Source organism: Epinephelus lanceolatus, chromosome 14 (assembly GCF_041903045.1).
Source record: "Epinephelus lanceolatus isolate andai-2023 chromosome 14, ASM4190304v1, whole genome shotgun sequence".
Lineage (NCBI taxonomy): Eukaryota > Metazoa > Chordata > Actinopteri > Perciformes > Serranidae > Epinephelus > Epinephelus lanceolatus.
The window spans coordinates 18,460,987-19,614,419 of NC_135747.1; the positions used below are offsets into that span (position 1 = coordinate 18,460,987).

Consider the following 1,153,433-nt stretch of genomic DNA (forward strand, 5'->3'; position numbering starts at 1 on the left):
GTAACAATGATCGATTTGCTCCATAAGTGAAAAACTGATGTTTAAAATTGCCATTTTTACATTGACTCCAATTGTTCACATTAGAGCAAAATTCAAAATGCTGTCAAAAATTCAGTTTTTGAGATAAAATTCTGAAATTTGCCACACATCATCTACCATGACTCTAAAATTTTGTCATTTTTTTCATGAACATTGAAGTTTTATTTAGCAAGAATTTGCATGTATATGTTTATAGTACCGTTTACAGTCAAACATTTTGATGCACTGTAGGCTCAATTTTGGATAAATCAAAAATCTGAGAAACATAGTTTTTGTATGACAGTCTGAAGATGCTCTGTAGCAAGTTTGGTGTCAATTGAACAAAAATTGTGGGAGGAGATAGGTTTAAGAAGTTTTACAGTTTTTGAAAAAAAAACAGAGTGATGAACGTCATAATTTTAATAGGTTTAAATGTACAAAAGTTTCTTCAGTATTGGGGCTACAGTTTGATGAAAGTTGTGAAGTTGTAGCACGTATGGTTGATTTGTTATGAATTTTCAAAGTTTTGAACTTTAGATGCTTGCTGTAGCGCCACCATCAGGACTATTGGCTTGAGTTTACAGCTGAGGTAATCTGGCATGAGACTGGACCTTTGTGCAAAGTTTGGTGAGTTTTCACCCACGAGAAGTATGATTTCCTCGGAAGAAGAAAGAAGAACGAAGAAGAATACCTAGGATTGCAATAGACCCTAATTACGTGTACATCTATCAGTCTAACCATTGAATATCAATGACAGACTAACAGATGGATGGATACCCAACCTTCCCCTGATGTAGATGGAGACCTATAGCATATAGATAAAATTGTATTGAATTAATTGTGTTGAACAGATGTTTCCAGCAAGTGTTACAGCTAACCCTTTTAACAACCCTCTGCCCAAACTAAAATGTCAGGTTGTGCCCCGCTCTAGTAGGCTAATGCAATTAATTGAATTGAGTTAAAGGGGGAAAAAATGTGGGAAATGGAATTTTCCCACTCTGCGCTCTCCAAAGTCCGAGCTCCTGAGGAGGTCTTGAAGGCACCACGAGTGTGGTCCAGCCCCTCCTCCCTGAGCTGTGTTTGTGTTCTCGGCAGTTAGTGAGAGAGGCAGAGGGAGGCGCGGTGTCAGTTACCAGGAGGAGAGATTTACCGATATTCTGGGTAAAATAAATGTCAACGTCGGACAGCCAGTTGGATAGGTAGATGAAACAGTCACGTTTAATTATCTGGAAGCATTGTCAAAGGAAAAAAGAAAGATTTAACGTCATATTAAGCCGTAAATCTTACTGGAATAAACGATGTCAAGTCAACGGTTCACCTCCTGTGCAGGTGAGTAACGTCAACGCTATGAGAATACTTTGTGGACCGTTAACGACCGTTATTTGTGTCAGTTTAGCTACATTGGCATTTGTTTTTTAGACTGTTTAAGTCACTGCTAATGTAATGTCGTTAATTTAAACTAATGTACATGTAACCTGTGATAAACGAGTACCCAACAGCGTATAAACCCCGTATTACCTACCCTACCTGGTTTGTTTGCGGTCCATTTCCTTCATGGTTGTTAAACTTCATTAGCATACACGAATCTGCGCTAAAACAAAGTCGTCTCGAAGCTAATTAACTACTTTATCATATTTAAATCCAAATTTCTTGTTATAAAACAGTGGGAAACCAAATAAACTGTGCTTCAGGTATAAAATGTGGAAATTATGTTGCCAAATGTGCGTGTCATAACCCAAATATGTGCCAGATAAAGGGTTAAACAGGGTGCAGAGAGGACAGTTAACATTAATGCACCAGTTGGTTCTCACAATGAGGTTTCCAGGTTGACCCATTATCCGTAAAAATGCATCAAGATAAGGTAATTGACGTTAATGTGTTTAGCTAAAGCTGCCTGTGCCTGTGCTGTGTCCACTTTTCCTATCCTGACATTGTAGTTGGTCTCCAGTCATACTCCACTACATTTTTATGGTCTTTAATATAATATTCCTAGACAAACCATATTTTGCATATCTGTGCAGAAGTGTGCGTAAAATTCTAGTAGGATTACAGTTTAGGGCTTTAATCACCTACAAATGGGTTTTTCTGCTGTCAGGTTATTTAAGGTGCAGTCTGTGAAGCCTGCTTCCTTGGTGTTATGGCCCCAGCCCTGACCAGAATCCTGAAAGATGGCCATGGGATCCACCTGTCCTCCCCTCCTGTCAGAATGGACTCAGATGGGAGAGCCATGTGCACCACAGAGCTGGACACCCAGATGAGGTCGACAGATGACGGTGACCTCCAGAAGATGTTGCTGAACCTTTCCTCCTTTCCCTCTCGAGACTCCTGTCTCCCTCTGAGCCCGCTGGACGTCCCTGCCAACCCTGTGCTTTCCCCACATCTGCAGGCGTCTGCCAGCCAATGTGAGACGGTGCTCCTCCCCAACCCTGCTTCCCTCCTCAACCTCCTCTCCTTCAACAAAGGCCCGAGAGATTCTCATCAGGTGGCCTGCGTCTTCCCAGGTGTACCAGACATGTTTTTAGTCCCTCTCCCTGAGCACAATAGCCAAGATGCTTGTCTGCTGCATGGACACAGTGCTGCTTCTAAATGTGGGCCAGATGGTGGTGATGTGCATCGCTCCCCTCTTATCTTTACCAGTGTTCCTCCTTCTTACTCCCACGGGGAGATGAACCCTCAAGGCACTCCCTTCTTTGCACCCCCACCTACACTGACACAGGGGAAAGTGGCTGGAATTGGCTGCCCTCTTCCATCTTTAGTACAGCCTTGGAGTGGCAGGGTGAACTCTGAGCAGCTGGCATCCAGAGCTGTGGCTGTGAAGGAGCAGCTCTCCAGGCAGGCAGGGCTGCAAAGCCGAGCTCAGAGTCTGCAGAGGAGACTGCACATTCTGCTGGGAGAGCACGCTGTGCAACACTGCAACCAGCAGCTGGAGGGGCTGACAAGGTACTGTCAACTCGGAGGTGTGTCTCTCGATAGCTCGGACTCCATACATTCTGGTATACTACCTCCACAAGTGGGAAGTGAACCCCATTCTTCTCGGGTAGAGTCATCCACAGCCTCATGTTCCTTCTCGGAGCTCACAGAGTTCAGCCGCTCCAGCCAGGCGGTGCTGAGAGGCCTGCAGGAAGCCTTGGACTCAGAGGCTACAGCCAGCAGCAGCTCAGACGAGGAGCAAGAGGAGATTCTCTGCAAAAAAAAGACTTCAACTATGTGAGTATACAGCAGATGGAAATAGGTTATATGTAGTTGCATGTGTCCTGTAAAACAATATACATTGAATAACAAGACTAAAATTCTGGTGCCTGAAGGTGTCTTCTAGAGAAAGCAATTTTCTTCTTATTTCCCTGACTCTAATGCTCTCCACATACACTCCACTCCATCATTTCCCTTATGAAAAATTGTGGGGGTGTAGGGAGGTTAAGATATGATGTGAAGCTGAAATAAACAGATTTGGTGATAAAAAACCTGTTAGTTGTTTAATGGGATGTTCTGCTTGTTTGCAGACACATTTTCCATGCAGGGTTGGTGTCTTTTTTTTACAAGCAAATTGACAGACACCAGTTTCCTTGGTGTCGTAAGTTGTGGGCTGCCTTAAAATCGAGGTCTGTTTCTTATTTGAAAGTTTGTGTATTTCTTTAGAGCTACAGTGTGGATCATATGTGTAACAGCTGGTTATTCCAGCTAAATAAACAAGCCGCGAAGGAGGGACTTCAGAAATCCCCCGAAGCACGTATTTTGCTTATCAAGTTGAGATGGTGGCCCACGTGATTTCACGTAGTGTCAGATATGAAGTTACCATCTAGTACTGAAGAAAACAATAAGAAATCGTTTCACAAGCTTCACTGCACTCTCACTGCCAAAAGATTTGTTTTGCTTTTCTGGGTTGTTGTTGCCAGAGTCCAGCTGTGGTTCACGCTGGAGCCATTGCCCTTGTTTTTATTCGCTCTCGGCAACTTTTCAGTTCAGGACAACAAAGAATGAGGCAGAACTAATTTACAAGAGGTACAAATATGGTGTAAAATGAAGAGACTTATTTCAGAATGACAGTACAAGTTTTGGAAAGTCAGCTGTCTGGGTGTATGAGGTCCACTGTGCCGCTGCAGTATTCGACGCATATTTTATTTGGCCCTCAGCTAAGTTTACAGTGTGGTTGTCATAAGCACACGTTTTGTCCTCCCAGCTGCGGAGAGTGTGATGACATTTTTCAGCCGTGCACACACATTCTCTTTCCATGCTGCAGTCATAACACATTCAACAGACATGCCAGCACTATTGCCCACAGGCTAGGAAATAAACACCACCATGCCAGCAAGCCTGTAACATGCCAGCCATACTGTGTCATCGTGCTCCTCCTTGTTCTAGTAAAAAATACTTCTGAAGTCTGTGTATGTGTGAGTGTGGTTGGGATGGGCGGTGCTGCTGTACTTTTGTCCTTGGTAAGTGGTAGTCAGATTGCACTAGGCGAGGAAATATGATGGGAATCCTGACTGATTGTATGTTCTGACACCTTGTAAGGAGTGTTTAAGGGGTGTCTTGCTAACAAGACAGTGCCAACTTGCAGAAAAACTGTGCACATTACACACAAAATTTATTATACTCAGCATTTTGCATGTTTTCCCTGTTAAGTCTTTTTATTGGTCTGTTAATTGTGGCAAAATGTCCAAAAATAAATATGATAATGAGAAACATGTCAGTACTAAATCAGGAAATGGGAACAATTGAGCTGAAATAGAGAGACAAAAACAACAAGATATCTGTGCTAATAATAAATCCAACATGTTGTTGTCTTTTTTGCACTGTACAAGATGATTGGTGCAAATTGCCAACAGACCAAGTGCAGACATTACAAATTCAGTCCAGTTGGTAATGTTAAGCAATTTAAACCTTCTTTATACTTAGCAGCCATTGAGTAAATCATTTTCCATAAACCAAAACTTTATCAATCAAAGGAATTGAAGAATCTACTGTATAATGAAAGTCTATAACGGACTATTAATTGTCATATCTTTTCATCTTTTTTTTTAAGTATATGATTGCCCTACCGTCATGCTAGCTTGAATACAGATTCTGAATTTGGTCTCGGAGCAAGTGGAAGAAAGAATTTCTTTTTAAGATAATTTTTCGGTCTGATAGTAGAGAGTGACAAGAAACATTTGGGGAGCTACTCACAGAAAAAGAGAAATATCCAATAGCTGTCCTGAGCGGGAATTAAACTGCGGACCTCGAAATCCATCTTAGGCCAGTTGCCCACCAGGACATTCTGGAACATTTACTTAGCTTGAGATGAAAATGTCAGTGACATTACACAGTGTCAGAAATACTTAAGAGAATGTAAGGGTAATGTAAAGTGACAAGCTTGGACAGTCTTTGGTTTGAGAACACCATTCGTCCAGCAAACAAGGCTCTCTCTCTCAGATCGATTTACCACATATTTGCTTCCAAAATTCCAGAGAAGAAGATACCTGCTCCTGTCCACGTCATGCTTATCATTTGATTTGAAAATTGAACTAGGCAAAGTGTCACAAAAATACAGTTGAATTTAGACACTTTCCACAACATCTTTATTTGGAAATGAGATTCTTTAGAGAGATTTATGTCAGTTCAATCTTTTCAGCGCCATGTTACCAACCTCATGGTACCAGGTTAATAAACTTACTAGTCAGGAATGTGGGGGCGTCAGTGTTAGGGGAGGGGTAATGTCTTGGTCTTGGCTGTAGTCCACTTAGACCTTTCTTTTGGACTCAGTTTATCTCCGGTTTAAGCGCAGTAGCATTTATTTCGTCAGTTAGATGAGTGCAATAAACAAGAGTTGTTACCAAAATAAGTGCATGTTTATTAGCACTGAGAACAGGAATGAGAATGAGTGTTTTCTGTGTGTAGCATCTTTGTGTGCGTGTGTGTGTGTGTGTGCGCGCGTGCGCGTGTGTGTGTGTGTGTGTGTGTGTCTTTTTATTTGGCCAGCTTGTGAGCGTCAGCTTGCCTTTTGTACGAGTCTGCTGAACAATGCTCTGTGCTTCATCACTAAAACCTCCCCTGGGGAGTTTTTATGGCAGGTTCCTCCTTGGAAGAGGATGTCTCCGTGTGGAGAAGGGACAACTCATTGCCCTCCTTTAGGAAATGTGAAAATAGTTGGTCTTTAACATTCTAAGTATGAGCTTGTAAATCAGTGACACAATTTGACTTCAACTTGAAACCATGTGTCCACATTGCTCTGTGCACTGGCAGCGGTCCTCCACACCTCCAGCTGTTGCTCATTTTCAGTTTTCAGTATGTTTGTAATTTGAGATATAGTGTATGGGAGTATTCGTGAAAGGCTATGAGTTGGAAAGTTTAAGTGCAGGACACACCCAAAAATCTGAATGCCTGAGGAGCCAACAAACACTATCCAAATAGGAGAAATCATAAACCCTCAGCAACTTGCTGGGACTGGCCTTTTATTCAACCACGACTTGGCTGTGAGAACTGGTATTTTATCATTGTGGAGGGTTGCCAGTGGGTTGCTAGAGCCCACATTTTATTCAGCAATATTATTATATTCATGAAAAATATTTATGTAAATGCATACTTGCACACTAACAGGTATAAATCCACCTTCCCTCTCCTGTTGTCTCCCACTGACTCACCCACTGCTTGGCAAATATTCTAGGAATTTTCTCATTATACAGTTGGAAAGAGCCGCAGGACAGCCAGGTCTGGTCATTGTCTGTGAAGAAAAGAGGGAGCCTACTCCTCACTAAACAGATATCAGTGTAGGGTTGAGTGAAACTCCGTTCAGAATGAACCCATTTCAAAGTTCTCCTTCTTATCTACCACAAACTAGATGTTATTGTGATCAGGGAAGCAAGCATTTTGGCCGGTAACGGGCCAGCAACCTCGTAATACCAAAGGGTATTGTCAAATCCTGTGTAGCTGCTTGCTGGCTGGTCTAACCTTTCTCTGTCCTGCATCAGAGTGTTTGAAGTGGGGGGAGTCCCTCCCTGTCCTTGCCAAGGTCCAAGAGCACTGCCATAGCAACTATTGCCCCACTGAAGCCAGCCAGCCACACACACACACACACACACACACACACAGAAGACAAATGCTAACTGAACAGGCTAGTGCCATGGAAACATACTATAGATACACACCACACAAATCAACAGTGTTCTTTTCTGTGGCCTAGATAAGCTTTTGTGCTTCAGCAAAATCCCCCCCACCCCATGCTGTTAGGATGCTAAACAATTTACACGCTACATGGCAACATGGTTGGCGTAAAATAGGTCATAAGATGACAGTGCTGCAGCACAAATGTGAGAATTCACAGTTTGGTCTGTCAGTGCTCTCATTGTGTCTCTCAATCTCTGTCCTCCTCCCTTCTTTGTGATACTTTTCCCTCTGGTGACACACTATTTCCTGCCAATGATTCTCATATGCTAACCTCTTCATGCACTTCTATTTAATGGTCTTAGTGGATTTTATGACTTCATTCAGTGTCTTGAAATTTTGCCACATTTGAATTCCAAAGCACAGAGAATGATCTTCTTGTGAGGTCCTTTCGGGGCCCTGGGGCATTTGACAAAAATGAAAAGAATACTGTAATACCACTGCACGGGTCTAAGTGTCTTTCTCTGTCATCCATTACCCTGCCCTTCCTGCCAGTAGCAGCAGCAGCAGCTGTGAGAGGCGGTGGCTGGGAGAGAGAGCGGAGCTGGGCAGCAGATGGAGTTGGTTGCAGCTGCGTCTGGTCGAGTTGGAGGGGAGGATACAACAACTGGTGGAGCTCCACAAGCACATCCGCTCCACCAAGGTAAGACAAAAGTCCTCTGTAACCGCCTCAGTAAAGGGCAGTTGACATAATGTACCAACTGGCAACCTTGAATTATTAATGGCTTTTAGTCAGGCAGTGATACAAGTCAGTTTTGTGTGAAGAGAATGTATAGGGTCAGAAAACGTTTGTTGTTTTAATGTAACAAATGAATAGCACTTAAGCTAAAATATCTTATAGAGAGGTGAGCTATTGTAGTCACACTTTTGCATAAAGCAATACAACCAACTTTCATGGACTGCTACCAATATGAAAGGTAACAAGAGAAAACCATCTTGTAATAGTTGTATAATCAAGGTTCAATACATGTCAGAGTATGTATACACAATTAAAGAGTTGAAAATATGGTGTTTCTCTACTTTTAAATAATAATCTGTGTGAATAAAAAGTTCTTGGAGTGTTAAATTCATTGCAAGGATTCAAAAATAAAAAATAGTCCCTTTATTTTAATCCAGGTGGACCACCCTCCCAAACTGGGGTAGTCTTTAAAGGTTAACTCGTGTTTTTTGTGTGTGTGTGTTGAAGGGGGGTGTTGTGCTTGCTGAGTCCCAGCCGCTGACAGACAGACAGATTCAGCAGACCCTGCTGAGAGAAATGGCAGGGTTATCCTGCACAGCCTCGGATGCTGACACCGAACCTTGCAGCCCCACACGCCTTCTGCACAACATAGAGAGACAGGTAGGAGGGAGACACTAGCACACATACCTGTAATACTGTGTGTGTGAAGAGTCTGGTATCAAGGGGATTAGTAATCTACAACACAATGCACCACATCAGGTGGATATCCTTTTAGCTTATCAGTCTTTTGTGCAGAAAAGGAAAGCAGTCTGTGTTTATCTGTAATATCATTAATAATCATCTCATAATAATTATTTTGTGATACACAACGCAAATTTGCACCTTGGTGGTACAAAAAACACAGAGGTTCATGAATAAAATTAGCATTTTCTTTGTGAATCCTGTCTACTGTCATACTTTCAAACCACACCCATGTTGACTTGCACTAAAGAGATACATTGAATTTAACACTTACGTTGAATATATTACATGTGAAAATCATTATATGGATGATGTTTTCATTGCAGAGTGCTCAGCTCAGCCAGATTGTCAACAGTCTGATGCCTCCTCTCAGCTTTTCACCACTTTCCAAACAACCACACACCTGGAAAGGCAAGAGAGGCTTCACAAGGTAGAGAGCAGACACACACACACACACACACACACTCACAAAGATCTAAGACTGCAACTATCTGAGCATGACACTGCAAGAGTTTCTCACACCTGCAATATTCACTTCAGCTGTATTTGCAGTACATGGATGTATGTAAAATGTGTGTATGTTCTATAAAATACAAAACAGAGAAATGTGCACTGACATAAGTTCATCCATTGTCTAGCTGAGGCCCAGGCTATAGGTGAAGGTTGAAAGCATGCTCCCTGTTTGTAATGTAACCCAGTGAGACAGCCTGGTCGGTCCCCACCATCTGGCCTCACTTGAATCATCCCTTCATGTCTTTCCTTCCTGCTGCCTTTTTAACTCTGTCTGTCTGGCTCTGAAGATAAAAGCCACATGATAAAAAAAAGGCATTCTACTTGTTTATGCATGTAACAGGGGGTTATAAGTAGGTACAGTATTGTTTGTTTCTGGTTGTTATTCTAAGTGAAGATCTAAGACCAACAAATGCCCCGGGAACAGCGCCGGGCTTTAAAGCTGATTTGACATAGTGGCTAAACAATGGAATTACAACTTCCAGGTCCATCGCTTGATGTCATTGGGTTCAAAAAGACTTTTTCCCATGGACTGACATGGCAACAGAGACGTCTCTAAATCAGTGGATACATTTTTTTCAGGCCTACAACCCCTGCAAAATTATTAAATTATTTTTTCCCTTATTCAAGTTGGCAGAGGGCTAAACAGGAAGTTAGTTGCTTGGCTGGCAATGTCTCTCTCTTGCTCTATGGGCCCAACAATGTGGAAGATCCAGGTAATTTTATACCTGGGAAGCCGCACCTCCAACGCTGTATCCAGTTCTTTTAATACATCCATGAGACCAACAACCAATTGATAAACTTGCTTTTTGAGTTTAATCTTAGCATGAATCATATCCACAACATTTCCATGACCTCACGTTATCTTGTCCCTGCAGTGATCAGAGAGGAAACGATGTTTTTGTGCCTGGGGACTCTAAGAGAAGCAGACTTGGGACCAGGAGGCTCTTCAAAGCTGATGTGTCATGCGTGTGTGCCCGGACCCGGCCCCTGGTCACCTACCACAAGCCTAAACTCTTTGCTTTCAACACCTGCAACCCCAGCGGTCAACAGGTAGGCACACATGCCGTTTCCTTTGTGCCTCAGTCTGTCCGTCTGAACAGTCAAAGCTCACATGCACATTCTCTGTGACATGACACACCTCAACACACAATCTTCAACAATGGATGTCTGTCCCTGAAGATGCTATGTCTTTATTTCTTGGATTATTTGCGGTTTCATTGTGTTGAATGAGCAGTATCACTTATTTACTCCTCAGTTCTTTCTATATTCTCATCTGTTAACTGCTCTGTGCTTCTGTAACAAATCAATTTCCCCACAGTGATACATTAGTGTCTATTCATTAGTGCTGCCCATGTCTCTGCGCAGTGTAAGCGGGTGTAGATAATGGATGGATGCTAAAATACACTTGCATTTGCATTTTTTCTGCTCTCTACTCAGGACAGTTAGGACAGAAATGATGATGACACCAGCACTATCCCTAATTACTCTATTGCTGCCCAAATGTCCTTCATTACAAAACATCTCCTCTAAATTCCAATCGCAGACCCACTTTGGGTTTTATAATAAATGTTAAAGAGCTGAAAATTTATTTGATTGAAATTATTCATGTATTCAACCCTAAAAGCAGTGGCTCTCAGTCAGGCCTCAGCGTTGGAAAGCCAAATCACTAAAATAGTTCCTCAGATTAAACAGGAATTAGTGTTCAAAGCTGCACACCTGCCTTTAATTAAACAATAATATCCCCTGGATTTGCTTCAAATGAACAAATGCATGTGATTATTTTAGAGCTCTCGCCTTTATTTAGCCAGGGGATAGTGCTGTGTTCTCATCAATTCAAGTGTCAAGTGGTTGGCAATACCTTGCTTAGCTTCACACAATTGTACTAATAAAAAATCACACTATCATTGTGCAGTTAAACACAGTGTCACACGCACAAAACTTTAATTTCAGTTTGTTCAGTTTTCAGTTCTTTTTGTTGATATTTTCATTTAAATTTGCATCAATCAGTATTTAATGTTAACAATAGACTAAATGACTAGGTGTAATGTAAAAGTGGCTGCTCTTAGTGACACATCCAGCACCAAGTGAGTCAGTTATTTTTCTCAGCAGTCAATGGAGACCAGCATGGAGGTTAAAGGGGAAGTGGACTGTAAGTCAGGTGGCCCGCTCTGTACCTGCTGGATCTATAATTAATTAACTGATTGCTAACACGTTTGTCATTTATACAGTAATAATACGTCAGTGTTGCGCTGTTGACAGCTTGTTCAAGTGCCCTCCAGTAAACAAAAGAAATCAATAATGCAGCTTTAATATGAAATTTAAAACCTGATTGAAAAAGCTATGACAAGTTGACCTGTCATTTCAATTCAGAACACTTTAATTGTCACTCAAGGGGCAATTAGATGCAAGTTCTTGACCCACATTTGAAATAATTATGTGATGTTGATATTATGATCTTTGCCAGGTGTAACACTGGACCAATCACCTTGATATTTTGTGTGCACATTTATGACTGTATCCTCAAGGACCGCTCCTGGTTGTGGTGATTCACAATCTGTTTGACTGACAGTTTGTATGTATGCTGTCACTGACAGCTGACTCCTCACGCCTCTTAACTAGCCAGTAGGGGCCGCAAGTTTTCTGGAAATCGGCTCGGCTAAAAACAACAGGCTTTACGTAGTCTGCTGCAGGCCACATTTTGGGCTTTGCTGTGGTTCAAAAACGGACATCTATCAAAAAGTTTAGTCTCATTTGGAACTGGAACATCTGCAGATTAATTCCATACCTGACATGTTTTGACCCACTAAAGTTAGATATGATACGAGATGACTAAATCACCACTTTCATTATCATTGCCATCATCGTAACTATAAGGGAGCCAGGAAGGACAATTCCACTGTGCACAGCTGGACCACATACTAGCTGTGATGCAGTTTTATTCGACCGTTTCTGCTTTGATTAGGACATTGTTCCTTGATATTGGTGCCTCTCCCATAACTTTGTAACCAACAGACAAAGTTAACACTGTTAGAAGTCTATTTATAAATGACACGGATCAGAGATTTGTGGCTGTGTTTTAGTGCTGAGTGCAGTTTTTTAGTTGTAACTGAGATGGACAGAGACAGTTTGAATCAGTGGTGCCGATGTTAGAAACAAAAGGTGTGAGCCTTATTTTCTGATCTTTAACTGGCTCGTCTTTAGTTTATATACAAACATATAAATGAGATGAAAGCTTTACTTCCAATACACAGATGCTGTGGAGTTTTAACATCTTGCATGACACTACTGTTCTGCCACAGAGCCCAAAGCGATTGAAGCTGTTATAATAAGAAGCAGCACCGAGCCACCAGCATTGTGATATTGCCAGATGACAAAGAAAGCCTTTTAACAACTTAATTACTTTAATCAGTGTACTCAGAGTGCAGCTCTCTTAAATCCATATGACTCATACTCCAACAAAACACAAGGAGAAAGCCAAGTAAATACTGTAGTTAAAGAAACACTGTGTCCCGAGTTATCCACTTGCTAGCTTGGCTCTTGTGCAGTATCATGTGGAAAATCATTTTCTGTCTTGTTTTCTCTTTCTTGTGCTTCAGGACACGGGGACGGCCACGTCTACCCTCTCCTCTTCTCTCTCATCATCTTCCTGTTCTTGTTGTTCATCTTGTGATCCCGTAGTCCTGTGCTCTGATCCAGACTGCAGCTCCAGTAGGGTCCTCTCATCCAGGACCTCCAACTCCACACCCCACCCCGTGTCATCTCTTTCATTTGGTAGGAGACACGTTAACACTACTGTACATAACATCTGCACACATCAGTGTAGAAGTCTTTACAATCTTTAACATGTGAGAAGAAACTGGACACATCAACCAATAGAACAGTGACGTATCCTGATGTGTTGTTTTGCATCAAGATGCTGCCAGTGTGTGGGCCTACATAGAAAACAATGAATGTGGGTGCTTTTACATGTGTCATACACCACCTGGTGTGTGCTGTTTTGACCACATACTTAAAATAGTGTCATCTTCTTTCAGACACTCCTCTGTCCCACCGCTTAAAGAGGGTCCTGGCCAGAGAAGAATGGTCCCAGAGGCCTTTGGTTATCAATGACCAAGCAAGTCCAGCACACTACAACAGACACAGCTCCACACCACAGCACAACAGTAAGATTCTCCCCTTCTGTTCTATGTTGCCGTCTCCCTTTTCATTCTGCTTAGTCTACTCTAATGACTGTATCTAAAGATGGACAACGTGTCTCTATCACTGTACAAACTGAAACCAAAATATCCTGGATACGGGCTGCCATCTTGCACTGGTGATGCCATTTTGAGCTGAATTCTGTGCAGTAGTGATCTCCGTGGTATCCGACCCATCATGAGCAGCACCATTGCGAACACACCAGTTGGCACACACAACTGTCAATCATGACGCCAAACCCCCTTTTTATAGCATCAAACAACAAGTTAAAACCAAACTTATGAAAAAATCAACACTTGAAGATACATCAACATGATAAGAACTACCATTTACTGTGCCATGTATCACCTTACCGAGCATAAACATATGTTTAGGTGCTACTTGTGAGCTGGACCAGAGCAAGGGTGTAACCCCCTGTGTTGAGGTTATGATGAGAAAGATGATGAGGAAGGCAGAGGTGCTATGTAAAAGACCTGTATTCTTGTTGCTATTTATCTAACAGATAGGAGCCTCACTGGCTTTTGATCTACTGCTCTTTCCTGTGGTTGAGCTGCACGGAAGTCTGTTATTGAAATTGCCTTTTATTAGATTTACCGTAGCTACATATTTACGGGCACTTTGATCCCAATTTGATAACACAGAATAATGTCATAGAATTTTTAGTCTACATTGGTTAAAACAGTAAGTTTTGGTTGTAGTGAAAGGAGACAATATCAGCGGATATGGAGGAAATAAAATTGCCTCTGTTGCCACTTGTTATCTACCTGTGTAACATTACAAGTGGTTTCTAGCATGTCAGATATCCTGCTGGGTCTGTATGAGGCTTCCAGCTGAGCAGTAGGTGGAAGTGAAATCATCTGGCATTTCACCAGTGTCACTGTGTGTCTTTATTCATGTGAAGCTAATGAATGATCATTTACTTCTGCACTTGCATGTTTCTTGCAGCTCTGGTTTCAGGGCTTAAAGTGGCCCTTGTGCCCATGTCATAATGAAGATTGATGATCAATCAATTGTTTAATTGACTTTTGAATGTTCCCTGATTATCCAGGGACTAAACACACTGTTTTTGATGCACATTCTTTTTTCCTTGTTTGTGTTAAATACAAATGTGAGGGGAAAAAGAGACAATACCTGATGTACTAGAGGTAGGGAGAGTAAAGAAGGAGACACAATGGGGGCAGATTGGAAATTGACTAAGACGTCACTCACCCAGCACTCCTTCGATTTCCTGTCAGCTTGAATGATCATATTCTCCTTTTTCAATAGCAGAAAGAGAAGACAGTCTGTCAAGTAGACGTCACCTAAAATAATAGTCTGGCACATGGCAACAAACCTTGTATCGTAGCGGATCATAACTGAAATAGAAATATATTACATGAACAGTCAAAGCAAGCAGAAGATGGAAATATGGGCGAACGGCATGGAGAATAATAACTAATGACGTAAAAGGGATTAATTGTTAACTATGGCAGCTGTGTGTACAGTGTAAGAATAGAAAGCACAAATGATGTGCTGTATTATTGATACAGAGGATTGATTCCTCTTCCTATTCCTTCTTCATCACTTCTGCCTCTCCTTCTTTTCTCCTAATGCAATCTGGAGCTCTGTTTAAAACTGGTAGTAGTTTCCAGATGTCACTGACCATAACAACACTCGAACTAAGGCTGAGATAGGTGTGTGTAGATGTGTGTGTGCATCTGTAACCTTTGTAGCTTTGTGGTAACTGTAAATCAAAAAATGCTGATGTGCTGTGAGCAAGGACCAGAAAACTGAGAGGCAGTCAGCTGCCAAAATAATGGGACTAGTGGTTAAGGATTAGCTTTTGTGCACTTCAACCAAAGCGTAACAGCCCAGAGGAACTGAAGTGCAGATTGTAATGAAAGGAAATTCCTGTGGTACATTAACTCAGTTTGTGTGTGTGTGTGTGTGTGTGTGTGTGTGTGTGTGTGTGTGTCTGTGTGTGTGTGTCTCGTTGTAGGTCACAAATACAAGCAGCATGCGAGGCATCATAAAAGCAGAGTAATGGGTCTGTCACCTATCAGGACGGCGGGCTCTGGTCAGAGTCAACACAGGAGAGCAAATCGGAGGAAAAGGAAGGGAAGACACATCCACAGGCTTATAGAAGGTGTGTGTAAGCAAGTGTGTCTTCACCCTGTATTTCATATTGACAGTGAATCAGTCTGTACATGAATGGCTACAGTGAAGGCTCCTGATCCAGAGAAGCAGGATTGGTCAACACCGTGTGTGTGTGTGTGTGTGTGTGTGTGTGTGTGTGTTATACCCAGATGAAGAAGATGCTTTTCACCAGTTCTTTGACCCAGACAGTTCAGATGAAGTGCTGGAGGAGAGCTACACACAGGTTTCAAGCAAGCGGGCCTCACAGGTAACACACAGACTCACAAACACACTTTTTTAAAGTGAATACTTGTGAGAACCCTCATTGACATATAGTAACCCTAACCCAAAACTACACCTAAACCGTATTCTAACCTTGACCCTAAAACCAGCTCAAGATTAGAATCAAATGGGTAAGCACCTCAAGCACTTGTGACGTGACTTGACATGCATCTGAGTAAAATATAAAAAAGCTGGTCAGTCTGCAGAAAGTCCTGTATCACAGCAATCTGTTGATGTAGATGGGCTTTGAACGTGTGAGCACCTCTGAATCATGGGTGTGAACTGTCACACCATGTGTCCTTTTAGGGCTTCGTGCGCAAACGCCAGGGAGAGAGTGTGTACAACATCAACAACATTGTCATCCCTATGTCTCTGGCTAAAGTGGAGAAGCTGCAGTACAAAGACATCCTGACACCCAGGTATGGAACATAACAGCCTCTAAAGGAGTTGCACAGAATTGTTAAGGCTGTCGTTTTGTATTCTATAATCACGACAGACTTGAAAACTAAGAATCAGAATAACAGCACATGAAATTTGCTATGGTTTTTCATTGTACCCAGAAAATGAATCATAATGTCCTTATCATCCCTGTATTTCATGCACGTTTGATACATAAAATATGGCTGTGATTAAACATATTGCTTTTACTTTGAAATAGAAACATGCTGTGCACTGTCCGCCATCATTGTGTGTCACCTCAAAAGGTCTGTCTGTCTCTGCAGTTGGCGGCTGGTGGACATCTCACCTCTGATGAACAGTGAGGCAGAGATGGAGGAGGACAATGAGGAGGGGCAGGTAGTGTCTCATCCCTTTGGACATGAACTTTTTATTGTTGTTTTAGAGGAAAACATCTTTTTTCCTCTGTGTGTGTGTGTGTGTGTGTGTGTGTGTGTGTGTGTGTCAGGTGGAGGATCTCACTAATGAAGTCTTTGCCCAGAGACACCTGGCCTTAGAGCAGAGAGAGAAGTTGCGCTGGCCATCATGGGGAAACAGAAAATGCTGCAGGCATCCTAACAGGTGGAAACACACACAAACAAAAATACACACACAGGTTCAGAAATGCAGCACTGATTTGAATACTGTTACATCAGATGACAACGTAATGCAAGGTGAACTATATGCATCAGGTGGGTTGGGGAGAATAAATTGTCTCTCTCAAGCATCAGAAATGTTGGGCGATTTTATCATAGTTCATGCTGTTATCAGAAGATGATACCAAAGAGATGCATTTGACAATTACAAAAAATGCTAAACTCTTTGTTCTGTGCTGACTGTGCACACTTGGTTTGTTTGTCCTTGAGCATGTAAATACATCCTGTGTGAAAGGAGAATGTTGAGTAATTTCCTTCATGGGGTTGTGCTTGTTTTTTTCACTCCAGATCTGGCAGCAGGCTGTCAAGCAGTGGGGGCGGGATGTGCACATCAGGAGAGGAGAGCTCTGTGGAGCTGAGTTGTGCTCAGCTGGATACTGATGAACAGCAAAGCTCAGAGGAGTGGCTGGTAAGATCAAAAGCACCACAGCTGAAACCCCAAATCCCCCAAACAAACGTCGAATATCAGAGTATGATGATTCAGGTGCCACAGGAGGGAACTCACGCTGAGTCATACACAGCAGTATCCTATTGGCTGTTCCTATCATGATACCATTTCTCCAACATAGTGGCAACTACAAAGAGGGGATTTAGCTGATTATCATCTTTCACTTCAACCCCTACATGTTGCTGAAAGGATATTTTCTGCCACATTTTAAAGATACGCTGTGTTATTTGTGCTTCAGAAGAGCGAGGAAGAGTGTCAGAGTCAAAATAGGTTGCAGGCTCATCAATACTCTTTTTCAGTCATACTGTGCGAGTTATAAAGCCTAGATGCATTCTTGAGAGCCTACACAGATACTTGTCTCCACTTTGCTGCAGTCGATGATGCTCTGATTGCAGTGCTCTGTGCCACTTTGCTTTGATTGGAGTATGTTTGAGTTGCTACTAAACCAGACTGTCCAAATCAGCGTTCTCCACACCACAGATATCCCCTACTTCACTGCTTCATACTTCTTACGCACTACAGCACCCACGTAAATGTTGATTTAAGAACATTTGATTTTTATGCCTCCGCTGCGGCGATAGCCATGGCTGGAGGAATTAAGTGTTTTGGGTTGTCTGTCCTAAGGTCCATACATCCGCATGTCCCATTCTTGTGTACTTGATATCTCAAGAATACCAAAACGGAAATTCTTCAAATTTGACACAAACGTTCACTTGGACTCAACGATGAACTGATTTGATTATGGTGTTCAAAGGTCAAGGTCACTGTGGCCTTGCATCTGTTTCATTCTCATAAATGGGACATTTAAACAACGCCTTGAGTGAATTTTCTCAAATTTAGCACCAACGTCAGCTTGGACTCAAGGATGAACTGATTAGAATTTCATGGTTAAAGGTCAAAGATCACTGTGACCTTAAAAAAACATGTTTTTGGCCATAACTGAAGAATTTATTCACCAGTTATGACAAACTTTCACACAAATGCCTAATAGGATAAAATGATTAAATGATGACATTTGACATCCAGAAGGTCAAAGGTCAACTTCACTATGACATCATACTGTTTACATACATAACTTAGGAACAGAAGGGAAGACACTTAGGCAGATATTTTTTGGTGACACAATTTTGGGTGTCAGTGTTGAAACTGCTGATTATATTGTTCTTCTGTGCTGATGGGTTGAAGATGTGTGTGCATCCATGTTTCAGAATATGTAGCTTCATTGCAGCAACACTTGTCAACTGTCATGGCTACATATGGGTCTGGACAGATATGGATATAAACTGTAACTGCAACTTGACTGGTTTGCAGAGGCATACAACTATAAGGTGGTATTTCTAGGTTTAAACAGGCATCAGAGCCATGCAGCCCTATGATACAGCCTTAAAAATCTAAATTCAATGAAGGGACTGATATTGGAAGATATCTGCTGAGTACATTATCAGTTTATCAATAAATATGTTGTATTCTCATCCTTGTGTCCATAGAAAATGATACATATGCACATCCTAGACACAAAATCATTCCACCATGTCAAAAATATTCACTTAACAGAATTATAGATTTGCTAAATTCCATGATATGCCCTCTATCATCTGACAGCCTCAGTCACCCTGGGAGCCACGAGTGTTTCCTCTGGGCCAGGAAGAAGAGGGCGCCCTGCTCTCTGATAACCTAGAAAAAGTTCCATCGGAGTGGTCAGCGTGTAGCTCTGCCTCGTCTACATCAAAGAACTCCAACTCCCATCTCCCCCCAGCTCAGCCCACTGGTGCTACACTGCCGTCTGGTGGACAAAGCCAGAGTCGCACACTCAGTGGCAGCTGAGAGCGCAATGCCTTACTTTTACATGCAAGTTGGGAAATATGGTAAATTCCCTGTATGTTCTTATGTAGTGCTCACTTACATTGTTTGTGCCTACTAGAGCTTTTTGTTGAATTTTTTCTTTAGTTCTTCTTCGCAATTTCTTAAATTGTTCATTCATTTGACAAGTTTTGATTAAATAGTTTATTTTCTTTTATAAGTAATTCAATAAGGCTGATGTAAGGCATTTGTTAATATTGCAACACGTTTTACAGTAATGTGTCCCTTCGGTTCATTAGTTTATCCAGTCATTTTATTCGTCATTCATTCAATAATTTAATTAGACATTTATTTAAATTACCTGTGCTTTCATTTGTCTGTTGAATAACTAATTCATAGGACACATGATTTATTCATTTATGAATGGATTTCTGGTTTCATTTTTCATAACATACATCCGATGATTGATTGATGTAGTAGTCATTAACAAAGGCATAACTCATTCATACACTCATTCAGAGTCATTTAGGTAATTTAGGACAAGTAATTGAACAAGTTCAGTCAGCAAGAGAGATTGGGAGACTCATACTGTCAGTCATCAGATCTGAAACATCGAGAGTCAACATATAGAGGCGGTTTTGGTTGTATTTGTCAGTTAAATTAATCAATAATTATTTTATTTCCTCTCCAGATCTCCCCACGTCAAGGACCATGAGGAGAAACTATGCCATGGGAACCTTAATTGGGATACTCAACACATTCCAGAACAGTGATATTTATGTTATCTGCTCAATACTTTAAAGCAAAGGTGTTTTATATACATTCTGTAAATATTGTAGCATGTGTCACAATAGTTTTAACTTACTACTGTAGCTTCTGCTACTCTTTCAGGTTTTATTGTACGAGAGGTACTGTATGTAAAGACAAATGTACCAGCACAGCCCCACTGTAGTCTCAGGTTTGTGTGTTGTTTGTAGTTCTCACTTATTTATTCTCACAGTTGTCTTAAAAAGTCTGTGTAGGAAGACTTTAATACATAAATATTTATGTAACTTTTATTTGATTTACACATGCCTTTTGATTTCATGTTTCTGTTTGTCTGTTGATGCGTTCATTTGGTATATATTTTTTATGAAAGTTATTAGTAAACAGTAACATTAGTAAACAGTGGTGGATGTCATGCTTTGCCAGACAGTACACTTCCTAGAATTTTCTGATGACTGATTCATTGGCTAAAATATGTTTTGCTGCTGCCCCCATCCACAGCAGTACATTGCTCAGTTTCCAAGGCGACACTCCTGTCTGCTTCTCCAAACTGGGAGCATTCCAACTAACACCTACTGTAGGTAATGCACTGACTATGGATAGTACATTATACAACCCCACTTCAAAAGATCTGAACTGTCCCTTTAATGTTCCCTGGTGGGGGTTGCCTGTGAAAGATTACGTCCTTGTTGCAGCTCTTGACTCCTGCTGTTGCATTGATGCCCCTGCATTGAGGGGACAGAATTGGATAGCCCCAACCTTTGTGTATCAGTGGAAAAAATTTGGCTCTTTGTACTCCCCACGAAACGTCACTGTACAGGGAATTTGTTCATTTCAAATTGGATACAGAGAAGAAGAAATATCAAGAAAAGAAGAAGGAAAAACATCAGGTTTCTGTTAGCATCACAAATCCATTCTACGTTCTACAACCTGTGAAAGCTGAGAATTTCACTTTAAAGCAGAATTGTAACGATGAAAAAAGGATTATAAACACAGCACAGGCGAACACACTGAAAAATTGAAAATGTGCCTTCAGACATGCAGCAATTCTAAAAATAGAAACATTAAGTGAAGCTTCTGATCAGAAGCTCTGTGATTTCTATTTCAGTCACGTGCAGTGTGTCTGCAACTTCAGCCAAGTGTACTTAACTAAGGTGTCATTGACACAAGCTAGTACTGAAAGGACAAACTAATACGAGGTCATGTCGGTGATTTAGATGATTAACATTTATAGAGGTCGCTGCTTTTTAGGGCCATAGTCCCAGTGAAACAGCTCGTACTTTGATCCCATATGTATAACCTCCTCTTATAATATCCCTCGCAGCTACCAGGAGGCCTAATGGGCAGATGGTGGTCAAGGTCATCGCTCTCATCTTCATGTATGTGTGTCAGTTGCTTCATACCAGGGACGGGAGACAGGTTGCCCAAAATTAGAAACTCAATCACATGAAATTAATTCACAGATAATAATTATTTTATTCCAGGATGGTAGGAGTTAATAGGACTTGATTATTAATTGAGTTTTCCATTTCCATTGCTTCAAATGTCTGCTGAAAAACTGACATGTAAAATGTGCATATAGCAAAGCAGCCAACAACCCAACATATGAACAGGTGGAATATTCCCCCTCTGTCTTCTGTTGCACTCTGGTACAAAAGCTGTGAACCATCTTTGGCTCAGGTGCTGTGACCAAGAGGCCTTCTCATCTTACCATGAGCAGTCAAAGGGAGCCGGCAGCCTCTACCCAGTCACATCTGTCTGATCTGGCAGCTGGCGGGCAAGATGAGCCTGTGGTGGCCACATGGGGGCCATATTGCTCCTTAGAAGCCAACTTCAGTCAACATTGAAACAGAATCCCTCAAGCCTCTGCTCATTGAACTGGAATTAACAGAATAAACTGGAGATAAATTGTTAGTAATTAGTATCCCTTCAAATGAACTCAGTCTATATATCATGGATACAACTATGAAGAGCAGCACGTTGTTATATTTTATTTCTACATGTTGCAGGTACAGCAGTTGCACTCCAGAGGGTGCTCTTATCAGAGAACATCTTGAACAGCCCAGCTTTACAATTTTCTATTACAATACTGTAATATGACTGCTTTTATGCTGTACATTTTTGTTTTTACTGTGAGATAGCATGATTTTTAAATGTCCTTATCTGTCAATGCACGTCTTCCCCTCTACAATTTGAATCAAGAAAATCTTGATTTAAATCTCACGGTAATGGTATGTTTTCAAATTAGAATGTCCACATTGTAGGGATTATTTCTTTCTAAAAAAAAAAAAGTAGTTCTAGTGGAAAGTGTAAGTTATCAAGAGTTTTCCTCTTGTTTTTCAAAGCTCTAAGCAGTACACCTACGATTCCATTAATTTTAAAATTCTGCAAATAGAAACTCATTTTATTTTTTTATCTTAGTTTATTCTACTTTATTTCATTTCATTTTATTTTATTTTATATATTTTATTTCATGTTATTTTATCTTTTTATTCTATTTTATTTCATTTTATTTTATATATTTTTATTTCATGTTATTTTATTTTTTTATTCTATTTTATTTCATTTTATTTTTATTTTATATATTTCATTTCATTATATTTTGTATTCTATTTTATTTATTTATTTATTTTATTTTATATAGATACTTCAAAGGGTAAATAAGATGAACATGGTTTTTGAGGTTCGTAGTGTATAGTAACCCACCGGCAAGCACAAACCACATTTTGTTACGGCAATTACATCCGTCATTTATGAGGGGTTCAAAATGTGTAATTTTATTTCCTCTAACAGATAGCCTCAAGAATATATTTTTTCAGGAGGAAAGACATCCTGGATGAAGGGGCTAGTTTAGCTAACTAACTTAGCAAGCTAACAGCAACAGATACACTCACAAGTTTAACCCTTATGCACTCTTGCAAAATAGTTGTCCTTTTGATTTTTATTTTTTAATAACTTTGGCTGTGTAAATGCATATGGCATACATTTTGGGGAGAGTGTGAGTTTTCTTTCAAATTTTGGAAGTTCAGCCTCATAATAAGTCAATAAGAAACAGTGTAGCCTAAAAACACCCTCTCAGACCCAATTAAAACCACATTTTTTTTAATCTCATGCCAGTTACAGCATAACGGCTTTCATTCTGTGATATCGGACTGTTACTTTAGAGTGCTGACTTCAAATTTCAAATTTTAGTGTTTACTATTTTCCACCTTGAGCCATCTTCTCATACAGTATTTGCACTATGGGGAAATTGCATGCTGATTTCCTGGTCTCCACTAGGGGCATTGATGCTGTATTAGGAACACTGTAGGCCAGTGTAATGAAACCAAAATCATGTCTGTGTTGATAATTGTCAGACAGAAGTGTGTATGTGTGTGGATAAATTAGTGTGTCTGCGTGTATGTGTGTGTGCAACTAAAGAGATAAGCATTCTATTGCACTACAGGCACAGTGAAACCCACAATGCTTGTGTGCATGCATGTACGTGTGTATCCTTGAAAGGGTGTTCTTGTGTGCCTACATGTAAGAGCAAGTGGTTCTCATGTCATTTTTCTTTCATTCGCTGTGAAATTAGTCTGGTATTTTTGCTTTATTTTCAACCCTTTCATACATAGTGCTCACTACAGTGGACAGCTATTTGAAAGCCATTTTCTTGTATCTGTTTCGGTTTTAATAGTTGCATTTAGGTCACTACAGTGGACCCTGTAGTGCGTCATGCCATACACTGCCACCCACTGGACAGGTGTTGTCAGTGCAACACAAATCTGTCAAAACCAAGATGGCTGACAGAAAGCAATTAATGTTGTTCAGCTAAAGAATATCTTGCCAGTCCTTCTATAATAGGAGAGCCTGGCAGGTAAATAAAATCTGTCAATATCAAGTAACATCGAAGGAGTAATGCAGTTGCCAAATTTTCCAAGTATTAATTTTATGTTGTGAGGAAACTACAACTAATCATCTGTCCACTGAACTGGACATCATGCATCACTGGCTATATTTCAACTACAATTAATAGCATTACTGCAACCTTGTTGTTCTTGAAAATATCTTATCTGCAGTGACTTTGAGCTGTAAATCAACTGATTTATGTTAGAATGTAATGTACAGTTTTTGTAACAGAAACAATATTTTGGCAATATTTTTGTCATTTTTGTGGAAAATGCTCATCAAAAAATGATATAGTTCACTAGGAGGAGGTGGGTGGGGGGCTGAGGAGTGAAGAGGATGGAGCTGAAAGAGGGAGGGGGGAGGTAGGTACAGTTCAACACCTTTCCATGGCATTGAACAGTATATGAACATGTTAAAATGTGTAAACACACTAGCTTATTAGCATTAAAGTATATATTTTAAAGTTTCATTTGATATATATCATTTTTTAAATTGGTTTGTATTTCTCCAGTTGAAAACTTTAACACATGCGCTCCAACTGAGTGCACATGTGGAAAAACTCTTTAAACTTTACTTTTTCATGCCTAGAGAGGAATAAAAACCCTCAAGAAAAAAAAATCTTGACTTAAGTCCTAATAATATCCCCCACCAAAATTTACTCCTATTATATGGACACTGAGTCATTTATTTTTCATCTAAAAACATAATAGCGTCATGTAAAAAACTGACATTTAAAGGGTTAAAATTCTGAAAATTAATGAATATTTGGTAGATACTGTATGATGCGAACTGGAGTTGTAAAAGTGGAAAATAATATTGATGTATATAATTTTTATAACTTTTTTGATGTGGACATTTTTGGACGAAGAGGGAGTTGTTTTTTTTGTTTGTTTGTTTTAAATCTGACAAAAAAGTGCATAAAAATATCAAAATCAATGTTGTTGCTAATCATTGATATGTCCCAAACTGTAAAAAATAAAGAATAAAAAATCACCTTAGCATATAATGCACAGAAAATAATTCAAATTTTGTATTGTTTTTTTTTTAATGAAAAAACAATCAGTCAAACAAACAAACAACAGTGATATTATGTAAACAAACTGGCCTTTAAATAATAAAAATTCTGAAAATAAATGAATATTCGGTAGTTGTGAACAGGAGTGATAATGGTTTAAAAGATTAATTCACTGAAACTAGAAAATAATTTATAATATTTTAATGGCTTTTTTTTTGCGCAGACATTTTTGTCCACGAATGACACCATAGAAACTTTTTTAAAGGATGCAGAATTGTTGAGGTTACATTTACATTACCATCGCGTTTAAATCTCTCCTAAATTTAAAATAATGTACACAATATCTACCAATGCTCTCTTAATTCTAGAAAACGGGTGGAGCACAACACCGTAATAACCAGAGCACAATGACAATGTGACGGTGAGACTTGTACAGTCATTACGGTAACTGTAGGCTGCGGAGCCCCTGTGTCCGACAGAACCGGAGTTGCACTGAAAGACACTGCGCCGAACAGGTAACAAATGACACGTCTTTTTTTTCTTTAACAGCTTGATAAAAGGAGATATTATGTATGAATGATGACAGGAGATTGTCTTATTGGCGGTCATGTTGCATATTTACACCCGACAGTGAATGACCATTTGAGCAGGCATCGGAGCTGAAATGATGAGGTGCCCCTCTGTGTGGATGGAGAAAGGACGCATTGTTCGTCTCCAGGAGAATTGGGTCTGGGTTCTGATGAGTCTGTTCTGTCTCATCTCTGTTTGCAGCCAGGGTTACATGAGCAGTGTTGCGGAATTAAGTCTGACATGAAATCACAGCTGAGCAACAGATCTAAGAGCCAGATCTCTGTCATAGGTAAGAGACTTATTGATTGCTGCCGTGCCTATTATTGCTCCAATTACGCACTGTAATGCTTGTTTTGTTGACGGCTTGACAGGATAATGTCTGCATTGTGCTACATAAAGGCTCTACCTATTGCGGTCACTGCGGGAACTTGCCTTGCTGCGGTGGCAGTGCGCGGATAGTACGACTATAAGACATTATAGACAGATTTAACATGAGGTCACTGTGGAAAAATCATTGAGAATATGCTCCTGTAGGAATGTAAACGTGATTTATAATCTGAGCAGCGCTGCCTAATGAGAGAGGAAGAGAAAGAGGGGTGCAAATTCAGGTGCTGAGTCATATTGGCTGGTCCCTCTCTGATTGATCACACAATTAAACCCCAATGTGTGCATGTTTGTTAAAGGCAACATAACCTAATGTTAAATAATCCCATTGTATCTGCTGTATTTGTGCTGTTGAGGTGATTTTATTTAATTGAAATCATGTGTAAAAGCTGTTTCTGTTCAATCCTGATCTCTTTATTGAACCCCTGCTTCATCATGAGCCCAACATGGCAAATGCAGCTAAAGCAGGCTGGGCTGTTCCACCTCATACTGAATGGATATTAAATGCTGATCCTAAACATGATAGATGTCTTGTTCACTACATGCAGGCTTCAGTTCAATCTCATTTACATAAAGGGGCTGACTATTGATTTCCCTTTGTCATGTCCACTTGACCACGGTGTGTGCAGGCAAATTTGGATGCCTGATGCATTCAGGATGAGGCTGGGGTGCACTGAGTCATGAACGGCCAGGCAGGCAGGCAGGCAGCTTGGAGCTCCTCCTCCTCGCTGAGGGGAGTGGGCTGATAGTCCTGGAATACCGGGCTGGTCGTCTATCGGTATCTATCATCCCTGCTACATTTGCTTTTTGCCTGCTGTGATTGTCAGGAGCAGATTCAGCGGTATACTGATGTGATTCTTTGGATGTTATATGCTAAGGGCGGACAGAGGGGAGGCTATGAGCGAAAACTGGGAGATTCGTCACAGTTAGCACCTATAGATTGCTGTCTGTCTGTGTTGACACATGGAAATGTGTCTTTGGCTTATACATATTAAAGACGTCATTTTTGACACCCATTTTACAATTGAATTTAAATTTAAAACAATCTGTAGATTATTTGCAACCTCTGAAATGCTGTAACATTGGCATCTTGTGTTCGTACATGTATATGCACGCCAAAACGACTCCTTTTAGTGCTAAATTCCTCATATAGATTTTGTGGAACTCATTGGAAGTGACGAGGTAGGCAAGTTTACTGATGGTGTTTGTGTTTTGGTAAGGGCTTAGAGGGGAAGTGGACCTCAGAGATGGGAGGTGCTAGCCAGGTTTTATAATGACATGCCTGTTCTCTGCCTGAACGTACCAGAAACTCATCTCGAACTCTCTGTGACAATATAAAGTAGCAATTACAAGCTGATTTACAAAACTAATTTGATAGTGAGTGAATCTTCATCCATTCATTTATACATTTATTCATTCATTAGCTCAGGTGTAGAGACATCAGCTGAAAATGAAGATGTCAGGGTGATGCACGAGCCGTGTATAGCTGAGCTAATGAATCACTGCCGGTGTTGTGTGGGTCAGTACAGAAGGAGGCCGGATTGAAAGTCTGTCAGTCAGATATCAGCGCGAGGAATCGGGAGATGAACCAGAGATCTTATGAGGGATGGCATTTTTCACGGTCTTTCTGAATGAACTCGACTTGTACAATAGTATTGTGGAAAGGTACAGATGTATAGCGCGAGTTTCCTGTGAATAAATTAAGCATGAGGTGAGTGTGTAGCATAGCCTGAGGTTTTAGTTTAATTAGGAGTGCTGTCTGTGTGATAGTAAAGCACATTTCTCTTGGAAGTATGGATCTACACAGGAACACATGAAAAATATCATCATTTAGCAAAAAAGGAAAAAGAAAATATTCACGACGAGCCTAAAGATAAAAGTCGGATTGAAAGACGGGTTTTTCTATTGATGTCAAAACATCAATAGAAGGGAAGACCTAATAGTGAGTGTTTAGCTTTTCTGCAGTCTCAATACTGAAAATCTCCTTTGGGTTTTAACCAGCAGGAGTGAGGAAACCTGAAAGAAGAATAGGGTCAGAGGAACCCTGTAAGGGAAAAGAACAAAACATACAGGGCTTTAAAAACAGAACCTTGAAACCAATTGTTTATTTGACTGGTAACCAGTGAAGCGAGGCTACTGAGGGATTAATGGACTCTCTTCTTGGTGCCAGTCAGGAGCCTGGTGGCAGTGTTTTAGACCACCTGCGGGGGAGACTGGCTGGCTCCCACAGAGTTACACAAAATCAAGAAAGACAGAGATTAAGGCAAAGAGTGTGACAGTTTCCAGATACTCACCTCAGAGAAAACACTGGGTTGAAAGGGTCTTATTATTGTAGCTTTTGGCATTCATATAGTGATGATAGCTTTGCACGCACAAACTGCATTGCTGAGATGTGGGACACAAAAATATAGAAAGAGACAGTAAAGACTAAGAGAAGTCTACTGGACACAGAGGACAGTTTGGGTACTAAATGTTACATTCACCTCTGTTTGCAGCTCCTGATAAGATCGTTTGGATAATTAGGTTAAACCGGGGATTTGTTGTCTGACCACATGTGTTGCTTGCCCTAATAGACTCAATGTCTGTTGTACAGTAATGCCGTGCCACTGCAATCTTATCTCAGTAATTACATTTACAGTATGTCAGGTTTCCCACGGTGATGGAAAACCTGGGAGTGATGGAATTCCACAGTCTCGTTTTCCAGGCCCGGAAATTCATGGAATTGGTAAAATCCATGACAGTTTTGGAAAAGCCATGGAATTTTTCTTGTGTGTAATGAAATTGTTTCAGTAATCCTCCGTGGATAACCTTCCATGTAATGTAACATAACAGCAAAATTATTGTATGTAGCTGATACATGATGTGTAGTATAGACCCTTTTAGGGCTGACGTCACAATGACCTGAGTTTTTTAGCTGGAGACAAAACACGACTCACCACCACAGGGCTGTAGGCTACATAGGAGTCTTAAAATGTTATCTTGTTGTGTTATTGGGTGCCAGAATAGGAGTCATGGCTCAAAGCTTAAATTTGATCGTCTACCAGCCACCACTGTCCATCAACAAAAACAAAGACATCTATGGTTAATGTGATAACAAGAACGGTTTGAATGGAGGCCATAATCACAAATGCTCATCGCACACTCCATATCAGGTTACTGTTGTAGGGATGAATAACGTTATGTGTATTAAGGGTTATATGTCCCCCTCATCAGAAATTGGGGAAGTATTAAGAGGAATATTGGATTTCTGTGTAACACTAACTTTTTAGTGCATTAGCTAACATTAGCTTCGATAGCAAAACAAGCTGGAGGAAACCGTTCAAGTGTCGTCCTTCTTTGTAAGATTTAACCGCAAAGCCGGCCGTCCCACCTTTAGCAATCCTGCCAAATCATCCGTCCACTGAGTGAGAGCATACGGGTTGGCCAGTCTGGTCCCATTGGTCAGTGTTTACTTTTTCATGTAACACTCGCAGTCCCGGAGAGCGAGTGATGTGTAACGTGGTGCGTTTGTAAATTCTGATGCTCTACACTGAAATGAGAGCCCTGTTGGTCAAAGAAACAAAGCTTTATATGTCTATATGAAATAACGAGAGGTTAAGTTAATCACACATTCACTCCACTCTGCACTCTGCCGCTCCGAGAGTGTGGTGCTCTGAATAACGGAACGGTACATTCTGATAGCGTTAAGAATATATGAATGGTCCAGTTTGTGCCAGAGTGCAACGGCACTTGGAATGAGTATTTCTGTATGCACCACTTGTATCATCTTCCTCCATTGTCTAAAACAAGCCAATTAACTTGCTAGCTAGTGCTGACTTATGTCTGTGGAGAACTGTTGCCTGACTCTTGCCTCCAGCTAAGCCCTACCCACCAAAAAACATCATACTGTTTACTAACAGTAATGGGTTCTTCAGTTTCGTTTTAACTGCTCTGAAAAAGGAGCGTGGTAGTTAGAAGGTATGGAGCATTCCTTTTTTTTTTTTTTTTTTTTTTTTTGAGCAAATTAACCGATGGAGCCCTTTCTCACTCTGAAGTCATCAAAATCAGGCGCGTGGGCAGTGACTTGCAGCATCAGAAACCAACAAAAAAAGTTGGCATGATGCACGGCCAGTTGTCGTTATAGTTGAGCAATGTCTTGCGGTGTCAGAGGGAAACACGGCAGGACAAGGGCAAAAATTAAGGCGGCAAAGGTCCAAGTGGGGCGGGTGTAAGTGGTGGTGGATGGGTCCAACAAACACGGACTTTCACCCAAGTGAGCAGTGTTCTTGTCCCGTAAGAGTTATTTTTTCCTAAACTTAATCGTGTTTTTGTTGCCTAAACCCAACCATGTGTGTTTGTTGTTGAAGGGAAAAAAAAGCATCAATTCACGATGTTGTAGCGACGTAGTGCGTTTATTTTGAAAGAGACTGTATGTAAATGCCAAACGTCAAAAGAGAACTTGTCACAGTGTCCCAGAACGTCAACACCCAATGCACCCAGGGTACTTTGCATGTCGTATGTGGAAGTGGAAAGTCCATAACCAAAACGTCAATATATGATGAAGTTGGAGTGCGAATTTCTTGACTTGATGGGCCAACCGAACTGTCAGTTGTCACTTCCCCACTATGGGAGCTCCACTGCTCCATGTTTGCGGACTGCCTTCAATAATATAATTAACTTTTTGGAGTAAAGTGTTCTATACAGTTTTGTTTGTGTTACACACTGTAAATGGTCATGGAAAAGCTTTGAAATGTTGTCCATAAAACTGTGTGGGAACCTGGCTTGTGTCCAATGTTTAGAGTTGAATAGGTAAAATATTACCAGTAAAATACCACATTTCTTGTACAGAGATCTAAAGGAAACATTTGCTGAATCGATTATCTTCATTGTCTTCAGTACAGTCGGCTGTCAGAGCGAGCAGTCCAGGTAGTGGTGCCAGGTAGCACTGCAGCAGGCCAGTTCACACTCATGTGGTGCCATGTAGTGTAGGTCAGCTTTACATAAGCCCTGTGTGTCAGTGAGACAACCTAATCCTGATTCCTACAAAGATACTTAGTCAGCTGGGCACACACACAAACACACACACAAATACACAAACAGGCAGTCCTCGCTTGTCACATTTAATGATTGACGTAATGCTCCCTGTGTGTTTGTGTGTGTGAGAGACAGACAATGTGGGAAAGGCTCTTTGTATGAAAGAAGAGAGACACTCGGTGGGAGCTTTGGTAGCGGCACCAACACACACTCAGCCCGGCATGTCTGCCAGCTAGCTGCCAATCTCTCGTCCTTTCTCTCTGCCTAAATGAAGTACTCAAGGTTTTTGGAAGATTAGCTCATTGGTCAAGGTGCCTATTAAGTAGTGAGAAGATGCTTTATGCTAACATTTAGATGTCAACTAGGGCTGCAGCTAACTGTTAGGAATTTCATTAGTGATTAATCTGCTAATAGTCTTCTTTAAGTAATAGATTAATTGTTCGTCTCAAAAATGTCTAGAACTAACACTTGATATTTTGGTTTGAAAAATGACTCATTATTTTTTGAGGGTTATTATTATGTTTGTTTATCAAAACAGTTGCAGATTAATTTTCTGTTGACTGACTTATTGTGTCAGCTCAAGTATAAAATATGCTTTAAATCTATGCTTTATGGGCATTCTGATATTTATATGCAGTTGTCCATCACCCAAACGTCCTGTGGCAACACTGAAGCACATAGCTTAATGCCAATTTGTAACATATTGTACAGTATTCATATTATACAATGTATATTTACAGTATATTTCGCTTATATTGTACCAATCCCTTAAACAAATCTGTCAGTTTTACTGTAGCAACATCACCTACAATTTCCTAATTTCTGGGCTTGACCAACAACACAGTCCTTCAAAACCTTAACCCTGACTTATTTTATATAACCTGTATTCTCTTCACATATTTAAGTTGAATCATTTCAGATAGGCCATCCTCTGAGTCAAAACTAAACTTAAGTGTGGCAACCCTTGAGGGAAAATCCCCATCTTCATACAGGAGTACTTATTTTGAGATTGGATGAGAGAGGTGGAAAGTAGCAGATGTTCGGTACAGAAATAACTCACTAAGGGCTACCAAATGTGACTCTTGCATTTGTTCAAGGAGTTATGTTTTTAAAGATTATATAAGTATTGAAAATGCTCTGTTGACATTATTGAATGTCACAAACAACATATTTTTCTGCAAAAGACAACTGTTGAAAGGAGATTATTGATTGCTTAGTCATCTAGTGAATGCAAACTGCCTTGAGTCAAACACTGAGATCCAGCATTACCTCACTTATCTTTGCACTTGAAGTTGACCTCCTCTCTTTTCAAGGGCGGGGAGCGTAAATAAAAAACAAGGTGGAATGCAGCGACCATAAACAACTAGCATGTCGTTGATAAAGTGCTTGGCATTGTACATTAGCTGGCTGCTTATATTTAGTTTTATACTGGAGGGCAGAGGGCCAAGGATACCTACAAGCAGACAACCATAATACCTTAAAATCTCTGCCATTGCCGGCTGTTGCACACTTGCATTGTGGTGCAGTTGAGTATGTGCAGTAAGCTCACGTCTAGTCAAGTATACAGTATAATAGTCTTTATAAAACAGTGCATAGGATCCATACTAGAAATAAACGTACGCACAAAAACCAAAAATGGTGTGCGGCAAAAAATATTCGGCAATTTCTACAATCAGGCTTCCACCTCACCATCTGCGTCGTTTCCTGTCTCCAGAGTGTTCATAAGCATGGGTAAAAGTTTCTCCCATGAACTCTGTTTTTATAGACTCATTTTATGCATATGCAATGTTCATAAATGAGACCCCTGGTATTGACACCTGTAGGTTTTATTTTCATATCAGGGTGAGATACAGAGGTGTGACTGTTAGCTGGTAGAGTCAGTGTCTTGCCTCAGGGCTCACCGGACAGATGTTTGCAGACTTAGTCAACTGTTCACAAGTTTGATTGTTCATAAAGGATTCAGACCTAATATCAGCAAAGATAAATGTATTTACTTGGTTGTGGTAATGAAGGTCTGATAGGATGGTGTCAAGAAAAACATGATGTTAACATGCATCTTGGGTGATCCGATCACAAGATCACGATCGATGATCACAATCAGCTTTTTGGTCTGAAACCAACCAAGATGTATTGAGGTTGAGATCCGATCATTCAGACCACATTCAGAGATGGTCTTGGTCTTCTTTTAACAGTGTGTACGCGACTGTATTCTGAGCCACATTGAAGGACTGCCTACTCAACTGACGTCCTCTGTGAAAGCTGAAGTATACTCATTCACGCTCCAGTGCTGCTGTTTCAAAGTGCAACAACAGGCAACAACGAAAAATTGGAAAAGCCCATAGAGATATATTATGTGCGTTAAACATCTTGGACGATTTGGTTTGCCTGGAATATGCCAAGGAATAGACCCAGACTGTACTGTTTTGATCCCGTCTTTTAATTTCAGGCAGGCTAGGAACAAGAAGTGCATCGCTGCTTTCCACCAGTTTAAAATAACAATGCATTTGGTCTTTGCAGTCGGAAATGATGTGACAAGAGACGCGTTGTATGTCAGGTGTGAACAGACAGACATAGAGCTGTCCACTTGTGATCAGATCACCCAAGAAGCGCGTTAATACCAGGTGTGAACAGGTCAAAGGCCATGCGCACCTTGTTTTTCCTAGTATCTCCATTGAATAGACAACCTGTCAAATTTAATGTTTTACCCATGAGGCTCAGGTTTTAGCACCTTTACCATCATCACATGGCCATAAAATGAAAGGCTCACAGATTGTTCCATCATCAAAGAAAATAAGAAGCGGAAGTGGTAATCCTCGATCAGCGTTAAAATGCTGTTGGACTGAAGAACGCTGACCTCAGTTGTTGTGTTCTTGACAGTCCTGTCAGAGAGTGGCCCATCACACTGACAAGTCTAAGCTATGTAATTTCCATTTTTGGCTGTGGTTCAAGAAAGGTATGGCTGACCTCACATAACCTGCAGTTAAAGGATATCCACTTTGTCCACTGTCAGATTTCTACCTGCTCCACAGCACAGTGATTTGGCCTGTTCTTAAGTGTCTCGTTGGGCTTCTGTTCTTCAACTCTGATTTTTTTATTTCACCAGTTGGGACAGCCGGGGTCCAGCTAGCTGACCTTTGGTTTGTGGGAGGCTGAGATCAGTCACGTCAAACCCACAACAGTCCGTCCCAACACCCAGACTTATCTGTCTTCCTGACAGCTCTGAGTCCAGGATAAACCACTGCTGTTTGTAGCATACTGTACCTCCATGAGTGAATGTGGGTAGTAACGAAGGTGTCTAAACTATAGGCTTGACCCAGAGCTACTCTAAGCGACTGAAAATGTAGTTCCAGATAAACTACTGTACACTCTCAAGGAATCTACCTCTTCAGTAGTTTGTTTTTCAGAGGTTGATGTCTTAAAGCTGTTGAAGTATATTTGTAATTCTACCAGATTTTCTGTTTTCCCAAAGATGCTTCCTTCCCATCAAATACAGTCAGTTTCCAGTTTAGTAGGCACTGCTAGCTAAATTAATGCCGTCTAATATCGTCATGCAAAGCTCTGGCATAAGATGTGGCGTGAAACGGGACAGGAGTAGCGTGTATATCTTTTCTGTTTCATGACTAATTTCATGCAGCAAAGCCTGTTAAGGACATAGTGCTTTGCTTGTAAACCTGAAAATATTGCTTCTTGAGTTGAAACCAGGCTGAAAATTAAATAGGACCTATCTTATTGCAGTTACTTAAAGAAAATAATCATCAAAAAAAGCACTTGTCAGCAGCGAGGTAGCAGGCTGACAGAGATAACAGGCCAGCTGCTGTTCTTTCAGGTATTGGTGGACGCTCTCCTCCAAAGCACGAGAAAATCTTCGCAAAATTTGAGGCAGGGCTTGTTTGAGAGGCGCATGCATCCCTGCTGGATATCACGTCAAAAAAAGCAATAAATAAATAAATAAACAAAGAAAAGATGCAAGTAGAATTTTGAATGGGGAATTTATTTTTGGCAGCAGTCAGATGTCTGGGGTCTATAGGAAGTAACTATTTCTATAGAGCCTCATTCTCTGCACCCAACAGTACACGGCAGCGCGGATAAAGAGCTCACAGAAAAACATGTGTGGGCTGAACCCAGAAAAACATAAGGGTGAGTCACAGCTCACCGAACTATTTAGTGTTGCTTCTCCTCTCCTCTTGGACAGTGTATGTGCATGTGTCTTGCATCTGTGTGATTGTTCAGTGTGTGTGTGTGTGTGTGTGTGTGTGTGTGCAACAGTCTGTGTGTGGGAGTGTATGCTTGTGTGTGGGTATCATTTACAGTTTTATGTGGTTGTGTTAAAGGGAAGAAAAAAATCACCCTCGGTGTCTTTCACTTTGATATGTGTGATGTTCAGTGCATCCCAGGCTTTATCTGGTGACATAATGCTGTAATTTAGTTTCTTTCAGTCTGCTTCAGCCAATGGAGTGTTTTCCTGAATTGTGCAGAATACCTTATAACAAGCTCCACAGAAGAGTGTGTGGGCATAGAAATACAGCTAAATGGCCTGTCAGTTGGAGAAACACTGTTACGGGAGGAACATCTCAGGAAATGAACTTGAAATATGTCAATGGTTTAACCACCAATGGGAAGCTGATTGAAATGTTAGAATCAATTAAGATTAACGGCCACTTTTTGATGGCTTGACAAAACCTTTTCCTTAAAATTCATAAACCTGCTATAAGGGATGTAACAACACATATTCGTATTGAACGGTTCGGTACGAAGCTTTTGGTTTGGTACGTGTTACAAATAGAACCAGTCTTTTGAATTAATCCTATTAAATATCGAAAGACACGCTGAGAGGCATGCTATGCTAAACTAACTCAATGCAATGTACGCTGTTACCAGACCAGATATCTTCCAATAACCTACAGGGCTGGCACTTGGAGCCACTTTGGTTTTGCTTTGAATTATGAGGATGATGGTGAGAGTAGTGCATAAAAACACAACAGTATGTCACAACTGCTACACAGTAGGTTACATCAGTGGGAATACTTCAAACATGCCAACTAATTAACGCCGATTTCACTCCAGCGTGTCAGTCGGTGGAACTAGATGAAAACGAGGGGCAACACAAGCTATGAGCTAACACTATTCTCGCAGCATATAGGCAGCCATTCCCAAGTGATTCAAACAGGGAAAAAGAAATCTGCGCAGTGTTTGGTAACGTTACATTTACAGCTGCAGACATGAGACTCGATTCTGTAGTGGAAAACTTAGATTTGACGAACATGCTTCATGTAACTGGGCTGAATTACAATATTTCCTCATGAGCCTATTTCAGCAAGACTCTAATTCCTGCTCTGTACAAAAAAAAAAAAAAAAAAATTGACACCACCATGTCGTATGTCGTATGTGAATTTTGTGAACCCTTACACCCCTACCTGCTATCATACTGTATCTTAGCAAACTGATACAATATACAGTATTGGACAAACTCTTCATGGTATGCTATCCCTGAGTGTGTGAGCAGTGCAGATAGTGGGACTCACCTGGCTCATTATCAGGGAGCCAAAACCCATGAGATGATCCAACGACAGCCATCTTCCCACCCAGTGCCCATCAAATTCCCAACACCCACCACTTCCTTGTCCACAAGGGTTTCAAAATGAATAGATACCAGTCATATATCACAGATATCCCCAAGCAGGGCCTGAAATAATCTTTTGTCACTATCTGCCGCTTTGGATATCTACGCAGTAAATGAAGGAATAACATTTAGATTATTTCGACATTATTTATTGCAATGTCATTCAATGTTCGTTGGGCAACATTTTGAATGTGAATTAGGCCGTGGCTTTTGGGGGAGCCCTGTTATTCTGGGGTGGGAGGGTACTGTAGCAACTGAAGCAAGTTGTGGGAACTTTACTTGGGTTTTGAGGAGCTGCAGTTGTGTCTTTCTCCATCCACCAAAATGGCAGATGGCCTAATGATTCTACATGCCACTGCCAACAATTTACCCACATCTGGCGTGTGACGGGTGCTAATTTCTGACCCTGTCCACAAGCGTTCTCTTTGTCTTCCTCTTGCATCTCTCCATCAGCAATTCCTCATGCACTGATGACAGGCCTCATATTCTGACAGCAGAGCACAGCTGCCATCTGAGAGGTCCTGTCAATCAAGTTGCAATAAACTATGGCAGAGCTAAATAGAAAAGGGGCTCCCAGAGGTTCTTGATGGGCTTTCAGACGGTCCACTGCAGAATTACATGGAAACCTAGTAAACCCTGGCTCAAATGTGGCATCATGGACTTAACTTTTTGCCTTGTATGTTGTTTATGTGTTGTCTGTCAGAATCCACCTTTACAGTGGCATAATCTTACAAAACATTGTGTTACATTGTATGTAGTTATTCTTCTTCATATCCCTTCCTGACAAGAGGAGCAGTCGGACATACTGTACATGTGGATACTGAACAACATGAGCCTACATATGTTGCTTTGTTTCACAGCCTCTGTCGGCATAATTGCATCTCACATCATATCACTGAAATGCTTTAATATTACCGCTCTGCCTTCCATCTTGCTCCTCTTAATGGCTTCTCTCAACAGAGGTTGATGGCGACGCCCCCTAAGGTCTCTCTGCTGAATGACAGCGCCACAGAGGAATGAAATCCTGGTTTTTCTTTCTCAGCTAAATTAGAAAGCAGGCAGAGAGCACTCAAGTGAATAGTACATTATGACCTTCTTTCCACCTGCATTAACACGCGTCCTGGATAATGGCATCGTATTCAGAAAAATGCTAAACCCCATCGATTTCAGGTATAAATGCACCTAAGATATGTTAAAAGTCCATTTATTCATGCCAGGGATAGTCAGAGAGGCATTTAGTCACATTAGCAGCAACGGGGGGTTAATGAAATGTCACTATGCTTCAGATTAACAAGAAATGTCAGGCTTCTTGTAGCTGTGAAACAAGCAAGATGAGGATTATAGTCTCCATTATAAGGCTTAATGTTACCTGGGAAAGTGATGTGTGCAGTAGTCTGCATTTTGATGAAAGGACGAAATCAAAATGTAATAGTTATACTAAGGATATTATCATTATTATTATTATTATCATTATTATTATTAAACAGTGAGGTTACATAATGTCTAAATTGGACATATGCTGAGTCACCATTTGGCCACAGTTTTCTATCGCCTGGTGTGCCGGCTTTCCCGGTTTCCCACCATATTTCCAGAAGTGTCACCAGACGCTTTGTAAAGTGTGTGATCTGTGGTTCTGAACTTGTTGAGAGATCTGTGGGAATTCAGCGCGTAAAAGCTTACAAGTTAGACACGAGAAAGGAACATGAATTATTCCCTCATTGTTTTTGAAGTGTTGCGTTTCATCTCTTCAGCAGTCGTCTTTGGGGAAGCGAGTCGTCCCTCTTTCAGTTGTGTCATAAACACTCATGCCTACACGCGTGCAGACCCACACGCAGAGCAAAAGGAGACACACACACACATTAACACAAGCATACCTACATACTGTATGTGCGAATACACAAATATTAGAACAGATGACTGGATGATGTAACTCTCTTTCATGATGGTTTCTAAGCTCTTCTGAATGCTGTGTGTCATCGTGTGTGTTACACAAGACTTTTCTCCTCTTGATAGTCCAATCCCATCAAATAACCTCAGTCTAACTGTCAGCAATTCCTACTTAGAGCAGCATCCACACTACACCACAGAGCTTCATTCTGAGATATCCACTGTGGCACTTTGAAAGATTACCGCAGATCCATTATTGTGTGTGTGTGTGCTGCCTTCGTTGAAGCTACCTGTGTGTTGACTCCTCAGGGGGAGGGGAAGCAGCTTCCTTCTTTTAGGCTTTAATCTTTGACCATCTGCTCTGGCCAAACCCTATTTCCATCACGCTCTACCTCACACAATGTACTGCACCTCACTGTATGTATGCTGAACTACCCGTTCAATCAAACCATCTACGATAGCGAAAAGTCACACAAACCAACCACAGATAACATATGGATGTTACGAAAGGGTTTGCTTGGCACACACACAAAAAATGGGTGTTAAAAAAGTTAATAGGCAATTACACCAATCACCACCTCCTTCACAATCTCCCTGACCAAAATGGCATTGAATAAAAGGAAAATTAAATTAGATGAAAGAAAATATTTTTTTCATTGACACAGATATGGAGTAAACAAACAGCCAGTTGTGGGAAGCCACTATGAGAAGCAACAGTGTTTTTACATCGTAAAATGATGACATATAGATGGAGATCGAAAGAACACAAAGGCCATAAAGGGAAGTCACTGGTGTGTGTTTTTCCTAAAGTTGATGAGTGCACCAGTGGAGCTTCTGGCATTGCCCCGTAGCGCCCATCTCTTTCTCCACCATCTTCCATGATAAAAACAAATTAAAGGCAGCTGGAGCTTATCCTCTACAGGCGTGTAACTGTCTCTTATGTTTGTTGTTTGTTACTGCGATAATGAAATCCGCAACAATACTAAAGCGGCATTTAACATCCAGATATGCAGTATGGTAATTTCAAATGAAACACAAAGTAAAGGATAGTCATGCTTTGAATCAGGTGGTAAATTAAGTCTGATGAGAGCTACGAGATGTGTCTAAATTTCATTTTGCTCACGAAAAGGATGATACTCTTACTAACAATCAGTATCACCTCATCTCCCTCTGCCTATAATCTAAATATGTATGGCAAAATAGAGAATTGGATTACAGTTACACAAAGGAGGCTCAGGGACAGTCGCACAACAAGAACTAAAAGGGCTAGATCATGGAATTTTGTTAAGATAAAATATGTATATCCATCGTCTCCATCTGCCTCTTCTGACTTCCCCTTTCACCTGTCTTTACATAACACAATGAAAACCATAGAGGTTACCAGGAGTAAAGGCATACAAAAGAACCTGCACACTGAGCGGCGCACACAATACAATGGTTATTAGATTACTAGGATTAAGAGCTAGTTTATATATGATTAAGTGTGAGTGGGAACCTCCCTACTGGAGGAAATTACAGGATTACACCAGGGGAACAGAGGATGAGATTACTGTACTGGCAGATCACACAGACACACTCACACGTGCGCGCTTTGCACAAATTATATGTCTTTGAGGGAATTTCATGATTGGAAAAAGGTTGGAAAGAGGTGAGAAAAAGGGGAGGAGGTTGTGTAAGATGTTGAAATTAAATATGCAAAGTCCTTTCTTGTGGTTTGGTCAAATTGTTCAGACTAAAAAGATTGGCACAACTTGTTTTACTCTAAATTAAGTGTTTAATCTAAGGGCGCATTCACACCAGGATAGTCCGAGGGACTTGGTTCGATTGGGCGGGGAATGCCGAAAAATTTCACACCTTCATTTGGTTTGGTTCACTTTCACACTGCACTTTTTAAAGCGGACCAAACCGCCTGGACAGCGTCACACAGTTACAACAGCTGCTCATTTGGGAGCGGTATTGCCCGAAACAACCACTGACCAGGAAGAAAAAACAGCATGAGGAAGGCCAATCGATTGGCCATGACCGAAAACGGAAATCCATCCCCTTCAGCCGGCTTGGCCACCACCAAACCAATGGAGCAACACCAAATTTATGCCGTCTTGGGGTTTCTGTTTTTACTACTCCACCTCTGCCCACGAGACCTTTTCCAACATTTTCTTTTTTTACCTCTACTTCTCCCGTTTCGTGCTGTTGGCTTTGTTTTTTTTTTCACTCAAAATACACTGCGCTCTTCGTCACTTCCTCTCTTTAATTTACTTCCTCTCATTTCCCACTGTAAGCGAACCGCACCAGGGTTCACTTGCAAGTGAACCAAGACCCCCAGTTTTCAAACGGAACAGGGTTCGCTCGTTTGGTCCGCACCAGAGTTCGAATGAGCGTTCACACCACTCCAAACGAACCAACCTATCCATGGAAACGGACCAGGGTTCGTTTAAAGCGAACCAAATAGCGCCAGTGTGAATGCATCCTAAATGACATTCTGATATATTGCGCAAAACTGTGACCTCACCTGCCACCGTCATATTCAGCTGGCCCATAATTAAGCTAGCTAGTAGCTACCCAGCTTGACACACCCCCAGCTGTTTACATTTGGTCTGATGAGATCAGACTTACACACTCTGAATGCTCCTGATTGATACTAGCAGTCAAACCAACACCTTTACAACTGCTGCGAAAATCAAAAATCAAGCCTTGTTTCTTTCTCCCAGTGGGAGCCATTCAGGCAAACTCTCCTCATACCTTGCACACAAACACACACACAGTAAAGATTGTTGCTCTTATACAGTGTCCAGTCCATGTGCCTCTTGTCAGCAGGCACGCCTACTGATTTGATTTACTCATTGCAGTGTTCTGCCGTGTTGTGGCACATGGGTTTATGTGCATACATCAACCTAAATGCAAATCCAAAACTAGATCAACATGATGATCTCACCGTTCCCCTGTATGTTTCATATATGCCAAGTGTGTGTTTGCGCAGCCATTCCTTTAAGAGCTTTTGCTTCTATGGCAACCTGGCTCTTCTAATCCAATGGTGATGTGGAGATAATATGTTTTGCTCACTATGGAGTGGTTAAAATGTATTATACATGCACACAGAGAGAATAAAAGAATACCCGTGATGACTGATAAGCTGACAAATATTTATTGAGTCTCTTTTATTAACAATAGAGACAGTCAGAGAAGTTGTTTTTCATGCATCCACTGGAAAAACAAGACGCATACATGGTGCCAAATCAGTAAACAGCAGTGATTATCTGAGCCCTGCAAGGCTGTCACACTGTGGCTCTTTCTAATGGGGTAGAGGTGGAAGGGTTACACTTTGTGTCCACTTTATCTACGATTTGGAATGTGGCCATAAAAGGATGAACATACATTGGCTCTTTTGGATCAAATGCCATAATTTCTGACCATTTTCATTTATGTTGCTACCATCTGGCCATCCCTTAAGTGTCCAAGAAGCTTGAAATGAACAGGTGTTATATGACTCCGTAACATATCTCAGTGTTATGGATTGTTTATTTGATTGATGAAACAATTGAACAGCGAGACAAAGAGCGAGACAGATGCCTCAGCAACACAGCTGAGTCATCAACTAACTGATCAGTGTCAGTTGTTTTATGAGTCCCCTACAAAAGAGTCCATTCTCATGTAGAGCAAAACATGAAAACTTGCGTTTGTACACAAAGCGTTTAACAGTATGTTATGTAAGAAAGATACTGTAATATCATTTGTAGTGTATTGTTTGATTTTCAACATTAAAAAAAGGGGAAAAGGCAAATACTGTTAAGCATACCTAAAATATACTAGACCCCTTTGAAAAGACTGGGGATCTTGCAGGGTTGCTTTTTGCAAGACTACAACCAGATTCCATTTTAAATTGTTTTCCATCCTGCCTCATGTGGAAATGCTATAAATATAAATATTAAACTACATTAAAAAATTGACATTAATTTCTTATGTGTCTACAAAATCACATGAGTCTAGGAATACATGACAAAAGGCGTCATATGTGAGTCATGTTTTTGTCAGTTCAGCATCAATATAATCTATAACGATGTACTGGAACTGAATTAAAACTTCACATTTGGGATTTTGTCACCTTAATTTGTGGCCAGCATGCCTTGGTTAGCTGTGCTGTTTTAAAGGAAGGAAATCATGGGAATGAGAGGTGAACCGTTTCAAAAATGAAGATTTCTCACTTGGTGGATCAGATATGTGACTAAAAACTTTCGATAATATTAAATATGTTTAGTTTCGGTCTGACTTAGTCTGATTTCAAGGTACAGCGTGTAGGATTTAGAGAAATATATATGTAGAAACTTAATATAATATGAAAAAGTATGTTTTCTTTAGTATATAATCGCCTGAAAATGTTTGTGTTTTTGTTGCCTTTGAATGAGCTGTTTTTATGTGCATAGGGTACAGGTCCTCGATTATGGAGATCACCATATTGCACCGCCATGTTTCTACAGTAGCCAAGAGCGGACAAACCAAACACTGGCTTTAGATGGGGCCATTTGTGTTTTCCTCATTTACGCATGCAGATAATTTGGCTTACTTCTGAAGAAAGAACACTGAAGGAATTCTAACAGGTAGAAGTTTCAGCTGGTTGCAGTCTGCAATCCTCACCACTAGATGCCACTAAATCCCCCTAAACCTTACACACTGAACCTTTAAGACAGTTCGGACCGAGTGTTATGACCACCTTACACCGAATGATCAACATCACAGGAGCATGGCGTGTATAAGACAAAATAGCACCCACAGAGAGAATGTAATTTAATATGCTGGTACTGTTTTCAAAGTGCAATATCTCAGTCTTTCACAGTGTTTATCACACAAGTTGACATTGTGATGGTGATAAAAGAAGGAGTTCAACCCTTTTGTAAAGCCCTAAACTGACCTACAGTAGCAAAGAACCCTGCACTGGTGTGTCATAATGAATTCAGCATTTATTTACCTGATTATTGTCACTGTTCTTTGAGAGTCTAATTGGTTGCTCTGCTACCTCCTCCTGCTTTCCCTTCATTTGATCATTTCTCCTTTCACCTCAGCCCCATCCCACCCAGTCCCTCCCCCTTGTTTTTTTTTGTAATGATTAATGCGGCACGAGTCAAGGAAAATTAAAACCAAGGTCAAGTTATTGTATTCACCTGATGTGGGCTGTGTTTGTGCTAATTGGGTCGTATTTCATGGTGCAGGGGTAAAGGTGCCGCACCATTTGTTGAGGTTACGCTCCACTGTCTTTGAACGGTGCTTATTGATTTTTTGAAGTTCCATACGATTTGTTGGGTCGCAGACTGTGCTTGGCCCTAAAGGCTTCCCACCATGTTATATTACCTCATAGGCTCCACCAGTATCCCCGCTAAAGATGCGCTCACTCTCAGTGTGAAGACTCTAAAAACACAATCCATTAGCTTGCTAACGTCACACTTTCTAACTATGTACAGGGTGTCTCAAGGCTCAAGTGAGTTGGGGCTGGTACCATCTTGATCATGTTCCCACACATGCATGTGTACCATGCCTTTTACTGGAGGAAGCAACATATTGTAGTGTAGTGATAGTGTCTTTAATGTGAATTATTGGATATTAAATGTTCATCTACAAGTTTCTGTGATGGCCCCCAGTAGGGCTGGCCGATCTATTACAATTATTAATTTATTTTTTTTGACAAAATATTTTTTTTCAATGCACTTTCACACTTAAATGAACAGTTCTACTTTCATTTTGAAATAAGGGTAAATTCACCTGAATTCAGTGCATCTCCTAAAAGCAAAATCAAATACAATTGTACCCCGCATATAGGTACATCTTGCTAGTTCTTTGTGGCATAGATCCAACAAGGTGCTGGAAACATTCCTCAGATACTTTGGTCCATATTGACATGATAGCATCACACGGTTGCTGCAGATTTTTCAGCTGTACATCCATTATACGAGTCTACTGTTCCACCACTAAAAGTGCTCTAGGTGACTGTGGAGGCCATTGGAATACAGTGAACTCATTGTCATGTTCATGAAACCAGTTCGAGATTTGAGCTTTGTGACATGGTGCGTTATCCTGCTGGAAGTGATACATCAAGTGTGCTGTTGTTTGTAATGTATGTAATGTTTTTTTCAGGGGGTCAAACAAGTTAGTTTTGTTGCTTTACGGCACAGACACAAGTCTTGTGCACTCTAAATACTGTACAGATGATGATCCATTATGAGGGACTAGCTCTTCGCCTTCTGCTCCAGACATTTGTTTATTGTTGTTTAGCTTGTCCCCTTTTTGTTGTATACTACTTTTCCCTTTTGAGCTCCATCTACAACATTAAATAAAGCTTTTCACAGGCTGCCACTGCAGGGTGCATGTACAGCAGCATGACAGCTGCCCAAAAGTGAACTGAAACATCTGGATCGCACCCTGGTGGCTGGCTCTTAGTTTGGGAAGCGCTTAATTTGAAATGAGGTGTAGTTTTGAGTTAATATCGCAGTCAGTCATGTTCTTTCAATTGTGGGAAGCAGAAATTGTGATATCGATTAATATTCGATTAATTGTACAGCCCTAGTGCCTAAAGAGAAGCTGGATTGTTTGCTAATGTATGCCAGGACTCCTCACTCCCCATACCCACTTGTCACCAGCAGCCATTAAAAAAAAAAAGAAAAAAAAGAAAATTGCATTTCTTCCCTGTGATATGAACCTTCACTTAGGCTGAATCAGCTAATGCTGTTATCAGTTGCCATGGAGACTGACTGAGTTAGGGTGTTGCTGTGGAAACTGAGCTGCTGCTCATCACCACCCACAGCAACCCTCCCCACTCCCTCGAGCCAACCAGCACCTCACAAACACACATTTAGATGCACACAGACACACAGTAAACCCCAGCAGATATGTTTTTATGATATATCAGCTGTAAGTGCGTTAGATACTGTGTATGTTTTCATTTAAACCTCACAGACAGACGGAGACGGGGTGTGTATTTCTATACAAACGAGCTGCTTTGGCAATATTGTTCATGTAACAGTGGGGCCTTAATTGAATTGAGACATGGAGGATGATTCATTGGTCAACGTGACTGGATGTATTGCTCCTTTCATCCCAAATGTCATAAAGCACAAAGCAGCAGCATGGGGCCTGTGCATTTAGATGACAGTGTAGTCTTACTTACATGATGGAGACTGTCCGGATATGCCATTGGCTACAAATTTCAGATGCAGTCCTTCTCCCCTTCCACAATCTACCTGGTACCATTCTCAAGAGCACCGTTGCTGCATCCTGGGCTTAGCACCACCCAGGACAATTTTAATTGGTTTAAAGAGATACAAACAACCCTTGGTGTAGAATTATGATGGGTTCAGCCAGACCTTTCTCCAGCACTGGCTAATGCTAAAGCAAAGTGTGGAGATAGGCCTAGCTATGGGAGACTATGCCAGTAAGCCATCATGCACAATACCAGGACCCTGAAACTGACGCAGCTAAATGGAATCCAGCTACCATTCATTTCATTTTTTACACCTGTGCTTTTCATACTGTGGCGTGTCAAAATGTCTGCCATGAAAATGGCCTTTGTGGAAGGGGACAGGACGTGTTTGCTTTCACACACAAACTGATCTTGCCACGTTTACCTCTCGCAATCTGATCTGAGTGAATTGAGCTAAACTTTTACATCAAGCCAATCTGAGCAAGTTAATAGGATTGACCTCTCATTCAGAATATATTGATTCTTGATATGCTTTGTTATTTGACTGCATGGAAAATTAATGCAAGGGATGCTGGTCTGCTACAGTAAGTGCATGGCCAGTGATAGGGGTTAAAGACAGTAAATTGCTGTATAATAGAATAGAGGTTGTATAATCTATAGGGCTGTACCCAAATATTCGGATATTTGAATATTCGTTTCTATAGGTAGGTATTCATTATGAAAATTTGGTATTTGATATTCGGGTTTTTTATTTACTTATTTTTTATTATTATTATTATTAGTAGTAATTTTTTTAACATTTCTTTTGGTGCTAAATGTAGTCTTTTTGTTGTTGGTAAATGTAGGTTATCAATAAAAATCAAAACTTTTAAATTGCATTGTTAAAAATGTGAAAATATAGTATCCTACCAACTGAGCTTGTAAACACAGCACGCTTGAGCGCATCCGTCTGAGGCTGTGGATCAATGCCAAGTTTTACCACTTTATCACTATTCCCTCTAACTTGTAGCTGTTTTTTCGTTATCTTTTGAATTTAATATGAATTATGGAACCGTTTTTGTCAACGTTTGTTTCCCCCGTTTTGTACAATAAATTACTGTTTAAAGTTTAAACAAGTTTCTTTTGGAGTGCGTGACACAAGTGTGTTTTGAAAACGACCGCGGACTGTCACCTGCTCAACGCATCAGTACCTTCGGATGCCATGACAGTAATAATCAATAATGTCAAAATCTCATTTACAGACCGATTTAACCGACGATCACTGCTGCCCGACCCACAGGTCCATTTGCGGGTCCCGCAGGTTTCGGGTCGACCTGCGCATCACTACTCAGCTCAGTCTATAAATGCTGTACACAACAGTAAGGCTATAGACATTATATTCTATTCAGGCCGGCAGAACCAGCAGCACATCGGCTCTACAGTGCACGGCACTGCTGATTAACCATTTTATTGCAGCACAGAGTGTCTGCTAGCAACCAATTACTTGCAGAGGCTTCCTACAACTTGTTTCAACGGTTCCGATTTAATCAGAAGACAAATTTAACAGGATGACTAGCCAATGTGAAAATCAAAAGAAAGCATAGAATAATGTACTGAAGCAGACTGTTGTGCCATCACATTTTATTGTGGTTTGAGAGCAAAGGTCCGGTCGCTGCTGTGCAAAACTCCGCAATACAATTAGGTCCGAAAAACCCCGGAGGAGTGCTTCACAAGGAGTCTTTGAAAGGAGCCGAACCTGGCGTAAAACCGGAGAGAGCAGGCAGCACGGCCGCAGCACGGGCACAGCACCCCCCCAGGTGAGGGTTGGTGTTTGTTGGACCCACCCATCACCCCTACTCCTACCCTATTCATATTCTTGCCACCTTAACTTTTGTTCTTGTCCTGCCATGTTTCCTCCATGCCGACAATAAAGGATGGCTTTTTTCATCAGTGAGACCGATATCACCGAAATGTTGATATCAGTAAATTTGTGATGTCATTCTGAGGTTGAAGTGGAAATAAACATGTTTTTTGTTTTGACTTAATCATTGTGAAGTAAATGTTGACTGAACAATGTAATGGCTGTAGAATAATGACACCATCTATGTTTCACTATGCATTTCTGTCTGTCAAAGAATCTCCTGGGAAAATGAAGGCTTGATTTATGGAAAGCAACCCAAACTGGAAGAGGATAGCGTTTTTGTTTTTCGTGGTAACAATCTGCTATCCCCAAAACTTACAAAAGAGTAAGTTCATAGCAGTTACTATCCCCAGTAGCATAAATGGTAAAGGGTGAAACTGTGAAAACTCTACCTGGCAAAAGAAGAACAGCCCAGTGGTTAGGCTCAGAGGAAAACTGAAAGTGACTGGGTTGTCTGTCTTGACAGTGGTGGCAACAATAATACCACTAAAAAAGTTGCAAAGTTGTCTGTTTACACTTTAACATGAAGACGTTGTAGAAAAACCTGACCCACACACTGGAGCAGGGCTTCCTGCCTGCAGTTGTTTATTAATTCAACAGTGGTTGTGTTGCTTGCTGTGGCTCACTGTTTCACTGCTCCCCTGACAGTTATAGAGTGATAGTAATACACACACACACACACACACACACACACACACACACACACACACTGCCCAAGAGGTCCATAGAGCGGGCTTTGCAGTGAGTCCCTTATGGTATTTAACGTACGATACACTAAGCATGATATTGGACCACATTCAAGTGTGTCAGCACAGTTTCCTCAATAATGTCTTAGTGCTAATATTATCTTTACTACAATATATGTAGGCCAGAGGTTAGAAATGAAATTAAAGCTGTGATTATCACACAGGACATGTTTCCAGTTGTAGGAGGCTCATTATTTAAAGTGTTTTGCATCGTTCTTATGCAAGCCTCACTCTCTGTTTGCTATTTATCTGCCTAACATTATACGTTATGTAGTATTTACATACTAATTGTAGATATGTTAATATGCTACAGTGCTCATGTTAGCATGCTAAAATTCACATTGCCAGGCCCTACTGAAGCATCTGATAAGATATTCCTCCTCTCTCCCATCACTCCATAGTTGGATGGCAATCTTTTTGCCAGGAAATTACTAAAAATGTGTCATAGCATGCTGTGTTCTCACTCCATTTGCCACTCATTCCTAAAACGGAGTCCTTGTCGCAACATGATAAAGAGAGACCAAATTAGTGAAGGCATCTGCTGTTGCGTAATGTACTTAAATGTAGTGTACTTTTGTAGAATAGGGCGGAAAAAGCCATAAGTAAGGTCACCCGCCGCTATAAACACAGACGAGGTCTTTTACAGTACATCTTTGTATGTACTGTACATCTTCATTTACCAAGAAAAAAAAGGCCTGATGTGCAGTGTTTAAGAGTGTGGTAGTCCCCAAAAACTTTCTGTGTAGAGCTGTGAATGTATTGAAGTCATTCCCAGGGACTCTTTATATTGTAGACATGTAAAAAAAAATGTATTTAGACAGTTGTAGAATCATTGTTGGGCAAACTTTTCTTTTCTGAGAAGGATATTACAAATATAGTACAACTGGTAAACTGCACAGTCATACTAAAGGATGCCTGTGTACTTGCTGTATCAAAGCGCAGCGAGCACTTTAAAACTTCTGTAACTCAAGTTATGAGTTAAAAAAAAAAGAAAGAAAAAATTGAACAATGTTCTGAGGATTGTTCTTGCCACAGATTTTACAGTGACGGTAAAGGCTGCAACCACCTACACTCGAACAACATAGAGCGATCACAAGCATAAGCTGTCCATATGTGTCTGCTAGCAGTGTTTGTGCATGTGTGTGTGTGCTTGGACTGTACCATAGGTATGTGTGCACTGGCATGTTTGTGCGAGATCACAGACTACCGAGTGTTCATTAGCTTGCCGGTAGTATAATTGAGTGGTGCTGTTTATATTGCAGCCCACGCTAACTCATAAAGAAGCTGTGAAAACGCTTGCTCTGTTGTAAAGAGCACCACCATCTGAAGCTGAACAACGTCTGACGCCGACAGGGCGAGCTTTTTATTTGATGATACATATGGTGGCTTCTTTTTCAGCATGGCCGCTGAGAGATGCTGCTGAAACAAGAGACGGAAAGAGCGGGGAAGGGACAAAATGAGGGAGAGGCAGTGGGTGTGGGTGATGGGGGCCAAAAATCTAATTTAAGCAAGGTCATTTATTCTTTAATGTGTGTGAGCCCTCCTCATTACTTTTACTCTTTTCCTCCTCTGTTTTTTAAACACAGCGAAGAAATTAGATGCACTGAACAGGAAAAGAGCAGGGAGAGCAAATTTACTTCCATAATTTGGAGTAAAAAAGGTTGCGTTCAGAGTTTCTCTCTCTTTCTCTCCTTTTAATCCCCCAGTTGATTTTTTTTTCTCTGTTTCCATTTACAAATGGAAATTAGGGGTTATTTTGGTCGACTGTAGAGGAAACACTTGTCTGAAAGAGCCACAGTGCTTCAGTGAATGCTTTATCCCTCTAAAATATACGCATTCACACAGCATGCACTGTAGAGACAGTATGTACTATGATAAAATGATTCATACTGCTATGCATAAAGGGTTGGGTACCATTCACACTTGACCCGCTACTGGTACCTTGAATTTGGATCCGGTACCCAGAGGTACCTTTTTTCGGTACTTTACTCTCTCTGGTATAATTCAAGCTCAAGACTGTAATTTATTTAGAATATTTTACACACCACACAAACCCCCCGCCCAAAATTGTCCCTACAGTCAATCAATGATTTGTCAGATGGAATTTCACAATTACAACTCCATCGAAATGTGATCCAATCAGCTCCTTTAACTTTAGTCCTTTTCTGCATCTTCTTACATTGTTGGCTGCTATTTTATAATTGTCCATGTTTCCTGGGTGGTTCTGGTAATCCATGGTTTCTGGTTGTGGAATACTTTAACTGTCTACACATTCTGAACTCAACTAGACGGCTATATGGTCGGTCCTCCGGAACATTTGCTCTGCAGACGCCTCTGAGCAGTGATCCACAGCAGGAACAGGACATCAGCTCACATTCCCATAGTCACACCAGTCCTTATTTACTGTAAAGGTCACACATCCTGTCCCTCTCTTGCCAGAGTCCTCTACTCTGTTGGATCAGTGTATAGAAAAAGATCCACCTGGTTGAATGGCGCCATCTAGAATTTAGCCAAGTTTCACTGAATCAAAGGATATTACAGTTTCTGATATTCTGTTGCGAACTAACGCTAGTCCAGCTGGGGCCCATCTTCTCCATCTTTCCTCAACTTTTACTGATGTTTACTTTTGAAAACCTCTGCCCAGCTAGTGAGCTGAAGTCGTCAGAAGCAGAGTTTACAGACCGATGAGATGATTTCCTCATCCTGAAGGGTGACTTGCAGCCGCACGCCACCACCTCCAAAGCCAACCACAAAAAGCACCACTAAGACTTGCAAAATAAACATAAGAGCCTAAATTTAACACGTATTTAGCGGAGCTGACAGAGAAGCAACTGGAAATGTCCGCGCCCACGTCATCCATCATACTTTAACAAAAGAAGGTTTGTGTGAATGTGTTGATTTTGCCACAGGAATGAAACTGAAACGGAAGTCTGGAGAGCTGTTCTCACCATCGCTCTGAGTCACTGTCATAATTTTAGTTTCGATTTTTAAGGTCTAAAAATGTCTTTAAATTTCTGGAATTGTAGGAGGGAAGGCATTAATTTTAATCTGGGGCAAAATTAATGAGCGTGTGTATTCTTTGGTTAGTTCTAATATCCCAAAACATTGACCATTGGTTTGTACATAAAATAGGTGGCATAAATCTCACTTGGTAGGTGGCGGTTGTACACTTTGTGTGGCTGTGATCCATGTTTTAACTCAGAAAAGAAGGTGTTTATTCAGCTTCTGATGAGAACATGATGCTGTGAGCAAGCAATGCAGGCTCAGCCATGGATAAATGTAAACTGAATGAGAGGTGGTTTGAGCGCAACAAATATCTTGGCTGGCTGATACCATCCAGTGACTTGTTGGAAGCGCGATGTGAACTTTGTCACAGAACATTCAAACGTGGGACAATGGATCATAAAACACTGGATTCTTACATGAATAGCACAAGTGCTATGCTAGCCCTCGACAAACCTACATGTTGTTGTTTTTTAATGCTGCTGTAAGTTTGGCTGTACATACTAGAGATGATTTGTCTACCATGGAATACGAATGGTAAAGCCATCAGGCCCTGTTTCCAGTCACCAGACTGCATCCAATATTTCTTCTCAGAAAGCCACATTAAAGGCAGAAGTGACATGAGTTTTACATACAAAAGGTTGACACCACTCAGACTCTTCAAATGATGACATCCGCATCATTACTCCACTACATTTGTCCGACATCTTTCGTTACTTTTCAGATGATAGTTTTTCATCCCCTTCCTGTCCACTGAAAACCATGTATCTCCAGATGTGTTGATGATGAATCTTTGTGATAACCTGACAGATAAAGTGTCCCTTTCTTTGTTGAGAAATAAACCCTACAAAAAAGACAAATCAAAACGATTTCATAGAATATGATGCATTGCTGTAGATGTAGTTCATGGGCCACATGCAGCCCAATTTGATCTCAGATGGGCCAGACCAATAAAACCAATGCACAATAACCTATAAGTATTATCAGCTCCAATATTTTCCCAAGTACATTCTGTAGACATTCATTCGTTTAAAAAACAGATGAACAGCCTGAGATGTCTGAAGAAAAATAAGTGCAATTTCAACAGTATATCTAATATTATTGTAGGCCTGGACCCTGGAATATGCTATAACAAATTGTAGGAAGTTCCACTGGGCTGTGTTTACCGCCTTACAGTTTTATTTTCATCAATGAGAAGGCAGTTAGCTAATGTGCATTGAATATTTCAGGTATTAAAATTCAATAAAACTGTATACTGTAGTCTAGTTTGTCAATTTCTATGTAATGGTATTAAGTTTTCCTTTTAGTGGTATTAAATTATTCTTTAAAGTAATTAAATTTGTAGTTAAAAATGTGCAGATACCCTGCTTAGTCTTGCTCTCTCTCTTTTTCTCTCTATACTGCGTAAATAAGCGTTTCAGGTTGCAGTAACACCCGTGAGATGCAGCTGAAATGTGGGCATGCACAGAGCCGGTGAAGACAGCTGCTTAAATTAAAATGAGAGCATATCTGTTGTGAGACATGTGAGTGGAAAACACGTCTGATACGCTTATGATCTAGACACGCTCTCTCTCACCAACATGCCCTCTCAGGTACAGAAATTTGGCATCAATTGATTCAATGTGAATGGCTGTGACGTCATTCCGTCAGTTAAAAGTACCGAGTTCAGTACCCAACCCCTAAAAACACGACAAAGACAAGGGTTCTTTTGAATGGTAGGGTATAGTTTACTTTTATAAAGCTGCTTTAAACTGCAGATAGCTCTTTGAAAGTATGTCTTTTTACATCATTCTTAAAACTTTTTCCGCTGGATATATTGTTGTCATCGAACTCCAGGGTTGTGGCGTGATGTAAGAAAAAACCTACAGTAGTCCTTGTCGCCAAAACGTTTAAAAATGACATTAAAAAAGTCTTTAAAAAAGAACAGAGAACAAAATGTTGAACTAGGGCAGTGGATGCTAAATTAAGGGTTGTATGCTGACTAGAAACAATACTGGCTCATAGGGGTTTGGTATAATTACTAAACAACTGGCAGGATAATGAGACCCAGATATGAGCTCCTGTTTTGAACAGGCTGCTGTGCTGCCAAAAATATTTTTATGTTTAATTTTTGAAATATGAAAGACGCTACCAAAGAATGGTTTCACCTCACAGATTTTAATGAACTTTTGTGTTGTTTTGGATAAGTGAGAAGACACTATTGCTACTGTATGTCTTATCTTTTTATGTATTTATCTGGGCCACAGTTACTTGCCCAAACTGTCAATCACCGCCAATCTCTCAAGCAACAAGTTGTTTGACTTCCAAGTGAAGTGACTCTGCAGTGAAGCTGCTAAACTGATTAACCCTTGGGTCTCTGTTCACACAATAATGTCTTCACACCCAGTTCAGCAGAATGTGGTGATAGCCAGCTGTTGTGTGCCAATTAAATATCATGAAATAAAAAGAAACCCACAACTCCATTAAACCCAGTACAGTAAAATACATGAGTAATTGTAGCCTATATAGTAGTATTTAGTGCCACATTAATTTAATAACTCAACTGTGAGTTATTAAATTAATTTGATATTAATTTAATAACACTGTGTCAGCGATAGACCTCTCTCTGTCAAACTGACAGACTTAACTGTATTTTCCAAGCTATTACATTAGAATTAACAACCACACACTAAGACACTATCTAATTGAAAACAACTAACAAATACTCTAGTTCAAACAGTATCATCACAGTTTCAGTTAACAGTCTTTTCCAATCTGGGCCCTGTGTGTGCTCCAGCCGAACAGTTCGAGGCAGCATCTCTCTAACCCCACCCAGCTGAAGAGAGACTGATGTGGGTTCAGAGCCGACCACAGAGGCCTGGGAGGACCTGACCAGCTGGCTACTTGTGTTTCACTTTTCCAACATAGCAGCTGTCACATAGTAACACACATGCAGACAAGAAGGCATATGGCTGCAATTCTGGGGATATTCATGCATGAAAACATGTAGGAATATATTAGTTTTGACTCGGAGTATTCTTACCATTACGCTGTTGCTCCTTATAACACCAGAATGGAGACAGAAGAAAAGGTTGGCAAAATAAATAACTTATTTGAAAATGACTAGAACTCAAAGAATTGTGAATGTAGCCCATCAAAAGTATGCGGTGATGTTAAAAATGTGAATCATTACCTGCCATGTTGCTAATGACTTAACTGATGACATGCCGCTTCTCTCTGTCTTTCTGTGATCCTTGCCTCATGTGCACGCTCTCCCCCTTTATTTATGTCCTGATCTAAAATTGGTGCTAAGAAGACACTTGTGGAATTTCCTGTCTTCTTGAAAGAAAGTAGGGCAGAGGAAAAACCGGAGCACTTGCTCTGACACCTCATTTACCTCAATTGGCACAACTCAGGTCTGTGTGTCTGCAGTCATGAGTGTGAATGACAGTGGCAGCCATACCTCACTGTCAAGCACAGTTGCTCAAGGTGCGGCCTGCTGGCCAATAGCAGCCCTCGAAAATATTTTTCTGTCCCCCTGACTATAACATAAAATGCATGAAGGGGTAAGCTGTGTGGAAGCTCATGAAATTTCTAAGCGTGGTAATCTGTCCAGTGATGGAGAGTTGGTGCGGGACTGCTTGGTGAAAGTGGTCAACATCCCATGTCCTGAGCTTGCAAGGCCCTCGTTGATAGAGTGGCTCTTTAAATTGGTGTTCAGTCATCAACACTTCGTGCACCCCTGGTTTGAATAAAGAAACTTAAGGAGTATTTGCTATATTGGCTTAAAAAATAACTCAAACCATGAATTAGTTAACAAAATAGTTGCTTTTGATTCTCCGATCCAAATACAAATGAAATGAGACCAATCACACAATGAAAGGGACAGTTCACCCCAAAATCAAAAATACATATTATTCCTCTTACCTGTAGTGGTATTTATCAATCTAGATTGGTTTGGTTTCAGTTGCTGAGTGTTGGCGATATCGGGTGTAGAGATGTCTGCCTTCTCTCAGGTATAATGGAACTAGATGGCACTCAGCTTGTGGTGTGCCAAAAAGAATATATTTGAACAAAATAACCAGCAATGTCTCTTTTCAGTAATCATGACCGACTTACTCAAGATAATCCACAGACCTTGTTGCGAACAGTTTCATGCAGGAACTATTTTCTGTCTTCCAAACTTCACCCACAAACTGTATCACTGCACAGAAGGAAGCATGCATGTACTCCTAGCTCACATAGCACCACTGAGCTAGCTAACATTACAGCTGAGGAGGATGCCATTAATATTTACATCTTGTGTTGTCACGAGCACAAACCTATTGTCCATGAGTAGATGCAGGTGTGGTGGACGGTAGAAAGAAATAGTTCCTACATGAAACTTCTCACGACAAGGTCTGTGGATTATCTTGCGTAAGTGGGTCATGATTTCTAAAAAGAGACATCTTTGTTGAGTTTTTCAAATTATTTTTTTGGTGCTTTGAGCACCATAAGCTGCCATCTAGTTCCATTATACAAGAGAGAAGGCAGACATCTATGGGTGCAATATCCAACACTCGCCAGCTCACACCAAAACATTCAAGATTGATAAATTGCAGCAACACTTTGCGCAGGAAAGGAAAAAAAAACATGTATTCTTAATTTTGTAATGAACTGTCCCTTTGGCACTGAATAATTTGCCATCGCCCTCCCCATCGCGACAACCAAATGGGATTTGTCTCATTTTTAATGCCCAGAGAGAGGAAGGAAGATTAGACTTTCTGTAACTTGAGATAGAAAAACACAGATTAATGGATTCCCCCACCCCCACCCCACCCCAATTACTTGCCTGCTTTCGTTGTTCTGCTGCCTCCTGGGGTGTACATCCTGTTGGCATAAAGAGGTTGAGCTGCTTTTCTAGGAAGGCAGAGTCTGTTTCTGTTTTACCAAAACACAGGTGGGGACATAAGTACTCTTGGTGGAAACTTAGCAGGATGACTGACTTGCTAAACTTGGGCTCAAAAATGAACTCCTCCTTTTAAGTGCCAGTGACACGTCCAGACAGTTATAGTAGTCATTAGGAGATACTGTCCTTATAAATAAGGCTAGATATCCTTTGAGATTTTTATGATGAGTTTCCATACTGATACTAATTGATGAAGAAGGGAGGTCACGTCCAATGACAAGGAGTCATGTTTTATCTTCAGTAAACAAAGTGACTTCTCGACTTTCTCTCACATCATTAACATAATAGGGGTAACACATCAATTCTTTTTTTCTACAGGCCTGTTCTTTTTGGCCATTAGAAGACAAAGCAAATCTGCTGCTAAATGCCCTTGGGAATAAATCCATTATTATTCCTCTGGATGTTGATGTCCTCTGATGATAGCGGATAATTTGATTTCCGAATCTCATTTCAGGGATTTTGCAGACGCAAACATAAACTGGATCAAGTTTTCACATGTCTGTCTCCTGTCTTTCTTCTTTCTTTTTTTTGATTAAGTTGCTCAAATCTAATCTTATCACATCAGAATTTAATTCCAAGCGTTTCATTTGGATGAATAAAACTGTCCCGAGTAGAAGATAAGTTTGAGTTAAAATGGCCCGCTGTTTCTCCCAGGTTGAACAATACATCACTGTAATAAACAATATCAGACCTGACATTTGGCAGTAACTGTCTCACTAGCTGAGTTAAGTCTTCAAGACAGCTCTTGACTTCCTTTGTCATAGATTGTGTGTAACTCTCTGGGCTTTGGCATGATGTTGAATTATAGTTACTTCACAGCTTGGAAGTAACTGACAGGGCAAAATTAGGCTTGGGCAGTCTTTTTTTTCATATCTTTATACCCTCTTGAAATTTTAGTGGGCTATACAGTATATTATGGTAATTAACGATCCTTAGCTTTTTCGGTCTGATATATAAACAATATAAACTCACAAAACATCAAGAAACGTAATATTCTCACTCCTATTTTCCTTATTAAACAGAGAAATACAACTGTACACCTTCTGAATTCAAGGTTCTGTCTTTATTTGAACTAAGATTAACTGAAACATGCTTCATTCAAACTTGACAAAAACAAAATTCACCCAAACCATCTTAGTTAGCCTTGTTCATCATGTAGTCAGTTAGTCTAATGTTCCAACTATCACCAGCTGTGTTTTAGTTGAAATATCTCCTTGATTGACTGAGTAAGATATTAAATATTCTGTTTTCCCCACCGTCTCTCTCTGTTGTTGCTAGCCAACTGTTTTTAGTCCTGTAACGTTGTTTACGTTGCCATGCGTGACTGACCTCTGGTGGTGCGTTATGTGCACCACATACAATACATCCTCAATACAGCATCTCTGTATGAGAAAGATGAGCATCTGTAGTTTTAACAATATACATGACTTAAACGGGACTACAACGGACTACAGCGGGTCGTGCGCCGGTGATGTAATAGGTGATACAAACATGGGATTTTGACTGGTGGCAAATTCAGAATCAGAGCTCTTCACACACATAAAGTGTAAATAAAAACAAATCAGTTGAGTCTTTCCCCTTTGGATGAAATGGCCAGTCAGGCTACGTCTTTACCCTGCTGTGTGATGGCTGTGAGCCACAGATTCCTTCTATCCGGGAGCAAAGAAAATCACAATTCTGGGTTTTTTTTTCATTGTTTGCTGTGCAGTGAACAACGCAGCAACTTTTCGGCATTATGAACTCCTAGCCGCGACTAGCGTCTCTCCCGGGTCAAGTTCAAAACTTTCACCTAAAAGGGGGCATGGCCGTTGTGACGGCAGTGAGTGACGTTGCGTTGAAGTCATGTATATAACTTGGTGTAACTTGATAATGCCCAATCCTTGGTAAAATCAGTGAAATAGGTGAATCATGTACGGAAAAATAAAACTTCACTCGTCAGATTCCACTGGATTTTTCTAAACGCTGCATTGAAACCAGACCATCAGCTGCAAGTTAAGTGAACAAGGGAAGCACCATCATAAAACAAATATATGTTTTCTTCTTTTTTTTCACCGATTCCCTCTCAAATGTATCCCTGTTCTCATGGCCACATAAATACTTGACCAACATGACAGCCCAGCTTGGTCACCACAGACCCAGCTTCTAAATTTTCTAACCATCTGCTACTGGGTCATGAAGGCAGAGATGCCCAGATACAGCAAGGATTAGCCTTTCCGCCTTGTTTTGGCTGTTCTGTCAAATTCTGTCAAGCAAGGAGCTCCGCTGAGCTGTTTCAGGGCTGGGGCAACACAAACAGTAAAAATAATGGAGCAATGTGTGCAAGGAGTGTAATGGTACCACCAGTTGCTTCACTGTATTGGAAATATACGGTATGAATGTGGTTCAAAAGAAACACTCTATAAAGAGGGGACTTTCTCATACTTTGAAATGTATTTATAGGTGTATTCATGTCAACAGAATGCAGTTCTTGCTCTACTTCATGTACCACCTGTGTCATCACAGCATGACTGCAGATCCAATGTCACCTGGTTGTATCTATTCACCTATTTGGCACTGTCCACTGGGGGAAAGAAAGGTGTTACAGCACATCTAATTTCTTTGACACATTAACCAGGTTCAGGGGTTAATCATGTCATGTCATGTTTGGAATCCAGCGTTTTTGTCAAACACCATTTGATCAGATTAAGAATAGTTCTTGTTAATAACAGCAGGGCCGACAGGAAGCTGAGCAGGACAGCCTGCTGAGGTCTCTGAAAGCATCCATCAGGGGTGGACTGCAAAGGGCAACCAAGTTACAGTGTACACATGCACTGTTTGCTATAAGCTCACGGGGAGCACGAGGTGTTGGTCCTGTTCATATACAAGTAGTGTTGCCTTACAACAGCAAGACATTTAACTCAGTTGTGAAGGTTTTGTATGAATCTTTTGTTCCTTTATCAAACAAAGCCTTTGGAAACAAGACAATTCTCAGCATGAAATTCTATTCTTGAGAAAATGTGCTTGTTGGAACCATTTCACATTGAGGGTAAAAGGTTACTGATTTCAAGACATTTTAAATTATGATGGAAATTCAGACAGACGCTGTGCGATTATGGTGCAAAGCCTTAGGAACCGTTGTATTCCTGAAAAGCTGTCTTTATCTTGAACAGACAGAGTGAAATTAGGCTGATGAAGCTGTGAAATGAGCACAGACAGCCTTACTTGCTATTTGACTGTACATTGAGACGTTTGCATTATGAAGGCAAGTAATGCCAAAACGTCTGCCTTGTGTTTTTGACAACTGAACAATTTCAGGTTTCAGCTTGCAAGAATTTCCATTTTTAATTCATCGATTGATAGTTGAATAGTTGCAGACAATTTATCGATAGAACACTAATGGAAAAACCTGCCTTCTTCCATCTTTTCATTACCTCTTGACCCTCTGTCTCTCCCTGTATGTCTAAGTTGAAGACCTTGTACACATGTTTCAGTTGTCTGGGTAAGTCCATGTGACAGAACAGGTATGTTTCTGATTCAGCTTTTACAGTTGTTTACACCAGCGGCGAGACCCAAAATGTCTTTTTGTCTTTTTTATATGCTCCCCCCTGCTGGTGCTATGTGGCATTTCTTCTAATCCTATTGCCCTGACTCCTCAGGGGTACAAGATTCAGCTTAATTGGAAAAGTAGACCACATATTGTGTTCAGATTAAAAATAGCTCTACTTTAAAAAGGTACTGTTGGTTGTGTGGGCATGTGGATACAGGTAGCAGTGAGAAGACACTGCAGGAAGTCCAGTTTGGAGACATATCAGACACAATGACACTGCACAGCATTTTATACTCTTTTGATACATCAGTTTTTTCCTTGGTCTCTATGTCCACTAGTTGAACGGTAGTTACCTGTACATTATCAAAGAACTTGTCTAATTGAAATGAATGAAACTTGATCTCAAGAATGCCTCAAGGGAATTTCTTAAGATTTGGCCCAAACGTCCATCTGGACTCAAGGATGACGAGATTAGAAGTTGGTGGTCAAACGTTTGTTTTTGATTGATTGTAACTGAAGAATTTAGTTTTTTTTACACAGATGTCTAATAGAATATAATGAAGACACGATGATATTTATTATCCAAAAAGTCAAAGGTCAGCTTCACTATGACATCATAATGTCTTGCAAAAACATTTTCCTGGCCATTATTCAGCACCATATCTCATGAATAGAAGGGGAGAAATGTGATTGGATTTTGAATGGGTGATACTCATCTTGGGTGTCAGTGTTGAAACTGTGTTGATTGTATAGATCCCCTGTGCAGCCAGGAGGAAAGTGTGTGGGAAACATCCATGTTTTATACATGCAGCTTCACTGCAGCAACATTTGAAGCATTGTCAACTGTCATGGCTACATATGAGTCTGGACAGACATGGATATAAACTGTTAGTGCATGTGGAATGGTTTGTGGAGGCATACAAATTCATATTTCGGTAATTCTACTTTTATATTTTGTTGATTTACTCATTATCTCATATGTCTGAAGAGACATATGCAAATGCAGAAATGTATTAAATCACCTAATCTGTAAAGAAAGCACACTTTAGTTCCCAAGACCTTTAACTTAAAGGTCTTAAAGGCTTTAAGAGTCACTTTTATTGCTACTTTTTGTAGTTTATGTGTAGCAATGCTATTATGAATAAGCTACCTCACATCCTTTGTATGTACAGAAGCCCACATTGTGCATCAGGTCTGTGCAGCCAACCAGAGACTTGTGAGGCTGTGAGTTACAGCTATTGCAGAATGATACTTTTGTCTTGTTTGGAATCAGCTTTTGCCAAAAGGTGTTGGACAGGAGCTTGCAACAGACTGTCAGAGCTCTAGGAGGTGGAACCCTGATTCTGTTCTAGTTGTGGAAGACTACATGAGCTTTTTAGGCTTTTAAGGATAATTGTGAGTTCATATAGAATTCTTCAAATTCTGCTTGGATGTGCTTTGTGCAAAAAGCTGATTTTTTTCCTAAGTGAGGTACTACAGGTATAAAAAAACACAGCACTTGTTCTATGTTTACCACATTTAGGGATTTTGGACTCAAATTATGCCTTCTCTTTCCTCCTTTGTTATATTCATAATGGCACAGCCGGGACCAGTTTGGGTGTGGGGATGGCATCTGCACCAATTGCAGCTGATGACATCCTTGTATATTTATTGGATGTTGATCTCCAAGGTGCTCTGAATGAACCAAGGATGATGATCATTAATTCCATATCTGAGGACATGCTAAAACACATTTGTGACAGCCTTGTCTCCTAGAAATTACATTTACATGCCACTAATTTGAAAATACCTTATGAGGGACAATTACTGTATATTTGCTGTCCATACAATCTGGAAATCCATCGGTAAAAAAAAAAATGTAAATTGCAGAATCTGTCTTGAGAGATTACTGTCCACATAATAAGACAACGTTGCTAATGAATGTATCTGGCAAGTCGCAAAAATGTTGATACTGAACGTTTGAGCAAAATGTTAACTGACCACAATTGTTTCCTGCCAAAATAGGCAACGTTGCAATACATTATCCAATTGTAGTGACTAAAGATTTTTTTAGCACCTTTTTTAATGACATCTCAACCAAAGTGCCTTTGTTGCCTCAACCTAAGACAGGAGGTCCTGCACTTTGTCTGCATGCCATTCAGCCACCTCCTTGTTAAGCCTATGCAGTGCTGTGTCATGTTGTCTCAAAATATGATCGTAATCGCCTTTCAGAGACATACAAACATTGGTTGTTTGTGATAACATTTTTTTTCTTGTATCTTGAGTCCCTATGCACTGCCACTGCGTTATGGCAGTAATGAGGTTACTTAACCGTATTGCCAGAATAAATGTTGGCATTTAACGTTTTGGCAAACCATGGATATGTTATATTTGTACATTTCATATGTGAAATTTGCATGTTTCATGTGTAGTGGTTATGTTGACGTTATATTTCTTTACATTTCAGTTTTTAGTGTTTTAGTGTTGTTAGTGTTGACACTTGGTTAAAGCTAGGACTACATTGTGTTTTTGGTTGAAATATACAGTTTGGTTGGCCCAAACATGGCTGGAAATGTCTGGATTTCTTGTTAAATAACACTAGCTTTGTTGTTTGTTGGTCTTGATCATTGGTCTGCTGCTGCTTGACAGCTGTCTCGCTGAGGTGTCGCACCATCCACCATCCCTTCCCCCTCCTCATTTTCTAGGTGTCATGCCGTCCACCATCCCTTCCCCCTCCTTATTTACTAGGTGTCATGCCATCCACCACCCCCTCCACCTCCTGATGAGAAACACAAATGTAACATGTGTGGTTGACCGAAACCTACAATGTCAATATATTCTGGCAACTTTGTCTACATTTGTTGTGTCCATGGTCACAGACTTTGTATGCTGACTTGGTGAATGAGATTACAAGCATTCAGGATGAGGTTTTTCCAAAAGTATGATGCTGCACTTCCACAATGAGTTTGGTCATTTGTTTGTCAGTTTGGGTGGTTTTTGGCACCAGGCAGCAATACCCCTGAGGTGTATGGAGAGATTCAGGAAATGTTAAAGCGACCCCAGCTTTCCCTGGTGTGTGACTATCATATCCTAACTCTCTGTGATTAAATAAGAAAAACTTTGCTGTCCAAATTGATCATAGAAAAGAATATTGGAAATGTCCGCTGCTCAGTATTTTGACAGGGATGATTTATATAGTCGATTACAACTTCAGTGCCATTCACATTGACATGAACCCATCACCCTCTTGCTGAGATACCCACAGTAGCCCACTGTGTCTACATGTATCAGTATGTTCAGACTGTGGCTGTCGGACTAAAGCCAACTAGGTTGTGTCTGCGCTTGTGTATCTGTTAAATGGAGCTATATGGTCTTGTTTACCCTTTTTAAGGCTTTCTACTGTGTGTGTTTTTGTCAGCCGGAGGGAGGCATCAACAACCACACGCATGCACACACACACACACATACATCGATAAGCTCTCCCTTTCTTGCTGTCACTTTATCTCTTTCTCTATGTCCCTCCTGTGCACTGTGTTACTCCCTGCAGGGTGAAAGCACAGGGCTTCCTTTAGATCCACAACTGATTGGAAGCCACTTTCAGTCATACTCTCCCACCTCAGCTGCTTCTTACTACTTTCTCACCTCTGCCACCACCTCCTTTCTCTCCATCTGTCTCAAAGATATAGCGATGGTGTGTGTTTGTGTGTGTGTGTGTGTAGGTGTGTGTGTTAAACCAAGGTGCCACCTGCCACTGCACTCCCAAAGTACTGGCAGCCAAATCTAATCTCTCCCCCCTTCTCTCTCTCTCTGTCTCCCCCTCACTACTGTTCTTGCCTTCAGGTCTTGGATATTAGCCTTTCCTCTGAGCCACAGACAACATCCCATCTAGCCAGGTGAGTCTCTTGATATATCCCTCTCTCTCTCTCTCTCTCTTTGTTTTGTCACCTCACCCCCTGTCTCTATCTCTCCCCCTGTCTCTCCATCCTGCATATGCTTTTAGGTGCTGCTGCAAAGATGCTGCGTCACTGTGCTGATTTCATATAGACTCAATTGTAATTTCACTGTGGGGGGGGGGGGGGAGATGCATCTCTCCTTTGTCTCACCTGCTGCTCCGTCCATCTCTGTCACCTTGTCATTCCATGCTGGGGAATATGTGTTTTTATGCATAATTTTTTTGTATGTCACCATCAATCATCCAAGACTCCAAGCATATGCTTTTTTTTTTAATCTTACATCGGTTAAGTCATTTTTGTTGAGTGTATATGTGTGAAAACAACAGGCTTTATTAGAGGTGTGTGTGTGTGTGTGTGTGTGTGTGTGTGTACATGTCTAGACACTCCCAGACAGTTTCACTTTCACGTGGCTCAGGTGCAGAGTGAAAAGAAAAGCTTTATTATCCCCGCTAATTGAGACACAGTAGATTCACTCTGTTTGTCCAAATTAATTTCTGATGTCGAGTCTGGTCACCTCTCGGCCAATTGGAAGTGACAAATTAAAAGGGTGAAGTACAAATCACCCAGCACCCCATCCAGAAGAAGATGGACTCACCAACTTAAGATCTTTTGCCTTTTGATCCCTTGGTTAAAGCAGCACAATCAGGCTGGGTTGGTGACATTGCCATTGCCATTCTGCTGATCCATCTGTGGCGTCCTGCTGTTGAGCATTGGATTAGAGCCCTGCGCGGGACTGTTTTCTTCATCCCGCTCCTGCCCGCTCCCGCTGAATTTCTGACCATTACCGCCCACAACCGCAACGTGTGTGTTACACTCCCGCCCGCTCCCGCAATGTGTATGTCCACTCCCGCCCGCTCCTGCAAAACTCTGAGAATTTATGCCCGCACAATAATAGAGATACATTGATTTCGTGTCTTCTCCCATCCCGCAGGAGAAAACACGTCATTTTATAGGCTATTAATAAAGAGATTCTTGGGGTTGTTTGTTTCGTTTCCCTGGCCTGCATGTCTTTTGACGCACTGGCCAGGAATAGCGTTCCTATTTCCATACCTGTCAAGTTTTGGATTTGAAAATAAGGGAAATTTTCCAGCGAACCATCCCTCACCCATAATAAAATAAAAAAATAAAATAAAAATCAACCAGCCACCCTCCTCCTCTGATAAGTTGAGAACAGTCCCTAAAGTGCGGTGAGGTTTGTGGACCATTACCTGACACAAAGAGAAATGTGAACGGCTCGTTTCTCCTGTGACACATCACATACCTGTGTGCCGCCACAGCTCGGCTGTCCAGGTACTACTGGGCAGTCATGACACCAACGAAAGAGAAAATTACTGGACCTGGAGTCGGACTTCTCTGTCGCCAGTAAGCCGTTATCTTGTGCTGCAGAGCACTATGAGCCTCCGCGGTATTCCTGTCTGTGACCCCTGTTCAACTCACAACCACCAGGATTCGCCTTTCCTTTCTGCTGCTGGTTGAAATGTGATAATAGGGGCGCCCCAGCGCCCACTCAACTAACTTGACGTGGAAATGAGCACCCAGGCTACTGCAGGTGGCAGTTGTCGAGAGGCTAGTGACAGACTTCAGTTTGGAGAGGCAGAGGAATGTTTGTTTGTTTTTTTTAATTATATTATGATACGGGAGATTTACGGGAAAATACTAATACGGGAGGACGGCAGGAAAGAGGGGTAAAATATGGTAGTTTCCCGGCCAAAATGGGAGACTTGACAGCTATGCCTATTTCATTGTTTTCATTTAGTTTTTAATGAAATAAAGGCTGTTTCATATTCTTTTCTCCTCCTCTGTATTTTATTTATTTTTCTACCTTTATATAATCACGCAGTGATTGAGGTTAAGGACTCTTTTCTAAGAGAGACCTGAATAAGAAACATTAATGAGATAAAGATAAAGCCTATGCTCAATAACACCGGCATCATCACGCCTCTTTATGTAATCAACAAATAGCAATGAGAGTAGGCTGTGAGTGGCTCAAATAACACTAATAAATAACATAAATGAAACAAATGAATCGCTTGGCCATAATATTGCTGTGGAGGAAGAGACTGTTGCTGACCGACTGTGGTCCCAATCCCGTGCGTCTCTCTTCCAAGATGCCCCCACAGACACTAAAGGCCCGCTCTGAAGGCGCACTGGATGCGGGGATACTGAAGATGAAACGCGCCAGCTTTGGGAGCGCTGGGAAGTAGCGGGCTCAGTGCGCCTTCAGACCTTGTTTGAGTTTCTTTTCCACATCATTTGTTAACTCCATCCTGTCGCTATAGGCTACATCCCGATACCGCAGTGGTTTTTTTAGCTGCCCGTTCCTGCCCGCAGCAAAGTTCAAAACGGCCGCTCCCGCAAGATTTGGGTTGGGTCCCACGGGTCCCACGGGACCCGGCGGGACCCGGCGGGACCCAATCCCAATGCAGCCCTCTACACTGGATAATCAATCGGTATATATATTCCAACAAGTCACCTAATGAACAGTCCAGCTGCAAAAACAGAAAATCTAACACATAATTGAATGTGTGGGACGCCCTGCTGTAGCAAACTCAAACATCAGTGGTGAAACTTTTGGTATGAAGGCTTTTGTTCCAAGTTGTTGGATGAGTGGTTCTCGAAAAAGCGGCAAGCAGCAATTGGCCCATCCTGAACAGGCAAGTTTTGAATGGGCACTGCATTAGTAATGAACAGCATGGAGAAATAAACAAGAATTCATGACATTACTCTCTATGATCAATTATTATGATGTGAAACTGCTCTGCTGCTGTGTGACCCAGGTACCACTATTGCGGTGGTGTTCTGAGGCATTGGTTTCTGTAATATGATTCAGCAAAAAACAAAAATTGCAATATAATTACAGTATTTAATATGCAATTTGTACAGCAATTACCTTGAATTGAACCTTGAACTTGAATTTACCTTCACTTAAAGTATTGTGTCATCAGGACACAAGTTATGGGTCATCTGTCCATCATCATCCCCTTAGCTACTCAATCTGCATGGCTGTGTTCTTATTACTGATGAAACTAGCTAGCATCTGTAAATAAAGTTAAATAAATAAAATGATAAATAATTAATTAAAAAAACTTGACCACTGAGGAGTTTCTTTCGAGGAGGTAGGGGAGATAAAAGGCCTAACAAAGGTTTTATAACATACAAATGCTTGGTTTAAATTATCCCCCCCACCTGCACACACACATACACACACACACCCATAGGTACTGGCTGCTGCACAACAACATTGTCGATATAAAAACAGTCTTCTCTGCAAGAAATGTGAAGAAGCTCTGCTCTAAACAGTTTCATCATCACTGTCAACACATCAGTGAGACTTAAATTATATTTAATTTACTTTTTAGACGGTACGAACTGACTGCAGGTGACAGTATTCACTGCCAGTTTTTCATACACCTGTCTCGTAAATATCCTCAACTCTACATTAGATATTGATCATTCAGCTTCTTTATGTACTTTACTCTAGCTCCCTCCCTTTTGAACACACACACACACACACACACACACACACGCACACACACACACACATTCGGTATGGCCTAGCAGGGTGCTGTTTGTCAGTTTCCGCCAACAACCTGTACATTCAAACACAGTTAAAGTAACTGATGTGGAAACATGTAAGCCTTCCCTAAGTCCCTCTCTCCCCCGCTGTCTTCATGATGGAAAACATAAGTGGCATTTCCCAGCAGGTCTGTTTGACCTTCTCTTGTTTGTTTAGCCTCTCTTCTCTCCTTTTTTCCTTACCTCTCCATCACACAGGTGGCTGAACCAAAAAGGCAGGTGGTCCTGACCTGGGGACATCTCACTTAGTTTACATCCTAGCTATTTGTCCAGTTCTTGTATCAGCTATTAGACCCATTACAAATTACAACCCACTGCAGATAGAGAGGATATATGTCATTTGTACATTTCATATACTTTGCAGTACTTTTTATGAAAATCAAGGATCATCTACGCAAAAATAATCACTCACTAAATGTAAAACATCAGCCTTGTAAGCCCAGATTAGACCAAAGATTTATGACAAGACAAAACTGTCTTTAAACAGGGAAAAGTTGCGATGGTGTAAACTGTCCTGGTGGTGGTGGTGTAATGGTGTGGGGGATATTTTCTTGGCACACTTTGGTCCCCTTAGTACCAACTGAGCATGGTTTAAACACCACAGCCTACCTGAGTATTGTTGCTGACCGTGTCCATCCCTTTATGACCACAGTGTACCATCTTCTGATGGCTACTTCCAGCAGGATAACACACCATGTCACAAAGCTCAAACTGGTTTCTTGAACATGACAATGAGTTCACTGTACTCCAATGGCCTCCACAGTCACCAGATCTCAATCCAATAGAGCACCTTTGGGATGTGGTGGAACAGGAGATTCACATCATGGATGTGCAGCTGACAAATCTGCAGCAACTGTGTGATGCTATCATGTCAATATGGACCAAAATCTGTAAAGAATGTTTCCAGCACCTTGTTGAATCTATGGCACAAAGGAATAAGGCAGTTCTAAAGGCAAAAGGGGTCCAACCTGGTACTAGCAGCCTGTACATAATAAAGTGGCTGGTGGGTGTATTTCAACAGCCAATCAGCTTTCAGCAAAGTCAGCTGATCATGTCAGTTTTGGACAGAGGGATGAGAGGATCACCATATCAATTTGTTTGAGGAGCAGTCATGTCTGTATGACAAAAGCCTTAAAATTTACTCAAACAAGAACAGGATTATTTTAACAAACACTGAGTGCTGTTCTTTAAATTATTGTATTTTTTTAATTCAGTCCATCTCAAGCTCAGATTTTTTAGTTTCATCTCTAAATGCAGCTGTAGTTAGTATCCCACTATCACCGTCCTCATTCATATTTTAAGATGCTACACATGATATACAGCTACTAAAAAGCCAGAAGTTAAAACAGAAGTACAAATTTGTTGCTATGGAGTGGTGATATATTGTTTCATCTAGTCACATCGATGTAAACTGGCAGGCCTCAGAACATTGCAGAGCAGTGCATTGCAAGTAGTTGCAAGTTTTAACTTGTCTTGTTGAGACTCGTTGATCTGAACTGGGGTTTATATTATCCTAAGGTCCTGGACATACATTTTTGCAGAGACACTTTTCCCAGCGTGCTTGAAATAAAAACCCTTCATCTTGTTTTTAGTGTTTTATTGAACTTAATTTATTCCTGAGTGCAGGCAAAACAGCCGTAATATGACATGTGTTATTGATTATGTTATTTGTGTCATGAAAGTGTCAGCGCATGTGTTATATTATTCAACAGGGCCGCATTAAAAATGTAGGCAGTATAAGGGTGAGAAATGCTATCAACAAGCTCTGAATTATTAAAATATAAACACAAATCATGAGCACTAGTTCACTCAATATATCATTTCGAACCTTTGATGATATTCTTTTAAAGTTCCTATGAGGACTTAAAGCATATCTTGTAAGACTAGTGACTTTACATTAGGGCTGTACCTAGAAATATGTCAGTTGAATCAGATCTAGCTTTTCAATGGGAATATTTGACGACTAATTCCTTGTTTCCATAGAGTTAAGCGGGACTTTCAGGGTAACACTCATATCACTTAATGTAATAAACAAGCTAACTGCGCTAACAGCGGATCGGAAATGTAAAACAACATTTACTGCCAACACTAAATATCAAACAAAATCCAGGGACTCTATCAAATCAAGTTGCTGTGAGCTGTAAATACACCACTTCTAAGCAAAAGGCAGAGGATAACGTTATTTCGGAGCCTTGCGGTGCAAAGCTTCCCGTCCACCGGGCAGCTGACTCCGTGAACGCAGCCACTTGTACTAAAGAGTAGCGTGAAAGTGATGAGCATTCACGTACAGAGCATGGCACACTGACTGGCAAATTACTTGAGGCAATCTCAGTTGACTGACGGGCCTCTGACTGATGATTCAAATCTCCGACTTTGAGGGGGCACCCCTACTTTACATTCTTTTTAATAGCATCAGAATAATAATATTCCTACAATAATAATAACCTTTTTGTGCATGAGGTCCTTATTATGATTCATGTGACTTCTTCTATTGTCTCTGTGGTTGTGATAGTGTTAATTTTTAATGGTATTTCTGATTTACAGTCACATTACTAAAGCGAAAGAGAGTGAGACAGTCATAATAAGCGTATGTTGTTCAGTGCCATTTACTGTAGACTGTAGAGAGAGAGGGAGTGTTAGTAACGTTCATGTTGTCAGCCACTGCAGCAGTGATGTAATGGCCCAGACTCCCCCCTCCCCGACTCCTCAGGCTAGACTTTCATTTTCTTTCCTTCTCTCTCTTCTTGACCACCTCTCCTCTGCATCTGTTTTCATCTCTTTGTCTCTGGTTTCATTTTCATCTCACTCAGCTACCCAACTGCCTCCCAGTGTCCTTTGCTCTCTTTGTTGTCATACATACTAACAAGAATGGTTATGAAATAAACATACATAAAAATGTGTTTTTTTTCCTGCATACAATATTTGCAGATGTGTATCTTTGTCTCCATCAGAACTGAGCTTTATAGATAAGACTGTATTAAAAACAATAGTAATGGGTGCAACAGGTTTTTTTCACAGGGAGTAACAGTTTATACCTGAAAGCCATAGAAAAGCCTTTTTCAATCCTAAAATCCCAAAAGAGCTCAGTTCTTGTAGACTAAGGCTTACATCCTGTGATCTAAAAACATTATGTCTTTTCACCCCTGATCAGATTTGTTAAGGAACAAAGTACATACTTATTTTTGAGACTCCCTTGAAACTTGATGTTTCACTAGGGGGTGGTGCCTTACGCCTCGTGTCACACACACACATGCAGTGTTGTTTGCTAGATGGGCTTTCTCGTCGGCTCACACTGGGTCGTCTTCTCACTTTTTGGATAAGCTGGCAAAACTGTAACCTAAATAGCTGTTTAGTAACCTATGCTCTATCTCAAATCTGATACTTCCATTAATACACTAACATGCAGCATTCTGTATACACTGTGTTGTTACTTGTCTAGTGTGCAAAATTTTACAGGGTAGTGTTGTCTCAAAAATAAAATCGCTGTTGGGCACTTCGTGAAAGTAATGGTCACAAGATTCCACAACTTTTCTACTTGTGCTCATTGGACGAACAACTGTCACTCGTCAAAATATGTTTGCTATATCTGCTTGTTTGCCCCCTTGTCTTCTTCTGTATTTAGGCCTACTTGTTCATTGTATTTAAATGAACGTGCATTTTGGCACATTATAAATGTCTGAGGCTGATGCTAATGCGTTAATAATAGCTGCTGCATTTTGCGAATATTCACAACTTATCAAACATCTGACCATAAATCTGGTACTAAAATCTTCTTCGGTGAAGACGACCTTTTAATATGCAGAAACACCAAACGTAACTACGCCCCTAGACCGTATAGTTTATGCCACAACACATGTAACATCAGTGCATGATTATAAAATGTGTGGCTTTTAGCTAGCTGCAAAGCTAATGTTAGCATTTGTGTTATTGTTTGTGGTACCAAATTATTACAGAATTAACCCAATAACCTGATGGCTTATATCTGAGAATAGTGTAGTAGCAGCGAAAAATACATGTGTATTTGTACAATGCTTCACTGTTCACTTAGTCCACCAACATTCTACAAATTTGAAATGTGTTTGTTGTCCTGTCCCTTCAGCTACAGAGGCACCATTGAAGGTTAGAAGTGTCCAACCCTCCACACTCAACTTTTTGACTGTTATGATTGCACTGCATTTTGCCATACTTCTCAGCGTAAACACACCTATACACTCAAAATAGCAAGAATAAGTACAGAAGTTTCCGATTTTAGACAAAGCACTAATTTTTGCCTTCACAATAAAGTTAAACCTACAGGAAACCTAATTGTAACTTCAAACAGAAAGAATTACTAGTGTCATTATTATTATTATTTTATCATCCATGTACGAAAATCCACTTAAATTTTACGTATTTGTCCTGCTCGCATGGCTGCAAAAGGGACTAGACTTCCCTGCAGCTGATTTTTACCTGACTGACAAAAAATTGACCATCATAACATTACACTGGAAAACATGTACAACTAAGTAGTGTGAAAATATAGAGACATTTAGATAAACTAAATGGAGGGTCCGTATTCTGATATCAATGTAGTGTCCTTCATCAATAGATGCACAAACAGCCTACAAGGCTATAGACTATTAATTTCTATGTACACAGCTGTGATACCAAATACAAAAATTATAGGAAAACACAAACTGTATATTCTGTATGCTGTCATACTTGTATGTATATTTTAGTCTAGATTGCCTAAATTTCCAAGCTTTAGAAATAAAACTCTTTTTGATCCATAGAGGTTTTATTTTGTAAAACTTTCCTGGAGCCAAGAAGCAATTTAAAATACTGTGACGTCATCACAATGTGAAGTCTATGAGCCAGGCAGGAACTCTAATACTCTAATAATACTGCGCATATTCAGCGGATTGCATACCATGCAAGTAAACCAACCAAAACATTTTAGCTAAAAAATGTTTAGCCTGCGGGTTAGCAACTCCATCGGAATGAATAGGTGCCATCTTCAGATCTGGTATCGAGGTATTATCATAAATCTAAATTGTTCCCTTACCCTGTTTAGTGGACAGACATGAGAGTGGTATCTTTCATGTTTAACAAGGTTTTATAAAAATTGAATGATCTACATTTGAACACTTTTCTACAAGAAAATGTTTGAATTTAGAGACACTGGCCAACAACAGAAATTCTGTTCTTGGTGTGAGTTGGACACACTACAGTTAAACTGTCTCTCATAATAGGTCTTTTCATTCACACTTCACTGACAGTAGTTACTAGAACTTGGAGAGGAGGAATAATAATAGAGCCTTTTATAACCGTCACTTCCTCTATTATATTTGTACTCCACTTGTGCTTTTTTAAGACCGGGTCATGAACAATAGCTCAGATTACAATGTGAGAATATATGGATTGAATATTGGGCTCTGAATTGCAGACAGTTAGGTCTCATTGTTGGACTGCATTGTCCAAGTTTGATGGACTGACGTAATGAAACTTAAGTTGAATAGCACTGTATTGAGCCAGAGTGGAATTTGCCTTAGCGTACAGAGACTCAGCAGTTCATACTGACAGTGCGCACAGCGAACTCATGCCCTGCTCAAATTGTGTAACAGTTCTTTTATTCACTTCATTAGTTACACAAGATTTCAGCCAGAAACAAGAAAGTGTACTTGAGGAGTGTACTCTGTCACCCCTCAACACACTTCAGCCAAAAATGCCAACTGGTGTAAATGAGATGGCAAATGGTTTTGAAACTCAGATTCTACTGTACCCAATGCAGTTAAAACACAAAAGTACAAGTACACAAAAGTAAGGAACAATCTCCTCTCTTAAAACTATTGTATTTGTATCTTGCACATAAAACTTACCGAAGACAGTGTCTTGCTTGCACAGATGTTGCGATGATGTACATTAAAACCCAGAGACAATGTCTGGCTGCTTTGTTTCGTTTTCCTTAATAATTGAAGCTTAAAGTTCGAACTGTGCGTACATTCACACACACACTCACGGACACACACACACACACACACACACACACTCTCATACATTTCCGGTAGATCGCAGCACTCAGTTATTCTGAGGGAGAGCAGGTTAATGAGGACAGGGCTGATAAATGAGAGGCTAATAGAGAAGAATAATCACTTTGCCCAGCTTAAACTCTGGGAGAAATTCTATTGAATAGCACAGATTTTTCATTTTAGGTATCAATTACATTTTGGTATTGCTTTTTGCAGGCTGTCACACGGACATGGTAAGGAAAAGCTTTAAATGAATGGGCGGATTACTGTCTTATTGAACTAGAAGTTCCATGCATGCAGTAATTACTTGGGGGAAAATCTCATCTCCTTGCTCTGAGGTGACTCAGGTTTTTTTGTTTTGCTTTCTGTTGTTAGTTTCTTTTCATCTTTAGAAGCACTGCATGTATCTTTTCCAAAAATGTGGGTGATGTCATCTGCCCTTAAAAACAGCATGGTTTAAACCCCTTGTCCATACATCCATCCATCCATACATTTTGTGAGCAACAAGTCCTCCAAATTAAACAACTAAATATGTTTTTTTCATCCATCCATCCATCCATTTTCTAACAGCTTATCCTCTTGAGGGTCGCAGGGGCGGTTGGAGCCTATCCCAGCTGACATTGGGCGAGAGGCGGGGTACACCCTGGACAGGTCACCAGACTATCACAGGGCTGACATGTAGAGACAGACAACCATTCACACTCACATTCACACCTACGGACAATTTAGAGTCACTAATTAACCTGCATGTCTTTGGACTGTGGGAGGAAGCTGGAGTACCTGGAGAAAACCCACGCTGACATGGGGAGAACATCTCCATACAAACTCCATGTTTGTTTATGCCAAATGCAAAAACGTATGTTGTTTTATGGGAACGTGCTGAAACAGCTCATGCCACCGTTCTTCTTGGAAGGACAGCCTTGAGAAGAGAGTTTTATTGCAGCATCATACAGGCATGAGGTGAAGGCCTTAGCTTGCAGAGCACACACTCATTAAAAATTTAAGCTTTACATAACCATATGATTCAGAACCAAACCTTCCGGGAAACCATTTTACAGCATTATGGTATAATCCAAAGCTTGAAACTTTTTCTTTTGAAAGGCCTCGAGGAATCAGCACATTTATTTTAACTCCTTGCACTGGTCCACTCACATTGCAAATACATGAGCTCCTTGCATTTTCTAAGCAGGAAAGAGCTCGGTCACCTGAAACACACAAATATGCACACACGCATACACACACATCACCCCCTGCAGACTGCATTAAATATGGGCTGACAGGTGGCTGCTGGATGTGCAGTCCCAGGAGACAGAACAAAGCACTTTCGTCTCTTCTGAGTGTGTGTGTGTCTGTGTGTGTGGGGTGGGGTGGGATGGGGGTGGGGGGTTATGTGTTATGTATGTGTGTTCGAGGTACAGGGTTGCATAAGAAATGAGCAGAAAGGACCTTCACACCTGGGGAAGAGAGCATAGCTTGCATAGTTTGAAAGATGTATCCAGATTTCTCTCATGCACTTTCTTTCTTTCTAGTAAGTGTGTGTGTGTGTGTGTGTGTATTCTTATAGAGAGGTGAGTTTCCAGTGTCCCTCGTAGGACCTTATTTCAAAATATGTGAGGTAGTCAATGGCAGGAGACAAATATTTTTTTGGTCCTGTTTGAATTGTGCCAATAAAGTACACAAATGATGTCTGTTAATTAAGAAGATAACTTTGCAAGTCATGAAAATTGCAGCTGGTCGTAGGTTTGTCATAATACCATTTTGTTCTGTGTAAAACCACTCAGTGAACTACATCTCTCGTCTCGCATTGTAGACATCTATGTGCCACTCAGTTGATGTAACGCATCATAGCTGCGGGGTCAGTATAGCTAGAAAAGCATGCTGGCTTTCTTACTTACTCCTGGTATTTTTGGCATACTGCATTTGACATACTATGTATTAGAATATACTTAATCTTTTTATCAGCTGGGAAGCTAAAGAGGAAACAAAAGCTGTTGCTTGTGTGAGTACATCCCAGTGTGAAACACACAGGCATCCTAGCTTCAGCGAGACCCACGGTGGTCCACAGGAAGTAGAGGGACTTCACCTCTTTGTAGATACAGCACATCTATCAGTATGAAGGTTAGCTCTGTGATCACTCACAGCAGAATGGATGCAGCCTCTTTCTAACATGCTGGTACATCAGGAACATGGTGGTATGATGGTAGCAAGCTGTCCTACCACTGCAGTATCTGTAGTTGAAAGTTAGAGGAAAAGTTGGTCAGTGGACTTGTAGTGAAGATGTTTAATAAAGCTACCCTGGAGAGGGAAAGTGACGGCGTTGGTAGTTTGGGGAAGAGAAATAACTGTAATTCTCCATTTTCATTTCCCGCTGTCAGTTTTTCTTTTAAAAAATTATAATAACTGGCTGCATTTCAAGCAATGCCACTGTTAATTGCATTTGAGCCGGCTTTTATTGACTCTGCTCATTTCTCTTTGGTTACACACGGTGTGTTTTGCAGTAATAGAGTTCACAACCCCTGTATTGTAAATAATTATGCTGATATTCATATGCAGTCACTTTACAAATGTGGTCAGTGGAGGTATGAATGAAAATGGCTTCATTTCGGAAGCAGTCACAGCTCCACACTTCTGGGAGGTAAAATTGGTAACAGTAAAATTAGACAACAATCAGACATTTGTCACTTATGAGCAAGACAATTGTTTGTTTTCAATATAAAAAGATAAAAGAAAAAAATAATACTAAGATACCAATATACTTAGAATCTTGCTCAGCAGAGATTGTAGAGTGATACACAGTTCTTCACAGACGAACAGAAATGACCATCTGAACAAGGTATATTATTACCAAACAGAGGGCTTGGTGGGGACGGAGCACCTGCCGCAGCAAGCAAACATCTGCGGTCATTTTGACTTGACCAGCAGACATCGCTACAAGCCGACTGGCTGTTGAAACAGGTGACGTGCTTTACGCTCTACAACCAGCCGCTGAGGGTTTGACCAGTGTATTAGCAGGTGACACCATCAGCAGACTTGAGTCAAGCTCAGACCGGCCAGTTTGCACCGCTGCAACTTTTCTTTGCAATGTTCTAAAATGGTTTAGTCTTGTTGCAAATCTTTGGTCTGAACTGGGCTTAAATTATTGATTGAATTATCAGTTTACAAAAATATCTTTATATGTTGTGTAAACACTGCCATGGTGTAGTGTGGTTTTAAACAAATTGTTTGGCCTGTTTTGTGGACTGATAAATAAATCTGGTGGCACAGTGGTGCAGTGGTTAGCTTTGTCACCTCACAGCAAGAGGGTTCCTGGTCCAAACCTGGGGTGGGGGAGCCCCTCTGTGTGGAGTTTACATGTTCTCCCAGTGTCAGCGTGGGTTTTCTCCAGGTGCTCCAGCTTCCTCCCACAGTCCAAAGACATGCAGGTTAATTGGTGACTCTAAATTGCCCGTAGGTGTGAATGTGAGTGTGAATGGTTGTGAATGGTCTGTCTCTATGTGTCAGCCCTGTGATAGTCTGGTGACCTGTCCAGGGTGTACCCTGCCTCTCACCCAGTGTAAGTTGGGAAAGTCTCCAGCCCTTCCGTGACCCCTAACAGGATAAGTGGTTACGGAAAATGAATGAATGAACAAATGAATAAATCTGGGTATTACTATATGATATGATAGTGCACAACAAGGTGTTCTGATGATTGTCTTGGACCATGTCTCTCATTCTCAATTTTCAAGTTTCACAGTTATTTATGCTGTAACTTAAAAGAAAGATCTAAATGTATGGAATTATAATTAAACCTTAATGCAGTTCCTCATATTTTCAAATCTATTTTCAGTCAACTGAACACTGACTGACTTCCTGGTCAGCTGGATTTCTGTGTAATGATTAAGGAAACGGAAATAATAGCAGAGTTGGTCTATTTTTTAGTTGATGGTTGACCACCTTGAAACTCCATGTAGGCTCCTTGCAGCTACAGATGAACTCAAGCTGATTGGTGCGAAAGTGAAAAGGACAACCCTGGTGGTATAAACACACAGTGTAATTTAGACCCACAGTGCTTTTCACAGACTGTAATGATATCGTTGACAAATTGTGGCAACAGTGTGGCTGTCAGAGTCTGGCCACGGCTCCAGAGCTTCACTGGACTTTCCTCTGGTTTCTGTCTGCCTCCTGCTGCTGTGTCACCACAGTTCAAACTTGTATCTTCTAAAGTCATCCACCAAAGGTTTTTCTTACTCTTTCTTTTTTCTTTTTCTGTTAATTATGAGTCATTTCGCTTCAAGGCACTTCATTTGCATTTTTATTGGAAACTCTTGACCATACATAATTGAAGTTACATGGGTTGATCATGTAGGGCAGTGTGGTACATCTCACAATGAGCTTTAACACTCTTTATGCAGATTTGTTCGCAATTTTCAGGCTATACAGTCTCCACTTGTGATTCATTTTTACAACTTTTTCCTGCCACATGTTTATAGTCCTATTAAAATGACGGACTGTATTATTCCATTAAGCAACTTTTCATTCTCAAAAAGATATAAAAGGGAATTTTTTAAAAAAAGGACAACAGTGAATGCATATAGTACACCGTAAAGTATCATAATAAGGTGCCGAGATGTGCCTTCTGCCCAAGGTGTGCTGTCTTCTGGTGTAAAGTGTTGTGTGGGAATCAAACTGCATATTTACACAGAGAACATACAGGCCTGTTTAAGGTCCTTGTCTGATGTATGACTCACTTGTGACCCTCGGCTGTTGTCGAATGGAGGCAGAGAACAAAAATGTGTCTTGTGCATCTGTAAACATTGTTGGTTTCTAAGCTCTGAGGCTTTGGCTTTCTTAGCCACAAGCTGACATTGATTTCAATACAGCCACTCTGGTCTTTCTATTCTATGTGAAGTACAACAACAGAGTGGACTGAGTTAAGATGGTCCTTGATACTAGAAAAAAGTATGCAAGAGAAAAAATACTGATGAGTGGCATGTGCTGTCTTTAAAGTATAGCTGGGTGCTTAATTGGATTGTACTTTCAATCACGATTTTGGCTTCTCTCAACTTTCCCTCAATTTTGTGCTGCATGACGAGTCCTCCAAAGTTGCTCCCCTTTTTATTTTGTAAATCAAGTGCACCCCTTCCCAGCAGACGTGCTCAGCCCCTCCCTCCAAACAGTGTTGCAAACTTGGTGACTTTCTAGCAAGATTTAACAACTTTCAGACCCTCTTAGCAACTTTATTTCTAAAAAGGGACTATCAGGGTAAAGGCAAGAAATATATTCAAATATATTATATTGTATTTCATTCCAGTGCATGCTGTGCAGAAGAATCATAGTCCACGGCTCCTCTTCTGAGTCTCCCCCCTTTTACCTCTTGCACAGCAGCACTGCCACTGAGCATCCTTCATGACTGAGCCCTCATTGAGAATTGTGTGTTATTGATTTTACGCTCCCAATTTCGACAGGCAGACAAGAGAACCGGCACGGTTAGGTTGGTTCCCAAAGTCACACAATAGGACAAACTAACTACTTGATCGAGAGGCAGCAGAAGACCAGAGACTCTTGTGTTCTGTGAGGTAAAATTAGTGTTTCTGTCAATGGAGTTTGGTGGCTTTAAGGAGAGCATAACATAATGGCATCAGTTTCCCATTGTAAAGGGCTGTCTGACAGCAAGGTGATACATATATATATATATATATATATATATATATATATATATATATATAATTTATTATTTTACATATAATTTATTTTGTTGTAATATATTTTTAATTTATTTCACTTTTTTTATTTATTCAGTCAAAAAAATAAATACTGAATAAAAAAGTGAAATAAATAAATAAATAAATATTATAAATAGAAATTCAGTTATCAGTTCAATTGTATTTAAAGTTAAAAGAGATCCAGTGTTAAAAAGAAACGCCAGAGTTAATGTTCAATAAATGCATGATGTTCTCGAAGTAATATTTTGTTACATTTATGTGCCCAGTTTAAAAAAAATAAAAAAGTAAAAAATAAACTAAAGAAAATAAATGACATGACGCTGTACCTGCTGTGGGATGAGGACAAAAAGTAATCTGCAGATATGTTAGTGTATGTGCCATGTGCATAAATTAGAGCCATTTTTAAAGAAGCAAATATTAAAAATATGCCAGAATAAGCCAAATACAAAAGAAAAGATACAAAACAGCAACAACAAACACAATTGTGATCTTAACAGCTGATGTCCAATACTAAATGAAGTTATAGTGATTTGAAGTTAATTTGAAGTTATGTCCGCTGTACAGCAGATACAAATCTGCTGCACTAGCTCAGTAGCAGACCTTGGAATCGCCTCTCACATCTCTGGATTCAAATAGATTTACAGATGGAATGAATGAAATGAAACAAAATGGCAGTTCAGTCTGATAATCAGGCTACTTTTTTAATCATACATTTCAGCAACCCAGGTGTGCAAGCACCTTTTTATTGCTTCTCTCCTTCAGAACTCCCACTCCCCCTTTTACTCAGTGGGATATTAAAATATGAGCCGCTTTTTGTTATACGGCAAAGAAGTCCAAGGCTTGTGGTGATGCTGACTCACTCAGCTTTGTTTCTTTGGAAATGCAGCAACTCTCATCAGCTCTCACACTCTCTGCTAATAAAGATGAATTGTATATTAAATCTAACATTGTTATTAAGGCACTGACTGCACTTCTTCAGCAGGAATTGACAAAGATGAAGGTACACTGGTTTGTCATGGTTGTGGTGGTGAGTCGCCTTGGTCATATTGAGTATCCTTTAGGAATGCCTTTATTTAGGAAGCAGATACTGGCAAATTTAATGATAAAGGCACAGGACCTTAGGTAGGATACAGACAGTAGTTGGACTATGGGGTGACACAGTTGGAGAGCAGGACATTGTACAAGAAACTCTACAGAGAGAGTTTGTTAAAATAAAACTGGTCTTCAGAATAAGTTCAAAGGGTGTGAGAAGTGCGAGAAAGATGCAACTCTAGAGGTGTTTGTAGGCAGATACTGTGTTTTTATTTTATACAGTGCCATGCTAGCTGATTCCAGTCTTTATACAAAACTAAGCTCCAGCCTCATATCTAACAGACAGATATGAGGGTTTTATCGATCTTCTCAACTCTCTACAAGAAAACGAAAAGGTGTTTTTCAGAAATGTCGACTCATTCCTTCAGTTAAGTTGTTAAGATGTGTATTTTTTGTTATGCAAGACAAAAACAAAAACTAACATTATTGAATTTGTAGCTTTAACCAATTATTTTATATTGACTGTGGCCTAGTCCAGTGGTTCTCAACTGGTGGGTCATGGTCCAAAAGTGTGTTGCAGGTCCATTCTGAATAGACCGCAAGTCACTCACAAACATGTCAAGTTTGTAAAAAAACACTCTGTTTTGAAGTACAGTGAATTTCTGGGGCATAGCTTTTATTTTGAAGTGCCATTTCCTGCTGTAGAGTAACTGACTAATGGACAGCTACTTGACAGAGACGGCAAAGTAGCTCGATGACATGGCCAAACGCATGTGTGATGCTGAAGTGTTTGGACCTTGAACTAATGACTAAGGAGAAATCTGGACTGTGTGTGGACCAGTTGGGAACCACTGGCCTAGTCCAAGGTATTTTTGAAAATGTAGCTCTTTGCATTTTGGCCTGCGTATTAGGTTCCTAAAAATTAACTTTTTGTAAACCTCCGTCCTAGGTGAAGAGTCTTAGAAACTCCTTTTTCAGGGCTGCCATGTAGACAGTGTAAACAGAGATTTTGGCTTGTTATGGCAGAGTGTGTGTGGTATCTGTTTTGTGAGGCATCACAAATAAAGCAGCATGTCATGCAGTGGTGGACATGACCAAAATAGTGCTGGCTCTAACCTGCTAACAGGGCGTTTTACAAGTTTACACATAAATGTTACTCTTCCACTATATTTATGAACAGAAGTGTCAGAATGCGCTATGGTGGTTAACCGGTCCAGCCTTCCAGTAAAAGCTTTGTTTCAAGCAAAGAGGTTAAAAAGAGAAGTCATAGCACCATATCATGTCTTACCAGTGACATGTGTCAAGAGGCTCAACGGCTGGCGCCCTCTCATAGAATATGGGGATGATTCATTCGTTTCACTAAGGCATCTGTAATCAGCCTTGGGTCGGAATATTTTGTCCGCGAAACAGCAATATAGGTGAGAATTACAGTTACTGAAAAAGTCTGTAATAAAAGACCATAAACAAATGCTTTCTATATGCAAACTTTCTATTGTATTGGCTGCCATCCAAATGAGTGTACCCAAAAGGTCTGTCGGGCCAAGCACACCCAAGGAGGCTCAATAGAGCGCAACCAAAGAGCACCTTAGCAGATACAGTCCTTTTATTTCCAGCACTGTCTGCTGTAACCCTCAAACATCGAAGCTCCAGTTACTGTACATTGCGCATGTGTCATACCTGATAGCTCCCATGGGGTCAAAGAGCATGTCCCCACCTTCATTAAACAGCCTTGGTTTCAGTCTTCTGATTGACCAACACCTTCCTCCTTTTCTGGTTTGCCTTCCTTTAGGATTAGGGTTAAATGGCCACCTGTGGGTTTGGCATGCTCTTGAGAATGAAGGAGGGAAAAACCCTGTTTACAAAAATTACCAGTGTCTTTGTGGAGCAGACCTGTTTGTCACTACAGAATTAATGAAAACATTGATCACTAACATCAGACAAGACAAGCTGTAGTTTGGCCATTACAATACAGGCTCGACAGTCATTCATGCATTAGCTGATTGGCTTGGACACAACAGGACAACAGCGGTAATCACAAGATGAGTCTGAGTAGTTTAGGCTAGAGACAATTATTCAAATCAAAATCACAAGGAAAATGAGATTGCATCATCTAGCATAAGTAAAAAGAAAAAGAAAGTATTTTCGGACACTACTCAGGGAAACTTATAAACAATAGTCCAGTGTCCATCTGTCTGAGAGTTTCTATACAAATCCTATATACAAATTGAAATGTTTAGATGCCTGAAGCTAATTTGCTTAAGAGCACTTGCTTGGTATTTGTCATCTTATTATTTTACATATTGGCAAGCGAGCGACACCTCATCTCCTAGGCACTCAAATTATATCAAGTTAAGTATAATGTTCTAATCTACTTGGAGCCATCAGTGCTGCTTGAGGAAAAATATTCTTTTGAATGCTGAACAGAGCTGTGCAGATCCAGCCCCTCAGAAAGTTTTAACATTAGTAGTAAAATGGAGCAACTGTTCGTAGCCTCCAGGTATTCACTCATTTTGTGCCTGCAGGTGCTCCTAATAGTAACCCTCATATGAGTTTAGAGGTCGTATAATACTCACTTTCAAACACTCAAATGTCGTTTTGTTTGAAATAATGAAATATGGATCCTGTGGCCAAAAGTAGGTTATCGGTGGCTGTGATTAGAAACATATAGAGAGCCACAGTATGTATCTAAATGACAACAACCATGTGGCTGATTAGCTATTTGCGTTAACAAGCAGATCAACAGGTGTATCTAATAAAGTAGCCAGTGATAAAGTAGCTGATATCTCCAACATGCTGCAACTCACAATAAAACAATCTAGATTGCTAAACAGCAGTACAAGTAAGAGGACAAATATGTATTTTTGAGTTTAGGGTGAACTGTCCCTTTAAGTTATCTCCATGGTAATTTAAGCTGTGGGAGTTTGTGGTGTCGTAGGTTTGTAGATATTGTTAAAGCATAATGTACATTTTTAGTGGTGTTGTTCTATGGTGTTTGGTAATTTGTTTGTTCCCATCCTTTTGATTAATTATTAACAATGGCATCACTATGCATCCATCTGGGTTGAGTACACAAACAACAAATGGTTTTAACAAACTGTACAAACAGTACTTTATATGCAAATTATCTGTGCAGCAGATGATTGGATATCATGGCCTTTTATACTAAATTGCCATTTTAATGAGTACACCCAGTTTTAACTACTACAACAGTCCTGCACTAGATCCTTTGGCCCCTTCCCTACTTCCTATCGCCCTACTAACTGCACTTGGACCAAACCCATCTTTTAACTCAGCCTTCATTGTGATCTGAACTACACAACCGCAAACTGCTTCTGTGGTACTTCATACTACAATAGTTGTTCCTAGGATCAAGTTTTGATGTGGTTATATACAGAAAAACTCACCATGTGAAAACAATACCAACTCTGCTGTCATGACTCATAATAATCTTGTCTGCTTTTTCCTAATTTTCAGGTGTGACTAGGAGGCTGTCCCTCTTGGATTTTGGTATTCCTCTGACAAACTTGACATCAAACCTGTGAGATTTGGAGAGAGGACAGATTTTTTGCATCCAGCGTGACTCATCCTCCAGTCCCAGTCCGCCTAACCAGGTAACCAAGGATACCTGCCATATGTGTTGCCAAATGTGATGACTACATTATAGCTAATTCTGTTATTAAATTCTGCTCCTAGTATAATTCATACCAAATGATCCAGTTGATAACAACAGTACAAGCTGTTAAGAAGAAAGAATAAAAGAATTCAAAAATGTATAAAAACACTTCCACATATAAGAGTCTCATGCATGGACGAGTGGTGCAGATGAGAAGCGCGTGTGTTTAAACTCTGCTCAGTAGAGTTCAAAAACATGCACCTACCCAGGTTCTAGGGAAGTGCATGTGATTGGGAAGTACTGACCATATGAGTGGATAAATGAGACTTATGCTGAGTCTCAAATCGCATACTTCTGTACTTACACTTACTATTTTGAGTGCGTAAGTGCGTTCACACTGAGAAGTAGGGAAAAATGCAGTGCACTATGAGTACCCGGATGGTGCACTCAAAACAGTCAAAAAGTTGAGTGTGGAACTATGGACACTTCTTGCCTCAATGGCCGCCATCTTGGCTATGTAGCGGAAGGGGAGGGACCACTTTTCAAACTGGAAATAGCAGCTGAGGACTGTGTGACCGTGAACGTTGCTGCATTGTACAAATACACGTATTTTTTGCACTAAGCACCACTATACTGTTGTCGGATATAAGCCAGCAGTATGTTTGTTGTGTTAATTTAGCAGTCTGTAACAATTTGGTACCACGAACTAGGCTTGTGCCAGTTTGAAAATTTTCCAACTGGTTTGATTTAAAGCCAAATATCTAACCGAACCGATATATCGAATTATATACCTAAATTTACCACTGGGGGTCGCATTGGAGCTATTTTTCCCAATAAAAGCCCATTATAGGTGTAATGCGCTTCCAGTCCACTAGGTGGCGATAATGCCATATTAACTGCCAATACACACAAGGTTACACAAGAAGAAGAAGGAGAAGCAGAAGGACACTTCTCTCACAGCAGCAGCAGACAGCTGAGCGGAGCTGCGGAGTCCGCAGTCCGCGGAGCCTCTGAGACAAACTAAACAAAACTCTTGTAGGCTCCTCCACTTCATTTAAAAACATACGTAAACCTTATTAAGTTGTCATAATGCATGTTTCAATGCAAGATAAGTTGAATATAGTCCCTTGACACACCGCTGATGTGAAAAGCCCCCCCCCCACCCCCACCAGGTTTGCTCCTGAACCGGACCGAACCAGTTAAACCGGAAATCGGCACAAGCCTACTCCGAACGATAACGCGAATGCCAATGCTAGTTTGCTAACAAGCTAATTTGCGGCAGTCATTTCCAGTGAGTGCACAACAGCCGTGTTTGGTTTGAGACAACACTACCCTGTCGAAATTTGCGCACAACGCCAATGAGTACATAGTGCACACAGTATACTACATAGAAGTATACTAACGGAAGTATGTAATTTGTGACACACTAATAGATTATCGTGCACAAGTATCGTGAGAGTTTGTAAATGGATGTTTTGATATAGTTATACTCCAGTTCACGAAGAATTTTATCTGTTTTTGGTTTCATTGTTCACCATGCATCCAGGCATGCAAGAAATATAGACTGTAAAAATAATGGACATAGCTACTGTGAGTTTGGCATTTCATCCATTGCCATATTGTTTTTCTGAAGCCAGAAGTGATCATATTTGGGAAAGAGACTGGCACTGTGAAGGAGCGAGGGGTGGAACTGACTGAGAAGCTGAGAATACTATCGGCCGACAGCCTGTTGCTCAAAGCGGTCCGCCCTTAGATATGCGTAACTGGTTACAGGTGAAATTTATAAAAATCCGTTCACTGTAGAGTTGTCAGGAATATTGAATTGAGCTCTAGAGACCAAACCATTTTTTGTACCAGGTTCCTAAGATGTTTATTTCTGCTGTAAAGTTGGGCATTTAAACATGGGAGTCTTTGGGCATTGACTTGCTTCTGGAGCTAGCCTCAAGTGGCCATTCCATGAACTGCAGTTTAGGGCACGTCTGTGTTGGCTTCATTTTTCAGGTCCGGAGGTAGCCATTTTGCGAGAAACACCAACGTTTTTATCACAAATTCAATCCAGCACAGGGTGAATAAATGATGTGCAAGTGATCATTTTGTGAGTGACGTATTCCTTTAAACTTACAGGCCAGCTAATGGAGAGATGACCCTTACATAGAGTTTTATCCACCTGATGTGTATCGATACAGTATATATACTGCAAACAATGCCTGTACTAATGTAACTGTACAGCCTAAACCTCTGAGGGCTGGTAAACTGCATGGACAGGAAGGACATGAATATAGTTCTGTGCAGGCTCCTGGTTTCACCACAGGGCTATCAAAATCATTGCTGGTGTATGATATTGAGAAATAAAGCAAAATTGTGCCCTGGGATTGTTGTGGCGGCTCGCCATGTACAAACACATTAAGCTGAATCCTCATATGGCATTACTGTAAGCCTGTTCAGAGCCACGCTCATTTATCCTAAACATTTGAGATGTGGTGAATACCTGTCAGAGAGAGAAAAAGAAACATTTGCAGCCAGAGAAAGAGAGAGACAGAAAGAATGCCTGTTACCTCCGCAGATGAAATGGCTGTGTGGGTGGATGTACATGTGAGTGCAGGCTGCTAGGAGCTGTGAGTGGGAAGTGGGTACTGAGTGGGAAGAGAAGAGCTGCTTTAGTGAGACGATCAGCACCAAGGCCTGCTGAAAGGCAGTCACGCTTTCATGGCTTCTCTTTGTTTTCTGCACTTGTACAGAGACAGAGTTCCCAGGTAGTGAGGTTGGTGATGGATAGATGGATGCATGGATGGATGGATTGATAAGAGAGTTTTTATGCGTGCCTGCCATCGTCTGTGTATGGGTGTCTGTGTGAGGGTCAGCTGGTTCTCCTTTCTATTATTTTCATTCAAAATCATGATGTATTTAGATACAAGCCTGGACAGAAACACTGTAGAATAGGAAAAAACAGGTTTCAAAAACAGGTTTCCAAAAAGTCTTACAGCTGAGGCAACCAGCACAAGTTGTCCTGAAGAAGCTAGTTGATTTTCGGACGAGATATATACATTTATTCTGAAATAACATGCTAAAATCCTCCAGTTTTTGCTAATTTAAGAAATTGCACATTGCAGCTTTAGACCATATTTAGCAAAGCCCCACATGCTAGCATGTAAGAATGGCAGTGAGAATGGTTATGAGAAAATAATGCGTAGGAATAATAAAACAAAAGACTATTTAACAACAGAAGTAAATTATTGTTAAAAGGATTAGATTAGTATTGTTGAAGAGGGATGCTTCATTCTGAAGTGACTGATTATCATTACAAATAATTGATTGGTTGTCAGTTCTAATAATTAGGTCATTATTTTAGCCATGCTGCTATTGTTCATCTTGTTTGTCAGGATTCACTTGTTGGGCTAACAATGCCAGTACAATTTACCTTGTCTGTTCAGTAGATAATGTCAGTTGATCCCTGACATTTTCACTTCACACCAACAAGTTGAACCAACTTCAAAGTCACAACACTAAACGCTTTATCGTCTTCATGTTCAATGATCACAAAAATGACAACAGCGTTGTTTTACCGTCTTAAAATGAGGGAGTGAAAATGACAACTCTGGTGTCATTTGCTGGCTCCCAATTTGAGCAAATTACCTTTGAAAAGAATAAAAAGCACTGTAGGGTATTGTGCAGTATTTTTCAGTTGTCTGTCCAGTTTATATATGTAGCACTTTAGATAAGCAGGCCTGAGATTGAAAGGTTACTTGATCGGTCGTTGATGCCTTTCTGAATGTCATAGCCCAGCTCTATGCCTGTTTTGTTTTTCACTTTTTCCGCCCTGCCTCTTCTGTCAAGTTCATCCTGGCAATGTTAGTGCATACCCGATTGGTCCACAGTCAGGTGCATTTGTATATAGCCAAAGCACTCTCTGGCACAGACTGGTCCGTTCAAAATTCAGAGAGCTGTTGGACTATATTATTTGGTTATTCAGAGCACCACACTCTGGCAGCGGTAGGTAGAGCATACTTTGGGCAATCTGTCTGAGGAAAGCCTAGTGACTGTGCTTAACTTAGCTGTTTGTTAAAACAACAGCGCTCTCATTTTAGAATAGAGCGTCTGATCAGATTTACGAACACACCCTCTAGTTCTTCAAACAGCAGTGCTCTCATTTTAGTCTAGAGCATCAGCTTGGATTTAAATCAGTACATGTGGTGTGACCAATGCAAACAGGAAATAAGATGGCTCACTCGTTAAGTACTTCCACCATTAGCTCTGGAAAAAACCAGTATGTTTAATCTAGAATAATAATGTAGGACTCAATTAGAGTCTGAAATGAATTATTCTTTTAATAATAATTATTTTTATATCTCTTGAAGTGCTACATAGTTTATTTAATCAGGAGGCAACTGGTGTTATTCTGTGTCGTACCCTCTTCTTTTTATCAGTACTTGGGTGATAGGCTTTTAAAGACCCATCCAGTACTAATAACATAATTCCTGGGTTGAAGCTGCTAAGAGGCATTATTTTATGCCGTTCAACATCTATTTGCTTTCATGCCAAAAAATCATAGGTGTGCATATTTCTTAGATGAAAAGCCTTTGAAGCTGCATTCACAGTGCACCTTAGTTACACCTCTCCACTGAAAGCTGCTCTAATAAGGTCTTCTTTTAACAGCGTCTTAAAGCATGCATGATGTGGGTTTCATCTCGGGTTTTAGAAAGGGACACGAGTAAAGATGTTGAGTGACAAAACAGACACTGGCAAGATGATTTTAATATATCAATCCAGCTGTATTTGGTGATACATTCTCCAATGTTTTCTGTGAAAATCTACAGACCAAGACACAAACCCCTGACATACTGTATGACAAGGATCTTTTTTAGGCCTTATAGGGAGGATTTTATCCAGCTGTTGTGGATAAAATTATCTGACCCTGATCTAGTTTTGCTCAGTTATTCACATGATAGTCCAGTTTCTCCTGTTCCAGTAAAACCAGCCTCAGGGTGAAAATGTGCTTTCGAACATGACAGTAATGTAGAATATAGCCTGAAACGGCTAAAGGAATAGTTTGACCTTTTGGGCAACACATTTTTTCGCTTTCTTCACAAGAGTATGATAAGAAGATTGATACCACTCTCATGCAGCAATATTAAAGGAATATTTCACCAACAAAATGACCATGTATGTAGCACACATTATTGCTGTGTTACCTTTACCTTTCTTGCATGCCTCCATGATAAACTAAAGCCCCACTTCCACCAGCAGTATGGTATGGTACAGTTCAGTTCGGTACGCTTTTTCTCCGTTTCCACTGTGAAAAGTTGTGGATGTTACCAATGGAACTGTTCTGTACCGTCCCCATTTTTGGTCACCCCTCTGTTGGGGTACCTAGCACACAGATCTGATACTAAAAGGTGGAGCTGTGAACACTGCAGTCCATTGATTTGTCAATAGCAGATGGTCACTCTGTTCAGGGCTGAGTTGTGGCTGGTTTTGAGGCTCATGTAACCACTGTTCATACTGTGGAGAGTTTTACGTATATAAGTAAACTTTAACTATAAAATGAAAGGATGTTTTGCTGCATCTTGCACCAGCTGTAGTCTGAGAAAAGCAATTTGCTGGGTCAACTGCCAGCAACTTTTAAGGTGGAACGTTGACTTGTAATGTTACTCAATGCATGAGTTGACGATGTGAATCCATCAGCACACCTTACATTTCAATATGACAACTTTGACCATTACTTCAGTTTGTATTGTCTCTCTTGGATGACATATACTTATAGAAATGAGTGGATCTTCAAGTGTTCAAAAATATATGTTAATTTTGGCTGGATTATGTGAACTGCATATATATTCCAATCCTCACTCAGAGAAAGAAAAACTGTCACAGAGCATATCCTGTGGGCTCAGGCAACACTAAACCCCTGAGCTTGCCTGAGAAGGACTACATGCACAAACCTGCTGTTTTTAAATATCCCATCAAGAAAGACTCTTACAGCAGCCTGTTCTATTTTGTTCCGGCTCTGTAGACAATAAACGAAGTGCAGACTGATAAAGTAGGAAATACAAGTGCTGGATGGAGCAGTGAGGGACAACAACCCTGCCCACATGAAAGGGCACTATTTGTGGTGGAAATGCTAAGCGGACCTATGGGTCTAGGTACCATGTCTGAGGGGTTACTTTTGTTTCCAAAGGTACCATACTGAAAGTGTTTGGTAAAAACAAGGCTTGTTGATTAATTGAAGTAAATAGGGACCATGTTTATCCCCTTACAAACTCTCACACTATTCATGCACTATAATCCAGGTCTCATGTATCCAGTCATATATTTAGTACTTCCCAAATACAATGCATTCCCTTGCCTCAGACCTTTCTGAACGGGATATAGTCCTGGTCGGAAAGGGCTGTTGTTAAATGGACATCATTTACTTCAGTTAATCAGCTATGTTTGCCATTTGTGGATTCTTTGTTTATGAAACGATATGATACAATATACTTTATTGTCCCTGTAGGGAAATTTGTCTTGGACTCAGGAGCTGCACGATCCGATCCGATACAATACAGTACGATGCAGTGCGATATGATAATTTACAATATACTTTATTGTCCCAATAGGGAAATTTGTTTTGGACTCAGGAGCTGCAAAAGTATTGCTGCCTTACAATAACAGTCCAGAGGAAATTAATATATATATATATATATATATATATATATATATATATATATATATATGTGTGTGTGTGTGTGTGTACATATAAAAAAGAAAACCCCAAATATACTATTCATAACAGTATTGCACATCAGCTGCTCATGTATTGCACATAACACCAGCACACAACAGGGATGCAAGAAAAGCAGGGTTTTCATCATGAATTCAGGGCAACATGGCATGACTAACTGATATGTAAATGCTCATGGGTAAAGCATCCCTGTAATCCATACAAAAATGACAATGTGGCACACTATTTCCCTCAAAGCAGGGGCTGTTGTTTTGCAAACTGGTTTTATACATTTCTAGTCTTTATGCTAAAATAAGCAACCCAGCTGCTGGCTCCAACCTCATATTTACTGTACAGTTAGTTTTCTCATAAAAAAACAAAAAAAAACAAACAATGACTGTATTTCCAAAATGTCAGACTGTTCCTTTAAAGATGCAAAAGCATGTCCTTGCTGTGAAATATCTGCATACCTATACACATTTACAAACATGCAACCTCACACCTATGCACGCCACACATTCATACATATATGTACAGTATATAGACACCCACACACTTAGAAGAACTATATCTTGCATCCCGAAGCTCCTCTCCTGCTCTCTGGCTCCTGCAGTGAGACGGCCCTGAGAGGAGAGCCCTGCAATGCAGCATCTGTGTGACTCACACACATGCACGTACACACACACACACAGTGAGATGGTGGCGTGTGAAAGTGCTCAGATCGTAGGAGGGAGATGTGGAGTAAGAGAACAGAGTGAAGCAAAGAATGAAGCTTGATGAGAGGAGGAGGAGGAGGAGGAGTGAGTAGGAGGAGGAACAGTGACAGGAAGAGGTGGAGGAGGATGAAGAGGGAAGAAGAAATAATAGGTGGGAGGAAGATTTATAGGTGAAAGGATGCGAAGGAGTCAGACAAAAGAAGAGAAGAAGAAGAAGCAGATAAGAGCCATGGAAATGACAAATGAACTACTTAATTAGCTCGCTGATTACCTTGTCTGAGCAGAATTTTTATGGCTGATGTGTTTGCAGACAGTTTATCAGTCCTGCTTTATCTCTTTAAGCTGGACACACATTGTGGTACAGGCTTGAATTGACAAGGGGGGAAATTGGCTCGAAAAGAGTGAAAATAAAGCAGAGCATTTTCACAGCTGGCAAGTTAATCTTCAGCAAACTTTTGATCGCTGTATGATGTCATCATTAGATTCTGCTAATTGCTATTTTTGTTGTGAGTAGATGTTCTGTAGGAACAGCCTGTAATTAGCCTTCAATCCACTGATATCTGCGAGCTCTTGCATGATAATTTGTTGAGCTAAGATAATTCATGTTAGTCTATAAAAACTCCCAAACAATGCAAAACAGTAATGCTACAACATAATTAACAGAAAACACTGTGTTTAGTCATTGAGCTGTAACTTCAGCGTAAACTAACCAAACACATCAGCTTCTTTCAGTACTTATTGCTGGCACTATTAGTTGCTATGACATATTGAGGTTGAAAATTTTGTACTGTTATTGTAAAAGGTATTTTGACCTTTTTTTTATCCTGGGCTGGTACTGTAGAAGCAATGGTGTGGAGGAGAATAAACTTTTAGCCTTCAAAAAGACATACAGTTCTGCTTCGCCAAGCTCTTCCTGCTGTGTGACGACTGACAAGTGTAGTGCATTTAAGTACCAAATAAAAATTTAAAATTTGCAGTCCATCTCTTAATGGACTATTTTCATGTTTCAGCCAGACAGCCCACCTGCTATTTTAAAGGCCATGGGAATGGTGTGTGCTCTTTGTTTACTCTACCTGTAACAGTGTGTCCTTGCCAGTTTGTCTTCTTTCTGTTGACTAAACGTCGGTTATTTTCTATGGATTGTGCCTCACTGGAAAAAAAATGGCTGTTATGGCGGTTATACTGGGTAGTTTACAGTAAGGCTGCAACTAATGGTTATTTTTACGTTGATTAATATGTTGATTATTTTCTCAGTTAAGCGATTAGTTGTTTGGTCCATAACATATCAGAAAATTATGAAGAATGCCGAAAATGTAAACGTAATACATTTAAGAAGCTGGAATCAGAGAATTTTGCATGGTGATGCATTGGTTAGCATTGTCGCCTCACAGCAAGAGGGTTCCTAGTTCGATCCCAGGGTTGAGGGATCAATTGCTGGGGTGGGAGATCCCTCCTGTGTTCTCCACTTGTCAGCGTGGGTTTTCCCTGGGTACTCTGGCTTCCTCCCACAGTCCAAAGACATGCAGGTTAACTGGTGACTTTAAATTGGTCGTAGGTGTGAATGTGAGCATGAATGGTTGTCTGTCTTTGTGTGTCAGCCCTGTGATAGTCCGGCGACCTGTCCAGGGTGTACCCGGCCTCTTGCCCAATGTCAGCTGGGATAGGCTCCAGCTCCCCCGCGACCCTAAACAGGATAATGCTATGTAAAATGAATGAATAAATCAATGAATGAACATATTGATTATCAATGTAGTTGGTGATTCATTTTGCAGTTGACAACTTATTTATTATGAAATTAATTGTTGCAGTTCTAGAAGTCGCCATGATGTCTTTCCTTGCATGAATTCCAAGAAAGCAATATTTATTATTTAATGTATTTCTGTGGCCTCTTCATATCTCCTCTGAATGGCCTCCTGAGCCACAGTTTTTAGCCAGACAGAGTCGGGGAGGAAAAGTATCCTGAGTGGTCTATTTTGAGGACAATGTGAACAAATAGCCCCCTGCAGTATCCGTAGAAGGCTTTTCAGGTTTCCTGAAAAAAAAAAAAAAAAAAAAAAAAAAAAGCAATCCAGTAATACTGCACCAGAGCCTTGCAAAAGGGTAGAAAATGCAATGTACTGACTGGGTGATTTTCATCACCTTACATCAACTGTGTGTTGAAAAAATCAACTTGTCTCTCTGATTCATGATCACTTTGCCAGGATGCAGGAGGTGAAAAGGAGCAGAGACGCCAAACCTTTAAACTCAACCTTCTGTGCACTCGTAACACTTTGAGGATGTGTAGCAGTTTGAGGCTGCAGTATGTGGCAGGCTGAAACTATAGAGGCATACACTGCCTTAGTACATGAATTATTAGTGTGCACTGTCAAACAGATGTGAACCAATAATCACTGTTCGCACTCATACATAGGTACGTGTTGCTAAGCAACCACTTTGATTAGCTTCTGTTGAAAACACATTTGACAAGAATGACTGTAAATAGCAGAAAAGATCCTCACAGAGGAGGTGCATTTACTTATATAAGCAAGCTTGGTATCACAGCCAATCACTAATTAATGAAATCAAATCAGTGATTTCTTTCTAGAGCAATACACTTGGATCTGAAGCTAATATTTACATGCTGATAACACTACTGTAATACCTTAATGAGATATAAATCACTATCCAAAATGTCCAGTAGCAGCAGTGGCCAGCATCTGCTCACTATTCAACTCCATTCTTCCCTGGTGCAGAGACAGAGAGAGGGAATCAGCATCAGCCATCCCTCTGGCAAAGTGCCACAGGCTTTTTGCCAAGTGCAACAGACCTGCTGTCTACTGAGACGCTCCACGTCTAACTCTATCATATCGCCATTTCATACAGTCTCACCCCTCACTGGACACAATGCCTTGAGGACAGTATATTATCGAGACAATATATATTGTCTGGTATCCTGTGATCTACAATTTTCTACTCTTCGCTTGTCTCCATCATTTCCTCTCTAAAATGATCTTGACAAGACACTTCTTTCTTTCCTCTCCTCTGCTCTGTTATCAGCCGTCTCCACTTCTCTCCTCACTAAGTTCCCTCAGCACTCTCTGCTCGTCATTTTCACATTTTTACACTGTACCCTACACCAGTGCTTTGTTTTTGAATATGGTGTAAATACATGGCATGTTAATTAGCAGGGGTGAGACAATGTACTGCACTGCAGCCCCAGTTTGTGTTTCAGGCTGATGGGAAAGGCAGTTTCACGTGATAATGTTTCCTAATGCCTCTCTAATCTCCAAACCCAGCATGCTGAGTTTTCATAATGCTCTGTAATGGCCCCACTTGTCTTCTTTCAGGCTTTAACCCGGCAGGTGGTGCTGTTTCATTCACACATGCTGCACGTCCTCGCTCACAAACATTCAAACCATAAACAGTGCTGCAAACAGCAGCTCTCCAGGCCCCCGGGAGGCCAAGCCGCTCCCCCCTTTATGAACCACCACTGACACCCCCAGCCTGGCCACCAGTCAGGATGATCTTGTAGGGTCTGGAAATCAGCCACAGAGCTCAAAGTGACCTTCATTATCAGACAGACAGCAATGAGACAGCATTAGGACAGCAGTCTCATCTCTGTTTTTTATGACTCTGTTAATATTGAGAGTGCTCTTCAACAGAGGCTCGATAAGGGACACAGTGATGGAACAAGAGGCAGAAGGGACATCGACAATTAAGGTGTGCTACATAATATACAGCTGTGGCTTCTGGACAGAGACAGAGGGTGAGCATTTTTATGAGGAGACCGTGTGGTGTTGTGTGCTGTGGTCTCTGTAGAGGCTTCATTCACACTGATGTTCCCTTCAGAGCTGAGTCATGCAAAGCTCCATTGACTCCTGACTCTGATCCATTTAGGCTGCAAGGGGCTTACAGCCGTCACATATTCTGCTTGGGTCTATTCTATTCTTTCCATCTGGTTAATTCTATTCTGCTCTTCTATGCTTTTTCCTTGTGGTATTCTATTGCAGTGGTTCTCAACCTTTTTTGTGATGTAACCCCACAGATCTGTCAGCTGAGCTCATGCAGCCCTTCACTTACATCACCACCCGACATTTTCCAAATCCGTTTTTTTAGAAATAGATTAAACTGGTTGTTACATAGCACTATTAATTACATTAATAGTATTGAAACATTTTTTAAAGCCCCACTCCAGCCAGTGTGACTCTATATTTTTTGTTTTGTTTGTCATTTTGTGGTTAATTGTTGGACACAATCCATTTCCATGACAACCAGAGCACTGTTTTAGCATCCATGCCAGAGCAATGGCATGGAAATTATCAAGGCTAATAAAGGACATGTAATGGAGTAACGCAGGCAAATTAAATTATCTGATAAAGTTATTGAGAAAGAGTATGTAATTAAATTGCAGTTACTAATCAGAATGTCAGGGATTACAGGACGGCAGTAGCTCAGTGTTGGGTTGGGAACCGAAGGGTCGCCTGTTCAAGTCCCCATCCGGACCAAATATGGAGCGTGGACTGGTGGCTGGAGAGGTGCCAATTCACCTTCTGGGCACTGCCGAGGTGCCCTTGAGCAAGGCACCGAACCCCCCAACCGCTCGGGGAGCCTCACCAAGGACAGCCCCCCCACTCTGACATCTCTCCACTTTGTGCATGTATAGGTCCTGTTTGTGCATGTGTGTGTCTTTCGGACCTGTGTGTAATTGACAAGCAAGAGTGAAAACATTGAATTTCCCCTCAGGGGGATTAGTAAAGTAAATAAACTTATAAACTTAAAACTTAAAAAAGCTTTCAGTCAGGAACAGCTGAGCTTGAAATCGTGTCCTGCCTGAACTAACGCTATGCTCAATTAGTGTAAGTTTTTAATTGATAGTTGATGTGAGAAATTAGTTTGTTTGCTAGTTTCCGTAACACCTATAAGTTAATGAAATACCAAATTCTAAATTGATATTTCCTGTCAATATATAATTTATTAATTTGTTTCAAACAGAGCTTCCACCTAGAGGTCTTTGTCATGCTGTCAGCATTTGTTTTGCCAGTACATTACTACCTAGCGCTTGCGTAGGATCTTTATCCCTTACATAGCCTACTCTAGTCTGTCAATGTTTATTTACCTATTTTACACAATCTCAGTGAAGAAGTTTCACAGTGCTGTCCTGGGTCCAAAAACTGAAAGAACAATCCCACACAATCCCAAAACAAAAGCTCACGGTCTTGTTTTGCCCATGGCTCACACAACCCGGCACTGTATGTGCTCTGCAGGTGTAGCCAGAAAAGAAAGGCGCATCCACACCCCGAACGGTCTGCATCCATCATGTCTGCACTGTAGCCAAAATGCAAGATAAGTTGACAAACTAGCTCACAACGACTTCATCGGTTTTGTCACTCCAACACAAAGAGGCAGCTTGGAGGATGACGTACGACCTTCAGCTTCTACTATTGTCATATGTTATCTTCCTGCTTTAGCAACAACCTGCTTTTTTTCAGCTTTGAGCTCTTTGTTCAGGCTTTGTCTGTTTTCACCCCTAGTGTGGCTGACAACAGCATGACTCTATGGAAAACAGAATGGCTCGAGGGATGGCAGTGTTATTCTTTGGGTCAGTTGGTCTGTTACTTTGGTCCTGACTGAAACATCTCAACAATTACTGGGTGGATCTCCATGGTGATCGCCGGAATTAATGAAGTTGATGATTTTGGTTTTAATTGAAATATCTTAACAACAATCAAATGCATTTGGAAAAGACATTCATAATCCCCAAAAGATGAATTTTAACAATTTTAATGATCCCCAGACTCTTCATTTTGTGCCAGCAATTTGACCAATACTTTGCTTTATGGCTGTAATTGCAAACCTAATAACACTCCCATCAGCCTCAGCTGCACTTTGCATAGGTAATGAATTGGTTATTTTGACAATAGATATACAAAGGATCAACCGTAATCTAATTTTTCAAACTATTTGTGTTTATTTTGCTCCCAAACACAAAAAATGTGGATATATTTTCTTTGGTTCACATTCATTTCTTTTTTGCCTGGGTCCGGACGTTGGAAACTGCTCACTCAACTAAGATGACTGATTTGTTTGGCATCATGACAGGAAACAGAGGTTTCTTGTTTAAAACAAAAATGATGCAGTGATTGCCACGGTGGTGCTAAAGATAAGCCAATCAGTACCATGGGCCAGACTAAAGCCATTGTTAAACTGTTGTCATGTGTTGTTAAGCAGTGCACCAGAACCAATGAGGAGTAATGACAACAACACTGAGCGCTATAGACAAGATAGACACTGCTATTGAGGCTGTTCTAATCGACATGGTTCTCAGTATCGCCAGACATAATAGTTTGTTTTTACTTTTAAAACCCTAACAAAACAGGTATGTTGGCATGGCTATGCATCAGTGTGGACTCAAAATGACGTTAGATGCAGGCAGATACGTGGGTCTCTAGTGATTGGTTAAGGAAACTCAAACTCCCCTCCCCCACAGGTATCGGTGGATGCAATGTTACAATGAAAATGGACCTGGAGTGGAATGAGTTCACAATTCTCACAAATATCAGGCATTTTTTTCTATTTCATTCTGTTCTTTGCCCTCAGTGTGCTGACAGTAAGCGGTTGTATTTAACGCATTGTGAATACAGTGCGTAGTGCTCACTGTAGCAGTACCTTGGTTCCAGTTATTGACTCCTGTTTTCTCCAGCAGACTTCCCTTCAGTCTCTGAGTCTCTGTGGACTGCAGAGCTAAATGACAAATTGCTCCTTCACACATCCCCTTATGCACAACTACACAGGCTGCTCAGCAACTGCTTCAAGTACCACCGGCCACAGCCCTCTTGCACAAATCATGAATTCCATTTTAAAGCATTTCCTTTCTTGTGGTCTGCACGGGGGTTCACAATTGTCTTTTTCTCTCTCAGCCCTTTGTCTCTGTTTCTGTCCTTTCACGCCAAAGCCACATTAATTTCTGTTTGAAAGCCAACACTGCCTCAGATAAATGTGCTGATATCTGATGTGTCAATATATTGGAAGAAAGTGGAACAATGTACAGTCAATAAAAAATAAGATATAATCAAAATGGTCAACAGACTCATCCAGCTAACTTAATTTTCCACAGAAGAGAAGCAGAGCCTGAGTAAAGGACTTCACGTACACAACCTTTTGTATTGATCTTATGCTACATTAAAACCCATTCATCTGTTTCCCCCACCTTCTACCCAATATCGTCCAAGAGATCATTGAATCTCACTGCCTGTTCATGCCCCGGGCGGTTTTGTGGGTTGATCAATACTTCCCCCCTTTTGCTTCTGCTTGATCTCGTCTCTATGCTGTACTGATCAATCATCTGGTCTCTGCATGGGATTTCATGTACATGTAAGGTTCTGGTCGTCACTAGAAATACCTGTTGTACAGATCATCATCCATTCCAAGTGTTTAAAGGTTCTGAATTTGGAGTAGTCTCTGTTAGATTTTTTGATAGAATTACACTGCAAAGGCTACCTGAGTCAAACAATTTGTCCAACGCTGAACTGGATCTTGTTAGATTGATCAGAGCCCTCCCCACATCCCCACAACCTTGCATGAGTCACACAAATTCAAGCTGTGCTCTGTTCATTTTCCAGTAGTGATTTCCACCTGGGCCACTGGCTATATGAGTCACTACACACACACAAATCAATAGAGTTTAATCCAGTGGCTGTCACCTGCCCGCTAACAGCCAAGGACAATATTTCACACAACCACCTACACACAAACTCGCACAAGCACAGATGCCCTTTCAGAATTGTTGACAGTGAAGCTCGGTGAAGCTGCAGCAGGGATTATGACTGACAAAAAGAGATTTGTGAATGTGACTGATGCAGCGTGTCCTAGAGCCTTCTCTGGTCTGCACACTGTTCATTCTCCTTTATGAAACCTTGCTAACATTGCAGTTAATAACACTGACATGCTGAGTTTTGACCATGCCTCGCCTTCACTCCTCCCTTCTCAATCCCTTAATGTCTCTCAGCCAGAAGCCAGAAGGAGAGACCCCACCCCTTGCCCACCCTCCCCTGCTGCTAGCTTGCACCAGCATGGCAGACAGTCGACAGCCAGAAGATGGTGCCCCCCAGTGGGACCCATCAGGGGGGCAGGAGCCTACAGGCACCCATGGAGCCAATGGCTACTCTTCCTCCGCCTACAGGACCTGCCAGCCTGGTGGGGCGCACATGGCCACAGGCCCCTACTCGGCCAGGGAGAATGGATTCAATGGAGAGCTAACTGGAGCCCCAGCTATAACTGCAGGTAAGACATATTTATAGTATTCAGATTTTTATGTCTTACATCTCCTTAGCTGCTCATCTGGCATCTGTTTACATTTATGGATAGCTCAAAGAAGAGGATGTGATAGAGTCAGCAGGAGTATTGCATTGTAATCACTGAAGAACAAGCTGGTTGTGTTGGGGGGAAAAGAGATTTACTATATGTTGTATAAAGGTCCTGTGAAAGCACATTTGGGCCAGGAAGGAGAAGTAAAACAGATGTGGCCCCACTTAAAGGTCAGAATTTTAGAAGTCTTTGACTTGGTCTGTCATTTTGACAGACCAAGTCAGTATCATGGGATATTTTACACTTTTATTTGTAAGTCAACAAAACAGCGGATTTATACTTGTGTGTCAATTCTATGCAGAGCCTACGCCATAGCCTACATATGTGGTCTACTCCGTTGTGAGCATTTATACTTTTGCAGTGGTGTGTCTGTGTCACTCTGCAGTTACACCTACAAACCACTAGTCTGCGATGGGGTTTCTGTGGAGTGCTGAAAAATTTGATTGATTCAAAACACACCCAAAACACACAACAAACATGGCTTAAAAGCGACAATTTCAAACACAAGTACACAAATTGGCTTCACTAACTAACTAACACAGCATTCACAGACAAAGCACTTGTCCTTTGCTGGACACAAGTTCCCCAACAAATACAACATGCTAATGTTTTTAGCACAAGCCTAAGGCATTTTACATTGTATGAATTAGCCGAGCTGCTAGCTGACTTTTCCTCTGCTCATATGAAGCCAGGGACAACAGCAACATTTAACAAAGGTCACATTATAAAATGCAGCTCCATCACAATTCACAAGGTTCACCGACAAAACAACTGTCTTATACTGAACAATATAGCAATGAGCGGAGCATTCCTCTACTATGAAGCCAGGATAAATAACAAAGTATAATCCCGGAAGGATAAATCGCACAAGACTTGAAATGCTGTTTTGTGGAGGCTTTATTGTCCTCACAATAAATTGTTTCCTAAGTGTGAAATAATAGTAAATAGCCTAAGCTTTGTTTGAAATGATTTCATCTTACAAAAATACACAGGAGGTGTGCGTTGCCGCAACATGTAGTGACATTTCTGGGGAGGTACACATCAGGTTAAAGCGTAGGTCAACACACAGAGCCTACGCCAGGCACAATGTCGATGGGACGCAGATGTTTAATTCCTGCATGAAGGACCCAAACTGGGGATGTTGCGGTTTATGGTTGCTGCCCTTTAACCCAAAACCATCAAGGCACCCCTAGAGAGTCAAGTGTGACTTAAAGGGACAGTTCATCCCAAAAATCTGAAATATAATTTTTCATTTTACCTGTAGTGCTATTAATCAATTTTGATTGTTTTGGTGTGAATTATAAATTTATAGTGTTACCATGGGGCTCACAACAGGTAAAACATGCTTATCCAAAACACAACTGGAAGCCAGTGGATGATCAGAATCATGGAGAATGGGAAACATATCAGTAATGTTTGTCAGTTGTAAAGGATGTAAAGGGGGCCTTTTTTAATTGAGAGGCAAGCACGAGACACAGTTCAGCCACTGTTTAACTTCTGGTGAGTTCATTTATTGTTGTTCATTTTGTGTCCAGAGGTGCTGGCACAATAACGACACAGAAAAGCAGTTTGTGTAGAAGAACTATAGTTGGTCTCAATCGTGGCAAACCAAATCAGCTCGTCTTGTCTTTGAAAGCAGTGCTCACAGTTTGATAATGGAGAGGAGAGACCATAACAGAGTATGAGCATTTCCAGTACTCAAGTGTGTGTGGTTTGGGCTTGTGTAAGTGTGGTTATGTGTGTGCACACTGAAGTATGCTTGTGTGTGTGTGTTATCCTTCAATGAATTGTAGGGTTTGTGTGTGTGTTGAAGTGTGTGAGTGGACGTGTAAGCTTTGTCTATGGCTTATGACAGTGTGTGTGTGTTGTTATGTGATATGTTTATATGTGTATATGAATCTGTGCATGTGTGTCCTGTCTCTTCTTGTGCGTGGGTTTGCAGCACTGAGTCCTCACTAGAATCACATACTGTTATTAACAGTGCCATAATTAACACATAAAATCCGTCTCTCTACCCCCTACCCCCCCAACCCCACCCTCACTTACACCCTGGAGACAAGAACAATAATGTACCAATGGTGTAGCCATGGAAACGGCTCCCCTACAATTTACTTTGCCAGGGCTTTTGTTCTTTTCGCCTTTAGCTTGCCAATGACAAGACCATTTAGCATGTGATGACAAGAGCCCAATTAACCTCCCATCTCCCCATTTTTAGGGTTTAACTGACACCACCTTTGAAGGCTGATAACAGTGTTTTTAAGCGTCCCTGCTCGTTGCCCTTTGTCCATTTTTATGCCCTCAATGCCCATCTTTAGTTATATATCATTCAGTCTTGAAAATTCTCTATTTGAAAGTGTTTGAGGAGAGGAGTCATATTGCTGCATTAAAATCACATAATGACACTTCATTCAAGACAACACTCAAATCAGGCATGACGTGATGTTCTTGTGTTTCAAGTACATGGGCCAGACGTGGCAGTCGAAGAGGCCAGGATCTGGCAGTGTTTTTATTTTATTTAACCTTTATTTACCCAGGCAAGCAATTAAGAACAAATTCTTATTTACAAATGCAGCCTGAACCAAAGAGCAAAGGCTCTCTGGAGGGAGAGGGGGAGTGGATGCTAAAAATAAAAAATAAAGTTATATAAAATACACAATAAACAATTAATAAACAATTAATAAATACAATACAATAAAGGTGAAAAACAGTACAAACATGACAAGTAGGCCTACTCAACAGGTGCAAGAGTCAACTATAATTTGTTGCAAATTTTGTTTAAAGACTGTGAGTGATGTGAGGACGGTAAGTTTGAGGATGTTTTGAATGGTGTTCCAGTCATTAGCTGCAGCAAAGCGGAAAGTGTTGCGTCCAAAGACTGTGCGGGCTTTGGGGATGGAGAGTTTAATGAGTTTACTGGACCTTAAATTGAGGGCAGAGTGGGAGAGGTGCAGGAGGGAGGAGAGGTAGGGAGGTGTCATACCAAGTATGGTTTTGTAAATGAGCTGAAGCCAATGGCTGAGTCGTCTGGTGTGGAGGGATGTCCAGTCTACTAGGTTGTATAAGTCACGGTGGTGAGTACTGAAATGTGCACCTGTGGCAAAACGGATGGCAGAGTGGTGGAGAGGGTCCAATTTACTGAGGGTAGAGTGAGATGCCATCCTGTAGATGGTGTCGCCAAAGTCAAATATGGGCAGGATGGACATTTTGACAAGTGTGTGTCTGGCTAAACGGGTGAAGGTGGCCTTGTTGCGATATAGAAAGCTCAAACGAGCTTTAACTTTTGACTGTAAGTGCTTAATGTGGGTGGTGAAGGAGAGGGACGAGTCCAACCAAAGGCCAAGATATTTGTAACAGGTCACAAACTCGAGTTCAGAGCCGTCGGCACAGAGGATTTTAGGGGCAGTGGTGGAGTCATGTTTCCGGTCAAAAATGATACATTTTGTTTTCTTAGTGTTGAGGAGAAGATGAAGGCTGTGGAAATTCTGCTCAATAGAAGAGAGACTATGCTGTAGTGTGGCTGCTGCAGAATGAAGAGAAGGGCCCACTGAGTATAAGATGGTGTCATCGGCATATAGGTGGATCTTGGAGTTGCCGGCATTCTTGGCTACATCATTAATGTAGATAGAGAACAGCGTTGGGCCTAGGATAGAGCCTTGAGGCACCCCTTTAGTGATGGTGAGAGGGTCAGACAGGATGTTTTCAGTCTTAACTTGCTGGACTCGATTGTTTAGGTAGCTGGCGAACCAATTACAGGAGTGTGATGACAGACCAATGCTGGAGAGCCTCTGCAGGAGGATGGAATGGATGACGGAATCAAAGGCCTTAGTAAGATCAATGAAGGCAGCAACGCAGATCTGCTTAGAGTCCAGGGAAGTGATAATGTCATCCAGGACCTTCAGAGTGGCTGTAGTACACCCATGGCCTGGCCGGAACCCAGACTGCAGGTCGGACAGGATGTTGTTTGAGGCCATGAAGTGACTGAGCTGTTTGTGAACCAATTTTTCTAAGACCTTGGCCAAGCAGGGCAGGATGGAAATAGGTCTGTAACAGTTGGGATCAGAGCCAGAGCCACCTTTAAAGAGCGGGAAAACCAGTGCAGATTTCCAGTCTGGAGGAAAGACAGACAGCTCTAGAGACATGTTGAATAGCTGCGAGATGGGGACAGCAATGACGGGAGCAGCAACTTTTAAAAACATGGGATCAAGCCCATCGGAGCCCGCCGACTTGTTAGAGTCCAGCTTAGTGAGCTCCTCTAAGACTTCCGAGGCCAGGATGGGTCTAAAGGAGAAGGTCCCAGAGCTGGAAGACGTAGGTGAATGTGATGAAGCAGCAGTGGGGGGTTTGACAGAAGAGATGTGAGCTGAATTGACAAAGTGTTGGTTGAGAAGTGAGGCCATATGGGACTTATCAGTGACAACAGAGTCACCAAAAGTCATTGCGCTGGGAAAATGGGGGGTGGGGGGGAGCTTATTTTCCATGGATTTGACTGTTTTCCAGAATGTCTTGGCGTCAGAGCCGCAGGATGCAAATTTGTCCAGGAAGTGAGTGACTTTGGCTTTTCTGATGGCTTGAGTGCATTTGTTTCTACATTGCTGAAAGGCAAGCCAATCAGTAGGAGACTTGGAGGAACGGGCTTTCCGCCATAAGGTGTTCTTCTGGCGGATTAATGCAGCCAAATCTCGGGAAAACCAGGGGCTGCAACGATCCTTGATCCGTAATTTTATGAGTGGGGCATGTTTATTGATGATCTGGCCAAAGGTCGACTTGAAGTAGGACCAGGCTGCATCCATAGTAGAGAAAGTGTTAATTCTGTCCCAGCTCACAGCAGCATTGTCGTGGAGATAGGCATCCGGGTCAAACTTCTTCAGGGAGCGTTTGAAAACAGTCACAGGTGGACGTTTAACAGAGGAACCAGAGCGTATGCAAGCAATAGCACAATGATCGCTCAGATCTTGACTAAAGACACCAGATTTATAATTAAACGGAGCATTCGTGAAGATGACATCTAACAGTGTGGCAGATGAAGGAGATTTCAGATTATGTCTAGTGGGCTCTGATATAAATTGGAAGAGGTTTAGGGCATCGAATTGTTGTGCAACCAGATCTGGGGGGTTAGTCATGTCCCAGTTTAGATCACCCAGGAGAATGAACTCGGAGAAGATGTGCAGGGCCAGGAGTTCACTAAGAACAATTAAAGAACAGAGTGGGGCAGAGGGTGGTCTATAGCAGACAGCAACAGAGAGAGAAAAGTTATTAGACAATTTGATCTTTACCACTAGTAGTTCCAATAGCTTAGGAACGGACTTTGACAGAGAAATAGTGCATTGCAAATGGTCTTTAACATATAAAGCAACACCACCTCCTTTGCTAGCTCTGTCCTGGCGAAATACATTATAGCCTGGTATGGAAATGACAGAATTGACAATATTTTTCTTAAGCCACGATTCAGAAATAGCGAGAACATCAGGAGTAGCAGTGTGAACCCATGATTTCAGCAAGTCAAGTTTGGGTAACAGGCTGCGAATGTTAATATGCAAGAAACCCATAGACGTGCGATCACAAAAATCCATAAATGACAAATTAGGGACAGCATGATTAACAATAGCTGGGCCTGGGTTGGGATGTATATTGCCTGAGACAAACAGCATGAGAATAATTAAAATGCACCTGAGAACAGAGCCAAAGCATACTTTTGGAGTATTGCTATTTTCTTTCATAGAGGATTTAACATGTAATAGAAGGGGAGAGTCAATGAATTGCTGCAGAAGCATAAAGGAGTACAGTGAAGAATATAACACAGTCAAACTAGGAAGTCCTGTATTTTTTGTGATCCAGAAAGTGAGAGCATCTCTGGGCAAAAGTCTGATGTCCAGCGTGCCACCACCATAGAGGACTATGGCTGGCCTGTGCAAATGTCTGCCAGCATCTCCAGGGGACTGATCCGCAGTGTGCAGGCAGATGATAGACAGTGTAAGCCAGAAGGCCATGGACAATCTTTTGTAAGGATACAGTGTGTAGTTCCTAGAGCACCTCCTCTTAAAGTATCATTGGTTGAGCAGGTCAATCAGAGGTCAGTAGGTGTAAAACAAAAAAAACCTCCACAATAAGGATGTGAGTCTCCTCCTTCCTGTGGTCAGACTTTGGGACAATCTCAGTATGCAGGGTATTACTGACACTATGAGACTTATCAAACTTCACCAAGTTGTCCAAACATGCATAGATTGTACCCATCATGGCGTCCATGTCCAGAGCGGTGATGACATCGTACTGCTTAAAGGCAACGTTACCAACTTTAATCTGATCTTGGGGCTTTAAGAAGTCATCCTGCTGTATCACACAACAGTTGGGCAGGTTCTTGATCAGTCGGTTGGTGAGGGTGGTTTTCCCTTCATTGGTTACGTCACTGATGCCGACGATGTACTTCATGATTTTGGATGGTCAAAGCTCTTCGAAAAAAAGTCACAAAGAAATTAAAACGTCAGTAAAAGGGGAACTAATGTTTTTTTTTTCAACCTGGGCCCTATTTCCTGATCTTCTTTTGTCTAAATGAGTGATAGGATGTTCAGTATTTGACATTTCTCCAGTATGAAGCTAGGGCTGACCTGCCTGCAGCTCGTGAGCGCGCGCTATATTAAATAATAGGGCACTCAGACAGTGTCAAACAACGTCAAAATACGTCCACTAAAAGTGCACTTTTTTCCACACAGATAGTCTCGGATTGTTAGTATAATTATCCAACAACATAATGGAAAGGAGAAATGAACGTCTGTGTTTACCTTTAGCTGGAGTCGAACATGTTCCTCTGCCTGTTGCTGCTCCCTCTCTGTCCTCGTCCGCTCTTCAATTTCAATGAGCTCTGCATCCGTGTATGTCCGTGTACTCCATGTTCAAATATGACAAGAAACTATGAAACAAAAACCACTATTCAGCGATTAGCCTACTATTATGAAAAATATAGCTTATATATATAGCTTAGCTGATATTTTTTTGTCTAGTTTCTATTTTTGGATTGTACATAATAAAGATTTATATTTCTGTAACAGTTATATAGACAGTGTTGAAAAACATCATTGTCCAGTACTTTTAGACATGTACCTTCCTATTTAATAATGTCTTTCTATGCCTTTGCACAGGCGACAGCCATGGCTGGAGTTATTATGTTTTGGGTTGTCCATCTGTCCATCCATGCCATTCTTGTAAACCCAATATCTCAATAATGCCTTGAGGGAATATCTTTCACGTGGCGCAAACTGTCCACTTGGACTCCACACTGAACTGATAAGATTTTGATGATCAAAGGTCAGAGGTCACTATGACCTCACAACCATTCCATTCTCATGAATGCAATATCTCAGGAACAACTGCAGGGAGTTTCATTACATTTGGCACAAACCTCCACTTGGACTGAAAACAATGAACTGATAAGACTTTGGTGGTCGAAAGTTGACTTCACTGTGACATCAGAATGTTCGGCAAAAACAGATTTCTGGTTATGATTCAATGCCATAACTCAGGAACAGAAGGGGAGACATTTGGTCAGATATTCAATTGGTGACACTGATCTTGGGTGCCCATCTTGAAACTGTGGTGACTGCATAGATCTTCTGCACTGCAGGGTTGACGATGTGTGTGAAGCATGCTGGTTTAGAATTTGTAGCTTCTTTGCATCATCCATATTTGTCAGGGCTTCATAAGAGTCTGAACAGACATGAAATGTAAATTGCAACTTGACTGGATGGCAGAGGCATAGTAGAACTGCGAGGCGGTAATTCTAGTTTGTCTGTTGGTGTACTGTCACCACAAATGGGTCAACAGGTTTCCCAGTAAACATAATGTGTGGGTAGACACTCGTAGCTTACCTGTCTGTCTGTCAACAGTTATTTCTTTTGAGTGCACTGGCTTTGTTGTGACAAAGAAGAGAAACAAAACAAATCATACAACAATCTATCCTTAATATTATTTTACTGTATATTTTATGTTTTTTAGTGTTTTTAATGTTTTATATAATTAACTCTTATATCCTGTGGTATACTGTGGTTTTGTTTTGTAAAATGGACTTTCAGTTCAACTCACATTTCAGTGTTTTCTTGTTATCAGGCTTGTTATATTGGGTCAAGATGTGTCTGATGAATTAAAGTTACTTTTTTTTGGGCCTATAATTTTTTAACCATAATCAACTATTTTTCCCCAATTAATTTCAAGTAGGACAAGATCAACAACTCTGCAACATGTAATCTGGTCAACTTCTTTTTTAAATAGAGTTTTAATAGATTTTTTTAAGTAGTTTGAACAATACACAAACAGTGACATAGGAGTTACAGGACAGAAAAAAGGAAAAAGATGATGAGGAAAACAAAATAATAAAAAATAAATAAGTAATAATAATAGTAATAATAGTAATGGTAATAATGATAAGAAATGATAAGGTAAAGGATAACACGCTGCCAGCCAGATGAAAAACAGTACAATTATACACCAGTTTGTACTATGTCCAAAGGAATGTTGAGGCAGAAAGATGGCATTCATGGGGTAAAGATCATGGGTGGTCAGGAAAGGTCCAACGGAGACCTAGTGTCCTGGCAGATCAAAGCACAGTGTACAGTCCAGTGCAAAGAAGCAGTCCAATGTGGTTGGTCAGCTTGACTCCTCACCCTTTTAATATGTTCAATAAAGAGTCCCCAGATTTTTAGAAAACTTGACGAGAGAGTTCAACAGATGTAGAGAAGAAACCATGTCATGTAGCCATTTTGAAAAGCAAGGAGGGGAAGCAGATTTCCTTTCTCAAAAAATAACCAAATCTGGTCAATTCTTGTCAATTAAATCAAGCAAGTTTTGTCTTAAACACGTATACCTGCTAATTATTTGGCCCTCCCCTTGTTAAAGATGACACATTTGTGTCACATTGCTTCAACATTGCTATCTGATAAATACGAGAGGCCAACATAATTAGCAACTGCCAAGGCCTCATGTGTTCCTCTGGGTCATTATTAGCACGTATCAAAGATATGAGAGCTGTAAACAGCCTCCCTCCAACTTCAAAGTAATGGCTTGAAAGTGATGTCAACAAGAACACAGCACTTGTCTCTCTGAGAGTGGAAAGCCAATGATCTACTCTTAAGTTTCAGCCCAGCATTAACAGCTGTGCTTTCACTCCCATCTCATGGCCCTCATCAGTGAATAGAACAGACTTACATATGATAGAAATTCTTTCTATGCTCTATCTGTCTGATTTTTTTGTACCAGCCTGCATCAAATCATGATTATGAGATCAAGTGAGGTGGAACACCAACAAATATCTCCACTCTCAGAGGAAGGTAAGTGGAGTATAATTTTAAAACAATAGCTAATAACGATGCTCTGCAGTATAAAATGAATGAGTTCCAAATGAAAGTTGCCTTACACATGAAGACAAGCTCACCCTCTCCTCTAGCTTTTACAGACAGTAATCCGCATTAATGATAATGATCAGTGTATGTTTTCTAATCGTCTGCATAGAAAATGACGTATCACATCAGCAGCTGTGCAACCAAAGCTGTGTTTGTCTGCAGAGTGTCTTGTCAGCATACATTAGCATCGCTCTGGAGCAGAGCAGGGCGGGAGTAAGTGGGGCAGGATGGGTGACAGAAGGGCTGATGCTGGCACTCACACAGCCTTCTCTCCCTGTGAAAAGCTCTTCAGACACAACAAGAACTACTGAAGCACAAAATTGCCCTCTTGACTTTCCTTTGAGACAAAGTTGAAAAAGTCAGTCAGCCATGCTGGAAGTGGTCAAGAGAAAGAGATGGAGAGAGGCAGACAGAAAGACACAGTGTGAGTTAATAAAAAAAGAAAGAATGCAAAAGGGTGTTGAGTTTATTCTGGAGAGTGGTTGGCTTGCATAAATCGAGGAAGTGTTATATTAGGGATATTGCATTGATGTCTATGTCATTGAGCTGACGCAAGTAACTGGGCATACTGTCAAGAAGCCCAGACAAGATTTTCTGTTGTTAAAGTCCCTCCATCTCATCAGTCTGAATCAGTATGTTTTGGCTGCAGCAGAGAGGAGATTTGACCAAATGAAGCTCTGGTGGGAAGTATGGACACAAACAAAAAGGGACAAATCCAAAGTTTGAGGATATCTGAGTCACGACTTGGCCTCAGAGGGCTTTACACTCTGTTATATGTGGTACACTCCATTCTGTTTGGATAAGGAAATACTTATAAAAAGAAACAAATGAAGAAACCCCAGTAAGAGCAACAGAGTAGGGATTCAGTGGCATGGAGACAGTGGTTAGCTAGCTAGCAAGCTAGCTATACCGTAGCATATAGCATACTCACTGGGGATTTTGAGGGCTGCAACAATTTCTGTCCTGTTTTTTAAGCTAACAGTGTTACAGAGAGTGACTCTACAAGATCCCCAGTCTTTGAAAAATCTTATTCTGTGACTAAAAACTCTCTGACTCATGGCACACTGTCTTTAGAGGTGAAAGGGTGTAAGACTTTAGTCTTTTAGAAGTATTTTCAAAGTAGTGTATAACAGACATTAATCACTTACGATACATCATCACACTCTACTTAACACCAACAATGAAACATTATGATGAAGCATGCTTTATCAGAGATGCATCAATACATATTTCACGTATGATAACTTATGATACTGTATGGACTATTTAAACATACTATGAGTCCTTACTACAGTTGATAGTGGAGGTGTGCATAGGTGAGTATAGGTATTCATAATACATCATTAGCCCCATCAGTCAGTCTCTAGTTTATAACTAGTCAAGAACATTAGCATTATGTGTGTTTATGAGTGCAGTCATACAGCATTATAAATACATTATAATTCACATTCATAATTATAGATCATAGAGAGCGTAACCCAATATGATTATGATTTGATTCAATTCAGGGGCCTGTGATCAATATGAGATGATATTATATGCCCATTTAACACAAGTGATTACAGACAAAGTTGCCATCCCTTTCTTTCCCCTTTTAGCCACAAAAGATAAAAACAACACATAAATAATGTAAATAAGTGTGACCGCTAAAATGCATTTAAGTTTACTTTAAGTTGACTCCACTAACACTCAGAAAACAGTACATGAGATAAGTTAGCTTTCAGGAAGAAACCGAAACCATCATCTTGCTCCTGAAACGTCAGGGGTATCTGGCTTAAAACCGTGAAGGCAAACATTTCCCAACAGCCATTAAATGTAACAACAATATAATTTAACAAAATCATTGAATTAGGCTCAATAACTGTCAAGGTTCACTGATAAATCACTTGTTTTTTGATAGTCACCATTAGCATAAGCTCTTTTACACTGCATAAATTAGCCTAGCAGCTTGCCGAGATTTCCTCTACTCATAGCTTAACATATGACATGTGTTGTTTAAGTTTTTTTTCTTACTTACTGTTGGTTGAAGTCACCGCATCTCCAAACAAAACAGCATGGTTGAATTTCAGCCTGCATGCACGTTTTTTCAGCTGAACGTTGTCAAAATAGAGCAGCTAATGTTGCTGCAAGAAGTGATGCCAGGCCAGGAAGGTATATTTTATTTCATAATGATATAGTTTACATATGGCATGTGCTTTGTCTGTTCATCCATACTTTCCCTAAATAAAATGATCCTTATTATCTTTTTTGGTAGCTTGCCATGATCTACCTGCTGCTGTTTAATGATAACAAAGAAGTTCAGAATAAAGGCATATCCCAGAGATGATGATATACATCAGTGTTTTCACTTTACATCAGTGATAATGGATTCTGATCATTGAAATGATACATGGATCCAGACTGGTCGATTGTTGGACCCTTAATATATAGAGATGACTGAAGTAGAAATGGAAAATTGCACTATGAAGAAACACAAAGATGACATAGGTAAATTGATTAAAAACAACAAAAAAAAACAACAGTATCAATTAAATACAAAGAGTAGTAAGTTTTGTAAACTTAGTCACTGCCAAGGAATTTTTGATCATAAAGAAATGTTTGGTGATGATGTAGTTGACCTGAGAAACATCAGTACCCTTTGCATTTAGCATGGTTTATGATGATAAGCTCCTGCTTGTCTGTAAGATGAGATGTCGACCTTGTTGATGCTCCTGAGTGACACACACTTTTTGTCTGACTCGTGTCTGGTGATGTGATGATGCAAGACTCTGAATGATGTGGGACAGAACCTGCATGAGGCTGAAATAATTATTCTGTACATGCTGTGCAAAAGACTTCTCTGATATCAGATTTGTGTAATAATTCAATTTTGAATATTCAAGGAGAACAGCTGAGGCTCATCAAGTTATTTTCTTAATCATCAAAATGACAAGAGTATAAGTTTTATCACGAGTCATGTCTGAGAAAGTGGCCACAAGAATGGGGCGGAGGAAGTTGTTTTTGAGTAAAGCAGACACACAGGCATCGATTATGTGATCAGTTGCAGCTTTTTAATTAGAGAGACTGGCCAGCGGTTCCAGCCTCATCTTTCAGTCCCACCATAAAAGATTTTATATGAGACTAACAGCCTTAAAACTAAAAAAATGTTCTAGAAAGCTCTGGGAATCTGCTACAGACAGTAGAGTTGAAAGTACTTGATTTGTCGTATCAGGGCATTGTTCCTTCAGCAGAAACAATACAAATGAAATCTGTGTTTAAACCTTGTAGTCATGGAACAATACTCACTCTGTCACAGTAAGGTTTTCATGAGTCATGATGCATCTGTTTCTTTTGCCATCTCTGTTTCTGAAATCTATTGAGAAATCCTTCTTCTTAGTGGAGGCGGAGTGTGTACGACCACTATTTCATAACCAGATGTCTGACCTTGAAACAGTGAAAGCTGGCTGTCAGACTGAAGATCATCACAGGTCAATGTGCTGCTGCAGGGGAGCTAATTCATCTGAGCCTTGCAAAGATGGGTGCTATGGCCAACTTGATAGCACTGTACAATGACAGCTTTGTCGTTTCCATCTTGCAGATCTCTTAATTGTGAGAAGTAATTAATATTGAAAGAAAATGAATGCATGCAACTTTTTTCTTTAAAATGTTGTCCTGTCAAGTGACATCCTGCGGTCATGTTCTTTTTGATTTATTGTATTTTCACTGATGAAAAATCAATAATGATATACATTGTTGTCCTCTTTGTGGTTTAATGTGATAGTGTTTGAAATACAGAAATGCAAAATGTTGAGATATTTTTAGTAGGCAAAAATCTCTTTTAATTCACTCTGATTTATAACAAGAATCAGGAAAATATTGGTTGTAATGTTTGGCCACGTCACAGCCACCATTTCCTTTATACTGGAGGCTGCAGACAGAGTGGCTGAATCGACTACGGCATGTTGCTGGCATCTGAATTACATTGGGACCCAAATCAGTGGCCCACCAGTCTGTTGCTATGGCAACCGCTGGCTTTACACACTTTGGGTGCCGGCTGGTGTCGTACCAAACAGCACTCCTGCTCTCTCCGTGCCCTCTCAGTCCCGCTGTGTGTGTAAATGTGTGTGTGTGTGCGTCTTCCTGGCCGTGTGTTGCATTGACTCGGGGCTTCCAGTCGTAGTCTCAGCTCAGAGAGGGAGCGTTCTCAGCCTCAGTCTGCCTGTCACACAGGTAAAACATGCTTTTGCTTCATTAGGAGAGTGTGTCTGTGTCTGTTATTGTTGATTATGGATGTAGATGCAGGTGTGATGCAGCATTTTCTGTATATTCGAGCAGCTCTTTGTGTACATGTATGTGGGCTATTTTCATGTCGAGGCTCCTATGTCATTTGACATCACTCTGTCAGAGAAATGCTGAGACAACCAGACCAGGCTTTCATCACTGCCAGCTAGCTTTGTGGATGTGACAAGGTCATTTTTTACAGTGCTATGGCTTTGTGAATGTGCATTTCTGTGAATCTATTCATCCATAATGCGTCAATGAACCCTGTGCCCTCATTGTTGCTTTTAAATGTGTGTCTGGAAGTGAGACTGCATTTTGTTTTTATCCTCCCGTAACATATGCATGAAGCCTTTTGAGAATAACAATGGAGTAGTCCAGCTAGGATTTTATGTATTTAATTTATGTTTTAGTCTTTTAAGCATTACTTGTCAGTTTTAAACTTGAATAAATGTATATTATCACAACAGACTAATTTCTGAGGAAGATTATCTGCCCAATGTTGCATTTCTTCAGTGTCACCAACCATCAAAAAACTAACCATGGAAAGAAGTGTGATTCACGTGGAAATAATATTAAAATTCCAAACACATTGCTCACAATCCTAACTGGATATAGGAGTCAGACAGTCTGTCACCTCAAGAAAACAAAGAGAAAATGCCCTTTTTACAACACGATGAGTCAGGATTACTTACAGACTAGCCACATTTTTTGTCTCTCACCAAAATCCATCTTGAGTCTTAAAATGTATAAAAGAAAAATACAAAGATCCATTGTGAGTCATATATGTCTCTCTTTTGTATTGAGTCAAAGAATGTGAAAGGAATCTCCAGAAGGTAAAAGTAATTTCAACAACAAACCCTAGAGCATGTGCACATACAGCACAACTCCTCCTGAAATGGCATCAGCCCATTTCCTCCCATTTCCCATTTTCTGTTTTTATAAGTGTGCACTGGGTAGCAGGACCTTGTTCACCACCACCTATATTGAACCTCCTTACCTGCAACTGGTCAGCAGTGTAATGTGATTTGTTTCAACTGCATAATGTAGCTTTGCTTCCACTACTGTAAAACTTCAATTAAAAGCCTAGTCCCAATTAAACGGCCAGTCCCTTTTACTAGCCCGGCGTGGCTACACATTTTGACAAATAAAGGCCTGTCTCAATTAGAACCCTAGTCTGGTTGCCAAGCAGTTAATTTTTATAGAAGTTCTACGGATGTATAAAACCAGGTATATTCATATTCCTTTAGTGTGTAAGGGTCCACTGATGTTAATATTGTTTTAACAGGATGAAGTGGTGTTGAGTTGGTATGTCGGGTGCTGTAAAAATGTTTATCAAAACGCTCTCTCTCTGTTGCCTTATCTATCCAAACTTAGATTAAATGAATGATTTGTAATTGATATGTTGTTTTTATAAGTAACATTCATACTGGTTTAAATAAAAAATGTGATTGTATTTCCTGTCTTTGCTGAGCAACAGTTTTGCATGAAAGGAATTAAAGGCCTGTCGCCACAGACGCTTGTCCCAAATATAAGCCTGTTGACTTCGGTTATTTAAGCAAATAATAGCCCGGGCTACTAATTGAAGTTTTATGGTATTCTTTTCAAGTTTTATATTAGCTTCTGTATGTTTTTCATCTTGCTTTGAGGCTTGCCATGGACACTATTGCATGAATACACCTAGAGAATACTGGGATTTTTGTCCATTCGTTTTTTAAAAAAACAGTCATTTCTAGGTTTTAGGACTCTGTCTAAACCATGAAAAGAACTTGAAACTGATCCCATGTACCCATGGATAGCAGAAAAGCACTAACATTTTGTCCTCAGCCCCATGCACTCTGGAGGTGTCGTCTGACTCACAAAATGGATCTATTAACACAAATCTGCAGGGTTATTTGACCCCAGGTCTAAGCTTCAGGGGCTGTTTTTAGTTATTTGATGTCACAGCCAATGATTGCATTTGACGTTTTTGCCTTTCAGCTCTATTTTCCAGTACTGGAAGAAAGGGTTTTTGCCTGGAAGCAGTGAATAAGGTGGTACACGTACATTGTACTTTGCTATTGAAAATGGGAAATGGCTGCTTTGAGTTAGTGAGTGGGCTGTGTTAAGTGTTCCCGGAAGGAGTGTGTGTGTGCGTGTGTGTAATTGCATGTGTGTATGGCTGCCAGCTTGTTTGTGTTGATGTGTGGGCGATGTTAGATAGAGAAAGGTCCTGAAACAGCAGCGGTAAAAGCATCACACTGCCACCCAATCCCACATAATCACTGTTAATATGCAAATGAAGGCTGGTTTGATTAGAACTCTGCAGCGCCCCCCTTCAATCAAACTAATGCATGCAGGCATACAGATGTAAGATGAAATTATAGTTTAGTAAATTGTCCTTGTTTGGCATCTGATTTGGGGCAAAGCTGATACAAAAGATTTGTACATGAAAACACATGCATAAATCACTGTCACAGATTTAGCTCCTACTTTAAATTCACTCACTCTTTTCTCTTGGTAGGTATCAGCTTGAGCCTTCACCTACTGTACTGTCCTCATTTATCTCCTGCTGCTCACCAGCGTCAGACAGCCAGACAGTGTTGACAGATTCTTCCTGAGTGTTGACACCAGTATTGTCATGAAGAGTGCAAATCTCATATTCCGTCAATTTCCTTGTAAAAGACTGAATTCACTATTGAATCTCATGAATGTCTGCGAGCCGAAACTGCGTTTCACTGTCACCTTGAACAGATAAAAGAGGGAGAATTGTATCTGCAGTCCTGCTGTTCACAGTCCGCCGCAGCAGTCACTCAACCAGCTGAAAATATTCACCAGCATCAAACATCCCCACTCTCTCTCACACTAACTTCCATGGTTCAATTTGGGCCAGGGACCTTTGTTGCATGTTGTAGCCTCTGTCTCTCCGTGCACTCTCTGTCTTTGTCTCCACATGCCGAACAACATCTCGAGAAAAAATGCTGATACAGTTGGATTCAGCCCAGAGTGGATGGTTTCAGTATGAAATAAAGTGTATAAATCTTGTTTGGTGGTAGCTATATAATCCCAGTTTCATTTTTAGTCTGCACTTGTAAAGGGATACTGGGTTTCCATAGCGACACCCACAGCCTTCACTAGCAGCTCTAGCTTCCCTGCAGTTATGGTAACAATTTCAGCTCCCTCACAGTGGGTTTCATCACAGGTTTTGATGACATGATTCAAAAATACAATGAAATGAAATGGCTGAAAGAAAGGGGGGGGGGGGGTATTTTATGTGTTTAACATTGATATATATCCCATTAAAGTGAACTTAGCGTCATGCTGTCCTTATTAACATCCTGCTTCTTATTACTCTCACTTAGTTATTTCACAGATTGAAACCTGGCAGCTGCCCAGTACAACCACAGTGCCCTGATGTACTGGAGCAGCTGGGGATTTTCTGCATTTTTCTTTCGAGCCAGTCCTTAGATTAAGTAATTCTTTCAACTTTAAAACTGAGGACATTTTGTCTGAATGACCTTGTGTGTGTGTCTGTGTGTTTGTTTTCAGAGCAAGTGTCAGCGCGGATCGTGCAGGAAGTGACAGCAGAGGCAGTGGCGGTACTGAAGGGAGAGCAGGAGACTCAGAGGCTGCCATCAGGTAAGCCACATCCACAGATGAACACACACTTGTACAAGTGCTGTGCTCCTTCTTCCATCCAGTGCCTATCCCAGCTTGGCACTGGCAGGGTACATGCTGGATAGGTCACCAGTCATCAGTACACCTAACCTGCATGGGTGGGAGGAAATCGTAACACCAATACTTTTCTCTATTTAAAGGTGCAGTGTGTAGAGGAGGGATCTATTGGCAGAAATGGACGCATGTATTATCACCTAAAACTAAGAAGTGTTATGTTTTTCTTAGCTTAGAATGAGCCCTTTATATCCACATAGGGAACAGGGTCCTCTTTTGTGAAATCCACCATGTTGCACCACCATGTTTCGACTCTAGCCCAGAGGAACAAATCAAACGCTGGTCCTATAAAGGCTCGTTCATGTATTTACATTACCTGGAAGCCACCGTTGGTTGTCTACATGCTTGGAAAGGAAAGGGTGCAGTCTGCAAGACGCCACTAAATCCTGCACACTGCACCTTTAAATTATTGATTGTCCCCTGAATGTTAAATCAAGACACTAATCAAACTACAGGATGTGACAAAATATTGCACACACATACACACACACACACACACATACACAAGCCAGGCCTGTCATTCAAAACCTTTTTTTTTCTTTCAAATTATGGTGAGAGATGATAACTCTCTGTTGCAGACAGTGTTACAACAGGGTGTCCAGTAGAGCAGTGCAGCAGCAAAATTGCAGAGGATTGCCAACTTAAAAAGACCACCGTATCTCAAATAGTGCATAAAAGACATGTTGCGGGGAGGAGAGTATCAGGTCTGAGTGTGGCAGTTATCTCCCTGAGCTAACTCATGTGCTTTGCTGTATTTGCTCACCTCAGCAAAAGAAGACTTGGGCTGTTTTGTGAGGAAATGGGAATAGGAAAGGAAAACACTTCACATAGGTTTATTAAAAAAAGCAAATGGCAGAATTAAGTGGAACTCCACCGATTTGACACATCAAAGTATGTTTACAGGTGCTGTAGAGTGCTACTGCATATGTGAGAAAAAAATAAAGCCTTTTATGGTGTGATTATTGCCTGAAGTGGTGTCACTAAGGTCAGCATTCTCTGGGGCTGAAGACTGTCAGAGGCTTGAAAATAAAAACAAATCTGGGAATGTGGAGTTGCCACACTTGGCTACTGACGTAACACACCCGCAACTTTGACTACTAACTATTGGTGGCCAAGTAGCATCGTGGGTAGGGGTTTAATTCACAATAGTCACAGTTTGGTTTGGTACGACACACTGGTGTCACAGTATGGTATGGTTTTGAAACAGCACATAAGTATCATCAAGCATTGTTTATTCAGGGAAAATTGACTGAGCATTAAACTCTTTACAGCAATGCCCTGAGGTAACATTCAATGGGCTAGAAGGATACAAATATATGATTGCAATAAAGTGATGAAAAAAAGTCCATAAAAACAAATTAGAGGCAGCAATGTCTATCAGAAATTATAAACAGCAATAAATTAAAAAATAAAAATAAAAAAAACGGTAAAAAGACGAAAAAGTTAAATAATTAAGAATGGAGTAAAGGACAGAAACTATTTTTTTTTCATCTTATTTTGTTTTATTTTATTTTAATTTTATTTTATTTTCAGTTTTAATTTTAATTTTAATGTATTTTATTCTATTCTATTTTAGTTTATTTTAGTTTATTTCAATTTAGTTTAGTTTTTTATACAAAGCAGAAATTACAGTCTGGTTTAAAATACATTAAACATGTTCTTAAACCCCACATTTCCTACTACAATTAGATATGGCTGACTTACTGCTGTGGGGAGAACCTTAGCTTGAAGCTTGTGTTGGTCCTTGTTTTTGTCTCAATCCACTGATTGACACGCTTGGGTGATATAAGTTGACGTGCCTGAAGTATTCCCACTGATGTAACTTATTGTTGTGTAGCAGATTTGATACACCATTGTTTTTTTATCCACCACTCCCTTGCCATCGCCCTCATGATTCCAAGTGAAACCAAAGTGGCTCGCCAGGCCTGTAGGTTATTGGAGGATCCTCTATCCCTGGTCTAGTAATGGCATTACAGGCATTTCTAACCATCTTGCAAGCTAGCTTAGCGTAGCGTGCCTCCCAGCATTCAACAAATCATTTGGTTTGTAAAGCATACTGAACCGAAAGCCTCGTACCTAAGAGTTCAAAACAAATACTTGTATTGTTACACCCCTAATTGTGAGTAATATATGCTTGATAACAATGGAGAGCTTGTGGATTAAAAAAGATGATATCTCCGATTCTGCTGCATCAGTTGTTGTTTTTTTTTGTTTTTTTTTTCTTAACTGTCCATTGGGAGTCCAACAATTCAAGTCACTGGTAGCTGATAGCCAGCATGACAGAGTTGCAGAGGCTGAGTTCAGGGGTGGACTGGCCATCTGGAAGTTCTGGAGAACCATAGAACGGCCGGTACTCCAGGACGGCCGGCGGCCGCCACGCAGTCATCACCGTTTTTTTTTTTTTGTTTGTTTGTTTTTTTTCCTCCCTGATAATCTACTGTTCCACGTCCAGTCTGCTAGGTGGCAGCCTTTAAATTGGATGCCAGCTGGCCCATAGATATCTATGAGCCGGCCGGCCGCCAATCAAATTGAAGAAGAAGGAAGCGCAATACCGTATGCGCACCGGTTGTTGTGGGCTGGGCCGAGTCAAAGTCCAGGGCTGTTTTTTAGTCCCAGTCCGCCCCTGGCTGAGTTGTCATCATTTATCTTCAGCTTGATGATTGTACTGTTTCTTCAGTGCTGGTCTAGCACTTACCTGTATAGCTATTGATTATATACAATTGAACAGCCACGGATGCTCAGAGTCCTTTACAATATGTGATTTATATAACTATACTGTATCTTCTTCTTCCTCCGTCTCTCTTTATAGTTGAAGACACTACAAATTTGCCTCCCTCTCCTCCCCCCTCACCTGCTGCAGAGCACTTTGGTCCTCTGGAACAAGGTAGGCCAAGAACGCGATAAGTGTTTTTATGAGAGTATGTCTCTAATGGAGGAGATTGTGGTTTCCTTCTTTTCCATGACTGAAGCCCTGGAGTTCTGTGGTCGCAACCTCATTAGGGTACTGATGTTGGTTGGCTCCGGGGCTACTCTTTAATCCCCCCACCCCCTCTCAGGACATCCCCCACCTACAGGGGACAAACCACACATTGGTACCCTTTCAAGAAACATGTACATACCAGAGTTACTAAAAGCAGGAACATGTTCTCCATTTTTCACACATCCATTTCTTCTTAAATCCTGCTTCCTCCTCATCGTACACGTGGAACAGATACGACATGTATCTTCTTCTTCATCACCATTTATCTCTAAAATAAAGAAGCACTCACATGCATGAACAACTCGTTATAAGTGCACTCTTTTGTTATCATCCTCTTCTTCCATTTCCCTTTCTAACATCCACACCTCGCTGTCTTCCCACACACTAATTTGACAGCCAATTTAGGTAACCTTCCAACTTCCTGTTGTTTGTGTGATTGGTTGAGTTATGTCTTTTGTTTTGCATGTCTGATCATGGTGTTTTTGTGATTGTTCTCTGTCAGTCTTTTTTTGTACAGTGTTTTATTTTTTGATTTTTTTGTGTATGTGGCTATGGCTACAGGTAAGAGTTTTAGCTCTATAAACATTACTTGAAGACATTGCTGCCCTCAAGCTATAGCCAAAGACCACAGTAAAAGCCTCAGATGAACCTTAGTAACAAAAGTAAGGTGTAAAAATGAACCAAAATAATAAAGCCTCCATGAACTATATAAATGCAATGCAGGTGAACTGGATTATCTTGGTAAGCTAGTTAGTTTCAAACTAGGCATGCTAGCATATAGCTAAGCAATGCTTATAAATGGCTGAAAATACTTTTTACCTTAATTTAGGAGGTGCTATGCTTCAATTTTATAACAGAATTTGTTCTTCCCATTAGCATTTTGATACGTTTTGATTCTTTTTCTTTGACTTTGAATTGTAGTTTAAGCAACGCAGTGAGATTTTGGTGCAGCTGCCTGCAAGAAATGGTTGTACAGTGTAACTAAATCATCAGTCTGCTTCATGCTTGGCCTGTGTCTTCATGTCTGCTCCGTTTGCAGTCTGGCTGGAATGTAATGAGAGAGTCTGTAGGCGGGTCAGCCATGCACCAAATACAGATGGTCAGTTGTGGCAACGTTGTGTTTTTGTTTACAGAGCCAGAAGTCAGGACTGACATGTATAGTATGAGTTTCCTACGGAAGGCGACAGTTTGGTGTGTTCTTGACCAAATAGAGTGCTAAAGAGGTTTAGTTGTTTGGGGTGTTGGTCAGGATACAAAACCAGAAGGTATTGACAGACTAAGTCATCTCATGGCCTTAAAGATGATGTTCTTTTAGATTTGATTTTTTAACCTACACAGGGGTTTACCCTTTGTTGTAAAATAGGGATTAGATGGTGTCTTTGATTGGATCCTCAGGTTTGTCCAAGTACAGAGGTTTGCTTGTGTAGTGGCAACACACGGTGCTGATTGTGTTTCTACGATGCTGCTGTATCAGTATTATAATTGTTGTTGTAAGTGTTTGTGTTGTACGTCTTTTATTTAGGTTAAATCAATTATACGTGACGCAGTTCATATTATCTTCTTCGAATGATGCCAAACGAGTGTGTGTACTAATTTTGTTTGTTCCAGAGTATGGCTGGCCCCCAAAGCTTTGTCACCTTTGAGTTGCTTGTCACTGTCTCCTTGTCAATGTCCTGTGTGTTGTGTTTCTCTTGCTCTCAATCAAGTTTTGTCTCCTTCTTGCATTCCCCTTTCTGGTGACTCTCTCTATTTTTTGTTGCCTATTTTAAATTTGTCTTTTTCGTTTTTGTTGTGGTCATTTTTTTACTCCTCAAGCTCCCTTTTCCCTGCAAAAAAATGTCCATCTTAAGAAGTAAAGTAAGGATTTATCTAGCAAATAAGATGTCGATTTTGTATCATTTCAATATATAATTAACATTTGAAGACCAAAGCTGGCCCCAGTTTAAGTCATAATTGAGTATGACCCCCTGTTTAAACAAGTATTGTCTCATAGATATGAATTCCAATTAAAGACCTAAGCCAAAAATAGAAAGATACATTTCCAAGTGAAGTCACTATGTTTCCACAAAACAACATTTTACTTCTATTTCTTACACAATTTAATTCTGCCTATCAACCGATGGCAAAAGGCTGAAACACCCTTAAAGCTGGAGTAGGCAGTTTTATTTTGGCATCATTTGGCAAATATTCCATAATAATTTTTGAGCAAAAGTAATTAATGTAGTCAGAGAGAAAACTAGAGTTCTGCACCTCCTGTGCTCCTCTGTGTTCAGGCTTTAGAAAATCCAGGCAAAGATGGGAGACTTTGGTGAATCAAAAGTCATTTCAGAGAGAAACAACATTGCTGTTTGCTGTTCTACAAATACAGGGGCGTGTGCACATCCCCTCAGTGAAAGCCTGATTCAATAGTGGAGAATCCTGCAGAGAAAACATAACAATTTTTACATAGAGCTGTCCTGCAGAGAACTCAGCATGCTAATGTCAGTGCGCTTAACAGGGAGGTACAATTGTGAATCATCCGCATAACAGTGAGAAGAGACACCATGTTGATGGATGACATCACCCAAGGGGAATGTGTATAATGAGAACAAAATTGGACCAAGGATTGACCCTTGAGGCACACCGTGTTTGATATGGGAAATGGATGACATGTTAACAGAGACACAAAACTTCCTGTTTGACAAGAGTGTGGGGAACCAGTTTTAGGCAGTGCCAGATACACCCACCCAGTGCCTTAGTCTGTCTAAGAGAATGCCATGATAAATTGTGTCAAAGGCTGCACTTAAGTCCAGCAGCACAAGAACTGAGCACATGCCTGTGTCAGCATTCATTAAAAGGTCATTAGTGACTTTGAGGAGGGCTGTCTCAGTGCTGTGATACTGATGAAAACTAGATTCAAGCTTTTCAGATATACTGTTGTTTTCCACAGCATCAAGAAGCTGCTTTGAAACTGCTTTTTTTCTAGAATCTTATAAATAAAAGGCAGTTTAGAGATGGACAGTAATTTCCTAAGAGGATTGGATCCAGCCCAGGTTTTTAAAGGACTGGTTGGACACAAACAGTTTTAAAGTAATCTGTGACAGAACTAGTAGACAGAGAAAGCAAACTATGCCCAAAACAATCAGTCACCTCAAATAAAAACTTAGTTGGAACTATGTCAAGGTGCATGGTGGATACTTTCATATGATATATGATTTCTATGAGCTCAGACAGAGTAATGGGGGGAAATTGCTCAGGGAATCACAGTGCGGGTAATCAGCATCCAAAAATGTAGTACTGGGAGTGATACCAAGTCCTATTAACTCCACCTTACCAGCAAAGTGCAATAAAAAGTCTTCACAGTCAGCATCAGAGTCTGCAGAGGCACAAGGAGGGGCAGGGTTTACTAACTGGTTCGACAGTCTCTGGCTTTTGCTTGATAGCTAGTGTCAGCAAAAAATGTTGCACATTTACAATCAGTTGTTAGTGCAGTGAGCTTGTTTACTATATTACACGAATGTAGCTGTCACACTGAAAATCCCACTGTGCCTCATTCAAACTTTAAAACTTTATATAAGAAAAAAAGGAATTGTCAAATATTTGTATTGAACAGCCAAATCAGATTTGACTGGCATAATTTTGAGTCGCGTACAGCCCTAGTTCTTTTTAGCAAAGTTGCAAAGCCCCTGTTCAGTTGGGATGCTATCAGTGTTTTCAAAACAAAACTAGACAGGGAGACTCAATATTATATCGAATCACCTTTAAGATGGACATTCTTTGATGTGTTCTCCATTTCTTTATTGTTTACTATTTCCTTTTCCTTCTTTCCTATCCTTTTCTTCCTCTTCGCTCTCTCTTTCAGTCCGTGTGTCCAGATTTCCCTGCAGTTCTTCTCCTTGTGTCTGTCTTGTTTGTAGATGTAGGGGATGAGGAGGAGGCGGGCCCTCTCCGCCGCTTCCAAAATTCTCGGGAGAGGTGCAAGTTCCTCGCCCCCTCCATCTCAGTTTCCGTGCCCGAGGACGACCCCTACCACTCCGACGAGGAGTACTATGAGCACCCATTGTTCAGCCCAGAGTGGACGCACTCGGGCTCTCGCCCCACAGGGCAGGCCGTGGCCTTTAGACAGATTGAAGGTGAACCACGCATGGTTCCTCTTTGCCATTTCCCCCCCTCCATTCCTCTCTTTCTCACTCTGTTTCTCTCCTTTCTCTTTTTAACACCAACTTCCTCTCCTTCTGTGATTTGACCTCCTCCCTCCATCCCTCCATCCCCCCCTCCTCCCGTCCTTCCGTCTCTCCGTCCGTCAGTTCGTCTCTTCGTCCGTCAGTTCGTCTGTCCTTGTGTGTGTTTCTGTGTCCTTGTGATGTTTGTTCGCTCAAAACCTGAGCAGTTTCATATTTGTTTTTAACAGTCATTTCTTATTATTTTTGTATTTTTTATTTCACCCAAAGCCATTGCTACCTGTGGTTGCCATGCCGTTGCGTCCAACACATAGCAGTGAAGTCTCAAAAATAGGACACTTTTAAATTGTGACTCACTCAATGGACATAATACACGACAGCTCTCATCAGCAAGATCACATGGCCACCAAGGTTTTACTTTTGGGACATAAAGTAAGGTCCAAATGGCTTTCGTGAATCTGTCAGTTATGCGGAGCATGATTGATGACCTCCATGCACAGATTCCTTTACACCAATCATCTCCCAGAGTTGTGTTTTGGTTCATTTGTCAAGATGACCCCTCACCCCCTTAATTATGCTGTACCATGTCAAACCCACTACTCTCATCCTATGCTCCTCTCACACACTCACTGTGGCAACAAGGAAGACTTTCAGCTCCACACACATTTTCAAACACTTCCACCTGCAAACATGTTGACTGTCTTTACAACAGGGAACCTAGGACCTCAGTGTATTAACACTTAAGCTGTACAAACACACAACATAGCCTTTTACGTTATCTTATACGTTATTCGGGCAGCTTCAACAACGGACTTTATTTAAAGCTCTGCCTTCTCCCAAAGCATACCCTAATTGATTTTAACTCCTCTGGTACATTTCGCCAGAGCAGCATATTGTGCACAATTCATAACATTGATGAGGCTGAGATAGAAAGTATTGGTCAGTATCTAAATGGCTACATCTATCCATCTGTTTTTTAAATGTATCCATCCATTCAATAAACACAAGGCAAAGAATGTAAAGAGTATGTAATTGACTGTGGTATAAGTTGTATAAATAGTGTTAATGCAGACTGATTCTTAACTCCCCCAGCCTCCCCCAACCCATCATTGTCCAGTTAGCTCTATGTCATATGCAGCAACATTTGGCTGCAAATACATTAAATATAATTTGTGTAACCTACACAAGAACTCTAAATGTTATACAGCAATGGCTGCTGACGACCAAAGCTGCACGCCCCCATGTTGACCATTACACAGTTAAAAATCCAGTCTGTGCAGTGTCGTGAATCTAAGGAGCTCTGCTTTTTACTGTACCGGACTGCAGCTCTTCAAGGTTGTCTCTTCTAAATAGCGAGTGATTTCAGAAGTGCTCTGACCTGAAGGGCTTCTCCAGTAGTGCAATGTCAGGCCATGAAGTGTTCTTCATTTATTTTTCCATTTTCCTTAAACAGCCTCAGTTATTAAAGATGGTAGGTCAGTCTGGGTTGAAGGCAAGATGTGTGCAAGAGAAAGAGGGAAGTGGAAATGGTTATATATATATATATATATATATATATATATATATATATATATATATTATAAAACTGGTTCTTGATTATGGCAAGAAAAAAGATAGATATTGAGAAAAAAATCTCATGCATGCCTATAACCAATAGTTTTCTTGCATACTGGTTACATTTAGCACCCAAAGTAGAAATGCATACAAACAGAATGAAAACAAAAACCACCCATACACAACACTCTGTACTTTATGTGTAATGTACCTATTTGTGTGAATAGACATACACTTTAGGTCATCTTTTCCCTGAGCTGAAAGTGTCCCATCATAAGTTGTGTTCACACATAACCCAAGTCTGTGTTGCCTGTAGTCTTAATGTGTCCCCCTCTCATCCTGTTTTTGAGAAGAAGAGACCATGGAGGCTCTTACAGCTGATTACGAGGAGGAGGTGGAAGAGGAGGAGGAGGAGGAGGAGGAGAGTGCAGAGGCAGCAGAGTCCGAGGCAGCTCTTGATGAGCAGCAGTGGAGCGGGGAAGAGCCCGAGCTGGACAGCCCCCAAGCTGAGCCCTTAGAGCAGGCAGAGGCCATAGACGAGGCCCAGGATCTAGACCTGGAGCCAGACGAAGCAGCTAGTGCTGCTGCAGAAAGCTCTTTGGACAGAGAGGAGGAGGAAGCAGAGGGTGGGGAGAGCTCTGACACAGGTGTGTCCTGCCCTCTGCTCTCCTTGCCTGCATGTTACTGCATTGTCCACTGTATAAGAATGACAGATGTGTCAAAAGGAACCCATAAGCACATAACATAAGCATTACAATTCAGGTGGAATGCCAAGTAATCCTCCCTGCGCTCTGCTGTGGCTGCAAGGCAACACAGGCTTGTTGGTGAAAAGAATCATGTTCTTTTAACTTAACCTGGTTTTATTGTGTGCTATTCTTGCGCTTGTATTTTCTTTTTCCTGCTGTGGTTTTCAGGGCCGGCTGTTTCGTATTGGTATGATGAAGTGAAGTGTTGCTGATCGTAACAGTGCTTTTTTTTCACCGGCTATAAGCTTACAGGTTTCTCGTTGTGTTTACCCGTGGCTTGGTGCTGATATGCCAGTGCTATGCACTGTTTGTAACCATGAATCATACTTACTAAACATGGGTCACTCATATTATTACCATGATTCTGTGTGCTTAATTTTCAGGGAATTTTGTGTTGGCTGTCTCATGTTAAGTGTGGTATAACTGTCTCATCAAATGCATTGTCGTGTCAATAAAATTCCAATCTTTTTTTTATCTTTTCATCGTCACTCTAAGTGACAGTGTATGGCATTTTTCTGTCATTCACCAGCAAGGTTCTTCTTTATTTGTGCCAGCGTTCTCTGAATATCATTATTGAGAGCCAAAATTCATTTGATGTTGATAAAACTGTTATAGATCTCAACTGGTGAAATTCTCATAAGATTTCATCATACTTAAGAAGACAAAGAATGACAGAAATGCTAATCTTTTTTGTATCTGATTGTTCTGAAGAGTCGCATGGATATCCATCCCATCTATTATTGCTTGTTTCCCATAAGTCAGCATCACAGTTGCCTCATGCCGGTTCCGTCACATACCATCTCATATTGTCATCCATCTGTGACTTGGTGGGCCCCATAATCTCGCCGTACCTCTTCAGTGATGGCCGTGTCATTGTGCTGTAAGTTTCTGAGGAGAGCTTTGCCTGTTCCTGTGATAACAGCTTTCCCAGTCCCCAGCTTAATAAATATCTCACTCGAAGCATGCCAAAGCATTACTTTTCTATGTTGATCAAAACAGCCAACTTACAGATGTCCTTTCAGCTTTGAAGATGGATTCAGACAAGCAGGGCAGCGAGAAAAGTGGTTCCATGAGCCCAGACAGCATCGGATCGGAGAAACGCCCGGAGGAGTTTTTTGAGCCCCAGATGCAAGGGTTCTTTGCTGGTGAACGAGTTGTACCAGAGAGCCCAACGATGGATATGCCATCCTTTGTACCTCCGAATGTTCAAAACCAAGCCAAAGAATGTGTCAGATCACTCACACTCCAGCCTACATATGGCGAGCCTATTACAGTGTCAGAGAAACAGCCATCAGTGGAGGTGGTAGAGATCAGCAGCATAGGTTCTCCCTCTGATTTCTCATCACTGGGAGACAAAGTTCAAGGAGGAGAATCACCAAGGGATGCTAGAGACAGATCTGGCATGTCAGCATATTTTGAAACATCAGCCATGGATGTTGATGAGGCGCCGCAATCTAAAGGTGAGGGTTATTACGAACTGAGCAGATCTGGTGAAGAGAAGAGTCCGGCTGATGGCAGGCCTGAGGAGATCAGCTACAGCACACTCGCTGAAGCTCAGGATAAACCCGAAACTAAAGAAAGTACAGCAGAGGACACTAGAGTGTTCACAGTTCCTGACAGGAGTAATGAATGCCGGCTTTCCCCGGGTAAATTGGCCTTAGAGCAGAGGAGTTACTCACTTAACATCACCATTGGGGCAGTGGATCCGAGTGGCCAAGGGAAACCAAGGAACTTCTCCCCGCTGGCCACAGATATCATGTCATACACTAGTGGAAGTCTAGACGATTCAGCAGACTACCTCCCAGTCACTACGCCCTCTGTGGACAAGCCTCCATTGTTGCCTCCCTTGATCCTGGAGACTGCAGCTTCCATAACTTCAGATTCCTCATCTCCCCCAAGGACCACAGAACCAGTTTCAAAACCCAGCCCTGAATCGGAGTCGCCAGAATCACCACAGCCCCCTAAGAGCGCGTATAAGAATGGCACAGTGATGGCACAAGACTTGCCTGAGATGCTGGACCTTGCTGGTACCCGCTCCAGGCTGGCATCAGAAAACACTGACCCAGAAATCACACGGAGAAAGTCAATACAAGCTGATGCCCCACTCTTTGCTGATGACCCACTGGCTAGCTTAGTTTCAGGGGAACAAAGCCCCGGGGCCAGAAAGAGTGATAGCCAGCTGGAAGAGATGGGCTATTGTGTGTTCAGTGAATATTCAGGGCCCATGCCATCACCTGCAGATGTATTCAGCCCTACAAATGCTTCTGCACAGGCCTTCACCCCCTCCGTCCTGGAGGAAAAAGTGGCTGAGCAAGCTAGGAAATTAGCAGTCAGAGACACATCTGTGGAGGACAAGAGCCAGCCATCAGGAGGTGCTGATGTCACAGAGGAGACAGACCAGAAGCAAGAAGAGACAAAAGATTCTGCTGAAGAAAAGAGCAAGGAGGTTGCAGATGAAGAGTCCAAAAAATCTGTAAGTGAGACGCCAATTGCTCAACCGTGTGATTCCTTTGTGACACCAACGGTGACCGTAACTCTAGAAGAAGGCGGAAGGACAGAAAGTGAGACTGAACGACAAGCCAGTGGCGAAGGCTCGGCGTCAGAAACCGAGATCGCCGACTATGAGAGGCAGATCCGCAAATTGGAGATGGAGGACAGGCCTCTGAGTTTGGAGGAGGAAAGAGAGCTGCAGGAGCTGCGGGAGAAAGTGAAGCTGGTCCACCAGGAGGCCTATGAGGAAGTGGATGCCGAAGATGTGTACCAGCTGACCGGTGTGGCCAAGGACCGGATTGCCAGGCCAGTCAAAACGTCACCTGCTTCATCTGTGGACAGCAACATAGATGATGACAAGCTGCTCTCCCCGGTACTCTCACCTTCTAAACTTAAACAAAGAGAAATGTATGGTTCCCCCAAAAGAACACCTTCACCAGTGTTAGGAATAAACAAAGAGAAAGAGGAGTCAGAAAGAAAAATGAGGGAAGCAGAGGAAAAGAAAATGAAAGAAGAGAAAGAAGAGGCAGAGAGGAAAATCAGGGAAGAGGCAGAAAAGAAGGAAAAGGAATTGAAAGAGAAAGAAGAGAGGGAAAAGAGGGAGAAAGAAGAGAAAGAGAAAGAAGAGAGGGAAAAGAGGGAGAAAGAAGAGAAAGAGAAAGAAGAGAGGGAAAAGAGGGAGAAAGAAGAGAAAGAGAAAGAAGAGGCTGAGAGAATACTGAGGGAAGAAAAAGAAAGGAAGGAGAAAGAACAGAAAGAACAGGAGATGAAAGAAAAGGAGAAAGAGGAGAGAGAGAGGAAGGAGAAAGAAGAAAGAGAGAAGAAGGAAAGGGAAGAGAGGGAAAAGTTGGAGCAAGAGGAAAGAGAAAGGAAAGAGAAAGAGGAGAAAGAGAAGAAAGAAAGAGAGGAAAAGGAAAGGATAGAGAAAGAGCTGAGAGAGAAGGAAGAGAAAGAAAAGCTAGAGAAGGAACTCAAAGAAAAGGAGGAGAAAGAAAAGATAGAAAAGGAGCTGAAAGAGAAGGAGGAGAGGGAGAAAGTGGCAGAGATGGAGAAGAAGGTTGCAGAGGAGAAAGCAGCCACGGAGACTGTGGAGAAAGAGGCAGACAAACCTGCAGAGGCTGAGAAGGGGCAAGAGGAAGGTGAGGAGGACGTGTTAGAGAAAGCAGTGGCAGGAGCAGCGATGGTAAAGGAGATCCCAGAGACTCGCGCTGCCATCGAATCAGTGGTGACGGTCGAAGATGATTTTATCACTGTGGTCCAGACCATCGATGAAGCAGATGAGCCTGGACACAGTGTTCGTTTCTCTGCTCCACCTGAGGCTGAGGCCCTTTGTGTTGCTGCCCAGAAAGAGGAAGAAGAGGACGAGGAGGAGTCTGTAGAGTTAGCCCAAGAAGCAGACATTGAGGCTGCAAGTCTAGAAGAGGTGGGTGAGGTTCCTGAGGCCCCTGCCACCCCTGAGAAGGAGGCTCAAACCATAGAAACTGAAGGACAGACAGAAAGCTACGATAGAGATGAAACCACAATGGACGACTCCATCCTTGACAGCTCCTGGGTCGACACACAAGGTGAGCTATCTTTGATGGTTTGTTCCTTTATTGTAGCCATGTTTCCATAAATTTATTATTAGTTTGACCAATTGATCACGCTAATAGGATGTTTTACAGACTGTGGTTATCTGCAAAACAAATTTAAAAAAAGGACTGTTAAAATTGCGACTGATAAAAGCAGGTTAAAGTGTCTTTTTTAGATTGTTCAGGGTGGTTATTGCAGAGGGAATAAAGGATTTCTTGTAGATGTTTTTCAGGGCCAGTGGGACTTTGTAGCATCTGCCTGATGGCAGTAACTGGAAGGAGTGGTGGAGAGGGTGAGAAGGGTCCTCAGTGATCAGGGTGGCTTTCCTGACCAGTTCAGATAGAGGAGTGATAGAGTGAGTGATAACAGGATGAAATATTGAAGGTGAGAATGGTTTCAACGAGGGAACGGTAAACCAGAGTTAAAATGTCCTTGCTGACATGAAAAGCACTGAGTTTCCTCAGCAGGTGGAGGTGCTGTTGAGCTTTTTTGTACACAGAGTCAGTGTACTGTGAAGATGAAAGACAGGTGTCTATCTCTGTGAAGACGGAACCTGCTCTACCAGGTGACCCTGAATACTGAGTGGATGGAAAAAGAGGTGATGATCATAGTGATTTCTCTCTGCCCCCACAGCACATCTCAGCACAGGTCTTTGTGATGTTGAGCTCAAGTGAGCTATCACCAATTTTTTTGGACCACGTAGCTGACTGTCTGCTAGTATTGGTACAAAGCATTGTTGCCAGTCAGGTTAGACACCAGGGCCATGTCATCTGCGTACTTAAAAAGTGCCATTCCTTCACGGCTACAGGAGATACTATTAGTACAAACAGAGAAGAGATGAAGTAATTCCGCATAAAAGCTGTTATGCTCACCTGAAGTGCTTTTTGCCTTTGTTTGTTTGGTGATACAATAAAATGGATATGGAAATGCCTGTGCCAAATAAGTTCTGAACATATAACTCATATGACTGACTTCGTCGTCTCTGGACAGCATGAAATACGGCCAATACTAACTGACCTGCAGTAACAATTAAAACTTGCCCAATTGAAATCAACCCCTGAAACTCTGATGACTATGTAAAGCAGATGTGTTGTGCAATGGGCAGGGTACAATTTGTTGGCTGATGGCAGTCTGTACATGTACTGTAGGTACTGGGTGTGTGGGATTGTTAATAGCGACAGCTCTGTATGGACTGTGTATACGTAGGAAGTGTATGTATAAACTTTTTTCTATCTTTAAACAGCAGGTGCCACATGTATCCAAGACAAATTTCCTTTGGGACAATAAAGTCTTTCTTAGCTTAACTGGCTGATTACAGTCATGTGTAAATTAGCCTATACCACCAAATTCTGATGAAACCACGCTTTGCGGTGCCTAGTTTATTTGCTCCAAACCAGTTGATGGAAACATGTCTAAATCGCATTTCTTTTTTTGTCTCAACATTTTAAAAGTTTGCTTAAAATTCCCTTGACAATTTTATAGAAAACCAGCTATTGTTCTTCCCTTTTCTATCATCTACTGTTTCAAATAAACACGTTGTACTAAAAAAATAATACTGTCTTGTGTTTTTCATGTCCTGTTTCGCCTCACTGCAGATGATGATAAGAGTATGGCGACAGAGCAGATTGAGCCTTTGCCCAAGGTGCTCAGCCCAGTCAAAAAGCCTGGCGTAGTCCAGAACAAGCAGACGCAACCGAAGAAGACGGAGAAACAGGAGAAGCCAGTCAAATCAAAGGCCAAGGGAGGGCGGCCTAAAGGCAGAATCTCCACACCAGAGCGCAAACCTGTCCGCAAAGAACCTGTCTACATCCCCAGAGAGGAAGTCAAGAAGAAAAAAGGTTCTCATGATTTCTTGAACTATTATCAGAGTTGAAGTAGGAGGTATTTATAGACATTGTAGTTGTAGATTATAACCTTATCACATATCTAACCTGGGTATATATTACTTTTCCTTGTCCTGTCCTTTGAGTAAAACCATTTAAGGCACAGGCTCGGCATCATCATGTGCCCAAACTGGGGCTCTGCTGTTCTAAATTCACTGAAAACACAGTGGCTTGTGATTTATCGCCTACCTATACAGCTATTTGTGTCAAAACATGCAGTTTCATAATAATTCACTGACACAGTCATTTGAGTCAGCTGTTTTGAGTATAGTTCAACAAATGCAACAACTAAAAAGGGTGTCTGGGGAGTTTATATCCTGCAGCATTCCCTAATTTAACATGGCTCAACGTCTGTCTCTGCTTATTGTTGTGTCTCTGCCTTTGTCAATGGCCCTGTTTCCTCTGGTAGCTGTGATAAGGAAAGCCGACCTTACCAAAAAAATGGAGACTCAGAGTCAATCTCCGTCCAAGAGGAGTGTGGTAAAACCAGCCGTCCGGCAGACCCGCCCCACTCAGCACCACTCCTGTCCCAGAAGGAGAACCACAGGTGACACATTGCCCTGGTCTCTTACACGACTGGTACCTCCACTGCCTGCTTCAGTTGGTTTCAGCATCCATTTTGTTTCATTGATTACAGTGGTTTGCTTTTGTCATGTGTTTCTTTGATTTTGATTACAATAAAAAACAGACTGCCATTCATGTTCCATTTGGTTTCATTTATTTTTGTGAGCATCCTTTCTTTGTTCTTTGAAGAGCAACATAACACTGAGCTGAAAGCACTGACATTGGAAGGTTGTGAGTTCAGGATTCATTGAACACTTTCCAGATACACTTCATCATTACTGCAAGGTCAGCAAAACAAGATTTTCAGCTGGTGTTAAGGTACTCTTTAATGCATCCTTTTATTGCAGTAACCATTTCTGACCAACACTTTTTGTGTGCACAGTGATTTGTTTGTTGTCTAATGATTTGTTTATAACCTGATATTTTATATAATTATTCCATGTGAATTAAAAGTCGTCTGATAATGAAGGGCAAGTTGTCTGGTGTAGAAGAACCTTCAAAATGTTCCTGACCTCTCTTGTCTTTTTACGACTTATGTATCCACTCAAGCTCTTTTAAACCTATGGTTGCCAGGCAACTAGTAATCCATGGTTTTGTTCTATGGACCTGATACTATAAAGACTGTCCCAGAGGCACTTTGCACTTCATTTTCCCCCGACGGACTGAATTCTGTGTCACTGATGATGAAAGCTCAGTATACTGCTGCATTGCCCCAATTAGATTATTTTCCAGGGTTGCCTTACATAATACAAAATCCCCCATTCTATGTGATATCTTGCCAAATCAAACAGAGCTCTCAAGGGGGCAGCAACCCTCTCCCAAAGAACATTCGATTTGTCATATAGCTCACCCTGCCAGGTTTGGGAATACAAACTTGTATTTTTGATTTGATTTCTTCTGAGAACCAAACATGCTCACAAGGATACAAATATGATGATAATCCTTCAAAGTAGGACGTTTAAAAAAAGTTCTCACTTCTTCCCCATCAGTGTAAGAAGGTCAAATCATGTATCTGTCTGTGTGTTCGAATATTCCTGTAATTCTGTTTCTGTCTCTCTCTCTCAGAGGGGCTACCAGACAGTCGTCAGCCTCTCAGTGTTGCCAGACAGTCCCGCGACAGAGCATCGGTGAGTACACTCCATCAGCCCAACAATGGCGTGACCTCTGGCTCCCAAACCACTCAGAGAAATACCATATCAAAGCTTTACTGGCAGACAGCCTGAATCACCAAGTAGGTTTGCAGTGCAGCAATCAAATAAACGTCAATCAAGACAAACTGACACTGACGCAAGAAACCAAAACTTTCTCCCAAACAGCAGCAACTGATTCCCTCTTCTCCTGAAATCTGGATTCTCCAGTGTTAGATCTGCTGTCAATCATCTTTTTGTTGTCCTTTGGTAGAAAGAGCTTTAGAGCAGAGAGGTTGGTAAATATGAGCATGCTGTGCACAGTTTGCTGACACTGTATTACAGTATGCAGTTGGTGCATAATAAAACAGGTTTCAAATCTTTGCCTCTTGCTGCTAATATGAAACTAATACACAGGTTGCCTCTTGCATCTTTAGCGCAGACATTGAAACAACAAACAGCACATTAATTAGGCAGTATAATTGTCATTAGAATTGAGGCTTATTAAAAAGCTGTGACATATTTTCTCCAGAGCAAACTAATCACTTATTCAGATAAACACATTACATACAGTTAAAGCAAGTGCTGTCTCCCCTCTGTCTATCTGAGCGCTAACCCCTGCATGAATAACAGTGCATTTCATTTCTGTATGAACACCACTGTTCATTTTCTCTTTGTATTTTATGAAAAACTATTTATGTTGGTTGCTTCAGCGTTTTCTAAAATGTTTGCTATTGTTGCTGCGTTTAATGGGTTTTTGCACAAGTAGAAAAGGCAGATCCATTTAGAGCCCTTTTTTTTTAACTGAGTGGGTGTCGAATCACCCCGTGACATTTCTCCAGCGGCTGTGGTCGTGACTCCATTTTACTCCTCCACCATGGTAATGACAGTTATTGTGTCTAAAATAACACAGTTTCTGCATTTCTTAAATGTCATGTCATAACAGTACACTGTAAGTGTGCTCTGTCACTCCGAGCCCACATTATATTTCACTTTTGATATACACATTCTATTTACAGTCTCCTGGTACATCTGTTGCCATGCAGTCTCACAGTGTAACATGAAATCTTGCGCAAGCATCGCAAGCATGGTGAACAATATTCTTCAAAGCCTTGTTTTTTTGTTTGGCATTTTGATGTCATAAACTGATATGCTCACAATGAATGTGCATGGGTGGCTGTTGTGATGGATCATTAAATGTAAACACACAAGATCTGATGCTGATATCTCATCCCTCATCCCACAAAGGATGCATGAGATCTTGCGCACTGATAATGCATGTTGAAGCACTGTTATTTTCACCACTCTTTTGTCACCCTGTGTCCTTTATTTTGGTACCATGCTACTCACCCACCGGGGCTCATCGTTGTACCATCTCAGTGCCATGCCCATCGTTTGCCACTAACAAAGATCCCCACCTCCATATCCAGAGCAGCTGCCTCATTAGATAGACCTCGCCCGTCCTCAGCAGAGCCTCAAGGCTCTCCAGTATTACAGAGACTCATAGCCAAGGTAGGTGAATGGTGGCACTGTAGCTGCAGGAGTTCCAGAAAGAACATTAACATATACATTGACCTGTCACCTTGTACTGAAAATAAGTCACAGCCTCACCGGCCTAAGCATCTACTTCTTGTCTCTGGTGTTTGTTTCCCAACAGGACGGTGGGTCATGGAGCCCTGAGAAGAGGTCCTCTGTGCCGCGGCATGGCTCCATTCTGAGTCGCCGCCCATACCATGACCACGAGGAGAGCTCCACTTCCATCACCAGCTCCGGCTCCACGGCTCCTCGCAGACCCACATGTAGGCTGCAGCTTCACTAATCAACTTACTTCACAAAGTATCTGTATTTAAGTGGTATTAGAGTTAACCAACATCAAGCTCTATCAGCCTCCAGTATGAGCCACAATGAACTAATTATGCCAATATAAAGGCAAATACTGAACCAGTGCTGATAATTGATTATTAATTTCTTGAAGCTCACTAAAGAGAGTTCAAGTCCTGCCTAATTCCCTTGCTAATCTCTGTTCGTACAGCTTCTGTAGATCAATGGGTTTCTATCATCTGTCTTTCTGAGAAGCTAAAACATATTCCAGGGGCCAGATACATAAACAATGTGTATGCACACGAACCACGTGTATGCCTTTTCCTACACATAAACTTGTATTTATAAAGGAAGAATGTGCAGTGAAAATATGCGCACCTCTCGCATATTTCAGACCAGGCGTATACATGGTTTAAGCTGTGGTAGCTGTAGATGATATGATCAGGAAGAGATTTAATAAATGTTGAGAGATGGGTAACATTGTTCTCTGATGGCGTTGTTATTTTTGCAGGTTACACAGTGTTCTGCATTATGTCAAAGTCGCATTAATTAACTCAATTTTAAATGATTTGTGTGATGAATTTCATCATTCCTTCTCTTCACACAGAGCCATCATCTCCCTGTCAATGGGTGTTTAATTTTATCCTGGATTGTGTAGCTCATTGTAAAGTCAGTTTCAACTTGAGCGCCATGAATGAATCACTGATCATCCTTGTGACATGTAATGATAATGATTATTGAGATCTACCCACAATTATGATTTGCAGAAACTTGATGAATTAGTGGTACGGGCTGTAAAAATAGCCCCAGCTGTGCAAAATGACAGCTGTTGCGGTGCTGTTGGAGAACCTCACCAACCCAACACAGTCAGTGAAATTGTGTTTTCTTTGGATATTTCTCATTGACGAGGTTACTGAGTGGTGGAGCAGGCACAAGTGTTGATATGCAAACTGATATTTAAGGGCGTTTCTACGTTCATTTATGGCTAACTGTGGGAGCAGAAATGAGACAGGTGAATGTGCGCCCAGTTCCATAGTGATGGCGATTTATAAAACACAGTCAAGCTTACATGCAGCCGTTTTGGTTGTGGCCTCTGAGGTTTTATGTATTATGTATGTAGATTTTTTCTAGCACTCGGTAAGATACTGTATGCTGTAATCGCCATCTCACTTCAGTTCTCTTTCACCAACTCTGTAGCTATAGATTATATACATCAACATGTTTTTGATGTTCTATTTACAACTTGCCTTTAGCACAGATCCAGGTAAAAAGAAATTGTTGTTTACATCCAAGAACCCTTGATTCTACCTTTGTCTCTCTTTCTGACTCCCCATACTAAAGCTTTTCGTCTTTTGCGTCCTGTAGCGTTTCGCCCAGAGATGAGGGCAGAGCATAGGACAGGACGAGCACCTAGCATGACAGGTAAATGGGATTCTTTATACTTCTGTCACTATGACAGCTGTATTGGATTACATTAAATTGTACAAGGTTAACTTAATGTACTAGTAACTTTGTGTATAAGGATACAAGATTTTAGTAGGGCAGTATTTCTTTTGTTAATGGAATTCAGTTGTCAATAAACTATGTCAAATCTTTGTTTTAGTGTCATGAAATACTGTATGAAAAAGAAAGAAGGAATACTGTATATTTGGTGGTCTGAAAAGTGACTTTTAAAATCCTAAAATCTTAGAGTCTCATGAAGTCATGATTTACTCTTCCATTCTAGCACTTAGCAATATGGGCTATAATTAATATTGTGATAAGGCCATATCAAGATACATGATATATATCTTGATATTTTGAAATATCCTTTAAATAGCTCCAGACTACTAAGTCACTAAACTACTGAATAAACTACAGTTACAATAAAGTTAATAGTGTAGCTACTGTTATATAATAAAGTTAAATGTTTTTGTTGGTTTTTGCTGTTAACTTGAAGTTTCTGGTCAACAATTGTTCTTAGCAGTTAGTTTAAAGTTAAACCATTGCCGCAGTGCAGTTACGCTTGAAGACTGATCCATTGTGAGCTGGAAACAAACTAACAGCTCTCCAGTTTATACATTAATACATTTTCACAAGTTGCAGTGGTGCTCCATGGTCACAAAATGTGACTAAAGAGTTGTTGTCTAGAGCCCCGCAGATTCGAAAATAAAAACATTAATTTATACTTAATGTTCTCAATATGGTAATTTTATTCATCCCCAGTGGAACAAGCCGCGATACATTGAGTATAACCGATATATTGCCCACCTCTATTTCATACTGACCAACAACCCTATCAACCCTGCAGATATATAGTGTTTTAGACCTACTTAGTACAGGTAATGGTAGTTTAATCATTTAGAAAAGTATGTTATTTATAATACAGCACTTCTTGACTTTCATCTATAACCTTCATCCTTATATTCCTCCCCACAGTTACAGAATCAATGCGCTCCCGTTCGGCTCGCAGTGGCCACTCTACTCCCCGCACCCCTGGCTCCACCGCCATCACCCCAGGAACCCCTCCCAGCTACTCATCGTCCTCAAGAACCCCTGGAACCCCACGCTCCCTTAGCTTGATTTCCCAGGAGAGGAAAGTGGCCGTTATTCGCACCCCACCCAAATCACCTGCAACCACGCCCAAGCAGCTCCGCATCATCAACCAGCCACTGCCTGACTTCAAGAACATCAAGTCTAAGATCGGCTCCACAGAGAATATCAAGTATCAGCCCAAAGGAGGACAGGTAACGCTCTTCTACCTCACTTTTCCCCCCAAAACCTGTAGCTTCTATCTAACTACTTGCTTAGTTTGTTCACATCTGCAATGTTGCTTTCCTATTTCTACTGGATATATGTGTCTCTTTTTTCCCTGCATGTCTCTGTTTTACGTAGGATCTCAGAGATTGGTTTTCATATTACACATAACGCACAGACATGAAAATCTATATCAGTCCCCCTTCTGTCCATATAAATGTAGACATCATCAGCATATAAATAATTTTTGTGATTAAGTCCTACCAGATTGTACCCTGGATCCTGTCCTTGAACCTTTAAGCAACTGCAGAGGATTAATTGGCAATAAAAAGAAATGGAGACAGGCGACAACCTTGCCATGTCTCTATGTATGAGGAAAAATCAGTAGAATATGAACCACTGTTATGCATCGAGGCCAGTGGTGAATGTCCTAGTACAAATTGTTTTGTAAAATGTCTTCATGTCTAACATCTTCTGGCTTTTTCTTCCACCTTGATATGCTTATTTCCCATGGCCCCTCTCTCCTTCCTCTCCACACTCATTGTCTTTTTTCAGTGTCTTAGCTACCTCCTAGTCCTTCAATCATGCTGACTCACCAGTGCAGAAGACGATGAGATAATGAAGAATAGCGTGTTGTTAAAACACAAAGAAATTTAATTTTTGCAAACCATTTATTAAACACAGAATTTGCATTGATTAAAACTAAGAGCAAGTAAGTAAGAAAAAATGTGGAATTTTGCACATTATTTTCAAAACCTACAATAAATGAAATGCCAGTGTTGCTACAGTTTCCCCAGACCTTAATGATCTATGACAACTTATGTAAATGAGTAGCCTAGAACTTATTTACAGCAATACTTTTGATACATACATTGATTTGAATAATAACATTAATTATCCAGCTCTGCAGTTCCTTGCAGAATTTAGCTGCTTTCAGTTCATTGTTTGGATTCACCAGTCAGTTTGGTTGACTCCCAGTAGTGCCCACTTATAAACCTATATGCGGCTACCCCTAGCAACTGAGTTCATACTAGGGCACACTAGGGTTGGGCAATATGTTAAAATTTTCAAACTGGCCACGGTCAACCCAACAACCACCACCTTAACCCCCCAAATATTCAATGTCTCATTGGGATAAGGTAAACAATTAGTTCCGATAAGATCTGAAAATATGGTGGTTTTACAATCCTTTTTTTCTATTTTTCCCTGCTGTTTCTCTCTGCCCAATGAGCAGCATTCCTTACTCATTCTACAGAGGCAAACCATTAATTTTCAAAATAAAATTGAAAATTGAAAAAAAAAAAAAAAATTGTTGTCCGTTTGCTCAACCGTAGTTCACACACATAATTATGTTGGAGCCAGGATAAATGTAAAGGGAGTAAAGTGTGTGGCAGTATTCTGAACCAAAGCAGGACTGAAATTTGACAAAATATCAGACTCAGATTTGTGCAAATGGCAAGTAAGAGAGCTCTAAATGGCTGTCCATGTTGGTCTTTGTCCGATGGATGTATACAGAGAGTAGGCAGTTATTTGACATCACATTAACCTTTGGCAGTCAAACTATGATAAGGCTCTGCTGCTGTAAGGTTGATATAGACTCTGCCTGCCCTTCAATGCTCCCAAACTGCTTAAGGCAGGTTTAGCATTGTTGAGATAAATACACTCTGGCTGTAGTGCCATTCATGGATCAATAATCATGAGGAGTAAAGCTGAGGTAGAGATTTTTATATCTAGAATGATTGCACATTTTTTTATGTTGACAAGATCTCAAGTAAGAATCAGGTCTCTGTGAAGTCAGATATGTACTCATGTCTTACCCCTAAACTTTACAATCTGAGGCCCCACATTTCAATAAACAGAAAGTGACCTGAATTTGACTCTCAGTGAGTGTCAGAGCTGTGAGCAGTATTTGTTCCCTCAGTTTTCCCCCAGCTCTGCCAAGTGAGGACAGCACTTCAGCTAACACAAATCTACATTTCAAATTGTGTTTTTTATTGCTGCACAGAATCTGCATTAGCAGGGTGTCTGGGAGTGTGTACCCCACAGTCTGACAAATATGGTGTTCCAGTCTGAAACACAAAGTCAGCGCTGCAACCGGAAGAATAGTGATGAAAACAGCAGTGTGTCTGTAGCCATCAGCTCTTACAAGCCTCCACTGATGACCTGATTAGGAGTCTAAGCGTTTGGCTGACATCTTTATGACTTGCCAAGTCGCTGCGCTGCTCTGTGCAGCCAACCACAAAATAGGGAGGGATCATGCTCCAAACGCCTGCCTGTCATCTGCAGGAGAAATGGCCTGAGAAGAGTTTCTGCGCATGTTTGCATGTGTGTTTATGTGTGCAAGCATGCATGCTGGGTTGTAATCAGTTATTGTGCTATATCAAAGCTGGCTTTATTGTTACTAACATGCAAGTGTCTTTTTGAGGGGAGGTGTTAAAACAGGAGGTTAAAACAGTGGCAGGCTGTGCAGAGAGGGGGACAGCTCACCACCAGGAATTTGTGTCATGCCGCCAAAAGTTGTCACCTGATGCAAAGTGAGCATGTGTGAGAGATTGCCTTGACAGCGCAGATAGTCCAGGGTTTACAATGGAAGACATTTTAGTCTTAGTCTTGTGTGGAAGCAGTTAGCTGATGTTTGAGGTGGAATTTGGGTCCTTTGTTTGTGCTTGTTTTTGGCTGTGAACCTTCATCTGTGTCCTGGAAGAGGGTTAGCTCTTTATTAGATACACACAGCAATTTATTAAATGACTTGTTATGTCCTACCTTCAGCTGAGAATTTGCACAGGAATCCCAGTCCTGTCTAGACAACCTTCAATGTCTTTACCCACAGCCCCACAGTGCATGTGTGTGTCACCCCAGGGTGGCAGTAGGTGTCTCCCATCAGACACAAAATGGTGATGGCAGCTTTCATCTAAACACAGGGGTGACTGTCTGGGCAGAACAATTGTCCTGATTCGCCTGCTTCTCCTTGGCCACAAGCTGTCTGACACAAAGTTAAAATTGAATCTGCCTCTTAAGGCAATGGCTTTATAGTCCTTTGATGAGATGACCTGAGGTGTCAAAAAGGCATATATATGTATGCTTATGAGATTCAGAAAGAAGTATCTAGACAAAGCTAAACACTGCTACTGAGTTGTGACATTTGAACCACAGTTGAAGTATGTATAAATCACTTGCTTAATTCTACATTAATTTATTATATTAATATACACATGTATTGTTAAAGTGGTCCCTAACTGTCATTTTTGGACCACTGTGCTTTATTCCGATGTAATAGCAGAACAGTATAAACATCATTAATGTGGGCTCATGTTTAGAAATTATAGAATTTGACCATCTTAGCTGCAGTCAATCAGAATTACCAAGCCAAGCAAAACTTCAAAGGCATGCTGCAATAAGGTTCATGCAGTCTTTTTATGTGATAAACCACAGCATGTAGTTTTTCTTCTAAAGCTGCTGCAGTTAACAGAGATGAATAGTTCAGTTTGAGGTTTCTCTTACCACTGGATTAGGTGTGTAATGATGGGTTCACCTCCGACACTCGGAGTAGAAAATCATGTGGCATTATTGCACTTCCTTATTAATAATTAATGTTTACATGCCACTGCATTATATTGCATAGTGTAATCCTTTACACTTATTGTTAATAAATAAAGTAGCCTACTGAGCATATATTTAATACATTGTATTATTTCCATGTCACGATGATGTATGTTTGGCCTGTAATAAGGTGACTTGGGTGTTTGTCATGCTAATACAAACAAATGTATTACTATATGTTTAGATTCCATTGTATTTTAGCTACAGAGCATAAAGAGTTAACTGAGATGTTACATAACCTCAGTTACAGGACCTCCAGCAATAACACCAAGGTAAACAATACACCCTTAATATTTTGATGTAACTGTAAGTACTTTACTCATAAAGTTACCGTTTAATAATGTAACATTTTAAGCAGCAATAACTTAGATACCAACTTCCTGAGTTTGTGTACATTACTTTGTACAACATTAGCATAGCTTCATGTTGGTAAAGATTCTAAGTCATCCAGGTCATGGCAATCTTAAGTGCAATATCATAGGCAACTTGACTTGCATGAGTTTCTTGATGATGTTTCGCCTCTCATCCAAGAGACTTCAGTTCTAAAGGCCTGGTGCAGAGTCGCAGGCTTCAAACTCTGTGTGGGTGTGAATCCTTACAGAGTCGTTGAGGTCACATGAAAGCTCAGAGTTTCAGAGTTATTAAGGTCACATGTGAGCTCTGAGTTGACCCACCCGACCCTCATGTATGTCATTAGGGTTGGATGGGTCCAGGTGTGAATGGGTGTTAAGCTGTCTTGGGAGGAATCCTACAATTGCACTGTTGGTGGGTGATAAGTAGAGTCGTAGGCCATCTCCTCTCTTTAAAGATGGTCATTCCAGTTTGACGTAGATGGCTTCTTTCACGACTCTGTCAAACCATTTGTCTTCTCTGGCCAAGATGTGCACATTGCTGTCCTTGAAAGAATGCCCCTTTTCATTTAGATGTAAATGAACAACAGAGTCTTGAGCGTGCTGGTGTGGTTGCTTTGTTTCACCAATGTACAAATCTGTGCATTTGCACAGCTAGTGTTAGCAAACTAAGAAAGGTTAGTACAAGTTAATTGCTGCTTAACTTTATATCGAGATATTAAGGTTGTGTTGTTGTCTTTGGTGTTACTGGTTGAAGTCATGCGGCTTATTTAAACGCATGACTACATGCTATCATATCCTGATGATCACTCCTGGCATATGCAATTCACTTCCGTCTTTAAGCTTGGGACTGAAAGTGGTCTGACAGAGGAGGTGGGCCCGAGCCTGGAGCTCTGCAGCTAGACCCTGCTTAACTTGACAGCAAAACATTTGAAAGTGTAGTGAAATAGGAATACAAAAGCCACCTTTTAAGATCTTTAACGAAGTATTTTACTGCTGGAAAGACAGTCTTTTCACAAAACTGAGCTGTGCTAATTGGTGCTACTTGACCAGAAATGGACTGTGGCATTGTGTTTCGCTCAAGATGTAGCAAACCTACAACTACCAGAATGCACTGCACCACATCAGACCAATAAATGCTCGTGCTGGTTGGTGGCATAATGCAAACTCATCCATTTGACACAATGGCAGCCAGTTGACCTATGGCTAAGCCACGCCCCCCTCCACTCACTCGGACAAACTATCAACATTTAGTGACCAGCGCTACGGCAGGTGTCACAGTACACGGCATTTTGCAGGAGGCAGTTGATGATTTTTGGGGACATAATGATCAGATGTCATTGAGAAGTAACCAAAAGGGCCTAAACTACGCATTGGAGGGATATATTAATCATTTTATTGTTGAGAAGGTTGATGAAAAGCTTAAATTACAAGCCAAAATTTACAGGTCACAGTGTACGCTTGTGAACCGCATCTCATTGCTGTCGCCATCAAAGACAACAAGTTAAAGTGCCACTGAAGTTAAGGTTTTTGGCTCAGAATATGAGAAAAGGATAACAGCCTTTGTACCATCTTTACCAAGAGTGTCTCTCCGTTAGTTTGGTGCTACAGTATTTACACTGAATCATTCAGCATAACGTTTGCCAACCTTTGTTATCTCTGTGATTACAGATAAGTTAATGAAGCTAAGCTCCAGAAGTTAACGTTAGCTTAACTAGAGCCCTTTGGACAACAGCTAACAATGATGTACGATCACCAAAGTACAAAACTAGAACAAAACAGGCTGATGAACTCCCAGCAAACAAGGTGACATGATGAACAACGCAGCTAGGAGCTAACGTTAGGCTAACTTTAGCTAACGTTAGCTAGAGATGTTAAAGATAACTTTAGATTTCTTTCCAGCAAAGTGACAATATGTTGCCTCAAACACGATGTTGACTTACCTTAAAACAGATGTAGACATCATTGTTAATCTTATTCACGTTGAGTTGATGTTGTGGTCTAACGTTACCACACAACTTTATCCAAAGGAGACACTTTTCTCAGTTGAGATGTGGTTTAAAGTGTAAAAAATACACCTCCTCGCCCAGCCTCTCAGGATACCTTGTGTTGGAGTTGCATGTACTCCATGCACACCGTTTGACCATTTTTAAACTTCAAATTTCCGAAAAAGCTCATAAAACCAAACAAAACTGACTTTCTGTAATGCATTTCAATGGACGTCCAGGCAGAGAACGTCCGAGTGTATGGGAATGGCTATACGCACTGTGATTGGCTCTTCGTGTTTGAGGGCGGGACTTAGCCATAGGTCAATTGGCAACAAACAATCTTGGATTGCTGTTAAATGGTAAGCAAAAACATAATTCTGAAAACATTTGAGGTGAGATGGATATCTAGGCACTAGAGGGATTTTACCACAGTGCATTTTCACATACTACCCACATTATTTTGACACTAAGCTGGTTGAAAATCAGCAAAGTATCCCTTTAAGTTCCTGCTGTGGTCCTCTTCCCAATCCACTTGCCCGCCTTGTTCCCCCCGTGACTAAAATATTCCTAAACTACCCATCTGTAGCAAATTGCTGTTGTCATGCAGATCCTATTTCCGCAATGTCAGTGCCAAGAAATGCAGTCCTGTTTTAATCAGGTTTTCAGTATTCTGGTGGCCTTTATTAGCTACGAGATAAACAAATCCTCTCCACCCATAGCGGACTATGCAATATTTTAGTTACCCATAAAATACAAGCAACAGTCGTCACATAATAGCAATGTAATCCTCTCTTGATTTTTAGCGGCACCTAGCAACTTTTACAATTTCCAAGCAGCTGTAGCGAGCCTCCCCCAGCCCATCAGGTCTCTGCCCTGCCACTGACCTCTAATGATTGTCCTTATAGAAGCACAAGGACCAAACTATGCCAACAGAGGCCAAACACAAGGCCTCTTGGATCTGGAAGTCAGTGCTGCGCCTCATCTCCGTTACTCTGTGCCTTTCAACGGCACACAGTGTGACCTGGACCCAAGACCTGCTGGTACACCTCAGCACTGTTAATTATGGCACCATGTATTTTATAGAGCCTGGATAAGAGTGTGCTACTGAAATAATTGAAAACCTTTAGTGTTTAATTTTAATCAATTAATACAGTTAATACATTTGAGGGACTATTTTTGATTGATTCAATTTGCATTTTAATGAGACATTAATAAAGTCAAAGTAAAATCATTTAATTTGCTAATTAATAATTCTGTGAACTTTTACTTTTACACGATTAATTGATATTAAATTTTGAATAATTAATGAAGTCCGACCCGAGGAGAAGCAGCAGGAGCTGTTTGGACAGCTGTTGTAGGAAGGAGTCATGTGTGGGTTAGACTATATTGTGCACTTACATCTTTAGATTCAAACGGTCCACCTTTAAAGTCCCCATGAAATATGCAAATTGATCATTTATCTCTTCCTATATTCCAAATATACGTGGAAGAATCAATATCAGAGTACTTTTACATTAAAATCCGAGTCTTTTCTCTTCATATAAAATGGTTTTAAATGTTCAATGACTCATCCTGAACTCAGGGGCATTTCAAAAGTTCATCCAATCAAATGAGACTTTAGGAGAACAGCTGGTCACACCAGTCATAGTAAACCACCCTTCACCATTTGTGGGTTGTTGGAGCTAGCTAACAGAGCCATGTAGAGAGAAACAGGAAGTGATTTGGGTTTATATATACGTGGGCAAAACCTTTGTTTTCATTTCCAAAACAGTGTGGAGGAGGTCTAATTCATTCATCTCTCCTTCATCCTCCTCATTATGTAACAGCGAGGGAGGTGTGCATGGAGCCAACAGTTCACTCCCCTGGAGCTCTGTATCATGCAGAACTCTAGCCCTGCCCATTCATTTTTTTCAGTTAATAATTGTATTAATTAATTAAAATTAAATTCTGTGATTACATTTGAATGAGTAAAAGGTTTGGGTGTTTGGGTGCCACACTCCAGGCTCAGTTGTTTTCAACCTAGAGTCTGCTTAAAAGACTACACCAAGTTTCTGGCATTTTAATAAATGAACCACAACTTTACTATAATAACAATAATCAGTACAAATGGCAGATTGTCTGTTCCACTGGCTCATGGGGCACTAGAAAATTTGAGTTTGGAGAAACTCTTCAAATATATGCTGCAAGGTTTAGATTGTTGTAAACAGGACAACATTAAAGAAGTATGAGCTCCAATTAATGTCAATTTTTGACTTGAATTTCGGCCACAACAATTCTGAAATTTCTATTGAAACTCAATCAGGAACAGTTAGGGCCATCTATGTACATAAAACATATTTTAATAAATTGTACATGACTCTCTTCCCAGTGATACTGTGACAAGTATTCATTCCCATCCACCATGTAAAATAAGAGGCCCATACTGTCTCTGTATTTCTCCGTAGAGTCATATTTTAAACAAGAAGCTGGACTTCAGTCACACACTCACAAAGTGCAGCTCCAAGGATAATCTGAAGCACTCTTCCCGTGGAGGCAATGTATGTACCCTTCTGTCGTGACCAGTTGCTTCCCCCCCTCTTTATCCTTAGATGGAGGAGAAGTGTGAGTGACGTGCAGCAAGTTGCTTGTTGTGCCTCGCAAACCTGGATACATGGCTAGCTTGATGGTCTAGTATCATAGGAACCTTAGTTTGCACTCCCTTTTTTTCCACCACCATTTGATTCTTACCCCTGAACCTTATAACTATGAATGTAATTTATTGTTGCCCCTTTCATACTCTGTGTGGGGTTAATCAGTGTAACTTTTAAAGCATAGCTTTACAATTATGACACAATACAACTTTGTCAATTTACAGAGGAATTTATTTGGCATTCTGAGGCAGCTCTGTGTACACCAAGTTGAACAGGCAGTCACACATGACACTTATAATAGATGTACAAAACATGTCAGACAGTCATGACAGTTATACATATAAAATTATTATTATTAAGATCAACAGGGTAGACTGATGTATAAAAGCATGGGCAGTGGGCAAGAGAAGAAGAAATACTGTTAGCAAGGTTGTTATGCTAAGCATTACCTTACTGACATATATATGAGCAGAAAAAAAACAGCAACTGGTCTGACAGTGTCTGATTTTAGCCACCGTTCTGCTGTGAGCGCAGTGCCATAAAACCCAAAATAACCCAACTGTCTGGCACCAAGGTGGCCTCATGGTTTGAGAAAGCCAGATGACCAAAACCATATGCTGGCTAATGTCTGCCAGGCTCAAATATCATTGCACAAGTCACTTTATATCCTACCAGTCCTATCTAACAGCTGTGGCTTGACTTCCCACTGGAGTGGGCTGAATATGGAGGAAATATTACCCACTGACATCACTGCCATTAATTTCCTTTGGCTAGTGTCACATATAGTGATCCTTTAAAATTGTACATATTGTGTCTTGTCTGGTGTTTAGTAGTTAGTTCTCACTCTCTTTTTGCAGCTATTGGAGATGTCACAGGAGACTAGTAGTTGCTCCACCACCAAGTTAAATTGCAAATTGTTCTAGTAAATTCTAGCTTTTGCCTTCCCTGGTAATGGCACTGATTTTCAGTTTTCTTCACATGAAATGTCATGATTCATGATGTCACCCAAATGAAACTGGCTTTGACCTTCCTTCCTCCTTTTTTGCCTCACATCCATCAATGGAATAAATGCTTGCTTTCAGCATAAGTCAAAGCATTGTGAGGTTTTATGAGTCCGATGCTATGCAGACGACAAATGTAATTTTTGTTTAAATTAAAAGATTTGAATATTTTGCTGTTATTGTTCATTTACAGTGCTGCACTGTGGACAGGTTGTAGTCAAAAGAAAGGAAGGCCTGAAGCATTTCTATTATTTTTAATTAGGAACAAATGACCAAACATTAGCCCTTATTAATTACCATAAAGAAATGAACAGTGTTTGCAAATGAAACAGCTTATGTACAGCTTCATTTCTAATTTCTAACATTTAATTCAACATTCAGGATTGCTCACTGAGGGCAATTTCTGTAGCCCTTTATTGGTTGAGAGGACTGTTTAATTTCAACTGTGGTTTATTCCCTGCATTTGTCTGCTTATTTAAGACCAGAAGTATCACTTATGAGAACATTTGTCTCTATAGTTGGTGGAGAGTTTTACATTATTTAGTAAACTGTAACTCGAAAATAAAGGATGTTTTGTTGCCTCTTGCAGCTGTAGACTGAGAAAAATAACTTAATTCACTGGGCCGACTGCCGGCAACTTTGAAGGTGGAACTTTTACTTGTAATGTTACTCAATGCATGAGGTGAAGACATGAGTCAATCAACACACCTTAAATATTCCATATGACAACTTCGACCATCACTTTAGTTTTTATATGACATACACTTTTAGTAATGAGTGGATCTTCAAGTGTTAATATATATTAATTTCGGGCGGGTTATGTAAACTGCATGTATTCTAATCCTCACTTGGAGAAAAACAAGCCTGGCGGAGTGACGTTCCTGTGGGCTCCACCAACACTAAACCCCTGAGCTTGCTTGAGAAAGACTAAATGCACAAATCTGCCACTTTTAAATATCCCAGTGAGAGAGACTTTCACTGCAGCCTGTTTTATTTTGTTCTGAAATGTCCACATGCAGCCTGTGTGGATGATAAATGAGGCACAGACTGATAAAGGAGGAAATACAGTGAGTGCTGGACGGAACAGTGACAACAACTCCTCCCGCATTTAAGGGCACTGTTTGCAGTGGAAACGCTAGGGTCTAGGTACCATGTCTGAAAGGTTACTTTTGGTTCCAAAGGTACCATACCAAAAGTGTTTGGTGGAAACGGGGAACATGTGGCTCAATATCGGGAAGGCAATATCAGTAGACAGCGTGCTAATTACCTCTGGCAAGGAGTTTATGTTTTCGCCGGTGTTGGTCTGTTTGTGTGTTTGTTTGTCTGCAGAATAACTCAAAAAGTTATGAACGAATTTTGATGAAATTTTCAAAGTGGATAAAATAATAAAATAGCGCTAAATAGCACTGTGTATTCACCGAGTTTTAGAATGGACTCATTCCATGACTAGACGTGCGCCACCGGTTGGCAGTGGCGAGTAAATAACCTGATGCAAATAACCTAATTGTGATGCAGGCTGCAAAATCTGATGCAGAGGGGGAGGGAATATCACCTACTTGGCTGAGGTCTGCACTCTCTGAGTGCTTTCCTAGTTGGGAAATGGATGCATGCTTAGTCATCTACCAACAAACACTTCTCTTTCCCCTTGTTAAGACTTGAAGGTTCCACTTTCTTGTCTGTCATGTCTGTCTAGTACACTATGTCGTATACTTACAGATGTAAGAGGTATATATATATATATATGTATATATATATATGTACTTTAATTCTATGCTTTTGGTTTTATATGGTATATTCTTATATTGGGTGTTTACGCAATTTAAAGTATTGTCTTGGTCCACTCAGGTTTACCTCCTTATGGTCTTTCCTCTCCTCTCCGTTAGAGCTCTTTAGTGCCTCTGCCACAAAATGCATTGACTTTATATGTATGTAAGTCTTTTTGCTACCTAGTGTTGTTCCCATTGCTTTTACTGTGCTGCTGGGTACAAATGTATTTATTGTTAGTGTTATGTACTTTACCAACTCTGCTGTGTCTGCATCTCACTCCTGCTTTCTCTCCCTGCAGTTACAAAGAGTCATTTACCATCGCAGCACACACATGTTTTATCATCCTCTCACCCTAAACGAATGGTCTCAAGTTTAATTTGCATTTACTTGAGTCTGAAGACAGGAAATGCAAAACCATAAAGGAAATTCTGGCAACTTATTCAAGTATGTTCTTGTGACGCACAGTGTGATGTCAAGATTTTCTGAAGGTTTTGCACTCCTTTCAGGACTCAAAGTCTATCTGAAGATAAATAATTCCAGAGATATCTTGAAACGTCATGATATTCTGCTACGGCGCCATTTACTGAACTATATACAAACCCCCTTGTGGCTGAAACGCACACTAACTAGTTTTGTCTCCAACTGGAAAGCACTGTTTGTTGAAGGGAATATAGTGTTTTAAAGAATGTGATGATTGTTCGAGGTTGGCCGAGAGTAAAGAGGATCCTCTTGAGGAGTCACCAGATGTAGCCAGAAACTAAGGTCATGTTTGATACATAAGCCAAGCTGACACAGAGTCAAAGTTCATGCTGGGCAGTGAGATGGATATGTCTTGCCCGTTAGCTTCGAGTCATTTATATCCTTTGAATGTTGTTTGTCCAGATCAGGTTCAGGTCAAATATGACTGCCCACATTACAAACAAACTCAGACATCTCGTACAAGTATTTAAACAGACATTGTAAAATCAAGTGCCATGCCAGAAAAGCCCAAGCCTTCTCCCACCTCATTCCTCACCTCCGCCCCTGCAGGTTCTCATCCCCAGTGTTAAGCTGGACTATAGCCATGTTCAGTCTAGGTGTGGGTCCTTGGACAGGCGGGGCTACTCGGCAGGAGGTGGAAACGTGAGTCTTGTGCCGCAAGTCCATTGTCTCAGTGTTCATGTCAGTGTGATTTCTCTGTTGTGTTGTGTTTTTTCAGTGTTTCATTTTCCTTTACCTTCTCGCTTCACAGTTTATTATTTAGTCACTCACTCATAAGGCTTTACCTGACTGCTCCTGATCGACACGGCATCCCCTAATAGTGGTTTGTGTCCTGCGAGGATTTTCAATACTAAAGGCTGCATGTCTCCTCCTTCAACACTTGATAACATTCAGGACAGTAGCAGCTTTCGACTTTGTAGTATGGCCCGAAAAAAATATCACTATATTTCAGGGTATTTTTGTGAGAATTATATTTTTGACGATACAACAAAATACTGAAATAATTTGGTTATTGATTTCAAGCACATACAATTGCAACAAAATAAGTGCTTAGCTTTATGTGTCTAAATGCATAAAGTTTGCCTTTTAATATTCAATAAAGACTAAATAAAAGTTATCTGTCAGTACTTTACTTTGTAAAAGAAGAAAATGAAACCACAAATCTAGTCATAGTAAAAAGGAAAAGTAAAACATAAATAAATATTGCACTTAAAAACACACACACACACACACACACACACACACACACACACACACGACATTAAGCCTATTGCACAGATCCCTTTGTACTGCACTCAAACATATCCACAGTCAAATTTTAGTGCATTCATTAAGTGCAGTTATTGCTTTAACCTGTTTGTCCTTGTTTTAACTGCTCTGTACCTCCTGCCCAAGAGCAGCAGTTCAGACAGGCGGTATCCTGAGTGGGATGGGTCCTTCAGAATGTAACACCACTGATTCCACACAACTGAAGTCCCTCCCCTTTTTAGAACGAACTCCTGCACCGTGGAGCTGGTAGCAGTTTCGCTTTCAGCCATGCTGTGCGTAACAGTATGACGTCATTATGTCACCAAGTTGGAATATTCCCATTATCACAATATGATTTTTAAAAAATAGTATCAGATACTTTAGCTGGTATTATCAGGAGCAATATGATGTGGCACATTCCTAGATATTATATTTGCTATGATTGGTGGAAGTTCACTTTTAAGGGCTTAAAACATTACGCAAATGCCTTTTATGAATGTAGTGCTAGTGTGTTTTACTTTTATCACACATTAGAGGCACTGCTCAGTATCAAAGCATGGTGGTGCAGGTTTGATGATAATAAGACAATTAAAACATCTTTCTTGACTTTACATTACCTCCCTCAGGATCATCTCCTCTCATCAAACCTCTTTTAAATTGCATCAGAGAACTCAGGGTTACTGGAGCAACAGAGCCATTTAGCATCTTCCTTCTGAGAGGTTAAAAAAAGTGATGTCAGATGTGTTGCATTTGTAATTGCAATAAAGGTTTACCTGTGACTGAGATGAACAATATTATGTGACTCAGCAAATTCATGGCTGGTAATAAAGGCTGTGTGGGTCACTGTGATTCTAAATTGTGTATCATTACACACAGAACACATGACAGTCACTGCTCTTTTAATATGTACAGAATCATGAATTCAACCTAAAGAGACATGCAACATTGGTGGCATGTTTTTGCTAGCAGATGGAGCGTGATAAATAAACAAAAGACAATTCATTTTTCAGATGTAAGCCACTGCCAAACTTGCTCACCCAAAAATAAAAGTAAAATAATCTCTGCTGTCTAATCTTACCTGGGAAAGCTAAACAAAAAGAAAGTAACCATCCATTTTTCTATTTAACTACGTAGTGACATGCTTACATTGAAGGATAATAATGAAAACTTAAAATCACAAAACACTGTGCCTCAGATTCTCAAGAAGAAGAGTCTCATCACCAAGATTAATATCTGATGTCACTCCACAATGAGTGACAAATGGCTCAAAGGTTGACTGCTCACTTTCACAGCTGCACAACTGACAGTTCATGCGGCTTTTTGCAGCGAGCACATAAACTAGGAGAGTAACAAGGGGAAGGCCAAGGCCACAGGGTTTGTTGGCTGAGTTGTTGAAGCACTTGAGTGGATCTTCACAGCTTTATGAATGGACCAGTGTTGAAGACGGAATGGCATAGTGCTGCTTTTTCAGACTGTTAACTGTCAAGGATGAGTGTAATAGATGTATTTCTACAGGCAAAGGCTGTAACATTGTCCTAATATAAATCTTATCTTATAAATCTCGGTGGTGGTCTTCACTCTTCACTCCACTCCAAAACTGTACTGTTCATCAGGTTAGGAGGTTAAATCAGCTCCTTTCATGCATTTTAATGTGATTGGCTCTGAATGAGACAGCATCTGGAAAGGCTTTTAATTTAATTTAATGTAATTTATTGATATTAAAATATCATAAATTAATCTTTTAAAGTCTTACAAATGCTAAGACATGGGAGGTAGGATTTTATGAATCATTTTTGCCATTGTATTGTAAAATCTCAAAATAATTGGACACATCATGAAAAGACAAATAATTTAAAAGAATAAATAGAATATCTCTAGCATTAACATCACACATATCACTATAGCTGAACCAACAACACTCATATTTTGCTCAGAGCAGAGGATCCACCATTGAACCTTTTTTTTAATCTTAAGTAAATCCTTTCAATCTTAACACGATGAAAATTAAAACAGTCGAATCCCACATGTAGAGTGAGAAACACTATCGCCATTTCCCAGTTCTATTTCACCCTCTACCATGAGACAAAAAAAAAAAATCATGTTTCATGTTTAATATTTGGGCAAAATTGCCTCTTACCCTAAATAAGTGATACCAGTTCATGTTTTGTTTCCCCTCAATTTCAGTTATTCTAAAATTAATCTTAAATCTCATTATGACTGGCATAAAAAAGTCTTAAAAAATCTGGATATAGGTTATACTTTGAAGAAGAAAACTTGACTTATATGTATATATAAATATCATTTGCATTTGTCTAGGTCAAGTATATTGTAGACTAGAGGTTTATCATCTAAATGCTTCATCAGTTCTCTTTTGAATAACTTAAAATAATTGAAGCTGGATATCATATTATATCACTAATGGGTATTTAGGCTCAAGGTTTGTCTTATTTTACCCCACAAGGTGCAAAATCACCAAGTGTACCTGAAGCAAATTTTAACCCTCTGGAGTCTACGAACGCACCAGTGCATCCAAAGCAAGACACAGCCTCACTGAGTCTCAACTTGTGTCGAAAGTGTGAACTTCAAACTATACACCATTTTTAAATTGTATTGACAGGCCAAGTAAAACCAGACATATGATGAATAATTTACACCATGCTTTTTCCTGAATGTTGTCGTCATGTTTGGTGCGCGTTTGTTGCAGGAAGAAACTGTAAAAATGGCTATTGTAAGGAAAGTGCTCGCAAGCAGGAAAAAAAACATGACACCCCTTTCCTATTGGAGGTGTTTTTTGTGTGATTTTAGCTCCACTGTGTTAATACAGTATGTCAGAATGAAAAATAACTGTAAAGTCACATAGGTGAGGTTGTGCTGAAAAAAATGACACCAAATAAGGCAAGGTATGGTAATGAGTTTTTAAAGTGAAATCAAAAGTAGTCAAAAATCGCCAATTTTACCCTTGATCCCAAAGGGTTAATGCTTTATAATGTAGCCCTTTATTTGTTGTTAAATATGCACTTGATGTTCCTTTGTGGACCTTTCCCATCCTGTCAGTCTGTATTAGAACCAGTCATGCAAAAGAAGAATCATCAAATGTAGTGTGTTCTCTGTAAATCATGTGAACATGCTCATAGGAATGAAACAGATTCCAATAGTACAGATTTCAGATACAATGGCAGGAGAGACGAGCCAACCTACAGCCACGCTGACACAAACCACATCTCATCTGTCTCTGAGCTCATGCTGCATATCTCTGCTCGTGTTGTGCATGTGTAAGGGACTCCTGGTAGGTGGACGGGCTCTAGTGCATAGTGTACTTGTGCTCATAGTGTTGTGGAGTGTAATGTGGCTCACGACCTGCGCTGTTCATCATCCTCTCACTTTTTTCCCTCTCAGGCTCTGCGAGAAAGCAGACAAAAAATGAACGCCAAATCATTGGTTACAAAAGACATATCAACTAAATCGGTGACTTGGCAAAGTGATTGCTGACCACAGGCGTGTGATTCATCTCAGGACGTGGTGTATCTCTTGCCGCTCATTGTGCACTGTCTAAAGCTTTATAGCTCCGCTCGGTTTGCTGTCTCATCGGTTCACTCCTTACATATCTCTCTGTGGTTTCCTCCTCAGATCCCCAGGGTGTGTCACATAACTGCATATCCTTACCTCCTCTCCGCCTGTGGCCACTTTTAACTGTGCATTCCTACTTTACCATCTTCCTCACTGTACTGGTATATGTTTGACAGGTTTTCTGAATGTGCCAAAACGTTTTTAGCTCAGTTACATCACATAGCTTGCATTCAATCTTGGTTGGTTGGTGTAACAGACACCAGCAGTTCTCCGCACAGCAGAACGCAAGGACTGTTATTTAACAGTCACTGGTATTCTGCTCTTGTGCTTGTGTTTTCTAATAATTACATGCAATTAGATATCGCTGCGTTGGAATGTGGAAAACTGCAGCCTTTAATTCTCAGTTGATACCCAATCATTTTCCTCAAACAGCAGCTGCAGTTTAGTGCAGATCAGATTCACTGCATCCCTCTCTATAATTCAGAAAAATGGGAGACACAATTTGGATCTTCTATGGAAGCATTATATGAGGTCAGTGAGAGTTTATGACCACACTGTGAACTGTAAGCTCTGAGCTTGTGTCTTCCTGATTTTGCTTCTTCCAGGTGATGATACAGAACAAGAAGATTGACTTGAGCCACGTGACCTCCAAGTGTGGCTCTCTAGACAACATCCATCATCGGCCAGGTAACCGTCAGTCTGTACTCATTCAGGGGGAAGTGAGGGGTAACACTGCGGTTAATAGCAGTGGAATAAAGGTTAGAGAAGCACTTTCACGACCAGAAGGTTGCCAGTCTCTAACCTTGGAACTTGAATTTATATCAGGAATGTCCAGCACTCTTAAGGTGTTTTCACATATATATTTTTTTTTTTACATGAACCAAACTCAGTCCTCTGAAGATGGACCAAAAAGTGGACCAAAAAAAAAAAAAAAGCTGAGTCACCACTCTCAGTCTGTTTAGAGGGCTGAAAATGACTAAGTGTAAAAACACCCTAAAGCACTGCCTCGGTGAACTTGAACAATGTGCTTATCTTTCCTGAGCTGTTCAGACTGTGGTTTTACCAGGCAACTCCCAGGTCTGAATGTGTGTGTGTGGTTAGAAAAACAAGGCACACAATGGGATAGCAACTGTTAACTATGACCTGCAAGGGTTAGGAAATCGCAGCATCCAGTTGCACTTTGTCTGGTAGTTTTACATTTTCTCCCACTAAAGGACACTATATACTCCTAGCATTAATATGCTAACTTTGTAAGGGCTAATGGACAGCTAGCAGGTTATTATTTAAAAAATAAACCCAGACAGTTTGATGCAGGAGGGGCTTGAGACACACCGAAGGGATTTATTTTGCAGTGATGACCTGCTTGCTGTACATTGTTCCGCTTATTACGTGGCTACTTATTAAAGAAATCATTAATGTTTACAAATTTGTAGGCAATGGGGCAAGATTTTGGTATCGAAAGTGTTCTGGTTTCTGTTTGTAGTCCATTTGTAGTCCCACTAGGATTGAGAATCACGTTTGAGCAGCAGGTAAACAGTCCAAAATGCAGTCTCCAAACCAATCAGCACAGTTAGCTTCTTATCAACCTTGTAAAACAAATTATCTGCGTTCATATGCAGATCAGTTTAATAAAGAAGCAGTATAAAGATTAGCTGAAATGGCCGCCGCATAAAGAGGAAGTCGTTGCTCAGATATCTGCTGGCTAATCGGATCAGCCCCGAGGATTAGCCCTCGCCCCCAGAGGCTTATCTCCGTCAGACCGATAGCCGATGGGTTTCAAGATTGATTGATTGATTGATTCATTCATTCACTATCAGTAACTGGGTGAGAGGCAGGGTACACTCTGGACAGGTTGCCAGACTGTCACAGAGATGACACATAGAAACAGACAACCGCACAGAAGGGTCCCAACCGGCTGACGGGTTCGGACCTGGAACCCTCTTGCTGTAAGGTGACAATGCTAACCATTGCGCCACCATGCTACCATGGTTCTGAGATAGAGAAATCAATAATGTGACCAAAAATATTAATCTAGAATGACTGTATTGCTTCTATCAATCAGACTAACACATTCGACAAAGCCATGTCATAAATCTGGATATCAAATCTGAAGCAGGAAGAATGCACGTTAATGCAAGGTACAGGTATAGAAAGCACATTGTGATCCAGATGTGATGGCATCATCATCATCATCATCATCATCATCAAAAGCTCCATGTTGTAGCATTGGCTGGCAAGTTTTCCCTCTGAAAAGGAGATTTTAAAAAAAAAATGTAAATGCAAATGCCCATGGATCGGACGTCATTCTCCAGATAATATATCCAGATGTAAATGAGGTGTAGGTGTAATACCTGTATACGGCGTGATAGCAAGCCATGAACTTTAATGCACTGTAGCGGTTTGTTAACTGGCAATAAAGTGCAGTCTAATCCAATTTAAATAACGAATATAATTTGCAGTTTATATTTAACTCCTGAAATAACAACACTCCAGTCCGACGAAGCTCTGATCTGTTGAAGCACGCAGCAAACTACATTTGGATTGACAGCTCCATGTATCCGTCCGCAGGCGGCCGAATGTGGGAGGTGTTGTGATTCCTGGCGGCCTCCCTGTGTTCTGTGTTTCTAACCTGAGTGTGTGAGTGTGGAGCAGGATGCTGATGAAGTGTTGATGAACTGAATTGGGTCAAACACGGAGAGGGTTATGCATCCAATTTAGATTTTTCATTCCAGTCACTGACAGTGAAAGAACCAAAAAATCGTGCAGACTGTCAATGATGTGTGCTCTGTTTATTAATGATGTTGCACCCTTCAGATGTTCATTGGGTGAGGCAGGTCTCAGGACAGTGTTTTTATAGTCAGAGTTTGAGTTGTTGCAGAAAATTGATATCGTCAATTACCTCAAAATTGTTCTTGAATAAGTGTACTTTCCACCACAGGAAATTGTGTAAGGTTTACACCTTTTGATGCCTTGATCACCAGATATTAAATTATACTCACCTCCACTGTCTATAAGAGTCTTTCTACATAATAAGATAATAACCAGTGGTAATGTATACACAGATTTTTCCAGTGGTCCTTCAAGTAATCACTGTTGGAAGCAACAAGATTACTGTTGACCAGAAACATCACAGACCTATTTTTTGATAAAGCACTGAAAAGATTTAGGGACGCTGCCAGCAGGGATTCTGAATGACAGACCCCTTGCTGTTTTGCTGTGAGGTGTGGAAGCCCCCCTCTCCCACATGGCGTTGTGGTGACTGCTTTAGATCCTGCAGCTCCCTCTGCTGGTCTCTTTCTGTCTGTCCATTTAAAGCCTTTATTCAGTGAGGGCTTGCTGGGCGTGCGCCCTCCTACAGAACAGCATATGCATTTACTTTCCCAATGAAATCTGTTCCAACAGACCAGCGTTTTGTGCAACTGAACTTTCCAACCACCTTGACTTTTCTTTCAGCTTTAGTGAGTTGCTACCATCTGTGTGAACCTGAGTCCATATGTAATCTGGATTCTCTGTATAGTTTTTACACTTCCTTTACCTCTCTCCCAGGGGGCGGTAACGTGCGTATAGAGACTGTGAAGTTGGACTTCAAAGACAAAGCCCAAGCCAAGGTGGGTTCTCTGGAAAATGCGCACCACACTCCTGGTGGAAGCCGTGTCACGGTGAGTGTCAGCTCCATGCTCCAAATCCATCACTTAAAGGAAAACAAGTTTTTGAGGCATTGTCTTATTAGCAAATGTAGATATAGATACTAGCAAGAAAAACTCTCTCCTCATTTTTGGAGTGTAGTGTCCAATACAAGTCTTGGTGGACAGACTTTTTAGTTGCCTAGGGGGGGCCTATAGGGGAACACCACCCAAATTAAGAATTCCAATATGTTATTTCCATGGCCTAGGAATGCTCACCCAGTATTTGTGAACATGAGACACTCTCTTTTAAAGCCAGAAACCAGAGAAGTAAGTCTCAAACTTGTGATGTCAGTGTATAAAGTCTGGAGCTGCTTCATAGACAATGAATGGGAGTCTGATTTTATGGACCCTTGGAATGTTTGTTTTCTTTTTTACACCCAAACGATCTTTATTTATTGTAGTGTTCTCAGTTGTGAAACTAAAAATGTGCCCATACACACTGTCATCTATAACATTTTTCCCAGTTCATTGTTTATGGCAGTGGTTCCCAACTAGTGGGTTACCATCCAAAGGTGGGTCCATTCTGAATGGCCCGCAAGTGACTCCAGCAGTTTTTATTCTGAAGTGCCACTTCTTGCTGTAGAGTGAGCGACTAACGGACACCTACTTGACAGAGACAGCAAACTAGCTTGACGACATGGCCAAACGCAAGTATGACGCTGAATATATTAAATTGTGTGGACTAAGGAGAAATCTGGACCCTGTGTCTTGACCAGTTGGGAACCACTGATCTATAGAGCAGCTCCAGACTTTATACCTTATGACATCATGAGTTTGAGTCATGAGCTTTAGCACTCTGGTTTTAAGATTTGGGAGAGAGTTGTTCAGGTTTACTAGTATTTTTGGATTGTCTTAGACAATAGGAATAACATGTATGAATTTTGAAAATGGGTGTAGTTCCCCTTTAATTTGTCAATTTACCTGTAAAGTGACGTGACTGTAGCTATAATAGCGTCCATATTTGAATTAACATATCAGGGCCCATCTATAAGGATTGCCTGATTGCCCAGGGCAAGTAAAAAGCCACATCAGGTTAGGAAATAAAGCAACTTGCTTGCCCAATCGAGCAAGTGGTAAAAAAAAAAAAAGTAATTACAAACCTTATTTTTCCAGAGCCAATGATGGAAGTAGCTTAGGAGTGAGACGTCTCGCTTCCTTCTCATCTCTGTTGAGAGTTGTCCATGGGCAGTGCCAATCAGGCACTCACGACAAAATGGCGAAAGAGAAAGTTTATGAGCTGATGTGCAAGCAAGTTTTAAGTTATCCTAAAAACAGTAGTTTAGTTGGTTGGTGTTAGAGGTGGTGGGCGAAATAAAGATTAAACATGACAATTAACTCAAGTCTTTATTGCTATTTGATAACTGCCAGTAAATAATACATTTATATAGGGATTTTCTGACCCATTTGCCCAACCCTGTATTATTGTAATCTTAAAAGATATGTGCATAGTTTGGTATACTGTAGGGTATAACTGTCAATGTAAATTAAAGTGGATTAAGTATGATTGTAATATATCTAAAGAATTTGTTTCTAACAAGCCAATCTTCCAAAAACTTGTATTCCTTTATCTGCCCATGAGGGTGGCAGCAGAGGTATAGTATGCGCCGCAATCAATAAATAATGTTGAGGTAATTCAACCACCCAAGTTCATCTAGTATTCAGGCTCAGGCTCTGATCTGAAGTCATCACAGAATTAAGAGCAGCAGCCACTGAGTAAAGTCTAGAAAAAAGACTGGTGCTTTTTTCAAAAATTTAAAAGTCATAGTTGTTCTACATGATATGAAAATGATGCATTTCTTCTTCTCCATCCTCATCTCACGTCACACCACCCGCCTCTGTTAGATTGAGACCCACAGGCTGTCGTTTCGCGATCACGCCAAGGCACGAGTGGACCACGGAGCTGACATCGTTGTCCAGTCGCCGGGCCTGTCCGGCTCGGTGTCTCCCCACCGCCACCGGGACAGCCACCTATCATCCTCTGGCAGCCTCAACATGCTAGAGTCACCGCAGTTAGCAACCTTAGCTGAGGATGTCACTGCAGCTCTGGCCAAGCAGGGTTTGTGAACACTGGATCTCTGGGTTCCTGCTCTGCACCCTGGACATCCTCGCCCTGACTGATCCCTTCAAACTTTTCTGCCCACTCCTGCCACCCTGAGGCCAACCTCAGCTAAATCACAGCCTCTAAACATCTCCACTTCCAGATCCATCACTCAACTCTTACGTAGAGACTCGAATTAGGAGCTACTGTACTTTGATCTTCTTTATTTCCCAAATATGTGCTATTTCTGGTTTCGTTGGCCTCTCTCTCTTTTTGAATGATGTTGCATAGAATAGTTCAGTCTGAGCACTGGTCCTAGACAGTGGCATATACAAAGTGGGTGACCAGGTGATGGCTTAACTGGTCCTGGATCAGTGTTATGAAGAAGCTACAGCCTTTTTTTCTACATTAAATAAGAAGTAATGTGGCCAGCACACCGTGCAGCACGTGTTGTTCTTGCTCAGTAAACGTGCATGGACGCCAAACCCCCTCTAACAAACCAAGCATCCTTACTGCAAGTCATTCTTGTCATCCAGTATATAATATATTTAACAAATATATATAGAAACATGTATAAAAAAATACAAGTTCTTTGCCATCTACATGTCCGAAAAACATTTTAAAAGGAAGTGACAATATGGCGATAAAATATACCTGTAAAATTGCATTACTGCAAGAACTAGGTCATGTTATGACAAGCATGTATTGATTCTAATATTAAAAGAGGCTATTTTGTAATCTAAAAAACAGGATTTTAGTAAGTTATTTCCTCAATTATTGGATAAAGATTAAACAAGTTCATGTTTTGTAGTTATTAGTTGTTTACAGTGTAATGCTTGGTGACAATGTCAGACAGCTGATTTGGTGTTGCTAAGGAATGCATCTCAGTCCTGTTGAAGAGCATCCTACACTTGTACCCGCTCAGTAGTTCAATATAGACGCCTGTTTATACATCAAAACAATATTAAACACCGGAGCTCATCCCAGAAACCTGCAGCTACAAGTATCTCGTCTTAACAGCTGCAGATGTTGAGCTCCCGTGAATGAATAGTACAGATGTTCCTCGGCTAACACAGGCTGACGCTGCACTCATCAGGACTGTCTGTTGTCTGAACCACAAAGGGATGACGCTCCAAATTTGCGACCTGAGATTTAGCAGGAGATGCAGCTACTCTGAAATCTGTCTGTGCGTGTGCGTTTTTGGTGCAGATCCCATGCCGTTTTACGACGTATGCTACCGTATCTGGATGTTTTGTTGCAATATGTGGGAGAAGAAAGTGGAAATTAAAAAAAAAATATTTTGAAAAATCCATTAAAAAGACAATTCATGAAGAAAAATAAAAACCGACCGAGAGAACTCGGATCCTGTTACATCTGTTAGGAAAAAAAAAGTGTTTGGGTGATCTAGTTTCTTTTTCAGACACCATTTGTGGTATATCCTGCCTCCTGCCTAATTACTGCCCCCACCTGCGACTGTTTGTTTGCTTCTGTGTTTTTTCTGCATACCCCATCTCCGTGTGCCCCCTCCCCACCTCCTGCTCCACCCTACAGCAACTGTAAATGTATTTAAAAGGTCAAGTAGATGTACGCAGTTTTTCTCTTGTTGATATGACACCAATTACAATAATTAATGACAATAAAAAGGTCAAAAAGTGAGACTGGGCTACTGTTTTCTATTTAGATTACAAGACATACTGTTAAAAATCAGAAGTTTGGTGCATGGAAATACATTTATTTGATTTCTTGCTGAGAGTTCAAAGAGAAGATCGATACCACTCTCTCATCTGTACAGTAAATATGAAGCTACAGCCTGCAGACAAGTAGCTTAGCATAGCTTAGCTTAGCTTAATTTAGCTTAGCTTAGCTTAGCTTAGCGTAAAGACCAGAAGGGGGAGTTGGCCAAGCTCTGTCTAAATGTTTCCAAATTCCAGCAACCAGCACCTCTTAAGCTCACTAATCAAGACAATGTATATAGTTTGTTTAACCTTCAAAAACTGTATATAAAAAACTGCAAAGCTAACCGACTGTTTGTTGTAGCTTGACAGAGGGTGCACATTTTTGTGTAACTCTTGACAAGAAAACAAGAGTTTACAGATCCGTAAAATATCTTAAAAGACATTGTATTAATTATTTAAAAAATAAACCTTAATTGGTATTTAAATGTCTTAAATCAATCTTTCAGAAATCCCCAAAATGCTAAGACATGGGGAGAAGGATCTTCTAAATCTTTTTTCTCCGAGCTTGCATTGTAAATCTTAAAATAATTGGTCATTTTAAATAATAATGATAATAATAATAATAATTTACCCAGTGCCTCTTGCATTAATGTCACCAGAAAGTTATGTTTTATGTACAATAAATATTTGGGCAAAAAGCTCCCTAAAGTATTTAATTTTTTAATTTAATTTAATTTCATTTTATTTATTTGTTTTCTTGTTTGTTTTGTTTTTTTGGATTTGTAAAATAGGTCATCAATTTAATTCCAAGTGGCAAAAAAAGTCTTAAAAATTCTTAAATCCCACTTTCCTTAAGCTGTAGGAACCCCGGACTAAGCTTGTTTCCTGAAATGTCAAGCTATTCCTTTTCTGCCTGAATTAATTATGCAAATGTTTTGCATCAAATAAATAGAGTCAGAAATCTGGAAATAAAATGGGAGTTTGTGAAAAGTTTATTGTGGCAGATGGTACAATAAGTTAAGACCTAGGGATGGGTTGGGTGAGGAGTGTATTCATTTTGATGGCCAGTCCTGGGCCAAACCAGTCACTTCACCGGCAGATAGAGAGCCAGCCAGACCGCAAAGTGACAGGAGGGGGTGGTCATCGTTATCCCACCTTCCCCTCCATCACTGTTCCACTTTGAAAACCAGTGATGATAGAAATCCCCAATGAGACAAGGGGGGACTTGGCTGAAGATGAGGAGAGAAACCTCTCGTGGGAAATCAGGATGGCTTCCCGAACAGCAGGAGGAGGAGGAGGAGAGAAAAAAAAGCACCAGTTGGACAAAAGGAAAAAAAAACGTGTAGAACAAAACAAAAGAAGGGTTCAGGAAATATGACATCTCATAGTCCTTTGTTCCCCCTGCTTCCTCAGATGGTACAGGAAACAGCGAGTAGATGTCGCGACACCATGGGGTCTGCACATATACGATGCTCACCACCGCAGAGACAGGGTCCTTACACCGACATGATGTGCTTGACAAAGGCTGGGGGTGACGACCAGGACAGCACAGAGAGGACAGAAGAGAGGGAGAGGAGAAGAATGAGTAAACTATCCAATAAAATCAGTTTAAAAAAATCAGTTGTTAGCTATAGCTGAAATGTATGCACCATACAAAATACTGTATATTCACTTTATTGGAATATCTCTGTAAAGTGGAGGATGACGTCACACTTTATAGATTAAAGGGGCAGTTCACACCAAAGTCAAAAATACATATGTTTCCTCTTACCTGTGGTGCAATTTGTCAGTAAAGATTGTTTTCATGTGAGGAGTCGAGTGTGGGAGATATCGACTGTAGAGATGTCGGCGTTCTCTTGAATATAATGGAACTAGATGGCACTCGGCTTGTGGTGCTCAAAGTGCCAAAAAATTTTTTTTTGAAAAACTCAACAGCAATTTCTCGATCCAGAAATCATGACCTAGTTACTCAAGATAATCCACAGACCTTGTTGTGGGCAGTTTCATGTAAGAACTATTTTCTTTCTACCAAATGACGCCCACCAACTGTATTACCAGGCAGAAGAAAATGTGCATCCACCCGCTTTAAGCTCCACAAGCCGAGTGCCATCTAGTTCCATTATATTCAAGAGAAGGCAGACATCTCTACGGGGGATATCTCCAACATGTGGCAACTCATACCAAAACAATTTAGATGGATAAACAGCCCTACGGGTAAGAGGAAAAATATGTATTTTTGATTTTGAGCTGAACTGTCCCTTTAAGTTTTCATTTAAAGGGGCACTCCTGTGATTTAATAAAGATCTTTCATAAAGATAAGGAGAAAAGAGATGGTCAAATTCAAAGCAGCAAAGGGGTAGATATCCTGATTTTTAGTCCCTGGTTAAAAAAAAAAAAAAAAAAAGATGGATCCTACATGTCCCATAATACAGCTGTTCGGCATCTTTCCTGATGGTGACATAATTTTCAAATTTTGTAAAGTTGCTTCCAGAGCCAAAGAAGACTGACAGATTGAGTGATGGATTGAGTGATGTTCTCCAAGTAAGCTGAACTTCAGAGGTAAAAATTGTGCAGTGCCACCTTAAATTAATATAAGATTTATATATATATATATATATGTTGCACACTTAACAAATGATGTGAAATCTAAAAAAGTTATAGCAGCATATATTATTAGTCATAATGTCGTAATTTGTGGCTCACCCTCATAGTTGACACAGCCGTTCTCATCCTCCTGCCCTGCCATGAGAGCATCAATCTCAGCCTCAGTCATCTTCTCTCCTGTAGGGGGAGGCAGAGGATAACCAGCATTAATAACACACGCACACATACACACACACACACACACACATATGCAGAGAGGCAGACGACTGCCCTTGACCTAACTCACCCAGTGTTGACAGCACAATACGCAGCTCAGCACCCATCACTGTGCCGTTGCCCTCCTTGTCGAAGACGCGCAGACCCTCAACGTAGTCCTCGTATCCGGCCTTGTTTGGGCTGTTGATGATGGTCTGGAGCATGGGGAGGAAAGCCTCGAACTCTACTCTCTTGTTGGCCATCTCTGCATGATGGGAGACAATGATGACAGTCAGTTACATCCAAGGAGTGAACAAGCCCGGCAGGTCACAGACAACAGGCCCCACACAGACAAAATCCTTGTCAACACGTTTTCAACATCAGTTATTTATCTCCACCTTTCTACTACAGGTGCTTCTCCTCTACAGGTGTTGTGACAGTTTGGACAGATGCTTTTTTTCTGCTTTATTTTTCATTTATAATCTTATTTGGTAGTTTTGAGTGTGCCACAGGGCAGAGTGAGGCACAGTTCTGGTTCTGTCAGTGATGCATGGTGGAGCTTCATGGAGCTATTTTGGTTTAAAGGTTACAGAGATTTACACTTGCATCATCGCCCATGTGCACAGACTAGACCGGAGACATATGTCAAAAATACAGCTATGTGCTTTTTTTTTTAGGATTTTACCAAGCAATATGTGTGATTAAAAATCTGAGGAGGAACACCAGACCAGTTCTTTAATGGAATAAAAACATCATTGCACTGACCTCTAAGGGTTCATAGATTCAAATTTGTTGTATGTCTGACCTCATTCACCATCCTCGTCGGGTGTGCACACGTGGGTCAATGTATGCAAAAAGGTGCAGCACATACAGCATGTGAGTATTTTATCTGTATTTGTTTTATTTCAGGAGATTTTTCTGACAGATCTGCTCCATGTTTTCTCTTTACAACCATAAAAACTCATTTCAAAAGCAAAGAAAACAGCTGATTTTGTTGAACATGACTGATTCTAGCCACAAAAGCAGTCCCTAGATAATTTCTTCTTCCTAATCCATACCTACTTTAACATTACACCAGGTGCCTCTTTAATAAATGAAACACAAAAACTGTCACAACACCATGAATGAAAACCAAGTGTCACATCACCTTGGTTACATCTGCCCTCTCAAAGACAAGATTTAACTATGTGTATTTGCTAGTAATGCTTAGTACACACATTACAGATCAGCTAATACCCATGCACAGATCATTCATTTTATTATTATCATCAGACGGACTAGAAGTAGTATCTCATATGCCAAGTAGTCTAATTATTTGGGACTACTTGAACTATTTTTTGCAAGAAATGATCAAATTCAAACATAAAAATAGGACAAAACATCCAAAATAATCTTCAAAACCTTAAATCCATAAACATCTTCAACTAATTTCAGTGATATATGAAAGGCTAAATATATATGTCTCACCTTCAGCGGAGGGGTTTCCCAGGATCTTGTTCACCTCCTTGTTGGTGGGGTTCTGTCCCAGAGCACGCATGATGTCAGCGATCTGGTTGTAAGCCACCTTGTTGTCACCCACCCTGTCAAACAGACCAAAGGCCTCCCTGTAGTCTGCAGAGTGGAGGGAGAAGAGGATATTAATGTTTTCATATTCATGAACTGGCTTGTGTTTGTAAGTTGAATGCCTCAGCTGCACTTTGTGATGTCATCATTTTGTGTGATAGAATATTTTAATAATATTGCGTAAGGGACTTTAAATTATTCAGCAAATAAAATGCATTTGGAATTCATTTCATGTGTTTTGTTTTATATTAAATACACATCATTATCTTATATGTAAAATGCATTTTTCCCCACAATATGAAACAGTGGCTAAGTATAGTCGTGGCTATAGCGAGCCTGCCAGCAGGTGGAGGCAGCTCCTCTACAATCTAACAAGGGAAGAATACAACAAGGGCAAGACGTCTCTATAGGTTGTGGTATTATGGACTGGCTCCTGCTGAGCTCTGTCACCACTCATACTATTTCTATCGCAGCTGTCCCTTCTCTCTCTCCCTCTCTCTCTGCAGCGCTATGGACTCTTTTAAAAGACCACCTTGGAATTGATAAACATAGCTGAGAATATGAGCCCCCTCCTTTTAAAGGCAAGGGCCCCTCTGTGGGTGTGCTGAGTAGAAGTAGGGAATGCTGACTGCAGCGTAACAAGCAGCCGACCAGACGACAGGTCTGGTCAGGTGGCGCCCCGTCCAGGGTCAGCTGGGACCGATAGCACACAGGTTTTTCCTCCTATCAAACACTACACTATCATTTAACACCTTTAAGGGATCCTTCTCACTGAAATGAGCTGCTGATTTTTTAACTCTTAACAAATGGTTTCTCAATAAAAATGTCACTTAATATCAGGACAAAGGGATTTAATGAAGCCTTCTCCAGTTCTGGATAACATGTAATATGATGTGAGTGCTTTTTAACTTGAAACCAGCTAATTTACTATGTTTAATTTACCTGCTCTGGTTGAATGCGACAATTAGCACAATCAGCTTGTGTTTGTTTGGAATGAAAGCCTGCAGATGTTTAGCTCTGGATGCACAATACACCACTTTTGTTTGCACTTTGACTCACAGAATGTGGCATTGACTACAGCTGACAATCACTTGATGTGTACATTGTTCATTTTTTATATAACTTAGCAAGGTATTCAGAGAAGAAACTATGATTTTGTTTAAAGGATGCTTTCTTTCTCAAACCATGCTGATAACTTTAAAACACACAAATGACAGGCGACCATCTGTCATGACCACTTTAAGATCCAGAGCCAAGTCTGTTGCAGGTTGGCATTCTTTAAGGGAGGGGCAGTGCCACTCTCGTAAAACATATCAGCCTCCTGCAAAGTGATTTATTGTATTTGATGTTTTTTTCCGTTTGCCAGACAGCAGGCCAAGCGATATGTACGAGAAGGATGGGTTAGGTTTTATGGACTGTGTGGAGTGTCACATGGCAGCAAAGGTAAAATGAGGTGTACTCACCATCAATCTGGTCTGCGCTGAATTCCACCTAGGAGCCAAAACAAAGCAGCCACATTAGTATGACATATAAAAATGCAACAGTTTTGATACGCCATTTAATCAACACCACCAACCACTTGTATTCAAGAGGCCGGCACAACCAGGCATTCACACTTAATCTGGACTAATTAATCAGGTCTACACTGGGGATTAAACTTGTCTCTTTGCCAAAATTAGCTTCACATAGTGGCACCCGATCTGTGGAGGTCCATCTTTAGCTACATTAACATGTCCACATTTGGTGTCACCCTGCATAGCCATCACACATTAGGCACCACTCTGTTAGTCCAATCCGGACAGCAGGGGGGGCGTGGTCTAAACCATGGTGAGCTATCCATGGTTCTAGTCATTCCACTCAGTCATCTGTGCAGTACAGTGTAGTCCTTCAAACTCTTGCTTCTCCTCCTCTCATTGACTCACTCTGGGCTGTCCATCTACTCAGAAATGTTCTTATAAAGGTTTCAGTTCTGGTTAGGATTTTTAGTACTTGGGCATTATGTCAAGATGTCAATAGGTGTGAATTAAATCAAAACTTTAATTTAGATTCATTTAGAAACACCACAATATTTTTTCTAGGATGTGATGCACAATAATGCTGCATTTACACTGTAAATACACTGACACCTATGATCAAAGTAGTCCTCTGTTATCTTCACACTGTTCCTCCCTCAACTGTGTGAAATAAGAATTAAATATAAAAGCATTGCTTGTTTCCCCTCTATAACCCCTCTAAAAGTCGGTCTACTTTTGTCATGCAACTCTGATTGTGAGTGGAAAAGTCAATCCCAGCCCCACCTGAGCAGCCATCATCCTATTTCCATCACTCCCCATTGCAATACTCATGCTTTCACGGTCATTATACCTTGACGGCGGACAGGTCGATAGCGGGAGCTTTAGGAGCAGGGGCTGGCTCTGGTGCCGGTGCAGGTGCAGGTGCTGCTGCAGGTTCGGCCTTCTTGGCGGGAGCCTTAGGGTCCTTCTTGGGTGCCATTTCAAGCTGATAGTAGTAGCACTGTGATCCTCAAGCACAGACAATTCCCGGTTCGGATGACAACACAAGGAGTGTAGCACAGAGTGGAGGGGACTCGGAGCAAAAAATCACCACCGGGGCGTATATATATGAGGCTATTTTTCCTCTTGACCCCCGTCAACACTGTCCCCGTGTGAGGATTGGATGGCGGAGGGGAAGGGGTGTGTGTGTGTGTGTAGATAGGTCCACTCTAAACATGGAGTATAGGGCTGCGGGCCAGAACGTGTTTATTTACGCCGCATATCTATAATAAAAAACGAAAACACTAGAAAGGGTGTGGAGGGTTACCTGGGGACGTGCGAATTCCTGTGGACCACAAGTGAGCAGTCCCACTTTTACGCACGGCGTCACGCGCCATTACGCACAACCTGAACCCGATCTGAGAAACATGGACTACGTGAGGATGGTTTAGCGCTCTAAAATCGTTAGATGTGAAGATATAAATAATTTTGCGCCCATTTTGACCTCTAAATATCCTCGTGATAAATGACCCTCTTAACTTAATAACTTAATAATGACTTATTAAAGCCCAAGTTGAACTCTGAAAGAGAGGAAGAGCTCTTAGCTACAAAGTGAGCAGCTGATCAGATGTGGTGTTGCGTAACATCTTACTCCAGTAAACATCATCCTCTGCCAGTTAGAAATTAATGTTTCAATGAATTGTCAGAAAGAAGATACTGGAAATAAGGCGAGGGGGGGTTCCCAGGAAGGAGAAACCTGTTTCTTGTCATATGCCCTGAGCTCTACAGCATGAGTGTAGATCATATCACATAGAGTTAAGGATAACTTAACCTTAAGTCTGTTCACTCACCTGATTTGATGACTTTATCTGCTTTTATCCTTTAAGTCAGGTCTTCAGGAGTCACGTCTCGCATTCACACCCTGTATCATATACAGTTTTAAAAGGGTGGAGGTTATGTCAGCATGTCCATATATATTTTTTGGTGTTTTTTTCCCAACAATGATATGGCACTTTTTGTAGTCCCCATAATATTACTGAAGTGGGTGTAACTCTGCAGCTCTGCTGGACTGATCAGTGGCTCCATGTTTGCCAGCTGCTGCCCAGCCAACATTTGTATGTGGTGCCCATGTGGATAGTAAATGGGCTAATAAAAATGAGTCCTATAAAGGATTGTCCATCCCACCATAATGGGCCCATGCCAGTTGCCCACATGGTTGGGTTTAATCAACTGGGCCCCACATAGGTTACACTAGGGCTACCTGGGAACAAAGTGGGTATTGGCCCAAAATGGGCATCTTGTCTGGGGTCCACTTAGGTAAACCCACCTATTTGGGCAATTGGCATAGGACCAATATGGAACCTGTGGACATTCCCATATAGGGCCCATTTTTCTGTTAATTTACGAGCCATATAGTTCCCACATACAACTGTTGGTTGGGTGTACAGCAGAGTATTGCACTGAACTCGGTGCATTTGGTGTAGTCAAACAAAAATGACATATTTGGCCGAATCAGGCTTCGGTGAAGTGATGAAACAAAGCAGTGGTGGTACTTAGATCTTTTACTCAAGTAAAAGTAGCAATACCACAGTGTGGTAATACTCTGTTACAAGTAAAAGTCATGCATTCAACATTTTACTTTTGTAGAAGTACTAGTATGAATATATACTTCAAGTACAAAAAAGTACCCATTATGCAGAATGGCCCATTTCAGAATATCATACATTATATTACTGGATTATAATTAGTGGTGCATTAGTGTATTCATACTTGATGTTGCAGCTGGTAATGGTGGAGCTTATGTTTTACTGTATAAACTGCCAGGTAACAGTCAGCCATAAGAACACTTCATGGCTCATTTGATGATAAAGTTTTGTATTATTAATCTGGATCTGTAAAGAAACTAAGGCTGTTAGATAAATGTAGTGGAGTAAAAGTACCTCAAAGCTGTACTTAAGTTCGGAACCTCAATCAATTAACTGAGTTACTCTCCACTACTGTAAACATGTGTCAAGAATATGTAAATTAGCACCAAATAGTGTAGAAAACTTAAGAAGAAATAAATGCAAGTGCAAATAAAAGCATGCGTAGAAGCAACGGATCAAAGTAGTTCATATTTGTATTTGAGAAACTGTGGAAGGACCAGGCTCTAGGTGGACAGGTGGTGGAAGTGGTGTCTTTCAGATCTAATAATAAGCCATTGTTTATTTCAGTCACCGACAGAGTGTGTTGGGCAGAGCAACACCTGTGTTCAATTTGATGGTCTGTTGGTGGGGCAACTGGTCACCACGGCTCCTGGGACGGATGTGACGTAAAAGCACAGGCCGACAGAGATCTAGTGGAGCTTTCAGCTGCCGATGCCAGTAACCCAGACAAGGCTAAGAGTGCAAATTCTGTCTCCTTAATTCTTGTCTATATCTGTCTCCCAGTGCCAGCAGTGCAGCCCTTCCCCCACCACCATGACAGGGCCTGGTGACGAAGGAACTGCATGAATTCCTCTACCCTACAGCACCCCCCCCCCCCCCCCCGCTTTCTCTGACCCCATCTCCACGAGGGCAAGCCAGAGAAAGCCTCAGTCCCTCAGCTGTCATCAGGGCTCACCCCCAGCACCCCTCTGCACCTTCTCCGAAGTCTGACTTCCCTTCACTCCCGCCCCCTATAGAAACTCTGCCCCAGTCTTTGCACCTGTGCTGCAGTCCTTTCTGAGCTCCACTATAGAATCCTAATGGATTCAACAGCATGGAAGAGCTGCTCTTTATTAGGATGTGATGGCAGGTCAGCTTGTGGAAACAAGAAAATAAGACATTGTCTCTATTTGACAAGTTCAAGTTTTATTGTGTGAATCATATGAAGCATATACGGCACTGACATACATGTAAAGTCAGGTAATCCATGTCTGACATTTCGAGAGCATTTAAAGTATTGACAATGTACTTTCTTTTCATCCAAAGTGAGTTAATGTGCAGTGTGTGAGAAGAATTAATACACTTAATCTGTAGTGTTTCCTCTACTGTCACTGTAGCTCCACTGCCAATTCCCAACTCCCATGACAAATATCACAAAGCACTTTTCAAAGAATAAATTTGTCTTTCCTGTGTGGTTCGCTCCATCAGCATGAACAAACAGGTTTCTAAATACGTTTTGGCACTGCTAGCTGCTGGGTCATTTTAGGTTTCAGATTAGTGTAGATAAACATTCTTCTCCTTCTGAATAAACATGTAAGCCTTTACTTATTCATCATCGGTGTCCAGCTCCTTGGGGAAAGCCATACTGGAGATGTGAGGTCAGGTCTTATAAAGGAGGGCAGGGGTTTCAACTGTACAGTAAAGGCCACAACAGTGACACATGCCAAGGGAAGATAAATTTCAACAGCCACCCTTGGTGACCACCACTGCCATCCATGATGGCAGAATGAGGAAATTCAATTTAAAGGTCCATGGGTCAGAGGCTGTGCTGTCTGTCTTTTGTTTTCTTTTAGTGAAGGCTTGGTCTTTATGCTCATCAGGAGAGCATCTTGGGTGAGGGTTATGTGCAGCTTCTGTCCAGTCAAAAACATGTGTATCAACATTGCTAAAGCTTTTGTCAGAAATGTCGTACTCAAAAAGACACTTTAAAGAAGCTGATTAGAGTTTTATTTATGCTCACACTTCCCAGAGGCAGAGATATTATTGTGGAGAAGTGAGGTTGAGTTGTGCGCAATGCTTTGCACAGATCACTTTCACACAGTTGGTGGCATGATATAAAATCCTACAGCCCTGGGCTTACGCACAAAACAAAAATACATTCAACACAAAAGCATGGGCTACAGGCCTACATTTTTGGGGGGATTTGTGACAAACCATAGCAGCATTTAAAAGCTTACTTTCACCACGCAGCTTTCACAAGCTCCAGATGTGATTATCAAAGTATATGCATGGCGCCTTTGCTCAAGACAATCACCTGCAAAGGAAACAGAAAACCAGACTCAGAGTCTACAGTCATGCGGACAGCTCTGTTTGTCTCAAGGTGTTATCCGAAAATAAAGCCAATGCCGAAGTGCCTTAAACCTGTGTACTTTCTAATGGCCAGCAGGGGGAGACTCCACTGGATGCAAAAAGAAGTCACATTGTATAGAAGTCTACGAGAAAATGACCCTACTTCTCACTTTATGTATTACCTCAGTAAACATTTTCCTGATGAGTTCATGGTCTCAGTCACTAGTTTCAAGTCTTTTTCAATCCAACATGATGTTCATTTTGTTAATTATGGTGCCCTTAGGAGTAATATAGACGATGAAGTGAGCATACTTTGGGGCATGGCTACTTTTTGATTGACAAGTCACCATCAGGGTGGTGTCCTCTGATCCCAAGCTTAGCTACAGCTCCACCTTCTTATCGAAATGTGGTCACTTCTGGCCCCAAAAATCTAAGATGGCGACGACCAAAATGCCAAACCAATGGGTGATTTCAGAGTGGCTATGTACACTTCTTTTATACAGTCTCTGGTTTGGCTCACTGTAGGCACAGCAGTGTTTTGAATTCAATGCTAACAGCATGCTAACATGCATAACATGTGCTGATGTTTAGTCAGTGTACGGTTTACCGTGTTCATCCCCTTGGTTAAGTGTGTCATGCTAACATTTACTAAGTAGCACTAAACACAAAATACAGCTAAGTGTGTGTACAAATTTGATCATAGACTAAACCAGTGGTTCCTGGTGGGTCGTGGTCCAAAAGTGGGTCGTGGGCTCATTCTGAGTGGACCACAAGTGACTTGCAAACGTGTCAAGTTCGTAAAAAAACACACACAAGTACCAGTACAGTGAATTTCTGTCACAAAGCTTTTATTTTGAAGTGCATTTTCCTGCTGTAGAGTGAGTGACTAATGGATAGCTACTTGACAGAGATGGCAAACTAGCTCAACGACATGACCAAATGTAAGTTTGACGCTAAATGTATTAAACTGTTTGGACCTTGAACTATTTACTAAGCAGAAATCTAGACCCCATAGCTGTATCAGTTGGGAACCACTGGCCTAAACTATCAGAGAAACTTTGACCTGATGCTGGTGCTAGATGAACAATAAAAGAATCGCCTAACAATTCATTCTGAACGTGTATGTCTGAAATTTTAAGAGGATCCCCATCTTCTAGGATACTTTCATTGTGTACGATTAATCTGGAAAACAATTTGTACCAATCCATCAAATAGCTGTTGAGATAGCTCAGTCAGGACCAAAGTGGTGGACCAACCAACTGACTGCAAGAACAACATTGCCATAGCACCATGTTGCTAACATGGTCAAAAGTACCTCCAATGTAAGAATCTTATCTTCCAGGAACAGTATTCATTGTACAATGCACGTGCATAGTGACATCTGGTATACTTTAAAGGGGCACACTGCCTTAATTAAGAGTTCCAATATATTATTTCCATGCCAGTATTTGTGAACATGAGCTACTCTGTCTTGAAAGCCAGAAACCAGGAAACTAAGTCTCAAACCTATGATGTTATCAAATATAAGGTCTTGAGCTGCTCAATTGACAATGTAATTGTCACTGGTTGTAATTACCACCTCACTTATTTCAGAGCCTCCTTTCTGGTTGTAGACATATAGCCATGGCAACTCAGGGCAACGTAAGCTCTACCAGTAATTTAATAATAATTTTAAACCTATATTATGCCTAGCAACGTGAAATCTTAGACTTCTCGCATACATACACTTAAAATGAAGTGTTAATTACTTTACATAGCTATTTTAGTTGCTGTCCATTACAAACATTGTCCTCTACTATGTTGCATTGTGAGATATTTATGCTGTGTTTGCAACTGTAATATTTCACCAGAAGTAGTATGCAATTTGGTTACAGCCTACTAGTATGGAATTTTGAACACAGCCAATGAATGGTAGCCTTTAGTTACCCTTTATAATATACCGAAATGAGCTTTATTTTATTGTTATTGAACATTGTAGTGTTCTCAGTTGTAAAGCAGAAAATGTACCCATTCATCATTGTCTATGGAGCAGCTCCAGACTTTATACTTCATGACATCACAAATTTGAGTTTAGCCCTTGGATTTGGGAGTGAGTTGCCAATGTTTACTCATGTTTTTGGACTGTCTTAGAACATAGGAATAGCATGTATGAATTCTAAAAATAAGTGTAATTTCCCTTTAAAACCAATCAAAAAACACCACACAGTATGGGAAGAGAACATGCCTATAGCTAGCGTTAATTTTAATTCAGTGGGCAGATCCAAAGACCCAGTTTTTATGGATTAGTGATGATAAGCTATGGGTCAGTAAAAAAGGCAAAATAAGTCTTTACGAGAAGCTCACGTTATTATAAAATTAAAGCTTTTACTAAACATTGAGTACAATGCTTGTTATGCAAATGGCTTGTTCATGTGTCTTCTTTAAAGCTTAAAACAACACTAATCTATATATAAGTATCCTTGTTAAAACCAAGACCATGACAGGTGTCAGAGCTATTGATATTTGTTCACCTGAGTTCCTTCTATGGCAGTCTGGTCTATAACAGCTGACCAGCATGTGCTCTAAAAATGTGGTTCTTCAGCCCTTTTCTAATTCAACCAGTCTTTTTTTCCCCTTTAGCATTAAGCCAAGCAAAATCACATGTGCAAAACGTCCACACAAAAGATTATGGTAGAAATTAAGGTAATTTGTTCTGCAAACCTTCCTCACTATATAATGACACCCACACTGCCTTTCATACACAAAGGTTTTAAGTCAGCCGGCTTCTATCTCCCCACATGACTGTGTTTCAAACATTAGCATGAATATTATTTCGAGCCTGTTGGGAATAAGATCAGATGAAACATCAGTGATCACTGTGGGGAAATAGGGATGTTTAAGCATCAGCAAACAGTAATGGGAAGCAACAACCAAAATGGAGTACAAAATGGAACAGAACAAATGGAGTTCATTTAAACAAAACACTATTATTAGCCAGCTACTTCATTTTTATTTAAATCATTTCCCCTAATTTGCATGAGCATTCTGGGGGGATATTGCAGCTAAGAGAGAGAGATGCTGAGGGCTACAACATCTCACACACGGGGATGAAAAATATGTTAATCGAATGAAGCAGAGACCGTGGTAAACTTGGTTGATTTTCATCAGCTAAGACAAAGAAGCTCTCTCGGATTCCGTCAGCTTAGACTGAAGAATACATAGATTTTTGTTTTATGGGGGAATATTCCTTTGCAAACTAGTATGCTTGGATCTTTTGTGTGTCACCTTCTCACCCTCCAGCTTTGTCCTTTGGCGGGGGTGAAAGCCCTATAGCGCCTGTCTAGGTTTGCTTCAGGACAGGAGCTATAACTGTCTCCCCTCAGGAATGACGGTGTGATCTGAAGCACTTGTGACTGCTTGCTGCATTCGTACTGATCTCTCAGACTCACCCTCACACTTCACAGCAATTGTCAGAAATAAATGTCATTTATATTTCCAGTGCCAGGACTTAAACATCAACCATGAGACTCTGAGCTCAACACTAAAAGGTCCAGTGTGTTTTCTTTAGTGTATAATCACTTGGAAATATGAATTGTTGTGTTGTCTTTACCTTAGAATAAGCCATTTATATCTACATAGGTAGCAGGTTCTTGTCCATGGAGATCGCTATGTTGCACCGCCATGTTTCTACAGTAGCCAAGAATGGACAAACCAAACACTGGCTCTAGATAAGGCCATTTGCATTTACACGTCTCTGCGTTGGCACCATAGTTAGCAGCCCCTCTGGGGCAAGCCGACAGCATCGGGAAAATGCTGATTTTTAATGTTAAAAACGGCTTTATTCATCGCTTTTACCGGTTTAAATCACCATATCAGTTTGTTTTGGAGAGGGAGAGACCTCTGTGGATAATTTGGCTCCTGGTGAAAACTATCTGAACGTCTGGATCTTAAGTTATCAGAGAATAAATGTGAGCACGCAATTTCAGGTGCTGGGCTAGCAACCTGCTGCACCGGAGAAACATCAATTTGTAACATGAAACTTCTTTATTCTGTGTTTAATCATCTGGTTTGTTTGTTTAGGAGAGGAAGAGACCTCTGTGGATAATTTGTCTCCCAGTAAAAACCTCCACAACAAAACCAAAGGAATCCTAACCTGGAGAAGTTTCAATAGGTTGCAATCTGCAATCCTCACCGCTAGATGCCACTTAATCCTACCTAATCCACAGTGCTCCTTTGAGGTTCTGTGAAAGAGAAATAAAAGAGGTAGTGATTTTAGGACACAGGACCTGTCCTAACCTCTGGGTCCTATTGCGTTAAGCATGATTAATGAAATGTGAAGAACCTGAGCTTGAGGAAAAAACATCATGCGATGAGCGTAAGATTCCAAAGATGGCGCATGCTCCCAAGTCACTGGCATTCACCTCCGTGGGGAGTTGACACGTCGAGCAGGTTGCTGCTGGGAAATGACAGGGAGCACCAATGAACTTCCTTTGCCACAAAAAAAATGCAGCAGAGGTCATCCGGTGCCATGTGTGATGACTAGAGAGTAGGTTTTGGACTCAAGTTTTGTCCACACCCCCCCTTTTCAAACCCTGAGTGCTTCCTTCCCTGCCCTCCAATCATACCAAAAGGAATGAGGCTGTAACTGAGCCCGGGGGCACAGATGGAGCCTATTTATAGTCCCTGCAGAGAGGTGTGAAGTTTCTTGGGATTTCTAAGAGCGGGGGCCATGGCTCCTTAAGGGGGCTGATGCAGCCTCTGTGGCCCGCATGCTCGCTTTTCCTCACCCGCGCTCTCAAAAGCCCTCCGCTGGCCACACAGGAATTAGATGGGGGGCAGGCTAAACAAAGCAACCCACTGCCCTTTTTACTGGGGACACTACATCACCACAGAGGAAGGGAATCCGATACCCGCCTACAGGGACAGTCTCCTCCTTCTGTTTCTCAGCTGATGACTTGGTCTTCCTTTTACAACTGAAGGTGCCATCACCCAGAACAAGACTGGTGACACTGTGTGTGGGCCTTCTGCTAATTTGACAGCACGTCCTGTCACACTTAATTAGGATGGGAGCGACGTAAAATTCTAAAGAAGGTGATAATAGTATGGTATATGGCATATAGATAGTATACATGTTTACCCCTGTACAGTTAAGGGCGCTTGAGTGAACCACTTTATAATAATTTAAGACCCTCGTGGTGGTTAATTAGGAGCGCCATGGGACCGATGATGATCTTTGCCTTAAGAGGCTTTAGCATGCTGCTGGTTGTGGTAACATGTGAAACTAGACAACCTAAGGCATCCACTGGTACCAACCACATCATGCTAGCTTGTCAAAAAGCAGGGTAAAATTACACTACATTTTGGGGAGGGAAAAACTAGCTTGACCATTCTCAAAGGGGTCAGCTAACCTCTCACCTCAAGATACCTGAATAAGAATGGGATCAAAGGGTACCCGTCTTGCCTTCACAGACAAGCCCACTTTATGCTAATCCTCACTCAGCTTTTGGCAAGAACCATGCAGTTTTTTGCATCAAGTATAAATGTGTTGTTTTTGATTTATTTTGATATTTCCATAGACTCCCTAAACAGTTTTTGAATTGCATAAATTGGGTATGATTGAAAAACTGCAACTCTTGTGGATTCAACGAGCCCAACTGTATTCATGTGTCGGAGATTTTTGACATTTTTCAAATCATTTTCATCCATCAACCCATCTATTTTCATCCACTTATCCGGGGCCAGGTCATGGGGGCAGCAGGTTGAGCAAGGAACTCCAGACGTTCCTCTCCCCAGCAATGCTTTCTAGTTACTCCTGAGGCATCCCGAGGCCTTCCCAGGCCAAATGAGATATATATAATCCCTGCAGCACATTCTGGGTCTACCCAGGGCCTCTTACCAGTTAAATGTGCCCGGAAAATGGGAGGCATCCAGGAGCCATCCTGTTCAGATGCCAGAACCACCTCAACTGGACCCTTTTGACGCAAAGGAGCAGCAACTCTACTCCAAGCTCCCTCCGGATGTCTGAGCTCCTTACCATATTTCTAAGGCTGAGCCCAGCCACCCTACAAAGGAAACTCATTTCGGCCGCTTGTATCTGCAATCTCATTCTTTTGGTCACTACTCAGAGCTCATGACCATAGGTGAGAGATGAGACATACATGGACTGGTGAATTGAGAGCTTCACCTTCCGGCTCAGCTCCCCCTTCACCATGATGGTCCAATGTAATGTCAGCATTACTGTGGACACTACACCAAGCCACCAATCCCTCTCAAGATCTATTTTACACTCACTTGCAGTGTTGGGCTCATTACTCCAATTCATTACACTACTTGTTACTTTTCTGTTACACCCCATAAAATTTGTAATGGCCTATCTCCTCCTCTGAAAAAAAAAAAAAAAATTAATGCAATGTGTTACTGCCCAACACTGCCCACTTGTGAACTTGTGAAGAGCCTAAAGACCCTTTTACACTGCCAGATTTTCTGCGAATGTTGGGCCATTTTGCCGGCAAGCTGTGAGCGTTTAGACACACAGAGCTGGATTGGCGAGTTGATCTGAGGTGCCCAATTTTCCACCTCATAGGGTAATCATATTGGCGGAACTCTTTTAGTTTAAACAGACCGAGGTGGCCTTCCGCAACGGGAGGGGCTGTTGAAGACTTGTGGGAGGAGCTGTTGATGACGCTGCACGTGCGACCCACTGGCGGTGGATAAACAGGAAACAGCTGATAGCAGGAATTAATGAGCAGCTAGTAGCATGAGGGAAATGCAAACCTGACAGACACTGTAAAGATGAGCAACTGGGGAGACAAGGAATTGTGCGCCCTCCCTGCCCTCGCAAACAAAGAGGCCATTAACCGTCAAATGACTGGAACGGTGAGGAACGGGCCGACTTACGAGAGAATCGTCTAAGGACTGACCAGTTGCGGCTTCCCTCCCACGTCAAGGTTTACGTCACATGCTGAGCTACAGGTTTTGTTACTTGCTCACGCCCCCCATTGCCCCAAAAAAAGGCGCATTCTGTATAAACAAAAGTAGATAGGTGGCATTTTGCTGCACTCCCCGATTTTGTTTTTATACTGCCAATGCTGAAAGAAGACTGATTGAGCTTTCCTGCAAATTTGCACAATTCCTGTTTAAAAAGGGCTTAAGACTTGAACTCCTTTGCTTGGGGCAATAACTCACTCACAACCCAGAAGGGGCAATCCATTGATTTTCAACACAGAACCATGTCCTCAGACTTACTGACTTTAAGCCCAACTGCTTCCCACTTGGCCAAAAATCACCCCAGTGCATGCTGGAGATCATGGTGTGGTGATGCCAACAGAACCATAATATCTGCAAAGAATAGAGATGCAATTTTGAGGTCCGCAAACAGACATTTTTCTCTTCCTGGCTGAGCCTTGAGATCAGGTCCAGTATCCATTCTCAAGTGGTTGAAATGGTTTCATTTTGCATCAAATCTGTGTAACAAATGGTATCAACCCAAGAGTTGCTGCAACAACTTATGAGACATAATTGAACATGGGAATGGCCGTCATATGATTCTGTCATTATGTTCTAAGCCCTAATACACTCTAAACTTAAACTAAAAGACAAACATGGGTCTATGGTGGGTCTCTACTGGCATAAAGAGGATTTAATGGAATAACAAAATGTTACATTTAAAAACATTCAAGAATAATATTACACAGCTATTTAAAACTTGTTGTAAGGTATCAATCATCTAGAACTAGGCTTACTTCTGGGCCAGGAAAATGGCCATACAATTTTCAACTTGGATATGATACCTCTACTACTGCTGGTATTATGTCACTACCAATGCTATTAGTACTAATACATGTGTAAACTCCAGCCAAAAGGTGCTTTTACAGAATAAAATCAGGTTCAAACAGCTATTAAGGTGGAGCACATCAGTCCTGTTCTTAAATTTCCTTTGTGTCAAAGACTTGATTTTCACGATTAACTACTACTGACATTGGTTTATATCAGGCATGACATAAAATGCTTTTCTCATCTGCTGCTACGTCCTGAACCATCAAGATCTCTCAAGTCATATAAATCAAAACCAAACACGGAGAATCAGTGTTCAACCCTTTTTTGCATCTGTGCTAGATAACAGAGATAACGTATTATTAGATTTAATTCGGGACTGTATTAAATTTCATTCTCCTGTTCATTCTGTTTATGTTTAATATAAAGCACTTTGAATTGCCTTGATATTGAAAGATGGCATACAAATAACTTTGCCTCGTCTCGCCCTAGAATGATATATAAAGTGCCAATATCTTCAAACTGGCACGTCAATCTAATTCTGTACTGAGCAAACACCATCACAGATCCTTGAAACAACCATCTATTATTCCTGTCACCTCAGGGTCGAGACAGGGCTCGGAAACCTGGCACGGAGGAAGGCGAGGGAGCCAGCCTGCTGTCTATTCACGTCCTCTCTTAAGCTTGGTCACCATCTGAAACTCACTCTTGAAACCGCAGACAATGTGGGGTCCCTCCACCGCGGACAGACACTGGAGCTCATTAGTCCACACCCCGGCCAATCAGTGGAGGAATTCAGAGTCCAGCTAATCACAGCCCTCCCCGTAATAAAGAGCCATACAGTACATTGCACAGGCTTCTCATGTTCTCGCAATCATCACCTAGCAATTTTCCACTGTATGTGGTTCATTATTGACAGTAAGGAGCCAGGGCTGTTTTTTTGAAGACATAACTGTTTGAAAATAGAAATGAAAGTAATTCATTAAAAATCCCATTTGATTGACTTTTAAAATAGGCTTGTGTGCAGAGTTTATTAGGGATCCTCGGAATAAACCTTTATTGTCACTGACTTACATTCATTCACTTACTGAGAAACCTTCATATGACAGGCATTGGGTATTAGTCATCATGGCATAGTGTTAAAGGTCTACAATATGTGGGATAAACTCATTTTGCAGATATAAGAGCATAGGATGAGTGCAAGTGTGTTTACTCTACTATAAATCTGCTGTTTTTCCATTTATTTTTACAAAATAAATAAACTAGTCAGATTTTAGGGTTTATTTTTGCATTTGAATCGACCTTTCGCTAAGCCCCGCCCCTTTGTGATGGTCCGTCAAGCTGTTGAAGTAAGCATGGAGCCCACACTCTAACTAACTAACTGCACTCCCTAAAGAAATATTATCATATTTTTGTAAGAATGAAGCAGTGATCCCAGAGAGAAGCAGACAGAGCGGTCTACAGTCTGTGTTTGAAGGATATATCCAGGATGTCAAACTGACTCAGCAGCAACAACAGATTAAAAAGACAAAGATAGTTAGAAGCTAAAGCCGAACTATAGGCTACAGATCACAGTGTAAAAGTGAACCACCACATCACTGCTGATCGCCACACAAGACAATGAATATAAACAGAAACTTTGCTGATATTAAACCAGCTGTGTGGCTTCGCCCCATGCTGCTGCCAGCCAGGGGAAGTCAAACAGTGTTCATCTGCTCACAGTGTGATGACACACAGCTGGTTGAATATCAGCGAAGTTTCCCTGCTTCCCTTCACTGGTTCCTGTACAGCAGGGTTGGTCTTTTTGTCACTGTTATAATCATTAAAAAGCAAAAGCAGCATGTGTACACATTCAGTAGGCTATATCTTCAGTAGTTAGCTAGCTAACCCTACACTTTTCAGGGTCTGATTTTGGTTTTGGAACAGGGAAGAAATGTATATCTTTTTCCAACCTCTCCAGGTAACAAGTATCATTAATACACGATGTGCCCCAGGCACAACATTTAGCTCCAAATCCACAAAACCAGCCTGAAAATGAAGGAAATCTGAAACAACTGCATTAGAGTCAATGGAGCACTGCTGTGTTGTTGGACCCTGGTCTGAGCCGGCCACTGCTACGTTATGATTGGCCAGTCTACGTCCAGGGGTGGGACTTAGCGAAGGGCCAATGTGTAGCATACAGAAACTGTGTTTATACTCTTTGCTAGTTATGTGTTACAATGTAGCAAATACGTTGAAACATAACCTTGTCTTTACCTTTCAACATCACTGTGGTTAAAGTGTGGTTAGGTTTAGGTACTTGGTTTTTGACAAAGTCAGCTCATATACTGCATCACATCAGAAATGGTGATATGATATGTATGACACATACAAATGTAACGTATTTGTGATATGTGGAAACGTACAATGCCAACATTTTATTCTGGCATCTGATCTGACTATCTTACTGCAGGAAATAACTCTTTCTGTTTAATGATGACAAGGTAACAAAATACTCAACAGCAAGTCCCATGTTTAACAAGCTCACAGATCCAAGATTTGTTCTTTTAAGGACAACTTTAAATAGGGTCATGATTGACTGTAATTACTGGTGAGGAATCAGGAAGATATGTTAGCGTGTGCTGAGGGTAAAAACTCGAGCCACTGGATTAGCATTTCTTACATTTGTTTCCCTTTAAAGGCATACAGTGGCGTCAGATGTTGCTTATCTAGTGTGTGTGGTCACAGATGATCCAAGCTTTCCACTGCTGTAGCACTCTTCTACCTAACCGTCCTGCTGATTTTTTTCCTTAGTAAAAAACTGCATACTGCTACAGATGCAGCTGTCTGATGGACACTGTGCTCCACCACAGGCTCATGAGCTCCTTAGTAGCAGTAAAGCACTCAGTGGAGAATAAATACCTTGCGGTGTAACTACAGCCTTTAATGCATCACTTCCTACGTAATATAAATATACAAATGTGGACTTCAATGTAGGTGTCATGTCAACTGTAAAGCCGTTATAGCTTCTGCTACACGCTGGCAGCTAAATGATACTAGACGCCCCTCAGTTGTTACTATAACTCATATATATGGAGCTGCACTGTCACCTACGCATCAAGCGTGCCACTACAACAGTGGCTCAAAATCCCTCTGAACCTTGTTAGCAAACGTTACCACTGGATGTCACCAGTGCTCCACTGATCTACTGAGCAGGAGCAGCGCAGACTAAATTTAGACAAAGGGAACATGGTCAGTAAAGGGGGGGCTGGGGTTGTTAGGTTTACTCAAATGCAATACACAAAACCAAAGTAAATCAAAATAAGAATGAATAAGATTTAAACATATGAACAGAATATTAACTCAAATCTAAGTGACTTCAGTGGCATCCTGTACCTCCTCACATTTTTAATACTGAAGATTTTGCAAATAGCATCGTAGCTTTTACAAAGTTACACAGACAGCACAGTCTATTTTTCCAAGTCCAATTTCTGGAGTGTGGAGGTATTTCCTGATCCATACAAGTCCCATTACTCACACCCACTTTGTTCAGACTGCTGAACCCAGCAGAGTGGCAGTCAGGCAGCCTTCTCCACAGAGGACCGGTCTTGCAGTGATCAGCAAATACACACACTGCTCTAATCCCACCACCATGCAGCCTGTCCATGGTCAGTTTGCCTTTTCTTTTGCAGGCAACATGGCCTCAAATAAAAAAAGCTGTAAAGAGTTTGTCGCACCGACAGCACGACACACAGGTTTGCTATAAGCAGGCGCATTTATTCTCATTGGGCATGCACTTTCTTTTAGTTTCTTTTCAGGGACTTGAAATGAAGGGTGTTTATGTAATCAATATTTCCTCATGTGTAGACATTTTGAGTCAGTGTGGCACTTTTTGCTTTTATAGCATCAGTGTAGAAACAGAATGAAAGACAGCAGTTAAAAATGAAGGAGAACAGTAGCACCCACAGAAATGCTTCAAAGGGGTGGCCAGATGGGGCCACTGAAAACTAGGGTAGCACACCATAACCAAAAGCAGTAACTGAATTTCAGGAATTCTATTATGCTGTTTATGTATAGGCTAGTTGAAAGCTATGTCAATATGGGAGTTACATAATCATATACTGATATACTTTGATTTCTTATTTTAAGGTTAATATTATCTGACGTTCATAGACCAGTACCCTACTGGTACAGCTAACATTTTGAATTCCACAACAATCCTGTTCCAGTGCGTTAGATATCTATGCATGTTACGCCATTCATCGTTCTTCAGAGATGCAGGGTTGCCCTTTTCCTTAAAAAGACACTGACACATTGATTCATTCATTCATTCATGTTCTGTAACCGCATATCCTGTTAGGGGTCGTGGGGATGCTTGAGCCAATCCCTGCTGACATTGGGTGAGAGGTGGGGTACAGGTTGGCAGACTATCACAGGGCTAACACATAGAGACAGACAACCATTCATGCTCACATTCACATCTACGGCCAGTTTAGTAAGGAACAAAATAATTACTGTGAACAAGCCTTCTTAAATTAAGGGGACAGTCGTGGGTACCCATAGAATCCATTTTCATTCAAATAAGCACACCACAGCCTCTAAAAGAGTAACACCAGAGTGCTCCAGTCCAGAGACGCTGTTTCTCTGTAGGCTGACACCGAAGTAAGCGTCGCCCTGGTTCCACCCACCCCATTGAAATTTGGATGTTTTGTTCAGCAGGATGATCTTAACAAATGAACATGAAAAGCTAACATTCGGTTATAAACAAACTACACCAGGGTCGTATAACTTAACGTTGCCACCACAACGAAGCCGTGTTCAGCGTGATGACGTTCCTTAGTTTCATTTAGCCAGTTGTTAGCAACCACCTTTTTTTAAGACATATAAAGGCCTCAAAATTCATGAATAGGGTATTTACCCAGCCAATGTATGCAAAGCCTTATATGGAATTGTCCATAGGTTCCATATTGGCCCCATGCCAGTTGCCCACATGGCTGGGTGTAATCAAGTAAGCCCCACATACGCTATGCTAGGGTTACCTAGTTATGAAGTGGGTATATGCCCAAAATGGGCATCTTATCGGCCCCCACCCATATGGGCAATTGGCATAGGGCTAATGTGGAACCTGTGGACACTGCCATATATGGGCCGATTTTTCCATCCATTTACGACCTATATGTGCCCCACATACAAATGTTGGCTGGGTGCTGACATATTTTATGTTTTAGAACAAAACATGAAAGTTTCTTAAGCTCGTGTTCACCGCAGACCTCATTTCAGGCATCTAACCGAAAAAACATTGGAAAAAAGTCATTGTCTTTGAGACAAGGGGACCAGGAGTGGTAACATACTGACTCATTTCTGGGTGTTAGCACTCATTCCTGGGACATTCTATTGAATCAGGGGTCAAAGGGGTCATGTCCCCTGCCCCCCTTTCGGGAGCACCACTGAAAGAGAAAATGAACATTCTGTCCCACATGGCTAAGCTGTTTGAACTTTCAAATAAGCCTTTATAATGGTGCTCAAACTAATTACAGAAAAATGTAACTAAATCTATGGTTTACTGATATAAACGAACTAATACTAAACAATTTGTTGGTAAACCATAAAGAGTTACACTTTTTTAGCCTGTAGAACATTTCATTCTTCTTACCCACTATCGTGTGCAGGGATTTAAACAGATGTGAATCCATATGAGAATCACAGGTTCTTCCCTCTCGTTTGACAAAAAAATAGGCGTTTCCTGAGGACCAATCGAAACGCTATGTGTTTAACGCGTTGAGAAAAACAACATCACAAAAGCCAATCACGAGCAAGTTCTGATGCTTTGGTTGAACTGTCTGTAATGACACGAGGAGCAGCTCCAAACTCATCCATTCATCTGTCTTCAAGGGAAAATTTAGACGTAGTTTTGCACTTTATTACAAAGTGTAAATATTGAATTCATTTTTTAATATCAGGAAACGTCTCGTTGCTACTTGTCAAAAAGTTTAACTTATGCTAATATGACAAAAATCCTCTTAGCGCACAGCGTTGTTAAATCTCTGAGACAAGGATGTGTGTTTGGCGGAAGAGTAGGAAACACGTCGGCCCTGCTGAGACTCCAAACTACTAAACTTTTTAGTGTCAAGGTAGGAAACGATGTGTGGGTGAAAACTATTGTTGTCAGCTGGTAAATGCACGAAACAAACTTTGTAAAGAGTTCACCAGAAGTGCTGCCAACGGAGCGCTAACGCTGCAGTATGCCTCTGAACTTCATGCCGAATCCCATAGAAAAATCTCTAAAGTCTGCAATGCCTTGCCTAAAAACAAATGTACAAACATATAAACAGTTGTTACAGCCTTTTATCAAAATCAGCAAGGCCTACTCCTATATTCGGCATAGATCCAGCACAACAAAAAGTTATTCTTTTAACATAACTCAAGCTGTTTTACCAGGTGTGATTCAGACGCTCCTGCAGTAGAAATGCAGCATGCTGTTCGGCAGAGCAGCGTAAAGAAGTTGAAAAAGTCGAATCTGCATTGAAATAAGCTCTGTCCGATGGACTATCATTACGCCGAACTGACAGTAGACTGGATGTGATTTAATAAAACATATTAAGTTATTTGTCTGAGGTATGTGCTTGCGATATTAAGAACGACTGCAGAAAATGCTGATTTTTGAATGCAGTTTGGAGCGGTGGCAGTCGAAAGAAACTAAACGCGTTAAAAAGTAAAATAAAAATGAATGTCGCACTGTTGAGTTGTTTTAGACTGCTGTCTCAGATAATTCGTCGCATGCAGCAGGTGGATCTCTGTGCATCATGTGTGTTAACCCGCAGGGAGAATTGCATCATGTATGAGATGTGCATTGATTACAACATCTGACAGACAGACAGACAGACAGGCAGACATTGACCGGATTTGTCTGTCTCAGCATTCACAGTACAATTCCCATTGTCCTGCAGTTTCAGCATCGAGTCCCACATCCATACTGGTTGCCATTACTCCTAAACTTAAAAAAGTCTGCAACACATCTGTTTCAAACTTTTGTCTTTGGTCTTTCCAAACTCGCTTCATATAAAGGGAATGCATTATTCTTGGGTGAGATTTATCTTGTCATCTGCCTGCTCTCTTTTAACTCCCAGGCCCAGACAGCCCACCTGGTCTTGGAGGATGGCACCAGGATGAAAGGATTTTCCTTTGGGCACGATGCCTCTGTAGCAGGGGAGCTCGTCTTCAATACCGGCCTGGTGGGGTAAGAAGTAGACATGCTGACATAAGTTGAACTAAGACAAAATTGTGCACTTGGACAAGTCCAATTTCAGGATACCAAATACTGAACAATCAACCCTGTTTTGAACCTGACAACCTTGCATTAAAGTGTATTTATTTAGTTTGAAAGTGATCGCAAAGTGCTGAAGATTTGCTTTGTCATCACCTCACGTTTCCGGTTTTAGGTATCCCGAGGCCCTGACTGACCCCAGCTACAGAGGTCAGATCCTGACTCTGACCTACCCTATTGTGGGAAACTACGGGGTGCCCAATAACCATGAGCTGGACAAGGTGGGCCTGAGAAAACATGTGGAGTCAGATCGCATCCAGGTAGGAAACCAAGTGGTGTTTTGGATGTGTCAGGCTTTGTGGAGGCTTCAGCGCTGTAATGTATTTATTACAAAGTTCTGCTTTGCTTCTGTTTGTCAGTCAGTGCTTCTCACTGGTCCAGACTAAGATATCTCAAGAACTGAGATGAAATGACGTGACATTTTTATAGGTGGTTGGGATCCCCAGAGGATAATCCCCACTGACTTCAGTGATGACCTTTTTCTTTAAGACATTTGTGGTTTTTAGTGAAATGACTCAAGTCCTATTAGCTTGATTGCGATGAAATGAACGATAAATAAGCATTTTCTAAAATGTCCTTGTGGAACTCTGGCACCTGTAGCATTGCCTGCATCTGTAACGTTGCTACAGTCAGACCAAGCTAAATTTGTGGCGTAAACAACACAGTGTTGAACATGCACCTAGAACAAAACCAGTTGTTCCTGTCATCAGCGCAACATTTTTTATCACCTACCTACAGAGAGAAATAGGTTGCCACCCATCTTATTTAATACCAGATTGTCCCGTATGTAAAATGTCTCTGTCTCTTCTGAATCAATACGAGACACGGTTAGTATTTTGGCACACAACCCACTCTTACTGCATATACTACATATGCGTGCCTAGAGTGACATTAGAAGTAATTCAACCAACAGAGTTTCAAGAGTGGAGAAGTATTAAATCAGAATTTGCGGAAGAGAAAACACCTAGAATAACAGGTCTGTTACACAGCGTCAGTACATGCTATCCCTGTCTTTCCCTGTCTGACTGGATTCTCAACGTACATTAGAAAATTACAGGTTATAAAATGAACGTTGAATGATGGGTTTGGTCATCTAGGCTGAGAATGTGTTACTGTTTAATCATGCTTCTTTTATATCATATAAAACAAATGCCTAAAGTTATTTATTTTACTACTACTTTATATAACTGGAATTGCTGTGTGCTGCTCAATTCGGCATAAATCAGCAGTCATAAAAAATGTCCAAACTGTATTGTTACAGCCAACAAGTGGAGTTTGGAAACATGACATGGAGCTAAAATTTGCACCGCATTATGTTAAATGTTTGCTGAATGTGTTAGTGTCTGTGCATGAGTCATAGGAAATCATAAATCATCTTTTAGAAGATGTAGTTGTTTACTGTTTACTTATATATAACATAGCAAGTCAAGTCCAGTTGCTTGGTTATAAAGGTAGCGTTAAACAGCCAGTGCTTTGAGATGGCTATCAGAGATTGCAGAGGTCTTGGAAAGAGGATTATCGTACCGTTAGCATACTGTTACGATTGGAAAGCACCAATTCCAGTTCAGCTCAGGAAGTCTCACCTATAATTCACACAAGGTTTCATGGGGGCTAGGAATATGGTGGATATCTCGAAGCGCTGCTAAGTGCAGATATATAGTGTTACCAGCATGGCTGTAGATGATTGGTCTTGTTATGATCCACTCATATTTAAACTTATTTTGCTGGCAAAAATGCAAAACCTTGACAGGATTAATTTTTCAGTTGTATTTATTTGCTACTTTCCTTAAGGGATGGATATATGCCACAGATGTGGACTCATACTGTAGTGTTTGCACACACATTTACAGTGCAAACAGCCATGCGGATGCAGGGATTATAAAATGGATCTAAGTCTTCTACAAAAGTAAATTGAATACCTTTGGAATTTGGATGACAGTATGTGAGCTGATCGGCATTTTTAACTATTTCCTGACTTTTTTTTAATAGACTAAACAATGAATACAATAATTGTCACATGAATCTGTAATGAAAATAATTGTTAGTTGCATAATATCAGCAGTGCAATAATACCATTTATATTCAATGAAAGACAACATAAACAGCAGAGGTAATAGACATATATTTGAGTGGTATTGACATTTGGTGGCGTAAGAGCGGATTTCTCTGTGTTTATTCTCGCATGTTCAGGATGTTCTGGCTTGCCCATACACATTTTAGGATCTTATGGCAGCTCTTGACATCATACATGTTAGGGACAAGAGCAACAGTAGCATAGCACAAAGCTTAGTTATGTACTGTAACGATGCAGTTCAAGGTTCAGCAGGTAACTTTTATAAAAGTAACTTTATGTCATATTTGCACATGCTGCGTGGCCCCGGCCCGTCCTGAAGCCGCAAGCTGAAGATAATGAGCTTTTCTGAGTGAGGGCATGTGCGGGGGAGGGGGCCAGCGCAGCGTGTGCATGAGCAGTGTTTAGCCCCATCCCCACTGCACAAAAAACCAACCAACACCCACTAACATCTGGCTTTTGTATGTAATGGGAAAGGTCACAATCAGCATTCACACCTGGGCCAAATGACGCTGCAGTAGTCACAGGTATTTATCGGCTCTGAAATACAACCTCCAGGTGAACACGCTTATTTTAGCCCCTTTAGTGGCAAGATGCAGTGATGGACCACAACAAAATATCATCTGTCTCCATTCAAGCCTGGCTCAAACATTGTTAGGGGCTGTGTTTTTTGCGCCCTCAGATTCATTGTTTTCAATGTAGACGCGCGGCAGACACTCAAACGCCAGAGCGACGCTGCTGCGGCACGCACTCATTCCCAAGTACCTGTTTTTCAGGGCTGGATGGCTGCACCCCGGAATAAACTGAGCTGGAAAGCAGCAGCATGCATCACATGTCATGTGATGGGGAACAACCAATCAAAACCGACAGATACCTTTACCTTCTTGCGCAAATATCAGTCTGTGGTAAATATAGGTTGGTTATTTAAGTGCTGGGCTGCCAGAGCTTTTCATCTGACCCATGGACGATATGCCCACACATTAATAAACAGCACCTGGAAAAAGATCAGCTTTGCACTCAAGTTTTCAGGTATATATGTGCCTAGCAACCACAGACACAACTTGCGGCTGTGCTCTTGAAAGCTGGCTCAAAAAAGGCACAAAAGTAGCACCCAGCGCCTGATCTCAGTTAAAGATGCAGCATGTGTACGGCCCCTTAGTGTGACTGCACCGAGTTTGAAAGAGATGTAGAAAAGAAGTAACTACCATAACATTTTCACTGGCCTCCATGCTACTTTCTGCTGTTTACTAACCTGTTTCCCAGCTTTTCTGTGACGTTGAACGTGACACACCAGTTAAAAAAACAGAAAGGAATACTCATCTGCTGCAGAGTATTGTACCCAGCTCATATCTACGTCAGGGAATGGAGTTTATAACGTATTTCTAGGTTTTCCCGTGTTTACAGAATCTGTGTACGTAAGCTAATTTTGGTGGGAAAGGGGTTTTGGTACTGCGTTAGAAACTCCTCAGCTCTAAATAGCTCTAAGTGGATTTTTGCATATGCCATTAGGAGCACTGGGAGGAGCCAGAGGAACTATTATTTCACAGATTATCTTTATTCTGTACCTCTATTATTATTGTTAAAATTATTATTTTCTTTTAAATGAAAGTTACCTGATGGACTGATGTACTTGGTGTCTTTTTAGTTTTACCTTTTTTTTTGCAAAGGTTGGTGTTGTGCTTTGATATTTCCAGGTATCCGGTCTTCTAGTTCAAGACTACAGTCACGAGTACAGCCACTGGAACTCTGTCAAGTCTCTGGGACAATGGCTCCAAGAGGAGAAGGTTTGGATTCAAGTCACCAAGTATCTGGTGTAATCTCAAAGAGTAGGACTCCGCTGCTGGGAAATTGACAAAGTTTACTTTCCTCCTTTCAAAGGTTCCTGCACTGTTTGGAGTAGACACCAGAATGCTGACCAAGATAATCAGAGATAAGGTAATGTCAATACACAGATACTGAACTACTACATCTTTAACAAAAGGACTGATTGATTATCACAGTTGTGTTGCTTGTGATTGCTCCTCAGGGCACAGCTTTGGGGAAGATTGAATTTGATGGGCAGCCTGTTGAGATATCTGACCCTAATCAAAAAAACCTTGTAGCTGAGGTCTCAACCAAGGTAACGCCTGTTTACTTATATGCTTAGCATCCTAAACAGATATTCTTTTCATTACACCAGATAAACTGAGCAAAATAGACCATCTTAGATCATAGTTTTTTCTCTCTACAGATGGTGTTGATTAGTGCTAACCTCTCTTTTCTGTGTCTCTCTACCCATTAGGAAATCCAAGTTTTCGGAAAAGGAAACCCAGTAAAAGTGGTGGCTGTTGATTGTGGTATTAAACACAACATCATTCGCCTGCTGGTTAAGGTGAGGAAAAAAAAACATCCTTGTTGTTGGCTGTGCATCCTCATTAGTTCACACTCTGATGCTTTTACGATGGAGCCCCAAATGACCTCCTCTGCACAAATATAGAAAAGAGGTCAACGCATGTCACATGTTTTCTGCAACCTGACCTGGAAAATAAGAGATGCTAATGTAAGGTCTAACAAGCTGTAAGAGATAGTGGGCCTCACTCTCTTGTTTATGCTCCATTTAATAGTTTGTTGATATTTATAGTGTTGATATTAGCTTGTGTTTGGTCATGATAGTAAGTCGGGAAAAGGAGCCAGCAGATTTCTAATGCAGTAGTCTGCTTTGTTTGTTTATACATTTTCCCCTTTTCATTTTTCTGCCTTTCATTGGTCTGTTGATGAATGTCTGGCTCTGTGAACATTCTCATTTATCAAATAATTTGTAAAATTAATAATAGCTAATGACTGCAACGCTGCTCTTTTATGGCTGAAAATAGAGTTTGTAGGACAAAATAAGATTTGGTTTTTCTTATTTCTGAAATCGCATCATGAACAAAGACACCAATATTATCATTTAGGGCTGGGAATATCAGATTTTCACGACATGATTATCATGGCCAAAAGAGTTTAGGATAATGTTATAATAGAAAAAGTTATGTCCTTATTTTGGGCAAATTATACTCAAAATACAAGTGAAGGGAGGTAAGGAGAGAATCTGTAACCATAACTGCACAAAGGTACAAAAAGAGAAATTGCCCTTAATGGATAGTGACAAGGCAACCTGATGGTGTTGGTGGAGGGAGAAAGCGAGAACAGAAAGGAACAGAAATTACGATATTATCACATGTGTATTATTAACATGATATCAGTATTATTTTTAAATGTCATGATTATTGTCAATATTGCTATATCACGACACCCCTATTATTAGGGATGCATGATTTATATCAGGCTGGTACATTATCAATAAGACTTTTGCTTTGTATTATGTGTTATTCAAATAAACAGCTGAAATAGTGCCAGTAATACAAATCTAGACTGCTTTCATTGACTTAACAAGGACAACGTCTTCACACCCTGATACAGTAGCTGGCATTACACCCATAAAGTTTACCAACTGCCAATAAACAAAGAGAAGAAGAAGACCAGCGAGTCAAACATGTAGTCGTTGGTGTGAAAGTCTTTCACAGTCTCAGAGGAAGACAACACAGTTGCATTGAGGGTCTGATCTCTGACCGCCATACTCCCCACAAGATCAGCAAACTTCCTGCCGTGGTTGAGCAGGTTATACACAACGCTGAAGGACCATCGCAGAAGCGTTAGCATGAGCTAAAACAGCAGCAGCGGCTCATATTTTTGTTCATTTTGCACGGTTTTTTTTTTCATTTTACTGCTAGCTATGAATTTAAGACCCATTAAAGGTAATTTACTTTCACATCCTGTATGATACTCATCTGTAGTGTAGGGTTATATGGGCGCAGGGGCGCTGAGGGGAGGTCATTTGTCAATACCCCAGATAACTTCCCTCTTTTTCCCAGCTTAATATTGGCATGAACAGAAGAGTCAGAACTGTATTTTGTTTTTGTTGCGTGAACAGTAGTGATGTCAGTCAAATTTGGTCAGGTCAGGGCTATGGAATACTAAATCATTCATATTTTCTCACTACATTTTAGCCTTTCTTATCCTCAGATGTGCTTAAACCACAGGCTATTAGGTTCTTTATAAAAAACAAAAATGTGAAAATATCGGTTATCATATCTGTATCAGCCATGAGAAGCAGGTAATTATGGGTTATCAGTATTGGCTAAGGAAAAACATACTGTGCCTCCCTAACTATTATCATTGTTAGAGAAATTTAACATTTGTTTTATTCAGTGAATGTATGGAGATCTTGGTCACTCCTGGAACAATCAGAGTATTCATGAAGATGTGGGTAGAGATCGGCATACTGTGTGCGTGTGTGGGTGCATGCTGAATGAATGGCGTGATCCGACGGACAAGGTCGTCAAAACGACCAGCCGACATCCTGACATAAGAGAAGTGCCTCTCGTTGTCCATCTCCCACATCTGTTGAACCAACCAAGACACTGTACTCGCCCTGCTCAACTCTGGTCATATTGAGTGGTTTAACATGCCACCTACGTTCACTTCTTTTTTCCACCTCTTCGGCAATCGCCAGAAGTAACAAATCTTCCTCCTACTCCGCTTCAAACATGTTGTTTTCCTCCTCCTCCTCCTCTTCCATCAACTCAAAAACTGCCATCTCCGCCCTTGTTGTTCTTGTGGAGTATGTACAGGGCTTTAGGCAATACCCTAAGATTACAGAGTGTCTCTGTATGTTCTCTGTGTGCAGAGGGGTGCAGAGGTGCACCTTGTACCGTGGGATCAGGACTTGATGAGTCTAGACTACGACGGCCTCTTCATCTCCAATGGACCAGGAGATCCGTCTCTGGCTCAGACACTGATCCACAATGTCCGCAAGGTAGAACATGGTGTTATTTATATATTTTAATGTCTGTGGACCGTTTGAGAATTAACCACAAGGAGTCGTAGGTATTAACAGTGCTGCATGCTGTAGTTTTTTTTGCTAAAAAAAAACAAGCCAGAATATTACAACCATAAGCAATGTTTTTACACTCAGGAGTAATCTAACCTATTCCTCTTATTATTATATTACTGTATTTATTATTTTCATTTACAGCAAGTAGAGTTTAGAGAGTCATATTATTTTAGGACCCTGTTTGTTGTTGAAGTTACAATATTGCGAAAGAAGATTTCACTTTTTCCACACCACAGATTATATTTATGTTGTTTGAAAGCCTATTTCTGCTCGTACGATGAAAAAAGAGATCATGTTGAGTCATTATAATGAAAAACTTCTTTAAAGTATCTTAAAATAATGAGAAACAATATGAAGCCAGTATTTCAAGAAAGTTTCTTATTAAAATGACTTAATAGGATCTTTTTTTTGTTACCACACTGGTGGAAATGGGCTTCTATAATATAATTATCTACAGTGTATCTTAAGTAAATGTTTTTTTTGTGTGTGTTTTGTCCTGTGAAGGTGCTGGAGAGTGATCGCCCCCAGCCAGTGTTTGGGATCTGTATGGGCAACCAGATCACTGCTCTGGCTGCAGGAGCTCAATCTTATAAGCTGCCTATGGGCAACAGGTGAACTTTTTGTTAGCTAGTAAGGCACCATATGCATGCTCTTTAAGAATACTCATAGAGATTTAAAGGTGCCCTGCTGACTTTTTTGTAAATGAACGAAAGGTATGTTTACATTTACTAGTCCATACCCATTGTGTGCACAGTTGCCCACATACTAGACTCACAAGTCAGTCTTTAGACGCTTTGCTTAACTAAAGACTGATGACTTTCTCCCTGATTTTGTGTTTAGATGGGCGGATACAATTTCAGAGTTTAAAAAACTCCCTACGTTGCAGAACCAATAGTAAATCTGCAGGGCGGTCCTTCGGTGGCTCAAAGTTAGTGGGTGTTTGTCGCGTTTGCGGTGACACATTCTCGCCAATTTAAAGAAACAAACATAATCTTTTACAAGGCCATGACTCATCCGTCTGGCCGGACTATAGAGGGAATCGCCTTGTTGTTTACAAATACTTCTGGGTAGAAAACCAGCAGAGCTTTTAGCTATATATATAGCCTATATATCACATTTTTCACATCACTGTATCACCGTTTGGACTAATCCGATTTTTGTAAAGTCTATAAACACAACGATTGAACAAACATTATTTCTTAGCCGTTAGCAGTGTCTGTAATAGGTAATAACTCATTAAACGGTCCGTGAAAAAAATATCTTTTCCAGCGGATATCTTAGTTACAACATGATTGAGCTAGCAAAGCAGTTTTGTGTTGCTACGTGTGGTATTTATTCAGTTTTGGGAAATCACGATGTCTAGAAAGCATCAGTGGCTGCAGCTGACAGGGACAGCTAACACTTGCAGCAAAGCTAACATCTGGACGTCATCTGTTAAAAGCCTCCCGTTGTCGGATACGACATGAAACTACTCCAGTTAGCTCAATCATGTTGTAACTAAGACATCCGCTGGAGAAAATATTTTCTTCACAGATGAGCACAAGTTTGATAAAACGGAGTTTAATCTCTTGGCATCCATTTTCAAGCTCTCTGTGTGTTTGTTTCCTTGCGGACGAGAAAAGGGGGAGCGCACATTTCCGAGAAGGCGTGTCCTTTTCAAAAATGCAAGAGGCGTTGCTTTGTTGCCGGTCGTTTTCGCTGGTGTGTTAAACACACTTTAGAAAGGAGTGTACCCAGACTATCAGAAGGTGGAGATCTCTGATTGTCATTAGTAGTTGAAGTAGCATGTTGAAAGGCAGATAGTTAAAGTGTTTTTATGTTGTATTGACTTAAAAGTGGGGCGCACTGGTAGTTCACATGGGAAAGGTGCGGTTTGCCCTTGTTTCAGCAGCATACCATACCATGACTTAGTCATAAATTTGAAAAAACCAACAACATTGGTCCACAGGGGGAGCAACAGCGTTAAATCGCATTTTAGCCATATTTAAGCATTTTTCTGTTGTTATAGCGCCACCCAGTTGCCAATTAGAGTTACATTTCTCCAGTCACCTTGAGGCGTCCTGTTCTACATATCTACCAAGTTTAGTAAAAATCGATTTGGCAGTTAGGCCTAGATAAGAAATTAGCTCTCTAGCGCCCCCATTTTATTTGATGGGGTCCATAATGGAGGGGTCCCCTCAGATTATGTGTGGTCATATGCCTACAAAGTTGCGTGGTGATCGGTGAAACCCTTGAGATGTTATACACCTTTATGTGATGAGCCACGCCCTCCGCAATATTCATTGCCTTATAGAAGCTCAGTTTTAGTAAGTTTTCCAACTTTTGCCAAGAGGGAACTTTAGATATTGGTCCCTAGATTATGTTCACTGAGTTTCATGCAGATCGGTCAAACTTCCTAGGAAGAGATCGATTTGAAGTGTTTTTCAAAAAATTCGAAATGGTGGAAAATCTATATCACCGGAAGTTATGGGTTCTTGAGGCAAATTTGTTCCTCATGAGGAGAGGCATCTCTGTGCAAAGTTTCATGTCTCTAGACATACGGGGCATGAGATATGCCCATTCAAAGTTTGCTATAGCGCCCCCCTTTGGCCAATTGATGTAATATTGCTTCATTCACATCCTCCCATGACCCTCTACCACTGTGCCAAATTTCACATGGATTGACCAAGTCAGTGAGGAGAAAAAACGTGTAACAGACACACCCACAGAGTTTTCATCATTATATAGTAAGATTGTTATTCACCAGAACGCATGGTGTGTCCTGAAGTGTCACGAATGTCTCAAGTGCATTTCCTTCCTTATAAAACATTTGCAAAGTCAACATATTTTAAATCCAGCATTGTTTACAGCCATGTTTACTAGCGTGCATTCTTCTTCTCTGCTTTTGTTGGCACATTGCAGCATATCTTGGTTCAGTGGAATAGGACTGTGTAACCTGTCAACTGCATGCATCCACATGCATGTGCAGGGGATAAATAAGCATAAATTACTGTGTTTTCTGCATATCTGTGACTCCCCAGGGGCCAGAACCAGCCAGTGCTGAATGTGATGACGGGTCAGGCCTTCATTACAGCGCAGAACCACGGCTACGGTATCGACAGCCAGTCCCTGCCCCCAGGGTGGAGCCCGCTTTTCATCAACGCCAACGATGGCACCAATGAGGTTGATTTCACTCAAAGACAACAGGGCGTTTTGATATTTTTGTGGATAAAAAGCACCAGTTTCTGCTGTCCACAGACCTTGGCCTCTAGAATAACACCTTACAAAAACAGACTCACCTGTTTCTGAAATGTGAACAAATGAAATGCAAAATACTGTTGGCTGGATTTCAGGTTTCTTGTATCAACTCTGCATATTTTTCAGGGCATCATGCACAACACTAAGCCTGTTTTCACGGCCCAGTTCCACCCGGAGGCTAAAGGCGGTCCCACTGACACAGAGGTAATTAAAGACTTTGACAGTGCTGCATACCTGAATGCTATACTAAAGTTAAGAAGTAAAGATATCTTCACAGGATGCTCCTCTACCATTAAAACAGGATTTGTCTAACTGAAGTGGTCATTCATTTCTATGTATATTGTATGTTTTCCAGACATAGTGGTAAAAAGTAAAGGAATATATACGCAGTGATCACTGACAATGAGAGATGTGATCATATGTGGTGCATCAGGGCCACAGCTGCCTGTCCCCTTCCCTACAATAAAGCGCTGATGACTCTGTGCTGCAGCTCTTGTCTCCCACGTGACAGGTGAGGGCTGCGGTTCAAGTCCTGGTCAAAATATGTTGTAACCGCTGTCGTATTAAGGCAGAATAATAAGACCTGTCCTCTCTACCAAAACATGTAGTTTTTGAAATAAGGAGTATTTTTCCACTCTACTTTTCTAAAATTTAAACCAAGTTGGATCTCAAAAAAAGCTGTTTTATGCAGCCTGTGGCCGTCCCAGTGTATTTGAGTATGAAAAATCAGGCAGGACGAAAACGTTTTAAATCCTAACTATTAACCCTTTGAAACCTGAGCAAATTGGCTTGATTTCTTTTAGAAACATCGCAAGAAGGCAACGAAAGAAGAATGATGAAAATTTGCAAGAAATTAGTAAAAAGAGAAGGAAAGACAGGAAGAAAGTTGACAACAAACAAACAAGGACATGACCTGAGAAGAGTGCTTCAGAATGATCAGAATTATGTAACATAATTTTAAAATGAAATAATGATAATAATAATAATAATAGTAATAATAATAGTAATGATAATAATAATATTAATAATAATTTTAAATATTGTTCTCTCCTAGCTTTTTCTTTTTTATCCTATTTTTTTAATAACTTTCTAAATCAATTTAATTTTGATTTTCAATTTACTGTATTTAAATCTCTTTTCTTGCATTTGTGGGACATTTCTTACCAAGTTGCTCATTTTTATAAAGCCATCACACCAGTTTGCTGTCAAGGTTCAGGGGTTTAAGTACTTGCAAAATGGGTCTGAAAGCAGCACAGGAAAAGTAATGTCACACCAGGTTTCAAAGGATAAAGCAATGTACAAGTAACACAAATGTTTTTATGCCTTTGTGCCGGTGACAGGTTGTGGCCAGCAGCATTATGTTTAGTTAGTGTGTCTACAGGTCATTAAAAAGTTTTAAAATGTCTTAAATTCAGTGTTACAATAAGGCTTTAAAAGGCATTAAATAGTCTTGAATTTGAGTTTGTGAGGTCTAATTTCATATTTTCACAAAAAGAAATTAAAAAATGGATATGAGTGAAGCCTTTCTATGTAATAGTCCACATTTCTAATGTTACAATCTTACAAAAAACCCATAATACTGTCATTTTACTTCATACTTGGACTTACCTGTTGGCAAAATGTAGATTGACTCACCATTTTCCTACGTAACACTGAAATCTGCACAATACCACATACAGTGGTGGAAAAAAGTTTTCGGACACATCGGTATTTCGGTGAAATATTGCATTAAGAATCACTTTTAGGTCTTCAAGTGCAATTTCTTTTCATACAGTCACAGCCAAAATACTAAATAAATCCTGAAAAAGCCATTAAAAACTTAAAATTGATTGGTTCCATAAAAATACATAAGAAATTTTGAGTATTGGGTCATTTTGGTACCAGTGATGAAGGTCGTTCTTTTTATTAAAAGACACAATTTTTGTTGCCAAGCTTCGTGTCTACATAAAGCCAGCACATTTCAAAGTTCTTCAGACACAAAAATGGCTAAAACAAGGAACCTAACGCAGGAAACACGTCTGAAGATAAAGATTCTCAGCCAGGAAGGGTACAGCTGCCGCCAGATAGCCAGGAAGTGCAGATGCAGTCCTTCAGCAGTTGGATACACTCTGCAGAAATACAGGCGAACCAACAGCTTGGAAGACAAACCAAGATCTGGGCGTCCAAGGGTTTCTTCAGCAAGAAATGACCGCATCCTGATCCGCATGTGCAGGCAAAACCGCCGAATGACATCACAGGAGCTTCAGCAGCAGTGGTCAAACCAAACTGGTGTCCAGTGTTCCACCCGCACTTTACGTGGCCGACTTTTAGATCATGGCTTAAGGTCCTACAAGGCTATCAAGAAGCCCCTGATCAATGAGAGACAGAGGTTAGCCCGGCGTCGTTGGGCCCAGGCTCAAGAACTGGACAGCCAGGAACTGGAAGAAGATTTTGTGGTCAGATGAGTCCAGTTTCCAGCTTTATCTTCCTCCTACTAATGTGAGGGTACGCAGAAGGCCAGGCGAAGCATTATCTCCAGCATGTACAGTACCTACTGTCAAGCATGGTGGGGGCAGTATCATGGTTTGGGGATGCATGAGTGCTGCTGGTGTTGGTCATCTCACTGTCTGTGATGGCACATTGAACTCTACCAAGTATTGTACGATTGTCGAAACCCACATGCTCCCTTCTGCGCGTGCACTGTTTCAACAAGATAATGCCCCTTGTCACACATCCAGGGCCAGTAGAACTTGGCTGCAGGAGCACAGTATCCAGGTCTTAGAGTGGCCAGCTCAATCCCTGGACATGAGCCCCATTGAAAATCTGTGGTGGATTATCAAAAGGTCTGTTTCAAAGCATAAACCAAAGAATTTAGAAGAATTAAAAGCAGTAATTCAAGAAGAATGGGACAAGATTACCCCTCAACAGTGTGAAAGGCTCGTGGGGAACATGCCAGCCAGGATTAGAGCTCTACTACGTGCCAATGGCAGAACTACTAAATATTAATTTGATGATGGTTTATTTATTTTTTTGTTCAGTTTTGAACACATTCTCTGTTATTTGTTGACTTTGATACCGACAATGTTGAGAACTGACATATTGAAACTATCAAGAATTTAGTTTTGTTAGTTTTTCTTGTAAACAATAAACAAAAAAATATAATTTGTATTTGTTTGTATCTGTCTAATGCAGCCACACCTTTTGAAACACAAAAAAGATTTTTCCACAAATATTTCATGATAATATTTGAGATTGTGTAAAATTTTAAGGGTGTCCGAAAACTTTTTTCCACCACTGTATATATACTACTTACCCTTAATGCTTACCTGGGATGCTTTAATAAGTAAAAAATGATCGGTCCAAAAATCTGTCCTAAAGTTGGTTAAATGTGTCTTGAATGGGTCTTAAAAGCATTCATTTGGACTGTCTGACACCTGTAGACAGCCTGTTAGTTGTCCGTCCATCGCATTTTTCCCAAGAGCCCCTTGAGGCAATTTCTGTGGCACCACGTCCAGTTGGACTCAACAATGAACTGATTAGATTTTGATGCTCAGAGGTTACTGTGACCTCACAAAACACTTTTTCATTTCTCAATTCATACACTAATTATGACAAAATTTAGCACAGATGTCTTTATATCCACAAGGTCAAAGGTCAGCTTCACTGTGACATCATGATGTTCTGCAAAAACTATTTTCTAACCATTACTCAGGACGATAACTCAGGACCAGAAGGGGAGGCAGTAATTCTAGTTTAGTTTGTTTATTTAAACTAATTTGATTGATAAAATTAATGTCGTTATTTTCCTCTGTACTTTCTCTGTACATTTTAATGCAGACATACTCTTTTTAGGAAAGAACAGTCTGATCTGAAAGTTTCCTCATGGTTTTTGCTCGTCCACGTACAAGTAAACGAAAGTAACCTCAGGAAACAGTCAGCTTAGGGAAATCTGTTCCATCCCAAACCTTGTAACCTCAGGCAAAGCTTGGTCTTTCTAAAACACCACCGTGTTTTCACTGCATAAAGTAGTGGAAAATGTTAGTTCAATATTTGCAGGAGGGTAACAAACACTTAAACTTAGGTTCCTCCTAATAAATGTACTATTCAAACTGTCTTTATGTTGGTATTTTTCTTTGTGTCCACAGTACCTCTTTGATGCCTTCATGTCCCTGATCAAGAAAGGAAAAGATGCCAATATATTTTCAGTAATGCCGAAGAAGCCAGACATTCCGCCCAGAGCCCAGGTACGCACAGGTTCTGCAGGTTTAGGTTTTATAAACAACATGTGATTTTTAGGTGTGTTCAGGATTAACTGTCTCAGGGTGTGAAGGTTATATAAATAGGTAACTGTACAAGGAAATGCCAGGATGTAGTATTTCACAGGTTAGTAACTAAACTGTTTAACATCATTATAATGATGCGCTTCATGTCAACCAGCCAGAGCTAAAAGGAGGGAGTGATTAATTTACTTATTTTATGTTTGATTAGTTTCATTTTCTGCTTTTTGTTTTATTATCTCAACACTTCGTCTGTGTGTGTGTGTGTGTGTGTGTGTGTGTGGTTCTGACGTTTTCTTTTAACAATATGTATGTTGACATAAAGTAAAGATTTAAATAATTTTTTGAAATTAAAAAATGATTATAAAAAAAGGAAGGGGGGAGAAACCAAAGTGATGAAGCAGCATAAGAAGCATTCAAGAAAAGTAACTGGAGTGGATGCTCTAGATGAACAAGAACCTTGGCTTTCAAGGAGGGGATTAAAATAAAAAAAACTAAAAACTTAAAGAGAGCACTCCTGGGGGCGGGGTAGATGCAGTGAGCTCACCTAAGTATGCATCGACAGTCTTTGTGTAATTACTCTCAGTGCCATAGGGGGGAGACAAAAGCTTCACACTCCAGCTTTTAATATATTTATGTTTCCTTGCAAATAGAGTTTCATGCTGCCCATATTGCATGGTGTTAAATACTGTGTGTATTGTGTGTGTATTTGTGTAAACGCAGGTGTCAAAGGTGCTTGTACTGGGTTCTGGTGGTCTGTCTATTGGGCAGGCTGGAGAGTTTGACTACTCTGGATCTCAGGCCGTCAAGGCCATGAAGGTAAGAGGAAACAAGTTAGATGTTAATGTCTGGCCGAAAAGTTCCCAAAAAATATATTATACAATTTACTGCTTTCAGTGCCAGCTGTTTCAGAAAATAACTGGTTTTAAAAATCAAATAGTTTATGTTTGACCCTTTTTAAAAAGATGTATGTGTGTGAAAATGAACGGCTTTGGTGTTACGTGAGTCTGACGGCTGAGTTTGTTTTAATGGTCTTTTCAAAGTATTTGTCGGAAATTACAAAAATAAATTCTTTAACATTTAAAATAGAGGGTTTGAAAACCTTCAGATGACATTTTATACATAAAAAAACTTGAATAATTTGGTGTACAAACTGTATGGTACCCATTTTAGTTCCCGTGGAATTAATAAGCCATTTTCACAGAGGACATTTTCACACGTTGCAGTAGGGAAAACACACAGGTGTGAATAATGAAATTAAGGAGATTGAATCCCATTTAGCTAACTGGGACACTTGAATAGAACGTAGCCATAGTGAAAAGAATATTTCACCCTCCAAATGATCAGTTGTGTGTCAATTACTCACCCCATGTAATATTGAATTATTGAAGAAAACTTTTTCCCACATGTCTAAACAGTGAACGAAGAATCTAAAAACGGTGATTATTCAGGAGAAATTGAGGAGTAAAAGGGGGGCCATATTTAACAACAGCAAAATTCTATCAAAGCATCTGTTAAGAAACTCTCACACAACTCGTGCTGTATAATCTAAGCCTCATTTATCCAGTCATATGCTCAGTTCTTCCCAAACACATGCGTTTTTGCCAAAACCTTACAATTTTAAACACTGGGAGTACAAGAAGTGTGCCTGGGGAAGCCCGCCCCTTTGAACTCTGCTCATGCAATCCATTGAATAGAGTTCATACACACACTTTTACTCCTTTTTCACAGATGTCTACTGTGAAAAAGGTCTGTTGTCAAAGGTTACATTTTAACCTACAGAAATAAATGGCATGCTGAAAAACCACAGTAGCACATTTACATTGAAAGACACAGCTGTTGTAAATGTGAGAATGAAGACTGATCATCATGCCGTGGGTTACTTTTAAATAAACAATAATTAACCTTGTGGACGTGTTGCTGTAGGAGGAGAACCTGAAGACCGTGCTCATGAACCCAAACATCGCCTCGGTCCAGACCAATGAAGTGGGCACCAAGCAGGCCGACTCAGTCTACTTCCTGCCCGTCACGCCAGAGTTTGTAACTGAAGTCATCAAGACCGAGCGTCCAGATGGCATCCTGCTCTCCATGGGTGGACAGACTGCACTCAACTGCGGTGAGATGTGTGCACCTGTTTGCGTCAGTGTGTGGGACTGCTAATTTTGTGGAGATCAGGTAGGCGAACACACTGACTGTGTGTCAGGAAGGTTAAGAGGTTAAATGTATTGTGGAGTTCTCTGCAAGACACGCACACTGACAGGGTTGGACATGACTCACTAACTTTATGGATGCATTTATATATTTTTTAGATTGCTTAACCATGCATCTGTGTGGATTGGTGCTGTGTTCAGGAGTTGAATTATTCCAGCGTGGTGTCCTGGAGCAGTATGGTGTGAAGGTCCTGGGAACCCCGGTGGAGTCGATCATGGCCACAGAGGACCGACAGCTTTTTGCTGACAAACTGATGGAGATCAATGAGAAGATTGCACCTAGTTTTGCTGTGGCATCTGTAAGGATCCAATAACAAGAAATAAATCTCCCTCTGAGACAAATTATATATCCATATTGCATGATACAGTGTTGATATATTCTGTATTTTTAGTAAATGGTCAAGCAGGGGGGATTACAGTGTAATATCTGTGTGCATCTCTCAGGTATCTGATGCCTTGAATGCGGCAGAGCAGATCGGCTACCCAGTGATGCTACGGTCGGCCTATGCTCTTGGAGGTCTGGGATCCGGTCTGTGTGCCAATAAAGAAAGGCTGGAGGAAACTGCCCACAAGGTCAGCATAAATGGTGTAGGGATGGTGGAGGCATCTGGGCACAATTATAACTGTTATTCTGTGTAATCTCTGTTCTTTGCATGTGATTGATGATGCAGATCAAATCAGAAATTAAAGCATTTTTACCCAGACGTCTACTGACAAACTTTTTTTAGTTCCATCCCATGTTTACAGCATTAACCTGCACAAAGATAAAAGCTTTGAAATTGTTTAGATATGTTTCTTTGGTGCTCTGCCAAGAAGGGAATAGTTTGCTGTTGCTTAGCAACATTCTTTTGTGCTCGTCCGGTATCCAGCACTATGTCTGACAGCCGAATTGGTTATAATCTGTGATCACAGGCTGCAAAATGAACGGTCTGTGCCAGACTGTTTTAGATCAGTGCATACTTTTTATTTTATGCTTTAGGTTCTGCTGCTCTCCTCGTTTTGTATTTAAAAGTATTTTTTTTGTTTCATTTGGAAATTTCAATGGCAAATGTTCTTTTTTTTTCCCAGTTATGCTCAGTGGCTGTTTACAGCTTTGTATCAAGTGTAGAGCAGAGATATAGTTCACAAGGTCTTTGTCTAATCAAATACATACAATACAATACAATACAGATGAAATGAAAAATGATTCACCTTAACCTTGTGTTTGCAGCAGCAACTCAAAAGAGCATGTTTATTTCTATCTCTCGCATATGCACCAGTGCAAAATGTGGCAACCACATTTTGTTCCAGGCAGTCCACGTCTCAACAAATGAAAAAGATTTGCATATGTTCTCTTGTGTTGTAGGTAAAAAGACATTCAGGGAAGCTGCAACCTTTTTGTTTCTTTAGTTAAAGTGTAAACAGACAACTTTCCTCCCCCTAGCATTTCCAAGTGCTATAATTATTGGTGCTGCTGTTTCAAAGACAACCGGAGCGCTTTGCAACACAGGACAAAACATAGGTTTATTCATTCACTGACTCTCTAATGGAGGCATGAGAGCAGACAGAAATGGTGCCAGGATGCCAGCCTGACTGGATCGCCGGTCAGCCTTCATTTTCCCAGGAGATTTCATACCCGGTGGCACACAGAATTCGCAAAGTGAAAGTGAGGCTTATAGGGAACCACTCTAAACGCAGATGGTGTCATTCTATAGCCATTACACTGTGCAATCAACATTTACTTCATAATGGTACGTTAAAGGGAAAAACGTGTCTATTGGCAGATAAAGTATACTTAAAACAATAAAACAAACAAACACAAAGCACATTTATTGTTTATCTGAAAAAGTAGCTTTTCTGTTGAGACTGTGGTTTGGAAGTTCTTGGGAAAAAAGCTTGTATCGGCACATTAATGTAATCTGATGCAATCCATTACAGTGATAACAAGACACCACAGTATACATGTGGCTGTGAGGTTGAGAGTTTCAGTTTTCGGTGGGACTGTGAGAGGCGTTTGTTCAACTTTATGGTAATTATTTAGAGTGTAATTCACGGTGTGGGTGTGCTTAGTCGCATTATATAGTTCAGTATGATAAAGTTATCCGTCTCTGTGTGCACAGCCATCTGTTTGACTCTGCTCATATGCAAAAATGTTTCCTTCCTTTGATGACCACTGGGTTTACATTAAGATTCATGGGGGTGTTATGCCACATGCAGTATCTCCCACTGGAAAGGAAATTAGGCACAAAAAATGCCTGTGTGACAATTTATGGTGTTAAAACATTGGAGGAAATAGTTAATTAGTGCACATTAACTTACATTTGATTCTTAGTTTTGAGTAATGAGTTGTAATTGCTAAAATATATCACCCAATCTGTTTTTAATATCATTGTATGTGTGTTAGTCGCATTGTTGGCATTCAGAAAGATCAGTCAGTGTGTGAGCTGCAAGTGTTAACATGCAGTGCTCACATTACATCCCATATACATTGCAGTTTTATAATGATGAAGCATTATTAGATGGTAAGCACATGCGTAAAATCACCACCACTAGATATTGTTTTAAATTATGTTTTTCCCCTTTTCATATTAGTATGTCAACCAGCTGTGTAAAGGCTAATACAGACACGCTGCATCTAACCTGATGATATCCTGTGCATACTGTGCTGCAGGCTCTGGCTATGAGCAGTCAGATCCTGGTGGAGAAGTCTTTGCTGGGCTGGAAGGAGGTGGAATATGAGGTGGTGAGAGACGTGGCTGATAACTGCGTCACCGTCTGCAACATGGAGAACTTTGACCCATTGGGCATTCACACAGGTACTAAAGCATACATTACATACTGATGTGTTCACCTTCAGACTGTTGTGCGCTGTTGTGGGATACTAGGTTCAGTATCATGTTCTTACTTTTGTTTTAGTGTGATTGAGTCAGTTGTATTGCTGTTGTTTATGTTGACCGAATTTAATGTGAACCTGGCAAGATGGTATCGATGTTTGTGACAGCTGTTGTCCTTGTGCCATTTCTTCGTCTTGTTTCTGTAGAAACAAAGGCATCAAGAGTTCATACTTGAGTTTCCACTCAAGCCTGTGGCTTTAATTTAGTTCTCAAAGCCAACATCCACAACTTGTACAGACTGGGGCCAGCTTGATATCTAGTGGTGTAAAAAAATATCGATAGGTTGAAATATCGCGATATTTCGTTTTGCAATACTGTATTGATTCTCAAAAGTATAAACTGTTTACACAGATTATATGCATAATAGCAACATGGTGTGTTCTTTATACCATGAGTTTTCCATAAATTAGATTCTTTTGAAAAAAAAAAATCATTTATCGCTTTGCTTAAAGTATTGCAATATATTGAATCGTCGCCTCTGTATCGCGATATGTATCGTATCCCTAGATTCTTGCCAATACACACCCTTAATGATATCAGATTTTCACTATACAGTTATCGTGGTCAAAAGAGTTCATCATAACGATAATATCGCGATATCTGTAAAAAAATAAATAAAAAAATGGAGAAAACAAAACAAAATGCTATCAGTCACACTTACCTTTAACGTTGTTTATTGTGCATTTTGTCCCTTTTTTGGCAAATTAGTGACGCTCAAACTGTAGAGGGTTTAGAGAGAATCTGTAACTAACTGTATAAAGGTGTACAAAAAGAGCAGTTACACTTAATTGATAATGACAAGGCAACCAGATTGGGAGGAAGTCAAAGCAAGAATGGAAAGAAATGGAAATGGTTCAAAAGGTGCTGGACTATTTACACAGTATTGTCATATGTACATTATTAACATGATACCAGTATTGAATTTTCAAATATCTAGGTTAACTACTGGTATATCGCAACACCTCTGGTACAGATTTGTTTGGTGTGAGTGGTCTTAAATTCCGAAGGAAAAACAGAAAAGTGTGTTTTCTTTTGTTTTAACTAAAATGTGATAATCTTTGACCCCTGAGCTTTTCCTGTATAACAGTAGATAAAAACTTTGCAAACCAAATTTTACAGGTTGCAATGCCAGTTGTAATTTTTTTTTATGCAGATTTTTTTTTGTTTGATTTTTAATGATTTCAGGCACTGTACAGCGACTATACATGTACAGAATTCTAATTCAGATGACTCAAGCTTTGATGTTTCAGTAAATAAAGTCATACACAGTGTATTCTTTCAGGTTAAGCACACAGCATTCAGAGCATTAATATAGCAGCAAACCTCTATTTAGTATGTTAAGATATAGTGTAATATTGACATCTCAAGCAGATAATGAAGTCAGGCTACCCTCTGTTTGTGTTGTAATACGAGCTTCTCTGTGTATTGTGGTAGACAGTCTGGCCGCACGTACATGTGAGTCCCTGTGTGTGTATCCCCCTGGCTAGTTAATGACCACTGCTCTGCGCTGGGCTCATATGGCGATCACTGCTGATAACAGTGTTGTTGTGAAAACATAACGGCCACACACCAGTTCCCCCCCATGTTAACATTGTTAGTTTTGTCAGCACTGTTGATGTTGTTTGTGCTGTGAGCACCATGAGCTGCTAGCTGCTGGCTCAACCGCTCTCATGTTGAGAACCGTGTGCAGACATCCCACCTCAGACTCTGAAACATGCTCTGAATGTGCTATACAGCTCCTTTCAAATCTCAGAAGAAAAGGAAACTGCTCAGACAAGCATTTACAACAAACAGGTGAAGATGCTTTACATGGGATATGTGCTGATCCTTGTTTTTAAATCCAAATCCATGTGAGAAACAGGCTTTTGTTGCTTTATATGAAGCTCAGTAACCAAAACAACAAGGTCAGAGTCTGTTAATGCTGCCTTAAACCTTTAAATCCTTCCTCTTTCTCTTCCTTTTCTCCTTCTTCTTCAGGTGACTCCATAGTGGTGGCACCGAGTCAGACCTTGTCCAACGAGGAGTACCACATGCTCCGTGAGACGGCCATCAAAGTGGTTCGTCACCTTGGCATCATAGGCGAATGCAACATCCAGTATGCCCTACACCCGTCATCCCTGGAGTACTGCATCATTGAGGTTAACGCCAGGCTCTCCAGAAGCTCCGCTCTGGCATCCAAAGCCACTGGGTGAGAGAATACATGTATACAAACAAGAATGCGCTGCTAGTAGGCTGGTGATGCAACATGTATGTATGTATGTATAGCAGACAATAAGCAATATATAGCATCATGGGTCTTCAAGGACTTTCCCATGGAGAGTAATTATTAGATCAGTTGAGCTCAGGGATGAGGGATTCTGGGCTTCAAAAATGCCCCCAAATTGAATCAGTTTGGCTGTTTGACTCTCACAAACTAACTGTGGTTGTACTGCAGTGGTGCTAAAATGGAAGCAAATCTTGTGCTGTGGACGGGGAATTCTTTAGCTAGTATTTTAAATGAATATCTACCAATGCTCTATCATTTGACTATCAAACAGTCTCCCACTGCAGATTTGAAATTGTAAAAAGGTTTGTAGTTCTTCATGGAGAAAGTGATTTACGTGATCTTAAATTAATGTGTTTCACAATGGAATTCAATAGCATCAAGTTTCTGTGGGTAAACAAAATCAAAATGCTCAAAGACACCTCTTAAAACACTCCTGCAGCGTTATTCACTGATCCATCTTGTAGACACTCTAACTGTGTCTCCCTCACAGCTGTTTCCTGAGGAGGTTTATGTTTTGTATCTCATCAGTGGGACTTGTATCCTCAGTGGCATCAATTTTCTACACAACATAATTTCACAAGATATAAATAGGTTGGATTTTACTTTCGAGGATGGATTTCTACAATTGTTTAGCTGGGGTAGGCAGTTTTATTTTGTGGTATTGTGCAAAAATCCTGTGGAAAATTTATACTCAAGCACTGGTAACAACTGCCTACACTGCAAAGCAACCCTAAAGAGGATGATGGACTTATCAGAGAGAGAGTCTTAAAGATAGTCTGACAGTAAATGCAATAAAACACAATATTGGTGAAGCATTTCAGAGATGGAGAAAAATGTTGCTAATAGTTTAGCCTTCTGCCAACTAAAACTAAAGGCTTATGGTTGTGACTTCATGTTCATGTTTGTGTAGCTGACGTTAACTAGGGCCTTGAATCCACCTCACTCCCCACCACTACACACCACCTCGCAGGGAGGAAAGCGGGCAGCAATGACAAAGATGGACCTGCAGTAAGCAGTTGTAGCAACCTGAATCCAGCCAGCACAGCCCAGACTTTCAGCGGGATCGGCAAACTTTCTGTTGCTGCCGTTACACAGGCTGCGGCTTCATGTTCATATTTAGGTAGCTAACGTCAACTAGGACCTCGATTCACAGTGTACTCTCGTGCTTCACTCCCCACCGCTACACACCACCTCACAGGGAGGTGAATGGGTAGCAGTGACAAAGACGGACCTGCAGTAAGCAGCTGTAGCAACCTGAATCCAGCCAGCACAGCCCCAACTTACCGCGGGATCAGCAGACTTTCTGTTGCTGCCATTACGCAGCAACCTATAGCTGCTGCTTGCCACCAGCCTGCTGTGATACTCGGGACTGGGAGGTGTGAGCCAGCCAAATTCAAGCAGCTACAGCTGCCAACTGAAGATCTGTCTCCCTAGCTGCTGCCTGTTCTCTTCTCGGGGGTGCAGTACACAGCGGTGGGGAGTGAGGCGGGGACGTACAATACTGTACAGCTTTACAGTAGGACAAAGTATAGAGTTAATACAACATCACAGATTTGATGTGATTGTGCTAGTAATGCGTATTTGGTGCAGAAACTTCAACCACTAGTTCATTTTGGTCTCCCTGCCCTTGGTCTGTGTTTCACAGGTATCCCTTAGCTTTTGTTGCTGCTAAGCTGGCTTTGGGTATTCCCCTACCGGAGATTAAGAACGCTGTATCGGAAAAGACCACCGCCTGCTTTGAGCCCAGTCTGGACTACATCGTCACCAAGATTCCCCGCTGGGACCTGGACCGCTTTCAGGGCATGTCTCATGAGATAGGCAGCGCCATGAAGAGTGTGGGAGAGGTGGGGGGGGGGCTCCATTCACTCATCCACTTGCTTGTTCTCTTCACTCACACATCCATATTATACTGTCATATATCTCCCTCTTCTGGATTCAGGTTATGGCAGTTGGCCGGACCTTTGAGGAGAGTGTGCAGAAGGCCCTGAGGATGTGTCATCCATCAGTGGATGGCTTTGTGCCCCGGCTGCCACTCAAGAAAGCCTGGGATGACACCCAGGACCTGCAGCAGGAGTTGGCTGTGCCCTCCATCACCCGCATCTTCTCCCTCGCCAAGGTACACTCATCTTTCCTGACGTTAATAATGAATGACACCGACTACAGTTTTCTCATTAAAATCACATTTTGAAGTGTTACAGCTAAATTATCATGAAAAAAACATGACACGCAGAGCGAAATGTGAATTTTTTATAAGTTAAATAGTTGCACAGGAGCCTAATACTTGGAAAGCACATACAGTCTGAACTGTAACTGAATGGGCCTTTCAAACATGTGGGGAAGGATGAATCCAAATCACATAATATGAAGATACATTTGCTGTGTCTGCTTTTGTGCTTGCCCAATACAGCACTGTGAGCCTTTCTTTTTCCTCTTAGAATCAGTTGAAGGTGAAACGGCACTTTCATAAGTACATCTAGACACAGGGTCAGGCTCCGTCATTCAAACACAGAGACGCTGCACGAACTATTGCAAGGTCAAAAACATGTACAGCTTCAGCACTTCAACAAGCTTTTATCACCAGCTGAAAGAAGAGCAGAACGAGGTCCAATCAGTGTCAAAACCTCCAACTGTGCGAGCTTGCTGTCCAGACAGTAGATATATTTGCCCTCTTCAGTACAGAGTGAAATCATTGAAAATGGCGACAGCATTATAGATTGACGATCCACATCTTATCCTCAAGCAATCAAACACCAGCTATAATGCCTTAAAGTGGTCAACACAGTCATATTTGCTCTCATCCAACCTCCCACTAGTTTGATTTTGAAACCTGCACGTGTTAGGTCCAATTCATTTGGTTAGGGCTGCTCAATTATGGTAAAAATCATAATCACGATTATTTTGGTCAGTATTTAGATCATGATTATTTAAGACAATTACTCGTTGACTTTGGAAACATGCATTTATTGATTTTTTTAAAAAAAGTTTTAAAGCTTGTCTTTAAATAGGGAATTTGCTTGAACTTTAAATATAATTAATATAAATGTAAAATAATAAGAGAAATAAAATAAATAATGTATAAATATAAACATGGCCTAAGAGGAGAGATAAAAAGGTCTCAAAAAGTCTTAGATTTAACTTTGTTATATCTGTAGACACTCTATTACAATATAATACATTTCAATGTATTTCTCGCTTTTTCCCCGATGGTCTGAAAAAGTTCTAAATTTTTCACCAGCCACTTTTTAGAAAGTGAGTCACTAAGAGGGTCTAAAAAGTCGCTGTATCTAGGAAGAAAGTTGCTGAATTGGCACCACTGAGCACCAACTGTAAAGCAAAGGGATGTGCTAGATTTATAACACAAGACAAAATAAGCACATCATTGCAAAATGGAATACTGCTTCTCGATTGTTTAAAGTGATTAACTTATTTTCATAATCATTGGAAGCCAAAGTCATAATTAATAAATAAAATTTAGTTAATCACCCAGCCTGCTAAAGCCATAAGAAACACCAACCTCCTAAAGAGTTAATCAGCTAGAAGTGATGATAAGTAGCAAAAACAGAAGATACTAATAATATAATATAATATAATTATAATTAATATAATTATTTATATCTGATAAAATTAGATAAAATTATTTGATATGCCACTGGTATTATTGTTCACAGTTTACACAGCCCAGGCATCGTCATCACTCATAAACACCAGAACATTAGCATTGCACTTCAACATTAATTACATTTTATTTTTTTTCCCCCGGCGTTTATTGTATCTGCTTGCATCTGAACTTGCCTCTGAGACACTAAAACTCTCTACTAAAGGTCACAGAAATAATCACTTGCAGCTTGATTAGAAGCTCTGTATTTACAGGACAAGGTACGTTTCACTGCCCGGTTTTACAGACTGCTGAGTAAAATCCTCCCACAGCAACCTGAAATGATTCCTCTGGTCAGCCGTCTAACAAAAATGATAAAAAACATATTTACAGACTGTTGTCCGAGCAGAACCTTTGTCATATTACAGGTTAATAATAGATCGGCTTGATTTCAGATTTTTCATAAAAGACCAATATAAGCAAAGTAATATATTTTCCCTGCAGTCCTTGAAAGTAATGTATAAAAACGTTATTTACTGTGACCATACTGAATGACCATTCCTATCCAGTGACGATTCACTGACTGTAACATGATTTTAATCCTGAGCAATTTATTAAAGAATCTGTTGAAACTGTGTGAAACCTATTGGATATTCCCATGAGGAGAATAGATGATGAACTTCGATGAATGATGAATGTAAAGCTGAGTCTACTTCATGTCTCCACCTTTAAGGCCCTCCACAGTGGTATGAGTGTTGATCAGATCCACCAGCTGACAGCCATAGACAAGTGGTTCCTCCACAAACTCAACAGGATAACTCAGCTGGAGCAGCACCTGGCAAACTACAAGAGGTAACTTTATTTTAATACCATTATTTTTTTCCTGAGGTTTAATAGTAATAATAATGTTTGTTTGTGTGTGTGTGTGTGTTTATGTTTGCACACTTGCCTTTGTATGTGAGTGTATGCAGTGTGTAAATAGTGCTGTGACATCCTCAAGAGTCACTAGAGTAAAAGTAACATTTACTATGGTATTTGTCTGATGCTCTCCCTCTCTTTGATGGTTGAAAACATCTAGTCAAGTGGAACTGTCTCCTCCAAAATACAGTACATTCATCCGTCTGTAAAGTTGCTTTTGTTGACTATTGAAGACACACTCACAGATTGTTATCATTTTATAGAATATATTATAATTAATTTCTTAATTCCAAGATGGCTCAGTCACTGTCAGTCTCACCTCTTTGCCATATACATTTGTCTCCTGGTTAACTGCCCCATTATTTCTGCCATAGAGTTTGTTGGTTTGCAGTAGGGTTGGGTAATATGACCAATAAATTATATTGTAATATTCAAATGCTTTATTGCTATACATGATATATATCTAGATACTGTACTCTACTGTAGAGTACTACAATATAAACTACTAAATAAAGTTTTGCTGCAATAAAGTTAGATAAAGTACTGTTATAATAAAGTTGAATAAAGTACTGATATAATACAGTTAAATAAAGTACTGTTATGATAAAGTAAAGTATTGATATAATAAAGATAGATAAAGTACTGTTATCATAAAGTTAAATAAATTGCTGATAAAATATAGTTAAATAAAATACTGTTATAATGAAGTTTAATAAAGTACTGATCTGATACAGTTAAGTATTGATATAATAAAGGTAAATAAAGTGCTATTATAATAAGGTTAAATAAACTACTGGCATATTTAAGTTAAATAAAGTACTCTCATAATAAAGTCAAAAAAAGTACTGAAATTATAAAATGGAATAATAATCGATATGGTAACTTTTTAGTAACAGTACTTTATTTAACCTATAGTAAAGTATTGGTATAATAAAGTGCTTTTATGATAAGATTAAGTAAAATATTCAATCAATCAATCAATTTTATTTATAAAGCCCAATATCACAAATCACAATTTGCCTCACAGGGCTTTACAGCATACGACATCCCTCTGTCCTTATGACCCTCGCAGCGGATAAGGAAAAACTCCCCCAAAAAAAACCTTTAACGGGGAGAAAAAACGGTAGAAACCTCAGGAAGAGCAACTGAGGAGGGATCCCTCTTCCAGGACGGACAGACGTGCAATAGATGTCGTACAGAACAGATCAGCATAATAAATTAACAGTAATCCACATGACACAATGAGAGAGAGAGAGAGAGAGAGAGAGAGAGAGAGAGAGAGAGAGAGAGAGAGAGAGAGAGAGAGAGATGCAGGTAATGACAGTAGCTTACAACAACATTATTGAAAGTAATAATATTATAGTTATAGTTCTGGCTACTGTGGTACAATTAATATAAAGTTAAATAAAGTACGGTCACAATAAAGTTAAACAAAGCACTAATACAATAAAGTTAAATAAAATATTGTGACAAAGTTAAATAAAATACTGTTACAATAAAGTTATAAAAAGTAATGTTATTCTAAAGATAAATGAAATACTGTTATTTGTTAAAAAGTACTGTTATTATGAAGATAAAAAAGTACTGATATAATATAGACTCACAAGTCAGTCTTTAGACGCTTTGCTTAACTAAAGACTGATGACTTTCTCCCTGATTTTGTGTTTAGATGGGCGGATACAATTTCAGAGTTAAAAAAAACTCCCTATGTTGCAGAACCGATAGTAAATCCGCAGGGCGGTCCTTCGGTGGCTCGCTGAACTCTTGTGCTCGTAAACATAGTCCGACTGCGTTAAAGGTTTTAAACAAAGTCGCTGTAAGTCCTTCACTTCCACAATCTTTTGACTGAGTTTAATCTCTCGGCATCCATTTTCAAGCTCTCTGTGTGTTTGTTTCCTTGCAGATGAGAAAAGGGGGAGCGCACATTTCCGGGAGGGTGTGTCCTGTAAAAAAATGCAAGAGGCGTTGCTTTGTTGCCGGCCGTTTTCTCCAGTGTGTTAAACACACTTTAGAAAGGAGTGTCCCCAGACTATCAGAAGGCGGAGATCTCTGATTGTCTGGTGGCGAGACTAGATATAATACAGTTAAAGCACTGGTATAATTAAGTTATATGAAGTATTGTTATAATGACATAAATCAAAGCTGAACCACTGGTGCTTTTATTGAAACACCCAACTCATCTTGAGCAGGAAGCGTCTAAGTTTTGCTTTGAACATGAAGCTTCCAGTTAGCTGTTAGTAGTTAGCGGAAAGTTAAACCATCACAGCGGCACCGTTAAACCTGAAGATTAATTCACTGTGAGCAGAAAACAAACCAACAGCTCTTCGGTTCATTTATTAATATTAATAGGTTGGAAGGTAGGGGTGATGTGTCATTTTTGTGCTGATGGCGTGACAGTTTTTATTCGGTATTTGCAATATAGTCTTTTTTTTATAACTCCAATGTGGAACAAACCACGATACATCAAGTATGATCGATATATCGCCCTTGTCTAGTTTGCAGGTTAGTAACGGCCCTTTGCTACAGACGATACACTGAATATTGTGAGGCCACAAGACTGTAAAACTGCCAGAGAAATTATATTCTTATTTTACTTTAATAATAAATTCAGTTTGATCAATTTATTAATCTGGTTTTCAAAACCAAATCTGTGTCCCACAGTTGTAACATCAAAAGACAAAACACAAACATTTCATCAGAACAGTGGGATCCCGATGGCACACAACAATCCACTTAAAGAATATTTTTATAACTGGCGAGTTATGGCCACTGTGACATCGAGTTCTTTCTAGATATTACTGAATTTTCTTCAATAGGAAAATGTTGATCCTTAGAAATGAGATGGACCCCAGTCTCTTCACGTCTCTCTTTCCCTCTTGTGGTTCACCTCCTCCCTCTCTCTTTCCCTCTGCCCTCGGGCTCTTACCTGGACAGCCGCTGTGAATTTTCATGGCTCAGCCACAGGTTACCCACTGCTTCCTCTTGACTCTGCTGTTTAATAATTAATGGCCGGCAGTCTGGTGAGCACCCACTGCAACACACTGACGCATGGAAGGCTGTTGTAGTCTCCGCTGCCTCTGGAGCAGGGGACACTGGGACGGGCACACAACAATAGGCTGCTGCCAGACTGATGGAGCATAGAGCTGAGTACAGGTGGGCTTTAGGCTCCGCTGGTCAGCAGACTCATTGTTTGTGTGCATAAGAGTGTTGGATCCTCTATTGCTGTTGTTGGGACTGGGGGATATTTAGTGATAGAGATTTTAGAGAATTCTTCAAAGTGAGGACATTTTATTCTTCATTTGTAGAAGCGTCACAAACTCTGTGGGGACGATACTGTGTTTGGTCGTATGTTTCTGTCTGCAGCTAATGTTGATTACCACTGCACCCATCAGCTTAGCATTTTGTGTGCCAGTTCGGACATCTCGTGGTTTTGGGGTTTCCCAATTTTTGTAACATTGGACACATTTTTGTAAACTGTTTTTATACCATCATTGACTGCAGATTCTAGCCTGGAAATCCAGACTCAAATCTAGAAAGATTTTGAGTGTGGCCCTTCCTACCCAAGGGGCGGCACTAACTGAGGCATTTCAAATTGGATTAGCACGATGGCCAATGAGAGCAAAAAACAAGGTGACGTATTCATTGCACTAAGCCCCATTTGTTTGCCGAACAGTGGGGCTAACTAATATATTATTATGCTTTTGCCATATCCCGATGGCATAACGGCAAAAACGTCCTTTGTTGAAGCGAAGGCTTCTAGGGCAGTCTTCTGTTTCTCTCTCAAGGAAAAAGATAAGTGTAGTTGTCTTAGCGTTTCTTCCAAAGCTAAATTGAATGGACGCGGTCCTTCGGCAGCTGCCATCTTGGCTGTTAACTTTTCGACTCCTACAGCGCAGCACTGTCGTCATCATGTTACGCCCGCCCAGAGCCCGCCTCTGTCAGATAGACTGATCTGATTGGTCCAATTGCCGTTTCAGCGGGCTCTGCTCGTCGGGGCCAGATCCCTGTGCAGTGCGAATTCGAATTTGCTAGGGGCAGGGCATCTGGATTTCCAGGTTATGCAGATTCCTCATGCTTCTCAACCAGCAAATGGGGGCTGCAAGTTTTCTGGAAATCCATCGATCCATCCATTTTCTAACCGCTTATCCTCTTGAGGGTTGCGGGGGGGGGGGGGGGCTGGAGCCTATCCCAGCTGACATTGGGCGAGAGGCGGGGTACACCCTGGACAGGTTGCCAGACTATTGCAGGGCTGACATGTAGAGACAGACAACCATTCACAATTGGTCAGTTTAGAGTCACCAATTAGCCTGTCCCCAATCTGCATGTCTTTGGACTGTGGGAGGAAGCCGGAGTACCCAGAGAAAACCCACGCTGACATGGGGAGAACATGCAAACTCCACACGGATGGGCTCCCCAACCCGGGATCGAAGACTATTTTGAAGAGTGTAAGTGTCCCCAACACGGAATCAAACCAGGGGCCCTCTTGCTGTGAGGTGACAGGGCTAACCACCACACAACCGTGCCGCCCTTTCTGGAAATCGTCTTGTCTAAAAATAACAAGCCCTACCGTCTGTTACGGGCTATATTTTGGCCTTTGTTATAATAAATTTGGTTATTACAAACTTGACATGTTTTAGAGTCGCTTACGGTCCATTCAGAATGGACTCGCAACCCACTTTTGGATTGAGCCCACCAGTTGGGAGCCGCTGCACATACACACAAAGTCTGATTTTTGTGTCTGCTGGTGTCAGGTTTTGCATCAGAACTCTATTACACAGAGCAGAATTCAGCACACTACAACCTGATAATACACCTGCGTATGAGGACAGAGATAATTGGGGATATAAACCTTGTGCATGACATGAATTACAATAAACTCAGTGTGTAATGACAGTGATTATTTAGCACACAAAACATCTCATTCCCATTATTTGAAAGTTCAAACTTGATGAATTGTAAAATTAACAAAATGAAATGTGTGGAAATCCAAAATTTGGTTCTTGCCATCTTTAATTTTAGTTTTCAGTGGTCGTGCATGGGTTTGTAACTATATGTGAGATTATCTGGCAGCCCCCTTTTCCTTACACAAACACACCACGCATTGTTTTAATGTGTTTTTCATGTTTTATTTGTGTGCAAAGGTGTATGCACATAAGTTCATGGCATGCAAAGGATTTCCCTCTCGCTTCCTGCTGCTCTTCCGGAGATAAGATAATTTCACACCACAAGACAGCCGAGCACTCAGATCAAATGTCTTTCCTTCCAGTTATTCTGACTCAGCTGCCCTCTCCTTTCGTTTGTTTCTGGGGTTTACTGTTTCTCAGCCGGGCCATGTGCAGTGGGAGTTAAAACACACTTGACATTTTCAATATTTTTACACTACAAGGTCATAAATAATTCAGATAAGGAGGAGGGGGGGCAAGTTGTGGTTTACAAGAAATAAGAATTCCTTCATTTTGTCTCTACCCAGGGTTAAACGGAGACTGTGACATTATAGTAAATGCGCTTGTTGCTTTCTTAGTGGGAGTTTCATGAGAAGATCAATATTGGTTTCATCAAGCATTCATGTGTTTAGTTTAACTTGGCACACAAGCTGAAAGCAAAGGGAGACGGTTAGCTGAGCCCTCCACCAGCTCCATAGCTGTCTTATTTAAACACTGTTTATTTAACAGGTTCACAAATAGAAAAAACATTTAAGTGTGGTTCCAATAATCAGGTATCCCATGCACTTGAACTTTTATGGCACCAGCATCTCACTCAACATGTCCTGTCCTCACTGTAAAGTTGCTGTCTTTTAACTTTTTCCTAACTCTGCGCAAAACCCAGCTGACTCACGGATGCTCTGTGGGCCAGCTTTCTAGAAAACATGTTAAGAAGACTGTTTTGAAAAGTGTACTTTGCCACACATGGCAGAAGCTAGCTACTTTCCCCTGCCTCCATCTGTGTGCAAAGCAAGCAGCAATCTCTGGGGCAGAAAAATTGAGCCAATACGGAAATGCCAAAAACTGCAGTTCTTTGAATGGCCACTTGAGGGTGGCTCCAGAAGCGAGTCAATCCCCATAAAACCCAATGTAATAATGTCAAACTTTACAGCAGAGATAAACAGGTTTTCAACAGTTTTAGTCTCTGTAGCTCATTCCAACATTAACGTCCACTGTACGAGGGTTGAATTTTTATATAATTCACCGGTTTACATATTATTGAAGCTTCGTTACCCATAATAAAAGGCGGGCTGCTTTGAGTGACAGGCTGTCTGCCGATAGTGTCCTTGGCTTCTGAGTGAGATCCACCCCTCGCTCCTCTACACCACCACTCTTTTGGCCAAATATTGTGACACCTGGCTGCAAAAAACCAAGATGGTGACAGCCGTAATGCAAAACAGGAGTCCACAAGCAGATTTAAATTGCCCGTACAGTATTGTGGCCAAGGACAAAGCACTGTGTGTTCTTTTTTTTTTATTTTTTTTTTAATTTTATTTATTTATTTTTTTTTAAATCTTTCTTCGAACATAGATAAAATAGAACAAAATATAGGTGATCAATAAGGTAATCAGTCATACAAGAAAAACAAAAAACAAACAAACAAACAAAACAATCATAGTAACATAGGTAAATATTTAGCGTTCGAAAAGGAGTAGGTAGAAGTGATGCACTTATCTTGACCTACCCTTATTTCAAGTAATGTTGCTACAAATAAATATAGATTCAGAGATGCATAATAGTATGCATACATACATAATCAAAGAAATACAATCACAAATGCGAGTTGGAATACTTCTGGTTCTAACTATATGTAAGTGATATGAGAAAACCTAGTTGTAATGTGGATTGGATACCCATGGAAGGAAGGTACTTACTATGCCAGCTGTGCTTCATATTCATGCGATCTACTGTTTTTGAACAATCTTTTAAATTTGTTTAAAGTATGGCTGTTTTTCATTTCGTCTGTACATTCATTCCATGTTTTGACTCCTTTGACTGTGATGCTGTGATATTTGGAATTAGTTCTTACCAGGGGTTTATTGAACATGTCAGATCCCCTCAAGTTATGGTGCTTGTCTCTTGCTCGGAACAAATTCTGAATATTTTGTGGCAATGAATGATTTTTAGCTTTATACATAATCTGTGCAGTTTTGAGGTCGACTAAATCCTTAAATTTGAGTGTTTTTAGTTTGATAAAGAGTGGGTTTGACAGTTCACTGTAGGTAGTTTTGTTTACTATTCTTATCGCTTTTTTTGTAGTGTAAATATTGATTTGGTGTTGGTACTGTACGTGTTCCCCCCCCCCACCACACAGTAAGTTATGTATGGAAGTATAAATGAGCAGTACAGAAGGTATAATGACTTTTGACACACGAGAACTTTGTAAAGGATTGCGACTGATTTTGATATTTTATTTTTAATATAATTAATGTGTGGTTTCCAACATAGTTTATTATCAATTATTACTCCAAGAAATTTTATTTCAGATACTCTTTCTATTTCTATATCATTTATTGTGAGTTTTTTGCTTGTGGAGGTTGCACGATTTCCAATTATGAATTTAGTTTTTATTCTTTATTTTCAATTGCTGTTGTTATTGAATCAACAAATTCAATTATTGCGTGGGCAGTTGTTCTTTTGGATCTGAAACCATATTGCTGTTCACATAGTATATTATTTTTTGTGATGAATTCATTTAGTCTTGTGTAAAATATTTTTTCCAGTATCTTGGAGAACTGTGGGAGTAATGATATGGGTCTGTAGTTTGTGAGTATGTGTTTATCTCCAGTTTTGTATATTGGTATGACTTTTGCTGTTTTCATTTTGTCAGGGAAAACTACAGTTTTTAAAGATAGGTTACAGATATATGTGAATGGTTTCACCACACACTCGATGATTTCTTTAATCAGATCCATATCAATGTTGTTGCAGTCTGTGGATTTCCTGCTCTGAAATGATTTGACAGTATCCAAAATTTCTTTCTCATCTGCTCCCCTTATAAACATTGACTTGGTAATACTCTTGGTTGTATTTTCAAGGATTTTTTCAAAGATTTCTCCACCTTCAGTTTTTGCAATTTCTTTCGCCAAACCAGGACCAACGCTGACAAAGTAGTCATTAAAATCATCAGCAATTTGATTCATATTATTTGTAATGGAATTATTCAGTGCTAAAAATTAATTTGGATATCCTGGTTTTCCAGTTCCATTTTTTATTAAGTTGTTTAGTACTTTCCATGAATTTCTCATGTTATTTTTGTTGTCTTCCAGTAGTTTGCTGTAATAATTTTTTTTACAGCATCTTAGAATTCTAATCAGTTTGTTTTTATATTTCTTATAAGAGTGTTCGGCTTCTGCTGTTCTTTTCTTTAAGAATTCTTTATATAATAGATTTTTTTTCTTACACGTATTTTGTAGTCCCTTGGTTAGCCATGGTTTATCAGGAGATTTATGTTTGATTACTTTGTTTACTAGTGGACAGTGTTTGTTATAGAGCGATGTAGTTAGGGTCAGAAAATGTCCATATGCTTTATTTACATCATTCACATATTTTGTTCCAGTCTTGGTCTAACAGGTCCATCTTAAGGGAATTAACTGCATCTTGTGTTTTATGTCTGATTGTTTTTATTATTTGAGTGTCTCTGTTGGTCCTAATGTAGCTCTGTACTAGTGCAAAAACTGGTAGATGGTCACTTGCATCGTTTATTATTAACCCACTAGTTATTTTCCTGTCAATAATATTTGTAAATATATTGTCTATTAGTGTAGCACTGTGTAGGGTTATTCTTGTTGGTCGAGTAATTGAGGGATATAGACTCATACTATACATGGTGTTGATAAATTCTGCAACTGTGTTGTTTTCAAGTGGATTTAGGAGATCAATGTTGAAGTCTCCGCAGATGAGGACCATTTTCTTATTAGTAATTGAATCAAACAGATGCAGTATTTTCTCCATGAAGGTTTTTAAACATGATCCAGGGGTCCTGTAGATCCAGCTAATAAGAATATTTTTTGACTTTTCAATCTCAATTTCAATGGTGATACATTCCATGATGTTTTGCAGTGTTAGAGACATGCTTTTTACAATTTTACTATTGTAGTTCCTATCTACATATAGGGCAACCCCCCCTCCTTTTTTCCCACTTCTGTTTATGTAGTACATGTCATATCCCTCCATACTGACCATCAACTTGATCCTCATTTAGCCAAGTCTCTGAAATGGCTACCACTGTAAAGTTTTTGTTAAACTGTGCTAAGCAGGCTTTGATCTTGGAATAGTTAGAATTGAGGCTCCTACTGTTGAAATGTATAATTGATATTGTTCCATCCATTATTATGTTCTGATTGAATTGTTCGTCTGTAAAGTATTCACAACAGTGATTATGGATGCTGACGTAGAAATTGTTTTCAGGATCAATTTCATATTCTAAATCTTGTGATTTGTGCTCTGTGTATTCAAATGTTTTTAGTCCCAGGTATTCATGCTCCATTAAGGGTGATGGTGGTGGATCAGTACTTGTCATGGGGTCAGTTCATTGGATGAGTTGTGTCATTGCTTGTACCAACTGTCTGAGTTTTTAACTGCAATATTTGTCCAGTTCAGTGATGTCTTTGATGACCAAAACCTTGGCTTCTTCCGGTGATCCTTTCAGTTTTATGTAAACCTTACAGTTAGATGTCCATGTTGACTGGATTTTGTTTTGTTTTCTCAGGATGCGCGCTTGTTATTCAGTAAAAAGGTCAAATGAAGACAGACAGATAATAGTGTCTTCCCATTCAACAGATATGAAAAGCAGCTCTGACAGAAAAGGATACAAGTTTCCTCTATATGGAAGGAAATCAGGGTCGTCAGAGGTCATTACAGGTGGCATTTAAATGTCCATAATCACATACATTTATTTAAATTGATAACATCATACTTCATTTTATCTGAAATATATCATTTGAGGATTCTTAAAAATTTCTCCTCCTCTACACATCTTTCTCACCCTCCTCTTGTGCCTACCTCATACTGTCCCTGCCCCATTCTTTGTAGGTAGATAAAAGGGTAACCAACAAGCTCCACTGTAAGTCCTTGTCCTTGTAAGTTCATTCATTCCTATGGGAACCTCTGTGAAACTTCTCCTTTTTTTATTTATTTCATTTATTTTTTATTTTTTTGGTTCTGAATTTGCCTCAAGTACGTTGAAAAAGTTTAAGTGGAATGTAAGCTGGCCAGCAACAGAAAACAAGTACAGTTCTGAATTCATTTATTAAACAACCAGGCTTCACTTTGTTTGATTAAACCAATTAACAGTCATCATGAGAAAGATCCGTCACCTTTCGGTCGCTGCCGTTAAAGAGGCAACAGATAGGATTCGGTTTTTTTTAGCTTGGTGCCACCTAGCGTAAGTGGTGTTGTGTCGCACTGTCGCAACGACCAAATTGACCGTGGGGATCAGAGATAATCAATAATATGACTCTATTAGACTCTCTAAATTAAATAAAATGTAGGCTGTAAAGCCACCGGTATACCTCTATGTATATGTAGAATGAGAATGTGTGTGGACACTATACTAAATAAATGAGTAAAGAGACCGAGCAACAATTATCAGATTTATCTGAAGAAAAAACAAATAGTAATGCAAATAATTATACCAGAATGCACAGTACCAGTACAAACAACTCACAGTAAATTCCACCAATATGTACACTATCAGTACAACAACAACAGTAGACACAGTGGAACAGTCCAGATTCTAGAATAAACGGTACCGTATGGAAACGATGCGGCCGGTTGGAGCTCAAATTGAATGGGAAACAAAGTCCAGTGTTCACTTAGCTGGGCGTAACTTAGCTGGGCGATGTCCGTCGAAAGCTGCCTCCGTGAGAAGAGAACAGAAGGAAGGCAGGAGGGTATCACTCTCCGAGGGCTGCCGTAGAATGGCAACGAGGATGTCAGCCGAGCAACACTCGCTACCCGGTCCCTGGTTGCGGCGATTTGCGATGCTGGCCAGCTAGGAATTAACTAGCAGCCAGTACAGTACAGTCCTCTCTCAGCTAGCTAACATTTAGCTGTGTTACTTACTGATCCATTAGAAAGAAAGCTAGCTGGACATCGGTTTTGAAGCCTCTTTGGTCATGGAGCTCCCTCCATCTCTTGAACGCCTCACTGAGGTTTACGCTTGTTTTTCCTCTGCTTTTATCACTCTCCTTTTTGCTCTTCTTTGCCTCCTCAGACAGAGGAGCTCATTTTCACTAGGCCGTTTTTCACTTGTCTCCAAACTCTCTCCGTCTGGGATTGTGCTCGTGACTCAACTATCTCATGCCTAACTCCTCATAAGGACTCGCTCCCTGATTGGCTGACCGACCAGTTTTGCAATACATGGCGCATTTCCTGCCTTAAAGCAGATTTTTTCCACGAAATTTCGGCATCGGTGGCAGAAGCTTATTACAAAGATTGCAAAGCCACTAAGTAACCTATGTAAATGCTGATAATCTGATTTTACTGTGCAACCCACATTATTTTCATAATGATATATTTAGGAAAATATGCTATCTGTTGCCTCTTCAATGTTACATAGGTTAGACGCAGCACTGGAGGAGTTTGTCTCTGAGCCACTCTCCCCAGAGTCAGTTCACTGTCTACCCTTTAGCACCAGCTAACACAGTAGCAGTGGCTAACATCTGACATCGAGCTGTTTAATGGTCCCAACAAACACACCAAAACAACTCGACTCTGCCATTAAAAGGTCACACAATACACCGCATCTACAATTAAATAAGATTTTACCTGTTATAAATAATAAAAAAACAAATATAAAAGTCATGTTCACATGCGGGAGGAACAGTGGCGAGCACTCCAAACATTGAGTGAACACTGACATCCAAATGAGTACTTGGGGACTCATGCCCATACCTAGATCATCCATCTTTTAACAAAATATTTCACCAAGCTGACTTCACACCTGAAAGGCAAACCTTTCCACTTACTTGTTGCCATGTAGTGTTAGACCTGTGATTTTCTCTGTACTGCTCCATATGCATATTCCAGATGTTCTTAACCATCTGTAATGAGATGCATTTCCTTGCGTTGAACACTGGGGGCTTACTCCATATACTATATGGAAATATGGACACAAAACTGTGTGGGAATGAGGCATGAGTATTACATACTGTAATGATACATGCAAGACCACTAAAGAAGATGGAAATGCTGCAGGTCCAAAATGCTTTGAATTCAAGTAGGAAGCAAATTTATGTTCCTTACAAATTGGTCCAGTTCAGAATCGCCTCCTAATTACTGACTTTATTTCCGCCACCTTTTTTCTGCTTAACCTTACGGCTAACATTAAAGTTTTATTGATTAAAGTGGGTTTTAACCTCGGCGCTTTGCTTGTCAATGTGTTATTGATCACTCTGAGGTGGGCTGCTCCCCGCTGTCCACATCGCTGGGTAGGTGAGCCAGTCATGACCAACTTGCTGGAATGACCCTCTTAGTTCAGTGAACTTGAAAATACACAGATATACGAGAGAGGCCACAGACAGAAAATATTCAGTAATAAACTAACCTGTCTGTCTTTTTATCTACCTCTGCTTCTTTTTCCTCGCTGCCACATTCATGTCAGGCATATTGTGCATTCAACTTTTAAGCTTAAGACATGATTGACAGACTCTGCTTACCTCTGTGTTCCAGGTGACATAGTGTGGTACCGGAATGAATCAGATAGTAAATCTTGTGCTTTTCTTATGGCATAAAGGAAGCTTTAGTTATGGCAAAAATTGACAAGAGTGCTGTTGTTCTGGTTCAAATGGAGTGTTGTGTTTTTTGCAATGACCCTTTTTCAAGGCCCCATTAGTGATTTTCACTCTTCACATATGCAATACATTCAAGAACATTTCTATCTTGCGTCTTTTCACATTTGCCATGGCAATGCCGGTATAGATGGGTTAAGAGACAGTCCAGCAGATGGCAGTAATGCAACACTTATTAGAGACATTGCCATAAAACTCCACAGAAGAAGATAGAACAAGAAGATGGAGTTAGGCCTGATGCACGCGTATGTCTCTTAATATTTTCAGGAGCATCACAGGCGAGGAGCTGTTTGTGTCTGGTACAGTTCTCAAAGGAACTCTGAGCAATGAAGGGACAGAAACTCTGATACAGCATAGCTGACTCTGTTGCTTGGCATGATATTTCACGAGATGTGATCGGTTGTTACAGATGCACCCTTTTGTGAGCCTTCACGCTGTGGACCCCTAGTGGACATTAAATGAACTGCATCACAATATGAGGCTTTGAACGTATTGTCATTGTTATCACTGCTGATGGAAGGTTGAGGCAGCCACAAGTCATTCCTGCTGGACTGTTGGGTTTTTCCAGTTTCAAAATATCCTAGGGTTATGATTATTTAATTTCTAGCATTACAGCACTATTGTGTTGGGTCTGTGACTGTCAGTCATTGTTTGGAGAATATTTCTTCTACCTTTGTCTTTCTGTCATTTTCTCCTCTGCTTAAGAACCTCTTAAAAGTCCTCCTTCCAGCTCCTAACAGTTTTTCCCCTTTGGAGCTCTCTTAAGGGCTAAGTTACTTTGTGAATAACTTTTATCTTTACCGGGATCTACTCTTAACTTTAAGGATATTGTATTAACTTAGAAAACTTCAGAATTCTAAGACTTTTCTTAGACTTTCGTCACTAGGAACAACTCTTTGTGCTAGGAGGCTTTGTGAATACAGCCCCTGGTGTAACTACTAAACTGTTAAACTGATAAAATACATCATCAGCAGTCTTGTGATTGGTTTGCTTGCTCCATGTGAAATTGCCTTTGTCAGATGGACACAACCCTTTTTGTGCTCGTCCCTGCAATGGTACTGCATTCATTCACAAAACAGCCATACATGGTATTTACCTAAAATGTTACTAGGTTGTGATGTGGGAAATTGGTGGTACTGTACAGAGTTACCTGAACATTGATTGCTGCTTTCATTTAAACATGACCTTTTGGAGTTAATGTTTTTTTAACATTTGTGGGATAAACTGCATGTCTGAAAGGAGCCCCAGTCAAATTCACTCCTTTTAAAAAAGTCCTTTAAGAAATCATTTAATTGAACCCCACTGAAAACCTGGATTATGCATTTAAAAAATTGAATATCCATTTAATCAATTTCAAACTGTGGGCAAAGTATCTGCTCAGAATGGTTTAGCAAAGCAGCTGTATAATTAACATCACTTATGTCTTCTCCTACAGTACCATAGTACCCAAGGAGCTGCTGCTGAAGGCCAAGCAGGACGGCTTCTCAGACCGGCAGCTTGGTCAGATACTGGGCTCCAATGAGAGAGGAGCCAGAGAGCTGAGGCACAGTCACGGCATCAGACCATGGGTCAAACAGGTGAGCCTTACTGAGCTCCTTCTTGGAGCTTCCAGCGTAGGTCAGATAGACTGAGATACCTGACTCTGCCTAATCAATACATTCACTTACACAGTCTAGTTTCCTTCAGCAACAAGTGTAAATGTAAAAGAGTATGAAAATATGTAGGGGGGCGTAAAGGTTAAAGCCATCATCGACTACTTTCCATTTTATACAGTATTGACATGTTTTGTTCAGAGTGTATTTCCTCATTCGTGCTTCACAAGAACAAGTTCAAAGTTCAGTTCACAGATTAAAATAAACCAGTCCACATTCATAGTTCACAATTTGAAGTGTGAACTAAGTTCAGTCTCAAAAACTTAGCTAGTTTGCGTTAATATCTTAATACTGTGTTAATACAGATGTGGCTGATGTTCTGACTTTGCAGTACTGATAGCTGCATGTCTGCCTGTGTTGTGTAAGCATTCTGGATGCCATAAAACTGGCATCGCTAACTGCTACGAGGGCAAACGTCGGTCATGTTCAAGTTCATAAGTTGCAAACTGATGCATTTAGTTTACCATTCACCAAAAAAATGAGCATGTTCAGGGCGTCGGTGGCTTAGTGGTAGAGCAGGTGCCCCATGTACAAGGCTGTTGCTGCAGCAGCCCGGGTTCGACTCCAGTCTGTGGCCCTTTGCTGCATGTCACTCCCTCTCTGTCTCCCCCCTTCACGCTTGTCTGTCCTGTCAAATAAAGGATAAAAATGCCCAAAAAATATCTTAAAAAAAAAAAAAAAAAAAAAAAAAAAAGAGCATGTTCAATGAAGGCACTCTTTGAGGGTGTTATTCATACGCAACACTGTGAGTCAAAACATGCAGAGCTCAAAGTAATACAAATGGCAATCAGCACTGACACTTTGTAGAATTAACACTATTTTTTAGATAATTTACTCCAATGATAACATTTGCATGATTTTATCTCTTTATTTTTATCCACAATTCATTGACCTTATCCTCAGGAACTATTTTGAAACTGTTTTTTGACTATTTGGTAAGAAGGAGTAGAGCCACATCAGGCTGGTTACAGAGGCAATACTTTTAAGTAGCGTAATTAAAGTCAAGGTTTTGGTCTTTTTGTTGAATGTGTTTATCCTTTAATTAAAAGTAGTAACACACCAATGGAATACATTCATTGCAAGTAAACATTTATTAAAGTGAATAGGAATTAGAAAAGAATTAGACAAAAGTATCAAATGTAAATGTACCTTGATGTAGAATTTCTCCTTTCAGAGAGTTAAACTACGGTATCAGTGCACTAACCAATAAATGTGACGGGGGTCTGTGTGCGTTTTGAATGTGATAGTAATATTCATGATAAAACTGTTAAGTAACGTTATTTTGTAGTTTTTTGTAGTATTTGTTTTTACATCAGACCCATGTTAACCTCTGTTTTCTCTGATCCCTCCCCTTAGATTGACACCTTGGCAGCAGAGTATCCAGCAATGACCAACTACCTGTATTGTACCTATCATGGGCAGGTGTGTGGTCTCTGCTAACTGAGAAAATAAAAAAATATTGTAGTGTTGTAGCACCATTAAGATGTATGTAGTCAATCCAGTCACTGGCTAATAGCAAATGCAATTAGTATAACAATAACATTTTAAATTGTTATGAACAAAACATTTTAAAGGTTCTGTATGTAACTTTTTTACATGTATTAATCGTGTTTTTAGTGCCAATTGGTGAACTGGTTGTAAAGTAACTTAAAAACTCAGACTTTCCCTGACTTTCTTGGTTGCTTGTAACAGCCTGTGGACTGATTTCTGTGTAATGGGCTCTGACTTAATTTAATAGGAAAATTCAAAGGATGTGATATTATGCATGTTCCAGAGTTTCTTGCCTCTTCAGCTCCACAACACAGTGTGCTACAGTAGCTAACATTTGGAAATAAATGGAGTCCGCTAATGTCAACTACCACAACACAGAGTCCACACTATAGTCCAGGGGCCAAGGCAGATTTTGGTATCACTTAAAGGGACCACACAATTTTGGTATTTTTGACTTCCTCTATATCTCTAGTTTACATTTTGGTATGATAGACCTGCCTATCTAGTAGCTTAATAATTTTTTTGGATGATCTTTGGGTCCTCCCCAAAATTGAAAATAGTCAAAATTGAGGGTTCTCCAAAAGGGACAGTGTCTGCGTTATCACATGAATCTTGGGAAATAATTATCAGAATGTCACCAAATTTGGACTGAATGTTCACAGACAGTTGCTGCACACAATGCAGTAAAGATTTCATCAGTACCTTGCTCCTTTTAAAAAATATATACACCTAAACACACATGAATTATAGGCGGACATGGAATAAGGAATAAAAAATCCAAAAGGCATGTATATATATGTTTGCCATTATTAATGTAAATAAGCCAATCACCCAAAAACTGCATTTATTTGTGCCAAAGAATGTCATCTTGTCATAAAAGTAGGTTATTAGATTATTCACCTCACCATCTGATGTCACCAGCCCCTGACAGGTAACTAGTGCAGCCAGAACTTCAAACAGACAAATAGAATGGGGTCCTATTAGTACAGGGACTAAAGGGATAGTTTTCACAACTTGGTAGGCCCCTATCACCCACGGGGACCAAACAATTTTGGCATTTTTATCTCTCTACAGGTCTCTAGTTTATATTTTGGTATGATAGCCCTGCCTATCTAGTAGCTTAATTACAGTTATCACTCTGTAAACAAACTTACACCCGTGTAGGCAAAACACTACAAATAGGGTAAAAAATTAACTAATAGATATCCCCATGAAACTTGCCCAGTTGATCACTCATATTAAGTATTTTTTGTATTACAAATTTTCTGAAATATTTTATTTAAATATGCACCAATTTTGTTAATGAAGACAATCACAAGGAGGGGAAATTGATTACGCAGTTACTGTGCTAACACTCAGTGTTACTGTAGCCTACAGTAGGCCTAATAGCACTCAGAGCTGCCCAGTTGCTATTTGACCCATAACTAGGAAGCAAAGGGAGTTCTACCTCTTGCCTAAGGTGGACTCCCAGGCTAGCAGAGGGAAAGAGATGCCTTATTTCTCCATTGTATGCCGTCCTAAAATAGGGGGGCCTACCTGCTGAGGCAGCAGTAGCTCAGTCCATAGGGACAGGGTTGCCTGTTCAAGTCCCCGTCAGGACCAAAATATGGAGTGTGGACTGGTAGCTGGAGAGGGGCCAGTTCACCTCCTGGGCACTGCCGAGGTGCCCTTGAACAAGGCACCGAACCCCCCAACCGCTCGGAGCGCCTGTCATGGGCAACCCCACTCTGACATCTCTCCACTTAGCGCATGTATAGGTCCTGCATGTGTGTGTTCGGACCTGTGTGTAATTGACAACAGAGTGAAAAATTGAATTTCCCCTCGGGGATTAATAAAGTATATAAGAGGCCATTTACACGTTGCCGGTTATTTTCATAAACGGACATTTCACCGTCTCCGTTTTCGAACAAAGGATGCACTTCACACATCTATAAAACAAGACAGGTGCGTTGGAGAAAGAAAAACAAAAAGTAGCAAAAGGACTCCCGCACACTGTCCAACTTGCAATAAATCATTTATTTGCGATGTTTCGGTACTAGACCTTCATCAGGCAAACAGCTTTTTGTTCATGAGAAGCCATCTTAAATAGGGAGTGGTCGTTTCTCCACGACCAATCCCATTCCCACGCGTAAACACAGAGGGACAAAATCATCATTGGGTAATTTAACCACACAACACAAAGAGACAGTAAATAAACAACAAAACAAGATCCATGTTTCAACACAGCATTCAGTATATGATCACAGAAATATATTTAGGAGCTAGATACTAGATATGGAGATTTGTTCATTAAATATGTCTGTTTTTAACTTAGAATGTAAACCTATCTGCTAAAAAATATTTTGAAATACTGATTTATTTATAATTGATTCACTATATTATGTATTTCTCTTCTGGACATGTGGGGATTACTTTAGACTGATGTCACACAAAGTGTTTTGTTGTTTATTTACTGTCTCTTTGTGTTGTGTGGTTAAATTACCCGATGATGATTTTGTCCCTCTGTGTTTACGCGTGGGAATGGGATTGGTCGTGGAGAAACGACCACTCCCTATTTAAGATGGCTTCTCATGAACAAAAAACTGTTTGCCTGATGAAGGTCTAGTACCCAAACTTCGCAAATAAATGATTTATTGCAAGTTGGACAGTGTGCGGGAGTCCTTTTGCTACCGTCTCCGTTTTCAAAAAATTCTTCGTTTACACTTACCCGTGTATATATACACAAGAGCATGCCAAACCTGTAGGTGGCAGTGTAACGAGAAGCTCAAGCCTTCCATGTATCCATTGTCACCATAGCAACATAGGTCGCACTTTTGACACAGGCGCAAGTTCCAGCGCATTCATACTGTGGAGACTGTGACGTCGGCTGCCTATAACTCCGTCTATCTTGCAAATGCGCAACTGGAGTTTTCCAAAATCTCCACTCTGGCCGGAGTTTTTAGAAAGACTCGTTTTCAGAGGAGAAATCTCCGTTTGCATGTAAATGAAGGGCACAAACAAAGGAAGATGTCTCCGTTTATCAAAATCACCGTGTACGTGTAAATGACCTCTCAAATTTTAAAAAAATCCTTGATCAGTATTTCCTAAGAAGTCAGTCAAGTCAGTCGGATGAAGTCCAGCGACAGGTAGAAGTATATCAGTAACGCTGCCACTGAGGAGGAGGAGGGGGTGGTAAGAGAGGATGCAGGTGACACTGAGGTCAGTTTGCCAGTCAGAGAGAGAACCATGGAGCAAAAGGTTAGAGTTAGGCCTAGGGCAAATGACAGTAAAGAATGGGAGATAGTTAATAAAGATTTCTCAGTAATCTTAAGCAGGCTTAGAGGAAATGCAATCGAAAAGGTTAAAAAAGATGTGAGATATAATTTACTCATATGGTGCAGAGAGGCTTGGGGCGCATGAGAGAAAGAGGGGTGAGAGGGTACTGTCAGGTAAGTCTAGGTGGCAAAGATAAATAGAGAAGTTAGTTAAGGAGAGGAGACAGTTAAGGAATAGTGGAATAGTGGAAAAAGGCTACAGAAGATGAAAGGGAGGGAATTAAGGTGTTGCAAGAGGAGCTGAGAAGCAGGCTAGCAGTTCTTAGAAGGGCAGAGCATCTCAGGAAAAAGAGAAAGAAGGAATATGCTAGGACAGGTGTTTTCAGGGACCCTTTTAAGTTTGTTAAAGGATTGTTCAGCCAGGAAAGGGGAGGGCAGCTTAAAGCAGAAAGGCTAGAGGTTGAAGAATATTGAGAAATACATATTCAGATTTAGAGAAGAGTAGGATAGTAGGTTTTCCACCGGATATCCGTCCATTAGGAGAAATAGAGCATGAGATGGATGTCAGACCACCTAGGTGGAAGGAAGTTCAGGAGGTGGTTAGGCATGCAAAGGCTTCTTCGGCCCCAGGGCCTAACGGAGTCCCCTACCAGGTTTATAAAGGTGCACCTGATATTCTTACATTTTTGTGGAAACAGCTAAGAATAGTTTGGGAGAAACAAATTATCCCAAGAGTATGGTGTAGGGCAGGGTGTGTCCTCATTCCTAAGATGGTGAGGTGAATAATCTAATAACCTACTTTTATGACAAGATGACATTCTTTGGCACAAATAAATGCAGTTTTTGGGTGATTGGCTTATTTACATTAATAATGGCAAACACATATATACATGCCTTTTGGATTTCTTATTCCTTATTCCATGTCCGCCTATAATTCATGTGTGTTTAGGTGTATATATTTTTTAAAAGGAGCAAGGTACTGATGAAATCTTTACTGCATTGTGTGCAGCAACTGTCTGTGAACATTCAGTCCAAATTTGGTGACATTCTGATAATTATTTCCCGAGATTCATGTGATAAGGCAGACACTGTCCCTTTTGGAGAACCCTCAATTTTGACTATTTTCAATTTTGGGGAGGACCCAAAGATCATCCAAAAAAATTTATTAAGCTACTAGATACGCAGGTCTATCATACCAAAATGTAAACTAGAGACATAGAGGAAGTCAAAAATACCAAAATTGTGTGGTCCCTTTAAGTGATACCAATTTGTGAAAATTAGCCCCTTGGCCCCTGGACTACTAGGGATTGGCATTACTTGAGTTGAGTGGAGTTCTCAGCCTGAGTTTAGCCAGAACACGACCCCGAGCACTAGGGGTCTAATCCAGGACTGCCCTTTTGACCACAACAAGGTCTGCCAGATCAATAAACTTTCTGTTGCTGCTGTCACACAGGATAGATCAAGTGTTACCCTGGCCACCAGCTTGCTGTGAACCTTGGGGCTGGGTTAAGCATGGGCTGAATTCGAGTTTTTACAGTGGCTAAGTTCTGAGCTACCGACTGATCTCCTCCCAGGGAGGTAGTGTGCTGTTTGCAAATTACGCAAATGTATCAGCTATTGTTACAAAGCAACAATGCCAGACCCATGCAGTGTAGCTCATTTACAGCTATCTGGCTAACTTTACCTTTCTTGCTTGCTAATGTAATTGCTAGCAAAATACTATTAGAGTGGATATGTAAGTTTGCTAGCTTGCCAACTTACTTCACCTGCTAACATTATGCGTGATACTAACTTGTGTATTATGACGTTGATTGAGCCAATAATAAATGATGTAATGGTACAAAGTTTCTACCAGCCAAAAGCAATGCTGGGGCAGTGAAGGTTATCCAGGTAGCTATTACTTAGCTAATCACTCTACATAGACCTGCTATTGGTTGCTTCATAACGTTAGTTGAAAAAATGATTCATATAATTTACAGAAAGATGGCACATACTAATGTTATTCTCAGTATTGTAATTTTCTTGCTGCAGTTCACTGAGTGGTCTCAGAGAGAGGTGTCATTGCTAACACGGACTTTCTGAAAGTTACATACAGAGCTTTTAAATGAGAGCATTAGTATTAATTGTAAGCAGTGTATTTGCTGTGCTATAAAATTATTGATGTACATCAGAGTGCAACATCAGCAGTGCTTTTTATCCAATCCATCAGGAGCATGACCTGGACTTTGTAGACCAGGGAATTATGGTTCTTGGTTGCGGGCCCTACCACATTGGTAAGTTGTCTATTTGTTATAGTGATTTTGTAAACCCCTGTTCATGGTCAACATACATAGATTTATCAACTGTTTACTGTGTACCATCAGGGAGCAGTGTTGAGTTTGACTGGTGCGCGGTGTCCAGCATCAGAGCTTTGAGGCAGATGGGCAAGAAGACAGTGGTGGTGAACCACAACCCTGAGACGGTCAGCACCGACTTTGACGAGTGTGACCGTCTTTACTTTGAGGAGCTGACCCTGGAACGCATCCTGGATATCACCCAACAGGAGGTAAGGACACGCATGCAAACCCTTCCTTTTTATCAGGAAGAATTTTACATTGGTAGACAATAAAATTCTTAAATTTCCACTGAAAACCAAAAATACTAACTATATGGCCAAAATCTATTGTCTCAAAGATGGGGATTATCTAGGTAATGCAGAGGTCAATTTTTTTGGCTTCATGCACCACCGAGCAACTTCTATAGGCATGGCCAGGGCCCCGCCTCCAATGCTGTATCCAGTTCTCTTTATACATCCATGCCCTTGCAGGGTATATACTGTCATATTGCCAAACTATACCTACCACTGGTGTCACACTGATATTATCAATATTCTACAACCATTAACAGTGTCCTGGTCTGGCTTGCTGAGCCCATCCCAACATGCATTGGGAGAGAAGCAGGGCATTCTGGACAGGTCTGCCAATCTGTCAAACGTTTATATCAGTACTAATAACTACTTGTATATTCATTAGTAGAATCTGATTCAAGTACTGCATTGCAGTCGATTTAAGACTTCCCCTAGGCAGAGTAGTATTGATCGGTTACACAATACAGTACATATATAATAAAAGAAATCAATCATTTCCAACCTGGTCAGAAGAAAGATATGTCAATGGAATTTAAATAAAAAACAATATTTGCCCAAACCTGGTAAATACATGTATTGGTCTAAGACTGTCATGCAGCTTGCACATAATTTCTCTACCTTAAGCTGTTTTGACGTGACTGTACAGAAAAGTAGAAATAAATCAGCAGTGTGACTGTGGCTTATTATCATGGAGTTCCCACAGAGCAAAACCTCTATGTTGATAAAGGTTTTTATATATATGTGTAAACTCAGAAAGGGGTTAAGCATGCAGCTTTTTCTGCTTCATCCTAAAGGATGGTCTTGGCTATTAAAAGCACCCAAACAAAACCTCTCTTTCTTTTTGTGTAGAAACTGGGAAAACCCTGAATGAGTCCTAATTGGGACATTTATTATGCAGCTCTAAAGGCTCACCTAAGATTTAAGAGCTTAGGTTTCTGTAGTTACAGGTGTGTGGGGTTTTCTTGGGTTTTCAAGATTTGCTGACCACTTTGTAACTCTCTTAGCAGATGTGGCTGTGCTTGCTGAATAGCTTTCTAGGGAAATATATTTTTAGGTGGTCATTTTACATCACTGTGAGGCTTTTTTCGTCATTTTGTGACTGTTACGAGGAAGTTCTTCGAGGAAAAAAAAGTTTATTTTGATTTACAGAAACTGTAGGAAATCCATCTACATACTTCTCTAAAGATAATTATTGGGCAGTTGGTATCAAAGATTCTGAAATATAATGTTTCTGCAGACTTACAGAAGCTGTAATACAGTATCACAATACACAGTTCTACCATCTAAAGTAATGATAATACGAGTGCGAGCAACAATTACCAATTTTGGCGATTATCCTTTGAGTTATATGCAACTTGACATTAGGCCACCATGGTATACACTCACCAGCCACTTTATTAGGTACACCTGTTCACAACTCCATGCATTTAGACATGTAGACATGGTGAAGACAACCCACTGAAGTTCAAAGCAAGCACCAGAATGGGGAAGAAAACTGATTTAAGTGACTTTGAACGTTGCATGGTTGTTGGTGCCAGACGGGCTGGTCTGAGTATTTCAGAAACTTCTGATCTACTGGGATTTTCACACACAACCATCTCTAGGGTTTACAGAGGATGGTCCGAAGAAGAGAAAATATCCAGTCAGCGGCAGTTCTCTGGGTGAAAATGCCTTGTTGATGCTAGAGGTCAGAGGAGAATGGCCGGACTGGTTCAAGATGATAGAGAGGCAACAGTAACTCAAATAACCACTGGTTACAACCAAGGTCTGCAGAGGACCATCTCTGAACCAACAACACGCCGAACCTTGAAGCAGATGGGCTACAGCAGCAGAAGACCACACCAGGTGCCACTCCTGTCAGCTAACAACAGGAAACTGAGGCTTCAATTCACACAGGCTCACCAAAATCGGACAATAGAAGATTGGAAAAACGTTGCCTGGTCTGATGAGTCTGGATTTCTGCTGCAACATTCAGATGGTAGGGTCAGAATTTGAAGCATAGATCCATCCTGCCTTGTATCAACGGTTCAGGCTGGTGGTGGTGGTGTAATGGTGTGGGGGATATTTTCTTGGCACACTTTGGGCCCCTTAGTACCAACTGAGCATGGTTTAAACACCACAGCCTACCTGAGTATTGTTGCTGACCGTGTCCATCCCCACAGTGTACCCATCTTTTGATGGCTACTTCCAGCAGGATAACGCACCACCACGCACAGTCACCAGATTGAGCACCTTTGGGATGTGGTGGAACGTGAGATTTGCATCGTGGATGTGCAGCCGATAAATCTGCAGCAACTGTGTGATGCTGTCATGTCAATATGGACCAAAACCTCTGAAGAATGTTTCCAGCACCTTGTTGAATCTATGCCACTAAGAAATAAGGCAGGTCTAAAGGCAAAAGGGGCCCAACCTGGTACTAGCAAGGTGTACCTAATAAAGTGGTTAGTGAGTGTATAGTCAACCTTTTTTTGTCCAGACTTGGTATGTCAAATCATATATATAATGGTGCAAAATGACCACCGTATTGCCCAATGCAGCTCTGTGGTAGCACAGAGCCCAGCTGACCCTTTATTGCAAAACATGCTCAAGGGCATAAATATCGCCTGCTTCCCTGATATTTTCTGTGTATGTGTTTGCTGATATCTCTGTGTTTATGTTGTGCTGTGTGTTTGGCCACTAACGTCCATTGACTTTCCCTTGCAGAGGAATTGTAATCCAGTTAAAGTCGCGATGGGATCAGAGTGTGATTAAGTGTTTGTTTGTTCAGGGTGATAGCATTACCATCAATCCCTCTCTCACAGCTACAGTCCCCGCTTGCTCTCCGTGTATGTGTCTATGTGTGTGTGATAAATACAGCATTAGAGCATGGAGATAAACCCTGGACAGGAGCTGGAGAGCAGGCCCATGAATAATGAAGAGATACAACCTGGCATTGCCATGGAAACAGCATCCCCCCTGGAACAGCCAGACAGGAAAAGGGGCTGCATGCTGTTATTAAAAGGAGCACACACACACTTGTTCACACACACTGTCCCTGGTGATAACTAAACTCATGGCACGACCGAGATCAACTGTTTTTGTTTGTCTCATATTTTCACTCTGTGATCAGTGGCCAGAATAATTGGAAGCGGCCACAGGTTTCAGACTGTTAATCTTGGCTGATAGGCCTGTGGCAGGAGGTCCAAGACTAGACAGAGCATCCCTGCTTCTCTTGTCCTTTTCTTCTACTTTTTATTCTTTTATTTTACCTGCTGTTCTATTCTCTCTTTATCTCACACATTCGTCTTTTTCCGTTCTCTCCTCTCCAGGGTTGCTCTGGAAGCATTGTGTCAGTCGGAGGCCAGATCCCAAACAACCTGGCTGTCCCGCTGCACCTCAATGGGGTAAAGATTCTGGGAACGAGCCCCCTGCAGATCGACCGGGCTGAGGAACGCTCCATCTTTTCCAGTATACTCGATGACCTCAGGGTGGCCCAAGCCCCATGGAGGGCCCTCAGCTCCCTGGTGAGAGGAAACAGTTGTGATGATATGATATTTTGTGATAAGCGTTGTGACAGTACGCTAAGAAAATCTTTTCAAATTGTTCCTGTACAAGGCATATGAGTGTTGTGGAGTGGGACCTGAGCACCAAGGAGCAGTTTTGTGACCTCTAACTATCATAGTAGTACTCTTGCTATGACATAATGATCCAGTAAGCCAAGTTCAATTCATTTGCAAGCTGTCTCTTGGCAACAAACAGTAAAATGATGACTTCCCTGAGTAACAACAACGTGTTTGATTTGATGCTTGATGCATCTGCAAGAGTCACGAGTATCTGCATAGCCAAATTGACGCCACACCATCAGATATGCACCTTAGTGGGGATCCCGCGGGTCAGGTTTTTGCCTATCCATGCACATCTGACATTTTCTAACACGCAGAAGGAGATCTGGATGTGCTGATTCTTCTTTTAAAACCATACTATAGATGTGAGTTTTTGTTACACAGACCCCTACAGTTTGGGAAAAAAGCGTTTTTTAGCAGAGCTCTGGGTGTTTGGAGAATGTTACTTCAGGGAAATGATGTTTGCTTTTATAAAACATTTCCATATGGGTATTTTTTTTCTAATTTAGATTTGTGTGCTTGTGGATCTACTTCAGAGGAGCTGTATGAAACATTCAGAGCATTAATACGACAGCAAACAACTATTTGCTACGTTAAGATATAGTGGAGTAATGGCGTCATGAAGTGAGAATGAAGTCACAAGTTTTTTAGTTGTAATGAAAAGCTTCTCTGCTGCAGTTGCTGGTCTGACCAAGTGTGCATCGGCTTCTTTAAAGGGAAACTATGCCCATTTTCAAAATTCATACATATTATTCCTTTGGTCTAAGACAGTCCAAAAACACAAACAAACAACAACAAACTGAGCAACTGTCTCCCAAAATCCAAAAGCTAGAGTGCTAAAATGCAAATTTGGGATGTGACAGTATATAAAGTCTGGAGCTGCTCCATAGACAATTAATTGTGCAACATGTTCTAGATGACACTGAGAGCACCCAGGAGAATGTTCTGAGTATATGGGTACAGTTTTCTACTTCAGAACTGAGAACACTACAATAGCATAAAGCTTATTTGGGTATAAAAAAGAAAACTCAGCAAAATCAGGCTCCCATTCATTGTCTATGGAGCAGCTCCAGACTTTATACCGTATGACATCACAAGTCTGAGACTTACTTCTCTGGTCTCTGGCTTTGAGGGAGAATAGATCATGTTCACAAAAATTGAAAAAATATATTGGAATTCTTAATTTAGGTGGTGCTCCCCTTTTAATCTACTATGCAGTTTGTAAGCACGCTGGCCAGAAAAAGTGAACGTAAAAGGCAACCTTAGATTCACTCTCGTGTGGTTTTTCACCCTGCCTTATTTGCGTTTTTCAGCGCTGCGTCTCTTGGATGCCTGTGTGGCACCTGTTCACTTTGTTTTAATGAAACCTTAACCGCAGCTGTGGGGCCACACACCCATAAATGGCCTGAACGCAGAAAATCAGAAGAGAATAAAAACAAGAAATCAGCCAGAGCAAAGAGTCTCTGCAGAAAAGTACACCACTGCACGCTTCTAGTGGGTCTTAAGTGATGATTGTGAGAGATTACTTCTGTATGAGCAGGGATGGGCAGTATTTCTATTACTTGTATTTAAAATACGTATTTCAATTACATTTGAGTATTTTGGAATTTGTATTTGATAAGGCCTATAAAAAGCAAATGTAATTTGTAACAAAATACTTCAGATTTTAGTCATTTTGTATTTAAAATACTCAAAATACTTTCTCCATGAATCAAACAAAAATAATAGGCTACACAATATTTTTTACTTTTTAAATTTTTTTAATTTTTTTTTATCTATATGTTTTTTTAAACTTGGGCCATTCAATGTGTCCTTAAGTGACCTAGTGGTCTGTTTTACTGGACTGTGCATAACATAGGAAATTGTATGTTGTTGTGATTGATGCTTGGGATGAGTATCCTACAAATGAATTGTCCCACGTGGGATCAATAAAATTGTCTGAATCTAAATCTGAATCAAAAAATAATATTTTAGGGTAGCCTACAGCCCATTAATGTATGAATCATGATTGTTCTTTCTGGCATAGTTACTTGTGGTCTCTAATTGCAGCATGTAAATTTTGAGCATTTTTGGTCAAGGATTTCTGAGTTATTCACAAAAAGTTTTGAATCGGTTAGTATAGCGCCACCTATGGACGAATCGTGGGCATTCTTTCTGGTATAGTTACTCATGGTCTCTAGTTGCAGTATGCAAATTTTGAGCATTTTTGGTCAAGGACTTTTGAGTTATACACGAATGCTTTGTGGACCGACCAACCGACCGACCGACAGAGTGATCTATAGAGCTGCGGGTCGCTGCTAAAAAGAGAAAGAATAAAGTATTTTCTGTATTTGAAAATACAAAATACATGTATTTTATTTTGATACATTTATTTGAGGGGTATTTTGTATTTTGTATCAAAATACATTTTGATGTATTTTTGCCCATCTCTGTGTATGAGTCTATACCTTTTAAGAAAGACTAAAATTTGCTTTTTTCAATGAATCCTACACGAAAGCATGTTGTATTGTAAAAACTAAAGTGTAACCTTGGAATCACAGCTTTCAGGACATTTTAGGCCTGTGTAGAATTTTCTTCCTTCAAAGTTCCAGTCAAATTCTGTTAAGATATCAGACAAAAAATGATGTAATAGCACTAAAACATCTGCTAAATGTAGACATCACTAACAATTTATAGTCAGGTTTTCTTAAAAATATCAGGTTTTCCCAACTCAGACTGTTTTCTGGTGCATAATCCAGATCATATATGACATCATATATGTACAAAATGGTGTTTAGTTTTTTGTTTGGACCACTTCACATCCAAACCAAGCACATAATATTATCTTTACTTACAGCCCAACGTTACACCTTTCCCTACAGACAAACTTGTCTCATTGCTGGTAGAACTTTCTTCCTTGTACTGTTGGGGCAGCATGCCCCATGACTTACTGTCTTGTTTAGCATTTATCTTGTGTTTGGCCCTCTCAACTAGCTGGCGGCTACATCAGAATGAAGCACTGGCAGGCCCCTCTGTGGAACATGTGGAGCACTGAAATGTGTCTGCTGTCAGCGCTAAAATATGTCTCTTCCATTACCGTTGCTCATGTATTCAGCCACCACTGAGGAGCGATAAGCCGTTACACACAAAGTTCTGTGTCTCTCCAGAATCTACCTACATATTCTATTTCCCTGCCGATCTTGAAGAAACAGTTTGTTTTTATTGGGCTGGAATAACTCCAGTAGAGCCGTGGGGAGATGGTTCTTGCGTCTCAGGGAAGCTATTTTGTGTTTGTTAATGGTATCCCACCTGGCGAGTGAACAGTGGGTAATGATAGCGAGAAAGAGGCTAGACCTGCAGAGAGATGGAGAGCAGAGAAAGAGCGATGATGATAATGATGATGAGGAGGAGGAGGAGGAGGACACACAGCCTTTCTCTCACCGCAAGACTCCTTCCATGACTCCAACTCTTTCTTCTCTCATTCCTGATGTGAGCACTTCTACTCTCCCTTTTACTCTTTTGATTAGCCGAGTTCTGGGCAGACATGGGAGTACACCTTTCATTTTTTAAGCCTTTAAATTGTGTGTAGTTTAATTGAGAATGGGTAAAATGGGCCTCGCTGTATGAGATGGTTTGTTACAAGGACAAACACGTCCTTGATTTAATATTGATTCTTTGTTTTCTGTCTCAAGTGGCTCTAATCATGCAGCATTCTAACATTATATACATGCCTTAATGATAAATACACAAAGAGTTGCATAAAGAAATGAAATACAGAACAAAGCAAACAAACTGGTGTCCTCATTTAAAAGCATTTTTAAATATTCTTTTGCTACATGTTTTTGTTTTTTCAAGAATAACTTTTTGTTGATCTATAGACTGTTGTCTGTTCTTTTAATGTTTGTTAGAATGATGTTTCTTCTTTGTCGCCTCAAAATGATTTGTACCTCAGTGACTGCAAGTCTTGGAGCAATCAAATGTGTTTATTTTTACAACAGTTCAACAGTACAACTTTTTCTTTATTTGTCCTGTGTTTCACTCTATAACCACATTTTACAACTCTTTTATATTTAAACTGGATACCTGCAGAATCTTTGTGTTAAAGTTAAAGGGTATCCATGATGTTTTTCAAACTCGACCCTATTTTCCCATATTTTTGTGTCTAAGTGACTCATGGGAACAAAGTTTTTTGAATTGGTTCAGTATTGGCTTAAAATGCTGCAGCTGGCAGTCGCAAAACAGACTGCAATATAACCGTGCGGGGCATATGTGCACCGTCAATTTCCCTCCACTAAAAGTGCTTGTTTTTGCCACTGACAGGCTCAGATTGTTATTTTAAGTATCTTCAACTAATGGAAAGGATCCCTACAGGGATTGACCCCTTTGTTAAAAAAATAAAGTTCCTTTTTGTTTAAACAGATACTGCCCCGAAAAAGCCATCGCCAAACCAACCACACACAACTGATATAAACAGTAATTTTATCAGCATAAAACACACTTCATTCAAAGTCAGAAACAAAAAAATCAAATGTCTTCTAGTTTGGCTGAAAGTAACCCTTAGATGTGAAAACATGCTGGCTCTATACACACTAAAATGACTATTAATTTAAATGGAGCCTGGTGGGTTTGGTGATGGTGTTTTTAGGACTGCCTCTGGCTAAACAAAAATGTTCTGTCCTTGTAGGGATGCTTTCCATATATAGTCAGACACTTACAATAATAATCCGAGCCTGTCAGTTGCAAAAACAAGCACTTTAAGTGGACACATTCAGGGTACAAACATGCCAGAGTAGTTACATTCCCTCTCAGCGGATAAGGAAAAACTCCCCAAAAAAACCCAAGAGATAAACAATGGTAGAAACCTCAGGAGGAGCAACTGAGGAAGGATCCCTCTTCCAGGGTGGACAGACGTGTAATAGATGTTGTGTGTACAGAACAGATTAACATAATGAATTTACAGTAATCCATATGATATATAAAGAGAGGGAGAGACAGAGAGACCAAGAGGGACAGAGAACTTGAGAGAGACAGAGGCAAAGAGATGCAGGGCAAATAATAATGACAAAAGCTACAGTAACATTAATTTTAGTAATAATGTTATAATAATAATAGTATTTTGGTAGCATATATGTTATTAGGATATATTAGTAATGATAGTGTATGTATTTGACAATAACAGCCATATGTATTTGATAATAGTAGAAGTATGACTAATGATAACAGCAGTAGTAAGAGGCATGGGGCAGGACCACGACAGTAGCTTAACCATGACCCACGATCCAGGCGTAGCCGCGATTTGTCAGGGACCTGCCAGACAGTCGAGCGCAAAGGCTCCGGAGAAGAAGCTGAGTAGTGACATGCAGTAACAGGACAAAAATGTTAGCAAATAAAGAAGAACCAACTTTTCAGAATCACAGAGTGAGAGAGTTGTTTTTGCCACTGACAGGCTCAGATTATAATTTTAAGTATTGTTAATTTATGGAAAGGATCCCTACAGGGATAGACCTTTTTGTTAAAAAGTAAGATCCTTTTTGTTTAACACAATCACTTTCACCAAACCCACAAGGCTCAATTGATATAAATAGTAATTTTAGCATCGTAAAACACACTTCATTCAAAGTCAACAGAAACAAAAAACTAAAAAAATGCCGTCTGGTTTTGTTAAAAATAAACCCTTAATTCACTCAGTTGAGAAGCTGAGTGAATTAAGAAGAGGAAGTTAGATGTGAAAACATGCTGGCTCTATACACACTAAAATGACTGCTTATGTAAATAAAGCCTGGTGGGTTTGGTGATGGCAATTTTGAGGCTCTTTCTGGTTAAACAAATATTCTGTCCTTGAAGGGATGCTGTCCATACATTGTCAGACTCTCAGAATAATAATCAGAGCCTGTCAGTGGCAAAAACGAGCACTGAAAGTTGACGTACATTGGAGGTGAAAACATGCCCCAAATAATAACATTGCAGTGGGTTTGGCTATGCCGATTTCGGGGCTGTTTCTGGTTAAATTAAATGTTCTATCCTTGTAGGGATGCTTTTTCGTCGTACATTGTCAGACCCTGAGAATAATAATCTGAGCCTGTCAGTAGCAAAAACAAGTACTTTAAGTGGATGTACGTTGAAGGTGCGAGCATGCCCTGAATGATTACATTGCAGTGGGTTTGGTAATGGCAATTTTGGGGCTCTTTCTGGTTAAACAAATATCCTGTCCTTGTAGGGATGCTTTCCATACATTGTCAGACACCTAGAATAATAATCCGAGCCTGTCAGTAGCAAAAATGAGCATTGAAAGTGGACGTACATTGAAGGTGCAAACATGCCCCAAATAGTAACATTGCAGTGGGTTTGGCGATGCCAATTTTGGGGCTGTTCCTGGTTAAATAAAATGTTCTATCCTTGTAGGGATGCTTTCCATACATTGTCAGACTCTTAGTATAATAATTGGAGCCTGTCAGTAGCAAAAACAAGCACTTTAAGTGGACGTATATTGAATGTGCGAACATGCCCCGAATAGTTACATTGTAGCCACGTCAGGGCTGCTGGCTGCAGTTCTCTCGCTCAATATTGGACTGATTTACAAAAATAAACTGTTGTTCCCATTCGTCACAAAAACACAGAAAAAAAGGGTCAAGGTTAGAAAATACTGAACTTGCCATTTAATGCCAAAGAGACACAAAACAGCTCAATGCCTTGTCATTAGAACTTGTGTTATTAAGTGGCTCTAATATGTGACAGATTATTCTGGAAGATTTCTGGCATCACTATCATGACAAAACAAACTCTGTCTTTGTCATTTACATGTGCTGTGCTTTTCTCTCCCTTCATAGGAAGATGCCTTCACCTTTGCCAACCAGGTGGGCTACCCCTGTCTGCTGCGCCCCTCCTATGTTCTCAGGTAAGTTATTTCACATCAGCAGCCTCCAAATGAGGAATGCAGTAGCTGACTCTGACTGTAGAATCTTAATCAATAACAAACACATTTGATGTATTTTGTCTAAAATTGGTATAAACCACAAGGGCAAATAATCTTCACATAATTTGTTTTCTTGTATTCAATTTCTAGCCAATTAAGTGTATTTAGAAACACAGGGGAGAAAACAGTGCCGTCCTGGTTGGCTGAAGCATAAAAGAAAAAAAAAATCAATTGACTTTCTCATTAACTAATCCACAGACTTACTGCTAACTGAGTAAAGTACAATTTTAGTTGTAATGATTAATGAACTTTATTCAGATTACAGCTCATTTAATTTTGCAGTGACACTTTTCTCCAGCAGATGTCGTGGTGAGACCCTGTATTCAGCAGGACTGTGTCACTGAGTAGAAACTTGTGTATTAGGGAGTTTTTGGACTTTTTTTTTATGATTTAACATGCAAACTGTGATGTTGTTTTAAAAGTGCTTCTGTCTCTGCTTGTTAAGCACTGAGTGTCATGCACTAGGCCACATGTAAAACTACCAAATTAAAAAGTAATTTAATTCAGCAAAGGGATATCCACCGGTATTTAAATCTCCCAGGTGATCTCGGAGTAGCCACAATTATACCATTAATAAAATATAGCCTTTATTTATCATACGGAGTTTTTTATTATTTACGACTTCAATTTCTTCCACCTGCTGTATAGTGATCTCTGTTGGATACTGTTAATGAGGAAGATGAGCCTCCTCTCCTCTCCTCTCCTCTCCTCTCCTCTCCTCTCCTCTCCTCTCCTCTCCTCTCCTCTCCTCTCCACATCAACGTAGGGTGAACTCCCTCTGATCTTTTCCTGTCCCCAAAGCGTTTTCACTCATCCCCTTTGACGTAGCTGTTAATGGTTTTTGAATGTTCTTCTCAGCCTCAGTACATATGCACAAACTCGCACATCTCCGCACCATGCAATCTTTGCCTTCAGAGTCATGTGCCTTATTTTTATAACAGTAAAATACACACATAGAAACACACCAAAACTCACAAAGTTTTTTGCTCTGAAATATTTTCATGTCATAACTTAATAGGAAGATTTGTACAGTATAACCTATATCTTATTTTGCCTATTTTTGTTGGTATGTATTTTGCTGTGACATACCCACACTGCTGTATATGCCTGTGCAATGATATGCACAAGCAATCACATAATTTTCAAACTAGTTTCTAGACTCACCATGTTTCTAAGAGGCCTCCCTATGAGTAAATGGCTTCGAAAATGTCAGTCCATAGCTTAAACATTTGGAAAGTGTCTTATTCCTTCACTGTTAACAAGTGCTGCAAAAGCCCAATGTGAGTGAAATGCAAATGCACAGTAGTTCTGTGGAATTCCTATCCGTGTGAAAGCCAGCCTGCGTGGGTGAGAAACGTCCCCATTCCACTTAAGTAATAAACCCATGCATAAAAATGACCTAGCTGACTTTTATAAAAATCCATCAAGTGAATTTATTGTGATCCCATTGTTTTAGAATTGTCATGTCTGTTGAATTTTCCTTCACCCTGGGGATTTTTTCAGGTGTTGGAAGATGAAATGAAATCGGGATGAGGTGGTGAACAGATGTGTTAGACCACTGGGCCTGTGAATAATATTTGTTGACACAGACCAAAAATGACTGCGTAACATGTGTGCTCCTTTGCTTTTCTTTTTAAAATAGATTGACCACTGGTCGTGAGTTAGGGCAGATGCCATTTCCTGCTATTCCAGAGTGAAAGCAATGTGATCATCAACAAAAAAACTAACTCAGTCCTGCTCAGGCTTATTTTAGATCCAGTGTTTGATTTGCATCAGCACAATTTCACCTTTGTGAAAAACTCTACAGAGAACAAGTAATAAGTCTTCTTTAAGATAACAGTGTCACACCCACTCTTCACTCAAGTGATTGCCAAAGTCATGACTTTTCACTTTCAACTGTTATAAAAATACAAATGTGACAATTTTTTGGCAAACAAAGTAAGATGAACAGTGCTACTGTTAAAACTAGAACCATCACTACAGTCAGCACCACTACCAATACATCTACTACTACGACTACTGGTAATGCTGAATAAAGTAGTAAGAGCTGGGCTGATGGACTGAATAAAAATGTATGCATACTCATTTTATTCGCACAAAAGGCTTTTCATAGAGTGCTGACTCATTTTTTTTTCTCAGGGACCAACACATGGTGAACATGTCAGCAGCTAGCTTAGCCACCTTCATTTCAAGAACTGTGTGCAGACAATCCCGCCTGACTCTGAATCATTGATATGCTCTGAATGTCACAAACAGCTCCTTTATCAATATAAGGTGCAAAATTGTATCATGTTTGCCATATTTGCCGTCTGCTTGGCTTCTGGACGGTTTTTCTGCTTGCAGCTTTCTTGAGAACCGCTCAAACCAACTTTACACTTGACACTGCCACTCCCAGTTCCTTGGCAATATACGCATCATGTGCTAACAGCTAGCTATTTGGGATTAGCCTATTTCTGAAAGACCCACCACTGATGCTTGAAATGTTTGAGTGCTACAATGTAACATTTCTGGTCTCCCTTTCATCATCTGTTGTTGAATGTACTGTTGAATGTACTGTAAGTGACAGGATCTCGCGGCAAAAAAAACTTGAATTTGCGGACAATTTTGTCAAAAATTGTGATAAAAATTGCAGCTTTTTTATGTGAATTTTGTGCGGGAAATTGCGGCAAATGACAAAAATTGCGGCCAATGACAAAATGAGAAAAAAAAATGTGATTTTTTTTTTTTTTTTTCAATTACTACCTCCAAAAAAATAAGTCATGAAATCACTTGCTATGATAACCATACTGAATATTACAAAAATAGCTGTAAATGTTTTTTATAGTTCTCTCCTTTAGTTTTAATTAATTAGTTTCAAAACATGGACTCCAATAATGCTGCAAAAAATCCTGTGTGAATATTGTAGCTCTCAAACCAGACAATGTGACTGTAAAACAACATGTAAGCTACATCTTCCGTAAACATAACATTTTAATACATTCAACACATATTGTATGCATTTAAACAGTGCAAATTCTTATGTCAATACAGGGCGTTTCACCATACTGCAATGCCATTAGCGCATTTGATGACGTGTCTGATAATGTTTCAAATGACATTGCATGCGCAGCGACTTCCGATTGGCCAGAAAATGCGGAAAAATCGTGGGACTTTTAAAAAATTGCAAGCCCCTGCAAATGTTGCGGACTTTTGTTGAATTTGCGTTAATTATTGCGATCGCAATTTTCTGCAATTTTCTGGAGGGACTGAGCAGTGAATAGAGGTCACCTCTTAATACGCTACACCAGTTTTCAAGCCAGTATCACAAGGCACAACTGTATTTATATCTATCTATTTATATCTTCCCATGACATAAGACAATAAAAAAACTAAGAGAGAGAGACAGGTAGCTTTCGTGATACTATCTATTGACATTTTTTTTTTTTTTCAGTTTTCTTTTGGTGGTAGGTCATCTTCGCTGGTGCTTTGTTGTAATTTGCTCTGTACAATAAAGCCATCCATTGTCCCACTCATGGCTTTCTCCTTCACACCGGCTGCCAATCAGGGCTTTCGATGTGTCACACACTTGTAATTCCCACACCCAAATGGTGACAAATAGGTTCCCCATGAAGTTTTTTTTAAATTAAATTATCATAAATTTTACATCAAAATTGACATTGAGGGAATTACATGTATTTATTTTTTATTAAAAGATAAATATAACAAGGCTTTAGCATGACAACTTTTTTCTTGCCTTGGTGAGTAGCAGAGAACAGCAAAATAAGCGAGAAAGCGCAGCTGGCACAGATGTTATGATACTGCTGACTTGAGTGTTGAAACAGTTTCAAATATTCATAATCAATATGTATCTTGAAAACCCTACACACAGTGTGGAAATAATGCACTAACAAATATGTCCCATCATCCCAAGTGCTTGCACTGCACTTCCTTGGTCCTCAGCAATACATTCGTCAAGTGTGAAGTCAATTGGATGAAAAGTTACTGAGACAATTGACAGACAGAGAATCATTCAATTTTAGTTAGAAGACATTTCCTCTAAATGACTGGATTCATTTGAAAATTGAGAGAACAGTCATGCAGAAACTAGGTGGCATTCGAGTCAAGGATATGTCTGAATGTAAATGCATATGAATCCTCTATGGCTGGTGCTTGAATGAAGGGTCAGTATTCATTTTGGGGTTGGACATATGTTTGCCTCTGAGCAACAGACAGCTAAAGAATAAAGATCTGACCCAAGCCTGTGGCCTTTCTCTGTCCTGTTTCCCTCAACCCCTCATTTTCAAACAGGAGGATAGCCCAGCTAGCAGTCTAAAATCAAAAACAACAACCACAACAAAACTAGCCTAAATCTGTTGTTTTTTAATGACTAAGTTCTGAACTCTTTTTCGAGAGCCCGGAGTGCTTTTCGACCTAAATAGCTGTTCTTCTCTCTCTCCCTCTCTCCTTATTTTGACTGTTTCCAGACCTTGTTCCCAATGGTAATACTGATGCAACGGAGAGATAATGAGTGTTTTGAACGATCATTTGAAGCTTGTATGTTCTCCTGTTTGCTTGCGTCTCTTCCTCTCCTGTGGCCTTTTGTTTTCTCTCCCTCACTCTCTTTTCTCTCCCTCTCCTGCTTGTATCTCGCCAGTGGTTCTGCCATGAACGTTGCGTACGGAGAAGAGGAGATGAAACGCTTCTTGGAGGAGGCCACTCAGGTGTCCCAGGTGAGATCGGTGTTAACTCTGCATGTGTGTGGCTGCACATGTGAGAGAGACATATTGCCTCCATAAGTCACACCTTGGCGTTTTGTTTTTCACTGGTCCTGAATTGTATTGCTTGAGCATCTTAGGACAAGTGATCAGTCTCTCCGTAACACATACACATAGACTCTGATTCTTATTTTGTGTTGCTGTCTCCCTCTGCTTTCAATTAACTGATGCTACCAGCTGTCATGGCTGTTGGCTAGTACTTTGTGTGCATCTCTACTTCACTGAACCCCCAGGTGGCTTTGGGGCACCTGGTCCCTCTTAGGGCCCCTGCCTGGGGCTATAAGCATACACACACATGCCCAAATCCCACCTTGAAAGCAGCAAAGTAAGCCTGTTACAGATGGATTAAAAGGTTTACACAGAGTCATAATGAAATATTCTTGCGTCACACTAAAGTGTTTGAGGTATTTGAACAGTGACACATAAATGGGCTGACAAGGTTTCCCACACATTCACTTATTTGTGGCGGACTGCAACTTTATTCACATCTCCCGCCACACAACGATTGTCTATTTTTGGAGCTGGACCGCTCATGAGAAGCGCTGTGGGAATATATATACCATTTCGTTATTCAGAGCACCACACTCTCAGAGTGTCCCTGTCCAGTGCAGGGTCCAGAAGTTTGCTTTCACTCAGCTCCGCAGCAGCTGCTTTTCTTAACCATCTGATCAGCTCTGATTTATGCAACCACAAAATGACTGACTGATCAATTCTTAACCCCACAACTCAAATTCAAACACTCTGAATTTAGAGAGGAGACACAGAGAGAGTTTGCTCACCGCCCATCAGCTACTGCCACACATAGATTCTAATTCTGTAGGAAACACTTAAGTTGATTGTGGATAATTTCCATTATCGGAATAATTGTAAATATCATGTCCAGTCAGTGGCACACCGTAGTCAGGATGGGCCCCAGTGCACACTATAATCATGGGCCCTAGTGCCAGATTTTGCGTTAAAACAGCTTCCATATATTTTAGAATTCTATAGTATTGTCACATGACACTAGACAACATTAACATACATAACCAATCATCACTGCAAATCTGTATATGACAAAACTACCAAACAAAATAAATTATTAATTAAATTGATTTTTGAATAGTTAATCTATAGTTTATGTAAAATGAACATATAATTTTGAGGGCATACATAGCAGATAACAGCATTTGCATTTTAACCTGTGTTCTTCCTTGAACATAGGCATATTTCTGAAGTGGCAAGTTGAACCACTTGCAGGGGCCTGAGAGAGAGCGGGCCCTCCAACCACTCTCTCTATGGGCCCCCACCCCATTGGCCCCAGTGCAACCACACTGCCTGCACTGTCTATATTGACACCCTTGTGTCCAGCAGTACCCAAGAAACTGCTGGGCAACCAATAATAGAGTCTGCATTTACAGGCTGCATATGCACCAAACTAAAGAAATGCAAAAGATCTCAATCAGCATTTGGCATATCTCATATTAAAAGATATGTTGCCATTTCCAATAGACAAAAAGTCTGGAAACTCTGGAAGTCTGTTTGATTGATTTTTATTTTTTTCCACTTAAAATCCTCACTTAAAAAAGGTGTGTACCCGTTCTGCGATGCATTAAAAATATTTGTTTCTTGACAAAATGTAAAGTGACTGCAGTATGTTTTAAGCCATTTAAAGAGTTTCAAGCATATTTTGATGATTATCAAGATAATATTGTGATTTGCAGTTGTTCTGGCTAGGATGATTGTGACGTGAAATTTGCATTGTCCCATGCCTACAGTGACACATTTGCTTTTGTTGGCTCTGTACTCCAGCACATTAGATCCAGCATGAAACAGTGACCATCAGGTTAAATTGACGATCTTCAGCTTTAATTCACTTGTATCAATTTTTAATCCAAAGTCCTAATTTTAGAACATTGAATGTAATTTGACAAAGTACCATAAACTTGAAAAAGTTATCATAATTAAGATTTGGTGTCAAATCCTTCGCAATAAATGACCATCTGTTTGAAGTCTATGACCCATAAACATCAGCAGGTGCTTCCCTGAAGATAATTTGCCCAGTCTGTACTGACTGCAACCATCTTCACTTTTTGCTTGTTTTTTTTGTTGCCTACAGCCTTGAGTAAGTGAATCACAGGCTGAGGACTCATTTATGCTCAACGTTGAATTAGTATACAAACATGGATGAAGCCTTCTGTCAGTGCTCTGCGTTCATTCAGTTAACATACTTGACTAGCCAAGAACATTTAAATTCTGTATCCCTATTGGGTGCTTTAGCTGAGCAACAAAGATTGTTCTGTATTAATGTGAACACTCTTAATAAAGTTTACTTTGAGTTTTCGCTTCAGATCCAGTGTGTTGGACCCCAGAGCCAAAGTAACAAGATCATCACTAACTAACATCCTGCAGACTGCAATACACACAAAAGGCAACAACCCTGTTGAGACTGCATTATTTTCCTTTTGATTTATTGATAGAATAACCATCCTGCTGTCTTTCCTCCAGGAGCACCCAGTAGTCATTACCAAGTTCATCCGCGGTGCCAGGGAAGTAGAGGTGGATGCTGTAGCCAAAGGTGGCAAGGTGAGACATTACTGACATGTTCTGTCTAGTTATATGAGCCTTCTTATTCGCCTTAATGCCACTGTGTTGACGTATTATTACTTTCTGTCTGCAATAATTACTCAAAGCATCAGATGCTTAGTACAGAATGAGTTATATTTCTAATACTACTTGTTAGGAGAGTATACATCCTCCACATAATGTAACATAATGTTGCACAGCGCAGCAGCCTAGAAAACAACATTATTTGTTGTCCGCTTTTATTCATATTGACACCCTATTTGACCATATTTTCATTTATAACAGTATGATTGTTATTCATCTCTGTAGCCCGGCATTATTCAGTCCTCTATTATTTTTCAGTTTAAATGGAGAGGTAGGACAGATATTGAGCCCAGTAGATGAATAAAGTGGAAGTAATCTCATTCATCTTCGGTGGAAAGACATTACAGCCCAGACAGATCTGATTGGGAGAATGGAATACATTAAAAACCAAAATGCAGCAAAGTGGTGATACTAAATGAATTTTTCTTTTTAAGATTAAATCAGTTTAGGGCATATTGAAATGATTCTTGTTCAACAAACTGTTTTCATATCTGATTGACGTGCACCGCAGCGTTGTCATTTTCTTTGGTTTGCTTTCTCTAGTATTCTTCTGCTTTGTGTTGCTCCATTATACATGTACTGTACATATACTACCATATTGATCAACTTGATTTATTCCACATAATTATTACGAAATAATTATTAGAATATAAAACACGAGAATACAGTTTTTGTAATGTTGTAAAAATCAGATTGTATTACATAGGCATGGTATAGTATACTCAAGGGATAATGCCCCCCTAAGTGTCCATTATCAGGAATTATTGGCAGATGAGGAGGCCAGGCCGTTGCCCTGTGGAATGCATTAATTTCGGATTACAGACACCTCCAAGGGCATTATCCTGCTGATACCATGGTCAGTTGTCAAAGAAAAAAAGACCATTCATTTATATTTTCAAGAGCTCAGTAAGGACCACTTTAGTCTCAGTATTACATTTGTTGGTATGGATGTGTTCTGGGGCCTCTCTGCCTTCCTTGGGCCTACGCAAAAAGGGCTCTTCATGGAAAGCCTGAGGTGCAGAGAGTGGACCTCTCTGCCCTTCCAGGTGCAAACAAGGAAAGCCTGAGGCAGAGAGAGCACACCTCCCTGCCCTTCAGTGCACGTACATGGAGAGCCTAAGAGCAGCAGCAAAGACCTCCTGAGAACAGAACAGAGCAGCATCAATGACAAACAGAAATGACACTGATAAGTCAGACACAGCATGATGTTGGGAATCAACATATAATTACCTCACACGGCGGCACCAAATATGTTGGGGTCAACACACTAGGCCTCACACGGAGGTACCAAATATGTTGGGGTTAAATTGGCTATTGGAAATAATTAATAATTATTATTAATAATTAATAATTATGTTAAATAATGTGACTTAATTAACATTAAATCACCTCGTGGGGCACCATTCCCGTAAAGGGAAAAATGATAGCCAGTTAAAGATATCAGTCTCATAAAATAGGCTAAACTATTAATTTGGAGTTTGATTAATAATTAAATTAATGACAACAACCAGAATTAACAGTAACGCCTGAAGGATTTCGGAGTTCTTGACGCAGCAGAGGTTGACTATTCATTCACTCTTGTGCAACATTAAACAGACAGCAGGCATGATTCCAAAGAATTATATTTATTCACAAATTAGCAAAGCAAACCAAAACACAAAAACTAATTAACTATATACAAGCTTGGTGTGTATATGTGTGTTGTGTGTGTGTGTGTGTGTGTGTGTGTGTGTGTGTGTGAGAGAGAGAAAGAAGAGAAAGACAAGGGCGGGTGTGGTGATCAAGGAGGCGTTTGGCCTACAAAACAAAATGGCTGACAACAGAGAACTACCAAAATGGCCGAATCAAGGCTGGCTTTCGGTTGGAGGTGTTCGTCTGACCGTGTGGTCAGGACGAAGACAAAGGAAAAATAGTGGGAACTTGGAAATGCCTGTTTGGATGTAGCTCTGTTGAAAGCCTGTTTGTTAATGAGTCTATGTCAATGTGACGTGTATTGCAAACGGTCTGAATTAGTGCAGAGATTGTTTAGTTGCATGCAAGAATCTGTTTGTGAACAGTATTAGCAAACTAAACACTTGGCTTTGGCGAAGCCAACTAACCAATGACCTAACTGCAATCTATCACAACAGTAACTCAGTAAACAGCATTAAGCAGCTTGCTTAGCCTGTAAAGCTGTGATAAGCTATGCCCAGTTGTTACATTACCGATCCTTGATGGATGGAGGAAAGAGTCACTCGTTTGTGCTGCTTTGTTAGCCGGCAGAAGAAGGCTGGGAAGGTGTGGTTTCAGCTGCAGTCTTCGTTGGGTCCTTTGTTCCAAAGATGAAACTCAGAGGAAGCTGGTCGCTCAGGGTTTCGCAGAGTTAGACGCTGGGTGCTAACTCACTTAGTTCCTTGTTGCTGGAAAGCTGGTTTGCAAACCTTGTGTTTGCCAGAGAGTCTGTGATCAGTTGCCCTCCCTTTAGTGGTTTGGGCTATGGAGCAGGGGTTCGGGCCTCTGCTGTCCCAGGCCCAAACGGGAAGAGGTGTGCAGCTCCTACAGCAGCTGGAGCGAAGAGCACTGCTCCACGGTTAGAGCAGAGAAGAGGAAGTTCTATGGAAGGGAGCAGATCTTTGTACCGGTGCCTGCGACATCATAGAGTGACATGTCACTGTATAAGGTCTTGTCCAATCAAGTTTGGGACTTGAGTCTCACTGAGGTGTGAGGTGAGACCTCCTGTGGAGATGGGTGTCCTAGCTGTCTTTGTTTGGAGAACAAAGAGCATGCAGAGAAAAAGCCTTTAAATCTACAGTTTAGATTTTACCAAATGATAAATCATCTGTGGTCCTGTGAATCCCAACAATGAAAAGGAGGAGCTGGGGTGGAGGTGGGTGCAAAGCGGCTTGCAAAGGAAGCAGCAACAGTAGGCAGGCCAGAGCAGTTAAGATAGGGCGCCCTGAATGAGATTTGCCAACTGGTTGCATGAAAAGGAATCATCTGACTTCCTTCCATCAATCAGCTGCTCCATCAGTTGATTGGGCTGTTTGAGATCAGCTGATGTAGGTGGGCTGTGAGCTGAGCTTGACATCGTGTCCTGCCTGAGCTAACGCTATGCTCAATTTTTGCAATCAGAAACTCAGTTTTTTCACAAGCCGTAACTCGATTTCCCTGGTAACACCTCAGGGTTTGACTAATACCTGGAACAATCATTTATATCCCATAAGGTTCTTATGCAATGGAAACATGGTTTGCTACTCTGGTAACTCAAATGAAGCTCAGATACAACTTGGCATCGGGAGATTTTTTTAAGTCTGATCAGTTCCCAGAACCCTTTGGCTCAGCTATGAGCCAGACATGGAATGTTACTGTCAGCCTAAAGTTGAATAGTGAATGGGATGTGAGACGATAACTTCTGGGATTCAAAGTATCAGTAAGTTCAGACAGGCAGTTTACTTTTTGCAGTTTGCATGTTATTTGCCATCCTGTTGTCTTCAGCCCACGAGGTGCCTGTAACACTGACTGTAATCAGTGTTGTACATAAACTGCAAACAGAGACTTGACTGAGAACTTTTCTTGACAGTGGAAGGTTGTTTTAAAATTAAAGTTTCATCATACTCACCTTAAATCTCTTTGTTTCACAAGAGAATGTATGAGCAGCATTTTGTTACATAACAACCAGTATGGCAACCAATCGTGGTCCAGTGTGCAACTTACATAAATATGATGTGGAAACTTGAAACCTCCAGTTGACCAACACTGAGAATGGACTTTTCAGTGAAGTAGGAGGTATCTCGTGGCCAGCAATTACACTTTCTAAATAACAATATTTGCATATTTATAGATTCTGGTTTTATCAGTAAGAGTGGATGTAATTTTAAGACATTTTGATAAGGTAATTGATTTTTTTTTTTTTGGTGGGAAAACCATCAGACATTAATGATGATTGTCTGGAAGGAATCTTCAAATTAGTCTGCATACACTTTTGTCACATATGCTATTGAAGACATATTCTGTTTCTTTCTGTGGGGAAATTGGTAAGAGAAATAGTTGTATGGAAATATAGGGAGGACACTGAAAAAGTAAATTGCAAAATTACATTTTAACCTGATTCCCGAGACACACGGAACGTCACGGACTGCTGCTTCCTGTACGTTAAAGTTTTGCATTAACAGTCCCTTAACAGTAAGTTGGTTTTGAAAACTAATGCAACTGCATAATTGTTAGCATTGTAAGTTGCATTCTGCGACAGAGCCACCTAGGTACTTGTCCTGAACGCCCTGTCGGTTTTTCTATTGTTTAGGCTGTGGGAGTCATTTCAAGGGTTTCAGTTGGAACGTGGGCAATCCAGTTGTATGGTAGATTTTCTCTCTCTACTTTCCCTGAATACAGCCTCTTCTTTATCTTCAGTATCACATTAACAAGCTGTCCATTCATTGAATACCAAACAGGCCTCATTATTCCTGGCCAGACTGTGAGTGTGTGTAAGTGTGTGTATGAATATATGTGTGGGAGAGTGGAAAAGTCAGAGATAATACGTATTAATTACAGGCTCTATCTGAAGAGTGCTAATGAATGCTGTGGTTAGCAGCAGTTTAAATGAGCTAATGACACGGCAGCTCATTTACAGACACACACACATACGCACTCACGCGGAGTTGCTTGGTGATACAAATCTCGTTTCCTGTGGGTGAAATGTTGGAAGTTATTCTTTTGACACTGCGTATCCGCGTACATTGTTTTATATGTAGTTCGTTCACAAATACAGTTCTTTTGTCCTGAGCTGAATTTACTCGTTTCCTCCAACTGCACATCTCGGCAATCGCTGTTTCTAAACTGGCTCACCATATGTTGACACTGCATTTTCATATACTGTTTTGCACTGTGAAATACTGTAGGTATAAAATCAAGTCTGGAGGCCATCTGCCTTTAAGTGTGAAAAATTCTCATCAACAGAGAACAAGGCTGTAAAAGTTGAATTGCCTTGAGTAGGGATTTCTGTCGCTTATTAGAGCGATGATCTGCATGCAAATGCCTTAAGTCTGACATAATCACTGTGTGTCTGTGCCCAGGTTCTGGTTCACGCCATAACAGAGCATGTGGAAGATGCGGGGGTACACTCAGGAGATGCTACCCTTATGCTCCCAACCCAGACTATTAGCCAGGGGGCGCTAGAAAAGGTCAGTTATCCTCAGCATTCACACTTAAACCATACGAATTGTACTATTATTTTTTCTTAACGAGCCAATTGATATTCCACCGCAATCCAGCAGTTTCCCTCATTTGCTGCGTGCATTTAAACCACAATGTACATTATGCATAAAATTGCTTCCCCATTTATGTATATATAGATATTATGGGATGAAATTGTTCAAGACATCCTCATAAATATTATATCCGTGTGTTCTTTTTTTATTGCTCTCAGGTTAAGATTGCCACCCGGAAAATTGCACAAGCATTTGAAATTTCGGGGCCCTTTAACACTCAATTTCTGGTTAAAGGCAATGATGTCATGGTAGGTAATATTTCAGGGGGTATGACTAAATGATAGATCAGCTTTTTCACACCTGGTTGCTGCAAATGGGATTCAGCCACAAATTGAAATCACCTTGTGTTCAGAATTATTTCTGAGTTGGATGGATTTTATGATCAGTGCTACAGCACATATACAGGAGATGTGCATGTATACACTCATTTGTACAGTGTGTTTGTGCTTTGGTAATTTACATATGTCTGCAGAAATCTATTTTGCTTTTTTGAAATGTCAGCATTTTTGTCGTGCACTCCTTTAGGTGATAGAGTGTAATCTGCGGGCATCACGCTCCTTCCCTTTTGTGTCAAAAACAATCGGTGTGGACTTTATCAACGTGGCAACCAAAGTGATGGTGGGCGAGCCTTTGGATGAGGCCAGCCTGCCCTCGCTGGAGAAACCAATCATCCCTATAGACTATGTCGGCATCAAGGTAAGAAGGGAAACTGAAATAACTGTTGCAAGCTGGGAATTGCATGACTGGCTTTCTTCAATCTTTATTCCTTTTAGTTTAATGCAGAGTTTTTATAGAGCACAAAGAGTGAATAGTTGAGAAATTAATGAGTAAGAACTTCATAAACTTGAGCAAGTTCTTAATGGTTAAGAAATTAATGAGTAAGAACTTAATGAACTTGAGCAAGTGAGGACTTTTCGGACTTGTTGCTCAAACACAAGCATACTTTATAATGGGCTGCCCTGTGAGATGTATTCCTAACAGAGCAAGCAGGGGTTTGATGTGGTCGTAACTACCAGACATAATAATCATGATGGGCTTTTTCAACTTAAGTCATTGTGACATGTCACGGTACTCCGAAAGTATAAAGGAAGTTCACACAACCTAATCAGTTATATATTTTTTTCTTTTATTCAGTCTACATTGTCAAAAGCAAAGGTGTAAAGAGTAAAATTAATAACACCTGAATTCCATTAAGTTGATTAGGTTTGAGGGTCTTGGTGTTGTGCATGCTGTCTGACTGTCACACTGTCACACTGTCAAGTCTTACTGGGACAGTTTAATAAAAAGTATCCATCATTAATGTTATAGGAACTCCTGTGCTTTTCTTATTATAGGTGCATCTCCATCCACCTGTTTTTTTATGCATTTGTAATTTGTGCTTAAAAAGTAGAAACACCAAAAAAAAAAAAAGAAAAATCTCAAAATATTTCAAAAGACATTTTTACCCTTGGGGAGCTGGAAAGGTTGGTGTTTTGAAAAATGCAACGGTAACACTTTACTTGAAGGTATCTACATACGAGTGACATGACACTGTCATAACTATGACATGGTCATGAACCTGTCATGAACATTATGTACATGTCATAAACGTTTATGACTGCTGTCATTAAGTGTCTTTTGGTTTTTGTAATAACTAGATGACATTGTTTGGGTTGTCTTGATTGCCATGACATTGACCAGGATGACATTACCAGAAGATGTCTTTATGTTAATGTCAAGTTGTCATTATAAGGACATCCCAGGACATTCCAAACAAATTTAATGTCAACTTGTCATGACAAAGACAACTTCTGGTAATGTCACTTTGATTAATGTCAAGTTGTCATAATCAAGACAACCCAAACAATGTCAACTTGTCATTACAAAAACTGAATGACACTTAATGACAGCAGTCATAAATGTTTATGACATGTACATAATGTTTATGACAAGTTCATGACCGTGTCATGTCACCCTTATGTAGATATCTTCAAGTAAAGTGTTACCAATGCGACTAAGTGCAATACAGACAGATTCAGTGACTTAAGGATGACTTACCGTCATTTGGCAAGCCACTGCAAGCTCTCTTCATCGTCTCTGGAGTCTTTAAACGCGCTAATGCACATAGAGTAGTTACCAGAACTCTTCCAGGAGCACATACATGAAACATTAGTTGTTCAGAACTCTCTATTTCCAGTTTGCTCTCTGTTATTATACATCAGTTATTTTCCTTTGTTGTATCCTCTTCTTCTGTATTTGTATAATGGCATCTGAATGGAGAATTAGCACCACCAACTGCTGAACTCAATGAATCAACTCCCAATATTAGCATAACAGTAGCGGATGGAAAAGCTCATAAATTTATATATTCTCATTTGCCGATTTTCTAAGCATTTTGTTAAGAATTGTTTGCGCTACATTTGAATGGAAACCCAACTCATGAAGTCTGGTGTGAAAAGAGCCTACTCAGCCTACACAAGTGTGAAAATGTTTAATGATATATGTGAAAATACTTGTAATGTAATAGGTCCAAAGTAAATCACTGTGCCTTCAAACACACATTTTAGCCTTCTAGTCTGTTTACTGATCGCAGACCATGAATATTCTGCCAAGATCAAATGCCTCAATAGGGAAAATGCTTCTACAGTATTGTCCCAGCCACACATTGTACAGGCTAGGTCCCAGGTAATGGAAGGAAAAGTCCTTGTAAAGGTTTCCTTGTGCTGCCCAGCCTGTTGCCTGTTTCTGGACAAAAGAGAAGCAAGTCTTAAATGCAGTAAAACAAAATTGTGCGTGGGCACCGTTTATGTGTGAGGCTCATAGGTCAAGCAGTTTTATTTCTGGCCTCACAAGAAAAATATCCTTTGGTGACAAAGTGTTTTTAATAATGTAAAATGAAGGATTTTTATAAGCATATGAAGCTGTAAAATGTATTTGATTTTTACAGGATTGTGTGTGTAGTTCTTGAGATTTAATGGCCAAAAACACAACAGTGAGTTTAATGGTAATTAGGCCTGTCTGGATAACCACTTTTGTTGGATGCTACATTGTCCCAGAAATTATTGTGATAAATGATATTGAGACCATTTTATGCCACTGATATAAAAATAATATAACAGCATAATAATGCAAGTCCACCCTTTCAAAGAACAATGAACCTTCAATTTTTAAGAATATTCAGACATTGGAATTGGAATATGAAAAAAAGACATATCTTATTAAAGTAAGTAACACCTTAACCCGTTTAATCTTAAAATTTTCCCAGACACAAAACTATCCAAATCATCTGTCACTGATTACCATTTGACATAATCAGTCATTATTAGTTTTTTAATTTTCATGGAAAAGTAGGTGAAAACGTGTTTTTTATAGTAGGTCACAATTGTGACAGATGGGATAATGTGTTGCATCTACCATTTATTACAAGTAACATACTCTCCTATGCAGTCAAAATTCTTATATATACATACACACATACATATATATATATATATATATATATATACCAACTCAGTTATTAAAACAATTAAAACTCACTGGCAGTCCCCAACATTGCCACTAGAATGCTCTATCACATTCTAGAGTGACTAATTTACATACCAAATCCCTTATACATATTTCAACACTTTGTCAATGGCCTTTTACATTCACATATGACGTGCTAGGTATCCCTCTGCATCTATTGATAAAATTCTAGGACGTGCTACCAATACCGTGACATCAACAAAAGCACGGTTAGGTTTAGAAAAAACATCTTGGTTTGGCATTCGGTAAGGGAACGCTAGGCTCCTGGGTGAAAGTCCGCGGTTTGTTGGACCCATCCACCACCCCTCCTATCCACTCTATACAGACTTTCCTGCTTCTTATATTAGGTCATTACCAGCAGGATTTCAACCTGACCCCTGGTCCTTATCTTACGTCATTACAGCAGCATTTCAACCTGACCCCTGCTCCTTATATGACATCGTTACCAGCAGCATTTCAACCTGACCCCTGCTCCTTATATGACATCGTTACCAGCAGCATTTCAACCTGACCTCTGCTCCTTATATTACGTCGTTACCAGCAGCATTTCAACCTGACCTCTGCTCCTTATATTACGTCGTTACCAGCAGCATTTCAACCTGACCAGGTCCAGCAGCGAATCATACTGCCCTGATAGGTGCCACCCAGCCAACCAGCGGCATATCATAGCAACAGCAAAGGTTACATAGTCTGTCACCTAGGTACCACATATCCATGTTTAAGTACATGTTCATTTAGATGCGCTGTGTTATCCCACTGGTCACTATCATTGAGGTCACCATGCTCATTAATTCTGTGACCCCACTGAACAAAGCTGAGTTATTGCAAATGCGCATATCAGTGGTAGACACCTTAAAGATAATGTGTACCAAAAACTTCTATCCTATCTTTACGTTAACATACTTTCGTAACCTTTTGTTTTGGAGCTTTGATGCAGTCATCCTTGTCTCATGGTGCAACAAGGAAGTAAACAGCTCTGGTCATGTGACAATTTACACTAAACATGGGACACTACACATATTTAATTTGCTGGAAATGCATTGATACATCATTCGGTAACATTTTTAGAGGCTCATAACTGAAAACTATTTTTGCGGTCACTGTTGTTACCAGTGGGATTAAATGGGCTAATATATATGAGAAAATATATGTAGAATTATAGTACCTTTATAGTAGCAGCCCAAGATTGGGGTGTGTGTTGGGGGGTTAAACTACAAACAATGGACTCTTTAGCTCATTGATAGGGGTTGGCAAGCTAGTGGCTATCAGGACTGTGCCTCTTTTGCTCCAGAAGTGCAGTTGCAGGCAGTGTTGGGCGGGCAAGCTACTTGGAAAATGTAGTGATACGTCAAAATGAAGGTTCACTACATTGACGCTATCCCCAAAGAAATGTAGCAAGCTAAGCTACAAGAAAATGGCAAAGTATCTTGCTACTTGCAAAGCTACTTGTATTGTTTTCACTTTATGTCAAATCAGGGTAACCTCAGTGATAAAATAAACTGTCAGCCAAACAAATAGGCAGGGAAAAATTTATTTATTATTAATAATATTTATTTATTATTATTATTAATTTTTATTATAAAATAAACTAGACTTATATTCATTCTTTTTTTTAAGACATTGTGATATTTAAACATGTCCTCCAATAACGTGACATCATCAGTCTCTCTCCTCTTCCTCCTTAATGCATTTCTCTGTCTTAGCCTCTTTCTATAGGCTATCAGGCTATGTCAGTAATTCAAAAACATAATTACAAAATATATTTTTTATGCAATAAAACCATAAAAGACAAATAAAATAAAATAAAAGACAATAAAAATTAGCAGGCCTAACTAAAAACTAGGGCTGTACCTAAGTATTCGGATATTCGGATATTCGAATATTCGTTTCTATGGGTAGGTATTCGTTATGAAAATGTGGTATTTGATATTCGTTTTTTTTTTTTTTATTTACTTTTTTTCTTTACATATTTTTTTGGTGCTAAATGTAGTCTTTTTGTTGTTGGTAAATGTAGGTTATCAATAAAAATCAAAACTTTTAAATTGTATTGTTAAAAATGTGAAAATATAGTATCTTACCAACTGAGCTTGTGCGCACGGCACGCTTGAGCGCATCCGTCTGAGGCTGTGGATCAATGCCAAGTTTTACCACTTTATCACTATTCCCTCTAACTTGTAGCTGTTTTTTCGTTATCTTTTGAATTTAATATGAATTATGGAACCTTTTTTATCAACGTTTGTTTCCCCCGTTTTGTACAATAAATCATTGTTAAAGGCTGTTAAAGTATTATTAAAGGCTGTACACACAACAGTAAGGCTATAGACATTATATTCTATTCAGACCGACAGAACCGGCGGCGCATCGGCTCTACAGTGCACGGCACTGCTGATTAACCATTTTATTGCAGCACAGAGTGTCTGCCAGCAACCAATTACTTGTAGAGGCTCCCTACAACTTGTTTCAGCGGTTCCGATTTAAGGCGTCACATTATTTTTCCTCAGTTTTAGTATCCTTACTTTTTTCCAGACCTCCACAGAAAAAAGTCTGCTGCACTTCAGAGCTTTTCCTGGGAAAAATAGCTATAACTTATGTAGATGCTACCATGCTGCTGCATCAATTAATCAACTTTGCTACTGAAAAGCTTTTTGACTTAGAAAATAGTGACATTACCACCACGCTAGACAAATGCTGTTAAATTTCGCTACTGCCCAACACTGGCTGCAGGCTACTGCTAACATAACAGTCAATAACATAATTATCGTGACGCATCTGTTAATGACTACTTGTTATACTAAAGTGACTTTAAATGTTTCATACAAGTCCTAATAACCATGTCTCTACATGTCTTATATTCTAGTGTATTAGTAATGGTCGGAAAATTGGTTCCTATGTAAAGAGCCCTACATGTATGATATCTTAATAGATACTGCATGTTCCGCTCGAACGGCTTCCATTGAATCACATAACAAAGACAGCAATTACTGCTCCATCCCTACCTAGGCATGATGTGGGGAGGGGTAGTAGGTGCTTTCTCATACCGGCTGGGAGGCTTACTTCTTAGATTGGGTATGAGAGAGTTTACGTGTCGCCAGCTGTTCCAAAGCTATTTTTTCCAAAGTAATTTCTCCCTCTAATTACAACAGAGCTGCTGTAACAATGGCTGTAGTTTGGAGCCAATCACGCAGGTATAATCCTCCACTCTTCCCCACCACCTAAAGTTTTCAATTTCTAGTCTGCACAGTGGTGAGGAATATTAATCAGAGCTCTGAATACTCCAGGCACCAGGCTTAAAAGACTTCCAGAGTTTACTTGGAGTCTATGATATAGACTTCATACCCTCTAACTAATATGGGCCTTGCTGGAAACCCTGCAACAATACGTGGCGATTGTTTAACAAAATAAGTTTCTTTCTTCCTGCTTAACACATTATTGCCGCCTCAATATCAGCCTCCCCTGTAAACACACTGTGATGTCTGAAACCATTATCCAGCCTTAGTAGCCTGAAGTGTGTGCCATCGCAACATACTCATCCTCAGCCTTCATCCTCACCGTCTACACTGTATCATCACAAGGCACAAGTCATTGCCATCCGGAGAGACCATCTTCATTTATCTGTCTCATTCCCTCTCATCCTCACTCTGTTGCTCTTGCTGTCTCTTTTCTCTCTCTGACAGGCCCTCATTTGCGGCCATGTTGTTTTCTTTTCGCTAACAAGTCCCCACTGTGTAATTTCTGTCTCTATATACAAACTCATAGGAACAATAACACGGTTGTATTTATGGTACTGGGAGGAAGTGGAGTTTGAAAACAAGATTTGAGGAGGAGGAAGTGGATTTTGGTGGTTTGGTGTCGGTCCCAAGTGCACACTTATTGGCCGAAGAAAAATAACGTCCAACTGTTGCATGTTTTGTCCCCTTGACCATGGCATGCAGGACATTATGGTGTGGCTTCTGAGATAGACGCATTCTTTTGTGCCCAATTACTTGGGAAAAACTGCTAGAAACATCGCTTCAATGTAAGGAGGTCATGTTAATACCACCCAATTTTACCTCAATAAAAGCATGTTGGACAATAAATCTTTGCTAGTTTGTCTCCCTGTCAAATATTGTCAATACTTTTTTATTGTGCTCGGTAATGAGTTAGTACTATGACGATATCTCAAACATTTTTCAGCAAATGTACGTACAATACATTGCTTGACTTTTGGTAGCAATCTGTTACATAGCTTTAGAAATGTTCCATAATGCCTCTCCCCTCTAGAGAGAATAATGGCAATGTCATTTGACATAATAACTTCATTATGCCTTAAAATGGGTCACTATATATATATGTGTGTGTGTGTGTGTATATATACATATATATATATATATATATATATATATATATATATATATATAAACCATTTCAGGTGACTACCTCTTGAAGCTCATGGAGAGAATGCCAAGAGTGTGCAAAGCAGTAATCAGAGCAAAGGGTGGCTATTTTGAAGAAACTAGAATATAAAACATGTTTTCAGTTATTTCACCTTTTTTTGTTAAGTACATAACTCCACATGTGTTCATTCATAGTTTTGATGCCTTCAGTGAGAATCTACAATGTAAATAGTCATGAAAATAAAGAAAACGCATTGAATGAGAAGGTGTGTCCAAACTTTTGGCCTGTACTGTATATATATATGTATATGTATATATTTTTTTTTTAAATCAATTTTGATATTTTTTTAACTGTTTTTTAGGTATTTGCTGAAGTTTTACCCTTTTTAAAAACTTTTTCAAACTGTCGTCAGCTACTGTACAGTGGGAATGTTAAGGGTGAGGTCGCCCTCTCTGGCTACTTTGTGGGGTTTTCTGAACAGGAAAAGAAGAACTTTGTCAAACGGCTCTCTATTCCAATTTTCACTCCTTATCCACAAACATTAAAAAAAAATACTGCTACTACTAAGTAATGCTACTGCTACCAGCACTAAGGCTAGTATCAGTACTGCTTCTCTGACAGATGACAGTGTGCCGTTTTAGTATCAGTCCATGTGTCCTGAAAGATTTCAATGTGCCTGATATATAGGAGAAATTCCAGCAATTATATGTGTTTATTGAGCTTAAAAACAATAGATAGGTAGGCTATATAGATATTGACATCACAAAAGCATGTAGATTTACAGTATGTTTTTATTAAAAGGTAGGCTACTTTTGCTTGTACATTATATTCCAAATAAAATAAGTCTTGTTAATAGACTCAAGTGCATAATAATGCTACTTTAAAAATAAGAAAATATTACACAAGCCTACGTCCATTGGGGAAACACATAAACATGAAGTAAATTCCTCCAGCTTACACGTGTCCTAACTGAATGCAACATGAGCGAGTGTTAGCAACAAATCAGTTTGATTTCATTGTTTATTATTTGTTGAACTTTTGCCAGATGCACTGTTTCTATTTATTCCTTTCTCTTCATGAAGATGATGTGAGGCGTTATCTCCTATTTTTTACTACAAAAACTTTAATGTCATAAACTTGAATGCTTAAGTGTCAGCTGGCGAGTGAGATCACCAGGGAGCTGAAAGTTTCTGGTTAATGCCATTGCTAATAACAACCTACTTGCTGTTGGCTATATCATATCCAATGAATATCACAATATAAAACATGGTGTTCGTTTAACAAGTATAAATATGGAAAGATAGCAAGTACTCACCCATCTTTTAAGTAGTTACATCTTCAGTCTGATCTTGAGCGCTTGGCTGATAGTTACTTGTTTACCTGAGGTAACTGAAATGCATATTTAACAGATTCGACAAGGAGCGTCTAATGTTACGTAATGCGATGTGATAGTTGGACGCTCACTTGCTGTTCGGACAATGTCTTAGAACAACTCAGAGGGAATTATTTTCACCGCATATTGTAACTGTAGAGATTTAACTATATCAGACTTTAACAGATATCAGAAAAAAAGGTAATTACCGGATAAAGAAAACTCTGACATTTGTATCCAACTATTTAACTTTAGCAGCCGTCTAGAATCACTATAGCAACAACTCCAACTTCCGTGGCAACAACACTGAACCGTAGGTCCGCCTCGTAACACCATATCAATCGAGCGTCTGACTATCGTGCCGCATCGCATTACATCGGACACTGTCTGTCCACATCCATTGAATTCACTGAATATGAAATTCTGTCACATCATCTAAACGTAACAGCTGTGTGCTTAGAGTAACCACTGAAAAGATGGGCTGGTATGTGCTTCCTTATTATTCATATCCACAAAGATACCTTCTGGGGTATCATTGCTGTAGCTACCATACTATATCATACCACCATCTCCACTTTGTAAAACAAGCTAGCTTGCTAGATAGCTCTGCTGAGCATCCCACACAACAATAATTCAGCTCCCTGGTGACCTCCAGCCAGATGGCAACTTATTGAAGTTTCTGTAGTGAAATGAGGAGTGAATCAGCCATTCCTTGTCCATCGTGGTGCTTTCAAAGTGAGCGACAGGCATAGAATAAAAATGGGGTGTCTGACAAAAATTCACTCAAACTGATTTAGTCACTGCCACTCACTCATGTTGCACCCAGTTAGGACACAGTGTTATGCTAATGCAACCACTCCAAGTAGAGAAGCACCCACTCCAACACCTCAGCAATACCAAAAGAACCCACCTGAAGCACCCTAGCAACTGCCTAGTGACCAAGCTGATCATCCTACCCACAAGCACCCTTACACCCTTGAATCCACACAGAAAATACTAGCAATGACCAAGTGTTGGCCATCATGAAACGTATCAGTAATTACCCAGCAATGTCTTTAGTAATAACCTACTGTACAGAAGCCCTACCAATTTTCCGGTATGGCCCTACAATATTTACCATCTAGGTCTCCTTAGCACACCAATGCCAAAAACAGCGTCATCAGTAAAGAATATGGGACCTGTCATTCAAAAAGCTGTGGCTACAAATGCAGGTGCTAATTTCCATTCAGCTGCAACATGCAACAATAAAGACATTTACACAGGTGCCACTTCCGACTCCAACGAGGCCCATAGTGAGCAACAATGTGGAAATGTCTTACTTTATTCATTTCCTTCTCTACTGGAGCTCAGCTGGTACCCCAAGATAATATTGTTCATGTTGTGGAGCTTCACAATTCTACTGTCTCTCAGGAGTGGGCGGCCAGTGTGGGATAGAAAGATGGGGAGGTAGTGTTTGTGTGTATGTTTGTAGGATGTTGTCGTCACAGAACCTTGGTTATTGTGTGATAGTCACATACATTCTGTCCCAGAGACACAACATTACATATGGACGACAAACCATTTTAACTGAAACCCCTGAGGTTTTCATAATTTTGTTCATGAGGGCTTTTGTACAGTTTCTCATTTTCAGACTATTTAAATCTCCGCTGGTGTTGGTGATGACATTTCTCCTGTTGTTTGTTGTGATATTTCCACTTCCTGCTTCATAGTTTAAAGTGTCTGCTGCAGATTTGGTTCTACAGTGAGTAAAACAAGGGTCTTTTCTTCACTGGGATTATGTACAAATCCACTGTTGCTCTGCATTTCTGTATTTCACAAATTCCCCTCTTTGTATTGTAGTTTCTTGTCTCTTTTATTACACTATTAAAAGTTCCCTCTTGCTGTTATTCCCCCTCTCTCTCTGTGTTCCTCTCCCTCTATTTCATTTTCTTTCTTGGTTACATTCTGCCATTTTATCTATGCATACTTCTCTGTCTTTCTCTGACTCTTTGAACAATGCCCAGATAAGTGATGCTGGTTCTCTGTCTGCATTCACTTCTCTTCGTCCCTTCTTACATTAGTATGCCAACATTACATTCAGCTGATTAGATAGCCAGCTTCAAGGATGAATCCCCCCCTAGTGGCCCTTGCCTCTTTGTGTGTGTTTCTGCGCGTGTATGCATGAACCACACAACATCACAACGTCTCTCTCTCTTCAAGGTAATGGGGGTTGTCTGCTTTTAAATGGAGAAATAAGAATGGCTTCCCACTCGGTGCGCCACTATTTTTTAATTTGTGTGCAATACAATAACGAGAAACTACTGTCTTATGCTCCTTCCTACACTTTCCTTTCATTTCCTCCTCTCCATCTCCTCTTTTAAAATTGTATCTTTACCTTTATCTCTCTTTGCATTTTATTTTCTTGCCGATTCCCTTACTTTTCATCTTCTTTTAACTGTTAAGTTTATGTCTCCTGTCTTAATGTTAATTATTTTTATTCCCTTCTTTTATTACACCTGTTCTTCTCTCAAGTCTTCTCATTCACCCTCTCCACAAGTCATTTTATTCTGTCTCACCCCCTTTTTGTCTTTCTGTTCTCCTTCATGCTCCTCCTCTGCCTCACCCTGCTGTTGCTCCATCACTCAGGCCACCTACCTTCTTCTCAGTGTGGAGACAGCATGTCAAACAGGCTGCTAAAGCCACCGGTGGCCAGCACTTTGAAAAGCCTCCTTTCTTTTTAGATCCTCCCTTTTTAGTCTGTCTTTACCGGCAGTTGGAGCCCTAATCTCTTTAACCCTGCCTGTGCTACTACACCTTTCCTCTTCTCACTGATGTGGCCTTAGAGTTTCATAGTTTAAGCAGAAGTGGTGGCTTGTATGAGATAAGTAAATAATGAATAGTATTTGGGGATGGGTTGGGGGTGACACTTTGTTGTTAGTTTGTATGACCACTTTTTTCATTATTTAATCGACATTGTTTGCCCAAAGCATATTATGCAACTGCCACAGGCTTAGCTAGTTAGTTACATTTTAAGTGAATGCTAGCTTTGTTTTGCCTCTAGGTGACAACAGTATCATGAAATTCTTGAAATGATTCCAATGGCCTGATGGTATTTATGTTGGAGGTGATTCTCTATTGATTGCCACTGTGTTTGTATTTGTTTGTCTGTAATGCCTCCACTAATATTGGTTAAAAGTTTCTTTGTGGTTTATCAACTGGAATTTCTGTTTGAAAGAAAAGTCATAGCCAGTGGTTAACTGTCACAAAAACTATCTTTTTGATGAAGTGATCCAACTCCCACTGGTTACAGCTAAACAATAACTTTTTTTAAGAAGCATTGTAGTCTTAATAGTGGTCAATTAGGACAAATCCCTTATCACTCTCCTCTCCCCTTCTTTCACCAGGCACCAATGTTCTCTTGGCCACGTCTGAGGGAAGCAGACCCTGTGCTTCGCTGTGAGATGGCCTCCACTGGAGAAGTAAGCCCCTCTAAGACATACAACCCCATTTTCTGTTAAAACGTGTTATTATTACCTATTTTAGTAACACTTCATGTTAAGGTTATACTCTTTATTGGTCATTATAAAGCACTTATAAATAACTGATTCCTCATGACCATATTCTACAACTAGTAGTCCAGTAACTAATTATGAGCTTTATATGTTGTGCTGTGTATGGGCTTTACAGAAAAGTACAAGTGTCAATAGTATCCATATGACTCTAAATTCAGTCTCTCTAACTTGGATTATACCGATCAGCTAAAACAATTACAACCACTGGCAGGTGAAATGAAGAACATTTATCATCCTGTTACAATCCAGTGGTCCTGGCATTCATGTGGATGCCACACACTTCATCCACCGAAACACTGTTGCAGACCAAGTACGCCTCCTCATGACAACAGCACTTCCTGATGGCAGTTGCCCCCCCAGCAGGACAATGAACCATGCCACATCACAAAAACTGCTCAGGAGTGGAGGAACATGGCCTCCAAATTCCCTGGATACCAATTGATAGACCATATGTGGGACGTACCAGTACCCCAGAGGTACCTCTGATTCATGGTGGGGCCTCCTTGGATCAGACTTGGCTCTGACTCGTCAAAGCATGGACACAGGACCTCTGGGGATGTCCTTTGGTGTCTGGCTCTGGCATTGGATGCTTTGAGTCCTGTGGGTTGTAAGGTCGGGTAACGCCAAGTCCCAAAAATGCTCAATCAGATTGGGATCTGGAGAATTTGGAGGCCAGGTTAATACCTTGAGCTCTTTGTCACCTTCCTCAGGCCATTCCTGAGCAGCTTTTGTGGTGTGGCTTGGAGCATTGTCCTGCTGAGGGGCCACTGTCATTGCCATAAGGGAGGGTATACTTTGTCTGTAGTTGTGTTTAGGTGGGTGAAGCGTGCCAGATGGTATCCACATGAATGCCAGGACCCAAAGTTTCCCAACAGAACACTATTGTAACAAGTTGATCGATTCAATTCTCTTCACCCACCAGTGGTTTTAACATCTGATCAGTGCATGACCTGTTTTCTAAATTGAAGTCCTGTTCGTAACTAATTCACTAGTATTTTGACACTTATTAAACCACACAGGTTGTCTATTCTAAAGTTGCCTCTTCTTCACAATCCCATTATAACACACAATTACTGCAATTAACAGACAATAATCTTAAAAGGATAGTGCACCCAAAAATGAAAATTCAGCCATTATCTACTCACCCATATGCCGATGGAGGCTCAGGTGAAGTTTTAGAGTCCTCACATCCCTTGCAGAGATGGGGCTAGCAACAAAACTCCACCTAATGGAGGCTGGGCGCCCCAGATTAAAACGTCCAAAAAACACATAATTGAAACAACAGAATATCTCCATACTGCTCGTCCATAGTGATCCAAGTGTCCTGAAGCCCCGACATAAAAAGTTGTTTGGAAAAACGTAATTTAATCTCTGTTTTTAGCCTCATTGTAGCCTGTAGCTCTAACTGCCTCTCTGTGTACACTGAGCTCACGTGTGCGCGCTTGCGCACGAGACCAGCTGAAACATGTGAACACACATGAAGGCGGTGCCGATGTCTCACGGTCTCGCGCAAGCACACACACGTGAGCGCAGTCTACAGAGAGGCAGTCAGAAGTTTGAAAATCTCTGAAATGGTCCATTGAAAAAGGAGATATTTATTGCAGTAGTTGTGTGCCATAATGGATTTACTGTGTTAAGATGAGGTAACTGTAGAATAGGGAACATGTGTTGGTTAATAAGCGTTAAACTACTAGTAAAGTAGATATACGCACTTTAGAATGGGTAACATTTTTTGAGTTAGAAAGACTAAATTAGTAATTTAATAAGTAATTTGGACACTATTACCACTTTGTTGTCTGTTTTATCGCATAAGACTAGACCATATTTATGAGGTAATATTAAGGGAGAATGATTATTCTTGCAATACTACCACCTCATAGGATCCACGCTGAGCAAAGTGTTTTAAGATCATAAATAATGAACAACAGCCTTCTTACTTACTATCAATAAGCAGCAATAAGGAGGTTATTGAGGGAAAATTCTAATGGCCTAGCAGTTGTAGAATCTGTTCATGCCGCATAGGGCAATAATATATATTCATGCTTATAAGCAACTAGTTTATGGTGAATATGTGCACCTTAATATAAAGTGTTACCCTTTTAAGCCCATCTAATTTGGAGATTCAGTGTTAACAGTTACTCTTGTGCCTGTGTGTCTTATTGCAGGTAGCTTGTTTTGGACCAAACATTTATTCAGCCTTCCTGAAGGCTATGCTCTCCACAGGCTTCAAGCTACCACAGAAGGGCATCCTGATTGGGATTCAGGTAAGACTACAGCCATCTGGAAGTCCACTTGCCTCCTGTTCGTGTTTCCTTTTGGTGCCTCCTGCCCACAAGACACCAAATGCAAGTGCCGTCTGAACAGGTGGCATAAATCTTTCAGGCTATCAGCTTCTTACAGCGCCAGCCTGACAGTCCTTAGTTTGTTTCACATCGAATCACCCATTGATTCATGTGTCGCTAACAACTCCCATGTGACTTAAAGACAACAGCACTCAACCTATCAGCAGTGATGGAGATGAGTGGATTAGATGAGTAAACCTGATGCTGTTATACCTGAATGAATAAGAGGAACTACACAGCCATAACACTCAATCAGTGAGCATCCAAAAAACAATAATCCTCATTATAAAATCTCCCACAGTGAAGAGAAACATCTCGTAAAAAATTACAAAACTAGTTAAGTGCTGTACAAAAACGTGTATCTCATCAAACACATGCTCTTTTAAAAGACGTTCTCTATAACCACTGCTGACAAACTTGATACAAACATCCCTCAATCCTCTCCCCGTCCTCAGCTGCAGAAATGAACAAAATGTGAGCCTGAGCACTCTACTTTTTAATGATATCACGTCACATGCGTTTTGGTAATTAAGTCTGGCTGCCGCCCTGGGTTGCCAAACTGCGAGTTTGACTAATGCAGCGTTAACAAAGCACTCACAACACTCGCTGTATAATTGGTGCTCTTGGGGAACAGGTCCACTTCAAGGCAAGTACCTTGGGGTCACATACGCACTGTAACAAGGCTGACAAGCAGCCACACTTTAAGCTGACAGATCCAGAACACACAGCAACACAGATGGAATTTACCTCCAACAGTTTTGAGAACGTTTGTGGTGAAAGGATGAAAACAGTCTTTGATACATTTTGCAATTTAGTGAGGCAATCTCGTGACAAAGGCTGTGGCCTCTGGCGTGAGGGTGGTAAAATGTCACAGTTTCACACAGGTGGTGGTGTTATATTTGTATGGGGACTCCCTTGTACTATACTGTTGCCATGGTGTCATCATCATCAGAGGTCCTAATGTGGGTGTATTGTGATTATTCTGCTGACAGTGTGCAAATGTGACTAATGTGTTACCACCCATGCTGCTAAGTATATTCAAGTAGCAAACACAGAAACCTGTTTCTATATTTTCTTTCAGTGTGTTTGTCCTATACTGGTAATGTATCACATATACTTGCATATGTGACATTGTCTGCCTGTTGCACAGCTCTCTAAAGCTTCCTGTTTGCAGCTCTCTCTCTCACTCCCTCCATTGGTTTTAGTACCTACTATGAACAGCACTGCCACTCATGGTGCAGAAACAACACATGTAGACTATCTTGGCCGGTAAATTTGTTATTTTTGCTATTTTCCTATAGATACATGATTGCAATCATCCATCCATCCAAGTATAAATGTTGACTTTGCGCCAAGAAGACAGTAGACAGAACAATGGCAGAGAGAAATGGGGACACAGAAGCACCGGTTCTACCAAACACTTTCAGTATGTTACCTCTGGAACCAAAAGTGGGTCCATGTCATTGGTTCGACAGCCCATTGGTTCGACAGCCCATTGGTCCGACTGTCCGCGGTGCTGAACAGCTCGCAGCGGGCGTATGGTGCGCCGGCTTGAGGTGGAGCAGGCTCACGGCTTATGTGTTTGTCACTTTCTTTTTCATTTTAACCCACACCATGATCTTTTCCTGACCCTAACCAAGTGGTTTTTGTGCCTAAACCTAACCAGACCTTAACACAGGGCATCATGATGATTTCGGAACGGACTTCGGAACAATGAGTTTAATATGGTCGGAACAATGCGATGTTGAATCAATGGGCTGTTGGACCAATGGGCAGTTCTCACCAAAAGTAACCCTTCAGACACAGTACCTAGACCCTAGCGTTTCCACTGCAAACAGTACTTGTGGGTATGGCTGCAACGATTAGTCGACTAATTGATGACTAATCGACTATTAAAATAATCGGTGACTATTTTAGTAGTCATGGAAAAGTACTATAAAAGTACCCCAACATACTCTTATTGCAGCTTCTTACATTCAAATATTGGCAGCTTTACACACTCTCCCATGACGGGGAACTAAAACCCTTTGGCGTGAGTACGAAACAAGACATTAGATGACATAATTTTGGGGTTTGGGAGAGACTGACCGACATTATTCAACATTTTAACACATTTTTCGATAAAATGATTAGTCGACTAATCGAAGAAATAATCGACAGATTAGTCGACAATGAAAATAATCGTTAGTTGCAGCCCTACTCGTGGGCGGGGTTTTTGTCACTCACTGCTCCGCTAAAAGTGTATGTCGTATAAAAACTAATGAAATGGTCAAAGTTGTTAAAGCAGCTGTGTGGAACTTTACATTTTCGTTGATTATGGTGCCCCCTTTGGTCGAAGCGGTATGACACACACAGCCTGGTGTCGGAAAATTCCGACTGCAGTTGGCATTCGGCTTCATTCGTAAAACCTTGGCTGCAACCGGCAATTACCACATGCATTTGTTTTGGAGAGCGAGAGGAAAATCATAAATGTTCTGGTGCAGCACTGAATTTCTTATAAACTGAGGACAACTGCCTGCTGTATATTTGTGTTCATGATCACAGTCACAGATAATTTTGTGGCGTTTGTTGTAACGTTAGTAGACAAAAGTGGTTCACATCAGCTAATGTTACATTTAGCTTGCTTATAACTTCCATGTCGTCATATATTGAAGTAAAACAACGTCTAACAAGTTGCAGTATATTCTCTAAATAAAAACAAAAATGACATACCTGTCGATTAGGGAAAAGGGCCAACTCGGGATCAGTTTTAAAACCTTTCAAATCTCTCAGCTCTCTCCACTTGGTGAATGCCTGACTGAGGTTTACACGTGTTTGGGCTCGAACCCTACCACTGTCCCGTTTAGCCTTCTTCTGTTCTTTTTCTTTTAGATGGTGCTCCTTCTTTATCCACCATGATATCGAAAGTACAACCAAGTCCTTATAGATACATCTGGTAAAACTGTTATGTGTTCAGCAATGCCCGTTGCATACCGCTTACTTGAAGAACACTCTGTAAACACGGCTCTTCTTCTTCTCTCAATTTATTGGCGGATCGCAAACAACTCCCATGTGCATACCACCACCTACTGTACAAGAGTGTGCAATGTGTCCGAAATCATTCACTACTCCCTACTACATGTCATTTAGCCTGTTTCTTAAATCCTACTCGTACACACGCCTCCTTCTTCTTCTGTGGTTTAATGGCTGCGGGCCGCTGCGGACGTGCAGACTTACTTCCGCCTCCGGGTGCCGTATTCTGGTTTGCTGACTTCCACTGTGTCCAACCCGACCGAGGCTACGCTAAATAGCCATATAGAGAAAGGCTTTTTTGTTGCTGTTGGGTTCAAATAAATACGCAGATCTTCAAGGGGGGGTGATACGAACTAGGAGCAGTTTTATTAATGGTAAAAAGTTCTGCACAGCTGCTTTAAAGTGAAATTTAAGGCGTATTGATTGATTACATCGTCAGCTCATATTGACGAACATTAACGTTCCACCTTAAAAGTTGCCGGCAGTCGGCCCGGTGAATTAAGTTATTTTTTACTCCGACTACAGCTGCTGCAAGAGGCAGCAAAACATCCTTTCATTTTATAGTCATAGTCAACCAATAAAACTCTCCACGGCTGAACTTTCAATGCCCTTTGTACCGTGCTCCAAGTGCCTTATTCTGCACAGCTTTGTCATTCTCAAAAAGCCTAATCAAGCCTAAAAGTTTATATATGTATTTTTTTCACTTATTTATTTCCTGTACCAAGGAAGCTGACAAAACATTGGCTAACATAATTTTTTGTATTGTGAATGCAGTTTCTTGAGGAGATTAAAGAGTGCGAATATTGGCCTGCTTTCATGAAGTAACAAGAATTACGACTCCAAATGAATGCTACTGTTGTAAATGAGGAGCTGGTTGCGTTTACCATATCAACTTAAAGCAAAGTAATGATTCATTTGTGTTTCCAGCTGCTCTGTTACGCCCCAGCCCCCGACTGGCCAAGAACAACTGTCAATGCAGATTTTTAGTTCTAGACAGATTGGTTGCTTTGTGTCATTAATTTATGCTGGTAGCACACACTTGATGAGTCATATAGACAGATACAGTAGTAAAAGGACAGTAGCTGCAATCTGCAGGGAAAGAGTGTGATAAAACTGCTGCCTTTCTGGAAAGTTGACACTCATCATCCTTGGAAAATAGGACAGTGGTGTATCCTGATGAGGGAACCTGCATCGTCTCTGTCTCTCTCTCTCTCTCTGTCACACTCTCTCCAGTTCTCACTGTTTGCCTCCATCTTTTTAATTAGCTGTACCCTTTTTTGAACTAATACAGTGTCAAAACTGCAGCCAAATTAGAAACATGTATGTCATACAAGGCTGAGTAAAGTAGACTGCAGAATATACAAAGAATATCAAACCATATCACAATGGTTTTGGTGAGACAGCAGTAATTTTAGCAAGTATATTGTTTACTAAGCTGAAGGGCATCCAGTTTGAGCATAATCAGTTGCAAATTAGCAGCAAAAACTCACAAAAGAGTTTTCAGCACTTTCAGTATGTTTGGTGGAATCCATTAAGTGGGTCATTTGAGGCTGATGTCTAGCAACATAAATGCATTACAAAATGTTTTTTTTTATTCTTCCTTTACATTCTGTGTTGTTTGTGTGACAAATATGACATGTAATAATGGATGTTTAAATATATAACACGGTCCTGCCACAGGGCAAGTACCCTTGTGTACCCAGCGTGTCACATGCAAAAAGGTGATTCCCTGCAGGTTTTTTGTCTTAAGTTTATTTTCGGGTTTGGGGACCATGGAACATGGGTGTTGAATCGCAGGTGTTTGATTATAAATATATTGAAATGAGCGGAAATGTTGTCAGTGTTTTTAAGAATCTAATCATATGACTGCTGACAGGCATGTTAACTGTGTGCTGCTCAATATTATGAGAATAAGAAAGAAAAATCATTCAAAGATCCAATGTGTAGGATTTATGGGGACATACTGGCAGAAATGGAATGAAATATGATAAGTGTGTTTCCTTTAGTGTGTAATCGCCTGCAAATAAGAATCATTTTTGTTATCGTTTTTGTTACCTTAGAATGAGCCGTTTATATCTACATAGGGACCGGATCTTGTCTACGAAAATTGCCATGTTGCGTTGCCATGTTTCAACAGTTGGGTCTTAAAGTTACATGGACAAACCCAAACACTGGTTCTAGATAGGGCCATTCACCTTTCCTTGTCAGCCACTGTAGTTCGCACCCCCTACGCAACAAGTGTTGAAAAAACACCTTTTTGAGAGAAACTGCTTTATTCAGTGTTTTTCTCAGCTTAAATCACCAGGGGCCTCATGTACAAAGGGTGCGTACTCACAAAAACTTGGCGTACGTCCTTTTCCACAGCAAAGTCCAGATGTATCAAGAGTGAAATGGCCGTGGAAATGTGCGGTGCCTCACGCCAACTTCATGGCTGACGTACACACGTTTCTACAGCTGTTTATCCCTGGGCGACACAGAGGTGATGCTGAGAAGCTGTTAGAATAAATAAATGTGAAAACAATTAGTCCTCAGTGTGATGTGCACATCAGAGAAACATCAACAATTAACACTGATGAACAATTAACACAGCCACATGTCTGCAATTAGATGAGTGGATATAAAAGCATGCGCAAAGTGGTGCCGAAAATACCGTTAACAACAACGGCTGTTTTAGCAGTAGTAGAAGATTTGTAAATGGCGCAATACGAAGAGAGCGTGTGTTCAGAGACAGATGGCACTGGCTCATCAGCTGCTTTAGGTTCCTGAGGCCTATCCTCCTGGAACTGTGCGCAGAGCTGCAGCCGGCAGTGCGATACGGCGAGGAGCCATGCGCTGCCTGTATCCATACAGGTTCTGACCACACTGGGGTTCCTTAGCTCCAGGGGCATTCCAGAGGGAGCTGGCCGACCGATCGGGACTGTGCCAGTCGACCCTGAGCCGAGCCATGCCAGCTGTGTGGGACGGAATTATCCGCATGTCAGCCAGGTATATCAAATTCCCATAGCTGAACAGGCCAACATTAAAGCGCAATTTGCAACGACAGCCGGTTTTCCTAACATTATCGGAGCTATCGACTGCACACACATGACTACAGTATAAAAGCACAATCACAGGATGAATTTGTTTATGTCAACAGGAAGCATTTTCATTCAATCAATGTACAGATCATATGTGATGCGCAAATGCAATTAATCAACATTGTGGCGAGGTGGCCTGGTTTAACGCATGATTCATACATTCTGAGTAACAGCATGGTTGGGAACAGACTACAAGCTGGCACTGTGCGCGATGGGTGGCTTCTTGGTGAGTAATTTATTTGTTTAATTGTCCTAATATTAATCCCCCTGATGCGCACTGAGCATGTACGCCCCCAAATATTATCCTGTCTTCACAGCATCAGTACTAGTCAGTGATTAAAGTTGGTGACTTGATGTTTTTTGCTGGTTAAACTACAGCTTCAGAGTTTTCTAACAAGCCCCTGATTGTCTCTGTGTGTAAAGTACTCATGTCAATAAACCCGTGCGTAAAGTGTGACATTTCTTAATCAGCCACACCTTTTCCCCGGTGCACTTTTGCATTAATTTACAACAATAGTGTGTGATCCGTGTAAGTGGTGTATAAAATTAACAAATGGAAACTGTAAATCCAGTTCACATAATTATTTGTCTGCTTTCAACTGACCCCAGGCGACTCTCTGTTCAAACAGGGTGAGCTCCTCCTCTCCTGTCCCCCCACCTGTTTTGGCCACACTTTGACGGTGGGCAGCCCTCCTCCGCTTCACGTCCACCTTAATGTCGGACCACTTCTTTTTTAATTCTGCGTGAGCACGCTTTTCTGTCCCCACAGCATTGACAGGCTCACACACACTCTCCCACTCACTCACCTTGCGTTTTGTATTGATGCCAGAGGACAGCGTGCCAAAAAGTACATTTTTGTGCGCCTCCACTTCAGTGAGCGTCTCCAATTCGCATTCTGTGAAGTTTTTCTTTTTTCCCGCCTTACTCATTCTTTGTTTTAGTTTTCTGATCGTGCAGAGAGGGGAATTTTAGGTGCAGGATTCATTTAAATATGATTTGCATATTTAAATAGGGGCGTGGACAGGGAGGGGTCGGGTATTCCAACATGTGAGCTCAATTCCACGTTGATTGTGATGTACAAAGGAAATGTGCTTGGATTCATGTGTACGCACAGATTCATACATCTGGATATTTTTATGCATACGACGTTTTCTGGATTTAAGCGTACGCCATGTTTCAGTAGGAAATCCACGCAAGTCTTTGTACATGAGGCCCCAGGTCCATTTGTTTTGGAGAGGAAGAGACCTCTGCGGATAATTCGTAAAAACCTTTTGAATGTGTGGATCCTGAGTTATCAGAGAAAAAGATGAGCACAGATTGGCAGGTGCTAGGTTTGCAGGTCGTTTCCAAAGCGCCAAACTCAGTGCATCTGAGAAACACTGATTTCTACTGTGAAACAGTAGAGAAGGAGACTTCTGTGGATCATTTGGCTCTCTATAAAAACCTTCTGAATGTGAGGATCCTAAGTTATCAGAAAAGAAGTGAGCACAGATTGGTGGGTGCTGGGCTTTCAGCCTGTCTCTGACATGCCAAGCAGCTTTTCTCAGTGTTTTTACTGGTGTAAATGATCAGGTCTGTTTGATTGAGAGGAAGAGACCAATGCAAATAACTTGGTAAAAACCTCCTTAATGTCAGGATCAGAAATAAGGTAAGCCCACATTAGCACGTGCTAGGCAAGCAAGCTGTCTGCAAAATGCTGAACAGGGTAGAAGAAACTGATTTGTAACATGAAACTGCTTTATTCAGTGTATTTTCCCAGATTCCTGGGGTCCATTTTGAAGAGGAAGAGATCTCTGCGGGTAATTCGTCTACCGGTAAAAGCCTCCTGAACAATGACCACTGATGGAATTCTAACTAGGAATTTCAGCTGGTTGCAATCTGCAATCCTCACCACTAGATACCACCAAATCCCCTAAACCTTACACACAGGGCCCTTTAATTGTATTTCCTCAATTACTTTTATTTTAAAATATTATCTTAGTTTCACATGCATGAAATGCATGCATTTGAACAAGGCATGATTATTATAGGATTTGCAGTTATAGATTGCACACTTGTATAAGGTTGGGTTGTGGATCCAATTGATCATATGTGTGCTGGGGCGGGGCAGATGCTGTATTCCGGCGGTCCAGTTCGGAAGCAGGTCTTGGAAATCAGACCCATGCAGGACTCCGATATATATGAATGAACACGACATCTGTACAATCCAATGCAAATGGATTGTCAGACAGTCAATTTACTGCCACATTCACATTCAGTCAAGTCAGCAGTCATTTTTTATACAGTATACATTAGTAAAATAAGTCCCTAACCAGGGACTTTTTCTCTTTCCACTTTTTTTAGTCTCTATTCTGTTCTATTCTGACTTCAGTAAAGAGCCATCAAATGCCCTAAAAATTCTGAATAAATTAAAATAATAATCAGTTCCTCAAAAAATAAATATATTCATCACAAAGGGAAAACTGAACATAAAATTAAATCATAGAAATTAACTAATTTGAAAAGTTGAATTAATGTAACCTTGGCACTTGGCACTGTAATGCTGGAGTGGCTTTGGGGGTCAGTCTCCAGAGCTCTTAGGTGGCCGGGTCAAAGCCTGCACTTGAATGAACCCCAAAGAAAATCAAACAGAGCCTGTGACATCACTTTTCACCAGTGCCCCTCATCAAATCAGACGACAAAGCCATGATTAAAAACAAGCTAACTTAGAAGACATAGAACTTTACTTTCTTAATTAAAGCATAAAACATGCCTAAATAGCAATGGCATCCTTGAGCTAAACAGCAAATACCCCAAACTTGATTTGACTAACATTCTCTAAAAACTATAGCTGGCACCAAACCCAGGTTTCCAAAGCAAATGTGTTGAATGCTGCCTTTCAGTTGTATTATATATGCAGTGATAGGAAAAAGAGGCACGGATACATTAAGTCAATTGAAAGACGCAAAGTGGGACGAACGCCTGCAAAACTGCAGCTGGAGTTCCTGGTAAGCTTGGGAATGATTCAGCCTGAGTTGTAACACAGTCACTGTTTGTTGTCGCAGTAAACACATCTACTGTCAGAGACCTTTGTCTATTTTTGGCTGGTTGTTGCCAAAAGACAGTCGGCAAAACCATCCGAGCAGAGTGAGAAAGAAAATAGACAACCAAACATGTAAAAAAAAAAAAAAAAATGCTGTGCTCCACAGCACATTGCTCATACTCTGGGAACCTGTTGATAAGATTTCCTAGATATATGAACTGCAGTCATCAGTTTTGCATCATAAAATATTGTGCTACAGTATTTTGTTGCAGCAACTCTAACCAAAAAATAGAGGTGGAAAGCGATGACCATTGCACATTATGAATACTGATTTGAAACGGGGGCCAAGAGATGAGGGGAAATTAAAGCTCACTTTACTTTAATCTCCACACTGAACCTTTTCCTACAACTGCTGTGAACCATTTTGGATGAACATTGAAATCAACATGATAACGCTTCTTTTCTCTGTCTTTCTAATGCTGCATTTTGTTTCTTCCTTTCAAATTTCTGATTCCCCTCTCGCCCAGCATTCGTTCCGACCCAATTTCCTGGCTACAGCCCACCAGCTGAAAGAGGAAGGATTCAAGGTGAGTTCTGACAGCTTGGATGTTTCAAACCAGACTTGTCTTTGAACATCAGACAATATTTCAGCCTTGATTTTCAACATTTGCTGATGGAGCTTCTTGCTTCCTCTGCCTCTGCCCTAACTTACCTTAAATACTTGTTGTAATGTTGCCTTAATCCTGTCCTCTAGCTCTATGCCACTGAAGCCACGTCTGGCTGGCTGTGTGCCAATGATGTACCTGCCACTCCAGTTGCCTGGCCCAGTAGCAAGGAAGGAGACACCAGTTTTCCCAGTATTAAGAGGTTTGGAAACATTCATTTTTGAGCACCTAATTTACGTTATATATTCAAGGAACCCTGGACAACAAAGCCAGCTAGTGTGAAAATCTAAGCCAAAACTCTGAGGCTAGGACTTGCTTATGGTTTCCTGAGGCACTGCTTAAGTAATACATAAATTGTAATTCATTAGATTCAAAATCTGGATCTAATATCTAATCAGATACTGCCTTAAGATCTAAGGGCATAGCCCCTTCATTATCTCTGTAATATGCTGACAAGATCAAAGAAGATGTAGCAGACTTAGAAGTCCACAGCCATTGCATTAGCCAGAATTAGGAAGGATGAGGAAAGTCTTGTCAGAGCAGTGTCAAAGCAAGTTTGGGGAAATAAAAAAAAGAGGCTGAAGCATCTTGGTTTCCATTTGCCCATGGGCAACAGTAAAGCAAATTATAACTTGTACTTTTTTGTATCATTTAAACTAGCTTTAATTGACATTTTAGTTGACTGCAGTTAAAGTGAAGCTGACTGAGTTTCTTTCCGTCATTGTTCAGTTGTCAAAAGTCCAACCTTTTTAAACGTTGTAGAAACACTGAAGAACTGTAGCAGGCCGACTGACTGCAATTTTCAGGTAATGATTCTGCAAACAAGTCATGATCGTGCTACAATGAAAGCCATCTGGACCATATGTTTGGAAATGAGATGGTGAAGGGGATTTAACAGGCCCAGACCAAACTACAAACACACACACACATACACACACACAAGGCTGGCTGGCAGGCATCAGCTGTGCGAGGTGGCAGAGAGGCCAAGTCTTTATAGAGAGGAACATGACCTTTGTCGTTACTGTTGTCTGTCCTCCATATTTCCTTTCAGAATTCAGCCCTAATTCAATGCTGTCTGTCAAAGGCCTTCAAATGAAAAAGTCAACACTGCCAGGGCTTTACTGTGTGTGTATGTGTGTGCGTGTGACAGAGAGATGCTCTAAGTATTATATTTAGGAAGTAAGCAAAATCAATTCAAGCACTTGTGCGGCAGAGGGTAATATTGGGTTAATTCTCCTTGTTTTGCGAGTTGTTTACATTATTTTCTCAACTCCCTGTGACAGAAACTCGTCTTATAAACAAGGAAACTTATAATTAACTAAACTTTCTTTTTCACTTCATTTCAAGCTTTAATTGTTCTAGAAATTGGATGACAATTATGTGTGTTGAACCCAACTAGCCTAAAAAAAGAGACAGGTGTAGCTTAAATTGACACATATTGTGAGTGTGTGTACAGAGAGGATCAGGCCAACAGTGTGCATGTAATTTTTTCACCACCAGGAGGCAAACTCTCAGGCTTGAAGCAGCAGAGCCCTCCAATACTTTTAGTTGAACAAGTTCACACAGCAGACATATTAGCAAAGGCTTGTCTATGTGCACATCAAGCTAAAACTGGACAGTATGGACAACCCAACCCATCTATTAGGGGCTCATTGAGAGCCATTGGGACACAATTTTAAAGAGCCATAGAGTTGGTTGTTGATTTCATCTCTGACACTGTTTTTATAGACTGATCAGCGAGGGTCATATCGACCTGGTGGTGAACTTGCCCAATAACAACACACGCCACCTGAAGGACAACTTCGCCATTCGCAGGATGGCTGTCGACCACGGTGTTCCCCTCATTACCAATTACCAGGTAAGTAACTGTCACACTGCCACTGACTGGCACGTATACATGCACAGTTATATTCCACTATCATTCTGAATATGAGATTATTCTGAATTTGATACAGGTCATGAAAACAGCATTTTCTGTTTGGATATTCTGAATTAGGCCTTTTTCTGAATGAAGCATTTTCCAAATGAGACATGTGGGACATGCCAGTGTTATTTGGCTTTTTGGAGCATTCTTTGAACATATAAGCCCCATTTCCATCAAACATCAACTCAGTGGCCTAGCGGTAAAGTGTCCGCCCTGAGACTGGGAGGTTGTGGGTTTGATCCCCAGCCGGGTCATACCAAAGACTATAAAAATGGGACCCATTGCCTCCCTGCTTGGCACTCAGGATCAGGGGTTGGAACTGGGGGGTTAGATCACCACATGATTCCCGAGAGCGGGACCTACCCCACCTTTTACTACTGTGTGCAAGGTACCCCAACAGAGGGGTGACCAATAATTGGGAATGTATAGAACGGTTCTATTGGTACCATCCACAACTTCTCACAGTCGAAACAGAAAAGAAGCGTACCAAACATAACTGTACCATACTGTACTGCTCGGTGGAAATGGGGCTTAATATAGCACATTCACAATATTCGTTTCAGTTGGGGTTTTGGAGGGGTCGGTTGCCTGACTATGGTCAGCTCTGTGCATTGTCACGGATATATTGTACACAAACCAACTTGCCAACAGTTTGCAAGGCTGAGGTAGAGATGCAAGCCCAAAAGAAAGCCCACAGTGCTGGTTAGAAGGAGGAACACACCTACTTTTACGCATTATGAAAGACTTGGATATATAGGTTTTTGTATATGCACAAATATCAGAATGCCGACCTTTTCAAGAAGGTAGTTGAAGGAATATCCATGTAACATGGCTGCATGCAAACAGGAATATAAGTGGAATATTTATTTCATGTAAAAAGCATAGAAGGATTTTTTTCTTTGATTAATAAGGGCAAAAAAATGAAGATTTTATGCATGTAACTATAGTGATTGACTGGGCAAAACTTACATTTACATACATATGTCTGTCTCTCTTACTTGATGAGCTTCAGCATGATGTTATTCTTCTGTGGGTATTAGGTGGTGAAGCTGTTTGCAGAGGCTATCCTCCATGCAGGTGAGCTCGACACCACCAGCCTCTTTCACTACCGGCAGAAAGAAAGCCAACGAGGGGCCACCCAGCAGGGGTAAAGCTTCCTTCCATTCCCTTGGGATTCCTTTGTAAAACAGCAGCATCAGTTGGGAGCAAATGTTCAGAATATGGTTTCTTGAAGTTCTTCTGTTTTACCATCCTGTTGTGTCAGGAAGGAGTGGAGTTATTTCAGTGGTAAGAGTTGCAGTCTGATTAAAATACTGTCATTAACGATGTTGATGCGTTTATAAGCGTTTTATAAGTTGTAACTATTTTTTTTTTTATTACTTATCAATTAATTAATTCATTAATGTTTTACAGATAACAAACATTGACAAATTTTGGGTTGCCAGGTTGTGAAAAGTCTCTAGTTGGTGTCAATCCTCCAACAGGACACTGATTAATGGTAATAACTAAGAAAGGGTTTTTACAGTAAGGAAAGTCTTGCATTGTTAATATTAAAATGCTGTCAAAAGAAATGGATTGTGGAGCAGATGTTCTGCAGGTGTTTCTCTGAAGGTCAAATGGACTCTTACAGGAAGCCTCTTGCCTGTGTCTTGCTTGAGGATTAACACCAGCTAGAGGAATGTTTGACAACCTGTCAGTCCAAAAATTGTTCTTATAAATGTCTTATGAGCAATAAGGCATGAAAGAATTCATTATTATTGATAAACAGTTACAACTTCTAACTCACTTTAAAGTGCGACTTCAGTGGTACCAGAGAGAGTAATTACATATTTCACTTATACAAGTCCATGAGGGCATTGTTGCAAGTGTGTAAGTGTTTCTTACTGCCTTTTTTTTTCCTTTTATTTGAGATCAGTGGTTTATTTTCTTTGTATTATTTTTATTCTTGGGGCCTCTTTAACTGTGATTAAATAGTTTTATTTTCACTGTGCTCATTTTAATACCAATTTTTTGACCAGTTTGCTTTTCTATTTATTTGGTCTCATTCATACATTCTGTTTTAGACTTCAAATAATGATGAAAATGCACCATATAGTAAACATGTACTATATGCATGCCCCTTAACAATATATACATTAAGGTAATGTAGCTGTAATGAATATATGATGTAATGTAAGAAGGATAATAAGGAACTTTTATTGTTCAAGAGGTCCAGCCTGGAGCCCAAAGCTTTAAAGTTTGAAGTTGATGACAACTGATCTGTTTATATATTTGGATTTTGTGTGTGTATACTGTATTTTTCAAACTGAATCTGTGTTTCAACCTGCTCTGCATTTTAAAACATCCTACTCCAAATGTGTTAAAGTGTACACTGCATAGCAATACATTTTGTTGTTGTTTCTGCTTATGTTTGTGTTATATAAGAATCCACTGAAATGCAAAGTCTTATCTCACATGATTTCTGTGCGTGTGTGTGTTTGTGTGTGTTTGTACTGGACATGCATTAAAATCAGCATGCCTTTCCTCCCACACCACAGCCTCTGCTTTAAACAGGCCATTCACACACAGACAGCGCAACAGCATTGGAACAAGGGATTATCACTGTTAAGCACCAAGTCAAAGAATAGTTTTGTCCAAGAGGTTAATACAAAAATATAGCATACTGACCCTGAAACAGATAAAAAAAAAAGACTTGTGTTAGGGATTCTATCAGTTAAGTCTGTAATGCCTACAGCATGCATTTTAAAATCACAGCAATAGCAAACCCTCTAAAACAACTCAATCTGACAGAAATGTGGGGTTACCTTTAAAAGGTATTACGCTGCTGGAGTGTCTTTTCATAAAACTGGTCTGTTAATGCAGTAGAAAGACACAAATACTTTTGAAATTGGTGCTATATGACTATATATGGCTATTTGATCTCAAGTCTTTTCAACATCTTTATACACAATACAGGAAGCAGAATGGCACCTACTTTCTGTTCACAAACTCTCATTTTACAGCTAAACAGTGCACTAAAGTATGTTTCTGAAAACATTTTAGGTGAGAAAGAAGCAATGCATTTACAGAATGTTGGTTTATATTTAATCAGTGCAGCCTAGTTTTACGGTTTGAGGAAGAGAGAGAGAAGGGCATCTCTCTCTCTCTCAATCCACTTGTGTACTCTTTAGTCCAGTTCAGACCAATGATTCGCGACGAGAGGAAAGCGTTTTAGAACGTTGCAGCGGTGTTAACTGGCCGGTCTCAGCTCAACTCAGGCCAGCTGATTGTGTCATCTGCAACTCAGCTGGTCGAATCCCCTGCGGCTGGGTTTAGAATGTAAAGCACATCACCTGTTTCAACAGCCAATCACCCCAGGCAAACCCTTGTTTCTGTCCTCGCAGTGAGCCGGTGTCGGACAGTGGGTCCCCGCTGCTGCTCACTGTATGTGCTTATGCACCCCCCCACACACACACATTCTCACTGACTGATTAATTGGCTGTGGTTATTCATATTATTGTGGTGTAATTATTGTAAATACAGTCCATCTGATGCTCGTTTTGTTTTTTCGCCGTTTCATTACTACAAATGCAACTGTAGCCAGTATCTCACCATCACTATCCTCATTCTTATTTTAAGACGCTACAAATTATATTCAGCCACAAAATAAGCCTGAAAAGCTGAAAATCAGAACAGAGGTACAGAGAGTTGTTGCACAGAGATGATACACCATCTCATCTAGTAGTAGGTTTTAAGAACGTTGCAGAACGGCGCATTGCAAGTACTTGCATGTTTCAACTCGTCTTGTCGTGAATCTTTGCTCTGAACTGGGCTTTTGTGTCGGTGGTGGTGGCAGGGTTTCAAAAATGAGGAAGTACAATCTGTAGTTAGAGCTACAGCCCTAAAACCAGCTAAACTCAAATGAGCAGGGAGATCTAAGCGCTGGCAAGATTGGGGTAAATCTAATGTAGTTTATTTACACATACTGCTCACACTGTTATGACACACAGCAGGTTGAAAATCAGCAGAATATCCCTTTGCCTTGGGCTATTCTTCAGTTAAGAATTTTCTTTACAGGGGCCTGTAGGGGCATGTAGATACATGAAAATGCAAAAACTATGACTCAAAGAGTCCACACTTTTCTCCAAAGGGCAGAAAGTCTGTATTGCTTCCCTCTGTAGATTAAAACAGTCAAGAATGTACGTTTCAATACTTAAATTAGTTATGTCAAATCAGAAGCAAAGTCAATATCTACCATGAGAAACAGCCAGTAAAACTTACAACTGTGAACCATCATCTTCATAGACACCTTCCTCTTAACACCATTTAAATATCCAGGAAACCCTGATAAAATCTTATTAAAGCATATTAAAATCATTCATACACATCAAGGGTATGATCATGCCATCGGGGCAAATAAAACAACAAGGTTAAACACAGAAATAAACAACAATTTGATTCCAATACACTATCTGCCTAACACAAGGCTAATGCTATTATGAGGCTGTACAGTTAGTCTAAGCTATTTTGTGCCCCTGCTAGCATAACTGCTTCAGGTTCCATTTACAGACAGCACAACCCTCCAAAGACCGCTAATATTGATCTGCCTGCAAATCCTTGGCAACCTTCCTCCAGCTATTTGACACAAGTTTACCAGCCTCACATCTGTGCCTCGGCTTCTGCAGGTAACAGAAGATACTAAGCAACATCCACAAATAGCACATCCCTATCTGGCTGCAGAATTTAAAGTTAAATAAACCAAAAGGTAGAGAAGGGCAGTTCTTGTTTACACAGTAAATGTGGTCTCACTGTGACTGCAAGGGAGTGGTGAAGTATGCAGATCTTTTACTTAAATATAAGTTGCAATAGTGCAGTGTAGAACTACTCTGTTTCAAGTAACAGCCCTACATTTGAAACTTTACAAAGTACAAAAGTATTAGCATCAAAATATAACTGAAGTAGCAAAAATAAAAGCATTCATTTTGCAGAATAAATATTTTATCACTAGACTATAATTGGTGATGTATTTAAGTGTCACTTGTGCCTCATACCTGTCTCCAAAGTGCTGTGTCAGCTCCAGAGAAATGTCCGTAAGCACACATTATGATTCTGCTATATGGGAAAAATCCCACTGTGTTACTTTTATTTCTTTAAAGCAATCACAATCGTCTTAAGTGATTCAAGACCCAAGATGGAGCAACGGTGCCCTTGCAAAATAGTGTTGGTGTAGGGCAGGGGTGTCAAACATACTGCCCATGGGCCAGAACCGGCTCCCCAAGGGGTCCAATTGGGCCCACTAGATTACTAGACTAAGAGATGGCAGGTTTCAGGAGCAAGTTAAACATGCGTAGCCTACCTTATTTAAAATTCTGCTTCAGAGGCTTTTCAGCCCTGCCCAGAATGTAGTTCTCTTATTTTGAGCATGTTTACAGATATTGAACATTGTCGAAAATATTGTCAATCAGCAACTTCAGTGCAAAAGAATCTGTATCTGACTGTATCACACCTGTATCTGTATCAGGAAATGTATGGATAAATGCACGTGTAATGACAGTGAGAAGTACACTGCCTGAATGTGGAAAAACTGAGACATATTGTTGAAAATGGACATATTTTTCTTAAGACATCTCAGGCTTTTCATCTGCTTTGTAGAAGGATGAACATCCAAAGAATGTAATTGTACTTTAACACAAAAAGAAAGGGAAAAAATTGCCACTGATGTTATTTATGGGTTATTGTGCAATGTTTTTATTGGTCTGGCCCATTTGAGATCAAATCGGTTTGTACGTGGCCCATGAACTAAAATGAGTTTGACACCCCTGGTGCAGTTAGACTTGTTTTGGTGGAGCACTTTCATTAAAATGGCTCATTCTCCGAAAAACAAGAGCAACAAAAACAGACGTATCTTGACTCAACTTTACTGATTTAAAAAAAAAAACCCAAAAAAACATAATTTGATGATTGGTGACCTAGAGGTAAAGCCTGACTGTGCTTTAGTCCTGGAAGAGCTCACTAGGAACAGATCTGTATGCTGGTGAAGTCAGTCTCACTGACACAAGCTCTGAGATTTTCTGAGAAGCGTTCACAAGTTGTTTTATTCATTGTGTATCTTTAAAACAATTCACCAAAAGAACAAAGTGGGCATGCCTTATTGCATGATCAAAATCTTCAGCAAAACTTGTCATTTCCAGGATGTAGGTTGTCAGCTCAGAGATAATAGTTGCTGTTTCCCCATAGGGACTTTGGAAACAGTGACATGCAAATAACAGAAGAAAGAATGCCGGCCTCAATATCCAGGTTGCCAAAGGCAGGGTTATAGCTACAGTCTACACTTAGTCAGCATGCAAGTGTCACTAATGTTGGACCTAGTAAATGTGGAGCTAATCTTAACAAATGTATATACTGCCTGTACTTAAGGACAGTACTTGTGTAAATGTACATAGTTACATTCCACCACTGCTCTACGCCACCTCTTCACAAAAGGATGATACTGCTTATTTTTCTCATTTGAGAGTCTGTGGTGAACCGTGCTTATTGCTGCCACGTAGTAGTAGCTGATGTTACGTCTAATACAGGAGCCCTCAGGACTGTTTCATTATTCAGAAACAGATGTCTAAATTAGTGTTGTAGCTGTTTTGGAATGTGCAAAAGTCAGGACTGATGTTTGAAACAGCAAATAGTGATGCTCTGTTAGTGAACATGTGCGTGAACGAGTGTTGTGAACTAGTCGTATCCAAGAGGGGCTTCATCATTATAAAACTCACTGAGTCACACACACACACACACACACCAAGGGTTGTAGCTGAAGAGCACCAGTTGTCTTTTTTTAATGCACAAGCAGTTACTGCATAACCCTTGATTTGGTTGCCAACATGACATTTACTGTGGGAGGGAGGACAGCCTGGGTCAAAGCAAACCTTACTGGATCATTCACCTCTTAACAAATAAATTCAAAGCTAACTCTATTAAATGTACTGCACGAGGGCATCGACCTGGGGTCAGGCGGTCGATTCCAAGCATTGCTGTAGCATCATCTGACCTGTCAGCATGCTATTCTTCCTTATTCTTATCTTTGAAGGAATTACACTTGTTAATAAAGCTAAGATACTTTATGTTTGTTTATAGTCAATAAGGGAAAAAGTGCCAATACTGACAATCAATAGGAAAACATGGAGGAAATATGCAGCTACATCAACTCAAAATACAGTTGATTTTGCCATTGACTGCTAATTAGAAAGCAGAGCTGGGGTGTGGGCCAACATTCTGTAAACTTTCACCCTATAGTAGCCACTTTCCCAGCTTTTAGTTTAGCGTAATTTGTAGAGTATAATTGAAGTTTTCTTTGCTTCGGTTTTGGCCAAGAATGTAACAGCAGGAGTGAGAGAACGAGAGAGAATTAGTGAGAAATCTAAATATATTCATGACTTCTTGTTATGTCAGACAGAATTGAAAAATTTTTTTTTTTGTTTTCCTTTGACTGGCTGTCACATGCAGAAAATATCAAATTCTGCAAAGTCTCAAATCCTGTTCAGTTGAGCTAATTCTACCCCAGCAGCCCAAGGCCATCAGAGTCACGATTCACTGCAGGCACAGTAACCAAGCAACAGGATGGCTTGTGGTGTTCATTGCTGACAATAACTCTCCAGGTAGACCCCTATGTCTTGAGCAGTATGTCTGCAAATCCCACTTTGATTAAAGTGCATTGTTAAATATAACTCTACTCCGTTATTATGAAAAACTGATCATCAGTTATGGGTCTGCTGGCCTTGAATCCTGTAGGAGTGCACAGAGATTTCAGTTCCTATATGACCTTTCTTGAGTGAACAAAATTACTCCAGACTGACAAACAAAAAAAACATCTCTATTTTTAGCGTGGTTAAGTTGAAACCACTTCAAGTTTAGCAAATGCTTTGCACTTCATCAGAGCTGTATGACTCCACAACACACTTTTTTTAATATACTTTATTAATCCCCGAGGGGAAATTAAATTTTTTTCACTGTTTTTTTTTGGCGTTTGTTGTTTTGTTTTTTTGTTTTTTGTTGTTTTTTTTTTAACACACAGGCCCGAACACACATGCACAAACAAGACCTATACATGCACTAAGTGGAGAGATGTCAGAGTGGGCTGCCCATGACAGGCGCTCCGAGCAGTGGGGGGTTCGGTGCCTTGCTCAAGGGCACCTCGGCAGTGCCCAGGAGGTGAACTGGCACCTCTCCAGCTACCAGTCCACGCTCCATATTTTGGTCCTGACGGGGACTTGACTCTCCAGTTCCCAACCCAAGTCCCTATGGACTGAGCTACCCAATGAGTGACATACAATGAGTGACACTCACCAGTGGTCAAATGTTCAGTATTAAGAGGTATAAAACTTGTATAAAAGACTCCCACACACTGTCTAACTAAAATAATGATTTTAATGCTGCTGCAATTTTTTATGTACCTTCAAGATTTGGATGTGTATTTATAGAGAATGTAGGTTAACAATAAGAATTTAAGCATCTGTTCTCAAGAACATACCCATCTAATGTAATATTTTGGGGGTACATTTAGAACTGTCATCAAGCTGTTTTTAATTTTGCATCTTTGTTCCTCTATTTCTATGCATAATGTTGATCGTTAACTTATTGATGTCTTCCTACTGCACGTGGGTAATGTGACTAATTGCAAACTCACAGCCACTCCTACTTAAGATGGCTCCTCTTTGTTACAAAACTGTTTGCCTGATGATGGTCTAATCACGAAACGCTGCAGCAGCATAAAAATCATTATTTTTGCAAGTTAAACAGTGTGCGGGAGTCTTTTCTACAAGTTTTATTCTTCTCATACCTCTCCTATGCATCTGTCTGAAAACAGATGTGCGAAGTATTCCTTAGTTTTCAGTATTAAGAGGTGAAAATTTGCTGGACATTGCTGGACTACAGTTGGGACAACAATGGGGGCGTCTGGGCTTGTAATTCAAGAGAGCTACTGAGCCAGCTGAGTTTCAACCCAGCTGTCACCAACTTAGTCAAGATTTGGATACAATTCTGTAAACACTCTGAGCTGGAGTAACCCACTACCTCCTGCCCAGTTTTTAAAAATCATTTGTTTCCACCCTCTTCCTCAGACTCTACTTTTTGTCTTTGGCAAGACGAGAGCTTACTGCAAATCAAAGGTTTTTATAAAGACTGTCTCTTTACTGATTTCACAGAGCTCTCAACTAGGTTTGACCTGCCCAAATCACACTTTTTTAGTAGGAAATTTCATTAAATTAAACTACCCCCATTTTCCTAACCACCCTCCTGGGTCCCTGTTGGATTCTCCTCTGGCTTTGGCGCCTATCCAGAAACGCTCCAGCTCCATAATTTACAACTCCATTTACTCCCTGAACCTCAAATTCGACAGCCCATTTGAAGCAGATTTGGGTGCAAGAAATTGGTGTGTCAATACCTGACGACAGGTGGGACCATATAGTTGATTTAGTACACTCTTGTTACAGTGTAATATTCTTTTCAGGGTACATTATACAAAGGCCCGACTGGCAAGAGTCTTTCCAGACACCAGTGATATTTGTAATAGGTGCAGAAGTCACCTGCTTACCATACTCACGTGTTCTGCCCCTGTCCAAAATTAACCAGTTTGGATTTTTTTTTTTTGGCATGAATCTTAACTCTGAACCTCTCACAGCCCTATTTGGAGTCCCACCACCTGCAACACCGAACGTTCCATTGATAAAACGGTGTGTTCTAGCCTTTACAACTCTATTAGCTGGACGCCTCATCTTGTTTAAGTGGAAGCATTCTCTTCTCCCCTCACACAATAGTTGGCTTAAGGAGATCCTTAATCACATCAAAAGATTACATTTTCACTTAAAGACACCAGTAAATCCTTTAACAAGACCTGGAAGCCCTTTGTGGAGTTCCTAAGTAAGGCTACCATCCATCCAGGTGACAACTAGATGGATGTTGGTGGAGCTGCCTTGCAAGGCGCTAGCCTGCCCATAGGAAGCAACTTAGTGTTCAATGTTTTGCTCAAGGAAACTTCGACATGCAGACAGGAGTCAGGGAACAACCCCTTACCTTCTTCCCTGCTACCTTTAGAAAACTTACATTAGGCAAAACTAATCTCACATAATCTCATATTGTCCCTAATCTCACATGTCGTGATGAGAGCTACAGTACTAGTGCCTGGGTCCAAACCTTTGAATCAGCTCATTCCACTGAGTTCAAGTTGACTGATTCTTAGTCCACGGGGACTAATTAATCAATCAGCACCATGGGCAGCACTAACGCCATTGTCAAGCTGTTGTCAAGCAGGGCACTAGAAATGAGGAGTAATAACAATTGTGAGCAAGACAAGATAGATGCTGGAGTCAAGGCTGTTTCAAGTCGACTTGTCTTTTCAATGTCACCCAACATTGTAGTTGCTCTGCTCCACTCTTAGAGCCCCAGCAACACAGGTATGTTGGCATAACTATGCATCTGGGTCCGCTCCATTTAAGTGCACCTATGCACCACTTATCACGGCAAGGGCCAGGAAGGCTGTTTAAATGGAGTGTAATCTGTCAGCCGGCACCTATTGGCTACGGTTACATGATGGCTTCTCATTCGGAATGAAATAAAGCTGAATGAAATCATTTGGTATTAAAGTCTTTCCAGGTAGTTTACATGGGAAATATTCATTCCGAATGAGGGTTTACATGGGAGATCAGTTCAATCGCCTTTATTCAGGTCTGCGCAAGGTTTGGGGCAGGGAAGGTTTCTGATTGGATAGGGGGCGGGGCGGATGTTATGTGTTTACGTTTACCGGAAGAAAACACTGTAGTCCTCGCTCCGGATAACAAGATGCTTGACAACGCCGTTCTTAGTGCCTTTTTCGGGCTTGTTTTGCTTATATTCTTGAAGCAGCAGTGCGACAACAACCTTGTTCTGCTAATGCTTCATCTGTTGAGGAGGAGAAGGGAGGTAGAAGGTCGAAGAAGGGAGATGGAAGACCCTGCTGTGGCGAATGGAAACCAGTGAGTGCAACAAGTCCGACTGCTCTATCTCAGCCTGTTGGAATGCAGCCTGTTGCTATGCGCGCTATATACGTCATCGCGCCAGAAGGGCAAGGAAACGAGCATGCGCAGAAAGACCGGAATGAATTTAAAGAGGAATGAGTGTATACATGCACACAAAATTCTTTCATTCGGAATGACAAACGGAATAAACCACCCCCTTTAATCGGATTTAATTTTCAATCGGAATGACCGTTTTTCGATCGGAATGATTAAAAGTGCAATTAAACTGTGTCTTGTTAACTGACAAAACAAACAATGTCGGCTTACAGGGCAAGGTAGCCATGGTAGCTTTCCTTGTTGACAAATAATTGCCTGAATAGACAGTAACATTCACAACATGATTTAAGGTAAGCCTCAATGACGTGCATCAGTTCTCTGTCTTTTCAAGCTCCTTGACTTGTTTGTATTTGTGTTGGCCATGTGGTCATGGGGACGTAAATGCTGCTCTTGCCTCTAGAATTTAGGATCAGGTGTATCTGCTGGCTACGATAACTGTCAAGTGGTGTGCGGACTCCGCCTACTCTGCACAATGCCGGTGCTGGAATAGTGATGGTGCAGACCAGGGGCAATTGCTCTGAGACAGCAAGGGAGGCTGAACTTGCCCTAAAATTTCATAGAAGAAATGGTCAAATATGCACTATTGAATTTACATTAAAACAATAATTTACACTGTATTAAATGTGTGCTGGGATGCAGTTAACATCATGACTATGATGTTCAAACGTCATCTGTTTATCACCAGTTTTCAAACGCAACCTCCCTGTCATACCTTCTCGTATCAGCACGGTGGACGCGGAGCCTCCAAGCATTCCTATGAGACAACGCTGAGCAAGTTTTTTTCATGCAGCAAAGCGAGACGGTCATTGGATAAATGCCACAAAATCGTCACTTCCAGGGAGGCTCAGTTTCCCTGGGACCTAATGGAGCGGTAGGCGGAAGAGGACACTCGGTGCATGCATGATGAATGGAGGAATTGTCTAGTAGTGGACTTGCATGGAAAATTGAGTCCCTTTTCCCCCCCAAAAAAATCATTTAAAGTAGCCGCGATGTTAGTCTTTAAGATGGAGACGAAGTTTAACAAGTTAACAGTTCTGTCTGATATCAGGCAAACAGTACTGTGCATTGGATATCAATAAGATTTTTTACACAGAATGTAAATCAGAATGTAATAATCACACTGAAGGCTTGCTTCTGTCAGTAGATACTATAAATGTATGTTCCAGATCTAACCATCACTCCAGATCCTAAATAGATGTCATGTTCAGTAACAGGTCTCTTTCAGTTCTGTTCCAGGACACCTGGTGAGACTGGCTGGGTGACGGAGAAAACTTATTACCAAGCCATGTACTATAAGACTCAAAAGGAAGTGTTAGAACTCACTTTCATTCACAACACCACTAATAAGGTGGCCTTCAGGTGATCAGTCAACTGCTGTATCAAAGGTTAAGAATTAGCAGTTAGTTTGAACATGGAAAGTTTAAACATCAACATACATTGACTGAGAGCAGTCAGTTTCATAGGGAGGTTTCAGTTCTGCAACCTCACCTATAGACACAACCTAATCCTACACACCAGCCCGTTAAGAGTCTACTGCAACTTAGCTTGTCATTGAATTCTTTTTGAGGATTTTCTAAATGTCAGTGTAGATTCAAGTAATTGTGTTGCCTATTGGTGGAACTGATGGTGTTGTTGCAAACTCAGACAGCAGGGAAAGCATGAGCCAGCTCCTTGAGGAGTTTCACTTACTTTCAGCTACCAATGTTAATACATAGAACATGAGGGCACGAGAAGGAGTAATAGAAACTAAAGCCAATCACAGCAGAAACACGGCAGGCAAACTTAGCATCCATCCCCGCCAATTAAAAAAAAAAGATATGTCTCCGCAAATCAAACAGAATAACTGACACTGTCAGACTTTGTTCCAGCTTTTTTTTTTTAAATAAGAATGAGGCCATGTAGTCCGTGCAGCCCATGTCCAGAAATACTAAATAATGCACTGTTTCACTACATTCCTCTAGCTGGCATGAAGAGAGGCCCGCTGTTTTCATTGGAGTAAAAAATAAACCTGGCTAATTGACATGCGTTTTTCATGCTGTGCTAAATGAATTATTTATGGAGGTGAGGAGCAAGCAGGGCTTAGAAGACAGTACATCCCTTCGGGATGAGTCACAGAGTTGTTGGAGGCCGACTGCCATTTGTGGACAACGGGTTGTTAAAGGGCCTGGTCAGATTTTTGGCCATATAAATAACAGGCATGTTCAAATAAAATTCTGTTAAGGTTTGCTTATGAAAAAAGGTGTTAGAACTTTTTTCCATATTTTATTTAATTACACATTAGTATAGTGGGGATGTACATAAAATGATTTGTAGTATGTATCAGTATACCAAGTGTTACCTTCCTTAACAATTCCATGCCACCCACACACACACACACACACACATACACTTTTAAAAATTAAATAACACAGTCAGTCAGCCTCAGCTCATCATGCGCCCCGTTCCGGTGTGTGGTAAATACCATTCTGACAGCAAGACACCACCCCATTAGCTGTAGTAGTATCTCATTCTAGTAGTGATTGTGCAGCTTAATTGTTTCCCAGGCCATCAAACCATTTGAGTTGCCATCTGTAAAGAAACGATTGCCATAATGTATTTCCATGCTGCTACAACACAGTCACCTATTGTTTGACAGCCTCTATTCACCTCATGAGTTTTAGAATCATTTACCGAGCTATCCCGTCTCCAAGAGCAGACAGACCTCACACATACGTATGTGAACCTGCCTATAAAACTATTAAGGGAAAATGCATTGAATGAAAAAGGTTATCATGACAGTCAATTGGCTCATTAGCCTATTGTTGATGATGACAAGTCTGACATACTGTGGTTGTTGGATCTTGTATATCAGCTTACTGGTTTGATGGCAACCATATTAGACATTTCACTTCTGTCTGATTTTAAGCTGTTCATCAATATATGTTGCATTACCATTAAAACAAATCTCCAACTTGACCTGTCAAACAGGTAAATGGATGGACCACTTAATTTAACGGGACACAAAATCACTAAATATTGGCATAATAGTTAATCAACCACTCTCTCAATAAACTGGTTCTGATTACGTCTACATTAGTAGCTAAACGGCATATATCCAATACCATATAGTGAATTTATAGATATCCAGTGGTGGCAAATAAGAACATTCATTCAAGTATTTTACTAAAACGCAATTATGAGATGCAAAATATCCAGCCAATAGATTACCGGCCAATGATGGGAAATTTATACTCTTAATAATTATTCCTACTATAAACTATACAGCCGATAAATAGAGTCGATAATACAAAGCCAAATTGCTTTCATTGACTTAACTGACGCGGCATCTACAGCATTAATAAACACACAGCAGAAGAAGAGCAGCATACCAACTAGAGAGCCGAATAGCCAGTGTGGAAGTTTTTCACAGTTTAAGAGGAAGACAACACAATTCTTCTGGGGGTCTGATAACTTTCTGTTGCTGCCCTTACACCGGTTATCCCTTGATGCCTAGCAGAAGGACCGTCCCTGCAGCTGCTGCCTTCCCCCTATTTTTGTACTGAGTGATGTACTTATTTCATTTACTTGTGTTTAATACACTGACATCTCAAATTTGACAGATTGTGTCAAAGCATTCAATTTGAAATCTTAGGCACAACGCTCTATAAATCTAAAGTATGTTTGTGAAGTTTTTTGATGAAATTCGCCAAAAAAAAAAAAAAAAAAGAACACTAAAGAGTCAGAACTGTTTGTTGTTTTGTTGTGTAACCAATAGCGATGTCAGTTAGATTTGTTTACTACTCACTACATCTTAGCCTTTCGTACCTTCTTACCTGCATAAACTACAGCTTTTGAAGGTATTTTAAAAGATACAAAAGATTACAAATTATCGGTTCTTATCGGTATCAACCATAAGAAGTAAAAAAAAATCCATATTGTGCATCCCTAGTTTTAACTGCATAAGACTAATTCATAACTAAAAATTAAATTCCACCTCTGCGAGCTACAACATTGAAATGCTTCTAACGTGTTTATGCATCAGCACAAATTATTCTGATATAAAAAATGAAATCATGAAACACTGACAGGGGCAATTTCGTTGTAGAATGAATGCTTTTACTTTTGATACTGAGGATTTTTTTTCTGCTAATATTTTCATACCTCTAATGGGTAAGGTTTGAATGCTGTGAGTATTTTTACATGGTTAGTTTTTGCTTCATAGTCTTTCCACCTATGGTTTTATTTACCTTTTTGTAAAGTATAAACACAGGAACAGTGGATTGGAAAACAGCAATGTGTTCATTCTGCAAGTGGTGGTTTTAGAATCCCTCTTCCATGCAGTTTTTTACCTGTTTTATTTGTTAAGAAATAAACACTGACATCTTTTTAAATTTCATTTTTGTGATAAAAAAATATATTTTTTAAAAAATGTATGAAAGTAACCACTTCAGCCCATTGTGGTTTATCACAGGTGCAACACTGGCCACTTACTTTAAAGCGCTATAAGTGTTAAGGGTCTGTTCATGATGAATGTCTCTTAAATCCTGATTATCAGAAGTTGTGGCTAAATGGTGGGATATTCGTTTATGTCTTAACAGAGAAGAATATGAGCCTCGCACACTAATTAGTCTACCTCTGAAACACATTAAATCCTCATATATGTAAGCTTGATTGATGAGCCCACTTAAATTACACCCTCTGAATTACTTCCTTGTTAACGTACAAATAGGAACACTTTGCGAGAGAAACGACAGTGATGGCAAATTCCCTTTTGTTATGTTTTTACCTCCCAGGTTTCAAGGGAGGACTTTAAGAATGAAGGCTTTAAAGAGAATATTTTGCAATCAGCATAACAAAACTTTCACTGAGCTCAATCACGCCCCTTGTTTGGCTTAGCAAGAGGGGGTGGCAATCGTGGTAGATTGGTGTATTCTGGTGATGGAGGGAAGATTTCTCTGTATGGTCCGTGAAGGTTGTACCTTAGACTTTGTCTTGTATTCCAAAGATAAGGTGTGGTGCCCCCCCTTCGCCCAGCACACACATTCACACAGCTGTGCAGCAAGAGAAAACCTGTGTAGTCTGCTAAAACCCACAGCAAAGCTCTAAAACATGCACCAGGGAAAGCTCTACTCACAGCATCATAGGATTATGTTTTAAAGCCTCTAACCATTCTGCACTCCAGCATGGGTTTCCGAGTAATTTTAGCAATTAGAGTAGAACATGATCAATTGAGCAATCGTCAGCTGGGAGCAGTGGTACCATAAATCCAGAATGACAGTGATGTCAGCAGTAACATGTGTAACAAAGTCAAATGTACTTTTGTAATATTTAGTATTTTAATTCCACTCCGTACTCGATATGTGGATTCTCAGTTTCTGTACCCCTACGTTCACCTTTGGTGGTACCCCACCTATAAAGGGGAGAAAATAGGACATAAGACGTCCAGTTATTACCTCCGCCAAGGAGGTTCTATTTTTGCCGGCGTTGGTCTGTTTGTCTGTTTGTTCGTTTGTCTGTCTGTTTGTCTGCAAAATAACTCAAAAAGTTAGGAATGGATTTTGATGAAATTTCAGGAAAGGTGGATAATGGGACAAGGAACAGATGATAAAATTTTGGTGGTGACCGGTTCAAGAAAAGTGGATAAAATTATAAATAAAGTCTATGGTCTGACAGCCTCAGCAGCAATTAAGACGGTGAAAATAGCGCCATCTGGTGGCCGGAAAGCACATCTTGTTCTACTTGCTAAATATTGCTGTAATTCTAAATTTGAAATTAATGTTCTGTGTTGGAAAAAAGAAAGTGAAAAACACAAAAAAACATATTATATTCTGTGTTGGTACAAAATAAAAATGAAATAAATACACCACAGTGTCTCCATGGTGAAGGCATATATAACCTAACTAATAATGATAGTGATGCAAATAACCTAATTGTGATGCAGGCTGCAAAATCTGATGCAGAGGGGGAGGGAATATCATTTACTTGGCGGACTCTCTGAGTGCTTTTCTAGTTTATATAATTAATTACTAATTAACTATGAGTCTATTTCTGTCCAGGTTTACAACTGTGTACAGGCGTTGCAACAATGTCTCAGCCCCTTCGCATCAAGCCTCTCTTTGTGTTGCTGGGCTGACCCAGTTACCTCAGAGGAAAAACCCAGTAAGGTTTTCGGCTGCCTGATCATTGCTGCCTTCACCACTGCTGAATTTAGCTTCTCCGTCTAATCAGCAGTTATGCATGACCAGAATTTCAATTTAATTACAGTGAATACGTATGTTTATACCATGTAACATCACTTTTTTTATTTTGCTTTACTAACTACAAACTGATGAATGTACCTATGCAGAATGCACATGTTGAACACTGATTGGGAACCTGGATTAGGAGTTTACATTCCACAATACCAAATACTTTTACAAGTATTGTATTTAAAAGTCCAGTGTGTAGGACTTACTGTAGGGGTGTCTACTGGCAGAAATGGTAAATATATTAGTTTACAATCAACTGAAAATAAGAATCCTTGTGTTTTTGTTACCTTCAGGGTGCCCTCATACTTCCATGCGTCTGTTATGATGGCATAGATACAGCCAATAGATGGCACTAGAGGTCAGAGTCAAAAGTTTCACACAACAACAAACCAGGGGACGGTGAGAAATAACATTGCACTTTTAAACAGAGGCGCCGTTGTGCTGCGGTGGTCTGTGCGGCTATCACAATCATCTTGATGTAGACGGAGAATTCTTTTTTACTATATTACTGATTTGTTTGGTATCATCATTATTCAAATTTTTTATACCAAATTTTCTGTACCAAATTTCAAATACCAACAAAATGAACACACAGCACGGACAGAAGGCTGCATCCATCTCCATCTCTCCATCTAACATTGAGCATAAATGAGCCGTAAGAATGAGCTGTTAATATCTACATACGGAGCAGATCCTCTTACACAGAGTTCGCAAAGTTGTTCTACAGTAGCCCAAAACAGACTAACCAAACACTGGCTCTATAAAGAACCATTCGCATTTTTGCCTTGGCCACCATAGCGCTCCTTCACGCTTAGCACACGGGGAAGTTTCAGTTCTGCAACCTCACCATCAGATGCCACTAAATCCTACACACTAGACCCTTAAGTACTGAGGATGAATTGGTAACTCTAAATTGTCCGTAGGTGTGAATGTGAGTGTGAATGGTTGTCTGTCTCTGTGTCAGCCCTGTGATAGTCTGGTGACCTGTCCAGGGTGTACCCTGCCTCTCGCCCAATGTCAGCTGGGATAGGCTCCAGCCCCCCCACGACCCTCAAGAGGATAAGCGGTTAGAAGATGGATGGATGGATGGATGGATGAGATGGTGTGGTTGACCCCGTTCCTATGTGTGATGCATTCATTTAACAGATGTGATTGGTTGTCAAAGACACGCCCTTTTGAGCGCCTGCAAGGTGTGGACACCCAGTGGATATGAAATGAACTGCAGACAGTGAAAGTGTTGTCATTGCTAATGTGATCACTCTGCTGATGGAAGGTTGAAACAGACTCAAGTCATCACTGCTGCACTGTTGCATACTTCCAGTTCTCCAAATATCTCAGTACTGCAATCATTTTATTTCTGTCTTTATAGTGTTAGGTGGGAAATGTGTGCATATCCCTAATGAGATCAACCACACATATTATCCCTGCACAATCTAATCTGTAGCATTTCATTTACTCACTGTCATCCAGCATTTGCAGAATATTTCTATGACCTCTTTGTTTCCACCATTTTCTCCTCTGATTTAGAAACACTTCAGCCTCTTAAAAGTCCTCCTCCCTACACCTAACAGTTATTCATCTTAGGACTTCTTTTAAAAACTAAGATGCTCTGTGAATACCTTTTATCTTTACAAGGACCTAGTTTTGACTTGAAGGGGGAATTCTAAGAATACGTCAGAATTCGATGAATTTTCTTAGAATTTTGTCACTAGGAGCGACTCTTTGTGCTAGGAAGCTTTCTGATGGCCCCTGGATCACAGATTGGAGGCTTTTCTTGAAATAGAATAAAATGTGTGAAAAAAACCAAGATGGATTTGAGAGGTTACCTTACTCAGATCAACATTAAAAGAGGTTTATAATTTCAAACACAACTGAAACAATTTCTTTTATGTAGATGTCTTTTAAATGCTGCTGCTGCAACTGAGCCCTTTAAACTTTCTTCTTATGCAGCTCCCCAACTCATCTTCATATTTGATTGGGGCAGGGTTTGCAGACGATTGTCAAAGAATGTGAGTTACGTCAAACTCTGAACAGAGACTGATGCAACAAAACCACATGTTACAAAGCAGAATCACTTACACCACATTTCCTAAGGAACCATAGGGCTTTATTAATCTCACAACTACGCATTTTCTGCCACTTCGCCTTAAGTGACACAGACACAGCCCAGGCCAAAAAAAAAAAAAAGTATTCAAAAACAGAATTAAAAAAAAAAGCCTTTCTAAATGACAGATTTTGCTGGATTATTAGGCTCATCAAAACCTCTCCCACCAAGATGGGTCATTGTTTTATCCTTGATTTCTTTCTCCAGCCCCAGGGTACAGATCCGCACAGATGAGTGCTGAGTGGGTTCCTTAAAGTGTAGGACTTTAAGACAAGCTACATGAATAGAGCTGGCATACTTGCAGCTAATTAGAGACGTGTAGGAACAATGGCTCAGTGCTGCTCAGCTCCCACCGAGACAGGCCTGTTAGACATATAGAGGGGAACTTATAACTTATCAGGCAGCTGTAGAAGTCTGACTCTCACTGCATAATTAATAACAGCAATAACATTGTAAAACATTCTAAGCAAATCAGCATATAACATATTGGAGGATAAGCCAGGGTCCAGTATGACTTGACTCCGCAATTGATTGATTCAGTCAGTTTTATATTCAGAGGACAACTAGGAGAGGGTTGCATAAGAAGCAAGCTTAAAGAGCTCATTCTAAACTCTGCAAAGGCTTTGTATGAGGGAAGCAAGATGAACTCATTTAAAGACGAGCGTAGGTCTCTCCAGTGTGTTCACAACAACACAACATTAAACATTTAACACTGGCTCTGTTGCATAACTGGGCTTCTTTAAGCTCATTAGATATGAATCTAGGCCGAGTAAATATTTCACCATAGGCTACTGTTAAGTCTGATCCCTAGCCTCTCCTCTGTTTTTGAGCCACATTGAAACTATCCCTCTACCCCTGGTGGTAAGCCTTGCACTGCTCAGAAAAAGCCTAAAAACCCAAGAAACATTACCATTTTTAAACCAGACCATGCTTAGCATCTTTACAGTTTATTTCAGTTGATTCATGACATCGCCCAATTTAGGTTGCCTCTTTCTTACCCATTATAGAACCATTAATACCATCTTCTCTTTCCTGTCCAGTGTCTTCCACTTGATTATAAAAGCCTTAGGGCTAAATAGCAAGAGAGGGTGTCTGTTCTGTGATGCAATGCCAGACAGCTTGTGTCAGCTGTTTCAATTTAACACTCCTCTGCAAAGGGCAACAATAACATTTATTATGTCTCGCAAAGGATGGTGGGGGGTGGGGGGTGGCAGAGCACACCAGGTATGACAGGTTAGTAGTGCAGTGGCAGCAGTGCCCACAGCGGTAATGGCTGCTTGGGTAAGGATAGAAAAACATAATGAGATAAAAGTGCTCATTGATTACCCCTTGTTACAACACAGATGATCCCCATCTTTAATACTCAGCGGAGGTGACACAGCTCCTTACCTCTATTTTTTCTCTCTTCAGACCACATATGTGCTATTTGTATGCATGCACGAACAGAAATGCATCCATCCTTGATTGCTGGAGAATAAGGCAGCTAAAATTCAGGCTGGAGCCAAGCCAAATACTTGGAATAATTCTAAATTTAACTCTCAGTTAAACACCTTTCCAACATTGGAAGTGGGGTTGCCTGCATCCGACAAGTTAACTCTCTGAAACTAACAACCCAACAAGCATGTCCACATCGTGCAATGATTGGCCAAGTCTGTGTAGGGAGGGAAGTAGTGTAGGCAGGATTTAAGCTCTCTCAATCTTGCTTTTTCATTCTTCACACTAGAGTTGGGCCAATGTAACAATTTCAACCAATTTGATATTATGTAAACACTGGAATGCACAGATATACAAAACTTTACCACTAGATGTCACTTCTGAGTGAAACATAATGAAACTAAGCGAGCCAATGAATGTCAGAGTAGTGACTCCAGTCCACTTGGTGGCAGTAATGCACCTCTAAAGTGGTCTGCCAAAACCTAACAAGCACAAGGAAGCATACAGTATAGCAGCACCACAGTCGGCAGGACAACTGACACATTGTGTTTTCATTTCTCACAGCTATTTAACTTAACTTTTGGTCTTTTAAACATTAAATAATTAATAAAAAAAATATTCAGCCTGGTGCAACTTGAGAAACTGTTTATTAAAAATAAATAAATAAATTAAAAAAAAATCTTGGTAATGTTTTTGGCCTGTGCACACATCCTGTCAGACGCTAGTGGCTCCCTTAGTCCATTTATAAACAAACATAATATTATGTTATTAAGTTTTCATATTGCTTATTGCTAATGCAATACTAGTTGGATTTAGTGCTGTGTTGCCATCAGCACAGTTTGCTAATGTAGACTACTTTTTAATTGCCAAATTTGCCAAAACGTGTCAAATGTCAGTACAGCCGGTTTGTATAAAATCAAATTGGGTTAAGTGCATTCACTGGATCAGAGGGGCAAAACCAGAAAACCAACATTACATTACACAACCACTTTTGTCACTTTAAGTATGTACAAATAAGTGCAGCACAATGAATGCTTTGCAAGAAAAGATTCTTTTTTAAATTGTGTGCCGCAATCTGTACTTAAAAGATGGCATAGCCCTATTTTTTGCAGTAGATTTGGGTATACCAAATAGAAAATATATACTTTAATACTGTTTCAATCTGTTTCGTTCCTTTGAGTGGTTAATATGATCAATAGTGGTTAGGAGGTGCCAGGTTATCAAGGTCATTCAGCTTTACCGTTAAATTAAACTAATTCAGAACATTAAGATTCCGTATTACAGAGCTCAATTGACCTTTCACTAAGCCCCACCCCTTTGTGACGATCCGTCAAACTGTCGGAGCTAGTGTGGAGCCCACACTGTAATGAACTGCTCTCCCTGAGGAAATATTATCATATTTTTGGAGAAACAAACAAAAAAAAAAAAAAAAAAAAATTTCAGAGAGAAGCAGACAGAAGAGCATTCAATGTTTGTTCGAAGAATTTACCCAGAATGTCAGCCTCACTGTTTTGCCACCAGTGGAGCTCCAGGGGGAGCCAAAAAACGTGCATCTGCACATACTGCAGTGACACCCAGCTGGTTAAATATTGGCAAAGTTTCCCTGCTTCCCTTCACTGGTACCTGTAGAGCAGGGTAGGTCTTTATTTAGTGCTCTTATGTTTAACAGCAAAAGTAGCATGTGTATACATTAGTTAGCTAGCCAACCCTACACTTTTCAGGGTTTGGTAGTTGGGAAGAAATGTATATTTCCTTCCAACTGGTACTATGCTATTATTGGCCAATCTGCATTCGAGGGGCAGATCTCAGCAAAGGGTCAATAGACGCATATACAAAAAGAATAGGACCCAGGATTGAACCTTGGGGCACACCATCACTGTTATCTGTGCATGCAGAGATCCAATTCTGACACAGCAGTTCAACAGCAGGAGGGGTGACATTAACCAACTCATGCAGGCGGTCTAATAAAACACAGTGGTCTAAAACCAAAATATAATAAACCCAACAATGAGCACTTCCCTGCATCTGCCGATACAATTTGAATTCTATAAGTGCTGATTGCTTTCTGTGGATCTTAAACTACATAGAAAAGTATCAAGATCTAATTCCTAGCAGTATATAGACTATTTTCCAAAATGCAGTAGTAGAAGGATCAACATTTTGTTTTTTCAAAGGGTTAGTGTAATTTCTGCCTGTTTATAACAGAGGGAAAACAAGTTGGAGATCCATTGACAATTATAAATGATATGTGGACCCCTTTAGAGACTTAGTAGGGACCACATCTAAAAAAACACGTGTTGGAGTTCATTCTGGAAATTCACGCTATGGTGTTAATAAGTGAGATTTGGTGTAGCCAGTCATAATATCATTGCTTTGAAAGAAAATATTTTTTTCTAGTGTCTCTGTAGTTTTATAGCCATGACCTTGAACTCCTCACATTTCTGAGTGGTTTCTTTGACAGCTAGAGGATATGAGGTTAATGACAGAGGCGCTGACCTAAAATAAAATTCTTGACATCTTACAGTTTTCTTGTGTTGAGGTTGAGAAAGATCTTCGCCGTGGCATTTTTCATGTTCCTATTTTCTTTACACAGTCAGTTAGCCTTTCACAGGATGATTTTGTTTTGTGAAGTTTCCACCTCTGCTCAGCTTTCTGTGTCTCAACAGCTCTAGCAATCCATGTTGTCTGACTACACCAAGCTCTGGTTGTGAATGCTTTTTTGAGAGAACATCAAAACTGACACTGAGCTGACAGAAAGCAGGAAAGACTGTCTTTTTAGGCTGCGCTTTTGTTTAACACAATATACATGCACGCTACTAAGTTCTATGGGGTTTTTCTCCTAATGTAAAAGGTTGGCGGTTAGATAAAATAGAAACAAATTCATAATTTTCTGATTAATTATCTGCAGTTCTGTGATAAAACTACACAGTTAATTGTAAGAAATCAGAAAAAAATGATACAAATTACATTTAATGAAAAGAAAAACCTTCAACGCTAATCTGTAATGCTCAATGTTTTAAATTCAATTTTAAATTCTAACACCATTTGTTAATCTTTGACCATTTGCTTTCCTGTTATTCGTTCAATAGGAGCTTTTCTTCCCCCGCTTGAGGAATATATGTCCTTGTTTTCCCAATTATTGCAGGCCTTGGATCGAATGATTTAAGGCAAAAACTCTCTACATGGTTTGCACTACCAAACAACAGAATGACCCAGAAATTAAAGGTGCACACCAATATTCTTTGACTCTTTTATTTTATTTGTATACCCTTTTTTTGTCCTTGTATCATATTGCAGCCCCATACCTTCTTTTAAATCAATGTCTGGCTTACTGACTCCTGTTTAATTCCTTCTATTTCGATGCCAGAGAAAACCTGTTTTTATCGAATAACATACCAACATGCACAAACGCGAGACACTATGTTAAAATAGCTCCACTTAATGTTCTATTTTTTTATTCTCTTCACTGCTCAATGCCCCCAGTTCGCATTCACTTCCCCAAGCTGTCCTCCCTTAGAGACGCTCTGCTTGCCGTTAATGAGCGTGGACATCTCTTCAGAGCAGAAATGTGCAGATCCACTAATCTTCCGCTGCTGCTGATTTACACATATAGAGAGGCTTTGCATTGAATATCAGCAGCCACTACTGCCACCATCGCAAAGGTCAACTGGAAAATTAGTGATGATAAATATGCATATGATAAATATAAGCTTGTCTCTACTCAAAGTACAACAGCTGGTTGTGGCCTTGCTTCTATATTTTGAGCTTAACATGTCAGATAAATGAGAGCAAATTACATGTCTTAACTATACTTGTGGTTAATGTAGAAAATTGGAGTATGTGTGTGCAAGTAAAATAGGAAAGTATGAGAGTTGCAGCCTCACTCACCTGGGTCTGCTCCCTTGAAGACGACTTCAGGCTGACTGCTGATTGAACCAAGCAGTAACCTCCCGGGCTGAAAAATGAAGCCAACTCCTAAGTGCCAAGGACTGCAATTCTTAGGCTGACTCCAAGAGCATGTCAATCCCCACAGACCCCTGTGTTAAAATGCCCAACTTTACAGCAGAAATAAACATGTTTACAGCCTTGTACCAAGAAGGATTTTTGTCTCTATAGTTAATTTCAACATTCATGACAACTGTACTGGGGTGAAATTTCATATAAGTCAGACCTTTAAAATTTTGTTGAAGCATAAAGTCATGCATGATTAAGAGCTTTGCCACTTAGAATGGTAGGAGGTTGCCCTCTGTTGTCAAGTTGTTCCAAATAGCAACACCGCTGGTTAGGTAATGTAATCATGGCAATCCCACAGTATACTGTAGATGTAGCTAGGGCTGGGCAATACAACAAAAATGATCACATCAGTCGATATTGGTAATTATCACTCTAAAAAATGTCGAGTTGAAGAACCTGAAACTTTAATTGTGGTTTGAACTATTATTTATTGTCAGAACATGACAAACACCTGCCAAACAGCAAAACATTTTACAGATCTGAAATAAAAAAAAAAACAGTCATAATCCAAGTAATGTCAATAATTAAAACAAATAATAGACCACAAAATCCTAATTCTGGTCTATAGCACGTCAAACTCTTTGTGCAGACGGTTTAAAATATTTTGTGAAACATGTCTCTCCCCCATCTCACAACAGTTGGATACGTGAAATTTTACGATCTCTACAGTTTGAAGAGTTAAGGTTCTCACGGAGGGGATCGCTGACAACATTTCATAAAATCTGGGACCCCCTGCTGGCCTATATTAGCAATAACCTTACTGTGACTCCAGATGATGTTGAAGACTCCTAAATAGAAAGAGAGAGAGAGAGAGAGCCCCACCCCCTTTTATTTATTTATCTATTTTTATTTATCAGTTTGTTTATTTTCATTTCCTTATTATTGTAATATTTTATGCTGTATGTTACTTAACTCATACTGTATTATGTTTGCTGTGGCTGCAACTGACATGGGTTGTTGGGAGGGGTGGTGGGGTTTATTTCGGGGTTTTCTTTCACTCTAAAGCAGACAGAGGTGTAATTTGAAACGGATGTACCTTTCTGTATTGTCTGCAGAAAATGAATAAATAAATTTGGAAAAAAAAAATGTATATGTTTCAGCTGACAGTGTAAACAAATAAATAGAAAAAACAAAAATCTCAACAGTGGTCAGTATTATGTATTTTCTCTACAAGTTTTACACCCACGGTATCAATTTCTGCTGTTTCTTAATCTAAACAGTAACAAAAGATGGGCTTTGATGACGTGAAGTAAAGTGGAGTCATTTCTTGCTGATTAAAGTCTATCTGATGTGACTGAGGCAGAAATCATGTTTATCAGTTTTTTCACATTACCTCTAATGAAACAGCCAGTTAGTCATTCACGCTGACTTGCCTGGATGAGTCAAACCATACAGCTACTAACGTTATGCAGTGAATTCAATCATGAGGTGTCAATGTGCTGTTATCCGTGGTGAAAACAATCAAACAAAAAATAACTTTATGTGTGTAACATTATAACATTGCTGTACACATTAGTGGCCGGTCTCGACTTCTTCTTCTGCTACTACTGCTACTACTTTTTCTCCTTGTTCTTCTTGTGGTTAATGGCAGGTGGTAACTGGTATTTAAGGTGCATTATGGGCATATGGGTGGTTTAATTATATGGAAGATTTATTGAACATTTATTATATCTCTATCGAGAAAATGTTTTATTGAGATAATTATCGTTATTGTTTTATCACCCAACCCGAGGTGTAATCGTTGCTATTTAAGTGTGGTTTTGATCATGAAAGTTAAATGTAACATTTTGTAGTGAAAGACCTTCTAAGCAGTCCCATACTCAGTTTTTAAAATAAGTGCATTTTGTTTAAATGGCCTTAAGCCTGATTTTAACTTGCAAAAAATTAGCATTAGCATTATTACAGTTAGGGTGGCACGCTGGTGTGGTGGTTAGCACTGTCGCCTCACAGCAAAAGAGGGTTCCTGGTTCAATCCCGGGCACGGGAGCCTTTCTGTGCGGAGTTTGCATGTTCTCCCCGTGTCAGCGTGGATTTTCTCCAGGTACTCCGGCTTCCTCCCACAGTCCAAAGACATGCAGATTGGGGATAGGTTAATTGGTGACTCTAAATTGTCCAGGTGTGAATGTGAGTGTGAATGGTTATCTATCTCTATGTGTCAGCCCTGCAACAGTCTGGTGACCTGTCCAGGGTGTACCTTACCTCTCTCCCAATGCCATCTGGGATATGCTCCAGCCCCCCCCCGCCTCGCAAAAAAAACTCCAAAAAAACAAGATGGCGATGGCCAAATGCCAAAATCAAGGCTTCAAAATGGGAGTCCACAAACCAGTGGGTGACGTCAAATGTCCATTATTTTGTACAGTCTATAGATTGAACTCCTCTTAGGTTGGCAGGTGCAGGAAAGTATCATGACTGACTGACATGACTCTTTCTCGTTGGATATTTGGTGTGGTGAGGGCTTAAATTATCGAGTAAAACACCATTAAATAGTTTTGAATATAAGACAGTGAAAGCCCAGTGTAATGAATTGTAAGGAAACAAATGATCTAGGATGTGCATGTGTTTAAAGTAACAACTTGCTGGAAGGAAACTGTAATCTTGATAGCATAGTAACACACATTATTGATTACCTGCCTTATGGGCAATTAGCGAACTCTCCTTTATCTAACTGCTACACATGCAGTAGTTTGCACAAGGGTTGCAGAGCATCTTTTATCGGCTTGAAAATGTAAAAATCTTCCCCCAGTGGAACAAAAACAATGAGTATTAACTAATAAGAGCTTCATTTGATGCTTTTTTTCTTCATTGTTGTGAGGTCCTGTTTTAGATTATTTCCCCAGGAACATTGTGACAAGCAAAAATATAGGTTGCTCCTCTGCAGAGTTTTCAATTTCACCATTCATGTGAGAGGTCAAGGAATTCTGTCATGAGCTTTGGAACAGAAAGAGAGTGAGCAACGAGCATGCTTCTGCCGCTGAAAACAGAGACCTTTGGATATGAGCTAAGTTTATTCAAGGGAAAATCGACCCACTTCCTGAGTGCAGACCACTATAAACACAATAGAACTTTGTGGTGGAAAGTATCCTCTTAGAAACCTCAATAAAGTCTCTGAAGAAACATGGCTCCAGGCTCACCCAAAGAGATGTGCTGCAGTGTGAGTTTAGAAGGAGGGGATGCAAAGCAGAAAGGTCAGTCTGAGAGGCTGCAGGCTTCAAACATCAAGTTTCCTCGATTGTTTCAACTCACCTTCATGTTGCACCAATCTTTTCTATACAGCAGGCGCTCAGCCATTCTGAATCCCCGCATCTCTAAAATCTCCCATATTCTGATCCCTCTGAGACCTCAGGAGTTCATTTTAGAGAAAATAGGTCCTGGATTTTGGAAATAAGCATAAGGGGTAGTTTCCTGGTGTGTGAGTACTTTAGGGATGGAAAAATGCTTCTTGCATTGGCACATTGACAGCTGTTTGTCTTGCAAAGCACTTTGTAACTTATTAGTGTGAGTTCTTATATTCATTCCAAAATGCTGAAGGCAGAGATGGAGGATATATTCAAATCCTTTATTTGAGTGACTGGAAAAATGCTTCATTTTAAGTAAAAATCCTGCATAGTAAAAGTACACAAGTCTTATTAGTAAAATGTTAAAAAAAAGTATTCATTATGCAGATTGCTCCCATGAGTGGAACACTCTTAACTATTATATTCCCATTACATATTGTAAGATTCAATGTTTCCCACAGAGAGTCAGCATTATCTGCTGGTACAAAAATGGTGTGCGTATTAAACAACAAATACATGTTACCTTGAACACAATAATGTGATTACTAAATTTAGTAAATATTACATTATTAGACTCTTTTCTAATCACATATAGAGCTAAATTTTATCATTCACTGTCTCTGTCTGTCTGTCTGTCTGTCTGAAACTGCAGGAGAGCAACAGGGAGAAGGGCAGGAAAATCAAGGGGTAAGGAAGCGTGGTATACGTATTATATCATTTATCAGAATCAGGTGATTTATGTTATATTTAAAATATCCTTTTTATTATGTATAATAGCTTGCCATTGTGTCTTATTGTAGGGCTGCAAGTTACGATTATTTTCATTGTCCATCAATCTGTTGATTATTTTCTCGATTAATGGATTAGTTGTATTGTCTAAAAAATGTCTGAAAATAGTAGGGCTGCCCCCGACTAAGAATTTTACTAGTTGACCAATAGTCATCATTTAGGGCCATTAGTCGACTAGTCGCCCGCATGTTTATGATATTAATTCATCATTAAATTATATATTTTGGGCGGGCCAACACAATGTTTTGAGTTGAAGGTGTGAGAAAGAATAGTATCAGTAACATTGTTAACACTGTGCTACATGACAGAGAAATACAAACCGTACTAATGAACCTTCATTAATATAGGCCTATATTTTATCTACAAGTGCACGTCACACACTGAGCGAGCCGCCTGTTAATGATGCTGTCAGCAAAGCAGTAATGATTGTGCTAAGTGGCTAATGGGCATGTAGCTACTTCCATGTCTCAGATGATACATCATGTTTGTAGTCGACCAATGAAGATGAGTTTACATATCACCTTGGGTTTGACCTTCACCTTCTCAAAATGATCTCACACTTTGGATTTTCTGCACTGTAAATTAGGGCCCCAACACGTGCCGTCTTTAACTGCCTGGAAAATGCGAGGTCGGGCGCTGGGTGCCTTCTTTGCGCCAGCTTTCTAGAGCATGGTGGCAGGTTGCATCTGAGGTTGCTGAGCAACCTTAAGCATTGTATAGCCTATTAACCTAAAATCCTGAGTGCAGAGCTGATCTTCTTCCAGGCGCTGTTTATATGTAAGAGTTTAGGGGTTCTGGGTAGCCCTGCACTAACATGATCAACTTTTCCGCATTTATCAGACTGAATATTTACAGAAGAAGGGAAAGATATCTGTCATCTGTGAGTGGTTTGTAATGTGACTCCTGTCTGACTGCTGAGTGTGGCCTCTTCCTGTGTCTGTCCTTTCAAATGAAATTCCCACATGGTCCAGTCATATAGGTTTTGATTTATTTTGACAAGGCGCAGCTCCTACTAGAGTTTCAAGTTGCTGTTTTTTTCTGTGACTAAGCGACCAATGATAGCTTACGGACTAATGACCTTTCAGGTCGACTAACTTTTGGTTGATCGATTGGGAAAAATGTTGATCATCACAAGGTGACATCCCAAAGATATTTCATTTAATATTCATGCTTACGAAGCTAGAATAACAGAATTTGACATTTTTTTCTTTTTAAGAGTTACTCATTGGTCATTGGTTCACAATTTGAACATACATGTATGGGAAGGGTATTATACTTTGGTTATTATGTTTATTCTCTGCCTGTGAGTTGGCACTACATTGTATGGCGGAAGTGTAAAATGTCTTTCCACACACCTGCTCTGATTGCTTTGAGCGTACTTAAACGCCACTTCCGTAACCTGAGTTACACACTGAAGAAGACTTTCTGTCGAAACATCTGTGTTTCTGGTATTGCCACCCAAGTTGGTTTATTAAATTTACCAAAAGGACATTTTTCCCTTTTTCGCTGTTTTTGGCTGTGCACCTTTCGAGGGGATTTATTTTGAGAGTGCTTGCTTCTTTCCTACGTGATTTTATACTTTGGTGGCCATTAATATACCTGTGCAGCCTGCCACGTTTAAGTTGCTAAACCCTGAATTATTATTACTAATGTATCAATGTGTGAGGAGGATTCTGTCATAGTTTATTGAGGTGGAGTTAAAAGTAGTATGAAATAATGAAATAGAAATACTCATGTGTAGTACTGAAGTACTGGAGCAAATGTTCTTTACACCCACTGCGTAAATGGTAAATGTGATAAAATATAATAATCTGTGTCTGTCAGAAAGTTTAAAATGGAAAGATGGTCATTTATTTTTATGCCATTCTAATGCTGACAGACACTGTATAATTATGACTCACCCTATTCCCACAGAAACTTGTTAGTTGGCATCGACAGCAGCACCCATACCATACATAATGTGAAGTGACAGAGCTAACCAAGTGACTGTACCCAAATTTTATAACATTGTCCTCCTCCTCCTCATCATCATCATCACCACAGCGCCTCTAGAGAGAGGTCGTAGGTCAGCTTGAAGATAAAATGTAAATTTTAGCATCTTTCCTCATAAAGTGGCTGATGGCCAGTACAAAGCTTAAACATGGATTGTCCAATTGAATTATGGTCCATTCCTCTCCTTCTTTTTTTCACCCTATTGCCCCTTCTGTGCTGAAGGTCCTTGCTTAAAGAGAGATAGTGAGATCCAATTTTACCCTCTAAGCTCTCCTCTGTTGACCTCTGTTCACCCCACTAAAATTTCTAAGCTTTTTTGATTTTCACAACTATTTAAGATTGCCACCTTTTTTTTTTTTTTCCAGTGAGGCACCATGTCAGTCTCGCCCATATGGAGGGAATGTATAGGCTAAGAAAACCTGGGAAGACCAAGCACATCACTGTCTAAATAGTTTATCTGGAAATATAACCACCAGCCACTGGTGTGAACAATGAGCATACACACTGATGAGCAAGTCTCGCATTGCAGCTCTGCCACCACTGGTGTACAAATGTGGTTGGAGTGAATGACAAGGTAAAGTGCTGTAGAGGTGCTATATCAATGCAGTCCATTAAAGATGTTTCAGACTAAATACATGGCATCATTTGAAACATCTTTTACAAAGCGCTTCTCAGAACAAATAAAGACAAAATCAAGCCAATGTAAATATTATAAATATACTAACATAGAATGGGATTAAAGCAATACTTCTGCACATTTTGCACCTAAAAGACACCGAATGAACAGCAATATTAGGCGGTTTTAAATTTCTCTAGCTAATCACAAATCATCCATTAGGATTGTCTGGATTTTGAATAAAAGAGTTCTTCATTGTGTTCCTCATTAAATTGTTAAAATTACAGCTTAATGTGTTTAGGTCAATGCCACATACTCCAGCTATCATTTAAAAGGAGTGCTCAGGCACAGGCTCGTTGTTTATGGTTTTGTATATCCCTCTAAAAGCTAGTCAAGCACAGCTAAAGGTGGGCCCATACTCCATATTTATGAAATTGGCTCTGTGTGAAATTGGTTTTTGCCTAATGGATCCCTGCATGGGTGCTCCGCCTGATACCTCTGCCTCAGCTTATCGGCACCAGAGTCACACTGAGGACAGAGAGACAGAGCAGGAAAAGGGACGAATGAAAAAGAAACAAAGCTACAAAAAAAAAAAAAATTCTGCATGTGAGAATTATCCAACTTTATTGACAGAAAAAATAAAAATACCTGCTGTGAGGTTCTGACACCTTCAGCGCATTACATCTATATTTAGTTTGTGGAGGATAAAAGCTTTAAGTGATTATATAATATACACTACTACATCAGTGTTTCATATGTGTTGGGAGTAGGGTTGCAAAATTCTAGGAATATTAACAGTGGAAACTTTTCAAGGGAATTAATCGGAATTATGGAAAATAACAGGCATATTACTCGGGCTGTATTTTTCTTGTTACATGCAGATGGAAACAAACCTTTCACCATATCATAAGCAGACATTTGTCAAATACATACAATTTGAAATGTGCCATGTGGTGTTTTAGCTAGCTAGCAAGCTAACTAATGGGGAAAGGTACTTTTAAAATTTGAGCTAACAATGAGGTCTGTGTGCAAAACTAGCTTAGAATGAACTTCTGCATGAAAGAAATGTTTTACAAAAAAGAATGAATAGAAATAGATTAATTAAAACTCCTTCATTAGCATGCTCAATCAAGCTACATCCCACGTGATAACAGCTAGCTAGACTTCTTACTATGCTTTAGGCTACCACCTGCTAGTTCACTGAAATATAATTAAAACGACAAAAATATATTCACTCCAGTAATATAATCAGAGCTTAGACGAAAGCATGTAGTCCTTTAGCTCAGACAGTGCAGCAGTTTTGCAGTAGTGTGAGTTGCGCATACGATGGGAGAATGGACATGCAATTCCCTGGATGTAGCGCATAATTACAAATCAAGTAAATTGGCAGAACCTTAATCAAAACATGCCATACAACCTTGGATTTAGACATATTTCCACTCCAAATGAGTTAATTCTAAAAAAGTTAGATTTTTGTATCAGAATTGTGCAAAAAAAATCCCAAATTTCCATGCATACTTTTTCTTGGATGCTTTTCGACCCTTTGCAACCCTAGTCAGGAGCAAAATATCAAATGACCAAGAGCTGTCATTGGCCAACCTGGTCTCACTCGGAGGCGGTTGAAATCTGGCGCTTGGACAGTGACTTGCCATGTGACACACTGACAAAAAAAGTCGTCCTTTAATGTCGACATGATACGTGGCTGGTTGCCCTTATACACTGAATAAAAATATAAACGCAACACTTTTGTTTTTGCTCCCATTTTTCATGAGCTGAACTCAAAGATCTAAAACATTTTCTATACACACAAAAGACCATTTCCCTCAAATATTGTTCACAAATCTGTCTAAATCTGTGTTAGTGAGCACTTCTCCTTTGCCGAGATAATCCATCCCACCTCACAGGTGTAGCATATCAAGATGCTGATTAGACAGCATGATTATTGCACAGGTGTGTCTTAGGCTGGCCACAATAAAAGGCCACTCTGAAATGTTCAGTTTTATCACACAGCACAATGCCACAGATGTCGCAAGTTTTGAGGGAGCGTGCAATTGGCATGCTGACTGCAGGAATGTCCGCCAGAGCTGTTGCCCATGAATTGAATGTTCATTTCTCTACCATAAGCCGTCTCCAAAGGCGTTTCAGACAGTTTGGCAGTACATCCAACCGGCCTCACAACCGCAGACCACGTGTAACCACATCAGCCCAGGATCTCCACATCCAGCATGTTCATCTCCAAGATCGTCTGAGACCAGCCACCCGGACAGCTGCTGCAACAATCGGTTTGCATAACCAAAGAATTTCTGCACAAACTGTCAGAAACTGTCTCAGGGAAGCTCATCTGCATGCTCGTCGTCCTCATCGGGGTCTCAACCTGACTGCAGTTCGTTGTCGTAACCGACTTGAGTGGGCAAATGCTCACATTCGATGGCGTCTGGCACGTTGGAGAGGTGTTCTCTTCATGGATGAATCCTGGTTTTCACTGTTCAGGGCAGATGGCAGACGGTGTGTGTGGCGTTGTGTGGGTGAGCGGTTTGCTGATGTCAACGTTGTGGATCGAGTGGCCCATGGTGGCGGTGGGGTTATGGTATGGGCAGGCGTATGTTATGGACAACGAACACAGATGCATTTTATTGATGGCATTTTGAATGCACAGAGATACTGTGACGAGATCCTGAGGCCCATTGTTGTGCCATTTATCCACAACCATCACCTCATGTTGCAGCATGATAATGCACGGCCCCATGTTGCAAGGATCTGTACACAATTCCTGGAAGCTGAAAACATCCCAGTTCTTGCATGGCCAGCATACTCACCGGACATGTCACCCATTGAGCATGTTTGGGATGCTCTGGATCGGCGTATACGACAGCGTGTTCCAGTTCCTGCCAATGTCCAGCAACTTCGCGCAGCCGTTGAAGAGGAGTGGACCAACATTCCACAGGCCACAATCGACAACCTGATCAACTCTATGCGAAGGAGATGTGTTGCACTGCGTGAGGCAAATGGTGGTCACATCAGATACTGACTGGTTTTCTGACCCCCCCAGACCCCCCCAATAAAGCAAAACTGCACATTTCAGAGTGGTCTTTTATTGTGGCCAGCCTAAGGCACACCTGTGCAATAATCATGCTGTCTAATCAGCATCTTGATATGCCACACCTGTGAGGTGGGATGGATTATCTTGGCAAAGGAGAAGTGCTCACTAAGACAGATTTAGACAGATTTGTGAACAATATTTGTGAGAAATGGTCTTTTGTGTATATAGAAAATGTTTTAGATCTTTGAGTTCAGCTCATGAAAAATGGGAGCAAAAACAAAAGTGTTGTGTTTATATTTTTGTTCAGTGTAGTTTAACTATGCTTGGCGGCATCAGCGGGAAACATGGTGGGACAAGAACAAAAGTTAAAGTGGCAATGTCCGAGCAGGGTGGGTGGGAGTGGTGGTGGATGGGTCCAACAAACGGCGACTTTCACCCAGGAAAGCAGTGTTTGTGTCCTGGAAGATTCCAAAGCCAAACCCTGTTCTTTCTTCCTTAACCTAACCACGTGGGGTTTTTTTTGCCTGAACCTAACCACGTGCGTTAGTTGTTTGAGGAAAAAAATGTCAAATTTTCACGGTAAAACAGTAAATTTTTCTGTGAAAACAGAAATGTATTTTGAAAGAAGGCAATGCGTTTACAGGCATAACTTGACATGGCGTCCCAGAACATCAACAACCAACGTACCCAGGGTATCTTTCACCAAGCAATATGTAGCAAGGTCGGAGTGAGAATATGTTGCAATGGCAGCATGGCACACTTCATATTAACGCACATTTCAGCTTAAGTGAAGCAGAGCATCTACCAAGACTGTAGCGGAAATAAAGTAAAAGGCTTTATATTCACTTCCAGAATCTGTATAGCATACCACACTTTCTCTCACTATCACTCCCAAGAACCAATCAGATGACTAATGAGGCTGAGGTTGCTCACTGCAGTGTGACACTAAAAGCCATCTCAGATTAAGAAAAAAAAAAAGTGCCAGGAATTGCTGTAAATTGAACCTGCACCTCTTTCTATAAGGCTATGCATCATTAAACAAGAAATGGGAGGATTTCAGCAATGTTAAATCAACAACCACCTCAAAAGGTCATAACTTGTATTTCGAACTGTAGGCTAGGTCAGAATATATCAAAATCTGAATATTGGCCTCTATTGATGTCATTGTCTCTGTCACAGCTTTGTTTTTAACAGCTGTTTTCCCCAACAATTTTTTTTGAAATCCATCATGCTCCCTGACTGGTTTGGGGATGTAAACCCTTTGCAGTGGGTCCTGAGTCTATTTTGGTGTCTGTGGAAAGTGATAACCAGAGAAGACACAATGAGAGTACCACAGAATCCTTGTAAAATGTCGGCAAATGCAATGCTGTTACAGACTGATGTCTACTATGTTGCATCAACAACTAATATTGGCAAATGTTTGCGTCATTAGGTTGCTTACCAGTCCAGCAAATCTACTGCCAACTCTGCGTTAGTATGGGTGATTCAAAGTCCAAAGATCCTTTCTGTGCTAATGTCCATTCAGGTGTTGAGAATATTAAATAAAGTACAGAGAGCATTGTGGGGTAGCTCATGGAGCCTGACAGTCTCTGAAAGCTTAAAATATAAACAGCCAGTAATGTAAAAGAAGAAATGATTGGTTTTCATCAGCAACAAAGCAAGCCTCAGTTAATAAAACACAGTATGGTCATTTTGTGCAAAACTCCAACAAGTCTGCGAGCACCTTTAGTTAGAGTAAAAGCAGGAGCTGAGCATTGAGCACTGAGCCTCAAAATTCTAAAAAGCCAAATGTGCATTTGACTATATTTCCAAATTTCCTTGAGATTACCCTTGTTTGGTCAGTTGCTTTTCATGGAGGTAGCATGTTCAGATTTTGATATTCCCTCATGTGACATGATAGCCTCACTATTCTATTTTTAGCCTGAAAAGTGGTGGCAAAGATCTCTTCCTGCCTGGTCTCAGGAATAAGACCAAGGATTTTAGGGGAGGCACTGAGGGAGGTTGAGTCAGGGTGGAAAGGAGGGAGGGAGGGAGGGAGGGAGGGAGGGAAGGATGGATGGATGAAGGTTGGCTGGAGCTGTCAGTCTCATCTCTCTCCTGTCTCTCCTCATCCATCCTCGCCATGCTGACAGCAGTCTTCCAAGCAGAACACCGCCTGCCTGCCAGGTAATTCATATTCCCTACCTGCACAGCCACCACCACCTCCACCTCCACCACCACAGTCGACAAAAGGAGACAGACATGCAGGGAGGGACTAGAGGAACAATAAGAAAGCAATAAGAAGGATGATACAAAATGCAGGAAGGAGAGGAAAGAGAGAGCTGTTTGGACAGTGACATGCAATTGTTAGGATGTTGGATAATTAATATTATGAGACAATTCAAAGGTTTTTCTCACCTAAATTTGTGTGTGGTATAAAACAGACATCATACAATCATTTATTTAACATAATGTCATCCATGTTGAGGTACAATTCGTTATGATTAGAAGTGGATGATACATCCACAGTATGCTTTTGTTGTTCTGGGCAGGAGTAACGTTGTCAACAGACCATTCACAGCTCCATCCTTCCTTTCCATTGAATCACTACACAACAAACACAAAAAAAACCTAGAGGGGCTCTTGAAGAGCGCAGTCCTCCCTGAAGGCCAAATGTCCTGTCTTCCAATGTTCAAGGAATTGAAGTTTTGTGAAAATCAGGCCAGTAGATTTTTCATATCATATACTGCCGACAAAAAGACAAACCGAAACAAAAATATAACCTCCATGGTGGAGGTAAAAAAGCCACATATTTGATGTTCCAGTTTAGCCCTCTGGGAGTTGTACAGGTCTCTTTCCACAAAAGCACCCTGCTTCAGAAACATTTTTTTTCTTCTGCAATGCAATTCTGAATTCTTCCTCCCACCTCCCACCTCCAGGATGTATCACTGCATTAATGCAACATATTCTGAACATGCAGCAGCAGCAGCTCGTGGGGTCATTAAAGCTCAGCAGCACCATAGTGAAGCTGTAGTGTAAGGTAAGAAAGTCTTAACCAGCTGTGTCCTGCAATGGTATTTGAACAGTAGAGTTTGTTTTTGTAGCAAGTTACCCATTGACTGTTTAAATTTAAATAACCCTGTTCTAGAAAACGTTATTTTGCTAGGTGCAGTTAGTATGAATTAAGAGCTAGCTTGAAAACAGGTCTAATGAAGCTCTAGCCAAAGTTCAGTCAGGGAGACAATACTTTTCATGCTCAGGCTTGCATGCTCACTCACTCACTACCTCTACGTCTGTCAATTGAGTCGTCGGCTGTTTTTCAGCTGATTGACGATCAACCAATAGCACGGCGACACACTCCGTCAGCCTATCATCTTACTGCTTCTCATTTCTGTCGTAGTTCTTTCTTGTTGCTCCCTATCAACACCTAGTCTTCACAGATTCATCAGCCTCATCCGATTAGGAGTCATCAGCCACCACCACCAGTGTCTGGACTCCATGGAGGGATTTATCTTGCTGCCGCTCAGACACCCTCGATCACAAAATATCTCTCTCTGATGTCCAAGCGCCAACGACTTCTGATAAGTCTTAATCAGCACAAATCATCTGTTAATCTGTACACCCATTCCATATTAAATTGTATCTTTATTTCATTCTTCTGTCTCTCCTGATTGAACTGTATTTGGTATGTAGCAAGTGGCTCTGGAGAAATTGTCTCCCATGTCATGTAACATCCTCTTTGATATCCTAAATCCTAAAGTCACTGGCATAACAGCAAGAATTTTCATGGAGTCAAATATAATTATTCAAACTAAAGACGTTTTATATGGATAGAAACTACAATTATTATTCTTGGTACACAGGTCTAGTGCATAAGAAAACTCTGCGGGCCACCTTTAAGACACACCAATGTCACAAGCAGGTGCTGTCTTGCATATGACTTATAGTCTTAGACTGGAGGACTTGCATGTTGTACACATTCTTTCGACAAGCGCCATGGAAAAGACTTCAAAACGAGACTGACATTTTCCCGTCACAGCATGACGGGATAGAGTGACACCAGTGCTGTTATCTGACCATCTAGCATCTTTCTGTGCTTTTCTCTCTCTCATCCTCTTTCTCTTTGCTCATCCTGTTCCTCTTCTTGTCTCACTATTCGTCCTTTGCGATTCAGGAGACATCACAAAGAAATCTCAGCCATTGGATGAGGACAGATTGTGGGCCTCTGTAGCGTAGCGTAACCAATAGGTGATTGGATTGAGAATGATTCCCTCTAATGACGAGGCCGGCTCAAGGCTGTTAGTGGTAATGAGAACACGGTACGTGCACAGAACCAGACACTGCTTTGCCTCCCAATGCAACACTGGAGGTCAGGGAACACACATACACACATCGACACACAAATAGAGACACGTACAGACCCTGATACAAGGACAAGCACACGCAGGCATAAAGCTGGTGAGTTGTACCTCGCTAAACACTTAGTGCTCAGCTGAGGCAAGGAAACACACACAAGCGATACAAAAGGTTCAAAGTTGTGTAAAGATGAACATGTTTAGTGCATTATGTTTGTGGTTTTCTCTTCTTTTTTTTTTAATAGAATACTTCAGAGAAGATGTTTGGATTAGTGAAGGACATTCACTTCTACCTACTAGTGGCTGTTTCTCTGCCCTGAATGAGCCCCATGGTGCTGGCAACAGATTGGCATGGCTCCACTCTGGTGCCTGGTGCTACTAACTGGCACATATCATTGGTGGTGTCGCGAGCCACCTACAAGGCACACATGTTACATGTATGTTGCCAAGAACGGCATTTCCGCACCCCTGCCACACATGGTGTGAACACAGCGGAGTGTCCCTCTGTCTACCTGTGTCTCCGTGCACACACATAAGGAAACCCATCCAAACCCAAGGCCAGACACATGCAGGTATAGCAGGCCACTTAAAAACAAACTGACAGATGCTGCTGTGCAGGCACACACACATACACACACATACACATAAACACACAAGAGGGCAGGCAAACAAACAGTCGCTCACCTACACCCACACACACACATATGCATTCACAATCACACACATAACAGCAGGCAGATTGTGTACTGTAGTATTGGGAGCCTAACCAAATGATGCATGGCTGTGGTTCTGTAATCATAAAACTCATCCACTGTCCCTTGTGTGGGAGTCACAGCAGAGTATGTGAAATAGTAGCACTTCAGATGCAGTGTGTAATGACGGACCGCCAGATGCTCAATGGAATGCTCAATGGAGCCAATCACTGCTGAGTGTGATCATGAAGCTCCCTGTATACCTACTATTCCCACCTCCACGGGCAGGGAGACGACCACTGGTAGCAGTCAAGCAGGTCGTTCCAGCCTCCAGAGCCGAACGAGAGGACAGATGCTGATCTCTTCATAACCACTTGAACGTTCCATAGCTTTGTTTTCAGGGAATAGGATTTCATGTACACTCTTGTTCAGCAGTTTAGGTCCTTAGACAAAATCCACTTCAGGAGTTGCCTGTTAGAGCTGTCTCATCATGACGTGAGCACTTAATAACTTTTAACATTTACAAACTAGTGGTAGCTGCACATTTAAATAGGCCAAATATATTGTAATGTATGGATCATTGGCTAATTTGATTATATGTCTCACCACATTTCCTCATCATAATTAGTGTTGTCCAGTGTGCTCTCATTTGGTTTCTTTAAACAGCTTTCCTTATTTTGATTTTTGTTTATTTGAGTGGCATCCACTGTTTACATTGGTCGCTACCTTCAGATCAGATCTCACCTTTTTTTTCAAATGCACAACTCCTCAAATCTACCCTCACAGTGACCATTAATGGAGAGGAAAAGTGTTTGATGTGCACTAAATCCAGCAGGGGGAGCTATTGCAGCTCATCTTGACTAAAAACAAGCCCATTGGCCCAGGAGTTGAGTAACAGTTGTGTAAGGGACTCACTACCCGCACACCAAGGGAGAAATAAAAAATAAATAAATAGAAATTACAAAAAGTAATACTAAAATACTCAAAAAGAGTGAAAAGACAGATTGCCCTACAAATGTGCTGTGACCCAGCAGCAAACATATAAGTGGACTGATACTTTTCTGATTTACCTTTTCATTATGGATAAATGACCTTAGAGAGGTATGTAAATGCAGATAATGTGGCTCAAATCATCAGTTTCCAGTCTTCAGTTTTAAAATTTTAACCTCTGAAATCAGAGTACCATAGATTAGGATCCAAAGTGCTGTTAGGGCATTCATTTTTCATCAAAAGCAATTAGTTACATATCGTGGTGCATAGGTGTAAGCCACGCAATGCACGTGTTTATGTCAACTGCTGCATGTTTTCTGTGTTGTTTGTTGTTATATTTTGCTGTGTTTTTGTGCTTGCTGTGGCACAAATTGCCTGTTTTGAGGGACAAAAATAAACTGACTTGACTGGAGTGTCCCAATTCATTATTCCTGGAATATTCAGCAGCATACATGTACAGAAGGTGCAGGTGACACCAATTACTGAAGAGCTGAAGATGAATTAATTTCTGAAGATGCAGGTTTGTACACAGAGACTAAGTGAGCAACAACCAAGGCATCCACACTGACATATATATGTAAGCACAAGCATGTGCACAGAAAGGCTTTTGAATATTCACTTTCTATCAGTAGCATCTGGGTAAAGAAAAAAAATCAAACACAAGAGAAAGATGAACAGTCTCACAGCATCAGTCTCAGTTGTGCCTCGTTCCACAAGTCAGCTCCGGGTGTCCGCTTCAGATGATTGAATTAATTCACAATTATGAGCGCTCCTCATCATCCGTCTACCTGCTGTGACAGTGATGAGCAGGGGATAATGCTACTACCCATAGTCCTATTTAGTAAACATATGATGAATGCTTAATGGGAAGGCACACTGCTACAATAAAACTGATCTCAGCTTGTCACCTTCCTAATCCGTACACCTGTATTACAGCAATTAATAGCCACCTAATAATATTCTGTTGTCTCAACATAACCACTTCTTCATTGTCTTCTTTAGTAAACGATAACTGAGACAATGAGAACATTCTTTGTGCAGGGATTTCAGTGGCACACTGGAATCTTTTACCCACTTTCATCATCATATTTAAATCATGATAAGCAGAGTGGCAATGATAAATCGACTATTAAATTAAGTGCCAACTAATTTGATAATCGATTATTCTGTTACAGTATTTTTTTTAAAGAGGAAACCTTGACAGTAAACTGAATTCTTTGGATTGTGGACAAACAAGACATTTGAGGTGGTCATCTTGGGCTTTGGGAGACACTTCTCGGCATTTTTCACAGTTTCTGACATTTCATAGATCCAACAACTAATCAAATCAAGAAAAAAAATCGTCAATAAAAATACTTATACCTTATAAAATACCTTATTTTCCTCTCTATCGGTGCTATCAATACTACTTTCTGGCTCTCTTTTCTCTCCAACAGCGAGTTGACATCATAGACTAGAAAAATGGATGTAGCTACCGTGACATCACCCACTGGTTTGTGGACTCCCTTTTTGAAACCTTGAAGTGACCATATTTGGGCATAAGGCTGGTGCTGTGGAGGAGCAAGGGGTGGATCTAACTGAGAAGCTGTGACCCGGTCTCACTCTGAAGTGAGTGTGTCAGACATAGGGCTGTAAATCACCAGCTTCATCACGATACGATATTATATCAATTTGTTTGGATGACAATACAATGTTTGCTGATATCACAAAGTCTGTCACTATATGATTTTGATTCGATTCGATTCAGGAGCCTGCGATCGATATGACGCAATATCATATGCCCATCTAACACAATCATTTACATCAGCTCACAAAAACAACCAGAATATGATTTGACCATTTTATTTCTGAGCTCTATTTGTTGTTTGAGCGGAGGCGCGCTTGCCCAGAAATGGTGACACAGACGTGCTATGTGAATTTCAAAATAAATGTGTATCTTTAAGATGACGATATGGATCAATGTTTTCATTTTGCATCGATGTAATCGGATCATTAATCAATGAATCGATGTATCGATGTGGATCGATGTATTGTTACACTCTTAGTCAGACACTGACGGAAAAGCCATTCTTTAACGTCAGCATGATACGCAACCAGTCGTACGTTAATAGTGCTTGTTGGTGTCAGGGGGAAACATGGTGAAACACTAACGAAAGTTAAGGTGACAAAAGTTCAAGTAGGGTGGGTGCGAGTGGTGTTGGTAGGTCCAACAAACATTGACTTTCACCCGGGAGAGATGTGTTTGCGTCCCGTAAGATTCTAAAGCCAAACCCTGTTCTTTTTCGTAAACCTAACCACATGCTTTTGTTGCCTAAACCCAACCACCTGCGTTAGTTCCTGTAATTAATTTCTGTAAATGCGTAGGTGTATTTTGAAAGAAGACAATGCATGTAACAGACAGAACTTGACACAGTGTCTCAGAACGTCAACATCCAACACACCAAGGGTACCTTTCACGTTGTATCTGGACGTGTAAAGTCCATGACCAAACGTCGATATGTGACAAGGTGTTGGAAGCCGAGGACACAATTGGCATTATGTGTAACTTTAAGCCTTAATAAAATGTAAACAGGTGAGTTGAAAAAATTAACCCCCTGTTCAGTTCAGTCATAAAGGGGGGAATTACCTATAGAGACTAAAACCATTTTTTGTGGAGCTTCTGGAGCCAGCCTGGGTCCATGTCATTGGTTCGACAGCCCATTGGTTCGACATCCCATTAGTCCGACTGTCCACGGTGCTGAACGGCTCGCGGCGGGCGTATGGTGCGCCGCGACCGGCTTGAGGCGGAGCAGGCTCACGGCTTATGTGTTTGTCACTTTCTTTTTCATTTTAACCCACACCATGATCTTTTCCTGACCCTAACCAAGTGGTTTTTGTGCCTAAACCTAACTAGACCTTAACCACAGGGCATCATGATGATTTCGGAACAGACTTCGGAACAATGAGTTTAATATGGTCAGAACAATGGGATGTCGGACCAATGGGCTGTCGAACCAATGGGCAGTTCCCAGCCAGCCTCAAGTGGCTGTTCCAAGAACTGCAATTTTTGGCACTTCTGAGTTGCCTTAATTTTCCAGCCCCAGGAGATTGCTGCTTGGTTGACACACATACTTCTGCAGCTCTACATTAGCCCCGCCTCCTCTCACTCATGAATGGCTATATTGGCTTTTGTGGCATGGTTTTGTGTTTTTACGTGCACTTATTTGCGTTTTAAATGTGTGAGAATGTCACAGACTGTCTAATGTGTTCACTGTTGCAAGGAAAATATTATTTTCATTAATGTAAAGAAGTTTAAACTAGTGTTAAAGTTTACTATAGCCATTCTGCAGATATTTTTCAAGGTATTGTATCAAAGTTAGAAATTCCAGTTTTTTTACAACACTAATAAGCACAACATTGTCATAAATGACTAAAGCCCTGTTATCACAGGACTAGTATTACCAGGGGACCTCTCTATTTTTCAAATATTGCAAAGGTCATATGTGATCTTAATCCTGTGCAAATCTCTCATGTCTGTAATTTGTCAATCAAAAAACCCACCACAGATTACCTGCCATATGTCACGTAAGACAGAGGTCAGTGTGATGAATATTAATCCTGTGTGAGTCTGCATCGTGTGTTTTGGGGTCAAGTTTAGGCCTTTTGTTCTTCAGTGCATTATTTCTGCCATTTTTTCCCCCAGGCGAGAATCATGGAGGCTCGGTTGGCAATTATAAATGAAAGTTTTGACAGCATTTTGGGTGCATGAAGCTCATCAAGCATGGAGACCCATTTGCTAAAAGAGCAAACTCAAATCCATCAGAGGAGGAACATCTCAAAAAAGATGATGAGATGGATGACATGTGACAGTGTGGGCAGAACTGGATCTGTTTTTTAACTCACATTTCTGTGAGTGAGATTTAACAACAAATCGAATAATCAAGAACATTATCAAACAATGGAAACTTACAATTTAGAGTTACAAATGATTGTGTGCATCAGATCTTAGGGGATGATGTCAGTAAATTTGAGTACATAACAGACCCCTTGCAAATGCACAAACATGGAGTCATGGAGACCAACCCCATGTGGAAAGGGCTTTAGCTGCATATATGCTATACTGCCAGAGGCTGTGACAGCACCACATTCTCCCTGTATGTGGAGAGACGGCTACCTTCCACACCCACTGTCTACTTAAAAAAACAGTCACTTTCTGGCCTGGACTGCTCGCTGGTGTTGATTGGTGAACACCACAAATCACATCAAAGACAGAGCAAAAACTTTTGGACAATGAAGGAAAAGTAATAAAGCAGTGCTCAAAGTGGCTTTGAAAAAAAAAAGACAAACTGTTCATGTCTGTTATTACCCAGCAGGCTGCATGCCAAGTCTCTGACAGCTCTGAGACCAGCCAGACCGGTCGCACTAGACACCCCCTTCTATTACTGCTAATATACAGTATGTGTGCAACTGCCGTTTCCAACAGCACCTTAGCTCTGACCAGAATCAAGAGATGCTCAGGTACAGCCATTATCTTTAACTAGCTTTAACGTGTCTTTTGCTCATCAAGATTAAAGGTATAACCATTGAGATTTTTATTATTTTAAACTTCACTTTTGATACTCCTTATGGCTTGCAATAGACATTCAGTGTAATTACATTCTGAAATGGCCTCTTCCTATAGTCTTAAATGTTACTGGCAGACTCCAACTTTGCCTGTATTGGGGATTCACAGGAAACACGAGGTAGAAGAGCTCCAACAGCACTGTTCTGTAATTCTGTCTACAATGATATCAGCTTCCATATCTACTTCCTGAAGTAGTTTGGAGGACTTGTTAACTTTAGACATGTCAGTATTAAACAGAAAAACACAGCCCAACAAGAGATGCAGCAATCAGATACCATAATAGATAACAGGCCCATACTGACTAAAATAGCTGGACAGGTATTTGGTGTCAATGTGGCCTTTGTATTCAACTCATTTTGGTTAACGATTGATTACACATCAGTTATATGTTATGCGCCAGCAGGACACTGTTAGACTGCTAACTGAGGGAGCTAACGACAAACATGTCATCTAGGTGTTTCACATTTTTTTGCCAACAAGTTCTGAGGCTACTTGCGATATCTGCAAAGCCAATTTTTCCTGGGGTGGCAGAAGCCTGAGGAAACACAAGCAACTTAATCAAGCACCTCCAGGAGCATTCTGCCAAAGACTTTAATGATTACAACCACTGAAAATGAAAGGAAGATTAAAAGAATTCAGGATTTATTACATTTATTTGCACTAGTTTGTGACTTAATTGTGATTTAATGTTACATTTTGTCCACATTTTATGCAGGTATATCGTTTTATACTGGAATTTCGATTCCTGTTTAAAATGTGACCAATTTGATGCTACATTTACACTTGAATTGTAATTCCTGTTGCTGGTGCACAATTTATTATTTTAATTATAAAACACAACTCAGTAAGGCCAGACCCTGTGTTAATAAAATAAAATAATGATCCGAGTCACTTGCACACAGTGAGTCATTAATTACACACTGGTATCAGATCAGTGCATTACCAAAAGCCAAGGTATAGTATCAGGGCAGAAAAAGTCAGATCTCTGCATCTCTAAGCCAAGCACAACTAATTTCATAGACCCACCAAGGCCCCAAGAGCCCTCAGAGCAGCAGGGGCCCATTGTCCATTTCTGCCCCAGAGCATCTTGCTTGTTAATTCAGCCAATGATGATTTTGGTCTTTTTGGAAAAATTAATTCACCATTTGAGGTACCGTACTTGGAATGCAATTCAACAGTAACTACTCCAGGCTTTTTTTTGATGGGTTTGTCCTTATACAGATGCATGCATTTTAAGCAAACAAAAGAAGATAGAAAAGCACCTCACAGCCAATCATTAACAACAAAAACGCTCAACTTGATGGGATAAAAAGAGCTGTATTGAAGATGCTTGTCGATCAGGCTCCATAGTCTGCCTGTTCTCTACAGAGCTGTCAACAGTGACAACTGACAGCAGCCAAACCCTGTCTGGTCCAGTGTGTGTATATACTGTACAGTATCTGTGTGTGTGTGTGTGTGTGTGTGTGTGTCTATACTAGAACTTTGAAGTGAAACTACACAGACATAGATGTTTGCATGCATGTATATGTTTATGCATGTTTCTATGTATTTTGTGCATTCAATTGTTCTATTCTCATTCTAATGTTCATCTATCCACCTATTCTCACTGAGACTTTGTCATAGCTGACAGTCTAATAAATTGGCACCCTGCTGTAGCTCATTATATTTTCCAATCAGACATGCTTGAGTTTTATGACAGGTGTCAAGGGTAAGCAATAACTTAATCCATGGCTAGAGGCGCTGCATTAAAAAAACACTACTATGTTAATAAATATTGATAAATGAATGAGCTGGGAACTAATTTATGCCCCAATCTTTTGTGTTTTTTTGTTTTGTATTCATCAGGGGTACGCGGCAGACAAGATCATGACACAATCAAATAGCAAAAAAGGATATAGTATCATGTTTAGATGGAAAAACCTACCAAAAAGCACATTTGTGCCTCCAGTGCAGAACAACGCTTCTGACATGGGAACACAGCTAATGGAAGAATCTTGTTTGCGAGAAATAAAATCAAGCACATGCTCACCAGATAACTGTAAATGTAGTTTCGTGGGCAGTCTAAGTATCTTTATTTTTGGATGTGGATTGTGTTAATGACGTCAACACCCGTCTCACTTCCAATGCGTCAGATAGACACACTAAGGGCCGTTTCATAGTCGACGCACGCAACGCACTTCCTTTCATAACAATGTCAACACATTGAACGCAAGCGACGCGGGAGACACTTGAAATACAATACATCGCTCGTGCAATAGGGGGTAGCAGAGTCACCAGTACATTCTGGCTAGCTAGTACTGCTATTTTATTCGCAGGGCACTAGAACTGTCTATAAATGGGGGTGTGCCCGTACGAGTTTGCAAAGTTTTTCCTCCTCGCCCGCCATATTTCATACCTGCTTCTTCTGTGAATAACAAAAAAGTGGTTAATTTCAAGTACGTCGCTTGCATTATCACCCCCGCTGGCAACGCATGGTATTACACGTGACGCTGTGTCGCGTATCAAAAAAATGGACAACACATTTTGAGACGCAAGCACACATCATGGCGGCCAATGCGTCTCGAAGCGTTCGCGTCTGTGTGCCTTTGCGTCAACTATGAAACGGCCCTAAGGCACCATTAGTGGTGGTATGAGATGCAGCAGGCGCCAGCATTTTTTGACCCTCTCAGCAACTGCCATAGTATGGAAAGCAAGAAAGTCCACATAGGATGGTCAGAGGTACAGGTGGACGGGTCAAACAAATGCTGGACTTTCAACCTGAGAAACCAAAACAAATTGGAGTTATTTTTATAACAATGTGATGTGTTACTATGTGTCGCATACTATGCTGATGACACCTGTCTTGTGATGTATGTGAAGTTACATTACATAACTTTAGTGACAATTGTGCTTATTTTGAACCAAACCTTGACGATCATTTTTAAACCTAACCACATGCTTGTGTTGCAGAAACCTAAGAATGTAAACCTACGATCTTTTTTTTTGGAAAAGAGACTGTATGCATTTAACAAGTGGAAACTGTACATTACCTGTGAAAACAGAAGTTTATTTTGTAAAGACAACAATGCTTGTAACAAGCGTACATTGACGTGCCATCCCTGAGTATCCAAGTCTGACACTGGAGGGGTACCTAGAGTATCATAGTCTGACATTTACACCTCGTTTCCACTTACATATGTGTACGGAGACGAGGCAACCATCCATTAATTCCTATGGGAATCTCCGTGATATCCGTTGGCCTGCGAAACTCCTCCCCTCCATAATACTTCGGTCCAGAATTTGGCTTGAGTATGTAAAAAAAATTGTACTTTTGCAGTAAATTTCGGAGTGTGCTAGCTTAACTAACAGGCTGCTAACTGGCTATTATCTTCAATTCAGCTGCCTGTGTTGTCAAGTGAGTTTGTCTGATTACAAAGAACTTGTTTATATAGTTTTAACACACTGAATCTGAGTAATGTAATTCTGCTAAAATATGGTTATACATTATATACAGTCAGATCGTCATTACCAACCCATTCAGCCATTCATACGTCTTTTTAATCAAATATTTCACAAGACATGCCGAGCACGATCTCTCTCCAAAGTCGTCGAAATCCGGCACTTGGTGCTGACATGCCAGATAGGTGGCAGGTCCTGTTTTTGTCCCTGTAATGTTCCAAGCATATATTCCATACTACTGGATGGTGAAGAATGGACAAAATTAGCCTCCCCACATGGCTACAGGTTGTTTCTATCAGGTTTCTATCCATCCGTAAAGAAATGCACTTTCTTGCGTTGGCCACTAGAGGCATCATCCATATATTTATGGATCTACAAACACCAGTCACATATGTAAGTGGAAACGAGGTCTTGGGACACTGACCAGATGTCAGCAGTTGAGAAAACATACAGTAGATGCTATATTTGGTGGTGTTGTGTAAAAACCTGGAAACTAATCAAGGATCCATTAAAATTACATGATCATAATCAAAGCATTAAACACCCATTTGAGGTTAGGATAGTCTGTCAGAGTTCATTTTATTGATGAGGAAGTATATTGTACACTCAGTGCTGAAAGGTTTTCTCTTTCTTTCTTATAAGCTGACTTTTTGGAGATGTTTTTCTGCAGTGTGGATGTGCTTTTTTTTAAAAAAAAAAAAAAAGTGTAAAACTAGATAAGGTGGCTATGGTGATGAACATGAGGGACAGACTGAAGAAGTGTGTCCTCATCGCTGGAACAAGAGAGATAATGAACATTTGTTGGTAAACACGCACCCACACACACACACACACATACCTCAGCTTCAGGTGTTAGCATAGCTTTGCTGCTGCTGAGTCTATTTTTCTAAGCTCGGCTGAAGAGGGGATTTTTATGTTAATTGCCCACTTTCTGCTGCACTAGTTATTCTCTGAATGCTCTGTTAGAATCGCTTGTTTCTCTCTCAACCACCTGTCATACAGAAGAAGATGACAAGATGAGCAGGGGGATAATGGGAACGAGTGAGAACGGGGCAGCTGTACTCTCTGCCTCTCTTTTTGTCTTCCTCCAGGAGTCATCTCAGCTGTCTCCTCCATCTTGGCACATAGGTCTGCCTGTCCACGGCTATCACATTAACCAAGTGGAGAACATTATTAGCAAAACATGCAATTGGCCTCCAATTCAATCTCTGGAGCTATCCTTTTTGCTGCTCCATGCACGAGCACAAATAGGAGGATTGCGAGTGCTGTTGCAAGAAAAGCAAAAACGACCTCATCCTCTATTTGAAATGAACCCTAATTAATATTTCAAAATGTTGGATATGCGTGGGGCTTTGAAGAAATGAGCAACCTTTTCCAGTCATTTGCTAGTAGAAAAGAGGGATCATGATTTGGAGCTATGGCAAAAGAAGGGAATTAAACAAGAGAGGGAAAAATGGCACAGAATGGAGCCCTCTTTCATACTCAGCAGCTCAGCAGCATCCTGCTTGCACTGAGGAGAGGCAGGAGAGCATAGATGTGGAGTGGTTAAAAAGACCTGGTAGAGGAAGAAAGGTAGAGGAAGGTACTCCTGCTAGTGTCTCTGTCATTACCCCTTCACTTTGCACACTGCCAAGCCCATTACTTAATTTCCCCCGCCGCTCTTCTCTTTGACAGAAGTTTAAGTGAGTTAAAAGCAAACCTGCAGAGGCACACTGCCTCAGAGAACTGTGATGAAAAAGTCAAATCAAACGATATCAATTTTGAAATATAGTCAAAAATGCTGCATGGTTGTTGGATGTAATCAGCCAAAAGCCCAAAGGATTCTACTTATAATACATCACACAGATAGTTAGTCACATTTTACATCTCGACAACGTGGAAATCCACACCGTATATGCACACACGCACACACACACACACTCACACACACACACACACACACACACACGCTCACAAACAGACATATTCGCATATAGGAACAATTTCTCTGCTATCTCACAGATGCAGTACTGTGGCCTAAGAGATTTGTGAGCTCATTTGCAGGCACATTAAAGCACCAGCCACTTCAACGTAGAAAAAAAATGTCTTAGCCTTGTGACAATTTTTTATTGTGGAAGTGCAAAACTCATTTCGGCTGTTGACACTTGGGTACAGATATCAGAGATACATGTATTTTTGGAGAGGAGCTAGTGCGTGGAAGCAAGGTATGTCTGTAAACTGGATGTGCAAGCACTTTTGGTGGAGGATGCATGCTATTTTGCTGTAATGATGTTCACCAAAGTGTATGTCATCTGTAACTGCAAGTGAGAAAAACTTCTGAGGAGATTTCTCTGATAGAAGTCAGAGCAGATGATTAGATAATGACCAAGTTAAAGGCGCTGGATGTAAGAATGTGGCCAAAACGGTTACTGCACTCAAATTCAAAATACTGCCGGGAGTCGTGTCCGCCCCCCCCCCCCCCCTCCTCTACAGATTCGAGGTTGCTGGACAGCAGCACGCTGGAGACTGATTTGTTTGCCCACGGGTAGCTGCCGTGGCAGGGCCGTCTTGATCTTCGGTTTTCCAGCGGACCGTTCGAGCAAGTCTGGCTTCTCTGCTGCTAACACTGCTGCCGGGATACAGCTGAGGAGGAGCTGGCTGCTAATGCTATGTACCGGGACACTGCTAACGCTGCTGCCGGGATACAGCTGAGGAGGAGCTGGCTGCTAATGCTATGTACCGGGACACTGCTAACGCTGCTGCCGGGATACAGCTGAGGAGGAACCGGCTGCTAATGCTATGTACTGGGACACTGCTAATGCTGCTTGCCGTGCTGCTGTAGCTCAGTCGTAACTGTAACTGATGCTGAGACTCTACTGACTGTGTGACTGGTAGACGGCGGTGGGTGGCGCAACAGGCCAAAACACAAATTCAAAACATAAACATGATTTGCGGACCGTAAAAATGTTTTTTAAATGCGAATATTCTGGCTGTACTATTGTTGTCGGTGAGATCAGTATGTTATATGAACATTATTCCTTAGTCTCTGTGACATATTAGGAGGATTTTATGACTATTTGCTTTAGATTTCTTACATATAGCTCCTTTAAGATTGTGATGAAAAAATCACTTATCAAACTTCCCATTTTTAGAGACCCAATCTCTTTTCACTGATGAAAAAAGTGCTAAAAAGTGTTTTTTCTGGGTTTGGCAGTTTCAAGTGTGCAGGAAGCAAGTATTTAACATACCAAGAGAGAAAGTACGGGGGCTTTTGGATTAAGTCTTTTTGCTCCCTTGCTTTGTAAAAACCTACGGCAGCAGCATTCTGAATTCATATGCTTTAAAAGCCCTCTTTTGCCAAGCAGCCAACAAATGATTAGCAGGGACAATTACCCAGGAAAGGCTTGCCAACCAAATAGGGTAAACAAAAAAGGCCCATTAGCTTGTGGAGTGCACCTCAGCTCCACCGGGGACCCGTTGTACTGGGCTGCTGGCAGACGTATACAGACGTAATGGGATGTTTTCATGTAGCCCCACATGTAAATGCAGTACCTTGACGTGTTAACAGCCAAGCAAGCTGACATGCTTGCTAATTAGCTGGAATCAAACAAGCCTACAAAGAAACATGATCCTGTGAACGGGACCTGAATGATGTCGAAAGAAAAGGCAGAGCATTGTTAAGCACCTGATGTTTGATGGGAAGTAAATGGAAAATCGTGTTTTTCTAAACGGTCGGTTCAAAGTAAAGTAAAACATTCTGACTCACCAATTCAAAGGAGTTTATGTTACCTGCTGACTAATAAATAAATTTGCCCTTGTCTACTGAAGGGAAAATGCAAATAGTGTTGCAGTGTCAGTTTGTAGCCCAGTCAAGCAATGTTTCTGTAGGCCTCTATGGCCGTGCTCCATTCTGTCAGAGAACTGCTTGTTAAGTTGAACGTGTAATGTTAAATCTCTAAGTAGCTTTTTCCACTTGAATTCAGACAGCGTTAATTTTGACAGCTATTTCAGACTTAATCTTACTCTTGAGATGAAAATGCTTGTTAGTTTTCGTCACATTTGATTCATTTTTACTCCTCATAGTTTGTCTAGTTTTAGTTGACAGAAATTTAAAATGTTTAGGCGACAAATATGACATTTTAGTCAAGTCATTTAAGTCATTATGCTCTCTATATGTTTTTTTTACAACTACTAATAATTTATGCACACCCACAAACTATCATTTCTCTAGCAGTTTTTGACAGATTTAAGGGGTGATTTACGAACACACACTTACTGTCATTTGAAAAGCTCAATATCTCTCTATTTATGCTCTCAAAAACTTTGACACCAAAAATAACTTATCTGAGACAACTAAGATTTGTAGCCAGGTTCATTGTAAACTCTGATCTCACTGTTCAGAAGCAGAAAAATAACTTAGTTGCAGCTTGAATTCTTTCTCAATCTGCAACATGACAACCTGGAGGTTTAAGCCCATGTCTCACAGAGTTGGTGGTTAAAACCAGACTTTCATCTCTGTCAGAGAAAACTCTTAGAGCACAGCTACACTCACAGATAACCTGCCTCTCAAACAGCATCAACCCATAAACCTTCTCCAGTCTGGATGGAGCGTAGTCCTGCAGGGATCAACAGATGTGAAGTCCACCAGCAGCCGGCTGCTTGCTCCGCTGCCATTCAGCGGAGCTAAATGCTAACAGCCACCGCTGCAACTAACAAAGTCGACAAACCCATTCAACATGTCCACCATCCACAGTCACACACAGCTGATTATTTACTGCTGAATTACAGCTCACGTCTTCCACCAACGACTGATGCTACTCCAGTTTGAGTGTTTTTGCTGGCCAGCATCGCTCATGTGGCATTTGAAGATAATTACAAACACGGCCATTCTCAGCTTTCAATGTCCGATAGTTCAACGCTAACATTTTTGTCACTTTGATGTCTCTTCGACGAAAATGAAACATAGATTTATTCTTGGTTTTTATTATCAAGATCTACTTTTTAGCTCGTCATAATTTCATTTTGTTATCAAAAAGACATCAATGAAAGATTTCCGTAGTTTTCCATAGTTTTCATCAACGAAATTAACACTGAATTCAGACATGTGAAAAATGTGTTTAACAGTCCATAATGTTTAAGATGTTGCTGGTACAAGTGGTTTTTCATTTACTTTCGGCACCAGCCATTGATTCAAGTCAGCACAAGTGACATGGGGATGGGAATTGATATGGTTTTATTAATAGCAATGCCACTGGCGATTCTGCTCATTAGTCAGATTCATTGATCACTTCCCTTATGAATTCTTGATCGATTTTTTGTGGAATAACAAATAGGCTTACACGGGTTTTCAAAAAATCTTCGAATTTGGCTTACATGCTTGGTGCATTATAGTATAATGTAGGATATTTACCTTTGGTAATGGACATGCTGCTCATCTGGGAAGCACTGGCACTCGCGCGTAGAGTTTCAAAGACATGGCATTCCTGGAATTCAAGCACATTGAAAAATTGTGTGTGTTTCCACCCTTGAAATGATCATTTAAGATACAATACAAGAAGCACTGTTGTCATTTTTCCTTTCGAAATTTGGAACCGGTTGGCAACTGGAACCAGTTCTCGACATGTGCCGTGTTGTGTGCCAAACTGAAATGGAGTGGTATAAGAGGTACTGTGTTTCTTGGATAAATCAGTGCTTCTCCTCCCACATGAACTCCTGAACTGAGTTTCATTAAGGCTACATCTCACTATTTTCAGTATAGGAGGCTGCGTCAACACTCTTGTGGTGTTACCTCACAGAGAGTTACCTCACTTGAGCACCCACTCACTCCCATCACCACCCCAACAACCCCACCTCCCACTTGAACCTCATTGGCTTCAGGGGCCCCAGGAGTGCTGCGTGTGTAATGTCACACAGCCATATTTTATTCATGTAGATGGAGTGTTTGGGTGGCCCTGCTTGAGACTGGGACACAATCTCTGCTGCCGGTAAACACCAATTTAATGGGCCCGACTGGCTGGGAAGAGCTGCAGCAGCTGGGGGAAGATGGCATGTATAAGAAATGAACAACAAGGATGTGTCAGACACGAGCAAAAAGCAGCGAGAGGGAAAAAGTGGCAGCGTAGCAAATGTCTCTGACTAGAAAAAGGCTAAGGGGGATGACAATGTGCTGGCGTGAGCTCTTGCAGCTCCCTCAGGGCGTAGGTACTGTATGCTGAAATGCTCTGAAATGTGAGCACTGGCCCACTTTGCCTGGAGTTAAGCATCCAACATGATGCTCTGTCTGTATCACTGTGCCAAAGTGACATGCAGGTCTATGTAAGAGAATGTTTTACGAAGATGTATACAGTAAGTGTGCACACAAGAGGTGAAGACCACTTGTCATCTGGTGCACCACAAGGCAGGGATACTTAAAACTGGTCATTTGTCAGGCTTAGATGTGGACAGAATTTAGAACATTTCAGTGTGCAAGAATCAAGTCTTTCTCATGGTATCTATCAAACTTAAGAATATCTTCTATCTACAAAAGGATGAACTTCCAACGAACTTTGAGACAGACACAAGCGCACACAATGTGCATAAAGCATGTTCACCTGCAAAAATCCATATAAGTGGGTGGTGAGTTCAGAGAGTTCAGTGCATAGAAAAACATGCCTAAAATATCAGGTTTATGTTCTATGTCTGTTCCATAGAAGCTTCATTAGTGCAAACCTATCATGGTTAAAGAAAGAGGAATGGATTTGGGGAATAAGGACAAGACAGCAGCCTGAGCTGAGAAGCTGAGAAGTCAGCGGAGCAAAGCAGAGCAGACACTCCCTGCACAAATCAGCAGACAAGAAATGTCCATGAATAGAAAAGGCTTTGACACATACAGTTTTACAGCTACTGAAAAAAAAAACAAAGCCACAAGAGTTTCCCCTCCTCCTTTTGTTATGTCATGTTGTGATGATTTAAAGAAACATGCACAAGCATGGAGCACCCTTCTTTGGTAGAGCTTAACAAGCAGTATGACAGCATTTGTTAGCTTATGTCTCAGCATGGCATGCGACATATTACTGTAGCAGGAGCTGGCAGTGTACTGATACTGGGATGTTGGCTTCTCCTGTCTTCTCCACTTTGCCTGTTGATTGTTTTACAAAACTGCTGTCAACCTCTAGCCTTGTCCTTAACCTGACAGGTTTTCACAGCCCTAATAAAAAAAAAACAATCTGAGGATGTTTTGAGGGGGTAATGGAAATTGAATTAAAGTGAACAAAGCCAGATAAATTGGCTTGGTGGCATTTGTTATTTAGAGAGTGTTAATCCAGAGCTATGCTGTCCAAATAAAAGCGAGGGCAGAATGAGCTGTTGCCTTTAAGCTAATGAGATATTAGCCAAATCCTCTTAGCCAAACTATTTTGTGAGGGTTCAGTGAGCAATTGCCTTGCTGGCACTAATATGGATGAAGACCGGCGGTTTTGTTAAGTGCCAGGTTGAAAGTGACTCAAGATGAGAGACAATATTCAACATGCATAAATGGAGAAGCCAAGTTTAAAGTTTCCAGCTTGAAGGGAGAGCATGGATGTCTTTTAAGAACCTCCAACAGTTCCCTGACATACTAACTGTCTTACTGCATTTTATTGTGCAAATCTGGACTATTATATCAAATGATAAGACTGTTATCTGTTATTATCAGAATAAATCTATGTCATTTATTTTGTAGCAATGTGAACGCTTCACTATTTAGGTTTTTAAAATAGATAAAATGGGAGATATGCAAACAAATTGATCATTTTTTATACATAAGACAGCAGTCTTTGGTTTCAGGCACTAGCAAGATCAAGATTTTCAAAGAAATATTTTCTATCTTTTAAACTTCCTTATGAAAATGATTTTGGTGTTGGTAATAACCACCTGGCACCACTGCAGGTTTTTTCCAAAGATTTTCGGTTTCCTGTTGAGATTTCTATTTATATTCATTTTGGCAGTAAGATTCAGTTTGACAACTGGGATATTTTCACACGTATATTGGAGCGAGGCGTCCATACTGTGCTTGCTGGTACTTGTAATAGTTGTTAATACTCATTTTTGTTTTCATGTTGCCTTGGCTGCTCATTGCGAACTGGAATGCCAGTTTTTAGACATGATAGATGATAATCCATTGAAATAAAAACCAAATTGTCTATTTCAAACAAACCAATGGGGCATTGTAACAGAAGTCAACAGAAGCTTCACAATGGAGTCAGTGGGAGTGTGAAAGAGTGGGGCACCAGCCAATTCACGATCTGCGATGCAAAGCTTAGAATAGACACACATGTGCAGACCCGCTCCCTTTGCCAGGTTGCTTTCTTTTCTACACACAAGTAGGCTTGACACCAGGGTTGCAAAAGTGATATGATTGTAGAAAAGATTACACTACTTAAACAAAGGAAACAATCTCCTACAGAGCACCATGTTGTAAACAGGAATACAGTTTTTGTATCTCTAGTAAAAGGAGATAAAAGAGATGGAATTAAGGATTTGGAAGTTAAGAGGATGCTTTTACCCTTCTATGTGTCAACTAAGGTTCACTCAAACAATAGATTTTTTACTGAAAGTGAAAGTTTAATCTCTCACTTTGGGGTCATCAATCAGCTAATGTGACAGCCACACGTGTATCAAACTTGTAGTAACTGATTTTATGGCCACTTATGGGCATCAGAAACAAGCTATGAACTTGTTAGCAAATATTTGCCAAAATACAGACATTAGAATTCATTAGAAGTTCTGTTTCTGACCATCTTGCAAATGGAAGTCCACAGTTTACTCTTCTTTTATCTTTATTTTGGTCTCCACCACTACATTTACCAGCTCGTTGCTAACTTTGTTTGCTATTTGGTGCTAGGTATCATACATGGGGTTGGGTCGGTGAAAAACCGCATCAAGTCGGTAATATCAGATTTTCACCACTTGGGGGCGCAATTGACTCATTTAAAATAAAAAACGACCATAGGACAACAGAGTGACAGTAACACGTTGATTCTTCTATTCCTTTCAAATTAATTTGCAGGTTTAGCTTTCTCAATCAATGCCAACAAGGGATGCCTCCTTCGTCTGGCTCAAAGCCAAAGTGTTGCCATATTGGTGCATTCTTTGATTTCTTCGAGACTAAATTGTCTGCCATTATCGACTCCCCGTCACTGTTAAACAAACTCCAGGCTACAGTAGAGGCCTCGGTGCATGCGCACTCGCATCCCCTAGCTCAGTCCCCGCCCCACCCCCAGCCCTCTCTCTCCTGCTCGCTGTGCGCTTGGCGAAGAGGCAGACACAGGTGCTCACAGACTCAGGCGTACTATAAGCAAAGACGGTAGTGATCCAGTATCTTTGCTAAAAGCGGAGTGGACTCCGCGAGGAATGTCGGCAGTCATTCGGGCTTCCATAGTCGAGCGCACTTCCGCGTTGTAGTTTCCTACATGAAAAATGTCCATGAAAAATCCCCGTGATGTGAAAAATACATGCCGAGCAGTCTTTTGTGTGACACTGGTGCGCGGAGCGGAGTCCGCGCGGTCGTAAAATCTGAGCTTTGCATGCACAGGGCTTGCGGACGTCCGCTTTTAGTCCGGGCGGACCTTCGCGGAGTCCGTTCCGTGTACATTCCGCCTGAGTATGGCTGTTTCAAAATAAGCTTCTGTTTTCACTGGAAATTTAACGTTTACATATAGTCTCTTTCAAAATAAATGCACTACGTCGGTACAACACCACAAATTTATGTTGTTTTCTTTCCTTCGACAACTACGCACTTGGTTCTGTTCAGACAACAACAGCACGTGGTTGGGTTTAGGAAAAAAGAAAAGGGTTGGGCTTTATAGAAACCCCTACCGCCTGCCCCAACTTTCGTTCTTGTCCCGCCCCGTTTCCACCTGACACCACTGAGAGCCGTTAAACTATAATGGCAACCATCTGCGTATTACACCGACATTAAAGGACAGCTTTTTTCATCAGTGTCTGACACTGCAAGTCACTGCCCAAGCACTGGATTTTGACGACTTTGGAGTGAGACTTGGTTGGTAAATCCAAATGCATACTTGATTAGTGCAACTTCCAGTCCAGTGCTTGCTTAAATGTACTTGTTCTTATATTGAGGAATTTATCATGTGTACATAAAGAAAGGGTTAAGGAGATTTGCGATTTTTTTTATTTTTTTTTTATTAAGACCATATTCCACTGATGCAAAGAACCCTTCACAAGATGGAATAAGCACAGTACATCTGAAGTATCCAAAGAGCACCTGCATGTAATCACCACTATGACCCCGCTGTGCTTCTTCTATACTGTCCACACAGGGGAATGCACTATCCCCTTCTTGCCTTTTGATGAACTGGACACTACTTAAACCTAGAAACTGTTTGAGTGAAGGTGACATCTCTATTTGAACAGAACTAGTTTGTAAGAAGTGTCTGTAGATGTTCCAAACAGCCACACTCTAGAGTGAAAAGCTGGCCATCAAAGAAAAAGGGTGGGGGTGGGGCACATAGTGTTTCACTAGATAGGGGATAATAGGGGCAACCTTTAACTCAACAGGTGTATGCCCCATATAGGCTGAGTCCTTTGTAGGGTTGGGTACTGTTCATAATTGAACCGATATGGTACCGGTATCTGGAATTCGGTACTGGTACCAAACGGTACCTTATTCCGGTACTTTTTAAAGTCTAAACTTCTCAGTTTCAACATTTTATTGAGAACATTTAGGAACTGTGCTGCACGTTAACTTTTGTCTGCACATGCATTTATTTTGAAAATTCAATAAAAAGATTTAAATAGAAATAAAAACAACATTTAGGACCAGATCAACAGGTCAACCTCACAACAAACAAGTGCAACAGGGTTTAGGAGGCGAAGCAAGACCTCTCTCTTCCTCAGTAAACAAAAAGTATAAGTAAGTACATATAATCCCTACCTAAACCATGGGGCCTCCACTGTGGCGAAGGGCAACATCCCTTTAACAATGCAGTTTGTAACCGCTCTGTGGCACGCTCCCTGGATTAGTCATTCTTCTGCACCAGGGTGAAAGGAGTCACCTCTGCCGCTCTCGCTGTGACACGGGGCGCAGGGGCTGAGCGTGGGACAGGGTGACCTACCAATAAAACAAAGATTTAACAGTTCACATTATAAAACAATGATGTAACAGTTCACGTTAAACATAAAACAAAGATGTAACAGTTCATGTTCAACATGATGACTCGCGAGCTGAGTCAAAGCACATTATTAATGATAACCTCATAACAATAGCTTTGCTATAGCTGAGCGCTAACTAGCTAGCTTAGCCAACATGATAAGCCAAGACAAAAAAGCTTATGTTATTTCCAACAACTTATTCACCTAGTTGGTTAGCTAATAATTACCTGAACGTGTCGATGATGAGGTGGATTCATCACTCGGGACACTCGCTCCTTGACTGGCCTCAGGGGGGTTCCGGACCCGGTGCTGCTTCTAGCGGCGCTGCTGCTAGTAACGTTACTAGCAACACTGGTAGTTGACAGTGACGATGCAGCTGCAGCCATCCCTCTCCAGGCGTCAAACACGGTACACTCCTCCGCTTTTAAATAAATGCTTTGTTTGACCAGGTGCTTCCTTAAATTGGAAGTGTTTCCCCCACCTGTCTTGCACATTGCGTCGCAAATATTGCAGCGAGCACTGTCTCCGTCGACTGGCGTGAAGTGCAACCAGACTTTGGACTGCTTTCGGCTTGCCGTTGTTGCTGAGTCTGAGGTGCGAGTCATGCACTCTCGCTCCGCCTCCACCTCAGGTACCGAAATTTGGCACTGATTCATTTTAAGTGAATCGGTACTCAGTAGTACCGACGTGAATCGGTACCAAGTACAAAAAGTACCAAGTTTCGGTACCCAACCCTAGTCCTTTGCAGGTGCGCGCAGATTCAATTCCACCCTGTTACCTTTCGCTCCCCACATGACAGCTCCCCCAAAGTGAAGCCCCTTGGTGGCCCGCTGAAGTGCAGGTCATAAACCCTGTCCCTCCATGTTAGCAGATGGAACATGGACCAAACTAAAAGATCAATGTCAAATAAATCAGATCAAACATCAAATAAATGTTTTCCAACAATGGTTTATGACAATTCAGGTAGGTCTTATCATGCTGATACAAGATGATGTCTCATTGCCTGTATGGCATAGGAAATAAAGGACTTCTTATATATGATCTAACTGATTCTTGAGACCTTAAATCGATGCCCAGACGGGAGCAGCTCAAGCTCTGAGTGAAATGGACGTGAGCCATCTGCAATTATATGTTTGGCCTTCCTGCTTACAGCACTGTCAAATATATTGCCGAGTTGTTTCTGGGACTTGCCAATCACCTTTCCTGCAACGCTGACAGTCTTGGAGAGCTTGTTTTTGCCGTACCATGCTGTAAAATGATAAAATGCTTTCAGGAAGTACAGATGCTCTACATACAGTCTATGGTTGTTCAAATGGAAAAGTAACAGAAATAGATGTAAAATGAATGGGAAAAAAAGAGAAAGAGGTTCAAACCTTGGCTCATCTCTCACCTCTGCACAGCCCCTCTATTAGACATCAGAAAAGTGTAGGGACAAGGAGTTTCTGAAGCTATTAGACCATCCTTAGACGAGCAATTAACTGAAGGCTTAACTCAAGAGGCTTAGCTTTTTTAAACTTATAGATTTCCCACTAATTTCCTAAGTTTATGAGACTGTAGCGAATGGGGGTCACACTCTCACTTAAGTATCTGTTACAGCCACTTACGCATTAGATTTGCAGCTCTAAGGATTTATCTTTTCTTACCTCTATGATACAGTATGCTTCCTATAGAGTCATTGTGTGTGGTGGTAACAGCATGTGAAGATTTACACATTAACACGCCAGTTCAGGAAGCAGCCTATTCTCTGAAGGGAATGGACTTGTGTTTCTCTGCTCTGTATGCTAATGAATTCTAAGGGCAAAAAAACAGGTTGATTTACAAGTTGACCCTTACCATCCCAAACAGTATTACAAACAGCTCTGATTTCCTTGCACCCGGGCATTGGGGAAGACAGAGAGGGCAATCATTCATCTGTAACCGCCCTCACTCTGCATTTCCCAGGTCTGACAGAGAAACCGCGGGGGTTGTGTGCTTACTGAATGAAATGTGAATAAATAACAGAGAGAGAGAGAGAGAGAGAGAGAGAGAGAAGAAGAAGGAGATGCAATAGCATTAATTTCCCTCCTTCATTCATATTCACACGGCGGGGACATCACTCTCAGACGTGTGATCAGATTTCTTGGCTCACCCCCATCAGCGCATTTTCTCTGTCATGTATCAAAGCCGTTGCATGTATATGAATAAACCCAGAAACCCAACGTCATATCCTGCTTGAGCTAAAGTGATATTCAGGACAATATTGAGAGCGTGTGTGTGTGTGTGGGGGGGGCTGGGGGTGGGGGTGGCGGGGTTCAAGGGAACAGGGACCCTGGCGCACATTGCAGGGATCATGGTGGGAGAAGACACCATACATCAGTGGGGACATAGGCTGTCAGAGCGTGAATGGGTTTTGTCATGAATGAATAACTACCAGAAATGTGCGGTGAGGGGAAGAAGAGAGCTTTACTTGCCTAAGCCTTTTCATCTCCTGTGATCCACACTTCAGGGTTCGAGTGAAGGAGGGGTGGTGGTGTGATGGGGGGGCTTGCTGAAATAAACAGATTCCTCAGTGGGAGAAGATGAGGAAGGAGAGCCTCCTCTCCACACTGAAAGATGGAGAGAACAAGGAAATGGATGAAGACCGCAACAGAAGGTGCAGCCAAGCCAATCTGACTGTGTACACGGAACGTGTGCTGTCTATGCGAGCATTGTGTTGTATACTTGTGTGAACTGTCCCCTCAGGCTAGTGCCGTCTGAAAAACTATTGTTTCAGAGTGTTGAACTAATTTCCCACCCAAAGGGAACTCTCTCACAAGGAATATGCAATGAGGACAAGGCTCACCGTCACTGTCTCGCTGTCATTATTTCAGTCCCCGATGGTGATTTTCTCTACAGTCCTCTAACTATGAAGACTTAAACTGCACCACTGTGTATGCATGTTAAGCACACAGGAACAAAAACGGACATGAAAGCTGTATTAGAAATGGCATACTCTCTTGTGAGTGATAAAGGAGATAGCTGGAGGGGAGGAAAGGAAAAAAAAAGACGGTTGAACTGGGACGGACGAAAAAAGATTTAGACCCTCCTACGGGATGAAACAGTCCATACTGTGAGGAGGTGGGTGAGACTGGGAAGGTGAGGGAGCTGGGCTGAAGTGGGAGGAGGGGGAGGGGAAACCAAGTCTTGCCCGCCACACTGTGTTTGTACTTTACCGGCACTATCCTAGAATACCGCCTGCTGATTTCCCGTCTGCCCTGGCACTGCCTCTCGTGGCAGCTGGCATCCCTTCTCCCAGTCCCTCCCTTCCAAGAATGGCAACAATGGATTGGAGGGCTGAGACTCTGCCAGTGTCAAAGATTAGCTCCACCTCTCATTTCCATGGCTCCGCACTCCTGTCACCTTTTGACCTTTCAGTTGTGTACTGCCTCAGTAACTCCCCACGCAGGAAGACAGAGGAGGGAAAAACAGTGTAAGCCTTGATGTACCATTTTATCATATATATGTGTATATATATATATATATATATATATACACACACATACATATACATATACATATATATATATATACACATATACATATATATATATATATATATATATAGGGAGAGAGAGAGAGAGAGAGAGAGCTATTACAAATCCCCTGATATCAAACCACAGAAAAGATTATGCATTCATTTTTTAAAATATTTTTGTATGGAATTGCTTCCTTTATTTTTACTTGTGTTAAATGTCTTTGAGCCTGTTTATACCATAGACCGCATAAATTAATGGGCAAAGCTACATGCTACCATGAAGTCAACCATTAGTTTGTGGACTCCTGTTTTGAAGCCATGAATTTGGTATTTTGGCCATCGCCGTTTTGGATTTTTGGAGCCAGACGTAACCAACTTTGGACAAGAGGGTGGAGCTGTGGAGGAACAAAGGGGGGATCTGACTCATAGATTGTGGTGATGACTCGCAGACAACCTGACCCTCAATCCCTTTCATAATGTGTAACTTACATTTACTTAAATGTAAATGGGTGAGTTAAACATTTACCACCTGTACAGTTGTCATAAATGTTGAAATTAGTTATAGAAGCCAAAACCTTTTTGGTACCAGGCTGTAAACATGTTTATTTCTGCTGCTAAGTTTGGCATTTTAGCATGGGGGTCTATAGAGTGGGCCGGCGCTAACATTAGCATAAGTAACTGTGGTTTCCTTAACAACAAGCCTATGGAATTTTCCCATTAGATTTTGAATTATTGAACAAAAATAGCGCAAGTTTATGCTACTTATACGTTTTATTCAGCAAGATAATCTTCACACATGAACACTATAAATTTATAAACATAAGTGCAATCACCAGAAATAAAAAGCTAACGTTAGACTATAAACAAACCACAGCACCATCACATGACTTAACGTCTCCACCACATAATGGCTGTTTCGGGTGATGACATTCTGTATTCTCATGTAGCCACTTATTAGCATTGCCGTTTTCAGGACACGTAAAGGTTCCAAATTCACTGACATATTTTATGTTGTAGAACAAAACTTTAAAGTCTCTTAAACTTGTGCCAACCATAGACGTTATGTCAGGCATCTAACCAAAAGCCTATTTTAAAAAACCCCACTGACTTCAAAACGATGGTGCAAAACTGCTAACTCATTTCCCGGTTTTAACACTCACTCACTTCTGAATCCAGCCTCAAGTGGCCATTCGTGGAACTGCAGTTTTTGGCAGCTCCACGTTGACTTTGTTTTTCACACCCAGAAGTTGCCACTTTTTATACCAGGTATTAAGATGCATGTCAGTGATCTGAACACAAGTGGAGAGCAGAGACACATCACCATTCACACCTGTGTCCATCATGTGTCTCCAGCAGAGCACTTGTGTTTAGATATCGTTACTACCGGTCTAGTCTCGCCACCAGACAATCAGAGATAGTCTGGGGACATCCTTTCTAAAGTGTGTTTAACACACCGGCGAAAACGGCCGGCAACAAAGCAACGCCTCTTGCATTTTAGAAAAGGACACGCCTTCTCGGACATGTGTGCTCCTCCTTTTCTCGTCCGCAAGGAAACAAACACACAGAGAGCTTGAAAATGGATGCCGAGAGATTAAACTCCGTTTTATCAAACTGTGCTCATCTGTGAAGAAAATATTTTTTCCAGCGGATGTCTTAGTTATAACATGATTGAGCTAACTGGAGTAGTTTCATGTCGTATGCGACAACGGGAGGCTTTTAACAGATGACGTCCTGATGTTAGCTTTGCTGCTAACTTGGTGTTAGCTGTCCCTGTCAGCTGCAGCCACTGATGCTTTCTAGACATCGTGATTTCCCAAAACTGAATAAATACCACACATAGCAACACAAAACTGCTTTGCTAGCTCAATCATAAACGTGCAGTGAGTCTGTCTCTCTCATGTAATGATACATCAGTGCCCCCTCACACACAAACACACACACACACATTGCTCTGTACTGTCCACTGTACCCTTGACTGTACAAGCTAGGGGTGATTTATGTATTTACGGGGACAGTGAACAATGAAAAACACTTATTAGGTGTCATGTTCTTCATCGTTCATGATCAAGGTTAAAGGAGGCTTTTAAACATGTGCTGCAGAACAGTTGTGCGAGTGTGCGTCTGTGTGTGTTTGCCGGTCCCCAAGGGCCCAGTGGTTCCCCCCGACTGACTGTGTAATCGATCATAAAAAATGCTGAATAGCTCAGTCTGGACAAGAGACAGGGAGGCAGCAGCGTACAAGGGACATTGACTGAGTTAATGGTGGTTAATGTGACGGTCTGTGTGTAGGTGTCTTTATGGTCACTGGTATGAACTCAGTCGCACTGGGATTTTTTATAGGGAAGTGTTGTAATTTGTATTTGTCCAAAAAAGTATGGCCATGGGTGAGCAGCTGCTGAGTTTCTAAAACCTATGGATCTTTGGTCAAATTTATATACTTCAGTACTTGATTTTTATTGTGCCAGGTCTGCTTTATCAGTTTCAACTGCAGCTGCTTATCCTTCACACACTACTATTAGGAGGTTAAAGTGACACACTTACCTTTTGGGAAAGACATTTGTTTGCTGCTTACCCAAATTCTGATGAGGACAATGTTATCTTTCTGGCCTCGCGACTGGAAAAACTTAAAAGACTTGATGTACTTCATAAGCTAGCAATTGTGCAAAACCAACAACTTCAATATGAAGACTGGATTCAGAGGCAGTACATGCAGTCATTCTGCCCAGCTGTTGGTCAGTAAATGGGCTAGCTGCAATGCACAAGCTAAACTGATTGGCCTGAGCAGTATGGAGATACTTTGTGGATTCAATTTTGTGTTCTTGGACGTTAGTCTGGGGCGCCGTCTGCCATTAGGTGTGCCAGCCGCTCCCCCTGCCGATCTCCGCAAGGGATGTGAGGACTCTAAAACTTCACCAGGGCCTCCATTGGCATATGGGTGAGTAGATAATGGCTGAATTTTCATTTTTGGGTGCACTATCCCTTTAAAGGCGCTGTATGTAAGAATGTGGCCAAAACAGTTACTGCACTCAAATTCAAAATACTGTCGCGAGTCGTGTCCGCCCCCCCTCCCCTACAGATTCAAGGTTGCTGGACAGCGGCACACTGGAGACCGATTTGTTTGCCCACGGGCGGCTGCCGTGGCAGGGCCGTGTCGCCGCGTCCTTGATCTTCGGTTTTCCAGCGGACCGTTTGAGCAAGTCCGGCTTCTCTGCTGCTAACGCTGCTGCCGGGATACAGCTGAGGAGGAGCCGGCTGCTAATGCTATGTACCGGACACTGCTAATGCTGCTTGCCGTGCTGCTGTAGCTCAGTCGTAACTGTAACTGATGCTGAGACTCTACTGACTGCGTGACTGGTAGACGGCGGTGGGTGGTGCAACAGGCCAAAACACAAATTCAAAACATAAACATAATTTGTGGACTGTAAAAATGTTTTTTAAATGCGAATATTCTGGCTGTACTATTGTTGTCTGTGAGATCAGTATGTTATATGAACATTATTCCTTAGTCTCTGTGACATATTAGGATGATTTTATGACTATTTGCTTTAGATTTCTTACATATAGCTCCTTTAAAACCTGTCACACTGGCAGATAAAAACTCTCTGATAGCAATCATGTCAAATATATACATTTATGTTGCATTATTAGCAAAATGAGCTGTAGATTCATGATGTAATGAAGGAATATAATTACGGGACAGTTATTGTCAAGAAGCCAGAAAGCCAAACTGAAAATTAGTAAAATTAGCATCTGCTTGATACCAGTAAACATTTCGACACTGACCATGTATTAATGTGATGACCTGAAGCATCATGAAACAAAGTGTGTGAAACAAAATATCACCTGAAATTTAAGGCCTCTGCAGTCATTCAGCTTTATTTTATGAAACGTCACCCAAATAATATTATAACAAGACAAAACTGTTACTACTTTTGTTAAAGTGTTGTCTTTGGGTCAATGTCGAAGATTCACATAGCACCATAACTTAACTTAAAGTTAAGTGACTGAGCTTGGTGTTCTAAAAATGTTTTGTTCAGGATATCATCACTTAAACCGACCAACACGACAATACACGGAAAGCAACAAGGTTTAAGAATCTCTCTAAATATGTGCATACACAAACACACACACACACACACACACACACACACAAAATCAAGCTGTGCATCCCTCCCTAATCCAGGCTGGATGGTGCCTGTAATACAGCGACTCATCCCTCCTGGTAGACCCTGGTTCGTCTTTTATCTCCCAGGGACTGTTTACCTCAAGTAATTAGGCCATTCATCACCCTAATGGGAACATCCCCCTCCACTAAATAACTTCTCTTTTCTCTGAGCAGGCTTACAGTCTTGGCACAGCGTCTTGAGAGGGAGGTGGCACTCCTCCTAGGCACACTGCCAAGGGGGGGCAGGATGTCCAATCTGTCAACATTTCTTATCAGAAGGCCATTCATGGCTCACAATGCACTGGGGCAGGCTGTAAGGGAAAACGAGGTCTGATAAAAAAAAACAAAAAAAATAACGCAATGTGTAACTCCAAATATGGTATTTTCCAAAGGTATTTTAGTGATTGATTAGAAGCTGGTGGGGAGATCTGCTATGGTTGAACTGCAGGCCTTTGGAGAGCAGCTAGATGGGATGCTTGATGTGAAGAGATGTGGTTGTCCTTGAAACTTGACATGTGTGGATGAGCCAGTACAGCTGTGCTACAGGGGATCTTTAACATGGATCTGGGGAGACCAGCTAGCCCAACCCATCACATAAAACCACACTTGACTGTTAGGTTATTGGTTTAAATGTCTACCAAAATGATGTCATGGGTTAGTGGAAATACTTACCCAGTGCCCAGGTGCAAGGAAATATACGTAAATTAATACAGAAAGTAATGATACTGCTCTTAACTGCCTTATTACTGGGACTCCAAGGCCACATCCACATTCATACATTTTCGTTTTAAAATGCGTAAGTACTGCTACGTTTACACCTTGCATCCATACTACTCCAGCATTGTGGAACCCCTAAAATGGAGATCTCAGAAAACACTGCTGACCCTGTTTTAGTTTGAAAAATCTGGGGTTGTGGTTTAGTCTGGAAGTCTTTTGAAAATGATGATGCAGACACTCACGTTCTCCTCCCAAAAGGGTCTCATCAGTCACAATGTGTCAAGCAAAAACACTGTAGCTAGATACAGATACATGTTGTGATTTTATCCTTTTTGTGTGGGTACTCCCTCCTATGGCCATGGCCTATCACCTGCAGCTCTTCATCTAATAGTTTACTGTGGCAGCTCCTTCTTGTACCATTGCTCCCTGCAAAATCTCGTTACCATTGTCTTGTTTTGTAGATGCATTTTTGATGATCAATTGCTGTATTGAAAATTAGAGATTCACTGATTGCAATTTTCTTCAAATTCAGATATCCAATTTTTTAAAAGTCTGACCTGCCGATTCCGATTTTCTATCTTTCTAAGAACTACAATTAACACAATACACAAACATATCTGGAACTATTCTTTGAAGCCACCAGAAACTTAGCTTGATATAGTAAAAATGTATAAAAGATATCAAAGATGAATGTCTCATTAAACATCCTCAAAACTCCGAGAGAAAATAAATGTTCATAACTATTAAAAAAAAACCCTGGTTCAAAAACAGCTCATTTGGATGCTCAAAACATTTCTCAGGATTGTTGGGGCGTGATCAGATCATGCTCAATTGACAGCTCCCTTTCATCTCAGGTAACATTAGCATTTCATTTTCCTTTCAATCACTAGCTTTAAAACATTTTGCTGAAACAGAAATAACTACCAAATCTTTCAAATGGACCCTACTTGGTAAGAAAGCTAACCACACTAACTAGCAAACTAGGCTGGACCCAACTCTGTGTTTTTATGTAACTATACCTCCTACAACATAGCACTAATGCATGGGAATAAATTACAAGTTTTGAGGACGGGTTGCAGTGTCTCTGACAATCTTACTATATAATGAAGAAAACTCTGTCTGTGGGTGTGTCTGTTTCACATTTTCCTCCTCACTGACTTGGTCAATCCATGTGAAATTTGGCACAGTGGTAGAGGGTCATGGGAGGATGCGAATGAAGCAATATTACATCAATTGGCCGAAGAGGGGCGCTATAGCAACCGATTGAAATTGCAAACTTTGAATGGGCATATCTCATGCCCCGTATGTTGTAGAGACATGAAACTTTGCACAGAGATGCCTCTCCTCATGAGGAACAAATTTGCCTCAAGAACCCATAACTTCCGGTTATACAGATTTTCCGCCATTTTGAATTTTTTGAGAAACACTTAAAATTGATGTCTTCCTAGGAAGTTTGAGCGATCTGCATGAAACTCAGTGAACATAATCTAGGGACCAATATCTAAAGTTCCCTCTTGGCAAAAGTTGGAAAACTTACTAAAACTGAGCTTCTATAAGGCAATGAATATTGCGGAGGGCGTGGCTCATCACATAAAGGTGTATAACATCTCAAGGGTTTCACCAATCACCACGCAACTTTGTAGGCATATGACCACACATAATCTGAGGGGACCCCTCCATTATGGACCCTATCAAACAAAATGGGGAGGCAAGAGAGCTAATTTCTTATCTAGGCCTAACCGCCATATCGATTTTTACTAAACTTGGTAGATATGTAGAACAGGACGCCTCAAGGTGACTGGAGAAATTTAACTCTAATTGGCAACTGGGTGGCGCTATAACAACAGAAAAATGCTTAAAAATGGCTAAAACGCGACCGATCGCTGTGGCTCCCCCTGTGGCCAAATGTTTTTTTTTCTTTCTAATTTTTGGTATGACTACTTAGTCATACCAAAAATTCATGGTATGGTATGCTGTACATAATCACGGAAACTGTCAGTGTGTCATTCTGTCAGTCAGCCATTCTGTCTGTCCCACGTTTTTCTACTCACTGACGTGGTCAATCTATGTGAAACTGCACATAGGCATTGAGGATTGGCATAGGTAGAAGGTGACAAAGCTACCATGCTGTCGTTTGTGACACCAACCATCATGCGGTACATGTATGTAAAGTTAATCGGTACAGGATTGGCTATATCTGAGACAAAATATCTATCTGGCCAAAAGTGGCCGGTTTTTAGCTTGATCAGTCATGACTGATCAAGCTAAAAACTGGCCACTTTTGGTCACCAGCCGAATGATCAGTTCATCTTTAGCACTAATCTCCTTATCAGACACATTGCATTTCCTGTGACTACTTCATATTAAAAGTCAACTCGTGTATCGCAAGTTAAACGCTTTTAATGTCAAGCTGCAGCTGTAGGAAAGGTTTGGTTCGTACTAGCAGTAACTCAACACAGAGCTCTACCGATATTGAATGTTATAGACAAATGTCTGGTGTAATCATTAACACCAGTGTTGTCAAGAACTTATTAATACATGGGAAAATTTCCTCACCGTGGCATTCCATGTATCCATTGATGTTACACCTATGATTTTGAATCTTATGCTTCCAGAAGCCCTTCAACTGTATGCAGATTCTCACATCTGAATTAAGTTCTTAAATAAGAAAGCACCAACTATAAACTGCTGTTTTAAAGTAGAGCATAACATGTTTGATGGTGCAGGCCTTTTATCTCATTGACAGGCTTGTTGATGTAAGGACAACTTAGGAAAACCTCATCTTGAGTGGAGGTCAGTAAAACCCCATAATAACTCATTATATTCCCCTTCAAGAAGCTCTAACTCTCTACTTCAGAGCGAACAATAGCTATTGTGGCATGGACAGACACCCCAGACAAAGCTGTGGGAAGAGAAGGAGAGTATATTAATGAAAGACCGGTGGGAGCAGTGCTGATGAGAGATTGGTGAGTTGATGGCTCCGGCAGTACTGCCTTTCCATTCATTACCCTGTCCTGCTGTATCGGCACAGGCTGAAGTCCAAAGCCTTGTCTCGTCCACCGGGGAATGAGTGGACGAGCTGGACTCTTCATCTACCTCTCTGATCACTACTCACCTCTCTGAGGGTGCCATTGTGTCCTGTCCCTCTTCATTAAGATAGGCCTTAATGGACTTTTTTCCAGGCCTCTGTGCTTGCAGAGAGAGATAGAGACGAGGGAGATGTAAAAGGGCACATGAGGCTGTGGATGAATGTGTTCCCCTTCTCTTGTCACCTATACAACAGGTTTGACCGGTTAAAAAGAGTGTCCCTTTCAATAAAGAAAGGGCTCCCTTTCAATATTTAGTCTCATAGAGAGAGAAATGAAAGTGAAAAGATGGAAAATGGAGGCAGAGTGTTCCTCTCTTTTCAAGGGTCTCTCTATAGGGTTATGATTCCCTATTGTTTTTGTAATGTGAAATTATTCCTATTTGAGAACCGACCATGTCTGAATGTATTTTAAACAAGACAAGCATACAGTCTGATGTGTTTAGGTCTACATTTGTGGAATTATGTTCAAAAGCCTGCTTTGTCTCTGGTCTTTGAATTTTCAAGCACAGTCCTGAACACAGCAGTTTCACTCTCATCTCCCTCTTTACCTCGGCCTGTTTCTCCCCGACAGTGTGTTCATTGGGTTCATGGCTCCTGTCAGTGCTTCATCTAGACATCTCTTATCTGGGTCCTTGTCCTTAAGGACACTCATCCAGTTGTTTGCTCTGTCTTTGTTCACAACTACTCATGCATCACATGTTATTTAAATTAGTGTGTGTCCACACATGGCATGTAGTTTTCTTTTGCAAAAATGATGTGCTACACTTGGATTTTGTTTCTATGACATCACTATCTTGACACTAACATTTGTTAGGTAGCTAACGTAATGCTATGTTTACAGAGGGCTGACTGCACAGTTAACAACAAGCTTACTCACCAGCAACATTCAGCGTCTGGCTGATCTGCTCCCACACTTTTCTGTCAGTTTTGTCATAGTTTCTGACTGACACATCATAGAGTCACTCAAAGCTGAAAGATTTTTAAACAGAAGCACTGGGAGCGGCCGCACAAAAAAGCCAGAGTGCTCTGAAAAAAGATAATGGGCATGATGCTTTTTCTATAGGTGGCTGCATGCTCTCTCCTCATTGGGAACAACTGAAAAGTTGCCAGCAATTAGAAAAAAAAGCTACGAGGACACAGCATTATTTCCTTTTGTACCTCTTTTCTCTCTTCTCTGTTTGCAAGGTATAGATAACAGGTTTGGCTTCTTGTGCTTGTGTGTAGTCAACTGTTTTTCAGGTCACTTTTTGGTTGACTTGAGCATATGGGTCACTAGCAGTGTGGGCAGTAATAAATTACTTGGTAATGCATTACAGTGATGCGATTACTTTTTTCAGAAGCAAGTAGTGTAAGGGATTCCAATTTGAAATTTAGTAATGACAATATAGTTACTAATCTCAACAATCTCAGAATGCATCAGCTATTGGTCTGACAATGATAAAGCCTCAGGGAGCTAATATTTCAGACTGATCCAGTGTAGGAGTGGAAATCCCAGCCAATACTCTCTCTTCCATGCACCAGTGATTTTGGCTAATCTCTATAAACAGATATGTGTGTATGAAGGCAGACAAATAAAAGAAAAGCTAATTAGAAACTAAACTGTTGTCAGACAATAGCCAATAGGTTCTGAGATTGCACTGCGACCGGCATTTACTCATCGACTATAAAACGTTCAAACGTGATTGGTGAGTACTACTCAGACTACAAACAAACAGAAATCAGAACACTTCCAATACCAAAATCTTGTACCGTCGCCAACAGATGCTGCATACATATGCAGAATTTGTTTAAAGAATTTAGAATCTCAGCAATGCTTTGTTAATTTGACATTTGCTGACCCAAAAAATTCGAAGCTTCGAAGCTTCGTTCAATGGCACGGGATTCGATTGTGAAAAAAAAATCGAAGCTTCAGCGCTTTTTTTGTCCGTTTTTTGGGGGTGGCCTTAAACGCAACACTAACTCCCACCAGTCCGATACTGACAACTAGCGCACTCAGAGCTGGCAGACATGTCTAAGAGGTCATCAGATGTGTGGTTGCACTTTAAAATATGCCCCGACAACCCCCAGAAGCAGAGTGCCAGATTTGCCAAAAGCAATTGGCATATCACAACTCAACAACAAATTTGGGAAATCACTGGAAAAACATAAGTAGTAATTAAAAAAGAAAAAATCTCCGACAAGGAAATAGAAAGCCCGACGTACAATGGAGACCTGCTATTATCCTGCTTGAACACAGACGACTAAATTCTTTCAACAATGTGACTAAAAATAATGATAAAATAGATTTTATTGATGTAAAATATGCATTTTCCAGTTCCACCGGTCCGCTCTGAGTCTGGTGTCAGAGACACTTCTGATGCTCTGAGTTGCGCATCTGTTTGATTGTGCTGCAGTGTGCGCTGAGGGTTTTAATTTAGTGTTCAATCAAAAGTTAAACACTACTTATCACCGACCATTAGTGTTTTTTCGTTTGTGAATATATTTATATTAATTCTAGTGTTGGAAGAAACTACATTTTCGCCATAATGTTTTGTTTTTTCACAAAAGCAACTGGGCTGTCCCAAAATGGTTCACAGGCTGAGATCAATACAAAAAAATGTCAATTTATTTAGGGCATCTGTGCAAGAAGAAGGGTGCTCAAAGTGCAGAAAATAATAAAAAGTGAATAAAAACAGCAGCAAATGTTTCAGTCTTTGACCTTCGTCAGTGCTACTGACATGACAGCTTCACAGAACAGATACAGACACAGACAGACTCCTACCAGGTGTGGTGAATCAGTCAGCTGGTACCACTAATTAGATGAGATCAACTCAAAGGAGCAGAAACATGACTACCAAATCACCATGACCTGTCCTATGAGTATTGTACATTCATTCATCCTCAAACACTAGCACATGCAGATGTCTATAAAAAGCAGGACAAACGAAGTCTTGCATTCAGGCCTAAAGACTGTCCAGTTTTAAGAAGAAAGATCCATCTACTTTCACACTGCAGGAGTTTCGTTTTCAGATCTGTATGTCTGCAGCTAGGGTAAATGACATCAATGCCACAGAAACTGAGTGCAGTAGCTGGATCTTGGGCCTCCTGGAAGTGTCTATCCATGAGGGATTTTGGATCAGCTCTATGAATAAAGCTACTATGTTCATTGATTCTGGCTCTGAGTTGTTGGCTGGTTTTGCCTATATATTGCATCAGTGGAAAGACAAGTAATACATTTCTTAATCTTGTATTGTTTTTTGGTGGTATGACTGACAAAAGTATTGGCTTTCTTGTTATTTTGGCAGGAAGTGCAGTGGTGGCAAGGATAGAAGTCCACCAGGCTGTCTATATTAGAGATTAAGGCCTCTAGAATGGACAAAAAGGGGCAAATTAGAAAACAAGTTTTTACCCACATAATCAGCAGATAGAATATACCAGTTTATGAGGTTATGACCTCCTTTATTTGTTTACTGATAGGGCTATAGGTGGTGCAACATATAAAGTTATCTGCTCAAGTTGTTTTAGTGGGCAGCCTGGTGGATGAGGCATAGGAGCGACCTTTGGATAAAGCTGAATTAAACCAGCTCTCAGGGTAGCCCCTTGATACAAACTGATCATAAAGCTTTTTAGCCTCCAATTCAAAATCAGCAGAATAAGTGCAAATTTGATTTGTAAAAACTGGCTTCAAGGCGGACCTCTTTTCAGTGGTAATGTGTGAAAACTAGATGTATGAAAAAGACTTCTTGTCTGTGGGCTTCACATATAGTTATGAAGAGAGTGTCCTGTCAATCAACATAATTTGAGTATCTTGAAAAATGAAAAATAGAAGTGTTGTGTTCCATATTGAGTTTGATGGTATCAAAAAGTGAATTGATATAGTCACCAAAAGCAGTTAACTCAGATTGTGAGCCCCTGAAAATCCAAAAAATGTCATCAATTTAACTTTGATAAAAGATAAAGTTAGAATTAAAAGGGTTATTGGAGTGAATGTGTTGGTTTTCAAGGTAGCCCATGAACAGATGAATGTAGTCTGGAGCAACTATCACACTCATGGCAACACTATGAATCTGTAATATTGAATGGTTAACTAATTGGAATGTTTAAGTATCTTGACCAACAATAGTTACAAGTAAACACAGCTTAATATTAAATGGTCACAAGCAAAGAAAATCTGAAAAACACTGCTGGTTTTGCTTTTTTATGTATGCTTTATATAAGGGACTACTACATAATTTTATTCATTACTTTCTTTTGCAAGCTTTTCCTCTGCTACTTTAATATTAGAGATGTTACTGACAGTGTACAGCTGATGTATTTTGATAATGGAAAGATGCAGATGATGTCATAAGACACTATTCTGTGCATCTATACAGAAATGGCATGGTCTAATCGTTGGCACCTATTGTTAATCGGATATCTTTATCGAAGTGACATGATGAATGTAGCACAGTCATAAAAAACACACCTGATTTTATGTCTCATGAACAAAGAGCCATCTCACACCCCCACCCTCCACAGCTACTATCAGATGCAGGATTTGTATTCAGCAAAGGGTCACTCTCATTAGTCAAACCCTTGTATGGAGCGGTAATGAATTAAATTAGGTAGCTCATTAGCCAGTGATAGGCGAACTCATTTGAAGTGCATGTGCCTTCTCTGGTTTCAACACTGATGAGGATGTTATTGGAATAGGAAGGCGTGTTTCACTGGTAGGTTGTTTTGCAGTTCACCTTTGAGGGTTTCACACAAGGCAGGGAAATGAAACCAGTTTACATGCACCTGATCCTGATTGCTGGAAAAACTGGTAGTACGGTTAACAATGCTGAGAATAAAAGAGAAAAATGAAAAGGGCTTAATGGTCTGAATGAGGCATGGAGAGCATCACGTCAACACTCAGTTGTTCTGTCATTATTATTCTTAGTTTATTAGATATGAATAGAAAAAGGCAGATATTTGTTATAATCTAATAATGTAAGAAAGTTATTTATTTATGTATTTTTTTCTGGAACCTTCAACCATATCACTTGGTCTTCATTCATGGGTAGAGTTTGTTCAATTGGCGTAGAGATGGATCTGTTAACATACAGGCTTAAGGCCCGAACATACTCGGGCGTACTATAAGCGGAACGGACTCCGCGAGGAATGTCCGCAGTCATTCGGGCTTCCATAGTCAAGCGCTCTTCCGTGTTGTAGTTTCCTGTAAAAATGTCCGTGAAAAATCCCCGCAATGTGAAAAATACATGCCGAGCAGTCACTGGTGCGCGGAGCGGAGTCCGTGTGGTCGTAAAATCTGAGCTTTGCGCGCACAGGCTTTGTGGACGTCCGCATTGAGTCCGCGCGGACCTCCGCGGAGTCCGTTCCGCGTATGTTCCGCCCGAGTATGTTCGGGCCTTTAGAAGCTGTTATGTTTGAACCCATAGCACTTTTACTATTTCACTTTTGAGGCAGTGCCATTTTTTCTTAGTCTATACAGTTGTTATTAAATTTTTTCAATCATTCTTTCCCATTTAGCACAGTTACCAAAAGCAATACTGGACAGTGCTAAGATACTGCCTGGGCACCAGACGAATCTGTGACCTCATGTTTTATTTGGTCCGCCAGATGCATCTGATTGCCTTCTGATTTGGACAGATCTCTAGCAACTTGACTTCTGCCGACCCATTCACAATCATTTATCTAATGATCTAATGTGTTACACTACATTTTCACTGAAAGCTGACCAAATCAAACCCGAGCCCAAATACAATTTATACATTTTTGACCAAACCCGGCCCTACCTGTCGGGTACCCACACTCTAGTGCCCATCCTCTAGGAGAACTACGGTGGCCGACGCAAAAACACATGGACCTATGTAGAGTGTTGAATGTGTCTACTCTGGGCTACTGTTAAACAACATGGTGGACTCCGTAGAAGATGACCTGCTCTTAATGTAGATATAAATAGCTCCTTTTAAGGTAACAAAAACACATCTACACTAATGGAGACATACAGTACAGGCCAAAAGTTTGGACACACCTTCTCATTCAATGCGTTTTCTTTATTTTCATGACTATTTACATTGTAGATTCTCACTGAAGGCATCAAAACTATGAATGAACACATGTGGAGTTATGTACTTAACAAAAAAAGGTGAAATAACTGAAAACATGTTTTATATTCTAGTTTCTTCAAAATAGCCACCCTTTGCTCTGATTACTGCTTTGCACACTCTTGGCATTCTCTCCATGAGCTTCAAGAGGTAGTCACCTGAAATGGTTTTCCAACAGTCTTGAAGGAGTTCCCAGAGGTGTTTAGCACTTGTTGGCCCCTTTGCCTTCACTCTGCGGTCCAGCTCACCCCAAACCATCTCGATTGGGTTCAGGTCCGGTGACTGTGGAGGCCAGGTCATCTGCCGCAGCACTCCATCACTCTCCTTCTTGGTCAAATAGCCCTTACACAGCCTGGAGGTGTGTTTGGGGTCATTGTCCTGTTGAAAAATAAATGATCGTCCAACTAAACGCAAACCGGATGGGATGGCATGTCGCTGCAGGATGCTGTGGTAGCCATGCTGGTTCAGTGTGCCTTCAATTTTGAATAAATCCCCAACAGTGTCACCAGCAAAACACCCCCACACCATCACACCTCCTCCTCCATGCTTCACAGTGGGAACCAGGCATGTGGAATCCATCCGTTCACCTTTTCTGCGTCTCACAAAGACACGGCGGTTGGAACCAAAGATCTCAAATTTGGACTCATCAGACCAAAGCACAGATTTCCACTGGTCTAATGTCCATTCCTTGTGTTTCTTGGCCCAAACAAATCTCTTCTGCTTGTTGCCTCTCCTTAGCAGTGGTTTCCTAGCAGCTATTTGACCATGAAGGCCTGATTGGCGCAGTCTCCTCTTAACAGTTGTTCTAGAGATGGGTCTGCTGCTAGAACTCTGTGTGGCATTCATCTGGTCTCTGATCTGAGCTGCTGTTAACTTGCCATTTCTGAGGCTGGTGACTCGGATGAACTTATCCTCAGAAGCAGAGGTGACTCTTGGTCTTCCTTTCCTGGGTCGGTCCTCATGTGTGCCAGTTTCGTTGTAGCGCTTGATGGTTTTTGCGACTCCACTTGGGGACACATTTAAAGTTTTTGCAATTTTCCGGACTGACTGACCTTCATTTCTTAAAGTAATGATGGCCACTCGTTTTTCTTTAGTTAGCTGATTGGTTCTTGCCATAATATGAATTTTAACAGTTGTCCAATAGGGCTGTCGGCTGTGTATTAACCTGACTTCTGCACAACACAACTGATGGTCCCAACCCCATTGATAAAGCAAGAAATTCCACTAATTAACCCTGATAAGGCACACCTGTGAAGTGGAAACCATTTCAGGTGACTACCTCTTGAAGCTCATGGAGAGAATGCCAAGAGTGTGCAAAGCAGTAATCAGAGCAAAGGGTGGCTATTTTGAAGAAACTAGAATATAAAACATGTTTTCAGTTATTTCACCTTTTTTTGTTAAGTACATAACTCCACATGTGTTCATTCATAGTTTTGATGCTTTCAGTGAGAATCTACAATGTAAATAGTCATGAAAATAAAGAAAACGCATTGAATGAGAAGGTGTGTCCAAACTTTTGGCCTGTACTGTAATTATGAGTATTATATTCCATCTCTGCCAATATATCCCCCTATATCCTTCACACAGGGGTTTTAAAGCTTCTCTTAAGAGGAAAGGTGTGTTTGCCATACTTCCAACAGGATTTGGCAAAAGTCAAATATACCAACTTGTAATATACAAGCTTATCTCTGCATGCTGTAGTCTGTTTACCTTTTTCTATTGCTTAGGTGTTATTTGTTTCCCCAACCTTTGCGTGAAGTCCCACCCTACTGTGCTGTGATTGATCGGACATCTACAACAGGCAAACCTAGTCACTGGTGACTCAGCACTACAACACATGTTGACAGCCCTTTAATAATAGGGTTGCAGTGGTATTGTGGAGATTTTCACAGTATGATAACCGTCTCAGAAAATATCAAGGTAAAATGGTATACTGTTTTACAAATTATCAGTTACAATGACTCTTGAAGGAATGAAAACAGAAGGGTTTTTGTTGAATAAATGCTTAACTAGAACTGAAAATTGAAACCATTTTTAATGGAGGTATATGTAAAAAGTATCTCCTTTGAAAGTAAATAAAATAAAGGTGAGATTCTTGGTTCAGTTCCTTTTTTTTTAATACTACAGATAAGCAAGGCGAAGCTTTCGATTTACTGGTCCATCTACGTCCCAAACCTCACCTACCCAGATAGCACACATACATCTGGCCGACGTCGGCCTGAGGACGACACATCGGCCCTGAATTTATAACGTCTGACAAGCATCGGCCGCATGGGCGGATATCATTAAATTTAATACTCTTTTGTCCCAGCTCATCAAACGTCTCTGTTACGTCGGCTTTGGGTTGGCCCAGTGCCGTAGAATGTCTGCCCACATACGGAAGTCGCCACAGAGGCGGGATTTCATCTCCGCGATGTTTGTTCGGAACTGAGCTTGCAGGACACAGCATCTCATCGCAGTTGGTTTCAGGTAAGCTAATAAACTGGCAGAAAATAGCTTTGTTGTTTCTTCTGTGACCGTTAAAAGAGGTTCCTGGTGAGTGGCGAGGCACGACTGGGTGTATATAGCTTAGCACATGTCCCCACCAACTAACGTTATCTTTCGTTAGCTGTTAGCTACTTTAGCGGTTTAGCTCATGTTATGCTAACAGGCTACAACTGTGGTGTTTTCATTTTATTTTCCCTAGTTGACGTTATCTGCTCATCTGGTTATCGTGAGCACTCGTTTTGGGTTAAAGTGGAAGTGCCCGGAGCTGCCACCCATGGTCCCGCGGCCCCCTGGCCTGACCTCCGGGGCCCTGGACGTGTGCTCAAGTGTCTGGGAGAGGAGCGGAGAGGAGCACGGAGGTCAGGCGGGGCGGGCCGACACTGTGTATCCCAGAACGGGTGCTGAAGTGTCGGTGAGACCAGCAGTGAAATAGTGAAGTTTAAGGATGCCTTCAGTATGTTGTTAATGTGATTTTATGGGGAATTTATCAGTCGAGGTCTCCTCCTCTGCAAAGCAAACTGACCCGGTGGCTACAGGTAATAGATCATTTTTGAAACCACAGTTTTTCCGAGATGAAGGACTGATTGTTGAGCTGCTGTTAACAGTTAACGGAGTTAACGGATCCCGTTATTTAACCGTTTCAACTCTAAATTAAGCAGAGTGACGGACCCAAAGCCTTCAATCTGGCTAAAAGACAGTTGAAATGCTTAAAAAAAAAATACAGTGGTGAAGTTGGGATTTGTTTCTTGAAGTTATGTGCTCATCATCTTTTCTGTCTCTTGCAGGCTGCCAGGAGAAGCGGACTGGCCGTCAGATATTGTTTGTGGAAATTTGAAAATAAAGTTTGTTAAATTGACTTTTGTCTCTTCATTGTGCACACTTACACACGAAATAGGGTAACAGTCAGCTATTTTTGAATGTTAGCACTGATTTCTCACATTGGATGGTGAAATATTTGTAGTTTGAAAGGTCCGACCTAAATGAATAAAGGTCGTAGTTAACGAAGCATATGAATATTAATGAAGGAACGCCTACTGAGCGCAGCTTATTTTATTGATCGTTTGAATGTCGCGTGGTGGTCATTTTCAATTAAAGGCCGACGTCTTAACGATCTAAACTTGATACATCGGGCCGACGTCGGCCAGATGTATGTGTGCTATCTGGGTATGGTCATGAGCTCTGGGTAGTGACCCAAAGAATGAGATCGCAGATACAAGTGGCTGAAATGAGTTTCCTCCGTGGGGTGGCTGGGCTCAGCCTCAGAGTTAGGGTAAGGACCTCGGACATCTGGAGGGAGCTCAGATTAGAGCCACTGCTCCTTTGCGTTGAAAGGGGTTAGTTGAGGTGGTTTGGGCATCTGATCAGGATGCCTCCTGATGCCCTCCTCTTAGAGATGTTCCAGGTTTGTCCCACTGGTAGGATGCCTGGGGCAGACCTAGAACATACTGGAGGGATCTCATCTGGCCTGGCCTGCCTGGTTCTAGGCAGGCATATATGAGGGGGCAGTCTTAAATGTGATGGGGGCATCATGCTCCAGCACATTTTTTCCATAGCTAGAGCTGACAAAGGTCACTCACTCACTCACAGGATGTGGGGACACTGTGTGAGTGCCCTATAGAGGGTGTCAAAGCACTGTGGTCTCAAATGTGCTTGCCGCTTGTTTTGTTGTTGATAACAGTGTTTTCTACATGGAATTGGGTTGTTGTTAGCTGTGTGTCCAACCCCCAACCTAAAGAAATGGATTGCACTTTGTGAGGCCTCTACCCTAAGACCTGTCCAAATTGGGTGTCCCACCTGAAGACTAAGCTCCTGCTCTTAAGGTCACTGAGGCATACAACCTCCTGACCACAGCAAGGTGGCAATCCCTCAGGGAGGAAAACTGAAAAATAAAATAAACAAAAAAATGAAATAAAAATTAAGAAAAAAATTAAATAAAAAGTAAGAAAAAATAAAATAAAAATATCCTTCATCCAGGCACAACCAACATCTTTCCACTCTCCTTTCTCCGCACTCCACTCTACAACAACAGTCTCCTGTTTCCCTTCGCAAAAACTCTCACAAATTTGTCCATGTCCAACTTTGTGATGGACTTCTCATGGGGCAAGATCACCAAATTCCTCTTTCTCTTGTGTAACATGGTGTGACGATAGGGGTTGAGGACCCGTGACAATGTGGAAAAGGAACTCTCACATGATGCTGAAGACACGCCAATTACTAGGGCTGTTACATACAATTTTTGCAACTCTCTTTTGCAACACTTTATTTGAGGTGTTTGCTCATTGTTCTCCTTCTCTTTGGAGGATGTGAGTCTTCCCCAGCAGCCGCCTGAGATAACTCTCCCCAATACTCACTGTCATGGTCCCTCATGTTTTTTAAGTGCTGCACCAACAACCTCAGAAGCACTGCACATATCCACAGACTGAGATTGCAATATTGCATTTGCTGGTTTCAGGACACCAAGTACCTGAACTAGAAACTTCCCTGTCTCAAAGAAGTGCTGTCTCTTAATTTGACAGTGCAGGCCTGATGCCTCTGTGCACAGGTCAACTGCAGCACCATCATCCTCTGTCGTCTCAGACAGGATATTGAGAATCTGGTCTTGGTTCTCAATAATGCACCTTGTCACCTCATAGTGGCTTGTCCAACAGATCTGAAGCAGCCTTCTAAGATTAGGTGCATCATATTTCTTAGTCATGTAGTGGTGCTGAAAGAAGTTGTACAGTGAACTAGAGAGGTCAAAAAATCTTTTTGCATATGGTTCACTCTGCATGGCATGCATAACCAATAAGTACAGTATGTGGTTGTAGCAGTGGATGTATAGGACATACCTAGCAAGCTTCTTTTGGAACAGAGCTTGTACACCACCTCTTACCCCACTCATCACAGAAGCTCCATCATAACACTGGCTAAGTATGTTGTCAGCACTGTAGCCAGCATCAGAAAGGCATGTCAGGATCACAGAGGTGATGTACTCTGCATCAAGTCGGTCCAAATCAAGCAACCCAATAAGGTGCTCTTCTGGCATGGAATTGCTGGCAAATCTTATCATTACTGACAGGTTTTCCACATTGCACCTGTCCCTGGTCCCATCACTTTTGAGGCAAAACCCTGCAGCATCAGCATTTTCATATTTTTTCCTTACCTCTCCAAGCACCTCAGTGTTTGGATTATTTCATTTTGGATGTTCTTTGATGTATATTTAGCATTGTTTGGGGTGCCTTTAGCAATGCTTGGTAGTTTCTCATCCTTCTCCAAAGTATACTCCATTAGTTTGAAAAAAAGACCTGAAGCAACATCATCATCATTACCAGCTGTACCTATCATATCTCAAAGTTTCTGCTATCCCACGGAGCCCCAACTCATTCACACAGAGAAACTTTACAGCACTGCCCACACTCTTGACATAGTATGGTTTTTCTCTAGTTGTGTTTTGCCAACCAACAGAGAGTCTACAGTTCCCCCTGTAGCCTCTCAGCTTTTGTGCTGAGTCCAGGGGGATGAAGCATGCACATGGTTGTGGCTGGATGTATGCCTCTGTAGTCCTTTGTCCCGGTCAAGTGCTGCTTTCCAGTTGTTAAAACCAGTAAGGGTAAAAAAAACATCCCTCTCATTAACAGTGGTATATTTCCGACAGGGAAAACAGAAGCATGCGTCCCACATAACGGAGTACTCTAGCCATGGTCGTGTGTGGTACCAGGCAGGATTGAAAGATCTTAATGCTGTACCAAATGCACACTTTGGGTAGCTACCCAGTATTGGCTGAAATGGTGCACTGCTATTTAAATCACTGGGTAGCTGAGCAGGCTGCTTTGGGGGGCAGCATTTGGGGAAGGTACAGGAAAAGCAGTGTTTGCTGATGGTAAAGGTGTAATCTCTGATGTAGGCCTACTAGCGACATCACTGCTATTGGCACAGGCAGCAGTAGCAGCACTAGCTGCTGTCATTAATGTACTAGTGGCATCACTGCTACTGGTACAGACAGGAGCAGCACTACCTTTTTTAAAAGCTCTGAAAAACAGATGCATCACACAGTATTAAATGAATGGAACTTTTGGCAAGTTCAATAGCAACGTTGTGTGTTAAGTCCCTGAGGACAAATGAGACACATACCGAGGCAGGGGCAAGGTTTTGTGAGCTGCTGAAAGCTGCGGGAGTGAAAGGTTAATAAAAGCTTTGTAAAAATCGCTGTGATTATCAAAAAACAGCGTGCAGAACTAGAGGATGGGCGGGGCTTTACATAGGGGTCTGACACACACAGGGCATTTGTCCTCAGTATGTGATACGCAGCGGGCACTCATCTCTCGCTGTGCTTGTGTGGTTGAAAAAACATTCGCACTGACACACTCTACGCTCACACTACGAGAAAAACAGCATACCATTCCCCGGTTGACTGAACAAATATGTAGATGATATATTTACTTTTGTTTTTTGTTGTTAATTATATATTAAGTATCTCAGGACAAGAGACGCTACGACGAGTTTAACAGAGCTTCAATTTACTGTTTCATTCTGCCTCACTGAGACTGAGAAACCTGACGCTGATGCATCTTGGCTCATTTGAATACTAAACAGTGATTGGGTGTTTACTGGGGGGAGGGTCTCTGCCGACTGCAGACAGTAGATCACACACAGCCGGCACACAGCATGGAGTGGAGTGGAGATAGATGAGAAAACTTTTCTGTGTTGTGCCTTTTTTGGCGGATTTGATTTGAGGGGGCATTGCCCCCTCTTGCCCCTGCGTAGACCCGGCCTCGCTGGAAACGACTTATAGTCCCCCAGGATGACCTGGAAAGCGTTGCTGGGAAGAGGGATGTCTGGGGTGCTTTGCTTGGCCTGCAGCCCCCACTACCTGGCCCTGGATAAGCGGATGAAAATGGATGGATGGATGGATGGATGGATGGATGTAGATAAGCAAATGCACATGGTACATTGATAATTGTCCATTTCAATACCACGGTGTACCTTGAAACAGGGATACCCCTGCAACCCTTGCCTTTGGAAATCAGTAACGAACTAAGAGGTTCCATACCTTGTCTTGTCTGGTAATGTCAGACTGGCTACAGTATCTTGTTAAGTTCCGAACAGCGATCCAGGGGAACACAAATTTGTTTCCTCTGTTTTCCCTGTTCAGTCCTGTAGACTAATTTTAATGCTAATTTCAACTACTAGATGCCAAGCCCCAATGCTAACCCTTACCCCAACCTCAAGCAAAAAGCACATCCTCACACTGAAATGTAATGATTTACCATGAGGACAAGGTTTTTGACCACAGGTTTTGAATCTCAATAATGTGACTGTGAGAACTCGATTAGTACAAGTACACACACATAAAAACACTGTCTCTTTTCTTTCCCAGACTGGCGCAGTCCCTTTCACATTGCTTTGGTTTGTCTGGACAGAAAATTCAATATTTGAGTGGTGGGGCGTGCAAAGAGCACAGCTGAGGCCCTGTTTACTACATAATGGAGACAGAAGGGGAGAGGGAGAGAGGGAGAAAGAGAGACTTGCTTTCATAGGGAGGGAGATTTCCTCACCCCTTGTTTACCATTTCCAATGAAAAAATCCCAGTTTCCTTTCTCTCTCTCTCTCTCTCTTACACACAATACACACACACACACACACACACACACAGAGTCACATCACAAGGACAAAACGCACCGTAATCAGAGCTGTGAGTATCCATTATGTTATAAAAGGGGGAAAATGATTGATGCACATATGAATTAAAGTTCAATTGAAGGACGCAGCTCCCAGTTATGGCTGCTATTCATCAATTAGATCCTGAAACACCCCCTTCCAAAGAGAAAAAAAGAAGGTAGCACAGAGTGTCCTTCCTTAATTTTATATTTTCCTGTGGATGGACACAGCAGAAGTCATTGGCTATTTTTAATTTGAGGGAGAAAGGGCAACCCCTTTCCAATAATTTTCACTTAGTGAAAGGCTTGAAAACAAAAAATCTGTCAGAGGAAAGAAGCTGGCAGAATACTAATTTCAACCTCTGCAATCAGCAACAAATTTGCTAATCAATTAATGTTTTACTTGATTATTTTGCAAAAGAAAATAAATCAAACTTTTCCGGCCCAGACTTCTTAAATGTCAGGAGCTGTTGCATAATGATGAGCGAAATAAGATTGTAGCCCTAATCATTTCTCAGTTTTTGGCCAAAATCAAGTGCTTCTTGTATCTGACTCTGTCTTGACACTTGGATATTCTCACTTGTCAACCACTTCTCCTCTTCTGTCTTCTCACCTTGAGGATGGCTGTAATTCAAACTTCAATGACCTCATTGTGGAGCAATGTTTTGCTTACTGACACCAAAATCACGAGGAGGCCATATCTTTAGGGCTGTCCTGAATACTATTTTATGGGCTTGGGGGTGGGGGGTGGGGTTGCTGAATGAAATGGCCATTATAATAGGTTCAAATTCCAAGACAACTCCTGACAATAAGGTGTGAAACAGAAGCGCAGGAACAGCATAGCTCTGACATATTTAGAGATTTATTAGATTTAGTATTTCTATTACACTACAGGACAGAAGGTTCAGTTTAACATCTGCCCAGTTAGCACGAGCTAACATGCAGCAGTGGCTAACATGCAACAGCAAGCCATTAAACAGCCCCAGCAATCTCAAACAAACATGAAAGTGGCTCAACCCTGTCATTAAACCCATTAATAACTGCTGGATAACGTTAGCTGTGTGATGCCAACAGTTAGCTCCTCCATTGTATTTGTATGGGCCGACTTTTGTTCCTGGTACCAAGCAGAGTTCTCATGACAATCAGAAAGAGAAATTAGGATAAGGAGGGGCTTAGTGAATCAGTGCACAGTGCAAAGAAAAAGGGAAAAAGAGGGAAGAATATGGTCAAAAACTGTGCCTTATTATGGTGGCCACCACAGATAAATCTATGTATAGGAAACACTATATTTCTTTATAATTGCTTTATTGTCATTTCTGAAAAAAAAGAAAAGAAAGAAAGACAAATAAATCACAATCTCAAAATTGTACACCAGATACCTAACCAATGAACAAATATCCAAATGATTAAATACTGGGGTCCAGCCCGACATATTTTTATTCAATTTCAATTCAATTTCATGTATTAAATGCAGCATTTTTCAGCACAATCATCAGTTTGCAGCAATAATATTTCTATTCAGCTGTCTTGTCCTGGATGAAAATGCGATGTTGATCAGATGAAGTCAATACATGATAGCACAACTGAGAGAGTGAAAAAAAAAAGGTATAATATTTGGCCTTACTACTCTTGCTGAGAAAAAAAAGGAGGACAGCATTACCATAAAATAGCTCACCAGGACACAGGAGGGCTCATAGATAGGGCGTTTCTTCTCCAACATAACTTGTCATTAACTTGTTCATGATACGCTTGTTTCCTGTGGTGTTTTGTGATTAGAATCCCAGTTCATAATGTGTCAGATTCTTTGTCTACTCATGCCGTATCAACCCCAAACTACCATAAATAAGAAATTATGGTGCAGCATTGCTTCTTTGATATTTGTTGGCATGATGCAATCTGCTTATCTGAAAAGGTCTTCAGTTCTTCCCTGAGTATAAAACATCATTGTGAACTTAATAAAGCTGGTAAAGTTCTGCAACCTGTATTCTCAGGAATCTTTGCAAACAGAGCAAGCAGAAAGTGTGACCATCAGCAAGTTTGTCAGCTAGTAGAATGGCAAAAAGCTTGCTGAGTTCATATTTGCGAGCCTGCCAGTAACAGCAGACAATATCACCAAAGCTTTTTTTAAAACTCTAACACTTTTTTCTACTATGGCTGTTGATGCTTTTTTTCAAATACCAGACAATCTCTCTCACACTTTTGTACAACGATTGAGCTGAGAACCAATAAAGAACCAAGCTTCCTTGACATTTTGCAGCTTTACCTGTGTCAATTCTACCGTACATTGTTTCTAATCCGTGACACAGAGCCTTGATCAGGTACTTGTTTATGGTGCTGCAAACTAAGGCCTTAATCTGCTAGGGAGATATCAGATAGTGTCATCCCCGGGTGGTGTTGAGTGGATGGGAGACTGTCTGGTCGTGACTTTGTGTGCAAAGGAGGGGATTAACTGAGAACAAAACAGAGTAGAGGAGAAAAGTAGGGAGACACAGTGAGACTATATATATGGGGTAGGATGATGACTATAGGCCTCAAATTTGAAGGAATAAACAGATTCATAAAGACATAAATAAAATGATATGCAAGACCAGGATCGGAATTAACAAAGCACTGTGGATAGCTGTCCTGTTAAGCTGCATCCATGCAGTGACGCAAACAACATTTAGGGGCACACCACAATGCTGGACTTTATGTAAACATTAGGGACTCTACAATTAAAGGTCACTGACTATACATAGTTCATTTCACACTGGAATAACAATTTGTATGATGCTCTGATAAAACAGTGAGAAGATGCAGATTTTAGAAGTAAAAGTGAAGGGAGAAGTGAGACAAACAGGCTACTTATCCATCCCTTGAAAGTTCTTATTACAATTTCACTGTAATATTCAAGGTGATTAGAGTTTTTCTTTAAAGGAGACTGTGTTTCTTATTACCTAACTGATTTCCTATTGGGTGGAGGATCCTCCAGGTAAATTATGGTTAATTTCAGGTAACTGAAGCTACTTTCAGGTTCAAGTCAGGGCTTTACACTGTACTACCATTCTTCATAATTTGCTATAGCAACTAAGTCCAATAGACTTCCACTATTAAGGGCTTTGAGGTGATTTGCACCATGATGCCCCTAATATCCTGGTGTCTCAATAATGATTGATGGTATGTGTGATTTTAAACTATTTGCACAGTCCATCACATAATTTGTTAGCAAGAGATTAGGAAGAAAGTGAAACATAAGTGCCTTTTAAGTAGGGGTCTTTCACATTTTTCAGGCCAAGGACCCGTTAGCTGAGGAAGTGACCCCTGCTTCATACAGTATATCTATGACACTGAGTTGCATTTAGGGCAGTATGTCTATATTATGTAAGTTAAATGTTACATGTAAGTGCCCTGTCCAGACATACCTTGTTATGGTGCATACAATACTGAGCTATTAAAATAATAATTATTGGCAGATTCATATGCATCGTATTATAATGTTGTTGGATTCATGTTAATGTGTATTTTCAGACATATTTACATTTTTTGGAAAAAAAAAAAAAAAAAAAAAAATCAATTAAAAATTAAATTAAACTGTCAGATAATAACGTGGCGGCCCCCCTGCAGTAATTCTGAGGACCTCCTGGGGATTGCGGATCCCCTGTTGAAGACCCAAAGCTCTAAAGGAAACACTGACTGTTGGTATTAGGTGATGTGACTCCAGGTGTCCATTGAAGCTGCCAAATACTTCAAACTATGGTTAAATGTTTTCCTGTGATTTTAGAGCGACCATTTTCTGGGAATAAATTAGGGCTGCACCCTGAAAGTCAAAGACTCTAATTATCAGTTGGAGACCCCTCAGTCAACTGAAAATCTTCAAGTCGAGCCGAAATTTGCAAAGTGATGGTACGTGTCCACAGGGGCATTTCTTCGGACTTCAAACCAGACCAACATGGTGGCTCATTTGAAACACTGAATCTCTTATATTACTAACATAGTTCACCTAAATGTATTTCTGAAAACATCTGAGGCAAGACTAAGCCATGTAGTTGAGTCTGTCTTCATTTTAAATTAAGAACGACAAGTTAAAGGTTTTCAGGAGGCAACAAGTTGCGTTGGATGCCCCTGATTTGCATATGGTAGCCTATATTCAACTTTGAGAAAATGAGGAGTGGATGTCTCGTCTCTCAAAATGCAACATAGCGCTACCACAGTATCACACAGCAGTTTACATAGACAATGAATGGGAGGCGTGGGAATGGTGGATCCTGTGGAAAAATACCTCCTCAGACCAGAATGAGTCTGAGTGAGACCGAGGCAGCTGCCTTGAGGTGGAGACTCTTTGCCCCGTAAAGCTCTGAGATAACATTATCTTTTGCCTTCAGCTAAGAAGTGTTGAATTTACAGCTCACAGCAACTTAATGGATACAGTCTCTCTCTTTTGTTTGATATCTAGTGTTGGCAAAAAAATATTGTTGCACATTTCCAATTGCTCATTAGCGTATTTGGCATGGGAGCACAAAAATTAAAGGTAAAATTTTGGGCTATTTTGTGGGTACATGTGTCTATTAACACATGACTGATAGAGAAATCTGTATTGTCTTATACTGCAAATCTGAAATCAGAAAACTATAGAGTAAGCAGCATGAGGCAGAAAACAAAAGGTCACCTCCACATGACTGTGTACATATTCACACAGTGAATGAGGGAACAGCACACTCACACCCACTGCCTACATCTTTTGCTACAGCAGTGCATTAGTAGCAGCTATTGTATTTGTGGCAGTGGGTTCACATTCTCTCATTATGCATCACCATGCCAAGTAGAAGAGAGATTAGAGTGCAGATTAGTGAGACTCCATTATTTTATGTCCCAAATGGTTTTGAAATCAATGGCCCAACCCAAGAGCGTGATTTCCATTTCAATGTTGGCACAGTCCATTATAATTATAGTTTACACTAACAAAAGTGTTGTGTTCTTAATGATATACTATTTAGGTGTGTAATACAGCATATATGTAACCTTTCTGCACCTGTCCTTTCACTTTAATGTAGTTATTTTATCATAAATCCATAATAAATTGATGGTTCTACAGACCACACTGGATATATTGTAGCCTTTTGTCCAAAATTAAATAAAAAACACATTGAAGAGCCTTTTTGTTACACTGAGTGCCATATTCCTATCATTATGATGAACATAGCCAGTGTAGTAACTACCAGATATGCGAGCAACAGCTATCGCCTGTCAACTGTGAAGAGCTGAAGTAAATCAGATGACTAAATGACTGAAAAAATTGGAACCCCTAAACTTACAGGTCTGCTGCATGGCCATGCACGCTGTTTGTGAATAAATATGCCATTTCACTCTCTCATATGTTTGAGGAGACGTGAAATCATCACAGGCTTTTTTTGGGGTTAATTCAAGGAGAGAAATTTGTAACATAAATTGTGGGGAGCATGTATAAATAACACCTTAAGTCCAAGCACATCTCATATACAACTGCACAATTGAGATTAAAAGAGACAAGAGCGATACGGGGGGGAAGTGCCCCGAAGAATAGACAGAAAAGAGAGCTGATCATTTTTCAAACTGATGTTTTCCTCAGGACAAGGCTGGGAGGAGGACGGAGACACAGCAAAAAGAGGAAAAATAATCACAATAAGAAATGCTAATATACACTGAAATTAATTAAATGATGTTGAGTCTGATTTTATCTGACAGGGAGGTAATTTGTCTCTCTTTGGGTGCCTGCAGACTGTGGCTTTGTGTGTGTGTGTTGGTTTTGTAATTGCTTTGCGCCTATGGGGCTCTGTGATGTATGTGACTGTAATGTGAGCATTTTTGATTTTGCACGTGTTTTCCTTTGGTTTTCCTATAAAGTGGGATGTGTCAGCTTAATCGCACAGGTGAAGGACACACAGTGCAGTCACAGCTACAGCACCTGGCAGATTTAAAGCGATATCTTGTGTCTTCTTACTGTTTGTTATTGCTTTCTAGAATGTATTCTTACTATGGGTATAAATCACAAGTTTCTTTAGGATACAATATCCTATCAGTTTTTTCAGAAAATGATACGATATTTGCCGATATCACAAAGTCTGATGCTACTACAGTATTTCCTCTAGGATTTTTTTCAGCAGTGGGGGTGGCGGGGGGAGGGGGTGAGAGACATCCCTTGGCCGAATACCGAATACCAAATGCCGTTTTTTAATTTTTCATTAGTTTTTGCAGATGAACCCCCTCCAGATTAGTGTTGTCAAGGTTCGCAAATTGGGACCCACGGTACGATACCAGTGAAAGTATCACCGTTCTGAGTAGTATCAGGATACCACGGCAAAAATGAGGCAGATGTGCCTTTTGTCACTTATAAAAAGATAAATTACTTTTCTATAATACATCAATGACATTTCAAAGGAATAAATTACTTACTGACTTATTCATACTTCAAAAACAGCATCAATAACTTAACTTAACATAGGGGGGATCAAAATAAAATAAATAAATTAAATAAAAATAAACCAGCCCCCCTCCTCCCCTGACAGGCCCTTCATAAGTAAAGAACAGTCCCTAAAGTGTGGTGAGGTTTGTGGACCGTTACCTGCCACAAAGAGAGAAATGTGAACGGCTCGTTTCTCTTCTGATACGCCACATACTGTGTGCCACCATGGCTCGGCTGTTCAGGTACTTTTGGGCAGTCAGGACAACAAGTTATTCACCTGGAGCCGAACTTCTCCGTCACTGGTAAGCCGTTATCATGCGCCACCGTATTTGACAGGAATACGTCCTGTCCGTGTCTGTGACCCCCGTTCAACCCACAACCGGCGGGATTCGCCGTTTCGTTTCTGCTGCTGGTTGAAATCTGTATTCACACAGCGTGTTGAATGATTTATTTTGCCCGCACAAAACTATTTTTAGTCGCAAATGTGAGTGCGGTGACGGACGGAGTAAAATATTGCCACACTGCCGACATTTTACTCTGTCCGTTATCAAAACATGCCGCTATTATTCGGCCTTGCTTTTCACTTATTCCACCGAATACCGAATGTGTGTTTTTTTTTTTGCAATATTCGGCCGAATATATTCAGTGCATCCCTAAATAGGGACAACAATATTGCGTTAGTAATTAGAGACATGACAAAAACAGAGGTTTTGTTTTACAAACAAATTTCAGTAGAGATGGGAGGGGCATCAAGTGATGCACATTTGTATGTTAACTAGAAAGTTCATGTGAGCACCTAGCGGAGTGAATGTGTGATTAACTTAACTGTTTGTTCATTCATACAGGAATATAAAGCTCCATTTTTTCAATCATTAGGGCTCTCATTTTAATGTAGCGCGTCAGAATGAATTTTATGAATGCACCATGTCAGGTCACCCCCTTCTCTGTGACTGCAAGTATTACTTGAAAAAATAATCACTGACCAACGGGACCAGACTGGCCGACCCATATGCTCTCACTCAGTGGATTGCTGAAGGTGGGATGGCCGACTTTGTAGTTGATTACTATGCCAATCTTACAAAGGAGGACAACACGATTTCCTTCAGTCTGTTTTGCTATCGTAGCTAATGTTAGCTAATGCACTAAAAAGTTAGTGTTACAGAGAAATCCAATATTCCTCTTTATACCTCCCCAATTTGGTGGACATGATAAACCTTAATACACATAACGTTATTCATCCCTACAACAGTAAATACTTATTCCCTAACCTGATATGAAGTTTTGAATTTTTGATGATTGCCTCTGTCCAGTCCTTTCTTCTTATCACATTTAACCACAGTTGTCTTTGTTTTCACTGATTGGCAGTGGCAGCTGGTACGTGTTAAAATGGAAGTTTTGAGCCATGATTCCTATTTTAACACCAAATAACACAACAAGATGACATTTAAAGACTCCTATGTAGCCTACAGCCCCATGGTGGAGAGTCATGTTTTGCCTTCAGCTAACAAACTGATTTCATTGTGATGCTGATTCATTACATCGAAATAATGACTTATCTATAGCCATGTTTCCATCAGCCTGTTTGGATGCGCATCTAGAAGTATCGCATCGGAAAATTATGATGGAAATGCCAAAATTCGAATTAAAATCCCCTGATTGGCACAAACTAAAATACGCTGGCTTTAGCCGGGTTTTGGTTGATTCAAAAAAATGTTGATTCGCAAAACGGGGGATGGACACAGTTATGTTCGAATTAAGTCTGACGTAGCGCACCTCTCTCCATGGTGATATCCACACTCCGGGTCGGGAAGGCGGTAATGCATTTACAAGCTGGTTGCCAACCACCAGAAAACGTAGAAGAAGAAGAATGCGAAGGGCATCGGTGGCTTGGTGGTGGAGCGGGCGCCCCATGTGCAGGGCTGTTGCCGCAGCGGCCCGGGTTCAGGTCCAGCCTGTGGCCCTTTGCTGCATGTCATCCCCCTCTCTCTCTCCCCCACTTTCACACATGGCTGTCCTATCAATAACGGCAAAAATGCCCAAAAACATATCTTATGCGAGACTTGTTTTGTTTCCAGTTCTGCGGAAAACTCATGCGAGTTCATAGTTTTCACCAAAGTCCTTACATTTAAAGGGAAATTTCGGTTTATTTCAACCCGTCTCCTATGGTCCTAAATTTGGTTCAAGTGACTAGTGACTTAGTGACTTACAGATAATAGTTAGCATGTTAGCCATTAGCCTAGATACAGCCGTAGCGTCAGAACTGTTAAAACGTAAGTGAACGGGCATCCTTTCAAGTGCAAAGTTAGTCCACTAAACAAGCTCTGCTTTCCAAAGCGCAGCCGAAATATATCTTGCCAGCTCTAGATAAAGCCCAGCTGGATACTACTCCAGGTGGAGGTGTCTCATCCTCGGTCACATCCAGACTTTGAAAATAAGGCTGCAACCGGTCCCATTCCTTGCAACAGAGGCATTCCTCTTCTGTGGGCACTGGGGCATAGTATTCACAGGTACACCACCAATCTCCAGAGCTAAAGCCTTGTGGCAGCCATTCCTCCTCTCTCGTCCTCTAACGTTACCTGTTGCGCCTCTCTCTCTCTCTCCTCCTCCGTTCAGGCGACCGTCCGGTTCTGCCTTCCAGCTGTTGCTGCTTGTTCAGGCACGCTATGAGATCACTGCTTGTTCTCGTGATATTTCGGCCGCGCTTTGGAAAGCAGAGCTAAATTGTAAACAAACATGGCAGCACACTGGTAAGGTAAGACAACACATTTACATGTCGTTTTCTATATGTTCTCTGACATTTATCCTAACGATATGAGGCGGTCTTTGTGGAAAAAAAGCTTGTTTAGTGGACTAACTTTGCACTTGAAGGGATGCCCGTTCACTTACGTTTTAACAGGTCTGACGCTACGGCTGTATCTAGGCTAATGGCTAACATGCTAACTAATATCTGTATGTCAAATCACTTTTGGATGGCAACATGTCATTACAAAAAACAAATAAAGAAGGTAGTTGGCTGCAGGGAGCTCACCAGAGAGCTGAAAATGTCTGGTAAGGTGAAGTGACCATCGATAATGACAACTTATTTCCTGTTGACTATACTGTACATCATTTCCAGTAAATATAAAACTTTTTTTTCTGTTTGAAAAGAATGTAGGAAGACAGCAACAACTCCTCACCCATCTTTTACATGGTTATGTCTCCAGTCTGATCTTGAACACACAGCTGATAGGTAGCTATGTAGTTTGTTTACAAGACATAACAGAAGTGCATATTTTATAGATTCAACTTGGACAGAGAGCTCCGATGTGACACAGTTTGCAGCATTATAGTTGGACGTTCATTATTGTTGGGACAAGGTGTCTTTTTTTGGGACAGGCTGGTGTGATGCCCTGAGGCAACCTTTGGTATACTCAGTGGTGGAAATGGGGGGTTGGGGGTGGGGGGGCAGACGCTCTGGAACGGCGTTCCAGGAGAAAAAGTCGAGAGGGAACTGTTCCCCCTCAGCAGATTTAGAAAATATAGACTATAAAATGTTTTTTATAGGGAAAATCACTATACTATACTATATACACTATACTGTACTGTGTGTTAAAGCTAGCTAGCTACCACGCTTGCTAGCTTGTTAGTAACGTTAATGTTAGCGGGAGCGTATCTATGTTTCCTGGGTTCTATGTTCCCCACTTAACCCTGCAAAAAAGGTCCTATGTTCCCTGCTTACACAAAAATGGTTCTATGTTTCCTGGGTTCTATGTTCCCCGCTCAACCAAGCAGGAAATATAGAACCCTTTTTGGTTGAGCGGGGAACACGGAACCCGGGGAACATAGAACCCGGGAAACATAGGGATGACCCCATGTTAGCTTACCAGCTACTAGCCGTGGTAACAGCCTGATATGGCAGCCAATATACTAGCCAAGGTGTTAGCTAGCTGTTATAGACATAGAGTAGCAAGCCTTGCTGGTTTAATTTAGTCAGAGATATTTAGCCAGTTACTCTATGTGAAGGCTTTACATGAGATGAACTAACTTATCTGCTGATAGAGGACTGAGAGCTTTAGACTAGCTAACTTTACCTAATGTTATTTTCATTAGCTAGCTTGTTCACTCATGTCTGTATGCATGGTCTTTGGGGAATAGAGAATGCTGCAGATAATTACAGGAATAGTTTCACAGTTGGTAGGTGAGTTACTAGTAAATTACAGTTACTGACTAGAGATGGAATGAAAGGTAAATTACACGTATTCACACGAATATCAGAATTACAGTACATACAAAGCCTACAAATACATTTGGTAGCCTACAAATAGTTCATTAATAGTAACTATGTTTTGTGTTTGTGTGTCATTTGTCTTTTACAGTTAAGAGAGAACAATGCAGTGGGGAGCAGAGCAGTGAAGAGAACTGAGGAGACTGAATGAGTAGAGCAGTAGAAAGGATGCAGTGTCAGCCCTCTGTTTTTAAGAGGTAAATTACATTTATTTCATGATGAGAATTGCAGTATATATGAAGAGTTTATTTGGTAGCCTAACTATTATTTCCCATTGTCATTTGTCTTTTAAAGAGAGGAGAGAACTGAGGAGATGTATGAAGCGGAACCATCAGTGTCATCAGTGTGATTCCCCTTAATCAAGTAGGAACGTTTGTTGTTTCCATGTGCCCTGGGGGAGTGTTGTGTTCACTGTATTCATGAATGCTGGTGTGAATAAATGGCACGCGTTGGTGTAGCCACCTGAGAGAAGTTGTTTCGACTCGTCCATTTAGTGACCCTTTACAATATAATAATAGTTAATAAAATAAGGGAGACATAATCAATAGATCTTGGTAATCTTTTCTTAGTGTAGCTTTCATGGTAATGTATAAAATCAACTGAGGAGACTGAATGCAGAGTAAAGCAATGGAGAGTTAATTTGAACAAAGAATATCCTACATTATTGTGCAATGCAAGAAAGCATCATTTGTTTACATCTTTAATGCAGGGCTTGACGCTAACTTTTTTCCCAAGGAGCACATGTGCTCCTAAGTTGAAAACATAAGGAGCGCACAAAGAACTTTAGGGGCACAATGTAAATTGATCAAATAATGTGTTTTCCGTAATACGTGATGCAAATAGACATTTACAAACACAATTATTTAATGAATTTGTATACAAAATGTACAGAAAGGTAAAATCATCAAGTTTTGAAAAAGTATTGCAATTTAATTTTGGCTTTAATGTTAATCTTATATATATTATCTTTGCAATGTGATTATCTTATATAATGTTATTACTAAAACATTCTCCAGGTCCTCTGAAACTCTGCAGGACTTAAGCCTCTTTCACACAGAGTGCCCTTTGCGGCGGCCACCACGGGGTAGGGCGCAGAGCAAGTGGAGAGCAAGGCGCGCAAGACAGGATTTGGGCAAAGAGCATGGATACCAAGAGCCGAAGCTCCGCTGAATTTCTGCCAACAGCCACTAGGGGCGCTAACGCCATTTTGGACTGTTGAGCTCGGACTGTTGCGCCCAGACAACATGCAAGATGTCAAGGAGAGAGGAGAAAAAAAGTAAAAGAAAACAGTGTAGTGCAATTAACTGCAACAACTATCAGTGGAACACCCCGCACCTGGCCTTCCACCGTTTCCCGAAGGATCCTGACACAGGTGTACGTTTTAAAGTGTTTTAATATCAATTTAATATGCCAGTTTTCGTGGGTATATATATATATATATATATATATATGTATAGGCCTATATATGACCTCTTGGACCATTTATATCAGAACTGATTACTGCTTTAGCATTAAAATATATCATATTAAAATAGCTTATATATTATTATTATTATTATTATTATTATTATTATTACTGTCCCCTTACTGTACAAACTGTAAATAAATCTTTATTCCTGACTATGTGACATCGCCATTAATGTGTTTCTAGTTAAAATATTGATTTTTTTTTATTATTATTTATTAATTTTTTTGGTATTTTGGCTTATGGGGTGATTTTGAAGGAGTAATTCAGTTATTCTTCTCATAAGTGGATGTAATATGTAGAGATGCCATCAAGTCTATATTTTGCTTTACAAAAATGTGAAAAAGCAGCTGTGACCAAGCTATCACAAGGTGAGTAGCACTGTAAGCATAATTAATAGCGATATACTTCAGTTTGTCTGTGTGTTTTTGTATGCAAGTGGGTCTGCTGCGGTCTGCTGACGGTCCAAAATTGCAGCAGTAGGACGAAACCATGGGGGAATTTGTTGCTATGGGGCGTTCTATTGAGCTTCGCCTCTTGGTATCCATGTTCTTTTGGGGGAGTACAGGCTCATTTAGGAGCTACAGCTCCATGGTGACCGCTTCCGGGTCTACTTCAGGCTCTTCTCTGCTATTGGACACGCCGAGGTGTCGTCACAGCGCGTTGTGGTGAAATTAAAAACATTTTAATTCCAGCGCAGGCTGGCGGCCTGCAGACGCCGCGGCATGAACCCTCTCATGCGCCGCTCAGCTTGGCAGCAGAGCGGTGTGCTCTTGTGCCGCAGTAGCACATATACAATGAATGGGTTCGTCGGCAGAGGTCTGCGCTTTGCGCGCTCTGTGTGAAAAGGGCTTTATTTCCACCCTGCCCAGCAGCGGTACCGTGGCAAACGGTCCCTAACTGCGGGGAGAACAGAGCAGGCTTCCCCGTACGTAGGTCCACCGCTTCCCCCACACTTTGACTTATTTCCACGCTGCCGACAGTGGGACTTATATTCATTGTGCCGACAGTGGCTTGGAAAACCGCCCATAACCGTGTCACACGGAGAAGAGGGAAGAGGGAAGGCGGCTGGAGTTCCTCCAACATTTGCGGTTAGATTATCATATTTTTTTATTGACAAAAATATAGGCTGCTTCGGCTGATTTTTTTATGCGCACATGTGCCCTTAAATATTTTTTACAGTTCGCACACACCTATTTTTAGTCGCAAATGTGAGTGAAATGCTCGCACTGTCGAGCCCTGTAATGATTATCTTAATTTTCCGAATGTGGGGATGCAGGTGGGGTCCACGTCCGCTGTCTGGAGTCCATCCACCCATATTTCCAAGGGTTCCACTAGTAAAGTCTGGCCATTTCCACCACTGGGTATTTGAAATGTTGAAAGGTGAAAGATGAAAAACATGATGGAGACAATGGAGACAAATAAAGAGCTCTGAAATCAGTCAGAGTCTGTGCTGTGCAGTCCATCCTAACCTCTTCCCTAAGGACTTCTGCAATAGTAAAATTTCTTCCTTTCTTATTTTCTTTTGAGAAAGGACAGTCATGAAATAGTAAAAATTGAGCAACTGACCAAACATCTACACTGTGGTACATACATCTAAAGTGACAAGAGGCCTTATCACAAAGTTTTTTCACTTAATGCATTGAAATTTTGACTCATGGGACTTTTTCTGATGATAAACAATAACTGATTTTTTTTTCTTGTGTTTCTGATCTCCTGCACTGAAAATGCTAGTTAAATGAACTCTTGCTGTGCCTGGTTGGAATGAAAACCTATGCTTCTATATTCATTTTGCTAAAGTACGTCAAACCTTATTACAGAGACTGTTTACAGTCTTGATTTTTCTCTGAGTTTATTCCAGTTTCACTATCGCTCTCATAAACCCTTCTCCAAACGCTGTGGCTTACATCTTAGTGAAAGCTGGTCAGCAGATGGAGAGGTGATTGGCAGAGAGTAGCCAAAGATCCTGGCCTAACCTGTTTAGGTGACCTGGCATTTACCGCAGTTTTCCTGCCAGGCTTTAATCCACTGGCCATCCTCTACTACCATCTAATATGCATCTTCAGCCTCCAGTGACTCTTGCGGTTTGAGTATTTGAAGAGCTAAATGAGAGTGGGATGTCTTGTGGGAAGATCTCAACGCTTTTTTAACGCTACTGGTCTAACATGAAGCAAAAATGCTGCAAAGACGAGGTCAGGAGGAGGCTCTGCCATCTGCTTGATTTTAGCAGCTGCTTAGCTTCGTGAACTATAAAGGAAAATACAATCATCCTTTTTTGCCAAAAAAAAAAAAATCAAATTGCATCATGAAGGAACATGGTGACAAGGGTAATGACACTCTCTGCATGATATCGAGACATAATGTGTTTCTTCCTCTAGCAGCCAAAAAAACAATTGTTTGTTAGGGAAATGTGTGGGAGCAATCATCAGCTCTTCTTCTGGCGTGGTGATGAAACACGCAGAAAGCCTATATGACCAATCAGTGCAGACTGTCCACTTTCCAACTGCACTCTCTAACTGTGTGCTCCCAATCATAGCAAACACATTGACGCTACACTCATTGTGGGAGCTCTACTTTCTGCCAGTGGCCATGCACTGATTGTCATATTGTCATTTAAAAGGAGATTAAGTCTCCGATGAACACACTCACACACAGTGGATGCATAATGGATGTAATCAGCCTTGCTTCGATCGTGTGTATTCTTCAGCTATGTCTTGTTTTCTTGTCTTTATATGACTGCGTGAATGTAAGGATGGGATGAAGTGAGATAAAAAAAACATTTGGAGGCCAACATAGAAAAAGAGAAGGAAAACACACTTTCTGTTTCTGCCCATTAACTATGTTCCTTCCACAAATGACAGTGTGCTCTCATACCTCTGAGGGGTAGAGGTCTCTGGGCTCTTTATTTGTCTCTCACACTAAATAGACAGAGGAAAGGCAAAACAGTCAATAGAGTAGAGATCTTCGCCAAGGCCAAATAATCTCCTGTTACCTGTTGCTTTCACAGTCAACTTCATGCCACCAAGATGGCAGAATAAACCAAAGTTTAGAAAGTTTCACATGGTCTCAAAAATCAACTTGTCTCTCCGTTCGTGTGTACAGTGTGATTGTAAACAGAAAAACAAATTTAAAACAGTTTGAACTAATGCTAGTGGAAAGGTCACTGGATCACCAAAATACAACTTGAGAGTGAATTTGAACAGTAAAACTTTCACAAGCGTAACGTTGCAAATGTTACATTTACATCAAACTACCGGTACAAATTTTCCTAGTCAACCAATAGTCATTTAGGGCCTTCAGTCGACTAGTCGCCTGCATGTTTACAACATTAATGTAATTAATAAATGATATATTTTGGGCGGGGCAACACAATGTTTTGAGTTGAAGGTGTGAGAAAGAATAGTATCAGTAACATTGTTAACACTGTGCTACATTACAGAGAAATACAAAACCGTACTAATGAACCTTCATTAATATAGGCCTATATTTTATCTACAAGTGCACGTCACACACTGAGCGAGCCGCCTGTTAATGACGCTGTCAGCAAAGCAGTAATGATTGTGCTAAGTGGCTAATGGCCATGTAGCTACTAACATGTTTCAGATGATACGTCATGTTTGTAGTCGACCAATGAAGATGAGTCTACATATCACCTTTGGTTCGTCCTTCACCTTCTCAAAATGATCCCACACTTTGGATTTCCTGCCCGACATGTTATTAACTAGCCTGTGGAATAACCATAGGTATCAGCCGTTAATTAGGGACCGTACACTTGCAGTGTCTTAAATCACCTGGAAAATGGGCGCTGGGTGCTACTCTTGTGCCTTTTTTGTGCCAGCTTTTAAGAGCGTGGTGGCAGGTTGCATCTAAGATTGCTAAGCAATCGTAACAAGCATCGTATAGTCTATTTACCTGAAATCCTGAGTGCAGAGCCGAACTTCTTCCAGGCGCTGTTGTGTTTATCACAGACTGAATATTCATGGAAGAAGGGAACGTTATCTGCCAGCGGTGATTGATTTTGTAACATGACTCCTGTCTGAATGCTGAGCGTGGCCTCTTCCTGTGTCTTTCCTTTCAAATTAAATTCCCACATGGTCCAGTCATATAGGTCTTAATTTATTTTGACAAGGTGCAGCTCCTAATAGAGTTTCACATTTTATTTCTGAGCGACCAATGAAGTCTTGCCGACTAATAACCTTTTTGGTCGACTAATGTGGCAGCCCTTCATCAAACCCTCAACTGAGGATTGTTACAATTTTGTTGGTCCATTATTTTCTCTCTCAGTTGGATAAAAAAATATCATTTGCCTGTGTAACTGTGCATATCTTAACATACAAATCCCAAATTATCAGGCCCCTGCATATTGCAAAAACAAACCACGCTACACCAGTGCACTTATACATCAAAACCTCAAGAAAGTTTTTGTAAAAGTAATGGTACGCTCGGGCTATAGCAGCTCTGTCTGGAGTTTGAAGAGCCTTGATTTACCCAGAAATCATAGCAAATTAGTTCAACTAAAAACATTGAAGAACTGGAGAACTTTTGGCTTTCTTTCTCAGTCCAACCCCCGGAGGTAACTCTAAGGCACTGGAGACCAAGTTTAATTAACAAAAGGAATTATATGGAACAAAAAGGCAAGATCAGAGTAGATTATATCTGCAACATAATTGTGAAAATTCATTTAAAAATGTCTTGGTGAACTAAAGAAAAAACAGATATTTACTTTTTTTTTAAATTAACTTTATTCTCCTGAGGGATCTCAAGACAACAAAGTCAATTATTCAGCACTGTCTCACAATCAACATCCTTAAGGAGGTCAGTCTCTCTAAAAAAAGGTTGACCAGCACCATACAGTGTTAGTCCTATAGCAATCCACTGGGAGAATAAAGTAATAAAGATGTAGCCTTTACCTTATTACTGAATGAGTGTTACTTAAGAGTAAAAATTGAGATGTGCCCTTTTTATGTCTGAAAGGACACAATTATGCTTCCACTGTAAGCCAACAAAGAACTGTCATCAAGCCATTATGTTACACATGAATAGAGCAGCATAATTGCAATGGAGAGTTGACTTTAACAATGACGCCTGCTCGCTTAAGACTGCTGCTTAATTAAAATGCAGCGTTGCCCACAATTAGTCTCATTTATCACTCCGCTCACATGTTAATAGTATATTCTATGAGTGGAAGTCATTTTAAAATCTTACTTGCAATTAACTTTGCAGACACATGGAAATGCTAGTTTGCTTGCTGTGTCCTTGATTAATCTTTAACGTGAGTGAGAGGATGCTGTTACACACAACTTAATATATCCATATCTCCATATCTGTACACTTGGCTGTGTTTTTGACATTAATGTAAATGATCTAATAAATACAAGGCTTGGAAAGTTGCAAAGTCAACCCAAATAGACAAATATGTCTTAACATTAAGTGATGCGGAAAATGTGCAGAAAATATGTATAATGGAGGCCACTGTCTACAAGCTAAGGAAAGATGTATTTATATTATGGAGTAATCATCAGCCACAGGGGACAACAACAGAAAAGCAAAGCAATATGATAACCCTAAACAAATATAATATTAAAATAAAAGCTTATTTAAATATAATCCTTAAAACATGGATTAAAAAAAGGAAGAAAAAAAAGATAACAATAGTGATTTTTAGTTGAGGAAATCCAGGGATAATCTGTAATCTATACTTATCCTTTTTGGTGGATATAGGCTAGTTTACACAGCTAATTTGATGACAGCAAACAATGCATTGTGAAAATAAAAGATGTCAAAATTATTGACCAACAGTGTGAACCAAAGGTCAACACAGGGATGTGTATTGGAGGATATATGCAGGTATACATGGTATACCCACCTCTTTTTCTGATTCTTTACAATATATTCACCTATCAGCCAAAAAGCCATTGGAAATATGGAAACAAAACCCACTGTCTCCAGTAGGCCACATCATTTTGAATGTCTAATGGAAACTTTTTTGTTTTTAATAACTCCGATGCCAGAGTAATTTATGAGATACATTTTGGACAGTTTATTTGAAAAACTAAAGGCTCACTGACAAATTTTGCAAATATGCATAAAATACATCACAGCAAAAACGTTCTCTGGCAATAATTAGTGACCTGGCTATACTCATGGAAGGTGTGGCTTTGCACTGGGGCTAAACTATTGACCAAAATGTTAAAGTGGTTGTTCCATTAGCAGCCTGTGTCTTGTCTAATTTAATTGCCTGAGTGGTAAGTGAGAGCTCACCCCTATCCCTCTTCTGTGGGTTTTATGGTTTCTAAGACTTTAAACTTTTTAGGAAATACAAGTAAAGAAGCAGCAGAAGAAAGTTCGTAGAAATACCAAGAGGGCACTTCCAGCAAATAACATCTACGCTGCTAAATATAGGCCTGTATTTTCTTTCTAAAACATTGATTTGAGTGAAGAATTTCAAAGTTGGCAAGGAGATGAGTTAACAACTGGCAATGCCAGACATACAGAAAGGCAACCTCTTCCAGGAAGATATATTCAGTCATCACATTGTATCTTTCGTTATTGTAAGTGAAGGGAAATATAAAGAAGTTATAATGACGACTTTCTCATTTAAAATGCCAATGTAATTTCAATAGGAGCCTCGCTGTGAGAATATTGCCTTGCTTAACAAAGCGAGTGATAAACACTAAATGCTGAGCAGCTCATATTCAACACTAATCAGATGAGCTGTACTGTATTTCACAGTATGCAAATGACCAATGAGATTGCCTTATTAATCTTAATGTGCGTGTTGTCAACCACCAGGCCCACTTAGTGAAAGGCTGGACAGTTTTAGATCTTCCCAAGCTTGAAATGACAATATTTGAATGTAGCCAGAATGAAGTAGCTTGTGCAAATCTTTCATAAATTCTAATGTGCCCAATAAATCATTAAACTTAAATGGATTTGGGGTAGTTTGATTTATGTTATGAAACTACTTAAGCATTTGTTGTCTTGATTTTAATTGTGCAACACTGTCTGGTTTAATACCTTGTCTCTCAGGGACATTTCAGGGAGGAAGTGTATGTTATACAGTATGACCCTATTATGGTAACTCATGACGTGCTAGATTCCAGCCTGTTCAGTTTAAGAACAATACAACATGTAGCATAACTAGTGCCAACCATCTTTATCATACAGTCTATGGTGCCAACGTATCCTGAACATATTCCAAGATGCTAATGGAAATTTAATCCTAAACATACATGTGTGTATCCTTTCTGTCATCTGTGTAAAACTCTCAGCCAGTCATTGTTTTCAATACGGTTAACATAATATTGATTATATAATTGAAATGCATAATGCAGAATTGGATGTTATTGGCAGTGATTATAGTAGAAGCTAGATAGCTTCAGACTGATACAGTGGCTACATACTGGCTTCCATCAACTGGAAACAAAGCACACACAAGAACACACAGACAGCATTTACTAGGGTTTTAGTACTCAAGATTGACCTTGGTCTGAAGACCACTTTTTGAAGGTCACGTGTCAGACACAACTGCATTTTTACTCTGTTTTGTTTCAGTTTGGACAAAACTTATGCACAAAACTACAAAAAACTTAAGTTTTATTTTAAGACTGGTCAAGACAATGGTTGCGGGAGCATCACTTAATTGCCTGAGTTGAACAAAGATGGTTGATTTAAGCTCCTTGGTGTTTGTGTTTGTTTGCTCATAGAAAACAAAGGAAATTTCCCACAAAAAAAAAAACACCCCTGCAATGGCTTTTGATTAACAATAAATTTCACGGGGCGTCGGTGGCTTAGAGCAGGTACATGGAGCAGGCGCCCCATGTACAAGGCTGTTGCCGCAGCAGCCCGGGTTTGACTCCAGCCTGTGGCCCTTTGCTGCACGTCACTCCCTCTCTCTCTCCCCCTTTCACACTTATCAAATAAAGGCTAAAAAATGCCCCAAAAAATCTGTTAAAAAAAAAAAAAAAATAATGGGGATGTGGATCCTTCAGATCAATTTGAGGAATAGTAAAATGGCAAATGGACTGCACTTTTTTACCCACTCACACACGATTGGACAGCCATCGGGAGCAATTCAAGGTTCAGTATCTTGCCCAAGGGTACTTCAACGTGCGCACTGGAGGAGCTGAGGATCTAACTGCCGATCTTCCTATTAGTGGACGACCTGCTCTACCTCCTGAACCGCCCTAATGCTGATGGTTTGTGTGTTCGACATTTTATTGTAAGTGTTTCCTCACACTGGTCTGGTCTTGGTTTTGATTTGGTCTCGATACACTCTGGTCTTTGTCATGACCAATGTTCCCTCTAATTTTTAAAACTCCTGAGCAGGCATTCAACTTCCCTGAGTGACTACTTGGGCGACTGTGGGCGACATCTGACGCTTACACACTGCGTCCACATGGCGGTGCCATGGCATCACCTCTCCTACCCCAAATATCGTTACAAGTTAATTATGATTAATAATAAGATTATTTTAACAACATAAACTACTGCAACAACAAAATATTGTTTTGGCAAAATAGATTTTACATTTATTGCCATAATGTGAACAATTATGTGAAAAATGTGCTCCATAAAAATTACGTGGAGACATTACACAAACATTTAAGAGAAAGTAATGCCTACACAAAGAGCAAACCATTCTTTGGAATACAAAATAAGTAACAATAATATCAACTCTGTCTTGGCACAGAAGTATGCTTGATAATAGAGTAGATTATAAATTGTAAGAATATACAATAGGCTAGTTCTAGTAATTGTCAAGTACTCTAGGCCTCTAAACTGCAACAAATAAAATATACTAGAGCACAATACTTAATGTAAACTTAAATTGTAGTTGTACTACTACAGTCAGTGCCACTGTACTTGGTGAAAACATTTTCCTAGCAAACATATTAGTGGCCAGGCAGTGCAAATAGTGCATGTAAACATAAACTAAAATTGTAGCAGCACTACTGCTACAGACAGTGCTGTACTGGATGAAAAGTTTTTACAGTGTAGAAAAATATCAAAATGTGTATATGTATGTAGTAGTATGTAGGTGTGTACAGTGTAACGTTATGTGCATACATATTCTGTATGTGTGTGCGTTTGCATAAATGTATGCTGTAATTCTTACGTGACAGTTCGTTTCTCTTCTGCCGTTCCTCCGTGCTCTCTTGCAGTAGTGATCCAATCCCAAGCCCCTGCTTGCGTCTCTTTACAATATCCACAGCATGTAAATGTCCTTTTGCTCCAACGTGTTGCTTAAGGTAGTCTAGTTTCCACTCACTCCACACTTTCCCCTCTGAAAACTCACCTTGAACTTCCGCTTCATATCACTGCACGTCTTGCAAACAACTCCAATATCAGTTGAAAAAGAAAAAATATCGCCGAGCTTCACAGGTGGCGTCAGCTCGTCGTTCCCAGTTTGAATATACTCCGACAGCCACTCCACCTTGAACGACGTGCGTTTTTTCTTGCAATTTGAGAGGATAAAGTGCCAGAGCCGTCGCGTTTAGCCATAGCTGCATTGCTAACAGCTAACAACAAAACAAACGCGCCAACAGCGGCTTCTCGACATTGCCATTGATTGGCTACACAGCCGTTGCAGGATTGGCTGGGCAGCGCCTGGTGGGCATGTTTTCTTTAATCATCACTGACTGACCGTACATTGTCACCTGTCACTCATTACATAGACAAACACCTACAATGGGGTGCGTTCACGTTCACTGTTAAAGTCAAATATTTCACCATCCACAGCACAGATTAGGAGAAAGAAAAAAAAACAGTGAAGACTGGTCGGGGGTATTTGAGTGCGCAACTTTTTTTGTTTTCTGCGCAAAGAGGTGGGGAGCAGTGCGCAACTGCGCAGTAAAACACCTTAGAGGGAACAGTAGTCATGACCCTGTCTCTGTTAAAGTGATCTTGACCAAGGGTCCATGTCATTGGTCCGACAGCCCATTGGTCCGACATCCCATTAGTCTGACGGTCTGCGGTGCTGAACGGCTCCCGGCGGGCGTATTTCTACCTTGATGGTGCACCGTGACCGGCTCTGGGTCAGCTGGGAAAGGCTTGAGGCGAAGCAGGCTCACAGCTTATGTGTTTGTCACTTTCTTTTTCATTTTAACCCACACCATGATCTTTTCCTGACCCTAACCAAGTGGTTTTTGTGCCTAAACCTAACCAGACCTTAACCACAGGGCATCATGATGATTTCAGAACGGACTTCGGAACAATGGGTTTAATATTGTTGGAACAATGGGCTGTCGGACCAATGGGCAGTTCCCCTTGAGGGTGACACATTTACCACATTATGCATCTCAGATGCAAATTACTCCCCAGGGGTTCTGCCATGTATATTATCATTATTATTTTATTTTATTTTTATCATGAAAAAGCATACATAAAGGGCATTAGGGGAGAATCTCAAGGGGTCACAGTGGAGAAAGGCTAGTTTTAAGAAATCTTTCTAGCTTAGCTACAGGTTCTGTCAAGATGGCACCAGAGAAAGATTATAATAAAAACAAATATAAGAGAAATAAGGGAAATTCAGTAAATGAGCTTTGCATCCAGCCTCTCTCTGTTCTTTTACTTGTATTAATGTTTCTTAAGCAATACTCATTTCTGTGATTTGTCATTGAACAGTTCTCATATGTCAAAAACAACAGTCTTAAAGAGAAGCTGGGGCTCAATAAGCTGGCAGCAATTTCTGAAATGTCTAATGTTACTGACCCAACTTTTTTAACAGCCCAAACCAAATCAAGGAAAAAAACAACACACACACACACACACACACACACACACACTAATGAAAACAACAACAACATCAACAAAAAAAAAGAAAACAGAACACTTTTACTTTTAGTTTTACATTGAGATGCATCAACTTTTATCGCTTGTGTTTCTCTCCCTGGCCCATAGTTTTCAAACTTGGACAATCATACACATAACTTGAGGCACCTGAATACTAATATTTGTTTACAGTTCAGGGTTTCAAGTCAACAGTCAGTCAGTCAGTCAAATTAGGGTTCTACTATATAATGGCCACCTACAGAGAAAATGCCTTTGGTGTCACTGGGGTTTTCTTAGAAGTGGAACTGCCATTTGTCACTGGGAAAACTAGTGGCAAGACTAACCTGCTGTGCTGTATCTTACTTTACCCATAGTTGAGATGAACTGCTATTGGTTGGCTGAGCAAATTTGCTGTCAACGTTCACCAAAATTCACCCTCAGGTAACCATTCCACACAGACCTAATTCAGGATTGTAGAGACTGCTCTGAATGCTATTGTGGCCATGATCTGTAAATCTACAGGTGTGTGTGTGTGTGTGGGTGTGTGTGTGTGAGCATGTGTTGGTGCAACCTGTATATGAGGACATTTCACAGGTATTCACACTTCCTTATGAGGACACCACTGACTTGAGGAGACAGTGCCCATGTCCAGTACAATATAACTGTTATTTTGTGTGTGTGTGTGTGTGTGTGTGTGTGTGTGTGTGTGTGTGTCAGTATGCAACTGAGCACCTGTTCTGCACCCATGCTTCTTGGCTGATCCATGGTCTGATCACTTACTGTAGAGGTCATCTGAAATACTGGCAGTAACACTATCAGGCTGCACTTATTGTGTCTGCACTGTAAGAAACCAGATTCACTGAGAATCAGGCACGATTTATTACGGGGTTGTCTACATGTTTCCTAGTATGATGCTTTGCGTGCGCGTTTGTGTGTATGCATTCCTAAGGAGATAGTAGCCTCCAGAGGCAGACAGCCTGTGAAGAGAATCCAATATGCTGTTCCATAATGAAAGCTCTCAAGGGGGATCGCAACACTGCTTAGTGGGCTTTGTACAGTCCATTCAATCAGAGGCTGCCAACATGCTGGGATTTAGAGGCAGCCGCCCTCACCACTGGCTCTCTGAGAAAAAGAGATAGCGATGCCAAAACAGTGGGAGCAAGACAAAAACAACTTTTAGAGCTTTGGCATTACACTCTTCTGTCATTTTGAATCATAACATTGCAGTATGATTGCATCAGGTGATAGGATGTGATTGTCTGAAACTGCTGCACAACCGTCCGCTCTGGAGAAACATCCACAGCACGTATCATCTGTGTTGAAGGTTGTACAGCTTAGTTGCTGTGACAATTGGTTCAGTAACCTGGGATTAGACAGCAGAAAACAGTGTGTACATCACACCGAATGGCATTCTGTGGGAAAAAAGACTTCTTACTGGAGCAAGCAGAACTGCAGCGCTGCCTCACAGCCAATTCTCAAACCAGTGTTTTTGGAAGTGTTTATATCAGCACATATTAAAATAGCTGCACATGGAAACATGTAGACAGTCATAGGGTTTGCTGTGCTGTCGAGGTGTTGTGGTAAAGATTGATGCACTGTCAAATTCAGCCTTCACTTTTATTTGCAGAGAAGCGTCAGTCAATCGATTCACCTAAAGACATTTAAGCTCATTTACATTCAGCTGTGCCGATCATCCCTCATATCAGGTAAAAATCTATACACTTTGTCAAGGGGGGTTGGCGTGTGAGAGTGAGAGGAGCGGCAGTGACAGATTGTTTCGATCACACTCTATTACCATCTTAAGGCAAGTGATTTGACTTTGCACGGGGCAAAGGCTCTGAGATGCCGATCTCATTATTGGATTTCCTATGATAATGCCATAAAATGTCATCAGCTGGAAAAGAGACGCATCTATCATGCACGAGCAAGTGTCAGAAGTAATGACACTTTATTATTGGTGCTCCTGTGTGATTTTCCTGCAAGTGTACAAGTTTGTGTGTGTGAGAGAGAGTAGCTTTTAATGTGAAAAGAATTGGCTGAAGAATGGTGATAGGAGTGGAGCTACTGTACTGTCTACCTCCTTTGCTCTTTCTAACCTAAAGGCATAATCTGCTGAACGGTGAGAGATGTCTGCAGCCGGCCCTCATCTGGGCAGAATGAAGATGTCATACTGTGACTACAGGCTACACAACACTCCCACGTGTCTGGCTGAACTACTCAAGAACTGGCTGACATTTGAAGTAAGGAGGTGTAAAGGGCCCTCAAAACTGTGAGGGCTGAATTGGAAGTATTACTGGATCCCATCTAGAGGGGCATAAAGACAGATGGCCACTCTGAAAGAAACATTGAATGATTTATGGGCACTCTAAATTTCTCACTTCTACTAGTACTGCTAAACTACAAACAAATTTGAGTGGACAATTTGTTAAAAATGATGAGTACATTATCTTATAATTGGCATGAAACTGAGAAGTTATAACTGCTGGCGGAAGGATCCCCATTGGATTTCCACTCTGGTCATATCAGGGTATATGCACAGGGGGCACACCCCAATAAGATCCTGTGGGATCTAGTGTTAATTAACAGCCTAATCTACAGGGGTTTTAAATTTCACTGGGGTCCCATTGGGATATTGGGGTGTGCCCAGTTTGGGTCCCCTAAATGTAATTGCTTTGCGGTGCCCCAAGCAAAATTACTTAATCTTAAATTCAAATAGTTCATCATCATGATTATGACTGATGATCATTAAATATTTTGGTGCCCCCTCCAGCACCTGATGTCCTACGCACATTTAGTGATGCAAGTGTGTGTAGTGGCGGTGCTGGGTGTGCCCAGTGGAGTGCAAACCGCCCCTTTACTATACTCCACTGTCGGATGTAAAATGGCCAGTCATACTGTAGCATTGGCCAGCTTCAACGCAAGTTCCAACGGCTGTGCTCCATAGACTCTCATGCAACTGTGTCAGATTTTCTTCACTTTCAGACTGGTTTTTGGGATACTAATGTTTAAACACTTTGCCCGGGGGGCGTGTAATAGTGATACTCATTATCCAGAGAGGTTGGAGGGCATATATGTTAAACATCACATGTTACTATAGCCCTTTTTAGAAAGGAATTGTGCAAATTTGCAGGAAAGCCCAATCAGTCTTCTTTCAGCATTGGCAGTATAAATACGGGGAGTGCAGCAAAATGCCACCCACCTACTTTTGTTTAGATAGAATGCGCCTTTTTCAGGGCAATGGGGGGCGTGAGCGAGTAACAAAACATGTAGCTCAGTGTGTGACGTAAACAGTGACGTGGGAAGGAAGCCACGGCTGGTCAGTCCTCTTTGTTTGCGAGGGCAAGGAGAGCGTGCAATTCCTTGTCTCCCCAGTTGCTCATCTTTACAGTGTCTGTCAGGTTTGTGTTTCCCTCTTGCTACTAGCTACTTGCTAATTCCTGCTATCAGCTGTTTCCTGTTTATCCACCGCCAGTGGGCCGCACGTGCGGTGTCATCAACAGCTCCTCCCACAAGTCTTCAACAGCCCCTCCCGTTGCGGAAGGCCACCTCGGTCTGTTTAAACTAAAAGGGTTCTACCCTACGAAGCGGAAAATTGGGCACCTCGGATCAACTTGCCAATCCAGCTCTGTGTCTAAACGCCCGCAGCTTGCCGGCAAAACGGCCCAACATTTGTGGAAAATCTGGCAGTGTAAAAGGGGCTTAAATTAGCACTTCTATGCTACACTTCCTACTGAAGGTATACTTAATTTATACACGTGGAGTTTTTGCTGTATGTGAAAAAAGACCCACCCTCTTTTACAGGAACAGTGTTGCTTCCACAGCCACTGGTTGCTCCTTAATTTTCTTCTTTGTCAATTGCCAGGTGATGTGGTGGTTCACACTTAAATATGCAGGCTTAAACCATTTTTTTTTCTTAACCTGTTTCTGCTGCTGGGTCAGTATGACATCCAGAATACATCCAAACACATATTGTAGACCCTTCTGTCTGCTTCTCTCTGAAATTGCTTTTTCATTTTTCCAAAAATTAAATAACATTTTCAGGGAGTGCACTTAGTGACAGTGGGCCCCATGCCAGCTCTGACAGCTTGATGGACAATCATGAAGGAAATGGGCTTTGCAAAGAGTCAAATAGGGTCCAAATGATCTAGCTGATGTAGTTTTACCAATATATAATAACACAACACTTGAAAATGAGCACAGTCCAACTTTAAATATTGACTGATCTTTATTCATATTGAATTAAAAATATAGTTTTGACAGATTCATGTAACAAAACAGAGGGAATACGTATTTAAATGTCCTAGCTTGGGAAATGTGTCAATTAACCAGTGAAGAGAAACGTTTAAAACTGGTAATATGTGACAAGAGATGGTCTATAAAACTTAGTTCTCAATCATTCAGATGAGTTGATACAAAGCGATGAAATTTATGATCATTTTTAGGATAGAATATTCTTTCTTTCAAAGTCTGATGTACTTTTAAACAAACCTGTGGACTTTTGAGAAGCTTGCCAAACAGACCACTTCACCAAATGTATATGTAAATACTGGATGTTGTAAATGACAAGATTGCCACCAAAATCATCTGTGCAAATGCCCATACACTTTCCGATGGTAAGTGTTCAGCAGGCAAATGTAAGTAATCCAGAGTTGAAACTGGTTCTAACTGCACCCTTTTGAAAAAATAATTGCTGTATTGTTCTTCAGCAAAGTCTACATCATTACAGAAAACAGCACAAAACCTTTAGTTCCTACATAACCAAGACACATTGTCAGTGAGTCTTCTATAATTAAAGTATCAATTAAGAAGGACAGTATATTCAAACTGTCAAATTGTGCATCCATGACATTGTCCTACAGTCCTGTTCTCCCTGATAGGTTTAGACTGTAAATTAAACAAACCATTCAGCTTCAGATTTCGAGCATCAGCAACACTTGACATCAGGATTGTGATGCACTGCTTGATCATGAGCCACAAAGAAAATAGTTGATGATTTTGGTGCCAGTCCGAACATCAGATATTAGTTACGGTGACAAATGGGCCAAACTCTCTGAAAGTCCTGTTTAGATCCCGTGAAATGGAAACATTAACTTCCTGTTAAACTGTGAAAAAATGAACATTTCAAGTCCTAATGAAGCCAAAAATGTTAACCTCACAAGCAAATATCAGTAATTTAAACGATCAGTCCAGCCCATGCAAACTGTCCTCCATCATGTCTCTCAAACACCATCAAATCACTCTGGGGGCTGTAACATGATATTGCTACACCATTCAATCAGTATTGCCCCAAATGGATGAAGAGCTAATTATCATTTAAAGTAAACAATGACTGAGCTCAGTGCAAATGGAAATCAAACTATTCAAGGAAATATAGTATAGGTCCTTAAAACACAGGGTGTAAAGTGACACTGGCGGATTAATAACATTGGTTAGGAAAAGACGGCAAGAAAAGGGGATGAAATATTGAATATTCATTAGTATTGCAACAGCATTTTAAGAGTGTACAAAATCTTAAAAAAAATCTCAAGAGGTGGATAATACTGAGAGAAGGATGGAGGGTAGTGGAGGTATAATACACCCAGTAAAAAAACAAAGGAAAGAAAAAATTCACTCCTACAAAGTGAGCAAGAGCAGAGGTCGAAACACAAAGTCCACCAAGTTGTGCTGAGAACACAATCACACAATCACAGGGGAAATGATGGGGCGGGGGTGACAAGAGACCCTGCAAGCGTTTTTAAAATCAGAGTTCACTCTTCAAATTACATTTACAGAATATATATATATACTGTATATATATTTATATACATACAGAAAAGATATTCCCCAAAGAAAAAAAGGTACAGCATACCACTAGAAATGCAATGATGCAAGGAGAAATAAAATCAAACAAACCAAAAATGTCTTCAGCTGGAAAAAGAAGCATCATTGTCCTATTTACAGATGCACCTGGCCACCTTTTACCTACCTATAAAAATACTATCCTCTTTTTATTCTTTTTTTAATTATTTTTTTAACAATGGTAAAACTGTCGAGTGACCCATTATCTGAATGTCTTTGTCATTTGGTTAAAAGACAATTATTAATTCCATTTTTTTTACCCTCAGTTCAATACACTGTAAACTGTGCTTACTCAACCGCTGTCATCTACCTCACTTTTCATGGCATGGTAGAATATACGAATATGAATCAGTGTAAAATCACTGTATGACAGCCATACACAGATTGATTCTATTACAATGGTAGAACATGTGTTTGTCAGCTGCTTTATGGTTTCCCTTTAAAAAATGTTTATTAATTTTTCGGATGATGCATTAGTAATTAAAAGTTAAGTTCTCTGAAATGTAATGTGTGTTTGTCCAATACAGTAAGACCACTTAGACCACAGGTGGATTGATATTACTAATGCTGTGAGAAAATGTCCTCATGATATGAATAATCAAAGCATACAAGAGTGAAATAGAGCAAACTCTATAAATACAGTTGCTGTGTCCCAGTTGGGGGGCTGGACCCTCCTTAGTCCACATTTCTGGGCCGAACAAGGTCCAACAAGGGCTGTCCCATTTCAAAGGTCCCACAAAATGTGACTAAAAAAATGAAGCCTGTCTGTGTTTTGGAGGACACGAATGGGTTATCATTTGCAGCCCTCACTATTCCACAAACAATTGTGCACCAGCCAGTTTTTAACTGTGAGTAAGTGAGCGATCAGGCAATCCTCGCCAACTTGTAAAGCTTGTAAAATACATATTTACCAGATATTAATCATATCACATCAACTAAACCAATGAAAAAGGAAGCTATCTATAATAATGGAAGCTATGTATGAACTCCTCTGTTTGTCCTTGTTTACAGCCTTGATGTTAATCACACAAGGTTAGAAGTGGAAGATACAAGAATATTTGCACCCTTAACCTGGCCTAACTTGCCACTCTTGTGTTGAGGTGAAATACCAAAATCATACTGTTAAGTCTGGTATCTTGAAACCTGTTCCAGATAACTGTTGGTATTTAGATGTCAAAGGTATGGTGGCTGACAAGGGCAAACACACTTAAGTGGCCCAAAACGTTTTCATTATGTGAAATGTACTGTAGCTTCAGAAACAGTCTCTATATACAGACTCTACATTCAGTGAACGTAAAGTCTATAGGCAAACCCTGGAGATCTTGCGTCTGGAAGAAAAGCGGAAGAGCCCTGGTTTCTGGTTGTAGGCTGTTTGTAGTCCGCGTGATATTGACCAATCACGTTTGAGCCAGCTGCAGCTGTTGCCAGGTTAAACGGTCCGTGAGGTGAACTAACGAGGCGGAACATAACTGGCGGCACTGTAAACTCTGAATCCATCGCAATGGTTCAGCGTATTTACTTATATACAAACGGAAGTTGGAAACGGAAATTCGCCTCCTCCGCCCAAATTAAACCGGAATGCCAAAAAATCGGGGGTCTGCCCCCAGAGGCTGTATCGCCGTCTGCTGGAAGTCAGACGCCGAATACACCCGATGGGTTCCAAGAATGCTTCAGAAACAATGCAAATTCAAAAACACATGCAATGAAAACCCCCAAAACAATATGACACTGGAAATGTGCTGCAAAAAGACAAAATAAATACATCAGTAGCAAACACACTTCAAATACAGAAACTATGCAGAGTAAAAAACACAAAAACTGCTGCATATCTAACCTGGTCTCACTCCAAGGTTGTCAAAATCTGGTGCTTGGGCGTCAGACATTGACAAAAAAAGCCATCCTTTAACGTCGGCATGATATGTGGCTGGTTGCCGTTATAGTTTAATGCCGCTTGGTAGTGTCAGAGAAACGCAGCAGGGCTTGGACAAAAGTTAGGGCGGCGAAACTCTGAGTAGGGTCGGTGCGAGTGGTTTGGATCCAACACACATTCACTTTCACCCGGGAGAGCGGTGTTCGTGTCCTGTAAGATTCAAAATCTAAACCCTGTTTGTTTTTTTCCTAAATCTAACCAAGTGCTTTTGTTGCCAAAATCCAACCATGTGCGTTAGTTGTTGGAGGAAAAAAAAACGTCAATTTGCGTTTATTTTGAAAAAGACTGTATGTAAACGGTAAATTTCCAGTGAAAATGGAAGTGTATTTTATAAGAAGCCAATGCATTTAACAGGCAGAACTTGACACGGCGTCCTAGAAAATCAACAACCAGCAAACCCAGGGTACCTTTCATATAGTATCTGGACGTGCAAGGTCCATGATCAAACGTCTATATGTGACGAGGACGGAGTGAGAATGTGTTGGCATATCCAGTCAACGCAACAGAAGTTCCCAAGGCCACTAGGGGGAGCTCTTTCGTAAATGTAAAAACTAATATGAATCTTGTTATGTCTTCTTCTTACTCTACTTATCTTCCTGCTTTGAAAAACAAACACATTGTTGTCCAAAATCAAGCTGTCCCACTTAGAGCTCCACCTAGAGGCCTGAAAGTGTTTTTCTGTTGCATCTGTGTTCTGGCTTTGTGTGCTTCTGACTTTGCATTCTTTCTGTATTTGCAGCATGTTTGCTGTTACTGTCTTTCCTGCTTCACGTTTGTTTAATTTGCGTTCACATTTCTGTTGTATTGTTTTGAATTTTTGTATGTGTTTATGAATTGGCATTGTTTCTTCAGCCGCAGCATGTTTATGTTTTGGCCCATTATAGTGTGTTTGCCCTTGTTGGCCACCGTACCTCTGACCTCTAAGGGCAACTGCTTGGTGAGAAACTTGGGAAAGCTACATAAGTTGATGAGGAGCACCTGAACACAACATTAGTTTTGGTCTTTGTTAATCTACTCCTTTTTGGCAACCATATGCAGGTTCAGCCTGGACTTCACTCCCTCTGAAGGGCAAACATACAGCCCCTGAGTTGGGACATAGCTAGTATTTGCTTCAATGTTGAGTTGAGAACATGATGGACATAAGACGATGAAACCTTCAAACTGCATATATTTAAAAAGAAATGCCACAATGACACCCTGAAGAACAAAATCAAGAGTAAAAAACACAATTTACAATACTCATGATAATGTGTTTAAAACACATTAAACCCCAAGTAGATGCACAAAATAAATATAATTGTTACTATAAGGCCGGTTTACTGGTAGAGCAGTCAGTATTGAGAGGGAGTTATTGTGCTCCTTTAAATAACTACTGTACCTATGAGGCTCACCTTGACACAGAACATAATAACTTTTCACATGAAACTATGACTCATGTTAACATTTGACCACAATCACTGTTCCCTTCCAGATTGTTTTAGTCTTTGTTTGTATTCACTCCGCACATAGCTGCTTTTCGGTTTTTGCTGCTCTGGCTGCAGAACAGTGTTTGCTACATACAATTCTACAGTCACCTCTGAGGAGAAAGAAAGAATGGCAATCTACTCTGGTCTCCTCTGCCAGTTACAGTGCACTTGCACCTTCTCCCCTGCTAGCTTTTGTAACATTGATGCATTGGTCGGGTAACATTTCTGGAATGCTAATACCTTGGTTTTAACCCCGCTGCAGGATTACAACCTATTGCCTGTCGTTCAGGGTTTCTCAGCTGGTGCACTGGGCGAGATGTTGGGTAACATGATTTCCCCACAGAACAACAAGGGAAAGTGGATGAATTAGCATTCAAAAAGCTAAAAGCCCCTTGCGATGCTCACTGGCTGAGAGTGCCAGCAGGTTTTCTCCTCCAGAAGATTGGCTTTATTTTTCCATAGAGATCCATTACGAAGCCTTTGGGCGACTCTCCACTGCTGTCATTGCACTTAAACACACGGCCATACAGTAGTCTACAAGCACTACAACTAATACCTTATGGGTGACGGTAAAAATAGACTTACATAACTGACTTTGAACTCTAAAAACATAGAGAGGACACTTCCACACTTTTACACAAAGAAAGTGTACATAACTGTAAGCTTAGACTCTGCAGAAATCAGCAGGACAATGAAGATTTCAGAAAACGTGACAAGAGATCTAACAGAGCTAAATTAGATTAGCAACAGAGCAATGTCAATGATAGCAAACACAGTGCCGGCTTAAAAATCCTGTAAAATTCACATTTCTGTTGAGTTGCACATTTTCAGCAGTGCGTCTACTGTGTTTTCATGGCACTAATCTGTCTTCCATTATACTTTTATTTCAACAGGTTTGACGTCCCTTTATTATGTGGCACCTTGTGCCTCAGCTGGAGCTCAACTGGATGATTATTGTTCCCCATAAAACCTGAGAGGGGGAGAAAACACTGTGCCAGGGCGGCATCTGTGTTTTGGAGAGTAAATCATCAACACTGCTTGTCTGAACCTTCCCTCTGCCTGGTATTTTCAATGTAGAGGCACAAGGTTGTGTAACAGTGGTTGTGTATTGGTATGTCAGTGGTGAGACATGCACAGGCATTAGTCGGTCTCCGAATTCATGATATTATCGCTCAGGGTGAGCAATATAGATAAAATATCAAATCAGGTTATGTATAGATTACCATTACTATAACAAGTATCACTATATATCATGATACTGCACATTTACTGCAAATTCAATCGAGAAACTGTTTGTAAATGTAAATGTGTTTTTGGTTAAAGGGGCACTCCACTAATTTTACACATGAAGTTCAGTTGACCCATTGTGAGTTTTACTACTCAGCCTGTGAATATAAACAGCTGTTTGATGTTTACTGTAGCTCTGAAGCTGTCCAAAGTCTAAGAAAATAAACCCGGTGATGTCACCCATGATGCCATCAGGGTCTGCTTGGGCTTGAAACTTTTTAACAGAAAGCCTGCGTTACAAACGAGTGGTATGGGGTTTAGGAGGTAGAAAGAGTCATATGAACTGTGATGCACTGTGTTTGATTTAGCTGCATTATGGGAATTGTAGGACCTTGAGTTTAGTCAATACTAAACCCTGAGTCCAAGTGTACGGACAGTCTTGTGAGCCACATTGGATCGTATTGTAACTTTACTTCAGAAACCACCGGCAAAAGCGCAGAAGGTGAGACTAATGCACCTAGCCATGCTACAGCTGCCGCCGAATTAGCAGCTACAGGCTAACGCAAACAAGAGGACCCGAAAATATTCAGAGAATTATCTCAAGTGTGACTCAATTTATATGTTAAAGGGGGTCCCTACTCTTTTCGCTAAGGGGTCATTGGTCTAAAAAACCCTGAAGACCCCAAACTAATTCACAGAAGATATTGTGCTAATGATATTACAGTGCAAACATGCCCATAAAAATTTGCAGCTGGGTGAAATTTGCCCTTTTGCAATTGATTGCAATCATCCATGTGTCAAAGGTAGAGCAACGAGTAAAAGAAAATCACCAGCTATAGGTCCTGACTGATGAAATGCAGATGCATTCCTCAAAACTTCAGACATGAAATTTAAACGTGACAGAGAGAAACCTTATTTGGGATTTAATGCCCCAATCTGTCAGCACGCTTCATCTCTCAACATGCTAATTATTTCACTGTAACGATGTGTGGCTATTAGCATTGATCTCTGTAAACTGGACTGTTTTTGCAGTGAGGCTCATTTGCATAGAAAGGTGCCAATTTGTGCCAAACATATGCATACTGACTAATTTATTCACATGCAAATAGCACAGGAGCAGCAAGATGCAATTTGCTTGGCAGTGCAGTTAGGGGTGCATGTCACCCTTTGTGGGTGCTCTGAGAACTACACTGTTTTTTGTCTTATTTGTGCAGATTTAACGGCCGCACTTTCAGTTGTGACCATTCCTTTTTCTTATTTGTCTCTTGTGAGTCCAACTGTATGTAGGTGCAATGCTAATTAGCTGGAGTACCCCTTTAATCCAGTCAATTAAATACCTGTCAAGTATCAAAGTGTTTCATCACGTTGATGCAAAAGTCATGTTATCAAATTGTAAAGTAAGAGGTAATGATATAAATGATTATGGAAACAAATTTTTATCCCCTGACATTGTACACCATTGTATATTGCCCAACCCCACCTATTATTATTATATTAGAGTGGGGATGCTTCCTTGTTAGTAAAATGCATGATGAAACAGATAACATGAGTCCTCAGTATCTCACTGTAAATTATAGTTGCAATATGATAAAAAAAAGAATAATTGCCGCTTAGAGCGAGTATAACAGCAAAGTCATTTGGCTGTGTCAGAGCATTAAGTGCTATTAAATTATCAACCCCAGCCTAAATTAGGCTTCAAAGTCATTTGACGACAGATGCTCGTGGTCTCCATCAGAGTTTACTGTGGCATCTGGCAGTATTGTATGAGTACAGAAAGCTAGCCATCAGTGGATTCAGTGATAACCTATAATGTCTCACCAATAATGTCAAATACCAATAGAAAAGAAAGTGTCCTGTTTTCTCATAGTGCTCCATGGTAAAAATGTGGAGGAGGCCTCCTTAGACAGTTCTGACAGTCTCTCCTACTGTTCCACCTTAAGAGACAGCGAGGCCCTGTAGTCGTGACTACCTGGTCAAACTAAATTTTCTGTTTTAATGACATACAATAGTATGAACACAGAGAGCTGCAAAAGAAAAAAACAACAGCAAAAAAAACTTTTATCCCCGTCTTTTGATGCACTTCCAGACACAGCTCGGTCCACAGAGCCCTTTTCCGGGATTGTATCTGTCTGGTAATGACACATAATTGGCTTATTTACAGCTCTGCAGGGTTAGCCTCTTTGCCAAAACCACAGTGCTCTTTCGTGGCTCGGTGTCTGTGCTGTTTACGTAGGTGTAAGACAAAGTGACAAAGTAAATAAATCCCTGATGCTTAAAAAGACAAAAAAAAAAAAACCCTCAACAAAAACCAAAAATTATGCTCTGATCCAGATTCAAATCGTTTATTTTCTGCTCATGTTCAATTTATATGCGCCATCATCACGCGTCTTTACCTGTTAAAACATCAGTCCATTCTCAAGCACCAGTTCCATTGAAATATTACTCCTTGAACTGCAGTTACCATTGTTATGTCAGTCACGTCGCTGCTTACCATGATCCTATGAAGGTAATATTGGAATGAATGATTTCCTGGCTCTCCGGACCGGATTGTTGTGGATGAAGGTGGAACAAGAGGGACGTGGGGAGTTAAGGGTCGTCTTCTGAGCGATCAACCTTTTAAATCCCACCCTAGCCATGCCGATAATCTGTCGAATGCTTTCCATCAGGTGCTGGGTGATATCACAGCTTTCCATAAAACTGCGGTGACATTTACTTTCCCGGTGACCCTTTGTCTGCACTGCAACACTGACTGCCATTATCGGAACACTCTGTCTTCCAGCACAAGGTCAATTGAGCTTCTCCTCCAGAATATATTTCAAGTGGTGGCAAGCTTATCTGTCAGTGTGCATGAATTTACTTGTGAATTAATGTATAGATATTATTGGTGTGTCACGGCTGCAGGCATGTTAACATGTTTTAGGTATGATATGAGCTGCGTGTGATAAATGTTTGAATTCCATTACTGGTGCACCAACATGTAAAAGTCAAAGAAGCGTGTGGACAGGCATGCAAGCCACATCTGGGCTCTTCGGCATGACTGCAGGTTTGCTGGTGAGTCACGACACAACTCCATGTGCATGTGTCATTTGATAGATCGCACACCAGCAATAGCACTGTGTGCATACTACGATGTGTGCATCTATCTGAGTGGAAAATGTGCTAAAAAGACATGGTAATTAATGCGTGTGTAAAGAAAAACATGTAAGGTCATGGCGATAATCCTCTCTTTGGACTAACCTCAGTTTATTTCTCCTTTTTCTCTGATTAAACATCTCGTTTCTTTCAATGTGTTGTTTTTGTGCCTCTGTGATACTTAAGATGGCAGGACAGTGTGCTCCAGAATAGAACCAACCTTGAAGAGATGTGTCTACTTCCTTTCATGGCCAAGGGTGGAGCAAAAAAGATGGTTTGAATGTCAAGTGAGGCTATCAGTGACTGTTATTGTAGTCCTGTCGAGAAAAGACAGAACCTTAGACTAAAAGACTTGCAATCAGACATAACAGAGAGACGTGTTCAGGAAGGGTGCAAGGAGAACCCAGGTTGAGAAGTACTGCATGGAAACAAGAGGACAGTTCAACGTCCATCTATCTCCACCCCTATCCCTCTATTCATCCCTCCATTGTGCTACAGGTGGGTCACTACACTACAGTGTTCCTCTGTCTGTATGGAGGGGGTGGCAACACATTGCCAGCTTTCATAGCAGCCTCGGACAAGTACTCCTGGTTTTCAGCGACAGCAGGGCGAATGCGTCCATTCTGCCGGTAGAAGAAGCGTGTGCTGCAGTCCTGCAGGTACTCAGGGTTGTGCAGTGAGGACTTCGGGGGTAGACTGTGCTGCCAGTATTCAGGATTGTCAAAAGTGGCCTTCTTGCCTTTCTTATCAAACATGATGGTGCTGCTGGTGATGCCTGAGTGCAGAGCGTGTCCTGAATGCCCCGGATGCAGGGTGTGTGATGGATAAGATGGGTGGGGGAGGTGGCCAGGGGGTACCACATATCCAGAGGATGAGACCGTGTGGCTCGATGTTGATGGGTTGACTGTCTGCGATACTGATTGGGCGGCAGAGGACCCGGGGCCAGAGATGCCAGAGATGGAGACTGCGCCGGCCAGTCCGTTCTTGTCCCCAGGGTTGAGGAAGGTATTCAGGTACAGTGGCTCGTTGATATACTCATCGTCCCCGTGGGTGGACTGGCCCTTGGGCGCAGCAGCAGCTCCAGCCATGTGCAGGGTGTGGCAACTTGCTCCATCAATCACTGCGTGGGCGTCACCATTCCTACGACGTGCGGCGAATGGGTTTTCCTCTACTGGATTGAGATAGTCTGGAAATAAAAAGGAAATAGTAAGATTAGCTAAGATCTTTTCATCTCATTGAAGCTGCAGCTATTGTAGCCACTAAGAAGTCTGCATCAGTGGCCTTTGGGTTAGCATATCATATATCAGAGTGCAATTAGCCCTTCCACAGTCCGTCCCTTTTTTTTTGCTATTTGCTCCAATAACAGTTGATCAAGCTTCAGCAGAACCTTTCATCTTTACCCTGTCCTGCTATGTGCTGGGTTTGTCTATGTTGAAAAGAAAACCACATTTGAAGATAGTTAGAAGATGTGGCATCATCATACTTATATTTACAATTTATATAGTCACATCTTAAGAGTCCTAATGTCAGCAAATGCTAGCTAACTGGCTAGCTAATGTATAGCTCCATCATCAAAAGGAGTTAGCCTCATGTCAGATTACTTCTGTGGTAACATTGAAGAGTTTTGAAAAAGGACAGATAGGTTGGTTGCTGACACATTTTTTACAATGACATGAATTATCATTAGCCGGGAAAGAGCAAGGCTAACGTTCTTTTGTTTACATTATGTTATCTCTATAAGGCTGCAGGCTGCGCCGAATTAACTTTTTGTATTTTCTGAAAATACATGATATTATCATGAATATATCCTCCCATTGCTTACTGCAGTCCTGGCTATTGGCTTTTGGGGCTATAATGTTATTGCCTAGCACCCAGAAATGATGTAATCCATAATGCGGAACCCTGCTAAACAGAACCAGCATTGCCATGCCTTTTGTTGTTTTTTTTTTGTCAAGATACTTAACTCAGTGCTATTACCCTCAAGCCAAACATCTGCTACCTTGATGGACAGAGTCAATAGCTCTCAAAACTGTGAAATTACCTGAGCTGTTCTTGTCTCTCATGGCAGTCATGTAGCCATCCTGGTCCTTGTCTCCTTTTGCACCTCGTTCCGCTAAGAGACCAGTGGGGTCAGCACTGTAACGCTGTCCACTACTGTCCTCCCCTCCACCTTGGAAAGCAAAAAGACAGGAAGTGGGAAAGAAATTTAGAATTTGGCACTTTACAAACCATGTCTTCATAAAAAGATGACCCTGCATACAGATTTGTGGTATTTAGTATGTCATTGTTTTATTGCAAGTCATTCTTCATCAGTAAAGAAGCATTGTGCATTTTCAATGTGGGCCATTTTCGTGTTATCTTTTTTGTCCTGTGACTAAACTCTCAGGGCTATTCATGTCAAGCACTCTGTATCTTTATGGGGATTTGAGGTTTTTAGTCACCTGAGATGCATTTTATTTTCACTTTTTTCTATTGACAATAGATAGATCATTATCAGTGCTTGAATAGAGTACAACACACTCATAGCGTATCACTATTTTCCAAATAATGCAGAGTAGGAGATGCACATTTTTTTTATACAGCTCACTCAAAGCTTGGTTTATTCTTTTCCCATCCAAAAAAATCTACAAAGGTGGCAAAGATGGGCCCCAAAAATCTTGCACTGGAGCTCAATAAAAGTAGAAGCACCCACTGCTGCTGCTTCTCTCCAGTTGCCTGAGAAAGAGGTGTAATATGTGGCTCAGTTTTGCCAGACAGCTGCTAGATACGAACTTAGCCTTTTGTGCTCACCTCCCAAATCCTCTACCGGTGAGTCATCCATTGCCAAAGTACAACACCAATGAGGAAACAGCAGTTAGGTTCAGGTAAAGAAGTTTCAAGATAAAGTACTGTATAGTTTTTTTAAAGCCATTTCTTAATTGGAATCATTACTGTATTGTTAAATATAATGTTACTGTGAGAGAAGATTTTGGCCGTATATCGATCAACCCTATAAGACTATACGAAGAAATCTCAACATACACACTTTTGTCAAATGTCTAAAATGCACATTCATACTCTAAACTGTCCATTAAATGTATGGAAAGACATTTTTAACAGCTAACTTAACTGATGTCTTAGTTTTACAGACCCTGTTACTGCAATATCCATCAATCTCACAGTCTTCGGCTCACCTGCTCTCTCTCTCTCTCTCTTACACACACACACACACACACACACACGCTCAGTGAAGTGATTGCTATTCCCCTCAGTTTCTTCAGCTTTTGGACAAACTTTGCTCTACCTTGTCCTGCAGCGAGAGCCGAGCCAGGCCCGAGGGTACTTGACCTTGGGGAGGCCTGCTTCCTCAGGGTTCCATTGCACCGAGGGTCATCCTGGTTGCCACGGCCAAATCCACCAGCAATCTGGCTCCCTGAGGACAGGTCCTGTGGTGGGAGGCAGCCTCCAGACACAGGTGGAACAGACACCACTCTGGGAAGAGTGGCCAGCATGTCCTCCATGCTAAAACTGGGGTCCTGGTAGCCATACTGGTTCTGCACAGAGGATGAAGAGGATAAGGGTTAAGTGAGAACAGAGGAACATCGATGTCAGACACAGTTATAAGAATATAATTTCACCAAGACAAAGCAAACCCTGAGACAAATACAATAGGGGGAGTTATGGCAAAACTTTTATTGCTCTTCTATACGATATTGAAGCTCATCTTATTTTTCAAGTGTGGGAATAAATCGTGTGTTTTCCAGTCTTTGGTCTTTGAGCTACTTCTGGAAGCAGGAGATTTGATTTATTAGTGAAGTATGAAATATATTAAAAAAAAACACACAATATACAACAATAAACTACGCACGTAGTGAGTAGCATATAAAAACAGTGTGAGTTATGAAATGTATTTGTGCATGAAGTCCAAAAAATGGGCAAGTTCTTTGTACCATTGTTCATCTGTAATATTTAAATGTGACAGGCAGGGGAGACAAACAGCAGTGCCAAACAATGATATGGCAGCATGACTGCCAAGGACAATTTAATTAAAAGGATTTTAATTAAAAGGCTCCATGCAGCAAAGTCTTAAAGTAGCCATATCAGCCCTGCCCTGCTGTGTGCATTTGTGTCTACACACTCATAACAAAAAAGGGTCTTTTTTAAAACCTCACTGGGTGCTTTATTCTGATTTATCTTTTTTCCCAGGAATCCGGCAAGAAGTTTGTTTTCTGCTTCACATTCCCTCGCTCACTTCCCTTTGCGTGGTCTCTGAGCAGTCTGTAATGATACTAATGAGAAAGAAAATCTGTTTTTTTCCCATGTTGCACTTATTTTTCCTTAAACACAAGAGTTTTCTGGTCTGTAAATTAAGGTGGGGGTTCAAATCTTAGCATTTGTACTCGTTTATTTATCAAGTCCCTTAATTATTTGTGACTCTTGGCATTCGGTACACCACAAGAAAGTGATGCCTCAGGCCTGTATTAAGAGAAATGCGGATTATTTTTAGTTTATGGAGTGTTTTTGGCACTAAAATTATAACATTTGATAAAATATCAGCACAGAGTATCAGAACATTACAGCTTCAAAGCAAAATTTGACTAATAGCACATCCTGGTCAAACCTATAGTGTTATGCTACGTGATGCAATAGTATGAAAATAAAGCATTAAAGACCTAAAAATATGAATACATTTAAAGGGACTTTGTTGCGTTTGATTTTCTGTGGTTAACTGCATCATTGTCTATCCATCACCCTTGGATTCTTCCTTCCTTTCTCATGTAGTGGTCTGTACTTAAAGCCTGGAGGTATTAAATCGGAGCTCCAGAACTCACGCTGTGTTTTCATTCCCCTGTAACTACATCGTCTAAATCACCCTCTATCAGTCCTCATTTACACCTCCTCCTACATCCTCCTCTCTTGTCTCAGTATTCTAACAGGAAATGCCGTCGCTAGCCTCAACACAAAAGTACAATTTCTTGAAGTAATGTTTGAGGTTATTAAAGTGAACCGTCAAGGTCGCAGTCACATTATTTTTTCAACGTCTTGGCCATGGAGCCCATCATGGACTAAATTATTCCATTGTGGAAACAGGGTGAATTGGGGGAAGGTAAAGCATCACACCTGAATATTTAGGTGAGTCAAGTAAAGCGTCCCATTCAAATGATTCTCTGTGAAAAACAGAGGGAGCTTGTGGTGATGGGTATGTGTTTTGGTCATTAATAAACCTCTAATTCTAAACTAACATGAGGATGCATATTAATAATGACTGTTAAGTATGGTGAAAACAATATGTGTGTGTGTCTGTGAGAGAGAGTGAATAAAGGAAAAGCTCTTTCAGCCATGCTAGTACAGATTATATTTATTTGCAAATACTGCATTGCGTTGGCTACAATAATTGAGCTCATTACAGTCATCGACATGATTTATGTGGATGAATGTAACTTCGTGAAATTAATCACATTAATTCATTATCAGCCCCAATAAGAAAGCCCAAAAACAGTGGCGGATAACTTTACAAATATGCAAATAAATAATGTGTCATTGCCTGAGATGCACCAAGCAGAGCTGGAAAAGGAGTCATGTCTCTCATTGGCATTCGGCAGGCGTTTTTATCCTGACACAAACACAGGGGGATATTGGAATACAAAATGGCTGAGTTGCCTGGCTGTGTGACTGGTTTTGTGATAGATTTAAGTCCAAAGATAGACGGTGAACATTTGAACAGTTGAACAGTTGAAGAACTGAGAGAATCTGGCTGTAAACCCCAATTTTGAAGAAGGCAATTACCATAGTGTCACAATGGAGAAAGACCAAGGAAAACAGAGGAAAAAAGGAGGGAGATGAGAGTGGAGCTGAGAAAGCTGTGTGAGTTCTGTTTTAAGATCTCAATCTTTTGTGCTTAAACAGGAAAATCCTGCAGCACACGCTGAGAAAATTCATTCCACCATCACTTTAGACACCATCTAAATGATCTGAATGACTACTTTGACTTTATAGCTTCTCCTTTTCCATCATGGTTTAATGCCAGTCACCCTGCTGCTACGCTCAAAAAGAAATGGGGGAAAGGAAAAGTCCATAAGAAATGAAAAGACAGGCAACTTAATTCTAATTTATTCTAAAGGGAAAAACATGCTAAGAACCAAGTCAAATATTAGATAATGCAAGGACTTCAGTTTCTGTAAGGATTGAAACTTCTAAACAGCCTTTGTGCAAAATAAGAGAAACATGTCTGTCTGTGTTTTTACTCACAGAATGGTTTAATTATACATTTCATTATGATGAGATAAGTTAGCAAACTTTCAGCAGCGCTACTTGGAGTTTGAGTAATAGAAGTTGATAACAGATCAGTCAATCTGATCAAAGCTGATCAGAGCAGATCCATGGACAAGAGGAACAGTTGTGACAGAGGCTAGTGAAAGCAAACTTTCAGAACCAGTGCAATGAACCTTTAAGTTTTACTGTCACGACGCGTTCTGCTGCTCTGCCTGTGCCCAGAGTGCACTCTGCACTTGGAGAGTGTGTTCCAGTGTACAACAAAATGGTATAAATATAAGTCCTGCTCCAAAAGTAGAAAACCCTTATGTAGCGCCAGATGCTGATATTGTTCTAGGACGCCACAAAGAAATGAAAGTGTGGGAAACCCTGTGATGGCATTTATGTATTAGGGCCAGGACACATGCCGCATCTTTGACCACCTGAAAAACGCAAGGTTAGGCACTGGGTGCTACTCTTGTGCCTACTCTGTGCCAACTTTCAAGGGCGTGGATGTAGATTGCATCTGAGGTGTCTAAGTGGCAATCACCAGCACTGTATCATAGCCTACATACCAATGATCCTGAGTTCTGACCTGATATTCTTCTAGGCGTTGTTTTGTATTGTGTATAAGGCCTAAAATGTCGCCCATGGAGTTGAAATGGTAGTAAAAGTTCTTGTAACCCTGCACTAACATGATCAACTTCTTCTCCAAATTTACCACAGACTGATATTCACAAAGAAAGAGAAGTTATTAATTGGCTGTAAGTGATCGTTCCTTGTCAGATGGCATGCGGCTACATTCCAAAAGTTGAACTATCTCCGGGCGCAACAGTCGCACCCTGAAAAACAAGCGCCTGCAAACACTTGTGTGCCCAATGGCGTTGGCATCGAAAACAATGGATCTGAGGGCAGCATGTATCCCAGCACTAAGGCATAGCTCACTCTTGTTTGTCAAAATTTCACTCAGCCCATGTGTTAGAAGCAATGCAATCGCACTATAGAGGGTAGGCGCCATGTTGGCATAAAAAACACTCAAGTTTCTGCAAGCTGATTCAAGGTCCTGAAAAACTAGGCTTGTCTAGTTGTTAAAAGAGAATAAAGAGTTACTTACAGTAGTATTTTACAGCTCTTTATGGCTGGGTCTTTTCAGTGAATGCTTTTATTTAGACAGGATCTTCTGAGGTTCAGGAACACAAATCATTAAAACAATTTAACATATCACCTATGTTGCAAAACTAAGCCAAAGAAGTCCTTGAAGCAAGAAACAGAGATGAACTTTTACAAACTTTAACAATGCAGACGCAAACAATGCAGTATCTGTGAATTGAGACATTAAAACTTATCACCACCAGACCATGAATATCTAGTTCAAGTGTAAGAAGTAAGTCAAAGATATGGCTGTTCTTCCTGATTAAAGTTTTGCAGACATTTCTGCTGTAGTATCTGACGTGCCACATGTTATGTGATGACCGGGGTCTTATATGATCAGTTAGGGGCCCAGGTCAAGATTTTATTATGGCTCAGGTCAAGGATAGATAAGTAAGATGAAAGGTTGGATTCCATCTAGATTGTCTCTCTGTCACTTGTCACATTTTGTCTCAAAGTTCATCAAAACAACCGACCTATATATGCAGGGTAAATTGAGCTTTAAATTGAGCGTTATTCAGAGCAGTTCATATTGGCTTCAAACTCTCTCTCAAGCATTCTAGATGCTTGATAGATGCTGTACTTCTTGTAATAAACCTTTCTTTATGCAAGCAAGATGGTGTCATCGGAGACTTCTTCATCACCTTCACATCATCGCTATTTAAGAAACAACACTGCAAAGGTCAAAAACTGTGGATTTTGTACACCATCATTTACATTACAAGTGCCTTTGGAAGGGATTTTCTATTGGCCAGTATGATCCTCCCGATCATATTGGCTGATCATAGCAAGCAAAACCTGTTACATATGGACACCTGCCTGCTGTTTTACAATGAACTTAGGGTGCTTTCAGACCTAAGCTGTGTCTCAAATCGCATACTTCTGTACTTTCACTTACTATTTTGACACTTACTATTTTGAGTGCGTTCACACTGAGAAGTATGGAAAAATGCAGTGCACTATGAGTACCCGGATAGTGCTCTCAAAACGGTCAAAAACTATGGACACTTCTTGCCCTCAATGGTCGCCATCTTGGCTACGTAGCGGAAGGGGAGGGACCACTTTTCAAACTGGAAATAGCGACCGAGGACTGTGCGACCATGAACGTCGCTGCATTGTACAAATACATGTGTTTTTTGTACTAAGCACCACTATACTGTTGTCGGGTATTAGCCAGCAGTGTGTTTATTGGGTTAATTTAGCAGTCTGTAATGATTTGGTACCGCGAACAATAACGCGAATGCTAATGCTAGTTTGCTAACAAGCTAATTTGCAGCCTTCATTTCCGGTGAGTGCACAACAGCCATGTTTGGTTTGAGACAACGCTACCCTGTCGAAATTTGCGCACTACGCCAATGAGTACATAGTGCACACAGTATACTACATAGAAGTATACGATTTGAGACACACAACTAGAGTTGTCTTGCTTTCCTCCGAATCAGGGACTAATTTTGTTACAATGCTGCATAATTGCCCAGAGTTGGTTCGTGTTCTCACAGCAGCATTTACAAGCGAACCAGATGAAATGCTAGCATGAGAAAGCTGCACTTGATTGGCCGGAATTTTCACGCGGTAAAAAAATCCAGGAAGTAAACAAAGCGTTGAAGAACAGTACAGTTGTAAGATAAATGCGACATTTTCTAATGTCACAATGGAGGGACAACTACGCAGGTTGATTTTAGTGCTGGTCATCGTGTACTATATTGCTTGCATTGTTCATTTTGGGCAAACCATGTTTTGATGTATTGGATGGTCGTATGTGCATATTTAGGCAGTACAGGAGGAGGTGCACATTAATAATCCTCCAGGACTGTAACATGCTCATGCTTGTTTAACCCAAACAATGCGTAATGCAACTGCAGTTGGATCGGATAGAGGTCGGATCACATTCTCACCACAAACAAACCACACTGCAGTTTGTTTGTAACCAGACCTCTTCAAGAAGGTCTTTGTCTGGTTGTTTTGCTGAATACCCGAGTGTAATTGCCGTGTTCACACATGCCCAAAGGAACCACACTTTGGGGCAAACAAACTTGAGTTCAGTTGAAGCAGGACAAAGTGTGAAAGCATCCTTAGAAAACAGTGAACCTATCCTTTAAAGTGTTTGGAGATTCTTAAAAGTAAATACCTTGTTGGAGTCCATGTGCGTGCGAGGAGTATATGCCAGTGGTGGAATGTTGAAGGAGTGGGGCACCAGGTACTCTTCAGCATCCATCAGGTCCTCCAGCTCCTCCTCATCCAGGAGGCTCTGGAAGAACTTGCTGTCGTTGGGGCTGGGCAGCTTCATGCGGTCGTCACCCTGATTAAAGTCATATGTGGATACAAAGCACGTGTGTGTTCAGTAATTAGTATTTGTCAGTATTATTGAAGAAATAATATAAAAATAAAGAAATAATTATTTGACGTGTGCTAATGATGTAGGTTTAATTTCACTGTATTTGTTGACTAATTAAAGCCTAGCACAATAATTTTAAGCTACAACACGCAAGCAACGTATTGAGTGGTCAGTGTGTTTTCTATCAATGGAATAAGGAAAGAGAACATCTGAATTTGTAACTGATGTTGATGTCATCTATTAATGACCTAAATTCTGTAATGTCACGTAATCCAGATCTTATCGGTACATCACAAAGATTTACCTACCTGGATGACAAGGTATCTCTGGGGATCACGCGCCATCCGAGTGAACTCTGCTGCCAGCTCTTTGAACTTGGGCCGACTGTCTGCATCTATCATCCAGCCTGAAAAATGTGTTTGTGTTAGCGTCTGACCAATACGAACTTCTAAATACATATAAAGATACTGATGTTTAAACCCATGGTTGCTTGCCAAAGGCCCTTGACTTGAAATTTGACCCTATTACTGTGCAAGTTTTCCCCCAGCATGTTATTCTCTGTAGTAAGCAAAAGCCTCATCTACACCTATCAAGATCACTTTATTTCCTGACTCCCTCTGAACTCAACTGCATCTAAGTGGGAGGAAAGGTGCAGCATGTATTGTACATGTCAGTGGCGATCAAGCAGAGCATTTCTGTATTCTTCACACTTTGCTGTCGATGGTTCTGCGGGTGTCTACACAGACCGCGTCAAAAATGTATGCCATGTTCCTTTCTGTGCTGTATTCATAATGATTTTACTTTGATAGGAATCCTTTGAGCCCTAAATTACATACATTTTTTATGTTAAGTACATGCACATGTGGCGGCAGTATGGATGACTGTCATCCAGCATAAAAACGTCTCATATGTAAGAACTCTACCTGCTTAGTCAGATTAGTATTCCTCCTGTGAAAAATAATATGTGATAAATAGTAGCAATATGTGTGTCTATATCACCTGGGATCACAACAGTAAAGAATGACCTGACCTATAGTAACCTATCAGCGCACTGTCATCAAACACCAGCAAACACAGAAAATATATTTCCCCACTTCTAAAGGTCTCAAAACATTTTCCATTCAAACTGTTTTCAATTATATAAAACTTTCTTATTTGTTCCATAATGAACAATTACAGAATTTTTAATGAAGTTCTCTTTTTTCACTGTAATCACTTTTTCCAATCTAAAGATAAGCACTGTTTCATCACTAGAATGGCCATATGGAGTAATGTGCTCTTCTGCCAATTTCTCTGTGAACACATGGGTATGATGCCAAAGCAATCATGTGATCTGGCCCAGAGTAGAGCCCGTCTAGGTATCCGGAGAAATAAGAGATAGAGATCGAAAGACAGAGAGAGGTGGCTTTACACACGAGTAAACACATACAGATACAAGATAAAGATATGTAGAAATGATAGTCTTTTATCTCGGCACCTAGTTTCATGCCAGTAAAGCTCCTGAATATCAAGAAGTGCATTTCCTCCACATGTGTGTGGTGCAGTGTGCGTCTGTGTATTTGTATGAGTTCTACATGTAAAGTGGTGCAAAAAGAAAGGCTGATAACAGTCAGGTGACAGTGACCTGCCCCTGCTGTGTGTATCTGCTGCCAGGTTGGCGCAGGTTCAGGGTGTCAGTAGGAGCCAAGGTGACAGTGAGGGCCAGAGGCTGCAGCTTGGAGACGAGAGGACAAGACTGGGGTGGCGTTGGCACCAAGCCTATGTGCTGGCAGTAATGGCCAGAGGTTACAACACCACCTGCACCCAGGTGCCTGACACCGTGACAGCAGTGACCGACCAATGAGGCCAGAGTGGTGGTGGTGGGGATCAAAGCCAGGTAGAAAAAATGAGTGCCTACTGTAATTCATCTTCTACTATAAAACTGTACACGCTGCATGAAGCAGTATACATCTTTCAGAGCATAGCTATGACTTAGAGTCTGAGTTAGGCCGTCTGCACACTGCTCTAACAATGGCAACAGTGCTGACAGAGCTGACATTGCTACCTTGGGGAAACTGGAGGGTGGGCACTATGCTTCTGTGACGCCACAGTGGGTTGAGGTAGCATTATCGGTGCTAACTGCCGTGTGGGCGCAGTGCAGAGCAACAGCGTTTACCCAGCCAGCCTGATACACACACAGGGACTCACATACACTAACAGGCATGCACCGCGGGATCGGCTATCCAACCCAATTGCCAGAAGAATGTCGGCATTAAAACTTTTCATTTTCACAACACTGTGGTTATGTTAAAGCCACACTTACCTTACTGGAAATTTTACGCTTTTCTTTGTTTAGGTTAAAATGCTATTAATAAGCTGATGGCACACTAAAATGTAATCGAATTCCACCAGAGATAAAAATTCATAATTATACCATTCTCATATGGTTCTAAGAAAACTCCAACCAATCATTGCATTCGGACTGAATGCAATGATTGGCCGAGCGTCCTGTCTGTCTTCTGCTCGTGGAAGCCTCCGACTAGAGTAACCGCTCGCAATATAACTAGTATCAGGGAAGTTTGTGGATATAAACTTTTCTGGCTTCAAATGCAGACCACCGCTTCCACCTCCAGCTGCTCCAACAGGGAAATCAGTTGGCAAAAGAAAGAATATTGCAGAAAAAGCTAACACTAAGAGAGAACTTGATGCTGCAAGAGCCAAAACTCTGGTCAACATCAGCTCTGCTTTCGAGTGATGGCGAAGACTGATGCAGCTTCATGCTGAGCTAAAAAGGGACGAGATGGTCGCAGAGTTTCTGCTGGACAGATATTTTTAGTTTGCCACTAATGTAACATAGACTATAACGTTATATATGACAACACAGCATCCAGTTGCTAATGGCTAACATTAGTCTACTGTAGCGTAGCCTCTGAAACATTAACGTCATCTTCCTTGTGCGTTTCCACTTACTAGTAACGTTATCGCTGCTATCTTACGTTAGCACTGTAACCTTATTCTAAAACTCATCAGTCATCAGTGACTCTGGTTGAGTTTTATAACTCCGGGGTTGCGTTTGACTGTCTTGGTTGTAACGTTACACTCGCTGTCCTCTTCGGTGTATCTAACGTTACGTTGCCAACGCCTACGTCTATCATAGACGTAATGAGGACGTAATGGAGGAGGGGGGAGTAGGCCTTTGGAGGGAGGTGGAGTTGCAGGAGGAGGGGGATGGGACTTTGGAGGGAGGCGGGAGTTGTGGATGTTCAAATTTTTTCTAAGTGCTGTGTGAAATGCAACAAAAGTAAGAGTAGCTTTAAGGCACAAAATGTACTTGGTCATAGATAGGAAAAGACCATGTTTTGGCTTAAAATACCCTCTTTGAGAAGCAAAATCCTGGCAGGAAAAGCAGAGATGTATTGGTAAAACATGAGGCTTTTCATGCTACTATCCCCACAGAGGGGATGCTACAAAGCACCCATAAAAGCACCCACAATTAGAGCCTAAAAGCAGATGTAAACCCACCAATGACTCAGCAAATACAACTCTTTTTGTTGCTTGCTGGTGTTGAACAGTAGTCTGCAATGCTCTGCAGCCTGGCAGGCGTCTTGCTTAGGTGTCATACATCCACCATCGCCTCCCCCTCTCAATTTAGAAACGATTATGATACGTTTGAAATGTGAAAATGTAATTGTGGTTGCAGAAATGTAAAATGACTGGACTGGGCTACCACAACAAAAAACAGAGTAGCCTGAATTACAACACACAAAGGTAGCATGACTTCATTCTCTGCTCAGGGCTCCATTATTCTACTATATCTTTACAAAGCAAATAGTTATTTGCTGCTATAATAATGTTCTGTATGTCTTATATAGCTCCTTTAAGGATTTGTCCCTGTTATTGCCATCGGAGAGGTGTTTCAAACTCTCAATTGAAAAGATGAACTGAAAAAAATAACAGCTGGGTTGAATTCTAGAATAGCAATATTTCAGCTTTAAAAACTTCATCTTTGACACCGCCGAGACCCTCTTGTACAAAACAGCTGTTGTGGCATTTTAAAAATCACTCAATAACAGTGTAATTATTTTTGCCTGCTTCAACTAAAAACCGGTTGGCCCCCTCTTCACCCTTAAAAATCCATTGGATTTTCTAGTTGTTTGAAATACTGTGGATGGAAACAGAAACAGGAACTCATGTGCAATATACTCTAATCCTCTACAGGAGCTCTGCAGCAAATATATTTTTGTAGCTTATATTGTAAAACAGGAAAAAAAATGTTGACTTACTTTCTGAGGCTGTGGTTTGTGGTTGTGTTGTATTTGAATATAAAATATTGTGAGGAGTTTCTGGTATTTAGCCCACCCCTCCACTTACATTTGACCATGACCATGTAGACGTCAATGGTGCAGATGGGCGGCTGAGGAAGACGCTCTCCTTTCTCAAGCAGGTCTGGGATATCTCTGGTGGAAATGCCATCGTACGGCTTCCCTCCAAAGGTCATCACCTCCCAGATGGTTACCCCTAAAAAGAAAAAGAAGAGGCAAGGAAGAAGAGAGACAGAAAAGAAAAAAGAAAGGATGCGATGTAAATATAAGAGAACAAAAGAGGAGAGAGCAGCAACATAGAGCCGAAAGAAAAAATATGTTCATACAGAAAAGAACATGTGTAGTTAAGATAAGTAGAGTCGAGATGTGAAGAAATGAGTGAGTGCAGTGGGGTAAAGAGTAGGGAAGATTAAAGAGTCGAGAAGACAGGGTTATACAGCAAGAGTAGACACAAGTAAAGAGATGGGAAGAGGAGGAAGTGAAATAATTGAAAATAGGAGACAGACCAGAAAAAGTAAAGACGAGGAAAAGTGAAGAGGGGAAGCAAAAGAAGAAGAAAGTGAAGAAGTCAAGATGTGAGAGAGCAGAGGAGATCAGAGGGGATAGGATGAAGAGGCAGGAGAGACAAAATGAGGAGGCAACAAAACAAAGAGTAAAGAAGAGAGGACAAGATGAGAGAACACACGTCAACAGAGGACAGGGGATGAGGGGAAGAGAGGAACTAATCAGTGTCTTGAAAGTCACCAGTCAATCTGAACTTTTAGAACTCTTCAGCCTTAATCGTGTTAGTGTTAATGAGCTAATAAGTGGTAAGCAGAGTAAATGCACGCTATAAGATGGAAGTTTAATAGCCCCCGGTCATAGAAGACCACAGGGGATATGGACGCACTAAATCATAAGGATACTTTTAATCAAACACACATTATTCTCTTTGATATGACCCGTCTTGCTTTTTATTTTTGGGGGATTTTTTTTAAAGGAATTTAAGAGTCACTGGTAGACTTTAACAGGAAACTGTTATTTGAAATATAGCAATAAAAGTCCCATAAGACTGAAGGGTAATGGAGGAGGTCGGTAACTAGATGTAAATCTTGCTGACGTGCTAATGGCTGCACAGATTGATTTTAATATTTGAGGATTTAAAGGAGCAGATCATTCGATTTGGATAGTGCAGTGAGTGTGTTTGCCATGTGTTGAAGCAGTACACTCCTCTTCTTCATCAGCACTCTTGACTCTCTACATCTGCCTTAGATAAATTATCTGCCTGTGTAGCAAGCAGTCTTTCTTGAGTTTATTCTTTACACATATGCCTTCACATGATTTACTTGCATCCACAATCTACAGCATTCCTGATATATTCTTTTCAATATGTATTTTCCTTATTTCCATCTACACCTTACTATTCCAACTTGTGTTTGTTTTTGTGGTGTCCATTGCAACCATTGCGCCTCTCTGTCTGGACGATTGCCGACCCTGTCACTCAGTGGACCCAGTGGTTGCTAATCTCAGTGAAGGTGATCCTCTGCTCTGACCCCGCAGTGGAGGAATGAACTCCACACTGAAGTCAGGACAGCAGAGTCACTGCCCATCTTCTGCCGCAGGCTGAAAATGTGCCTTTGTAGTCTACAGTGTTTGTACACATGCCACTTATTACATCCCATTGAACACAGTGCTTTACAGAGCATTAAAATACTGTTAAATTGTTCAAATGAAAACTAATTGGTAAATAACCATAACAGACAAAATTAAAGCAACTGTGCACTTGTTTTAATAATGAAGGGGCACTGAAATGCAGTTCTGAAGAAATGCAATGTAAGATGCAAGTAAAATAGTATTTACATATCCAAATAGAGAAAGGGTTTTATTACCGTTAACAAACCACACAGAATTGGACTGATTTTACAGCAGAATCAAACATGACACCCAAGTTTCTTATACAGTAACGGGACTTCCTAGAACCTTGTTACTTTATCCAGAGGGGGTTCCATCATACCTACATCGTGTGTCAAAAAATACACCCCTATTATTTTCCATGTACAACCTCACACTGGTTGTGGCAAGACACGCGGCGGCGCTCCTGGACGCACCACCCCGCGGCACTTAACGCCACTGTCCTATTTCCAGCCTCACCACCCCTGGAAATGAATTAATTTCCCCCCACTTGCTCTCTGCTTGTACATAAAAGCTCCCGTAACAGCTCCTCTTCTCTGCTCCTATAGCAGCTCGACTCCTCTAACCACAATGGATGCATGAAGTGAACTCTGTAGCTGTAGCTGTCTCGTGTGTGACAAAGACTGGGTGACGAAAGAGTGGTCATTGAGGTCGAGAAATATCCAAAGCTAAATGACCCATGATTGTGACATTAAAAAGACAATGGCAAAAAAGGTATTGTCTGGCGAGTCATAGCTCTGGAGACTGGCTCCTCAGGTGAGAAATTTAAGCTAATGCAGAGGTGGAAGACGTACAGACCTTTCAGTAATAAGTAGTACTGGCATTTTGATGGTCGTCTGTTGGTCTGTCACGTCTGCAGTGACACGTGTCCAGTGTGTGCTAGGGGTGGCACTTGACATCTGTCACATGACGCTCCGCAGTTGTGGAGGCGCCAGTGTGTTTTTAGCTCTATGGTACGTCCTGCGTCTCAGAGTGTCTTGTGCCTTATGCACATTCTCGTTAGCTCGCAGTGGCTTGCCTAGGCCCTTTTGGAATAAGCTAGCAAGACTGTAACTTAAAAAGACAGATATTAACGTAATCTTTGCCCAAACAAAAGATTAAACCGGGTGATTTTTTATTTTTTTGTCCTCACTGATTCAAGACGATTTGCTCATATCTTTGCTCCTTGTTCTACTGGCACGATTGCAACCAACTGAACTTATATTAGACTTCCATGCAGATTTTCAAATGACTTTTACTTGACTGCTTATAAATTCTCAAACTGACTATCATAACGTTATACTGGAAAATACAAACAACTAATGGACCTAAAGTCCTTGATGGACTAAAATATGTCCAACAACAAAAATCTACTCAGATAGTCAGATAGTGTCTTGCATCAACAGATACCCAATCAGGCTTACAAGACAGACTACTTTTATGTACGTAAGTGTGGGGCCAAATATAAAAATAATCGGGAAACAACATAAACGAAAAAAGTACATTCACTTTTTGTGTATTATTCAGTTTAGTTTCCCTAACTTTCCAAGCTTTAGAAATAAAACTCACCCATACTTTTTCACTCAGTCCAACTTCTTATTTTCATCGGACCAATATAATTCTGGATTTTGTTTCTGCCTTCTTACAGTAGTGCATGCAGGTTATCATACAAAGTATGAACGTGCACTCAGCATGAGCTCAGACAGTTCCGGAGCTCACTGAAGTGGCATGGTTCCTGCAAAACTGTGCTCCTCCCGGTGAAATATCAAGTTTTTTGGGGAGTCCCAACAGAGGCCCAAGATAATTGGCTACACCCTTTGTGCTACCTGCAGCACTAACAATGAGGAGTTCTGTCCCTTCCGCACTGAACAAATTGTTATTCATTTGTTTGGAAGGTATGCACTGCAGACATACAGTACAGGCCAAAAGTTTGGACACACCTTCTCATTCAATGCGTTTTCTTTATTTTCATGACTATTTACATTGTAGATTCTCACTGAAGGCATCAAAACTATGAATGAACACGTGGAGTTATGTACTTAACAAAAAAAGGTGAAATAACTGAAAACATGTTTTATATTCTAGTTTCTTCAAAATAGCCACCCTTTGCTCTGATTACTGCTTTGCACACTCTTGGCATTCTCTCGATGAGCTTCAAGAGGTAGTGAAATGGTTTTCCAACAGTCTTGAAGGAGTTCCCAGAGGTGTTTAGCACTTGTTGGCCCCTTTGCCTTCACTCTGCGGTCCAGCTCACCCCAAACCATCTCGATTGGGTTCAGGTCCGGTGACTGTGGAGGCCAGGTCATCTGCCGCAGCACTCCATCACTCTCCTTCTTGGTCAAATAGCCCTTACACAGCCTGGAGGTGTGTTTGGGGTCATTGTCCTGTTGAAAAATAAATGATCGTCCAACTAAACGCAAACCGGATGGGATGGCATGTCGCTGCAGGATGCTGTGGTAGCCATGCTGGTTCAGTGTGCCTTCAATTTTGAATAAATCCCCAACAGTGTCACCAGCAAAACACCCCCACACCATCACACCTCCTCCTCCATGCTTCACAGTGGGAACCAGGCATGTGGAATCCATCCGTTCACCTTTTCTGCGTCTCACAAAGACACGGCGGTTGGAACCAAAGATCTCAAATTTGGACTCATCAGACCAAAGCACAGATTTCCACTGGTCTAATGTCCATTCCTTGTGTTTCTTGGCCCAAACAAATCTCTTCTGCTTGTTGCCTCTCCTTAGCAGTGGTTTCCTAGCAGCTATTTGACCATGAAGGCCTGATTCGCGCAGTCTCCTCTTAACAGTTGTTCTAGAGATGGGTCTGCTGCTAGAACTCTGTGTGGCATTCATCTGGTCTCTGATCTGAGCTGCTGTTAACTTGCGATTTCTGAGGCTGGTGACTCGGATGAACTTATCCTCAGAAGCAGAGGTGACTCTTGGTCTTCCTTTCCTGGGTCGGTCCTCATGTGTGCCAGTTTCGTTGTAGCGCTTGATGGTTTTTGCGACTCCACTTGGGGACACATTTAAAGTTTTTGCAATTTTCCGGACTGACTGACCTTCATTTCTTAAAGTAATGATGGCCACTCATTTTTCTTTAGTTAGCTGATTGGTTCTTGCCATAATATGAATTTTAACAGTTGTCCAATAGGGCTGTCGGCTGTGTATTAACCTGACTTCTGCACAACACAACTGATGGTCCCAACCCCATTGATAAAGCAAGAAATTCCACTAATTAACCCTGATAAGGCACACCTGTTAAGTGGAAACCATTTCAGGTGACTACCTCTTGAAGCTCATGGAGAGAATGCCAAGAATGTGCAAAGCAGTAATCAGAGCAAAGGGTGGCTATTTTGAAGAAACTAGAATATAAAACATGTTTTCAGTTATTTCACCTTTTTGTGTTAAGTACATAACTCCACATGTGTTCATTCATAGTTTTGATGCCTTCAGTGAGAATCTACAATGTAAATAGTCATGAAAATAAAGAAAACGCATTGAATGAGAAGGTGTGTCCAAACTTTTGGCCTGTACTGTACATGTATTGTGAGTTGCAATGGACAGAGGCTTTATACATGTCATTTCATGCAATTTTAAAAGGACAATCCATTAAGAAATATATTTGGTCTGTCTGATATCTGAAAATATTGTGGCCCTATTGTTGGTTTTGTCCACTTTGCACAAGATCCCTGAAAAGAAAGCTTACCATAGCTCCAAACGTCACTCTGATGAGTAAACTTCCTGTAATGGATACACTCCAGGGCCATCCACTTGATGGGCATCTGCCAAGTAAAGCACAACATGTCAGTATTTAATACACACAACAATCACCATTAAAATAGTTTATCTCTTTGTCCTATAATTCCTTAAATGAAATTGACAAGGAAGTTGACGGCATTTGTTTTGGGGTTCCGACTAAACTTGGATCATCTGTCGGAGAGGTGTTGGCATACAATCAACTGTTTTGGCAGGAGTGACTGTGTGCGTTAGAGAGAAGAGCGGCGACAGAATGAAGGAAAACAAGGTTTGATGAAAGAGAAGGCAAACACACACATGCACACAAACTCCAGCTGTATTGGAATAAGGTGGGGCAAATGGCAGGGCAGTCTGGGATGCGGCTTAACACAGTGATTAGATTTGAGGGCCAATTCTATTGATTACAGTGATGGAGGTTGAGGGGTGGGGGATGTCGAAGGTTAGAGCGTGTCTGTCTCTCTCTCAGTGGAGGGGATAATACCAGAACGCTCAGTGTTGACGCAAACCATGACACACAAGAAAAGGAGGGTTAGAGGGAATGAAATAGGCTTTTCTGAGAAGAAATGGTTTGAAAACAAAATACTAAAGAGGAAAAAGGATGAACAAAGATTAAAAGAGGCCAGCAGCCCATATACAGAGAGCTCCAAGGACGTATTTGTTTACCGGGTTCACAGAGTTTTGAGATCTCCATTCCCCAAAAGTAAATAAAACGGTCCAACAGAGCAGAATAGTATCTCACAGACTCCACTAAAACTGTCCTTTGTGATGGGCTAAGTTCCTCCCTCAGGATATAAAACCCTAATTAATGTTATTATCCATTGTTGTCTTTTACAATGTGTCAATGTTATGGTCCAAAATAGTAATTCAATAATATTGTATCTCAATGAGCCTCCAAAAACCAAACACATCAAACAGCTGATAATAAAAGCAGATAACAAGGTCACTCACTGCAGGCTCAAATGGTACTATAGCACATGTTAGTACAGTACAGTAGAACAACCACTAACACTACTGGTTTGATAATACTAGCAGTACTGCTACAAATAATACTATTGCCACAAGATACACGGATATTCCTACTATTGTAATTGATTCTGTAAAGTGCATTGAGACCATGTTTCTACCATGGTGATTTTACACTCTAAACTGAAACTGAACTGAAACGACTTAATTCAATCAAAAATTAAAGACAGAATAATGAGTGAAATTCATATTAAGACATTTTACCAATTATCGACCTCTGATTCACAATGGATTGCAGAATTAATACAATGTTTCTACTGCACAGGAAGACACCGAAATGTGAGTCATCTGAGTTAAATGTTTGGTACGCCAGAACTTATGCGAGCACCATGTGAGCAAAAGCATTAATTCTCTTTTGATAAAGGCAAAAACCACCTCAAGCAAGCATAAAAAACATATTTGTGCAGTTGAGGAAGTTGTATTGATTTTTGCCATTTCCATGAAGCTCTTCTAATGCGCTACTTCAAAATGCGCAAAAAAAAAAAACAGTTTATGGGAAAGCGGCTAGAGGCTTCCTGAAGTCTAGCTGTCATTGTAAGTTTGCAAGGAAACCAGCTGAGACTGTACAGGATTGTTCAGATGAACAGCAAAGCAGATTTTTGCCTTGTGTCATTCACACGTATTTGACAAGGGATCATTTGTGTTTTCACCCAAAACGGCCGGTGTAGCAACAGATGTAGCGATCTTTCCTGTGGGAGTGTCTCTGTATTTTTGCTCAGCTTGGCCTCTGCTTTACTTCACGTTATTTCCCTCATCTCCTTTCTTTTCCATTTGTCCATGAAACAGATTCATAATGTGCAAATGAAACATTCAACGAAAGCAGCAACTTGAGTGGATGCGTCTTGGGTTTACTTGCTTTTCTTTCCATTAACTTTGCATGCAAGTGCAGTGCTTTTAAAATTTGTTCTATTGTCTGCCCGACCACACAGCAAGAAGTCACTGTGCCCGGCCAAGACATAGTTAGATATAGCTAAGTGGATGCTAGCTGTAGCTTAACATTTCCATACAGATATGACAATGTTATTAATCCACTCATCTAAAACTCTGCAAGAAAGCAAAAGCGTGTTTCCCAAAATGTAAAACTTTTCCTTCAAGCTTTTTCTTAGTTTATCCGTGAATATATTAGTTTGCCACTCAAAACATTTATAATTTTTCTAGGGGCCCATTCTACTCTGCAAAGCACAGTGTGGGGCTGAGAGATGTTAAATGTAAATGTACAAGTTATTTGTCTGATAGTGTAAATGACAGTAATCACAAAGTAATGACAGGATTTACCTTTCCTCCATCAGCATTATATTCCTTCTCATTAACATCCAGCAGACGAGCGAGACCAAAGTCGGTGATCTTGATGTGGTTGGGAGACTTGACCAGGACATTTCTGGCTGCCAGATCCCTGTGCACCAGCCTACGCTCCTCCAGATACATCATCCCCTGCAATGCAAACATACACAGAAACACACACAGCAATTATTTTCTACTGGGTTCATTTATATACAATGCACTTATCTGCAGGCATGAGTGTGCACTGGTATGCTGTAACCTGCAGAAACACACACATGCAAGCCTGACTCCTGTTCAACATCACCATCTGTCTTCATCATCATCATCACTACCACCATCAAGACCCCATTAGAATTTCTGTAATTATTTGTGTCATCATCATTACTGCCACATTGTTATTTTTATGGTTATAATTGCCATCAATCAACAACTAGACTGTGGAAAAGTCCTTTTTTATTGCCAAATGCTTGACGATGCAATAAAAGCAGCAACCATAAGCATCAACCCAGAGGCAGGTTTTCAATTAAAAACAGGACCCATAGGAGTGACGCATGTTGGAGTAAAACATTTCATTCAGTACATTCACTGAACAATTGGGAGACCGCCTCCCTGCTCTGTCTTCCTGTCTGTACTTTAATTAATAATGATTATCTGTCTCCAACAAAGGCAAAGGCAATTTTCTCTGACATTATTGGATGTTCTGATGAAGTTACCATGTGATAAAACTACAAAAGTCACTTCTAGGGGATCTTAGTCCACGAAGACAATCAGCACAGTTTCAAGATGGACACCCAAAATTAGTGTCACCAATTCAGCTTCTGAACAAATGTCTCCCCTTCTGTTCCTGAGATATGATGTTGAGTAATGGCCAGAAAGTGTTTTTGCAGAATATTATGATGTCACAGTGAAGTTGACATTGGACCGTTTAGATGTAAAATGTCATCATTCGTGTGAAATTTTGACAAAATTAGTAAAAGAATTCCTGAGTTATGGCCAAAACCATGCTTGTTAGGTCACAGTGACCACTGACCTTCTACCCCCAAATTCTAATCAGTTCATACTTGAGTCCAAGTGGACATTTGTGCCAAATTTGAGGAAATTCCCTCATGACCTTCTTGAGATACTGCATTCACAAAATGAGACAGATGCAAGGTCAGGGTGATCTTGACCTTTGACTACCAAATTCTAATCAGTTCATCGTTAAGTCTAAGTAGATGTTTGTGCAAAACTTGAAGAAATTATTCTGAGACGTTGTTGAGATATCACACTAATGAGAATGAGACAGACGAAATTGAATAAATTCCCTCACAGCATTTTTGAGATATCGTGTTCACAAGAATGGAACGGATGGACGGATGGACGGATGGACTGATGGGCGAACAAAAACATAATGCCTCCGTCCAAGGCTACTGCCTGCGCGGAAGCATAAAAAAAAAAAAAGAAAAGTATATTCTACTTGCAGGGTCAATATAAACACATCTGTGTTAGCCTTCAAACATTTTGCATCACCACAAAAGGAGAAGGAAATGTTCATTCTGACATGAAATGCTGATAATGTCCTTAAACTGCAAAAGAACAGCTCTGTTTAGTTGTGTCAAAGCTTTTCAGTTACTGCATCTTGTGCTACATGTCGAGAGTCTATACTGCCTATTGTGCCTCACAGTAAGAGTGGTCCTGGAGGGAAAGAAAGATGGGACCTGAAGGAAAAGAAAGATGAGGGAGAAAAAAACTATTTCAAATTGGACAAGCAATAACAGAAGCCACTTTGGTTTGAAGTGGCGAGAGCACAGAAAAACAAGGCCTTATTTGAAACCATAACAAATTGGATTTAGCTGGAATGGGCTGGAATGAAGGGAGGAGTGGATGGAGGAGGAAGGGGGAGGAGGGGTGTGGGGATAGGTGGGGTTGAGTGGCGACAGTCTAAGAGGTGAGATTACATTGGTAAGGCTATAATCACACTGCCTCATTTGGCTCCTTCCCAGGAGAGAACATGTGGCTCCAGCACACACCTGCACATTTACACACATGCTCACACATACCTGCAGACATGCAACTTACATTGAGGTACACCTGCATATATATGTGTGTGTGTGTGTGTGTGTGTGTGTGTGTGTGTGAGATGGTGGGAATGCAAAGAAGCTGACAAAAACAGAGAAAAGATCATCCATGTTGAGTCGAGAATTAAAAAAGGACAAAGATAAGGAAAGCACATACTTAAAGGAGCTATATGTAAGAAATCTAAAGCAAATAGTCATAAAATCCTCCTAATATGTCACAGAGACTAAGGAATAATGTTCATATAACATACTGATCTCACCGACAACAATAGTACAGCCAGAATATTCGCATTTAAAAAAATATTTTAGGGTCCGCAAATCATATTTATGTTTTGAATTTGTTTTGGCCTGTTGGCCACCCACCGCCGTCTACCAGTCACACAGTCAGTAGAGTCTCAGCATCAGTTACAGTTACGACTGAGCTACAGCAGCACGGCAAGCAGCATTAGCAGTGTCCCGGTACATAGCATTAGCAGCCGGTTCTTCCTCAGCTGTATCCCGGCAGCAGCATTAGCAGTGTCCCGGTACATAGCATTAGCAGCCGGCTCCTCCTCAGCTGTATCCCAGCAGCAGCGTTAGCAGTGTCCCAGTACATGGCCTGCCACGGCAGCCGCCCGTGGGCAAACAAATCAGTCTCCAGCGTGTCACTGTCCGGCAACCTCGAATCTGTAGGGGAGGGGGGGCGGACACGACTCGCGGCAGTATTTTAAATTTGATTGCAGTAACAGTTTTGGCCACATTCTTACATACAGCGCCTTTAAGTAGACATTTCATGATCTAAATGAAATAAAGTGACTGTCACACACACACACACACACACACACGCACATACATCTATAAGATATTGTCCACATTCACATTGCCAACATTTTAACTGCAGCCAAAAGTGGCTCATAACTGTTTTTATTTTCATTACAGTGTGAACAGCTTCGATTCTCAGTTCTGAATTTTGTCCACTGTCATATGTGTTCCTAAATCAGATACAGATATGATTTGTTTGCAATGCAACCTCTGTTTAAACAGTCACATCGGAATCCATAAAACTTTTACTCGAGAGCAGTGGTTCCCAAGTTGGGGGTCCTGACCTCCACTAGGGGCTGCCAAAGCTTCACAGGGGGTTACAAGGCCTTCTTGATTTGAAGGATTTTAATAAAACATAAAAAAATCTCAGCCTTTCATTCATTCCTGTGAGGAAAACTCAATAAAGTTATTTTTATATTTGTATATTATTAAAGAAACAAACTTAAAAGACATCTCATAGGACAAAGGCACAACAAAGACTTAAACACTAGCTATATTCACAGTCTTCACTCTGCCAAACACTTGTGTCCTGCATTGGACAAGTACGCAGTTAAAATATCACCAGCCACCAGGGAGAAGAAAACACTGAATTGTCGAAGAGAAAAAAAGAGGCCTATTAAGTATGTATAATTGTTGAAATAAAAAATAAAATAAAAAAACATATACAGACAGGCAATTGTGTTAAAGTTCCTAACAATATCAGGAAAATTAATCTGTGATGCAATTCATCCAAATCACTGTTTTACACAACCATCCTGCAGTTATTAAAATAATTATCTGGTTCAAATGTACAATTTATCAGTTGCTCTGTACTGTTAGTGTTATGCAATGAATATACACTGCCGGAAAAATGAACACTTATTTGTCAAAGTATAACACCAAGTCAGTTAAACTTCAGAAATATCAATCTGTCCATTTAGGAAACACAAGTGATTGTGAATCAGTTTCACCTGCTTTGGTGCAAATGAAAGTGAGAAGAAATGGAGATGCAAAAGCAAGACAACCCCTCAAAAAGGGAAATGGTTTTACAGGTGGTGGCCACAGAAAATTGTTCTCTCCTTACTCTTCCTGACTTATTCTTCTCTAGGTTTGTGTTCTGCTAGTGTCCTTGTCACTACTGGTACCATGAGGCGGTACCTGCAGCCCAATCAGGTTGCACAGGTAGTCCAGGTCCTCCACGATGGCACATCCATACATGTGGTCGCAAGAAGGTTTGTTATGTCTCCCAGCACAGTCTCAAGAGCATGGAGGATTTTTTTTGGGCAGTGTCATAGAAAACATTCATAAAATAAGTCACTTAGTCAGGGGTCATGATAGAAAAGGGGCCCCTGAAGGAAAAAAAGGTTTGGCACCACTACCATTGCTCCTCCAAAAGAACAACAACTAGGGTTGGGAACGATTAACCGATACGACCGGGTATCCGGTTTGACAAGCAAGAGATACGGCTACGTCGGTAGCAGCCTCCTCAATCGATAGGAATCAGCCATGACTCCTTAGATGAATCGATTGTAGAGTCATGGATTCGGGTATCGTGAGACTAGCAATTGGTTGACTGACTTTAACAGTTTGCATCTCGAAAACAACGTGAGAGCCAGCGGCATGCTCGTAGCAGGCATTACTGACAACGATAATGGATGTAAACATCAGTGCCAGCTTGACCAGTGGAGCTGAGAAACAGAAGCTAATGCTGGTTGGATAAACCAGGGAGCAGCTAAGCTGCAGCAGAAACTAAAGGTGAATCCTGTGGGTTGAACACGGGGTCACAGACACAGACAGAAATACGTATTCCTGTCAAATACAGGGGCACATGATAACGGCTTACCGGCGACCGACAAGCCCAGCTCCAGGTCCAAGAAGTCTTCGTCGGTGTCATGACTGCCCAGAAATACCAGGCGAGCCCTGGCAGCACACAGGTATGTGACATGTCAGAGGAGAAACAAGCAGTTCACATTTCCACAAACCTCACCGCACTTTAGGGACTGTTCTTTACTTGTCAGGGGAGGAGGGTGGCTGGTTGATTTTTATTTTATTTATTTATTTTATTTTGATCCCCCCTATGTTAATCACTTACTGATGCTGTTTTTGAAGTATGAATAAGTCAATAAGTAATTTATTCCATTGAAATATCATTGATGTATTATAGAAAAGTGATTTATCTTTTTATAAATGACAAACAGAGTGTAGCAAACACAGAGAAATAGTCTGACATGCTGTCAGTGATAAGCTGCTAGTCATCACAGTCCATGATATCAACTAATAACAGGAGATGTCAGATTCTGCCCCTACATTGCATGTTATTATTTTATTCTGCTTTATGTTTATATTGTACAGCGTTATAATAAACTTTATTCCAGACTCAAGTCCATATAAGATACATACAAAAACACAGACAATACCATAAAAACAACACAACAAGTAGGTTTAAAACACTTAAAATTTACTTAAAGTTCACTTCATTTAAAGTTTAAAACTTATTCTCATTTTTATATTGATCCCATCCAACAAAATGATGTTCATTCAGCAAGACTTTTTTTTGGTCCATGTCTAAAAATAGATACATTTGACATGTGATTTTGTTGTTGTTTGACTTTTTATTTTATTTTTGCCAGTGCCATACAGCAACAATGCTTGGGGATGTGGTCTTTTACAAATGTGAAAATACTGTAAGAATGTCACTTTTATAGAATTGGCTTCTTTATTTTATAATGTATGATTAATGTCTACATCAACAAATGTTAACCATAGAATCATATCGAATCGTATCGTTCCTACACTGTATCGAATCGTATCGAATCGTTCTGTATTAAAAATATATTGTTTTGAATCGTATCGTAACCCATGTATCTAGATATGTATCGAATTGTCTATCACAGAGAGATTCCCAACCCTAACAACAATATGATTTAAGGTTTGACTTTCTCCTCATCCTTGTCCTTGTTATCATCTGCCCACGAATTCGCTGGCTTTCACTGTGCATTGACTTTTAAATGAAGTTGTAAATGCTGACTTCAGTGACCTCCATGTTTATTTCCACATCTAAAAAGATAATGTAAGAGCCGAGCAAAAAAATCCGATCCAAACAATGAATCCAAATTGAGCACTAAGGCTTGCGGTGTGATCGTAGCTATTACATGGTGAGTCTTGTGGACTGGACTTGACTTCCCCAATAGCGGACACTTCAGTCAGGACATGTTCAAGGTTTCTGAAAGGTCTAGACTGAACTGCCATTTCATCTGACTTTATTAATTAGTCTGAATTTGGCAGTTTCAAAGATAAGCCAAGAAGCTTGATTAAAGATGAGGATTTCTTGTTTTCTGGACACCTGCTGAGCAATTCAACATTAACTGTTGCATGCAGTGCAATGATGTTGGTAGACCCCATGATGCTCCGAACTAATAGTGCCAACATGAGATCATGGTGAAGTGCACAGCCATCTCTCACTGATAGCATACAGACTGATGATCATTAACTGCTGTTCATGTTTGCATGTAGGAATATTATCACTGGCCCTGAGCTTGATAAGCTCTCGTGAGCCAAATGTTAGCTCAGCTGCTAACCATTGTTGCCAACTTGGGAATATGTTATACTGATACTAGATTTATGAACTCCTGGCAGCTTCATTTAAGTGACTAATAAAAAAATATATCTTCCAACTTTAACACAACAATGAGTGGGTGTGGATTGCCAAAACATTTGGTTATAAATGTACAGTATGACTTGTGCAATTTTTTTCTACTTATGTGTCCAATCCAAAGAGGTCTGATCCCATCACTGGCTGAGATGTAAAGACTTTTTGGAGGAGATAATACTTCCTCAGAAAACAGCTGATGCCAGTGTTGTTGGCACTGACAGTATGTTGTCGGGTGTGCTGCAGTGTCACCTCATGTTTAACGTCAAGGCAGAATAAATGCTAAGAAAAGGGGCAGTCGTTAGATGAAGATTGTTTATCAGTATCAAAACATGTGATGTGATGATGTGTGATTTTCATTCTTCTCTGTGTGAGTTTTTCCCTCTCTCTCCAGTGATATGCCCAACTCTTGCAAGCGTGCGTTGCTCAGCGTGATATACAGAAAGGGTAGAATTGAGAAGGATAAAGGTTGGTTATCTGAGGTATCCCATGATGGCCATTGCCTGGAGCTCCCAAATCATCAAAGTCTATGTTTGTGTGTATGTCATAGTATACACTGCCAGGATTCTGACAGATTCTTATTTGTACATAAATCGTGCCCGGTAATCTCCTCAATTTTCGAGACAATTAAGCAGAGGAGGGAGAATGGATGGCTTGGCAACCCGTGAATTTTAATTTGCCAGCACAATGAGATTGAGAGGGGGAGGTGATGGAAGTGTGCAGAGTGGGAAGTGGCTGCAGACGTGCGTGAGGAACAAACTTTTTTTTTTTCTTTTTCTACTCGGTTGCTCTCATTTACTGCCCTCCTGTGTGGACGTGATGAGAACAACTCACTGCCAGAGGTTTGTAATTGCAGCAAACCTGGATGCTACAGCCACGGAGATGCCAGTTGTCGAAGCTGTATTTCAGGTTAGCCTGCCACCAGAGGAAATCCATGGGCTTCAGACACACTCTGTTATGATCACACTTCCAGATATGGGCTGCTTTCCAATCAATGGGGATCAGGCCCCATGCCCCAAACCCTGCACACAAATATTTTACATAGGAAAGCACACTATGGAAAAACCTCAGTTCTAGAGGGAGAAATGTCAATGCTTTGAATTGTAGAAATTCAGGCTGTTACCAGTTTGTCATAAAACACAGAAGTGCAAGGTTTTTCAAAATTTTCAGTCACAAAACACTGGTAAAGACCAACGTCCACACCATATTTGTACCTTTGAAATGCAGGCTTCAACAACTCTGTCACCTTTGCTATTCATCATTGCTACTGCCCTTGCAGTGGATGTAGACATGATTGATTTCTGCTTGACTCATTGTATGTATGTTAAATGTATAGAATACGAGCAGAGTTATTCTTCAGTCTAAATAGTGGTGAAGGTAATCCTATTTATAAGAGAAGAAGGGCTAGGTGAACATGGCACAAGCGGTGCTACCGGTCTGTGTGCAGGATGCTTAACCACCCTCTCATCAGTCCGGAGATTACAGCTCTCCCTGAAAAAATTCTGACCTCCCGTCATGGTTATTTACACTTATTTCAAAGACTCATGCAGACTAAACCCGCATGAAAGGGATTGTCCTCAGACGTGTTTTGTGAAGACGCATTGTTTTTTGGGGGGCTGGTGGCAAAAGAATGGAGATTAAATCAATAGCAGAATAGCTAAGAGAGGTGGCGTCCATTTTTCACCGACTGGCACTTCCCACTGTTGTTTATTCTGGCAAGACAGATACACACACAGTCGCACACACACAGAGGAAGCTGTCAACACACACAGGCGGCACACACACAGGAATCTATAATCAAGTGATTCATCCTTATTCAATGGTATTCATGAGGAAACACTTCTAATGAGATTGAACATCCTACAGAGGCTCTATAAACCTCTTGTGTGTTCTCTTTCTTTAGTAAGTGCGCGTGTTAGGTGATCCGCCTCCTGTGTTAGGGTCGGGATGACGTCCCTCACTGTGGATTTGTGCCCATTGTGACACAAGAGGAATTCATTCCTGGATCTCAGAGCGTGCCACCACATATGTAGGGGCTGTAGCTCAGGAGGTAAAATGGTTGTCTATCAGACAGAGGGTTGTGGGTTCAATCCCTGGCCCTTGCAGTCTGCGTGTTAAAGTGTCTTGGGCAAGATACTGAGCTTCAAGTGTGTAAATGTTTATCTGATGAGTAGGTGGCATCTTGAATGCTAACCTCAGCCATTAGCTTATAAATGTGTGTGTGGATGGGGTGAGTGGCGCTTGTGTTGTAAAAGCACTTTGAATGGTTGCTTTGAATAGAAAAGCACTACATAGATGCAGTCCAATTACCACACACCGTAAACAATGTATTACAATTCATTACCTTAACTTTGAACTTTTATTATGTACTGTTATCAAATCCAGTCAACCTAGAAAGTAGAATTACCACCACAGGGTTGTATGTCCGTATGTCATGCACCAGTCAAGTTTACATCATGTCTGTGAAAACATGGATGCTTCACACATCTTCCCCCCGGCAGCACAGAACATCTATACGCTCAGCACAATCTCAAGGATGGCACCCAAGATTAGTGTCACCAATTCAGTATCTGACCAAATGTCTCCCATTCTGTCTGATGTTTTGTCATAATTAGCGTAGGCTAATAATTCTTGAGTTATTGTCAAAAACATGTTTTGTGAAATCACAGTGACCTTTGACCACCAAACTCTGATGAGTTTATTTTTTTTAATTACCACAAGTTGTTCTGGGTATATCGCATTCATGAGAATGAGATGGATGTAAGGTCACAGTGACCTTGACCTTTGGCCGTTTAAATCTAATCAGTTCATCGCTGAATCCAAGTGAATGTTTCTGCCAAATCTGAAGAAATTTCCTTAAGGCATTTATGAGATAGCACATTTACAAGAATGAAATGGATGCAAGGTCACACTGACCTTGAGCCTCGATCTATGACCACTTAAATCTCATCAGTTCATCTTTGAGTCCAGAGGGGATGTTTGTGCTAAATTTGAGGAAATTTCCTCAAGGTGTGGATGGACTGACCGGCAATCCGAAAACATAATGCCTCTGGTTACAGCTATCGCCAACAGTGAGACATAAAAATGGTCCGTTTCTGCAAACCATGGATATGTTACACTGGCAGGTTATTATGTCATGGCTATGCTGAAACTTTATGTTTTGAAAGCGCTGAGGTTAACATGTGGTTATGGTTAGGAAAAGATCATGTTTTGGCTTCCGGTTTTGGGGACACAATCCTGGCAGGAAAAGCAGCGTTGTCTCAGTAAAGAAGAGCCAGTTTTCCTGCCTAAAAAGCCACTGGGAACACATCAACAGGTTGCTACAGAACACCCACCTTTGGTGCCCAAAAAGCTGCTGGAAACATAGCAATGACTCACTAAATCATAACTGATTTTGTGGTTTGTTGGTCTCTAACAGTCTGCAGCTTGGCAAGAGTCTTGCAAGGGAGTCATGCATCCAGCATTGCCTCCAGATGACAAAGTCAGCTGATATACTGCTACATCACTTTAGAAACATTGATACAATATGACTGAAGATTGAAACCTATAAATTGAATGTAATTGTGATTTGCAGAAATGTACATGGCCAACAATTTCTTCTGGCGACTGGGCTGGTTTAGGTGTGGCGAAGTTTGTAGTGATTGGTTTACTTATGAAGGATAGTCAGACATCTGATTACATATATATCAGCCACAGCACTATTTGATGTCATTCATCTTTATATTTATTGTTTGTAATCCATGGTTAATATGAAAACATTCTGGTACCTATCCTCTGTTAACTGTACATTTAGCAATTAAAGAAAACTTTACAAAAACTTTAAAAAAACAACAACAAAACAAAACAGTTTTTAAAGCAGAAAAACAAACAACAGCAAAAACCCATGGTTCTTGGGTGAAGCTTGTCCCTTGCGCAATATAGCTCAAGCACCTCCTAGTGCCCTTTCCCTGCCACATCCACTGGCTGGTCTCCATGCAATTAGCAAAACTATAATAACAGGCTACAGTAAACTGCCAAAAGCTACTTCAAATCACAGTGAAATTTACTCTGATTTGCTTTTTACTGAAAGGACGTCAGTTGTTGCGGGATACTGTACGTCTTTCAAGTGCAGGATAGCAGACTCTGTAAAAAACGTAATTAGTGTGAATGAGAGTCATTTTATTCTGAACACTGAACATTGCATGACTCATCTGTGGTGTTCATCTCTTTTATAGTACAGCCTCTTTGGCTCATTTCAACAGGGATGCCAGGATTTCCGCAGGGCACAGGATGTTTGGTGACTGTCTATTTTGTGTTATCATATTGTGAGTAACGGTGCAGTTTTATTGGAGGTTCGTGACACCAGTGCAGCATCTGCTTGACGTAGTGCATGTTTAATGTATGGTTTGGATATAAAAAGACCGCAGTGGGCATGGAAGAAGGTGAATCACTGTTTAAGGAATGAGGTGAAACGAATCAGACCAGTGTGGAGGAGAAATCGAGAGAAAAGGGGGGGGGGGGTGATAACACAATACTGATGAAAGGGGTAGGCTTTCATTTCATTTTGAGCTCCCATGTCAGAATGAATTTAGAAAATGACATTAGGGGGCAGCTTGAATATGAACAATTTGTCTGTGCTCAGACTGTGTTAGCAGTGTGCGAGAGGAACCCTTGTCTATATACATTTATTCTCTCTGATGAATGCTTAATGCAGAATTCACTGCCATACCTACAGCGAAGAGGAGGGTTTGTCCCTTTTATATGAGTGTACAAACACAAACACTCTCATGAGTGTAATAGAGGGGACACAGTATGCAATCATCACTTTTTATTAATATTCAGGTGACAAAAGATCCGAATCGAATATGAATCCTGTATCAAAAATGTTTTTCAGCCACTCTAAACAATTCAGGGCTACTTTTTGGATCACACTGTGTGTTGGGATGGAGGCATTATGCCACTCTCTAACTTAACTTGTGTCTCGAGCCAAATGATTTTTGGTCTCAGACACACAAAAAAAATAAAATCACAATACTGAGAAATAAAATATTTGCTCTAATTCATTTTGACCTGCTGAAAAGGAACTATTTTTCTTGAGTTTCTGTTTTTATCACACAGCGCTGTGTTCTGAGCTCTTTGCATACCTAGAAAATCTGTATGCAAATATGATGGGCTATTAAATACTGAGAACAGAACATTTGGCTTCTTTGCCAGCAAGTGTTGTGTAGAATTATCACACACACACACACACACACACACACACACACACACAGACAGACAGACAGACAGACAGACAGACGCACATTAGCACCCAGACAATCCTCAATTGTGCGTAAAGCATTCGTGGATGCCTCCAAGCCAACAAGCTGGCCCAGATATTCCTGTAAAATGAAGTCTCTCTCTTCCCTCTCCGTCACTGCTACCTCTGATCTCTGGTTCACCACTAATAAAAGGGGTTAGCGAAGCAATTCAAATGCCAGTTGATTTCAAATCATGGGCTTTTCTCACCTAGTAACCTACTGTATCAATTTACTGACCCGTGCACTGATAGAACATGTTTGCTGGAATAATAAATGATATAAGATGAGTTTGTATAAGCACAGAAAATGAATAAAGTGAAATAAAGGAATAAAGCACAGGGGGAGGCCACACACTGTTCATCTGCACACACTGGACACATTGTGGTGACACAGACCCGGTTGAAAATCAGTAAAGTATCCCTTTAACAAAAGCAAAAGTGTATCAAAACACATCTTTACAAACTCAGCACAACTCATGCAGCACAATTCAAGTTTAATTTACCCAGTCGTTTGCTCAGTAGTTTCCAAACATACATTTTTGCTTAAACCCCACTATTCAAAACACTTCTGCAACAACAGCGCAGGCACACTACTCCTCCCTGCATGAGACTGTTTATGCAGTAGTGTTTTAAATAGTAATATTTAAGCAAAAATGCAGACATGATAAATGAGACTTGGATAATAATGCACAAGATGTGTGAGAGTTTGTAAACTAATGTTTTGACATAGTTTTGCTGTTGTTAAATCCAGACCCCTTTATTCAGTTTATCAAAAAGCGCAGTTATTTTTTGGATTCATACTTCACTGGAGGCATCCAAGATAGTTATCTTCACAAATTCAATGCAACATGAGGTGAGTCACTGATAGAGAAATGGTCGTTGCGGGTATTCCTTTAACTCCAACAGGGATATTGGGTGCTAAGTGCGAAGTGTTAGGGGTGACAAGTTGGATGTATCAGTGGAGACCACAAACACACACGCAACTCTGTGATGCAATAATTAATACAAAACTGTCCGATGCGTGCAATAATTCAAAGATTGCAAATTTGTCCAATGCCCACAATATGCCACACAATGCCATATACCAAACTTTCCTGCGTAAAATAATCCAAATCAGAACCACTGTTTTGCACCAAAGTGAAGGACCTAATCAACTGTAATCTCAGCAATACATTTCCTTCTGAATAACCTTCAATTAACCACCACTAACAACATATTTCAAACTGACCATTTGAATTATGAGGCTACCTGGGAGTACTTATCCTGAGAGTAAACAGTGAACAACAGCCAATACTTAGGTAATTATGTTACATGAAAGGTAGTTAAAATTAGTTTCATAACCCTCCAAATGAGGTCTATTGAAATTTCATATAATTGTATGAGCTTTAAAGTACGTAAAAAACAAACAAGTTTAATTGATTAAAAACAGCTCAAATTCAATGGAAATGTTTTAGAATTTATACACAAAAAATCTTAATACTTTTCCTATTAATGTTCTCTCTAGTTTGAATTACTGAGCTCTCTTGGGAATAACCTTTCCAACTAATAATGACTCTGTAACCTCAGTGTTGTATTCATGTTTTTTTTCTTCAATCAGGGACACAAAAATAATTGTCTTAAGTGTGTCATTGAAAATAAGAGGCTTATGGCTTTATAAAGACATTATTTCAGCATCTAAGCACATCAGGGTTGAAAAAAATGTTGCAAAGTCTACTGGGATTATTACAGGGAATTCTCAGGTTATATGAAACTTAATCAGAAACTCCCCTTTAGATTGTAAAGACAGTGAGTGACAGGAAGAAAACACTACAGACGAGGAAGACGCCACAGAACTGTTAGCATTAGATGCTAGAAACATCATCTTTCACCCCGCCACTTCAGTGTCAGGTGAGGTAGAGCTGCTGCTACCTTGCTGGTTTGGAACAGTCACATGCGACTACATATTTCTGCCCACATAGTTGTTATATGTTGATTGAAAACACAATTGCATTTACACTTGAGTTCAGTGTTCATGCAATGAGTCCCTGACCACCTCCAGAGATGCTGTGGACAATAAGATCATCACCCAACCTCAACACATCTAGGTTGTAGTTATATCTGTACTTTCACGTGGTCAAACACTATCACTACTGTCATCCAAAGCACATTTTAATGCAAAGTATAAAGGGGTCAAAGTTGTTCTTGCAGTATGGGAACCATCTTGCACTTATAAACTGAGCCAGTAACCAAAATAAACTTTTTTAAGCACCCAGGTAAAAAGAATAGCTGTGTCTCAATTCAGGGGCTGCAGCCTTTGAAGGACACGGCCTTTGCGGTCTACATCTGCTGCGTCTTTTGAAGACCACATCAGCCAAACTGAACAGTTTCCGAAATTGGACTGTCTGGTTTGTGGAGGATTTCCTGGTTGCACCACCAGTTGTTCTCGCCCAACCTGTGGACGCTCCTTTCATCTAGCAACCAGCTGTGCTTGACAAGAGAAGCTAACAAGCAACGTCGGTTAGCATAATTAACATCACATAAGTTAGTCTGTTATTTGAACAAAACTTTTAGGTTTGACGGCCTCTTGTGTTTAAAAACATTTGTATTTTTAGCTATTAGAGTTGAAACCCAGTATTTACATTTAAAAATGTAATCTGCTGCCACTTCTGCCAGTGTTGTGTCAGATGCCATAATAAAGACAACCCAACTGTCATCGGCTCGCAGTGCATCTACAATCAGTCTTGAAATGCAGCCTTCGAAAGCTGCAGCCCCTGAAGTGAGACAAAGCTGTTGCCACTCAACTGCCTTTTTTTCTATAAAGTTACAGTTAAAAAGTGAGAATTTCAAAATAAAGCTTACAGTGTGCATTATCAAGCACTAAGAAAACATAATGAGCAGGAATGGTAGAAATCGTTTGACCCCATTCACTGACTTTTTACCCCAGACTCAGCAGAGCTGGCCCATGTCTGCCCTACTCCCCACACCACGATCAACATGAGGCCTCCAACATACAGAATGCACCTGTGATTGACAGCTCACATGACTGACAGACTCCACCCCCTCCCAGTTAGATGACTAGTAACTAAGATTTGTGAATAACTACTGTTTGTTTTATGTGTCTATCCAGTTCCTTGACTTGTAGTTGAAAGAGCAGTGTGGGAAAAACAGGGTGTGTGTGAAGATCTGTTGCTCTTATTTTGGGCATCTCTGCAGTCAGGTCAGGCATCAGGTTCACCAACAGATCCTGCTCAAGGTTGATATCTGACAGCACATAGGCTTGAAACAAGATTAAAACTATCTATGCCCGATCATTATTCATGCCCCTTCACTTGTATTTTCCTAAGTAAATTCACTTCACTTTCAAATACCAACATTACAGATAGGGTAATGTTTGGAGATTGCAGACAGAGGGACTGGATGCTGCTGCGACCCTTGACTGATTGTGGATGACAGGGAGATGATTTGTAAAAAGATATCAAATGACACGAGGTGCTTGAAAAGGTTGTTTTACTTCATGACAGTACTCAGAATTGAATGTGGGAGATGAGGATATGATTCTGAGGGAGAAGGGCACATTGGTTGTGTTTTTGCTGAAGAGCTGTCAAGCAGCCATCACTCTAAATGGGATTCAACCTCTTTGCTGTAACTGTCACTGTAGCAGCTGAACAGGGAATGACCTCACTTGGCCATGGCTGTTGACTTTTTTGTTGTTGTTAAGTTAACAATCCCACTGTCATAGAATTCATATCTGGTGCTTCCAGTTGAATAATCAAGTCAGAATTTAGTCTAAGTTCATCTCATGAATGTGATTAGCTGGTGCAGGATCTGCGGAAATTTAGTTTTTTGAATAAAAAATTGTTAATGTCGTTTTTATACCAGGGAATGGAAGACACAGAGACTCCTTGTCAGGTTGCGTAATATTACTAGTAATATTCCTTGTGTAGTAAACTGTAAGAAATATGATGGGCAATTAAAAATAAGATTTGAAGCATTGAGGGAGAAAGGAACAAATCCCACCAGCAAACCACAAAGAATCCCTATAACCTCTCTTTTGGGTTCTGAAACGTATTTCATCCAAACCTCTTACAATTATTCTGCTAGTAAAATACACATCAGCTCAAGCCTATTAGGCAGTTTAGGCACATCTTTTATGGACTGGTGCATTTTGAGCTTTGAAAAGAAAACATTTCTCCTCCATTGTACACATTAAGAATTCTAATTTTGTTTTGAATAAACAGAATTAATGTTCACATAAGCGAGTGTTTTAATGAAGAGAAATGAACAAAAACAAAACCTGAGGCAATAAACGGGAGGAAAACATCCAGAGTCCTTTTGCTCGGAGGAAAGCGAAGAGTTAAGCTAATAATTCTGAAGCCCTTCATCCAGCTGGCTCTTATGAATGAATGTATGAAGGGAATCCTTTGACCTCACCACCCACAGAAGGAGGGACACGGAGGAATGCTCAGGCAGAGAGAGAAATAAAGAACAATGGGACAACAACTGCAAATAAAGTAGATTAATTTAAAGCTGTTTTAGGTGAGAATTTATTGTAAATCTTTCATGTTGAACTAAATCACAGCTATTGCCTCAACACAAAGGAACATCTAACATCTGAGGAATTCATAGTAATGGCCCAAATTACAATCCATATGGATGCCAGTTACAGTCACTTGTGCACAGAGAGTAATGAGTGGAAATTTAAAGACTGAAGTTTGTCCAGTATGAATACATTAAACACAGCAAGGTGGATACTGTACATACGTTTGGCTTAAAAGGAAACTGGTGTGATGTTCACATTACTTCGCTTCGCTCAGAGAGGGATAGTAGAAAACAATGCTGGTAAACTGCTTCATGGATATACAGATTCAGGCCCCGATCACAGAGAAAGTGATTTATTTTAGTTATCTGACAGTAATTAGTATCTAGTTCCTAAAATGTTCAGGCAGAGGGTACTTGCTGTAGCTCTGGTTGAGGGTGACAGGCTGTCAGCAAACAGTTTTTTTGACACAGAGAAACAGAGATCTGCGTGAATACATGAGACTCTAAAAGAAGAGATCATGGGGAGTACCACCATTGGTCCAGGAGCTTCTCCTCGATGATGGCCGTTTCCAGGCAAATTTTAAGGATGACTAGGGGGCAGTTTGACAACCTGCTGTCTATCGTCAGGCTGTATAGCTCTGGGTATCCGGCAACCGCTACCACCAGTTTCTCCTCCATTGTTTACCAATGGTAAACTTGTTGTCATGACTACCACAGAAAGCCCGCCTCTAAAATCATCCAATTGGACAATGGGAAAAAAGATGAAAAAAGAGATGATGTGTTTTGTTTTGTTTTTCTGCTCTGAGTTGAAGTGTTTTCAACTTGAGGAGTTCAGAGCGCTCCAGCAAAAAGGACAGGCACCTAGAGCGCAGAAACTTGAGGCTCATCGCAACACAAAAACCGCAAGCAAAAGGCTTCATTCTCACGTTGTGTGGAACATCAACATATCACTACGTCAAGACAATGGCGAACCTGTTGCAGCTATTACAAATTTGCATCGCTGCTAATATGAATGGTTTTAATACAAAATGCCGACGTGTTTAAAAAGATGAGTGGCACACAGACGTGAAAGCCCTTGCCTGGATTTCCACTGGCTTCACCATATCTTCCAAATTATTGGGTAGCGCCCCCTGATGCTGAGTCCGAAACTTTCATCCGTCAATTAAAATGTTCAGAAAAGGCTCAATTTTTTGTGTATTTTACATCCATAAGAAGCCTTTAAAGACGTTTGACTAAGAATCAATGAAGAAAATGTGGCGGTGGGACACAGCCAGAGGAACAGGGTGCACAGAATCATGTCGTAACTCAGATTCTTCACTTTCAACAGGTCAGATAGTAATATTCAGGTGGATGATGATGAAGAGGAGGAGGATGTGGACAGAACACAGAATGTGGAGACAGAGAGGGAGGACAGCTCCGTCCCGTTATGCAGCTGCGGTGCCAAATGAAAGACAGGGAGGGAGTGGTGACAGATATGTAACTCCAGTGGAGAGAGGCAAAGGAGGAAATGTGTCTTTTAATTTTGTCACGTTTTGCAAATTTTCACAGCGAAAAGAACAATGAAATGGATCGAAATCAGTGTACAGGGTTTCTGCAAGGATTTTTTTCAGATGATGCAAAAATGGCCTTAAGATGAATGCATTATTAGAATTTTCATATTGTGGTGAACAACTTTTATTGAGCAAATTTTTTGAGTTTCATTGAAAAAGTGAGCCACAGCATTGTCGAGTAAAAAGCTGGACTCACCAAAGATACCTTAAAGTCTGCACATTCATACTTCTTTACTTTTTCCTTGACCTAGGGGTAGCTTAACACTTTGGAAGCGAGTCTGCGTGTACAGTATGTATGATGTATGAGGTGAGCTGGAAGCATAAAGGTTGGCAGAGGGATGACAGTATGTCATCAACATCAATGGTCCAACGGGGTTGTAGGGGTTTAGGTGAGGTCAGGAGAAGTGTAGGACGTGCAGAGTAACACATTTAAGACCAAACAATGAAAGCACACATGGCAAAAAAGAGCAGGTGTACATATGATGAGGGCCAAGAAATACAAACGCTCAGCAGAAACACATCCATCTTTCTCCCTGTTAATTGAATCATCTCATACTGATAGGTCAAAATGAAAGGCTAAACAATGGTTTGGAAAGGGCATGTTTCAGCAACTTACTCCTCATTTTACTGCCTCTGTCTCTGCAGGGGCATCAGTTCATTAAATTCTAAGTGAAGTCCCTGCATCCAAAAAGTCCTCAAGGGTCAATTTTTAGTTTCATATCACAATAAGATGCAGGATCTGCAGCAGCTGATTCAAAGTTCATGCAGGGCAACAGATGGAGGAACAGTGTGCCATCCAGCAGCCATTTGTGCCTAAATAAATTCCTCTCAGTCTCAGTAATATAATGGGGGCTTGTTTTTCATGGCAATCCAAACAGATCTCAACACATATCACATAGGCAGTTAGTTAGCTAAAGTGAAACTTAGGTGCTATAAATAAAACTTCCACACTCAGTTCCCAGGTTGACAAAACACTAACATTTGGTCAATGTGATAAATTGAGAGATAGAAGTTACAAAGCATCTGCTCAAAGGTAAAGCTTGGCCTGAATTTTCCACAGATGTGATTTCAATTTTAGATAACACTTGATTTTGCTTTCTATTATCGTGATAAAACACAGCTTGGACTCAGCTGAGCAAAAAAGGTTTGGAGCGTTAACTCAATAAATGATATAAAATCCTTTATTTTTCCTGCCTCTCTCTTTCGCTGTATTCCTGTCTCTTGCTCTTACAAGTGTTTCAATACTGCAATATTTCCACAGAATGGCCATTTGTACTCGTGTCATGCCATCTGTCTGAGTGCTTGCCGCTCTCTGTCTCATAGATGTAAGTTATGGGCCACACTGTTGCACATTTGGTCATCACTGACCCACATAGAACCTGGCTATGAGACGGCAGTGACTGCCAATTCCTGCGGGAAAACACACAAACACACATGCAAACACAGGCTGAATGTGTGTTGACAATACAAAACGCATCAAATTAGTGTTGCTAAGTGATGGATGGCTGATAGTATTGTAATATAGAGACATAAAAAACAAGAGAGACTGGAAAAAGGGAGCGAAAACTAAAGCCAGGAACACAGAAAGGTGTTACTTTGTGTGTATGTGTGACCCAGATTGCACGTTCCAGCCTTGCTTCCTGTCACTTTACCACTACACAGTCACTACTGCCACCCTGCCAGCATGCTGGTGCGCCAGGCCCCCACAGGCACCTTTGGGTTCAGGTGGCAGATTCATAACACACGCCAACAACATGACCTTGTCCTGGTAGGGCCCATTCAAGCCCAGTGATGGGGGCAACAGGGGCCAATGGGGTGAGTAGCAGCGGAGGAAGAATGAGACACCAGATGGATTTGTTAATGTACTTGGCATGGTGTAATTTGCTGCTGTCCCTCTCTGTCTTGCTCTTTCTTTTTTTTTGCCTGACTCCGTCTCTCTTGCTCTCTTTGCCAATGAGTACACGCAGCAGAAAATGTCATACTTTAAGTGCCATGATGGAAAATATGACTGGTCAGCCTCCATTGGCGGCCAAAGAGTTGCAGCCACATGATATGGTTTCTGGCAGGGACCCACTTCATTTGTGTCCTCTTCAATTACAGCGGCCTGTAATTTGCACAAACAGTCCATCACAACAGAGGGAGCTAAGCTTGCTAATTAAAGCAGGGATTCAACCAAATAGCTGCTGAAGTAGATATAAAATAACATGCTAAATACTGTAGTAATAATTACAGGTAGATAAAAGTGTGGCTGTGATTTTGTATTGATTTGATTCATTTGTATTGACTGACATCCCCTAAAGCCCCTAAACAGTATTCTTATTGCATTGTTGGCTATATATATATATATGTGTACTATAGTATGTATGTTTGTGCATGTGTATTATAAGAGGAGCCCCAAACGAATCCAATCTTTTGCGTGAAAATGTTGCTGTTGTTTTCACCTGCTGTGATAGAAAACCTTGGCAGTATGTAAACAATTAAATTCAGCAGTTTGCAAATAACTTTTTTTCCCCCTGATGTGAGCATGTTATAATTACAGGCATCAAATAAAAAATAAAACGTATGAAACTGATTTCTCTCTCGTTTTTGCGAGGTGTTAAATTCTCTCTTGAAAATGGGTTTGTTAATTAATTTGTTGACACGCTGTTTTACAATGTTTGCACACTGATGGGCATGTGTAACTATTTGTGTGCATAGAGCAGGAAAATAATTAAAATAAGTGAGCAAAGTGTATCTTATTTGCATGTAATAAGCCATGCATTTATTTGATTGATGTAGCACAATTTGGTCATTTGCTTGTGTGTATGTGTGTGTGTGTGTGTGTGTATTTGTGTGGATACGTACATAACTGATTGATGATTTATACAATTTTTTGAAAGTGCTGCACAAAAGCAACTCCCACAACTGTAAATGAAATAATATCAAGGAAATGGCCAATGAAAAATGATTATAGATTGATCAGCATCTGAAAGTTTATATAAATTATGATTCACGAGTTATGCAGAATAAAGTAGGTAGTATAAAGCTCACACACAAATTTACACAAACTCACATTCTGCGTCACTGATGTCAAATAAATGACAGAAAAAGGGATGAAAGTAATAGTCATATGCAAACACACGCACACGCGCGCGCGCACACACACACATACACACACACACAGTATAGTGTGGCAGTGTCAACAGACCACTTAGAGGCAATGATAACCTAGAAAGGTATTCAAATTGGTAAACAGGAAAGGAGTGAGCAGAAAAATACAATCGTATCCGACCTTTCAAGGAGACGAGCCGTTTTGTATGCACCCAGCTGTGGTTTTGTCCAACAGGAAATGCGTTTAGAGATTTCTCACTCTTCTCTTCTGTCTTTTCCTTCACAGCCCTGTGGACTGTGTGCCATCGTCATAATCTTTATTTATTGTCTTATAATCACATAATCTGAAACTTAATGCCAGCTACATCTTTTATAAGGTGAAACACTCCCACTGTCCCGACTATTTTAATTTCTTTTGTGATTTACTAAATTGAAGAAATATTTTTAACTGAAGTCGAGTGCTTAACTGCTAATACTAAGGTCATAAATATGACTCCTAACTAGACTTCTGCATCTGTGTCTGCCATAGCGACTGACTCACAGTTCAGTGGTTTTCATCGACACCAGCTGGATGTCTCAAAGATCATCAAGCTTAGTTGAGTGCTGCAATCTGAAATGTGTAGGTGAAGCAACCCATGCTGACTCTGCGTGTTGTCTCTGCAGCTACCATGGTCGCCATTCTTTGCTAAAGATAGTTCGCCTCAAAATCAATAATGCATGTTTTTCCTGTTATCCGTGTTGCTATTTATCAATCTGGATTGTTTGGGTGTGAGTTGCAGAGTGTTGAAGATATCGCCGCATAAATGTCTGCCTTCTCTTGAATGTAATGAAATGCTGTGTGGTGATACAGTTGTTGGGTGTAAATTTGTAGAAAAACAAAGTTCCTACATGAAACTGTTCACAACAGGGTCTGCAGATTATCTTGAGAGCCTGGTCTCACTCTGAAGTCGTCGAAATCTAGCATTTGAGCGTCAGACACCGACGAAAAAAGCCATCCCTTAACATCGGCATGATACACGGCTGGTTGCTGTTATAGTTTAACAGCGCCCGGCGGCATCAGGGGGCAAAGCGGCAGGACAAGGATGAAAGTTAAGGTGGCGAATATCCGAGTAGGGTGGGCTAGAGTGGTGGTGGATGGGTCCAACAAACATCGACTTTCACCCAAGACAGTGGTGTTCAGGTCCCGTAAGATTCTAAAGCCAAACCCTGTCCTTTTTTTCTAACCCTAACCACATGCCTTTGTTGCCTAAACCCAACCATGTGTGTTTGTTGTTGAAGAAATTTTCTGTGTTGTACTGATGTAGCGCTCTTGTTTTGACAGAGACTGTAAGTAAACGTCAAATTTCCTGTGAAAACAGAAATGTATCTTGAAAGGAGACAATGCATGTAACAGGCAGAACTTGACATGGCATCCCAGAATGTCAACAACCAAACACCCAGGGTACCTTTCACGTTGTAGGTGGATGTGGAAAGTCCATGACCAAATGTCAGAGTGAGAATGTGTTGATCTTGAGTAACTAAGTCAGAATCTCTGGAAAGAGACGCTGCTCTTGAGTTTAATGCATTTTTTGGTGCTTTGAGCACCACGGGCTAAGAGACATCTAGTTCCATTAAATTCAAAAGAATCTCTACAGCTGATACCTCCAACACTCAGTGACTCAAAACAAAATAATCTTGACTGATAAATAGCACTACAGGTAAGAGGAAAATTATGTAATTTTGATTTTGGGATGAGCTGTCCCTTTAACATAACATGGAGAGAACTCATAAGCCATACTTCTCACCAAACTCTCTGACAAACAATCTGTGGAATTCAGATTCAACACCCCAGATGGAAGACATTTAGGATAAAGGTGAGGCTGTCTGTTGCCTTTTGCAGCTGCCTTACAGTAAAATCACCATAGTGACACATCTGAAATCACCTGTTAGCTTGTCAGTAGGGCAGTGGAGGCACTGCATAGGAAAACACTGTTAATTCTAGACCATAGGTGAGGATGTAGTGTAGCGTTTGAATAGTCTGAACCAATTAAATGTTCTTATTCATACAATTCAATTATTGAAAAAGAGACAGTCCTAGCACATTTAGGCTCGAGCTGAAATACGGAAACATTTTTTGGCAGGTTTGATTTATTGTAATGTTGTTAAAAAGTTGATTGCTGGTTTGTAGGTTTGCTGGTAGTTTTAGGATTGCTTTGCCAGTGGGTCGCTGGTAGACGACTGTGTTAGTCGTGATGGTTATACATACTCACAACATAGAAAGATGGAGAAAAAAAAAGCAGGAAAGAAGAGAAAGAAAAACAGAAAGACATTTAGCAAAATAAAACAACTGATTCAAATCAATTCGTCGGTTCAGTATCTCAGTGAAAGCTTTTTTGAGCAGCTCTGTTATCAAAACACAGTTCGGTAACCTTGTTTTGCCATCAGTATGATGTATGAAATGTTCCCTCCTGCTGGGCATACGATATTTAAAAAACATGGCTTGCATTATTGAACAATATGAAACATTCACAATTTTGTTCTTTGACCATGGGTATTCATATCTTCATTCAACTGTATTTGACTCAAGTAAAACTGTATTCAGGCCAGCCCTAGAGTTAAGGGGACAAAAATTAATAAGTGGACTCATTGTCCAAGGCAGCACATCACACTTGTGACTTTATAATTGGGTCCTGTGAGTAATGTTGATTCCTAATAACATCTTGAATAATGAAAACAAGCTTTTTTATGTTTATACTGACATCTGGATTAAAATGAGGTGTCACAGTGAGGGCTGTTACATCAAACTCAACCTGGGAACCCATCAGCAATCATCTGACAATGACACAGCCTCTTGGGGCAATGGCCAATATTTTGGGGGTTGTAGTGTAGCCAGCAGATATCAGGGCAAACACTTCCTCTTCTGTGCACCAGTCATTGTTTACAGTTTGAACGGCAATTTGAGGGTTAGGGTTAGGGTTAGGGTTAGGGTTAGGCAATTTGAGACACAATGAGATTAGGTGTTTTTGGTCTAGACGACATTTCGGCTAATGTCTATGAACATCTGAATATGAATGTAGATGAATAAGAAAACAAGCCGATAAAAAGCTAAACTGTTAGGAGACGATAGTCAGTTGATTTCAAGATTTTATTTTAGCCAATGTGCTCGCCTCTTTTGCTCTACACACTGGCCGTTTACCTGCATGCAACCCTAAAGCCCACTCAAACATGATTGGTAAATACTGCTCAGACTACAAACAGACTACAAACAGAAACCAGAATGCTTCACATACCAAAATATTTCCCTGTTGCCTCCAGATTCTGCACACAAATGCCAATATCTGTTTATAGAGATTACATCATACTTACAAACACACGATTATTTATTGTACTGTCTGCATATATTTAGTAGAACTGAATGTAAATGTGTTCCTCTATGAGCTGGTTAAAAAATATGACCCTTTGGCTTATGAAACTATTTCAAAGCTTATTGCATTATTTCCTCAAATGCATGCTTGTCAATCAAACCCTAAGTGTATTTGTCTTGATTCATGAAATCTTGACATTTCTGGAAAGAAATGGTGTACTGCCAACAGCAGCGTGATGCGACATTCTTTCTGTCCTTAATCACATTGGTACAGCTTGTGCGTCTGGCATACGACAAAACGAGGTTATGAGTCAGTCGCTGACTAAGGTTGATGACTGTGAGAGACAGCAGCTATTTTGAGTACAGGTTTATTCTAATTTCTTCACCTTCCAGTGATGGGACAGTCTCCCTATCTAGTAAGCCATCCGTCTGCTTGTGTCTGAGTGTAGGCAGCCCAGTCTGTTTGTGCTTTCCAGTGAGGAAGTGTGTGGAGACTGCCTCAGGTTGTTTGCATAGGGGTGGGTGTGTTGAAACACACTGCTGAGACACCTCTCGAGTAAACATCAACTGTGCTTGATTTGATCTGCAATGTTGCCCACAGGATGGGCCTTAAAGTGTGTATGCTTCTTTATTTTTTATAAAAAACATACTGCCTGGTAGCTCTTGTGTAAATGTTTACTACAAGCAATGAACTGGCAAAACATGCTAAAGCACAGAGTAAAACAGGTTACTGTCTTTTCAGGCTGACAGAAATCTGTCTGAAGAGAATCCTCCTGTGTACACTGTACAGCATTGTGAGCGGTATCAAACTGAACCAAGTTTTGAATAGAAAAAAAGCATAAATTATTGATTTTCTGAAAAATAACAGATTTGGTAGCAGATTGTTGTTTAGCTGGGGTACCAGAATAAGTGCTGGCACATATCTTTATAACAATCTGCCTGTATGTTTGTATGAAAAGAAAATGTGCTCATTGGAATAAAGGATAAAAGAATGCTTTATAAAACAAGGCTGAGGCAATCTTCCTCGTCCTAAAAAATATTTTTCTGCAGGCTTTTGTTAAACTCATGAGCACAAAAGCAAGCCTTGTCTTTCTTTTATTTTATCTGTAATAGATTGGTAGCTGTTTGACCAATGATAGTCTCAAAATGGAGGCCATCATTTATTTTCTTTTTCATTTATCATAAGTTTGCTAGACAGCAAAGATGTACAGGACTTTATGATATATGTACTGTGAGTTTGCCAGTTTACAGTCTGATTTGTCAGACCTGGGGTAACTGTTTGTGTGACCTGTGAGCCTTGTCAGCACTCAGCCAGCTTCTTTCAGATGAGAAAACAGCATGCAACAAGGCTTGCAACTTCCTGCCAATCGATAAATGGAATAACTGCCACTTGGACCATTATACCATCCTCTTTCGGGTCTGGAGTAATGAACTGTAATAGAGAAATGATAATAATGATGATAGTCATAATTAGTGGGATAATAACAGAGCAATCACAGGGTGCCGTAACCGGAGACATTAGCTGTGATCTATGATTGATCTGTTGCGAGGATGGCGGCTTGGCAATTGAGCGGGAGTTCCAGGGAACGGGGTGATGCAGAGAGTGTGTATCCAAGTATGTTTGATGTAATTTACAAATATACACAAATAGTGTTGTTAATCACTGTACCTTCCAACTTGGATTCTAATAGCATCTTGTCTCCATCACCCAGCTATTCAGAGGTAATCTCATCTGATTTTAGCTATCGGATTGGATCAAACCTTAAAAATCAGTTGTTGAATCTGATCTGGATTGAACCTTTAGTATGTGTTACTTAAACTTTTCAAATACCTTTGCTCCAAAACAATCTGGATAATCTGGATCCCAGCAGAAGGGTGGATTCAAGGTAAATTGAAAGAACAAAATGTCAGAAAACTTTAAAATTAGTCAGATACATAGATATACATTTATTTGTATTTTTGCACTTTTAGTTTACAGTGATAAAGTAGACATTAGGCTGAAAAAAGGATTAAGGAAATAAAATATAATAATAATAATAATAATAATAATAATAATAATAATATATATATATATATATATATATATATATATATATACATATATATATATATATATATATATATATATATATATATATATATGTTAGGCATGATATGTCAAATTTCGCGGTTTTGTGATAAAATAAATTCTCGATACCAACGTGGGAATGCCGGTAATATGACTGTGTGACTACATTCCCCATAATCCTTTGCATGCAACTGCCCGCGCAGGTGAGAGCAGACTCGTGCAGCTCAGCCTCTCAGCCTCTGACTCTGACCCGTGCGTGACCGGAGGAAACAGCGAATAAAAGTAAGGAGATTGTTCTTCTCTGTGGATTTTTTCTCCACGACCGTTCATCATAGCGAGAAGCTACACATATCACATGAAACAGCGGAATCGTGGCTTTCCGACAAGACCAAGCACTTGTCAGTAGTCCAGTGTTTTCACAGTGAAAAAAAAATGATAAAGTTACACTAAAATAATGTATAACAAAGCTTTCATACAGCTTTGCACACACATTACTTTTGGATGGATTACTCGTGAATGCAGGGTCGCACAGAAATGCCATGCATATCACATGAAAGCGCACGACCAGAGCTTTTCTCTCCTCATCTCCTGTTCTGAGAAAGTGTTAGGGTCTCCTTGATGTCAAGATTGTCAACCTGGCGTGAACAAACTGAGTGAATGTGTGTTTTTGAGTTTTTCTATGACTTCCAGGGAAATGGCTGGGCTTTATTTATTTTGGTTTTCTTTTACACACATCTCTACCCACCTCTCTCTCTCTCTGTCTCTCTCTCTCTCTCTGTGTCTCTCTGTGTATCTGTGAGTGAGGGATTGTGTGTTACTGAGTTTACATTATTTCTAATTTGTTAATTTTGTTGTTGTTGTAGGGTCTGATTGTTCTGTATATTTGATGAATATTAAGACTACTCTATCCTCATAATTTGATGTAATTCAGATGACTTTCTAGTAATAGTACTACACTACTTTTGTTCAGAGTAATAAGGGGGAAATGAAAGCACATGTTCAACTGTGTGTTGATTTGTTTATGATACGCTTCCAAGTTAAAAATAACATGCTGTACAGTGTACATGCACTATTTTTGAATAAAATAGCTATTTTAAACAATAAATTTTCTCTTTTTTCCCCTTGTATAAATATCATGATATATATCGTATCGTGAGTTTCTGGTATTGTTACATCCCTAATATATATATATATATATATATATATCAAACAAAATGTATTGAATTTTTACTTCTATTAATCACTTTATCCCATCTTGGCTATTCTATTTGTCTTTGCTTTGCTAGTAGCCTTTATTGTAAAATGTATTCCCATTTTGTAGGATGTTCCTAACAGCTTTTTTCCCTGATGTTTAATGGAAGTTTAACATTAAACAAGTTCTCTGGTCTAAAAGTAAGAAAATGCTTGGAAAGGAGTTAAAAATTGAGCACAGTTTAATCTGTAAGGTTGAACACTGTCTGAAAAATATAAGTCATTTGTAATTGTTAATCACATTTTTCAATAATTAAATGGTATTTTAAATGCCACTAAAATATGTGACACTTTGCATTATGAACACTGCACAATATCCTAGAAAACATGACAACTCATGAAACAAAATTAACAAACGAGAATTACTGCCCTGCGGTTGTAGGCCTCCACACACCAGTCAAGTTTCTCTTACTGGTTACATCCATGTCTGTGAAAACATGGATGCCTCACACACATCTTCCCCCCGACAGCACAAATGATCTATACAATCAGCACACATTCAAGATTAGTGTCACCAATTCAGTATCTGACCAAATGTTTTCCTCTCTGCTCCTGAGATATGACATTGAGTAATGGCCAGAAAAATGCTTTATGGTGAATATTACGTCACAGTGAAGTTGACCTTTCACTTTTTGGACATAAAATGTCACTTCATCATCATATCCTTGTTGAGTCCAAGAAGCGTTTGTGCCAAAGGAGTCATCATATTCACAATAATGAGGCAGACAAGGTCTGAGTGACCATTGGTGGCTTTGACCACCAATATCGAATCACTTCATTATTGAATCCAAGTAGAAGTTTGTGCCAAATTTGAAGAAATTCCCTCAAGGTGTTCTTGATAGATTACATTCAAAAGAATAAAACAGACAAGGTCACAGTGACCTTGACCTTTGACCATCAAAAATGAATCAATTCATTGCTGGGTCTAAGTGGACATTTGCACCAAATTTGAAGAAATTCCCTAAAGCTGTTCTTGAGATATCACGTTGACGAGAATGAGACGGATGCAAGGTCACAGTGACCTTGACCACTGACACCAGACCACCAAAATCTGATCAATTTGTTGTTGGGCTCAGGTGAATGTTTGTAACATATCTGAAGAAATACCTTCAAGGTGGGCGTCGGTGGCTTAGTGGTAGAGCAGGCCCCCCATGTACAAGGCTGTTGCCGCAGCGGCCCGGGTTCGACTCCAGCCTGTGGCCCTTTGCTGCATGTCACTCCTCTCTCTCTCTCCCCCCTTCACACTCATCTGTCCTATCAATTAAAGGCTTAAAAATGCCCGAAAAAATATCTTAAAAAAAAAAAAAGAAAAGAAATACCTTCAAGGCATTCTTGAGATATTGTGTTCCTGACAATGAGACAAACAAGGTCACAGTGACCTTGACCTTTGAGGTATGATCACCAAAAATTCATCCAAAAGTTCATCACTGAATCCAAGTCCAAGTGTGTTCCAAGTGAACAAAATTGCAGAAAATGATGCATTGCATTTCTATGGCGCTTTTATTCAAAGACCTCTCTAGTTTTCCTCTCTTTCACCCGTTCACTCCCACTCACTGGTTAGTAAGATGCCATAAAAGGTGCTTGCCTGACCACTGACAACAGTCTGGGCTTCAGTGTCTTGCCCAGGGACACTGTGACATGTGGAGGACTAAGATTGAACGTTTTGAACGATTAGTGGACAAACCACTCTACCACCTGAGCCACAGCTGCCACACATGATGGAAGTGAAAAAAATGTTGTTGTTTTTTCAAACAGAAATGCTTCTAGGTAGTAAAAGTAAGAGGATATAAGATTTATTATTTGTTTCATTCAATGTGTTTTTCTCCTGGTGCTGGTTTACTGATCAGATCTTTTGAAAAATAAAGTAAAATTGAATTAAAGGGCCAGTGTGTAATATTTGGCATGGTTTATTGTCAATCTGAATCTGAATCTGAATATTCTACCCATTAATATGTTTATACAAGTGTATAATCGCTATAAAATAAAATTCGTTTGGTTTTCGTAGCCTTATAATTATGCCTTTATATATATATAGATAGGAAGGGCCTTGCTTTAGAGAGGTCGCCATCTTGCGCCACCATGTATGTACGGCAGACCGAGCGGACAATCCAGCCAGCCAGAGAATGCGTTTGGGACGGAGTCTTTTACCCCCTGGAGTGTTACCGGAGTTTTTGGAGTGCTCAAATAAAATGGCCTTTTTCCCGAATGCTCCTCTGGTCTCCTGCTTGTGAAGGATTCATTACAATATCGTAACATGGTTTAGATTTCTAAATAAATATTCACCTCGTTGCTAGATAGACCTACTCCTGAAAAACTTGTGTGCAAGGCTTTTTGTCCCTACGAGGCCACTGTCATTTACCCGACGGGAGGGGTGAGCGAGTGAGCCCTGCAATCTAGAATTTGACCACTGATGTCACTGTTTTCAACCCATTTTACACACTGGCCCTTTAAAAAAAAAAAAATATATATATATATATATATATATATATATATATATATATACAATACAGGCCAAAAGTTTGGACACACCTTCTCATTCAATGCGTTTTCTTTATTTTCATGACTATTTACATTGTAGATTCTCACTGAAGGCATCAAAACTATGAATGAACACATGTGGAGTTATGTACTTAACAAAAAAAGGTGAAATAACTGAAAACATGTTTTATATTCTAGTTTCTTCAAAATAGCCACCCTTTGCTCTGATTACTGTTTTGCACACTCTTGACATTCTCTCCATGAGCTTCAAGAGGTAGTCACCTGAAATGGTTTTCCAACAGTCTTGAAGGAGTTCCCAGAGGTGTTTAGCACTTGTTGGCCCCTTTGCCTTCACTCTGTGGTCCAGCTCACCCCAAACCATCTCGATTGGGTTCAGGTCCGGTGACTGTGGAGGCCAGGTCATCTGCCGCAGCACTCCATCACTCTCCTTCTTGGTCAAATAGCCCTTACACAGCCTGGAGGTGTGTTTGGGGTCATTGTCCTGTTGAAAAATAAAGGATCGTCCAACTAAACGCAAACCGGATGGGATGGCATGTCGCTGCAGGATGCTGTGGTAGCCATGCTGGTTCAGTGTGCCTTCAATTTTGAATAAATCCCCAACAGTGTCACCAGCAAAACACCCCCACACCATCACACCTCCTCCTCCATGCTTCACAGTGGGAACCAGGCATGTGGAATCCATCCGTTCACCTTTTCTGCGTCTCACAAAGACACGGCGGTTGGAACCAAAGATCTCAAATTTGGACTCATCAGACCAAAGCACAGATTTCCACTGGTCTAATGTCCATTCCTTGTGTTTCTTGGCCCAAACAAATCTCTTCTGCTTGTTGCCTCTCCTTAGCAGTGGTTTCCTAGCAGCTATTTGACCATGAAGGCCTGATTGGCGCAGTCTCCTCTTAACAGTTGTTCTAGAGATGGGTCTGCTGCTAGAACTCTGTGTGGCATTCATCTGGTCTCTGATCTGAGCTGCTGTTAACTTGCCATTTCTGAGGCTGGTGACTCGGATGAACTTAACCTCAGAAGCAGAGGTGACTCTTGGTCTTCCTTTCCTGGGTCGGTCCTCATGTGTGCCAGTTTCGTTGTAGCGCTTGATGGTTTTTGCGACTCCACTTGGGGACATGTTTAAAGTTTTTGCAATTTTCCGGACTGACTGACCTTCATTTCTTAAAGTAATGATGGCCACTCGTTTTTCTTTAGTTAGCTGATTGGTTCTTGCCATAATATGAATTTTAACAGTTGTCCAATAGGGCTGTCGGCTGTGTATTAACCTGACTTCTGCACAACACAACTGATGGTCCCAACCCCATTGATAAAGCAAGAAATTCCACTAATTAACCCTGATAAGGCACACCTGTGAAGTGGAAACCATTTCAGGTGACTACCTCTTGAAGCTCATGGAGAGAATGCCAAGAGTGTGCAAAGCAGTAATCAGAGCAAAGGGTGGCTATTTTGAAGAAACTAGAATATAAAACATGTTTTCAGTTATTTCACCTTTTTGTGTTAAGTACATAACTCCACATGTGTTCATTCATAGTTTTGATGCCTTCAGTGAGAATCTACAATGTAAATAGTCATGAAAATAAAGAAAACGCATTGAATGAGAAGATGTGTCCAAACTTTTGGCCTGTACTGTATATATATATATATATATATATATATATATATATATATACATACATATATAAAAATATATAGTAACATAAATAATAATTATAAAATTAAAACAAAAATTCAAAATAATGGCTTGGCTTGCATCGTGAAAAAACGGCTGAATGATTAGAAATAGAACTGCTTTGTCCACTCCTCATGTTCTTCACTGTATTTTCTTCCCCCGCACCTCTGTCTCTCCTCCCAGACAGTGTTTACTCATTCAGAGTTTGCTTTGTCTCCTGTAGCTCCAGTAAATAATACATACAGTTTCTCTTGTCAGTCCAGGAGGTGCGTGTAATGTGCATGTCTGTAATTTATGGTCATGAACCTTCCCTGCAAGTGTGGACTCTCCTGTCTGCGTGCACACGACTACTTTTCATTGTGTGTGTGTGTGTGTGTGTGTGTGTGTGTGTGTGTGGCTGCCGATGATTGTGTGGTAAGCCTTGGAGAGCCTGAGGACTGGAAGCTGCTATCAACATTGTATGGCTTCCTCTTCTGAGCTCAGGGATGTGTTGCTGTGTATGTGTGTGTGTGGGAGCAAGAGTGTGAGTGTGTGAGGTCTTTACAGCCAGCCCCAGAATGCCAAAGGGAGGGTGAGACGTGCCCGCATCCCGTCGACGAGTTTTAACAAAGGCCATATTGTAACGGGAGGATCCTGTCTCGGCCATGATAACAGCCTCGACAATGCCAAACTCTGCGCCCTGATCAGGACAAATGAGCAGGACAGGTTTTCTATGGTTTTGTTCCATTTGCTTCATTTCTCAGATGATACTGATGACACTCCAAAACAACCTTGAGCCATGACAATTCCACAGGGCATCTAGGGAGACTTTGAAAAGAGCTGTGAGCTTTCAAAATATACAGTTTTGGCTTTTCAGATAATTTTGGATATGAATCTGCACAAGGTCCACAGGCACAGGGGTGCAGAACTGGGTAAGGACAGGGAAAGTGAATATTTTGTTTCATAAGACTACACTATTCAAAATTGTCCCAGACACATTTGCATGAGAGACAAAGTCAGCACATGGATTATGCTCTTATCATGATCCTGTAAGTATTTTTTAGCCGTTTTAATGTAAATTAAACAACTGTATATGCCTTAAAAATGAATAGCAGTGATGCATTACAGTACAATATGGTATCTCTTGCGAAGAACAGCACATTGCTCAACATTGTGGGTAAGTAAAAGATAAAAAGATAAATCAAAAATACATATTTTTTTCTCTGACTTGTAGTGCTGTTAATCAGCCATTGAGATGTCTGCCTTCTGTCAAATATAATGGAACTATATGGCACTCGGCTTGTGGTGCCTTAGTGCCAAAACAAACAAACAAGCAAACAAACTCAACAGCAATGTCGCTTTCTAGAGATCATGTTCTGGTTAATGAAGATAATCCACAGACCTTGTTGTGAGCAGTTTCATGTCGCAACTACTTTCCTTCTGTCAATATACACCTGCAAACAGAATCACCACAGAGAAGGAAGTGTGTATCTACTCATGGACGAGAGGCTCGTGCTTTTGATAGCACAAGATGTAAACGTTAATGGCGTCCTCCGCTGAGCTTTAGTATTAGTTAGCTAAGTGGTGCTAGGTGAGCCAGCAGCAGATGCATGCTTCTCTCTGCATGGTGATAGGGTTGGTGGTTGTAGTTTGGTAGAAATAAAGTAGTTCCTACATTTTTTTGGTGCTTTAAGCACCACAAGCTGAGTGCCATCTAGCTCCATTATACTAAAGAGAAGACAAAGAGAAGGCAGACATCTGAACAGACAAAATCTCCAACACTTGGCAACTCACAACAAACAATCCAGACCAATAAATAGCACTACAGGTAAGAAGAAAAATATGTTGTTTTTTTTAATTTAAATTATCCTTTTAAGTTTGGAAACAACCACTTCAGGATTAAAAAAAGAGGATTTAAGAAAGTACCAGAGAAGTCAGCAATGTTAACATAATGTAACCTTTACAAACTCTAAAGTCTGTTCAGTATTAGTGCAGCTACGGACTGTAGGCATAAACGGACCTGGACCTGCACTTGTATCGCACCTTTCTAATCATCTGATGACCACTTTTTTACACTACGAATCACATTCACACACATATTCACACACTGGTGGCTGAGGCTACCATACAAGGCACCACCTGCTACTCAGATTTTAAACACACTCACAAAACAGTGGAACAGCCATCGCGAGCAATTTGGGGTTCAGCATCTTGCTCAAGGATACTTTGACATGCAGACTGGATGAGCCGGGGATCGGACTGCTGATTTTCTGACTAGTGGATGACCTGTGCTGCCTAAGAACCACAGGTGCCACATTTAAAAAAGTTGCCACGGCTGTGCATCAGAGAATGACATGGCATATACACATCAAATCAATTAGACAGACAGTTTTCAAGAACTATGTTTTCAGAACAGCCACGTGGACAGTAGAATTTGTATCTTATATCTGACTCATGAACTTGAATTTGTTTGCTTATGCGTCTTGATGGCATTGTTGTTCATAGGAAGTAAAGAAAGGGGAAAGATAGCAAGAAGTAGAGGCTCAGTACATTACAATGCCCTTTGTATGAGTCAGACACCACTGAAAATAACAGATGGTGCAGGTCCGTATGCATGACCGTATAGCCTGACCTGCGCTAAAGCAGCTACATCACAAGTCCACACCCGTTAAGAATTTTATTGCTAATTGCAGTGAACCGAAATATGGAGAGGTTGAGATCATTAAAAGGTTTAATGGCATGTTGGTTGTACTTGACTTTGATTGCTTTTTTTCCCTCACAGTTACCCTCTCTCATCTTGGTAAGTGCATTATTAAAACAGCAAAAGATTTTCCTGTTAAGCACACTTCCCAAACCATCACCTGCCTAACAGGAAAATCTTCTGCCTAACAGCAAAAGATTTTCCTGTTAGGCAGGTGATGGTTTGGGAAGTGTGCTTAACACACTTAGGGCTTTATCTAGCACTTGCTCATACATGTCTGGTTAAAAAATTGGTTGTAGCATTTACAAAGTATGTCAAGTCATGGTCACAGGATCAAGAGTGTTTCAATTACAAAAACAAGAGGCGCTAAAATGCTTAATGTTCTGCTATATAACCGTGACATAGTAAACAAACTGACAAAGGTCAGGCTAATTATTGAAGTAATTACCATATCTTTTTATTACAATGTTTTTGTCTTCACATGAAATTATGACTATGAATATGGAATCCATATTTCAAAGCACTGGAGAGTTAAAAAGCATTATCGCCTCATTAATGCACACATTTTTGAAGAAACATGGTAGAAAAGCTAATTGAAAAACACACTGGGATATCTGTGGTTTTAGACATTAAGGGGACATAGGTTTGAATAGTCAATTGATTGGCATAATCAAAATAAGGAATGCTTTATACCTATATAATGAGTTGACCAATAATATTAAAGTATAAATAACTTTTTGGGGACTACATGTCTATTGTGTGCTTTTTCTTTGTAACAATCATGTTCTTGACTTTGTCACTATGGCATATATGTTACAGTATTATTACCTAAATGATTAATTCAAGATGAATGTTCCGAACTTCTTAATGGGCAATATTACTGCTGTGAGGGTCCTAAGGACAGAGGGATGTCGTATGCTGTAAAGTCCTCTGAGACAAATTGTGATTTGTGATATTGGGCTTTATAAATAAAATGGATTGATTGATTGATTGATTACTGTCAAATTTGCCAGTGTCCTCTGAGGGCTTATTTATACTCCCTTTACATGTGAAAATAGATACGTTTATTTCAAACATTTTAACCGTTACCACCCACAAACGTCCATGCATCTTTTATGTTGGCATAGATACATCCACTAGATGGCATCTAAAGGTACAAAGGTGTTTGGTAGAAATGAGGCTTATGGCTAAATGGACAACAAAGAGACTTAACATCACTTATTGTTTGACAGAAAACTTAATGTGTCCTCCAAGTCAGTGGTTCCCAAATGGTCCAGCCACAGGGTCCAGATTTCTCCACATAGATTAATATATTCAGCATCACACTTGCATTCGGTCATGTCATTGAGCTGGTTTGCTGTCTCAGTGCTTCTCAAAGTCAAGGATGCCTCCTTGGTAGGACAGCTCCTTCCAAGTCGGGTCCTACAGAGGCTAGGCAAGACTTCCTCCTAGCATTTGGTGAACACACATGGATACAAGCTAGCAAGCGCCCAGGTGTGCATCACTGAAGAGGCCTTGACTTTAATTTCAGCAAAATGTACACAAAGAATTGTGGGTACTTTATGCCCACAGAGGATGCACAGATGCATCCTTGAAAATTTGAAAAGACTTGGTCCTCCTACAGTAGAATTCAAAGGATCATTGACACTGGAGCAGTTCTTTTGCAGGATTCAATGATGTAGTCTCTTTGAAATTCAGCTGTTTAAAGATCCTTCCTCAACTTTGAGAAGCACCATCTGTCAAGTAGCTATCCACTGGTCAGTCATTTGTCAGCAGGAAATGGCACTTAAAAAAAATAAATAAATAAATAAAATATAAAAATACAAGCTCTGTGCTGGAAATTCTCTGTATTTCATATAAAGTGTGTTTTATTACAAACTTGACATGTTCGCTAGTCACTTGTGGACCATTCAGAATGGACCCGCAACCCACTTTTGGACTGCGACCCACCAGTTGGGAACCACTGCTCTCAGAGTAGGTAGGATTTTAAGGTGCAACGTGATGTTATCTGTTAGATGGCATACATCATTTGGCAATCTATGAAGCTGAAAAATGAAACTAACACAGAAGTGCCAAAAACTGCAGTTCTTTGAGTGGCCACTTGAGGCTGGCTCCATTAGCCAGTCAATCCCCATAGACTACCATGTTAAAATGCCCAACTTTACAGCAGAAATAAACATGTTTACAGTCTGGTACAAAAACCAGTTTGGGGAGAATTTTTATATAACTCGTGTTTACATTTTTATTAGGGCTAAAAGTTACGCATGATTAAAGGTGGGTTGCTATGAGTCGCAGGCTGTCTGCTGATTGTATCCTCCGCTTCACAGTCAGATCCAGATTCTCGTCCAAATATGGTCACCTCTGGTTCCAAAGAATCAAAATGGTGACAGCCAAAATGCCGAACTTTAGGCTTCAGAATGGGAGTCCCCAAACCAGTGGGTGACGTCATGGTAGCTATGTCCACTATTTTAACAGTCGATGGTAAAGATTTGAAATGTGCTTTGACAAAGGCTATATCCCTTGGATGAGCCCTGGACATTTTTGTCCACCTCCCCAACTTCCCAAACTCCTCACGGTCAAACGAAAGGTCATAGGAAGATGAATTTTGGCAAGGGGGTGTATTTTTGGGTAAGCTCTGGAGGTCCCAATTTTCAGCATGCAAGCCCATTTTTTGGGCTTGTTATCAATTTTAATGACATCAATGATCCTTCGTTTTTAGAGGTGGACAAAAATGTCCACCTCTAATTCTTCGCCCAAAATATGTTTTTTGAAGTACTATTTCAAAACTTTTCTGTAATTATTTTTCCTTTCTAGGTCTTAGCTAAACTTAAAAGTCACTTTTGCCATGGGTGTCAAGATTTTAACCCTTTCAGGCCAGTTTGAACACGTCTAGATGGCTGTTTGTTGGGGTGGGAAAAACACAAAAGGGGGGGTTTGGGACACAAAAATAATTTTGCAGTGGATCATGTTGGTGCTTATTACAGGGCTACATGGGCCAATGATCCCCACCAAAGGGGGTTTGGATGGCACAATCCTACTCCCACGCCCAGCCCCTCTCTCACCTCCCTCCCATTGACTCCCATTATAAAAAGCACCAAAAACCACACATTTTGATCCCACTGCCATTGCAGCAAAAAAAACAAACCCCAATATGTCTCTGTTGTAAGGGGTTCCTTTGGTGTGAAAGAGGTCAAAAATTGTAACTCCTTCACTCACTGCACCTGCAGAGAAAAAAGAAGAGACTGACCATCATTGAAGCCACAGACATGATTTTGGAGACCCTGGATTCAGACGAACTTCCACCTGAGACAGATAGTGCCTCAGAGGGGGAGGAGGAGAAGGAGGAGGTGAACTACCAGCCTGTGGACTCTCATTTTCCCTTTATTTCTATGGCACACCTCTTTCACAACAGAGAAACCACTGACAATAGAGAAATTATGTGCTTTTCGTCTTTTTTAGCATTAACAACTGGATCAAAATATGTGGTTTTTGGTATTTTTTAATATGGGAGTCAGTGGGAGGGAGGTGAGAGGGGGGCTGCGGGGGTGGATGTATGATTATGTCATCCAAACCAGACTTATTGGGGGTCATTGGCACACCTAACCTTGTGATTACCACCAAAGACATCTATTGCAAAAGCATTTCTGTGTCCTCTACCCCCCTTTCGTGATTTTGACCCTTCCAGGCCAGTTTGACAATTAACGATATGATAACGATAAATAACGTATGTTTACAAAAATAACAATTGGCCTGGAAGGGGTTACATCTTGAAACCCATGTCAAAAGTGATTTCCATGTTGAATCAAGACCAAGCACCATATGGGTCACAAATATTTTGGGAATAATTGCTTAAAACAAATGGCTAAATGACGACGTCCCTATAGGTGGACATTTTTGTCCACTACGAAGGATCATGGATGTCGTATGACACGAAGGGTCATCCCAGGAATATAGGGTATAAATGTTATTCATACAGTACATATACTACTATACCAAATAAAGTAATAAACGTTTCAAATCATTTTATGTGTAAAGATTAAACATCCCTTATAATGGACCAGTCTTACCCCAACGTCCTTATTTCAAAGGTCTGGCAGGTGACTGGCAACCCAGAAAGGTGAGATGTCATAGAGCCTGGCACCTGTCTCTAGCAGAGGGGTGGACATGTCAACCAGATATCATCACACACACTCAAACCCACACGTGCAGTCATCAGTCTAACCAGGAATGCACACACCCACCCACCAAAACACACACACACACACACACACACATACACACACAAACATGCACGCACACACACCTACACACACATGCGCAAACATTTTATTTACATACAAAATTCCCATTAACATCCACTTCACACACACTCACTTTCTCATTGTCAGACACAAACACACACGCAGGGTTTGAGTCAGTTCCAGAGAGGCTGGTGAGGAGGCATCTACAGCGGCAGGCGACTAATTGAAAGTGAAGTGGGTCCAAGCTGTCGCAGCATTGGCCTTCCGCCTGCATGTCTAAGAGATGACAAGCTATCCACTAGCATTAGCACCAGCAGCCTGAACACACTCACACACACACACACACACACACACACACACACACACACACACTGTAAGCTATACAGGTGCATATTTACAACATATTTAAATGCATACAGTCTGACAGCAAACATAAATACATGACGTTCTATTAGTACCCACATTTTTAGCCATGGGATTCAAACTTTTTCTATGTAAACTACTATCATCTAATGATATTAACACCGCCCATCACAAATAACTACAGTTCTATCACATATAAATAAAGACACAATAGAGGGCTTGTCAAACCACAGAGCACTTTCAGTCATGATGATGTCTTATCAGTAAGCTTTATCACATGGTTATTCCAAAAACTCCAGATTGTTGTAAATCTGTTAAGATAACCCTAAGCAAGCAAAGATGCGGTAGACTGGGGTCATCCACTGAAGAATCTTTTTAATTAACAAAACTTAAATAGTAATCAATTCAATAGAGTGATAATGACCAAGCTGTATTTATTGAACCCGTCTTCAACCACACAACTGTAGGGAAAACTACAGTATTTTGAATATCTGGTCTTTTTTCTTCCCATATCGAAGCAACCCCCAAAACAATTGAGACGGAAATAATGAAGTTAGGAATGATGTACCATCCCCCAAATCAGTGAGTCTGACCCATGGGTACATAGACGTTATAAATCCACCTGTTAGCTTATTGTTGATAGTGATGTGGTGGGTTTGGGTAAGCTTCCTAAGTAAGATATTGATAACTTACAGAGACATTGTGTGCTGGAGTTCAACTTCCAACTTCTCCTCTCCTCTCTCTGTCCCTCTGTCTTTCTCATAAACATACAGACAGATACAAACACGCAAGGCTGCACTCTGGGTCTCAGTCCATGTATGTGTCCTCAGTCCTGACAACTGTACAACTAATGCATACAGTTTGGTTCAGGTGGTTGATTAACCCTCATTTTGCTGGTTGACCGGTGCGCATTGGATAAGTGAAACTTAAACGAATTCCCATCTTTTATGAATGGGATGCTGCTTGGGCCATATCTTCATGTTTTTAGGTGGGCAGGGCATAGCTGAAGGCAAGACAATTCTCCACAGACATTAGCTAGTACTAGCTAACTAGTTATGTTGGTCTGTTTTAGACAATGGAGGAAGATGACGCGAGTGGTGCATTCAGAAATACTCATTCCAAGTGCCCGAGCGCACTCTGGCACACACTGGACTGTTTGTAAATGCTATTGGAATGCACTGTTCAGTTATTGAGAGCACTGCACTCTGTCTGAGGTGAAGGAGCGGCAGACCGCCAAGTTGAGTTGAGTTTCCGAAAGCATCATGTAATGTCACTCACTCTCCAGGACCTTGAGTGTTACTTGAAACAATAAACACTGACCAACAAGACCAGACTGGCTGACCCGTACCCTCTCACTTAGTGGATGGATCATTTGACAGGATTGCTGAAGGTGGGATGGCCGACTCTGTGGTTGATTACTATGCTAATCTCACAAAGGAGGACGACACTTGAACAGTTTCCTCCAATTTGTTTTGCTATCAAAGCTAACATTGGCTAAAGCACTAAAAAATTGGCATTATAGAGAAATCCAATATTCCTCTTAATACCTCCCCAGTTTCCGATTATGTGGACATGATGACCCTTAAAACACATAACACTATTCTACAACAGAAAATACTTTTTCCCTAACCTGATATGAAGTGTGGCTGCACATGCGAGCATTTTTGATATTGTTGTTAAAGTGTTTTGGATAGCCACAAAACTATAATGTTTTTTTTAAAAACTCAAAACAGTAGCTGAACACATTACCAGAAATTGAGCAGCCTATATTGGTTGGATTAGTATTGATCCAGGCAACGTTAGAGCAAGCTAATGTTGGCTGATATATGTCAAAAAAATTATATTTTTGCTTTAACAATACTTGATTTGCCATAGCTTCTCATTGCAGGAAAAAAGAAAGAAGAAACATACCCAAAAGCTTGCCAGTATTTGAAACATGTGGCTTGATGCCATGCTTAAATGCAGCCTTGTTCTTGACCTCACCATTGCAATGATACTCAGAATAATCAATACCTATTACAACAGTGCAAAGTAGTTAATTGTTTTTATAGTGAACAGTCCCTTCTTCTATGGTTTGGCAGTCTCTTGGCTGGAGCCCATGCTTTTCCAAATGTAATTTCAATTGACTTTTTGAGAGAGAGAGCACACTTCTACAGCCTCTAGGCTACATAAGTGATACCAAAAGACCAGACAGGCCTAACACACACACACACACACACACACACGCACACGCACACACACACACACACACACACACACACAGCAAAACAGATCTCTGTTTGCAGGGATGTGAGTGTTGGTATATCTATTTCCTCTGGGAAATAAATATAAAATCAGAGGGTGAACCTGTTCTGTAATGAGTAGTGACAGGAGGAAATACAGGGCAAAGGCTTGACATAAAGCGGCGGATAAAGATACACATCTCTGGCACTGTGTTTGAGCGTCTGTGTGTGTTTGAGAAAAGGTAAAGAAGTAGCGAGAACACTTGTAGTTTGACACCGACAGAAACGGTGAGAGGAAAAGTGAAGTAAAAGGTAAATAAGAAAAAAACTGACTACACGCTTTGTACGTCAAACAGTGTCTGTGTGGGTGTGTTTGTTTGTTTTTTTTCTTGAGGGCATCAGGATAGGTATCTGTACTATATGTGTGTGCACCATCCAATCAAATTATGAGATGTTTACTTTGTTAATGTTTGTGTTTGCCAGTTGGATATCTTGAAGCCCTCATTTACCTGTGTGAGAATGTGTGTGTGTGTGTGTGTGTGTGTGTGGCAGTCACTCATTAGCGTAGACCTGTCTCCCCGAGCTGCCAGTCTCATCCATTGTGTGAGCTACCTGCAGTCATCCATTTGCCGTACTGCCCTACCTGGCCACATCCATCTCTACTTAGCCAGACGTTAAAACTGCGTCACTGCTATACATGTGTGAGTGAGAAAAAACAGAGAATAAGACAGAGAGACAGAATGTATTCCTCTTGGCTTGTTTGTGCGCACTTTTGATTGACAACATGGCAACCGTGAGTCAGCGCAGGACTAACAGTCTTTGTATATCCTTTTGTCCTTATCTGTCTGCTGCCTCGAGGTTTGTACTTTTGCATTCGGAGGCCATTCCAGGTGACCAAGTTCCACTACAGAGACAGAATGCCTTTCTTGATAAAATTGACCACTCTGAGGCAAAAAAACCCCCAAACAAGACAACTACTACTATACATAATACCAGTAAGACCAAATTCATCTGTCCATCTGTTCATTTTCCACTTCTTATGTAGGTCTGGGTCATGGTGACAGCAGACTGAGTAAGGTAGCCCAGATGTCCGTATCCCTTCTCACTAGCCAACTCTACCTCTTCCCTGGGAATTCAGAGTCACACCCAGGTCAGATTAGGTATGTACTCGACCTTGACTAACTCCTTTTGACATGTAGGAGCAGCACTTCTACCCCAAGCTTGTTTGGATGTCTGTCGTTTCTCCTTTGAACTCTTACTGTATCCAGAATCTTTTTATCTGGGGTCACTGCATGAAGCATATGACCAAAGCCGAGAGTTGGAAATTAGATCTACTGGTTAATCAAGTCCAACACAGTGTCCACATTACTGCTGATGCTGCACCAGTCTGCATGTCTGCCTCATTCTACATCTTCTACATCACCTACACACCACTTTTGCATTTAGAGTGTGCCCAAACATCTTTGCTTGTTAAATGGCAAACTAATCTCTAACTAACTAATCTCTTAGAAGTCCCTGGATTCTTCCTTGTGTGAGTGGACAGGTATGCTGGCTCGGAGAAAACGAGGAAAGTTGGTATTTGGGTAAGGGTTGAATGTGTTCAAGAGCTACAACTTAGCTACCCAAATGCACCTGCAGTAGTGCTTGGGGACCTCAACCAGTGCCACTTCGAGACTCTGTTACACTGGAATTGAACAGTATGTTAAGGATCAGACCAGAAAGGGCATTATCCTGGACAAGTTTTTTTGTAAATATAAATGGTGCATGTCTGTCCAAGTGCATGCCATCCATACTAACTTCTGATCATAACATTGTGCGTATGATCCCACTGTACAAGGCCAAACTCAAGAGAAGCAGACCATAAAATAAGGTGATAAGGACATGGACAAATAAAAGCAGGGAACAAGTGATCATCTGTTTTGATTGGACAAGTTGGGGAATCTTTCCAGAGTGTTCACTTGCTGAAATAACTTAAGTAACAAACAACAACTTTCTTTTTTGTGTACAGGTGGTTCTACCCACAAAGAAGATTAAAATAATGGACCATAAATTTTGTTTTGCCAATGACCTGAACGCCTTCTTTACCAGATTAAAATCACTTGATAATTCTTTTGAGTACGCTTAAATACTTGAAACTATTATATCTGCTACATTAGACAGAATTGTCATCACTGCTGATGATGTCAGGAGAACAATTCACTGTACAATTACCAAGAAAACTGCTGGGTGGGATGAGTGCTTCTTTTGAAGAACCTGGCAAGTATGCTGGCTCCAGTGTGGCAACCAACTTTTCAGGTCTCGTTAGACACACACACTGTCCCTCTGTTATGGAAAACCTAGCACATAAAACCAGTATCAAAATTCCATGCCCAAAATAAGATATGGATTTTAGCCAGATAGCCTGTACCTCAATGATAACGAAATCTCTAGAATATCCAACACAACCTGAATCCTGAAAGAATTATATCAACAGACTCCTGGTTGTAAATGTGAAAAAAACCCTTCCATCTGTAATCAAGATAAATGTTGGGGCCCCAAGGGGTACTGTGATGGAAATTTTGTACTTCATGAAGAGAGATGTGAACTGAAGTTACACGCAGGAATGTTCAACGTAATTGTGTAATGTGACCTGTGACCTGTGACCCTTTGTGTTGTTTCATGACACATGTAAGGTATTGAATAATCACTCAAGGCATTGAATATATACTCAAGGTTATCACTTCCTTCTTGTGAATGATTCCTTTAAGTGCAGAAGGGCAGAGTGATAACACACCCACAGAGACAGATAAATACCAAGCTTTTCTCCTCAGACATTGAGTCTTCACTTTGTAACCAACATGCGTGTTGCTCTGTGAATGCTTCTCTTGTACAAGATTAAACCCTTGTTTGAAATTTGAGCTGACTCCGATGTCCTTCCTCCAGTTCTAAATTATTGCAGAATTATTTTAAGAGGTACAGATACACCAAATCAATACATTCCAAAGTATACTTGGGCAACCCTGGGCTGCAGCAACACTGCATATACAAAGTGGCTGAGTGGAGTGATAGTAAAGCTCTTGATATTAACACAAAGGAAACAGAAGAAATTGTATTTGGCTCAACATCTAACTCTCATGAAGTTCCCAGTGTTATCCAAAATTAAACATCAAGCAGGTACTTTTATACCAGTACTTGGGTGTAACGATAGACTGTCTGTTATCCTTGAAAGACTACATTGAATATGTCTGCAAAAGGACAAAACAAAAAAAATATGTTCTCCACTGCATTGGGTCTTCTGAATACATACAGGATGCTTCACGCTAACAAATATAATTGTTACTTGTGATTAATCAAACAAACTGCCTGATATCAGATGACAGAATGAGATGGGATTGTCTTTTTATTTGAGACAATATTGGCCCGACAGTACATCAAAAGGACAACATGTAAAGGCATTTTAATCCAGGTCTCTGTTTCCAGTACCATTTCTTTTTTTCATGAATTTCCCTACAACCTCAACAACAAGCAATGAATGATACAGAACACTGTGCTTCAATACCACTTACATAAAAAAACAAAGCAAAACAAACAAGCAAAAAAATCCATGAATTCTACCTAACCAGTCCTCCACTTTGATGAGAATTGCAACTGATGAAAACATGCGTAAAGCTGCTCCCTCAAATCAAACAGGCCTTTCAGGCTGATATTTACCCAGGGGAAGGGAGGTATTCTAGCCGCTAACATTGAATCATACACTTATTTATGCAGTCATGAAAGACCACCAGAAAAAAGCTTCAGAATTAATTAGTTTGAAAATGAAAGAGAGTGACACAGCCAGAGTGGGAGATAGAGGGAGGGGAAGGGAGATAGGCAGACACTTGTTGACATTTCTCAGGGTTGGTAGCATCAAAGGCTTGACGCCTGTGATCTGCTTCTCACTCAGTGTGTTAACATGCGGCCTTGGAGCAGGCATGCTACCCGCCAGAGCTGGCTGGAATCAAACATCTGAATGCAATTTAAGTGTTTTCTACAAGTGTGTAAGAAGAGAGAGGAAGGCGAGTTTGGTGAGTACAAGTTGGTGGGTAGTCACACCAACATGGGAGGTCCATATCAAAACAGACAGAAGTGAGAGCGATATTGAGGAGTTCAGCAGACATGGGGTGGTAGTCATAGGAACAACATGATGGTTTTACTTTCCTGCATAACATATTCATCTTAACACATAGCCACCAGTAAACAAAATAATGCTTTCAGTCATTTGATAAAAAATTGTCATTGTAAGTTTTTTGAATGGACCTAGCAGTCTTTGTTCTTGCACCAGGGGAAATCTGTCAAAAATCTCCATTCCTATTGCAAAAACAAAACAAAAAACAACCAAGCATGAATTTGAATTTATCAAAGTAATCATATTAATACAAGGACAGACCTTGGTTCCCCTGAACTAGCTGGTGACCTTGAAAGATAGTGTCCTTGTGGAAATGTTACTCTGGATGGATCAGCAAAAAAAAAACAAAAAAAAACAATGTCCTGTTTAGATAGCAAAATAGTAAATGTATTCCTTAAAGTCCCCTCAAGTTTTACAGTATACTAATACTAGTATTTTGTTTTACGTGGGGTTCTCACCTAATAGCTAAAAAAAAAAAAAAAAACTCAGAAAAGGAGCCAGAAGCAGCTCTACTTTTCCTTATTTAGCAATCTGGCCTTTGCCCTGCCCATTACCACTGCTAGCACTAGATTCTACTTGCTGCTTTCTCCAGCACTGCTCATGCTAGGTCAACCAGTGAAAGAGCAGTGCACATCCTAGCGTTAATGTTAGATGAAACATTGGAGAGATTTGAGCATCAGTGAGACCGCGACTCAGTTTGTTGTGCACCAAAATCGGCAACTAGCAGAAGCATCAGACAACACATTCTCACTCCAACCTCATATCACATATGGACGTTTGGTCATGGACCTTCCATGTCCACATACAACGTGAAAGGTACCCTGGGTGCGTTGGTTGTTGATGTTCTGGGGTGCTGTGTCGAGTTATGCTTGTTACATGCATTGTCTTCTTACAAAATACACTGTGTTTCCACAGAAATTTACCATTTACATACAGTCTCTTTCAAAATAAATGCGCTATGTCAGTACAGCAACGCAAATTGATGTCTTTTTTCCTCCAACAACTAAAGCACGTGGTTGGGTTTAAGCAACAAAAACACGTGGTTTGGTCTGGGCAACAAAAGTGCGTAGTTAGGCTTAGGAAAAAAGAACGGAGTGGCTTTACAATATTACGGGACGCAAACACCGCTCTGCCAAATGAAAGTTGGTGTTTGTTGGATCCATCCAGCACCCCTCCAACCCGCCCTACTTGGACTTTCGATACCTTAACTTTTGCTCTTGTTCTGCCACGTTTCCCCCTGATGCCGCCAAGCGCTGTTAAACAATAACGGCGACCGCCGGCGTATCATGCCGTTGTTAAAGGACAGCTTTTTTCATCAGTGTCTGACACCATAAATCACAGCCCAAGCGCTGGATTTTGAAGACTTCAGAGTGCATTCTCGAAACCCACCGGCTGTATCTGGTGTCTAATTTCCAGCAGACGGCGATACAGCCTCTGGGGGCAGACCCCCGATTTTTTGGCATTCCGGTTTGATTTGGGCGGAGGAGGCGAATTTCCGTTTCCAACTTCCGTTTATATATAAGTAAATATGCTGAACCATTGCGATGGATTCAGAGTTTGCAGTGACGCCAATTATGTTCCGCCGTGTTAGTTCACGACACAGACCTTTAACCTGGCAACAACTGCAGCCGGCTCAAACGTGATTGGTCAATATCATGCGGACTACAAACAGCCTACAACCGGAAACCAGGGCTCTTCCGCTCTTCTTCCAGAGGCAAGATCTCCGGGGTTTGCCTACAGACTCTACATTCACTGAATGTAGAGTCTGTATATAGAGACTATTCAGAGTGAGACCGGGTTGCATCAGAATAGTGAGTGTGAATCTGTTTACCTTCACTGTTAGCTTGTGGGCTAACTGGCAGTGGCTGAAACTGCGTTACTATTTGTGAAACATACAATAATATCTACTACGATGGGGTTTTTGGTAGATAGTGGAGGGAAGCTCCAGGGTCGGGTTAACATCCAAAAAGTGCACACTCTACCACGTTTACTGTCAAAATTTTCACGATGCTAATCCTAACTTGGCTCTCCGTACTCACAAGTCTGCTCTGCACTTGAGGTTTCAGGTTTCCTCGCTGGGGTTGAAATTTGTTCCCCCGTTGCTAGGTGTTCCCCATGGTAGACAGGGATTGGCTTTCATATTAAGGATGTACCTAATCTTACTTGCCCGGAGGACATTTGAATCTCAGATTTTAGGAGAGGGCACAGACCATCACCCCCTACACTAGGGTAATGTGAAAACACCTCTCTGGTGACAAACTCTGCATGGATACAAGTCAGTACAGTCAAGGTCAGACAATATAGGGGAAATAAACATAAAATTTTGGGGTACAGGGAGACTTTAAATATATCTAAACAAGAATGAACAAATGAACAAAGTGGGTCTGCCTTACAGCACAATAACAATCTTTGTCAACCTTTTTTCAGCTTTAACAGGAAGCACTGGTGGAGGCTGGAAAAATGCAATAGTCGGCCAGTGGGCGGCTTATCACTGTGGTCCAAATACGGTGAGTCAGCCCTGCCTTATTACTGACATGAGAACAGTGATAGCACAATATTTGTACTGACAAAAGATAGAGGACTAAAATGAGCACCTATGGGAGCCTAGAGTGTATCCTTCTTACATAAATGTTCAGAGAGAGGCAGAGACAAACAAAAATAGGAGAATCACACACTGAAATAAATAAAAACAGAGAGACAGGAAGGGGAGAGTAGACAGAGTACAATGGGAATTGGAGTGAACTGAGTTTTCATTGGAACCCTGGGGATGTATGTAATGAGTTGGAGAGAGGCATGTTTGCCTACTCTGGTTTACACAGAGAGATGACCCTGTGATACACACTGTGGGGCCCACACACACACACACACACACACACACACATTCACAGACATACACACACAACACCTGACTTGGAGGCAATCCAAAGCAGTAATGTTAGAAGTGGGGAGTAGGAAAGACTTGCTGGTGAATTCGACAAACAATTTTCACTGTAAAGCGGGATTCGATGAGGTATTCCTACCGTGTACCTGAGGTTGTTTTAACAGTGGTGTTTTGTTGATGTGGTTATGATGCGTCATCCTGAAACAAGTCTCACATGTAGTGGGACGTCAAATTGTTATTCGAAGTCTGAATGCTTCCAGTCCACACTTAATATTTAACAGGTATATGAATGGCGTAGGCCTGTACCCAAATATTCGGATATTTGAATATTCGTTTCTATGGGTAGGTATTCGTTATGAAAATTTGGTATTTGATATTCGTTTTTTTTTTTTTGTTTTTTTTTTGTTTTTTTTTTTTAAACATATTGTTTTGGTGCTAAATGTAGTCTTTTTGTTGTTGGTAAATGTAGGTTATCAATAAAAATCAAAACTTTTAAATTGTATTGTTAAAAATGTGAAAATATAGTATCCTACCAACTGAGCTTGTGTGCACAGCACGCTTGAGCGCATCCGTCTGAGGCTGTGGATCAATGCCAAGTTTTACCACTTTATCACTATTCCCTCTAACCTGTAGCTATTTTTTCGTTATCTTTTGAATTTAATATGAATTATGGAACCGTTTTTGTCAACGTTTGTTTCCCCCGTTTTGTACAATAAATTATTGTTTAAAGTTTCAACAAGCTTCTTTTGGAGTGCGTGACACAAGTGTGTTTTGAAAACGACCGCGGACTGTCACCTGCTCAACGCATCAGTACCTTGGGATGCCATGACAGTAATAGTCAATAATGTCAAAATATTTACAGACTGATTTAACAGACGATCACTGCTGCCCGACCCGCAGGTCCATTTTTGGGTCCCGCAGGTTTCGGGTCGACCCGCGCATCACTACTCAGCTCAGTCTATAAATGCTGTACACAACAGTAAGGCTATAGACATTATATTCTATTCAGGCCGGCAGAACCAGCAGCACATCGGCTCTACAGTGCACGGCACTGCTGATTAACCATTTTATTGCAGCACAGAGTGTCTGCTAGCAACCAATTACTTGCAGAGGCTTCTTACAACTTGTTTTAACGGTTCTGATTTAATCAGAAGACAAATTAAACAGGATGACTAGCCAATGTGAAAATCAAAAGAAAGCATAGAATAATGTACTGAAGGAGACTGTTGTGCCATCACATATTTTTGTGGTCTTTGAGAGCAAAGATCTGCCAAATTTTGGCAGTGGTTCCCAAATGGTGGGTTAATCATTCACTCAGTCCTGGTGTTGAGTGAATGATTAACCCACAGCTACTTGACAAAGACAACAAACTAGCTTAAGGACATGGCCAAGCACAAGCATGCCGCTGAATGTATTAAACTGTGTGGACATGGAAACCCTTTGCAGACATGGACAATCCGGACATCTTCATCACATGGACAAAAGCAGACCCTTGCAGACATGTGGAAAGTCTGAATTACCCTATAAGCTTCACCATGTAGAAAGCAGTGCCTCAGGATAAATAGCATTATGGCTAACGAATGAGGGAATCCATTGTAGCAGCAATAAACGAGATGTTAATGCATTTCAAATTTAAGATATTGCCAAAAACATGCCAGCTGCATATGAATGGCTTGTTGAGAGCTCAGTGCAGTAATACATGAAAGAGGAAATACGTATTGTTACCACAGTGGTATAAGCTAATTTTATTATATAGTTTCCCTCTTTATGTCATTTTGTTGTGTAAGAGGGGTATGGGCATAGATTGTATTAATTTACATCTCTACCCCTGAAAACAGAAAACTACAGTATGTCTACAAGTGGATTTTACTTCCTTTAAAGTAGTTGAGAAATTAGTGTCAGGCTTCTTGGGGATGTTGTCCAGATCAGCTGAACACTTCTTTTTATTGCAGTGGAATCATATTATGATATATCATTTTAAGTATTGTAGTTATGCTTCCAAAGTCAAACATCTTACATTGTAGCAACACTATACTTCATATACATTAACAAGAAGACCACAGAGTGGGAGAATGAGGAGGAGATTTAAAAAGCAAGCAGACATAATGAGGAGAAAGTGATATAGTAGGTTATAGTGGGGGAATATAGTAAGATAAAACAGGAAAAGAAAAATCAGACCCAGGGAACAAAAACAAAAAAAAGGAAAAACATTCAGTGGCATCCAAGCCCTGCATGCATAGTCGCTCTAATGAATCTGCTCATTAGTATGACTCTCATGGCAGATCACCCCATTAATAATCTATGGCTGTGATGGCGGCCATGACAGAGAGGGAGGGCCATAGGGACGTCGCCCCAGAAAGTGGAGCCCTGTCACTTGCAAGTGCCTTGAGAGCCCCATAAGACCCTATGTGAGTGGATGTATACGTCTATGATAGAGATAAGGAAATAATCTGTAGGAAAGATGTTTGACTCAAGTTGTTATGAGCACCACACACTGGAATGTTGATGGTGGTCTGAATTCACCTTGTTGGTATTATTTAGACAAATGCATTGTGTAGGACACTTTGTGTGAGCACAAACCCATGTGTAGGCACCTTATTAACCGTGGCCCCTGACGGCTATTTGAGTCCCCAGGAGCCGAAGCCAATTATTGAAAACACTAAACAATACACGCTTGAGACACAGAATAACAGTGGTAAATAATACATCATCATATCTACCCTTTATGAATTATACATCTCTCCATGTTGACAACTGTTCACAGCGGGCATGTATTTATTCATGTGTATATAGCCGATCCACATCCTTTTTCCACAAAGTAATTTGTGTGATTAATTCCATACCATGAAAAATATTTGTGTTACACAGCATGGGAAGTTTGTCAGCGCGGCGAGAATTAATGCATGCTCTGATCGCCTTTGGTATATTAAAAAAAGCACTTTATGTGGTGTGATCATAACTGTGTACCAAAGTTTAATTGATGGTTTAATATTTTTCCATGGAAGCTCGCTGGAGTACTGCCTGCCCCTGATTTAGCCAAAAATGGCAATAGAAATATTTGTCTAAGATATTAAATCTGGGACTGAAGTGACTGCTAAATCGTGTGCACTCTGCTTCTTTGGCTTTTGAACCAGTTGCTTTGCTCTGTGTGTGTGACAGTTTCATCAGCCATCTTTTACACGCAGCACATATGGAGATATATTTATATCACGTTACAAATAAAACTTTTCGTCAATCTAATGAAATAACCCTGCAATAAATACCTTTGGATAATTAATATATACATGATTAAAAATGTGTTTGCCCATAATTCTCAGGTGTTCAGGGGTGTTATTAAGAATGGGACAAAATATTGATACAGACATACATCATTTTATTTCCTCTTGTACACTACACTGATGTCAGATATTGATATTTATATTCAAACATGCAGGTGCTCTGAACAGATTCCTGACTAACCAGATTCACAACAGTACCTCCTCATGGTGTCGCTTATCAAATGAATGAGGGTATAGTTAATGAAAGGTCACTAACTTGTGGCGACAACATCTTAAAGTACTGCTGGATTCTGTGTTTTTTGGTTTTAACTGAGCTGGTCCAGAGAGTATTCGGTTAAAACACATCAGTGATGTTGTTTTGCCCTGTGTTGTTCTCTGTGTTAATGAAATCTTGACTCCTGCCATTTGCTCCTGGTGTTCTTTATCACTGTTTTGGAGGAAGAAAATAACAAGAGTAAAAGGCGAACCAGCTTTAATAGTGACATATCCTCCTGAGACTCGAACTTTTGTTTGGTATGCATTTCTGATTTCTTCTAGCTATTTAGAGTCATTAGGACCCAACAAGTATAAAAAAACTAAACATCGTCAATGACAACAAAGTCCCAATATCCTCAAATGAGACGACAGTCCCAAAGACTTCAAATGAGTACTTTAATAATTAACAGTGTCTTAGCTTTTATACTGTTGCTAAAATTGGTCAAATTTGTTACCATATCAAAATACAAACAGTTTCAACCATAAGGTTTGATCAGGTTTTGGACCTAGTCCTCTTTTGTGCCAGAATTGGCTGCACACTGACTTAGCAGAGATGGCTGCCATTTTGTTTTTCCACAGATTAGTGTACTGTGCTCTTATTACCACTATATGGCACAGAAAGTGTCCACAAATGAGGACAACAGGTCTTAGTCAGGTAGAATGAAGTATAAGGTGCAGGAAACCCAAAATCTGATGTCCTAATATGAGGACACAGAGTCTCAGGAGGACGTTCTCTCTTTAAAAAGTGCTGTGCAGTGGATCTAATTTAAGCCTATATTAAGAGGTTCAAATGGATTTCGAAAACGTAATGGAAAGTAACGGACACATATTTGAAAAAGTGTAGAAAGAAATATATTTAATTTCTCATTTTTGCCTTTTTAGGGGTATTTGTTCTTCTTCTGTTACATAGACATCGTGATGTATCATATATAATTGTCTTGTATCAAGTATTGCAATATTGCTGTATTGTGATACCATCCTTATCGTTTGTAACGTATAGTGACAGTATTGTATTGTGAGTTACTCTGTGATTCCTGTCCCTAGTTGCTGTACTGCATCAGATGTTGATTCAACTCTGTGGTGATTTTTGAGTCAGACAGAGTCGGAGAAAGGGAGAACATTACTCTGTTTCTGTCACCTATTAATATTGACAAATAGATTACAACACATTATAATGCACTCCTACAACCATGATCCTGTAACACTGAGCTCCCTGCACTCAACGCTTCCCCCACCAAAGTCAAGCAAGGCTTTGAATTATTTACTTGAGTTCTCCAGAGAGGCTGGCTAGGGGCGCCGCTGTCTGCAGCTGAATCCTCCACACACACCAGCACACACTCATGGACACTTTACCAAATATCCGTAGACATCTACTTTATACTCTGGGAGCAATAAAGTAATTCACTTGGCCTCTATTAGCCAAGACATGTTATAAGAGGGCGTAAGGGTGCTTCGGTAGTTTTGTGTGAACATGTAATCCAAAGCAAATGCTTATACAATAAGGTTTCAAAAAGGGCAAAGATGCATGGCAGCCTGCAGCAACACAACACAAAAGTGGGAAAGAGAGAGAAATTCTAAGCATAATCGGATGCTTACAGCAGCAAAATGCAAGTAGTGAAAAAGAGAAAAGATGTTTTTATGCCTAAGGAAAGAGACATAGATGGGTAAAACAGAAAAAAATATGTGTTGCAAGAACATAGCATTTACAGTAGGTGGATCAATACAAAAGGTCATTGAACAACAGTCAAAATGATTTGTGAAATTTTTTACCAGAAAACTGTTGCAGCGTGATCCTGAAATATAAGGCAGAAGATCCACAGTCTTTAATAGAGATCCATGATGGGTTTAATAACGCCAACTCTCCAATTTATCATAAATGACTGATTCAGATATTTGGTGCAACAGTCGAGGCAGCAAAAAGAATCAATCTGTGAAGAAGATCCACTGATGAACAAACTGTTGAGGTAACAAAAGTTATCTATCAATACTAAAAACAACCCTTTGCTAATCTGCCAATTCACCAGCCTGCCAAATACTCAACCAAGCAACCAGGCCAATCCCCGAACCGATCAACCGTCCAGGGAGCAGAACAGCTAATAAAGCGACCTTTTCCATCCTTACCTTAGCAATTTGGACACACCAATTGAGCAACAGCTGGGATCCGATGTTGTCCTTGTGCTCATGGACATAGTCGAGCAGGCACCCATGAGGCATCAGTTGTGTGACCAGCTGGATGGTGGGACTCAGGCAGACGCCCAGCAGGCGGACCAGGTGGGGGTGCTCCATGCTAGCCATGATGAGGGCCTCCTGAATGAGACAGATAGACACTGAGGCATGTGGAGGAAAAGGCTGGAGTGGTTGTTGACATCTGAAGTAGTGTGTCAACAGATTCTACAGTGTTTTCACTTTAAGCAACAGCCAACCATTTTAGGAAAGCACAAACAGAAAATACTTAACTGTCCTGGTATTATTGTGATCTTAGATAGTTTTATGTCACCATGAAACTCTGTTCCAAACCTTGGTACCGATAGCTGTTTTAATTAACATTAAGTGCAGGATCTAAAGTGCATAGCACAAGTGAATTTCAGACATGTCCAACTCCACTTTTGCGAGTTAAGTGCAAAGTGTGGGCGCAAAGAGGCAAAAAAAGAAAGAAAAAAAAAAAGTTGTATTTTGTCCCTTAATCATTCATATGTGTGTTTTGGGTGTAACATGAATTCATCCAATCAGAGTGTCATCTCCCATTCCCTTTAAAAACCAAGTGCGCCTGCACCTTGGGCACTGCTATTTAAATGGCGATTTTGGTAAACTGGAGAAGTGAGCAGTTTTCTGCTGAGAGTAATGCAGTAAGAGCAGTAATGCCACTGCAGCAAATATCGTGGGACATTTCAGCCATAAAACTAAAAACTTTTGTTTTAAACTTGACAGAGGAAACAGGACTAAACTTTTAGATTCTGAAATAATCAATAAAGTTAGACTACTCCTGGTGTGTAAATGTGCACAGTGTCTGACATGGCAGGCAAAAACATTGATTTTTCATGCAGTGGTCAATTTTGAGATTTTGGGCTAGTTTACTCCTTGAATATGTATTCTTTCAAACTGCTATAAAGAAAACATTCAAATTATACATTTAGACCTTTATTTTATTACACTTTGTCTACTTGTATTATGTTATGTTATTATGTAAATCTTTGAATGCCTTTGAATGTTTTCTCAAAATGAGTTTTTTGACATACTCCAAGTCGAACATCTCAGCCTCTGTAGCACCTATGTACACCAAACTTTCCAGTTATACACCTAGCTATATTCTGAAGATATTTACAGATTTGTTAATAAATCATTCCTAGTCTGATTTATGTGACATTTTATTCCCAAAAATATGGCAAAAATCGATTTTTTAAGGCTATGGACAGTATATTCTGATTTTCCAGGTAACAAAAGCAGATATCCTTAATGGGGAGTTGAATGTGGAACTCTGCAGCTCTGCTCTGCTCTCTGCTACATTCACATTTTAAAAATTTCAATGTGTGATGTATTTTTTCACCCACTCCCAACCCATCCATGTTTCCCTGTGTTTGTAAGAAGTATATGTGTGCTTTAAACCCACGTACGTAGATGCATCTTACTCTCACTCACTGCACTCCCTCCTACTGACCGACTGAGTAAGACACATGTGCAATATATTTTAAAACTGTCCATATCTTAAACTTGCTGCATATTTTAAACTGTCTATGTGAATGATGTCTGTGTGAATGATGTGATGTGTGAAGTGATGGGTATTATTTATTGCATTTGTATTGTGTATTGTTTGTACACGTTGGCACTTTAAAGGAGTAGCTCTCCTATCTCGTTGTACAGGAATGCATAATGACAATAAAGGCTATTCTGTCTAAATAATGCACCCTTTAAATGTCAGGAAAAGGTGCAATCACTTTCTGCTGCTGCAGAATAGCAATGCGCCAACAATGCACCTGATCACACCTCATTTTAAGACCTACACACCCATTGGTGCACAGATGGGTGCAAGTACATCTGCTAGTTACGCAATGTGGGCACTAGCCGTGAAAATGATGACTGCATCAGCAGGAAACTGGCAATTACAATTGTACTGTGCACTGCTTTGCACTGGGTAAAACAATAAGGCCCTCAGGCTTCTTTCTGGATGACTTTGTCAATAACTTTGCCACTAACTTGGATTTGTTTGTGTTTGCATATCTATGTGTATATAAGTCCTTAATCATAATGAATTTATTGTATTGTCCCTGAACCGGCAGGTGTTCAGTTAGTGTCAGAATGCTAAAGCAAAAGTTGAAAGACTCAACACACTGGCAGAGAGTTTATCGTGTTTACAGGTGTAGACTGAACTGTCAAAGACCATGTGATCCCTTATTCTGTTTAATGCTGAAGTTTCTCTTGAAGCAAGCAGCAAGGTTCTACAGAAACAGTAGATTTTTATTCATAACCTCGACATCAAAGTGACTCACTGCTTCACAAGACTGTCAGCATGCTTTGTAGTAGACGAAAAATGTAGCAACTACACCAAGGTGAGACTGCTGTAAATCATGTGTCTCTGTCCTTTGACACAACATACAGTAAGAGCTGTGTCTTTCCAGTGGTTTGGTCTGAAGTGTTGCTATTAGAGAATATGCTACTGTATAGAAAATGAAGAAGGTGCTCTGGTACATAATTTATAGAGCTTTGAACTTGCCTCTAGTGTCAACACCTTTATATGCCGCATTTTTAGAACAAGAGCAAATATTATATTTTAGTTTGAAATATTGCATGTGATTGTAGCTTCATAGAAATATACGCAACTCATTATTCAAATTATTCAGAAACAATACCAAAGACAAATATAGATCTCCATCTATTCTCTACCCAACATCCCTGAACACATACACCCACACAGAAAGCACTGTGACGACAGGGGTTATGGGTTAATACGGCGATTCATCATGAGATGGATAGCTGTGCAGCAAGAATACACAACATAGGGGGGAGGTGGTTGTGTGTGTCGAGGTTCCCTGAACACTGACAGAGAGATACAACCACACACAGTTTGGGATTTACAGTATATGGCTCATGTGTCACAACACTTGCATAATCAGATCCCTACTCATGTGCTGGTAGTACAGTGAGGATGATGGTAAATCAGTGTGACTGGGCCATTCTGTCTGTTTGTTGTTTGACTGCTTGGATAGGATCCCTTTCAATAAATCTGGATGATTCCAGGGTTCCCCCATCACTGTGTCATAACACTTGCATGGACATCTTTAAATTCAAGTAAGGGAATCACGTTAGAACACGCAGATTCAAATCTGTGAGCTCAGGTCCATGAATGAAAGAATTAAATATCACAGCATCCTATGGTACATTTTAAGAGTTTCATACATGAAAAATAACAGCATGTAACTTTTGCTTATCCAAATCAATGGTAAAGTCTCTAATCAGGGCTGTAATCACATATTTAAAGGTATACTATGCAGGATTTTCCCTTGTGTGGCCCCTTAGCATATTATTGAGGGCCACTAGGAAATGTGCACACACTATATCACAATTGACAGTGGTATAGCCTACAAAACACTCATATTACATTCGAGTTTTCCACTTTTTAATATATTTGAATGAATAAAATACAAGTCATAATAATGATCACAATCTGTTAAATAAATTTATGATTATGATTATGATTATGATTACATTTGTTGATGACTATGTTTGACTGTGGTGTGGTCGCTTGTCGTAGCATGGCACATATTTTCTTATTTAGAAATTAGATTAGATTAGAATTAGAACATATTTGATGAATGGGGAAAATGTCTCACCAATGTCACCAATATATAACATATAATATAATTATAGCGTGGCTGTAAGTAATAATGCAAATTTTATTGTCTTGTTGAATGCAAATCTGAATGCTTTTTATACTTAAGACTGAATCAAACTTTATTCAATATAATCAGATTTACCTAAATCCTTATCAGTATACTACTTGCAATGAAACTATAGAATTATGGACAAAATTCAATAATGGAATGATGTCAATACATTATTCAAGTAGGGATATGTCATTGCTGTTTGTGTGTGAGGCCTCATTTACACCGCAAGCGATGCGTTCGCGTAGCTGTCCACAAGCATAGCGGCAGCACACGCTATTCACACCAAAACCGAACAGACGCGTTGTGCAGCAGCCGCTGCTGTCCCGTCAAAATACAAACCACACCCGAACAGTTGGTGGCAGTAGTGCACTGTGTTTGCAAATCTCCAATAAACCCCAGAGAAGAAGAAGTTTGGACCCAGAGCCCAGGGTTGACAGGTTTGCGCCAGTGATTATTCCAGTGCTTGGAATTAATATTTAGCACTAGAAATGGGTAAGTACATGAAACATGTGCCTGTCAGGTCTTGCTTTGTCAAGGGGGAGATGTCTACGGTGGCCGAGAGAGGTCACAACACACGCAAACTCGTGTTTTTTGTTTAAAACCCCGACCATTCGCTCGCGACTTGCGCAAAAAAATCGGCGTCTCTTCTATTTTCGGTCTTGCTTGCGAAAGCAGCGCAACTCAAGCAGCGCGTAGAACGGATGCGGTGTGAATGCTGTAATCTGCTAACATGCTCGCCAAAATGAAACCACAAGTAAACAGCGACCGTTTGTGAGCGCTATGCAAATGCATTGCTTGCGGTGTAAATGAGGCCTGAGTATATGGGAATGTGGATATGTACTCAATGGCATTAAAATCAAAATTTTTAATTTCTCATTTTGCTTTTGATCAAAATTACAACCAAATGGACACAAATCAAACAGAAATGTATTTAAGCGATTATCTATAGATGTTAAATGAAAATAGAGTATTTACATCTCTTCCGAACATTATTAAAACACCTGAAAATTGCTGTACTGCAAAAAGATGTCACCCCATTGGCTTCAACAAACCTTAGAGGACAGATGTATTCAATTCAATTCAAAATAAAGGTCTAGCTCACCTGAAATCCTTTTGTTTGAGGTTATTTCTGAAGTACTTTTAAAATTTTGTGTAAGTGGAAAAAAACAAAATGTGACAATTTCAAGGATAATTCTTTCTTTTTTAAATGGAACGGCAGGACACTGATGTGATATTGATGTGCCTTTATTCTGCAATGCTCTGTAGAACAGAAGTGCTTCATAAACAAGGTTTATTATCATGGTTTATATATATATTGGGCACATTTATTGCACCCAAGTGTTTCAGTATGCTTGATACTCATATAGAATAATTACTGAGAAAAACATTAATGAAAAGAACAGAAGATAATTGTCTTTATACACAGGGGACACAGCATTGCCGAATGCAATTTATCTGGACAGATCACCAGGGTTTCTGCTGCTTTAGTGAAAACAAGCCTTGAGCAGGAGTTTGGCTTTCAAAAGAAAAACACACTGTAGCATATAGCCACTATTATGGGTACATACACACACTAACACACAACCTTACACACATACAAACATGTACATGCATGCAGTCTTGCTGGGTATTGGCACCCTGTCCTCTTGTTAAGCCCTGGGAGCAAGGAGGTGGTATTGGCATTTTGTTGCTGTGCCAAACATTTTGGACCATGCGATTGCTGTTTAAAACGAGATGCTTCTTTCCTCTAAGTGCTCCACAGGTAAGGAGTGGAAACCACACACACCCACCCACACACACACACACACACACACACACACACACAAACACAGACTAAAGGACAATCAATCTTCGCTGACATTCTTCAAACAGTCAGGGGCAAGTGAGTGTGGCCTGCAGCTTGAAGGTCACCAGTCAGAATTCCCAGTCTGGCTGGGAAAATATGGATGGGTAAAGTAAATGAATGGCACTTTCCTTTTCCTCTGTAACTACCACTACCACCAGAGCAGAGGCTAAGCCCCCAGCTGTTTAGCAGTCAATAGAAGACGACTGTGGAGCAGGGCGAATGTGAAGTAAGGTATCACTAGAAAATACTGGGAGAAACCAGCCCAGGCGCCAGAATAAAATGCTGGCATTGTACATTTCTGCAAACCACAGATATTCTATACAGATATCATCAACACTTCTTAAATGAAGCAGTTCAGATTTCATGTATATGAGCTGAGTTTCCGGGTTGTGGAAGAGGGAATGATAGAACACATGTAACCAAGGCAAGACCGAACTTAAATTTTAACATTTTCAATATGAGATCTACAAATTTAACATATCTGTGCATTGCAGAAATGTACAATGCCAGCATTTATTCTGGTGACCGAGTTGGACGATCACAAAATGAGCAGACCAAAGATCAACACATTTGTGTCTGACTCTGCTGCTTACAAAGCCCAGCATAAGTTTAATCAGGAAGACTTTTTTTATACTATATCCATTCACAATTCTCCGTCAATCCGACTCCCACCACTTCCACCATTCAGCTGACAATGGGTGTTCCCTCTCAGGTTAGCCAATCAAACTTTGCAATGATCTCCTTCGGCCATTCAGGTCGCTGCTGCAAAACTTTTCATCTGTTCTCCTCTCTGCTTCCTTCAGCTGTCCTCCACACCATTCACCTCCAGTCACCTTATCCAGAGCCCAGGACAAGCTCATCAAAAGCCCATTCCTCTTCACATCCAGATCCTCAGCCCCCTCTTAATCTCATCTCATCACCACCATTACCACCACCAGCGTCTAGACTCCATAGGGGGTGATGTCTAATCTACTATGTCTTTACCACCCTCCTGGAATAGATGACATCACGATGGGGTCTAATCGCCAAAGACTTTTCACCCTTCTCATACTTATGCGCACATGTAAATAAATATTCTTTTCTCACAGAATGAGTCTCTACTGATTGAATTTTTGTTACTGTTACTGTAGTTCATCTCTCTGCTTTCTTGCTCACCAAATCACATTCTCTGTCTCCCCTGCTGTTAGTGAAATAGTCATTTACATACATCTTGTTTAAAAGTCAGTAACATTAGAATTTCTCATCAGTAATGCAATCTGGTTTGTAAACATGATCACTGCTCTGTAATTGAGAAAAAAAAATCCCATGCCATCAACAGTTAGTGAATTCTCCTCTTTTCCTCACAACTGTAACATGTGAATGGCTTTGCATGTGCATTCTGTTACACAACCTATCTGAGTTAGGCGGAATTCACACTTGCCTTGAATCTATCTCCGTACCTACTCTACAAAGAGCCTACGGCGCACCCTACACCGTAGGCTGACATGCACCTTCTCAGAAATGTAACTACACGTCGCAGCAACGCAGACCTCCTGTCTATTTTTGGAAGCTGAAACCACTTCTCTCAGTGGAAACAAAGCTTTTATTTATTTTAATTTCACAGATAAGAAACTTTAAATTGTGAAGACAATAAAGCCTTCACAAAAATAGCATTTTCAGTCTTGTGTATGACTTATCCTTCGGGGATTTACACTTCGGGATTTATCCTGGCTTCATATGAGAAGAGGAAATCGCCGCTTGTTGCTAGGCTAATTTATACAATGTAAAATGCCATAGGCTTGTGCTAATAACATTAGCATGTTATGTTTGTTTGGAAAACGTGTTTAGTATGAGACAGCTGTTTTATCAGTGAATGTTGTCAGTTGTAATAGAGCCAAATTTTGTAACATTACGTTTGTTAAATGTTGCTGTTGTCCCTGGCGTCATTTGAGTAGAGAAAAAGTCCGCTAGCCACTAGGCTAATTTATGCAAATGCGTTGTCTGTGAATGCTGCGAGTTATAGTGAAGCTCATTTGTGTACTTGTGTTTGAAATTGTTGCTATTACGCCGGGGGGGGATGCTGGCTTTGTGTCATAGTACACACACACACACACACACACACTTACAGGGACATGTGCATATCAGATGATATATACAATATTTAATGCATTTTTTGCTAGTATATGCATACGCGTCATTAACAGTTTTATGTCTCTATCACTCTATGTAAAGTTAAGCCCCACAGCACCCTCTTTTGTCTCCCTATATGTTCTGTTATTGCTGATATCTGGTTCTTTGATTGTCAGACAAGCCCTCAGAGCACACAGAGCATTAAATTAAACACACGTAGGATATTCATCAAAGATGTCCTGATAAAAATAGAAAAGCTAACACTCCAAAACTCTCCCTCTTAGACTGTCAAACTAAGTGCAAAACATGAGTGCAATTGGGTCGCTTTCGATGTGTGTGTGTGTGTCTGCTTCTGCATGTGTACGTGTGTTGATGGAGGTTATTTCATCTGCATTGCATCATCATAGGGTGATAATTTTGATTTTTTTTTCCACTTTTCCTTTTGAAATGAGCCGAGCTGTGAATGTTTTATAAATGGGGCCTTGTGCACTGTGCTGGGAGCCTATGGCATAGTGTGTGTGTGTATGTGCGTGTACGTAGGGGTGCTAGGGGCCCCTGATGGTTTCTATTCTGGTGTCTACGGGGTCTAAGCTTAATTCTTAATAGCTTCATCTCACCAACAGAGCTGATGTATAAGTTCTGCTTTCTTTTAAAATGAGTGACAAGGTTTCAATCTTCTGGTGAGTGCTTTTAAGATGGTCAAGTTCCAACACTGAGTATTACCATAGCAACTATGAAAGATTTACCCAAAATAATGCTATTATCTCAAATAATGAGAAACAAAATATTGACTTAAAATCGCAAAATAATGAGAAGTATTCTGAAAATAATGAGATATTTTCTGAAAAAAAAAATAAAATAAAATAAAAAAATAAAAAAATAAATAAATAGACTCTCTCACAATAATAGAAACTTTTTTAAAATAACAACTTGGTATCAAAATTATGAGTTAGTATCTTAGGATAATTAAGCAATATCACACGAGAGGGAGTGATGTACTGTGATATCGTCACGGCTGTGATTCGGTCATAGGCACGAGGCTGCAGGCCGAGTGCCGAAGACAATCACAGCCGTGACGATATCACAGTACAACATCACAAGCTCGAGTGTGATATTGCTTTTATACAACAGTTCAACAATTAAATAAGCAAAGCTGATTAAGAAATGTTGAAAAATGAGGACAAAATAGATAATTTAAGCATTTTATTTGTCTTCCGCCAACAAAAATAGTTCCCTCAGGACTCCGCTGTCACCGTTGCTATGTAACGCAGACATGGTGCGCCAGGCACTTACTCTTTATACACATTTATCTGCACATTTCCATTAATTGTGCAGCCGGTGAAATAAGTCTCTGGTGACTGCATGGTGGACTGTCGCTTCACAGGCACAGCCGACTCTGCCTTCTGATCTGACAGTATGTTGCTTTTCTCCAAGTCATTGAGCTCTGCTGATGAAACACTGACAAACCTGGATGTGTGCTCAGATGGATTCAGCTTCTCCTCTCCCTCATCTTCCTCTGATGACCATTCATAGTTCAATTCAAAACTTATTTTAGAAAATAAATCCATATTTTTGGCTGTTTGACAGTGGATGAATTAATTAGCCTACAACACAACTGCTGACCTAACTGACACTAACCGTCAGTTTTGATTTGATTGTTGATTGCAATCAGCAGTGAGGCGGAGTGATACATACACAGTGAAATAACCGTGATGTTGTACTCCAATATCGTCACAGTTTTACTGTCTCTCGACCAATCAGATTGCAGGGCCGGAACTAACTGTTGTATAATGAAAAACGTGTCATTGAAGATTCTCAGTCATCCAGGTCATGGTAATCATAAGTGCTATATTGTGGGCAACTGGACATATGATAATGAGAAACATTCTCACAATAATGACTTCATTGTTTTTCATTATATTTTGAGAAAGCTCATCATTATTTTGAAATACTACAAGTCATTTTAAGAAAGTTGTCATTATTTGTAAAACAGTTTTGTTTTTTGTTTTTTTTTTAATTTTTTGTTATCATTTTAAGGTACTATGTCATAATATATATATATATATATATATATATATATATGTATATATATTTCATTCTAATTACTTCTAGGACCTTTTTTTTATCACACTGGTGGAAATGGGCTGCCACATAAACCTATCAAGAGAAAACAATTAAAAACTTAAATTTTCAGGATTCGATGATACTCACGTCCATAAACTCCACGTTAGCTTTGGGTCCTGTGGCCTCATTTAGGATTTTAATGGCTACAGGAATCTTCACTGTTTCACCCTCTGGAACCCAGATACCCTAAAGAGACACACACACAAACAGCTGATGAGTGCAAAGTCATTCCAACTCACCAACATCTTATAAAGAGAGAGATGTTAAGCTTTAGTATTTTCAACCTGGACCCTATTTTACCATGTTTTGTGTCTAAGTAACCAACGGGAACAACACTCTCAGAAATTGTGTCTTCCTCGAGAAGTCTCGTCTCCCAAATGAAGTTGTTGCAGGAAGATAATAACAGACAGACCAGATCAGGTAAAACATAAAGAAAAATGTTTTATTTCTCTGTAGGATCCTTTCCATAATGCTGTCAGACACATAACAACCAAAGCCTGTCAGAGGCAGAAACTCTTCAAGTGGATGTACATTTACGATTCACTATTGCCCCTCAGGGTTACACAACAGTTCATTTCTCAGCTGCTGGCTGCAGCGCTTTCGCTCGATGCTGGACCACTTTCAAAAACTGTTGTCTCCATAGTCACTCAATTACAAAAACAAGAAAAAATATGGTCCAGGTTGAAAAAAAAATGCTGGTTTCCCTTTGAAAATTTGACCAGGAAGAATCTTAATTATTAAATTGAGGAATTTTCACCTCAAATTCGTCTTTGTCAGCTTTCCTAATAACCATCTTCCATAATCTCACTGGCAGCGTATGTGAAGTTCTGCATGCTGCATGATTAACAGTGAATTTGTCCTTCAAAAAGACATGGTAAAAAAAAAACTATTTAATCATTTTGAAGTATCTAATTTCACGTGGGATTAAAGTGATTTAGCAGCTGCCAAAGTGGTCAAAGCATTTAAAAGAGTAGAGAAATCAAGTGCCTCTCAACTTTTCCAAATGTGCCCCACCTTTGTTCAATCCTGATGTGACTACATCTCTCCAGTGACTGCAGGCCCAACACCTCTGCTCATACATCAATGTGATGCCTCCTTTTTAAACACAATCTCTCTCCCTGTGCTTGTGTAGATGGTTACGATTTAGCAGAATGAATTGAAGTTGATGAGTAATATTGAAGCATTTTGGTGAAAAGAGAAGTGAGCTGCAAAGCAAAACATGTATTTACAAGTCAATCTGAACGCTAACCCTCAACATTAGCCACGACCTCCGAGCTGTGCCTCAAATAATAAGATCATGCAATCAAGCTGCTGAAGCTCTGCTATCCTGCTGACTGCCTGGGAGGATTTCAACACCAACCAACTGTTCCTCAACCCTGAGAGGATCCAGTGGAGGAAATTTAGATACCTCCTGCCTAGAGGTGGCTGGAGATTCCCGAGGGAAATGTGCAAGATGTTGCTTTGAAAAAAGGACATCTGTGCTCCTGATTACACACCTCTGACCCAGAAATGTGCTATAATGTGAATGGATGGATCTACAAAATGACCAGACTCTCGCTGAAATCATCAGTGAAAGTCTGTTCTCTTTCTAATTTCAGCTGTGTCTTTCTCTACTTTTCCCCCAACCCATCATCACACTGGTGGTGACCTCAGCTATCTCTTATTTCACTGTAACCCCTGGGGTCTCGGTGTCTGCTATTACTTATTCTTTTCATCCCCCGCCTCCAGCCTTCCATCTCATTTCCTGTCATTAATGATCCTGCAATTCGTCTCTCTTGTCTTCCTTTTTTTTTTTTTTTTTTTAAATCAAGTTCTCATATCATGATCTCAACTTCAGGAGGATATTCATTTATTTTTTCCATGTACCAACTGATATACATGTTATTTTTGTGCATGTTTTACCTTGTAAACAGTTCCGAAGGCCCCGGAGCCGAGGATCTTGACCCTTTTGAGTTCTGTCTCTTTCAGGATGCGGAGCTGGGCTTGGTTGGGTGCTGTTCCACTGGGTGTTAAAGGTTCCACCAGCTGAAAACAAATCCAGAAACATAAAAGTCATTCAATCAGTGGGTATTGTATCACAAGCGCTGTAACACAAGCTCCCTACAATGAGATGAATTCATTTTTCACACAGCACCTCTGCTGTGTACAAAGTCAGCATAATCCTTTCAACCAGCAAAACAGAATTCATCATGGGAAAATACCAAGAAATTGTTAAAATATCTGCTGTCACTCATATTTCCAAGCAGTTATATGTCATTCCAACCCAGTCGCCAGAAGAAAATATTCAAATTGTACATTTCTGCAAACCACTGATATGTTATATTTGTATGTTTCACATATATCATATAATTTCTAAAGTGGCCGAGTTCTGATTACGTGTCTATGAAATGACTTTGACTCCAGTGGGTGGAGGGGATGATGGATGGCGCGCAACTGAGAGGAGATGGCTGCCAAGCAGAAGGCCACTGTTTGAGGCCAGCAATCAACAAAACTGGTTGTACTTTAGTGAAACACTGGCAGCATTTCCAGTAACAATCAGGCCACCAAACCTGGGCGCTTTGGGCTAAACATGATCTTTTCCATCCATAATCAAAGGGTCTTGTGCCTGAACACAACCACACATTAACCACAGCGTTGTAAAGAAACATAAAGTACACAAATCTGCTACATAATGTAATGATGCTACATGCTGGAGATGCTGGAGAAACTTACAATGCCAACATTGGGTTGGGTTTTTAGCTTCAGGATAAGCATGGGAACACAAAACACTTCCATGCCCAACCATACACATGTCCAGGTAAATTTACCAACCCCTTTTCCACAAGATTGTGCCTCCTAACACACCTGAATTAAGTAGAAAAAGTCCATTTACATGAGCTACTGCTAATTTTCACTACTTACAAGACTGTTCCTTGACTCAACGGCAAAAAAAGGCTGTTTCTAAAAACTGTGACCTAATTTCCACGAAGTCATGCTGTGAAACTCTTTTACCATAACAACAATTACCATGGAGTTACTCGGCACTGAAGTTTTTCTTGAAATAAGAATCCTAAAATAGTGCAATTGGAATGCAGTGTTTACTGTAATTTATTGAAGTTGTAATTGCTCTGAAACCTGTTAATCTTATCATGCATTTTCTGCAAAACACCTAATCTTAATAAGTAACTGCCCTGTACTTCAGGTGACAGGAGGGTTACTATGGCATTTTTCCAGCAAGACAAATCCAAACCCTGGAGTGCCATTACCATTTCAATATCACAAGTGAGAGATTTAATATGTGAAAAGAAGAGGGAGATGGAGATAGGTGGACGAAGAGTGAGGGAAAGAGGTGGGGGGAGGTGGATAATTGCGGAGCCCAAAAAGGAGTTGACACTTTTGTTGTCTCATTACTCCTCAAGTGGAGGAACGAACAGATTTAACAGCAAGAGAGGGAGAAAGATTATATGAGGGGAGGGAGGGAGGAGGGGGAAAGGCGCGGGGCAGGAGAGAAACAACAACAACAAGACAGCGATGGAGAAGCGGGCAGCTGAATTAGTCCGAGGATGCAAAAGCATGAGAGAGGGAGCAATATAAGGAGAATTAGGAAAAGAGAGGGAGATTAGAGAGGGAGGGAGGGAGGGCAGAACAGAGCGGGAGTGTAAATCAGCCTGGCTGTGGTCGGCCGCTTCTGTCCCTCTGGCTCATGGTTACCATTTGATTAAAAACAATAGCCATTCTTCATTTAAATGGAATCACAAATCAGCTTCTGCAGGGTGGGAACAACAAGGGCGGCGGCCACACACACTCATAAACAAACACACGCAGGACAATACAGATGTCTTTAAAATGATCTGTCCACACACACACACACACACACACACACACACACACACACACACACACACACACAAATACTACTGTATTCCTTTCCACTGTGCAGGGAGCTGTCCAGCATTAGTGGTGCTGAAGATGTTGAGGCATGAGAAGCTGCCACAGTGCAGCACACTGGAGCTGTCCAGCATTAGTGGTGCTGAAGATGTTGAGGCATGAGAAGCTGCCACAGTGCAGCACACTGGAGCTGTCCAGCTTCTCACTCTAAGAGGCAGTGCTGGAAACAACCTACTTGCTCAGCTAATGGCTGAATCCAAATGTCCACCCTCTGGACTTGCAGACTGAGCCCTCGCGGACTTCAGTTGTACAAAGTGTGACGTATTTACCGTCATCATGTAAAGTCTGTAAGAGCAGAGACTGCAAGCGGCTAATAGACAGTGCTCGACTGTTTTACTCGTTGCAGTGGAAACATTCAACTATTGCTGCTGTCATATTTATATATGTCATATAAGTTGAATAAGATGAATATGTATGTATGTTTATTCTGCTGCGAGGGTCCAAAGGACAGAAGGCTGTCGTATGCTGTAAAGCCCTGTGAGGCAAATTGTGATTTGTGATACTGGGCTTTATAAATAAAATTGATTGACTGATTGTTTGAAGTTGATGAATAGTGCCTGCTCATTTGTTCCTGCAGATAGCAAGATATAACTCCCATGTATAGCCTTTTTTGTGACTAAACAAAAATGTATTCATACATCTCAATATAACAGGCTACAGAAACCTTCTTTTGTTGTTTTCGGCCAATCTTTTAGCCTATTTCACTGCAACCTGATAGGCTGCAATAATTAAATGCATTTTCGTTCCCTCTACAGCCTATACTTCTACGTATCTCTGTATCATGATGTGGTTGAATATTATGTAAGATAAGATAAGATAGTCTTTACTGTCATTGTACAGACACCTCTACAACGAAATTGTGTTTGCTACATCCGTTAGCTGCATTAGAGTAAAAACAGAGTAACATAAAACATATAAAAAACAAGAAGAGCACGCACACAGACACACACACATCATTCAGAGAGTATAAAAAAATAATTTAGATTGTCTGGAATAAATAATAAAGGAAGTGCGATATTGCACTTGTTATATTAGCTAAGTATTGCACCATATCGACAGTTCAGAGCTCAGTTCATGTGGGTATTGAGTGTCCTGACAGCCCATGGAAAGAAGTCTGTTTGTCCTGCTCTTTATGCTCCTGTACCGCTTCCCTGAGGGCATCATTTCTGGCCTACATAATTCAAGTCCCATCTTAATAGACCTAACTATCAATAACTATTCTATACATTGATACGTTTGGGTTTTTTTGGCAGTTGAAAAACCCACAACGTCACATCTGTGTTGCAATGAATTGTGGGTTATTAAATCAGGGAAGTCTGCTTAAGTCTGCAACCCAAGCAGACTCTCTGGAGGTCTTGTGGACTGGATGAATTGTGGATTTGGACAGCCCTAAGCAAAGTCTGCAAGTGTGGTGAAGTCTGGACATTTGGATTCAGCCAATATTAAATTTTTCCTGACAACAGAATGATGAGAAAAAAGTGCATTAATTGAATAGATGCAAAAATTAATCTTAATGTACTGTGACAAATTCCACCGGTTTAGGTGGTTAAAGCAGTTAAAAAGTGATATCCTTTATATAAGCTACAGCATTATAATGTGGGTTTACAAGTGAGCTACAACTGTAGCAATTGAAGGCTGTTAATTATTTGCATAGCTCCTCGGATCGCTCTGTGAAAAGGTAGTTTCTTATACTTATCGCATTCTTCTTTTTGAATAACAACGCAGCAGTTTTAGCAGATAACATTTGACATTGTTTGCAGCACATTCTGCTTTCACATTAAGAATGTCAGCAAGCTTCTTCCTCATGCTGTTCGTAAGTATTCTTCATTAACTACATAATGCAAAATTAAAGAGACATATAAGTAATCAGGAAACAGTGACAGTGTAAGTGCCTGCCATATGTGAGATAAGTGTAAGTGTGATAACAAGCCACATCCGTGCTATTTTGTCATTATAGAAGCTATCAGCACACACACTTCACTGACACTTGTATGCTCTGAAGAGACAGAAAGCAGTGGAAGCAGACCTTATTTTCACTATGGATGCACAAGTGCATTACATTATGTGCTCTTCTTGTTCTAAAACAAAGGAGGAGTGCTTTCAACTCTTCTAATGGTATGGTCCCTAACCTCTTCATAACAGAAGTGTCCTCTATGGCAAAGTCAACACCTGAGCCACTGAGTTTCTGACACTTTCTCCACCTCTGCAGTCACCATCTGGAGACGTGAAGCCTCATTCTCTTTTCTCTCGCTTTCAGTCTGATTTTCTGTTATTTTATATAGTATGCGCCCGGTGTATGTGCTAGGAATGCACCGACACTCACGCTGCTACACTATAAACCTAGACTTTCAGGCACACACACATATAGTCAGACAAATGTTATAATGACATATTCGTTATAAAGACTGCCAGTTATATGCAAAATCTGTCAATCTGCCACTCTTCCTGGAAAAAAATTCTATTATTTTGTACCCCTTTCACTGTTTTTTTTTCCACCTCCTATTTCTCAACTATATTCTTAATGTTTTTGAGTCTGTAAACCCTAAGCAATGGCAAAGTTATTTGTCCAGTTTGATGCAATAATAAAGGTTTAAACTGATATATGCCATACAACTGTCACCAATTTCCTCTGATTTCCAATCATGCACAGTCTTGAAAACAATATCTTTCAGTGGCAACAGTTTCTTATCTCATGCCCTGCTTACCTCTGTCTCCAGGAAGCGACGGAGGGCTCTCTTCTTCTTAATGTTCTTCCGGCGCACAGACACTGCTACGCTCAGCACCATGATCACCACCATGAAGAGGCCACCAATCACTCCTGCTGCGATCAGAGGGGTTCTGAAGATAAAAAAGTGGAGGGGGAGGAAAAGGAGGGAAATTAGTAGATGATGAAAAAGAGGAGGATGCAGGTGAGGAGAAAGCATATATTATTATTTTTGGAAAGAGAGAGATGATGACAGGGGAGGCCGGAGAGGTTGGGGGGTGGGATTGGATGTGTTGAGTAGGAGTAGAGAGGATGAGGAGAAAAAGATAGAAGTTGGCATCATGTTTATGGTGCCATATGCACACACACACAGAATAAGTAAATAAACAAACACACAAACTAGAATACCTGGCTCATGTTTGTATGCCTCTGTGTACCAGACAATGCATTTACAGTTTACATCCATGTCTGCAGAAACATTGATGCTTCACACGAATCTTTCCCCCTAGCAGCACAGAAGATCTTTACAATCAGCACAGTTTCAAGGTGGGCACCCAAGGTTATATATTAGTGTCACCTTCTGTTCCAAAAATATGGTGTTGAGTAATGGCCAGAAACGTGTTGTTGCAGGACATTATGATGTCACGGTGAAGCTAATCTTTGACCTTTTGGATATAAAATGTCATCACTTCATCAATTTATCCTATTAGAGACTTCTTTGAAATTTCACACACCTGACGAATGAATTCTTGAGGTATGGCCAGAACGTTTTGTGAAGTCACAGTGACCCTGACCTTTGACCTTGGATCACCAAATTCCAATAGATTCATTGTTGAGTCAAAGTGAATGTTTGTGCCAAATTTGAAAAAATTCCCTCAAGGTGTTCTTGAGATATCAAATAATGAGAATGGGATGGATGTACGTACACATGGACATAAGTTTGTATGGAGGTACACTCTATGGACACAAGTATTTGGTTATACCTGTTCATTATTGAATTCAGGTGATTCAATCAGACCCGTTGCCACAGGTGTATAAAATCAAGCACCTAGCCAACATTTGTGATACAAAATGAGTCATTCTGAAGAGCTCAGTGACTTCAAGCGTGGTACTGTGATAGGATGCCACCTTTGCAATAAGACGGTTCGTGAAATTTCATCCTTGCTGGATATTCCACAATCAACTGTAAGTGATGTGTTAGAAAGTGGAAGTGTTTAAAAACAACAGCAACAGCCAAGAAACGGAAGACCACGTAAAATCACAGAGCAGGGTCAACGACTGCCAAGGCGTATAGTGCATAAAAGTTGCCAACACTCTGCTGAGTCCATAGCTGAAGAGTTCTGAACTTCCACTGGCATTAATGTAAGCACAAAAACTCTGGCAGGAGCTTCATGGAATGGGTTTCTTTGGCCAAGCAGCTGCAAACCAAAGCTAATACCAAGTGTTGGATGGAGTGGTATAAAGCACACTGACAATGAACTGTGGAGCAGTGGAAATGTATGCTATGGGGTGACGAATCCCACCTCTCTGTTTGGCAGTCAGATGGGCGAGTCTAGGTTAGACAGATGCTGGGAGAACTGTGAAGTTTGGTGGAGGATGGATAATGGTATAGGGCTGTTTCTTAGGTTGTGGGCTTGGCCCCTTACCCCCACAGAAGGGCAATCTTAATGCTTCAGCATATCACAACATTTTGGACAATGCTATGCTTCCAACTTTGTGGCAACAGTTTGGGGAATGTCCTTTTCTATTTCAACATGACTTTGCCCCAGTGCACAAAGCAAGGACTATATAGACATGGTTTGATGAGTCTGGTGTGGAAGAACTTGACTGGCCCACACAGACCCGCACTGACCTCAACCCCATCCAGCACCTTTGGGATGAACTGGAGTGGAGATTGCCAGCTAGGCCTTCTCGTCAAACATCAGTGCCTGACCTCATAAATGCTCTACAGAAGGAACGGGCACAAATTCCCACTGAAACACTCAAAAATCTTGTGGAAAGCCTCCCAAGAAGAGTGGAAGCTGTTATAGCTGCAAAAGGGGAAGCAACTCTATATTAAAATATATGTATCTGAATACAATGTCATTACAATCCCTGTTGGTGTAATGGTCAGGCATCTGAATACTCGTGTCCATATAGTGTACATACATACGGATGGACAGATGGATGAATAGACAACCCGAAAACATAATGCCTCTGGCCACAACTATCGGTGCCACAGAGGCATAAAAAGATGTTTCTAAAGTATATGCTGTTTTTTGGGGGTGATCCTTAAAAAAACTTCTTCACCTTCAGTTTTTGTCTGTTTTCCTACCAGCTTCATCTGGTAACAAATATCCCTCCATGCCCTCTCATTAAAATCGAGGCTGAGATCAAAAACATGGAAATAACCATCAAAGTGAATTCTCAGCACCACACTGACGCTGTCATTTGAAATCAAGCCTCTCAATAATTTTCCTGATATGCTCCCCAAACTGTCTACAAAGCTGCTGCAGAAATGAGCGTTCAGAGTTGCCTTTGGTATACCAGCCGATCCCCGCCTTTTTTGCTATAATGAAAGAACTTAATTTGGTCAAGGCATACTAAAACTCTCCTAAATCATGGGAAAAGGCTGCTACTTAGGACTGTATATCACAAAATGCAAGGATACACCCCATAAAATGTTATCACAGTCAGCCGGCTTCATGAGAAGTGAAGAACTCTATCTCCCCCACATCTTTGGCTGGCACAGGGAGAAAATCACCATTTTGAGGACTTATAATGTGTGATGGTAACGAGCTGTTGAGAAGTAGAGCCTAGCTAATAAATGTGTCAGGCTGACATACCTGATAATATTTGCTTAGCGTACATACTGTATGAGTATTGATAACTTCAGGTAAAAGCTGTAAAAAAAAAAAAAAAAATCCTCACTTTTGTTTGGGCTAATTTAGATACTGCGTAGTCATTACATAGATTACCCACAAAAGAGCACAGACAAATTTATTTTTCATCTGTAAAGATGTCCACCTGATTAAATATCATGGCCACAATTCTTTGAAGGAATAATTTGAAATACACCTCTTGGCTGTCTTGTGGAGGATTAGATGAGAAGATTAATACCACTCTCATATCTGTCCATTAAAGGTCCAGTGTGTAAGATTTAGGGGGACGTACTGGGCAGACATGAACTATAGTATTCATAACTATGTTTTCATTAGTTTACAATCACTTGAAACTAAGACTCTGTGTTTTTGTAACCTTAGAATGAGCTGTTTATAGACCCTTTTACTGTAAGTAAACAGAATGATGTGTTTGGTGGGCGGGGCTTAGCTGGAGGCAAAACAATTCTCCACAGACGTTATATTAGTTAGCGCTAGCTAGCAAGTTCTGTTGGCTGGTTTAAGACAATGGAGGAAGATGATGTAAGTGGTGCATTCAGAAATACTCACTTTGAGTGCTGGAGTGTACTATGGCACAAAATGGACCATTCGTAGATTTTGAGCGTTGTCTAAATTTACCATTTAGTTATTCAGAGCACCGCACTCTTGGAGCACCGGAGTGCACTTTGTTTGGGGAAACAGAGCAGCAGAGCACTGAGTGGAGTGAAGCTTAACTGTTTCTTAATTAATGTAGAAATGAAAAGAGTGTCAGAGTTAATTTATGAATGCACCATGTCAGATCACTCACTCTCCGGGACCGCGAGTATTACTTGAAAAAGTAAACACTGACCAACGGGACCAGACTGGCTGACCCGTATGCTCTCACACACACCTACTACAGGATTGCTGACGGTGGAATGGCCGGCTCTGTGGTTGATTACTTTGCCAATTTTACAAAGGAGGATGACACTTCAACAGTTTCCTCCAGTTTGTTTTGCTATTAAAGCTAACGTTAGCTAATGCACTACTGGAGAAATCCAATATTCCTCTTAATACCTGCCCAATTTCTGATTAGGTAGACATGATAACCCTTAATACACAACAATGTTATTCAACAGTTAATAATTTCCCCTTACCTGATATAAAGTGTGGGCTGCACATGCGAGCATTTTTTTTAAGATCGCATCCGTCCAGTCCTCGTCATAAGGCATTTAACCATAGTTGTCTTTTTTTGTTGACAGGCAGTGGCTGCTGGTATATGATAAAATTTCAGTTTTGAACCATGACTTCTTCTATTCTGGCTCCCAATAACACAACAAGACAACATTTTAAAACTCCTGCATAGCCAACAGCCCTGTGGTGGTGAGTCATATTTTGCCTCCAGCTAACAAACTGGCATCATTGTGATGTCTGCCCTGAAAGGGTCCATATCTACATATGAACTAATCAAACACTGGCTCTGGATAGGGCTATTTGCACTCTATTGTTGGCCACATGGGAGAATTTTCAGTTGGTTGCAATGTTGCAACCTCACCACTAGAAGTCACTAAATCCTACAAACTAGACCTTTAATATGAATGAACAACCAGGAGAGAATTAGCTTAGAATTACAGTTTAACAGCCCCTCTAAAGCTTACAAATGACCACATTATCTTCTTTGTTCCATCTATATATACATGAAGATGTAAAAACAAAAATTCATGGTGACAACAAGAAATAGGAAATCACTGCACTTGGTTGAGAAACAGTCCAGCATGTAACGTAGGTATGTTGTAAAGGTTTTGCGCAGATTGAACAAGCTATAAAGTAGTAAACAGTGGGCTTAAGAGGTGCTGCTTTGGACAGAACTATTTTCACCTGTCTCTGCATGTTTCTGTATTTTGTGATCTTCCATTAAAACTTGACTAATAACGAAAAGAAAGGTCACTAAAGATTTGACGCTCAACCAAATGTCATTTTAGCATCAAGACCTACTGTAGATATCTAATGAAATCCGCACACTTCATATAAATGGTCTTTCTAACTGACTGGACTAACTACTCCCCTGAGTGATCATCTATAATGTACTCAAGACATACAGTTCTCAAGGTTGTCCAGCAAGCCACATTTGCACATGGTCAGCCATGCATTGGACCACATCAAATGCAATGTTTCTCCACCATTACAACCATCACTCTAAATAGGCATGCACAAGGAGCCAATCAGGGATCACAGAGATACCAGACAATAAGGCAGCTCTGATCATTATGAATTAAATTGGAAAGATACTGCCAAATGGGAACATGTTAGATGAGGTATTACTTGTCAGTTTTATCAGACAAAATATTATTACAGGAGTAAGTGACAGGAAGCGATTAATCCATCTTAATCAGATATGCACACAATCCCTACACAAGATGTATGCTAATGCCAGGTGGAACGATGCCCTTTGAAGGCTTAGTGTAATCATGTATTTCTGATAAGCCACTTTCAGTCGTGCTCAAAAGCCAATACCTCCAACCCGTAACAGATTTACAAGATGTGTGATGCCTCAGAGCAGGCAGCTGAGCCTGAGGTTGGCCGGGCGTCTACTGCTGTATCCTAACCACAGCTATCGGAGATCTGATAAGGGCTGATCTATGCACCAGGTCAGCTGATAGCTACATTCCCCATCTGCTGCAGTCCCCCGTCACCCTGTTGGCAGTGTCCCAGGGACTGATTCAGAGGGGAAAAACCTAGATTTTGAGCAGATCTCCAGAAGGCGTGAATGTTTTCTCTGAAATTGTAGGTATCTCCTGCAGCATCTATTGGCCTCGATAAAAGGTTCAAGACGGAATATTGATTAGTGAATACTTTCTTAATGGTTATCAGTTTGTCCGTCTTTGTATCTAACTGTATGGCTCTTTCATCTGAAGCTTCCAGCTAGATAGTCTAAATGTCTTTGTTTTTCCGGTCTAACTTAAAAGTCAGCCATTGCCTTTAAGCATTGCACTGTCCTGTCCTGCATTGCTCTGTTCTCTTTTGGCAGCTGTGTTGTGCTGCAGATCTGCAGACCCACCAGTAACTTCTGTAGCCTTTTTTTCTCAGTTAAATCTTCCCCAAAACACCACACAACAATTTTCAGCACCACTTGATGCCAAACTGTTTCTTTTATGAAATCTTGAATCCATTTGTTGTAAACAGTTAGCGGCATTTTGTTCCCCAAACCCCCCGTATAGCCTCAGAACAAAAGCTAAAACGCTATCAATTTATCAAGAACCAGGCAAATTGCTTGCACACACACACATGCACGCACGCACAGGCAGACACACACACACACACACACACACACACACACACACACACACACACATACACACACACACACACAAGCATGCACAGAGAGGCATTAAGGACACTCACAGGGATTTTGGGCCTTAGAGCTAACCATTAATCAGAGACTTTGCTTACTGTGATTCTTTTGTGTTTGTGTGTGTGTGTGTGTGTGTGCCCGCATCGTGTGTGCCACTACGCAGGTGTGTTTGTATGAAAGGCAATTCGCAGAAAAGAATTTTGTACCTGTCCATCCAACCAATACAGTCTTGCAGTCTTGGTCCAATGCACCTAGGCAAACAAATACAAGACAAAAGTTAGAGACACAACATTCATAGTGTATTACATATCTGAGAATGATGAGACCCTGTATTGAGTTGAGCAAAGCAACACAGTAACTAATGGTTAATCAAACACAAACTAAACCCATATCTATATTACATCTTTGCTGAGAATATGTGCTCTCGGTGGCCTTTTATTACTTCACTTGTTTGATGATGCAGCTCACGTAATGGGAAGTATAGACTTCAGCAAGACTCTGAGAGGTCACTCATGCTGAGTAAGATTACATTTTTCATGCAGGCCGGCTGTATTACAGCACACATCTTTGGCAGCGTTCACACATTAGAGATATATAATAATACATAATAAGATCTGCATTCAATTATTAATTATAATTTATTATGTACTGTATGGCAAATTGCACATTTTACAGAAAAATACTATAAATGAGCCATCTTGGAGTTCATAAAAATACATAATTTGTAATGTTTACCCCTTTACCTTTTTTTTTTTTTTCCAGTAGCTATGCGTATTGATTTGTCGGCAGTGCTGGGTGTTGTCTTGTGTTTTAGGTTCTTAAGCTGACAGTGGCATAGACAAAAAAGGAAATTGGTCGTGAAAGCACAAGTATGCTTGCTGTGAGGTAGGGCATTAACGACTTTGATTTTTTTCAGGTCGACTTATCTGTCAATAAAGTCGAAGTTGAGTCTAAAAGTGATTTGATGATGTCATCACACTGACACGGTGGAGGAAAGTGAAGTATCTCAACACATGTGATGTGTGTCTGTCAAGGCCCGAACATACTCGGGCGAAGCGTACGCGGAACGGACTCTGCGGAGGTCCGCGCGCACTCAAAGCGGACATCTGCAAGCCCTGTGCGCGCAAAGCTCAGATTTTACGACCACGCGGACTCCGCTCTGCGCACCAGTGACTGCTCGGCATGCATTTTTCATATCGCAGGGATTTTTCACGGACATTTTTACAGGAAACTACAACGCGGAAGTGCGCTCGACTATGAAAGTCCGAATGACTGGAGTCTGCTCTGCTTATAGTACACCCGAGTATGTTCACTTAGTCAAGGATAAAGTATCAGTGTAAGCCAGTCAGAGGCAGTGACTGCATTCCATACACAAGCACACAGAGAGAGAGAGAGAGAGAGAGAGAGGGAGAAAACACACGACTTGTCGACTCCTCCCGGGGGGTGTCGACTTGTGCCACTGACGTCGACACGTCGACAAATCGAAAAAACTCAATTTTTCACTCTGTTTGTCAATTACACACAGGTCTGAACACACATGCACAAACAGGACCTATACATGCACTAAGTGGAGAGATGTCAGAGTGGGCTGCCCATGACAGGCCCTCTAAGCGGTTGGGGGGTTCAGTGCCTTGCTCAGGGGCACCTCGGCAGTGCCCAGGAGGTGAACTGGCACCTCTCCAGCCACCAGTCCACGCTCCATATTTTGGTCCGGACGGGGACTTGACCCTCTGGTTCCCAACCCAAGTCCCTATGGACTGAGCTACTGCCGCCCCAAATGAATGAATTGATATGCATTTCTAATTTATCCTAGCTATTTGGGATCAGTAGGACCCAAAATGTATAAAAAACTAAACATTGTCAATGATAATAAAATCCCAATGTCCTCAAAAGAGTACTTACTAATTAATTAACTAATTACTAATGTTACTGTTGCTAAAACTGGTCAAATTTGTTGCAGTATAAAGCAATAAACATTACTAATGATAAATAAACTAGTTTCAATCATAAAATCTGATCAGGTTTTGGACCTTGTCCACTTTTGTGTTGGGATCAGCTGCAGACTGACTTGGCAGAGATGGCTGCCATCTTGTTTTTACATGGATTAGTGTACTATGCATTTACAACCACTAGATGGTACAAAAAAGTGTGCCCAATTGAGGACAACGGGTCTAAGTCAAGTATAATGAAGAATAAAGTCAAGTAAATCGAAAATGTGATGTCCTCAAATGAGGACGTAAGGTTTTAGGAGGTTAAGTAAAGGCCCAGACCAGGGTTTACACTAGACTATTTTATGGCAAATACAGCCTTTAATATTCCAGAATTCCATCCATATAAAACCAGACATATGTTTGAAATAGCAGTATAATAGCCTACAGTGAAAGAGCCCTGCAATATGTCAGTTGTCATGCAGCTGCTAGTCAGCAGTCGCCTGGCTGTTCACACCAGAAGCACATTTCTCCACACCAGTCAGGAAGCCACTCTGCTCCTCTCATCTGTTCTAATCACATGTAGAGCTCTGTCTGCTTGTGTGTGAGTGAGTGTGTGTGTCTGTGTGTGTTGGCTTGTCTTTCTTGCTCACTGTTAAGCCACAACTGACAAATATAAGACAGCATGGGGTGCATATTTTATCATTTATTATATCTAATATAGCCCTTATATTGTTCATAATAGATTATCAGTGTGTTTTCCTGCCAGATTTGCTTGCAGAATAAATAGATCAGACGTGGAAACTTGCTGCAGATGGTGAGCCATCCGTGGAGCTTTGAGTTGCAACCAGTCCAGTCTGAACAGCCCCATTGCTCAACAAAGGTGATGAAAGAAAGCGGGCAGCGCTTCTCGGAAAATCTGCCTGCTTCACAGCGCTTCTGCGTCCAGTGTGAACCACTACACCTGCTATCCACCATTTGGCTCACCATGGGGTAGCGAAGCGTACCTCTTGGTCTGATCTACCAGGATACCTGCAGTGTGTTGGAGGTGTCCCTGGAAAAAAATAATCTGTGATGCCGTCACCTAACTACACCAAGCACGCTGAGGAAGACTGTGACTGCCGTTGATATGTGGAAGGCAGGGTGACAGTCTGAATGGTTGTGGTGGATAAATAGATCTGTTAGCAATTATTGTGTGAAAATTTGTTCTGCAAACTAAAAGTTTATATTTAAGTTGTCTCGGCAACATAACTTATAGGTCACACAATATTAGACTATTTCTTATGCGATTAATTACTTTATTGATGTATTCAGCATATTTCATATTGGACATTTTGGCCACTGTTTTTTTTTCTGCTGAACAACTACATGTGATACTGGGCAAAAGCCAGCATACACCAGGTTATGTTAACCCTGGCCCAAACACACCTCACGTCGCCTTTGCCTCAGCCAAAAAGTTGCACTTGAACACACTGTAAAGATTACAGCCAATGGTCAGTTAGCACATGTGTTTTGTGCCTGTGTGAGAGGGAATATCTCTTCGTATCAGCAGGCGGTGGTAAGTTTGTATTCGTCAATATAAAAGACAAACCTGAAGAACTAAAGGAAGGATTCAAGAGGCACATTAGCCAGTTCGCACATTAACAACACAACCTAATGTTGAAAGAACAAATGATATTTACCAAGCGCAAGCGAACAGTAACATGAACAAGTACAAATCGTTCCTGCTTAGGAGCTCAATTGAAGAAAAAAAAAAACAAACGTACCTGATAGAACAAGTGTGTTTTGATCTCACGCCCTCTTGAATAGTCGTTTGTTTGCTTTCCTCACTTCTCTTCTCATGTACTGAGCTTAACTGCTATTGCAATCAAAGAGATTCACTCACTCGCACAAGGGTTCCGCTGGGTTCACCGGCCCAACTCTGATTGAACATGCTGAATCGGCAAAAAAACAGCTGACTAGTGCCAGTGGTGCGGGACACACTGCAATCACTAGGGTGGCAGACGCTCACTAGACAGACCAATTGCTGACCGTTGGCTTGGTGTGTCGGGGCCCTAGAGATGTTCACTGGACAATTTGAACTGAATAAAACTACTTTCCATTGGTCAGTTTATCGATTTGTCAGTACCTCAATTCAAATACAGACTTTGGTGTACGGGTCATATTTCTGATTCTGTCAAAACATACGTCTGTGTGTGTAAGCATATATGAGCATGTATGAACTCTATCCTAGAGGTTGAGTTCCAGTCTGTCCGCACAGATGACAGAATACAAAGCTACACTGTCTTCTGATGGAAAGCAATGATCTCTGCTGGAAATTTCCCCCAGTCCTCCTGTGCTGATGCTTCAACTCTCCCATGTGTACTGTGCACTAGTGACGTCTGACAGTCTTAATAGTGGCTCCAAAACCTGGAGGCTCATTTGAATGTTGAGAAGAAAGGGATAGTGGTTTCATCCCTGTCTCTGTCTCTTTTCCTCTTTGTCTGTCTCCCTCCCTTTCCTCTCCCTCCCCCCCAGCTTGTTGTTTTGAGTGGTGGATCTGCTTATGAAGCTATACCTGTGACAAAGTGTCAGCCTGGTGTTTTCCATTTACGAGTGCATTGCTATGCTCGAGCGCGCTGGAGGCTGTCACTCAGGAGAGGAGAAATAACACATGAGGAAGTGGCATAAACTCCCTGTGGAGTTAAATACAAAATGATGTCTTACCAACCCTTGTTGGATATTACATTGAGCGATCTGTGGCTAGTGAGCAATGGAGAGTGGCAAGGTACTTCACAGATTCCTCTCACTATCATTCTCCCTCTTTTTTACTCTCATTTCTGCTTTGCCTCTCTATTGATCTGTCATATCTTGGAAGATGTTGGATATTTCTGACTATGCACTTACCAGCCACTATGTATATAAAAGAATATTCTGTTAGCACTCCAGAAAGTGGCACAGGGAAGTATATTTGAGCATCCTTGTGAAATGGTGGTGCTGGTGATGTAGTGACTACTGCAGCTGATTAGTAGTAGTGCAATACATTTTACCATCAACTTCTGTCTCACAAATTGATCATGGCGTTAGTTCAGGCAGGACACACATCCCAACTAAATTAGGTGATCTCAAACAGCTCAATCAACTGATGGAGCAGCTGATTGATGGAGGGGAGTCAGCTGATAGATCATGTGATTGCTTACTATGCAACAAATTGGCAAATCTCATTCAGGATGCCCCATTTAAACTGCTCTGGCCTGCCTACTATTGCTGCTTCCTCTGCAAGTCACTTTGCAACCCACCCCCACCCCAGCTCCTCCTTTTCATGATGTGTCTGACTTATCAGTGTCATTTCTGTTTGTCATTGATGCTGCTCTGTTCTGTTCCCAGGGGGTCTTTACTGCTTCTCTCCCTGCCTTAGGCTTTCCATGTAGGTGCATGGAAGGGCAGGGAGGTTTGCTCTCTCTGTCTCAGGTTTTCCTCATTTGCACATGGAAGGGCAGAGAGGTGTGCTCTCTCTGCCTTAAGGCTTTCCACGTAAGCATGTGGAAAAGGCTTTCTGTGTAGGCCCGAGGAAAGACAGAGAGGCCCTAGAACAGAGCCATACCACCAAATGTAATACTGCAAATGGAAATAAATTTTCTTTGACTAAAGTGTTCCTGACTGAACTGACTGCAAACCATGCCTCTTTTGTGGAGCAGCTTGGACTCCAGCAGAGCAGGGTTTTATTGTTTGGTGCAATACAATTAACATTGTGCTTTTAGACTCTCCAGCTTTCCATTTCTTATGTCAGCAGTGTCAAGATGTCTTACCACTCATACCACTAATTGCAGCAATACCATTGCAACAAGTCTTTTTTTAATAAACTGTGCAGCTGTGGTTTAGATGGTAGAGCAATCCTGCACTTACAACAAGGTCAGTGGTTGGCCCCCTCAGTCGACACGTTGAGGTGTCCTTAGGTAATACGCTGAACCCCAGATTGCTCCAGATGGCTCTGCCATTGATGCATGAGTGTGAATGTGAATGGATCACTCGTGATGACCAGGTGGCACCTTGTATGGCAGCTTCCGCCACCAGTGTGGTGAATGCTGGCTTGTGTTGTAAAGTGCTTTGAGTTGTCACTATGACTCGAAAAGTGCTACATAAACACAGTTTGAAATTTTGTTGATTTAAAAGCTGGAGTGACTAGACCCTTGGGGTTTAGGTCAGGAAATTAAATCAGGACAAGGGTTTAAAGTAGGATTATGGTTGGGGTTAGGTGTTACGTAATGATCCTACTTAATGAAAGTTTTTCTGTATTCTTTTCTTTTTTTCTTTTTGGACAACCTATCACAGTGAGGAGTTTCTTGTTTCTTGTAGATTACTTAAGAATTTGCATTTAGATACAGCTCCAAGATTAAATCTAGAGAGCTTCTTGGGATAGCATCTCACTAGCTGCGACACTGATCCCCAACTTCAAATGAATTCAGTGAGGGCCCAAAGACCCCTTCCCTGCTTCCTACCCTTGCTAGGACCACACCCATCTTCAAACTTGGCTTTTATTTTCATCTCAACTACTGCATCTTGCATTGTTTCAGTGCTATCATTGTGACAAAATGTATCCACAGACAGACCCATACACACGTAGGAAAATACTGCGGTAGTTCCTGCTACAAGGTGTCTCCAAGATGACTGTTACTGTTTGGTTTCATTCATCTTTTATAGGCTGAAAGAACTAACTTCTGATTCATGAAGAATGACACAAATATCTTACTTTTGTGAAGTAATGACCATCAAACCAGTCCTTGTCCTGACTGTACTCACCCCTGGGTGCAGTTGGCATGACAGGGATGGCATTCGTTGTTGGCTTCTGCGTACTTGAAGATGAAGCTGTTGGCACCTTGCAGGCCATCGGGACACTTCTCCACACAATTAGGACCGTCTTTAAAATGGAGGCATTTCACACAATGCTCTGGGCCCTGTGAGGAGTGAGAAGAAAAAAACATTATGCTTTTCAGATGCACATTTTCATTTTGAAATCATACAGTACTACTGAATAAAATGTACATAGTAGGTGTACACATAACCATCAGTGAGGTGCCAGTTGCAATTTAGTGAGGCATTTAAAGGGCAGCTCCATTATTCATTTATTTTTAGGTTTTTATATCATTGCATAATTTCCCAGTAGTGTTCCTTGTGTATAAATCTAAATATTTGAATTCTATGCATCAAAATGCTATCTTCCCAAGCCCTTCAAAATGTGTTTCCCCAAGTGACCTTTGTAGGTTTCTGCATGATGATGTTGCCACATATGAACTACCTAGCCTTTTTGTGGCTGAGCCAAGAGTTTTTTGAGAATTGTGTGTTATCAATCTTCCAATTTAGCTCTATTCCTAGAACCTCTAACTAGCATGGAAGCTCAGAAATTACTTAGTTACATTACATTAGTCTGGATCAGTGATGTAAGGACATTGCGACGGGCCCCAGTGCATGCTATCGTGCATGTATTGTCTTTACACAAATAACAACTTGACATAGGACAACATCAAGATACATATTACCCAGCAATTAACATAGCATATCTCACAAAAATTATTCATTGATAATTAATCAATTAATGATAATCATAATTGAATGGCCTTTATAGTTTATTCACAGATTTTATAGCTTATGTAGAAAAAGCCTTTTTGAGGACATATATAGCAAATGGCACCATTTTTAAATTAGGAATATCTTTTTTATCATTCCTCTTTGAACACAGGTACATATTCAAGGAGGCAATCTTTGTCACTTGCAAGGGCCTGCTCTCTTCCGGCCCCTCCAGCCCATGGCCCCCAGTGCAACGTACTGCCTCTATATTTACATCCCTGGTTTGGATCCAGGGATGTAAGTCACACAATAACACAGACTATCTAGCTGATCCAAACTGCTGTAGACCAGCAACTCCCTGTTAAAATTACTGGCTTTTTTTGGCAAAGGTGGGTCTGAAGAGAACAATGTAATGGCCTCAGTTCCTCATCTAAAAGGCTGTCTGGTGGAAAGTGAAAATATTCTAAATATAGCATACATAGTCTGATATAGATTTTTTTTAGGCTGACCATTTTTAAGGTGGCTAATGCACGTTTTACATGCAGATTGCTTAGATTCAGTGCTGGTTTTCCTGTCTGCTTCTCCAAAATTGGGTGCGCTGACTGCCATCTACTGTCAGGTACTACACTGTAGATCTGTGGTCTGTGGATAAGCACCTCATACAACCCCACTTTGAAAAATCCGAACTACCCTTTCAGTTATTATTATCATTACCAGCACTCTAATCTACATGACTGCTTTATGCTAACTGCTGAGTGGGCACTTCCTTTTAAATAACCTAGAAAAGAACACAGATGGAAATGACCTTTTACTGACAACTATAATTACTTAACTATTGTTATTATGACGATGCTGACTAGCAGCATGCTCTGTATAGGTCTGAGCATTACACTCCAGCACAATTTCAGCGCTAATAATAAAGGTAGGGTCTGGATTGGAAAAGGCCAAAGTTTTTACTTGGTAACTTTGCAGTTAGTGGCAAGTGGTGGACATGATAACTCTTGGAATTTCCTCCAAACTTTTCCATGACAGAAAAGAGACAGAAAAGATGTCTTTTTGTAACACGATCAATTCTCACTGGCATGTCCAGCTGTCTCTGGACAGCTTTCTCTCACAGATGTTTAGGCGACAGTTTTCACTCTCAAGTTGTGATTCCAAACAGTGCGTTGAGAGGATATACTGTAACCAAATCTGACATTAAGAAGTCGGGCATGAAGGACAAATCTGTGGTGTCACAAATTTAGGGGGGTGAAATATCTGCTTTAGCCTCAGTTTGTAATGTAGACTGATTGATGGGTATATTTCTACATCAATAACTTGCCAAGTGCAGCTTTCTTAGCAGCTTTACAGATTAAACTGTTGTGCTTGTGTAACAGTAAAAGCTTGAGAGCAAAAGAGAGATAACAGAGCAGAAGACAGCAGGTGAAAAGTGAAAAAAAGAAGTACTGTAGAGTAATAAGGGGAAGTGAGGGGAAGAGAGTGGACATGGATGCAGAATAACGCAGCGAAGGGGAAAGGCAGTGAGAGCGAGCCAGATATAGTGTGAATTAGAGAGAGTGAGAAAGAGGGACGGGAGGGGGTGAGCAGACGAGACGCATAAAGCAGTGTGAGCGGAGCAGGCAGATAATAACCATCGCTCACAGCACACACAATGACCATAACAATCCGCCTAGAACAGGATTTATGGAGCTAATATAGGCGAGGGAGGAGGTAGGGGAGGAGAGGAAGAGAGGCGAAGAGCTCTCCCAGACAGGCCTCGTATCATCAACAGGCCCAAAGAACATCTCATTGACAAACAATACACACATATACACAAACTGGTTGTGGAGGAAGTACACAAATTCTTTACTTAAGTAAAGTACCAGTAGAACAATGTAAAAATACTTAATCACAAGCAAAAGTCCTGCATTTAAAATTGAATTTAAGTACACAAGAATGAGCAGCAAAATGTACTTAAGCATCAAAAGTAAAATTAAATGTCCTGTGACTGATATGACATTATTAGGTAGTTCATACTAATGCATCAATGTGTAAGCAGCAATTTGTTGTAGCTGGCCGAGGTGGAACAAATTTTAACTACTTTACCAGCCCTTTGCTAGTTTTATCCATTAAAGCCCAACCAACACTGTATTTATTTTTTGGACTTTTCTCTAATCTTTGTTTGAATTTCAACACTTGCCTTTGCAGTGAATCCATGAATACAGAAATATGTGAGTTATCTTTGATTCAGACCCATAAACTGTATAAAATACTGTACATAGCCATGTCTACATCACCCACTGGTGTGTGGACTCCTGTTTTGAAATCTTGAGTTCTGCATTTTGATAGTCGCCATTGATTTTTGGAGCAAGAAGTGACCATATTGGGACAAGCGCTAGCTGCTAACTTGGTCAGCATGGTGCATTTTTTACTATGGTTAACTGTGATGTTGCTATTGCTAACTTCTGCTAGCAAAAAGCAGGCTTACAAACATGAAAAACAAAATGTATGCCACTCAGTGCAAAAACTGAATATCTAATTCCTTAGTCGCTCCTTTAATACAACCAAACAAGACTTTCTTTTAGGTGACCAAAACTTAACTTTCATGAAATTAATACAAACTAAAATAGCGACAGATACGTCTTTACTCTGTGAATCTGGTGTTACGCCATAGTTACGTTATCTGACCAAAGTTGTCACTGTGGTAGCAATTTTTCAATGGATGGTACCTACCTGTCACTCAAAGTGGCCACACCCTTTACTAGGCAAAACTTTAAGCCTTGAAGGCTCTCTAAGTCTTCCTAAGCTTGAAAAGTTTTTGTCACGTACAGCAAACATCTCCTCACGATCCGCTAGCTACGTCCTCTGAATAAACTGTGAAAAAGTCCGGTCTCTGTAGGCAGCCCAGGCTCCGCAAATGGCAACAAAAACATTTTGGTCCAGGCTGCACCGACCAGCCAGTGCGAGACCAGCGAAAGCAAACACACACACATGAACGCGGTGCCCATGTCTCATGGTCTCGCACAAGCATGCACACGTGAATGCGGTGCCCAGAAAGGCAGTTAGAGCTACAGGTTACAATGAGGCGAGGGGCGAGCTAGCTCAGTTGTGTTTGATAACATTGTTGAACATAAACAGAAGTGATGCCCAACGGTGCTTAGCGTGCCTTGAGTGAAAGGGTGAGTTATGAAAAAAAAAAAAAAAAAACATCCTCTCACAGTTGTCATGAACAGGGACATTAGCTATAGAGACCAAAACCGTTTTATGGGAGCTGACTCATTTTTGGTGCCAGTCTCAGGTGGCCGTCCAAAAAACTGTAGTTTTTGACATTTCCATGTTGGCTTCATTTATCAGCCCTGGAGGTTGCCGCTTGTTTGGACATGGACTTCTCTAAACATTTCGGCAATATCACCAAATCAGCCTTGGTCAAATCAGGAGAAGTCACCAAAATTAGATCATTTCTTTCATCAGTGATGCAAAAAAATCTCATCCATGCTTTTGTCTCATGCCATCTCGATTACTCTACCTTATTATTTGGTGACTGCCAATGACATCAATAAACTGCCTGTAACTTGTCCAAAAATACCCCGGCAAGGGTTCCTATACAAACTGGGAGATATGAGCATATTTGTATTCTCATCTTATTGCAGTAGTTACCCTTGGTTTTCAGAATTGGTTTTAAATTTTTTATGTTTGTTTTTAAATCACCTAGCGGCCTTGCCCCCTCTTACATCATCAACCTTCTCACTCCTTATACCCCTGCTCTTACTCTCAGATCTGCAGACCAGCTGGTCCTCTCAGTCCCCAGGGCGAGGCCTGAGACAGAGGGTCGTGGGGCATTTGTCTTCAGGGCTCCACAACTGTGGAATAACCTTCCACCGAGAAACTACTTTAGTGTCCTCTTTTAAACTCTTAAGCACTTGTATTGATAAAATGGCTTTTGATGACAGATTTTCTTTTTATTTCATGCTTTGGTTCATTTATTTGTTCTTAAGATTTCTATTCATTGTCTTTTATCTTTGTTTCCATTTTGTGGTTGCATGGAACTTATTCCAGATTGTAACTGCAATATGTGTCTGATTTTATGTATTTGAAGCACTCTGTAAACTTGTTTTTTAAAAGTAAATTAAGTTCATTGTTATTATTAGTATTATCATAAATAAGATAAATAATATTAAATCATAATATGAAACTAATAACTAAAGCTATCAAATAAATGCAGTGCGGTAGAGGTATATTTTAGCACTTGAGTAGCAGTACTTATTTCTATCCACCACTGACACACACACACACACACACACGCATATGCATATGCACGCATGCACACACACACAACAACACTTTGCATTTTAGTTGCACATACTGTATATTTGACAAATACCTGTAAGACACGCACACACAGACACACACACATGCACGCACACACACTGTTCTCGCTAAACAAGGGGCGACCAAGGTGAAAAGATGATAGCAAAGGCAGATAATTATCCTTTGGCAAGTAGAGAAGTGTGTACGAGTGCTTGTTCATACATAACCAGAGGTAGTGTCTGTGCATGGGCTTACATGCACGCATGCATGTGTGTGTGTGTGTGTGTGTGTATGAGTGCACATACACTAATGCCTCTGCGTGCGTTCTTTGTAGCTTGTGTATATGTGTGTGAACATGCATTCACCCCGGTATAATTATGCAAATTGAAAGTCTCGCTGCTCTCACTGGCTTTAGCGTTGAGCCTGGCACTTCGCTTTTATGAGTGTCTTCCCACCCGTGGCTACTGGTGTGTATATGTGAGTGTGTGTGTATCCAATGGTCCCATCACATCAGCGAGCTAAATTATGTGACAGAGCAAACTAACAGTGTTTAGTCCAGCAGGGCATTGGTACACACTAAAAAGTGACAGGGATGCACAGTGTCGCGACCAAAGTGCCCTGCTGTAAATTCAAATTGGTCTGCTTGAGCTCTAACACCATCGTTTTTTGTGTGGTATTGCTGGATATGCATGTGTAAATGAGTATTTCTACCTCCTCTATCCCTCTTTCTTCCCTTTAATGCATTGGCAATTATTCTTTATGGTGTCAGAGCGTACAGTCAAGACTTTTAACAGGCAGCCACAAAAAAGGCTTTCCTAGGCATGATCAGGTACATCAGGAAGGATTTACAAGATAATTTACCATGATATAAAGCACAGACCAAGTCATCATGCTCTGCTGTATATCTGCTGGAGTCTTTAAATATACTCCCACACGATAGGCCGACCACAAAATAATTTTAAGCATTAATGATGAGGTGGAGAGATAAAAAGAGGAGAGGAGAGAGGAGGTCTAAGGGAAAGAGTGGGACAAATAAGAAAGAGATATATGTGGCAGCTCCTGTGAATATGACAGCAGCCAATTCAATTCAGTGGTCATAAAAGGTATAAAGCACCTCCAGCAGATTCAAATGTATCCTCTTTTTAGAAATCATATGTTTCACTATCAAAGTGAACAGTCTGTGCCTCAGAACTCGTGACTGCATGCAAGAGTGTGTGCCAGCTACAATGTGTTTGCAAAGTTTGAAGAACACAGGAGGACTTTACAGACAGCAGAATCAAAATTCTACATAAACAAGTGGATTTTTATACAATTCATAATGGAACAGCTTTGCAAATTTTTGCAGTGTTAAAAGAAACATATTTGAGACGAAAGAAATGGGGAACAAAGGAGAGGGACGGCAGGAGAGAATATGCCCTGTCCTTCACCTAAGTAAGAGATTTAAGACAAGAAGATATCTACTGGTGAACACGCAGTCATTTAAAAAGACGCCATAGTCATGGACTATAAAATAATGGATGTAGCCACTGCCCCCATTACTTTGTGGACTCCCACTTTAAAGCCTTGAGTTCTGCATTTTGTCCATTGCCTTTGCCTTTTTTAGAGCCAGAAGTGACAGCATTAGGACGAGAGGGTGAAGATAGCTAGCTGCTAACTCGGTTAGCACAGTGCATTCACAGCTATGGTTAACATTGATAATACCTATGCTAAAGCTAATTTTGGCTAGCAAAAAAAACAGACCGTAAACTGTTAAAACAAAATACTTACAGGGAAAACTAAAAATATGACCCCTTAAGCTGGATTTATAAAAAAGAAAAAAAAAAAAAGCGAAGCCTACACTGTAGCCTACCCACATTGCCTACGCCTTTGTTATGCATAACTTTAAGCCTAATTAACATTAAGAAGGTGAGTTATAATTAGTTGTATATTAGTTGTATTTCTGCTGTAAAGTTGGACGACTTTTGATCCATCCATCCATCCATCCATCCATTTTCTAAGCGCTTATCCTCTTGAGGGTCGCAGGGGGGCTGGAGCCTATCCCAGCTGACATTGGGCGAGAGGCAGGGTACACCCTGGACAGGTCGCCAGGCTGACACATACAGTAGAGACAGACAACCATTCACGCTCACATTCACACCTACGGAGAGAGTCACCAATTAACCTGCATGTCTTTGGACTGTGGGAGTACCCAGAGAAAATCCATGCTGACACATGGAGAACATGCAAATACAGAAGGGCTCCCGCACCCGGGATCAAACCAGGAACCCTCTTGCTGTGACAGACAGTGCTAACCACCACACCACCATGACTCCCCTGGACCTTTTAATGCGTCGTCTAAATTTACCTTGCTGCACTTCGTATATAATGGTATACCTTTAATATGTTCTTTCAATGTCCTGATGGATCACATAAAACCTTGATTGATTACTATTGCACTTTTTGGGTCAAACCACAGATTGACCAGACTAGTGGGGGTCTATTGAGATTGACTCGTTCTTGGAGCCAGCCTCAAGTGGCCATTCAAAGAACTGCAGTTTCTGACATTGGTGTTGGCTTTGTTTTCTGCCCCAGAGTTAGCCACTTGGTCACAGCCTGCAATGCTTCTAACTCAAAGTTAACATTTTGCAGTTATGTCTTACACAGGAATCTCATCTTTTGAAGAAGTTATTCAATGGGATTTTGAGATGAGTTTAGCTGAAGTCTTTGGTTCCTGCTGTGAAATGTAATCACACTCTAATCTTTCAGTAAAGACACAGTAATAGATGTGCTCGTTTGAGATGGAATGACGAACAGTAACGCTGATCAACAACAGCAACTTCTCTACAGTGGATCTGCCATTATCACCTATTCTGTCCGTAACATAGCCTTTATTCATGGCTATATTTGTATCTCCAATCTCTCTCCGCAGAGGGCATTAGGCCTATCAAATCACTGTGTGTAAGCTGTAATGTAATTGCTACGGGCTCTGTGGCCATAACATGATTGCTGTAATCCATTTGTGGTGCAACAGGTTACCCTGGGACATTTCCATTATACACAGCTTGACTGAAGTCACTCACACACACACACACATGCACAAACACACTCACAGGGTGAGAGACTGCATGAGACTGTACAGTACTTGTAAATGGAAATTACAAAGTGCAAAAAAGGACATACTGAAACAGCTGCTGAAGGTCGTGTATAAAGTTATATAGTATCTAACCTTTTATAAAATACTTTTCAACTAATGAAAATCTTCGATATGGACTGAAAAAGTTCAACACCAATGTGAATATAACCTTTACCTATTTTGCATTTGCTCTTATTAATACTTTAATAGCTACACAGCTAAAAAAAATAATTAAAAAAAATCATTTCGACTGCTGTAAGTTTTTCATTATGTTTTTTTCTCAAACAGCTGGAAGTAAGCTACAAGTATCTGTATGGTTTCTTTTCATAACACCCACCTTCCCATCACTTGTCGAAGACGCCAAGTGCAGGGTTATGAGGTTTCAAGCGACCAGCCAGGATAATCAGACCAACAACAACAAACACGCTCTACTCAAGCCATCAACCACTTGGCCTTTGCTTCCCGTGTTTGTATACTCACACACCAACACTCCAGTAGCTCTGAAAAAAAATCTACCTCTAAACTATATTGGACAAACTATGTGACAGAGTGTGATGGGACACAAAAGACAGCACACTGCCCCTCTGGCTTGCATCTGTCGCAAATCATCCCTCTCTATCAAACAGCGAGATAAGATTTTAAGAGAAAGCGCAGGGTCAGGGGCTTCATGTGGCTGTGGGTGTAGTGTGCAGGAGAGGCAGACAGAAATGAAGGTCAGGGATTTTCTTTTTTTTTCACTCTGGCATTTTTCTAATGTACAGCTGCTACTGGCTATTTTTCAGAGAGAGTCAATGCTGGAGCTGGTGCAATGCAAAAGTTTGTTAAGAGTAAAGAATTACTTTTGGGGGAAAAAATAAAACACCAACTACTTTTTCTTAAGATAAAAAGAATTTAAAAAAAGAATGTCCCTGAATACATTTTTGATGGTTAACATGAAAAAATATATAGAGGCATGAAAACCCACAAGCTGCCACGTACCAAATACAAGCCCTAATAATGCTGATCTTTGCTAAAACAATCACTTTTACCTTTGACTCGGAACATGAGACATAATCAATAGCACGGCTGAAAGGCACACTTTGACTGCTAATACAATAATTAATCATAGTCTGAGATGACCACGGGGAATGTCTGCAGCTCCAAGTCATTTGGTTTGTGGTGAGTGAAGCAATGCTCTGGCCTTGAATACTTTTCTTTGGGGCGCTCAACACTGAAAACAACAATTTCAGCCTACAGCTGATTTTGCTTTAAGTTCAATTCATTGCAGGTTTTTGTCTTTTAATGGAATTTGTTGACGATAGGAAAAATACATGATATCATGAACCATATCAATCCTTCATAAAATATAATTTTTTTATTACTAGTTACCTTGTATGAATTTAAGAAGGCAGTTTTATATCCCAGATTAGCATTGGCTCTGGCAGGGGTGTCCAAACTTTTTTGAATGGGGGCCAGATAAAACAACGTGAAAACACCTGGGGGCCAACTGAGTCTTGCATTAAAAGTTTTTTCTCTTTTTTTAAAGAAAAGTGAGATAAATGCAACCATTTTTATCTTTTAATGAACTCTTACTACTTGATGCCTGTCTACAATGTAGTGAATAATAGTCTTATGAGGTGAAGTTTAAAAATGCCAAGTGATCTTGCTCAATTAACCATTACTGTGTAAAGGACCACATATGGTATATTTTGAAAGTCAAGCCAAGGGCCGATTAAAATTGGTCTGTGGGCCACAATTGGCCCCCGGGCCAGACTTTGGACATGCCTGCTCTATGGCTTATAGCTTTAAAGGGGACAGTTTACCCCAAAATCAAAACTGCATATTTTCCCTCTTGCCTAGAGATATTTGCCCTCTCTCAAATATAATGGAACAAGACAGTCTTTCAAACTCTCAGTAGCAATGTGTCCTATCAGAAATCATGACCCGGTTACTCAAGACAATTCATAGGAATTGTTGTGAGCAGTTTCATGTAGGTACTATTTCCTTTCTACCAAACTCCACCTGCGAACCCCATCATCGCACTGGTCTTCTGCAGTCCACCCCACTGAAGGAAAGAGTATTTCGAGCCTTTTACTGAACTTGTTAACATTACAGCTCAGCCAAGAAGGATGCCATTAATGTTCATATTTCAGGCTATTGCGAGCACAAGCTGCTTATCTATGAGTAGATGCACGTTTCCTTCTGTGCAGTGATACGGTGGGCGGGCCTACTTTGGTAGAGAGAAAATAGTTCCACAATGAAACTGCTCACAACAACATCTTTGAATTATCTTGAGTAAGTGGGTCATGATTTCTGGAAAGAGACATTGCTGTTGAGTCTTTCAAATGTAATTTTTTGGAGTGTCATCTCGTTTGAGTATATTCAAGAGAAGGCAGACATCTCTACGGCCGATATCTCCAACACTTGACAACTCACATCAAAATAATCTAAACTGATAAACAGCACTACAGGTAAGAGGAAAAATATGTATTACTGTCCCTTTAAGATTGATGAGACTGCACTTCATCTTTCGATGATAGAATAACGCAACCATTTTTGTTTATCTTGAACGCTATTCCTCTTTAATGAATAGATAAAAGCAAACATAAACAAACTGCTGACAAACAGCAGCCCGCTTCCCATCTGCATTAGGCTGATATATGTGAGATAAGTGAGTGCTTCAGTGTCTGTCCCACTATTGCGGTCTATAGGAGCAGGCTTACCGCACCGTTGCAGGTCAAAGAGTCATCGTCAGCTCGCTCACACTGGGCATCGCACTCCACACACACTGACCCGTTTGCATATTCTCGGATATCCCTGAGAGATGAGGAGGAGGAGGAGGAGGAGGAGGAAAGGGATGGAGGGAGGGATAGGGATGGATGAGGAACAGAGAGTGATAAAGAGGTGAGAAACAAGAAGGGGGCAAAACATTATTTGAGAATTAGAAAATATATAAGCAGACACGTTTACCTACATTCATCTGTCATAGCCCTTTAAATAATGTGTCTTTGGTTAACTTGTAGATATGAAGGCAGATAAAAGCTTTGCAGTGAAACTTCAATCACCTCCTTTCTATTTGATCAATTGATAAATACACCTCTATACTATTAAAAGAAGTCATTAAGATTACTTATCTTTATAGTTTTTCATGATGTTAGTGACAACACCTTTTCCCAGTTTTTTTTTTCATGTTTATATAGTTTTATCAAAGCACAAAATTTCAGACATCAAACACTTTAAGTGGAAACAGATAGCTTTTCCAACTTTTCACCCCCAAGTTATTTCAAGTGGTATTATTGTCAGTGCTGCTGTTGCAAAGACAACTAGATTGCTTTCCATTTTTCTCAGAGCCTAGAAACGGAGTTCTTTTTCTTTAGCCCAGTAGAGTTTTCACATTTACTTCAGTTGTTTCATTGTCCATCATTTCCACCACTGGGGATGGTAACCTCAAATAACTTACATTGATAATCTTTGGTAAATGGGGAAAGCTAGTGCTTCTGGGGAAAAGCACAGAGCTATTGTCTCCATGCTCTGGTTGCACAATGGTTGACGCACTTTGAGCTGCAATTCTGTCTACCACAGGTATTATGAATCCCGCTGCTTTTCTTGACAACCTCTGCCCTATTGTGCTGCGATTGGCTGGTACTCATCACGGTGACACGTCGAGGTCAGAGGCACTTAGGTTTAGGGCAATGAGGTAACGGTTAGGACTAGTGCTAGTCAATTACAGCTCAGTTGTGCAGGACTTGCCAAGAGAAGCAGTGGGATCCATAATAGCGTGTGGTAGACTGAACTGCATAGTGAAAGCAAAGCTCACCATTTGCTTCATAAGGGAAGTTAAAGGAAAGGAAAAAAGTCTATTTCCACTTTAATATCAATTATTGTCCCCATAAAAAGAAATTGAAATTGTTTGAGCAACATACATTTGTGGCATTATTTCCTGTTGGAAACTTCTATTATTTATTTTTATGTGTCAGGTGACAAGAAACACAGTGTAATGCAGCACTGACATAAAAAACAAAGAACTTAAAATAGTGAAAGGACATGTACATTATGTATAAGTCAATGGCAGTGATCTGTTGGATTCCTGCTGAATCTTAATCCCAATGACAATATGTATTTTTTTTTTTAAATGATCCATTTTGATCAATAATGTCTGAATAAGGTTCATGATGCAATTTCCAGAGCAAAGAAGACAGATGGAGGGTTTGAAAGAGATAGAAGGATTGTTAGTAGTGAATAGATTTGTCTGTTTCAGGTGTATGTATGGGCATCATTTCTTACTAGGGATGCACCGAAATGAAAATTTGTGGCCGAAGCCGAATAATATTAAATGCTTGGCCGAATACCGAGTACCGAATGCCATTTTTTAGTTCAGTGAGATTAGTGTTGTCACGGTACCAAAATTGCTGAATGATTTATTTTGCCCGCACAAAACTATTTTTAAGTCGCAAATGCGAGTGCAGTGACAGACCAAGTAAAATATTGCCACACTGCCAATATTTTACTCCATCCGTCACCACACGCTGTTTGATTGCGTTATCAAAACACGCTGCTATTATTAGGCCTTGCTTTTCACTTATTCCACTGAATGCCAAATGTGTGTTTTTTTGCAATATCTGGCCGAATATATTCGGTTACCGAATAGTCGGTGCATCCCTATTTCTTTCATTGCTTACTTTGGAACTAAAGGTCAGTGGATGTAGTCACAACATCAATAGGCAGTCTTACACACACACACACACACACACACACACACATGCCTGTTACACCCACAAGCATAGCAGCTAATTAGCTAACTGTAATAGTGATACCATCACGCTGGGGGTCGCCGCAGTTGAAAGGTGCAGTACCTGAGAGGGGTGCAACATTTTCAAAAATCAATTAAATTAAGTGCCTTGTTATTCAATTTCTGAAATCCCTTTATAATAGTAGAACACCAGAGTGGCCTCAAAAAGTCATTAAATTTGACCACAGCGCGGCTGAGTTGGCGCTTTGCCTTTGTCACCACAGGACAAGGAGAATGACTTTTAGGTACTTCTCTTTTGGTCAGTGAGGGAAAACAGAATGTTCCAACTCAGCAATAGAAAAAAAAGTGTTGTAGGCTCAGTGGGATCTAAATCAAATTAGTATTAATTATGCTTCATCTGGCCTTCATAAAACCTTCCAGGAGGCAGGGGAGGTAAGCTTTTGTCTGGGTGTGTGCCGGTTGAAATAATAAAGGCTGCAGTGTAGCTTAAAGATATCACTGACGCTTAAGTCTTATAGGCCATGATGTTCTGCTGTGTTCTGCTTTTCTATATTTTCTCTCTGTTAAGGGACAAGGATACAGCAATGCATTGGCAATAATACGCCTTTACATGGATTTTATGCAAAATAAATGTTCATTTCAAATGGCTTTTGAAATAACCATGCTGCAAAATCTGTTTGCTCAAACACATAAACTGGCATTTTGAACAATAACGTACAAATTGTTTTCATTTTGTAAACACTTTCAGCAATCATTAACAAATCATTGGAATCCTTGTCATTTTGATGCTGTCTGAACGTGATGTATAAAAGAGCTATGTGAGGCTAAATCCACACAAAGTGAAACTTTAGTTACATTTTAAACATAGATACAGTACCTCTGTCCTCCAAGTTTTGTCATGCACGCCTGGTATAAGTAAGTTCTGCCAGCCGGTTCAGCTGTTATCAGGCCTTTAAATGGCTGTTATCAGTGGTTATAAATGTCATAGATATGGGCTAGAAAGAGAAAGATATACTGAGTTGGCGACTTAAAAGTATGACTAAAGCAAAGAAGAAAATACGGTGACGTAGTATAAAGAGCAATAAAGTCTGCAGTAAGTAGGAGACACGGGTGTTGTTTGGGTCAAACAAACACAGGACTTTAACCCAGGACAGTGGGGTTCATGTCCATGTGAAACCAAAAGTTGATGTTGACTCATTTTAAGCAGTGATGTTTGCTTGAACTTTTCCTCAACCCAACCACAAAGCTTTTGCACCTAAACCAAACAAAAGTGTAGGTGAGGCCTAAAGAAACAACCATTTCACAACATTGGATATGCAATCGGCCATTTATGGACTGATAACATCCTGATTGGGCGCAGCTGCACACTCACATGCTATTCTTGTTAAGGTAGATTTATTGCACATCTACTGCTGAACCAAACCACTTAGGAATAAAGGTGGTGTAACAAACACTTGTAACAAGTGGGCAACTTGAAGATTTGATTAAACGGATAAATGCTGAGCAGACACCAAATAAAGAAACAAACAATAATGAAATATGACATATCTAAAGTGTGACTCATGAGACAAACACTGTGGCAATGCTCAGAGGGTAAAGGGTTGAGGTTGCATTCAGTGAAGCTCTATTTTGTAGATGATGTGCTGGTAACGCTGACGGTGTGGGTGGTGCTGACGTGCAGGTGGACAGGTAGGCAGGGCGTGGCCCCGTGCGCAAGCAGTGACTGTGACACGCAGTGACACGCCTAGCCCCCCTGCCCTAACAGCATCCTCTGGTCCTCCTCATTCCTCTCCAATGTGGCCAGCAAACATTTTTTGATCAGATCAGGACTCTGAACTTAAAAGCATCTTTTCAGCAGTTCTACAAAGTAAAAAAAAAAAATCTGAAATGTTATTAATAAAACTCACCAGGGGAGCGGGTCTTGTCACCGTCTATTGTGAGGATAGGATAGCATCAAGCTATACTTCCTTTTAAAGTCAAGGGCCCCCTATTGTTATGAATCTCTGCAGGGGTGCCTTTTAAACCGAGAGTTACCACCACGTCTTTAATTGTTCTTTTCACCCCTAGGCTCTTAAATATTATCCATAGTAAACAGAAAAATCACTGCAGAACTTGAAAGCTGTACCAAAGAGCCTTGGGGTGTTCTTGAACTGAAATTTAAGTTTTGATGAGCAGGTTGTGCAGCAGCTCTTCCAACTATTGAGGATTATTTCAAAATTCTACCACTCCTATTCAAAGCTGAATAGGATGAGTTGATAATGTTTCTATATTTGCCCTTCATTTGAAGAGGAACATATTTTATTACTGCTGCTTCATTCCTACAGGGCTTCTGTCAAATTCTTGATGTAACAATCAGTTTGATCCTCCCTGTACCTGCAAATTATATGAAAGCATGATGATCGGGATTACTTGAAAAGCACAGTTACATAAGTGAATTTACAAACCAAATTCTGAGGACTGCAGGCATCAGAGTCCTATGTCTAATAAGGACCAAGCATTTTCCATCAGGACCCCTGTACTGTAGAGCAACTGGCACAAACTACTGTATATAGTGCTCATTATTTTTGATATATGTTTTTTTGATCATTTGTACTCATACAGCTTTCAAAAATATTATATTTGAGGAAGTATTAAAGTAATGTTTACTTTTATCTTTAGTATTTAAAAGTAAAAATCAGTAATATAAAATTAAATTAAATTGTTAAATAATATTTGCAGCATGAACTTTAGCATGAAGTTATTTTCAGATAATCAGTGGCATGCAAGAGTTTGGGCACCTAGTCAAATTTTTGTTTACTGTGAGAAGTTAAGAAAGAAGAAGATGATGTGATTACCAAAAGGCATCAAGTTAAAGATGACACATTCCTTCAATATCTTAGATTACTTTTTAATTTCAATCTTTCACAATTTCGAAGCAAAAAATGCAAATAATGAAAAGGGCCTGAAGGAAAGGTTTGGGCACCCTGCATGGTCAGTACTTAGTAGTGTCCCCTTTGGGCAGGTATCACAGCTTCTTAATGCCTTTTGTAACCAGCTAAGAGTCTTTCAGTTCTTGTTTGGGGGTTTTCACCCATTCTTCCCGCAAAAGGGTTCTAGCTCTGTGAGATTATTGGGCCTTCTTCCATGCACTGCTCTTTTTAGTTCTATCCACAGATTTTAAATGATGGGCCATGACAAAACCTACAGTTTGTGCCTCTTGAGGTAGTCCATTGTGGATTTCTAGATGTGTTTGGGATCATTGTCTTGTTGTAGAAGTCATCCTCTCTTCATCTTCAGCTTGTCTACAGATGGTGTGATGTTTGTTTCCACAATTTGCTGGAATTTAACTGAATCCATTCTTTCTTCTACCCCTGAAATGTTCCCCATGTCACTAGCTGCAACACAAGCCCAAAGCACGAACAATCAACCCCCTGTGTTTTAAAGCTGGACAGGTTTCTTTATTACGAAATTCTTTACCCTTTTTCCTCAGAACACTTTTGGCTCGTTGTGTCCAAAATGGTCTATTGTAATGTCATCAGTCCACAGGACTTGTTTCCAAATAGCATCAGCCTTGTTCAGATGTTCTTTTGCAAACTTCTTATGCTAAATTTTGTGGTGAGGACGCAGGAAAGGTTTTCTTCTGATGACTCTTCCATGAAGGTCATATTTGTACAGGTGTCACTGCACAGTGTAACAGTGCACCACCACTCCAGACTCTGATAAATCTTTCTGCAGGTCTTTTGCAGTCAAACGGGGGTTTTGATTTACCTTTCTAGCATTTTTTTTAGTCTTCCAGACCTCAACCTGACCTCAGCAGTTCCTCTCAGCTGCCATTTCTTAATTACATTACAAATAAGGGTAACAGCTATCTGAAAATGCTGTCTTCTTTCTTTGTGGGCATCAATTATTTTAGTTTTCAGAGTGCTAGGCAGCTGTTTAGTGGAGCCCATGGCTGCTGATTGACGGTACAAGGTTCCAGGAGTCAGAATATTTATAAAACTTTGGAATTTGCATCATCTGGCCTTTCCTAACGATGACTGGGAACAAGCCAGAGCGCTAACAAGCTAATTAAGGTCTGAGACTCTGTTAAAAGTTGTGTGAGAGCTCAAATGTCTTGAGGTGCCCAAGCTTTTGCATGGTGTGCCTCCCCTTTTTTGTCCACTCTAAAATTGTACATAACAAAAATAATACACTGATCCTGCTTAAGAGCATGTTTCATTGACTTCATGCCTTTTGGAGATCAGTTCATCTTCTACTTACTAAACTATTCACAGCAAACAAAATTTTGGCCAGGGGTGCCCAAACTTTTGCATGCCACTGTATTTATTAAAGACTTAGAGGGGCTTAAACTGCAGCTCTATCAGAAGATCATTCCATTGTTCCCTTTGGGTTAGTAAAAGTACTGTGTATTCTGTCGTCACTACCAGAGGACACTGATTAACACCAGCAATGACTGATGCATTGAAATATAATAATTAGGATGAAAATTAATTTAATCTGGCGAATTTACTAGGGATGCACCGAATATTCGGTAACCGAATATATTCGGCCGAATATTGCAAAAAAACACACATTCGGTATTCAGTGGAATAAGTTAAAAGCAAGGCCGAATAATAGCAGCATGTTTTGATAACGCAATCAAACAGTGTGCCGTGACGGGCGGAGTAAAATGTCAGCAGTGTGGCGATCCGCCCATCATGACACTTGCATTTGCGACTAAAAATAGTTTTGAGCGAGCAAAATAGGCTTAAATCATTCAGCACGCTGTGCGAGCAGCCTACAATTTTCAACCAGCAGCAGAAACGAAAGGCGAATCCCACCGGTTGTGGGTTGAACGGGGGTCACAGACACAGACAGTAATGCATTCCTATCAAATACGGCGGCCATCGGCTTACCAGCGACGGAGAAGTCGGCTCCAATAATATCCTCTTCTTGGCGTCGTGACTGCCCAGAAGTACCTGAACAGCCGAGCCAGCCGAACACAGGTATGTGATGTGTCAGAGGAGAAACAAGCCGTTCACGACCCACAAACCTCACCGCACTTTAGGGACTGTTCTTTACTTATGAAGGGACTTGTCAGGGGAGGAGGGTGACTGGTTGATTCTTATTTTATTTATTCATTTTATTTTATTTTGATCCCCCCTATGTTCATCACTGATTGATGCTGTTTTTGAAGTGTGAATAAGTCAATAAGTAATTTATTCCATTGAAATATCACTGATGTATTATAGAAAAGTGATTTATCTTTTTATAAATGACAAAAGGCACATCTGCCTCATTTTCGCTGTGGTATCCTGATACTACTCAGAACCATGATATTTTCACTGGTATCGTACCGTGGGTCCCAATATTGGTACCATGACGACACTAATCTGGAGGGGGTTCATCTGCAAAAACTAATGAAAAACTAAACAACAATATTTGGTATTCGGTACTCGGTATTCGGCCAAGCGTTTAATATTATTCGGCTTCGGCCACAAATTTTCATTTTGGTGCATCACTAGAATTTACATTTAAAGTATACATTGCAAAACACTTTATCAGGTTTTGAAAAGCCACTATATGAAGTTCAAAATTATTTTAAATTTCATAATTAAGTGATTGGCATACGATGTTTGATTTTCATAAAAGACAAGAGAGCGGAATGCTAAACCTCTTCTTGACTAACAGTACATGTTTGGCAACTGGGTGGCGCTATAACAACAGAAAATGCTTAAAAATGGCCAAAATGTGACCGATCGCTGTGGCTCCCCCTGTGGCCAAATGTTTTTTGTTTTTGTTTTTCTAATTTTTGGTATGACTAAGTCATGGTATGGTATGCTGTACATAATCACAGAAACTGTCAGTGTGTCATTCTGTCAGTCAGACATTCTGTCTGTCCCACGTTTTTCTACTCACTGACGTTGTCAATCTATGTGAAACTGCACATAGGCATTGAGGACTGGCATAGGTAGAAGGTGACAAAGCTACCAATGGATATGGACGAGTATATATTAAGTTAAGTGAACTAACAGTTGTTAACTGGCTACTGCTTAACTGTTGTAAACATTACTATTAGCTAAAAACACACAGCTTAAACAATCTTAATCTAATACATCTACCTGGCAACCGTCCTACATCAGCCTGAAACATAACAAATGGCGGTGTCTACGGCGGTGAATCATGTCCTCAAGTATGACATTTAACAAACATATATAAAACATCAATCTCTGGGTCCATGATTTAGGGCTTACTAACTTACTAGCTTACTCCTTCTTTCATCAAGTGCAGCTGCTGCTAGGTAACAGCCAATGGGTCGGGGCGAGAACAACTGGTGATGCACCCAGGAAATCCTTTGCAGACCAAACTATCCCGCCTCAAAGACCGTTTCGGTTTGGCTGATGCAGTCTTTGAAGGACGTGGCCTTTGCAGTTGATGTCCGCCACATCCTTCAAAGACTGCAGCCCCTGAATTGAGTTACAGCTTGTGGGAATAAACAGGGTGGTAGGCAGTTTGGCTTTGAAATGTGTCATACGTGGCGTCCTCACCCATTTTGTTCTTCTTGAAAAGAGAAGGCGATCGTTTTCTCCAATTTTTTTTTATTTTTCTGCTTTGCTACTTTGCTTACTAGGTTAGCCATAGTATAGAAATTACTCAGTATTTTAACTTTTGTTTTTGAAAAACTTTTGGTTGAGTAAGTCAGTTTGAAAAATTGCAGAAATTAAAATTAAATCACAACCTAGAGACAGCACAACAATCAACAAACAAAACAGTTGTTTTGATGGCATTTCCAGTCGTGATTGTGCCATCAAACCCAGGTACTTCAAACCAAAACGTGATCTTTTTCCCTACTATAACCAAGTGGTTTTGTGCCGTAACATAACAACATGTTAACCACACTATTTAAGTGTAAAGTTTTAACAATGCCAACATTTATTCTGGTGACTGGGTTGAAGTGATTTAGTAGTTTGTTTTTATTTTTTGAGCATCAAGTAGAAAAAAGATGAAGACATGTGTAGACGTGGTTAGATGAGGAGGTGTAAAATTTCTTTACAATGTGGGCAAACCTAAAACATAATTAGGACCTGAGAACATTTTGAGGACAACACACTAAGCAATCTACCAGTCAGGAGTGTATGTGTGCATGCACGAGCATAACTCACCCTTCATAAAGGTTGCAAATATCCACGCAGGTACGTCCACGGCTGAAGTATCTGCAGGACAGGCACTGGTCTGGGCCAGGACCCCAACACCCTGCATCCGAACACAGCGAGTCACACACCATGCGATCCTTGGCTGCTCAACAAACACATACACACAAAAAGAAAGACAATATAACAAAAAAGAATTAGATCCATGTAGAACACAGTTGTGCTTTGATGACTCGGTGCAGATGCAGAGAGCAAATTGCCACAAATGAACTGGATGCAGAATGTTCCAAAATAGTCACGTTATTTATGAAAAGGCACATGGCTAGATATCCTAAAGCATTTGCAATTTGCAAGGGTTCATTTTGTGCATTAAATTTCTCTGCCTCCAGAGAGCAGCTGCTAATTTGAGGTGCTCCATAAAAGGTGTGTTTTTGTGGGGACGACTCTTCCAAACAATGGCAGGAGTAATTGCAGCAAGACAGAGGAACAGGTGTAGGGCTCAAAGATGTGCTGAAGGATTATGCTATTTCTAATCAGTGAACAAGAAATTGTCAAACAGTATGAACTGAACAGTCACACAATAATTACCCTCATGGATGAACAGAAAGAAGACCTAGTTCCACCCACAACATGCTCCCATCCTGGGATCAATCACGGCAACAGTTGCACATTTTGAAACAATAAAGGGACTGTGATGGCTATCCAGTGTGAGTGCATATAGCTTATTGTATGTTCTGTGTTTACAGAAATGGTCTCTATTTATGCGTAGTGTGTGTACAGTACTGTGTGATATGAGTCACTGTGGAGCAAGCAAAGGAGAGAGCTGTTCTGCTTCATTATAAAAATGCTGAGCCGATGGTGACGAAGCACTAGTGGGACCAAGAAAGCACCTGCAGATGCCATGCAGACTTGTTGATATAACTTAGACACTGGAACTTTACTGTCTGGAGATATTTTAAGGGTTGAAACCAAAGAAATAGATTCAGGGTAGAACAGATATTGTTTGCTGTGGTGATTTAAGTACAAAAGTAAATTGTGATTGTTGTTATTAGTTGTTAGCATGTCAGTGGGGCTGTAAAGCGTGTCACACTCACTAGTTTGAGAACTCTGTTTTGGCCAGCCATACACACTAAAGGCAAATTCATAGGTTCTGCATCCGTGTGTCGGCATGTCTGTGCATAATGTAAATCTGATCATTCGCCCATGTGCATCTGCATGTACTCCAATGCAGTCCATGTGCATCCCACCTTTTGTGACTGCACAGACTGTACACACTCCAGTTCAGTCCAAAACACCACACTATGCTTACACATTCACTCCACACCCAGCAGCATCTTCTTTGTTTCACCCAATGTTGGCATTAGGAGGACGGTAAGCTCATCTCCCGGCCCTCTTGTGTACTACTGGGAGTTGATGCAGTTGTACTATGAATGGAACTGTGTGTGCATCCGTGTTACCACAGCTGTCTGCAGATGCACAATGGGGAAAGTATGTGTTACGCTGGCGTTTTCCTTTTGTCTGGCTCTTGTTGATGCTCATCACACTCCCATCCAAAATTATCCACATCTGTGTGTCCTGGTGTGTGTGGAATCTCAACAACATCAGGCATTAGAGACATGGATAACATAGACAAGCATGACCAAAGACTGTGATTCTCTTGCTGGACTTTTTTTTTAGTTAATTTAATCCTTTAAACATTACAAACTGTTGTAGATTAGCTTTAAGGGCTCATAAAGTGTCCAGTGGACACGGGTTAAAACTGAGATGAACAGCTATAGCGTACTATAACCAATTATAACTACATTTACTCACTTAATACCTTTGTTAAGTGAGTAAATGTATTTATTAAGGTATTCGCTCAAAGGCTGCAGCGATCTGTAGAGGTACACCAGCTGGTGAAAACCTCATCTTAGTGAGTTTGCATCTTGTCGCAAGTCCATTTATATGAAAGTAAGCCTGCTGAAATGATTGCAGTTCTCTGCAAAGGCAACCGTTGACATGAAAATGGCCGCTGCTCCAACTATCCCGCTTTGGTGCTTTGAATGGGTATATCCATTCTACACTCATTCTATATCTATGGTCAAAACACAGCCTTTCAGCTCTTGTTAAAAGGCTCACATATATAGATGTTGAATATTACCAACTAAAGATTTTCTGTTGGCTTAAATCCAAAAACTGCTTTCAGCACACAAATCCATAGCTGCACATAGACAGTGCAAACAAGTAATTTTTGGGCTGTTTGGATAGTCATGTAAAGCCATTATCAAAGCCACCTTTGATTTACAAAGAGACAAGCATTAAAAGTGCTCATACATAGTGAACAATCTGTATGCTGTTCTGTTTCTGCATCGCTGTTTCTCATATTGTAGACTCTAGGCCATTACATCCACTCTTTTCCATTCTCTTCTTAATCTGGATCTCTTATCTCTCTCTCTTTTGCTCCCCTTCAGCACTCGTTTCTACAAAGGTTGCTACATCTGAGAGCATTACAGTGACAAAATGAGAGTGCTGAAGTAACGTGGTGACAGCACTGCAGATACACTCGGAACTTTTATCATCCCATCTGCGTCTAACATGATTTCCCCCCTTGTCGGTGGAATTTAAAACTCTCTTCTCTTCTCTTCTCTTCTCTTCTCTTCTCCATAGCTATGAACATGGTTAGAAAAAGACACCTGCTGTTTTCGAGGTCGTGGCCACATGTAAGCCAGGGGCTATGCCTCAGTGTCAGCCACCGCCATGTTCAGAATGCTTAAAAATTCAGACAGAAGGATGCAGATACACGGGGAAAACAGAAATCAAGTGTTTCTTTTGAGGGCAGAGGATGAAAGCGCTGCCTTCCACAAGAGACAAAACCACCTCTGTTGGGCTTCCAGTGCCGTAGGTAAACTGACCAGGCAGAGGGAAAGATGAGGAGAGGGAGGAATGATGGATGCAGGAAGAAAAAAAGGAAATAAACAAGGGAAGAGGAGAGGTTGGATGGCTTTTTAACCATACAGCACTTGCAAGATCAAAAAGATACCAACTTCAGATGTTTTTGACATGGCTGGAAAACAAAAGCCCATAGGGTTCGAGCTGTTCTGAGCTGAGGTGCCTTTTTGAGTCCCATGGGAGACAGAATAACATGCTATGATGATAATCATGACAGGGGGAGAAAACGAGAGACAGAGAGTGAGAGAGAGAGAGAGAGAGAGAGAGAGAGAGAGGACAGCTGGGAGAAATCAGTGAAATCAAAAGAAGAAAAGAATACAAAACACGATAAAAATCATGGGTGAACAAACAAACACCTGTCAGGGCACTATGATGATGATGGTTAGCATTAAAAGGACTAACTCAACTGTTGCCTCGAGTTTCCTGCATCCTTTTCTTCTATATCAAACGCTGCACTGAAAGCAAAGCAGAGCAGCCATTGAAAAGGCTAAAGAGTGTAGGCTGGCCGCTGAGGAAATTATCCTTGTCACTGTGAAACATAGGACAACACATTTTTTTTACTTATAGTGTAAATGACCTGGCATACATTTTTGTAGTGTTGATGACCTGACATGACTCTAACCAAATTTGGGTAGGTAAGGAGAAGCAATTGTTCCCAGAACTGGTGACTGGAATGACAAGTAACAGTAGCTTAAGTGACAGGAAAAACCTTTTATTGACACTATAAATTGTCGTGATGTACCAATTCTTTGGATTTCTCACAAATAAACCCTCAAACGTCCAGTGTTTTGAGTCTCTTTATCCCACAACATTCACCATTACTGTAATGTTAGGAGTTAGGGGTAATTTGTTTAGAGACTATATCACAAGGAAATTACAAAACGTAACACTTGTACATGTTTGAGTAATCTTCACAAGGCGACAAAAGAAAAAGGAGAACAGGATTCGTAACATGGTTAAATAAAATCATAGAAATCCTTAAAAACTAGAATCTTTGAATCCAGGGGTGCAATCGATAAAATCTCTATAGCCACCTTGGCTAACAATGATTGGCCAAAAAATGTGCTCTTGTGACCACACCTTTTATCGTGAAAGTGGACTAAATTTGCTTGCATCAGCTGGAATATTTCTTTCAGATCTTTTACTACAATTTTGCTCCAGGTTATGCCCACTCGTGTGCCGGTTATAGAGAGCACCTGCTTGTTTCTAACAGGCCTTTTTCAAAGCAGACATTTTGACTTGCCATGGTAGAAAAAGCTCAGGTGTCACTAATTACATTAATGATGACTTTGATGTTTTATTTCTTGAGCATATTTTATAACGTGATCACTGATTGTAACTCTGTCTTGTTTATGTGAAGTTCTTTTGCTGTAGGGATTATAAATGATCTCCTCAAGAGTAACTTATGACATAGGTGTTTTCGGTCATTATGACTGATAAGGCTAGAATGCGATGAATGATAAAGGTGTAATTTGTCCTAATTAATCTTAATTTGTCCTAAGTAATTTGGGATACGTCATTTGAGATCAGTCCTGAGAGCAGCTTTACCATGTTTTTGCAGCCTTTAAACATCACTTAGAAAGCTATGGTAAAACAGCCCTTTCTGGGTTTATTCTGAGTTCATTGATGGGGCTAATAACAGTGTACTTTCTCTCCCAAGATTTGACCTTTTGAAGAAGTATGTGAAGAAAACAAAATACCTTTCTCTCTCATGTATTACCCCAAGGCCTGCACTCTAAAGACGTCATTATAAAACAAGACATTTTATTGCTAATGAGCCATCATTCAGCAGTACGTTTCGGGACCCTAGCGTAAGCTCTGGGATTTTCTTTTGTCAAATATTTGCCCTGATTAAGTTTTAGTAGCTGAAAGCTTGTCTTAACATTTAATACTAGCTTTGGACCAAAGTGAGTAGATCCTTCTTTTCTACAGGCAGCTTAATTTAGGCATGTCTGGCTGTCTTGTTTGCAAACCACTGTTAAGTAAAACCAGATATTGACTTGATAGGATCACTTATGCGCTATTGTTACCACTGATAATGCTTTAAGCTTGACAACATTTCTCTGAAGCATGTTTTCAGTCAAAACTTAAAAGAGTTAGTCAATAATACTGCTCACGACCAGACTTCAATTGAGTTCTGACTGTCAAATTATAGCTCGAGAAATTGAGCAGCTTAATGCACAGTGAAGAGATTTTTAAAAACTGAGTAATCATCATCCAAAGCAGGCAAAAAAAAAAAACAGGCAGACTTGAGGAGCGCACACAGTTCTGTCAAGACAGAACATCATTTGCAATCAGATCCACGGCAAACCGCAAAAGCACTCAACTCCAGTTTATAAATGTACAGCCAAACTTTTTTTCTTTTTTTGGTCTTAATCTGTGAGCAGAAATTAAATTTGTTTGACAACAAATATAAATAACTTTCAACTGATAGAACTTCTTGGGAAAGTGCTGAAATGTCTCCACACCCTACAACATCAATCCAATGGATAATTTGACTTAATCTTTTGCTACCTCGATGAATGAGGTTATGAAAAAAGACCAAGTGAACAGTTTTGTAATCTTAAAGGAATACTTCACCCCGCAAATGTCCCTTTGTATAACAATTACTCACCATGTGTTACGCTGAAGTCATAAAGAAAATATTTTTCATGCATGCCTCCACAAAGAAGGAACAATCCAAAAACTGAGAAAATCCTTGATGAATTGAAGTCATAGGCAGCCACGTTTAACAACGGTAAAGCTATATCAAAACATCTGTTTACAAACTCTCACACAACTCATGAAGAATAATCCAAGTCTCATATATCCAGTCGTATGCTAAGTATATCCCAAACAGACAACCCTTAGCTAAGTCCCGCCCCCGGACGCAGTCTGGCCAAACATAACGTTGCATGGGGCCGGCTGAGAACAACACAGCTGTGCTCCACTGACTCTAATGCAATCATTTCAGATTTCCTTCATTTTCAGGCTGGTTTTGTGGTTTTGGCGCTAAATATTGTGCCTGGGACACGTCGTGTATTAATGATACTTGTTACCTGGAGAGGTTGGAAAAAGATATATGTTTCTTCCCTGTTCCAAAACCAAAACAAGACCCTGGAAAGTGTAGGGTTAGCTAGCTAGCTACTGAAGATATAGCCTACTGAATGTATACACATGCTGCCTTTGCTTTTTAATGATTATAACAGTGAAACAAAGACCGACCCTGCTGTACAGGAACCAGTGAAGGGAAGCAGGGAAACTTTGCTGATATTCAACCAGCTGTGTGTCATTACAGTGTGTGCAGATGACCGTTGTTTGACTTACTCCGAGATCCCTGCGAAGCCAGACACCATTCATCTGCACACACTGCGATGCCACACAGCTGGTTCAATATCAGCAAAGCTTCTCTTTATATTCATTGTCTTGTGTGGCGATCAGCAGTGATGTGGTGGTTCACTTTTACACTGTGATCTGTAGCCTATAGTTCGGCTTTAGCTTCTATCTTTGTCTTTTTAACCTGTTGTTGCTGCTGAGTCAGTTTGACATCCTGGATATATCCTTCAAACACAGACTGCAGACCTCTCAAGAATCAAGAATCAAGAATTTTTTTTCATGTCTGGATTCTTGGCTCACTGGAGGCATGCAAGAAAATCAAGGTTTTCTTCACAGATTTAACGTAACATGGAGTGGGTAACTGATATACAAATGATCATTTGGAGATGAAGTAGTCCTTCATGTATGATTTGACAAAAAACATGATTATATTCTTAATTATGCCAGCCAGCTCTATCGCAGTAAGTACTTCTACTTGCAGAATTGTGAAAATGTGATGTAAAAACTGGATGCCGTGGTTTTAGGTTTCTTTAATAACCTAATGACGTTACTACATCATTACAACTACTCACAGTGAATAAATGGGCACATGCAGAACCTTTCTCCCCTGTCTTCGCTGCCCTGTAAGGGTGTGAGACCTGCCCTTTTCCAGTCCCTGCTAGGCTCAGTCAAGTGTAGACACACACGTACACACAAACCCACACATACACACTGTGATGCACACATGCAGAGCCATGTCAAGGAGAGCAGTGTGTGACTCTTGAGTCTCACCCAAGTCTTCAAAGTCACTGAAGAGAGAGAGAGAGTGTATGTGTGTGTGTGTGTGTGTATGTATGTGTGTGTGTGTGTGTGTGTGTGTGCGCGCCCAACACTAAGGAACTGCCCAGGGGAAAGGAGCACATGAACAGCGAAAAGGGGCCAACTCAATAATGCAAATACTGGCTCATTAATGAACATTATACATAAATGAATAATGTCTTAACACTTGTGGCAATGATATAATAAAAGCTCTTCCATTTTTAGAGACACAATTTTTGTCTCATCACTTCAGATGTTTGCCTAATTTAATTTATTCTTCTCTGAATGGTTCTGTTGGTTAATTAGTCTAATTATGGGATTATTGTTTTTAGTTGTCTTTAGAAATTAGTGAGATAATAGCTTCCACTCAGACGATGGACAGAGAATAATAGGAATGACAACGGTGTTTCTGCTATTATATGTTCAGTGTCGATGCTGCCTTTGGTGAAGTTATGAAAATAGCTGAATTCCTAAGCCAGAAAACAGTATATCAAAGAGCTTCAGCAGCTATGGCAGATATTCATTTCCCTCCAAATAACTGAATTGGTTTTGAGCATTACTCCAGAGTGTTGTCTGAAGTTAAATTTGTGTCAGGTTGGCAATTCTGTCAAACCATTAAATCTCAAACATAATTCTCCATAATCTTCCAATCTGTAACCTATTTATAAATGTGAACACGTTTGTCGAGCAAGAGACAAAAAAGAAAACTCTCTCGTGGTGCCTGGAGCTGCACAACTGATGTTGAAGGCAGGATGAGAACACAAAGAATACATCACAGTTTAAAACAGTGAGCAATGTCTGTTAAGTGCTCCCATTTTTGTTTCTATCTTTCATTGTATTAACGTATTTTACATGTTTGGTCACTGGGTTTAAGATTCCAAGAGACAGAAATAGGATAGTGGCAAACAATTTTTGAGAGCCTCAGCACACATTTCAGCCAGAACTAGATGCAAAACAAACCGGGCTGGTAGACAAGATTAATTTTAAGACACGGCACAGTTACTCCATTCTTTGAAATCTGTTCTTTTTGGGATTTCTTTGGAGCTCAACAACAGGTACGTTTTTTTCATAAATGTATTGCGATTGGAAATGATCCTGTTTTTGTTATCTACATGTATTTTACAGTTACAGCTTTGTGCACATGGGACATGATAAACAGTTTGCATGATTAAATTAAGGCTTCACTCTGGGTTGAAATAAACTATGAGAACTGCCATTTTATGTTTTTGGTAACACCAGATGCTTTGCATGTTGCTTATATGCCTCCTTCTTTCTCTGTTAAACAGTGTAGAATAAAACTGGTGATTTTGCATTAAACGCTACGTGTCTAGGGCTGCCCCCTAATAGTCGACCAAACCTTAGTCGGCCAGAAAGGTCATTAGTTAGCAAGATTTCATTGGTCACTTAGTTGCAAAAAAACAAAGAACAAACAAACCAGAAACTCTCTTAGGAGCTGTGCATTGTCAAAATAAATCAAAACCTATATGACTGGACCATGTGGGAATATAATTTGAAAGGACAGACTAGTGTTGCACGGTATACCGGTACTAAAATAGTACTGCGGTACTAGAGTATTCCAAACGGTACTATACTGCATTTGGAAAATACCAGTGCGTTGAAATTGATTCAATTCATTAATTTAGTTAATTTATTTTACTCATTTATGCACACAAACGCCTTTCTTGTTCCTATTGGCGCACAGATTGCACAAGTGGTGTGTATGACAACACGTGTATCAACATCCGCAGCTGGCGCACGTGAAAAAAGGCAAGAGAAAGTCTGAATCGCAAAGGGAGACAACACGAGACAACACAAACTTGGTGGAACATTTGAGTTACCAAACCGTGACGTCCGTACCGAGGTACTTACCGAACCATGATTTTTTTGGTACCGTTACACCCCTACTATTTATTGTTCTAAAGGTTTGTATCCAAAAGGACTTTTCCCTAGGAAAAGTACCAAAGAGTATTGAAAAGTATCAAAATTCATATTGGTATTGGTACCGAAACAAAGATTTTGGTATTGTGACAACACTAGGACAGACACAGGAAGTAGCCATGCTCAGTAGTCAGACAGGAGTCACGTTACAAACCAATCACAGCCGACACATATCGTTCCCTTCTTCTGTAAATATTCAGTCTGATAAATGCAGAAAAGTTGATCATGTTAGTGCAGGGCTACCCAGAGCTTTACATCTGTCGCATGGACGACAGACCTACACACTTATAAACAGCGCCTGGAAGAAGATTAGCTCTGCACTCAGGATTTCAGGTAAATAGGCTATAGATGCTTGTTAAAGTTGCTTAGCAACCTCAGATGTAAGCTGCCATCTCGCTTTTGAAAGCTGGCACAAAAAAGGCACAAGAGTGGCGCCCAGTGCCCGACCTTGCGTTCTCTAGACAGTCAAAGACTCAGCATGTGGACGGCCCCTAATTTCCAGGGCTGGTACCTGCAGTTATTCCACAGGCTAGTTAATAACATGTCGGGCAGGAAATCCAAAGTGTGGGATCATTTTGAGAAGGTGAAGGACGAACCCAAGGTGATATGTAAACTCATCTTCATTGTTTGACTAGACACATGACGTTTCATCTGAAACATGTCAGTAGCTACATGCCCATTAGCCACTTAGCACAATCAGTACGGCTTTGCCGACAGCGTCATTAACAGGCGGCTCGCTCAGTGTGTGACATGCACGTAGATAAAATATAGGCCTATATTAATGAAGGTTCATTAGTACGGTTTTGTACCTCTCTGTAATGTAACACAGTGTTAACAATGTTACTGATACTATTCTTTCTCACACCTTCAACTCAAACCATTGTGTTGCCCCGCCCAAAATATATAATTTAATATTTGAATTAATATTGCAAACGTGTGGGTAACTAATCGACTGATGGCCCTAAATGATGACTATTGGCTGACTAGGAATATTCTTAGTTGAGGCAGCCATAGTCTCCTGTGCCATGGCGAAGCACAGCAAATTATTTTGATTGACCTCCACTTTTGCTTTGGTACAGGTACTTTTTGATGTTTGTGATGGTTTCAGTATGAACTTACTGCACTTCTGTGGGCTTTGGTTGTTACGGACCAGAACCTTCTGGTTTGCAGCACGGAACAATCTTGTCCAGTTGACGGTGTTGTAGTAGCAAAGCTGGCTGTTCTCTGCGATGTGGACATTCCCAGCGCTGATCTCTTTCAGGGACTGGAGTTGCAGTGATGAGATGCCCTGCTGCTTTAACACCAGCAGGGAGATCCCGCTGAGAGGGAAGAATGGGTGGAGGTGAGATGAGGAGAGGGTCAGATAGGGAGAGTGGAAGTGACAAGAAGAGGGACAGGGGAAAAAATGGAAAGAAAAGAAGATAATGTTCATATGCAGACTTTCATTTTAAGGAAAATGTCATGCTCAGTGAAATAAACTATTCTCAAACAGACCTAAAACTTAAACCATGTTGTAAAGGTTGAGCAGACATTGTGTTCATGGTTACAAAATAAAAACATCAATACTTACAACTAGTATCAGATCCTTACACATGCATCTGACACTCAAACTTGACAAGTCTTGATAAGCAGTCAACTTTTCAACTAAATTTAAAACAAGAGTAGCTGCAGAAGAATGTACTGCAATTCATAAGGGACAGGATTAGTGCAACACAGTACTTTAGCAACAGACATATGGCACATGGAGCTTTTTTGTTTATGTTGTTCGGTACTTTGCACTTGAAAAGCACAACTTGCATTTGACAGCAGCTTGGTCAGGTGGCGTAATTAAGTTCTAGAATATACTCCTTTGAATTGTAAATGATACATAAATAGAAAGCATATGCCCAGTTAAAAAACAAAACACATATAGACAGAATGGCATTGTTTTCCCTCTTCTTAAAGTGTATATGGCAATTCACTCCTGAATTCAGCTGAAATCTGTCATATATTTTCACACTTTTCATATAAAGTCAGATCAAAATAATTAGGTTTAACCTCCTGAGACCCTGCATCATCACATGAGGACATCGCATTATGGTTTCCTGCTCCTTATGCTTCATTCTGCTTAGCTTAGACCTGTTGTCCTCATTTGTGGACACTTTTATGCTCAGTCTAGAGCCAATCCCGACACAAAAGTGGACAAGGTACAAAACCTCATCAAATCTTATGGTTGAAACTTAAACTTAAGACAAAATAATGTCTGCAATTTGATATGGCAACAAATCTGACCAATTGAGGCAACAGTAACAAGCTTGGAAGTGCTCATTTGAAGACAGTAGGACTAAATTATCGCCTTGTTTGAGGACACTGGGGCTGTAATAAGGTGTAACTTTTCAAAGACATTGCCAAGTCTTTTAATCTTAACAGGTTCTACTTTCCAAAATTGCTCAGAGACATTTAAAATGCATACCAAACAGAAGCTGGGGTCTCAGGAGGATAATTTAAAGTACATGTTTTCACATAGCGTCTACCTTAGTATGATCTACAGCTGATCTAAATAATCTGCCTTTGTGATGCACTTTACACTGTGAGTCACTGAGTGAGATTTGGATGGAAATATTTAGTCGCACTAAATTCAAACAGAACATTCAAAAGGGCACAACTGTTAAGTGGACAACACATTTTTAGTATGTAAAAGTAAATCTACAGAGAAAAGACACTTTGATTTTAGTGTGTAAACAAGGAGCAACATTTCACTTGTAAGATAAAGACTACAAGTTATCTCCAGCATGGTCTTGTTTGTGTATAATTATTATACCACAGTGTCACAAAGTGTGTCTATTATTAAAAATGTTCTATATAGAAGGTTTTATACTCTAGTGTTGTTAGACTTAAGTCAATACACAGCGTGTGCTTAATTCAGATTTTATATTCTTGTCTTTGTTGACACATTTTGCTACACTGCCGCAACAACACGTCTTCAACAGATTTTTATTTTTTTTTTATCATTCCTCCTTCAAGCCTCTCTTTCTTTCTTTTATTCTTCGATGCCCCCACCCTTCCTCATGTGCCCTGCTTGCACCATTTAAAAATGACAGGAGGCCAGTGGGGTGTCAGAGCCATCAGGTAGACAGAGAGTATGCAGGATCAAGCATGGGATAAGGGTGGGTGGCAGGCTGTAATTTGTACTGCAGCCTGCTGTTTCCATTTGCAGGTGGATGACACACAAGTGCACGCACACACATCTTCATGCGCACATTCATACACACGCACACACACACAAAGAAGCACCACATCCCACAGTCCGCACTACGCCATCAGCCGCGCAGACACTCACTATGCTTCTATCCAAATGTCACAACAAATTTTAGAGCACCTTTGGGAAAATCACTGAAAGTGAAATGATAAATAATTATGTTCTATCAGCTGGGTTAAAACAACTAAGTTGGCTTCTTAAATGTCAAAACAAAAGCATCACAAAAAGGGTTTTCGGGCTATGTTTCTTACTGACTTACTTACCTACTGACCGCAGAAACATAACCAAAGCACATTTGCTTTTAATTTGCATTCAAATGATTTAAATAAACCAAGCTACCTACATATTGCTGCTAGACACTCTTATTTAAGGAACTTGGGAGGACACCACTCTCCTCAATCTTCTTTCTTGTTTTGAGTATAGTGTTTAACACTGGAATTTTCACAGCATGTCCATGGAGATAGATTTGTTTCATAATTGTGTGTGTGAACAGATCGACAATCTGTGTGTAAATGTGTAATCTGTAAATATAAAACACCTTCCACAAATACAAAAAAGATTTGTAAACTCACAAAAATATTTTGCAAGTATAAAACCGATCTGCAAATACACAAATTCCACAAAAAAAAAAAATATCTGTGAATACATTAAATTAATTTGCAAATATATGAAAAGCATTTGTGAATATCTTCCTAACATTTACAACTTTGGAATAGGCATTTGTCTTGCCTCTTTTTTTGTATTTGTGGAAGGTGTTTTATATTTACAGATTATACATTTACACACAGATTGTTGATCTGTTCACACACATAATTATGAAACAAATCTATCTCCATACATGCCACACCCTCTGCACTATACCCTATAGTGGGGGTGTAAATCACCAGCTTCATCACGATACGATATTATATCAATTTGTTTGGATGACGATACGATGTTTGCCGATATCACAAAGTCTGTCACGATACGATTTTGATTTGAATCGATTTAGGAGCCTGCGATCGATATGACGCAATATCATATGCCCACAATCACACAATCATTTACATCAACTCACAAAAACAACTAGAATATGATTTGACCATTTTATTTCTGAGCTCTGTTTGTTGTTTGAGCAGGGGCGCGCTTACCCAGAAATGGTGACACAGACGTGCTATGTGAATTTCAAAATAAATGTGTATCTTTAAGATGACGATATGGATCAATGTTTTCATTTTGCATCGATGTAATCGGATCGTTAATCAATGAATCGATGTATCGATGTGGATCGATGTATCGTTACACCCCTACCCTATAGTAGCATGTTGGTACTGTACAATCAAATTTTTTTTAAAAATGGGGCGTCATTACAGAAAAATATCCTAATTAATTAGCCTGATTTCAAAAGACAGGAAAAATCCTATCTACCTATTACAAAAGCAAATCCTAAACTCATAGTTGTGTCTTATCCTATCTCAGACCTCCTATCTTGTTTTAAGAAATCCTAATCATGACTGTAAATTTGGTTATTTAGTTGGCGCTCATCCCTTCGTACCTGTATCTATGATTCTGCTGTACATGAGACTACATGTATCTTTGATTAGAAGTACAAGTAGGCTACTCAAGATAGACAAGCCATAATATCAACAGCTCTTTCTTGTCACTGGCTAGCCAATTTGCTACCATGGACAAAAAAAAAGCATTATTTTAGCTATGAGTCAGAGGCATTCATCAGTCACATTCAAAATTAATTAATTAAAATTAGTGGATGAACACGGTCCAAGAGATTTGACCATTGTTTGAGACCAAGAAATGTTGTTTTTAGCAAGACATCACTGCATTTCCTGCTGTGATTGTGCCACCAAAATGGGGTACTTTAAGCCAAACCACTGTCTTTTCCTAACCATAACCAACCTGGTTTTAATACCTAACCCTAACCACAGCACTGTTGAAACTTACAGAAAGTTTCAACACATCCACTTTAACATACAAATGTTACATTTGCAAAAACGCATAATGCCAACATTTATTCCTGCAACTGAATTGGAAGGATATACACAATACAGATTGGTGCAGAAGGTAAACAGTATTTGTTTAAAAGGCACATTTCAGAATTTAAACATACTACATCCAATGTCTTGACATTAGCTGTACCTCATGTTCACACTGAACTTGGAAAACATGGTTTCAGATACTACGCTGCATACAAATCAAATGCCCTCCAAAAAGTTAGATTCTCTAAATCAATTTGCACATTTTAAAAAGGTTGTACCTATTTACTTCCACTCACTTTTGTAATTGCTTTTCTTAAGAGTCAATGTGTATATTGTGCATCTGTCTATATTTGCACTGTGTATGTTGTTTTTGTACATAGGTCTCTCTCAAAAAAAGAGATTCCAATTTTAAAAAGCATACCTGTTTTACTATGGGATAACATTTGAAAGAACAATTCTAATTACATTGTCATCAATTTAGGAAAAGTTAAATACATTTGACAAATCCAAACACCACTGAATTAACTCTTTTTCATTCCCAAAGAGCTCTTGTTTCAGAGAAAACTGATGTTTTGCTTTTTTTCCCACTACAAAATAAAACTAAACCCATAATATTTATCATCAGCTTGCCTTTCCTTCCATTGCACTGAGCTCTTTTACAGGTAGTGACACAGCTATAATATAAATTCCAATCACAGTGTAAAAAAATCTAATAACAGCAAAGCTATTGTGTTCTCAGGTGTGTACCTGTACAGCGCTCTTCCCCCAATAGTTACCAGGTTGGAGAACACACTCAGATCTGTCATGTTGTCAGGCCAGGACTGGATGTTCAGAAAGCCTAAATGGACACACACACACACAGGCACATGGGTTATACTGTAATGAGTCACCAGTACTGACAGACTAATATCAGCTGTCTATCAAATCCTCCATTTCACACAGTGACAAGAATAAAATGAGTAAGGAGAGTTGGCATCTCACTGGAATTAGCAACATTCCAGGACCACAGTAACCACACCACCTGAGCCTCATCTGAAAGCAGCCAAGCACTTCTAAGCCAGAAAAACGTTATAGGCACAGCAACTCCACAGAGGAGTTTGGTGCCAGCTATGACAAGTGTAAAGTTTGATATATCAATTATTTTTTTGCATTCCCTTTATCTGCCTCGCTGCTGTTGAATCATTTAGAAGATTAAATGAATAGCTGAGAGGATGGCCGTGGCTCATTTAGGATTTTCAATAATGGATTCAGATATCTGAAATATTTAGTAGAGAAACGGTAGGGGGGTACAATCCCCAAGCCAACACCAGAGGACAAACAAAATGGTTGGATGACGCTATGAGACCATGGAAGAAGGCACAGAGGGAAAAGGGGTAGAGGTGAGGAGGAAGATGGGGGAGGCAAGGGAAGTCCAGGTAACTATAACGACAAAGAAAAACACAAACTGCTGCTGTATTGGCTTTTTGACGAAGGAGGAGGTGGTGGTGGACGGTGAGAAAAACCATGTGGGTGTGATGGGCAGCGTGATGCATTCTCCAATCAATGAACAGTTTTCGACTCCATTATATTAAAGTGTGTGTTTCTCCCCATGGGATGCATAACTTTGTTTATCCAGAAAGGGAGGGATGGTGGAAGGAGGTAAGAGGAGCTGCAGGGAAGAAGGCCGCTCATGCCTTGTTGACAAGAGAGCAATAACCTTCAGCAGCACCTTTATCAATCCGCGGACATCATTTTGTTTGTTATGCCAATCCCAGCTGAGCAGCGGCAGAGTCTGAGCAAATGCTTATTAAGAGTGTTTGATGAAGAAATGAGGGGGAAAAAAACAGGTAATTGGGAGGAACTACACACCAGGGCTCATGCAAATGGACATGAGTTGAATTTGATACACAGCCTCACACTATTCTTCTCATGCAAGAGCACATTAGTTATTTCCAAACAGGTTGGGGGACAAGAATAAAAAAATCAACATTGTTAAAATATTCCAAAATGGAAAACAATGCAAAACAAACAAAAAAAACTGATTGCATGAAAATGTTTGTAAAAGCTAACATCAGTTTTGTTATTTGTCCATGTTGTTTATTGCACCACTATCACTGACCTCATGGTGTATAGTTCAGGATGCCAAGATCCTCTTAGCCCAGAGGCATCAGCGCTATAGAATCGTTAGCATTGTGTCGGCACTAATCGTCTTAATGACAAAACCTGCCGTGCTGAGGCCCCTCACAGCTCCATCATAGTGCTCTTTTGGGGATGTGGGTGTTTCCTAATGAATGTAACAAGCTACCGCCTGCTGCATACCTGCCTGTGCTAATTTAATACTGGGCTAACAGCACACATATGCTATGCATGTGCAAGGTAGGTATAGATTCTCTGCGGACACCATGTGCATTTGGAAAACTTACAAGTGTAAATATTTAGAGTTAAGAGTTACATTTCCATTTCCATAAAACTTTTATAACTTATTTTTTCTCTGCTCAGTAAAAGATAACCCAAAAGGAGACTATGAGCAAAAATTGCCAGTTTGAGTTCCTTGACCGACCAGGTACAGAACATGTATGACTGATGGTCATCAACACACAGGTCAACACTATAGTATGAGCCTTTATGAGATGCCTCAAGGCGTGAAAGTGAATGTTGTGGATGTCTGTTATATCTACAGCTGCATATGTTTTAAATAAAGAAAAAGAAAAGAGGGAATGTTGAGAGTAATTTTCTGTAGTGCTTCAATGTGGTGAGCACTGACAGCACACAGAGGTAGGGTTGGGTCGGTTCTCGGAAATACCAATTCGGTCTGGTACTCTGTCTTGGACCGGGTTTTATTTTTTGAGACAGACCAGACCGCATACTCGAGCAGAACGTACGCGTAGCGGACGCCGCGGAGTTCCGCCCGGTAAAAGTGGACGTCCACAAGCCCTGTGCGCGCAAAGCACAACCGCGCAGACTCCGCTCCGCGCTCCAGTGTCACACAAAAGACTGTTCGGCATGTATTTTTCACATCACAGGGATTTTTCACGGACATTTTTACACGTAGTCCGCTCCGCTTATAGTACGCCCGAGTCTGTGAGCACCTGTGTCTGCCTCTTCACCAAGCGCACAGCAAGCAGGGGAGAGAGAGGGGGGTGGGGCGGGGACTGAGCTAGGAGGTGCGAGTGCGCATGAGCCTCTACTGTAGCCTGGAGTTTGTTTAATAGTGACGGGGAGTCGATAATGGTGGACAATTTAGTCTCGACGAAATCAAGGAATGCGCCACTATGGCAACACTTTGGCTTTGAGCCAGACGAAGGAGGCAACCCTTGTTTGCACTGATTGAGTAAGCTGCAAAATTTATTTGTAAGGAATAAAAAAAACAACTTGTTACTGTCGCTCTGTTGTCCTAAGGTCGTTTTTTATTTTAAATGAGTCAGTTGCGCCCCCAGAGGGAAGTGAAATGTAAGCCCTTTTTAAACAGGAATTGTACAAATTTGCAGCAAAGCCCAATCAGTCTTTTTTCAGCATTGGCAGTATAAAAACAAAATCGGGGAGTGTGGCAAAATGCCGCCTGCCTACTTTTGTTTGCGCCTTTTTCGGGGCAATGGGGGGCGTGAGTGAGTAACAAAATGTGTAGCTCAGCGTGTGACGTAAACAGTGATGTGGGAGGGAAGTTGCGGCTGGTCAGTCCTACGGTGATTCTTTCATAAGTCAGCCCGTTCTTCACCGTCCCCGTCATCTGATGGTTAATGGCCTCTTCGTTTGCGAGGCCAAGGAGGGCGCACAATTCCTTGTCTCCCCAGTTGCTCATCTTTACAGTGTCTGTCAGGTTTGTGTTTCCCTCTTGCTACTAGCTGCTTGCTAATTCCTGCTATCAGCTGTTTCCTGTTTATCCACCGCCAGTGGTTCGCACGTGCAGCGTCATCAACAGCTCCTCCCACAAGTCATCAACAGCCCCCCCCCCCCCCCCCCCCCCCCCGATGCGGAAGGCCACCTTGGTCTTTTTAAACTAAAAGTGTTCCGCCAATATGACTACCCTACGAGGCGGAAAATTGGGCACCTTGGATCAACTTGCCAATCCAGCTCTGTGTGTCTAAACGCTTGCAGTTTGCCGGCAAAACAGCCCAACATTCGCGGAAAATCTGGCAGTGTAAAAGGGGCTGTAGTGTGTCTGTAGCCTGTTTTCTGAATATGTCATTAGGTTTTTTGATTTTCACATTTAATCTTAATGAATTTCGGTCTCACTCCAAAGTCATCGAAATTCAGCACTTGGGTAGTGACCTGCAGCGTCCTTTAACGCCGGTATGATACACAGCCAGTCGCCGTTATAGTTTATTGGCAATTGGCAGCGCCAGGGGGAGCACAGTGGGACAAGAATGAAAGTTAAGGCAGCGAAAGTCTGAGTACAGTGAATGGGAGGGGTGGTGGATGGGTCCAACAAACACCGATCTTCACCCAGGAGAACGGTGTTTGCGTCCCGCAAGATTATAAAGCCAAAACCTGTTGTTTTTTTCTCTAAACCCAACCACGTGCTTTTGTTGCCTAAACCCAACCACATGCATTAGTTGTTGGGGGAAAACAATATCAATTTGCAGTGCTGCACTGACGTAGTGCATTTATTTTGGAGAGACAGTGTCTAAACAGTAAAAATCTTGTGAAAACATTAGTGTATTTTGAAAGAAGACAATGCACGCGACCTTGACACGGTGTACCAGAACGTCAACAACCAAGGTACCCAAAGGACCTTTTACGTCGTATGGGGACGTGGAAAGTCCATGACCAAACATCGATATGTGACGAGGTCGGAGTGAGAATGTGTTGGACTTCGTCTTAACCTATCGAGACTTAATTATATAAGTTACATTTTTGAATGGGTTGAGGGGCTAAGATGGATGATGGCGATAATGAAGCATCTTGGATCCTTCTTTGTGCTCAGCTGTAAAGATATTGTTTTGGAGTTAAAGAGAAAGTCTAATGATAGTCCATACTTGTTTTTATTGAAAATAAATCCAATGAAAAGACCAAAACCAACAATGAATTGATTCTACTAACGAGCATTGTCTGCATTGCCTGATATTTACCTTATTAATCAGTGTAATAGACCTCCACTGTTGTCCAAAAACTACTAAAAAACACATCAGTGAGCCACATCGTCGCCCTGGGTGTCATATTCTGCCTTTACAATGAACACTGGCAATGTAGTCGCATTTTAGTTATCCCACACACACTGTCCAGATGCATTTAATACTTACTGGTGAACCAAATGCTCCCCAACTGAAAATAGTCCTCACGTCTGCTCTTTAATGCTCTTTGAGTAACATTTGATAAAAGCTGTAGTGCCCAGCTGTTCTGGGAAATACTGAGCCTCTTTTAAAAACCAAACACCATATTTGTGATCTGTTTAAAAGGATATACACTACATCTTGAGTAGGAATGAATGGGCTTGAGGCTGAAGCAAAATGGGTTGGGAGTATGGAAAGATTAACAATAGTAATAGTTTTAGTCTTTTCATGGGATTTGTTGACAAGAAAAAACTGCTTGAAAAAATAAACACATTTAAAGCCTTCATCTTGTTTCCACAAAAGAGCACAACTGATGGAAAGATTAATGCTCAGAGTGTCACATAGTAGCCTAATGTATGGAAGATACTAACACTGGTACATGGTCATCCAAGGGGGATTTGCCTTAGTACTGTTAATAGGTGTGATAGGGGAAAAAAAACACATTTAGCCTTGTCTTACTCTCAGTATCTTTGCTTTCTTCTCACCTCTGTCAATGAATGGTCTTGTGCAAAAATAGCAAAGTGAAAAGATCACCTAGCAGCGGTTCATGTTCTGCCGAGAGCCACATCAGTGGCACACCAATGCACAAGGCAAATTACAGCATGGAGCCACTTAGAGAAGAAGGCCATGAGCTCACAAGCAAAGGTTAAGGGTGCTTAAATTGTGGTGATTGTATTCTGAGCCACAATGCTGAGAAACCCACTTATGCTAAATTGCATGAGTTCGCCCACTCTTTGGGGTGAAACCTGAAGTGGTGATATGTCTTTGAAGATGCTACAAAAGGGAAGCGCTCAAAGACAGAAAGAAAGAAAGATAGAAAAAAAGAACAGAACTGAAGTGAGAGATGGGGGTGCTGGTGTGTAGGATGAGCGCTGTCCTCCTACACAGCTCATTTGAAAGCCAGAGCAATGCTCTGTGACCTCTGGGTCACAGAGGCAGGTTGGCTGTCTCTGTCAGAAGTCACGTTCTCTTGACAGCTCCGAGAAAATGACACGTTGAGCCGACACACATCTCTGACTACATGGTGTTTGGCCAATGGTTTGTCCACATCATCTGCTCTCAAACTGCCATTACTAAACACAAGAGGAAAAAAACATCTAGTGGAAGTCAAGTTTTTGATCTTGTAAATTAAAAGTAAATATAAATGATTGCACTTAGCATTTTCATTTTCATGGGAATTCAAATTTTTAAAAGTTATACCTGCTTTAAAAATGCACCCAGGGCCAGATTCGTTTGCCTTTTTGAAAGGCAGAATAAAAAATGTTTTTAACTCGCAATCTGAAACGAATGTTTGATTAACTAAGACAGCTGGTAATTATGCAGGTAATGAGTGAGAATGCTGACGAATGGTAGTCTCTTCTGTCTGCACTTTTTGCGCACTCAGCCATTCTTATAGTTAATCAAGTTTACATTCAGTGGTGTCTTACCTCTTACAAGGTGTTATAGATTTCTGAGATTGTTTTGTCATATTGTTGATTGATTGTTACATCTGAGTAGATTTTTCTTCTACACTTGTCTCTTCTCTTTGTCTCTGTTTTTCGTCTTTAACTTGTGCTTGTGGTAAAAGGATCAATGCATTGTTGACCAACGGATCGCAATTTGTTAGAAAGACAAGCAAAGCCAAACCAAGTGGATGTGATTTGGGGGTCTGACCTTTAAAAAGGCCTACGTATTAGCTTTAATTGACTTCTGTGGTCAGTTACTATTCTCCACCAAAGGACGACACTAAAGATGTCAATAAAATCTGATCATTTTTGAAACAGAAGTTTTACAGTCATTGGCTCACTGCCAAACCTGAACTACTCTGTTTGCTCTTGAAAAACAACAAACCAAGTGCTTTTTTGTAGCTTTGTTTGTTTTGAATCCCATTTAGATCGTGCAGAGGGGACGCCACAGAAGCATGAAGCAATTTAAGTGAGCAGGTTGGAAAACACAGCACAAGCTACTACCACTACATTTATCCTGGCACTTAATTTTGCTCAATTATTATTCCATACGTTACATTTAAATAATAATTATCGTTAAATATATTATTTGCTTGCCATAACTTGTAAAAAAAGTATCATATGTATTCCAGAGGTGCTTTTTACTACCAAAATGCAACAAATGTAAGAGTTCTACACCAGACAAAAAGTGAATGTGTATTTCTATGGGAAAAGAGGGACACTGGTTCATAAAGCTGCTGCTTTTGTTAACCCTCTTCATAAGTCAAAAATGTCACAGACAATATTTCAACAGCAATATTTTCTCATTTCATGAGGGAGTGTCACATTGGAGATACAAGGTTTCTTTCAGATGGCATTGTCAAATGTCGGGGCTGAAAGGATGACAGTATACATGCCGCTCAGAAGTGGCGGTGGCATAGGGGAGCTGGAGGATTAACGATGCGCACCGCATGTTCTGGATCTTTTCTTCATGGTGCGTGAAGGGAGAGCTGGGAGTGTGGGACTCAAGGCTAGGGACTCCCCGAGGGAGAAGCAGCAGAGAGACAGAGGAGATTGAAAGACTCATCTGATATTCATCTTATGCTGCAATGTCTGTCCTTGGTGTGGACAGTCTCGGGGGTGGGGGGGGGGGGGGGGGGGGTGGGGGGGGGGGGGGGGGGGGGGGGGTGTAGTCTTGAGCAAATACACACGCTGATACACACATAGACATCACATATGCGCACACCGTATATGGCAATAGAAAGGGGAAGGGAACGGATTATGATATAGAACATTTTATTCATTTTTTTATTTGTTTATTAATTCATATGCGTGTGCAGAGATTCATGATGTGCAAGTGACATTACTCACCTGTGATTTCCCGTACGGTGCGGAATACATTGAGTTTTTCTGGGTCCAAAGCTTCAATGTTGTGATAGACATCCCTGTGAATGATAATGGGAGATCAGAACAGCACAAATGAAAATAGAAAGATCATAACAATGGCATTTTACCCTGCACTGATAAGCCAGGTGCTTCTTAATCACAGCAATGAAAAATGAGCTGCACTCACCCAAACACAGAACATGACAATTTAGAATATCAGATAAAATCAGTCAGACATTTTATCTGTGCTTTTGCAGAAATACTTGTGAATTATCACTTGCATGCATACATACCTTACATCTACCTACATATAATGCGTATATTTTGCTTTGTCTAGTTTATATTGTGAACATTTGCACATTTGGTGGGTAATTTTGCATATTTCTGCACAAATTACAGCTCTTTGAATTCAGAGATATACACATATTTTAAAACATTCTTTCATATTTTTATTGTAATTTTCTTCAGTTCTATATTTATTGTCGTGGCTATCTTTATTCTGCATTGTTTTCATCTTTGTCTTGCTCAGCTGTCCTCGTTTATTTGCTCAAACAGAACAAGCTTCACTTCCTGTTTATTTGTCACGCATGTACGGTAGCCGCCCAGGACCACAGTAAAGATTTGCAGAGGTCAGAATTTATAGGAACAAAGTAGCCTCACATATTTAACAACTTCTTCAACATTACACCGGACACTCGTGCGTGGTCATGAACATATGTGGACACGGCAGCACTTCTTTTTTTTTTTTTTCATAAAAGCCAATATGCACATGTTGCAAACAAAAGACATGAGCATACATTTACATACTCATATAGGCTTAAGCCCCACATACGTCCATAGACGCCCAATATTTGTTTTACGGCACAGATCAAGGTCAATTTCATCAATCTGATGGTAGTATTGATCATCTGCTTAAAAAATACAGAAATCCTTTTTTCATGCAATTTCATACAGAAATAGATAATAGATCATAGACAAGTGCATTACATTAGCATTCCTCACTAAGTTCTTGTGTAGTAAGCCACCTATTAGAACTACTCTCTTCTTATTGCCTTGTTTTTTCTTAAAGAAATTCAGCAGACTCATCAAACAAAAAGTCTTTTTATCATAAGTGTGTTTTAGTTATTCAGACAGGGCACATGGTTTCATAACGCAGTTGAATGTAAATCTGTCTGCAATTTGCTTACCTTGGTACAATTCTCCCCAGCAATGTATCAAGGACATGTGACTTCGATGCTATTTACTTCAGTGTTTCCCCTACCATTATATTAGGGGTGCGCCCCGCCCCCCCTTGAAGGTCAAGTTAATTTTATCTAATTTTATTTTCTCTGCTCTCTGTATCGCGCACGGCGGAGTTTGGCCCCGTTGCGCACGCGCACACACACACACACACACACACACACACACACACACTAGAGGGTGTAAAAAAAAGGACTTGGTGATGGCGGCACTAATAGGAGCTAACTGCTAACAGACAAGCTAACTGCTATGAGACTGTAGTTAACTGTTTACAGACACAAGCTAACTGCTTACAGACAGAAGCTTTCAAAGCTCTCAATTTTTGCATTTCTCGCGTCATTTTACCTTTTCAGCGTTGTTTGAACTGGCTATAAAGTCATCACTGAGGACTACCCAGAGGTGTGGGCGAAGAGGGTTTATCTAGCTTGAGGCTGAGGGCGGTATATATACATATACATTTATATACATTTATATATATATATATATATATATATATATATATATATATATATGTATATACATATACATATATATATATATATATATATATATATATATATATACTATGCATTGTTTTTCGGCACTACCTCGTTCTCTATAGCTGATGTAACGTGAATTACTCCTGTGTGGGATCAATAAAGTTCTCATCTTAGCCATCTGAGAAAATCAAATATATTGTTTTTGGTGCCTAACTGTTTCCCAAGTATATTAGTGTGTGTGTGAATGAATAAACAAGAGGCATTAATGTAAATTTCTTTGTAGAAAGGCGCTTTATGAAATTAACTCCGTTTACTTGTATTAGTTTACAGCGTAGCCTTGCCACATCCAATATGGCGGCGCCGTTGACGTATCACAACAGCGGGCAAACCCACTTGATGCGGCGTCTACGTATATATGTCTATGCGTTTAGTGGCCGTTTTGGTAAGGAACCGGAACCAGGGCGAGAGAGACAGGATCCAGAATTTGATGGATGTGCCTTTCCGTCAAAATAAAAGCACCAAGCTAATAGAAATGCGGTGAAAATTAAAGAATAGAATTTACAAGAAAAGCCCCAAGCCATTAAGTTAACCTTTTTCTTTTATTGTAAATCGATGGTGCGCCAGAATTTAAAGTTTTACTTTGGTGAACACTTTTACTTTGGTGAATTTGGTGAATTCCGGATCCACTCTCTAGACCGGAACCAGAATCCAGACAAAATTCAGAGTGAATGGAAACCAGGCTCTTCGCCATACGTGAAGAGCCTGGTGACACGAGGCTAGCATAGACAAATACACTGAAACGAATGAGTGATGTGCGTACTTTTAGAGCATCAAATTGTACCACTGTACTTTGATGTCAAAATGCGTGCCTGGTATGCAAAATGCGTACAGGTTGGCAGGTCTGGAATTGAGCTATGATAGCTCAATTCCAAATATTGAATTCCTTTACGCTCCGTATAGTTATTTATTATTAATACATTTACTACTGCTCTTCTAACTCTCAAGGCACTTTCAGCATACTCATTTCCCACTTGCCATGACTTGTATTCAGTCAGGCAATTAACACCATTCCTACATTTTTCTTATCCAGGCTTTCTTATCTCTAGCACTTTACATTAAAAGTGGAATGTGTGAAAAAAAAATCTAACCATTAGTGTTTGCAATGTATTTTGTATACCCAAAGGTATCCATGCTGAATGCATTTGCCGAGGTGTGAATTGAGCTGAGAGATTTTAAAAAAAATGCTTAAAAAAGAAATGCTTTCGCTTTTTTAAAAGCTGAAAAAATATTCTGAATTTCAAGATTGCCTGTGTTAAATCACTGAAAATCTACTTTTATCATATAAAATTTCACATATAAAACATGTTTCACTTTAACATTAATTAAAAGCTATACTCTTTTCACAGAACGTAAAACATACAAACGTAATCACAGTTCCATTAAGAGATCCCTCTTCTATCATTCTGGTACATTCAATATTCTCAACTCTCACCCTTTGATCCCAGTGATGAGGAACACCAGGTTGCCGTTGATTTTGGTGCAGTTGACAAACTTGTCGATGTTGTTGGAGTCCACTGTCTGAGCCGACTGTAGGCTGGCTGTACCAATGCCATCACACGCTGCAACGCACAGTGAGATATAAATGCCTTTATAACACCAGCATGTCTAGATGATTGAGATTTGAAGGGATTGAATATGTGGCATTTTAATAGTGTATAAAGGGGGGCAGTGGATGATGCAGCTGCCAGGCAGTGTTAGTATTTCTCAAAAATAAATTTAATTTTAATCCCAATTAACCCCCAAAATTAGAATTTGATTGTTTTTTGTGATTATATGTCTCTGAGTTACTGTGGTAATGATTTATTAATGTCCAAATGCTATACATAGCATCCTCTTGGCATGCCCAATATTAACAGTGATCGATAACCAAAAATGATTTGCTTTAACAACTTCATAAATGGCCACATAAGTGGAAACATAATCAATTACTGATTAGTTTATATATTTTTAAATATCTCTTTATGATGTACCTTTTGGGCAGATGTCAGTACAAGGAATGCACATCTTAATGCGGTTCTCCTCCACCTCCATCTTGTTGCTGGGGCATGCTCTCACACAGGAGCTATGGTCCACCACAAAGTTATCTGAAAAACAATTCACCATAAATGTCAAATACAGATGGCTGCTGTTTGTCACGCTGGAACATACAGTGCAATAAGTGGCACTTGGTGAAGGCAATCACATAAAAAAAAGTGCTGAAAGTCACTTTCATTCTCTTTGTCTGACTGAAGCTTTCCTGACTGCACATGGATTACATTAAAGGGTTAAACCATGTTTGAAGTTTTAAGCATGCCAACTTAAATATTTAATGAAATTGCCTTTTTATTGGACTCTGTTTCATTTCTAAAAGTCCCTATTTAGTTGGGAGAACAACCCATACTGAAGGAAAATGAACTCACATACTTATCATATTACCAACCACAGACCAGCACACTACTACTACCACAAAACAAAAGAGACACTTCATTTTGTGCTCCCCTTTAAACAAGCCTGAAATATACATAGAAACATCACTGTTTTAAGCAGCAGTAAGAGACTTACTTTCATCACACTAAACATTTAAATGGTCACATTATACCGCATGTCTAAGTAACGCTGCCTGAAGCACAAGTCCCACTCCCCTCCCTGCTGGTTGGCCTTTTCACTGATGTTGAGAAACAGCGTGGGGCGTCCACAATTAGCTGTGCACTTGGTGAGTGGTTGGTGGTTAGCAGGGTAGTAGTCATAGAACAAAGGATTAATACCAAGATTAACAGTGTTGTAAGGCAGTAAGAGGAGATATCATGGTGATGCAGACCAACTCGCTGGTCTTGGTATTCTGAGAAGATTCATAGCCCAATGCAAGAGACAATTCAAAGGTACTGAGCAAAGGCACCAAACAGATGTTACCCATGACCTCAAGAAAAGCTTTGCTTCAGGTATTAAGTGTTCTGCAACCAGGTCCTTGTATTTGTAATAGAGGCAGCCTCCTCCTTAATCCCTTTAGATTCTGTTGGGTCATTCACACCACAACCACGTGTGAACCAGGACCAAGATTCAGACGGTCTCTTCAGGGACGACCATGCCTTGTGCCATATTTAAAGAGGTATATGCATGCAGGTGAGAAGCACAAACTCCAGTCATCCTTGACACCAAAATGGAACTGCAGTTCCTGTTGACGCTTATACAGTGGTGTATGGTAGTTAGGAAGGGCCCCAGTGCACGTTATTATGACGGGCCCTGGTGTAAGATTTTGGGTCTAGCTACGATTTGACAATGGACAACAGCAACACACATATTACCTAGCAATCATCAGTGCAAATATGTATGTGACAAAAACATAAAATAATATAAGAAAGTATTCATTCAATTAAATATTTTTTATAGTTTATTTGTTGTTTTATAGTTTCTGTAAAGTTTGGCCCCACTTTTTAGTTCAACATGAACATGTGTTCTTCTTTGAACATGGGTGTATTTCTGAGGTGGCAGTCTGCAAGAGTTTCAAGAGCCTGTTCTCTGGCCAGCACGCTGCTGGAGGGCCTGCCCTCTCTATTGACACCCCCATCCCATGGGCCCCTTTGCAACCGAACCACCTGCACTGTCTATATTTAGGCCCCTGTGCTTACGCTTGCCACACTGATTTAATCATCCAATCAAGGTTAATCACCAAAATTCCCGATTAGCACAGATGAGAATAAAAAATGTTCATGCCTAAAATACAACGTTATGCCAAAGACACTGGGCCAACCGGAAACGCATCACCTTGTAGTCATCATGATCATGATTATTCTATTGAATTCCTGTGCGGCCACTTAGGAAGAGACGTGTTGCTAACTGTGTTTTGGATCCACACTTTATGAAGCTTTTCCTGAAATTTGTCACCAATTTGTAGATATGTGGTTTTCTCTGTCTTCATAAAACTGGGATGTGAGGTAAGTGTTTATTGTTTATCCTGTGTTGTCTTAGTGGCTAATGTGTAAACAGAGGCAAATGCTTGCATATTAAAATCAAAGGAGGCCCTGCTCTGATGTATCTATTAATTTTACATTCACCACAGTAAGAAATCCCTTTTGTCTCCTATCCTGTCCTCTCTGCCTATGGATCTCAAGACCTTGGCATTTGGGCCCAGAGAAACACACACAAACTGTACTTCTTCCTGTCATGATGCATTCCTTACTCTAACCTGCCCCACACCTAAATGCCCAACCCCATCCCTTAGCCTAATTCTAACCCTTACCTTAAAACCGAGTTTTAATCCTTAAACAGCCCTTTGTAGAAGTGAAGACTGGCGACAGTGTCCTGACTCACATGCACAAGTAACTTCGGACAACATAAAATAAGCTGTATTGACACTAACGGCATTTTCTCTGTGAAATGATCTTCCAGCAACTATGACAAGGATATTACAAGCTAAAGATGTAAAAACAACTCAAGCATCCCTCGTATCTCATCGTTGTTCTTGTTCATGGCAAAACTTCTATTTGTGCAGGAAGGCAAACAGCATGAAGAGGTGGTGTTCAAATGCTAATAAGATATTTTCTGCATGTATGTGTGTGTACAGTCCATAAAAATCAGACTATGAAAATGCACGAGTGTGAATGTGTGTGTGTGTGTGTGTGTGTGTGTGTGTGTGTGTGTGTGTGTGTGTGTGTGTGTGTGTGTGTTTGCAAAGTTATGATCTTTGCTAAGAGCTAGGTATTATGCTGGCATTATGCAAATAGGGATATAATGGCTTATTTTGACAGATGTGTGGTAATACACAAGCATTTAAGCATTTTAGTTGTTTTCTATGGCGTGCTTCATGTATCAACTAATCAACTTTTCTCTAATCCCCAGAGACAGCAGCAATCGATGAGATTCAATGTATTTTCTGAATATGTTATTTATTTTATTCCCTAAATGTAACACTATATATTTGCCAAGGGGAGAAATAGCCTCAGCATGAACAGCAAGCTTTACTGAATATCTGTGAATAAAGAGATTATCATCCCCATTTTTTTACTTTGAAAAAAGAAATCTGGTAATCAGCATGAAGCATTTGTTTTCAGCCTACATCCTATAGTGTAACATTTAGTAGCTTGCTTGTGCTTTTCACTCATCTTTCTGTTAACGATCCTTCACCAAAATTATTTGTGCATGTGTGTGTCCAGGTGATAAGACTCACGCGGGCACTTCTTGACGCAGAAGGCTCCATAGGTGTACTTCGCCCTGGGGTTGTGTTCCAGTTGGAAGGTGGTGGGGTTGTAGACGAAGGGCTGGGGGCACTGGGTCACACATGCCCCACTGTCATTGAAGTTGGTGCAGGCCTGCAAACACCATGAGACGATGCAAACATTAATCTCACTACACCAGCTTTGAACTGAGGTTTCCCTCCAGAGGTGACATTATTTCATGGTGCGGATGGAGAATAATTGCATGCACCCAGTGAAATTACCATCGGGTCAAAGTCAGATTTGCCTTTTCTAGCAGATACATAGGCTTAAATTTGGCTTACAAAAATCTGTGGTCAATGTGGAAAAACGTGGACAAAAAGTGTTAGAAACACACACAATAAAAGATGCAAACCATCTACAATGACATCATCTCAATCTGTCCATTATAACTATATAGTTTAAATGCTATAATGCTCCTTCACTGCTCTCAGTAACGATGGATGGACCACCAAGGTCACAGAGAGCTACTTTATAGACTGAATCACCTTGACGCTGTACTACCACTTCCGAAGAGACAACTGGCGATTGTTTTAAATTGTTGAGACATGTGACATTGGCTACTTGTTTATTTCTGTGCTCATTTTAAGCTATAACTGTAAAGTTTACAGACATATAGGTGAACATGGTGGCCCTACCTACCTGATTTTCTGCTGTTTTTATTTCATGTACTGTGTTGCTTTGTTAGATTCTTTGATAAGAAGCTAAGCAGTGTACTGCTTAAACTCAAACTTATTTTAACCATTGATCTCCTATATAAATGTCCTCAATAAATCTAATACACACTAACTGATGAGGGCAGTAGTAGACCAGGAACTCTCGTGTTCTTAAATGACACATTTTTGGAGATGGAGTCCTTTGACTTTGAAATAACCATTTCAGTTCCCCACTGGACAAGGCTGTTTTCTTATAATTTACCTTTTTTAGGTGGCTAAAAACTAATCAAGTGAGGCAGCGTATGCTCAGTAGTCTTTCTTTGTATGTGCCTGAAGCAGGGGGTGTTCTACCCACAAGTTATTCTGAAAAAGCATTGTGATTTGGTCTGTGGTGTAAAACTTGAAAACAGAGTCTTTAGTATGAGCTTAAAATGTTTAAGGGATATATTGCAGATTTTCAACCGGCTCTGTGTCACTACAATGTAGGCCATGTGTGCAGATGAATGGTGATGGCTTCCCTTTGCCGCCAGCTCACGGAGCGTGTGCGTTTGCATGTGCGTTTGCAACGTTCATCTGCACACTCTGCCCACACTGCAGTGACACAGAGCTGGTTGAAAATCAGCAAAGTATCCCTTTAAATGAATGAAACTGAATATGAAAATCTTCACCTGCATTCCTTGTTCTAATGGTCAATGTATGTCCATTATCTACTACAGTAAACACTGCACTCTCCTGGATAGACATTTTATATTGCTGTATTACATTGCTATATTGGGAATGAGCAAGTTAGAACCTTTTGTGATAAAGATATAATAACTGATATTTGTTTTTTTCCCTGTTACCTACAATATGCCGAAATTTCTGACTTTCAGTCAGTCAGTTGGGGCTTTTGCTCTTTCAGGTGGAATGCAGTTCAAAATGAGTCCTTGATTTATTCATTTTTGATGTTTACTAAAAGATTAGGTGTCAGTCGGGGGAAACAGTGATAGAGGAAAAACAGGCAGTGAAAGAGTGTTCAAATTACTGAAAGCATTTATTAGACAGTGTATGCTTAGTCCAAGCTGTAAGATAAGCCCAATTAATCAATTGTGGTAATAAAAAACATATCTATGTTAATGCTCTGGAGATAAGATCTTTTGTCTTAATACAATCAATTTATTTGATAGGAGACAATCCAGACTTTGCTCTCTCATTTAAAGAGTAATTCAAAATGACTTCCTGATTTATCCATTTTTGCAAAGATGAAGTATGAAGAATTAAGAAAAGAAAAAAAAAAAGAGCAAGGAGTTGCCCTTCCAAAGTCGAGCAGAGGAGCTCCTTCAGTGATGGACTCTGAATTCCAAGCACAGAAACAAGTTTAACATGCAGGGGGGTGGAAATAAAACTGATAAAGCACACACCAAAGAGCCAGAATGGAGGGGAGGCTGGTGAAGTCTGTATTTAACAATGACACTCATGTCAGGAAGAAATGGGAATTAAATGTCATTTAACAGTATTTGCCATATATGTGGCATTTTAATAAAAAAAAAAAGAAAAAAAAGGGAAAGGCAGAAATCCTTTTGCAGGAGTACCTTGATTCAATGGAAGATAAAAGTCATGAGTAAAATGTGTCAGGTTTGTGAATAACAGGAGATGTAAAGTACAGTATGATCAGGAAATGTGTTTTTGGTGGAATTGTATGATATTACCATGTCGACAACTGGTTTGAACATGTACTTTGTTTGTAAAGTGTGTGTGTGTTCACTTACAAAACAGTCTGTGTCCTTTGGCCCATAGCAGCCACCTGCACACTCACGATGGCAGCAGTCACTAACATAGGGACCAAAGCAACGTCCGTCACACTGCTCGGCACACACTGTCTTAGTTACTGTGGAGTGACAGATGCAGAAAAGACAGAGAGAAAGAGAATACATATGTCATATAACAAGTAAACTATACATACATATATATATATATATATATATATATATATATATATATATATATATATGCATTATATATGTAGTATATAATTCACAAGGCTAGTGACAACTTAAAATTGGTGTGCAGCATTAATGCAGCATTAAGCAGAGTCCCTTCAAATGTGTCACGATTACACCTTGAGAAAAATAGGCAGGATACTGAATGAGGAATGGCATAAAAGTTTTTTTGTTCGTATTGGACTTAAGAATTGTGAATAAATTTGTCACCTTCTGCTCTTGCAATATATATACTGTATAATAAGTGTCATGTACATAAAGCTATTCAACAGATTTGAATTGGAATGAAATTCTGAGAGAAAAACTTCCGTCTAAAACTTCCATGCACAACCATATTCTTTCACAACTAGTTCCTGGATACACTGCTGGATGGTCAGTCTGATTGTCTGGCATCTGCAGTCACCTGGTAAATGTATGAACGTGTGTGTTTGTGTGTGCTTTACAACTGTGTGTGGCGTGTTCAACTGAAGCCAAAGCATCTCTGCCACCACCTACTAGCTATCTTCAATCATGTGTTCATCTGCTTGCAAGCTCCTCTGAAGGTCTCTGGCTGGATTTGACAGAGACGTAGTGATTCCTATCTGACTCACTGTACTGTCGTCCCTTCATGGTGAACGTCTGTCCACTTTTTCCCCGCACGCCTGTCGTAGTCATATGGGCTGCCGTATGCCTGTGCGCCTCGCTTCTTGACAGCCATATGTAAATGTACATGGGACTGTCATTTCACAGATAAAGACAGCTTGTAAAGGACACAGCTTTAGTGTCAGCAGAGGGATCTCTGTGATAGAAAATCTCACTAAATCAAAAGCTATTGGGAATGGGTAAAGCAGTTTAACACAGGAAAAGTTAAATACAGTTGCTCCTGCACAGTGGCACACTCAGGCTGTCAGGCTGAAAACAAACAAACAAAAAAACAAGGGCACCAGCTGCATGCCGTGGGGCACCAGCACACAGAAAAGTTTTCTAGCATGCAACCTATATGGTGCTGCAATGGATTTTCTCCACTGGAAGGGCACCCTTGAGGGCCCCTAATCACTTTTTTTGCACACTGGGCCACTGTAGAGGACACTTGTTTTATCCACCATAGGGGGAACCACAAGGGCATGTTTTTTCAGGGTGTGTTAGTTCAGGCAGCTCACCAAACCCCCAAATGGCAACAGTTAAACACACATGTTGGGTTTTAAATATTATTATTATTTGTTTTCTAATAACACTGATAATAAATACATGATAAGAATATTGCTGTGTTGTGTTAGTGATGGAAATAGAAACCAAGATGATAACTTGTTGTGGTCCTTTTATGTACTCATAAAAGTAAATTAAATCCTTGTGTCTTGATGGACTGCCCCTGCTTCTTTTAGCTGACAGATGTGGATGCATTCATCTATCCAATCTGACACTCTAGACTAAAATAAGAGCACTGTTGTCCAAAGAAATCGAGCGTTCTACTTTACCAGTTACAAATTTACAAATGGTTACATTAAAATGGATAGGGCTCTGCTGCTTCATCTTCTTAAGCCGGGTACACACTACACGTGAACTCGTGTACAATAATCTGTTGTTTCAACTCATGTAGTGTGTCATAATAGAGGACAACCGACACCACGTCTGGGACGCCTCCAACACAAGGTCTAGCATGTTTGATTTTCTTTTTGTCTTTCACGACCTCTCCCATCACAGCAGTCACTTTGACCAATAGAAACACAGAGTGATCTGCTGCCATAGACAACTGTATGATATCAACACCACACGCTTTTTGATATTTCCTCTAGGGATGTTACCACACTGAGTAAAAAAGGAAAAATGATGTTGTCAAACAGAGGCACTTTATCAACCTGGTGAGAACAGCCATTAGCATCAGGCTAGCAAAGAATGTTATTTCTTCATAATGGAGACCGATATAAAGGAATAAAATTAAAAAACTAATGGCGGGGCTTTGACTTACCACAGCTGCAGAGGGTATCAGTTTCATTTGAAACAGACTACACTAGAAATGGGCCATTACTTAGTATTCCCTCTGTATTTTTATATTTTTATTTTCAATCCGCTACAGTTTGCCTTGTTAAAGTTAATGCATTGCGCTGTTATTTCAAACTCAACACTTCCTGTACCCGTTTAAAATTAAAAGCCCATTATAATTTCAGTTGAGAGAATCCCTGTTCTAAACAGGCTTTATTGTGAAAAAAGGAATCAGTGACATTTATAGTTTTCATGCAGTACTTCAAATGTAGCTCCTGCCATCTGGTGGCGCTTTTTTGTCACTACAACAACATTTCAGCTAGCACGTGAACAGACACAGTGACTGAAATAATAGTAATGATTAAAAAAAAAATAGGACAAGAATAACCCGAGGACATCACACACGTCATGAAAGATGATCTGGAATGATTGGTCATGGACCAACCTGTTGTCCGTCGGCCAAGTCACATCACAATTTTATAACCCCACAACTGCCTAATCTGACATAGTGACTGTTGGAACAGACAAAAATGTGGTGTAGTGTTAACCTGGCATTAGACGTCCTCTTAGTGCCCAGAGTATGCTCTGCCACTCCAAGAGTTTAGCGTTCTGAGCAACAAGCTGACAGCAGCGTTCCGAACTTATGAGCAGTCTTCTTTGTGCACTCATGATCTGAATCCATGAATCCCTTATGTGCACACAACATTTACAATGAGAATTGCTAATAGTGGATTTGTTTTTTGTATTTTTGGGGGAAAGTCTCGCAATATTCCACCACTCATTGGACATATTAGTCGTTATATGAAAATTCACCTGCTGGCATCCTGATTATTCATTTCCATGTAAACTAAGCCTCTGTTGTACACACTACAGAAACCCAAACCTTAAAGTTCAAAGTGCGCCTCTGCCCCAACCCCCCCTCTGAGTCGGCCAGTGCTACTGAGGTGTGAAGAAGCATACACAAGATGTACGTTTCATAGGATTATTTGGAAAACAACACACCATACTCAGTGTAACAAGAAAAGCACACTGGCTTGTGTGGTTCTATCCTATCAGCGTACAGCTTGTTTTTTAAGGATCTGTAATTTGTTGCACAACTTCTTCTTAGTTTATACTTTCATCACGCCCCCAAAATCCCATCCATATTGAAAAACCTGGATCTGTTTTTTTTTGGATTACCTTTTCCTGAGAAAAACAACAAGCTCTGACATCTGATATCTTTGCACCCAGGAGTGTATAAAATCAAATAAGACAAAATCAAATGTAGTCACTGGATCATTCAGTTTCATTCAGATTTGCTGATAGAGGTAAAAGTAAATTAGTCACAGATACTGTTACAGGGACTGAAGCAGGAAGTTGTCATAGTACTCATTTCTGTAACAATGTGAGTGTACGACATTACAATCCCAATGGTAGAGTGTGAATGTGCATGTGTTTGTGTTTCTGTGTGCATGCACATCATTTGTTGATGTGTGCTGTTTCCCTTTGGGCACTGCAGTGACGAGATACTATCACAGTGATGGATACAAGCCACACACAAACTGCCAAACACACATGCAAACGCACACACGCACTTCACCTACGCCTTACGTACCATCAGTAGCATTCCATTAACAGCGCCTGGGCTAAAATGAAATGGCCTACTTTACTCAAAAGACACTTTGTCAAACAAATGACCTTGCCAGGAGAGAGACGCAACACTGTTGATCAATTTGGCTTTAAACTTACACTTTAGGAAAAAAAAAAAAAAGAGGCTGGCGACAACAAATACAAAAGAAATCCATCTCATAAAATATGCCTGGAAGCTTCCATTTGAACAGGCTGTGGACAGCAGCATCAGTCACAGGAACCACTGCTTCTCAGTTCCCATTTACGTGAGTTAAAATGTGCTTTTTCACATCTGGTTTCCAAAAGAAATTCATAAATAAAGATGGCATTTTTTTGTTGCAGTTGAAACACTTTCTATACTGAGCAAAATTTACCTTATAATCTACGCAAAATTTCACCAAGATATAGAGCACTTAGCGTAACCACTGGACGGAGATATATGATGGTCAAAACCCTCATTTCATTTTTCATTTACATTATTAAACCCTGATTTTAGCGCAATATATAAAATAATCTCGATACAATATAGATCAAATGCAGTGGTTGTAGTGAGTCTGCTAAACTGGTCGTTTCCTACTTGCAGTCAGCTTGATTTCCTATCACGTGAAAGATTAATGGTGTGTGAAGATGCATCAAATTGCATGTACAAACTTCTTGCACCATTCTTGCAGCATAATCCTTATATGTTGTACATTTCAGTGTGCCAAAATATGACTGAACAAACCCATATTTTAACTTATTTTGCCAAAATATACAGTAAGTTTGGAACATTAGAAACAAACAGATGGTCAGCAGATTATGTTGCACAATGGTTTTGATGAGGTTTTTTTTTATTTTGTTTGTTTTACATGTTCTGATATTTTTTTGCCTTCATTAAGTCAGTCAGCCACTGTTCTCTGTAAAAGATTAAAAACAGATTTTAAGAGTTCTGTGCATAGTATTTTATTCTAAAAAGATTTTGGTTTAATAAGAGATTTAAAAAAAAAAAATCCCCAACTGTGTCTTTTCTTTTGTGATATTTTCTTTTTATCTAAATTAAAAAAAGAAATCATCAGGTACAACACCACTTACACTGTATACTTGTTTAGAACTGATGAAACAAAACTATGCAGACAAGTTAATAACCTAATAATTAGGGTCTTAGGGTTTTGGCAGTATCACAGTGCATCACAGCATCTCTTTAAATGTCTGATTTGGGTGTTTTACAGAAATCTAAAACTGCCCATCTCATGCATTAACACCAGGAGCACGCACACTGTACATTCCAACATCATCCTGTATATAATGAAGGCCCTGAGTACTGTATGAACTGATCGGGCCCCCAAAACAGCCACAGAGTGCGCTGCAAACAACCTTTAATATGCAAGTTGCAATCCAGCTAACACATAACTTAAAAAATGTGACAGTGTAAGTGCTGGTTCATCTGTAGGGCCAGTCCAGAGCTCATACATCAGTGGCTGGAAATATGTATTTTCATTTGAAGACTTCATATCCCTCTTTTTGCTGTCCAAATAATATAAGAGATGCAATTTCAATTTGTAATATTGTTATCTCAATGTGTGTTTCTTTGCTGTTTTTTAGAAGATCCAGTGCTCCCTAGAGTTTCCCTTCAAAGTAAGCCAGTCAACTAAGTTAGGCAGTTTAGTTACGCTGATCTGCTTTGTTAGAGTAAATAATATCCCAAGGTAATCGCTATGATAGCTGCAGCCTTTTCACCCTCAACAAAAGTATATATTAAGATCAGATATCAGTTTTAAGCTTATTATAGCTGCGCCACATTAGAAAATAAAATTAGTTATCTTTGATGAAACTGAGTAGAATACAGTCATTTCATGTGTTTATTATTCTGACGCCACGTCAAGTGACAAGTTACCTGTCAGTTGGTGGGACTTCATGTTTACTCCTCTTGGTTTGTTTGCAAAAAGTCAGTGTGAACAGGAACCAAACCAAAACTGAAATGCAACACTATATCATTTTTCCCTCTGGTGCAGTCCAGACTATGAACCGAACTACAGGTTCGGTGTGGGTGAAAGCACCCAATTGAACTCAAGTTCGTTTGCCTGCTAAGTGCCGTTCGTTTGGGCAGGTGTGAACGCAGCAATCACACTCAGGTGCGCACCAAAACAACCGCGCCGAGACCTTCTTAAAGGGGTGGTCTCAGTCCGGTTACAAAACAAACTCTGGTGTGGTTCGTTTGTAGTGTGAACGTGTTCCAACCTCGTGGATGACAACTCTAAAAAAAAAAGCAAGACAACTCTAGGTCTGAGAGCACCCTTAGAAACAAACAAACAAACAAATACAGCAACAACAACAAAAAGCTATGCAATGGTGCCTGTGGAAAGAAATACTAACAACTAGGTGCTTTTTACCTCACGACAGATCTTCCTCACAGTGAATAGTTTGACTTGCCTTATCCAAAAGTGCACATGTGCAACTAATACCTTTAACGATGGCTAAGCCAATGACAGCTTGAACAATCAGCTCTGGCAATGGCAAACAGATTGCCATAATCAGTGCTATTAGGTCCACCTGTGTTAGACTGCTGTGACAAAGATCAGACACATTCATATCTTTACATTTTGAAAAGGTCCCAAGTATAATGTGTCAAATAAGTGTCAAAAACGTTTCAGATTTTCTATAAGATAAATAGCATAAATTTACTGTAAATAATAAATAGATAAAGATAAACATGTATGTACTGTACTGTCATTTTGATTCATGCATATATTCTTATAGAAAAAACTAAAATAACTCAATCTGAAGGCGAAAGCATTGATCCTGATCCCTGCAGACCTCTTCAGCTATGCTAGGCTGTGCTTATATAATCCACACCAGCCCTCAGACTGCACTTTAGATTTGTTCTTCATCTTCTTCTAGGGGAAAAAAACAATCTCTTCATCTACTTATAGGGGCAATCTCCTCTACTGTTATATATCTGTGATTCTCAATACTAAGGATGTGTGTTGAGTTGTAATTTACATTTGGAGCGTATTCACTTTCCTCTGGGGGTGCTGACACCAAAAGCTGCTGTTTATTGTTGCTCTTGAGACAGTTGAACAATTATTCATGGAAATGTCATGCAAAGCATCTGATGTCATCTTTCATTTGACACTTTTACACTTTTTCCTTCCATGTATTTCAGCACAATACAATTAAAGGTTGTGCGGTATAAAAAAAGGAAGCAGAGGGATGAATCATGACATCCACGTATGGATAAAGATGGCGAGATAAAGGAGGGAGACAGACAGGGCTGGGGCTTATCGGGGGCTGGTCTGTGACGTGTAGTTAACAGGTCCTGGTCAAACAGTTCATTCCTCATTATCTTAATGAGATCGCGACCACAGAACAAATAAGATGAGACATGCCAGTGTTGGAAGGCAAAGATGAAGTGGTCTGCGCAGAGAGTGATGGAAAGAGGGGAGGGAATTGATGGCGAGGGTAGCGCAATCAAACTGGAAGAGGGAGGAGAGAAACACAGAGGTGTTTAACAGAGAGATAAAGAAAACGTGTGCAAGTGCTTTTCTGTCTGAATGAATGTGCAGGTTGTATTTCTAGTTAGAATTGTAAAGTTTCAGTGTGTTATGGTGCTTTTTGTGTCGTCTGTGTTGTGTTCCACTACAGAGGAGCCGCACATTGTCATATTAAAGATCAAGCTTCTCTCCGTGTGTTTTGGGGGATGGTGAGGTGCTGTGTTAAACACAGATGGAGGGATGATTAAAAAAAAATGGATGGATGGACATCTGTAGAGACAGAGTGTTCATATCCGTGACAGCAGATTGATAAATTGCAGACAGAAGGATGATGACTTCACACTTTTTTAGTCCTCCTTGCTCAAAGAGTTTTTGTCAGGTTGTGCTGCTGGTCAGGTTTACTTATCAAAGGCAGCATGTCATGGATCCTCCAGTGCTCCGTGTACTCGATGTCCAAGATTGAGTGACAGTAAGGATTATCTTTAATACTGTGCTGAGTGATACTAACATGAATGCTAAGATCAGTGTTTTTAGAAACTAGTAAATGTAGTAGTGGTGGCAGTATTAGTGAGTAAAATGCATTTACAAAAGTTTATCTATGTAGTTTATATACCTCAACAGTATAAAGAATAGGGATGCAGTGGTATCTGTTGTTTTTCGGATTGCTGGCAGATATGATGATTTTTTACGATGGCAGTGGCCGATGTTTTCCTGTGCAGGCTTAAAAGCAGGGCTCCAGAGTAATGGCCACAAACTTAAGTAATGAGCAGCTGCAAGAAGAATACAATGACTGTCAAATGTGATCTCACTGTTGTGTGTCGAGATGGCAAATAGCAGCCGGTGTCCTGTTGTCCTGGGGACAATAGCAAATATGTTTGGAGTAAAGACAGACCTGTCTCAGGATGCCGTTGGGATGAAAGGACGCGGTAAATCCACTATTGTCACATCAGTGAACACAGTATTGTTTTAATCATAATGCTAGATTGGGAACAACTAATCTGTGTTAAAATCAGCAGGAGGAGAGCTAATTAACGTTGACTAACAGCTCATGGAGGTTGCATTGAGTTACACTGTGATGTGTTCAGGATCTAGTCTGTAAAAATTGACTACTGGGTGAAAGTAAATTATAATGTTCTCATGCTGTCAATGTAATCTTATAAAATGTAGTCTTTGACAAGAAACTTGAATAAATATCATAGTTTGGAGGAGAAAATTGTTGATGTTTCCACACCAATATAAGAAAGATATTAGATATATTATTTATGATGTATTACCTACAATAAAAGGCTTTAAAGCAGTTTGTTATTTTTGTTTTTTAAAATGTGTTTCTAATGTAAAGGTGAGGTTAGGGCTGGGCGGTATGACAAAATTTTCATATCACGTTTTTTTTTTTTTTTTTTTAATCATATCTGTTTCACGGTATTTGACGGTTTTTTGTTTGGGTTCGGCCCACTTGACATGCTGCTGTGTTGTATTTTGGCTTGTTCAAGTGCTGGAATTTGTTATTTACGTGACAACACCTAAATGCAACACAGGCTCTGCTCCATTAGTGCCGTGCTCGGTTATAATTGTCTCAGACACGCGTTGGCTTCGGTAATGGAAATTGCGGCCCGAGCCGTGCCCTAGTGTGCTCACCTGTGTGTGTGCGCATATGTCGGAGGGCAAAACTCCACCGTGCACGATACAGAGAGCGGAGAAGAATTGTAAACGGCGGTGCGCCGCTGCTAGTTGCATATAGGGGAAACACTGCTCTTTTTGTTATGAATTCTTCTGGGTCATCGTTTACAGTTGCTTCGTTTTCAGGACTCTCTCCAGCAGCCATTCTCGCCTCTAAACGTTTCTATATGCTCTCACTCTAGCCGGCTCTAACATGCCTGTGGTGAGCAGCGATGCAATAGGTCCCCAGTGAAACACTTTCCCGCCACGCACGTTCCGGACCTTGTTTGGGCTATTCACCGGTATTGTGGTATATGAAAAGTTTATATCATAATGAAAATAAATACCAGTTTTCGGTACAAACCGGTATACCACACACCCTAGGTGAGGTGAGGTTACATTAAAGGTTTGTATGTTGAATTTGTGCTCATTTAAACATTGTTGATTAATAAAAAAGTCCTAAAAGTTAATAAAGTTATGAAAAATAAAGTTTTTGACCATTAAATCATGTAAACATGTTCTTGTAGAAACCCAAAGTGTCAACCTGAAAATGAGCACAACAGGTCCCATTTATGACTGGTTGAGAGTTAAGCCATTGGCCATACATTAATTCCTTGGCTGTGGAGTCTTCCCTCACAATAAAAACAACAGCACCAGTCATTTGTTGAAATGCCAAAATATGACCTATGTGTATGTACTTTTGCCTGATAAGGACCTCTTGTGACAGTATCCAGTCTGACCTTTGTCACTCAAAAGCAAGGGCACAAGTTATGTGATGTCGCTAGTGCTGCAAAACTTCTTGTGGAAAATGTCTGGGTAGATGGAAAGGTCAATGAAGCATGTGTCTTTTGACACTGGAGATCCCACCTCCTACTGACATTCAGCACTGGTTTCTTTTAATCCTGACCATGATCCTTCCCCAACCTCGTATATAACCATGGCTATGAAGTCCCTCTTAACCAAGTATAATTTTTGCCTAAACCTAATCCTTAAACATAGCAGTGTCAGACCGGAAAGTCACCATTTACTGTATGTAACAGTCATGTGTTTGGAAGCCGGTGATAAGCGACCCGTCTTTGGTTTAATTTGAAGGACCTTTTCAGACCCGGGGCCACAAAAGCAGAATTATTATTTTCTCTCCCTTTTAGTCCTTGGTTTGAGCCAACTGGCGCTCTGTGGCCTGCAGCTTTTATACCTCATTGATTTTGCTTTTGCAATGTGAGTGTGTCTCAGTGTGTGTGTTTGTGTACATGTATGTGTTGTGCACTGTCCTTTGTGTGTGTGTGTATGTGTATGTGAGACAGAGATAGAGAGCGGGAGAAAGACAGCAACATGGGCAGAGCCTGAGAGAGAGACACTGACAGAGAATTGAGAGCCTTAGAAAGATGACTGAAGGAGAGGGAATAACACACAGCCCCCTCCTCCCTACTGATGGACTCAGTGCATCGTTCTCACACTCTTTCTCAGCTGCCATTAGTTAGTATGAAGGGTGGGAGGTCCCAGCAGGAGGGTTTGTGGAAGATGTGTTTGGGGTCTAGGGATGCAGCTGAGTATTGATGTGTGTGCATGTGTGTGTGCATGTGTGTGTGTGTGTGTGTGTGTGTGTGTGTCAGCTGGAGGTGGTGGTATTTCCTCAGTCATTATAGGCTCGAGAATACCTGAACATAGCTGGCCCAATGGCAAAGATGAAACCTGCCTAAAACCCCTCAAACTGTCTCTCACTATGAATTTAATTAGGGTAAACTGAGACTAAATATATTAATTTAATGCAGGAAATAACGCCGTACCTACAGCATAGGCTCTGCGTTGATGTAGAGCCTACACCATAGCCTGATGTGCATCTTCCCAGAAATGTAACTACACGTCGCGGCCACGCAGACCTCTGAAACCATTTCCCTCAGGGGAAACAAAGACTTTATTTACTTTCAGAAAATTGTGAAGACAATAAAGCCTCCACCAAATAGCATCTTAAGTCTTGTGTGTGTGGTTTATCCTAGCTTCATACGATCAGAGGAAATCTCCACTCGTCCCTCGGCTAATGTAAAATGCCATAGGCTTGTGCTAATAACATTAGCATGTTATTTGTTTGGAAAACGTGTTCAGTATAAGACGGCTGTTTTGTCGGTGAACCTTGTGAGTTGTAATGGAAACAAACGTTGTAATGTTACCTTTGTTAAATGTTGCTGTTGTCCCAGGCTTCATATGAGTAGAGGAAAAGTCTGCTAGCTGCTAGGCTAATTTATACAATGTAAAATGTCATAAGCTTGTGCTATGAACTTTAGCATGTTGTATTTGTGGGGAAAATGTGTCCAGCAAAGGACAAATGCTTTCTCTCTCTCTGAATGCTGCGAGTTATAGTGAAGCTGATTTGTGTACTTGTGTTTGAAATTGTTGCTATAAAGCCATGTTTAATGTGTGTTTTGTTTGTGTTTTGAATCAACTCAAATTTACAGCCCTTCACAGAAACCCCGTGGAGATTAGTGTTTTGGAGGTGTAACTGCAGAGTGACACAGACAAAACCACACAAAATGCTTACAACAGTGTAGGTCACATGTGTAGGCTACGGCGTAGGCTCTGCATAGAGTATAAATCCCACTCAAGTCACACTTAAACATGCTAAAAAATAAAAATGTTATTAACTATTGGGTTTTTTTAGATGTAAATTAATTTTTCATGATGTTATTGACAAATTAAAAAAAGAGTTTCAAGCATTCCTCTTCTCTAAATACCAGCCAATAATATTATATTACAAATGTCAACCTACAATTAGAAGTTGTTTAAAGACATTTTAAAAATGCTAGAACTGTACATTTTCCTCAGTCATTTAGCCAAAGAAACACAAGACCTTTAATATGGAAAGTACAGCTGATAAAACCATCAAACAAATTGTTACTAATGCAACAGATGAGTTATCATCAGAGTAGCAGGGATGAGTGTAAGGTCTTAACGTCTGCACTGTGTGCCTGCGTGAATATGATTGGGTGATACGGGCCAAACAGTTGTGATTGAGCCAAACATGGTGAAGCATATTGCAAACAGCTGATGCCAATCAGCCAACACAAGCACAACCTCACTGCTCTGCCTGTATCAACGCTATGCTTCATTTGGGGTAAAAATGACACAGGATCAGCAAGGTATCTTTATCCCATGCCTTTAAACTGGAGGCCAGTGGAATAAAGTATGTGCTGGATTATAATATTGTGCACATATGAATCCCGTTTAGTTCTTTTCAAATTAATGAAAACCGAATATACAGATGACCTCTATGTTAAATACTAAGCTGAAGAGATAAATGTAATATTGTAATATGTTTTTTTTTTCTCTCTTGTGTCTGGACATGATTTTAGTTGATCTCGATTTTTTCGGTTTAATTGGGGTTCAACTTATTTTAGCATAGTTTTGATTAGCTATTTGAAAAGAAATTATTTGAAGGGAAGACCACGTCCATTATTTGATCTTATCTCAGAGTGGCATACTGCAGCTTTAGATATTATGAAATTAATTTTGTAGTCAGTAAATGAGCTATATTTCTAGTTTGAGTTTGTCAGAACAGATCAAAGAAGAGTAAAAAAAGATACAAAATGCTATTTAGTACCAGTTTAAATTTGACAGATGCTTTTATGTGATTTATCAGGATCGGGATATTAAAGGTAGGGTCTGGAGGATTTTCCAGTTGCTGTTTGTAAACACACATTCAAGTTCGGCCCCTCCTATCGGGCTCAACTCTCCCGGGTGTATGGAGCCCAGAGGTACGGAAGAAAGCTTCACAGAAGAGGTTCAGGCAAGGCTCGCGCTGGTGCAAGCTCGGACACACTCTGGCACGGCACCTGCGCTCTCTCATTGGCTGGGAAAATCTCCGCCCAGAAGCGGTCCAAGCTCACAAAAACATCAAAATACAGTTAAAGGGCTGGAGCTCTGCAAACAGAGTCACCACCACACATGAGTAGAAGCCCATAGGTGATGATTAAGCAGGATTTCATTTGTATATGTCTATATTTTGTTTTGTTTGAAAATCCTCCAGATCTTACCTTTAATTACAAAAAAAAAAAAAAAATCCAGGATTCACACATGGATGATTTTTTTTTTAATCAGTTAAGTTAACCAAATAAGATCTGGCACTTTGGACTTTAATGGCTACATTCACATGCATGTTAAATGCCATTCGTGACCTACAGTAAGTTGCCTAAACTGCCTGATTTGAAGCTTTGACACTTGTAAATGTCACGAGCACATTAGTTAGACACACGTTATTTCATACCCTTGTATAGAAACTAGCCCAGTCTTTCACAATAAAAGCATAAAATTGTGTCCCTGATCTTAGGTCAGTTTTTGTGTGTGTGTGTGTGTGTGTATATGACAGTGGATAGATGTCAACCATAGTTCAATAGGAATTTTTAAACAGAAATAACTACACTGGGTACACACCATAAACATTCTGAAAACAGAAAATAAGAGGGAAATAAGACAATCCAAGCAGCAGGTAGAGTCTCTGCAGATAAATACAGCACCACACACGTCTAGTGAGTCATAAGTGATGACTGAGAGGGATTACTTCTGTATGAGTCTATACATTATTTAAGTACTTAAGAAAACCCTGCATCATATATCCTTAAAGTGAACAATGTTTATACACCATCTATGTGCATATATGCATATAAGCATACGAACTGTGGCACTAGATGCCATTCACAAGAAACCACTAAGGGACTGTTTGTTATTTATGAGAGGGGGAGGGGTGCAAAATGGGTAGGGAGAGGCACCAGAATTTAAGAGCGTCCTTGCAGTATTTTTACCAAACAAAAACAAAATAATTCGTAGTTTCAAGTGATGATACACTTTTGAAAACATACTTATGAACATTACATTCCATTTCTACCATCTCCCTACACACTGGTCTTTTAATGAAAATCTGGAGTTAAGGGGGGACAGACCGACCCCAGAGCTAATTTAGTGCAGTAAACCAAGGCATTTTTCAACTCCAGGATTTTGTTTGAAAGTAACTTCTGAACATCCAAATGCTTTTTAAATCTACTAATGTGTGCCAAGCCATATGATTCTGGCCACAGCTACCACTGTTGTGTATGTCATGGTTTACTTAAGATAACAGGCATTAACATGCACATGTTGCGAATGCCAGTTGTGTGCACGCTGTGATTTGTGTGTGTAATGTGTATGTACTGTATATGTATATGTATAGGTGCACACATATTCCTTATAAGTACACACACACACACACACACACAGAGTTCATGTGAAGACCCCCCCCACCCCCATTTTTTTTTTTTTTTTTTTTTTTTAGTATTTTCATGTATTTAAAACCTTGTATTTATTTGTGTTTATTTATATTCAATATTTTTGTGGTTATGTTGAGTATGTGTCACTTCATTTTTATAATTTATATTTAAAAAAAAAAAAAAAATTGTGATGCAAGTGAAAAAAACAATTGTTGTCAATCTTTGCAATAAAGTATAAATAAAATAAAATAAATTAAAAAAAACTGTGTTTTGGTGATAACTTTTACTCCCTCCAGTGTTCTCCATGCTCCATGCTCGTTGCACTGGCTCCAATGCCTACATTTGGCATGAATATAAAAAAAAATATAGCCATTTATGGTGGAGAAATGATCATGCATTTTCCCCCGGTCAGTCGGAGAGGCTCACACAAAAATGTTTGTAGAAAAAAAAAAAAAAAAAAGTCACACCCCTGCCAGCCCCTCTCCTCTGAAGTAACAAACAGTTCCTAAAAGGCCACATGTTAGTAATAGTAGCAGTAATGTACTTACAGCTCTGACACTGGTCCTCTTTGGGTCCCCAGCAACGACCATTACAGGAACGATGGCACTTCTGACCTGCACACAAGTTCAAGGGAAAAGATGATTGGCATTTCAAATGGTTGCTTAATCACAAAATGTGATCAGTACCAGCCTTCAAAAATCCATATTAGCTGAACCCTAAAATGGGTTAGAGGCAGTTAGCTGAGTCCGTGTGCCATCAAGCACTTCACTGAAGCCCAAATTGATCCAAAAAGTGAGTGAGGAGGTAGGTGTCTCTTTAGCTCACCTTTAAATGCACCTAATGTGTGTTTGTGCGTGTGCGCTTGTGTGATGTTTTCTGTGCAGGGGGATTAAATTGACTTGAAGTGTTGTTCTTAAGATATCAGTCATCTTTATAAGTGCATTCCAAGCACTTTGCGTTAATTATGCCAGGTTCCAGTTATAATAATTATCAAGCACTCACAATCTGCAAGAAATGTAAGTACTTGATTACTTCTTAGGTGTGGTATGTGGTTAATTATATGATGAAGATAGGTTAATTAATTGATTTGATTTAAATAACTGTTGTAATTACTAACTCAATGTCATTTTTCACCATTCACTTGGACTGGAATTTAACCATTTGTTCTTCCAGGTATTCTTATAATTATGCAAGAAAGATGATGAAACTTTCTGTCTTTTAGTAACAGCACATCCTCTCCCCTGACTGGTATGTGCTGTTCCAGTCATAGGAAAAATTTAAATAACCTTGGCACAGGTTGTCTTGCGAAAAACAAGAAAATTATTTATGTTGCTCCACTCTCAATCAGCCCAGCATAAAACTAGAACACATCACGTTGAGATAAAAAGCAGTAAAGCAGCAGAAAGCCTGAGCAGAAAGCCGCGTCATACCCTCAGTGCTTCAGCCAGTGCCTTTCTGGGTTTTTTGGAGGACTTAATTGACTGTCTAGTAATTGAGTGCGGGGGAAGTGAGCCTGGATAAGTGCAGAAGTGCTGTCCTCTGTCCATCAGCCTCTCCAGATGAGAGCTATTAGCATTGATACTGACTCTATTCCCCAACACGAGCCTCTCCATCTTCTGCCCTCCTCTTCTTCCTCGTCCGTGCCCCTCTCCACCACACATTTCATCTCTTTCATCCTCAATCCACCCCTCGCTGATTCATCACTCTTCTGTGGCTCTTTTTCACTTAATGTCTATCCCTGTCTCTCTTTGTCTTTCTCCAGTCTGCCCCTCTGCTTCTCTCTGTTTCTCCAGCCTGGTCCCCTCAAACCAGCACTTTGACAATGCTTGAGAAAGAGAGGTCGACAGCCTTGACTGTATGAAAAGCAGCACCTAAACAGGGAAATAATACAAATGTCTGCCAGCCATAAGTGGTTGTCTGACAGTGCCAAGTGTGCAGCACCTCTGCAGTTATATCTCTGTTCTCCTCTCCGCCCTGTGAAGTCAAGACAAAGAGTTTTCATTTAGTGTCCAAGGTCTTCACTATCTAAACTTATAAATTCTCACTGACCTAGAATAAACCTGTCCCACCCCTCTTCCTGCACCATAATCTTTTACAGCTTTCTTAAAACAGCCCTCGAAGGTTAAAATGTCGAGAATGCTGCCATGCCAGGGCTGGTGTGGGGCGAAAGACAGATGGCCGGGTTTTTGACTGGATCAACGGGGCATGGATTTTAAAATCACCGTCCTGGGTTTGAAAAGAGAACCAATAAACACAACAACCGTGGCACAAATAAGTCACAAGTAATAACAGTGTAAATCTTGTGTCTCCCCAAAGAATGAAATGGAGATTATGTTCTCAATTGTGGATTACAGGTTGGGAGACCCTTGATCTTTTGGCGGAGTGGAAGACTTGCACAGGAGTAAGGGTCGATCCAGGGCTAACGGGGCTGCAGGGAGGAGGGTGATTAAGCAGAATATCAATGCTCGGAGCTGTTAATCTGCATCTGGAGCCTTCAGCGAGCACTGTGTGAGGAAATCCAAGGACATATGCAGACTCTGTCTTCTTCCATAACCATAATGTATTTTACTATGTAATTATGTATTTGTTGATGAATGAGACTAGAGAGCTTAAGAAGAAAAAAACAACAACAACAAGAGATTTAAATGTCAAACAGCTTGAGCACTAAATTAATAACAAAAGCAGTGTGTGTTAAGAGGTTAAGTCAGTAAATGAACAGTAAAGGGTCGGAAGAGGTGACTTAATGCATCTTAACGTCACTGACAACCACCTCAACCCCCAACCCCCTTCACCCCAGACAGATTGAACGTGTTTATTTTATCCAAATAAATCCCTTCATAATTCTAAACATCTATTAACATGTCTTCCAGCTGGCTACAGCAGGGCATTAATGTCATGTAAATGAGCAGTCAGTGTGGACTGTTATGACAGCAGAGTGACAGAATGGGGTCAAGGGGTGGTTTTGTGATGACAATGTTTTGCTGCTTATACTCGGTCACTTATTGTGAATGGAGCAGGTTGAGATGTGGGGACTTCTTTGGACCACTTTTCTTGTCACAACTCGCTGCTTTTCCAAACTTAACTTTGAGTCTTCTCAGAGTCCTGTACATTTCCAGTTCCAGGAACCTTCAGGTAGAGTTGACGATGCTTTAAATCGAGATCCTATCCTCATTTACCGCCACAACTCCCCAAGAAAAAGGCTCTAGACCACTTGAAACACCAACTGTACCATAACACAGAAGTGGACTGCTGTGTAACAGGACTACAAGGAGTTTTAAACTGGCTATAAAGTCAGTCTCAAATTAATACTGATGCCGCTATATCAGATGGCAGCACAGCCTGGACGGACCCAGATCCAGCTTTGCTACTGCCTTTAGCCTGCAGATAAAGTTCCAGCAGGAGCGGAGTGCTCAGTGTCTGACAGCAGTGGCTCCTCCTCAAGCCAGGGGCAGAATTTTGCCTCCCTGCTCCACCAATCCCTGCTGTTAATGGTCCCCATGGCAGCAGGGTCCGTCTGCAGAGCCCTTATTACACTACAGCACATCAAAAATATCACGTAGATAATGACGCAAGTGTACTCGTTTACGGAACATTTCTAACGTGCAAGTTGCGTGGCAGGTGAGAAGAGAAGGGGGCCATCATACTCACCTATAGTACGAACCCAGACAACATTTGTATGTGGGTAGTAAATAGGTTAAAAAATGGGCCCTATATTGGACTGTCCATGTGTTCCATATTGGCCCCATACCAATTGCCCACATGGGTGAGTTTGCCCACGTGCTGGGGCTACCTGAGTACAAAGTGGATATTTGTCTGAAATGGGCATCTTATCTGGGGCCCAGGGTAAACCCATCCATGTGGGCAAATGTCAAGGGGGCCAATATGACACCTGTGGGCAGTCCCATATAAGGCCCATTTTTCAGCCCATTAACTATCCAAATGGGCCCCACATACAAATGTCCACTGGGACTCAATGGTACCTACTACGAAAACACCCTTAGAGGTGCCAACCATTGCCGCCGTTTGAGGTGAAAAAATAATTACAGTCTGAACTTGCAGTGAGGAATGTAAAAGTGATTTTAAATTCCAAAACCTTGGGGGAGCTGTGCATCAGGTGCACAGATAAATGTGCCATGAAAAGAATTATAAAATATAGCAACAGAACAAAACACAAGAATCTTTGTGGTTTATACGTGCAGTAACAAGAAAGGAAATTTTGAAAAGGTTTAAACTTTTGTAGCCAAAAAGACTCATTTGGTACGACTGATGTGAGGACCTGAAGGTTACAGGGTAAATCTGGGTAAAGTAAAAGAGCAGCACTCGCCTGTTCTCTCATTACCACCAAGTGCTATTGAGCGAGGCAATTAAAGTGGAACTGGGCCGATTTCACAAATCAAGGGCAGTTTACAGGTCTTGGGGAGTGCAACTGAAAGTGTGAAAAAATGTGCTTTAAGCTAAATGTTGAAGTAAGTAAGAGTATAAGTAAGCTTCAGGGGGAGCTGTGGAAAATCTGATAAATTGTAGTGACTCAAGACAACAAAACTGATAATGAAAAAAGTTGGGGGTGTGGAATTAGAAAGAGTGAGTTAATATGACATTTGCAGCCTGCTCCTCATATCTGCTTGAGGCTAGCGTCTCATAGCTACATAAGCTGCTAAAAGCATAATGCATTGGTCGTTTTCAATGTGTTGGTGGTCAACTTCCATTGTGGGTATTGGACAGTGTTGGGCAAGTTACTCTCATAATGTAATATATTGCATATTACCAGTTACCTTCAAAGCACAGCAGCTCCAGTTTATTACAGTTCTTTTCAAATCCAGCGCTGCAGGTCTGAGCCATTCATGCTTTCACATACAGCAGTTACCACTTTGTACTAAAATCCCCTGCTTATATTAATAATAGCGTGATGATATGGAACCAATTAATAGCCTAGACTGTTTAAAATAAATGATGGCCTTGGACACAGGGAGGGTCAGGCAGAGGATCAAAGTCTGATAATTAGCACAACTAATGGAATGGCTTGCGGGTCAGTCACTATGACAGGCGCAAGTATACACCAGAACTGGAAGACCCATCTGCCAGTTCCGGGCCTGCCAGTCAGCTGCAGCAGCACCGGAGAGAAAGTTATGGGTAAGAACGGGACTGTGTGCCAGAATTGCTCTGCGGCTGTAGGGAATGTGAATGGAATCATCCAACATATACTAAAATCATCTAGATGTGACATCACTGGGACAGGGAAAGAACAAACCAGAGGCCAGCTACTTGCCCACCCTTCTACAAGGTAGCGTATAATCAATGATATGACAACACACAGCAACTTTCGGAGCTGTTTTTTTTTTCTGTTGTTGCACTTGCGGAAGTTGAGTGGTGTGGATCAGTGTGGACAAATGAAAAATGAAAAAAATAAACAGTTTATTTCAGGTGGCAACACGTTATGTGACATCGTAAATGTGATAATATTGCCCAAAATCCTGTCGGTGATGTGTTATCTTACTTCATTACTGCTTAAAAGTAATGTATTACTGTGATGTGCTACTTTTGTAAAGCGTGACCCCCAATACTGGTAATGGAGGAAGAAGAAGAAGAAGAAGAAGAAGAAGAAGAAGAAGAAGAAGAAGAAGGTATAGAATAACAAATGTGATATCTCTTGTCGTGCTGCATCTGTGATACTTTTCTGAAACTGTTTATCATAAAACCAATGATGCTAATGCTGCACTAGAATTTATACTACTAAATTGGTGAGAACTCTTTTAAGCCTCAACTGCTTCAGTGCCGCTACTCAGCAGTGTTCAGCAGATTGGACTTTGATTTAACTGTGCAGCAACGCTCTCAGTAAAAACTTCCTTTAAAGAAAGGTTGAAGTCAAATCCAGTCTTCTTGTCTTCTACATTTGTGTTCGTAAAGTTACTTACATGTGACACTGCTGTTTGTGGGCACCACCACATCATGGAGCCGAGGGTTTTTGACAATGTCCTGCCAATGGATTGTGTCTGCATGGCACAGGAACTTGTTCTGGTCAACATACACGCCTCCACTCAGGATCTCTGTAAGGAAGAAAGGGAGCATGAAGTCAATTCAGATACACAAAGGGCTTCCTGGGTGCCTAACTGTTCTGCCTGGAGGATGCACCTAATCCAGCAATCCTGCTACCAGGCTCCTGATGTGATTTTTAATTGCAAACCTTTTTCCCCCTATCATTTTATAATTAGCAACTGACATAGCCAGACTCTGCATGTTCAAATCAAAATCCCTAATCACTCCACTGGGTCAGCACTTTATTCTTTTTTTTTTCATCAGAGGGCAAGTGCGGGGTTGGGGTTCGGGCGACACACACATCTGATGATGGTTGTTGTTGTTGTGAGGCAGCCCAGACAAAGCTGTGTCATATTGCGGTTATTACAACCTCTGATCTTTTCCCATTTTGTTGTTTTTCCCATTGTTCTATTCCCATGCCGCGAGCAGACAGGATCAATTATACCTCACGAGCATCACAACACGAAATCCATTCGTGATTTAAGCCCCGGTAAGGAACAGTAGCCCGAGAAAGTTTGTGATTTTATATTTCATTAAGGTGGTGGGCAAAAAAGTCATACATCTTGCCATAAGAATATGCATCACCTTGTCAAACCAATGATTGTCAGAGGATTGGTTCATTTCGTCACACACAGACACACACACACACACACACACACACACACACACATTCGGCTGAATGATTGGATACGGAGGGTGGTTCCGATTATTGTTGTGCAGGAGTTTAGAGAATGCCTAATCCTGACTTTTATGTGAGAAAGAATGGGAAAGAGAAAGAAAGAGAGACAGATAAAGATGGGAGAAAGAAAGCCACAGAGAGAAGGATGGCAGGAGAGAAAGACAAAGTGAAGCCCAGTAGCAGATTTGCATTATTTACAGAGCTTGTGTGTTCTCTATCTCGCTACAAACAGATTACTGACACAGGGCTGAAACCGATGAGACACATAATCATACATGAGGCGCCCCGCCAGCACCACACTGAAACAGCCAAATACAATATCGTCCCACAAAGGCCCGATTAAATGATACTCCTTGGATAATAGGTGGTGGTGGTATTACCTACACAAGCCCCCATCCCCCTCCAACCTCGGCTCTCCCTCTCTATCTTCCTCCATGTGCGGTGGGAGTTAGGGAGACAAATTAATCCTGCCTCTCACCACAGGAGGGATATCGCTCGGCTAGGAGGAGGCTGCGTCTCAAATTCAAATTGTTTGCACAATAAGATGCTGCTGGCAAAGTAGGGCAATGGACAAACCAACAGACAAAGCAAAGCAGTTATTATGACAAAAACACCAGCAGGACATCTTAACCCTGGTTAGGCAAGATACAAGCACTTCCTCCTGAGCGTTCGCCTTCCTACTGGCTGGTGGGATTGTAATTGGAGCCAAAATATGTCAAATTCAGGTGTAAACATATCCAAGACATATTTAGCCCCAGTTCACAGAGGTTCCAATGGCCATTAAAAGTCCTGTGGAATGTATATAACCTTTGTATACTGCTGAATAAATGAATAAATGTCAACGTAATTTATATGTAAATAAAGCACATACATTCAAAGCCAGCTGTCTGTCTCTAAGGTTAGCTCCCACACTTGGCATCCTGAGTAAAATGTCAGATGAAGACACAAAGGCAGATCTTTTAACACCGGTATTTTGACTCTACAATTAGTAAAAATGCAGCCTCCATCTCAATCTCTTTGTGACCAAGTTATTGTCATACTTGTATTATTTCTGAGTCTATAAAGCTTTCTTAACAGTAGCTTAAAAATCAATGCCAACGCCTGAAATCTGAACACTGTGGAGCTTACACACTCAAATAGTGTAGTTTAAAGTATAGTGACTTGAAATAGAAGAGGGGGCACATTAGAATGACGGATATGCAGTGTACACAGAATAAATGTTGCATCGTATGAGTGTATAATATGTAAGATTTATATTATGTAAGGAAAATGTTGAAACTTTATGTTTGTTTGTGTGCAACAATGCTGTTAATGTTTGGTTATGTTTAGGCTCTAAAAACACATGGTTATGGTGAGGAAAAGATAATGTTTTGGCTTAAAACACCCACTTTTGGTGGCACAACCACAACTGGAAATGCAGCTAATGTCTCACTAAGAATCACCCAGTTCTGCTGTCACAGTCGTCACTGGAAATGCCACAGATCTCTCTGCTTTTAGTGGCACAATCATGGCTGGAAACACTGCCAATGTTTTGCCAAAAATTGCTTTTGGTGGCATAATCACGGCTGGAACTGGCACCAATGTCTCACTAAAAAGCATTCAGTTTTGGTGACATAATCCCTGCTGTAAATGCTGCTTTGGTAACACACTGCCACTGGATATGCAGCCAGTGTCTGACTAAAAATTACATGCTTTTAGTGGCACAATCATGGCTGAAAATGCCATCAATAACTTGTTAAAAAACATTTGGTTTTGGTAGCACAATGCTGTCGGATATGCTTCCAATGTCTGACTAAAAAACGCTTTTGGTGGCACAATCAAATTACCATTGTTAACCTGGTTTTGGTGGCACAATAGCTGATGGAAATGGTGAAAAACACCTGAGTTTGGGTGGTACATTTATGGCTGGAAATGCCACCAATGTCTCACAAAGAAAAAAAAAACACATCTGGGGTCTCATTTATAAACACTACGTACACACAAAACAAGGCCTGAAAGAGGAGTATGCAAAAGTAGTGATCTATCAAAACAGACTTGGTGGGAGAAACTTTGACCCATGCTTACCAACATTTTGGAGACACGGATGATGAGGTTGAATCCTGACTGTAGAGACTGTTGGATATTTTTGGCGCACGCCATTTTTGGCCTTTGTCCATACATTTTAAGTATGGATCCTACACATTGCTAATACAAGATCCCTAGTCTGCAGAGGTCTGCAGCTTGGCAACTGTCTTGCCAATGCCTAGGTGCCATGCCATCATACATTCCCTATTTCTCCTGATGACAAAGTAAGTTCAAATACATACATACATCAATTTAGAAACGCTGATATGATACCTATGTAATGCAAACATGTAACATATTTGTGTTTTGCAGAAACAAACAATACCAACATTTTCTTCTGTCACCTGAGCTGCTGTATTCCATCTTTTTTTAAGTGACAGTGGACCTTATATATGCTGTCCATCATTCATCAGTCAAGGGAATGTGCTCACATCTGTAAACTTGAGCCATACTCATCAGCATGCCACACGGATACAACTACACTTTTTCCATGTCCCTAATTTGGAAATGTAAACAGGAGAGTTGAATTTAAGTAACAAGTTTGCCAAAAAACAATTGCCAGAATTATTGTGTGTGGTAAACAAGTGAGACAAGGCGTTTCCACTAATTCCAGCTGGACGTGAGCTGCATTCACACTCTCAAACACATTGTATAAACACTCTGAAGAATAAAAAACTCTCTGTTCAACACTGTCACAACAAGTGACCCTCAACCACAATGGGGAGGGCTCCACCATCTTTTAATGCTTCTTGCACACATGGTGCATTTGGACATAAAGCGCACACACACACAACACACTTATCAACAGTGTGACATGAGCTAAGTTCAGAATGCTGGATAATGGCTTAATTGGCTCCTTGCTGGCGCTTTGCCCAGGACAGTTACAGTATTTCCCATGGCCTCTGTCCCCAAGATATGAATAATTAACAAACGGATATTACATAATGTCTACAACATCATGCAAAACTCACTCACGTCTTGCTTTCATTACAAGTAAATGCTTGGCTTGCACATTTGCTAGGTGTACTGTTGGTGGCCAGGGGGAGATCAATGGTTAAATCCTGTTGTTGATTAGTGGGTAGAGAAAATGTCTTAATTAGTTTGTTCACATAGCTACAGCCCGTGTTTCCAAACTACCCCCTCCCCTCCCGCTTCGTCCCGAGAGCAACTCCAAGCATCTCTGAATGAGTGTATGGCTTCAAAAGGCACAGCAATCTTCAATATCAGGCCGCATGACCGTTGGAGGAAAACAATATGAAATTCAGGGAGGCAGAACAAATGTATGCAGGCAATTATTTTGATGGTAAGTGCTTGTTGAGATTTTTTTTCTTTATTGCAGTGTGGGGATGAGTTTGATTAAGACTGGGAGGCAAATAGCAAACCAATGATCAGAAAAAAAGCCATAATAATGAGTTTGTGAGAGTGAATTAATAAGTGTTGTGTGGATTGTTTAATGAAGAAATATGTAAGACAACGGAAGCACAATAATAAATGACTGACTCGCTCAAGTGTTGGACCGCATTATCGAACATCGCCAATAGTCTATTCTTTAGACTGAAGAAGGTCCATGTGCTAGACTGCTACCATCAATACATACAAAAAACACATTCACTCGATATCTTAACTTCAGTCCCTCTCTGGGAGGTGGATACACATAAATGTGAAGGAAAACAAGCTGGCTTGATAAGTAAGAGGAAACACAGCCAGCTGGGCAGTAGTTAGAAAGACAGAAAGGCAGCAAGTAGATTAAGAAAGACACTCAAACAGTCAGGCAATTACAGCAGATAGACAGGTATTCAATCAGAGAGACAGAAGAGTTTCTTCACTCCTCTAGCAGTGGGACTGGGGATTTTACCCTAAGTCTCCACTGTACTGTCTCATTGACTCCGAGAGCTTCAACTTGGTTTCGGCTCAGCGCTGCTATCAGCTCAGTGGAACAGAGGGGAGAAACTCTGCGGGAAGATGAGGATGCATTCTGGGTCAAAGAGGCTAAATGCTGGGGCACAGATCCTGCTGTACACCCCAGCTGCAGTGGAAGGCTGGAGCTGTTGCTAGGATGCACTCAACACACAGACTGGCAGAAATGCCAAAATAAAAGATGAGTGCACACGCACAGTCCGCACACACAGAAAGAAGCATGCTAAAAACATATTCACACACTCACATGCCTTGCTCAGGGTTGGCAGTAATGAGGCCCTCATTACTATACGTGCCTTGAGCATCCATTAAATTACCAGCTGACTTTATCAGCGGGCTTGTAACCAGTGGGTCACTGATTTTAATTCCTACAAGATTTGGGAAAATGTGGGTGGGAAATGTCAGCACTACTGTACTCTGCTGGCCCTCTGCAACTGTTGTTATGAGCTGCTTGAGATACACACTTTATCAGACTGTTACAGTGGCAGACAATAAAAACCTATGTACTGGGAGGCACTCAGTAGCTATGCTGCTGGTCCATAACAACACCCTTCCCAACTACAGATACAGCATTTGAAGATGGATATACGATAATCAGTAGGTAGCTCTATAGGGAAGCTAAATAAAACAGTACAGAGTGTCTTAATGTACTCTCACAGACACGGAATGCACAAAGAAAAAAAGAAGCTGCTGACTGTACTGGACCACTTCCTGTTTGACAATAAAGGAATACATTAGAAAAATGAGTGAGTGAAAGATTGGGCAAAGTAAAGACTGAACATGCTGTTTGAATGGTTTGAGAATAGATGAATTAGAATGATGGATGTCAGATAATGGGAGAAATCTATTTTTCTAATCCATCATCCATCAGTGAATCTGTTCATCAGTCATGATCGATGATGACTACTGAGAAGAAAAAAGAAAAGAAAAGTAAGACAGAAAGAAATTGTGAGTGTCTAAAATATGGTTGTAAAGGTTGAATATTCAATGCATGAATTAGTGTGTGTAACTACTTGATGAAACCGAACCACTCCAGAGGCTACAGCCTCTTCATGCATCTTCAGCACTCCTGCTGAGCAAAAAACACACACTTAAAACAGCACTGATAAACAACCAACAATAAGCTCTAGAAGAAGACATTTTCTGTGTTTCCAGACGCTGCTCATGTTGCCACACAGCGCTGCGTCAATCACCATGCTCCGAGTTGCTTGGTTGCCGACAGGAGATGTCAGGACAGCAAATCTCTGCCTTTGCTCTACAAATAGGTGATCTCCCCTCCCATCCATCATCTGCTGCCGCTACACAGTTCCATCCTTGCCCTCCAGTCCCCACTGTTGCCAAGGAAATGCTTCCAGATCCCAGTAAAGTGTATGTGTTTATCTGTGTGTACTTGCATGCAGGTGAAAGACAAGAAAAAGTGTTTACCAGAGTGCATGAGTCTGTGTGTGCAATGGCATGGAAGAAGAATAGAAAGAACATCAGAATGTCTATCTGTAAAAAAGAGTAAACTGTGTGTGTTTGCACACATTTAGTTTTCTTGTTTGACAAAGCTTGGCAAAAAAATTTCTCAGATCGGCAGACATACAGATGCAAAACACATATTCACCGAAGTGTTTCAAATAGTCTCATAACACATTTTTTTTCTTTTTAGTCTTCTTTATTACAGAGAGTTCTTTCTCAAAACAAATAACTTATGGGGTTCCACAAGGGTCGGTCCTTGGGCCACCACTCCAGAAATTTTGCACTGCACTTTGACAAAGCTGACAGAGTCACAACAGAAAGACTTTTTAAAAAGAATGTTTGAAAATGAAGCATCGAAGGACGGTATATACTGACTTGTAGTCATTATTATTGGTCAAGCTCTTTGGGAAGCTTCCTCCTGAGTGCCTAATGACATTATACAACTGCTTTCACAGGTTCAGTAGTACTCTATGTGAAAAGCAAACTAAATTTAAGGTTTAAAATCAGGGAAGTGCTTTGTCAGTCTATATATGTTACCCCTTGTTGGTGTTATAAAGAGACATGACATCCCTGTCCAAAGCTATGCTGATGACATACAGCTTTATATGGCTGAGTCCTAAAGATAAGTGCCAAATTGATAGTTTTTTAAGGTGTATTTTAGATATTAGTTTCTGGATTCCACAAAAAGTTTGTACAGTAGAACCAGGATAAAAATAAAATGTTACTTATGGGTTATCAGGTTCAACAAATATAAATCATCTAACACATTCACATAGCCATTAGGCAATGGGGCTGTCACTTCTTGAAAACTTAGTTTATTTTCAAACTGTAATGACCTGTTCAAAGCAGCATATGGAAGTATTTTGGGTTGTACACCATAGATGGAAAAGTAACAAACAAAGTCAAGGCTGTTTGACTTTGTACAGAGCAACACTCTTACTCAACAATGACAAATCTGTGGACTTACCTGCTAACATTAGCTTGCCACTCGAGCAATACATCGGCAAGTTTACCTCATCTGACTGCCTACTATTCAACACACTAAACTTCAGCAGGCCCTTTGCCAGAAGCTCATAAATATGCCATCACCACCAAAATAGCAAGATTTATATGCAAGGATATACCGCACTTTGGTACTGTTTTGAGGGAAGGGTTGCAGAATTTCATGATAGAACTGGAGCCATAATAGAAAACTAGGTTGCACCACGATCTCAAAGCAGACATTGCAACTGTGTGACACCACATAGGAAAACATAAAGTCTACACTTAAGGATAGTAAGGAGTCTCTTACCATAGACTGATGGACATTGCTGGCCACACATGCGTACCGTCACAGATCACTGTATTTCAGACTCATGGGAACGCCATACGTATGTGATAACCTGCAATGTTAAGTTAATGAAACCTTGGTATCATCTTTGACTCAGAACTAAACTTTAAGGCTTATATGGGCTATCTCACAAATTGGGCCCTTTCTCTTTCAGAGCAACACACACAAACTAAAGCACACTTTTTATATCTAGGCAGACTCGACTAATGCTTTATTACCTGGTCTACCTCTAAATACACATGAATAGAACAGTAAGACCAATTCAGTCTCCTGTTAACCAATGAATTCCTTAATACAAGTTCTATAGTGTGAAATGTCTGGCAGCATGCATCACAAACTTCATATTTCCTTTAAGGTCAACGAATAGAGCACCTCCCACACAAACGGCATGCAGTTTTAACACTGTTAACGCAGTCCCCAAGCGAAATGGTGGTACCCATTCAAATGTAATTGCACTTTTATGTGTTTAACTATTGACCTGAAAAGAACAACTGCATTAATTCGACTACATAAAAGTGCTTCGCGAGAGGTTCACCAGAGAGATGGCAGCGCTGGGATTTGACTGTCTCTGAACACACTGCGGTCAAGAGCAGCAGCGTGGGCTGTGTGTGTGTATGTGTCTCATATTGATGGATTGGTAGAAGAAAGAGACAAACTGGCAAAGGTTTATGGAGAGAAAAGCACCGTCAGACCAAAACAGCTGGATGACACCATGTTGGGAAATTGAAATAAAACTGGAATGGAAGAAAAAGGAAGATATTAAAGATTGAACAGAGAGAAAAACACAGCTATAGATGAGTGTTTTTGTGTGTGCATATGTTCAGTATGTACAGTATACATCTGCAAGGTTTCTGCCATATGTAGAGACAGACAGGTCAGCGGGCATCATCACGTGTGCAGCGCCACGTTACCGCTGTGCATATTTTGGGGCAATGAACAACCTCTTGCATCTCAATGCAAGAAAAAAAACATTCATTTGAAACTGTTAGTCTCACCAAGACCTGTTATTTCATTGAAACTTAAAGCTCTATTTTTCCCTGCCTGGCAGTTAAGTGTTTGGGTGGAAAACAAGTTGCAAAACCTCTTTTAAAGGCAGCTGCAAATAAGTGACATTGAGACTAAGGGGGGGAAAAAAAACGACAGTGGAGAAGAAGACATAAATCGTCTTGAGGGGTGTAGGGCTGTGGATAAAACTGTAGCAACAAATGGAGAGAGAGGACGTGTGAGAAATGGCTGTCTGTGAGGGGACATAAGAAGAAATAACTGCCTGGATGCACAGCAGTAGTTGAGCATGGGTATAAAATGATGTTAGGTTTAAAAAGAATTGGACACTGGACATAGGATACAGCAAAATATTAAGATCTGAAATAGGTACTGATCATGCTGAATAAGTTGCAAAATAAGAACCTTTGGTATTATCTGATAATTTACATCACAACTCACCCACTGTTTCTCTTGATACAACAACTAAGCACTGTTTGTACTCTAGCAGTGGCTCATGTCAAACTCAAAATAAGGAAATTTCAGTACAAATAACAACTGAGCTTGATAAAAATGGATTGCATTAAACAATTGATAGACAAATTTTGCTAATATTCAATCTTTAAAATTGATACATTGATCTAATTTTAGACACAACATGTCCTCTTTATCCTTTGTGTCACTCTGAAGGAGATATGTTGCTGAGATCCTTGCTGAGGTATAGTAGATGGCACGAGGGCGTCGGCCATGGCCCCCATCCCCCAAACATACGCCTCTTCTCCACCAAGATAATTGCATTCACAGGCTGCTGATTAAATTTGGCCCATCCCTCACACAATTGTTTCCTATGAGTCTTTATGAAAAATGGCTGAGATTTGGGGATTATGGAATTATAACTGAGCAAGGAAAAGCATCTGCTTAAAGATGAGAAGAGGGAAAAAAATAAAATTATGACAGAATGGTTATGGAGGGGGGGCATCCTTGCTTATTTCCAACTTAAACTGTGATAAAACCCTGGTAATCTGAGCTTTATGGGTAAGGCGGAGGAGGAGGAGGAGAAAATCATATCACAATACCTTGAGATAAGACAAATCTACAAGCACAAGAGAAAAACAAAACCATGAAAACAAATGAGGAAAGAGACAAAAAAAGTAAGACAGGAAAGATTAACATGGGGGACAAACAAGTGAGTGATTAAAAAAGAGTAAAAGGACCTTCAGTTGCCGCTGCTGAGGGCCACTTAGCTTATCAAGGCTGATGTGTGATCAGCCTGCCAGCTGAATTAAAATGAGCCACGCACTCTGGAATGGGCAAAACAAAAACGGGGTCTGAGAGAGGCAGAGAGAAAAAGAGGGAAAGATGGAAAGACTGGGAGGAAAGAGAGCATATCTTACCACAAGCATACCAAGTATATTGGTTTTACCAAAGAGGAAGCTGGCTTCACTCAGTACATTATTTGCTAAGGCAACAACACGTCATTGAGGCCTTGTTTTTCCAGGCCTACTGAGAGACATTCACTAACACACTACAGGCCACTGCCCTCACTGTGTTCACAGAGCACTTGTGTGTGGTGTGAATCAGCCAAGGTGGGAAAGTCCACCCAGAAGACAGTAAAGTAGATTTAAAGTGGAACTACAGAGCATTTAGCGCACTCTGCCAAAGCTAAATTTCTTATTATAATAAAGCCCATTTCCTGCTGCAGATAACCCCCCACTAACACCCACTAACATCTGGCCATTTAATGCAATGGTTTTGATCGGCATTCACTCGCAGATCAAATGACTCAGCAGTAGTCACCTGTATTTTATCGCCTTCAGCTCCGATCAGAATCGATGGGAACACCTCACCCGGGTGAACGTGCTAATTTTACCTCCTCTACCGGTGAGATGCAATGACGTGCCAGCACAGAATACCATGTGTCTCCACCCAAGCAGCACTCGAACATCGATCCAACTGAGTCTGCCTTGAGTTTCAGAGAGAGACTGAATAAGTTTGATATAGATATAAAAAGAAGTATACACCATAACATTTTCACTGGTCTCTATGGTCATATCTACTGGTAACTAAACTTGGCCTGTCTGTGACGTTGAACATGACACACTGCTGCAGAGCCGTGCATGAAGCTCTGGTCTTACCGCAGTGGAAAAGGAGTCTATAGCCTATTTTTAGCGGGTTTACCCGTGTTTAAAAAACCTGTGTACATGTGCTAATTTCGGTGAAAAGGGGATATCGTATAGTTATGATAAGCCTTTGAGCCAGATAAATGTTTTAGAGTTCAGAGGGTGAGTGCTTATTTTACCCAAGGGTAGAGCTTAGATCAGTCCCAAAAAATCCAGCCCGACCCCACCCAAGCCTGTGCATGTTCTGTCCGAGCCCGGTCCGTCCCGTCCCTTTAACTGTAATTATGAGCCCGAGCCTGGTTTAAACCCAACATTTTTTTAAGGATACCAACGTGAACATTGAAGGCTGACTCTCGTCTTTCTTTCCATGGCAAGCCTTCATCATGTGCCTCTTAAGTGTCGAGGTCCCCGTCTTTTTGCTGTCATATACCATCATCGTGCTGCACTTGGTACACTCGACGGAGCCAACACACATTACCGTTGATAACTCACATGTGCGCGGCCAGTGGCGCCGTCAAGGGGGGGCCAGGTGTGATAAGTAGTTGGTTCCATAGCCTAGCTCTGTTATGAGGAGCCTGACCCGTCCAAGCCCGAGGATAGTGGCAGGAAATTACGGCCCCCAGGTCCGGGTCCGAGTCGGGTTCGGGCTCGGGCAGAGAATCTAAGCTCTACCCAAGGGGAAGTGGGGGACTCTGACTTGTTATTAGCAGCTAATTCAACACAAGGGAGACGCCAGGAGAGACACATAGAGAGTCATAACATGGTTGTTAACCGGTGCCACCCTGAGAGAGTTACGCAAAAGTAATGTGTTTGATTGGTTGTTTTAGACTGTGTAACAGTTTGGGAACTTTCCACCTTTTTAAACACTGAAACCTAAAACCTGAACTGCCTGCTTTGAAAGAAGGGCACTGGGCAAAGCCAGAGGAGGCTTACCAGCTGGAGCAGCTACCATCACCACGGGCCATGTACAGCATGTCAAACCTCTCCCCGCCTTCCCAGGGAAGGGTTAAGGCAACACCATGCTTAGATATCACAACTGCTTGTTAGATTGTTGGACAACTTCTCTCTCAAGCTCCCATTTTGTCATTATACACAACTATTACCAGAACTTTTTGCCACTACAAATGCCTTCCAGGAGAGACTCAGAAAACCAGTGCGGATATCCATATACTGAATGATTATTGCATCGGCTCCCTCAGGGACAGCGGTTCATTCTTTCAGGCCTTATTTTTTTAGCATAACCTAACCCTTGGTACGCATGCACGAGGGACAAACAGGGATATGGACAGTATAATGGTGCCTCACCTGCCTACCCACCTCAGGTTGCACGCATGTTTGGCGAAAGGTTAGACTGAATGCTTTGTAAGTAATATTAAATATAGTGCAATACAGCTATAGCTTAAAAAGAAAAAGAAAAAAAGGGGGCCTGGGATTTTTTTTTATGACACAGTTTAAGCTGTCACAGGGAATTGCCACTTTCAGCACTTGGCTGAAAGTCAAAACTTGTGACACAAAAGTAGGTACCAAAATGTCCAATGCATTGTATGTTGCCTAGTTGAGACCTAATGGTACATTTCCCAAATATTGCACTGGATAAATGTCACACTCTGTGTCATCACTAAAAATTGAAATACTAGAGCTGAACCCGACAGAATTATATTGACTGAATGAGATGAGGCTTTTCAATACAAATATCTGACTATTTGTTCCTGTTTATCTACATAGGGTTTGAGGGTTGAACACGGTTCAGCGGGGCGTTCAGGGAGACAGTGACATTTCCCTTGATACAGTAACCAAGCTAAGTGCGCATAAATGTGCTACTAAATTTTTTGCTAACACTAGATATCAAACAAAAGCCAAAGACGCTATTGTATTAAGTAGCTGAAAACTGTAAATTCACCACCTCCGAGCAGAAGGGAGAAAAAAACGTTATCTTGTAGCCTGATCGGCAAAGGCTGTCTTCTGACTCTCTGTGTCTGCAGCTGCCTGATAAATAAATGAATAAATAACAAAGACTGCTCGATCTGCCTGGACTTTCAGGGGGCAGTTCTAGTGACTACCAATGAACAAATGGATTGTTTGCAAATGGTCTACTATCATTCAAGATGCAAACTGCTTAAATGACGAAGCAGCTACTGGTGTGAGCAGGTCTTCACCATCATGGTGTTTCCCTTTATTGACGGCCATTGATTTGTACCCTCTCGCATAAACTAACGTTGCCTTTTGAGTCTCTATAATATCAAAGGATAAAGTTGGCAAATATTTCAAACATCCTGTCCAAAAACACTTGAATTTCCTGCTGTTTTTATCTGCTTCACTGTCCTCAAGGTAAGACTGCCCACCCAGTGTGTGATGTCAGCCAACATTACATTGTCTCAGAGCACAACTGTGGAGCAAATGCTTTCAGACCCCTTCCATGACCAAAGCGATGTCTGTGTATAGGCAATAAAATGGGCCTCCAAGCCTGGTTGTTGCAATAACAGACTATAATAAAAACTGAATATGACATTATCAAAGAGGCAACACCTGGTAGATGTGGTGAAAACTGACACAGAGCTTCAGAGACAATACTATTGATGGAAGCCAGATCTTTTTAGCACCACAACAAATAAATGTACCACAGAGAGGTGGCAGAGAAGTCAGGGAACGCTTAAAAAAAAAAAAAAAAACAACTGGGGAAGTCATGCCTGGTGTTGCATATAGTAACACCCACCATATCTCCATGGGGACCTGAGATGAACAGAAAAGTCCTTTTCATGTCCCATTACCCACCGCTGCCCCCATCAATAGCTGCTCCACTTACCCAAGGCTTTCGGCCTAAGAGGCAAAAAATAAGCATATTAATTATTAAGCTGCCAGGGGAGAAAGGGGAGGAGTCGTAACGTTGGAGGGTAATCTGTGTGTTTATGTGTGTGTTGGCACTGAGGCAAGGTTATTAAATTGGTTTTGGGAGCACGTCTTCTTTTAAACCTGTGGAAAGCACAATTGGTGGTTATAGCTGGATATCTCAGGCCTTTTATCCAGCTGTTTAAAAATGTATTCTTTATCTTGCCAGTGTAGAAGATATGCTAAAAGATCCACAGATGAAACACTATCCCAAACCCAAAGTCAATAGTTTTTTTAAAGCAACACATTCTTCATGACAAAATGGATGGCAAGAATGATAACCAAGGCCAACAAAAAACTACAAGAACAAAGCTTACAAATGCACCAACCACATATGAAGACACTGATTTCAGAACTTGATTATATTAATGTTAAACACCTCACGTCTTCAACAGTGGAAACCTTTTATCACCTGGAGTCTGCAGGTGTCCATTTAGCCCTCATAACTAAGTTGATAGAAAGTGACATTTTCCTCAGTGGCTTTTGAGACCCACCAAGCTGCCAGTCAGCTCCTATTTTATTTGCTTTCCCACTCATTTTGCTCCTCCTCTGAGATGAGCACTGAGTGCCTCTGACATCAAAGACCTGTCTGAAACACAGTCTGGCCTTCAGAATCAAAGGAAGAACTGCATGTCAAGGCTGCACAGCCATGCACTGACATGGTAAAGCCGCGATGACAGCCAGTCAATGACAGAAACTGAACATGACAATCACAGAGCGAGTGTTTGTTTTGAATCTGCAATCACATCGATGGCAGACTTTTCAAAAACCAAATAATGAATAGACAGACGCAGCTACAGCACAGAGTGGACAAAAAAGGAAAGTCTAACTCAAAAAATTATAAAAGGGTGACATCCTTCATTTGTATTTGTTGTTTATTTGTGAGCATTTGTCCACCTTAGGTTGCTGTATGAATGATGCGTAGTGAGATGAAGCACTATTCTCACTATCAATATAGGAATAAGTTCTCATGCTGTGCAGACTTGTTTTGAAGTACAGGTTTCACAAAAAGATTTATGGCAGTTGGTCTCGCAAGACTTGAGTTGTTGCAGGAAGTTACCACTGGAGCGAGCTTACAAATGCGACTGTTTGGAGTAGTCATGGCTGAATTTTTACCCGATTTTGACCAACTGGATCTGGATGAGCCATTTGAATTTGATGACCGCCCGTATTTATTTGAACATGGAGTACGTGGATGTACACGGATGCAGAGCTCATTGAAGAGGGACGAGGAGAGAGAGGGAGCAGACAGAGGAAGCGTTTTGACTTGCCACAACAAATATGTCCGACTCCAGCTAAAGGTAAACACAGACATTCATTTCTCCTTTCCGTTATGTTGTCGGATAATTACACTAACAATCCTTATCTGTGTGAAAAAAATGCACTTTTAGTGGACGTATTTTGACGTTGTTTGACGCTGTCTGAGTGCCCTATTATTTAATATAGCACGCGTTCACAAGCTGCAGGCAGGTCAGCCCTAGCTTCATACTGGAGAAATGTCAAATATTGAACATCCTATCACTCATTTAGACAAAAGTAGATCGGAAAATAGGGCCCAGGTTGAAAAACACATTAGTTCCCCTTTAATGTGCGCTTCCTCCTGTACTGCTCTAATATGTGCACTTGGGGCATCCAATGCAAAACTTTTTTTTTTTTTTTTTTTTCTTAGTTGGAGCCGTGCCTCGTTTTCAAACTGTGGTTTGCCTAAAATGAACAATGCAAGCAATACAGTACACAATGACCAGCGCTGAAATTAACCTGCATAGTTGTCCCTCCATTGTGCCATTAGAAAGTGTCGCATTTATCCTGCATGGAAATTCTGACCAATCATGAGCAGCTTTCTTATGCAAGCATTTTATCTGGTCCATTTATAAATACTGCCGTGAGAATTTGAACCAACTCTAGACAATTATACAACTTTGTAACAAAATTAGTCCCTGATTCAGACCAAAGCAAGACAACTCTCTGAAAGCACCCCAAGGTGCTTGGTCTGTTACCCTGCTGCTAATAAGAAGCATCAGCATTCAGTGACGTACTGTCTCTGATGTTTTCAGACATCACCGTTTTTTTGGAAGAAACAGATTTATGAAATTCATCTTTATGCCACTGAGAATTAGACAAGCAGCAGCAGCAAAACACCTGGGGCAAACTGTTAAACATTCAGGCCAGCACGCAATTTATAAATAACATAACATCATCAAGTGCTTTGTAATAACATTAATGTTAATTTGAGTCAGCGTATCAAAAGGAATGTTTCATGGATAATGTCAATGGTCAACCATTTAAATCCTCCTCTAGATGCTTAAGAAAAATCAGCACATTATCCGACATTTTAGTTTCTCCTCTCAAAAAAAACCCAGACAATGAACACTATTTAAGTGAACAAGTGAGTGAGTCCAGCTTCTGAATGATTGGCAGTGCAGTGGAGAGGACTGCTAGCTGAGGTAGCTGAGGTGGAGACATCGAGCACCTCTGTTCAAACAGCCAAAGTTTAGAAATGACACCTGCTGAAGAGTCAGTCTGCTGACTACACACTGCCTTTTCCCCTAACTTTAAGGACTGCATATGAACACAGCAAATAGTGACTACATTCTTATTGCACACTTTATAGAAGCAGTGTCTGCTTTAAATCATTGCACAGTTCAAGTCGCTGAGAAACACATGGCAATTTACATAACCTATAAAGCAAATTAATCCCCAGCACACATACTCAATCAGACATATTCACACTCATCCTGTCCCTTGTTGTCTGCTTGAACAACAGGGTAGAATTCAGACAAGATTTCAAAAAAGTGAACAGTGTCCTATTGGTGTTTGAGCCAGTTTTTACATCTAGATCTTTGCCTGATCTAAGCCATAGCCCGAGGGGATGGAAATGTTGGAGAAAAAGAGAAGAGGACTGTGTTTTGATTATTAATTGGCATTAAAATTCCTTCCACGCCTACTTTAACTTTTAATGAGGTGAAAGTCGACTCTCCCTTCCAGCAGGCTGTAGAGGTTCAGTTTGGAAGGCAAATTGGTAATAAAGGGTATGTAGTCATGTTTAGGCAAGACTGGATATTTCTCTAGCTGACAAAAGGTGAAGCAGAGGTGGAGGCTTGGGCTGGACAATATTTCTAATCAGTGAGGATAGTTAGAGTCCTTCTGAGTTGGTCCCTAATGCAATCATGGGCTTAGGCAATGTGAATTATTTAGTGGAGACAGGCACATAGAGCCCATACAGTATGAGCACTGTACTCATGTATTCACACACTAGCATGCTTGCATGCATAAAAACACAAAGTCATAAATGGTCCCCAGAATAGAAGAAAGCATTGCTCGTTATTTATTTCTGAACAACTTCTAGAACTAAAAGGGCAATCGTAGAGCACAGACCTCTTCCAAGGCTGTATGTCCTATCTCGCAATGTTGACAAAAGTAACAAATCATTTTTGTGATTCAGATCTCTTCCAACTTTAATGCGTTTTGCCTTGGCCCATGCTGCACCGATCAACCAAGTTTAATGAAAAGATTTTTATATAAACCTAATGACATATAAATAAACAAACCAACCCAAACATGACTTCCTTTGCAGAGGTAAAACACCACTAACCATATCTTTTCAAACACTCTAAGATGTTTTTCTCACACACATTTAAAATGTACAATATTTAACAATTTGGAAGATCAGAGTTGGTGATCAAAAAGCAGTTGCAGCACAAATGTAAAAGTAACCCCAATGAGTTTACTTTCTACTATGGCTACAAGATGATGTGACTTGCTTCAGGCACGCTACTGCAAGAGTTAACACTACATAGCCTACACTGCTACCAGAGTTGGGTATGGGTTACTTTAAAAGTAATCAAAGTACCTTATTGCGTTAGTTTTTTTTTTAAAAGTAAGCAGTTACTTTACTGCATTACTCCCTGAGTAAAGTAACTCAAGTGCTTTTAAAGTACTTCCAACGTTACTCCCTGAGAAAAGTAACTCAAGCACTTTTAAAGTACTTTTGAGTATTCTACATTTCCTATTGGGCAATGGACCACAGGGCGCTAAGCCTACATTTTTTTGTCTCCACAATTAAAGTTATGGACCACTTGCCCTTCACTGAGATCCAATTCTCCCATCACAGCCGTCACTTTGACCAGTAGAAACACAGAACGATCTGCTGCCATAGACAACTGTATGACAACAACAGCCCAGCGTTTATAATATTTCCTCTAGGGATGTTACCACACAGAGTAAAAGGGGGAACCCAGTGAGTTACTGCCATTAGCATCAAGCTAGCAAACAATGTTATTTTTTCATAGTGGAGACGGACATAAAGTAATAACATTAACAAATATCGGTGGAGCTTTTACTCACCACAGCTTCAGAGGCTCCCAGCTTCATTTGAAACAAACTACATTATAGACGGTCCGTTACTTATTAATCCCTCTGTGTTTTATATTCTTACTTCATATCCGCTCCCGTTGTCTTTATAAAGTTAACACATCGTGCCGTCATTTCAAACTCAACACTTCCTGGATTTCTTTCAAATTAAAAGCCCCTTATAACCTCGGCTGAGAGAATCCCTCCATTTTCTAAATAGACTTTTATTGTGAAACATTTGTAGGAACTTGGTTGTGCCTGTCCTGCTGGAACATGTCTGGTTGTGTTTAGAAGCTTAGATCTGTGATTTTTTTTACAGTAGATAGTGACACTTTTCTCTCTGTTTACAGTCATTCCCTGACTGCAGTGAAGATGCAGAGACACAGAGATGTGAAGACCCGTAAAGGCTGACCAATCAGAGCAAACTGAACTTTTTTTCTGAAGGAGGCTTAAAGATACAGGTGCTAAAACTGCGTTTCAGAGAGAGGGTGAATCCATGTGTTCCAGCACAGACGGTATGAGGAAAATAAAGGTTTTTTGAACTTGAAAGCACAAAAACATGTTCTAGTGGAAACCTCAAATACAAGTATGAAGCTCACAAGGATTATGTTTGTTTCATATCCTTGCATCGTATAAAGTATGTAGCAAACAACTATGGACATTGCAAAGATTACAGTCATTGATCTCTCTTTCTAAAGGCCTTTTACCTTTTATCCAAAATGTTCTTATAGTCTCCTGTTCTCTGCTTCAGGGTTAGAGAAAGGCCAGGGGATTATCTGACAGAGTTTAAGAGGAAAATGCAGTAGACATAGGGTGTTATAATAATGGCTGCTTTAATGGCTGTTTAAACTTAGTAAATAAGTCTTGTAGTATGTATATGGGAAAAGGGAGCGTGGTTTACCACAAGGGAATTTTGACCAAAAACCTTAGCCCAGTAATTTATTATATGCAACGTACAGAGACAAACACACACACACACACACACACACACACACACACACACAAACACACACTTTTAATTGGCAAAGATCTGTTTCGTATTATTATTTCTCCTTTCTGGTAACAGGTTGTGCTGGTGTTGCCCATTAATATTTCATAAAGCCCACTTATTTTCTGCTTATAAAATCTCAAACATTGCACTATTAAAGATAATCATAAATAACAAAGGCATAAAAAAGCAACACAGCACCCATAAGGCAATGCTGTAAGCAACATATACAGATGGCCCAAGAGCAATATAATTCAGTGAATTGTCTAGGTTACACTTTACATATAAAAAAGGAAGTAACATATGAAAAACTGGGTGGACGATTATTAAAGTGATACATTATGGAAAATACGGTTCCGATTTGCGACCCGGGAAGATCAGGGCCATCGTGGGCAAATGTAGCTAAAGGTATAGGAATACATAAAGTTTAACTGAAAGTGTGTAAACTGTTAGCTTTGTGCAGCACACAGATAAACAAAACTGCTTAAAGAAACTTTTTTAAGAAATTCAGCCCCGTTGTTCCCCAGGCATAAAAAATCCAACTGTTAGCTCTAATAGTCTCACTATCTCTGTCACACAGTGGTATTACAGAGCAATCAATTAGCACCAACCGCCACTGATGGCCCGTTCCGGACTCCAATTTAACATGTGCCTCCTCACGATCCACATTAGGGGCTCACAAATGTGACAATATGAATGTCGTCCTTCAAAAAGAAAGTCCCTCTTGCCCCCTTCGTGGAGCGGTGAAATATTGAGTGTGACACGGGAGTAATTGCATGGGAAGTAATCAATTAGACACACAATTGAAGGAGACCTGAGGTCTGTGGGCTGCCAGGCAAGAGACTCGACTAAATTCTGGTGACGTGCGCTGAACCAATCTTGCCTGCCTCCTGTGGCAGAATTGCTCTTTCTTCTCCTAGTAGTTAGACGGTGAATGGAAGTCTCAGGGATCAGAAGAAGGCGGCAATTTTATGTCCCCCTCTCAGCAGTCCCATGTCTGGGGGAAACACACTGACTCAAATCGTCCCTTTCACCTTGCCCCATCCCATCTCATCCTTTCTCTGCCTCATGTTGAACAGGATACGTTCAGCAGATGATAGTGTGCATTCACAGAGGTTCCCCCATCCAACAATTGCAGTAGGCTTGGGAGAGCGCTGTAGGACTGAGCTCAAACAGGTGTTGCAAACAGCACAAAATGGTACCAACATTGCGTTGCATGCGTTTGTGTGAAAGGCATCAATGTAACAAATCAAGACAGCCAACTAAAATATGACGACAGACACAGAGCCAAGGAAAGAGGGATAAAGAGATGGAAGAAAGACACAAAACGGGGTAGATAAAGAGAGAGCAGATGGGCCATGAAGGAGTGGATAACGCCTTGGCGTAAAACACAGGCTTGTGTACATGCATGCGACGAGAGAGGATCATTCAGCAGATGGGGCCTCAGATTGGATGCTTCATTTTGGACAGACGCAGTGCAGGCGTAGGGTGGTTAGAAAAATGAATCAACAACACAAAACAAATCTGAGAAAAAAAAAAAAGGATACTGGATGAAATGAGGGAAAGGGAGGGGGGCAGTAAAATGCGTTAAATCAGAAAGCTCATCTGTGTTGTGCTCCTTATTGAGGCTGTTATTATTTTGCCAGGGAAGCAGGCTGTAATTACCATGTGAAAGCACAGAAGCTGCCCGGGGTTCATGTGAATCCAGACGGAAGTGCTGAAAATGTTTGCCTAAGCAGGAAGGAAGACACTGCGGGTCAGCGTGCATCAAAATACAGATTAGGAACTTTGAAAATGTCAGGAGGCGGCTCTGTTTAACCTTTTTCTTGCTCGGCTATGGGGAGAAAAGGTAGAAAGAAGTACTTATTTGAAGCTTCTCTTTGCAGCAATCACAAAAAAGCCACCAAAAATGGGCCCAGGGACCAGCTTTTTGTCTTCGGAAGAGAGATGAGTCCTCACAGTGTCACTTTCTAAACATATTTTTGTCCCCACAAAGTAATATCAAACAAACAACGCTACTAAACTTTTCACATATATGCAGAGAGTCTTTTACATTTCTTATTGACTCCCATAAACTCCCTGCACACACACACTATCCCTCAACTTTTCCCGGCTCGACTGTGCCTTATATTTCATATTCATGAGGATAACTTAGCTAAGCTTGATTGAAAGGTGCATCGGAGGGAGTCCTATCCCTGCTCAGCAAGAGGCCTCCTCCACTCTATCCTCCAGTCCCCTCAAATCCAGAGAGTCCATTCACAGCTCGCAGAGAGTGCACCAGAAAAATCAATAAGTGCAATGCTACAATATACTAGCGACAAATTGATTTCATCCTAAGGCAATTTCGACCGGAGCAGAAATGCGGGTGGGTTTCAGCACTGAAGGGGTCTTTTACTGTGCCTTCCCTCGATTAGCCTCTTATGTAGTTAATAAGTTTTATCCTCTTATATATGTTCCTTATGGATCGATCATTTTACACTCTGCCTGGGAGCTGCCGGCACAGGAACGGGTGGACCAATATGACAGCAACATCAAAGGCCTTGTAATGAATGAGACAGCTAGCCTCGGACTCACTAAAGCACTTGAAGGAAGGAAGGAGTTTTGATGTACTGCTTGATGTACAGGAGTGGATCTACCCTGATGGTTTAGGCTTATATCCTTCCTCAGCACTACACTGTAGAATGATGACAACTGCAACAGAACAAACTGGGACACATGTGACTTGTTTCTCTCCCCCCCAGCAAGAGCTTGTTTAGCTGTCAGGACCATCTGTGCAAAAAGCAGTGATGTGATGGACCCTCCAAGACAAGTTTCTTGTTATACTGTGATACAGTAAGTTGGTATTTTGGACCTGATCCCAAACAGCCCCATCTATCCCTGTCTCAAAACCGGCTATCAGTTTGACGTCAATAAGTCTCTGGGGGCAACGACCAATATGGTGAGGGGGAACCTAGAGTAGCCAACAGACATCAAGGCCAAGACTTCTTCTTCTGTCCGTTGACTTTTTTGGCTTATCTCTGTAAACAGATTTCTGCATATGAATAAGATGAATAAATAAAAAAAGCTAGTAAAAAGATGAATTGTCATCAGACGACAGCCATTGGTTCCGAGATTGCATTTCGGGCCATGTGTTCTTCATCTTTTGCTGTCCACGTGGACTGTTAACCTGCCACTCAAACTTGATTGGTCAATACTACAGACGGAAACCAGAATGCTTCGGATACCAAAATCTTGTAATGCTGCCTACTGACTTTGCATTGCAGATATCTGTTTATTGAGATTACATTGGTCTAGTGTGAAATAGACTCAAGGATGATTAGGTCCTATCCAAAACCAGGTCGAGTCTGAAGCCCTGATTCCACCGAGCAGTACGGTACAGTTCAGATCGGTACACTGTTTTCCATTTCCATTATGAAAAGTTGTGGATGGTACCGATGAAACCGTTCTGTACTTCCCATTTTTGGTACCATTTTTGGTATCTGTGTTACCGGTAATGAGGCAATACAGTGAGTGCTGGATGGAGCAGTGAGTGACAACAATGCCACCCACATTTAAGAGTGCTAGTCACGGTGGAAACACTAAAGGCCCGTTTCCACTGCCGGAACTTCGGGGTAATTTTACGGGGCCGGGGCCGTGGGTGCGTGTCTCCACCGCAGGAACCACCCCCGAAGGACAGAGTTCCGGAACTTTTACAGGGGCTAAACAAGTCCCTGCCTCGGAGTAGATACTCAGAACAGCCCCGAAAAACTCCTGGGTGGGGCTTGGGGATTACTTGGTGCTGATTGGATATACTCAAGGCGGGATGTGACGTCAACAGAAAGCGAGAAAATAGCCGGCATTTTTAAAACTCAGCAGGGTGCGCAATGATTACGTCACAACCAGAGCCCGGTAACTTTACAGGAACCTTCCTCCTACTCCGCCCTCTCAGTGGAGACACGGCGGTTGAGAGGGCAGAGCGAGAGGATGTTCCTGTAAAGTTCCTGCCCCCCAAATAGTACCAGGAACGTCTTCAGTGGAAACGGGCCTTAAGTGGACCTAAGGTCTAGGTACCATGTCTGTAGGGTTACTTTTGGAACCCTACTGAAACTGTTTGGAGGAAAAGGCTTAACAGACTCAAAAAGAGAATACTAACACTGGTAACCTCCAATTAATGAGCAGCCACAGGCCAAAAGATTTGTAGCTTCACAGTTTACACTCTACATTGCCTCAAAAGTCAATATTGTTTTCCTGCAATGAAGCAACACATAACCTATGATTGGAAATAAACCCTGAGAAATAGCACAACAGTCTATCTGGACACAATTAGACTGCATGTAATTTGGACCTGATTTGCATCCTGGGTCAAGTCTTCATCACTAGAAACTGAGGGGAGCACTGGAGAGCTCTGTTTGCCATGTTGTAATAACAGTGAAGCCTCCTAAAATAAGACAATCTTCCGAAACAAGACAAATTGCTCCATTTAACACTTTTTTTTAACAAGAAAGTGAGCAGATTCTTTTCAATCGTATCTGTTAGCAAGAATGAAAAATAGTAGGGTGAAATACAAACAGTCAGAGCTATGAAGTAGAGCAGATTCAGGCCATGACTGTTGTGCATAACTTCCCCTCCACTTCATGGCTCGAGGCCACGGATGGCACATCAAACAGCAGCTTCTCACAGAGTCCAGCCCGGGCTCCCTCAGCACTGGCTTCAACTTGGCACCACAATGAAGAGGACCGGCTTGGCAAAAAAAGCTGCTTGTGGTGCTGGACAAACGCAATTCCCTAAGTATGGCGCAACATGCAAGAAAAATACAAGATGGAACATAATGCGCAAGCACATACTTGTGCTGCACATACACTCTTGGATGGCTGTGTCGCTTCCTTCGACTCTGGGGGATCACCAGGAAGGAACAGTTGAAGAGAACAATGAGAGACAATTGAATTATTTAGAAAGAGGGTTTGGAAGCGGCAGAGACACAAGCTCGGTGCTATGCTTCCTCACAAATCTAAATAAATCTTAGTCTCAGAATGAATTGTAATTTCCCAGTGCTTTTGAATTCTGATGACAGTGTCTTTCTCATGTTGCATCAGTGTCAATGTCCTGGACATATTTGTAATCATACTTGTATGTAACATTTATTCATTCATTTGTGTACTATGCTCCCAAAACATCACTGGCTGGAAACAAGCTTCAGTGCACTGTGTGCAACCAGTCCAGTCTGATTGCACTGGGAGCTCATCCCCGTTGAGAAATAAGCAGCAAAAGTAATTTCAAAGCACATTTTACTGACATTCCTCATCATCAAGGACATGCATGGCACTTTGTGAAGCTGCCTAATAAATCATTCAAATCTCATTTATCATTCTTCCCTATGTGTAAAAGATAATAAGCAAAATAATTCATGCAATGATTGCACTGAAGGGCAAGGAAAGAAAAAAACATGGCAGTGTTTGCACCTTGGGACTAAACACAACTGACCAGGGCTTAGTGATAACACACGGACTTAAGGTTATTCAACCAAAACACAAATTGATTCACTGTCTTTTTTCAGTCACTGAAGATTTGCGAGGTTGGATTTAACTTCAAAATGAGTGAGTAACACCTCTGGTCTTGTGTTGCACACATTAGGGCTGGCCCCAGCACGCCCCACTTAGCCCCGTATTAGAAAAAAAAAGCTCTACATCTCTTTTGCAAGTCAAAAGCTTCATTTCTTACTGACCTCAGGGTCAGGGCGCCTGAAGGAAAGCCAGCAGCACAAGGATCCATTGTTCACAAAGAGACAGAGCCACCCACACAGTGTTTTCCTACTTAGAGTACGCTATTTATCAGCAATCACATTCACTGTCTTCTCCAACTTCAGAGGAAACAGGCTTGGGTCAATTGCAGAGTGGGTTGTAAATCAGACGAGAAACACTTTGTGTGTGAGCAGGAGCGATGGCTGGAAATAACAGAGGCGATAACGTCTTTTCACAACACTGCGACTCAGCATCATATCCCTAGTGTGAAAGGGTTAATTGTGATAACGGCACCAGTTGGAAGAAGAAAAGGGAGACTGTCTGCTATGTTTCCATTTTGCATCAAGGTGACAGAAACCAGTAAACAACTACCAGCACACTGGCCAATGTATTAATGCAAATGCACAAAGTACCCTCCAACCAGTGTTTCACCATTATTGTGTTTTGCAAAATATTTTTTGAAAGCACCCCCCTCATTTTCTCAGTGGTACTGGGGATATTTTTACGAGCTTATTGTTAGATCAGTGTGAAACAACACCAGTACCTTTTTGCAAGTCTGCATAGTTTCAAAAGCAGCAGGTAGACAACCTTTCACCAAGCAACTATTGAGTAACACTTGCGACTAAACAAGGGGATCTAATCACTGTTGAATTCAGCTGTAAGACCTTTTTGAAATCATTAACTCTAACGATAGCAATTTGAAACAAGGAAATGAAGTGAGTGAAGTGAATAATGAATTTTCAGGAGAGAGTCTGTGAAGCATTTAAAGCCAAAAAAAAAAAGTCTAAAAATAGCTTTCGAAATATCATTCTGTTTCAATTTGACCATCGCTCTCTGTTCGCAGTTCATTAAGCTCGCATTGATGTGTGGATTGCCTCCATTTGCTGAGACGGCTTCCAAGTCAACAATTATAAAAATCAACATTACATACAAGTTTTGGAGCAGATTGCTTTAGTCATGCTGGGCAATGTGCCTCACTGCATAAGCAAAACCTGGGCCCGTAATAAGCATCTGACAGTTATCAGCTCTTACTAACTCAAACGACTACTTTGACCGCAAAATGATCATTTGTAAATCAATTACTCACCTGGTGTTACATTGAATTCATGAGGAAAACTTAAAAATATCTGCTCACAAACTCTCACACAATTCGTGCAGTATAATCCAAGTCTCATTTATTCAGTCCTATGCTCAGTGCTTCCCAAACACATGCATTTCTCTAAAACATTACAGTTTAAAACACGTCAGTACAAACATTCTCACACACGGATGAGTAGCATGCCCAGGCAAATGAGTGCGTTTGAATTCTGCTCGATGGAAAGCATGAGCAGAGCTCAAATGCACACTACTCCTCTGCGAAACTGTATTAAATAGTAAGGTTTTGGCACAAATGCATGTGTTTGGGAAGTACTGTGCATTCAATTCAATTATACGAGTTGTGTGAGTTTGTCGGTGAATATTTTGATTTAGTTTTGCTGCTGTTAAACGTGGCCTCCGTGTTTTCTTCGTTCACTGTGGAGGTGTGCAAGAAAAACAGTTTTCTTCAATATTCTAATGTAACACAGGGAGAGTAACTGATATACAAATGATCATTTTGTGAGTGAAGTATTCCTTTAAGTTCCTGAATGATACTCATTTGGTCTAAATTTCAGGCTGAGGAGTAAAAGCATCTCATCATCAGCTGTCCTAACCTGTTAGGAGCTCCCAGCAGGTGGTGAATGAAAGGATAAACATGCGCTCACACTCTGGGAGGCGAGGGAGTATGATGTTAAATGTCTGATCTGGATTCATGATGAAGTTGCACCATGATTCACTAACAGGCTACTTCTTTGCTCAAAAGGTACTCATAATTACCAAAATACCCACAACTAGACACAGCACAGAGAAACGTGAGTAACCCGAACATAATTCAACCACTCACCTGTGAGGTTTTTCAGACCCAGCTGGCGCAGGCCGAAGTTCCCATCACGTCTGTAGTTGAGGAAGATCGCGAGGGAGTAGCGATCCTCGTACAGCTTGGTCCCTCGGATGATCCTCAAGTTCTCCAAAGGCAGGTAGTCAAACTGGTTCAGGGCCACCAACACATAGCCTGTCACTTCTCGGATGGACTGTGGACAGAGTCACAGAGGGAGGTGTAAGTGTGGTGTTTTAGCTGTGCCTAATATTGCTGCGTAAATAGAAACGCTTTAGACATTTGTTATGTAAAAGAAAAAAAAGATCAGTTTCTCTCGGTAGATCTGAAATTATGGTTTCAGCAAGTACGCTAGTACAAGGCTATAAGGTAGTTTGTAAAACTGTAGTGCCCGCTAGCAGGCCTTGAGGACGCCATCTTCATGTTTTTTTCAGTGCATGAGTCTGAAGAACTCAGGGTTTAGCCAAGATTGGTTTTTAGCCAACAATGCACCATCATACTAGGGCATGTTGCTATATCTGGTTTCCAATCACATTGTACAACATGCTGATCAAGAGCTTTAGATTCTGCCTACGTTAACCACAATTTTTTACATCTAGACTGATCCTGGTGAACGCTTGTAGGAATCTATTTCAAAGGGAATACTCTACTAAGTCTCTAAATCTACATATTTCAAGCTGTTTTGTGTATTATCAGCAAATGTGTTTTGCTGATAATAGGCTGTTAAAAATGATGCAATTTCAAAGTTACGGTCTGACATCTGTAAGCTGGAGTGAATAAAACTATAAATGCACTGCACATTAGCTCCTCTCAGCTGGGTAATTATGCCTGTGCCTTGCAGAAATCAACATACCCTATGTGGAAAGCTTAAGCCTTAAAATGTGACCCATGTGCTGTCTAGTGTTTTCAAGCTGTTACATCTTGTTCCTGTTCTCCACGCAGTTCTGCTCCTTTAAAACTGCAAAACCAGCCAGAAGTGCACAATTTTTAGTAAAGTGTTGTCCCATTGCAGTTCCTTTTTTTGCTTGTCAATATTCTGTTGTAAGAAGTTGCCACTGGCAATCACTATTTTAGACTTTTAGACTTTTAGACCTTGTTTTTAAAGAAAAATATGTCACTTTAAGCTATGTTTCATTTTACAGTATATGTGTTACTTCACCAGGGTTCCTGTCTACCATACCACCCCCTGCTACAACAACAAGATCCAACAGTTAGATACAGCCCATAGTTTTACACTGTCTCTCATATTTTCTCCCACATTGATTGAAGAACTAGTAAAGCAGTGTTGGGGAAACTACATTGTAGAAAAGACCCCTGCACTCTGTCTAACTTGCAAAAATAACTATGACTAGATCATCATCAGGCAAACAGTTTTGTAACAAAGAGAAGCCATCTTAAGTAGGAGTGGCTGTGAGTTACCCGTGTACAGTAGGGAGACGTCAATACCAAACATCAATGTTAACAATCAATGTTATACATAGAAATAGATGAATCGATAAATAGAATTAGAAAAAAGCTTCATGACAATCTTAAACATACTCCCAAAAAGTTAACATTAGACAACATTAGGTACCAAGGCCGTATCCTATAAACCAGGGGCAATTGCTCTGAGACAACAAGGGAGGCTGAACTTCCCCCAAAATTTCATAGAAGAAATGGTCAAATATGCACTATTGAATTTACATTCAAATAAGAATTTACATTGCATTAAACGTGTGCTAGGATGCGTTTCACATCATGACTATGATGTTCAAACGTCAGCTGTTTATCACCAGTTTTCAAACGCAACCTCCCTGTCATACCTTCTCGTATCAGCACGGTGGACGCGGAGCCTCCAAGCATTCCTATGAGACAACGCTGAGCAAGTTTTTTTCAGGCAGCAAAGCGAGACGGTCATTGGATAAATGCCACAAAATCGTCACTTCCAGGGAGGCTCAGCTTCCCTGGGACCTAATGAAGCAGTAGGCGGGAGAGGAGGCTCGGTCTATGCATAATGATTGGAGGAATTGTCTAAAAGGCTGAACCCCTTTGTGATTGACAGCACTTTGGAAATACACACCGGCATCGTTGCATTTCGAGCTCAGTCCCATGCAGATATTTGCGACTGGAGTCTTCTGACAGAGTGCCGTCCGGAGTTCCTTATTTCCATAAGCGATATAGCTCATTTTCAAACCCATCTGAAAATCTTTGAGGTGTGTTTTGCTGTGGTTCTATGACATGAGTGTGGTTGAAAAACGGCTTCAAATCTAAATGTTCCTTTCATAAGTTACTGCCTCGCTACAATATGACAAATGTTATGTTGTAAACTTAAAGTGAGCTTCCCCTCTTTGAAAGACCAGCAGCTGCCACTGATATAAACTCAGTGGGCTCTTATCAAAAATTCTTAAAAATTAAGGTTGGGTCTAAAAAAATCTTCATGTTAAATGTTAACTAATTGATATTTGGTATGTAGCCTTCCCACTGCATGTGGGTAATGTGACTGATTGCAAACTCAGTCACCAAAACGTTGCAGCAGCATTAAAAACCAAAAATTTTTGCAAGTTAGACAGCGTCTGGGAATCTTTTCTACGAGTTTTAGTCTTGTCCCTCTCCTACACACCTGTGTGTAAAGAGATGTGCAAGGCATTCCTTAATTTTGGGGAAACTACATTAAAATTTTAGTTTACAAAATTATTAGCTAACTTACAATGAAAAGTAGTTAAACTGTATATTAAATACTCTCACAAATGTTTAGCTTGTCAAAGTAAAACTATTTTCAAAAAGTAGTTCAACGACATTCAAACTACACCAAAGGAAATAATTACAATCCGAGTTAAGTGTAGGTGTATAAAGTGTAGAAGTCCATGGTACAATTATTCCAAAAATACATCCGAGGCACTCTGCTGACTGTAGTTAAAAGTCCTTTATTAATACATGGATAAACCAAATAGTTTTGACTAGAGAGATCTTTATCATAATTTCTTTCAATGTGTATTTTGTCTAGTAGGACTACACCAGTGTATCATGTGACCAGTGTCACATGACCCCTACATGAGCTCTTAAATTGCACACCTCTTTCCAATGCATTTCACACCCTCCAGTTGAAACATATTGGTTTATCCATGAAAAGGATTTTTAACGACAGTCAGAGTGCCTCGGATGCAGTTTTGGACTGGCTGCCTGTACCATGGACTTTTACACTGAGTGAGTTGGCCAGTCGTCGTGTGTTTTATATTTATGTGACTATTTGCCCCACCCTCAAAGAGCACCAGATTTTTTTTTATTACTAATTACAAAGTGCTTTAACCCAGTGTAGAACTCTCTATATTCTTCCTCATTAAAGTGTAGGTGTGTTTGATTTAGGGATTAGGACAGGCCAGTCTTCACCTAGGCAGCCTGAGGATGTTTAAAGGAGAGGATATGGAGTAAATGTTGGGGCGGAATCAGGAAAATGCTAAACTTCTATTAATAGCCATATAGTATTTGATCACAGACATCTTGGTCGCAAACCAGAGGGGATTTTAATCGAATAGCAGGGGACTCTCATTAAATGACAACCATGGCCAAGAAGCCGAGGCACTGTGCCAGACTGTATGCAAGAAATGTCAGGAGAATGCAATGAATATGTAGTTTGTAATCAACTACATAAAGATTTGAATGTACTTAAAATGTCACCCAACTACTGCAAGTAACGACTACTATGTATATGTCCCTCAAAATCTTTCTTTACTTAGCCAAAAACTGAACACTTCTACATCTGAAAGTCTCTCCAAAGACCAATGTTGGATTTTATTTTGCTGTACTGTGCAATTTAATTGCTTTGCTCCCTTAGAATTTTAATTTGAGTAACTTAATACCGTCTTGTATCCTTGTACAAGCAATTATAGCAAATATTTACAGGATGTTGCGCAATTAGTTTGATATACAAATTCAGCAACAATATTTCAAGGTTGTTTAAAAAAAATATTTAGTTTTTAGGATCCACGAAAAATTCACAATATTTCTTCTCCAACCCCTCAGCGCTTCTGAATGGTTTATTTTACATTAAAGGTAATTCATTGTATCGCCTTAAGCTTTAAAAGAATGTAGGTAATAGATATAGTTTGCATGCCAAAGGAGGCGTAGAGAGAATGCAGCAGAGAAGGAAAAAAACAACTAACAAACAAAACAAAACAGACGGCGGAAAAAAAGGAAAATCCAGCATAAATCAGATCACTGACAACATTGTTCTTCAAGGTCACTTTCCACAAATTCAATCATGCCAGCGAGTTGAGTTAGAGCATCTGAGTGAGGAAAACTTGCTCTGGGGGTTTGTGACCTCAATGCAAAACTTGGCACAGGGTTCAGCGCCCATGTCCGGGGTCCAGCCTGGGGTGACTGAGCCACAAGGACAGCCATTGCTTCACACTTTAAATGTCATTTAGGAGGGGATATAACGACTGTCGAGACTTTGGCGCGGAGCCACCCAGTTGGAGCTGCTGTTGCGTGAATCAAAGTGACAGGCTGTGTCCTCTTTCTCCCATCCACCATCATGGTGGCTGTCATTAGCAGACAGGCGGTCAGAGGAGTCTTTCCACGCCGGCCCCGCTGATGCTGATAATCAACAAGTCTGTGTGTGAAGTGCTGTTGCAGCTGATGTGCTGAGCTGAAATAAGTCCTAAGGAGGGCCCTGGCAGCGTAGTCATGGCGGCTGACAGCTGTCAGAGAGCATGGCCATCAGCCACCAGTAAGTAAGCCACAGTCACAGCTCCGTCATCATTACCCTGCTGATTACCATTAATAGAAACAGACGGGCTAGAGTCTGGTGAGTCTGTGTGTATTTATGTGAATGAGTGATGAGGAATTTATATTCAGCTTGTGTGTGTGCATGTGTTTATCGGTTTAGAAACGAGTTGGAAAAGAAGATCTGGAGAGCTACATTGTGTAGATACAAAATATTTTAACAGCTGTAGAATCACTGAGGATAACGGTAAACTCTGGGGCGCCGACGCTGATGCATGTCCATGTGTCTATGTATATGTGTGCATGCACAAGTGTAGAATATATCAAGCGTCTGTGATGTGTGTCTGAGTTCTCTGTTGTAGCATCAGTGTGAACATGGAGTTAGACAATCAGGGCCATACTTCACACTGTATTTCACTCGCCAAGAGCTGAGGTCTGTTGGATGACTCAAACTCACCCTGCTGGGGGTTTGAAGGTCTTTTCAACCCTGCTACACAACCAAATCGCTCCAAGTCTATGTAGTCCAGTGACATTACCCTGGGCGCTGTTCCATACCCTTCCCACCTACGATCCAGGTGCTTTTTCCTCCCACCAAAAGGTGGAGGGTGGTACACAGCAGCAAGCGCAATAAACTCAGGCAGACTGAATCTGAGCATACATATACAGTAGCTGATTATTATTTCAGGCCACACACTTCATGTGTGTTTTTTTTTTGCTTTTCTTTTTTTTCCCAGAGCCTGTTTATTACTCCACTCGCACGGTTGCCGGTTTGTTATTTTCAAGCCACCAAATCAATACTTTCCAAAGTGCAGCCTTGCAGAGGGAAATAAAACGAGGGAGAAAGAAGATGGCAGGTACACACGCTTTTCTCCCCACAGATTGTTTGTTCAATAATGAACTGTGTGAAAAAAAAGGGAAACAACTTGTAGTGATTACAGTCCCTTGCTGAGCTAATGGCCAAATCTGCTCTGCGTGGTCACTTTCATTAAACACAGATCAACAAAACAAGCACCCCCACTGCAACACCACGGGTGCAGACCAAGTGCACTGTATGCCCGCTTCTGGGAAACAGGCACCTGGAGAGAAGTCCCTTAAGGAATACGGCTAAAAAGTAATATTCAAAAATGTGTTAATACACAAGAGCCCACATAATGTGATGGAGTGGCAGTGCTGAGTTTGGCACAGGTGCCAACGTAATAGCATATTTCATTTTTAGTGTGTGCGTGCTTGCACTAAATTTATTCCTGAGTCATTTGAATGACCTCCTTTATTTAGCTTAAGTGCAATTAGAGCAGCAAATTACCTGCTAAAGATAACAACATGACACTTTGTTGTCCTGGATTTCTCCCTGTAAAAATAGTTCTATCTTGATACAAGTGTATCGAGCACATGGGAGGACGGATTATGAGACATTAACCCTTGGGCACAGACATGCAAAACATCCTGCCATCTCTTCTACATAGGAGTGAGACACACAGGTTTTGGGCTGGTTTTGCCTCTTTATGTTGTTGTTTTGTGCCGCTTTGTAGCTGTCAGCATCTTTTAATGGTCATTTTGTGTTTCTCTGAGATCACTGTCTCCAATGCGTATATTGTAGTATTGTTTTTTTCTCTCATTTTGGTTGCTTTGTTTTTCTTGTTTTATGTCTTTTTGTAGTTCCTTTGCATCTCTTTGTAGTCATTTTGTGTCTCTCTGTTGTCATCTGATTTCTCTTTGTAGTCGTTTTGTGACTCTGTGGTTACATTGCATGGTTTTTGTTGTTTTGTGTGTCTTTATTAGCTGTCAGTATCTTTTAGTGGTGATTCGTGCACCCTGTTTTGTGTTTCTTTGTAATCGTTTGTGTTTCCCTGAGGTCATTGTTTGTCTCTTAGGGGTATATTTGTGTCTTTTTTGCTTGTTTTTTTATCTCGTTTTGGTTGTTTTGGTTGTCTTTTTTAAATTCCTTTGCATCTCTTTGTAGTCATTTTGTGTCTCTTTGTAGTCATTTTGTGTCTCTTTGTAGTTCATTTGCATGGTTGGCCATGTTAGTAATCTATCCATGGGTACATTTGACAAAGAACCAGCCTCATCTTGCTGTAATCTAAGACATCCAAGACATTTTTTCAATTCCAGTTCAGTGTTTTATGTCAGTTTCTCTCTTGTGGTGAAATAAACACACTTCTTTACCAGATTCAAACAGGAAACAGGAAGGTGCAAATTGATGTTCATTCACAATCCCTTCAATGAATAAGTGCTCTTTTTTTACTGAGATTGCATAAAGAGTGGGATGTTAGACTTATTTAATGCATGTAGACTGAACTGTGTAGCTACCCCCCCCCCCCCCCAACCCACCCCCACCCCAACTCATCCAACCCACACACACACACACACACACACACACACCCTACATGCCTCCCAAGAGATCAATGCACCAGAGTCCCAGTAACAGTGAACAAAAGAGACAGAGAGAGCCAGATTCACTAGATTAACAGGGATTTCTCCCTCCTCCCTCCTTCCCAAGCCTGAGCATTTGTGAACGGAAGTGTGGCAGCGGAACAAACCCCTCACTTGAGTCACCAAGACGTGCGCGGTTTTGGAATCGAGTCCTTCAATCCCCAACTTCTAAAAGAAGAGGAGAGGGAGGGAGGGGGGATGGTGTGCGGGGCAGAGTTAGCAAAGGAGGGAGGCAGAGAGGATAGAGAAGGCAAAAGGAGACGGAGAGGGTGGGACGCACGCTGCAGGAGGAGGAGCTCAGTCAAGTGGATCGGACTGGGTCTACGTTCAATGCATAATTAAAACCACACCTGTTCCAGGTCAGGAAAAGAGACAGAGAGACAGCGAAGGGGTCTGAAGAGGGGTGAAATGTTGGAAGAGGTGATGCAGGGCTGAAAGTGTAATGACACCATTAGCATGTCTGAAGAGACTGAACACACGTTAGCATGATTCCCTCTCATTTCCATACATATTGAGGCGTACCAATGTGCTCCACGGGGCTGCGGTCATTGAAGTCTGATACACAGGAGTGCACTGGGAGGGCTTAAGGTTTGCCTTGCATCACTAAGCCCTCATCCTCTATTTCCATATCGCTTCTCTAAACCCTCTGCCTGAGCTCACATCCACATCTGTAAACAGACACAGAATCCGGATGGAGTGTCTACAAGTGTAAGCGAGAAAATCCTCCTGAGTTTTCCCAGGAGCTCATCCTTGATGTAAGCCATAACCTGCTGGAAATATTGCTGGTAATTGTCCCATTTTGAAAAGTGACGGCTTCATTACTGTTTTGACATTAATTTCTGACATTAATCCACATAAATGAGCGTTAACCCTCCATTGTGAATAACTCATGCACATCACTGACAAAGTCAGTTATAATGCGGCTTTATTATATCATCGTATTGGCGCTGCGTGAGTGCAATGTTTCACAGTAGGAGCAGTGTCCCTGTTGGAATTTGTGTCTTTTCTTCATGCTCAAACTTACAGCAGCAGTGTTGCCATGCTTTGCTTTAAGTCGCCCACCTCCAGCCCTGCAAACAGCCAGCTCCCTGGTAACACCGCAATCCCTCTGGAGTGGCTCTAACCCAATGTGAGCCACTTCAAACACCTGCAGTTGATGCTGCCTTTGATGTGTGTGTGTGTGAGTGTGTGTGCGCGTGCAAGGTTGTATGTACGTGCATCACTCAAGTGTTTTATTGCTTGGACAAGATTATTATGATGACTCATCTTTGAAGATGAAGAGAAACTATCCCTTCTGTTTCTTACATTGCACCTCTTATGCTCTCATGAAACAAATCTGTGCGTGTGCATTTGTGTGGCTGCACAAAGGAATCCTCATGTGAGATTAGACAGATTTTTTTTTTTTTTTTTTTTGACTGTGTAACAAAAGCAAAAAAGAACAAGCGACATGAAAGATTTGAAACTGCTCTGTTGGCATTCCATGTCCTTCCCCTGCCTCTACCGGGGGTCAATGCCAGCTGCTTTCTAGGAGCGCTGTTTAGCTCAAGGATTTCCCTAAGGATTTCAGTGAGGCAAATACAATTAAAATCCCCTCTATACTAAGGCAACAAAGGCAGTTCCATTTGATTAAAACGTGCATACAGCAACAAGTAACATGCACAGAAATATGTAATGACTAAACAGAGAAGGCAATAGAACAGGAATTATCTGACCTATAATTAATTAAACTGGATTTTTTTGCTTTTGTTTGAAATTTGGGCTGGCAGTCGCTTACTAATGAAATTGGCAAGAAAAGGTGACTTTGAGAAGTCCCTGTTCAGAGAGTGTATGTCATTGTACGCCGAGGCATTATGTAGTGTTCAGTTGATGCTTGAGTGTCATTGGTTGCGACAGTATGACAGTCTACTTGTCAAGCACGATGACAAGAAAGCCCTGTAAGGTGCATGCATCATTGACAGAAAACACCATGATGGCTGAAAAGGGAGAAAATCATGTGAGTGGACAGAGGTGGAAAAAAAAGAGAAACACCTAATATATGAATATCAAGTATCCGAATGGGAAGTGGTTCACATAAGACCAGGACAATCACATTACCCCCCTATACAAGGTGCTCAAATAGGAGTATGTATAGTCTGTTCATTAACAGCAATTTCTGAGGAGGCGACATGGTGGTACAATGGTTGGCATAGTCACCTCACAGCAAGAAGGTTTCTGGTTCAAACCCAGCCTGGCAAATCGAACTGCCAGGCTGGCCACGCCCCCCGCCGCCTGGTGTTCTTTGGAGGAGAGAGTCCCAGGTGTGCGACAGCATGAAAGCCCCTTCATCCCGGTTGATGGTGTCCCCGGCCCGCCTCCTGATCTCTATGGCCTCCTTGATCCAACGTTTAAACTTGTTGCTTTCCGATCCGATGATTGCTGTCGCACACCTGGGGCTCTCTCCTCCAAATAACACCGGGCGATGGGGGGGCGTGACCAGCCTGGCAAATCGGATTGCCTCTGGGATACTACCAGCTGATAAAGACACATTATGACGCACGTCAGATGACGCTTCTGAAGAAGACTGAAGTGACAGTCAAAACATGTCAAGGTAAACTACATCTCCTTAAAAACTCATTGTCTGGAAAAAAGAAACTTTCTACACCTGTGATAGTCTGGCAACCTGTCCAGGGTGTACCCCGCCTTTCGCCCAAAGTCAGCTAGGATAGGCTCCAGCCCCCCGCGACCCTCAACAGGATAAGCGTTTATGGAAAATGAATGAAATAAATGAATGAATTTCTGAAAAGTAAGTTCACCTTTATTTTATGGTTTATTCATTTTGACTTCAACACATTCTCACTCCGTCTTCGTCACATATCAACGTTTGATCATGGACTTTCCACGCAGATATATGACGTGCATGATACCCTGAGTGCTTTTGTTGTTGACGTTCTGGAACGCCGTATCAACTTCTGCCTGTTACATACATTGTCTGTTTTTAAAATACACTTCTGTTCTCATAGGAAATTTACAGCTTACACACAGTCTCTTTCAAAATAAATGCACCACGTCAGTACAACACCGCAAATTGATGTTTTTTCCTTCGACAGCAAACACATGTGGTTAAGTTTTGCTAACACATGCATGTGGTTACATTTAGGCAACAAAATCATTCATTGTTGTCCCCCACATTTCCCTCTGAAGCCGCCAGGTGCAGTTTAACAATAACAGTGACCGGCCGCGTATCATGTCGACATGAAAGGATGGTTTTGTTGTCTGTGTCTGACACTGGAAGTCACCGACCAAGCGCCAATATTCGATAACTTCAGGGTTAGACCAGGTTGTTGTTGATTCTGTAACATTGCTATGTGTTACTGTATTTTACTACAAAAAACAAAACGTTCTTAGGCCTTAGGCCTTGGGGCTGAATCCTTGCCACAGGAACAGACGTCTGCTGCACAAACAAATGTAGTTCTTGGGTTCCATTTGAATGAGATCCACTCCATTACTAAACATGTGGTTACACTGAAACGTTGCAGAAAGGGCTACTTTCTCCTCAGCCTTGCCACCTGCGGCTCCATAAACTACACTGAGGTCTATAGGACTTAGTATGCCTGTAGTCACAGAACTGCAGTCAAAGAAGGAAGGAGGTGAGATCTTCTGTGTAGCCTCTAAATCCCCTACGTAAATCTAAGGTTAAGAAGTGTGATTTTACAGATATGCAGAATGGGTGGTGGTGAGCAAATGCTGGGTGGCTGTTCAGTGGTCAGAGGTTGAATAAGCAGGGTTTTCCCCCAGTGTATCCTGCCTGATGCCCTCAGCGTCCATCTCCTCTTTCCTTGTCACAGGCCAGACAATGAAGCATGGCACATCTATTGATTTACTAACACAGTCATTAGGAAAACACATGTATCTTGCCTCTCTCCCGCTTCCTTGTTCTGTCTATTGTTTTCACTTAATTTTCCATCTTTCTGTTCAGCACACTGAATGACTCTCCCTCTTTGTGTGATTGTTAACAGTGTTACAACAGTATAAACCAAATGAACATGCCAATTATTAATGTGGTAGTACATCTTCAGATGTACACTAATTGAGCAAGAGAAAATATGTGTTCTTCAAATAGCAAGAAGGCATGAGTAGTCAGGTAGAGGTTTTTCTATTTGCACTTTTGGCCACACTGAGTCAAACCATGCCGTGGGGATTTGTGTCTCCTTTTTCAGTTTTAACATGCCAAGCCGCACCTGAGGTGGACCATCTTCGAAGTAGGGCCAAAAGCGCACCCAACCATCTCTAAGCAAGTGGCCATGACGTTTTGTTGATTGAAACCAATAACTGATGACCCCTTTCTCCCTCTGTAACAAGCATGTGTTGCGAGATTCACGTCTGTCTGTGCAGAAGACTGGCAAGAAAGATATTTTTAAAAGTCTATGTGTGTTCAGCTCTCAGTAAGTTTGTACCTTCGAACTGAATGTATGTGGTTTGGAGTTTTGCGTCTCTCCTACTTCCTGTTTTTTCTTTAGATATCTGCTTTGTTTTACTGTTTTATTGTTTGCTTTCAGCTGTAAAGGAATCATGTTAAAGGGATAGTGCACCCAAAAATGAAAATTCAGCCATTATCTACTCACCCATATGCCGAGGGAGGCTCAGGTGAGGTTTTAGAGTCCTCACATCACTTGCAGAGATCCCAGGGGAGAGAGGGTAGCAAAACAACTCCACCTAATGGAGGCTTACAGCGCCCCAGATTCAAACATCCAAAAACACATAATTGAAACCACAAAATATCTCTATACTGCTCGTCTGTAGTGATCCAAGAAGCCCCGACATAAAAAGTTGTTTGGAAAAATGTCAGTATGGAGATAGTTTGTGGTTTCAATTATGTGTTTTTGGACATTTGAATCTGGGGTGCCGTAAGCCTCCATAAGGTGGAGTTGTGTTGCTACCCCCTCTCCCTTTGGATCTCCGCAAGTGTTGTGAGGACTCTAAAAACCTGAGCCTCCCTCGGCATATGGGTGAATAGGTAATGGCTGAATTTTCATTTTTGGGTGCACTATCCCTTCAAGTTACTGCTGAAAACTCAACATTTTGCTGCTTCAGAATAAAACCTTTTACATAACAAAAATAAAGGGGGACTTTTATTCTGAAGAATTTTTCATTGCTGAGGAAATGAAATTTGTTTATCACGGAATTAGAGGAATTTTGCAATCAGCTTTTCTTCAATAATATCTACCAATACCACAGGAAGGAAGTGTGAAAGCAGCCACAGTGAGATGTTGTACAAAGAGCTGCAGACAACAGACTCTTACTACACCTCTGCAAACAGCTCACCTCTAACAGGTAAACTTGTTTTACCTGCCCTGCTGTGTGATGGAAAAACGCTAGCAGTAAAACTGCAGGGATCTTTAGCTGTGGATCTGCCCACTGCTTTTTACTGTCATCACTCAAGACTAGCTGTCATCACTTACAGACACACCTTCAAGCAGATAGCCCTGTTGAAAATACCTGTTGCACTTGACTGACGTGCCAAGTCAAACCAAGACAAGCCAAGCCAGTATGTTTATGGAAAAACAGTACTGGAACTTACAGGTAGCAAGTACTGACGTAAATACTTAATCAGTTATCATCTTACCCCTCCTGTGATGTGGCAGTGACAACACCACTGCCTTGGTGAGAACTTTAAAGATTTTCAACTAAGAGCGCTTGGAGCGGCAATGCAAAAAAGCTGATGTTCTCTAAAAAAAGACACTGAATGTGGCACCTTTTCTCTAGGTGGCCACATGTGCTGTCTCCTCACTGGGGACAATAAAGAAAAGATGCTGGGGCTGAGAAAAAATGCCATGTGAACACGGGCCCTAAAAGTGACACAGTAAAATACTTAATTAAGTACAGTTGTGGATGAGTGTGGATTTTTTTTCCCATGTCAGAAAAGCGCAGTTTCAGAGCTTCCATTTAAGTTCCCATCATTTTTTGTTGTCATCAGTTTCTTCAGTCAAGAGTCCCCTCAGCACAGTGACAGCAGGAACCACATCTGAGGCAAAGGAACAAGATCTTACCTTTCAGGTCCACTCCTGAAGTGGAGCCAGAAGGGACAGTGTTATGTTTAAAAAGCTGTAATAACCAGCTTGCGCCCCAACTGCCTCTGAATGAGCGACACTCCTCTGAGCCAAATGACCCTCGTTAACAACCAACTGAAGAGTGTGAGCGACACAGGGCAGACTAAAGGGTACAGCATTATCCAGTGCCTTTATCATATTTTTGGCAGTGTCTCAGCCCATCATGGGGAGAGAACTTTTCAGATTTCCGCAACTCTGACTCCACTTTGCTTTTAGTGGAATCCTTATCAGTCCTTTCTGCACTTAAGCTGATGGGAGACACCAGGCAGACACCACTATCCTTAATATCAGTGGTGAGGTAAGTCACAGGCCTCTGGGTTTTGTCTCTAATATATAGCAATGCCAGGGAGTCTCATACTGATCAGCATGCTGAGAGGGAACTGTCAACAAATGCTTATAAAGAACAATGTGCAGGTTAAGAGTTCTGTTACTTGGATTGTCTTTGAACATGTTCGCTCACCGCCATCTGCTGCGAAGTTGGCTGTTGCTGCTCCTCTGCATTAGTAAACTTGTTGAACTCTGTGTTGTCTTGGTTTCTTTAGTTGTTTGATCAAGTTACTTTAGCTTTTTTACTCATGTTGATTATTTGACAGAACTGACAATCAGCTTTACTTTTATCTAATGATTAAATAGTGCTGCTATAAAGCGGTATCACATATGTTAAATCGAATTGAGCATAGCGTTAGTTCATGCAGGACACAATGTCAAGCTCAGCTCACATCCCAGCTACATCAGCTGATCTCAAGCAGCCCAATCAACTGATGGAGCAGCTGATTGATGAAAGGGAGTCAACTGATAGATCGCATGAATCCTTTCTTTGCAATCAATGGCAGAATCTCATTCAGGGCGCTCTATTTAAACTGCTCTGGCCTGCCTACTGTGGCTGCTTCCTCTGCAAGCCTGCCTCCACCCCAGCTCCTCATTTTCATGTTGTGTTTTACTTATCAATGTCATTTCTCTTTGACATTGATGCTTGCTCTGTTCTGTTCCCAGAAGGTCTATGATGCTGCTCTCCCCGCCTTAGGCTTTCCATGTAGGCGCATGGAAGGGCAGGGAGGTGTGCTCGCTCTGCCTCAGGCTTTCCTCATTTTTGCACATGGAAGGGCAGAGAGGTATGCTCTCTCCACCTTAAGGCTTTCCACGTAGGCACATGGAAGGGTGGAAAGGTGTGCTCTTCCCTCCTTTGGCTTTCCACGTATGCGAGTGGAAGAGGCTTTCTGTGTGGGTCTGAGGAAAGGCGTAGAGGCCCCAGAACAGAGCCATACCGCCAAATACAATACTACAAATGAATTAAGTTTTCTTTGACTAAAATGTTCCTGACTGAACTGTAGTTTCCATTATGTTGAAATCAAAACTAAAATCAGCTTTAGGGCTTACTTAAACTATTACTTACTTACTCAAACGTATAAACAAGCAAACAAATAAATAAAAAGATTCAAGAATGCATCTGACAATAAAATAAAGTCAATGCACTTTTGAAAAATGATACAGCTTTCAGAAATGGTGTGGGTAATTTAGGATAATTCATCTCAGCAGGTATCAATCAAATGTCAGACAGAGTCAAAAACTAAAAATTACCTTCTAAATTAAATGCAAGTGGGAGCACAGTGTACCGAATGAGCACAGCAGCATTTTGACTCAGGACATTGTCCCCTTTAGTCATTTTCTCAAACTGATTTAATCGCCAGGCTGTAAATGGAACTCCAACCACAGCACAAGCCACACTGTCTGGACTGGATTGATCTTAGTTTTATTGTATAAATCAAAATATGACTCCCATCTACGGCCAGTGTTCGCAGGATTGACTCTCATTTCAGGGAAAACCTCAATTTTGCTTTTCCTTAGCTAGGACCCATCAGTCATTGACACTGATGCATGAGAGTTGCTCTGTAAAGTGTCACATTAGTCTGGCCCTGCCTTTATTGCTCTTAGTGAGATTCCTTCCATGAAATTCCAGGGTGACTTTGCTATCCTTGTGAAATGCATTAAATATATTTGGAAATAAGGTTTAAAAACATGCAGTGAAATGATTTAGGTTTAAAATGTACACAGTCAAAACTATTATTTATAACTAAACATAGCATACTGTCCTTTATGTGCAGTTCTGGGAATAAATCAAGTCTTTCTTTTAAAAAATGTATTCTGTTTACCCTGAATGCTCCTTGCCTTTCAAGGGCTTATGGGCAGGCAAATGTAAACCACACACACACACACACACACACACACACACACATATGCAAACTCATCCATACTTTCTCTCACTGTCTCTCATAATGGCAGCTCTTTTCCATTTCACCTCCTCGACAGTTCCTGAATTGAGCTAGAAAGCCCTCCGTCATTAAGAATGACTTTCACCTTTGGCATGAAAATGAATAGTGTGGTGTTCACCTTATGCGATGAGAGCCATTAATACGGAGCAAATAAAGAGGGCCACGTTCTTCACATTACCACTCTCCTTCAATACTACTTTAGTTGAGCTATACTTTCTTAATTCCTGTAATTTGTCCACTGCAGTTGATCCATAACTATTTAGGTGCAGCGGACAGAAACAGTGCAGCACCCAATGATCATCTCTACTGCTATAGCCAAAGCAACTAGCCAGAATATTTTAAGTACCTATCACTGGGGGAAAAAAACAACACATTCTCACTCCCAACCCGTCAATACCTACGCTGCCCTGCATGTCAAACTATGAGGCTGTAAGTACCCCTCCAGCATCAGTTTTTGATGCTCAGGGATGGCATGTCACATTGTGTCTTTTCAAAATAAACTCTTGTTCTCAAAGAAGATGTACAATTTTTTAAATGCAGCCAGTCTCTTTTGAAAATAAACTTAAAATATAGGTGAAATAAAAACATGTATAAAGTTTATTTCTTTGGGTTTGTATGTCACACGTCATATGACATGTAACTTGCATAGTATGCGATACATACCAGCACACTACATTGTTATCAAAATGACTTGACTGACTTTTAGTCTCACCTGGGACACATACGGCAGTCTCCCAGGTGAAAGTCCAGAGTTTGTTTGACAACCAACTCCACTTCCACCTGCCCTGCGTGGACTTTCTTACTGTTTATTCTATGGCAGTACCTTGCAACATCAAAAAATGCTACTCCCCGTTCCCATCATATCACCACTAAAGGGTGCCTCTGTGCGTCAGTATCTGACGCAAGGGCAAATGACCAAGCATCGGTATTTGACAACTTAGTAGAGAGACTGAGTTAAGGAGATATTCAAGTATATTTTTGCACAATGTATGATGTTTATTGCATTGCATATTGAGTGACAAATACAAGAATAAAATTCAGTAATGTCCAAGCATCAAAAAATGCCACTGTCCAATGCGTCTCATACTGCCATTAAAGGGTGCCTCGGTGTGTCATTATCTGATGCTGAGAGCCACTGACCAAGCATCGGTATTTGACAAGTTGGGAGAGAGACAGAGTTGAGGAAACATACAAATGTATTTTTTGTATGATGTATGATGGTTAGCGCATTGCATGTTGGGTGACAAATACAAAAATAAAAGTCAGTAATGTCCAAGATCTATATTTCATCTGGCAAACTGCTATTAATGCTACATTTAAAAGTTACCTTCAGTATTTAGTTCACAGTCTACCTGGCATGGTTGTAGCAGCCGTGCCACTTAATAGGACTCATTAGCTACCTTTTAAAGATACCTTGATTAACTTCAATTAGTTTCACACTCTCTCCTAGTTGGACAATAACAAGAATCCAATGTTGTGTAGCTGACAATTTAATTTGCAATGTAATGCCAAGTAGCAGGCAGCATCAATTTCATCCTCCATTTGTCTTCCGCATCCTACCTTGAGAAAAGAGATAAAGACAGATAGAAAAGGAGAACAGTAGAGTGACACCCCTTCCCATGAGGAGAACTCGCGACTCCATCAGAGCACTGGTAATGAGTGGACTCCTGTGGGGAATTCTCCAAATGGACTAATTTGTAATTGATTCAGTGCATTAATTACCGGCCTGGTTACGCCTGTGTCATGGTTAATATTGTGCCGATCTGACAAGGCTGGGAGGCCCGTCTGCATTGGGACTGTTCGGGTGAGGCAGCCATTATTCAATTATGCCGTGCACATCGGCGACGAGGCAAGTCTTAATCCGAGAGTAATCACTTCCCCACGCTCCCCTACTATGAGCTGACGTGTGGGAGGAGGTTGTTGCGGTGGGAGGTAGTTCTGGATCCATGTAGCCCACAGTTAGCTCCTTAATCAGGCCTGGGAACCAAATCCCTTTGGTGTTGTAAAGTTTTCTAGCAGTGAAAAAGAATTCTGCACTGTAATGATAGTTAACAAGTGTGTGATAAAACTTTACACTGCATAGGTGATAAGTGTCCAGATTCCACTTTTCATGTGTGAATCCCAACTTTTCACAACTGTCCATGTTAACACTAAGAAGGTGAGAGAGATTAATTGTGTGCACGTTAAACAAACATATCACTCTACTAATATAAAACTACTTTGTCATACTTGCACAGCAGCTGTTTTGCACAGGAGACAAACGTATCTAAACACAATTTAATAAAAACACGAGACATTTTAAACAGCACGTCATTGATGGCACAAAGTGAGGTTGTCAAAGAGAAAAATAACCTCTCTATACATAATTGAGAGTCATCAAATATCCCCCAAATTTGGGTTTTTATTCCTCTCATCTCTTTTGTACAGTTAGCTATTAAGCATCTGATCACAAGTGGACAGCTCTTAGTCTGTCTGTTCACACCTGGCATTAGAATGCATCTCCACATCCGTCACAAGTGATCACTTGTAATGGATCTCTCTTCCCCGCTGATATGCATATAAACACATACATCATTTTCACTTGCAAAGACCAAATGCATTGATTGTTACCAGCGGGAGGTTAATCGCGCTGTACACACACTTCATCACCACTTTACTACAGCTACAGCCTACTGCTGTGGGAATGTGAGCTTTGCGCCGGAGACAGTGGGTGAGAGTCACACTCACACAGGAAAAGGGCTAACAGTTAGTATCGCATGGCTTATTGGCTTGAAAACTGAGTCGAGCCATTTCAGTGTCAGTGTGACTTTGCTTGGACCATTTAACAACTGCTGCTGTTATACTTTGTGCTGTGACTGTTAACCAGGAGAAGTGGAAATCCAGAGTCAGTCCTTCTGCTCTGCGTCTAACAGCAGCAACAGAAAGTTTGCTTATCTTTTCGAGGTCAGATAAGCAAGATGTCAGCTAAGTAGGTGGTTGTTCAGTGTGGCCCAGGACATATTAAAGCACACACTGGTGAATGAATGTGGTTATATTTGGCACAGTCCACCTCAGAATGTGGTCCGAGGGATCAGATGTCAAGGCACACTGAGGACGCATTGGGTACACTCACACTTGCGATCAGATCACCTGGGTCTAAGGGTGCTTTCATCACCTGCCCTATTTGGTTGGATTCAATCGAACTAAAGTTTGTTTGCCCCCTAAGTGTGGTTCATTTGGGCAGGTGTGAACACAGCAAACACACTCTGTTGCACATCAAAACAACTGGACCGAGACCTTCTTGAAGAGGTGGTCTCAGTCAGGTTACAACCGAACTCTGGTGGGGTTCATCTGTGGTGAGAACGTGTGCCGACCTCGATCCGAACCAACTGCAGTCGCATTACGCATTGTTTGGGTTACACAAGTGTCATTCTCGGAACCCATCGGCTGTATTTGGCGTCTGACTTCCAGCAGACGGCGATACAGCCTCTGGGGGCAGACCCCCGATTTTTTGGCATTCCAGTTTTATTTTGGCAGAGGAGGCGAATTTCCGTTTCCGACTTCCGTTTATATATAAGTAAATACGCTGAACCATTGCGATGGATTCAGAGTTTGCAGTGACACCAATTATGTTCCGCCTCGTTAGTTCACCACACGGACCGTTTAACCTGTTAACAACTGCAGCCGGCTCAAACGTGATTGATCAATATCACGCAGACTACAAACAGCCTACAACCAGAAACCAGGGCTCTTCTGCTCTTCTTCCGGAGGCAAGATCTCCGGGGTTTGCCTACAGACTCTACATTCACTGAATGTAGAGTCTGTATATAGAGACTACACAAGTGTGAGCATATTACCTCCTCCTGTACTGCCTTAATATGCACATTCGGCACATCCAGTGTATCAAAACATTTTTTTCTAGTTGGAGCCATGGCTTGTTTTCAAATTATATGGTGTGCCTTAAATGAACAGAGCAAGCAATATAGTATAGGATGACCAGCGCTAAAATCAACCGGTGTAGTTGTCCCTCCATTGTGATATTAGAAAGTGTTGCATTCATTTTGTTGGATTTCTCCCGCATGGAAATTCTGACCAATCAAGCACAGCTTTCTCACGCAAGGCATTTGATCTGGTCCACTTGTAAATGCTGCCGTGAGAACACCAACCAACTCTTGCCAATTATGCAACGTTGTAACAATATTAGCCCCTGATTCAGACCAAAGCAAGACAACTCTAGGTCCAAAAGCATCTTAAATACTAACATAAAAAATGCAGGTAGAGGAAAACAGTGCACATTGCCGTCTTTGGATACTGCTGCTGTTTCCCCTGCATTATCATAAGAACTGCTACAACAAATTCTGTCACGTTTTAAAGCAAGTAATTAACCTCAGCCTTGGATTGACAAAACAATTGCACTTTTATCAGACTCTGAATGCGTCTGCTTGTCTGTTTTTATAATTGTTAATCATACTGCATGCATTATGTTGTGTTGTATGTGTACATCTACGTCTATAACCTGTAAATGTAACACAAATATAATACAAATGTGAAACATTATAGGAATAACAATTAACAAAGGTGCACGGCACAGTGCAGTATATCAATATCTAACCCTTCATGATTATGAAATATGAATAGGAACTTAGATAACCATTACTGGCTGGAGAGGTGATGCTGCCATCATCATGCTCTCTGGCTTTGAGTGGTGTTCGCAGATTATAAAATATGAGAGGTGAAGGCACCAGGCCTCATGGGTAAATTTCTCTTCACTGCTGAGGCACAAATACCTTAATTGCAGAGACACTTAAGTGTGATTGGTTCAGAATGGATTCCCCCTTTGGAGATATCAACAACAATATAACCTGCCCACCAATTTGTGTGTGAGTGTGTGTGTGTGTGTGTTTGTGCGTGTGTGTGTGTGTGTGTGTGTGTGTGTGAGCTGTGACAGCAACAGTGAGACTTCTTCCACCTGATCAACTACATAGGGAATGGATTTTCTTCCTCCTGTGTGACAGCTTGATACAAAACGATTAAGTGGCTCAGTTTGGCCTCCTCGTGTTTGCCGCGCACAGTGAAAAATAAATCTCATGTTTGAAGGAACCGAGTGCTATCCATGTGACTCATCAAAACAGGCCATGTGTTCCATTTTTACTTACAAAACAAAGTGGAAAGCACACACTGTACGCTCCTTTTTTTCCTCCTCTTTATCAACTTTTAGTTCAACAACAGTCTGTTTTCAGCCTTGAGCAAGGAGATGAGATAAAATAGAGGGCTCTCTCTCCCTAACAGTTGATTATATTTCTGCTTTGATCTATGGCGGCCATCCCCTAACCATTCTCTAAGAGTTTGGACCTAGCACAACACAACAAAAACAACTCCCACGGCCTTGGGAGTAACCAGACTCCATTGTGCCCTTCACTGCATATTTCAGTGCGGCAATCTAAAGAGCGCCTGCAGGAGCCTTAAATCATCTACAGTCTCCTCTCTGTGGACATTTACTTTCTATTTGGACAGGGCATTTTAACACGGAAACACAGAAAACAGTCATTCTCAAACTGAGGTCCAGCCATCTTTGGGAAACCTTTAGGGCATTCCAGCAGGGGCCTAGGAATGACTCCTGAGAATGACAGTGCTCATTGCAAGTTTCAATCATACCTCTGTGTAACACTGCACAGTTCAGTGGGTCAGAATCTTTCTTCTTACAAGTTTACAACATGGAAATAGTGCAATACTGCTGCTTGACTTGCACTCTGCTTGTGCATCTCAGGCAAGCTTGCTTGTATGTTAATGCATAAGTGTTTTAAATAGTAAGGTTTTAGTGGAAATTTATATGCTTGGAAAGTACTGAGTGTATGACTGGATAAATGATAACTGGATTATACTACACAAGTTGTTTCTGAACAGATTATCTGATATAGTTTTGCTGATGTTAAACACGGCCCGCTATGACTTCAATCCATCAAGACTGCATGCGAGCAAAACACTTTCATCATGAATTCAAGTTAACATCAGGTGAGCTATTGATATACAAATGGTCATTCTATAACTGAAATATTCACATTTATAATCTCAAAAAAAGGGCAAAACAAGAACGCCAGACATCCCACATAATGACTCAATTATTCCAGCAAATGATGATGTTTTACCAGGAGTCATTTTTGCCTTTTTGGCTGGATTTAAGTGACATGCCAATCACCCTCTGGGAGTGCTATAGTGGTCTTAGCACTATCAAATTAGAAGTCTAGCCAGACACTGTGGTGCAAGGGGGGGTTGTCACACAGCAGTCCTGTTACTTCAGTCCTCCACTAGTGCCCCAGCGAGACTGTTAAGTGTTGCTGTGGGGGAGCCTCGGCCACACTTAATGGTCCTAGCAGCATTATTAGCTAATAAAGGTTGATGGGCCTCGTGACTCAATAAATTTAGGAGGACAGGAGAAGAAGAAGCAGTGGCCGTGTTAAGGTTAGGTTTCAGTCTGGGAATTTATGTAGCTCCTTTGTTTTGCACTACAGGCTAAAACTGCATAGGAATTGTGGTAGGATTTGATAGGACGAAAAGTTTGTGTTAAAATCTAAAACGGTGTCCTCTTAATGGTCTAAAATCTCTGCTCTTTACCAATCTTGCAGTGTTTACCTTCAAAATTGCTGTCTTACAGCAACAAAAGAATATTGTCAGAGTAGACTGTTGGTAGAGATCAATTGTGAGAATTGCAAAAGTTATTTTTATTTGGAGGTTCAGGTTTTTCATGGTGCACCGAATGGGGATTTTTTTTGCCACCAGAAAGTCATGCAACTCAGGATTACTGCAAAGGCTTTCATGAATTTTATTTTGAATTTGAACTTTCAAAGAGAACACATCTTCACCTCAGTTTGTGTCATATAGTGTGAATTGTATTTAGCGCTGAATTATGCAGAGGAAGGGCAGCGAAAAAATTATGAAGAAAGCAAGTTTTCTTGCCGGAGCTACAAACACAAAACCTGAGGCAGAAGGCTTTGAGCTGGAGTGCTGCCATTCTACCTCTATGCACATACATTGCATACCGAGTCATTATACTAAGTGAAATCATTCTTTTAGATGATGAGCAATTCACAGAACTATGAGGTAAATCACTCACGAACACAATCACTGATGTTTAACAGGGTGCTTATCTTACAATGTTATACTGTGTGTGAAAAGAATATCTACACTGACTATACATCAATATGAGATCAAGAAAAAAGCATCGTCTGGAAGGAAAGGTCGCTGTTTGGTTATCTGAACACAATGTTGGCACTGCAAACCTAGGAGTATCAGTCCTGCATGTATCTGATTTCAGCAACAAAAAAGACCACACCTGCATAACCATGCACTGTTAGTAATTAGGTTAGGCAGAACCTTTGAGGGGACCATTTTGGGACATTTCATACATGTGAAACTAAGATAACATTTTTTAAAACAAAGGTAATACAGGAAATACTATCTAAATTAATATTTTGACTTATTCGTATAATATTGAGCAGCATATCTCCACAGTTAACATGTCTGTCAGTAATGTGTCTGATTGAAGCTGCTCTATATTCCAGGTGGAGCAGAAACGTGAAGTCAACAGTCAGGGCGTTAAATGAAGTTATTACTATTTCCATTTTATTTTAATATACTTATCATCCAACACCCATGATCCAACACGCATGTTCTTCATTCATCCAGAACTGAACCCAGAAATAAAATTAAAACAAAATGGCATCTGTAAATGACCTTACTTGCAGGTACCCATGGGCAGGACCCTGAGAAGTATCTGCTACTGAAGTTCAACGACCAGTAATGTGTACTTTCTTTAGCCTCTTTATACAAGTACAGAAACACCATGGCAAACAGCCAAGTCCAGACAATAGAAAAACGGTTTAGATAACATCTGAAGGCAGAGGATGTAAATGTGCAAATAGTGTTCCAGGCTAGGACAATGTTTCTACCGAAAACTTGCTTAAAAATGCCCTCCTTATACCTTGTCTTGTCTGAGTTAAGTGATGGCCCAATAAAACAAGTATAAGAGTGGAAGAGAAATAGGTGATGTGGCCTCTTATTCTGACCACAGAGGAAATCTCTGAAATTGAAGATAAAGGTCTTGCTCTCTCCATGGGGAACCAAGGAATCAGTTTTCTGACCCACTTGGCTGTCCTCTCTCTCTCTGTCTCACACACACATACACACACACATACATAGCAGCAGCAGCGGAGTGGCTGCATCCAGCCTGTGGAGTTTTACTTGGCAGCCAGACCCATCAGCATTTCTAAGAATTAAACAAACCCAGATAACAATCATGTTTAATTAAGATGTTGAAGTGTTATGGTGGAATTAGAGCAGAACACTTTGAAATGATGTGACTCTCTGAGTGTTACTCGCACATCACGTTCAGCAATAAAAGAAAAGGTACATGTTGCATTTGTGGGAATAAAACTCCTAGAATATGTAGGGACCTTTGATATTGTGTGGTGAAAACAGATCAGGTGGCAAAGATTTCTCAGGGCTGTCACTCATGTGTTACATTACATAACCTTAACTGCTATGTTCAAACTCTCTTGAAACTCTGGTCATCAATGCCAACACTCCCACACCTTTACAAACCTTTTTCAAGGCGTATATACTATACAGGAAGGTAATAGGTGTTTTTCACAGAAGGCTGTTGGCTTGTTATAGCAGGGAAAGCACAGGTGATACGGATACCACTAACAATGGCTTTGTTCTTGATCCTGGAACTGACACACCCTAATATAAGGCAGTCCTCATTGATGTTATTGATTATACCTGTGCTGTTCCTGCTACGACATGTCTGCTGTAAAAGAGGCATCACATTCAGAAAATGACCCTGTAAAACCTCTGAAAAAAATCTTATTTAAGACACTCCTAGCTTCAGTATTTGTACAACTTTTCCCCATTTTCCTTCCAATTTACAAGACCGAAAGAAATGTTATAAAAAGTCAAGTTAGCCGCTTCAAATGTAGAAAAAAGTCATTCTGTGCTTTTTATGCAATGTTTTCCTGCCCCACAGAGACAGAAGCTGCAGTAACATACTACACAGCCGTGTGTGTATGCATGTGTGTCTTTGCGAGAGTATACGGGTGTCCGGGAGTTTATTTTTGAGCAGATGGGACATGAGGGAGCAAGTTGGGAGCTGTTACCCAAGTAAGACATGATGAATTTTTGAATTGTTTTAATGGACATCTCCTGTATGAGCACCTACAGTGCTCCATGATGAAGACGTTAACTAGTTCACAGCTAGAAGCTGGAAATCCTTTGTGCTCATGCAGCGTGAGGTCTTCACATCACATGAACCTATGCTAGCTCACTGAGTTTTGTTTCTCGCCCCAAGGAAAAGTTTGACTGCACCCGCAGCTCGTTGGGGTTCACTGTCACGAAGGGCCATAGCTTGCCAGCTAGAGGGCCTTATCAGATATTGGAGGTGAACAATAGTCTGTCTAACCGGTTTAACCACTAATGTTACACTAAACTTTAAAATAGTAGCATCTGGCTCCAGTATACACTGGCTGCAGTGCAGTGGAGGTGTCCTGAACAAGGCTTTTTCAAACACCATCTGCAACTCCACAGAACTTTTTTGTTCACTTTGGAGGTAATGCTAGGTTACTGCTGTACGTGAGACATGTATAGCTGCAGCTACATTCCATTTGACGCCTGTGTGACATGTCCCTACAAACCAGGCTCACCACCAGTACAAGACAAACCTCCCAAAATACCCTGCTACAACTCTAAATTGTAGTAAATAAATATTAGGGGTGTCACAACAGCCGTTTTTGTATTGAACTGTTAGGTACTAGGAATTCGGTTCGGTACGCATTACAGACCCAACGATACACTGAACTACTCCATGACATTCCGAACATAAAATATTCAGCTTTTATTGTATTCAATTTAATGTCCTCAGTGCCACAGTGCTCAAAAAGCCAGCCCACATGACTAACAGGCAACATGCTGCCCTCCCCACCCACAAGCCAACACATTCTACTCTGGTGAGACACGCTGGGAGGCAACAATGCTGAACTAGGTCATTGCAATAATGGTTAATAACAGCCGTAATGCATTGCCAGACCAGAAATAGAAGATCCTCCAATAACCCTAATAAATATGAGGCCAAGCGTAGCAATACCATCTTATAAGTAGAAGATGGAACCCTTCCCTAACCCTGACCTTAACTGCCTCTTTTTTAACCAACATTTCATAGTTAGCTGAATGCTAACTTAGCATTTTCTCCAGGGCTTATGCTTCAGGAGTGAAGGGGGCCTATTCTGTAGGTTTCGTTGATGAGTCATGCTGGTGGGCGGGTCATGTAGCTATTCTAGCAGCAGCTATAGCTACCTACTCGCTGTAGGTAGTAAGCCAGTTAGCCTAGCATGCTAACAGGAGGCCTATATCAGAGCACTAAAAGCCTAGTTAAAACATTACACGATTTTCACCGCGATTTTGATGTCGCAGAGGATCTTGAGAGCCACCTTAGGTCAGAGATGAGTCGGCAGATAGTCTGCCACGATGAGTCCTCATGTGTGAACCCCCCCCCCCCTCCGTCTGTGACTGTGACTGGATATTTGGCATGCTAGAAAACTGGAGAAGTGTGACATGACTAACAAAGAGCATCAGCCAATGAGAGGCGGGATATGTCCCAAGTCAGCACGCAGGAGGACAGAAGAAATGTGAGGAGGACAAGCCGCAGGGTTGCCACTTGCCAGGTCCGCTTATTAGTTGCAACTTTGGGCTTGTTTTTTTGTTAAGTCACCGACAAATATTGGTAGTCGCGTTGCGTTTTTTTGGGCTTGTTTCTAAAGTGGAGTTGCTTATTTGGGCTTGCTCTCTAAATGTCGCCTTTCTCTATATATATCCGTGGATATATGGTGGATCTTGGGGTGTGCGTAGTGTTTGGACCCAGGCCCTGGCGGCAGATCTGATTCAACACTGAGAAGAATATCCATGCCTTTATGATGTGTCGTCTCCAAGTTTGGTGACGTCACCGCATTATCTGGGGCTCTGTCGGCGAGGTTGCAACGCAGTTGGCGAGACTCCCAGTGACAGAAACACGCATCACCAGATGATGAACACTCAAAAGATTACAATAGTCTCTGCGATGCAAAATCAGGGTGAAAATCGTGTAATGTGAACTAGGCTTAAGACACAGTTCCATCCACTCCTTGAAATTTTGCTCTTGTATATCTGGAAACAACTCTTCAACTCTTTCCAATGCAAAGTTTGAGAGGCTTGCTGTGTCTGTGATTGGACAATCACTCCTAAAGAAAGGTGCTTTGCGAATGGTCAAATTGGCAGTCAGACTGCATTATATCCATATCAAATGACTATATCTAGAATCCCTGCAACCTGATGAATCGTCCTAACCATTCTCCCAACACATTTTCTCTCCATTCAACTTCCCCTCTATTTCTGTCTCTGTGTCTTCCTCTCTCTCTCTCTCTTTTCATTAACACCTCTCCTTTGCCTCTTTTTGGAACTTGTCCATATGCTGTAGATGTCAATGAAAGAGCTGTAAAAGTCAGAGCAATTTTCCCTTCCCAGATAGTTGTGCACAGAGCTAGACAAAAGCCTATGTAATTACAGTAGTCGTCAGTGGTACATTAGTGATAAAGACATGATGGCTCACATGGGTGGAGCTGGCACTGTTAGCTCCCCACAATGCATTCATTTCATGGTAAAAGCTGCAATTATACTAAAAGAGACTCTCTTTCTAATTCTCTATCTCTTGTTCTGTTTCTTTATGTTCCTCTCTTACCACACACTCTCTCTTTTCCTTCCCATATCCTTTGCCGGCCCTTTATCTACACCAGGCCTATGTCACTGTCAGATGATGGGATATTATCTGCATGAAAACAGTATTATCAACTCAATGAGCAATTAAGTTATTCTCTCATCTATTTGGGGGAAGAATCAGAATCATTCTGAATAGAACAAAAAAAACTTTTCCTCCCCCACCACCTCTGTCACATTTGTATCTTGGGCTTCAATAGGAAGCCTTTTGGCTTCTTTTGTGGTTCCTCAGACGACACTGCAGTACTTTTGGAAGACAGATAGTAGGAACAATGGAGTCGCCTGTTGCATGGGTCTTAGAGACACTAGGCTTAGCTATGGCAGGCCTTGTCTGTATTTGATTCACAATAATGTAGCACTTATTTGCCCCCTGGGCAGCCCCTACAAGTCATGCCCGCAGTGATTGATAAAAATGCCCACCATGTGAGGGAGGCTGAAACAAAAGCCATTATATTGTTTAACAAGCTAAGCAAGGATTACTCACAAGCACTGTGTATAACATGCAGAGACAGAGAGAACTTATTGAGGAGGTCTATAAAACTGTGAAGCATGCAAGAGTACTCAAGAGGGAAAATTACTGACTGACTTCGACAAATCGAACTGAGAATAAAAGGCTGAGGATACAAGTGAGAATTATAAGAATGTCCAGCTCATACATGAAACTTTAAAACTGGTGTCTTGTATTGTCAAGTAAACCTTAAGCTGGTGCTTCAGTGTATAGCCTAAATTAAGAAATAAATCTCCTGATGCATAGAAGTTAATATAAGTTAAGTAAATACAATGAGTATATAAGCCTTGAAATGTATGTCAGTATAAGCTTTGCATGTATATTAGCTTAGAGTAGGTTCAGTTAGATAATACATTAGGGGAGCAGAACAATGTATTGATTGATTGATTGGTTGCAGATTTATTTAATGACACGCATTCAGACTTTGATGGTGAGCATAAAGGTACGCAAAGATTGGGTTGTGGGAAAAGCTTGGGGATTAACAGTGCATTGCATGTCTATATTAATTTAAAACTTTAATACAGCCAGCATACTCAGGCCTGCAGTTAACTATAGCAAAAAGAGTTGAATAAATGATAGTGGAAGGACAATATGCTGGAGGGCTGGGTTAGATTAAAAAAAAGAGTGAAAAGGGAACAACTGAGGGAAAGAAAATAAATACTATAGTGCACTGGGTTTTTATGAGTAATCAGTGCTGCAACATAGTTGGATAGTGATCTATGATCGTCGCAAAAGAGGTGGTGTAGGAAGATGATGAAGTAAGATAGTGGTCTGTGACACTAGGGTGAAATTAAGGGTCTTATAAACACCAATGAGCTGTGCACTGTGCTGAAAGTAACTCGCCAACTTTCTTTCTCTTATCATCTGAGGTCCTTTGCCATGAAGTATGATTAAAAAGCTTAGAACCGGATGTGATGAATCAAAGACGCAGTGATGCCTCCAAAAGGGGGGGCATGGCCCTACTGAAGCCATTGTTGCCCCCCTGGTGAAACTGACATTACTTTCTTTGAGTGGTGGTGGTGCGCTTTTAAGCCAGCATGTATATATTTTTGGAAACTAGACAACCTGAGGCAACCATTGGCACCAATCAGATAGGCTTAGCTTGTCGGAAAAAGGGGTAAATAATGAGCCAGAGTTATGGCCGTTTCATAGTCGACGCACGCAATGTGAGCGAGCAACGCAAGCAAAGCACTTTCTTTCAAAGTCAACACATTGAACTCAAGCGACACAGGCGACACTTGAAATGCAATACATCGCTTGCGCAATAGGGGGTAGCAGAGTCACTAGTACATTCCGGCTAGCTAGTACTGCTATTTTATTAAAGCACCAGAACTGGGGTGTGCCTTTACAAGTTTGCAAAGTTTTTCCTCCCCGCCTGCCATATTTCATACCTGCTTCTTCTGTGAATAACAAAAAGTGGTTAATTTCAAGTACGTCGCTTGCATTATCAAAAAAAATGGACAACACATTTTGAGACGCAAGCCCGCATAATGACGGCCAATGCGTCTCGATGCATCCCAATGCGTTCGCGCCTGTGTGTCTTTGCGTCGACTCTGAAACGGCCCTTAGGCTACATTTTGATGAAGGAACAATTGGCATGGCCATTTTCAAAGGAATCCCTTTCACTTATCTCTCATATATCTCAATGGAAATGGGTCTAATGGGTACCCATTAGGATTCCCTAAACCTGAGAAGGCTTGTTCCCAGTAAATGTTCATTACAGTCAATATATTTCTTCAAATTAAAGCTGCATATTCGTCTTTCTAGAGAAAAAGACAACCAGACTATTGAAAGAACAATGAATAGCCTAACATGCATTGGTACATAAAACACCAGAATAGGATTGCGGTGAAACTCAAAATGTTTACTGTACCAGTATTGACATAGTTGACAAGTAGCCTAGGTACTTCAATGGTATAATCTAATTCCTGAAATTCAGATACGGTTTATGATTTTGGTATGTTTTTGTGTATGAAGAAATTTAGTCAGGTCAATTTAGTATTGCCAATGTTCCTGACAGTCAATATTTTAATCAGAGGCCATAATGAATCCATGCATTTTACTGAAATGTAGAGAAACCCCCGCTGAGAGGATCATTTCAAGCACACTGAGAAAAGAGGGAAACACATTTTGAACTGTAGAAGGCCAAAGTCCTGCCCCCTCTCCTTTCCTAACTCATTAAGGGTTTCTTTCATCAGTTCTTCTGAAAAGGCAAAACATGTTCCAGTCCACACTTTAAGTTTAATGGCTATCTCCGACTGAAGTGGTTGTAATAAATAGATTTTTTTTTAAAAGATAAAAGCTTTACAGAGACTAAAAAAAATAAAAACACCAGACATCACTGGCTTGCATCAAAAAGTCATCTTGTGTTGTCCGGATCACTGTGCATGATGCAAGATGTTCAGTGTGACAAGTGTGTCAGACAGAGCGAGACAAAAAGGCCAGGGACAGAAAGTGATACTTTGCTTGTCTTTGACACTTTGCTTTCATCCCTTCCAAGTTAATTTGGCTTGCATGGGTCAACGCCCCTGACCGCAACACCCCCCCCCAGGGGCCAACCGCCACCCATCACCCCAGCCGATCTCTTCTGGCTATTTATTCCCAAAACCCACTGGTGAAATTGGCTGAGGGCTAATCAACATTTAGCTCCTCCGAGTGTGTTATTACACAGCAGTTGATGGATGGTACAATTACACCCTGTGTCACTTAGCTAAATGGCTATGTAATCCTAATGAGTTTTTATTCAAACACTGACTAGTTAGTGCAAGGAGAGCTGGGGTTGGAGGTAGAGAGGAAGAAAAGATGGAAAACACAAAAAAAACAACACATTGTTAGATACAGAAAAAGAAAGAAATCAGGAAAGACAGAGGGATTGTGGGTAAATACGATAAGATTATCAGGTAACGTGAAGAATGTGTGTTGCTCTTGTCGACAAATAAAATCGTGACAGGAAATTTAGCCTGGGTGGTTAAGATGCTGAGCACTTTTCAGCCTGGATTTGAATGCAATGCAGGATGGTGATTGGAGAGTACACCCACCATTATAGACCTGCAATTAATATTTGCATTTTTATTAACTAATAACCGTAAGCTTTACTTAGCTTAACCAAGTGTTTAAGTTGCCTTATCATGCCTCATTTTAAAATAATCACAAACCCAATGCAGATATTGCAAAAATTGAGAATTTATGTTCTTGTCTGCCGATGAGGTTGGATCAAATTGCTACTTCACGAAATTCGACACCCTGTCTCTCTTTTTTTCCTTTTGTCACCATATCAATTCAATGAAATCGGGCAACTGCTAATGACACAGACCACCCACAACGACAGAACAAATGTCACTGGAAATCAATGTAATATCTAAAGGATTCGTGATACGTGGGAGTCCTCAGAACAAATGTAGCATTTTGTGGTCATTAGTGCCTCATTTGGATGCTGATAATCCAGCTGAATTGTCTTTTTTTTTCCATTGCAGCAAGGAAATCGGCTGTTCTGATGCCTCCTTTTGTAGACTTTGTTTTGTTTATACTTAAATGCAGCGTTGGGTTGGTCAATGAATGAGCTCGGACAGAGCAGTTCTCCTGACCAATGGAAGAACAGCAGGGCTGCTCGCAAGCTTTACATGGTCATAATAATGAGACATATAGCCTTTTACGACAGTCATGGGCTGGCTTGACTTAGGGCTTATTTATGCTCCCTTTACGTACGAAAATGTATACGTCCATTTCAAACGATGTTACCGTCACTGCCCACATACTTCCATGCGCCCTTTACGTTGGCATGGATGTTAACCAATATATCCACCAGGAGGCAGCCCAGAGTCAAAAGTTTATGACAACAACAAACTCAAAAACAAACATGGCGACTGTGGAGGAGATATTGATAATGTACCTCTTGCATAAAAGACAAAAACAGAGGCAGCATTGTAGGAGGCGGTGGTTGGTGAGGCCGTTAAATACATCGCGACTGGAGGACGGAGAATTCTTTTCTCTAGTACTGCCGATGAGAGAAATTGAATTGTTATTTCTTCTTCGTGTCTCACTAGAGCTACGTATCGGGTAGTGACAGCAACACTGCCCCCACGGTTCCCGGTGGTACTGATCCGTTTGGCTCGTATCCGTAAGCTTTATGGAAACGTGCAGAAATACAGACGAAATGAACGTGGAGCACGGACAGAAGGCTCCGTCCGTATCCGGATCTGTATTTAACGCTGAGCATAAATGAGCCCTAAGTTTACGCCGTCAGCCCCAGCACAGCGAGGATTTGCATTTCCAGCATTCCAACAGGGCTACCTTCTTGAAGGTGCGGCTTAAACTGATGATGGCTTGTCTTGAGTGATGACATTTAAAAGCAGTGGGCTGATCCACGCTAAAGTTCCCTGTTTATTTTTGTTGCATGTGTTTTTCCACGGCTGGGCAGGTAAAAGAAGTTTACCTGTTGGAGGTGAGCTGTTCGCAGAGGTGCAGTAAGAGCCTGTTGTCTGCAGCTCTTCGTCTAACATCTCACTGTGGCTGTCTCTGCCTTTACTCTTCCTCCCTGCGGTTTTATGAGACTTGTCTTTATTGAAGAGAAGCTGCTAACAAAGTTGCGTTAATTCAGTAATAACACATTTCCTTTCCTAAAGATTGTTCACAATATAAGTCCCCCGTTATTTTGTTACGTAAAAAGTTTTATTGTGAAGCAGCAAAATATGGACATGTTGAATTTTCGAGCAGCAACTTCACACAACTTCTATTATGGTTGATAGCGAACATGAAACAGTAAAATAAAGCAGATATGAAAAGTAAAAACAAGACACAGGAGAGAAACTAAACTCCAAACCCCAGTGATTCAATTAGAAGCTACAAAAGTACTGAGAGCTGAACACATTAAGACTTTTAAAGACACCTTTTTCCCTCATCTCCTGCAGACTGGAACAGCTTGGCATGGCACGCCGCATCCAAACTGACAATTGAAACACACATCGGCACAGCATGACTTTACTTGGTGCAGCCAGGAGTTACAATGGAAAAAAGGTATTATAATATTTTACTTTACTCTATGGTAAAAATATGACTAGACCATACTGAGCCTGCATGTGCTGCAGGGGTGGTTTGAAAAGTTCCTTTGGATGGAAACTACCTTTTAAAACCACATGGGAAGTATTTCATACTTAATAAAGAGAGAGATTTGAGGGTTGAATATCACTCAAGTATTTTGTCAGACAAGGCAAGATAGAGTTAGAAGTGAAGGCAGATGGGGACAGTGAGATAGATCTAACCATGATGAAGTAGGAGTGATCTTGATGCAGCATGGTTGACCTTGCACATACACTCACATTCTGTGGATTTAGCAGCATGTAGCGAGTTTCAATCCCAAAATATGGATGAAAAATGTGGATAAGTGACCTGATCTCTAACCTCCACCCAGCAGCTTGTACTGTTTCAGTGCAAGATACCAAAAGCTGCTTTTCCCTGTGTAGCCAGGAGATGATTTAAAGAATTAAAGAAAAAAAGACAAAAAGAATGATAAAAGAACAACCAGACACAGGTGAAAGAGTCTCACGACTCAGATAAGGCAAGCCAAACCCACAGGGTCCATTATTGTTATGCACAGACTCATCAGCACAGGTTGAATGCGCACAGCGTGTGTTTTATGTGTCAAGGCCTAAAATAAAGGCAGAGGATTAGACGTGCTGGTGGCTGTTTTCAATAAGTGCTGTTATCAGCTGAGTGTTGTTAATGAGGAGTCTTGTTCCAGTGGAACTATTGTGCTCTGGCCATCTAAGCCTTAACACCAGCCATTCACGGAAAGGACTCCCTCATCTAAGTCGCAGTGGGTGGAAATTGATTTCGATCCTCCAGAGAAGTTGGTCTATATCATTCACTTTTTTTTATGGCAAGCTGCAGAGGGAGGCAGATATGAAGTTTGAAAGGCATCAGAGAGGCAGGGTGGGCTATTGTCACGCCCCGGTTCTGCCTCTCCTCTCCACTGCCTCTCCATTCAGTCTGGCACTGCTCTGTTACGATAAGTACTATCACCTCTGGTTTATGTGTGTGTGTGTGTGTGTGTGTGTGTGTGTGCATGTGCCAGTGTGGTGAGAAAGTCTCATGCATCTACTGCACCGTCTACTCCAAGACAGTGGGAATTCTTAAAAACTTGCCCCAGTGCAGTTGCATCCATTGAGCTATGAAAATTTGATTGTTGTTTCAGACTCAGAAATCCCACCATTTTGCTGAAATCTGACAAACATGCTTTTCAGTAGGAGGATTCTGGTGTTACTCAGAGACAAAAGTATTATATCCTCTCCTGACAATTTAATATAGAACAATTCCTTCTTAAAAGATGAGAAAACATGTACAACAGAGACAACATCTCCAATAAAAAACATTATAGATATAATACACATGTAGACGGAAATAGTGGGTGGGTAAAAAAAAAAAAAAACTTTGAAGGAGCAGAAAAATACATAAAAAAATATCACTAGATTTACAGAGGAACTCCAAGACATGAAATGCCTCTCTCTTTATATATATTATTAGCTGATCTTACCCATGATCCAGCAATCCACAAACACTGATGTATTCAATATGTTAAAGTCAAACAATTAGTTTAACTTTGAATGCTCAGGATCTGCTGTCAACTGTCTGAGGTATTTATGAACTAAGATGTGTTTTACAGTATTTCACTTTAGAGGACTAAGATTTCAAGACTTCATAAAAGAGATAAGACTTCACAAAAAGCACATGTCAGGCATGGATATCATGTTTCTGACTCAATCTTGGCATTACGGTGTCAGTCTATCCAAGTGGTTCAACTGCTGATTTCCTCCAAGAGCAGCAATCTTGCAATGATGCTTAATTACATTAATGCACATCTCTTGGCATATTATCTACATACACTGCAAACATTCTTGTTTATATTTTCTAGGATGTCATACTTATACACAAATCTATAACCGCCTGAGACCCTGTTTCCTCATGGGGACATCATATTTGGGGTTAACTGCACCTTGATTCTGCTTAGCTTAGACCTGTTGTCCTCATTTGTGGACACTTTTTTTGTGTCTTCCAGTGGTGGTACAATCCACTAATCAATGTAAAAACAAAACGACAGCCATCTCTGCCAAGTCAGTCTGCAGCTGATCCTGACACAAAAGTGGACAAGGTCTACGTTTGTAGTTTGATAAGACAACAAATTAGACCAATTTTAGCAACAGCAACAAGCTAAGACTGTTAATTAGAAAGTACTCGTTTGAAGACATTGGACATTGGGACTTTATTATCATCTTGTTTGAGGACATTGGGACATAGTCTCATTTGAGGATATTGGGACTGTATTATCATCTCGTTTGAGGACACTGGGACATAGTCTCATTTGAGGACATTTATCGTCTCATTTGAGGACATTGGGACGTAGTCTCATTTGAGGACATTGGGACTTTATTATCATCTTGTTTGAGGACATTGGGACGTAGTCTCATTTGAGGACATTTATCGTCTTGTTTGAGGACATTGGGACATAGTCTCATTTGAGGACATTGGGACTTTATTATCATCTTGTTTGAGGACACTGGGACGTAGTCTCATTTAAGGACATTTATCATCTTGTTTGAGGACATTGGGACGTAGTCTCATTTGAGGACATTGGGACTTTATTATCATCTTGTTTGAGGACATTGGGACGTAGTCTCATTTGAGGACATTTATCGTCTTGTTTGAGGACATTGGCACATAGTCTCATTTGAGGACACTGGGACTTTATTATCATCTTGTTTGAGGGCATTAGGAAGTAGTCTCGTTTGAGGACATTGGGACTTTATTATCATTGATAATGTTTAGTTTTTTATACTTATCGGGTCCTACTGATCCCATGCATTGAAAATGCATACCAAACAAAAGTTTGGGTCTCAGGAGGATAATTCATGTGTGTGTCCTGTGTCTGACTTTGCTTCTGAAGTTTGGGGTTTCCAAGAACACAGTGCATTATAAAGCACTTCGATCCTTCCTGGGTGTCTATACATTTACTTCAGTTTTGTCCATTAGCAGAGATTTGGTTTGGGAAACATCAAGTAAAAAGTGAAATGCTTCAGCTTTGGGATAGACTGTGAAGACGTTATATCGGAGACCCACTGAAAATATGTTTCACTGGGACACCTCCCATTGTCATCCCTGGGCTAATGAGATGAAATCATTATTCCGGAACAGGTTACCTGTGATACTCAGGAGATTAGGAGTGAAATGTTTCGAGAAAAATGGTGTCTTATGTATATATGGTATTAACATGAACCACGAACTTATTGTCTCATGAAGACTAGCCACAGTGTGGAACCTTACCTTAAGTACTATCTAAACAAAAGACAAAGATCTCTATGAACACAGTTGCACTTAGAAACATTACCATTAGCCTGAGAGACTGGAAGCTTTATCGCCATCCCAGAGGAGGACAGAATTTGTTTGTTTTGTCTTCTTGTTTTACTGTCCTGTATACGGAGACATAAGGAATTTACTTTTCAATAAAAAGGCCTCTGTCTATGTTGATTTCTTTCGGTTGGATGATCATGAAAAATTTGAGATTTGTTTCAGCAAGGGAACCTTTTTTTGTAGCTGAATGTCTTTGCCAGGTCTGGGATAGAAGGCAGAGTATTCTGTTTCTGGACTTGAGTAGTTAAATAACATGTACTTTTGATTGTTACTGCAATGTCATTGTAATGGTGTCTTGTAATCCCATGAGGGCTGGGCACATGCACATCCCTTAGACTTCTATCAACTGCACAGCTTTTTCATTTTTATTACATATTTGACGTATTTTTATAGCATTTTTCATAGTTTAATTGTAATTTTCTATTTTCTAATTTCTATTCTATATTTATGTCTCTTGATATTTGCAATACTTGCTTTTATTGTTAATTAATTTTCTCTTGATATGTTTATGTTATGCATCAATAACCCAAAGGAAATTCCTTGCACGTAAAAACCATTGGCAGTTAACAGGAATCTAAATCTAATACCAAAGGTACTTAAAGCAGCCAGAGTTTCTTTTAAACATATATTTAGGTTGCTCTGCAGCCGCATGATATTGCAAACACTGGGTAATGAATGTTCAGGGACATTTATGATAGAAAGTCTCACAAATTAAATAAAATGAATGAGCCATGTTAAAGGAGAAAATAATTAATTTAAAGTATGCTGCACTTTCATTTGCTGTGACATTTGTCATTGGGTTATTGCATACTGAAGCACATTTAATTAAGCGAACAAAAATGTTTGTTAGACACTTCATCATGACTGTGTTGATTATAACTTAGCATCACAAGAATGACCACCTCATAACTATGGAAAAACAATCTTGCAGACTGAGAGAACTTCTCAAGCTATCACGCTTCAGTAGTTGTAAAATGTGTAATAAGCTTCAAAGTTTCAGCACACTGATGGAAGTGTAGCAGCTGATATCTGCCCTCTTTGGTCCCGTACAGATTTCCTTTTTTACAGGAAGTATCTTCACAAAACAGATGAGCACAGCTGCCGGGGACAGATATGCGTCTATTTCACTGATTTTTCTCATATTGCCCACCACAGGCTACAGGTCAATACAAATGGTAAGCATGTATTGGCTCATTTGAGGGATAGCAGGCATTTCTTTTTTTTTTTCCTCATTCCTTTGCCCTATCAGTCCAGATCATTTCCAAAAGACAGGGGAAGAAAATGATATGGGCTGACCAACAGTGGAAAGGGGAGCAAGAAAATGTATCTGTCAGTCAAACAAGGAGACAGGTTTTAACCCGGCCTACAATTACACACACACACATACACACCTCCAAACGCGTTCTTACAGACAGGGATGCAACCAATTGCTTCAGTCAATTTGAGGAAGGGTAGGTTTAAAATGAATGTCACTACGGCAAAGTTTTGATGCAGCATTTCCTATCAGTTACAACAACACAATACACACATACAGTATATGCATGCACACGCATAAAAACCTGTATAGAAATACACACCAACATGACACATCATCAACCTCTCACTATCATCCGTTGCTTATTTTCCCTGCAAAAGGATGGAGAATCATTCATTTTCAGGCGCCGCTGTCCCCGTATCTCACACACTCTTTTTCTTTCTCACACACGCACTGACAAGCAATCCATTTGGTGACTGTTGCAGTTGGGAGAAGAAACTGAAATACTGATATTAGGTAAACACTGAAAACATATACTGGGCTTCATTGGTGGTTGTAGAAACCCCAGAGTGGGGATCACAACCTGATTTACAGGCCTTACGGTGGATTTGACTCTAGCACAGACTTCCCTCTGGCATTCTCCGCACATAACAAAAAGAAAGGTGGAGGAAATGTAAAAAGTAAGCCGCAGAAAATCGCTTCCGATATTGGTGAGGAAAAGATTTGTCGGGACTCTTAAATTTCCTTTGTGTCGGCTGAAGCGAGCTCCTCCTCTCTGCTGTCTGTAGCTTTCAAACTAGTTCCTGGTCAAACTCTTTCACCCCATTTTCCCTCTCTAACCTTTCTCCTCAGGAATTCTTTCCCTCAACGGTCTCACTTCCCACCCCACACTGTCCTTCTTCGTGTCAAATTAAAGTGATGGAAATGAACTTGAGGGGACGCTAATTGCAATTGTCAATCCAATCTAGGCCGGGGCTGAAAGACAGGGGCTCCCTAGCACTTCATCAGTCTTCATTAATATTGAAGGAGTTTGCTGAGGAGCAGGGGGCCAACGTAATCTGCACTCATCTAACAGTGCACCAACAATTAGGAAGCTGGGGAGGGCACCAATGGTGCCTGAGGGACAAATATGCCAGTCAAGAAGAAGTATGAAGAAAGATGTCAGAAGACGGGGATGGAGTGCAGGAGTAGATGCTGCTTTCAAATGCTGTGGGAAATAGCTTGCGAAAGCAATTTCATTTGTAACGTTTGCCCTACAGTAAGCTGCATATGAATGACCTATCAGGAGGTAATAGAATAGATGGCAGCAGCATGAATTTCCCTTTTTTTCCATACATGCACAGCAATAACTGTACTTTATACAGTACAGGCCAAAAGTTTGGACACACCTTCTCATTCAATGCGTTTTCTTTATTTTCATGACTATTTACATTGTAGATTCTCACTGAAGGCATCAAAACTATGAATGAACACATGTGGAGTTATGTACTTAACAAAAAAAGGTGAAATAACTGAAAACATGTTTTATATTCTAGTTTCTTCAAAATAGCCACCCTTTGCTCTGATTACTGCTTTGCACACTCTTGGCATTCTCTCCATGAGCTTCAAGAGGTAGTCACCTGAAATGGTTTCCACTTCACAGGTGTGCCTTATCAGGGTTAATTAGTGGAATTTCTTGCTTTATCAATGGGGTTGGGACCATCAGTTGTGTTGTGCAGAAGTCAGGTTAATACACAGCCGACAGCCCTATTGGACAACTGTTAAAATTCATATTATGGCAAGAACCAATCAGCTAACTAAAGAAAAACGAGTGGCCATCATTACTTCTATTAGATCTTTGGTTCCAACTGCCGTGTCTTTGTGAGACGCAGAAAAGGTGAACGGATGGATTCCACATGCCTGGTTCCCACTGTGAAGCATGGAGGAGGAGGTGTGATGGTGTGGGGGTGTTTTGCTGGTGACACTGTTGGGGATTTATTCAAAATTGAAGGCACACTGAACCAGCATGGCTACCACAGCATCCTGCAGCGACATGCCATCCCATCCGGTTTGCGTTTAGTTGGACCATCATTTATTTTTCAACAGGACAATGACCCCAAACACACCTCCAGGCTGTGTAAGGGCTATTTGACCAAGAAGGAGAGTGATGGAGTGCTGCGGCAGATGACCTGGCCTCCACAGTCACCGGACCTGAACCCAATCGAGATGGTTTGGGGTGAGCTGGACCGCAGAGTGAAGGCAAAGGGGCCAACAAGTGCTAAACACCTCTGGGAACTCCTTCAAGACTGTTGAAAAACCATTTCAGGTGACTACCTCTTGAAGCTCATGGAGAGAATGCTAAGAGTGTGCAAAGCAGTAATCAGAGCAAAGGGTGGCTATTTTGAAGAAACTAGAATATAAAACATGTTTTCAGTTATTTCACCTTTTTTTGTTAAGTACATAACTCCACATGTGTTCATTCATAGTTTTGATGCCTTCAGTGAGAATCTACAATGTAAATAGTCATGAAAATAAAGAAAACGCATTGAATGAGAAAGTGTGTCCAAACTTTTGGCCTGTACTGTATATCTTACTATATAATGATGAAAACTCTGTGTGTGGGTGTGTTTGTGTGTCTGTTCCACGTTTTTCTTCTCACTGACTTGGTCAATCCATGTGAAATTTGGCACAGTGGTAGAGGGTCATGGGAGGATGCGAATGAAGCAATATTACATCAATTGGCCAAAGGGGGGGCAAACTTTGAATGGGCATATCTCATGCCCCGTATGTCGTAGAGACATGAAACTTTGCACAGAGATGCCTCTGCTCATGAGGAACACATTTGCCTCAAGAACCCATAACTTCCGGTTATGTAGATTTTCCGCCATTTTGAATTTTTTGAAAAACACTTACTCTTCCGATCTGCATAAACTTACTAAAACTGAGCTTCTATAAGGCAATGAATATTGCGGAGGGCGTGGCTCATCACATAAAGGTGTATAACATCTCAAGGGTTTCACCGATCACCACGCAACTTCGTAGGCATATGACCACACATAATCTGAGGGGACCCCTCCATTATTGACCCGCTCAATCAAAAATGGGGGCGCTAGAGAGCTAATTTCTTATCTAGGCCTAACCGCCGTATCGATTTTTACTAAACTTGGTAGATATGTAGAACAGGACGCCTCAAGGTGACTGGAGAAATGTAACTCTAATTGGCAACTGGGTGGCGCTATAACAACAGAAAAATGCTTAAATATGGCTAAAATGCGACTGATTGCTGTGGCTCCCCCTGTGGCCGGATGGTTTTTTTTTTTTTTTTTTTTTTTAATTTTTGGTATGACTAAGTCATGGTATGGTATGCTGTACAATCATGGAAACTGTCAGTGTGTCATTCTGTCAGTCACTCATTCTGTCTTTCCCACGTTTTTCAAAAACTCTGTCTGAATACATTGCTCTTCTTAATGGGTTCAGTTGACTATTTAATCTGCGATTTCCTATGACCTGTATCCCAAACACACACCATGTGAAACTGTACGTTGGCAACTGTGCACTCAATGGGTATGGACTAGTTTTTAAAATAATCATGTACAATATTATAACTCAACATTTAAAACTCGACTTTATATATTACTGTTGACCTGAATGAACAAACCCCTTAACAGTGTCAACAAAAATGTCAAATAATAAGAAAGGTACTATCTGTTGCTGATTTATGGTGTAATATCGTATTTGTATTTTACAGGTGTTGCCTTTACGGCATCCAACCCTTTACACTCAGCTTTTGTCACAATCATAACTTGTATTCTTCTTTTACAATCCCCGCATGCATAAATTGTAACTCTGATATATTTCTGACAGGCCCCCGAAGGCTGCATAATGTTAATTTGTTAGGTCGACTCAGTCACAATTTATGAACCAGCAATCCGTCTGTCATTGTGAGTGCAGCTTACAGTTTGAAAGGTAGGAGTACATCAAAATAAATCTGGTGAGGGTAGAAAGATGGGACTGATGATTTGGTCATGCATTTTAGGGCCCTGCCCCACATACACACACACACACACACATACATATAGGCACACACATGCAATGCCAATACATGTGGCAACTGGTCATTCCACAGAAGGGTTTTCAGATGGTTGTTGTCCACAGACCCAGATGGTCAGTCCACCTCCTCTGGCAAGGCTATGCTTTACCAAGTGAGCTATAAAGCCATCATGATAGAGCAGTTACGCTCTGTTGCTGTTTATTTTTGCAGTTTGGGGCTTTGCAAAATCTTTTTTTTTTTTTTTAAACCCAGTACCTGTAGGTCAGAGGCTTTCTTTTCATTAAAAAAATCCTCCTTTACATAACCTTCAACTTGCAAACACTGATGAACTTGCTGTACACCTTGTTACATAATACTGTACATCAGTGATGGTGCTCGTTCGCTCTACTAGCGAACAAAACATGTGATCATGACCTCGGAAGTTATTAATCTTCCCATTGCAGCATAGAACAGCTTGGGTTGGACCTACTGCACTCTAGCTTTCCCTTGGCCCTACATGCAGCATTTCAAAAATACTTTTATTGCCTGCATTATGTTACATCTTGAATTGCTTACCCCCGAATCCCAATTAACCAACTGGCCCCTTCAAATCAAAGCAGGGTCAAGACACGTTGGACTGAAGGAACATAGAGAGAGGTCACTTCTGCTGCATCCCTCTATCCGAGCTACTCTTTCCCATCCCATAGAAAAATAATGAATAAAATTAAATGAATGTATTTTTTATTATGTTGATAACCTTGTTAAAAAAAACACTAACTGAAGTAAGCAGACATCTTTAATCTCAAGTAACCCTTTAGTTTGCGTTATGCCTGCTTACTAATGCACTCACAGCGTTTTCCATCTGGTATGCATCACTGTGACAGACAAGCGTTGGGTCAAGTGAACACTTCACACAAGTGTGAAGGCCACATTAACAGACCATCATCGTCATTGCCTAGAAGCTTCCTTTAGCACATAGGTGTTATGGCATGAGACAGCCATATGCAGGAAAGAAAGATGAACATGATCACGAAGCCAACCGCGTTTGTGGTTGTGCTGTTTTGGACCACATTATATATATTATATTATATCTATCTTACTATATAATGACGAAAACTCTGTCTGTGTGTGTGTGTGTCTGTTCCATGTTTTTCTCCTCACTGACTTGGTCAATCCATGTGAAATTTGGCACAGTGGTAGAGGGTCATGGGAGGATGCGAATGAAGCAATATTACATCAATTGGCTGAAGGGGGGCGCTATAGCAACCGATTGAAATTGCAAACTTTGAATGGGCATATCTCATGCCCCGTATATCGTAGAGACATGAAACTTTGCACAGAGATGCCTCTGCTCATGAGGAACAAATTTGCCTCAGAACCCATAACTTCCGGTGATATAGATTTTCCACCATTTTGAATTTTTTGAAAACACTTAAAATCGATCTCTTCCTATGAAGTTTGACCGATCTGCATGAAACTCTGTGAACATAATCTAGGGACCAATATCTAAAGTTCCCTCTTGGCAAAAGTTGGAAAACTTAGTAAAACTGAGCTTCTATAAGGCAATGACTTTAACTATCTGCCTTTCAGCGTGCTACCTCAACTACTAATGTAAAGTTGGGGGCTTTTTTGGCTATATTTGACAGGACAGTGAAGCATGACAGGATAGATGGGAGAGAGAGAGCAAGGAAGACTTGCAGCAAAGAACAAAGGCCGGATTCCAACCCCCACCACTGCAACAAGGGCTAGCCGCACCTCAGTCAATACAACATATAAACACTCTACCTCAACTACTAATGTACAGTTTTAGCCCACTAACTATCCCACTATTGGCAGTGGTACTACTGTACTTTCAATAAAGCAATCATACTATCAAATCCACAAAAACTCTGTCTGAATACATTGCTCTTCTTAATGGGTTCAGTTGACTATTTATTCTGCAATTTCCTATGACCTGTATCCCAAACACATACCATGTGAAACTGTACGTGAGCAACTGTGCACTCAATGGGTATGGACTAGTAATAGTTTATTCTAGCTCATCACCTTGTAGAGGAAGATTAAAAAAAAGAAGAAGAAAGCAAGTGGATGAACGTGATTAATGGAAAGAAAAGAAGGAGGTTGTAATGGAGGTATTCATGTGAATATACAATGTTTGTTGTCCAAGCTTCATTTACATTTTCTCTACTCTTGTCAGACACTAATAACACAAGGCCTGTTGGAAATCAAAATGTTTCCATTTGTAAATGATAATTCCATAATTTATTAGCAGCACGAGGAGGGGAGTCAGCGAATCGGCGCTGGGCTGCTAAACAATCTGATCACTGCATTAATATTGGGAGGAAAATGACATGTTTACTAATGGTTGCAATGGCAAGACAAACAATCCGACTGTGTGACTGTGGGTTCCTACTGGGACTGGTAAGAGGGGAAGAGAGGGAAAAATTAATATTTCATAATCACAGATCAGTTTATGAGCGCACGCGTGGAAGTGACATGAGGGAAAAGAGAAGACGCCAAAGTGTGTGTTTGCCTTCCTCTGCGTGCCATTCACAAAAGAGAAAACGTCACATGTTGTGCTGGCCGCAACTTGTCATTTCAATCTCTTAATGTGCATGCACTCAGTATGCAAATGTACGCTCTGCTCACGATACGAGGGACAGATTCAAAAGGAATGAGAATATGGATCTGGGAGTGATTTAAACGCTGACGATGTAAGCACTGCGTGTGGTTAAAGCTCACTGTCGTGCTGTTGGTTTGAATGTGCATAATGGGGGGGAGTGGGGAGAAAGCCTCAGTGCTGAAATGCAGTTATTAATCACAGTGCGAGCGTTGATTCATCTGTCGTGGAGGCAGTTTGGAAGATGGACTCTATTTACTGCTAAAGCTGTTTGAGGGGCTTTGGGAGGCAGCCATCAATCTCTTGGCTATCTTGAAAAGAAAGAGCCAATGCACAGGCATCAGTTTCAATCACCTCCCAGAGACAGGTGGTATGGTAAGCTGCTGCACAATAGTTTTTTTTTTTCTACTTCTTCACTCCTTCCCTTCTTCTCTACCTCAAGGTGAAGTTCTTCCCTCCCTGGGGAACCATGTTATTAATGTGTTTTATCATAATAATAATAATATTCTCTAAAAATACACACTGCACCCTGCCCTCTTGCTCCCCTGCTGTTTGGCACCCTGCATTCCTAATTAGCATCTTCAATTAACCCATGTTAATTGCCAAGCGTGGAAAGGTGGAGGAACCTGGCAAGTTGGTGCCACAGGGAGTTGTTTTGTAAATGAGTGGTGGTGTAATGTAGTAGTGGGCAGGTAAAAAGGGGATTGTAGTCAAAAGCACCTTTAACCTCGACCTGCGAAGACTTGGCTGTATGTAATAGTGACTTGTGTAGATGTAAAAGGTGGGGGTGTGAATGTTGTTTTGAAATACAAATTGGTTCTGTGTAGTTAAACAGCAATCACACTTGGTTGTGAACTGCATCCCTTCCCCCCCTCACGATATTTTTTCATCCGAGTCAGTGGGGCCTATTACCTCTGCAGGGGTCTAATAGTAGCACTTTGCCATCCATTGCTGTCTCTTTCTTAATATCATCTTGGTTTTGTTTTGCATCGCGGGGGGTGTTGTCAGTATTGCTCTGCACAATGCCGAACACTTAATGACTCTGTCTTTGATTTGCTGCTTTGATCAGTCTTGATTTTTGTTGCCCATACAAACTAAATACCCGAGAGAAAATAAGCTACAACATTAATTTTACCTGATGTAAACAAACCATTTCGCCACATTAACTTCAAATCATCACTGTAAGGAGCAAAATATTAAAATAAAGAAAAAAAAAAAAAAAAAGCACAGCTTGCCTCGTTGGGGGGATTGCCTTCTCTGCAAAGCCTCTGGAGCCCAGTTCATTCGCACAGCAATACCAACCCATGAATGCAGTCAGCACTTTAGCGTAACACCAGGGGAGCTCCCCAGACCCCCAGATAAACTGGAATCAATTGGAGTTGGATGGCGTTAGCAGTGCAGAGTGCTGCCAGAATGGTCGAGGGTGATGTTCTTGAGAAGTGGGAGGCCAACAAAGGTCAACAGCAGCAGCTGACTTTACCAAAAAAACATGCAGTTTTTTTTCTTCTTTTTTCCAGTAACCGTAACTTCTCCTGCCTCCCTCTGACCTCTCATTACCACGCTATTACCGCTCTGGCCCCTGAAGGACTGCGGCCTTCTCCCACTACTGCATTTGTATATGTATGCATGTGTCCATCAAAACAGAATAGGAGTAAGCAAGTCTGCCTCAGATCTGCCTGTAGGCGACATATGCAGCAACCCAGAGGCGGAGGTGCCAATATTGCCCCCTCCCCGCCCCCCATCTGACCCCCTTTGTGATGTGTTCCTAGGCACGACTGTTTGGTGTGCTTTTTGTGGGTATGTGCTGTTTGTGTAATTTCATTTGTGTGTGATGTTCTTTTGTACGTAATTTCACCATGTTGTATTGTAATGTATCATATGATATTTGTGGTGAGGGGTGGGGCAAGCTTGCCTAGGGCACCAAACATGCTAGGTCCAGCACTGCACCTCAGCTCCCTCATCCAAACAACATGTACCTCATTAGCATCAGAGAACAACATTCACCTTAGCCTCCACTCTTTCATTTACCACATCTCACTGCTGCCTATGGATACTGCTGAAATAATGTTACTCCATGTCACACCTGACCCTCTCCTTGACAGTGTGAATTACTTGTCTCACATAATCAGTCGCAAAATAAGAGGATTTAAAAAGAGAAAAAAAAAAATCTCCTAAATATCTTAACATTTTCCGGATGTGTTCGGAAAGATAGGGATTCATGTTCAGCGCAACAGCACTTCTCCTTCCCTGTCTATGAATCACTTAATCAAAAAGGAGATTAGCCAGATCAAGTTATTTGGATTTTGATTATTCTATGCCTCAGATCACAATGGCGCAAGCGCACAATCACTTAGACACTCTGAGAGGAGAGGAAGTCTGATTACCCCCGATTAAAGCAACATTCCTTGCCGCTTATCATTGGATATGTAGACACTAATCTGAGTGCTGATTGGTTGGAAGGGGTCTGCACAGGGGCATTCTCTCAGCGACAAGGTCAAATGAGAAAGGAGTACTGAAAAAGTTCACATTCTGAAGTTTTTAACTCAGATTTAGACAACTGCTTGTACAAATAATGGAAGAGGTGGATGTTTGGAGAGTTATTCTTATGCACTGAAATCTAGACGTATTCTAGAAAGTACTGTAATTACCATAATTTATATTGATATATATCTTACACTCAGAAATGTAACAGGGCTAGCACCTTTCAAACTTCTGTCTACTTGAAATGATTTTGCATTTCTTGCTTTTCGTGCAAGCTGAGACTGTCAGTGACATCTGGGTCAAGTTACATGTTGATTGTCTGGCAACATGTCACTCACAAGTTTTTTACATGAATCAAGCATATTGACCTATCTCTGGTAAGTTTCAAGTTAAGAATTGAATTACATTTCACAACCAGTTTACTGTATCATTTTGTCTAGTCCTTACTCTGAGGAAGGTCAGGTCCCGACTGCGGTCGATGCTTGTGATCTCGAGATTGCCCATTACGACTTCACAGTTCTCGTAGTATTTCCTCAGAGTGCGGTACTGCTGTTCCAGGTCCGACAGGGTGCTCAGCTTGTTCTCTGTACCAGCACATACTGGGGAAAATAAGAGACAGGGACAGAGGAATAAGACAACGTTATTAAAGTCATATTAGCTAAAGCAGGGATTGATATGGAAAGCAATCACACAGACACTGAGTGAGTCCCACTTTGGTTTCCAACAGCTTGAAGCTTGATAATGAACACCACAGCCCTGCTCACCTCGCTGTGATTTTGAATGTACTCTTACAAGACTGCCAACAAAAATAGTGTGTGCATTCCAAAGTTTGCTTTTTTCCATAAATTAAAAGAAAAGCTACTACAGTATGGGAACATGCATTTCCTATACAAAAAAACTGGTTTGTGCAGCGTGCCAGATTTGTGGTACAAAAAAATCATTCTGATACAGTGTAGTGTAAACATGAGCCCACAGACAGTGAGCTGCAGCACCTGCTCAACTGGCCTGGTCATGTAAGACTAAGGAGTCACCGGACCTCTCTGCACCCCAACCACACCTCACATCACCCCTCGGGGCACATGAAAGCTCTTTAGCGCCTAGCTGGGCTGCTCACATGACAAGTAATTAAACAGGCCTGCTCCCACCCATCACACACCTTGCCGCCCTCCTCCCCATGACGACACAAGCCATCTGCCCAATCAGCTGTTACTGCCCACTCTAGCATGAAAACACACACACACACACACACACACGAATACATGGACACCGACTGAGGAAAAAAAGCACATAAATCCCAATGTCTGTGTGGAATCAGACGGCTTTGTGTACAAACCAGTGTTGGGTAATGGTTACTTTAAAAGTAATCAAAGTACTTTACTGCGTTACTTTTTAAAAAAGTAACCAGTTACTATACTGCGTTACTCCCTGAGTAAAATAACTCAAGTACTTTTAAAATACTTCCAATGTTACTCCCTGAGAAGCACTTTTAAAGTACTTTTAAAGTACTATTGGGCAATGGACCACAGGGCGCTAAGCCTACATTTTTTTGTCTCCACAATTAAAGTTATGGACCACTTGCCCTTCACTGAGATCCAATTCTCCCATCACAGCCGTCACTTTGACCAGTAGAAACACAGAACGATCTGCTGCCGTACACAACTGTATGACAACAACACCCCAGCATTTTTAATGTTTCCTCTAGGGATGTTACCACACAGAGTAAAAGGGGGAAATGACGGTGTGAAACAACAGAGGCACTTTGTCAACCCGCTGAGTTAACGTTACTGTAATTAGTATCAAGCTAGCAAAACATGGTACATCCTCACGGTCGGACATAAAGTTAGGGTGACCGTATTTTGATTTCCAAAAAAGAGGACACTCAGCCGGCCACGACATAGCCTACTTATATGATACTCGCAGTTTACTCAAAGATGCCTTATAATTTGATTATATTTAAAATTTATATGTATCGATAGAAAATTCAGTTATATTACAAAATAATATCTCTCAAAGACAGAAATTCAGATAGGCCCCAATAGGAGACACATACACACACTAGAGTGTGGCGATCCGAGCCCGATGGTACCCGACAGGTTGGGCCAGGTTTGGTCAAATATGTAGCTATAAACTGTATTCGGGCTCGGGTCAGATTCGGTCAGCTTTCAGTGAAAATATAGTGTAAAAATAAATAAAATCCTATTGTCTGTCCTGTTTATTGCTTGGGCACTGTTATTTACGTGACAACACCTGAACATAACACACACAGACACATTGGTTGTTTGTTTCTACCTCTCCCCTCTCTGGAAGTCTCAGACCTCCAGCCGCCCGCCTCCACCTTGATTAAACGCTGAAAATAAAATAAAAGAGGGAGACAGGTTTTTCCTATTTTATCTTATTTTGTTTTATTTCTCCTTCTCCTCTCGCTAGAAGCCTTGGACCTCCCGCCTCCCGCTCCCGTCTCAAACACAGAGGTCTCCTTCTCCACAGCTGAGCACCCAAGGCGCACGCCCGGCCTGTTAAATAGCCTGTAACCATAACAACTGTGTGACACAAACTCAGTGCTTTGGTCATTAAATAATGTCGAGCTCGGTTCGGGTTCGGACAGAAATATGCGGCCCATGCCACGCTCTAACACACACACAAACACACGGAAAACCGGACATTATCATCAGTTTATAAAAACCCTGGGACGCCCCGGACGTGAAAAGTGGACATGTCCTGGCAAAAGAGGACGTTTGGTCAGCCTACATAAAGTAATAACATTAACAAATAGCAGCGGGGCTTTTACTCACCACAACTGCAGAGGCTCCCAGCTTCATTTGAAACAAACTACATTATAGACGGTCCGTTATTTATTAATCCCTCTGTGTGTTTATACATTTACTTTTTATCTGCTCCGTTGTCTTTGTAAAGTTAACACATTGCGTCGTCATTTAAAACTCAACACTTCCTGATTTTCCTTCAAATTAAAAGCCCCTTATAACCTCGGCTGAGAGAATCATATATACATAGACGCCGCATCGAGCGCTGAGCGCATATTGGATGTGGCAAGGCTGCGCTGTAAACTAATAGAAGTGAATGGACTTAATTTCATAAAGCGCCTTTCTTCAAAGAAATTTACGTTAATGCCTCTCGTTATATATATATATACAGTACAGGCCAAAAGTTTGGACACACCTCATTCAATGCGTTTTCTTTATTTTCATGACTATTTACATTGTAGATTCTCACTGAAGGCATCAAAACTATGAATGAACACATGTGGAGTTATGTACTTAACAAAAAAAGGTGAAATAACTGAAAACATGTTTTATATTCTAGTTTCTTCAAAATAGCCACCCTTTGCTCTGATTACTGCTTTGCACACTCTTGGCATTCTCTCTCTTGGCTTCAAGAGGTAGTCACCTGAAATGGTTTCCACTTCACAGGTGTGCCTTATCAGGGTTAATTAGTGGAATTTCTTGCTTTATCAATGGGGTTGGGACCATCAGTTGTGTTGTGCAGAAGTCAGGTTAATACACAGCCGACAGCCCTATTGGACAACTGTTAAAATTCATATTATGGCAAGAACCAATCAGCTAACTAAAGAAAAACGAGTGGCCATCATTACTTTAAGAAATGAAGGTCAGTCAGTCCGGAAAATTGCAAAAACTTTAAATGTGTCCCCAAGTGGAGTCGCAAAAACCATCAAGCGCTACAACGAAACTGGCACACATGAGGACCGACCCAGGAAAGGAAGACCAAGAGTCACCTCTGCTTCAGAGGATAAGTTCATCCGAGTCACCAGCCTCAGAAATCGCAAGTTAACAGCAGCTCAGATCAGAGACCAGATGAATGCCACACAGAGTTCTAGCAGCAGACCCATCTCTAGAACAACTGTTAAGAGGAGACTGCGCCAATCAGGCCTTCATGGTCAAATAGCTGCTAGGAAACCACTGCTAAGGAGAGGCAACAAGCAGAAGAGATTTGTTTGGGCCAAGAAACACAAGGAATGGACATTAGACCAGTGGAAATCTGTGCTTTGGTCTGATGAGTCCAAATTTGAGATCTTTGGTTCCAACTCCCGTGTCTTTGTGAGACGCAGAAAAGGTGAACGGATGGATTCCACATGCCTGGTTCCCACTGTGAAGCATGGAGGAGGAGGTGTGATGGTGTGGGGGTGTTTTGCTGGTGACACTGTTGGGGTTTTATTCAAAATTGAAGGCACACTGAACCAGCATGGCTACCACAGCATCCTGCAGCGACATGCCATCCCATCCGGTTTGCGTTTAGTTGGACCATCATTTATTTTTCAACAGGACAATGACCCCAAACACACCTCCAGGCTGTGTAAGGGCTATTTGACCAAGAAGGAGAGTGATGGAGTGCTGCGGCAGATGACCTGGCCTCCACAGTCACCGGACCTGAACCCAATCGAGATGGTTTGGGGTGAGCTGGACCGCAGAGTGAAGGCAAAGGGGCCAACAAGTGCTAAACACCTCTGGGAACTCCTTCAAGACTGTTGGAAAACCATTTCAGGTGACTACCTCTTGAAGCTCATCGAGAGAATGCCAAGAGTGTGCAAAGCAGTAATCAGAGCAAAGGGTGGCTATTTTGAAGAAACTAGAATATAAAACATGTTTTCAGTTATTTCACCTTTTTTGTTAAGTACATAACTCCACATGTGTTCATTCATAGTTTTGATGCCTTCAGTGAGAATCTACAATGTAAATAGTCATGAAAATAAAGAAAACGCATTGAATGAGAAGGTGTGTCCAAACTTTTGGCCTGTACTGTATATATATATATACACACATATATATATGTGTGTGTGTGTGTATATATATATATATATATATATATATATATATATATATATATATATATATATATATATATATATATATATATATAGAGGTAGTGCCGAAAAAATACACAGTATATACTGTGTAATTACTCCTGTGTGGGATCAATAAGGTTCTTATCTTAGCCATCTGAGAAGATCAAATACATTGTTTTTGGTGCCTAACTGTTTCCCAAGTATATTAGTGTGTGTGTGAATGAATAAACTAGAGGCATTAACGTAAATTTCTTTGTAGAAAGGCACTTTATGAAATTAAGTCCATTCACTTGTATTAGTTTACAGCACAGCCTTGCCACATCCAATATGGCGGCAACGTTGATGTATCGCAGCAGCGGGCAAACCCACTCGATGCGGTGTCTACGTATATATGGCTATGGAGAGAATCCCTCCATTTTCTAAATAGGCTTTTATTGTGAAACATTTGTAGGAACTTGGTTGTGGAAGATACAGTAGCTTGAATGTTTACATATGGTGCTTCAAATGAAGCTCCTGCCATCTGCTGACACTTTTAGGCGGCTACAACAACATGTGGGCTGACACATGAACAGACCACGTAGCGAGCCACAAGCTCCGTGGCTTCTTTTAGACTGATAGGTTTAACGTTATCTCCGTTATTAGAACCAAAAGACAGTCGTTGCTGTTTCAGAGTTGAAGGACCAGCGTTCTAAAAGTAACAGAAGTAACTGATGGCTTGTAGAAAATGTACTCAAGTATTTGATTGCTCAAACAGCAAACTAACTCGCTAGGTTACACATTACTGCAAAAAGTAATCAAAGTACTCTAATGCGTTACTTTGTAATGCGTTATACCCAACTCTGGTACAAACCAAAACAACAATCAACCAACAACCCCCTGCCACGTTTGCTTCTGGAGATTTTGGTGAAGATTTCAAGCATTATATGCCCTCACTGTTTTAATCTTAGCATATTCTGTAAAAAGCTGTGGGATTGCTGCCAAATTACAGGTATACTATAAAGAATTGTGGGTTACTGTTTGCAAACAGTATCTCCAGCAGAAGTGAAAGTGACAGCCAACCTCAGATTCACTCTTGCAGGCTACGTTTGCCGTTCTGCCTTGCTGTGTCCTGGATTTTCAAGCGTATTCTTGGATGCATGCTGCTTACAGTCGGGCACCTGGTCGCTACCTTTTAATAAGCTCCCTACTTTCAGTATTCACAATTTTAACCCCAGCCCTAACCCTTTTCCAAAGTAAACTGGGTTAATTTGAATCATTTTTATATGAATGAATGCCATCTGTCTCCATTAAGCACTTTGCCCCAAGCAAATAAGGGGCTTTTTTTTATGAATAATGCTCTGTGAGCTGTCCACACCTGAAAAAAAAAATCTTCCAAAAAGCAACCAAATTATGCAAACACTGTGCTGGCCTTACATTACGTACCATCCCATCCAGGCTCTCCAATGCTCTCTGAACTGGAGCTTTTGGGGTTAGACAGAATGGCACTTTAAGGATGAAGGACGAAAATGAATGATTGATTGAAATATTTGTTTTAATTTAGTTAGTTATTTGCCCGTTCCAACTTGTAAAAATGCTTCTGAGAAAATACTTTCTATTTAATTAATTGAGCAGGAAATGGCTGCCTGACATTTCTATCCACCTGCTGATAATCTGAATCCAGCTCTGCAAAGCTGCGCTCCCATTGGCTGCCTCTCTCAGCTTTTTGTGTCTCTCTTACATGTAGCTTGCTGGCTATATGTTAGCCAGCCAACTAATTAGCTAACATCGGTTCATGTGACAGCATGATATAATGTAATAATGTATAATGTAAAGGCAGTATTGCGCTACATGATGCAAAGGGCAGCATGGTGGTGTGGTGGTTAGCATTGTCGCCTCACAACAAGAGTTTTCCTGGTTCAATCCCAGGAGGGAGCCCTCTGTGCAGAGTGTGCTTGTTCTCCCTGTGTCACCGTGGGTTTTCTCTGGGTACTCCGGCTTACTCCCGCAGTCCAAAGACATGCAGGTTAATGGTGACTCTAAATTGTCTGTAGGTGTGAATGTGAGTGTGAATGGTTGTCTGTCTCTATGTGTCAGCCCTGTGATAGTCTGGTGACCTGTCCAGGGTGTACCCCGCCTCTCGCCCAATGTCAGCTGGGATAGGCTCCAGCCCCCCCGTGACACTCAAGAGTACTCTGGCAACACCAGCATCACTTTATGTCACAATCTTTCATGTGTTTTCTTTTTTTTTTTTTTTTGTCTAAATTTGGTCAAACTCAAACAGTTGTGGGCTGCTCATATTTCTCTTTTCACAACAGCAAAAAAAAGAAGAAGAAAAAAGAAGAAATTATTAGGGGCAGCTCAGCTAAAGAAGGCGAATGGGCTTTTGTGGGGACTTTAGCAATTACCTGTGCACATACCTACCCTGCCTAGGAACATCCGAAACACAACCAAATAAGAAGAAAATAAGAAATTAAGGAAGGGGGCAGGGTCTTTGCAGCAAAAAATACACAGCCACAAACTAGCGAGTCATAAGTGATGATTTAGAGGGATTACTTTTGTCTATACACTGTTTTTTGGAAAACCCTGCAAATATACCTTGATTTGGACACCGACATTCATTCTTTTGCTGCATTATAATTTAGTTTCATTTGCATTGCCATGGCGGTGTGGTTTCTCCCGCCTGCACCCTCCTGATGACAGAGGAGCCATCAGTGTGACAGAGGGGTGACAGGTCCTTCCTTGAGTCTTGTCACACTGTCACCCATGAGCGGTTACCTCTCTCTCTGAACACCTCCACCCTGAAAGATCTTCACTGATACTTTGCATTTTAATCCAAGATCCCTTACACATCCTACTATACACTATACTGTGCTGCTGCTTTCCTCTTCATACCACACATCCCCCTTGATTCAACCTGAGTCTTTGCGCTCTACCCTCTTGGCTAGCAATAAACTAAACTAAACTCATTTACCTGTTTTCTCCACAAAAACACTGTGTGGCAAAAATCTTTCAGTTCCGTTTCCTATTTACTCTCCGTCATTACACCACCAATACATATGGGGAAAAGAGGATTCACCTCAAGGCAACACAGGCTGTAAAGACAAATGGGATTGTGTTTAAACACTTCCACATCTAAGCAGATATTAGATACGTGAAACTATTCCGATGTGACCTAGACAATAATACCTGTACGAGCTGGTGGTGATTAGCTAGGTTGCACATAGCATAACGTGCTGCTCAGGAATGATATATGGCAGACCGGGGTGTTTTCAATAACAGTTAGCGTGGGCTTGAGGGGAGCAGGGTGGAGGGTAGAAGGGGGTCATAAAGTGAGGATAGGTGTAATAAACTGTTATTGCACCCTTGGGGCAGGGCGCTGAGATCAGAGGAAAGGGGCATTGTGGCATGTGATGTCTAGTGAAATTTACTCTTTTTTTTATATCCATTTGCTTCCTCAAGCATGCCTTCAGTAAGCCTGCTGACTTTTGAAACCTGTCTGGAGCTATGTGCTGTCTATATGATGTGTGATTTCTAATGAAACACTATGAAATCCTATAGCTCTGCATTAGCCTGAGATGGCGCTGACTGCCAAGTGAACCACAACAAAACCATCTGTGCTGTGTGGAGCGTATATATGGGAAGAAGTGTGAACTGTTGCAGGTTTAACTGCAAAGCTCGGTGACCATAATGGTGATACGTCTGCATGTGTGTGCAAAAACGTGGGCAGGCCGTAAATAATAGACCTCAGGATGTATACCCCCCCCCCCCCTTAGTGCATGATCGAATCCATGCTCCTTGCTCAATATGTTACATCTGCGCCTGTATATCACAGTAGAGGCATAAAACACAGTCCCTGCTCTTTATATTGGTGCGGCCTGCCTACCCAGGAGGACATGCTATAAGACACGGAGTTGGTGACTGTTTAACATACTGCCTATGATGCAGGAATAGACTGCAGGAACAGATGAATCTTCATATTGTTTAAAACTTACGGCTGTTCTAGAAAAGAGAATCCATCTTATCTGTTTGATGGATTTCACTCCCCGGCACACTTAAAGCAGAGAATGCCAATGAGATTCAATGTCTCTGTTCCATATATATAGTCTATTTGCCCTGTGTGAGTAAATTGATTTAATTTGTTTGCAGGGAATTTCATCTCAGAAGTGATGGATTAAGGCAATGAATCATAATAATTCAGGATTTTCCAATATATGTAATTAATGAGAAGATTATGAGCTGATGGGTGGAAATGCATATCTGGCTCAATTTATATGGTCTATTTTTTTCTGCTGTGCTTTGACATAGACAGCAAGCTTGTAAGTAGCCTTGTTTATCCTCTCAATACTTTTTAAATGATGAGAAAAATATTGGTTTAGGGGAAAAAAAATGCATATTTATGAGGAACCACATGTTTGTAGACACCAATATCAAAAGTGAATATAGATGGACAGCCAAATAGATATAGATATATAGAGGTGGTGCACTAGTAAGTTTGAAGATCCTATATGTTAGTGGAGAAGCCATAACTTTCCATTTCCTGTCACAATGAAAAAAGGTTTCTCTCTCTTCTCCATCCATCTATCTTTCTCTCACAAATCAGTCACAAACTTTCTGAGGGACAGATGGGTAGGTAGCTGGTTTTAGATGGCTTCAATGCAGCCCCCATGCGTCTCCAACAGACAAGACCAGAAAGCATCCATCACTGTCTCTGACACAATCACGGTGTGAGCTATGGAGGGAATGCAAACATTGTGAGATCCTTACATAAAAAATGTTTAAATGTTTGAGAAGAGAATGAAATGCCCAATAGCTGCATTTTCATCCATTTTTCCCCCCCGTTAATATCCTCAACAGGATTACGCAGGCACTGCACTGCTGTGGTTTCTGCTCCTTGCCCAATTCATTTCATAGGTAGTGCACACAACAACTTCATCAATAGTGCCTTGTGCGATTATTGAATGCCTATAAAGCTTGCGAGTCTCTGAGGTTTATAGGCTCCTGCCAGGGAAGCCGGCAAAAGGTCATCCCAATAGCCAGTAACTGACTGAATTAAATAAAGTTGCAAATGTCACTTCCATAAGTAAACACTGTCAATAGCTGAGCTTGGGTAACGTGCCTTGAATAAACAGGGGGTCCTTGTGGAAGTAACACTTAAACGCTGCCTTGCACAGGACAAAAAAATACTACATTTTCTGTCACTGAAAACAAAAAGTGCCACATCTGAGGTCAGAGCTGTCCTTTGTCCCCTAATGTCCCCCAGATGAGCTTTTCTGGCTAAGTATGAGTTACAAGCCACTGCTTCTGATGGTAATCATGGCACAGATTATTGTCCATCTGCTAAGCGGCTTTAATAAGCATCAGAAACAATAACAAGATGAGTGTTCGTGATGACGCCTCGGTCCAGCAACGCTAACCTCTCACTGCCCTCCGAGCTCTGGTCACCTACCAACAATGCTGTCGCTGTCTCCATATGGTCGACCATAAATTAGCATTCATCCCCTCGCTGGTGCACACAGCCCTAACACCTTGTGGGAGTATTCTGCACAGGAATGTCTGCAGCTGCCTAAATGTGCACCCTTTTGCTGTTAGAATTGCATGTATCTGATATATTTCAAACTTGACTACTAAGTGGTTTATGGGTATAATCAGTATATGAACTGTATTATTTAGCCTCACCATCTTCATTAACTCCTTTTCCTGCAGCAGGCTCTTGTGAGCAGGAGTCTACTCTAATAGAATTAAAAAAAAAGACCTAACAACACAAGGAAGAAACAATACCAAATTTTTCAAATAAAAACATGAAATACTACTAAAACTAATGTAAATATATGCATAAACACCATGTGGGAAGTGTATAAACATTCATTTCAAAGATCAGTCCTTATAACTCCTGTCCTCTGAAACCTTCATTAGTTAAATGTTGCTTTCAAAATACAATTCAAAATCCTCCTTTGGTCGACAGAGCACGTGCTGCTCTGGCTCCACGGTACGTCTCCGACATGGTCTCAGTTATAACTCAAACAGATCTCTCTGGTCACAAGGTGGAAATCTCCATGTGCCTAGAGCACTTTTCAAAATCTGGTGAGATGCCATTCAGAATTTATGCACCAAAAGAAGGAACAATTTCCTGCTGATCTTGAACGTGCTCTGACATTGTGTTCTTTAAAACCAATCTAAAAACCTTAGGCCTTTCTCATTTGTCTATTCTGTTCCTCCTCACCTCCTCCATCCTTCTGCCTGCGACCTAGATGTCAACACGCCATCTTGAAGGATGTCTCAATTCCTAAGATGCATCTTAAGGAGAGAGGGGCAAGGAGAGAACAGGCTTGCCAGAGGAGCTATGAGTAAGGATGCACACAGGTATCCTTTCTGCAGTGCTGCATCTAGAATATTTGGCACTTTAGGCAAGCTGCCCACATCCTCCCTAAAAAGTTACAACTGATCCTTTGTTAAGTCCCAGACTGGCCAATCATAACGTAGCATTGGGCCCCCCCAGACCAGGGTCGAACAACAACACAGCAGTGCTCCATTGACTCAGTTGTTTTGCAATCGTTTCAGATTTCCTTCATTTTCAGGCTGGTTTTGTGGATTTGGAGCTAAATGTTGTGCCTGGGGCACGTCGTGTATGAATGAATACCTGGAGAGGTTGGGAAAAAAAATATGTCTCTTCCCTGTTCCAAAACCAAAATCAGACCCTGGAAAGTGTAGGGTTAGCTAGCTAGCTACTGAAGATATAGCCTACTGAATGTATACACATGTTGTTTTTGCTTTTTAATGATTATAACAGTGACAAAAAGACCAACCCTGCTGTACAGGAACCAGTGAAGGGAAGCAGGGAAACTTTGCTGATATTCAACCAGCTGTGTGTCATCACAGTGTGTGCAGATGACCGTTGTTTGACTTTCCCTGGCTGGCAGAGGCACAGCAGCGAAGCCAAACACCATTCATCTGCACACACTGCGATGCCACATAGCTAGTTCAATATCGGGGAAGTGTCCTTTTGTATTCATTGTCTTCTGTGGCGATCAGCAGTGATGTGGTGGTTCACTTTTACACTGTGATCTGTAGCCTATAGTTCGGCTTTACCTTCTAACTATCTTTGTCTTTTTAACCTGTTGTTGCTGCTGAGTCAGTTTGACATCCTGGATATATCCTTCAAACACAGACTGTAGACCGCTCTGTCTGGTTAAAAATATGATAATATTTCTTCAGGAAGTGCAGATAGTTACAGTGTGGGCACCATGCTTACTTCAACAGCTTATTGGACAATCACAAAGGGGCAGGGCTTAGCGAAAGATCAGTTATCTCTTTTATATTTATTGTATAGGTACAAAAACTAATAAGAATCCAATACAAATAGAGAACTTAGCTTAAAACAATAACAATAGAAAACAAACAATAAAAGAATAAGGTATGTGCGAATTAGCAGATTTCAACTTCTGACTTTTTTTTTTTTAATATTGTACCCTGGATGGTTTTTGCCTTCTCATTTTCTCTTGCTCTAATGCTCTCCACACACACTCCACTCCACTGCCCCCTTCGATGATCTACCATTAGATCTTGGCATAATTTTTTCCCTTATGTTGTTCTGGTTGTTTGTTTTTTTTTCCAGGATCAGGACACAATTGTAAGTGTTCCTTTTATACTCATAAGCTGCAATAATTATTTAAGATGACCAAATGTGCAATCAAACCATTTGTCATTCACCGTTTGATGGTGCAGCTGTGCAACACATCATACGTAATGGACATCGCTTTAAAATGACGGCTACAACGCACAGATGTCTCATATTTTTAAATGCCTGTTGCCTTGACTTGTCTCCCTTCGTGTGTCTTCCTTGCCTCCACCTTTGCATCTCAGGTGGGAGGAGCAAGGTGTGAGGAGAGGAGGACAGGAAAGGAGTTGAGGATGTACACACTGGGAAATGAGAGAATTGAGCAAATATATTCAATGGAGACGCCATATTTTTGCGGTATCCTTGTTTGTGTGAGTGTATGTGTTTTTATATGCATGTATGCAGTGATGTCACTGTTTACATGCACACTTTTGCCTCTGTATGATATGGTGCTATACAAATAAATACAATATGTACCTTCCATTACATCCCTCTACTGAATCACAGTGCATTTCACATACACATCTTTAAATGTACGAGTATTTTTTATCAATATATATATAGCTATTTAAACTCTTGTGCGCACTCATATGTTTGGTGTCACAGCATGCTCGGTGATACTGTAGCAGTAAATGAGAAAGCCTGGTGTTGCAGGGAGGAAAACAGATGGAGGGAGTGGAGAGTTTGAATGGAAGCATGAAAACAGTAATCAGGCTACTAATAATACGCTACTGTCATCTTTGTGTGTGTGTGTGTGTGTCTGTGTGTGTGTGTTGTTTATGGTTGCTGTTGCTATTAAAGGAATAAATTAAAAGCCATATAACATAGTATACTTGGATATACAAGTTGAAGGAATTGTCTCATAGATTGTTGTGGACAAACTGAAGATGGAGATTTTAGGAATCTTATATTTATTTAAACTTATTTTCTAACACTCATTGGTCCAAGGAGTCAGAGGGAACTTTTTTTTTGTGGGGAAGTTGGTCAGTCCAACGCCTAAAAGTATGAAGACTGCACATGCGTTTATACTTTCACCACCTTGCTCCCTGTATCTCTATAAGGATTTAAACTTGTCTCCAGACAAGGAAAATCCATCCAAGTCACTGGGGAGTGATTGGCTGACACTGACACACACCTCATTACCCCAAATCGCTCTCGCTGCTTCTCCTTGACTGAATGCCCTGCTGACAGTAGGTCTAGTGAAAAACCTTTTAGACTCTACACTGACCGGTATAAATGTGTGCAAGAGCATCGATCCAAATGTGCACATATGACCCTCAGGTTTGCCTTTCACTCATAACATACATGTGTATTGACCTGACTGACTGGGGTCAATGCATTGTGACCTTATGTTAAAGGTCTTTGACTATGGATAGGTATGTAAGTTTATCAAAATGTAAAAGAATTAAAGGGGGCTGAGTTAAAATCAAATATTTGCTGCACACGCTGTCACACACATGATTTAAACATAAGTAGCCCTCCAGCACAAACTTAAGTTTCCTACAGTGTACACTTAATAGTACATTTTCTCCTCCATTGACTTTGACTTTTGGACCTCATGCATATTCACCTGCATCGGAAAACAGATAAATGACAACACATAGTTTTTGTCTCAACATACTGATAGTGTTTTCAGTATTGTTGGCAGTACATTAGTTTCTATTTGTACGGCTCGCATTTAGTTAACTTTCAAACAGTCACACTTTGTTTTTAGATAACTTTGTTTTTAGTCATTCTAATTTGTAATATCTTTCAGCTACCAGTGCTGAGGGTGCTGCTGCAGGGCCTTCTTGTAAGACCGAAGCAAAAGATGCACACCCTGAGTTCTCAAATACAGGAAGTGTTCAGTTCTTAGTGTTCAGTCTGTTAGATCGGTTTGGTCTGTTAGTGTCTGGTTTTAAAGCCTAAGGTGGAATTTATGCTTCTGCGCCGAGTCGACACCGTACCTACTCTAGGCTCTGCATCGACATAGAACCTACGCTGTAGCCTGACGTGCACCTCCCCAGAAATGTAATGCATGATGGCAACGCAGACCTCTTTTGTCTATTTTTGTAAGCTGAAACCATTTCCCTCAGTGGAAACAAAGCTTTAATTTACTTTCATTTCACAGATTAGAAACAATAAATTGTGAAGACAATAAAACCCCCACAAAATAGCATTTTAAGTTTTGTGTGTGATTTATCCCTCAAAGATTTATACTTTGGGATTAACCCTGGCTTCATATGAGCAGAGGAAATCTCCGCTCATTGCCACGCTAATATACAAGGTAAAATGCCATAGGCTTGTGCTAATAACATTAGCATGTTAGATTTGTTTGGAAAATATGTTTAGTATAAGACAGTTGTTGTGTCAGTGAACCTTGTGAGGTGTGATGGAGCTGAATTTTGTACCATTACCTTTGTTAAATGTTGCTGTTGTTGCTGGCTTCATATGAGCAGAGGAAAAGTCCGCTAGCCACTATGCTAATTTATACAATGTAAAATGCCATAGGCTTGTGCTAATAACGTTAGCATGTTGTATTTGTGGGGAAAATGTGTCCGGCAAAAGACAAAAGCTTTGCCTGTGAATGCTGCGAGTGATAGTGAAGCCCTTTTGCATACTTGTGTTTGAAATTGTTGCTATTAAGCCATATGTAATGTGTGTTTTGAATCAACTAAACTTTACAGCACTTCACACAAACCTTCACTGCCGACTAGTGTTTTGGAGGTGTAACTGCAGAGCGACACAGACACACCATCGCACAAGTATAAATGCTCACAACGGCATAGGCCACGTGCGTATATTTTGTAAACTGTTTCATTTTTGGACGATCACACCCTCTTCTTGAAAATCCACCTGAGACTGCTCATGCCCACCAGCTCAGCTCCTCATTAGTTATATAAAGTTTCATTTTGTTTGTTTGTTTTGTTTTCTGTCATTTTTTTCAATTCTGTACAATGAAATGTTTCTCTGTATCTAACATGTGGAAGGAATTTACATGTTAGAAACTTGGATAATTGTGTCTACAAAAGCTAAACAGTCTGATGTCCTTCTATTGTTAGGATTGTTTTGTGAGTTGCCATTGCAACCACTTTGCAGCAAGAATTGCTGGACTTATATTCTAGGTATTGATTTTGTGCTGTTTATTCGTGTAAGATTATAGAGAACTGAAAAGCTTTAAGGAGAATGTTAAGGAGAGCAAGCATTGGCAATTGAACAATGAAAGCTATGGTTATCAGTGATTACTGCTTTTCTGTGCTGTTGCATCCAGGAAACAAAGTGTCTTGCTGATATGCAGTGATATGATACAACTTTATTTTGGCATGGGCTGGAGGGGGCTGGGGCACTTCAGAGGACACAAGCAATGACTAAAGTACAGACTAAGTGCACGCTGTGACACAGGTCAGATTGAATGTCAATACGTGACATGTATTGTTCATGATGCTTCGTTTGCAGCTGTTTTGTTCAGTTTACTGGTACTAAAATGAGGGTGCACCTGGGATTAGCTGGAAGACACTTTCTGTTCTGCAATGACGAAAACCTGATGAAATAATTGCACTAAGGGTTTAAACAGTTATATTTTGTGGCACAGGTTTTAATTTATCAAACGCTCTCAGTATTCAAACTGCAGGCTAATGATACGGCAGAATACATAACAGTGGATCACTGAAATATGAAAACATGTTCATTGATGTACTCATAGCAGGGACGACTGAGAGGCTGCGCAATGTCTACGAAATGTGACCGGGAGCACAAGCGTGTTAATACAGAATGAAAAGAACAGGGTCAATGACATGATATTGTGGAGTGTGTCTGACGGAAGTCAGGTCACCTTTAGATTTCTCCCACTGTGGCATATTGAAAAAAATAATAATAATAGTGGCTGTGCATAGAGTGGAAGAGGAGAGAGGATGTGTTGATGACTAGAGCAAGGGCAGAGAATCACAACTTTATATTTATACTGTATGCGGTAACATTTTTTTGTACCTAATAATTAACTTAGCACAATTGTCCCTGAGCATGAGCGCGTGACCACCAGCTGCTGATACCCCACCATTATACCAATTATGCTTTAACCAGTGGAGGGCAAAATGAACCAGGTTAAATGACAATAAGACGCACATAATTTATGATGCGTTCGAAAACTAAATAGCACCAAAAGCACCTTCATCCTTTTCTCCAGAGCCTTCATTACCAAGAAAGTGGATGGAGACTTTCTTCAGGAGGGATCACTGCTGCTGCTGCTCCAGCAAAGACTGAAGCAGCCAAAGTAGGACCCTCCAGAGCTGCTCCGGACAGCGCTTTAGGGTACGCCCACAAACACTATGCGGTTTCAGAGCTTGATTTTAGTGCGAGTGAGGTGGATGATGATAGAATCTGTTTAACCTCCTCTATGATGGGCCAGATCATGCCTCTCACAGAGCAGCTGTATGACAAGCTGAGCTTGTTGAGCAGAGAGGAATCGTTGACCCTCTTGTCAGGCACCAGTATTCTCTCCCCCTGAACTTTTACTGCAAAAGTATTTTTGATTAAATATCGTGCCAGGAAGGGTCCCTGTTCGAGATGCCAGCTTCTCTCACTTAGACTGCCCGAGCAAGAGAGCTCTCACAGCTCAGCCAGCTACAGCGAGAACCTCACAGCTGACTTTAGTGGTGTTGCTCACAGTGTGAACACAATAAGATAATGGTAGAACGGGGTTACTAGTACATTATGCTTTGGATCATCTTTACTAAACCTTGCTGGACTTCACTTCCCTTAATAGTTAAGTTTGCAGGAGGTTTTTATTTTTAGTTTCAGACCATTAACGAAGTCCGCTATAGGCCTATTGTGATTTTGCCAGCATTATACTTCAATAAAAAGTTAAGTATGTGGCATTCAGAATATGATAAAGCAGCAAACCATTATTTGCTATGTAAAGATACAGTGGAGGAGTGGCGTCCTAAGCAGAGAATAAAGTCATGCTGCCTAGTGTGTGTTATAATTTGAGCTCCTCTGTGGTTTGTAGCAAGTGAGTCGGTCAGTGCATGTGTGTATGGCACTGGCTAGCTTATTGTTGCTGCTTTGCACTGCGCTCATACAGCATCTACCACCGATATCAGAACAGTGTCACTGCAGAATCATGGCGCCACTCTCTGGTTCCCCCCCTGGTTAACACTGTTAGCTTTGTCAGCACTGTTGCTGCTGTTTACTGCTGTTTATGGAGTTAACACTGTAAGCCGCTAGCCACCAGCTCAGCCACCTCCAAGTTGAGAACCGTGTGCAAACAACTCTACATTTCACACAGAGCTCCTTTAATCAATACTAGTATTAAAGTAAAACTAAATACAGTCAGTTTTTCAAGGTCTGGCTTTTTGTTTGGTTTGTTAGGATTTTGGGAGCTCAGTGTGAAGAAAACACGGGATCAGGAAAGTCACACATCCTGAAAAGCTTCTTTCAACAGAAGATTGATTTGCAGTTAAGAGGTTCCATGTTGCCGAACCTGTTTTCGACTTGGGCTGAACTGTTGTGTGAGCACGCACAGTATATAAACAGCGAATTCATGCGTGTGTGTCTGTGCACGTATCTGCACATGTGCATTCGAGGTTATCCGTGATCACTGTATTTCGTGGCAGAGCTAAACCACCCGACTTTTCTCGAGCTTCAGGCAGAGCCTCTCCAATCACAGACAGTTTATAAGTTTTCCCAGGGAGACTTTGCCTTTGCTCTTGCAGTCTCAGAAGCTCCCTGCTAACACAAGGTGGAATTAAATTTATGCTCTTTATATGCTAATAGTAGGAACAGTAAACCCCCGAGGTGGTTCATATCCCAATAGTCTGCTAAAGAGAGACAGTAGATAGGCTGAGCAATGGGGTCAAATGAACAGCTCACATTCTAAATTGGTTGTGTATGTGTGCGTATGTGTATGTGTGGAACAGTGTTGGATGAGTGTGAAAGAGAGAGAATGCTTTGTGTGTGTGTGTATGTGCATCTGTGCGGTGGCTTTGAGCTATTCTGTTTCCAGCAACACACTGACGAACTTGACAGGACCTCAGGGGGTGATCGTAAAACACACACACAATGCTGTTATTTAGAGATCAAATTTGGTTTATTATGACTTCAATGCACACAGGCATCCACATAAATCCTGGGACAGCAAAATCACACAATGTCTCTCTGTGTCTTACATCGACAGAAGGCTATAAGCGATAAAGGAAAGAAAATTACTTTTAACTAAACTCTCATTCAGACAGCACACACAAACGCACTCACGCAAACCATAAAAACGAAAGCATCGGCCCTGTGTTAAAATGCTTAACGATCTACACTCACCGGCCAGTTTATTAGGTACACCTTGCTAGTACCAGGTAGGACTGCCTTTTGCCTTTAGAACTGCCTTAATTCTTCGTGGCACAGATTTAAACATTCCTCAGAGATTTTGGTCCACACTGACAAATTTGTCAGCTGCACATCCATGATGTGAATCTCCCATTCCACCACATCCTAAAGGTGCTCTATTGGATTGAGATCTGGTGACTGTGGAGGCCATTGGAGTACAGTGAACTCATTGTCATGTTCAAGAAACCAGTTTGAGATGATTTGAGCTTTGTGACATGGTGCGTTATCCTGCTGGAAGTAGCCATCAGAAGATGGTACACTGTGGTCATTAAGGGATGGACACGGTCAGCAACAATACTCAGGTAGGCTGTGGTGTTTAAACCATGCTCAAAAACCATGCTACATTCAAAGTCACTTAAATCACCTTTCTTCCCCATTCTGTTGCTTAGTTTGAACTTCAGCAGATCGTCTTGACCATGTCTACATGTGCAGTGCATTGAGCTGCTGCTGTTATTAGCAGATTAGCTGTTTGAGTTAATGAGCAGTTGAACAGGTGTACCTAATAAAGCGGTCGGTGAGTGTACTGCATGTTTACAGTGCGCTGATAAGGGACCTCTTACAGTCTTTTGAAAAACTGCTCAGAAGCTTTCTTCAAAAGATCTTTCTTTCAAAGCTCTAATGCTAAAGGTCAGTCTGTACCACGGGAACCAGGTCCATTACTGGCAGTGCATTTCACCTTAATGTCTTCATCAGTGAGTGATCATCACATGCTAGAGCGTTGATTGGTAAGGTGGAGTAGAGTGTAGAGAGCATTGTAGTAAGAGATAAAAGGCAGACTTGACGTGAAAAAATGAAATGAAAAAGGACAAATTTCCATATACCACATTCTGTTCTTTAAGTGTCAGTAGTGTTTGTTAGCCAAGTTGCTTACTTAAATGTCATTAGCTCTTGTTTGCTCTTGTTTGTAATAAAGGCAATAAATATAATAATAATTAGGGCTTTCAAAATAACATGTTAATTTCACTTATTAATTACAGACCCAGTGCGTCACTGAAGGCCACAGTGGCTTTGTCACATAATGGAGGCAAATGAGACGACACTGCTTGGCCCAGTGAATGGAACATTTACATTTAAAAAATGCCCCGGAACTGTTGACAGGAGCACCATTCTCTGCAATTTCAGTAGTAATAAATATTTGTACCATCGGAGTACCTTAACGCAAAGCATTTAGCAGCAAACCCAGAGGTCCAAAATGGCACAGCCTCTGATGTTAGCGCTAGCAGCCAGCCTCGTCAAGCCGCACTCGACCACTGTGACCAACCACTTAAATGGACCTGCCTTTGTATAGTGCCTTTCTAGTCATCCAACCACTCAAAGTGCTTTTTACATCTATGAGTCACATTCACACACACATTCATACACTGGTGGCCAAGGCTACCATACAGGGTGCCACCTGCCACCACCACCACCTTTTAACTCACACAATATGGGGTTCAGTACCTTGGTCAAGGATACTTCGACATGCAGACTGGAGGAGGCGGGGATCGACCCGCTGATCTTTTGATTAGTGGACAACCCGCTCTGACTCTGAGCCACAGCTGCCCCCCGCCCAGTTGTGGTGGTGGAGGACAGGGGGACAATTGTGTCCAAAATTAACCAGCTTTACTACGACACATTTGGTAAAATTCATTTGAATTTAAAGTTTTTAATTACTTTAACGGCAAAAATTGCAGAGCATGTAATTCATCACTTTTTCTTTTTTTTAATTGCTTGACAGTCCTAATAATAATAAATTTTTTGGGGTGAGGGGTGGGTGGTGGTAGTGATGGGGGGTAGGGCGTGAGGGGGGTTGCTTGCCTAGGGCGCCAAATGTGTAAGGTCCAGCACTGCAGAAGTGGATGGGTTTGTCATACAAAGTGTCCGACTTTGAGGGATAGTTATTTCTGACATGAAGAAGGGCAATGTCTTTCTTTTTCTATTCCTTCATTGTTAAAGCAATATTACATTGTGCACAAGAGAACCCCTCTCCCAGACGTGTCCAGATATAATGGGCTCCACATAATGTAAAACACAGCGTTCAACCCAAAGGCCAGCGCTCTCTCACACAGTGTCATTTCATCACAGTATCTACAAGGATACTGTACAGATTCATTGTTGCTAAAATATTACATGCAGAACCTTTAACATCTGACTTCATCGCTGTCTCCTCCCATCTCATTTCAGTTTTGACCCCTATTTGACCATCTCCACTCGATTTTGATCTTTTTTCATTTCCGATTTAGCGCACAACTTCATTCTTATTCTCAACCATGCCCACTGTAGTATTAATAACAATCAGTTCAGTGGGTCAGATATTTACCCAAGGTGAACCTGCAAATTGCCTCCAGAAGGCACCTCATAATACAAAGAATTAGGTATTCTATTGCTGTCCCCCTTGAGAGCTATCTGTCTTCATAAAGCATCAAAAACTGACTGAAGGACGAACTGAAAGATTTCCATTGTGTAAAAAGGAAATATGTTTTATAAACACAAGTTACTGTATCCGGGAAAAGTCTTAGCTTCGTGCACTCTCTCTACAACACCTTACTTCACATTCATACACAGTCACATTCACAGCAGGAGCTATAACTTCTACTGTCGGCAACTGAGCAGCTCCACAGGGGCAGTTGTGTGTTAAGCACACTGCTAAAAGGCTCCTCAAGGGTAGTTGTTGAGGAGTGTAACTCCCATACTTTCCTCACAAGCCTTTTTCCAGTAAGTCTGGGGATAGGAACCACTGACCTTCCATGTGCAAACCTGCTTCTTTTGCCTCTGGGCTTCCACCACTTCTCCCCTTCTTATCCCTCTCTCCCTCTTACTCTGTCATTCTCAATTCAGGCCCTATTGTTGGAATCCATTCTGGCCCCCATTCTAGGGGTGAGTGAAATCCTTTCTGATAGTTTTTCTTTTTTACACTGCATCTGGGACAACACTCTATCAATTAAGCCAGCAGGCCAGTCAAAGTGTTGCCTCGTATCCTTCATGCCTCCAGCGCATACCGGTTTCCAGCCCCCATGTGTGGTCCTACCCATGAATCTTAATCTTGTACCCAAAGAGTTGCCATCAATTATCCTGGCTGCTACTGCTAACTCTTCCCCTGCCTCCCATTTTTCCCCATTAAAAAAGCCTTTTTTCCTCCTCGCTGCAATGGAATTGCCTCGCTCGCTTGCCCGGGAAATGATTTCTCAGCAGGCTCGCAGACCCGGTGCTTTCCACAGGTGTAAGGTAGGAATGGATGCATGTGTGTATTTCCGCATATGTGTTTCTGTGGGTGAGTTGTTTGTGCAGTGGGTTTGCTATTAATGGTTTATCCCAGTCAATTTCTTTGCAAGAAAATGTTAGGAAGCAGAAAGCTTGCCAGGCGGGAGAGAGCTCATCAGGCTGTGTGGCATCAAGACAGAATGTAAAATGAAATGATATCGTACAAATTTAAATGACTGCAAATTGAAAGACCGTCCAAAACCCATTCAGCTGTGACAGGATTTAACCAAAACTAGGCTTTGTCAAAACAATAGTTACAGTAAGAGTTGTTTTAGCGACAGGTAGGGCTGCACAGTTAATCCAATATTAATTACCATCAAATTTTGCCTTTCCATAATAGAATGAACACCATTGAGTCCGATCCTGACGTTTGAAATGTTATTTGCTCATAAAAAAAAAGTTGCACATCAAATTAAGCACTTCCTAAACTAAACTAAACCTGAGTAGCCAGCCAAAGAGCTGTCAAGCTGCTAGTCACATACTCTGCACACATCTGTTCATCATCCACCATCATCCATTGTTTATACGTATTTTGGATTTAGGAGAGAACAAATTATAGCCAATACAAAGAGTGCATGAGACATGTCTGTGCCACAAAGCAGCACACAACTGATTCGTTAAACTACCTGAAAAAACAGCAAAGTATGTGTGATGAATGCATGGCTGCTCACATTACCTAACCTCCTTGTCCTCCTTGTCCTCATCCAGCATGAACTCAAACATCCATAGCAGTGCGTCACAGTGAACAAAAAAAAAAGTATCTATCCAGCTTCCAAAGACAGACTGAAATAACCAATGCAATCACATTCCATTTGTCCAAAGATATAGGTCCAGTAAACACTGGCTGCATTCTGTAATGGCATATTTATTTTTGGTTAACCTATACTTTGTGATTTTCTGATGAATAAAAATGTGATTATCATATTGGCTATAATTATGCAGCCCTAGCTTAGGAATGATCCGAGTGGTACATTTCTTGATGACTATCGGATTATGTGAAGATTTTAGACAGTTCTGTCTGGGAAAAGTAACCCTAGCAGTTAACCCAAAGTTTATGAAACATATCGTCATTCAACAGGTCTTATGATATCTTACAAATTATTCATTCATTTATTCCGTAACCACTTATCCTGTTAGGGGTTGTGGGTGTGCTGGAGCCTATCCCAGCTGACATTGGGCAAGAGGCAGGCTACACCCTGGACAGGTCACTGGACTATCACAGGGCTGACACACAGAGACAACCATTCATGCTCACATTCATACCTATGGACAATTTCAAGTCACCATTTATCCTGCAGGACTGTGGGCAGAAGCCAGAGCACCTGGAGAAAACCCAGAGCCGACAAGGGGAGAACATGGAAACTCTGCACAGAAGGACTCCCCCACCCAAGGTTAAGGGTTCGAACCCAGGGTGTGGGGATTCGATCCCTCAACAGGGAACCCTCTTGCTGTGAGGTGACAATGCTAACCACTGCACCACCCTGCTGCCCACCTTACAGATTAGCGCCCAGAAATTAGTGCCTCTTATGGTTAGGATAGGTTTAGGACAAGAATGATGGTTGGGTGTTGTCACGTTTAGTACTTAACATAATGTGAGGATGTGCCATTAGATATATAAGAAGAAACTCAGACTTGACTTTATGGTTCATATGGGACACAAACAGCGCCCTCCTGGGTCAAAGCCCTGTGTTTGTTTGATCCAGTTATCCACTCTGACCTCCTGCCTACACAGACTTTGTCGCTTTTTATCTCTTCTCCGCCTAGTGTGTCGTCGACGACACATTTATGCAAGCACACTTTGCATTACTGTAATTCCGCGACGGTTTGTCCTATCGGAAAAATTAAAACGGTTTCTGAAAGCTGAGAAGTTGCACTTCACAGCCAACATGGGGTTATTACGGTAACTTCATTCTCGCTGTTGCAGGAAGACCGCGAATCCGCCCCTTTGTTCTCAGCTCCACCCACACAGACACGGTGTATACGCGGAACAACAACAGAGCGGAGAAACGGAGCAGAGCAGCAATTTTGTCAAGAGAGAAAGAAAGAAATGTCTGAAAGATGGTCCTCCCGGGTGATAAAACCACCACTGAGGTTCAGGGATGAATTGGAGAAAGATGGAGCAGCTGAAGAAGCAATTTCTGGCGAAGAAAGGTAACGTTAGACCTATTGAATTTCCGTGTTGAATTTCCGTGTTGAATGAAGCTCTCTGTAGCCGGAGAGAGCTTCATTCATCCAGAATGAGGCTTGGTAGTATCTAGTTTTTACTTTGTATAAGTTATTGTGTGTGTAAATCGATGTTTGTACTGTGTGGTCACCTTTAGAGCAGTGTTATAAGTCAGTAAGTTTGTACAATGTATGTGTATTTTTTACTTCATGCGTAAATGTGCGCATGACAAAATATGGCGCATTCATTTTATGTTTGGTGACTTTTTTAGTGTAGTGTTGGCTACCAAGTGGTGATTGTATGTATATGTATATCTTTGAACAATGTACCATGCCTTGTTTTTACTATATAGTGTGTGAACAAGCTGAATATTTCTCTCCACTACTTTCAGTTTGTCTTGTGGTGAGGAGCAGCCATCCTCAAGTGAGAGACCTGGGAGAGGGAGAGGCAGAAGACACACTCAGGGCCGTAGAGCCGTTGTCCCCAAACGTGCCCCTGGGGTCCAGCCCCCCCTCAATATGGGAAACCCACCCCCAGGTGAAATTTTTGCACACTGTTTGGATGCTGCCATTCTCAAACTCCTGTGTCAAAACACCAACAAGAATGCAGCAGCAAACCTGGAAAAAGGGAGGAAGTTCTTCTGGACTGAAACAAAGAACACCTATCTATAGTTTTCATTTTGGTCTGTTTTTGCACATTGAGAGACCATGACTCAATAAGTTTCATTGTAAATATGTTACTGTTCTAAAAAGAACACCTATATATAGTTTTCCTTTTGGTCTGTTTTTGCACATTGAGAGACAGACTCAAAAATTGTGAATATGTTTTATACTGTTCTAAAAAAAAAACGCCTGAATATAAGTTTTCATTTTGTTCTGTTTTTGCACATTGAGAGACAAATACTCAAAAAACTTTATTGTAAATATGTTTTATACTGTTACAATATCAAATTTATTATGCAAAATCTGTTGTTCATGTACAATTGCAGTGTTTTTTCCTCACTAAATCTCTAAAACCAAATTCCGTTTTTTGGTTTTTCTTCATTTAAAACTGTTACTACACTGTTATTACATGCAGTAAATTGTAAATAACTGTCAGATATTGAAAGTTCAATGTGTTCTGGAAAAACAGGCAAAATCACTTCCTCACAGGACATTTTCAGGCCCTTTTATAGTTAAAATAAGCAAAAAAGTCCAGGCGGACATTTTGAGGCTTAGGTGTTAAATTATACTACGTCAGCTGACTTCCTCCTTTGGCGATGTCATATGAGGGAGGACAGCCTGCATTGAGTAGGTCACATATCACAGACCCTAACATGGGTTATATACAAATTATATTGCAAATTACTTTGTAGGTATAAGTGTGAACAATGAATAAAAACAGCCTCAAAACAGATCATGTTTGAAGACAGAGTGTGTTTATTTGATTCCTTCTGCCTGTGATGTTTGCTTTTCAGTAGTGCTGCCCATAAACAATGATTGAAATTGTTTATCCTGTAAGATGCAGTTAGAAAAGCATGCCGGCAAAACCAAACAGCTTCTCTACAAATGCACAGAACACCATGAAACAGCAAATCAGTGGTTTATACCCACAAATGTGATGGAAAATAAGCTTTGCCAAGAACCCCACACATGTCATAGTGGTCACTGAATAAGGCAGACGGACTGTAACATCACTTGTGTGCTTCTGATCAATGTGGTACTTAAACATTGGTTCCACAGTCAGCACCAACAGACAGTCGTCGTGTAAGGAGATGCCACATCCTCTTGCATGTTTAAATGATTATTTTTCTCCACCAAACAAAAGAAAAAAGCAACCTAGTCGCCAGAATAAATGTTGGCATTATAGGTTACATTTGTATTGTATTTGTATTGTTATTATGTTGTGGATGTTAAAACTTCAACAATGCTGTGATTAATGTGTCTCATCATGAGTTTTGCCCTGCTGCTGAAATGATCTGAACCTTCTATAAAGATGGGGTAGGTAGTTTTGCTATAGTGTCACTGGATTAAGATCCCACAATAAAATTTGAGCATATTGTAATTCGAGTGGTCTGAGAGAACACCAGACTTCTGCATCTGTTCTGGGCTCAGTTTTCAGGCTTTAGAAAATCTGGTCCATGATGGGAATCTTTGGCCAATCACAGGCCATTTCAGAGAGAGGGCATTCCTATTGGCTGCTCTACTAATGCAGATGGACATGCATGTGTAAGCTACGTTCAGTAGCAGAGAATCCTGTGGAAAACGTTAGCATTCCAGCATTGGCAACGAAAAGCTGCGAAGCTGCGTTGGACGGGACCAGAGTGAAGTAAGTGTGTGTGTGTGTGTGTGTGTGTGTGTGTGTGTGTGTGGTCACACAAACATGACAGTATAACATTTACCAAACTGTCCAGCTCATGGTGGTCATTCCTAAAACTTTGAAAGAAATGCCTGATAACAAAAACCTGTAAATAAAATAAATACAAGATGTCCTGGTGAAACTCTTTTAACTCATTAAGAATTGGAATACATGTAGTCCTGCTCAGTTTCTCCACTGACATCAAGTGTCATACTTCTACTGTTATTATACACATATGAGTATTGTCACATATGTATACTATCAGATATTAATTCAACATATTGTACCACAATTGCCAGAATTATAATTATAATATAACCTGGAGAAGCCTGGAAGCTCTGTGAGAATCATGTTCTTTGATTTCTCCAGCGCTTTCAACACCATACAGCCTGCGCTTCTGACGGACAAACTGGAGCACATAGGGGTGGCTAATCACCTCACATCCTGGATCCTGGACTACCTCACGGACCGGCCGCAGTATGTCAGGACCCAGGATTGTGTATTGGACTTGGTTGTCTGCAGTACAGGGGCCCCGCAGGGGACAGTGCTGGCACCATTCTTCTTCGCCCTCTACACTGCAGACTTTTCATACGACACCCCCACCTGTCATCTGCAGAAGTTCTCTGACGACTCTGCCATCGTCGGCCTCATCACAGATGGGGACGACAGGGAGTACAGAGAACTGAACCAGGACTTTGTGGACTGGTGTCTGAGGAACCACCTTCAGATCAACGCGGGGAAAACCAAAGAGCTGGTGGTGGATTTCCGCAGGCGCAGACTCCTCCCCCCAACACCGGTGAACATCCAGGGAAAGGACATTGAGATGGTGACATCTTATAAGTACCTGGGTGTTCATCTTAACAATAAACTGGACAGAACTAATCACATAACAGCACTGTACAGGAAAGGCCAAAGCAGACTCTACCTGCTGAGGCGGCTCAGGTCTTTTGGAGTGCAGGGGGCGCTCCTGAAGACCTTCTTTGACACTGTGGTGGCATCAGCCATCTTTTACGGAGTAGTCTGCTGGGGCAGCAGTGTCTCGGCTGCAGATAAGAAGAGACTGGACAAGCTGATCAAGAAGGCCAGCTCTGTCGTGGGATGCTCTCTGGACTCTGTGCAGGTGGTGGGAGAAAGGAGGATGACAGCCAAGTCGTCATCCCTGAGGACTAATGACTCCCACCCCCTGCAGGAGGAGATAAAAGCTCAGGAGAGCTCCTTCAGCGATAGACTGATTCACCCAAAGTGTGTGAAGGAACGCTATCGCAGGTCCTTCCTGCCTGCTGCTGTCAGGCTACATAACCAGCACTGCTCACAGTAGACTGCACCATGGACACTTTATTGACACTATGGACACTTTATGGACACCACAGCTGTCTGCTGTTTTGCACATACAATCACTTGCACTAGATGTGCTCCCTTTATCCACTGCTCATTTTCATTCACTACTGCTCATTATTATCCACTTCCTATTATTTTCATTATTATTATTATTGTTATTGTTATTTATCGTCGACTCTTGGATTTTTGTACTTATTTGCATGCCTAGTTATTTAAGTTTTTTAAGTCTAATTTTGAAATCTTTAATCTGACTCTTTTTCCTTGACTGCTGTAACACTGGAATTTCTCAATTATGGGATCAATAAAGGTGTGTCTTATCTTATCTTATCTTAAGCAACCTCAAAAAAGAAGACAGACTCAAAAGACAGAGAGTTTAAAAGAGAGTCTGACAATAACTAAACAAAAGCTGGCAGCAGCTATGGAGACTGACCCCCCGCCAGCAGCCACAGCAACCCAAATCCAGCCAACACAAACTCCAGCCCCAGGACTGGAGAGCCCACACTTTTCACTGGATCAATAAACTTTCTGTTGCTGCCATTACACAGTTACTCTATGAAGCATGTGTATGTTCCAGAGGTCATCTGATGGGAGGGGGTTGTGACAGAGAATGGAGAGCTACAAAGGGAGGGTGTGTTTTCAGTTTTATTATTATTTTTTTTTGCCCTGCTTAGATTTCTCCTCCTCCAGCTTTACATTTCTTTCTATTTGATTGACATCTGACACGTTTGTCATACGTCAGTCAATGTCAAAAAAGAAATCCTGCTGCAATTAGAGGATGAACAAAGAGTTCCCCTTATGAAGAAGGAAAATTAAAGAAAATCTGGCTCCTCTGTGCAACACAAATTCATTATACTCATTTTGCATCTAGAACAGATTTCATTCAACAAGCGAGCATTTCAGGGTATCTCTCTTTTCTCAGCCTGACAGGTAGTGACATGATTTGTCATTCAGGAGACTGCATGTTACATACAACAGACATGTCTGAAGCTGTCAGCACGGTAAGATAATTTATTCCATTAAAGCGCTGGAACACACTGACGAGCAGACAGGCTCAGTGTTTATGTGCAAGGCATCAAAATGACAAGAAGACACTGCTGGAGGCATTTTATTGTCTGGGTGCATTACTGTTCCTCATTGGTCCTACCCAAGGTACCTCTGTTGTCACAACAGTCTATAATGAGATTTACAAAGGGGTGTACAATGGTTTTCTAATTGATTTTTTTTTTTTGGATTTGGATTTGGAATATGCCTTGACCAGTGTAGCATGCCAAACTACTTCACATTTCTCATCCGGGGCTCTGCACTATTGGTTTGAACTTCTCTGTGAGATGCATTTCAGTAAACCCAGCTACCTGGAGGCATCGCTTGAGGCAAAAAGCCTATGAGAACACAGAAATCCAACTTGTTAAAGGCCCAATAACCCTGAGCACAGAATTTAAAGAGTAGGCCTCGTCGGGCGGAACCATATTTCAATATGCATGTTTTTGTTTAGATCAAAAACTAGACAAAGAATAATGAGTCTTCATATATATGAGCAGTGAGATTAAACAATAAGAAATACAGCAGAGTGTAGCCCCCGCAAGTGATCTTCCAACCAATACTCAGTCATATAATGCTGAGAGAGAGGACCCAAATTAAAGTATTGATCAACAGTTTATGTGCAGTTGCACTCCTTCATGCAGACCAAGAAAATCCATGGCAATTACACACATTTTACTGAATTATCTTCATAACTGAATTTCTGTATTTTCAACAAATTACAAGTGTGGTTGCAGTTGTGCTGCCATAACCAACAGTTGTGATAATAATAAAAGCATGGGAATAAAAACTGACTTTCTGCTTGAGTTACAAAGTTTAAAAAGTGACAGACAGGATCCTGCACTTGCCCCTCAAGGACACAATCTCAAGCTGTAGGTGCAGATTTATTTATTGATTGCATACCTAATACACTTTAGTTAGATTAACTAAAAATGCTTGATTAATCAAATCTAATACTTTTCTGCAGCACTGAGGGTTATATTTAAGACTGCATTCAAATGTTGTTTTCTGCACTCTTCCCACCATTTACAGCTCACACAGTGACAGTAAACCTATAGGCAGAGAGAGGGGGGGCATATTTTAACTTAAAAGTTTGTGATATGTGTCTTCGACCGCCAGTGCATCTTAGACATACATGTTATTGCAGTTTTTTATTGCACCGCACACTCCACGAGGAGCTGATTGTGATTCTGCTGTCCTTGTCACCTTGCATTCCTTTTTAATTTGCAGCGGGACCACCCTTTTCATCACACCCCAGATCGATTATAATTTGTTTTAAGGCTTAGCGGATGAATGTAAATAGCCAGGCGCTGACGCTTAAAAAGATATAAGCTAACACACAGGCAGGCCAAGCAATCAGCTTGGATGCAGATAGTAAATTCAGTGTTGCTTGTAATCTATGTTCTTATTAGAGGAGAGAGCAAATACATCTTGTAATACAATATCAGCCTCAGCACTAAATTACCTAAGCGGCAGAGAGCTGCAGTGGTCAGGCAAAATGGAGTGTGCTGTCATTGCATGTGTGTTAACATGCATGCATGTTGAGGTGTATTGTATGTGTTTGTGTTTTCAAGCAGAGAAAATTATCCCCACAAACTCTGAGATAGATAGACACATACTCTGAGAAGATATCTATATTTTCAGGGTGTTTTTTCAGGTCTCAGTACCCAAATTGAATATTACATAGATGACATAGGTTAGTATTTTCCTGGGAAATACTATATAAACTCCCTGGGAGCTGAGAAGAGAGGTGAGAGGGTTTCTCTTTGGAGGCAGTGACTTGTCTTTTGGCTCACCAGTGAAAGGATTACGGAACAGACTTACCAGGCACAGGCCCAGAGGTACAAAGTGTCAGGGGCACCCCTGGACTTCACATGCAAAATGTCACTCAAATTAACACGTACCGACCAGCTAGACTTAAAATGACTACAAAGGACACAAAAAGACTGCAAAGAGACACAAAATCATTAAAGGGGACACAAGAAGACCACCTTATAAGAGACACAAAACAACCACAAAGAGAAACAAAACAACCTTAAAGAAAAAACAAACAAAACAACAAACACAAACACAAACATAACTCAAAGAGACACAAAACAACCACAGAGAGAGATACAAAATTACCTCAAAGAGACACAAAATAACCACAAAAAAACAAAAAAGTAACTCAGAGAGACACAAGACAACTACAAAGAGACACAAAATGACCTTAAAGAGACACAAACCAACCACAAAAATACACAAAAATAACTCAGACACAACATTACCTTGGAGACACAAAATCATCTCAAAGAAACACAAAATAGCCACAAAAAATACACAAACAATAACTCAATGAGACACAAACAACCACAAAAAGACAAAAAATGACATTAAATAAACAAAATTCCCTCAAAGAGACACACAAATTACCTCAAGGAAACACAAAAAAACCCACAAAAATACACAAAAGAACTCAAAGAGACACAAAACAACCACAGAGACACAAAACACATAAAAAGACACAAATACCACAGAGACACAAAACAACCTTAAAGAAAAAACAAACAAAACAAAAAATACAAACATACACAAACATAACTCAAAGAGACACAAAACAAATACAGAGAGAGATACAAAATTACCTCAGAGACACAAAATAACCACAAAAAGACATAAAATCACCCCAAATAGATACAAAACAACCACAAAAACACTAAAAAGTAACTCCAAGGGACACAGGACAACTACAAAGAGACACAAAATGACCTTAAAGAGACACAAGAAAACCACAAAAATACACAAATATAACTCAAAGAGAAACAAAATAATCTCAGAGACACAAAACAACCACAAAGAGACACAAAATTACATTGAAGACACAAATTACCTCAGAGACACACAAATTACCTTGAAGAGACACACAAATTACCTTGAAGAGACACAAAACAACCACAGAAATGCACAAAAAATAACTCAATGAGACATAAACAACCACAGAAATGCACAAAAAATAACTCAATGAGACATAAACAACCACAGAAATGCACAAAAATACATTGAAGACACAATATTACCTCACAGAGACAAAAAATCACCTCAAAGAAACACAAAACAACCACAAAAATACACAAAAATAACTCAATGAGAGACACAAACAACCACAAGGAGACACAAAATTATATAAAAGACACAAAATTACCTCAATTAGACATGAAACACATAAAGAGACATGCAAGGAGCTCACAGAGACACAAAACAACGACAACAACAAAAAACCATCCACACAATTACCACAAAGAGACACAACATGACTCCAAAGAGGTACAAACCAACAACAGGAACAAAAACAGGTGTAAAGTTAAAAAGTTTGTGTGTCTTGCTCCTATGTAGGAGAGGTGGTTTGGTCTTCAGCATGTCTACGCCCAGGAGCCCATTTTCTCAAAATCCGCCCATGGACTCACCTCATACAAGTAAGAAATGACTAACTTCCATCACTCTCAGTCACAGTTCACTGGCACATAACATAAATAATAAAGTCACATGTTCACACAGCAAGTAAAACGTGAATAAGATGAGAGATCCAACGGAAGGAAGTGAGTTTGAATAAATATCCCTTGCACAACAATATGTGCTGTTATTTGACGGTTTCTTACATGTATTTAAATGTGTCATTTTGTATTTGCCATTATCTCTAAAGTAGCAATTTGGTTAAAACACGCTCTATGCAGTTCTGAAATGTCAAAACAACATGTTTCTTAAGATGCTGTCTTTTTTATTCCCTGATTTAATTCCTGCCAGGACAACAGACGGAGTTCCTGCCTGCTTGTCTTCGTGTTTACTTGTTCAATTTCCTACTATTATTAACTTTTGCTTTATAATATCCTGTTGATATCACTGAATGTGCTGTTTTCTTGGTGGAACTTTGTGACAAACCTTTTTTTTGTGAAAGAGTGACTGGTCCACCTTCAAAGCTGATAAGATCACCCAAGGGCGTGAGCTTAGTTTCAACATTGAAGGGGACAAATAGAAACAAGAGAGGAAGAAAATTCTGATAATCAAACACTTAATTTCCTGCAGTCTTTTACACACCAATTTGTGCTTTATTTGCATCAGTTTGTGTTGTAACTGTCTTTTGTCAAAAGGAAAGTCCTCTGCTACTTTTGTGTTTTTATTTGGGGAGGACAAATGCACATGTTTGAAATACTGAGGGGGGCGTGTTGCTTTTGTCTCTACTGAAATCTACAATTGCGAGCTTTCTTCAAGCCCACCTTATTTCCAGCTTTCTTTCAAAAACAAGTGTTGACTGATGTGTCTGGCTGTGAATAAACTACACTGAAAAAAAATACAGATTGAAATGTTCATGCTTGGAACTTTTAATGTCCAAAACCTAGTAAATAAATTATGTATACAAGTGTCAGTTTAATAATTAAAGAATCCTAGAGCATTGAGCCTATTTAGCTAGTTTTTAAACATATGATGGGTTTTTTATGCCTGGTCTGTTTTGTGGCATATTTTAATTAGCTATCATATAGAAACAGGCCACCATGTAAACAGAGGATACAGCAGAGTGGAGGGCTGAGAATGATGAACTGGGTCCCTCTGCATAAACTCCATCGTCCAGTGAACTTGAACAAACAGCCCACTTCTACTTCTTCCATACGATTTTTAATTGTTTGTACAGCTAGTGGGTAGATGCATCTTTGTTATAATGTGTACATCTGGGCAGCTCCTCAGTTATTCATTAATTGTGCTCTGGTGGGCCGTTGTGTAATTGTTTCTACCACCACACTGGAAGTGGCTGGCCAAAGGAGCTTAGTATTAATTTTCCCCGGCCACAGCCAAGGGATTAGATGTGCTTTCCCCTGGCAAGGCTGTTTGGCAGCCACACTTATCTGCAGCGACTTACAAGGCTTATTGAACATTAGCATGCAATTATCTTTGATGGTCTAACTTTCCTGCTGGCTGACAAGATCCAATGATTCCCTGTTAGGGCTTTTCTGAGGACATGACATGAATATCAAGGTGCAAGGAAAGCAGAGAAAATAAAAATGTCATCCAGTTGAAATGGACTCTCAATAAAGCTGGTGGCACACTAGAACACGTTTAAAATCCTGATTGATTTTGAAATGCTTTGAGTCGTTCATCACACACGGCCATGGGTTTCACAGATTGTTTTGCCTCTCAGTTGTCGATTCGCTCCAACTATATGACTGGTGTGTGCAGGGAAGAGATATCACCAGTGGTGCCAGTTGCTGGAACAGCTTGTGCCACACAGACCTTCATCACCGTATTTTAGAAATGACAGCAAATCCACTTTTAGTTTAAAAAGCTCAACCTTACTTCAGCTCATAGTAATTGCATTAACAGTGAGAAACAAGAAGGGAAAGTCTTGAAGTCTCTACTGTAGGTCTATAAAAGAAATATATCATGTATCAAAGCAAACTGGACTTGTTTTCAAAAGCCCCGTTTACACCCAGCAATACAGTATGGTACAGTTCAGTTCGGTACACTTTGTTTTTCCTTTTCCACTGTGAAAAGTTGTGGATGGTACCAATAGAACCGTTCCATACTGTCCCCATTTTTGGTCACCCCTCTGTTGGGGTACCTACCACACCGATCTGGTACTAAAAGGTGGAGCTGTGAACACTGCAGTCTGTTGATTGGTCAGTAGCGGAGAGTCACTCTGTTCAGGGCTGAATTGTGGCTGGTTTTGAGGCTTATGTAACCAATGTTTGTACCATGGAGAGTTTTATTTGTAGACCGTAACAATAAAATGAAAGGATATTTTGCTGCCTCTTGCAGCAGCTGTAGTCTAAGAAAAAAATCACTTAATTCACTGGGCCGACTGCCGGCGACTTTTAAGGTGGAACATTAACTTGTAATGTTACTCAATGCATATGCTGACGATGTGAATCAATTACCACACCTTAAATTTCACTGTGACAATTTTGACCATTCCATTAGTTTTTATATGACATACACTTTTAGTAATGAGTAGATTTTCAAGTTTTTATATATATGTTAATTTCAACCCGTTGATGTGAACGGCATAAATTCTAATCTTCTCTCCGAGAAAAAACAAAACAAAAAAAACTACAAACACTACACCCCCAAGCTTGCCTTAGAAGGACTAAATGCACAAACCCGCTATTTTTAAATATCCTATCAAGAGAGACTCTCATTGTCATTGCAGCTTGTTTTATTATGTTCTGAAAATGTTGGCGTGCGACCCCGTTCTGTGGACGATAAATGAGGTGCAGACTTCCTTCTGTGATAAGGAAATGCAGTGAGTGCTGGACGGACCAGTGAATGACAAACACTGCCCACAGTTAAGAGTACTGTTTGCCATGGAAATGCAAGGGTCTAGGTACCATGTCTGAAGGGCTACTTTTGGTTCCAAAGGTACCATACCAAAAGTGTTTGATGGCAACTGGGCCAAAATCATCTTGAATTACAAAACAAATCAAATACAATGGTAGTAGGTTGTTGAAGTATGGAGAATGTATTCATGGCATGTATTTCACCAGTCACTCAAAAGGCCATTATTGTAATACACGTCATGGAACAATGGGCTTGTAGATATGGAATGATATATTTCACTTAAAAAAACATGGCCTTCACATAGAAAATCCATACTGTATATATGATTAGTGCTCAATATGCAATTTGGATTTTTCCACTAGCTCCATGAAGGTAGCATGGACTTCATTACTGAGGGCAGCCTGAAAACAGCCTGGGGCCAGATGCACACTTTCATGAGCTCAATTTTATTTTAATTTTGTTTTATTTACATTAGGAACATCATTTCATTGCCCTGGATTTATGATATGTCCATTTTATCATTTATTCTGAAGCACTCTGTAAAGTCTGTTCCTGTATAAGTGTTGTAAACCAAATCAGTCATTTTAGATTTTGATGATGATCAATGCAATTTCACTGCCAATGTTGGTTTACAACACGGATGCTATAAATGAGCCACAGCTGAGTGTAGTGGTCATGAATAAGGATGGCTGCTCTGGCCTTGTTGGAAAACCAATCTGTGACACTGTGCTACATTTTTGCCGTTCTGTCCATTGACGGGTATGATGGATATTACTGAATAAGTTCATTTCCAGTTTCAGACTCCCCCTGCGCTCATCCCAGACTGGTTTTGGAAGACACTACAAGTTTTATCGGAAGTGCAGTCATTTCCCTTCTCTGCGATTACCTCAGAGCCCCCACATGCCTCCAATTAGAAACCATTTTACTTCCCTTTGGATCACTTAATTCCCCTGCACCCATTTGTTTTCCATCCTCTGTCTATCACCCATTTCCTCTGATTGTCTTTTGCTCACTGCCCACGTTAAATCACCTCCAAGTGAGAGTGAGAGTGAGTGAAAGAGGAGATCAATTCTCTCCCTCATCAGCAGTCAATATGTGGTCGATGGCAAGAAAAGGAGAGGAGGCAACTTTATTGATGATGGAGGAGATGTTGTCACACCTGATTTTCTCTTTATATCTTGCTCACCTGGGGCCCTGTGATAACATTGGTATTGATTCTAACTAGCCAGTGTTGGCTAATTCAATAATGGCAGAGATGTAGCTGGAATCAAAGGCAATTACATTTATGTGCTGTTTTTTTTTTTTTTTTTTTTTTTTTTACTGTGGCTGCAGACATAACAGCTGATGTTAAAATACCAAAGTCATTGATTCTCAAAAATGTGCGAGTGTGTGTTTGTGTAAGTGTGTAAAGCAGCAGGTGTTTTGGCTGAGGCAATGACTTGTGGCTTGACTGTATGCCAGCCCAGTGCATCCTCTCCTGAAATGCACACACACACACACACACCCACACATACACACAGGTTACCTGCAAAGGTTTATGACCAATGACCCCCTTGCTGTAAATGGATTGGATAATTAACTGCAGTCTGGCTGTTAGTACAGAAAGCAAAGCAAATTCCTCCATTTACCCTGAGATATTTCAACATGTTAATTGGTATTTTTTTCCTATTCTCTGTTGAGTTGTCATGCCTTTAGTCCCTTTCTTGTTTGACTTCCAACACACTTACATGGTTATTGGTCCAGCTTTTCTAAAGGCACAGTCCAGTTGTCTTTACTTTTTTTTTTTTTGCTAAAAGTGACTCGAGGTCTTTGCACTCAAGTGCTTAGTCAAGTCCCAAGTCCTAAGCTTTCACTTTGAAGTCCTAAAAAAGCTATCTTGGGTTTTTCACCAAATGTGATGCCATTTTAACAACCGAGTAATAATATATTAAATTTACAAAAATCATGAGCACTTTTTTTTGGCAAAGGAGGAAGTCAGGTGATGTAGTATATAGACAGACAAAGTCTGCATAGGTGGGAGGTGGGAGTGGGTGAATGGATTAAACAAACACAACTTTCACCCATGAGGCTGCTGCTCAGGTCCCATATGAACCCACAAGTTAGTGCGTGAGTTATGTATTTAGTTAGTATCTAACGTCACATCTCCACATTAAGCTAGGTTTGTAATGTGACAACACCCAACCTTCATTCTTGTCCTAAACCTATCCTAACTGTAAGGGGCATCAATTACTGGGGCGCTGATTTGTAAGATGGGTGGTAGAGATGCACCGATCCAGCTTTTTCAGTTTCGATACCGATCCCGATGCAGTGGCTTTGAGTATCAGCCGATACCTGACACCGTTCTGATACCATGGTTGACCTAAAAAGCTATATACCTTTACATGTAGAACAGAAAAGACTAGAGACATCAGGCATTGATGACTACACAGTTCTTTCCTAAGATAAAATCAAACAAGATGAAACAGATTAATTCAGTGATGAACTATTTATTTTTAACAAAAATAAACAATTGTGCAACAGCAGTTGAAATAGTGTGAAATACCCCCACACAGCAGATTCTCTCCTTCGCTCCATGACGTATGACATAGCTCGCGTCGCAATAGATTTAAAGGGAAAGGATTGGTGGGTGGAACAGAGGTGCAGTGGTTAGCACTGTCACCTCACAGCAAGAGGGTTCCTAGTTCAAACCAAGGGTGTGGGGTTCAAATCCTGGGGTGGGGGAGCCAGTCTGTGTAGAGTTTGCATGTTCTCCCCATGTCAGCTTTGGGTTTTCTCCGGGTACTCCGGCTTCCTCCAAAGACATGCAGGTTAGGTCAATTGGTGGCTCTAAATTGGCCATTGTAAATGTGAGCATGAATAGTTGTTTGTCTCTATGTGTCAGCCCTGTGATAGTCTGGTGACCTGTCCAGGGTGTACCCCGCCTCTTGCCCATTGTCAGCTGGGATAGGCTCCAGCCCCCCCACGACCCCTAACAGGATAAGCGGTTATGGAACATAATGAATGAATGAACACTTTTTAAGATCTGTAGTTATTTAATAAGTTTTTATAGAAAAAAAAAAAAGTTTTTTTCAAAGTTGTTATTTCTCTGTCTATGATTTTCAACTTGCACATTTAGCATACTGCAATGTGTTTTTTGTTGACTGATGTGTAGTTTTTGTGGGTAAACAATATCATCAATGAGCCCCAGTTTTTTCAACAGCACTCAAATTACATTATGTTAGTTCTTTATGGTTCTTTACTGCAACTTGACTGCTGCTGTATGGATTCAAACAAAGTGGTTCTGGGGAATTAAGTGTCGACTTGCTGGGAATAAAACAAATTACTTTATTCAGGAAATGAAGGGAAAGGGATTGATTTATGGCACATTTTAAAATAACATACTTTTTCATCTTTGGGCCTGGGAGAGGGTATCAAGTACTTTCAGGTCAAAATGCTCAAGTCCAAGTGAAGTTACAAGTAACTGTTTTCTTTTAAAGTCCAAGTTGAGTTGCAAGTCTTTTTTGATTTCGTCTAAAGTCATCAAATGTGGGACTCAAATTTGGCTTGAGTCCAAGCCATGGGACTTGTGACTGTAGAATGAAGAAGAGACAAATGGGCAGACAAACACTAACAAAAAGCCAAACAGGAAGTCAGAAAGACAGGGAGAGACACAGTTACTAGGCCACAGGTGGTCAGGATTTAAGTCTTAGGTGAGTGTAGTAAAGACCTTAAAGGGACTAATTATTCTTGCTGTCCTTCAAATCAAAGTAATAGGTAAATGGGAGAAGGTCAAAGGTTTCTACTAGCTTTAATTTGCTCTGTGTGAGTAGACATTATTCACATAAATTGGGTAAAAGCTTCGATCTAGATAATGTCCATTAAGAACCTTACTATTCTTGTTTCTTAATTTGTAACAACAATATTATCATCACAATTAATGCCAGCAGTAGTCTGTTGATGTCAATCATACAAACCTAAACACCAGTGAAAGAAACAGTTGTTCTTTTAGAGGATGTCTTTGTGAAAACTTTGTCACAAATGTAGCCATCAGGTGCACAGAATGAGCAGAATGAGCAGAATTGGCCTGGCAGACTGTGTAAGACAAACAGAGACACGCACTGATGCAAGACAAAGAGCTTGTTGAGCAATAACTGCACTACAGCACGTACAAGTTATGCTTCCTGACACATAATTTGATTTTAATGAACAACAAATCACAAAGAATGAAGCTCAAAAAGCCTGTTTCCATCGGTGTCCATCTGCAGAGCTAGGCTAATGAAGTGCCTGGCACATAGCACCTGGGCAGGGAGAGGAGGATGTTTGCATTTAGTCTGATGCCAGTACACAAACTTTCAATTCATGTATACATACAGTGAGTGCATATATGTGCATCAGAATGGCACATAATGTGTCCTGTGTTCAAAGTCAAAGTGCTGCATGTAGCTTTGGAACAGTTTGTTCAACTATCCATAACTGCATTTCTCCACTGATCAATTTGTCTCTAACTTTGTGGTTTTGTTATCACTGCAGGTAAGAGCATCCCCATTAGTCTAGAATGGTGACAAAAATATGAACTGCTTTTTTTAGATACGCTAGCAGCAGGGCTCAAGGGATGGCAGTGATGACACTTCAGTCCAGACTGAAATATCTCACCATCCACTGGATAGATTGCCACAAAATTTGGTACAGACATTAAGGGTCCAGGGGGAATTCATCCCAATGACTTTGCTGATCCCCTGACTTTTCCTCTTTGCCATCATCAGGTTCAAATTTAAAGTCGTTCATTACTTTATTGACCAAAGTAAAGACATTACCATTGGCCTCAGTTGTACTTTGTGCATTTGCAAATTGTAACACGCAAACACAATAATGTAAGACGATGGAAATGTATGGCTTTAATTAGTCTTAACACTCATGGACATACAAATCAGGGGTGTGCACGTGATCGACACACAGAACAGTATGCATGAAAGGAAAAGGATTCTCGTGTGGGAGCGTCTCTGCTCTGCATGCTTGACCCTCCCTTCGTGCTCGCAACTGCTTAATCAAACCAAACAGCCAATCAAAGGTCACAGCCCATATTCAAAGTGACCAATCAAGGAGTGCAGACATCGACAAGTCTCAAAGTCCAGCTTGGCACGCAAGAGACTGTTGAGCATTTGCAAACCGATTAGGAGAGGTGAGGGAGCTCTCGTCGCAGCCCTGTGATTGTGGTGCCACATTTGTGCATGCAGAACAAAAGGCCCCCTCACAAGGATACTTTTTCACTTGCGTATATTATCCTGTGTGCTTGCTGAGCGGAAATACTCCTTTCTCACGATGTGAAGGAAGGATCATGTGCATGTGCCTGGTTTATGTGCGTGGGTTTTGAGACAAATTAAACACCATTGCAATGCTAAATATTACATACTAAACATCAGTACGTTAACATTGCTATTGTTAGCATGCTGAGGATAGCATTTAGCTCAACACACATCACTGTGCTTGGATACAGCCTCACAGAGCTGCAAGCATGGTTGTAGACTCTTAGTCTTGCTCCATTTAGCAGAAAAAAGGTCGCACTTGCCGGAGGCATAAGGTAGTTACAACAGGCCCCAGTGCACGCTATTATGACGGGCCATAAGGTATGGTAGTTAAGGCCTTTCCACACTGAGTCAGTTTTTTATGTCCAAAATTGTTGCATGTCTAAAAATAAATACGACCCCATGTTGCGTCAATCATATTTGAGTCTGAAACTTTTGTCCGTCATAAAAAATTATCGGAACAGGTTCAATCTTCTGCATTTTTCGCATCTGTCAGAAGCCTTTAGAGACATTTGACCAAGAATAAGTGAAGAAAATGTGGCAGCGGGACACAGCTGCGACAAGACAGAGGAATGGGGTGACTCAGATAGCCCACTTTCAACAGGTCAGATAGTTATATTCAAGTGGACGATGAAGAAGAGGAGGATGTGGACCGCACACAAAATGTGGAGACTGGAAGGGAGGACAGCTCCACCCCTTCATGCAGCTGCCATGTCAAATGAAAGACAGAGAGAGAGTGGTGAAGGCCAGATAGGTAACTCCAGTGGGGAGAGGCAAAGGTGGAAATGCGTCTTAACATTTTGTCACATATTGTGAATTTTCGCTCCGCATAGGGCTGTCACTGTCTCCATGGGCCCCCTCACCCAATGGGCCCCAATACAACAGCCCTGCCTGCACTGTCTACATTAAGGCCCCTGCCCTTTTTTAAGTGACAGAAAGTGGCACATACAACAAAGTTTTGTCATGCTTCCATAATACTTGATATAAACTGTTAAACTACGGCTCATTTCATGTATTGTTCGGACTTGGTTATTGCTTCATGGAAAACAGGGACCAGGTGGGCAGAATCCTCCTCAGGTTGAAATGACTTGATTAAATGAGATTGATGAAGAAAAGGGGGAGAGAAGAAACAAGGGGGGGGGGGGGGGGGGGGGGTGAAGCCAAACTGCTCAGATGAATCAGCCAAGTCAGCCCAGCCAAGCTGTCAGAGGCTGGGTAGTGCTTTGCATGTAGTGTAACAGATCCCACTCTAATACTCCTGCACGGTATTCTGTGTGTGTGTGTGTGTGTGTGTGTGTGTGTGTGTGTGTGTGTGGTGGCGTGGGATTATCAACTCTGACTGTCAGCTATGACTGTCAGCCCTTACTCCTAAAATATCAGTCAATGTACACATATTCACGCATACACAAACAAACACACACACTTGTACTCTCCTGTCTCATAAAAAAACACACCATCCACCTGTCACAGTCTCTGACTTGCTCCTTCCTGCTCCTGCTCTCTCTTTCTCTCTCACACACACATGTATGCACATTTCTGTTTTATGTCTGCCTCACCCACTCACCCATTCAACGGCCACACAAATATGATGTGCACAAAACTAAACGAGATGCTTAAGTACTGTACGCGCTCACTTCGAAGTGACAGCTTTTCTGAACACAGAGCGAGTTAAATCCTTTGCGTTCCAGATAGCAGCTTGCAGATTTATGATAGATCACATCTCTCACACAGATGATGCAGCAAGACACGGCTAAGAAATCCGTTTTATCTAAGTGCTGTGGTATGCCAAACTGGCCCAGATTGTGCCTCTGTGACCATTTAACCCACTTTAGTAAACATTTTAATTGGCTATAACTGCACGTTCTAATTATCTGTAAAGTAATGGATGTGCTCAATGAAATATAGACGTAGATAATCTTTCAGTGAAGGAGTGAAATGAAGAAGGAGTTTTTATTGAAACCCAAGGAAAAACAACCAAGATCACTGACTGCAACAGGAGCACATTCTTGACATAAAAGGTGGTGTTACACACAAAAGCACACAAGTGTCCGGATAGTGAACCCAAGCCCTTACATTATTATTTGCAAATAAGGGGGAAGTATGTGCATTTACACTTAATAAGTGCTCAGCGACCTCTGACGCACTGAGCATAGCGTTAGTTCAGGCAGGACACAATGTCAAGCTCAGCTCACATCCCAGCTACATCAGCTGATCTCAAATAGCCCAGTCAACTGATGGAGCAGCTGATAGATCCCATGATTCCTTTCTATCCAACCAATTGTAATCTCATTCAGGACACCTTATTTAAACTGCTCTGGCCTGCCTACTGTTCCTGCTTCCTCTGCAAGCCGCTTTGCAAGCCACCTCCACCCCAGCTCCTCCTTTTCATGCTGTGTCTGACTTATCAATGTCATTTCTGTTTGTCACTGATGCTGGCTCTGTTCTGTTCCAGGGGGGTCTTTGCTGCTGCTCTGCACATGGAAGGGCAGGGAGGTGTGCTCTCTCTGCCTCAGGCTTTTCTCATTTGCACATGGAAGGGCAGAGATGCGTGCTCTCTCTGCCTTATGGCTTTCCATGTAAGCGCATGGAAGGGCAGAGTGTGTGCTCTCTACACCTTAGGGTTTCCACATAGGCGCTTGGAAGAGGATTTCTGCATAGGTCCATGGAAAGGCAGAGAGGCCCCGGCACAGAGCCAAATCGCCAAATTCATTGTTCATTGTTCAGGAGGTTTTTACTGGGAGCTAAATTATGCCAAGAGGTCTCCTCCTCTCCAAAACAAATGGACCAGGTGAATAAAACCCCCCAAAATACTGAATAAAGCAGTGTAACTTTACAATTGAGTGTTTCTCTGATGTTGTTAGGCTCGTTGCAGACAGACTACTGACCAAGCACCTGCTGATGTGTGCTTGCCTTTTCTTCTTCGAAGTGGGGCTGCTAACTACGGTGGCTGATGTGAAACATTGAAATGCAAATTACCTTATGGAAGCCAGTGTCTGATTTGTCCATTTTGAGCAACTGTAGAATCATGGCGGTGCAACATGACATACTCTATAAACAAAGACCCCCTCTAAATGTACATGGTTATTTCTAAGGTTATGTAAACAGGTGATTATACGCTATAGAAAACTTTACATTTCTGCCAATAGAGGCCGCTAAATCTTACACTGGACCTTTAATTGTACAGTTCACAGTTTAATGGTTGATGTTTTAGTCCCAGCACTGGCAACATAATTTACATTTATTTCTGACATTTTTGTGAACTGCAAGTGAGTGTGAGAGATCACTACGTATGCATTACACACACATTCAACTTTAAAATTGACAAGGGAAAGTCTGGAAAATCTCACATACACCTTAACTTCCCATGTAAAGATGTGCTCAGACATGTAGCAGAGACAGATGCCCACACCACAGCAATACCAGACCTGGTGGGAGTGGGGGGAAAAAAGCCCAGCAGACTGTGACGTTGTGCTTCAATAAAGCTGCTGTGGACAGAGCATCGGAGCAGTCAGCAGAGTACAAGACTCAGGGATGTGTACCAGATTATGTGAAATGCTAGCCTTAAAATGACACTGGGACACGCTTTATCCAAACCTCTAAATGCCCAGTATGCTTAATCCATACTTTTTCTTTCAAAACTCAGCAGACGCTGAATGTAAATTCTGAGATTCAAAACTCACAGAAAAAATTAACACCTGGAAAATAGTGCAGGAAACTAAACAGAAAATAAAAGTAAAAGCAAAACTTTGAAAAAGGGGGAACTAAAATCATCATTCCGAGGACAAAAGGACACCCTACACCCACAGATGCGGGATTTTCAGAGGCGGGAGATTGTACTGTATATTTTACATGCATGAAGCGGAGAGCGGAAAGCCTCCTGAACAGACGTGGTGGTGTGTAACTGTGGGTGTGGTGTTTGATTATGTGGCCGTTCAGAGCAAAGCTGTCATGTTGCTTTCCCATTTAGATCGCATCTCCTCGGGGGGAAACACTTGTTCGTGCGTCTGCCGCTTACAGTCACGGCATGGCAACCTCAATCTCATCAAAGAGACGGGCAGAGAGAGAAGAGAGAGAGGAATTGGTGTTTGCAGCGAGTGTTCGACTACGTTCGTGGTGTGTTCATGTTCTTTTTCCCCCTGTCCTTGTGTGTGCTGATGCATACCTTTTTTGTGTGTTCTCTTACAATACGCCTGCGAGTGTGTGAACAATGAAAATTTAATGAAACCAACTGGTAGCGTATGATTGCAATACATCATGTTTCCATCCTTTTGGTGCTGCTTTGATGACGGCAGCTCCTTCGATTCTGAGTCAGTGTTGTAAAGTTCAGGTACACGCCACAAAAAGTATTGACCTTTCTGCCCGAATGCCGTCAGAATTGATAATCAAGAAATTAAGTGAATTAGAGGCTGGCAAGGGCATTTAGAGAGGGTGAGGGATGGATATGTGAGAGGGACTGTAATGAAGTCAATGGCGCGAGAGTAATGCCCCATCACCCGGCACCGACAGCACCCACCCCACACACACACACACACACACACTTCCCCACCCCTCCCAGCCTGCTGCAATACCTCTGGGTATCGGGGCAGAAGATATTAAAAAACTGTGGCACATCCTTTTCAAGGACGATTAGACATTTCTCCCCTTTGGTCTCCTTATTTACAGATTGCCACAGACTCCGCAGAGACGGCTCAGGAGCAATATTTTGTAAGCTAACGTTCACATCAAAACCTTGTTTACTAGGTGATGCCTGGCATTTCCTTCTGTTTTGCGCCACAAACAAAAAGGCTTCCCTGCCTTCACGAGCTCGCTTTGAGCCAACATTAAAGCCTGTACGATGGCAGCTGCCTCTGACAATCACATTCTAATTGATGATGATACTAAATGAAAAAAGAAAACACACACACACACACACACACACACACACAGACACACACACAAACAAACAAATACACCTGATAAAGCTGCTCTCCAAGCAGTACACCCTGCCATCAGTGCCCATTTAATGTGAAGCTTTAGCTACCCACAAAGTACAATCATTCCTACTGCTGTTAAACCACTTTACTTAGAAAGGTTTTTTTATAGCCACCTTCAAAAGAGCTATCTGAAGTATCAAAGAAATATGTATGGTTAATGTTAACGCTATAGAGATTAAATAAGCAGTAGGGAAAATGCAGGATGGAAGATAATTCATCTCAACCTTCCACTTATGATTCATTCGTTATGTTTGTTCTTTAAATAATCCATAACTACTTCGCAAAATTGTGCCTAACTGTTCTATTACAAATACCAAAGGGCACAGGTCATTCTTCAATCATGATCAACTGTGGTCTAAAAACGTTTACAAAATCCAACACATATTTAGAGAAATGCATTGATACACTGGTGTAGTCATTTTCATTACCATATGCCATTTCCATCACAATTAACGAAGTGGTGGAACTAGTGATACTTGAGTGAAAATGACATTGGTCGAATAAAGAATATAATAACAATAATACTTAATTACTCATGATCTGTTGACTTGGGCCATTAAATGCACACAAAGTACACAATATAAAATGTTGTTTTCCTTTCATTTGTACATTCAGCCAATAAACATATTCTTGATTAACATAATTTTACCTTGATTTATTTTTGATTTTTTTCCCAGTTCCCTCAATGGAGCTAACTGTCCTCCAGCCATGCGCTCCCCTGTGAAATGACTATCGCTGAGGTCAGCAAGTATACAAACTCAACAGCTTGAAGTGTGAAGAGGGGAGGAAGAGGGGATGATTTGCAGCAAAGGGCGGCAGACTGAAACAGAACCCACAGCCACTGTGGCAAGGACACTGCTTTTGAACATGGGTTGCCTGTGCTACCCACTGAGCTACTTCAGATTACTTAAATTGACATTTTGTACAGTGTGTTGGGAAGGACAGGAACCCCAATGGACAGGTATTCTTTATATGAAAAAACGTGATACATTTCATTAAAAATTGCATTTGTATTTGAAGTTTATATTAGATCGATATTCAATTCAAAATTAAGCTTTGGGAACATCCAAAATCTGCCTCAGGGACAAAGGAAGTCAACAGTTTGTAGGGTATCCTACGAAAATGCTCACACACAACAATTCAAATGATATTCTACAATTTAGCACTCCACAAATGACGTTACATACTTTATATACAATTATGTGCGACATGTTAAAATACCATAGTTAGGTTTTTAGGGAAAAGAAATATGGTGAAGACCTTTAAATAATTCAAAGTTCACTCAAAGTTTACACAGTTCCAAACACCCATCTCCCGGGGAAAGTCCTGTGTTTTGTGACCAATCCATCACCATATGATGGGTCCATGTCATTGGTCCGACAGCCCATTGGTCCGACATCCCATTAGTCCGACAGTCTGCGGTGCTGAACAACTCCCGGGGGGTGTATTTCTACCTTGATGGTGCGCCGCGACCAGCTCTGGGTCAGCTGGGAAAGGCTTGAGGCGAAGCAGGCTCACAGCTTATGTGTTTGCCACTTTCTTTTTCATTTTAACCCAAACCATGATCTTTTTCTGACCCTAACCAAGTGGTTTTTGTGCCTAAACCTAACCAGACCTTAACCACAGGGCATCATGATGATTTCGGAACAACGGGACTTCGGAACAATGAGTTTAATATGGTCGGAACAATGGGATGTCGGACCAATGGGCTGTTGGACCAATGGGCAGTTCCCCATATGATACAGTTTCCTTCTTTACTCTTGTCAGCACACAGCCTTCCCAAATATGTGGGTTATGAGCAAATTACTGGCTTATGATTACATTGGATATGTACAAAATTCGGTGCATTACTTTTTGTAGTAAAGCATAGAAACAGTACATGAGAATGTCTGAAGAAAATGTAGTAAAAACCATGCATAAAAGGCCACTTTTCAAATGCTTAAATGTCATTAAAAATAATGACTGATCCATCATTTAATATTTGTATGTTCCTTTGTCTGTCAAGTAAGTGTGACAAAAATAAAAAAGAGATTAATCAATAAAAAAATTGAAAAAAAATGTGTTTTTGTTATTTTACTATGTCTGACAAGGGCACAAAATCGTAATAGTTGTCACTTGCATAAAAAGTTTTGAAAAGTGAAAGAAATATCTTGTTTATCAACAGAGTGGAGTGAGCCCACTCTCAAACCCAGAGGGCTATGGGATGTATTTCAGTGTCATGACAAACTGTAAAGAGGAGAGGAGAGTAGAGGAGAGGAGAGGAGAGGAGAGGAGAGGGGAGTGTCACTTCCTGGATTCACAAAACCACAAAAAAATCCATACTGCTTCAATCAATTGTTCCTTTTTTTGGATAACAAATTCTAAACTCGATGAGCGCGGCGCTGAGGATGCACAGCCCCGCTGGGGGTCAGTAACTGATGTGTTCCTGGCTCACATTTGTTTGTGTTCTGTTTTAGGCTCCATTACACACTCTGCAGAGGACCCACTCTGCAAGCTGAAACTCAGGATGGGGAAACTGCAACAACCAGAATGCCCTGCAGCAACCAGCGCACTACAGTTGTCTTCTCAACAGAAGTAGTCATACGCTGACACCCAGGATGGGCCAGTGTGGGCAATAAAAGAGACCTGACTCCCACCCACTTGTAGTCTAAAACATGATGTGTTGCCTTTTTTTTTTTTTTTAAGTTTTATAAAACCGTTGAGATTTAGTGGCACAGAGTCTCGAGAGGTCTTGTTAGCACTGTCAGTGTAACTGAAGATGAGAAAGAATCACAGTGAACTTCTTCCTTCCCTTTTCTGTCTGTGCTCAAATGCACCTCACCATGACATTTTCCTGCCTGCAACGGATTTGAGAAAGTGACTGGCGACCTCGGGCTAATTTTGCACCACTGCTCATCTGACTCATGCCATAGTAAGGCAAAGGGCACTTGTGGGCACGAGTGAGGCCAACTAAACCGAACAGACTTCCAAAGAGCAGGGAGTGACTGCCTCGTTGGATAACTTGTATCTACTCTCTGGGTTGGCATGCTGAATGTCCCTGCCTGCTGAGCCTGTTGACAGTAAAAGTTACATCTGCAGCCTTGAAGGAATACTCCACCCAAATATGTTTTGATTATCAGGCACTCACACCCTGCAGGCTTGAAAGGTGGCTGAGAAATGTTTTCCATCTTGAAGGACGGCAGCTGTAGTCTGTGTCCTGAGCCACCATCCAAGCCTTCAGGAGCTGTTAGATACTCAAAACACAGTCTACAAAAGTTGATCTCTGAAAGCACATTTAACTTTTGATGGGTTGTTGCAGGGATTAAAGCCGACTTTTTGCGGGATGCTTCTCTAACAACAAGTCATAGTGAACTTAAAGTTATGTGGTCAAACTGACCTGGGTTGCATTGTTACAGCAGCACACCAGACGGCCTCACCAAGTTTATTTAATCAAATAAAAAGGTAGATAAAAGAGCTTTTGTCCTTGTACTTTAGTCTCAAATCAAAGCTTCGCTGTCGTCTTTGGGAAAGATTTATCTCATAATCACTTGAAAGCCTGCTTTGGTTCTTTTAACTACCAAAAGTAACCTTCTGGAGCCAGAAGAAGCGACTCTGCATGTAGAAAGAGGCTTGGAGGGTGGGAGCGCCGCCTGTTAAGATACCTTCTGCCTTTTAAAAGAATAACTTTCTCTAATTTATTTTTTACTATACTCACTCAACAAACTTGGAACGTGTTTACAGAAATCGGAAAAAAAGGTCCCAAGGAGTTAAAAAAGATAAAATGGAGAATGTGGTGATGAATGAGTCAGCTCCCCCTCCAGCATTGTCTCTCATGTTTCTCTCACTCTGATTCTCTCTCTTTCTCTCTCTTCTATTGCTGCCCCTCTCTCCATCTAATTAGATTTGTCTGTAACCTCACTGTTCCTGCCCTGCTTTCAGTTTTCTTTGTCTGGCAGCAACGCTTGATCCCATGTACCACAGCTCACTTCGCAAACAGGATTTCAACCCACCACGGGGAATTTTTTTTCTAAAACAAGCCTACTTTAATACAATGGAAACTAACATGAGGTAGGAAGCAGGCCGTTTGAGGAGTGCAGAGAGGCCTGCATAGCGTTGGTGTTAAAAAATATAGAAATAAAATTTCATGCTATGCTTCCATTATGACTGGGCTCTTTAGAGGGCTTGTGTAACAGCTGGGAGTAAAGGGCAAATCTGTCAATGAATCCCCGTTTGGTTCTTCTTTTCTAGTGCCTCTGAAGGCCTTCTCCTTCATCTCTCTGACTGATATATTTTTAAGCACATTCTAAAGCCAACATGAAAATGAGCGCTGGTCTGCTTGCAGTGTTCAAACACTGAGGTACTGTGTTTCTTGAGATGAGTGTGTATAAAGCCCCTGAGCTCTCAAAGACTATGTCCTCATCCACCCACCTAAACATCTCGGTCCTCACACCATTTCCCTTTTAACTCCTCAACCATTTTAAGGGAATTATAATCATTACAATGATAATAAGGGAATGAGGACTGACTGTGGTGGCGTGACTATATACTTCTGCTTTTAGTTGACTGTTTAATATGTGCTCCTCTTTGACTGTCATGACTAAAAACTCTTGAGTGACAGTGGAAATGTTCATGCTGTGTCTAGTCTTTGAAGAATAATCCTCCCAGCTTTAGTGATCCTGCGTTGCTTTACGTCATGTGATGGAGAGATGTTGAAGCAGGGTCTACCTCCATTATCCCATACACACATTTCTTATTTTGCAGCACAACTACATAAAACCATGCTAAAAAGCCAGAACTTAAAACGTATGTTAAAAAGTGGCCTGTTGCTGTATACTCAGATAACGCAACACCAGATAACTACTGTATGTATAATGTTACAATCTGAACACAACACATGAGTTCAATCACAAACACATTAGTCAAAGAAAACTTCACTTCCATTTACAGTATTATATTTGGCGATGTGGCTCTGTTCTGGGGTTTCTTTGCCTTTCCTCAGGCCTACGCAGAAAGCCTCTTCCATGCGCCTGCGTGGAATGCCTTAAGGTGGAGAGAGCACACATCTCCGCCCTTCTATGCTGGAAAGCCTTAAGGCAAAGATAGCACACCTCTCTGCCCTTCCATGTGCAAATGAGGAAAGCCTGAGGCAGAGAGAGCACACCTCCCTGCCCTTCCATGCGCATACATGGAAAGCCTAAGACAGGGAGAGCAGGAGCAAAGAGCAAAGATTCCCTCGGGAACAGAACAGAGCAAGCATCAATGACAAACAGAAATGACACTGATAAGTCAGACACAGCATGAAAAGGAGGAGCTGGGGTGGAAGCTGGTTACAAAGCGGCTTGCAGAGGAAGCAGCAACAGTAGGCAGATCAGAGCAGCTTAAATAGGGCGCCCTGAATGAGATTCACCAATTGGTTGCATAGAAAGGAATCATGTGATCCATCAGCTGACTCCCTTCCATTGACCAACTGCTCCATCAGTTGATTGGGCTGTTTGAGATCAGCTGATGTAGCTGGGATGTGAGCTGAGCTTGACATTGTGTCCTGCCTGAACTAACAGTTTGCTCAATTAATGTCGGTAAGTTTGTTCTCTTAAAAATGACATTGCTGGCAAAGAGAATGATTTGTCTTTTGATCTGTTGAGTTTATCTGTGACACTTCCTGTGGGTAGAAAAGAATTCTTATATGACTGCAGAGTTTCCTTCGGAAATATGGGCTGAATTTGTTTCCTCTCAATTTGTGGGGTTGGGAAACTTTCCTCTTAAAAAAAAGAAAAAAAAAGAAGTCTTAATGCACAGGACTAAAGATGTCTACTCCAATGCATCAATAGTGATTAACCTGTTAAAGAGGGACACCACCTAAATGAAGAATTCCCATGTTATTTCCATGGCTTAGAAAAGTTCAATCAATATTTTCGAACAAGACCTACTCTTTCTCAAAGCTAGAAACCAAAGAAGTAAGGCAGGTCTTGTAATGGTTGCAGAGGCGGTGCAAAGTGATGCCAACTTCCTTTCAGCACCCATGTTAACCAGTGGGCTGCTGCCCTGAACTCCATAGTCAGCTTGCAATCCACAGCAACAGTTTCCGGTGTTTGGCCTATTTTTTTTGTTTTGCAAGCCATGATCGAATCTGACACAAAAACACTGATAATCTATTATTAATTATATAAAGGATATATTATACATGATATACTTGAGTGGATTATCATAAATGATCAGATCCTGCATGTATGCATCCAGTGCTTCCACTTATTTGTCAGATGTGTCAAAACAGAGAGCAAGAGAGACAAGCAGATGTCATCAAGTGTAAAGTCTGGAGCTGCTCCATAAACAATGAATGGGAACCTGATTTTGTGGACCCACAATATTTTTTTCTTTTTTTTATACCCAAATGAGCTCAGTTCTGAAACAAAACATACCCAAACTAATGTACCCATATACTCAGGACATTTCCCTGGGTGCTCCAATGTCATTAATAACATCTTTCCCAATTCATTGTCTATGGAGCAGCTCGAGACTTTATATTTAATGACATCATGAAGTTGAATTTTAGTAGACTAGTGTTTGGATTTGGGAGAGACTTGTTCAGGTTCACTAATATTTTTGGTCTTAGATCACAGGAATAACATGTAGAAATTTTGAAAATGTGTGCAGTGCCACTTTAAGTACATTGCTGACAGTGCAAAGTATGAAGCACCTGAAATATATTGACATGTATATACAGACTATCAATTTAAGAAATACAATATTCATGCCCTTTGGATGTTTAAATTGATAGTAGTATTCATACACATGAGACTGCTTGTCCTCTGTCATGTGGCTTTCTGTTTATTTTTTAAAGCTGCTTTTTGCCACTGATTCATTGACCGCCTGGAGTAACACGCCAGCACTTCCCCAGCCCACCAGGAGCCTTAAATGAGTGCATTTCCCCATCGACCACTGCTCTACTCCTCAGTCCATCTCTCATCCACTTACTGTAAGCAGGAATGATGAGATTGTGGGTGAAAGGGCCTGCCAGTGGCCACTGATCCCATTACTAAACCTGTTTTCCCAATGCTAAGGTCAACTGGCTGTAGCAAGTGATGCAGGAAAAGCGGAGGGAGAGCGTGCACTGTATGTTTTTTGAGCAGTCAGGTGTGTATTCGAGGAAACACACAGGTTGATGTCAGTGTGTATACAGCACATGCTTGTGTGTGTTCCAAAGATTAATGGGCTGTTGAGGGCCACCTTTGGTCGAGGCTAACATTAGAGAGCAGACCACATATTACTATTGAAGCACTCCTGGCCAAAATAACAACCCCTGTGTGTTGAGATACTGCTTTCTCATTCTGGTGATGGAGTCTGCTGGCCCCCCTTTGATAGGGTTTAGAGAGGGAGTGAGAAAGAGAAACAGCAATGGAAACATTGAGATACACAGAGAGAAATATTGACCAGCAGGCACAAAGACAAAGAGCAATAAAGAGCAAGAAACTGAGACTGAGTGAGAATCAAAGAGCGATAGAAAAAGAGAAAAACTGAGTAACCGAGAGAAATGTCGACAGTGTGCACCCCAAACCTGTAATTTGTCCGCTGAATGTTGCTAAGGAATTATAAATCTATCAGGGCAAGGCAATGCTGAAACCAGCAGGATGCCACCAACACATAATGAACTGCCTATGGTAATGGAGATAGAGGAACAAACAATGTTCCATTTATGAGTCACATTCATCCTTCCCCCGCTTGGTTTTGGTACCACAGCGAAACATTTCCCTAGTCGATTTCTGGGCCTCGGGGTGACAAAACTGTCCCCATTGTTCTGGCATTCAATGGTCTTTACTCAACACTTGCTTTGGGAAATGCTGCGGTCGAATGTGCCTTTATATTGCTGGGTGTCAACAGGGAGAACACAGACAAGGAGATTTAAGGAGAGTTCCGAGGTAGCCGTAAAAGAGGTATTTGTACAAGTATCGCAGAACTGGTGGTGATTTCATTTTAGAGTAGTGCATTTAAGTTACTTGAAAAACACATCCATCTTTGGTTGCTCGATTTCTCTCTGACGGACAGTGCACACACACCCTGTACACGCGCTTACACACATATTCACACTTCAATCTACTGTTCTTTTAGCCAGGAGGGGAGGATATGTTGCCAACATATAATTCTCCTCCCTCTGCTCTCATCTCCTCTCCTCCATATCTATGTGGAAGGCTTTTGAAGATGATAAACTGCTATTTTTCAATTCGCCCTCTACAAGACTTCTTCTATCTCACAGCTTTCACTGGTCCAGTCAGACCAGCCATCACATCCATGCATGTAGAGATGTGCAGGATGTACTGAGCCAAGGCTCTGGCTTCAGGCACTGTGGCTGGCTCTCCTACTAGAGACTAGGGTGTCAGCCTTGACCCTGTCGGAGCCACCAGTCAGTGTATCTTTACTTCATCCGCTATCAGTGTGAGAAAAAAAAAAATGGCTCAGGCTAAAAAAGTCAGAGCTATTTGATGTAATTCCACCAGATATTTTGCATGCACTGCTTTGCTGTGGTGTCCTTTGAAATTGCCCTCGTCTTTGTCACTTTTCCTCCTGCAATGTTGTCAGTAAATCAGATATAAACTTGAAGAAAGTTTCCTCATTCTGCTGCCCCCGATGCTGAGAAACAGCAAACATGTCATCATCTGTTCCTGCTTGAGCCAAATAAGTCTAAAAACACTGCAGGGGAATTGCATTCTCCAGGTCACAAGTCCAAATCCATACTGGTGTCATGTATCGCTGTGAGTAGCTCAAGTTCCAAAACACATGTTGCCATGTTTTAATCATCTTAATGAACTATGTTTATCATTAGTCGTAGGAGTAGAACTAATTGGATGGTAAGACATTCAATCCACAATGGATAATTATAAAAACTGCAAAAGCTTTTGCAGCATTATTTACTGAATTTGTTTACTATTTGCAAAACAGTTTCACACATTGTATTGTGTATTGATTCCAAACTCCAGTATTTGCATGTTTAGCCCCAGGCAAAAACAACAATATTTTGCCCTAAGAAAGAGTCCAGTCCCACAGGCAGGGCAGGCAATGAATAACAACTCGCCACATTTACTTGCTGTTGAATAGTGTGTTTAAATGTGAGTCAGGGAGTGTGTGTGTGTAAACAAATGCGTATTTTGTGTATGTGAGTGCATGTATGTTTCTTTGTGCAGGTTTAGAAGAGAAACAAAGAATAAGTGAGTGTGCATGTGTGTGAATCGACCATCAGTGCACTACTACTGTATATGTATTGCAGGTTTTTGTGGACACTGTGTGAAACAGACCCTGATTCAGCTCTTAATTTTGAGGCTCTAATGTGTGTGTTGGAACACACACATGGGACTATAGGTACAAAAGAAAGATTGGCTTATGTAGCAAATAACTAACTGTCCACAAAGACAGTACAACAGAGTGATAAATGTAGGTTGGGCAAAGTGTGTTTGTCTGCAGGCTGACTTCTTTATCACCTGTGGAGTCGCTACAGATAGTAAATGCACTTGCATTTGTATAGTGCCTTTTTTAGTCTTGCAACCATTCAAAGCACCTTAACACTACATGTCACATTCGCCCATCCACACACACATTCATACACTGGTGACCAAGGCTACCATACACCTGCTACTCAGTTAAAGTGAACATTCATACACATTCAGACACTAGTGTTACAGCCATCCGAAGCTGGAGTTCAATATCCTGCCCAAAGATACTTCAACATACAGACTAGAGGCACCAGGGATGGAACCTTTGCTCTACCTCCTGCGCCACAGTCGCCCAGATGCTGGTTAACTCATCCTCAGGCTGGATAGAGTGAATGACTTTTAACAGTAAATAGCTCATCAAGATGGCTGACAAATGTTGGGCAGAACTTCAGCAGCTGAGGGGGAGGAGTGCAGGGCTAACAATAAACTTTATGCCTGAATACGAAGTTGTTTATTATAGCTTTAAAGTGGTTCAGCTCAGCTGGTGAGGAACACTTCCTGTCACCATATGAGCTCCAGATTTATCAAATCTCTCTATGTACATTTACATTTTCAAGTAATACTTTTCAACACAAGCATCCTCATTAACATGCAGGGCTGCAGTGGCTTTGTATTAGATGAGTTTTTATCTTACAACACAACAGTTAAAACAACCACAATTTCCTAGTCTGAAAAGCTTCTAATTAGCAGGTAAACTGAATGTGTACAGGATCGGGACAGAAGAGGAAGAAGAGGAAGAAAGATTTAGGCATATGTGTGTGTGTTTATGTATAATTGATGGGAAATTCACCACATACACACTCTATGTATAACTAGTGGACAGGGGGTGATTCAAGGAAACTTAAATTTGCATTGTTTATGTGGATTGTGTGTTTCTCTGTGAGTTACAGTTGATTCCCGTAGCTATGGTGTTACTTTAGCCCTTTTTAAACAGGAATTGTGCAAATTTGCAGGAAAGCTCAATCAGTCTTCTTTCAGCATTGGCAGTATAAAAACAAAATCGGGGAGTGCAGCAAAATGCAGCCTATCTACTTTTGTTTATACAGAATGCGCCTTTTTTGGGGGAATGGGGGGCGTGAGCAAGTAACAAAACGTGTAGCTCAGTGTGTTACGTAAACAGTGACGTGGGAGGGAAGCCGCAGCTAGTCAGTCCTTAGGCAATTTTTTTTGTAAGTCGGCCCGTTCCTCACCATTCCCGTCATCTGGCGGTTAATGGCCTCTTTGCTTGCAAGGACAAGGAGGGCGCACAATTCTTTGTCTCCTCAGATGCTCATCTTTACAGTGTCTGTCAGGTTTGTGTTTCCCTCTTACTACTAGCTGCTCGCTAATTCCTGCTATCAGCTGTTTCCTGTTTATCCACTGCCAGTGGGTCGCACGTGCGGCGTCATCAACAGCTCCTCCCACTGTCTTCAACAGCCCCTCCCGTTGCGGAAGGGCGCCTCAGTCTGTTTAAACTAAAAGGGTTCCGCCAATATGACTACCCTATGAGGTGGAAAATTGGGCACCTCAGATCAACTCGCCAATCCGGCTCTGTGTGTCTAACGCTCGCAGCTTGCCGGCAAAACGGCCCAACATTCGTGGAAAATCTGGCAGTGTAAAAGGGTCTTTTGTTTTAGTGAAAAGAGAATTCCTGAATAAGTGATGTAGAAAGCTAAAAACACACTACATATGAAGCCCATGTTGAACAAACAAACTACTGGTTGATGTGATGGTAACACGGCCTACAGTAACTGGGCCAGCATCAAAATCTGAATGCATAGTTACATAAGTGCATTCATTTGGGCAGAGACAGGCCAGGAAGTTCTGTGCAGGCGTGAGGTGTCAAAAAAGAAGCAAAAGACAACATCATCATCGCCAGGCGTCTAACAATGATGATGAGGCAAAAAATAAATGCCAGAGTCTGTGTGATTGACACCTTCTTAGAGAACACCCTGATCCAACTTCCACTCACTACAGTTAAAAATGATCCGGGGGAGAAATAGATGCACTGCTGTCACAGGCTCTCTAAAGACCTATGATGCATCTCTATTTGACTACATTACTGCTTTAAAAAATACAGTAAAAGGTGCAGAAGAATGTAAACATGAAGCCTGAACACAGAGTTGATGCACTGTTTGTTAGGCTGGCCAACAGAGCAGCAGATTAACAAGTACCAGCACTCTCTGCACCCACTTCACACCCGTGAAGATTTCCAAGTGCAGCTTTGCCAAGTTGTCAATGAACATTCACTGTAAATGAATACTTCACCCCTCAAATGACCACTCATATATCAATTACTCACCCCAGGCTAGCTGCTGGTCTACCACAGCTCCATCAGTAATTGTGTGACTTTGGTGTTTTAAAGGGATAGCTCAGATTTGCCAAACAATGATAGGGTTTACATGGACAGTTTAATTCCCTTTTCATTGGGAATGAAAGTTCATTCCTATTAAAAGTGATCTTGTAAACACCTAATTCGGAATGAAAATGGCCAATGCGATTGAAAATCCAATCCAATGTAAGGGGCTGGAATATTCTGTTTCTAATTCTGAATGAAAGAATTTCTTGCACTTGTCATTCATTCCTCATTCCTCTTTAAGTTCATTCCGGTCTTTCTGCGCATGCTCATTTCCTTGCCCTTCTGGCGCGCTGACGTGTATAGCGTGCATAGCAACGGGCTGAGATAGAGCAGTCGGACTTGTTGCACTCACCGGTTTCCATTCACCACAGCACGGTCTTCTATCTCCCTTCTTCGACCTTCTACCTCCCTTCTCCTCCTCAACAGATGAAGCATTAGCAGAACAAGGTTGTTGTCGTACTGCTGCTTCAGGAATATAAGCAAAACATGCCCGAAAAAAGCACTAAGAACAGCGTTGCCAAGCATCTTGTTATCCGGAACAAGGGCTACAGCGTTTTCTTCGGTAAATGTAAACACGTAACATCCGCCCCGCCCCCTATCCAATCAGAAACCTTCCCTGCCCCAAACCTTGCACGGACTCAAATAAAGGCGATTAATAGGCGATTAAACTGATCTCCTGTGTAAACCCTCATTCAGAATGAATATTTCCCATGTAAACTACCTGGGAAGACTTTAATTCCGAATGATTTCATTCAGATTTATGTCATTCCGAATGAGAAGCCATCATGTAACCCAGTAACACCAACAAACTACAGACATGACCAGCAGCTCCTGTGTTCAGCGAGGTGAAATTACTTTTCTTGTCAATAGAGTCTGGCTTTGATGAGAGCGTCTATAGCTGTAAATTTCATTTTTAGTTCACTTCCTGTTGGAAATAGCTGTCTGTTTGGGAAGCACTGAGCATACGACTGGATAAATGAAACTTGGAGTTTGTTGCAGAAGTTGTGTGAGAGTTGTAAAACAGGTGTTGTGATGCAATTTTGCTGTTGTTAAACACAGACCCCTATGACTTCAATTTATAATGAATTTTCTGGGTTTTTGGATTCTTCATTCACCGCAGGCATGTGAGAAAATCCCAAGTTTTCTTCACAAATTCGACGTAACACAGAGTGTAACTGATATTATCCAGGGAGGTGAAGTATTCCTTTAAATGTGCAGAAATACAGGATGCTCTAAACTAGAGTTAGATGACCCCGTCGTTTGCAGGATCTTTGTGTTTTCTTTTTGGGGACGTATTAGTTTTTCCAGTTTTCCTTACAAACCAGGGACTCTTAACTTTTAAAATTCTTGGTGTCTTCCTGACCCTCATTAGATGCAGTCTCTCCTCATATCTTCCCTCCTCCCGATATCTTCATTTGCTGTCCACAACTTCCCATCATAATCATGCTTAAAAAGGAGTTTAAGGTGCAGCAGACTAAGTTTAAGGAGATAAATGTACATCCAGTGGGCAGACAGACAGTAAGATTGGCAATCCCTCTTATCGCCATCTGAGGCAAAGTGGGTTGCCAGGTTGAGATGAGGTCACACATGGTCTATAGCCCAGCGACAGGGCCTTGGCTCTACCTCATGGCTCTCACAGTGGGACACACACATATACACACACATACTAGCGGGAACTGGCAGCTTAGAGGAATGCTCTCATTCAGCACAGGGGCAACGGAAGTCTGTCAGAAGCTGCACTACTGAGCTGTGCATTGATGTAACTACCACAGAGCTGGCAGTATTCGGGGTTGCCAGTTCAGTCTCAGACACACATACACAAACACATGCATGGACACACACACACACACACAAAAACAATTGTGAGACTATAGGCACTGCTATTCAGATTTTGCTGTCTGACAAAATAACAACTTCTAGCTATTCATCTAACACTGATATAATTCAGTGCACATAGAAATGAGATATCGTACAGGTTTGCATTTATTTATACATTCTCCTGTGTCGAGTCTCTATTCACTTCTCTCCTCTACCCGCAAATGTTTACTGGAATGAGCGCGGGAAGCCAAATGGAGATGCATTGATTGACAATACCACATCTTGGGTCTTAAATGAGAGTTTATGTGTGCATGGCGGGCATATTTACAACTGTTAACAAACAGCCTTAGGGGAGAGATGGAGCGCCGGAGAGATAGCGTCAGAAGAGTGGGAGGTAGTGGAGAAATAAACTTTATGGAAATGGTGGACCAGCGGAGACCCCCGACTACAAGCTGCATAATGCAACAAAAGAAGGGGATGATGTTTGTGTCAGAGTACTTTTTAATATTCATACGTTACATTTTCCAACTTAATTGGAACCTGTCAGGGTGCATTGGCTGTGAGTGGCATCACAGCGGCAGCTGGGCTGTTTCCCCGCAGCTGATGAGATGCAATAAAAAGAGAGAGGGAGAAAGAGAGAGGGAAGTGTATTGCAGAGCGCCGAATGAAATGCAATTCGGAGTCAATGGGAGTCAAAAACACATTACTGCAAGCGTGGCTTGAGTAAACCTGTAAAGGGAAGATTGTTTAAGACAAATACTTCCGCCTATTCAAACCCAACTGTTCCCCCTGGGGTCTGCCTCTCTCCCATTATCTCTATCTGTCTGTCTATTTACCTGGATCTCACACACCCACACACACTGACGCTAACACACACACACACACACACACACACACACACACACACGTGAATAGGGTTTCACAGTAACTAGAGCCAATCCGGTGTTGGATTTTTGAGGCCAGTATTAAATAGAATAAAAATGTTGTATCAGCCAATATAGTTTAAACATAAACATTTTTAATAAACTAAACTTCTATACTGCAAGTTCTTGTTACTTATTGGTCGAGATACAGCATATGAACATACCTGTGTGTGTGTGTGTGAGTTAAGCTAAAATCAGCTGATAATATCAGCTTGGCTAACACACATCATCTGATGGAGAGCCACTTTTTGGCACCTCATCATCAATGCCAGTTAATCCATATGTTGTTGTGAGCTCAGGCAATCAAAACATGTTTTATATGTATTCACCTGGCATCCATAGAAATGATTACTCACAAACACACACTCAACATAACAAGTAACAAGGAGAGGCTCAGTCTCGGAACTGGCATGTAAAAGATGCCAGCGCTGTAAGCAGCCTGCACAAGATGAACATACAAACAAAATATAGTACCTGCCAAAATAAAATCTTTTACACCACAGGATTTTAGACAGCAAGCTTACATTTCAAAATACAAGTTAATCTATTCACTGTTAATATATCCTGGCATGCTATCTCAACAACTGTTCACTGACTTGATCATGGTTTCCTGTTACATTTGCATTTGACAATTTGCTTGATCTAAAACTGTCTGTCAGGATGAACTAAAATAGGGTGAAACCTAAGAAAATGAGTCTGGAGAAGCAGCTGTCAAAACCTTGATGAGTCTTACATATAAAATGCAGTGCACAAACATTAGAGGAAGTATGTTTTTCTTCCACTTCTTTGAAGGAGGAACATCTCATCCATGAAGACTGCCATGGAGTGAGTTTGTCTGCCCTCATACCCCTCTAAGTGGCCCTCTGCTCACTCTACATTAAGACAGTACTGTAATGGCAGGCCATTTGCTGACAGAAAGCTTTGGGTAGAAAGCCTAAGCTCCAGCTGTGCAACTCAACTGAACCATAAATGGTACTGTCCCTCAGACAGCAGCAGAAGAGCACCAAACTCTCACCTCCTCTCTGGGTTTTTGGGACAAAGACAGGAGTGGTCTAGTCTGAAAACAACTGCATGAACTGTGCCTACATTTAAAAGTAACTGACATGACATAGGCAAATGAACAACACTTATTTATCACTTTTAAACTGGGAACAGAATAAAACCCTCACACATTCACACACCTGCACACTCACATGTACACACAACACCTGCCATGCAATTACACCTCATTCAGCCGACCCACATAGCATGGATGATTATATGAATGTAAAACATGTAGGCTACAGCATTGTTGTTTGGCATAAGCTTTGACCTCTCCGCTCTCAACATGAAACACCAAGCTCAGCACAGCAGGGGGAGCAACCATAATAATTTCCCCTCTAGGGGAACGTTGTGTCAGAGCCTACTGGTGGATGCTGGGCTGGAGGTGGGGCTTTTGAAATGCAAAAGAGCAGCAGCAATTGAAAGCGTCGCATCACTTTCATGTGAGCCGTGTGGCATTAGGCATGTGGAAAGAATGAATTGAACGCTGATGACTTAAGTAGACTGCCATGATGAATGAGATGTGTTGGATATATGCTGCAGCGAGAAAAGTCCATCATGTGACTGTAGCGAAGGATTGGAGTTGACTGCCTGCACTGGCTTGCTGGCTTAGCTTCAGTACTATATGGTGATATTAATGGACAGCCATTTCTACCATCTCTTCAAGAAGTTTAAGATTTCATCATTTGTGTTTTGACTGTAAATGCTAGGCAAAAGAGACCATTATCATAACAGTAAAACAGTCATCCAGTACCTGGGATTTGTGGTGAGATGATAAAGCAACCAGTTGTAATATGAATTCAGATTTTGGCACAAACGCGATGTACTGTGTATGATTGTATAAGTGAAAATGAATCTTGATTTACTTGAAATCAACTTAGAATATTGTGCCTCTGCAAAATCAATGCTGGATTGCATTGTGTACAAAGCGTCCCCTTATTTTAACCTTATGTACAGACTGCTCAATCCGTGATTGGTCGCTAAAACCAACAACACTTTTTTAATGTATATTGTGCAGGGTTTTCCTAAACACTGAACAGACTCATACAGAAGTAATCCCTCTGAATCATCACCTATGACCCACTATCAGTGTGTGGCGGCCCTTTGCCTGTATTGTTTTCATGTAATTTTCTGTTTTTGGGACGTTTATGTGTGTGTACCCCCACAGTGCTCAGGTGAGGTCAGGACCTAGCAACTAGGTGACCACAAGCAAATATAGTGAGGCGAAATGCCAAGAATCCAAGGTTGGCTTTAAAGGGATAGTGCACCCAAAAATGAAAATTCAGCCATTATCTACTCACCCCATATGCCAGTGGAGGCTCAGGTGAAGTTTTAGACGGGACTACAGGACACTTGGATCACTACAGACAAGCAGTATGGAGATATTTTGTGGTTTCAATTATTTGTTTTTGGACGTCTGAATCTGGGGCGCTGTAAGCCTCCATTAGGTGGAGTTGTACTGCTACCCACTCTCCCCTCGGATCTCCACAAGTAATGTGAGGACTCTAAAACTTCAACTGAGCCTCCATCGGCATATGGGTGAGTAGATAATGGCTGAATTTTCATTTTTGGGTGCACTATCCCTTTAACTTTCACTTTTGCTTGCAAGCGTGTTTGCAAACAGTAACCAACAATCCTGCATAGTATAGCTTTAGGCATACACAACGCAACATGCACAACAGCATTTTGTAACATGTCACAAAAAGGAGTTTAAATGATGATACCATCAACAGAAACATTTTTTCACCATCAAGAGTAGACTCAACAGTAACCAAAAACCAGGTGTAGCAGTCAGCTTTTGCTCAGCTTGAATCCTCAGTAATACAGTTTTAATTTGAACATGTGCGGCTTTGATGTTTGCTTTCTTTGATATTTTCTTCCATGCAAGAGATTGAAAAGGGGGAAAAACTCTCAAGTAAAGATCCACAGTAATATGGTATGCATTGTACTTAACCTTAAGGTGACTGATATCAGTATATTGCATTATTTGGCTGTTTCGTTGATTACATCATTGCCCTATTTTTGATACTTTACATTACAGTACGTGTTCAATGCAATGTGTAAAATAGCCTGAATGTTAGTGTTTATAAATGCACTACAAGGTCCAGTGTGTAGGATCTAGCAGGATATATTGGCAGAAATTGAATATAATATAATGACTAAGCATTCCTCAGTGTATAATCCTCTGAAAATAAGAATTGCAGTGTTTTTATTACCTTAGAATGAGCTGTTTATATTTACACAGGGAGTGGGTCTTCATCTTTGGAGATTCCATGTTGTACTGCCTTATTTCTACAGTAGCCCAGAACAAACAAACCAAACACTGACTCTAGATAGGGCCAATTGTGGCCCTCCATGACAAGCAGCACCGTAAAAACCCATTTTTTTAAAATGGGAGCCTATCCCAGCTGACACTGGGTGAGAGGCAGAGTACACCCTGGACAGGTCACCAGACTATCACAGGGCTGACACATAGAGACAGACCATTCACAACCATTCACACTCACATTCACACCTATGGACAATTTAGAGTTACCAATTAACCTGCATGTCTTTCAACTGTGGGAGAAAGCCGGAGTAAGGCAACAGTGCTAACCACCACACCACTGTGCCGCCCAGTTCAAATTCATGTCCCTTTTTTTTTTTTTTTGGAGAGGAAGAGACCTCTGTTGATAATTCAGCTCCCTGTACAAACTTCCTAAATGTCTAGATCTGAAGTTATCAGAGAAAAAAGGCGAGCACATTAGCAGGTGCTAGGTTAGCAGCCCATCTTTGACATTCCAAACACCATCTGGTTCAGTCATTGGGTCTGTCTGATTTGGAGTAGGTTTGACCTCTGTGGAATATCGGCTCATGGTACAGACCTACTGAATGTCTGGATCAGAAATAACGTGAGAACACAATCAGTTATCAGAGATAATCGGTGAGTACATATTTGCAGGTGCCGCGCAAGTGGGCTGTCTGTGACGTGCTGGACAGGGTCAGAGAAACGATGATCTGTAATGTGACACTGCTTTATTCAGTTTTTTTTTTTTTTTTACCAGCTTTAATCACCTGGGCCGTTTGTTATGAAGAGAAAAAGACCTGTAAAGAAACCTATATAATTTGGCCCCTGGTAAAAATCTCCTTAACATGTAACACTGAAGGAATCTTAACCAGGAAAAGTTTCAGCTGCAGTTGCAATCTGCAATCCTTACCACTAGATGCCACTAAATCCTCCTAAATCTCACACACTGGACCTTTAATTCAAGCTGTGATTTTGCTGTGAGTGCAGGTTTAGGTAGTGTGACACAGGCTGGCTCTGTATGAGGCTGCTTTGTAAACCAGAATAAAAGAAAAAACTCAAATCCTCTTACCTTTAGAGGTCCAATGGGGAGTTACCGAAAAAGAAACAGAAAGAGGGAGAAAGAGAGAAATAAATTAGTGCATTCTTGAATGAGAAGCCCAGTTCTCTACAGAAAGCTAATGGTAATTAAGTCTTTTGCAGGAAATTAGTCCACAATTGCCAGACAACTCATCATTCCACTGCATTTTACCAATAATAGGCCCACTTGGCATTAAAACGGCAGTAATTTAGGTCATTTAGCCTAAATCAGTTTGCTAATTGGTAAGAGAACAAAGTTGGGTACAAACTCATTTCGAAAGCTGCTGTTTTCACTGACACAAAATGGAAAGAAACAGAGTTACTGCAGAATGTGCAATATTACCCTCAACAAATGGCATGGTTATATCCACAACAGACACTACCATGCATTTACTGGAGAGTGTTTGCTGTTACATTTGGGAGGCTGACACTAGCTGGTCTTCCGTGAGAGGAAAAGCTTAACTGGCACTGTTGAGAAAAACAACCTTTTTAAACTTATGAACTAAATCATGAGCTATAATCAGTATTATAACAGGTAACGCTAAGCCAGTAGAAGAGTAAGAGCTTGTGATCTTTCATGTCCCATGGAGTTGGTTTGTTTTGTTATTGAACTTTTTACTGTTCCATCTTTCCCTACTTCCCTATCTATTTCTGTTTAACTTTGAGATTTCCACACTCTTTCATAATCCCTAGAAAACAGCTATGAACTAGTGGCATTCGGCTGTTATATGTGTAGTTGCAGAACGCAATGGTGATAGTGACAGAAAAAGATTTTGATATTGGTTGAAAAAAGAGAGCTTTGGCTGCAGTATTAAGGTTTATTGAAGCTTCTACTGATGGTATCTTGGTGTCCTCTAAGAGGAATTTCTCCCCACATGATTCTTGAATACCAATGCAAAAAAGTGAGTCTTTTCTGTTTTTATTAGAAGGGACTGATCTCCCATTTGTCATTAATGTTTTGAAACATTTTGTGCTATCAAACGCCTTTGTGCTATCTGACAGATCTCCACTGTGTTTGAGCTCTCAGACAACATTAATATGAGGTGAAAATGAGACAACAGCTAGATGAAAACACACACACACACACATTCAGCATCCCCCTACACATATGCATATGGTCACACATCCACACATCCCTGGCCAAAAATCCAGTCACACACATACACACACACAAACACACCAGGCATATAGCTGGGAACATCTGGAGCTGAAGTCGATTGGAAGTCAAACCACAACGCTGGCGGTGAACCAAAGCAGAAGGCGACAGATCTAGGCAATCACAGCTATCTCCATCATTGGCCTGACTCTGCCTCCCTAAACCCTCCACCTCCCAAATTCACCACAATGACTTTGAGAAAGAATCACAGGCTCTCTCCACCAGCGCTGCAGGGTGCAGAAAGTTCAGACCAAAGTCAAACTAATGGCATTGATAAGTGAAACTAATTTAGAATTTGAACTCCTGTAGCACACAAAGCAGTGCATACTGAAACTGGGCATATTTTTTGGTTTAATTTTGTAAATGTAACTCCAAATACCAGTTTTATAGCCCACAGACTGGTTACATTTATGGGCAATTGCACCTCCAAGGGGCTGCAACAAACCTAACCAGCCTACAACAGCATAAGCATATTCCTGAGATTTGGTTCCATCTCTCTGCCTTTCCTCAAGCCTACACAGAAAACCTCTTCTACGCCCCTGTGTGGAAAGCACAAGGCAGAAAGAGCACATCTGTCTGCCCTTCCTCGTGCAAATGAGGAAAGCCTGAGGCAAGGAGAGCAAACCTCCCTGCCCTTCCATGTGCCTACACAGAAGGCTTAAGGCAGGGAGAGCAGCAGCAAAGACCCCCTGGGAACAGAACAGAGCAGCATCAGTGACAAACAGAAATGGCACTGATAAGTCAGACACAGCATGAAAAGGAGGATCTGGGGTGGAGGCAGGTTGCAAAGCAGTTTGCAGAGGAGGCAGCAACAGTGAGCAGGCCAGAGCAGTTTAAAAAGGGTGCCCTAAATAACATTCGCCAAGTGGTTGCATAGAAAGGAATCATGTGATCTATCAGCTGACTCCCTCCATCAGTCAGCTGCTTCATTAGTTGATTGGGCTGTTTGAGATCAGTCGCTGGGATGTGAGCTGAGCCTGACACCGTGTCCTGCCTTAACTTACTCTATGCTCAATTTATGACCTTTAGCTTTGATGTGCCACCCCAATACTTTCAGTGACCCCTGACTGCCCCTATGAAACATTACTAGGGGCACCACTGCCTATGAAGCTGGTTATGTTCCATAACACCTTGCAGTTACATCAACAACAGTTTAACACAGCAAGAGAGAGTTGAGAGACCTGCATTAGCAACACTAGAGCATGATTGTACTAAATGTCATACAGTAGAGGGCAAAAAGGGCTCATGACGGCCCCAGCTACATGGTTATTATTCCTCTCACCCTCCACTTCATTTCCTCCCCTGTCCTTTCTTTTCTGTCACTCACAAAGTTATAACGTGCAATACAGCTGAAATGACATTAAAAGAAACTGCAAATAAGGCACAATGTATATCAGCTATGATGGATTTAAAGCAACCCTGTATGTTTGTGTGCCGTGGAAAAAAAGAGAAAGTGCAGATGCATCAATAAGCGTCAGTTTAAAGTCTTATCATTTAAAATGTCTTACAAGGTGAGACTCTTACAGGGAAGGTGCGATTGCTTTGTCAGCGTTTTCTGGCTGACATTTAATAGTGGTTTCCCTCCCACAAGAATTTAAGTCACACATGAGGGGAAAATAGCTAGGAGGAGTAAACACACAAACACACACTCACAACCTTGACTAAATTAATTCCCTTAAAGTCACACATATATTGTAAAATAATCAATACAGCATTAGCTCACAAAACAACAGTAATAATAACACACAATTTACCAGTTTGGGTTTAGTCTTTAAAATAAAATCGCAAGGTTGAAACATGTAAGAGTATAGATTTGCATTCATTAATCTGCATGCAGTCATCGTGTATTCCACATTTCTACGTTCATGTACATTCATATAAATTGTTGATATTGTTAATAAGATACAAATATATGTCTCCATCCTGAAAACAAGCCTTTCATATTGTATTCACTGTAAATATTTTATTTTGAGAACATTGGATATAGTAACTATGTAATTAAAATGAAAATATCTACATGGTTTGACCTTAATTTGATGTGGCTTTCTTCATATTCACTTGGCACTTGTTTCAACAACCTTTTTGGTGTTATTTCAGAGCAGGGGTTTTTAGTATTCTGAACAAATATTTGTCATTTTCTGAGTGTAAGTCTGTTGGGATTTTTGCCTGCAGAATATGTTCTGCTTGATGTTTTAGCTTTTTTTTTCAGGAGATACTTTCCAATAGCTCCCACGTCCCCAGCCAAAACATTCTACATACATCAGCATGTGCACATTTATTTTACCACAGTGCTACGAGTATTGTGAATTTACTTGACTTAGAAGAATTGCTGCTCTTGCAACAGATGGGACATTGGACAGTGCGGGGCACAGCATGCATTTCTTGCCATGGCAAAAGGCTGTGCAAATGCAATTCACTCGCAAGGGTAGATCACTTTGGGTTGATAGGGAGGACCACAGAGAACTATGGATTATCTGCTTTCAGAAAGACGTTATGCTCATATAATGGCCCCAATGCTGATGAAAGACATGGTCAAATGGATGGTAGGATATAGACTGAAAACGGGCATTAAGGTCTTTCAGAGGCTGCTGCTACTATGTCATTATCATGGAAAACATGGTTGCACGGGATTCAGTGCTCCCCTGTTGAGAGTACTGTAAGTGGGCATTCAGACTAAAAACAGCCTTGCATTAAAAAAAAAAAAAAAAAAAAAAAGTAAAGGTCTGCTTTGGTGGGGGCGCGTTGGCTCAGGTAGTGGAGAGACAATATTATTCCACAGCAAACTAGGAACACTATTTCCTCATGCACAGACTTCAGCATTGTGCACAAGGGATTTATATATACATATATATATATATATATACATATATATATATATGACATATATACAGTACAGGCCAAAAGTTTGGACACACCTTCTCATACAATGCGTTTTCTTTATTTTCATGACTATTTACATTGTAGATTCTCACTGAAGGCATCAAAACTATGAATGAACACATGTGGAGTTATGTACTTAACAAAAAAAGGTGAAATAACTGAAAACATGTTTTATATTCTAGTTTCTTCAAAATAGCCACCCTTTGCTCTGATTACTGCTTTGCACACTCTTGGCATTCTCTCCATGAGCTTCAAGAGGTAGTCACCTGAAATGGTTTCCACTTCACAGGTGTGCCTTATCAGGGTTAATTAGTGGAATTTCTTGCTTTATCAATGGGGTTGGGACCATCAGTTGTGTTGTGCAGAAGTCAGGTTAATACACAGCCGACAGCCCTATTGGACAACTGTTAAAATTCATATTATGGCAAGAACCAATCAGCTAACTAAAGAAAAATGAGTGGCCATCATTACTTTAAGAAATGAAGGTCAGTCAGTCCGGAAAATTGCAAAAACTTTAAATGTGTCCCCAAGTGGAGTCGCAAAAACCATCAAGCGCTACAACGAAACTGGCACACATGAGGACCGACCCAGGAAAGGAAGACCAAGAGTCACCTCTGCTTCTGAGGATAAGTTCATCCGAGTCACCAGCCTCAGAAATCGCAAGTTAACAGCAGCTCAGATCAGAGACCAGATGAATGCCACACAGAGTTCTAGCAGCAGACCCATCTCTAGAACAACTGTTAAGAGGAGACTGTGCCAATCAGGCCTTCATGGTCAAATAGCTGCTAGGAAACCACTGCTAAGGAGAGGCAACAAGCAGAAGAGATTTGTTTGGGCCAAGAAACACAAGGAATGGACATTAGACCAGTGGAAATCTGTGCTTTGGTCTGATGAGTCCAAATTTGAGATCTTTGGTTCCAACCGCCGTGTCTTTGTGAGACGCAGAAAAGGTGAACGGATGGATTCCACATGCCTGGTTCCCACTGTGAAGCACGGAGGAGGAGGTGTGATGGTGTGGGGGTGTTTTGCTGGTGACACTGTTGGGAATTTATTCAAAATTGAAGGCACACTGAACCAGCATGGCTACCACAGCATCCTGCAGCGACATGCCATCCCATCCGGTTTGCGTTTAGTTGGACGATCATTTATTTTTCAACAGGACAATGACCCCAAACACACCTCCAGGCTGTGTAAGGGCTATTTGACCAAGAAGGAGAGTGATGGAGTGCTGCAGCAGATGACCTGGCCTCCACAGTCACCGGACCTGAACCCAATCGAGATGGTTTGGGGTGAGCTGGACCGCAGAGTGAAGGCAAAGGGGCCAACAAGTGCTAAACACCACTTCTCACTCACAACACGTCTTGCTCAGTGGCCCAACATGTCAAACTATGACCCTCTTGGTACACCTTCAGTATCAGTTTTTTAACGCTCAGAGACAGCGTGTCAATTTATGCGTGTTACATGTATTGTGTCTTTTCAAGATAAACTTCATGTTCAACTTTATGTTTGTTAAATGCATGCAGCCTCTTTCAAAATAAAGTTAAAATGTAAAACATTTTAGGTTTACTTTCATAGGTTTAGGCAACAAAAATATGTGGTTTAGAAAAAAAAAATTTGGAGTTTGTTCGACCCATCTGCCTCCCCTTCTCACACCCAACCCAGACTTTCTTGCTCTTCATACTATGGCAGTTGCTAGGAGCAACAACAAAAAACTGCCACCCAGTGTGTCTTATACTGCCGCTGAAGGGTGCCTTGATCCGTAAGTATCTGACACTATGGCCACTGACCAAGCGTCAGCATTGGCAGAGTCAGGAGTGAGACCAGGTTGTCAATATAATTAAAGTAAATTTGGGCAGGGCATTATTGTACTTCTATCTTTCTGAGGACCCTCACTGACATCAAGTATTTCCTAGCCCCTTACCCTAACCTTGACTAATCTTAACCCTAACACCCTAACCCTAATCTAAACCTCATTCTCACTTGAACCCTTTAACCAAGTCTGAACTCTCAAACAGGCCTTTGAAAAAGTGAGTACTGGCCAAAATGTCCTCACTTTGCAAAAATGTCCTCACTCTGTTGCTAAAATACATTTTCTGGTCCTCACTGTGTAGCATGTACAAGTATACACACACACACGCACACACACATACTTTCCCACTCAAACTGTTACCTGATAGCTCTCCTTCTCTTCATTAACTGTGTGATTGAAAACATATTAGCCTCAACAGTTTTGCCCAGTTTTCCACTTGCCTTTCCCCTGATATTTGTTGTTGGTTTGAACAGATTCTTAAAATATCCAAAAGGTTTGAAAATTCATGTGGCCCCATTTACTTGTTTGTCTACTTCTTAAATCATTACTTAAACTTTTTTGTTGAAATCTTTCCAGAATAATTGTTTGAACTGTCAAGTTCAGGAAGGAAAAAAGTTTTAACTTCACCAAGAAATGTCTGGTGATTCAACAGAAAAGGCAAATCTGAGTAAGATGTTGGATAACAGACATGCGGGATATATAGGAGACACTCAAGGACCTCACTTCAGATGAAAAAGATAGGAGAGCATCATAAACATTTGGACAGTAAGGATGATGCCAACACTAGTTCAAGCCAGGAAAAACACAATATTTGAAACAGCAAAACAATTTTGTCTTTAGAAGACAAAAGCACAGCAGAAAAACAGCGGTGCCCCCAAAGGTACAGTTTGCCTACACAAGATGATAGATCCAACTTTGGGCTGGCTGACAAAAATATGTTTATATCTCCCACGACAGTTCTATCACGCAGCTATTTTTCTCCTGTGTCAGGGGCCAAGCCTCTCAAGGTGTGTTATCATTTAGTGCGGTGAAGTTTTCTGCTGGTGAATTGATTCTGTGGGTTGAAGGCTACCCGTCTCCTCAGCATCCTCCAGCTAACCCAGCCAGACCGAACCTGATGCATTTGTGCCCACATATTCTCTCTGTTCTCATCCAAAAACCGAAAGGGGTGAGCACGAAAAGCCTCCTTCGAGGGAGGAGTGTGAAACCCTCCTTGAAGGAAAAAGAGGGCCTTCCATCTCTCTTTTTCCCTCTCCCCAGCCTGTGCGTTGCTCACAAAGGCAGCAGACAGGCGGGTAGAAATCAATTCCATGGAGCCACCAGATGAAAGTAAGGAAGAAAGAGAGCAGAGAAAGACAGAGAAACTGTATGAAGATTTCGCCAGGCGAAAAGCAAAAATAACCAATGGTTATTGGCTGGTCTTCCACCTGTGGCTGCACACACTCACAGTACAGTATGAAAATGTGGCAAACCTAGTAGGTGTTGGGATGCATGAACTTACTGCAAGGTTCCTATTGCAACACAGACCGTCTCTCTTTCCTAACCCAACAATAAATGGACATCTCCAGTGATCATTTGACCGACAAAAAAACTGCTCAGGCCAATCACTCTCATTTTGAAAATACCAGACTCAGTAGTTTTTGTCAGTGGCACAATTATCCCACAGTACCACTCTTGCTTCAACTAAAATCTGTCAGCTGTACTTTCTACAAGCAATAATTCACAAAATGTTGGTAAACAAACAACCAGAAAAGAAAGTTTCTTGCAGTTACCTTGAGTGAAAATGAGTAAAGGGCTGTCTAATTTCTCAAATTTGGACAGAGACAGTCTCATAAGGGCATGTGAGATCATAGTCCCAATCATCATGACGTCACACTAACAACAATCACTTCCAGGTGAAAACCGTTAATTCACCTCAATCACAGAGACTTGTGAAATCGCCAAACTTGTTTATTTCTCTTTTCAAGTTCATCTGTAACTGTAGCGTTTAACGATATGCAGTTGTATACAGTGATCTGACCTATCTGACTTTTCCGCAGTGCTTCTTTTATGCACCATGTTGCTTTGCTAGCATCTTCAATAAGCCAAATCTACCGGCATGGAAACTAAGCAATGCACTCCTGCGAGCGGGGGCTATAGCAAAACATATAAGCCACCTCAAAAAACAATATCAGTTTACATGTACTCTACATTTGGAATATTTTCAACACTTCATGATACAATCTAATCAATCGAGGCAGAAGTGTACCAGCAACTCCCATGTTTTATTAAGTAAAATGACTGTCTCTGTCAGTGGAGCCTGGGGGTTTTGAGATAACAGCTTCAGTTCCCAATTGGCAAGGGCTGTCTAAAGACAAGGTAAAGAGGTGAAAATATTCTAAATATAGCGTACACTTACACTGATATTGATCTTTGTAGGTGGGCTTTTTTCAAGTGGCTAAAGACTAGCAAATTGAGGGAGTTTGTACAGTGCCATTTTGTTTTATGAGGTGACGCGGGTGTTTTCATCCTAGAAGTTATTGTAAACAAACACTGTTATATGGTCTGTAGACCATCTTCAAATAATTCATCCTTTGGCAAAGAAAGTAAACTGAAATTACATAAATTTGGGGTACTTCATCTTTAGCCGCTTGACTGATTAAGCAACATGTTATGATTCAGACAGTTTTGGGCAAAGTTCATGAACAAGGAACTACAGACTGAGTGTTGCTCACTTATAAATATTTGAACGGCATGCTTGTCTACGAACATTTTCTCATTAAAGCCATTTAGAAGTACATGAAGGACAAGGTCACCCATGGCAGGGCAGGGCAGGAGGAGAATTCATTTTACACAGGCCTTGGGTACGCTGACAGAGAGAAAGAGAGGAAAGAATGAATAAGCATCTGTAGACAAGAGTGTGTGTGTGTGTGTGTGTATGTGAGAAAGAGGGAGACAGGGAGAGAAAGAGAGAGTTACCCAAATAAAGTCATGACAGGAAGAAACCTAAATCCAAAACCCGACAAGAGAGGATGAGACTACAGGAATGGAGAGAATCACACAAACACACACCGAACATAAGCAGCTTCAAGTTGACTAGGATCCCAAACGGCCCACTTACAGGCAGGCTTTTGGCGCTATCAACAATCTGCATCACTGCTCTTGTGTGTGTGCACCCAGACCACAGAGTGCCAACAGCTCTCAACGAGTATTAGGATTAACCTACTGATCGATCCTGGCAAAGCAAATATGGACAGGAGAGAAAGCGTGGAGGGACAGAGAGCATCCTTAAAACATAAGGAAGGTAGGAAGGAGGGAATGAAGAAGAGGAAGAGGAATAGTCGAGGTAGAGTCTTGAAAGAGAGAAAGAGGGAGAGTGTGTGTGGGTGTGAATGAGTGGGAAGATTAGTAAGGCTGAGGAGGAAGATGAGACACACACTCACTGCCCACTCACAAACCTATGACGGCAGATGGAGCAAAGCACCTTCTAGACCATATAATCATGTATGTGTGTGCATGTGTTTGTCTGAAACCATTTCAGACCCACCTGTTTCTCCCCCACCTGTGCTCCGTTCATGCACAGTGAGAATTAAAGTGTGTATGAACACACACTTTAGGGACATACAAATCAACTGAGTAGGAAAATTGTCAGTATGTACATGTGTGACTGCGTTTGTGTGTGTTGCTGTGTGGTGTGTGTAGGTACTCTATGGGTGTGTGTGTGTAAGTGCAAAGCAATCTGAATTGATTTGCAAGACTGCTGAAGCAGATAAAAGTGTGCGCTTTTTTCCCTACCTATGTTCAATTGCCTGACATTTTTTGTTTTATGTCTGAGTGTATTTATGTGAACATGGCAGTGTCCCTCGTTTGTTCTTTTACCCCCTCTTATCGACCCTTTGAGTTGTAGTACCTACTCCAACATTTCCTTCAGCTGTTCGCCTGGTATTCTGGCAAAAAAAGAACTGCACTTCACATCCCGAGCAGCAGATTTGAGCTGACAAGATATCATTGGATTACAAAGCACATTTCACCGTAAGTTTAACGCTTGACACACTAGTGCCTGGGTTGGTCAGGCATGCAGATGGAGATGGAGATGGAGCCGCGGTTCTCTCCTACCCATCATTGTCTGTGGCATTTGCAAAGGGCACTTGCAGGAAGCCTCAGATATGACAAGCTCCGGCTCCATCTGCATCCCGTGATTGCTCTGTGGACTGAATATAACAGACGCTTTCCGAACCACTGGAGCGACGGGACACTTTAGCAGCGAGGCGGCGAAAGTTACACACGCAGGTAAAAACCATTTGTGCAATAGCGTTATTACTGTTGCCCACATCCTCTCCTACTAACGGAGGAGGTCACTCGCTGGCTAGAGTGCAGGCCTTTATTGAAAAAAAAAGAATTCGAAAACACACGTTCATTCAAGCGAGATAAAACAAAGACATGGTTGAGGGTAATTGGACGAGCAGGCAGGGCATTGTGAGGCTAGAGATGGCGAGGGGGGGGGGGGGGATGCGTGGACCTATAAGGCGAGGGAACACATCAAAGCTTGATTAGCTGCGCATTAGAAAGCAGGTCTACTTTCTTCCTGTGAGTACTTAGCCCTCACTGAGACCCCAGAGCCTTTCACCCTGCAAGCCTCCATCATTGCGAAGAGAGAAAACTTGTGTTCTCATTCATGGTACATGTGTACTTTGGATGTGTAGCGGGGATTGTAATGTTCCCGATGGCAGGCCCCAGTGATTTGTCAAGAATGATGGTACATCTGCGGGAGACAGTATTAATGATGCACTGGCCGTGGTTACAAGCTCCCTCTGTGCTGAACAACCACGCAAGCACTCACACACACAGACATGTTACACACACATTACACATACACACACCACTGTTGGACATCTTGTAGTGAGTGTACCTGTACCCACGCTTCCATTCTGTTAACATGTACAATTGAAAATCCCTTCACTCCATCTTAGTCATCAAATCAAACGAGAAACATTTTCCTGAGACTAAATGCTGGCAGATGAGAAGGCTGCTTAGTGCAGTTCTACAGAAACACAAAACAGACAGATACATTAGATATGGGGTTGGCTACTGTACTGAGACCTGGTGCTAATATTGCACCAGTTCCCATAAGCCTGGTACCTACCGCAGCAAATCACTATGCATATATCAGTGCAACTGCTATAACTCCTCAAGATCAAAGCCAGGTTCCTGTGTCATACTTGCCACCTGCTAATTAGAGTGAAGGTGGTTAGCCTGGGCCCCCAGGAAGTGTGCCAGGCTTTGAAGTCAAACAGTGTAGTGGCCAAACAGTGTAATTACACCATCACACGATGCCCTGTGGCCCAAAAAGACCTTTCCTTTTGACTTACATGGCGTAAGAGATGTCTTTATCTCAGTGGATACATTTTTTGAACGTCACAACTCCCATGAAATGACTTTAAATGTGATCCATTTGGTTCAATAACATCTAGTAGAGCCGCATGAATCATTTTTCCCCCCATTCAAGTTAGCAGACGGCTAAGCCTGCTGGGTTCAATATTATGCCTACCCTGTAGCTCACATAGTGCAGAAATAGTGCCATTTATCTTGGTAATTTGTGGTGGTTGAACTTCTATGGCTTTATGTGCTACTGAGCAACTTTCATAGGAATGGACGACACTCCATTTCCAATGCCGTATCCAGTTCTCTTCATAAATCCGTGGGTTAGCCCCCATGTTAGCCTCCTTTAAGGTGGACTGTTAAGGTGAAGTTATTCTTATTGTAGTGACAACCTCAGTCACTCCTAAACAGATAACTGTGAAATGTCTGGGTGCTAGAGCATGTATGCCCTCTCGTCCCTGTTCATCGTCCCTGGGCCCCGCTTCCTTATTTCAATAGCCTCCCTGATCCAGCGCCGGTATTTGTTGTCCTCGTGTGTATGACTTTGGCCTTGCTCTCCCACACCTGAAGCAGCGTCCTGGAGAGGCGGCAGACAACAGCAGGTGGCGTGACCACTGGTCACGCCTCTCTTATATTGGCCCTGATAAAGACGCGTCACAACCACCACCAGGTGACACTTCTGAGGTAGGCGGAAGTTTCTGCCGTAACATGTCAAGGTATGTAACATCCTAACATGTCTGAGATAAAAGAACAACTAAAGTCATGATCATAAACTAAAGACATAATGAACACCCTTGAACTATACTTTAAACTGTTCAGAGTTATTTACATGAAATACATACCCTCCTGAGACCCAAACTTTTGTTTGCTATGCATTTTTAATTTCTCCTAGCTATTTGGGATCAGTAGGACCGGATAAGTATAAAATAATAAACATCATCAAAGATAATTAAGTCCTAATGAGACAAATGAGACAATGATAAGGCCCCAGTGTCTCCAAATGAAGACTACTTCCTAATTAACAGTGTGCTACCTTGTTACTGTTGCTAAAACTAAACAAGTTTCAACCATAAAAACTGATCAGCTTTTGGACCTTGTCCACTTTTGTGTCGGGGTCAGCTGTAGACTGACTTGGCACAGATGGCTGCCATCTTGTTTTCACATGGAGTAATGTGCTCTAATTAACACGATATGGAACAAACAAGTGTCCACAAATGAGGACAACAGGTCTAAGGAGGATATACAAACAATTTCAAGTTAAAAAAAAAAAAAAAAAAATCCAAATAATCTTTAATATAAAACAACTGGTTGAATGATTGAGAATTCATCAGCTGAAATTCTAAAATATGAAAATCAAGCAAAAATACCAGACTTTTGGTTCCAGTGTCGGCCACACATTTTCTATGTTTTATATCATTATATCTATTGGTTGGATTAAAAAAGTCATCTGAAAATGTCCCAGTTAATTCAGTTTCCATTTATCACTAACTTTTCACACTTTATTCACCAATCAAGTAATTGACTTTATTATGAACAGATTAATTGATGATAAAGATAATCTTCAGCTGCAGCCCTTTTAGCATGCAAATAGCTGTTAAACATTAGCTGTGTGGTGAGGAACACAAATAGAAATTCTATTCACAATAGAAATAGTACAATTGACCTATGGCTAAGCCACGCCCCCCTCCACTCACTCGGACAAACTATCAACATTCAGTGACCGGTGCTATGGCAGGTGTCACAGTACACGACATTCTGCAGGAGGCAACTGATGATTTTTGGGGACATAACGATCAGATGTCATTGGAGGGATATATTAATCATTTTATTGTTGAGAAGGTCATTGAAAAGCTTAAATTACAAGCCAAAATTTACAGGTCACAGTGTACGCTTGTGAACCGCATCTCGTTGCTGTCGCCATCAAAGACAACAAGTTAAAGTGCCACTGAAGTTAAGGTTTTTGGCTCAGAATATGAGAAAAGGATAACGGCCTTTTTACCATCTTTACCAAGAGTGTCTCTCCGTTAGTTTGGTGCTACAGTATTTACACTGAATCATTACTCAAAGCATAACGTTTGCCAACCTTTGTTATCTCTGTGATTACAGATAAGTTAATGAAGCTAAGCTTCAGAAGTTAACGTTAGCTTAACTAGAGCCCTTTGGACAACAGCTAACAATGATGTACGATCACCAAAGTACAAAACTAGAATAAAATAGGCTGATGAACTCCCAGCAAACAAGGTGACATGATGAACAACGCAGCTAGGAGCTAACGTTAGGCTAACTTTAGCTAACGTTAGCTAGAGATGTTAAAGATAACTTTATATTTCTTTCCAGCAAAGTCACAATATGTTGCCTCAAACACGATGTTGACTTACCTTAAAACAGATGTAGACATCATTGTTAATCTTATTCACGTTGAGTTGATGTTATGGTCTAACGTTACCACACAACTTTATCCAAAGGAGACACTTTTCTCAGTTGAGATGTGGTTTAAAGTGGAAAAAAATACACCCCGTTGCCCAGCTTCTCAGGATACCTTGTGTCAGAGTTGCATGTACCCCATGCACACCGTTTGACCATTTTTAAACTTCAAATCTCAGAAAAAGCTCATAAAACCGAACAAACTGACTTTCTGTAATGCATTTCAATGGACGTCCAGGCAGAGAATGTTCCAGTGTATGGAAATGGCTATACGCACTGTGATTGGCTCATCGTGTTTGAGGACGATAGGTCAATTATACTTGGCTGAAGTATGAGGCTGAAACACAAACCAAAACTTTGACTGCGAACAGAAAAGTAACAGTTTCTCTCCCACCATTAAGTACATTGTAAAAAGGGTTTTCGTTTAAAAAATTCAATTAACTTTCAAGACATTGATTTATGAAATTGTATTGAGTGGCTTTGAACAACACAAGACGGTCAAACCTTGAGACAACATGACTCAAATGCATGCTGAATAGAGCCAATGTAGAAAGACAGAACAGAAAGAGTAGAAAGCAAGGAAGAGGGCAACACAGCCTAGGACACAGAGAGGTTAAGGGGGTGGGGGGGAGGGAGGTTGTGCAGTGGGTAAGAGGGTGGAAGGGGGCTAGGGGCATCTGTCTACTGTTCAATTTGCCATCTGTGAGCCGTACTACTGCCAGGGTCCCTAATCAGGCAATCCATCACACCCCCATTGAAACACTGTCAATTATATGCCGTCCCAAGGCTGACAGTGGCCCTCATGCCATTCAAAAAAGTTGTTGCTTTCTCATGCGTCACTGTGCTTGAGTTTTTTGATATTCTGCTGCAGCAGATTTACTCACCAGTTGTGCTGTTTTTTCTTGTCTGGTTACATTTTTAACTACTGTTGTTAACACACCACTCCAGCTCCTGGTGCTGCGACACATAATGTTATGAGCGGGACATTAATATTAATATTTACATTAACTGCAATTACATGTGCATGAGTGTATGAAGATTTTATGGGTTTCATATCTACTCAGCCAGTTACAACTGGGACTAACAGCTTCATAATTAACTTTTAATTATTAAAGATTTGCTCTCTTTCAGAATGACTTCTTCCAAATTTTCCTGGTTCACTATCGTGTCACACACTACACGAACAAAAGCAGCATCTTTCACATTAAGCTGACAACTTGCTATGCACATTTTTTTTCCAGGGTTTCTTTGACCCTAAGATTACACTCAGAAAGCCATACATTCACCACGCCCAGTACATGATGCTCTCAGACATATTGTGGACTAAGGGCCGTGTCCATCAAAGCATTTTTCTGAGGAAAGCATATTTTTTTAATTCCTTGCAATAGTAGTGCTGCATACAGTATTTACGCTATACTACAAATGGCAGCAGCATGATGAGGTGCTGCTGAGCGTTTATTCTGCACTGAGCACTGCCTGTCTGTTGTTTATTTCTAATCGTGGAGAGCTGAAAAATGTTCGACTTTGGGTAAAATGCTTCACTTGTCACTGTCACTTTTTACCCAGCCATGCACTCACAGTGGAGGAGGGACAAATACCTCAAAGACCAACTGTCAAATCTTTCATGTAGAAGTGTTGAACAACAACAAAAATGGAGGAGAAATATGTTAATATAAGTTATAAATATGTTTCCTCTCGTGAACCCACATAGACCAGGAGGTCTTTCCTCTATGTGCTTCAGCCTTCCTTTCATCCAGTGCAAGTACTCTACCTTGTGCCGACATTTCTACTTCCATGGATACTCTGCATCACAGCAACCAGATGCAACCAAAGCTTTACAGCTGAAAAAAGGCTGCGCCTCCAAAGCACTCTCAAACGTTCCCAGCTGGGCGTGTCCTGAGGAGCGCCTGGCATTTTTGCTGGGTAAAAAACACTTTGGTGGATACAGAGCCTTAGGCGGATCATACTCTTCATCTACTTTGTATTCATAAATTGTTAGTTATGTCTATACAAGAACCTTTCCATTTTCCGTGTTTGTTTGTATCCTTTTGCCCTTGTTAAGTCTGGACGTTGTTATTGTACAAACAAGCTTACATCATTCACAAGATTAGCAGCAAACACTGGGTCATGCTGGGGCCTGAGACAAGGGGTTTGACTTTTATTCTCATCACTGTTTGTATAAAGTTGGACAAGAGTGGAAATCGATCCTTATTTTGCATAAATTGTCTCAAATTGGCCTTATTAGACATTTGCTGCATATGTGGATTTAGATTTCTCATTCCTTGTCTTTCCTGAAAGGCTGAGTATATGGAGAGAAGAAGAAAAAAATGGTATATCATACCCGTGAAAAGGGCCACTTATTCACACAGCACCTCGGATGTGTACCTGATAATCATCCTAATTGAATGTATCCATCCATTAGCTATACCCACTAAGCCCTTTTTTCGAAAGCTGCAGGGGCACTGGAGCCTATCCCAGCTGTGATTGGGCGAGAGGCAGGGTACACCCTGGACAGGTCACCAGTCAATTATGGGTCTAACACATGGAGGCAGACAACCATTCATGCTCTATGGGCAATCTAGAGTCGCCAATTAACCTAACCTGCATGTTTTTCTGCCCGTGGGAGGATACCTGAGCACCTGGAGTAAACCCACGCTGACATGGGGAGAACATGCAAACCCCAGGCCACTGAACCTTCTCGCTGTGAGGCGGGGGTACTAATCACTGCACCACCATGCTGCTCTAATTGATCCCAAGTCCTCTATATTTGCTGTGTAACACTTCATCTCTGTAGTGCTCGTCTCACAGAGGTATCATAAGATGTAATACAACCACAGATTAAAAACACATAAGCCACAAACTAAAACCCTCCCTCACATTCAATAGCTGTTGCCTGTATAAAATTAATGCCAATAAACAAACAATCAAAAACATGCTAGTGCAAAATCACATACGGTAGTTTAAAAAGGCTGTAAATATGGGCAAGGTTTCACTCAAATCAACTGCAAGGAAACTTCAAAAAAATAACAATGAGTCATCTACAGACATCAGCGTGAGTCATTCACTATACATCTGTTGCTGACTTTCCCTGTAAATCAGAACAAAATACTGTATTCTCCATCCAATTCGATCAGTCCACCCCCTCTATCAAACCTGAATTACATTTACTGAAACCTTCCAAGTAATACACTGCGTAGTGTGTACAGACAGCCCTCAATCACTTACCAATTAGCGAAGCATTGATCAAAGAGTCGGCAAACTGTTGCACCGCTCATTAAACCAGCAATAAACATTAACACAAAGTGAGCTGTCTTACCTTAAACCAAATGTGTGTTCTCTCTGTTTCTCAGTGCAGACGCATTTACCACTGTACTCTTCCCAAAGCTAAACAGTGAGCTAACAGTGTGAAGGCTTAAACACACAGAAGGAACGACATAATTTAATGAAGCTTTGCAACTGTAAAACTGCAATGAGAGCACAAATTGCAAACAGAAATGAGAATCAAACTACAGTAAAGGACATTACAATGACAGCCATGAAATAACACAACTTTAAATGCTGAGGTAAATGCCAGCAATGCTTATAAAAGCTATCACCCGGGCCCCCAGGAAGCAAATTTGCGTTTCCTCGGATAGTAAAGGCATGACCCGCCCTACTCTTCCTCTGATTGGCTAATTCTCATTGCCTACGTTGGTGGGATTGGTTTGGTTTAGGCTGGAGTAATGAGACTGGTTCGGCTATCACGCGGGCCCCCAGGAAGCAAATTTGCATTTCCTTGGATAGTAAAGGCATGACCCACCCTACTCTCCCTCTGATTGGCTCATTTTTGTTGCCTTCATCAGTGGGATTGGTTTAGGCTGGAGTAGTGAGACTGGTTCGGATAAGGGTAAGATTGTCAGGGTAGGCCAATTGGAGGCAGAGCAAATTTAAGTAGTGCAGGTCATACCTTTTCTATCCTGGGAAACACATATTTGCTCCCAGGAAAGAAGCTCAACCTATCTTGCAGTTTTTCCCAGTGGCCACTTGCAGTATTGCAGTAAAAAGAATCTCCTGCCTTCCAAAAAAGCATTTTCCCCAAAGAAAGAGATGTCTGTAAAACTGTTTACAGGACACCTTGAAAAGCAAACAAGGTCGTTATGTCTATTTTCTATCCATGATCCACGGAGGTTTTATATTTGTAAAACTTTCCTCCAGCTGAGAAAAGTGTTTTGAAACTCCTTGATGTCATCACAATGTAAAGTATATGACTCATAGGCGGGGCGGGAGAAACACTACTGCGCATATTCAGCAGGCAAATATCCAGTGGTGCCCTAAGAAATTATTCATAGAGGTGGCCAGATGGGGCCACTGAAAATCTTGGGGTGGCACACTTAAACAAAAAGTCATGACTAAATTTCAGTGGTTCTATTATACTGTTGTAGTATATGGGCTACATGAAAACTACTCTGTCAATATGAGAGAGGGACCCCTTTGAATATGACCATGTCAGTTCTCTTGACAATATTTCGCACAACTTTACCCATTAACTAACCCTGTCCCTACAAGGTACCTACAAGCTAACAAGTCTCAACTTGAAAAACAAGCATTCACAAGGGTGTGCTGTCTTTAAAGGTTACATATCGTCATCTCTTTCAGCTGTTCTGTGAACATGTAAACAAACAGTTGCCTATTTAAAAATCTAGCAGTCAAAGAGCAAAATTCACTTGCAATTATGTTTCTGGCAAACTTACATAATTTCAGTATCCAAAAAAATAGCTGTAGCCTAGCTGCTAAGCTGGCATGATAAGACAACATAATCACTACAAACGACCCCTTTCACAACATACATTCTTCCGATCCATCTTTTATATAAGATTAGTGCATAAATTAGCTTGTTGCACTGGTAATTTGATCCTGCAGTGGCTGTTGTCATGAAAAGCAGACATAGCAGGGCACAATCATATCTAACCATCTAACTGCTCTCCTCCGCTCCCTTTCTCTCTCTCCTTTTTTATAGATGCAAACCAGTTCTAATTTGGAGGCCATCAGCTTGCTAAATGCACTCTAACTCTCTCTGGCACTGAGGTCACATAGCCCGCCGAGCACACTCATAAACAAATTAATTGGCTTGCCAACACTATTTATGTGCTGTACACACACACACACAGCACCAAATACACACTTCCTCCATCCCTGCTGATATAACCCAGGTACCTTTTGGTCTGGGGAGCAGTGAATAGGTGCTATACACTCTGCAAATTAATAACATTCCATTCTGAATGAACGGTGATTTCAAAAGGTCCAAAAATATTGGAGCTTGTTAGGTATTACATTTTATGAGGTAAACATTATCATCTTGTTTGAATTTTTTTTCTTTTTCTTTTTTTATTTAATGTGAGTAAAGGGACATTGGAGATAAATTCAGGCAAGTTTTTCCTGTCTGTAGCAATGGATAATATAATCTAAGCTACACTTAATGCATTTGTAAAGGGTGTAAAAGCTGCATCTGGTAAAGTTTTAATATTTAAACTTGCACGAATAAATAATGAAGTCAGGGTATTTCCCTAAACTATGTTATCTGTGGGCAGCGGCAAGTAACAAATAAAACATTCAGAGCTAAGCGCTAAACTGAGAATAAGGAAGAGAGACATCACCAAGGATGGCTGAACCTTCTCAACACTTCCACCCCCACCTCAGGTCCAAGCAGGGTGGGGGTTGACATTAAATTATATGGCATCTGGGGTTTTTAAGTGTCATTATTTGATCCATTACCTTGTGCAGCTATTTTGGGGTACTAACATGGGAAATTAGAAAGCAAAGCGCCAAGTGATTTATTGATCTTGATAACATGCTATTAGTCTAGTACTGAGCTTGTTTAGCACAATTTAGCAGGACTTTACTCATAGGGCTTTACATCCTGTTTAAATGTATAGTTTTAAACAATAGAGCAAACTGTATTCAGCCCTTCCCATCTGCAACAGGTACACACACTCAAAGAACCAGGAACTTGAAATAAATATGAGTTTAATAGGGGGCTGTCTATGTTCTGACGACCCAAAATTCTGAAGCCGTTCCGTTCGTCCAAAAAAATGCCTCATTGGGCCAAAAGCTAATTTCTGCAGTATGGGAACAAATGCTCAAATCTCTAAAGTCGGATACATTATCTTTGTACAATAATTTGTACAGATTCAAGAAAAGCAGGGGCTGGTGGGTGAAAAACACCCAGGTTTGTTGGCTCAATTGCGGCTTGGCAATGCGCAAATGGTTGATAAAATCACCCAGGATCATTGGCTCAGACGCTACTGGGTAAAGCAGTGAAGGGTTGATAAAAACCTTTGGGTTCAGTGGCTCAATAGCTGCTGGAAAACACTGCAAAGGGTGAGGGAAAACTTCCATGATTGGCGTCTCAAACGTTACTTTGAAACGCAGTGAAGGGTTGGTAAAAATAGCTAGATTTAAGCGGCTCAGTTGCTGCTGGGAAACACCACAAATGGTTAGTAAAAACACCCGTGATCGGCGGGTGAAACGCCACTGGGAAACGCAGCAAAGGGTTGGTAAAAACAGTCAGGAATGATGGCTCAAGCACCACTAGGAGGTGCAGCGAAGGATCAGTATAAACATCCAGTATTGGTGGCTCAAACACCGATGGGAAACACCTATGATCATTTGCTGGAATGCCACTTGGGAACCGAACTTCATGCAGGAAGTGTGTAGTTTCTGCAAAACAGGACTTTAGAGCAATGGGCATTTGTTTTTGGGATAGCAGGCTGTTGGGAAAATGGGCTTGTGGTCCAATGGGACGTTTTCGGATTGATTGGGGTTCGGAAGTTTCGACAGTAGGAACAATGGCATGGCACCAAACTAATGTACATCATTCGTACTGTATCTACATAAATGGAAAGTCTTTATGGGCATTCAGTATTTATAAAGAAAACCAGTAGATTAAAATATGTATTGTATAAAAATATTTCTCCAGCCTATATAGAAAAGGACATTGAGAGTGCAGTACATCATCAAAGACTTTCCATTTTGATGCTTAATAACTTGCAGACTCTCTTTTTCCCTCTAATAACATATGACTATATTAGCCCTCAGAAGTCAAAGCCTCTGCTAAGTGGAGGTACAGGTCAGGGATCAGAGCACAGTGTTAAATTAAAAGAGGTCATACCTGCTCTTAGGCAATACCAGCAAAAATGATATGCCAGTAGAAATTTGTGCTGAGTTTTATATTTACCCATGACATTGTTACACAAGGAGACAGAAAAGCTGTATCTAGGTTAATAATTACCTTACAAGTTGCACCTGTGTCTTTAGAAAGTCTAAAAAAATGCTAATAACGCTCCATGTCAATTTTTATCAGTGAGATTATTTACTGAGGTGTCCTTGTTGAGAAGCTTGTTTACATGAAACTGTGCTGCACAATGTTTCCTTGCAGCAGGAAACATGAAACATTTAGGCTGGATGAGGACATAAAATCCAGACGAAAATCTGTTCAAGCCGAGCTGCTCCTTATTAAAAATTGGCATATGTTACAGTGTAAATCAGGAAAAAAAAGAAGGGATAAATGTGAGCACACATTGTTTTTCTCTTTTGTTTCACTTCCTAACTTGAACACACACATGAAGGCAGGCACTGACACATAAATACACAGTGATTCACGCACACACACAGATACATATAGGCCCAATAGAAAAAGATAAACTTGTAGTTCAACAAGGTCATCGACAGAGGGCCTGAGAACATAATATAGTAGTGGGCTAGGTTCCAAGTATCATTTATAACACACACACACACACACACACACACACCACCCTGTCAGCTTGGGGCAAAACCGTTTACATAAAACCACAAAATCTCAGTTGGCACACATATACTTGGTAGGTACATGCCTGGTCTTGCTAAAGTAGAAAAACAGCTTGATCAGGATGGGAGCACAAACACACACACACACACACACACACACACACACACACACACACACACACACACAAATATACAGTATGCTGTACAGTCCTGACTAATGTTCAAGCTACTGAACAGACAAGAAGTGTGCTTTTGTTGTTGTTTTTAGGATTTTCTTTTGGCTTCTTGCCTTATTCTTAGGGCCACAGATTGGAATCAAACCCAGGCTGCTGTGGTAAAAACACAGCCTTAGTGCATGGGGTGGCTCCTCTACCAAGTGAGCTTCTGGGCGCCCTATGCATTTTCAACTTAAGAAACTTTAAGTTAAGGTTTAGAGTAAAAGTTAAAATTAAGGGAATTAAGTGTTTTTTGATTACTAACCTGGTAGAGTCTTGCAGTGATCTTATGTTTAATTAGGTGTTGTGTCCCCACCTCTAGCACTAACTGGCAATTGCTTTGGTATGTTTGCACTATATTTCACAGAAAGTGCTTTTTGTCAAAGAGCACGGGAACAGTAGTAGATGTATAAGATTTAATGAACTAAACAATATAATACAACAGTGATACAGTATTTCCAGCATAATAAAATTATATATGTATGTATGTATGTATGTATGTATGTATGTATGTAAAGGGATGTGGTATGAAAATCCTAGATTGTATTCAGTGACAATGCTTTTTAACATTTCAAATGTATAGTTATTTTATGATATCCATGCATAGTAGCTACACTTTGATTAAGTTAGGCAATTAAAACACTTGGATAATGTAAGGAAAAAAATTTAGCTGTTGTGCTACTGTATGGTCTATGGTGGGAATGAGACATAAACTCCATTCAAGTTGGAGCCTCTGCAGCATAAAGCTCTGAAATTAAATCCCATTGGTCCAAAACAGTGTATTAAGGCCATTGATGTATCATTTGTACAAAGACTGAGTGTCTCATTGGTTTAATAACATATTGCAGATCTCAACAGAGTGCCCTGAGGTACTCTACTGACATGTAGAATTTCCATCCTTGTCTCCTGGACATTTCAAATGTGCTAATTTGTTTTCATGATTACATTGTGGTGACGTAATCACTGCCTGGATTATGTTCGAGTTTGCATCCAGACTCCTGTCTGTGGTTAGGATTAGGCAATAAAACCACTTTGAGTAAGTTAGGGACAGACTTTGTTTTTGATCAAATGTTAAAAAAATAAATAATGCTGTAGTCACTACGAGTGGATAGGGTTTTGCAAGACTGCCTATTTTGCTGGAAAACAAATGAAATACATTGTTTGTGAACATTCTGCTGATATGTTTAGTATCATCATTTTGCGTCTTGCCAGGTAGATAAATTACAACCTGGTCGCACTCCCAGAGCATCGAAATATGCGAGACAAACTCCAATGGAAACCCATGCATGTTACTATTAGACATTCAGAGCAATGCATATAATTTAAAGAGTGTCAAAGTCTGCTCAGTATGGGCAGTAGGGGAGAGACATGGGTCCAACAAACACTGGACTTTGACCCAGGAGAGCTGTGTTTGATACCAACGGCTGGGTTTGTGGGACTCAAGATCCAGGTGTTTCTTTGGCAACATCTGCAATTTTTTCCTAACCATATTCAGGTGGTTTTGTTGCCTTAACCTAAGCGCTGACCCCTTCTGTGAGTCACCTCACATGAATAACCAGCCTATTCTCACTCCCAACTCATCAAATACCCCTTCATTGTCAGTGATCTTTGCATCAGATACTGACGCATAGAAGCACCTTTCACAGCGGTATGATATGCACCGGGTGGCGCTATTTCTGATGCTGCCAGCTGAACTAGTCAAATACTGCCGCTTTGTCAGTGGATATCAGCGTTAGACACTGATGCACAGAGACTGTCTTTGCAGTGGTATGATACGCACTACTGTAGTATAAAGAACGAGAAAGTCTGTATAGGGCAGGCAGGAGGATGGGTCAAACAAACACAGGACTTTCACCTGACGTCCACCCAGGAGCACACTGTTTGTTTGCTGTGTGAAACAAAAAGTTAATGGAGAAATTGAATAACATAGTATGCTAGAAAGTGTAGCATGTTACACTATTGACATATGTCACAAGGAATGTCACGTGATGTGTCATGTTTTTATTTTAAGCAAAACCATGATATTTTTTTCTAAACCTCAGCAAATGCTTTTGCTGCCTAAATCTAAGGAGATAAACCTAAAAAAGAAGTGTTTTACCTATATTGTAATTTTATTTGGAAAAATACTGAATGCACATAAGTAGCAGAAACTGTACATTTCATGTGAAAGTGTGTCAATTGAGATGTCGTCCATGAACATCCAAAACTGACACGTGTTTTGACACAAAGGTCCACTGACAAAGTGGCAAGATTTGACCATTTGGAATGAGAACATATTGGAATAACGTCAACCACGATCTTTAACCTAACCGCGTTCCCACGTAAAAGGCTGCCCCCAGTGTCATTTTGGTTACAGTAAAATATAATGAGAAATGATAAGATCATGTTGGTTAATTAAATAATTCATTCCTCAGCATGGATTTCTCTAGGTACTCCGGCTTCCTCCTATCATCTAGAGACCTGCAGGTTAGACTAATAGGTGACTCTAAATAGTCCGTAGGTGTAAACATGAGCATGAATGGTTGACTGTCTCTATGGTGACAGAATTTCCAGAAAGCTCAAGAATCAAGCGCAATTTTTTTGAGTGATTTCAAATGCACAGAGGTCTTCCTTTACAGCACAATAATGATTGGTGTGGGGGCCAATACAACAGATTTTTTTTTGCAGATAGGTAAAGAAAGAATGACTCTTTCAAGAAACGTGTGAATGACAGAGCCTTCAGGCAACAAGAAAAGGAAATAAAACCCCAGCACTTAAAAGATGCTGAACGAGGGTTAGTGGAGCGACCAAATCAGAGAGTATTGATGTTGCCACAAGGGCAGCGGCAGAGGGAAATCAAAGATCTCATTGGTGAGTAAATGGCCGCTTTAAAAATAATAGAAGTTATTACGTGCTTGTCTAGGTGCAAGTGTGTGGCCTCTCTGTCTGTGTATCTGAATGCTTAATCTTCCCCTCTCTTTGGCATAGGAGGAACGATGAAGGGACTTGTTGGAATAAGTGAAAATGTAACACACATGCAAACACACACCGAAACTTAATTCTAACCTAAACCCTAAAACCAAGCTTTAAGTAAGTTTTACTACTCAGGTGTAAGTCAGTACTGTGGTGCCAAAATGTCCTCACTTTCCAAAAATATCCTCGCTCTCAAGGTCTACATCTCAAACTGGCTCTGACAAAGATAGAAGTAAGAGAACACACACTACCACACACAGTGAGCCTCGGCAGCTCCTTACCCACTCTGTAATTGCAAACACACACTCTCTCTCACACCCACATGCAGAGATTAGACCATCTGGCATCGTCTCAATTGGACCTGAGCCGAGCATCGCTCATCCTACAACCACAGCCTGCACCGGGTAACCTGGGAAATACATGAACACTACATTTAAAGCGTAGTCAATGAATAGAACAAAGGAACCAAGTGTGTAACCACATACATGAATACACACAAACTTCTGAGCAAACACTCATCAAGTACACCTAAATACATTCATAACCTCAAAGATGCATTTGTGGCCCACTCATACACATACATAAATAGGCCATGAGAACTGACCGTATACCGCTCAATATGATCCATCCTCATAAGGAAGGAGATGAGAGAGCTTTCATCAATCAGTAATAAATCAATCGGAAGATGAAAAAGAAGGGCACAGAACACAGGGCACAATCAATCCCTTTACCTCCAGTCAAATCTTCAAAGTATTGCTGTCTTTACCTCACTCGTTTGACCTAAACGATGAAACTTCAGTGCCGTATTCAACAAAGCGGAATCGCACTGGTGAGGACTCTGCACAACATCATGTTACACAGTGAAAGAGAAAAGCTGGTTTGGCCATGAATTATGAATTGATCTGAAGTTTGCTAAGCTTTGTTTGCTTTTTGTGATCAGAAGAGAGATAAGGATGACAGAGAGATTATGGACTCGTTTTTAATGAATTTCATAAGGGGTTCACAAGAATACCAATGTGTTCAACTTAATTCCTCTGTTCACAGATTAAGCACGGCACCCATCTCTCGGCCTGGCCTTTGGTGGCCTTTTAACCTTCAGCCACACTGGCGCGTATAACGATCTCTGCTGTGAGAAAGCCCAAACTCTCAGCATGTATCAGGTTTAATAAGCATACACACCAATATTTTTTTACATTTTTTATGAGGTACTGAAGTGTAGCATTTACAAGCACTTATCGGGGAAATACTTTTTTTACGCATATTTATTGTATGTCATCTTTAAAAAGATCCACCAGCGGCTGAAAGCAATGTAAAAGTGTACATATCCTCTGAGACTCTAGCCCCTTTTACACTGCCAGATTTTCAGTGAATGTTGGGCCGTTTTGCCGGCAAGCTGCGAGCGTGTAGACACACAGAGCTGGATTGGCGCAATTTTCCGCCTTGTAGGGTAGACACATTGGCGGAACGTTTTTGGAACGAGGCGCCCTTCTGCCACGGGAGGGGCTGTTGATGAGTTGTGGGAAGAGCTGTTGATGACGCCGCACGTGCGACCCACTGGCGGTGGATAAACAGGAAACAGCTGATAGCAGGAATGAGCAGCTAGTAGCAAGACGGAAACACAAACCTGACAGACACTACAGTAAAGATGAGCAACTGGGGAGACAAAGAATTGCACACCCTCCTTGTCCTCGCAAACAAAGAGGCCATTAACCATCAGATGACAGGGATGGTGAAGAACGGGCCAACTTATGAGAGAATCGCCTAAGGACTGACAAACTAACAAAAGTAAATGCTGCCTACTAACAAAAGTAAGTAGGCAGCATTTTGTTTTTCCCAATTCCCCAATTTTGTTTTTATACTGCCAATGCTGAAAAAAGACTGATTGGGCTTTCCTGCAAATTTGCACAATTCCTATTTAAAAAGATTTTCTGTGTCCTCATAGGAGGACGTTACATCTTTGGTTTACTGGACCTTACGGCCTGTTTCCACCAGATGCGTGTCGGTTGCGTCTCCGCTCCGGCACGGCAGCGGAGCCGATAGGATTCAATTCTAGTCAATGTGTGTATTTCCACCGGCTGCAGCTGTGCCGCGTTCCGGCTCCGTCACAGCTCTGGCACTCCGGAGCCCTCCGCAGGACTTCTATTTTTGCCGGACGCCGGAGCACAACGCAGCAATTCAGCACAGAGAAGATCGTGCGGGGCAGGAAGTCGTTCACAGAAACAAAATAAACCATCCGGTTAATTTTCAAAATAAAATACACAGTGTTCACGGCGGATCATATTTCCCTGCGCTACACCTTGAAAACTACATAATGGGCAGAGGCAGGCCTGAAGTCAACAGGTTGTCAACAGAGGTTTTCAGACGTCATTTCACCCCGTTGACACCATGGACGAGGAGATATTAATCATGGCAGTGCACCGAGATGTCTTCCGGCAGAGCTGCACCGCTCCGCACAGCAAACACAGCCAGTGGGTATTGACGGACGGCGGAGCACGCAGCGGATAACCAGCGCTGCCGTTCCGCAACGGACACGCATCCAGTGGAAATCCGCCGTTATACTTCAGTCTGCTTAACATAGGCCTGTTGTCCTTGTTTGTGAACACTTTTTTTGTGCCATCTAGTGGCAGTAAGACCACAGTCCACGTAAAAACAAGAAGGCAGCCATCTCTGTCAAGTCAGTCTGCAGCCGACCCTGACACAAATGTGGACAGGGTACAAAACCTGATCAAATTTGATGGTTGAAACTTGCTTTTTAATGATCAGTAAAGTTTGTAGTTTAATATGCCTACAGATTTTACAAACTATAGCAGCAGCAAAGACACTGTTAATTAGACAGTACTTGTTTGAACACGTAAGGAATTTATCATCAGCTCGTTGAAGACATTGAGATTTTATTACTGTCTCGTTTGAGGATTAAGGGACTTTATTATCATTGCTAATGTTTAGTTTTTTATACTTATCAGGCCCTACTAATCCCAAATAGCTAGGAGAAATTAAAAATGCGAAGCAAACAAGAGACCAGGTTTCAGGAGGATATACAGAACATTCACAAGGGGAAAAAAAAACATGGCGCAAGTCAGCTACCAAAAATGGAACATATAAAAATGCAATTTAGAGAAGCTGAATCAAAATGATCTACTCACTGCCAGTGATTTGGTAACATCACACCTCCTGTATATGTAGAAAATAAAATGCAAAGATACTGCTGTGATAATCACTCCCTCAAACACACATCAAGGTGTGCGCATGCAACAAGCCTGACTCATTTTGGAAGCCACCTCCATTTAAATTCAAGGATGATAATGTGGGAGAAATTGTTTTAATTGAGGCGCTGGGTTCATCTGAATGACAGAGATGAAGAGAGAGGAGAGAGAGAGGAGCTTTTAGCTTCCCGTCCTCTTTCAGACAACCCTCAGGAGCGTCCAGACGAGAAGGTATTCAAGTGCTAAATCCCTTTAATCTCACACATCAAAAAGCAACTCACTTCCAGCACTTAGCTGTCTGAAGCTACTGAAATAACCCAGGACCTGCAGCTTCATCTTTTCAACAAAACACCAGAGTTTCCAGGCAATAAATCAGGCAGCACTTCCCTGGTAATATATATCTTTTGTTTGATTTCTTTTTTTTTTTTGGTCTCTCCTTTACACAACACATATTTTTTTTCTCAAAAGAATATTCTCGTCCTTGTTTACATCCCTTCAGCACAATACACCACTTTGTAGTCTTAATATGCTCCATATTGTTTACCTCTCTGATGTAGCTTTTTGTCAATGCCTTATCAAAGTTCTCACTCTCTAAAATCTCTGCATCCTCATTCCCCTGCAGAAAAAGCAGTGTATGGTAATTTGTGGCAGACAATACCACCGCACCCCCAAGCTTTTGTAACACAGGAAGTCAGTCAAATGGATAAATTAGTGTCACGGCTCTTGTCCACCTCCTTATTGGGGGTTATCTCCCCTCCGCATAACACCAACATGCATCATCTTTGATGGCTGCAGGCGACTTTTCATGTCAACTCAAACCCACCACATAACAACCCCCAGCCTCTGCACTATCAATCACGCCGTCCTTGCGCACACTCACACATGCAGTGGCCCATACTGTACATGCATGTGCCATACACCCACATCAGTTTATTCACACACATGTCAGTGTTTTTTCTGACACACAAACACATGCAAAAAAATGCAAGTCCACTGGCTCACAACAATGCACACAAAACAGAGGTTGGTAATTTATTATACATTTTGAGGGTTGCTGCTAAATCAAACAATCAGCCAGCCGCATCTCGTGTGTGTGTGTGTGTGTGTGTGTGTGTGGGCACTGTCATATTTCAACAGCCAATGAAGAGTATCAGTCAGGCCGCCTTCAAATTAGAAGGGTGGAGGGAAGCCAGACAAGATGAGGCTTCCTTCAGATGAAGGAATGAACAAAGGCAAACATGTCAGCCAACACTGGCGGCTCAGCAGCGCACGCCTCTCTGATCGCACGTCTTCGAGATGATGGAAACGTTTTGTAGGATTGGATGTGAGACACTTCACATGTAATTACGGCAACAAAAAAGGGTTTAGGGTTAGCACTGAATTAACGTGGTTGGGTGAGACTGAAGGCTTTGGACATGCAACAGAGGAGAAATGACAGGATCATCACAGGCCCAATTTGCTGTTCAAACATAACCCAACCCACTTCTCTAACAATGAAAAATGAGAGAAAACTTTTTTTCTAATTTGCTTTCTGGTTGAGAGTTCTGCGCTGAAATTGTGCAAAGTTAATTTACATTTTAAAAAATGAAAAATTACATTTGAATTAAATCAACAGACTACATGTGTTAACCATTTTTAATACAATTAGGCCTAACAACATTGAAAATCACGATTACTGTTTGGTCTAAGCATTTTGAAATGCATGTAGGCTTCAATATATGTCCCACACCTCTTCAATATTCTACCCATAACCCAAAACACCAGAAATAATAAATGCAGTAATAAAAGCACAGCACTGAAACACACATCACACCTCTGAAAGGACAGTTTTTACCCTCAGGCAATCAGAATCATGATCAGTGGTTGTGCAATCTGACACACCACTCTGTTACTCTGCTGTTTGTTGTTTTTATTGTCCTTTAAATGTCCTTTAATGTCTTTTCACTAATTCAGCGCAGTTGCCACAAGCACCATATTTCCCATATGCATCTGACTACATACAATGACTACAATTACATGTCATAATGAGATTAATGATGCAATTGGTTTGCCCTGTACACAACACAAACCCATGTGCCCCACTTGATGAGACAGTGTGAGTCTGACAGAGGAACATGGAGACACCTCAAATGCTTATTTTTAAGGTTTTTTTTGTTGTTGTTGTTGTTGTTGTTTTTGTCTTTAAGTATCTAATGAAGTGAATGTTTGCCTGTTAGCAAAAGTTCTGACATTTGTTGTGATGAAAATGTATTTCAAGTCTGAGGCACCATGGTAGCTCACTTAGTAAATTGTGTGCCCATTATAGGTTGAGTCCTTAGCAGCAGGCCAGTTTGATTTTGACCTGTGGCCCTTTGCTGCATAAGATATAATATTATTCCTTCCACAGCAAAAGGATAGTGCAAACAGGAAGCATCAGTAGAAAAAAATACAAAGCAATACATACGTATGTAAACTAAGTAAACTGTACAAAAACAATGAGCAATATAATGAGCAAACGGTATATAAACTAAAGTAATATCATAAGGAAGCATCAAAAAGAAGCAGAATATAATAAAGAGACAGACGTGCCCCCACCACCCCAACCCCCTTTTTCTGACTGTCTGTACTATCTTAAAAAGACAAAGTAATAACTAAAACTAGTCCATACCCATTGGTAGCTTTGTCACCTTCTACCTATGCCAGTCCTCAATGCCTATGTGCAGTTTCACATAGATTGACCATGTCAGTGAGTAGAAAAACGTGGGACAGACAGAATGACTGACTGACAGTTTCTGTGATTATGTACAGCAAACCATACCATGACTTAGTCATACCAAAAATTAGGAAAAAAATAAGAAATTTGGCCACAGGGGGAGCCACAGCGATCGGTCTCATTTTAGCCATTTTTAAGCATTTTTCTGTTGTTATAGCGCCACCCAGTTGCCAATTAGAGTTAAATTTCTCCAGTCACCTTGAGGCGTCCTGTTCTACATATCTACCAAGTTTAGTAAAAATCAATATGGCGGTTAGGCCTAGATAAGAAATTAGCTCTCTAGCGCCCCCATTTTGTTTGATGGGGTCAATAATGGAGGAGTCCCCTCAGATTATGTGTGGTCATATGCCTACAAAGTTGCGTGGTGATCGGTGAAACCCTTGAGATGTTATACACCTTTATGTGATGAGCCACGCCCTCTGCAATATTCATTGCCTTATAGAAGCTCAGTTTTAGTAAGTTTTCCAACTTTTGCAAAGAGGGAACTTTAGATATTGGTCCCTAGATTATGTTCACTGAGTTTCATGCAGATCGGTCAAACTTCCTAGGAAGAGGTCGATTTTAAGTGTTTTTCCAAAAATTCAAAATGGCGGAAAATCTATATAACCAGAAGTTATGGGTTCTTGGGGCAAATTTGTTCCTCATGAGGAGAGGCATCTCTGTGCAAAGTTTCATGTCTCTACGACATACGGGGCATGAGATATGTCCATTCAAAGTTTGCAATTTCAATTGGTTGCTATAGCGCCCCCCTTTGGCCAACTGATGTAATATTGCTTCATTCGCATCCTTCCATGACCCTCTACCACTGTGCCAAATTTCACATGGATTGACCAAGTCAGTGAGGAGAAAAACGTGGAACAGACACACCCACAGACAGAGTTTTTGTCATTATATAGTAAGATAATAATAACTTTGAGTCATAAGTCAAAATCAAAAAGATGGCGAGACATAAGAAGCAGGGGCTGCATTCACAAAGCTCCCAGCAGAAAAAGTTGCTCCTAGTGACTAAATTCTAAGAAAATTCTTAGAATTGTAACGTTTTCAAAGAACTTAAAGTTAAAGTTAAGACTAGATTCTGGTTAAGATAAAAGTTACTCACAAAGAATCTTAGCCTTTAAAAGAGCTCCTACGATGAAAAACTGTTACGAGCAGGAAGGAGGACTTTTAAGAAACGTAAGAGTTTCTTAAGCAGAGGAGAAAAAATAGCAGAACAAAGGTAGAAAAGTAGAAGAAACATTCTCCAAACACTGAATGACAGTGAGTGACTAAAATGCTACAGATTAGATCCATGCAAAAATAATGTTTGTTGTTGATCTCAACAGAGATGTACTTACATCTCATACCCAACACAATAACACTAGCCTACAATGCCAGAAATGAAAATGATCACAACACTAAGATATTTGGCAACTGGAAAAAAAGGCATCAGTACAGCAATAATGATTTGAGTTTGTCACAACTTTCCATTAGCACAGTGATCACACTAACAATTACAACAACTAGCAGCACTTTCACAGTCCCATATTGCTACTCAGTTCATTTCATTTCCACTGGGTGTCCAAACCATAGACTGTAAAAATAATGGATGTAGTTACCGTGAAGTCACCCACCAGTTTGTGGACTCCTGTTTGCATTGCGGCCATCGCCATCTTGTTTTTTTGGACCCTGAAGTGGCCATATTTGGGTGAGAGGCTGGCATTGTGGAGGAACGAGGAGTGGATCTGACTGAGAAGCCGAGGACACTTTTGGCAGGCAGCCTGTCGCTCACAGTCGTATGCCCTTAATTATGTGTAATTTTAAGCCTTGATAACATTTAAAACGGGTGAGTAATGTAAAAATTGCAAATACAGGATAACGGCAAATGCCAAAATGTAGTGTAAGGGAGTCAGAGAGTCAGTCAGAGAGTCAGAGGACTGATTCAGTGATGACAGCTGGCTACACAGCAATATCTAAGATTGCTAATATTAGCTGCCATGCGCTACTAGTCAAACCAGACCAAGTAGGGCTGTATCAGCAAAAACTCTAAAGCCCTTTTTAAACAGGAATTGTGAAAAATTTGCAGGAAAGCCCAATCAGTCTTCTTTCAGCATTGGCAGTATAAAAGCAAAATCGGGGAGTGCAGCAAAATGCAGCCTGCCTCCTTTTGTTCATACAGAATGCGCCTTTTTCGGGGCAATGGGGGGTGTGAGCGAGTAACAAAACGTGTAGCTCAGCGTGTGACGTAAACAGTGACGTGGGAGGGAAGCCACGGCTAGTCAGTCTTTCGGCAATTCTCTTGTAAGTCGGCCCGTTCTTCACCGTCCCCATCATTTGACGGTTAATGGCCTCTTCGTTTGGGAAGGCAAGGAGGGTGCGCAATTCTTTGTCTCCCCAGTTGCTCATCTTTACAGTGTCTGCTCGCTAATTCCTGCTATCAGCCGTTTCCTGTTTATCCACCGCCAGTGGCTCGCACGTGTAGCGTCATCAACAGCTCCTCCCACAAGTCTGCAACAGCCCCTCTCGTGGCGGAAGGGCGCCTTGTTCTTTTTAAACCAAAAAGTTTCCGCCAATATGTCTACCCTACGAGGCGAAAAATTGGGCACCTCGGATCAACTCGCCACTCCGGCTCTGTGTGTCTAACTGCTCAGAACGTGCCGGCAAAACGGCCCAACATTCGCGGAAAATCTGGCAGTGTAAAAGGGGCTTGAGCCTTTTTTATACCTAACACATTCAGTGTTTGATCTGCAAGAGAGCTAATGTGTCATTTGATCATTCAAAGGTTACACTTACAATCACCAGTATATATTTCAAAATCTATTAAATCATATTTTCTCCAATTACTATTATGTGTGCATGTTATCAATTGAGCATTCATGTAGCTACCAACCTCAGGTAGATCACCAATGCTTAACTGAATAACTAATGACCGTACTGATGCCGTCTCATCGCAAATGATGATACAAATGTTTTTTGAGATCATTGATTGTCAGCAAATCAAAATTTCCAGCTGAAAATCTATACATTACAATTGATAGGTCATTTAGCAAGCTGTTCCATTTGCTCTAGCCCTGTGTCACAGTAATACAACGGTGTGATTAGTCAGTTTTCATACATTATCTTACACTGTATGCACTTCTTTCCCTGTGGACCTACCTCATATCCACGTCCCCAGGCTACTTGTCACCCTCATTCACCCCTCCCACTGATTATAGCTTAATGGAGGTCATCATCACAGCCAACCAAAAGGCTCTATTGAAGTACTCTGCTTTCATGAAAAATTCTGATTATTATGATGTTGCCATAGCCGAATACCTTCCCTCACCTTTCAGCATATGTAAATCTTCGTAGATATCCAAGGTTGGACCTGCTCCATTGAAATTAACAGTGACAATCTCCTTTTATGTCACAGCGCTCTTTCCATATTGCCCTAGACGACGGGTGGAGAACTGCGCCACCACATCTATGCGGCGCTTTCACTCTTCGTGATGAATTGGCCGCCAGGAAAAGATTCACTCTCAAATACACATTGAAAGCCTGAAAGGCCATCGGCAAATGATTACATTTGGAATGTACCTGTATCAAGATCAGACGTGAATACAGATTAAATGAGCTGCTGAACAAGGAGTGCACAGACACACAGGCCCAGACCAAGGACAAAATAGTACCGTGTCTAATATGGTGCTGATCATCGGGAGGGAAAAAAAAGCAGCACTGCACAAGCGTCACCTTATAAAGAACATTTGATGCCAGGCACAATGGGACATTACTAAAGGACTGAAAGGCAGCAAAGAGGTTCTAAGCTGCAGCCAGACAGCAGAGACGAGGCGATGACAACTGCTTGAGAGAAGGAGGGAGACTAAAAAGTTGAGGCAAGTCATCAGAGATGGTATTGGTGGATGACAGGTAGCAAGCTGATGTTAAGAGGGGAATGAGGCTCTTATAAACCTGATTAAGACATGTTTTCTTACTGGAGACTGCTTTCCTCCTAAGCCTCACCTGTGCCTCCGCTTGGGTCAGCTCAGCCTGCACTTGCTAAGCTTCCTTCAAACCTCATGCTGTCTTCCGTCAGGCAAGACAGCACATTGTTTTAGTTCATTAAATGGGACATATGAGTGAGGCCTTGATGGGCTGGCCTGTCTGTCATCTTGTGTAATGTATCTAAATGTGTCTGTCCTTGTAAAGGCAAGTAGAGCTGAAACAAAAGAGGCTGCCTCTGTTTGGGCCAGTGAATTTTATTGATTGTGCAATGTAAGCTGAAATGTGTGTGTGTGAGTCTGAGTGTGTGTGTTATGTGTGCGTACTGCAGGGATGTATTGCTCTGTATGTGCAAAGGACTTACCCACCATTATGGTCTATGAAAGCTGATACAAGTCCAAACAATTTAAGATTCGGCATCAGTTCCACTCATTATACTTAAATCTAACCATTCCATTCTTTTCAATTTCCAAGTGCATGTGTGCGGAAATGTGTGCATTGAAAAAGCATTCGAAGCAGTCGTTGGTATGCATATCAATGTGGAGAATTTGTGTGTACACACATCTGTATCCACAGTAATTCATTACTACACAACAAGGTAAAAAATTAAATGCAGAACCTGAGGAGATGAGTCCCCAGGGAGGCTTAGAATATGCGCAAGTTAGGTGTTCTGTTTACTCGTATGCTAATTTATCCCCATGCTAAAGCCCACACGTAAAATGGATTTTCTGCACTCGGCTATTAAATAATGAGCTCTCACCATCCAGCTGTTTTCTTGCTTTATTTCCCAGTCGCTCTCACATGCACAAGTTTATTTCTAGTTTATGCACTATTTACTGGATTCTCCTTTTAGCTTTTTGTGCTACTGAAACAAGTGATTGCTGTTGGTGCATTTTTTCTTAAATATATTTTAGTATCTCAGTGATGGTGCTTGATAAACTGTATTTTTCACTTGCCTTTTTCTACTTTGTTACCGTCTTTTTTTAATTCATATCTTAAAAGCTCACATTCTTTTTTTATGGTCTGAAAGAAGTTTTACAACCTCAAGGCTTCTTCAAAACCCATGGCATAGATTTAAAAAAGCATGGTACTTAATCTGAAAACCAGGTTGCTGTTACTGATTCCAAAGAGGCCTTTTTAGGGCTCTGTAGATGAAAAATTTCATCAGACGGTTTACATAACTGACAAAAAAGACAAAATTTAAAAACTTGTTTGCTTGAATTTTGCCTCATTCAACCTCTTACTAAGGTTTATCAGGCCCTAAAATATAAAGACTCTTTTACCTCTACAGGTGAATTAAGTTTTCCATATTGTTGCCTTACCTCTGAAAATGTTTCTGAAGTAATGATAGAATCATTATCTATGTGAATAAGCCATTTCAGGAGAATACTACTGACAGCCCTGTGGGCAACATCAGGTGCTATCAGACTCAAATGGCAGACTCTGATATGTTTATGTCTGAGGACTGTCTGAACTTCAACCCTCCATAAATCAGTTAATATGACAAGAGAAAAAAAAAATTCTCTTGCTGCTATAAACGTAGGGAAGGTGGTGAAGATGTTCAATTTTAAGTAGGGAAAAATTATCTTTCTTGAAAGAAGACTCAGTGAGAATGGCACAATTAGTTATTATATGTGGACATTTAGTCAATTACCCCTTTTCAACAGGCATGGGCTGGCTTATCTTGGCTTGGCTTGAGGCATCAGCCCAGCACAGCAGGGATTTGCATTTCCATTACAACAGGGCTACCTTCTTGAAGGTGTGTCTTAAGGTGATGACACACCAAACCGACATCAAAGAACTAGCGGCGAGGAAAGCCAACTGTTGCGTCATCTACGTCGCCTAACGTCGCCTCACGTCGCCCTGTGTCAGTTGCATTTGAACACACTACAAAGACTACATCAAACGGCCAAGTAGCACGTACGTTCTGCGCCTGCATGAGAGAGAGCGGAGTGAGAGAGTGGTACATCCTGTCAGCCAAGGGGTTTCCTATCCGTGCAGACGAGCACGGCAGCAGCTCCACGGACTATTACATCCAGACAGTGTTTCTTCCGCAGGCTCTATTTCACTCAGCTGCCCGACAAACCCGCTGCTTCTTCCCACTTTAGCCTGAATAACAAACCAGGGCTCAGTGCTCCGGTTGGATCCAAATGGAGAGCCGGGGCTAGCTGGGAAGCTAGTGGAGGCTAACTGGCTGTGCTTCCCTCCGGTAATGCTGCACAGCTAGCCCCAGTTTGTTATTCAGGTTAAAGTGGGAAGAAGCAGCGGGTCTGTCGGGCAGCTGAGTGATGTGGAGCCTGAGGAGGAAGCACCGGTTGTCCCCGGTTTCACTACAGGCAGATTCACTCGCTACAGGGGTGAGAAAATAAAACCTGAACAGCCAATCAGAGTGATCTGTCTCACCGACAAGCTCCACCACCGATTCAACATGCTCAATCGGCTGAAAAGCCGCCGACGCCGAAGTGCCGACGGTGCGGGACACACCGCAAAAACTAGGCCGACAGCCGCTCATCGACGGCCCGACTTTGACCGACGGCCAACCATTGGCAGCTCAGCTTTTGGACTTACTCTGGAGAAGGTATATCTCCAGCGCAGCTTGGCATGACATGGCGCATCTAAACTGACTATGGAAACACAAACTGCCGCGCCATGAATTTAGTCAACACAGCCAGGAGTGTCAATGAAAAAAAAAAAAAATGCAGTTTAAGGGGACTTACAGTATGTGCATGAATTATATGCACCCATCCATCCATCCATCACTTACAGTACGTGAAGCCTCTGTCATCACAGTGGTAACCTCACTGTGACAATCAGGAAGTCACTGCAACCAGGTGATTCCTCAGACATTGCTACAGCATGTAACCTCTTCCAAAAAGAGTTGCAGACTAAGATCAGCTTTGACAGTGACTGCATGTTACATAAAGTGAAACAATCCATAATGTACGCACAGTATATGGAGCAGTGGTTTGGGTCTGCAAAATGCAGTTCTTAACTTCAGTGGCTGACAGAGTTTCTGTGATGCACCCATGCAGAAAAAGCATATAGAAGCTCTCCCAGTTTCTCTCTGCCCACTGGTATCAGAATATACTAGATGATGATTTAAGTAAACTGGGCTGCTACAGATGACTGCAGCAATAATGATGATATTGGCTAACACTGGATAATACAGAAAGGCATCCCCAGTAGCTAATGGTGCCAGGGAATGTCCTTGGTTTTCAGATCACTTAATACATCAGACTTTCCAGTTTTTTAGGTTTATGAGTACAAGGTGTTTCAGGATGTGCAGGTATTGAATGGAAGTAAAGCATTTCAAAGTTTATTACCCTTCGAAAATATTAAACAGTAAGCTATATAAAGCTGGCAACTGATAGAATTAATGTGCACCTGACTTGTTTAGCTACTTTGCTGTGGCAATGCTATGTCTCTCATTTTACAGTAAGTAAAGAAAACTCATATCAGCTGCAGCTGAGGAGTCTGGTCGAGCCGGGCATACGGGTTTGTTCTAAAAAGTTCCAGCAGCGAGTGCATACAGCTACAACAAGCCCAGAGTGAAAAAAAAAATCATCAGTCAATCATCACCTGCACTGTAAAAGCGAGCCAAACTTTGCCACACAGCACTCGAGTGAGCTTGTAACACAGTTTAAGGTTGTAATGCTTCCATTTTGATTGTTGGCAGTTAGATTGGTAGCACATAAAAGCTGAGTAAGCGGCAGAGGGCAGGAGCTGTCAAACTCAGAATGAAAGCATATGGCTATTTCCTGGAGGCAGAATGTACCAGTGTAGACCCGGTACGAACTGAACTTGAAAAAGAGTCAGTACATAAGATTTGTTCTTACACTGTTTTGCCAGCACCACTGGCTAATGCTTTTATTTCCTCCTGCCATGGATTGTTGTAAGTTCTAAGGCAAAATCCCACAATAAACTTTAAGCATATTGTGAGTCAAGTGGACTGACAGAACACTGAGCTTCTGAACCTTTACAAATGCAGGTGGGCTTGCACATTTTTTCAGTGAAAGCCTGATTAAATGGCTTAGAATCCTGCAGAGAGAGCTGCTATTCCAGTGCAAAGCTACCCAAAAAAAAAGGAAGATAGACTTATCAAAAAGAGAGTCTAAAATACAGTCTGACAATAAACCCAACTACAATTACTGCCTCACAGTTGTGTGCCTTGGCTTACCATCAAGCTGCAGTTCAATTTACATCCATGTCAGTCCAGAATCATATGTAGCCATGGCAGTTGACGGTGCTTTAGATAGGCTATGGATATTGCTGCAAAGAATCTACATACCCTAAAACAGGGATGCTTCTCACACATCTTCAACCCGACAGCACAAAAGATCTATCCAATCATCACAGTTTCATTGAATAATGGCCAGAAAAAATGTTCCTGCAGAAAATTATGATGTAACAGTAAAGTTGACCTTAGAGTTTTTGGATATAAAATTCACTTTATCATTTAGCCTATTAGACATTGATGTAAAATGTGGTTATAATTAGCATATGCATTTTTGAGTTATGGCCAAAAACAATTTTTGGGGGTCACAGTGACCTTGTCCTCTAATCACCAAATTCTAATCAGTCCATCATTGAGTCCAAGTTTTGGTAAATTTGAGGAAATTCACTAAAATGGTTCTTTACATATCCCATCCACGAGAATTAGACAGATATAAGGTCACAGTGACCTTGACCTTTGAACACCATAATCTTATCAGTCCATAGTGGATGTTTGTGCCAAATCTGAAGACATTTCCTCCTGGTGTTCTTGAGATATCACATTCACGAGAATGAGACAAGCTCCCAGTGACCTTGACCTTTGATCTGTGACCACCAAAATCTAATCAGTTCATCATTGAGTCCAACTAGATGTTTGTGCCATATTTGAGAAATTCCCTCACGGCATTCTTGAGATATCATGTACATGAGAATGGGACAGATGGATAGACAGCCAGCCTGAAAACATAATGCTGCCAGTCATGGCTATCGCCGACATGAGGGCATAATAAAACACGTGTGAATATCGGCAAACCCCAGCTCAGGGGGACCAGACAGCCCCGACTTCACGCCACATCAGCAAACTTTCTGTTGCTGCCATCACACTGTTAGACTCTGTAATGGAATGACATCAGATAAATTGATGTATGGGAAACACTGGTAGGCCTACTGTATGAAGCATGTGCATATGCCTATGGTCATCTGATAGGAGGGGTTCAGGACACAGAGGGAAGAGCTCAGTTTCTAAATTTCTGCCTTCCCCAGCTTTAACCAGTTTAAAAGTTGTAGCAATTTTTCACATTGGAAGCCCCAGACAGCAGTAAAAGGTAACAGATTCTTTAAATAACTGAACTTTAAAAGCTAGAAATCCTGTAGGCTGATGTCTTGTTTACCCACCTGGCTGGTCTGTGATGTTTAATACAGAGAGTCATCAAAGGGATGAGAGAGGCATAACACCTGGGATTATCTAATTTGCTAAACCAGACTTTCTTAGGATACAGCCCACCTCTGTTTAGGAGGCAGTTTATATTTCACTCCAGTGATTCAGCAGCTCCTGTGGGTGGAGGAGAGCCCATATGTAGAACCAGGGGGTATATTCATAGAACTAACCAAGAAGAACTACCTGGAAAAGTTAGGAGAAACTCTGAAGAACAGTGAGTGTGTCAGTCTGAACAAGTTTTTAGTTGCAAGTAATTTGTCTTTGAGAAGCACTCCAGAGAACTGCAAAGTCACTAAGAGCCACTCACAATCAGTCGGCTGCAGCTAGCAATGTGCCTTGTCGTATCTGTGTTTTTGAAAAAGCCAACCCTAATGAGCCTTGCGGCCACTCATCACGAGGGTATATTTACAGTGATGGAGTTAGTTGGGATGCAATAACCTCACCAGCAAATTAAAACACTAGATTTGGTCAAGGTTTGCACAGCTCTCCAATATTTAGCCACTGGAGAAATTTGAGCCACTTTAAAAGATTAAAGCTATGGCTAAAAAATATTGAGGAAAAACATTATTACAAAAACAATAATCAAAATATCCTGGGGGCTTAGCGTAACTAACAATGTATTTACATTATAATCAGTGTAACTGCATGCTTCAGTTGCATTTTAAAGGTATTAAAACAATTCTCCATTTTCCATCAGCTGATTTGTTATAGGTAGGTGTTGCATATGCCTATTTTCACACTGGGAGATTGGGGCCTGTGGCATGCTGCCATCTTATTATTGCACTGCAATGTAGCATCGACACCACAGGACAAAGCACACTCATGCACCTAAACTAACTAAACAAACATGCAAGCACAAAAATAAACCTGTCAAATCAGGCACTTGTGGATATGTATATGTAGTCACAAGTATAAACACGCACCCACACACACTCTCCCAGAACACTGGCCTTTATCACAAGCCGAGATAAGTAGGTTTCCCAGAAAGCTTTGGGTTTAACTCAGGCGTATGGTATCACATAGCTGGCACTGTTTCAAATTTGGTTTATCACCATGGAATCCTACAATGTCTGGCTGACCTGCTCTCAAGTAGCCTCAGTTCAGAGGATCAAATCCAAAAGTGTCAACAAATCAATCAACTTTCTGCAAAATAGAATCATCATTTTTTACATGACCTTGATGTATACTGTGTATACATTAAAGTGACAAGTGAGCACAGAGTGATGTGCACAGATCAGGAGAATCACAGCACAGTGGACTACTCTGTTATTCATCCACAGGAAGGTAGCTGACAACTTAGTTGTCAATAATGAATGACCAAGCGGCAACCTTACAGGGCTGAAAAATGAAGCCAATGTGTCAAAAACTGCAGTTCTTCAAATGGCCACTTGAGGCTAGTTCCAGAAGTCAGTCCCCATAGACCCCCATGTTAAATTGCCTAACTGTACAGCACAAATAAACATGTTTACAGCCTGGTGCAAAAAAACTTATGGTCTCTATTGCTAATTTCAACATTCATGACAACTTTAGGGGGTGTGAATTTTTATATTCCTTACCCGTTTACATTTTACTAAGGCTCAGAGTTACACATAATCAATGGCAGGGACACTGCCGTTGATTATGCGTAACTTGTCAGGCTGTCTGTGGATAGTGTCCTCTTCTTAGTCAGATCCATCCCTCTCTCCTTCACAGCCCCACATTCTCATTATATATGGTCACTTCTGGCCAGGCCAGCAGAAATACAGGCAGGGGGACAACATTTTCAAAAGTGGGTCCCTCATCCACAGCCAACGGGTGGGGTGTGTATTTTGGGGAACCCTATATGTTTATATACGTCCTGTTAATATAATCAAATGAATCATATTTCCACATGTAATTTCCATCTAATTGTACTTGTATACTGTTCAGACTTTGTTTTCTTATTTTGAAAAGCAGAGTGTGCCCTGGGCCAAAAAAATACTCACCAGTGATGATTAGAGAAAAATAAAATCAAATGAGAAAATTACTGCAAGGTAATAAATCATAAAATTAAATTAGGAGTGAACAAATACTTTTTCCTTTTTTTATTCATTCTATCTTGAGGGCTACTTAAATCAAATATTGGTCAAATTGTGTGCAGAACTGAAATAGTGTGAAGAGTATATGGCTCAATGCGCAGTTTCCCAGTCAAACCCAATTTATGCATTTCCAAGACTGTTTAGGTATGCAGAACTATTTAAATATACTGTTTTAAAAAATGGCAATAATCCAATTTTACTTGCTAAAATTCAGTTGAAATTTGGAGAATAATTTGGCCCCCTGTCTGACAAGATAGCTTTACATGGTTGGTACCAATGGATGCCTTAGGTGCTCTTGTTTAAGACGATACCCATATCTTCACTGTTGCTTTAAAATGTAGCCCAATAAAGCAGGTTTTATTTGCTAAAAAAAATACTAGGCCTCAATCTTTACCTTCAGCTTTACTGATCATGGCTGATGCTTCTTCACAATTTTTTTGTCAGACATTTGGTCATTGCCTCTCTTCTCTTTTCATGTTCTTGTTTCCTCTGTACCCTGACTTTTCCTTTAGGAGCTCCTGATTTTGGTGAGGCATCCTGGCTTAGCTAATCAGGCTGCAGTCCGCCTCACATGTTTACATTGGCTACACCTGTGAGTTCTGCACATTGCACACCTGACCCATGTCAGATGGACCGCACCATTTCACAATACCTGCGGAGGTGGGAGTATCAGATAGCTTGTTGTAGTAAGTAAATTGTTGTACTCAATCCCATTTAAGGGTCAACCATAGAGCCCCTTGGCCTTGGGCTCGGGTCATCTGTACCCTTTGACCTCCTGACAGGGGGCTTGCTTCTAGCTCCAAAAAAACAAGATGGTGATGGCGGAAATACTGCACTCAAGGCTTTAAAATGGTAGTCCACAAACCATAGGTTGACATCATAGTAGCTACCTCCTTTTTATTATACAGTCTATGTGAATGACATGAAAATTATACTACAACTCTTGTAACAGTAATAGTGGTATTCTTAGTCCATTATTGCAACTCAAGGGAACTAAAGGTGATTGTGTATATACATTTCGTTTTATGGACTTACTGAGATGATGGTGGTTGTAAATAATGTCTGCCCACTTTAGCCTCTTTATCACAAAAATATCTGTACACTGCAATTAGCTGCCAGTAAATTATACACTGTCAGGAGGAGTTTTTAAATATGTTAATCACAGTCTCTTTTCTTCAGCCTGTTATATTCACTGTTATAGCTCCAGCTTCAGTGTGAGAAATTTAATTTTAACTTTGGAATTATGTTTTGCTCACATTGTCTTTTCAACTGACTTTTTATGTTCAGACAAAAGCGCATACCTTAATAAATATTTGTTTTTGACTATATAAATCAAAATTCCCACACCTATTTATAGCCAATTACTAATTGTCATATTTTGTCTTAACTTATTTGCACCTTACTGTATTCCAGTTGTGTGGTTATGTTCATTTTCTGCTCACGCATTAAACCTAATTTCCTGCTTTCCACAGGGATAGACATGTTTATCTAATCACATATTAAACATGCTGCTCTTGATCTGTTGTTGTTGCATGTGACTGTAATTACAAACTCTGCATGTGAACATGGTCATAGCTGGATGGGTTAACTCAGGGTCAACAGACACAGCTGGTAACCATCTCTCAGAGACCAGTTATCCAGGACTGCTGATGCTCATTTAATCCAGGTAGCCAAAAGACAGCCTGACTACATGGAATCTGGTTTGTGATACAGATCTCTGATGTAAAGAGATTCATGCAAACACACAATAGAACTTATATCATGCAAATTTCTTCCACTTTTCTTCTGACATGAAGTAAAGAGCAGGGAATGTGTAGCTCAGACGGTAATAGCCCACCTCATGCATAGAGCAAGCTGGTGGATTAGACAGATCAGAGAAATATGGTTGCAGGATAGAGACCAACAGCATATGGGCAGATTAGAAATATTCCTCTTGCTATGCTTGCACTTTGCTACACTGATCCTTAAGCAACAGTTGAGGAGTAAACTTTCAAAATCCACTGTAACTGCCTTACAAACAGAGTTAATGTTACAGCCTGGTCTCACTCCCAGGGCGTCAAAATACACTGCTTGGGGAATGTCCCTTGTGTCGTCTGTATGAGACACAATGGGCTACCCATGAGCTTGAATGTAAACGTATCCATATCATTATTAGAGAGCTATAGAAATAGTAAAAAGAGTAAGAAAGACCAGTTAGGGTGGGTGGGAGGGGAGAAGGAGGGGCTTAACAAGCACAGGAGACTCGCGGGACTTCAACAACTTCTGCATCAAGACTCACTGACCCCTTCTGCCTCAAGACACAATGCAAAAGACTTCTGTATAAATGTATAAATATGATGAATAGGGATGAGATCACATTGTAATTTTACATGTGCCAAAACGGAAAAAAAAAAATGTTTCGATAAAGATCTAACAAAGGCATCAAGTAGAGTAGGCTTAGGTCCTATCATGGTATAACTGTATACCAGAGTATTTAGAAATCCAGATGGTGTGATTTTTACCATCAAAAGTACAAATGCTCATCTTTTCTATTAATCTCATACGGCAGTATTGACGATGTATTGTATGTAATGCACATCATGTGCCACCAGAGGTCAGTCTCTGCTGGTGGAACAGACAGCAGAGCTCCCAAACATGGTGACTGCCAGTGGTGGGGATAACGTTACAGGACTGTAAATAGCTGGTTGGACAAACTACCTAAGCAATTAACAAGATGAACCAAGACGGTTTTGATAAGTCTCCGCTGAGTCTAAATTAAGTATGTTTAATGATGGGTTATCAAGGTAGTTAAGCTAATCTTACTTCTGTAAAAGAGAGAAACTTGAATTCAGAAGGTATGCTATTGTATTTCTTTGTTTAATAAAGAAAGTGACACTTTGTGAGTTTATTGTTTAATTATTCGACTGAAAAAGCTATGAGAGCTTGTGGAACGTAGCAAACTTGGGAGGGGTTAGGCAGCGCTACACACAATCACTGTCATAGCATATACCCTGGTAAAATTCAGGAATGTATGAAGGTATGAAAAAATACATACCACCTATATCTAAAGTAAAACCAAACCTGTAGACTAGACGAAAACCATGTTTAAGCAAAGTAGAGAAAAACACATTTGTATGAATTTATTCAATAATTCATTGAGCCTATCCCAGCTGACACTGGCCGAGAGGTGGGGTACACCCTGTATAGGCCGCCAGACTATCGCGGGGCTGACACATGGAGACAGACAACCATACATGCTCACATTCACACCTATGGACAATTTAGAGTCACCAATTAACCTGCATGTCTTTGGACTGTGTGTATTGTGACTGTTTAATAAAATAACTAAGACACAAAAAAACAGAAATTAAAAATTGCCAAAGCAATCCATGAAAGACTAAAAAGCCACACCATACTGCCAAACTGCACGAGAACAGACACCAGACTGAAAACAAAACAGACCAGGCCAAACCAAACAACAGCAGACTGGATCGCACAGAATGAGACTCAGCTACATACAAAATCTGAGCTACACTCGTCCACACTAAACTGCACTAATCCACACCAAACTGAGTCAGATTAAACAAAGCACAAAAGATTAGGCCAAAATAAACCCTACCGCACTGTGGTAAACCATACTGCAGGTCTTTAGACTACATGAAATTATACGAGACGCAAACTGAAACAAACTTGAAACATTTTTCCGCACAGATTCAACTTTACCATCAAATCATTGCTTTCACCTCAAATGAAATGATAAAAAAAAGTAATAATAATAAAATAAACAGTATTTTCCAACAACAATTTCCCAGCTGGAGTCATGAGAGTGTGACAGGAAGTGTGGCCGCCTATGAGGGGTGCAGACAAGCTGAAAACAACAACAAAAACAATCAATGCTCACATGTTGGTTTGTCCAGTCCTCAAGTGCATTGTGTAAGAGGAGCTTGTTTATTCTGTATGGTGCTGTGATAATGTTACAACTATGCTGTAACTACTTGTGTGTGTACATGCATGTTAAATGCATTGCTGGACATGCGCATATAAACGCATGCTTAATAAAGTCAAGTACACATACTATAAATATGTCCACCATGTGCGTGTATTTTTGTGTGTGTATGAGAGTATTTTAATTTGATGCTGTGTGGCATTTGGCTCTGTCACCTGCTCTTGTCCTCTTACATGGTTATCCAGTCCAGGCAGACATACAACTGGCTACCACTCAGGTCATGACCTCCCCCTTTACCTCCTCCACACCAGCCAACCACGGGTCAGCACTAATGAGTGACAGGTCGGTCAAATAGGAAGCTCGGTCAACCCAAGGTCTTAGTGACCTCCCTCTGACACAAACACACACACCTCCGCAAATGCTGCTTTCCTCGCCAACGGGAAGGCCAAACCTTTGATGTTGTGGCAGAATTTTAAAAAAGGGAAAGACTGAAAATGAATAGATGTATGTGTGTGTGTGTGTGTGTGTGTGTGGGGGGGGGGGGGGGGGGGGGGGGGGGTGAGCAGGAGGATGGAGGTGATGGGTGCAAGGTGAAGAGTGATATTGTGGGTGAAGTCACAGCAGGAACAGGACAGAGAGAGAAAGATATTTTTAATACATTTGACAGATGTGTCTCCCCGTCATGTGTGTTTGAAAAATTGCTCCTGATTCTGCACTCAGTCACCAAGTTTGATCGTATGACGTATCTGATTAATGTCTCATGTGTGATGAAATACACCCGTGCGGGAAACAGAGTGCTGAAATGCTGTGAGTGTGAACGTGAGCCTCTCCGCACACACAAACACACTAATCGCGGTTCGCTGTCGTAACCCAAACTGGTTTGTCTGTGGTGCTCCCAGTTTTCTCTCTATTGCTGTTTTTATGCCAACATTTAGCTCATCATAAAAATTTCTCCTGAGCTCAGCATAATGAGGAGCCAATTTATTCCACACACACACCCATATGTACAAAAGCATGAGGCTGTCACACTGCTCCCACTGTGCTATATAGCAGTCATATCTATGCAGTGATTTTAAATATCACCTCCAAGTACAGTATGCTTTAAATTCCAGATGAGACTGAAGATCAAATCAGAGCAAATTGACTCGCCATGATTGAGTTTGCTTTATGTATCTCTCTCTTCTCTCCCTGTCAGTCGCTGTCTTTCTCCCTCATTCTTTCCTTATACTTACTTTTTCTCACAGGATGTAAAACACTGTTCAGACCCCTTTCTGCCTCACTGCTTTTGCTGCAGCTGTGGGGCTTTGCACACTGTTTACTTTTCAGCACACACACTCACACACACACACACACACACACACACACATGCAACGTCTGGCTAAGTGCCAGGTAACCATGCCAACTGTCAACAATGTAATGGCAGGGTGTGTGTTGACATCTTTATGAGCTACAGTGACTTGAATTACCACTTTGACACACGCTGACACACACGCACACAAACGAGCACATTGCATTGGCATAAGATCAGGATATGGCGTTGTGTGTCTGACAATAACCTCACACTGCAGTTGTTTAGATGAGGACTAGATTTGTTCTTTATTAAATATTTTTATGTTTTTGTTGCACAAGATTTACATAAATCTGATTTTTCTCCTGTATAAATATCTAAAAAAAAAAACAAAATTAAATAAAAGCAGAATGAAACCTTTTGTAAATTAGCAGCTTAAATATAAAAATGAAAAACAAAAAACATTATTTGTTGTTTTATGCAGTTAAAGTGTAAATGTGTTGTTTTAATAAAAAAATAAATGCCACTTTAATATGAGTACATCAAGCAGTGTGAATAGAAATTATTATATATATTATATATGTTAATTATATTATTATATAATTAACATGGAATTCTTACTGGACAGAGAAACATGTGACTCAATGACTGTGTGTGTACATGCTGTGTGGGCATGTGTAATACAAATCAATATGTTTAAGTACAGAGAAGTTTTCACCAAACAGATTTTGACTGAAGTGTAGGCAAATGACACAATATTGCAAAAATATATAAACAGTATTGTGAAATCCACTCTCACAACTTCTCTGTCACTATTTTCACCCGCGCTGTGTACAACACCTATACCTTGACGGACAGGGTTAATCTGTCAGCTGTGTAATGTACACCTCTCTTTACTGTAAGTACCTGTGGAGACATCTCCTGTCATATTTTCTCAGCTTGTGATGATGGTGAAAATGACTGACAGGGGAGCAGGTGATAACTCCAGACAGCACATTTTGTGTCAAGACCTCTCTGGAACAAATCACCAGGCTTTCAATGTTAAGATACAGACAATGTACAGTGGTTAATGCATGGACGGTCTTCTGAGCTGGTTAAGACATTGGAAGAAAATATCAACATCAGGTTTTCAATCATACTTTGTTGTAAGTTCGTCAGTGCAGGGTGGCTGAGTGGTGCAGGGTGCAGGTAAGAATTGTTTTGTTGTTGTTGTTTTAAGACTATAAAAATGGACTCCAACTTCCATCAACTAATATTCCAAGCAGACGGCTATAGTTTAGAACGCCATTAAGGATTAACCTCCCATCATGAGCAAATTTCATGAATAATGCAAACACTTCCACCAACATTTAAATGCAGAATATTGTGTATTATATGCAAAAAAAAAAAGTAAACTCTTCTATAGCATTCACAACTGTTAATCCAATTCTCTTTTTTTCCTCAGTGCTACAGTATGAACTCCAAGCTTGAAGTTAAATCGGGTGGGGATATAAACACATATTTGCGGTCTTTCACGCAGTTAGATGAGATGATCATCACCACTCTCATGTCTTTGTGCCTACCAACACCTGAAATTAGTAAAGCTTACCTATTTACGAGTAATTAACCTGTACTTCATGGATTGTTGTCTCATGCTACCTTCAAATGGAACTTGAATGTGGCAAGCCATGTCCAAGATATGCTTGGCATCCAAGTGGTTAAGTCAAGAGAGCACTGCTAAGCAACAGCAATGGCAACGGCATAATGACAGAGAAAAAAAGATGTTCTAAAGACTTAGAATTTTCTATCTAGCCATAAAATCTTGTTGATCTTGCCTTGAGCATGATACACAATGCAAGAGCAGATTGTCAATCTTAAAATAAGTTGTTTCACATGTACATCAAGCTACATTACTGTCAGAGGCACTTTTTGAGGCCACCTTGTGTATTTTAATACTGTTTTTAGCACTAAGAACTTGTTTCAAGACTGCCCAGTGACAACTACTTGACAATTACACTCAGGATTTGTTAAGTCACACTACTGTATTCATTCCAAATACATGGTGCTGTGTCAACAATATATCTATTTACAAGCATTGTATCCGTAGTCATCAAGAGACTACTCACCATACTACTTCCAAATTTGATCCAGTATGGATTTTAATTTCCAGTTTTAAGTGCCGTTACATCACCTAAATTATACCTTGTCGAAACATAGGCACTGTTTTTGAAACTGATTGGAGAATATAATGTATGATCAACTAGCTTTTCAGTGTCGATCAGCTCTGTTGCCTGAACAAGGCCATTGGGAATACCAACATTTTGCTCAGACATACTGTATAATGATGAGGAAAAACTCTATACGACTAAATTTACAACATACTGTCTTATCGTAAACTGAAATTGAACATCCATGGTCTTCGCCATTTCTGAAAACATCGGCAAATACTTGCACGGTTGCAAACATTACAAAAGGGACTCTCATAACCCTAGCAAATGCAACCCTATTTGAAGGCAGGTTGCCAGAGAACAAGAGATTCTAGGAAGTCACTGCGCCATCATTCGCAAACGTTTCTACACTTAACTCCCAGTAAAACTACAACGTGCATTTTTGTTTACATTAATGTTTATGTATGGATTAAACAAACGAACAACTTGTTTTAGAGATTTTGCTAAAGGCAAAGATAACTTTTTTACAGCGCCAGGCTAGCTGTTTCCCCCTGCTTCCATTCTTTACGCTAAGCTATGCTAATTTCTGCAGTTTCTAGCTCCAGACACAAAAGGTGGCAATTGCTTTTCTATCCTACAATATGTTTTAGCTGCAGAGAGTTTCAAATGGCTCAGGAAATTGTTATCAGCCAACAATTTAGGCTGGCTAACAAAAATGCTCTTCTTAGTTCTATGTGCCAACTTTGAATATTACATCGTTTCAACTTTTTCTTCACTCTGTCCTGTCTTTTCTTTCATCTATTCCTCATTAGCAGGAACCTCCAGCACTGCTCGACCTCAGATCAGCTCAACCTAATCACCCTGCCTGTCTGCATCTACCTACAGTCAGTCTCTGTACATACACCTACTTGTATTCTCAGCAGCACCTACACACAGTAATATAGATAGAAACTGGATAACAACTCTGTGCTGTGCCCCTATTGAATGACCTATTTTTCTTGCATGTTAGCATGGATTGAGGGAAAGCAGGCCTGCCCTATCTGTATCTGAGCCCATGTGGGCAGGTGAGCAATTACAAAGGTAACGTTAAGAGAAGAAAATAAGACCAAAGGCACACATGACCTAGAAATCTGCAGGTCAAGGTTGCGCAAGTCAAGTCAACCACACTGTATGTTCAACCAGTTGCACCGCATTACAGTGCAGAGAAAAAAAAAAATTGCACAACTTTGGCAGTTAACTTTCAAAATATGATTACGGCACTCCCACGACTGCCTCCGACAGTTACACGTGTTATGTGTTGATATGTGTGTGTCTATTGGTTAATTACTGTACTAGTGTGGGCACTGCAAAGTGAGAAACAGAGACATACAGATTACATTATTTACCTAAGTGAAGGCAGTCGACCAACCCAAACACTGGTCCAACCACCCATATGAAGACAATCACTTTACACACAGATTGCCCATGTTTGCCTTCACCAAGGCAAACAAAACCATTGTGTAAATAAAGATGTGTGTGCATACTGTTAAGTTGTTTGAGTATATATATCTATATGTGTATGTGCATATGTTTGCATGCAAAGTTCTATCAAAGCTTATCCTTTTATAACACATTAAGTCAGATTATACAATGCAAAGCATGGTAAAGTGCATGAAAAATGGTGCACATATGAAAAAATAAACATAACAATAGAGGTCAATGCCAGACTCTGTGGAGTGTTTTGTGTTGTGTGAGTATATTAACTATATTACATATTAATGCTTAATGCTTGCAAATCAATGTAAATTGTTAAGTCTCAAATATTTCCCATATGTAGCTTAATACAGACCTTATACATCAAGACTTGAAATGTTTATGCATTCATGTGACTTCAAGTGCTCCATATGCATGCATATCCATGTTCTTCATGGGCCTCTTGTGAGTTGTTCACTTATACTCGTATGCATTGTTAAAGCTTGGTGTCTGGGATTCATTGTGGGTATATATACATATTATTCCAAATATGACAGCAGTCCAACTTTGGTCATATAAACAGCATATTCTGTTTGGATATTCAGATTTAGGGGTTATTCCAAATATAGCATTTTCCGATACGGACATGTGGGATATTCAGATGTTATTCAGGTTTTAGGAGCATTCGCATTGTGCATCTTAAATTGGGTTTTTCCAGCAGTTTGCAACACAGAGCCTCTTGCGTTTACAGCCTGCTCTGTATGTTGTCATGGATACATTGTACACAAATTATTGCGCCAACAGTTTGAAACGCTGGGGTAGAAATGCATGCCTAAATAAAAAAAGCCCACATTTGTTATTGGAAGGAGAAACATACCTTCTTTTAAAGTCTTTTCAGGTTTTTGGATATGCACAAATTTGGTCATGGCAATCTTTTTAAGACCGTGGTTGAAGGAGTGAAAGAGAGAGGCTGTGTTTGCAAACAGAGGGAAAAAAATGGCTCCAGTGACAGCCGTTCCACTTTTCCATATACTGACTTGATAAATGACATGCTAGGGCACATTAACTGGAGTATGCATGGCTGCATGTAAACTGGAATATTAGTGGAATATTCATTTTTATTAGCCATCTCAGTGTCTTAGTAGGAATTTTGTCTTTTCCAGGAAAAAAAGGGCAAAAGCTGTAATATTTTGTGCATATAAATGTAGTCTGTGTCACGCCTGTTCTGTGTGCATATTAAACTGTGGACCATGAAATAAAGCTGTGTTACTCATCACATCTGTGGTCACCACAGAAGCTGCACCCATGGGGATGAATAAAGGACATTACCTGCAAGACAGAGAAAAAAAAAAACAACATTAGATGACAGGTCTGCGTTTCATTTGCTGCACTTGCATGTAATTTTACGGAGCAGCTTGCTAATACAGATACAGTGATCAAGTGTGGATATTCGTTGTAAATCATTTATATAAATTCCACCTGGGTAATAATATTAATGTGATAACACATTCATTTTATTTTTTTCCTTTGGACTAAAACATGTGAAAACATAACAGATAATGGGCATCTGCAAGGCTTGGCAGATTTATTGCCTGTTTCAGTAAATTGATGCAAAAAATGTGTCACAAGGAAAACAGGCGAAGCAATCTGGTCAATTTATTAGCCAGGATTTATTTCCATCACAGGCAAGGAAAGACTTAGTAGGAGGACAAGGTTACAACTGGCAGGTAATAGCCAAAAGCCTCTTTACCAGTTTTTTTTCTTTCTTACATCCTTTCAGCCTCCCTTTCTACGCTCTCTTATTCTTTCTCCAACAGACAGACTGGTTGCCTATTCAGTTTGGCAGCAGCAGCTAAATGCAATCTCTCTGTAACAGAGGTCCTGGTGATGTTTAACCCATTCGGGGCAATGAGACGGGGGGGAATCAATCACCAGGTAAGAGGAAAAAAAAAGGCCTGTCCTGCCAGCTGCCACCTTAACACCTATTTCTGTGGCTGGCTGACATGGAGAGTAAACACATGGGAGTGAGAAAGAGGTCAAACCCATTTAGGAAACCATGGGTAAATGTCACACAAAAACAATGTGTATAAATGGCTGACCCCTTAAAATGCTTGTTCTCTCGTCTTGCAGAAATGCCGCAACCATTACCCAAACCAGACAAAACATATGCATATTGAAATGTCATTTTAAAACATCGTTGGAGCGTTAAAAAGGTGAAACATCACTGGCAAGCAAAGATGAGTCAAGCTCTATACATTAGAACCCAATGTATCACTCCATCTAACAGTGCAGCCACTATGTGCTAACCACTTTGTGTTGAGGCATTGAAAGAACATTTCTATACATGACTTAAATTTCACAATATGTACGATTAGAACAAATGGCCAATATCTTCCACCAATGCAGTGTTGTAGTACTCAAGATTGGTCTTGGTCTTAGGACCCCTCTCAAGACCAAGTTCTCGGTCTCGTCTCAATCACATTTTTGCTCGGCTTTCGGAAAATTCCCACACATAGAATCCACTTGTGCAATGCCTTTTGATTATTTATTCAAGACATTTCTCATAGTGCTCTTATACATACATGCATATATACAATATAATCACAAAAGAGGTGAATCACGGGAATCCTTATTTGTTTTCTGTGGGTGTTTTAAGGGGAATGCAGATCTTTCAAATGAATTTGAGGAGTGCCTACAGTTTGCATGTTCTCATATTTTATCATAAGTGTGTCATGCAGTGTGGAACTCGCAGTGATCTGGTCTTGGTCTTGACTCCATCTTATATCCTTAAAGTCTTGGTCTCGTCTCGTTCTCTATACAATCTGGTCTTGGTCATGACTCGGTCTCGGTTTTGGTCCTTACTACAACACTGTACCAATAATGAGGTAGAAGTTTCTCAATGGCTGAATGAAAGAAGACTGTAAAACCTGACATAAATGTACATTTATTCATTCAAATGTAATTCTGTATTTGTAAATCATTATTTAAAGTAAGGTTAGACTCTGTGCTATCTCTCCCAGACAGTACAGTTGTCACCAGTGTATGGTTTTAGGACGGGCCGCAGTGCACATCATTATGATCTGCCCAAGGGCAAGATTTTGCATCTATGCTAGCTATGACTTGACACTGGGCAACATCAACGTATATTACCCAACAATCATCAGTGCAAATATGTTTATGACAAAATACCAAATAAAATGAAAAAGTATTCATTCAATGAAATATCTTTTATAGTTTACTTTTGGTTTTAAAGATGGGTTTGGAGATGGGTTTGCCTTTATGAGAGCCTGCTGTCTGGCCTACACGCTGTTGGAGGGCCTGCTCTCTCTCTCTCTTTGTAACAATTTGAAATCATTTCCTAAATAATTAAAAGATCAGAAATAAAGTTGTGGCTTTGTTCGGCTTCAGAAGTTCGGTAAAAGGCTGAGGCCACACAGGCTAACAAGTGGTTAGCGACCCTTCGGTATGGAATTTTGATTGGCACCAAAAACATGACAAAATGCTTATTTGGGGTGAACTTTTTCTCTCCTTTTAATTGGTTTGGATTGTATTCTTACTCTAGGTGTCCTAGAGTAATGATCTAAATGCTGTTTGAGAGGCTTTTCCACCCTGAGAAGAAAAAGGTTTTCCTCCCACTGTGCCTTTCTGCATAAGTGATGAACATGTGCATAATTTATGTCAGCCAGTACATGTGCAAGCATCTACAAATAAGCGTTTTTATTCATACAGTATCTCATTGAGTTTTGAATGGATTCACCAAATGCTCCAGTAGACTTAAGAGCCAAAGGCGATGGATTCTGATTAAGTCAATATGGGGGGGTGATGAGGAAAGGGAGGTGAGGAGAAGGATAACCACCGTACCAACAAGTGACTCCTCCAGATGTAGCTGAATATTTCCAGAGGCTTTCAACTGTAAGTTGGAAGCGTGTACGTGTACCATATTCACAAAAAGACACAAAAATTTTTTGAACGTACTTTCAAATGTCAGTTGAGTTGAAACGCTTGATTTTTGTCTTGAATGATAACCACAAGCAAAACCTTTCTTGAGTACGTACTTGGCAACCGTTTTGCCTGAGCCCCATGTCGCTGTCAGAGGATGCTACCTTGTGGCACATCCTCCAATATTTCTGGCCTTGAAAATAATTTGAGGTGAAGACAAAAGCACGCTCTTTGAAGCATGCTGTCACTTTAGAAAGCTGCCTCTGAGAACACATTTATATGCGATTTATGATTGCCGAAACTTGACAAAAGAGAGCTGATTGCGCAAAATAAAAGGAGAATGTCAGGAAACAATGTGGCCATGACCCTCAGCCCCACCATCAATGATATGCACCTCGGAGCAATTTCAGACTTCTGTTTATGAGTCTACTTCTCTCTCATTTGCTTTTTTTCTTTTTCATCTATTTCTTTTCTTTTCCTTTTTTTACACAAACACTAGAGATGCAGAGCAGTGTTGATGCCCCTTGCAGTGCTAATTAATTGTGACTCAGGGCCAAGTAACAAGCCCTTTCATTTGAACATTGAGCAACCCGCTGTCCAGTACTCGTTGTACTTAGTTTTAATGAGTCTCTCTAAAGTCCCTCCACCTCGACAGTTTTCTTATCTGTTCTACTTTTTTACCTCCTGCCTCCCCTCAGTTAAACTCCCTCTGCCAATGGATGTCCTTTGTCATTGCCTTCCAAAATGACCCATATGAGTCTTTTCTGATCCGATGCCCTTATCAGCAGGACAACATCGTACACAACTGTGTGGTCAGTGATTGCTTTTTGGCTTATGACTACAAAGAGGTAAATATGACTCACCACTCATTGCAAAAGTATCACAACATGCCCCAGAATTCAAGGTTGCCCTCTCCTGAATGATAAGGAGATTACAGAGGAATAAGGCCTTGCGTTTTATTTGTGCTTGTACAGGGTGAATTCAAAGCAGCAGAAACATTTACAGCCAAAGTCATTACAGTTCAATAGTGTTCAAAAGAGGCGTTAGGACCCAAATGCAGGCTAACGAAAACTTTTGAAATACTTCTCATCTGATCGGGGATGATATATCCAAAATAACCGATGATAATTGACACTTACTTATTTTTCATTAGTTACTCAAAGTGGCATAACATTTTATGAGACTGCCCCTCACTGACAAAAGCAATATTATCAGGCTGATGTTAAAGGTCTAGCACTGGTGGTAAAAGCTACAATATACTGCTCTCACAGCCAGTTAGATCTCCCCAGGTGCCCCTTAAAAGAACGAGGGTTACACATATTAACCCTAGTTGGATGAGCAGAGGCGGAGCTCTCTAATGGGCTAGTAGGTTTGTCCACTCTTCCTGCAGAGCACGGTACTAAAATTTGCATTATACTGTCCTGGTCTGGCTGATCAGGATGAACCCATCACCAACTCCGATACAGTAAAGGCTGTAAAATGGTCATCATACCCTAATCCTGCATCTGCCGCATCAGCAAACCAGAGATCAGCAGAATCACAAGGAGATGTTGTATCTGCATTCACAGGACAAGAGTTGCATTTCCTGTCCAGGACAGGAAATGGGGTCCAGGGACCCCCCTGGGGGTCTGTGGCATGCTGCCGGGTGGTCCGTGAAAAGTTTTCAGATATACAAATTTGAATTATAATGATATAAAATCTTTTTACTACTTTTTGAACAAAAGGCTTCATCGTTCAATTAATAATATTTTGTTTCAAAGGCTAAAATGGTTTATAGATGAAGTTCTCATCAAACAAATTGTGTATTATTCATAAAAATCAGAATCCATGTTTTATTCAGCCTTTGTATGCACTAAGAGTGGAACACTTTTCATGTCTCTTGATATGTTTGTGTGCGTGTGTGTGTGTCTTCTGAAATGCACTTCCACTTAGCCCTTTTCTCTTAATTTGCCTGTGATATTTTGTTGAGGCACATTGTAACTCGCAGGTAATTGAACTGAATCAGTTGCATAGTTTTAGGGCAACGTCAAATTAGTCCAAGGGACAAACATGACAAGATACTTGATATGTTCTTTATCTTGTAAGGGGTCCTTGGCTAATAAAAGATGGAGAACTTCTGATCAAGGGGGCATATTCGGTCCTGACAAAAGCCATCATACAACAAAACCAGTGGCCCAAAAAGGGTCCAAAATTCAGCTCTGGATCTGATAACATATCCAAAATATCTAGAAAGTAGAAGCCAACAAAAGGGCCACACTTAGACTGAGACTGTTCCATGCAGATACACCAGCATTTCAGCAACAATTGTGGCACCTGGAGGATCTGAGCCAGCTACCTTGAGGGTGTGTAAATCAAAATATCAACAATTTAATCAATAATAATTTGTTTCTCAAATATAGACCTTAAGTGTCTTCTCTAGAAAAAAACAAGTCTGCCACAACACTGCTTCTCTGAGAAAGAGTCCCCAAAACCTGAAAAAAAGTGACCAAGGTGGTTGCATTATGATTCACCATGCAGTGTACAGTACCTTTGTGTATCACTGTGCTGTCCATGGCATGTGTAATAGTGCTGTATTCTCAAGGTTATTGTGCAAGCACAAGGAGGCAAAAATTTTGCCTCTATGAGTAGACAGATCATTTCCAGTCAACCAAGCCAAATCCAAATGCAGTTTAAAATGTTCAGACACCTTGTCTGGCAGTGGCCCTGCCTCTGGGCATGTCAGAACCAGTATTTTGAAGCCTGGGGATGTGGAGAGCCTTGGCAAAGCATAGAGTCCCCAAGAGGCACACTAGGCACCACCCTCCTGCCTATTTAACATAGACTACAATTTGTCTATCCTTCCCAAAACATCAATATCAAGTATGGAAAGACATGCGTCACTCTATCCATCACTGGCAGACTAATTGTGGTGGGACTCTTCAAGGGCCAGTGTGCCGAAGGCCTTCCTAAGCCATGATGATGACATTCATGTATTGTATTGTGTAGAAATGCCTGGATTTAAAATGCCAATTGGTTGTATTTTATGAAGACATTAAGGGGCATAATTTACCCTTTGTCCACGTTATTTGTATAGTATGATTACGTGAAGGCAGCCACCCTTAGCCTGCATTCATAGCATCTATGATTTGCCACCTACATATTTAGCTAAAAACAACAAATGTTTTAAATATATGCTTGAAAAAACAGCAGAGCATGTGAATTTCCTATCAAATTATAGCACCATTACCAGCCACAAAATGACCACGCAGCTGCTCTAATTCTGTTGATTGTGGGTGAGGGGGCTGTGGTGAGATACTGTAAGAAGGGAAACTGAGGCCACCATGATATAGTGGGGTAATAATTCCCCCCCACTGCCATGGCCGCAGAGGGCTAGCCTTGGCCCCCATCCCTTCTCTCATTCTCTTTCCCTTTACACAAGGAAGACAGCCAATATGTGCCAGAGCAACATATCCTTCCCCCAGATAATGGAATTGCCTGGCTGTAATAATAATTTGAATTTCACGCCCCGGTGCCTCGGTGCGGAGGGATCGCCGGAGCAGTGGCATAAATTAGCCTCCATGCACTGAGCTGATCGATGACTGCCCTGTCCGCCACCTATTGATCTGAGACAACTCCTGGGGATGCAAGTATACCCTGCATCTGTGCACACACGTTCATGCCATCTTTTTCTTCACCAAAACTTAGCAGGAAATGGCGAAAGATGTGTTTAGGTTGCTGCCACATGGTGCTGGCCTCTCAAAGGTACAGCAAATATGCATAATGTGCCAGGAGCATGTTCAGGGCAGGTAAGACTAGTAAGTGTTTTTTAATTACACAGTGACAGAACAGAGACAAAAGACAAACATTTCCCCCACAAATGCCTTTACACATGACACTGCAGTAAATTTCCACAACATGTCTTTAAAAAGAATTTGCTTCAGGCCAGAATGTTGCTCAGCCTGCTTGGAGAGAGCAATTCTCTCTCTGGAATGAGACCCCAAGTCAAATTCAGCTGTATAATAATTTTACAGTGAGTATTTGCAACATTTCCATGTGAACTACCATCTGTTTTCCTGCCACATATCTATAAGCTTCCAGCAGTTAGAGGGAAGACAAGAAAACTGAGTTTATATGAGCAGCAGTTGCCACCGAGGCTGAAAAGATTTTGAAAAGTGCCACCTACAGAAAAACCATCGTAAAAAAAAATTAAATCAGCACTGATTAAAAGGATCTTATAAATCACCACTTTACACGCATCATTCTGTACTGTATTCTAGCTTTTGGCAGGGCTTTAAAGAAAAAAAAACAGCTTAGCATGAGTAAATAAGTTTATCAATTAACATAAAAGAAGAAAGAACATAAATAATGACCGTATAGACACATAATATGATACATTATTGAGAAAGCACATGAGACAGAGCAAAGACTAAGAAGGCTGACTGCTAAAAAATGAATCGTTGTCCTTTGATGCTTTATGGTACCGGAAAAACATTCTGTCACAAATTCAGTCAGAAATCTGGAGATGGCTGAGAGCTCTTTGGAACACAATTATGCAGGCAAACACACCCATTTACACTGGAATACTATCTACAATCATGCATTTACACATTCGGAGATACGTGTGTAGACTCAAAGGGGTAAAACACAACAGAGTCCCACTCAGACACACTAATTAACCAAGTTTCTCAAATGAACCACTACGCAGGAATAAGCACATCTGGGAGCATGTTCAAAGCATCAACTGCACAGCGGGTGCCCTAGCCAAACAGGAATGCAAATGGGCCCCAATGGGTGCTCCAGCCAAAAAAAAAAAAAAAGAAATATCCGCACTGAGCAAAAAGTAGGCTCAAATATCGAAGAGAATAATCATCAAATTCGCAAATCAATACAGTCACAAGCAGCCAAATCCTTCTGACAGAGAGACAGGAAAGGTAATTTCTCTGACCTTTCTACATGTCTGTGACTATCAGGGCAGCAGGGGGGGATTGGGACCAATAATGATGAGAATCAATTCTCAGTTCAGGTCTTTTCCCCCATTGTGAGGGTGAGGGGTGTTGATGAATCAATGAGTGTCATAAAAAAAATTGCCTGCAAGATGGAGCAAGCCCAATGCTCATGAGTGTCCACACATCACGCCGAGGGGTAATGGCTTCAAGATCGGGCTTGCCCTCAGGCAAGGCTGCTCAGACTGTGGCAGCATTATAAAAGGACACCTTAGACATGGCCTTCCATTCAGTAGAAACCTGCTCATTTTTAAAGTACCGCTTACTTCATTACTGCAGCTTAAGATAAGATAAGATAAGATAAAATAAGATAAACTTTATTGTTTTTATTAAATTCGTCTTGGGCAGTATAGTGCAAACAGCTGCAATATTCACATACATACATTACATACATACATACATACATACATACATACGTACATACATACAATCAACACAGACAAGTTGCCAACATAGTGCGCTGACTGTGTTACAGTTGCAGACTACTGTTGCGAGAGTAGTGCAACCGTTTCCCTTGTTTGTAATGGTATGAGCTATGGCAACAACGGACATTATGTATAGTTACAGCCAAATTGTGGCACAGTGAGATACTTTGTTAGGTTAGCGTCATACCAAATATGTCAGACAGGCCACCGTGCTTAATCATCGAAATCTATCATAAGCCAGATTCAGCAATTTATTTCAGCAAATGTATACTTCAATACAAAACAATACTCTACTCAATGGTAACTTCATTTAAAGGAGCAGTAGGTAGGATTCATGGGATGTAGTGGCTCCCAGCTGAACTGCAGATTACAACCAGCTGAAAATTCCAACTCTCACTTACGATTAACATTAAACAAATCAGTGTTTTTCTGAGGCTGCTCATTGCTGAGGGGCTGCTAAATGTGGTTGCCGATGTAAAAATGCAAATGTTTAGGCTACTGTAGAAACATGGCAGTGCAACATATTGGACTCAATGGACAAGGAGTTGCTCCCTATATAGATATAAACAGCTCATTCTAAGGTAATGAAAACACCACAATTCTTATTTTCAAGTGATTACACACTAAAGAAAATACTTATTATATTATACCCCATTTCTGCCAATATATCCCTCTAAATCCTACACACCGGACCTTTAAATACCCATGGCACACATACTGATGCAAACACATCAAACTGTGATTATGACATGAAAAAGAAACTAAGCAGACAGAAGTCACTGAGGACTGTACTGAACAGAACCCACAGTTGTTAACCACATGAGTGTTGAGCGTGGTAAACAAGTTTTACAGATAAGAATCTAGACATGGCCAGTTACCTGCCTTCCCACACTTTACATAAACTTTATCTCCCAAAGTATCATTACATTCCACTGCAAGAGAGACAAAGAGAGAAAGCCAGTGAGAGACTTCAATTGGCTTCCCACTCACTGCCCACCTGAGTCAGCTGGAATGTCTGGCACCTGAGGAGTCCAACGGGCAGTCATGGTTTTTCGCTCTGTTGGCATCAACCAACAGAGACGTGAAATACTGAAAAAAACCTCTCTGCAGTAAAATATACTCCGTTATCTTTTTGTCTTGAGGAAGTACACAGCATATTTATGGTAATATGTAACTATGCTACCGTTTTGTGAGGGACACAAAGGGAAAGTTTCTATTTAATTAGTGTGCTGCAAAATTTAATGTGAATTCAGGGAATGTTCCATTCCGATGACCCATCACAACAATCAGCATATACTAACTGTAATCATTTATTATGGTTGCCATCTTTAAAAACCTTTAGATCCACAAATCCAGGTACCAGGGGTACCATCAGGGGAGGCAAACCAAGCAAGCGTTTGGTGCGCCCCCCCAAAAAATGTGAAAAGGGGCCCCCCACGGCCACTCATACTGTTACACTTTGCAACTATAACTATAGTTGCAAACTATAACTATACAACTATATACCCCTATATACCCCTTTAACTACCTATAAAGGCACTCTACAGTGCACTACCACTGCCTCAAACCCCCCTATAGGCTCATTTATGCTCCCTTCATGTACAGAAATAGATTGAGGTTTATTTCAAACGTGGTAACTGTCATTGCCTTCATACTTCCATGGGCCCTTTATATTGATATAGATACACTAGTCCATACCCATTGAGTGCACAGTTGCCCACACACAGTTTCACATGGTGTGTGTTTGGGATACAGGTCATAGGAAATTGCAGAATAAATAGTCAACTGAACCAATAAAAGAAGAGCAATATATTCAGACAGAGTTTCTGTGAATTTGAAAGTATGATTGCTTTATTGAACGTACAGTAGTACCATTGCCAATAGTGGGATAGTTAATGGGCTAAAACTGTAGTAGTTGAGGTAGCACATTGAAAGGCAGATAATTAAAGTAATTGTCTTATAGAAGCTCAGTTTTAGTAAGTTTTCCAACTTTTGCCAAGAGGGAACTTTAGATATTGGTCCCTAGATTATGTTCACCGAGTTTCATGCAGATCGATCAAACTTCCTAGGAAGAGATCGATTTTAAGTGTTTTCAAAATATTCAAAATGGCGGAAAATCTATATAAACGGAAGTTATGGGTTCTTGAGGCAAATTTGTTCCTCATGAGGAGAGGCATCTCTGTGCAAAGTTTCATGTCTCTATGACATACGGGGCATGAGATATGTCCATTCAAAGTTTGCAATATCAGTCGGTTGCTATAGCGCCCCCCTTCAGCCAATTGATGTAATATTGCTTAATTCGCATCCTCCCAAGACCCTCCACCACTGTGCCAAATTTCACATGGATTGACCAAGTCAGTGAGGAGAAAAACGTGGAACAGACACACACACACACACACACACACACACACACAAAGTTTTCATCATTAAATAGTAAGATAGCAAGATTCACTAGAAGGCCCAGGCGGGCAGAGTCAAAAGTTTCTGACAACCACAAACATGGTGGCAGTGGAGGAGTAATAGAGTAACTTTTAACTGAGGTCTGTGAGGCCATTAAATACATCATGACATGTAGATAGAGAATTCTTTTCACTATATTTGTTCTGTTCCACCATTTTTTAAAATGTCTTTGTCGTTACCTACAATTGTGTCTCACTTGGACTATGCTGCGCTGTCCCCACAACACATTCTCACTCTGCCTTCATCATATATTGACGTTTGATCACAGACTTCCCATGTACAGGTACGAGAGACAAAGGGCTCTGTCTGTGTTCATATACATATCTAATGTTAAGCATAAATGAGCCTGAACTGGGGCCCTTCTGGCTACCATATCATGACTGGATAGCATTAGGGCAGCCAGCTAGCAACATACAACTGCCACATACAAAGTTGGGTGTAACCATTAGCACAACCATCAGGGCCTCAAAGGGGCCCCCAGGGTGTAGGATCGCCACTGCCAGGTATAGTCAGGTGAATTATTTGCAGTATTTTACCTGCATATTTTACAACTTCTTCCATATCACAAATGCTCAAAGAGAAAATGGAAGATCATTTTCTGAAGCTGTGCAGAAAAGAGCAATTGGGCTGCTAGTCCTCTCGGCAGCCATTTGATAAGCTTTTGATCTCCGCAACTGTGAATGTTACTTTCACAGTTACAAAACGAAACACAAAGACTCCACCAAAAGCCATCATGTCTGAGTGATGCAGCCTCCTGCAACACCGGTCAGCTAAGATGGATGTCACGTCTTCTGCGATCATGCTGAAAGAGATTGGCTTTTTTTTTTTCCTCTCTCTCTCTGTGCACATTTTTTATTCCATAGTCTCATTATCTATAAGAAGAGGGCTGAGTTGTTGCACAGTTGACAGCCACTGGGTCGAACCATGAAAAGAAGAGATGTGTAGACATAATGCCAGCCATATTATTATTTTTCTCCCATCTCTGTCCGACAGGAAAAACAGCTGAAGGGCATGAATTGTGTTAAGAATTCCCTTTCAACCTCTCAGCAATACTGGGCCACGTTCCTCTGTGGATCAGACAGAAGCAGAATCACAAAATCTTACTCACAATTACACACGACATCGTCAGAAACCCAGAAAAAAATACACATAAATACAGTACAGTGAACTTTCCCCGGTAAATTACTGACCAAACAAACAGTGGTGTTTTTCATATTGAGAGATGTCAGGTTAGAGAGGGCTGCCCATTTGTGTTAATTTTTGATGCCACACACACTCCGTACTACTCCTCGCCCTCCACATGACCATGTCTGTGATTATTTTAGTAACCTGCAATCAAAGGGTAATGTTGCAGCTGGGACACACTGTCGTTAACCTCCCATCTGGCTGTCTAATCAAATCAAGGATGGTATTATTTCAGTTTCACATCACATGGTTGAATTGTAAATTAAAACTGCGATTCATATATGACAGACAGTGCCCTCGTTCCGAAAAACTGGGTGAATGGAATTTAAAAAAACACAAAGTCTAACGAAATTGAGCAGTGATCCTGATTGTGAGCCTGAGTCCTGATTGAAATGGCGCAGGACTCTTGAACCATGATGATATATTTAAAAAATCCTCATTCCAAACGAACAAGACAAGACAAGGACTTGATCAAGGATGTGGAACGTCGTGGTAATTCATTCGGCTGAGAGGCCTCCCTCTCCTTCCACCTCGCTCTCCCCAGCCAACCATCTGGAATTAAAGTGACCAGCAAAGCAGAAAAGCCGAAACTTTTTGAAAAAAAAAAAAGAAAAAGAGTGCATCATTTATGGAGAAACCTCACCATTGTGGTCCCAGAGTTAACAAAATGTGCACCCAGTTGTGGGCTCCAGCCCACTGGCTTACAGGCATCTGTGTGGCAATACCATATGGTGTTTCCTAATGAGGAGATTCTGGGTGCTAGTATCAGTATTCCACTCTCACTTCCTCTCCCCACAGGAAGACCCCACCTCCTCCCCGCTCATAAGGAATTCACTGCACATTGTTGGCCCACTTTGTAAAAGAAAGTCTCCTTGAATCATTGAAGCTGTGAGTTTCTGTTTCAGTCAATCCTCTGTGCACTGTGGGAAGCTTATTAGCCAAGCTGAGGCATTACAAAAGGATTTAAGTAAGAGAGAAGCGATTGTCCAAAGCCCTGTACTTGCTTTTGCTTTTCTCTTAACCCCAAACGTAAGTCAGGTGCATATCCAGGTTAGGAGAGATTGTTAGAGATTGTAAACGCTCCAACTTTTCATGTCAGGATTCTTTAAACACAGTTTAGAGGCTGCCCAGTGCATTGATACATTAACACACTGATGCTGCTGAGGTTTGAGAAGATGAATTATAAGATTTATTTATCTGAGGCCGTATTATGCCATATTTTATGCAGGTCTAATAAGCCCCTATCTGGAAATGAAAAAAGAATATTTAAATTCTGCATTCAAAATTGAAATTCAAATGCCTGTTTTACATATGCAACACGTATGCTGGGGTACTTCTATTATGGATGGGGTCACTCTTCGTACAATGGGACCTGAAAGGTTAAACACACAGACATATATATATATATATATATATATATATATATGTGCAGCCATTTTTACTGACTCTCTTGACCAATTCCAAATTATTTTTGTAACAGTATATTGAGAAAACTGTATCAGTGTGTGGCTAATTTGAATGATATGACTACCTATTTAACTAACCCAAAGAAACAATTACATTTAATAAATATCAGAAATGTTTAAAACCCTGAAAATGCTTTACTCATTATAATGATACATTTATTTTCCAGTTTTTCAAATTTAGGTTATAACAATGATGCAAATCCCTCCAAAATATTGGATTTTTTTGACACAGTAGTCAGTTTTGGTATATCAGAAGAGATACTAAACATGAGCTGAATAACTGACAGCTGCCATGTCAGGCTAAGGTGAGATGGCTCTGCTAAAATCAGACCAAAATACAGTGGTTCCTTCGGTCTCCTGGCTGTTCTTATTAACAAGGCGAACCTAAAACAGTTTGTCACCTTTCTTAAAGGGCAGGTGAGAAACATTTCTATACTCCCCCTCCATAAATAACACAGGTGAATAAATTACCCTGTTCATTTGACGTTTAACCAGGTAATTACGTGGTGCGTTGCAGAGGCGAGAGCTCGGAGGCAGGGCGGCTCTCTTCTTGGCTTGCCAATGGGCTGCTAACCCAGCCATGACATTGGGCGCTCCTCATCCGTCTTAATGAGGCCGGCTTCACCACCGGACTTAACAATGAGATGCACTCACACACACACGCAGAGACCTGAGTGACACACTCATGAGTGATGGACATCCAGAAATACACTTTAAGACACCATTTTTTTGGATGCATTTTACCAAGGCAGTTGTGATTTCATAGAAACATCTCAGGCTGACAGACATTGAACCTAACTGAATATGATACAGAAATGTGTCTGTAAATTCACATGTGCACGAATGTATGAGCAGAATTTGATGGGACTAATAGATTATGACCGTTAGTCTGTCTGCTGTAGGTCAGTGTCAGGCAAACTGGCATTCTGGAAGTTTAGGGATTTCCTGGTGGGCTGGTCTTGTGAGAGCAGGTCTTTTTTTCCCAAATGCCAGCATTATTAACCATTTGTTTACACAATTTTTTTTTTTTTAAAAATGGACTTAGTCGCATATTTGTTCTCCCGCTTGAGTCTGTCGCTAACTGCCCCCGTCAGCCTGATCTGGGCTGTCTGAATGCATTCACCATGAGTGTTACTATCACCCTGCCCCACCTAACACTTTGGGTATGGTACCTTTAGAACCAAAAGTAACCCTTCAGACATGGTCACCTAGACCCTTGCGTTTTGACAGCAAACAGTCTCCCTTAAATTTCGTCCTTCTAAGGCAAGCTCGGGGGTTTCGTGTTGCTGTAGCCCAACGCTCCGAGTGAGGATTAAAATATATGCAGTTCACATATCCCGGTCGAAATTAATATATATAAACACTTGAAGATCCGCTCAATAGAAGTGTATGTCATATAAAAACTAAAGTGATGGTCAGAATTGTCATATGGAATATTTAAGGTGTGTTAATTGATTCACATCTTCACCTCATGCAATGAGTAACATTACAAATTACGTTCCACCCTAGTCACCGGTAGTCGGTCCAGTGAATTAAGTTATTTTTCTCCAACTACAGCTGCTGCAAGAGGCAACAAAACATCATTATTTCAGAGTTACAGTCTACTAATAAATCTCTCCATGGTGTCAACAGCGGTTACTGTACATGAGCCTCAAAACCAGCCACAGCTCAGGCCTGAGTGACAGTCCACTACTGACTAATCAGTGAATTGCAGTGTCCACAGCTCCACCTTTTAGTACCAGATCTGTGTGCTAGGTACCCCAACAAAAGTGGTACCGAAAATGGGGATGTCCAGAACAGTTACATTGGTACCATCCACAACTTTTCACAGTGGAGACGGAAAAATAAGCCTAATGAAAAGTTTGAATTTGGTGCATAAAACTGGGGCCACTTGACAGCAAATTCTTGGGCTGCTTTTTATTGCTGGTTTGTCCCCGTCAATGTTTCTCATAGGATACCATAGTGGTTCTGTCAATTTCCACCATGTTAAGTGGTCTGTAAAGTAATGCTATCTTCTTAAACCATTCACAAACATGCTAACTTGGTGATTAGCCCTGATACATGGCACTTTGGGGGACATTTTATTATATCAGCGATTGATTTTGCAACCTGTCTGGTGCCGACATTTGAATAAATTCGAGTTGGACTTTGTTGACCAATCAATGATTCAGCCACCTCTTAAATTCCACACTCAGTGCAGCCCCATTCATCTGAGTCTTTTACATTACATTGGTGCCACCACTCTGTTTCAATCAACATGAGCGGATGTTCACAGAAGTGTGCTCTAATTTGTGGAATGGGCTCTGGCTGACATTAAACTGTCTTTATGTACCTCAATCAAAAACGAGTCAAATTGTAATTGGGCAGCCATTAATATACTTTGGCTACTGGCCCTTATACCTTCTGTGTTATCAAATTCAAGACATTAACTCAACTGAGAAATGGCTAAATTACTGGCCTCCAGTTCAAACTGTAAACACAAAATTACACACTCTAATTATGTGAAGTCAGACTGCGGAATTGAATCCCAGCCAGAAACAATATGCAAAGGATATGTGAAAGGGTTCTGCTGTTTCATTCTCACTATCAACTCTACTAATTTCTACTAATTAAACGTTATGGCTTGCAAATTAATATATTGAAAACCCGAAGTCAAAATGGCTGATGTAGCAGGACTTGTTATTTATTCCTGGAGCTATTTCAGGTGAGCTGTTATGTTTGCTTTCAACTCCATATTGACATTTGCTGTAGAAGTCTCACAACATCCACTTAGTGTACCTGATGAGAAAAGGTTCCTTGAAACAAAATAAAATATTGTTTAATGACGATTAATGTGAAATTAACTATGATTTGGAATCAAATCTCTGGAAGCCTAATGCATTCACTTGAGTGAAAAAAAAATCTCTATTATCCTATCTTTATTTTTTCTGAAAAATTCTGAGAAAACAATCTGCTCTGTTTTTTTATGGAAGCCCTGAGAGGCAAAGTAAAAAGAAAAAAAAATATGCGGGCTATTATCTCCTTTGTACAAGATATTATCTCCTGCCCACGTAATGTTACCTCCTATGTAGGATTGACGTAAGATGAACTTCAGTTTTAGCCAACAACATCTAGCCAACTAAGGGCTTCCATAGATTTTCTGAAATAATTAGATTATTATCACAGAATTGTGAAAAAATATCTCTGCTCTTGTTTTTCTGAAAATGATTCTCAGATTTCTGAGATAATAAAATGCTAAGCATGCCTGCTTCACAAAGGATACATTGAACAATGGATGTTGTCAAGGATAATTTTACAGTCTAAGAACAATTAGTCAGGTTCCCATATGTACTTCGAAATGTGTTCTGCTTGCTGTAATCATTCCTCCTTTTTGTATTGGCCATTTAAAATGTTCTTTCAGTGTAAGTAATAGAGACAAAATCAACAATCCTTCTTCTGTGGAAAGCTGTCCAGGTGGGTTCTTTCAAAATTGTGTTTTTAGTAAGAAATTCCCTCTTTTTGTTTATATCCCTTTGCTGCAGCTGAATGAGGAAACACTATCTGGGTGATCACAAAGATGGAATTTAGCGCTAAAAGCACTGTAACCTTGGATGATGTCCATTTCATTTTATTAACTCAAGCAACATACAGTGCCCTCTAAAAGTATTGGAACAGTGAGGCCAATTCCTTTATTTTTGTTGTAGACTGAAAATATTTGGGTTTGACATCAAAAGATGAATATGGGACAAGAGATCAACATTTCAGCTTTCATTTCCAGGTATTTACATCTGGATCTGATACACAACTTAGAAGATAGCACCTTTTGTTTGAACCCACCCATTTTTCATGAGAGCAAAAGTATTGGAACATGTGACTGACAGGTGTGTTTTGTTGCCCAGGTGTCTCCCAATTACATTGATTATTCAAACAATAAATAGCACTGAATGTCTGAGCTCAGTTTCAGATTGGGTATGATAGGTTTTGCCTGTGCAGACTGCATTTAGAGGTGGAACCAACATGAAAACCAGAGAGCTGTCTATGGGTGAAAAAGAAGCAATTGTGAATCTGAGAGAAGATGGACAATCAATCAGAGCCATTGCACAAACATTGGCCGTAGCCAGTACAACCATTTGGAATGTCCTGAAGAAGAAAGAAACCACTGGTGTACTAAGCAACAGACGTCGAACAGGTAGACCAAGGAAAACATCAGCAGTTGATGACAGAAACATTGTGAGAGCTGTAAAGAAAGACCCTAAAACAACTGTTAGTGACATCAGCAACAACCTCCAGAGGGCAGGAGTGAAGGTATCACAATCTACTGTTCGCAGAAGACTTCATGAACAAAAGTACAGAGGCTACACCAGAAGATGCAAACCACTTATTAGCAAGAAGAATAGAAAGGCCAGGCTGGAATTTGCCAAAAGGTACAGAGATGAGCCTCAAAAATTCTGGGAAAAAGTTTTATGGACTGATGAGACAAAGATTAACTTTTTCCAAAGTGATGGAAAGGCGAAAGTTTGGAGAAAGAAAGGATCTGCTCATGATCCCAAACATACAAGCTCATCTGTGAAAACACGGTGGAGGGAATGTCATGGCTTGGGCTTGCATGGCTTCTTCTGGGACGGGCTCTTTCATCTCCACTGATGATGTAACACATGATGGCAGCAGCAAAATGAACTCAGAAGTCTACAGAAACATTTTGTCTGTTAATTTAAAGAAAGATGCAACCAAACTGATTGGGAGATCCTTCATCATGCAGCAAGATAACGACCCAAAACACACTGCCAAAACAACAAAGGAGTTCATCAGGGGCAAGAAGTGGAAGGTTTTAGACTGGCCAAGTCAGTCTCCAGACTTAAACCCAATAGAGCATGCATTTTACCTGCTGAAGAGGAGACTGAAGGGAGTAACCCCCCAAAACAAACAACAACTGAAAGAGACTGTGGTGAAAGCCTGGAAAAGCATCACAAAAGAAGAATGCAAAAGTTTGGTGATGTCAATGGGTCACAGGCTTGATGCAGTTGTTGAAAGCAACGGATTTGCAACTAAATATTAAGTCTCATTCACTTTAATCTATTTTAAGTTTATATGTTCCAATACTTTTGCTCACCTAAAAATTTTGTGTTCCATTACAAATAATGCTATCTTCTAAGTTGTGTATCAGATCCAGATGTAAATACCTGGAAATAAAAGCTGAAATGTTGATCCCTTGTCTCATATTCATCTTTTGATGTCAAACCCAAATGTTTTCAGTCTACAACAAAAGTAAACAAATTGGACTCACTGTTCCAATACTTTTGGAGGGCACTGTATGTCTCACATTGGCTACAGATAAACTTTGGATTTCACTTTTGCAGGAGCGTTGTTTTTTTCCCCCATCACTGACATCTGAAGTAAGCAAAAGATTTCATCAAGCAAAAAAGAGTTTTGGTGTTCATATGAGCATCTGTCTATTGCTCTAAGACAGACTCAAAAACTGTGAACCTATTCTTTAAGGTTTGGTGCAACAACAGTACCATAACTACTCCCTTTCTCCTGGATGGACTTCCTCCTCAAGGACACAACCAAGTGTCCATTCTTACATTTGTTAATCTGCATTATTCATTCAGGTATCCCATCACTTAAGGGGTAAAATGATCACCAGACATCTTCCGTACAAACACTGTACTTCTTTAACCTTCAGACTTTGGCTGCACTTGTCATCTCCCACAAACTAAGGCCTTTAAAATTAATGAGGATGAGGCAGGGAAGCACTAGATATGTGTAAGCGTGCTCAGCAAATATTTGGTATAGTACACAAAACCTTATAATATTGTGTCTACAAGAAAAAATAAAAATAAAATTAGAAATTAATAGGTAAATCTCAGAAAAAAATGGTCAGACTTAACCCTTGGCCTCCTCACAGAAAACAATAGCAGAGTCTAACACATGCTGAGATACATGTTTACACACACGCACACGCACACACACACACACACACACACACACACACACACACACATGACACCAATCCTGGCAGGCGCATATTGAAACTCCACCCTGAAGGTTAGGATAAGTGTTTGTAGAGAATGGAGTCAGAGTTCGAGCTAAGTGGTGCGTGTTACCATACACACACACACACACACACACACACACACACACACATACACACACACACGGTTGTGTGGTTGTGGTTGCTTGTGGAGCATTACAAAGCCACCCGAGCAGAATGGCAGCTTCATTATGATTGCTGCTGGCATATCAGGTCGCAATTATCAACGCTGGCTTATTCACTCTTTAATTGCCTCATTTAATTTGTTCACATTTGGTGCTGAACAATGTCAACCTGCTGCAGTTGAAAGCGATTTGCTCCAAGGACATGTAACATACACGGCCACAAGACTCCTGTCTGCGCGTGCGTGCGTGCGTGCGTGCATGCGTGTGTGTGTGTGTTTGTATGTGTGTTGAGAATAAAAGTGAGAGGGAAACTGACAACATGGACTGAACAGAAAATCTGAATTACAGAGGAGGATAAGATAATCTGAATAAGAGATACACACACACACACACACACATACACACAAAGGCAGAAAAAAAAAAGGAGAGAAGGCGAGAGGCAGTCTGGCAGAAAATTGAGACGGTCGGCCATTTTCGACTCTCCCTCATCCCTCTGGGTTTATGGCCCGTGAAGCCTCTTGTCATTGGGACTCGCCAGAGAGCCAAGTTAACAGGGCCTGTCCTCACCACACCAGCACAAGAGATATTCCTCTTTATCATTAACCCATCTTAGAGACATGAGAGCACACAGCTGAGGTGCAAAATAATTCCAGCACAAACCACGGTTAAAACAAGAAAAACAAAAAAAGAACCAGCCTTCAATAACTTGCCCAACCTGTTTGTCATATTTGCTTATGTAACAAACAAACACGTTTTGCGGATCATGCTGTGAGCCATGTTTGTCAAGGTTTAACATGCAGGGTTATTGTAAATTCAACACCTGCATAACGTAACACCTGAGGCCCTGATACACCAAGCCGACAGTCGGCTGTTGGTCAATGTAGGGTCGTCAGTGAGTGTCCGCCACCTGAGTTTTTGCATTGTGTCCTGCACCATTGGTACTAGTTGGTCCTTGGCGGCTGCTTTTCAGCTGATTCAGCACGTTGAATCGGCTTTGGAGCCAACGGAGCCCATCAGTGAAAGAAATCACTCTGATTTGCAGTTAAGATGGAAGAGAGAAAAGTCAACAAACAACTGAAGCCAAGAGGGTGTGAGACTGAAACAAACTTGTTATGTTAGGTAACATTATTGTTTTTAGCCATTGAGCTTGTTAGCTAGCATTTTGAATCCGTCCCATCACTCTTCTGGTTTCCCTTTGTTAAAGATGAATACAGACTACTGCCATTTGCTGGTATGCAGAGTTATTTCCTCTCACAAAGGCGCAGAGCCTAAGTTCGTAGTTGTCTGTTGGCTGTAGTCTTTGCCGTGTGTTCAATTGCGAGAGTTTGGCCGAGTCACAGATAACACGAGGCGACTCCACAATGTGCCTTCATCGCCACTAGTTCACTAGTTCACTAGTTCTATGATGATGGTTTGGCATGTCTGGGCCTTAAAGGTTTCTAATTTATGAGAAGAAGACGAAGAAGAAGAAATGTTACACATCTGCTTTGCGATGAAGAGATGAAGACATCTCTGGTGATCGCAGGTCGTGCTTGAGATCAGTGCTGTCACTGAAATTTGCCCCCTTATAAGAGGATCTATGTAGACCATTGACTTCAACTAACTGTATACTGAATCACTGCAGTATTGTGGTGCAGAGAGTAACAAAACAGACCAGTGTTTGGGTGATTATTTTAGAAGACTCTTTATCCATCTTACAATAGATGGCCCTTTTTCAGTGACTGCAACAGCATCACAGTATTTGCAAATCCACCTTGAAAGGAAAATACAATTAAAAAGAAGAGAGAACAGCTTTAATCTCCTCTTTATTTGTTTTTCTTTGAATAAAATCAATAAAGTTCTCAAGCACACTGCTGTTGGTTAGCATTCGCAATGACAAGATGATAATAGAAAAAAAAAACAAGGTGTTGCAGCTGTGTTTAGGTCGTGCCACGATGAGGCTGTGACAGAAAAAGACGCCTGTACACTGACAGCTTTTGGCAGAGTCACAGCAAAGTTATAACAGATCCGGCAAAATTATTATTCACACTGCAAAGGGATTACACCTGTGTTGAGACATTGCACTGGCTTTTAATCAAAGCAACAGAAATGACCTTGCAAACTTTCAGTATTCAAAAAAAGAAACCCACACCGAAATGTGGATAAAATGTTGTTTCAACTGTGTTTCTGCTGTGACCCAAGTGACCATTGTTGTGATGTGCTGAATCTCAACAGAAGCTTTTTAATTGAGTTTCTCACTGAAAACCACATTTGCTAAACCTGCCTCACAGATTGCCACTTCACAGTTTGCTTTAAAGTACAGCAAGATTATTTCCTTAATTGCTTTTGTTGGCTCAAGTATCAGATATGTGAACTGCTGAAGTCAACTGGGAATTTCAAAAAACTCTAAAAACTCACAGTCACATCATGCTCGCTGCTACCTCCATCATCCCTGTCGCACCGCCGCAGTAAACAAGCTGGCCTTGAAACTCCCTGTTTTCGAGCCTACCACTTTCACACACTCTCAATCTCCTCTCCTGTCACAGGGGATTCAGGCAGTCAGTGCTGGCCAACCGCCATGCAGTCCCACTCTGTTTATCTGTTTGTAATCGCTGCCTTTCCTCTGCGGGGACAAATGGAATCCAATCAGTCTAGCAAAGGAATGACAGGGTCACAGGCCCGACTCACTGGCCGGCAATCTATTTGTCAATGGTGTCAAATGGAGGGGTGGTCGGACGTGTTGCCGGGCCAACAGATCAGTCTGGTATATCACTGATGGTAGACAGAGAGAGTGAGTGGGAGGGAAAGACGGAGACACAGATAAAAGTGAGAAAAGAAAGGAAATGTACAGTAGAACACTGGGCACGGGGTTATCAAGATAAGCTAAACTTGTTTGCAAAAGGTGTGTTTGCACGAGCACATCGATGCTTCTGAAGGCCCACACACTTACACATAGACACACAGTGTTTAACATATTGACCCAGTGAAAGACACACACAAAGAACATGCAGTCCAATACAAAAAAAAAGTGCAAACTCGACACACTCATACATATAGCTGGCTGTCTAGAAACATGTGTGTTTTTGTGTGTGTGTGTGTGTGTGTGTGTGTGTGTGTGTTGGGAGGTCTCATAATCATAAAGGGGAACTGTGGGTAACAGGAGTGGGTAAAAGCCCCACTGGAGGCCCATCTCAATGTGACCTCTATTAACAACACCCAGGGTATCTGAGTGTGAAATGAGCAGTGTGTGTGTGTGTGTGTGTGTGTGTGTGTGTGTGTGTGTGTGTGTGTGTGTGTGTGTGTGGACAGGAAAGTTGAAGAGGGACTTGAATAGATCTGCCCATAGCAGATATGGAGACAGGGCTCTGCGTATGCCCTTCTCTCTCCATTCAAAAATCAAAAAGCATAACACATACAAACATGATCAAGATGATCAGCAGTCTCTGTCTCACACCGGCAGCTCTGTTAGTGCAAGTGTTTCCAAAAATTAGAGCAGGTATGTCCAAGTCCAGCCAGGGGACTGATTGAAACGTCCCACAGCTTGTCTTTTAAAATATGCTACATGTAACCCGCCACGCAATATTGGTTAATCAAGGAAGTTAACTTTGCATTTATTCCATTCACCTCAGGATGGCAGGACTATCATACCATTTGTAGACATGCACCAAGTAGGAACTACGCAGGCGAAACCAATGTGTTTTTATAAACAGATGGTAAGCAAGCAAACAAATGGTTACCTAGCAGCAGACATTTCCTGCTATGACGGTAGCAGACACGGCCACGTGTCAAGCGTAGAGTTGACAACGAGGGCTGCCGCTTTCAGGAGTGGCGGAAAGTTGAATACTTTTTCATTGAAAAATTAAACAGTTGCATTTGTCTCATTTGTATGTGAATGATTTTTTCCCCTCATAACCAAGCAGCTGGGCCCCTGGTATTTGCTAATTTGCCCCCCATTTCAAAAAAGCTTGAGCACCCTGCAATAGAGAATATAGGAGTGCTGTTTTGTTTTTTTGTTGTTGTTTTTTTTTCGCATTGGTCATGTTTATTTCCATTGTATATGTAGAACTGTATACCTTTGCATTGTGTGCAAACTCTGCATGGTCAATTGTTATTTATTCAATAACTCAAAATCCAGTGAAAACATTTAATAGCTCTTCCTTTCATTGCAAAACACCCTTGACATTGAAGAATGATCCAGGATATGAGTATTCTTGAGTATCTCATCATCTCTATGATAAACTAAAAATCCTAAAATTAAAACTTTTGACCTTTTAACTTTCTGCTCCAAAGGGAGTAACCTCAACATTATTAAATGATAAAATTCTGACTTTCTAACTGGTGTTAATGTGATCTTACTGCTGAATTGCAGCTGAGGCTTTTTTTTCTTACATCTACAAACATGTGGTATTTTTTATTTTTTTTTATTTTTTTTGAGGATTAGACAACTGTGATATCATTCTTATTGACTTTCAAAAGACGGAGAACTACACCAACGTCTCTATTTGTCTCATCTCTTTGAATGTCTGCCCATATGTGCGTACATGTACTGAATGCCTGGATGGATTACTGAGCATGCCTACAAGACACAGGCCCAGGGGTTCAAAATGTCAATCGGGCCCCTGGCCTTCAGGGGTCAGAATGACCACAAAGACACACAAACCCACAAAAAGATGCATAATGTCAACAAAGAGTTGCAACACTACCACTACGTCTCCTGCTGTTGTGTCTATGTATGTAATGTGGTGGGGCCCCTTGCATATCTGTGCCCAGTGGGCCCATTGTCTCACTATCCGCTCATGCATGAGCCTACAGTGACGGGGTAGCAGAGGTTGAGAAGTCTATCTGTGTAGCGCCAGTAATCCTTTAAGCATTGGCAGCATTACAGGCAGTTAGCATCAATAATTAGCCCACTATAGGCAGTCAATATGCTCCCCTGAGATTTAGGACACCATAACCGAATGCCTTGTGACTGCCCGCCCTGCTGACAGACCTCAAACAGGCAAATAAATCATCCAGAGTGCTGGATGTGAATATATGACCATGCACACACTGGCTCACACATGAAAATACACACACACACACACACACACACACACACACACACACACACACAGTGTCACATACACATACATGTAGGTGAGCAGTCACGTCCACAATTATAATCAAGACTTTTGTTACAGTCTCAAGAAAACATGCAGCATGTTGAAAAAGGGAATAATAAGTAGTTTGTGAGGTTGTTCTTCAGCTGCAGGGCCTGATTTCCAGTCGTATTCTGGTAGTATTCATGGAAGAAAATACCTCAGGCTGTAGAATACAATTGTGTCGCATTGATAGCCTTGATTTTTAAGACAATGACTGGGTTGGCAGCATCAGATACACCTGTATAATGTCATGTAATTCAACTGCCCTGCAATAAATACAGATTTTGTGAATCTTAGCATTTTTAGATACATAATGTACAAGAAAAATTTGGATTAAACTAAAACAAGTTATAAGCTGCTTCCTTACGGATGTATTACATGACAATTTGGTCAATGAGGACCAGCTGTCCTTGATTTTGGAACAGGATAGCAAGAGGAAAAGATCCAAGCAACCTCAACTTGACTGGTGAACTGGCTGGTGTTTTAATAGGAATAATGGCTGAAGGTCTTATGCATTTCTATCTAGATAAACGCTACAGGCCTGAAGGCTTGACCCTTACAGTGTGGGGGGGTTCAGTAGCTTTGTTATCCTGTTTGGAGGCATTTTTCCGACATAGCTGATTCCACTTGTCCCTATAGAGGGAAGGGTCACTGCAAATCAATACAGAGTTATTCGGAGTGATGACCTTTAACCCTACATTTCTATCCTGATCGGAGGGGCCTCTTCCAGGATGACAAAACCTGCCTTCATAGGACAAGAGAGATCACTGAATAGTTTGATGAAAATCAGGTGCTGTGGCCTTCACCATCACCAGATCTCAGCCTAAACAAATGAGAAAATATCTTTTGGAAGAATGGACTTAGAAAATGGAAAAAGGACCTGTGCTGAGTGGTTCTAGGGGCTTGTGGTGGCTCAACACCTTACTGAGAGACTTAATATTATTTGTACCTTTAATCAGTCACCCAACTCTCTACTGCAATGTATTGGAAGGCATTATATTGAGAGGTGTTTCAGTAATGGGGTAGGGAAATGAAGACAATGGAATAAGGACCTCAGAGGACCTTTGCAGACAGATGAGATGGAGAACAGGAAACATTTTTCCACAAAAATATTATTTCAGTCAGGAACACTTTAGTGAAAGGAAACTTGATTTCCGTTTGCAGTATTATATTGGGCAGTGTGGCTCTGTTCTGGGGGCCCTCTGCCTTTCCTCGGGCCTACGCAGAAAGCCTCTTCCATGCACCTACGTGGAAAGCCTAAGTAGGAGGGAGCACACCTCTCTGCCCTTCCATGTGCAATCGAGGAAAGCCTGAGGCAGTGATACCAAACCTCCCTGCCCTTCCATGCGCCTGCATGGAAAGCCTAAGGCAGAGCAGAGCAGCAGCAAAGACCCCCTGGGAACAGAACAGACCCACCACAAATGACAAACTGAAATGACACTGATAAGTCAGATACAGCATGAAAAGGAGGAGCTGGGGTGGAGGCGGGTTGCAAAGCAGCTTGCAGAGGAAGCAGCAACAGTAGGCAGGCCAGAGCAGTTTAAATAGGGCACCCTGAGTGAGATTTGCCAATTGGTTGCATAGAAAGGAATCATGTGATCTATCAGCTGACTCCCTTCCATCAATCAGCCGGTTCATTAGATGATTGGACTGTTTGAGATCAGCTGATGTAGCTGGGATGTGAGCTGAGCTTGACATCGTGTCCTGCCTGAACTAACAATACGCTCAATTTTTAAATGTCTAATCAAGAAAATCTCGCCCATTTACATACCTGTCACCACATTTATACTTAACATAGTCCACACTGTGCTATTAAACATAAAATGGACACTTTACTTTAAGCCTATTTGGTGATTGAGGCTGCAAAGATGAGTGAAGTTTTACAAACCCATGTCTTGCTATAACTACTCTAATACCTCATTTGTGGCTTCCAAGATATTATGTAAAAAAAAAAAAAAATAGCTCTTACACACACACACAAAAAGGAACATGTTTGCTTCTTATCCTAATGGCTTCTCAAGATTGAGTATTTGGGCTTTTAGGTGGCTGTACAAACTCAAAGATAAAATCCCTCAGAAAGTACTCGATGTACCAGGCAGAGCTGCATTAGGCCTAGAAAGTTACTTTTAAGATTAATCAATTCATCTCTCAATCTCTGGCAGGGCTTCTAAACCAACAGCCGAGGTTGAGCGTACATAAGAAAAAATGACACTAATGAATTCACCCATGACACTGCTGGTTGAGAGAAATATCAATGTTGCAAGCTGCGCCTCAATAAATGGCTCTCACCCTCTGAAAGCAAATTTCACTGAGCACTGGATCGTAAACAATTATTCCAGTCTTATGGGATGCACGGTGTAGGAAAGCAGCCATTTGTGTTGATGTGGAGGTTGTTGTGTAGGAATAAGAGGTGGTGTCATATTACAGCGATAAGGGGGGAAGAACAAGATAACCCTGACTGACTGAGCAGCGTCGAGCAACGTTAGGTGTTATCACCTTTTTTCAGAGAGGCTGGGAGGGTGAGGCGGACAGGTAGAGAGAGAGAGAGAAGAGGTGGATGAAATGAGAGGGAGCGCTGAATGGAGGGAAGGGGAAAGGGAGTATGGATGTATTTGTAGGAAGAGGAGAAAGGGAAATGTGGGGAGGACATAGAAACAAGGGAAAAATAAAAAGTGAGAGAGGAGGAGGTCAAAGAGTTTAAAGCAAGAAGGAATAAAAAAAGTAACAAATGGAGGAGGAATTCTTCTGAAGCGTAATGCATTCACTTGACAAAAAACGGGATAATGATCTCGTTAATTCAGAAAAAAGAATTTACAAGGTAATGATCTCATTAATTCAGAAAAAAACAAGAGCAGTTTTTTTTTTCATGGAAACTTTTCAGAATTCTGAGATAACAGACGTGTTCATTCAGAAAAAAAAAAGAAAATTTACGAGATAATTATCTTGTTAATTCAGAAAAAACAACGGCAGAATTTTCTTCCATGAAAACTTTTCTCTGGATTCCAATATAGTAATCTTGTTAATTCAGAAAAACAGGATGAATATTTATTTTTTTCTCTGGTAAAAGCATTACACTTCCATAGATTTTAAATCAGCAGTATGAATGGATGAAGAGATGAAAAAGAAAAAAAATCACTGGGAGAGAGGGTGAAAAATAAAATTAGAATGATGATGATGATAGATAGATAGATAGATAGATAGACAGATAGATAGATAGATAGATAGATAGATAGATAGATAAAAAGCATATAATGCAAAAGTAGGCAAGGCATGATGGTATTTCTGTACAATGGCATCACTGTACAGTTACACAGGAAACATTAAGCACCAGCAGCTCTGTAAAATCAAGCCTGGGAAGGTCTGCCAAAGACACATACCATGTCATTACATTTTACAGTCACATAGTGGTATAAAATCTTGATGCCATTTAAGCCTGGTTAGCCACACAATCATATCATTTCTTTTGTGTAAGAACACTGCATTGATGGAGCACCTTGGAAGTATGGTAGAGTGGTTATTGCTGGTATAACCAGAACTTTGTGGGTTTGAGTCCAGCCTTGGGACCTTTGTCACATGCCATACCTCTCTCCACCCCCACTTCTACACTTCTTTCTGCCAAATAAAGGCAAAAAATGCCTAAAGTAAATACTGTGTTGATCACTGCCACTGGAGAACTAACTGAGCAATACTGGCTACATTTCCCAGTTGAGCAGGGCTGCAACCCCTGCAGCCCCACAGTACATCCATTACCAATGACTCATCCGAGCTTGACAGTGTTGTCTTTGATTGGACTGCAACTTGGGTGTCCCCTTGCCTAAAAGCAGTAAGGTAGACTTCTAACCTTAAGGACATTTTAACATGGGCTTTGTCATAGGAACCACAATATTTCTGCTGGACTAAGCAGGGGATGAATGTATGCTCTAACCTCAACTAAATGTTTTAGTTGCCTACCCTACCCTAATCATAACCTATTTGCACTACCACAATATTTCCCTAATCTTAACCATGCTGTAGTTGGCACATGTAGATGACATATAAGGTGAGATTTTATTTACAATGTTGGCATTTGACCAATATAGACATTGTTGTTTGGCTTTTAAACTCAATTTCAAAGCAATATAACTTGGTAACTTGATTCGAAAAAACATGAATTTATTCTTATTTATTATTTATTATTAGTTATCAGTGTTTTATTCAAAGTTGGTTAGCAATTCTCAATTTTTTCAATGGAAAAATAACTTGAATGAGCCATGTATTACTACTGCATTGTTCTTTTATTTCTGCTTGCACTCATATTCATGAAAAACAGCACTGGTTGTGCTGGGTGTCTCAACACACTTTTGACTTCTGCCTTTTGACCTCTTGAGACTCTCTTTTTTATCCATTTTCTGATCTTAGCATAAAAAACCAATGAGAAAAAACTGAAGCAAAGACATGAGCCTTGAAATTCACATTATCATCCTGGGAAGAGAACAAACCAGAGGTCATATCTCCCATTAGAAGCGTTGAATATCTAGCAATCCCACTTTTATTGCTACTTTGATCAAATTAGTGTGATGCTTTGTGTCTAAAAAGAAATGCATCCCAGTAGAAAGAATATAGGCACAAAAAACGCTTTGATCAAGACATACAAGTACAAATGAATATCAATATACCAATAAGTCAAGTCAAAGGGGAGAGGGGAAAGCTTTTTACTTCAAAGCCAAAGAAGACAAGTGAGAAACTGTATAATTTGTGTTAAATGCGAAATAAAAATATGTCCAGGCAGTAATGACAATAGACCTCAGGTCAAATATCTACACTGCATATCAAAGTCTATTTTCAAACAGAGAGATACAGTATGCTCACATACAGAGCCAAAATCAGGTCACTCATGCTAATTCATTCATTATTCAAGGGCATCTTTAGCTTTGAATTAGCACTGAGGTTTGCGTCTTCATTAGCGAACCAGGAGGCTTCAACAGGCCCAGAAATTCTCTACAGTCGGGAGTTCCTTTAAAACAAACATTCAAGAAACATCAAGAGAAAAAGAAAACCTCTTCCAAATTCACCGGCATCAGAAACAGTGTCTCTCCAAACAGCTGATATGGCAAAATGTGACAGCTCCAAAGAGATGACATGAATAACAATAAGGCCTTCACAAGGCAAAAAACAAAGACCTGACAAAAGGTATTTTGGAAATCTCTCAGGAGTTGTTTTCTAAGTGTGCCACAGATGCCTTTGAGGAGTGAGGTTTTAAAGTTGCCAAAGTAAAGTGAGCGATTTGTTGTCTTTATCTTGCTTTGAGGTTTCCAGAGAAGCCACATCAAGTCACACATAGATTGGTTTTTGGGCCCCAAGGCACTTGATCTGAAGATGTGGTATTAATACAAGCCCAGCTCTGTCAGCCTATCTATCAGCATTGAGAACTTCTTCAATAACCTTTGTTTACTAGTTTGACCGGGGCAAAAACAACACATGGGACCATGTCCATACACCATCATCATCATCATCATTATTATAATCAGCAGCAGCAGCAGCAGCAGCAACATCTTCCAGAACACAGAAATGTCAACTTTGACCTTGTGTTTTTACAATAAAGGGGACCACATAACACACCAAAATAAAGCTACATTTTGGTGAGGGAGCAACTGGCATGGTCATTTCAAAGGGGTCTCTTGAACTCTCACCTCAAGATGTGTGAATGAAAATGGGTTCAATGGGTACCCAGGAGTTTCCCCTAACCTTGAGAGGACTCGTTCCCAGTATTTTTTCCCCTTACAATCAGTGTACTTCAAATTAAAGTTGTTTATTTGTCTATTTAAGAAAACGGACAGTCAGCCTATCTGAAGAACAATGAATCGCCTCACACATGTATATACAGATACATGGCACTGCAGCAGTAGTAGTCTATGCAGATCAGGCAACATTAACTTTAAAATTAGCCTGGTCTCACGCCAAAGTCACCAAAATCCGTCGCTTAGGCAGTGACTTGCGGCGTCAGTGGCAGGTGATCTTTAATGTCAGCATGATATGTGGCTAGTTGCCATTATAGTTTATCAGTGCCCGGCAGCGTCAGGGGGAAACGTGATGGGACTAGGACAAAAGTTAAGGTGGCAAAAGTCCAAGTGGTGGGGGCACAAGGGCTGGTGGATGGGTCCAATAACACTGACTTTCAATCTCCTAAGATTCTAAAGCCAAACCCTGTTTTTTTTTCCTAACCCTAACCATGTGTGGAAAAAAGACGCCAATTTGCGGTGTTGTACCGACGTAGTGCATTTATTTAGAAAGAGACTGTATGTAAATGTTCAATTTCCTGTAAAAATGGAAGTGCATCTTTAAAGAAGACAACTTGGCACAGTGTTCCAGAACGTCAACAACCAACGCACCCAGGGTACCTTCCACATCGTATGTGGACGTGGAAAGTCCATGATCAATCACGCCCAACGAGGTCGGAGTGAGAATGTGTAATGTGTGGGAAACTAAAGTATATCAGTATGCAACTCATTTCCTCTCCGTACTGGCATAGTTTTCATTTAGCATATATACTTCAACAGCATAATAGATTTCCTGAAATTCAGTTTGGTTTTGGTGTGCCAACCCAAGATTTCCAGTAGCCCGATCTGGCCACTGCTAGTATTGGTGAACTGCTAACGTCTGATGGTGTATTCACTTCCACTTAATATCTCCGAAGTCCAAAGCTACTGTATGAAAAAGTAGGTCAAATCTGGAAGTATAATGTATTATAATCTACAACAATATCTTAAAAACCATGCAATAAAAACAGCCTGCATGAAGCTTTTAATGTTAACTGACACAGTGTCAACAAGAAGTGAAGTATTCCACTCCTGTGGATTGATTTCAAATGCAAGGTGTTTCTCTAAATTAGACCACCTGATGAATACATTATGTTCTCTATTGTGTTATTTGGTGCCTGCTATGTTACATTAAAAACTATTTTACATCTACACTTCTTAAACTCATTGCAGTACATTTGACTCATTCTTTTTTCCCTCAATAAGTCTACTTACTTCCAATGGGGAGAAAGTCACAGTTGTCATACTGGCTAATCAATGCAGCAGCTGTCATGTCTTCGGGAGAAATTGACTTGGCCAGTTTCTTCAATATGACCACACCATGGCAAACTGATGATATCATTAACTTTCCTCAAAACATATTTGATTCCTTGAGCAAAGACATTGATTCCTTTGGCACCCATGTCTTTGGCAGCCTTCATCTGTCTGCTGCATTGGAGATGATCTTGATTTTTCCAAACTGAATACTGAGTCACACTCAAAAGATGTTGGTGTATGTGGTAGTACACAATATCAGCACACAGTAAAGTTGTTAAAACCGATAAAGGAGTTAAAAGTTCAAATGTATCAATTTTAATTTATATCAGCATGCATGTATTAATGAATGCCAACCCTCTCATAATTGGGAAACATGCCCACAAGACTTGTATTACCATGAACAACAGCCAGAGATCATTGATAAATCGAGATGGCCCACTTTAGATTCATTTCCTATATCTATGTCACAAGGGTTCTGCTGCTGCGAAACTAATTGCCCCACTGGGGACAAATAAAGTGATTGATTGATTGATTGATTGATTGATTGATTGATTGATTGATTGACTGATTGATTGATAAAATGCCCACCCCTTTCGGAGACTAGCACGTCTATTAATTCCAATGGGAAAAGTAAACGTCAGTACAGATTATGACCCATTCTTTCGCCCTTTAGTCACAGAAGTAAATATTGGACCCAGTTTACATTAGCTGTTAGCTTGGAGAAAACGGTCCCTATGAAAGTGTATCGCTGAGGAGAAATGATTTGAATCACTCAGGGATCGGGGTTACGTCGTTCACCGAGTGATTCGTCACACCGTAGGCAGTCCCTCCCTGCACCCTGGCTGCCTTGCGACTTGTGAGTGATTCATTGTTCGCATGGACCGAATCAGCAGTTCCACTCCCGGCCTGCACACTCGCTGCTGAGCTCAACTGAACTGAGAAATGAACAAATCAGTTCCGGAAGTGATTCAGTTCAGTACGTTCACTCAACAGATTCGTTCTTTTGAACAATTCGTTTGCGAACAACACAACACTACAATTAAAAGATATTTCAAAATAAAAGAACATGTTTTGGCACACTCAGAGCAACAATTATTCTGCTAGCAAAGTTACCTCATTCATCATTAAGGTGATTTCAATGCTTTAAAATTGATATGAAAGCAGCTGTGGCCAGTCATTGTAAGATTATTTTTACACATAAATCCTGCATGAATATGATTTAAAAAAAATTCTGTTTCAGGTTTGTGTGTGTGTGTGTAGATGTTTCACTGCCTTGTTGCACACATGGTGGTTGGTTGTTGTTGGCAGGAGTATTTTAACAGAGTGTCACTGTGCCTTAAATCACTCTGCTCCGCCGTCAGGTGTGGGATTAGTTTACACACTTCAGTCTTTCCTTTCTCACCTTTGCCAAGTCAAACACTCCAAAATTTGTTGACATATTGTCTGTGTACACATCTGACCTCATGAGACTATACAAAGGCGAGCTGTTCTACACATTTATACAGTTATACATTCTCATCTTGTAGCTGTTCAATAAACCTCTACTTGTGACCTAATGGAGCTGTCCGATACAGCCATGTTTGAACTGGTGGCCACTTTGTAGCTCCACTAGAGCTGTCAGGGGTTTGTTGCTTTAGTCAAGGACAGCACAACAAAAGTTGCTCAGGGAAGCAACTTTAGCATTTTTCCTGATAGAGATAAATATCCTCAGTTGTCAAACTAAATAAACACAAGGACCTTCTAAATCTGTGTTGAAAGTTTTATTTTACTCTAGTCACGGCAAGCTTCACTCGGCCCTGCTCTGCTGAGTGTTTGTTTTTGGCTCGGGATGTTTACAGTATGTAAGAAATCTGCAGGCCGGTGCCAAGCACATGGGCATTTTTTGGCAAGGTCAATCAACCTCACACAGCGCAGAACAGGTGGAAGTGAATTCCCCAGCTGTACATTCCAGACAGCCGGCAAGCAGGCAACGAGCAGGCTGTACTCTTGGGGGAACGGAGGGGCTGCAGGGCTAGGGGTGAGGTGAGGTAGGGTTTGTCACCACTACACCAACTGTGGCCCCTCAGTCCCCACAGGACTTTATCATTACAAAGGATTACACTAAACTCTCCCACTGAGGTTTGCTAAAAACCCCAAGATATTGCTGCGGATGCAGTGACCTTCTTTCCACACTCACACACATGCACAAATACAAGGATCCATGAGGTCTGATCACACACATACTGTATGCACACATGCAACAAAAAGATGCATGTAGATATTGTATCGCAATTCACCACAGTCAAAAATCTGTATTAATTGTACATGTATGTGTGAATGTGTGTATCTAGTATATGTTTGTATTATATCAGCCCAGTCACCAGAATGAAATGTTGGCATTGTAAGTTTCTGCAAACCACGAATATGCTACATTGGTATGTTTCATGCCTATCATATCAACAGTTGTAAATAGCTCAGGTTATATGTGTATGAGTTGAGTTTTTCATCAGGAGGAGGAGGGGATGATGGATTGCGTGACACCCAGGTGAGATGCCTGCCAAGCAGCAGACAGCAGCAGAACATGGTTCAAGACCAGTGGCATTTCCAGGCATGTTGTGACCAAATGAGGTACTTTAGGCCAACCTAGTCTAACTTGAGAAGTCGTCATAATCTGGCACTTTGGCAGTGACTTGCAGGGTCAGACACAGACAAAAAAAGCCATCCTTTAATGTTGGCATGATACGCCACCGGTCGCTGTTATAGTGTAACGGTGCCTGGCAGCATCTGGGGGGCACACAACAGGACAAGAACAAAAGTTAAGGCGGTGAAAGTCCGAGTAGGACAGGTGGGAGGGATGGTAGATGGGTCAAACAAACACTGACTTTCACTCAGGAGAGCGGCGTTTGTGTCCTGTAAGATTATGAAGCCAAACCCTTTTCTCTTTTTCCTAAACCCAATCACATGCGTTAGTTGTTGAAGGAAAAAATAAAGTCAATTTGTGGTGTTGTACTGACGTAGTGCGTATATTTTTAAGGAGACTGTATGTAAACGTTAAATTTCAGTGTATTTTGAAAGAAGACAATGCATGTAAGGCGAAACTTTACATGGCGTCCAGAACATCAACAACAAAAGCACCCAAGGTACCTTGCACGTTGTATCTGGACGTGGAAAGTCCATGACCAAACGACAATATGTAGAAACATACAACACCGATATTTATCCTAGCGACTGGGTTGAATGTATCTGCAGATGTTTGTGAGTGTGTATAAATGTCTGTTTGTGCAATGTCATATTTCATTTTAAAATCCAGACTGCTGGTGTGCAGTTGTGACAAACTTCTGTTTTGGGAGGTCACATCTGTTACACAAAGACTTCACCAAACAGCAGAAGTACAAAAATTTAAATGCAGGACTTTACCCTTTATGAAAGTTTTGGTTTCATAGGCTGGTTTGTGTTTATGAGATTGTGGTATAAGCACTACAGGAGTTTAGACATATCCTCCATCTCTATCAAGCAGTCCAACTCAGCTTACAACCAAGTTGTAGTAAAGCGAACAGTAGAAAGTGGCAGAGATATTAATCAAGGTGTACATTTCTATTGAATTTGTCCTTTATCACCGAGCTGCCACTAACTTGAGAAGACAGAGCCATCAGCCATGAAGGGTATGACATAAGAGCCAGTGAAGAGAGGACTGCTGGGGGTTTAGATCTTGCTTTTAACACCACCCACACCACCTCCTCGCCAATAAGAAGAGACACAGTTACTCATTAGCAGGTCTCCCTAATGGGTGTCAATAATCCACAATCATTATAAAGAGTAACTCCAGCAGAAATGTCCATTGTGTCTGGGGAAAGGTGTGGCATTTAGAAGTGAAACCCTAAAGGTGCATCAATCACAAAGCAGCTGCACTTAAGTCACGACTCCAGGGAGAACAGCAAAGGTTAAAAATCCCAGTGAACAAAAAAAGGAAACACAAGCTGGTGTGACTGTCAGTGCGTGTTCAGTTGACAACTGTAACTATGGTGTACTTTGTAAATTAGCCTATTTTTTCCCCATTGTTTCTGAACGGCTGCTTAAATCCCCACGAGACAGATAGAAAATCCAATCAGTTTCCATTTGTCTAACTCTCTTACTATTGTTATTGTAGATCATGTCAGCAAGCATCTGCTCAGAAAGCACAAGTGCAAATAAAAATGAGCAGTCAACACTCTCTAGAGCTCCTGCAGCAGACTAGATCTTCTTTATGGTTCAACAGTCGTCATAAAACATCACGTTATATGTAAGGGACTCCCGGGGTTTGCTGCTTATTCAGGGAAACTGGAACACAGACAAATGGATATTGGCATTGCAGTGGACAAAAAGTTGAATAAGGATATCTATAAAATCAAGTACTGGCTTTACAACTCTTCAGATCAATTACATTCATTCCAGTTTAGGGTTTAGAATCAGTATTTTCTTATAGGTTTTATTTTAGTTTGTTTCATAGTGTTTCACAATCAGTTTTTGATTAGGAAACACTCAACCCATGTAGAAGGTGACAACAGGACAGGGGGAGGACAGCAGTATACATTTTGTTTCTTTACAGCCTCCATTCTCTATGACAGCGAAAACTATAAACTTTTTACAATCTTCCAGATCTTCAGCTGTTGATATTAGAGTAGTAGATTCTGGATGGTCTTAACTGTATCTAACAACCAAAATCTCTAGGGGTCCTTGACTCCGAAAAGTATTGAAAACCATTGGCTTAGACGATACAAGCATTGAGAAAAATTAAAGCTGTGGCTCAGCACTGGAACTGTCGAACAAACACAATAGCACAGATACCGGCGACTGATTTATCTACAAGGGATGCACCGTTTTCTCGGCCAAACATCAGTATCAGCTGATACTGCCACCAGCCTTTTGGCACAGAAGATGCTTACCGATCGGCTAAAACATAGGGCGTAAAACTAACAGTGTCCCCCCGTCCCAGGGACAATAGAGAGTATATTGGGACAAATAGAGATATTCCAAGGGACATCTTTGGGATGAGAGGATGCAATAAACTCACTATTGATGCATCATGGGACGCACCCTACTCTTTCCTGATAATGCTACATTGTGAACAACAAATCTGTGTTAAAATCGGCAGGAGGAGACCAAAGCTGGTAGCTGGAACTTGCTGACAGAGGTTATGCACAGTTACATTATGATGCTTTCAAGTGCTATTCAATAAAAATAAATACTGGGCGTAAGATAAATCATAACATTCTCATTATGTGTTCAAATGTAATCTTGTAAAATGCAGGGGTTTTTTTTTTGCAAGAAACTAAAAAATACAGTTGTTAAAAGGAGAAATTTGTTGATGTCTTCACAGCAATATAAAATCGGTATTAGAGAGGGACTTGTGATATTATATATGGTAAAGGGGCTTTTAAAGATTTTTAGTTTTTTCATGCAAAAGAAGTAAAAGTTGTTTCATAATTGTGCATGATTGAATATGTGCTCATTCAAAGATAGTGTAATGAAGGGCTGAATGACTTTAAAACAGTTATTTTTCATTATTTTTAATTTTTATTTTATTTTATTCTTATAGTGCAGATTTCTATATTTCTCTGGCATGAAATGGAGGATAAATAACAATAACAACAACAACAACAACAAAAATCCTTTGTATCCGCCAAAGGCCAAATTGTTGTTTTAATATCAGCATCGGCCCAGAAATTCACGATCAGTTCATCCCTACTATATGAAAACATTCCCATAGAGATGTGAACAGCAGAAACAAAGTGCTGTGTTAATTCACTTAACCTCTATTGTTCTGTGCTGTCATGCAGAGACGGTTATTGATTCCTTTGCAGCTGGGTATCAAACTCTCCTGTGTGCATACATACAATCACACATCACTGAGCCCCAGCAGAGAGAAGATGTGAGAGATGAATAAAGAGAGAGAGGCATTAGATCAGATCCGATAAGACCCGGGGTGGCTTGGATTCAGCGGAGTTTCACAGAGCCAATCAATAACCAGAAAGAGTTAGACAGAGAAACATAGTTGTGTTAAGCAGGGATCCAGTCCCTCTGGGATGGACAATCTTACTCACTATAAGCATAATTAAATCATAGGGGTTGCCTGGCCTGATGCTGTGGAGGAAGGCAAGCTCTCCTCTCTTAGGACTTTCAAACATCCATGCAAGGAAACAGCACTCACTTATGATGTAATATTACATGCACTATTTGACATAATATGAAATAACAATAGCCCGTTAACGCCTGGATGCTGTAATACATTCATTAATGCAATAACCAAACTACAAGAGAAATTAAAGACATTCGTGTCTGCATTCATAGACAAACTAAGAACTGACCTATAACAGCACAGAGCTGCTGTTTGTTGTTATTCAATAGTCAACACTGCTGTAATAATCATTAAAAAAGCATTAGCTTTTCATGACTTTTACATGTTTTCCAGCCTTTCAACTAAAGTGATGAATAGCTCCTTATTTGAGAATGATGGGTGATGTGTTATTAATGATGGCATAATGGAGACATTACATTAATTAAGCATTAGTGGTGTTGTTACCAAAAGGGTACATCAGGCACAAGTTCATTAGGGAAACTAAAATATACAACACACGCTGTAGTTGGGAATATTGGATTTTTTCTGTAATCACAAAAAACAAAACGGTAAATAGACTGTAATGACTTTTGAGTGTGTGTGTGTGTGTGTGTGTGTTTTTAACTTTAACTATGTTTAACTTTTATTTTGTGCACATTCCATTTTATAATGCAGAGAGAAGCTAAATGACACAGCCATGTCGTTAACTGTACACATACATGATGAGGCACTGGTTGATTTCCGCTGCGTTAGAGTATACAGTGCTTACTCTCTACAGTGTGCAGACTGCACAGCTCACCAAGCTCCCTCCAGGGTGTACAGTATCTTCCGCTTTCATAAATGGAAAGAGTGCCTGCAAAAATAAAGGCAGCCCCAGCTGTATGAACACTCCCGCGGCAGAGCGCGCTGTCTAGACAGCACATCCACAGAGGAGAAGAATTCCTGTGTCCACACAAAACGTGACAAATCACTTTGACCTAGACAATGGAGCAGAAGCAATATAGGCTTTGATAACTGTGAAGGTTGAGGAGAAAACATGGGTGAAAAATAAAAACAAAAAGTCACAGAGGGGGACTGCTGGTGTGTGTGTGGCTCTATCAATGGGCATGTGAGGGCGAGTGGGTAGCCTGTGTGCAGAGGACACTACTGTGTGTGTGAGCGCACATACTGTATGTGAGTCCAATGGCTTATCACAGAATATTGTGCTATTAATATCATTGCCTTGACACACTCCCTCACACCCTCACACGCTCCCTCGCCAACTGGGAACTCACAACACAGAGCCCACGACGGCTTTCGTCTTCCCATGCTTGTCTCTGGGGATATGGGTCACAGGCAGCGTTGGCATTGTGGCTATATCCTGGTGGGCCTTGGAGGAAACCAGTCTGTTACCGGTTTCGCAAACCCACCTCTAAACCCCCACCAACCCTACCCCTTACTCAGCCATCTGCAGCATCACCTGCTCCAGTTTTCCAACACTAAGTCCAACACACTGATATGAATGACTTCTAGGCCCTTCTCAGACATTTTGTGGCACAGTATTGCCGCAATTTATGCATAATGTAGAGGCACAACTGATGCGAAAGGTATGACGATGAGTTTTGTTGCAATAAAACTGTGTTTTATAGCACCAGATAATTGTGTTTACTACAGTGTCTTGCTTGAGTAAGTGAAGCAGTACAGAACAGAAGCTCTCTGATTGTTGCTGGTCAGTTAAAGACTGTGTATGAGTGTATGAGTTAATTTTTGGTTGTTTCCATAGTAACATGGCGATATTTCAAGATGAATATGAATGAGCAAACTGTCTTATAAACACAGTCGTTATCAGTTCTCAACCACACTGTTTGAAAGACCCGAGAGGTCGATGGGAAAAAAAAAGTTTTTCACTTTTACTGTCCGTTTGATTTAATGCTGTTTACAATGCGCTCCTTGATTTTGTTATAGCTACCATCACAAACCCCTAATTTCTTCCCAGATGTGTTGATTATTCAAAGCATCATAATGTCCAAGGGTGATAGCAAAGAAGTGATGAATAATTTAGCGGTTCGATATTTCAGAGCAGGGCAAGACATGGATGCAATTAGAGAAACTTGCACTTTCTAAACTGCCAAATTTCAGTCAGTTTAGACTCATTTCATAAACATTGCACCGATGGTGTGAATGCATGGGATGGGCTGAGGAAAAATTATTTGAATAATGGGCTTCTGAGATGATTTCAAAGTCAAATATGAACTGTTTTTTAGCTACAGACAAGTCTGTTTTATTGGTTTGGGAAATGCTGGCATTTGGCAGATATAAGGCTGCCCTTTGCTAACACTGCTATATAAAACAAGGGCTTAAGTGGACAGTACCAACTATGAAATAGCAAAATCAATGTAATGTTGAAGGTAATTTTTCTCCAGAGAATTACAGTTTGAGCTCCCATTTTGAGGTCCCACAGCCATGGGTAGATTATGAGAAAAGGGGCCCCTGGGCACAGAGCTGCAGAAGGCACCACCACCTCTCCTACATAAGAGCAAGACACAGACTTTGTAGTGGTTTTTCCCTGTGTTATTGCTGTTGCTTTGCATCTCTTTGTTGTTGTTTAATGTAGCCTTGAAGTAATGTTGTATATTTTTTGGTTCTTTTGTGTCTCTGTAGTTGTTTTGTGTCTCTTTGTAGTTGTTTTGTGTGTCTTTGTGGTCTTTTTGTGTCTCCTTGTGGTTGTTTTGTTTGTTTTTGTGGCCGTTTTGTTTGTTTTTGTGGCCTTCGTGTGTCTCTTTGTAGTTGATGTGTTAGTTTTTGTGGTCTTTTGGTGTCTCTTTGTAGTTGCTTTGTGTGTCTTTGTGGTCTTTTTGTATCTCTTTGTAGTTGTTTTGTTTGTTTTTGTGGCCTTTTTGTATCTCTGTAGTTGTTTTGTGTGTCTTTGTGGTCTTTTTGTGTCTCTTTGTAGTTGTTTTGTGTGTCTTTGTGGTCTTTTTGTGTCTCTTTGTAGTTGTTTTGTGTGTCTTTGTGGTCTTTTTGTATCTCTTTGTAGTTGTTTTGTTTGTTTTTGTGGCCTTTTTGTATCTCTGTAGTTGTTTTGTGTGTCTTTGTGGTCTTTTTGTATCTCTTTGTAGTTGTTTTGTTTGTTTTTGTGGTCTTTTTGTACCTCTTTGTAGTTGTTAGTTTTTGTGGTCTTTTTGTATCTCTTTGTAGTTGTTTTGTGTGTCTTTGTGGTCTTTTTGTGTCTCCTTGTGATTGTTTTGTTTGTTTTTGTGGCCTTCGCGTATCTCTTTGTGTTGTTTTGTTGGTTTTTGCTGCATTTTTGTGTCTCTTTGTATTTGTGTTTGTTTTTTGGCCTTTTGTGTCTCTTTGTAGTTGTTTTGTTAGATTTGTGGTCTTTTTGTATCTCTTTGTAGTTGTTTTGTGTGTCTTTGTGGTGTTTTTGTGTCTCCTTGTGGTTGTTTTGTTTATTTTTGTGGCCTTCGTGTGTCTCTTTGTAGTCGTTTTGTTAGTTTGTGTGGTCTTTTTCTATCTCTTTGTAGTTGTTTTGTGTGACTTTGTGGTCTTTTTGTGTCTCACTGTAGTCGTTTTGATTGTTTTTGTGGCCTTTTTGTGTCTCTTTGTATTTGTGTTTGTTTTTGTGGCCTTTTGTGTCACTTTGTTGTTGTTTTGTTAGTTTTTGTGGTCTTTTGGTGTCTCTTTGTAGTCATTTTGTTTGTTTTTGTGGCCTTTTGTGTCACTTTGTTGTTGTTTTGTTAGTTTTTGTGGTCTTTTGTTGTCTCTTTGTAGTCATTTTGTTTGTTTTTGTGGCCTTTTTGTGTCTCTTTGTAGTTGTTAGTTTTTGTGGCCTTTTTGTGTCTCTTTGTAGTTGTTTTGTTTCACATTTTAGACTGTCTTCCTGGTGAGTGTGTTCATTTGAATTACATTTTGCAAGTGAAGGGCAGGGGAAGAAGCTGACCCTTTGGGCCCTGGACCTGTGCCATGCAGGCCCATTTAGTAATTCATCCATGCACATGATGCTTGACTGATTTTTTTCTATCAAAGCCAACACTATGAGGGAAGGGTAGATAAGAGGCAAATAAGTATGTGATCTGAAAAAAAAATCATCCATTTTGTTGAATATTGATTTGCCTGAAGATTTTGCAATTAAGGACAGATCATTTCGCTTGGTAAAATTGACTAGTTTTGAGAATTTGCTACATTCTGGCATATTCTTAACACCACAGGAAAAACAAGCCTGGTTGGTCATTATTTCAAGTTTCTAACATTTGAAAGTAATCAATCAATAATCTGAAGAACAACTGACAGAAAAGCCTAACCAAATCTGATAGAGACAAACACTTACTTCATGAATACTAGTGTGAACCATTGTTTGCAGTGAGTTATTATGTGTACACCTTTAATAGACGTCAAGTTTGACGTGGTATAAGAAAGTGTGTGAATACCTTTGCAGTAATGACACAAACACATACAGACTCATGAAGGCACTCTCACTTACACACACATGCACTCTAACTCACCCTACAACTCTCCTTCTGTTCTATCCTCTGCTTAGCTCAGTAAGCATGAGACACCAGAGAATCTCATTCATCAGGTTTACTCGCTAGCTAAACAGATGGGGTTTGAACAAACTCCTGCGGTTTCCCCCGAGACAGATTACAAACCACATCCATCGAGTGCTCAGAGAGAGGGAGAGAGGAAGAGGGGGGAAGAAAGCTTTCAATCTGATGGAGAAAGATTGTATCTGGATTCATATCAGCATCAAAAAGTGATCCTGGTTGTTATTTTCTTCCCTATAGGATTCCCACACACACTTATGCACATATGTATGGCACACACATTTGAATTTCTATACTGGTGGGGACCTTCAAAGACAATTGCTTCCCTAAAACCTTATCGTAGTATAATGCAAAGCCTTACCTTAACTTAATCCACAAGGCCCTCTACATAGTTCTTCACTAAATTTTGCAAACGTGTGTGTGTGTACCCGCAAACCTTCACAATTATGTAACTGCATTTGGCATACAGACCTGGTACAAGCCTCTCAAAGTCTGAAACATTACTGTCTGCGTGTGGCTCCCTGTTGATGATTGGTTCATTGGTGTGTGGTACTCCCCAGGCCAGTCCTTTCCAACTCTTTTAAAAACACACAGGGAAACCAGGAAGCCAGTGTATTTTTAGGAACAAGAACAAGGAGGAAAGTGGAGGGAAGCAACAACAAAAGCGATGCACAATGGCAACATGCAGCCATTGTGAAAGTTTTATCAAAGAAACATCAAGTGTAACTTTTGCCTGCTTTTTGTCGACTTCAAGATTGGCCTTCCCCTGAGCTTGCTTTAGATTTGTCGACAATGTTCACTAAAGTGTCGCAAAGAAACTCGACAAGAATGCGTCTTGCCTGAGTATGTACACGGTAACTGCTGCAGACAGCACACACACAGCTGCAGTGGAGATGGTGGATGGTGTGCTGTTTGGCACGGGGACTATGCTGAGCCCTTTATGCTAATTCTAATATTACCCTGATCAAACTATAAACCCCTTTGAGTGGAGCGAGGCTCTGCCAAAATGTCCTGCTGGACTCCACAATGCTGACAATGAAGGATGTGCCACATCTTTCTCTCCTTATGAAGATAAATTCCTCTCAGCTTTATAAATACAAGAATTCAAACACAAACACAAACACAAACACACACACACACACACACACACACACACACACACAGCCACCTGTGAATGCCGACAGATTGTGACTGAGCTAATACGGGTATAAACAACATGGAAACCACTGAGGCTCAAAGGTGCTATCTAAATTTAGAAATACCCACAGGGAAGTCCAGCCCTCTTGACCTTGATTCTCTACTCGAAAACATCATCTTACACATACTGTAACTGATGCACAAAGCACATTCACCCTGTTCAGTTTACCAAGTAAACAATAAAGTGAGCATGAAGTACTATTGATTCCCTCTTGCTGTCGGTAAAGCAAAACACCCTGGAACAGCATCAAGTAATGACAGTGTGACTCCCAGATGGATGTGGTGATAGAGCGTTTATACAAGTGGATGTGCCTGAGAGATGCCATCGGCTCTCAGTTGGCATCACAGCAGAGCAGCTTGCCATTGTAACAGACACCGAGATCCATGTCAGCTTTAGCCTCTTTGGAGTTGGAGTATTTGGGCAGAAAATGCACTCCCCTGTTTCCCGAGGGAGCTGGACACAAAGGCAGACAGAGGGACTCGTGCCAGACTCAGTCCAGAATTATACACCAACTTCACTCTGCTCAGCTGGGATCTGTTAAAATCATTAGAACATCTTCCGAGCTTTCGCAGGGAGCAGTGATCTCACTGGGCTGCGTCTATACCATCTGGGGAGAAGGTGGGGCACGGGTCCATATTGGCAAGAGTTATTGTTTGACAGGGGGCGGTGTGGTTGGATCATTTTTTGGATGTGATGTAGTTATACTTTGTCTTGCCCATTAGAAATACTTTTAGACATTTTCCATATGAGGGTAAAATACAGTTCCAGAGATTTCTCTCTGCTGTTAAAGGTGTAGCGACTATTAAATTGATGAATCTTGAATTGCCCTCACAACAGTACCCACCTACATCAAATTAACATGGTCACAAGGTAAGCACGACTGTTTTTAATGGCTGTGACCTCTACAATATTGTTGCCATGGTAATGATTATGGGTTGTCAAAACAATCATGGTGTCTCTGAAGCAGGGTTTTCTTTCAATGCCTATAGAAGTTCTGACACATAGTGGAATAATGAGATCTAAGATCCTGCATACACCTAATATTATCATGTGTCTAATATGATCAGATCACAAGTGGACAGCTGTAAGTTCAGGTGTGCATGCACCAGGGCTGCCTCCTGAAAGTCAAGAGAGAGAGATCCTTCAGTCGACTAAGATTCTGCAAGTCAAGCAGTCTTTTTTTTGGGATCAGTCAGTGTGCAATGATCCCCAGATGTAGCTGCGGAGTGAGCACTCCTTGCGTTCACACTGCAAGCTGCAGGCTGCTGCAGACCCAGACCAAGGCTGAGTCTGAGAGACACAGAGGCAGCTGTCCAGAGGAAGAGAGGCTTTGCCTGGTCAGTCTCAGAGATAAATCATCAGCCTTCTGCATAGTCTCTGTTTTTTGTTTGCTATCTACTTTTGGCCAAAAAAAAGAAAAAGTTGTTGCACATTTCTGATCTGTCATTTTTGTAGTTAGCATGCATTAGCTTGGGAGGTAACTTGTTTACAACCGGTTCAAACTCTTAGACTCTACAGACAAAAAGGGAACAAATGATTGAAAATTTGCTGATTCAATTGACACAATTCTGACTAATAATTCTGCCAGAAAGCCCTTTTTTGGTTAGGCTTAGCAAAAAGATCATGGTTTGGGTTAAAATTAAAACGCTTCTGCCAGAAGGCCCTGAGCACAAACTTCTCCCATGTGCCCTTCCTACCAGAAAGGCAAACTTTATGTTGCTGCCATGACACAGGTAAGATGCAGCGCCGAAGGACTGTCATTGGAGCCGCCCTCCTCCCGGACTGGTGAACTATCAGTTCATCTGCGTGGTTAGCACAAGCTAACACAGCAACAGCTGTTAAATAATCCCAACAAACTCACACTAACACCGAAATGGCTCACCTCTGTTGTTAAACACATTGATAACTATTAGGTTACTTTAGCCATATGATGCTAACAGTAAGCCCTGTCACTGTGTCTGCGCAGGCGGATTTTAACTACCTGGTGCAGATCTCACTCCTGCAGTAGTAGTCTATGATGGTAAATGAAATGATGTAGGCTATGTGTTTATTTGCATATAAATTAGGGAAGTGAGATACGGTTGCAAGTGGTAATTCAAAACACACGTGGAGACGCATTCTAATGACCACACAAACTTAGAGCTGTCCACTTGTGATCATATCACCCAAGACACGTTAGTAGCAGGTGTAAACAGGCTCTAAGGGAGTGATGAGTGGATTCTAAGTGTTTCTCTTTCTCCAGAAGTACCATATAGTATGTCTTTATTACAACATTACTCTGTGTGGCCAATTACACTTCAGCCGTCTGCAATGCCTCATGGATCTGAGGCCAGATTGTGATCATGAACGGTGAAAATTTAATGGACTTACTGCTTGGACAAACCAAGTAAGACATCAGTTAGGCTCTTCTTGGCCCTGGCAACATGTTTTGCATTGGCATAATTTTACCAGCTGTGTTGCCTCTTATTCCAAGCATCCAAATCCAAGGAGAACTGAAAGCAGTTGGTCTGTATCTTAGCTTGCTCTTGTGTGGAGCCCTAGAGACATTGTAAGAAATACAACTGCGCTATCATGATTTTACTAAATCAAAGCAGCCATTATGTGCCTATATAGTGCATTTTTTATCCACCATTGACTGGGTCATTACTCTCCCACCACACAACGCGTGACTTGGTTTCATGTCAGTGGCTCCATGCATGTGTTGTACATGTACCCTGAGGGCATGCTGTAGGATCAGATCACAACTCATGATAAGAAACAAAGGCAGCTTATTTAATTGAATATGCAACAAGGCACAAGCTAGCTACTACAAAGTTAAACAAGACACTGACAAGAGCAGTTATATCTGAGACCAATTTAGCCACCTTGGTGAGGCAGATGAGTACAAAACCACCTGGTGAAGTGCTCTGACTAGAGATCTGAGGAGAAAGCTCTTCTAACTCTGCCAAATGAGGTCCCGTCTGCTAGATAAGAGGATAAAACAGACTGTGCTATGGAAGCGAAACGGGAGAGCGTATTTGCTACTCCTCCTAGATTCCGCTCTTTGTGCAAAGTAAAGATGCTGGAGAAAAAAATGGATGAGGTAATTTTGCTCTGCATCCTGGGATGTGAAATGCTACAGGGTTTTGGTCTTTTTGATTTACATCAGAGAGCATCTTAAGGGGAATCACTGTGCCACTGTATTTCTTTTAAATATTGCACGGTCCACACTGATTAATATTTACATTTTATGAAAGCAATCTTCAGAGAAATAGAATGAAAGGATATGGGAAATTTACCACCAGATGAAAAGAAGATAAAGATATATTTTTTTCACTCTATTGGAACTTATTCACCTGCGGGTGATGACCACTGCTTTAGAGGATGATGCAAGAGTCATGAATTATGAGACCAAAAAGACTGTTGGAAATATTTTCTTTATGATGTTTTTTAAGGGATTGAGAGGGCTCTTGATCACGTGCTTTCAACAGAAGGGGAACTATGAAATATCTCATGATCACAGAGTTTGGTTGATGCCAGTTGAGACTGAAAATGTGAGATGAAAGTTTATAGACTGCACAGAAACCAGCCGGCTGACACGATTTGGCAAGCACTGAAACCATACTAAGTACCTCTGTTGGCTATACATGCTACTCTGTGTCAATAAAACCCAAAAATAAAATATATTAAAAGAAGAAGAAGAAGAGGAACAGCTTTAACTTTACAAATGCCTTAGGAATACCAGTCTTTTCTGCAGCAGTATTCATCCATAGCACTGAGTCAATGCAAGAAAACCCCTGCAAGGCTATCCATTTCGCTAGGCCATGTCTCTGTCTGCACTTATTGGCCCTCTCATTCCCCTCTTAAATCTCTATGCACAGTGCAACTCAATTCACAAATAAAAACCTCATCGTGTTTAATTACATATTTCCCAGTATTGACTTGAATTTCAATAGTGCTGGTTCGCAGTTCATTAAAAGTCAGCCGAGTCTGAAACTGGTCAATATTATTAAACAAACGCCCTCTGTAAAAAGGGGTTACCGCTTGCAATCTCAGCAACTTCTTACAGTTTTTTCAAAGCTGATGCATTTTTCTATGCATGTAGAATGCAGGTTAATTCCAAGGAGCAACTCCATTACCACATCTGCTCTCCTTTTCCTGCTAATATCCAGTATCAGCTCTGTAGAGAGGAATGAGAAATAACAAGTTCAAAGGACATTGCAAATTGGCTGCAGAGGGGAATGGAGGGCTCCTGCATGAGAAGTGCGAGAATTTGATAAATGAATGAATCAGTCATTGGTGTCTTATTGGACCCAATGCGCAGGCAGTGTAGCAAACTTTTATGTACCCTGAGAGCCACTCCAAACACTGAATCACAACTCATAAATAACACAAAGACTCCCTCAGAGGAGCAACTATTGCTGTTTGCATTGCAACTATCTTGTAGTAAAGTAGTAGTTTTGTAGCTGATATGTACAGTTGATTTAAAAATTCTTTTGATAACCTATTAAGCACTACAGGGGCTGGGGTAACTTTCTATTTTTAATTATTGTGTCCCCTATCTACGGTGAAAGAGGCCTGACCAAGGCCTTCTAGCTGTCACAAAATAGAGGCTTCAAATCAAAGGGGACCGTGCTTTTGTAGTGGCTTCTGACCTCTAGAGCCATCTTCCCTTCATTGGTCGATGGTTTAAGAAGCTGTTAAAAGGTCACCTGTTTCTGCCAGCTTATTTTTAAATCTGAATGGGTGAATGAAGGGTTTATTTAAACCAAACCAGAGTTGGTGGGTTTGGTAACAGTAGAAAGATGAACCAAGACAGTTTTTGTCTACTTTAAATGAAGAGTGTTCCTAATTGAGAAAATTACTATGTATTTTAGCAGAGTCTGGTGGTTTGGCAACAGCAATTCCAGGGCAGTTTCTGGTTAAACAAAAAGGATCTTACTCTTAAGGTTGACCTCAGTTGGGATCCTTTCCATCATGTTGTCATAAAATCAAGCACTTTTAGGCCCTGTATCCAGATATTTTTAGAAATGGACATTTTTCCCTTCCATTTGAAAAAAAATTCTGTCAACATGACCTTCATTTTATAAAATATCTCTGTTTACACTAGAATGCTAAAACCACCTTTTGGAGATGTAATCACTGCTGATTCCCACTCAATTTACCAATCAAGAAGATCAATTAAACATAGGAATGATGCTCTGGACATGTTAAAGTTTTTCTTTCCACTCCTCATTGACAACAGTCCCACTCTGGAATTGTCCCACCATTTGCTGGTTCAACCAGTCCTGATTAGGGTCGATTATTTCTTTGATTAGTCGACTAATCATTTAATCGAAAAATGTGTTAAAATGTCGGTCTGTCTCTCCCAAACCCCAAAATTATGTCATCTAGTGTCTTGTTCCGTACTCACACCAAAGGGTTTTAGTTCACCGTCATGGGAGAGTGTGTAAAGCTGCCAATATTTGAACGTAAGAAGCTGCAGTAAGAGTATTTTAGGGTACTTTTATAGTACTTTTCTATGAAAAATGACTCAAACCGATTAGTTGACAACTAAAATAGTCACCGATTATTTTAATAGTCGATTAGTCATCGATTAGTCAACTGATCATTGCAGCCCTAGTCCTGATCCAAAACCGTTGTTTCTTTTGGACTTCAAACCTCAGACACTGAGGTGGACTAAAAACATTGGGTGCAGCCAACAGATCCATTCATCCGTGAAGTGGTGAAAGTAAAGTAGTCATTAGATCAAGCAGTGCTAACAAAACATTAGCAAACTGGTAGTCTGCCATTGTTGTTGTTTCCAGTGTTTGCTTATTTCCCAAAGCAGCAATAGGCATGCACATTTTGAAAAGGTTACGTCTTTGTTTCCCAAACACTCTGTTTTCCATACAATAAGTCCATATAGATAAACTGTAAACAGAGTTTTGACAAATCTTTACCTTACCAAAAACTCAATCTCTGTGTCGACAGGAGGCCCAAATGTAGACGAAAATATCCATTTACAAAAATATCTGGATATGTACAGACAGGGCCTTAGTGGCGTACATTGATGGTGCAAACATGCCCCAAGTGGTTAAACTGCAGCCTGTGTTACGGCTGCTGGTTGCAGCACTCTGGCTCAATACTGGACCAATTTCGAAAATTGTCCATTAGTCACTAAGACACAAAAACATGGGAAAATAGAGTCCTGTTGAAATGACCTAATATTCCCATTAAGTTGTCAACCACAGCAATAGGGATAATAAGGAAATTAGAAACAAATAAGAGGAAAGGTTTTTGAAAATGCACACACTTTATTTTTAGAAAATCTATTGCTACTTGTGGCCTCCCCAAAGTTTACAGCAGACACATTTATTTTAACACCTCATTCAATATCCTATACATTCACTTTCCATCTGCCAGCACACTTGACAGTGGCAGTGTGCAGCACTGGAAAGGCCAGGACACTGTCAATTTTTAGTGCTGTGTTTAATTTAAAATATGTCCCATCACAGTTTCCCTGGACTTGCTTTATGTACAGACCAATTACATTACATCAAAACGAATAGGTTGTAACGATACAGTATTCACTCTATTCAGCTGACAGCTTATTGGCCTTCTCTCCAAGCCTAAAACAGATTGTTTTTTAAAACACCAAACAGGTCAGGTGTTCACAAGACTGACCTGTCTTAAATAGTCCCATAGTAGATGAAGAGTAAAAAAAGTATCCGAGAGTATCTATTGGAGTGCAACTGCCGAGCAAGGTGGGGAGTAAAGGAAAAAAGGCCATCACTGATATCTGACTAGAAACCCCCAGATGAAAAGGACATACACACCCACATAATCAATACATGTACAAGAAAAGGATGCAGCACAAAAGGATACACTGTTGCTGACTGTGAGGCCACATTCATGCAGACAAAAAACACACTGCATCGAGGGATGTGCAAACACACACACAGCAGACTTAACAGAGCCTTTGTTGAAATACGTACAGTGATCCCTCTTACTAATGCACAACCAGCAGCTTGTGATGAGAGGCCCAGTAGTAAACAAACAAACTGCTGAAAAAAAAAAAAAATTTGCAATATTGTTTGACACCAGGGGTGGAGAGAATACTAAAACATTTAACTTAAAAAGAAGTTCTGATAAACAAACTGTACACAACATGCCCAGCAGCAAACGACAGACGAAGCAAGCAGCTAAGGTGCCGGATATTTTTCTAAGGAGATGGTGGAGACCAAAACAGAGGTCAAAGAGCCCAATGTTTGCTGAATGTGTAAATAGACAAACGCTTGCTCATAAATTCCCTATATCAGTTTTATACGGTGATAATATGTCACTGATGTATTTACAAATGTTGAATCAGTGAAGGTTTAAACTAAATAAGGAGTAGCTCATTCATTTAAGACAACAGCTGCTTGGTCTTATTATTTGCTACCTTTTTTGTTGGTTTTCTCCAGTCTTTCACACAGTTCATCAAAAAGATACTTAAACAATAAAATTACAGATTTTACAGTTGTTGTTTTTATTTTTTGTTTGTTTGTTTGTTTGTTTGTTTTTTACAAAAAAGGTATAATAAAAGTATTACATTAAACTATTTTGTTACAGTACGCAGAGTGATTCCACAGCTGGGTGACAACAGTTTAACTTAGCAAGTATAGACTTACTAATTGTGCTTGCTAAGAAAGATGGCAGTTTTTACATTTAACAGCTGTGGAAAAGCTAACAGCTGTTTAAAAGCTAAAAAAAACCCCATGATTGTGTTGTTAGCAACACAAAATTCACATCTTTTTTTCAAAGTTAGTAAAACTTATTTTTTACATTTAGATGCACGGGTAGGCGGTTCTCCCAGCAATTTTGTTTTGATATTCAAACTTCAACAGGAGGCAGACAACAGACAGGTAGTTGTGAGGTAAAGTTTGTACATCTGTATGATTTGCAAATAATTTTCAATATACAATGAGGTAAAAATCCACTCGAGTATAGAGCACACAATGTAATTTACTTTATGTCCACAAACAGCCTGTTCTCATTCCCAGGGTGTGTAGTCATTTGCGTCTGATTCCAACACTCAAGATACCCTTTAGTGTCTGAGATGCACTTTGCTTTCAGCTAACTCTGGTGTCAACCCATCTTTGGCAATGACATGGTATAAAAAGTGAAAAACTTCAAGTAGGGCAAGAGGGAGGAGTGGTGAATAGGTCAAACAAACACAGGACTTTCACAGAGGAGACCGGTGTTGTGTCCTGTTTGTGTTTTAAACCACGTTATAAAATAAACGTCGATATACATGCCCCATAACGTACGTCACATCTGTCACATACGTCACCTGATGCAGTTTTTACCTTAAAGTTACATAACAAGCATAATAATTTTAACCCGAACAATAATTATTTTACTAAGCCCAAAGCAGTTTTGTTGATGAAACCTATTTTTCCTGTGAATACGGATGTTTATTTTGAAAAGACACTATGCATGTAGTCTGAGTGGGCGGAAGTTCGCTGCATAGATCAGCCTCTCATTGGGCGGAACGAGCCACCCGCTGAAGTCCCGCCCTACCACCTCCGGTTGTGTAGCAGTTTTCAACCGTTTTCAACACGTCCTTTACTAACTTTTGCGGTGTTTGATCTTGCGGGGATGTAGCCATTTTTCTGCCATGGTTCGCGTCCTGTAGGCGATATTTTTGTGGGCGTGTTACACCAAAACCTGTTTCCCCCCGGCAATATTTTTGCAAGTGCACCGTTGCTATGGCACCACCCAGAACGATGGTGATTGGTTGAAAGAAATACAAGCAGCCGGGGTATTTTTTTCTCCAATCTTAAAGTGAAAGTCGGCCCAGCCAGACCTTTCTTTTCTTGAGAAAGGTCTGATGAGTGAGACTACTATGCATGTAATGAGTGGAAATTGACATGCCCACCCTGACCATCAAAAACTGATGGAACCTAGAACTTCAAAGTTAATAGCGTAAGGCCACTGAACGAGCTTCCATATTTGACGTGTTGGCACTAAAGCTCTATTGTGAAGGCTGTGGCTCTCTGTCAGTACATGACAGACAAATCATGCTTGACTACTTGGACCTTTTATACACAAGTTTGGAAATTCAACCATGCTTATTTGCACCGGTGCCCTTCATCCTCAAGCTGTATGGTTTAACAAAATATACTAATTGCAATTTGTCTTGAATTGTGACTGAGGCTGAGTGGTGACATCCTCTGTCTTCTGACTGAGTGTGAGTGCTGTCTATTGTGTATTCCCCTCAATTGTTTAGGTTTTTAACTTTTTTTTTTTGGCCTTAGTGGTACAGGTAACCACACTAAAAAGCTGTCTGCAGTGTTTGTCTCCCAGCATAGCCACTGGGGGATTTCAGGGATGTTTCTGTCAAACCTCAATAGAGGCTTCAGCAGTCTGCAGGCCAACTGTCCAAACAGACAGAGTGGCCATTGAGGATCTAGGTGAGTAATAACACTTGTGACTTGTATTCACACGTCTAAGCCTGGCCTCCATCCAGCCTAGTGTATGAATACAGTCCTGTGGGAAAGCTAAGACGCCAAAGAAAAGGGTTGCAATATTCATCCTTTTGGCTGGTATTAGAGCCTGAGCAAATGGGTTTTGTTTGGCGCCAGCTTACTATCAATAATTATGCTTAATGTAACAATTTGTGAAAACAGCGCACATCATTAATGTGGATTTTACTGGATATCAATAAGCTTTATCCATAATTACAGCTCTGTATGCTGTTGTGCAGGACAATTACACAGCAAAGACGAATGAGTGTCTGTAAAACAACACAACAACGGGTATCTTTATACCCTTACTTTGACGGTGTTGCAACAAATTTAAGAGTAGTTTGTAGAAGATGGGTGTGCTCATATGGTCTCAGTAGGCCAGCAGATAATCCCTTCACTCATATCCGTAGGACACACATGCTGGCACACACATATGCCAGGTGACACAGCCACTAGTGCCAAAGGAGACACATTACATCACATCTGATTTCATATAGTAAGCTTCTTGTAGAGTATCAGAAGCTTACTATATTACATCACATCTGATTTCATATAGTAAGCTTCTGATACTCTACAAATTGTCAGCCAATCAGAGGTACAAACTAAAATGTTTCATTGACTGTGTCAGATTTGAAAATATAATTCACCAGCAATGAAGCTTAAAAACACTTAATACAAAGAAGTCTATAGGCGTATCGGCAGAGGTCAAAGCATTGTGTTCCCTAGGTGTGTGTGTGCCTGCGTATTAAGTGTATGCATGTGCTTAAGTGGTAGGACTGGTGGGGAAAGAGGTGACTAAGCTGATCGTTATGCGACAGACATCATGCTCCACACTTCACCCTACCAAGTCTCTACCCAGACAGTCTCTACCCCTACCGCTACTCACACACACACACACACACACACACACACACATACACACACACCTACACATACACACGAGTGCACACACATACATATTGCAGCCAGGGCACCGGTTACTGTGGTAACAGTGCATCTCTCCATCGGTCTAAGTCCTGACTGAACCCCACACCAGAGTAAAAGCAAAGTGTATCTTCACTGATCTGGCAGTGTTGCAGAGGATGACACAGAAAATAAGAGAGGCTGTCTCTGTCCAACTGATTTAGTTGTGCTTAGCAGAGGTATTGCTGATAAAAAATAAATAAATAAATGAGTGCTGCAGACACACACACTTCCACAGATGATAGGCAGGGAATAATCAAAGGATTTATCAAACTAAATCCATGCAACATTCTTGATTGGATTTTTTTTTTCAGCATTAACTGTTTGTTTTTTTGTTTTTGAATGATGCTATACTGTTGTATCATACTGTATATTACGATACAACACTATTTATTAACCTAATACTATGTCCCATATCCTTTACTTTATCACAATATACCATACTATATTATGTTAATATAGTACATCGACTCTTGCATTATACTCTGTTATATTAATACAGACAAACACTAAGTACCATTACTTAATCATATCATATATTAGCCCGGTGTACATTGTGTACATAGACTTGCTGATCCTGCTGCTATTAATCACACTACTGTCACTTTAACATGTAATTTGGTCTCTAGATGCTCTTGTATATCTTCTGCTTTTATTCTATTCCTATTTTAGTTTATAGACCTCTTATTAATAATTTCTGTTACTCAAGACAGTAATTATAATATATCTTGAGGGGAACACATTCCCCCCCAGTTTTTAAATATACTTAAAAAAGAAGCAGTGCATGGGCATATTCAGTTAGCGAATGTCTTTATTACATTATATCTGTCAGATGGCCCACGTTAAGTCTGAGTAGTGTCAGTCATTTATGTTGCACTGCATGTGTAATTTATGCAGACAGTAGCTTTATTTGTTGCATAGTAAAATACTATACTGCATAGTTGTACTTGCTTATGATGAATAATGTAGTGTAGCAAGAAATGAGCATGATTTTTTTTTCCTACAGTGCTGACACCACGGCTGCAGCCTTGCTGTTACTTACTACAGTAACAAGCATTAAGAACCTCTTCATGAGGGACAAGCAATGAGAATTCCTTCAGCCACCTCTTTCAGTAGTACTGGGGGGAATCTACTGTAAAAAAGTGAGTTCATCTGTATGAAAGCGTAATGTATTCACTTGCCAAAAAAAAAGAGAGAAGAAAATGAATTAACAAGATTATCATCTCATTAATGTAAAAAACAAGAGCAGATTTTTTCCCCCCAGTAAAACTTTTCTCATAATAATGAGATAGCAATCTTGTCAAATCAAAAGTGAATGCATTACTTTCTGCATTTCATCATCATTTTTTATTGACAATATTTAGTTGTAAAAAATAATAATTCTTTTTTGTGGGAATAGCCTGACTTCCCTTGCTATTGCAAGGAGTCAAAAGGAACCAAAATGTGTACTGTTCAGTGTTTTTTGAAAGCCTATGAAAATTCCTCTCATACATTTAAAGTCACTGTCTGGCATTTCATCACATTTCAGAATTCCAGTCCTGTCACTGTCCTGAATGAATCCTCTGTTCTTAAGATGATCTGTTAAGATCTATAAGCCCTATCTTCTCCTCCCCTTTCCATCTTTCGCCACATTGTCCTGACGTCTATACAACTCAAGTGTCCAACTGCCCTCTGTCTGACCCTCTACTGCCACTTTGTATGGCTCATAAACCTCCACGGTTCTCAAGCCCCCACAAGTACCACCATCCACTCGGCACAACTATGGGTACAACACCAGCCTTAGCCTCTCCAACACAACCGAGTGACCAAACTCAATTACATGTCCCATTTATCTCTGCTGGGGCCGCCTGGCCCCGTGGCTCCAGTGTAAATCTCTGGTCCCAGTCAATAATCTATTCTCCAACTCGTCCAAGGGCCCTCCATTGTCATTAGACATCCGTTTGGCAGAGGAACGATGAATGGGGGGTGAAGGCGGGAATATAGAATAGAGGAAGGAGAAAGTGAAGTGGTGGGAGGTGATGGGGGGCTGAAAAACCAGAAACCATCCATCTACTCAACGACTTGTGGTCACAGTTCATTATGGGTCGTAATGCAACCCGGCATCACACATAGCCAGTGTTAAGCTTTAGCAATACTCTAGTGAGGGTCAGGTTGGGCCTCCCTGCCTAGTCTCATGTGTTTACTGGTCTTAAACACAGCAAGATGTAAAGCATGGTCAGATTTTTTTTCCATGAGCTGAGACATTTAAGTTTTACTGCTTAGAAAAGTTGTCCGCTGGATGATTATATGTACAAGGCCCTCCATAACACTTCCTGACTTCCATTAAGGCCTCATTTCCATCCATTCAGTGTCCAGCCACTACAAAGATTAATAGACTGAGACAGGGGCAAGAAGGACAATGACTGAGCTAAAACCACCTAGCTCTCTAACTACCAGATGGACTTGGACTGGCAATGTTACTGCCGGAAGGTATGAGTGTGCATACCCCAAACAGGGAGTTGATGATAACCAACAGAAGTATCAGATGTCAAACTAAAGATGTCATATTAGATAGATAATTACAGCTGATATAACGGCGTGGGCTGCTGTTGTGTTCTCCCCCAAACTCTAGGCAAAGCTATCTAATTAAACGATGAGAGGGCATATTCATCCTGTTGTCTGAGAGTCCACTGGTGATGGATGGGATAATGAGTTTCCTGAAGAGCTGCAGACTGGGATAATGAGTTTTATCCAGGAGGGGCTCACAGGGTGCTCAAGGAGGGCTGCTGCATCCCAAGCTAGGTGACAAACAACTCAAGACACTCAGTCGAGTGTGCCTGCAATTGAGGAAATGGCATCATAACTGTTGGCCAACGCAGCCTATTATTTTGTGTGACTGGCTGTTAGGTATGAAACTGCCAGACGTGTTGGCATAGCAATCTGTAAAGGCTATCATTCTGCATGATGGGGAGGTTGGCCTCTGGTATCATGCGCAGACAGATTAAATGATGGTTCATTCTCTGTGTGTCCTTATGAGTCACTTCCACAAGCCTGTTGTCCCTGTAACAGCTTGTCCCATGTAGAATACGGGTGGACTTTTTATTTTATTTTTTTTTTTTTATGATACTGCACTGGATGGGTTCAAGGTTTTTATCAGCTGTCCAGGTGGCTTTATTTCCTAAATATTATATCTTCACTACTCTGTTTTTCTGCTTTATGGTTTGGGTATTTTCTGCCTTTATTCTGTTCTTATGTGTGTTGTTTTTGAACAATGCAGCTGGCAGAAAACTTTTGGATGCCAACTGTTTGGACTTTGTCAGTCACAGGCAAAGCCAGCTTGTTCTACACTGCCGCGGGCGGTTGAGTAAGATAGGATGAGGCAAAGCTGAGCATATCTTTACAGTGGTCATAAAGGCACAATGAAGAGACTTCTTACTGCAGCTTTATGTCAGCTGGCAGCTGCTGCTGGTTCCAGCAAGTGCAAGTTACAGACAGGCACAATAAACAAGGCTATGAGAAACAGAGTATGTACTTGTGTATTTGTGCATGTGTGTGCATCTGCGTGTGTTCACTTGTGTACACACGTGTACTCTGTGCTTGAATTATTATTTGCCAAGCTGTAATCAAAAATGGAAAAGTTAATTTAACTTCTCATACTGTCTGGGCAGAATTCAGTCAAAATAAAGGTGGAATATCCAGATTCAGAATCATTTCCAAGCTCTTTAATTATAAGGTATGTCACTCAAACTGCTGAGGTAAGTAGCTTGAAAATGTCTCCAAATTAGCACATTTGTTAAACATCCCCACAGTTTATCAGCTTAGGTTAGGCGAATGGAATAGCTGTTTTCTGAAGAAATCAATGATCAGGAAAATCTGTTTTTTTTTTTTGTTTGTTTGTTTTTTGCATTTATTGTGCTCATGTTCTGCTGCTTGCAGGTAATGAGGTGAAATCCAATTCTCAGTGGTACAGGTGACTTGATCCTTTGCCAATACGGCACACACACTAGGGTCTTTGCAGCCCACCTGACAAATACACACATGCACACACATAAAAACTCATTTGTCTCCATTCCATGTTGCCAAAATAAATCATTCAAACTGGGTACACTGGCTGCTTTTGCAATGCCTTGATAGATCTCAAATTGCAGCCTGGTTTCATTCCAAAGTTGTTCAGTACCGCTGCTTGGGAAGTAACTTTTGCGTCACACAGAGACAAAAAAAAAAAAAGACTGTGCTTTCATGTCGGCATGATAGGTGCCCAGGGATCATCAGTGTGTAGGGGTGCCAAACAGCGTCGGAACACGGAGAGACAACAACGTAAGCTGAGGGGGCAAAAAGTTTGAGTAGGACTGTGGGAGGGGTGATGGATGGGTCCAACAACTACTGACAACCAAGACAAACCCTGTTATTTCTTTCAAAGTTTTGAAAGAAATAACCATTGCGTTTGTTGCCTAAACCTAACCATGTGCATTTGTTGCCTAACCCCAACCACATGCACTTGTTGCCTAAACCTAACAATGTGCGTTTGTTGCCTAACCCTAACCACATGCGCTTGTTGCCTAAACCTAACAATGTGCGTTTGTTGGCTAAACCTAACTATGTGCGTTTGTTGGCTAACCCTAACCACATGCGCTTGTTGCCTAAACCTAACAATGTGCGTTTGTTGGCTAAACCTAACAATGTGCATTTGTTGGCTAAACCTAACTATGTGCGTTTGTTGCCTAAACCTTACCACGTGCGTTTGTTGGCTAAACCTAACTATGTGCGTTTGTTGGCTAAACCTAACAATGTGCATTTGTTGCCTAAACCTAACTATGTGCGTTTGTTGGCTAAACCTTACCACGTGCATTTGTTGGCTAAACCTAACAATGTGCATTTGTTGCCTAAACCTAACTATGTGCGTTTGTTGGCTAAACCTTACCACGTGCATTTGTTGGCTAAACCTAACTATGTGCGTTTGTTGGCTAAACCTTACCACGTGCATTTGTTGGCTAAACCTAACAATGTGCGTTTGTTGGCTAAACCTTAACTACGTGCGTTTGTTGGCCAAACTAACTATGTGCGTTTGTTGGCTAAACCTAACAATGTGCATTTGTTGCCTAAACCTAACTACGTGCATTTGTTGGCTAAACCTAACAATGTGCATTTGTTGCCTAAACCTAACTATGTGCGCTTGTTGGCTAAACCTAACTATGTGCGCTTGTTGGCTACACCTAACAATGTGCATTTATTGCCTAAACCTAATCATGTGTGTTTGTTTGCTAAACCTAACCACATGCATTTGTTTGCTAAACCTAACCATATGCGTTTGTTGGCTCATCCTAACCAGGTACATTTGTTGGCTAAACCTAACCATGTACATTTGTTGCCTTAACCGAACCAAGTGCCTTTGTTGGCTAAACCTAACGGCATGAATTTGTTGGCTAAACCTAACAATGTGCGTTTGTTGCCTTAACCTAACCACGTGTATTTGTTGGTTAAACCTAACCATGTGCATTTGTTGCCTAAACCTTACCACATGCATTTGCTGCCTAAACCTATCCACGTGTGTTTGTTGTGTAAACCTAACCACGTACGTTGGTTGGCTAAACCTAACCACATGCGTTGGTGCCTAAATCTAACCATGTGCGTTTGTTGCCTAAACCTAACCATGTGCATTTGCTGGCTAAACATAATCGCGTGTGTTTTAATGTTGAAGGAAAAAAAAGTCAATTTGCGTTGTTGTACCACATTGTACTTATACATTTATTTTGAAAGAGAATGCATGCAAACTGTACATTTCCTGTGAAAACAGAAGTGTATTTTGAAAAGACACAATGCTTGTAACAGGCTAAAGTTGACATGGCATCTCAGAACGTCAACAACAGATGCACCCAGGCTACCTTGCACATCATATGTAGATGTAGACCAAGCAGCAATATGTGACAAGGTCTTATTGAGAATGTGTTGCAGAGGTAGATGCAACACATACCAGTTTTTATTATTGACAAATTGTGTTTCCACTCTCCATATTTTGGTTTCAGCCTTACTCAGTGTTTCAACCCACACAGCCTTGCAAACTGACTATCTTCCTTGTGTCAAAATTCATCATCAGTACAACATTATATTTGTATCTTACTCAAATATGTAATGCTACTGACATTTATGACAACTTTGATTTTATCCATAAATAAGACAACAAAGACACATTGTTTATAAACACTGGTAGGCCTTTTGTTCTCCCTGCATTGACGTAAGGCAAAACTGATTTAGCATACTCAATCCTGTTGAAGGTACAAAACAATGCAATCTTTAATTATATAAGCAACAACAAAATAACATTACTTTTGTCCTGAGCAATGCATAAAAACTATCCACATCGGTTAACGTGACAATAAAAACACACACATCTTGAGGGCAGAGTTAGTCAGTGACTCAGGCAACAGTCACAGAAAACACAGTAGCCTTTCCTTTCAAATCTGCAGACAGAGAGCATGCCAATTTTCCTCCCGCAATTTTTTTTACAACCTTCGTGTTGCAGCTATTGAACTGTGGCAATCCGTTTCTTAAGTAAACACTAAGTAAGCTACACCACTAGTGTTTATAAAACCCTGACCTGCCTGGTAAGAAAGAGATAGAAAGAGAAAAAAATACAGTCAAGGAGAAAGCAGTGGAGAGCAAGTGGTAGCTGAAATAATCAATAACTCATACCACAGTGGTCTGGCACTGCAAAAAAGAATAGGAAAGCAGAAGTAAATATAAAGAGAGAAAAACGTGTCTGTAAGTGTCTTGAATTACTCATATTATGCCACCAAACACTCAGCCGACATCATCTGTCTAGTTTTTGGAGGATAGATTTCAGGAACATTTATGTTGAACCTGGCCTGATCTGAGATTACAGGTGTGCTTCTGAAAAGTCTGGCTTCATTTTGTTAGCAATAGGTTGTCCACAAAGCATCAGCATCACAGGAAACAGTCCCCACCAGGTTCACTCACAGTTTGAAATTCTCTTTCTGAAATGTTGCTCAGCAGCCATAACCAGCAGGGTGGGACCATTCACCTGTTTAACAGGCACTGTGGAACATAACATTGATTTACCAACTAAATCTGTTGATAGTGTTATATATAACTTCATTTAATTCCCTCATGTATATCTGTCCTATACTTGAACTGCATCCTGAGATTGTATTAGCCTAAAGGGATTAATAAAGTCATATTGAATAATAAAATGTATTACTTTGTATAGTGTTGTATCATGTAGTATGCAATGGTTTTTTAATGACTCTGGAAAGTCATCTTTTCCAGCAGCTAGTTCGGATGACACAGTGGTGCATTTAGCACTGTCACCTCACAGCACAAAGTTTCTTGGTTTGAATCCACTGGCTAGCTGGGGCCCTTCTGTGTGGAGTTTGCATGTTCTCCTGTGTTAGCACTAATTGGTGACTTAATATTGCCCATAGAGCGTGAGTGTAAATGGTAATCTGTCTCTATATGTCAGCCTGGCAACCTGTCCAGGGTGTAGTCTGCCTCTCACCCAATGCAAGGATAAGCAGGTAGAGAAAATTACATAAGATTTTAACCATATTCAACCACTGCTGCAAAAACTGTTATGTGCTTTTGAATCTTTTTGTATTGGAGAACTTGAAGATTTAAAAAAAAAATGGTATTGCTGTAGAAATAGAAAAAGTACAAGCTGTTAAAATAGGAAATAGTTCACAACAAGCCAATGTCTGTATTAACTAGAAGTAACTATACTGTCTCTAACCTCAGTGCTCACTGATGCATTATCCAAGAACCACTAAACCAGTATTTTTCAGCACTTTCGCTGCCATTTTGAAATACATGAAAATTCGGTGGAGGAGTTGGTGGGGTCAGAAGTTTCCCATTAAAATCAGAGTTAACTGGAAAAGTGCACCCAGTAAAGTGCAGATTTCCGCCTATTGGCCGCTTGAGCTCTTTGCTAGACAATTCTTGTAATTTCAGTTGACGCTCCACAGTGCATTTCAGAAGTGACCCAGAAGCAAATTAAAAACATGCCTTGTCTATTTTTGATGGAGTGGCAGCATGTTGCACAGAGCACATTGATTTTTCCTGCCAACAGGCGCTGTATGTGAAATATAGATAGCCTACAATGGAATTATGAGGATGAATGTATTTCTAATAACTAAAAAACAGCCAAAATCTTTGATCCCCGTTATTTATAACTGGACTTTTAACGGTATTAACTTTGTCTGTAGGCTATAACACAACAAAGTAGGAAATAACAAAAATAACACAATTAAAACAGAAGAAACACAAAAAACATTTGACTTCATAGCCTGCTTACTGACCTATGGTAGAAGCAAAAATATTCAAGAAAAATTTCCAAATCAATAAAACGCTCCACACTTTCGGTGTGGTATGTTGGCTTGAGGTGGAGGGAACAAAACCGCGGTGGCAGCCGGACCATGGAGAGCTGCGCCCAGTTGAATTATCACTCCTAGCTTCCTTACAGCCAAGATGATGGTGAACACAAATCTTGTATCTTGGCCTTACTTTAGTAGATCATAAGGTATTGGTTATAGAATTACCCGCAGCTGCTCTGATTCATTAGGGTTCAATTATGGTTCAATGACACCAAATTTTTCTATGGATGTCAGTTTTTTAGCAATGACAAAGACCAAAATGTGACCTGCTACATGACGGCTGTTGTTTTTAGCAAAGACAAAAATCACAAGAGGTCTTTGAGCATAGCCATAAAGGTGCACACAAAACATGAGGCAGATTGGTCCAGTAGTTTGCAAGATTAGTTGCGGACAGACAGATACACACACTCGCACACACGTACAAACACACACATGACCAAACAAATGATCCCCTTTGGGCACAACCCTGGAGGGGATAATAATGTATTTTCTTTTCTTTCTATTTACTGAAGAATATCAACATGTTGACAGCACAAATAGGCTTCCCCCCCTCTGAAACATCTGACATCACTGAAAACTTTTTCACACAATTTAAACTAGAATTACTGCCCTGTGGTTGTATGCCTTTGTGCACAAGTCTCTGTTACAGTTTACATTCATGTCTGTGAAAACATGGATACTTCACACCCATTGTCCCTCTGACAGCACAGAGGATCTATACAATCAGCACAGTTTCAAGGTGGACACCCAAGATTAGTGTCACCAATTAAGTATCTGACCAAATATTTCCCCTTCTGCTCCTGAGATATGACACTGAATAATGGCCAGAAAAGTGTTTTATGCAGAACATTATGATGTCAAAGTGAAGCTGACCTTTGACTCTTTGGATATGAAATGTCATCACTTCATTATTTTATCCTATTAGACATTTGGGTGAAGTTTTGTCATAATGAGCATATGAGGGATGTCCATTAGCTCACCTGGTAGAGCAGGCACCCCATCTTCAAAAATAATTAGCATATGAATTCTTAAGTTATGACCAAAAACATATTTTGTGAAGCCACACAGACCTAAGCAGTTTATTCTTCAGTCCAAATGAATGTTTGTCTCAAATTTAAAGCAATTCCCTTGAGGTGTCCTTGAGATATCGTGTTCATGAGAATGAGACACATAAGGTCACAGTGACCTTGACCTTTGAACATCAAACTCTAATCAGTTAATTACTGCGTCCAAGTGAATGTTTGTGCCAAATTTGAAGAAATTCCCTCACTGTGTTCTTGAGATATCACGTTCACAATAATAGGACAGGTGATGCAACATAGACTTGACCTTTGACCTATGACCACCAAAATCTAATCAGTTCATTGCTGAGTCCAAGTGAATGTTTCTGCCAAATTTAAAAAAAAATCCCCTCAAGCTGTTTATGACATATTGCCTTCACGAGAATGAGACAGATGCAAGGTCACACTGAAATCCAAGCAGTTCATTGCTGAGTCCAAGTCAACCTTTGTGCCAAATTTGAAGAAATTCCTTTAAGGTGTTTTTTTGACATCGCGTTCACAAGACTGAGACAGACAAGGTCACAGTGACTTTGACCTTTGACCTATGGCCACCAAAATCAAATCAGATCATTCTCAAGTCCAAGTGAATGTTTGTGCCAAATTTTCAGAAAGCTGTTCTACAGATATTGCGTTCACAAGAATGAGATGGATGCAAAGTCACAGTGACCTTGACCTTTGACTCTTGACCACCAAAATCTAATCAGTTCATCCTTGCATCTGAGTCAATCTTTGAGCCAAATTTGGTATTCCCTTAAGGCAATCTTGAGATATCGAGCGCACAAGAATGAAACAGACAAGGTCACAGTGACCTTGACCTCTGACCTATGATCACCAAAAACTTATCAGTTTGTTGTTCAGTCCAAGTGGACATTTGTGCCAAATTTGAAAAACATTCCCTTGAGGGGCTTGTGAGACATCATGTTCACAAGGATGGGATGGAAAACCCAAAAACATAATGCCTCCGACCACGGCTGCTGTCTATTGCCAAGGCATAAAAACAGCTCTTGCTCAGTCATCATGACAATGGTCTCTCTTGATAATTAAATTATATCAGCTTGTCTCAAAGTGTGTTATTATGTTGAAAGTTCTACATCTAAAACCATTAACTGCACTGTGTGGTGGTTTATCCACAAAAAGGAGTTTGTCCACCGTAGCTGCTTTGTTGTATTAACTTTCCTTTGAGGTAAGGCCTGGATTGCACTGCAATCATGTTATTGATCAGGCACAGGCAACTCCAGCTCACTCTGACCCAGCAATTGTACACTGGAGCAATGACCTTCCACAGAAATAGCTGTCATCTGAACATACACTTTTCACAGAGAGATAAACTAAGAATACACATGGATACACAGCTGTTCATAAGAGACATGGGTACATACAGGGTAAACAAGTGCATGTTATATGTACATGTAGATGTACACACACACACTCTACTGGTGGGCAGGTCTGCGGCATTCCTGCATCTGTTTTTTTCTCACGCCCACAGCAAACTGAACTGGCTTCAATCACGTAGCTATTAGAGTGATATAATACACTGGTAAAGACCATTAATGAATCTCTACTTTGCATCACATCTTCATTAGATAACTGTTTATCAAAGTTTGGTCAAAGAAAATGACAGATGTCAATTGTGTTAACACACCATCTGAAAAGGAGCAGTTCATGAATGCTCAATTCTTACACAAAATAAAGTCAAAGAGGGACAGTAGAGAATCTTGTAATAGTTTTCATAAGACAGATCAGATATATTGACATCAGATGATGGTGACCGAGGCTGCTGTTGGATGAGGTGAAAAATTTGTTCCAAGTGAGTTCCTTTATACTGGCAAGAAAAATGCCTCATGTATTCCTGCTATGCGTAATGCTATCAAAAACAGTCTGAGTTTAGTGGCTGCACATTTCTTTTCAAGACATTATACTATCTTGTTTAAAGAGAAATAACCTGTTCCCATCTACTGTGATAACTTGCTCAACAAGCATCATTCACTGCTCCGTGACTTCACATGGCAACTTTCCGCAGCCTCACAACCAGCACAAAGGTCAAATTCCTTTAACTTTAAAGATTTCAAGACAAAACAGCGCAAGGGCTTTGAGCTGTCCGCTGGCGAAAAAGAAAAAAGAAATTGAATCTATCAACCTCGTCATCTCATCTTGAAAAACACAGCACCTGCTGTGGAGCTCTGCATTCACAAGACAGAGACAGACATCAGAGAGACAAAATGCTCGAGTAGCGCCTATCTGACAGAATGCCCTCGGGCCTCCACGGTGTCTGAAAGCGCAGGGAGAGAGAGATTTAGAGGGGAGCGGATAGATGCACTCTTTGGCTGAAAAAGTCAAGTCACTTGGAGAAGACAGACAGTGGTATAAAACAAAATCTCTTGCCCTTTAAAGAAAGATGTTCAAGAAGCATACGGTGTTTGTGACATGGCTGGTAGATAACTATTTTAACAGTGCATGTGCTTTACTCCTTGCTTCATGCAAACCGTGAACTGTGCTGTAAAGTTTCAGGCCAGTTCAAGAAGACCAGAACCAGACTGGAGCATGTTAGCAGGGCAATGGGGCAATGTCTACCAAGTGTGCTGTTTTGTCTAGTTTAAGCAGGTTACATAGAGACTTTGTACTTCTATTTGTACAAATCAATTAACAACCTGTGATGTTCTGTCAACAGATATTTCAGAACACCAGTGGTAAAGTGGTAAAAACAAATTGCAGGCTACCCTGACTGAGCAAAGAGCAGAATATATAAAAGCAACCTACCAGTGATGATAAAAATAGTTCAGTCAGGAACACTTTAGTCGAGAAAAACTTTATTTTCATTTACAGTATTATATTTGGCGGTATGGCTCTGTTCTGGGCCCCTCTACCTTTCCTTGGGCCTATGCAGAAAGCCTCTTCCACGCGCTTACGTGGAAAGCATGGGCGGAGAGCGCACACCTCTCCACCCCTCAATGTGCCTGCGTGTAAAGCCATAAGGCAGAGAGAGCACACCTCTCTGCCCTTCCACGTGCCGATGAGGAAAGCCTGAGGCAGAGAGGCAAATCTCCCTGCCCTTTCATGTGCCTACATGGAAAGCCCCCCGGGGACAGGATCAGTGACAAACAGAGATGACATTGATAAGACAGACAACATGAAAGGAGGAGTTGGGGTAGAGGTAAAGACGCTTGCAAGGGAAGCAGCAACAGTAGGCAGGCCAGAGCAGTTTAAATAGGGCGCCCTGAATGAGATTCGCCAATTTGTTGCATAGAGAGGAATTGTGTAATCTATCAGCTGCTCCATCAGTTGATAAGTCACAAGTCTGACAAGTCTTGTGACAAGTCTGAGTGCTTGCAGACATCACAAACCAACAGAGAATGCAAAAAGGGCCCTGACACACTAAACTGACGCTCGACCATTGGTCAATGTCAGGCCATGGGTGAGTGTTTTTTGCCCAATTGTTTCCTGCACCCTTGGCTCTAGTTGCCCTTTGTACCCTTATTTTGGCTGATCCAACATGTTGAATGTTAAGTGTTAAAGGTTTCTACCATGTTTTCACCCTGTTAGAGGGATGTCATATGCTATAATGCTCTCTGAGCCAAATTGTAATTTCTGATATTGAGTTACAGAAATAAAATTGAATTAAAAAAAATGAACTGAATTATTGTTGGAGATGGTGGAGCATGTCAATGAGTGAAATCACTTCTGATTGGCTGTTCAGCTCAGTGCATGGGGAGAGAAACTGAAGTGAGGAAAGCCAACAAACAGCGAAAGTGGAGCGAAAGTTATATGACGTATGATTTATTTTTTTCATAGGAATTGAGCTCTTTAGCAGCAATGTTTCAGAATTGTTTTACTGTTCGCTAGCACACCATAATAATCATTTGTTCTTTTAACAATAGGTTGTGTTGCTAATGTGCTAGCTGGCTGACTAGCATTCTGAATTTGCAATGTCAGTCTCTCGGTTTCCCTTTTTGAATGACAAAAAACAGACTACTGCTACCTGCTGGTATGGAGTGTTATTTCCTCTCACGCAGAAGCAGAACTTAGATGGACTCAGTTGGAAGTGCCCTCTTGCTGCACTTGAAGACACTGCGAACACACGCTAACTCTCTAGAGCCCAAAACACTGTCAAAGACTGCTCTCACACTGGTCACCACCTGTCCAACCTTCTGCCCTCAGGCAGGTGCTAGAGGTCATTAAAAACACAGACCACCAGACTCATGAACAGCTCCTATCCTAAGGCCATTCACACTCTCAATCAACATACAAAACGAACAGTCATAGTGCACTCTCACAACAACACTCTCAACATATTTTATTTCTACATGGCAATAACTACAGTGGACTCGGCAATTTGCTGATTCTGGCACTTTATATTAATTGACTCTCATACTTTAGAGCTACCCCTTTATATTATGTGCAATGTGGGTTTTGCAGTGTGCTTAATGCTTTTAATATTGTATGCAATGTGTGTTTTTTTGTGTTTGGCACTTATGCACCAACCACGAGTGGCTCTCCAAATTTCGCTGTATCCTGCATAATACAATGACAATAAAGGCTTTCTAATTCTTTGTCGCCACTAGTTCTTTGACATTGGTTTGATGTGTCTGGGCCTTGAGAGGTTGCCATACAATATCTTCAGTATTGTGGTGAGTTTGGTTGCACATAATCAGGTACGAGCTCACAATATTAGAATCCAGTCAAGTTTACATACTTTAACCACAAACCAGGTTACTTAAAACTGCAATAATGGTATTTTGGCCAGTTGGAGGAAACAAGCTAGGAGCACAACATTGACATATCATTCATTATCTTTTGAATTTATGGAGAATGCATTAGTAAGCACTTGTCTATTCTCTTTCAGAAGGTATGACGCCACATTAGAATTCACATGGAGTCATATAGTTGTCCACATAAGAGATATAAATCCAATATTCTCTTATTTTTGCTCTGTTTTTGTCTCCACCAACTTCTTAGAAATATACCTGCTTCTTTAACTATAAAATGTCTCACTAAGTTGACCAGTAAGTAGCTTACTTTATTGGTCTGCTGGGCATGCAGGGTACAGTTGCCAGCTATGGTTGGAAACAATGCTATGAGAAAGACACTGTAAGACTTTGTAAAGCTAAGGAGAAATTGAGTTGGCTGACCATTCTCTGTTGGCATACAAGTAGTCAAGTGACCCTTTGTTAATATAAAGGTCTTGATTACAGCCACTTGAAAGAACTGAAAGAGATGTCTTTATTGTCTGCATAAATATGTTCAATGGCCATAACCTTTAGTATAAGATGCTGACCTCCTAATGCTGATCCTTGGGAAGAAGACCATGTAGGATCACAGAGTTGACAGAGATAGAAACTCAAAAAAATGAATCCCAAGAACAAATTCCTGGTTGATGTCATGGTGTCCCACAGGTGCAGGTATTCTATGCTTATTTCACTGGATTAAATAAAAATCTTGCAACCCATCCAATAACACTGGAGATTTGTTACTGTAAGTGTTGCCATGTATCAGCGAAGGGTTAGCAGGGTGACACAGATGGGCCAGATTTATTGGAGCAAATTGAGAGGATGAGGAACCTGCAGTACACAAATGACTTTTAGTGGTTCTTACCTCTCAGTTTTTCTAGGCTAGGCTACATCAGCTTAATTAGAATATTGTTGAAGGGAGGGCTGCGGTATGTATGAGTATGTACGTATGAGAGAAAGGGATGTGTGTGGGTGTTACTGCATGTGAGACTGGACAGGTCAGTGCATGAAATGAGGAATATGGAATGTGTGGGGGAGAGAAAGAAGGGGAAATAGTATTAATGTTTCAGTAATAATAAACGTATGCCGCAAAACATAACAAACATCTTCATATGGGAAACAGGTGGGGAGGGTCGGCAAAGTCCAACTCACTCATCTTCTTCTTCTTCTTTATTTATACATAGTTTTGTTCCCGTTTGTTTGCTTTTTGTTCATTTATTTTTATGTTATTTTTTTTTTTTTTTTTTTTTTTTCATTTTATTTTTTTAACCAGAGACCAGATAGAGGTCCACCACAACTGTGCCCATTTAACAATAACAATATTTATAATAATTTGTTACATTATTATTGTTATCACTATTATTATTATTGTTATAACGTAAAATTAGAAACTTAAAACTTCAAGATCAAACAAGAAAAATAGGAACCAGCAGGAGGCAAAGAAAAAAGAGAAGGGGAAAAAGAGTTGTGGTGACGCAGGAAGATAATTGCCAAGATTAGGAGAGGTTGTAGAGGTTTTAAAATGATTTGTTTTCCCCCAGTTTTTTGTGTTTTGGGAATTCCAAGTTTTCCAGTTGGGGAGAACTGTCCTCTTGGTAGTATTTAATAAATGAGTAAATCCTTCCTGTACTTGGTTGGAATGTTGATTTGTGAAATGTCAACAAGTAAACAAAGCTGTGATGATGGTGGGATTCTGCAGCCAAATATAGAAAAGATAGCTGGAAGTGTGGTCTGTGCCAAATAGGGGTGATTTTACGGGGTGTGAGTGCTGACATGGTGTTGTTATTGACTTTCGGGGGGTGCGGCCGCACCCCCTCCCATCCGCCCCCCGCACCCCAGCCTCCTCATTACGCTTTAAAAAAATAAAGAATCTGAATTTAAACTCAATTTGTCTGACTTACATTTATCTCTTTCATATCATTAATGCATAGATCTATGCTTTTGATGTGATGTGCAGCCTGCCTGACTACATACAGTAGCCTTGGCATCCAGGATATTGTGTCCATCCTGCAAACCTTGCAGCCCCAAACCCGTTCCATGCTGTTGGAGGTGGAGAAGCTCATTAAGCTCTGTCTGGCCCTGCCCATATCTGTCGCGGCATCCGAGCGCTCTTTCTCAGCCTTGTGCAGGCTGAAAACCTGGCTGCGCAACACCATGACGCAGGAGAGACTAACACATTTGGTCATTATGAACGCTCACAGTGACCTTATGGATGAAAGCGATGTCTCAACCCTGCTTAAAATCTTCATCAGTAGGTCAACTGAGAGAAGGTCCACTTTTGGAAATGCATGAAAGCCCTGAGTCAGGAGCGCAGACTTTTCTTTTTTTCATTCAAGGTTACAAATAATGCTGTTATGTTCCTTAAATGGCTTGATTAAGTTATCAAAGTTTCATTTTCTTAACAATAAAGATGCCATGTTCATCCATTCTAATTCTCTTATAACTGCATGTTATTATAAAATAACTTCAAATCAAATCCTTAATCACTGATAAGTGTGCGTGCTTCCCCCGCCCCTCCCAACAAAAATCCTGCCCCCCCCCCCCTCCCCCCCTCTCAGAAAATAGTTCTGACGTCCATGTCTACAGTGCAGTAAGATGTCGTCTGCATACAGGCTTATTTTATGTTGTGTACGTTTGTGGTCTGAATTCCTTAAATTCTACTGTTTCCTCTAAATGCTGCAGCGAGTTGTTCAATGAAAATGGCAAACAGAGAGGGGGCATCCTTGTCTTGTTCCCCAGTGAAGTGTGAAGCTCTGTGAGGTAAATCCATTCATAGTAGCAGTGGCTTTAGGTGAAGTGCACATCTCTCTATTTCATTCCTCTAATAACATCAAACAGTAGCACTATGGCACTTGTAAATGGGGCTACTAATTTGTAATGAAACTGCACACTACATGGTTCCTTGCTTTAAACTTATTCCCCAGTAATGACTTTCTGAGCAGTCTTAACTTTAATAGATATCTGGATATAACACATTTTTAACACAGTCTATTCTCCTGGCTAAGTATATAAAATGTCTAATTAACTTGGAAACAATATTTTCCTAATAGTATCATACAGTGAGGCTTTGGGCCAAAGTTTTTTTTTCTTTTTTGTTATACTTTTTTAATCCTCATTCCATTAAATTTTAATTAACACAACTAGGATTCACTGTCCTTTAATGACATCGCTTGGAGGAGACATTCATACTCATTAACAATCAATAACTCTTAGAGAAAATGAAAAGTGAGCAGAATGGTCTTCAGTAGTGGCATAGGCGATGAGAAGGTGTACATGAATGTTATTTCTCTATAATTTTCTTTTCAAGATGTAATTAAGAAACAGGGAAAAAAAGACATCAGACAGAGTATGGCATTGAAGCAGAATATAGTGGGATGTAAAGAGGGTAAAAACAGGAAACATAGAGACTCCCAATTTTAGCATTCTTTTTTTCTCGAAAAGCAAGCACTACATAACATTTCCAACAAATATGACAATTTGTGTCATTACTGCACATATTTGACATTAAACCACGTTAAAACTTTTGCTGGTACAGTATACAGTAGCTTGAAAATTAACAACTTTGCCACCACTGACACCTAAAGTCATAAACAACTCCCTTCAAGCATGATGCAACTCATGGAACATGAGCATGAGCATTTTCTTGTAAAAATGACTGACAGTGAAAATGACAGCATTCAAACATGATCCTCATTCAAACTTTACAACTGTGATGCCTGTGATGATCTAAATAAAATGTTATTAGCACTATAAAGTTACTGCAGGTCCTAACATGCACATGGTTGTTCTTTCTAAGACATATTGCATTGGTCTCCTCTGACACTTGGAACATGCCTATGTGTTCAGTGGAACTACAACCAGTATTTCAACAAACATTCATGCTTTTTCACTTGACTGAAATGACACAAGACAGTCATTGTTGCAGGGAGGTTTAAACTGATTTTCACAAGGATTTCATAACCCTTACCTAACAGTCCAAACAATGGTTTGTTTTCTATTGCAACAATTACAAGGCTCAGAAAATCCCAGTTGCAAAAAAACACAGAGAAAAATGAAAAAACGAATTACTTGCTGATAGTAAATATGAGAAATCTCTAAAGTGCAGTACACGTGAATTGCAGATGGTATCAGTTGTCCCCAGATTTTTGATGATTTCCAACATGTTTTTATTAAATTAAACAACCATAAATTCCCTGATTGGATTTAGAAAGTAAAACAAAATAATAATAATCCATGTGGCAGATCCCTTTATCATCTACATTTTCACAACACTTCAATATTCATCTTGTTATTCAAGTTTTACACCTTCAATAGGCTGACCTGAATGTGTCTCCTGCTGCAGCACCGTAGCAATAGTATCAGAGGAGGGCCAAGCATCTCTGTGTAGTCCTGATGATACTTGTGACTTTGGCCCAGTTTAAGGGCTAAGAGTGACAATCATAAGGCTGTGCATTCTAATAGCTGTCCATGTGCTGACAGAATCAGGCTGCCCACTCCCCTTACCACAGCGTGGACCCTTGATCCTGACTAGTATTAATATTCATTTAATAATATATACCTTTTTTTTCATACACACATTAGTCAAACTTATTAATTCTGTGCAAAGGTGGCAAATATAGAGAAAGTCAGAGTACCACCTAAATGTTACTGTGACTTCAGAATGTCTCCAGCTAAACACAGGTATTAGCACATAGACAAACAGTATCTTACTTTTGCTGTTACTCTGGTTGGGTTGATGAAATGACTAATGCCATTCCAATAACTCCACAAACATGCACTTCAACCAAAGCTATAGACAAATATTGTTAAGAAGCTGTGCCATAAAAAAAACATCTGAGTTCACAAAATGTAATTAGCTTGCTTCATTTCATATGTGTGATTCAGAACTCTTTGTGTCAGTGGATAAGTTGGTGATTGTAAGTCTTAAGGATAACTTGACGATAACAAAAGTTTATATCAGTGTGCTCTTCTTTTTAAGATTATTTGTTGCTCAGTTTTTACTGTTTTTGATAGGACAGCTAAGACAGACAGGAGAGGTGGGCGAAAGAGGGGAGTTGACACTCAGCAAAGGGCCACAAATCGAAATTGAACCCAGGCCGCTGCAGACAACTCAGCCTATATGGGACGCACCCTCTACCGGGTGACCTATGTCAGTGTGCTTTATTGTTTTTGCCATATACATTATATATTTTTGCCTTTCATTTAATTTACAAACACCTTGGATATTTTTGATAGAGTTGAGATATTTCTGATGTCTTCTTGTCTCTGCGCTCCCACTCTTTGGAATCAATATCCTTCTTTATTTAGTTTTCATAGAATATTTTTGGAATTGCGGATCATTTGAGATGTTTATTACATTGAGGGAGAACTTGATGGTTTACCACGGAGGTAGGTAACCTAAGCTCAGGAGCTGCATGTGGTTCTTTGGGCCTTCTCCAGTGGCTTCCTGTGGCTTTGACAAAAAAAAAATGATATGGAAGTTTTTTGGGTTTTTTTTACATTTTAATTTTTATTTATCATTTTTGTAGTCCTAGCCCTTCTTACATTTTCCAATTGTATAAATGTGTAGCCCATACACTAAATAAAAAAATGCTTAAACATCTCGCCAACTATGTGCCTCATACATCTACAGCCTGGTGCCTTTTCCTAAAATTTGCAGAATGTTAATAGCGATGGCTAGTCTTGAGTCTCCTTAGTGAGGCTAGCTATTGATTCCAAATCCAAACAAGAAAAGGTTTCAAGGGAAAACAGAGAATTCCCTTATAATCATAAGGTGAAGGGCTGAAGTGACAGTTTTTTCACATGTTGACCTGCCAAAGATCCAGATGTGGTTCAGAGTCCAGATAGAGGCTTTGCTCTTTTCATCAGTACTATTTTCCAATAGCCCTGCATTAACATGTGATAAGCATATAAACATACACCTAAGTATAATGGCTGAAGTCAGTACTTTCGTCAGTCCTACTTCTTAACAGAGCAACACTACAACATACAATTAAAACAGTACATCCCTTTAGTTCCTATCACTTTAATATATAAAATGATATATTCTTAAAGATCAACAGCATGTAAATGCAGGAACACTATATTCATTAATATTCAACTCTTGGATTAATTATTATACTTAATTATTTATAGTACTGCCATAAACAGAGATCAAACACTAATAAAAAAAAATACTCATAGATCTTTCTGTATTGACAAGAAAGAGTCAATAACCATCCAAAGAAAAGTTCCAGAAAGCCAGCAGAGTTGTGGGTAGTACAGTGCACTACAGTATTATTATTTCTGCACAGTTGAGGCCCTTTTTGTCTACCCTGCAGTATCCAAGCTTCCTTCTGATCTAGGTGTCCTGAATGTTGCATATTCTTGAATATATTTCCCATCTTCTTTTCCTGTATGTCTGTCCATCTGTCTATGTGTTGCCCTCCCTCTCTCTTAGGAGATGGTAATGGGATCTTAGCAGAAGTCTGATTAAAAGGACACTTCCTCCTTGGAGACCACCCGACAGTTTCCTTTTTTTTCTTCCCTTCTCTTCCTCAGAGCATCAGAAACCTTGGGTATGGGAACAGAAGGGTCTGATAGCAGGCTCACGCAGTGCAAGCTAATTAAATTAAGCCTCCTTTAATAAAAGAGGAAGTGAACTTAACGCTTTTATCCCGGCTCCGCCATCAAAGGAAGAAGAAAAAATAAGGCAGCAAAGGGGAAAACACACAACCTGAAGATATGAATTTCTTCCTGTTACGTTACATTCACACTACCCCTGAGCTACATTCAACCTCGTGCGGGAAAAAAAAAAGAAAGAAAAGAAAAATCAGAAAGAAGTAAATTGTTTTTAAAGAGTAAAAGAGTTCATGAAGACCAGAACTCTTGAGAAACCGTTACAAACTTTCTGCCTCTTGCAGCTCAGGGTTGACTTTGTAGTTACAATTATTTCTGCCCCTGCCTTGTGTGTGTGTGTGCATATGCGTGTTTGTACTCTGGAATGACACTTATTGAGCATGAATGTGCTGGAAGTACTTCTCCACCCTTATGTCACCAGAGTACACTAAATCCTGGTTGTCTTAATTGCAGCTCTCTGTACACTCAAGACTTAACTTACTTCTGGGAAAACCAGGTTTTCAGGTTGATGAGTTTGGTGATGAGTTTGTGCACTGAGTTTGAAGTTCTAGCATTTCATAACAGAGAATTGCAGACTAAATATGTAATGAAGTTAGAGACCTAGTAAAAATCCTTTAATCTTAGCCAAGTAGAAAACACACTTTTGAGCAGTGATGGCCTGAAGGGTAGATAAAGGAATTTGTGGGTGGAAGAATTCAGTGTATTCAGTGTATTACAGGGGGAAATGCCCCTTTAACCTGTAGCTATGGAAAACTAGAAGTGTGCCCTTCAACACTTGGCAGTTTGCCTTCATTTTCTGAATCTTTTCAGTGAAGTAAAGTGCTTCTGGATTTAAGTCCGAGTCCATCACTTTCCATATCTGGGAGGGAGGAAATGAAAGGTATTGGAGTGGGGCAAAGGCCAGAAGGAGAAAGTCAAAGGGATTATCATAAATTTACATGATCAAACTCTCTGCTTTTTATGAAGTGATTTTGGGAATCTAAGAGGAGTAGAAAACAAGTCCAATGTCTATACATAAGTGTGAGAGGATAATCAATCTTCAGGGTTTAATGTCCATTTAACAAACAATTTTAAGTTAAAAGCCCATTTCCTGATATTTTCATGAGTCAAATCCCACTGTATACATGTCGTGGTAGACCAGGTCAGTGGGAGCTGTTTGACATTGGTTATAAGGAATTGAAGAAAGTGCTGCTCTGGTCCAACAGGCCAAAGACAGAGAATGAGAGAGAAGCCGGGAGAAAGAGAGAGATGAGAAAAAGAGCCTCTCCTCTCATCCTCATTATGTAAACGAGGTGCATGACTGTTCAGTGGGTCCCTCGAGAGTTAATTACCAGTGGCTTCTCAGCCTAATTGGCTGAAACTAAAGAATTTGCCATTTCTTATTCCCATGCTCTCTCTTCCCTACCCCCTCTCTCTCTTATTCTGTCTTTCTCTTTGTTTCTGTCTCTCTCGCAAGCACATTTTCCCTCTCCTGCTTTTCAACCTGTTTTCTTGTTTTCTCATCTTTCCCTCCTCGGCATCAGCCTTCCAGCTTAGCGTCATGGCAGTCGAAAATCTGGCACCGATGCTTAATTTGAGCATCTGCTCCAGCTGGCAGTGGATAAGCAGATTTTTACATTGCTAATTCCAGCTATTTGGCTAGACTAATCACTACTGGATAAAGAAGAGAAACGGGGGCTGAGAGTTGCCCATCACTTAGAAACAAAAAAGAGATAGTGAGAGCTGGCATCTCATCTATTTCTAAATGGATGCAAATTAAATTCAAAAAGACAGGGATAACAAGTTTGAAGTAAGAATGAAAGTGGGCAATACTGTGAGGAAATATTAATAAAACAGGGCAGGCAAGGAGAGGAACCGAGGGATCCAGAAGGCTTTGATTTTCATGGGACAGTGCAAAGGAACCAGAAGCTATTTTGGACATGTTGTCACACAAATAAATATTCTCTCTCTTGCGTTCTCTCAGTCTCTCTATTCCAAATTTAATTTACACATCTTTTCAAGTCATCATAGTCAATACATTTATCCAGATACTGCAGCTTCAACTGTCATATTCAAGGCTGACGGTCCTTGTGGATTGCTGATGTGACAGTCTGGTCTATTAAAATTTGAATTGAGTGATCAGCCTATGGGCTTCAAAACATATAGCAAAGCCCTGAACACTGCATGCAAGCTTAAAACTTAAGCGGCAGAGGCTGAGCTAGCCTTAATTTTGGTCCTTATGAGTCAAGTTCCACAAATACAGAATCCTACACTTTCTAATAATGTTTAGGTAATCAAATTATTAGAGGGAAACTTGGGTATTTTTGAACTTGGACCCTATTTTCCAATGTTTTGTGCCTAAGTGACTAATGGGAACAACAATTTGCTGGCAGCCGCAAAACAGGCTGCAATGGGCTGATTCGGGGCAACATTGCTTTGTCAATGATCATCCTCTAAAAGTGCTTGCTTTGCCACTGACAGACTCAGATCACTATTAGAGATTCTACCACACATTAATTTATTTGTGTCAGCCCACCACAATTAAAACATCTGCGTCATGTTTTGATTATCTATTTTGGAGCTGGAATATATACCATAAGGATATTCAAACCTCCCACTCTGGGACCACAGAGCGTACTCTGGGCATGGACAAAGTAGCAGAACGGCAGGCACAGTGAAAGTGAAACTTGATGGCCCATTGTGCTGGGTCTAAAAGTTTGCTTTCACCTACAAACAGCTGCTCCTCTCATTCATCAATCTGATCTGATCAGTTCTGATCAGACTGACTGATCAATTATCCACAATCTCCACAAACAGCTACTGAAGGAAAAAAGAACTCTTGAAGCGTTCTTGCGCAGCATTCACAGACCTGCAAAAAACTCCAAAGTTAGCGAAGGGACACAGGCAAGAAAAAAAAGGAGGGAAGTTAGTGCCTCCAGATCTCCATCCCCACCCTGTCATCAGCTACCACCAAAAATACATTCTAATCCTGGGGGAAACACTGTATTACAAGTGTCTGACAAAATTATGGAAAGGAGCCTTCTGAGAAATATAATGCTTTTCTTTACCTTTTGCTTCCAGTCTTTTAGTTATTGTGTCTAATGGCTGGTATACACTGTGCGATTTTGGGCTGTCCCAGACGAAAGATGGCCATTGTGGAGAAACGTGGCAATATCTTTGGTCGTGGCTCTAAAACGGTGGTCTTAGGTTGCACTGTGAGACAGGTTCAAGGATGGCCGTTGTCAAACTCTTGCGACCAAAGATAACCTGAGATAAAATTCTGACGGCGTCAGAAATTTAGGATGACTATCTCACAGTGTGACAGCTGCTACGACCTACGTCTACTAATCAACCAACAGAAATGCAGCACGAAATGACACAATGGTCACCGCAACACTGGCGCTAAACCCAAACAAATGATCGCTTGCCATGGAGGTAAAACAAACAAAAAGAAGTCTGTGGAACTCCCAGAAAGAGGAAAGTTTGGTGGAGCTGCAGCAGCAGAAGCCTTGTTTATTTGATGTTTCCTCCAGCTGCTATAATGACCGCAAGAAAAAAGACGCTGTATGGAAGGAAATTGCGGCGGAACTGCAACTTCCGGGTGAGCAAGCTACCTATGGTGGCACAGATGGATGACGTACGCTGATGCGCTGCACGCTGATGACGTTGCGTATTGACGTACGTCGTAACCTGCGATTCAGTAGTAAACGGCCATCGTACAACCTGCACACATCAAACCTGACGTCGTACCAAAGTTTATTAGATCCACGTCTCACAGTCTCACAGCATAACCCAAGGGCATTGTCTTGCTCAAAGAAAAGTCTCATTCTGAAGTGTTATGAGTTGAGTTGCTGCAAAAGAGAAAAACAAACAGGCCAGATCAAGCAAAAGCCAATGAAAAACATTTTATTTCTTTGTCAGGCACTTATAATAACAATCTGAGCCGCTCAGTGGCAAAATAAGTACTTTTAATGGATGTACACTGACAGTGCAATGTTGCCCTGAAGGATTACATTGCAGACCATTTTGCAGCTGCTGGCTGTAATGCTCTCACTTGATACTGGACCAGTTTCAAAAAACTGTTGCTCTCATTTGGTTTCCCTTTGACTTTGACTTTAGTGAGACTCTTTATACTGTTCCAGAAAGTAAGATAAGACCCTGTAACTGTTAAACTTGTAAAATTATTTGAGGAATTTTGAATGCAGCTTCTGCTTTTCTTTTTTCAAACTTTAATGGATAAATGCTAAAACTGTAAAAGAATACAAACTCAAGAGTTACAGAGTTCGTCTTCACCTGTAGAGGACCAAACATGGAATTATCAAATATCTCTTTCATGGCATTTTGCTTTGTTTTAGCAGAGTATAGTAAAGAGGGACAGATAAGGTAAGAGGGAAATTCACTGTAACAGAAGTCACAAGCTGAAATCTAACCGAATTCGGTCCTGACCAAAAACATGTGAAAGTGGAATTATGACAGGAAGTGCTTTTCAGCCTGCTTCACAGGTGTAACTGGTTGGTCAAGGCTTTTCAAGTAAGACTGATCTTTAAAACTGCTAGTGTTCAGGCAAACAACTCGAACACCTGACAGCTAGTGGCAGCAAGCAGCATCTGTGATTTCCTCTCTCACATTTAAATTCCCCTCAGTTTGTCCTCACTTTTGATTTCTCCCCACTCATGTCCCAGATTCTGTCTTCATTATCATAACACAGTAGCTATGTATAAGTTCAGTGGTTCTCAACCTTTTTTATGTCAAGATACACATTAGGTCATGGACCCCATTTGGTAAGATTTCACTTCAGGTACTTTCATCTGAAAAGAATTTGGTTGGTGCATATACTTCAGACCAGAATTTTATAGCTGTCAACTTCAGCTGAGGAGAGAACTGAAGAAGTGAAACCTCTGATCAGAATACTCAGTCTTAGAAGGCTGCTTTTCATTATGCTAACATGTCCCCTCACTTCCCTCACTCATGTCTTCGCTGCTCCCAGTGAGGATGTAAGAGAGGTTTGAGGAAGAGACAAGTGGGATACACCTGTGTTTCCTTACTCCTCCGAAAGCTTCCTCTTTCCTTGCTCCTTGTCTCCTCGAGGTGCAGTAAAGGGATTGGAAGATTATCCATTATGGTGGAAGGGGAACAATATCCAGGTCACGGGAGGAGAGAGGAGATAAAGATGCATATGTTTGCATAATTTACAGCACCCTTACAGCTGAAATACATGGGGCATGGATGTAACAGGTCCCGTGGGCGGAGCAGAGCGGGGATTTTTACCTGCTACACAAACTCTGTCTTTGTAACCAACCTGGTCTCACTAGGAAGTCGTCAAAATCCAGCACTTAGGCAGTGACCAGCAGCATCAGTTACTGACAAAAAAGCCATCGTTTAATGTCAGCATGGGGGGAAATGCGGTGGGACACAAATGACAGGTAAGGCAATGAAAGTCCAAGTGGGCTGGTGGGAGGGGTGGCAATGGATGGGTCCCACAAACACAGAGTTTCACCCGGGAGAGCGGTTTTCGCATCCCATAAGATTCTAAAGCCAAACCCTGCCCATCCATGCGCGTAAGTTGTTGGAGGAAAAAAAACAAATGTCAATTCGTGTTGTTGTACTGACGTGGTGCATTTATTTTGAAAGAAGACAATGCATGTAACAGGCATAACTTGACACTGCTTCCCTGAACTTCAACAACCAACGCACCCAGGGTACCTTTCACATCATATCTGGATGTGAAAAGTCTAGGACCAAACGTCGATACGTGACCAGGCCGAGAGAATGTGTTGCTGTAGCGTGTGGTTGCTGCCAGCTTCACTGTGTGTGTATTGAGTTTTGCCAATGGATAATGCAGCTGGTTATGTAGGGCATGGAAGCAAAGGTTATATTATCTAGTATTTAAATAATGATCAGGATAGTTTTAACAACAGGATGCATTGATTTGATTAATTTATCTTAATGTTAAAGTTAAAAACATACACAAGGTTGCCCTGCTGCTTCGCATTGCCTCTGGTACAATGAGGGTTTCATTTTTAGCATTTTTTAAACAGACTTTTCTTAATTTTCATACAGTTTTATGAAGTTTGTACCTGTTGGAGGGCCACACAGCTGCTAGTGAAAAATAAATTAGCCAGCCGAGGAAAATTAACTTTGTGCAGATCGGTGCCTCGCACAGGCAAGTGTGGCTTCAGTGGCTTCTGCTGCAAGCATGCGGCGACAGACGTGTCATGCGATGACTGTGTCCACTGTATTTTGGCCGTTACATTTGGTTCACTTCTATAGTGAATTAAATTGTTTTTTCTAGGGACCCCCTGGAACTCCCTCGAGGACCTGTGGGGATCTCCTGGTTGAGAACTACTGTATTAGTTCTGTAGCCCATGATTTATATCCAATGCCATGGGCACAGTGACAACAGAGGAAGCAGTGTAGTGCAAGTAACAGGTAATGTTTTCATTATTTTGGACATGGGCTGGAGCTGGAGCATGGGTCATTACAAAACAACCACACAAACATGTGATTCAATGTATGTCATTTTCCAATGGATTCTAGAAAACATCCAGAATGACAGTAAATTGGAGCCTGACTGAAAAAAATGTTCAGTAAATACAGAATTAAATTGGAAGTCAGTCAATTTAATGTCCCTCAATTTGCTGGAGAAAACAGAGACATCCAAACAGTCAGAAAAACACTAAGGGACTTAACAGCACTTTTGTATTGTATAAACACTGATCAGGCCCTGGCAGCGGAGCGGACAAAATATGATTAGCTGTTCTTGTAGTTCAAAGGCCCAGCACAAATTCTAGTTGCTCTGTGCAGGCTATCTGTACCTTCACAGCTGTGTTTTTAAAGATAACTGCCATATTCAACGTGTGCTGCACAGAAATACTATTTATTCAGTGTAATGAGCAGATATTAAAGAGAAAATGAGAAACCATGAAAACAGAGGGAGACAGAAGAAAAGAATGACAGAAAAATAATAATGATAAAGGCAGAATAAAGAGAAAAATAGAGACACTAAGCCCATGAAAGGGAGAGGGTTTTTTTATTTAAGAAATGTCATTAACAAGTTTCTTTCTGTCCCAAAAGTGTCAGACACTCATCAGACAGTGCGACGTCTAAACTATGGAACAATTCTATTCACCCTCGTTTTCCACAGCGTACTTTCTAGAAATTACTGTATTACGCTGGCTGATATTCACTGAAGTACTGGATGTAGGCATGTACAGATTCTTTAATGTAACTTTGTATAAAGGAAGAGGACCTGCATGCAACTGAATCAGATGCAATCCGAAGAAATGAAGGGCAGCATTTCAGGAGTATAACTTTCGACTGCCATAAAAACTTTCTAAAACCTTCAAGCTTCAACCTTCAACACTTTCAGGAAAGTTTTATGGAAATCTCTATGTGAATAAGTAACAGATCTTGACAAGCACAAACCTTAGGATACACCAGAGTGGAGGATAATCTCAAAAGTTTACAACATGTTTTGACATCCCAGCAGTACCAGAAGAATCCCTGATCTCTAAGATTTGGTTCGAACCACTGACCTGACCACTGAAGGCCAGATCAGTCTGATCATATCAAAACTGACCTGATTTATTTCTACGGGGGTCCCAGACAGTGTGAAGAACATAGCTTTAACTGTGAACCTAAATAAGTCATAAATCAAAAATCTGTTATCAGTGAATTGTAGCAGAAAAATAACAGAAATAAGTTATAATGATGCAGAGTTAATATATTGTGAAATGTCCTGAGTGTCATTTACAAGCCACCAACTGCAATTACATTTTTCAAGAACATAAGTACACCACAGCCACAGCCTGTCCTCAGTCTGTCTCATAGACTGTATAAAAATAACGACTGTAGCCACTGTGATGTCACTCACTGTATTGTGGACTCCTGTTTTGTCACTGTGAGTTTGGCTTTTCAGCTGTTGTCATCTTGTTTTTTTTCGGAGCCAGAAGTTAACATATTTGATGGCTGGTGATGCCCCGCAGACAGCTTGTCACTCAAACCAACCACGCCCTTAATCATGCATTACTTTTAGCCTTAATTGAGCATAGCATTAGTTCAGGCAGGACACAATGTCCAGCTCAGCTCACATCCCAGCTACACCAGCTGATCTCAAACAGCCTAATGATGGAGCAGCTGATTGACAAATGTCATTCAGGACGCACTATTTAAACTGCTCTGATCTGCCTACTGTTGCTGCTTTCTCTGCAAGCCGCTTTGCAAGCCGCCACCACCCCAGCTCCTCCTTTTCATGCTGTATCTGACTCAGTGTCATTTCTGTCATTTCTGGCTCTGTTCTGTTACAGGGGGGTCTTTGCTGCTTCTCTCTCTGCCTCAGGCTTTCCATATAGGCACATGGAAGGGCAGAGAGGTGTGCTTTCTCCGCCGAAGGCTTTTTACGTAGGTGTGTGGAAGAGGCTTTCTGCATAGGCCTAGGAAAGGCAGAGAGGCCCCAGAACAGAGCCATACTGCAAATGGAAAAAAAAGTTTTCTTTGACTCAAGTTGTCCTGACTGAAATAAAATTTAAACAAGTGAATATAAAAATTCACCCTTCCTAAAGTTGTCATTATTGTTGAAATTAGCTACAGTATAGAGGCCAAAATCGTTTTTTTTTTTTTTTAACCAGGCTGTAAACATATTTATCTCTGCTGTAAAATTCAGGGTTTTAACATGGGGTTTATAGCTGTGTTTCCACCAAAAACTTTCGGTACAGCACCTTTAGAATCACACATGACCCATATGGACATGTACCTAAACCCTAGAATCTGTTTAACATTTCCACCTCAGACAGTGTCCTCATTGCTCTGTCCAGCTCTCATAGTACTTTCTCTTTACCAGTGATGATACCAGTGAAGGTATGCACCTTGTTTATCGTCCACAGAACTGGGTTACGCGGCAACATTTTCAGAACAAAAGAACAGGCTGGAGTGAGTGTCTCCGGGTCCTTCTCGAGCAAGAGTAGGAGTGTAGCGTTGCTGGAGCGCACCAGAATGATGCTCAGCTACATTTTTTTAAAAGTAAGGAAATAGACAGTATGCAGTTTGCAAAATGCGGTTGAAATGGGGATGAATGGCACGGTTCTTTCGGTACCATTCATGTATTTTCACAATGGAAATGCAAAAAGAAAAACATTCTACACCCAAATTGAACTAAACTGAATCTGACTGCTTAGTGGAAATAAGGCTTATATGGACTGAGCCTGCTTCAAGTGGCCATTAGAGGAACTGCAGTTTTTGGCACTTTGCGCTGTCCTCGTTTTGGAGCCCAAAGGTTGCCATTTGGTCTGTCCATCCACTTTTATAGTTTAATACACATTGCATTAATCAATTCGTATAAATAAAGACTCCCATAAGAGTAAATGGCCTGTTTATGAACTGCAGGATGTGAAACACCATCCAGCATACCATATGCACAATTTAGGGACAAAACAAGCAGGACAAAATATTGCCATATATGTGAATCCTAATGTTTTCTTAAAGGCATCTATTCCCAGATGTAGATTAAATCTTGTTTACTGCTGTGGGTTTGTCTTTTAAATGTGGATTTCATACAGGTTTTTGGCACTTCTTACTTCCCAAAACAAAACTGGCTTGTAAAGGCAAAGCTATGGCAAGTCCCACACCTTGACAGACAATACCTATATCAAGCCAAATGAGCTCAACCTCGCTATGATAACAAGAGAAGTAAAACTTCTCAAAATGTACAAAACTTGCGGAGAGGTTTCCATGCTCCTCAGACTGCCAGGTGAATGAATGCATGAATGAATTAATGTGGAATGCTTAAGTAGCTCTCCTAGCTTTGTCACCAGACTGGAGTTTAGTAACAGTACGTTCCATCAGAGCAGATATGTGACAGTCAGACTAGAGGAAGATGAATGAGATTTGCCTTTTCTGACTACACATCTTGCCATCCCTCAGTAAGCATCCCCCCTGTTATCCTTCCTCTCTTCTTCCTATGGTTTTCCCTCCCTCAGTCCTTCCTGTCCCTCTCTTACTGTGAGCACCACCTGAGTGGAGGGTGCTGGTGGTGGCATTACGGAAACAGCTGCTTACCTCCCACTTTCCTCACCCTGCACCTATTACAGTGATTATCAGCACTGTCAGTCAGAGCACACACACCCCGCACCCCTCAATCTCGCTGTCCCACCCCTCTGTGGCCTGGAGGGCTGTGCTGATAGACGGATCCAGCGTTCCCCTGGGATGGAGGGAAACGGAGGGGGATGATGGCAGGAAGAGGAAGCTTTTCAACACCTCAACAGGAAAGAGACACAGCGAGGGAGAAGGAGAGGAGACACTGTTACTACTGCTCTCTGCTGGTTTACACTGAGTGCTGGAAGGAAAAGGTGGTGGTCCATGTTGTCTGCTGACTTAAAGCAGCTAACAGTGATTTCATAGAGGGAGCAGCAGGTCAGAAAGTGTGACACCTTGTCCATGAGTGCTTGTCATGTGCCCAACTCGGTTGTTTGGAAAGGTTAACTATGCCCATGTTTTAAATCAAAACTCTTCTTACTTCCACGCATGCAGTTTTGTATAAATACCGTTTTAAGCACGTTCTGTCTGGGCCTATTGCTCAACTGCTCTTTAATATGCACATCACACATTTCCTAGTTTTTGAATTTACTTAAAGACCAAACAAAATCCACCAGGCTGTTCACACCAGTACAAATCAATCAGTGGTTCCAGACGTATTGCACAACTTTTCCTGCAACGTTTGGAAAGAAAATAAAAGATTAAAGAGTTATGTACAGGGTTCAATGAGTGCATAATATGAATAAATAATTAGACAAATAAATAAAAGGTGAAAACAGCTTAATGCAAGTGGAGTGATCAAGTTTTTTTTCTGAATAATAAAAGTTTGAAGAAAGAAATATGTGCATTGGAAACAGGTCTTTATGGTGATCTTGTTAAACATTTATATGAGTGTACAGGGAGACAGACAAGAGATGTCTGATGCTCTCTGTAAATTGCTAATTAAATATGGCGTTAGGCCCAACTGTGCAGCCTGCAGAGCAAATCCTTGCATCATTGTATGCAGTAATTTGTATGTTTAAAACATAACCAAAAATCAAAGCGAGGAAGCTAATCTATTGTTCCCTCTCTTAAAGCATGTGCTTCAGTGCATCATTAACCCCTGTCACCGGACCAAGGACTAAGAACCAGTGACTGGGACCGCTAAAAATACAGGGCCACCCCAAAACCTTTTGATCTTTTGTTCTGCTTATGCCATTAGTGTGGAGAGCCACACACAGTGGCTCGCTGCCAGGAGTTTGTTAGATCTAGCTAACGAGGAAGGCTCAGGTAGTCCTAATAGAATCTTTCCTGCTCTTATCTGTATTGACTTCAAACAGTGTGGAATGAATGGGAAACAATCTGGGTCTGACTTTGAGGGTGAGGTTGAAGAATACTTATGGGCTCGGGCTTTTCTACAGGCTGGGCTACCAAGCTCCTACTACACTGCGGCAGATCAAAGTTAATTCCCCTCTTAATTAAGCTGAAATTGGATGAGAGCAGGCAGGGACTAGCTTTTGTTTTCCTTTGTGCCAGCAAACATTGTGAGCTGTATATCTGAATGTGTGTGTGTTTGTGTGTGTGTGTGTGTGTGTGCATGAGGGGATGATTTCTTGTATCTCTACCCAATAACCATAGGTGTTGGTGCATCTATGCCTACTTTCATGTGTGTGTGTGCCCTCATATCTTTGTCAGCGTGTGTGTGTTACAGCTGGTTGTTCTCTCTCTCTCCTGACGGCCAATCTGCCTGCATGTGGCCCGGCGTAAGCACAGCGGTGCTCTGTAATGAGACTCCTTCTGCCGCTCTCTTTTTCATGGCCATGTCCATGTGTTGTGATGCTAATGAGCCCTCGCTACCACAACCACCCCCCCTAATTGTCCTCTTTGATCTACCACTAATTCTGCTAATTAGGAGCCCAACTTTCAAAGTTAAACGTTTTGCTTCCACCTTCAAGTGTGCCTCTGCATGTGTGTGTGTGTGTGTGTGTGTGTGTGTGTGTGTGTGTATGTGTGTGTGTGTGCACAAGGGAAACAAAATAAAATGGCATAGAGAGAAGGAAACTGTCATCCTTTTTTCCTTCCCATCTGTCCCTCTGTGAACTAGACCCGGGTTATGTTGGGTGAGTTTGGTTGCAGGGTATGCAAAGAGAACGCAGTCACCTGGCATCCTAAAATTAGCTATATTTTCAGCAAACGCCCAAACACACACACACCTTGTGATACATCTGCAAACAAATACTGTATCATGGTCCAAACAGATGTAAAAGCAGAAAGCCTTCTTCAGTACAGATTACCACATATGCCTCAGTTTGCATCGCTCTGCGCAAACACATCTGTACATGCACAAACAGATTAATGTACTGTATGAGCGAGTTCCGCTCAGAGACACGAGCAAACATTCACTGACATAATCAGAAGGACACATCCGGCAAAGCTTCCTCTTTGCCCACCAATTTTGTTGGCTCTGCAAACCATCCAAAATGAGCACAATTACACCATGAAAAATCAGATAAAGGCATTTAGCGTTAGTTAAAAAAGTTCTAAGGACGTAATCCTTTGAGAATCCAAGGAGTATTAACTGTTTTTTAAATGTTCCCTTTAATATTTTTGGCAACCCGCTAATAAGCGTGGATTTCTTTGTATCCTTAAAGAATCAGATAGCATCCCTACTGTGTTTCACACGCATTTTAAAAATTATTTTAATTAAAGAGGCCTGGGAGGTGTGCTGTGCAGGAATATCTGGCACAACCACAAATAGCTCTACTCTTTGTCTGGTCAAGTTGCTTTCACGGTTCCTTTTAAAGCACTTGGGCTGCGCCCCGCACAGCGACAGGGATCCAGCTACCCTCAGGATGCTTCTCCCCAACCCCACTGACCACATGCACACACATCCGTTAAAGCACACACACACTAACACAAAAAGCACATCTACGCATGCGCACATGTACAGTAGATCAAATGTACACACATGTGCGGCTGCCCTCTGTGGCCTGTGCCAGTTGTGGCCGGCAGCGTCGTCCCTGCTCCATATGTATGAGGGAGAGAGACAGAGCACAATCAGTGGGCATGTCACTGCAGCAGGCTGCCCCAAAAACAACTGACACATCTCTATCTCGCTGACGAGGGTCGATACACTCCAAAGGAGGGCAGCTAGATATCGTCCAAAGCCATCTTCAAGATATTTTTGTGAGCTTATCCTTTGAAATGTGAGCAGGGCCGAAACTGCGGCGTGTTCTTTTAGAAACACAATACGCCACTGCATTTGTCTGACAAAGTTAATTCAAATAAAGACTTAATTGAGGAAACCACAGTGACATTTAAACTACATTTAGCAGCGGGCCAAATGAAGTGGTTTACACTTAATTAAAAGAGAATCCTAAAGAATGCAAGTGGCCCCGACCTGCGTCCAGAGTCACAAAGGGACTCAGCTTTATTGGTTTCTGCGAGTAATCAATATTAATCACAGGAGAGGAAAAAAAGAAAAGGAACTCAAGAGGCTTAAGGCCTCCCTCAACTGTAAACAGCCCGTGGTCACTTCTCATTCCTATCAAACTGAATTGTGATTAGCTAAAGGCACCAGATAAAGCAAGATGAGCAATTAATAGTGTTGTCAGCCCACAGAGAGAAATCTGGCCGCACTTCATCAGCGCATCGATTGTTAGTTACAATATGGGGGGATTTTTTTTTTTTTTCTGAAACAGCAGGCATCAAACTGCATCAAAATACACAAAGCAGATTGTGCTTACTGTGCAGCAGCTATATTTTATGATATCCAAATTCAAAAGGTGAAGGAAACAGACTGACCTAATTTATTGGCAATGCCTCTCAAACACACACGCACCCAACTGGGGAAATAAAAGATCTACACATAAACTCCCCTGTGATGTCAAGGCAACGCTCAGGCTCCAATGAAAGAGGAAGACAGAAAAAAAAATATGCAGTCGGGAATGTCGGGGAGAGTCGATATCTTTTTAGATTTGAGAATGCTAATAACGTGGAGAGGAGAGGAAAAAGAAGGCAGCAGCCTGACACAGCACAGCCAGGGGATCCCATGCCAATCGGAGCATGGCCTTTTAGCCGAGTGCTCTGTCAGAGATGCCAGTTTGACGGACGATGCCGGCCCAAGTGACATTTCTCCAGGGTGGGAGAGAGGGGACAAAAGCGTGAGACATCGCAGGTTGTTAAAGAGAAAGAGGGTAAAAAGCACTGAAAAGCATCCATAAGCATAAAGGGGCGAGGGTAAGATGGTTATTTTTGAGTCCATTTTGTGTTATTTCCCCAGGTGTGAAGTGTTCCAAAAATGTTCTACTCATGTGGAGGCAATTTTACTGAAAATCTTCTTGAACAGTAGATTTGTGTAAAACTCTGTGGGGGTTTTTTTGTCCATTTTTCGATCAAATCTGAGGGCATAAAATTTAAACTACAACAGTAAAAAGTGCACATCTGTACTGTATGTAATGGGCGGAATTAAAAAATATAGTGAAGAGTAATGCTTCAGCTCAAAACAACAGTAAATGGATGAGACTAAATTCAAACAAGCTCCGTCCATTGCTAGTCAAGCCTCTTTTCATAGTTTCTGGCACCGTGGCTGAATTCACCTCATCTTACCTGTGAGGGTGTTAAACAAACAAGAGAGGAGATCAGAGGTGAGGGGAAGGGAAGGGAGAGCTTGTTTATTGGCTCGGAGCTCATTAGCATCACACCCATTAACGTTCTGCCAGCTTCGCTGCCCCTCTCCGTCACTCAATCCTCTGAGACAGACTGGCTGTCAGCGCAGAGAGGCGGCCAACATGCCCCACAGAACAAACACACCCACTGCCAATTTTTACTCGGTCTTTATTTATCCATTTGCTGCCTGTCTGTGTCTCAAGTATAAAGGACAGGTAAGCAGATGGACGAGAGAACCATTGTAGCAAGATGCTCTCTGCCAGGGCTTGAATTGCAAACAGCCTTTGTCAAAGGAATCAACCAAAATTCCTGGATTCAAATGGTCCTTTACATTGTGATTTGGCTGACTGACTAACCAAAACATTTTTGTGGTAAAACAAATTCCAAATTCATTCCTCTCCTTTCTTCTCTATGCATCTGGATTTTGTCAAGTTCACCCCAAAAACACCGCTACGTTTGATGGTTTTGAAGAGAATTACAGGAACAGCTTCTGAAGATGTTAGTTCTTACTTAACCTTTCCACATCCTGGATTTTTGCCAAAAAGGAAGCAGACATTTGTCCAAAAAAGAAAAGAAAAATCTTATTTTTGCCTTCAACAGCTGAAAATAAGTATATCCAAAAATCATATCAAATGTTACCTGAGGGTTTTAGTTGTTATGTGATTATAAGAATCATGACTTTCTGGCGCACTCCTCACACTCACCCTGTAACCACCCTATACCCAACGGCACAAATTTGTGCACTATTGTTTTGACTTTTTAGGTGTAGATGGTGAACTTTTATCACATTATCTGAACATGCTTGTAGAGTGTTTATGCGTCTGACTGACAGCTCATAACTTCAGAGAGATGATTGACTGAAATGAAATGCTGGCTCCTGGAGCTCCGTCTTGAGCTCTTCTCTCATCCCCCTGTATTCAGTAGATGCCTTGAATAAAACCACATCCAATCTATGTTTTGTCACTTTCAATATCATCCTTGTCACCATGCTTCTTTTGTATTTTTTATTCCTCAGTCACTTATTTCCCATCTGTACGATGTAGTTTTAGAAATTGTCTAATGTTTTGTCTCTGTTTGTGTCACCTATAGCCTACCTCCTTCCCATTTTTCACACCTCTTACTCCCTTCAATGTCTGACCTTTGAACCTCTCATCAATATCTCCCTTTCTCTACCACTGATGGCACGTTCAGATGGGCCTAATGATAATGCTTGTTCCAATTATAGTAAGTCAGTTGGGGAAATGCTGGGCAGATGGTGGGTGGGAAGAGGAGGAGAAATGACAATACATCCTATGGACCTTCCCCTCCTGGCAACCGACCTGATGTCTGGGGCCAAATCACACATAACCCTTTATGTAATGTGTGTACCATACATGTGTAGTCAGTGGGTTATATATGTGTGTGTGCAGGAACATACACACCATACGTGCTGTGTGTTTCCAAAGCTCATGTGCATATGACTCCAAACAGTGGAAACCGCTGTGGTCAGTACCTTGAAAATATTAAAGGCTACCTACAAACACATTTTTCCCCTGCTCGATACCTCGCTTTCTCAGTGTTAACAGCAGAGTTGCGATTTCCACAGCAGAAGGAGATGGCAGGGGAATAAAGGTAAGAAACAGGCACTGGCATGGAAGAGTGAGATCTGTGCTCTGGTTGGCTACAGCCTCCTGTTTCCATCCAAGAGGATTTTTTCAGAGGGCAGACAGCCTACCTTACAGCAGATGGCTACAAAGAACCAGCAGACCAATAACAAATTTGCTGAATAAGGACAACCACGGGCCGTTGAGGCGTTTTGAGAATTCCAAATCAATTTTTAAAGGGCGGAAGCTGCATAGAGTTTACGGGCTGTTGAAACAGGTTGGACTTGTTGGACTGTTGTTGAGTGCGAGCAACAACAAACAGAGAAGCTAGAAGCATTATACTTTTAAAAAAAAAAAAAAAAGTATTTTAAATGATGTGATTAAAAACTTCTCTGCCACACACACATTTATGCACAACCTGCCTCACTCCAACTTCATCATGTCTTGATTATTAGTGGTGTGTGTGCATGTGTGTCTGTGTGTGTCTTGGTTGGCATGAGGCAGAAAGTCAGGCTAGCCTGTCGGGCCCCCGAGGGCCCTTAGTGTTTGAGTCTCCATTAGGCTGATGAGGTTTGGCAGCTGAAGTTGCTGAAGTTAGTGTTGAGCTTCAAACCTGCTCATGGCTAGGCCTAATTAAACCTAGACCTCAGCCCTAATTTAAAGATAATTAGCTGCAGGGGTTAGCTACCGCCACCAAAAGCTGAGATGAGTGTTGTGTAATATGTGTAGTAATGCATGTTAAATGGTAGTTTTTTTTTCTGCGACAGAGCAATTGAAGGAAATGCACATACCGTGAGCAATTTAGAGGATGCTTTTACCCACAGCGCTTTGCAGTGTCATGGGCTCACGCAAGTTTTCACACAGTGGAAACTGAATCTCTAACTAAGCGAGAAAATACTGTTTTTGCCTACTGAGCTACAAGACCAAATAGTGTCTCTCTGAAACATGTTGGATCATTACAGCATGGTGGAGTAAATTCTGCAGCACATATAATTATGAATAAAAACTACAGTACTCTTATATTCATCTTGATTATTCAACAGTGGTTGCCATGGGTATTTGTGCTATACAAAGAAACCAACTGGCATAGCTGCATTGTTATAGGTGCTATGCGATAAACTGTCCGACCTCTGGGATTGGCCCTATGTTTTCCCATTAAGCTGTACTGACAGCTTGACATTTCCCAGGGTAGAGGGCTCTGATTCAGGTATGTTTTATTCATCCTATTGACTTCACATTGCTGCCAAGCCAGACAGAGAGCAAAAAGCCCGAAGTGTGGTAGGCGGCGGTGAGAGGGAGAGTAGAAGATACCTGTTGTTGTTGTGTTTACTGCTCAGATAGCCAGACACAGCTATGAGACAGCTGGGTGACACATACACAATATACTCATCGCCATGCAGACAGAGAGATTGGAAGATATTGCCAACACTGAGAGGATGAAGCTGCCTATTTACTGGGAAGACTTGAGGCAGGCAGGTATGGTGCAGAGGCGGGATTACATCCCTCAAGGAGTTTTGTGCTTTGCTGCATCATGCCTTAAGAAACTGAGAGTACATCCACACTGAACCAGCTGAATTTGAAAAGGCATCTTCTTCGCTCCATTTTGGCCTTCTGTCCACACAAAGCGGGATTTTTTTTTTTTTTTTTTTTTTCTTTACTTCTCACTCGAAAAACTGACGTGTTATTAATGGTCTCCAGAGTGTGTAAAGCTGAAAATACCAGCTTTGTGATTCAGACACTGTCAGGAACTGTGTAGCAGTCAAGTTAGAATGCAAACTTTGTGTTGCCTCAAACTTTTTTTCTGTGATAACTTATTTAAAATGTCAGTGTAACCCATCACACTGCACTTTTATATGCCTCAGTACAACAATCTAACATGTATGATTTGCCTGGTTAATAGGTAGCATTTATGAAATGTGATCTGATCACAGTTTGTTTTTCATACTAAACTTACTAAAACTTTGATGCTTTCACACTTCTGCACACATGCTGCGTTAAGTGGGCGTGCTTGCTAGATTGTCTCTTTTAGAAAGTTAAAAAAAAAAAAAAAAGAATAGTTTGATGCAGCCCTACAAAGTCGGACATTGAGAAAGTGGGCTGAGGAAGTTGCAGACACGGTTGGACCATCTGACAAGCACTGCAGTACTGATGCCTTACTGGATATTGAGTTTTGTTGTTTACCGGCAGTTTATCTGTCATGTGGAAGAAGACATTTCACCTTTTATTTTTTCCTACTGGAGATTTTTACAACCAAACCAAACAAAAGCGAATGCCAGTAAAAGCCAGAAGTCAGGTTAATGATTGAAAAACCTGAAGGCCATCTGTCATTCTGACAGATTAGAACACTGAAGACTATCTACCAATCACACCCCTGACCAGTTGATGGCATATGCATATTACTTAGCTTTTGTCAAGTCATGTATGACCTCACGATCACGAGTGTCCAAGGATAAAGTTCCTGTATATTTTTTAAGCACTTTAAGATCCAATCATAAAGCATGTATGCAAGAAAGCCAATAAAAACAAATGGAATGTTCACAGTTCTTGGATTGATATTTGAGGCATGTTAATTGAACTCCAACCCAGTCTCACTCCGAAGTTGTTTGAAATCCCGCGCTTGGGCAGTGATATCTGGCTTCAGACACCAACAAAAAAAGGTGTCCTTTAATGTCCACATGATACGCGGCCGGTTGCCATTATAGTTTAACGGTGCCTGGCGGCATCAGAGGGGAACAACAACAAACACTGACCCTCACCCAGGAGAGCAGTGTTCGCATCCCATAAAATTATAAAGCCAAACCCAACTACATGGGTTTGTTGAAAAAGAAAAAAAAAAGTCAATTTTTGGTGTTGTACCAACGTAGTGTGTTTATTTTGAAAGAGACAGTACGTCAGTGTTTCATTTCCTGTGAAAACGGAAGTGTATTTTGAGGAGAAACAATGCATGTAACAGGCAAAACTTGACATGGTGTCCAAGAATGTCAACAACCAATGCACCCAGGGTACCTTGCAAGTTGTATCTGGACGTGGAAAGTCTATGACCAAATGTCAATATGTGACAAAGTTGGAGCGAGAATGTGTTGTGAACTCACACACTGAGTAACATGCAAGAAGACATTCCACCTTAAAAGTTGCAGGTATCCTTAGAGCAGCTGGACAATTAAATAACTTTTTTTCTCAATTTATAGCTAGTTAACTGTTAACTAGTAAAGATAAAAAGGCAGAAAAACATCTGTTCATTTTATAGTTATAGTTGACTGACGTATGTAACCTTGCCACCTGTTGGAACAGTGGTTATGTAACCTTTGAAACAAGCCACAAAGTAACCATTAGCGTACACCATAGACTGTAAAAATAATGGCCGAGTTCAGGATTATGATTGCCGCTATTTTTGGAGCAAGAAGTGACCACATTTGGGTGAGAGGCTGGAGTTGTGGAGGAGCGAGGGGTGATCTGACTGAGAAGCCTCAGACATGTCGGCAGACAGCCTGTCACTCAAAGGTGCCTGCCCTTAATTATGTGTTACTTTGAGCCCTAATCAAATGTAAATGGCTGAATTATATGGAAATTTACCCCCAAGCACAGTTGTCATGAAGGCTGTAAACATGTTCATTTCTGCTGGGGGTCTGTGCGGACTGACTTGCTTCTGGAGCCAGCCTCAAGTGGCTGTTCAAAGAACTGCAGTTTTTGGCACTTCCATGTTGGCTCCATTTTTCAGCCCCAGCGTTTGCCACTTGGCATGCATTCATGCGTCATAGCTACACTCAAGTACTTCAGCAAATAGCACTACACCCCTGCTTATGTATAATCTATAAGCTTGCTCTGTATATCAATTATTAAAAAGGAAAATTAGTGCATGAAAATTAAATGCTAATAAGTATGTCTTATTATCATTAGAAAATTTAAATTAAAATGAGAGGTAATAACAGATTATGACAGAAACTTTATGACCCTATCCATCAAAATGATATAAAACGAGAGTGTCTAATGCAATCTCTGGTGGAGGCATGTTATTTTCATGCGTATACAATTAGCAGCATGGGAATCATTTAAAAGGCACTGAACAATATATGAATTCTTAAATCAGAATAAGGCAACTAGCAAAGCTGTAAAGCCACCTAATGATTGCCTTCTGCAGAACCACAGAGACGAATACACCTGCACAATAACGCAATAAAATGACTGTTAAACATTACAAATAAAGATAGCTCCACAATATTATTCATGCCTCCATAATTTTACCCACCAGGCTGCTCTTTTAAACTTGCATTAATTAATTTGGTTATGATATGATTTTGGTGTAATTGCCAAAGACCCCCCAAGGGTTTCTGAAGTGGTGGGTGAGAAGTTTTCCCCTTTACCATCTGTGCTCCCCCAAAATCTGCTTTTTCTTTATAATTTATGATAATAATTTTAAAAAAAGATGCTGCATTGACTGTGGAAAAAAAAATCAGATATGTACTTCCTGTATTCAGATCTATTTTGCGCAGGTCTGACTTGTTGAATCCTGGAGCGGGCCCATCCCCTGCAGACAATGTCTATGAGACAAGTGCTTGCCTCATCTTCAGGCGTGTCACGTGGGGTTAGGAGCCGGGAGCCACGGCGGGAGCCTTCTCTAGGACAAAGCACTTGGAGCAGGGAGACACTGCCGGCCTTGTTCCCCTTTGCTTGGCTCTATGTCAAGTGGGTGTTTGCTTACTGGGGAGGACCAGGACCCCCTTGGAGGGGAAGGCAGCACACAGCCTCCGCTCAGTTCAACTCGGAGGCATACATATATCCACACTGAACTTACTGTAGGTGCATTTGTGACCAGACATAGTTTTTGTCTGTATGAATAATCACAACAATAGCTACAGCTCATGTATTTAAAAGAAGAGAGGTAGAGGTTGAAGATGAGGCACATCAACAGATTTATAGACTTTCATTATAATGTCATTAGTCTCCTGCAGTTTCGTGTTTTGAATAAAACCCTGCTTTTGTATGTGCTGTGTATACAGAGTGTACAGGCGACGGTATGATACTATATTGTCATCTATAAATTCGCATTTCAAATGCCTTTAATCCCCTTTGGGACTTACACTATATGTGCTGAGAAAATTCTACAATCCTAAATGCTTTAAAACCATTTTAAATCCCGATCATGAATGCAAAATGCACTGCTGTTTAGCTACAAACAGTGAGCAGTGTTAATGTGCTGTAATTCCATTGGGATAAAAATGCCTCTACATTTTGCACTCAGCAATAAGCTTCATTATTGAAACTTATTACCTTTAGTGCACATTCAGTTACAATGATATTATTTTATTACATCCTGGCCATGATAGAAAAGCCACAGGGTGATGCAATGGAAAACTGAGAACAGGTGCACCGTTTGAGTAAAAGCTTACTCACCCCGGCAACCCTGGCAAGGCATGATGGTCAACAGTGTCGAGTACACCCTCCTTCCTTTCTTTGTCTTTCACTTTCCCTGTCTGCCTCTCCCCAGCATCTGGCTAAATCTCACCAGTGTCCTTGCAAGCGCCCTCGGGTGAACCGGGCCATGTCAAACCTGAATCCATCAATCACTCAGCGCCAGCCACGGGGGAGAGAGAGGGGGTGGAAAGGCAGAAATGGAGGGATGAGCACGGGGAAGAAGGGAGGGGCGGATAGGGTGAAGTATAGCCACCGGTCCACCCTCTCTCTCACCTTATTTTTCCTCTCTCCCCAACCTCCCCGTCCGTCTCCCACTACAGCCGCAAGAAACTCCAACTCTTGCAGAGTTTGGAGTCAGCTGTCAGGTCACCAAAGGGACTCTCAACTTATTCTAATCAAGACGTTCACAGACCTAAACACATGTCTGAGGAGAGGAGGTGAGCACAAGGAGAAAGGAGGTGAGAAATGAAGAGGGAAGAGCAAAAGAAGGCGACGAGAGAGCAGAGAAGTTGGGTAAAGTGGACGTGAGACAAGGAAAGAGAAAGAGGAGAATAAGAAGGTGGGGGGGGGGGGGGGGGGGGGGGGTGAGAGAAGAAAGGAGGACACAAGAGAAGCCAGGAGAGCAAGAGCAAGAGGTGAGAAGAAGCTATGCGTGAGCCTGTCAGCAGGTGTGTGTGTGTGTCCTGTGCAGAATGAAGTGTCTCTGTCAGAGCCCCAGCTCCCCCTCTGGGCCGCTGCTGATTAATTGTCCGTCCAGCTCCTGTGATAGCGACCACTTTAACCAAGACTCCCGAGACACTCACCCATGTCCCATCCCCGCCGAAAGACACCTCTCCTCCCGTGTACCCTGCTGCCTGCCTGCCCTTCTCCGGCTAAAATTAGGAGAATTTCTCTCTTTTGCTCCAGCATCCCTTCTCTTTTTTTTTGTCTTACCCTGGCTGCTACAAATAATCTCACATCAGCACCCCATTCACCTTGCCATCGGGGGATAATGTCTCTCTGTGGGGAAGAGGTTTTGGAACAAAGGCAGGGGAGCTGAAAACAGCGTGATATGCAGTGTTCCCCCCTGTGTGTTTACATGTGCAGTAGTGACTGGCTGAGATAAAGCACCCCTGTCTCAGGTAAACAGTCTAGCACAGCAGGGTGAAATGGCAGGGTTGACTTTGGACCTGGGTTGCACTTAGTCAGCTTCTCTCACATTTGATATACACTCCCATCCCGCCCACCCATGCCATCACACACATCCCCTCAAACACACCACACACACACACACACACAAAATGTATGTCTATTACAGTTCTCTAAATTCTGAAGATTGACACCGATATTAAAGACAATAACTTTAAAATTCTGAAGATTGACACCGATATTAAAGACAATAACTTTAATAGAGATGTTGCCAAAGAGAAGATTTTCCAGGATTGTAATTTTTGCACAATGCTTCACATTTAACAATTATGCATAAATTCAAAAGAAATCCGCTTCTCTACACTGTGAACAATAACTGTCATACTCAGCATTGTCCCCTTTCTTCCCCTCTCTCTCTGCCAAGCTGCAGAAGCGTAGCATCCATCCGGACGGCTATATAGCCAGCCCCCAAAAGCAGCCAAGGTCAATTGCCTTTCCTGCTCCTCTCATCCTGTGCTTTATGTACCTTCACATCCAGGGAAAGAGAGCTGCACTATTTCTGCTCTGCTGCAAGGTGACTGCTGCTTCACACCGGCGACAGCCACACTAATAGAGGCGGGGAAGAGTGCCGAACACTTCCTTTAACGTTGAGGGGAAATGTATAAAAAAATCTATTCACATAAAAGGTGAAATGTAGTTAAAGTTACTTTTAAGTCTTTTAAATATAAAGAATATCAGATCTGTCATAACCTGAATAAATATACAAAAGGATTCATTCTGTAGCCATAGATGAAAGAACCTTGGACTGATGTTGAAGGGGCATAAATAATCATAATGTGGGCTTTGAAAAAGCTACTGATCAATACTAACAACTCAATGATTATTCTACCAAGCTCTGAGATGCCCGTACTTTCCAGCTCCTACTCTCTGTTTTGAAACAAAATCAATATTCCAATAAAGGAAAAAAACTCCCAGAGCGGTTTTACGAAATCAACTGACATTTTAGTGTTTACACAGCAACTCAAATGGTCATGCTGTAGAGGGAAGCATGTCAGTAAAGAGATTTTAAATCACAAATAAGATCACTGCCTTATGAATAAATGTTAAGTCTGACGCGTGTTGGGAATCAAAGGCTCAAAAAGACATATCCCTGGTTACAAATAGGGAATCAAAACTATAATTTTTTTCACCTTTTTACATGCTTTCTACTTTCTCATTTTCTTTGTCTCAGCCTTTCTTTCTACACTGCAGCATCCCATTCACCTCATCCACATCCCTGATGAAAAATAACAATTTGCCTAATATTCAGACAGAGAGTTATTATGTGCTACACTGCGCTTGTACTCAATTTTACTTTTTTTTTTTCCAGCGAGCACATTCAATGGTGATATCAGAGTCATTTAATATTTATCCAGACGGCATTAAAGTGAGATTATCCATCAGATAACCTTTGATTTTTTTCATTCCGCATCACATCCGCGTAGCAAACTGCTAACATTTCACAATACGATTGTTTTTTTTTAAGTGATAGCATGTTTGGTGCAGCCATTTTTCATCCTTGCATAGATAAACTGTTTCCCTGTAAAGTCTGAGTCCCCCTCTCTTTCTCTCCCGCTCTCTCTTGCTCCCAGATGTCTCCTTACAGCTGCCATGACTGACTGCAAACTCATTTATTACAGGTCACAAACGCCAAGTGCTTCATTTAAAAGGACGCCACCCACCCCCCCCCCCCCCCCCCCCCTTCGTCTAACACAAGTGAAAAATCGACCTGCAAGAATAGCATACAGGGCACACCGCTCCATTAGCACTAAACGGAGGCCAGCAGTGCCCAAAAGATGGGAACGGGGGTTTGAGCAATGGGGGCAAAACAGGAAGACAGAGGGGATCGTTTTGTGATGCACTGGAGCTATTGTAATAAGTGTGTGCACAGCAACAACATGGACAGTAAGCAATTTACAGTATGTCCCCTTATGATGCCCTTAAGATATATAAAATGCAACATCACATTCTGGCTTCTTGGCGTCAAACTCGTGCTACAATTTCTGACTGAGCTGAAAAAATGTTTGCCTTGTTTGAACTTATTAAACAATTACTTTGAACCTTAACCCACATAACACACCTCCAGCCTGTTTCGTATTTATTCAGGCACACAAATCACCAAATCAAGATTTTGCGTGAAGCGTGTGTTCCGCCGGCCATATCCGATATCACTCAAAGCCCGTCTGTAATTACATTGTAAATGCAGATTAGCTATGAATATTTTATAAGGGGATTACTAAAAGAGGAAAGAGACAGAGAGGGAGAGAGTCGAGAGAAATCAGCCCTTTAACACACACCCACATGCCGAACTGCATGAAAAGCTCAGTTTGAAGGTGGAGCTAGTCTTTCATGCCCAAGATGTCAGCCTATTATCATCCTTTCATATGTTCGCCACCATTATTAACTTTGAGCGGGAATAGAAAAATTACACAAAAAAAGTGAGAATAAAACACATCACTCCAATATGTCAGGCTGTCGCTTCAGAGAGAGAGAAAACATGGCAGACCAACTCTTATCATTGGACTCTCATTCTGAAACGTGGCGGTAATGAGTGTGTCTTAACAAAGATTAGCCATAATTTCCATTGTCATTTTAATGCTCCCACATTATGTGGAGGCTTACAAAGCCACAGATGAAGGCAGAGGGTGGGCGGAGGAAGAGGAACAAGCAGACACTGGAGCAGAAAGAGAGAGTCTCTGGAGCTCGGTTAGTCTGTCAGTCACCCTCTATCCCTCCAACCATGCAGCCGTACAAACAAACACTGACAGACACAGTCGCCGCACACACACACACACACACGCACCAACACACATAAAGTATATGCGCATGTTTCGTGGACCCTTTGTCACCACGTTTTGAAACCCTCAAAACGTGGTTGTCAGAGGGGGTCGGTGGCTGACAGCCTTCTGCAGCCCTCCAGGAGGATGCGGAGGACAGACGGGCTTATTGTGAGAGGAGCAGCGGCAACAACAAAGGGGATCAAAAGTCTCGCAAACTGACAGACATACATGATGCGTTCAGTCTCCCCGACATCTACATTGTCTGGTGAACACAGGAGTGAGAGCGTTCAAGGGCCTGGATCTTGCACATTTGCCTCATATTTCAGAGTGATGGCCCAGGGTGAAGGCTGTATGAGTGTGTGGGTGTGTGTGTAAGTGTGTGGGAGTCTTGGAGTGTGTGATGCACGCTGGCAGCGGACCACACTGACAAGCAACTTTATGTTAATCCTATAGGTAAACAATGTACCACCTGACTAAGAAACCGTTGTGTGTTTAGAATATTAACGCAACAATTGTTTGATATCTTGCAAAAAATATTCTCCTTATGATCATTTAATTTAACTGTACTCTTGTTCAGGTAGTAATAATATGTATTAAAATATGGTAAAAATGACCAAATATTTTGCTCTTATTTTAGTGAAAAACAGGCGATTCTGAAGTGCTAATCAATCAACTCTCACTACATTAGCCTATCATACCTGCAGTTAACGGCCACATATTCATCTAGCAACCAAAAATGGTGCTCACAGGCATATTCAACTAACGTTAATCTCACATAGCCCACATGAAGTTTGAGTTAAATGTTAATAATTTATGTTGCCACTGCTTGTAGAAGCCTTGTAAATTTTATTTACTGCATTTTCTTATTCTAGATATCCTAAAACTTCAATTAATAGCCCAGACTAACTATTTGCTTAAATCACTGAACTCAGCAGGCCTATATTTGGGACAGGCCTATATTTCCTTTTTCACAAAACTGTTGCTCAGCAAAGATCAGGAATACAATCAAATTGTTTATTCAAACCAGTATGAATATTACTTACATAAAAATTAGGCCCTAGATAACATATCAATTATGAATCATTCATTTAATCTAGCTCTGACAGACAGTCCATCAAGAATTATGGCACCCAGCATACTGACACAACACCACTTTATTATGTTAAAGCAATATTCACAACTTGGATTCATATTTATGAAAAAACCCTTATGGACTAAAGGAATATGAATAATAGAGAAATCGACACATAATTTGAGGTAGCCAACAACCCCTGTTTATAGGGCTGTGCAGTAGTACCCGGGTTCATACCGAAAACCGGTATTTGTTTTCGTTATGATATGAACTTTTCATATACCACAATACCGGTGAATAGCCCGAAACAATGTCCGGAACATGCACGGCGGGAAAGTGTTTCAGCGGGGACCCATTTCACCGCTGCACACCACAGGCTTGCTAGAGCCGGCGAGAGTGAGAGCATAGAGAGAAAAGTCTAGAGGCGAGAATGGCTGCTGGAGAGAGAGTCCTGAAAACAAAGCAACTGCACATGATGACCCAGAAGAACTCATAACAAAAAGAGCAGTGTTTTCCCCTATATGCAACTAGCAGCGGCGCACCGCCGTTTACAATTTCTCTGCCCTCTGTATCGCGCACGGCGGAGTTTCGCCCCGATGCGCGCACACACACACACACACACACACACACACATGCGCACACACACACACACACACACACACACACACACACACACACACACACACACACACACAGGTGAGCACACTAGAGCACAGCTCAGGCCACATTTTCCTGACCGAAGCTGACCCAAGAGTCCGAGACAATTAGAAACCGAGCAACGGCACTAATGGAGCAGAGCCTGTGTTGCATTCAGGCATTGTCACGTAAATAACAAATTCCAGCACTTGAATAGGCCATAGCACAACACCGCAGCATGTCAAGTGGGTCGAACCGAGCAAAATACCGTCAAATACCGTGAAACCGATATGATTTTTTAAAAAAACATGATATGAAAATTTTGTTATACCGCCCAGCCTTACCTGTTTATACTGTACATCCAAAGAACTTCTATAAAAAAAATGAACAGTTTGGCAACTAGACCAGGCCTCTAATTGAGGCAGGCCTTTATTTGTCAAAATGTGTAACCACACCAGGCTAGTAAAAGGGACTGTGTGTTTAATTGGGGACTAGGCTTTTAAGTGAAGTTTTACGGCCCTTGCTTATGATAACATGATACAATAACATGGTATAACAGGAAATGGGCTTTCAAATCAAGATTTTCTTTGGGAGACAGGGGGGCAGACCCTTCGGTAGGTTTGGTCCCCCCAGTGTTTGACTCCAAAGCTACGGCCCTGACTGCTTTGCTCAGCTTTGTTTACATTTCCTTGTGGGTACAGTTGGGTAAAACTGAGATTAGGGGAAGGTTTTGGTCAATGTTTCACTTGCTCACAGGCTGAGTCAACAGCTATATCTACCATTTCTATAAATAACAGACTTTTTTATTTCTACAAATAACGTATTTACCCCGATATACTTGAACCTTGCAGCAGTGGTGATACAGAGAGAATAAAGTCCAAGGAGGGGTTTTTGACTGACAGTTGTCTACACTGTGCATGACACTGCATCATTTAGCCTCTTTTCTTGGACTGCTGTTTGTGTTGATCCCATGTCAACACACTCAAAAAGACTGAACGGTAGCAGAAGCCCCGAGAATTGTATTGTTTTTCATGCTGCAAGCTCTTCTTGGTGGCCCTAAATGCACATTTGCCAACCTAATTAAAACGCAGCAGATTGATCTCCCCGCTACTGAAACTTAAGTCCCCAATCTGTCTAAACTAGCTGTGGTATACTGTCAAAGAAATCAAGCAGGGCCTCGCTTTGTGTTTGTGTGTATGAGTGTTTGTTGCACTACCTTGTTAATGAAGGACTTTGGCTGCTGTGTATTCAGCACTCAGGGCCTGTGCTGCACAGAGGCTATCAGTATTTCTATTTGCGTGTCTCTCTCTTGCTCCCTTCCCTTTCATTCTCTCTCTCACACACACAAAACTCAAAGCTCGCTCAATTTACAGAAAGCAAAAAGAGAACCCTTAAAAGCAGAGGAACACTGAGGGGGTGAAAAACAACATAAAGCATTCCGTTTTCATCAAACCTTATCAAATCTGCAGTAATCTAATTGCTTGTAAACCGCACTTTAAATGTGGAATTTGCATTTTAAATACACACGTGATTAACAGCTGGCAAAAGTGAGCATGCACAGACATGTGTGATGCACCGATCCAATTATGACATCCTGGACAGAAAGGACTGTTAATAGCTGAGGCGACAGTGATGCATGGCAAAACACATGCACATGTATGGTGCATTTATGACTGCAGGTGATAAATGAGGGTGCAGCTCTTGTAAAGGTCAAATAGGATATGATCCAATCATTTCTGCTGGCTGCAGACGGTCTGACCGGTTATGAGCCCATCAACAAGTCAAAACTGGAAAACAATGTCTGCACTTGTGTCTGCAGAACGAAATAATAATAACACAATTCCCTCTGTCATCTTAAACAAAGAAATGTGTTGTAATCTAATGTATTTTAAAAGAATACGATGAAAATATATAAAACATAAGTCCCTGTGGTGGTAATTAAAGAATATTACAGTAACATCGCAGCAGATTAAAAACAAAAAAAGAAAAAAAAAACACCATTATGGACAATAAGGTCATAGACTCACTATTGAGTAGGCCACTGCACATACAGTGTGAGTCCCCGCTGGAATATTAAAGTGATTTTTCATTAGGGATTCTCGGGCCGCATTGTGGGTGCTGCACATGTATTATTGATGCCAGCGGTTCAAAAGCAGTTTGTTTGTTGAGAAGTGGAGAGATTTATAGGAAATTTGATGGTTTCCACTACTCTCACAATGAAACTACAGTCTATGTTACACAAACACAAGGTTTTTTTTATCCTTTATCTGGCTGCAGGGTGAAATCCCCAGGAGAGAAAAACACAATAAAAATGGGTAGAATTTCTTTGCTGCAGTAAATGTCTTTTGGCTATTTTTTCCCCTTTGGTTGTCAGTAACACATGGAAAGGTACAGACACTCTAAGTATGTCTTTTGGTTTTTATTACTGTCACTGAAAGGACAGATCAACAACAACATGCCAGAAAGGGGGAGGCAAAAATGTGGTAATCGTCTGAGAACACGCCTGGACTATTTGTAAAACCGAGACAGGAGGATTTGGTGTTACATCACATTAGTTTAACAGATTTTTTTTCCATATAGTGGATCGATGGCCTTAAGTTGCACCTCATCTCTCACCCAGACAGAGACAGAGGAGATGAAAGCACAGAGGTTCACATTCCTTTTTCCAACAAATGGAAGTGGATCACCACCTAATCAAAGACTGCCATTCTTCTAATAAAAAGCCTGGTGGCGGTGGATGGTCAAAGCTCCTTTATCAGGCGACAGCAGGCAAAGATATGACTGTGAGAGGGCTTTGTGACGGAGCGGAGCCGTGTGGGCCGCTAAATGTGACACCATTCTTTCCCTATGCTACAGACTGGAAGAAAAGAAAAACATGTCGAAGAGTAGTGTACAAGAAGTGTCAGTCTGGTGAGAGTGCAAAAACAAGCCGAACAGAAAAGGAAAAAAGAAGTCTTCATGACTCCCAAGTCTCTATCTGTGCATCACTCGACCCCTTGTAAACATTATGATATACTCACATATCAGCTACACACTGGAACTGCACTGTCAATTTCAGCCCAGTAAACAGTGGGTGCCACTATAAAATCAAGGATGCAGTAGAGAGTGTAGCTGCCAAACTATCGTTCAATCACCATTTAATTTTTCAGCCCAGTAGCCAGAACAAAATGTTGGAAAATATGTTTGCAGACCAAAGATATGTAACATGTGTATGTCTCATACATATGATGATGTTCAGATTGCATGTATATGAGCTGAGTTTCTTATCAGGAGGAGGGGATGGTGTGAGAAACCCAAGCGAGACGGCTGCCAAGCAGCAGACCACTGTCAAAACCAACGAAGTGGTGTCCAGTGGTGTTTGTAGCAACACAAGTGGGTGTTTTTTTTCTCTGCAGTTTGGGACATGTCCAGCGGTGGTTGTAGCAACAAAAACAGGTGCTTTTTAACAAAAGTTTGGGACATTTCTGGCAGTGTTTGTAGCAACAAATGCAGGTGTTTTTTAGCAACAATTTGGGACATGTCCAGCAGTGATTGTAGTGACAAAAGCAGGTATTTCTAACAACAGTTTGTGACATTTCCAGCAGTGTTTGTGGCAACAAATGCAAGTATTTTTAGCAACAATTTGGGACATGTCCAGCTGTGTTCATAGCAACAAAAGCAGGTGCTTTTTAATAACAATTTGGTACATTTCCAGCATTGTTTGTAGCTACAAAAACAGGTGCTTTTTAATAACAGTTCTGCACATGTCCAACTGTTTTTGTAGCGAAAAAGCTGGTGTTTTTAACAACTGCTTGGAACATTTCCAGTGTTGTTTGTAGCATCAAAAACCGTTGCTTTCTAACAACAGTTTGGGACATTTCCAGCAGTGTTTGTGGCAACAAATACAAGTGTTTTTTAGCAACAATTTGGGACATGTCCAGCTGTGTTCGTAGCTACAAAAACAGGTGCTTTTTAACAACAGTTCTGGACATGTCCAACTATTTTTGTAGCGACAAAAGCTGGTGTTTTTAACCACAGTTTGGAACATGTCCAGCTGTGTTTGTAGCAACAAAAGCCAGTGTTTTTTGACGACGGTTCAGGAAGTGCGTAGCAGTGTTTGTAGCCACAAAATCAGGTGTTGTTTAACCACTGTTTGGGATATTTCCAGTGGTGCTGCTCGCCACAAAAGCTAGTGTGTTTTTTTGTTTGTTTTTTGCAGTTTGGGATGTGTCTAGCATTATTTGCAGCATTTGCATTATTTTATGCCAAATCATGTTTTCCTAGAAATGCAATGTGTAGAAATGTAGCATACATGGACATGTAACATTTGTATGTTTGCAGAAATGTACAATGCCAACATGTATTCTGGTGACTAGACTGTAATCTCAGAAGATATTCAATCCACCTCTTGGGTAAAATCCTCCACAATCCAACTAAACTCTCAGTTTCCACTGAATTAGGAAATAAGAAACTGCTGAGAGCTTTAAAACAAGGTCATCTGAGGATGTGGTTTATCTACATGCTAATTGAAAACCCACTCCACCACATACACACACAGTGGCATTCGGAACAGATGACTTGCCTGTACTCCTGTGCCCAAAAATATATGAATATTCATAAACACAAATAGAATTTTGGAATGTGGCCATAAGGTTTCAGACTCTGTAGCTATATACATTCACCACCTCTATCCTTTAGCTCCAGTGTATAGCTGCAGTCAAATGAAGAGTGGTGTACAGTGCAGGGACTCTGTGGCACACTTGCATCTTGCAGATATGTGTCCTGTTGTCCTGTGAAACCTATTCACTCTAGTTAAGGTGTTTTTTGTGTTTGATTTAAGGATAATGTGGTTCCCTTAGCAGACTGGGAAAGTTGCAGAGTGTGTAACCTTTTCAAAGGTTCTGATTTTTACAGTTGCTGAAAAGATGACAGATTGTGGAGATTAGAAATTAGGGATAGCGAGTATTACGTTTTAATGACTCATTATGGGAGACACAAGCTTGCATCAAAGAACCTTATGAGAATGGTGCAAGTGCGCCTGCTTTTACGTTGTGGGCCACATCATACCTCACACAAACCCCCCTGTCTACAGCATGCACACAAAAGCCAATCCAACACACGCAGACAACTCGTTCGCGCGCGCAGGTGCACACACGTACACACAGGAGCGCACACACATTTCATCACTTTGCCTTTCTCTGCCTTTCCTCCTCACAGACAGAACTTGATCCGTGTTTACGCCAACATTTGTATAATCCGCTCTCCCTGCGTTTGTCTCTGACTCTCTTTTGGGTTCCTTTCACTCCCAAATACATTTTACAAGATTTCGGAGCTCCATCAGGGGACGGAAGCCTGTCTGCGTGAAAGGCAATTGCCACTGTCATCCTCATGCCGGATTCCCTTGTTTCTGCGAAATGCATCAGGCAGGGTTTTGAAACACAGTTAGTCCTGAAGGGGATAGAAGTTTTATTTTCTGTTTGTTTTGTCTTATTTCCTGCTGTGCTGCTTGTTTGGACACGCGCTGCAAAGCATCCCTCTCGATGAATGAGACAGTGGTATTGAAACGTATTTACTTACAAATAAAGAACAAAATAAAATAAAATAAATAAATAAATAAATAAACACTGAACTGCACAAATTATCCAAAAATCCAAAACCAATAGTGACTAATTAAAAAAATATATATATAAAAAATAATAAATTAAAAAACGGGGTTACCTCGAGACATGGACCAGTGTTTCCCAAACGTCCCCTTAACAACAGAGTAAACAATAAATGCTTTTCTTTGGAACAATGAAATAAGAAAATAACCCAACTGACTTTGTTTCCATCATTGTAACCACATGCCAATGATCTGTGCGTACAATGACAACAGGACACGCATCCCTCTCTGCTCTCTCTTCCTCTAAACCGCATCCAACCATTTAATTTAATCACCCTCTTTTTCCCTTTAAGGCTCTTCTGGATGTGGATCTTACTGACAGTAGGTTACAGTGGTGGGCCTGTGCGTAAAGCTGTGCACAGTCATTGGTTTTAACATCAAATCTGGCAGGATACATTGGGGAAAATGAGTTTATAGTACTGAGATTGTTTGAAATCATTTTCACTTCCCTTAAAATGTTTTAACAGAAAGACCAACAAGGCGCAATGAGAGAAACCTCTCCTCTTAATAGGAATAAAAAATGACCGCAGAAAAATAATGTGACACACGGTGGATACAGTTGGAATTATCTTACATCTATATGCAAAAAAAAAAAAATATATATATATATATAAATGCAGGGACTTTCATCGATAAGATTTTCATACGTGTGTGCGTAATTTACGCTTTGATCCGATTTCCAAAGCAGTCAAGGCACAACATCCACTTTACAGCGGTGGTCAAAATAATGCCACACACAGGGGACTTGCACTGGGTGCAAAGACCATCACTAAAAGCAGAGGAAAAATGTACAAAGTCGGGGACATACATGGACATGTCTTTACTCTGCTCTCATTTCAATCGTCGTCCTGTCTGGAGGTGTATGCATGATGACGAGGGTGGTGCTGATTTTTGTTTTTGTCTATTGGGTGAATATTTGTTGTTTACAAGCTCTCCAATATCTCTCTCTCTCTCTCTCTCTCTCTCTCTCTCTCTCTCTCTCTCTCACACACACACACACACACACACACACACACACACACACACTGACACAGTGAGCGCACCTATACTTCCCTGTGCGTAAAGAGCGCCGCTTCACTGTACAAACGGTACTGCCACTGCCAGTGTGAGAGTTCTGCGCGCTGCAACGCTGACTGTCAAACTATGGTCCACAGGATCCCTGAGGGGACTCACTATAAAATGAGGAATAATGTAATTTCACGGTAATCCGCTTTGCTTTGATCCCGATTACAGAATGCATATGGATGAATGTTCACCACTGTTATCACCCCTCTGCACAGGTGAGAGAGTTACACAGATCAGTACCAAAACACAACGACTGTTTTCAAGCCAGTCCCTGCAGAACTCTAAGTAGTTGATCACACTGATGCCATTGGAAACAACAACGCATGCGAAGCGTAGAAGTGTTGAACACAGCCCGCTGTCCTACAAACCGATATTTCAAATAAATGACAGAGCAGAGGCAAAAATGGAACTTTTGTGGAGCATTAGACAGCCTGCGTATCCACGGGAGGGAAGACAAGAGCACAGTAGCCTGTTGTAAAGCGAGGCTGTCACTCCGCTGTGTTTGTCCACACTGTGTCTAAGGGACACGTGCGGTGGACAATAAATGCTCCCCTTTCCCTCTAAATTCAACAGTGCCGCTCTGTGCACGAAGAAGACAGAGCAAGTCACTGGCACGGATTCATTCAGTTTATCACAACAGACATGTCCTGCTACAACCCTGCCATCTGCTCAAAGCAGCACCTGTGTTTCAGCACCACAGTGTCTGCACGTCAGACGCTGTCCAGGTGAATATTAAGGCTGTGACTTAGACGTTTGTTTAAAATGAGGCTGCTGTCTGATAGTGAAAATGACAGCAGGGGGTGCGGGATGTATCTGACAAGCCCCAGTGCCCTTGTTACATGCAGAAAAAAGAACAGCAGTGATGGAAAAGTATCCTCCGTGAATAGTTGTGCCACTGCACTCAGTGCGCACCGAGCAGCTCCACGGACACACAGAACTGCGCACCGGGGGAACACACGGATGGCGTCCACTCACCTGATTGTGAAGAGCTCGACCCGACCAAGAGGCAAGTCAGGAGAAAGCCGAAGCAGCACAGGACAGTCGTTGGTTTCATTGTTGTGCTTGGCAAGTATCTCCTTTAAATTCACATGTCCAGCAGCGTATCCTTCCTTGAAACAGCCAGAAAGGATGAAGCGTTTGCTTTTGAAGCCTCTTCAGCCTGTGAGTTTGGGGACTTTAGTCGCTTTGGACTAAGTTTACAGTGTGTCCGACAGCCTTCCGCCTCGCCTCTCACTGCCCGCGGGCCTAATTAGTGACTGACGTGAAAGCAGAGAGGGTCGAGTGTTAGTTTCCAACGCGCGCACTGTAAAGCTTGTCTAAACAGTATAAAGCAGTACTCATGCCATTACTCCCCGACTTGGATACAGTATGCAGCTGTAGACTCGTATTCTTCAGACACACCTCCGAGCCCCTGAACTCCTCCTACCGGCTCTGTGATTGGCACAGATGCCCGGCAATCACCGTAAACCCCGCCAGTCACAACTTCATGCGCGCTGCCATTGGTTCACACAAGATACCAAAAACCCCATGAATTTGTGCGTCGACTCCGTTGCACCTGTCACACTGAACACAGCAGAGATGAATGCTGCCAGAAGGATTTATAGGTGTAATGGGTGAAACAGAGCTGAATATTATTATAGGTGTGTTGTCCCGTGCGCTTTTGAGGATTTCACCCGGATTTGATAAGATATGGTTTCATATTGGAGGTGTTATTGATTTGATACTGAGCTCTACTGTCTGCACTGTACTTTGGGAGTCTTCTACGATTGATGCCAAGGACAAGAATATATTTCATTTCATGATTATCAAGTTTAAAGTGGATTAAACTGTCATTTTGCTGTTGATCCGGTGACTATAAATATGTATCTCCCCTATCTTGCTTCATTTTATAAGACAACATGATCAGGCAGTGAAGAGACGGCTTTCTGACAGCAAAATTATCACCCAAGAGAATTCTTTTTTTTTTTCATGGTGCATCTTAAGTAAAGATTTCCATTTTTCCTCAGTTATCAGCGTGCATTACTGTTGAAGGCAATATCTCTCCATATCCAGGGTAATCATTTCCCCAGGGGTGGCTCAGTGTAAATGACACAAATACAAAAGTCAAATAGAACGTTTAGATAGTGATATTATTGTGCTCACTGAGCTATTTGTAATAGTTTGAGAGCAGTGACTTTGCGGTGACAGAAAAATAACTAAGATAATGGGAGTATGGGAAACAATGTGACAAAAGGTTATTACTTTCTGAACCAGCTGCTGCTGCCTACTTTCACACTTTAGGAGAAGGGTGAAGGCCTCCTGGGGTGACAATATGTCCACACATCTGGACAGAAATCGTGCACTCTGACTGCCATCACCTCCACCCTCTCACCCCCAAATTAAGTTCTCTCCACACACACACACACACACACACACACACAAAAGTTCGACCAAAAGTCTGAAAAGGGGGGTAAAAACTTTTTAATATTCAACTTACGCTTGATTTATCAGTATGGCAAAGCAATAACATGCAATGTGTAATATTTTTGCATCTACCTATCAGATTCATGACTTTACCATATTCAAAGTTAAAGGTCCAGTGTGCAGGATTTAGGGGGATACATTGGCAGAAATGCAATACAGATATAATAAGCACATTTTCTTTAGTGTAAAATCATCTAAAAATAAAAATTGTTGTGTTTTCGTTACCTTAGAATGAGCTGTTTATGTCTAAATAGGGAGTGCACCACCAGAACACCATGTTTTGACAGTAGCCCAGAAGAGCTAAACCAAACACTGGCTCTAGAGAGGGTCTTTAGCATTTTCACATTTTCACGTCGGCCACTGTAGTTAGCAGCCCCCCAGTGACAAGCAACATCGTAAAACACAGATTTTTAACATGAAACTGCTTTATTCAGTATTTTCACCCATTTAAATCACCTATGGTCTCATTTGTAAACATTGCGTACGCACAAAATGAGGCCTAAAAGAAGTGTACACCACTTCCCATGGAAAAGTTGTGATCTATAAAAAGCCACTTGATGGGAAAAACTTTGACCCATGCTTTATGAACATTTTGGAGACTGGAAATTGATGATCCAGATTGTGAGGTGGAAGTAGTAGTAGGTAGGTAGTTTTGGCTTTTGATTGTTTGTACTTTTTTAGTATGGATCTTACATACTGTTCTATAAATGAGACTCCCGGTCTGTTTGTTTTGGTAAGGAAGGAAGAGCCTTCTATGGATAAGTTAGCTCCTGGTAAAAATCTCCCTAAATTATCTGAGAAAGTAGGTGAGCACACATAAGAAGGCACTGGGCTAGCGGCCTGTCTGGTATGAGAAACCCTGAATTGTAATGTGAAACTGCTTTATGCAGTGTTTTTACCGGTTTAAATCAGCTGGTTTGTTTGTTTTGGAGAGGAAGAGACCTCTGCGGATAATTCAGGTCCCGGTAAAAACCTCCTGAATGTATGGATCAGAAATAAGGTGGGCACACTTTCAGTTATTAAGAGAAATGTGGGAGCACATTTTAGCAGGTGGTGGCAGACAGGCCAAAAAGCACAGGAAAAACATTTATTTGTAAAGCTAAGCTGCTTTATCCGGTGTTTTTACTGGTTTAAGTCACCTGGCCTCTTTGTTTTGGTCAGGAAGAGACTTCTGTGGATAATTCGGCTCCCAGTAAAAATCTTCTGGACAAGAAATTCTAACAGGGATAAGTTTCAGCTGGTGGCAATGTGCAATCCTCACCACTAGGTGCCACTAAATCTTTCACACTGGACCTTTAAACTGTATTTACTTGGGTGAAATGATAAAATGATTTGATTTTACCTTCAAATTTTAACAATTAAGTCCCCAGTTTGGGCTGAAACACAGCTGATTCTTATGATATTAGATTTAACATGTAAGCACCATAACAAGTACCATCAGCTACAAGTAAGTTTGATCATTAAGGGGTCTTTCAAGGGAAAAAAGTGTGATATTTATTAAGCTCTTCTGAAAGTGGTTATTAGCTTTATTATGACTGGAGGAGGCAGTTTACCTTCCCTCTGATTTTTCATTACATCAAAGTATATGCCTGAGCAATAATCTACTCAAGTCCATAAACATCCTTCTTTTAGCTATAAGCAGGTCACTCCTCCCTAGAAATCAGCAAGACTTGCTTCTAATAGGGAAGTGCACCGCTCGCCCCCACGCACACCCACTGCATGGCCCGGTGCTTTTTCTGATCCTGGAGCAGTGAGCTGAACTTCCCTGAGCCAAGTGTACCCAACACTTTAAGAAAATGGGATGCAGACAGTTTTCACTTTGAAGAAAGTCAAAAAGGCTCTGTTGTTTTCAGCTTGGTTGCAAAATGAATAGTGCACTGAACTGTGAGGGGGCACTTCTTGAACCTCCGCTGCAGTGCTGACCCTTCACCAGTGGGGGGCAGTCCATTTCTCACCTCCTAGGTCATAGAACCAGTGGAGTGACACAGTGGGGGGTGGGCGAGCCAAGCTGCCACCAACTAGTTTCCTGACTCTCTGTGTGACATTGGCTTCCTATCACACAGAAGCTTTATTAAATATTCCTCAGCAGAAATGAGCTTTTAATATCACTGACACCACAAATTTATTAAGAAATATGGAAAAATGAGATCTGGCAGCATGCTACGAGGGGAGGCCTCACTCTAAATATGCCCCAAATGGCTGCCGTTTATCATTTTTAATACCAAAAATGCAATTTAGCAACGTTGTGTATTTTCATTATACATTACGCTTTAAGAGGCACCTTCTGACAGTATCACCCTAATGCTGTCAATTAGGTAATTTATTCCAGGGGATTATGAGAGGGAATGAGACGAGGTTTCATGTGTTCTTCTAGGCGTTCCCCGGTGCCTGCTGTACAGCTAATCTAATACATAACCCCCTGATTTGTTTAATGGATGAGACTTTGCTGCTGCAAGAGGCACGCCAATAAAAGCCGGGGCCCTCCAGAGGCTATTGTGCCTCATAATGATGCCAGACACACAATGTGAGAGTTATGAAGCAATTTTTTATCATGCGGCACATTGTTTTGCTCTGTTGGTGCCGTGCAAGTAAAGGCAATCTCTCCCTGCAGCATAGCACTTCTCCCCCACACTTAGATAAACCTTCAGTATGATAAACTGTCCCAGCCACATGTTGCAGAGATGAAGTGAAGTTGAAGATTGAAATACGTGTCCCGTGCTGGCGATTTGCTAGTTAGTCATTGCCAACTAAGACTTTTTGTTAAGTGTTTCTTAATATTTTGGAGGTATTATTTTGCTGGTATGGTGGATGAGACTCACACTCGAGTAGACATTTCATACAGCTGCAGCAGAAAAGATTACAGATATGTTACATGGGGGAAAGTACACATATGCCTCTGTCTGCTCGTGCATGTGATACAGTGTTCTTCAAATAGCAGGTTAAGAGTTGGATTTCCAAAAGATAAAATTCATCTTACAGCAAACACATGGAAGCCAGCACTCATTAAAAACAGCATCTTTTTAAACAAGACGAAGGCAACACTTAAGTCATAGGCATCTATACAAAAGACCCTCTGATGGCAGATAGCACCACGTCTTTTATGCCTCTTGAGTGCTTACACACTTCTTTCATGAATATGGATACTGTTTATATATATGTCTGAGATGCCAGGGCTGCAAAAGACATTTATTATCGTCAAAACAAAATGGTGTGTGTAATAGATAACGCTGAAGTACTCTTGGGAAGGTCACCAAAGAGCTAACAGATGATAACATCTCATAGTATATCAGTCTTTTTACACAGTGAGGGGATGCTAAATCAATATCATTATGCCTGCATGCATTAAATATGAATATATTCGACATATAACTTTATTTTGATGTCATTAAGTTCCATTTGTAATTATCAAAAAAAAAATTCTCTTTGCAGCTGTAACTGAACTGGTGCACTGGCTTTACTTGAAGGTATACTATGCAGGATTGTTGGTTACTGTGTGTTAACATACTGCGCAGAAAAAGTTATTATATTTTCTTTTTGGTGCTGTGTCTGTTGGTTTCTACCTTCTTATAAAGCCCCGTCCTCATCTGAGTGCTGTGGGGGTACATGCCCATAAACATCCCATACACAGAAAATAAGAAAATCCAGGCAGAGGGCTGAGTCTTTGCAGAAATATACACTGCCACACACTTCTAGTGGGTCGTAAGTGTTGATTGAGAGGGTTCACTTCTGTCTAAGTCTGTACACTCTAAGAAAGAATCCAATAAGGTAACAATTTGCATGCATTGTTTTAAGTAGTGCCAGCTTCAGTTTTATAGAGGAAATCCTATGACTCTTTTATAATCAGGCAAACTCAATTAGGTTAGTACATTCAACATGTTTTTGTTTTTTTGTTTACCTTGAAAAACTTAAGTTGAATCAACTTAATAATTGTAATGAAACATGCTGTACTTCCCCACTTATGTCACACAAGTTAATTATTTTGTCATCTTTTTTTTCATTATTCACCTATATATTTCTTTTTTTTTTTTTTTTTTGTCTATTGGATTTCCTTTGCTAGTCTGGCTTTCTCTGCTTGTTCCTGGGTTGGTGTGGTTGTCCTTTCATCCTGTTTGGTTTTATGTTTGTTTGTTGATGCTCTGTGCATCTTTATGGAATTATTAATACATTTAAAAAATATATTTTATTTTATTTATTTATCTTAATTTATTTTATAAATATTATTATTTATTTATTTAAAATAATAATATTTATTCAAAAGTTGTGGTGATATTTAGTTGTCAAGCTTTTTTATATTTTCTTTTTTGTATTTTACTTCCATCCTACTCAAAAAAGTCAAAAATGTTTTTGATTTTGACCGATGTCTTAAAAGAAGTTGTCACCTGACTAAAACACATTAATGAAACAAACAAAAAAAATTCTTTATTTTATGTGTTATCTCCACTTTTTTAGAGTGCACATTGTTTTTTTGTTTTGTTTTTTTAGAAAATGCTGCATAGTATATCCTGAACCTGGCTTATTTTACATGTTTCTCCTTGATGATCAACATTATTATCAAAACTAAAAAAGTTAGATAATGGATGGCTCATTAAAACCAGAAGATTTTACCAGCTCCTGAATAACTCACCAACAAATAGGCGAGACCACCACTTTGGAGTTTGCCTTTGGCTTGACTCAGAAGAAAAGTGGCACTGTTGCTCACTATTTGCATCAGCTCTGTATGCATAACTAACGTGATATGTGTGAGATCAGTAATCATCATGCAAACCAGGAAATGTTGCATAACGGAGCCTAAATGAGAATATTTGTACAACAAACCAGTCTGAATCCTCATGGGTGGATCAGGAAGCCGGAAGCTTTACGATTCACATCAGACGATTAGTTCATCATAGAAGAATCCAAACTGCAGATGAGTGGAGATGGTAGCATGAAGTCGGGGTGTGTTTTTACACACAGTAAATTTAATTATCTCGAAAATAATTGTTGCTGCTAATGATAGATAACTTTGTTATCAGCAGCCACAATGATGCGATTAATTGCCCTCGGGATTGCATGGCATTAGACTTGTTGCGTAGGTTCAGCCATGAAATCCTTATGCACTGATATTCCATCATATGTGTCAATGTAAGTGTTGTTTTTTAAGAGAGCCACTGAAAGACATTTTGCTTGGCTCATCACGATCACTCCACTGTGACTATTATTTTATGCAGATTTTCTCCATGGGTAGATTCTTATAAGAAATAGTGTTTTTCCAGCAGCTTGCATTCTAGTGTTTAAAAAATCTGTTCTGTATACTGTAAAAATACATGAAAAGAGAATCTAAATTGTGAGATTACACTTTGGTCTGACAGCAATGAAATACTAAAATATAAACGCCTCAAAATCTTCCCTCAATCAACACAATTACTGACGGATTACTGAAGGATTGACTCAAACTTCAGCGCAGCAACTTTCATCAGTGCAACTCTGAGATTGAAGACAGCTGTGGACCGTTTTTTGTGACAGAATCTAACACTAAAACTAAAAACAACAACCCAAATGCCTCCTTGAGAGAGTAATTTGGGTAGCTATGTTTGAGAGTTTACATCAGTGCAGTCGTCCAGCTGGGTATGAATCATAAAAAGTGCCTTTTTCCCAGCACAATGTATTCACATAGTCTCTCTCCTGAGAAGGCGGAAGCAACAGGAATCATTTGGCTTTGTGGGAGACTTGTTTTTGTGGACACATTTAAAGTGACAATTCCACGACAATAGAGGGATTTCTCCTGTGTGTGCGCGTGGTACACTTAGAGCTATTTGCCTTCTTATTTTGCCTCTCATCAAACTCATATGGTGGCTAAAGAGTCAACTGAAACTCCGACTGGCTCTGCGCGAGCCTGACTCAGTGAGCAATAAGCAGTGTTAGCGCATTACACACACATGATTACGTGGCCATTTCCTCAGTGAATGAGTCTCATCAGAAGTCACTGAAGAAGCCACTCAGTGTGTAATTGTTTCCCATTAGGGGAAACGTTGACTGCCATCGAGTTGCATCTCACTGCAGAGTTTGCTGACGAATGCTCGCTGTCCACTGAGTGGAGCGGGATAATTCTGCTGTGGGTTGTGATGGAATTGCTCAAAACCCCAAAACCACCAGATCAGTTTTCGGGTGAGGGTGATGCATCATGTCTCTTTTTTTTTGTGAGTAAAGGAACTGCAGGGCAAGAGTTCATATGTTTGGTGATTCACTGAAGTGACACCAGGCTTTAAACATTATTATCAGTCATATCAATGCCTGCAGCACTAATGTCTCTGTGGCTCAGATGCAGTCGGTGCTCTTTACGCAGCGGTGTGTGACTGTACGGACCCTGTTTTTTCTGTTTGTGCTGCTTTTGGCTTGGGGAGGTTTCAAGCTGAAAGTTATCACCACAATGAAAGTGCTGTGGCTTTGCTGAAAGGTGTTATATGCACATATGAATTCTTGCTCTGACAGTTATGTCCCTTTGTAAGCTGGTCTTTCAACGGTGTTACCATATCATCTGCAGCATCGTGCACTCAGTAACACTCTCTCTGTGTCTCTCTGAAGCCTGCACTGCAGTGATGAATAATCGTTAGCATGCGCTGTTGTGAAGGTGTTGTAAATTGGATAGCTTACATTGCAAATTACAGGCGGGTCAAAGGTTCAAATGAGGCCAGCCATGTCAAGTGAGACATGAGGATGAGGCACAGAGAGGACTTTTCTCAAGTTATTAATGGCTGCCTCCGATGGGCTTTGCTGCTGCACCATTAAGTTGATGGGAATGGGAAGTAATCAGGGGACAGAGGAGAGGGTTTTTCATTACACTGCTGCCATCTAGAGGATTAAAGTGAAAGTGGCATTATTGCTGTCTGGGAGGTGGGAGGGGTGTCGCTATGGCTGCTGTGGACTCTGGAGACAGACAGAGATATTACATAATGCAAGAGAATGGAATCGAATCGGCCAATTCAGACAAGTTAAATCAAACTCGTCATCTATCTATCTATCTATCTATCTATCTAACTATAGTCATGGTGTGTCTTCCTCAAGCTCAGGACCTCTACCAGATGTTCTAAAGCATGGTCTAGGAGTTTGAGGGTTCTGTGCAGTACCTTAGCTGTTCCTATGACTGCACTCTCCTGGACAGACACCTCACATGTTGTACCTAAAATCTGCTGGAGCCACTCTCCCAGTCTGGGGGTCACATCCTCGAATGCTCCGATCACCACTGGCACCACTGTTGCCTTTACTCCCCACATCTTTTCTAGCTCCTCTTTCAGCCCTTGGTATTTTTCAAGCTTCTAATGTTCTTTCTTTCTGATGCTGCTGTCGCTCTAATTGCTACATCTATCACCACTGCCTTCTTCTGTTGTTTGTCGATCAACTCGATGTCCTTTAGATGTAGAATGATAGAAATATAAAGATGGCATGCAACTGTAGTCTGGCTGCTCATATTTGATTGCAACAAGTCGCCACTGGATGGCAGTATGAGAGAGGGTCTGAAGTTGAGTATGAGAGGCTCTCCACAGTTGCTGCAAAGAGAGGAAAAAGTTGTTACAATATTTTGAATAAGTGTGTGTGTTTGTGTGTGCGTGTGTGACATTGTTTTTCTTGTATTGGTCGGTGGACAGAGAAAGAAAAAGACAAATGGATTGTAAGTGAGATAATGTACCATTTGTGTAGGCCACATATATCTAAAGAAAAAATCTTAAACGTGAGACTTGTAGCAAAGCATGCAGTGCAAGTGCAAGTTGTTTTTTTTCTAAGTGATGTTTTAAAATAAAATATAAAATGAAATATAAAATAAAAAGTGAGATTTTCATTCACTTTTACAGCACTAAGTTCTTCCTATTAACAATAGAAAAAACATTCGGCAGTGTTGCATTCTATAAAAAAGTACACCAGACTTGATACAAAACTCACAGCTTGAACTAATAGGACTTCCTTTTCCTGTTTCCACACAAAGTAAAGCTGTCAGGAGATAATGTACCCAGCTTGAAGTCACTGTACGGTGGATGAATACATGGCTGCTCATGTGCAATAGTCCCATAAATAAACAGGCTTGACAGTATCTTATGTTCCTGTAAAAAATCATTCAGCATGAAATGTAACAGTCCAGGCTCTCCTTCCTTACAACTGAAGAGCTTGGTCAAACTACCTGGATGTGAGCCACATCCACATTTAGGCTATTGTGTCTGGTTTCGGATCCTGACTATTTTTCCTCAATAATTTGAGCACCAAATATATATTTTGAGAACAGCTCAGCGCAGCACAATTTTGTGCTGAGTTTGAATTTACGTAAACAGGCGTCAAAATTTGTAAATGAAAACAAATGAAGTGAGAAATAAGCACTGGCCTGATTTTCAAACCCATTTGACCTGCAAGACAGCAACATATGACAATCACAAATTGGTTTTCTGGAGAATTTACTGGCATATTTTTATATAGCCATGCTGCTTTGCATTTCAGGACTGAGAAAATTCTTCATGATCACATCACTGTGGCCATAAAGTCCCTGGTTTTCAAGTGGAGCATGTTGGTGACTTGAAATTATGCCTGTTAGATTTTCTGTCTCAGTGATTACTATAATTAAAGAGAAATATAAAGAGAAGTTTTAACATGAGTTCACAGTATACTGTGGTCATGTCACCTCTAAGGAACTTATTCTACTCACAAAAATGGTGATAACGAGAATCATGCATTAGTGTTGAAAGTGCGCTGACATCAGTTCACCTCACTGAAGGATGACAGTATAATGGTGGATGTGATTAATGCACTAACAATGAAAAAGATGTAGATATATGTTCCCAAATTAACCCACAGAATTAAAAAGACTATGCAATTAATAATGCTACAGTAAGAAAATGAATGAAGAAATCAGAGAGTTTTGTAAACTGGAAGACACCTCTGCACAATCATATTTTCAGTGGGTGTCCTGGGGGTGTTACAGTCACTCAAACATCATGGACAATCTTTGTGAGCGAGGCCCAGCCAGGTATCGGCCTCAGCACTGCTTAGAAGTGTGTCAGTCTTTCCATTTGAGTCTTTTGAGTCTCTTGACCCAAGAGCTTGCAACCACAAGAAACATGCTGACATTTGAAAAGCCAAATGTGAGAATCGTGCCAAAAGCACTTGCACCAGCTGCTTTATTCTTGACTTTCTTTGTCCGTTTTCCTTGAGTTGAGAGCTGAAAAAGCTGAATGTGTGAAATAATGATTGGCAGAGTCTCGCCAGCAGTTTCTCCACTAAATAAATAGCAATTAATCTGCAGCAAGGACTACTCTTAATTACTGTTCAGTTATTTGATTTTGCAGACTCCTACAACTCTCCTCTTTGAAGTCAAAGTTACCTTGACACTGTGTTAATTTGTACTTTTGATGAATTAACAGTTGTATAAACAGAAAGAAAAACACCACATCATTTTTTTTTTATCTTTCAGCAGACAACGCCTGTCTTTCATTTGAGAAATCATTTACATCATAATTGCAGGATTACCAGCAGTGACAACACTTCAGTTTGAGTAATAGTATTGTCCCAGCCTCTTCTGAGAAGTACAGTAATGCCAAACCTTTCAGACTCAGTGACAACTCGTCAGCATCATTGTACAGAAACGACTGTGCAGTGTGACCCACTGTGTTGATAACAACTCGCAGACGGCAAAATACACACCGACTACAAAGTAGAACAAAGAAAGGTGCCATAATTCAAAAACACATTTCAGTTTGAGTGTTATTGTTCCATCATCACAGAAGGTAATGTACTATGAAGACGACTGAGGTGTTATGGTGGTGGAGTGAATGCAGTTTGCAGTGATGTTGACTGATGATAAAGTGCAGAAAAATACAGGGAGGGGCCAACATGCTGTGTCTTCCCCAGCCCACATTCAGCAGTGAATGTGATGCAAATGGAATAACATAAAGGGCTGACATTTACTTTTGCACTTTGGTTTACAGTATGTGTGGTTGCCCTTTAAATCACTTGTGATCATTTTGAACATGACTCCTTCTGTCGACCCCTTTTAGGTCCCACCCCCGAAAAACTGATAATATACTCTGCAGAGGAATAGCAGCACACTGAAAATGATGGTAAAAAATATATATTTACAGTCCAAGCAAAGCTATTTTTGGACCTGACAGCGATCATATATGCTTTTCAGTCTGCGCCTGCCATTTAGATTAGCCTGAATATAGCACGGAATTTATGAAACTTCCTTCTCTTTATTTGTCTGTGTGAAGAAAAAAAAACAACAGGTTTTTGTGTTCACATTTATTTCCTGTTTTCAGTTCAGCTCATTGCAGCTGTGTATCCATTTATGTCAAACCACTAGTGTCTGTATCCCCACATCCCAATGCCAAGTTCCTACAATAAACCTGTGGCTGTTTGCTTCATGACAGACCCCAAAACTGTGTCTCGCTTCCCAGTGTATTTTTCACAGTTCAAGCTGATCAGCAGGTGTGCACTGCTCTACAAAACCCCAACTTTCTCTCTTTCTGTCACGTTCTCTATCTTCCTGTCTCAGATGCATTCATCCCTCTCCCTCTCTCTCTCTCTCTCACTCGCTATCTGTCTCTCTCAGTTTCTCTATTATTGTTTCTCTGTCTCTTTCCCACTCTCTCAGCCTGACTTACCAAGAAGCATCGCACGTCTGTGTCCTTTCTCGGTTACTTTCCCAACTTGCCTTGCTGCCTTTGCTTTCTCTTTAACTGCTTTGCTCTTCTTCTAACTTCCCCACTGTCTTTTCTAGGGTCAGATGCAGAGGCACATTATAGTTGAAGGCTTAAATGCCTGTCTCCACTTGTCTGTCTCTTTGTGCTTGTTGTTCACCCCACAGTTCCTCCCCAACATGACATAGACATGGCTGCATAACGCGGGTAAGCAGGAAGGAAAGTGGAAGTTCCCCCACAGTCCTACTTCCTCCCCACATGAATATTGCGACCTCGCTCTTTGAGCGCCCTGACCGCAAATCAGCCCACCATTACCCAGAGGCCTTTGCAATGGCACCTCAGTGTCTTCCTCACCAACATTACGGTGTCTGTGCACCGTGTCAGAGGCTTGGCCTCAAAAATCTAACCTTCATTTCCAGCTAACTGCAAACAGATAAAATTTGCTTTGCAATTTTAAAGGAGCTCATCTGTTTATTTGCATAAAGTAAAAAGATTCTGAGGCCCTTTTATCCCATTGCTTACACTACACCAGCCCTACCACTGAACATCTTACATCAGTCAAGTGGGTAGACAGACCTAGTAGTAAGAAAACCACCCATGCCAGTTTTCAGTATCCTCCACAGATTCTCAAGCTCAGCACAGCACCACTCCTTCCACTACCTCACCTCCAATGTTTCAACACTGACATTACACCAATCAGTCGCTGCATTGCATTAATAATTTCCCAGTTTCTCACATTACATCAAACACAAGCAGCACAAACACTTAACAAAGGCTACAGTATGCGATACCGCATTTCTGCACTGCTTCAACCAGCTTCACTAACTAAAGTATGGGCGTGTAGCAGAAATGAAATGGGTGTGTGTATGTGTGTGTGGGTTGTTGCTGTGTGAAATTTTGAGGGCCAGTCCAAACATCCACCACTACCTGGCAGGAAAAACAGGAATAGGACTTGTCACCGGGCGATTGCACAACCTCGCAGTGGATTCACACTCGGCTGAAAAAGATCTGGAACTGCTCCCTGCGCTGTAACCTGAAACCAAGAGGACAGGCCGCGCCACTTGTAGCTCAGACAAAAGCAACATTGATTCAAACATGCTTAAAGATTACAGTAATAGTCCATGGGGTTACTTTTTAAACTTAAAGACCATACATCATTCCTGACATATGCATCAGAGATTAATGCTTTTTGTGCTCATATAGAAACTACAAACATTACACTTCTATGCAGGCTCATTTTCTCACGATATTTTTATCTGCATGGTTTACTCTCAACATGATGTGTACTGGCTGAATGTTTCTAAAACTCCGGTGCCACTATGAGGTGTGTTTTGGTGTTATTTTGAGTGTGTAAAGTGTGTCTGTGCACATAGGTGTCGATGCAGTAGTTTCCAGTGCTTTTGACACCTCCAGATGGCTCATAGTGTCTCACAGGAGCTGCAGTAGAAGTGGCATGGGCAGTGGAACCCAACAGAGGAAGTCTCGCAACCAGAGCCACAAAGCTGCCTTAGCCCACTGTCCTGCGGAGAGAAAAAATAAGAGCAGCAACCCGGCTGAATTTGTCGGCCGAGGAGGTTATTGCACATTAACACTTACAACCAGTGGCGATCCTAGACTCTGGAGGGGCCCCGTGCAAAGAGCCCCATCAAACTACCCCCCTCATGTGCCCTATGCCTGAAAACAACAGTCAACAACATTTAAAAAAAATCTCTTTTTAAATGCAAATTTGAACTTGAAATTCAACAGTGTATTAACTCTTGACAGTTTAAAGTGTACTTGAATATATGAATAAACAAAACACTATTGAAGATTTACATAAATAAATCCTAGCCTATCTACAGTAATTTGCTACTAAATAACAATTACAGTACTAATAAGAGCAGAATACATTGAGTGTGGATCATTAATTGTTGTACTGTAAAGTGCCTTTATGGGAGGTGTTATTATTGTTAAATGTGCCAATAAAGATTTGCCTGGTTTGCCTTTCCTCAGCTGTTATTCTAATAAAAACACCAAGAAACACACAGTGATTCCCGTATATTCAATTCAAATAAACACAAGACATTTGTGCTCTAGAGAAAGGATCAGCACTCATTGAATAACCTCCCAAACCCTACAATAAGCTATTATGGCAAGGCCTAACTATACAGACCAGTGAGCAGTGATAACTAACATGTCTTTGGGGTCATCGGGTGGGAACCTCCTTTCACCAGTGTTTCGTCTAGTTGGTCCCATGACACCTCCAGGAGGCTAGACAGTGATCTTAGGCGTCCCAGAGACACTCTCCTAATGCCAGGTCTCACTGCTCCCCGCACTAACCCAACAACCTCCTTTACCTTACTTACACATGGCTTTCTCAGCCCAAACAGCACCGCCACCTTCAACCAAACCCAGGCTCCGTACATGCGTGCTCCAGGTAGAGACAGTGCTGTTACTACCGTTCCTAGCACATTAAAGGAAGCAGAAAATGTTAAACAGTTCTGTCCTGTTGACAAAATGTTAGATATGTGAGTATGTTTATTTGCTATTATAATTAGTGCACCCAGCATCCAAAAACACTGCTAGAATTTTTAGAACTCTTATGTCAAGTGGTAAGTGGAGAATGACGAGAATGCCAAGACTTCTTCAAACTACTCACCCTTTCATACTGACCTTGTGCATCCCATTATGGCCACAGTCTTCACTGTTGCATGGTTCATGTGCCGTCATCATCACAATGAGTAAACACTTAATTTTCAAGATCTCAGACCCAAGACTCTAGTCCCTTTAAAATAATCAGGAAATTATTATTGTATAAAATAATAGCTCACCTTCCACCCCACACTTAACACTTAACCGGTGAATTACTAATAACCTGGCTGACAGCCAGCCGCTAACTTATTTCAAAGAGCTTGATTATGTTAAGTGCAAAGTACTTTATTATTTCATACAACAATAATTTCCTGAGAATCATTAGCAGAGACTGTCCTCTGCCATTCTGTAGCATGCTGGGTATTTAATTACAGTATGTAACATCCTCACCTGAACCGCATGCTGCAGTTGACATAAGGGATTTTATAATGAAGTGGTGATTTAGCCCTCAGCAAGAGGAAGAAAATGCATTACTCTAATGGCTGTCTGTCCCCCAAAGAGCGATAAAATATTATTAACAATTTGAGATGTTTTTTTTTCTTTCAAAAAGCTTTCATTTTCTTTAACTGAAGACTAAATCGTTAGATTTAAGAACATCAATAATCAAGGCTATAGCCACGGAGTCAACATTGGGCCAGAGGTCTTAGGGTCACCATCCCAGAAAAAAAAAAGTGAAACTTAAAACTCATTTCCTTTTAAATTATTTATCATAAGCAAGAACAGCTATACAACATACTACATGAATATGCTATGAGTGTTAAAGTCAAGCATAAATGATTGACTTTAACACTCATATTACATTTTAGATTTTTAATACCTTTGAAAATCATTAAATAGAAAGACAATATAGTGTTTGACATTGATACTATGGGCAGCTGTGGCTCAAAGATAAAGCAGATCATCTATTTATTGGAAGATTGGCAGTCTGAGCCCCAGCTCCTCTAGTCCACATGACACATGGCAGGCGGCACCTTGTACTGTAGCCTTGGCCACCAGTGTGTTAAATGGGTGAAGGTGGCCCTGGAGTGTTAAAGTATTTGAGTGATTGTAAGTCTAAAAAGGTGCTATACAAGTGCAAGTCCATGTAGCTACCTACAGCAGTCAAGCAACAGCTTCTGGACAAACCACACGCACAACTGCAGTTCACCCAAATACAAGAACTGGCAGTTATTCATTCATTCATTTACCGAAACCGCTTATCTTGTTAGGGGTCATGGGTGTGCTGGAGCCTAATCCAAGCTGACATTGGGCGTGAGGCAGGGTACACCCTGGACAGGTCGCCAGACTATCACAGGTCTGACACTAGAGCTGAGATTCTCTGCCTGAGCCCGAACCTGACCCGACCCGGGCTTCGTTGAGTGTACCCAGTGCAGCACGATGCTGGTATATGACAGCAAAAAGACGGGGACCTCGACACTTAAGAGGCACATGACAAAGGATTGCCATGGAAAGAAAGACGAGAGTCAGCCTTCAATGTCCACGTTCATATCCTTAAAAAAAATGTCGGGTTTAAAACAGGCGTGGTCTAGTAATTACAGTTAAAGGGACGGGATGGACCGGGCTCGAACAGAACATGCACGGGCTCCGGTGGGGTCGGGCTGGATTTTTTGGGCCCGATCTAAGCTCTGGCTGACACATAGAGACAGACAACCATTCACACTCACATTCACACCTACGGACAATTTAGAGTCACCAATTAACCTGCATGTCTTTGGACTATGGGAGGAAGCCGGAGTACCCGGAGAATACCCACGCTGACACAGGGGGGACATGCGAACTCCAGACAACTCAGGGTTCGATCCCCCAACCCCAGGTTCGAACCAGGAACCCTCTTGTTGTGAGGTGACAATGCTAACCACGTACATGAGACGTACGTGTACATGAGTCCGGCGTCTCATGTACACGTACGTCTCATGTAAAGCAGCTCATGGCCCTTGACTGCATGTCATCCTCTCTCTTCCCCTTTCGCACTAAACGTGTCTTGTTCAATAAAGGCAAAAGTGAAAAAAAAAAAAATCTTAAAAAAAACTACCATACTAATAATAATTCAAAATGAATGCAATAATCAGATTTCTTTCTTTATTCAGCTCTCATTTTTTCCGCTTCATACGTGCGGTGTCTAAGGAAAAGGCTTCCTGTCAGAAGAGCACCACAGAGTGAGGGCAGGTGTATCACCCCTGTGTTGAAAGTATGAGTCAAACAGAGATATGATCTGGATGGGAACAAACAATCAACTGACAGGCAGGTAAATAGAAAGATCTGAAGATGAAAAGATACAGTTTGGGGTCTGTTCAGGCTTTACACTTCTCAGTTTTGCTACCGCCTTCAGGCAGCTTTGATTTTGTGTGTGTTTGCTGTGTGAGTGTGTGCGTGTGTGTATGAGTGTGTGTGCAATACACAGATTAAAGAAGTAAGGGGGTGAAGGAGACTGCTCTGACATTTAGAAGCTTCTACTGGCTCTAGCGCCCACCTGCTCATCGACAAAGACTGGAGAGGAACAAACACTAGTTGTACATTGCAAACTACAGCACGGCACTATGGCTGTACAGTATGGTCTGGAAATTATTTCTTATTTAGAGATGAACTATTTATGGACAGAAGAGTGTATTTTGCCACCAGGTCCCTTGGATTTCTCGCTGTACTAGAACTGAAGCTGCCAATTGTTAACATTTTGTGTTATTTATTGCTTTATTTTTATTTTAAGGTAATAAATGACACAGTTTGATGTTTGCTGAAAGTTATCTTTGAAGATTTCTCCAGGGTGAAGCAATCAGCCCACCTATTTCGCTCTGTAATAGATTGGGGCAGAGAAATGACTGAATAATTCTAATAATAAATAAAAGTGTCTCAGAAGTAAAATTGCTTTGCTGCCTTTAGACTGTTTTATATGGCTTTTCTCACCTTCATTTCAACAGATCACATGAATGATTTCTATCTGACCTTAAATAAACACCAGCTGGCTCTATCAACTGCCCTCCTCTCGGTGTAACCCCATGCTTCACAATCAGGGCTTAATTGTCTCTCTCCAATTATCTTTTTCTCTTCATGATTAATGACCAGGAAATTGGCCTATTAAGGTTTAAATGGAATTCCTGAAAACAGCTTGTACCACCTTGCAAGTCTTTCACAAGATTCAACTACTGTGTTTTTTTCTCACAATAAAATCTTTTAATAGCATGTAAGGATACAGTTTGCATGTTTTGAAAAAAAATAAAATAAAATAAAATAAAGAACAATACGTCTGACTTCCTGTTTCAAAATTCACAAATCAGGCAAGGCAGTAAAATCATGTCTTTAATAGAGAGAAACCCATGCCTTAAAAATATACATTGTATTCTTCACAGCAGTGTGTCTTCATGTTATGTCATTGATGTTGAAAACAGGGCTGATCAATCATCTAACTTCCTTCACCACACTCAGCGCTGGACTGATTTAAGTCAGGAGAAATTACCAAACAATTTCAATTACTGAGCATCTTTTTTTTTTCTTTTTTTTTTTGATAAATAAATCACATATTTTTAGGACATAAAAATACACAACCTATGCAAATACCTGAGAGCCCTCACATCAGAAAGTTGTTATCAATATCAGAGATGATCGATCGGCACGCGTTTCTGGATAGTTTTCAATATTCAGTGCCAAAATATACACCTTTCATATATTATTTCTTAAAAAATACAATTCTCCTGAACCCTGCCTTTTACATTTTTGTAAACATTTTTTTCTTAAACTTAAAAAAAAACACACACACAAAAAGGTCACAAAACTATTTGCATTAACATCTCAGCAGAAAAATAGACATTTAGCACACGCGTTTTCAAGATTTACAAAAAACATCCCCGCAATCTAAATCAATAGCAATGATTCTGATTTTCAAGTAAACTCCTCACTCACAAGGAGATGACATTTCTTTCCTACTTTTTTTGTGTTCATATGGCTGCTTCATTTAAAGAATTTGTAAGGCTGTTCTTTATATCAGGAAATAAAATACTTCTGTGCCCCAAAGTCAAATATAACCTGGAGAACAACTGAAAACTGAGAAAATAACTCATATATTATACCCAGTTTATATTAATTTAGTTCTGGCCTGTTTATTTGTGTTCCTTCTAAAGGGGATCAAGGAAGATAAATTTGTGTAACAGTAATTTACATTTGATCATATGATTATTAAAAGGATATGCTGTTTTAGGAGGACCCCTTTTCTAACAGATAAGGCTTCAGATAATAAATATATACAGGAATGATATAATAGAGGAATGTATAGAGTCAATATCACAACTGCGAGGTGTAAACAATTTCCAGTGCCAGTACTTTACAGACAGTAGGTTTTTTATGCTAGCTGGGCACCAGTTGCGCATAAGAGAAGCGACATGTAAACAGAGAAGAAGCTGCCTTTTGATCACAAGTAGACATTGAACATAGAAGGATAATCACTGAGTTTAACCTTTGAGAATAATCAACTGTTTATGATGCTGACTGAAGTGAAACTGCTAATGCCAAACTTCTTGCGAGTACTGTTCCAGTGAAAACAAAAAATGTGCGTTTCCGAGATTGTTCTTTCAGAGAACCCGTGTTCTGCCGATGATTGTTTTCCACTTTACCTACAAAAAACACGAAAAACGAAAAACAATGCCGTCTAGATTCAGGGTATGGACATAAAGTGCAGGGCCAACTGTACAAAGCACAGTCTCATCTGTGTCCTTTCACAGGGAGGGACAGTAACTATGAAAGAGCAGCAGCTAGCCTCAGTAATCGAAATCTGTTACCTCTCAACACATTTTAGATGATGGACAGAAGATTTGGAGGTGGAAAGTGGCTGATCCCTTACTTGCTATTTACATTTTGCATACATGAGCTTTTAAATGTCCAAACAGGTTTACAGTGGAATGCTACAGTTTTTGTGACGTGCCTTCAAAGTAAAACTATGTGCTAACCACACTCACACCGTCTCATTCATGCATGAGGTCATACCCATATGTTGTGACATTACGGCAACAACATATTACCACCACACACATCAAGAATTCACTCGATTCCCTTAATTCCCATGATGCAGTCACTTTTAGGCATTAACCCGCAAATAAAGCTGCACTAGGCAAAATTATAAGGTGCAAAGGACAAAGCACCTGAAAAACAGCTATTTGTGCAGTTTGTGTTGTTTCCCTGTATTTGTCATGACATACAAATAGAATGAAAGAAAAACTGAGGTACATCAGAGGAGAGCAACCCATGCAGTATCTTTAGCCTCCTTTATCCCTTTAGGTATCCATAGCCATAAAGCATCATTTTATGTCATCAAGACCACCCTCTGCCATTTCACGGTGTGATGTCTAAGTCTGCCAGGTTCAAGCAAACTAGGATGCTAGTTTAGTGTGCACAAACTGCAAGCAACAGAACCAGGATAAGAATAATTTTCTATAGGAGCAACCAGGGAAACAAAGAAATGGCCAGTTGTTTTGTGTGCAGAATGCATTAGCTTGGCAGCTGAGAAAATAGGAAGATGAGGAAAAACACGGCCATGGCCAAACCTTTTAGAGTCATGGAGCTGACAATTATCATTAGGCTATATGTTGTGTACTCTCTTGTTTTCCTTTCATTGAGTTCTACCTTGTAAGTGCAAACATAACAGCTATGGAGAAAAATAATTCCTGATTCTAGCAACAAATACAGTTTCATATAATAGAAACAAAAAGATTTTCAAATGTGTATGGCATTTCTTCAGAATATATTTCATCACTTCATTAGACTAATAAATTCTAAAATAAAACTTAAATCTTAAAAAAAAAAATCCTTCAAATCTCCATGTGGATGTTCTAAAATTCAGAATATGAGTCTGTTAAATGATAAAGTATAAGCTAATGTCTTTAAAAAAAAAAAAAAAGTCAGAGCTGATTTTTTTTGGCAGGACTTGTTTTGAAGTTACAATCTCTGATACAAGCCAGCTACAGGAAGTTGGTGGTCTTCTTTTTTCTGTTTTAGTGGTGGTACACAAGTGCTCCAGCCACTGATAATCAGAAAAAACATGTTTGGTGTAAGTAAATGCTATGCAGCTGTTTGTAACAGGAAATATATCCTCAGTTAGCAAGCTAGCAATGCTAACATTGGCTGCTAGCATAGCAGTCTCATTACTCAAGTTAAGCAAAGACAATGAAAACTAGCTCTATCCTGCAATATAATGTCAGTCGAGGTTTATTAATGAAGGCTATCACATCAGCTGAATCTCACAAAGTGGTTGATAAGAGGTAGTTTTCTGCTATCAGCTAGCTATGTGGCCTTGTAAGAGTGTTAGCATTAGCTAAATGTATATGTAGGCTTTGTAACAGTTGTTTGCATATGATAGAATTTTGTTTGTGAATAGGAAAATGCATTTTTGATAACCACAATTTCTGTATAAATTGTGATATACTGTACATGTACTTTTTATTTGTGTTTATTGACACATTAATGGGCCACTTGTATTAACACTTTCCCTCATATATTGCATCCAAAGCCTCCAAATTCTTCTACTTATATTTACGGTATTCGTTGTTTGGGGCCAGTTGTGAATTATTAAGTAATATCTAATTTCAATTAGAAATTTCAATTACTGGAATCTGGGTATCTTAGATGATGGCACAACTGGCCAAATTTCTACAGCTGCAGATAGATACAATCAGAGACAACCACACTACTGGCAATCAAGACCAAGTGGACACTAAGTTGCTTGCAGCTAGAACACACAGCACCAGTTAGCCGTACCATTACGTGTATTCCAACATTGTTCATAGGAAAGACAATGAGCATTACGGGCCATGGCAAAGTCATAAAAAAAGACAGAAAAAGAAAACTGCATGGATCCTGTATGATATGCAACAGGAAGTGGACAAGTCAATATCATTATTATTATTATTATTATTATTATTATTATTATTATGTTTAATTGAATTAGAGACTACCTGAAGTCTTTACCTCCATCACCAGTGCTGATTATGACATTCTATCTGTATGCATTCATTACTTCGCAAGAGTGAAAACATTTTTTCTTTAACAAAAGCATGGTTACAGGACAAGCACAACAGAAGACATATACAAAGAAGACTAAAATGAAAAACTAGTCAAAGTCATGTGACAGCTGCTCTGTTATACAATTCATGAACATCTTGAGAGAGAAAAACTTACCTTCCTTCTTCTATAGTAATCTCAATTAAATATGTAGAAAATGTGTCTTTGGCCCATACCTTCATATAATTGTTCAACTGTTCAGATTCACAATAAGTAGCTTAAAAAGAAGTCTATGCTATGATTGTGCTACACTTGTCTACAGTGTCATTCAACTGTGCAGTCTCAGAGGCCTGGGGGTAAGGACGGATATTAGGCTATTGCTCCTTTCCCTTCTTTGTCCTTCCTGTAATCCCTAACCCATCCTCTTACTGGAAGGTGTGTTCACCACGGACTATGTGAGAGGAGAACTCATAGCGGTCTTTGCTGCGGTGACCACAGATGTTGCACTCCAGCGGATCTCTGTATCCGTGGCAACCCATGTGGATGGTGTACATGACATGGTCCAGGAAGAGCACCCGGCAGTGCTCACACTGGAAGGCCCGCAACTCCTGGCCCTCTTGTCCAAACACCCGCACCCCTTCCTGGCTCACAGGCCTCTCTGTGGCCACTCGCATCATCCCAGACCCCATTCCTGCCCCACGATGTGATGCTTCTGTCACCCGTTCACCTGAATAGACCACCGCTGGACTGGCTCGAGACCTGAGGCTGGGAGTGGGGTTGCTCCCGTGGTAGCCCTGCCTCTCGTGAGGGCTGCTGCGAGCTGAGTCAGCAGAGTCAATTCCACTGTTGTTGGGAGATTCCTCTTGCCCTGGCTGGCGCAGCTTGCCCTGCCTGGATAAAGCGCTAGGGCCGTTTGTGGTGGGATGGCTGGGGAAGTCATGGGGCTGAGGTGGCTGTGGCGGCAGTGCCTCACAGTTTCCTGGACGCTCTGTTCGTTGGCCCAATGGCAAGACATGGTGGAAGAGGGGGCTGACCATGGGCACCACTTCGCCCATAGAGAGAGGGGGACCTGGATGGTGGAGCATGGGCCGAAGAGTGTCCGATCCCAGGTATGTGATGGCATTGCTGATGGCCTGGTCCATCATGTGGGCTGACATCAGTTCAGCCTGCTTCTCATACTTAAGGCCCATCTCATAGCCTACTTCAGGGTAACTGTAGCGTACCATCTTTTCACCTGCATGAAAAAGAGTGGCACTATGACTGTGTGGAATTAACTGATGTAACGAGGTCATGCCAATTTTAAAATGTAAGACACAAAACATCCGAAATATAAATGCATTCGCTGAAGTGAAGGGCACACTTTTTCTGTTCGCTATAATCAAGAGAGAAAAATAATGTGCATGAACAAGAGCATTGCTTAATCTCTAGCCAAGTCAAACTTATATCTTGCTGATATTTCAGGCCTTGTTTTTCATATTTTTGTACTTGATATTCTGTGTGTACGAGTCTAATGGTGTGGAAAGCCCCATCCATCTACTACTGCACTGTTTAACCCCTCCAGAACAGGGATGCGGTAAGCTGTTTTCTCTCGATAAGAGCAATGGCAAACTTACAGGTGTACCTAACCACAGAGTGAAAAACATTTCCTTGCTTCTCACTCAACTGCTTGCTCTAGCTTGCTCAATCTCTTTTTCTAATAGTGCGGCAAATATAACCAAATTCAGAAAAAAAAATCTGGCTCGTAAGTAGGGCAGGGCTATAATGTGATGTTATATAATATTGTGTGATGCAGCAATGACAAAGGACAGGAAAACTAACTCACATAAAGTATGTGCAAAAACACTTAGGTTTAACATATTTCACTTCTATTAGGATAAAAGTAAAATCAGTAGCAGATTACATGATTAGATTTTAACTAATGCATTCTCAGACTCATACAGAGCGACTGTTAAATCCCAATTTCTCAGCGACTGCTAGGACGTGTTACATTTCTTTCACGTGGTTGCATGGTAGTTCATCAATGCAGAGCACAACACATCATTTCCAACCACTACCTTCACATTAGACTCAGAAAGCAAATGGGAGTTGCTGAAATTTAATAAGATCAAATACTTCTGTGCATCAGGCTGGTCCTCATGGACACTCCTCAGTGACTAAAGGTGAGAAAACCGTTGACTGCCTGGCTATATTTGAAATACCCACCCACAAATTTCTGAGGCGTGGTGCTCTTCCTCTTGCCCACGTTGCTCTGTAACCTTTCAATAACGGGCGGCCGATCAAAGGAAGCCATGGTGTTGGGTTCTGCCATGGGCCTCGGCTCTTTAGGGACCTCACCTTGAAAGGTTAAGCAGGGAAAAGAGTAAGAAAGGGTGAGAAAATATTTGGGTGTTGTCACGATACTGGAATCTCTAACTTCAATACAGTACCTTGAAAATTAAAATTTTCTTTTCTTAGTAGCAGAGAGCAGCAGAATGACTGTTGTAAACATTAATAATAAGAAAGAGCAATAAAGTGCAGCTGGTACAGGTGTATCAATGGTTTTTAAAATGAGTACTGAAACTATTTCAAATATTCAGAATCAATATGTATCAATAATTCTGGTTGTACAAACTATGAACAGATACATTAAAAAATAATGTGAGTAAATAATAAATACATAGCCAGAAAAACAGTATTATTGTAGTAATTGAGCCTATTTTTTCACATCACTCTTTTTTAAAGTGATTATTTCCACACAGGTCCAGTTGGATTACTTTCAAAAAATCAGTAGTTCATAAATAAGCTTCACAGATTACAAATTATTACTGATTTTGTCCTGCAAGATTTGCCTTTTCCTTTTTTTTCCTTTTCTGTATTACTGTTTTCCTTGCACATCCAGCACTCTCCATTTTCATGGTTTCAGTTTTAGCAAAACTCCTTACCTGCGTAAGGGCCAGTGTTGGTGTTCGGATCCAAGCTGATGCCCTGCAGGTAACTATGGCAGCGCTCTTTGTGTTCCTCCAGAGAAGTGCGCTGCTTGTAGCTCCGCCCACAGTAGTTACACTTGTGTGGTTTGCCAACTAAAAGTGAAGACATTCGAGGGAGAGCATATTAATTTCATTCACTGCGAGAGACAGAGAGAGTGGGTAGCGTCCGATGAGATAACGCAACCTGCCGCGGTGTTGAGGCAGTGTGTAGTAGTAAATACTGTGTTAGAAGTACAAACAAACCAAAAGCAAGCCTCTGAGATCATGGATGTTCCACTACTAGTGTGAGGATTCCACACAAGCCAGACAGAAAGACAGGGCTGTGGGTGACAAAGATAGTTGCACCATGAAGTCTGCATTTCAAAACACTTTGGTCTCTGAAACATACAGCTAACTCCCACTGCTGAGTGAATAGTGGAGTTGATCATGCATCCCATGATGGTGGTAGGAAAATAACTCCAATGTTAAACTGCTATGGAGGTGGAGTATGATTCATTGTGCCATTTCTATTTTATTCAATTCCTTCCTACCTAGACAAGTGGAAAGATGAAGACATATCCTATCTATCTCGGCCAAGCCATCGGCCCATCTACCCTTCCATCCATTGAACTTGCTATATTGCTTAATGAATGGATAAACTAAATAATAAATGCATATATAAATAATAACAAAGGCATGTAGTTATGAGCTGACAGGAAGGCCTAGTTATCGGCCAATATTTGTTAATATCACCGGTGTCATTCTTTCTTTGTACAATGGCAGGCTGTTCATATACATTGTTCGTAGTTATACCCACAAAAAGTAATGCACCGCAACTTGTATATAACCCACATAATCATGTGCCAGTAATTTGTGTATATCGAATGTAATCATGAAGGCTGCAATCATGTGATCGAAGCAATAATGGCAGTAAAGAAGGAGGTAGTGTAAAGACTGAAAGTCGGTGCAAGGTGCTAAGTTGGGGTGGTGTATGGGACAAGCACCACAAGACTGAGCGTGTGAAACCAAGGGAACATTGAGTCATTTTAAGGCAAGTCATCATCATGTTTCTTTTCCTAAACCTAAGCTACATTACTTTACCTGGCTAAACCTAACCTATGTAACTTTACAGTAGAATATAATATCATTCATGAGGTGTTAATTCATTGGATATCTTATGAACCATTGCACGTGCATTTTTGTAAGATATCATACAAACTGTTGTATGAAAACACACTGATGATGGAACTTCATGAGCTGTACTTATACCACCAAAAAGTAAGGCACCACAATTTTGATGTAATTTCTGTATATCCAATGTTATCGTGAGAGCTGCAATCACCTGACCAATGCAATAATGGGAGTAAAGAAAGAGGTAGTATGAAGACCGAAAGTCAAAGCACGGTTATAGGTTGGGGTGGTGGATGGGACAAACAACACAAGACTGAACGTGTGAAACCAAGGGAACACTGAGTCATTTTAAGGCAAGTCGTCATCATGTTTCTTTTCCTAACCCTAAGCTACATTACTTTACCTGGCTAAACCTAACCTATGTAACTTTACATTAAGTGTAAGCGCTAATTCCGTAGATATAATAAAAACCATTGTATGTGCATTTTTGTAAGATATCATACAAACTGTTGTATGAAAACACACTGATGATGGAACTTCATGAGCTGTACTTATACCACCAAAAAGTAAGGCACCACAATTTGTATATAACCCACATAATCATGAGCCAGTAATTTCTGTATATTCACTGTTATTGTGAAAGCTGCAATCACCTGACCAATGCACTAATGGGAGTAAAGAAGGAGGTAGTATGAAGACTGAAAGTCAAAGCAAGGTTATATGGTTGGGGTGGTGGATGGGTCAAACAATACAGAACCGAGCATGTGAAACCAAGGGAACGTTGAGTCATTTTAAGGTAAGTCATCATCATTTTTCCTTTCCTAACCTAACCTGCGGAACTTAAACCTAAGCTACATAATTTCACCTGGCTAAACCTACTGTAACCTTTGTAACTTTACATTAAGTATAAAACAACATTCATGAGGAGCTTATCTGTTAGATATCATACAAACCATTGTATGTGCATTTTTTTAAGCTATCCTACAAACTGTTGTATGAACACACACTAACAATGGACTACACAAGCTGTTTCCATATTGAGGTAAATGAATTTAAAAAAAAAATAATAATAAGTAACACTTTCATTGCAAAATAGTGTATTAGAGTGGAATCCTACTCAGGCAGACACTGCTGTGGATACAGGTTTGTTTCCTGTGGTGGAGTATTCTCAAAACTAATGTAATGACTCATAAAGGGACTGAGTGAACTGGAGGCTACATAAGCATACCACTGTGACCCAGACACCATCATTAGCAATGCGATGTAGTAAGACATTCACTGAGATAATGGTGACTATCTCAGTGCTATTACTAGAAGAAGATGTGTGGATGATCCAGTGCTCTTGTCACTGTGAGAACAGAGAAACCAAACATGTTTCAGTCTGAGGCTCAAGGGCTGTAACACACACACACACATGCACGCACACACACACACACACACACACACACACACACACATTTAGAGGTGGGTGACAGTTCACACGTGAACATAAGTACTCTTTCTCCCACAGAAAGGGATGTTGAGTTTCTTTCTTTTTTTTCTTTTTTTAGCACTTAATAAGTTCTGTGAGGAAACACATTACTCAGAACTGAATATTTCTTAACCCGTAAATGTTACATTTTCTTCCCTGAAGTACTCTTGATAATTTGTGTGAGGGAAACAAAACCCACTTGTTACAGAATGACATGGCCAGTCATGGCCAATCTTGCATCAGCAAGCACTTTTCTTTTAAGTGAATCATGTGGCATGATAATAGCTTTTCTGCTGTATTTGTCATTCAGTTCTCTTGTGGTCTGTGAATGACATTATATCGGCAAATCTCGAAACTATATGGAGATTTCATTGTATTTTTTTCTTTCTCCTGAGCACGAACAGATACAAAAGCATGATGGCTAATGACAAAAAGGTTTCAATATTATTAAAAAAGAGGCAGACGTACATGCAAGGTCACTGCAGTAATATTCCTTTCAAGTTGTGAAAAAGTTACATCTAAATGAAATGTCATCATGGAAATAATTTTCTTTGCTGCTTTCCAGCTGTCAAACTAAAACTCTGCTAAAAGTAGAGTAGGCTGTGTTCAATCAAGTATCACTCCCATGTTCTTAGTGGCACCATAGACTTCATTACTTTTTCATATTTATATAACCACCCACACACGACCTTGAGCAGATGTTGGATGGACCTGAAGAATCCACCTTTCAGACGCTATTCTTATTCATGCAAATAGTCCACACTGTGCACTCAGACTCACTTGACTGATTGCATTTGGCTAATAAACGAGAACTTGCCCGAATTGTATTCTTCTGTCTCACAAACTGTGAAATCCCTTGCCAAGTTGTCAAGTGTTTACTGCATGATCCTTCCACCAATCAACTGTGCCTCAATGAGAAATGTCATTTTCCAACATTTACCCAGGCCTTAAATATAGCAGCAAAATCCAACACACTTTTGTCATCTGCTCTCACTTTTACTCTTGCCTTACATTTTTCCCTCACCTGACCTCTCTTTCAGTGCTTTAGTTCCCTCTTTTTTGCTACACCTGTTCTTCCTGGCAGGGCACCAGTCCAGAGCTGCCAGGTTTGCAGCACCCAGAGAATCCATGTACGTAAAAGAACCTTATTATTACAGCACAACTTGGCAACGTCAAATCCATCACATTCCCCACTGAATGACCAGAGGAATGCAGGTGTAGCTTACTACTCGTGACTTTACAAGGGGAAAAAAAAAGTTTGGAGGATATGACAAACAAATTGGGCTAAACAATAAAGGAAGTGAAAGTAGGAGAGTGGTCATGGTTGTGGGTGGAAGACAGATGCGGAGCGATAGATATTAAGAAAGGCATGAAAGAAGTATCTGAGCAACAACTGGGACAGAGATTAGAGACATGCAAACACACAGACATTGTATGCAATCACATGGATGCACACCCAAACACACGTTAACCTCTATCTAAAAAGAGAACTGTGTATGAGTAACCCCCGTGGGGGCATCACAGGCTGAAATGACGGTATTGTCTGACCTTGATTTCAAAGGTGCAAAAGAGGGGAGAGCACATCCTCTCTGATAGGAAAGTGGGTTACAGTTGAGAGAGACAGCCAGCACTCCCCATGTGTTTCTCAACAGAAAGATAGTTTCCTCCTTAGCGAGTCAAGCAACTCAGGAACAGCGTGTCCTTGGTACCTAACCACAAAGCACTCAAAGCGCTGTCTATAACATGCACATAAAAAAAAAAAAAAAAAAAACACCATCGCATCTATCCAGCAACAATACAAGACAGAGTCACCAACCGGCATGTATGGCTACTGTGGCTACAGTAGTTCTCACACTAAGACACTCACAGTCACACAAAGCTTTAGAAGAAAAAATATCTGTGAAGAACATTTAAGCGGTGCTTAAAAAGCTTGCAGTTTCTGAATAATGGAAAAATTACACTTATCACAAAGACCAGTATTACACTGAACCAGGCAGGGACCTCTCACATTCTTCCTTTATGTCTGTATGAACGTGGTTTGGCTTTCAGATGATACATTATAGTCCTGAGATCATTGATTTTCAAAGGAACAAAGTATTTTTCAAGGTTCTTACATTAAGTCAGAGGCAGACTGAGGTGATTAAATACCTACGCATTGCATTTTGCAGACATGTAACACAAGCATAACATTCGGCCAAAAAATCTTTTAGATGTTTAAATAGTTATAGTCAATCCCAGCATTAAAAGAATTATGGGTTGCCTTTTTTAAGACCTCTTAAGCACTTCTGATGAAAGAAATGAAGTCTCTTCTAGGTAACAGAAGTAGATGAGTAAAAAGGGAAGAGAAGAGGGTGAGGAGGAGTCTTACCAGCATGAGTGCGCAAATGCCCGCTGAGGGCATCGCGCCGCCGGCAGGCGTAGCTGCAGAAGGGGCATTTGAAGGGTTTTTCGCCTGTGTGCAGCTTGATGTGTCGCAGCAGGTTTCCCTTCTGGGTGAACGAGACGCCACACTGGTTGCACTGGAACGGCCTGTCACCTGATAGAAACAGGCACAGGAAGTCAATACCACACTCATTGTGGAAGATGTTTTTAGAAAGTATTAACAACCCGTCAACCTATTTCTTTTTTTTTTTTTTGTATCAAACTGAACACATTTAGCTTAGCTGTTTTTTGTAACTGACAGCTGATTTTATCTCTCTATATGCACAGAACCACTAAGCTCTAATAGCTGCTTCATAGTTCAGAAAGGAAACATCATGTCTGCCTAATTGTCCTCACATGACATTTGACTCCGAGAACTGCTTCTGGTGGATGATTACTAATGACAATCAAGACACAAAACAACTGTTCAGTTCAAACTCGTATCACAACAATGAGCCCCTTTCTCATTCTGTAACGGTATGGAAATGTATTTTCTGTCTACAGCAATTTTGTGAGGTAGGCTTGTATAAGGTATTTATCCATAGTCAGTGCATTACCTGCAGTGAATGTCAGCATGCCCCCCAGTTTGGAGAAGCAGGCTGAAGTACCAACATGGAAGCTCAGTAATGTACTGCCAAATGTATTTTAACCACAATAAAAAAAAAAATCATTAATTGTAGTTTGCATATATCCTCCATTAAGAATATTTTCACCACTTTACCTTGCCGTCAGACAACCTTTATCGATGGGGAACTGAAGCCGTTATGTTGCTCTCTTTAAAGCCAGACTCCATTGAGAAAAATGACAATTTAGCATTGCAGAAAACACAAGCTGCTGGTCTACTGCTGCCTCAGTTTGTTTATGTTGTTGTGTCTTTGGTGTTCCCAAGGGTTAGTCTGGATGAACTCAAGTCACACAAGTACATAAACAAACTATGTGATCAGGGGGGTGGTAGACCAGCAGCTCCTGTGTTAAGCAAGCTAAAATTACTGTTTTTGTCAATGGAGTCTGGTGGTTTGATAACAACATAGATGGAAACTGAAGCTGTTATAGGCTTTCCCTTTGAAATGATCTGCAGCATGGTAAAGTGTAACATTTTTTCAATATAGCATACATTTAAACTGTTGATTTTAAAATACATTTTGCTGCTGCCCCCATCCACAGCAGTGCATTCCGTGGCTTCAGTGGTGGTACTCCTGCCTGCTTCTCCAAACTTCACCATCTACTGTAGGTAATACTCTGACTATGGCTAGGTACCTCATACAACCCTGCTCAAAAAGATCCGAACTATCCCTTTAAGAACAATTCTCACACCAAAAGTGCCAATCCTGTATTTATTTGTGCACATTTTCCACAGTAAATGCAACATTTCCCAGAGTAATGAATGGGATTGTGTTTGTCCCCATCTCTCTTGCAGTGTATAGTATGATTTATATCATGTGGAATGTTACAGTTCAGTACATACATCTGATTTTACAAGGACTCACAGCTACTGTCGGCTCTTCTTATGGCCAATCTTTTGATCTGCAGCCAGTTGGAAAAGAGAAATCTGATCCTAATGCAGTGACAGCCAGAGCAGTCATGGCGTCAGTTGGAACAGGTTGCGGGGGATTCCAAGGATATTTTTTCCCTGATAATAATTCCAAGTCTAGGCTATTGTCCTTTAACAAAAAACAAAACAAGAAAAAAAAGCACTCCACACCCACTGTGGAGGACAACAAATGATTTCTGACTCACTCTAAATATGGGGAAACGTACACACCGCCCTGACTGTAATCATTTGAAGAAGAAGAATCCCGTGTGGATTGTCAGTGGCCAGAGATTTACCAGGCAGTTTCTTTAAAGCAGTACACACTTTTAATGGCATTTTGGAAAACTGATCGGTACCGTTTGGTTGTCGACTTCCTGCGTCAGCTGTCACATTTGGCTCAGATAAACCATCCTGTGCAATGGTTGGGCTGCCAGTCATTGATTCCTCCAATGCTGCTCCTTCCTCCCCTGTTTGGCCTATTTCTTCAAGTGCTGGGCTTCTGTTGTCAGCCTCCTCCGCTGTTTCTTCCTCTTGCTTAATTGTCAGTTCTGTAAAACAAAAACAACCGCAATCCTTAAATGCTCAGCTCACAGTGTCAAATTTAGATAATGCAAGTTTTATCGGAATGCGAAGAAAACACCCCTACCACGACAAAATACTCGACAGCAACCACGAACCATACAGCAACTGTGTGGCATAGGTCAAGTATAAACAGATTAATTAAAATGATCTGTGTTTGCTTGCTGTGGATGGACTGAAGGTGAACTACAACCCAAGGGTGTAGCTCGTAGTTAAAGTTGAGGTTAGGGTGAGTAGCCTTTATGGAATTGAGTTAAACTTCAAAGGCCTGGGATGAACTGTGCTGGTCTCAGAGTGGACTGGATTGGCTGGAGGTAAAATCAGTTCATCTGCAATGGACAATGGATGACTTAAGAGGGATAGCTGTGCAAAATAATATATTCAAGGGGCATGTGGAGGGGGGATCCCAGTAACTTAGCAACTCAACTTGTAGAAAGCATTAGGATGGACTGATGCACTGACAAGACAGAAAGAAAGAGAGCAAAGGAGAAACAGGCTGGTCTGGTTCCTGGCTGTCCCTGGGGAGAAAAGGGAGTGTCAGAGGCCCTGTAGCTTAGAACACCTGACTAGCAATGGGAGACTGGCTGGATGACAAGGGCAAACGACTGTATAATTGTGTGTGTGGGTGTGTGGGTGGCTGTGGCGGGAAACTATTCACCACCTGCAGTCTCTACTTATCAGTCACCAGCAATTAGTGATACTTGTACACAAAAATAACTCTCCAGGAGGAAGCATTAGAAATCAGAAACGGCAATGGTTAGTTTCGTTCATCTATAGTCCTGTCCCAGTCATCACATGGACTGAACATTACCGTGTACACTTCAGTCAACTGGAAAATCAGTTTCCAAATATTCAACTGAATTCTCGAGTCTGTTTCTGACAACAAAGCCGAAACACTGCTGCGTAAGGTAATTGATTCTTTTATTCTGTACAAACCAAGGAGCTGACACTTTAGGATAGACGAGACAATGCTTGTCAAACAAAGGACTCTAATAGTGCCACAAACAGTCTTCTGAGGGAAAGGGAAAGAGTTCTTTTGTCATAGAATTTGCCCAATTTTAAGCCATTCACACAATAAATGCTTTTCTGTGTATCAGAGGTGGGACAGACTTATTGTTTTGCAAGTCACAAGTAAGTCTAAAGCCTTTGCACTCAAGTCCCAAGTCCAGGGAGGAAAGATGGTTCGAAAGAGGAGTAAAAGAAGCCATCTACGTCAAGCTGGGACGACCATCGTTAAACAGAGGGGGTGGCTTACGACACTACTTATCCCCCACCTACAATGCAGTCTTGGGATTCCTCCCCAGGCGACTTCATAGCCATTCACCCCTGGTCCCACCTGACCCTAACGACTCACATGGTGGCCAGGTGGGTCAACGACTCACATTGTGACCTTAACTACTCTGAAACTAAGAGCTCACGTGACCCCTCCGACTCTGCAAGGGTTCCCACCCACACAGGGTTTATAGCCTGCAACTTTGTACCAGTCATTTAAAACTGAAGAAGCTTCTTGGACGAGAGGCGAAACGTTTTCAAGAAACATAAGCAAGTCCAGTTGCCTACGATATTAGCACTTATGATTACCATGACCTGGATGACTGAGAATCTTCACCGACAAGTCCCAAGTCAATTTCTGAGTCAAGCCCTGAGTCAAACTGACAAGTCCCAATTCCTATACTTATTCAAGTCATAATAAAATAATACATTTCAGAAAATCAGGAATGCTTTTAAAAATATTTGTTAAAAACAAGTTTGTTAAAACAAGTGCAACTCAACTTACTAATAAAAAACAGTGCTGACACTGCACTTTCATAGCACATAGCACTTGTACCCCACCAAAATGAATTTGTATGTTTCTGTCCAGTCTTCTTGTATTTTATTCATCTCATTCATTTCATTTCATTTATTTTATTTATAAGGACAATGCATATTAATCAACATTTCTGTAAATGTGTCAGTTTTAGTAAGCTGGCTAATTTTCAACTCCAGTCCTTTGGCAAGAGGTTTTGAAACCAATGAAATGATAAAATTCAAAGGACAAAAACAGCATAAAGATATAAAAACAGCATTTACTGCAGCGGACAGAAATTCTCAAGACAGAAGCCATGCAAAACAACAAGCAGCAGCAGAGCATCAGTACAATACAGTATTGGATACATGTATATAAATTTATATTTGCAATTGTTTAGACATTTTCTGTAAGACTAATCTTCCTTTAAAGTGATATTGTATGTTGCTGCATGTTTTATGCTTAAATTAAGTAAAAAGAGCTGAATCAGAAAATGATGGGAAATGAATTGATTGGCAGCACACTTTTTAAATAACATACTTTTTAATCTTTGGGCTTGGAGGGGGGTATCAGGTATTTCAAGTCAAAAAGCTCAAGTTCAAATGAAGCCATGAAGTCCAAGTTGAGTTGCAAGTCTTTTTTTTTTATTTTGTCAGGTCTGAAGACATCAAATTTGTGACCAAAGTCTGACTTGAGTCTAGGGCTGGGCAGTACATCAATATTATATGGATATCATGAGACTAGATATCATCTTAGAGTTTAGAGATTGTAATACTGCAAGTGTTGTCTTTTCCTTGTTAAAAGACTGCATTACAGTAACATGATGTAATTTTCTGAACTTACCAGACTGCTCTAGCTGTTCTATTATTTACCTTTACCCACTTAGTCATTATATTTACATTACTATGATTATTTATCAAAAATCTCATTGTGTCAATATTTTGTGTAAGCACCAACAGTCAATCCTACAATATTGTTGCTATATCGATGTTTGATTTTCTCCATATGACCCTACTTGAGTCTTTGACATGTGACTTGAGTCTGACTTGAGTCCACACCTTTGCTATATGTACCAATATATGTACATATAGATGCTGTTATCCAGCAGAATTCAGTATGTCATTTACAGTTTCTTGTGCCTGGCTTGTTCAGTCTTTGAACATCTGTCATACACAAAACAATATCAAAACCATTTGCACGCTTCACACAAGGATTACGCTGCTTTTGTTGTCTGAATTATGTTTTTTTTTTTATAAACCCCCCCTGAGACAAGATTCCGGGTCATGTTGTAAAACTTGACTGTAATTGATCGCCTATTAAAGACTTGACTTTGTTCCCACTACAGCTGTGACAAAAAATTTCCAAGAATCACACTAGGGAATGAGCCTTGCGCCAAAAATAAACCCTTGATCATGTATATGGGTTAAACTATATGTGAAATGGGCTTTACACAGGGTGCAAAAAAAAAATGTTTGGACATCATCCAAGCAAAACTTACTAATCCTGATGATCCTGTTTTGGGATTTACCGAGGTAACAATCACAGTGTGAGCATATGTGGTTGTTTTACTAAAGCCTCCCATCTGACTGCATCCATCAACTGTCCCCTCAGGCTTTGGAACTGCATCCACTTAACTCTCAGAGGCGAGTAAGATATTCAGGCAAGATTTCCCCCTTTTATAGACTATAGGGAGAAATGTCCACTCTTTAAACTGATACTGTATGTTTCCAATGCCACAGTTTGCACAAAAGAAACAGTTATCCCAATACCCACATTGCGATCGTGCCTTGCCTTCGACAGCTGTATCCTGGCAACACGGAGCAGACCTGAATGTCCTTGCTATTCAGCTCCTTGCATCTTTACATCTGTCTCTCCAGTGTGGCAGAGTGGAATGCATAGAGTGGTCAGATGAGGATACACTTGATACTGTTACGACAAAAGCAGCAATGAAAATCGTAGAGGCGCAATTTTGGCATATTTTAACCCCTCCTCCAGACACTACGCAGTAGGGTCTGGGAAATATCTGAGTTTCCAAGAATCCATAGAAACTCAGGGGGGAAGATCACAATTGACTGAGAGCAACACATAGTTATGAAGAAGACATTATGTCACTCTCACCAACCAAACTGTCACCTAGCCCAAAGGATGTAATTCTACTCTTCTACACTTTATTACCAGACAGTGCACAACTTGCGTTTCAGCTTGCAAGATTAAGAGTGCGGTACTAAAATTAGACAGCACTTCATGCTTATTTTCAACAGATGATATGATGCAGCCCCTCTTTTGTAACAAAACCTCAAAGAGCAAATCATGTTAGGCAACTTTCAGAATGACAACAGCTCTTATCGGTGAAGAGTATCTCCTGTGAAAACCAGGCCCAGCTCGCCTCCCTGTATCTCTAAACTTGTGGGAAACAAGCTTCCCTTTTTTCTCCCCCAGCTGCCTCGTCTCACATAGTTTCCCCTTTTCTTACTTTGCTGCTTCACAGTGACATCGCTAGAGCTAATCTGAGGTTCCAGGTCAATACTGTGAAAGGAACCAAGCAACACTTCTGGGTGAGTGCAATATAGCACAGCAAGTGTGATATGGTGCAGCAAGCTGCAATATGGCATTTCTGTACAAAAGCCTTAACTGTGGAAACGACTCACTGTAACAAGTGTTCATCCTTGTTTCATTACAGTCTTTGGGGTAAATCCACAAATTCATTGGGACAGAACTTGGTTTCTAGTTTCTCTTTTGACTATACTATTTGGACTTGGCATTTAGTGGTTTTATGTGATGTGCTTTACAGTTCTCAACTCAAATCACACACACACACACCAATGGCAGATAGCTAACATGCAAGGCCAAACCCAAAGACTATCATATATTTACAACATCACTCATCATTTACTATCAGAAATGACAAAGAAAAGCAGCAAATTCTCACATTGAGGAACCTAGAACCAGCAAGTGTTTGACATTTTTGTTGAAAAATTACTTATTTGATGATAAAAATAGTAAGTGATTCATTTTCTTAATCAATTAATTGGTGTCTCTAAGCCTAACCATTAGGAGCACCTATTTTATGATCAGCTCACATTTGCCGCGTTAATTTTCTGATGCAACTAATCCAAACTTAGCACATCCTCTATCTGTGTCACATCAAAGGCCTTCCAGCAGTTCAGGGGAAATACAGCAATCCTTTCTTCCCCAGAAGGCTTTTATTACGAAACTATTGAGTTTCACTAAAACAGAGCAAAATACGCTGATCAGAATTAACTGATGTAGTGAGAACAGCGTGTGTTTGTTTAATGGAGAATCCGTGTGTGTGTGTGTGTGTGTGTGTGTGTGTGTGCATACTGAGGTTGCTCTTGGCAGACTGCAGATATGTGGATCTACTGATGGAGCACTCACCACTGGGGGAATTAGGACCCTGAGGAACTGTCTGTCCATTAGGTGTTGACGTATCCGCCAACATTCTCGAGTTCTCCTTACCGGGAGAGCATTGGCCGTTACCTGGGAGACAAGCAGAAACACAGCAATCTTCATTGTGCTGTACAATACTGTAGTTGTACAACAAATACAAGACAATGCTGCCATGTGAAATAAAAAAAACACAGCTTTGTTGTTTTTGATGGTATATATCCAACTATGTAATGATTAAGGCTTTAAAAACAAAGATGGGGACTCACTCCATGCATTAAAAAAAAAAAAAAATCCAGTCTATTGATTTTCATAGAGACAAAAAGAAAATTCCTTGCTAAACAAACAGTCCACATACAAAGCCCTGTGTAAAACATCTTCTTCTCAGGTTAAACATGATTCATTTCATCCTCCTGTCAGATCTCCTTCAAAGCCCTAACCTGAGCGGTCACTATGGAGGTCACAGTACAGAATGCACCAGGCAACTAACTAAACTGTCTTTATGTGCCTATGGGATCATAATGTCCAGCAAATGTGGATCAGATTGCATCCTCTCAGCAGTCTGTACAGAACCCGGGCTATGGATAGCCCTGTGTCCTGTGTCCTGTGTGGTTTCAGGGAGAGCAAAGCAATCCCTTATCCCCTTACACCCCGGCCCTGTCAGGGTCACTAGAACAATACAGTGGCAACAGGCAAACACCCCTGCTGACCCAGGTGTCAGATCCCTTAGGAACCAAAGTGAGCCATCATTCACAAGCAGCACAATTAAAGTTTTTCCTCAAGCATACGGTCAACTGTGAGTATCCATTATAATGACACCAGACTGCCTCATGCATTTACAACTGATGTAGCGATAGCTGTAGCCGAGTGAAGTTTCAGTTAAAATCAAAGGAACGTGCTATGTGCTACATCTGAAACTGCTACAAGGAAGGCCTTGTTACAATTTGTCAGCGCTTAACATGTCTGCAAAGGTCCTTCATACTGTACATGAAAAAAGAAATCTCTGTCAGATCTCCAATTGCTGTGACAGCTCCTCTTAGTTTGACAACCTCCTCTATGGTATTGTTCTATTGTAGTGGCGGCCCCACTCAGTGGGGCATACTGGGAGACGCTGTCCATGACACAATCCCTGGGCCTGGGCTCAGGTTGCACAGGTTGGTGTTGGAGGAAATCTCAGGTGACCGACACTGGCTCTCCCTTGGCAATGCTGTCCTGGAGACAGGAGTGGCCCAGATTTGTCATGAAGGATTTTCCATTACTGTAGCAGATGCTGACAGCTGCCTAGCAGCAATGTGGCTAGGTTGTCTTAAGCCTGAAGTAATGGCTCTTGGCTGTCTGGACTAAATTGCTACAGAATATAGGAGTAGTCCATTAAAAATTTTAACAGCGTTAAAAACAGTTAAAGTATCAAGGTAAAATTAGAAATGTATTCAAAAGCTATCAAATGGATCATTTATGAATAATCCTATCAATATGGTCTTTTTTAAATGAATAAGTAATGACGTCAAATAGGCTTTTTGTCATCAAAAGCCAAGTGTCAAGGTCTCTTGGCAAACACTGGCAATCAAAGGAATACTTTGATGTTTTTATTGATATATTAAGTCTGTCTCTTGCTTGAGACGATGATCAGATATTCCTCTACATCTAGTGAAGAAAGTGCATTTCCATGCCTCTTCAAATAGAGTCCTTTAATGTTTGGAAAAAATGTCTGTAAGTTACGAACTCAAAGTCGGTTAATGATATTCTAAACCACACACTTACTTGCTCGGATTGCGTTGGTGACCCGCGTTTGCTGAGTCAATTCTGTATGAACAGTAAGATCAGGATATCAAACAGTCGAGACTTGCCGGGGGAGAGGTATTTTGAGTAATACACTAAATTGGGATAAATTAATACGCTGGTAAATGGAAAGGAACAAATGTGTACACCTGAAACTTGTAGGTGTAATAATTGCTGACTTCATCTGTGACACTAAATGAATGCACAGCTTCTAAAGTGCAGTCATCCTCTCAGGAATCTAACAAGGGTCAGTGCAATTTCTGGTCTTACAAGTTATTCAAAAGAGAGCGCAGGCTCGTATAAAAGGTATCTAGGTTCAAGAACCGTGCCATGAAAACAAATCTAAATTAAACCGAGGTCAAGCTCCATCTGCCTGCTTGTAATAGTGAGAATGAATTAAATTCACAGAAAATGGTTCAATAGCACCCACAGTGCGTCTAGCTGCATGAGGAGCTGAATAAGTTTCTTTTCCGGAGTGACAAGCCTCTCCATTCTGGCTTGCTGGATACACACTGTATGGGATCTGGTTTTTCCTGTCAAACCCTGAACCTTCCTTAAGACAAAGATTCATAACACAGACACGCACATTCAAACACACAACTGACCCAGCAAACAAAAAAAAAATACACAGACACATGACAGCATTCATTCACATGCTTTTAAAACTGAACTGTTAGATAATGTATTGAAAGTGCTTGTGATTAATTTAATTTGTGAATACATTTCTACAGTCTCACACACACACACACGCACACTTGATTCAAAAGTATTACAGAAGCACTTGCTGTTAAATGCCAAGCCATAGAGTGCACTAGTGCGTTCCATTTGCGGTATGTGGGGGTGACCCAGAGAGCAGGGAAACCTAATATAGTCCACATCTGCAGATAACTGATCTTAAATGATCTGCAAAGTGGGTACAAAGAAGTGACAACAATAAAGAGACTGAATAACAGTGTCATCTGCATTAATATAATAACATCCATGGAGTGCTGCTGATTATTGTTACAATGCATGTAAAGCAAAGCTGGCAGTGCAACAAAAACTTTCTGGTTAGCTAGCCAATGGTTCTGCCCTGATTTTAATGTTAATGATTTTAAATGGACACAAATTACAATAATCTGATTTGCATTTAGGCCATAAATCATACTTATCCTCTCGCTTACAAACGCACGCACGCACAGCATCATCATCATAATCTCACTCATACATTGCACAATCAGCTACACCCCCTTGTTTCCACAATTACACACTCACTCACATTATTGTTTAAATACTACTTACATTGTTAACAGTGCTGTTTAAGTAACTGTAGCCGTTGGCTTCACTGGCTGAAATAACAGCTGTCATCAGCACATTTTTAAAGATGAAACTAATCAATGTTAACTGCAGGAGCTACTCAAACTAAAATTGAAACTTTTGTTTTATGTGCTCTCTTGGCAGCTGTATTAATATCACACTGAGAAAATACTCCACTACGAGTAAAAGCACTTAAAACCTTGCTTAAGTAAAAGTATTACGTGTTATTAGCAAAATGTACTTAAAGTATCAAACTAAAAGTACTCATTGTGCAGTAAAATTGTCAATAAAATGATCCCAGTCAGTGTATGTTTTTGGATTATGTTGCATTTTACTGCTGTGGCTGTTAAAGGTTGTGCTACTTTTAAGTATTGCTGCTCAAAAATGAGGACTGTAAATGAGACAAATTTAAGTCAAGGGAGAAAAGTTTTGCAGCATCTAAGATGGTTCTGAACCTCGTGTTTCCCCTCAGATTATTGTGCAGGACCTCGGGTAAATGTGTTTTGTTTCACTGATGAACTGAAACTTTAATGGCCTCAAATTATTCTATGTTAAAATGCGATACGGTTCAAGACAACAGCAGTTTCTCTGGTCTGAGAACAACTCATGCACCTCATTATTTTTAATTTGCCTCACTTTTTCTGTCAGTTACTACTCAGGAAATGTTTGCACCTGTCCATACTAATGACATTTAATGCCACTTAACTAGAGCAACAAAACTAGAGATCAAACTGGAGAGGGTTGTGTCTTTTCTCTGTTTATAAATACTGACAGAGCGCACGAACGACTGACAACCGGAACATGATAAAGAGAAGTTGGAATATCCCATTAACCCCAGAATAATATCAAATACTGTTTAAGGTAATCAGCTTAAAAGCTTTGAAATGAGACCTTCAAGGTTCAAGGGAGTGAAGCATGCCTTGTTATGTAAGTTTCTTAAACTAGCATTATCTTAAACAAGTACATTGTTAAGCTGTCTAAAGTATTTTGTTGGTATTGTCAGTCATATATTGTTAATGTTAGCCAAGTGGACAACTTCATACATAACTGAGTGTTAAGACTTTATATTTTTGAGAATGACTGCACAATGTTAGGTACATCTTCAATTATATTACGAGCTGTGTTAAATGTTCGATGGATTGTTTGGTCTTTGTCACCATTCATTAGAATTCATCCTTTTGTTTTTCATTACTATGCAGTATAGTGTACCATTGTCAAGTCTGGTGTATGTTGTGTGTAATGTGATTAAACATAAACCATTTGCTGTCCTTTTTTTGTCCCCTACATTCTGAATCAGTGTTCTTCAAGTTGTTCATACCAAACACAGATTTCTTTCTTAAAAATCTGCACGAAAATTAATGAAAATGGATTTTGTGGATTCTTTCGAATGCTTGCATACACCTGTGGAACATTTGCACAGAGAATAAAATATTCAAACAAACCCCAATTTCTGCTAATTTCCATCTATGGAAATGTTTCACCAAGTGAATCCTTTGTTCCAATTCACCCCAGTGATGTCATACCTCCATGTCACCGCTAGCTTGCTGCCAAAATTGAGAACGTTCTATCAGTTTGGTTCCTGCTTCAGCTGATGGAAATGCTAATGTAGCTGATACGCACATGCTAACGTGATAAGCTGTTCACAGAACATGACAAACATAGCACATGGCTAATTATTATGCAGAATGATGCTACTAGGGGCACTGGGTGCTACTTTGACGGACCTCAATCAAACATTTCCTTTTCCTTGGTTGCATTTTGCAGTATTCTATGCAACATTGATATAATGATGGTGGTGGGAGTGTAATCCCCTGAGAAGAACATGGAACTCACATTTCTTCATTGACAGATTGGAGGTCTGATGTTTGGAGCAGCCAAGTGGATAAGTTGGTAAGTTACTAGATATCAGCCATATACAACATACAGAAACACAACTCAATGTGAATAAGATTAACAATGATGTCTACATCTGTTCTAATGTAAGTCGACATCGTGTTTTAGACAACATATTGTGACTTTGCTGGAATGAAATATAAAGTTATCTTTAACATCTCTAGCTAAAGTTAGCTAAAGTTAGCCTAACGTTAGCTCCTAGCTGCGTTGTTCATCATGTCACCTTGTTTGCTGGGAGTTCATTAGCCTATTTTGTTCTAGTTTTGTACTTTGGTGATCATACATCATTGTTAGCTGTTGTCCAAAGGGCTCTAGTTGAGCTAACGTCATCTTCTGGAGCTTAGCTTCATTAACTTACCTGTAATCGCAGAGATAACAAAGGTTGGCAAACGTTATGCTGAATGATTCAGTGTAAATACTGTAGCACCAAACTAACGGAGAGACACTCTTGGTAAAGATGGTAAAAAGGCCGTTATCCTTTTCTCATATTCTGAGCCAAAAACTTTAACTTCAGTGGCACTTTATCTTGACTTTGATGGCCACGGCAACGAGATGCGGTTTATCACGTTTACACTTGGACCTGTAAATTTCGGCTTGTAATTTAAGTTTTTCATCAACCTTCTCAACAATAAAATGATGAATATATCCCTCCAATGTGTAGTTTAGACCCTTTTGGTTACTTCTCAATGACATCTGATTGTTATGTTCCCAAAAATCATCAATTCCCTCCTCCAAAATGCCGTGTACTGTGACACCTGCCATAGCGCCGGTCACTGAATGTTGATCTTTTGTCCAAGTGAGTGGAGGGGGGGCGTGGCTTAGCCACAGGTCAATCCACACCGGCACCATTGTGGATAGTTGTCATACGTAAAATTCACATGTAGATTTTACACAGCTTTTACACTGCAACTGGTTTTGGCAAAACTGCACCTAATTATGGTCACATCAGTAAGAAAAATCTAACTTAAAATTTTAGAACCCCTGGGAGAACTAACCACGAGGCATCTAGGAACCTGTATACATTCATCTAATGACCTGCATGTAGAAACCACATGAGATCTTATTTCTCTAAGTTAGAAACAACATGTATCTATGAGGAAATGAGCATGTGAGGTAGAATGACAATGAACATGAAAGAGAATAAAGTGCATGTGAGAGAGCAGAAAGATCTTTTGAATCTGTGATAAATTATGATGGTGTGTGTGATAATGGAAAGCGGTGTGCCGTGCGTGTGAAAAGGTACAACTGTGTGTGTGAGAACGATAATCTGCGAGAGAGAAAGCGACCGTGTCAATGACAGCGCATGTGGTTACAAATAATAGTGTGAGTGGAGCATTTATATATAAAGGAAAGCTTGGTTGATTAAACAGGAAGGGAGCTTGAATTTTCGATTCCAAATAACTGAGCGACCTTCTCGAAAACAAAACTTGTACCTGCTCAATGGCAGCACTGTCAACATTTAGGCTGCGAGAAGCATTCAGATCCAGTCAGTGGGCCTTAAAGGACACCGTGTTTTGTCGGTGCTGTAACAAGGTTGCTCTGTTATTTCAGATAATTTTATCTTCCACTCTTCTTTATGAGTTCTATGTGAGCCATCGACTACAAATATTGTTAATCACGTACAATCATATACTGTCAGGCTGTGTCTCATACTATTCTCAGTCACTTACACTGTTTTTACAAATAGACAATAATACTACCTATATGTGAATGAAAATAGTAGTAATCTCCCACATGAATTCTAATTCATGCTTTACTTGTGCACGGTTTTCTGCTGAATTTTCTTTCTTTCTTTCTTTCTTTCTTTGCAGTTCTTGTTTATTTGCCGCAAACAGTCATGAAACAACAGTACAGGCTGTAAACCAACAATGTATGTATCGTGTGTGTGTGTGTGTGTGTATGTGTGTGTGTGTGTGTGTGTGTGTGTCTGTGTGTGGTGTGGCTGATGTGGCTGTATGTGTGGCAGCTAAGCCTCTACCTATTCTCAAAGCGTACGGGAAACTCAGCTCATTCTGCTATTGTCGACCCTTCTCCTGTTTTTGGCTATTATAGTCAAAATTATTATAGTATTATTATTACACATTAAAAATAAAACTAACATACACACATAGCTAGGACACAAATATAGGCCACCGGCATCTACACATTTGACCTCATAAACGATGTAAGGAGCATGATGGACATCACTGGGTTTACCCTGTGGTGCTGGAAAGGAACATGATAAGTCAGGCTGGATATGAGTGAGTGATGGAATATAAAGCGCACATTATCAGTATCAGGCAGTACCGAAACCTTAGTTTCAGTGAAAAAAAAAAATATCACAATTAGTGATATTACAGCAAAGATAAAAAGGTACCAGCTAATGAACAGATGTACGCTTTTGCAAGTCTTTAGTCATGGAGCTGTGACTTTGTAAGCAATAATATGAATAAGAAAGATGTTTCAACCTTACTGTGATGAACTAAAATGACATCTGTTATCTGTCTGCAGTCACTGCACGTTGAAGCTATTGAACTCAGGGTACTGTCAGTCTCGACCCTATGATAAATCACACAATCAAGCGCAAAGTGTATTAGCTTGTGCCGGCAAAACTTTGCCTCAATTTGTGTCTCCGAGGGGAATAAGACTCTGTGTATGTCTTTGTATTGACTTTATATGCACTCCTGCCACCTTTAAAATCCTCTACATCCTCCTCGACATTCACTATATTCTGTTTGACACACGTACTAATGGGTGTATACAGTACGATATGATAAGTCAATTTGTGTGTTCCATGTTGGTGAGTAGAGGAATATGTTTGCATATGTTAGGATTTAGTGTACTTGGGGTTGATGATGATGATTGGCTTTAATTATATGTGCTAATGTGTTGAGCATATAGTAAATGCACAGGGGTAATGAGGACACAAACTGTTGCATTCCACATAGATGTGTGTTTTCCGCAGTTTCATGCTAACGGAACAGGGTTGTTCCAAACATATCATTTCAGAAGCGACCCACAGACGGACAGGGAAAAGAAGAGCCTCCATTGCTCCCACCACCACCACCTCCCCTACCTCGCCTGCCAAGTGTTCCTATAAGCACAAACCCCCGATGGAGACCTAAAATCCCCGCTGATGTCATAAACAACATGCTACTTGTTTTCAGATTTGCATACCAGAGCAAAATACAAGAGGGGGCAGGGAAGAAATAGAGATATATTCAAGAGACCTGCCCATAGGAAACCAGCAAAGGGCAATGGAGCACCACAAAGTGCGTATCCAGTATCTGCTGCATTCAACAGGATGTTGGTGAAGTTCGTTTTCTCTACCTATAAGGGGTGAACAGGAAAAAGGCTGCACTAGGGGAAAATCCCTTGAAATGTTTATGGTGTTGTGATTGCCAAAATATTGTTTTTTTTTTGTTTGTTTTTTTGGGTATCAGCATTGTATCAGAAAGTTGGAAAACACATGAAAGTCAAAGTTAAAAATGCCAAAGTCACAATAACATAATCACACACAGATGCAGACTTTGTCAGCATTATCACCATCATCGGCTCAAGGAAAGACACACACACACGTTCCGATGTACTGCACACTACTGGCCTTGGATTTAAAGTATGGGTCAGTGAGTGTCAGTGTACATTGAATAGAGTGTGTTAGCAACATGAGGACTTACTAGCACAGTAGCCATCGGGGGCCTCCATTTCAAGTGCTGTGGGAGTCCTGCAGAGAAATAAAAAAAACAAACATTATTTTCATACAAAGGTTTCTTGCATAATGCATACATTTCTTGCCTTGGTTCTTTATTTGTTTAGCTGACTGTGTGTTTCAAAAGCTGTGCAGCCTGAGCTGGGTGTCTATACTGCAACAGTGATGTGCACCTGCAGAGTTAACCTTGGTCAAGTAGCCATACAAATAACATGAACCTGCAAACGCTGAGTTTAAAATCCTACTAATACCCACATTTAAGGGTTTATAAGCAGCTTTAGATGCATGGAGTCCAGTGTACAGAGGTGCATTACAACAGACTCTGGTCTGTGCTGTTTTCTTATTAGAGAAGCACATATATTTAGCAAGCTACCCAACAGCCACATTTTAGTTTCATGTTCTCTATAAAAACATTTGTGTAGAAGTTAAACTGAAGCTTGCATGGTCTCTCCATTTTCTGCAATTTACACACGTGTGGTTTGTATATCATGTATGAGACAAACTTTTGTCGAGTCAGTAACGGTGCAGTTGAATATTTAAGCTGTATTTTTTTCAATTGAAAACAGGCAAACGGAAATATATAAATATACCATACCCTAGAGTGACAGAGCAGTAGTGTCACTACAAAATTTTAAAAAAGGAGGAAAATGAAATCACTAAAATCTAGTTAGAATTCAACTTTTTGTGCAAAACGGGTATTAGACTGACCAAACAATCGGCACAATCCATAACATTAACTTAAAAAACAAACAAGAGGCATTCAACTGTGCAGATAATAGTGTTGATAATACATTGTGTCTGCTTGTGTCTACTGGCTTCTTTGAGGAAGTTGTAAATGAGCTGTAGGTTACTTGCAAATTGATTCTAATTTAAAATTGCAAAATTAAAGTTTGGGACCACCTTTGTACCTTGACGCAAAAGTTATCGTTTCATGGAAGACTTCTTTAAGTCAGCACATAGGAGTAGCGTTGCATCAGAGAGTTTATTAATATCTATTATACAGAGTCAGAACACATAACATATTTGTATTGCTTCCTTGAAGAACATACAGCTTAACCCTTTCATTATAATAAATTGAAACAGTTCAAAGGTGTCACTGCAGAAACTTTTTTTCAGGTCTACAGGCCCAGTACAGACTGCCCCACATACTCTCTCAGCTTCACTGGGTTCAACTTTTTCTAGCAGTATACTGTATAAAAAAAGATTATGGTAATTCCTAAATGTTTTAGCTTCACTCTGTAGCTACATGGAGGAAACTCTGGCCACTCTACAGTCACAGAAAGTTGGAGAGCCATGTGTTTTAGATTATGATCGTTTTATCGTGATAGGTTAACAGCTATAGAAGTGAAACGTGAAAGTAAAACAAGAAAGAAGCATGTAGTGTATATAGAAGAAAAGGTAGATTACCTTCACACGTCTCCCTTGTGCAAAATAAGTTGGTGATTTCAGTCAAGGACGGGGGAGGGGGGTGCTAAGTTGTCTCCACCTCCCTTTAATGAAACAAGCAAACCAAAAAAAGTCAAAATTATGACTGATCTCTCACAACTGTATGAAAGTAAAAGCTTTTCCTCTCAGGTCAACATGTTTCAATAAAATGAAGTGAAGACGAAAAACAACTGAGAAGCAGAGAAAAGTTTAGGAGGAGCGCATCTGTGGTGTCCTACAGGTGACTGTTGCTGCGTCAAAGCTTCTTCTGCGCGCGTCCCGTCGAGTTTTCCACTTAAAAAGCGTCACCGTCCCATCGAGCCCTGCACTCAACTTGACTCAAACTTGCGACATTTCTTCAGAAGTCGGCACAACTACAAGCTGAGCTCTTACGCAGCGCAGTGCCTGCTTCTTTTTTCTTTTCTGTTTTTTACAGTAGGAACAACCGATAGGGGGGAAGACTCAACAAGTTGGTGAAGGGAAAGAAAGAGAGGGATGGATCAAACTGGATCCACCGGTTCTTAAGGAATTAGCCATAGCGGCAGGGAGCAGCCAAGCTATTTTCAATAACCAAGAGACTGGAAATCCGTGGGTAGGCAGTGTTGAAATAAGCCACTGTGGAGATGTGACTCAAGGTCGGACCGGCAGAGCCTCACGCGTTTTAAGTGCTGCTGCGGGGAATGGGAATAATGAGAATAAGCTGCTGCATCAAGGGACATTGCAACCAATAATATGACAGACATTATAGAAATTAAAATTATGACCCAGCCCTATTCTAATTTGCCACTACTTCCTAGTATGACTTTAGGTAGCCGAATGAACATTTATGTCAGCAGCAAACAGGTGGGAGCACTGTATCGTGCAGATGCACAGACAGTGAGGACAGGGCGCATTTACCTGCATCTCTGGAAATAACCATCAGCTGCTAAAAAAACGTGAAGCCAGTTTGTTGTCATTGTGTCAACGCGCTTTGTTTCTCGTGTTAAGTGATTTCTCAGCCTGCTGTGTCGCCTGCATGGCTTTTGGAGCTGACTGACAGCTACAATTCAACAGGTTATCCGATCACCGCAGTCTACAGCAGAGCCCGTCTGGCTTTCCATTCATCAGACAGACGCTCCTCGTCTGCCTTTGCCGCAGACATGCGCCTCCAGCAGCAGCTCTGAAGCTCTGTAGCCTCCTGACAGTCGAATAATACTGAATGGCTCACATTAAAGCGGCAACAGAATGCTTAGTTAATGCAGGAAACCGATTCATGCGCTTATGTTTCCTCTCGCTCTCCTTTTTTTTATTTACCTTAAACACGTAGGAGTTTATATAATCCCATGAACTTGCACACTGATCCCGACTGAATGTCTCGGTTTGGAATAGACTTCATTCTAGCCCGACATGCGGCGGCAGCAGCAGCAGCAAAAGCAACAGTTGTTCAATCCACCACTGACTTCCTCCTCCATCTCCAGAGCAGAGCTGAGCGGCAGACAACCCGAGTTGCTATTCTGGGAAGTTGGTCTGACACAGAGAAACCGATCACAGAGTGTGGACCCAGTCTGCCTCTCTGCTCGGCAATCGATTGGGTTTCAATGGGCCTCTTATTTCTGAGGCTGCAGCCAGGTTATATCCCTGTGGCGACAAAAGTATAACTGTCATACTCTCAAAGTATTTCTATAGAGATTACAGTGCACCCGAGGACATAGAAAAGTGACCATATGCCTGCTTCTGCATATTCTGTATGCTGCAGCTATTTATAACGTTTGGCTCCTGCAGTTATGTTGCAGAAATTTGGCGTATTTGTGAGAGAAATACTAATTTTAAGTAATTAATCTTTATTACACATGCTAGCTTCTAATATCTTTTTTTTTAATGAACAGGGACAATGCACAAAGAATCCCCAACTCATGCTGTCTCATTGTTTCATCGATTACTATTTCATTTCTCTAAAACATAGGCCTAGCCCACAATTTTATTGTTTCTTGCTGTAAAATATTTTACTTGATTTTATTTTTGTCATATATATATATATATATATATATATATATATATATATATATATATATATATAACAAAATAAGTTATATATGTATAAAACTGATTTTGTTATTTTTGTAATTTGTGTTTTTTTATGATTTACATTTATTTTTTACAATTATTATTATTATTGTTATTATTATTATTACAAGTTTGTTGTGTGAGATGTCTAGTCTCGTCAAAAATGACTGTTATGACTATTATTATAATGAGAGCCAGACCGCTACTGTATTCAGGTGAACAGGTCAAACAAACATAGGACTTTCGTCCAGATGATGGCTGTTCATGTCCCGTGTGAAACCAAGAATCAATGAGTTATTTTAACAATGTTTGCTGTAGTATGTCATATGATGTTATCATGTGACATACGTGACAAAAGTCATATGACATATGTCACACATGTCCAGTGTTGGGCAGTATATTACTTTTTTTCCAGTAACAAGTGGTGTACCTTATTACTAATAAAATTTCTGTAATAATACAATGACTCCAAAACCAAACAATTATTTACATCATAACTTATGTAATCACATCACGACTGACTTGAAATACAACATCACAACACTGAACTCATTTTAGTAATCGTCGCGCTTCACATCACAAAGATGCAAGCTAGTTGGAACCGCTAACCTTAGCGGCTGGAAATATTCCCATTACTTTGATTTTGTCGGGAGGAAAGATGACAAGCACCGTGTTGCTACAGGTAGTTGGAGTAAAACTCTTCCCACTGCAAAAAACTCAAACCCCTGGTCTTAAACACCTTGGCTACTATCGACTGACATGAAGCTCCAGGAAATATACCCTGCGGAGGTTGGCTGTGGCCCTAAACAACTTCACTAAACAGCCAAAACTGGATTTTAATCGTGGACAGCTGCAGGCTTTAAAGAAGGGATGAAGCTTGTGGCCGGATATGTGGTGGATGACATGCTGCTCCATGAGTGTCTTTCAGGCAGCGCCTTGGGAAAATACCGGTCACAAGCAACAGAAAACCCCCAGGTAAAAAAGAAGTTATCTGGCCTTTGCTACACTAAACAGAGGCACACGTCTTAAGTTTGGGGAGATACGCAATTACCAATTTTATGGGGTGTAACGGAAAAGTAATATAATGAGTACTGTAACAAATTACTGTTGGTAGGGAGAAATAAGTCAAGTAACATTATTATTTTCCAAAAAAATAACGACTAATGAGTAATTAATTACATTTTTAGAGTAATGAGCTGGACACTGCGTATGCCACGTGAGATACGTAACATTATGTTACCTTAGTAACAAACATAGCCTACTTTTGTTTTCTTTTTTTTAAAAGTGAAACCACAGTCTTGTTTTCTAAACTAAACCACACAGTTTTGGTGCAGCTGTGACCGTTTCACAACGTTAACCACGTGTTTAAAACTGTAACCATTATTGGTCATGTACATGTCGTTCTGTGCTAATTTAGGAAATGTTCCTATGGGTCGTGTTCAGAGGGTAGGAACATACGGCCACGTGGTTGTATGGGTTGGATGAATTGTTCGCTTTTTAATATGAATATATATTGGGATGGATCCCATATTTCTTCTTCTTTCTCTTCTTCTTTCTACAAATCATGACGAGGAAATGTACTGAGCAGCACACTAAGAAGTAAACCTCTGGGGGACAATCTATATCATGGCGGCAAAAGCTAAAATCAGCAGATATCAGCCCTGCTAATGTAGCCTATCAGTTGGAGCCTGAGTCTGTAATTGGGATGAGCGCAATAATGAATATGATGCTCATCAGCAGCAGTATAGAATATAATATAGTAGAAATAGAAGTTACCTTGGCCATTGAGGTGGTCATAAAATGCTGAAAGGCTGAATTGAAGGCTAAAATTAGCAGAAGGATAACAGCAGTATTTGAACAAAAGTAACTGTAACAGCAGTTTTCTTCAGTCAGACCCAATCTGTATTTTCTCGTGTACCTCGTTTCTGAAACAGGTCTGACAAAAAAATGGATTGCATTCAACAGGACCCTACAAGACCCTAAAAAGAGTCATGCAAATCATGCCAACTTAAGTGTTGGCTAATCATTTAAGGGATTAAGTTGATATGTGTTTCTGACCACAGGGTACACATGGGGTAGGGTAGTCGGAGTTTCATGCCTACCACTGGGGCTTATACTGTATGTCAGACAAAGGCCTGGACCCAGGTGCTTCAGATTTGTTTGGCAAACCCACTGCGATCAGAAACCTCAGACACCCTAAGGACAGCCCAGGTGGTACACACACACATCAAAGCAGTACACACCCACATAAGTAAATACATAGTGGTACTACTGTCCTGATTTTGGTGGGGAGTTCCTTCCACTAGTAGAGCCAGGGCAGAGAGAAGTCTTGAAGAACAACTTCAGCTGAATTAAATGGTTTGAAAGACGAACAAAATATTGATTTGCAAAATAAAGCAAATGCATCACACCCACTTTTGTTTAACTGAATCAAAATGTTTACACACTTGATAAAGGTTACAAAGTATATAAATTTGCATGGATTATCATTATACTATGAATACATTGTAAATACACCAAATAAGGAAATATTTGATGTCATATATGTTATTCTACATAGTCCTACAACCTCTCTAGGGTCAATTAGACCACTTTGACGTTAAAAGAGGTAATAGTAAGAGTAGCAGCAGAGAATGCAGTACATGTAGCTGTAATGGAAATAGTAGAGTGATAAAAGAAAATCACTTTAGCTGGTTTCAAAGTGACAAAGTTTAAGCATCACTCAGCCAGACTGTATCTCTCACGCTCTGTTTTCACTATGAGAATTAAGTCTGGAAACAACCACTCAAGATCTGAATCAGCCCGGCCAGATATGCACCGCACAAATCAGCAATTACTACAACTACATTCTCAGAACAACCACCGTGTTTAATTTTAAAGGTGTGTAGCGACGACAATGGCGGCACAGTGGTGTTAGAACTACTCAGATGTTTTACTTCAGGCAGAGTACCAATACAGTGACGAAAAAGTACACTGGTATCGTCATTCAAAGTAATACTCAAGTAAAGGAAAGCAAAGTTTTAGTAAAGAAATACTTGTTCTGTAAAATGGTCCCTTAGTGTTATCATACATTGCATTGCTGGATTGGTTACTGCATATGGATACATCAATGTGTACGCAGTATTTCACTGTTGTAGCTGCTTTTAACAACTTTATATACTGTTGGTTAGTTTATTCCAGTTGGGTGGGGCCCCTCGAATGGGTCACATCAGAGTGATGAGATGATTAAGGGCTTACACTGAAGCTCTTCTTATCAGGTTTGCATTTTTTTTTCTCCAGACTTTAATGTGATCTTTGCTTTTTGTGTGAAACACCAGATATCTTAACCCCATTGAGCCTCAAACTGTTATTCAGATGAAACCATCTGTGAAGTGCAGAGGAGTAAATCTCTGGTGAAACTAGTAGACACATGAAACATGACAAGAGGGCCTCATTCACACACTACTATTTTGTTAAGTGTCTCAAGCTAAAAAGGTTGAGAGTCCATTGCAGTGACGCAAAATGGCCCAAAAACAAATATACATAGAGTTTCTCTGTAAGAAGAAACCAAATGAACTTTGAATCTTTTTTTTTTTTTTTTTCCTAACATTAAACTACCATGTGTGTTTAAATGCTCTGCTGTGGTGGTCTCCGCTGCCCATGAGCAGACAAAGCCCACAGCAAAACAAAGTCCTTCAAATCCTGATTTTGCGAACTGTCCTCCTTGAGGTTTCAAATGCATATAATTGTGAAACAATGTATGAGTGTGTCTATGATTCAGTTTAAATGACGTCTCCCAGAGCGTTGAAAATGACTGTAAGTAGGGCAAACATTTGAGAAAGGTCATATTCATCATATAAAACAAAAAATAAATGAAATAATAGAAATAGAAACTGATAAATAGAAGACTTCTTCAGGCTACCCCACATATCTTACCTCAGGATCCATCTTGCCACGAAGAGAGCTGAACACAAAATATCATCTTTTTTAATCTATGAAGTCGTTCCTCTTATACTGGTTTCTCATTGCAGCTGCTTATCTTGCGGTTTTCTTGTTGCTACAGTGACCTTGCTGATCAAATCGTGCCAGTGTAAAGAATATACAGTATGTTTTCTTTGTATCTATGTAACATGAAAGTCTTTTGTCTTCCTTTTTTCCTTGTTAATATACAACACATATACTTAGTGTGGCACCACAAAAACTCTCAATCCTCTTCTGAAACTCTGCTGCAACAAGTATGAAAACATATCATAAGCTTTACAGTATGAATGAACCTATTCCTTCGATAGTTTAGTGACACTGGGCGTAGATACAACTAATTTCGGATCAGTTATCCTTAAATTTCTCCACTGGCAAAGTAAGTATTTGACCGATTGTGGCAGAAGTCAACGTTACAGTTGGTTCAGTAATGGAAGTACTGTTATAATAATGGCTGTAATGGCAGTCTCAGTCATCAGCAGTGGCTCTGTAACAGTAAAACTGTAGAAATAAGGCAGCAGTATAAGTAGAGCTACAACTGGAGGCAGAGTAGGAGTGTAGTGTCATTAGAAGCAGTAGCAGTCACTGTGACTTTAAGACTAATAATTCAGTAATAATTCAATTTTACAGGATTTTTAGTCTCCTGAATGGTAAGAAACATTCCATTATTGTTTCCATCACTGCTATTTTGTTGTTGTTGTTGTTTTTTAATATTATATGAAGTCAAATAGAGCTGTACTTCTTAAACAATGCTGCAGCTCACCTCTCTTTTACTGCAGCTCCCTCCTGTGGTGAAAGAGGGACAGTATTTGTTGACTATTCTAAAAGAGGAGTATACAGTTTAATTTTGCAAAGCTGGAGAAAAGTGCTGCTGATATATTGTAATGTTTAACATGCATTTCATATAATTCTTTAGTGCATTCTTAAAACTGTATATAAATTTATGCCATCTTCTTTAAGGTAAATAATTTACTGATATAGTCTAATATTCCTTTGCAATTGTGGTGGATGGTCTGCTGTACTATAAGAAGCCCCTGCAACTTCTAAGATGTCTTCATGGGAGACATCTTTTTTTTTTTTTTTTCCTCTTTTAAATCTCAACTCTGTGTAACCTCAATCACACAACACTGATCATCCGCCTTTAAATGGCTGAATGATTCCCCCTGGTGTCTGTGTGCAGGCAAACATCTTTGGTGACACCACAGCATAAAGTGGACTGCGGTTTCTCCTTCAAAAATCCATTGTTACACAACTATGAACACATTATGTAAATATAAAACGCCATGATAGTCATGTGATGAGAGATACCAACGTCTTCAAGGGTGACCTTGTTTAACCCAAAGACAAAATGAGACTTGTGAAACTCAAGCAAATGTGACACTGCTAAAGCAGTTCAGAGTTGATTTTTGTTTAATTTAAAGCAAAGCGAGTGCTAAAAGCTCTCTAATTATGCTTTACCCTCCATCACCATCTCTCTCTCTCTCTCTCTCTCTCTGTCTCATACCCACCCAACCCACGCACACCACTGATACTAACATTAAAAACAGCTGTTACTTTTTTGCAAATTTTCAACTGTAGCATGAGTTCAAAATGAGTTCAAAACACTAAGTTAACATCCACCCAAAACACTTCATGATAAACTCTTTAATTTTTAAGGAACTGTAACTAGCCTGACTTAAAAATCTACATTTTCCAACACTGTGTAGTGAAAAAGGTGCACTTTTCAGCTTTAGTTGTCTCCTCTAATAACAGTCGTCAGAGCTCTGCTAGTTAAGTTGCATTTCCCTGAAACGTCATCTGAACATTTATATATAGTAATGGAGAAGTGATATGTTGCTGGTTATGTTCTGTGAGAGGGAATTGGATGACATTTTGACAGACGATGAAAAGTCCTTCAGTGTCATCAAGACGAAAACACCTTTCTCCCTAAAATCACATTAAAAAGGACATAAGAAAAGTGAAATACAAACTTGACTTCAACACCAGAAAAACGACCAGTGTGGCTAACAACATTAATGATGGCTCTGGTGTGAGTGTGTGGTACCAGCGAGCCAGAACACACAGGAACACCTTAATGAAATGCAATGAAATCCTCTAACTTCCATTGCAACAACACAACCTGAAATCAATACTAAACTCTTTTGTTTTTGCTGCATGGAGTTGACCTCATGTCAACTTTTTTTATGTACAAGTTCAGAAGCAAGTTTCGGTAATATAATCGTGCCGTATAGTCTAAAATGAGGCTAACACAGACAGACCTAGACTGGAAAATGTCTAGTGTGGTCTAGATTAGGTAAAGATATCAGCATGTCTAAAGCAGGGCGCCTGGTTCCTTTCCCACAATCAATTTTCAGTTTCACACACATGAACAAAAACCCTAATGGCTGCCTCAGGATGCCTTTCGTCTTAAAATGAACCCATTGCCTTTACGCCCACAGGTTTGGTTTTTGCATAACCCTGTGGTAACGTATTTAAATCGGCATAATCCTGCTTTTTTTCCCACAAGCATGCAAAATGGCATGACATTTAGAAAACTGTTTGATTTTGTCCAAATGTTGCATTGAAAAAGTGACATCATTAAAATACACATATTAAGAGATTAAAGGAATTCAGTAGAGTGGTTTTGGTGACACCAACCAAAGGTTAATAGAAGAATGGTGTACAGAGAAAATGGTTTCCATTGTTTATAGAAAATGTAGTTTCAGATATTAAACACAGTGTGCAAACTGAGATAGGGTTGCTGAATGCTTTATTCGTATTTCACTTTTAAATATCAAACATTAATTGTTATACCAGGCAACCTGTTGGTAATTTTACTGCATTAATAAATAAAATGCAGTACTATTTATATATTATTATTTTAATGAATTTAAACCAGGACTTGTGAAGTTAAAAATGTTTCACTGCACAAAACCAAACCAAACCAAACAAAAAAGGCTAGGCTTAGTGGTTAGGGTCACTTTTATGGTGAAACTCAGCAATACTGTTGTAAATTTAAAATACAATATAACTCCCGTAAAGTGAGTTTGAACAACTCTGCTCAAACACAAAGCAGCCAAATCACCCCACAGAAGAGAAACAGTAAATATGTGATATCCTGATTGAGGCTGACAGAGGGCACTGGTGGTCTATCAAATGCTTTACACAAAAGGCCGTTTAACTGTGCAGGACTTATAAAGATCTTATCCTGACTGCTGTAATAACAACTCACAAAAACCACCTGTGATATAAAGCATTCAAACAGTAGTCCAAGCACTTTAACCCTCCCCGGCTGATTGCGCGGAAATCATTTTTTAAAGGATGTCTTTACTTTACTTGTCTGCACTACCAGCGGAGCATGATTTCAACGACATAGTGAACATTGACATTATATGTCCTGTGGAACGCCATGGTGGAGAATATAATGTGCCACAAGTCTGAAGCTGGTTTAAGAATCATAAATATGACCTTCAAAGTGTCATATCTTAAACAGATGATCTTTTTGGATGGGAAAGCACCCAGCATGTTTGCAGAGTGCATGTGCTACAGATTAGATCGTTAAAAAGGAATCAGCATTGATACAATCTTAAAGGGACGGTGTGTGTGTGTGTGTGTGTGTGTGTGTGTGTGTGTGTGTGTGAGAGGGGTGGGTGTAAGTGTGTGGGTGTATGTGGTGGTGGTAATCGTGCTAATGGTGAGAGGGGGGAGTGTTTGTGCTTGTATGTGTGTGTGCATGTGTGTGACTGTGGGTGGTTATTTAGGCTGCCCACACACAATATATTATTGCTGGTATTTACAGATGCAACCAGTGATATTGTTGCCGATCAAGGCTGGCCAGCTCTCTGTTTACTCAATGACTGCTGAGAATATATAAACAGGGAAAGCCAGCTCTGTTTTTGTTGTGATTGCTCTAATCACCCAGGCCTCCTGAACTACCCGCTGTGTTCTGTGTGCACGTAGTTTTGCATGAATATTGGTGCAGCATTTCAAAGGAGGGGAGAGCTTTGGACGCATTAAAAATGTAAATAGTACGGATGCAGAGTCGGCATAATAATTTGACAGGTAAGCAGCCAATGTTGTAGCTAACATGCACATAGGATTTTTATTAGTAGTATTATTTGATGATGGATTTGCAGTAGGTGGCTACAGAGAGCCCCAAGAATGAGTCCTAAAACCCAAAAATGAGTTAGAATATTACCACTCATGGTTCCCTCATCTAAAAGTCAATGGATTTTTTTTTGAATGGATTTTTAATTAGATGCCTGAAATAATGTCTTGTGGTTGACAAAAGCTTGCAAGACCTTCACATTCTGTTCTATGACATAAAATACATAGTAAATACCCCACTCATGAACTTTGAAGCTTCTGTGTGTCTTAAAAAACGCAATTGCTAACAAGCTAATTGAGACTACAAATCGTCATCACTCCAAAAGCGACTTTACAGTCTTGTTATGGCGGTGACGTTAAATCATGCCCCGTTGTGTGGTTTGTTTAAAGCCTCACATTAGCTTTTTAATTCTGGCGATTGCATTTAGGCTTCAGTAATCATGAAAGTAGTGTGTATTTGTGAAGATTATATTGCTGAATAAAACGTGTATGCACCATAAACTTGTTTGCCACAGAGATTATTTTCAGCAATCATCCAAAATCCAATGGCTTTTTAAGTGAACCAGTGCAATGCTTACGCATCATCCTTGGGGCACTCTATTTTGTAAATAACCAGCTCTAATTGCTTCTTGTCTGGCTTTTTGTCGTTTCATACATGAATGAAATCGTGAGACACTGAAAAAATGACCTAATTTTTAATTTTTAAGTATGAGGATTTGTTCAACAATGCTGTGAAACGCAGCCTCGGGTCTTATCTCTGTATCAGTTACCTTACAAGTGGTAAACTTGAAATCTCATTATAGCATTTGTTACAGACTTGCTACAGCTCTGTGATGCTGAATGTAAGCAGACGCTAGTATGCTGATGTATAGCAGGTATGAAGTTTTCCATGTTCACCATCTCAGTTTGGTATGTTATCGTGCTAGCATTAGCTAACTGCCACTAAACGTAAAGTAGAGTTTTGAAATTGCATTTCCATGGACCAGAAATTTACATCTAATGATGGGGCTAGATCTGCAATGCAAATTTTCATGGTATGATTTCTGGAGTATTTTGCAACTGCCAAACATTCACCCATCAGATCTGTGCTAACAGTTGCGCTAACTAACTGAGGAAGGCAGCTAACGACTTACTTGGTTTGCAGTAAAGTACAACTAATAGTTCAAATGAAGTGATGTGAACATGGTAAAAGGCTCTGTGCTCGGAGCCAATGTAAACCAAGAAGGCAACGCTCTTTATTATTTTTTCATATTGTCCAGCAGCACATTACCAATTCACTCCTTCCATTTACTTTCCACAATAAAACACCAATTAAATTACTCAGAGCATTTTGCAAAGCAACTCAATAAAATGGCTTCCACAAGTCAGAAAAACATATCTTCAAAACATACCAGGTGGTTCTTTGCTTACTAATTTCTACCCCCTTGCCTTGTTTGATCTGTCTGTGCAGTATGTTGAGTGGTAGAGCTACAGGTGTACACAGACAGCCGCAATGTTTATCCTCCATTTCATTTATGTCACAAGAATCTGAACTACATCGCAACTGATAGACTTTTGTGACACTGCGTCACACAAATTTCTTGCTCAAGTTGGAAAATTTCAACTTGCATGTAGATGCAATAATGTGAATTCCACATCTCCACATTATTTGCATAGCGTCTGCTGTGAGCACACCATTAGGGTAGTTACAATTTCTCCTCAGGGGAACTTGAACATGTACTTGGAAAACCATCCAACATTGGCTGAGACATTTCACTCAACCTGTACAACAGTCCTTAGAATTCATTCCCTGGCCATCATGAATACCTTTATTAAATCGACTGACCAATGTTGCCATCCCTTGAGCCACCCCAGTAGCATAGATAAGGGTTGTGTAGTAAGACATGTTCATGTGTTGATGTTTCCCTATGCCATATCTTAGTGATACTGTTTCACCTTTAATGTCTTATAAATTGTCATGTAATGTTGCCTTGGAGCACTCCTCCTATTTTCAAATACACACAAGCAAGAGAGTTTTTTTCCCATAGCTGAAAAATTACTCTTTAGTCTGAGCAGACAGCAGGATCCTAGCAACATGGTGTTTTCTATCCTTACCATCGACTCTTTTGATACCTATCTCTTTGTTGAGTGTCACAATCCTGTCTGCCAGGACACAGTCACAGGGAATGAAGTGAGGACCACGCCTCCTAAATTATCAAAAAGAAAAAAGCAGCTTCTGGCTTGTGCCTGTGATGTGCAATGCCACTGAGCCCACATGCCTTAAGGTAAGAATCTCTTACAGCAGCATTATGATTTAATGACATGTCAAGTTTCTGACTGTTAATGGGCCTTAAGGGGTTGAATTTTTTTGATTTAGCAAACACTAGCAATCACAATTTGGATGTTACACTACTGATGTTAGCATTCTGGGACTACTGGTTTAGCGTTAACGTTACTATTTTGCAGATGATTATAGCATAAGTTGAGGTCCTCAGCCAAAGTGCCAACTAACTTAATGTTACCTTTAGCCCCATTTATTTTATGCTAAGATAATATTAGCAAGGCTAACACTATTAAAATGACATCGTAATTAAACTATTTGCTTTTGGATTTGTTTTGGAAAATGAGACTACTTCATGAGTCAATACTGTAGACCAGGCCTATTATTCAATTACAAATTCAATTGGGAAGGATTTTAAAACCAGAAAATGTCAGTGGGCCAGACATTTTCAGCAGCAGGCAACCTATTGAAAACTTTTTTTTTTTTTTGTTAGCTATTGGTAATGACAGATTTCTAAACAGGTACAAATTATTGTAGTAAAAGTAGCAATGTTTTGTGTCACATTTGAAATTACAAAAAAAGAAAAAAAAAAAAGAAGTCATATCTGACCGACAACATCTCATAATTCAGAAACAGAATAAAAGTCGCACACACACACACACGCACACACACGCACATACCTCACTTCCTGATGTTTGCCTTTAAGGTCAAGTGTCTAGGAAAATACACAGGATATAGTTTTATACAGTCCATGGCAGCACCCACTCACTCACTGTCAGTGTTGGGCAGTAACGTGTTATTAGTAACACGTTACAGAAATTCAGTAACTTGCTTACTGTTACCAAACGGTGCGTTTCTCTGTTATTTTTGGCCAGGTTTTAAAACAGCGCGCAGCATGCAGTAGCTATTCCTTCACAAACTGAAGTTCCCTTTCACTAAAACATTTTAGCCCTAAACAATAAAAGATAGTCAAGTCAGATATAGGTATATGAACAATTCTTACCAGAGCATCTTAAAGGCCCGAACATACTCGGGCAGAACGTACACGGAACGGACTCCGCGAGGAATGTCCGCAGTCATTCGGGCTTCCATAGTCGAGCGAACTTCCGCGTTGTAGTTTCCTGTAAAAATGTCTGTGAAAAATCCCCGCGATGTGAAAAATCCATGCCGAGCAGTCACTGGTGTGCGGAGCGGAGTCCGCGCAGTCGTAAAATCTGAGCTTTGCGCGCACAGGGCTTGCGGACTTCCGCTTTGAGTCCGCGCGGACCTCCGCGGAGTTCGTTCTGCATACGTTCCACCCGAGTATGTTTAGGCCTTTAATGAAACACGTCTCTCACCATCTCTTAAGTCACTGTTGACCTGCTGGCCTCACCACAGTGCTGTACATTAAGTGGTAGCTTTTCAGTCCCAGTAACGTTATATCCAGTGACGTGATATCCATTGTTATCCCGAGGAAGCTTTTGTTGTGGACAGACAATGTCTGCGGTGGGTGACAGACTCGACATAGGAAAGTTAGGAAATGTTTTGGGCTGCAGGGCTGAGTTTCCAAAAACATCAACAAACATTGTCTTCTTTGTGGAAGAAAACTGCACTGCAAAAAGAAAAGCACCTAGCGCCCTCGTGTCCCCACTCAGTCACCTACAGTCAGGACGTACTCGAGTACAGATGACACTAGTGCGCGTGCGTCAAGGTCATGGCGTGATGGAGAGCCAAGACGAGTCCTAAGTCAACTGTAAACTATGGCGGTGAATGAGAGATTGCGGATAGAGAAGATTGAAATATGGCTTTCTACATGCTGAACACGTGTATTGATAAAGTACTGGCTTTTTACTGGCACAGGTTTTGTTGCACTTACTTAGAGTAACAAGCATAGTTGTCAGCTAGAGTAATCTTGAGGTTATACCCCCCTCATCTGCACGTGGCCTCTCTGCTGTTGTCTGACTTCACTCTGTCATATTTGTGTGTGTCTGCGTGTGTGTGGAGGAGGTCACCATGCAGAATGCAGGAGAGAATCTGCAGCATGATGATACATGAAACCAAAACTTTAAAAAGTAACGATGAAAGAGCTGATCATGTCGGAGCTTATTAATACTATGGTCTTGATTAATTTTGCCCCGGGCTGCTTACTACCTGGTCTCGCTACCAATCCCTAGCCAGGCCACTTGTAGCTTGCTTCTGGGCTGGATGTGACTCACGGGCGGCCAATTGAATACATTATTTTTATAGCGGTAAGATAATATTAACTCTAAGGTGAGTTCTTCCCGATATCTGCATGCTAAAATTGACTGTAAATCCACTCTTTAAAGGCAATATTTAAATTAAAAAATTCTTCCCAAGAAAGAGGCATGTCCCAGACCCCTCTAGGGGCTTCACATCTTTGTCACTTGTTTCACCCTTGATAAGTTTGCATGCCTACAGTCCATGTTTGTTGTAGCCTATATACACTCCATAATGATAAATGCTTGGACAGAAGGATCAGGACATGCCAGGCAAAAAGACTGCTGTTGTTGTTGCCCACAGACAATCACTGGGTCCTCCATGAAGGCTCAGCCCCAGCAGCAACACCTGCATGGGTGACTGACTAACTGTTCCCAGTCACTGACAGCCACTCAACCCCATATAACACCAACACCTCTCAAAGCCCCGCCAGGGTTTTTACTGAATCTATTAACTGAAAACAAGAGGTCGATATACAGTAGAGTGCTCAACAGACCGCTGCAGTACAATAACAACTCGGCTACATCTGTTATTTTAGCAACACACGACACACTGTATACAGAGGCTGATTGTGATTTATGTTTATATTGCATCTGATTCAACTGGAATTCGATAGCGGGTCAGTTTTTTTAGCCTCTCTGTGAATACATTCATTTTCCCCTGCGTCCACGATGCCAATAGAAGCAATCCCAATATTCAGTGTGATCGATACGAATGAAGTATACAAGCTTGTTTGGTTATCTAAACATGCTCCAAGCCAAAGCTAATAGGAAATTAGTCGGTGCATTGTTTTGCTCTGCATTTATGTCTAACCTGTTATTTCATGCAACCTTACGCAAAAATATGACATATTAAAAACGGAATCCAAACTCTAAGCACATTTTTTTAACCCTTTGTCAGAAATTGTAACGTTGAGGCTCAGACACTTCCTCACAGTATTACTTGTTGTTCAATTTGTGCCACACCTGTCCATCTCCTGCTACTTCTTCAATAAAAATCCGGTCCTTCTTCGACGTTTATTTGGTGCTCTCCGAATCATTTTTCATTGAGTGCGATTCATTTTAAAGTTGGATGCAGACAAAGTAAGGTCAATAGACTGTTTAATTTATTCTCACCGTGTCTGTACACCCTGAGCTGTGAAATTGCAGAACAGCAACCGAGGCAATACAGAGACTTTGAAAACATTCAGAGAGCACATCTGCCTGCAGAGCATACCCGCTCCACTCTTGCCCCCTTCATTTATGCTGTTTGTTGTTGTGCATGTGTGCACCAAGATGTGTGAGCTTGTGTTTTGTGTGTGGGCGTCTGCTTTGTGCGAGAGGTCCTCCCTGCACACACACACAAACACACACACACATGCACAGATAGTCAGTCAGTCATCCTTGACCTTGTGGGGGGAAAAAATGCTTTACAGATTAGAGAAAGGGGTTTTGAAGGCATGACATATCACCTGATTCTGTACTACATCAGACTCCAATCACACATGGCCTCGTAGTACCACCCCAATAATTCTCTGGATTTGTTATGGCGTTTTGATGCTCACTGTTTACCCGGGATTTATAATCATGACTTCAGTGCCCCGCAAGGGCTCAACAGATCCAGCGAGAGGCTTAGATGGCAAACAGACGAAATTACCATGCAGAGGCAGCTGGCAGACACTTCATCGTGGCCAAGGTCAAGAAGCTCTCCAGTTTTTAAAAACATGAAGATGTGTGTGCCCCCTCCCCCTTTCCTTGACATGACAACTTTCAAAGCAGTCTTTTTTTGTTTGTTGGTGGGGACTTGGAGTCCAGCCATGGAAAAGTATCCCATCACCTCTCTGTCAGGCAGCTCCAGCAATGTACTTTACTTTGTCCTGGATTGATCTGTGCTCTCCGATGACAGTATGACCATTTCATTTCTGTTGATCACTGCTTTTCCACCTCAGAGAGCATGAGCTGTAATGGCCCTCCAGCAGCATGGCACTCCACTATTACCTTCCACTGCCAGAGTTCTGCAGTAGTTTAAGACAGAGTGCTGCACTCCCTGTCACAGTGATAGGAGAAGACTTGAGCTTGTGACCAATTATGTGCTACATCTTGTAACTGTATGAAGCTAAGGTTTTGTTCCATGAAAGGAAGTGCATTGAAAGATTGTCTTTGAATTGCACAACAGACCTTTATTCCATTATAGACAGATAAACAACAGACCGGAATCTGACGTGTCAATGAAAAGACATTTCCACTTTGTTCCATCGAGGGTTTGACATAATTTTGCTTCAACAATGTTATCAGATTTGGGTCACAGTGAAGGGAAAATGTATTTCAAAAGGTTTGAGAAAAATCTCATTTAGCACGCACAAGTCAGCTGCAGTCGCTCAAGGGCATGGGATGAGCGATGTCATTACACTAGCATTGTGAATCTGATTGGTCACACCTCATATGTGGCAAAACGACCTCAGAGTGCTCCGTGGGCTTGGAGTGGGGCTAAATGGGATCAATGAATTCTTTTAATGAGGGAATTACCAAGGGGATAACTACTGTTATGTAAAAGTATTAAGGAATGTTGTTGACAGAGCATGTGCATGTTTACATCAGTAAAAAAAGATCAGTGAGTGAAAAACAAAAAAGTGCTTATTTTTCATCCATTTGAACCATATTTTGATATTTATGAATAAAAAATATTTGCAGGGATTTACACCTTGGAACAAGAAATGTGTCCAACAGCACTGGATTCCTAATTGACAAACTTGCACTTGCTTCACCAACAAACTACAAATTAAAGATTACTTTGAGCTAAACTTTGTTTATAAGCCAGAATAACAAAATAGGACCTGGACAGGTTTCAAACTTTAGTCATTTACTGATTAATAATTTCTCAATGTCTTCTCAAAGGTTTAAATATATGAGTCTGCAGTCATGCGTGGGTCAGGGTTTTTTAAAGGCCCACACCAACCTGGCCCGTTAGACCTGTAAACTAATGCATTAATCAATGACCCAAACATGACCTGCAAACCTGCAAAAGTTTCTGATCATGACCATCACTCATAACAACCTACTTGCTGTTGGTATGTGTATGATATCTCCAGTAAATATCACAATATAAAATGTATTTTCTGTTTTAAAAAAGTACAAAGGTGGAAGACAGCAAGTACTCATCCATCTTGATCTTGAGGGCACAGCTGATAACCTACATGGTTTGTTTACATGAACGCACAGCTGATAAGTACAGCCATTTGTTTACATGATGTTTTCGAGTGTACAGCCTATTTAATGGGTTTCATGTGGACAGAGAGTCACTTGCTAGTCTCTTACACAGACGCCGATGACGTCAGCGCGCTGGCTGACTCTGTCATCTGTGGACATTCCCATAGGAAAGTTGTAATAGAACTAACGCTGGCTCCCAGCAGCAGTGATGTGATTGGATCCAAATCCGCGTACTTCCATACTTTCTCAACCAACGGCTGATTAGCTTTGCCTTACACCTGCCTACACCAGAATTGCTGTTCCCCGAATTGTTGTCCATAGTACAACAGAAAAGGAAGTGTTCAGTGCATCGCAAGAAGAGATTAAAATGGATATGATTTCATTTGATTCAGCTGTATTGCAGAGCTGCAACGTCCACAAGATTGGAGAAATGAAGGATGTACAGCGACTCTGTCTAAATTTCCTTACGCAGGAGAAGAGAGATGATTTGGCCTGTTTACCGATGGGATATGGTAAAAGTTTCATTGCAAGCCTGGCCCCCTGTAAGCGTGTAACACATGAGCCGTACCTATGGCAACGCCGTCACGTGGTCTGGATATCCCCGCACATTTCTATTACAAAAAGAAAGACGAATGTCCCCAGACTCCCATTCTGAAGTAAGGGTGGCTGGTCACACGAGACTAGGCACTTGCTTGCTGTTAGGACATGGTAGTAGGCCTACATATTTGCAGAGGGAAATATTTTTACAGGACACATATCTCAGGTCATAACCTGAGAGATTTAAATATGTCACACTTTGACAGATTTTCCTGGTCAAAAGCCAAACAACGGAAATTCTGAGCACAGCAGTGCTGATGATAAAGCCACTCGCTGTGTGAGATAGACAGAGAAGTGGAAAGAGTGGTAGAGAAGGGAGAAGTTGTGTCACTGCACAATGCATCTGTAAGTTAATAATAACTTACTCAGAGCATTGCTTTGTCACTTCATAATGTGGCCACCTGAAACTTGTAATATTTTCTGACAAGTGTACTCAAACCACCCGGGCTGCAGATCATTGACCCATGCATCACTAGTACTTAGGCACAGACGCACAGGTGCTTCAAGCTAAATGCTTGCAGTAGCTCACAATGACAGTGTTGACAATGCTGATGTTATGAGGCATTGTGTTTAGCATTATGTTTAGCATGTGCAACATTTTAGTTTAGCACACTACCATGCTAAAAATGCCCAAAGTGCTTCTAAGGGAATGATGGAAAAGTATAGCAAGTGTTTCATCATTAACAAATTATGTAACAAATTCAAATTTTTGACCAAACAATGGTGCAACAGGGGATCACCAAAGTCACACCGCCAACTGAAAAATGTTTCATCAGGGTATTCAAGTTCAACAACATATCTGAATGCATTTACTTGGGCAATCAGCTTCCATGCAATTATAAATGCTGACTGACTTTAAAAGATATTCAGACTGACTACAGAAGTCAGTGAGGACAAAAATTGATAATGCAAATTAACTTACCTCTATAAATAGAAATGGTTTCCCATCTGAATATGGCTGCAGAAGATGAAGGTTGTCGAAACTGTGTGTAAAATGTGATTGACATTAATGTTGCGCTGATAACTTTAAATGTCCATTTTTAAAGATAACACTTGTGACTTCATCTGCTCTATTCTAAAATGCCAATGTTCTTGAAGCAAGTGGACCTAATAATAGTTAAACTGACTATAAATCAAAAAGTATTACTTTTATCCTACTCATTCTTTTGTCAAACTGGTGGGAAATTAACGGAAATATAACTGATCTTTCTGGCCCCTCTATGAGATGCAGATGCTGATGTCTTGATTCTACACAATCACAACTTTGCTCTGTGTAGGCGTAAGTAAGAGGGGCTGGCTCGGTGTCAGAAAAGTTGATAATATGTCTACACGTCTGTGTTTAGAGAAATCACGCTTATGCTTACGCATTCAATAACCACAGAAACCATGCTGGAAATTTTATCAAGAGGGGGTGTTTACAATCTGTGGACCACCATTTCCCATACAGTAAATAACTATTTTCCCTCGCACACAACCAGGAGATATACTGTGATGACAAGCGAAACCTTCTCACGTTTTCTCGACTCCCCCTGCAAACCCACAATGGGGTTTGCAGCATGGCAATTTTATCTTAAAATCATATGAAAACAGCACCTGACATGAAAGACATTTTGTGGTCTACAGGCACCATGGTGTGTTTGTGTGTTTGTGTGTGTGTGTGTGTGTGTGTGTGTGTGTGTGTGTGTGCGTGGAGGGAAGAAGTTTCCAGAGTGACAAACAAGTGAATTCATAACGTTCAAAATGTATATCATCCTCAGCTGTAATTTTAATGAGAAACTATGTGTGGGAATTTAAAGTGAAATCAAAAGTAAAAAAACCTATACGATAAGTCATGATTCTCACCAACCACAGAGTTTTAAACAACTTTATTTCTTTATTAAAAGCAAGAAAAATAGTCATTTTGTATTATTTTATGATCTCTTTGCTTTTTTAAGGAGCCTTATATGATATACAGAGCATATCTATAATTCAGAGGTTGTCTACACACGATTCTCAGCATGGAGGTGTCTAAACTGTCTAAACATTTTTGACCAGCGGGATCCGAAGCATGTCCCAATATCAGTGGTAACTGCTGTATGAACACAGTGCAGAGTGGCGGTGATTCAACCTGGTCTCACTCCGAAGTCATCAAAATCCGACGCATGGGCAGTGACTTGCAGCGTCAGACACTGACGAAAAAAGCTGTCCTTTAACATCAGCATGATACATGGCTGGTCGCCATTTTAGTTTAACTGTGCTCGGTGCCATCAGGGGGAAACGGGCCAGGCAAGAATGTAAGTTAAGGTGGTGAAAGTCCGAGTAGGGCAGGCAGTAGGGGTGGTGGATGGGTCCAACAACTACGGACCTTCACCCAGGAGAGTGGTGCCCGCGTCCCTTAAGATTATTAAGCGAAACCCTGTTCTTTTTTCCTGAACTTAACCACGTGTGCTAGCTGTTGGAGAAGGAAAAAACTCACTTTGTTGTACTGACGTCGTGCATTTATTTTGAAAGAGATAGTATGTAAATGGTAAATTTCCTGTGAGAACAGAAGTGTATTTTGAAAGAACACAATGCATCTAACAGACATAACTTGACATGGCGTCCCAGAACATCAACATCCAGTGCACCCAGGATGCCTTGCACGTTGTATCTGGACATGGAAGGTCCATGACCAAACATCAATATGTGATGAGGTCAGAGTGACAATGTGTTGCGCGATTAGCTAGCCAGTGGAATACACACACAGGGACTCATACGCACCAGCATGCAAACACAGAAGCCTGGATTAAAACACGCAGAGGGAGCTTGACTTTATTATCTCAAGATGCCATTAACCAACTTTATCTTTAAACAGTTCATAGTTGGTTTACTGCTATATTACTGCTCCTAATATTGTATACAGCTCCTTTAAGCCCTATCTGTTTAAAAACAGTTTGAACTGTACTTTAAAATCATACCGTGTGATGCCTCAATTTACCTTAGCCTGTTTTGAGGGCTTTTTACCAAAGGATATCAACATAAGGATGAGATATTTTGCTGTGTGCAGCTTTAAGATGGATATTTTCAGCACTGTGCTGCACCTGGTTGCTGGGCTCTGACAGATTAGCAAAGAAATACTGATTTGTACGCGGATAATCTCATTAATGGTTTCAAAAAATCCAGGTGCTCAGGTAATCTTTTCATTATATCCCACTAATCTTAATCCTGGTGAGATAATTCCTGGACTGCAGCATGCTAATCTGATCCCACTGTTTTGTACAAATAGACACTTAAGCTCAGGAGTAAAAATAGCTCTGCTAACAATCATGACATGTACAGTATCACTGCTGTGTATAGTGAAATGTAGGTTAGGCACGAAACCTCCATTATGGTTAGGGTAGGTGTCGAGAGGGTCTGATCACTTAGTCACTGGGTGTGAAGACCTCAGTGTTGTTTCCTGCCCACCTCTTCTAACCATACATTGTTACACACCAACAAAACCCACAGACTGATGAATGCCAAGACATGCATTTCCTCTAGCACTGCAGCTTGGCTCGAAAGTACATTCACTTTGTTCATCCATGATAATATTAGAAGAAATGTCAAACTCTATCAGATTTTATTAAACTAAGCCAGCCAAGCCTAAACTAAAACTGCTGCATCTCACTGTGAAAAATTAGTATCCACCCTTTATGGACCCTGATTGCCTGCTACAGTGTGCAAATACAAAACCCCATGCTTATATGTAAAAGTGTGAAAGTAGCCACAGCTTCAGCAAGAGCCAACATGCCAGACATGACTTCCACAGCCAGCATTAAAACATTTATTGCACTCTTAACAGGCTAAATCGGTTACATTGCAGATCTTTATGCAGGTGGTAACCGCATTCCTGTCAGTGATCCGTGAAAACAGACAGCTGTTCCTTTCACCTAGTTGTCCTCAGAAACTGGAGTGACTGTCTTGAGAATGAGTTGCTAATGGACAGGCGTTTACCTGACAATTAATCTACCTGAAAGAAGTTTTAATTTTTACTGTCCGATGTGAACTGCGCTGCATGTCAAGTGCTGCTGCTGTGCATTGTGGCTGCATGTTATGGAGGGGAAGGAAAACAAGCTGTATTCTTAGTATAATACGTCATTTATGAACTATGACAATGAGTGATTTGTCTCTCATAAGACCAGCCCAAAATACAAAACAGAATAGGACACAATTGCTGCACCAATACAAAGCACATATAGAATGAATGCATGATTACAGTGCACAATTTAAGCACTTTTTCAAGATTAAATAATAGAACTATGTAACACTTGTCCCATGCATCATTTGCATATTTTTGATCAAGATAAATTGTTGAATGTCCACTAAAAAATTAGGGGTGGGGGAAAAAAATGAATACAGCAGCAATATTTAGAGTGCCGATATATAAGGACACCAAGTATTGATCTTTTACTGTATACATAACTCATTTTTGCAACTTTTGGTGCCAGAACAATAAAATCAGTTGCTTTTTTGGTCCACTAGATGGTGCTGAGGTTTTTTTATTTGTTTATTTTTTCCTGGTGAGGTCTCAGTGAGCAGCATTTGGCAGGAAGTTTATCAAGACAAAGATGGAGGCACCAGAGAAAGAAATCAGAAATGCACCGTCAGCATTTAGGTCAGATGTCTGGACCAGTTTTGGATTTGTTAACAGAGATGGAAACATGAGGGCTCACCTAATGCGCCACCATCCAGCAATAGTGTTAGCCACTGATGACCAAGCTAGCGCTAAACCTGCTCCGCCGATACTGGACACACTTAGCTTGACAAAACTACCATCCAACTCTGAGACAGCAAAGAAGATAACACAGTCCATCACCTACTTCATGTGCATTGTTGAAAACAAAGGCTTTTGTTACATGCTAAAAACACTCCATTGGTATGTGACTCCATTCCAACCTTTTTCATCGACACAGTCGTACCCAAGCTCTACAGAGAAGTAAAGCATAAAGTTGAGGAGTCTTTGAGTACAGAAGGAAGGGTGGCATTAACTTGTGATGCCTGGACTTCAAGGTCAGTGGATGCACATGTGACTATAACAGCACATTATCTCACAGAGGAGTGACAACTGCTGTCTCACGTTCTCCAAACTAGAGCAGTACACAAAAGTCACATGCTGCATTTTGCAGACCTCCTGCAAAATGCAGCACAAGAATGGGGGATTGTGGTTGAAACAGACAACACCTCTGACATGGGTGTTGCCATTAAGTTAGCAGGATACCTGCATGTGAAGTGTTTCACTCATGCGCTTAATCTGGTCTTGCAAAGGGTGTTAAATCTGCCAGCAGTTCAGTTTGTCAGGTGTATGCATAATTTTTAACAGGTTTTATGATGATGTTGGTCAGTCTGTCTGCTTTGCATCATATTTTGCTGCAGTAAAAATGATTAAAGTCAATGAACAGACTGAAAACTTTATTTTATGAGGTCAAATTGATGTTGACAAAGTTTTCCTTTGGGGAAATAATTTGCAGTTGGGTAAATAAAAAATATCGCAGTATATTATATCCCAATACTCAGCATATCACAATATTGCAATAATATTGTATCGTGATCATATCGTATCGTGAAATTGAAAGCTCTGCATTATTCGATAGAGGCTTATTACTATACTGTCTTCACAGTAAATTGATGTATGATGCACATACTGTACACACATACTGTGTGTGATCCAGCAGCATGCTTGAGAACGTGAGTAACAAAAAGTGACAATGAGATAACGATACCTTGATGAATGCTTGCAGATAGACTACAACACAGTCCCAGAATGGAAGCAGATTCAAGAGGGAGAAGAAAATGTCAGAGTGACCAGCGAAAGCCAAGCCTCACATTCACGTTCCTGTCTGAGCACATGGAGAATGAAGACCTCATGAATCACACTCTGTCAGATGTGATGGGAGCAAAATGAGCCAAGGGTTCCTGGGATTGTCTTTGATTAAAATGTTGCCACTGTTAAATCATTGACACATTAATCCATTCTGAAGCCGAGGGAGCACCGGCACCGAGACGTGGCTCTCAACTCTATGAAATATTTACCTGTTGTCTTCCTGCGAAACATCGAAAAACTGTCAGGTAATAAGGAAAAAACCTTTGCAGCTCCAGAATGAACAATTTTACACTGGTGTGTTAGTCAACAGCATGGACTAATTGAATTCACTGACAGAAATGGTTGCATATTACTGACTTTACCTTTTTTGTGCCTTGTGTCTAACCCCTGAGCATAAGTAAGAAATATGCCACAGCTGTCACTGTTACAGTGAGGTGAGAAATGTAGCATGTTGGTCTCACATTAGCACACACCCCCTGTCTCCTTTATCCCGCTCAGACAGATCACTACAGTGTGTCTGGTGTACCTTTCTCTCCACGGCACTGTCAGCTCTGGTAATTGACTCTTGCAGTCTCCGCTGAGCCGTCCACTACATGGCCTCTCAGGCTCCACACCCAATTACAGGCTGCAGCTCCCTGACGGGCTGAGGTGGATGACCAGGGGGGGGAAGCGAGGTTGTGGTGGTGGAGTGCGGTATTATTAGTCTTTGATGTGGAACTGAGAGGGAGCTGGATATACACAGGCACACCTGCATATATCAGTGGCATACTGCTGTAAAAACTATTAACTTAATAAATTGGTGATGTCACAGCATTGACACGAGCCTCAGGATTTGACACGTCTAACTGTTAGACACAGGATACACTGTTGACTTGTCGGTTTAATCAATTAGCACTCACTTGTTGTACAAGTTGAATGCGAAGGCAGCAACAGTATCTGTCCTGCTCCATTTATCTGTTGTGTAAGGAAACAGATTGGCTTCAAGTCTCGTTCACTCTTCAGCCTATACGCCACACAGAGAGAGGTGTTTCTTCATGGCCACCAGGCACGACCCAAACAGCCGATGATAGGGCACCATTGGTCAGTGGCAGCCTGTCAAAGATAATAACTATCACTAGCTCAGCTGCGTTTGCCGCAGGGAATGCCTGAGCAGTAGTCTTTTTATTTTCTATGCTAGTGTCTCACTTGACTCCTTTTTCAGCCCAAAACTTACTTACAAGAAAAATTCTGGGACTGATACAACTTGTTTCTTCTCTTTGTAGTTCTGGCTATTGTTTCTGTCGATATTGATGACATTGCACTCGCTAGTGTTTTTGCTGAGATCTAACATAGATTGAACATCATCATTACAACAATGTCCAACAGACCAAGGAAAACGAGGAGTCAGATGATCAGACAGCTTATTAAAAAACAAACAGACTGAACAGACTTACTTTACAAAGGAGGAAGTCAGGCAACGCAGTATAGTGGGTGACTAAGTCTGTTGCAGGCAGGAGGGAGGGGAGGTGGAATCGGTTAAACAAACACAGGACTTTCATCTAGGAGTCTGGTGTTCATGTCCTTTGTGAAACAACAAATGTAATTCAGTATATCGCAGTATGTTATGTATGTAACATGACCTATATAATGTGAAGTATGTGTATATCATGTGAGATATGTCACATCCCAATACTTAGGTAACAAATGTATATATTCTAAGCCAAACCATAATCTTTTTTTATAAAATAAACCAAGGAGTTTTGTTGCCTAAACCTAACCATGTAGTTTTGGTGTTAACTGCAACTGTTTCACAACATTGACCAACCCTGTCTCACTCCAAAGTTGTCAAAATCTGGCGCTTGGGCAGTGACTTGCAGCAACAGACACTGACGAAAAAAGCCGTCCGTTAATGTCGGCATGATACGCAGCTGGTCGCCGTTATAGTGAAACGGCGCTCGGTGGCATCAGGGGGAAATGGGGCGGGAGAAGAATAAAAGGCAGCTAAGGTCCGAGTAAGGTGGATAGGTGCAACAACATAAGATTATAAAGCCAAACCCTGTTCTTTTTTCCTAAACCCAACTCTGTGCATTAGTTGTTGGAGGAAAATAAAAACCTCAAGTCACATTGTTGTACTGACATAGTGTGTTTATTTTGAAAGAGACTGTATGTAAATGTTAAATTTCCCGTGAAAATGGAAGTGTATTTTGAAAGAAGACAATGCAAGAACTTGACATGGCGCCCCAATACGTCAACAACCAATGCACCTAGGGTACCTTTAATGTCACATCTAGATGTGGAAGGTCCATGACCATGTCAATATTTGATGAGGTCTCTGAGAATGTGTTGCAGTAACCACATGTTTAAAACTGCGACCATTAACGGTCATATACCATCTATTTTGTTGTCCACCAGTGGGGGCTCTATTTGGGAGACGCTCGTGGGCCATATTAGAGGGTAGAAACATACAACCTACAGTATATGGTAGTATAGGTTGGAGGATTTGTTGTTTTCTTCTCCAAGATAATAATTCAGAAAGAGATTGTAGGTAGTAAAGACACCAATAAATTACATAAGAAAGCCTTAACAATCTTCTCCTTTTTTAAACTGAACATCTTGCAAAGCACTTTTGATATTAGACTTTCTGCTTGCTGCAATCTCAGCATCTAACACAGTGAGCTGGGGAAGGTAAGTGCAGCAAGGCAGTAGTGAAATACATACATAGGCCCCATCACTCTATATCACAAAGAAAAGAAATAAACACTTACAGTGGGAAATATAATTAAAACCTGATACAGTTCTGGTGCTGCCAGAACAAGTTAAATCTTACAATGTACTATGAACCAATACCATCACCATAGCAATACAGGAGGACTCACCCCTTGCATCAAGTATAAATCCAGCTTTACTGTAAAGGTCTAGTGTGCAGGATTTAGTGGCATCTAGTGGTGGGGTTACAGATTGCAACCAATTCAAACTTCTCCTGTGTGACAAGTGTTTAAGAGAACTTTGATAGCCCATGTGGAAACACAAATGATACTATCTAGAAAACGTGTTTGGAAAGAGAACCTGCTCCTTATATACATATAAACAGCTCATTGTAAGGTAATGAAAACACCATAATTCTTAGTTTCAGGTGATTATAAACTAATGAAAACATAGTTATTAATGTTGTTTTTCATTTCTGCCAATATGCCCCTTAAATACTACACACTGAACCTTTAATTCAGAGCCACTCACCCCCAACTCCCAATCCACAACACTATAGCCTCTGTTAGGCCAGAAAATAATAATGAAAAGGTCCAAAAGACTAAATAGCCACATGCGACATATGTGAGCCACAGACAGCACTGGCCGTTATTACTTCTCACTGAACCAAAATCATTGGCTCTAACAGCCACAGTCAGAGAGAGAAAGAGAGCGAGAGGAATGTTTTTAGTTTAGTAGTTGTGAAGCCTAATGGTCCATCTAAGATGTGCACAAACCAATTAGCCTGGCTGACCTCAGAGATGGCGTGTCAGCCTGTCAATCTTGAGGAGAGGGGAGTTGAGAGGCAACTCTTATCTCTGCCTGACAGCTAAAGGGGGCAGATGAGTAGATGAGGAGGATGGAGGGAGCGATGGGAAGATGTTATTGATGGCACAGCCAGGCAGAGTGGAAGGGTCAATTAGGAAAACCACCAGTGGCACTGACCCCTCAAGGCAAAAAAATATCAGTTTTTATAAGTACTATTATATCAGCATGTTGGGAAGAAAATCACTATTATCTCCCACAGTACTACTATTATCATTCGTTGGATGGAATTTCTTGAAAATTCCTATTATTACCACCACCACCTCAGCACTGACAGCTGGCAAATTTTACATCACCTTCAGATATTTCTGGCCTGAACACTGGGTTATGAAGGACTTAAAATGATAAGCTACATAAGTACTTTTTGTAATTCTGGTTTTTATCAAGTTTTCAGCAGGTCTATAATCCCGAGGTAAAAATAAAGGTCCTTCAAGGGTCCTTTTGTTCCAGTAGTGATTCTGTGCAGTTTGAATGGTTCAAGTGGAAAAACCTAATTTCAAAGACCCATGTGTTGCAAGACTGTATAGCTATTTGCTTTATTTAAGTGTCTCTTCATACTATGATTGGCATGGCAACAGGGGTTAAGAAAAATAACCCCATCATAACTGCCTTCGTTAAAAATAAAAACATGAAATATGGCATGGCTGATTTGTATTTGAAGCGTCCTTCCTCATCTCCTTCTGATTTTCTTCATTATCAGGGTTCTTGACGTAGACCTGTGAAAAGAAACACGAGTGCTGTTGTCAGGTGGTAGCTGGAGGCATGTGTGTTGGCATGCTTCTCTTTGTTTAAACAGAAAGTGTATATATAGTTACTCACATTTTTGTTGAGCATGGTGGAGTCCCTTGTTTTTAAAACTTGGCCCTCAAGCAGAAGTGTACAGGTAAGCCCGCCTCCACAATGTGCCACTGAGACACCAAAAACCACTCATATTCTTATATTTTTTTCACCACATATAACAGATCCACTGAAGTACAGAGTATCACTAGGAAGAAAAGAGTGACTTTCACAAAGCTTACTTCTCTTTACATGCTGGCAAAAAAAATTAAACAACTCAGTTTTATCTGGTGATATTACTTTCTCAGTGAGGCATAGATCACTTTCCGGGCATTACACAGAGGATTTTTTTATTGCCTAACTTTGCTCATATGCAAAGTTATCTTTATATATATACAATAGTTGATGAGCTATGATATATAAAAAAGTGACACACACCAAGTGTTGTACTGAGGTGCTCATCACTGGACTTCAAAGTAGTAAAAGAGTGTTGCTGTTACATCGGCCCCTGGAACGACGTCACAGTAGCCGTCTTCCTCCCCCTCCCTCCTCTCTCTCTCTCTCTCTCTCTCTCTCTCTCTCTCTGTGTCTGCTGGTATGCCGGAGTCAGGGCGGAGTCACCAGGTGAACCATTGCAATAATCAAGACCTCTTCTTATACTCAGCTCTGCCATCTCCACGCTGCCAGATCGTAATCTCTACATAGTTAGTGTTACGCTCAAGCCTTGAATTTGTGCTCTGTTTTTTGAAAGTTTTTCCCGTGACTAATTTTTGCTCTTGTGTGTCTTCAGTCTCACTGCTCCTGACTCCGGCCCTGCCTGCTCATCCCCATTGGAATTACCCAAACCGCTCAGCCATCATTATACCTCTTTGTCCCTGACCACGCTCTACCTCAACTCCCCTGAATCCACTCCCCAACCTGCTTCCCTACCTCCAACCCCTGTTTCCCTGTCTCTACAATAAATACAATTAATTGGTTCCTGACTCCCGCTCATGTCTGCATTTGGGTTCACTTGCTATTGCCCTTAACAGTTGCACACTCTAGTTCCATATGCATTTCTCTTTTATTCAGATGCCCTCAGGCCTTCTTTAAAATCAACAATCAAAGTCAGACACAGGCACTGATGTGTTTTATATAGGTAACACCTAAGTTATGCATTTAACAATGATTGGATAATCAAGTTTGGTTTTTTTAAAGTGCCGTTTCCTGCTGTAGAGTGAGTGATTAATGGACAGCTACTTAACAGAGACAGTAAACTAGCGCCACCACATGGCTAAATGCAAGTATGACGCTAAATATATTCAATTGTGTGGATCTTTAACTGATGACTAAGGAGAAATCTGAACCCCGTGGCTGGACCAGTTGGGAACCACTGAACTACATCACTTAAATTCAATGGTAATCCGGTTTTATTTATTTTCACTATCAGGCTCTATACTGGCAGCACGGTGGTGTGGTGGTTAGCACTGTCACCTTACAGCAAGAGGGTTCCTGGTTCGATCCCAGGAGGAACTCCTCTGTGTGGAGTTTGCATGTTCTCCCCGTGTCAGCATGGGTTTTCTCCGAGTACTTCAGCTTCCTCCCACAGTCCAAAGACATGCAGGTTAACTGGTGACTCTAAATTGTCCGTAGGTGTGAACGACTGCCTGTTTCTCTGGCCTCTAGTTTCCCGGCGCAGCGCAGGGTGGCGAACCCCACACAGAGCTAGTTTCGAGCAGCACAACCTGAGGCGCGCTCAGTTTGGTAGTTTGGCAGACTGAGGTGCGCTGAGATGGGTGTGGCGGCGCAGCAGGGGGAGGTGTCGACAGATCCAGCTTGGCGCAGTGACAGTTTCGTGCCAAAGGCTTCACCTAAGGTGCACTAAAAGCTTGCCAGCTGAAACCAGGTCTACTGTCAGCGCAGGCGGAGCGCAGCCGGTGTAAGCCGAAGTTTGGCTGACCGGCGGACAGTGCGCACACGTCACCAAAACCTCACAGGCAGGTTTCCAGAATGTCAGGCACATTAACATTGCAATAAATACCCACAGAAACCACTATTCAATGCAACTATCTGCAATCAGCACATAAATGTATCTTTATATCGACTGTGCCGTCACATCTAATGTCAGATCAAAGGGGATTGGCACCGTTTGGCACATTTGGCACGCGTAATGGAAACCCAACCTGATTTGGTTAACACCGTTGCAAAATAATGAGTTCACATCCCTCTCAGCCAACCACAAACAGCCACAGCAGATAGTGAGTATATATTCAGCATCTGTCATCTTAGAAAAGTCAAAAGAAAGGAAACCGAGTGAGACTGCAAGAGAGAAAGAGAGAGCGCGCACGCATGAGAGAAACGCAACATTGATTTACAATTGTGGTGACCTCCTCCCAGGCTACCTTTGCATCATCAGCCTGTGGAGGTCTGCTCGCAGAGGTGGATATACTATTTTGACCAATTGCATGTTCAGGTTGTTCACCTCTAAACTGCATAGAAAGTCATTATTCAAATAATTCACAAGTTAATTACAGATTTATTTCAATTAAAGTTGATTACTACATTAAGTACTTAGTATTTTGCTCAGGCTTTTATTCTTACACATAGATAAGTCTCTGAGATACTTGTATTATAGTAGTATTTATACTTTATGTGGAGGGTGACACTGAGGGCTCCATTACAATAAAACTGAAATACTGACCCAATCAGCAAGCCATTACATAAGTCTAACCCAAACCATTCTTCTTCCAGCACAGTGAAGGGTATGTTGCTTCCGTCAACCCTCCTCCCTTGTTCTCCCAGGCGCAGCCTGTCCCTGAGGGCCCCACATAGGCTCTTTACTCCTCCATCATGACTCTTGTCAGAGCCAGTCGAAAAGATATATCATTGTTAAGACCAGGTTGCGCCAGGGTCATCGACTCCGTTCTGGTTGTTAGTGCATGATGTATCGCTGTTGTCGTGCTTTTCCTCGGATCTGATGCTACATTTGTGTTATCACGGCTAAATTCGTGAGCACCAAACCAAGAGCAGCAGGACACTGTCATTAAAACGCAGTCACAGTAAAACACAAAGGTCACAGTGGAGCAGGAAAACTGGCAGGTTATGTGTAATATGTATGAACTGCAGAAGGTCAAGACCGATAAACTGCTACACAGTGTACTTATGTATTTTACCTTAAAAGTGAAAACAGCCCGTAAATTATGTTCTTGACTGACACTTGTCTTTGAGGCTCAGTGTAACTTATAAGCCTCTTGTCCTCATGGCCATCTGCACTGATAAATGTCCAGGGTGCACTCTAGGATTCTGCCCTTGCTTGTACTTCCAGCTCAAAGTCATTCAGACTGGTGGCCCACTGAATGACCCTCGAGGACACTAAATGTATTGACTGTGATTATAATCATTTTAGCTACAGAATTTGAAATGAAGAAGCATAATTGATTTTTTTAAGGCAGGATTGTGGCTGATAAAATTATAAAATGCAAAGTAAGTGCAGGACAGGAGCATCTTTTAAATGTGTCAGTAGGGGGCAAAGTTGGTCTAGCATCAGTCAGTGACCTCACACCAGCTGCGAGAAATACCCAGACGTGTGTATGTGTGGAGGGTTTACAGAGAACGTCACAGAAAAAAAAAAAAAAAAAAAAAGGAGAAAATGATTCCTCATTCAAAGCGAGCACTGAGAGGTTCCAAGTTTTACAGAGATGTGAGGTTGCCTTTTGTAAACAACATTGCCACCACATCCTGGGTGAGACACTTCCTGTGTAATTTTCTTTTGCATGTCCAAAATATAGTTTGATAATATCACCTCACAGAATTACTTTGACATCTTGCTGTCAGTAGCCTGTCAGTCAGAATCCATTACATTGTGTTCAGGGGAATAAAAATAATAAAATAAAAAAGAGATTTACTCTTACAGCTGCAAGTTTGTACCGATAACATATTAAAGAAGAATTATTGTTGAGAATGAAGATGCCCGAGGAAAGAAACAGTGAAATATAACAGACGTAACTAACGTCTCTGTCAGATAAGGACAGATCTGTGGAGGACTAATGTCATGCCAGTGACATTTAACTCTACCTCCAATCCTCATTCTTGCAAAGTATTTTATTCAGTTGCACAAAGGTCACTTTTTACTTTGTGAAATTGTGGGTTGCCCCTGCAAGAATTGTGTAACAATGTCAGTGGTGTTAAAGGTACTTCAGCAGTTTAGTACTGCGAGACATGGATAACAAAAACAAACCAAAAAAAAAAAAAAAAAGGTCAAAATTGATGGGTGGGTGGGCAAGCTCTACACTTCCTATAATGTAATCAGTAGTGTTCTTTGTTAGACAATCACAACTATATATATATCAAACAGTTTGTAATGCAGACTCTCCATTAAATGTGTAGTCTCCAAGATTCAATTAATTTGATGACATGATGACGTTGGGAAACTCCGTCTAGAACCACAAAAGACATTATACGTCTGCTTTCACAGGCAAAGTCATGTTCCTATCCGCATGTGCAAAAACAGTGGAGTGCTCCTTCAAGTAATGCACTGGTAGTGCTGGACAAAGTGACAGGAACATCTCAAAAAGAATCTTTAACTGACAACAACACTATCTTTAAAGTGAAAACACACACACACACACACACACACAAAATCTCACAGCAAGACCATAAGTTCGGAAATGAAACAAAACACAACAGTAAGCGGCCTGGGGGGGGGCATCAAGCAGAGCACATTGCACAGAGTAACAATGACGATGTCTGTGCCCACTGAGCAATTCTGACCACGGCTGGAAAAAAGAGATATGGGCCTCTTCCTGTTTGTGTGTGTGCTGCCAAGTTTGTCACAAGTAAGAGGGGCAATAAATAGCATGAAGATTCCTGACCGGAATGCTGAAACTATTCGCCCACCACTATATGACATTGATATGACTGTACAACTGTCTTGCATCTCAACTCGGAGCTCTGAATACATTCTCGCCTATGGCTTTGACGCTGATCCTTGGGAAGCAATTATAACAGAATGACGGATGTTTGACGCATGTGTGGGAACTGTATGTAGAACAAGTAAATGGAATATCAATTCCAAAGAATAACCTGCAGCTGAAGCAAGCACAAACACGGTACTTTAAAGATTTAATTTGCATTTGTTGTTTGTCTTTGCATGGCGTTGCAAGCTAGGGCTTATTCTACATTCAGTACACTCGCATTTTGACATTGTTTATTTAGGTTATGAATCAACTTTATTGGAAGGACCAATCCCTTAAAATGCATCTCAGACGAAACGAGGATCATTGTCTAGGAACTATGAATGTCTGTGCCAAATTTTCTGCCAATCCATCTTGCATAGATGCAAATATTTGAATGGATGCATGACAAATGTGATCTGCTGAAGGCCTCTGTTGAAACCAAAGTCATAACAATTTAGACTGCCAGACCTAAATATAAATCCTGCACACTTTATTAGCTAACACTAAGATTTTGGTCCTCCTGGACCTTCGTCAAGAGTGTTCAGCGCCATTATTTCCAACACTGTGCTTAAATAGAAACTGCCCCCGCCCATTTCACAGGTGCGCACAGGTATGCACAGCTGTGAGGGAATCAATCAGCTGTGGGTGTGTTTCTCAATAACTGACAACAGCCTGTGCACCATCTGTCAAATATCCCACAAACGAAAGTACAAGGGAACAAGAACAACATAGGAAAATCCTAGAAAATTCTAGCTCTTGCCATGTATCATAAACTTGTCTTATTGAGATCCCAAATCCATTATAGCATGTCATGCCATGGTATCTCATCATTTAATCCTTTTGGAGATAGTGTTTGCAGATTAAATATCCAATACACTTCCCTTCTGCCAAGTATTTCTTCAATGCCACCTCTCTCTGGCAGAGTTACTTTTTCAATGCCCTGGAACCTAAATGATGAGAGATCGTGTTTTAAGTCAGTGAAATGTACTGCTAATGGGTAATCTCTATCACTTCTCCTTATGGAGCTCTTGTGTTCACTTATTCTCTGCTTCAGTGCATATGATGTTTTACCAACATAGCACGACCCACGAGGAGATTTGATCATATAAATTACATGCGTGGTGGAACATGTGATGACATTGTTGATGACATACTTTTTCCCCAGTATGTGTATGAGTAAAATAGTTCCCTTTAACCATACTGTTACATTGAGCACATCCTCTTGCATTCCTAACACCCAACTGACCTCTGGCTAAGCTGTGCCTTCAAATGCAATGAGCCAATCACAGTGCATATAGCCATTACCATACAGGGCATTCTCTGCCTGGACATTCATTGAAATGCATTAGCCTACTGAAAGTCAGTTTTGTTTGGTTTTATGAGCTTTTTCTGAGATTTGAAGTTTAAAAATGGTCACACGGTGTGCATGGGGTACATGCAACTCCGACACAAGGTATCCTGAGAGGCTGGGCGTGTATTTTTGTATTTTTTACCCTTTCCTAAACCACATCTCAACCGAGAAAAGTGTCTCCTTTGGATAAAGTTGTGTGGTAACGTTAGACCATAACATCAACTCAACATGAATAAGATTAACAATGATGTCTACATCTGTTCTAAGGTAAGTCAACATTGTGTTTGAGGCAACATATTGTCACTTTGCTGGAAAGAAATATAAAGTTATCTTTAACATTTCTAGCTCATGTTAGCTAAAGTTAGCCTAACGTTAGCTCCTAGCTGCGTTGTTCATCATGTCACCTTGTTTGCTGGGAGTTCATCAGCCTGTTTTGTTCTAGTTTTGTACTTTGGTGATCGTACATCATTGTTAGCTGTTGTCCAAAGGGCTCTAGTTAAGCTAACGTTAACTTCTGAAGCTTAGCTTCATTAACTTATCTTTAACCGCAGTGATAACAAAGGTTGGCAAACATTATGCTGAATGATTCAGTGTAAATACTGTAGCACCAAACTAACGGAGAGACACTCTTGGTAAAGATGGTAAAAAGGCCGTTATCCTTTTCTCATATTCTGAGCCAAAAACCTTAACTTCAGTGGCACTTCAACTTGTTGTCTTTGATGGCGACGGCAACGAGATGCGGTTCACAAGCGTACACTGGGACCTGTAAATTTTGGCTTGTAATTTAAGCTTTTCATTGACCTTCTCAACAATAAAATGATGAATATATCCCTCCAATGCGTAGTTTAGACCCTTTTGGTTACTTCTCAATGACATCTGATTGTTATGTCCCCAAAAATCATCAATTGCCTCCTGCGAAATGCCGTGTACTGTGACACCTGCCATAGCGCCGGTCACTGAATGTTGATAGTAGGGATGGGCAGCACAAGCAAAAACACTATTCGAAAATCATGGCAACTATTCAACAATTTTTCGAATAATCGCCCCCACCCCTGGAGCCACGCACACAGAGATCCATTCATCATTAAATGCTCGAACATACTCGGGCAGAACGTACGCGGAACGGACTCCACGGAGGTCTGCGCGGACTCAAAGCGGACGTCTGCAAGCCCTGTGCGCGCAAAGCTCCGCACACCAGTGACTGCTCGGCATGTATTTTTCACATTGCGGGGATTTTTCACAGACATTTTTACAGGAAACTACAACGCAGAAGTGCGCTCAACTATGGAAGCCCAAATGACTGCGGACATTCCTCGCGGAGTCCGTTCCGTGTACGTTCTGCCCGAGTATGTTCGGGCCTTTAAGATGCTCTGGTAAGAATTGTTCATATACCTATATCTGACTTGACTATCTTTTATTGTTTAGGGCTAAAATGTTTTAGTGAAAGGGAACTTCAGTTTGTGAAGGAATACTGCTGCGCACCGTTTTAAAACCTGGCCAAAAATAACGGAGAAACGCACCGTTTGGTAACAGTAAGCAAGTTACTGAATTTCTGTAACGCCTTACTAATAACACGTTACTGCCCAACACTGACAGTGAGTGAGTGGGTGCTGCCATGGACTGTATAAAACTATATCCTGTGTATTTTCCTAGACACTTGACCTTAAAGGCAAACATCAGGAAGTGAGGTATGTGTGTGTGTGTGTGCGTGTGTGTGTGTGCGACTTTTATTCTGTTTCTGAATTATGAGATGTTGTCGGTCAGATATGACTTCTTTTTTTTTTTCTTTTTTTGTAATTTCAAATGTGACACAAAAACATTGCTACTTTTACTACAATAATTTGTACCTGTTTAGAAATCTGTCATTACCAATAGCTAACAAAACATTTTCTGGTTTTAAAATCCTTCCCAATTGAATTTGTAATTGAATAATAGGCCTGGTCTACAGTATTGACTCATGAAGTAGTCTCATTTTCCAAAACAAATCCAAAAGCAAATAGTTTAATTACGGTGTCATTTTAATAGTATTAGCCTTGCTAATATTATCTTAGCATAAAATAAATGGGGCTAAAGGTAACATTAAGTTAGTTGGCACTTTGGCTGAGGAGCTCAACTACAACGCGGAAGTGCGCTCGACTATGAAAGCCCGAATGACTGCGGACATTCCTCGCGGAGTAGTAGTAGTAGTTTCTGCATGTTTCTCCTGTTTGTAGAAGAGCATCAAACTAGCTGGTAGCCCATCTCACACCGCTGTAGCAATCCTATACTGCCCTCGTGCGGTTAGGAGCTGAATTGCATGTCAAATAAAGGGGGGAAATAAGACGGCGAATAGTAATAGTCGCATTAAAAAATCGATTTTTCAAAAATAAAACGACTATTCGAAATTCGAAAATCATGACCCATCCCTAGTTGATAGTTTGTGCGAGTGAGTGGAGAGGGGCGTGGCTTAGCCATAGGTCAATTGGAAGAGGTTTTAACAAAGACTGTGTACTTTTTCTCTCAGATTTTGCATTAGCATATACCAAGCTGTCTCTAAAATTAAGTCCTCTTCAGTAAACTATGGGGGTGGTTCTTTCAAATCCCTGGATACTGTTGGATAATATGTGCCAATGTGTTTTTTAATAATAGAGCCCAGTCTGTGGCAATTGGGGGTATATGTTGTACTGAACATGACAAAGTGTTAATTATTTTTCTGTGGGGAATTCTTTTTTTTTTTTTTTTTTTTTTGATGATTGCATTCACAAAGTCAGTAGGAATGCTGAGGTGACGCACTGTCAGTAGACAGGCAGTTGGTATGGCAATGTCTCTTTCGCTTTGACTAGTCAACATTGCATGGTATTTCCACCTCAGATTTATGCTCAGTAAAGCTGTTGTATGTGTTGTGTGTTATCTGTTTACACAGCTAATGGGTTTTTCAAAATGGTGGTTCCCTGTGCTAGCTACTTTCAATGTCTGGTCCAATGACTGTACACTTACAACACTCATGATTCCCCTTGTGCCTTTAGAGTACCTACTCTGAAATAGGAGCTAAAAAAGTCCTTCAAAATGGTGTTCTGAGAACTATGATACTTGTTCTTGCAGTGCGGACACACCAAAGGGGGGTTCAAAAACGCCCATTGCCATTCCTTAAGCCTTGTGGCAAAACGTATGCACTGTTCCAGTTATTTTTAAACCCCTGTACGCCTTTCCTAGTATAGCTGGACATTATGATATCTATACTTGAGAGACATTCCCAGCAACCTGGAGCCCAGCTCTCTCAATTAATTTATGCTGCTTTAGGAAACTATGACTCATGCTAAATGCCTGATGTTAGGTTATTGACGCATTGTGCTGTGTTAAACATAAACGTTGGACTGATAATCGGAAATGCAGATGAAAAGTGCTGAAACCTTCCTCCCTCTTTACCATCCTGCACTTTTGAAACAATGGAGAATGAGCAGCCCTAGGAGATAGCACTCTGGTGTATCAGCTCCTGTGACTCCAGAAAAACTTTGAGCATATTGTCGAATGACCTGCTGTATAGCTCACCTTGGCCCCTACAGGTTCAAGAGTTGAGAGCAGCTGCAGTTTTTTCAGCCCTGCGAGAACTTTAGAAATCCAATAATGCAAATTACAACAACAGCAGCAGTCTTATGCCACTGAAAAAGCCAGTGGTCCTGACTGTCTGATGTAATGCGGACTTAATTTATAACATGAATAAGGAAGCACATGAGAATCCTCAAAGCACGAGTTGTCAGATTTTATCACTGAGGCAAATATAAAATCAAAAGCTTGAACTGAGTTTCTCAGGATTGTGGGGGTGGGGGGGCTCATGAAGTGGGCCAGTGCATGCAACTGAATTCCTGCCCCCAGGCTGTTTATTGCTTTTGCATGAAGTACGGGTAGCCTCAAATCTAGCTGAAGACCAATCACTGCATTTAAAAACGCAGAGATCCACTTTTCAAAAAATGTGTTTATATTACAACCTCATAATCAGCTCTCACTGCAAATGGGTAGCATCCGATTTTATTCAGTGAAATACTAGTCTGTGGTGTATGCATTGTTGGTCCTGTAATTTGCCAAATAATGTGTGCTACTTTATTGCAGTTCCCCTGTATTGTTGGATTTGGTTTTTGCTGCAGTCTGTAGGAGAGGGTCAAAGGAGACATCTGGAGGTGGATGAATTGACATTTTCCACCAGCCACATTAGCTTACCCAAAATGATGAACCAGCACTCTCCTGGACCTCATATAGATGAAGAGACCTTCCCGGTTTGCTTTTAGTGATTCTAGCCTGAGGACAAAATAGGGGCTGGACAACTCACTGGTGCCGGAGTTCATTAGAATTGTCTTCACCTAATGTTAGATAGACATGTTGTGGTTGATATTTTGGTGCAATAGCATTTACAAATTTAAAGGGCAAGCTTGGACACAGTGAATACAAACATGTATTGATTATTTTGGGAAAATTCCGCATTTATAGAATATCATTTGGAAGTCCTACAGTTTTATGTTAAACAGTGCTTGATATTCCTATTTTGGATTTTTGGAAAAGCCTCATCTTTGTTGGTCCATGTGCTTGTTTAGTGGTTGTTTCATCACCCAAGTGTATAACTGTGCTCTTCTAGTTTCATTGGACTATGTGTATTATATTACCCTGGTTGCTTTTGGGTTTATAGTCTTTAGGGTGGACAAGTCATACTTTATGGCTTGGTTGGAAAAAAACAGGGATGCAGTGTTTATTGAAGACTCTCCTGAGTTTTTCAGACAATGTGGCGATGTGCAATATGTCCTTCTGACTCCTCACTACCCAATGGAACACAGGGTGGAGATTATTACACCTATGCCATTGCGATGAGAATGCTTTACTTTATCAGTTCCTACTATGCTTGCCAAGCATCTGGCCCACCATCCTCAACACAAGAACACAAATGTAAGTTCTTTTAACAAAATATTTCAGAAAACTGGCTACACACCTGACAGGCCAACCTTCCAACTTGTTTGTCCCCATGCATTATTGGCCCTGTTTTAAGCCCTTTTAAAATAGAGATTGAGTCATAGTGTTGCAATGAAGTCCCTTCTTTACATCATCTTTGCATTTTTACACAGAAGCAAATGATGGCTGCATCATGCTGCCGCAGTGCATGATTTTAAACAGCATGCTTGGGGCGTCAGTGGCTTAGTGGGTAAAGCAAGAGCCCCATGTACAAGGCTGTTGCCGCAGCGGCCCAGGTTCAAATCCAGCCTGTGGTCCGTTTCTGCATGTCATCCCCTCTCTCTCCCCCTTTCACACTTACCTGTCCTGTCCATTAGGCAAAATGCCCCACAAAATATCTTAAAAAAAAAACAACAAAAAAAACAGCATGCCAGCATCGTGGGATCAAAAGAGGCCTGATAACAGCAGTGGCCTCTATAGTGACATACAACGCATCCGCAATGCTTTATAAACAGTAAAAATGGCATAATGTGTTAAAATCATGTACCATCACTGTTACATGGCAGCCGATCTCTGCTCGGAGGGTAAGGAGCTGCCAGACCTCATTGCTTTCTCAGTTTGCTGGCATTTTCAGCTGCTGGTCTTCCTCTCTGAGTTAGCTGCTAACTGCCAACAGCTACTTTTTAAATCCCGAGATGGGTTGCACACATAAGACATAGTCAAAAAGTCACACTAGTGCTGCCCATTATCCTGTCCTTCCAGCTGACCTGTTTATACAGACAACATTTCAGCACTGTTACTACTTCCTATGCAGGTTTAATGGACAGAGAACTCTGCCCCTGCATTCTGCGATTGTGCCTTTTATACAGGACGGTAACATAGCATAATGGCATAAAATTCCCACCTTGATGAGTGTTAAAGGGGTTTTTGTGTTTGTACTGTTCCATGGGCATATTACACAAGATTTGATTTCTGTCGTATCTGTGATGGCATTTTAAAAACATACATTTCCTCTGTTGGAAACTGGGGGCAAACTCTGTATATTATATGGAAATTTGGACACAAACAACACTGTGTGGAAATGAGGCATTATTGCCTTTAAATTCCCACCACATTAGGATTTACTTTAAGTCTTACATTACCAAGACCTTTATGATCACCATCTTTGATATTCTTTGTTGTAAACCAGCTTGTTAGAGTCACAGTCCTCAAGGATTAAAATGACAGAAAACATAATGACACTCAAGCCATCTGGAGAGCTAAAAGAGAATAGTAGGTTACAAATTTGCCCCAGGGGCAAAACATTGGATGGCCTTGTCACAGAAGATAAGTTCACCAAAGATGAGAGTGTCAGTTTCCTTTTTGTATTCTTAAAGTTAATCTGCTGCACATACAGAATAGCAGGAAGTATTAACCCAACTATAATTCTTCACGATACACATTAAATCCAATTCATCTTTCCTATTTTAAAACAGGATTTGTCGTGTGAGTCTCATGCATGAATTCCACTAATGTGTTTACAAATAGAAGAGGAAGAAACTGGGAACATGCATAGTGTACATACAGCAACACAGCATATCAACAGCACAGGTTTTTACTGTGTTTTGCATGCTGTCTTCCATCCACTCCCATGAATTAAAGCACCTAGTAACTGAAGACAGCATGGGCATAAGAGATGAGGAAAGAAAAGAGCAGAAAGAGGAGAGGAAACATGAGGTGTCTCAGCAAGGTGTTGGGCCCCCACAAGCTTGCAGAACAGCGTCAATGTGCCTTGGAATAAATTCTTTGAATATTTGGAACTCTACTGGCGGGATTTGTTTTGAAGATAGTGGTGGAAAGCGTGGTCTAACATGTAGGTGCAAAATCCTCTCTACAGTAGGTGTTCAATTTGGTTGAGAATGTTTCTTCCCCCCAATTTGTGATCCCTCTGTATATGTTTATCCTGCAGTGCAGCTAGCCCTCCAGGTCAGCCCAGTAAGTACAGTAAAACAGTCCATTATTACATACATGACAATAAATTGGATTAATGATGAGGGATAAATTGCTTTACTTCTCTTAAAGACGCAATGTATGTAAGAATGTGGCCAAAACAGTTACTGCACTGAAATTCAAAACACTGCCGCGAGTCGTGTCCGCCCCCCCCCCTACAGATTCGAGGTTGCTGGACAGCGGCACGCTGGAGACTGATTTGTTTGCTCACGGACGGCTGCCGTGGCAGGGCCGTGTCGCCGCGTCCTTGATCTTCAGTTTTCCGGTGGACCATTCAAGCAAGTCCGGCTTCTCTGCTGTTAACGCTGCTGCCAGGATACAGCTGAGGAGGAGCCGGCTGCTAATGCTATGTACCGGAACACTGCTAACGCTGCCGCTGGGATACAGCTGAGGAGGAGCTGGCTGCTAATGTTATGTACCGGGACACTGCTAATGCTGCTTGCCGTGCTGCTGTAGCTCAGTCGTAACTGTAACTGATGCTGAGACTCTACTGACTGTGTGACTGGTAGACGGCGGTGGGTGGCCAACAGGCCAAAACACAAATTCAAAACATAAACATGATTTGCAGACCGTAAAATATTTTTTTAAATGCGAATATTCTGGCTGTACTATTGTTGTCGGTGAGATCAGTATGTTATATGAACATTATTCCTTAGTCTCTGTGACATATTAGGATGATTTTACGACTATTTGCTTTAGATTTCTTACATATAGCTCCTTTAAATATAACCTGTGTGCATGGCCTGCCTCTTGTAGGCCTAAAAGGTGCATAATGTCTGAAAACCTTGAAAGTTTAATTCATTTAGATGTCTGGACTCAGTACATAGCAAAGCTTCTAAAAATTCTAACTTCCAGGCACGACTTGTGCACTGCAAGTTTAAGGTTTTTAAACTGGCATTTCCTCTCTAGTCACTTGCGTGATCATACATCTTGAGCCAATTACTTCAGTGCAATGACATGGTTTGACTGAGGGCAGAGACGGTTACTGTAGGTCCCTGCTCCTACGGGTGAATCCAAATATCCCCTGCTGAGGGGCAGCTGTCCAACTGCATATGATCATAACTCAGCACGCAGCAAAAACTTGATAAAGCAGGAAAAGGTCATTGGGGACTGGCTGAGGCTTCCCAAGAGACTGTAGTTAAACTAAAACTGATGCTGCCTTTGCCACCAAGGGGTGAAATGAGCTGAACACAGCCTGGTCCAGACACATGGCTATCACTAATGAGTCCTGATTAGTTTTGAACTGATAATTTTCTCTATTACATGCAGTAATGGAGAATATTATCAGGTACAATGGCTGGAGGGTGAATGAGGGGGGTGTTTTTTTTCACCTGTGTGTCCCAACACAATTTCAGCATTAGACAGCAGCGTCGGGTCACCTGCAATCGGTCACTCACTACTAATTACTAATTAGCATTCGAGTAACTCCACAAAATGCAATAATCCTGTAGCTGACAACACATTGTGTTTTAACAAGCAGCAGGCGTGTGGTTTGGGTGTAGATGTAAAAGTTCCATACTCGTGGTGAGAAAATTGAGATTACATTTTCTTCAAGTCAAAACAGGCGACTCCTGGATGCTGGCTTGCCAGTGGCCTCATTAAGGCTGGAGACAAGTCCAGGATGGGACTCGAGAAAGGTCAAGGCACGTGTTTGAATATTCTGTGGGTGTATTGTGTGTGTTCAGTGTGATCACATGCATGTCACCACTTGTATATTGTTAACCTTTACCACAATTTGCCTAAAGCTTAAAGGAAATGTCATGTTCTTACATACATTTTTGATATTTACTTTTTCATGGCCCATGTTTGTATGTGAGGTGTTTTTTTTCTTTGTCCTTGTGTGTCCTGAAAATATATGTGGTCTGCCATTATGTAGCAGGTTCCAGTTCTCTTTATTCCGCTCAGTGGTGAGGATGCTTCCTAGACGACCTTGAAGTGGGGATACATAAGATGATCCCACATGGAGGCATTTTACTAGACCACTTCATTGGAAATAGTGATTAGACTTAGCAGCTAATTTGAGTGTTCTGCATTAAAAACAGAATCACTACCACCACACACCATCAATAATTAACAGCAATGACTCAGCTCACTTCAGTCAATTAGAGTTTTTATTTTCTGACTTATCATCTACTTAAAATTAATAAAATGCCATGGTTGTGATATGGCCTAGAATTTCCTCTTTTTTTTTGCCATGCAATGGTTAGGCTACCACAGATATCCACCCAGGCAATGAGGCAATTGGCATTCTTCACTAATAACTAATTAATTGGTAAGTGTGATTACGGGATGCACTTCCTTTGTACATCACTATGTACAAATGATTCTGCAAGAAGTTAATATAGACTATAAGTAAATGGCTTCTGATGGTAGGAAAGAGGAAAATCCCAGCTCCCAACATGCCAGCTTCTTACAACTTTTAGCCCTGCTAGTGTTACATGTGTAACACATATTACTCCAGAATCTGCCGCCTATGTCTTTGGATGGATTGAATGCCAAGTTCTTCGAATGCCTGCAGAAAGAAAATATTTAATCTTTTTGTTGTGTGAAGTTATTGCCTCTATGTAATAGCATCAAAAGTATCTTTTTTTATAAGACAGCTGGGTAAATCTCTGAAGGCCATGCACTTCTTCTTTCAATATATGCCAGCAAGGAAAAAGGACTTCACCGCCCTCACCAAACCCGCAGTCTGCCAATTTCCACTTGGAGGGCACAGATGAATTGAGAATCCCTGTGCAGTAGAGGAAGACACAGAAACTTGGCTTTTGCTCCTGGGGTGTGCGAATGGAGTGCAGTGATGCTATGCAGTGAGAAGAATGCTGCGTCTAAACCCTGTAAAGCTTTGTATAACATCATGACAGTAAGATCTCACATCAGTGTAGGGAGCTTATCATCTAAGACAAAGTCAGCATCTGTTATTGTTGTCACTCAAATCCTTCCAGCTCCAGGGGGTGGATACAATAATGTATTTTATGTCATGCAATTCAACACAGTAGTTCTGTAACCAATATTGCTGTTGTTGAGCTCATAATATTGAGTTTTTGTTGAGACTGACAGAAGGTTGTTGATTGAACGACATTGTGAAAACAACAGTAACAAGTGTTAAAATCCATTCAGACTGGAGGTTTGTCACACTCGTCATGTTTATCTGGTGTTGTGCATAATGCATAACATCACATAAGGCTGTGATGAATTATGTTGTAAACATAGTTTTTCTGCCTTCTTGTTGCACTGTAGAAATTCATCCAGACATGTTTTCTGGGTCTATTACATTTGATTTAAATAGCAAATGCTGCACATTAGTAAAGAACCATCTTCACAGGATTCATACTGATATGAATCACCACCGAGTGAGTCAAGTCGAACATAAGGCTTTGCAGTAATACTGAGGAATCTCAGCGGTGGGCGAATCAGGGCTGTTATAGCTACGGCAAGGCCAAGTGAGAAAAAATGTGTCATTCACCCCCCGATGCTGAATCCGTCCCATATTACATTTCTGTGTTAGGATGACGTGCTGGTAAAAAAGAAGTGCCAAAAGACAATCCACACCATCACAACTTTTAAAAAGGTTTTTGGAGTGTTTTCAATCACTCGTCCATCTCAGGCTATAGACCCGTTTTCATTTCTAGAAATCTCTAAATCCACTCCCTCTCAAATGGATTTTCATTGTCCATTTAAGTTGATTTAACATATTTTTGTTTTGTGCTTATTGAAGCATAAACTCCACAGGCAGCTATTGGAATCAACACAGATCTTTGTTAACCACTAATAATTGATCAACGCCCCTGGTTTCACCACAAGCTTTGCAGTGTCACTAGGGGACTATAAAGCTATGGTGGACAGGAAACACAAAAACAAATGTTTATTGCCAGATTGTATTTGCATTTACATGTGCTTTGCTGAGGTGTCAATCAAGTCACTGTCTGATAATATAAACATACAGGTTAATGATAACAACGGTGCATGTCATCGGCTGAACATTTGACATTTAAAATTAATTCTCAGAGGCAGATGAAGTCGTCCTAACATTACTGCCACACAGTCCTTGAAAGTGTTCTAGCAGGCTTAATCATTTTCACAATTTACACTAAAAGCAAGGCAGATGATTTAGATTGGGAACTACTTTGTGAAACTTCATGAGAATGGGCAAGGGGCAGGTCGTTGTCAGTTGCAGTGTACATATGTGTGTGTGTGTGTGTGTGTGTGTGTGTGTGTGTGCGCGGGCGGGCACGTGTGCATGTGTGTGTGTGTGGACACAGAAAAGAGAGGCCTTGATCATGGCAGCACACAAGAACAGGCCCTGAGCACCAGATCCATAGAGGCAAGGGTCTACCATAGCAGACAGGATCCCTGGTGCAGTATGTGCAGAGGCTATTGATACAGTCCAGAACGTAGCAGCAGGATGTATGATGTAAGATGGGACAGGGAACACCAAGAGGCACAACCAAGTGGCTGGGATGGTGTACAGAGTGAACAGAGTATACTGTGGAGTATGCACTAGAAGTCCTCCAGTCCTGATGGGACACACCACTGAAATTGGCTGAGAACAACAGGGATAAGATCCTATGGGACTTCACGTTCCAGACTGAGAAGCAGCGGCTAGGAAACCAACCAGACACTGTAGTGGTTGACAAGGAGTAGAAGAGTGCAGTTGTGGTAGATGTGGCAATCTAAGCCGCCAGCAACATCAGGAAGTAACAGGGTAAAAAGACTGAAGGAGGGGCTGATGGAACAACTGGTACAGATGAGTAAAGTGAGGTCCAAAGTGATCCCAGTTGTACTAGGAGCATTAGGGGCTGTGGTCCCTAAACTGGGAGAATGGCTCCAGCAAATTCCAGGTACAACATTTGAGGTCTATATCCAGAAGAGTGCAGTCCTAGGATCAGCTAAGATACTGCGCAGGAAACTCCCAGGCGTCTAGTCTCATATCTGCAGCTATGACTGTTACGTTACTAATAGCTGTGGGGATTTCTTTGTCCCTGTTTGAATAAGTTGGGATTGGCTACCTAAAAGCTGCAGAGATAGCATTAGCTTGTACCTTGTGTTGCTTCTCATTTTCGTCTAATTCCACCAACCGACACAAGTGGTTTGAAGCGCCAGATGTGTAGGTTACTGGAGGATCTTCTATTTCTGGTCTGGTTATGGTGTTACAGGCATTACTAACCATATCACAATGAGCTAGCTTAGCCTATTGTGCCTGGCAGCATGTCTCAATAGAGTACAATGTTTTGGTTTGGGGGTGGGAGGGGCAAACAGTATGTTGCCTGTTATGTCATAGGGGCTGCCTTGTTGAGAACAGTGGCACTGAGAACATTATATTTCACACAGTTTAAGCTGTACATTCTGTTTTCCTGACGCAATAGGATTAGTTCATAGAATTGTTCCTTTAGTAATGCATACCAAAAGCCTCATACCAAATGGTTCAATACAAATACTTAAATTGTTACACCCCGAATAAGTGCAGCTTTCAAATTCTTGGTATCGAAGGTTCAGGATTTATAAAGCTATGTTTAACAACCAGACTGTTTGTGCTATGTGGAAAAAAAACTATGTAAATGATCTATATTAATAAATAAGGCTCACTACCCTTGATGAAAAAAAGCACCTAGTCTGTTTTATGTCAGCACAAGCAGTGGCATTTTGTCCCAGCAAAAAGATCCTATGCACAAAGCATGAACGATCATTGAGTTAGTAAATGGCATTGCATTTATTTAGCTCCATGCAAGAGGCTATGACAATCAAAGCAAGCTAAGTGCTATGGAAGGACGCTGCTGGTGTTCTCTATCAAATGCTGAGTGCGTTTGAAATAACGGCAGATCTCTGACATTTACCCAGATGGGGACAGACAGTCCTCCTCACTGATAACTATTCATGGGTTTATGGCAATAGAACCAGTAAAGCAATATAATACCCTTGCATACCTGAGTCAAGGCCATTAGAGACCCTTCAGCATTTAAATATTATATTGCTTCTCTACCCTTTTTGTTTGTTATTTAGAGAAAAATATGATAAAGGCAAACTATTGAATTTCCAGCTTAAACAAAAAACAAAAAAAAAGATGTTTGGCTATGCATTATATTACACCTATGAGTCATTTTTAAATGGGAGCTTTTTTCTCACGCAAATGTGCCTGGGCTAACCTTTTAAGTGGGCATTCATTGTGATTACATTCTATAAAACACAAAAAGGTGTTTATGTATGTATCAAGAGGTAATTTTCAGATTTAATCTGTTTTTCCAACATTCTCCTTTGTACTTATTTTTTGTCATATCAATATACCTGTATATGTATATATATAAATATATCAGGGGTGTCAGTTATTGCAACAGTTCAAACAATAACATCTAGAATATTCTCTAGAGAAACCTCAAAGGTACCACATGCGCAAAAAATATGCCAAATGCATATCATGGTAAACTCAAGCCCAGCAAGCAACAACAGATAGACCTATTGACCTAAATGTTACATTACTAAGTAATACTAACACATTGTAGGGTCCAACTTTGTACTTGTAAAGATTAACTAAACATATCCTGTCTTTTGAGCAGCTCAACGTATTGCGGTGGTAACTCAGTTCACATTGACAGTAAATGCAAATAACTTTGGTCTTGTCGAAAGAACCATCAAGCAGGGTTTTGAAGCTGAACTTGCCATCAAAAGATGCCTTTCTTTATCCATTTCTGCTCACAGAGGTTTGTAGCAGCAGCAGCAAAGCTGGCTTGCAAGTATAATGTATCACCTGTGTCTGTGAACTGTGTCGACAGGGAAATCCCTGTCTAATGATTGAACATACATGATATCTCTGAGGGAAGTAAGTGCCTCAGAAGTCTCAAGCAAGCCACAGAGCACAGGACAGAGCCTCAGCTGACTGGAAAGAGAGTAATTACATTATTTAAAAAATCTACATTAATCACATTTTGATGTGATTTCACACCAAAGCCCCTTTACTTCTTTTTTCTGTATTGTTCTTCTGGGCTTCCAACATGGTCCACTGATTTTTCTATGCACAACTGCACAGTAATAATTAGCAGGGTGAGCAGTGTTGGTCCATATGTCCTGGAAGATGTTCAATGTTCTGGAAATATTGAAGAAATTCAGGTCAAATGTTATCTATGTTTACAGACAAAAAAAGAAAAAGATACTAAAAGATAAGGAAATTTCAGTTAAAACTACCGGCTAAGGCAAGACAAATCAACTATCAGTTAAAATTACGTTTGGCAGAAAGCAATGACAAAAAGATGTGTCTTAAGGTCATGTTTGAAAGTTTCAACAGATTTAGACATTAAGACATTCCAATAGAAAATAATCCAATCAAAATTATTTTGAGCATGATGATGACGCCAGAGCTGTTTAGATATGTTGGAATTCAACAGATTTTTCTGGTTAAAGAGAAGAAGAAAAAAACAAGTACCAAATGGAAACCCTGAAAATTAGTCAACAAAGTAATTGATGAAACAAACAACAATCTCACAATGAGTGAAGTCATCCAATTTCCCAGACAGCAAAACAGTCTCTAGAATAGCCACTCCTTCAGCCAGTCATCCATACAGTTATTCAACCAGTAATTTAAACACATAATCCATCTTCCTGGATAGTCAGCCAACTAAACATCCAGCCCCATCATCCTGGTAGCTAGCCAACAGACCATTTGGCAGACCCTTGCAGCCAGCAAACCGCCCAAATAAGCATGTAGTCAGCAAGAAATAACCTTCTAAATAAGATGGCTAGCTGGTGATCCAAACAATTGATTATCCACCCAAGAAACCAGCCATCCAACTCATTTCCAGCCAGCCAAGCAGCCAACTTCCCATACAGTCATCAAGCTACGCAGCAGCCAATAACCTAGACTTGAGTTTTTGACACCTCTGTGCCTACTAACCTTTTTTTTTTTTTTTTTTTTTTGCAGTTGCTGAGCTCTGATTATTTTAGCCACATGACTTGCCACTTGGCCTGCTTTCCTGGTCTGGCATTGATGCCTGGTTGCTAACTTAATGTCATGTTTCACAAAGAATCAACCTCCAACATACCACCCCAAGAAAGATTTGAGCAACCAAGCAGAAGTTAAATTTAGACTGTGTTATAACAGAAATGTAGGCTCCTACACAGTCTGGCAAGTTAAATCAGAAATTAGTGAAATTAGAGTTATGTATTTTGAAATGTACTCCAAAAAATCCCTGTAATTAGCAACTATCCACCTTTGTTAGCCAACCAGCCAGCCAGATGCTCCTCATTAGCCCTATCCTAACTCAGCAGATGCAGCCAAATTTCATTTAGTTTCCCCAGCTGCTTTCTTTATTCTGAAGCCCTTTGCCTCCCCTGTCCTATCCTACCCTACCTCTCTCTAATTACTAATGCAGTTAATAAAGGGACAGCTATGTTTGTCATGGGTCCTACAGATGGGAAAAGGAAATTGGGCAAATGTGTGCCTTGAGTTTTTTCTTTTGTTGTTGTTGTTGTTGATTTCATTTTAAGACTCAAAAATAGGTCTGCACACGAGAAACAGCTCCCACTGGAAATTTTAATCATATCACCACATGTCACATTTTGGGCACTAGCCCTTCATCAGACATAAATAAGATAAGGTGACACACTTCTATATATACACAACCTATGGTGGTCACCCAACAGATTATGTAATAACACATGTAGATATACAGAAACTGAGTACAACACACTGCAAAACCAGTACAAAATTACACCACAAGAATACAATACATTTACATGAAAAAAATACATTACAAAAAATATATTTGCAAAAAGTACATTTACGAAAGTACATTTACTGAAACATCAGGTAGAAACATCATGACATGGCAAATTCAAGGTGAAATTGTAGAAGATATTTTTATAATATTACTATATAATGACGAAAACTCTGTCTGTGGGTGTGTGTGTCTGTTCCACATTTTTCTCCTCACTGACTTGGTCAATCCATGTGAAATTTGGCACAGTGGGAGAGGGTCATGGGAGGATGCGAATGAAGCAATATTACATCAATTGGCCAAAGGGGGCGCTATAGCAACCGATTGAAATAGCAAACTTTGAATGGGCATATCTTTGAATGGGCATAGCTCATGCCCCGTATGTTGTAGAGACATGAAACTTTGCCTCAAGAACCCATAACTTCCGATTATATAGATATTTCGCCATTTTGAATTTTTTTAAAAACACTTCAAATCGATCTCTTCCTAGGAAGTTTGACCGATCTGCATGAAACTCTGTGAACATAATCTAGGGACCAATATCTAAAGTTCCCTCTTTGCAAAAGTTGGAAAACTTACTAAAACTGAGCTTCTATAAGGCAATGAATATTGCAGAGGGCGTGGCTCATCACATAAAGGTGTATAACATCTCAAGGGTTTCACCGATCACCACGCAACTTTGTAGGCATATGACCACACATAATCTGAGGGGACCCCTCCATTATGGACCCCATCAAACAAAATGGGGGCGCTAGAGGGCTAATTTCTTATCTAGGCCTAACCGCCATATCGATTTTTACTAAACTTTTTTTTTTCTAATTTTTGGTGTGACTAAGTCATGGTATGGTATGCTATACATAATCACGGAAACTGTCAGTGTGTCACTCTGTCAGTCAGTCAGCCATTCTGTCTGTCCCACGTTTTTCTACTCACTGACGTGGTCAATCTATGTGAAACTGCACACAGGCATTGAGGATTGGCATAGGTAGAAGGTGACAAAGCTACCAATGGATATGGACTAGTATTTTTATAATTTAATTATTATTTAATTGTTTTTTCTTAAATAGAGGCACCTCTAATACTACAAAAAGTAGTGATACTCAATGAGCAATACCACAGCGATGTAATCAACAAATCTCCCACAGCAAAGGAAAATACATGATGTAATATAGAACCATATACTGGGGCAACAATGTCCACACAAAATAAGTCTTCATTTAGCCCCCTCTGAGCCAAAGTATCCAAAGTGTAAATCCAAATAGCTTCCCTTCTCAATAACCGAGAATTTATATTACCTCTACGACAATGTTGCGTGACCAGTTCAATGCCACAGTATCCGACAGATGAAACATTACATCGAATGTTAGATCTGTGCTCCGAAAGTCTTATTTTGAGTGGTCTGGTGGTTTTACCAACTTTACCAACTTATCTTGTTCATGTCTGATGAAGGGCTGGTGCCCAAAACGTCACTTGTGGTGATGCGAAAATTTCCAAAGGGGGCAGTTTCTGGTGTGCAGACCTTTTTTTGTATTGTTGTTTTCATTTTACACAGTACCAATGGACCAATGATTTCTGAATGTTCCAAATACTTGTTGCACCTGTTTTTTTTTTTGAAGTTGCTCAAACCTTGCTATTTGGAGCCATGTGCCATGTTTTAGAACACCATCTTATTATTATTTTACAAAGCCTGCACCGGACCACATGACATATTACTATTCGGTGGCTACGTCTCTGCCTTAACCAAACCAAGAAGTGATCAAATCTCTCCTAAACTGAGGACGAAGAAGGGTACAGGAGGCTGACAGCTAGTATGAGGAGGCCTTGTTGAAATCTCCCTGTGAAGAGAGATAAAAGGAGAAACTAAAGTGTTGGATGCTCTTTGGGTTAATTGCATTTGACATCCATCCTTGCCTTGTGTGCCTCTCCTCTGAGGTTGCGCTCTGTAAGACAGGACAAAGTGTGGGATTGGGTGCAGATGAACAGAGGGAGTCTTGAAGCTGTGGTGTCAGAGAAAGGGTATTGTAAGGATACATAGGTTTCACTTTGATCATGATGAATGTTCAGCTGACACTGCCTTCCTTTTTGGTCTCCAAGGAGACTGTGGAGGAGGGTGGGGTTAATATTTGAAGTCTCATAATAGAGCCGGGTGGCAAAGAGTTGAGCTAGTCACAGCAGGAGTTTGTAATATGTGTGAGTTGAATAATTTTTTTGCTGTCAATGTAAACTTTAACTGTCATGTTGTACAACACTTGACAATGCCTAGATGTCATGTTACTGTGTTGAATCGATACATGAAAGGTTTATACTATTTAAAATTCTGCTGCTCATGGCAAATTCATGCTATGTCTGTAATAAGGCTGTACACTACCATTTCATAATTGTGTGTAATAAGATAAGACATAAGGTCAAGGCCCATTGGTTTTTCCAGCACATTCACCTCACTTGAGAAGTTTCAGCAAACTACCCTTAATGGAATATAATTTCTCCAAGTGTATTTTTAATGACATGCTAGCTACATATATCATGGATCCAATTAAATGTTTCTCATGCCAGAGATAATGTGTTGTGTGTTCCAGCTGGAACATTTTGTATCAGCAGCAGCAGCAAATGTGAAATGAGAGTGCATTAAGGGCAAGAGAACTGAGAGCAAAACAGAGGTGGAGGGAAAGTGTTAAAGAGATATAGCACATCACAGACAAAGAAATGTCCCTTAACATTCTCTACCATTCTCCTGCTTTAAATCAATACAAAAACCTTGCTTTTTTTCCCATCCAACCCCAAAATACCATTTAATGGCTCTGTATAAATTCCCCCCTTGGCCAAGAATAGTAAAGGCCCTTCTCTCCTGGTGATGCTTTGCCATCTTTCAGTATTCTGTCACCTATACACATAAGCTTTTATTGTCCCAGTCATTTATGTGGTTGGATCCATTTGCATTAAAATGATATTGGCAGCCATGCCTGGACAGCTGGACACTGCTGGTATACCCACAAATCCCTGCTATACCCTATTTGGGAGCAGTAATACTTTCAGTTTCCTCAGAATAATTTTCAGACAGAATTAGTCTGACTCCCTCAAGCTAGACACATGCCAGAGCAGACTGTAAATTAGACTGAATGAAGCTCTGTTCATCCTGGAGCTGTGAGGCAGGAATGTGAATGCGTAATGTTGTTGTTTTCATAGAGGGATAAGGATCTACATGTGGCCTGAGTCATTCGGAGATCCACTGAAGTCAGTAGATGACTGAGCCAGAAAAAAATTTCAACTTCTGTCTCTGACGCAAATTTTACCCGGTCTCCCTCCCTCACTTATTCACTTGCTCAATCACTCCCTCATTCATTAAATGTCTCCCTTGCACTCTGAGTCACTCACTCCCACCCTGACTCCATCAGTTGTTCTGTCTCAATCATTCAGAGCAACACATTCACTGATTCATAACCTTCCTAATACTCTGTCATCCATCTACACATTCACTCCTTCCACCCTGCCTTCACACTGCTATTCACTCACTAACTGTCTTGCACAGTTGTATAACACGTACCTACAGGCTAGTGGTGGCTTTACAATATCTCACACCCAGATCAAATTATGTTATATTGATCGCCCAGAAACGATATCATGCTCCAAAATGGCACTCTCTGAACCAAAAATATCTTGTTTTCATTTAAAAACTGTGACACTGGTACATTAGAATACTCTGATGATGACAACACCTCAGATTTTCTCTGGCAATTTGTTTAAGCAGATTTAGTGGCTATTATATGTGTAAAGTATGTGTTAATAAGGCTTGGGTGGTATTTGTGGAATGTATCTTCATACCTTCCTCAAATTTCACTGGGATATATGACAATATTTCTCTATTCGCGGTGCTACCTGACACCCAACTCAGAATGCTAACATACTCACAGTATCAAAGTTAACAAGCTGGATGTTTACAAGGGTCAACATCTGTTAGCACGCTAACATACACAAGATAACATAGGGAAAAAGTACAGCTGAGGCTGACGGGAATGTCACTAGTTGTTCGGGCACTTGGTCATAAAATAAAGTGTTGGACAAATTTCAACTTTTAACTGATGATGCTAGCATTGTCGCCTCACAGCAAGAGGGATCCTGGCTCGAACCTAGGGTGGGGGGATCGAACTCCAGGGTGGGGGAGCCCCCTCTGTGTGAAGTTTGTATGTTCTCCCTGTGGCAGGGTGGGTTTTCTCTGGGTACTCCGGCTTCCTCCCACAATCCAAAGACATGCAGGTTAGGTTAATTTGTGACTCTAGAATGTGAGCGTGAATGGCTGTCTGTTAGCCCTGTGATAGTCTGGTAACCTGTCTAGGGTGTACCCTGCCTCTCGCCCAGTGTCAACTGGGATAGGCTGACACTCTAAGCTCCGGTGCTACTGCTGAAAGAGGCAAGAGAGCCCTTAAACTACTGCATCCATTTTCTTGTTTCACTTTGATAACAAACCAAAAGGCAACATAGCAAGGAAGCAAATGTTGACTGGGAAGCGAAGCATGAAGCACCATGTTCAGGAGGCCAAACCTGACCCGAACCCAGACATCATTTGTAAACGCGGCCTTGGTCTCAGTTAGGACATGAACACTCTTTTTTAGTACTAGGCTAACATCACATTTGTATTTGTATCTGACACATTTTACACTTTCAGTTCAGCAGAAGTAAAACAAGGCAAACGTGGGAGGAATGTGGAAACCACTCCAAATGGAAAACAATATATATCAAGCCTGCATTCCTTTTGATACAGTATTTTTATTATTATTTACCAACAGTGTTGAATGAAATGACCTTCATATTGTGCAAATGAAAAAGGGGTAGCTCAGGATACTGCAGTTTCTTTACTCTGTGCAATACCTTGAAAAACATCATCATATCATTTTACTATTCGATAGCACAGGAAAAAAAATGACATTGAACACATTAAATTTTCATTAAAAGATTAACATAATAAGGAAATAAAACGACACTGGCAACTTTTCTTTTCTGGGTTGGTAGCAGAGAACAGCAGAATGCCTTTAGTAAATGTCAAGGATTAAATGAGTGAGAAAATGTAGCTTGTACAGCTGTATCGATGCTGTGGACAATGGGTATTGAAACGGTTACATATATTCAGAATCAATAAGTGTAGATACATTGATACGTTTAACACCACTAGCAGTTAGAAGTTAATTTTCATCTTTTAAATTACGCAAACACATGGCATACACTCATGGCAAAGTACTGGGGCATTTTGAACACCTGTGGTGCAGATTTATGAATAACCTAAAACAGTGATGTACTAATTTAATGATCTGAAGCCAGACTCAGAGGTATTTTGGCCTTTGAAAATGGAGTAGACTAAATCTTGCAAAACTGATGCAGTTGGTGGACTTTTCATCTTGGCCCAGTGAGGTTTAAATCAATTGATCTTCCTAATGAGGGCAGGATTAATATGCTTGGTCATTACTGTCACATTCACAACTTGTTGTTTCTACTTAGTGAACCCGAAATCAACTGCAAAGTCTTCACAGGCATTTTTAGTGCCGTGATATATAGCGGTTAACGTGCAGTTAAAATGACAGTATGCATGTAAGTGGTTTTCCACTTTTAAATAATATCTCAGAGAGCCCCACAAAAACATTGTCAATTCGGGTGGGTATACAGCCCACTTATGGAGTGTCATTAAGCTGACAATGATCAACGCCTTCATTAGCAGCACTGAATGGCTTCTATATCTGAGGAATTTTCAGAGCATTCAGACTGGGCTGATCCATCCACCGAGCTGTCGATTAGAGATGTCAGGCCATAAAGCAAAGTCATTTCTCCAGAACTCCCCACAGACACCCAGGAGAAATCAGGTGACTGTGTCTGAATGTTTTATAGGAAGAGCAGCTGCATTTGTGCCAATGTGGAAGAGTTTGGGGTGGGTCAGTGTGCAAATAGGTAACTACAAAATAATTACAAACTTAAAACTTTTTTTTTAAAGATATTTTTGGAGCATTTTGCTTTTAATCGATAGGACAGTCAAGCATGAAAGGGGGAGAGAGAGAGAGTGGGAGTGACATGCAGCAAATGGCCACAGGCTAGAGTCAAACCCAGGCCGCTGCAGCAACAGCCTTGTATATGGGACACCTGCTCTCTCCACTAAGCCACCGACACCCTACAAACTTTTAACTTTTATCTCAACCAAAGAATAACTGGTTTTATGAAAGACCACTGTTATTTAGTTTGGGCAAGGGATCTTGTAGATGACTGTGAAGACAACACTCAAATGTCTAGTATGTAGCAATTAGTGGCATCTAGCAGTGGGGTTACAGCACTGAAACTTCCAAGTGAATATAGTCAGCCCATTCTAATTCCAAAGTCGTTGAATATCGCTGCTTTGTCAGTGATTTCGGCATCTAACACCTGACACAAAAAGCCACCTTTCACGGCGGTATGATACACGGCCAGGTGGCCCAAGTAGCTGGACGTAATCTCCTGCTGTGTTATAATATGCTGCCAGTTAGTGGGTGGCATCTGTCCTGGCAGTATGATTCACGGATGGTCAGCGTCAGTTCATAATGTGACCAGACAACATCTGTCGTGGCGATAGGATATGGCGCTGGACAGCGTCAGGTTGAAACACTGCCAGTAATGACCTAATTTCAGGAGCTGAAAAGGCCCTATAGGGTGGGTGGGAGTGGTGGTGGATGGGTCCAACAAACATCGGACTTTCCCCCAGGAGCCTGGCGTTCGCTTCCTGTATGAATGTAGAGCCAAACCGTGATATTTTTTTTCAAAACCTAACTATACGTGGTTTTGTATCCTAAACCCAACCATATGCCTTGGTTGACATCCTAGCATTGGTAGTGACGTCCTGAAATGTCATCAGCAGACACAGTAGGATACCTAGCATGTAATATGTAAACATGAGAGGCCATGGACAAAGTGGCAATATGTCAATAATATGTGATGAACTGGGACGAGAACTTGTTGTATTGCTGCAGCTGGAGCAGCTACATGACTCACCTACCATACCTGCACAATCAGGCCCCTTCGCTAAATGCTAAGTCAGTGTTTAACTGGCTATGAAGTGTTAAAGGACCGGCCGTTAAGGTTAGTTAGCTTGTACTCGTAGTGGGCGTGGTCTGTCGGTGCGTTTGGTGTGGGCCTCAAATAAAATGTGGCTGCAGCTATACATGTCACAACTTCTCCACAACTGTCGTGGCTGACATGAAAAGAGAAAAACATGTATGACCCTATCTAGAGCCAATATTTGATTTGTCCATTCTGGGCTACTGTAGAACCACATTGCAGACTTCACGGGAGAGTACTGGCTCCATATGTCGATATAGCAGCTCATTCACAAGGTAACAAACACACATCATTTCCTTTTTCAGGTGACTGTAAATTAATGAAAACGTAGTTGTTAATATTTTAATTTAATATAGGTAAACAAGACTCACACATCAGTTTACTCTTGAACTCATCCTTGCAACCTAAAGGTTCACCATTGCAGTTTTGTGAATATTTATATAAGGATGGCATATTTCTGTTGTTTTACATTGGTACCTCGTGTAAGCAAGCTTCTAAGCAGCATTGTGTGTGTTGAAAATGTATGCTTGTACACCACAGTAAATTGCTGCTGTTGAAGCCAAACATAAATGCATATTTACACAGATGTCTGAGTCATAACTAAGGTAAAGAAAATAAAGATAACAGTGTAGACACAGTTGAACAGTTTGGGACTCCGACTCAGTGTGCTCACCAAGTGCTTAACACAGCATTTGGTGGCTGTGCTGATTTTTCCCTTCACTACTGCAGCCTCCTCCTGTTTAGTTTACTTTACGTGCTTAATGTCCCATATTTAGCAAGCATGTGTATGCTGTGCTGTGTTCTGTATACAATGCAGGGTGCTCCCCTTGGAATCTAATGTTTCCTAGGTTCATTTACAGAGCACCTTTTTCAGTTAAACATAGCTGCACATCCCCTGGTTTACTTCCATTGAGTTTTGTGGTCTTTGAATTATAGTGCCATCAGAAAGCATGTGTAGGTTCATCAGTGTTGGTTAACTGCTATAGCTGCAGTCATTGCTATGTGACTAGACTGCAGAAGAGGATCCAAGTGGGCAGGCCCCAAGCATGCAGCTTGTGATTGACCCTGCTCCTGTGGAGTGACTGCAGAGAACAGGGTTGGTCAGCAGCTGAAGGCATTCAGCGCATGTTGTGCTCTGTTAGAAGCTGGTACAGCTTTGTGGGTAATTAGATCCCCTAGATCTAAACACAAATCATTTTACCAGGATTAACTGTGCTATGACAGTACTGGTAAATACAAGGACGTGTTTTCCCAGTTGTTACTTTTTTTGTGGTGCTAAATAAAAAAACAATTGAAAATTTAGCCAATACTCTTAAAGGGATACTTCGCCAATTTTCAACCAGCTTTGTATCATAAGAATTATGGTAGTATGTGTAAATGAGCTTTGATAAATGTTCCTCCATCTTACCAGCGCTCAGATCTTCCTGTTTATGTCCCAGCTTAAATCCGTCTTCGCCGGGCTGATGCTACATTTTTGTGTATCAACTACAATGTACACAAAGAGTAAAGAAGCAGATTAAGAAAGAGACACACTCTTCCCCCTCTCTCACTTTGACTAAACTTAGATGAAACAGTAAAACTAGGCAGTGCTGATCAAATATAAAACAAGCTTTTGTGACTGTATTGTGTATTTCTTGCCAAAACTGTCTTCAGAAACATGTTTTAGTGCACTGTTTGGCTCTAATAGGAGAATTTGTGTACAGAAAGTGGGTGCCATATTGTTTCCTGTATTGTGAAAAATGGTAGCTGAATCCACTGAGATCAATCCGTAAAACTGAGCACCGCTGATCAAATACAAACCAATTCTCTGTTACTGTGTTGCCTATTTCTCGCCTAAAATGTTTTCCAAGATTTATTTTAGCTTACTGTTTAACTGTAATTCAAGATTGTTAATTACCAGCCAGCCGGTATACTGCTTCCTGTGTCAAAATGGCCAAAGTCACATTACGACACCAACCAGCAGGAGTGTTTTGGTGCGTTCGTTTTGTACTTGGAGGTCGGAAGTTGGAAGTGGGAATGACGTCACCTCCGAGTTGACAACAGTTTTTGCATTCTAGCTGACGACGGTGGATAAGTCGGCAAAAAACATGGACGCCCGCAAGAAAGCCTTTGTTGTCCTTGCACTTTTGGAGTATCGACAGCTTCAAAACCCATCATGCACTCCAACTGATGAACGTCGCAGATGAGGCGGACCTAATGTAAAACAAATAAGATAAAATTGCTATAAATAGTACTTTAGCGGAGTGTTTACTCACTATGTATGTGACCGGCAGCCATCTTGAATTCGTAAGTCGGGGTTGATGCAGTTGCTCCGAGTTTCCGAGTTGGAAATCCGATCTCAGTGTGCGTTTGAATTTAAACTTCCGACTGGGAACTGGGAATTTTACGAGCTCCGAGTACAAAATGAATGCACCATTTATTGGCCCTGTTTGTCACAGTGCATTCTGGTATTTGTAGGTTTTCTACCTTTTCTGCAAAAAGTGAGTGCCAAAGCCCTTTTTTTCAACTTTTTCTAGTCACACAACACCAATTTCAAACGTATCTGCATGGGATGTCTACTGCACAGACAGCCCAGTTTATGAAAAGGAAAAAACACCTTTCCAGCAGTGAAATACTTCTTTAAGTGCAGGTCAGGCTAGGATGACAAAAGTTGCATAAGAATCTTTCCATTTTACATTTCCACTCATTTTAAGTTTATTTATTGATTTTATGCAGAGCATCAGAAAGTTATACACCTAACCTGATGTATTTATACCACCTGGGACCTGGCTGACTTCCTGAAGTTGGCCCCAATGCTGATATGTTTATATAGCCACCAAATAAACTGGTAAAATTGGATATTTGTCTCAGACACTACTGTTGTTTGTGTAAACTGCACCGTAGGGTGTGGAACAGAGAAATATTTTATAGCTGCCCAGGCAAACGCTAAGCATGACCTGAACAGATGCTAACCTCTCACTTATACACCTACAGTAGCTGAATGTGCATAATTTAACTTCTGCAATCACAAAGTAGCTTTTACTTGTTATAAAATAAATCATGTCCAGTTTTTAGTTACTGTTTTGATCCAGTTAAGATAACTGAACTGATATCATTCAAAGCTGTTTAATCTCATGTATTATCCTCTGCTTCAAGGGAAATTACACTACAGCAGGTTATGAATCACCTGTGAAACACTTTGTCACATAGCTCTGACAAATAGGACGCACACGCAGGACTAGGGTGCATTTGTAATCAGTTTCTGTGTGGCGGCCAGCTACAAAAAAAATGCCAGTGAAATTAGAACAGTGAAATTTGTCTAAAAAGCTAGATATGTCAGATTTCAAACTCATGCTTTCTTATTCATTTATTTGATTTATCCTACTATTAAATCCCAGAGGAAGACTCGAGGAAGCGGAGCAAGGCAGAGGACAGGGAGATCTACAGCACATCCAGGTTTCAAGGGTAATCATATTTTCTTTAGTTTTACAGTGCCAAGGAATGTTTTATCACACTATAACTTTTTTACTGGTCTCTTTAGAGTGCCATCATATCTCACCTTTGAAAACTATGTTGGACCTAAACTCCTTGCAACGTAAGCAGCATTTGTGCCTCTCCAACAAGCCAAAGATCTGTGCTCCCCCTGCAGTTTGCTGGAATTACTTATCTCTTCATTTTGGAATTTAAAATTCACATTAAAGAGTTGATGAATATTTTATGAATTCTGGCCAAGGAGGCAATCTGTCCGTCTATCAAATTGCCCCTCTTTTAGAGGCATCCCAATCACCGTTTGAAAGATGCCAAGTTGCGGGGGAGATTTCATGAGATGCACGTTCTCCAAACTGCACAAGCGAAGCAGGAATCTTTGCCGAGGAGCAGTGAGGCTGTTCTGAAGGCTCATGACACTTCACCAAGAAACTTTATGCCATTTCTTTTTCTGTAATTTGCTATCCTTCTGTAAATTAACACAAGTTTTCAGTGCTGCACTGGGTGTTATATCAACACAGATGCAAGTGGAGAGACAGATGACCGGGTGAGCCAGGAAACAAGTAGGCTGGCACAAGAATACCCCTTAATTTCAACAACTTTAACAGATAACACATACTGTAGGTCTACATGCACATACACACGCACATATTCTGAAAGAAGCACAAACCAGCATACTTATACAAGCTGCATCAACCCACACAGTTTAACATCCAGTAATAATCCGCAGGGTCGCATCAATGCCAGAATTCTCCACTTTTCATAATGGCATTGAGACATTTTCAGGTGAAGAAGTTATCCAAAGTTCATCATCAGCTATAAAGGCCTTAAGAGGGACAGGCTTAGCTCTGGTTGAATCATCCCTGTATGAATAAGAGATCACCAGGTCACTGAGAGCCAAAATCCTCTCCAATTCAAATTCAACAAGGTCAGTGTCTGGGTGAGCCATAACTATTTTCTGCATTATGTTTCATTTATAGCCTTATAGCTTAAATGTTAAATTTATGAATTAAGTATTTCTACCACTTCACTGTACATGGGTACACTGACTACATTTAATTACAGATATTTAAAAAATCAGAGCTCACAGTTTTTAATAGTGTTGGCCCCATACTCAAGCTAGAAATTAAGCTATTGCAAAATAACTCAAGACCAACTTTTTCTTACTTTTTATAATCTTGGGTTAAATTCCCAGATGTTACTTCAATAAACAAGAAAAGTAAATACTTGTGATGTAGCTGCAAAAAGAGACAAAAGCAGCACATTAGAATGCACCAGGTTCCACTGGAAGTGAATCAGCTTTCTACAAACAAAAATGTACAATGTCATAATCATTTAAAAGATGATTCTCTATATGGTTTCAATAAATATATTAAATGTTTTTAACTTATTTATCTCTATCTATGCATGCCAGGTCAGATGATAAAAAAGCTTGCGTTCAGCTAGACATGCTGGGATTGGCCACATTTGCATGTCCGTAGCAGTGTCACTGGTTCCTGCTGTCCCTCATTAGCATAATGCTAATTTTATAATCCAGATGTTCAAGATGTTTTTTATGCCTCCATGCCAGTGACAGCTGTGCCTAGAGGCTTTTTGTTTTCAGGTTGTCCATCCATCAGTCTGTCCATCCTTATTCTCATGATCGTGATGTCTCAGTATGGTAAATGGACTGCACTTGTATGGCACTCCTCTTGTCTTCTGACCACACCAAGTGCCTTTACACTACATGTCACGTTCACCCATTCACACACTGGTGGCTGAGGCTACCATACATGGTGCCCCTAGTACTCAGTAACCATTCACATGCTCTCACACACACATGGAACAGACATCAGGAGCAATTTGGGGTTCAGAATCTTGTAGACTGAAGGAGCCGGGGATCAAACCGCCGATCTTCCAATTGGTGGAAGACCTGTTCTACCTCTGAGCCACTGCCACCCCTAAGAATGCCTTTAAAGAATTTCTCCAGCTTTGGCACAAATGCCAACTTGGACTTAATTATGAACTTATTTGATTTTGATGGTCAAAGGTCAAGGTCACTGTAACCTCACATGCGTCTCATTCTTGTGAACGAGTTAGCTCAAGAAGGCCATGAGGAAATTTCCTCAAATCCTGAACTGATTGGAAATTGGTCAAGGTCAAAGGTCAACACCACTTTGACCTTAAAAAAATGTTTTCGGCCATAACGCAACAATTCCTTCGCTCATTATGACAAAATTTCACACAAATGTCTGATAGTATAAAATTATGAAGTAATCACATTTTATATTCAAAAGGTCAAGGTCAACTTCACTGTGACATCATAATCTTCTACAAAAACACTTCTCTGGTCATTACTCAGCATCATATATTAGGAACAGAAGGAGAGACATTTTGTCAGATACCAAATTGGTGACACTAATCTTGGATGTCCACCTTGAAACTGTGCTGATTGTATAGCTCTCCTGTGCTGCCAGGGGAAAGATGAATTCTAGTGTCTTTGCAGCAACATCCATTTTTGAAGCATTGCCAGCTGTAATGGTTTCATATGAGTCTGGACAGACATGGATATAACCTGCAACTTGACTGGTTTGCAGATGGATACAACCATGAGGCAGTCATTCTAGTTTTTCTAACAAATACAGAGTGTTTTTCATTCTTATTGCATAAAGTTTAAGCCAACTGGTTTGTTTTGCACAAAAGGACAGCGATTTGGGCACCTAGTTGGCACAAAGGAAAACACTTTCACCCACCACTGCATCACTGCAGAGGTGCCTCTGGCTTGGCAGAGTGTTTTAATGAATGCAGTGTTTGCAGGTGAGAAAGGGATCCCACAGTAATTCAGAATGTCATGCCATGTTAGTTTGAATCGCCTGTGATGATACCCAATAATGAATCTGTATTGCCAGTCATCATGCTGTTGTTGTTATCAATCAATACTCGTTTCTTCTTCTTCTTCTTCTTCAAAAAAAGGATTGCTCACTAGCACACACTCAAAGTTTATTTAGACAGACAACCAGGTCCCATAGTGCAAAGGTTTTCAAGTAGGTCAAAATGAAATACTCTCACAGGTGGTGCTTCTAGTGAATGGCCTTAACGTGTCTGCACTAAAGTGAGCATTCTCTTCTAGTGCACAGTACTTCATGCTAACTTCCAGTGTGTATCAGGCCTTTAAGAGCCTACACAAAATGCCCCCATTCTCAAAGGCAGCCCGAGTGACTGATAAAAGGCTTTTCTAGCTGTGAAGTGTGCCGGCCTTTGCATCAAAACCCGGCCCTCCCAGAGGAATCGCTGCTGTTTTGAAGTGAGGCGCAGCTCATCCGTGGTGTCACATTGCATTTTCCCTCAGTCGCCAAGCCCAGGTCATCATTTTCAGCTGAGTTTCAAGAACAACTTTCCAGCAACAAATCATTATACCAACTTTATTTTTTTTTTCTCTTTAATATTGTTTAACAAGGGCTACAAATTTAAATTAGGAGAAACACCAGATGTAGCATAAGTTATTCATACTATAAAGGTTTGTTAAATATGAATGCAAACTCTTTCCTAATGTTGGAGGGTTGATTATAATGTAAACTCTGGCTTTTAGCCACCAGCTTTTGAGGATTTGAACAATATTCTGATGCTCAACAAGCCTTTTCTTAGTGCAACAGTGGCTAATGGATTGGCCTGACTAATAAATAGCATTATTGATCTATGTTTGCCTGTGAAAGACTGTTCAAGACCTTTCTGCGTGATAAAAGGATCTCCAAACACTGAATTAGGAGAGAGCAGAGAAAATAATTCTCAGTGCTACCACACTCTTTGAAAGCCTTAAAACTGGATGAAAAGCAAAAAACAAAAATCTGTAAAAACACTCATTACTAAAAACTTGAACAAATCAAAAGACTACTACATCAATCAGTCTTTCAAACAAAACAGTTCCATGCAATCACTAACTCATCATCATCTACAGATACAGTAAGATCTAGAGTGGATTTTGACATTTCATACTAAAAGATAATCATCACTGGGGTGGCTTAGTTTTATCTAGCTATCCCGATGTGATAGTGTGCAGTGTGGGTACCTCACTGATGGACATTTTTGGCCCTTCAGAAACTAGACTGAAAACAAAACCTCATGGGGTTTCCTTTATCTGACCTCCAAGACTTTGGACTCACATGCCCTGAGATTTGCAACAGAAATATTGGATGGTTGAAAAGGGTTAAAATTAGACCGTATTCACAAGTGTACTTGGTCAATAGCAGGCTAACAACAACAGCAGGTAGACAATGAGAATATGCATACAAGCCCAAGGGGGACAGAGACAGACAAATGTCCAAAGGCAGGCAGGTGGTCATGGAACAATGGCAAGCAGAAGAGCAAGGATCAAAGGCTGGACCAACAAGGTTATAGGGCGCATTAGACAACCAGGCAGGAGGGCTGTGGATACCATGTATGCCTAATGACTGACAGGGTAACAGAGGCAGGCGACTGGTAAAGGCAGGAACACACTAAGAACAACTGGTTGCCAGGAGACAAATGGTAGGTCAGAAATGAGAAGAGAAATACACTAAACCACAATGGCTTGTTTAACAATGCAACTCAGGGATGGCATGCCAATTTATGCTTGTTACATTTTTCAATGCTAACTTCAAAGATTTCACAGGAAATGTACAGTCTTGGCAACAAAAGAAACTGGTTAGTTTTAGAAAAAAAACTTCACAGTTAGACTTGAAATAAGTAAGTTTGTTAATAATAATGTAATGTCATGTGATATATGTCACATACTAGCACGCTACATTGGTACTGTAATAACTTGATTGACTTTTGGTTTTATATGGGACACAAACTGTCTCCTGGGTGAAAGTTCATTGTGTGTTTGACGAGCCCCATCTCACTCTGAAATTGCCGAAATCCGGCGCTTGGGCAGTGATTTGTGGCATCAGAAACCAACAAAAAAAGGCTTCTTTAACATCGGCATGATATGTGGCCGGTTGCGGTTACAGTTTAACAGCGCCTGGCAGCATCAGGGGGAAACGTGGTGGGCAAGGACAAAAGTTAAAGTGGCAAAAGTCTGAGGGTGGCGACTTTCACCTGAGAGAGCAGTGTTTATGCCCTGGAAGATTCTAAAGCCAAACCCTGTTTGTTTTTCCTGTACCAAATCATGTGCTTTTGTTGCCTAAACTTAACCACATGTTTTTTTAAACTAAACCCAATCATATGTGTTTGTTGTTGAAGCAAAAAAAAAACATTTCTGTGTTGTACCAACGCAGTGCGTTTATTTTGAAAAAGACTGTATGAAAATGTTAAATTCCCTGTGAAAACGGAAGTGTATTTTGAAAGAACACAATGCATGTAACAGGCAGAACTTGACACAGCATCCCAGAACGTCAACAACCAACACACCCAGAGAACCTTACACGTTGTATGTGGACGTGGAAAGTCCATGACCAAAATGTCAATATGTGACAAGGTCGGTGTGAGAATGTGTTGGTTTGACCCATCCACCTCATCTCCCACCCACCCCATGCAGAATTTCTCACTTTATGTACTACGGCAGTTGCTGAGAGCATTAAAAAATGCTGCCCCCGGTGTGTCTTATACCACCACTGAACGGTGCCTCAGTGGTTTGGTATCTGGCACCAAGGGCTACTGACTGATGAGTTGTGATTGAGGATGGGTTGGTCATTATGGTATTTATATTTAATTTTCTCCTTTTTGTGTGTTTGCATACAGTATCTTATACCTTGCTGAACATTACTCTCACCATAATAACTTAATTTCACCCACACAAATTAACAGTTGCTATGATTGATTTACTGATGTTGCATGTAGCTGACCAGTAATTATGAAATCCTTCCTCTGTTATGTAAACAAACTCCTAGCTTGAATTACTAAACCCAGGTCTGCCTGAGCCACTTGATAACCACCCTCTCATCTAGGTATCATCAAAGTTTAGTTTTTCTTTAGAGTGAAGCCAGGTAACCCAAAGACAGTCTGACCAGTTCAGCTTGCTATGTCATACAGGGTCCCATTTATTTTTTCCTACAATTTCAAGGTTTAAATGTGACCTAGGGGAGCTTTAGAATGTAATCACATTCCTCACAAAGTGTCCTTTTATCACTTAGGACACCTGTCAACAAAACAGCTTCCAGGCATTGCCTCCTCTATGCACACACGAGTAGATAGAGACATAACCCCGAGTGCAGTGAGATAGCATCATTCAGCAATATACCATTATCCCTCTTTACCATTCTTTCCCTTGACTCCACTAGACTTTAATCATTTATTAATTTCCCTTGTGGTCTGAGGGAAGGCATCATGGTCTGAATTTAAACTGCCAAGATCAGAGGATTGGAGTGTCACTTTCTTATATGAGAAAGAATATGGAATGTGCAGCTTTCAACCCAGCAATCAGGCAAATCCACCATGGACAAGCATAGCAATATAGTGGTGAGTGATTGCTTCAGGGAAAGCATATAAAGAAAAATTGAATCACCCAAAATTTGTTGACAGTTATGCTATACCATCGTGCTCTGACATAGTGGAGAACAGGCTTGTATATAATGCTGTGTGCGAGGCATACTGTAGTGATCATTCAACCGTTGCTGTCTTCCACTGACCTTGCAGTGGTAGTTCACTTGGGAAAGGCACCTGACACAGAAGTGGAAAGAGTCATGCATTAATTTAACATGTAAAGGAGGCAGCAGATGCAGATTTTGCAGTGGCTAGGCTCTCTAGATCCATGCTCACAAGTGACATTAACAAAAGGCCTCTGGAGATCAGCCCAAACTCTGATAGGCCACACCAGTACAGGTGGTGTGGAGAAAAGGGGTTGAACCAACCCGTACCTATTCCCAGGTTGCCCAATAGTTACCATTTGTCACACACCTTGGCATGTTATACTGACACTGAAGGCACCCTTTGGCGTCTTTATGAGACCCACTGGGTTTTCAACTAACTCCGATGTAAACCAATTTGCGGCAATAGTTGATGCTTAGAGCAACCGATGTCGTAGAAAATAGTGAGAAAGTCTGTGTATATAATATGAATATGGATTAGAACAGAGACAAAAACAGGACCAACAATTGTCATCATCATTATTCCCTCATCCTCAGACGAGTCCTCCATCAGCATCTTCTGTCATCTCAATCCTCCGTGCATGTAGCTAGCTCACCAGTGCTTTCCGCTCTTGCATCTTTCTTTAAGACATCTACATATATTGATGTGGGACATCCCTGTGAACGAGGCCCATGTGTTGCTTACCACAGTACCAGTTTGCTGGCTAGGAGCTTCCGATGCTTCTGGCAGTGACCAGACAGTCTTATTCTCCTAGAGGCTATTTTCTTCCTCACCCCAGGCAGCTCTCCATATGGGTTCCTGATGGTGATGTGCATGCCCTGGTTGATGTTCAGTATTGCACATAGCATTCTGGTTTGGTATTCATCCAGGGACTTCTGCAGAGTGGGCTTCAGGGTCCAGCAGTCACATCTGTAGAAGAAGATATGCTTGGTATGTTGGGAAAGGTTGGACTTCTACACACTGGCCATGCCGTTCAGAGCCTTTCACGCTAGAGCCTTCTTCCCTTTAATGTCCTGCTCTGCCATGAGCAAAGGTAGTTAAATTCAATGACTTTTGTTCAGAGCAGTACCTCCTAATGTCCTCAGAGGTGGATGATCCGGGAGTATGTTGTAGGTAATTACCTCAGTTTTCTTGGAGACTAACCTTGGCACACTCTGTCTCCACTGTGGTCAAAAGCTCCTGTTCTTGCTCCACTCTTAGATAACAGGCTGATGTCATCTGCATAGTTCAGATCTGTTAGGACTAGTACTGCAGGGATTCATCTGGACCTCCTTGTTGTTATAGTGCGATTGAGTTCCTGCTCTTGTTCACTCATAACCTTTGCTCTTGTACCTATGTATGTGGTCCCTATGGCCAGGTGTAGGTTGGGAGGGACATCGTAGTCCTTGAGTATCTTCATCATTACACCTCTGTGTATCAAATCAAATGCCTTTTTGAAGTAAACAAACACAGGACTGCTGTCAGATTGTTCTTTTTCGCTTCCTTGATGATTGTTCTCAAGGCCAAGACCTGGGTTACTGCGGCTCTCCCCTCTCTGAAGCCATTTTACTTCTCCCTCAAGTGAGGGTCAATGAAGCATCATATCCAGTTTAGTGTCATGTGGCTGTACATCTTTCTAGTTGTCAGGTTTCGAGAGATCTTGATCTTGATGATGTTGATGTCACTCTATCTTCCAGGCCGTTGCCTGCAACCTGTCTCTCTTTCGATTCTTTGTGCCCAGTCATCTGATTTCTGATTCTCCGTGATTCCCTATACTGCTGCTTGCCCCCAGCTGCCTCCACTCTCTGCACTCTCGCGATCAGCTCCTCCCGTTTGAGTTTGTCATATGCATTAAACAAAAGATTTTTGGCCTCATTCAACATGTTCCAGTTTTTTGCAGTCCACACATGATTGAGGTTTTGGACCAACAATGCATGGTGACAAGCACATGAGGAAGATGGCTTGTCAGGTGTGTCGCCAGTTTTGTGAAGTATATTGTGTATACTGTGTATGTTACACAGCTAGCATTCTTCCAGTGTGAGCTAGCTAAATATGCCATCATTTTTTTTACTTACAAAAAATATATAAATACAGCTGTATTACATTCATCAATCCGTTGGTTAATTCATTTTTATGCTAACTTCCTGTGGCACAGTGCATATTGTCTGCCCAGAATCTACTACAGTAGTTCAGTTTTAATGTACTTGTCTGTCCATCACATACTGATGTCACTCACATGACATACTTATGTCAGGTAACATACTTACTTTAACACAAAATATGATAGTTTTGTCCCCCGGAACATAACTGTGACAGGTTAATACCTTTAACCATACCATAATACCTTTTACGAGTTTCACCGAGAACACAGCTGTGTGTCACACACACAAGTTTCTGGGTTGAGACCATGTTGGTTCAACACCAACAAAGTGCAGTGATAGCAGAAATGCGAGTTAAGGTGTTAAATACACAGGGAAGCCATGTTATGTGATAGACAGAACAGTAAAACCAAACCTTATTGTCATGCTTCAATTCATGTGTCACTCCAATCTGATAAAACTGGGATTACAAATCATTTCATTGTCTCCTGTAATACTGATAAACATATGATTTATTGTATTTTATGAAAGCTGAAGATTATTTATTTGAAGTATTCAAGTCTACGCATGCAACATAGAGATATCTTGCTCCCCTGTGTGCAGTGCAAAGTGATTTCTCTGACAGCTCAATCTGTATGCTGCTTGGATCTTTTGGGCAAATTAGTGACTGACCAGCTTTCTGTCTACCACATGCTGGAAAATGTAAGCTTTCCAGAGAAGCACAATAATGGTGAATGGGATCAAATAACCTTAATCAAACTTTCTCTGGTCCACCCAGGTTTTTTTTTTCCATAATCCTGAACTTCCTTGACCAGAGAGGCAACAAAGCAGTCTTGCCTCCTAATCATCATATTTATTGATGTTTTATTCATTGCTGTCACACCTGGAAAATGATGTGCCCTTTGTGCATTTTACATGAGTTGCCGTAGGGCATTTTCTGACACTTATAGAAAAATCCATACATCCAGGCCTTCAGATTTTAAAACTCACACAGTCTTACCCTACAGATAGCAGACAGTCATTTCAAATAAGCTTTGATAAATATAAATATCACTCAACAATGTGTGCCAGTTATACAGGTTATATTAAAGCAACAGATTGTTGCCCAATTACTGTATAAAATATGTTTGTTTTGGCTCAAAGCTCAGTAAATTCCCTTCTGTTTATCGCCCCTATCTTAGTCTCCCTGCACTGGCTACCAGTAAATTTTAGAATTGATTTAACTGCAGGTCTAGCCCCAAATTACATCTCTGAAGTCCATACCCCTTGTGAGGGGGATCACAGCCTAAGGTTCTCTTGCAGGGGTCTCATCTTTTTCTCATCTCATTTTTTTTTAGATCCATGTTAGCAAAAAAGCAACATGGTCTCAAGAACTGTCAAGAACTCCCCAGCTTGGAGTACCTTGCTTAAGGAGGGTCTCTTTACACAATTTTCAGTGTTTCCTCAGTAATTGTACATGCCTGGTGGGCCAATAGGCCGACGGAAGCCTCTGCCATGCCAACAAAAAAATTTTTTTAATACCAAATAGCTATTACAGTGTTTCCTTTACAGAGAATGTGAAATTAACGTCATGCTATGTTCATTTTCGGGGATTTGAAATACAAAAGTAACACACACCAAAAATTATAATGAGGTGCTGATCACTGGCAATAGACTTCATTGTAGAAAACAAGTATCGTACACTCTGGCTGTGATTTCTTTTATTTTGATGACATTTCAGCCTTTGGGCCTTCTTCAAGATCAGCAAACATCCTGAGACGCAGGTATACTGATCTGTTATATGGAACACACCTTTGTTACACACCTGATGATGATTAGGCGATCATGCTGCACCATTAGGTTAGCAAATCACAGTCACACAGCTGACAGTGGTTAGATAATCAACCTAATGGTGCAGCATGATCCCCCAATCATCATCAGGTGTGTAACAAAGGTGTGTTCCTTATAACAAAACAGCGTACCTGTGTCTCAATATGCTTGTTGATCTTGAAGAAGACCCAAAAGCTGAAATGTCATCAAAATAAAAGAAATTCATATGGAGCCAGAGTGTGCGACACTTGTTTTCTACGATCAGTTTTCTAGGGGTGTCATCTTGCGAGAATTGTGTTGTTTTACAATGGCATTTGGACAAACTAATCCTGATAAACAGCATAGACCCATATAACTTGGAGGCCCAGGGCTGGATTACAGACCTAGGTGTACCTCTTCCACTCACAAACCTGGTTACTGTGAGCCATCTCGATTTTTGACTGAGTGCGTACACTTTTACCTTCACATTCTCTATATTCATTCTGCAACAGCTGTGTGCCGCGACCACTGTGAGTTAAATGAACGAGGCACGAAATCTAGATCAAACCATCAATTCAGTGCTCAGCAATCCAATATCATCGATGCATCGACCCATGTCATTATCTTTAGGTTGTGCCTTTACTTTGAAATTCTGTGTCACTGTCAAACAGCAGCCGGTATATAATGGCAAGCGGCCAAGAGAAGAGCAACGAGGATAACACTATTTACTGGGGAATAAATCAGCAGTGTGGACATATTTTCAATTTTGGAGAAAATATGTGTAAACAGACAAATACATGCACTATCTAAACAATGCTGTTATCAGATAAAACAGGACGTACCTGCCTGGACGGCACTTCTGTAGCAACATTAGCTGCTGCCATATCAGGGTGAGAAAATGCATACAGGCTGAAATTCAACCATGATGTTGTGTCAGGAGATGCAGTGACTTAAACCAACAATGAGTAAGAAAAAGTACGAATAGTACATGTAATTTAATAAGCTATGAGTAGAGAGAGTCCGCTAGCTGCTAGGCTAATTCATGCAATGTAAACATCCACAGGCCAATAATGAGTGACTAGCAAAACCATCTATGAACTTGACAATTATTACTGAGCTGAATGTGATACTTTTGTTATATGATCTTGTTGTTAATCCAAGTTTTATGGCTGTGAAATTTGCCTTCAGGGCTTTAAGTCAGACAGCCCTGAAGTTTTAGAAAAATATCATGATCATGGTTTAAATGAAAAGATTTTTCCCAGGAAGGTCTGTCTTATGGCCAGGGGCAAAAAAGAAAGGGGTGGCAGCATCTTCTGTAACTGATTGTATCAAATGGGCAGATAATATCATGTCGATCATATTGATTGCAGGCCCCTGAGTGACATCGAATCAAGATTGAATCATGGCAGACTTTACCGCCAAATATCGTATCATTGTCCAAAGAATCAATATCATATCACCTCTAGAGGCAAGTGTCAGTGGTAAGGTCACATCTGTACTAATAGGACAGTTTACTGTCTTTCACCTAAACTGCTAAAATCAGTTGAGCAGGTGACATGGAGATAACATTGTTAATAGGCCTGGAGGTGAATGACACGATAATGTGATTATAGATTCTGAGTTTTATGTTTTTTGGCCTAGTTAAAGCAGAAAATACTTGGTTAAATCAGATCAGTAATGTTGTTTTGCCCTCACTGTTCTCTGTGCTAATGAAAACTTAACTCCTGGCATTTGCTCCTGGTGTTCATCACCACTGTTTTGGAAGTAATAACAGTGCTGTGCGGTGCATTTCATTTGCAACAATATGAGGAGTGCTTCATGTGGATTTCGAAAAGAAGCTAGTAAATATTTGGAAAAGTAGGCTCACTGTTCAAGTATTCAAGAAACTTTATTTGAAAATGGCATTTAATGTGGCAGTAGGTGGTAGAATGAGTGTGTAGGTGTGTAAGCATTAGTATTAAGTTGCTTTAAGATGCCTTATGATTAACTTGATGAGTAGGTGTTGGTACTGTTTGTATGTCAAGACAGCAGTGTTTGGATTTTTTCTCTTTGTCTCCATCTCTTTCTCTTTCTTAGACACACAAGCACACTGAAACCACAGCACTACAACACCTCCTCTATTTTTTAGCAGCGACAGAGCGAGAGTGAGTGGATGATTTTAAAGGATGTCTTACATCAACATGATTCCAACAGGGAAAATAGTGTCTGTTCTCAAGCCCTGAATGAATTAACTTTTCATGAGGCCAATGGTTATTGATGAACCCCTGGATGTCCCAAAGTCTTTTTAAGTCCTGCCAAATGGAACCACGATAGAGCCAAGCAGTTTTCACTACAAGCACACACACACACACACACACACACACACTGAAACACACACAAGGTTTCAACACATAAACTCACTTCCAGTTCTTAGAAAAGACTGCATATAAGATGTCTCCTCTGCCAAGGCACTAAATCATTCATCTAAAAGCCCAAAGTAAATAAGAATTAGAAAAGTTTTTTTCCTTCCTTTTCCTCAGGAGTCAATCCAAACAACAGCAACAAAATACCTCGGCAGCGCTCTGTGCAGTCATTCATAAATGACTTACGGTAATGTTTGATGAATCACATATTCATATTGATTTGCATAAACAATCTTTCATTTCATTTGCCTTCCTTTGTTTAAATGTCACCAGTCAGCTGTCCTGACCCATCACAAGCATCAGTGTTGCTGCACAAATAACACTGTATTCCCTTTATGAGCTGTGGGAGCCCACCATGAAAAAAAGTTGAACACATCCATCCAGACCTTTTATGGATAGAAAACAAAAGGCAGACAACATAGTCCAATGTGTCCCTTGCTGATAGAACACAAACCAAACTGCCCTGCTTCAACCAGCCTATACCAGCTGTGTATCCTTTTGTTACTTTATTATATAGCTTTTTGTGTTCATGTCTCTAAATTGCAGCTCTGAAGGCTGATTATCAGTCATGGAATGTACACCCTAATAACTGGATGTGCCACTGTACTTTAGGAGAGTAGTTCCCAACCATTCTCCTGAAGGGACCCCTTTTCTATCAGTGAGTATGCTGACAACCTCTGACCAAAGCCCCTTTCCCCACTGCACAAAAAAACCACGCCACCTGCTAACATCTGGCTTTGTATATCATGGTAAAGGTTAAAATCAACAGTCATACTCAGGACAAATGACTCTGCAGTATTCACTGGTATTTATCGGCTCCAGCTTCAACTTGCTTCAGTTGGCAGTGATGGAAAAACAACATCCAGGTGGACGGGCTAATTTTGGCCCCATTACCAGCGAGATGCATTTAGGGATTGCCACAAAATACAGTCCATCTCCACCCAAGTAGCCCTCAAACATCAATTCAAATTTAGTCGGCATTGACTTTGAAAGAGAGACTGAATAAGTAAGAGATATAAAGAAGAAGGAACAACCATAATGTTTTCACAGGCCTCCATGCTGCTTTCTACCATTTACTAACGTATTTTCCAGTGTGTCCATGACATCAGGCATGATGAATCTACTTTTTACATCTGGAGCTTCCCCTCTACATCGGTTTTGAGACACGCTCTGGCTGAGGACAGATTCCGGAGTTACTCTCACCTAGTTGCCAATTAGAGTTAAATTTCTCCAGTCACCTTGAGGCGTCCTGTTCTACATGTCTACCACGTTTAGTAAAAATCAATATGGCGGTTAGGCCTAGATAAGAAATTAGCTCTCTAGCGCCCCCATTTTGTTTGATAGGGTCCATAATGGAGGGGTCCCCTCAGATTATGTGTGGTCATATGCCTACAAAGTTGCGTGGTGATCGGTGAAACCCTTGAGATGTTATACACCTTTATGTGATGAGCCACGCCCTCCGCAATATTCATTGCTTTATAGAAGCTCCGTTTTAGTTTTCCAACTTTTGCCAAGAGGGAACTTTAGATATTGGTCCCTGGATTATGTTCACCGAGTTTCATGCAGATTGCTCAAACTTCCTAGGAAGAGATCGGTTTTAAGTGTTTTTCAAAAAATTTCAAAATAGCGGAAAATCTATATCACCGGAAGTTATGGGTTCTTGAGGCAAATTTGTTCGTCATGAGGAGAGGCATCTCTGTGCAAAGTTTCATGTCTCTACGACATACGGGGCATGAGATATGCCCATTCAAAGTTTGCAATTTCAATCGGTTGCTATAGCGCCCCCCTTTGGCCAACTGATGTAATATTGCTTCATCATTCGCATCTTCCCATGACCCTCTACCACTGTGCCACATGGACTGACCAAGTCAGTGAGGAGAAAAACGTGGAACAGACACACAGACAGAGTTTTCATCATTATATAGTAAGAAGAAGATAGTGAAAGCAATAACTGCAGGACGTTTCTGTAAAACTATTGATTTTTATTCATTTTGAATACATTAATCCTGTGAATATTGCATCAAAGATGAGTTTTCTTGGTGGTTAAGGGGACGTTTTATATGGTTATCTCTTTGTATTATGTATCGTTTTATATTTTCAACAAGTATACAGACTTAATAGAACTTGCTGGGCCTTCTTTAACAAATTTAGTGACAAACATAGTGTTTCCCTTGAAATAAAGAAGAGCTTTGAGGGCCCCTTGCTGGGAGCTGAGACACCCAGGTTGGTACCAGTGCTTGGAGGTACCACCTCAGGACATGCATAATATAGCAAAAATGTCACAATTTAGATAAATGTAAATGATTTTGTACACGTACACTGCTGAGACATGTACATGCTGAGTCTTATGAGGAGAATCTAATGTAATGTAATGACTAGTGGAAAGGGAGATGAGAAAAACAGACAGCACAGAGCAGTGAGGGAGGTAAACAATAAGAGATAGGGATGCAGATCAGGCTACTAAATAATGCCCACCAGCAGGGAGAAGACAGTTACATTAGTTTAATTCACTTACATAATAGCAGGAATGCCGGTGTTGGAATAGCATCAAAACAAATAAGCGCAGTCTCTCCTAGCGATTGAAATTCATCCTTGGATGTGTCTTTCTGGCTTTTTATAGAAAAAAATGTCTGGCATTCTATTGCAGAAGAGAATTATGAATGCAAGGCTTGGATGGATTCTCTCACTAATGTACGATAACAAATTAAATTTACCCTGACACAATGTCTTGTACGAATATTCCTAAGTATATAGACCAAAGACAACACAAAGAAGTATAGAGCAATAAACCTCTCTTCTGTGTCAGTCAATTTTAGTTTGTCAAATAGCAGATGTCAGAGAAAACAGGACGTCCTTGGTGTTGCATTGTGATTGATGACGAATACTCTGTGAAAGCAAATGTGCATCTCAGAGACTGAGTGCTCTGGCCTCCATAAATCTGGGGATGAGGCTTGGGTGCATGCAAGGACCACCTCCCTGCATGTACCCAAGCCTCATCTCCAGATTTATGGTAAGAATGAACAAAATTTACCTATCTTACAGTCAGTAGTCAGTCCTCTCAGACTGTTGAGCGCAACTCATTGCATATCTATATTTGACATGCTGTAGGGGAGAGTGATAATATGCCACTGAGTTGGAGAGATTCTTCTTGAAATGAAGTCCTCCCCTCTTCCCAATACTTGCCTCTTAAATTACCATCTCACTGGTGAAATATAGTCGCTGTCTTTAAATGCCGCAGCACTGATCATTCCCATGCAAGTATAATGCCTATAACATGTTTCATTTGCAAATCCATCCAGACTGTCAATCCATCTGTGTTTCCTTCCATCTATCCCTCTGCCCTCAAATTGGAAATTAATTGGACAGGTCCGAGTGGCAGCTGACAAGGCTTGCTTGGCAGATGTGACCAGGAAACATGAGCACAATAGCTCCAATTGAACAGACTGGGGGCCTTTTCACAGCCACAGATGGAGCCCTATAGAGAAAGGGAAATTATGGAACATAACGGATGAGGGAAAAGATTTCATTTCAAAAATGGCTTCTTGCTTGGATGCAGTTCAAGAGTGAATAACTTGAGTCTCCCTCGCTTGTTTGAAAATCCGATCATTTTGCAAACTGGAATGTTTTCGCAGCTATATGTTGAGAAACTTTACACGATATGACAATAACAGCAGAATGACTGTATTAAACCTGTGGGTCACAACCAGCTAGTTTAGAATTAGAATTTTGGAACAAACCTTAATCTTGATTTTCCACCCTGGTATGCTTTTACTTTTTCTCATTTAGGGTCATGAGAAAACTGATGTGTTTTGGGGGTGGCACGGTGGTGCAGTGGTTAGCACTGTCGCTTCAGAGCTAGAGGGTTCCTGGTTTGAGCCCAGGGTGGGGGACCCCCCCATCCCCATGAGCCCTTCTGTGCAGAGTTTGCATGTTCTCCCGTGTCAGCCTGGGTTTGCTCTGGGTACTCCGGCTTCCTCCCACAGTCCAAAGACATGCAGGTTAATTGGTGACTCTAAATTGCCCATAGGTGTGAATGTGAGTGTGAATGGTTTTCTGTCTCTATGTGTCAGCCCTGAGATAGTCTGGCGACCTGTCCAGGGTGTATCCCGCCTATCGCCCAATGTCAGCTGGGATAGGCTCCAGCCCCTCTGCAACCCTCAAGAGGATAAGCGATTACAAAGAATGAATGAATGAATGAATGAATGTACCAAATTTGTAATGTTTCTTGGTCATTTGATCCAATCCATGAATAGTTGGACACAAAATAAGAACTAGTCTTTGCTGTTATCAATGATTTTATTTTGTTGACTGGTTCTGATTCATCAGGATAACAATGAGCTGTTCACCCTTTACAGTTACAGTTACTGACACTATAAAAATGAGCTCCAAAAGACTGGGGGCTGAAACATGCTTCCATTGTCCAAACATGTAAGGAGGGTCATTCTGAAATGTTTGCTGTTTCCTTTATACTAGCATGCTGCAAATTGTAAAACTTGAACACCATTTATGATTTTGAGCTATGCTAGTAGCATCGGCTTGAAATATGTTTCAGATGTTCATGGTCCCCAGAGGGTGAACCCTATTGACATTGATAATCTCCTGACTTTTCCTCTTGTGTCAGACTGAGATTCACAGTTTTTGTTTTTAATCAAACATCTTGGCAGCTACTGGATGAACTGCCTTAATAATTTAGAACATATATTCATGGTGCCAAGATGACGAATGCTAATGTCTTCAGTAATCTCCAGACTGTTCGTCTAATGCCACCAGCAGACATAGGTGTAGACTGTGCTGGATGCAGGGGACACATCTCCCTCAATATTTAAAACATTTGTCCTCCTTATGAAAAACATGATAGTGAATGAGGACTTTTATTTCAGTGAAATAAAAGACATTTCCACTATGATGTAGAAAAGGCACAAATGGATGCAAAAAAAATCACCAAAATCCAGGAATTATCCAGGTGTGTAAGGCACTCAAAATTTCTTTGGGGAGGACCCCAAACCCCAGTTTCTTTTGTAATTTTCTGACAAAACCTAATAAAATATTACTGTTTTTAAGTCATTATTTGCCTGTTTGTGTGTGCTTTTATTTATCCTCAAAGTTCAACTGGAAGTTAAAGGTGACCTCTGGGTTTCTGGAAACCAACTTTTAGCTGGAAGCCATGGAACATAAGTGCTAATGTTTTCATGTACACTTTGATGTTTCCCACAAAGCATAATTGGCAAAACAAATTTGTAATATATTAACATAATTTCTCGGAGACAGGGTAGAAATTGGGCATATCTACTCCTAAGCTTCAGGGTCCAGGTCTTTTTCCTGTGTTCTTTCTCTGTACTCTTCTAAAGTGTTAATATATGCAGAAGTTAGTGCCTCTCAGGTTCATTACAGAAGTGACAATTACTTGTCTGGGTGCAACCCCATCCCCATGAGTTCTGTGGGTGCATTCAGCCTCATTATTTATGCCAATTAGCCCCAAGATGCTTTTCAGCCTGTTGTGAAATTCTCTAATTCAATCAACTACTTTCTCTTAAAATAAGACCCCTTCTTAAATTGTTCAGTGTGGGCAACATTGTCTCCCACACATTTTGAATTTATAAAGAAAGTGGAAAAGACCAATAGTTGTAAATCAATATGTAACAAAACACTAGGATGTACACGTAAGTGCTATATCGTAGGCAACTGGACTTGCTTGTGATTCTTGAAGACGTTTCGCCTCTCATCCAAGAAGCTTCTTCAGTTTTAAATGACTGGTACGAAGTTGCAGGCTATAAACCCTATGTGGGTGGGAACTAGGGATGCACCGAATATTCGGTAACCGAATATATTCGGCCGAATATTGCAAAAAAACACACATTCGGTATTCGGTGGAATAAGTTAAAAGCGAGGCCGAATAATAGCGGCATTTTGATAACGCAATCAAACGGCGTGCCGTGACGGGCGGTATAAAATGTCGGTAGTGTGGCAATCCGTCCGTCACGGCACTCGCATTTGCGACTAAAAATAGTTTTGAGCGAGCAAAATAGGCTTAAATCATTCAGCACGCTGTGCGAGCAGCCTACAGATTTCAACCATCAGCAGAAACGAAAGGCGAATCCCACCGGTTGTGGGTTGAACGGGGTCACAGACACAGACATTTCTCTCTTTCTGGCAGTAACGGCCCACAAACCTCACCGCACTTTAGGGACTGTTCATTACTTATGAAGGGACTGTCAGGGGAGGAGGGTGGCTGGTTCATTTTTATTTTATTTATTTATTTTATTTTGATCCCCCCTATGTTAATCACTTATTGATGCTGTTTTTGAAGTATGAATAAGTCAATAAGTAATTTATTCCATTGAAATATCATTGATGTATTATAGAAAAGTGATTTATCTTTTCATAAATGACAAAAGGCACATCTGCCTCATTTTCGTTGTGGTATTGTGATACTACTCAGAACCATGATATTTTCATTGGTATCGTACAGTGGGTCCCAATTTTGGTACCATGACAACACTAATCTGGAGGGGGTTCATCTGCAAAAACTAATGAAAAACTAAACAATGATATTCGGTATTCGGCCAAGCGTTTAATAATATTCGGCTTTGGCTTCGGCCACAAATTTTCATTTCGGTGCATCCCTAGTGGGAACCCTTGCAGAGTCAGAGGGGTCACGTGAGCTCTTAGTTTCAGAGTTGTTAAGGTCACAATGAGAGTCGTTGACCCACCTGGCCACCATGTGGGACCAGGGGTGAATGGGTATGAAGTCGTCTGGGGAGGGATCCCAAGACTGTATTGTATTGTATTGTATCTTATTTATCTGATCGTTTTCAATTTGTTGACGTTCGTAATGAATCATCCTTACGTACCAAAGTTTGTTTTGGAGTTCCGCAAGGTTCTGTGCTCGGACCAATCCTATTTACTCTATATATGCTTCCTTTAGGTAACATCATTAGAAATCACTCTATAAACTTCCATTGTTATGCGGATGATACACAGTTGTATTTATCGATGAAGCCAGAAGAAAGTAATCAATTAACTAAACTCCATAACTGCCTTAAAGACATAAAAACTTGGATGAGCACCAATTTCCTGATGTTAAATTCAGACAAAACTGAAGTTATTGTTCTTGGCCCCAAACAACTCAGAGACTCTTTATCTGATGACATAGTTTCTCTAGATGGCATTGCTCTGGCCTCTAGCACTACCGTAAGAAACCTCGGAGTAATATTTGATCAAGATTTGTCTTTTAATTCTCATTTAAAGCAAACCTCACGGACTGCATTTTTTCATCTGCGTAATATTGCGAAAATTAGGCCTATCCTGACCCGAAAAGATGCAGAAAAATTGGTCCACGCTTTTGTTACCTCAAGGCTGGATTACTGTAACTCTCTATTATCAGGTAGCTCTAGTAAGTCCTTAAAAACTCTCCAGCTAATTCAGAATGCAGCAGCACGTGTACTAACAGGAACTAAGAAACAAGATCATATTTCTCCTGTTTTAGCTTCTCTGCACTGGCTCCCTGTAAAATCCAGAATTGAATTTAAAATCCTACTGTTAACTTATAAAGCTCTAAATGGTCAAGCTCCGTCATATCTTAGAGAGCTCATAGTGCCATATTATCCCACCAGAACACTGCGCTCTGAGAACGCAGGGTTACTCGTGGTCCCTAAAGTCTCCAAAAGCAGATCAGGAGCCAGAGCCTTCAGCTATCAGGCTCCTCTCCTGTGGAATCATCTTCCTGTTACGGTCCGGGAGGCAGACACCGTCTCCACATTTAAGACTAGACTTAAGACTTTCCTCTTTGATAAAGCTTATAGTTAGGGCTGGCTCAGGCTTGCCCTGTACCAGCCCCTAGTTAGGCTGACTTAGGCCTAGTCTGCCGGAGGACCCCCTATAATACACCGGGCTCCCTCTCTCTCCCCCTCTCTCTCTCTCTCTCTCTCTCTCTCTCTCTCTCTCACTCTCATCCTATTACTGCATCTTGCTAACTCGGCCATTCTGGATGTCACTAACTCGGCTTCTTCTCCGGAGCCTTTGTGCTCCACTGTCTCTCAGAATAACTCATACCGCAGCGGTGCCTGGACAGTGTGACGTGTGTGGTTGTGCTGCTGCCGTGGTCCTGCCAGATGCCTCCTGCTGCTGCTGCCATCATTAGTCATTAGTCATACTTCTACTGTTATTATACACATATGACTATTGTCACACAAGTATACCGTCTGATACTAATACATACTTTCAACATATTGTACCACAGTAGCCAGAACTATAACTATAATATTATTACTTTCATTAATGTTGTTGTAAGCTACTGTCATTACCTGCATCTCTCTCTCTCTCTCTCTCTCTCTCTCTCTCTGTCTCATTGTGTCATATGGATTACTGTTAATTTATTATGCTGATCTGTTCTGTACAACATCTATTGCACGTCTGTCCATCCTGGAAGAGGGATCCCTCCTCAGTTGCTCTTCCTGAGGTTTCTACCGTTTTTTTTTTCCCCGTTAAAGGGGTTTTTTTTGGGGAGTTTTTCCTTATCCGCTGTGAGGGTCTTAAGGACAGAGGGATGTCGTATGCTGTAAAGCCCTGTGAGGCAAATTGTGATTTGTGATATTGGGCTTTATAAATAAAATTGAATTGAATTGAATTGTAGGTGGGGGATAAGTGGTGTCCTAAGCTCTGTTTAACGATGGTCGTTCCAGCTTGACGTAGATGGCTTCTTTGACTCCTCTTTCAAACCATTTTTCCTCCCTGGCCAAGATCTGCACATTGCTGTTCTCAAAGGAGTGTCTCTTCTTCTGTAGATGTAAGTGGACAGCACAAGCAAGTCCAGTTGCCTACGATATAGCACTTACGATTACCATGACCTGGATGACTGAGAATCTTCACCGACAACTAGGATGTACAGCACATCAGTTCATTCTTGTTGTAGCCCTGCTTAGTGAAGTAGCACAGGTGTACATACATCTCCATTTCAAGTTTGTTTGGCAAAATTGTAACAATAAACATTCTATGTGGTCATTACATAGTCAACAATAGGCATGATAACCTTTCACCCCCTGTGAGTGAGTATTCAAATACTACAATACATGCAGTCCTATGGGATTCAGCATGACACAGATGGATCTGATTCCATGTCTCTCTTCCTTGATAAGTCAGTAGTGAATTATGGCTGAGCTCAGAGAGAAAGTGCATCTTGAATGGCATCTAAAGTGTTGCGTGGAGAGCGTTCCTGGGACAGTACAGATATAAACTACTTAAGATTTCACAGCAACATTTAAATCACATTTGAGTCCTCTTTCAAAGCTGTTTACTCCATAATTTATGAATGCCTGTCCTACTTTATGTTTGACTTAAGAGGAGCAAGTCAGATCTCGGCATATCCTCCTTTTACCTTTAGGACGAAACCTGATGAAAAGCCTCCCTCAATTCAGTCCATTTCCTAAAAGAGGCAATTAATCTCATTAATGTGTATATGTTTATATCTGTTCTGGGCTGCATTCAGACTGAAAATAGCACTGCTGTCAAAAACGGGCAAGGGGCCGCAATGGTGTGGGTGTGTTGCTACATTGGTGAGAAAACGAAGTGAAATCCAAGAAGTCCAGCTTGTCCTTGACTTTGAAGGCTTAGCGATCAGATGCCGAGAGACTTCAGTTTACTCATACTGTACGAGGCAGGACTTTACACATATGGAAAAAATATCATCCCTGCAATAATGTGAAAAAGAGTTTACAGTAAAAATCAGCACCGTGCTACACTGTTTACACTAGTCTGTCCAGGGTGCACTGGACTCTTATGCCTATTTAAATGGCCAACACGGTGTGATGAGGGTGCACTGTGTTGGAGGAAAAGTTTAGTGAGTATTAACTGTTTGCTTCCCACTTTAAAGGTGTATTCAGCATTCAGAGTCTGTGCCAGCTTTTTTTTAATTATTTTTATTTCTTTTTATTTTGTATTTTTTATTACTATTGTGTATTTATCTATTTATTTATTTATCTGTATTAATATGTTTTTCTAGCTGGCATATTCTTTTATTTTGTCATTTTTTTATTTCAACTTTTTAATTTACTTATTTATTGACTGTTGTAAAATTGTTTTTTGTTTTGAGTTTTTATCCTTCCTCTGGTGTTTCCTCACTTATGATAGCTTTTCCTCAGTCCCTGTTTTTTATGCGTGCTGTTATAATTTTAGTCTTTACTATTACAGTCTTTGTTTTATGTGTGTATGTGTGTGTATCGTTTTATTATTTTTATTGAGTGAAAGAGTTTGTGTTGCATTCTGAATTTAAAAGTGCTATATAAATAAAGTCTGATTGATTGATGCAGCTGCAGCCAACACATGCTAGCTGTGCTAGCTGTGCTAACAATGGCAACAATGCTGACAGTGGTAACAGTATTAACCTGGGCAGGGACCTGAGGATGGGCGTTTTGCTTCTGTAGTGGCAATTACCTAGCTAATGGGACAGAATGGGAGGGACTCACATGCAATAACATGCACGTGCAGCCAACCTGTCTACCAAAAACATAAACAACGAGAAGCTCAGATTAAAGCACAGAGGGAGTGACTTCATTCTCTACTCAGGATGCTATTACTCCATTATATCTTTACATATCAAATAGTTTTTATTGCTATTTTAATTTTCTGACTGTCATATATTGCACCTTTAAGAACTGAGAGTGTGGTGATTAAACACTCGTGTTTACCGATGCTTATCAAAGTAAGGAGAGAAGGAAGAGGTGTAACATCGGTCATTTCAGATGGCGCAGGAGTGATGAGACACTGAGTATCTGCTGACTGAGAGGGAAGTGATGCATATCAACAGCTGGTGGCAGTAATGGTCTCTAAAAGCAGGCACTACACCTATAAAACAGGGAAAGAAGATCAGATCCTGATATAAACATGCAGGTTTCAAACATTTAGAAAGGCTGTGCAAATGTCACGGGTTTATTGTCTGTACATATGTAAACAAAACCATGACGGTTTAAAATGAAAACTGAACAGGGTGCCTGTTTGGGAAAATGAGGTGAATCCACAGCGCATTATTTAGTTTTCCTATTGCAGCCCTGCTTTTCATTTAAGCTGTTAAACAATGTATTTTAACAAACATCTTGTTAAGTACATTTTTAACAACAAACTAATCCTCTCTCTGCAAAATCAACTGTGAGTATGGATAAATTCATCCCCTCTGTGAGTGAGAGATAATGCTCATAGATTGGAAAAGCTTAATTTGGAGCTATTTAACACTTAACACTAACAACTCAAACATATTCCTCACACCTCTCTGAATGCAACATGGCCACACCTGTTGTTTTTCCTTACTCGGAGATCGTGATTATTGGGGGAGAGGGGATTATGAGCTCCAACACTTTTGCCTGCAAAGAGATTTGTTCAGCATTTAACTCAGCATCCATTCTTGTAAACGTCACAGTGTGACACCAACAATATGTGACAGATGAAATGCCACACAGGCTACTAATACTCTCCTCCTCCATCTTTCATAAAACCCAGCTTTAGTGTGATATGCATGTCGTGACTCTGCATTTAAAGCAGACAATCTCTACAGGAATGCAGACAGTAATTAAGCGGCAGCATGCAGATGGCGTTTAAACAGCAAGGCGCTTGGGGGAGTCGGATCAAAATGACGCTAAACCAAACAAAATACAGTGTGTGAATTGTGTGTTGTGAACGTGTCGCATTTTTATACAGTCTGACAAGTGTGTTATTTTAAGCTCCGTGGGGCAACTCTCCAGCTGAAGAGAGTTAACTTGTAAGGAAATCTCCCACGCGTTCATGACATACAGAGATGCAACACAATCTACCTTCCATAGAAGAAAACCTACTATAAGACATGATTAGTGATAGCTATATACTGTACAATACAACTGGACAGCACATTTGATTCAGTCAGCAGTTTCCCCTAATCCCTCCCATGACATCAGCCTGAGCTTTAAGCAACTATATTAGAGCATATTGCAATAACAATTTTAATGTCTTCTTTGAATAGCCCTTTGAAATCCTTATACTTTCAGAAAAATACACTTTTGTTTTACAGGTTGTGGTAGAATTTAAATGTAATCTTAATTCACATTTCTATAGGCTAATGTGCTTTGCAAGCCCAATGAAAAGACACAGTGGGTCTCATTCATGAAAAGTGTGTGTAGATTTGCACATAAAAGCCTACGCTACTAAAAACCTACTCCGGATTCAGGAACGCCCCAACTCAGATTTGATCGTAAACACGTGTGTATGATCATGAATGCCAATCCATCGTAAAGCATAAATCCCCGCCCATGAATAGCCAATGACCACCATATAAGGAGGTGTAGGTGCATCCAGTCGACCTGTCAGTCATGGCGCAAAGAAAGAAAGACAGAGAAAGAAAAAACAATTTTTCTGAAGCGGAGATTGAAATAATTTTGGGTGAAGTGACTTAAGAAAAAAACATTTTATTTTCTTCAGTTAGTGGTGTGACAGGGACAGGCAAAGCAAAGGCCTGGAGGGAGGTAACAGATGCTGTTAATGTTGTCTCTGTAGTACAAAGAACCATGTCAGAGGTGAAGCGTAAATGGTTTGATATGAAACTGGAGGCAAAGAAACGCATAAGCACACACACAAAAATACAGCAGCCACAGGCGGAGGAGGCTCACAGTCTCAACTATCTGCTGACGAGTGCATCGCTGGCATAATTGGGGAGACCTCTCTGTTGGGAATTATTCCTGACGGAGACAGTGACATGCCTCCACTGGAGTCAACATCAAACCCAGACGGTAAGGTGTTGTATCATAATACATTGATAGCGTAGTGGTCACCAAACAAACAGAATATTCATTTGTGGGGTTTTGAATGAAGTGGGAACGGGAAACCAGAGATGTTTTGTGGGTAATGGATAAACTCTAAATCAGTGATGGCTGTCGGAATGTAGAGCTATTTAACATTTATTTTAACAAATGATACGGATAACACATATCCTACAGCAGTTTTGTATGCATCGTCTTCAAATTATTTGAATCTTAATAGCCTAAAGCTAACGTAAATTAAACATTTTTCAAATCAGATTTATTCATTCAAATGATCAAAAAGCCACATTGTCCCAATTAATTCTTTCAGCTGGCACGTGCTCCTTCATAGCTCCACCACCTGCTGCTCCTGCTGAACCCAGGCACCGAGGCCGAAGAGGCTGTGATCCAGCTGTCCTTACGGATATTTTTATTATCATCATTCAGTGTAGTTCAATTCAGTTCAGTTCAGGCTTTATTTGTCACATACAAAGAATCCATGTAGTGAAATGCACAACACACAACACACAACACACAACAACTCTGACACAAACAACCAACAACAACAGTACAAACACAAGCAATATATCACAATCATGATGTCAGGAATTTTATAGGGTTACTGGATAGAGTAAATATAAAGTGCTGTAGTCAGAACGTGCTAATCAGTTCCATTTAGGTACCGCATGTAGAAAGAACGTGTAATCTATTGAGTCGATTTACATAGATAATCTACAATCATGAACCTAATCTGGATCTTAAACCTGCTAACTGCCAACTAATTTAACTAAATGTGTTATATTTTTAATATTTTGTCATGTTTAGATTACGTGTTTCAAAGGCATCTGTGTATTGTGTACATAACAGAGCGCTATACGAATTAAAATTGTAATTTCCAATAGTGACAAGCAATATTTATGTGCTTTACTAAATTTACACAAGCACTACAAATGGTCAGGAGCAGGAGTAGATTTTGTTAGTAGCTACGAAAAGATCGGAGCTACTAAAATATTGATGAATGCGGACATGCACGTAAATTTCCGTCTGCGAACAGTTTACACACAAATTCCTTCTGCTCACGTTTCATGAATGAGACCCAGTGATTGTAAGGCTACACATAAATCTGTCACTAAAGCACTAACTCAAAAGAAAAGTCAAACAATAATTGGAAACACTTAGGTAATGTTGTTTTATAGCAGAGGTTTTGACATTGTGAGAAAACAGGTGAAGGGGGCATGTGCATGTTTTTATTGTGGTTTTTGCTCATTTAGCTAGCTCACCAACAAGGTCAGTAGTTAGAACTGTAACTGTGGCTCCACACAGCTCATGAAGGCAAGAAAGTTAGGCTGCTTTACAACACTTAGCACACTGCCTCTTGTCATACCTCTGTCAGATCTAAACACATTAACATGATTCACATATTTGGGGTAACTCACCGCTTCCATCAACATCATCTCCATCAATCTGCTTAGAATTTGTATAAAGATGCTCCTTGAAACTCCAGACCTTGCCTGAGAATCATGACGATTTTAAGTCAGTGATAGTTGTCTGTAAATTATTGGATACACTGCAAAGGATATCTGTTATGAGCTAATTTGGCATACTTTTAAAGGTGGCCAAAATATAAACAAAATAGAAAAGAAATAGGGCTTAAGTTGTGGTCCATAGTGTAACCCACCAAATCCATAGCACCATTATAGGCTATTTCCTTTTTGCATCCCCTAGGCATTGTGGGGAATGTACTTCCGAAACGGAGATCATGATTAGCCCCCAAATATAAGCAATGTCTGTTTAAGAGTAGGTAATGAAATGAACTCTAAAGCCCAGTTTGAAATTTATTAAAGGATAGCCACCCTGAGATGTAGCATCTCCTTTTCAAGGGGGTCCTTAAAGCTCAGACCATTGGTTCAGACCAATGATTCGCAATGAGACAAAACTGTTTTAGAACGTTGCAGAGAAAAGTTGCAGTGGTGTGAACTGTCTGTTTGAGCTCGACTCAAGCCAGCTGATGGTGTCACCTGCAACTGCACTGGTCAAATCGCCAGTGGCTAGATTTAGAACGTAAGACTGGTCGCCTACATCCAATCGGCTTGTAGTGAAGTCTGCTGGTCAAGTCGAAATGACCACAGACGGCGTGTTCGCTTGCTGCGGCAGGTGCTCTGTCCCCACTGAGCCCTCTGTTTCCGTCCTCATAGTGTGCCAATGTCAATTGGTGGGTTGCTGCTGCTGCTCGCTATACGTGCTTATGCCCCCTCAAACACACACACACACACATTCTCATTGACTGATTCATTTGCGCTGCTTACTTATATTATTGTGGTGTATTTATTATGAATACAGTCCATCTGATGCTCGTTTTGTTTGTTTTTTGCTGTTTCATCACTACTACAAATGCAACCGTAGCCAGTATCTCACTATTACTATCCTCATTCATATTTTAAGGAGCTACAAATTATATTCAGCTACAAAATAAGCCTGAAAAGCTGCAAATCAGAACAGAAGTACAGAGTTGTTGCATACAGATGATACACCATCTCATCTGGTTGCATTGGTGTGAACTGGCAGGTTTTTTGAACAATGCAGAATGGCGCATTGCAAGGAGTTGCATGTTTCAACTCATCTTGTCGTAAATTTTTGGTCTGAACTGGGCTTTGGTGACATATATTTGCTAAACAGTGCAAAGATTATTAAGAGTGTAACACAATGAATTCAACAATTAGGACCATACAGTATGTCCTTTCTCAAAATTATACTCTTCTTTCTCAGCCTATACTCCTCACTCCAGAGGCGAGTTTGTCATGATATAGGCAACAGGCTGTTTCCTTGTTTAATCTGCAACATACCGTACATTTACATGCACATAGCCCACGTGAAGTTGTAGATGAACACAATGTGGTGAGGTGCAAAACAGAGCTATGCTTGGTGTGCATGATATAGGTTCAGAACTTGTAGTATACAATGATATGGGATGAGAGCCAAGGAAAGTTAAGCAAATAAATAACTAAATAAATAAAATTAAAATAGATAAATAAATAAAGTTTCCAAAAAATCCATTTGCTGTGATTTGGAATAGGTCAGTTAACATGCCTGCCAATAGACTAAGGCTATTAATCACATTTCATACCGGGCTTGTTCAAACAATTACCTATGGGGGGTATAAATAAATTATCATATTCTGTAGTGTTAGTTATTATAAGGCTCTGTTTGTAAAGTACAAAGACAGATGGTCGGAAGAAATATGAAGCAAACCTATAATGAGAGCATGTTTCATCAGATTTTACCATTCAGAGCAATACGCCACCCTAAACCTGACCAGAGGTCTGCTGGGATCAGGCATACTGCCTTAATGGGATGTTTTCTGTGTATGTACCAAGATGTTTGATGTAGTATAGATTTTGTGAAAGGCTGGTCATCAATGTATGAAAGGGTTGTATGTAATGTAGGTAGTGTCTTGTAGCCCATGTTAGCTGGTCAGCCTTTGGTGTATGACACTTGAGTAACGGTAAGCTATTCAATAATATATTTATGTGCATATGTGTGTGGAGGAGGGGGTGCATTCCACTAAAACTTGCTACCATCTGCTTTAACGCTGTTATCTAAAAGCCATTACAAGAAGAAGTTGTACAAATTCCTCTGCAGCAAAGAGTGGGAACTTGCCAAAAACACCTTTTTTTCACTGAGACCTGTAGAACACTGTGTACTGTCCACAGCATTTTATACCAGCCTAAGTGCTTTTGGCAATGTGCCTCCTTATCTCCTGTAGTCAGAACTCTGGTCCGCAGCTGTTTGGCCCTCTTAAGGCTCTGCAATGCAGGAGGGGGTTCTCTGGGTTTTTGCTGGGGTTGCCATTCATTTGATAATCATATACCCTCACATCTATCTATCTGCCCGTCTGTCTGTTTGTACATTTATCCATGCAGCGTAGAGTTAGCTTACTGTGAGGGAAGTGGAAAGATGAGGAGATGTGACCCTTAGGTATGAGTACAAAATGACAGTTTTAGAATGAAAAGGAATTAACATTAAACTGTTATCCATCTTGTTTTCTGTTTTTGACACATGGGGCAATATTTCTGTGACAGAGGTGATGCACAGCAGAGCTTTGTGCAGCTGACAAAAAGGCTATTTTAAGTTTGATTTTTTTCTTCACCTGCGCCTCTGGGATTGTGCATGTGGAGGAAAGGTACAGAAGGTGGTCTGTAAATACTCTGATATAAAAGCAGAACAGCTTACCATGACTACCTTGATTATGGTCTCAGTAGCTAAAATGCCCATCAGGATCTCACATACTCAAAGACCAAAAATGACTGTTGCGATTTTTAACTCCCTTTGTGTTACTTTCTGACATATTGTGGTGTGGTTCAACAACAATGCAACAATAGCACTGGCTTTTTGAGGTAGCACCCCAAAACGATATATGTTAATGTTCAAGTGACAGAGATAGTGACCCTCGTCATTATGGCAGGAGCAAAGGTGGAAGTCAGGTGACATCATGTTGGTTTAGAGCAACAAAGACTGCAGAAGAGGAAGTTTGAATGGATGGATGGTTCAATAAAATATCAGACACAGACACCATTTCCAAAAGTGATTCAGCAGTTTTTTCTCAACCGTGACCATGAGTGTTTCCTAATCCTGATGTGTTGTTGTGTGACGTGTTGATAAGTGTAACCATGACATTTTTAAGGCCACAATTTTTTGTAAGTTTTTATTTTATGTGGTTTTGACGCAGTTGTTTCTGAATTGGATTATAATGGTGATCATTTCCTTAAATATTTGCCGCGCTTAATAAATTGAAAAGCTTGCACAAATAATGCCAGTATTGTTTTGGACTGGGTATGTTTCAGATTGTACTGGCCTTTATATAGAGGTCTGTGAGGTCAGGTGAAGAAAAAAAAACAGTACAACTGTCTAATGGAGTGGTGCTGGATCGAAGAATTACCTGGCAGAGCAGAATCAAGTAGATCTGCCAGCCTGTTCTCATTCCCAAGTCGAGAAATACTGCCACTTTGTCATTGATTTCGGAGACGGACAAGGACGCAAAAAGCCACCTGTCATGGTGGCATGAGACGCTGAAACATACAGAAGGAGCTGGGGGGAGTCCTATAGGGCAGGTGGGAGGGGAGGTGGATGGGTCCACCAAATCCTGCACTTTCACCTGGGAGCCTGCTGTTCACATCCTGTGTGAATGTTTAACCAAACCACAACGTTTTTTTCCAAAGCTAATCACATGCTTTTGTTGCATAAGGAAATAAATGTAAATATGAGGTGCCGAATCGGACATATTTGTTGTGGCAAGTCAAAACGCTTCCTCTGTCTGCTCCCTCTCTCTCCTCGTTCCTCTTCAATGAGCTCTGCATCCGTGTATGTCCGCGTACTCCATGTTCAAATAAATACGGGCAGTCATCAAATTCAAATGGCTCATCCAGATCCAGTTGGTCAAAATCAGGTAAAAATTCAGCCATGACTACTCCAAACAGTCGCATTTGTAAGCTTGCTCCAGCGGTAACTTCCTGCGACAACTCAAGTCTCGCCAGACCAACTGCCATAAAACACCATAGACTGTATAGTAAAACACCAAAGAAGAATCTCGCGAGACGTGAGATTTCAGAACCAGAGTTTTACTCTCTGAGTGAGTGTTTTGACTTGCCACAACGAACATGTCAGAATTTTTACCTGATTTTGACCAACTGGATCTGGATGAGCCATTTGAATTTGATGACTGCCCGTATTTATTTGAACACAGAGTACACGGACGTACACGGACGCAGAGCTCATTGAACCTGAAGAGCGGACGAGGAGAGAGAGGGAGCAGCAACAGGCAGAGGAACATGTTCGAATCCAGCTAAAGGTAAACACAGACGTTCATTTCTCCTTTCCATTATGTTGTTGGATAATTATACTAACAATCCGAGCCTATCTGTGTGGAAAAAAGTGCACTTTTAGTGGACGTATTTTGACGTTGTTTGACGCTGTCTGAGTGCCCTATTATTTAATATAGCACGCGTTCACAAGCTGCAGGCAGGTCAGCCCTAGCTTCATACTGGAGAAATGTCAAATACTGAACATCCTATCACTCATTTAGACAAAAGTAGATCGGAAAATAGGGCCCACATTGAAAAAAACGTTAGTTCCCCTTTAAATTGACATGGCATCCCAAAACATCAACAGACATCACAGCGATATGTGAGGAGTTGGGATGAGAACGCACTGGATCCGCACACCAAGGGGAACTGCCCATTGGTCCGACCATATTAAACCCATTGTTCCGAAGTCCCGTTGTTCCGAAATCATCACGATGCCCTGTGGTTAAGGTCTGGTTAGGTTTAGGCACAAAAACCACTTGATTAGGGTCAGGAAAAGATCATGGTTTGGGTTAAAATGAAAAATAAATTGACAAACACATAAGCTGTGAGCCTGCTTCGCCTCAAGCCTTTCCCAGCTGACCCAGAGCTGGTCGCGGCGCACCATCAAGACAGAAATACGCCCACCGGGAGTCGTTCAGCACCGCAGACCGTCGGACTAATGGGCTGTCAGACCAATGGGCTGTCGGACCAATGACATGGACCCACACCAAGGAGCTCCTGATAGGAAATTTAAGTCCATCTAATAAGAGCTACTTGGTTTGCAGATCTATTTGTGTCTACTCTGACTTTCTTTCAGGCACAAACTGTATTTGGTTTGTACTTAGAACTGAAAGCTATACCATTTTCATTCTTCAGCAGCAACACTTCAGCCACACACTGCTTTGTTGAAAGAAAAATCTGATGCTCACAATGCTAGCACTACTTGATTTACTCGTCTGTCAAACGTCTGTCATAACAGCAACTTGATGAGTGATCTCACTTAATGTTATTTTTGTCAGATAAAGCTTACGTATGATCATCTACTGTAACACTAATGTTAGCATAAAACACACATATGTAATTTAAGGGTAATTTACGTGAACTGCAAACGTATGATTTTGCTGCTAGTTGGCACAATACTTGTTCAAAAGAGCATTAAAACATCTGCAAAGGCTTCTATGCCAGTTTTTTACCCTGGTGCTTGCGTGAATTATTTATTTATTTATTTAATCTCTCCTACTTTTGGTTTCTTTGCTTGCCTCAGACACATGCTCCTTCTTTTTTATGTCTAGTTCAGACGACGAAGCCTGGAATTTAACTGGGATTTGTAAAGGAGGAGAGCCTTGGGGCTTGGAGGTTTAGAGCCTGGGAGTGGGGTGAGAGTCGGGCTTTGATTATTTTAATTTTATTAATGTTATCGCGTGAAACCTCAGTCAATATGAAATGACAGAAACACAGAGATGTTTCAGTCAAAAGAATAAAAACAATATCAGCTGTCAACATCCACGCTATTTATAGGCAGTTCTGAAAGCATGACTTCCATGGCTCAGTCTCTCTCTCATCCTAACAGCAGGGTCAATAGTTTCCTTCTTGTACTACCGGTTACATGGGAATGTAACTCTGCAGTATGCTCTGTGTATACTGTTCACTGCAGGCAGTAGCGCAGTACAAGATGCATAAGGAGACTTATTATCACAAAGCTCAGGAACACTCTATTATTTAAAGCTCCTGAACTCCTGAACTGCGAAGCAAAAGACGCTTCTTTTTGCTTTGGGGACACTGTGGAAATGCGCCTAAATTTAGAGGACATGCACTGACATTAATCTGAGAGATCCTTTTAAAACTTGATCTCAGTCATTCTATAAGCCATATTATTGCCTTACACTATCTGTACTTGGAAGGAGATTGAGCTCCATAAGCATATTACAGTAAAACGTTTGAACATTTAGTTGATGGAGTGGCTGCGGGGCCTGATTACCAACAGGGCAAAGCGGGCAGTTACCCCATGGTCCCAGACCCTCGGGGACCCCAAAGGCTCTCAGGTTGTCTGTGTGGCAAATATTTTGTGGTAATTTGATTAATTGCACATTTGTGTGGTAATGCGCAACATTAAAACATAATAACATTTGAAGTGAGAGGACCCTGAGGTTGTTCCTGCATTTTAAGTAACACCAAGGCCCTGTCTTGTTGAAGGGCCCAATGTTCAAATGGTTTTTGAACACCTTTAATATTTTATAAGGTTGACATTTTGCATATTGTTAACAGTTTGGGGAATGTGTGCAGGAGGACTCAAAAAGGGCCAATTGCTTTTTTTTTTTTTTTTCTGCCCTGGGGTGCTGTGGTAAGGGAGCCCAGCCCCCAGAGGCTGCAGCTCAGTTGGCAGAGCAGGTTAGCTATTAATTGCGGTGTTGTTTTATTCCCAGCTCCTTGAGTGGCCTTGGGCGAAGACACGGAACCCCAAATTGCTCTCAATGTGTTTGTTTGGGTAAAAAGTCTCTTTGATCAAGAGCATCTGCCAAATGAATGTAATGAAGTATTAAATTAACACATTTAGAGAATTATGCAGCCTTGAAAAATTAAATTGATAGAATTAAACAAGCTAAAAAACAGACTAAATGTGATTGTTTACACATGTTCTATTTAGTTAGTGAACCAGGAGGAGACACTTAACCCAAAGTTCAAAGTGTTATTTCTTTCTTTCTCTGTAAGTCTTTATTATGCTTCTCACACTGTAGCTTATTGTAGTTGTTTGATGAATAGTTATCCATAGTTGCTCAAAACAGCCGAGAGCAACATCGACTTCCTCTCCCTCTTTTCTTTCTGTTGCAGGCCATGGCTCTTTTCACATTTCAGCATTGTGAATTATTGATATTTTCTTTCCAGCCATTCCATCACTTTTCTTTCTGCCTGCAACAGATTAAGTCTACCTTTCAGCCAACTTTAAAAATGTGGAAAAGTCTGACTGTTGAGCCTTTTGAACCAAGTAAAAATATATATTCATAAATGCTTCTGCAGATTACTTACGCTATAATATCTAATAAGTAGTGTGAAATCAACTGAAGAATTACACAGAGATTAAAGGTTGTATATCGACACAGTCACCACAGCTGATCCAGGATTTAATACCAAAGATGTTAATTGATTCCTCATATAAATCTACAATAAATGCTGATTAATCAAGATGTCGGAGCACTTGATGACACAGAGTGAGTTTGACTGATGCCTGCCATTGTCTTCACTCTGAATCCAAATGAAAGACAAATCGATACCAAAATTGGAGTGAGCGAAAGACTGTGCGGCAACAGCAGGCTAAAGGCTCACATCACCCAGAGAGGGTTGCAAAATCCAATTACTTTGGTTAACAAGCTGACCTTCGCACATATAATGCCACTATGTCCCCTGGCTTATTTTCTTGGCAGAGTGTAAGCTCTCCAGGGCCTCAACAAAACTCTAAATATTGCAGTGATTGCACTCAAAAGTAATGTCCACTGAGTAGCTTCGAGCAAGCATGAAGGAACTGGCTGATAAAACAGCCTAATGAAGAACAAAGGAGGGTTTCTTACTCAAAATCTAAAAGGCAGGAAAAGCAGCAAAATGTGTTTTGTGTGTATTGGATTGTTGTCTACAGGAGCACTTTTTCTGACTTTAATATTCATAGATGAATGTCATTGCGAGCCTCCTTTTTTTTCATCCTTCAAGCAAGGATTGTAGGAGCCAAAAAATTAAAATGTGCTAATATCCAAAATATTATCAGAGACCATGTGTGTGGGGGGATGCACTGGGGCAAGAGACTTATAGACATAAATATAATTTTCTGTGTTCCTATTGAGATACCACAAAATTTTGTTTGCAACTGAAGAATAACCAAATCTGGAATCATTATCAATACAGATACTTTTTAATATTCAAAGCAACTATGATGTAGAGGAGAACCATACGATTAATCAGGTAATCTTATCTTACTATATAATGACGAAAACTCTGTCTGTGTGTGGGTGTGGGTGTGTCTGTTCCACATTTTCCTCCTCACTGTCCTGGTCAATCCATGTGAAATTTGGCACAGTGGGAGAGGGTCATGGGAGGATGCAAATTAAGCAATATTACATCAATTGGCCAAAGGGGGGCGCTATAGCAACCGACTGAAATTGCAAACTTTGAATGGGCATATCTCATGCCCCGTATGTCGTAGAGACATGAAACTTTGCACAGAGATGCCTCTGCTCATGAGGAACAAATTTGCTTCAAGAACCCATAACTTCCAGTTATAGAGATTTTCCGCCATTTTGAATTTTTTGAAAAACACTTAAAATCGATCTCTTCCTAGGAAGTTTGATCGATCCGCATGAAACTGGGTGAACATAATCTAGGGACCAATATCTAAAGTTCCCTCTTGGCAAAAGTTGGAAAACTTACTAAAACTGAGGTTCTATAAGGCAATGAATATTGCGGAGGGCGTGGCTCATCACATAAAGGTGTATAACATCTCAAGGGTTTCACTGATCACCACGCAACTTTGTAGGCATATGACCACACATAATGTGAGGGGACCCCTCCATTATTGACCCCATCAAACAAAATGGGGCGCTAGAGGGCTAATTTCTTATCTAGGCCTAACCGCCATATTGATTTTTACTAAACTTGGTAGATATGTAGAACAGGATGCCTCAAGGTGACTGGAGAAATTTAACTCTAATTGGCAACTGGGTGGCGTTATAACAACAGAAAAATGCTTAAATATGGCTAAAATGCGACCGATCGCTGTGGCTCCCCCTGTGGCCAAATGTTGTTGTTTTTCTTCTAATTTTTGGTATGACTAAGTCATGGTATGGTATGCTTTACATAATCACAGAAACTGTCAGTGTATCATTCTGTCAGTCAGTCATTCTGTCTGTCCCACGTTTTTCTACTCACTGATGTGGTCAATCTATGTGAAACTGCACATAGGCATTGAGGACTGGCATAGGTAGAAGGTGACAAAGCTACCAATGGATATGGACTAGTACATCATTAGAATGCTATTGATAGCCATGTTTTTATCACCAAACTATTTTTGAAATATTTCTTGTACTACTTTCTGTTCATGGTAATGTAGAGACAGAATGCATCAGAACGCCCACCCCATGGTTCCTACATTGTTAATGTGTTCTACACTGAGGTCCAAACTTTTATACAGTTGACTAACCCTAATTCCTGCCCCCCTTTGCTGTTGCTAAATGAGACAAGTTTGACGAAGGGACACATGGTGATGCTGGTTGCACTTAACGTTAAGGCAATAAAGCTTCAAGAAGCTGACTGCAACAACTTAAGTATATAGCGGGATATACTGTCGTAGAATAAAGAGACTTAAAACACAGGATTGAACATTTGAGGGTTTACTCGCGAGAAAGCCAAAGAATTACTAAATCATGACAATTTATAGTGTCTGACAAACGAGCAGTATCACTCGACACATCTATAGCTCTCCAAAACACATTATAAGGAGTTTTCTGTCACTTAAGCTACTGTACTCCTGTTATTCAGGTCATCATCTCCGAGAAAAATTGCTTCTCCTCAAGTTACCAAATTTGGCCAGAATCATGCCAGATCATTCAAGTGAAGTCACGTCAGGAAAATAAGTTTATGTCAGGTCGTGTACACCATAATATTATATCATTTCCATTATAATATTCATAATGTTAAACTTTTGGAACGAGGCAGAACAAGATGAATTGAGGCTATTTTTTTGTGAAAAACAGCTGAATGAGTCATAATGACAGCTGACTGTATATAATGTATAACCATATAACCACTGCAAAAGTTCAATTTTTTTAACATATTTGAGGCATATTCCACACGGAAATATTACGGTTTTACAGGCACATCGGATATCGCAGAGATTAATGGACTTCCGGTTGCCTTGCCTCTGTACACATACATAAGTAGAAACAAGGCGTAAATAATTTTATTCCCATTCAAGTTACTGGAGCGCTAAACCGGATGTAGCTGGCTCGGCTGGTGGAAGACTCTCTATGGACCCTATGATGTGGAAGCAGTGCCGATCATCTGGGTGATTTCATACTGCAGAATTGGAGCTTTTTTGGCTTCATGCTCCACTGAGCAGCTTTCATAGGAATAAAGGTGGTCCCACCTTCACTGCTACATCCAGGTCTCTTTATACAACCACGGGTCTGCCATGTTCCAAGCTTGTTCAACTGTTGCTTGAGCACAGAGAGGAGAGGGGCGCGATTTAGAAAGTGCTAATTAGCCACATGATTGAGTGCAGTTAGAACATGAGTGATGTTGTGAGTATGATGAGTGACATTTTACCAAATGTGCATTTAAAGATGTACTTGTTGTGCTGATTGTATACCTATTGCTGCCAACGTACAAGGAGAAATCATCACTTCACTGACTACTTCCTGCCTGTAAATCCAGAGTAATCATAATATACTGACACTCTTCATCACAATGCTATCCTCACTAAAAGGAAAACAATGATATGCACATTGTGTTCAAATTAAATTAATACAGATTTAAATTATGGTTCTTGTCTCTATGCAATCCGGGAAAGCTTTTAGATGAATTGGTATGGATGTGGTGCCTACTTAATAGTTTGTTATGTGCATCTACGCAGAGTGTGAGTAAACAAAAGTGGGCTTTCACTTTTTAGAGATAATGTATGTGGCAGCCTCAGAAGTAGATGCTCTCTCCCCCTCATGTTGAGCCAACAATGTATGCTTCCAAAGGTACACCTATTAGCATAATTGGGTTATTTACACCACTAGGGGGAAAAAATAAAAGAATGAAACATATCAGCCTACAGAATAATGCTCCAGCTCTTGCATTAGCTGTGCAACCCTGTGGGAGGTTGTGCCAAAAGTCCTCTTTGGATAAACAACATGGATTATTGGGCTTCTCAGGGTGATGAGTTGCTGAAAGCCCCACAAATCCCCCTTTAAAACACACTGCCCGACTTTCATGGGCCCTAATAGAAATAAGATGTATATAAGCTGAGCCTGCTCAGAGCAAGGTTAGCTCTCAGTGTGGCCTTGTAGCGCTGACTGGCAATTTGGTGCATTTCAGGTTAAGTAAAACGGAATGAATATGTCTTTTATATTTGGGCTCACAAGTATGGATAAAACTTGAAATCTGGCGAACCACCTTAAGCTGTAGCTGCTAGCTCACACACTGGACGAAAAGCTGAGTTGGGGAACAAATGGCTCAGTTGTATCCCACATCAGCATGTTCAACACTCAAAACAACACCTAAGGATAGAATGCACAAACAACAAGCCCTCCCCAGCATATAAATGATCTAAAGGGGGTTTCGGCAAGCCGGTCTTTCAACAGCAACAGTGTGCTTCTCTCAATACACTCCAACACACCAACAAATGCTGACAGGTGAGACAAGTTGTTACAGCTTTGACAGGCTGTACTCCACTTGGGGATGTTCACCCACACCTCTTGAATGCTTCAACGATTCTGTGCGTCAGCAGGAAATGGCCTACTGGCTGTTTTAGTATTGACATCATTGTCATGCTCATCAATACAGCATACAATATGTAACAAAACTGTGTTTGGAATATGATGGCAATTTAGAGCTTAGGGCCATTTGTGCTAAGATCATTAACTATACTGATGACAATGCGTTCTCATCAGTGAATGCTAACAATCTGTAAATGGTGGCGGTGAGCTTGTGCTGCATGCTCAGATGTATTGTGATTGGCTGTCAGTGTTTCTATCATTAATCAAAACACTCCTAAAGTGATCCCAACTGTATCCTTCACCATTGTCCTTGTTGTGCGGACCCGTCATTGAGAGTTAGAATGATTTTTTTTCAGATAATACATTTACAGTTAGTTATAGTTAGCATTCATGGTGTGGTTGGTCCTCTAGTATCAGATAAGGTTTAACAGTTCAGCATGAGAAGCTTCTAATGTCAAACCTTGAAATTAATCAGCCACTTTATACATTTCATGCTACATGAATTACAAAGTCCATCACAGATGCAGTATACATGTGAAGGATGGTGCGAACGGGCTCATGCAGTAAAATAAACATCTAACCCAGGAGTTTGAACAACAGTAAAGATACATATTATGTTTAGGAGCATGAATGGGACCCTAGGAATTCATTGATCACAATATTTTACACAGCTTCATTTAAAATCTTGCTCTTTACTCTGCTGTGGGGCAGCACGGTGGTGCAGCAATGCTTTTTTTAAGCATTGTCGCCTCACAGCAAGAGGGTTCCTGGTTCTAACTAAGGGTTCCTGGTTCTAATCCAGGATTGGGGAGTTTGCATGTTCTCCTCATGTCAGCGTGGGTTTTCTCAGGGTATTCCGGCTTCCTCCCACAGTCCAAAGACATGCACATTAGGTTAATTGGTGACTGTCTGTATATGTCAGCCCTGCGATAGTCTGACAGCCTGCCCAGGATGTACCCTGCCTCTTGCCCAATGTAGGCTGGGATAGGTTTCAGCAGATAAGCAACCCCCATTCTCGGAACCCATCGGCAGTATTCGGTGTATGACTTCCGGCAGACGGCGATACAGCCTCTGGGGGCAGACCCCTGATTCTTTGGCATTCCGGTTTGGGCGGAGGAGGCGAATTTCCGTTTCCGACTTCTGTTTATATATAAGTAAATATGCTGAACCATTGCGATGGATTCAAAGTTTGCAGTGACGCCAATTATGTTCCGCATGGCAACAACTGCAGCCGGCTCAAACGTGATTGGTCAATATCACGCGGACTACAAACAGCCTACAACCAGAAACCAGGGCTCTTCCGCTGTTTTCCGCTTCCGATCTCCGCGGTTTGCCTACAGACTCTACATTCACTGAATGTAGAGTCTGTATATAGAGACTAAGCAACCCCCAACAGGATAAGTGGTTACTGAAAATAAATGAATGAATCTTCTATGAATGAATCTCTATTCGACACCTCTTATTTACCTCAAGAACACTTATTCAAAAAGCTGGCTTGCATCACTTGCGCAAATAATCAAGTCCTTTTACACTTTGACTCACATCATTGCAATGAATTCTGTCAAGCTATAAATCTTGCCGACTGCACCTTCAAAACATGGAAATCACCCCAATCAAGGCTGTGAAGTTGTCACATTACAACATCCAGCGAAGCCTCACACGCCTCCGCTGTCAGACACCTGTATGTACGTCCGTCACTTCAACTCCCTGTTCATGCTGCCAGCCTGGTGCATGTTCCATCCGCTCCATTTTCCCTGATAGACAGATGTGCAGTGCACATCCTCGGCACCTCCGGGTGCCTCTGGGAGAGCAGCATGCCGAGAGGTGCCAGGGAGCAGACAGCTGTCAGACTCCAGCAATGCATCCCAAGTAACCTCCCTGTCAATGAGGACGACAACAAAGGAGGCTGGGTTGACCCGCCAATGCTGCTATCAGATGCACCAGAAATCTGAACAGTCCCACATCATATGTTTGTGTGCCAAAATGTCATTAGGTACTTTCACGATTCCACCTCAAACTCTTTTTTTTTGTTATAGAAGGAACCTTGTCAACAGTTTTTTTTCAACCAGCTATGAGTAAAAATTGTGCTGTATCCATATCCTTATTTCCATATTTACATCTCCCAGAATGAAAATGCATGTCTGAGGGTGTGAAGGTGAAAACTGAAATTGAAGGTGTTGATATACCTTGTGAATATAAAGACTTAAAATACATTAGTATTTAACATGACGCAGCCGTTTTTATCCAAGATGAGATGCTGTGTATATCATGATGAATAACGAGTGGACTGCCATGTCAAAAAATGCATAGCTTATCTACGATCATGGCTCAGATTTTCCAATAAATGCCATATCACGCAGGGTGTTATACACTAGAAGTCGATACAATTCAATGGCGCAGCAGCTTCGTTTCTGAATAAATCAGCAGTCAGCAGTCACGTCCAGTAGAGAAACCTACAGGCAGGCTTTATGGCAGCTGAAAAAAAGCTGGAGGCAACACTCTGCTGATGGCAGAGAGATGAAAAAGAGGCTTCCTCTCATCATGCCTTCATCACGATAGCACCAGAGGATGCAGAGAGAGGTGGAAAATTATGGTAGCTAGAGAGAGACTGAATCTTTCAGACCTGTTCTCTCTCATGTTCCCAGGCTTGACCATTAATTTCAATCACCCCAGGAGGGAGGCTTGTGCACATCTGTGTGCATGTTGGGTGGAGCGGAATTAGTGTGGCCATGTACTGTGCGAGCTGAGAGGAGCATTGAATGAAGGATGAGAGGCCTTGCTTGGATGAAGAGGGATAAACCAGCACTATACATTACCAGCTGTTACAGATATGACAGACACCACACTTTCCCATCATCTGAAGCTTACAAACGCCATCATTATTCATTGGATCGAAACGTGGCTGGAGCTTTCTATTGTCACTGAGGTTGGGTGTGCAGCAGTAGCTAGGCAGAAATAACAAATTAAAATAATTTCCATTTATTTTATTTATTTATTTTTTTTTTCACTCAGTAAGATTTACTGAATATGCAAGATTTGTCCTGACATGATATATGATGTGCATTTTGTTTTCAGTGTCAGTAGCGGTGACACCAGTTCACCATATAAAGTTGGCATCTCACACTGGAAGGGAAGAAATCATTCGGCCCCGTGCATGTCATGTACCTCTCCTGGACATCGGCAAGAAGATGTAACAAGTGGTGATCGTTATTGATGCCTTGGCAATCACAGAGAAGAGTTTGAAGCATGGTCTATATTCTGGTGTCTATACCTAGGTGAGCGATTGATTGGCTCTAATGGAGTATGTCTATACAGTAACAGAGTGATGCAAGCCTACATTCAAACCTCTGTTCCACTCAAATAACAGCAGTGTTAAGATGTATATCACCAGAATCAAAGCTGACAGTTGACAGCTGCAGAAGCGACACGCAAATTCAAACCTAAATATTGATGCAGTTTCAAAACACTTTGCAAAGCTGCTTAAAATGATTGTTTGTTTGTGTTGCTGTTGAACTTGGCCTCCTGTTTCACACCGCCAGCTGTCAAACGCTGGCGGGGAGAGACCGCGTATTTCAGCGGATCTACAGTGTGAGCAGATTTGTTGCTATTTATGGGGAGAATATACACGGCTTTCCGTGTTTTCTTAGAGTTAGAAACTTCAAATTCAACTGTTTAGCTTATGTGTGCTCAAATCCACTTGATACCATATAACAAATTCAAAGCTCTTGTGCCCTTGGAGACAAGCCGCATCTGTTCACTTTTTTAACAAATAGCATCCATAAATCATCAGTTTCTCAAAAGGACAGGATGGAATTACAAGCTACAGAGCAAACTCTCAAACACTGCCACTGAATGTGTTTATAATGAAGGCTCATTAACTTACAATTATGAATGACATAAATATTATGAAAATGTTCTACAAAGTAATAAAGTGAAACTGTGTGCTTGTGTTATGAATGTATTTATATGTTCCTGGAGAAATCAACCGGTGATGGTGCAGGAGGCGATTTCCCAACTGGATGACCCTGGTTCAAATGTGAGCAAGCAGAGTGTGTTAGCCTAGGGATTAGGCACAGAAGCTTGTTCAAAGGTTGCCTTTGGTTGGCTGAGAAAGTGTGGCCAGAGAGAGTGCTCGAGTAATGCTTACTGCTACCAGTGCCATTCACTCAACCTTGAGCAAAGCTCCCAGCTGCAGTAATCTCACCCTAACCCAGCTCAGCGGTCACGAGTGGGAGTTTGGATGTACTCGGTAGCTCTAAGGGAAGAAAAGTAAAATGTAATTTAGATGTGGTGTGTTTGCATATAAATTCAGTATTAAAATGTGAATTGAGACAAATATTCATAGGCAGCACGTTTGCCACTTCATTAATGTAAAGAGACAACCACTGACAAACATGGACAGCTTAATGCAGCCCAGAAGCATTGTACATTTACATGTCATACCTATCATATCAATATTTCACAAGTGCTGTAGTTCAGATTACATGTATATGAGCTGAGTTTCTCACTAGATGGAAGAGGGGATGGTGGATGGCGTGACACTTAGGCGAAATAGCTGCCAAGCAGCAGATAAGAACAAACCACCGTGCGAGACAAACAACAAAAGTAGGCGTTTTTAGGGACACAACAGGACATTTCTAGCTGTTTATAGCAACACAACACATATTCAAGGCCAAAACATGATGTTTTCCTGACCCTGACCAAGTGGGTTTTGTGCACACGCATTACAACAGCACTGACACAGCACACTGAACAAAAATTTCAACATTGCACTTTTGTTTTTGCTGCCATTTTCCACAGATTTATGTTAAATATCTACTATTCTTGTGCACTTAATAGATATACTCAAATTTCAGTCTCAAATTTGTTAAAATCCATGTTAGTAAGAACTTTAAAAAAAAGGCCACTTAAAATGTTCAGTGTGATCACACAACACAATGCCACTGATGTTCCAAGTTTTGAGGGAGCGTGCCAATAGAGTGATGGCTCCAGGAATGTCCACCGGAGCTTTTGCCCATGAAGACGTCCCCGATGCTGTTTCCGTTATTTTGGCACGACAACCAACTGGCTTCACAATTGCAGACCATGTGTAACCACACCAGCTCAGGACCTCCACATCCAGTGTCTTTACTTGCAAGATCATTTGAGACCAGTCACCCAGACAGCTGATGCAACTGATGGTTTGAACAACCGTAGAATTTCTGCACAGACCATTAGAAAGCATCTCAGGGAAGCTCATCTCTTCTCCATGCTCGCTGCCCTCACCAGAGTCTTGACCTGACAGCAGTTCATCAGCATAACCAACTTCTGCAGCTGTAAAGCCGGTTGGATGTACTGCCAAATTCAGGGAAACAACATTAGAGACATTCTATGGTTGTTCACAGGCCACATCTGTGGTGGACTTTTCCACAGTCAGCAGGCCAATGATATGCTCCCTCAAAACCTGCAACATCTGTTGCATTGTGTTGTGTGATCAAACTGCAAATTTTAGAGTGACCTTTTATGGTGACCATCCAAAGGCACACCTGTGTAGTAGCGATGCTGTTAAATCACCATCTTGAAAGGCAAAACACCTTTCATGTGGACAGATTATCTTAGAAAAGGAGAGGTGCGAAAACACGTGTTGCATTTCAATTTTAGTGCAGTTTGAAATTGAAAACTGAAACAAAAATAAATGTAAAGTGTAAACATATCCACCACATATTAAATGTAATTTGACATATCTGTAACTTGCAGAAACGTACAAAGCCAACATTTATTCTGGCAAGCTGGTTTCAAGTAAAGCCAGTCAATAATTAATCTTGCTTATAATCTAAATGTAGGACAAAGGGTGACAAGGATGAAGTTTTGCATGTGAAGACACAATCTTGGAGCCAAAGGTGCTGAACTGGATTTGTTTGTATGGCTTTTAGGTTCATGAGCACCAGTTTAGAGGATCACAAGTGGTCTGCCATCTGTTTTAAAAATTATAAGTCTTTGTACTTCTATGTCAAATTGACTGCCATGATGTCTGCATTTGTGTTGTACATGTGGAAAACCAAAAGTGAAAAGTAAGTAAGATGTTTCCGTACACTAACCAGCACAGTGTGGGAGAAGGGCAGGCAGATCAGCCAGGTATTTTATATTCAGAGCGTATGCTACCTTGGTAATTCAGACAATATTTTCATGCATTCTTCAAAACAGCTTACTGCTAAAAATTACAATTTTCTGAACATGTTAACCACTGTCAGAAGTGAAGGCATGACAGAATTTCATATTCAGGTCCAGTCACATCAGTGTGATAGACTGCCCAGTTTTACTTCTCTTCCCACTGCCCTGTCTCCCTTGAGATTTGCTGCCAAGGGTTCTAAAAGTTTAGAGAGGAGTTATCAAGTGGCCCTTTCCAAGGAGATGCAGCTATGATACTACACACAACAACTACAGTGGAAAATAGGCTTGCCAGTCAATATGTAATTCCAAAACTATCAAACAGTGGCAAGACAAATGAAGCACTTTGAGTGAGTTAGAGATATTCAGAGAGGTTGGACTATCCACTTCAGGGTCACAGAGGGCCACAGCATTATGCATTGGGCAAGAGGAGAGGTCCAAAGGTCACCTGTCTATCACAAACTTAAGAGTTTAGAACTTAGCTAAAAGCACTGTGGAAATAAACCAGAGCACGTAGAGATAACAGATGCAGACTGGGAAAATTAACATGCAAACTCTACTCTGTATATTGACAGCACTAACCAGTTAGGTGCAGGACTATGCCACCATAGAAATACCAGTCAACATGTATTGTTTAGCCCCGTTTCGACCAAACGCTTTTGGGATGGTACCTTTAGAACCAACAGTAACCCTTCATGCATGGTACCCAGACCTTAGCGTTTCCACCGCACACAGAACTCTTAAACGTGGGCCGGGTTGTTGTCACTCACTGCTCCATCTGGCACTCACTGTATTTCCTGGTCCTCCCCCGGTGACACAGAGGGAAGTCTGCACCTCATTTATCGTCCACAGAATGAGGCTGCACACCGACATTATCAGAACAAAATAAAACAGGCTGCAGTGAGAGTCTCTCTCCATGGGATATTTAAAAAATAGCGGGCCTGAGCATTTAGTCCTTAAAGGCAAGCTCGGGGGTTTAGTGTTGCTGTGGCCCACAGGAAGGATGCTCCGTGGCACTTTTTTTTCTTAGAGTAAGGATAAGAATATACGCCATTCACATTATCCGGTCGAAATTAATATATATAAACGCTTGAACATCCGCTCAGTTTACTAAACTCTCCACTGTATGAACAGTGGTTACATGAGCCTCAAAACCAGCCACAACTCAGCCCTGAGCAGAGTGACCATCCTCTATTGACCAATCAACAGACTGCAGTGTTCACAGCTCCACCTTTTAGTACCAGATCTGTGTGCTAGGCACCCCAACAGAGGGGTGACCAAAAATGGGGATGGTGCAGGACAGTTCCATTGGTAACATCGATAACTTTTCAAAGTGGAAATGGAGAAAAGCGTACTGAACTTAACTGTACCATCCCATACTGCTTGGTGGAAATGAGGCTTAAGTCTTAAAATGATAAGCTAACACTTGACTCAGATCTCAGTCTCCTGTGTGAAAGTCCTCGCTTGAATAGTGGTTACAGAAGCCTCAAAACCAGCCACAACTCACTGAGCAAGAGTGTTCACAGCTCCACCTTTTAGTACCAGATCTGTGTGCTAGGCACCCCAACAGAGGGGTGACCAAAAATGGGGATGGCATGGAATAGTTCCATTGCTACCATCCATAACTTTTGACAGTGAAAACCTAAAGAAACTGTGTACTGAACTGAACTGAACCATACTGCCCGGTGGAAACAGGGCTTTGTAGCAATAAAGTAAAGGCATGTCAACACAGGACACATTGCATGTCATGTGACAGTAATTAATGTCAGATGAATTGAGATGCCTGTCCCCTCTCTGCTGAGGACTGGTTGCTCCAGATTGATGTGATGCTTCTTCCACTCCTTTTTCAACCTGTCTGTCTTTGAGATGTGAATGACCCACAGGGACCCCGCCTCCGGTTAGAAGAAATAAAACCTTTTGGATGAGTGGATGGATAAGCATCAATGCATCTATGATCATCCAGACTCCCTATGCCTTTTCCATTTAACAGTCCATCTGCTTGCAAATATATGTGATGGCTTTATACACATTACTACCACTATAGTATTTATTATTGCTAGTAGCCTATACCTGAAAGCAAAACTTGAAAAGCAGCCTAATGCATGCACTTTAGTTTTCATTCTGTTTCTGATTCAATTTTCAGCACTGAAAACTATCATATTAACAGTGTACCAAACATCAGACATCCACTTCTGTTATTTAAAGATTTTCAAAGAGTTCAAGCAGGCCGCCGCCTGAACATAATAACATTCCACTTTATCCAAATCATTTCCTCTCTGCTGAATGTTCTGCCATCTTCCTCTCTCTCTCTCTTTCCCTCTTTCTTTCTTTCTCTCCCTCTCGCTCTCGCTCTTTCGACCGTATGCTTCTTTTCTGAGTCAGGACAGGAGACCATTCATCACCCGTTCTAATTAAACATACCCTCATAGTAGGGCAGTGGCAGCTGCAGGGAAAAGAGACAAGAGAAGGAGATCAATTGCCATGGGAGAGATGGAAAAAGACAGAGGTGGAAGAGAGAGGGGGCGGAGAGAGTGAGACAGAGAGAGCAGTCACTGTGATAGAAAGCACAGAGAGGACGTGGAAAAGCTGTGGTGGCTAAAGTCAGGTCTCCTGCCAGATGGGCCGAGCCCCCCTACCTGGGTAATAAGAAGAGTGACTCCCTCCTCAGGACGCCTGACAGCCCCGTCTTAGTCCATTTCTTTAACAACATGTGGCCCTTTTTCCATTCCAGCGAAGACTGATGGAAGTTGTGCGTCACAGCAACTGCAGCTTCGGGGCTGGCAGGGCTGCACAACAGGCTGGAGATTGATTCCAATAGGACTTCTTGATTTCTGACCCCTTTTCTTCACTGACAGAGTGGTTAGATTATCCTGACATTGCTGGTGCTAGATCTTTCTGATGTGTGTTGGAGATGGGAGTCCGTGGCTGCAGCAACATTATTGATACATGTGTAGTGGCATGTCAAGGGCGAGACAAGATGTCGAAGAGACGTTAAACAAGTATAATATTAAGCTCCTATGGTGGACATTTGTGCAGTGGTATAGAAGCAGTATGGGACTGTTTGTGGTTGTGTGGTATTTGCATCATGTTACAAAATCCTTGGTGAGATACCTTAAGGATATTAGTTAAAACTGTTGGTTAGAGAAGACAGATGGTTTGAAAGTGGCATGAAAGAAGCCATCTACGTCAAACTGAAATGACCATCTTCAAACAGAGTAGGTGGCGGACAACACTACATGTTACCCACCTACAATGCAGTCTTGGGATCCCTCCCCAGATGACTTAACACCCGTTCTCACCTGGACCCATCTAACTCTAACGACAGTCAACAACTCACATGGGACCTTAACAACTCTGAAACTCAGAGCTCTCATGTGACCTCAATGACTCTGCAAGGGTTCACACCCACACAGCGTTTAAAGCTTGCAATTCTGCATCAGTCTGTTAGAACTGAAGTCTCTTGGATGAGAGGCGAAACATCTTCAAGAAACATAAGCAAGTCCAGCTGCCTACCATATAGCACTTATAATTACCATGACCTGGATGACTGAGCATCTTATCTGACATGCTTTCAAGGCTGTTTTAAAGAGTTTTTAAGGCATTTATGATGAGCTAAAAGTCACAAATGTACCACCTGCATTTACTGCAGTAGCACGATCAGTATGATAAGTGTCGTCAAGCCTGAAAACGAAAAGCGACTGATGCTGTCTTTTTTCCTCCTCCATAAACGCCTGTTTCTTGTCACTGCTGGTTACATCCTTGCATGCAACGGAGAAACACATCAGCCTGACCTTTTCCCCAGATCTAGGCATAATTTTTCATTCTGTGGCTCTGCAAAGTTGAATATGATTCGATTCACTGTTCATGATAAGGACTATTAAATATTTCAATCTGACTCAATGACCTTTATGAAGCAACACAAATATCAAAACTATCACTCTTTCCTGCGATGTACTACATGAAATTGCTGGCGTAGGAGGCAGGGTAAACAAATCTTTTTTGACTACACTTGAATGTTAAGCCAAAAGTGTGAAAATTGAAATAACCACCCGAAACGGACACTTTCTTGTTTCATGATAGTCAACCAGTGCAATCAACTATTAATACCCCAGTGTCACATTTTGATGTACAACAAAACAATACTATAAACACACAGTTGTAAAAACGATAATTATATAATCAAAAGATAGAGAAGGTACTGTATGAATAAAATAAAGAGCAGCAAAGAGATGCCTTGCACTGATAGGTTTTAGTAACACTTTATATGTCAAGACTACTGTAAAATCACTAAGCCTAACCCTTTTATACTTGTCAAATGCATAATGCTCGCCTCTAACAGAAAAACTGAAGCAGAAGGCTATAAAGTGAAACTCTTTATTTTGCTGATGGAGAACCCTCTTCTTTAAACCCTGAATGGATAATGCAATCCAGATAAAGTCAGGTGTTAAGACTATGGGTTACCAACCGTGAGTAAAACTCCATTTTTCATGCAGTCCTGCTGAATAATACTGTATAATGCATCTGTTTTTGCTGTTGTGGCAAAAAAAATATTACACAAAATCTATAAAGAATATCAAGATTATTATTATTATTATTATTAATAAATTTAACAATGTAAACAAGGCATTTTTAAGGTGAATGTTTTTCTTTCTAGATGCATATAGAAACACTAGGTAAACAATGTAGTATGCAGTTGCACTGCAGATATTTGGCTAGTTTCACCCATCCCTAAAATGCATTGTTATGGATCCCAGTGCGTGCCATGACTGCCTAGTGCTCATCAAGTAGACACATTGAGGTGGAATGGTTAGGATTAGAACAGAGAGGTCATGGTTGGGGCTAGTACTAGCCAGTCTTGGATATTCTCTGAGATCAAAGTTGTTAATTTATGAGAAAAAAAACTCACAAATCACCAGAAAGTCCTGTGACATAGAGTGGCACAGGACTTTCACACAGGAGACTGAGGTGTGTGTCAGTGTTAGCTTATCTTTTTTAGATTTAAGCCTTATTTCCACCAAGCAATACGATATGGTACAGTTCAGGTTGGTACGCTTTTTCTGTTTCCACTGTGAAAAGTTGTGGATGGTACCAATGGAACTGTTCCATACCGTCCCCATTTTTGGTCACTTCTCTGTTGGGGTACTCATCACACCTTTCCGGTACTAAAAGGTGGAGCCGTGAACACTGCAGTTCATTGACTGGTCAAAAGCAGACGGTCACTCTGCTCAGGGCTGAGTTGTGGCTGGTTTTGAGGCTCATGTAACCACTGTTCATACTGTGGAAAGTTTTGCATATATTAGTAAACTGTAACTATAAAATGAAATGATGTTTTGAACCCCCTTGCAGCAGCTGTAGACTTAGAAAAAAAAAATCAATTAACCTGGCCAATTGCCGGCAACTTTAAAGGTGGAATGTTTACTTGTATTGTTACTCAATGCATGAGTTGACCATGTGAATCCATCAGCACACCTTAAATTTCAATGTGACAACTTTGACCATTACTTTTACCATTACGTTTTTATTGTCTCTCTCGGATGACATACACATTTAGTAATGAGTAAATCTTCAAGCATTTAAAAATATATATTAATTTCGACCGGATTATGTGAACTGGTATATCCCAATCTTTACTTGGAGAAAAAAATGCACAAACTTGCTATTTTTAAATATCCCATTAAGAGAGACTCTCACTGCAGCCTGTTTTGTTTGTTAAGAAAATGTTGCCGTACAACCACGTTCATGGATGAAAAACAAGGTGCAGACTGATGAAGGAAGAAATACAGTGAGTGCTGGATAGAGCAGTGAGTGACAACAACCCAGCCCACATGAAAGAGTACTGTTTGCTGTGGAAACGCTGAGAAGACCTAGGGCCTAGGTACCCTGTCTAAAGGTGACTTTTGGTTCCAAAGGTACCATAGAACCCCGTTTCCACCAAACACCTGAAGGTGTTCGGTGGAAACGGGGCTTTAGTTGACTTATTTATTCGGTTTTTAGGATGTATAAAGCTGCTGAATGCAGCCTGTGTAAATAAACTTTAGCAGAGGAGTTGAATAGACCCATTCATGTTAACGTCATATTTTGATGTAACATTGTTGGCTACTGACACCTGGATGCTTGTCTGTGCGATGATGCTAAATACACCCAGGTGTAAATAACCACATTTGCTGTTTCACAAGTGCAAATAGCATTGTTGGCTACTGACACCTGCCTAAATTATTTTGTCTTGCCTTGGGAATGATGGTGCTTAAACGTAAACTTTACTGATCTGAAGTATTGCAAACTAAATACACTGATACACAGACAACTCGCACAGCCCATTATTATAATTAGTTCCACCTTTGTGGTCACTAGCTCTGGATTACCCATAAGGCTGATGTCATTTTCACTGGTCATTAAAGCTAAAATGATCAACATCAAACATGTAGTTCAGTCAGGCTGATGAAGTGATGGTCAGGATTGCAGCTGACGTCTCTGAGCACCAGCTGCCCACAGCAAAGTGGATTACTGTATTTCAACACCCAGCTGGCTACTGTGCTGAGATTCAAAGCACATCAACTGGCCTTCACGTCTACTTAATTTAAGATGATACATGAACTATTACTTAACAGTATCACTTAATCTCCATCTACATATTCTTAGTGTCTTATGGCTACAAGGGGACACATTAAAAGCAACACCTCTACAGTATAAATCAGTTCAATCCAAAACATCTGTCTCACTCTGGCTTGCAGAGATGGGAGCTGAAACACAGACATTTCAACCACACATTCGATTTTTAGCCTCCTGGTGACATGGCTACATTGATGGCAATGTCTGACAATTGGACTGTAGATCCAGTGGCACCACTCCACTGACATACTTTACTTTTTTACATCAAGCTACCTCCAGGCACCAGTCTGTTTGACAGTGATCCATCCTATCTGTAGCTATCAGAGCTCCACCTCTCATCTCCAATAACTCAACCAGTTACCACCTCCAACTCCACCTGCTCTCACCATGGCAACGCGCAAGTCTCCAGTTTCATCTGCAATTCGGGCATCACAGCTGAGCAGGTCCGCTCGGTAGAACGACTCAAACCCACTCCTACTGCTCCCTAACATGGATCACATCTTCTGGCCTGATGGAGCGGCTGGCCAACACTGTGGCAAACACTCACCTGCTTTCTGCCCTATGAAACAGCAACATGAGAAGGCCTAACACAAGGCAATTGTACAATCATGTTTGCATAAAAAAATAAACCAGTATGTTACTAAAACAAAGGTCTTCCTTGAATATAATGGTTATTATTGTGATAGATCATAAAACAGCCTTGTGGCTTGGTTTTTACATTGTTGTTTGATCAAACATTTAAGCATTTAAACCCACTGTATTTTATTGTAGCTTCTCTGCAAGATGAAAGTTACCAACCATAAGCAATATGTCAGACAGCCTTTTTCTTCAGCAAAGCTTCAATGAAGTGTTGAACAAATTAAAACAATGTAATTTATCATATTTTGTCATATGCTGTGCAATATTTAATTGTTTAGATGTCCAAGTCAGTCCAGACTTCACTGACCCGCACTGAGACCTTCAGCTGGTTGCATTTCTGCAGTTAACTGGAATCAAGTAACTGCCAGACTCCCTCCATGTCCACTCTAACCGCTTACATTCTCCATGTCACGCTGACAGGCTGTAGTATATGTTCAAAGCCCTCGAACTGACACATAGATCTGATTTAAATTTCGGAGCACCTCAGTAATCAGTGAAGTGCATTTACAGTGTTTTAAATCTTGGGTTATTTCCATTTAGTGTTATTGATTTAAAACATGTTTAAAAACTCATAAACTGCGTCGCAATTATAGATGTGATGACCTGACTATGATTGTACTTACACTGTGAATTGATGGTCTCTCAGCAGAGGTGGTGTTCACAATTTTTTTTTATGGTAGCCACATTTGCTGGAGTTGTGCTGAGCTGTGAGTGATTCAATTGGAGACCAAAATCTGGTGTGAAACATTAGGATGTTAGTAAATAAACAACCCTTATTTCAACAGCCTGTTTAAAATGTTGTATCATAAATTGTACAACAGGTTTTAATGTCTTAATCCTGTTTAACTTGTATTTGTAGATACAGTGTGTAATCGTTATTACATTTAATAAACACATGGAGTTCAATGCATAATGTGAATGCATATATTTGACTTAAATATATATACAGTACAGGCCAAAAGTTTGGACACACCTTCTCATTCAATGCGTTTTCTTTATTTTCATGACCATTTACATTGTAGATTCTCACTGAAGGCATCAAAACTATGAATGAACACATGTGGAGTTATGTACTTAACAAAAAAAGGTGAAATAACTGAAAACATGTTTTATATTCTAGTTACTTCAAAATAGCCACCCTTTGCTCTGATTACTGCTTTGCACACTCTTGGCATTCTCTCCATGAGCTTCAAGAGGTAGTCACCTGAAATGGTTTCCACTTCACAGGTGTGCCTTATCAGGGTTAATTAGTGGAATTTCTTGCTTTATCAATGGGGTTGGGACCATCAGTTGTGTTGTGCAGAAGTCAGGTTAATACACAGCCGACAGCCCTATTGGACAACTGTTAAAATTCATATTATGACAAGAACCAATCAGCTAACTAAAGAAAAACGAGTGGCCATCATTACTTTAAGAAATGAAGGTCAGTCAGTCCGGAAAATTGCAAAAACTTTAAATGTGTCCCCAAGTGGAGTCGCAAAAACCATCAAGCGCTACAACGAAACTGGCACACATGAGGACCGACCCAGGAAAGGAAGACCAAGAGTCACCTCTGCTTCTGAGGATAAGTTCATCCGAGTCACCAGCCTCAGAAATCGCAAGTTAACAGCAGCTCAGATCAGAGACCAGATGAATGCCACACAGAGTTCTAGCAGCAGACCCATCTCTAGAACAACTGTTAAGAGGAGACTGCGCCAATCAGGCCTTCATGGTCAAATAGCTGCTAGGAAACCACTGCTAAGGAGAGGCAACAAGCAGAAGAGATTTGTTTGGGCCAAGAAACACAAGGAATGGACATTAGACCAGTGGAAATCTGTGCTTTGGTCTGATGAGTCCAAATTTGAGATCTTTGGTTCCAACCGCCGTGTCTTTGTGAGACGCAGAAAAGGTGAACGGATGGATTCCACATGCCTGGTTCCCACTGTGAAGCATGGAGGAGGAGGTGTGATGGTGTGGGGGTGTTTTGCTGGTGACACTGTTGGGGATTTATTCAAAATTGAAGGCACACTGAACCAGCATGGCTACCACAGCATCCTGCAGCGACATGCCATCCCATCCGGTTTGCGTTTAGTTGGACGATCATTTACTTTTCAACAGGACAATGACCCCAAACACACCTCCAGGCTGTGTAAGGGCTATTTGACCAAGAAGGAGAGTGATGGAGTGCTGCGGCAGATGACCTGGCCTCCACAGTCACCGGACCTGAACCCAATCCAAACCCAGATGGTTTGGGGTGAGCTGGACCGCAGAGTGAAGGCAAAGGGGCCAACAAGTGCTAAACACCTCTGGGAACTCCTTCAAGACTGTTGGAAAACCATTTCAGGTGACTACCTCTTGAAGCTCATGGAGAGAATGCCAAGAGTGTGCAAAGCAGTAATCAGAGCAAAGGGTGGCTATTTTGAAGAAACTAGAATATAAAACATGTTTTCAGTTATTTCACCTTTTTTTGTTAAGTACATAACTCCACATGTGTTCATTCATAGTTTTGATGCCTTCAGTGAGAATCTACAATGTAAATAGTCATGAAAATAAAGAAAACGCATTGAATGAGAAGGTGTGTCCAAACTTTTGGCCTGTACTGTATATTATTTTTATTTCATTAAGTAAAAATGACTTTAAAATGACTCCCATCTCATAATGTGTTTAATGTGCAGTTGAGGATGGCGATCCAGGCCAACAGTTAACATACTTACCATGGTTTAAGTTCTCATGAGCAAACCACAATTTAATGTTACAGCCTAACTCTTGGTAGGTACATTTAGGGACACAAAAAGACTGCCATCTGTCAACTCAGGGCGCAGAGGTGAGCAGCTTCGTCCATCCACAGCACTCATCCCTGCTGTCTCTCTGGCTCCCTCCTTCTGTCTTCTCTGCAGTAGAACAAAATGTTTTACAGTGTGAATCAGGTTAACTGAACATACCTCTTTGGCCTGTGAGATCTGAGTGCTGATATACTCGGCTAGGCTGAGGCACCTGAGCAAGTAGACCTGGAAATCATAAAAAAAAAAAAAACAAAACAAACACTTTGTGTAATCCAGTAAAGCCACAGACTGTAATACTGTAATAGTTTAGGAATTGGAGTCTTTTTCTAATAACAACTGGACCAAATGGATGAAATGCGGATCATAGAGAGATTCATTTTGGGATGTTTTTGAAGCTAAGGAAAAAAATAATTATCATTTTAATGGTTGTGTATGGGAAGCAGTCTTTGGGGGTCAGTGTTATTCACCCGATCCAATGCAATGCAATACCGAGTGTGGCCAATATGCCAAAATTTTCTGAGCGCGCAGATTTCTTCTTGGGGTTTAAGGTGAAGTGTAATGTAAATATTGTCTATCTGTTAAACATCAGCATGTTAGCATTGACACAGTGAGCATGCTGATGTTAGCATTTAGCTCAAAGCGCTGCTGTGCCTGTAGACTATAGTCAAAAGGTGTGGATGTAGCCACGATGGCATCTCCCATTGGTTTGGACTACTATCTCAAGTCTAGCATTTTGGCTGTCGCCATCTTGGATTGTTTTTGAGCCAGAAGCGGACATATTTGGATAAGAGAGTCTAGCTGTGGAGGAGAACAATGAACACCACTGTGGTAGCAACCACAAGGTAGGCACACCCCAAAGCATACCCTGTTTTATTGTCTATTTTACTCTAAATGGGACCAAGGTTTACAAAAGTAATATCATGCTATATTGAATAAGACCTGGAACTAGCAATTGAGACCATGAACTCATTAGCAAAATGCCTTTCTGAGGTAATTAAGTGAAACTTTTCAGATCCGTGAACAACTCCTTAACTGTATTGTAGTTTCTCATTCTGTACAGCCAAGAAGACTACTTCATACTAAAATCACATTTTTACTTTTCAGTATTTGGGTATTGTTCATAAATTTAATTTATAATCAGAATAATGCTTGAGGATGCAGTCTGGTTTAAAACTAGGCTGCTCTCATGCACTGATTGTCCATTTTCCTATTAAAAGTAATGCACCACAGTATTCCACGTAATGATGAGCCAGTAATTTGTGCTTAACCCACATATTTTGGAAGGCTGCCATCATCTGACCAATGTGGTGAGTGGGCAGGTTGGGGTGGTGGATGAGTCACAGAACACAGGACTTTCCCCGCAGGACATTCCCAAGAAGACTGGTGTTCAGAACCATGTGAACGTTGGGTGAACTCTCAGTCATTTTAAGGTATGTCCTCAGCATGTTTCATTTCCTAAACCTAATCACAGTAACTTTAACCTAAAGATGCCCGATCTAATCTCTACATAACTTCATGTTAAAGGGATAGTGCACCCAAAAATGAAAATTCAGCCATTATCTACTCACCCATATGCCAAGGGAGGCTTAGGTGAAGTTTTAGAGTCCTCACAACCCTTGTGGAGGGGAGAGGGGTAGCAACACAACTCCACCTAATGGAGGCTTATGGTGCCCCAGATTCAAACGTCCAAAAACACATAATTGAAACCACAAAATATCTCCATACTGCTCGTCCATAGTGATCCAGGTATCCTGAAGCCCCGACATAAAAAGTTGTTTGGAAAAACCTCATTTGAACTCTCAACTTCACCTGAGCCTCCATCGGCATATGGGTGAGTAGATAATGGCTGAATTTTCATTTTTGGGTGCACTATCCCTTTAAGAATATAACATCATTCTCCGGCCACTAATATGTTGGATGTCAAACGAATCGTTGTATGAGGATACATCGGTACAGCTAACATAACATGACAGCCTACTAATAAGAACAACCTGCCATTTCATAGAACACCTGAGAAATGCAAGGCACTCTAGATAACAAGTTTCTACTCTACATATTGTGTCATCGTCTGAATAGCATGGCATACTGTATGTGTCAAGGTACAGTTTGTTGTTCATAATGAAGCAGTGCAACTAACAATGTTTAATCAGATGTTAGGGTAATGTTGAAGTTAGTCCTTGAGAAAAAAATTGAAGACATGAGGACAGAGATACATAGAATTGTGGTTCGTGCACTCACCTCCACCCTCCTTTTTCCCTATTGACCCAAACCCCTGCAACAACATGTAACACAATCAATGCATTACTGCTGTGAGGGCAATGGGTTGTCAAGGTACAGGGAAATGACTGCAACTGAGGGAGAAAACCAAAGATTGCCATGGAAAAAAGACCCCCTGCTGTATTGATAATTAAAATAGAGTCCACAGTGCTTAGAAAAAAAAAATGTCACGGTACGGAATGACTGATGACTGCAATCACGATCTCAGAAAACAAACAAGCTTAACGCACCACATTAGAATCAACGAGCCTGTCGTGCGGGGCGTGAAGTAAAAGGGACGCAAAGCAAAATGGACATGCTTGTTGTAGCCTGTGACCAGCAATGACACATGAGGCTTTAATGTGCTTTTATGTTGTGTTAAGCCAAACATTACTTCATGCTAGAGCTTAACACAGATACATTTTTGGGTTAAGGTTGAATCATTGCGTTTTGTCCTGAAAATAGAGTTTCGCATTTATCAGAATGATTGACTAACTGACTGAGGGAGTGACCTTTTGTATGGACACACATTAATTTATTACCAGGCCAAGGTGTAATTGTATTCGGTTCTGACTCAGAGACGCCTCCTTAATATAACAAATATATAATCTGCTCCTATGGGGGAGTTGTGAGGCAGAGTGTGAAATTAATACTTCTCTCTTCTCTGGGGTGCAATAAATAAAGTCCTTAGTTTATCAAAGGAAAGAGCCCTCCTGCTTGCTTATCATTGCACTCGCCCACACAATTAAAAAGGCCATGTGTATGTGGGTATCAATTTTCACACTCAACTGGAAAAGTGAAAATAAATCACAGCAATTTCATCGTCGTCCTTCAAATGATGGAAAACACTTTGTTTTGTATTCAAGGTTGATTCATGGCTCCCTTTTTTATGTCAGAGCAACACACACAAAAAAGAAGACAAAAAAAAGTGTAAAGGTCTCTATCACATCTCGAAAATTAATGTGTTGCTAAACAGATGGACAACATAATGAATTAAAGCTAACTTTTATAAAAAAGTAACTTTTGTTCATATTTGGTGAAACTTGTATTATATTCACACAGAACTAACTGAGACAGATCATCTGTGAAAAAAATCATAGTCCTCCGCCTTCTCAGTTGCCGTGTTACACTTACTGCACCTGAATGAAAACAACCAATCATACTGAGGAGTCTGTAACATAGCCGTCAATCTTGTCAGGTAAGGTTTGTGAATTGTGGACAAACTGTCCAACTAGGCAGCACTGATCAAGATTCTGTCACCGCATTGCCTATATCTTCCCTCAGATGTTTGCAGAAACATATTTTAGTACACTGTTTAGCTGTAAAATGAGAAAGCCACTGTTTCCAACATGGTAGCAAGGTCACAATGCAGTAACAGAATCTTCATTCATATTGGATAAGCGATGTCTAGTTGGGCAGTTTGACCACACACAACAAGTGGGTGACATGACTAACAGCTGCATTAGGCCTCATTTACACTGCAAGCGATGCGTTCGTGTAGCGCTCGCAAACTGTTGCTGTTTACCTGCGTTTTCATTTCAGCGAGCATGTTAGCAGGTTAGAGCATTCACACCGCATCCGTTTTACGCACTACTCGAGTTGCGCTGCTTTCGCGAGCAAGCTCAAAAATAGAAGAGATGCTGATTTTTGGCATGAGTCGCGAGCGAAAGGTCACGGTATTTAACAAAAAATACAAGTTTGCGTGTGTTGTGACTTCTCTCAGCCGCCGTAGACATCTCCCCTTTGACCAAGCGAGACCTGACAGGCACATGTTTCATGTGCTTACCCATTTGCAGTGCTAAATATTAATTCTCCAAGCACTGGAATAATCACTGGCGCACAAACCTGTCAACCCTGGGCTTTGGGTCCAAACTCACTTCTTCTTCTCTGGGGTTTATTGGAGATTTGCAAACACGGTGCACTACTGCCACCAACTGTTCGGGTGTGGTTTGTATTTTGACGGGACAGCAGCGGCCGCTGCTTGTGGACCGCTTTGCGAGCGCTACGCGAACGCATTGCTTGCGGTGTAAATGAGGCCTTAGAGACTCCTCTGCTCTGACCGGTTGTTGTCGGTGCACCAAGGTAGATTTGAATGGCATTAGAATTATTAAGAAAAGAAGGAGGGACATAATTTCTTGCGCAGACTATCTGTCTCAGTCACTTCTCTTCAAATATAGTGACAGTTACAAAGTCATTTTCATTAAAGTTTCCAACTGTATCTTTAAATTTAGAATCTAGTGTTGTCAAACTGGGAACCTTGTTGAAGGATTTAATTAAAAAAAAAAAGCATTTGGGCATAGAAATTTGTGCTTGGCTTGCATAGTTTTATGGCTACCAGGGATGTTTCTAGGTGTCAAATACAACCAAATAATGCAAATATTTATTAATTTGAATGTTTAAATTGAAGAATGTTTCATTGAAGATTAAGGGTACTTCCTCATTACTGAAGCCCCTGAGGTTTGGTCTACAATATCGTTGTCATGCAGTGGTTTCTAGGTTTGCTTTTATAGGTATGATTTCTTTCCTTAGCCTGACAGTTATTTCTTCAAGACTGGGGCTTTGACAGTTATGCCAGATTCACCAGCAAACAGCTGTAGTTCCATGTAATTTACGCATCTGTTTCCATGGGGATGAGATCCATTTCCTCACCCAGGATACCTCCATAACTTCCCCATGCAGAAATGTCAAGAGACATAATAGCATTAAAGACTGAGCAATGTAAAATTAATGCCGGGCAGTGATTTAGCAGCGACGTTGGCAGCGATCTAATGAGCAGGTGAATGTATGAGCCAGTTCATTAAGGAGTAAGAAAGATATCACCAAGGTGTGGTACAATTGATGTCCAGATGTCTTCCTTAACTGTCTAGCACTAAGGCCTCACTTTATTTGTAGATTAGTTCATAGTCATGAGCTGCGTGGGGTAGACGGCACCTCATGGAATAGACCTTTTACACAGCATATATTTGAACAGGTCATGGCAGGACAAGCATAGATGTACTGTAATTGATAACATTCACGGAGGCTGCATTCCATTTAGGTGAGCTCTTTTAAGGCTCCTGGTATGGTGCATGCTTGCTGACTGACACAGCTTCATAGGACACCTGATGGACAAGTCAAAATAGGTCTGTTAGATCTCAAATTTGGGCAGAAGAGGGTTGTAGCTCGTGGCATTTCCAATTTAGGGGAGCCTCAAATGGGACAACCTTATTGATTTGTTTTGAAGTGTATCGCTGTGATAAACTGACTTTGAAGATTGATTGAAAAAACCCAGTTTGTGTGAACTCTGTTTTCAGGCCCCTGTAAGTAACATCATGTCAATTTGTTACATCAGCTGATTCTCTTTTCACCTCTAGCTAGACTCTTTCTTTCAGCTATGAAAGGCTGAATTTCTCAAAATAAAGTTTGTGGAGTGAAAACTGAGACTCATGGGATATGATGAACTTATGATTTGGTGCCTCACAGTTGTGAGTCAGCAGTCCAATCCAATCTGCCAAACAGCATGGGACCTTTTTATTGTGTTTTTATGTCACAGAACTTGGCATAAATGACCTTCAGGTCGACCAGCTCACCAGGACAATTATTGGTACTCCAGATGGTCGGCATTCTGGTATCAACTACATTTAATAAGTCTGGGTGGGTTTTTTCAGTGCACATATATGTTTTAACCTATACTTTGTTTCTGTGCTCCAATAAGTTATCAGTTTGTGAGGTACAATTGTACAATCAATTGCAATCCAAGACATTAGCCTCACAAGCTTGTATTATTCAGGATTTCTTTGCACTGCATCATAAAAGTGTTGATTTGTTATTTTAGAGGCTGTACAGTCGTACAATCCCCCTGAATTCTGCACAACCTTGCAATTTTGTCCAATCACTTCAACTTGACCAATCATAGCAGTACCCTGCATAATGACACCAAACTCACTTCCTTGTTTCTGGCTGTGAAGATGCAGACATGTGCAACACAAACGTCTCACATTTACCAACAAAAATTACTGCTAAAGACTGTGCAAGGCAATTCCCTGATGTTAAGCAGGAGTTTTGTAGTAACATCGACTGACAGACACTGTTCCAGCTCAAAACACACCCTGAGAATGGCAGAAAGGCAAGTCCAGTCTCACTCCTAAGCAGTGTTGTGCTAGTTACTGAAAAATAGTAACTAGTTACCGTTACTAGTTACTTCATTAAAAAGTAACTCAGTTACTTAAACCAAAAAGTAATGCGTTACTGAGAAAAGTAACTTTTTAGTTACTTCCGCCCCCCCCAAAAAACTCGACTTAGGACTCTCGTCTTGGCTCGCCGTCATGCTATGACCTTGACGCACGCGCACTAGTGTCATCTATACTCTGAGTACTTTCTGGCTGTAGATGACTGAGTGGGGACACTAGAGGGTGCTTTTCTTTTTTGCAGTGTAGTTTTTCTAAGCCACAAAGAAGACAATGTTGCTAAGAAGCATCATGTTTTGGGAAACTCAGCCCTGCAGCTCAAAACATTTCCTAACTGTATTGGCTCATAGCAACATCGCCTAAGCGACAGCGGATGGAGTTTAACCAAGGGAATGTTTGACTACAACTTGACAAAACAATTGAACGGTATAGGAAACATGCAACCGTCTTCTATAGTGGAGTCACTCGCTGTCAGGCAGCTAAACATTTTACAACTACGGTACTTGGATACAAATATGGAAAATGAGCTAAAGAGAACATTTGAAGAGCTACATGATGATGTTGAGTCTGTCGCCCACCGCAGACATTCTCTCTCCACAACAAAAGCTTCCTCGGGATAACAATGGATATCACGTCACTGGATATAACGTTACTGGGACTAAAAATCTACAGAAGCACGAAATGTTTTAGTGAAAGGGAACTTCAGTTTGTGAAGGAATAGCTACTGCATGCTGCGCGCTGTTTTAAAACCTGGCCAAAAATAATGGAGTAACGCACCATTTGGTGACGGTAACTGAGTTACTGAATTTAAAAACTAACGCGTTAGAGTATTAGTTACTGCCAAAACTAACGGCGTTACTAACACTGCTCCTAAGTTATAAAAAATCAAAGTCCAGGCACTCAGGTCAGTTTGAAAAAATTAAAAAGCCTTTATTTAATGGGCAAGGGTCATTAAAAACACCAACGCATGTCGGGTGTACACCCTGAGGAAGGCCTGAGGAAGGCTTTTTTTTTTTCCAAACTGACTTGAGTGCCTGGACTTTGATTTTTTATGCCTTCTGGATTTTTAACCCTCCCATGAGCACCGGTGGTTTGAGGGACACCAGCAGCGCTCCTGTAATCCTTTTCTACTGCTCCTAAGTTGTTGAAATCCGGCACTTGGGCAGTGTCTTGAGGCATCAGACTCTGATGAAAAAGCCATCCTGTAACGTTGGCATGATAGGCAGCCACTCATGTTAAAGTTTAGCGGTGCTCGGTGGCATCAGGAGGAAACGCCGCAGGACAAGAACGAAAGATAAGGTGGTAAAAGTCCGAGTAGGGCAGGTGTGAGGGATGGTGGATGATTCCAACAAAGACTGACTTTCACCTGTAAGAGTGTTCGCATCCCGTAACATTATAAAGCCAAACCCTGTTCTTTTTTTCTAACCCTAGCCACATATTTTTGTTGCCTAAACCTAACCATGTGCATTAGCTGTTGGAGGGAAAAAAATGTCAGTTCACATTGTTGTAATGACACAGTGCATCCCAGAACATCAACAACCAGTGCACCCAGTGTACCTTTCACATCATATCTGGACGTGAAGGTCCATGACCAAATGTCAATATGTGACGACGATGGAGTGAGAATGTGTTGGAAAGGCGTGGACAACAGATAAGAAAACTCACCATGACAGAGGCTGTTGCATCCAGATCTGTTACACATGCTCTTGCAACAGCTAATGTGAAATCAGGCATTTTAGGCCACAGCACCCCCACCAGAAAGCCCACAGAATCCTTGAGGGACTGTTGTAAGTACCTTTCATTACCTTTCCGTCTGTACATGAAAGGGGAAAGGAATAACCCCGTAACTGTTCTCTCTGGTAAAAGACTGAACCACTGACTTTTCACCACTGTAAAACCAAAAAAAAAATCCCTTTCATCCTTTCTCACTCTTTTTCATTTTACAGAATGAGAGATTAGTTGTTCAAGGGAATGGAAAAGAAACACATACCCTGATACAAATCCTGCAGTAACAGGATAACCCCTGCATGGTTCATATCAAATCAGTGTGAGGGATTGCTGTTTTTTTGGTGCTGTTTGAATTTGTATTTCCGTCTGACCGAACAAGCGTTGCTCCCCGATATCCCAGTATCATGTTTTGATACATTCTGTTATGCCAAGCGGAACCAAAAATCGAGAAGATAAGCTGACCTCAGAGCACAATTTGTTGCATCAGTGTTAACACTCTGTGAGACCAAGGAGCTATCAATACAATGCCTGGGTCTCTGTTGGATTGATTTGATTACTGCACATACATTTTTCACTTTGTAAAATGTCCTGGACATACTAATGTCTTATTTAAGGACAACCTTCTGTATGTGTGCTCACTGGAATCTCTGGCTAAGATTTATGCTATCTGTTACATATGTGTGTATAACTGTATGGTCATAAAAGCTCTGGCTTAGTATCTCTTAGAATATTGCAGAGCAAGACCTGTGAGCTTATCTGGTTTAATATGCACTCAGTCACTGTTCAGCTCTTTCGGTCCAAGGAAGCTTTTTATCCTCACTGCCATACTCAAGAGAAAATTCATGTGAAAATTCATCCTGGAGTGACTTCTAATCTGCTGTTCCCCAGGTTATATCTACAGCCTCTTCTAACAGTCAGTTGTATACCATCTCTCACAGCATGTGGGTTCCCGGGAGGGCAGTTTATTCCACATGGACCCCTGCCCTCAGAGCTGACTCCAAGCCAACCGGCATCAGTCGTTTTATCTCCGTCTCCTAGCCATAAAAAAGCTGCTTCATTGTCCATGAAACAATTTCAGCATCTGAAATGTAGACTGCCTGCTCCCTGCGCTTGCTTCCCTCTGCCACTGCGCATAAAACATCTTCAACATGCAGTATATGTTGTCAAAGCAAGGCACCACGCTGCGCATTATAAAATAGATTTTCCTCCAGCAGTTGTCTTAAAATGAGATTGAAACAGATGAAATATCACCGGGTTGCAATTAAGGCAAATCACACATTTACTACCTCCCCCTGTGGAGCTGACCTTTAAAACCTCTGTGATTGAATGCTTTGACAGTTTTGATATGATTTTAATGACGTAATTACAATACCACGAGAAGTCAGGTTTTTGTGGCATTTGTCAGCTACTACGTTGCGTCAAAGCTTATTATAGTAGCATAAAAAAGCCAATTTTTTGTGGCTTAAAATTGATAGTTTATACATTTCCCCTATCTTTAACACTAACTAATTTCCTGTCATTATTTCTGTTATTCAAAATGGCATTAGTCTCGTAGACCCCAATCTAATTAAGGCTTAAAAAAATGTAATGAAATCTAATTCGACAACCTAGCACTGGTTTCCCACACCATGTCTAATGATCCATTGCCTTTCCAATATAGAAGGGGAGCTGGAGGGAGAGGGAACGAGAGAACAGGCCTCATTGCATCAGCAGCTCTTCAACCCTCCGCCGGCAACGCCGTTCCCTGGATTATTAGATGAATCTCTTTTAATCAGACAAAACTATTCTGCACAGATGCAGCAGTGACACAAGCCCAAGTCTTCTCCTGTCAACTGCTGATACATTTGATGCACTGCCTTCAGCGCCATGGGAAAATCATCTCCCTCAACACATTATCTGGGAATTAGCCACCATACCGTGCCATATTCCATATTATGCAGGCATTACCTCTATGCAATATGTGTTATCTCTAATAATGGGCCCTCCTGTCATCTTCACTGTACATTTTGTTTGTGGTTAATGAGATATGCTTGTTTTGTCCAGGAGGCCCTGAAGGCTGTAAAAGTAATTTGGGGATGGTGTTTTTAAAGGGTGCTGATCTCAACCCCAATCTCGCAAACACCCTTTATATAGCAGAAAAATAAATTTAATATTTGAGGGGTTTACTGTAATATTGGTGTCTTTGTGTATCAGGATGTTGACAAGTTAATGATGATTCTATAAATACTGATCACTGTTAATTTATCACAATTTGCAAATGTGATAATAAATACATGGATTTATGTCTATGATTTATGTCATTCCATTAATAAGGCACGCAGTTCTTTCTGTGCTGTAGGTCCACTGGTGCATTGCTGTGCTGCTTTGCATGTTAACGTAATGTGTAACTTGTATCAACATGTATGGAATCATGTTAAAAAGGTCAAGTACATCTTGCGAATACTATTCAAAGCCCCGCCCTTCATTGTCTTCTTGTTGCTCTCTCAAGTGGAAAAAGAACAACAGCAAAATACCAATAAAACAAAGAGGCAGTGAAGCTTAAAGAAACTTTAAACAGATGAACCTTCCCCCAGGTTTGGTTTTCAAAGCAGTCAAACTAATGCCCGAGTCTGAGCCAGCTGATTTCTCCCTCTCTCTCTCTCTCCCTGTGACTTTCTCTCATCTCTTCTCTTCCTTTCTTCCCGGGAAATGCTCCAGCTAATCGCCAGGGGCCTGAGGGCCATTTGCTTCCTTCAGCCACTCTGGCCTCCCAGGACGCCCCAGATGGATCCCATTCTGGGTGTTCATTGAAATCATCCCAGCTGCCCCGTCCCACTGCCCACAGCAGAGGCCTCTTTGCTCCTCATGGCTTCTACTTCAGCTCTACTCTTACATCCTTGGAAGTTAACTTATTGAGCAGACACTTTTTCATTTGTGGTGAGCTGATAAGTGAACTGGTCATGGGCAAACTCAAGTCCTGGATGTTTTTTTTTAGTTGATGACATGCAATGCAGGCTGGGTGAAATCTAGACAGCCATATAGCTTTTTTTTCTTAAATTCAAACAGGCACAAACAAGGCTTCAAAATATTTGTGTCTCACAGTTTGCTGTACTTGTTGATAGCTATGGGTGGTAATGGTTAATCAAATGGAAACTAGGCATACTCTTTATGTGTGAGTGTGTTTGCATATATAAATTATCTGCTTGGGGTCCCTACTTGTCAGTATTTTGTCAGCAGCAGAGTATAAGCTTCTTTATATTTGTATGCTAAGAAAAAATACATTAAAAACATACGTTCTGTCAGTCATATATGTGTATTGTTTCTTTTTAAGTTGAACATAATCCAAATGTTATTGCAAAGTTTACTAATTGAACATTATGTGGTTTGTTGGATTGCTCAACAAATCTTATTTTTTTTATTTATTTGAATTACACAGATTCCTATTTTATACCTTATTTCTTTAGATGACCTGTATGACTTGCCTTTGGAACCACTTCATTTCAGCTTAACGACTACTCTTAAAATGATTGCTATGCATATACAAACATGGTATTTCGTTTGACGTGATATGTTGCTCTGATTTCCCAAACCTTTTAGTGAAACAGATGAACCGCCATACAACTGCTTAAAAATCTAGACCTGACAATGTAGCCTGTTTTGGCTCCAAACCAGCCACAGCCCTTTGGATGCCATCCTCTTAAAATTTCATACTGGGCTGATAGAAGTCAGCCCCAAGTAATTGTTTTCCAAAGCTGCATTAGAACTCAAATTGCCTGAGTGCTTTGTTGTGAAGAACAGAATGGAGGTGATAAAGCCCTGTTACTAAAAACCTCTCTCCCTGAGAACCTCTAAGTCAAGCTGACTCACCCAGTGACAGTGTGTGTGTGTGTGTGTGTGTGTGTGTGGTGTGTGTGAGGTTGAGGACTTAGACTCACTCCTCTGGGTTTAGTCATAATACTTGCAACTGAGATGTTATCTTTCAAGAGAATATAAAAGAGCTTTATTTTCCAGTTGTAGCTTTGTTTCTGCTACGGTGCTGTTTATGTATGCACATATAATGACTGCATACAAACAGGCACAAACTCTGATACACAAGCAGTGTCAAACCCTCCACAATATTGCAAAAAGTACATAACTAACAGTGGAATGTATGGACATAATAGAAAAATCATCCCATGACTTAAAATAAACTTGACAACGACCACGATAACACTCAGACTACTTAGATGTCTGAGTCTTCTAACATGGCCTTTCCATTAGGTGCCCTTACCGCAAGCTATAATTATCGTATAAAGCAGTAATGATGAAAAATATTTTTAAAAAGACGGCCTGTCAAATGGGATTTTTGTTAAGATTTGAAAAGTAAAAGTATCTTTTGCTGATTTCAGTATTATACAATCTAGCCTGCTTGACTTTACACGGGCTGATACGCAAACACTCAGGTCACAACACAATAAAATGTGTGCATTGTTTGCCAGTAAGATAATTTCCCCAATCAGCTTTTTTTGATGACCTATAGGTGCCCAGCCCATAACAAGTTGCCAGCAACTCACTGACAAGATGAGATATTTATCTATAGCCCCAATCACAGTATACAGTGGTTCTCTATTTTCAGTCAACATGCCCATCAAAATTAAAACACATTGCACAAACCTTGTGAAGACGCCATCTAGACAAGCATGCCTGCTTACCCTGAGCCCAGTCATTCTGGGCACTATCAACTCCCCCTTGGAATCTGGCATGGTGTCCCCCAGCTTCAAAATGGCCAGTCATCCCCATCCTTACACAACCAGGTCTGGACCCACATGACCTCACCAGCTATGGGCTGATCTCTGAATAAAGAGAGTCAAAACACATGTTTGGACATTTGAGGGTTTACTTGCAAGAAAGCCAAAGAATTAGTACCCTTACAATCTATAGTATCTGATAAACAAGCAGTATCAGTTGACAGACCTACAGCTTTCAAAAACACACTAAAGGTTTTTCCTGTCACTTAAGCTACGGTTTTCCTTTTATTCAGACAACCTGCCCTGAGAACAATTCCTGGAAAGAGCAGTTGCCACCCAAGTTCGTCATATCCAGTCATGAGCTCTGTGAACCCCTTCACTATGGCTTCAGAGCACAGCACAGCGCAAAGACAGCACTCAAAATCACCATGACCTCCTTGTTGCTGTTGACTCCAGCCATATCCCTATTGTGATTGTGCTTGACCTCTCCAGCCTCTGACACATTTTCCTACACCATCCCTCTTAACCACTTATGTGAATACCTGGGCATCATCGATACAGCTCTCTCTTGGCTCCATTCATATCTCTGCAACAGGAAAGAGTTTGTCACCATAACAGACTCCAATTCCACCCCAATCCCTGTCAAACAAGGCGTCCCCCAGGTCTCTGTGCTCTGACCCCTCCTTTTTACCATCTTCATGTTCCCCCTTGGCCAGATTATCTGCCAGCATGACCTAAGCTTCCACTGCCATGCTGCTGACATCCAGCTTTACATCAGCACACAACAACTTACTCAGCAACAAAGCAGAGCTCATGGTTGTTGCTTCCAAGGCATTGCTCTCAAAGGCTGGAAATCTTCTGCTTGACATGGACGGCTGATCCATCTGCTCATGCCAGATTGATTTGCAACCTGTGTGTCATTCTGGAAACCACCAGTCACACTTAAAATCTATCACAAACCACCAGAAAAATATCTCCAGACTCCTGCCATTACTCACAGACACTCATCGATGCCATCTCATCTGTCGACTGGATAAGTGCAATGGAGCCCTTTCAGGGGTCCCCAGCAAAGCCTTGTATGGGCTTCAGTAAGTGCAACCTTTATCTACCTTCACTAGCTCTGGATCCTACAAAATCCTCCTCCTCAGCTACAAATAACTCCATGCCCTCGCCCCTAGTACTTTAGGCATCCTCCACCCCCTACACCCCATCCAAGAATCTCTGGTCCTCGGACTTGGTGTGCTTACACCTTATCACACCAGCCTGCATACTTCTGGGGACAGAGCTTTCAGTGTGGCAGCCGCCACCTGTTGGTACTCTTTCCCGGCAGAAATCCGGAATTCTGCATCTACAGAACCTTCAACAAAAAACTAGCCCACTTAAAACCTATCTGTTCAACACAGCTTATGGAATCCGTTGCCTGTTATTCAAGGCAAACCCTGCTTCAACTATTTTTTGTTTGTGTGTTGTTTGTTCTGTCTTCCTATATGTTAAGTGTCCTTGGGTCCCTTTAAAGGTGCTTTAAAACTTTATCATTATTATCCTTTATTCACCTCACCCACAACACTTGCGGAATTTAGGTTTGGGCCAAGCTCTCCTTTTAGTCCCCTTCTATTAGTCATGTGGTGCTGGGACAGGAGTCTGTCATGATCCAGGGTTTTTTGTTTGTAGTCTTATCTCTAGGATTTTGTTTGTTGGGTTTTCTGTTTGTATCCTTCCTTGTTTCATGTCCATTCAAGCTGTTTCCTGTTTTATTTTGCAGATTCATTTCTTGTATGTCATGTCTACTTTTATTTTCTGACTTTGTGTGTTTTCCCACCTTGGTCTCTGCCAGCCCCGCCCTGAGTAGCCTGTTCTTACTCGTCCAATTAATGCCTTGTCCTCATTTACCACATTATTCCCCCTCACCTGAGCCCTTTTTCTACACCTGCACTTCATCCCCTTGTCAGAATAGTTTGTATTTAAGTCCCAGTTTTCAGTTCAGTCTTTGCTGAATCCTTGATTTGGTTGTGTGATATTCAGTTGCAGTTTCTGTGGAATAAAGAATAACATTTTTGAGCTCCTGTGGTCTGCTGTCTCCTGCATTTGGGTCCAGTGTCACCCTCACGCAGATCATATTTTAGAGGCCCAAGGTATGCTTTAACCTTGTGAGCATCAAAGTGATCTCATCCCTACTCATCATATTGTGACACTTAGGCAGAAGCCCCCAATATTATTAAAATAATGCCAGGGACAGTATTTTCCATTGCATCTTGACATAGGGGATCGGCAAATCTTGACGAAGAGGGAGTTGTGGTAAATCATATGAGTTGACTCACCTGACTATAAAGGAGTCAGCAGTTGGGTTAAGGCAACAAAACACTGACTTTTAATTTTAGGCACAAACCTGTCCTAAGTGGACTTCCACACTACATCAGTCACTATGAACATCTGATAATGATAGAATGGGTTTACATTGTAGTTTGTTGAAAACCCTGTGCATCTCATTCAGACGCTAAAGGATGTCCTCAGCACCACTTGGGCAGTGACCCAGTGTGTTACTATAATGATGCTGGGTCACTGCCTAAGTAGTGTATTTTGATGCTCTGAGAGTGAGACCAGGCTGTGAGCACAATCCACATTTCAGCTTTTCCCATTTTCATCCAGCTCCAGCTTCATAGATAGCATACATCAGTCTTCTTATCCAACATTGAACAGGAAAAGCAACTAAGACTGTTTCCCAAAATGTCAAACTATTCCTTTAAATTTAAGCCTAAGCTAAGAGCCTTAGCTCTCTTTCTCATTCTTGGAAGCAAAATCATCAGAGAATGTGACCTTCATGCTAAGAAATAAAAAAATCTGAATTCAACTGGTGATCTTTTCCCTCATCAAAATACAATCAGAAGCAAGGACGGCTTTTGGTCAAAGCATGGATGCCAAACGTGACATTTTTCTCTCCATACCTGGGAGAAACAAAACTGTCATAGGAAGCACTGATCTCACACTGTAAGCACAGCACATAGGTTGCCGTGGGGGGGGGGGGGGGGGGGGGGGGGGGGGGGTTGGGCAGTGGGAATGACACCATGTCAAGCTTCCTTTCGATTGGAGTTGTCAGTGAGAATGAGCGATGTAAAATGCCGATGTCAAAAAGCCCTGTGTTTAGCTTGTCCGTGCTGACAGGTTAGGAAATGGAGCGTGCTACCTGACCAGCATAAGAGAATGGCTGCCCTGCGGTGCCACAGCAGTCACATCTGCAGGCCGACGATAAACAAGTTTTCATGCTGTCAATCAGCTACAGTACTCCCTATTTTCTCAGTGTTGTGCTCTTCCTCTCTCTCTCCCCTGCCTGTCACATTAACAAAGCAATACTGTCAAATTCTACAGTAAACTGCTGTGATTGAACTCTACAGCCAGTTATTTCAAATGAGAACCTCTTAGTATGCTCGCCGGTCAACTGCTTAAAAATTGGATCGCTCAGAGGTGGTTTACTGTGTGTTTGGAAATTCAAAATGAAGGATTTTTATGTGGCTATGTGTTGCATATTTTTAACTATTCTGATAGCAGTAGTTTATAAAAAACAATAGAAAAACAGAAAGACAGAAAATGAAAGAACCTCATGAAAAGTGACATATGTCTGTCAAATCAAATCTTGTTTTATACAGACATACATATACATATATATATATATATATACATGTTTAGAAACGGGCGGCATGGTGGTGTGGTTAGTTAGCAACGTCGCCTCACAGTGAGCCCTTCTATGCAGAGTTTGCATGTTCTCCCCGTGTCAGCGTGGGTTTGCTCCGGGTACTCCAGCTTCCTCCCACAGTCCAAAGACATGCAGGTTAATTGGTGACTCTAAATTGTCCTTAGGTGTGAATGTGAGTGTGAATGGTTGTCTGTCTCTACAGTATCTCACATAAGTGAGTACACCCCTCCCATTTTTGCAAATATTTCATTATATCTTTTCATGGGACAACACTATAGAAATGACACTTTGATATAACTTAAAGCAGTCAGTGTACAGCTTGTGCAGTAGTATAGATTTACCTTCCTCTGAAAATTACTCAAAACACAGCCATCAACATCCAAACAGCTGGCAACATAAGTGAGTACACCCCACAGTGAACATGTCCAAATTGTGCCTAAAGTTTCAATATTTTGTGTGCCAACCATTATTATCTATCACTGCCTTAACCCTTTTGGGCATGGAATTCACCAGAGCTCACAGGTTGCTTCAGGAATCCTCTCCCACTCGTCCATGATGACATCATGGAGCAGATGGATGTGAAGACACCTTGTGCTCCTCCACCTTCAGCTTGAGGATGCCCCACAGGTGCACAGGTGAGGTTAGGGCTGGATACATACTTGGCCAGTCCATCACCTTCACCTTCAGCTTCCTCAGCAAGGCAGTGTGTTCTGGGTCATTTGTTTTAGGTCAGACAGTATAATAAAATAAGTAAAATAACATAACATGCTCATAGCAAGCAGGTAAGTCTATGTGGTCTGAGTCTCTGATTCATGATAGTGTAACCCTCTTTCCTTGATTGCTGGGTTCCCAAGTTCTTCCAAGCTGTGGGTAGTGAGCAGGCTACAACATTTGTTTCCTCCTCTTTGTTAAATTTCTTACCAATGCAGAAAGACAGCACTAACACATCCCAACTTAGGGGTACAGCAACTTCTCTTCACTGTAAAACAGGAGGCACTCACTGTTTTTTGTGTATCACTCATACCTGTCCCCATAAAACGAGGGCAGGTAGGAACTATTAGCTCATAACAAAGGGAACACAATAACTCCACTCAAACACTGCACATGAAACGCAAATGAAACAATATACAAAGCACTATAAATGACAATTAAATGATAATTTACCATCAACTCAATAATGCTGAATCTGTTACTACTTAAATATAAATAATCTATCCATTAATAAATAACACAGCAAATTAAATAATTAAAAATAACCCAAAAATATAATGTGTGCAGTAATTATGGTTACAATAGAATTACCCCCCCCCCCCCCCACCCCCCCCATTTAAATTTTTTATCAGAAAAATAAGTGGATTTGTGTACCTCCAACGCTAACACACCTCTTATCACATCTAATTTCTGTGTGACCTTTCTTTCAAAGAGCAACATACATAACAGGCTTTTTATTTCCAGCCCCTTTCAGCAGCTGACATGACAGACATTGCCAGCAGAAGATTATAATAACTGTAGCTAATTCTTATTATGCCGTAAATAGCTTGCCCAACGGCAAAATAAAATCTTGCAGTTTTCTGATTGATGGTTTTAGGTGATGATTGTTTAACCACACTTTCTAACACACTCTTACACAATGGCAAATAAACTGCATGTTTTTGGTCTTCTTGAAAGAATCTCACTACAATGGCTAATCTTGTAGTGTTGGGTTTATCAGTCAAAATCAACAGACTCAGTGGATTCAACAGGATTTGACAAAGCTGTGAGGAAATATAAATAATTTGGGTAAACAAAAAAAAAAAGGTCATTGTTGAAACAAACATTAACTGTTTGAGACAATTATATGAGACAAGTTTGTGGGATTTGACTTTAAAAAGTGCACTTTGATAAAATATGATTTCTTTCAGTTTCCAAGGAAAACCTGCAGTAGCCTACATGTGTGTGAGCCCCTGGATGCAATCTCTGATTCATCCATGTATTAAAGAGCCAAGGTGACGAATGCCATGACCCAGCGCCTGCATGAATAACTACATGTGACAATGCAAATGCATACACTCACGCTGACACACTGTACCCATAGTAATGTAAAAATGCATCATTAGCATGGCAATGATGTGTAAAAATCTGTCAGTTACAAGCAGTAATCCCAATGAGCTGCGTCATGCTTTTATTCGAGAGGATTTGGGAGCTTTTGAGTCTGACTCACTATGAAACATCTGAATTTCTTTGTAGCAGAACAGGCAGGCCGGTTTTTCATAACCATCAGAGAGGAGAAATGAAAAGCAGATCATTTGAGACCATTGCAGCCCTGATAGTCAAATTCAAATTTATCCCAGCATACTGGAATCCTGATGAGATCAGAGTCAAAAAATGGGCAAGCCAGAATGCAGCCATAATGATAGAACAGTCTGGAGAGGACCCATCAAAAGACTTCTTTTTTCTTATTTCATGGCCATTCTCTGCAGCACTTCCATTTGGCTTCTTTGGTGCTGAAAAAAGGACTGCCCACGCCTTTTATAATAAATCAGCTGTCCACAGCAGGTATTGTTTTAAACCTGTGTAGGATGAGCTTTAGGTGAAATGAAGGTCTTGAGAATTCCTGTAGACAATTATAGACAGCTACCTCTGGCATACACAGCCAGAGAATGAGATGTTGCACACTTGTCTTCAAAATCCAGTGCTGTTGTATTAAAATACACTTAATCCTATTGTGCCAAACTCTGAAATACAACTTCTTTTTTGAACCACCAAAGTCTTTGTGACCTTGTTCTGCAATTTATGAAGAATGCATATGGATTGCAATTACGCCCCATAAATTCCATGGCCCAATGCCTTGAAAATGTGCATAAACTCATAAATACATTCATACGATATTAAAGCATGTCATCAAGCAGACAGAGACAAATTCTTGTTATTAACAGCCCAAAGTCTTCCATATGTTCTGCTGCAAGTTTAGAAATCACATACACTAAAAACTCTTGGTAAAGGCGTTCCATACAGGATTTCCCTAAAATAACAATATATAGACTCACACAAAAGTGATCCTTCTAAATCATCACTTGTGACCCTCTAGCAGTGTGTTGCGGTGTCTGTATTTTCAGAGAAGCTTCTCTTTGACTGTGTTGTCTTCTTATTTTGGTTCAACTGGGATGTTTCTGGGTGTCAGCCTTTGGGTAGTGGTGTTTGGGGAGTAGCACCCAGCCAATAGCAGCGCAAGGACTCTATAAAAACCTAGCAACCAGGCTACACTGTCTCCATCTCTCTCCTTGGCTATGTGGGTGCAAGCTGCAGGTCTGTTTGATCAAGCAAACAAACACACACAGAACAGAGGAGCCAAGCATGCAGGATGAAGCATGCACTTTCGCTGAATTCAAGCCCAGTCCACACCAAAGATTTGCAACTAGACAAACCGCTTTAGAACATTGCAGAGAAAAGTTGCAATGGTGTGAACTGTCTGTCTGAACTCAGCTCAAGCTGACTGATAGTGTCACCTCCAGCTATGCTCGTCAAATTGCCTGCGGCTGGTTTTAAATTGTAAAGCTTGTCACCTGTTTCTACAGCCAACTGGCTTGTAGTAATGTCCACTGGTCAAGTCAAAATGACCGCAGACAGTGTGTTTGCTTGCTGCTTGGTGCTCTGTCCCTGCCAAGCCCTCTGTTTCCATCCTCAAGTTGTGCCAGTGTCGGACGGTAGGTTGCTGCTGCTGCTCACTGTATGTGCTTATGTCCCCCTCACTCACACACATTCTCGCTAACTAACTAATTGGCACGGCTTGCTTACTTACTTACTTGGCATTTGTTGCCAGTATCTCACTATCACTATCCCCATTCATATTTTAATAAGCCTGAAAAGCTGAAGATCAGAAGTCACCCTTCTGATCTTCAGCTTTTCAGGCTTATTTTGTGGCTGAATATAATTTGTAGCTTCTTAAAATATGAATGAGGACAGTGATAGTGAGATACAGAGTACAGAGTTGTTGCACTGACATGATACACTGTCTCATCTAGTTGCACTGGTGTGAACCAGCAGGTTTTTAGAATGTTGCAGAATGGCACATTGCAAGTACTCGCATGTTTCAACTCATCTCATCGCGGATCTTTGGTTGGAACTGGGCTCAACACAAATCTGGCAATGCAGCCCCTTTCTTCAGGATTGGGCGAAGGTGAAGGTGTGTTTATTTGTGCTTCAGAATCGAGTGGTAATCACTTTGGCTGAAAAATGAAGCCAACACCGAAGTGCCAAATTCTAAACATGCCATGTTTAGAATGTAACGGCTGTGAAACAATCAGAAAATAATGTTGCTCTGACTCGCTGCTTTGGTCTTGTTATCATTGCTCCCTTGATTAATTCACTCTCTACCTCTTGACCATTGCTGCTCTCTCAGTTTTGTTGAGTGTAGGAGGAGGCACCAAGTTTGAATGTTGTGTCTACAAACAGTAAGATGCAAATCCTACATAGTATAAAATATTTCATTTTTCACTTTATTTTTTATTTCAAACTTAACCTTAGCATTGGTGCATACTTGAGCAAAAAAAACAACATTGTGTAGTCCAGCCCTCAAAATTATAAAGGTACACCAGCAAGTCTCAGACATTAAAATAACAATGAACTAATAGAATATTCTTTATGAGGAGGCCAAAGGTCTGTCTGAGACCTTCAGTGTACTGAGAAGTATGTACTTGAATATCATTTGGCTAAACTGATTTTTCAATAATGTCTGGTAATCAGTGTGTGTGTGTGTGCGTGTGTGTGTGTGTGTGTGTGTGTGTGTTCCTGCTGGTGAAATGCCTTAATGCAGATTAAGCTTTTATTTGCGGTGTATGATCCACACTTTTGACATTTGAAGATTTAAATGTCACACCGTATTTGTGGCCCACATACAGTGGGCCAAACCTTTGAAAACGAAGAAATTATTTAGGTAACTGCATTTTACAATCACATATATGTGAATCTGACACGTCAACTGTTTTTGTTTTAGCAATATCCAACTGACAAAATATATATATCCTTTTTCTCTACAACCATTTTTTTCCACCTAGCTTTCCCTCCCACCTTTGCCATCCTTGCTGCACATCCACAAAAGAGTATTGGTCTTCTGGTAAAATATGATGGTGAAACTATATCCATTTATATTTCTTGACAGTACCTACTGTAATATCTCCCAAATCAAATAAATGTCATCATTCATCACACAAGCCAGTCTCTTCTGATTTGAGAGGTAGAGGAAAATTCAATTCACTTTGGCTTGACATCCATCTATCAACATCGTACTCTCTAATTGAACTTTAAGCTTAATATTTTTGGTCCATACTCTTCACTATTATTCCCCGCCAGAACTTAAAACTTTCTTTGCAGGTCAGGGTCGATATAATAAATTTATCATCAACTGAGGAGAAAGTAGAGATACTTTAATCATTGCCTCATGAATTTTGCAGTATGGGTGCACTGTTGGACCATATTTAGGGACTGTATGAAAATTAGGAGAGAACATCAATCTTATGTTCAACATTTTTCAAGAGCCCCTGAATTATCGGTTTCATTGTGCATATTGTGTCCTTGCATTTGAAAGAAACAAACTGCAAAACTCTCTTCCCTGATATCTCAAAACAATATAACCACAGCAGCGGGTGAAGGAAGGGAAATGCAATATACTGGTATTGCCACTGATATGAAAACACAGGTCTGTCGCACACTCAGGTATACGGAGCACAGCTAATGGAGCCTCTGTGATGGTATTCTGAAGGTTTGGTCATGGGCTCATATGGCATCAACATGGAACATTATCTTCACAAAGCTGTTAATGAACCCTTTGGTCACACACCAACAAAATGCTGTGAAAATATTGCTTAGTATTTTTGATCCCTGATGAAGGTGATGGCATATTGGTGAAAATTGTATTTTTGGCATTGGAATTAGATTAGACGTCCAAAGACCGGACAGTTTTCAGTGCAAAGCCACTAAACTGATAACTTGGTGATTTCACCAGCCCAAAGCCACTATAGATTAATGTTAAATAATTACCCATTTGGCAAAGACATTTACTTTATATCAGTGATAATATGAAATTTTTAAGAATGCCTGTAGAATAGTCTGTACTTAGAAAGATAAATGGATATTTAATCTTCCACAACTGCTTTTACACTGTATGAAAGTCTTTCCCCATTAGTTCAAATCCCTGCAGTTATCTAAAAACAGCAGGGCAAATACTAGTTATATTTTACCACTTATTTCCACTGCTATTTCAATCAGGAGAGACAGAAGAATGAAGTAAAGATACTATTTAATACAGAATATGGGTGTACAGATTAACAGTTGATTTGTGCTGATTAAGATTTAACAGTGTTGGTGCTTGGACATCAGAGGGAGATATTTTGTGATCGAGGGACATCTGAGCCCCAGCAGGATAAACCCCCCCATGGAGTCCAGACACTGGTGGTGGTGGCGGCTGATGACTCTGAGGCTGCTGACTGCTGAGGCTTATGAGGCTGATGAATCTGTAAAGACTAGGTGGTGATGGAGGTGGAGGGCACGCACGACAGCAGCATGAAAGAACTACAGCAGATAAATAACCATATTTGAAATTAGGAGCAGTAAGATGATAGGCGGACAGAGAAGGTGTGTTGCTTTGCTATTGGTTGATTCTGAATCAGCTGAAAAACAGCTGATGACTCTCTGACTACATTTACATGCACACCATATTCCTGTGTTATTCGGAATATCCTCAATATTCCGGTTGCGCACGAGTCATGTAAACACGTGCATAACCCGATTAAAGTCATATTCCGGTTGGAGAATATTCATAATAAGACCCCTGGCATATGCCTGTTTTAACCAGAATATTGTGACATGTATACACCTTAATCAGAAAATGCCCCGTACCAGAATATTCAGTAACATCTGCGCATGCTCGATTCGCAAAAAATTCCTGGGTTGTCGGTGTTGTTATGGTTATGGCAAGCAGAGAGAACAGCAGAACTGGCTTCGTATCTTCATCCACAGACTCCAGGGGGCTCTGGCTGGCGTGAACGGCATAAACTGGAAGGAAAGTTTCATACACTCGTTCACATTTTCTTCTCGCTCTCGTCTTCCATTGTTGAGGACACAATGGATCAGCAGGAGCGTTGTAGTTAAGTTGTGGTGCAAAAGCTCAAGTAGGACAACACAGGGGTATGTGGGAAACAAACATTACAGCTTCTGTTCATTGTAAACACAACTTCTTCTTCTTCTTCTTCTTCTTCTAACGCCTATAGGTGTATCGCTGCCCCCCGCAGGTTGAGTGTTGCATTAAATAAGAGCGTTCCTGGTAGGCCTGTAGCCCGGGGTCTTTTCTGGAATACGCCGAAACATGGGAATATGTCAATTAACATGTAAATGGAATATTCCAGTTGCTGCAGCGCATATAAACACCTTATTTGGAATATTACCTTAACCAGAATATTGATCTTAATCGGAATATGGTGTGCATGTAAACGTGTAGACAGTGAGTAAGCATGCATGCAAGAAGTGAATGGCAGGGTGAGAAGCAAACCTAGTTAAAGCAAGACATGGCTGTCCGAGAGGACAGAGACATTTAAATAACAGAACAAATCAGTGATATAATGCAAAGAAATCTCTTTTCACGTGTTGCGATGTAATGGTGTCATAAGTGTAAACGCAAAAGTGTAAACCTGCCTTATATGTGACAACAACATTTAACAATGGTAGCGTTAAAAAATTCAGCTCCATTACAACTCACAAGGTTCAATGACAAAACAACAGTCTTACATTAAACACGTTTTCCAAACAAATATTACATGCTAACGTAATTAGCACAAGTTGTGGCATTTAACATTGTATAAATTAGCCTAGCGACGAGCGGAGATTTCCTCTGCTCATATGGCGGAAGGATAAATCACACACAAGACTTAAAATGCTGGGGATGTGCATGTGAGGCTACAGCGTAGGGTGCGGCGTAAGCTCTATGTCAATGCAGAGCCTACGCCATAAGTACGGCGTTGATTCGATATGGAAGAATAAATCACACTATAGACCACTGCTGTCTATAATGCTGCCTCCGTGAAAAGGTACATTAGTATGATCTCCTCCACCATCACCTTGTTTGAAGTATGAAGGCAGTGTCATTAACAACATTTAAAATGGATGTATCTATTTTCATATCTAAAGGCAGTATAAATGAGCCTAAAGAGATTGAGGCTTTCAGTCATATGGATAACACTATTGGTAGGACCCAGCCACTGACCCAAAGTTATACTAACTCTGCCTTAGTTGCATTGTAAATTGTATTTTGATGGACATCTCTCTGGACATTTTGACGGATGTGTTGGTGCTGAAATGTGTACAGACATTTGACATTTAGATGTTGTTTTGTTACCCTGCTGTGTTTTCATTCCGGTAATGTAATGCAACTTCTGTCGGTGATATGGATCACAGATTCTTTTTAAAGTGTAAGATTTATCCACAACTGTTTTCTGTCAGAAGCAAGGTGAGGTTTAACAACAGGAGGCATGTGGCAGGAGAACTGGCAATATTTCAATACAGACGGACAAGGTATTGCAACTAATAAGAACAAGGCTTCTATTTGATTTCACAGAGGAACAGAACACACCAACATTTTGGGAAATGTGCCTTGTTGTTTCTCCAGCTAAATGTAGATTATGTGAGGAGCTCTACGTCACTGTATATGTAAAAAGCACTTTTTTCAAGTCATTCATAATGCTTGTCTCTTTTTTAAACTAATTTGTCAAGAGATAATTAAGTTATCTAAGAACACTAGTTTAAGTGACATAAAGCAGGATTTATGGCAAAGTACTGAAAGCAGAGGCTTGCTTGTTTCCACGCAGGCCATGTGTCATCTGTGATTATATCAGATATCAAAGTCATCCTCAGCTTTGCTGTTCTACTTGGAAACAGCCAAGATTTGCTTATTTGCAAGAGAGAATAGAAGATGTCTTTAACTAATTTGTACTACATGTATGTTAAAATACATTCACAGTTTATGTGTTCAGTATGTAGTGCTGTCTTTATTTGAAGGTCTGTAAGAACTGTGACACTTGGCAACAGCTAATCAACCACTGGATCAGAGCAGTGGGTTCATGCTAAGGTTGATCGTTTGACAGTAAACAATTTGGGTGGTATTTGTATGTTTATTTTCCAAAAAGCTGAAAATGAATAGAATAAAGAAATATTAAAATAATATGTATTTCTATTGTTGAAGTTAAATTGTGGATCAATGCCAATATTCAAAAATGTGTAATTTGTTTTTGGTTTTTTAAAAGAATCGTGTACAAAGCTGTTTTTGAAGGTAATGTGGTTTATATATATATATTTTTATTATTATTTTTTAATTCTTGGAAGGTAGCTTGAATTTATAAAAATGTAGGACAGGTAATAGCTTTTGCTTCTGCCTGAACCTTTTCAGTCAGTACCTAATACACAGACTGTTGATTTTGTCTATACTGTTTGTATTGTTAATACCTTTCGTATTTTGTATAATGGCTGAATAAAACACTATTAAAAAAAGGATTACTGCCTTGTGCTTGATTGCCTCCACAAACCAGTCAAGTTGCACTTGCAGTTTACATTCATGTCTGTGCATAACCATACATACAAATATATACCATAACGGTGCACACCAAAGTGTCAACAATACAGGGTCTAAACCAGATGTATCCTGTTCTGTTCCTGAATTATGTAAAGAAACTGTTTTTGCAGAACATTATGATGTCACAGTGAAGCTGACCTTTGACCTTTTGGATATAAAATATTGTTACTTTATCATCTTATTCTGTTAGACATTTGTGGTTTATATATATTTTTTCATTATTAGTGAATTCATTCTTGAGTTATGGCCAAAGGCATGTTTTGCGAGGTCACAGTGACCTTGACCTTTGACCACAAAAATCTCATCTGTTTATCCTTAAATTCAAGTGGATGTTTTTGTCACATTTGAGGAAGTTCCCCCTTGGTATTCTTGAGATCATGGGCTCTAGTTTCCCGGCGCAGCGCAGGGTGGCGAACCCCGTGCAGAGCTAGTTTCGAGCAGCGCAACCCGGGGCGCGCTCAGTTTGGTAGTTTGGCAGACTGAGGTGCGCTGAGATGGGTGTGGCGGCGCAGCAGGGGGAGGTGTCGACAGATCCAGCTTGGCGCAGTGACAGTTTCGTGCCAAAAGGCTTCGCCGAAGGTGTGCTAAAAGCTCGGCAACTGAAACCACATCTACTGTCAGCGCAGGCAGAGCGCAGCCGGTGTAAGCCGATGTTTGGCTGACCAGCGGACAGTGCGCACACGTCACCAAAACCTCACAGGCAGGTTTCCAGAATATCAGGCACATTAACGATGCAATAAATACCCAAAAAAACACTATTCAATGCAACTATCTGCAATCAGCACATAAATTTATCTCTATATCGACTGTCCTGTCACATCTGATGTCAGAGCAAAGGGGATTGGCACCGTTTGGCACGTCTGACACGCGTAATGGAAACCCAGTCTGATTTGATTAACACAGCTGCAAACTAATGAGTTCACATCCCTCTCAGCCAACCACAAACAGCCACAGCATCAGATAGGGAGTATATATTCAGCATCTGTCATCTTAGAAAAGTCAAAAGAAAAGAAACAGAGTGAGACTGTGAGAGAGAAAGAGAGAGCGCGCACGCACGAGAGAAACGCAACATTGATTTACAATTGTGGTGACCTCCTCCCAGGCTACCTTTGCATCATCAGCCCGTGGAGGTCTGCTTGCAGTTCCGTATATTCGGACACTGCGAGCTTGGACCTCCCGGACCAAAACATCAGTTTCCTCCTGGGAGAAGTTTGGCCGTCTGACGCTGCTGCTCTCTTCTGCCATGGCGAATTGAGTAAACTCTCATTACGCCTTCGCGAGGAGAGGGGCTCATTTGATTGGTGTGATGTGTGTAAAACCCACTCCACGCCTTCTCTCCTCCCTCTTTCCGACTTGTGCCGGTAGGAGGGACAGAGGTGGGAAGGAGGAGTAGCTGCACCAGGGCGCACGGTGTGCCAAACTTACAAAATCCGCCTGGCCACACCCAGTTGGCAAAGCGCAGGTGTGCTGTGCTTCCGCCGTGCCCAGTCTGCGAAACTAGAGCCCATTGTGTTAATGGGAATGAGACAGATGGGGTCACAGTGACCTTGACCTTTGAAATTTGACCACCACAATCAAATCAGTTTACAGATGAATCCAAGTGGACATTTGTGCCAAATTCTGAGACATTCCCTTATGGCATTCTTAAGAGATTGCGTACAATGGGGCAGACGGAATTAGAGACGCACATACGGACGGACAGCCAGACAACATAATGCCTCCGGTCACGGCTATCCTTGGCATAGAGGCATAACAAAAGCATGATTTCTGACATCACAACTAGTTTGGAAGCCATTTGTTGTTCAGTATGCAAGTAACATAAGTGTGACATGTAAACTAATAACCTTGTAAACCAAAACTGAGAATGGACTTTTCAATAACTTACAAAGGCACCCCAGGTCCATATCACATCAATATATAGATGTAATTCTAAGAATTTTGAGTGAGGTAACTGAACTGGAAAAACACATCAAATACAATTCCCACTCATGTATCATAACTCATACTTTATTCATGCATATAGGATATTGAAGCATGAACTTTAATATGTTCTCAGCTGGGTTTAGTGTGTATTGTAGATTGCAGAATATATGACTTTGATCTTGTTATGCATGAACATGTTTGCTTTTGCGTTTTATTTCCTCCAGGTAACCTGCCAACACCTTGGTGTTCTGATGCAAGTATACTGGGGCTGTAAGCCACACAGCAAAGCACAAGATGTTGGGGCCAGTGAACTAATAAGCTTGGGAGGGCCTGGTAACAAAAAGGAACAGACTAGTCTTTACACTGTGTATAGACTCTGTGCCACTAAGCCTATGACTTTGCCTTTAGCCAAATACACTAATGCCATTGGATATTCAGGCTCTGGAATAGAATAGGAATCAAAACCTGGAAAACAAGGTCAAAACAGCAGAAACATGCTATTGCATCAGCATCCACTGTACTCCACTCATTTTCAGTTCTCTTCTTTTTATATGAATCAAAATGTGTTAATTCATTATTTGATTGTATGAAATCAAACACACTCTGTTGTAGTATTATGTCACTGATGTTGTATTTAACATTTTGACATATTTTGCCCATATCTGACTACTCTCATGCTTGCCTCACCAGTCTTCAGTGATTCTAATGCGATTACTGCCACCTCGTTGGACATTTGAGCTGCCAGGGGAATTGCCGGCACAGTGACGCACTGACCTCTCCAGTCAGTACACGGTTGTGTTTCTAATTGAATACACTATCAGAGAAGAGAATCACTGGATGATATGGCTGGTACTGGTTTACAGCAGATCTTACCTGTACATTGTGAAATTGCGGTATAGTGTATGCATGAGTAAATACAGATGGCGCTGGGAAATCTTGGAGACTGTATGCCTTTATGCTGTGGGTATTTGTGTTGCCCAACACTGTTGAAGTTATACACACTTCTGCATATATTTATGGTCTATTTATTTCCTCTGCTATCAGCATGTCTTAGTGTAGACAGATGGCAAAGAGAGAAGTTCAGCAACACTGTTTGACATTGGGTCACTGACACTGAGATAGGTTTTGTGACAGTAAACAAATGGACTCTATGACAGGTGAAAACGTCAGTATGACCGACAGAAGCCTCACGCCAAAAAAGTTTTCAGATGGCTAAGTCCATTTCAGCCCTGCACTCAGTTAGGGCACTCTATGGTCGAGTGGGTTTACACAAATTCTACAGTGGAGAGTTCATTTTGGGCTCTTCACCTACTGTGTACAAACCGATGAAGCAGAAACTGCAGCATAAATAGCACTTCTAAAAATAAAGTGAGTCAATGGATTGAGGCACAGCAAGTCATGTCGAAAGCCCCCAGATAAAAACACAAATGATGGTTTGTTTCACTTCATGCTAAGATGAGATAAAGTGTGCTCTCCCCCTCATATTAAAGGAACACTTCACGCATAAAATGATCATTTGTATATCAATTACTCATCAACTGTTAATGTTGAAATTGTGAAGAAAACTGTTTTTTTCGCATACCTAGTACATGGTGAATGAAGAATCCAAAAGTGGAGAAAATTCTTCTGAACTGAAGTAATAGGGGTCCACGTTTTACAATGGCAAAACTATATCAAAACATACATTGCAGTCTCCTGTGCGGTCTCATTAATCCAGTTGTATGCTCAAAACTTCCAAAACTAGGACTGGACAATATGGCTACATAAGTTATCATGGTTATAATTTTCATAACAAATGAGCCATAATTCTCACGATAAAAAAAAATGAAATTGTTACTTCTTTCAAGTTAAACGACTGATTTTTGCTCCTGGGTGAAGGTGGGAGAAAATAGATGGTTAATTGACCTATGGCTAAGCCCTGCCCTCAAACACGATGAGCCAATCACAGTGTGTATAGCCATTGCCATATACTCGGGCATTCTCTGCCTGGACGTTCATTGAAATGCATTACAGAAAGTCAGTTTCGTTCGGTTTTATGAACTTTTTCTGAGATTTGAAGACTAAAAATGGTCAAACAGTGTGCATGGAGTACATGCAATTCCAACACAAGGTATCCTGAGAGGCTGGCCAAGAGGTGTGTTTTTTACACTACGCAAATCACATCTCCAAGAAAAGTGTCTCCTATGGATAAAGTTGTGCGGTAACGTTAGACCACAACATCAACTCAACGTGAATAAGATTAACAATGATGTCTACATCTGTTTTAAGGTAAGTCAACATTGTGTTTGAGGCAACATATTGTCACTTTGCTGGAAAGAAATATAAAGTTATCTTTAACATTTCTAGCTAACGTTAGATAAAGTTAGCCTAACGTTAGCTCCTAGCTGCGTTGTTCATCATGTCACCTTGTTTGCTGGGAGTTCATCAGCCTGTTTTGTTCTAGTTTTGTACTTTGGTGATCGTACATCATTGTTAGCTGTTGTCCAAAGGGCTCTAGTTAAGCTAACGTTAACTTCTGAAGCTTAGCTTCATTAACTTATCTGTAATCGCAGAGATAACAAAGGTTGGCAAACATTATGCTGAATGATTCAGTGTAAATACTGTAGCACCAAACTAACGGAGAGACACTCTTGGTAAAGATGGTAAAAAGGCCGTTATCCTTTTCTCATATTCTGAGCCAAAAACCTTAACTTCAGTGGCACTTTGATGCACCAAAATCTGATCGTTATGTCTCCAAAAATCATCAATTCCCTCCTGCGAAATGTCGTGTACTGTGACACCTGCCATAGCGCCGATCACTGAATGTTGATATTTTGTCCGAGTGAGTGGAGGGGGGCGTGGCTTAGCCATAGGTCAATTGTGTTTTAACTACTACTATTTATTTAACTATTTTAATGATAAGCATTTGTCAAACAGCAGAATATTTGACAAATCTGAGGTGGATTCAGAGCAACTGTTGTCCAAACAATATCAATAAATAAAGCAATAAATAGACAACAAAATATTAACTCTGGTCAGGAGCATGTTAAACTCTTTGTGCAAGTGTTTTAGCTGAAAATATAAACAAGATAATGCAAATTAATTTCAATTTACAATTCAATTTTATTTAGAAAGCCCAATATTACAAATCATAATTTGCCTCAGAGGGCTTTACAGCATACAACATCCCTCTGTCCTTGGATCCTCATAGTAGATAGGGGAATACTTCCCCCCAAAAACTGATGGACTGACAAGCAATAGATGTCATGTGTGCAGAACAGATTAACATAATAAACAAAACAAATAGACAAAAGACTACCCTTGAGCTACTGTAGCTAATGTTGTGCAGTGAATCCAATCAGGAGGTATTGCGATGATGTTATCTGTAAGCAAAACAATCATACTAAAAATAACTTAATGAGCATGTTGAATGTTTAAACATTACCACAATACCAGGTGATTTAATGGCTGATCTTGTCTTCTTTTTGTTCTTCTACTGCTACTCCTGCTAATACTTCTCATGTTTGCTGTCTTCTTCTTCTGGTTAATGGCAGGTGGCAACTGGCATTTAAGGAGCATATAGGTGGTTTAATTCTATAGAGCATTTATTAAACATTTATTATATTGCTACAACAACAGTATTCTCTGTTAAAAGCAAACTAATTTTTTTTTAGTTAGCTTAGTTAGGTTTTTAAGTGTATTTTTATTTGTTCTAGGAATGACTTTTAATTTTGTTTTTATATCCCCTTTTTACAAATAATGATAGTAACAGTACCCTCTTATTTTTTATATATATATTTTTTATCATGGCCTCCTTTTCTTTTATATCCGTAATACTTTATTACCTTATATGATATTTTGTTTGTCATGTGTGATGTATCTTAAGCACATTGAGTTTATGCTTATATGATATATATGTGATATGAAATGTGCTGGATAAATAAAATTGACTTGACTTGACTATGATAACATATCCATCTACTTATACCGCTCTCGCTTTCAAAGCTTTGATTGTGAGTTAAGAATTGTTGCCATGTCCACCCAATCAGCCACCCACTATGACTTTCTGTACAGTATATTTTACCGACCATCATGCAGCCTGAAATGACTGTATTTCACTGCCATAGCGTTGATTCTGCAATCAATGTACTGCTGTTTCTTCTGCTGTCACGGGCTGAGTCAGATGAGCCGATGGTGCAGAAAGGTTCTGGGCTGATGAACAAGCACACAGGCCTTCTAATTACAGCAGCACTCTCTCTATTCAAGCCTTTGTGACACTCTGAGACACAATTAGTCTTGACGAGCAAAGAGCCCTCTTGTGCCTGCCTTTTACCTGCTCCCATTCCTGTCTTCTAATTGAATTTACAAGCAGCAAATATGATTGCCATGTGGATTCCAGACAAAACTGATCCTACTGCTCCTTTGTTGTCTTCTTGTAATTGAGTCACAGATGATTGACTGTCCTTCCCACCCCACATGTAATAAAGATACACATGAGATGCTTTGGTACTGTCAGCCTATCACAACACCACCACACATCTGTGAGGGCAAAGGCATGTTGAGTTAATTTTTCATCAGCTCTTTTGGCTGCTTGTGGCAGGATGGCAAGTTGGTGCCGATAGCAGCCAATAGTGCTCTATATACTGCATGTGCTTGCAACACATACAGACACACACACACACACACACACACACACACACAGTGCCTGCATATATCAGAACTCTACAAGTAGCCACTAAAGTAGCAACTAAAACTGGATGCTATCAAAATCATTATCAATACATGGACCTGATTTGCTTCTATTTTTTTTTCTCAAGCATGTGGTGGGGAAAAGGCCTAGAAATACTTCACCCTTAAGGTCAAGTTAGAAGAAAAACATGTTTACTAAAACTGAGCAACCCTGAACTGTCTCACACTGGGGAGAAGTCTTAGAACAAGGTGACCTGGCAAACATTGTGATGGTGAAACACTGTGATGGGAATCAGACGTAATTGCCAGGGACAAGATGTGGTAAAATGTGAAGTATTAAGATGAAGATAAGCGCAAGTTCTGGAAACAGCAGGAAATCACACCCAAACACATACACAAACACATGGAAAGTTAGGTATGATATTTATCTGAGGAGGAGTATAAGAATGTACCCTGAAAATCTCACGAGAGCACAATTTGAATTTGCTCAGCAAGATACTCTGGCAATCAGTAATGATGCTCATTACCCATGCCATTGGAGCCGAGCTGCACCAATCACATCGGTGTATCTGATATAGGTGGGCCAGAGGCAAGCTAAACAGATGACAACAGCACTGCGACGACGAAGTCCAGAATCAGTCAGTAAACATTGCAAGATGGCTACGGATGAAAACCAGTTGTTTGAAACGGCTTTGGCCGCTACAATGAACGAGTTAGACTTGGCTTTTTCTCTAAAAGAGGAACAGAAGACAGCGCTCGACTCTGTCCTTTGCAAGAAGGACGTTTTTGCTGTTTTGCCGACCAGATATGGCAAGAGTCTAATCTACCGGTTAGCTCTGCTGGTAGTGCTCTGGATACGTCACCCCATGTATTGTTCTGATTGGCCGTAGTGTTATCCAGTTGCGTGCAGTGATATTTTTAAATGCATGCTTGGTGCCACCCCTCAAGTTGGGCCATTTGCATTACTCATCGCCAGACCCTAAATCTTTCAAGAATGTACAGTGGACTGCTCTGTGGGGCTGTCTCATTGTTGCGGCATTTGAAGTTATATGTTGTGTCTTCAATAAATACCCAGTGAATCTAGGGTTAGCTTTTACTTTCACTCTCACTGGCAAGTTTGTTTTAAAACAGTAATCGACAATCCTGCTTAAAATACCTTTATAGAGAACAAAAGTAAAATGAAAAAGTCATGATAAACTGTGTGAGTAATGGAACAGAAAAAAGGAGCCAAATCAGCAGCTGCAGCAGAGGAGGAGCGGTTGAAAATGGGCCAAGCCTAGGGGTTTGTGAACAATACTCAAGACAATATGGTAAAGAATTTCCTAATTATGAGTTAAGGTTAGCATTATTGAAGGGGAGACCAGGGTTGGCTGGCACACTTTTCACTCTCTGCTTTCTCTGGCATAATTTACATTAAATTATTCTAACCAGCTGCAAGTGAAAGGTTAACATCTCAATTATAAATAGATACGTGTTCATGTACACAAATGTTCTCTAAAATTAGGTGATTTGTGATTAAAGTCATGTTGTGCATTTGTGCAAACAAGCCCCATTAAGCAATTGGTTGGCACACATTATAGGAGAATAAACACAATTCAAACAAGAACCAGAAAACGTCAATATTTTACAGAATATCTGCCAATTTTCAGAGCAACATTTTAAGCAATTAATCAGAGGGAATGTCTGATTACTTTTACTGTCACCAATTGGATTTTTTTTTACAAAAAATAACAATATAAACATTGTTTTTAATCTTTTGAAATAATTTTAATCTTTCAAAATACATTTAAAGTTACAACTGTTAATTTTATAATTGGTTGTCACTCACCCACAATCAATGTGACAACCAACCCTACTCACATTAGACCCAACTTTGTGATGAAATTAAGTTAGCCAGTTATCACTCATTATCGACTTTAAAATTTTAAATGTAGCTGAATCTCTTGTTCATTAAGTAGATTTGGCACATTTTCAATATGTCCATATAGCAACGTTTTATTATAGTTTATCCATAGGTTTAGTTCACAGACCACTTTTTCACTTATGCTATGCTGTAAAAGTGAAAGGTCACCCTCACCAAAAAAAGTGAGTCTACTAGTCTACTAGTGAGTCTACTAGTGAGTCTACTAGATAGCAGAAGTAAACAAACATTTTGATGTTACAGTTTTGATTTTGTGACCTTCAAAGGTCCAGAAAATAGCAGTGTACCAGTCAACCCTGTTTGCCCCTACCTCAGCACTGGTAACGTTAAAAGAAAAGGTTGCATGTACTTCAAAACATGTTTTAAAGCACCACCTGGCTAGCAGCTAAGTGGCCCAAATCAAACACACCCATGACAACAGGTGCATTCTGGGTCTAGCTAACAGCTAAAATATGCTTGGTGGATACTGATTCCTGTGTTCACTGAGGAAGTTTTACCTTAAGTGAGGTGTGTGGGGATTTTGTGCTGTTTTTGACAATCCCTGTCCATAACTGTGACAACAGAGTCGCTTCCAGGTCAAAATGTCATGGACAGAGTGAAGTAGTGGAGTAGAGTTTTGCATTGGGAATGACCAAGCAGAGAAGTGAACTAACTAAACCTTAAGCCAACTGCTGTGCTCAAGACTTGCACAATGAACTTCACATAGGTGATCACAATCAGAAACAGTAGAGACAGTAGTAGAGACTGTATATGTGTCATGTGGGTTTGGCCTCTGTCCAGCCCCTTTAGGAGACTAGCAGCGGCCCTTAGTCCATTCATTCCAATGGGAAAAGTGAACAAGAGTATCGATTGTGATCCCTTTGTCCCATGTCACTGTTTTTGCAACATACTCCTGCAAGATCTAGCAACAACTGACGTGAAATTAGAAATTAAGCTAGCAGATAAAAATGAGTGACAAAATAAGGTACAAACATTAAACTTGTAGGTATTGTTTTAAACATATTTCATCCATCCACATTACCTTTACTACAATTCCAAATGAGGTTGGGGTATGTGGGGGAGAGACATACCATACTCACTCCAAGTGCCTGAGTGCACTCCGGCACAAACTGGCACTTCGTAATTTCTGAGTGCTGTTTGAATGTAACGTTCGGTTACCCAGAGCGCTGCACTCTCACGCTGTGTTTACACTACAAGTGACAACAACACACAACACATTTCGCTGCCTCATTGTATCTCTGCATGCACCACAATACACAGAAAGCTGGCATAGCATCAGCTAACTGAGCTAAATAACACTACCATAGCTAAAAACAAATCACATGATTGGTTGACACCTCACCGCGTCATTGGAGCACTAAAACAGTTGAGGCCAGCTCAGCTCAAAAAGTCAGAAGGCAGAAGTTTGTAGCTTCATGTCAGTGGCTTCCATTGAAAATAAACTGTAGTCTGTTGTGGTGTTGCTTGTAGTGTGAACGCAGCATCAGAGTGGCAGAGCGCACTTTGTGAGGGGAGATAAAGCAGCAGAGCTCAGAGCAGAGCGGAGTGAATGTATGATGAACTTAACCGTTTGTTAATTCGTATAGAACTAGAACAATCTGTTTCTTCGAACATAAACTCTGTCATTTTAGTGCTGAGTGTCAGATTAGATTGACGAACGCGACCTATGAGAAGAAGAGAATAACATCAGTGTTGCTATGCAACATAGCATTGTATGCATCTGTGTGTGTGAGTGCACTTAACATTGTGCAAAATCTGCCCAGCTCTATTTTTGCTATGACAGGTGTGTTTGTGACTGCAGCCGCTGTGAACTTTTTATTAGTTATACATGTCGCGGTCGGCTACCTTGGTTATGTTTTATTCTGTTAACTCTATACGAAGTGTCATCTTATTTAATATATGTGGCTCTCCTGTACTTTTTCAATGCTATGTCTTTCTCATCTGATTTTTCCTTGTTGAATGTGTGTTAAGTCTAAATAAAAAAATAAATCTGTTATTTAAAAAAATAATAATATATGTGGCTTAATAATGCTTGCTGCACCTTTGATGATGTCCGTAGCTCCTCTAATTTCTTGTTGGTCATTTTTGTGTAATTGTCTCAGTTTTGTCTCTTCTGTGATTAATTCTGGTAATGCTTCACTGAGGAAGGCTGATGTATCATTTATAATCAGATGTGTGCGCAGGCTGCAAAGAAAAGGAATATATAGTTGGTTTGGACATTATGTCTCTGTGGTGTGATGTTCATTTGCATGTTAATGCACTCTTTTTTGTAGCCTAAAGGTGTCATTTAGTTTAATAGGGCTTTCATATAATATCATCATCATCATCATCATCATCATCATCATCATCATCATTATGTACTTTTTTATTCAGAAAGTTTGGCAAAACCATTGCTTTTACTGGGCCACTACTGTGGGTTTATTCGGATGTGGACGGTGCTGGAGCTTTGCTGTGCACTCACAGTCTATGTCATTTCATACAGATTCACACACACACACACACACACACACACACACACACACATACAGCTCAGACTCTCTATTAATGTGCAAATCAGGTCTACTTTGAGGAAGGTCTGGACAGTGGGCGTCTTGGCTGAAGTATTGAAAATGCAGAGAAAAATAAGGAAATGAAATATGACAGTGCAAATAATATACTGATTAAAAATGAAAAAAAGAGTGCGCCAAGTCGAGATGTTGTCACTCTTCAAATACAGTCTTTCTCAAATTTTCATTTTATCATGAGATGACTGTTTAACTGTCACACTTTATCAAGTAAATATCAGGTAATACATGCATCCTTGGAAAGCAGAAAGCAAGGTTACTGTACAGAGACCATGTAACTAAAAGCAAGAGAGTTTCTGTTTGTCAAGATTATCTTGCAGTTGCATCAGTGAGACCTCAGAGTTACATTTTCTTTTTTTACATTATTTCGGTAGTTATTTTTAATATGTTTGTTATTCTGTACATACAACTTCTATTGCACGTCTTGCCCGTCCATCCAGGGAGAAAAGGTTTAGTATGCTGCACAGAAAGCCCTTTAAGGCAGATTTGTGAATTGTGATATTAGACTCAATGGCTTGACTTAACTTGACATTACCTATAGTTTAATACCATGCGCCATTAAAAAGACATATTCGCTTCCAGGCTCAAATTGATCTCGCCTTGCTTGCACATTCTGTCTGAACTTTGCCACTCAAAATTGTAAGGCTCTCCATTGTCCAGCCAACTTGAAAGAGGGGGTGGCATTGACTTTCCATGCAGGAAATATTGATCGTTCATAGCCTTGTTTATAACTGCTCAGTGAAATATTACTAGCAGCCAAGCAGCGGGATTGCTGCTTGGCTGCATGTGTGCAACAATAATAAGAGACGTTAATGACCGCCTGACTTATTGCTTACAACCCTGCTCGCGCCGTTTTCTGTCCTGCCTGCAGTATGCAAGTACATTTTACTTTGCGAAATCTGGTCAACAGCGCCATCAGAAGCTTGTGAAGGTGTTAGCGTTGTTACATTAGGACAACTTACAGATTTATCATACTTTCACATGAACTTTGGTACATCTGATACATGTTGCATGTTGGCCCAAACCTGTGTGGATGTGCAGGGACTTTAAGCCATGTTTTGCAGTAAACTAATCAGGTATCAATGAGAGGATTAAGTAGAAGATAACACGACTTTTAACACAATTTAAAAGTCTTGTTATTATTTCTTTCTTGATTTCATACTGTAGAAAATTGTTACGCTTTATATTCTGACAAAGCATTGTTGTATTCACACTAGTAACATTCATAGTGATAGCAAAAAGCAAATCCGTGTCGACTATTTGACATTAAAAGTCAACATTATGGCAAAATGCTGTGGTTTCTAACACAAAAGATCTGAGACCCTTTTCTAATTATGGTCAATTATGTAGAGTTAATAAACCATTATGCACAGCCTCCAGTAAATGGAGGATTTGAGCGTTATCAGTGTTTTAGGGTAATTAGTCTGCTTTTGAGGACTCCGATTTTAGCGCCTCCCTCTCATTCCATTCATGTCCCAGTCTGAGAGTTTGACAGGTTTCCGAGGTCACGTCCCTCCACCTGAAACGTCCATCTTGATCATAATTATTTTGGCTTTGCTCCAGCGCCGCACTGCCTAGTTTTGCATGTAGTGTGGTTTCAGAAAGTGCAGTGAAATGCATATGGAATCTTAAATCAAACGCCCTATTCCCTTCACGTTTAGAGCAAGCCCGCTCCAAAGCTTTGACACCAAGCCAAGGTCACTAAAACACAACAGGGACCCGTGGATTTGCTGGTATGTCAAGCAAGATTTAGAAGATTGCAAGAGGCAATTACTGCGGGGTCGGGGAGCTCTGTTCGCACAATAAGCCGACACAACCTGATCAGGATTATGATGCCCTAATTTCCATAAATCTGCCATCTCCACGGCAGGAGGCACGAATGACTGATTGTAATCGCAAAGAATTTGCGACGATTAACAAACCTGCCAGGTCAAAGTGCCAATCAAAATGCAGTAACACTGCCTTCTCATTACTCTAACTCCCAGTTTGCATCAGTTGAGATGCAGATGACAATTGCTTGACAAGTTTCTTTTTTTTTTTTCTTTTTTTTTTTTTGAAGTTGCTTTCTAAGCAGCCGGTGCAATTTGTGATCTCCCTCCAAGGACTGTTGTAGTTGCAGAGTAGCAGCCTTTCCTGAATGTCTTTTGTCTTTCAATGGGGCATGATAAGAAGCTGATCAATCATAATCAGGAGGCCTGTCTGTGTGACACTGACAGGTAGCATTAACCTTGCATTGCAGAGGTGATGCTTGTTACAGTGCTATATCAGGAGCAGAAGCTTTGCCACATCTGTCCTTTAGCAGTACATGACAGGAAGTGCTATAAAAGAGTGAAAACTGGGTCCTAGATTGGCACTTGCAAAGATAGACACAACATGCTACAGCACAGTGCTCTTGGGCAAGTATAGCTACAAGATATTGACGCTTACACAAACACACTTTTTTTTTTTTGCAAATACTGGTTGCACACGGCAATCCATTACACAATGAAGTCAGTCATTTGCTGCTATTGTCCCACATGAAAAGGTTAGTTGAAATGATGAATGTGGTACAGATGTAATGCATTGGACAAACACTGACCTGCGTGCATTAATGTTTGCCATCCATTTCATTGCCAAACCAAGTGTTCATATCCATCTATTTGGCGACAGAGGAGCAATGTGTGGATAGTTTGGGGGGGGGGGGGGGGGGCATAAAAGATGTATCACTGGGGGACAGCTACAACACTGAAATAATTAATTGTGCTGTTTCTGCTCTGTGAACAACATGCTTTTCCCTTCTGCCAAAACCATGAGAATCTTTTAAATCCAGCTTTAAATCCATCCTGATTTTTTTTAAATGCTTCAAGCTCAACCCAGATTAGTGACAAGTTAATGTAATGTATGGCGGTTTGTGCTGAGCTTTGTTTGGAAACAGTCAGCTGTTGCTTGGTGCTGAAACTTCCTCGGTATAGTAGATGGCAATGCTGGTTATCAACCGTGGCGTCTGTTCCTGCGCACCTGTCTGAAGGGATATTCCCCATGAGTCAAGTCTCTGTGATCCTTACCCAGCAGAGATAATGGGATTGTAGTCTGCCATGCAACCAGCTCACATGCTTGGTGTGCTTTCATTTGGTGGCTCAGTTGTTTGTTGTAATATTTGTCTCTTTCTCTATACCGCTACCCCATTTTAATTAGGTTTGGGTACTAAACATTTGCCTTTGCAATAAAGAAGTTCTTTAATGTTGGTCAGTGTCGTTTTGTGCTTTATTTTGTAAACGTATCAGTTCAGGCACCATTTAGGCACCACTAAAAAGTATTATTTAGCACTGGTATTGAACAAAACCCCAAACAATATCCAACCCTAGCTGTACAGCAAGGTGGTGGTAGGTCTTTAGTGAAACAATGAAAATGATTCAAGCAAATGGCTCATTCATAATGGCTGTGATGTGCGTTGCACTCTGGAATCGGGGCAAAGGACAATTTTTCTGCCATGGTCTGTTCAATTATAAATCGTGAATGATGACAGAGGAAAAAAACAAGGTCAAAGACATATACTGGCAGGGCAGCGCTTTGTCCACACACTTGAAAATAATATGTCACACATATCTGTTCATCAGACAAGTAGCGGGCTGTTATTGCACGGCACTTGCATTTTTCACTCAGCCAGCAGCATAAAAGATGGAGTTGTGACACAGAATAAGAGTTATGTATGAAGATCAGACTAATAAATACTGTCCAGCAGCAGAAAGGAGACGGGTGCATTAGTTTAATTCACTTACAGTACATAATGCTAGAGAGGCTGTCAGTGCCAAAAGCTGTGTCAGTCTACAGCTTCCGAGACAGTGGCTCCACAATAGAGCCATTTACTGTAGGGCCAAAGATATTGGATTGTAAACGTCTTGTTCTGCATTTGGACAAGGCTCAAGCTGTGTTTCAGTGAAATGAATATGGCATGTGAGATAAATCTTTCATATTTTATTTTCTATAAAGATGTATTAATTCACTCACAAATCATGTCATGCTAAATTATAATTTCTACCTCTACTAATACTTCAGTTTTCTCTTCCCTAACCCTTACACACTCAGACCTCCTTAGCACAGCCACTCATGGAAATCCATACATCAGGAATGGAGGGGTCTATTGAGAGGAAAGAAGACAAAAGTGAAAAAAAGTCCACACCTTTCCTTTTATGCTCCAACTGGCTTGTCTCCAGTGTGTCAAAACACTGTGCATCATTTGTCTTCACAAAAATAAACAAAGTTCTTTGTGTCAGACACAAAAGGGTTGGACCACGTGTGAAAATCAGCCCTACTCTGTAAGTAACATAAAAAAGCTATGAATAGAAAGATGTCCTTGGCCCTGCATTGTGATTGATGAGGACTCCTCAGAGAAAATAGAAGTGTGCCTGACACTGCATGTGTAGCAGCCCGGCTTGATAGGACAATAAAGTCTCTCTCTTTATATATATGTGCATACACTGTACATACATGGAATAACTGATGAGGGTTGTGGTCTGGTGAGTGTAAGGAGAAAATTCAGGCTGATGCCACATATAGTCATTGGTGCATTATGAAAGGCACTGTCATACAACAGGACAACCCCCCACGGCAAGGCAACTCACATTCAAGCAAACAAAACATGCACACACTTATTTGCCACTGCCCTTCAGGGCTCAATTTACCACATCACTGTGTTATAAAAGGCATGAGGTTGCCTTGGGCCTGTTTCAAACTGACAAACTGGTAAGAGAGCAGTAGAATCAACACTAACATCCACATACTCAATGTTTCTAAGGCATCTCAGTCACGCTTGAAAACCTACATGATATTCCTATCAAATAATATTAATTAGTATAAAATAAAATACTTTAATGGCTACAGACTGAACAAAAATAGGTGAGCTGTGGTGAGAAAATGGTAACTCGGTAATGGTAAATGGTGACTTTGAAACAGATATGCCAGTATACTCTTGTTGTTAAACACAATGTTGTGTTTCTTAAATGTATTTCATAGGGTGGACAGATTGTCCCTGTTGAGTTGATTTATGCTTATCATTATTGAATCATGAATCAAGCTTTGATCATACTTCAGACGCTGACAGATGCAGATTAGAGCTCATTTGTTTGTTGCATTTGTCTGATCAAGAGTCAACAACAAAAAAAAAGAAAGAAATTGGGGTATTTTCAGCCACTCAACAAGAGGATGTCCAAGGACGTGGAATACAGTACATACAGAGGTTGAAATAAGCGGGTCCATGTCATTGGTCCGACAGCCGAACGGCTCCCAGCGGGCGTATTTCTACCTTGATGGTGCGCCATGACCGGCTCTGGGTCAGCTGGGAAAGGCTTGAGGCGAAGCAGGCTCACAGCTTATGTGTTTGTCGCTTTCTTTTTCATTTTAACCCACACCATGATCTTTTCCTGACCCTAACCAAGTGGTTTTTGTGCCTAAACCTAACCAAACCTTAACCACAGGGCATCGTGATGATTTCGGAACGGACTTCGGAACAATGGGTTTAATATGGTCGGAACAATGGGATGTCGGACCAATGGGCAGTTCCCGAAATAAGCATCCACTTGCTTTTTAGTGTATGTACAGTCTACATGCTTGTAGTACGTACAGAGCAACAACATATAGAAGGTATGCATGACTTTTGTAGATCTGGGCAAATGACATACTCTGCTTCACATGGACCCACTTATACCCTCACACCCACGCAAATGTCTGGTGCTTACAGAACAAACTAGAAAAGTGCACTCAGAAGAGCGCGAATCTCCACCAAGCGGCCACTCAAAACAATTCTTATAATTCCAGCAGACTTGCAGCGGTGCGTTTCAAAAGCATCCCGGAAATGTATAAAAGTCCATGCCTCATCTATTTTTGCACACAGACAGAGAGGTAGGCAAAATGCTCTGTTTCTAAAGTGCTCCTGGTGTGGTATGACGCTGTGTGCAGGACAGAACAAAACCAGGTTGCAGACAGACTATGTTAGTAGTTCATAACCACTGACTGTAAAAATAGTACAAAGCTTTATTCCTAAATTCAAGGTAACACACCTTGACCATCTGATCTGTAAATGGTCATTTTGAAATTGAAGCATAACAGTTAATAAAACAAGTTTTTTTTTAATGACTGTGAACCACCACCGCCATGAGAGATCACTGAGGATACAATTACAAATGTGGAGCATACAGTCATGACTGTGCACTCACAATTTTAGGCTGATGTGTCCAGTAGTTGCCATATTAGCTGCAGATAGACAGATACACACATACTGTTGTGATCCTTGTTTATATTCTGTTATCCTGTGGACTGTTCCTTGTTTTAAGTTATTCATTCATGTTTAATCTGCTTCCTGTTTTATTTTGTTGATTCTTTCTCATGTGTCATGTCTCGTTTTACTTCCTGTCTTTGTGTGTTTTCCCACCTGTTTTCTGTCACACCTGTCTCGTTAGTCCTTCCCTGTTCCCAGAGTCTTCCCTTCACACCTGTTCTGCATTAGCCTTGTTTGCTCCACCCCAGTGTTCCCCTCCTCACCCTTGTTGTTAGCCAATCCCCATTTCCCTCCCTTTGCCCGTGTCCTACTCCAGCTGTGTCTCATTTTTGTGATTGGTTTTCTGTGTGTTTATACATACTTGTGTGTTTCCTTTTGTTTCTTGTCAATTTATCTGCGTTAATCCCTGTGTTTATCCCTGTGTTCTTGGTGTCGTTCCCTGCTCTGTTTCTTGTCTGGTGTGTCTTGAGTTTATCGTATTATCCCAATTGGTTTTCAGTTTAGTTTTGGTTCTTCTGTCATTTGGATTTTCTGTTACCTGCCTGTTCTGGATGTTTTTCATCAGCTCTATTAAGGCTCGCTCTTTGTTAAAACTTCAACCTGCCTGCTGCTCTGCATCTGGGTCCTTTCTGAGCTGATTCCTGACAGATCCCCTTCAGGCCTTTCACAGGGCGGAGATGATTACTAAGTCACGCACACAGATAATTGAAACTTTTACCCATTCCATCCTAGGCTACCGTATATTTTTAGTATGTCAGATGAAATTGGTTAAACTGCTCTGTAGTGTCCCACTTGATTCCTAGATAATGTGTTTTTGTAATATTTTAAAGGACAGCATCAAAAGCACTGCATTTATTCCAGGACAAAGAGGCTTTAAAAGAACATTTCTGGTGACGTAGGTTTAACATTCAATCCGCAAAACAGATTGAGAAATGACTATTGCCACCATTTTCTGAGTGAAGTGGTAAATATGCTGTTACAATCATAGTACTTCAAGGAGAAAGAGCTCATACAATTTCAGAAATCGTGACAGAGGTATGATTTTATTTGTCCATAAAAGATATGCCAGGATGAGTAAAATTGCATCCCGGAAATGACATTTCGAGTAAAATGATAGAAACATCTGGCAATCGCTGTCGTTTTTTTGCCTAATGGGTTGGTTTTCATGTGGTAAACAAAGCATGCAATCGCATAACGTTGATCTACCAACTTCAGTTTCAGATTTCAAGGCGGCACCTTAGTTGGCATCAGCCATTGCAGAACAAATGCTTGTGCCTAATACGCTGTGAGTGGAATGGTCGTAAAGTAAATCACATTTGGAGTGCGTGTGTGGTTATCTAAGACTGTTTAATTGGGTGCTCTTACTGGTCATAACAGTATACAGTATGTTCAGGGGGATTTTTTATGGCTATGGAGGTGTTTGTAAAAGCATATGCTTACAGCAGCATGTGTTCCTTGTTGAATCCAGCATCATCTATTATCAATCTTTAATATTATTGCAAGACTACTGTAAAGACTCTGCACTCTGTAACAAGATCTATGCTCTGATATCTCATCTAAAGCAGTGGCAATGATGACAAAAGAATATTTCATATAAAGAGCACCTGTCGACACTTCTATCCCAACTCATTTCAACATTTATCCAAATCCAAACAGTGGATTGAAACAATACAGGTGTAACAGACTCTCAGCAAGTCTCTGCTCTTTATTTCTATCTTGACTCGTCAGCAAAAAACCTGACTTCAGTTTGACCTGCGTGTAGTATCTCCTCCAGGCTGTTATTCCTACTGATGTTTGGTTGAGTTTCCCAGCCATTAGTCCTTCCTCAAAGTTTCTACTGCCTTGTCAGCAGGCTTCCCCTCCCAATTACTGCCATTGCAGAGGCCCCAGCTATGCACTCTGATTCAGCAGTTAATGCTCTGCACCAGTGTTCTGGACAGTGACCCACTATGTACCCCTGCTGCCTCCCCACTGCCTCCTTAGGCTTCAGAGTCTGTCTGGAGGGGACTCCAGCTGCACCGGTACAATAGTAAATGTTTTTCAGGCCTGGGCAACACTCACCAGGAAGCATCACTCCTTAAAATAGGTGCCAAGTGTTCCAGGTGATGGATGTGATATGGTTACCTTAGGAGGAAAGGAAAAAAAGAGTTGTATCTCACAGTGTTATTATCTGTCTGTCTTATATTTTTTGACAGATTCCACTTGAAGGTGCATTGTTCTGCAAAGTTGTGTGCTAAAATGTGATATTCATGGTAAAGCAGAGATGATTGTCACAGGCGAAAAGACATCTTGTCACATCTCATCATGTGCAATGAGAGAAGTAAAGGAAAGATAGGGGGTGGGGGTATTTTCACTAATGTCTTTGTGCAGTCATCATATTTCAAACTCATTGACCCCAAAAGAGTCACTCTCAGTCAATTATTCAGTCCCAGATGTGTGAATCCATCATAATTTGAAAAGGCGATAGCCAGTGACAATTCTGGTGATTATGGAAATAGCCATTGTTTTTGTGTTGCTATTTAAAGGTGGTGGTAGAAAGTTGTTTATCCAGCCTCTTCACACTCTGCTGAATTGGCAATGATTTAGAACGGCTGCCTTTGTTCTGCTTACTGCACAGAAGAAGTACTTAAAAATGCAAATTGTTTCTCATTACAGTGGTCTCAATACAGTTTTCCTTTGTATTTTAAAAAAAAACAAAAAAAACAGCACAGCACTGTATATAATATAATATATAACATAGGTGTACATCTGCGCTGGGCGTGTAGATATCAATATTTCATTCAAGAGCTCCATTTTATGGTCTGCTCTCAGACAGACAGCACGTAATACTTATAAATTCATTCAAGGGCATTGGCGTCCTCTACCTCAGTAAGGTTTGGAGGATTTTCTTTTTTGTTTTGTCATTTCTCTTTGTCTCTGTCTTACCTAATATCTAATTTTATACTGGTGTGTTGCCCCATGTTGTGAACAAAGTCAGGTTTCATTTTAGGACAGCTCTATTGCTGGTGTATGACTTAATGACACTCTCTGGGATATGAAAGAGAAGGAAAAAATGTATAACCCTGCAGATGCCTATTGTGAACAACTCAGTATGCACCATTCTATCATTTTTATTTATAAACATCTCTGGCAAAAGCTGCTTCAGTTTATCGCTTCTGTTCTCAAATTTAAAACCACTGCTCACCAGACCAGATCTCAGGACTGTTTACCCCTCAGGTAAATACTGAACTTGGGAAGGCTCCTTACAAATGGAGTGAATTACAGTGGATTTAAAACTTGAGTGTCTCATCCCACTGGCCGATTTTATACTTTTATCATCCTTTTTTAATGTCTCTGATTGTCTGGGATGCAGTTTGTGCTTCTCCTATGTCTGATATGTTTTAATCACAATGACAAAAACACATATGTGCAAATATGCTGTGCTCCTTTTTCTGTCTGATGATGCTATTTATATTTCTGTAATGATGACTCTCTTATGTTCCCATAAGCCACGGGCAAAACCCTGAAATTAAAAGATAGTCAAGTTATAAATTGGAAATACTTGAGTAGCATCTAACAAATTAAATAATAAAGCTAGAGTCCCAGGTAATGGCTTCTTTTAGTAGCTCGGGAGAGCTTTATTGTTTAGCATTATCATAAAATTTTACATGAGCCCTTCAAGGCAAACTAAATTACAAAAGTGATCATATGACATCCACAGCGCCTAACCAATACGTATTCCTCTGTCCCCAGGTTATATATAGAGACGCGCTAATGAACATCTGCTTCTGGTAAACACCTCATCAAAGGATGATTATATTGCTGGTGATAAATCCATAAGTCTTTTGAAACATGAGCCATTACCTCCACCAGTGAAGGTAGAAGGCAGTCCTGTTTTCTTCCCTGCTGGTCTGTTTGTTTCTTTGCCAAGATAATGTCAGAAATTAATTGATATGGCTAAAGATTTAGAAGATAAATCACACTTGACTCAACCATCTGTTGATTAAAGTTTGGCTGCAATCAATTGCCAATATTGAACATTTGTGGTATATGCTGTGTGAAAGTACAGCACTGGGGAAAGTTGGACATCAAGGATGCTAAACAGCACTGTATTCATGTACCATTTTGGCAGAAAACCAAACTTTGAAGACAAAGGAACTAAGAATTATGGATACTGGGGCCTTTCAAATTATCCAGTTATAATTATGGAACGCTTTAGCATCACAAGAGATTTTTGTTCTACCTCTAGTGCAACTGTGCATTTGTTGTGGAATAAATATCCAGAGACTGGGTATTGAGTTACAAAAGAACATGTGAGCATATGTGTTAGATGTAGATTTAGTTGTGTCCTCTTGGAATCATTTACTAAGTATCTGAGGTTTCTCATGTACTAAGTCTCGTTCTAAGCTTAGGCTGATGGTTCAACAAGGTGGGTAAAAAATAAACAAAAAGTGAGCCTTCTATTCATTATTCCATAAAAATAATACAATAGCATTGTTTATATGACGATTACATAAAACCCTATGTTTCTTTGTGTAAGGTTGCCAACTTTTCCATATTAATTTCATTCAAGAAATGTCTTAGTAATTCACTTTGCTCTGCTCGCTGCATAAAAAATTGAAGTTCCAGCTACTGAAAACATCCATCTGTTAGAGTGGGTCTAATGTTTGCTGTTCTCATAACAAGCAGTATAAATATGCAAATTGTTTATTGCATTCTGCAGCTCTCGAAAAGCCTTTTCCATTTCACACTCCTTGTGGTTTAGAAAAAAAATATTCACCTTGTGCCATCTGTATACATTGTTGTGTACAGATTATCTATGCAACATGAAAATAGAAAAAGTTTCATGCAAAAAACATTTCAGTTGTTTGAGTGACTTTTGATGTTTCACTGAACCCTCGATTGTGTGTCTCCAAGTGGCTCCATCAGACATAAGCCTTTTGTGGAAAATGCCTACTTTTTACAACCTTTTTGCTACTTAAAGCTACTCTTACCTTTCTTGCATTTCACATAGCACTTAGAAAAAAATTGAACATCCACAACTCCTGCCTCCCTCCAAAGTCCCATCCCCCTCCTCCTGCAACTCCACCTCCCTCCAAAGGCCTACTCCGCCCTCCTCCATTACGTCCTCATTACGTCTATGATAGACGTAGGCGTTGGCAAGGTAACGTTAGATACATGGAAGAGGAGAGCGAGTGTAACGTTACAACCAAGACAGTCAAACGCAATCCCGGAGTTTTAAAACTCAACCAGCGTCAGTGATGACTGATGAGTTTTAGAATAAGGTTACAGTGCTAACGTAAGATAGCAGCGATAACGTTACTAGTAAGTGGAAACGCACAAGGAAGATGACGTTAATGTTTCAGAGGCTACGCTACACTAGGCTAATGTTAGCCATTAGCAACTGGATGCTGTGTTGTCATATATAACGTTATAGTCTATGTTACATTAGTGGCAAACTAAAAATACCTGTCTAGCAGAAACTCTGCGACCATCTCGTCCTTTTTTGCTCAAGACGAAGATGCATCAGTCTTCGCCATCGCTTGAAAGCAGAGCTGATGTTGACCAGAGTTTTGGCTCTTGCAGCATCGAGTTCTCTCTTAGTGTTAGCTTTTTTTGCAATATTCTTTCTTTTGCCAACTGATTTCCCTGTTGGAGTGGCTGGAGGTGGAAGTGGTGGTCCGCATTTGTCTGCAATTGTTAAGAAGAAAAATAGCATTTTAACCTAAACAAAGAAAAGCATAAAATTTCCAGAAAGGTAAGTGTTACTTTAATGTACTGCAGATTAAAGTCCCTCTCTACACACGTTTTAAACTATGTACTAATACTACTACCACTAATACTAATAGATCCTTTAACTGTAAGTAAACAGTATGACGTTTTTTGGTGGGTGGGGCTTAGCTGGAGGCAAAACAATTCTCCACAAATATTAGCCATTGCTAGCAAGTGAGTTCTGTTGGCTTATTTTAGACAGTGAAGGAAGACGATGTGAGTGGTGCATTCACCCCTAACAGACACTGGAGCCATCACACTACAGCTCTTCAACAGAAGACCACGCAAAGTTATGACTACTTTTACTGAAAGATCTGTACTTCCTCCGTCTTTGCTTTAGCTTAATGACATATGTGGAGAGCCCCTAATAAAACATGAATTCTCACCAGAGGAGCCAATCTCCAGAGCCATGACTCACCAGGCAGGTGTCTTCAAAATGATGGGCTTGTGGGTTATCCATTCTTTGTCACACACAAGACACAGCAACAGCAACAGAGCTCTCTTTTTACATCAATGCTGAGGAGGGGAGTGGAGCTGCCATAGGAGCAGAGAAAAAGAGCTGCTAAGGGAGCTGGTATGTACAAGCAGAGAGCAAGTGGGGGGAAAATGCATTTACTTATGAGGGCGACAAGGCTGGAAATAGGACAGTGGCATGAAGTGCCCAGGGGGCAGTGCATCCAGGAGGGGTTGTACATTGAAAATAATAGTGGTGTATTTTTTGATGCGTGGCATTCGCCACCACCGTGTTTTGACCTTAAGTTTTGCTTTCAGCTTTCTCTAATGTGGCTCGCTCTTGGCTGATTGGTGAAAGAGTAGTGCGCATCATGATAGCTAATGTTAGCGTTAAAGAAAACATCAGAAACATTCAGCTGCACATGTATGAGCCTCAGTCAGACTTAGACTCAGATTAGAAGTCTGTTTTGAACCAAAATCAGTGACTGTCAGACAAATCAGAGTAGTGAATATAGTTAGCATCTTTTATTTATGTTGTTTGTCAGCTTGTAGGCTAACTGGCAGTGGTTGACAATGCGTCAGTGGTTGTGAAACATACCTTAATATCTGCTACGATGGGGTTTATGGTAGATAGTTGAGGGAAGCTTCAGGGTCAGATTTACATCCCAAAACTGTGTATTCTGATCATGTTTGCTGTCAAAACTTTCAACATGCTTATAGTAACTCTGCTCTCTGTACTGACAAGCTCGCCCTGCGCTGGAGGTTTCAGGGGTTTTTTGCCGGTTATGTTTTATAGCCTGTAGAGGAATATGAAAACACCTCTCTTGTGTCAAACCTTGCTCAGATACAAGTCAGTATAGTCAAGGTCATCGATTTAAGATGACATAAACATATTGAAAATCACATTCTTGACTTGAGGGGAACGTTACACTACTGGTAAACCTGAATTGAAGGCAACATCATTAAGCTTGGTTGAAAACTAAATACAGAATAGGGTCTGGCATCAATAATTTATTCGTGCTCCTATTCCTGGCACACACATCACATGAGATAATGTGGAAAAATACTCTGTATGTACTGAGAGGATGGTGACAAGCAGGATGAGTGTACTTCAAATAGAGTGTGGTCTCATAGGACTGGAGCCTGGGGCCATGGCATCCATCAGACCATAGATGAATTACTCTGGCATATACTCTTCAAAGCATGTACCGTGTAAACAGACCAATACTTCATCCAATCTAGCTCTATGTGTGGGAAAATAGATGGGAATTTAGAGTAGCTGGGTGCCCAATGAATGAAAAGAATATGGGTATGGAGTCAGTGTTTATATGCCTAAAATGCTTCTTTATTCCACATGGATCAGTGTGTTTTGGTTTATGTGTGCTGCAGTACACATGCATGCCTCAGTACACCCACTGATGGAAAAGGCTGGTTGGAGACACAGTGTTCTGTTCATCCAAACATTGATTTTGATGTGGTAATGTGTCAATCTCTGCTAGGTACCTGGGTGGTCAAATTAATTTGTCACTCTCCTGCTTGCTTTGTGAGAACAGTGCTTGCTAACTGGGATGGACAGTACGAAGCCGTTCTGAGAGTGTATCCTCCCAGCCAGGCCCACATAAAGAAATGTAAGTTCTGGACCATCAGGTTGCATTGATGCATGTAGGAGCCTCCTCTGACAGTTGGTCCCTTTCGCTCTGGCGCTCAGTTCCTTTGTGGTGCAGCACTGCCTGCGACTGTGTGAGTGTGTGCAGGGAGTAGTAGTGGGTATATGCTATTTATGGGATATTACACATTAAAAAAGCAAGTCTTAACTGGAGCACAAAAAGCATATACCCCCCACAGTTGTGGCTCCTGTGAGAGATTTTTTGTTTAATTCTTTATCAAGATAAAATCTTGATCTAGTGTGATGCAACAATTAGGACACAGACTGTTTTTTCAAGCTAGAAAAAAGCAAGTCATTCAATACACAAAATATATGCAAACAAATATGCACCATTGTCCATTAGCAAGCCAGTTCAACAGCGCTGACCTTTAGGGGTGTAATGATCCATCGACCTTGATCAATGTGTCGATTCAATGAGCAGCGATCCAATATCATTGATGCTAAGTGAAAACACTGATCCATATCTTCAAGATACACCTTTATTTTGAAATTTTGTAAGTGTCAAAGAGTGCATGGCAGATAATGACAAGCAGCCAAGAAAAGGAGGATGAGGATACCACTGTTTACTCTGGAATAAACCAGCAGTGTGGAAATATTTTCGATTTCAGAGAACATATGTGTCAACAGGCAAAGCACACATCGTATGTAAACAGTGCAGTCATGAGATAAAAATACTCAAGAAACATGATGTACCAGCCTGGCCAGGCATCTCACTCTGCTAAGGTCTTGCACCAACATTAGCTGCTCTCTTTCAACAATGTTAGGCTGAAAACAAGAGCGTGAAGGTTGAAATTCAACCATGTTGTTTGCCGGGAGATGCAGTGACTTAAACTAACAGTGGGTAAGAAAAAGAATAAATAATGCATATAATTTGTCAAGCCATGAGAGGAGGAAATCTCTGCCAGCAGCTAGGCTGATTTATGCAATTTGAATGTGCTTAAGCTAATAATGAGTGAGTAATAAAAATATAAATGTTTAGTATGAACCTCAGCAGTCATTGTTGGGTAGTAATGTGTTATTAGTAAGCTCGTATTCAATGTAATATCTCATTACATTGCCTTCAAAGTGCTCTCTGAAACTACACCTGGCATGGCTTGTGTCCAAAAAATGAAAAAATCTAAACTTTGTCATAGAGCTAAACCAAATACATCATTGGAAAGGTCTCAGCCTGGAGAGTAACATATGTCAGTATGACGATTCTACATGGCTCCTGCTTTGAGCCATTCACCTTTGAACCTTGACCTCAGTGCATGTTTGAGGGCTTATAACTCAGCAACAAAAGGGGGTACAGACATGGGACCAACTGTTATAGAGAGCTCTTGACCTCAGCTATCATGTGAGTGTAGTCAACAACTGTGGGTGCTGTCAGATATGAAGAAATATGTTAAAGACATAAAAACTTGGATGAGCAGCAATTTCCTGATGTTAAATTCAGACAAAACTGAAGTTACTGTTCTTGGCCCCAAACAACTCAGAGACTCTTTATCTGATGACATAGTTTCTCTAGATGGGATTGCTCTGGCCTCTACCACTACCGTAAGAAACCTCGGAGTAATATTTGATCAAGATTTGTCTTTTAATTCTCATTTAAAACAAACCTCACGGACTGCATTTTTTCATCTGCGTAATATTGCGAAAATTAGGCCTATCCTGACCCGAAAAGATGCAGAAAAATTGGTCCACGCTTTTGTTACCTTAAGGCTGGATTACTGTAACTCTCTATTATCAGGTAGCTCTAGTAAGTCCTTAAAAACTCTCCAGCTAATTCAGAATGCAGCAGCACGTGTACTAACAGGAACTAAGAAACAAGATCATATTTCTCCTGTTTTAGCTTCTCTGCACTGGCTCCCTGTAAAATCCAGAATCGAATTTAAAATCCTACTGTTAACTTATAAAGCTCTAAATGGTCAAGCTCCATCATATCTTAGAGAGCTCATAGTGCCTTATTATCCCACCAGAACACTGCGCTCTGAGAACGCAAGGTTACTTGTGGTCCCTAAAGTCTCCAAAATTAGATCAGGAGCCAGAGCCTTCAGCTATCAGGCTCCTCTCCTGTGGAATCATCTTCCTGTTACGGTCCGGGAGGCAGACACCGTCTCCACATTTAGGACTAGACTTAAGACTTTCCTCTTTGATAAAGCTTATAGTTAGGGCTGGCTCAGGCTTGCCCTGTACCAGCCCCTAGTTAGGCTGACTTAGGCCTAGTCTGCCGGAGGACCCCCCTATAATACACCGGGCACCTTCTCTCTCTCTCTCTCTCTCATCCTATTACTGCATCTTGCTAACTCGGCCATTCTGGATGTCACTAACTCGGCTTCTTCTCCGGAGCCTTTGTGCTCCACTGTCTCTCAGGTTAACTCATATCGCAGCGGTGCCTGGACAGCGTGACGTGTGTGGTTGTGTTGCTGCCGTGGTCCTACCAGATGCCTCCTGCTGCTGCTGCTGCCATCATTAGTCATTAGTCATACTTCTACTGTTATTATACACATATGACTATTGTCACACATATATACTGCCAGATATTAATACATACTTTCAACATATTGTACCACAGTAGCCAGAACTATAACTATAATATTATTACTTTCAATAATGTTGTTGTTGTAAGCTACTGTCATTACCTGCATCTCTCTCTCTCTCTCTCTCTCTCTCTGTCTCATTGTGTCATGCGGATTACTGTTAATTTATTATGCTAATCTGTTCTGTACGACATCTATTGCACGTCTGTCCGTCCTGGAAGAGGGATCCCTCCTCAGTTGCTCTTCCTGAAGTTTCTACCGTTTTTTTTCCCCGTTAAAGGGTTTTTTTGGGGGAGTTTTTCCTTATCCGCTGCGAGGGTCATAAGGACAGAGGGATGTCGTATGCTGTAAAGCCCTGTGAGGCAAATTGTGATTTGTGATATTGGGCTTTATAAATAAAATTGATTGATTGATTGATTGATAATGATCTAGAAAACTATTAACAGAACAACAAATAATCAAAGAACTGGAAAGTGCGTATGCCACCAAGCACACACAAAAAGAAACAAACACCAAACAGCAGCCGACATAAAGGACATTCCAGGGAGAGCTCTCTACACCCCTAAAGACATAAATGGTGATCGCTCCCATTATACCTCTGAATGGAAACTGAAGTGGAGGAAAATACCAATACCTTTCACATAAGTCATTTGGGAAACAAGAGTATTATAAGAAAGACAGAAAAATGTGTTTGTGACATCAGATTTATGTTAAAGGGCATAAAACAAAGAATTAAGAATGTGATATTTTTTTCTTTGAATAAAAATGTTTGCACAGGCTTCATCTTCCTCTCATTATCGCCTTCAACACTTTATAATTAGATCTTATTATCAACAATAAAGTTGACAAACACAACCTGATCTCACAGAAATACGTGAAATGACCATGACCTCTTAACACCGCATTCCATGGTGGCAGCACGTAATGAGTTGAAATTACGTGCCGGTACCACAGAAAAAATGCATATGTAAAGTCAATTAGGATCCATTGTCAGCTCTACAATCGGAACAGTCACAGTCCCAGTTTCTAGAGAACTTGCTAAAATATCTGAAATTAGCTGACATTTTAACTTTTCCTTAAGGCATTTATGGAGTTTAGTTTAGTTGATTACTTTCTTCTGGCTTCATCGATAAATACAACTGAGTATCATCCGCATAACAATGGAAATTTATAGAGTGATTTCTAATGATGTTATCTAAAGGAAGCATATATAGAGTAAATAGGATTGTCCGAGCACAGAACCTTGCGGAACTCCAAAACAAACTTTGGTACGTAAGGATGATTCATTATGAACGTCAACAAACTGAAAATGATCAGATAAATAAGATTTAAACCAGCTCAGTGCAGAACCTTTTAGGCCAATTAAGTGATCCAGTCTCTGCAGTAGAATTTGATGGTCAATTGTGTCAAACACCGCACTAAGATCTAATAAAACAAGTACAGAGACGAGTCCTTTGTCTGAAGCAATCAGAAGGTCATTTGTAATTTTAACTAGTGCTGTCTCAGTGCTATGATGCACTCTAAATCCTGACTGAAATTCCTCAAATAAATTATTATCATGGAGAAAATCACACAGCTGGTCTGCGACTACTTTCTCAAGGATCTTTGACATAAAGGGAAGATTAGATATTGGTCTATAGTTGGCTAACACCTCTGGATCCAGGGTGGGCTTTTTTAGTAGAGATTTAATTACAGCTACCTTAAAAGACTGTGGTACATAGCCTGTTAATAAGGATATATATATCCTTCCTCTTCTTGTGGGATGAGTCAGATATTATTTTACCTCTGAGTGCTGTCTTCCCTCTTTTCCAGAGCAGCGTAGGTGAGCTTCCTGGGGAATCATTCAATTCCATAAAGGATGCCGACTCTTGATTAGAGTATTGAACTGAACGGTTCAAACAGAAGAGGGTGATCAGTGATTGTAAGGGGAAAGATACTTGTACGTACCATTGGTGGTAAAGTGGAATAACTGGTAAGGAATAAAGCTGTCTGGGTGTTTCATGCACCACCTGTCACCAAAGCCAAAGCCATTTACAGTACAGGCCAAAAGTTTGGACACACCTTCTCATTCAATGCGTTTTCTTTATTTTCATGACTATTTACATTGTAGATTCTCACTGAAGGCATCAAAACTATGAATGAACACATGTGGAATTATGTACTTAACAAAAAAAGGTGAAATAACTGAAAACATGTTTTATATTCTAGTTTCTTCAAAATAGCCACCCTTTGCTCTGATTACTGCTTTGCACACTCTTGGCATTCTCTCCATGAGCTTCAAGAGGTAGTCACCTGAAATGGTTTTCCAACAGTCTTGAAGGAGTTCCCAGAGGTGTTTAGCACTTGTTGGCCCCTTTGTCTTCACTCTGCGGTCCAGCTCACCCCAAACCATCTCGATTGGGTTCAGGTCCGGTGACTGTGGAGGCCAGGTCATCTGCCGCAGCACTCCATCACTCTCCTTCTTGGTCAAATAGCCCTTACACAGCCTGGAGGTGTGTTTGGGGTCATTGTCCTGTTGAAAAATAAATGATCGTCCAACTAAACGCAAACCGGATGGGATGGCATGTCGCTGCAGGATGCTGTGGTAGCCATGCTGGTTCAGTGTGCCTTCAATTTTGAATAAATCCCCAACAGTGTCACCAGCAAAACACCCCCACACCATCACACCTCCTCCTCCGTGCTTCACAGTGGGAACCAGGCATGTGGAATCCATCCGTTCACCTTTTCTGCGTCTCACAAAGACACGGCGGTTGGAACCAAAGATCTCAAATTTGGACTCATCAGACCAAAGCACAGATTTCCACTGGTCTAATGTCCATTCCTTGTGTTTCTTGGCCCAAACAAATCTCTTCTGCTTGTTGCCTCTCCTTAGCAGTGGTTTCCTAGCAGCTATTTGACCATGAAGGCCTGATTCGCGCAGTCTCCTCTTAACAGTTGTTCTAGAGATGGGTCTGCTGCTAGAACTCTGTGTGGCATTCATCTGGTCTCTGATCTGAGCTGCTGTTAACTTGCCATTTCTGAGGCTGGTGACTCGGATGAACTTATCCTCAGAAGCAGAGGTGACTCTTGGTCTTCCTTTCCTGGGTCGGTCCTCATGTGTGCCAGTTTCGTTGTAGCGCTTGATGGTTTTTGCGACTCCACTTGGGGACACATTTAAAGTTTTTGCAATTTTCCGGACTGACTGACCTTCATTTCTTAAAGTAATGATGGCCACTCATTTTTCTTTAGTTAGCTGATTGGTTCTTGCCATAATATGAATTTTAACAGTTGTCCAATAGGGCTGTCGGCTGTGTATTAACCTGACTTCTGCACAACACAACTGATGGTCCCAACCCCGTTGATAAAGCAAGAAATTCCACTAATTAACCCTGATAAGGCACACCTGTGAAGTGGAAACCATTTCAGGTGACTACCTCTTGAAGCTCATGGAGAGAATGCCAAGAGTGTGCAAAGCAGTAATCAGAGCAAAGGGTGGCTATTTTGAAGAAACTAGAATATAAAACATGTTTTCAGTTATTTCACCTTTTTTTGTTAAGTACATAACTCCACATGTGTTCATTCATAGTTTTGATGCCTTCAGTGAGAATCTACAATGTAAATAGTCACGAAAATAAAGAAAACGCATTGAATGAGAAGGTGTGTCCAAACTTTTGGCCTGTACTGTATATCATGTTTTATCGTATTTGTGAAGCGTGGAAGCTCAGGGTTGACACTGTTATTTGATTTGTCCAGGCTAGTGTTAATGACTGCATTTAAGTCATTACTTATTCTATCTATCCATCCATCCATCCATCCATCCATCCATCCATTTTCGTAACGGCTTATTCTCTTGAGGGTTGCGGGGGGGGGGGGCTGGAGCCTATCCCAGCTGACATTGGGTGAGAGGCAGGGTACACCCTGGACAGGTTGCCAGACTATCACAGGGCTGACACGTAGAGACAGACAACCATTCACACTCATATTCACACTTATGGGCAATTTAGAGTCACCAATTAACCTGCATGTCTTTGGATTGTGGGAGGAAGCTGGAGTACCCAGTACCCACTGTTGTGAGGAGACAATGCTAACCACTGCACCACTGTGCTGCCCCTTATAATTATTATTGTTAAATTGTGAAAATGAATGAATGAAGTAGTTGATGGTGTTCAAGCAATAAAGTCATATACTGTATCCTCCTGAGACCCGAACTTTTGTTTGGTATGCATTTTCAATTTCTCTTAGCTATTTGGGACTAGTAGGACCTGATAAATATAAAAACTAAACACTGTCACTGCCAAACAAGACGATAATAAGGTCCCAATGTCTTCAAATGAGTACTTATTAATTAACAGTGTGTTAGCTTTTTACTGTTGCTATTGGTCACATTTGTTGTCATATCAAACTACAAACATTATTTATCATAAATAAACAAATTTCAACCCTAAAATGTGATCAGGTTTTGGACCTTGTTCACTGAGATGGCAGAGATGGCTGCCATCTTGGTTTTACATGGATTACTGTATTATGATCTTACTACCAACAGATGACACAAAAAAGTGTCCACAAATGAGGACAACAGATCTAAGCTAAGCAGAAAGAAGTATAAGGTCAAGTAAACCCAAAATGTGATGTCCTCATATGAGGACACAGGGTCTCAGGAGGGTGTATCTGTAGTGGTTGATTGGTGGGTTGGCTGGTTGTGACATTAAGAATGATAAATTGCTCTTGTGATTGTGTGTAAGAGGCATGAAGGATTAAAAGGATCCAGTTGTTAACATGTCTTTGCCTTGAGTTATATTAACAGGTTTGTGATGGGGGAGTTGTGGGTTGAACAAAAAAACTGTTAATCAAATGCAACATTTATTACCTTAGAATAATAGAAACACTGCTCTAACTGACAGTTATGTGTGGACATGTGGTTAATATGTGTGTGATTGTCCTCCCTAATAGAGGAATTGCATTGGGGTGCCTTTTATTTCTGCCTTGTACCGCCAAAATGAGGACATTTTTTTGGAGGGGCAAGCCATTACAATGATGGAAGATACACTGCTTTTACAGAAAATGAGAAGAGCATTTGAATGTCCATGATTTATGGTGGCACCTTACACAGCTACTGCTAATTTATTCCTCCTAATCCAAGCTCTCACACAACTGCGCTGGAGGTGCGTTTCAACTGAACCAACACCCCTAGTCGTAAAATCACGAAAAAAGTGCTGGTCACACCCACGTGAGCCAACACTGTTACAGTCTCAATTATGCTATTCAGCTGCAATAAATATTAACTTCTGACAATCCCCCGATGTGGTTTGCACTCTGCTATGACTCTACTGGACTCTGCTAGACTGGTTAAAATATTGTGTGGGATCATTTTGATTTAAAAAGCACACCACGCTGGCTCTTTTAGGTGATTCTGTCACTATACAACAATCCCAGGCTCTCACAGTGTTATGCAGCTGACAAATCTGGGCTGTTGTAAAAAGAAACATCTTTATTAATTAATAAATGTTTTGCTGTGCTGTATATCACACAATGGTCCACCTGTGTCTACCTCACATCAGTGTGTTCATCCTCCAACTTTCCAACCAAAACACGGCAGCTTTCCACAAAGTTAATTGGACTATAACTGTTTAACCAAGATGTCAAATGCCATAACTCCCCTGCCATGGTGCTCGTGAACCTTTCCAATGCCACCTCTCTCTTTTCTTTCTTTTCTCCAATAGATTTTTTGGATGCAACTTTTATATTTATCTCCATTTATTATTTCCTTTTTTTATGCTGAGCCACTCATAACATGTCACTGCATACCAAATCACAGCCTAACTGTAAAAACTGATCAGTGTCATCAACAGCCGCTCTGCTTATGTTATGGTTTAGTTCAAAGCCTGGACCCAAAAGCACGACTCAGGAAACAGGTACACAGTAAATAACAAGTCTTTAATGTTCAAACGTGCTGGTAAGTGCAAGGGGGAGGGGTGGAGCGTGGTCCCAGGATCCCGACGTGTCTCGTGAAGGCACCGGTGAGGAGGAGAGTGAGAGTGTCTGTGGTGTGGCGTCCGCCACGTGGTAATGGCGGCGGTGCTGCGGCACGGCGCAGTAGGTTCCGTCTTCTTGAGCGTACTCACTCCGATCGGAAACACAGGAGAGCAGACGACGGCAGGAAGGTCCACAGGCAGGCAGTGAAGAAGCATACACGAGATCATGAGGCAAGCACAGCAATCTGAGTTGAGGCGGAAGAAACACAGAGACATTAGCTACACAAGCTAATAAGGCACGAGGGCAAAAACACAGAGGAGCCAGGATACAAACTACCACGCAGACTGATGAAACGATCTGGCAACGAGTAGGGAGGAATCCAGAGGCTTTATGGAGAGGTTGATTGCTGGAGTGGATTCACCTGGCGCTGCCTGTGGAAGGAAACCACGCCCACATACACACACACAGAACAGATGGGGAGAAACACAGGAGGAGTAATACAGACAGGGAATGACACACACACACACATAAGGGAGAGGGAGGGGCTGCCATGATGAGGATCATGACAGCTTAGTTCCTTTTAGATAGTAAAGTGAGATGCAAATGACATCCAGAAATAAATTTGGTTACGGCCTTGTATTATGAAAGGCTTATTGCTATGTTTTAAGCACACAAGGGCAGAAAATGGCACTCTTTTTTGGGGTGTAGCGATCCATTGATCTGGATCGATATATTGATTCAGTGATCAACGATACAGTGTCATTGATGCAAAGTGAAAACATCCACCCATGTCACCATCTTTAGATCTGTGTTACTGTCAAACAGCAGCAAGCACATGGCAAGCAGCCGAGAGAAAGACGATGGGGATCATGTTATTTACTCAGGAATAAATCAGCAGTGTGGAAATATCCTCGATTATGTAGAGAATACGGGTCAATAGACAAATCACATGCTGTATGTATACAATGCCATTACAGAGATAAAACATGACGTACCTGCTTGGCCGGGCATCTCGAGGAACAGAGATGAGCAGCTACAACATTAGCTGCTCTGTTTGAACAATGGTAGACTCAAAAAAGCATTCATACAGGCTGAAATTCAGCCAACCTGTATTGACCTAAACCAACATTGATTACATACAATAATACATGTAATTTGTAAGTAATTTAAGTCAATTTAAAGTAAACTTTACTGCCCTTATTTTTGTGTTGTTTTTATCTTTTATGGCAAAAGCAAAGAAAGGAGTGGCAGCCTCCTCTGTAACAGATTGTACTAAATGATATATTGATCACAGACCTCTGAATCACATTAAATCGGAATCGAAACTGAAATCAGAATGTGTAATATCGACATAATATTGTGTCATCATGAAACTGGTGATTTACACCCTGAACTTCTTTGCCTCTGGCTATTGCTTTTACTGTAAGTATAAATAGACAGCCATTTGCTGCATGTTGGATGTATATCATGCATGTCATTTTATGAAGAGAGGAACATCAGCAGTAAACCAATGGATAGTGTCATGCAGAGCTGTCCCCTTGACAATTTAACTACTATTGCTATGCTGCTGCGTTAAGCTTTCTGCTCTTTTGCCCTGTTTATTGTTTTATCATCATCTCACTTTAGCCTTGGCTCTTTAAATCCGTTTATAGGGTTGTGATGTTAATGCAGTGTACATTAATGTGACATTAATGCTGTTTACTACAAAGTGTAGTATGAGTAAACTGTAACTATTAAGTCGGTAAGGACTGTGCATTTTTCTAATCCTCTAAGTAAGGCACTGAGGGTAATATTTACATCGATATAATTCATATTTAATAAAGCAGGCTATCTTTCCCATTCCTTGTAAACTGCCTCGCACAGCAGAACAATAATTCTGTTTAACTTCTGTGTATTTTAAATTCCTCACTGGCGGAGAAAACTCCCTTATTAAACACACATTTGTTTGGAGCAGAAATTTGACAGAATCAAACACACACACTGACACAAAACAAACTGATGTAAACTCTGCTTTTGTTAGCACTGTCAAAGTGTCAAATGACTGCATCGCATTGAATGTGAGTGTCAAAAAGGGCTCATTCAAAAGTGAAAACATCTCGCACTGAGAAAAGAAACCCTTATAAACAATTGTTTTGGTGCCAGAAAGCAGCATAGAGACATTCAATATTCAAACCCTGCTCTTTGCTTAAATGTCAACATCAAATACTTTCATATGGTACACAAGGCTTATTCAGCAGAACAGACACGAGCGGCATGGCATCATTCCTGCCTTCCTTGTGCTAGGCTTTCATACAACCTTTAACAGCTGAGAGCGCAACAATAGCTGTAAGCCGCTTTCCATGGTGTCTGACTCAGTCAGACTGTGTGGGACAGACAAACACTTATAAGGACATCAGTTTCTAAGGCTTAAGCTTCACACAGAGATTTCCTTTAGCCTCTTTTATCTCACCTCTCTTTGTCCCCTTGGAGACTTACCAGGGCTAAGCTATTTGCCGTCATGGTTGTCTGTGCTGTGACATCTAAATCTTATAGCACTGTGTCACACGTTCTGAACTGTGCACTTGGAGCTACCGTCTGTAAATTTACCCATGTTAGGTGCACTGGCATGGTCAATTGAACAGGTCTGACCCAGAAAATCTGATGAACATTTCATAGCGAAGAGTAGGTGTGTCTCCAACCACAGCAAATGTCCTGATTTCACTGCACAGCCATATAACAATGGTTTATCGATTTTTAAAGCAAGAAATAATAAACACAAATTAAAGCATAATAAAAACATTACAGAGATTGCCTTTTTGTTTGTAGTAAGAAATATTTGAAGTTCGATTTAAACTCTGTTTTGAAATTGAGAAGAGAGTTTTATCTCCTGCATACAGCAGAGTTTGGCAGTGGAGCGGAACGATTAATAAAAGATATGCCTCACTGTATGCAGGATTAAACTGTTGGTAGGCAACTGATCCACCTCTGTGCATCTCTGGTGGGCCGTTGCTGTGGAAAAAGAAAACAAATCTATGGCTGTGACCCAGGAAATAACCTGATACCAAATGTCATGGCGCAGGTAGTGCGGTAAATGAACAATAAATGATGGAAATAGGCTAACAGTTCTCTAGTTCATATTTTAATAATATTTGTAAGTTGCACTGGTGCTCCAAGGTCACAAAATGCAACTAAATGGTTGCGGTCTGGAGCTCTGCACAAAAACACATACCTCGCCCACTCACACTATTGTTAAACTTGATAAAAGTTAAACTGTTACTGTGGCACTGTTAAACAGTGAGGATTTACACACTGTTAGCTGAAAACAAACTAACAGCTCTCCAGTTCATATATTAATAATATTTGTAAGTTGCACTGGTGCTCCAAGGTCACAAAATGCGACTAAATGGATCTGGAGCTCTGCAGATACAAAACTGCACTCCTCGCCCACTCACACTATTCTTAAACTTGTTAAAAGTTAAACTGTCCCTGTGGTACTGTTAAACACTGAGGATGTACTGTATACACTGTTAGTGGAAAACAAACTAACAGCTCTCCAGTTCATTTATTAATAATATTTGCAAATGGCAGTGGTGCTCCATGGGTGCAAAACGGGACTAAATATTCATGGTCTGGAGCCCTGCCGATATAAAAGTCATAAAATAACTTTAAAAAGTGGCAATAACTGAATTGATATTCTTTTAAAACTGTAAAAATGATCAGCAAAGGGAATTGTCCCAGGAAGGTGTTGAACAGAAATCAAATCAAAACCATATTTTTATGTTAACATCTGTATATATAGCCCTAACAATGACTCAGCAGTAAGTGATCACCTCTTTTTACATTTTGGTGTCGCTGTTTGGCTACATTTTATGACATAACTGATTAGTTATATGAGCAAGTTATAACCAGTTTGTTTTTGGAAAGCCTCTGTGTTGATGTGAACATTCATCAGCAGAAAATTCAGGTAGACCAAACATCCTGTGCCACTTAAAAGCCGACACCACTCAAGTATCAACTGTAAAGTCTTTTAATTGAAATGAATGGGGTTAAAGCGACATCGCCATATGCATTTGTTAAACAAACATTTTTATGATACTCCAAGTTACATAACTGAAGTCCCTTCCCGTGCTTTACTGAAGTGGCTTGTTTAAGAGCTGGCAGGTCAATGTAAAGTCTACAATCTGAAGTACATACTGCAGACAATAGAGGAACATTTCAATTGCCTGTTCAAGAGAGTCTATTTACTGTTGCTGAGTGAAATAACACGCCATGATTTCTATGACTCAATCCACTTTTTTGTATTTCAAAAAGGGCAAAGGACAAAACTAAAGCCAACAATATGGCATCAAGAGTTCGCTGTCCATTCATAATAACAAACATGGTATGGCAAAATTATAAATAAATCAGAATATCTCAACCTGATTTTAAGTTGCTGTTTCTTAATACCAAAGAACGTCTGGCGAGAGCTTTACTTGGTAAAGTCTGATACAGTGGTCTGATACAGTTGCTGCTTTTAATTAGGATGTATTTATGATGTTTCTCCTACAGGCCATAATTGTCCTCTGAGTCAAATAAATATTTCTGAGTTAATATCATAAAGGATGTCAAAAGTAAATGTTTTGACTAACTCAGTATTGTTGCAAAGCAGGAACCCTGATGTTTGATGCAAAATCCATGATTGTATCAAACTGATTTTTAATTCGGGCACCAATTATTGTTTAATTTATTGACCTCATTACTCGTTACTTTTTGTGCTTAACACATCAATGTTAAACACAAAAACCTAACAAGGAAAATTAGCTGTAAATGAAACGTAAGGCTGAGAATATAATGTTAAGCACTAATATTGTCAGACTTGCCTCATAGAGCAACAGTTCTCAGTTGTCATTATTGGATACTTTTTTTGCCTCCAGTCACGAAAGACTGCCACAAGAAATCTTCAAAAAGTCCCCAAAGGAAGATTTTTTCTTTCTAATTATTTCCCTCAGTGAACAAGTAAATAACTATGCCTTGCCGACACCCTGCAGAGCAGCAGCCAACACAGCTCTCCCTCCACCCTGCATGTGCACTGAAATGGTTTACAAACTATCTGCTATCCTTAAATCAGTGATAGGCCAGAATAAACATTATATCAGTATCATTGTCATGAATTTCTCCACTGTGTTGCCTCTGTATTCTGCTCCACACACCTTCGTCTCTCCCCTGTCATCATGCCTGATTAAAACTCTCACTGTGGCTGCTGGAGCCGTCATTCATGTCATTGCCGAGGACAATCCTGTGATTTCCCAGCGGTGTCTGCAGCCGGGGACAATACTCTGCTTAACAATTTCTCAGATGGATCAATTTATCTGTGCGAAAACCTGAAATGGTTCCACAAAGCCGAGAAACTGATTTGGTGCCTGAGAGAAGTGACACACCTGCCAGATAAGATATCGTAACTGCATGAAATTATAATTTAACCCTTTCCAGAGTAAAAGGTTATCCCTGTCTGTATTCTGTGCCATCAAAGCAAACAAACTGACATTATACAGATGGCAATGACAGTCTGCAGTCTCATTGAAATCCAAAACAATTTTGACGTGGCTGCATAATGTGCTGGGTTGAGTTGTAATTACAGTATAAGCATCCTTTTTAGCCAGTAGTTGTTTTTTTTATGTACAGCAATAAAATCATACAAAAACAACATTGCAAAGAATGGAATTAATTAGGGTTGCGCTTGGCATAAAACAGTGCCAATAATTATCTCAATTTCTTTTCACATAATCACAGGCCTGTGTGTCCCTATGGAGAGGAAGTGTAAACAAATACCCAGAATCCCAGAGCAAAAGTGTGGGATGATGACTGCTACAAAGGGTGTGGAACATTTTTGAAAAAGTTGCAACACATCAGTGGGGTGAAGCTAACATTAGTAAAGCTGGGTTACATTTTTTAAAATTAATTCTACAATCAAATGACAAGGGTAAAGTGAAAAGGGCCACTTGTAGTGATGATGCCATGGAAAATTATCACCCACATCTGCAACTCTAAATCAAATTTCAATTAATTAAAGTAATTAAATTTTTTTCCAGACCTCAATCTGTCAATCTGTAGGTCTATACTTCAGGGTATTTGATCTGTTTGATTAAATTTCTAAGTATTTAAACTTTTAAACATTTTGGTAATTTTTTCATGACCAAATTGGACTGGCTTCTCTTTCTGTATTTATATTTATATTTCACAGAAATGGCCTAAAGTGTTATTAATATTGTCACCAGTCATTTTCTGTGAATTTTGCTTTTGATAGCTCCACACCTATTTTTGAGCGTCACATCCCCTGCGGAATGATTCCTTCCACTATCATGACTGAATTAATTCCATCCAATAACATTTGGAACGTCTAAAAGAGCCACAAGATGAAGTCATTTTATTCCCATTCAGTTTAGTGGAGCGCTAAACCATAAGTAGCCCACTCGGCCATCAGAAGTCTCTTAGGCGCTTGCTCTATGGGCCCAATGATGCGGAGGCAGCACTGTTCATGCGGGTAATTCAGTACTGCGAAAGCAGAGCTTTTTTGGCTCCATGCACCACTGAGCAATTTTCATAGGGCTTCAATGTTGCATCCAGGTCTCTTAATACATCCATGGTGGAAACTTGGTGTCCAACTTCTTGTTGCATTAACGTAATGGCCTGCCTCTGGTTTGCCTCCATGTTGGCAAATTGAGTGAGCTGCTTCATGTTAAGCTGCAAAACCCCTTTGACCTATTGGCACCACTAGCCATGCTGATAGTGCTAACGGTGCTACAAGAGGTAACAGTGATAACATAGTTAACAATGCTAAAAGGGCTCAAAATTAAGCCGCTTACTCACCGAAGTGACCGGGGGGGAGAACAGAGGGTGGGCACAAAGTTTCCACAGCAACTCTACTGGGTCAGGACATTGTTAGTAGTGGTAATCGCCAAAAGAGCGGCCCTGCTAGCTAGCTCCCACCAGACCCAGGTGGTATAATGTGCAGTAAACTTAAGAGCAGCTAATTCATCTTTAGACCGACATTATGCTTAACTGTCCAAAAGTATTCTCAGCAGTTAACCAGTTAACAGTTAACTATTGACATCCCGTCTCATCACATGGTTTAGGAAATATGTATCATGGCAACATTATCAGCCATAACGTGCAGCACTAAAAGGCTTACACTCACCCTGATGTGTTCAGTTGAAACTCCTCAGCGCTCACAAATCATTGTGCAAAAGTACGTTAGAAGTGAATACAGTTCAGGCAGTACCCTTTCATAAGACACTACACTGCCACAGAAAATGGATTATGTAACTCAATAAGGCAATAAATGGTGGCTCTCTTGTGTCTAAGGCTTCCTTACAGCCACATCAAACCTGCACTTCGCTGCCTGAGTTCTTTGCCTGTTGCAATCAGCGCACGACATTATGGAGGACGCATGCCTACAAATCAAGTGCAGTCCGACAGCTCTTTGCCTTTCAGAGCGTGCTTTAATTACAATTCAGTGTACTTTCTTTTCATCTTGTTACAAATCAATGACTCATTTGTGACAAAAAAAGATTTGTCTTTAGTTCTCTCATCCTGACACAAAACTCCAGCTGGCTTTGTGGGTGAAATATGTCCATTTCTGATTACTGCCACAACCATGCACCTTAATTTATTGTTTAAGATTTTGGAGTTGTGTGTGCTGCCTTTCTTTTTAACTGTATGGTACAACACTTGCCTCAAGCCAGTATTGTGCAGGAAGTGTAATGTCAACCCAAATGAGATCAAAATAATCCTAAAATTATGTTACGGTATGTTAAAAACTCATTTAAACAATATTGGAAGTTGTTTGGAACTAATAAAAAGTTATTTAAGACCCGATTGCACACAACAACGCAGGTAATAGCTGTGGACTAAATTTAATTTAGTTTATGGTGATGTTGGGGTTCAGCACCTCAGCACTGCTCTGGAGCTAATTTGTGGTTTATATCAGTTTGTTCTATGCATGGATCTAAGACATATGCTTGAAGCCAACATGTGTCCTGTACCCTTAACAGCTGTGTATCCTGTGTGTATCCAACCCAAACCCCAAGTCACACTGACAAAAGAAAGATCAGAAAAAGCACACAAATACACATAGGAAGACACAATGACACAAAGCTGAATGATTTTTCAGACTGTATACCAAAGCAGAAATCGCCCACAGCTCTGAAAGAAAGCCCTGAAATTTAATGACATATAGGCTGAAAATTTTATCAGCCGAAAAATGTGCAGTGTCTAACCCAATGTCCAAGACCTGATATCTTTATTGGAAAATAAATCTGAGCCAGCCTGAAACCTCCTCACAGGATCGGCTGCTATGGGGCTCAGTTTAAGACGCAGACATCCAAGTTTCAATCTTTTGTCTTGTCTTTTTTTTTTTCAACAGTTGAAGTTGAAGAATTTGCTAGTAATTTGCTTGTTGTAAAACTCTAAGGGTTTGATTCACATTCAAGAAAGTGTCGAATGTTTAAAGCCTTTTACGTCTTTAGTGTGCTCATGGAAGATTTTGCTCAACCTGAACTTTATTTGGCTTTTTGACTACACTCAGGATTATTTGTTGTGCTGCACAGTTCATTAAATATTGATCACAATCATGATTTTGGTTTCCCACAGTTAAATAAATGATCGGCTGCGATACTGACATCTAAATTGTGTGCTTCACTGATAGAAAACTTGGCTGCATATCAAATCAAGCGCTCCCTTACATGTAACTTTCGAACAGCTGTCAGGCCACTAGGTGTGCACTCTGCAGCGGCAGCCTGTGAGAAACTGTTCTGAATGTTGCGACTACAGACGGGAAAAGCGAATCAACTGTCATCATTTGTTGTTTGGACATGGGAAAGGGCAAATCATATGCAAAGAGTAGATGATACTTGTGTCCTCACTGCAAGCAACAGAACTGAAAAACACCACAATTTGCATTACGATGAATGTACGAAGGCCAAGAAGAATAATGTCACTAAAATTACAGCACCATTGCCAATAATTGCTAAATTGGGAAATAAATATATACAGCAGGAGATACGTATCCATAGAGGATGCACTGAATTCAGATGAAGAAGGACCTCATTTTAAGTCTTCTCTTAAAGGCAACTGTTTGTTAATTAGCAGGATTGTAGCTCAGTGTGAAAGAGAAAGCAGTGCTCTGTCCATTTCATTTGGGGTAAAAGGTTTTGGTACAATTTAATTTATGTTTTCCGGAGGATGCACTGTGAATACGGACCAGTGTTATATTGATGCAAAGATTAGTACATTTTCAGGAATGTAGCACAACATGAACATAAAAACAGTGCTCTGTTTATTAAAGTGTGAAAGTGCAATAGCATATTTTGTCCATAAAAATAGTAAACAATCATGACAAATAATCAAGATCTAAATACTTATCAAAATAATCATGATTATTATTCTGGCCATAATCATGCAGCCCTTATTTGTTAAATGTGTATAGTGCAGGAAAGAAGACTGCCTGAAGTGACATTAGTTGTATAAATATACTAAAGAAAAATGTATGTTTGACAGTCTTAACTGTTGTAGATAATCAAGAAAGAAGAAATTATGCTTTGACATAGATGAGGGCTTTAAACACACCATGGTCAGGACAGAAATATCACCATTTCTCACTCCTGTGCACTATAGTTCATGAGCTTTCAGTGCCCTTTACTTGACAACCCAGCAACATGATAGGTGCTTTCTTTAAGACCTGTTATTTGGCATCAGTGTGTGGACCATACATACAGTTGTCCTTGGTGTGTCCATTTGTCACCAGAAGAAAAGGGCAGTGTGTTTGTGCTTGCTCCAGCTCCACAAATCATTCAAACCATGGAGCAGCTCAGTGGTCCTTGAGGAAATGTTGGATGCACTGCCTTAAATTCTGAACATTTGAACGATTGCATGATGTCTCCTACACACCCTGGTAGATCTGTTTGCAGGGAACTTTGTGATTGCTTATTTGCACAGGATAAACTGACAAGACTGTACTTTCTAATCCATCCTTCAAATTTTTGTGACTCAGCAATTTGTGCCTTATTTGTATTCTGCATGTTTACTCATCCCCATCTCTGAGTAATCATGTTCTTATGCAACTAATCTGCATCAGCAGTATGGTGCTAATTCAGGAAATGGTGTGATATTTAAGTGCAGCAAAGAGTGTGAAGGTCAAGGTGGTATATTAAGCTGCCTTAGATACAGTTCCCCGTCTCATCTTGACATCAGTGATGATATTTTTATTATTTACCATAATAATGACATTTTTCCCCCTACTGCAACTTTAATTAAAAAAATTTAGTTACCTAACTTGATATATAAGTTAATAATAAAGTTTTATAATGTATGAACATATATGTACCTCTGTCAGGATTAACATAACAATTAGGGATGCACGTATGCCAATATGGAACAACACATTTGACAGTAAATGATACCAATACTGATATATCCACTTTTTTCCCCACCCAGTTTTATTGATCATCAAGTCTCTTTTGTAGTGGAATTAACATCATATTATGCATGCATACTCTTATCGTGATGGCCCACCAGCAGATGGAGACACAAAATACACTGAACAAAAATATAAACGCAACACTTTTGTTTTTGCTCCCATTTTTCATGAGCTGAACTCAAAGATCTAAAACATTTTCTATACACACAAAAGACCATTTCCCTCAAATATTGTTCACAAATCTGTAAATCTGTGTTAGTGAGCACTTCTCCTTTGCCGAGATAATCCATCCCACCTCACAGGTGTGGCATATCAAGATGCTGATTAGACAGCATGATTATTACACAGGTATGCCTTAGGCTGGTCACAATAGAAGGCCACTCTAAAATGTTCAGTTTTATCACACAGCACAATGCCACAGATGTCGCAAGTTTTGAGGGAGCGTGCAATTGGCATGCTGACTGCAGGAATGTCCACCAGAGCTGTTGCCCATGAATTGAATGTTCATTTCTCTATCATAAGCCGTCTCCAAAGGCGTTTCAGACAATTTGGCAGTACATCCAACCGGCCGCACAACCGCAGACCACGTGTAACCACATCAGCCCAGGATCTCCACATCCAGCATGTTCACCTCCAAGATCGTCTGAGACCAGCCACCTGCACAGCTGCTGCAACAATCGGTTTGCATAACCAAAGAATTTCTGCACAAACTGTCAGAAACCGTCTCAGGGAAGCTCATCTGCATGCTCGTCGTCCTCATCGGGGTCTCGACCTGACTGCAGTTTGTCGTCGTAACCGACTTGAGTGGGCAAATACTCACATTTGATGGCGTCTGGCACGTTGGAGAGGTGTTCTCTTCATGGATGAATCCTGGTTTTCACTGTTCAGGGCAGATGGCAGACAGTGTGTGTGGCGTTGTGTGGGTGAGCGGTTTGCTGATGTCAACGTTGTGGATCGAGTGGCCCATGGTGGCTGTGGGGTTATGGTATGGGCAGGCGTATGTTATGGACAACGAACACAGGTGCATTTTATTGATGGCATTTTGAATGCACAGAGATACCATGACGAGATCCTGAGGCCCATTGTTGTGCCATTTATCCACGACCATCACCTCATGTTGCAGCATGATAATGCACGGCCACATGTTGCAAGGATCAGTACACAATTCTTGGAAACTGAAAACATCCCAGTTCTTGCATGGCCAGCATACTCACCAGACATGTCACCCATTGAGCATGTTTGGGATGCTCTGGATCGGCGTATACGACAGCGTGTTCCAGTTCCTGCCAATGTCCAGCAACTTCGCACAGCCATTGAAGAGGAGTGGACCAACATTCCACAGGCCACAATCAACAACCTGATCAACTCTATGCGAAGGAGATGTGTTGCACTGCGTGAAGCAAATGGTGGTCACACCAGATACTGACTGGTTTTCTGACGCCCCCAGACCCCCCCAATAAAGCAAAACTGCACATTTCAGAGTGGTCTTTTATTGTGGCCAGCCTAAGGCACACCTGTGCAATAATCATGCTGTCTAATCAGCATCTTGATATGCCACACCTGTGAGGTGGGATGGATTATCTCGGCAAAGGAGAAGTGCTCACTAACACAGATTTACAGATTTGTGAACAATATTTGAGGGAAATGGTCTTTTGTGTGTATAGAAAATATTTTAGATCTTTGAGTTCAGCTCATGAAAAATGAGAGCAAAAACAAAAGTGTTGCATTTATATTTTTGTTCAGTGTACAATGTTTTTCAATGTATGTAATATCCATTCATTGTGCAGAATAAGAAAACGTATGTTGGCTGATTCCAAAAGTTCATTTTAAAGCCAATATCAGCCAGTAACAATGAAGGACTGATATTTTTGAGCATTACTCGTAACAATGCATCTGTGGCTGTGTTTTAATTCAAAGACAGAATTTTGATGTTTCAAGAATCTTCAAACATTTCTTAGGTCCTAGTTTTGTATTTATTTATTTATATAAAACCACAAGCATATTCTGAGCCATCACAGCCATGAAAGGAGCTTGATTACTAAACTACATTGTTCTGACATGTGGAAACACCAGATGAAAATAAGATTTGGTTGGTTGGTTGGTTGGTTTATTTACAATATCCAAGTATTCGTTGTAAAAACATTGAGCCCTATGTATCATTAATCTATGGTTAAGGTTGGGCAATTGACCTATGGCTAAGCCACGCCCCCCTCCACTCACTCGGACAAACTATCAACATTCAGTGACCGGCGCTATGGCAGGTGTCACAGTACACGACATTTCGCAGGAGGCAACTGATGATTTTTGGGGACATAACGATCAGATGTCATTGAGAAGTAACCAAAAGGGCCTAAACTACGCAGTGGAGGGATATATTCATCATTTTATTGTTGAGAAGGTCGATGAAAAGCTTAAATTACAAACCAAAATTTACAGGTCACAGTGTACGCTTGTGAACCGCATCTCGTTGCCGTCGCCATCAAAGACAACAAGTTAAAGTGCCACTGAAGTTAAGGTTTTTGGGTCAGAATATGAGAAAAGGATAACGGCCTTTTTACCATCTTTACCAAGAGTGTCTCTCCGTTAGTTTGGTGCTACAGTATTTATACTGAATCATTCAGCATAACGTTTGCCAACCTTTGTTATCTCTGCGATTACAGATAAAGCTAAGCTCCAGAAGTTAACGTTAACTTAACTAGAGCCCTTTGGACAACAGCTAACAATGATGTACGATCACCAAAGTACAAAACTAGAACAAAATAGGCTAATGAACTCCCAGCAAACAAGGTGACATGAACAATGCAGCTAGGAGCTAACGTTAGGCTAACTTTAGCTAACGTTAGCTAGATATGTTAGAGATAACTTTATATTTCTTTCCAGCAAAGTGACAATATGTTGTCTCAAACACAATGTTGACTTACCTTAAAACAGATGTAGACATCATTGTTAATCTTATTCACGTTGAGTTGATGTCGTGGTCTAATATTAACACACAACTTTATCCAAAGGAGACACTTTTCTCAGTTGAGATGTGGTTTAAAGTGTAAAAAATACACCTCCTCGCCCAGCCTCTCAGGATACCTTGTGTTGGAGTTGCATGTACCCCATGCACACTTTTAAACTTCATTAATGCATTTCAATGGACGTCCAGGCAGAGAATGTTCGAGTCTATGGGAATGGCTATACGCACTGTGATTGGCTCATCGCATTTGAGGGTGGGGCTTAGCCATAGGTCAATTGAAATCACAACGTAAAGATTGAGGTCAAACAATACAACACTGTCTACCAGCTATGAGACAAGAATTTCAAGCCCAGTTCCAGCACTAAAAGCAAATGGCTTTCCACCCCTTGATCTCATTTCAATGCCATGGTAGCATTATCTTTGCCCAGGATGTTACTGTTAATGCATAACGATGGCATACAAATGTAATTTACAGGAGACTAAGTTTTACTTCTTGTCAATTAAAAACACTGTCACACAGGATCTCAACCATACCCTTTAGTCACCTGGGTATTCACAGAAATATTCACCTCCAACTCAGAAATTCAGTGACCTTGGACGACACTGACACTGCCACGTCCAGGGCTGAGAGATCTGCTGCTCTGGTTACATCAGTCCCAGGTCATGAATTGGTTCAGGAATCCTGCATTTTAATTCTCACTTTAGTTCAGTTGAACTATGAACATGGCGGCATGAATTTAAATAGCGCTTTTCACCACAGTTAAGTACACTTCAACATGTGGAGCTGGTGATCATACCGTCAACCTTGTGAGTGGTGAAGAACCACGTTATCCCCTGAGCCACAAAACCCTAAAGAGAAAGCACAGAATTTCTGGTTTACTTTTAATTTCAAGGTTTTTGCATCAAGAAACCACACAGAGATAGTTTGGGGTCCATGTCACTGGTCCGACAGCCCATTGGTTCGACATCCCATTAGTCCGATGGTCCGCGGTGCTGAACGGCTCCCATTGGGCGTATTTCTACCTTGATGGTGCGCCGTGACCGGCTCTGGGTCAGCTGGGAAAGGCTTGAGGCGAAGCAGGCTCACAGCTTATGTGTTTGTTACTTTCTTTTTCATTTTAACCCACACCATGATCTTTTCCTAACCCTAAGTGGTTTTTGTGCCTAAACCTAACCAGACCTTAACCACAGGGCATCATGATGATTTCGGAATGGACTTCGGAACAATGGGTTTAAAATGGTCGGAACAATGGGATGTCGGACCAATGGGCAGTTCCCGATAGTTTGCCTCAGTTTCAAGTTTACTAAAAACTGGGTTCAAACTCAAATGGCTTCTTCTTGCTATAATAATGAATTTCATTAGAATTGGCACAGGGAATAATATTGATGGAATAACACTTTTGAATCAGCTGACATATATCTTAAGTATGGGATGGGAGAATTAATTTAAAAGCATGCAAGCATTTCACTGCACAGCTGGTTCATATGTCCACATCAAAGTGCAGTTTGTTAACATTAATTAGACATTTTGTCACTGTTTCCGCAGTGTTCAAAAAAATCAATGATCAACGAATGGTTCTGATAAATGTGCTGTAGAGACAAGGAGCCATGTCATCCCCAATAATATCAAATCGATTCTCCTTGCAATAAACTCTATGAAGTGTTTGCAAGTATCTCCATGACTTCACACATCATGGTAAATGTTCAGGTTTTAAAGCTAGTGTCCTTCTTTGCATTGATTAACACCAAAAATGTGCAATGTTTCAGAGACAGGAAACAAATACATCTTTGAATGCATGCTAGTTTTTTTATTATTGTTGGTAATATTATTTTCTAATGAGTTCATAAAAAGTCCTTAAGCATTTCAGTTGATTTTTTTTTTTTCAGTTCATTATGCGGAGAAGGGGTAAAATATCCCGCTGTGCTTTTCTGCTGAGTAGAGTAGAGATCAAGTTTAATTTGCCTGCCGAACTGTGAGGTTCCCGAGGACTTCCCCATGACTGATAGGCCGTGTCACAGGCAAAGGGCAAGAGGATAAGTGAAGTTGCCTTGTAGTATAATGGAGGTTGTAAAATGTAAAAGAGCTCTGTGATGCATTTACTGTTGCCCATAAAATAATACCCCTCACAGTGGCCACAGTGATGGAGAGCCACCAGCTCCCCACAAGCGCACTGTATCTTTATCCTGTCATCATGTCAACATGTACGTCAAAGTGCAGCGAGCACCGGAGTGACACATAGTAAGTGCTGAAATCTACGTGGCCACAGCACACTCCTGTGACCTTGAAAAAACACTAGTCAACCAGCAGCCTTTCCTCCAGTCTTTCAGCTCCTATTTTCTTGAGTTTGTATGATTTAATATATTATCTGAGACAATATGGTGAAGCAGTAATGACAACAGACCAGGTTCAATTACCGGTTGTTTATCATAATTAGAGTCGGTAGTCTGAACGTCTCTCTAACTATAATGAATGAGCTGTGCTAAGGGCAGGATGTTGGTCAGCAAATGAACATTCAGCTTCCCTGTCCATAATGTCTGCCATTAATCTTAGTCAGCTCTTGACTCAGTCTGTAATGAAGGGGTCATTTTCAAGGCCACATTATTGCAGTCACATCTCATCCTCATTCACGGCTTATTTTTTTTAATTTATGGTTTAAGGAGCTAAACAACAACAGGAAAAATATGCTAATTATGACACTAAATCAAAGTCATTCAGTGCAGCAAACATACAACAACAACATCATATAACACTAGTGATAGGAGGGAGGGGGAGAGCTGTTCATTATAAGAGAATGAATCAATTCAACAAAACAAAAAACACACCAGTTTTATCTTTTTTATTTCAGAATTAGGGACTGGATTACATCTTTCTAGATTAATTAGTTTCTAACCAGGACATTATGAAATCCGAGGGTCGACAAGCCATTATCAGTGTCTTTGAGGACTGATGAGCCCTTTTCATTGTCAGGATCAAGAAGTCCTTCAGCTAGTTTTTAATGTTACAGCTCTTCAGTTTCCCTTTTTTCGGGTTCATTAGTATTATGTGCCAAGGTGACAGGCAGGGTTATGTTATAGTTTGGTTCTCTTTTCTTTTTTTTCTTTCTCTTTTTTTTTTTTTTTATCAATTTTGACACCATTCATGATGATGCCAACCAAGTCAACATAAATTTGATACTGTTTTCTGCTTTGTCATGTATGGTTTAATGTAAGCCCTGTGTATAGTCCCTTTTAGGACCAATGTCACGACGTCGTCATTTTATTATCTGGAGGCAAAACATGACTCTCCACCACAGGGCTGTAGGCTACATAGAGGTCTTAAAATGTCGTCTTATTGTGTTATTGGGTGCCAGAGTAGAAGTCATGGCTCAAAACCTGCTGCCAGTGTCCGTCAACAAAATCAAAGACAGCTGTGGTTACATGCGATAGGACACAGAGTGCGCTCTGCCACTCTGAGACTGTGGTGCTCTGGACTCGGAATAAGTATCTAGCATCATCTTCCTCCATCATCTAAAACAAGCCAACAGAACTTGCTAGCTAGTGCTTTCTAATGTCTGTGGAGAATTGTTTTGCCTCCAGCAAAGCCCCATCCACCAAAAACATACTCTTTACTAATAGTAAAAGGGTCTGTTGTCTTTATTTGTAAAAACTTAATATGTATTGCAATTTGACTGCTTTTTGATACTGATGCATTCCATTTTGGTGAGAAAATTAGTAAAGCAATGTCAAGTTTTGCTGTGTATATTTGTTTCCTAGTTGTCGTCAGTGAAAGCAATGCAAAGCGACCTGTGCAGTACTGAAAACGTCCCACTGCCAGCAGCTTGTCTTATGACTTTTCTTGAGACTGTGACAAAATCTAATGTTTCATAATTGCTTTTGTGAAGCTCAGGTCTACGTTGAACCGTGTGTGTGTGTGTGTGTGTATGTGTGTGTGTGTGTGTGTGTGTGTGTTGTTGAGAGGTGTGCTGCTTCTATGACTCCTCTACGTATTTCCCAGATAATTCCACAAATGAAGGCAGGAGTAAGGCAGGAGTACACATTTATCATCCCAAGGCAGTTAAGGTTAGTAGAACACATAAAACATAGATACAGTCATGCACTATTGATATGGTGCAACTTTGATTCTTCACTCTGCTTTCTAAGTTATATTTGGTTCCAAACAGGGAATATACATACAGTATGTCAGAGTTAGAAATTGCTCAGCATCTTCGCAGCATGTTTTTTTCAGAGTTCGAGGTGTTTATGTAGCCCAGTGGAAAATGCAGCATTTACACTATAGCCACTAGATGGCACTATGCCTTTTTGGGTATCCCCAAATCACATACGACATGCAAGGTACCCTGGGTGCGTTGGTTGTTGACGTTCTGGGACACTGTATCAACTTCTGCCTGTTACATGCATTGTCTTCTTTCAAAATACAGTTTAATATTCACAGGATGTTGACTGTTTACAGTTGAAAACATAAACGCCTTATATACTTCTTGGCTAATTAGTACAGAACCGGACTTCCTCTTCTCTGGTCTTGGTCTCAAATTGCCTTTGTTGTTGATACTAAAACTTGCATAGCATAAAGTAAAGTGGTGTTGAAACATCCCTGTGCTTAAATATAGATAACATTATTAATTTATAACTACTTTGCTCAATGACAGATCTGACCTTTTAGTTCTGTCAAGCATGTGACCAAACATTAGTTTCTCTTCAGTAATGGCTGGACAGTCAGTTTGAGTTAGAAATTAGTCCCAACTAAAAATGCACATGTATTGGGGTTATAAGATAAAGAGGGTAAGAATAATAAATTGCTTTGAAAAATGCATGGTTTTCGCTGACGTACCTGTATAACAGTGTCAGCCCAGATATATTTTTGGAAAAAAGTAAAATATAGGTCATGTCCTGCACGGGATGGAAAACTGTTAACATCCATAGCAGCAGTGTCTGGCTAGGTTTATTGAGAGCACTGGATAAGGATACAATTGCCACAAGAATTTGAGGCCAATGTTCTGATTTCAAACAGCAGAAAGATGATGAGTAACTGGATGGTTGAGCCTAAGGCCACATGACTGTCTCATTGGAATCGACAGACTCAATAGCATTTTTTGTAGGTCACTATGAGAAGAAAAAAAAACATACTCCGACAAATTGTCTCACACTAAAAGCCTCCGTTTCCCTAAAGAAATAGGATTGTTGACATATAAAAGACCAGTGATGGATTTCTTTGCTGAGGATCACATAAATGGGTAGAAAGAAATTGAATTATACATAATTAACCTTTACTGTTTTTAAACATACATTATCTCCATATAGCTGTAGCAGAAATTGTGCCAATGTCATAACAAGAGAAACTAGAGAACATGATGGAGATATACAGTAGACACACAAACATGAAGTGCTTCTTTGATAGACCTCAATTATTAAAGTGATAAAATAATAATGCAGCTGGTGCTTGAAAATTGTCTTTCTTGTTTCAGTTCAGCACCATTTTTCAGAGCTGTTTCCTGTTAAAGGCGGTTTACATAGTTCTGTGCAATGCTTTAAAGAATACTGTTTCTTTATATAGTTATTAGATAGTTATCACACAAACTATTATTCTAGGAAGCATGAACAGGCTATACAAACTCCCTTTCATTTTTAGCCTTCATTCTCCCTCTATTCACTTTGTCTCATCCTAAAAATATATATATAAAAAGCTGTTTATGACTAGGTCAGTGCCTAACCAAAACTCAGATTAAAAAGTTGACTACTATGGACTGAGTTTGATATAATAATGTACATTACATGAAATGTAACCCTGAATCCATTAGCTGTGTTAAATTATTTGCCAAAAATCAACCTAAACTGTGAAGCACAATACATTTCTCACCGTAACAGCACTGCATGTAAAAGGTTTGTTTGAGTACATTTCACGTCATGTCTTGAGTAAAGAGTACCTTCATTTAACAGCTGTGACACACTTAAACTTAGTTACTATTATCTACTTACATTTGTCAATACATTACATGACTAATTACTCATAAAAAGTGAGTAATATTAACTCTGAAATGTAAGTAGGTAATCATGAATCAACTTTATAATCATTATTAATAAATAGGCCTAATCAACATGACAGATTAACCAGGTAATTTAATTTGATTAATTTAGTGAAGGTTAGCTTTACTTGAAAAATGCTCATACACAGGAGACATTACTTTATTCATTCATTGATTTTCTGTATCAATGACATTGGGCAAGACGGGTACACCCTGGACAGGCCGCCAGACTATAACAGGGCTGACGCATAGAGGCAGACAACCATTCACGCTCATATTCACAGCTATGGGCAATTTAGAGTTACCAATTAACCTGCATGTCTTTGAACTGTGGGAGGAAGCTGGAGAACCTGAAGGAAACCCACACTGACACGGATCGGTCATGCCAGTGGGTTTGAACCCAGAACCATCTTGCTGTGAGATGACAGTGCTAACCACTGCACCACCTAATCAGTTTTTTTAATTGCCCAATTGACCACACCATGACACACAGCGAGAAGTATGCATTGTTTGAATGCAGCTCAACACTCTCCAGTCCTGTGAATGAAACTGACTTTAGCCTTGCTGCATGGGCGCTGACACATGAACATGTTGCAGTGTAGGGATTATACAATATCTTGGAGAATATGTTATTCTTTTTTATGTTTTGGCTGTTACCCATTATTAATTATTTCACTTGCTGACTAACATACTGAATTAATATTTAAATAATATGGATGGGTTTTAGTTACCACCCTCCGAAACCATTTTTAAAAGTGTACTAATTGACCATCGGGTCAGGTTTAGTTGTTTTAAAGATCAAACAGTGCAGAATGCAGCAGTGTTAATTTTAGAAGCTATTTTAGATTCAGTCTAAGTGCTTATTAGTTTTTGTCACATTTCAGGTTTTTTGTCCTTCGTATTTTTAGTGTCAATGATAACTTATAATGATTTAGTTGTTGAAAATGTATTACATTATAGTCAGCTTTGAGTCATTAGTTTTAGCCAAAATGTTATTTATGCCTCTGTGCCAATGATAGCCATGGCTGGATGAAGGCGTTATGGTTTTGGGTTGTCCATCCATCCATCCCATTCTTGTGAACGTGATACCTCAAGATCCCCTCAGGGCAATTTTTAAGATTTGGCACAAATGTTTATTTGGACTCAAATTTCCTCACATTTGGTGCAAATATCCACTTGGACTCAAGAATAAACTGATCATAATTTGGTGGTCAAAGGTCACTGTGACTTCACAAAGACTTCATATACCAGCTATGAAGTGATGACATTTCATATACAAAAGGCAAAGATCAGCTTCACTGTGACATCATAATGCTCTGCAAAAACACTTCCTGGCGTTTACTCAACATCATATCTAAGGAACAGAAGGAGAGACGGTCAGATATTGAATTAGTGACTTTAATCTTGGGTGCCCACCTTGAATCTGTGCTGATTGTATAGATCTTCTGTACTGCTGCAGGTAGATGTGTGTGAAGCGTTCATGTTTTCACAGACATGGATGTAGGAGGCATACAACCATGGAGCGGTAATTCTTGGGCTAATAGAGGTATCAGAAATTGGAATAAAGCTGACAGTTTGAGCCTAGTTATGAAATTTCATTTAGACATATCTTTTTTTCCTACAACTGCAAATAATTTCTACACACTTCTAAATGTGCATTTCTTTTGACAGGTTTTAAAGGATGATTTATGAGCACACACTGATCATCCTTTGAAAAGCTCAAAATCTCTCCATTATCTGAGACAACTAGACAACTAGGATTTGTACCTAGTTTCACAGTAAACTCTGATTTATCAATCTTATTATGAAGAAGCAGAAAAAATATCTTTATTTCAGTATGGATTCTTTCTAAATCTGCAACATGTCAGTCTGGAGGTCTATACTTGTAGCCCGTGGAATTAGATGCCACACAGGACACATTTACTTCAAGGGTTCTTTGAGCGCCACATTTATTTCTGACCACATTTGCAACAGGTCATTCTTTAACAGAGTGTCTCAACTTCTCAGTCCAGGGGAGCAAACAGCTCGTCTGTGGCTGACTCATAATGAAAATGAATAGAAAGAAAGAAATAATTAAAAAAAACCCAAAATAAAATACGGCAGTGGACTGGCTAATTACAGAAAATATGAAATAACATCTGTTAAATACATATTTTACACCATAAATCGCAACTGTAAATGCACAAAATTAACCAAGAAATGTACAACATATTTTTCATAGGACACTTACATTCCAACAAGCTTCACCAAACACACGTGGGACTTCCCGGAGATTGTACTACTCCATACACGGTCAACTACCTTAAAACAGAGTTAAAACAATAATGTAAACCCTGTACATTTCTCTAGTAACAAAGTGAAATCACATAGTGCGGCTTTGTGCGCGCCGAAATTACCATGTAGCTACTCGAGAACACCGTGTTTGACGACCAGCCTTCAAAATGCCAGGACACAAACTCCAGTAGTGCCTAAATCAAACCATCTTGTTATAATATCAACATATATTGTCTTTTCACATGTTTGTACATGGATATTTTACAAGATATATGTCTATTTACCTACTACTTTACACGATGGGACCGTCCACTCTGCACATTTCCGGGTTGTCCGCACGTAAAACAGGAAAAACAACTCTGGCGCACATGCGGGGTAACAATAATATTACCACCTACTGCCGCCTTGTGGCCAAAGTTGGCAATAACAAGTGAGCCTGTGCCAGTGCACTTACAATCTGTTGTTACTCACTTTTAAAGGACATTACACCAAAAGGAAAACAACAAAGAACACATGTACTAACACTAAATTAACTAGGGGAATTATATCAACCCTAGAAGGAGAATAATACTGGATTTTACCACCCGGTTACATACTCATGTCTTTTCACAGAGTTGGTGATTAAAACTGGACATGTAGCTCTCTCAGCTACACTGAGATAACTGAGCCTCCAACCTGCCTATCAACGGCAAATCATAAACGTTCTCGAGACAGTCCGGATCTTTGTAGAGTCCTACAGGTATCAACAGGTTTAAAGTCCAGCAGCGGCTTTCTCATCTGTGATTCAGCGGTTAACAAGTGGAGCTAGGTGCTAACAACTACTGCACCACCATTCACAGTTGGACACACACGACTACTTATTTAATGCAGAATTACAGCTCACTACTTGCAACTCCAGTGTGAGTTTTTGCAGGCTAGCGTGGGGGGGGGGATTGTCTTATTTTGAAAATCTGATGGTCCACCACTAGCATTTTTGTCTCGTTAAGTGATTAACGAGACAAAAGCGCCCTACTTTTGTCATGTGAAAGAGGATCATTGGAAGACATTTTACTAATGAAACCGCAACACTGGAATGCAGCATAGATACATGCTGTACATGCATGTGTTGTGTGTATACTGGTATGTATTAATTAGACCTGCAATGATTTTTTGATTCATTGATTAGTTGTCAACTACATTATTAAATGAATCCCCAACTTATTTGACATTTGATTAATTGGTTTAAGTAATTAAACCATCAAGTAAGAAAAAAAGGTTAAAATTATATGATTCTAGCTTCTTAAATGTGAATATTTGCTGGTTTATTTACCGCTCTATGAAAGCAAACTGAATATCAGGAAAACAGGACATTTGAGGACGGAATCTTGAGCTTTGGAAAACACTGTTTTCTGACTTTTATAGGCCAAACAACCAAGCCTATTTAATTAATAGACAAGATAATGAACAGATTAAATGGAAAATAATGAATATAATGGAAATAGTATCATTAGTCTGAGCCCTAGCGTTAATTTATGAGCACAGTTACTTACACAAAAAACTGAAAATATTGTATTGCATTGATAGTACTGTAAGGTATTGTGAGGATCCGAGGATGTTGCCTGCTGTTAAGCCCTCTTAGGCAAATTGTAGTTTGTGATATTGGGGCGTTATAAATAAAATTGAATTGATTTGAATTGAATTCAGGTGCTTGGATGAAAGTACCACATGAAGGACATTATTTATGTTCTGTTGACTAATTACATTTTAGCTCAAGTGTAAGGTAAAAATGATTTATGTATCTACATGTCAAACAGTTACAATTAATTTTTGGTTTACTAACTAATAGACTGAGTAAGCATTTTATCACTATAATCAGATAAAGTTTGCATGTAAAGCTTGCTGCTGCCAGAGTTCTCTGCACTTGATGTAAACTTCCCTTTGGCAGCCGTTGTTTATTTTCCCTTGCAGAGTGGATAGATGGCAAAATTGCCCAACCATCATTACAAGTGAAATTGCTCCTGCAGCAGGGGTTATAAAGTAGCCCCTCTTGCAATTTTTAAAATGATGGAACTGTCAAATTGGGTGGCCGGGCTGCAGTGCATCACAAAAAGAATAGACATGTTTTCATTTGCTATCTAAGCAGCCTTATACAATGGATACCAGCTCTGCCAAACCAGTTATGGATATTGCATGAATATTACCAGCGAGTTAATATAAAAAATGTTTCACAGGACACATACTGTTCATATTTATTATCAGTGCTTTAAATAAAGTAGGCTTCTTACCCAAGTGGTTTGACCACTAAAGTTAAACATGTGAAAGGGAGGTAGTAATGACCAATAAAAGGAGGAAGAGCACTCTTTGATCAGCAGAATGACAATCATCATGTCCTCCTTGAATGCAGTCCTCTCTCTTGCTTCAAATACACTTCATTATCGGCCATCAAAATAAACCAACTGATGTGCTTATCTCGTCAGTGTTTGTAGTCTTGCCCCATGTGATAGAACATGTGATATGGATTCTGTGTCTGTAATCATGTAAACAATGTCGGCTTGATTAAATGTGTGCTTCTGTGTCCTTCTCTTAAGGTAGATGATGGTTTGCTATGGATTCTAAGTAAAGGCTGCACCTTAAACAGAAAAAAATGGCAATCACTACAAGCAGAAACTGTTAAAACCTCAGTATGTAAGCAATCTGTAATACAAGAATGACCCCGATGTAGAGTACAGGCTACTCGGAAAGTCAGACTTTTAGTGCACTGTGTACTTTTTGAAGTAGCGCCTATGTTATGCAAATAGTTCAGGGTAATTCAAGGCCAACAAGCAATACATAAGTAAGATTTAACCTTCTGTGCAGCGCTGATTTCCATATAACAAGTTCACCTCTTACTCTCGGGCAGCTATCTCTGACTTTCAAAACTCATGCTTTCAGCTAACATCCATGCATTCATATTGGTGAATAGGACATATCACCTTATAAAACAACAATCTGAACTATCCATATTATAGCCATATACTGGAAATAAAAGGTAGATTTGTTTATTACTTTGAAAGAATTACCTTTTGTGTTAAAAAAGATGATGGCAACAATACATAGGACTGAATTCCACGGGATATAAACAAGAAACACTACATTCATGTAGGTATTCAGACCGTTTACCATGAAACTTGGAATATCTTTGATTATCTTTGAGATGTTTCTACATCTTGATTGGGGTCCACCTATGGTTGAGACAGTTGATTGGACATGAATTGGAAAGGCATTCAGCTGTCTATGTCTAACAGCAAAGACCAAACCATGAGGTCGAACAAACTGCCTGCAAAGCTCAGAGACAGGATTGTGTCGAGGCACAGATCAAGGGAAGTTAAAACTAGCTCCACCTCAAAACTAACCTGTCTCGTGACCGTCTAATCCCAGCCCTTGTTCTCTATTAGTGGGTTAATCCAACGCTTGGTGAGAATTCTGCTTCACAGTGATAGGAAGAACTGACATGGAGGGATCAGAAAGCAAAATCGCTATGAGTACTTGCCCACCACAAGCCAGTTATCCCTGTGGTAACTTTTCTGACACCTCCTGCTTAAAGGGCTGCACTTTCATGGTCTGTATTCATATTGAAAATCAAGATCAAGCAGCTTTTGCCCTTCTGCTCTGACTGAGCAATTGGTAGACAAGGGCTTTGGTAAAAGAGGTAACCAAGAACCCAGTGGTAACTCTGGTTGAGCTCCAGAGATCCTGTATAAAGATGGGAGAAACTTCGAGGGCGACCCTCAACCGCAATACTTCAGATGTGGGCTTTATGGCAGATTGGCAAAATGGAGGCCTCTCCTCAGTGAAAGACACAGGAAACCCAGCTTGAAGTTTGCAAAAACAGCACCTTAAGGACTCTCAGACTTGGAGAATAATATTCTCTGGTCTGAAGAAACAAAGATTGAACTATTTTGCCTGAATTCTAAGGGCACCACTCATCAGCTGCCCAATACCAATGGTGAAGCATGGTGATGGCAGCATCATGCTGTTGAGGTGTTTTTCAGCATCAGAATATTCCCCCCAAAGTGCTTCAACCAAGTACTGTGTAAAGGGTCTAAATACTTATGCCAATGTGAAATTTCAGTTTTTCCTTTTTAATAAATTTGCAAAAAAAAAAATCTAAAATTTTGTTTTTGCTTCATCATTATGGGATATTGAGTGTAGATTGATTAGGGGAAAATGAATAATGAATTAGAAATGATTTTAGCATGAGGCTGCAACATAACAGAATGTCAAAAGGTAAAGGGGTCTGAATACTTTCTGAACCCACTGTAGGTAACACTGTAGGTTGTTACTATTGTATTGTTCAAGGAGAAGCTGCATTCAGCCAATGTCTGCCTATGTGTATGAATAATTATTTGAGCTGCATGTTGTGTATGAAATTTTCCATGTTAATTCATTTGATTATTTACTGCTTGCTCCCCTTACAGTATGGTGCAGCTTTAAGCAGCAGATGGCAGATCACCACGGTAACTCAAACTGTTAAGGATGGAGAAATGAAAAATGTGAGTGTTACATCCCAGAGTTGTTTGTAATGGGAGCCACGCATGTGACTGTCTCTCATTAGAAGACTGAGCTGTCTAATGGGTGGCCATTTGTCTAGAGAATGCTTGATGGGACCTAATGGGCACAGGATGTGAATTAATAAACAACACCCCATGGTACATGTGTGGACAATTAATAGCGCTTAATGAGAAAGAAGATTGATGACTGGGGGGCGGCCGGTGATGGACCTGAGTTTAACAAAGTTGGGTGTTCGGGGGAACTCCTCCATCCCTGCCCTGCTAAGAGAGACACATAACTGAATGGGGGTGAGGAGTTGGGGACCGGAGGCTTTTAATCATGGACGGCAGGCATTAGGAAAGCTAGCTGAATGCAAAATCCAACTCATTACGCTTGTTGGGTATTTTTATTATGACTCACAGCTGTATTATACCTTACAGTACAGTGGTTGCACTTTGCTGTCTCTTTCTTTTCACATGCAGAAATAATAAGGGTCAAGGGTGAGTGTAACAGCATTATGTTGGATTCTGTCTGTTTGAATGTATTCATGAATGCACCCAGCAGATCTTTTGCCATTGAATAGATGTAATAAAGCAGCCTATAGTACACCATGTTGGACTAGACATCATTACAGCACCATTTCTTAGCCACTTATTGATGTGCCATGCTACAAGATGGAGATCTAAATATCTTGTAATATCAGAGTATAATAGTTATGAATCCTGGTCTACTGTATCATATCTATTTTATATAATGGACATTTTGTTGTCATTTAATTACATATTAAACTTTCTGTGTGTATTTACTTTTGTTTGCTGCAGCCAGTGCAATTTTTATATACTGCAAAGTAGAAGAAAAGTTTGAGGTGTTAGGGAGTGTATAAGCCATTCATATTCATAGAGGATAGGGAAGTGCATTACAAAACAAGGAGCCCATTCTGAGCTTGGCAATTCAGCACTGGGCTTGTCTCTATCAGATAAGATGACAGACTAATATTGATGGGTCTTGTCCTTGCTCAAGCTGATACTGTACGGTGTACACAGATGCGTGGCCACAGCGTTCCCCAGGGCTTCCCTTTGGCTTTGCAGTGCTGCCAGAGTGACAGACAACTGCTCCAGGTGGATAATCCTCCGAGGAGAAAATCAGAATTGATAATGAGAATCTGAGCAAGTAATGTGGCTGTTGTATTCGAGGCAACGAATAGCAAGCACATTTTTTTCAATTATTGACAAAATGCCCTTCACCTGATGAGGTCCAGGAACAGTGCCTGGGCCTGAGATGAGTTGTTGCCTGCTCTATTCTAGGCAGAAAAACGAGCATCGTGGTTTTGGGCAACTGAGCAGGTGCTTGCAGTGATGGTGTTTATTGGGATTATTAGTGGCAGCTTTTATAGCATATATTTGAAATTAATATATCTGTGTAAACATTGGTTTTGTCTTTGGAGAGAGTGACTGTTGAAGCACTTTTCTGGTGAAGTTTGAATCTCTGTTTGGCAACCTATGTAAGGTGTCCCTGCCTTTTGTCCAGTGAATGCTGGGATAGGCTTCAGAAGTTTTGTGGGAGTAAACGGGAAGCAGCAGGAAGGGAATAGATAGACTGATGAATGGAACTTGATTCCTGAAAATCCAATCTCCAATTTCTCAACAATTAACCAATTACCCGATTGAATCTGTAATGCCTATACAAATATGCTGACCACTGACCTGTTTTCTCTGCATTTAGTGCAGCATTTTAAACTGTGAGCTTTGCTTCAGCAGCCACTATCTTAAAGCTAGTGGCTATGTGTAGTACAGAATCCAATATGTCTTCCAATAAGTTCCACTGAAAAGCCATTAGACCCATAGTGCTCCTTCCATCGAAAACCCTAATGGCCTTCTGTTTGGGACAGGTGCTCCACAAATTGCTTCCTCTAAATGATTAATGAGTGAAGATTTATAAGAGGGGCGGCCCAACTCTGTGGACTGTGTGTGAGAAGTGTGTGAGTGTGTGTGCACATGAATGTAGTTGTGGTTGACAGGAGTGGAGAATAGTCCAATAAGTTAGAAACTTTCAGTACAAATCTACTCATTGATCCACGTACAAAGTATGTTGCATGTTCCCTATAATTCCTCTTATCCGACTTAGTGAACCCTTTTTTTCACTGGCCTAGAAAGGAACCAATTTGTATAGTAAACTTTCAGGCTCCTAGAAGGGAGTGTGTCATTGTGTAAGGCAGGTAAGTACAGTGGCCCAGAGAGTTCAACTCTGCAACATAAGGAAATAGATGCAACAGGGCAAAACACAAGCAAATGAAAACAAATAGAGCAAAAAAAAAGTCTGACAACACATGCAGCATTTAGAAAAATAATGCTGAAAATACAACCAAATACATGTTTTTATTGTTTACATTGTGCCTCACAGTGGTGCAGTGGTTAGCATTGTTGCCTCACAGCAAGAGGGTTCCAGGTTCAAACCCAGGGTGGGGTCTCGTGTTCTCCCCATGTCAGCATGGGTTTTCTCGGGGTACTCTGGCTTCCTCCCACAATCCAATGACATGCAGGTTAGGTGACTCTAAATTGACCGTAGGTGTGAATGGTTGTCTGTCTCTAAGACAGACAGCCCTGGGATAGTCTGGCGACCTGTCCAGGGTGTACCCCGCCTCTCGCCCAGTGTCAGCTGGGATAGGCTCCACCCCCTGCGACCCCCACCAGGATAAGCGGTTATGGAAAATGAATGTTTGTTTGTTTAAATTGTTTAATTCACCGACATTTCCTGTGTTTTGTTGCATTTCTTTTCATCAGTGCACAACAAAAAGTGTAAAATGCAAGCATAAAATTGAACAAATCCTCCAGGTATTTATTAACATTCACTTTACTTTAATAAGTCATAAGAATTTAGACAGCTTTTTTCAAGTAAATTCCTCTGGAAATTCAAAACTACTCATCAGCTCTATACATTTATGTGCCTACAAGTAGATTTTCTTGGTCCAGTCTTTGGAACTAAAATAAATGAGTCGATAATTGCTATGATGTTAAAACTTAACAGAAAAATGAAAATATCACCACTATTGGTCACATTAAATCTCACACTGCCAATTAATGATTGAGCAGCTCCGCAAAAAGCCCAGGTTATGTTTAGCCATTAGGCATTTTTTTTCACATCCATTGCCAATGTTTTTAAAATCTTTGCTTTTTATAGTATCTGTGCAGGGCAGCTCCAGTAAGCAAAAGATTATTAAGGTATTATTTGGGTTAGGCAACTAAAACATTACGTGCAGACGGTACAAAAATTTTGCATACAGAAAATAAAAAAGCCTCTTCGAGATGAAGCAGCCTTTGCTCTTTCGCATGAAAATCAGACATGCTTATTCCATCCATCACCACCCTGACTTGCTCACTCTCACTTTCTTCCTCTTGCTTTTAAAAGAGCACACGACTGCAGTTACTGTTGGCATTGAGCTTAAGAAGTGTGGTGTGGAAATGTCCAATATGGATGTAATTCCTAGTGATACTAAGCTATTTAAATATGCCTATAGGTCTGTGTCACATTATTATTCTGTCTCATCTTCCATAACACTGATAAAGAAGCAGATCACCAAGGGAGGTAGAGAGATTAGGAGCCCAGAGGGTTACTTGCCCACTGAGGATACATTAACCTTTGAAAAAGTAGGACGTTCCAAGACTTGTTTGATATCACCTCATGGATCTTTGACATGGAGCATACAGCTGGTTAAAACAGCAATTTACTAAATACATATAATAATTGATTCTGTGACATCAACTTTATAACCATCCTGAAACTGAAAATTTCTTATATGTTCGGTTTAGGTCTGACATAGGAATGACTCTTCGCCACAAGCACATGCACAAGCACAAAATAAACACGGCAACATTGAGTTTGATAAGTACCTCACCGAGCATTTTCTTCCAGATGAATATAGATGTACAAGACAGGAACAAAACATAAAGGCTTGTGTGTCATCGTTACATATCTGGAAACACCTTCTTGATGCTACTCTTAATGCATTTATAAATGTACAAGATGAGAGGTTACGTGTTATTTGAAGACCTTACCTTCATGTCAGGAGTTTGGATCTTGCCACCACTCAGTAAATGATGTCTTTTTATCCCTGGATCAAAGAGGCACTCGGCTCCTCTGACGCATTTCACATAAGTGCAATTTACAAAAGTTACATAAGGTTCTTCCTATTGAAATTCATACATCGCTGAAACAATAATGCATTCATTTTGACCCGAGAAAAATGTCACACACATTCTCTGAGTGGCACTGCTTTACCAATCAAAAAAAAAAAAAAAAAAAGACAGTGGAAATAATACTTTTCAATATTCAACACTCAGTAACCAGCAAGTGCATATTGATTACTGTAGGTAGTGTCCTATTCCTGATTAGGAGTGGAAATCTCCATGCACCTCACAATTTGAGGGACAATGTTTCTATCTAACTATCAATGCAGCTTGATGCATCAAAATGTTTTATTTCAATACATGATGTATTTTACTCACTGTGTGACCACTCGCTGCTTTTGAAACACAACATACTGCATAGAGCTCGTAAGTTGCGTGTTTCCGTTTGCGGTACATGGGACCTTAAAAATCGATTTCTCATAATGTATTCCAATGGCTAGATGAAAATTATTTTCTGGTCCCGTTTGAATTGTGCCATGAATTTCACATATGTTGTTTGTGAATTTTTAATATATTTTTTCGTGCAAAGAAGGCTACAATTTAGCGTGAAAAAGTTTGATGCTGTTAGGTTTTGTGTGAGAGCGCTTTGTGGACTACAGGTCTTCGCTGCTCTCGACGTGTATGATATACGTCACTACGCACACTCGGAACATGGCTGTGTCTCTGGTACACTTCACCGCCTCGAAAGAAAATTGAAAGAAAGAACAGCCGTTCTTGTTGGAATGGTGACATTCGGGTACGAAACACACCGGCATCTTGATCTGATGGCTCCGTAGATCGTGGCAGAAGACGCAGCAGCAGCATTGTGAGTTAAGAAGTGGAGGGAAAGTGTGATGACATGACGTCACATAGGCGACATGTAGTCTTTCTCATTACGTTGTTTCCACAGCCTTTAACTGAAGAATCATACAATAAACTGTCAAACTCTTAACATGAAAAAATATTATTTAGACCCACACAAAGCATTTGTGTAATCCAAGGCATTTAATGACTGGGACCAGAAAATAATAATTTTCTCTCCATTGACTCCCATTCATATTTTCAAAGCCTAGAGGTCCAATGGGGGTCTACCGGAAGGGGCGTGACTTACGAGCTCTATTGGTAATGATCCATAATTAAATAAACAGATGAAGTTACTTGCACATAGTGTAGCTCAGCAGATCCCTTTTCCATTCAAGTTTATAAAAGCCCAAATGCTTTCATACTCATACTTTTAAACCAGGGAGTGCCGGGCAGATTGCATCCATCTGTGGTCGCTCATGCTAACCCATTGTGGGATGTTCATGCTGGTGTAGTGACCAGTGTTTGCATGCTGTAATATTTCACTGAAAATAATATGCAATTAATGTAGGCTGACCAAATGTCCTCTTTTGCCCGGACATGTCCACTTTTCACGTCCTGTCCGGGGCGTCCGGGGGTTTTTATAAACTGATGATAATGTCCGGTTTTCCCTGTGTTTGTGTGTGTGTTAGAGCGTGGCATGGGCCGCATATTTCTGCCGAACCCGAACCGAGCCCGACATTATTTAATGACCAAAGCACTGAGTTTGTGTCACACAGTTGTTATGGTTACAGGCTATTTAGCAGGCCGGGCATGCTCAGCGGAGAGGGAGACCTCCATGTTTGAGATGGGAGAGAACGGCGGGAGCTCCGATGCTTCCAGCGAGAGAAGATGGAGACATAATACAAAATAAGATAAAATAGGAGAAACCTGTCTCCCTCTTTTATTTTATTTTCAGCGTCTGATCAAGGCGGAGGCGGGCGGCTGGAGGTCCGAGACTTCCAGAGAGGGGAGAGGTCGAAACAAACAGCCAATGTGTGTCTGTGTGTGTTATTTTCAGGTGTTGTCACGTAAATAACAGTGCCCAAGCAATAAACAGGACAGACAATAGGATTTTATTTATTTTTACACTACATTTTTACTGAAAGCTGACCGAATCTGACCCGAGCCCGAATACAGTTTATGTAGCTATAACAGGTCGGGCCGGGTTTGGTCAAAAATGTAGCTCTACATTTTTTACCAAACCCGGCCCGACCCGTCGGTTACCGTCGGACTTGGATCGCCACACTCTAGTGTGTGTATGTGTCCCCTATAGAGGCCTATCTGAATTTCTGTCTTTGAGAGATATTATTTTGTATTAAAACTGAATTTTCTATCCATACATATAAAGTTTAAATATATTAAAATGATAAGGCATCTTTGAGTAAACTGCGAGTATCATTTAAGTAGTCGTGGCCGGCCGAGTGTCCTCTTTTTTGGAAATCAAAATATGGTCACCCTAAATTAATGTATGGTTGAATTAAAAATGGTCAACATTTTCAGTTTTAAAAGTTAACTTTATTAGTTAATTAATTCACATAAACGCACATTGTAGTCTCCTGCCTGCATGAGCATCACAAAATAAGGGGGAGGCAGAGTGCTCTGGGGTGTTGTTTAAATGTCTCTAGCAGTAAAGAGCAGCCTCTCTGCTGCATGATACCTCTGGGCAATGCTGAACAGGCAAAGCCAGGTTTTTGAAGTGAAGCAGGCTGAGCGCAGAGTTGTTTCTTCACCACAGAGTTGTTTTAAGTTGTTTGATGCTGCAGTGTGTGTTGGTCAGTCAGACATGTTTGCTTACATTACTGTTGATCGCTGCTTTGTTACTGTTAATCTCTACAAATTTAACAATTTAGATATTTAATTAAAACATGCTCACAACTGCTAACTTTTGCAAACCTGAATGACAAGTTAAATTTAGCCTGTCTGCACTGTAGACATCCGGGTGCTGCACTGCCCTCAAGGCTGAGTTCCGCCTCTTTCATTCCATCAATATCCCATTATTGACAAATATTTAGATATTCGATTATTAACATTTGTGAATCAATGCCGAATCGTCTATGTTCGCATTGTGGTGCATCTAAGAATCAATTATTTCCCCCACAGCCACTCCTGATCGTATTTGGTTTCTTTTTGTTTGTTGTTTGTGTACAAAGTATGCCGAATGGCATTCAGCTAAAAAGAATGCATTTTTTTCAGGTAACTGTAAAGCTTTTCATGTGATAAAGAATGTATCATTATAATTTTTAGTTTTATAGAATTCCTGTCAGTCATTTAATTGATTAAAGCTGGAGTAGACAACTTTTGTCTCCCCCCTTTGACAGCGAGAGTAATTGCATAAACATTGTTGATGTCTGCCTATAACACATGCCACCAGGTGAGCTTTCTTCCAACATAAGAAAATTAATTTAAATTAATTCATTTGTATGTAAAAGTCTCACACTCTTTAATACGCTTTAATAATGTGTTCTTCTTGCTCTTGGACAGAACATTGAAAAAAATACACCCTTTAACATCCCTAGAAGTACCTATAACCGCAACCTCTTAAGCCCTTCCATCTACAAGTCTGCAAATGCAATTTGACTTTGACCAATAATTCAGAACTACTCATAACTCAGAGAAATATGTTTATCTTAACCCTTATATTTTTTTGTTCTGTGTGCCTTCCGCTAATGTTTTTCCTTGAGTATATTCATATTTGTTGTTGCTGTATTGTCAGTATTAGAGAAAAAAAACTGTAGTTTTATTCCAGGCCATGACCAGTGGTGTTACAAAGCTGCAGTCACAACAAAGTCAGACCTAAGAAATGTTTCATTCACTTTTTGTCCTTGCTTCTTGTGATTTTAAAGGAACACGTTTGACCACCATGGAGTCGCAAGGTGTTTGCTACTGATCAGGGATCAGATAAACGCTCAAAGCTGTCACTTTAATTAGAGGCATAACGACAGCCAATTTCAGAGTACTCCAGCTGCCATTATCGCAGGAACAGACTCTGTAGGAGACTTTTCTCACACACTGCTTACTGACATAATAACACTGGAAATTAGAAAAGCTTACACACCTGTATCCGTCTTAGAAAGACAGATGCATTTACTTTTTTTTTAATGGTTGGCTAGAATTGAATTTCAATCCATGTCTAATGCTTCTGGATGCATTTACACCAGGATTATTTGACATTACATAGCTCCAGTTGGTTCAAGACACATGATGTGGTTAAATGTAAATGTCTTAATGCTTTAAGATATGCAGAGTACATGCACAGACTTTGGTCAGGATGAGGATGTGGATGGGTGTATGACATCATGGCTTGGGTAACAGTTCCCTCTTGTACTGTAAAGCAGCTTTGATTTGAGACTATAAGCAACTGTGTTTAGTTTCCTAATGCTATATACACACTACACAATATCAGCCCAATTATAGCCCGACGCAGTGTTGTACGGTGTGGGCTTTGTTCATGAACGACAATGAGTGTCCTACGCGATAATCTATCATCTTATCTCGTGTAGTGTGTCATAGTAGAGGACAACCAATGCCACATCCAGAACACCTCATGACGTCCCGACAGAAAGTCTAGCATGACTGATTTTCTTTTTGTCGTTCTCGACTTCTCCCGTCACAGCCATCACTTTGACCAACAGAAACACAGTGCGATCTGCTGCCATGAAAAAATGCATGGCAACAACACCTCAGACTTTGGAATATTTCCTTTAGGGATGTTAGCAGACAGAGTTAAAAAGGAAAAATGATGGCATTAAACAGCACAAGCACTTTAGCAACCCGGTGAGTACTACCATTAGCATCAGGCTAGCGAAGAATGCGATTTCTTCAACATGAAGAAGGATGTAAAGTCATAAAAATAGTGGCAGAAATTTTACTTACTACAACTGCTCAGGTTACTAGCTTCAAGTGAAACAGACAACATTAGAAACAGGCCATTTTTTTATTATTTCCTCTGGATTTTTCTATTTTTAATTTTTAATCCACTTTTGTTTGCCCTGTTAAAGTTAGGGCATTGCGCCATAATTTTAAATTTAACACTTCCTATGTCTGTTTAAAATAAAAAGTCTCTTACAGTTTTGGTTGAGACAATCCCTTATTTTTATCCCTTCTTTTATATTATGAAATATTTGCAGTAACTTGTTGTGGAGGATTCAGTGACTACAATAACATTTCTGCTAGCACATGAACAGTCATAGTGACTGAAATAATAGCAATAATGATAAAAATGGGACAAGAATAACCCAATGATATCACACATGTTGTGAAAGACGACCAAGGATGATTGGTCATGGACCAGCGTGTAGTCTGTCATGTCTGTCGGCCAAGTCACGGCATGATTTTATGACACTGCAGTCATCTAATCTGACATAGTGACTGTCGGAACAGACGAAAATGTCATGTAGTGTGAACCCAGCATAACCTAACCACATCCATCTTCTTGAGCATGGGCAGAAAAAATAATCAAGAGGAAAAAATGACCCACAACGCTGGAGATATCAAGTAGGGCTGAACGATATATCGTTATCGTATCTATACCGAGATATGAACATGCAAGATATTAATATCCCAAAAGGCAACGATATTGACGATATAATTTCCCCATGAGTTTCCCCCCTTGACCTGCATGTACAGCTCAGCCAATCACAAACATCCTTTTTACGCTTGCCCTAAATGTACAGCTACGGCCAGCCAATCACAAACCTCATTTCCTGCTTGCCTTGGATCGACAACAAAGCCAGCCAATCACAAAAATCCCCTTGAGCGCGGGAGACGTGCTGCTGCTAGCAACTTGCTAGTACACACAACACATTTGCAACTAAAAATAGTTTTGTTCAAGCAAATTAAATAATTCAACACGCTGTGTGAGTACAGATTTCAACAGCAGAAAGGAAAGGCGAAACTTACCGGTTGTGGGTTGAACAGGGGTCACAGACGGGAATACGGCGGAACGCTATGGCCGCTGCAAGATAACGTGGTTTACCGGCGTTTCGCCGTACGTGAAGAGCCTGGTGACGCGAGGCTACTGGCGACCGAGAAGCCCGGCTCCAGGTGAATAAGTTGGTGTCATGACTGCCCAGTAGTACCGGAACAGCCGAGCCGTAGCGGCACACAGGTATGTGACGTGTCAGAGGAGAAACGAGCCGTTGTTGCACCAAAATCTGCGACCGTCGGAATCTGTGATGGCTGTACAGCCATCAGAATATGTGACCTCTGTGTTTCTATCTCTGTGATGATCCCAAATACAAATATATGTGTCCATATTAATGTGAGAGGATGACAGAAAGATTGAAAACAGTTATTTTGAGGTTTAAACTCATTATTATGCAGATTCAGTGAGGTCACATATTCTGATGTGCATCTAGCTCTTTACAGTTGAACTTTGAAATGAAAATACATCTGTCTAAATATTGAGGCAATAACAGAGCACCTGTGTCGATGTTTACTCATTTATTAAACAGTGCATACATTATCACACAAAACGTTGTTATAATAAAAGTAATTTACAACATCTACCTTAAGGCTATCTACTTTCCATTGCCATTGTTGATGGCCACACACACGCAGACAATGTGCAACATCGCCCCCTGCGGTCACAGATTCCGACGGTCACAGATTTCGGTGCAACATTTCCACAAACCTCACTGCACTTTAGGGACTGTTCTTTACTTATGAAGGGACTGTTCTTTACTTGTCAGGGGAGGAGGGTGGCTGGTTGATTTTTATTTTATTTATTTATTTTATTTTGATCCCCCCTATGTTAATCACTGATTGATGCTGTTTTTGAAGTATGAATAAGTCAATAAGTAATTTATTCCATTGAAATATCATTGATGTATTATAGAAAAGTGATTTATCTTTTTATAAATGACAAAAGGCACATCTGCCTCATTTTGGCTGTGGTATCCTGATACTACTCAGAACCGTGATACTTTCACTGGTATCGTACCATAGGTCCCAATTTTGGTACCGTGACAACACTACCAAGGACTGTATGAACAGTGCCTTGCATTAAAAGACATGGCAGGGACATCTGGGTCCTCCTGTGTCAAGCCCAAGCAAGGTCGGATTGCTGATGCATTCAGTAGCATAATGCCATACCAATCAACGTCCAGCAGGCACAAAGACATTACAAATGCTATAACGTATCATATTGCTACACATGCTTCGCGTGTATTCAGTCACTAAAGAGGGCTTCCAGAAAATGGTTCGGACTCGTTTTTTTTTTTTTTTTAATTTTTTATAAAGAATGCTTAGTTTTCACTGAACCCATAGTCATATCGTATCGTATCAGTATCGAGATATCTGGCATAAATATCGAGATATGAAATTTTCTCCATATCGTTCAGCCCTAATATCAAGATCTGGTCTCATCATATGTCGTCAGCAAACATTTTGCAGATACATTGAATAGGGACATTCTGATAACATTCTGCTGGCATGGGTTTTCTCAGGGTTCTCCAGGTCCTACACTCCAATGACGTGTGGGCTAGGTTAAACTGTTGACTCTAAATTGCCATTAGCTGTGAATGTGAACATGAATGGTTGTCCATCTTTACGTGTCAACCCCAATATTGTATGGGACCATTGTATATAATGATGGATAACGCTTCTCAACAAAAACATCCAGATACAGCCGCTGTCATTTTGCGCAGTCTGTGCAGTAGCGATCTCCGAGTTTTCTTCGTTTGACCAATCACCAGCAGCGCCATTGATCGTGGGCACTCAATAGGCATACGCAGCTGTCGATGACGACATCAAACCACCTTTTAATAACATCAGGCAATGGCATGTGGGTAGATACAATGGATGGATGGATGGATGGATGGATGATTATATATAATCCAGACAACATTTCCCATAACAATGTATTTTATATTGTAAATTCATAAAATGTAATTCATGGAAGATATGTATGATTTCGCTATGCTGACACTCACCCGTGTTCCCAAAATGGCTCAGAAATATTCTTTAGAAACTTGAAGTTGAAAGAGTGACATCAAGTTTTCTAATAATAATGAAAGAGAGAGGAAGAGAGCAAGAGACAAGGGCCTATATCAAGACTGATAAAAGGTTTATTTTATTTTTTGTTAATAATTTTAGGAAGAGAGATTTTATAACAGTATCTAGACAGAGAATGGCCTGACAAGAGTATTCAGTATCTTTGTAGTTATTTATTCATTTATTTATTTTTATTTAGACAAGGCTGAGGCAAAGGCATAGCAGTCACACTATCATCATACAGTAGAAATGCCACAGCAAGGGCATCCAGAGTGACATGTTAATGTTACTTGACAGACATTTTGTTTCAGGTAATTCAGTGGAGAGCTATTCCTCATTGTGCATGTCTCCAATGCAGAGTGTAAGACAGACACTGAGCTTGTGTGCAAGACTCTTTTCACTTTGAAATATGGGTCTCCCTGCTGTGAAACTGAATGAGGGGAGAAGACTCCCCCAAGCTGAAGGCTCACTCTGCAGTGTGTGTGTGTATATGTGTGTGGATCTTTGTGGCCCATGCACAGACTGCTAGGCAGCAATGATTAAATTTAGAAATTGGTGGGCTTACCCTGCCAGGAGTGTTCGCATTACCATGCTGCTCATTTTGGGGGGGAAAAAAAATATAGCTTTGAAAGATGAAATACGAAATAGCGCTTTTCCCCCCCTTCCTTAACAGCCATATGTTCACAGTTCAGAGGCAGAAACTCTGTATTGCTGACGGATGTCCGATAAAAAAGCATTATCTCTGCGCAATATGGCTGTAATTATCTTGACCTAGTGTCCTACTACTCAGTCAGTTCTTTGGTGCAGCGACATGGGGCCACAGTAATGGCTCCCGAATCATTTTCACCTTCACCGCTGCCACGCTGAGAATTCAAATCACATAAGGAAAGTCAAGGCACAGATTGGCTCCCAGATTAGCTGCTTATCCTGAATATCTCCTCTGCAACCTCCAAGGGCACCAATCAGAGAGAAAAAAAATGATTTCCTCACATTTTTTTTTCCTGCTCTGCTCTATAAATGCCCACAAGTTTTATTATCATTTCTGGAGAACACATACTAATGAAAAAATGCAGTTGTACTTAGGGGCATTTTTGCTGAAGTGCAGCATTGATTGATTTGGGATAGAGAGCAGTTGAAGTGTTGCTCTGAGGCTCTGTGTTTGCTGATGTCACAGTCCTTTAATTTAATGATGGCATTAGAGAGTTTCAGGGTATCATCTTGACTCTTGACTAAACAGCTATAGGGACACAAAAGTGTTACTGAATCAATGCATGTATCCACCAAGCTTTGTAAATGTTCTAAAACATTACTTTTTTCTTTTTTTTTAAGTACAACCTTTTACAGAAATAAGTCAGCCATTGTATTTCCTAGAACTATGTAATGAAATGTTAGTGGGTATTTATCAGAAAATTAATCAAGGTGATTATCGGTCTGATTTCTAACTTGTTACTGCATGGAAAAGTAGTCACCTTTCAAGAAATGGAAGAATTTTCCAAGCCCACATTTCCCCCCCTTTTTCTTTAGGTGGGTGGCTACTTTGAATGAAAGAATGGAGTTAATTACACATCTCAGTGGTTTTGGTCTGTACCTTATGGGTTCTTATTAGGGAATCCGGAGCGCTGCACTGCTTACTTATAAAGTAATTTGTTTATGGGACTTAATTTGCTTTATACAAAATTCAATCTAGCCAGAGGCTAATCAGCCGGCTCTATATCCTGGTTGGACTGCTGTCTCCCTAATGATTTTAGTCTATTATGATTGATCAGACATTTATAATCGATTGGTTGGCACCAAATCAGGAAATGATCAAACAGGAAAATCTGCAGGTTTGTACGAAAAACCAGTCCCTCATCTCTCCTTTAGGTTGCCAGGTCATTAATCTGCCTCTAATCACCACAGTGTCCGTCGTTGCTTCTTCTGGCTGTCAAAAACCCATTAGACTCTTCGGAAGTGTCTGGCCCATCACTTATACACTCGGCCACCCCATCGCATCACCAGTCCATTTAAACATCTTGTGAATCTTCCTGTCACTGGCAGCCAGTGAAGACAAACACTGCCATTGCTGAACCTTGAAATGGGAACAGAAGGCAGTTGTGTCTTTACAAAGGGCCATTTGGAGGTATGGCACTCGAAAGGCTCAAGGTTGGTGTGCTTAAAATGAACTAGTTCTTCATCTGACCACATTTGAAAGCAAAACATATTTATAGCTCATCAATTTGGCCGCACTTGAATGCAGGATTAAAAGCCTGCGGACATGAGAGGACTCTGAAATCACACTCTATTTACTACATAATGCTAAATGCTGATAATGGACAAAAAAGGTAGTGTTCATGGCAGGTACAGTACTTTCTACTCACATTTCCACAATGCAATGTGTCAAATTACTGTTGGCAACTCTAGAGCTGTCACTGATGACACAAATGTCTAATACCAGTCTGAGTCAGCTTCACAGATTGGCGGTTTTAGGAAGTTAAAAAAAAAAGTTTGACGCAGACTGCCCTAATTCTGACATCAGAAAGATGTGGGGGAAGGGGGCTCAGATGGGAGCTGAAGGGATACACATTCCTGCAATGGATTTACATAAGGGGGCTCGCATCGTGATTTGATTTGATCCCTGGATCAATCACAGGATCTATTTAAAGCCTTCTATTTATCATGTAGCATTATTTACTATTTTTTAAAATATTCTAAATAGCATTGATTATAAAGTATTAAAATTAATAGATAGATGACAACTGTTTTTTGTTGGCAGGCACAGGCTGTTCTCATGAGCTGTTTGTTAGTTTTCATATGAATAGAAATACACCACAATTCTTATATAACCCATGTAATCATGAGCCAGTACTTTGTGTACAACCCACATAATTGGGAAGGCTACAATCATGTGATCAATGACCTGATGGGAACAAATAAGGTGGCAGGCTGGGGTGGGAAATGGGCCACAAAACATAGCACTTTCCCCCAGGAGACTGGTGTTCGTAACCGTGTGAAACCAAGTGAACTTCAAGTTACCTTAAGGTCTTAAGGTCAGAGAAAACTCATGGCCTAACCCTAACCTATGTGACTTTACTTGCCTTAATCTAAAAATGCCCAAGCATGTTTCTTTTTCTAAAGCCTGACTTTACTTGTCTAAATCTAACCTACATAACTTTACTTGTCTAAACCTAACCTACGTAACTTTACTAGCCTAAACCTAAAAATGCCCAACCATGTTTCTTTTTCTAAAGCCCAACTTTACTTGTCTAAACCTAACCTATGTAACTTTACTTGTCTAAACCTAACCTACATAACTTTACTTGTCTAAACCTAACCTATGTATCTTTACTTGTCTAAACCTAACCTACGTAACTTTACTTGTCTAAACCTAACCTACGTAACTTTACTAGCCTAAACCTAAAAATGCCCAACCATGTTTCTTTTTCTAAAGCCCAACTTAACTTGTCTAAACCTAACCTACATAACTTTACTTGTCCAAACCTAACCTACGTAACTTTACTTGTCTAAACCTAACCTACGTAACTTTACTAGCCTAAACCTAAAAATGCCCAATCATGTTTCTTTTTCTAAAGCCCAGCTTTACTTGTCTAACCCTAACCTGCATAACTTTACTTGTCTAACCCTAACCTACATAGCTTTACTTGTCTAAACCTAACCTACGTAACTTGACTTGCCAAAACCTAAAAATGCCCAACCATGTTTCTTTTTCAAAAGCCTAGCTTTACTTGCCTAAACGTAACCTAAGTAACTTTACTTGCCTAAACCCAAAAATCCCCAACCATATCTCTTTTCCTAAAGCCTAACTCTACTTGCTTAAACCTAAAATACACAAGTTCAGGTTAAGTACATAACATCATTCGTGGGGCACTGATTTGTTGGCAGGCACCTGGTAGAACTGCCAGAATGTTGTAGCCATTTTAGTGGCGCATAGAGAAATTGTCTCGGTGCTTCACGTCATCTGATTAGCCTTTAGAGACACCATTGGTCAAACTATTTAGAACAAATATCAGCCAATAACAGTAGGTGGCCGAACACCTTTAGTTTCACACTATTTCTACTGCTCTATAGGTGGCGGTAACACACCAAGAAACACAGCAATGCACCAACAAACGGCAGGAAAGAAGAGGACTGTTATCAAGTAAACATGGATGTAAAAAACTCTTTCTAAACTCTTCACACTTCTCTAGGGAGGCAATAAGTGACCAATTTAGCAAGGGACTAATCCAAGTTAATAGTTTTATAGAGGACTCTGGGATTATGACCCTTTTAAGTAATCAGATGTGAGAAACAAGAGTTCTTTGCCTCCTTGACTGCACACTGGTAGCTAAAGATCAGTGTTTTAAGAGAAGCTTGGGATTCTGTGTTTATCTCTTTTGCATCTTCGCTCAGACTTGTTACATTGTCTTTTTAAGACTCCTGATAATAATTAAGAGCACTGCTTGTGTAACAGCCATGTAAATAAATGTGTGGCAGGTTTCTTTTTGTATTCCTGTCTTTAATATTTTATATAACATATATCATACAAAAGATGTTATGTTGTTACAATCCAGAACAAAACAGGTGATGCATCCAAGCCTAATGGTTAGAGAAAGCTAGTAATTTCAAAGTAAGGTAATGCCGACATATGGTTGCCTTCAGTGGCCCAAAGGTCTGATTGAATGCATTTGATAGCCCCTATTGATTCTGCTATAGTGTGGCTGTTTTATCAGAAGACAAATTGCTTCTGCAGACAAGCTCGAGGACTCAGACGTGACTGCAGTCTAAGGGGCAGCTCTGGACCCACCTGCAGTAATTCCACACATTTACCGCCTACAGTACAGGGTAGTGTTCACAATTGATTGTATTTTAATGTTCTGACAATGGTGTTAATCAAGTGCTGTCACTGTCCTGTGAAGTCCACGTATCTTTGAATGTCAGCTTCCGTGAGTCGAGGAAGAAGAACCTGTTTTTGAGATAGTGCTGTTGCAAACTGTGAGGAGAGGAAAATTAGACTTTGTTGTTTATCGTCACCTAATATCAAAGATTTCTTAAAATCTCATCACAAAAGATTTCCTCTGGCTCTCAACCAAAACTAAAATAAAAATGTGCAGTCTTAACTCAAGAGAAGGGAAATTAAGAGATGAAAAAGAACTTTCTAAACAATTAGTAATACTCTAGGGGACTCTTGGTACATGAAGAAGCCCTGCTGTTCTGCTGTACGCACATACCAGTCCTTATAACACTGAATGATATTAAAGCAACAATGCTGAGAAAAAATGTTCCCACTAAATTGAGGTTGTCATGAATTCCTGCCGTCTGCTTTTGAAAAACAACCAAAACCTCTCTCTCTATGCCTTTTGCTTTTGTACTCAATAATGAACTGGGAACAGATGGTGAGGGCGTAGAGCATCAAGTTGGATTTTCTACCTCTTAAGTGCACCATTTCTGGCTCAGAACTAAGGAATGCTTTAGAAAATTGCCAGAGTTCACAAATATGGTGTGGTGTATCCAATACAAGAGGGGTAAAATGATAGAATGTCTTACCTGCCATATTTGTGTTGGTTTGATTTATATATATATAGGTATAAATCTTTCCCTGACTATCTGCAGCCTTCCATCTCACCAGTTGACATTCATATACTGTCACAGTCATCCTTCCATCTGCAGTGACTATAAAAGTAAACAAAGCAGTGGGCGCTGTAGGCTGGGTGCTTGACAATGAGAAAATAAATAAACAGCAAATTTGCTTGCTATCTTCACACCTGCCACACTCCCACCATGTAAAGTATCATAGCATTCAAACATTTATGAAAAGAGACCAAACACTCTTGTTGAACTCGGAACAGCAGCTGATTTTCTGCGTCAGTACACTCTGTTTTTAATATTGCATAGAGTGTGGTTTGATTACAGTTCTTCAATTGTTTCGATTTTTGAAATGCTGAGAGATTCAGACATTTTGGTGACATTCATTTAATTAATAAAGTTTTTAATTAAGAGTATTTCGACCTTGAGGATAGAGAGTGGTTCGGACATTTCAAAGTTTGCTTTAACTCTAATAAGTTAATTAAAATTTCTGGGGGCCGTGTACCTTAGTACTCAGACCAAACAATATAAGGCTGTGGATGACCAGCTCACAAGATGTTGATGCTCCATTCTTATTTAAAGGAAATGGCCACTTTAGAATGAAAATACAGACAGTACTTACTGACCCTCATGTCGACAAGAAGTCCAGTATAGTTTTTTAATCCACAAAACTCGTTCGGGATATCGGAGGATGGATTTTTCCATACACTTGGAGTGCATGGAACCCACATTTTGAAAATGTAATAAAACTCTGCTAATGCATTTAAAAAATGTCAGAACGGCTTGTCCGTCGTAATCCAAATGCCCTGAAGCAGCGGCATGCAAAATTGACTCGAAAAGACGTAATTTACTCCACTTTTATAGAATAATTTCTCATCATGGTCAGTTAGCCTGCCCTGCAGGAGTGCTGTGTTTACATGGCAACTCGTGCAAGACTTGAGAACTAGCACCACCACTAGCCATCAGCTAGTCCTGTGCGAGTCAATTCAATTTTGCATGCTGTGGCTTCAGGGCACTTGGATGGGACAGCCCTCCATTCCGAAACACTGCCGTTCCGAAACACCGCCATTCTGAACCAACCCCACTCCAAAACCCCCCCACTCCGAAACTGATTTTCAAGTCCATATTGAGTTTCCTGCATCAAACACTGCCGCCCGCTCTCCGGCCGCACTCACACAATTCTGAAATTCGTTGTACTACAAAAGCTTGAAATGAACGTTCAACTTGTTGTTTTTTATTGAAAATATGTCACTGTCTTCATTTATTATGTATAATTTCGCTAGCAGCAAACACATTTAAACGGAGACACTTGTCAAGTCTTTTTACGTGCGCTGCACTCCGGGGATACGTGTTGTCCCCCCCTCTGGTCAGACAGACTAGTGATAATCTGGCTTTTGGTCAGAGTAAATATATTAAATGCATTTATAAAATGGAAAGGTGAAATCAGTCAATCTGATTTTTTCTTAACTGTGATATAATGAGCATATACCCATGGCTACAATTTTAAAGCCTTATCACAGCATATCACCAGCTAGAAGCAACGATGTAGGCCTATCCATGACAACAATAAGCCGAATGGAGCTGTAGTTGCAGGGGGAGGCTGGTCAGAGCGGATCTGTGATTGAGTGTGTGGCAGATTGGAGGCACCTGTTGACAAACTGCGGGCGTTGTCCCCAATATTCGGAATAGCGGGGCCTTTAGAAAAAATGGGAAACCCCGCCATTACGAAGAATGGAGGTCTATTTTCGGAAAGGCGGGGTTTCGGAAAGGCGGGGTGTAACTGCACTTGGATTACGACGGACGAGCCATTCTGACATTTTTTAAATGCATTAGCGGAGTTTTATTACATTTTCAAAATGTGGGTTCCATGCACTTCAAGTGTAGCTGTTATTCCCGGCTAGCTGTTATCCTCCGATACCCAAAGTTTTGTGGATTAAGAAACTACACTGGACTTCTTGTCGGCATGAGGGTCAGTAAGTACTGTCTGTATTTTCATTCTAAAGTGGCCATTTCCTTTAAGTCCCCCAAAACCCAAGGTTATTCTCGCCCAATGGATGCCGCCAAAGCATAGGAATGACAGCAACAGTGACAGGTTTAGTTTGAACATATTTTCTCATTCTTTCAGTGGTTATGCACACGTCTCACTAAGTTAAATTTAGAAATGTATAAGTCATTAGTCTTTTTCTCCTTCAACTGACTGTGCTGCTCCTGAATGTTGTTCATTACCCTGTAAACCAGAAGTGACATCAGAGACATTCGTTTTCACAAGTACCACAGAAATCTTGGGGGTTTTTTCACAATGATAATAAATTTCAGTGTTTATAACACCGTTTTCTTAACATGGCTAAAATATTGAGAAATATTCAAAGCAATATTTGAGTTGAATAAATGCATCATCAAGAATCACCCCTGAGAGGTAGAGTGTGCATACACACACACCGTGCTTAATTGGCATTGACGTTCCTCACATGGTCGTGGGTGTAAATGCTGTGATCCTGATTGATGTCAGTGAGTGAATATAGTGAACAAGCAAACCTCTCTGTGTTCCCATTTGCTGTTGATACTTTAGTGTCAGCAACTGCAGGCACAGTGAGCAGGATTTCTCCCTGTAGACAGCAGATACATTAATCACATCAGTCAACCACACAGCAGAAAGGAATCAGAATAAATCAGATGAATTGTTTATATGTAAATTACAATGGAGGGAGTTCATATTTATGACAAATAATTGACTATTTGCACAATTTAAAGAATTTTTGGGATGTTTTTGCACTGTAACAGTAATGTCATTTGTGAACACGTTGTTATGACTACCCTGGCAATCGTTTGCACTGCTTACGTCAAAAATGAGAACACAGAATGAGAACACAAAACACGGGGAAAGCAACGCTCCTTTGCATGTCTGTCAAAGCCAACTGACAATCTTTCAGAAGCTTTCATTATCCGCTGACAAATATGTCTTTTCTTGTCTGACTGATGGATCATTGCGAGCCAGAAGACAGAGTGAACTGGAGGTTGCGGAAAGACTGATGACTTTTAAAGGATCATAAAGAACCTCTAGGGGACAGCTCTGTAGAGG

At 40.7% G+C, this 1,153,433-nt stretch overlaps 6 protein-coding genes across 21 annotated transcripts; 3 read left to right on the forward strand and 3 right to left on the reverse strand.

The window, feature by feature from the left end:
- The first annotated feature begins 1,122 nt into the window (after positions 1-1,122).
- kansl1l (KAT8 regulatory NSL complex subunit 1-like) lies at positions 1,123-20,189 on the forward strand. Of its 3 annotated transcripts, none has more exons than XM_033614997.2 (16): positions 1,123-1,347; positions 2,114-3,225; positions 7,654-7,801; positions 8,345-8,497; positions 8,905-9,008; positions 9,967-10,141; positions 12,688-12,862; positions 13,126-13,254; positions 15,267-15,413; positions 15,574-15,671; positions 15,992-16,104; positions 16,408-16,480; positions 16,590-16,702; positions 17,065-17,185; positions 18,827-19,089; positions 19,716-20,189. In XM_033614997.2, the coding sequence occupies exons 2-15, from the start codon at positions 2,156-2,158 to the stop codon at positions 19,046-19,048; spliced, it is 2,841 nt and encodes a 946-aa protein (XP_033470888.2). In that variant the 5' UTR covers positions 1,123-1,347; positions 2,114-2,155; the 3' UTR covers positions 19,049-19,089; positions 19,716-20,189. The 3 variants fall into 3 exon arrangements, with proteins under 3 accessions (XP_033470888.2, XP_078030545.1, XP_033470896.2); XM_078174419.1 differs by having other exon boundaries at positions 18,827-19,072; XM_033615005.2 differs by having other exon boundaries at positions 7,657-7,801.
- Positions 20,190-25,127: 4,938 nt separating this feature from the next.
- Positions 25,128-162,068, forward strand: map2 (microtubule-associated protein 2). 10 transcript variants are annotated; one of them, XM_078174420.1, is made up of 20 exons: positions 25,128-25,207; positions 25,464-25,551; positions 63,271-63,323; positions 83,176-83,312; positions 98,712-98,986; positions 116,242-116,331; positions 119,234-119,308; positions 123,301-123,516; positions 125,472-125,765; positions 126,887-129,919; positions 131,522-131,764; positions 132,219-132,356; positions 133,439-133,500; positions 135,158-135,299; positions 136,687-136,743; positions 137,740-138,047; positions 150,423-150,515; positions 155,294-155,375; positions 158,235-158,347; positions 160,217-162,068. In XM_078174420.1, exons 5-20 carry the CDS (start codon positions 98,776-98,778, stop codon positions 160,436-160,438), a joined length of 5,379 nt encoding a protein of 1,792 aa, XP_078030546.1. In that variant the 5' UTR covers positions 25,128-25,207; positions 25,464-25,551; positions 63,271-63,323; positions 83,176-83,312; positions 98,712-98,775; the 3' UTR covers positions 160,439-162,068. The 10 variants fall into 10 exon arrangements, with proteins under 10 accessions (XP_078030546.1, XP_078030548.1, XP_078030549.1 ...); XM_078174422.1 differs by having other exon boundaries at positions 158,235-158,296; XM_078174423.1 differs by lacking the exon at positions 150,423-150,515.
- A 989-nt stretch (positions 162,069-163,057) lies between these two features.
- Positions 163,058-169,138, reverse strand: myl1 (myosin, light chain 1, alkali; skeletal, fast). The gene is made up of 6 exons (XM_033617115.2): positions 168,815-169,138; positions 167,914-167,941; positions 166,355-166,498; positions 164,979-165,152; positions 164,792-164,869; positions 163,058-163,613 (listed from the first exon to the last, which is right to left on the reverse strand). Exons 1-6 carry the CDS (start codon positions 168,941-168,943, stop codon positions 163,585-163,587), a joined length of 582 nt encoding a protein of 193 aa, XP_033473006.1. The 5' UTR covers positions 168,944-169,138; the 3' UTR covers positions 163,058-163,584.
- Positions 169,139-186,504: 17,366 nt separating this feature from the next.
- cps1 (carbamoyl-phosphate synthase 1, mitochondrial) lies at positions 186,505-288,606 on the forward strand. Its single transcript, XM_033617114.2, has 38 exons — positions 186,505-186,778; positions 187,775-187,884; positions 188,087-188,231; positions 191,737-191,826; positions 191,921-191,977; positions 192,069-192,161; positions 192,324-192,413; positions 194,751-194,879; positions 195,462-195,568; positions 197,978-198,119; positions 198,321-198,398; positions 202,319-202,417; positions 203,174-203,269; positions 204,377-204,566; positions 204,802-204,959; positions 205,105-205,233; positions 207,311-207,455; positions 209,511-209,721; positions 211,445-211,643; positions 211,739-211,915; positions 214,128-214,246; positions 228,523-228,664; positions 230,096-230,161; positions 235,694-235,757; positions 235,848-236,029; positions 239,419-239,613; positions 246,519-246,586; positions 251,298-251,373; positions 253,906-253,983; positions 259,116-259,223; positions 259,469-259,558; positions 259,836-260,006; positions 271,944-272,018; positions 274,277-274,375; positions 284,092-284,151; positions 284,319-284,431; positions 285,958-286,087; positions 287,194-288,606. Exons 1-38 carry the CDS (start codon positions 186,653-186,655, stop codon positions 287,302-287,304), a joined length of 4,518 nt encoding a protein of 1,505 aa, XP_033473005.1. The 5' UTR covers positions 186,505-186,652; the 3' UTR covers positions 287,305-288,606.
- Positions 288,607-407,247: 118,641 nt separating this feature from the next.
- Positions 407,248-884,129, reverse strand: erbb4b (erb-b2 receptor tyrosine kinase 4b). 2 transcript variants are annotated; one of them, XM_033616755.2, is made up of 28 exons: positions 883,751-884,129; positions 658,285-658,436; positions 611,309-611,495; positions 584,774-584,905; positions 579,410-579,475; positions 564,704-564,822; positions 562,254-562,395; positions 559,081-559,194; positions 558,543-558,669; positions 555,318-555,391; positions 548,021-548,111; positions 543,182-543,381; positions 533,096-533,228; positions 523,948-524,041; positions 513,082-513,236; positions 506,581-506,625; positions 500,187-500,319; positions 495,457-495,579; positions 493,642-493,740; positions 483,718-483,903; positions 429,772-429,927; positions 427,424-427,499; positions 422,118-422,264; positions 418,076-418,173; positions 417,561-417,731; positions 411,336-411,585; positions 410,094-410,222; positions 407,248-409,238 (listed from the first exon to the last, which is right to left on the reverse strand). In XM_033616755.2, exons 1-28 carry the CDS (start codon positions 883,827-883,829, stop codon positions 408,559-408,561), a joined length of 4,158 nt encoding a protein of 1,385 aa, XP_033472646.2. In that variant the 5' UTR covers positions 883,830-884,129; the 3' UTR covers positions 407,248-408,558. The 2 variants fall into 2 exon arrangements, with proteins under 2 accessions (XP_033472646.2, XP_078030557.1); XM_078174431.1 differs by having other exon boundaries at positions 483,718-483,900; positions 883,751-883,975.
- A 17,676-nt stretch (positions 884,130-901,805) lies between these two features.
- ikzf2 (IKAROS family zinc finger 2) lies at positions 901,806-950,414 on the reverse strand. 4 transcript variants are annotated; one of them, XM_078174433.1, is made up of 9 exons: positions 950,123-950,413; positions 930,838-930,920; positions 929,399-929,445; positions 920,766-920,867; positions 915,361-915,552; positions 913,421-913,588; positions 908,427-908,564; positions 907,708-907,839; positions 901,806-906,739 (listed from the first exon to the last, which is right to left on the reverse strand). In XM_078174433.1, the coding sequence occupies exons 3-9, from the start codon at positions 929,424-929,426 to the stop codon at positions 905,931-905,933; spliced, it is 1,569 nt and encodes a 522-aa protein (XP_078030559.1). In that variant the 5' UTR covers positions 929,427-929,445; positions 930,838-930,920; positions 950,123-950,413; the 3' UTR covers positions 901,806-905,930. The 4 variants fall into 4 exon arrangements, with proteins under 4 accessions (XP_078030559.1, XP_033469763.1, XP_078030558.1 ...); XM_033613872.2 differs by lacking the exon at positions 950,123-950,413 and adding an exon at positions 932,149-932,414; XM_078174432.1 differs by lacking the exon at positions 950,123-950,413 and adding an exon at positions 931,095-931,411.
- Positions 950,415-1,153,433: the final 203,019 nt, after the last annotated feature.

Bases quoted from the DNA above. Each gene is read 5' to 3' on its own strand.
- cps1 (XM_033617114.2), top strand. From the start codon at position 186,653: ATGACAAAAATCCTCTTAGCGCACAGCGTTGTTAAATCTCTGAGACAA. The intron at 192,414-194,750 runs GTGAGGAAAAAA...CTCTGTGTGCAG, and splicing joins TCATTCGCCTGCTGGTTAAG to AGGGGTGCAGAGGTGCACCT. The intron at 194,880-195,461 runs GTAGAACATGGT...TGTCCTGTGAAG, and splicing joins TGATCCACAATGTCCGCAAG to GTGCTGGAGAGTGATCGCCC.
- map2 (XM_078174420.1), top strand. From the start codon at position 98,776: ATGGCAGACAGTCGACAGCCAGAAGATGGTGCCCCCCAGTGGGACCCA. The intron at 98,987-116,241 runs GTAAGACATATT...GTTTGTTTTCAG, and splicing joins AGCCCCAGCTATAACTGCAG to AGCAAGTGTCAGCGCGGATC. The intron at 131,765-132,218 runs GTTCTCATGATT...TTCCTCTGGTAG, and splicing joins GGAAGTCAAGAAGAAAAAAG to CTGTGATAAGGAAAGCCGAC.
- ikzf2 (XM_078174434.1), bottom strand. From the start codon at position 929,426: ATGGAGGCCCCCGATGGCTACTGTGCTA. The intron at 915,553-920,765 runs GTGAGTGCTCCA...TTTGTTTTACAG, and splicing joins GGGTCCTAATTCCCCCAGTG to AACTGACAATTAAGCAAGAG. The intron at 913,589-915,360 runs GTACCGATCAGT...TGTTTCTATCAG, and splicing joins AGGAAGTCGACAACCAAACG to GTGACAGGCCGTTCCAGTGC.
- myl1 (XM_033617115.2), bottom strand. From the start codon at position 168,943: ATGGCACCCAAGAAGGACCCTAAGGCTCCCGCCAAGAAGGCCGAACCT. The intron at 165,153-166,354 runs GTGAGACATATA...CCCATCATGCAG, and splicing joins GGGAAACCCCTCCGCTGAAG to AGATGGCCAACAAGAGAGTA. The intron at 163,614-164,791 runs GTGAGCCACAAA...CGTCACCCCCAG, and splicing joins CGGCTGTGTCAACTATGAGG to CCTTTGTCAAGCACATCATG.
- kansl1l (XM_033614997.2), top strand. From the start codon at position 2,156: ATGGCCCCAGCCCTGACCAGAATCCTGAAAGATGGCCATGGGATCCAC. The intron at 7,802-8,344 runs GTAAGACAAAAG...TGTGTGTTGAAG, and splicing joins AGCACATCCGCTCCACCAAG to GGGGGTGTTGTGCTTGCTGA. The intron at 8,498-8,904 runs GTAGGAGGGAGA...TTTTCATTGCAG, and splicing joins TGCACAACATAGAGAGACAG to AGTGCTCAGCTCAGCCAGAT.
- erbb4b (XM_033616755.2), bottom strand. From the start codon at position 883,829: ATGAAACCAACGACTGTCCTGTGCTGCTTCGGCTTTCTCCTGACTTGC. The intron at 548,112-555,317 runs GTGAGTAATGTC...GTGTCCATTTAG, and splicing joins CACCGTACGGGAAATCACAG to GCTTTCTGAACATCCAGTCC. The intron at 483,904-493,641 runs GTGAGTATCATC...TGTCTCATTCAG, and splicing joins CTAACGTGGAGTTTATGGAC to GAGGCCCTCATCATGGCTAG.